We start from the raw sequence: 1,076,878 nt of genomic DNA on the forward strand, positions 1-1,076,878 counted from the left end.
ATTGTCTTTTTTACCTAAATCTACCCACTTTTACACGAGTACGCTAACAATATTATTTATGTTCAGTTCCACCGTTCAATACGCTAAGTAAAAGCTAAGCTAAGTAAAAGAAAAGAATAGAATGGTAATAATGTGATAATTCATATATTGTGAAACATACATAAAAGAAGTTATGATTTTAGTAACTTATTTCCTCTTAAATTCAAAACAGTAGTTTTATAGGTACCCTTGTAAACGCTTCTTTCGCTTAGTTATGAATACTAAATATATATTAAAAGAAAGAAAACAACAAAATACGTCATAAGAAATTTATTCAATAATTTTATTAAAAATTAATGTTCAAAAATGTTTACAAAAGATTTTTTTTACAAACAATAATTTATTACAAAATACAGTTCCCCTTTATAAAACTTCATTTGTGCGTTCATTCTTAGTTTAAATAAACAACAATACTTAGATCTAGTAATCTCATATAAAACATTAAACTAGGAGATTCGTTGTCTTCGAAACATTGTTCTTATTGCAATACTTACTTAGTGTCTATTACTAAAATTAAAATTAAAATTAAATCGAATTTAACATTTGTAAAAATTCTAAAAAATCTACTTTGTACAGCATTAATAATCTCAGTTGAAACTTACAGTATTTATAGAAAAAAATACTTAAAAATAAATTTACTCGTTAAATTCACTTAATAAAATAGGCACCAGCGAATCCTTTTTAAAAATTAAGGCACTTTTGCTAAATTCTTTTTTTCTATATACATTCATTGTAAAGGCACTGGTTTAAAATAAGCGCTAATATTGTTATAAGTGGAAGACATTTGAAATGTATTATTTACAACAACTCTAAAATGTGCGTTACTTTTGTCTTTTTTTTAGCTATAAAATAATAGATAAGAAAAATATTAGCAAATTCATAATCAATGTTCACATATCAATAAAATAAGGCCAGAGTGTAAATATTTTGTCCAATATTTAAAACATAAAAATCAAGTACCTACATGATTTGAAATAACATGATGAATAAAAATCCATTTTTTAAAATATTTTTCATAAGATAATTTGGAAAATATAGATAAAAATACCATAGATAAAAAAAATATTGCATATAATGATACGAGAAATTTAGAATTAATCATTAGTCAGTCTCTTGAGGCAGAGTAAAGTTATCTGCTGCTGCACCACAATTATTTACCAAACTAAAAAAAAACTCATGGCCGCCCTGAAGTTAGCTTTAGATAGTTCCGCAGATTTTATTATATTTTTTTCTTACTTTTGTTTATTTTCTTCCAAATGGACAATGCGTAAAAGTGCAACTAGCCTAACTTCAGGGTGACCAGGACTCGTCGACCATACTGTAAATCAACACAACCTTTTAAACTATTGTATCATTTGCAAATATTGATTCTCTTCATAAAACGAAGATAAAGATGTTTGGAGATCGTTTACAACCATGTTGTCGCCGCCTTGTAAGGGATGAGTACTGCTTGAGACCATTTCCGAACTTTTCCAATTTTCACAATTCTCGACATATTCTAAAGTCCGCTGATAAGTTTCCTGACGCATGTTGTTCTGGTTCTTCTTTCTTCCGTTCGTAGCCTCTATTTGGGATTGCGATATATCCCACACTTGGACGTCCGCTTGGTTTTGACTTCTCAAACTGTTCATACTACAATCAGTTTGCTGTTCACCACCATTTTTAATTATCTGGTTACAATTTATTGACATCCTCGCTCCATTCGGTTTTTGGCTTCCCGTGGACATGTTGACGGAATTTTGCACTAATTTCTGCATATTATGTTTATTGAATTGATTCCCTGGATAGTCCCATTGGTTGTAGGAGCGTTGCTGATTATAATATTGATTATTGTTCATCATAGCTTGGTTGTATTGATGATTGTTTTTCGGCGGTGGTGGACCCATTACGTTAGAGTTGTTTACTACAGTGTTATAAGGTGGTGGTTGAGGGTATTGCATGTTTTGATTATATTGTGCGTTTTGCGCTGGCGGTGGACACATGCTCTGTTGTTCACAATAACTATTTAAGGCTCCTCGGCTCATGTTACCGCTATTATCAACACTCATCACTGATGATCTTGACATTTGCATCGGATGCAATTGATTTGTTTGGTTCATATAAGCCATGGGTTGGATGTAATTCATTTGATTGTTATACACCATATTCTGATGGTTTGCCGGCATCATCGCCATTTGAGGCTGATTTGGATTGAACTGCGCCATCATTTGATATGGTTGCATGTTTTGATTTCTCATGTTAAAGTTTTGGTTTTGTGCTGGATAAGGTGGGGCTTGGTTGTAGTTTTGATTTTGGAATTGATTAGGAACATTGTTAAAGTTCTTATTGGGTACCTTATTATTACAGTTCTGACGATTATTATACGGTGGTGCTGATAAAGCTGGTGTGTTCATCATCATATTTTGATTTTGATTCTGAACTGGTTGAACATTCATTGTCATGTTTGTCATGTTTTGCACCATAGGGTTTGTAACGGGACTTTGTAGTCCAGGATGCATGGGACTTGCCATGCCATGACTCATGGGACTTGCCATGTTTTGTGAAATAGGACTTCCAATATTATTATGTCGTGGACTCATCGTCATCTGGTTTGGCATTTGAGGACTCATTAAGCTTTGCATGCTTTGTGGACTCATAGCATTATGTTGCGGAGACATTACACTCATGACACTTTGTGGACTCATAACATTGTACACACTAGGGGGACTCATAATGCCGTGCGGCATATGTTGAGGACTTCTTACACTCTGAGGACTCATAGAACTATGGGGAAGACTTTGAGGGCTCAACATACTATGCACTAGATTAGGACTCATAATAGTTTGTGGAGTCATCACAACAGTTTTGGGACTCATGGCGGGCTTTTGAGGTAGTGGATTATTTATTCTCATTCTATTAGATTGTTCCGTTTGGTTTGCAGCCATCGTTTGTAATGATTGTAACGGATTATTTGTAGAAACATTACTTGTAGGAGGTTTTGTATATTCTTGTTCACATTTTTCAATAACTTCCGGAATTACTTGCTCTTGTATTGAAGAATTCTTTTCATTTGGAGACTTAGGGACTAAAAGAGAGCCACTGTTACCCGACATACTAACGTCTAACGACCTTAAATCGACTTGGATATCACTTATATTGAGATCACTTCCTATGGCACCTAGATTTTTGAGGAGAGAATCATCACTAGTAGCGACGTCACTGATTTTATCACTATCGTTGTTATTGTTTTGTGTTTCATTGCTTAAAATGTCTTTGGTAGGGTTGTCATCTTCGCTGCTTTTCCCTTCTGGTTTTTTATTTGTGGAGTCTGTTTTGGCTGGTGCTACCGAATCGGTTCCCAATATTGATTGGTTAAGATATTGCATCATTTCGTCTGGTATCACCAGCTTGTTTTCCACCATTTCACCTTCAGCGACCTAGAATATACAAAAATATCAATTAAACAGATTTACAAATGCATATATACTAATGTACGTTATTTTTTTAATAATTATTAACATTTATAAGAGGACTTTGTCGCCCACCACATATTAAGATAGCCTAAATTTATAAGATAGTGTATTAAATATAAAAAGATTCTGCGGAAGCAAAAATCTGAAAATAATAAAAAAAATCATTCCCATAATATAATTAGAACCATATTTACCTGTTCTAGGTTAACTTCTTGGTTAGGATGGTGAACTTGGGCGGTAGTGATAACCACAGTATTGGTCGAATTTGAACGCGACTCCTTGTAGTTCACCTCGTGGTCATCTTCAGTTTTAAATGGGAATGGTGCATCACCCTTAAACAAAAGATTAATATGATATCTAAAAACTAGAAAATATTTTATTAGAATAGTAAAAGTAAAAATAATAAATTTCACGGTTTATTGTTAAGTCACTCCATCTTCTTAAATTTATAAAATTTGTTTCTTACATAACTGAACAAATAAGTGTAAAGAATAATAAAAAAAGTTAATGATATTCTAAACTGTAATGTAGATTAAACATAGATTTTATACACTGCTATTATATACATTTAACTTACCACATCATCATTATTACAAGGATAGGGCTGGTACCCCTGGGCCTGGTCGCTCAAGTTGGACTGTTCAGATAGCCGTCTAGCTTCTTCCTTGATTTGCACATTTGGATCTAGTTCTAGTGCTAGTTCCTCTGCCCTCACTTCTGAACAGGTTACACCTCGGAGGAGCACAGCCTGGAAATAATGAGACATATATATTTTTGGTACACGAGGCCGTCAGTGTTATTATATTGAATGAATTATTGATATTTGCTCGGTCTGGAAACAAGACTAAGAGCGGCGATAAGTTTCTACATTCCATACGCAATTTGTAGATATATTGGGCGAAAAGTGGTTCGTTTATGGTACAAGTATATATTAGATACATTTTTTTCAACTTCACGCTGTATCCCGCACACAGAAGGGTAGGCAGAGGGAACCTAGTGTTAAGACACTCCGTTCCCCTCTTTCTGTCGAATTCTGGAGGCATTGCGTGTGATTTTTTTCTTTATGATCTTTTACATCATATCAATCATCAAAATCAATCAATAAAGTTAAAAAATATAAATAACATTTTACCTGATTCCCTTGCGATGTTCTTACTGCTTGTACAGCTGCTAGTGCTGAGGAGGGTGGCGGTGCGTATCCAACACACGATACTTGACTAGATCTATGAAAAATACAATAAATTATAAATACTTATAAAAATAAAAGGTATTGTACGCACACAAAAAAATATTAACATTTGTAAAACAATTACTTTTGTAATAAATAAAATGGACAAATATGTACTAATACAAATAATATTATTTTAGCAAAGTAAGCTAACTAAGAGGTATTGTTGATATACTGATCCAAATATTATATATTTATATAAATAGTATAGACATATTATTATAGACATATTAATTAGATAACTGTTTAACTTGGCTATATAAACAAGAATAAAAATAAATATAAGCATAATAATAACATTTAAAGGTTCAATATGTTGGTAACATATTAAGTAATTAACTAGTCATATCTCACCTCCGACTGCTATCAGGCGAGAGCTGGTCATACACAGTTGCATGCGTAACTAAACGCGGTGCCGTCGTAATGGCCACTGCACCAGATACTACAGATGCTTGGCTGCTTTTACGCGATATGTCGGATGATCTGCAAAGAATGGATAGAATTAATACTTTAAATAGTTGTTATTAAAAAAAAATGTTACAAGAGTTTGATTATATACAGTGTTCTCTAATAAATGTATGAACATTGAAGCAATCTCCCTGATAAATATATGAGCAAGTTAAATATTTAGGTTTATTACATTAATAAAAAATATTTGGTTGGACTAGTTAAGCTTAGTCAAGTGTTAGTTATTCTTAGTGCATCTATACAAGTAAACAACCATATACAAATTCGTTGAGTTTTAGCACTGAACACCCAGCCTCGAGTGCGGAAAAGGGGAACGGAGTCCATTAACACTAGGTTCCCTCTGCCTACCCTGCTATAGGAGAATATAGCGTAAAGCTGAAAAAAAACAATTAGATCATTAAAAAACCTTACCTTGCACTATATAAGCTGCTTCCGGAAGAAATTCCCGAATCTCGTCTTGTGTTGGGCAATCCGGATTTCAGCTCCACTGCCACGTTGGTACCTCCTAGTTCCGTCCTACCGGGCATTGCACCTATAAGGAAAATAAAAGTGATTAGGTTAGGTACTACAAACTGCATATGTATTTGTAGCCCTTTTTTACGAAAATTATACCGACGCAGGAGTATGAAACTTGGTACAATTAATTTTATTTACAGAAGCAATATAGAATGCGTATATATAGTTTTTTAAATATATTAATGAAATAAATATAACACACAGTACATACCATATTTTTGACAAGTTACATTTTTTTGTATAAAGTGATACATGTAGCTATGGCGACTTGTTTTGTACGTCAATCTACTCTTTAATATTTATTTATATTATTATTTATATTATTAAACACTAATTTCCCTCTGCCTAGCAGGCTACGCAAATCATTTAGGGGAGGCGAATCGTTTTAGGTTCACGCAGTCTACCGCACATACGATTACGATTGAAACAAAATATATAAATGTATATAGTTTAAAAATAATTCAAAGAAAGACCACTTACCACCAATATCATGAACGTGAGGCATTAACCGCCCCACACCCATCTTGTTTCCAAAGCGAGGTGCGTGGTGGTGCGCTCGAGGCTCCCCTATGGCCACCATGGCGCGTAGCATGAGAGGCAACTGTCCTACTTCACCAACTACTTCTTGTTCAACCTGAGATTTAAAAATATATTAACAATAAGCTTAAACGGACGAAGCCGCTAGTGGGTTGCATGTTTTATGTTTCAAGTATGAAAATATTGTTTTTAACATGAAAATTATGTATTTAAAGGCATATTAGCAAATTGAACAAATATAAACGAAATTAAGATCAGAATTTTAACCAAATTTTGAATAATTTTTTCAACTATATTTTGAGAAATTGTATGTATATTTATTATACAATACATTTACCTCTCCATCAAGCCTAAAATAAGGTGCGCCATTCTCGTCACTGAAGCCGCCAAGACCTGATCCTCCGAAATCCAATTCACCGCCACACTGCGCTGAAAGCTGTAAAAAATATAACGATTTTACAATTATTATATTATAGTTTAATAAAAAGAATAAGAACAGAGTGTCATAACATTCTATTCTCCATCTACATTCTACATGACACAACTAATAAACAAAATATAAAAAGAGCCACCTGATGAGCATTAGTATGAAGTCCCATAGGTAAGGGTGAGGCTGGACTCTCGCTTTTAACAGACGCTGATGAAGTATGACCTCTAACCAAGGGCACTCCTTCCTCTGACCTTGGGGATGAACCTGCTCCACCACCACCGGATTCCGCTGAATCATCACCTCGACTGCAACCTGATGATGGAGTTTGGACAAAGTCAGACAAGAAATTTAAATGCGGCGCTAGGTTCCGCCATAAAATATAGTCTCCAAATTTACTATATTTTATCTACTTATAGAAATGTAAAATATGAAGGAAAATATGAGCAAATTAATAAGCGTAAAGAGTGAATCGTTATATTACAAATTATTAAGTTATTATTATACTTAAATAAGTTTTGATTCTCACCTTTATGTTTCTTACTGGCGTAGAATTCAGCTCCATGAACTGTTTTGACATGCTTCCTAAGTGACGATGGATCGGTATATCTTTTAGTACAACCTGGAGCTTTACAAACGTAGGGTTTCTGAAAGAAAAAGTAAGAATATAAAAAAATGTATGGGGAAAAAATTGTTTAATTAATGCACATTAATTTCCATTTAATTTTAACACATCTCCCGCATTATATACAGGAACAAGATGAAAAAAAATGAGCGAAAAACCGAAAATTCCTGCGGAATAATGGAGCTCGATGGTGCACATTATTTAACCAGACCAAAGAAATAAATTAAATACTCTCGTATGAGATCCGAATCCATAACTACCATATGTGCAGTCAACCAATTTCAAACATAAGACAACTAACTATAATATTTTCATATATATTTTAATTCATTATTTTTTTAATATAAGTCTCTTACCTCATTACTATGCGTTCTATTCTGATGCTTAGCTCTGTCACTGGCGTTGGAGAAGGCTTTCGCACATCCGGGATATTCACAAGTGTATGGTTTTTCCCCGGTGTGACTTCGTAAGTGTGTCTTTAGATTTTCAAGTCTTGAATAAGCTTTGCAACAACCCTCAAACTGAAATAAATAAACAATTTTTAAATATTTTCACTTATTCTATTTATTTTAACAAAAGATCTAAGTAAATATTTTCTATAGAAATCAAAGTAAAGTCAAATTCTTCAAAAAATGCACCACCATTTTATATACTTACAGTACATTTATGAGGTTTTTCGCCAGTATGTCTCCGCATATGCACAACCAGCATATACTGAGCTTTAAAAGGCTTTTCGTCTCTCGAACAGCCGACCCAGCGACAAACGAACGCCTTTTTACTCGCGTGTATGTGATCTGTGTTAATGTGCTTCACTAGGTCATCTTGCGTTGGAAATTCTAGTTTACAATCAACCTGAAATATTGTTATATAATAAATAGTGTTAATTTAAATATATTATTATTATATTTGTCTTTTAATATCTACCATATTTTTATTTCACTTCTTTGTATTTCGTACGATAGACGAATCGTGGCCGCTCCGAAGTTAGCAGTAGATAACTGCGCAGATTTGGTTTTAGAATTTTTCTTACTATTAATTATTTTCTTCCCAGCTAAACAATGCTCAAAAGTTCAAAAAGCTTCCTTCTAGCGGCCACGACTCGCCGACTGTACTGCACATAATTATTCAATAGTAAACTTACCCAATGACAATTAGTCTCAATAAAATCACCAGGCTCGTCCTTAGAGTCCAACCCGTCGTGCACAGTGCTCTCCGCGGCGGCTGATAGCGGCTTGTTAATGTCTCTATGCGATATCAGACCAGGCGGGGATTTCCTTTGATTAAGGATGTTTGAGGCACTGTAAGACGGAATTAAGGATGTTTTATAGATATACTAGCGGACGCGCGCAGCTTCGCATGCTTATTTGCACCCTTAGGGATGGATTCTAATAAACTATGAAACACGTATTCAATTAAATATTTTTAAGAGTCTGAATTTAAAATTTTATAAAAATCGATGTCGATTTAAAGATTTTTTCATAGAAACTTTCAACCCGTTATTTGCACCCTTAAGGGGAGAATTCTAGAAAACCATGAAACATGTATTCAATTAAATACTTTTAAGAGTCTGAATTTCAAATTTTATAAAAATTGGAGCCGATTTAAAAACATTTCTATACAAACTTTCAACCCCTATTTACATCCTTAGGGAGTGAATTCTCGAAAACCATGAAACACGTGTTCAATTAAATATTTTTAAGAGTCTGAATTTCAAATTTTATAAAAATCGGTGCCGATTTAAAAAAAAATCCATACAAACTTGCAACTTTCATCCCTTTAGAGTTAAAATTTTTCAAAATCCCTTCTTAGTGGATGTCCAGATTACAAAAGTAAATACCTGTCCAAATTTCAAGTTCCTACCATCAGCGGTTACGGCTGTGCGTGCGTCTTACCTCAGTCAGTGAGGACAAGTCCTTTTATATATATATAGATTTTATTGTAGTGAGTTAAATTAATAGCATATAAGATAAACAGCTAACTAGTGCATAATAAATAGCAAGATTCATGATTAATTTAGATTATCTTTTGGTACCTACTTCATTTTAATTTTATATAATGAGTACATATTCAATAAATTAAATAACATATACATACATATATACGATAGATAAGATATATTTTTAAAAACAAAGCGTAGTTCCAAACACTTTGCAGTAGTCCATGAGCACGGGTAGATAGATAGATATAGGTAAGGTGTGTCAAAAAAGACACAAAATATTAAAACTAGAAAAATATTACATTTCTCTATTATGATAAAAAGTTGAGGAGTGGGCGTGATTTAAATGGTATTATTATACAAAACAAGGGATAAAATAAATTTAAATAAATATTTGGAGTTTAATAGTATTTAATGAAGAAAAAAATGTTTACCTATCAGCTTCCATAACACTAGTAATTTCAGGTTGTTGCGGTGGTTGCTGCATATGTTGGGGCGGTGTTCCGTCTAAGCCGAGTCCAGGTCTTACATCTACTGGTGCTCCTATCAGTAGCTGCGTCGGCGATGATATGTGAGATCTAAAATAAACAATATAAGAATCAAATATCTGACATTAAAACTTAAAGTATTAACATTAATAAATAATGACAATATACTCTATAGTTGCAGGATTGATTATCCATAAGTCAATTCAATAATTAAAATATCTTCTACTACTACTAATTCGAGTAATAATTTCGAAAATGGTTCTCACCTATGAATACCAGCAACAAGATGCGCGTGCGCAGCGTGGTGCGCAGCGGCCGCCGCAGCTTGCTGATGCGCAGGGTCCAGCAAAACACCCGCAGGAAGGACCCCGCTACCACCGACGACGCCACCGCGAGCCAACAGTTGTTGAGCGAGAGACGCGTGTGATAGGGATAACGCGGGAGATATTGCACCTAGAGGTTATAAGATCAGCATTTATTTAACTTAGAATTTATTTTTTAAAAAATAATTTCAGTAGAAAAATATTATCAGTAATGTTTTTAACTAGACTAGAAAAAAATGGAACAACGAGAATGGAATGATTTTTCACTATCTCATGACAATATGCTATGTAATTAGATGAAAAAATAAAGAATAATTAATACATTTTCGACATAAAACAATAATCATTTTGTCAAAATAACATATACCTCTCATTATATTAATTATATTTAATATTAAATACCAGCGCTAAGATGTCCATAACTGCCAGTGGAGGCTGCAGATGGTGCTCTCACTGCCAAGCTGGCAGGTGACGCTCTGATCACAGCAGCCAAGTCCAAGGACTCAGCAGAGTAAGGACTCCAGGAAACCGCTCGTTTCCTATTAGCCGATGCACCTATTGCCCCGCCAGATAACCTGAGGCGATTTGGGGAAGCTATTCGAGAACCTGTAACAATATATTTCATAATTATATTAAAATTATATGGAGGTAATTTTTATTTGTTTTTAGCTTAACGCTGTATTCCTCAGAGAAAGCTTAGTGTTAAGACACTTCGTTCCCTAATTTCTGTTTAAGATTTGCCAGCTGCCTCCTTTACAGTCAAACGATATGCCGCTGGACCATGGCGATCTCAATGGTCCATCCATTTTCAAATATACGTTCAGTTCTTAAGAGTTTTATAGTATGATATTTTACGTACCATCTAAACTAAACTGGAAATCTTGACTTGCAAGCGTACTTCCCGCGTGAAGCTCTGGATGTAGACTTCTTGCTGCACTTAAATATTCTAAGCCTGAAAGTAATTAAATTATCAATTTAAATATTCCAAGAAAATAAACTATGGTGATCCATAATCATTATGGGTAAAATCCAAACGATCCGCTTGTTATCGTAGAGAACCAATTATAATAAATCATATATTTTTTTCAGATTTCAGCTTCGCACTGCAGAGTAGGTGGAGAAAAACTAGTGTTAGGACACTCCGTTCTTTTCTAATTCTGGAGGCATTGCGTGTTGAGTGGCGATACTCAAAGCGCTTTGCCTCGACACTAGAGCGAAGAAATGAAAATATTACATATTTAATTTCCTGGAGTGGGACTCGAACCCACAGTCACTATTACATTAACTTAATCCTTACAAATAAAAAAAACATATTAAATTATTAAAACTAATAATAGCATAATAAAATTCAGACGGCGGCCTTAACATTAAACGTTACCAACTTAATTCTAAATCGATAGCTTTATTAGATATGCCATAAACAATTTAGTCAATAGAATACGTAGACTGTTAATAATTTATTGATCGTTTACGATACAAATGAAACTGCAATTCGATATTATTGATAGAGACGCTGTATAATCTAGACAATTTAGTGGTCGAACACGTGTCTGTCTGTAATGAGTGTTGTATTGCATATATTAGTGAACGTTTGTATGTATTATGTAAAACTACATAGTTATTTTATACCCCCTAAGGGTGCAAATAAGCGGGCGAAGCTGCGCACATCCGCTAGTATACATATAAAATTAAATAAAAGTATTACAATAATTATTATTGATAATTCAAAAGAAAAACATCTTGCAGTTCATAAAAGTAAACTTATATTTCTTAAACTACAATGTTTCACTGTCCGACGTCAGACAGAGAATATTACCACAAAACTGCTCGAGCGTGACTAAATAATAAAAATATTACTTTAATAAACTATCTTTAGATTGAGATGTCAACATGCTTTGCATATAAATGTTCACATATTATACTCTACGTGATTAATAACCCACCGCCGGACGTTTACGAGCTCTCCGCGAGATACCATAATGCCTGCTAAATTAGGAACGTCCCAAGTATTTCCACGCTAATTGGAAACGCACGTCGATACCCTTCTCGATATTTCCCCGATTGTAAGAATTTTATGACTCATTCCAGTTCAAATAAAATTTAAAAGCAAAATTTAATTTAAACATATCAAAGTTTTTATGTGATATAAAAATTTTACCGTACTTATTATATTATGTTATAAAATGAAATGACAATTTTATTAAAACAAACGAAGGCAAATATTTTTATTTGAGTTTTTTCCTCGCATCAGCTCGTGTCGGTTTCGCGAAAATATTTAACAGGTATATATTTATTAAAGTTTTAACAACTTATTTGACGTATTTTTTGCTTGCAAGTTAAATCCTTTACGCAAAAACCGTTCGCAAAAAACCAACGTACCGACAACCTCGCATATTTTATGCCGTATAATTATAGTGGTGGGCAAAAACAATCTATTACTTAACCATGATTATTTAGTTATTAATCAAAGTTAATCAACTCGATGCTTCATCACAAGCGCGATTGCTCGCGAGACTCCATTATAATTACATGCCTTATACCTTCAAAAACAAACACGTTTCGAGGTACAAAAAGAACGAGACGACTTGATTTGTCGATCACGCTCGTACGAGACGAGGCGGGCGATTTGGACTAAAATAATAGGTTGATGCAAAAGGCGCGAGGGACCACCAATTTGGCGGACACCCAAACCAATAAGAAGACGAGCCGATTCCGAAAACCTTCCGAAATATTGCATGTGGTCCGTTTGACGCGCCGCCGGACTACCAAACATTTTTATGTCTTCATCTGTGAGAACCGCCAGAATCATCGATATTTCGACCGATAAAAAGCTACCATAGCTAGACTGGAGTTTCGTACGTTTCGAATTCCACCGCCGGTCGCGTTGGTCACCCTGACATTGGTCTAACGCGAAAAAAACTATATCCGAAAACAGACTTTATATGTACTTTTTTCCATCATATTGAAAGTCGTGGGTGGAGTCTGACCGACTGGGTCGATTTTTGTACGAAAGGACTATCGGGTCGGTGTCCATGTGATGTATTAATTTTTATCGCTCTCGATTGGGCGTAAAATTACTGGGGATTGACGACATCGAGTGTGGGTTTTGGGTCACGTGTGGCGTTAAATATGAATGTCAATAAGTTTGCCGGCGGCGTAGCGGCCTCAGATGGCATGCCTAGCGATTTTATAACATATACTAATGAGACAAACACTAAATTATAAGATTAGTTGTGTTTCTGAAGGCGGCAACATAAAGGTGTTTCGATTTAAATTTGTAATGTCATGGATATTTGTAATATTCACAGATCGATAAAAGATTACAAGCTTATTGATTCCACTGTAAAAACAGCCTTGGGTCATATACATATTAAAAACGAATTTATTTCAACTAATTTTGATTTAGTTTTAAATTAAAATTATTTATATTTTTACCATTACCCAAAAAACAAACATTATGGCTTAGGTATGGTAGCTTTATTATAGTCAACGTTATTGCTTGTCTTCTCTGATGTTTGAACTCAGTATTTATGGAAATACTTTTACATTTTAAAAACCGCAATATATCTGAATATTAAACAGTATTATTATAATATAAAAGCAAATAAGGCTATATTATAAAATGAAGATATACCGTATAAGTTTAAGCGTAAAAGCAATTTTCTCATTAAAACATCAGTTGTCATAAAACGATTAGTGGTCCGTCCGCAAAAAGTCCTTAACGAGGTTTTTATACCATAATCAAGGCAGGTAGTGCGATATAACACAGGTTCTTAGAATTTGACGAAAAAATATTAAATTTTGAACGGGGTTGATGGCACGCCGCCGTTTTATTGTTTTTTGGTACGCGGGCGCAATGCTGTCGGATGCGGCAAGTTAATTGTGTAAAATGGTGCTTTTTAATAAAATACTATTAGGTAATTCATTTTATAGTGGCATTTCAACACATTCATTTAAAAATATGTAATAACTATATTAAAAAAAATGAAGATGTTTGTGAAATTATGTTTCGGTATTAAAAAATCTTTATGACAGATTGGAGAAATTTTTTTTCAAGTCCATTTCAAATAAATAGTTTAAGCTCAAAAAAATATTAAAAGACAATATTAAGTTTAAAACATGCACATAAACTAGCTACATACCATAGCAACAATACCTATACTTAAATATCTACATATATAATACAAAAATATCTTAGTATATCAGATTTTCCGCCTTAATGGATGAACGCATTTTTAATACATTTTGACATAAATATTATTAAGGTCTTAAACGAGGACAGCTATTCACACTAACCAAATGTAGACTGACGTGAGCAAGGTAAGTCCTGTGTTATTAGCCTATGTTGTTTCTAATGACTTCTACTTGTTTGCTTTAAAGAACATTTTTTATTTCAAAATGTATTAAATAACATTTATTTAAGTAATAGTTTTTAAAATTTATTTTAAATTAATTTTTTTATATTATTTATAATTTAAAATTTATTTATTTATATTATTTATAACTTATTGTTAGCTTATCCATAGTAGATATACGAATTGATTCTTATATAGCAGGTAATTAAATAAAAAGAAAAACTAAAAACTATATGAGCATATAAACTAGTCGATTAGTCATATTCATGAAACTGACGTGAATGCAAAATAACTGAGTCGTATATAATTAACAAGAACTTCACAGTAGCCACAAAAACTCCTTTGTCTTTAGAAACCGCTTAGGTATTTAAGCCACCTAACACGAGTGTGTATTTAATATTTAGGTTCCTGTTTAGTATTAAAATAATATTCTAATGATTCATTTAAGAAACAATTTATTTAGTTTTATTTTCGTATTAGTATTGATTATTAAGATATTTATTTTTATCACTCTGCCAAATAATGTACGAATAGGAATAGTTATTTAATTAAACATCTTTGTCCAGAACCAAGAAAAGATTTAAAAAGACCGGGGAAATGTAGGTATGGATACAAATCTATCAATTCGAATTTCAGAAAATTGCTGAAAAAGTGTAATAATAATAAAAAAAACATAATAATTATCTACAACTTAACAAGATCCAAAATAACCTCAATCCCAAACAATCGACAAGCTCAAATATTTGGAACTACCCTAGACAGTTCTATTAGAAATCTCATAAAAAACATGAAGGGTGGCAATTATCAGAAGATATCGAATGCCAGCAAGCTGCGGCCACATGGTCTTCCGGCAACTAATTAAAGGCTGTGGTTTAATTATCCTTTGGAATAGTATTGGTTTGTTTTCGAACCCTAAGGGTGTTAACTACGCGTGTCGAGTGTGGAGATTTACAACTACATAATTATCGTGCGTAAGGAGCTCACCCCTGTGGGTGTTAGAACGTAACGTGCCCTGAACGAGGACGTTTTTATGATGCACTATTTTTCTATAAATTTTAGGTAGATTTAAATTTGTTTGTGAATATTTTTATATTTTAAGATATTTTATTATAGTACGGCAATATGCTCATTTATGAAAATGCAAATTCTTGAAAACTAAAAACGTCATAAATCATTATTTATCCTTTTCTAATATGCTAACAATATTGTTACGAATATAAATATATTAAGTTTCGATAGGTCACCCAAAATCAGTCCAATGGAGTCCTCTTCTCTTGCCCACTCACCCTCATCCACATAAAAGAACAGATAACTTGGGATGATAAAAAATTCAAAACTATTAATTTTAATATTAATTTTAAATGATACTATATATCTTTATAATATTCCAATGATTATTCGAAACCTACCTCAATATATCAACTATATTTGTCGCCGCACTCATCATAAATCTCAAGATGGCACACTTATAAATCTGAGTACGCGTCAGCGAGTGTTCATTTCTGTACAATTAATGGCCGTGACATGTCTTATTTCAGATTTTACGCCGTTGTCTTTGGAATGTTAGCCAGGAATAGTAGTTGAAGCATCTACTTCTATAATATCTATAGTATGTAAATTATATACAATAATATTTTTAGTAGAACTTATATTAGATATTTTTTTCTCTGTGACTGACTGATTGTGATTGACATAAAGGTTGTAAAACATATAAAAATACTAAACGTATCAGTAATTGTTTAAACTAATTTAAAATATGTTTTACTCATAACTTAAATCTTTATTAAATTAAAGTTTTTCTTACATGTCTTACATCTGTTTCCAAAATAGTCGAATCAGCCCAACCAAAATTGACAAACAAAGACAATAAGTCAACAGTAATTTAAGTTGGCGACATTTTGGGCGTTGTTTTTCTTAAGGATATTATTGAAACCAAAACACATCGACACCACATGTGGGAATTCGCATTTCGACAAAAACACGTGTTAACTCGATAATGAGCTTTCTTGGAAAGTGCAAGAGACTTTTGTCGTTTATACCTTATACTGGTATACTGTACTGGTATCTATAATATAATCTTGACACTGTTTTAGTTGGAGATTTAATTACTGAAGTTTTAATAACTAGCTAAAAAGAAGAATAACATATTTTTAATTAAATTTTAAAATCATTTTTGAAATAGTCGATCCATGGCTGCTACTGGAATTAAAAATTTGGCATATACTTTGTTTCTAAAGCACGCTACGCTCTACTACACGCTAGCGGCGCCTTTTTAGTATTATATTACTAGTAAACGGTAAGGAAGAAACTTGAAAAATTGTATCCAGAGGATGTCCTGACAAATATCTGTCCGATATTTGTTTGTGGGCATACGGGTACGCGACCCCGGACCCTCGAGCCGCCACTCTTACATCCTCATCCAGTCCGTAAGAATGGTGTCCTAACTCCCCCTCCTACTTTCCTTAGCTCCCTCCTTTTACCTATCCTACCCCTTCTATTTTCCTCTCCCCCCGGTTTTTCCCCACAAAGGGGTTTTGGTGGTCAGACGGCAGTCGCTCCATGTAAAAAACCGCCATCCGCCGTCATAATGAAAAGTCGAACAAAGAAACTGGGTACGGCTAGGGCGTCGCCGCTAAACGACGCGCAGGCACATCGCCCTACACCTGCGATAAGTGGGCAAGGGCTACCGTGTCAAGTACGGGCACGGTTAAAGACGCGAGTACCCAGGCGGAAACTCCGCTTTGCAACGTGGAATATTGGCTCTCTAACCGGACGATGCAGGGAACTCGCAGATGTACTCATGAGACGTCGGGTCCAGTGTGCTTTCCTCCAGGAAACTCGCTGGAAGGGCAATAAGTCCCGTAACATCGGACAGGGTTACCGGCTTATATACACTGGGTCACCTTCAGGTAGAAACGGTGTAGCGGTAGTGCTTTCTGAAGAGCTTCAGAATGGGCTCCTTGAAGTTGACCGTCGCTCCGACCGCTTGATGCGAGTGAGGGTACTGATTGAGGGCGTTATCACAAACTTAATCAGTGCCTATGCTCCCCAGGCGGGATGTAGCGCGGCCGAAAAGGAGACATTCTGGGAGCAGTATGAAGGGGTGCTACTTGCTGTGCCGTCTACCGAAGTGGTCTTAGTTGGGGGGGACTTGAACGGGCACGTCGGTAAGGTTGCTGAGCCGTATGAACGTGTTCACGGGGGTTTTGGGCACGGTCTTCGCAATGCAGAGGGAGAAAACATTCTGAGAACCTGTATTGCGTCTGATCTGGCCGTCGTGAATACGTTCTTCCAAAAGAATTCTCAGCACATTATCACGTATAAGAGCGGGTCCCACTCAACTCAAATAGACTACTTATTGACCAGACGGTGTCATATGGGCAGGGTAACTAACTGTAAGGTCATTCCAGGCGAAAGCCTAACGGCCCAACATCGTCTTCTTGTCATGGACTTTAACGTCACTCCGAAGAAGAAAGTAGCCGAGAAACGTAGGCCTCGGATCAAGTGGTGGTTGCTGAATGGACCAATGCAGACCGACTTCCTGGCAGAGGTGAAAAGTCATAATCTTTCGACTAACACCGAGACTGCTCAGGATGCTTGGGATCGGGCTCAGTCGGCAATCATTGCGGCAGGCAGGCGAGTTCTTGGCGTTTCTAGGGGAGGACGTGTCATCGACAAGGAGACATGGTGGTGGAATGACGAGGTCCAGGAGGTGACTCGTGAAAAGAAGGCTGCCTTTAAGAAGTGGCAGGAATCCAACTCTCCTGAAGACAGACTGGAGTACACAGTAGCTAAACGTGCCAGTAAAAGAGCTGTAGCCAGAGCCCGCAGTGAGAGTTTGTCACCATTGTATGATAAACTTGAAACTGTGGAGGGGCAGAAGCTCATTTACAAACTGGCACGTTCCCGGGATAAAGTGACGCAAGATATCGCAAAATGTCTTTGCGTCAGAGATTCCCAGGGCACGCTGCTCTGTAATCATGACTCTGTGAAGGAGAGGTGGAGAAGCTACTTCCAGGAGTTGCTGAATACTCAGCACCCATGCAGTCTTCATCACGACCCACCGCCTAACCTCGGACTTATTGCCCCAATAACCCTTGACGAAACACGTAATTGCCTTCGACGCATGAAGAACGGAAAAGCGGTGGGACCTGACGACATTCCGATCGAAGCGTGGAAATCGTTGGGCTCTCTTGGTGTGCTCATGCTTACTGACCTTTTTAACCATATCTTGAACACTGGTAAGATGCCGCATCAGTGGCGGCTTAGCTTTATTACCCCTATTTACAAGGGAAGGGGCAGTGTTCAAGATTGTGGTAGTTATAGGGGCATTAAGCTTATGAGTCATACCATGAAGCTCTTCGAGCGCATGATCGACCTCAGGCTCCGCCGAGAGTGTACTGTCTCTGAGTCTCAATATGGATTTCAGCCAGGATCGGGCACCATGGACGCCATTTTCGCCCTCAGAACTTTGATGGAGGCATACAGGGAAAAAAGGAGAGCTCTGCACGTGGCCTTTTTAGATCTGCAGAAGGCCTTTGACTGTGTGCCTCGTCAGTGTATCTGGTGGGCATTGCGATCCGAAGGGATCCCTGAGGCCTATATTGAGATTATCAGGGGCATGTATCACGATTCCGCTTCTATGGTTAGGACTGCTGTTGGCGACACTAGACCCTTTCCGATTACAGTGGGGGTTCACCAGGGCTCGGCTCTTAGTCCGTTCTTATTCAATGTAGTGCTCGACACTGTCTCGGCTCACATCCAGGACCAGCCTCAATGGCTGATGATGTATGCCGACGACATAGCACTCATTGCCGAGAACCGACTGACGCTGGAGCGTAAAGTGAACCTCTGGAAGGGTACGCTTGAGAACGGCGGTCTTAAACTAAATGTTTCGAAGACAGAGTACATGGCCTGCGGGAGCCGGGACTCGAGCACCATCCTTATAGGTCCTGAGCCAGCCGTTAAGTCGGAGAAGTTCAGGTACCTTGGATCCGTTATGCACGAGTCTGGAGGCATCGACCACGATGTCCAAGGCCGGATAAGCGCTGCCTGGGCCAAATGGCGGGAGGTCACTGGTGTGGTCTGCGACCGCAGAATACCGCCCAAGCTCAAGGGGCTGATATACAAGAGCATCGTCCGACCGGTTCTTTTATACGGCAGCGAATGTTGGCCAGCACTATCTCGGCACACTCTGGAGCTTCACGTCACGGAAATGAAGATGCTGAGGTGGATGTGCGGCGTAACGCGGTCTGACCGCATACGCAACACATTCATTCGAGGTAGTCTTGGGGTCCGTGACGTAGCGGATAAGCTCCAAGAGCGTCGCTTGAGATGGTTTGGCCACGTTACGCGCCGGCCTAAGAACTATGTCGGACGCAAGTGCCTTGCTATACTAGTTCCTGGGGCGCGACCTCCCGGACGCCCAAGGAAGCGCTGGTTGGATGTCGTGATGCAGGACATGAGAGCCAATGGTCTAACCACCGAGGACGCAAAAGATCGTGCAAAGTGGAGTAGGTTAAGTAGGAAGGCAGACCCTGGTAACAGCCGGGATTAATGCCAGGAAGAAGAAGAAGAAGAAGGTAAGGAAGAAACTTAAAATATAGATTAAAAGTATGTATAGTCGTTTTCAAAGACAGTAACGTGTAATTTTTTAGTCACTCTTATTTAGCCAAAAACTATTGTGTTTGTACTACTTGTGAAAATTAAAGGTTCCTTTGAAAATATCTCTTTAGAAAATCAAAAATTAGGCTGGCAAAGTCAAAGGCAAAAAGCTAACTTTCTAAAGGAAAGCTATATTATGTATAGCTTATGTACAAGTGTATTTATTAATAAATAATTTTCGAACTTGTCATTTAATATTATACAAATAGATTCAGATCATTAAACACTAATAAAAAAACACTATAGAAAGATAAACATCTCAATTCATTTAGATAAAAATATATGTAAATTATTAATAAGGATATTGAAGACCAAAATATGAATGCTAATACGAATATAAATTACTTATTACTTTAAATATTATACAATGAATATTTAGTAGTAACTAAAGTTGACGTACTAAATGATTTTCTTCCTGTCTGTTACTTGGGAGTAGATATATATTTTAAAAAAATATTTTGCTTTCATATACGAGATATAAGCTTGTTAATGTCCAGAATACATTATACAATAATGTAAATTTAGACATTTCATTTTTTCTTTTACTTAAATTTGAGACATTACGTGTTGAGTGCCGGAACTTAACGCCGTGCTTGGTCTATCTCACCCACAACCATTGTATATACACTACAATGCCTTCGAAATTAATATAAATTTTAATTGTTTTCACAATTCTATTCCATTAAAACTACTAAATATAATTTTGGAATATATCATCCAATCAAGGAACAAAACAAAAAGGTGGCATTAAAAATAGTCGACGGTCGATGACTGGTAATTATAAGTTTACAACATCACAAAATCATTCTTAACCGCGTCTTAATAGACACCGTGGTAATTGATTTTCACACACAATAATCATGAATAGAATCTTTGTATCTATTTACCCGTATCTTATATCAGTGTGTGGCTTTGTATAGTCTATGATTAATTAAACATAGATAATATATGGAGAATTTATCAAAGTATATATAAAAACGCGGCGTAAAGTTCTGCAAGTTAGCACATAATGCCTGAAAACTTATAAGGAAAGTAGAGAATGAACACTAGGTTTTTTCAGCCTGTTTTGTTCTAGTGATAATCGAAATCCTAATTTACTAATGCTAAATATATAGTGAGTAAGCAGCTTTAAGGTCACTATGCATCAGGATTAGATCTTCATATGTCTAACGCATGAAGTAATTATGTTTTCTATCGAGGTGGGACCCAAAAAACTGGAATCAATGTTTCTAAGAACAATTATGTGCGTGTGTCGTGGGCGTATCGATGTGGTACAAGTTGTAAGATTTAACAATTGTAGTTAATATAATTATAGTTAATTTGACGTATTTTTAATATTTATATACTTTTTTTAGTATAATGTTCCAAAAACAATATTGGCAAAATTTTGCTATCCATTTACGTGGTTTAATTCAGTATAATGTGTCGATGTAGCCGTAGAATTAGGCAGAAATCAAATTGGTTGGTTAGAAATTATTAAATTTAATTTTATTTTAGAAATATTTATTTACAGTAAGATAAAAAAAAAATGTATGTTGTAAATGTTAAACAGCATCGTTTTAAAGATATATTCACGAACGGGAATATTAATTTCCTTACATTATTTAATTGACAAAAACCTAAATTAAAACAGATTTTTTCCTACTACATAAAATACTTTAATCAATAAAAAAATCTATAACAAAATCGCTAACTCTCATAACAAGCGGCATCTCCACATCAATAAGATGAAACTCGTTTCAGAGATGTCTCAATCTCGATACCGGCCGGATCAATTGTGCTGACGGGGTTTTTTCATCGGACATGAGATCGAACAGGTTTCTCAAAGAAATTGTACACTATAATTCCAAAACATTTATAGCTATTATTTGACTATCTATTATGTGCATCGACGAAATTCATAATTGAATACTTAATTACTCCAGTGACATTAATTAAGAAATACAGCGACGTTAAAAGCTAAATATTGTAATTTAGTGATGAAAAGATAACTGTGTAAATTACGTTTTTAAAAATTAATGTTCTGTTATGGTTTTATCTCAATAGATTTTTTTTTGTTCCTAATAAGACTTAGTATATTAGATATCGCCATTTAACTGGCAAGGTCTGTAAATAAAATTATAACATTTTCATCTTTCCAACGTTAAGATACTCCGTTGCCCGTTTTCTGCCCAAATTCAAGATTCAGTGCATTCTTATTGGCGGCATTTCAACGTTGCAATTTGTTTTGACATGGTAGGAAAATGAAAATAATACATTTTCCGAGTAGGGATCGAACCCACTACATGTACCGGACAGTGGTCCCATAAAATGCAGAAGAATCGTGAAAAATTGTAAGAGAAATATAAAAAAATCACAATAACCTCACAAACAAACCACAATACGTCTTAAAAAATAAAACAAAAACATAACCGATAACTTGAATAATGTTAATGCTAGCGCGATAAATGACGAAGAAATTATCGCTCTCAAAGCAGACAGGGGAAATATTTATTAAATTGTTTCACTTGGTCATGCGCAACAGGCTATCGGTTATGGACGTCGTCAATCACAGAGCTGGGTAGACGTTGGACGCTCTCAACGGACTCATAAAAAAAGAAATAGCCCGATAAATAGATCAAGCTTTCAACAAATTTCAATAAGATAAATAGCTAGTATATGAAAAGATTGATATGTTGTGAAATATCTAATTTTGATTCGTTATTTAATCTTCAGATATTCTTAATTAATGGTCTGAATGTATGTAAAGTTGAAATAAATAATTTCTTTTTATAAAATTCCAGTTTGCTAATCCTTGTTTGTAATAATACTTTTTAGTGGTCAGTTATTAAGCATTTAAAAAAAACTAACGTCTCGAATTCCACCACGTTAATAACTTACAAATAAATTATACATTCGAAGAGATTAAAAAGCGTAAGAATTCAAAACAAGCGATTTCTTGTACACGAGAAGAGGTTCCAGAGTCCATTTCGGTGAAACGGTATAAAAAGTCATTCAATTAAAGGACCCGCGATCAAAATTAAGCCTTAGACGTTTAAAATGCATTAATCCGGTCACTTGTCATGCGCGGGCGCAGTGTGTGCGTCTCTCTCTAAAACTCGTTCCGGTTTGCCTCTCGCTTTATTTGGAGAAAGATTAGGGCTCAGGAACATACCATTGACAAAGGAAATTAAAAAATTGAAAAGTGTCAGATGCCACTTGGGCATTTAAAGCCGTGGAAACCGCAACATGACCAACTTCGTGTATAGATTAAAACCTATAATTACAATTACCCTATTTAACTACGCTACATTAGGTTGTGGGGACATTTCTGAATCTATCAACATCGATAAGTTGTTCGTTCAGGCGACATCTACTATCATTCTTTCTCTATTCTGGGCTTCTATATATTTGTTTCATTTTAATTTGGAAGTAACATGAACTCTCAATCTTAAGTTTACAGTTTATACGCTCGGTTAATTCAGAGTTGGGCCTTAATTTACCTTTATAGAAGGTTGAACACTCAAATATCGACTTCGTTTGTACAAATAATAATTTTTCGCTATATCAAATTTTACGAGAGCAGCGCTTAACGATTTTATAATCTCACACTAGCGGCATAAACTGTTTATGGCTTTGAAATTATTACCGACGGCAACACTCGACTTGATTGCGAATATGAGTAACTTTTTATATGTTTGGAAGTAATCAACTTGATTGTGATAACTTTTATTTGATTTAATTATTCGTAAATGGATGAGGTTCTTTTAGTATTCAAATTTTAAAGACAAAAGAAAGTCTAAGGTTCTTCCGTCAAATTTGAATGATTATAATAATAAGCTGATATATAAAACATTATGAATTCCTAATATGAAAACTTATCAGTTTAATAATTTTTGTCCTTATTTCTCTATGCTATAATTTAACATTATTTACGTCCTTGTTATTGCGTCTAGTTCTTTAAACGTATTTACTGCAGCTCCGTTGTTTTATTCAACATATTATGTATGAAATGAATCAACATCTTTATTACCGGTAGCTTTAAAAGAACACTTATTTTTTGTCTTTCTTAAGATGTATCTCATAGCTACACTATAATTCTACCTAATTTCAACTTTATTAATAATAGTTAAGGTAACAATTACATTACCATGTTATATTGTAAGGCTAGTTATTTGTTTTAAAAGGACTTTATCGCGACACGTAGGCAGAATTTGAATAAAAATACAATTTATATGTGTCGGAGGGTCCGGTAAGGTAATATTGGGTTACGGAGCCGGTCGGACGACTCGGCTCCCAATTTTTGGTGCATTTTTAAGTAAGTTATTAAGTTTCTGTTAGGGCTTGTCACTTGTTGCGAAATTTGGTATTCATATTTCATATGCAGATAATATTTTAAATTACAAGGAATTTCGGAGGCCTAAGTTTGATATATCAAGTTTTAAAAAAAATATTTTTATTTTATTTTTGTTTTCAATTTATAATATGAGTATGCCACTACTTTTGTTATTAAAATTTAAAATAATTAAATCTTTTATGCCACGTTAATAATTGGATAAAAAAAAAAATTAAACAATATAGGTAGCTAATAATATTCAATGTCCATTTCATTTTATTAAAAAACTTAATCCAGTCTAGACAAAGGTTAAATATTCATTATAGTATATCAGCTATCTATATAACCCATTCGACTGTTAAAATACCTGTTATTGACGGTGGAATAGACTTGAAATAGAATTGTTAATAATATCTTTAATTTCATGTCATGATTAAATGAAACGTGAAATCAAATTTTAATTAGTCAAAAGTATGAGTGTGTCATAATTGCTTTATAAAAAAATAACATATGAGGGCAGAGAGAAGGTAGTGTCGATACACTGTATTTATTGCTTTCTGTCACTTTTACACGTTTTAGTTGTGGGTTCAATTTCCATTAAGATCAAATACTACTTTGAGAAGTATTTTCATTTCTATGGTTTGATAGCAAGAATTATGATCATTTTGTTCTAGCACCCAACATACCGCGCCTCTAAAACTCGTTGTGATGTTTTGTTACTTTTAGTTATTTTTTCTTCTCCTCTTTTAAGGCATCACTACATTTTCAGCGTTTTATTCTGCATATAGCAGGCATATAACAAAGTAGGCAGAAAAAAAATAATATTAAGACACTCTGTTCTTACTTTCAATTCCGACTTCAGGAGAAATATTAATCTATAAATATTATAGGCATATATAAGCATATTTAGTTTGCCAAAAATCTTAGCAAAAAGAAGTAATGGAAAAACAAAAGGTTTTAACACGAAAGTAACTTAAGACTTCACGGCCAAGTTTCTGCATCAAAACGAAACTGTTTACGGTTAAAAGGAAAAATTGCAGTCTGTATCGGATTACTACGGCTGCCGAGGTCCCCTTACAACTCTTTAGATAACGCTCAATTAGGTGCCTCTTTTCATTTTGGATGGCTTTATGCGACCTACGAAAATGTGTATAGACTGATATGGTAATAATGTATTCATTAGAATTTGGATGTAAAAGGAATGAAAGGAAATGTAGGCTTTTGAATTTGGGTGTATGTTATATTTTTATAAATTATATTATTATTTTTTTATTTTCTATTTCATAACAATTTTGGGTTCGGTTTCAATTTGACTTGGTTTTGGTATTCAACAAGCACTCTCTCGAAAATTTATCCCTTTAACTGCTTATCCTGCGATAGGAAATATGCCAAAAATACATTGTTTATTGCCAGTGAGAAAAACAATCTAAATAACATGTAACACAGCCTCAATTACCTTTTTAGAGAAAGAAAATACAGGAGCTAAAAATAATGAACCCTTAACCACTTTAGACTTTAAAATCGTTACTCCATCCTCTTTTTATCTGCTTAGAGTTGTGGTATTTTCGAATAACTAAACATCTTCTTCTCAAGCACGTCAAGAATTTCAGCAGCTGCACATTTTGCGTCAAATATCTCGTCTTAATGACTTCATTGTAAGTTGCAGTCAACTTTTTTTATGTTTGAGCAATGACTGGAATCAACATTGCTTTGTAATTGGTTACAATAAATGTACTTTCGAATTTCTAATGAACTAAAAACAATATTTTTATAAGATTGATACAATTATAAAGATATAATTTATACAGAAATCGAATATATAAAAAAACTCAGAAAACGACACCCTAAAAATTGCTAAAATTGTAACTAAATAAAATAACTAGCACAAAGGCGCTAGCGCATAAGGTATGCTATAATGCATTGTTTACACATAGCTCATGTGGACGATTATTTTTAATCGGTGCGTCTGGTTTCTTGTCCATTGGACGGAATGCCCTATAAACTAGAGACCTACTGAACTACCCAAGCGTTGCGTGGGAAGTCTATACCCTTATAAGGTCATTTGTAAGGGCTACATCTCAGTCGTCTTTTAAATCTGTTCTATGATATATGATGATTTATGTATTTTTAGATACCTATTGCTATCTAAAAATATTATTCATTTATGCTATACATACTTATCGTTTGTACAACTTTGTATTTGACCATGAGAAATGAAATAAGAAGTAGGACTTAGAAGCAATAAGGCGTATGAAAAATAGGACAGAACATATTAAAAGGATAAATCTATCGCATTTAGATCTCTTCGATTTCAATATATTAAGTTTCAATATAATAATTTAAAATCTATTATTATTTTCATTATCACGTATATATATTTTTTATAAGGGATAAACTTCTTTACTCAAACTATGTCAAATTTATTATAAAATTTTCGATTCTTCAAAATATCTTAATTGCACGGTCAAAGTCCAACCATTCGTTTTAAAATGCATGCCAATTTTAACCCGTAACTTCAGCTGGCTGTCCTCTAATACCATTTATTGTATCAGACATCATTTATAAAAAACGTATTTTAAACTTTATTTTTAAACACATTAAAGTTGTTTTTTCTTTGAATAGTAAAGAAATAAATGGTAGCAGTCGTGAGTTCAAATCCTAATTAACACCTCGGTGTATAGATAAATTGCGCCGATAGTGTACGGATGTGGCGTTTGCCGGGTTTTTGTATGGTCCTTATGGCATTTAAAGAGTTCAGCATGGATAGATTGGACTTTAAACTTTTTAGTTTGGGAGTTATATTAAATAACCACATTGATATTGTTAACATTTTAAATCAGACATATATAACATTTAAACATAACAACAACAAACAACACCTAAACGTGTTAAATTAGATTAGAGTTCAACTATCAATAGTATTATAACTTCATAATTAAATTTGGCGTAATATATTTTCTTATACATAAGTAATTGTATAAAAGGATACGCAAGTGTAAATTATTATAGTTCTTTATGGGCCTTTAGAACGACTCTTAAGACTTACATACAACTAGGCTGAAATATATGTATTATTTAGTACTTACCTCTTAAAGTATTAGCCCCATACAAGGGATGGTCGTATGGCACCGGGCGGTAGGCGGGGTGGAGCGCGGCGAGGTAGCTCAGCTCACTGGTGGCACCAGCCGCCGCCGCAGCCGCTGCAGCCAATCTGTAACAATTACAAAATATTTTGTTAATAATTGCAAACATAATTTACAATTAACTGCCTAAAAACGATATAAGTACCTATTTATTCTATATTTGGAGAAATTTTTAACTATGAAAGCTAAAAATGTATATATAAATCGATGATCCATAATTAATTTTAAGTACCCAAATGAATAAGACATTCGATTGCCCATAAAAACCTGGATATACAGCAGCTGTCTGTGGAATCGATTAATTAGTACCAAAATCTGGTATTTTATCTTTGAAATTGACCGTTATACTATAAGACGGTTTTAATTAATTCTATTATCCTCATGCATAATCATGAATTGGTATCCAATGATAATCATCTGGGATTCTTTCCTTTAAGCACCTAACCTGGCTACGAGGAACAATTTGACAAGTCATAAAACTTCTGCAACACAAAAGATACCAACCAAAAAAGCACCTGCCTGTTCAAAGCATTCACTCAAGGTCTAACCGTGGGGTTCCGAAAAAACTGGTGAAGCACGACTTTGGCATCGATTCGTTTTTCAAAGACATACACTGTTTGGGATATTTTAAATAAAATATATTATAAATTCCTTTCTTTTTTGTTTCGTATGTTTGTTGCTCTTCCTTATCACTTTAGTTTTGCTTGGTATGTACATTCTGAATGTCGAAAGTACAGTAGTGAGACGACGAGAAGTACACGCCTTGTCGAATATTTTCTTATATAAATTAATATACCTTCATATGTAAAAAAAAAATAATCATAATATTCATTCAGACATGTCCTAACCGTAACATAATAGATAAATGAAAAAAGAGTGTCTTGTCACCAGGTTTTCCCTATCTATCCCTGAACATGATGAACTGATATACTATGTTAATCTGTATATGAAATATAACACCATAATCGCACATGCAATTTACTACTGCATTGAATGCTATGAATATATACATCACTGTATTACGTTTACAATAAGATAGAAACGCCCGATTGCTGAACGCAAATCATAATAAACATAAACAAACAATATGAAAACGCACCTTTCCCACGTTTACATAAAAAACTAAATCAAATAAAGCCGCTATAGCGAATAGCGAAAGGCGAATAAAAGTACAATAGTCAGTGCTCAGTAATAAAATTATTAAACAAATCAACCTCATAACATAATAATGCGGCAAGAAAATTGTCGGGTGGGCTCGGAATAAAGAAATTATCCAACTTGCTGCCCAGACGATTGCGCTCCCAGAACAAAGACGTAGCATTGAGAAAGGAAAAAAAAGTATGTGGCTAACAAAATAAAATAAAATAAGTGCAAGAACACGCGCGCCTGCGCACGTCGTGACGTCTTCATGTAGCCTGTCCCCCTCTCCCGCGGGATTGGTCCTCTGTCTTCAATAGGTGTGAGAGAGACGACACTAAGAGAACACCTCCACTTAATAGGAAGAAAGTTTAAAAACAGTGCTGGACGTGAAACAAGTTTTACAGATTTCGCGCAGACGACCTCTTTTGGATTTTGATGTTTTATTTAGGGTCATTCGTAAAGTATAAGTTACTGGACGTAATTGAACGCTGACAAGACATTGGAAAATAAAAAAGATTTATTAAGATATTATTATATGGAGATAAGTGGTACTATTGTCGATATAACCTAGGCAGGTATGACACCAGATATTTAGCACTCACACTCAAAGTCAAGACACAAGTCTTTGATATCTGAGTAAACTATAATGACGTAATTCAGATAAAGTAACTCAAGGTTTGTACAGCAATACTGGTATAGCAAGGTAGGGCTGGTAGGCAGGTCTCGTTACCAGAGACAGGAAATAATTCATCTTCTTGTGTGGGAAACGAACCCACAACCATCATGTTTTGACTTTGTGTCGCTGCGCTACAATAGCCTCATTCCATATATAATCAAATAAACAATTTCTAAGATATTGCATCATATTTGAATCGTGCAATTTACATTTACAACGAAATTTGCCCTTTTATAGCTTTTATAACTAAAATTATAAGCAATAAAATCGGATTAATGCTTCAGAAATTGGCTATTTATTTTATTGTTACACTAATTTTAATTGTAGACACCAGGTATTACTAAATGTAAATCTAAATTTATATAAACATTATATAGTCCTTTTTGTTCATATGAAATAGCTAGAAAACGAAAAAGACAATTATTTTGATTTCTTTACATATGGATATGAAAACCATATTAACCATATATAAAAATTTTATATTTAATAAACTGGAGGAAGGTCACGTAAATAGCATGAGGACCCGCTGGAGGACATATATGAAGAGGTTGATGACAGTGGACAAAACGAAGGAGGTATGCAGTGACTTTCACTATCTACCCCGCTAAGGATACATCTATTTTATTACATAGTTACAAATCGACCTAATAAATTAGTAATAATTAAAAAATTATGCACTCGTTGTACTATATTTATATTTTATAAAGAAAATAATCTTATATTCATATAAAAATCTATTTATAATAAATAACCAATTTATTTTAACCAACTTAACTCTTTCCGTCAGGCCGTCATGCATCGCGCCGTGACAAACGCATACTGTCGCTATCTACATCAGGTTATTGATGACACCCTGCCATCAGATAATCGCCGCACGCGATTTTACATGCGTCTGCATGTTAAAATAGAGATATAGAGATCAAATCTCCTTGACATTGTATTTTATATGTAATACTAGTAATAATTGATTTGGATTATATAATATTGCTAGGGAAAAAAGTTTTAAGTGTATCTTTATAATTATAAGAATGTAGTTAAAGTGCAGCGTTCAGATTCGAAAAGCTTCAAAATTAGGCAAAAAGAGTGTAGAGTGTGATAACACTAGGTTCTCTCTACTAAACTAAGTGCAAGCATAAAAGATATATTTTTAAATTTAAATCAATGTAAAAAATAGATGTAGAGTCTTTATTCAGAACAAATGCCACATTAGGTTCTCCATTTCCAAGATTTTCAATATCAAACTCACACGCAAGTAAAAACTGATATGTCACAGACAGATGTACCAACGAAAAAAAAGCATTATTTTCATACAAAATTCCGAGTTAAAAAATGCAAAGAAATATAAATTTCCACGTGTTAACGTAAAAACTTTATGTCTCCATAATATTCACGCCGTTTGAATACAAGAATACTCCCGTTTATAAAGATTTTCTTGACAAATAATGGCGAAGCTTAATTCTCAGGTCCTTAACACAGGCGGTCGGAGATTTATGAGGGTTTAAAAAATATCAAATACCCTTTCTCGTTCCTTCGAAGGCTTAAGTTAAGTCTTTGGGTAGCTTTGCGTTGTTCCTTTTGAGATTTCTGTTTCGTCTACTTTACGTGATTAATTGTATTACAATTTGTTATTTTACTATTAAATATGAGAAGCCGTTTAGCTAGAATATATATGATTTTATTTTAGTTTAGATTGTGAAGAACTGCTATACTCTGATCTGTTGAAATATTTAAACTTTATACTAGTAATAGTACCTATAAAAAATATAACGCTTTTTCCCGAATAGCAGGGTAGGCTAGTGTTACGACACTCCTTTCCCCAGATAACGAATCCAATTTTCGAGACGTGGTTTGTTGAGTGACAGAACTCAATGTTGCCCTATTAGGATTTCTAAAAGCAAATATGAAGACTCAAAGAATATATCATGATAATATGAACGAAAGATTACTAAAGTTCATATATTGTGTTGATTTATTTTTAGTTCTTTAATAACTAAACGTATCCAAAATTATTTTTAATTGCCCGAACGGTCAATCGCGCGTGGAATATCGTCACATCATTTTTCTTTCATCATCAAAATGTGTTGTGGATTTCCATTTAATAGACGCCCAAAATAATAAATTAGAACTTTTATAATATCACACTCAATATTCTTATATGAATATATATATATAATATTTTAAAATAACTAAAGTTACACTAACATAATTACAAAAAAATAAACGTAAACGTCATGAACAAGTTCTTGTTCGTAACGTAAGTTTTCTAGGTTTAGCTATATTGTTCTATACTACTAGAGTCGACTTCATAAAATATTAGGCATAATAAAAAACGAAATAAGTTGTACTAATAACTGTAAAGCAAATAAGTTATTAACGATATAAAGACACAAACGACGAAGTCGATAATCATCATATAATCGTTAAATCATTCAATTATTTAAATACGTACAAAAATAACCGTGACCTCAGTCCACCTCGGTGCTACGAACATTAACTAATGGACGATTTCGGTCCCCCGTAGTGTACAAACGGACGGTCGGACATTTTATTTTTTACAAAAGCGACAGCTCAATTAAAATAAATGAAACGAAATATGAATCACCCCGTGGTGTGAAGGTGCTTTTCCATGAAACCAGCGGGAGTGGACGTTGCGAGCAATAATTCATGATATTTCTATAGTTTTACTTGAAATGAAGTGTTATGCAGCATCCCAATGAGACGTTCGGTTGCAAAAGCAAATATTGTGAAAGTATGGTATCGATAAAACTCCTGTTGTTTGACAAATGTTCCTTTAAAAGTTTAAAATGGTATTTTTTAATGTTTTAAGTCCTTGCCTTTGGCAAAAGAAAGTTACATTTTTAAAACTTTCTTAATCTGTGCTAATTTAAAATAACATCTCATTGCTAACACATAAAATAAAAGTTCTAAATAAAAATTAAATTAAATCAGTTTCATTCTGTATCCCACACACAGCGGGTAAGGAACTTACTGTTTAGAATTAATATTTCTATTAGTAGTAAGCCTACGAATATATAATAATAAAATACCTACTTATAATAATAATAATAATTCTAATTTATTTACATCTTTTAAATAAATATGAATACTATAATAATATTTATAATAAAATAAGTATATTACACAATATTTTGCTCTACATATATTAATGGTTCTATGATCTATTTGTAACAATTTAACCTTAATAAGATGTAATAGAATATTATGCAGATTTCATATTCGAACAGACGGTAGCTTGTCTTGAATCGAAATATACTTGAGAATGAGGTTGCTTAAATAGTATATAGTGTTAGTATGTAATATAATATTGAAGTCGTTAAAATCATATATTTAATTTATAATTTATAAAATAAATAATAGCGTGATTCAAGCGGGCGAAGCCGCAAGCTGGTCGCGTGCTTAAGTATACATTACAACGTAATAGAGCTGCGTTGTGATTGGCTGAATCTTTAATATTACATTTCCATATAGTTCAGAAATAATGACATATTGTTTTCCAAATATAACCACCTACTTTTGTACGTAGCTTATGTAACTGATATTAATAGTCAATGGGTAATAATGAAATGAAACAATATGAAATATATTATTTAATTATTACTTTTATTATATTTTAAGCTTTATTTTTTCAGCAATCAAACAAGTAATAAATATCCCCAGTAGTAGCGAAACACTCCGTTTCCCATTAAGATAATTCCATTCTACACTCTCCGTCGAATTTTTGAGGTATTGTATCATCGTATGATGAGGACAAAGCAAAAGTCAACGCCGCGCTTGGCCCCGTTACCAGGCCGAGGAAACGAAAATATTAAATATTTCATTGTCCCAAGTGGGATTCGACCCCCCGACCATCGTAATTACATTTACCATTTTTTTTCCTGCGCCCCAACATCCTCAATAATTGGAATATTCCCAGTAGTCTACAGCCGCTAATAAACTGACAAAACTTTTATGCAATTATCAATTGACCTAAATAATAACAAGTAATTAAGATAAATGAAGTGCTAGAGATCGTCGCTCGTTAATATTAATGGCCAAAATGTTTGACATTCGTGTATCGCATACATATTAAAAGAACGAAACTAAATTCAATGCACTGTTTGATTTTTATAGAGTTTCTACAGAAATACCACGTTATATAATAGGATTTTTGAACGTTATAGATACCCATAACCGACATATGGATTCCATCCCGTAACTTCTAGCATTCGTTTTTAAATAACTTCCATTTACTATCATGTAATAACATCAATTATAGAAAAACCGCATACGAAGTCTCTTCTAAAGAGATATTAAATAAAATTATGTATACATATCTCTAGGCACTATTTTAGGACCGACACTTTACCTTATATACATCAAAGACTAAATTTATTTGGCATCTTGTTCGACATCACTAATGGCCTGCAGAATGAGTTTAATTGGTCCATAAATCAGATAGTACTATATTTATATGGGCAAAGCTTTCCAATAAATATGATATGATAATAATGCCTCTTCTAATGCTACCAACATTATCAAATGTTTACTTGTAGCGCCGCGCTTCCTGGTACAATTACTTATAGACATTGACAGGCTTTACGCGTGGTATTGTTTGATCATTAACTATTGTAAAGTTCACGTCGATATATATAAATTGGAGTAATAAAGCTCTATGTCAGTTTACATTATATTTGTCTCTATACTTTTTTTTAGCTTCCGAAATATCATATATTTAATGATGTAGGTAGAGGGTACCTGGGAACCTAGGGTTTTTCTAAAATTAGCGTTTTCCTTTAGCTTTCCGCATAGTCAAATAGAAATAACTAAAATTTGTGTTTCTGGGGCAGTTCGAGATAGCATTCATCGATTAATGGACTACCATTTAATTTATTTTTTTTTCAATTTGAACCAATAGTTTGTAGCATTAGCACATTCAACAAAACAAAACTGTTCAGATTTACAATATTCCTCCCCAATAATTCACAATGAACTTTCCAATGTAGAAGACACCTTTTCTATTTGTTTGATTTATATAAGAGTTCTGATGAAGAAAAAAATGCTATAATCATGAATAGTTTCATAGTTTAACTTGCAGCCATAAACTTGTATCAATTAAAGCCCACCATAAAGTGCATCTTGTAAAACACCTAACGGTTATTTCAATGAAAGAATTTTATTTGTACTATTTTATAACTACTGGATATTTCGAAATTTTCTATTGACTTTGTGTGATTATGATCTTTTTGTCATTCTAAGGCAATGATATACTTAAAATATTTTAATTTATCGGGTGGTGTGTGGAAACGGAGTGTCATAGCAGAAGATTTCCTCTGCCTATAGCAGGGTACTATATGAGGGACAGCTTGAAGCTAAATAAACTAATAAATTTATTTAGAATAGACTTATGAACGTCGCCTATATATACCACAATAATAATAGTCTCTTGTTTTGTTTTTATTTGTACCTGTATATACACTTACATATTAATATTTTATTTATCCAAGATGTTTTTCAATAAATCTTTTGTGATCCTACCTACAAGTAGACCAAGTGTTGACATATTAACATTCAAATTTTTAAATTCTAATAACTATAAATTTAACATCTCCAAACAAAGACTCCCAACACAAGATACCACAATGCCTAATAACGAACAAATAAAAATAAATTTAAGAAGCCCAATGCTAAGTTTGATGGTGTCAGTTTCACCACACACTTCCTAGTAATCAAAATTTTATGACATAAACAAACGTACGAATGAAAATTGCCCATAAAATATAACGTGGCTTGTAGAGAAATAAAAGAATTTATAGATCTGTTCGAGCACATGTTGAAATTGTTTTATGGAGGTGTTATATATTAGTGTATTATAAGATTTTTCGCACTTAATTTTTTTTATTTATATATGTAGTACATATATAGAAGAACATTACGAATATTGGTATCGTCATAGTGCAGTTTTGACGTACATTCTTTAACTAAAGATTTTGTTTCATTTCACACTTTTTCCTGATTATAAAAGGTTAGGCAGACAGAACTTGGTGCCATTTTCCGGTTTCCGTCTGAATTAGTAATAATGCGTGTTGAGTGGCGGAACTCAAGGACGAAGACTCATTTAAATAAAATGACAATCGGATATTGCCATAGAAGAAAAATATAATAAAACATTTAAATGAATGAAAAATAGTCAATATCTTATACGTCTTCCAAAGCTTATAGTTTACAATACAGATATTTTTGCCTGGTTTGGATAGGCAAAGTACAGCCATGGGTCCGCTTGCAGTGTATAAATGATTGAAAAATGAGTAATAAACTATATCATCACTGCTTTCTGTTTACCAGCACCAGAGAGATGAAGAGAACTAATTTAAATAAAATGACAAAATGATATAACAGATTATTTACATAAATGAAAATTACATGTAAAAGTATCGTTTAAGTCAATATTTTACACGTAGTTTCCTAAGCTTATAGTCCACCTTACATAAAACATAACTCACGTGTAGAGTCCGATGACCCCACCGGAAGCAGCCGCAATCATATAGCCAGATGATTTATTTGTAAACAGACGTACGTCAACGCGGGACCAATATTATGCGCGTGCGCAGGACAATGTTTGTTTTTTGATGTATGTACTTGCTTGAATTATTTAGAACTACTGTAGAGGAAGGTAAGGAAACGGAATTTATTATATTTTACAGTTGATTTGGTTGTGGGTTCGATTTTTTCTCGGGGAGGAAATATATTTATTTTTTCGCTCTGTCACTAGGCCGAGTCACTCAACACGCAATATCGCAAAAAGTTGAGCGGAAAGTGTTTTTGCGGGATACAGCATGAAGCTTCACTTATTTGCTGTGAGAACTGTATAAAAGATAAAATAATTAAAATTTATTATTTCAATGTGATTTATGTAAATTTGTAAAAGCTCGTGTAAATTGATGGACGGTATGGTATGGTATTTTGCTTAGTGTTTTTAAAGTGTTAATATTAAAAAAAATATCTATGGTGTAAAGCTTAAGTAAGCTCATAACTGTTATGGAAAAAAATATTAGATAAAAGAACCCGTTCTAGAATTAAATTTAATAAATGTAACGAAATATACATATACGTCCCTACTATCTCTGCAACGAAATTTTAACTTAGATCTAAGATTTCTATGAAAATAATATTCATTTAAACACCTCCTGCGCGTATAATACTCGTAGTTTGTTTACGTAACACGTATGTTTATTTTTGTTTCATATGGATTAAAAAGCTCCCAACTCCATTTTAGGCGTTCATTAGACTTTTTATTCTAAACATTGCGCCTTTATTGCTTACAGAATTTTTTACTAATATTAATATTTACCTTAAGCACGATTTTAGTTCATAATTATAATATTCTCAAAACTAGTTTTCTTTTTGAATAACTAAATTAAACTCTCCGCTCTCCAGATTAAGCAGTTAATTAAACAATTTTAATGTAATAATTAATAATTTTGTAACCTTTTAAAATGTAAAAAACACAATTTTCTTATCATTTTACGAATATATGTAAAGTACACAGTTAAAAAATCATGTTTTTAAAACCATTTACTATAAGAAACAAGTGCCATAGAATGTGCTCGGAACTATTAATTGTATAAGTCTAATCTCGAGTGGTTTACAAGTGACCTTTGAAGAGTTTATTAGAATTAAGGTCTTGGGTCACTTATCAGACCAGCTCGATGATACCTACCTTATTATTATTTATTATTATCGAGTCGATCTAATAAGAAAGCTACAAAAAGCAGAAAAACAGTGTTATTTGTACTTATATTCTACAAGTGCAATTATCTCAGTACATTGATAAATTACTTAACCTGATACACCGAAGAAATTACCATTTAATAATATTAAACAACGAACCTACTGTAAAGATTATTATTTAGTAATCAATATTAATATGAGGGGTATCGCCACGTGACCCGCGATACACACGAACATTCCATCTCTCAAAGAGGTATTATGTTTTAAAATATTTAGCAAGATTATATTTTCTATATAATCATTAAATACAATGTTTTTAAATATAGAGATATACTAGTTAATAGGTTACTAACTGACTGCACTTTGCAGTAGTCTACCTACTGATCACCGACTACTGCAAACTATTAGAAACGTCTTGTTTCCAAAAATGTATCTTTTTTTTCAAATTAGTGTTAAGACACTCCGCTTTCTTTTTTTGCGGAATTCTGGAGACATTCTGGCACGACTGGCCTCCAAATCTCCGTAGATTAATCTCCTTAAAGAGGTTCATTTAGAATGTGTTAATATTATTCTATTACATATAAATAGATATTAACCTTTTGTATCAAATGCAAGTGAAATGAAATGGAAGTAATATTCCCCACTTTCTACCATGATGTAATCGTATGACACGCACAGTGTTTTATTGATATGATATACTGTTGTTTGTTTATTAATAGATTTATATGGTAACTTATTGCGGACGAGTTCAATGGTTCAAATGAGTTCAGCCAGCAGACGTTGAATAATATCATCATTTTATTTAATAAAGTAAAAAAGAGAGAGAGTTTTACGATTTCCAACATGGTAGATAGGTTGGTTTTATGAAAGGAGTATGATTTTTTACCTTTACTTATTCAAGATTGCGTGTTACATAGGTATTTAGAGAACGTGGAAATGCACAATAAAATTCTGTACCCCTGTACTGTACCCCAGCACTGAGGCACTACGGTGTCCCACAATAGGCACCAATAAAATAAGTAGAGGCAATGTAGTCACTGATATGTTACTTATTATGATGCATGGAAATAGAATGTATTTCGTGAATCTATCGAATATTAAATCTAATTTTGTTATAATCAAGCTATTATTACATTTTATTTATATCAAATCATAATATTTATGATTTATGTACATACATAAATACCATAAGCCATATTCGTATCTCCGAGCTCTTGACAGGAACAAAATAACACGAGCGCGTAGCCCGAATGTTCCATTTTTGTATACAATTAATACTTGCTTGAGATATTTTTTAACTATTTCAAGCAATGTATACATACATGGAGAAAAATATAATTAAAAAGTACAATAACTATTATTCTATCAATAATTACCTATATATAAATAATTGTACGCCAGATAACTATCCAAGTAAATAAACGTCGTTTAATTAAGAAACCATAAACAGATGCACCAGCGTGTTCCAAGCTGGTATATAGGTGTCCAAACACTGTTTACTATAAATATTTTATTATATGAGATGGTACCGCGCCGTAGGTGTGTAACTTAAATTTTTAAATTTTTAATTTTGGGGTACGTGAGATTTTTTGCTTATATTAGAATTAGATTGTTGCTTATATTATAATTAGAAATGGGGACAACAATAAATATAATTTCTTGATTTGGATTATAGAGTTAGTTATTTATATATAAAAAAGGGTTAAAATTGTAGATATGTAACTGTAGATATTATTTCTTCGTGTACTTAGAATTGAACATTCTAATTTCTAAGCTCATAGGCATAGAAATAGGGGGTCCCCAGGCACGGACCATGTGCCCACCCCAAAAATTTTAATTAAAAATTATTTATCCTGAAAAATATCTCTTGATGGATCCATGTTTTAGTTATATCCAACAAAATCCAAGTTTCGTAGATACCTTTATTTACATAGGAACGTAGTACGTATACATAGACGTTATAAAAATCGAAATGAGTCGTAAAAAGCCGCTTGGTGCGCCAGGGTATTTTTATTGAGATGCTGGGTTTAATGGCCGCAAGCCAGCCCTTGGAAGGCTTTCGACCTTTAATTGTAACAAAGGGTGAACATGTGATAAGGACCCTTATTTTTTGTCGATTCTGAATTTGAAGTCGCAACACTTACAAAAATATTAGACGAGTGTTTGAGGTTATATGTAAGTTTTAGTTAGAACTAGCGGCCCGCCCGCGGCTTCGCCTGCGTGAACTACGTTATTATTAATTTCTGTCTCCATGAGTATCTACGTCCTATAAGTGACGTCCATGGTAAATTTGAGACTCCTAGCATTTGTAGTAACGAAGTATCATACAAACTTTCAACCCCAAAAACAACCCCTTAGAAATCGAATATTGCAAATTCCCGTCTTAGCGAGCACCTACGTCCTATAAGTAACTCCTATGAAAAATTTCAAATTCCTAGCACTTGTAGTTTCTGAGATTTCGTGATGAGTGAGTGACCTTTCGATTTTATATATATATAGATAAATGTTACAGGAGAGAACAGAAGATGACTCCACGATTCTTGATCATTCACCCATTGTTTCAGGGGAAGGGAGGAGCTTGCAATTCGTAGGAGCACCTCCAAAATGCATTTTGTTTAACTTTTATCCCACAAAGATGTATTTTAAAAACATATAAATATTTTGACCTTCATTTTTTTACGTTTTCTACAATATTATATAAGCTTTATATAAGCTTTCACTTACTACAAATAAAACAAAATTAATTTTCCTTTTTACGATAATTGAAGTACTTCTTTACATTACATTAAAAATAGACACATGATATTATAAAGTCGTTTAAAAATTTAATAGTTTAAGTAAACATAAGATCACCTTTTAGTAATACAAAAACTATAAAAATAAGGACTTCATAAATGTTAAATTGCTTAAATTATGGCAAATTTTACTGCGACTCATAAATGGAATGAAAAAAAAAACTACTTTAATAAAACTTAATTGAATGAATGGAATTATGTTATTTTTTATACGTATAACGTTCTTGATATCTTTAATAGCAAATATAAAAATGGTTATTTTATGTATTCTTATTTTTCTGTTTATACAACCCAACGTTTTAAAACAACTAATAATTACTATTAATAAGTAATAGTTTAATTATCAAGTTCATAATTTTTTTACATACGTCAATCCAGCTCTACAAGTCAAGTAAAGTAAGTTGAGGCTTCGCTCTGGTAACGAGGCAAAGCTGAGTTCCCCCACTCTAAACACAATGCTTCTAGAATTTAGCGGAAAGTGGGTAACGGATGTATCATGATGACATTAGGTTCCCAAGTTCCCTCTGCTAATCTGCTATGCACAGGCTACAGGGTGAAGTCATTATTAATATAATGAAGTGAAATTATTAATTAAATTTCTAAATATACTCAATAAAAGGTGAAATAAGAGTTAATGTTTTCAGTGTTAAACATATTGTCACTGTAAACACCAGCAGGTGCTGCATTTCCGTGTGTGCTTTGATAGTGTATAGAGTTACACAGCTTATATTTCTTAGTAAGGATGGTAAGTTCTATTTTGGTTTTACTAACTTATTCTGAATCTTAACTTCTACATTTTTAACTTTATTTATATCGTATGTAAAATATAGTATAAATTTAAGACAATAATTAGAGGAATTAAGGTAATTTTATTTGTCAGTTTAGTAAAATTAAGTAAGAAAAACTAAATTAAATGATAACTAACTTTAAAGTTATGAGAAGTATATCTAGTGATATATGTCTTATTTATTATGAAAACGAATTCGGAATAAAGTGTGTTTATTTTCTGTCAGACTTTTTTATCTGCATTAAGAATACTTAAACCTTTTTGAATTACGAATTTTAAAAGGCAAACCCATTAAAGAGTAAAAACCCATTATTCCATTAACCGCGAGTATGAATCGCAGTTTCCATTTACATTATTGTTCTTTACCAGCTCTGAATCACATTAAAACTGGAATATTGAGAAAAACTTCAGTATTTTTGTATTACAGCAGCAAATATGAGGAGGCTAGGTACTAATTAATCTTTGGTACTATAAACATTTATGTACTTACTTACGTATGGACCGTATGGTTGAAGATTTATTACGAATTTTAATTTTTGAGGTGGGTTTTTAATGCCTAGTATTTATTATGCTCAATTTTTAAAGTTTGACCAATATTTTTTTTATAAAACTAAATAAATGCTCAGGCAGTATGATAAATTTGGCATAGTTTCTGAAGTTCTCAATTTGTTTCACAGTTTGCTTGACCCTTTTTCAATCAATAGTGATTGAACTTAGTATACTCGTATTTCAGACTATAAATAGAAAATATAGTTAAAATCTGCTTCAATTTACAAATAGTTCCTATTCCTATCATCTATTCAAACATTATATTTATATTTAAAGGTAATATAAATACATATTTAACATCAATTCAATCATCTTCTATTTTCATAAAATAATAACTTTATTTACAAACATTTGGAATAATTATAATATATTAATAAATATCTCAATAAATCCTCCGTTGGAACCATTAACTGATGTGAGCACGCACCTCCATAATGAGAACAGGTCTGGTACGGCGCTGCTACTGGGCACACGCAAACTTGCATGATACGCTTTTTGTTACTCTGCTTTTTAATGCCGATATCTTATTTCGTTTTATTTGGTTCGAGATTATTAGCTTTAAAAATGAGTTCGTATTGAATTTCAACTAATATGACCTTAATTTTGTTGCGAAATTGTTGTTTTTTTCTTTTTTTTTTGCTTCTTTTTGCAGAAGCGTGTTCTCTAAAGCATGATGGATGTGGTTTTACACGTTCTTGGATTGATGTAAATCTTTGAGAGTTAAATTAGTATACAAAATAAGTAATAACTGTACATCATTTTTTTCTTTTTATCTATTCTTATTATCATGTCAAAAGTTAAGAAGTCCTAGGATTAATCCTAGGATAAAAATAAATGAATATAAAAATATTAATTTATTTTTAGCTTTAGCGTGATGTCAATGCGGGTGGTGATGATTTAATAGTAATTAACCTAAATATTATTTTGGCGTCCTCTCAATATTTTATAAATAAATTGTATTAAATAAAAATATTTACATATTTTTAGCTTCGTCAGTCATTCTTTCATTAAAATTTAAATGTTCAGTTCTTTAGAAAATATAGTTTGTACTAATATTTTTTTGTAATATTTTTAGCACACTTATAAAAAAGTTACATCTATCTACGTGACAGCAGTTCCTTTAAAATTAACTTTTTTTGGTATAGGTAATTTAGAAAATTTAAGCATTTAAAATATAATATGAGAGTTCAGCAAAAGTTAAAGTAGTTCAAGTCGAGAAAAGAGTCCAAACTCGTACCAACTAGTTGGAACTAGAATAAAGCAACATTGTAGAGCCAGCAATCTGGTACAGTCACTCGCTCTCCGCCATCTATTTATAAACGATTATGACAATAGTGTACTGTAGCAGGATGCATGGAATGACCAATTTATGACCGGAACTGTTTTATGGGACGATTGACCGATCAGACCTTTTTCGAGGATATGAGGGTAGGTGTATATTTATATTGAGATTTTGATATGTTAATTAAGACCTAAAATATGTGGTTCTTATTTTTATTATATTTACTCAGTCGTTTTCTTTACGTTCTCAGGTTATCTATATTTTACATTGACTTTTAAATAATGTTATTATTATAAGTTTACGAGAAATAATATTTAAACCATTCTTGTGATGAATATCTCACAATAGTTAAATGAGTCACACAGCGTGCATGCATATCGTCGTTGAATCAATATTTACAATAAATATCGTAAATATTAAAGTAAATATGATTTTCCTGTTACCAAGACTAAAAAAATGCTTCGTCAAGCATCAAAAAACAAAATTTATCTTTTACACTTCTATCTTTTGCACAACACATAATTAGTTTTTTGACGTTTAACACAAATAAATGATTTGTGTTGTATAGAGCAAGGCGGACGCTCCTTTAAGGCAAACATATAAATCACTTGCGATACGTGCCAAGTTCCATTCGGACATTTTTGCATTTCCGAGAACAATAATTGGACAGCAATGGGAAAAGTTGTAAACTATTCATAGCGGGATGTGAAACGGTTACGCCAAGTTGTACTCCTGGTACTTGGACGATCCTACAGTCGGAGTCGGTTATAAGAGAACTAGAGTCCAGAGTATGTAAAACTGTAATTATTTCAATCAAATTTCAAACAGCCTTCTTATTAATTAAAGAATCAAGTGTTATATTAGCTAAACACTTAAAAGACTAGCCTTATATTTCACAACTTCTTTCTTACCAAGAAAAAATAGGGGCAGACACAAAAGAAAAAACGACCATATCATATAATTTGACCTCATTTAAGTACCATATTACATAATATAAAAATAAAGCTTGAGCTTTATTTTAACACATGTCCCCATACTATACAATACACCATTCTTTCGCCCGCATCCCATCCTCATTGTAGTCACAAATCATCGAGGATATAAAATAGAATGAAACAAAAGCACCACGATATTGTTCTACGTGTGTGGCAATGGGAACATGTGCGCAATTAGATAGTACAGCTTTATCACAAGTATGAAAGCTAGTAGGTTAAGCTTTTCAATAGTATTTCATAATATAATAAATTTATTCGATAAGAAATAATAGGTCGATAACTATTTGTAAATAATAAGAAATACATAGATCGATAACTATTTGTAAATAATAAGAAATACATAGATCGTGGTTGATCGTGATCGCGAGGTTTTGGGCTCTATCAAATCTGGTAGCTGTTATAGGCTAATCTTGAAAAGCTGAAAGTGGAGAACTTAGTATCTTAATATTAGCTCCGGAGCAAACTGCTGTTTATTGCCTATAAATAATTCATTTTAAATATACCTAAATCAATATAATCAGTAAAGTGCTGCAACATAGAAAAAAACTATAACATTTTTTAAATACTATGTATGATGATCTATGATGTACCTACAATTCAAAGAGACAATATTTCCATTTTTATCAATGTCCACAACAATTTTTAAATAAATGTATGTTATCTATACTAATATAATAAAGCGGAAGAGTTTGTTTGTTTGTTTGTTTGTTTGTTTGTTTGAACGCTAAGATCTCTGGATCTACTGGTTCGATTTACATTGTTTTTGTTTTGTATGAAAGCTGCATTCTTCAGAAGTGCTATAGGCTATATAACATTACATTACACATATATACTAATATATTTTAAAGTACTTTCTAATTTGACATGCAATTTATTCTGCCATGTTAATAACAACCGTCGCGTCGCTACGCAACCGTTACCGCGACATTTTGATATTCATCCTTATGAAAATAAATATAATAGTCACTTTTAGCTTTTTATCTAGATTGAAATTATAGTTTACTGTATAACATTCTAATAAATAATTAAGGAGATGTCACTGATTCGAAATAACCTAGCCTTCGGGCGGCATAGTATGACCGTCGCGAACGGGCAGATGACGTTGACGGTTTTATAAATTTTCATACATTTTCGAACTACTGTTAATTTTTATGTAATTATTTGCTGTTTATAATTAATTTAGACTACATCTTGGTTCTCTTCTTATTTTATTTGATATTGCCCGCTAAAATTGTCCTATTTAATAGAGAGAAATGTTTAGTTATTTCATAGAGTCGATATCTATGTACACACGCACGGAAAACTTTAGATACTTTTTCTAATATTAAGAATACCTATCCTTTAGTTACTTTTAATCCTTTTCGTGGTTCATTTCAATAACTCAGAATTTTTTTTCTAATATAATAATATATAATTAAGCTTATATTTTCTTACTAATTCTATTGAAAATTGAAAATAATTTCATGAATATATTTAATAAATATTCTTATAGTTGAAGCAGGCGTAGCCGCGTCCGGGTCCGCTAGTCATTCTATACAGCTGTACAATTATAAAACTACATGCACATATATTTGAGATTTTTGCATAAAACAGAATGTTATAATTGTCATGTAGAGTCTTGTCATGTTAAATCGAACTGTTAAACGTTCCGTTTGAAGATCGATAAAATACCGGTTCTAGTACAAGGCGATATATCTATAGTTGCTAAGCCTGAGGGACTTTAGACATAATCTAAGTACATATATGTTAATAAAAAGATGTTTTATGCAATATGTAGTCTTTAAGATGCAAGCAAGTCATGATTATATTTTAGTTTCATGTATTTATATGTTTCGTTTCACGCTGTATTACGCTCACCAGGTTTAGATTAAGTAAGGGGAACCCGGGAATAATTAAGATAATTTCTGTCAATAACTAGTTGAATGGCGGAAATCAAGGCTGCGCTATGTTTTTACTCGTTACTAGAGCGACGAAACGTAACTATTAAATATTTCATTCCCCCGAGTAGAAATCGAACCCACTACTTTATTTTTTTTTATTATTAATCAATTTATTTATATAAGATAAAAAAATCTTTATTTGTATTGCGTTTTGTACGTTAGTAATCTAATAAACTGTTGAAATAAATACACTTTTGTAAGTTTGTAAATATATTATTTTAACCATTATTTACAATGCATTTTTTTTCTTTAGTATTGAACTTTCACATAACTCCATTCAATTATTGCCTTTATACTCCAAGTAATTTATTAGTGCCAAACAAAAAGCCGTTTTCTCTTTAAAATATTCCAACTCAATGAAAATACAGTAGTAGACAACCGAAGAGACATTAAAATACCAAAACACAAAGCGACAATGGTTACAAAACGACAAAAACTATCAAAGAATTAGTAGGCGAGAGAACACGAGACGTCGATACATCAGTTCAAAGCGGTACTAATGAATCGACCGAGCCGCGACACCTCCTTGCCCAAGAAGTGACTTTGACGAAGCAAACGAAGCAAAAATAACTGATCGTGTCCAACCCATTGTGCGTGATAAAATTAGAACGCTTGGAATAACCACGTGGTGGCAATTATCGCGGCAGCGGGTTAAATGAGGCACCGTGCGCCGTTAATGGGCACACACGGCCGCGCTTCCGGCGTCGGCTTCCCGAACTGAAAAGTGGAGATGCTGGACCCAAGATGGTTTCAGGGAAAGATGATTTATTGAGTTGTGACTAATAGCTCGCTAAATACGTTACTTAGATTTAGATATGTATGGAATTATGAAAATTATTTGGCGTCATTATAAATTGATTAAATAATCTGAGAAGTCGATCATATCTAAAAAAGTAAGTAGAATACCTGTCTAAGTAGATTTTTAAACATAATTGCTTACAATTTATAACTACGAAAAAATCTATTTCAGAAAATACCTATGCTAATTCAACATCAATCAAATTTGTATTCACAAAACGTTTCTGCTAAGTAATTTCAAAAGTCTTATTCCTCAAAGCACTCCGCGGACAGAGTATTCAGGAGTACTAACATTAATCATACCAGTCGACCGACGGAGCCCGTCTCTTTATACGCCGTAGTCTTTGAGAGCGGCGAGTTCCTCATTTGTTGAAATGCGTGCTGCTTTTATTAATGTCCGCCCCAATATTGTAAACGTCTCAATCCCTTTGATGACTTCCTGTTCCTTTGCTGGGGGCTCATTGATTGTTAGACTCTTTTTTACTGTCCGGTTAGCTTAGGTCAATGTAGCCAATTGGATCTCGCAACCGTTGTGGTAATATATCACCATTAAGTAACACATTGCTTGCCCATTTTACGATGGTCTCGTAAAATACGGCTATAACCTCGGCGATCTAATATAAAGCGTCTACCTGCTCCTTTTCAGCTTTTGTACGACGGAAAGTGCAATAACGTTGAACGGATGTAGTTGTATTACAAGAATTTTAATCAACTAGTTTGTTTATAGCACACGTATCTTTAGATAGGCACTAAATATCTTCAAACGTATGTATTTTGTAATTACAGAGCTTGCCCTACATGAAACCTTTAATGGATTTTTTATTCTTAGGATATTTTTTTTAAATTGAAACATAAATTTAAGTTTTTATTCGTAAGTGTTTTTTTTAGCTTTTGTGTTAAGACACTCCGTTCTCCACTTTTCGCTGAATTTTGTCAATACGTGGCGGAAGTCGACGCCACGCTTATTACCAAAACAAGGAAATTAAATTATTAATAAAAAATTATATTTTCATTTGGAATCAAATCCACGTCTATAGTGACACACTTGCCACTGCGCTACGACGGCCTTCAGTAAGTACTTCATTTTCTTCTTAATTTTTAAAACTCTAAATGCTAAACCTATAAAATCTATCAATGGGTCGTAAATTACTTGTACTCACACAGCAAGCACGAGAGGCAGAAATATAATTAGTGCGAAAATACAAGTTATGCAATGAAACTACCTCACGGCCTGCACAAGGACAAAAGCTTAATGAACCACTCTATTTTATGGACTAGTCCAATAAACGAGGCTGGCTGTTCGGAACGAGCCCTGTTCGAAACGATCGTAACACTGAAAGGACACTTGACTCTAAAACGTGTACGAGCATGTGAATATAATAAATAATTACTACAAATTGCGATAACGCAGTAATTTTCCAATAAAGTAAGGAACTATAGATATTACTTTAATATACCTGTCGAAAGCGAATGAAAAGACTTGTATGCATAACAAATGCAACAGGCAGGTGCTTCGTGTCATTAAGAAAATAAAAAGCTGCATGTAGATAGGAAAATATATTTTAAACTATAATTGAAATCTAAAATAGATTTATATTATTTATTTTTCCGGATTCCGAGAGACCCCCTTCTCCATCCACATTTCGACTTAATGAGTATTTCGCTTTTAGAAGTAGCAGAATTATACGGCATATATTTAGTCTTAACTTAATAAATAAAAACACTTACTGTGCATGATGGTGGTAATGCGTCGCGTGATGCATCGCGGCGGCCGGTCCAGGAGGGGTCGTGGCGTGGAACGCCGCAAACGCCGAAGGAAACTGTAATGGCAGGAAACCACCGCTGCCCGCTGTCCCAGGACCTCCGACCGACTCGCGATCAGGCATTATTCAATATCCAATAGCATCGTCTATATTTGTCACTTTAATAATTTTAACAGTTTTATTACTAACATCACTAGTCTTTACGTTTAGCACCAATTACACTTTTTAGGTTAAATCAAATCTCAATTTTATTCTCTTTTTCATTGTCATTATTATGTTATAGTTGGGTATATTTTTGTTCATCGTTGATCACGTTTGTTTTCATACGTAAGTCTTCCCATATCATTTTTACCTGGAACAAAAATGAAATATAAGTAAATATACAATAGCGTTTATAAATTCTGGGGAAAGTGGGAACCGGAGTGTCCTAGCACTAAATTCCCTAATACGCGAGATACAAAAAAATAATCAATATTTATTCAGTTCATTAAAATACAAGTAATTTCTTTACTTAAAAATAAAATTGCATCGGAATCAGTGTTAATTACTGTTAAAATTTAACAAGTGAATGGAATGGCAAAAAATCAGGCGAGTAATTGAGCGAGCAGTCAGCCGAATCGTCATTATCACATACAAAGAAACTGTTTCTGTATCAGATGATTTTATAAGATTTATTCGAGAACAATAAACCAAATAAAGATCTTTATTTTCGTATAATAATTGAAATATGCAATTACGACGATATAAACGAGACATAAATTTTTGCGTCGTATATTAATTTTTTGCTTCGCTCGCGACCGTGCCCCGAATTTACTTATATTTTTATTTATATAATTCAAACATGTTGTTCGCATTCCATTTCTTGAAACAAATGTACGAAAAAGCGTCGTTTGTACGAAACTTACTCCGAAAGCCCAATAAGGCTGTGTTATGAAATCATATCAAGATTACCAAGTATCCAGCTTCTGTAGATGGAGGACATATAAATTCGACAAGTTTTTGTCACTACGAGTTCGCTTTTCTCTCTTAACTACGGTACTGTATTATAGTACGATTTTGAGGAAAGCCATCAATGTGAAATTCCTGACGTAATTAATGAAGATGTGATTGTTTTAAACATGCCCCGAACGTTGTCTTCTTAATAAGCCTTTATGTAGTCATGTAACAAAATTTTGCAATATATCGATAAATATGTTTTTACACGAAAGATTTACGATGTTTTGGAAAGCAAAATTGGAAGGTTCGAATATCGATTTTTATAGACCATTCAACAATCACATTCAATGGTGTGAGGGTTTTTTAATCAAAACGGTGTCAAGTATTTTAAAGTACCTATATAATACGTATGCACGTATTATTGCTAAACATATTTACTATTTACATACATCGAGGATAACATTTAAACATATTTTCTATACTTTGCATTACGTGACATTTGACTACATTTCAATAATATTGTACTTAAATATGTCGATTTGTTAAAAGGAATGTGTGAAGCACACGAAAGAATTAATATTGCAGGTGTTGCTTACTAACAAAGGCCGTAACAAACAGACTTACATATCCAATCAATTTTTATGTTTACAAAAAACTATTTCCATCATTATATAAGTACATCACTAGCCCCTAAATTAGTGGTGCAATGTTGGCGCGCATGCCGTCTCTCTCAATACGGTCCTTAATTACGATTTAATTGTTTTTTAGCCGTCAGATTGTTTCGGCTCTTCCAAGAAGCATTCGGTCTTATGGTGTTACTGCCCGACTCGATTCGTTAGTCTAGATTGCATCGATTTTACTTTTCGATTTTTTACAGTTCAATAAACTCGATATAACAGTACACTACAATTGTAATCGGCGGAGAACATCCCTGCTATTCAGGTTAAACATTCAATTATGATATATGACATTATTTTAAGCGGAATAATATGTTATTAAGTCTTTATAAAAGGAATTGCATAAAAATGTTGTACTAATTGACCTGTTTCGACTTAAATAATAATATATTTTTCAGTTATTTTTTAAATAATTACTTGTCTTTTTATTTTGATCATTTGCTCGTTAATGGTGGGAGGTAAAGTCTCGAATGATATCATCAGATCCTTATAGCGTGACTTCTTTTAAAAGTTTTAAAACATGTATGACATGTTTGATATATTCACGTCATAATGGATACGTGTATTTCCTCTTCATTAAACTTACTTGGTATTGTCAAGAAATGTATTATTATATAAATAAAAATGATGGCCAGTTGAATTGGTGGTCTCTGACGAGCAAGCGAACGTAATTAGCTTAAATACGAAATTAATTTACTTTTGAGTGGAAGATGGAGAGTGGAGGAATTTTATCAACATGTGTATTAGAATTTCATAAGTTTTACCAGATTGACTATCAGACATTTCGTACAACTATATTAGTCGAATACTATAATTATAGGTACACCTACAAGTCCTATAAGATATTCGCTAGAAATAAAAATAGAAGACCAAATAATTTGGCTATCCATACAATTTTAATATCATAATATAACAAATGATTGCCAATTATTCGTGGTTCCATATAAGTTTTGTTATAATCAACCATTAGAACCCTCGATCACGAAGCTATTCTTTAACACTACATATAAGTCAGTGGACAATAGTGACACTTATACCCTCATCATTAGATATGGCCTCTGCTAGCAAAGCTGTGCCTTGAACACGAATCGTCTCATTAAAATGTCGTTTGTTTTAGTATTGTAGTCTTAGACACGTGTTAGTTTTTGCAGTATATTTATTTGGTTTTGTTTTTTTTAAATTATTTTATTTTTTTAGCGTCACGCTGTGATCGTATATAACAGAGTAGGCAGAAAGAGTTCAGTGTTAAGGCACGCAGTTCTCCATTTTTCGTCGATTTCTGTAAGAATTGTGTGTTGAGTGGCGGAATTTAATGCCGCGCTTTACCTCGACACCAGAGCGAAGCAAATGGAATGGTCATAATAGTAGTTTTGTCACACATTTGTTATAATAAATACATTATTTTTATTGCGACTATAAAATAATAGTTTACTTAAAGGATGTAAGTTCATATGATCTTAAATATGGCACGCATGGCGATGATTAATATAATAAAATCATATAATGCAATTTTTTTTCATTGATTCATGTAAAAAATTACAAAAAAATTACGCTGAATGAATGAAAGATTCATTCATTCAGTTAATAATGAATTATGATTATCAAAAATTTGGTTATCATTTTCCTATCTACTAAATAGATTAATTCTATAGTATCCATAAAAGGTATAAATGCAATCTTCCCGAATGCCTTATCTTTTAGAGAAGTTACAAAGAACTTAAACTTAATTTTAAGGCGTGATATTTACACACTATTCGTTGATTATGGTTCCCAAAATCCATATTTTAAACAAAACATAACCAAGCTAAAACAAGGTTAAATCAACACAAATGAAAGAGACAATAGGCACAACCCAGTTACGTAGAATATATCAACGGGTGCCAGCGACCGCGGTTGATCCTTTCAACTGGTATTAACATTCGCGTTGTGGAGTGTGGACATCCATAAATTACAATGAGTTTCAACGCTAGTTACATCGTATATGGGTCTTGGACCAAAAGAAGCGCATACGTGCGCGTCCGGCTGCTTCGGCCCTGTGATATACTGGTAGCTTGAAAGCGTAGAATTTAAATATCGCTTAAACAAATTAAACTTGAAGAATATTAGTCTGTACAGGTATCGTGTGCTTGACGGAAAATAGAAAGAAATATTTTGGTTCCTAGGATTTGGTAAAATGTGTAACGTAAGATTCTTACATTGTCAACGTAGGATTCTTATTTATTTTTTAGCTTCACGCTATATGTACAGACACTCCGTTCTCCGTATTGAGTGGCGAAACTCAACGCCGCGCTTTGCCTCAACACGATAGCAAAGAAATGAAAATACTATTATAATGGGAATGAAACCCACAACCTGTCGAGCGCACTGTCACGCTTGTGCCCCTGCGGCCTCAACTAACTCCTTATTACTTCTCTAAAATATATGTAAGTATCAAACATTCGACAATCGTTATAAAACACGTAAAATAAGTAAATACAATGAATGCTAATAAATAATAGCTTAACATCTCAAGTGGAATACAATCCTAGAAAGATATTTGTACGATTTGTCAAGCTATCGTCCATTCATCGTTTGCGTTCCGGACTATTTCTAACATTCCTGCGTAACATTGTTTTGAAGTACCCATATATTAATATTTATTGTAATAATTGTTTATGTATAGTATAGCACCGTATAGCATGGGATACCTTATATCTTAGTCAAAATGAATGGCTATCTTATTATTTACATGTCAGAACCGATAACAGAACTTAAGTATCTACTCATTTATCACTCGCTTGTATTCTCTCTTCTTCAAAAAGCTTCACGCTGTTTCCCGCACATGGATGAAGAGGAAATTTATTATATTTCCTCCAGTGGAAATCGAACCTGTTATGTTTACACTCAAACTTTTGTGCCTCTGAGCCACTAGCGTGACACTACACTGACCTATCATTATTAATTCACATCTCATTATAAAGCCATTAAAACTAGAGGCGTCCATGAATAAAACAAGGATAATAAAGAAGGGCCCAATAAACCCAGTGATCCGCTAATAAATCACACGTTACCAAGTATTACCCAAGTGGTGACCCTAATAAATAAATTTCACCTCCAAACTTTATGGCTTACCTTTGAACACTAGCTTGACAGTTTATACTTCCTCCAACCGTGTCGAGAATGACAAAACAAATAAAAATTGTCTTTTTAGAAGCCGAATTATACAATAATAGACCCTATTACCTATAAAATATAGATTTTGAATTAATTCTCTAATTATGTTTAGTTTTAAAGCGTGAACTTATTAAGTAGTCGACACTGACAGGTAATAAAATAAGAAACAGCTAGCTCAAAGGTGCTTTAGTGAATCACCATATTTAATATTCTTTTGTTTGCAGTGTTGAGTTCCACCACTCAACATACTTGAAATTTTATGCAACGAAGTGTCTTGACTCTAGGTTCTCTCTGGCTGTCCTAATATCCGGGAAAAAGGATCAACTCGATTTTTTGTTTTATAATATCGTTTCATTGCTATAGCATATCTATGACTTCTTATATCAAAATACGCTTATTTTCAAGGGTAAACCCACAGAACTAAACTAGTGTTGAATACATCGAAATTTCAATAAACATAACTATTATTTTTTTCTCGATGATCTTAAATATTTATTGGCTCATGTTGGTAGCGTTGAAATGTTAACATCGTTTATATTTATTAGGTTTTTAAAATAAAAAGCTCTTCATTTCAGAAGAAATAAATTTATCAACACCTGGAATGCTATAAATATATTTTGTTCTGCGAATTAAAAGTTATTTTTATTTCACTATAAGGAGCCAGAGGTAACATATAAAATTAAAAAGGGTAAGTTAAACCTATATTCAATTCAGTATAAAATAAGTTCAATTCAGTTTTAAGTAAAATTTTCTTGTAAATGAAAAATCATTCATATTAAATATATCGACATGAAATATATTACTTATAGTACAAGCACTAGTATCGACACATGGACGAAAGGTCTATAAATCAATTCAATGCGACTTATAGTACTGATATAAGAGGTTGAGTAAATGCTCGCAGATTAATCTTTTAAAATGTCAAGTTAACAGTCAGCTGTTAAAGTGTCAATTCTAAATAGGATAAGCATGTCAGTTATCATATAAATTATTCTATAGAGAAAATGTGTTATCAATTTAGCTTTATATATTAAAGAGACCTTCATGACGCAGTGGCATTAGATTGTTAGCGCGACGGTTGTAGGTTCCTATTCGAGGAAATGGATTATTTTTACAGTCTCACTATTTTAAAAAGCTAAAGGCGTTTAAATCCGCCACGTAACTAGCAAAATTGAGCAGAAAGTGGGAAATACAATGTCTAAAGTATCCCTACTAGGTTTTTTTTCTACCCCTTTACCTACTCTGTTTAGTATATGCGGGATATAGAATAAAGCTAAAAACCAAAAATTGCTATTTAAACTTAATGTTAGTGTAGCAATGCTATTAATAGGCAAAAACCGTTATATGTATGTCAGACTTGTCAGGCTTTTGTTTTCCGCATTTTAATCATAGTTCTATACATTATATATGTAGTACAAAATAATCAATATTCGCAACCATTTCACGCCTACTTTCTACCAAGAATACGATTTCAAAGAAACCATCTTTCGTCTACAAATCTACCGACAGCGTAGCTTGAATACAACGTGATATAATGAACTTATTGGTATTACAAATGAGTAAATTTGACAGTATTTAAAGAGGGAGGTGTAAATTACTAGTACAGGATGAGAATTATAATTTAGCTTAAAAGTTTTGACGCCGTCTAGCCGCTATTTAGGATATTACTCAGTACGTGAGACGAGTTTTAATTCGAATTTGGACATACAAGTCGTTTAATTTCACCTATTTTCATAGATTGTGCTATACAACGTAAAATATTTCAAAATAGGTGAATAATATGAAACAGTAATATATTAAAAGGTTTTTTCTACCATTCCTGATGAAAAAAAATATGTTAACATTATAAGGAAAAGTATATCAAATAAAAATTGTTTCACGTTCATACAAAATAAAGCTCCATACAAAACCCACAATTTTACATGAATAGTCAATCGTCGGACAAAACCGCGTAATACAATTATCTGACGCGAGCTTAACATTGTGGTTAAAAACAACGTTTTTTACGTTAAACTTAAACCAAACGTTAAAGTGTTAACCGCACAGGCAATATGCGGGGGACCGAAATTAACTGACTAGTTAAAATTTAACTATATTTCTTGGAAACAGTTAGTGGTACCGGATAGTTTAACTAGACTTAGGTTTTAATAAGAGCTGAGCACTTTATCATTCGTTCCGTTACGTCGTTAGCTAAGATTTATGATACGCTAGATACAGCTTGGATCGATTTGTTTTGGATAAATAGATCTAAAAACAATTTCATAGATCGTTTTCTCACTAACAATATCGCTATACTAAATTTCAACTTTCAAAGTCCATTAATTTCTTTTGTGTATTGTTTGTCAATCATCAATAGAAGATTTTCATATTCATATAACCTCATATTATAGCCTTAATTAAAATCTAAATTATAGATGAAATACTTAAATTTTATTTCTATTAATAACTGTATAACGTCTATATAATATTAAAATAACTATAGGACGGATATTATAAGGCGGTGCCAGCGGAAGTCTCAGAATTGCTATAGGTACGTCTGTTAATAAACCATTTTTCAATTCAAACGGTAGTCATGTAGATTAGATAATGTTTTGCATCATATTTATTTTATTGTTTCATATTAATTTAAAGTCATAGTTAAGCTATTATTTGTTGAAATATTTGCGTAGTATTACATATTATTATTTATATGTTTAAAAAATTATATAAATAAACAAAATAATATTATAATTAACAAATTCACTTTGATAACTTTCTTCCTTTATTCCAACGTAGAAGCACGAAGGAACGAAAAAGAAAAACGAAGATATTAATATATTTAAAAATGACACTCATACCACTTTATAAATTGAAATAATATCTAATATTGGACAAGTAAATATAAATCGAAGAGACATTCCCAATCCCGCTACGAATCCCGCACTATCACGATCATGATGAATAATAAATAACAATATTCATAACTAAAGGACGGTACATCCTTGTCTACTTTAAAATAATCCAATAACATACGGTTCACGCCAGCGGGACGACACCGCATTTTATATTACTTTCATTGTTATACTCGTGAGATGTTAAGGGGAAGTTCGCGTGCATTTAAATATCTAATATAATTTAAATAAAAAAAAAATACAGTCGAATTGATAACCTTCTTTTCTTACAGAAGTCAGTCAAAAATATCATAATATTGAATTGAAATAGGAAAAGTTAACTATTTCCTATATTTATTATTTTTTATTAACTGCCTTATTATAGCATAAAAAAATAACAAAAGATTATAATTATATAGAGATCATAGAATATCTCACACTAGATCTGCACAAAAAAAAACATAATATATGGTATTATTAAGTTTGTTATGTTTATATCGATATCAAATGTGTATTATTGCTATAGGAAGAGAGAATTTAGTGTTAAAACACTCTGGAGTTAGCTTGTCGCCAGAATTTGGAGGTCTGCATGTAAAGTGGTGAAACTCAACGCCGCAATTATTTTATCAGACGCTGTCCCACTCCGCGACATCGATTATATAATTATTTATTTATGTCATAAGATTTACATTACATTAAACCTCATTGATTTATAACTTGTAATAAATATTGATTACGTTCAATTTGTTAATAAATGTAGAGATATTCGTTTTAATTGCTATAGTGATTTTTATGTAATAACATTATTGTACTTAAAATGCAAATTTATCTGTAACAGTACAATTAATGATAAAATTTAAGTAACAATACCCACTTTGTTTTCGTCTAGTTCAAACGACTTGTTGTATTTTCTACTATCAACTGAAGTATGATAATTTTTTTTTTATATTTTTAGTAAACCTTAAAACCGAAAAAAATGAGAAATTTCTTATAAAGTAATATATTATTCAGTAACACATGATATTCGCCTTAATTAGATGGCGTACAAATCGATATGCGCAGGCGCAGCAGTTTCTTAGAAACGAGATAAAAACCGCCGGCGACACTACATTTGTTGTACCTGAGAATAATTTCCACATTTTTTTCCACTCCCCTATGAATACAGATACTATTATGACTCAGTGCTCAAATTACATTTCTTTTCTGTGGTCCGGTACGAACAATATTTTGATAGATTTTTGATATCATTGAAGTTTGATTATTTGTTTCGGAAACGAATTACGTTTTTAACGTCAAATTTTTGTAAGAAGGAGATCCAAGGACCCTTTCATCAACATCATATTTAGTCTCAAATTCTGGTAGAACACGGAGAACGGAGAGTCTTTACTTTGTTCCTCTCTGTTTTGCTAATTATGCACAAAAGAATGAGGTTAAAAAATAAAACCTATGACAAGTACTACTTACTAAAATTACTTTCGAGACCATCGCAACTTGTCGTATTAAGTAATATGTATGCTACGCTTATTTTACATATTACTATGTTACACTGGACTTGTTTGCTTTTAAATTTGTTTTAATTTTGTGATTAATATTAACTTGTTTAAAATATACTACAGCTTTGGTAAGTTTTTGAACAGTTATTTAGAAAGCATTTAAGAAATAAAGACTCTTTTTTAATGGCCATTATTTTTTTGTAAACATTCTAAATTATAATCCAAATAAAATAATACGTACGATATATACTGTAAAATATATTTATTTTTTATTATTTTTAATTTAAACATATTGAATGAATGAAACCTTGAACATGAATGAATTATTTCATTAAAAAAAATAACAAACAATTTACATTTATATTTTTATTACATTATACTATACGAATGATGCGATTGTATCAAGTCACGTCTCGTGATATGCTACTGAACAATACAAAGAAAAGCTCTAAAGATTTTATTTACGCTTGAATTTAATGAAACATTACACGAACTACATTTACTAATTAAATAATGACTTTTGTTCTAAATTATGATCTGAACTTCTTTATTGCAAGATATACTGCAAAAGCAAGAGAAGTTATAAGTGTTACTACATTTACAGAAAATTCTCAGATTAAAAAAAACAGACGACTCTACCAATTAAACAACATCAAGATATCATATAAATATAAAACATATGCATACAAAAGTACAATTTCAACGTACAAAAATCGAGAAGCCAAAGAACTTTATTTACGAAAACGTCAATAAAAACCAACGTGCGTGACTAACTGAGCTTAAAACTTCTTACTTTTAACAAAGTACCCACTTCGCAATGTCGAGTCACAATAATTCAAAAATACGAATACGCGTGCACGTCGAGTGTTGGATAAACAAACTTACATTGTTAGCTCTACAATGGAATAATAAAATATTTTACCGTTTAATAAACTTAAATACAAACGTTGGGATGCTGATAATTTTAGAAAACCGTTAACTAAGAAGCAAACTGTAATATTATATTATAAAATATCTACAAATGTTTTTTTAGCTATACCCCGCACATAGCAGGGTAGGTAGAGAGAACCTAGGAAACCTAGTGTTTAGACAAACCGTTTTCTATTCACACCCTCCGTTCCCCACTTTCCGCCGAATTCTTGAGATATTACGTGATCCTGAGGAGGACTCAAGCGCTCGTTTTGCCTCGTTACTAGACGGAGCAAATGAAAATATTAAATATTTTATTCCCCTGAGTGAGAATCGCTTCTACAACCGTCGCGTTGACAGTCGCAGGCTTTTAATTAATTTACGTAATCTACTTAACAATAAATATTAAGACGTAATCTGTATCACCTCTAAAATTGTGATAAGGTAAAAATAAAAATTACAAATGCATTGCGAATTTACGAAGTAAGCTTGTTACGAGCTTGCCTACGAGCTTTTAGTTAAAATAAAAAAAGCATTAATTTATAAGTCCATTACATTTTTTATACGATCACTTACTCAGTGACAGGTATGCGTTAATCGGCCTCAAACAATTGAAAATAACCTACTATTATAGCAGATGATGGTGTGAATAATAGCACAAATTACGTAGAAAATATTTATTAATGCAATGGACGACACCTTTTAAAATAATGCAGCAACATTAGTAGTATGTGGAGGAATTTTTCGTATTTTATTATTTGGAGATACTTAGTTTCTTCTGGAATTTTAAATTTGTACTTTTAAGGAGAGTTATGATAAGGAAAAGAGACATGCTTTACGTTTTGTGTGCTTGGTAAAACTTGGCCTTACTCGTATAAAAATTAGATGAAAACTCTTATCTCTTATTTGGTTTGACAATTACAGAGTGATAATTGTTAAGTTGTTATTTAAAGCTCTACGATACAATCTGCATAATCTTTTAAAAAAATATTAAAACCAGCAATGAAACAAAATATATATTCACATACGATTTTCTTTATCAAAGGTAATCTAAATATTTATTTACATATAACACATATAACTGATTGGCATCACGCTGTATCCCATGTATTGCTGGGAAGGCAGAGGAAACCTAGTGGTAAAACACTCTATTCCCTCCTTTAAGTCCAGTTTTTTTGGAAATCAACGACTCGCTGTATGGTCTTACTAGAAAATAATTTATTTTCCCTTGTAGGAATTGAATCCACAACCATCGCGCTTATAGTCGAACGTTGCGCCGTTCATAAGGCCTCCTATAATTATGTTTAATGAGTACAATGTGTACGTCAGAATACTTATTTACTTTAATGAAGACGAAAAAAAAGAGAAATGTACGGAACCCATGAAAAAATCGATTCACATTTTGCTTAATGCTAAGTTAGCTTGATTGGCAGGTGCTACCTTATTACCTTTTTTATTTATTACCGTTCATTAACCGCGGTCCTCGGAAGGTGAACAATTTCATATATAAATGACGTAATTGCAGGACTATAGCTAATTGGTGATTAGTATGAAATATTAGTTAAATTATTTTATTATGCTAATGTTTGTGTTGCTGAATGAGGTGGATTTATTATTGTGTTTTTCTTTTATTATTAAATTATATGAATTTAGCTTTGTAACTTTAAGCAAGCTGGTACAAATTAATTTAATGCCCACATAATTTTTGTCTTCTATTATTATTTTAACGCTTCCTTTACATACATAAATAAATAATCAACTCTTCGAGTGGGGATAGAACCCACAACCAGTCGATTTTACTGGCCTCATATTCTAATAATTTCTCTATAATGTAGAGAATTAACTAGAATAAGTCTAGTAGTATACCTGTACAAAATATAAATCACGATATTTTTCCCTTGTATTAACATGTCACTCGTTGATTGAAAACTGATGGCGACTCATATTAAAATGTCAGAAGGTGACAAAAAACATCAAATTGAACTTACCGAAATCGCCTTTAACAGTATCTGTGAACAAAATAATATATTAATAATTAATGTTCATTTTTATATAGACAGGTATACCTACTAGGGAAGTAATTAAGTAACCGTGTAATTAATTTTTTGCCCTGTATTGCACATATGGCAGGGTAACCAGAGACAAGCTATTGTGAAGGCTATGTTGTCCGCTTTTTAGCAGAATCGGTTCATTGCAAGCTGTGTGGCGGAACTTAACGCCGCTTTGATAATACAAAGTGACAACTTTGTATTATAAATAAAAATAAAAATAAAATGCCTTTTTCGAAATTTCTACATATTTTGGCTCTACAGTGTTTGCGAGTTCGATTTCTACATATGGAAAAGCTTACAACTAAAATATTTCCATTTCCTTTGCAGTTTAACTTACAGATTTCTTTTTAAGCAAAAAAAATAACTCCAAAATGGACGAGCATCATCCAATAAAAATAACATAGGTAATTTCCTCATCGACATACATACAATGTAAGAAACAAGTAACCAAAAAAACAACAATGTATTTACAATTTTTGAAAGCCATCATGGCTTTAAGCCTCACCTCGATAGCCTTAACAGTGAAGTCAACATCACCATAGATGGTGTTTTTAATAAGTCATTTGCATCGATTCTTCAATCGGTATACGAGGAGCCGCTATGTCATTTATTTTTTACCCATTTAGATTACTGTATTAATATATCTCGGCGTTCGTTATACAGTAGGATGTAGATTGAAATGGAAATTGAATGGAAAAAATATTAATGGATTTTGGATAAAAGAGTCATCACTTTATGACGAATGCTTTAACATCTGCAAGGTAATTGCTCTGGTGTTAATAATTATAGAGATGGGTGAACTAGTTATATTTCTTTTAATGATATCGTACCGCAACAGTAGGATCTGTTTAAGTGTATTTTGAACTATTTTTCTTTACAATCTGGTTAAAATGTCTTATGTAGACTGATTGCATGAAAAATCCTTAAAATAGATGAATAATGAAGAACTTATAAATATGTTAGTTATCTACTAGTATTATGGTAGATAACCGAAAAAAATAATGATATTGAGATTGAGAACAAACTATAATGATATTGAGAAACTAATCGAATGTGACGATAAACAGTTTTACAATTTGCCCTCATTTTTTACAATCCCATTAATCAACACGACGACATCAAAGTACTCTATCATTTGTAAAATAAGTATACAGCCCCACAAAAGTCTCAAATCTACGTATCATTTAAAAATGAACCATGTAAAGTATAATACAAGCCTTAGTTTCCTCTACGTTAATAATATCAATTCAAAGCTTTTAGGAAAGCTCTTCTTAATATTGCATAGATCTTATTATGTAGATATAACGACTGAGGTCGTCGTGGCGCAGGGGAACAAGAGTGTGACTCTAACGCAACGGTTGTGGATTCGATCCCGATTCGTGGGACTCAATTATTATTTATTAGTATTTTCAATTCTTTGCACCAAGGTTAAGCCTGACGTTAAGTTCCGCCACTCAACACCCAAAATTCGAAAAATTCAGAAAATTTCACGAAACGTAGGGAATAGAGGGAACCTAATGTCTTAACACTAGGTTCCCTTTGCACGGTCTAATATGTTCAGGATACAGTGTGAGCGGATTCAAAGACTGTAAGCTTTGCAAGTGATCTAATATGTCGTAAAGGTCTCGTGTTGACCGCGGTCACGACAAAAAAGCTCTCACGCTTGCCTTCTCATCAAGTTGGACTTTTCGATTATTCATGCGCTACGGTGTCGCGGGATGCTCAGAGATTGTATAAAGTTGTTACTAAATATTGTGAAGAAATAGTTTTTTTTAGTTGGAGGAACTTTTGTATTCGTATTTTTAGTTAAATAATTTAGTGTTTTTGTAATAATAGTTGTTACTATAAAAAAATCCAATAATTGTATTAAATATGATACAAAGTTATTTTAATGAACATATTGCGCTTAATTGGATCAATAATTCTTATTACACAATGACATTTTAAATATTTTCAAGTAATCTATACTCACACAGTTAAAATTAGTATTATCGCAAAAATCAAAGAAACCATGAAACATCATATGTAACATATAATAATTCATAATCTCATAAATATTAAAAAAACTAAAAAAATAATATTTAAGTTTAAACCTGCGCTTGCGCACAACCAACAGCTCTAGACAATTCCCCCGCGCAATCAAGTGACGGCTGATAGAGTCGGCCGAGATAATGACATCTGCGGTAAAAACACCGACAGTTCGTTATTTATCATCCAAGTCTCTTTAATTATCGTCTCGTGTATGAAGCGCCTTGGTGGAGGTGGAAGTGGAAGTGGAAGGATAAGTGTAGTGCCACTGTCTTCATAATTTATGAAGTGGGGGTGGCATTTTGGTGACGTGATGAATAATATTTTATCTATACTAAGTATAATGAAGCTTAAGAATTTATCTTTTTTTAAACTTATTGATTACTATAACTAATTTATAAGTATAAGATTTATATTAATAAATCTTATGAGGTTATTTGGTTGAAAGCCCTGATCTCAAGAACTGCTGATTTAAATTGTTTTTTTTTGTATTGAATAGTCCATTTATTGAGGAATGAATTATAAATCACGGGAATCGTTGACTTGGGCACATATTATGTATCTTGTGCCATATGGGAGGGACGCTGCAGAAAAAAGCTAGTATAAATAATATGACTCATTGAAGCCGAGGGTTGTAGGTTCATATATCATCGGAAAATTTATGTTCAAAACTTTGTCCCCTGGAGTTTTTTAACATCGTGCCACTCAACACGCAATTATTGTTTAGGGGAAAAAGTAAGTTATACTTAAGTTTTTTTAATTAAATACGATATTATATTACGAAATTAAATTATTTAATCTTATAAAAAAAAAAGTATAGCTTTTAATGTGAGCAAGTTATATTATTATAAAAATATTTATAACCACATTTTTCCATCTAGTAGTCATATCGGCAGTTGTTTTTATAAAAACAATTAAAATTTATTATTAAATTATTTTATAATTATTTTCAATTAATATTACAAAACAACTGGCAGTTATAATTGCAGAGCTAATTGGTATTATGAATACAGGGCAATTATTTTTATAAATACAAATTAGACTTTTGAACTTTAAAATTCATTTCTTCAATAATTTAAAAGAATAACTAAATAAGTTACTTTTTTCTACATAAATATATGTATTTTTTTTAATGTGGAAGGAATAACTCTTAACAAAATGTAAAAAAAGGCACTTTTAAAATTACAATTGCATTAATTTATAGTGTACACACACTATTATTAAGCGATAAACCATACAAAGACATCGAATCGAATACAACATGACCTGAGTTACGCAAATGCAATCCAAAAATCGATTATTCTGTATATCGAATGTTAATCACCTATATTTCAATTAACCTCGATATTAAATCGATTTTCGATAACGCCAGTATATCAGGACTTTGTGGGCGCAATAAATCTGAGAGGGTTAATTAACTGCCAGCACAATGCTTTATTAGTGCTTAAGATGGTGTATGGAATTTTTGTGGTTCATGCCATAGGAAAGTGAACTGAAATATTTTTTTTCTTCATTAATAAGATAGTTAACTTGTCCTTTTTCGTAATATTTTTAACTTTTGTCTAAATAACATATGGATAATCAACACAAACACAAACAAGTGATTCTAGGCCTTATTGGCAAAGATAGTAGATGTGTAATCATAGCATCGGTGCACCTATAAAGTTAAATCTAGTAATAAATTGTTGGTGCAATCATCATATATACTTTATTTTTTGATTTCTATGTATAATGAAAAAAAATTAGATTATCCCTTATTTATAATCAACTTATATAATACAATAATAAATAAACATTCATATATTAAACTAAAAACAAATAAGCCTCCATAATACATTCAACCTTAAAGTAACATAAAGACATATAAAGTGTAAACCTCTCGTAACTTACACCACTAGTGTACTGTGACCGCGCCAATTGCGATTAAAATCTTAAACCTGATACTGCTACATTATCACCTATCTGGTAACATCGTGCCTAGGACGGGAACATGGGAAAAAAGGTGTCCGGCCATGTACTCATTTCAATTGATATTGAGATTATTTTTACCGGTTATAAGGGAAAAGGGATTTGTGTTTAATTTGTATGTATATTTATGTATTTAGAATTAATAATTTCTTTGTAGCGTCATAGTAAGTAGGCATAAAAAACTTATTTCACGACACTCTTTTCTCCATTGAATTTAACACATTTTTCATTGAATGGTACTGGTAAATCATTTTGAGCTTTTGAGATAAGCATTATCGTCATCGTTGGTTAAGTTTGGGTATCTTTAAAAATAATATAAATTACTAATTCAGTTGTGTATTGCTGTTTCATTTGGCTTCCACTTAAAAATATATTTTAAAAATAAATTAATAAATGATTACTTGAGAAATTGTTTGGTGTAGGTATATGTTTTATACAAGTATTTAAAACATTTATTTTTTATTGCTACTATTAATAATTATGCAAAAATTATTAATAAAAATATATATTATTAATAATATGAACCTTCATATAAAACTGTTCACAATCTACACTTGACGCGAACCGAGGTCGCATTAACAAATTAGTTTGCGAGTTAATAACCGATCTCAGCTGGCGGACCCTCCCACTGCCATATTTGTTTTCTTTGATGTTATCTGCCCTGATTCATTATTTAAGGATTGACCATGACATCAAGGAAAGGATGAAGCGCATATAATATTTTAGTGTACGAGTATAGCTGATCTTGAACTCGCAAAAAGCGCGTCTATCTCCACCTCAAAGGCCGGCAACGCACCTGTAGCTCCTCTGGTGCTGCACAGAGTCGTGGGCGGCGGTGATCACCATCAGGTGACCCGAGCGCTCATTCCATAAAAAAAATCTCTTGTGTTTCAAGACGGTCGATAGCAGTTATTTACCAAGGGGCCAGTTATCGACACCTATCACAAATGGCTAAGTATAGTTGGTTGTTCCTCAAATCTGACTGTATACGGTAATTCAAATATGAGTAAAAGGGACATTTATATATCTGGTAAGATTTAGTTTTGTAAAAGGTAATGCCTCTAAAATGAGCTGATATGGGCGGTGCCAATAAAAATATCACCTATTAAAAATTCTGTTTCTACGTTCATACTGTAGTGCTAGTGCTTTATAGAATATTAGCAATGAGCTTTAATTCCAACGTATCATTCCATATACAGCCAATGCTATTTAGTACGGTGTTAATTAAAACGTTAGGCAACAGTATAATGTATAGATAATGTGTAGTAATAAACATTTATAGCCTATTTGTTTGTGTTGATCTGAATTGCATACTGTGACAGAAGTCGATAGATCTTTCTGGTGTGAAATATTTGTTTTAAATTATATAATTAATATAATTATATTTAATACGAAAAACATTTAAAAATAATGTCATATAATAACTTTCTCTATTCCTTACGAAATGAATATGAAGGACAGTATATAAGACCAGCATAAACGGTGAGATATGCACTTGTTCTACTAGTGCATCAGGGAGACATGAGAGTAGAGACGCTTTTACGCTTTATGCAAACTTATCTTTTGCATCCAGCAAACCTCTAGAAAATAATACAAAATTGCAACGCCACATAAAAAAGATATGTATTACTATAAAAAGATAACTTCTAAAGAAAAATCTCGTTATACTTTTAAAATCCAATTAAAACATTTAATTATCATTAAGTTAAGTAAAACAACATTTTTTTTACTGTTACATCAAAGAAGCAAAGGTAGCCTATTACAGAATATATGCATTATAAAAACTTCTCATACAATTAGCTGCACATAGCGCGTCCACATATAGGCACGGCTAATAAGCGCAGTGTAAACTAATTACCGCTTTATAACGACGTGTTGATGTTCCAGATAGTATACATTCTATTTCAGATATATGAAATTTTCTTTTAATTTCTTATTTACTATGAAAAATTGGTGGCGGGTGGAATTTCAATAAATATGATAATGAAGTTCGATCTGGACAACAATATATTTTAGGAGCGAAGAGTCGAGAACCCAAAAGTTAGATATAAACGTATAAATGAACCAAATTTTAGTATGGAAAAATAGATAGCAAGGCGGCAGCCTCACTTAGTAGAAATCACATTTTGTATGACATGAAGACTAAGCAAAATAATATATTTTTCGTTAAATCGAAAATCGTGCTATTTGGATACCGCTGCGTTGTTTCAAGTTGTATGTATTTAATAAAAAACCTTTGAATCTCTCATGGACTCTTCTCCCACTAAGATAAACTATCTCTCGCTGTGGATCGTCTATCGCTGTCTCAAATTCGGCTAGAGAGAGTAGAACAGAATATCTCAACACCGAGTACTCTCTGCCTGCCTGATTATACGGAAAGAGTACAAAGTTAACAATTAGATCAGTCTCTATTTCCTTCTAGTATAATTAAACACTAATTTTAGTGAACAATTTCAACTTTCTCACAATAGTCCTATAATAGTAACCCATACCCATACAAGTAAAAACGTCGATTAGGATGCAGTAAATCAGAATACACCTATAAAGTCTTAGTAATAGTTCATCCATACAATACTGAGGGGAAATTAACTTGTAAATCATACGTTTCGACAGAGTAATATGGTAAGGCGGTGTACATAAATAAAAACTCGGGCCACTTGTTTCAGATATAGATATTTAATTCGATACAATAGTGATATATGATTTTTACTATTCCATATAGATTAGTCATATGTGTGGATTCTTTTTCCATTAATTTCTAATATAATCTTTTATGAATTTTCTTTTCATGGAACGTAAAATTTTTGTTGAAAAAACCACCATTTCTTTAGCTTCTAGTATGTTTAATTTTAAGCCTGTATTAAGACATTCCGTTCCCCATTTGTCACCCAATTTTCGAGATATTGCAGGTTGAGTGACGTAACTCTACGTCGCGCTTTGTTTTGTTATCGGAGCAAGAAACCTCAATAGAAATAGTTGAAAATAACACAAACACCATTCATTTTCTTTATAATGTCATAGGGATATAGCAATCAAGATCTTCACGATTACCAATCTTATCAACTCTAAGCATGAAATCGAATAAAAGTCGATAGTAACATTGTTTTTATACGATTAATACTAGCAGATTAACTTATAAATCCTTACAGAGCAAACACGGCGCAAAGAATATCGAGATAATGGGTGATATCGATGCGTACGATCGATTCGCTTCGACCACACTGAATTCAATATTTATTTATAAAAAAATAAAGTTTATGAAGGTATAAATTTAATTCTCTAAATGAAACGTTGGCTTATGTATTTATTTATTACTACTAAATCAGTAACATGTATTTAAAAAAAATTAATACTTTATATTAAGAAAATTACAAAGTAAATATAATTTAAAGAGTGATAACATATTTTATCTTAAAAAAATTATTCAGATTTCCGTTTTTAAAAAAAAGTAAAATTTCCCATTCGAAAAACAAATATAAATCTGAAATGCCAATGCTACTACCAGGAAGAAGATGCCAATACTAATAACCCCAACTATTTTCGCAGCGTGTTAATAACGCTATAAATCAATACATTGTAAATAAACACAATTTCCTCGGCTATAAAACTAACAGTATAACTCGAAGGACCAGCTCTACGGCCACTTGTCATTCCCGCCGCAAGTGTTTACTCTAAACACGTTTTTTTACATTTGTAGCTTCTATTACCATTAAAACTGAGCCAGTGCACGTCTGGCATACTCGTACGATTGTGTGGACAATTGCATTGTGTACTTGTAAATACTTTACATATTACTCAGAATGTTGTATTTGAAATGTTAAATACTATTCATGTTTAAATTAAATAACTTCACATTGACTCCAGTTGCATTCGTAACTTCTCAATTCGAGTCGGAATTGTTTCTAAGCATACTAAATGTACCTCATTTAGCATTTGAGGCGCTCGCGTCATACTTTAGCATCACAGTATCTGACTGTAAAAGGGAAGGTGTTTGAACTTTCGTTTGGTGCTTTTAATCTCTCTCCTACTTTTATCCTTACCTGAGGCTTTATAATCATATCCTAGCTTCATAGTAACACTCGAACGAATAAATTATTTTTATTTCCTCTCCCTGGTAATAACACAAAACGCGGCGTTAAGTTCCGCTACTCAACACGTAATATATGTAGGATACAACGTGAAGCTATTTAAAATTATTTAGTTAGGAGCAGACTCGTCGCATTTACCTTTCGTCCATACCATTTCCAGCTTAAATTATCATCCACCTTCGAAAGGACCAATATCACAATAAAATATAACCCGCCCACGAAGAGTAATAACCACATTTGCACGCACGCGTTTATTAACTAGTGTACGTTTCAATTGCGCACAATTCCCTCCGCTCGGATAAATTGCCTCTCCACTTGAATACAGATAAATATGTACATTAATACCGCCTTTGTTGGTGCACGTCGGTTAGTATCTACACTTTATAAAATTATTAGTAGTCTGTGATTTTGTTTGTGGATGTAAGATATCCGTTGTGGCGGTATGGGGCAGCTCTTGGTTGTGAACGTGAAGGTTGTGGATTCGCTTGTGAAACGGATTGGTTAACGCAAAGTTCCCTCTGCCTAACTTGCATTATGCGGAAGACAGCGTCAAATTGAAATAAAATACAAGAAAAGAAAAGGTTAGAATTCTTTCAAATCTGATGTTACGTAAATATTTTTATAGTAAACATCGTCGTGTTACCGATAAGCCAGATCAATCAAGAAGTTAATTGTAGGTAATAGAAAACCCACGCGAGGAACACTTATCGTTTCTTTGTCGTTCTTAAAGATTTAAAATAAATAAAAATTTTCTTTCGAAGAATTTATTTAAGCAGACTAAAGGAATACCTATGTATATTAAAGATATAAATAACCAGTATAACTCAAGTATTAATAAAAAGATGTAATATTTAAAAAAGCAATCACAATATTTATATATTTGAGTAACAATTTAATATCGCGTGATCTTTCAATACAAGGTAATTCAACTCATGTATTTATGTATGTACGTATATATAATAACAATTTTAAAAGTAAACTATCGATGTATACATTGTTTATAAGAAAACAAATGATTCGCAGAATATATGTGCGGACATACGATAATTATAAGGTGGAAAGTAAAACGGTCGCGCTTCTTACCAGACACAAAAATGAGTTTGGTAATTCCTCGAGAAATTTACAAGGAAACCTGTAATTATTCAGAAACGTTCAGACCTCCTGGACTGCAAATCGGTACTAATTTAGTGATGTGACACGTAATTATCGATATGTAATATATCTATGTATATTATAATATACGATATCTTTTTTTAATAGATTATTGACCATAAATCATGGAAAATTGAGATAAATCAAAGAATTATAAAAAAAACGTAATTGAAGAATCACCTGAAGCATCAAAATTGCAACGGTAAATGGCAGTTACCATCTTAAAATCACGAAACTGAGTACATAATTGCATAATAGCTTATAAATTATTATCTTCTTTAATATATGAGTATTGCTTCTTTCATATTGTAACGCATTATTTTAACTTTATATCTATACTAGCGGCCCGCTCGCGGTTTCACCCGCGTGAACTATGTTATTATTAATTTCTGTCTCCATGACTACGTCCTAGTGACGTCTATGCAAAATTTGAGACTCCTAGCATTTGTAGTAACGAAGTTTCATACAAACTTTCGACCCCAAAAACAACCCCTTAGAAGTCGAATATTGCAAATTCCCGTCTTAGCGAGCACCTACGTCCTATAAGTAACTCCTATGCAAAATTTGAGATTCCTAGCACATGTAGTTTCTGAGATATCGTGATGAGTGAGTGACCTTTCGATTTTATATATATAGATGTATAATATACTTGTATGAAAAAAAAATATATAAGGATTAATATTATTATATACATATTTTTCTTTTTATTCATTTTTTAAACGATCTTATTGATATATAATATGTTTACTCTAACTAGGTATATACGTAAGTACTACCATATAAAACGTAATATTAAAAAATATATTAAAAGATCTAAGTTTATAAGTTGGTGTCGCGGAGGGCTCCGAACCTCTTTCCAAGATTCCAAGTGGTATAATGAAGCCATTACCCCAAGAACAAGCCGAGGGCAAGCACATCGGTATGGGAAGAAAAAAATGCCCAAATCGCCCGAAGGAACTCTTGCGCCGACATGCTGTCTTGCTAACGTAAAATAAAAAGATATTTCGAGTTCGTTAGGACTTGTTTCGGTACGCTTTCGTATTCAAACGGTGTGATTGTTTTGTTTTAATTTGAATGCGAACTTGTTTGGAGCTATATGCTGGGAGCCTTAGCATGTATACTGTATAGATTATATAGTAGCATAGTTTACTGTTAAGTTTCCACTGATTAATTAAAAAGTATTAACAAAATTACAATTGTATGTATATCATTTGAAAGTGTTATCGTAGGGCACTAATTACGAATATTTCGATATAAAAATAATAAAAATAACAAAGACGAAGGCTGCAGCGGGTATTGAAACATTTCGTAAAAACACGCTACGCATTTATATATTAATTTACAATTTTATTTATAAACAACTTAATAAGTTGAGTAAGATATCTCAGTCCTTGAATCCCAAGTATCCAATTATTTTTGAGAGAAATGAAAGCTCTCAAAATATAAATTAATTACTATCATACAAAGAAATAAGCAACTCACGTCATTAGTGTACAAACCCTTTAAATAAAGAAATAACATGACAACGCATATTTCTTATATGAATCTTTAATAATAAATTATTTCTTAATAGATGACTATACCGTTACTGTATTGGAATTCTTGTCGGTATGATAAAGAAAATATCCTTATGCGCTCTATGAAAAGTAAGCTTTTCCTAATTTTATATAAATTAATTAATATTGACTACATAATTCATTGGATTAGAATAAATATTGAATATTTTGTTTTTTTTTAAATTGAATTTAATACTATTAAAAATTTAAATGTTCAGCTATTTCAATAATAAATGAACCATATCGTTTTTAGAAGTTAATTATACATGCTAATAGGTTACCCCATTAAAATAGTTCTCAATAAATTTACATAAATGCACGTACATCTGGCGTTGAAGAAAGTTCAAAACAATTGAAATTCGACGTCGTCATCACAAAGTCTATCGCTCTGAACATGTTAATCTGAGATCATTAAGAAAGAAAAAGACATACGATGATTACCTTACAATGTAAGATAAAAAACTTTAATCAATTCAAGAGAGGCATAAGAAAGCGACAAACTTACGCCCACGACCCGGCTCGAAGGACCACGAATAATAAGGCAATTTATAATAAAAAAGCATAGATATTTAATGAAGTCGATTATATCTTAAAAATCTAATGTCTATGCCACTTAAAAATCTAAACAATGTAATATGGTAAATGAATAATAAAATTTGAATTTATATAGGCTAGACACATCATAGTGACTCGAAGATTTTACAACTCATTAAATAAGATAAATGAGAAGCGACTCTACCATTTCACGTGTTTTATAGGTGTTTTATTATTTGAAAACACGCGGCAGTCCTTTTCAATGTTAGTGAGTTCATGTCGTTTATGTTCACTAATTTATGACTTAATCCCATAAATTTAATATTTACGATCCGCCAAATGACATTCTGTTGTGTTATTATTTTGTTGCATAAAATAAAAGTGTTTTATGTTAATTAGATATAATTACGAACAAAATAAACGGAAACGAAAAGCGGAATAATAGTCACTTTAATATTTCAATACCAAAAACCAAAAAGAAAACTAAACTAGTATGTTATTTACAATATATACCCAAAAACGTGAAACTAACAACGTAAAAGCTAACACTCGCCATATCAAACTCCCATTACACCTCCAATCCACCGCTCCGGACCAGAACCTGTACATTAGTACGATATACTTCTAATAACTCAATCCTTAGTAAATTATATAGAGCCGAGAACTGGTCATCACTATCATTAAAGCACATTTGATGTAATGTGGTGCGTCTTTTCAAATTACCTCGGACACGACTACGGTTATTAATGCGTAGGAAATGGTGTAACAAGCTTGGAACATGTTAAAGGACTTTATTATAATAAGAATAATATTCAATATTTAAATACTATGTATGTTGAAGGGAACTTGCGGCTTTCATAGTATATACTATTATTTTAGTACAATATTTGAAATTATAGGTTATGAGAACCAGTTCTATGTTAGCTAGTTATTAATAATATACATGTGTAAAAAATATTATTTTATCTGATCTTGAGATTAAAGTATGAGACGGAGAGTTTTCTGCTCTGTACAATGAAACTAACAAAGTAATAAAAGAGAGCTAGAAAGTTTCTATCTTTTTATAGAGTCTATATACGGTATTCAAACTAGATTGTATTTGTACATTTATAAATGCAAGTGTTAATAGTTTAACTCAATAAAGTTACTTACTATATGAGCAATCTGTAGAGGTACTTGATAATCAAGTGTAGATTTGCATAATTAAGAATATAAAATGTTGCACAAGTTTGTAGTGTAAGTAAATTTATTTGTCGATATTTTTTAGTAATTAACTTAAAATCGTAATATAATTTATTATAAGTTAAGAATTTAAATTTAACAACATAAATATTTGCAATTTTCTATCTAAACCATACAACTTCCTATAATAATCACATACAATTATAAACAAATAAAAGCATTCAGTTCTTAAGAAGCAATTCATATTTGCATATCGCCTAAAGTGCACACAAATCGTGCGTATTCATTTTCATTACATACATTCGTCAAGTGGTTTATAACAATATACCTGTTTGAGGCAGGCTCTTCGTTTTGTACCACGCCCATACCATTATTATAGAAAGCATAGGGCTGTTATCGAATACTGATACCTTGGAATGATATTATTGTACTTTGTTTCGTGTCGGTCGAAGTAGAGCCTTATTTTTCTATTACTGGTTGTATTTATTACTGAATATAATGGCAGTATTGGGGTCAATTTCTTGGTTATTTTTTAATATGATTAATGTATGTATTAAATTACGTTTATTATTAAGTAAAGCAAATTATATTTTTTAAACTTCACGCTGGATTCCCGTATTTAGCAGGATTGTCCTAGTATTAAGCTTCACACTTTTCGCCGATTTCTGGAGCCATTATATGTTGAGAGGCGAAACACAACGCCGCGCTTTGCATCGATACTAGAGCGAAGAAATAAAAATCTTGAATATTTCATTTTCTCGAGAGGCGATCGAATAGACAACCTATCGTTTACCTATCGTTTTTAAATATCAATGTAATTTTTACACTATGTATTATTGTTATTATCTATTCGCTCTACGTTACATCTAAATTGTAGCAGACGGTACTCGTATAATCACTATTATTAGAAAATTTTATAAAAGTAATAATTGATACTAACATAGGTATCAATTATTACTTTATACCTTCATAACGTATTGCTCAATGTTCTATTCTGTCTTTTGGTTATGGCGGTTCAAATGTACCAATTAAGAAATAATTGTTGAATGTATGTATATTTATGATATATATTTCAAATCGATATCGATGTTTGTAGATGCATTCACTATAGGCAACTCTATCACCTGAGGACTGAACGTGCTATCGGCGCTCAAGAGATTTTATATAGCGCTTTGGATAATGAAATTTAATACAAAGCATTTGCTCTTTTATTAAAGTTTTAAATAATTACTATATTAATATATATAATAATACTATATTTTAGTTATTAAATAATAACTATATGAATAATAAAGATAATTTAACACATACGAATATTCACATGTACTAAAACATTGAAACGACTAGGTACAACTACACCGTTATTATACGGGTACTATCTAAGCGCCACCATGGTAAAGTTTCTACTTGGACTTGTATTCATATTTACATACAATTTATCAAAAAGTCGTTTAGAAGTAAGTAATTAATGAAAATATCAAATAAATAATGATTTTCTTTACCATAAGAAAAGAAATAACAATTCTCCCATAACGATAGTGGAGCACGGTTGCTGTGGATGACAAACAGTACAAATGTTTGCGAAGGCAGTTTGCCGTGACGCCTCGCTGCAGCTTACTGCGCGCGTCAATATTTACCTGCGCCCGCGCATCCAGGGTTGATATCTTGTAATGAAAATTATAATAAATTTTATATAATTCTACTGTTACGAAATAGTTAAGGAACCAAAGATGTTTTTCTTCATCTCTAAATTGTAACTGATTTACCTAAGCAAAAAAAAATGATTGAGATTCTATTTTACTGTGATACAGGTGTTTGTAACTAATATTGACACATATGAAAACAAGTTGAATTCTACAAAAATATTTACAGTACTAATTTACAAAAAAACAAACCATTTTTTTTAAATGAAGTAAAAGGCAGAATTATAAATCACTAGACTTACTATGTCTTAAGATTGCAAATACATTTATTATATTTTCGCATAATACATAGATATAAAAATTGAAAAGTAAAAAATATATAGTTAACTTCTAATCGACAGCCCTACACAGATTTTAAGAGACAACGAACGTGAAGCTTTTATGGAGCAAACGAAAGGAATCCACTTTTCATTGCCGCTTAAGAATGAAACGTTCTCATCACGACCAATGCATACCAATCGTTGGACGTGAAACGATAACAAAAATAAATATGTCGCCTAATAAAACAGAGATGTTTAAAGGGTGCTTGTATTTATTTAGGTGGATGACGAGGATTAATTTTTTAGATGACTTTTAATTTGAATTTTTATGAGATAAGAGCTACTGGAGCAATTAGTGATATGATATATGGTATCTTCGTATATATAGTGAGTATATGAGAATTGAGAAATAAGGAATAATAAATATTCGTTATTTTTACTTACTATATATTAGCTAATATGTTGTGTTAGTAATTTCGTAATTATTACAAAGAAAAAAATATCATTACATTAATTGAAGTCTAAACAAATGATTAGTTAGTTTAACAAATAATTAATTATAATCAGGATGCTTTAAATGTATCATCTATTCTACTTTTATTTATGTTTCTTTGACACTTTTATCACAGCTACAGGAATAGCTAGCCATCGAGTTATGTTTCTAACAATTTCTCAAAAAAATAACTAAAATAAATCTGTAACGCGACAGTAAAATGTAAAAAATCAATATTTACTCAAATGATCCAGAATCAATAATATCAATAAGCTACCGTTTGCCCCCCGGTCTCGCTCAGTCAATATTGGTAATGCTTAAAGCCTTTCCTGGTATCACATTTAGTGGCCCTATTATTGTGTAAACTTTACATTGATACAGAAAAATGACCTTTATTTCAATGTATTTGAAAATCATAATGGAATATGTAGAGTAGTGAACCAAAAAGTTTGAGCCCTTTTTCGATTTTATGCCTTAGGTATACTCTGTTTTGTGTCAATATGCTAATGAAATGGACGTGCTCAGATATTTTGTTTATAAAGATATTAGGAATAAAGTGCGTCTTAGAGGAAGGTAAAATAAGCAGAAACCATTTGAATATTTCTCCTACATATAATAAAAACATATATCAATTATAAAGTAAACTGATTATTTATAAATGAAAAATCGAGAAAAAAGTCATTTTAAAGTTTCCTTTTATCAGTTTGATTATTCCTGAATACTCAACCTTTGGTAAAAATATTTATGACTTTAATCTCGATAGCTTTATTTTATAAAACAGTTTCCTTATCTAATTTTATACCATTTAAAAATATTGTCTTTCTGTCCTTTTTAAAATATTGTCAGTTATTTCAGGTCGGTTTCGGTCAGCTATTTAATCTAGCTTCAGTTTTTCCAAATAAACCACGCTTGCTGAATCATTGTAACATAGTTATTTGAATTTAACCCTTTGTCTACGAAATTTGAGAATAAAATCTACTCAACACCCTGTCAAAATCGTCATGACCATATTGTAGCCTTTGTGTAAATACAAAATGGGGTTTTTTTAATTTACAATATTTACGAGAGACGGGTACATCCATACTTTAGTATTCACTAATCCTCTTCCCTTTGTTAGGATTTCACTTTTCATATTTATAAAGGGACAAATGGACAAATAGCTCTCCACTTGATCAAACAATATTACAGAGATATTTAAATCCCTCTTGAATTCTGCAAATGAGACGACAAAAAAATATTTGTAGAACATCCACGTTTATAAAGAAATGTATGTATTTAATTTTTAAAGACCAGTAGTTAATAGCTGATTTAACTCTGCGGTTTCAGCTTCATTGGCTTCTCTGTCTCGTTTCAAATTGCCGAAGAGATTAATGTACGTAAGTAAATAACTGGGCTTGCCGATTCATTAGTTATACAACTAATATACAGCTTCACGCTGTATCACGCATATAAACGAGTAGGCAGAGGTAAACCTAGTGTTAAAACACTGCTTCTCTCTTTTCAAAACATTGCGTGTTGAGGGGCCGAAATCAACGTCACACTTTGTCTTGCTACCAGAGCGCGGAAGTAAAAAAAATCTATTCCTCGAGTGAGAATTGAACCTGTTCTAGAGCGCCACGACGTTCGCAAGATACAACAATATTAAAATTTAAAATTGAATATTTTGTTTATTTACGAAATCTACTTTAAGTTGTTACAATAAAAAAAACAATGCCGATAAATTGAAATTTCACACAAAACAAACGTAACAAGCAATCAAATGGAACATAGCATGAGAAAAAGTATATTTTATTTACGTGGGTGTTTTAATGATCTACATACACCTAAGGGTGGTCGTAAAACAATGATTTTAATTAATGCTTTGGGCGATTACTGGTACTGTTATTATCTTAGCTCGGGTATGTAATAAACTTGTTTGTAACTTTTATTTCTTGAATATTATGAATTGATCATCATCCCATAACTCATTGTTTGAAAAACAAATTATTTATTTCCGTTGTCCGTTCCGTTCCGTCCTTTGTTTTTACATATGCAATATACGAAATATATAAGAATATCAATATTGAAAAAGTTACTATAGTTAAGTTACTAATTCAACACTATCTACTTCTCTAGAGATGAGAGAAAGACTACATTGAAAATATATTATTACATAAAATACAATAACAATTTTAGAAGGAAACCCATAATAGATAAATAAAGAGTTTCTTTGAAAGCCACACCAGGTATGATGCGCATAACAACTTAATTCAAGTATCAAGATATGCCTCCAATAGCGCTGTTGCATCATTGGGTCGAAACGTTTCTTGTACAAACAGTGGGGATCCAAGCTCGCCCACTCGCATTCCTACTGAAACTGGTTCTATGGAAGTAACTAGTGCTTTATACTACGACCTAGGGTCGTACAGTCAATCAGTCGATGTAAACGACGATACATTTAAGGAAGCCTTAAATTGTAACCTGACACGTTACAGCGGGATAGAACTGTATTTGTAAGGAGATAAAGAGATAAGACACGCTCGTTTGTTACAGAGCAAATATGTATTGACAAGACAATACTATTAGTGGATATAGTTAATAATAATAATGATTTATTGAAAAAAAGCAGCAATAATATTAAAGTTGGAATAAATTGGACTTCAAGAATCACAAAAAGCGATGATGAAATATATATAAAAAAAGAATCAAAAAATGAACCCTTTCCCACTAAAGCTTTAAGCACATACACGTAGAACCAAACCAAACACATTACCCTAAGCTGTAGGTGATAATAACAGTTTGCCCAGTCACTTAGCACACCGATGCGAGCTACTGAGGATCTCGAATATTTGGACATTATTATCTCGACGTTGATTTAGGTGTTCCTTAGGATTTTGGGGTCCAAACTTGTCTCTTGCTACGTTGGATGTGTTTTAAAAAAAATAATTGTAGCAAGGGAAGGAAGAATAAAAATAAATAAACCTTATTTACTCATTATTTTATTATTCTTTTTTTAAATGTTTAATTTATTAATTATTTTTTATGGTATGAAATTTCAACTTAGTTTTTAGTATTCTACTAGTATTGTGCCTATGATGAATAAATACGTTAATAATAATTCTCGTTTACGCTTTCCATTATTAATATATAATTATCTTGAGCGTTGAAATTATAATTTGATAGCATATGATCTGTTGTACACATGACCTGTATAAAATTCAAAACATTAAGCAATCATTTCAAGTAACGGTCGAGTTTACTCCGGGATCTGCCCGTCACTCAACCAACACGGGCTTCCTCTCCGTCTGTCTGTCTGAGATAAGGTTATACACTTGATTGTTTAATACTTACGCTTACGCTGTTTCCGGTTATATTTGAACAGTGAACACATTTTAATGCTGGAGTTTTCCTTGTGATACAATGTAAGCTTTCATTTATTTTAAAGCAAATAATAAATTAAATGTAAAAGTAAAAAGATCCTTTTGTATAAATAATTTAAATTGATGCCCAGTTAATACTAAATAAGGTTTCAATCGCGACCGCCCAAACAAGGTGTAGCCCAAAAAATAATAATTGTCTAGTTAGACGATACTAAAGACACCTCACATCTGATCTATCAACAGCCACTATAAATTACACCCCACTTGACAGCTAAATGCACCTTTCATATTGTTTCTTGTAACAGGTACGTGAATGCCAGGGGATTCGCAGAATGGCCGACAAAATCGCCAAATTGTGACGAAAAAATCATTAAGGCGTTCCAACAAAGGAAATTGTTTTGTGTTCTCGAAACTAGTTTCACAGATATATACCGACAAAAAAGTGTATTTTGATGTCTAAATAGACTTGTCAAGTCAGGTAGAAGGGACCGTAACGGACGCTCCGACGGTGAAAGAATAGTCATTAATTTAACAAACCGAGCCTTCGCGATTTGTACTGAACATTTATTTAATAATTTATAAATTCGATATCAGATTGAAGTTTTTTGATGGTATGAATACGCTTTTTATTGGAATTGGTTTTTTGGGATATTTTTTTATTGTTATAACCATTCTGAGGTATGAGTTACTAGAATTCTGTTGAGATGGTTATTGATTGAAAGATGAAATGTTCTTTCTTTAGATGAGATTTAATTTTGTAATTTCTTAGTTTAATTAAGTTGTTTACATTGTATAAAGTACTATTTTATTTATATAGTAAGGTAGATAGAGCAAGTTTACTCTGTTAGATATATAATTATTGGTATTTTAGGAAATCCATGTACCTACTTCTTTTTAAAAATACTCATATATCTAGGGGCCAGAAATGTATAATATATAATATACATCAAAATATATTTTATATATTTTTAAAATAGTTTACCTCATTATTTCCACTAAACTAAATTAAACGTTCACACAATATCATCTTCATGTCAAAGTCCTAACATAATTTTTTGTGGAATTACGCACAAACCTCGTGGATTCATTGAATTTATTACGTCGAAATCCCAAAGCATTACATACTAATGGCAGCTAACAATAGAGAATTTATTTTACCTGAATGTCTGTTCTGTGGCCCATTGTTCGGAAACAAATTCGGGCACTCTTGGACTTTTTTCCAAACCCTTGTTAGCAACTCCACGGATAGATCTCTTTTGTGAGGACAATGGCGGGTTACATATTTATAAGTGGGTAGGTAGGCACAGGTGTTTTATCTACGCGTGTACACAAAATCTTGACCTGTTACATTATAATGCTTATGTCCTGAAATTGTTTATGTCTGGTAACAAGATAAAACGTAAATAGAGGCGGAAATTAGGAAATGGCCACCCAATGGAACCTTTTTCCACTTTCCGCCCAATTTTCAAATTCTTAGCACTGGGTTACCTCAACCTAACTTGCGATATACGGAATACTGCGTGGGGCTACAAAAAATCTACTTTCCTTAATACCATTCATTCAGTTCGCGGCGATTATACACAATTATTCCCTCTAGGGACTATCAGCTTCGATATTTTGCTTTCAATTCGCTACGCGTTAGAATAATGATTATCGAGTTCCTGTAAGTGTAATGCAATGCCGCTTCTTATTTTATCAATAGAGGATAAGCTACTGTAAAATTTTAATTCATCGTTTGAGTTTCATTTTGTTTGTTGGATGTTTATTTTTAATCTTTTATGGAATAAATTGAATGAATCTACGTCTTCGCGACTTGTATCTGTTCCTAAACCTAGATCTAAGTTGGATTCTGTCATGATTATTTATAGATTATTTAGAAAACGATAAAACTGTACATATTAATAATAAAAACTTCGCAATAATTTTTTTTTTTTTTTTTTAAATTAAGACCAACTTCCAAAATCTTCCAAACAGAAATCTACCAGTACCTGTAATATAACTCTGTTAAAACACTCCTAATATTGGCATCCACATAATAGATAACAATGATGAAGCAGATAAAACCCAGTTCAGTTATAACGCGGCGTGACTATTTATTTGAAGTAAAAGCAAATGCTCGAGCGGTCAAGATTTTTTGCCTGATGCTTCACGTTCCCGCTTCGGTGGGTCTATCAACAGCGTAGGTGAACAACAAATAAGTTTTTTAACTATAACCGACCGACACCAATTAGTTCTACCCCAGAAAGATGACTCTGTCGACAGTTTTTTCTTTTCTTATTTTATTTGGAAAGGTTCAAATTTGAATCGCTCCTGTGTGTTTATTACTACGCTGACTGTACAAATATTTTGTGCTCGTATTTTCTGGTAATGTCACGCTTGGCGCAATTTCATCATGTGAAAGTTGTTGTTATTTCATAATTATTTTAGGTTTAAATACTTTTTTTTGTCAGAACAGCTATTGATAAAATGTATTCTTATTGTCGTAATATATGATTACGTTATAAAAAAGTTAATTATCTATTTTTTTTACATTCATCTATGCAAGCGTGATATGAATTATGTCTGAAAATGAATATTTCTTCTGAAATTTAATCTAAATTCCTTCCAAGTAACTCAATTTTTTTGATAATTTGATTTGCTTTAAACATATCATACACATCATTGGTATTACAAATTCTAACATAATATTACACCGAAGGTTCTATCACTCTATCATTCCCACAGCCTACATAAAGAATTCTAATTAAATTTCTCCAAAGCTCACAGGCATAAGCTTCATCAAATTAACATGTGCTTTGTATGAAGCTTATGATTAAGCTCAGGAAAGTTATCACATACTTGTTAATTTAGCTTTTGTATACCATTGAATCTATGGGAATTATATAATAAAATTTCTATTGCTATAATTAGCTGTATGTGGAAGACTGGAAATATTTTATTACTAGACTGCCTTTGTGATTTGTTCCATTATGGTTGCCTTTTATGAATATTATACTTCAACTATACAGTAATTGTAAGTATTTATTTAGAAGTTAAATGAATCTCTTCATTTCCCATGCACCACAAAATTGATACATTGCATGTTGAGTGGCGGAAGTTAACTCCGCGTTTTATCTTGGTACCAGAACGAGGAAGTAAAAATTATACATTTCACCTAGTGGAAATCGAACCCACACTAACTCTATGCCATTGTGCCACAACGGCTTCTTCTCTATATTTTAAGTATTAAATTATAATTGTCACAACTTTTATTCGATGAAATTATTTGTTTTTTTTTTCGAACATGTGGATAATGCTGTTAGCCCTATTGGCTTTTACAGCGACACCGGTTGGGTAGGGAAGAGGGTACTCTGTCCCGGAAGAAATGCAAGCACTATGTGGCTGCCTGTGAGGAAGTCGACGACTGTAAGGGCGCCCCCTGCGGGACTCGAACCTCGGCTTGCGGCCGTCGAGCGGACTGGGATTGAAATTATTTGTTAAGAAGATTTATTATTATGGCAACACGACATATCATAAAATGATCTTACAAAATCATCTCCCTACTATTAAAATGGTACAACCAAAAGTTAATTTAGTGCGGAGAAATAAACATTTAAGTAAATTTTTTATGTCTTTAATACATTCAATATAATAAGCTAATAGAACCATCCTGCGCCAGATTTAGTATTGTGATAATTATACTAAAAAAAAGATATTTTACCTATAAAAAAACACAAAAATAGAATTAAAAAGTATATCTTAATTAAAATAATAAATGTACATTTCGTGCTGATACTTATAAATTAAACTTGCATTTTTTATTATTTCTATTTTATAACTCTACTCAAAAGCTACTTTCTCTGTTAAGAAAATTAATATTACAAGCACACATCCCATATTAAAATTTCACTATACATATAATTTAAAACTGTATAAACCAACGATATTATCTACATCCGTATCCGTGGGTACATCACTAGCCGCCGCGCCGGTCGTCGACATCGCTATTGATGATCAATCCAGTTGATTAAGCAATTATCGAAACCAAACGATTCTATATCATTTTGTTCTTTCGGTTACAATTATTGGGAATGAGCTACGAAAGGTTATTTTGATTAATTAAACCTTGAATACGGTACTTGGGATGTGTAATTATTTCTCTTTTTTATTGTATAGAATGGTGGGCGACCTAGTGATAAGACACTCCGTTCACCACTTTCCATTCCACGATATTCTTTATTAAGTGGCGCATCTCAATGAATTTTGAGTGCTAGTAATAAAGAAATTTAAATGTAAATGTACAAAAATGCTCCCTTGGGTGGCTGTTAAACCCAAAATCATAGCGTTAAGTTAGATGCTATCATAGCCTTTTATAGGTATAGGGATATATATTTTTTATAAATCACATTAATATGGAATACGGAGAGTTGTATCATTAAGTACTTTTGTTCGTTGCTGTCTAACTATTTGTCTGTCTGCTAAATTTAACGATGAATATTTTTTCTTGGTTCTTACAAAAAAAATAATAAAAAATATATATATCTATGTTTAATAATTAATCACTAAATAATTATCCACAGGAAAAAAACTCTTAATTCAACATATAATCTGTGAGAAGCCTTGACAATCCCAGTCAAAATTATATATTAATGGAAACAAAAGCTCGATACTCAAAGTTTGACTTCGACAACGTCACGCTGCGGGAAACAGCGTGATTCGTATCCGCCGCTCAAGTCAAAGTAATAAAATTTATTATTAGTGTCTACCACCACATACGTATGCATTAAAATAAGATTTTTATCGGTTCTTAAAGCAGTCTCGCTGATTATTGTAGAAGTATTTAATAAGTCTATTTTTAGGTGTACCGACGTTATAATTAACAGCTTAGTAAAAGGTCGGGCATAATGTGTTTATTGCCCAGAAAGGATTATCATATTTTAAATATTATCATGTATATGTAAAATTTTTTATTTTCATTGTTAATTGATCGGGAACTTCTTAATAACACGTAATTATAACGGCAGGCGTCGATTTTCTTACGAAATTAAATATTTAAATCGTTCGTTATCGTTAACGTAATTTCGTTTAAATTACTAAAACGAAACCGTGTGTCTGTCTATGGTATCGTAGTTCTTAAATGCATGAACCAATTTCGATCTAGTGTTTTTTATTTGAAAAGTGACTTAATTGAGAGTGTTCTTAGCGATGATATAAGAAAATATGTTTAATCGTCTGAATATCAACTTTTTTTTAGTTGTATATTTTCTAGAGCTTTTTATGTAGGGAATTGTTATTTTTTAGTACATAATTATATTAAACAAGTACATTTTTTATAACAAATAGCTATTTAATTAACCTATTTCCGTTTAAATCACTAAGAATTGACATAATATTTCAATTAACAGTACCTTAAAATATCTAATCTAACAATGACCATTCAATTCACCCAACAGTATACCGCAATAAGCTTTCATATAAGCTTTTTACGTTCTCTAAATAAATGTATCGATGCAAATAAATCAGTGTTTATTCGTGATCTTGGGTCGGATCGAGTCGTGATATGAGATTGTGCCTTGTCGTTCTTGTTCCGGGTATTTTCTACAGATTATTACACAGATATTATTATATATATATATCTCTAAGTATCGAACCGCCCTCGTTTTGATTTAATGTTAGATTTAGATGTTAAAACTATTGTAGGGAATAGAATTAAAAAAAAAATTGACTATGTTAATATATAACTGTGATATGTATAATTGGTTTTCGAGTTGTGGGTTCGATTCTTATCTAGAGCAGATTTTTTAATGAAGAGAGCACAATTGTTTTTTGTCTGTATGTTAATTTACGCAGTTATAGAATTATTCAAATACATGTAAGATTATATTATTACTTTATATTGTTTAGAAATGAAATATCATCAATAATATATGAATTAGATACAAGATTTTCATATGATATTGGAGGTACCTTTCCGGCGGGCTAACAGATCTAACCTTTCTTTGTCAGTTATCACATAAAAACTATTTATAACAGCCTGATTGTATGGAAATTATTATAAAATTTCAATTTCTTTTATATTATCCATAAATGTATTTCCACTCCGAAAAAAAACTCGGGCGGGATTCGGGCAGAGAGCGGAGAGCGCAAAATTTCAAATGATATTGACAGATTCGCTCAGCCTATTCTGCTATATATAGAATTGAAAATATTAAATATTTCAATCCCCCGAGTGGGATATATACGTCCGCTAAAAGCTAATTGCGATATTTTTTTATTAGAAACATAGTAACTAATATTTATTCAAATATATAAATATTAGACGATGAAATTTCTTACAATGTATAATAAATAGTACTGTTTCTATTAAAATAAATAGAAGGCTTTTTAGTCAACGTTCCTAAAATTATACTCTAGCTAGCTCAATGCTGAAGTACTTAAGGACAGTTCCAGTAAATACCAGTTATTTACTTTAATAATAATATAAGTAAATACGCTGTGTACATAATATACTTAATTAACATCAAATATACACGATAAATATTTGCGGAGCCTGAGCTTTATTTCCTACATATCTGAGTAAGATATTAATTATAAATTCTAGAATTTTCTGTATTATATGATAGACAGAGAGAAAAAACTTATTTTGCTCTCTTATTCTCTATTCTCTATTTAGAATTATATGTAGAAAAACTCAATGCCGTGTGTTATTTATGTAGACTGAACAAGTACTTGTGTTACAAATAATAATAGCCCCTAAATTTAAATTGGGTCCTAAACCAATCATTATATAACCATCAGTTTTAGTTCGAAACAGCATCCATATTGATATATTTTATATATATAATATTCTTATATTAAGAGATAACATTAGAGGACATTCGCCAAGTGGATACGTCTGCTTAATGTCACTCATATCTTTGTGATGTACAATATAATGTGGATGACATTTTAAATATAAAGTTATTAGCCAAATTACTTAATTCATGTAAAGGAGTGATTTAATTTCATATTCGGGCAGAGAGTGGAGAACAGAGTCCCTTGGCATTAGAATCTTTCAACGTACCTTGCTATTTCTGGCCAAAAAGGTGAAATTGAATAATTATATTGTCTTTATACCAGCAATGTGTAAGTTTATTGTGAAGCAATCCTAAAAATAAAATATTAAAAAGAATACTATTAATATTATGTTTACAATTTTCTGTATATGTGTAGAGAAATTGAATATACCTACCTACTCATCACATTAAAAAATTGTGCTTGTTGTTTAAATTGTTGTTTTGTAAAAAGTTTCAAATGATGACTTTTGTTTTAACTTAATTAACAACAATACATATACCTAATTGAAATTATGATAGATATTTTTTCGACTATTAAAAAGATAGATAGAGAAAGATATCTCCACACTTGACGCAATGGTCTGATGAACATGACGCAAAAAGATGAAACTAAAGATTTTCTTTGTTTATATAAAGTAAAAGCGTTAATTTCCCGTTTTTTTAAAATTCCGTAAATATTTAGAGAAATCCTCTGCTTCTTACACTCCCAAAGCAATGCATATAATATAAATTAAGAAAAAGGTGACATGGAGTTTTAAAAATATGATGTTTAGAGATGGAAATTACCTATTTTTACTATAGATTTTTAGGGAATTATTTGGATATTATTTTCAAAAAACTAAAATAATGAATACTTCGAAAATAACAACATACACAAACACCACTCCAAAGCTACTTAAAGACGGATATCGTTACTAATAAAAATGCAAAGTCGACAACGTTAGGTGATAAATAAAAAAAAATCCCGGCAATTCTTGGGAAAGACTTAAAAACGTGACCGAACTGCAACACTGGCCTCCCCGCTTGGATTTCTTTGTTTTTAGCCTTTATAAAAACGGAGCCCTCGGCCGAGGCAGGTACAAATGCTCTGGACCACATGTAGTCCTTTCGCTAAAACGAAAACTTGTCACTTGAGTCGATACGACCACTTGTAGCGACCGGCGGGTGGGATTCCGAAGTTACCGCTGTTACCTTATATCTTCTAAGTTTAAGTTTTCAATAATATATCTAATTATTATTTATATATTATCTTTTTCATTTGTAATATTTCGAGAACCTTTTTTTTTGATAACTTAATTATGTTATCAAAAGTTATGGTTAAGTTGTAAAAAGTTTGAATTAAGATAAGAATGAAGCAACTCACTGTTCTGATATGCAGATATGTCAGGTCATCTCGTGTCAAACTATATTGTGGCGGCAGCAATCCATTCGCATAATAATAAATACATCACAAAACACACGCGCACTTGACAAATTAATTCAATTAACTCAATCGCACATAATTATTAGAACAAACATCCAGTCACAGAGGGTCGCACGGTTGTCCAAAAGTTACTTTTTATTGATAAATAAAAATAAAAAGCGTTTGTTTATAAAATATGTTGGTTAGGGCGCAGTGACGACGTCCGTCGCCGGCGCGGCGCATACCGATATAGCAATAGGAGGACCGGGAACACCGCCGCCGGATCTCATCTCAATCTCGCCCGTCGAAACGAGACAGTAACATGACAATAAACAATTGTAAAACGTCAGGAGGGAGCGGGACGGACGATTTCTCATTATGCGCTCACCGCCGCTGACATTTCAATATCGCCGTCTCGCTCGCACGCCAAGTTATTTCCGTACAAATTATATGTGGTGTATTTGTGCTGCGTCCCGCTCCCGCACGGATAGTGGTAACCAGATAATGTCTTAATCGCATTTTCTTAGCGCTATGCTGACTGATGCACTAACATAAACAATGATAATTCATGGATTTGCATGAGAGATTAAATGTCTTAATGAGTCAACTTCGATGGATAAATATATACTTGATGGGTGGGCGGAGTAATAAATTAGTATTCATGGGCACAGACGGCTCTTACATTGGTTCCTCTAGTGACTCTAGTTGGTCGCGTCTAATAACCGAGGTGTAGTTAGTCTAGAATTTTATATAATTTATGACACTCTTGAAAGTCCGATATCTGTTTATTTTTGTTGTATAATTATACATTAAAAGCTCGTGTTATCGTCGCGATAAAGCTTTGACATGTTAAGATTAAGTTCTTTAATTTACAATTTTAACGAACTATAGTTATCTTTTATATTAAAAATTAGAACGCCCTAATGTTGGGTCTGACAACATCATCAGATTAAATTATATTCATTATTAAATCCAAATGGATTTAATAATGCCTAAATAGGTATATATTTTTTATATTTCGTCCTATTTTCAAGAGTCTTCGTATTTGTATTTTCATTTCTTCGCTCTGGTGTCGAGGCAAAGCGCGCCGTTGAGTTCCACCACTCAACACGCAATACCTCCAGATTTCGGCGAAAAATGGAGAACGGAGTGTCTTAACACTAGGTTCCCTCTGCTTATCCTGCTGTGTGCGAGATACAGCGTGAAGCAAAAAAACTGTTGATATGAAAATGTTTTTTAATGAATAATCAATTTATCGAAGAAACTATAGTCTATATTACATCTCTTTAATCGTTTCATAATCCACAGAACCTGTGGTCAAAGTTACTTCTGGCGCTGATTGTGTCACGGTAATTTTCTTTTCACCCAGAGGGCGAGGCCGCAGATAGAAACCACTAGCCAAAGAAAATGGGGCGACAAACGCTACGGTCTCTGCATACCTCTTTAGACTGGTTCACTGTCATGAACCTCTTCATACATGCCCTCCAGAGGGTCTAACTCTAGGGAAGTAACTCTCTTATCGCTCTCTTTTCCTTCATTATCTTTTTTACCATTCTTTCATCACTCATTCGTTAAACGTGCCCAAACTTCTGAGGACATTGTATTCATTCTCACCGTGACATCCTCGCTAGTATTTGCCATTTCGTGTATCTCGGCATTGTGGATTCGATTAGCTAAAATAAGAACTAGTAACTTACCTTAATTACTTAATTACAAATTTAATGTCATATTTTATTATTGTCATTGCGGTAAAAGAGTAAGGTTGAGTCATGTATAAGTATACCTCTATATGTTATAAATAACGTGTAAAAATAGTTATCAAGCAAAATATATTACTTGGAATTTTAACTTGCAAATTTAACTTATAATAAATTATTAGCTTTTTCCTTATAGTTTGTTCTGCATCATCAACATTCTGATTTTTATTCTGATTTTCAATGCATTTTGTATGAAATTCACACAAAATACATTAAAAACGATGCATAAATACCTATCTTGACTTATTCTGTGCTCCTAGGGACTATTGGCCTGAATACTATATATACTATATATTAAAATAATCTTTAGGTATCTACGAACCTTAAAAAAACCTAAAATCTTCCAGAAACTATTTAAATCAAATTTTCCATTTGAATCGCAAACATTTTTAAAATTATTCCACTTTTAAGCCTTATTCAAATGATATCCCACACCCCTAACCTCGATATGCAGCATCAAAAATGCACTAAGTAAATCGTGGACATGATAATTATCTATTTGTTAAGCTCTGCTCTGAGTAAATACTCAACGGAGCGTGTACGGCTGAGTAGGTAGGCACTATTAACATATTCGAAAATATGACATATCTGACAACTTAAGCAATATTTCTGGTCTTTGGGGGGAATTATGTGAAATTGTCTTGTTTTAATTTTAGTGTTAAAAGTTCACTACTATTTTCGTTGATTTTTTTTATTCTAGGAGTTAATGACATGTAAAATATCAATTAAAAATTAGCTTTAGAGTTTATTTTTATTTTAAGCCGACACTGGTGCAAAGGTGATGGGTTCGATTTCCACTCAGTGGAATGTAATACAGCATTGAGTCCAGAGCCATTCGACGGGCAATGTATCGAAGAATCGGGAACAAAATGACATTAGAAGTTCATATTATTGTACGTATTGTATGCATCAGTCTGTTTGGATGTATATAACGCCATACTTAAGAAACATTTTTTTAATAGGATTTGAATCCACAACCGCTAACCACTGCGAGTCAATACCAATAGTGAGACAATAATCCTATGGTGTGATAACCATTATTTCCAATATGAGACTATACGTTACTTTTAAAAACATAATATCTCAAAAATAGACATTCATTATACGACTATTTCAAACTTTGAAATTCAAAGTACAAAAGTATATTAGAATAACAAACTAGATAGCCAAGTTACAAGTTCACATGTTCCATTGCATACTGCAGTTGACATACAGGCAACTGAAACGTCTCGCGTAAGACCACATCATTCGCGAGAGCTGTTCTCGTATGAATCATGCATGATCCATCCAAACCTAACCCACGGAGCAATGTTAGTATGTCTTAATGCACTCACAATAAAAACAGAAAACCTGCATCTCGCATCGATAGAACGTGACAATAACATCTTAACGAAAATATTTTCTATCACATATGTTCTTTATCACATCAAATACGATTTTATCTTCTATTACCATAGCAATAAAGCTTATATTTCTTCAAAATGTGGTGGCGTTAAGCGGATTTCGATACAGGACTGGTTTTCGTTACGAATGAAATTCTCCAAGAAAAGGGACGGGGCTACAAAAAGCAATCGCGGTAAAGCAACTAAACTCGAAAGCTCAAAGGACTTGTGCTGTATTTTGTTTTGTCTGAGCGAGATAACTTGATCATCCTTTCTGTTAAACAAAAGATCTTAAGTCACAAATCGTATATTTGAATTTAAACCCTATTAAATGTATAAAAAAGTGTATTTTTTATTATTTCTTATGCTCTTAAGCTATTAAATCTCGGTTGAACAGTAAAAAGAACAATTTACAAGTTCGTCTGGTGCAAATAAGGACGGATGCTGTGAACGTATTACGCAAGAGAAGGACAAAAAACAGCCTGTGACCGGAGCTGAGGCTATGTATTTTTTCTGAATTATTATGCCCGTTTCGATGTTAATTAAGACATTTGTGCATATATAATCAAATAATCGTATGAGTCGACGTTGCGAACACCTATGGTTGAGAAGTATGGAACTTGGAGTTAATTATGAGAGTCCTTGGAAAAGTTTGCGGAGTTTTTAACGCCTTCGTGGCGCAGTTGAAGCATGGCTGATTGAATGGTGTGGTAGTACAATCAAATTTCTGTTGGGTCCCCTTATATAATTCATTTTCGCTAAATATTTAATTATTCTGGTGTAGTGAAACAAAGTAGGGTACCGTCTAAGGTCTGCTAAAAACGGGCGTTTATGACCTCATTAGTATTTCAAAATTATACCTTATACTATAGTAAATGAAGTAACATATAAATGAATTATGGTATAAAAATAATTAAAATATTATATGTTTCTCGAGTGAGAATCGAACCCTCAACCCTTCGCGTTTACAGTCGCATGCTTGCACTACTGCGCCACGATTGGCCTTCATTTCAACTATATTTTGCTTATTATTGCAATACTTTTTAAAAATTGACTGTTTTCACTACTCAACTCATATTTACATACACGTGTAAGGTAGATTTTGATAATTCATTTTAATAAATTGTTTCTTTATTTTTCCGTAACAACGCAAAATTTATTATGAAGCATTCACACGGTTCTCATAGCACCATTTAGTATGGCTCAGCGTGTTTGCAGGTGCACTGATAATATTACATGATTAAATGCAAATACTAAAGGTATTATATTATTTTGTAGAGACAATTATTTTTACTTAGGTATATGGATTTTTCCATAGAAAAAAAATATTTAGGTATCTTTATAAAATAATATATATGGTTAGAAAGTATAATATTAATAAAAAACAAAATAAACAAATAGAGAAAATTCTTTAAAATTTACCTCAAAACTTTTATTTGGTGGGTTGACTCTCTTCAACACCAAAACCACGACATTAATGACAGTTCCACAATACTCAGCGTGCCTGTATTTGGCAGACACCAGCATGGAACACGATAGCGACATGGTACGCTGTAAGTCAGCTGGATTGTCCACAAGAACAATTTCATAATAATTCATTTATAAGACTTGCGTAGCTAGTCTTTTACCTACACGTAGTAAGGCATTAAATATGCTTAGAAATTTCTTCTCTAATTCTCCAGTAACTTCCTTATAGTTATATCGTTTTGTGAGGTTTGCGGACATGGGCGTATCTGGGGATATATTCCAAGAGGAGCCTGGAGCTTAGTTCTAAAGAGAACTGTTCGTCTTTTTTTGTTTTCTGGGTGTTTTTTGTTAATAATGCTTCTGAGGTGGACACGGAGCATCCAGCTCCCGATATTGCTACAGCTATGATGGCGGAGTGAACACATTCATGTTGATGATTTACGAGTACCTACACCATTCTAGCTTCCTGCTTATTAAGAGGTATATACACAATTTATTTGCTTTTATTTACGGTTGTAGGTTCGATTTCCACTCAAGGGAATAAATTATTTATTTATATTTTCATTTTTTCACTCTGATAACAAGGCAAAAACCCGGTGTTGGGTTCTGCCACTCAACCCGCAATGCCTCGAAAAATTCGGTTAACACTAGGTTCCCTCTGCCCACTGCCTACTCTCCTACACACGTTGCGGGATACAGCATGAACCTGATTTATTTATTTATTTATTTATAAAGAAAATAGTTGTAAATGGACTTATCACGGCCGCATAGTCGCCGGCACGGAGGCACAGGTGGTGCGACCTCTCCATTATACGATAACTGATCTATTTCATATTTTCAACGTCATTAACATAAATTCTTTGGTCACTTAAAAACGATTCTAAGGTGGCATACTAATTTGTAGTCCTGAGTTTCCACGAATATATTACTTTATTTTTTTTAACTAAAATTAGACTAGACTTTTTTAGGTTTTAAGCTGTAGTAAGTAGCTTAATAAGCAATTTGTCTATTTATTTAGGAGTTATGGAAAATTGTCCCCACAGAGATGTTTTTTTTTTTAGCTTCGCGCTGTATAGAACCCCGGGAACCTAGTGTTAAGTCACTCTGGTCTCCAATTCCCACCGAATTCTTGAGGCATCGCATGCGCTTTTGCATAAAGGGATGTTTTCCTGTATTATATATTGAAATAAAACATAATCACACATATCATACACACAGAAAAACGTTTTCAGAGAATTATATATACATATATCTATTTCTCTACAAACGTAAAGCACAATTTCATTATCATATATGTATATTTATAAAATTTACGTTTAACGCCGTCTTAATAAGGCTCCAAGGAGATGGGACCGGTTCCAACTTCCAAGAGATAGTTGTAGATAAACACATTATTGTACGGGATGCGATAGGACATTAATTGAAGGGTTTTTTCATGTTTGTTTTATGGGATTGGATCGTGGGCCCAATTTGAAGAATAAAGATTGTGTTACGAAGTTGAAATAGATATTGATTTTTATGTAACAACGTTTAATGGTAATGTATAGCTTTGAAACGGATAAGCAAAGTTTTTAAAAATTACATACTTTAAAAGGAAAAAACGAAAACTTTATAAATCTGAAATATTATAGGTATTTCATGGGAATGAAACATTAATAACTTGTATTTAAAGTTATTGCATACAAAATGAACGTATACCGCAAATTATGTCAATGTCATTTTGTCAACTATTACAAATTGTACTTCCCGTTGATTTACAATACTGAAATTGGTACGGCACCCTCTGTTGGTGAATCCCACTCGTGCTTGACCGATTTTTTTATTTAGTTTTACGCTGTATCCCGCATATAGTAATAACCAGATGACCTAGAGTCAAGATATTCCGTTCTCCGCTTTCCGTCCGAATTCCAGAAACAAGTGTCGTGTGCCAAAAGAAAATTATTAAATAAGTGATTCTCCTGAGTGGGAATCGAACCCACAATTATCACGTTAACAGACACACGCCTCAATACGCTAATTACACATTATTAACCACTAACTATTATTAATAATGCACATTTCGCATTACTGCATGCAGTGAACATCTCTATGCTAATACAAATTGATTCGCGATACAAATTATTTTTAAAGCCTGCTATTATTCCTGGTACGCGCTATCGCGCCCGCCACCTGTGTTCATATCGTTTTACTAAGTAGTTTGCACATATTATGTTACTATATTTCCATGATATTTGCTCGTTGTTTATGACTATAATTATTTTAGAGTCATTAAAAGTAATTTTTATATAAATTTTGTATCAATAAGTTTTTAAAATGTACTTAAATAACGGTAATTTTTTTGTGTTTTTGTAAATGTCAACCTACTAAATTGCTAGCAAATATATCTTAAAATAGATTTTATAAAGTTTCATCAGTTTGCTTGTGTATTTGTCTGTTTATCTTTGAAAGTACTGGAAGAATATAAATGAAACATTATTGTATTATATCTATTAGGCTTGGGTTTGACTATGGTATCTTTTCTATTGACTTACAAAATTTGTACTTCGGAAACACCTGATGAATGAAGTTGAGTTTAGTTCTGATATTTATAGTTACATGCAATACCTCGAAAATTTAGCGAATAGTAGGGAACGGAAGAAATTTATGGTCAGAATGTCTTAGCATTAGGTAACCAGGTTCTCTCTGTCTATCCTGCTATGTTTGGGATACGGCGTGAAGCTAAAAAAAACTGTACTTAAAAAAATATTGACTAAATTATAGGCAGTTTCACAGATAAAATTAATTAAAATTTATGATTAAGTATCTTAGCGTAGCGGTTCACTGTCATTGCGATGATTGTTCTATCTCTATTAATTGAATAAATGTGGAATTAGATATATGAATATGTGTGGAAGAACACATGTTAATATAGCTGTTTTATATAGGTATATAAAAAAAACTTCATATAAATTCGACTTCATGTCGAACTACCAACTTCAATTAGAATTATTTTAGTTCATAATGAAATATAAAGAGTAAAAAATCTAATATTAAGCTTTATTTAAAAGAGTTTATTAAATTAAATAAACACTTTCAACTATTTTAATAAGCACACAATTATTATAATTTATATCTAAATTATAACCCTTCGTTATAGAAGTTGACAAATTCTAATTCTATTCAATATATTTTAAGAGTAAACCGTATCGTATAAAAATTTAAAATCTCATGACAATTCTTGGGAAATAAAATCTATAGGTGAAAAAGAGACGGATGGATGAAAAGTGTAAAGTGTGAAAGAGATGACACGATATAAAGTCATAAATATCGCACAGCTGGAATCTTCTTACCCGATACTTTTTTCTTCAAAAACGAACATCCCACAATCGTTTACGGGTAAAGGGAGTTAGGCACGAAAGTGATTTAAGAAAATAAATAAAATATAAATAAATAAAATCAGCTTCACATCATTCCCCACTTTCTGCCCAATTCTGGATGCTTTGCGTGTTGAGTGGCAGAACTCAACGCCGCAAATTAGGTTTAGAATTAAGAAAATATTATATTGATACGGATGGTTTGTTCTCTGCCTCATGAATATAGAGGTCAGTCGTAGCACAGGGACACAAGCATGTGACTTTAATCGCGACAGGTTGTGGATTCGATCCTCACTCGAGGAAATGAAATATTTCATTTTGAATTCCGCTACTTAACACGTGAAGTGGAGAGCGGAGTGTCTTAACACTAGGTTCCCACTGCCTACTCTACTCAAAATGAAAAACGAAAAAAATACAAGTTATATTTTTTTTATATCTCTTAATTTAGATAATTATTTGAAATCAATAAAAATATAAAAAATACACTGATTTATTTATCCTATTTATTTTTAATTTAAAACCCAAATTAGTTTTGGCGACGACAGTATACAAAGAGTTAGCTAATAAATTCAAATAGGCTCTATTGGAAACCCTACAGCGGCATCCGACACCGGCCGTATCAATATAGAGTGTTTTATTAATTCCACCCTCCCTAACTATTATTCATGATATCACATCTTATATGAGGTTTTTTTATTGAGAAAATATCTAAATATTATAAAATATCTAAATATATTTGAAAGTATGTACCGATTAGATTTATTTTGTTAAATGTGGTTGAAAGGGGATATGTGGTAAACCATTTTGTTCAACACTTTTGCTATAGATAATGAAACTTTTTATAATAGGTAAAATATAAGGAAAATCACAATTAATAAAGTGCGAATCATATCTTATTAATATTAAGGAATTATCAACATTTTCCAGCATATTATTTATACATATATAAATTACGTACGCATTTACGTATGTACATACAACTTTTCTTAGGTACCATTGTAGTAGGTTGTATAAAATAATAATCGGTTAATAACCCGGATAATCGCAAATCCATGTAACTAAGGGCCGGGTAATAGAGTTTCTAGTGTAGTTACAAAAGAACTAGTAGACTATAGTAATATAAAACTTAAAGGAAATACTTATACATAATGAAGGTATGTCGAACGTTAATGTCACATGATATAAAGTAATAACAATTAAGATAAACCTACGACTTACGATTACGATTATTTTACTTTGAGGATTTTGTAGAGTTCGATATCAACTCATTATAACTCTTCATGGATTTAAATAACACTATATTATAATCTTTCATACAAAAAGAAATTCTTGAAATTTTGTTTTCCAGTAACTTGTGGAAAATTTGATTTGAATCAAATTTATTACGATTTTTCTATAGCTTTACGTTTTATTCCGTATGTATGCTACATGCAGAGAAAACTGAGTGTTATGATATTTTTTTTTTTGAAATGAGAACGGAATATCTTAATATTAGGTTCCTTACTATATACGTGATACAGCTTGAAACAAAAAACTATTCACATGCGTCATCCGCATAATTCGATTGTTACATTTTCTTTCTGTAAATATAAAATATTATTTTATTAATATAGAAATAAGTTAATGAACATGTATTTTTTTAATAAGTGTACCAATTTTTTTTACTTATAGATTTGTGTGTTTAATAGATAGTTTTATACATTAGTAATATATAACATCAAAAACATTAAGTTATTTATTTGTTATTTCTTGAAAAGTTGACGGTCTAATACTACATTCCTATTTATTTTTTTAAAAAATTATAAAAAACATCAAATATTATATAGTTTCAACAAACACAAAGATAACATGCATTTCTCTGAATGGTAGTGTTTTAATATCGGTATAAGAATGCGCCCAGTGACGCTGCACGGCCTGGTGCATCTCCATATCCACTAATTATCACGTCTAACCCGATAGATAGAGATTTTGTTTTTTCCTCCACTCACCCACTTAATAACATTCTTCACACCGCGACTAAAGGGTTCATGGAGAAGAATTGGTGAGAAAACTTTAAATTTTGGTTTTAATGTATTTTTTATAAATATCTGTTTTTAATAGAGCTAGAATAATGTTTTTCTTTTTCTGCACATATCTTATTTTTGAAGCATAACTTTAAATTAATAATTTTAGATTTAACCTAGGTACTTGTAAGTTTAACAGTTTAATTCATCCATAGTTAGAGTCTGGTACCTACATATACCTAATATATATGTACAGTTATTTATCAATTTGTTTCTCTTTAAATATTAATCGCAAGCAAAGTAATACTGATGATAGCGTAAAGTTGATATTTTTAAAATTAAAATAAATATGCATTGTATATGTGCGCACGCGCAGGTCTATATATTTCTTTGTTCAATATGCGTCCTAATGCTCCCGTCGCCAGCGGTCAATCCTAGCGGAAGTGAACGAAACCGTTCATTTCCAAGTCGAGGTTTTTTTAAACTTTAAAATTAAAGAAAAAACAAAAAGCTCACCTTTTTTCCTCTATGGGAACCGACAGATAACCAAAGGTTACGGCCCAATAGATTTATTAGCACTTTACTGTGACAAAACTTCGAACAAGTATTGGGCAGTTTTTTATATTTTTGTGTCACCTTGCAAATTGTATTTTACGATTTAATTTACGCTTTCCTTTATCTTAAACATAGAAATCTCATCTAAGACCAGAGGTAGGACGTTGATAAGAAAGTATATAGAATAATTGCTATATGTAAAAAAAGCTCTTAGGTATTTGAAACAGAGACGGGTCGTCTTAAAGATAATGCAGTTATTTTCTTATTGTAATTATTTGTATAATATTAACTTACATGTAGGTAAATTCATTTCTTGTAAAAATGTTTTCTGTTATTTAGATACCTAATGTCCAATTTCAACAATTTCAAAAACATTAAGTTCTATATATCATCAGATCATTTTGTATATTTTATTACAAATATAAAATATATGAAATATTTTTTGAAAAATACCACCTATTTTTTGTTTTCATAACTACAATGAATTTGTTACTGGCGTATTTCTTACCAACAGATGTCTGTACTAACAGGTCAGTTATTTAGTAGTAAATTATGTTTATCATACATAGATGGCGCTGTTAGAAAGCCAGCAACTTTTGAAGTAAGTGTAGTACGTTAGTAACCAAGTAATACCATTATTTGCCCATAGATGGCGCTGTTATTATACGACTATTTTAAATATACTCAATATCAGATGACTTTCGTGTTACACAAGACTATTTTAATTTAGTCGGTTACACCCAAGCAGTATAGTCAATACAAAGTATGAACAAACGAGTCTATGGACATTCGAGCGATTTGTTCATTGAATTCTGACAGTCTGTTACCGCTTGCATTAGTAGTGGCTTGTGTCGTTACTTTCAATGCGTTTATCGTACAAATTACAGTGTTTTTTCCAATATTGTGACAGAAATACAGTAAAAAACGGAATTTTACTCAACGCCAGTTAAAGTGCAGTGATTTTAGTGGTATTAGTTAACAATAATGTGTTAAAAACATGGTGCAGTAGCCGAAAAACGTTTGGTCGTAAGCCGGCTGTCTTGTTGTGGTGAGTACAATCGATATTTACCCCCTTTTATCCTGTTTCGTGTTCCTTTTTCCTATTAAATATGTCTCTGACAATATAATACTTACAAAGTTGCTGCCTAAATAATATAACTACTTGAAACATGATTATAAGAAAGTAATGATGAAGTAAAAACAAACTTTAATATATTTTCTTCAATAAATCATCAGTTCTGGCCAATTAGACATCTAGAAGCTGTAGATTGGATCAATGGTAACGAGAATTCACATTTTTTCTATATTTTTCCAGTTAGATGCTTATAGTGGCTAAGTTAAAATTACTTTCTCATACATAACTGTATGTCTTAATATGGTATGAGTTTATGGTAGATTGTTTTATATGATTACGTTTTAATTGCTCTTTTGTATGTAAAGTGAATTTTTACTTTACTTTAACATGTTAAAAACAAGTAGGTTTGGATATTTAAATTAGAAGATTTAATATTATAACTTTATGAAATAGCTTTAGGTTAATTATCTTCTTTTTATCAAGTCTTGATCTTTTACATAATCAATAAAATCTTTATTTTTAATCAAAATACCAACTATCAGTTCATCTAAAACATTTCTATAGAAATAAAAAGTGCTCATAATAGTGTTTTTAAAATTATTATGAAACTTCAAGGATAAGTTGCATATAAAATGGTTATTACAATTACAATACAAAATAAAAATTTAAACTATTTAGTTTACTGCAATCAAATTTAATAATGAGTTGTAATATTTTTTAAAAATAATTACTATCTGTGTAGTTTATATTTCTTTTATATTTTACTTTTAAAACATAATCTTGATAGTAAAACCTAAATTTATGTATTAGAATTACAATAAGTATTTTAAATAATAATATTTATGAGTGCCATATTATCATTAAATTTCAATTGCAATGATGTCATGCTTTTATCTTTTTTTACCTAAAACATAAAAAACTACATATTGTTAAAACCTTACTATTAAAGAAAGAAAATATGTGGTAAATATATAAAAACATTGCATAAAGTTGTCGATGAATTCATATCTTTATACATATATATGTAATTATTAATAAATTTACTTATTGACCTCTAGTAGACAAGTTACTATTATCTATCTAGGTAAAGGTGAGTGTTTATCCTCTATTATGTTATTAAATAGGATGAATATGAATATTAAACAACTGTCAATTGTTCATGTATAGTGACAAAACACTATATTTTCCTCTTTGATTAATATTTTAAACTAAATGTATGTATGCAATATACTATAAGTTGAAGGTTCTAACAACATTGGTTTTAAATAACATGTTACTTCTAAGATTCAAAAGAAAATAATGATTCATTCATTCGTTAGTCAGTTTTCACTAAATTTAGTTCATGAGTAAGACTTTGCTTTGGTATAACTTCTTTTCTACTTATTTATTTCATTTTGCTTAAGTAATTTAATTTTAAAATACTTACTTATCCACTATTTGATAGCGTATCTACTAACTATAACACATAATTTCGTATTTATTTCCAAGAAAAGTTAAAAGAAAACCAAGTGGAATAGTTTAAACGGCCCTCAACTGATTTACGACTGAGATATAGAACAGATAAGTCATTGTATCGCGACTCGCGAGTGTCCACTGAGGCATAACAAATGAATGCTTGTGTAGAATACCCGACGAAGGCGAAACATAAAATTGTTTAAATCGTGTTTATGCTATAAAGAGGTGTAGGTTTGATGTTTATCTCACTGAACGCGCGATTATAGCCGATTGAAATCCGTCTTGGGGTTTATATTTACAATATATGTGACAGATGATGAGACCAGCCCATCGAGGAAATGAAATATTTAATATTTTCCTTTTTTCGCTTTAGTGTCGAGGCAAAGGGCGGCGTTGAGTGCCGCCACTCAACACAAAAAGCCTCCAGAATCTTGTGAAAAATGGGGAACGGAGTGTCTTAACACTAGGTTCCTTTTGCTTACGCCGACAGCGTGACGTTAAAAAAAAGTGAAGATACTCTGCTCCGGTTTAATAAACCTTTGCATTCAGTTTTCTCGTTTAGCATGCAATTGATTAACATTTTAAATAAGCGGAGACAACATAATTATGGCTTCACGATTTATATGCAACAGATGTGATTACTTAACTAAAGCAGTTAAAATATTTACGTACTAAGATTTTGAGTGAGAGATGAACTAATAATTTGAAAAATACTAAAAACATATCCTAATAGCTAAAATTTTTAATGAAATATTTAATATTTTCATTTCCTCGCTTTTATAACGAAGAAAAGCGCGGCGTTGAGTCCCGCCAATTAACACGGAACAAAAAGTTTTTTAATTTATTTTTTATTTTATTTATACTTTATAATATTTTTTATTTCAACGATACGTGTGATGTTACCAAGTAGTCCTTCACGTGTTACGGCCAGGCCACTTTCTAATGGATATTATGAAAAAGCTTTTACGCTTTCAAAGTAACCGCGCGTCGTTATTTCATTCTTGACTCTTTTATTGCGCTTGTCCTATTTTAAAGACAATGGAAAATTCATTATAGGTCATATGCAATATTATACTGACAATTTATTATTTTAATTAATATGTTGATTAAATATTTAAAGAACATGTCGTTATTATTTTTTGACTTCATATCCTGCATACAATATAGTAGGTTGAGGGAACCTGAAAGAAGAAGACGGTCCCCTCCCCCCACATAGCCTAATTTTCGAGATATTGCGCATTGAGTGGCGAAACTTAACGCCGTTCTTTGTCTTGTTATCAGAGTATGGAAATAAAAATAATTCATTCCCCCGAGTGGTAACCGAACCTACAACCATCATGTTTACAGTCAGACACCATGCCACTGCGCCTCTATAATCCATGTATTATATGATAATATTATAAATAAATATATAATTATCATATTTTCTATTAAAGTAAAGCCAATAGCCAATTTTGAATATATTATTATTTTCGATTATATAAAAATATCTTTCGGCATTATATTATATACTTACCTATTCTTTGCATAAACCCGCCTATCCTAAGGGAATGAACCCACGCGCTTCTCAAATTGTTATCATAGTATTGAAAAGGTTGCCGCTGTGTCAATATCAAATTGTTTTGAAGTTAGAGAATTTCCGACAACTTCAGAATTCAGGTATGCTAATACCCTTTGTTTTGCACTAGCTTTTGCTCATGGCTTCGTGTGCCTCAAGTAACTCCGACATATACATAGACATATATATATATACGTGGATTGACAAATACAAAAATATTTTTTTAATTACTTACCACAAGTAGTTCCTGAGATTAGCTCGCTCAACCTAATAAACTCTTTAGTTTTATAATATTAGTACCTAATAAATACTATAGATTTTTCTTAAAAGTCATGGTAATTAGAATCGATTTGATATATAAAGTAAACAAGAAATGTCTTGATATGTTTTGTATCGATATCATAGCATAAGTGCTTGTCGCTCTAATAACTACAATAAGCATAAGTGGAGTAGTCGTCGATGCTAACATGGCACAGTTAGCACGTTACTGTACAATGTACATATGATGGTCGTGAGTTCGATTTCCGAATTCCAATTTAAATAATGATTATCTTAATTAGAAATATTTACGTTTTATTTATTTAATCTGTTAAAAGCTTTGAGGTTTAAATTGGAGAATTCAGTTTTTTTTTGATAAAAATTGAAATATAAAATAACAACCTCTGAAAGTAAATCAAATACGTTTTTTAGAAAATAATTGCCAACATTGTTATTCAAAATCTCAAAAGCGACCTAAAGCGATTTCACAAGTCAGTCTGGATGCTGTTCTAGATAATCTCTAAGAGACACCGAGATGAGACAGATTCTATTTAGGACTAAGGAACTTTCAGTGTTGACTGTTTGGCTAAACAACGTGGCTAAGGGGGGAAATATGTAGCTGGTTTAGCTAGATGTTTTGAAGTAAAAGATGATAGGTAAAGTTTTGGTTTGTCTGATATAGAAATATTCCGAAAGGTTTCGTACCAATTTCCGGATTGTAGGTCAACAGGGATTACAACTTATGGTAAATAATCGTTAAAAAACTAAATAATCCCGCTTTTATAAAAAAAATAACAAAAAAAATAGTTTTATTAATATATTCATTTAATTATTTAAATTTAAAAAACATTATTTTTTGTTTCAGTATTTTTTTTTTTTAAATTTATTTTGCACCTCATTATTCATTTAATTAGGTACACGTGACCCCATATATGGGAGCCATCGTAGCGTTGCGGGAAGGCATCTAACTGTAAATGCAATTTAGTTGTGGGATCGATCGCTACTCGGGGGAACGAATTACCTACTTATTCTAATTTCCCCGCTTGGTTAAGATTTTTTTTGTATAACGCTTTATCCCGTGCATAGGGAAATATTTTGTTCCCCACTTTCCACCGAATTCTCCAGGCATTGCTTGTTAAGTGGCGGAACTCAGCACCGCGCTTTGCCTCGTCACCAAAGCGAGAAAATCAAAATTATACTTATTTCATCCCCCCCTCCCAAGTGGGAATCGTACACACAACCGTCGCACGCTTGTATTTCTACACCACGACGAAAAAAGACACCGCGACTAAGTGTTTCAACTCTAGATACAAAACGTGAAAAAATATAAGTTCCTATCTCAAGAAGATAAATGTTGGTGTTGACCATAATCGTGCTTGTCATGGTCTGGTTAAAATGAAAGCGCATAATAGCAAGACGCGATATACCGTAAAACTGCTTATATGTATATAGAAGTGGGAAAAAAACAAACCGTTTATATTAAGATCTAAATTATTGATGGAGTAAAAAACTCCAGGGATTACGTGTTCAAAAAAGGAATATTTGTAGTAATTACAATTGGTAGAAAGGCTTTAAATTTAAAATTTTCAATGTAAATTTTAGAATCTGTTATTATGAATCGCCACAGTTAAAGTTAAGCGATACATATGAACAATATAAATCATCCTCACGCTTTATCCCGCACACAGGAGGATAGGAGGATAGGCACACAGGAGGATAGACAGTGAGTGAAGACACTCTGTTCCCCATATTCCGCCGAATTCTGGAGGCATTGCGTGTTGAATGGGTGTAACGCCGCGGTTTGCCTCGACACCAAAGTAAAGAAAATTAAAAACGGAAGTATAAATTTAAATTAATATTTTAGTTTTTCTTGTGGGGATCGAACAATTCGAACTACAACAGGTCGCTTTTACAGTCTCACACTTTTGCCCCTGGCCACGACTGGCCTCCATAATATCTACTTTTATTATCTGCAAGATTTCTCAAAGTAGGAAAAAAAGATACTCTAAATTTATCTTTGTATAATTAAAGTAACTAATTACTGTTAGTAAATAAGAGAGCGCTACTCCCAGATAAGTTAATAGATAATCTAAAATTAGTATTCCTGTAGCGCTCAGAGCAACGTCCGAAGATCGTTCTTTATTTTTTATACTGCACATGCTACCAAAGTGTGTTTATTTTACTGTCTACATGTGGGTTAATGACGTCACAGGTTTATAGTCACTCATTGTAATTTTAATAAGATACTGATAGAATTAATTATTTGCATAAATGATTCCTGTGCTCGTTTTAAATTAAAAATATAAAAAATATTGAATTAAGATTTACATGATTTGAATAAAATAACTAGATTGACTACATAATGTATTTAACTAAAAAATAAATCATTGGAATTAATAATAATATATAATTTAATTCCAATTAATGCTGATCATAAATACTCTGGTTAACGCTGTCTGGTTAATCAAAGAGTTTAAACAGTTATTATCACAAACACAAATAAGCTTATTTTTAATATTTTTTGTGGGTTCGATTTTCATTTCGGGGAATTAGTAAATTTCATTTCCTAATTATGAAAACCTGGCGTTAAGTTTTGCCACTGTCTTAATAGGTTCCCTCGGCAAAAAAAGACAAAAGAAAAGTTTTGTTGACAACGTCTTTTAAATACTTTTATTCTATAGAGACTCTTTTGTCTGGACAAAGGAAGCCCACTTCGGTATCAGAAGCTGTATCAATGCCAAATTTCAATAAGATGGGATGAAAAGCTCTGGGGATTACCTTATACAAACAACTTTACCTTTTTATCAGAAAATTTAGAATTAGCCAATTTTTGCCGGAATATGGTAATTTTAACACTTTCCCTTTTACTAAGAATAGAAAGAGGCTAACTGAAAGTTAAATCAGTTGACCGTTAATAATATTGTAAATAGCGTGAATATTTCAGGTTTATTAAGTAATAATTTATAGTTCTAGAAACTTCCTGGTTGATCTTGTTCCAGACCTTTTGTAAGTAGTTAAGAACATTCATTTCGTTCTTCGTTACGAACGAAAGTGTCTTAACGGAAACGGAGTGTCTAAACACTAGATTCCCAGGTTACCTCTGCCTACCGTACTATGTGCGGGATCCAGCGTGAAGCTAAAAAAGATATATTATATGTATGACACCTAATAACATGTATTCTTTGATGAAATACCTAATAATTTTCATATTTTATCTAACACAACTTTTACCTACCCAGTACACTGTTTAAGCAATGTAATGAATCGTAAAATCTTTGTTATTATTATCGCAATTACACGAACAAAATATATTGTTTTACTGTCTGGAGATAATAAGATGCTAGCTTTCATACTCTTTCGTTTCGAAATGATTATTTTGTAATCTTTGTTGTAATATAGTTGTTGTATTTTCAAAAGAAAATATGTGCTTCTTTTTTAATAACTTACTTTTTAGATGTTTTTGCACTGCAGCGGCACGTCTGACTGTAAGCGTGGCGGTTACGGGTTTGATTTCCAATCGAGGCAATAATTTATTTTCATTTTCTCCCTATGGTAAAATGGCAAAGTGCGGCGTCGCCACCACTTCCACCACTCAATAAGTAATTTTCCACCATTTCCACCACTCAATAAGTAATGTCCCGAAAATTGAGCAGAAAGTAGAGAACCCAGAATCTGAACACTAGGTTCCCACATACACCTTGAAGCTAAATTTGTATGACGCAAAATAAATATCAAGTATTTCCTATCCTATACAAATACATTTTAATATTTTCTAAAGCGTTATTTTAACATGTCCTTTAAAGTAACGACCGAGTAAATAGGTACATATGGTAAACTTAGTAGTCTACATTGTCTTAATAGATTCCAAGTCTAATATGGTTCGGCTTCAAAAACAGGCTTTTAAAAGGCCCGGTTTCTATTTACGATACCTTACGCTATGCATCAACCTGTTAACACTAATGTTGCCAGTAATATAAACGTATGTGGGTGAAAATTACTTTTAGTTTCTCTTTAATTTTGCTATATTAACCATAGATAGGCTTACTTTTAATTGTATTATATAAATTGTGTTTTATTACTATTGATGATTGATAATCTGTTTTGCTAGAAATATCTACGGAAATATATTAGAATGGTGCCAATTCTATAGCTAGTTCTTTTTTTCAAAAGTACGTAGGTAACGTTAAAAGACTAAGAATATAACACCTTGCCTAACTTCACAGCTAAGATTACTTCACCTCTTTAAGAACAAAAAAAAAAGGAAAACCATTTCAAGAGCACTTGTTGTAGAAAGCAATTTAAAAAAAAAGAATTATTCATGAACTAATTTTTTCTAGGTCAATAGCAATATGACGTCCGATGGAACTATTTGCAATTATTCCCATTGTTCGCATTCACTCCATAAGCTATTATATACGCAGTGTTTAAAGGACGAACGATTGGTTAAATTAACAGAAGTTAATTATGAAATGTACTATGAGTGCTCTACATTTGGACTCTAGAGAGGCGACATCAGACTGCATTTCTCAAATATTATTCATTTTAAAAAAGATACAATATTTTAAAATTAAATTAAGTTTCGGTAACACGCCAGTATCGTGGCTGAAGGCAGTCGTGGCGACAGGTAGTGGGTTCGAGTCCCACTCGAAGTTACAAAGTTGCCTTCAAAGTTTAGCGTAAAACGGAGAGCGCAGTGTCTTGACACTAGGTTCCCTCTGCGTAACCTGCTGTGTGTGACACCAAAAAAAAAAAAGGTTTCGAAAACACAAACACCTTTAAAACAGCGGTTGTTTTCAATATAAATATGTATGTTAATAACTAGATCTCGACATTAAAACCTTTCCGGTCGGGAAGTAGATGTTCGGTAACTGTTATTACCATACGCAAAACAATTAACGCTATGGGTAAATATGTTACAATGGAACACAATCGACGATCTTGATAATATAACCCCAGTCGATGTTCCTGCGAAAGAGGCCAAGTGCTGCAACGGTGTACGTCGACCAATTACATTTGCACCTTGATGTACTCTCAATATCGTATGTAAATGTTGATTGTTAACAGTTCAAGTTTGTTTGGTCCAGGTGCACAATACGGCCAATTAAATTAGACCTTTGTGTTTGAGTGAACTAGTTCAGTCGGGTTAAGGTTGCGGAGATCAACAAAAGACGGTTAGCTATACAATGATGGTACTGCAACTGCGCTCGGTTAGGTGACTGTTGCATCATTGGCTTATTCAATTGTTTGATCTTGCGTGCTTCATTATCATTGACGTTCGTTTCAATGTAATCGTTTACTTAAACGGTTGTTTTTTATTTTTATTCAGATTAGAAGGCTTTTTTTTAGTAATTTTCTGCTAAAGCGTTTTTTTTTTATTTTCAATTGTTTTGTAACTTATAATATTGTGCTGGTACAATCAAAAAATATTTTGAGTTGATACATTTTCTTCTTTACTTTTTGTATAAAAATAAAGCGACCTAATAAATTGTGAAGAACATCTCAAACTAAATATTTGTTTTACCTTTTTACTACTTTCGGAGCGAAACACTAAGTTTGTCGTCGATGGAATGATGTAATTGAAAAAGTTTTGTTATACAGTTAATAAATGATTTGGCAGAATGGAAGCAGATAAGAGGAATTTATTTAGGCATGAAAGCGTCATGGAAAGTTGAAGTTCTTGTTTTTGTCTGTATTATTAGTTACTGGTATATTGTGTAAAAATAGGTCGACGTTCTCAAAAATCTAATATATGTCACATATAAGTATAACATTAAATTCCTTCTGCATAGCTGCACACTGTGAAGGGGAAATATAAAAATAAAATCATATACCTATAAGACTGGCAGTTAATTTAAAAATATGTCATTAACAAAAATTATTAATTTATTCATCTATTCTACATATAAGAAGTAGGCACCTAAACAGTTTCACCTTTTAAATTTTACCCGCCCACGGAAATCTCACAAAGGTATCCCATTAATTTTTAATGAACACTACGTCACGTCAGTTTTGAAAGAGCAAGTTGCAAAAGGCCAGTGACAAAACTCATCAAGACAATTTTCCAGCCCAGTAATAATTCATTAGAAGCGACGTAGGAAATCGGGGTCAGCGGCTACTATGAGAGAGAATGAGGACTTGACCATCCGAGTCGAAGTAAATGTTCTGACACCTCCTAAAATTCTCAACGTCTTGGTTAGCACAGTTTTTTTGAATGTCTTTAGGTAATTTGAAGTTTTCTTGTCGGCTGTTTAAACCTGATGTAGGTGGGTAGGAAAGCTCGTTTTTAATTTCACTCATTTTTAATTTTTTGCTAAGTGTAACGTTATTTTACTAGTGGTTTTTTTAGTTAGGAAATGAAAATAATTAATTTGTCATTTAGGGGACCCCAGTTGATAATCGAAACCACAACCGTCGTATTTACAATCGCACGCTAGTACCCCTCCGCCTCCACCTTAGTTTATTATTTTTAATATTTGATAGTACAAAAAAAAATCAATTTATATTACGGGTAAATATTTTTACTTAAAAAAACTAACAAATATAGGACAAGGTTGTAAAATTTTTCTATTTTATATAATATTTTCAATTCCAAGTAACCCTATAGAGCACCAAGAGCCTCTTTAAGCGTTGACATATTAAGTGAAGCAAGTAGGTATAGAGCCACGAACTGCAGACGCTAGACTTGTTTCACACCCCAATGAACAATTATTGCAATCTTTTCACTTCTAATGGCCTCGTATTTTCTCGATAAAGAATTTATGAAATTCCATTTTATTTCTCAACTTAGTAGTGCATTGCGGATAATGTTTCTTTCTGTTTAATTCTGGAGGCATTGCATGTTGAGGGCGGAACTGAACGCCGAGCTTTGCCTCGTTAGCATTGCCTGAGCGAAGAAATGAATATATAAAATATTTCGTTTCCTCGAGTAGAATGTACCCACTACTTTTCGCGTTTACAGTCACACAGAACGGAGTGTTTTTAAACGGTTTTATTTAGCTCACCCCGTTTGTTTATTTATTTGTTTGTTTGGGTCAAATTTAGTAATTGAAATTTAACCCTCTTCCCGTTAACCGATTGATCTGAAATTTGGTATACGCCTTTGATTCTGGTGACAATACAATTATCCATATTCAATATTATTGTGAATCCAAGATGGCCGCCGCTACAAGATGGCGGACAACTTAGTTTTTTTCAATCCCATCAATATGGGTATCAAATGAAAGGGCTTGTCAATTAGAATTCAGTGGACTATACAAAATCAAAATCCAAGATGGCCAACACTACAAGATGGCGGACAAGTTAGTTTTTTTCAATCCTATCAATACGGGTATCAAATGAAAGGGCTTGTCAAGTAGAATTCAGTGGACTACACAAAATCAAAATCCAAGATGGCCGCCGCTACAAGATGGCGGACAAGTTAGTTTTTTTCGATCCCATCAATATGGGTATCAAATGAAAGGGCTTGTCAAGTAGAATTCAGGGCACTATACAAAATCAAAATCAAAGATGGCCACTGCTACAAAATGGCGGATAATGTAATTTTCAATCCCATCAATATGGGTATCAAAATAAAGGGCTTGGTAAGTATAATACAGTATACTATACACAATTACAATATGAATCTCCCACCTAAGTCAAGATCTGGTATCCTGTCGAGGACTGTGTGGCTATAGGGTGCCTAAAAATGAGACATCGCTAGGGGTACACCACCCAAGGTAAAAGGTAAAAGCGCGCCGAGAACTGTATGGCACTAGGTGGATAAAAATGATATGTCGTTAGCGTTTTCCCCTCAAGATTCAGGCACATCTTGTTGTACATAGCCTTGCTCCTCTATTGGACCTCTGGGGGGTCGATTGTAACATTCTCCATTAACCTTGCAATAATGAGGCACTCAACGAATTGAATAGTAGGAGAAATAAAAACTAAAAACTTAAAAATAAAAAAGTAAAAAAAAAATTTTAAGTTAAACGGTTTTATATTGCAGATAAATGTACTAAAAAATAAAAAATAATTTCATGGAAATTATGATTACTAAAATAAAATCGTGGGGCACGTCCAATATCTACAATCGAAAGACATGGCATGAGACTTCACCCACCTAGTGGTAAGTAGAAAGTGTCCCCACGATTTTATTTTAGTAATCATAATTTCCATGAAATTATTTTTTATTTTTTAGTACATTTATCTGCAATATAAAACCGTTTAACTTAAAATTTTTTTTTTACTTTTTTTAACATAAGGTTTTCAAAATCTAACATCTAGAGATCTACCTAGAGATATTTATTTGGGGCTAGTAAAGTCTAGCCCCAAACCAATATCTCTTTAAACAGTGAAAGGCAATTTTAATTTTTAAGGGATTTAATTTTTGTTCGTGAAATCTCTCGGATGGGGATTATTCCTTCGCCTATGGTGCCTATACCTTCTATGCCAAGAAAAGGTGCTTTATAATATTAAAATGTAAAGCACCTTACGTACTATTTACCTAAAGCTTTATATATTTTAAACAGTTAAAGCTCGTTTGCTCTTTATATAATTAGTGCATTCCAAGATGTTCTGGTGCTGCAGTAACGTAACATAATTAGGTATATTCAAATTTGAACGAGCGACTAATGAAATTAATGTGCTTTTCATTTTAAGAGCTTATTCGTTAAAGCGTAGTATGCGCTTTATTGAAGCATTTTTTTAATTTTATTTTTAAATTATTTTAACTTTTTCGATTTTCTCTTAGTTTTGATTACGATACACGATTAATAAAGATGAGATTTTCTCCTAGCTGTCCTTCCGTCTTGAATTTTGCTTTCCAGACAATATATCTCTATCTATATTATGTTTAATAATAGACAAATACTACAATATTAAACTTAGAACTAAACTAATAGAAGTAACTTGATAGCGCGATGTTATTCTCTAGAGAACGATGAGTCTATAGAGAAGTATAATTTGTACTGTTACTGTTAGTTTTGTATTTTTTTTTTCTTTTTCCGTCAAGGGCGAAGCTCAGTGAAATATACTATTACTATTAATATTCAACAAAACGAATCGAAAGTAGTTTGTATAGATTAAACAAAAGGTAAGTAGAGAACGGAGTATCATGACACTAGTTGAAAATAAGTTAAATAAACGTTAATCGTAGTGGATATCGAACCTATAGCTATCAAATATACGTAAATATAATAATTGACTCGATCTCAAGAATATTTAATATCTACATACTACGACATTATATTGAAAGTACGACGCAAAAAATAGTAGTCAGGTGTACTAGTCTTAATTTAATTAATTTTAATTAAGACAGTAACGTCAGTCAATGGAGCGTTTTAATTGCAACAGTCATTTAATACTAACGAGAGATCCTGCAATTAGTGAACATTTCATTTGCAATGTAGAACAGAATATTTTGGTTGTAAAAGTTACATTTCTGTAGAATATTTTCAATGCTTATTGCTCCAATATAGCATCAGTGAGCAGTCTTTGATTTCACACGAATCGATGGTTGTGGGTTTGTGTCCCATCCACATATATAATAGCTATGTATAATAAAGCGCAACGCCCTCTGGCATAGTAATGATGTAAGTGTTTTGTAAACAAAAGGTCGCAGATTTAATTAGGTTAATGTGAAGATGCGGCTTTAGTAGCAACACGCGAAAACAGGATAAAGTGGATTACCGATCTGAAAGAACTACATTTGTAGCGAGTGCCAGTATTGCCTATTGTGTTGTTAATTTATTGTTTTCTTCCTTCCTTTCTGATATAGATACTTGAAAAATAGAAATATATTAATATATACTCTATTATATCATGAGATGAAAAATAAATGAAAATTACTGTCGATTTTTTTTCTCGGCAAGTAGGAAAAGGAGTGGGACAGTAGGTGCTCTATTCTCTCTGATTTCTAACGGAAAACTACAAAATATTTATTATAAAAAAAATCACAAACACGTTACAAATGTTAACGGTTTTTCATAAAAGTTAACAAAACAAAAATTATAATTGCCACAAATTGTTTTGATATAAAAACAGGGGAACTAGAACCGGCGCAAATACAGAGAGAGAGAGAGAGCGTCAGTTAATTAAAATAACGCAAACATTTGCTGGATTTCGTACAAACATCTACGTTTTCTTAACGTCAATGAACCATTTATAGAAGTACTGCTACGTTGTATCAATATTTTTCTATTTAATTTAGATTGTTTTGTTATATAAGCGTTTGGAAATTATTTTTTCTTTTTTGTTTTTTCTTCTTAATTTTTGAAATAATCTTTTTGGTATTTTCTATGTGATACAATTAAATACATAATTATTTTGTTACGAATATAAATAGCGAGAGTCGTTGATTACACATAAATGTGGCATATTTAAAATAAATACAAATATTTTCTTTTAGATTTTCTTCAAAAGTGAACGTGTCCACATAAATCTATTCTTGTTTTATACGAACTATAAAAAGCCAACCACACCATATATGTATCTATTCTTATAACAAACAAAAAATGTATATAAACACAAAATAAAAAAAAATAAACGCCTCATAATAACATAAAGGAGTTTAATTATATTTCATCCTTAATTAAACTATAACTTTTATACACCTTCGTATATGACCCTCATTCTATATATACCCATTAGGTATAATATACCTACCTACCTGTCCCAGAACCAGATAATGTAATGGACAAGATCCAACGAGGTGAGGTGACCGCGAACACTTTACACTCCACCGCTTCGTTATCACAATCGATTTACTCCGACGCCATTTTTATGTTGTGTGGAGCAAATGGAGAAAGTATTTTAGGAATACCCACCTTTTTTTTGTGATTTGTGAGGGTACTTAGATATTGCGTCTTGGCTCTTAGTTGAAGTTAATGTTGTGTGAAATTATTATGTTTGTATTCTTTAATTGTTTTGAAAGTGTGTAATTGTAATCTTATATTATATTTATATTTTATTTTAGGAGAAGAGAGAGAGAAGTTTAATTAGCAGGGCTAAACTTATCCGAACGCAACGTCCTCAGAGCGAGCGAAATGAAATTTCTATCTAGTTTGTCAATATTACATAAATAATAATCATCGGTATAGTATTAGTAGTTTATCTCTAGAAGCAATATCAATATACCAAGATATACGATATCAGTCGTGCAACTTTCTATTTGATAAATGATAACGCGAAGTGTGACGTACAAGATGAAATTGAGTAGGAATTTCCACTATTTGTATTCTACAATACGAATGCAATATTATTGAATATTCCTTTGAGGTTTACTATGTAAACTGTTACTTAGTTGCATTTCGCAGTATACCTACGCTTAGATCTTTCAAAATACACAACGAAATATGTAAATCTAAGACAATTCTTTATGTTAAAGTTAGGTTTAAAAATCGATTTACTGCACTGAATGTTATTAGGAATTTAATACCTTTGTCTATCACAGCAGGAAAATTTTAGTGATATAACTATAATCATTTACCTGAGTGCGGATCGATCCCACACCCGTCACCACTGTGCCCTAACGGATTCTTATCATCATTTTACACATGCAGGTAAATATATCAAATATATAAAGTCGCAAACAACTTTCAAACTCTAAATATTTTTCATCTTGTCCAAGGTATATAGTAGAGTCGAGGAAAATAAAAATAGAACTCGCATAAAGTACCCTCAAGTAAGTTTTCGAACTGTGAAACCTTTTATACAATCACCATTTAGGTTAAATCCGGGCGAATGCTTGTGGCGGAACTAAAGTGTTACCCAGCGTATGTTGTGATGTAATCATTTTGGGTATTATTGTTTTTGTTTGTTTTCCTTTTCTTGTTTTCTTCAAATATACAATTAATAAGTGAGAGGCACTGGAAAATATGATCAGTGAATTTCCTTTACATTTTCTTTAATAATGTAGTAATTAATATCTTAGAAAATCCTTCTGCACTGTTGTTTTTGTAGGACGATTCAATATGAGCTACAAAGTCATTCAATACCTAAGGGAATTATTTGTTATAAATGCACTGACAAAAGGAAAACATTAAAATACGTATATATTATTCTAAGACTAATAGTTTATTAGAACAATAAAAATAGTAATAATTGTTATTATTAATTAAAACAATAGGTTGATACAATTATTATAATAGGTGAGATGCTTTAACTTGTGTAGTCTTTGTACCTCGTCATAATATCATTTTAACATTACTAGCATTTTATATATTTATACGTTTTCGGCTTACCGAGACTCCACTGTTTGTCGAATTATCCAGAAAAAAACATACGCTCTCTCCCTACCTCTCCCTCTACATTCGAGGTAGAGAGAGAGATACATACATATATTCTTCTTTATCTTTGTTATTATATTTTTCTTTATTATTTTACTTGAAATATCACAATTATACTTGGAATCGCAGCAATTACCACGTTACTATTTAAACAGGCCCCACTATTAGGTTACCGAAATGGTCGTACAAACACGAGAAATTCAATAAACCAAGCCCGATCCCTAAACAATAGTAAACAATTAGATTGCTCAACACTAAAATGTAATATTCTAATTAAATATATCCCACAAAACCAAATTACATTTGATTCTCGTTATATCAATAGCTTAATTAAAGTTATTTATTAATTGATCGCTCAGAAGTGCTCTCTCGTCTCGGCCGGGGCTGAGATACAGCGTAAGCGTGAAATTAGATTAACTCTGACCGATTTTTAACTAACCGCTAATAATGGTTGATTGTAGCTTTGAATTATTTTCCTTTTCAAGGTTAGCTTTGTGGTTGTGTTATATAATCTAGGATTTGTGTATGTGATAATATGATTTGAAATATTTATTATTTATTTTTAATATAGTAGGTATAGATAATTCACAATATTGAAACACAGAGTTTGACTATAAACGAGGCAGTTTTGGGTTCAGTTTCCACTTTGGGAATAAATATATAATCTCTATAATAAGTGGAAAAGAGTGAAGAGTGATATACAATTATCTACTTTCTTAGGAGATACAAGAGAATAAAAAAATATCAGTTTTTATTCTTTTTTTATTATTAGTTTTTAATAATTCTATAATATATGACATTATATATTATAGCAATTAATAGTTCTTATACCACACATCGCAGCTTCTATTGTCTATTATTAGCGTAATAAAAAAAATTAAAGCATACGCAAGTAATTTTATGCTCAATTTAAATATAAAATCTAGTATTAACGACTCGTGCGCAGAATCAGTTAGTTTGAGAGGGAAAGGCAGGGACAATGACTTATTGTTCGTTGTTTATAATGGAGGCCGCTTACTTAGCGTATAACCATATGCGTAAACAGGCATTCGTATTACTTTAATATTTATTTTTCTATTCTTACAGTTGTTATGTGGAGTAAATGGAGTGATATATCACTGATTTTCTTTCCGCACAATTCTTTGCCACTTCACCATTTCTAATATAATTTTTTCGACTGTACTTTGAAGTTAAAAGAAAGTCGTGACATAATGAATTTTCTTACTAATTAAAAGCTGATCTTTAGAGATAATTTGAGCAGATTAAAGGCAACTACAAAGAAACTCGTGGGATTGAACAGCTACCTAATAGAATAAAACAAGTCAATTAAACAAACAATTGATTTTTAAACTATTTAAACATATGAATTGCTCAAGGTGCAACTTCCTTTAAAATACAATTTTAACATTAAAAAATCAGCACGAGGTCAATGGCGATTAAAATAATTAAAAAAAATGTAATATTACTAACGTAATAGTAATTTGGCGTAAGTATCGCGAACTATAAATCTGAACTCCCCGTTGGTAATGCCATATATAGATGGTCTGCTCCCACCGGCCTCACGAGTTCTCTAACAACCCGAAATATTCAGCTTATAATTTTAATTTGAATTAAATATTTTTCTTATAAGTTCTTCTGTTTGTTTACTTTAAAAGTTTTGTTTATTTGGGCCCAGCTATCTGTTATTGATATTTCAGGATAGGTGACTTGAATAATTTTGGTATATTGGTAATTTTGCATAATAAACTTTGTGTAAGCTTCCTCAAAAGTATTATTTATATTTTGTTGAAATTACTTGTTTTATATTAAGACGGTCATTTCGAGGTGATGTGTTTGTAATTCGATGTTTATTATGTATATGTTAAAATGCTGCAAAAAAAATAAGTTGAAAATCTTTTAAGCGGTAATTAAGTTTTTATTAGTTTCACACTATAGGCGGTCGCTAATAGTAGTGTAGGCTGAGGGAACCTAATGTTAATACACTCTCTACTTTCCGCCCAATTTTCAAAACATTAAAAAGTAACATTTTTAATAAGTAAAGTAAAGTAAATTCACTTTATATTAATAATTTATCCTACCCTCACACAAAAATAAACTTGTACGTTATCGGAGCGTCGGTCTAATTCGGTAAGCGCGCGCGCATCCAATGCACTTGACAGATGAGTCACGGACACGGCCACTGCACCCGTATAACAACTTTAAACTGATTTCGTGTGTTTGATTAAATATTTTGATATTATTTTTTATCTTTGTAATTGGTTGATATATTATCGTAATGTGGTTTAATTATATTATTTTTTAGATATTTGTTGGTTTTGGGGTTCGGCAAATTGTAATTGCAATTGACAATTACATATTATTACAAACTAATTTATTAATTTTAAATTATGATGTGTGCTTCATAGATCTAAAACAGAGGGGGAATGGGTGGAGATCATCTATTTTGGTTACACTAATTATTTGATCATATTCTCATCGTTATGAATACAATCCAAAAATAAAGCAATATAAAATTTATAAGAAAATCATCAATAATAATATTAAAACAGTTCGATATTGCATGGGCGCATTCAAAGAAAATATTTAGTTCAATTTCGCTAATGTATCGTGGTCAATTATTTGTTTTAAATACCAACAAACACGCTTTCAAAGCTATAAACATAAAAATTTAAATTAAATTTTAATGTTTACATTATGCTTACGCCTTTAATAATAGGCCGTATTTTCTTTTAAATTACAAAAGGTTTTTATAAGGTCCGTACTTCATATTTTTTCAATATGTATTCACATTTAATTAAATCAATGAACCCACTGTATATATTGTTAATAACAATATATAAACTGTACATATGTATAAGTATATTTTTTTTGTAAAATAAGTACAGTTAGTAATATCTTTAATTATGCAAACTGTATATTTTTCATCGTTTCCTTTATCTTATAAAAAAAAACGTAGTGTTTAACACTACTATTTTCTGTCACTGTTTAAAGTGCTCTGTGAAAATTTGCTTATTATCAATAAGGTATCTAAAAAAGCAAGGGAGGCCAAAGCTCAAATGGCTTAATGGAACGAACAGGCCCTAAAAACTCTGGGCATGGTGAATTCGAGTGGACATGAAGGACGGAAGCCAGGAAGAGTATTCTGGACCGAAGACGAAACCACTTGTCAAGTATTGATCAATACTAGGCACTCCATTCAAATTTAGTGTAAAGATTTATATATTTATTAATTTGTTATTTTATATTTATTTTAATGGAAATATTAAATAATTAAAAATAATCTAGCAACAAATTATCTACACGCTGATTAAAAATTCTACAAAGCTTAGTCTTCATTATACGTTAATAATTGATGTACATCGGTTTTAATTTGTTTAAAAGCTGGCGAGCGGTTCATATTTCAAAGCGCCTGTGAACTAAGTATAGGAGAAATATATTTGATATCTCGCTAATTAATGTTATTAGTGGTTGTGAAATTTTCTATGCTATTCAATTAATTAACCCTAGAATTTGGGTTGTATCTTCACTTGGGTTCATGATTACTCTACTTTTCTATGCTTTGGTAATGGAATACGCGGGGTTCAGTTCCGCTTTTAGTTTGTAGTGTTTATTTTTAAGTTCACTATTCTTCTTTTCTATTCTCAACACATATTCTACAGTTGTCTTTGCGGTGATAAATCAAAGAAAAGTGTTAAATCACTATGTTTTCCATTTTTATCATCTACTAATAAGTAGGTACAGACCATTTTCTTCTCCCATTGAGCCTACGTCAAAACCACAAATAGGCAAATGATGATGTATGTTTTATGTAGGTAGGTACATATGTACGTTGTGCTTCGACCCAACGCTGCTTTGTTTTCGCCAAACTGGGACAAACGTCTATATAATCGAACTCCTGGTCTATTATTTTATTTACATACATATATGAGGCCACGCGGCGTAGGGGCACAAGCGTGTGATTGTAACACGATGGTTATGAGTTCTAATCCCTCTCGGTGGAATTAATTATTTTTTATTAATATTTTACAAGGAAATCCGGAGGAGAACCAGGGTTACCGACATAGCCCAAAGAATTGGTAAGCTGAAGTGGCAATGGGCGGGGCATATCTGTCGTAGAGCCGACGGCCGCTGGGGCAGACGTGTCGTAGAGTGAAGTGGTGGCGAGAATTGCGGAAGGCCTATGTTCAACAGTGGACAAAAGATGGCTGTTGATGATGATGATGATGATGAATATTTTTATTTCTTCAACCGCCACTTAACACGCAATGTCACGAAATTTCGGGAAAAAGTGGGGAACGGAGTATCTTAACACTAGGTTACAAAAAAAAACAGATATTCTATTGAGTCGGGTACAATAACCATTGTACCCGTAAACCGTGAAAACGTAGGCAGGTAACCACCTGCCTACGTTTTCACGGGTTGACTTTTAAGGTTATAGATTCGATTCCCGCCATGATCATAAATATGTTTTCAAAAAAATTGTAGTGTTATATTTTTTATAGTATTTATTTACATTTTACACAACACCAGCTTAATATAGTAATTGAAATCTATTGAGTATCTTATAAAATGAAACTGTTATTATATAAATTTATATTATGGAACGAAGTTCCCATGTTCCATCCTTAGATTTTATATCTAAAGTAAGCTATTTCGCCTCAATTTTCCTCATATGGCCAATGAAATAGCCAAGGAGACAACTAATAAGCGATAAAATTTGATTTATAAGAATTATACATACTTTTGTTTCCCTTTGTTCGTAGAATATATTGCAACTTACGAAATAAGGTCACAATATTCCGCAGTGGAGAAGGAAATTAACTTTCTTTGAATGTTAAATACAAAAGAGTATGTTTATGCTTACAGTTGTACAGAAAGGAGTTGATGATTGTACTTGTTTTACTTTAAGTCTTACATTTAGTGTTGTCTTAGCCTAGAGATTTAAACTTAAAACTTTTTAAACATATAGTTTTTTTGGACATACATAGATCGGAGAAAATAGACCTTATTATGTAAACTATATTATTATACTCGATAATTTTGAGTTCGATCGCCACTCGAAGGTATAAATTATTATTTATTAATATTTTTATTTCTTCCCTCTAGTACCAGGCAAAAAGCCCGGCGTTGAATGCCGCCACTCAACACGCAATACCTAGAAAAAATCGGCGGAAAGTAGGGAACAGTGTTAACATTAGGATCCCCCTGCCTACCCTGCTGTGTGCGGGATACAGCGTGGAGCTAATTAAATTTGAATATTTTTTTTCCTGTATTATATCAATTTACAATTTTAATTATGAGAGTAGCGCTTGTTCATCAAGGTGAATACGGTATGTACATATTATGTTACTAGTAGATATATCTATAGAATTATTATTAATGGATGTTGGATAAGCTTAAAATATAATCCTGATATCTTATTCTCCATCAGGAAGTACGTTTAATTATATTTTAACTATTTCTCCAAACTGTCGAAGCTGAGAACAAAGGGCCCCAATAGGATTGATTGGCATCCGTCACGCATCACCCGCACTCAAAGGCAGTAAATCAGTGCTAGTTAAAACCCTTATTGTCCAGTACAAAATATTATATGTGAGATCAGGGGTGATGACCCTGAATAGCTATCTGGTGATATTGTGGGAATGTCTATTTCAAAGTTTTTTAAAATTTTCTATAACATTTCATTAACCATTTTCCTTCTGAATGTTACAGCGGATGTTAACGTCGCGCTTTGTTTTACCAGAACAGGAAAATACAAATAATTACATATGAAATTAGGTCATTCTCCTGCGTGGTTAACAAACCCACAACCAAACCTATTTAGCCATATATATTAATTAGGTACTTAAAATGTCATATTTTTGCCATTTCAGTGAAGATCAACTAACAATCAACAGGCAAATGAAATGTAAACTACGCCAAACTATATTTTCATGTCAGCTTTAAAATATACCTATAACGCTTTTCCTGTTCACATTAATAATATCATGAATTTATTTTATATATTGTCCTTTTACAGTATTATATTAAATATAAAGTAGGTATAGATAAATTTGCCATAAGCTCCGTTCCGAGACAAGAGAATAAATTACTTCAATTTTACAAAGAATAGCTAGAGAAAGCTTTTCTTTTTAAAATAAACTTTAAAGAAATATTACTCATTGTAAAGAAAATCAATCAAAAGACAATCATGGCGCAGGGTCACGAGCGTGCGACTGTACGCGGCAGATTGTGTGTTCTATTTCTACTTGAGGTAATGAAATATTAAATATTGAAAAAAAATATTGTAAAAAATATTGAATGAAATAGAAATATTTCTTCACTCTGGTAACGAGGCAACGGGCGGCGTTGAGTTCCGCCACTCAACACGCAATTACCTTCAGAATTCATTGTGTGTTTTTAGTTTTTATTATAATGGTAAATCGAGAAACCTTTGAGATATTTGCTTTTACTCTACTTTACTAAATTGAAAAATGTTATATTTTTCTACCAATCTAGTAAAGATAAACTTGTCTACAGGCAAATGAAAAGTAAACTATGCCGTGATTCCCGATCCAATACAGAAGATTCTACGAAAGTCGTATCTTAGATTGGTTTAACGATAAATCGTATTTTCATATCTGTGGCTTCGTTCAATTCCTTTTTATGATCTTTTATTTGTATTTATGCTTCTAAAGAATTTGTTTACATTGCGCAGCGTTAAACTAGACGTTAAAATACCATAGTTTTTTTTACTTAATTTGTAAAAATTTGCGGCGTTAAGTTCGGCTTTATACAATGTGCTGAATATTAGAGGATAAGCGGGAAACGCAGTATTTTATCACTAGGTTCCCTCTGCCTAATAGGCAATTTTACTATGCGGGAAAAATTGTGAAGATGATTTTATCTCTAATATTGTTCTTATTTCATTTAAAATATCTCTCTACTACTTTTGTGCTATTTAATTAACTCTAATATTTTTAATCGTTCGGCATATTCTAAGCATTATGCAAAGTAACATTGTCTTCAATTAAAAAGAGTTTGTTTTCTGAAAATCATCATCAAAATGAAGCAATATTTTAACAAAAGTAAAGTAATGTCGATATACTCGTATGTTCCCATTATACCGAAATCGACTGTGAATATTTGGTTTACACTTCGCCAGAAGTTTTAACTTTGTATTGAAATACCTCAATTGAATATGAAATCATTACTTAAAGCAATGAGTAATGGTAACAACATGTTTTTGGTTTAAGCATTGTAGTTTTATTGTTCACTAATGCTGCCTAATGGTTTTGTTCGTTTATTGTATGTGCCAATTATTTTTCTATCCAAATTTCAGTTATCTAACCTATGTACGTAGTTTGATAGACATACACTTAAGTTATATATATTTTTTTTTGCTTTTTTAGTTTTACTCTGTATTTTACACGTAGCAAGGTAGGTTAGGTAACCTGGGAACAAAATGTTAAGACATTCCGTTCCCATTATGACACCTTCTTTTATCACTTTCAGCCGATTCCGTCGCCTCTACGCCTCGACTAGTCTCAGTGAGATCGAATAAGGATTTTATGGCGAAAAAAAACTTAAATCTTCTTTATACAACCATTAGGGATATTCACTAAGCTTTTTATACATAAACCTATTATTAGATATGTCATAACCAAAAAAGCGTATATTCCTAACCGGTCCTATTTCCGTGTTTCTTTAAGACATCAGATGACTAATTCACGAAATTGGTTTAGGTAAAACAATACCTAATTCTAAAACGTTTTAAGATCATTTTGTGCAAAATCTTAAATGCCAAATATCAATAGAAATCTGTTTTTTTTTTATATAATCAATCCTTATAAGTTTAATATTTATTTATATGCATATTTTTTTAAAATGTAGTTGGTTGGTTAAAAAATATTAGTTTATTTCGGCTGTTTATTAGTGACGCCAAAGCAAACAATCCCCCCAATTGTCTGGCTCTAATTGGCGAGTAACCCTATGCGGTGCAAATTCTTTCTGATCAAATTGACTGTGAAACTTTTGTTTTCACTTTTAACCATTAACCTTTTTTATCCACTGTGTTCTGTTAAATCACCGGGATTTTTATACTTATGTTTTGATTTTGAATATTTTCCTACACGAGGGAGTGTTAAGACACTTCGCTTATCACTTTCCGCTGAATTCTGGAGGCATTGCGTATTAATTGACTGAACCTGAACCTGACCATTTGGCTCGACACAAGAGCGAAGAAATGAAAATATTAAATATTCCATTTCCCAAATATATAATTCTTCTTCTGCTCTAAATATATAATATACATATGAAATTGCATGATTAATTATATTTTTTTCCCTAGCCTGTACTATCCCATTGTTGGGCAAAGGCCTCCCTCCACTTCTTTCACTCTGGTCTATTTCGCGCTATTGAGCATCAGTCAGACTTGTAATGGTCCAGCTCGTCTCGCCCTCTCCGGTTTGGTCTGCCAATTCTCCTTTTAGAGTTTGGAGTCCATCTGGTAGAAGATTAAATCTGGTAATCTGGTATCTGGTAAATAATTTTGATGTTATTAATGGTTTTTTTTCCATTTAATAAAATCACAATGCTTGCTTCGTAGGGATCGCTCTATAACCTTATTACGGCAGTCGGTGTGTACGACGGAGTATTGAGTCATGTTTTATTACTTTAAGCTGGCAGATGTTTCATGCGTGAAGTAAGCAATTAATTTGTATACGGTTCAAGCTATAAAATTCCTTATTTTCTGTTCCGCAAGTATCAAAATAACGTGGTGGTATTCGAATTTTATACGATGTAGGTGACGTTTGCTGCGTCATAACGCTCTGCGGTGGCCGTTGCTTTCTTTTTCAGCAAATCGATATCAAGTTCATGGGAATGTTCACTTATAATACAGTAGCGCATTACATTTTATTGCTTAGGAGTTTGTTTTTTTTATTTTTAATTTATTGATAATGGCATTAGGAAATTTTGTTATCATTTTATTTTTGTGTTTGCCCAAATAAAAGTAAAACGTGGATTATTTAATGAGATATTTATATTTAATGAATATATTTCACATAGAGCCTCTATGTGAAATATTTTTTTCTCTTTCTTCACCACTAGGAGCACCTATTTGGTGTTTGGTTTTTTGCTCCAAATTCTATTAAAATATTTGTATTGTTCGTTAAATTATGGCACAACGATTTTATAAAATCGTTCCTTAATAAATTTGCAATATAAACAATTTCTTATTTTTAGTATAGAAATCTTTATAATAATAACGTAAATAAAATTGTTGAATAATTTAAAATTGTTAGTACTAAAATTAAGTTATTTTTACAAGCTAGTAGTTTTAATATAACACAATAAAGGTATCAGACAATTACTAAAATTTAATTCCCAATTCACCACACTATCGATCCGCACTGCAATTGCACTCGAGCCTCGAGTGATTTACTAGGGAGGGGGTGTTTTGGGGGAACTACGGTAGCTCTTATTCCTAAACCCATAATACTCTCTATAGTCATTGCTTTTTGGGGGTTACTTTTATACGTGGGTTAGAACCCCACGCGTACGCATTATTGCGTGATCTATACATTTTGTTGAGGGAGTGGTTTCCTTTTATTTGTTCAAAGATTTTTTTGGTAGTTTTGAATTGTTGTTTTAATATTGCAGGATGTATGTTTATTTTTTATTAGACAATCGGTTATAAAATAGTAATTATGTTAATTTCAAATATATTTTATTACTGAATAATTAAAATGGTTTTTTTTCCGAGACAATTCAGATTTTTTTACATTTTATAATAGTCCTGAGCAAATTTTGTGGAGGTTTTCGGTACACCATTACAAATCGCATACCAGACTTCGAATTCGATCCAACGTGTGCTATAAAAGATATTCAAAGTCCATGGTAATTTTTTTCATTTTTTTTTTGTATTTTGTAAAAAGTAACTTACATATACTTAAGGTAAGGTATTAGTAAAAGTACCTAATTACTGTGAACCTACCCACCTAAAATACCTACAATACGAATATTTGTTATTCGACCCCTACTTTTATAGCACAAATATATATACAACTGTAAAGTGAAAAATATAGTAAAATATAAACCAATATACACAACACTAGACGTCTAACTTCCCTTTATTGAAATAAACATGAAATGTAGATGTCAATTTCCAGAGCAGTGCTTTATGCATATGTATGGAAATGGCTGCTTCGATCGTTTCCTACGCATTCGAATGCTTTATATGATATCAGCTTTTTTCATTTCTTTTGCCTGTACTGATACCATTTAAGATTTTACGTGGTCATTTTGTAAGTATATTGTTCTGTAATATAATTCTTTAAATACAAATACTATTGTTTTGAAAGAAAATAATGTTAAAACACTCCGTGCCCAATAATGGTTCTACGAAAGAACGAAAATAAATCACATCCCCGAATCGAAACCAACTCCATCAATGTCTTCTATACTCTACTGCACAATAATGTAAATTGTTAATTAAAATATTATTTCAATACAGACAAACACTTTAAATATGTATATATGTATTATACGATATTAAAACACATATGTAATACAAACTCAGTGACGAAAAGATCCAAGATATAGTATCAGGCTTTTACAAAATGGATAAAAGCATAATCGCCCTTCATCGCTGACTCATGTGATAATAATATTGTATCTATATGAATTTGAGAAGTTTGATACAAATGTTCTCTTAATCTAAAAAAGCTTTGTGTAAAAAGGAGTCAAATTAAGGAAATATGTTGATGAAACACTTTTTGGATTTCAAAATTAGGAAAAATACGTTTTTTTTTTTCACTTATATTGAAGCATATATTTGTATGTTCAATACTACCATTTGAGACCTTATTATCGTATATATGGCAAGTTTAGTTACAAACATTGCTAACGTAGCGACTTGCATTGACGGCGTTTAATGAAAAAAAAATACTTCAAAATTATACGCCCTAATTATAACTAGGGCTCCACAAACAAAACTTAAGCGAAAGCAGAACCTATCACAACTGGTAAGTTTCTTTTGAGGCCATATGAGATCGTGGTCTTGCAGCACAGCGTCTAGCTATAAACGCAATGGTTGGTGGTTCAACTTCCACTCCACTTAGATTATTTAAATTTTCCTCGCTCTGGTAACAATTCAAAACGCGAATTTGAGCGCATTCAATTAAAAAGTGAAAAAAACGACGTGTTTTGACACTAGGTTTCCTCTGCCTATCCCGCATGTAGGTAACTCCGGGATGCAGCGTGAATATAAAAAAAGAGTTTCTTCCTATCCAGCCATTTCCGTGTCCATGCAAGTTGACGACCTCTTTAACGACAGACGTGTTATTTTATTTCTACATATTGTGTTCCCAGTCCTTTGTAAATTTGTAAGGCGTGACTAAAACGCTATTGTTTGAGAACGAGAGCGCCGCGATGCTATAACAGCTACCTGTGCGCCTAGTTCCGTGATTGATGTTTTTATTAAGAAAATCTATTTGACGTAATGTCACGTACATTTTACATGACAAAACTCTCACTTGATAACTAGTGAAGAAACTGTTTGACCCTCATTTTCTACCAAAATCCCATTGAAATAAGTCCAAAAGTTTATTCTACAAAATATACTCAAAATATTTATTTTTTTATATTAAAAAAAAAATACATTGTTGGTAAAGGCCAGTTAAAATATTTACCTAATTAAACTCAGTGGAGTTAACAATGCTTCAGTCAAGTACAAATGGTTTAGTCAGTGCAATAGTCCTTTGTTCCATGTCCGAGTGGCTAATAATTTTGCTCTACCTTGAATTTATATCACGTTTTAAATTCATATCACGTTATAGAAATTATTATAATTGATGCTTGTACACACTTGAGGCCAGGCGTTGAGCAGGGGCACAAGCGTGTTAGTGTAAAGGTGACAGGTGTTTGTCGGTTCAATCCCACAGGAGGAAATGAAATATTGAATATTTTCATTTCTTCGCCCTGGTGTTGCCGCAAAGCCCGGCGTTGAATTCCGCCATTCAACACGAAATGCCTCCAGAATTCAGCGGATAGCAGGAAGCGGAGTGTTATAACACTAGGCTCTGCCTACGCTGCTACATGAGGGATATAGCGTAAAGCTAAAAAAAATAATAAAAATCCTTTACTTACTAATGTTCTTGTAAATATATAATCAACAATCAATTTATATAATCAACCAAAAAGATACGTGACGTAACGACCGACCGTAAACGACGTGATTTGAACCCGCTTATTTTTATATGTACGATCTTTAAAAAATGTATATATTAAGCTTTGATCCACAGGTGCAACACCCAATATCAATTTTAGCCTATAAAATATTGACAGTACTGCATGTTATTTCGATTATTCAAATGGTTTTATGCATCGAGGGGACTTGGGGACTCGAGGGTAGGTCGGGGGCATTTGACAAATCGCCCGAAGGCCAGACGGGGGGCTCTAAATGAGTGTACGCCGTGTTTGTAATGTCGAGGGTGTGTGGATGATTGTAACTTAAATCGATAAAATTGCGAATACGAATCATTTAATGTACTTAGTTTTAAAAAATAGATGTACCTACCGAGTAGTTGTTTATTGTTGTTTTTTTTTGTATAAAAAGAAAGTATAAAGTGGCTACCTTTTTTTTCGCTTTTGCCGTAACAACTTTTTAATAGTCTTAAATAAATGTATATTTATAAATAACGTTTAATTTCCTTTTAGGTGATATATTATATACGTAAAAATGTGAGAAAATATTAGAGAAAGCGAAAGTTGAACCAACATGTCCTTTAAAAATAAAACAACACCTGATGTTTGTCGGTATATATGGCTTACTATGCTTTTGGTTACAACAATTTTGCAAGCATATGACTCAACAGTGGTCAGTTCGATTTTGACTCGGGGAAATGAGTTAATTTCTTCGCTCTGATAATAAGTTAAAGGCCGGCGCTTAGTTCTGAAAATTCTGCGGAAAGTATAGAACGGAGTGTCTTACTTCCAGGTTCCCTCTGCCTACTCTACCATATATGGGATACAGCGTAAAACGGAGAAAAAAAAGTACTATTTACATTACGCATTTTCCCACTCTACACTATATTTTATGTTTGTTATTTTGCACATTCGTTGTAAAAGTGTTGTCATATACTTATGAAGATTTCCGTAAATATTCTGTTTTTAGCTACATCTTGAACAATGGCCCATAGTCTCTCCAGACTGTCGCGACAACCCTCACTCACAGCTACCAAAGGGGTGGCTATAAGAGTGTTTTGTTATTGTTTACATACACGAACATCGTCAAGTTATTTAATTTTTTTTTATTTTATTATAATATAACATAAATAGATCTTAAATATTAATATCATTCTGTCATAGCAGTGCTACAATGTAAGATTACTTTAATCGTATGTAGTTAGACATTATGATTGAAATATTTTTGTCTTGCTTCACGCTTTATCCCATACGTAGAAAAGTAGGTTGGGGGAACCTGGGAACCTGGTGTTAAGGCACGTCATTTCTATTAGAACACTTTCTACCCCCCACTTTCCCCGAATTCTGCAGGCATTGCGGGTTGAATGGCGGAAACTCAACGCCGCGCTCGCATATTAAATATTTTATTTCTTAGAGTGGAAATCGAACCCACAACTTATCGCGTTTACATTATTCGTTTATTGTTTTCTACCTTTACAATGTAAAGAAAATGTGTCATATTTCACATCGATTTATAGCTAAATTATTTTTCAGCGACTCGGCTTGAACGAGGGCCAAAACTCTATCATTAAATTGTAACCATCACGCAATTACCCTGATGAGACTTAACTCTATAATAATAGAGCTTATTTTTCATTACCGTATTTATTTAATGAACTTTACTAGTATTTATGTCATTTTATACCTAAAATATACTGAAATTAGACTCACTTTTTAAAAAAATATACTTAGATTAAGTTTGCCCCACGTTGGGTGCCGATTATATAGTGTTATGGAAAAATTTAGGAGCTTTAATGTTTTTTAACTTTATCGAATGAAAATATTATAATGCTTACAAATACTACATAAAAACTTTATTACATTATATTTATGCCCTACACCATAGCTAGCTATAATGCTTCTACTCCTTAATCCCCCCATTTTAAATGAAAATATAACAGCCCTACTGGTAATCAATAACATAAGTAACAGTAATAGTTTTAATTAGTAAGGTTATTACTAAAATAAATGTTTTAATTGTTCATCTAGGTTATTAGTGAAATAAATATTTTGAATTTTATAATATACTAGTGGACCCGGACGCGGCTACGCCTGCTTGAACTATAAGAATATTTTCGCGTCGGTCATACTCATACTATGCCGCCCGAAGGCTAAGTCATTTCGAATCAATGACATGTCCTTAATTATTTATTAGAATGTTATGCAGTAAACTAATTATAATTTCAATCTAGATGAAATGCTAAAAGTTACTATTATATTTATTTTCATAAGGATGAATATCAAAATGACGCGGTAACGAACGCGGTCGCGTAGCGACGACGGTTGTTATTAACATGGCAGAATAAATTGCATGTCAAATTAGAAAGTATTTTAATTTATTAGTATATATGTGTAATGTAATATTATATAGCCTATAGCACTTCTGAAGAATGCAGCTTTCATACAAAACAAAAACAAAGTAAATCGATCCAGTAGATCTCGAGATCTTAGCGTTCAAACAAACAAACAAACAAACTCTTCCGTTTTATTATATTAAGTACTAGTGGACCCGGACGCGGCTACGCCTGCTTCAACTATAAGAATATTTATTAAATATATTCATGAAATTATTTTCAATTTTCATTAGAATTAGTAAGGAAATATAGGCCTAAATAATTAAAAAGAATAATAAGTAGATACATATTATTAGAAAAAATTATCTGAGTTATTGAAATGAACCAACAAAAGGATTAAAAGTAACTAAAGGATAGGTATTTCTTAATATTAGGAAAAGTACCTAAAGTATTCCGTGCGTGCGTACATAGATATCAACTCTACGAAATAATTAAACATTTCTCTCTATTAAATAGGATAATTTTAGCGGGCTATATCAAATAAAATAAGAAGAGAACCAAAGTGTAGTTTAAATTAATTATAAACAGCAAATAATTACATAAAAATTAACAATAGTTCGAAAATGTATGAAAATTTTTAAAACTGTCAACGTCATCTGCCCGTTCGCGTCGGTCATACTATGCCGCCCGTAGGCTAGGTCATTTGGAATCAGTGACATCTCCTCAATTATTTATTAGAATGTTATACAGTAAACTATAATTTCAATCTAGATAAAATGCCAAAAGTGACTATTATATTTATTTTCATAAGGATCAATATCAAAATGTCGCGGTAACGGTTGCGTAGCGACGCGACGGTTGTTATTAACATGGCAGAATAAATTGCATGTCAAATTAGAAAGTACTTTAAAATACATTAGTATATATGTGTAATGTAATGTTATATAGCCTATAGCACTTCTGAAGAATGCAGCTTTCATACAAAACAAAAACAATGTAAACCGGACCAGTAGATCCAGAGATCTTAGCGTTCAAACAAACAAACAAACTCTTCCGCTTTATTATATTAGTATAGACTAGTGGACCCGGACGCGGCTACGCCTGCTTAAACTATAAGAATATTTATTAAATATATTATTTTCAGTTTTCAATAGAATTAGTAAGAAAATATAAGCTTAAATAATCAAAAAGAATAATAAGTAGAGACATATTATTAGAAAAAATAACTGAGAAATTGAAATGAACCAACATAAGAAGTAAAAGTAACTAAAGGATATTCTTGATGTTAGAAAAAGTACCTAAAAGGATAATTTTTGCCAATAATATCAAATAAAATAAGAAGAGAACTATAATGTATTTTAAATTAATTATAAACAGCAAATAAAGTTCGAAAATTTACAAAACCGTCAACGTCATCTGCCCGTTCGCGTCGGTCATACTCATACTATGCCGCCCGAAGGCTAGGTCATTTCGAATCAGTGACATCTCCTTAATTATTTATTAGAATACTAGTGGACCCGGACGCGGCTACGCCTGCTTCAACTATAAGAATATTTATTAAATATATTCATTAAATTATTTTCAATTCTCAATAGAATTAGTAAGAAAATATAAGCTCAAATAATCAAAAAGAATGATAAGTAGATACACATTGTTAGAAAAAATTATCTGAGTTATTGAAATGAACTAACAAAAGGATTAAAAGTAACTAAAGGATAGGTATTCTTAATATTAGAAAAAGTACCTAAAGTTTTCCGTATGTGCGTACATAGATATCGACTCTACGAAATAACTAAACATTTATCTCTATTAAGTAGGATAATTTTAGCGGGCAATATCACATAAAATAAGAAGAGAATCAAAGTGTATTTTAAATTAATTATAAACAACAAATAAAGTTCGAAAATGTATGAAAATTTATAAAACCGTCAACGTCATCTGCCCGTTCGCGTCGGTCATACTGTGCCGCCCGCTAGGTGGCTAGGTCATTTGGAATCAGTGACATCTCCTTAATTATTTATTAGTATGTTATACAGTAAACTATAATTTCAATCTAGATAAAATGTTAAAAGTGCCTATTATATTTATTTTCATAAGGATGAATATCAAAGCGTCGCGGTTGCGGTCGCGTAGCAACGACGGTTGTTATTAACATGGCAGAATAAATTGCATGTCAAATTAGAATGTACTTTAAAATATATTAGTATATATGTGTAATGTAATGTTATATAGCCTATAGCACTTCTGAAGAATGCAGCTTTCATACAAAACAAAAACAATGAAAATCGGACCAGTAGATCCAGAGATCTTAGCGTTCAAACAAACAAACAAACAAACAAACAAACAAACAAACAAACTCTTCCGCTTTATTACATTAGTATAGATTATACAGTAAACTATAATTTCAATCTAGATAAAATGCTAAAAGTGATTATTATATTTATTTTCATAAGAATGAATGTCAAAATGTCGCGGTAATGGTTGCGTAGCAACGCGACGGTTGTTATTAACATGGCCGAATAAATTGCATGTCAAATTAGAAAGTATTTTAAAATATTAGTATATATGTGTAATGTAATGTTATATAGCCTATAGCACTCCTGAAGAATGTAGCTTTCATACAAAACAAAGACATAGTAAATCGGACCAGTAGATCCAGAGATCTTAGCGTTCAAACAAACAAACAAACAAACAAACAAACAAACAAACTCTTCCGCTTTATTATATTAGTATAGATAGATCTGTTTACAGTATTTAAATACGTGTGTATTTTTTTTCGTTTCCACAGGAATTTCGAGAACAAAATTTCTGAAATCTTAATATTAAAAACGAAAAATATAATTATTATTTAAATAGAAGCCATAAACGTCGGTTAATGATAGGATGGTATCACCTAGGTAAATTTATAGTCTCATGTAGGCGAAACTATGAGCAAATTTGTATAATTATTAACGTCCGGCATCCAAACAGTAAACGCGCCGAATGGTTTTACGTAACACACATAAATTACAAGGTAAACTTTAATTATGGCTTATTTAGGTATTTTTTTTATTAAAATATTAAGCATTGTAAGTAATGTTTATCAAAATTTATCGATTTTTTTTTCATGTTTTAAATCTAGAAATATAATTAAGTGTCTTAACTCTCCTAGGCTCCCTCTGCCGACCCTGCTATGTGCAGGATAGAGTTAACTGAAATTCGCACTCAAGACCATCGAGTTTACTCAAGCATCATCTTTCTTAACATCGTGAAAATAAAATACATAAATCCATTTTGATGTCATGCTACGTTACATACTGCATATAAATAAAAGTAAAAGACATTTCATTACGTAATTTTTATGAACAATGAAAGTGGAAAGCCGCACGATATCAATGTATTAATGTAAACGTTCTAATGTAAAGTTATTTGTTGTTTGCCATTCGTACAGAATATTAAAATACGTGAGGTGTAAATTAGCTTCATGTATCCCACGCAGGATAGGCAGAGGGAGATTGGGAACCTAGCCTCTACATACGCTTGTTTCATTTCATATTCCAACATGGTTTAATTTTATTATTTATTCATAAATGACAGATAGCAGAAGAAGGAGAGTCTAATTAAATAAGTCTAGCCAGGTCAAGATATTATTTATAGCTTAAATAAATATATACATTAGATGAGACATATATACATCAGATGAGATATGAGAATTTAATACAAGAACGTTATTTTTGTTTGTGATTTGAATTGAGTAAGTTTTAGTCCCGTTCTACCAAGATCTTCTATAGTATACCTAATCGTTTCTCTTTATTACTACTTTCAAAAAGATACAAAAGTGTTTTATCCCATAACTTTTGTTTTATGCGACACTCAATTGCGATATTAAAGCCTTGTCTTGCCTATTCACCATGTTTTCTTCGACACAAATACCATATCTTGTCTTCTCAGCTTGCCAGCAAACTTTTAGTTTAGCCACTTGCAAAATGTTATAGTGCTTATACATCCATGATATTTTTATTCTACAGTAGTTATCTATGTGCTCGATGACCCATATTTAGAGACGTAGTTGACTATATTGAATTTTCTCGTCCACGTGTCCTTTTAATAAGAATTCTATTATATGCTGAAATAGAATATGCTTCTACAGGAAGCGCAGAGGAAGCGTGTGTGACAATTTCATTGTTATAGTTGATTTGTTTCAATATATTAAATGTTTTATTATACCTCGTTTCACATTTAATACGTGGTTTACGTAACGTATAAAAGTTTAATGTAAGCGATTATCAATTAAAATAAGAAGGGAGGTTTTTAGAATTCCCTCTCAAAATTACATAAGACTACATAAATATTTGTTTCAGTTTCCTTTGTAAAATAACAAACTGATTTCGATTTATTTTTATACTGAATATTTAGATGATAGATAGTATTTGAAAAATAGCAATACAAAATGATTTGTATTTTTGCAAAATTGTATCAATCAACTCGACTTTGCGCAGGCTTCTTGTTATTTACCTATCAATAGATGTTGTTTATTTTGGTATTGGTAGAGCTTATTTTTTTTATATAAAATACATTTACTTATATTATTATAATTAAGAAAGAGATATACCCGACAGTCCCGTTATTAAAACGAGGTAATAAAAATATTTAATTTCTCCGACTAGAAATTGAACACACAACCGTCGCGCTTACAGTATGTTTTTAAGATTTACTTATTATTACGAAAAAATATACGAAAGATAACATTCACATTTCTCTTATATTTAAACAAAATAAGTATTTTAAATCACGTGAAACCATGTTCTTTTTAGGCTTTTTACCTGTATTGTATGTTTAGATTTCAATAGCAAAACCGCATCGGCTCATTTGTTTTTCAATCTTACAGTAACTACCTACGTGTCACTACCGCGCTACCCGGCTACCTACAGGTAGGTAGGTATAGGTAGGTAGGCAGGTAGACTGTAGCAGCGACGCATAGATGAATGGCTGGATAGTGAATGCACAACGTACTCAGACTTGTATTCATGAATTAAAACGTAGACGTCTCGTTACAAGACGCCGCAACTACCTACTTTACTTGGAAAATAAGTTTTATATAATTTTTAAATCTTTTTTTTTAGATCGACACCGTTGTGGTGATGTTGGAGTGGATTTAAATACTTCTGAAGGTTCTAGATTCGAATAACAATTGGGTATTATTTATATTTTAATATTAAAAAGGGGATGTAGGGGATATTTTGTATAATGACCAAAATCTACATTATTTTATTCACATAGTCATTTAGTTATGATATTTACATCGAATTTACTAAATTTAAACACATAATCCTTTCTTTTGTTATCATCTAGTTAAAATGAACATAAAATATACTAACTAAATGGAATACGACCACGAGCTGACTACCATGTCACAAGTTAAATACATAAACGTCCAATTAGTATGACCCCGAGCAATCATTTAATTTGAGAGGCACGTTGCGTACACGCAAGCCGTTCAGCGGGTCTACTTTACTACGCCGTGATTGAAATGCCCCATTATAGTCCAGGGAGTGATTTGTTTTCTTGTTTTATTTAATGTTATTTATAAGTAAATACTTATATACTGAGTTCTTCTTGCCTATATTAATCTATTAATCACTACTTTCCTCACACCTTCGAGATATTGAGTGTTGAGTGACAGAACTCAACGCTGTGGCTTAGGAAATGAAAATAAGTTAAATATAAATATTTCAATGAATGATAATCAAACCCAAAACTATCGACTTTCCAGTTGACTAGTTGTTTCATTGCGTTACGATGGCTTCAATATTTCAATTACAAATATTGATCGGTTCTAAATTAAATTTTAAATAGAGTAATTTTTATATTGATATAATATTTTCTTCTTTCTAGTTAGAGGCGAGTTGTAAAGGTCATCGTTGGGTTCATCCACGTGGCTTTTAATGTGTGGAACGAAGGGCGCGTTGTTATATTTTATCCACTGACCCCGCTGAATGCGGGGGATGCGTAATGATAATAATATACCTATTATATTTATAATATTGATAAATATTAATTAAAAAAGTTAACTTCACGCTGTATCCCGTCATATAGGAGGATATAGAGTGTTAATACATACCGTCCAATTTCCAGACATTACGTATTGATTAGCGGAACACAACGCTGCCCTTAGCCTTGTTAAGCTTAATAGTAGCTATTGTGTAATTTTGAGTAAAAATAAAACACAAATTTAACCTGTTCCTTAGTAGAGCCTCCCGCTTCATCAATCTTAGACGATTGATTGATAGGAACGCCTCGCGTCACAGTGAATACAGTGTCGGTGTCAGTGCTGCAGCATGTCAAATGTCAACGTCTATTGTGGGCCAGTCACCGTTGTACTTCTGAGATGAAACGTTTATGAAATTGTTATTGCTTAATATAAATTATATATATAAATTACCTCTAAATAATTACCTCTAATTATAAATATAAATTACCTCTAAATAAATTAATTTCTAATTAATGATAATATTTTTAATCGAAGGAAGGTTTTAGAGTAAAGACTAAACAATCTAAAAGCAGGTTATAATGATTGCTTTAAATATATGAATTGTTTGTTATATTATTCACAACTCAATCACAAGTTTTTATTACGTAAAACAAGGAAAGAGCATAAAACATAATAATCAATAAAATATTAGACTACAGCTACTTTTTTTTACATCAATTTTTTTATCTAATTTAAATTAACGTAAAATTAAAATATATACACAATTTTATTTTATTAACATAGTGCTATCCTATTTCTGATGCCACACATGACTCGTTATGGTAATATAAACAAAAGGTGCAAACAAACAGGCCCCATAACGCCAATGGGCAAAGCGGTTCTTGTGAACTTGAATACATAATAAAACTCGTATCCATCCAGAACTGCAGTTTATAATCTGCATAATTTATAAATAAAGTAGTGTTTTTTTTTATCTTTTTAAATTACTGAGAGTGATAGAACTTGGGCCTTGGTCAAATATCTTAATAAATTATTGTATTTCTTTCTTATTATCCACTACAAGTACCTGCATATAATTAAGGCCAGTCGAGGCGAAGGGGTTCAAAGTGAAGTGTGCTGCAAAATCGACTGCTTGTGGGTTCGATCCCCTTTCGAGGATCAGAATCCCTCTAGTGGGAATCGAACCGTCAACCACCGCGTTTACGATTACCCTTACCCTTAACTCACTACTACGACCACAACTTTGTTGTCCGTCTAAACATTTAGACATATTTTTTGTCGTTTCGTTTTCTCCGTTAATCAAAACATAATGTCGTCACCTGTTTTTGCGCACACCCACGCCCGGCGCACGCGCACCGGATGTGACGTCACGAGCACCGGTACCACTACGGAGTGGTTCCGCAACTGGGTACGTGACGTGTGTTGTGAAATATGATAACAACTATATTATTAACTTAGTAGGGTTTTTTTAGTTTTGCTTGGTTGGAATTGCAATATTTACTTCATTGTTAATTATATTGTGAAAATTTCTATAATGTACTTACTCAAATATAGATATATAAAAAAACTGTAACATATTTGTATCTATACTAACATTATATGCATCTTTGGACCACTAAACTATCAAAGTGGACTTCACTGCAAACTATGTATAATCTGCGTTAAATCAATACTAATACCGTTTGTTCTATAGAGAAATCTGACCACAGTGCATCTGAAACAGCAAGCAAAGGATCCTGTGTTTGGCTTAACACCACTATTTGTGATCTAATCCTATTGACTCTCTCTTAAGTTATTTGTTGCGGATTATTCAATGTCAAGTTCGATTTAAATTGTATGTATGTTTGTGGCATGATGTGCTGACTTTATTTTTTATTCTTATTTCACATGCAGCAGTAAAGGCAGAGGGAACCTGGGAACCTAGGGTTAAGTTTCCGTTCCTATTAAGACACTTCCATTCCCCATTATCCTCTAAATTCCGGAGGCATTGCGTGATGAGTGGTGAAAGTCAACTTTAAATAATAAAAATATTATTTTTTCTGTATGATGAATTATTAAAAAACGATAGTGATACGATTGACTGTTTGTTACAACGGACACTTGTGTAGGATGTCGCTGGTCACGACCCGAAAGTAAAATCAAGGTTTGCACCCACATATATTTTTATTCTATTAATTGTATTTTGACCTTCTCGAATCGATATGTTAGTAAAATCATATATTTTTTAACAAATAATATGATTTTTCTATGTTATTATTATTATAATCTTATTCGTTTTATAAACATATTAATTAAAATTTTATTTATTTTTTTCACAATTAAGCTTTTACCGTGCCAAAAAGAAAGGTCGTTGTGCCGCAGGGGCACAAGCGTGTGACTGTACGTGCGACGATTGTGGATTCGATTTCCACTCGGGAGAAAGAAGTATCTAAGTCTTTGCTCTGTTACCAAAGGAAAGCACGGTGTTGACGTTCCGCCAAACAACTTTAAACATTTATTTACCTTTTTAATATCAAGACTTGTTTTAATTTTCACATAATCCTTTATTTCATCCATAAACCATTAAGCTATTATTAAGGGTTTTCCACATACAACGTAGCACAGAGCTAACAATTCATACAGTAATTGATATTAAATTGCACCACCTACGTATTGTTTGAACAATATTTCTGAAACAGCCTATTTCTGATCTCTCCCACGCTGGAGCACCACGGTATTCGCCCTTGTTTACTTTAATTTGGACTCGTGGCGTTCTGTTACACTCGGTTCGTAATTTACTTGGAAAAACTTTGGCTCGTTGTTGTTTTGGCATTTTTTGTAATATTTTTTATTTATTTATAATGTTTTGTCGATAGATGTTCTTATATGTGATTTTTGTTAGAAATGTAACTCATTAATCTCTGTACTGTGTAAAGCTAATTAGGTAGCATGTTTTTTTTTCGTTTTTATGCTTTACTTTTTTAAATAAAGCCATAAGGTAGGGTAACGACGATCGTTTAAACTCTTTATTTTAGACAGATATTTCAATTAAAAACCCATTAGAAGTATAAGTAAAAGCGCTATTGTGGTTAAATATTTATCATAATATAAAATTGAATGTGCATTAAGATATGTATGTACCTATATATATTATGCATTGTGATTTTGCCTTTATTATGCGAATAATTGAATTTCATTATAAAATTATTCAAAATAAAAGAAAATAATTAGTTATAATAAAAATAATGTACTTTGCAGCAATCGAATAATTTGCTATGATCATAAAAACATTGATAAACTAGAATCTTATCGAATACTTGACCTACATACGTTAGCTTAGTTACCATTATATAATTCCTAGTATCTATGTGTACCTAATAGTGTAACTTATTTGCAATATTTGTCTATCATTTTGCTTTGTCTGTCCCTGGAATAAGACCTCCAGGACGCCCAAGCGTTTCAATTTTTAACCGACTTCTGTAAGAAAAGGAGGTTATCAATTCGACTGTATTTTTTTTTTTTTTTTTAATTTTTTTTATGTTTGTTACCTCATAACTTTTGACTGGGTGAACCGATTTTGAAAATTTTCCCGAATGGTCCCATTTTTTTTTGGTCCATATCTGACAATGGTATCTATGAGAAAATCACATATGTATGTGCGCGACAAATAGCCGAATAACTCAATGTCGCGCTGACCGATTTTGATGATTCTTTTTTTATTTGAAAGGATACACTTCAAGGATAATTTGGTGAAAGTTTGGTTAGGTTCCGATTATGGAATCCGGTGAAAATTGAGAAAGTTTGTTTTTTTTTTTGGTAAAAAATTGATTATACTGTAATAGTTACAAGCAAAAACTTTTTAAATTGATGTCAGAGGTGAGATTCCTGATCATTGCATTTCTTTACAACCAATCTCAAAAAAGAGAATGTTCTCATTTTCAACCAACTTCAAAAAAGGGAGATTCCGAATTCACCCGAATACTTTTTATGTATGTTCTTGTCCATATACCAAAATGTAACTTTGCACAAAAATAAAAGCTAATTAAATGAAGTTTTACAAAGAACAGTCACAACCACTACCACCACCATCACCACTCGTTCAAGAAGCATCATTTTAAGATCTACCCATCACTAAAAATCGTAAAATAAATTAATTTTTAACAAAAACAAAAACCGACTTCTAACAACGAACTAAAAAGTGAAAAATAATTATATAAAGATTTTATAATTTTGAAGTCGGTGTCAAACTAATGGTACAACGCCCTTACTACAATATCTAATTACTAAGCCTGTTTGTTTCACTTGGCACCGACTTCAAAATTATAAAATCTTTATATAATTATTTTTCACTTTTTAGTTCGTTGTTAGAAGTCGGTTTTTCTTTTTATTAAAAATTAATTTATTCGTAATATTTTATCGTATATTTTTAACTACACGAAACCCTCAAGTAGCCATTTTCTCCCCCTTTTTTACTATCTAACATAAACTGCGTACTAGGTGCCTACCTTCACGTTTTGTTTACCGAGGAAATGAAAATAATTTAAAAATAAAATTTATATATAACCTACGAGCATCGTATTTGTAGTCGGACAATGCCAATGCGCCACTACGGTATATTTGTTATATATACTACGTATTTTATAATGCTCTATATGTTAAAACTAAATCATCCATCCATCCATCAGCCTTTCAACGTCCACTGCTGGACATAGGCCGCCCCTAATTCTTGCCACTTCGTCCGGTCCTGCGCCCTTTGGATCCAGCGGATTCCCGCTGTCCTCTTAAGGTCGTCGGTCCACCTGGTTGGAGGACGGCCTGTGCTCCTTTTGCCGAGACGGGGAACCAAAACTAAATATCCTATAGTAACTACACAATTTTAAAAACATTTTATTTAAAATACTGGATAGGAGCCAATTTCAATAACGATTTAGAATATTACGTAAAACGCGTCGAGTCTTCATCCTGCCCCATTTCAACTTTATATCCACCTGTCTACTTTGCTTCCGGATTTATATTATACATACATACATACATATGTCGGTTTTCTATATGTGTTCTTAAATTGTGTTCTGAAACAATTGCTACTATATAGAACTTACGAGGTCTATATTATACTTCTTAGAATTTCTTCCTCGTTATGTAATACTAGTGGACCCGGACGCGGCTACGCCTGCTTGAACTATAAGAATATTTATTAAATATTATATAATATATTTATTTTTATAAGGAAGAATATCAACATAAAAAAGTATGAATATCAAAATAATAAAGTTCATTTTGGGTGACGTTTTCTTAAAACAACAAAGAAACTTTGCAAACCGGTGCTTAGCAACGACGGTTGTTATTTACATGGCAGAATAAACTGCATGTCAAATTAGAAAGTATTTTAATTTATTAGTACATATGTGTAATGTAATATTATATAGCCTATAACACTTCTGAAGAATGTAGCTTTCATACAAAACAAAAACATAGTAAATCGGACCAGTAGATCCAGAGATCTTAGCTTTCAAACAAACAAACAAACTCTTCCGCTTTATTATATTATAGTATAGATATAGGGTCTATAATACTAAGTTATTTTAATTTATTTCAAAAAATAAAACATTTATATACGTTTAAAGTTATAAGTTACACATTCCATACAAAAATTTTAACGTAAATACAGCTGTTATAATTCTCACCGGTCGCTAATCTGTTGATAAAATATCTTGAAGGTATCACAGGTGTCTTATTCGTCACCTGCTTTGTTTCTGTTAGTTTTTTTTTATATTTGTATAATTATTTTGGATTATATAAGCTTTAATATTTATTTTATTACTGTGCTATATTTCGCTGTAATAACGAGGGTGGTGTTGAGTTCCGCCACTCAACACGCGATGCCTTCAGAATTCGGAAGAAGCAGCCTCCAGAACTAATTTCATTTCCTCGAGTGGGAATCCAACCCAAAACCTGTCGCGTTTACATTGACACGTTTGTGCCCTGCGCCACGACTGGCCCCAATTATCTATAAAATATATATTTTTTATATTTAAATTACCAAACCTTATTTAACACTAACCATATTAACTATTAGCCTCTAAATTCACGGTTCGAGGCTTAGTTAACTCGTTTGTGTCGTGTACTTGTGATTACGTTGGCCGTATCCGATATTATAATTACTCGCCTAATTAAAGTGCAGAATAGTTGAACATTTGCTATTATACTGTAATTAATGTCTTTATATTTAGTTCACGAATTTAATATGTATTTAGTATGGAAATTATTTAAAATATGTATATAGTAATTTAAGGTTAATATTTGATTAGCGAGAAAAATGATTTTTTTGTTTAATTAAAATTAGCTGTTGTAATTTATTACAAAATTTGTTTTGTTTAAAATCTATTTTTGTTACACAGTCGGAGTTATTTTCGTATTTCAACATTCTAAATGCGACGCTGAGTGCCGTTCTGCCATTTAATTCAATTCAATTCAATTCAACACACAATGAATTCGAATAAAATGGAAAGTGGAGTGTCTTAAAACTAGCTTCTCTCTGCCTATCGTGCTGTGTGAGGGATACAGCGTGATATTAAAATATAATAATAATAAACGATTGTAGAATAACAGAGCATACGTCAAAGTAAACAATAAATAACGGCGATTACACGTTTAGCGAATGTAGGTACCTCATAAGGCTATTACCGCTCAGGTGCTACGTACAGTTTACGCCCTACCTAATGTGTTTGAGTGGTCGTAAATATCTTTCTTACAATGAAACTTGAAATTTAACTGAAAATAATGAGTTTTTTTTGGAAAGAAAATTAATATTTTTTTTGTAAGTTTTATATTTATAAATTCAGTATGGAAGTTTGCTTTATTTATCCATAGGGAATGGTGATTAAAGAAATAATTTACATTTTATTAAAACGTATGTGTAGTTTGTGTGGTAGTTTCATATATATTTTAAGTGAAAAATTCATTTTAATCTTGCTACTCCTGCAGAACAGAAACTGGTAGGTGTATTTTGTATCCCTAGAGTTTATAAAGATAAATATTTAATTAAATTACAAGTATTGTTACAAGTATAATAATATAAATAAAAATAGGGTTTTTGTTGCAAGCAAGGGTTGTGGGCTCGATTCCCACTCGGAGGAAGGAATGTTTAACATCCTCTTTTCCTCGTTCTGGTAACGAGGCAAAGAGCGATATTGAGTTCCGCCACTCAACACGCAATGCCTCTAGAATTCGGTGGACAATTCGGAAGTGTCTTAAACAAAGGCAACGGAGTGAGTTAATACTAGGTTCCCAGGTTTCCAAATTCTATCCTGCTATATGCGGGATAAAGCGTGAAGCTACTAACCAACCATAAATAAAAGTAATTCACTTAAACCTACAAGTAAGTGTTAATAGACTCATCTAATACAAGATTCAGTGTAAATCTATGAAGCCATTTGCTAAAAGCTTGAAATTCAATTTAGCAAAGTTATTGCTATTTGGGTATCCCTGGTATTAGCCAGTGTCTATAAATTGTGCCACTAAATTGCACCCAAGCGTGCACTTAGATGTGCATTCCGAAGGACTTATTTTAATATAATGAAAAAGAGAAAAATAAGAAATTTCTCGCTTGAAAAATTCAACTTATTACATTTTTATATAATTTTATTATTTTGTTTGTTATGTATTATTTTTATTTTCATGTGGATTACATACAAATATTACCTTAGACATTACTGAAAACTAGGCTTATGTTATTTTATAGGTACCTCTTAAGACTCTTTTAAGGATATATAAAAATATTTAAAAATATTTTTATATATCCTTAAAAGAGTCTAGCCATTCCTTTAAGTTGCTAACTTGACTATATACTTAGTTAATCTTACAAGTAAGCGAACAAAGCCGCGTGAAGGACGCTAGTATGAACATAAATCAGTGCTGGTAGTCAGTCACGTAAGTTAACACTTTTCAACTTTTGCAGTAGTTTTCAATCGAGCTAAGCTCCATTAGTTGCTCAGTGAAAAGTTTTATATAAAATTGCAATAACTATTTTAAATCTTTATGAAAAAAAGTTAAAAGCTTTCCTTTAGCCTTTAGCCGGCTCGTGTTAGTTATTTATAAGTTTTATTTTGTAATATACTCGTATTTTAGTAGTTTTATCCGTTATGTGACAATCATCATGGTAGCTAATGCCCAATTCATCTCGAAAGAATATCTATAATATTGTGTGCTTTATTGATCTTCAGGGAGAACCTCATTTCAATACACTAAGTTCACCTTTCAGAAACATTATGCGTTGATTTGCGGAATTTAACGCCGCACCTTACCTTACTATAGAGTTTAGAGGATTGTATCGAACCCACAACTTTCAAGTTTACAGTCAGACATGATCCCACTGTGCCACGATGATCTCGATGGCTTCATTCAATTGATTAACTAAAATTTCGTAAAAGATAGAGAATACTTGCTAATTACTAGATTTTCTCGCCATGCATCTACGAAGAAGAAACAAAAGATAAACGATACAGCGTACCTCGTATTATGTCGTAATAGAAACTCCCATCTCATTTACTTTTTATATTGTTTACTTTTTTAATTGATTTTTATTTGCTTTGCCTGTCCCATTAATCAAGACTAGACCGAGGAGAACATCTTTTTCTCCACACATTTTTCAATTACTCAATGTCGTAACTAAGAAGAATAGAACATCGATTGAAATCAGGTGATATATCGTTTTATAGTTCGTAATGTAGGTATTCTCTTCTAGTGATTGATATAAATATGTTGTGTTTTGTAGAAGTTACAGTTACAATTGATAAATTGGATTCAATAACAGTGTCTTGACGATAGGTTTTCCTGGCTACCGCAGTTCTAACTAACGTTTAAAAGGATAGAAACTTTTTACACTTGCAGAACAAACTATATTTTTCTAACTCGATGTTCTACTGAAACTAAAGGGGCAAAATAAATGCAAACGAATATATAAAACACTTCCGCTTCTCACTTTCTGGCGAATTCTTGAGGCATTGCGTGTTGAGTGGCGGAACCCAACGCTCGCTGGGAAATAAAAATCTTAAATATCTTACTACATCGAGTAATAATCGAACCCACAGTCCTTACAGTCACATGGTGCCTCTTCCCATGACAGCCTCAATATAATATGTAGTGGCCATCGTAGCGCGGAGAAGCAATGTCTGAGTAAACGTGATCGTTATAAATTCAATCTCCGCTCGTGGGAACTATTATATTTCAATTATTGCTATTATTTTCTCATTTTGGTGGACAAGGCACAAGGTTGAATTCCGCCATTGAACAGACACTGTTTCGAACATAGAGCGGAAAGTGGAGAACAGAGTGTCTTAAAACAAGGTTCCTTCTACATACCTACTCTGATATGCATTAATAATCGTGAAGCTACTATAAAAGTATATGATCCTATTATGAATCATAGTTTACGTTACAATTGCTATTGTAATTGAAACATTTATTTTCTAATTGGCTTGACATGTTTGTAAGTAACTAGTCCGTATGTTAAATACATTTTCATTCGCATGATCAGATAAGTGTAGCAAATTATAAAATGCCTTGGAATATTGTCTTGAACTAATTAACATTACTTCCACGAAGTTAAGAAAATTGTCTGTTCGTGTTTTCATAGTTTACCAGTATAAATGGTAAATAGAATAAAGTACAAAATTTAGTATATAAGTTCAAAGTGTTTTTTTCCATATTTTTTTAATTAATAATCCTTAGAGAACGAGCATATACTTAACTTAAACATAAAAACCTGAACTATTATTTTTGCTAGGATTTATTAAATAGAAGTTCATAATTCACAGGTGACAAAAAGTGTTTTCATTTCCTTTGTTATCAGCGGAGCTCCGTGAGCCTGAAAGTTCATAACCTGATCTAATTTCGCCTGCATTCAAATGTACTGCGCATGGAAATCTCTTCAAAAGCTCTTCTCTCTCTCTATTTTTCATAGTAATGCTTTGTATTGTAAAACGGGTCACGATCTACGATCGTGCGAGACAAAGCGATTTTATAGATGCGTGGGGCAGGTACTCGTATCTCAGGGTTTTACGGTTATTTCACGTACGTTCTTATAGTTTATATCCTATGTCTGTGGATCTAGGTTTCCTATTATACTGATATTGGGAAAGCTAGATGGTTAGATTCACTAGAGAGCTTTTGAGGTGCTTATGGTTATTTTTTTTGTAAATAATAATTGTTATCATAATTTATTGGTTTTTGAGGCCGTCGTGTGCGCAGGGGCACAAGCCTGCGACTACAAATATGAGTTGCGGATTCGATTTCTACTCGAGGGTATTAAACATTTGATATTTCCATTTCCTCGTTCTGGTAACGAGATAAATCACGGCGTTGAGTTTCGCAATTGAACAGAAAGTGGGAATGGAAATATGTTAGTACTAGGTTACCATTGTTCATTATAATTGAAACAAGGTAATTAAAACTAGTATGGACTTTGTTTTTAAAAACTCATTCAGTACATAGTCATAAAACGAAATAGATTTCCATAACTCTAGCTCCATTCTCTTTATGTTATCTAGTATATAGAAGAAATGTGGTAACATTGTACTTTTCCTTTCATATTCATGCAATAATTGAATGGTTTCATCAAACGATCCTGTCGTATTCAACTAGAAAAATTAAGCGGTCAAAGCTTCCCATTTAAAGTCTTGAAATTCTCTAGTAGAATAAATTGTATCGGTCTGAAGCTTCTTTGTGAGTTCAAAACGCTTGTGAGCTTTTGATCAAGCTTTTTTTTAATACTTTTTATTATGACTCTTTGATGGTACTTATTCATTTGTTTTATTTGTTCCAGGTAAGCTCATTATCCAATATTTAACGTCAATTATTATCAAAGGATGATTTTTTAGAGATGATGGACCTAAAGAAATTGCGTAAGTTTTTTATAGCTATAAAAATAAGAAAATATATTTTTTATATTTTCGGTAAACTGTAGGAAATAAAACGGTAGAAATGTATAACATCCTTGAACAAAACGTATGATAATTCAACTCTAATCAATGGTTTTTAGTTTTACGCTGTTTCACGCACATAGCAGGATAGGCAGAGAGAACCTAGGGTGTAGACACTTCCGTTGCCCACAAATAAAAAGTCTTCCAAAGTACTGTTTATCATATTACCTATGTATGAACATATATATGTACATACAATGGAATGCATATAGCCACATACACTCCTACAAATTCTTACAGTTAACTTCTATATAAAAACGAATACATTAATAAATAACAGAGCAGCTAAACAACTTAACTGTTACAGTTAATTCCGAAATCGCCAACACTCGGGAATGCATTAATGTTTAAAAATAAACCTCGGCAAAGGGTTCGGCAACATCAAAGGAGTCCGGCGGGTTTTTCCCCGTGACGTCACACGCCGGACAGACTAATTACCGCATCAAATATTCATATATGAAAGGCGTGATACGTTATTAAGCACTTGATTTTCATAAAAATGTGATTTTCATTATAATTAAGAGGATGAGGATGAGGACACGTTTCCCACGTGTGTGCGTAGAGCGTGTTAAAAATGTCTAAAATAAATGAGGAATTGCGAATGAGAATTACTTTTTTCTATCTATTTTAGAAGAAAATATACAGACATGAACGTTTCATAATTTTTCTTGCAGCTTTTGCTCGTAATAAGAAAATTTAAAAATAATTTAAATTGAAATTTATTTCACTAAAAATACGTTGTTGCTACATTTTTACAATATACTTTTTTCCTCTGTTTCCATTCTCACGCCTCGCTTATCTGAAATCGTGTTAGACAGGAGATCTTGACATGACACTCAATTCCTTAAATTCTGTTCCTTCAAACGATAATGCCTGTTGAATTTTACACCCGAACGTCGTAATTTTTTTCTTAACAAAACCCGAAAATGAAAATAATCGTTTTGTATTTGATTGAGGCCAGTCGTGGCGCAGGGGCACAAAGTGTGTCTGTAAAACCAACTGGTTGTGGGTTCGATCCCCACTCGAGTAGATAAAATATTTAGACACTTCTGTCCCTCATTTTCCTCCGAATTGTCGAGGCACTGCGTGTTGAGTAGCGGAACTCATCAGAATGAGGTATTGAAAATATTGAATATGTTATTGCCACAAGTGAGAATCGAACTTCGAACGAATCAAGCATCGCGTTTACAGTTGCTCGCTTGCCCCGTCCGTGCCGTCTTTTTATAAGTTTTTAGTAGTCCAACATACATATTATATTATGGTTATTTAGAAGTCATTTATTATATACGTATATAAGTAGTTATCCTACAATCCATTAATAAAGCTATACTTGATTTCTCAATACATCAATCAAGGCAATGCTAATATGCTCTCGCTGTTGACTTCTTCCACGTTGTTTCTTCATTACCCTTTATTAGATTATAGCGTTCGTAATTTTAATATTATTAATATTGGCTTTTTTGTGATATTTTTAGGTTATTCTTTTGCGCTGTTCATTTTAAAAGCTTAGCATGGAAACTTGAATATTTTGTTTTTTAAATTAGCTGTGACAAGACAAAACGCAGCGTTGAGCGTCTTTATTGAACACAAAATCTCAAATTTGAAAAAAGCAGAGAAAGAAAAAATATTTAAAAATTAATTAATAAGTTTTTTATAGTGAAAAAAGAAATAATATATTCATAAAGAGTTAACCTTTCGAATCCTGCCAATAAAACCAACCATATAATGAGACGAATAATAATACGGCCGGTAATGTTTGATTTATAAAATAACAAATATCCATTAACTTTCATTAACAATGTATGAAATTCTATATAAAAAAAAGAATCCTTTAAAATGTGTATTCGTTAAAAAAAGCTCTACGGCTGCGTTTATTACATTAAGCTCTCGCCCGGGATTACGGCTCCTACCACGTTACTTTTAAATGATAGTCTGTTTGTCGTTTTGAGTGTTTCAAACAATATTGTTTGGAACATAAGTGTAGAGTATATATACTAACATTAATTATTTATTCCATTCTCCAAACATTAAATTTTGATATGTCCGTTATACATAGAGACCGTCGATTTGGTGGAGGTTTCGAAGGTGGAGACTAGACACAGGATAAACTATGTATTTTATACAAGTCACTGTAACTAGTCAACAAAATTATTAAACTATAAAATGAAAAAATGTTTACTTACATCAGCACAAATAAAATAAAAAATTAAATCGAATAACAGTCCTTAAATAAAAATTTTCTGAAAAATTTCGTTCACACTGAGTAGGGGCGCAGCTAGCTGCATCGACGGCCCGGGGAGGCATATGCTCACCGGGCTTCGAGTGCATCGGACCTGTTCCAAACACTGTAAGATGATATGCTCTACATCCTATGTGCTGCTGCTTTTATCTTTCTGGTCAGCATGTTATCTATGTAGGCTGTGTGTTGGGATTGTGATAGCTATACCTCTTATAATCTGCTACAGCTGTAAGTCTATGAAATCTGGTTTTGTCTTCAATCGTCCGAGTGTATTTAAATCTTATAATGTAATTTTTCTTTGTTTGTTTGGCATGCATTGGTCTTCGTTGTTTGGTGTAATATGGTAGCAAATATTTTAATTAATTTGGTAATTTTTATTTTCTCTCAATTCTCCTTGGCTTCATATTCTTTGTCTTCTTATAAATATGATCTCAGAGTTAATTATTTATTCGAAAAACGCTTTAAAATGTATTTTACGAACCATTGTTTCATTTCTCTTGGAAAATTTCCGTTTAGCAATTTTTAATTTATTATTGTTGAATGAAGTGGTCTTACTGTAATGGTAACAGTGTGTATCCTATATTGCTTGTATGGAATTTTTCCTATGACTCATTGCTGCACAATTGACGTGAAATGATATTTGATATAAAATGGCTATAACGGTTCTTGTTATAGCAAGTGGTATTATTAAACGTATTACAATCGTAGTGTAGGGTAATAGGGAGTTAATACTGATTATCTAGCCGAGTGCACACGGTGATTGTTGGTTCAAATACAATTTTGGGAACTGTTTATGTTTACAATTTATGTGTTCATTTAAACAATGCTCCAAATAAGTTAGCAATGTCAACGAGTTAGCTTTTGTGTCGAATGCATACGTGCAAATTAAAGAAAAACAAATAAAACAATGAATGTGGTTCTTGACTTTTTATTCACATATTTAAGTCAAATTTAGCATACAAAAATCTAACATTGTTACTTCTAAAGCTCCCCGTCTTTGCCATTTGTCTTCAAGTGCATTCTGAACTCATTTTATTTCACTGCATTTCGCTTCCAACATGACGCGCGAAATCTTCACGATGGGGATTTCAGTATTGGTTCAACCATCTGGTAACAATTTCAATAATACCAATACCTATGTTTGTGAATTATTTTGTTATAATATTGATTTTCGTTTGTTGTTCGTGTGATGATGATTTAGTTTCTTTTTTTGTTGTAAAAATGATTAAGAACATTGTGGCGTAGTGTCTGTAGTCGTTTGTGAGCTTGAAACCCTCAGTGAAATGTATTATTTTGATTTCTCTGCCTTGGCAAAATAAAGCACGAATTTGAGGAGTCACATGATTTCCTTCAGTCAACATGCAACTCCTAAAATGTGTTAAATTTGATCGGCAAATGGGGATCGGAGTGTCTTGACTCAAATTTCTCTCTGCATATCCTTCTTTGTGTAGGAAAGGGTATATAATTAAAAAATATATATAGAATTGAGGACCAAAATCAAAAAGCTAATAACGTATCTTTAATAAGGTAAAATAAAAAAAATATATGTAGATCTATAGCTCTATTTCTTATTTCGTTTAAGCACTAAAAAGTGTATAAAAAGTTCATAACGCAAATAAACACAAGAATTAAAAATGGCTGTTAATTTCAATAAAACCCAACGCCTGGTTGATGGCAGTAGGTCGCAAGTAATAAGTTTTTAACGTGCTAAAGTAATAAGTTGTTTTTGATTTATGACTTTGAGTATAGATCGTGCTCTAACGATCCGGGTACTTAAGTTTCGAAATTCTAACTCTGTTACTTTGATTTGACTTGCCGCTTGCGTCTTGGGCGATGGTAAGATCCGTAACTTTAAATTGTGTAGTGTTAATTTCGTTCTATGTGTTGCCTTTTCTGGCAAATTATGTATGAATTTGTACATGATCAGTTATTAATATGAGAATAGATTGACGCAACTGCTTGAAAATTAAGCACTGAAAAAGGAAAAACAAGTTTATCCAATATTTTGAAATGCTCCATGCGTACTTTTGACCTTTCTCTGCCAGTAGATAAAAAAACGATTATTCATTTGGGACTCGCAGCACTGCAGCAGTATTTGATTTCTCGTTTTTCTCTGTTCATCATTTCAAATAATGTTTTGTGCTTTAATAATAATTTTATTCCAAATATTAGTTTTATATATAGAAATGATCGTTTTATTGGCTTTCATTTTAATAACAATATTGCTGTAATAAGAAAAAAACAATCCCTCTCATAAGCGAGTGCCATTTTGAAAATTTATATAGCCTATGTCACCACAACAATTCGGACAAGTTCAACGACACTTCACATGTCAAAAACAGTCCAGCGGTTCGGCTATACGCATAACACTACTGTAAAACATTACCGTCTTTCTGGCGTTGTCAAAACGGGTCAAAATTGGTCACCCGTTCTTCTTGATTTACTATACTATCCAAGTGATGTCCCAATCAAAACATAATTTTTCAAAATAAAAATTGAATCAGTGTGGTTTTGAAAGAATTAAAAAAATTTAAAACTTTTTGCTAATAAATATCATAGTGACTTTAAATATTGAAAAATATTTGTAACCCAAACATAACATTTTCGTCAAAATCTAGTATTTTATTTCAGTTTTGTCACGACAATTTACTTATCCTCAATCTTATATAAACTACTCAAAATTTCTGGTTGAACTAATTCAAAATTTTGTCTATAACCTTCGGGCTAAATTCATTATCTCTATATGATTCGTTAACAAATCAACTTAGACACCTGTTCTGCAGCTGTTAAAATTTGATTATAAACTTCTTGTTAGTTGTTGTCGGTTATTTGATACGTGCGCCCGATGCATTATCTCCTGGCCTATATTTCATCCACAATCTCATCTGGGTTAAAGTAAATCTGTGATAAAATAAAAACCTCACTGGAAATTGATACGGAAACAATTGTTCTATTGTTGTTTTCTCAAATTGAATTCGCTGTGTAATGTTTTCCTTTATTATTATTGAAGCTTTTTGTTTTAAATATTCGAAATGTGTCTAATTATGGCGTTACGTTTTGTTAATAATCGTTTAAAGTAATTGTCTTTTGTTTTTTTTTGTATGCAGCTCTTTGTTTATGTTAGTACTTGATTATAATTAATTTCGTATTTCAATATTTGTTTAATCATAGTATGACTTAAAAGTAATAAGTTCCTAATATTTCCCAAGAGGAATAGATGAGGGTTCAAATCCCATACATAAGTTATATCAACATTGAACGAAAGAATTTTTTAATTAATATTGATTTGTTTTGTGTAAGTGTAATATTAAAAATAAATTATATACATGTTTACAAACTATACTAATTGTAATTTTCTTCAGTATAAATAATTTATATTACGTTATTTATTAGAATTATAATATAAAGTAAGTCTAAATTTAACATAAAACATAATTAAACAAAAATCTGACATCTCAACAAAGATAAGAAATTCTTAACGGCGTATATTGATATAAAACTGGTTGTAAATAAATATCTTAAATGGACCAGGTGGGCTCGCGCATCTGCCCTTCTAAAGATACGAAGTATGTGCATAGCACGTGGGTAACTTGTATGCGTTTCGTTTTTTTTTCATTTATTAAGAATACTTGCTTTAGTTTATCAAAATTTAAGAGGCTGTGTTATATTATATTATTGTAAAATTTATTTATATGCATTTTATTGGTATGCTTAACTAAATTATCTTTTGATTTCAATATTCTTATATTTTTACATCCGTATTGTAATCTAAATTGTAAATATTTCTATCGAATTATTCTCATGGCGTCTAAGTAAAAATCAATAGGTGTTATTAGGTATCCTACGCCCATTTTCCAGTCTAGCGAGCCGATACCATAACAAAAGAGCGGGTCAACGCACTACGGATTACGATTTACGGACTACTTACTAAATCTATATGTTTAATTGAATTAGACAATTTTTGATATATGCGAAAGTGCAGTGCGAATATGCTACTCAATTTTGGATGTTGAAGATCAAGTCTTGATGAATATATTTATGGAACATCTGCTGTATTAAGACAACATTTTTTTGAGAGATTTCTTACGCCAATTTTTTTTACATATTTGTGATTGTCACACGTTTAAACCGAATGGCATCGTACATATTGTCGTACTAGGGGGGCAAGAATATATATAAAAATAAGAACCTTGATATGATGGAGAGAAAGAAAAAAGTATAAGTATCTCTTGAGCAAAACCTTCGTAAAGTTAATTTTCGAAGGAAACGAACATGTGCCAAGACTTAGAAAGCTACGAGTGGAAACAAGAGTCGTTTTACATGCTTAAGCTAGGAAAATGGTATTATAATGACACGTTTCTGTAACTGAAAACTTCAATACCAATATAATAAAATCGAGACGCTTTTCTTCAACTTAACAAGTATTCTGCAATAGAGATTGGAGATTTTACTATGGAACAATTACTTATTGCGACAGAAAATAATATTAGGTGAGTTGAAAATGTAAAAGCAATTCAAAATTGCATATCGACATTAATCAATTGACCAGAACTTTGGTATACGAGCTCTTTGGAATAACATTGTTTGTATTTTTAAGTACTGTTAGTACGTTAAAATTTTTGTATGTTTAAAAATATTTAAAAAGGTATAGATATAAAGTAAAATAATTTGTTTGTATCTCTTAATTAGTTTTTATCATTTTTAGTGTAATGACGACATTAATATAACTTAGTATAGTAACATAAACGCACATTGTTACTTTAAATATCATAAGAGATGTCATAAGAAAAAGACTCACTGGTGAGTTTCTTGATGCTTCTTCTCACCAGCGGTCCTTACGAAGCACCGGTAAATAAATAATTATTTGGATAAGGTATTTTTTATTTTTCTCGTTAAAAAATGACTATTTTTTTAAACAGTTGTAGTCCGATGTACAAAAAACATTTTATTTTTTATAGGAGCAAAAGTCTTATTATCAGTATTTTGATTGATATAACTCTTAGAATAATGAGGAGTTTGCTATTGATGTATTAAACAGATATCTTTTATAAGAATTATTGTTAACAATCAACATCGCGATGCTCAAATTAGCTTGAACCTAAAATGAAAGGTAAATGGCCGCCTTAATATGTTTTAACACATAAATCATGATTACTCACAAGTCATACTTCTTAGTACAAATAAAGATATACCGTTTTGAAACATATTTTTTTTTAAGCTTCACGCTGTATCAGCGCTGTGTAAGCAGCGAAACTCAAGGCCGCTCTCCGCGTCGTTATCAGAGTGAGGAAATGAAATCCTCAAGTAGAAATCGAACCAAACAACCTGTCGCGTTTACACTTAAAATGTGTGTTTTTATTACATTCTTGTTTCCTTAGATAAATAAATAAAATAGCTCTCAAATATCGACTATACAGCTCCAAACACGACAACACATCAATCAACGAAACATTTTTTATACAAATAAACAATGAAAAAAATGAAAAATTTCATTGCTTGTAATTATTAGAGTAGTAATGTTTTTTATTACTAGTCTAATTATGCAATGAAATTTTTGAAAGATAAAGCAAACATTTGGCAACAATGTTAAAATAAATTGTTACGGCGGCGCTTTGAAACAACTCTCTGAGTTCCGCCCGACATGGTGAAAGTTTTTATACGTAGTTTAGTTGTGTACATTTAAATTTTGAAACTTTTTTCCATTTAGTCTGGGCTATAAAGTCTATAGTAATTTAACAGTCACGGCCTGGTGCTACTATTTTATTCAAAATTAAACCTTTTGTCCAAAAATATTTCATGAACGCCAATTCGGTTAAAAGTATCGGTAGGTATAATTTGCCGTAGCATTTTTTCGATATTTTTTTTGTAAATATTGACCAGAACCACAAAGATTAGTTTGAAACCTAGGTAACCTAGTGTTAAGAATCACCGTTCTCTGTTATAGATCACACAAGTACCCCGCTATGTTGCAACTAAATAATTTATTTAAATATATGTACCTCTCCATAGATAGACTATGTTATTATATTATTTTTATTGTAACTCACACCTTCAATGGAAAGATATGTAATATGGTTTCGGCACAAAGGGCCCTCGTGACCTTCTTTGAATGAGTATTAATCATTTGCCAGAACTACGAGTACACGTGCTTTACATATTGTATTAAGGTACTTTGTTAGAATTATCATAGTATATATATCGATGGGAATATTATTAGTCTTTACAGTGAATAAGCTTCACGCTTGTTTCTATATAGCAGAGTAGGAAGAGAGAATGTAGTGTCAAAAAGCTCTGTCCTCTACTTGTCTTAATATTTCGTAACATTGCGTTTTGATTTGAGTAAAGAAATAATTTAAAAGTTAAAAAGTTTAAGAATAAATCTTGATTTATTGTCCAGATTTTTAAAAGTTCATTTTTCACTTTCATTTCGTAGCAATTTATTATGTGTGGTTTAGTATGGTCTATAAATCACAGCGAGATTTGAAAACATTTATAGATAAGATGTTTTTCTTATTCGTCAACTTCATGATGTATCACGAATGTAACAGTTAGGCAGAGGCAGTCTATTGTTAAGACACTCCGCTCTCCACTTTGGAGCTGCCCAATTCTGGAAGCATTACGTATTAAATAAAGAAGCTCACGACAGCACTTTGCCTCTACACCAAAGCGAAGAAAATAAAAATTCTCGAGTGAGAATCGAATCCACAGCCTTCCATGTTTACACTCACACACTTGTGCCCCTTCGTCACGACTGGCCTCGAAGATTAGATTTTTTCTCTATTAAATAAGAAAACAAATAAATTGCTGACTTAGCAATTACGGTGAATGAATGAAAATCGGATCAAAGTTATGAGAATTTTTGCTTACGAAAGTGTAAGATCGTGAAGCCGGATTTTAATATTCATCTTCGAGGAGACTGAGCTTTGGAAAATTGTTAAATAAATTATATTAAGCCATATACCTACAGCCAAAGACGTTTCGACGCATTTCCTTTTTGAAATAAGATAAGATTTTTTTTTAAATATATCTTTGAGATTATTATTGTACGTTTATTAATAAGATTTGAATGTAATTTATTACGAAAGACGAATTTAATTTATCAATTCAATTCTTTTCTTTCTTTTTCTAAACATACGTACTAATATCTAAAGTTCCATGACAAGATAACTTGTATTATTTTTAGATATTTTTTATATCTCCACTCATTGAGACAAATTCTTGCAAGATAGAAAGTATCCAGTAATCATTTTCTACTTACCGACCATTTTAGAGGCAATTGGAAAAACCCAACACCGCACTTTGTCTATATTTAATCGACAGTTCTTGGTAAAGATTTCTTTCTAGTAAGCGTTTGAAGTACGAAGATCGAAAGTGATACTAATGTCAGCTTATAAGGAGAACGACATGTGCTTTTTTGTGAAATGCATAAGTAAACTTAGTATCACGTATGAGATCATGTTCTTGTGAATATCCAGTTCCTTTAAGAAATAATGTATATATATAATGTATATAAAAATATTTAATATTTACTTTTTTCGTTCTGGTGTCGAAGTGAAGCGCGGCGTTGAGTTCCGCCACTCAACAAACAATGCCTCCAGAATTCGGCGGAAAATGGGAACGTAGTGTCTTAACACTAGGTTCCCTCAACCTAACTTGCTCCATGCGAGATGTAGCGTGATGCTGAAAAAAAATAGTAATTTATTCATGTTTTCAAGACTTTACCTAAACTTTAACAATAATAATTAATTTTTATATAATAATTATAATGTACTATACCATTTCTCCTTCCACTAATTAGCCTCACACAGCTACGCTAACCGCTATTTATGTTTCCTACGACACCAGCAAGGACCGCTCTGCGGATACTTGGCGCCGCTAAGTGTTATCTGTTTCCCTTCTCGCGTTACGTTTCGTTAATGTAAGTGAGCCTTAACTACCTGCAAACTTTGAAATGTTATATTAGGTTTTTATGATTTTTGTGTTAACTAATAGCTCTAGCGGAATTGTAAATAATTCTACTTAAAAATTGGATAATAAAAAAAGCTGATTAATTTTGTATGAGTTTATTTTACGACAAAGGAATTGTTATTATTATTATAACTATGGATTTTTTTGCTCAAAAAAATATGTAAGAGTGATTTATCACTAAATTCTCTATGACAATTCATCGAATTACGTATTTTATTCGTCTAAGATATTTAATATTTTTTCATAATTCCTATATATATAAATTAAAATATATATATTAAAATAAATAATCTCATCCGTTTAATAAAAACGCAAATAAAATTCTATTTCAATATTAAAACAACATAAAACGGAACATATCTTTTACTATTCTTACTTATTATGAACAGTAACATAAAAGTTCATTCATTAAATAATGAAAACATGTTTAAGAGCTATACAAGTAGGCTTTACTACTATAGTGTGACAAGGACAAAAATACTTTGCACTATAAGAAAGAAAAGGATAGGTGTGGTCAGCGTAAATCACATTCAGTATGCCGCGAGCGCGGAGTGAAACTGCGCTCCAGTCGTATTAGGAATGCGAGTAAAAGTGTATCCCGATACGTTTGTCCGGTGACCATTATATAGGTGAAAAATTAGGATAGTCTTGAGTTAACAATTAATAGTTTAGACGGCTCCCTTAATTTAATAATAAAGATATAACATAGTAATAAACACACAAAAGATAAAAATGTTGCTATTCAATCTAATCTAAACACAAAACGAAACTATCTTACCTTTATATTGGTAGTCTGTAACCGCGATGGTTATGGATTCAATCCTTATTTAAAGAAATAATTACTTTCATTTAAATATTTATTCTGATTGGCATAACGGGGCGTTAAGTTCCACCACCATACACGAAAATTAGGCGGAAAGTGGCAAACGTCATACGAGATTCATTATATTTAAAAATTTAGCATAATACCATGAAAAATAGACAGCAAGTGATTTACTTGTCCTTTGACACTAGGAAAAAATAACTCATAAAACCTATGAGTCACTTCACAAAAACACTTGTTTTATCATTTGAATTTAGTAAACAAACATTTTCATGGTATATAAATACCTAATGCATATACTTTTTTTAAAACAAATGTCTTGTTTTTTATTTAAAATTCTATCTAATAATCTAGCTTTGTAAATCTCTCTTTTCACTCATAGTTAACTTTTAAAAAGTGCAATTTGGTCATTGTTGCAATATTTATATTTGTTGGTCATCCTACAAACAACCGTATTCACAGAGTAACCCCTCGTAATTTTAGCTTCATTTTCACTTTAGATTTGCGACTTGACGTTTGTATGATGCCATCTTGAGAACATTCAGATTTTACGTAACGTACGAGTAGATCGTTTACAATGTCCGGGTATTGTTTGGGTGCGATACCTTAAATGTTTGTGTTCCACATGTGTAAGACCAGATTTAAATCATATAGGATTTTCTTTTATTATATTATTATTCGGAGAACGTCTGACTGAACTGAACTGAACGTATTTTCAGTCCATCGCTCGAATAAGAAACAAATCGCAAAGCGCAGCGTTGAGTACTGCCATTCAACACGCTTATATCAAGACATCAGAAATCTAGTATCAGCTGCACGCTCTATCCCGCACACAGAAGGATAAGCATTAAGATACTTCCGTACCCCACTTTCCACCGAATCCTGGAGGCATTGCGTATTGAATAGCTTAACTTAATGCTGCGCTTTACCTTGTTATCAGACCGAGAAAATGAAACTATAAAATTTTTCATACCCCAAGTGGAAATCGAACCCACTCAGTCACACGCTCGTACGTCCTAGTTATGTAAATATATTGACGGTCGGGCTATATATATTTTAATTAAATTAAATAGAAGGATATCAGATACATCCAGGGCTGTGTTCTAGTACAGCCTTCATAAGTACGTTTGAAACAACGCGGAAATACGATAGGCTTTTCGTATTACAAGGGAGAGCGAAGTAAACCCGTTTAAAGTATGAAATATGAAATGTTGAGACTTTGTAAGCTTTGAATATTTAAAATGGTGTTCATGTAAATAGGTATATGGATAAAGAGAGGCAATTATAATATTTTTATAAGTAATTTAGTTAATAGTAGCTACTTATAATAATTGTATTTTATTATATTATCATTATTACCGATTTGATACTTTAGTTACCGTACATTCGATTATAGACGTATTGCAAAAATCATATTACGTATTCCTACATAACGAAAAGCTACCGATATAAAAAAATACAGCTTCAGTAAAAACAAACAAAATGAAACATCAGTCGATCAATACACATACCCATTGACGTTCAACAAAAATGATGATCTATAGAATATAAGTTAAAATAGATATTCAACAATACAAGAGTGGGTGGGCCGTGTAAAAATTTAAAGCATCACCGACCCAATTAATTATGGCCGCTCGGGCCCGCCATGATTGGCTTAGGGCTGTCGATTTTATGGGGTTCCTCGTAAATCTCCCGTTACGTTATGGGACTATAAAGGCCATATGGATTTGAAGGAATCAGTCGCTAATACTGTTTAAGTTTGAAGTTGATACCAACTGACCCTAGTCGAATTTTGTAATTGCTTGAAATTTAATTATGGTTGCTGTGAGCCAATTTCCTTTGTATTATAAATTGTCAGTATATCTATTTCGTACGTGAGGTAGCTTACAATGTTGGGTGTAATGGATATTTTTTATACAAATAAGAATATTGCAAAGGAAAGTACTAGAATCATAAATAGAAAAAAATGCTCTGAGTAGGTAGGTGTTGCTTGGTATGCATAATAATTACCGATTCAAATCTGCATGAAAATTACAGATTCTTCTAATTTCGGAAGTTAACAAGCAAAGGTGTTAATTAGCAGTCGATACATTCTACAAATCATTATTGTGATGTCTCTGTAATAACAGAAGGGGGAAAATATAAGACTACTCCTTGGCATCTTTTTATAAAGCTTATATTTTATGAAAACCATTAAGGGACTAGTAATAAAAATCCTTAAATAAATGGAAAAACTAGACCTCCCATTAAGCTACCATAGTAGGTCCTACAGTACTGTAGTAATCAATACTTCACAAACAGCCTCATTTTCTTCCCTTTAAATTGATGGTAATAAGCATGAAGATACAGAACTCCAGGCCTGTTGTCTCTGCTGTAATTTTAAATCATTCTCACGATTCACGCGTCATCGCACGGGATAATTTGTCCTTTTAACTTGATTTTATTACGGTAGGTATTGCGCCTTTTTCCTTACTTTTTAACGATGTGAAATTTGTTTTTAACAAAAATTCAAAATGTTTGATGGGTTGACGCTTTTGATAGCATATTTGATAATTGGATATTATAATCTAAAAAGTATTTATCAGTAAAAACCCTAAATTTAATAGTCTTTAAAATGTAAACCAATTAAGAATGAAGGATTAGTATTATAACTATGTTATACTTTTAATATACAGAGGAACTAAATTATAACCTATATTAAACTTAAAACAAAGCCTCAGTACAAAGTAGTCGTTCGCCTACAAAATATTTTCCTAGTTCATCAATTTTCAAGTAGCGTATTGTTTGGCGCGTGTCCAGCTCGAGCGGTGTGTACAAGTAACCGAGCATGTTCAGCGAAAATTACGTCGAATAGCTACTTCCGAAAGGGTTAAGTATTGCTGTAGTTTTATTAATTAATACCTTGCGTTCATCTAATTGTGTTTATATGTTTATTTTACTAAATAACAAGATATTATTATTAATAAATAATATCAGCTTCACGATGTATCTCCCATATAATAGAGTAGACAAAGAAAATCTAAAATGAAGATACTTCATCCTCCATTAGTCTCTTGAATTTAGGACATTTATTTGTGAAGTGGAGGAACTCTGAAGCTATATTATAATAAAAATAATTCAATACTCCCAGAGAACCCTCAACCACTGTAACACGCTGTCCCACTGAGCCACTAGTACAATAATATTTGCACTTAACTATAGGTCCTTATAATACGAGTATTACAAATAAATATTATTTACAAATATACTAAGTTTGTGTAAAAATATGTCCGTAAAAATACTTTTTTATCCTTCAAATTTTTAAATTCCTCTACCTATAACTTTTTAGAAATCCGTTTCAAACTTGCACATAAAAAACCTTCATTGTTTCGTAATCTTCTCAAAGTAATAAAATTTAATTGGAAGAATCGTATTTACACCCGGAGGGGACAAAGCGAGTGATCGAAACTTAGATCAATAAATAAGCGTAGGATATGTATTACTATGCATATAATAAAATTGTAATTGATCGCTGTCTATACATGGGAGATAAATGAGAAAATTTATTATTGGGGGTATTTTTATGGCAACTTTCTCGAATTAAACAACTAATTTAAAGGCGTAATGTTTTTTTATTTAGGAGCCGATTGGAACTAAACAAACAATAAATGTTAAACGGAAATTTACCAAAATACCATAGTGAAAACTACTGAAAATCGATTAAATATTTTGTACTATATAATATATATTACATAGAAAAACAGACAAAAGGTTTGAAATTCATTGTTTGAGGTCCTATAGCATTAATAAATGCCTTTAATAATAGTTTTTCTTTTATATCTTTCAGTACTGTACAGATAGCGATATGTTCTTTTTATCTATTGATTTTAAACATTCAACATACAGTGAGGTAACGCAAACAAAATCCCGCTGAACATTTTTAAATTTTTTTTTGAGACTTTTATAATTGAATTAAGTCGAACCGGAAAAAGCTGAAAGCTATTGGTTTTAATATAACGTTGTTACAGGTTCATCGATGTGTAAATTGGGTTAAACTTTTATTACGTACATACAGAAATTTCGAGAGCGATCTTTGATTTAAAATTAAGAGTAAAAATATATATATTTTGTTTTTAGTATCATATTTTTTGTTTTATATACTTTTAGTTGATTTTGAAATTTTAAAAATATAGAAACAGCTTCACGTTTCTTTCCTGCAGAGCCAGGTAAGCACAGAAGACTTACATAATTGCACCCCGTTTGCCATTTTCCACTTAATTTTTAAGACATTGTGCGTAGATGGGCCGAACTGAACGCCGCGGTTTGTCTACCAGAACGAACAAATATTACTATTAATGATATTCGCTTACAGAACATAACTTTAATCCCTTTAATGATTTGTATTCTACTTTATCTCATTTATGAGTTATATTTGTTTACAACAGTTGTGTAACATTTATGGCCACCATATCGTATAATACTTAAATCGCTTAGATAGTTATATCATTTCTCAACAAAAGCCGTCGACATCTTCATTAGACTTAAGGCCGTTGTCCTATTTTTCATATAACACAAATAGTTTACGCTCTATTAATCTGCATAATTTATAAGAGTAATAAACTTAAAGCTCGTCCCAATATTCCAGTTGATGTTGAACTAGTTTAAGATGGATCAGGAGAGGTTTGGGCCTTGTGTAGTGGTGCAATTGTTACAAAGTTTCAGGAAAAGAACTCGCGTCTCAGTTTTCAATAGTTAGGTGTTTTAATCCTTAAAGTCAAATAATCATTTTTAAGGCCGTCACTAGAGGAAATGTAATATTTACTTAATGTTATATTTCCGTTTCTTCGATCTGGTATCGAGGTAAAAGCGCGGCGTTCCACACCTCACGTAATGCCTCCAGAATTTGGTGGAAAGTGGGGAAAGGAGTGTCTTAACACTAGGTTACCCTCTGCCTACCCAGTTGTGTGCGGGATATAGCGTGAAGCTGAAAAAAAAGTTAAAAATAATTTAAACCTACACATAGTTAAACAAAAACTCTTGTTATTAACGTTATATTTCTACATTACTGTTTAAACTAACGTAAAAATATCACGAATACATTAAGGACCTGGTTTTTTTATCTATGAAATCGCCAGGGCTGTGTAATGTATTCCGCACGCTTCTTATATTCTACGACTATATTTGTACATCTAGGATTAAAAAATAACATAAACATTGATCTGTTTACATGCTGATGGCGCCATCTATTACCGACATAAAGTATTAATTTAACTGGGCAGTTGAAAGTACGATAGATCATTACAGATGGCGTTACTGACTCATTTTTATATATTATAAAGAAATATCAATATTTGTTATATTTTTAAATTTCTTGTCTATATATTTTAAATAAATATTCAGTTACGTATATAGAATAGAAGAGATGAAAAGCAACTGCACTACTTTAATAATTATTCATAAAAATTTTACATATATATAAAAAACGAGGATTTTTTAGAAAGGTAACTTAAATTAAAATGATACTTTGTCATTAGTTTCCAACTAAATAATAAAATTTACAGCTTTATGCTGTATCCCAGGGTGTATCCAAATAGCACGGAACGCAAAACCTTCGCCTCGTCCGTTGTCATCACTCTCCTCATGTATAACTTTCGTTATTTAGCTAATTTAAGTTATTGCAATAATTACATGCTGTATTTACTGTATTTTCATTTTATAATTACACTAGCGGCCCGCTCGCGGTTACACCCGCGTGAACTATGTTATTATTAATTTCTGTCTCCATGACTACGTCCTAGTGACGTCTATGCAAAATTTGAGGCTCCTAGCATTTGTAGTATAACGAAGTTTCATACAAACTTTCGACCCCAAAAACAACCCCTTAGAAGTCGAATATTGCAAATTCCCGTCTTAGCGAGCACCTACGCCCTATAAATAACTCCTATGCAAAATTTGAGATTCCTAGCACATGTAGTTTCTGAGATTTCGTGATGAGTGAGTGACCTTTCGATTTTATATATATAGATAGTACCTACTTAAAAGTTTATCACAACAGTAAATTGAGGCAAGATGGAGTGTCCAAAAATACACGACTGAATAAAACACGACCACATGTAAAATGAAAAATATTCAGTTTTAATATTTTAATAACGCAATAAACGTTAAGGAGGTTGTTTAGGCTTTACATACTTAAACAAAAATCTCTTTAAGTTCAGAAAATCTCATTAAGTATGTAGTTTCTTCTCTACTTTAAAGAGAAAAATATATCAACATTTACTAACTTTTGGGGAAAGTTTTGCTCCAGAAACTTTTTATTTGAAACCAAGTAGAAGCCACATAAAATGTAAAAGTTTAAGCAAGTCGAGTTAGTAAACTTTAATCGTTATGTTTATCATTTTTATATATCTAAATATGTATATAAATATTCAATTTTTTTTTACATTAGTGGAAAAGAATTATACCTGCCGCGCTCCACACGCTTTACAACGACGGGACGTTGAAATAAAATCACTCAAATTTTCGTTATGGTTCGATTTTATTTAATTTTAACGCTTTAGTTAGACAAATAACCCAAGTGACAAGACACTCCGTTCTTTATTGATATAGAAATATTACGTGTTTTGAGTGGTGTAACCAAACGCCGCGCTTAACGTTTACGCCGTGTAACGTTTTATTTAAGCGAAGAAATGAAAATAATGAAATCTCTGAGTGCTCCCATTCGGAATTTTGGGTCGCAATTGATTTGTGATTAATTAAATCTGTGTAGAAATATACAGCATCCGCCACTGTAATCCATTGCAACATGAGGAAATACACACGACGGAACTGAGCCTACCTATTTAAAGTAGTGCTTATAAAAAGTTTATTTGAATAAAGTAGCGAGGCATTAAAATGTTTAAGTACATTGTTTATTGTTCATGAGATATTACTTTCTTATGCTATTTGCTTATTTAAGCTGTATTTTGTAAGTAAAAGAAAAATGTCTTATAAATCTGTCTCCTACGTACTCAACGTGCGAGACAGGTAACGCCATCTAGATTGATTAATCGAATTTAATATTTAATACCTCACAAATATTATATTCATATGTAATTTCTTATACATACGTTAAAAGCATATCGAATATTCATCTAAGGCACTAATTGAAGGAACTAAGGTTCTTATGAGCTTCACGCATAAGTATAACAGTCTGGTAGGCAGAAAAAACCTAGTACCAACAAACTCTCTTCTCTTATTTTCCGGTCGAAATCGACGCGTTGCCTTTTATTTAACGAAGAGAAAAATATCACTCCGGGGCGATGGGGCCCACAAGCAGCACGGTTACGGTGAAATGCTCTTCCACAGCTCCATGACTGCACAACCATTTTGGAGACATTCTATGCACTATGGCAGAACCCATGGCCAGGATAAAAATACTGACCAGATAAACAAAATGGAAAACGAATTTAATTTCTGCTATCTTAAAACTTTAATATGTTTGCCAGTGTTTCTGGTGACTTTTCAAAGTTAACGATTACCAAAAACTTTATAGGATTCTTCTAATAGAATTAAATCCGGTCGTCTTAATGACCCGAATGTACAATACGTACTATTATATGATTTTTCCCGATACGATTCCGTATATAGCAGTATATACAGTGATTAGTGTTAAGTCCTAAGACATTCCGTTCGCAACTTTCTGCCTTTTGAGACAATGTCTCATGTTAATTGTTTGCCAGAACTCAACCCCGCGCTTTGTCTTGTTACTAGAGCGAAGAAATGATAATAATGAATATTTCCTATTATTAAAAATTATTTACAGATATAATAAACTAGAATTAATTAATTCTATTTATGAATATAAATAAAAACAAAACAAAAGACAGTTTTAAATAATTTATTAGTGTATTTATTGCCGTAATACTTTATGAAGCGTGGATTTTTATTTCTCAAAGTAAGTGGTGTTTAATCTTCGCCATCTACATGTTCATGTTACAGGTATAATTGCTTACTTCAAGAAAATTCTTTAGTGTCATATAATAATTGCTATGTATGTACACAATTATCTTAATTATAAAGTCATATAAATTCATTTAAGATTCAGCTTTGTCACTATTTTTAAAACATTTGCTATTTTATTGCTTCGCTTGCGTTATATAATATGGTAAATTTAAATTTCTGAAGGACCTGTTGTTTTCAAACTTTCAAATTATGATTAAATATGAAAATATTAGGATAAAATTAACATTTCACTTTGTTTGAAATTATTTGTGTAATATATAATTATAAAAATATGCTTAACTTCATGTAAATAGTGTAGCTGTAATGTGATAAAATCAATACATACGTACTATTTTAACTCAATAATCCTAATAGTGTTGACTTCGTGTCCGAAAAACAAATCCCTTATGTTTCTTAAGAAAAATCAGCGAGGCCTCTCTCATTTAATTGTATCTGACTTCTTTCTAAATATTACTATTTATTGTTTCTCCGCACGCTCCGCTACGTTTCACATATCTTTATTGTGTTATCAATAACCGTTTCCTTTAACACTATGCCAGGAGAATTACAATTTGTAATTAATTGTAGATTCCAAATCCCAATGGTACTAAAATTTGAAATTTTAACACCATAGAGATTTGAATATACAACTAGTACGAATAAATAATTAATCTAAATTAATTTAAAGTTTACATTAAAAACAAATCAAAATAGATACCTATCCACCATTGCTCCCGGGAGCAGCTAATTGGAAACACCACGTGTAACTGAAAATTTCATTTAGCACGACTAACAAAGGTGAATTAAAACGCTCCCCTCGTTCCTTTTGTAGCTGATATACGCTACTGAATTGAATTTACCTTACATACAATACGTGTCGGGATTCTTTCTGGGCCATGTAATTAACTGGATTCCGAAGGTGTGCTATATGAAGTGGATACAATCGAGAGAGTCTCGTTTTTACGACTATTTAGGTGTTTAGATGATTGTTTAGTGATTTGTTCGGATTAGGGTTGATATCCTAATTATTTGTTTTTTTAAAAAAAAGGATATTTAAATTTGGAAATTGCCTCAAAAATAGCATAACATTAGAAATAAAACGTTGAATTATTTTGTTTTGTACATTCTATAATATATAAATTGATATAACATAACTAAAATATGAAACTAGTTTAAGATAGAAGATAAGATATCAAAATTATCACAAATAAAAACAAATAAGAATAAAACATATACTTATTTGATCAAAAATTCAATTTAGCTCGTCTTCCACTTCTCGAGACTACACAGATAAATCCATGACGCATCGAAGTAATCTACATAATTGTACACCAGGTGTTCTCGCTGTCATTGTTTTTAAAACGACTCGATTACTCAAAAGATAACAGCGTGATACGGAAACGCTACTGAAACTGATATTTTCATTTATCTTACTTTATAATTGTTGGCCATTTTTTTTTTATTATCAACCGGTTAATATTAATATTTAAGATAATATGGTTTCTTTGTTTTATAAATTTAAAGTTCTCGTTCTCCTTTTGTTGAAAATTTACATTGTTTTATTTTATGACTACAATTATTTAAATTAAATAGTATGCCAAGTTTGTATCAAGTTATACAATTGGCAAGTATACTTGTGCAGCATTTGGAGTAGACACAGGCTTCTATAGTAAATCAATCCTCTGCCTCACTAGCGCTCACATAATTTAGGTCAAGCACAACAAACCATTAATAATGTAACAATAGAGAAATTTCTGTTTTCATACATTTGTATATATGAGAATGGGACGAAATCTCTATTTTCACAAAACAAATAAAGAGAACAATTTCAGTTATTTATGCTCCTATATTAACATAGCTGCCGAGTTTGCGACTTCATACAACAGTAGTTTATGAACCAAATATTCAACATTCCCATACCAATTCTTTCAGCACTAAAAGAATGATATATTGTTTCAGATGCCTGCAATGTAGCGAGCCTCCAGATCATAGTTGAGTGAAGTGTCGATAATAGTGCGGTACTCTCATGCCAAATTGAAAATGCGTGAACGCCATTGGTCTATTCTGAAATAAGTGATGTGCTGTGTCGATAGCGGTTATCGATAGCCGTTAAAATGGCGACCATGGATTTGACCAATGAGGTCGTACGACTTCGGGCGGAGTTGGAGAAGGTGTCGACGGAGAGGGACATGCTTCTCTGTGAAGTCTCCAATCTGAGGAGAGAATTGGAACTAAGTGAGCTAAAGCACTTACAAGATGACAGGTTAGTGAAGAAAAACAAATACTAAACTTACTTTAACGTTTTCCTAATGTTTTGAAATATATTATTGTCTGTAATACTTAAAACAGTAACAAAATAAAATAGGAATATTAATATCTAAAATAAATGTATTTCCTTTATACAAAAGATTTATAGACACTGAAGCGGACTCACTGTACGAGTACATGTTACTACTTTGGCATTTTACGACTTTTTTCTCGTGTTACTTTTGATCTCACAAAGGAATCATGGTTTCATGAATACTCATTTCTTGTACTTACGAACCTTTGTATATTTATATTACTACTTCTATTTTATTATTCGCTACTATAATAATAAATATGTAAGGATGTTCTCTTGTTTCTATTAAAAACAATGCCTTACTTTACTATTTTCTAGCTATTCTGGTTATAGCATTCGAGCGTGCCAGTCGAGCAAAACTGCGCCAAACACTAAATAGACAATTTTAAACGGCGCAAAGTAGAAAATAACAGCTAGCAGCAGCAGTACTTAGGCAGATGATATAGTGCTTTCCAACATAATTAGTAAGTTTCTAGACTTGTCGCCAACTAGCTTTAGTATGTGCCTACGCTGTCGCTAAAAACTTGATTATACCTATTTATATGTGCGTTTATAAATTAAATATCCTCCATAAAATATATTTACTATTAATTTACTTTTTATACAATTTATTTAAAAATTAAAAAGAACATTGTAGTTAGTGAGATCTTTACAGTACCACTGTTTAAATCGACGATTGTTCACCAATACGTAAACGTATGTGATATATTTTATTCACACAAAAGAATTTATACTGAAAAACGATACTTACATAAATGTATGTAAATGTTCTAAATGTCTATAAATGCACATAAAACAAAAGGGCGCCTCCGTTTTGCGTCCCTTATAAGGCTCAACAATTGTACCTCTTATGATGTGCTATCTTGTGGTGTAAGTTATAAGATTTGATTCTTTAGAGATTTCTGTAACTAAAGTCTATTTGTAACTAATTAAAACGAAATATTTGCAAAGAAGCGAGGTGGACTTGAAGCTTTTGAATGGAAAACATTTAACATCTATTCCCTTTTAATGTTTAACATGTCACTTTTATTTTCTGTTTGAAAATGATTCAATAAATTGGTCCTTGTTTCATTAACAAGATTTCTACAAAAGACGATCAACAAAATAATTATGTCATAATTTACTCATAAATAACATAAGCTCTCGCGGAACACCGAAAACAACATGGCCTATTAAAAGAAAATTAATATAAATTTCCATTTGTATGAAATTTCCTTTCTCATCTTGTACCATTATATCGGCACCCCTATTCTCATTGTTCGTCGTGATGCCAACGTCAGTATCGTCAGACATCTTAGTTCCTGACACGCCAAGAGACTGTGATGATGTCAGAATACGGCCTCGAAATGTTTTCACATATTTTTGGGGGGTCGTTAGTGGTAGAGGATTGTTAGTATGTTGTACCTAGTACCTACTTGTGCTTTGTTAGCTGCAAGTTTTGAGTGGTTTATTGTTTTGTATGCTTTTGGTGTGTATAAAGTATATATGTACATATACATACCTACGATGATGTCCAAGACAATAAAATTATTTTAAAAATTATTTAGACAATAAAAGGAAATTTTATGGTTATTTAAAATTAGCTCTAATTTATCATTCAAGCTGATCTTTGTAGGTAGTTGAATATTCATAAAACAATTATTAGTCTTGAATTTTTAAAATAACTGTTCAATTTTTACAAAATAATTGATATTTGTTTACTATTCGATTGGAAATGTCGGAGTTGTTAACTGCCAGTGCTTCTATTGTTTTAGGTGTTTTTGTTATGCGCAAACATTTTGGTAATTAAATTTTGTGAGTTTGCAAACATATTGATATTGGTTCCAAATATATTGTTTTTTCTCTATTTTATGATTTTGTCACGTTATTTGGTTCGTGTTGAACAGTAGATCCGGTATTAGAAAACGTTCTAGAATTGCCACGCAATTCTTTTCTTACATGCGGAAATCATTCTCGATAATAATTATAATTACCTTAGTTAGACAATCGATGTTTGGAAAAGCTACTAATAAAATTTTGTGATAGGAACAAGAACAACAATATAGAAAACAAAGAAAACGACGAACTATAGAATATTTTTTATTTTAAATAATGAAAAAGGACTCTCTACTTACTATTATACAAAATGTGCCAATAATATGTAAACAAAACTATAAATATTACACGTGTTTATAAACATTAACCTCGGTAGTAAATTCTTTACCATTTAAATTCATTATGTGTTAAAGAAAAGTAACAGTCGAACATTTAACTGGTACGGTAACCAATGTTTTGATTAGAAACTTGCACTAACAGAAAAAGAAGTGCGCGAACAGTTTAATTTAAACTGAACACTTTTAACGGAATTGTTTTTAATGAAATTTCTGAAACTCTATGAAATTCATGTAGGTATGGATATGAGTTTAGAAACTATACGATAACCCATATGTTCTATTGTACATTTTTTTATGTTATATTTTCATTTTGGGGGAATTTTGGATTCCACTCAAAATTAAGGAATTCACTCTGCATTTTGATTGAAAACTAGAGGAGCCTAATTACCCCTATTAAGTATGTAGTTTCAAGCTAGACTCCGTAAAGCAAAGCTTTTTAATCTTAAAATTAAACGCGTTACATATTGCCGAAGACCTATCCTGTTCTTTATTTTCTGTTAAATTATATAGATTATATGTTGGATACGCTCAATTTATCTAATTAATACAGAAAAATAGCAATTCTTAGAAAGTTAATTTTTATATGTCGAATTTAAGCCCTCAATCACTACGTCCATTGGATATATGCCAACAGTGTCAAAATGGGCTTAAACCACGTCCTATATAACTTTGAGTGATAAATTTCAGCATCTTATAACAAATCTATATCTATACTTCTATACTTGTATTATAAAACGTAATAGTTTCTTTGATGGTGTGGTTAAACAAGTTAACCTCACAAACTTTTATGGAATAATCGAATTGACGAGTTATAAACAATTTTACATAACGTTGAACGTTTCGAAGTAACCCGCTAGACTTGCCGTTCTAGTCATCTCAGAGACTTACAGTTTGTCGTATATCGTATACACTATTCTTAGTTATTCCCATTTGACCGAGGTAGCGAAACCGCAGGTAAAAGCTAGTCTTCATATAAACTTTAATTAACTTGAAGCGTATATCGATTTAGCGATTTCAAACATAACTGTGGTTGCAATAAATGGGGACGCAATATCTATATAACTTTGTACATAAAGGCTATGAGGCCAGTCGTGGCGCAGGGGCGCGACGCGACTAGTTGTCGGTTCGATGCCCACTCGATGAAATGAAATATTTATTTGAATTTATATTTTCATTTTTTCGCTTTTCACAAAACGCGAAGTAGAGTTCGCCACTCAACACGCAATGTTGCGAGAAATTGGAGAACGGAATGTCTTAGCACTAGTTTCCCTCTGCCTACCCTACTGTGTGCGGGATAGAGCGTGAAGCTGGTTTAATTTATGTACATAAAAGGTTGTATATTTACTTGACCTTTGCCCTTAAGCTGTATTGTAGCTAGTGACTAAGGGATGATGTTATTTAATAGTTCAACGCGACGTATTGCTTTACTATGGTTCACCGATAATGCCCTTAGGCACGTAATACTCGTAAGCTCTATATGTACTACATGTGCTAAAGAAGCTTTCTTTTTTATTGTCACGCGTTTGCTGTGTATGGCGGTAACAAGTAGATGGTGATTCTTTCGTTTCTTTTTATTTTGAGGTGGTAGTACCCAATCAGACATTTTGTATTACGAGCTTTTTAGTTATTTGTAGAATATACTTGTACAAGATACTTGTATAGAGACTACCTGTCACAAACACCTATCTATGGCTATTAAATAATAATAAAAACATGAGGCTTATCCTAAATCACTTTATTATAAGCATAAAAAACAAATTATATACTTTTTCAGGTAGGAATTGTTCTCTCTATTAGATCGAACTCGCCTATTAGATCCAATATTATCTTCGTTAGTTGATTTATAGACAAAATTCACTTCTTGAGTTCTTCGTTGAGTTAGTCGTAAATCTTAAAATTAAATTTTCCGTCTCGAGGGGAAATTCAGTTCGCTTAATGAACGGTCCCACACTTCCACTTTTATTCAAATGCAAGCTCCACGGACGAACATTTTGCATGTTAGTATGCACTTACTTACTTACTACTTACTTAACATATGAGTAAAAAATAGAACTTTACAATATGAAACGTGCCAGCAAATGCAAATATGGTCGCCTTGGTACCGACGTTTCGCTGAGTTGTGATATATTAGATGGAGTTCGCGGTGATTTAGATAGATTGATGGGTAATGTTTATTAATCTTTTTACTACTATAACTAGCTATATGTGTATGTTTGTATGTAAAAATTGTAATTTAAGCTTGTCTAATATTATTCCAATTTGGTAGGTTATTATAAGCCTTATTGTATAAACGATTTCTCCGTTTATTATATCAACTCATTAACTTAACTTGCAAAATAATATATTTAATTGCTATATTTATGTTAATATTCTTAATTAACTTATTTTCTAACATTAATATATATCATTAAAATTTGCCCAATTAATGTAGGTTTTGTAAATTAAAATGATTTTGTGTATACATAAGTATAGAATAGATTTAATGTTTAGTATAATTTCAATACATAGGAAACTTTATTACGTACTTGTTCAACGTTCTAATAATTTTCGAAATTTTATAAAAAATAATCATTTTTGCTTCTAATTGCCAATAATATAACGTTTATTTACTAAAGAACATTTCTAAATAAATAATATAATATTGCTATCTCATAAAGCAATTTACCAAGTACTTACGAGTACTTATAATAAATACGAAACATTCGTACATTGCACAAGAGCGTTTAACATTGACCTTCGTAATAATTGACGTCATTATTTACTCGCGTAGTAATAAGTATCGGTTAGATGATGAACACTTACTAAGTAATAAGCGTTCAAATGTTAACAAGTCATGTCTATACATTCAAGTTAAAACCGTAGCTAAATTGTAGAGCAAAATTGAAGATTTTGTTTGATATAATGAAAAAGACACTTGTTTAAATATTATTAAAGTATGGCTTATTATATAATTTTTAGATCTCTAGCTATAAGAATTTAAATTTATCGTTTGTAGCATAAACTATTACATACATTATTTATTACGTATACATCTTTGAGTAATTCATTCGATTAATAAAAAATAATGTTAAGGTGATGATATATTTCTAAATAAATTACCTTTTCCCATCTACTCTTCAATGTAATACCATAAACAATCTAAGAATTATTGGTCAATTGAAAGAATTATAAACCAACGTATTGCTTAATTCTTCCCATAATAATTTTATCCAAATAACACCCATTTTCAGTTCACGGCCGGTTGCTGTAAATACATAGGTAATTTTGTTCGCCAATTTAGCAACGTTACGCCCTACATTGAATAAATAATATATTATCGGTCCTCAGCGAGTCGTTGTCGGTCAGTATTTTACTTTCTAAATCGCGTTTGCCTTTTTCATTTTATCCTATAAGTCCTATGACAATTTACAGTTCGCTTTGGTTAACTGATTTGAACGTTAAACGTAAGAGAACATTCAACTGTTACAAAACATTCGTCATGAGTGCTCTTCAGTCGAGTGCTCGTGTCGGGACAATTTTAATTTGTTGATGGCTTCTGTCTGATGAGTGTTATTTGGACGTGTCGATGGAGTACTTCATACGATGTGTTATTTTTTAGTCATATTTTGTATACTTTTTATTAATTTACTTACTTGTAAATTTTAACGGAAAATGTTTTATTTTTCCTTCTTGCTTGTTAGGAATTTTCCGATTAGCTTGATTAGGTCTTAAGTATTAGGTTATTAACTTGTTTACCAGAGCAGATATACAAATTGTGGTATTCGTCTTCTATTACTTTAAATAATCCTCACTGACCAGCAAAGATAAGTAAGGACCAAAACAAAACCATTATAAAGTAGGCTTCTTAAAATGTAACGCCGAACGCCGTCTTTAGCCCAAATTAGGTTAATGTTTCCTTGAAAGCCCTCCACTGATCCCTTGGGAGTGTCGTTTTGATTACTCTTGCTCGAGGTGCAGATGTTTTATCTTGTATCTGAAGATGGTCCCTTTTAATTTTACTTTCGTGGTAATCATTCACTGTATACTTCAAACTTTATTTATGGCTGTTTACGTTTCTATAATATTTAAATTGTGTCATTTTTGAGTTATAAATGTCGTTTCTAGTGACTCACGAAATGAATGCAGCTTCTTTTCAAAAAAATCTTTTAAGTATGTTTTATATAGTTCGCTATTTTCAGTTAACTATATTCTAATTACTTCATTATATAGAAATATATAAAATATTATATAAGCAATCCATATAGGAAATAATAAATAGGGTCATGTAAAAGAAATCATGCAATACGAGTTCTACGTGATTTGGCACTACAATTTCTCGATTGCACTAGCGACGTGTTTTCAAAAGATAAATTTCAATAAAATTCTTTGTAGATGCAAATGTAACCACGTAACTTTAGTTTCGGTCTTCCATATATGTTTACCTTTCATGAACTATTTTTTATGTAATACTACCTGAATTTTCTTAAATGTACAGACTGTTTGGATAATAATATTGTTTTTCTAAATCCGTGGTTTAGACTTTTGTTGTTGTTAAGTTATTAAATTTTACCTATATTTTTAATAATTTATATAATTGCTTTATTATTATAAACGTAAGTTGTTTTAAAATACACAATTAATAATTCGGGGCAAGTCGTCGTAAACAACGTCCAAGTGGCCCTGACGTCAGCCGGCCTTGAAAGATCAGCACTTTCGGTTCCATTACGCCTAGCCCGTTAATCGGTGATAAGAAAATAAAATTCACTTTTACTTTCCATTTACAATAACTTTATATATCAAATTCGTGTTATAATATATTTATTTACGTTTGAGTCTAAGATATACTATTACATATAAGTAATACATACATAATACATATTATTTTTTTTCTTTTAATAGAAATTATTGAAATTTTAATTAAAAAAATTATGTTATTAAAGTTTTGGAATTTCAACATTTTTTTATTAATACTATACAACCTACTCTAATCCGCTCCACCTACATAGGAAGAGAAACATTCCTCAACCTAGGTACTTAGTGTAAGTCGTTAAAGGTTGAAATTATAATTATTATTTAAGTGTCCAAATCTAATAAATATAATACAATCTTTTAAAATTATTGTCTCTGGTTTGTTTTGTTACGTATATTTTGCCAAAATTAAAAGAAAATATTTAGAAACATACAAATAATTTAACATAGCAGAACTCGGAACTCACTGTTCTTGGATTTTTTATATTTTTCCAAATATTTTTTTAAGTGTGTTGATAGGATCCAGGATATAATACAGGTGAGAAAATGAAATATTTAATATTTTAATTATCTCGGCTTTCGGAAGGTGGAAGCTTGCTAGCTCGTGGCTAATGGAAGCTTCATGGGAATTGAGTGTCTTAACCCTATTACTTACATGAAAAAAGAAAATAATATAAATATATTCAATAACACTGCTATAGCGACTATAATAAATGATTCTAGTTCTTCCACTGCAACTGACTATCATTAATTATCTTATCTCTTATGCATGTTATGTTGACGTCTCCGTGGAAACATGCTCGTTCCATTGTTGTTCTTTTAGGATTGTTTTTTCTTGTTTGTATACACTATACCATATTAATACACCATACATAATGAATATATAGAGTAATAGTGAATTTTACTTTATTTAAACAATTTATTTAAACAAAAACGGATCGAGGGAGAACTCACCACATTCACTTAGTAAATGTTAAAAAAAAATTCTTACACCATATAACATAGCATGTCTAAATGAAAAATATTACCAACAAATATTTTTATCAAATAATAATTATCGTTTCCCACAATTTAAAGATTCATAGAAACAGGTCAATGTTTTCAATAATCAGCGCCATGTCGAAACATGTGCATATTACACAGTAGGTACACACGTCACCACTAGGACATGTGGGTATGGTTTCTTCACGTCTGTTGAAATTTCGCGTGATGACCCCAACCTCCATATTGTTCTGATGATTTGATACACCTGCCTCGCCAAATATTTGATTGATTGTCTTCCAAATGTTGGTTTATTAGGATTGATGATGTTTGTTCGAACGATGTCTAGATAGAAATTGCGTTTGGATTGTATGAAGTTTATAGTTAATTAGTGCGCAATTGGATAACTAAATAGTTTGATATCGTGGTTGTGCAGTTATAATGTCTGGGTAGGGCTGTGATTGTGAATTCGAATTTCGACTTGGAGATTTATTTTTAGCTTTACGCTGTATTCTGCACATAGCAGGGTAGGCAGCGGGAACCTGGGCTATTTCCACGTTTCACGAGGAGACACTTCCGTTCCCTATCTTCCGCTGAACTCTTGAGGTGTTGAGTGGCAGAACTTTGCTTAGCCGAGACATGCCTCGTTACCAGAGCCAGGTAATGAAAATAATAAATATTTAATTCCTCCGAAAGCTCCTACACTACAATAGACGCAATAAATGATTATATGATTTTTTTGGTCTGAGTAGATAATATATTTTTTAAGTAATTTACGTAATTAATAAAATTAAATCTAATTTTTGAAATGCTTAACTGATGAGTTAAAAGATACAGATAGATTTATATTCAACACCACCTGTACCTTATTCAAAGTTTTGTGTTTCCTTTAATGTCGAAACATCCATGGTTCGTGTAGCCTCGCTGTACGGTATGTAATATAATTTAGCGTTGCGTACCTGTTTTCGACTTTAGCGACATATTTCGTCCGCCCACAAAATGCGTAGGCCTTCAGATTATTTCGCTTCTGAGGTCAAAGAGTCTACCTCGGGAGAATGTTTTTGATGAGCCCTGAACAGAAATATTATGTTTTATTAAAGGTTAAGTGAAATGTATAGTTTTTTTTATATTTAATTTAATAGTTATTTAAATCGAGGCCAATCGTAGCGCAGCGGCACAAGTGTGTGACTGTAAAGGCGACTGGAGGATCGATTCCAACTCGAGGAAATGAGATATTTAATATTTTTATTTCTTTCGCTCTGGTGTACAGTGTTTAGTTCCGCTTGTCAACGCGGAATAACTTTTAAAATTCGATACAAACGTGGGAAGCGAAGTGTCTTAGGTTCTTTCTGTCTTCCATGCTACAAATTATAACGTTAGATTTGGACACACAGAATGTTTTTAAAAGAAATCGAGTAGAATTTTTAATATATAAAGTTCATTGAGTTTCATTCATGCTATTATCGTACTACTTATTTATATTTCTCGTTAATAATATATTTCAGTAAAAGCTCTGCTCACGCTTAAGAGTTCTGTTTGCGTGTAAACAACAAACAACTTTTTCATCAAGACAAAATTTGCTGTTGATCAATTTTAGAATAATTGGTTTATTTTATTTTGATTTAATTAAGATCTTTTTTAATGTAAATATGTATGAAATTTAAAAACAGTGAGCTCAAGTTATAAGTGTCCATTTAATTTTAGTTCAACAAAACGTGATAGAAATAGTGTGATAAAGTTTTATTTAAAAATCGTACATATAATTTAAAAATCGTATATAGTTTTATGAAGAATAGATCCTTATTTTTAATTAGATATGCCTTAACAGAAGAAACGTTTAATCACAGAAACTTCTAATATAAGGATAGTTCCCTCGGGCTTAAGAAAAGCACACCTCGTGCAGAACTTTAAAAAATTCTCCGCGTTCCGTTTAGCATTATACTAATGAGTTTTTACGACAGGCGTCACCTTGTCTTTGTATTTTTTATCTCCACCCGACAAAGGATCCTGGCGGAGAGTATTGTCTTTGAGAATCTATTAAGTGCCTGCTGTAATTAATTCTTCCGGAATCCGGATGTTTAGTTTGGATAAAGGAAAAATCGTACTATAAATAGGCTTTTCCTAGTTAAACTTATACCGGGAATTTTATTAGATGTTTATTGCTCAATAAAATTAATGTAGGTATCAAAATAGAAGATTTAAATAATTTACTTTACTTAGTTGTGAGTTAGCTTCTCAGTCTGGGGAATAAATTTACCTGTCGTTGCCTTCTAATCGGTAACAAAATGAAACGCAGAGTTGAATTCCGGGATTCGAATAGAATAAGAACAGTAATGAATTCTTCAAATTAAAGAATAATTCGCCCAAAGACATGTCTAAAAATTAAGTTTTTTCTATAACATAACATATCTCTTGAATTATTTAATTAAACTAAAAACTTGAATAATTTAATTTGACGTCATAATCGACGAATAAATACATATATTATGATATTTATAACATATACTTATAAAAATAAAGGAAACGCCCTATATCTCGTTACACATGTTTGCACCGACGCCCCCCGCCGTACAATAAGCCGTGTTACACAATAGAGATCCTTTCGCCGCGACACTTTCGTTGCATAAATCAATCTATACTAATATAATAAAGCGGAAGAGTTTGTTTGTTTGTTTGTTTGTTTGTTTGTTTGAACGCTAAGATCTCTGGATCTACTGGTCCGAATTATATTGTTTTTGTTTTGTATGAAAGCTGCATTCTTCAGAAGTGCTATAGGCTATATTACATTACATTATACAAATAAACTAATATATTTTAAAGTACTTTCTAATTTGACATACAATTTATTCTGCCATGTTAATAACAACCGTCGCGTCGCTACGCAACCGTCACCGCGACATTTTGATATTCATCCTTATGAAAATAAATATAATAATCACTTTTAGCATTTTATCTAGATTGATATTATAGTTTACTGTTCAACATTCTAATAAATAATTAAGGAGATCTCACTGATTCGAAATGACCTAGCCTACGGGCGGCACAGTATGACCGAAGCGAACGGGCAGAGACGTTGACGGTTATATAAATTTTCATACATTTTCGAACTATTGTAAATGTTTATGTAATTATTTACTGTTTATAATTAATTTAAACTACACTTTGGTTCTCTTCTTATTTTATTTGATATTGCCCGCTAAAATTATCCTATTTCATAGAGAGAAATGTTTAGTTATTTCATAGAGTCGATATGAATGTACGCACGCACGGAAAATTTAATGTACTTTTTCTAATATTAAGACTACCTATCCTTTAGTTAGTTTTAATCCTTTTGTTGGTTCATTTCAATAACTCAGATATTTTTTTCTAATAATATGTCTCTACTTATTATTCTTTTTGATTATTTAAGCTTATATTTTCTTACTAATTCTATTGAAAATTGTACATAATTTCATGAATATATTTAATAAATATTCTTATTATTGAAGCAGGCGTAGCCGCGTCCGGGTCCACTAGTAATAAATAAACTTCTTCTTCTTCACTCCCAATATGGTCGTTTCGGTGGCAAAATGACGTTTTGTCACACTGTTTATTTTTATATATAGTCGTTATACGTAATGTGGTTGTTAGTAGATGATTTGTGTTGCCGATTGTATTGAATTTTGCATTTATTTAGTTTTATTTTTATTTTGTTCTTGACATTTTCTTGTTGTTGTTTTTATTTCGACGAAATGAAAGTGAGTTGAGATTTAATTTTGGTAAAATTATGTCGCTCTCCTATTAAGATGGCTTTTAGGAAAAATTATAAATACACAACAAATATTAAGAAGATTTTAGGAGTAAAAGGGCACAATGATGTGTTTTTAGTTAGCAATAAGAACTACTCGTGGCATAACCGTCCTGTGTTGATAGCCACTTAAACTGTTACCACCTCTATAAAACCCCACCGATTTTTATACTTATTGAGATAAGTTAATATTGAAATCATTATAATGCAATATCATTAATTTTCCACAAAATTACAACACTTTCCACAAGATTTCTTACGTAAAGCTCTCAAATATTAAATTAAACAATGAGCCAAAGATACATCAAAACTTATTACACAGTATAACTAAATAACGCCGGTTCCAGACATTTAGCGCAAACAAATCGCAGCCGCCTAAATAGGTTTTGCAACTTCAGCTTAACTTTTACTGCTCGATGTCATGCCTTCGGCAAGTTTCATTGTGTGACTGTTAAACGTACGGTTTGCTAGTTTATTGTTTGAAATATCTCTGTTTTACTAGCAGTTACTGGTGACAGAGATCGAGATTCTTTTTCTAAGATGTCTTTCTAAGATGTATTGATTTCTATGGGATATATTTTAATTTTTCGTTATTTTTGAAATAAGTCCAGTTGCGTTCAAAAATAAAGTTATACGTATAACATTTTAACGTCAGTTTTTAGTATATTCGTCTAAAATTTTCGATTATCGTCTAAATAAATTATATAGATGTTAGATAAACCTTATTAGTTGTTAATTAAACAGATAAGCGGTGTAAACAGTGATTCTATGTAAATATCTCCATCCGTGAAGGCATTTGTTTGAAGCGGAACAATGCGTGTGTTGGTAATGCAATCGGGCAAATCTAGGCTCCGATACAAGTGTGTTAGTGATCTGTGTGAATGTCCTCATAAGGGGTAAGTATTACATTTACTTGGTCGCGGCCTCGATATTTAAACTTTATAGGTAGATAAGCCTTAACCTTCACTAGCTGGGCTTTATATGTATAGTAGCAACTACCTGTTGGTATTACTTTATTATAAAATACGTGTTGTAATTTTTGTTTATTTACTGATTATTTTCTATCATATTAATTTTCTATAAAAGAATTACAACAATACTGTACTAAATATTGAACTATTTTAACGTAAATAATTGATTTGTATCATGTTTTTAACCCTAGATAGATAACCTACGTCGAATCGACGTAATCGATTTTGAAAAATTGATATAACTCGTTTGTTTTTCGCGTCACTAAACTGGCCGTTCCTGTCAACTCATTTGGCCGTCGGAGCTTGCAGGACACACCCGTATCCCTCCGGTAAGTGCAATACTTTCGTCAATATTTACCTACCTTACGTCGAAATGACGTATGGTTATCTTTAGTGTTAGTTTTTAGATTTTTAGGAAAATGTGTTATTGGGACTTATTTCAGAATAAATGTACTTATTTTTTTACTAATTACAGCTCACGACAAAAAAAAACATCATGTAGTCACATAATCCTATAAATGATGCAAAAATCAGTCGGTTGTTGCATGAAACGAGCGATGCAGAGATTCAGGGGTTGGACAGTGAAACTGAAGGCAATTTATTAAAATATGAAGTACAGAATGATGCTGTAGACTATGAGGTGAGTGGTCCATCAGTAGTAAACACATTGCATACGTCTGAAAATAACCCTGAAACTCCTGAAAGTGCTTCGGTAAGTATGCCGATTGTCATGCCACAGCGTCAAACTCTTCGAGGCAAAACTATCATCGTTGGACAGCCACTAAAGGCAGAACAAGTGGAAGAATATCATCTGCTAATATTATACGGACATCAAAGGGTCCCACTCGGACGAATAAATGGCCTTATGAGCTTTTAGAATGTTTCAGTACATTTATTATTGATGACATTGTGGAGGAGATAAAAAAATGTACCAACGCAGAAATCCAACTGAAGATTGAAAACCCTGATGTAAAAGCCACCTCCCACAGAACTCGAAGGTGTAACTGAGCTAAAGAAAAGAAAATATTGTGCCTTTTGTCCATCAAAAATTAGAAGGATGACAGATACTATGTGCGGCAACTGTAAAAATCCCATTTGTGGAGAGCACAAGTCCAGCGCCTGACCTAAGTGTCTTTGAGACGAAAATTAATAAAAAAATATATTTAATTAGGTTTTTAATATTATATAGTTTATAAAAAAAATATTTTAAAAAGTTAATATCTCAAATTATAAAACTGACGGAGAGATTCCTAAATGTTTAAGTTTTATAAAGTAAAAAGTACCTCCTTTTGTTCTTTTTTTATTTTTTCTAATAAAAATATAAATAAACTCTAATGTTTTTTATTTATTCACAACACAATTACATACATTAAGATATAATATCATATTCATAAACCTAGGATATACATAATCCAAAATATGCTCACTCAAACATTCGCACGTTGAATCGACGTATGGTTATCTTTAGTGTAAAGTGCAATATGGTTATCTATCTAGGGTTAAATGAATATTATATTTTTACTCTTTAAAAGTAAAATATCTAAAAGACGTTTCCTTCAAAGAGAACCAATAATTTATAACATACTACAGTAACCTATCGCCGAAGGCAATTTCATATAGATACAAATATTTGGACGTATACTTATAAATAAAACAGGAAGTCGCACGATAAAGTTGAGCAAAAATCCATAATATAAGTTTGAACCGGCTGACTTCAGTATTCAGCGTGGGTAATGTATTCAAGATTACATAAAGCTCTAGTGTGTTTTCAAAAGAATGAACATGCAAATCTAATATTGAGAGCTGCTTGTGAAATGCATATTGTAGATGAGGCAGCCTCCTCAAAGGCTGATGGGACTTAGGCTAATTAAAACTGCGTGAACAGCAAACTTCATTAGTTTCTGTACTCTCTGTGTGTGCTTTGTAAGGTGTTGATTCGAATTATTAATTTTGCAATTATGCAGTTTAGTAATTATGTAGCGTAATATTAACACACCTTATTTGGACAATGAGTTTCACAACTCAACAGGTAATGCCTCCAGAATTCGACAGAAAATTTGGAACGGAATGTCTCAACTCTAAGTTCTGTCCCTCTGCCTATCCTGCTAGAGGCGAGATACAGTTTAAATCAAAAGTAAGTAAATAATACACCTTATTTCTAAATTTAATAGACAAAATCGAATAGCTTATTGAAAAAAAAGATTACGTGCAATACGAACCCACGTAAAACGTCAGAATTTAATATATCACCAATACAACCTTCGTCGTATTCTGTCAGTTAAAGATAATGTTGTCTCAGTAAAGTCTCCGTAAACTTAAGTATTTTATATAACAAATGTCGACGCCAAATAAATTTGGGTTATTTTCGTCCATTTTTTTATATTTTTTACGTCTTATTTATGATTCTACGTGACGAAACTGACCTGTCAGTTGTAGATTCAGATAATAATTAATTCAGGAAATGAAAGGCAAGAAAAATTATACTCCGCTGACGGGGTATTTCTTAATCGTGTGTAGTTAATTGCACAAATGTGTCAGCTGTACCTTTGCTCTCAGTCTTATGTAACAGAGTTAAATATGTAACGCGTCTTGCAATTGGTTATTGAATTTCGGTCACAGTATAATTGGGATCTATATCTATATTATTTATAAAAAAACCTGGGCTGAAAACCCGGCACGTTATGGGTTTGATTCCTGTTTGAGGAAACGAAATGTTTAATATTTTCATTTTCTAGGTTTGGTAAAAAGCGTCTGAGAGCCTCTGTGCTGTGCTATATGGGAGATACAGCGTTAAGGTAAAAGAAATCTATTATTGTTTATGCAAAAATAATAGTCAAATAAAGATTACGTTTATAAAAACTGCAAAATTAAAAAATAAATAAATTACATTTTAATTCTTACATATTTACATATTTTAATCTACGCCATTACTGACCTCAATAGAAATAAAAAAAATAATACAAAATAATTTTATAAAAACTTGACTCAAGGGACTCGTTCCCCAGGGACGCTATTTCTCCAAAAGAATATTATAAGGAAATCACACAGTCGCAATTTCGTTTCCAGAACACCGTCTATCAATAAGTACTGTTTCTCATGAAACAGTCCAAGCACGTCCACCGCTACATGCTTTGCATCGATTCGCTTTATTTCCTTCACGGCAAGTGTTTTCATGTCACTCCTCTCTCTCTCACCATTGAAGGTTTTTAAAGAGAAGAGTGAGATGGAAGACCGTAGATAAATTTATGAAAGATATATCGATGTCTCGTAACACGTTCACCTAGTTAACGCTATTACTCGCTGTTGCGAATACGCCGTTGTCCGACGCGTAACTGTTTCGAATGTCCCTTCACACTTGTCTCGTCTTTACTACTGTTTAGTTACATGCTTCTTGTGTTTGTTATGTAAAGATTATTATTTTATGGTAATCTTCTGGGTTTTTTCTTTCAGCTGTACCCCGCATATAGCTGAGTAGACAGAGGGAACCTTCTGTTAAGACACTACGTTGCGTTTTTCCGTCGAATTTTCGTGAGATTGCGTGTTGAGAGGCGCTTTGCCTTGTCACCAGAGCGAAGAATTGAAATTAAATTATTCTACCGAGTGGGAATCGAACCTACAACTTTCGCGTTTACAGGCACACGCTTGTGTCACTGCACCACGACGGCCTCAGAATATATTTAGACTAAAATAATATTTTGTAAGTTTTTCCAAAAATATATCTACTCTTGTATTTTGTTAAGAATTCTGGGGTATTTTTCTTTTTCTACGATGTGTGTAATGTATTTTTGCTTATATATTATCTAGTTTTGGCATACAAATTGCATTACATTATCTAAATACACGCAAATCTTCTTTCTATCAGAGTGACAGTTTAAGGCTGGCTGGCTGTCGGCCGCGGGTTATCGCGGTCGCGGTCGGACAGTCGCGGAGTGTAACTGCCGGCGCCTCTGTTATCATAATTTTACTTATATTATTTTGAAATATATGCTGTGTTTATTATTATTAGTTGACAAGATTTTGTTTATTATATCTTATAAATAATTTTAAATGTAAAAATATTATTTCTTTTCTTTTTCTCGCGAAAGTTGGTTAGGGAGAAGGCGCCTAGTGTAAATATACACCCTTCTCCATTTTGAGTAGACATTGCTTGTTAAGTGCTGGAACTCAACGCTGCGTAAGCATTTACGAGTTCGAGTGCGAGTGCAAATGGAACTCACAACCATCATGCTAGCAGTCAAATACTATCCCACTGCGCCACTACGATACCAATTTTTATATTTATGTAAAACAGTATGTTATGATAACTTTTAATCTAGAGCATATAGTTGATATGGAGGCTAATCATAAAATACCTCTTTCGGATAATTGCATGTTAAATTCACATAAACTTTAATTAAGGTTAGTTAACTGTTAGGTATACAATAAATATTTCCGGTATAACAATAATGTTTTTATTCAAACGATTTTTATTAACAAATTAAAACTCATGATGATGGTGTACTATTTCAGTGTGTAAGAACAAGATCAATGAAAGGTCATTGGCGTTGTAATTACATGATGCCCATTAGAAATAAACAGATCTTTATTGGACTTGCAACTTACGGGCAGGCTAGTCACCGCAGATTGCGCCGGCGCCGGCCTTGCGATCGCGCTTCAATATCTATTACCGTCATAACTATTCATTATGAATTTACTTTTGAAATTAAGTATTTTTTTATATTGTTTTATCATTAACGCTAGTGTCAAGTTAAACAGAGAAAACGTAGAACTAAAACACTTTGTCCATTATTTTTAGAATTATTTAGAAACGTTGCGAATACACCACGATGATGTCTTTCTTTTTTTTTATTTTGAAAAGAGAAATCATTCAATCAAATTGCGAGTTTCTATTTAAACAGCATTTTCACGCATATAATATTTGCCAATAAAGTATTGCCTCCAGCTATTGAAACTGGCCACAAGTTTGTTTGGCCGGAGACCGGTTCGCGCGACCTTGCGCGGGCGCACGTTCACTTGACACTTACCGATCTCATAGATGTTTTACAGTGTTTGTCAATTGATTGCATTTACTTTATCTTGTTCTGTGGGAATTTATGATAGTGATCTTTTGAAAATCGAGTTATCATAATATAACCTCGTACACAAACGAGTATAAAGTTTTATTAAAAGGGTTTTTCAATAGGTCATACCTACATTATTACTGCAAAATTATTTCGTATTTAGTTCAAAATCAATCTAATATAATAAGTATTAAATAACAGAAAACTTTTAAAGTAACATGAAATAAAAGACTATAATTTCAACATTTATTTGATCATTATCTTTGCTCAAATAATTTCTTGACTCATCTTTACAATTGTCTTAAGCATTGTGTACGAGCAAAATTATATTAATGTGATGGCAATGACCTTCAGCAGTAAATCACCTTGAGGTTCTATTGTTGAGTCCAACAGGTGTCACGGGCTGTAGTCGTAGTGACGCAGAAACACGTCGCGTGACAGATGGCTCGCGGCACCAACTATATAAGGATTCGCAGATTAGTAGCGGGAAGAGGCATATGGTGGACGGCCAAGGATGTTGTAATATCCTGTCCAAAACCTCAGAAATGTCAACTTTTTATTAAAAGGCCGTACCTTTTTAGTTCTTTGACATTTTCTGGCAAAAAGAGAAATGTTATGGGGGGAAGAAATTGACCATAAGTGCATAGAAAGTATTTTTTACAGCATTCAGCACAACAGCGCTGGATTTATTGTCATAAGGCTAATACTATCCACCAGCGCAGGCTTTCCATTAAGCGACACGTCGCTGACTACGCATGCGTTAAGCCAGTCGCTCACGGCCGCTCGGATCGGCTGCACGTATTGGGCTTTTCATTATTTATACTTAATAACATTTCGCAAATTAATACGTCACCATTTTTTAAACCGAGTGTTGGAGTGAATAGTGCAAAAACAATTGTTCAAACACTTGGACTCGCCAAGGTTGAAGTGCTAAAGTGAAAAAATCGGAATCTCGAATGTTGTTTGGAGATCGTCACGCTTGTTGACTATTTTTTATTGGTTTGCATCAATTTTGCTGTAACTAAATCGTATCGTATGTCCCGATTATTATTTTTTATTTATATTAATTGGGATAATCTTTTTTCATATATTAGCTAATTCTTTGTCATTGACACGTAGTGACTCATTTGAGTGCTCGTTAGTTGTTAGCATCCAAACTTAGTGTGGGATTTTGAAGGTTTACTTGTGTTGCAAAACTAAAAATTAGTGAGCTAAGTAAAGAGCAGTGGCGGTATCGTGTATCTTGTCTCTTGTCATACAATAGAGTTTAAAAGTTTAGAAATCAAATTTGATTGTTTCATTATATCATATAACATTAAAAGACATCTTGCCCAAGATTGGACGTGAGAACTTATATTTATCTCTGATAAAGAGTACCATGACTATTCTCACAGTTTATCGAATGTGAAAATAAAAGTGAATCGATATCGCTAACCGCAAGTGCAATTATCACAATAATGATTTATAATAATTGCAGTTACATAACAAGGTCGTATTATATATTTGTAATTATGAAAATAATAATATGGCTAGAAATAAATTTGTTGACATTTTTGCTCAACTCTTGTTTTTGAGCATTGAAGAAAACTTAAATATGCATATCTAAATAAAATATTTAATATCAGAAGTAGAAGAAGTATTAAATAATTTTATTGAAGAAGTGCTAAGTTTTGGACTACTTACAGCAACACTCGCAGAGCAAACCCCTTATATATTTCTAACTTATAATTTCGAAATTACTATTTAGTTTATACTGTTTTCGTCGTTTATAGTTTGAATGACAATAGAAGACAAAGTGATTGTTAATTCCGTTCCTCCTGCTTATAATAATGATTTAAATAAATAAAAAAAGTACAAAAAAAACTATATTTTATATGAAATTTTAATTTTACATTTCAAATAAAGATGCCTGATTATCATTTAATTATGTCACTGATATCATTGTTCTTGATTCCGTTGTTCTCGTAAAACAATCGGGCCACTTGTTCTTCTGACTCTACAAGATAATATGCTATCTGAATAAAGGAATCTTACAAAGTCTATTCACCTTTAAAAAAAAGACACGAAAGCGGTTATGACATCTTTGTTTTCGTTTATGTCCGCTTAATTAACTGGAATTATAAGTTTATGCAAATTATTCAATTGTGCAACTCTTGTGTTTCGTATTCAAAATTTATTATGTTTTATGATTTAGATACATATACTTAAAGAGAAATTTCTTCACATATTTGTCTTATTTTACACAACTTCCGCATTCTAGGAATGAGGGTAAACTAGTGATAAGCCGCCATGTTCTACACTTTTCACTCTCTTTTGATATTGTTTATATAGTGTTATTCTCTTTTTTTTGGGAATCAAATCTTAAACTGGATCTAATAATTACCAATTACCAAGTAAATTAATATAATACAACTATGTTATAGAAATTATCTTTGTTACTAATGGATGAACCTATTTCATCTGACTTAATATGTACTCTCGATTAATTTAATTTCATTTTATTATCAAGCACTGCGCTAATATGCAAAGTAATTAGAGCGTTAGTTCGTTATATCGCTACTATGTTATATAAATTGTTTCAACTTCTCTACAAACACAGTGGCTGGATAATGCGTATGGAGAAGCCTTTTAATGTTTTATGTGCTACATGTTTTTATGACATAAGTAAGTATTCTTTTAGTTTCTTAGGATTCAAATCCCGCTACGGTAAACTATAAATAAGGTTAATAAACATTTTCCTTTTCTTGATATGGAATAATAGTAGAAGTGTTACAGTTTTCTCAAGTCATTGCATAAGTTATTATATTCTCTTTTAGCGTTTCCGCTACGCAATAAAATCTCATAGTAAAATTACGTCCAGCGACGTTTTAATCAAAGTTAGTCTTTTCATAAAAGTATAAGTATAAAAGGCTAGGTTTTAGACTCGTTAAACATTAATTGCTTTACTATTAAACTTCCACGATGTTTCTGAACTAGACGGATGTCGTTTCATAATTAGTAAACGTTGGCTTACTATAAAATGCAGTTAGCGTGTTTAAAATTATTATAATGATTATTTAATGATTTGCAATTGGAATTATTGTATTGCGTTTAAAGTACGAGTGTATTTAATTTTACTTATTTCCGTAAATAATTATCAATTGGTAGGTTTAAACTCACTAAAGAGTTTCATATTGATGTTAAAATTGCTTTTTATCATCTCGCTGTTAATTTGTTACACTTTGCTGAACTTTAACAAAATAAAATCCACGTAATTGTGAAATCTGCATCAGTTGAACCAAAAAAATCAATGACTTAGAAGACGGAAGACAATTTTTTTATAATACTTCAAAAATACGAAAAATAACCGAAGTTAGACGATTTTTTTGTGATTAAACGTCACGATCAATGTTGCTACGTATAGAGCTTAAAAATATTTTTTTCTTATTTCAATATACATTTTTTTAATACATAACTAGAAAATATAAAAAGTTAACCCTATTATTAATAACTTAATGTTATCATTGATTACGCTAACAAAGATACAATAACGCATAATATAATAATGATTATATCTAATTATATGACATTCAGGTACAACGTAATTATAATACCTATCAAAACCATTCAAATTGAAATACACTTGATGAGGATTGATAATAAACGACTCAATGGTAAATATAAATAAAATAGTTTAATTTTCCAATGAATTCTGTTATTACAAATATTTTACAATTGTATTGTTTGAAATGTTTTTGTGCAAATATATTTTGATGTATTCGTTGCAGTACAAATGTATTGATAAATTATTGCAGTAATATATATATATAATAGTAAATAATGTATAATATAATCGATCAAATTTTCCAATCATAGAGTTCCCGCTGCCTATCCTGCTATATGCAGGATAGATACAGCCAGTAGTTAAAAACTCTTGTGTTTTATGTATGTTTTTTGTTTATTATAAATAAAAATCTAATCTTCACTAATCACCAAGCACGATATCAGTCCTAATCTTATGAAAAATAACTGAAAAGACTTACCGTACAACAAGATATCTACTCACAAAATTCTCGCATCTAAATAAATAAGATGGAATGAAATAATGGTAGTAAGAATAAAGGGCGTCGGATTTATGAGCTCACGTAGCCGTAATGCGTTCGCTTAGTTTGCATGGCAAGCAGGATCTGTTTCTAGTTCGAGGCAAAATCACGTTTTCTTCGCATGCATTTTAATAGCAATTTCTATTTTATCCGTGACCATATCAAAGGTAATGTAGTTTTATATTTTATGAAGATTTACGGGAAATATCCTGGTGATGTTATGGCGTTTGTCTTTAGAATGTTTGGACGTTTGTTAGTCAATCAAGATCAAAATGAAAAAAAAAATGTTTTGGTTGAAATTTAGGACACGCTTTTTATAACTGGTAATTAATATTTTGCTTTCGAATTGAAATGTAACATGAATGCCATACATTTTCCATATATATTTGGACTATAATTAAATTCCTTTTTTCATTAAAAAACAATATGCGCTTGAGAATCTTTATAGAAAATATTAAAATAGTACAAAGATTTACCATGAAATATTATACCTTATTTAAATACTTGAAGATAATTTATCATTAAAGAAGTGAGAGTTCGTAGTTCCTCGGTTTAGTGATGATTTATGACGGCCATAGATAAGCTTCAGTAACTTCCTGATTACTTTCGGTGCTTATTCAATCTTATTATGTATCATTTATTATTCAGTGGCTATTCCTCTGAACTTGACAATCTCCAGAGAAATATTAAAAATAAATAAGATCTTTATTTTTTTCTTATCTTCTTTCTTATCTTCTTTCTTTTCTTCTTTCTTACGTCATTAGTATTATATATTTGTTTTAATAATATTAAGAATCTGTATTGAGTTGCTTTACAATATTCGATTTTTATATAAAAATTACCGAAAATATGGAACAAAATAAACTAAGAATACAAGATGCTATTCTAAATCCAAGATTTTGCAACTTAAGCCTAAATAGGTCATATTTATGTAAACGTTGAAAGGTATATGGGTTAGCTACGTTAGAATAAGAAACATATATGTATATATATGTAGCGCAAATAATACTGGGATTGTCCTTTCAAATTCGTAAACGTAAGCTTACCTACATAGAAAATAAAAGGAAAAACTAAAATATGTAACAAGGAACAAAATAACTTTTCAGAAAATACTAATTTAAATTCTTAAAACACCCCCTTAATACAGTTCACTAATTAAAATTTTATACCGCACGAGCAAAAATATTTAAAAAATATTTTTCGCTAGATTTCTCACTTATGAATAGGAACGGAAAACAAGTCGTATTCAGTGGAGCTCCTTTTATGTGTATATTCGTATTTGTATAGCCAACGAATAAACAATTAGTCTAATAATTAGTAGAATTGTTAAGTAATTTTGTTGGTGTTTACTCGGCGGTTTGGTCGCGCTCGAGTGATATTCAATTGTAAATACGACCTTCCCAAGTTTGGCCGTATCCATTTTCTCATTAAGTCTATTGCGTCCTTCTCCACGGTCAGCCACTTTTTTTGTATCCCTGAAAGTGCTGTGAATAACTTTTCCCTTAATGTCGCTAATACATCTCGACCTTGCTTTATAATTTAACAGCTAAAAGTTTTTGTACGCACCGTACTAATTACTGAACTAGTGGAGTTCTTGTGGTGTTCAAATAGTGTCTCTAATTATAGAATGTATAGTGAAAATCTTCAATGTAATATATAATATTTATGTAACTAAGTGTTGTTTTTTTATATTTGGATTTTGCCACCTTTGTACTTGACACCTACTGCGTTATGTAAAATACACGGAATTAACCTATTACAAGTTGAACGAAATACAATTACCAAATGCTTTGTGTAACCAAATCAAGAAAAAGTATTTTTTACATTCACACTGTATCTCAACCTGGGAACCTTGTGTTAAGATATTCCATTTCCATTCTGACAGTTCCATTGTCAGAGCGAAGAAATGAAAATATTTAAGTTGCTCGCGTAAGAATCGAACCCACAACCTCTCACATTTACAGTGACACGCTTATCTTGCCCCTGCACCACGACTAACAAAAAAATATTTTAAATAAAAATCAAACCAAAGCTTGACTAAACTAAACATTTTATCATAAATATTGTATTTCTAAGTATCACTCTACTACGAATATTACACTAACCTACAAAGCTAAACGCCGGTTTCTTCCGCTTGCAGTTTGAAACGAGGACGTAAAGCCTATGATTGTGTCGACAAGAAACGTGATTACTGTGATAGAGTAATTTCTCTCCTCTGCTTGATGACTGATATTAAATTAATATTGCTTTTCCTTTGCGATTACTATTTCGCAAGTGGTTTCTATTTCTGTGATACACTTGTTGAGTGCGTTGTTAATAAAACTCATTGTAAGTGTTAATGGGTATATTAGATCGTTCTAAGATAATGTTATCTCTATTAGTTCTTTGTTTTTATTGGTTGTACACTCTTACTAGAGAGAAACTCTCTACATTTTGTGCTATTTACGTCTGCGTAGAGATATGTATAAGTGATGAATATATATTTTTTAAATGTGCCTGTAGGTATTTGTGTTCTGTATTCTGTAAAACACGATTCAACGTTTAAATTTTTGCGACATTTATTCTTTTTAGTGAATTTTTATTAAAAGTTGATAAGAAATGAGAAATGTTTCCTGATCTATAAATCTTAAATATTGCTAGTTAAATATATTTTGTAAAATAATTTACCAATATTTTCAAACTCCTTGTATATTTCATCCGTATTCGAATAATATTATGAGTAAAGGATACATTCGCTCGATAGCATTGGTAGGGTTCACGCGAAAGTTTCAAACGTGATATTTGCTTAGGGACGATGCCGCGACTGTGGGTCAACGACCAAGGTATCTCCATATATGTGTGCACATACGTGGACGGTAAAAGTTGACGCAAATTTTTGCATTTCGGTATTATTGCAATAATTATAAAAATATTAAATTTGCTATGAAAGGAAATTATTAAGTATTGATTTAGGAAATGAAACCAGCCTTTCGACATGTAAATAAATGTTATAATGCAGCTAAATTAAAATACACACGCACTATTGTTATTTATAGAAAAATGTCAATCAACCGTATAATACGTCCACCATCCTTCATAAATATGCGGAATTGTCTGTTAACTACTTTCTATACAAACACTACCTTCATTCTGACATTGGATCGATCAAGAAATGGAGAATAAAAAACAGCCTGTATTTTTTTATTGAAATTGAATTTATATAACGTTCATGAATAAACATGACACAAAACGACTCTTAAACTTAAAAAAAGTTACCCAAGACTTATTTCTGCAACTTTCATCGAGTTACGTATTTTTTTTTTACATTTATTATGTGTCCCGCGTAAATTTTCAGCCGAGACGGTTCAAAGTAGGTACCTTCGGTCGGAAGAACAGTAAGACGGACACCAACGAGAATACAAAATAGTATGCCAATTCATGTTAAAAACGTGCAATTCGGTGTAGAGTGCTCTCGTGCGCCGATGCTGACTAAAGACCTCGTTGATGCCGTCACAGCTTGAGTATACCATTGTACAGCCTATTGTCTACATTCTAAAAGTCAACTTAAATATATCCCATACGGCGTATGGTGAAACACTTCTCTTGTATTCTGTGTTTGTGCACTTCCTATGGTTTAGGTGTTCCTGTTGTAGAGAGAAACTTGTTTGTAATCACTGTTCCATCCTTAACGGTGTAGTGATAAGTCACTTTGATACAATGCTAAATAAGGTTTTATATTTTTTAATTAAATAATACTTGTTATTATAACTAATAAAAATACATCATTTTTCTATATATATGTCAAAGGCATTGTCTCAGTTGATTGACTCATCAATGTCTAGACTAAACCATTAGCGATAGAAATTTAAAGTTAAAGGAAGTGTTGATTTTATACTGCAAGGGTCGTTTGCAGAGATATTTATTGAAAGTAACTTATACTTCGAGCACGATGAGGAAAAGTCGTGAAGTTAGTTACTATTTTTTTTTTCTAGAATCGATGTCAGTCTTTTTATAACTTTTATTTATAAAGTGAAATGGAATTATTCAGAGCTGGTTTTTAAGTCATTTTTTGTGCGGGCGTTAGAAACGAAAAAATAAAATAAAATTCTATATTCATCGAAATATAAAGCGGTTAACCAAAAAACCACAGTTGATTGTTTGATGGCCTCCTGCCTGCACTGCGTTCATATTCAATATAGTAGAATTAACTGAATACATTTTTGTGTTATTTCTTTTATTTTCAAAATATGTTTTATTAAAAACGTAAGTATAGTAAGTAAGTTCAAGAAATCGATATATTTTTTATAACATGAGAATCTCTGTTTTGGCGTCAATAATCATTTCTAGAAATATTGCAAATAATATTTCTATACTAAGAGACATGATAATACCTCACAAAGTAAATTAATTTTATTTTTATATCCTAGTGATAGATTAACGCAAACAAGCTTTAAATATCATTAAATTATATTAGATTTTAATCTGAAGCCGCCCTAAAGATTTCACTCAGGTCATATAAACCTGTAAACCTATTCAAATGTCGAAACATATGGACAATAGCCGATTTGCAACGTTACGTCACTTGTCAGATGGCGCTCTCACTTTCACTGCGCGTGATCAATTCGCCTTAGAAAAATCTAATACTGACAGGTATTGATGGTTTTTGTTATATTAAGTTCATCTAAATATTGACTTGAGACACTATGTGGGTTAACACAATATAAATTTTTAATTTTTTTAGATCACTAGGTTCCCTCTGCCTACCCTGCTGTGTGCGGGTAACAGCGTGAAGCTGATTTAATTTATTTTAATATGAAATTGACTACAATTTCGTATTATGTCGACATAAATGTATATAACATTTTGAAGCACTAAAAGCAGTGTACTATGTTGTCTTTACTTATCTATCGTACGCATATTTATGTTGTATTTTATATTTTAATATGAATATTTTTTAAATAAAAAAATATATATATGCAATTTGTTTTCAAATTTCCTCTATTAAAGACACGCGGGACTGAACTTGTGACCTTTAGTAAATACTTACTGCAAATTTTCCTGTAACTTAAGTAATTTCCTAGTTCCGCTAGCAAAGTTTTTGTCAGCAATCAGAATCGAAAAATATCAAAAGGAAAAGTGTATCTTTTCCTCTTAATACCTACCTACTACTTATTTATTATTTCATATTAAGGTCATGTCCATTTCGATGTTTCTTTATAAGGGATAATCACGATGCAATAATTGTATATTTTAATACCTTTGAGACCATACATTATGTAAGCGTCTCATATTACTGATTAATATTAAAAGTGTTTATTTTTATATATAAGTATATAAAGTTAAAAGAAAAAGAACCTTAGTCGAGTTACGACATGAATTTAAAACTTGCTTCGTTCTCCGACAGTTTAAAAGGTCACATTTATAAAATTCATGATTATTTATAGTATTACTGCGAGGAATAATATTATAATATACATATAAATGCTAGGTGTGCCTCGTAAACGCCGTCGTGGCTTAGTATTGAAGTATGTGTTTGCCAGCAATGGTTCGGAGTTTGAGATATGGATGGTTTTACTCTTCATAAATTATTTTTATTACCTCGAAAATTATAATAGTGGCAGCTTTTTGAGAAGTAACAACTCTTCCAAGATTACTAGATAATAAACGTACAGTATTTTATGTTTATCCAAGCGAGGATATCTCGTAAAAGAGTATGAATCGTCCGTACAATATGTAGAGACCATGATATAAATATTTCCTTTATGTTGAGCACACTTATTTTATATTTTGTCTTTAAGTATTATCTTACATAAAGAATAGATAGACAGATGAAACGTAATGCTGACCCTGTTCCTGAAAATTCTATGAAATTTCCGCAAAATTTTCGAGATGCAATATCTGTGGATTGAGGGTGGAATTTACGCGCTTGTCTCGGTACCAGAGCGAGGTAATAAAAATAACTCGTTTCCCTTGAGTGAGAATTGAACCTCAAGTGCTTCGCGTTTCTAGCCGCTGAGCCACGAAGGCCTCTACTCATATAAAAAATAAACGTCTTTGGTCTTGTTGTATATTATGCTATTTCATATGTACGTAACATGGTTACTTTGTGGTGTTTCGTGATAAATTAGACCGCAGCAATAAGCGTGTGAAAATCGTATAATAATTTTGTAATATATACTCAAAAATTATTGTTTATTTTGGTAAAAATAAGTCATTATTATTTTAATATTCTTAAATCATTTAGTTTTAAGATCGGTGACATGAGACGGCTAGTTGTTATTTTTTTTTTAACTTTCGCTTTCTCTAAACGGCTGTTTCTTTTGTAAAAGTAAAGGTATAATTGGCATATTGAACTTTTACTTCAGTCTTAGAGTGGCAGATAATAGTGGACCTGTAGAGATTAGAAATAGAAATTTTCGAATTAGTATGGTAAGTTTTAACTACTTATTATAATTTATATGTTATTAATTAATATACCATATATTTAAATGAGTATTTATATAAAATCTTTTAATAAGAGAATACGAAGAACTTTTTAAAGTATAGGATTTTTTATAATTTGTAGAAATAAAAATATTGATGTCGAATCAAGTAACATTTGCAAAAACGTGTTCTGATCGTGAAACCGAGAATTCTACATAGCCTATATCGGGTTGATAATGACCTTTTATATTAAAAATACAGTAATTATATTATAATCGAAAAAAAATTCGCAACCTTCAAGTCCAAAACGGCCTACCTGTAGGTTCATGAGCGTGGGTCTGAGTTGATTGTAATTTAAATAATTTATATTCAGTAATAAATATTAGTAGCTCATAATAAAATTTTACGTTTGATCAGATAAAAGCCTAATTAAAATATTGTAAGAAAATATCAGAGATTATCGAGATTCGAGATAATGAAACCAAGGTAATTCATACTTTTACTTTATTATTAGTAACTTGAACCTATTGTATAAATACTAGGCGTTCACCCTGGTTCCGCCCGAGTACACTTCTGTTTAAATTTTGCTTTATAGCTATTTATTTTACATGAAAATGGCAAAATTTATTGATTAAGTAAATTCGAAAGTTTCATGAAAATAAGTTCAATAGTTTAACTGTGACAAATGAACAAACTAAGAGACTGACACTATTTTGTTTTTAACGTATTAACATAGATTAATTAGCGATATGCTTGCTATACTTTTTGGAGGTTTAAATTAATTTCACATACACACGAAATGATCTTGTATGTCCTTTTCTGGTTTGGCAAATTGAGTAGAAGGTCAAATGAAAACTTAGTTTTTCCTCATAATATACCTACGTATCTTATACACATGTACGTATTTGTACGGTAATTTATCTTTGTCCCTAGTAAAAACTTCAAAAATTTTTTTTTTATTAAAGTCATATATAATGTTTTTTTTTCTGTAGTCCTGTCACTAGTTTCTTCATTTCCTGTTCAGGTTTTTAGTTGATGCTACTTCATTACTGCATTTTTGCCCATACCTAAAGACTAATTAAAATCCATGTTTTAAATACCAAAACCTATGTCAATAAATGCCATCAGACTTCTTATAACTGCATTATGACCCAAGTATTTCATTTTAAATTTAAATACGTGCGTCGGTACAACATCTGATTGCAAATGATTATAAGATCTCATGATTTTGGGTTCAATGTGAGGACATAGTGTCTTAATTCTCTGCTGTATGCGGGGTAAAGCGTGAAGCTAAAAAAATGAATAGTTATGGAATATAGATGTCTTATTTTACCTTTTTTAGATTTACATATAAATGTATTTATTGAATTAATTATTTTTTTAAAAATTTTTTTTAAAAACACATTTAGTCAATGTTCGCTTAGAAACCTGTTTTTTTAAAGGTACAATTGAATTTGTTATATCACGATAATACTAAAATTTAATGTGCCCAGTATTTTAAATAAGATTTTTATATGTTAAACTTGACTTGGAGATCTTGTTTTGAGATATAAATTTAACTCTTGTTTTCTTTTAGTTACCGGTTTATAATTGTATTATTTTAGCTTCCTATTTTTGTATTTATTTAAATTTTAATAAAAATATATGATTGATAAATATATATTTATATAGGTATCAACATAGCGAAAACCAGTCGATGTTTAAAGGTAAACATGCTGTGAGCCAGTGTTCTCGATCTGTCACAACAGTGGGTACCTACTCTTAATTCGTGACACAGTTAGATTTACACACATAAATAAAAATATTTTTAAAATCTAGTTCATGTTTCTCGTATGTACTATTATTATGTTATTTCGTATTTTAATGTCTAAGTTTGTTTAAGGTGTTTTCATATAAATGTTTGTTTTTATCCCCGAAATTGCAATTTTTTTCTCTCACTTATTCTAAGTGAAAATTAAAACCATAGTTATCACAAAGGCATATATAACAAGTATAGGTACATATCGTTGAAACTATGCTCAAATTTGTAAAATGTAAATATTTGAAAATTGTTTAAATGTGATTAGCAAAAACTGTAATTAAATTATGCATTATCTTTAATTATCATCTAAATAATTATAAAATTGTACTTTACTCGTAACTCCATTTAGGGGAATAGATAATTAAGTCATCATTACATAACGCTTACTTTGAATTGACTGAAACTTGGTCAAATATATTTGAACCGAATTAAGAAATAATACTTTTAAAACCGGAAACCTGTTAGTGTTCCGCGTATATTGCATTCGATAAAAGTTTTTATGACAAAATTATATGATAATATTAAAATGTTCATGTTTTTTTCCTTATAATACGTGCATAATTTTTCATATTGGTTTTACATTTAGTCATTGTTTAAGAACGGAGAAATAATCTCGAACCTATTCGGAAGAATAAAGTAATTCCCGGTCAGGCAAGACGCAACGTTAAATTCATCGGAATTTACTTGCAAGAGGTTCCCTCTGAATTCCTAGTTCAAAAATCTAGATTAGGAAGGAAGCAGAATTAAAACACATCTAGAGTTTCTCAAGAAAATATTTGTTGACAACAGCCATTCAACACATTGTCTTATTAATGTTCTTAGCGTCTCGAGAACATACTACCACAGATTTAGGTTAATTAGAGACTATTTCTGATTCTCTACAAGATGTGATTTTACGCCTCAATTATATTGCCGTTTCTCTCTAACTTTATGTCTTATTGTTGTTTTCTAGAAACGGAAGCTTCTATTCTATAAATTTTATGTAATTTTTAATAGTACTGTAATTTTATAAAGTGTAACACTAAGTAAAAGACGTCTATGTGGTTTGTAGTTAATTCAACGATTATCTTTCAATTTCATATTCGTATACCTCAGTGATATATTAAAATTTACATAATTAGTAACAAAGCCAGATAAAAGTACGCACAATAACCAAATTAACATTTGTCACGTTTTACATTTCTCAAATATAATCGTGCCAAATAAAAGCGTGATTCCAAATCCAACTCGGTACACCTAATTCGATCTAGCATTGAGTAATTTCCCTATCGGGTGTTATGCAAAATTGACCAACTTGCATAATAACAATGCCATTCTGCCTCTGTGCCACCTCGTTCTCAGTAACGTCAGCTTCGCACGGTGTTACGTGTGTTACACTGACTATTTAATATGCACTCGTGTCAAGAGTAAAAGACAATGGGGTCGTGGAAATGTATTGTGTGAAAGGGCCATAGGATTTCGATATTGATGATAGGTGGCTATTGTTCTCCCGTTTTACTAGCCATGGGAAGGTTAAGTTGTTATATATGGAAGTTATTTTTGATGGGATTTTTTTTTCACTTTTCACTTTCCCTTTTTTTTAAATCTGCTGTTGGTGTTGTAGAGTCTTGAAATTATATTTTTGTAAGTAACTGTAGCTAAGTTGTATAAATTTATAATAGCGATTATTTATTTTATTTCATGAGACCGAGCACGGGTTTCCTTAATTAGGACCTAATTGGGCAGCTGAAATTAAATTAGTAAGTAGGTATAATGGATTATGGAAAGAGGAGTATAAATTGTTTTCATGAAAAAGTTGGCCCAGGCTGTGACTGTAAATGTGGCAGGTTGTGGATTCGATTGCCACTCGATGAAATGAATATTAAATATTTTTATTTCTTTGCTCTCGCTGGTTTCAAGGCAAAGCGCAAGCAAGGTCTCCAGAATTAAGCGGAGAAATAACGACGGAGTGTCTTAACATTAAGTTCCCTATTCCTACCCAGCTGTGTGCGGGATATAGCGTGACGCTAAAAAAAATTATAACTTAGACGTCACATTAAATAATATTGTAAACTCCAGTATCCATGCAGTATTCACGCTCGTTATACGTGTTACTAACATTTTGACGCTATTTCATTTTATATTATCAAGCCATGCATACTTTGTCGCGACATATTCGCAATAAGAACCTGTTATTTTGCTTTAGGTACTTGAAAATTATTCTTTTTTATATCTTTACTGATCCTCGTTACTGACGTTGCTTTAAAAAAAAAACTAGATCTTTGACCTTGTTTGGACAAATTGACACACATATTTATTTTAATTGAGATGTAAATATTTAATATTTTCAAAGAGTATGTAAAATTTTTTTTTTAACTATAATCTGTTCAAGAGCAAAATACTTTTTTTCAACGCGACCTAAATAATTGACCGTCGCAACTCTTCATTTCCATGTAAAATGGTCAATTTTAATAATGCTCTAAATTTAATCAATTAAAGAAGTGTGTGACAGCTTTTAATGTCCTAAATAGTTTAATAAATTTAATTTAAAAATAATATGCATACAAAACATTTCAAAGCGCCACTTATCATAAAATTCGTCTTATTACACAAACATCACTCTATGAAAATGTAATCCGCTACCACTGGCCTAGTTATCAAACTTGCTAACTACCAGACCTCTTAACCATTAATCATTCGTGGACAACAGCCTGTCCTCGTCTGCTGCTGGCTGCATATGGCTTATAGGACTCTTTTTATAGGGCTCTTTTGGTCCTTCTTATCCAACAGTTGCCAGCCACTTTGCATATATTGTCACACCACCCACTTCGCATACATTGTAACTGGAGGACGTCCTATGTAGTATGAGATTCTGATATGTTATCAATTAAGCTTTTAAGAAAGACAGTGCGAAAGATTGAAAGTCATCATCATTGTACTGATAGTCATCACGAGTTCGTCAATTTCGCAGTTCAATGTCAACTGTATTAGTTCGTAATCGACGTAGTGTTATGTCATTAGTATGCAACCGCCGCCCGATGTGTGCGCTTGTACAGGAATTATGTGGCCCCATTTAATCATTCAATTAGTGTATTATGATTAGGTTTAGCTATTACTGGGTAATTGATTGATTTTGTTATTACAGTCATGTTGTTATGTTAATTGTTTTAGTGTATTTTGTCTAAGAAATATAAAGTTAATATTTTGTTTTTATTTTTTCGTTTTTTTTTTACTAAAGAAATTGATGAACCTGTTTTCTTTCTCTGGCTTTTGTTAGGTGATGTAATTCCACATCGTACTATTTCTTGACCAGATTAGTGTGTTTCTGAACCATACATGATTTAAGTAAGATCCTATAGAACAAGGCTTCATTGATACTGGTGGACATATATAGTTAAAATATTCTAAAAAAATATTTTAATATTTTTAATATTATATAATAATTGAATAAGAGCAACGATCTTTTAAATTATCTTTTGCAACGCCTCATTCGCGACGCAATTGTTCCACGATTTATGTAACAAATAATTTCTATGGACGCGACCAATCGACATTTTGTAATAATTTAGCAATTACTTATATACTAATTACGTATTATGTGTATATAATGTTGTTTTATACGAAATCATGTATGAGACAGTATAAGATGTCAGTTTTGGCTCACAAGTTGTCGGTTTGATTCCTATTAGGGAAAATGAATTATTATGCTTGCGATGCCTCCAGGATTCGACGGAAAGTGGGCAGAGGAGTGTCAACACTAGCTTCATTTTGACGATTACATCCATACTTGGAAACGCAATTTCCATCTAATATTTTACTTGAAACATTTTTTTAAGTTTAACCTAATAAAATCGAATTATTTTTATTGTGTTCCAAAGAATTTAAACTTTCTACGTGAACACAGCAAAACTAAAAATAACAAACTCGATTAAAATAATTTTACTCGATTAAAACCGATCTTTGTCTCAAATAATCGATTTAAATATCTAAAGCAAGATTAAACGTCAAAAACCTAATACTTATCACGTCTCACTTATTTATAGAGAGTGACTGCTTAAAGCTCTCTTCTCCATATTAGAGAAGCGGGTTTATTAATTGGAATTTTATACCAAGTTTTTCTTAGAACGGCAACAAGTGTCTATTCTTAGAGCCACGTTCTTATTTAATGAGCTATTCGTTAATGTTAAATGCATTTTTAGTCTGTGACGAAGTTTATTTTTAAATTAAAAAAAATAAGTTGGCAAATTCAAGGCTGGCTATTGCCCATTGGTAAGCAAAAAAAAACCATAATTGATACATTTGCCCATGTACAGACAATGGATTATAATTATTAAATATTTATTAAGTTTAACTTACTTAACTTTAATTGTTGTTTTTTCATTACATATTTTTATATGTATGTGTTTAACATAATCTTGATATTTCAAATTTGTATGTGTAGATAATATATTATTTTATTATTTATATTTCCATTTATAGGATAAACTGACAATTTCTATTTGCATGTATAACGCTCAAAGTCGATAACCGTAGTTTAAACTAACATTAACAGTCAAAACAGGAGTTTTAACGCTTAGAACTAGAACGAAACGTGACACATTAGCCAATAAAATGTATTTTGTTATTCCATACGAGTTCCTTCGCGAACACGTTCAAAATAGATTTTGCATTCGCCACCTATGTTCATATTTGGGCGGAATTTTTAGGAAATGAGTATTGAGCAAGTGTCCGCGAAGGTTGTAGGTTCGATCTCTACTCTAGGGATTGTTTATATTGCAATAATTTTTATTTCTCTTTTCTTTCTGCAATTAAGTCTCCACAATTGACTAAGATCGACGAATGGAGTGTCTTGTCACTGGATTTTCTCTGTCAAATAAAAAATCTAATTTTAAATTACTATATAAGTACGAAATGACTATATATGTATGACTTCGTACGTACGTCAATATGTAAGATTTCTCTATGCGTGCACTCGTCGCGTGCAGTGCGTGAACGATCTGCTCTAATTACGAACAGCTTTCTTATCCTAGGAAGGGAAAGATTAAAACTATTTACAAGATAACCTTTCACAGGTTATATTTTATTTGGCTATTGGCTTTACTGAAAAAAAATGGATAAACGCCCTTTGTCTCAAGAATACGGTAGAAAGTGGGGAACGGAGTGTCTTAACATTAGGTCCCCAGGTTCCCTCTGCTTACCTTGCTATGTGCTAGATATGCTACCTCAACAGGGCGTTTGTATATTTGTTTACTTATTACTCATTTGTGCATTCCGTAGAATCTTTTCTGCATGAACAATTGTTATTTGATAATGCACCAGCTGTTAAATGTGAAGAACAAACGTAACAGAATGTTATCGTTTGCCATCTGTTTTACTTTGCAACATAGTGTTATGGTAAAAAAATACAGTCTCAAATTTATACCAATTTGCTAAATTTGGTTTTAATAAATTTTAAATAAATTTGTATTAACACGATAAAAGAATATATCTTTTTTTATATATATTATTTATAAAATTTTCAAATTTTAATAAATCACTTATAGTTCCGTTATATTGGGTTTCTATTTTTCTAGATTTTTTCCTGAGTAGGGTTTACTCATTTTATATAAAAAATGTAACCTAGATTTTAATATGATTTAAATAGTCTGACTTTAAAAAATATAATCATATATCATAATTTAATAAAATCACAAAATAATTAAGAAAGATACCTAAAACGATAGAATAAATGAAACAACGCTTAGTTCAAGTTAATTGAAATTTCCTCAGCTTATCTTATTGCCAAGTATAACGTGACTAATTTGAATAACTAATCAATTTGTTATGTTTTTTAAACGTAATATTAAGCAATTCGCAAGAAAAATATGAAGGTCATATATGAAGAATGGAATTATAATAAAATTTATGTTAATTTTTACACTAAAGAAGGTGTTGTGTTTAAAAAAATAGACGTTTTGTAAAAAGTAAGGAAAAGATGTTTATATATTCAAGAAAAAACATCTAATTATTTTATAATAATTTAATAGAAATCTCATTGTTTTCCTAAAACAGGTCTCTACAGTCAAAAGACCACCGATCGAAGGACGTGGAAACAATTGGAAAGCGTATGGTTGTTATCGCCCCCTATAAAAACAGTCACCTGTCGACGTAAGGTTGCTTTATTTTCCGGCATTGTTATCTTCGTTTGTTTTGTAATAGTCGTTCAGTCTTTGGTGCGTTGAATTTGGTTGGGTTCGAATTTAGTTTTAGCTTTGATATGATTTTGCTAATATTAATTTGGCTAGAATGTTCAAAGCCGTCGATGCCTTGAGTTGTCGCCATTTCAAGACTTTAAAAGATTTATATTCAATTTGATTAAGAAGACTGATAAAAGTCTAATAAGTGTTATGGTGCCAAAGCGTAAAGTTCATTCACTCAAAACAAAATACCATACATATCACTTAGTTTTCTCTCCCTATTACAGGAAATTCAGAGATGTGAAAAAATTTAAATGAAATTATCTTTATCTCTTCGATTTTTTCTACAAATATATTGAAGATGCCGGGTAAACATAGATAATTTTTGTTTACTGGGAACTGTCACCTGCTGATATACTCCGAATGTGTATCTCGAAATGGTTTATCAATGCCCTATTTAGTTGAACCACTGAACTGATTCGCATCTCTATCTCCTTTTAAATGGAACGTCCTTATCTATAATAGGAATTTGTGGAATTATTCCGTATATTAATGTTGATAATCCAATACATTCGAAACTATTTTTGGTTGTTATAGTTATTGTATAAAAAGTATGCTTCAAAATAAACAATTAGTAAATAGGAAACTAAACTTAAATAGTTGGAACATTTACATACTTAACTATAAATATAGAATATAAATCCCATAAAACCACTATAACTCATACGACTCGCCATACAATTGATGGGGCGTAAACGACTACCGCATGATCACTGACGCGATTCATCCCGTACCAGAGATGCTGTGCATTTGTAGATTTATAAATAACTAGCGGACCCGGACGCGGCTACACCTGCTTGAAATATAAGAATATAATTTCTATAGAAATATAATTTCAATCTAGATGAAATGCTAAAAATGACTATTATATTTATTTGCATAAGGATGAATATCAAAATGACGCGGTCGCGTAGCGACGACGTTTGTTATTAACATGGCAGAATAAATTGCATATCAAATTAGAAAGTATTTTAATTTATTAGAATATATGTATAATGTAATATTATATAGCCTATAGCACTTCTGAAGAATGCAGCTTTCATACAAAACAAAAACAAAGTAAATCGATCCAGTAGATCCAGAGATCTTAGCGTTCAAACAAACAAACAAACAAACAAACAAACAAACAAACAAACTCTTCCGCTTTATTATATTAGTATAGATTAGTTTTTTTTTATTTATTTGTAGTTTACTTAAATTAAATAAAAAAAAGCTAGGCAAAGTACTATTTTCACTTTTTTATTATATGAATGAGAACGTCATAGTACATTAGTACAAGCGTGTGAGAGTAAACGAGGTTATGAGTTCGATTCTCACTCGGAGAAATGAATTAATTATTCATTAATATTTTGATATCTTCACTCTGGTATCAAGGCAAAGTGCAACGTTTAGTTCCGTCATTCAATATGCAATGCCAAGGGAAGTAGAATGAAGTATCTTAACACTTGGTTCCATGTTAAAATAAAAGAATGGTAAAAGTCGAAAATACAATATAGGTTTTACATATATCAGTTTTACGATGTATAGCAGTTCTAGTAGGTATATGTACGAGTATATCTTCAGGGACAAGGAAAAAATAAAAAATATATTATTTATATTATTAAGTCGTAAAACGATACTTACATATTATAAAATGGTATAAACTTGATTTAGTTTTGTAATAAAATATATATATATATATATATATATATATATCCATACCTATATTATAAATTCGAAAGTAACTCTGTCTGTCTGTCTGTCTGTCTGTCTTTTCCGCAATCAGGGCCAAACCGCTAATTTAATTGTGATAAAATACTCATATAGAGATACTTGAGGGTCCCGGGATGAACATAGGATACTTTTTTTTTCTCATATTTGTAATATTTTCGTTATATACCAATATATTAAAATAATTAATTTGACAAGGAATTTATTCCGCCATGTTAATAACAATCGTCGCTACGCGTTGCTAAGCAACGGCTTGCAAAGTTTGCTGTTTTAAGAAAACGTCACCCACAGTGAGTTTGCTTAATGCATACATGGTGCGCGCCGATATAGATTTATACAAATCTCTTTATACAAATCATTAACAAAAATTAGATGATTTCTATAATTTGATATTCATCCTTATGAAAATAAATATAATAGTCACTTTTAGCATTTCATCTAGATTGAAATTATAATTTACTGTATAACATTCTAATAAATAATTAAGATGTGACTGATTCCAAATGACCTAGCCTTCGGGCGGCATAATATGAGTATGACCGACGCGAACGGGCGGATGACTTTGATGATTTTGTAAATTTTTATAGATTTTCGAATTACTATTATTTTTTATGTAATTATTTGCTGCTTATAATTAATTTATCTCAGTTTGGTTATCTATACCGATGTTATACACTTAAAATTCGTAATTTTAATCATTTGAGATTTTATTTAATATTGTTCGCAAAAATTAATAATTATTTAATATAGAAAAATGTTTAGTACGCGCGCACAGCAAACTTTAGGTTTTTTTTTCTAATATTAAGAATTTCCTTTAGTTACTTTTACTTCTTTGGTTTGTTCATTTCGGTTACTCAGATATTTTTTTCTAATAATAAATCTCCACTTATTATTATTTTTTAACTTATTTTAATGATTTAGGCTTATATTTTCGCGGGCGTAGCCGCGTCCGGGCCCACTAGTATATATATATATATGCATAATATGTTATTTGGCCTTATGGATTTTTTGGCACAATTCTATTGAAGGTCTACTTTAAGATGTTTATTCTGGTTGCGACGTAAAAAGTAAAGGCGTTTATCACTCGTTTATTTTGAAAGCAGTTTTCCTTTAAGTATAGCAAGTATGAATTAAGCGAAAATCAGTTTTGTTTAATACATTGTATTGATTTTTGGCCGTCTGTCTGTCAATACGAAGGTTGTGGGCTCTATTCCCACTAGGGTAAACACCACCTCTTTCATTCTGTAATATTTTAGTGGTATTACGTATATAAACATAAATAACTATGTATTCGTACTATAAGTAAACTCATTAATATTTCATATAATATAATAGGTTCGTCACCTTGAAATAAATCTCCTATGTCCAGTTGACCTGGCAATGTTCTTCTAACTACTACAGTACTACTAGGATACAAGTATGTAAGTAGCAGTTATAAAGGATTCCTAATCCCACGGCCTACTCTGATACCATTGCAATACCCCCTATATTGAATTATTTAATTATGAAACTAAAAAAAAGTTATGCATATAAAAAAGTACATTTTCTTAGACATTGCCTAGAATAGTAGTTCTTTCGCAGGCAATACTTGTATCAAAAATCGTCATATACATTCATATAGGTCGCTACGACATTTATTTAAGAAAACACAAAAAGAAATTCATACGAAACATATATAAAGTTTATTGAGATCAAGGTCAATACGGCCCGACCTTTGCGTGGGTTAAGCGAAAATAAAATTATTATCGAAAATAGACTGATAACGGAAATGACAGTATATATAAGAGTCGTTAAAGACATTTATTGCTCTCGTGATTGTTAATGGATTTATTTTCGATACAAGATAGCTATTATCGCCGTATCGAAGTGGCTAGCAAAACCTCAATCGATATGAACTAATGGCTGGCGGTGGTTAGGCTTATCTGTTGAGTAACGTTTCTATATACATTGTGTTTAAGGTAAGGTTATATAATAAACTTGCTTTTAGCTACAGCATTGCCTCTGTTGTCCAGGAAATAGCTAAATTAGATTGAAATTATGAGGTTTCCTTCATAATGGACTATCCAACATAACTAATCGCAACAAAGATAATCATATCAAACTGTTCAGGTTTATAATATTGGTATATCTATGTAGTATAGCTTTTACAGTCTAACTGTACCCTAAGTTCTATTTTATAGGTGGACATTAACTTTTACCTAATAGGTATCTCATTAAAACGAACTTATTAACGTATATTAAGTTAATTTTATAAAAATTCGCAATTGTTGGATTGAATCCAAGAAGAGCAAAGTTATTAGAAACTTTAAGAAATTTTAAAATGAATTATTATTTCATAACCATATTTTATGATATTAAATTGTAAACTCTAAATATAAAAGGCTTTTCTAATCCTGAAAGTATCGAAGTATTTATTAATATTCGATTTTACACCCTATTGTCGGGTAATAAAGTTTATTTTCAATTGTTCTACACCAGTGGAAGGCGGCGACATCTCTGCCAAGCACCGCGTCCACCTTAAGTTATAAACAAACGCGAATAATTAATATTGACTTATCAAAAATTGCAATTTATGACTATAGGTAATTAATGTATATTTTTACTTCTTTTTTTGTATGTGTAATACAGATTTATCTTTATATGACCAAATGTAATATTTTTTTATTTAAGTTCAGATTTTTTATATACAGCAATATACAATTTAGTTGCTATATATTATAATAAATAAATATTATATACTTATTTTGTAATATTAATTTAATAGTGATCATGTTTTAAATACTTACTTTATAGAAGGGTCTCATAAGGTGTTAAATGGAAAATGTAATATGCAATTTTATTAGCCAAGTTCACTTTAACTTTGTTGATTTAATTGAAGTACAATAGATATAGGTTTATATAAACATGTAGATTAATATATAGATAACCTTATCTAAACATATTCTTGTATTTCGATAAGCTTTCACTAACAATAATAAATAAACTACTATGTATTTTTGTATATTTCCATCGTGACGTCGATATTTTCAAGGTAGTTGATAGTAGATGTCTGCAAGGTAGAGTTTATTTTAACCTAGCGGCCTCTCGCAGCTTCATTCACTTTTATTACACAAATATTTATTTACTTATCTGAATTACTTTCATGTTCTAACAATATTATCGTTGACACAATGAAAAGTACAGTTACAGCTAAATTAAACAAAGGGAAGTTGCCAAAATACAATAGTGAAAACTACATTTAAATAAGTTAAGCTATCTCTGATATTAGCGTGCACAAACACACATACAGACAGACAATGTGACCGACAGACAAACAGACCGAAGTGTATTTAACTCTATGTTTCTCTCTGTTTGTTATACGTTATGCAAGAAAAAGCGTATAACTGAAAAAAAAAACTTGTATATTCTTTTATTGGCCTAAAGTATATAGTCAAAATTTTTAACGTTGTCGTCTAGTTATTTATAAATAAAAAGATAAGTCTTGGAGATATATTTTTAAATGAAAATCACTTAAATTATAAATACCGATCGTTCGTGGCTTGTAACAGGCCTTGATTAATTGAGAAGGCCGCTTATAGACCTTTAGGATTCTGTATTAATCTTTGCTTGCAAAATACTTGTCTACGAGAACGGCCGTGCTACGGACATATTTTTGCATCTTGTTATCATTGAAACCTGAACTTTGTAGGAGTAGATATTAAATAATAAATGTAGAATTGTATATTTTACTTAATGTGTGGCCTTGTGTCGTAGATATTCTTAATAGTAAATTATTGTTAAATGATAACATTTAAAACTTTGATTTTTTTTTATAGAAAGAGAAAATTACTGAAAATTTCATTTGAACGTCCACTATAATTCAATAATTAGTTAAATAAAAGAAACTTATGTAATTAAAGACTTGTTTACTTCCCAGCCTTTCTCTAAAATAAAGCGTATTCATCTGGGAAGGCAGCGAAGGGCTTATTTAGTATTATTCAACAGGTTACCTAAGAGCTAAAGATTTAAGTACCTACTTCTACATTCCAAGTAGTTTTTAATTTGTTTGTTTTTTTTTTCAATAAATTTGGACTAATATCGAGTCGTAACAGTTACTTACTTTTAATATTGAACAAGTGATTATAATTATTAAGCAATTGACCTGAAAAGCTGACGTGATATAATCGAGACCTTGCGAAAAGCTCTCGTTTCACTTATCAACGTATACAGCTTTATAAATGTACTTTTAGGCTATAGTAGGGTTGGTTTGTTTAAAGTCATACTTTAAACACAACGGTTGTGGATTCGATTTCCACGCGAGAAAATTAATTATACTCATTTGTACCATCTAGTAATATAAAGCGCTGCGTTAAGTTCCGTCGCCCAACATGCAAACTCGCAATATCTCGAAAATTGAAGTAAGAAAAATGTATAATAATTAGAATAATATAATGATATAATTTGCCTTTGCCAGTATGGATTTTGATAGTTCGAACGTATTGCTACTCAAATGAACTAAAAATTTAACAAGACGTGTGTCGAAAAAGAGATCGGAGTTATAAATATGTGAAAGGAACCAATAAATTAAAAAAACTTGGATTGAAATAAGAATAGGAATCGAAATTGTTTTAAATAATTTGATTTCTTTCATTATTCAACACGAAAAAAAAATTAATTAAATAGTTTCAATAAGTTTAATTGATCTATTCGCATATACATTCTAATTTAATTAACATAAACGTTCTGCAAGACACTTAATATCAAGTAATCGACACCCTCGTGTGAATGATGACATTGAAAGATAATAGCGGTAGGAAATATTACACCTCGCGCTGTCCCATACTTTTTATAGCCGCTGTCATCGATGAATACAAATTAACTTTATTTTTATAATTTTGAATTAACTACAAATTAGTAGTAGGCCGTCATGGCGCAGCGGCACAAGGGTGTGACTGCAAGGAAGTGAAATATTTATTTATGTTTATATTTCCATTTCTTCGCTCTGGTGTCGAGGCAAAACCGCGGCGTTGAGTTCTTTCACTCAACACGCAATGCCTTCAGAATTCGGCAGTAAGTGGGTAACGGAGTGTCTTAACACTAGGTTCCCTCTGCCTACCCTGCTGTGCGCGGGATACAGCGTGAAGCTGATGATAAAAATTAGTGACTAATCGCATTTTTCTCCATTCCTACAAAATATTCCTAATTTAAAATAACGGTAATTTAAATTTTACCATTATTTTCGATCTATAGTTAGCTCAATTCAAATGTAAGTTTATCTTAAACGTCTACGTCTGTATTACGGCGATTGTTTCCTTAGCAATACTATATTTAACTTCAAGGATACAACTATTAAAGGTTGCAGTGTTTACACTATTGCACTACATTTAATATCAGAGAATTATCGTCAGAAATAGTTACCTATTTATCATATACGTCTATTATGCGTCTATTAAAGCTTTTAAAGCTATTAAAGCTTTAGATTTAGAAACAACGTTGCTTAATTTTAAGATCTTACAGATATACCAATAGAATAGTAACTGATAATAAATCTTTTTGGCATTAGTTTTAGTTAAATTTCTTCGGATTCTGGGTAGTGTTTTAATAAGAACGGAGTGTCATAACACTAGATTCCCAGATTCTGCCTACCTTCCAATTTGCGGGATACAGCGTGAAGGGACAGTAAAATGTAACAATATATATCTTCATGTGTCGTAATTCGACATTTTCCATGGTCTGTCATTTGCCATGACATCATCCCATTATGTGACTGTTTGGCGTTACGCTTAATGGTTGAATAAATATGGTTAGCCTTTGATGTTTTGACTTATTAGGTTACAACACGCTTCATGTACAGACAACGATACTAATAATAATTAATTATAGAGGTGGTTTAAAAGATATTTAATATCAGTATAGTTCGTTCATTTTAGAAAAAACCTTTTTTTTAGCTAGTGAGAACCTGGGAACCTAGTGTTGAGAATACATATTAGTTTACATATCCTAATGTAAAAAACCTTTTAAAGTAGTGTTGTATCGTATTTTTTACTATAATTACTAGCACACTGGTAGCCATTGAGGCCAAAGCGAAACGAGGGCGTGGCGCTAGTGTAACACAAATGATGCTCATGATTGATGAGTTTCCACTTCTCCATATAAGTTCTTCAATATATTGTACTATTGTAATGCAAATCTCACTTGCCTAAGTTATTACATCTCCGATAAATACCTTCATTTTCCATGTCAAAATAACTTGTTTGATCTTTTATCGTGAAATTATTATCGTTCGTTGTAAATAAACATTCTCAATATTGATGTGTAAATAGATATCGTTTGGCTTTAGCAAATAAAATGGTCGCTTAATATTTGAGTTTTGTTTTTATTTATAATCATTTTGCATATTTTACTACTTTTATACGATATTTTACGGGTTATGTTAACCTTGTTATAAGTCACTGTTCACCTTGAAAACTAGCGGTGTGCATTGTCTTATCAGTTTATGGGAAAACTTTAATCATAAAAAAAATATTTTATATTTTAAGATTATATGCTATTAAATAATATATCGATATTAAGCCATTTATGTTAATTGCAATATGATACACAATGCCGCTTCACGCAAAGTAGTTTCGACATCGACCACTCTCGTGCCAGTGGCGGTCATTGAAATTTTATATCTGCTCTTTATTGGCCTGTACGGTAACTTTGACCTTATATCGTAAATTTTTTAAAGGTTACACTCAAAACAAATTAATAAACACTTTTTAAGCAATTAACTGACGTTTAAAGTGAATATAGTGCGAAAAATGGAATAATCAGTGAAATATACAGTCAATATAACGTTTCAAAGTGGCGAAGTCAGAGTCTCGTGTCGTGCTAGTGGGTGATGGTCAAGAGGATGGATGTTGTTGTCCTGGCATGAGGATCGCGGACATCGGTGGAGTTCTCCTTGAAGCCGCTAAGCTGACTAGGTCCTGGTTTTGTCAGAGGCCAGATTACGGGTAAGATATATATATGTATATGTGACCAGTGGTCAAATATGTATGTTCGTATAAAACGAAGTCAAAAGTGCAATTTCACTCATGAAATCATTACAAAAAACTGAAACCAAGTCGTAGAAAAGCAATTTACTTTCATTCGCCACATGGAGTAGTTAAAAACGAGAGCAATCCATTCCGTCAAACCAGGCAATCTCCCACAAACGCTGCCCGGCTTAATAACCGACCGGTTTTTCTGAAACTGGGTCGTTCCTGCAGCCAGCGGGTGCATTCATCCGTATTAATCAAGTCGGTGCAACTGAATAGGCCCCCTCCAACAATGGGGAAATGGGGGGAGGAGTGGGGATGTCTCGCTCTATTTGACAAACGAATTGCAAACGATACCCAGCAAGTGCCCTAAATACAGAACCACGAACTTTCGATAGCTGAGTAATGAATTACTCGAAAAAAAAATTCTCCTTAATTATTTTTTTACATAAAATCTTGTTATAGTTTTACTCGTATATATTTTCAGTTAATGCTTAAATGTTTCAGTATTTTTAATGAAAATTCCGACCTGACCTGAGATAATTTCAATTGCGGCCGTCGGGAAATGACCGACATTCGTTACAGCCGCGGCGCTGGAATGTTTAAAGATATTTTCATATTTACTTTCCTTAATGATATAAGTAATAAACTAGTTTAATACTGATAATATGAACATAAGAAATGTATTTCCTGATTAATGAATTAATTTTACCTATTTATTTTCTTAATAATATTTCTGTATTGTATTGTATTTTCAATTTTCATTTAAAATTAGCAGTCAAAGCCGTATCTCCATCTATTAACATAATAGAGTACAAACACTGCAGCAATTTAACTGTAGTATCGAATTTCCTATAATAGGCGTGCCGCAAGGCCTTATTTTGGCGACTCTCCAGCCGACACAAGAGTTACATATTAATTGGCAAGCTTCGTCCGACGATAAGTGCGTCATAAAAATTCACAGTTAGTATTGATTTTAATTTTACCCCCAAATTAATGATACATTTTTCCCTATCATATGGGGGTCGGTGGTGAAATCATCAAATTGTAGGTAATTCGATTCAAATGTTAGAATTTAAAATGTTAGAACTAGATACGAGGTCAGACATGCGTGAGTGCCCGCAACTGTAAACGTGACAGGTCGTGGGTTTGATACCCATTTGGAGAAAATGAATATTTTTTTTATATTTTCATTTTATTGCTCTGGTAACAAGGCAAACTTACCTTATATTTTTTTAACAGTAAACGAAATTCCGGTTAACCGGTAACAGTTACCTTATTTCAAAAATATTTATATTTAAATTGTAAGTCGTTTTTACAAATTACAAAGTTACACAAATTGCAATTTACATAGTAAGTAAAAACATAATCTATCTCTTATTATTTATCCGTACTGTTTTATCGTCACCTCGCCAAAGTCCGCGCTTAAGTGCATTTACGTCGGATCCTTTAAGGAAATGTAAATCTGAAATCTCTATGTAAATTAAAGTGCGACGACCAACGAGAGTCCGCGGAATTGTGTTTTACAATCTTATCTTTTAAGTTTATTCGTATGGTCGTTGTGAGTGGCTGTGTTATTTTTGTAAACATATCAATTTCGTTATAACTGTAGGTACTAGTTTTTCTTTAATATTTTTAATATATAAGTTTTAAAAAATAGTGGATTTATTAAAAGAGGTTTTTTAGCTAATGCTGTATCCCGCAAATAGCAGAGAGAAACTAGTGTTATAAAACTCCGTTCTCCGCTTTCCGCCGAATAAATAATATTTTATTGCGTAAATAACTACGATTATTTATAAAAGATATATTCAAACCTTATGTTTTAAATGACATCCAAATTCTAGCTACGTTTATTTTCTAACTATTTTCAACTTATCGAAGTTTCGTCGTTCTGCAACTAGAATTTATGTTTAAACTGTATTTCCATTTAGCTTTTGTATTTCACCTGAGCTGGTGCCGTTTATGTGGGTGTTTAGTTAGTTCGTATACCTGGAAACACGATATATACATATGTTTTGATAAGTTTCAGCAATAATCTGACCTACATTTGAAGAACATTTAGTAGGTAAAATGTTATCAGTGTTCTTTCACACGTTCATGATGATATAGTAATCTCTGGGAAAATTTGTTCCTGCTTATGTTTATGTGTTTTCCTTTCTAAGTCTAAATCATGCATTTTGTTAAACTTCTTCTTCATGGCATTAATACCGGTGTGTGTTGCCAGGGTCTGGCTCAACCTGCTCCACTTTGCACATATGTCTTGCATCACGACATCCGACCAGCGCTTCCTTGGGCCCACTCCAGGGACAGACATAGCAAGGCCCTGACATCCGATATAGTTTATAGGCCGACGCGCAACGTTTCTATGCAATTTCAGGCGACATTCTTGGAGCTTCTCCGCTACGTCACGCACTCCAAGAATACCTCAAATGTATGTATTATGTATGCGGTCATACTACGTCACGCTGCACATCTAGCTCAGCCTCTTAATTTCCGCATGTAGTTATCATGATCATCTTTAAAAAGCTACAGGTGATTCCATAGCGTTAGGGAACACATCTTAGGTAAACTAAAATAATTAATTTAATAATAAATATTATTCTGATAATAACTATAATATAAATCAAATATACGCTATATTTGCACACTGATTGAGTACATTAAATATGAATTGAGGTAGCGTCGACGTTACTCTCGGGTCTTCACAAAGGCAACCAGTAAAATTTAATAGCACTCTGATGCAGTAGGACGATACTAGTGTTTGTGTTGATAATATACTCGTAGATGCTTATATTGGTTTGGTTAGTTTCCGAATAAATAACGTATAGTATAGTAATCAAAAATTAGATATACAACAGAATTATCTAATATAAATACCTAAAAAAACATGAAAATAAGTCAGCTTCAAGCTGTATTCTGAACACAGCAGGGTAGGCAAAGGGAATCTAGTGTTAAGGCATTCTTTCCCCCACTTTCACTTTTAGTGGCGGATCTCTACGCCGGATGAGAGTTTGGTGCCAGAGCGAAGAAATATTATTATTAAAATATTAATAAATAATAATTAGGTCATTTCCTGGAGTGGGGATTAAACCCACTACCGTCGTGTTACACACACACCCTTGCTCCACAACAGCTTCAATTTAATAAAAAATATTTAAATAATAATAATTGTTAAATACAATACAACAAAAATAATTTTCTGAATTAAAATGATCTAAATTCTTTCAACTTGCAATCTTCCCACTGGTCCCGAAGAATGTTTTAGAAAAGCGTCTTTAGAATATTTACCATGTTTTCTCAGATTCCAAAGAACAAACGCTCATCTGGAATTTCGCTTTGATATTTTAGACGATTTAGATTACGATTACAGCCTTTGCAAGCTTTGTTATTTGTTGTACCGTAATTAGGCACCTTAGGTTAAGGGATTAATGGTCTAAAGATATCTTATTTTCACAGGAAGTTTGTAAATTTTTAATAAAAGTTTCTTATAATATTTTTTCAAATATTTAAGTTTTTGTCGTATGAGATAAGGGAAACACTAGTGTAACTCGTATTCATGTGTAAAGATATTGAAACTAAAATAAATATCAAAACAGTTATGCATATTAGCCGCAAGACTGCAATACTATATTATTACAAAAATAGAATGTAGCACCCAATATCAGTCATTTGGATAATCAGAAATTCAAGAGCTCTTGAAACTGCTATATTGCGACTTTAAACTTTTAACATAGGTATAGGTTAATGTATATTATGTATATATTTTATTTTTTTAACTTGGTATATTTATAAATTAATTAAGAAAAAAATATTGTATAACTACCTTATTCATGTTTTACTTTCTTTCTGTCCGTATAAAATCATTGTCTTTTTTGCCTAACAACCGTAAAAATACGATGTTATGAATACGTTATCATAATCCATAATCCAATTTGCTACGATTTTCTCGCTTAAAATATGTTGTGGCCTTATTGCTTTAAGAAAGCAATGCAATTTGAAATTATACTAGCCTTTATCAGTGGTTTCTCTTGTGTCGATGCCCTTAATTATGTCAATAATCATTTTCACTGCCGGGGCCCGTGACATATTCCTAAATAGGCTAGAATTACACCGTTGAGGCACTTTAAAAAAATTGAAAGAGGAAACTGAAACGTACTAGTTATAGCTAATCCTATATACCACCGGTTTTATGTATTAGAATTGAGTTAACATAACTAAAGATGTTCCAATTAATTCCAAAGTAATTGCAATAATCATTTTACCCACCTATATACTGTCTCCCCCCCATTTCTATATATAAATATATAGACAATAAAATTGTATAAAATAATAACTAAGTCTTAAAATAATGACTGTAAGAAAATTCTGACTAAAAACGTAGTGGTTCAAATTTGCTGATAATAATAAGTAGACATTTGCATTTGTAACATTAGCTGTGAAGGAGAAATAAACATCTACTATTTACAATCGGTGGTGGTTTTCACGAACTTTCTATAAAGTCGTGACTGTCTCTTCATATTGTTATTGTCTAATACGAATACACGATTCTAAGATTTCCAAACGCTTTATAAATATTGTGTTATATTCTACTCGTAGGTAAATGTTGTTTGTGCAGTTTTCTCTATCTTTCGCTATCACTTTAATCTTAGAAATATTCTAGGCGTGAACGCTTTATCGCGCTTTTAGCATTGAAGGCAGCATTTTCTGGACCTCCGTTCCCCATAAACTGTCCAAATTTCGGAGCATTGCATGTTGTGTGGCGTAACTCAACGCCGCCCTGCCGGTGTCCATCTGTCTTATTAAGACCGGAATTTGTATTCATATGTAATTAAAGGATTTAAAATTGTATTTGTAGCTTTTTAAGCAGTCAATTGATTTTTCAAGACACTCTGTTCCCATTAAGCCACTCCGTTCCCCACTTTCCGCCGAATTCTGAAGACATTGCCTGTTGAGTGATGGAACTTAACGCCTCGCTTTACCTTGTTACCAGAGCTAAGGAATAAAAATATTAAATAATTTATTCGTGTTCACTACTATAGTTATTATTTACTTTCTAATCTACTATAGTTACATTTTATAACATAAATAACTTCAAGTTAGTCGACTTCAAGAGATAAAAAGTTTTCGGGTTGCCAAGTAAACAAACATTTTACAAGAGACGTTCTGTTTGCGTCGTGACTCCGTAACCGCTGAATAGAAACACCAATTTTCTCCGTCATAACATGTTTTTCTTAGAACCTTTTTTATATTTATGTTGTTTACATTTCATTTCGTGTTGTAAATCTAATATTGGATCTGTTTATGAGAAACATATGAGAATAAATATCGTTTGTTGCGCTTCAATCGAGCCTTGCTGTAGATATAAAGAAGGAATGTAGAGTACCATTTGATTTAATGAAGATATTTTCATATTTCATGTGAAATTCCGTTACTTAAAAGATATTGTAAGAGTAATGACTAAAAAAAATGGTTAAAGATTCGATTCCTACTGTTATAATATTGCGGTGTTAAGTTCCACCATTCAACATGCTATTCCGGAAGTAGAGTAGCTTGACATTGGGATCTCTCTGCCTTCCTTACTATATGTGGGATACAGAGTAAAGTAAAAAAGAAATATAATACTAAATACTTGACTATATAAAAAAATTATATCATAAAAATTGTTCACAATTATATACAATTATTTATTTTAAATAGAACGACTCCGTGTCTTGTCTAGGTTGCCCCAAAAAAACTATTTTTTGTTAGTACTGTTATTTGAAGCAAATGAGTAAATCTATATGCAAAAATAATATGTTTTTTTTTGTACGCGTGTTATAAATACAAAGTTCTTGTTTTATATTTCTATTTAAAATATATTCTTAATCGTGTCAGGTAGTAAAAACTGTAGGTAGTCTCCACATGTACAAATATTTGAGTAACTATGAAATATCTAAGTCATAAACACACACTATCTCACAATGCTCAAGACTGACTTCTAAGGTATCTGGAACATAGCTATTTACTTTTACTTTAGTTGCAACTCTGAGGAATGTTCCAGATAAATGAAAGTACAGAAAATAAATTGTACTGAAATGTTCATCTTTATCTGTTCGTTATGAGTTTCAATCTATGTTGATTATTATAACGATATAATAGTTGTTATTTAATGCTAGTTCGCCTTATGAGTTTGACAGATTGAATCACTTGGCAGTGAATTAAAATTTCCCGTATATTACAAGGCAGAGAGAACTTAGTGTCAAGACACTTCGATCTTTATTTTTCCTTTTCCCATTGTGCTAGAAAGGCCTCGATCTTGCTATTAGCATGAGTTAAACATATTTTTCAGTATATTAAATTCCTGTGTGGGACTTTTTAGTACTCTAGATTCAAAGTAAGAGTAGTTTAACTGAAATTTGAGTGCGTGATGTCGAATATTAAACATATTTATTCCTACATTAAAATTCAATTATATTTTCTGCACCTTAGTTAATTTTAGCGATAGGCCTTAGACTATTTAAACAATTGAAATATACAATTAAAGAAAAATATTATTAAAGAGTTTTGATGAAGAATTTAATAAAAGAAAACATAATAAAACCTTTGTTACGTTAAAAGATATAAAAAAAACATACCACTCGCTAAGTAATATTACGTTAAACAGTCGGTAGCTCTGCTTGACCGCCCGCGGCCGTGGTCATTGTCAAGGAGCGCACCGCACTCGTGATTACTTTTCTATTATAAATTAAACGTAACAAGTATTGCCTTATTCTTTTGTTTTTTTCTTTTTCTTTAGAGCTGTATTCCGCTCTTAGCAGGGTAGACAGCGGGAACCTGAGAACCTAGTGTTAAGATACTCCGTTCCCATTAAGACACTTTCGTTTGTCACTGCGCCGTATTCTGGAGGCATTGCGTGTTGAGTGGTGGAAGTCAACGCCTGCCAGCTTTGTCTCGGTACTGGAAATGAAAATATTAAATATTTCATTTCCTCGAGCGGGTATCGAACCCACAACGCCCCTAGCGATTATTGGTATCTTATTAAGTTGACTATTTGGCGTGAACTTATAATTCTTAGCTAATATGATTAATATTTAAAAGGTTTATTTTTTATCGGTTTAATTTTTTTGTTAAATATTTATTTATTGTTAGCAATTGATTATGCAATGCTATGTTAGTTTCATTCATGTAATTAATGTTGCTATCATTTACTTTATAATAGAAATAAATTAAAGTTATTGTAGTCAACTCTCCATATTATAGCGAATGGTTTAATGAAACTGTTGTTTTATGGTAATATTTGGTATGCTCTGACGAACTCTATACGGGCATTAACATTTTTATGTAGGTACATATTGCAACTGTTAGCAGGTATGGTACTAATATTTTTTTTACTCTAATGCTCATATTTTCTAATACAGATTTCTAATTAAATTATTTCTTACGTATTACGTGAAGATTTTTTTTAACGTTTTTCGTTCTATTCTCTATTTGTTCTATCTATATATATTTGTCAGGAAACCTGGAATTTTGTATACAGTCTTTCGTAAACTATGCTGCCTCTATAATATTTAGTAAGCAACTTCCAAAATTTCCATCAACCATGTCCTAATATTGAAAAAGTATTTAAATTCAATTTAATTAATTTGTAAAAAATATATCTAATAATAAAAGAAGCCGGAGGAGCGCAGGAGCACAAGCGTGCGACTGTAAACGCGAAAGGTTCTGGGCTCGATTCCCATTCAAGGAAAATGTAATATTTAGTCATGTTTCCTTGCTCTGGTAACGAGGCAAAGAGCGGCGTTGCTTTCCGCGATTAGACGTGCAATGCTTCCTGAATTCGGCATAAAGTAGCCAACGGAAGTGTCTTATTGAGAACAGAGTATCGTAACATTAGGTTCCCAGGTTCCCTGCTATCTGTTGGACACGAAGGTAAAAATATGCAATATTTGCATACATAACACTACCTGACTATTTGTAAGTAAAGTCCATAATACACATCTATTACATAAATAATATATATTTATAGTTATATTATAGAAAAAGTCAGTATGCATATTTAATGTTTTTAATTGTGTCTTTTATGTGATTTGATCATTAAATTCGTTTCGTTATGGCTTCCTCTTCTTGTGTAATACTTCTCTACTTTTGACGTCCAACGTTGAGTAATAATGATTTTATTATTCATAATTAACTCATTTATTTTATATTGTAATTTGTAATAAATTTAGGTAATATATATGAAAAATGTCGTGTCAAAATGTTTGAAATTATATTCTTGCGAATTGTTTGTTTCTAAATATTGCTTCCTAGTGAGTTTTCTCAATATTTAAGATATATGTCGTTGACGTCGTCTATGCCTCATGTAGTTTTTTGCAGTGAAATTTCTTACATAACGTACCTATAAATAAGTATTTTACAAACGAAGTCAATATTAACTAAACAATTGATTTATTAAACTACAAATATTAAAGTCTATTTATACATTATTGTTGATGTATAATAACTAAAACACCATTATCTCAAACAATATTCAATGTACCGAAAATATTTACTTACGTCCATAACAAAAACCTGTCAAGTTATGGTGGAAATAGGTTGTTCCAAATTGATAAAGGCCCCGAAAGCGGGTGCGAGGCACTTTGTTATGTTATCAGAATATTTAGTTTAATATTACAACGGTATTCTTTTGTGTGGCTCACTAACTTGGGCTGGTAGTGCCAGTTTATTTCATACTGAAGCTTAAAACTAATTGTTTTAACTATTATTGAAAATCTATTGAAAAAGTGTTGTGTGAAGTAACTATTTTTGTATAAGTAATATGGAGGCAAAAAAAGTTTATAGTTTTAAAATTTATTTATAACTTTAACTAGCACTTGGTGAACCGGTTTTTTCAGTCCCTATCTGTTTGAAAGACAATTTTACTTTATCTTTTCCTGTTCTGTTAACAAAAAAAACTTAACGCCAATCATTTGCTTTTATTAAGTAAAATAATGTGTTGATATCACCCTATAAAGTTATACATGGGAAAATAATAATTTTCGTTTTACCGTCCACGGAATACAAAGCGCCGTATTGAGTTCGCCAATCAACACACAGTGTCTTCAGTTTGGCTAGAAATTGGAGAATGGAATTTCTCAACACTAACTCTCTCTGGCTACCAAGTCACGTGACCTGGAAGTCAGTGAGAGTAAAAGCTGAAAAAAAATAGCTTGACATATTTCATAATAAGAGCCAACGTCCTAGAAATACGTATATCATTATAATGTCTAGACTTCTAACTCTATTATATTCTCCTTATACGAATGAGTTAGATGGCTCCATGTTAAATTATGTTGGCTGGTAAAATAGGTCAGCAATTAAAATAGTTACCTACTTATTTTATTTTTTTTAATATATTTATACTATATTATTATATTATATACTCGTATTTTATATATCGTTTTTTGGTGAATCTATAATACTTATTAAGGAAGGAATTATAAATTTTAAGGAAGATAATGAATTTGAGTTTATCATTATTGTGAATGGTATCTGCATTTCCTTTAGTAGTAGTGTAGAAATTGTAACTTTACTTAAAATTAAAGATGAAAATAGATTTCAGTATTACTCCATTTTTTCATCATTAATTTTTGCTTGCTTTAAACTTATTTCTTTTAATACTTTTATAAACAGAAATATTTGAAATATTCTTGTTTATAGTTTCATATTATAAAACTAACCGTCAATCCTTTAAAAATAATTATTTGAAATGTATTTCTCTACGATATAAAGCATAAATATGGAACGGATTAAGTAAGATTCCCTCAAAAGTATGTTAAGCTGTCTCATTACTGCGATCTATGCGATGAGCGGGCGATACGGCACAGCGCTCTGTTAGATATAAAATGACGAAGTAAACATATCATTATAGCAATTAAGCTTTGAAAGAGAAGAAAATGGACTTTTTGATATGTAGGTCATATTTTTAAAGTTATTTCTTCCTTTTTGGTTATTTCTTAGTTTTAGTACCAGTACTATGTCGATGGTCTTCAATACCAACAAAATGAGAAACTCGTTCTTCAATTTATATTTTGTTCTAGTTGTATTATTGTTTTTGAAATACAAACAGAATATCTAAATAGAAAATGGAAGTTATCTATTCTTGAAAAGCGCTTTGAGAATTACTGTTGTGGAATAGTCCGTAGTAATAACGGACGAAATTTTTCATCATATAATTTTAGTTTGAAAACTAAAATAAATGTGCTTTTTAAAAGGTTCTTAATTTTTGAGTTTTTTATATTGTTTATTGCAATCGATTATGAAGTTTTGATTATTCTTATTTTCTTTTGGTGATTCCATATGAATTTCATCAAGATTACTAAACCCGACTTTTCTAACAATTATTTTTCGTTGTCCCCAGCTTCTCCCAAAAAGTGGACGAGGAGGAAGGCGGTGGTGGAGTGACGTTACACCCCCCGGACGGCTTCTACTCCCACCAGCATAGCATCCACAGTGGTCACCATGCACACCACGCAGAACCAGATCGCGGGTACATGGAGGGAAATAGATACGTTACTGCGGTCCATCGACCATTGCCTGGTATGTATTTTTTTGCCTGTACCCCGCCTACAACAGGGTAGTCAGAGGGAACCTAATGTTAAGTCGGCCTGTTTCCCACTATCCGCCCTTTTTCGCATAGTTTTATAAGTGTAAGTATGTAAGTAAAAAAAGGTTTTGAGTGTAATAGGGACGTGTCTGATTTCGTAGTTTTTGGCTTATATCCCACTAAGGCTGGCTGTATGTTTATATTAAACATCAAGCATACGTCCCTTTTATGTTGGCAATTATTATGAGGCAAATTGTAGCGCAGAAACATTTAATAAAAGAATTAATATATATATATATATATATATATATATTGAATTAGGTAAATTTTAGATAGGCCTTGCTTATATAATTGTAACTTCTGTTATATTTTCCCGGATATTAAAGTAATCTATTAGATCCGGGGCAATATAATAGAAGTTATTTTAGTAATATATTTAATACTACAATTTATAACTACTAACATCATTGATAAATGCCGCCATAAGCCAGAAGAAACTCTTATTTATGACTATTTGTAATGCGATAACCGTGTTTACACCGAATGTTTTCATACATAAAATACAGTATTATCTCAATATTGTGGATATATTTGTTTTATTACTGTTTACTATGGTTGTTTAAAATTATAAATCTATTTTTAAATATAATAGATTATATATAGATGTCGTGAAATCTTCTTGAATTTTGCATATGTTTCATAATTTTACTGCTATATCTATACTAATAGTTATTAAGCTGGCAGCAGGAATTAATGGTTCGAAATGAAAAAAATTAAAAATTAAAAAACTTTAGGTAACCGCATTTGCAGTTTATGTTTGTACTGTTAAGTATGTATTATTAGTATTGAAAACAAAACATGTCATATTCTATACCTATATAATAAGTAGAATAAGGAATATTCCAATAGTGATCTATAAAGAATATTATAAAAGGATAAAAATGACTGTGGTATTTTAAGTGCATTGTTTCTTTGATATTATCCTCATATTATAAAGAGAGGAACATTAATAAATTAAGAATGTTATTTTGCTTAGTTCAACGGTTATTATATCTGGAAATTGGTTAACCACAGCGATGTATAAAAGACCTTATTTTTTTGTATTTTAACAAGAAATTAATATTTTTAGTAAAGTATTTGCTAAGTTTTTGTATTGGTTAACCAAACAAATAAAAAATTTAATACTATTAACATAAAAATGTTGATATAGAACATCAAGGTAATACGGTAGATTGAAATTCACAAAGATGACTGATAAGATTCGAAGTTATTAAGCAATGGTATCCCAAATTGACATCAAAGTAAATGCTTTCGAAATGCCAGAATATTAAAGTGAAGCAACTTTAGACGAGTGAAATGCAAATGTTGATACCGAAAGCTGTAAGACGTTCGAATTAAATGGTTTCTGTTGAAGAGCTTTTAAGTTTTCATACGCTGATTCGTTTTGTTGATAAGTGTCTTATTTGCGTTCTGTGTAGGCAGACAGAAGTTTGTGTTTGGACACTCTATTCTCCGCCTTTCGCTCTGTACTGTATTGGAATAGTACACCACCAGATGATGAAGGTCAATTGTAGCGGTCTGAACTGTTAGATTTGACATTTGACTCTAGACTTGCACCGGTTGTTTTGTATCGTACTGCTGCTGACCCAGCAGGATTCCCTGTTTTTCTCGCCCTAATTGGAGACGGCAATGAAAATTCATTCCCCGGAGTAGAGATCGAATCCACATCCATCGCGATTATACGCTCTCCCACTGTGCCAGATGGCCTCTTATCTACATGTTTATAGTGGGAAGTTTTAATGATTATTATGTAAGTTCTTATTATTCATATTAATGATTAGATTTAAAAGTATATTTATTGTTTGCATGGAGCTCTTACAACTTTCACGTCCTTTCAAATATTTATGTTTTAGTAAAAAGTTTTATAGTTTTTATTTTATTGCAGTATTTTAGTAGTATGTACCTACACTAAAAGTTATTAAGTGCCAAGCATTTTTATTTAGTGATCTTAAAAAATCAATAATAGCTTCGTAGTGCAAATATTAATTATTATTTTAATCACTTTTCAATGCAATTTGTATAATTTTACTTGAATATATTTTTAGTGTGCTGAATTGACAAGATTTAAGAGTCCACTTTATAAATTATTCAGAGAATTCAACCACTCAACACACAATGCTTCCAGAATTCGGCGAAAAATAGTAAACGGAGTGTCTTAACACTAGGTTCCCTCTACCTAACCTGCTATGTGCGGGATACAAAGAACGTAACGTTAAAAAAATAGTAACACTTAGTCAAAAATCACTACGATTCACTTCATCCATCCTTAAATCCTTACATAGCGTATTACGTGAAAGAGGAAAAAGTTATACCTAATAAATAAAATATACTTACTATGTAAATGCAGTACAATTTAAACGCAAAAATGTACGCAGTAGCTAATTGACAGTGTTTTTTTAACGAGCGTCACAGTTAAACGTTTATTGTTCAGGTTTTCGTGAGTTTTTTATCGGCCAACGTTTTATCACTTCGTTGACGGAGCGCCGGGGCGCTGCGGGAATGTGTGTTGATAATAAATGAAATGCTCGATATCATTGTTTTTGTGTAGATTTTTTTTTTATTTTCCGGTTATTTATGGGGAACGGAAGTGTTTCAATGGGAATGGTGTGTCTTAACTCTAGGTTTCCGTATTCCCTCTGCCTGCGCTGCTATGTGGGATAAAATATTGCTATATTTAATATAAATATTCCATTTCATATTTTAAATTACAATTTAAATTATAATATTCAAAGTCAGTTTTCAATTTAAATTGATAACTCCCAAATCTCCATAGGTCTAATTAATAGAGCAAAGTATACAGCTCAAGTTCGTTCCCAAAACAACTGAATATTGAATGAAATGATTAATTTCTGGGTTAAATTCACTTTTGCTTTACATATAATATTGGCAGTAGAGTATAATACCCGTACATCTAGCCAATTTATTATAAAGAACAACCTTTTTGAAAAGCCTGATATAAGATATTTTTGAAATCACAAATAAAATCTACACGTTAATTATATTATTTATCATAAAAAAATATTTTGCAATTCAATCGCATTATTTAACAGTATTTTTTTAACCCCGTATGTATTTAGCATTCCATTAATAGGTGGCAGGATTCTATAGGTGCTATACCATAATTGTAACACCAGATCCATAACCATTCCCTTTCAGCTTCAAATATTCCGATTCACATCTTCATTTTCATTTTTTTTTCATTTTTTCATTCTTTTTACCGCTCTGTTTCCCGCATCTAACATGCTAATGCAACAAACAAATTGCAAATATAAAAAAAATAAATATTCAACTATATTACTTTGTATAAGTAATACCATAAGTTTGTAAACCCTTATAAGCCATTACCATACCGTATATGTAATAACTAATACCAGATGTCTTATCAAACTTTTCCTTTTCCAGCTCTAAATCATTCCAACTCGTCATGCTCGTCGGCGTCGAACGCGTCCACGGGCGCCGGACTGTGCGCGGGCGCAGCGGAACCAGCCCCGCCGTTGTACATTGCTGCCCCGCCAGAGGGTTTCGGCCTAGCCGTTCATACCAACAGGTAATGTATACGAACTAAACTGAAATTGGAAAAGGTCGAGTGTGTTCTGGAGGGAATATGGTGATGGATAAAGAAATGGAAAGGGTTAAGGGCATTGACGTTTGTTCTTATATAAATCTCTAAAGAGTAGTTTAGTTTACTTAATATTATGATATAAGCGCAAATATACATAAACAACATTGTACATAATAAATATATAAATAAATTTACATTTGTTTATTACTTAATTATTTTTTCCAAAAAGGAAATACTCACACGTATATTTGACTTGAAATAGGGCAATGACTCATAGAGTCCTGGCCTTTAAAGCTCCTAGATATAATTAAATATCGCGTCTTATGTATGTAGAGGAACGTTTCAAGTATGTCTCTTGAGATAGGCGTGGAGTAAGTCTTTGGATTTATGGCGGAGTTTCTTTGGAATAATGTAGTTATTTATCCTGCTTTCACTGGGACTTTCTTTTTATTTTGAGATTTTGAAATGTTTATACATTATTTACATATATTTTTAGTTTCTTATCGAAAGTCAATTATTTATCTTTGTATCTAAAATAAGAACTAAAAATAATTATAAAGATAAATTCAATATATTGTTTACATTGTCTAATATACATTATGTATTTTGCATATTCTTTTAGTACATGTGCGTTAAATATGGAGTTTCTTGGAAGTGCAAAAAAATAATAATATATGTATTTTCAGCGAGACTTTGATTTATAGTAGCATATTAATTGAACGCACGTATAAACTTTTATTTATAGCTCATCTCACTGAAGTTACGACAGTTTCTAATTTTATTTATGATGTATAATATATTGTTTGAGGATCATATTTACGATGGACAAGAATCTATGTATATATAGCTTTTGGTTGTTTTGGCTTTCTTAGGCGGGGCACAGATGTTGGAATCATTGGCACATCAGGAATAACACAAAAAGATCCCAGTTTACCACAAAAACGTGGCAAACTGACCCGAGGGTATGTCCTCAGGAATGCGTTTTGTTAACCAAACCTCAATCTCCTGCAATAACTCGAATGAACTCACTTCTACTATCAACGAGCTTGCTATGTAGGACACTGACACACCTAACGATATCTACCTTTGAATCTTCCTACATTTTAGACCATCTAATCTTAAATTCATGAAGCATGATCAAGCTCTTACATTATTTAGTAAAAATTCCAAATTTCCTGTGATTATTTGTTAAAACCCGCGGCATGTTAGAAAAAAACATTAATAAACATTGACGCTTTACCTTCTATGAAACTATTATCGATAACTTGATATCTTTAAAATTCAGATAAACCATTGCATACCAAAATTTCTTGTTTTTATCTCGCAATACCCTATTTAAAACCTTAACACTTGCATGATAAACAATACGGTCTTATTTAGGAATTTTAATATTTTAAGCGAATTGGCTTCTTTTAAGGTTTTAGTCGATTTAAATAATTTATTATCTTGTCTCTTCTGTTATCTTCCATTGATAATGTTATTATGAATTAGATACACAATAGTTCCAATAACACTAACATCTTGTATTATTTTGATTTTCTAAGGCCATTAATTTCTAAAATACAAATTTCTTAATGTTGAATCATGTAAATATTCATAGCATCTACCAAAACTAAGCCATATCTTCGTAAAATTGCCTTGTATTAAATCGATAAAGAGCTCTTTAAATATATATACATACATACCAATGCATACCATATTTGGTTATAAAAAAAACTAAAAGGCTTGAAAATTCTGAAGAATTTTTTGCAACTTTGCCATCAATTGGAATTCTTGCCATCTTTGATATATTAATAAATAATACAACATAATTTTTGAAGCGCTCTTTTCAATCATGAAAATAATATGATTTTGAAACTAACTAGTAACTTTATTTTCCAGTCGTTATGAAATGTCCCAAGATCTCCTTGACAAGCAAGTAGAGATACTAGAAAGGCGATACGGTGGTCTCAGGGCGAGGCGGGCGGCCGTCACCATACAGAGAGCTTTCCGACGACGACAGCTATTGAAGAAGTTCAGCGCTATCACAGCTATGGCGAAAGCAGCTGATTCTAACGCGAGGAGGTTACAAGATGGTGACCATTTACTTGTTAATGGTAAGCAGCCATATCTTGGGCACAGATATTAGTGATAAATATATTGATATATTTACTTCTAGGTACGTGTCTATAAATAACGATATTACTTTCATTGAATAATGACACCGTGAGAAACTTATATACATATTTAGCGTCTGAAATCGTCGTGAAAATGTGAAAAACTCGATGTCGTAGATAATTTTACGTCATTTCCAATATCAGATATCAACGGAGTGGATGTCAAACGATGCAAAGATATGTTAGATACGTTCGATAAGCGTGTTCAGCTATCTGTATTTAGCTCAAATATAAAATAAATGCGGAAATGTTTTTTTTTTTGTAAATATCTTTAAAACCCTCGAAAGTCTAAAACATTTGTTAGGTATTTCTTTAACAAATGATGCCCATGTACGCCATTGTAGTATATATTTTTTGGCTGAGGGTCAAGAATAAAAGCTTCATTGCAGGTTGTCGAAATTGCCAAATTTTTAAGTATATCTCTATCACATACATGACCTAAATAAGACGGTCGGCTTAAATTTTCAACCAATTAGGTTAACCTATGGAATTTGTTAAAGGAATATATTTCCTGTTAAAATATCATATATCGTTGAGAGTGGAATTAAAAAGAAAATATATTTTTAATTTTTTATGTGCAAAATTGAATTTTATATTTCAATTCAATTGTCATAAAAGATTTAATATAGTAACCTAGTATAAATGTTGTAATAATAAAACTAACTTGCGTTAACTAAGTAGATGTTAATTGTATAAATACAAATTATCGCTCGCCTTATTTAGGTTAATAATTATGTTATCTATGTATGTAATTTACTTGTAACATTATACAATGAAGCAAATTTGTGTAATTGAGTATTTGGCTCGAAGGACCAAACTTTATTTTGTAATTATGTTGCTCTGCTTAACTTAAACTTATGATTATATGTGTTATATGAACTACAATTAATTGAAAAAAAAGATTCTTTGATATATTTACTTCTTCCATGGTATAGTTAAATAAAACATCAATGCAGATTCACCACATGGAATTTATGGATATATAGGAAACTTCCTACTTCATGTTGCGGAATTCGGCAGAAAGTTGGGAACGGAGTGTCTTAACACTAGGTTCCCTCTGCCTACCCTGCTTCGGATGGGATATAACGTGAAGTTGATTTTTTTTATTCTTCGTCTTTAAAATCTGTCTTAATTTATCTAATAAATTTGTTTCAGGTAACGATATATACGCAAATACTCTACTTCAGAAGAGCCCAGCTGGCCAAGAGAAGTCGCTTGCGTTAACGAGACCTATGCGGTCTATGTCACTTAGAGAGAGACACGATATGGATATGAGGTATGTTGTGAGGTGTTATATATAATATTATTTATGGAATTTTCAGTTTTCCCGTATCGTATAAATAAATATTTTTGCCACGTATTTTTTTTAAAGTGTGACAGCAATAGAGGCAAGTCAACGTGACAGGTTTTATGGGTTTGATTCTCATTTAAGAAAACGAAATATTTAATGTTTTTGTTTCCTCGCCTTGGTAACGCGCGTCGATTAATTTCCACCACTAAACTCTCAATGCCTACAGAATTCGGTGAAAGTTAAAAACAGTGTGTCTTACATACGCTATGCAGGTTTCCAGGTATCCTCTGCCTATCCTACTTTAAGCTGGATTTAGCGTAAAGATAAAAAAAAATACTGCTTGTTATTATTCATAAGTAAATATATATTTATCTGAATAATATTAATAAGTCAATATAATAAAAGCAATTTTTCCCAATTTCCAGCAACCACATGGCGTGCGACCCCCAAAACGAAGTGGAAGCGATGGTGGCAAGAGTCCAGCAATCTGCCCATCAGATACACATGATCACCTCTGAAATACCTCATCATAGAGGAGATGCGGATAGTGGGGTAAAATAAACTTTACATATACTTGCTTTTATTTTTTCTAGTTATTTCAGTTAAATATAGCAGGGTGGGAGGAGTGTTTACATACTACGTTTTCATGGTTTGTTTTTTCGACTAATTTTAATAAATGAGTTTAAATTAAATATAATATTCCAAAAAGTGATTATCAGCGATATAATTCTTAAGTTAATTATAGACTTGTACGTACTTATTACGGTACGATGACTAAATAATTTATTTTCATATTCTATATATTTTTTTAGGATTCTTTATTAACAAAGCGGAATATGCTAGATATATGCTTCATATATGTATTCTACAAAACATATAAAAATTTTAATTAAAATATTATGAACTTTATACTTCTTATTATATCCTGAAAGATAACATTCAACACGCTTCAGCTTAATACGGTAAAATATTCTACGCCGTCGCTTATGCATTCTTTAAGAACGCAACCAAATATTTGCGCGTTTAATTATCACATACGTCAATTTTCATACAATAACTAACTTGCCTTAAATATGTTATGTAAAAAAATATCTTTTCATTATAGTAATAAAGACGATAACGCCATGATAATATAATGTAATTAAAGTAATATCCATCTCGCGCTGTGTAATAGTTTTTATCAGTTATCCCCGTGACATACACGAATAATAACGTGTAGTTGCTAACAAGTGTATTTAAAATGAACTATAAAACTAGAAAGATTATTAGAAAAGTATTGAACAATACTAATTTTGTTATAATCAATAGAGTGACTAAAATTAGAATGTGGAGGGGCGGAACGGAGAAGTACAATGTTTGTGATGTTTTTTATATTTTATTTGTTAACCTAAGTATTTGAAAATATAACCGTTATATTTTAATGAGTTATTCTATTAATTTGAACTTTAAAAGTTATGGAAGCAGTGACTGTTTTCTCAATCTTCTGTTTGTTTATAAAATATATCAATTAAATATAATAATCATATCTGTATTTGTTTATATTTTTCGTGTGTGATATGCTTATTTCGAATTGGTACACATTTGACCATGAAGTTATAATACCATAAGTGAAATTTAAATAATTGGGGGTTTGTTGTTGTAAAAAAAAAAAAAAATTTATTGTAAAAAAAATTCTAGATTCTCGACTAACTTGTGCGAAATTACTGTTTGTCTGTCTGTGCCAAGTACAGAAAATACATGAAGACGAAAATACGTATAAGGAAAATCTAAAACGTTTATTTACGACAGCCATCATATTCTTGGCAGTGACAGCTTCTATACAAAATAAGCTGAAGATCAACACAAGTGTCACGCTTAGCAAGCATGTACTCGTATTGTAATCGTAAATATCTTATGCTATACATTTATGGTAGATACCAATATACAATGTTGCTTATTATTAACGGAATATTAAATGAACGTGAAACTACCATTCTTAAATCAATGTCTGTGTACAAAACTTAATCAAAATTTGTTCTGTCGTTGTTTGAGTAAACATTTTTGTAGCTTCACTTTATATCCCCTCTTAGTGCGGGTGGGATTCTGGTGTTGAGATATTCCATTCCCATTAAGACACTTTCGTAATAATTATCTTAACATACTTTTTCATATCATAGAATACCTTGTCTAAAAATATATCTTTAGTGGGTTATTGACTTTGATAAAATAATTCGCTTATCTTGTTACGTCGATGATAATTGATAATACCTATGAAATTAGAATATTTCTGGTATGGGAAATTTTGCATAGTTATCATTTGTTAAATAAATATTATTGGTAAAAATACTTAAGAATTCAAACGGAAAGCGGTTCTTAACTCCAGATAAAAAATAATGACTAATTGCGCTACTAATAAATAAATCTGAAATTTATTATTAGTTAACAGTTTAAATAAATGATGATTTATATTTATAAATATAAATCTTTGTATATTTGAAGATGTCAGTCGTGGCGCAGGGACAAAATGGGATTGTAAACGCGACTGGTTGTGGATTAGATCCCACTTGAGGAAGTGAAATATTTATTTAAATTTATACTTTCTTTTCTTCACTCTGGTGTCGAGGGAAGCGCGGTGTTGAGTTCCGCCACTCAACACACAATGCCTCCAGAGTTTGGCGGGAATTTGGGAACGGAGTGTCTTAACACTAGGTTCCCTCTGTCTATCCTACTGTATGTGGTATACATTGTGAAGTTGATTAAATCTTTTTCTTATTGAAAATTATATTTATTTTTTTTATTTTTACAGATGTGCAGTTGCTCCGTTAGCGGATCAGTCACTAACATATCGACATCTTCCTCCCACAATGAATCTCTACACAACCATCAATTGTTAAACAACTCCGGTATTATTCCATATATTATTATTATTATTATTTTAGAGTTTATTATAAATTCGGTGTTTTACTCATATATTCATATATTGTTATATAGATTTGTAGAAAAATTCTGCTGTGGTCATCGTGGCACAGTGGCAAAAGTGGCAAAAACGGAATTAACACTAAGTTCCCTCTGCAAAAAATAATCTAAAATGAATAACATATCGTAATTGTCCTTCACTGTGTTTTAAATAAATAAATACCGGAAATTTGTTCTTATATTATTTATATTGTTTGATAAGTTTATTTATATTATACCTACTATTTGTTTCAATAAAGAAAAAATGTGAGATATATAATTTTTATCATCATAACATGTTTATTTACAAGAAAGGAAGTATGTTATTAGAATATTTAGGATTTATTAGGCATTATAAGGAATTTTATTTCCGAGTAGATACTTAAGAAACTGACTGGGTAATTAGAATTTTATAAAATATAGTATTTTATAACTTTTAAGTATTTTGGATGTACTTAAATATGACAATTTATAGTTATACTTAACTTTCAACAGGTCCAATATACGGTAACTTGCTATCATCAGGCGGTAAACCCCTATCATCACCGACCGCGCGTCAACAACAGCAGCTGGCGGCGATACAGGCGGCCAACGCTAGGCGACTACCGCCGGAGGTCCCGAAACGAACGAGCAGTATTACTCTTAAGTATGTATTAGAGTAGTTAGTTAGTCTATTTTGTAAAATTGCCTTTAATCTTTTTTTAGCTTCCCCCAGGCCTCCCCCATATAGGAGGGTAGGCAGAGGGAATTTAGGGTTAAGATAATTTTTGAGCCCTTGCGTGTACCATAGCGTAGGAATAATCATTCTGCAGAGTGAGAATTTCATCCATATCAGAAAATCAATAACATTTGAATTCATAAGTAGTTTGTAAACAAAATTTACAAACCTCAATATTTTTATTGCAGCGCGGAAAGCCCAGTTTCTCTGCGACGAGCGGAGTGCGGGGGTGCAGTAGTGCGAGGAGGGTCGATGTCCTCAGTTCAGTCGTCATCGTCCTCGTCCTCGCAGGAGCACAGACATCATTATCATCAACCTTACCAGCCGAGGGCACCTGTAAGTGTAATTTTTAGTTTTTTTCCCACAGAAAGACAAATAATTAGTTTTAAGTTTTATGTAGAGGTAAAAAGAAAATCTCATAAAATAGTATAAAAGAAGTAAATGAAAAAAATATGCAATGTCTCCAATTTGGATGTGAAGAGAAGAGCGGAGTGTCTTAACTAGGTTCACTCAGCGAACAGTTCTATAAAAATTGCAGTGTCGCCGTGATTTACGCATTTTTTATCTGTAATGCTGGTCATATAAAAATTAATTACTTGCAGATTAATGTCTTGCAGATTACAATATGAAATTAAAATTATATAATTATTCAATATCATATCTCTCATAATTTTCTAGCTTCACGTTGTATACCGCAATTTCCTGGTATTCAGATGGAACCTTAGAACCTAGTGTTAAGACACTTCGTTTACCATTTTCCGTGGAATTCTTGAGGCATAATGTGTTAAGTGGCGGAGTTCAACGCCTCGGTTTTACATCGTTACCAGAGCAAAGAAAGGAAAATATTTAATATAATATTTCATTCCCCGAGTGGGAATACGAATGATATGTATGAATTAAAACAGTGAAGTAATTAAAACATATTATATAAAAATTCTTATATGTAATTATTAACTAACGTAAAATTATCTCAAACTCAAATGCATTGTTCCTGTCTAACTAAAACGAAAAATAACCCAAAATACTCAAAATCTCCCCTTTTCCTCAGGAACCTCACATTCACATCCAAGAGCAATTCCAGCAACACGCTCGTACTGCGTCCGGGACGTTATACGAAGGAGAACGGTACGCTGTATGGAAGAGGCAAGAAGCCCCCCCTTACTACGAAGCTCCTCCCCCCACTACTTGTTGTCGACCGCAGCTGGATCATCAACATGTGCAACAACCGTTGAAGGTTAGTTATTTTACTATTTTGTAGATAGTAGTTATTTAGTTATTTTTGACTTCTGACGAAAATAGATTCGGGACCCACTCTGAAGAATGAATTATTTTAGACGAAAGGAAAAAAAAGAAGGTGCGGCGTTGAGTTATGACACTAAGCGCACAATATTTCAAACACTGAAAATAGCGATAATTCTTAACATGTTTTGTTTTTATTTTTCTAACTTGGCTTCCCTATCGCTGCAAATGTACAATTTTTTACAGGTATCAGAAACAGCCCGGAAACGTCAATACCGTGTAGGCCTGAACCTATTCAACAAGAAGCCAGAACGAGGGATCGCGTATCTGATTTCCCGAGGCTTTCTAGAAAATTCACCACGAGGTGTCGCACGCTTTCTTATAACAAGAAAGGGACTTAGCAAGCAAATGATTGGAGAATATCTGGGAAATTTGCAAAGTCAATTCAATATGGCTGTGTTAGAGTGAGTATTCCATTTTTTTCAGCTTCACGCGGCTTACCGCCCATAGCAAGACAGAAGAAACCTAGGGTATGCATTGCGTGTTGAGTAGCGGAATTCAGTGCGTTATTAGAGCGTGAGAAATTAAAATAATTCATTTGCCCGAGTGGGAAGCGAATCCACAACCATTACTGCTGCTTACACTTTGACGCTGTACGACGACGGTCGAAAACGTTTTTCCTTACTTGCATAGAGTAAACTATTTGCCTATTAAATGTTAAAATCAAGATATAATATAATGCTTTAGCTTTAACATTATATTGAACAAATTACCACAACGATCAAAATTATTAACAAATTACCATTCCTTTCAGATGTTTCGTAAATGAGCTCGACCTGTCCGGCATGGCAGTGGACGTGGCACTCCGCAGGTACCAGGCTCATTTCCGGTTGCCGGGTGAAGCGCAAAAAATAGAAAGGCTGGTCGAGGCCTTCGCGAGACGATACTGTGTGTGCAACCCCGACTTCGTGCAGCGGTTGCGTACTCAGGATACGGTAAGATCCGATTCGCTTGTATTACTATATTGCAAAGCTTAGGCCTCGCGGACTGTACCAAGTTAAACGCTTAAGTTGTAGAGTTTTACTACATAAAATTAGGGGAATAATTGATTGAAAATTTTATAAAATCAATTTCCGATACTTAAAAAAATATTAATCTTTCCAGATATTCGTATTAGCATTCGCAATAATAATGCTAAATACGGACCTACACACACCCAACTTGAAGCCAGAAGCGCGTATGTCGTTAGACGACTTTGTGCGCAACCTTCGTGGTATAGACGACTGCGGGGATATTGACCGGGACATGCTCGCCGGGATATACGATAGGGTGAAGGCCAGTGAGTTTAGACCCGGGAGTGACCATGTTACACAGGTTTGTTGGTTTTATTTAGTTTTTAGTAGGTATTTTTAGTGATCGTATATTCGGGATATTATACATCACATGTCGGATACGGTGACGGCCAGCCTTTATAGATTCGGGACCATCTCATACAATTTTGATTTTTTGGTAATTAGTACATAATAATTATTAATCTTTACACAGAGCGATAATTTTCCCCAGGTAATGAAAGTCCAAGCAACAATAGTAGGCAAGAAGCCTCATTTGGCGCTACCCCACCGACGCCTGGTCTGCTACTGCCGGCTCTATGAAATACCGGATATACACAAGAAAGAACGACCCGGTGTACATCAGAGAGAGGTATTTTTGTTATTTCATTTTATTATATACTAGCGGCCTAAACACGGTTCCACACGCTTAACATTATTGTTATAGCCAAATTGTCCAAAACCTTTACATAAATAATTGTCTATATGTTAATCTAACGAAAAAGCTATTCCACTATAAAATTTCATTTCTAAATCCGTTTAGTAGTTTTTGGGTGAAAGTGAGAAAAACATCCATTTATACTATTAGTAAGGTTATATGTTTTACAGGTGTTCCTATTCAACGATCTGTTGGTTATTACCAAGATATTCAGTAAGAAGAAGTCGTCAGTGACATATACGTTCAGACAGTCGTTCCCGCTTTGCGGAATGCTCGTCAACCTTTTTTCTGTGCCACGTGAGTTTTATTTGAATAATATTTTGTTTTTGTTTTTATGAAATGTTCTGTTTTATGACTTTAAGTAGATTAAAGTTACTGTTTAAATTTATAATTGTTCACTTAAAAAGTTATTGTATGTTTATTTGTTTTAAATTTTATCACTGTATGGAGTACTTGGTATTATATATTTCGGCGAGTCGCGACCGTTCATAAGCCTTACATCTAGGCGGCCCCGACACATCAGCTATCCTGTAATTAGTAATATATTTTCGTTCCAGATTACCCATTCGGTATCCGCCTCTCGCGTCGCGTGGATGGCCGTCGTTTAGCCACGTTCAATGCTCGCAACGAACACGACAGGTGCAAGTTTGCCGAAGATTTACGAGAAAGTGTCGCTGAGATGGATGAAATGGAGGCGATGAGGATTGAGGCTGAATTGAATAGAGGCAAACGTAGTACTGGGAACTCCGGGAGGAATGGTTAGTTGATTATTAGATACACCTCTATCTTGGATAGATTATAAAATTGAAAGTTCTTCTTCTGTTGGATAGTTAATTTATCTACGAAGGCTATTTTACATCATGTTGATAATTTTGACATACCTCACTATACTTGCGTCCAGAGTTACTTCGGGAACTTAGAAAATAGTATGGGCAATCTACTTCTTACTTTACTTCTTTCCATGTGACCACGTGATTAAAACTTGAATAAATTAAGGTACTGACTTATAACATTCCTATGTTTCAGTAATGGAGAATCGTGACAGTGGGGTGGCGGATGTAGAGATCGATCACCAGCAGTGTATGGACCATGTACATGTTCATGGGTATGTTCATTATTACTTTTTAATATTTAGAATTTGTACTTATTTAACTGAATGGGAAGAACGATTTATATATACTTTTTGTATTTTGAAAGATTCATTTTTTGAATAAGAAGAAGAAGGTAAAGAATAATAACAAAAATCTAAGCAAACAACAAAAACAAGTGGCATCCGTAAAAAAAAATTTAGGACGCAAATCTGAGCAATTATCACATTACAATTTGTTTCTATAAATATCAATAAAAAATTCCAGCGTGGTAGTACCACCGCCACCATCTTGTCCGGCCCCAGCGGCGCCATCCCGCTTATCACAGAATCCACCACCTACTAATATAATTAAACGAAACGTGTTAAGCAACTCCCTGGTTGATATCAATGATCCAGGTAAGTGAAGTTTTTTTAAATAATTGTGTCACGCTTGATTCCTCGTATAGCAGAGTAGGCCGACGAAATCAAGTGTTAATTTCGGCTAGTACATTAGCAACTTAAAGTCACATGAATTTAACGAGATATCCCAATAAAATAGATTGATATATTTTATAACATAGGATAAGAACCTACTTTTAATTTTAAGTAAAAAAAATAAAAACATGGATTTAAATACAAATAAAAATAGTTTTAATATTTTTCATCATTTAGAGTATAGTTTATAACCATGTAAAATAAAGGGCCATCGTCTCAAACCAGGAATTTATGTAATCTTATAATATGTACTAACATAATCTAACATTCAATCAGTGGCTCTGGCGGCTGAGCGCTTGCAGCGTCGCGGGTCGGTGGGGTCCTTAGACAGCGGCATGTCGGTGTCCTTCCAGCAGGGCAGCCGCACCGCGCTGCACGCCACCTCACCCCGACACCCACCAGATCAGCGGTCACCTGGTGAGTAATGGGGAAGTGATTAATATGGGTAGAAAAATGGGAAATATATGTAGCGATGTTGGGAAATTTGAGAATTTTTGAATTGGTGATTATTTGTGCTGATACATTTCGATACCTTAGCTTATATACTAGTTAACTCCATCTGCGGAAGTTTATAAGAGAAGCTAAAAACGTTATTATATTTTACGCAGACCACTTATTAAAAAAATACGTTGATTGATAGTATATGTAATTGTATATTTTAAACAACATTTTTTCTAATTAGCGGTGTGCAAAAATATCATAATAAGGTTTTCGGCGTCTCATATGATATTTACGCAGTTTAAGTTAATTGTTTACGGATTAAGATATCGGTTTGAGATATTATTTATCTATTGAAAGACTTAAAATAATATTTAATTATCAACAAACATTATTAATATTCCGTAATATTTTTTACAGGTCGTCTCTTCGGAGGCATTTTCCCCGCTCGTATAAGAAAATTGAGCGCTTCAGGTGTTCCTGATACTAAGGCGGGAGTCGGCAAAAGCACAGAAGTCTAAGCTATTGAAATATAAGAAAATAGATTTTCTTCCATACTTCTCAACTTTCCTTTGAAGACTAGCTTTTACGTTTTATCTTCAAAATGGTGACTTAAATTTGCTTCAATATCCTTTATTTGTAAGCAAAATAATAAATATTTATATAGAGTGAAACAGATAATTATAATTATAAAGCTATCTTCTATCTCCTTCTGACCATAGGTTTTATCTACAGCTTCTTATTTTATTTTCTGTGGTATATTACTATTTCATTATATAGAGTTTCAATATAAGCTAGTTTTGGTTCTCAAGTGCCATCTTTATAGTTACAAATCTTTGTTCAAAAACAAAGAATCTTTTAACTGACGATGTTATAGTAGGAGATGTATTGAAATTAAATTAATTATGACGCGATGGTTGTGGGTTCCATTAACAATCAGAGGGATAATATTTAATAGGCGGCGTTCATTTTGTTCTTAAACATTGGGCGGAGTGTCTCTATACTAAATTCGCTCTGCCTATATAGCGCCTATATATGCCTGATATAGCGCTTTTATATTGAAATTAAAGATTTTGGTGAATTTTAATGGTTAGAGACTTAATCTGATCTTGATCAGGGTATAAGGGAGGGTAGTTTGATATATCATTATACTATACGTTATTACACTCGGCATTTAAAACAAAGTTGCGGACTATAACTAGTCGTGCATTACTAAGACACTAAATAAAATAACAATTTTGACTACTTACGAATTTATTCGTAAAATTCGGAGAATACAACGAAGTCGCAGGTTCGATACAATGGGGCCAGAGTTTTGGGGGATTTACTCGAAATACGTTTAGTACTAGATAATGGAAATTAAGGTTTGTTACAGGGCTATGCAACCGGTACAGTAGAATAGAACATTTTAAATGCAATTAACAATTAAATATTAACAATTTTTGAATCAAAATTAATTAATTATTAATTGTTTCACTAAAATTAACAAATAATTAATTTTTGATTGTTACTTTCACACAACCAAATGATCATTACTTAATATTTAATTGTAATTTGGAATTAAAATTTGCCCAACTCTGAATTATGCGGTTATCATTCAAATTGTGGCAGAATAATTTAGTAAACTTTTTTGGAATTAATTACATTCGGAATATTATAGTAGAATCCTTGCACGTTACCAACAACAAGTATTAAATTAAAGATTACTTTATAAAAAAAAACATTAATATTTACTATTAAATCGAAGAGTTTTATCGTTTTTTTAGAGATAATTGATAATTGATAATTGTACATACGTTCTGAATAGATACAATAGAAAATTGTATAACATCACCGTATTTTTAAATATTACTTTTGAGCACAAAACATTTTTTATCATAGTCGCAGTGTTATTTACGAATTTATTCGAAAATTGTTGAAATTATAGATATATGAGTACATTCACTTAAGCCTTTTGTCGGCAATGCCGTACAAATTCTGTTATTTCTTAGAAATGCTAATATTCTTCGAACTCAATTGAGTTCCTGTCCATATACATACTTTTTGTAGAACAAAATCGTCATAATTTTACAATCATTTAAAATTTCGTAGTGACGAACCAGTTTCAACAAAAGTCTATAATAAGTTACATTCAAACTATAAAAACTTTCATGGCTGAACCGCATAACCGCTAACTAAAAACGCGATGGTTATTGGTTTGATTCCCACCCGGGAATAAGACAAACAGGTAATATCGTGTAAGATATTAGGTGGTCGGGGGAACGGTGTCTCATTACTAGGTTCCTTCAGCTTACTCTACTGTATACAGGATATAGCGCTAAGCTACAAAAATTGTGTTGTTGCTAAAAAAATGGAGTTTGTTCTACAAAAGGTATCAATCCTGTCCCTACTTGGTAAAGTCTTGTCCATTAAGAAATATAAGCTATGTCCTACAATTACTATATATATGTATGTATCTTTTATATAATATATAACGTATTATATTTGACAATAAAATGTCATTATTTACTTTCAACTTGCTACGCATTTTTTACAGTTTTTACATATAAAAAAAGATTTTCTAAGAACTGATTTTTCAAATACCAAATTTTAACTGTTACTATCAGATTTATATTATATTTATTTACAAACTACAAATTTTGCTGTATTAGCTTCCATCCTTAATTGTTGACTGAGACGCCATTTTTTTATCCTTCTTAACTCTTAACCCTACAATGTTACCAGACTATTAAAGACTATGTCATTGTTAAAATGGCAACTTTACCGTTATATCTAATATTATATACACTTTATATAAGCATCATAATATATAGCTATAATATAAAGCTTAAATTAATTTTGAATAAATGATCGAATTTCATTTAATCATCATTCAATTGCGGGGCAATATTATTTATAATTTTTGAGGGTCATCTATTTTTTGTGTTTATATGAAAAGGCTACTTATTTCAGGTAAAGCAAGTAATTAGATATTTTGTTGTTATTGTAGTCTTTTCATGTTCAGGTCCTACTCAAAAATGTATAAGATTGTAGGCAAAGTATTTGTTTTAGCTTTGACTTGTAATATGTTGAGGTAAAAACGGAGAATGAAATGAAAAAGTTTTTCTAAGTTTTTACTTAGTGTAGAGCGGCCCCATCATCTTCATTGTAATACGATATATATCATTTTGATCAAACTATGAAATTAAAGCAAATCCTTTCCATTTAACTTGGAAGTCTGAAAATTTGTTTCAGATTGTGACTTATTACTACTATTGTAACTTAGAATACAAAACGTTATCTATTCAATTAAAAATTATGAGATTTTTTATTTGAAATCGATTTCCGTTAATCGATACTAATTATCGATTTCAATTAAAGAATCGTACTTAATCGCATCGGTCTGAAAGAAACCAAGTAAAATATGTATTGTATTCTAACTTTTGAAGTTCTTTCTTTGACTAGTTAATAATGTTAATAACGTAGGATCGTTGTTTCTACTATTTGATACAAGGATAGATAGACAAATAATTGTTGACTTGGACTTGGGTCGGTGGTGAGTGGTACTAAGTGGTACTGGTGAAATATAAGTAAATTTACGTAATTTGGCGTGGGATTATAGTAATTTCATTTTTTACCTTATTCACGTAAATTTAATAGTAAAACCTATCATATTGATATATTTTTTTAATATTTGATTTTTGTTACCTCTATTTTGAAATGTGCATATAAAATGTACATATACGTATACGTTACGTACAAATTCATATATAATTAAATAATCTGTCCAATAAAAATTTATTGTGCTGTTGAATCTCCATTTATCGTATATTATATAAGCTTTTGATTTTAACTTTGTATGGTAAGAGATTTAGTCTATCATAAGTGTACTTTATGAAATTAAGATGAGTACAGAAAATAACAATTTATTTCGATTTCATAATATATTATTCGATATAAAAAGACTTAATCGATTCAATACTTATGGTGGACTAAATCCTATTTAAAAGATCCATGTTTGTGCTAATTCTAAATTTAGATTAATAAAGGAATTGATCAGCCGTTTTGTCGTTGGATTTTGAACCTTATTGTAATGTGATTGAAAAAGTTCTTAATATATTTCAAGCGAGCGTAACGTCTCGATATAATTTTTTTATTATTGCAAATTGTAAGAAGATTGTTTAATTTTATTTTCTATGAAATGTATTTCTTTTTGTTTAAAAAACTTTTTTTGTGTAATAATTTAAATTTGAACTTTAAATACCAAAATTTAGTGTGGAATGGCCTTCGTATTGCTTTTGTAAATTTCGCTTGACGCCAAAGATGTATTTTGATTGTGTTCACGTTCCAAGAGACGCGTGTGTTGTGTTAAAAATGTATATTTTTTTAGATTTTGTCTTTTAAATAAATTGTCACTTAATTTTTTCAATATTATCATTGAGCTGTCAAATTTGACATAACTTTTAACTCAAAAATTTACGTTATCTGTGAAATGTTATTTTGGGTTTTGTACTTTCGACAGCTCTTTGCATATATCGATGCTAATTTTCTGTAACATAAACCATACTAACTTATATCTTATATGTATATTTTAGAGTTTGTCTAATATATATCTTTTAGTTATAATTGTTATAGAATAAGCAATAAACGCGTTAAGCGTATCCCTGTACTTTGTATTATAATGTTGTTGAGAGTTGCTACAACTAAGTCACTTACATTAGTTTTATTTAAAAAAACATGAAAATGTATTTATTTATTAAATATGAATTAACATTCATGAGGGTTTGTGTTGTTTTATTTTTTACCTTATGACCATAGATTATTAATATTATTATTAAAATAGATATTATAATCATATTTAGATTGATATAGGTATTTAATTTTTTTTTGTATTGGATAAACACAAAAAATGTTTTTTTAATATTTTCTCCAATATAAAGCTACTACTACATATAAAAGTTTATTCCCATCTTAGTATCTTTTCCCATCGCCATTCACTCGATCGTCGCCACTCGACACGCAATGCCTCGGAAAATTCGGTGGACAGTGGGGAACGGAGTGTTTTAACACTAGGTTCTCATCCAGTAGTCGTAGGTCTCTCATCTTTATATTATTACAGATAGCGAGAGAATAAAAATATCAAGTAAGTTGGAATTGAACACACCACCATAAAATTTACAGTCGTTCACTACGCCGTACGCGTATTTTTAACAATATTTTTGTGGTTAAAGCCCGGAGAACCTAAGTGTAATCACTTCACTTGCTTACTTTAAAATATTATTTTCCAATACTTTCTTAACTAAGATTGAATAATATGTATTGAATTAATATATAGGCAAAAACATCTCGAAGGGGCAGTAGGTCAAGAGCGAGATAACATCCACTACTGAGTGGCTAATATCTTAGATATTAATTATATACATACTTAGTTGCTTACTTATCAGAAAACTTTTAAGCTATTAGAAAATATTTGTATTATGAATATGTAGTAAACTTCTTCATAGTATAAATTCACTTAGCTCTCGAGAGGTCTCTTCTGTTCGATATATTCACTTTATTTGAGGCCTAAATGTTTTTATTTCTTTAACTAATATTGACGACCAGTCAATAATATATATAAAATATTATAAAATGGGGATAGAGTTGGTTGGAGCCTGCTAATCTCGGCATCTAGGACGACTATAGGCCACCTTCACTTAAAGTTACTTTGATTTGAAAAAGTACTTACATTTTTTTTATTATATTTTATTGTTTATTTGCAGAAAACAGAGTTAAATAAAAGTGCGGCTCTTATAAAACGAAATTAACATGGATTAGTAGATAATAATGGCGTCAAAGGTTCGCTCTTTCAGTATTCATAAAAATGTCTTGTCACGCCTTTAGGTGTGACCCACAAAGAACGACAGACCGAACTATTATTCGATAGGCTTTCTATATTTCTATAATAGGTATATGAGTCTGTCCTAGAAATATCAATTTCTTCATATAAATTCATATCGCGGAACGCAGGGATATTAGTGCATAATAGGGGTAGGTAAGTACAAATTAAATCTTATATAGCCAGGATATTGTTTTGATACTTCAATCTCTCTCCCTAAAGCGCTCCAGGGAGATAAAAGGATAAGGATAAAGGTTCGCTTTCACTCCGTTCCTCACTTTCCGCCGCAATCCGGAGGCATTGCGTGTTAACTGGCGTAACTCAACGCAGCCAGTTGCCTCGAAAGCAGTATGAAGAAATGAAAATATAAATTTGAATAAATATTTTCATTTTCTCGAGTGGGGATCGAACCCGCAACCAGTCGCACTTATATATAGCTCTGCGCCACTACTGGCCTCACTTTAATTTTACCAATGAGAATTACATTGAAATCATAATTCCAAAAATATAAACACTTAAACCAATAACATAGTTAATTATGTAACACAAGAGTCGCGTTCATTTGCTTGTTATTCTGCGACTCATCCAATTTAAAATTTAAATCTTGATTAAAAGTAGTTGAAGTATTGCTATAGTCAAATATATCTGGATTTTTGTGTACCCAAATTAATATTCATATATTTGAGGATAGTCACGATGCCGTAGCAGAAGCGTGTGACTGTAAAGGCAGCGGGGTTCGATTCCCACTCGAGGAAATGAAATATTTAATACTTTTATTTCTTTGCTCTTGTGTCGTTTACTTCGACATTGATGCGTTGAATTGAGTTCCTGGCGTTAAGTTCTGCTACTCAACACGCAATGCTTCCAAAATGCGGATTTAAATCTTAACACTAAGCTCCCTCTGCCTACCTTGCTACATTTTTTTGCTAAGTCGTGATTTATTTTAATTGTTCTTACTAGGGGTGTGAGTTTGAGCCTTGTACCTACCACTACTTGTATCAAATCTTTGTGACTTATGTAGGTTCTACTATCTAATCATTGTCTGGGGGAGTTAAAAACAGCACTAAAATTATAAGTTACATAAATTATGTAAATATTTTTTAATTTACATACCATTAAACCCTTTTTTAAAATAAGGCTAAGAAAGAACTTACAAATTTAACCAGGAGGCAACTGGAAAAGTTCTTTTCGGTGTAAATTTATAGTTCTTTTAAGTTATCGCCGAACCTCGCAATAAAACAAAGTCTTATCATTAAAGATAATGTGAAAAAGGTTATTTTTAGACGAATTATGTGAAATGGAGGGAGCGAATTCTATATATCAAATACTACCATCTTAAAAATATTATATATAATAGGGTATCTATATATATATATAATCGAAAGGTCACTCACTCATCACGAAATCTCAGAAACTACATATGCTAGGAATCTCAAATTTTACATAGGAGTTACTTATAGGACGTAGGTGCTCGCTAAGACGGGAATTTGAATTATTCGAAATCTAAGGGGTTGTTTTTGGAGTCGAAAGTTTGTATGAAACTTCGTTACTACAAATGCTAGGAGTCTCAAATTTTGCATAGACGTCACTAGGACGTAGCCATGGAGACAGAAATTAATAATAACATAGTTCACGCGGGTGAAACCGCGAGTGGGCCGCTAGTATTATATATAATGTATAATATTATGTTTTATAATATGTATAGATTATCATATTAAAAATATTTTACGTTATTTTTATGGAATAATGTGCGACAAGTTAAGTATACTCAAATTTTATTTTCCTTTATTCAAGCCCTAACTCCTAAAGAAAAATAAATTACTTATGTAATTTTTTTTATAAATAAAAGAATAAACAGCTATAAAGCTGCTTAACTTGCGAATTGCTGCTAGAATTAATAAGCACTATATAACAATTGTATACCAAAAACAACAAGTCTATGACCAAATGACTATGAAAAAGACGAAACCTTCCAGAAATGGCATCATTATGGAATGTCAAATACGACATAAAAGTTGATAGCTCGTCGTAGCATCGCCCTTGCGACTGAACGCGTCGGATAAATTGGATCAAGGTATATTATATTGCAAGAAATAACATTGTTTACTATAAATATTATTTAGTGTCTACTTAAGTATACTTTATATCACGCGGTGGTCGTAGGTTCAAGTTCGATATACTCTTGTGTAAGCGCACTTCATGGTCTTGATTAAGCAAGTAATGTCAATATAGCTTACGCCTTCCATTTGCGTTTTGTTTTTCCAAGTTAATTTTGTTCAAACGTAAATAAATGAATAAACATACGTTAGAGAGTTTTACTGTTTCCATTCAGTATATTTTGTTTAAAACTTTAACTATATTTCTTACTTATGCATAAAGAATTGAACCGGGAGGCATCTAACTTACGCCTTTGGGAAGTGTAAGACGTTCAATCTCAGTCCGCTCGACGGCCGCAAGCCGAGGTTCGAGTCCCGCAGGCGACGTCCTCACAATCATCGACTTCCTCGCAGGCAGCCACATAGTGTTAGCATTTCTTCAGGGACAGAGTACCCTCTTACCCCCCTTATTTTGTTACCTCAAAAAGTAGTGGTTCAAATTGAACCAATCTACTCCTGTTGCATAGTTCTTTTATAGAAGAAGACTATGTTAAATCTCATTATTCGTTTCGATGTAACCCACTGTAGGTACCACGCGTAATGTCATGTGCTACTCTCATTTTTTTTAAATATATTTGACCATGTGGTTGACACCACAGGTTAAAGCCAGTGGAAACATAATAAACCTCCTTTTCTTACAGAAGTCGGTTAAAAATTAGAATTCAACCCGCAACTATCGCCTCTAAGATCAGACACCGTCCCACTGCGCCATAGTGGCCTCAATACAATTATAATAATCGAATAATATTTTTTTCTAAATAAATAAGTATGTAATTAAAGAGTCCAAACTAAACTAGAGTACCGTCGCGCACTCAGATGACATGCGCAGAATGTTATCAGAGTATGACTTGACCTGAGCATTATCACTACACAGCTTAACGCCGGCGCGGCTACTCGCTTTACTATGAATCTCGAAATTTTTCTTACTATCAATAATAATAATTGTGAAATTTTGTGATTTTTTTTTCGTATAATAATTTAAAAAAAAAGGAAATTTAGTTAAAAATGATATTTAAAAATTCATTGTTGTTTAAGTTAGTGATATGTGTCCTCTCGTGGAATTTCGTTCAGGGTAAGTTCCAAATGAGTTTCGCCAGTTGTATAAACAACGTGTGTATGGATGTTGAATCGAAAGGTGTCCTAGATATGTTAGGTGTATTTAAAATTATACTTAGCTTAGAAGTTATTGAATAAAACTTTGATTTAATTTACTTTTTCGCGAAATTTAGATTTTTGCTCATATTTGTTATCTATGTGTTTCCTTTTTTTCTATATTCATTTTGAATGTTTATTACTATAGCGAATCTAGAGTCCATCATAGTGTTTCTGGAACCAGCTTCTCCGAGTCTAAGCTTAGATTTACTCGATAAAAAAATTGAGTTCTATGACCCAACACGCAACGTCTGTAAACGAGTATAAGGTGGAGAAGAAAATAACATATCAATATTTTCCCAATTACGAAAACCATAAAAAATTATAAAAATAATATAAATCATAAAAAAACCTAAATATTAATATCGTAAAATACATTTTTTTTATCATTTCGGCACTATTGCCGTAATTTTCTTAAATACATAACTGATAATTAATTATTGCAATAATTATGTTTTTACTTTATAAACTATTTCATATTTGACATTAAATAAATTTTTATTATGCATATATATTTTCTACCTAGTGCTAAAACACTCCGTTCCCGACTCTCCATCGAATTCTAAAGGCTTTGAGTGACGGAACTAAAATATTAAATATGTGATTTCCTCTAATGTAATGTTTAATATTTTCTATATCACTTATTAATTCAAAAACAATCAAAGATCGTTTCACATTTGTAAAGTGGTACAAGAACAACATCTTCCATACATAAAATACTAATCAACTTTATATTTTGCAATTTTAGTCAAATACTTACTTAAAATCTATAGTAATATTATAAAAGCGAGTTTGTTTGGTTAAAAGCGGTAATCTCAGGAACTATTAATTTAAATTTTAAGTAAATTAAGTGCATTTATAGAAAATGCGCTATCAGAATTACTTCTGAGATCGTTCTCAAGATGGAGTTCAGCGTGTTATGTTTCATACACAATACTTGATTATTTCCGTTTCGACTCGGCCCAAAGCTACAGGTTTAAGGAACTTTTCTATACATTATGTAATGAGTACTTTTATCTTTTAACTTAAAATACAGTATTGGTGGCTAATTTATTTATTGTAACTTTAGATAAGATAAGAACAAAAGTCAAATACTAACGTCTTGTTTGTGTTTTTCATTCAAGAATTATAATATGATAAAATTGGAAAAAGTACTTAGTTTATTTATTTTATCATTACATTTTTTTGTTAGTTGGTGTTGTGATTTTTTTTAGTGAAATGTTTTTATTTGTTATAAGACACTCCATGTTCCCTCTGTCTATCCTACTGAGTGCGGGTTATATCGTGAAGCTGATTATTATTATTAGTATCAAGTATAGTTATCGCCCGTAACTTCATTTGCATGGACTTTGAGACGTCATATAGAAAATCTATCCCTTTCCATAAAGCCAAAAATAAGCATTGTAAAGCACATACATTTGTAAATTAAAAACAGATTTTACGTCAAAACCTGTAATTGTTTAGGCTAGCAGCTTTAGAAAAGTAATTGTAGCGATTTTATATATAGCGGGTTTTATTTTTTAAAGCTTTAAGGAAAATCTTTTGTGTATCTTAAAAATTAATCTGAGAATTGCCTTAGCAAGTTAAAGTTCTTATACCTACATTCTCGTTTTATCCTTTGAATAATTCCTTTTACATTTTTACTACTTTAATAATTTACTTTATAGAAGTATTTACGCTTAGTACCTTTAGCAGAGAGGGTCATCAGTTCAAATCCAAAATTAAGGATTATTCACATGTAAAAACCAAAAAAATGCACTAAGGTATATCATGTTGGGGTAGTTAACAAATATTTTATTTCTATAGCAATATTGCATTCTACGTAATAGCTTACATACATATACTCTTTCTGATCCGTAGAATTCGGTAAGTATTATAATAAATGATAAAAAAGTTCAATAAAAGTACTAGAAGGTTTCTTAGAACTCATAGTTTGTTTAAGAATGAATCCATACTAAGAGCATCATATATTAAATTTCAAGCAAGATTATAGATTAGGCACATCGTGGTCTGCGCCCAGGCGGCCCAGGTACATATCGAGTTACGTTGATGAAATATTTATAGGAGAAGATCGCAAGAACTCTTATTGTTTAATGTTATATTAGATTTTTTTATTTATTTTGTTTTAACACTTTATTACACCATAATTGAACTTAAATTGAATTTACAAATATTAATTAGCTTTTATTTATAAATTTATACTTCCTATCCCTACTATCCAATGATAAAGGCAAAAGTATTATCAAAATGGGACTACTCAGTAAAAAAACGTTGAGTTCTCTTAAGTACAAAAAATAAATATAAACACCGATTTTCTTGGTCAGTTAAAAATAAGATAAAAATTACTTTTAAAATACCGGAGTTTTCAATGTTTGCACAACATTTGTTGAATCGACACTAAGGAGAAAGAAATAGGTCGCTCCCACTAAGTGATTGCTTTGAAATATTAGGTGTATTTTCACATCAAATGTAGACTTTTTGTTTAAAATTGTATTATTAAATCGTATTATTAATTAAAATTGTATTATTAAATAGAAATATAGAAATAGTTTTATTAAAGAGTTTGGCATCCATTATTTGGGTGTTGGATATAGGAGCTTTAAGGAGCTTTTACATCGTTAACTGCCGCCACTCAACACGTATGTGTTGAAAATTCGGAGTATAGTGTCTTGTCTTGGCTCTGCCCTCACTGCTACATGTACGTTGAGTGGTGGAATTGAACGCTGCGATTTGTCTTGTTGCCAGAGTAAACAAAAAAATGAAAAATAATTCATTCACCCAATTAAGATCGAACCCACAACCGTCGCGCTTACGTCACGACGCGTTATGACGAAGATTTTTCCAAATTCGATCACTTTCCACGGAAAAACCAATAAACAAATAAATAGCTGCTTTAGCCTATTGATCTTTGTAATTCAAAACAAATCATAGTACAAAGATGAACTTTGTTGACATTACATTAGATTAGTAAATATATATCTATTAATATACTTACAATTTCAAGTAAAGATAAATCAGCTTCACGTTGCGGCTCGCACGCATCAGACTAGGCAGAGGAAACCTAGTGTTAAAACACTTCGTTTCTTATTTTTCACCAAATTCTGAAGACAGTGCTTGTTGAGTGGTGAATATCAATGCCGCGTTTAGCCTTGACACCAGAAAGAAAAAATGAAAATATAATTTCCTCGAGTGGGAGAGGGGATCGAACCCATAACTGCAGACTTTAAGCGGCAAATGAATCATATGTCCATATTTTATATGTACCTATTAATAACAGTTAACCTAAACACTCGTTTGTTTATACTCTAGTAGCGTATCGGGAATCCCTTCATGTTGTCATACTAAAACCAAGATGGTGTTCCACGTGATAATCATATATTATCATTCTGTTTCCTGATTATCATCATTAAATATGGTCGATCAGAAATGTTCTATATGTAGAATATTCGATTTGTCTTCTTTCATAACATGGAACGAATATTAATTAAATGAATGAAAAAGAAACAATGAATATCTACGCTGTCATGGGGACTATAGAAATGTAGTCTTACAGTATACTTATTGTACGTGATGGTTACAACCATTACAACAAAACAAACCATAATATATAAGAAAAAATAAAAAAAAAATCTTACAATATGGATTCCCATTCACGGGATGGATATTAGTATATGTTTCCATATACTAATATCCATCCCGTGATATTTGCTGCTATATATTGGAGTAGATTTGCCTACCCCGGTACATGTAGGTACATGGGCGTAAGAATAGGCAGGGTCGAGTGGGCTGTGCCCACCCCAGTGTAGTCTTGTGCCCATCCAAGAAATACTAGATCTTTTATTACTATACTAGATTATTATTTCCTAGATTTATTTATAGTTGTTACTGTAGGATATATTGTAGGCGTATATCCTGATTATCTTGACACTGCATCGGCGTACAACAGGTCAGAGATTATCTGCATATTGTATACGAAATGACCAATTGATAAGCTAAGCTTTGAGTACTTAATTTAAAGATAATTACTTTTTATTTAGTTCAGTTTTTTACATTTTTTCACCTTGAACTTGAACTCATTTGAGTCGGAATCTATACTTTCTCATCGTTTTATTTTAATTAAAAATAATTATGTTATAAAACTTACGTTAAATATTTTACATAATAGGAATGTTATATTAATATTCTTTGGATGTTTAAATACTAAGAGTTTAAATGAAATCATGAATGGGTCATAATCAGAAAAGTGGACATTTTCGAATTCGTAACGTAACTGATAAGTAACAATACTGATAATGTTTGTTACGAAAATGATGTCATAAGGCATTATACACAACAAAATAAGGATATTATATGAATAAAATATTGTTTTTTTTATTTAATGAGACACAGATTAAAATTTTAAAGATTCAATCGTTGAATTAACAGATTATAAATGTAAGAAGAAAACATAACAAACTGACAATATGAACAATATAATAATGCTAGTTAGTAACGTAATAAACTTATATTTCTAGTTAGAGATCACAAAGTTAATGATAAAATTAAATCCACTTTAAAATATATCAAAATTTGAGTCGTTATCACTGGAATTAAGTTTAATTCTTTGTAAGTGTTTATTCCGCATATCTTCATATTTAATAGGATTGGTCTTTTTAAGACGTTCTCTATATCTTTTATGTATTTCAGCACTTGACATAGGAGCCATGACGCTTACTGAAAATACAAAAATATTTATCAAAAAATAATAATCACAAAATCACAACAAATTTCAGGCAGAATAAAAAATATTTTTAACTAAATCGGTGATGAGATTAGCGTGCACAAACACAGACAAACAAGCAAACAAGCAAAAAACTTAAAAATCATTATTTTTGGTTACTTTATTTTATGAAAAGTCACTAATAGTTTTTTTCATATGCCAGCATTTTTTTTTTCTTATATACATATCTTCCATATACAAGCACTGGTTCGATACAATTTTATTATAAACATATATAAGAAAACATTGGTACCGTAATTGTGAACTAGGCTTCATATTTTCTCAATTTCGTTACGTAACGAAATATAACGAAATTGAGAATGAAATCTGAGAAATTCTAACCCTTTTAAATATTTGCTCATAAGCCACGTGTTGCATCTGCAAGCACTGAAGTTCTTTTTTGAGATTTTGTAAAAAGAAGCAAATAACATAAACAAGAAAACGAAATTATAGAATACTTACCAAAATAAAAGCCGTTTATAACCCTGAGATGTAATTTCACGCATTCCCTCTAAAACATTTGAACCCCTCAACTGCTGCGAGTACATTACTGGTTGTAGCTACGACAGCATTGACTTTTAGAATTATGGTGCCACAACAAAAAACAGTATTAAACACCATCCAAAATAATTGCGTTCATAATTTAATTGTACGTTACTAGCCCTGAGTAACAAAAAGACAATATTTTGGGACAAATTTACTTAACTAATATATATTGTTTATTAAATAATGTATCAATAAAAGTAGTTCTATTTAATATTATGCATAAAGTAAAGTAATATAAACATATCTGAAATCAAATAAAACCATAAACATTCGTAACAAATCAATTCTTAAAAAGTAAAGTGGTGAATGGGACACGAAAAATTGTATGGAAGCATTTTGAAAGGTTTTTTGCAACTAACAACAAATACTATTATTTGCCATAATACATTTAAAATATTACAAAAATCTTTAAGTTAATAGATAAATTTATCGTAAATGGCAAAATATTTAAATTATCTTTAAAATTGTATTTTTAAAACGCATTCAAAGTAGCGGGACAAGAAAAGACACAAAAAGGACACTTTTTCTGATTATGACCCGAATAGTATTTTTAACCTTTTTTAAAGTGTTATTTGGAAAACGTAAACAAAAATGAACGTAGCGGGATTTGAATCCTTGTCTATTGAACACCGTCTGTCTATATATCACAAATAGTAATTGGTTTATTACATAACTTATTCTTTATTCTCTTAGTTTAAAATCCAAAATTATAGAAACTTTAATTTTGTTTACTTTGATTATAAATCAGGTTGAAATTTTATATAAAAGAAATAAAACAAATGCATCTGAAATATGTCATTGCAATTTTCAGTAAACCTTGGAAACAAGTCCTCGTTTAGCGTTTATCTCAAGCTCATTTAGAGCTCATTACAGTATATTGGATAATGACCCTTCATCTCGACAGCGCGAGCACTCTTTAGCTAGAAGATTATCTAGACACCCACTATTACCTACGTATACAGGCGCTTTGTTAGTTAAGACATAACCCAAACCACTACTTTTACAATAACTTTTTCATTTTCTTTTACGTAACTTCATTATCTCATTCCATCCATCAGCCTTTTAAGGTCCACTGCTGGACATAGGCCTCCCCCAATGCTCGCCACTCCGTCCGGTCCTGCGCCCTTTGAATCCAGCGAGTTCCCGCTGTCTTCTTAAGGTCGTCGGTCCACCTGGTTAGAGGGCGGCCTGTACTCCTTTTGCCGAGACGTGGTCGCCATTCGAGGACCTTTCTTCTCCATTATCTCATTACTTTACAATAATCGCTTATGACTTACTACTGTCCTGCTATTTCTACACCTGTATAATTAGTATTAAAAACTTGGTATTGGTATTAAAAACAGTTTTTATTAGATGGTTTTTTTTTTTTAATTAACAGGGTCCCCAAAATAATAATTAGCCCAGGACTCCGCCACGGTCCGCCTCTGCAGGAAGACGCTTATTTTAAACAAACATTTCTTCGACTACGCTTAGAATCAACTCACTCAATAAAATTAAAAATTGAAATTTTTTATGCCCATATAAATTCTAAAACATCATTCATGTCATTAAAAACTACTGAATCTAAGTAAATTACAGTTATATAAGTGCAATGGCTGGCAACGGCTGTTCGCCAAGAGCTGAAGTTCGTGCTCAGTGGCGTACCATTGGAGAGGCCTTTGTCTATCTATGGATGAGGACAGGCTGATGATGATGAAGTGCATAATGCTATTTTATGCATTTAAACAAAATATTTTTTTACAGGACTCACTTCAGAAGAAGAATTAGAAATTACAGAGTCTTGCTGTAATCATGGAGAAACAATGGCAATAACATTATCTAATGAAGAATGCGGGGAAATTGAACCGCCAAGTAATATAGAACCAGACCAAAATGCAACCTGTATTGCAGCTCTTCAAAGTTGCTGTAAAGAACAAGTAAAGTCAGTATTATATTTTTTAATTTTCTGGGAAATAAATTGTTTTCGAATTTAAAGCATGACGTCGAGTTTCGTAGCATAACTCGTTAGCAAAGCATCCCAAAGCAGAAAACAGAGTGTCTTGAAACTAGGCTCACTTTACCTACCCTGCGTCGCGAGAAATGCAGGGTAGGCAGAGTAAGCCCTGCACTGCTGTAATCATATCTTTTGCATGAAAACTGACAAGAATGTATCAAATGGCCATTGGGACAAAAAATCTGACCCTAAATTGCGTTTTACCCATATATTTTCTTTTTTGTACTAATAATAGCTAGGAAAAAAGTTAAATAAACACATTTTATATTAAGCTAAACGATAACTTTCTAAAGTTGGTCTGTAGAGCAAAGTATAATGTATTTAATTAAGTAAATAAATGGTATTTGTTTTGTAGGCTAAAAGACGAATGTACTGCTGGCATAAAGATGTCGGAATCGAAGCAATGTTTGTCCCCAAAAACCGACATAGGAAAGGTTAGTAGAATTTATTTATTATAATATTTTTTATATAAAACCTACTGGCTGAAATTTGGCATTCAAGTTCCTTGAGAAGTGTAGTAGAGCACTAAGAGAAGATTTTCCAAAATTTCTAAAGGAAGGGAAATTTCTGTTGACATGTAAAATAAGTAGCTATATATTTTTTTAATTGTGTCAATGTTATATGAACTTAAAGTCATGCTGTGACGAGTGCTCGTTTGGGAGTATGACTGGAGAGGTTCAGGGGAAGTCTGGTTGCGGATCTCTTTCGGACGATTTCTTCAGCCCCACAAGTGCTTTAAGGAAAAAAGCATACTACGAATGCTGTATGGTAAGTTATCAAATTAAAAATATCTAGATACTAATATTATGAAGGTGAAGAGTGTGTTTGGTTGTACGTGTCAACGTTTTTATAGTCCATTTATCGGAGAGACTATGGGCTTTATTAAATCACGGTCTGATGTAATCCACTGTACCTGCGCTGCGGTGACACTTACCTCGGGCACTTAGATTGTGACATGTGTCATACACAATTTCAAGTTATTTTAATTTGAAGCAGTGATTAAAACATTTTCACGTGGAGGAATATGTATGTCTCACATATATATGAACATAAAAATAATGTGTTCATCAAAAACGTGTTTTTTAAATTCTTTTTAAGGATGCCGCAGAGAAGTTGGAAACGACAACCGAGAAAAAAGAGGAAACAACTACTACCAGCAAACCGAAAGAAAAATGTAAGGTGAACTCTTGTGCGCATATTTGTTCCGATGATGATGGCCAGGTGCGATGTCAATGTCGGGATGGGTATAGGCTTCAACCTGATAAAAAAACTTGTAAAGGTATCCCAAAATTTCGCAATGATTGTATGTGTCCCAATAATTTTTCATGTAAAATCATGGTAAGTAGGATACTAACAATCGGTGATGGGACAAAAGACTTTTGTTTGGGTATATGTTATAATTGTATGCTAGATATATGTAATTTTTTAGGTTTTCACAGATATTAGATATATTTAAGAAAAAAATTTATAGAGCGAGATTGCGATCCTGCAGTCAAACTCACAAAGAGTTTTGCAGGACACTGTTTAGCTTTTTTATGTATTTTTAAATGGTACTAATAAAATAATACTAAAAAATAATGGTAAAAAATGTTGGAAATTTTGGATTTTCAAAAAAATATTTTATTTTATTTATTATTAACAATTTTGTGTTTTAAATTTTAACGTAAAAAGTGTAATTATCCAGTGTAGAAGTTATAAATACAATATATGTTTTTATAGATATAAACGAGTGTGGGGAAGCCATTGACGACCTCTGCACTGCCAAAGATACAGTGTGCCACAATACAGAAGGTTCATTTAAATGTGTCCCATTGAAAAAACGAGATGTTGGTCTAAGTTGTCCTGCAGGATTTAAACGAAATGTTGTCAATCAAGTATGCGATGGTAAGTTTAAATCCATACTAGCTTCTCTAATAATTTGTAATAAAAAATTTATAATATTTTTCTGATAGCAAGCTCTATAGTCATGGACAATCTGTCACTCAGTACGTAGAGTACTAGACGTTTCGAATTTAGGCGGAAAAAATGTAAGACTTTTAATGTTGTGAAATATATATTTTAGATATCAATGAGTGCCGTCTTCCAAGTCCTCCGTGTCCAAAATATTTATGTGAAAATACAATCGGCGGTTACAAATGCGGTGGTAAACCTGGCAAGCCATTTACTGAAGGTGGACCTGAAGTAACGTCTGAGTCTACCAGTACGACTATGAAAAATGATATATGTCCTCCGGGCTTCAGAGCTGGACCAGATGATGAATGTTTAGGTAAAAAATATGTTACCACTATTACATTTAATTAATAATTTCTTTGGATATTGACTTCCAGTTATTATCTTATCGTCCATTTTCTTGAAATAAAGTAAAAAATAATAATATTCTTTTAAATAGATATTGACGAGTGCGAAGAAAGGCTAGACGATTGCCAAAGACTCTCCCAGCACTGTATAAACTCTCATGGTAGTTACTTCTGTCAGGACCACGTATCCAAGCGATGTGCTCCCGGGTTCAAAGTGAATGTAAATACTGGTGTTTGTGAAGGTATGCTCTTTATATCTCATATATACAACTATTAAGAATATTGGTAATAGTCTCTTAGCTCCTATCTCTCTTAGCAATGTCTATTCCTGAAGTTAGACTGGATGTCGTGATGAAGGACATGAGAGGCAATGGAATAAACACCGAGGATGGTGGAGGATGGGAGGAGGAAGGATAAATATAATATGTTATTCTTCATCATCATCATTATATTTCATCATCATCATCAATCATTATATTTTATTACTTTTTAGAAAACGAAAAAGTATTTTTGTTCCCTAAGTTAAACAGCAATAACATTTTAAAAATGATAAAATTCATTATGTTTTTTTTAAATTATTTTTTCGAGTTATTTTGATTTTAATTGCAGCGTACTTAAATTTTTGTCATCATTATTTTCCATAATGATTATTCAAGGCAAAGACCATTATCTATTTTGTCTCTGTTTTATAAAAAAAATGATTTTAAAATTATTTCTTCGGTTTCAGTTCACGCTGTATTCTGCTTAAGGAGATGGGACTTAGTGTTATCACACTCTCTTTATTACTTTTCGATCAATTTTCAATACATTGTGTGTTGAATGGAGAAACTCATCGCCGCGCTTTGTGTTCTTCCTCACCAGAGCGAGGCATTGTAATTATCGTTCCCTGAGTGGAAATGGAACCTACAATCGTCGCATTTACCGCGCTTACAGTCAGATATTTTGCAGCACCGACAAGACATTATTTAATAATTGGTTCTTGATTTATAATAAATTTTGCTATATATTTTTTACTATTTCCAGATATAGACGAATGTGAGGAAAGTACAGAAGTTTGCAAACGTAGTGAAGTGTGCGTAAATCTTCCCGGGGCTTATAATTGCAAATCGAAAATTAGTACTTTACCAAAGTAAGTATTTATGTAAACATAAATAAATATTTTAGAAAATCTATATGTTCATATTTTTATGCGTCTTTTAAATATTCTTCAATCTTTGGTTTTAATATCTGTGTGTATTTTTGTTACACTTTTTGTCTTTCTTTTTCATCTCCCTATGTGCTATGAGCCCCTTGTTTAAATTTTAAATATTGATTATTAAAAAATTTTCAGTTACCCGTGTTTTACATAAAATATACTTAAATACTTAGTAATATTTCATAGTCTGAAATAAAGAGTATGAAAATAAGTCAAATACAACTTAGCTGTAGTTAATTATGAAAACGGTATTAACAGTTCAATTTTTTTTATCTTAATATTGCTCTAATACTGTTTATTAGATTGGCAACTAAAACATGTCAAGAAGGAACCAGAATACGTCCTGGAGGAACAATATGTGAAGGTATTGTTTATATTTATCATTAACTATTGCCTGCAGCTTCGCCAGTTTGCTTAAGTGAAAATTACTAAGATTTACACTTTAGAAATTTCTCTACACAGTGATTGTATTGGAGCTCTATGATGTATCCCGCAAATAGCAGGGTACGCAGAAGGGAATAGAAACCTAGTGTTAAGACACTCCATTCCCGTTAGAATTCTTCTGAATTCTTGAGGTATTTCGTGTGAAGTGGCGAAACTTGGGCTGTGCTTTGCCTGAGAGAAGTGCATTCAAACTTTTGTTTAGCTTCAATTATATTAAAAGCCTTTTTATTATAAGCCAGCCGCTGGGTTCCGCAAAAATTTTCACGGAGCTTGGGGAATCTCCTTAAAAGTAGATTCTGCAAACAATATAAAGAACTTAATTCGTTATTTTTAATTGTTGCAGATATTGACGAATGCCGAGAAGGTAGCCATCTCTGTGATCACTTTCAAAATTGTATTAACACTTTTGGAGGTCATGAATGTCGTTGCAAAAAAGGATTTGAATTGGACTCCACGACTGGTTCTTGCTCAGGTAAGCGTTATCAATTCAAATAAATTTTTGAGGTAACCTATTTTTTTGTGATGGTTGTTGCAGAGTAAGTAGAAAAGTAAACAATAATGCTAGCCCTTATGATTTTTTTTAGAAATTCTACCCAAATACCGATAGTTTTAGACTTGATGACTTGCAAAAAATTCTAGACTGATGGTGGCTTGCTTAAAAAAGCATATATATAAAATAAATAATAATTAAACATAATAATAAATAAATATATATAAAAGTTTCGTGAAGCTGTATTTTATTTGTATTTTCCAGATATTGATGAATGTGCGTTGAAATTGGATAATTGTGTAAGTGGACTAAAGTGCCTTAACGTTCTTGGATCTTTTATTTGTACTACAAATGCTATTTCTAGTACAACCACCACTATGCCACCATTACCTGCTTATGAATATGAATATTACGATTCCGAGTAAGTTTTCACTCGTCTTTATTATTTTTTTTTTCACGTTGCACCGCACATAAAGCTGAACACTGTGTTTACAGTCATAATCAGAGAAATATATATTCATAAGTTTAAATTATTGAAATATATCACCATTTGAACTCTGTATTTGTTGTTAAAAAATGTAAAAAATGAAAACGGACATTCAATACATTACAATTTTATACTCTGACAAGTTATTTATAATGATATTATCTAGATGTTATAAGTTCCTATATTCAAGTAAACTTTTTCTAAATAGGGAATATAATGAAACGGAAACAGAAAATCCTCCCTCTATTCCGCCTACTCCTCCTTCATCAACAACATCCACAACAACGACACCAAAACCAACAACATCATCAACAACAACGCCCATACCAACAACAACATCAACAACAACACCCAAACCAACAACAACATCAACAACAACACCCAAACCAACAACTACTAGTTCAACCACAACCACAATACCTCCAACCACCACCTCAACTACCACTAAGCCAACAATTCCCAGAAGATATCCATATTATCCAAGAGCTAACCACCGACCTCGGACCACGTCTACAACAGCTGCTCCAAGAAGACCATTCAATTATCCAAATTATCCAAGAAGACACGAATTTCCACTTACTCCAACGGAAGTTACGATAACTGATCCCAGAGATCCATTTGTAGTTACAGCAGAAAAACAACCTGATGGTGGTTATGGAGTTAATACAAGTACCATACCAAAGGATACATGGAGTGTTTTAAGTGAAAAAGATAAACCTGAAAGTGAATTTAATCCTAATGATCTTCATTGTTTAGATGGATACGAGAGGAATGATCGTGGTGAATGTGTTGGTAATATATATTCTTTTATATATTTTTTTTTCATTTGTATTTTACATAGGAAAAGAGATTTTTGATATGGTATAACTTATTTGCAGTAGTTACATAACTTTGCATATAATTGAGTACACACTTAAAGTTTTAATGTAGACTATACTTACTATAAAGTGAAGTTGACTAGAGAATAACGTCTTACATCACATACGTAAAGAGAAATTAGTGTCAAGATTCTCAGTCGTCCGCTGTCCGTCAGAATTCAAGACGTTATGTGCTGAGCATCGGATCTCCGCGCCGCATTTCGTCTTAACATAACAGAGAAATAAAAATAATTCATTCCTCCGAATGGGGATGGAACTTATATATCCAGACGGTGTCTCACTGCCCTAAGATGTTATGTCTCTTTTTTCTGATGTGATGTCTCTTTTTTAGATATAAATGAATGCAGAATAAGCACCAATGTCTGTGAATCCTCAGAAGTATGTATAAATAGACCGGGTAACTTCGAATGTAGTTGCAAATCGGGTTATGTTAGAAATGAATCTGGTAAATGTGTAGCTCCGACGCCACCCACCACTCGCAGGACCACTACCACTACTGAAAGAACTACACCAAGATTCGTTGAAGTTACTACAGTTGGTAAGAAATTTGTAAATATTTGTTTAGCTTAAGACACTTCCTTCTCCATTTTCCACTTGAATTCGTGATACTATGTATTGAGCAGTAGAATTCAATACCGCATTCTATTTTATTAGAACGGAGGAATAAAAAATAGAATTTCATCTCTCCGTCATCATCACATTTCCTTGTGCGAGAGTTGAATTACTACGCCATGAGTGCTTTATATATGTCTACTAGCGGCCCGCTCGCGGTTTCTCCCGCGTGAACTATGTTATTATTAATTTCTGTCTCCATGACTATGTTCTAGTGACGTCTATGCAAAATTTGAGACTCCTAGCATTTATAATAACGAAGTTTCATACAAACTTTCGACCCCAAAAACAACCCCTTAGAAATCGAATATTGCAAATTCCCGTCTTAGCGAGCACCTACGTCCTATAAGTAACTCCTATGCAAAATTTGAGATTCCTAGCACTTGTAGTTTCTGAGATTTCGTGATGAGTGAGTGACCTTTCGATTTTATATATATAGATATAAACATATAGAATTTTGTAATATATTATTTAATAAAAAAAAATCCTTAAAAATGATCGCCAAAAAATATATATACCTATTAGAAGTCTTATTTATTTGAGCTACTCTTTCAGTGGCCTAACCCCTTAACTTGTTAGCTGTGACTTTACAAGTTAAATGTTAAATTTAATTATTTGAAATATTTCAAAGTTCAAATGTTGGAGTCGTGTTATTCTTCTACGTTATTAATTCGATTTTGGAAACAATCCTATAATAAGATGTATTTTTAAAATTATGTTAATATTTTCTTAGCATCCACAACACCTAAGTGGTCGTGGTCACCATATGGCAGTCGGTATAATCCTCCAAAAAATTGTGAACTGGGATTCATTTATAGTCCTGGACAAAGAAAATGTGTTGGTAAGTTTTATTTTATTGAAATAATGTACAATAATTCAAATTAATTTATAATACAAGATTAAAATGTAATTATTAATTTTAACGTACCTTTTATGCGTAAATACATTTTTTTAAACTGTTATGTAAGCGTGTTAAAATATTAGGTCCTTATAAATAAAAGATAAATAAAAGCTTTAAAAATAATATTATAAGATTAAATTAAATTTAATTTCATTAATTTTAAAGATATTAATGAATGTGCAACGAGAAAAGCAAGTTGTGCACCAGAGGAGGACTGCGTTAACACGGAAGGTGGTTACAATTGCATTTGTGGAGCCCGCTGCAGAGCTAGCTCCGCGACACCTACATACAGTAAGAGAAATCCTCCATGACTTTTAAAACAATGATACCTTTGCTTTATTAAGTTATTTTTAGCTCTATAGTATATTCTACATATACCCAGAAGGGTAGGCAGGAAGAAACAGGTGTTAAAAGACTTCATTCTCCACGGACCGCCTAATTTGAGTAACGGAACCTCTCGTTGTGGCAGAAAAAACGCGAAGTTGTCGCGTTATGTCTGCCACAGCGAGGAGAATGTAAATATTTTATATAAGTAGGGTAGAAGTGAATCTAGTGTGGATCGCACAGACCACTAACATCTCCAGTCAGACACTGTCCCACTGCACTCTTTTTCGTTTCCATATACTATAAGAAAATGTATTAAATTCTGCATCCTGCAAAGGTTGCAAAACATGCACTTTCAGCTCCATAATAATATATTGTATCAGCAATTTTATAAAATGTAATTCAAAATACGATTATTTAAAGCATTATTGCTGACAATCTAAGTTTATTTACACCTAATACATTATTTCAGCATATCATGAAACTCCACCAGCCTACACTCCGGACTCCACGGTGATAACAGTAGGAGCCCAATATGGTCAGAGAAGCACTCGCTACTTGAGACCAACGACCACCAGGTTACATGACACCGGTGCTGTCGTCACTACTTGCCCATGGGGATACAAACTCACTACTGATAGAATTTGTTTAGGTAATTTGTTTATCTATACTAATATTATAAAGCGAAACATCTTACATTATCTTATTGAAAAGATGAAATCTTACCAAAAAGATCAAATATAAAATCTTCAGATATCGATGAATGCGCGCGGAATGTCTCCGAATGTGGACCGCAGCAGCGTTGTGAGAATTTCTATGGTGGTTACTCGTGTCAGTGCCCGCCCGGACACAGGAACATTGGCAAACTCTGTGAAGACATTGATGAGTGCAGTTATGGGAATGTAAGTTTTCTACCTTTTTTTTAGGCTCACGCTGCATATCCAGAACATATAGCAAGGTTGACAGAAGAAATATTCTGTTCCTCACTTTTCGTCCGTTTGGAGAACATCTCCTTAACGTCTGCTACAGTAATAACAGACCGTGCAAGCTTGAGTCTCGGATCCTAATTAAATGAATTGAATTTTGTACATTTATTAAATCTACAAAATCTTTCGTAGATTTAATATAATGTTTTTGAATTTTTGATACAAATCTCTCAAGAACCCTTTGTTTTCCAGACTTGCTCTTACAACGCACGATGTGTGAACACAGTAGGATCCTACAGATGCGAGTGTTCAGAAGGTTTCCAAAATGCGCCGTCAAATGACAAAGTGTGTGTGGACGTCGATGAGTGTTCCGACACTCCGTCTCTTTGTGAACATGGATGTGCCAACGCGTGGGGTGGATACAGATGCTATTGTAATAGAGGATATAGGTTACATAATGATAATAGGTGAATTTTAGCATTATTTAAATCTTTTTACATGAAAAGTGGGATGTTTAGGAGTGTAGCATAGCATGTAGAATAAAATAAAATGAAAATCCACGCCCCCGTATCAAAATTTTGTTATTTTTACAAGTACAATAAAAATAAGTAAAAATTAATTAAGTATAAATTATTTAAATAAAACTAAATTAATTGCTACTTGCTATCTCTCAACATTTTTATTTTTTTCTACCAGGCCGATGTCCTTCAATGTTATTTATACGTATTTTACAGAACATGCGTGGACATAGATGAATGTGAAGAGTGGGCGCGGGCTCGGTCTCGTGGTCGTCTCTGCGCCGGGACTTGTGTTAATGTACCTGGCTCTTATAGGTGCGCGTGTCCGACAGGATACCGGTTAAGTGAGGACAAACGAACATGCATAGGTAACGCATTGATGTTATTAGATGTAATCTTATATTTAACAATAACATTTAATTTAGTAGAGTTCCGTCACTCAACACGTAATGCTTCCAGAAATCGGCGGAAAATGGGGAGTATTTTAACACTCAAGTTCCCTCTGACTATTCTGCCGTGCGTAGGATAAAGAGATGAAACTAAAAAAAAGAATTACTTTGTAATATGTATAACTCACATATTTCTATTATATCAGATATCGATGAATGTGAATCCGGCGAGGCGCGCTGTGGTCGTGGTCAAGGTGAGGTGTGTCAGAACACGCGCGGCAGCTACCACTGTCACCACATTAATTGTCCTTCCGGATACCATCTTGAAGGAAAACAGTAAATATATATATTTTTATATATTATTAAGTAAAATATTTAAGTCGAGTCAAGTAAATGTCATAAGAAAATTTCATAAAAATTGTTATTTATTTCTTTAATTTGGACATTTGTTTTATAAATTACCTGACAATGAAAAAAGATATCACTAAATTTTATCTTCTTTCTCATAAACAACAGAAATTACATGTATCTATTTTTTTACTGTGAATTTTGAGCCTTATCCTAATGTACCTATAGTTTCCATGTTTTTTGGTATAACTTCCTTGGGGAAAGCCTATGGTTCAGGAATATGACATTATTGGCACATATTATAAAAAAAATCATTATCTATAATGATATTTGACCAGTTTATTTTTAACCGACTTCTGTAAGAAAAGGAGGTTATCAATACGACTGTATGTTTTTTTTTTTACAGTAAATGTACAAGGACTGAGCGTATGTGTCCAAACTCTGACTGGACGTGTCTGCATCAGCCGAGCACATACAGCTATAACTTTATAACATTTGTGGCTAATTTGTTTTTACCGATGGGCAGTGTGAGTATAATAATATTTTTTGCGCAAGGTAGCCAAAGGTAACAAGGACACCTAGTGTTAAGACAGTGTGTTCCCATTAAGACATTCCGTTCCCAACTTTCCCCCGAGTGGAGTAATGTGGAGTTTAATTGAGTGGCGGAACTCAATACCGCGCTTTGTCTCATTAACAGAAAGATATTTTTTTCTCTATATTTTTTTTCTTTACATATTCTTTTAAAAAAGTAAATGTTATATTTACAGGTCGACTTATTCTCAATGCAAGGCCCGGCTTGGGTAGAGTCGGTGGTACACTTCGAAATGCGTCTTATTGATGTAAAAGCATCACCTGGTGTGATGCCAGCTGACATCAGTTGTTTCGGGTAATTTGTTTTTTTTATAATCCTTTATTGCTGCTTTGGTCATACAGAGAATCAATAAATAAGAGAGAAAAGAACTATCTCTGATTATATATTAGTTTATAGTAGAACGTATTATATAAATATTTTGAAGATATGAGATATCGTTCATAAAAACTAAACACTTTTCAATTAGGTAAGTGGGTAAGTTGAAAACGTAATAAAATGTAATTCGAATTTAAAATATATATATTTTTATCTATATTAAATAAAAGTATTTCTTTCTTTCAGGATGCGACCAACAAACAACGTATGTGTAATTTTCTTACAATGCTCGCTCGAAGGACCACAAGTCGTGGAATTAGAACTTACTATGTCTCTATACCAGAGGGCGCAGTTCGCCGGCAGCGCGGTCGCTAGACTCATTGTTATAGTATCAGAATATGAATTTTAATATATCGTAGCTTGTAATAGAATAAGTTGTAGAGCTATTTTTTATGGAAATTGTGAAATCTGCTTTTACGTTTTATATTGTGAAAAATAATAAAATTGCAAAAATGCTTTTACTACCTTTCTATATAAAACTTAAAGATCGCCAATTTTTTATTAAAATTTTTAAAAATTAATTTACATATTGTTTTATATAAAATGTGTTACTAGCATATTTCATTTACTCTAAGTACAATGATGTATCTGTTAAGTTTTGTTTGTTCAATAGTTTTATTTTAATATAAGTACATTTAAATTGATGAAGGTCGTTTCATCAAGTCATTGTAAAGTAGTAACTATAAACTAGTTTTTTTTACGAATTCAATTTTTAGCACTGCAAGTTTTAATGTGATCAAAGAGAAAATGTAAAAATTACATTAATTCGAATGATTTAGTGGATTTTTAAATTTTTTTTAAAGTTACTTAATATTTATTTAAAAAAAAACTTTTATACTTAATGATTGTTATATAATATTTATTATGTTTAAATAAATTTTTAATAATACCGTTGTTTAGTTTTTTTTATTTAAAATAGAACGGATATTAATCATAATTTAATTTTTTGTTTTTTATCGTAAAATTCAATACACTAAGCTTCAGTAAAAAAATGTCATCACCTTATTACATCATTTTATCTGCATATATCTTGCGCTTGCGCAGACGACAAAGTTCTTAAAGTAACAACTTAATGTCTCAGTACTGGGAACTCATCGAAGAACTTGTAAGATACAATTTGATAAATCTTGTAAGATACAATTTACTTAATTTGATAAATGAATTTTTACTTAAGAGTTAAGATCTTAAGTTTCAACATCCATTAAATATACTTGAAAAGGGTAAAAATAAAACGAATAAATTAATGGCAATATAATCTTTTAATTTTATTAAGCAAAAGCGTTCGTTACACCGAAGTGTTCCGTATATACATACCTATAGGTAATCGCATTAGTAACTGATTATAAGATCACAACGTAATATAAATTTAAATTATATCTAAACAACAAACGTTCTAGCATACTGGTCCCTATCTGTTTCGCTTCGCACCGCACCAAATTATAAAAAAATATAAAAATAACATAATAAAAAATATTTTATTTTAATATTATAAAGAAAATACAATAATAATAAAAATATGTAAGTCTTATATTAAAATGCACATGTCATTGCAAAACTTATGTAGTAAATAAAATATATTTTGTATATGAAAGTACTGTCATAAAAATATATATTAAGAAATATACATGGAGCTATTTAATTACTTATAAAATATAAACGAAAACATATTTTTTACAAGAATGCAACAATTAAAGAGACACCATGTGCATAAAAACTGCAAAAAAAACAAAGTGTTCTTAAAACATTACGAAATATTTCACAAAATTATCGTAATGTAAACAAATTTAAATCAAATACTTGTTTTGCAATTGTTTTAATACTCGGTGTTATACAAAGTAACATAACCATATATATAAGTAGTTTTTATAAAATTTAAAATATTATTTGTAATAAAAATATTTCCCAACTTCCAATCGATAAATATATCTATAAAAAATAAATAAATAATATCAATCAATGTATATATAATATGAATATATAGCAAATCGATTCAGTTGCAATTGTATTACCTTTAAAGTTTATTATAGTTGTGAATATTTAAGAAAATTATAAGTTTTTGCCATTAAAAACGAAGTTATTTCCCAACGCTTTAATCTATTTATTTCTACTAACAGAAGTTATTTAAAAATAAATCAATTGCAACATTACAATATCATCCCTACCAAGTCCGACACATAAATTTACATCGTCCGAAGAAGAATGTGTTATCTGCAAATTAAATTACTAGTAATTATTTGAAAAACCTACGCTTTTAGCTAAGTATGTTTTTAAAAAAAAACATTCGGTGCCAAGAATAAAAAAAATGAGACAAAATTATTCAGTTTTCTTAATTATTTTGTTAATATATTTTAAAACGCAGAATATTATTATTAAACTTTCTAATATGTAACGATCTAATCAACATTGCTAATATAAACTATCTTAATTATTTATTTATAATTATTTTGCAGATATGACATTATTCTATGGACAAATTACATGATAAAGTTATCTGTCCTATATTAATTAATTTAGGCTTATCTAGCTGCCCTATATTAATTAATTTAGGCTTATCTAGCTGTCTTATATTAATTAATTTAATTTAGGCTGCTTTCACACTTAGAACAATTAAATAGTAACATCCATGAGATTTGATTGTACTTCGACAAGTTAGGAATAAACAATACAATGAAAGATATGAATAGATTAAGTTAAGATTATATTTTTTTAATCAGCTTCACAATGTCACTGTGCCGCTCACAGCAGAGTAGGCAGAGAGACACTCCGTTCTCCACTTCCCACCGAATTCTGCAGGTGCCTCTGCACCAGAGGCGCGCAGAAATTACAATATAAATTTAAATAAATATTTCATTTTCGCAAGTGGGAATCGAACTCACCACCAGTCGCGTTAAGTCATACTTTGTGCCCGTACGCCACGACTGGCCCAGTGGCTAGCCAATAACTATATACACTACTACAGTTAGTAGTGTATGTAGTTATTCTTATTTACGTACACTAACAGAGTTTTTTTTAGTTAAGATAACAAAATGTAACAAACTTAAAAAAAGTATAATATACAAAAAAATATTTACGAAGAAAGGAGTCAAGTTCAGTGTCTCTTTTAATATTTATTAGTTGAGTTTTCATATTTTTCATATTCTTTGATTGTAATAATATTAGACCATTTATTGATCTTCTGTTAAAATATTAACATAACATTTTAATCTGTTCATATCTTCATTATAATTACACATATTTTCTTAATATTTTTGGCAAAACACTAACTATACTAATTGCCAATTATAATTTGAACACGACTGTACATTTTATTAAACTATGTAATAATATTGAAATGAAGAGAAAATTGGGGCACAATGTTATTAATAATTAAATCAATTCCATATATAAAATGTTTAGAAATAAACTATAGAAACAGAAAGAAAGAGGCAGAAATAAACTTGATATAAAATATAGGCCTGTAACAAAGCTGTCGCGTCTCTAAGCGCAACAGTTGTGGGCCCGATTTCTACTTGAAGGAATGAATTATTCACACAAGAAACAAAACAAAGGGCAGGGTTGAACGCTGCGGGATACAGCGTGAAGCTTAAGACGTAACTATAGTGTATATATAATAATATAATAAAAATGGCGTAGTCTTTAATAGAATGGAGTCTAAAAGTTTTATATATGTATATTTCATAGTCGGAAACTATAGTATAGAAATTTGATATGATACTATAAATTCGTGTTTGAGATTTTTACTGAGTACAGTCCACCAAAAGAAAATAATTTAAGAATTTGAGAATAATGGGTACACATAAGCCGTTTTTTACTCTTGTGTATAGCAAAGTCTCAAAGAGTAATAAAATAAAAAGAATATAGACACTATTTAATGAAAATATTTATAATCATTAGAATTATTTAAAACCATTAAACCCACTTTAAAGAAATAACATCTTAATAAACACTTGTGAGAAAAAAATAAAACCTATATAAGAATTATTTTGCTGACTGTACACAATACTTTATAAAATATATAAATCTCATTATATTCACTAACTATTATGAATTGAATCACATTTACAACTAAATTGCATTATGTATGACATAAGACACTAGTAGTTTGTGACACAGTTTTTTTATATATGTATTTATATAGAAATAAAATATAAGAAAATATTTTTTTAAAAGCCTAATTTATAGTAGAAAACGTAACTTTTGCATTAAACATTCTAATATGCAACGTAGTAAAACAAAATACATTTAAATAGAATGAAAATGTCAAAAAAGCAATAAGAAATTGTAATTGTGAGCAACTTTAGAATAATATATATTTTATTTACACTCATATTATACGTATACAGAGTTATTAACATAAGTTTCTTTTAGTCATTTTGATAATTTGAATTATAAACAATAAAAAATACCATATAGCTGCATATTTATTTCATAGGAATTTGTCAACTTTTAGCTCCTATTTATAGCTTTAAAACAAGTTATAAAAACGATATTAAATAAATTCTATCTTATTAGATCTTCTTAACTTACTTTAATAACTCAATATATATTTAATAAGACAATAAACATGAAACATCTAATCTAAACAACGGGAAGCTCAATAGAAGCAACGGAAATGGCATTCGATCATCACTTTGTAATAATAAATTACAAAAAAATACTTACACATATTCTAACACTAACAAAAAAAAACGCACTAACACGTTTAACAGATAATATAATTATTTATAGATAAATCAATTTTGTATCGATTATTTTTAAAGTCGATTTTTGTTAGGTAAATCGATTTTAAGATCGATTTTTGTTAGGCTTATTATAGATTAATACTAATACATAACAAAAGTTGATCAATTTGTTTAGAACTTTTATGATATTATTAATATATTGGCGGAATTAATATGATTTAAGATATGTTAGAAAGAGACAGAGTTATATTTTTCTTTCATTTACTCTTATAACTATTAATTATAAAATTATGCTAAAATAAATTCATTATACGATTTTGAAAAAAATATTACTCATATATAAAACTGCATTCAAATTAGAAAAGTAATCGATAAATTATATAGATTAGAAAAAAAAATGGAACCAGCCATTTTAAAAATGTAAAAAATTTCAGTATACCGCAAATACTATATTAGATAACGTGTCACCTGATATGGGAATAGTAGTAGACAGTAGTATTAAATTAATTCAGTCAAAACATTAGTTAGCACCTAAACAAATTTATCAACATTTAGTTCTACAAAATCATTTTTTTTTAACGGTCGAGCTACTCGCACAACTACTCGACCGAGTTTGAACGCCATCTTTTTTCAACAAACTAACACCGAAAGCTGGACATTTTTTTCTTAACGCCTTTATTTTATATAATTTATTTCCTTGAGAATTGCTCGTTTCTTCATAATTGTCGGGAGTGACGTCGGCTGTTATCACCGAGTTAGATAAGCAATCCATTGGTTCTGGTGTTTTTGATTTGTCCCGTTTTCTACGGAAACGGAAGGGCGCTTCGAGGGAATCCGATGATATATTTGTTATGTTGGTATCACTGGAAGACAATTCTTGATTCGCTTCCAAACCTGATTTTGAAAGATTTTTGGGAAGTTTCTTCCGCGAATTGGAATTAGATCTGACTATTAACTTTTTTCGCGGAATATTTGTTTTGTTTTGTGTAACGGATTTTAGATTAGGTTCAGATGGTAAACGGTTTTTTCCGTTCAAATGGCAGTTTTCCGTTAACGCAGATAGCGTCGAAGTTACGTTTGTTAAAGTCGATACTACGGAAGAATCGTTACTTGTTATTTTAGTAATGGCTTTTCTAGTAAAAGTTTTTATTGGACTACTCCCATGAGAGTATGGTAAAGCGGGTCGTGCTAAATTAGCTCGTTGACCATGAAAACTGTTCTTTCCCGTAAACGGGGTTTTAACCCCAGTTAGTTTAACTTGAGAATTAGCGCTTCTGGTTGGCGGGAAAGTGGAAGTTTTAGCGGCGTACGATTTTAGAGTATTATTCATTATTCTTGGTTGAGGTTTTAGGTTGCTATTATTGGCGTTCCGTATGTTGTTAGTTGGCATCATGTAATTCATCGTTTTCGGTGTGAAAACAGTTTTGGTTGGCAGCATTGGTGTGGCGGTAGTTTTATACTTGCCGATAACGGAAGTCACGTTGTTTTCTGAATCCGTTTCGTTCGCGTTGAGAACGTTTGCGTTATCCAACTGGAATATAAGATATATTTAAATATAATGTCTAAAATATGTTGCCTAAAGGTGAATGACCTATTGGCGACTTCACCTGCTTAAACTTACTAGTTACAATTTAGCCAAATTATATAAAATCTATTTGTCAATGGTAGCCTATTTGTTATTCTGATAAATGAGCTTTAGTACTGTAAAGTTTTATCTAAATCTGATTAGTAGTTATTCGTGAAAGTCGGACCAACATGCATTCATTCTCACAAACTTTCACATTTTAAATATTAGTATGATTAAAATAACTGTCCTGACCACAGCCTATCATATCATAAATGTATATTTATTATCTCATTAAAAAAAGTGTTTTATTGTGGTTATATAAAGAAAATCTTCACCACTTACCAAAAAAATCGAACTTGCAACAACTGTCAAACTAAATCAAACTTACCTTATTATTCTTGCTATTTAATATAGTTTGTAAAGACACAGGCTTATGTTCCATTATAGGTTCCGGAGGTAAATCACTGTATATGCCACGAGTGAATATAGGAAGACTCGTTATGTTCAGACGACGTCTGTAAGCTTCGCCTAACGCGTGCATTCTTGTTTGGATACTAGAACAAAAGTTTAAAATATAAAAAAAGGTTGATACAAAATATCTGTGTTCTCTGCTGTATGCGGGATACAACGTGAAGCTGGAAAAAATATCAAAAAATATAATTATACTTTTCCAAAAACCACTGCTGGTGTCCAATAACGGATCCCGGTCGACAAACACGCAGCCACGCGATCGCTTCACGCGCCGTGAAACTGTGATGCTTCATCATGTAACACGCTATCAGGGTGCCGGTTCTGCCTAGACCCGCTTAAACAAAAGAAAATGTTAATTAATATACCTAAAATTTTATATAAATTATTATTACAGCTAACTCAGAAAAAAAGCAATAGGATTTTTATATTTAAAAAATTTAATGGTTGTATAAACAAAAGCATATAATATGTTGAGGCCGTCATGGCGCAGGGGCATAAGGGTGTGACTGTAACGCCATGGTTGTGGGTTCGATCCCCACCCGGAGGAAAGAATTATTATTTCGCTCTGACACCAAGACAACGGAGTGTCTTAACACTAGGTTCCTTCCGTCTACCTTCCGATATCCGGGATACGTCGTGAAAGTAATTAAATAACAAAAATAAATACCTTTACAGTGTACAGCGACAGCACCTTTCGCAGCTTCAGAAATACGAATGAACCTATTCACAATCAAGTCCGAGGGTACCGAACCATCGACAAAAAACAACTCTCGATGCTCGAAACCGTGTGCAGTAAACTGTTTAGCGTCGTACGACTTCTTGTTCAACCTTACTATTGTAGTAACGTTATGTTTCTTGAAGTACTCGTGGTAGTGTTCCGGACTGTGCAAAGGATATCCCCGATCGAGTCGGGAACGATGATGTGGTCCAGAAAACGCTAACATTTTACTTGGGACTATCCAGTTTAAATCGCCATTTTCGACTTTCTGTAAATGTATAAAAATATAAATTAGTTAAGAAGACAGAAATATTAATGGTATATATGGTTATTATATTCCATAGTTTTTAATTTCTTTATTTTTTATTCTGAAATCAAAGATTATCATTAGCTAATATTCGAAGATATAATTCATTCATCACTTTAAAGATTTCCAATTGAATATCATTACTACAAAATCACTACAAATTGTTTAAGAATTTAATATAGTACATATATAGCGATGATAGATAAACGCGACAGGTTGAAGTTTTTATATTTTCATTTTTTGCTTCACTCAACACCCAATGGCTCCAGAATTCGGCGCAAAGTACTCTACTTTTCGCGGGGTGTCTTAACACTGGGTTCCATCTGCCTACCGTGCTACATGCGGGATACAGCGTGAAGCAAAATGTAGAGTTATATGATTAATAAAAGTTATGACAATAACACAAACCTCATAAAACAAATATTGCTCCGCATCAAAATGATCAAAATCGAAGAACTTAGCGTCATGTGCCACTTTCATACCATGCAATACATCTAACAACGATATATCGAAAAGTGGGGGTCCGCCTGACGCGTCTCTGAAGCTTAGTAGGGACCAAGAACCTTCGGTAAGCTGTTTATACACGGCGGCTGGGGACGATCCTAGGTATATTATCTGAAATAAAAACAAATACCCTGTTAACGTTTTGTTTTTGTGGATTGTTTTTAAATAAGTGGCAGTGACAGGCTGTCATAGCGCAGTGGTAAAGCTTGTTGTACTGTAAACGCGACTTTCTTTAGCGGAGTTTCTTTCTGGTTATTTTTAAATATATGTTTGTATACAACGATCGATGTTACACTTAAGTAATAAACTAACAAAGTAATGCTGTTTACGATTCTGATATCACTTTATAAAATTATACTAAAATTCTTGTTAAATTATTCATATAATTACGAAACGACAGTTAACCTTTAAAGTTTAAGTCCTAATAACTAAATTAAGATCTGTTAATCCTTTTTTTTCGCACAGGAGGTTCATTCTGTTAGCTATATCGACACCGTTAGGGTAGCAAAGAGAGTCGATAGGGTAGTCTCAAAGAAATTGCTAAAACTATATTTTTTAGCAGTTTAAAAGCAATAAAAATATTTGCGAAATTTCACTTTAGATATTTATAGTAGTACATAAACCACACCTGATAGCTTCCGATAAGGTAGGCGGCGTTGAGTCTGAGCGTTTCATTATTACTCGTATAGAAAACAATCTTCTTTTTGGGGTTCTTTTCCAATTCCTCGGTGAGCCTTTTACAAAATTGATATAGGTGGCAGAGATGGTAGGGTCCGAAGTCGAAATAGAAATTTTCGTAGACGATGTCATCTTCTATGTGAAAGTACTTGCTGTTGCGAGTAGGTTTCGGTTTATACCCAGTTTTTAGAGTAGCGAAGTATAATCTATCTGAAATAAAGTAGGAAAATACTATAGTCTAAGAAAGCATTATATTATTGATAAGTCCTAAAGATTAATATTTTTTATACGACAAATATATGTTCTAGATTGTTTTTTAATTGGGCTGTAGGATCATAGAAACGATAAAAAACGTCTTAGAAACAAGCAACAAGATATTAAAAAGTTTTGAGATAATTGCAATATGTATTACTTTTATTTTTTAATATTATAAAGTTGGTTTTTTGCAACGAACATACTCGCTAATATCGAAAACATGGTTACATTTTCATAAAAATAAATAAATAACAGGGTTTCAACTGACACTTGTTAGTTCAGTTATTAGATAATATAAAAAAACACGTTCTAAATCGACTAAGAAATTTGACTTCTATTCTATCGTAGTTTAACTGTATGCAACATAGTATCCAGCTATAACCTAATATGGCAACTCAACCGAATGGAAAGTAATGCTCACACTTATGTAAAAATCGATACAGACGTGATGTTTACATTTTTATCTATACTAATAATATTAGTTCAAGAATTTGTTTGGTTGAACACGCTAATCTCAGAAACTACTCGTTTGTTGTATAGTCTACTTATCGAGGCTACAGGCTTTTAAATAGTAAGTATAGGGAACCTATCAATGTGTCACTCTGTTTTCCATGTAATTAAATTACGATCATAGTAGATAATATAAAGAAAAAAAAACCGGTTAAGTGCGAGTCGGACCCGTACTCAAATAGTGGACAAACTTAACTTAAGTTTCTGAGACATTAGAAATACTGCATGCTGGGTGGCGAAACTCAACTCCGGACTTGGTCTCGCTAGAGCGGAGAAATGAAAATAACTCATTTCCCCAATGGAGGATCGAACCTACAACCATTAGCCTAGCAATAAGACGTATCGCCACGCCACGATAGCTTCAAATAAATTTAAAAATAACACAAATATTTTAGGTGAAATGTTAATCTTTTTCACAAGAACATAAACTAGACTTATAAACCCACACAAGAGTAAATAATTGCTTCCACGCACGAGTAATTTCAGTAATACTGTACCAGTAGCTACTACGTAATACGAAGTCTTTAAATACAATTGAAAAATTTGTTTCAAATAGAATACGTCGCATGCCAGTGGGCTATACAATATCCGCCTTTATTATACCAGTCAGCCTCCATTTGTGTGTATTGAATTTTATTCTTTCAGTACTTCGTATATACTTATTTTTTTTCCAATCAGATGCTAGATATTTTTTAGTATTATGAAAATGTTGACTAGAGTCGTTGTAGAGCAATTAAGGCGTGCCTGACGAAGGATAACAGGTTTAAATTTCACTCAATAAATATATTATAAAATATTATAACCTAATATACAAAATATTAATTAATTACAAAGAAGTTGGATTATACAATAATTTATTTATTGTTATAATAATTTATGAATTTTTTACAGGTTAACTTATAGAAAATACAAAATTCTTAAGTATCTTACAAGAATTTTGTATTTTCTATAAGTTTTCTATAAATATATTATCTACATTTGACCTTGGAGGTCAAGTTCTACTACCTCCCACTGGGAGGACTATATTATTTATATAGTAGGTAGATATAAATAGTAATGAAAGTCTAACTTACTTTGTTTTTCTTATTTAATCTCTAAGTTTAAATAAATCTAATCTTGAAAATAGTTTCGACTTTTTATACAAGTATATTTCGTTACATATTTAAGTTTATCGTCTACACTAACGTTAGAGTGTTCGACCCTTATCACAGAGCAAATAAAACAAAGTTCGAACAGATTATTTGAATAAACCTTAAATGTCGGTACTAAGTTTTAGCGATAAGTAAGAATATAAGACCATACAGCAAGTAACCAATATTTACAAATGTTTATATTAAGCGAATATTATTAGTTATACTTCACGCTGCATCCCTCATACAGCAGGATAGGCAAAGGAAACCTAACGTTAAGTCACTTAATTCCCTCACTTTCCGCTGAATTTAGGAGACATTGCATTTGAGTGGCGGAGCTCAACGCCGCACTTTGCCTCGACATCAGAGTGAAGAAATTAAAATATAAATTTAAATAAATATTTCATTTCTTCGAATAGGGAACGAAACCACGACCAGTCCCGTTCACAATCACACTGCTTCTGACCCTGCGCCACCGCTGGCCTCACAATAAAATATTAAATAAAATAATCTATAAAAAATATTTTTGGTATCATCTGTGTTGTTGAATCATGAATATTTATTAAGGCATTTATTATGTTGTGCATTCAAGAGAGTAAAGATAAGTTTAAGTATCATTTACAACAGGTAAACGTCATCACAAGTAATGGAAAAGTATAAATAAAAATATTAGATATAGTAAAAGTAAATTTTGGGTTCGCAGTTTTCTTGGATCTGGCTTATACGTTTTTAAATATCATCATTTTAGCATTGCTAAACATGATGCTCCTCAACTATCCTTCCGACGACCTTTAGCAGATAGATCTGTGAACTTAGTAGTGTTGAGCGTCAGGGTCATGACCGCCACTCGCTAACCTATCCTCCCCCAATTTTTTATGATTGCTTTTTTATAGTACAACAAACTTACTGCATCCAAAAAAAGTATATCCTAAAAAAGCTAGTGCTCAAAAAGCTAAATATACCACCATTACGTCATACATATACCTATATACTCGTACATATTTATACCAAAATACAATTAGCATAATGCAAATAAGACAGTTGGAACAGCTGACACAATTCGCGTCGAGTTTGGCTTACCAATTAGTGCATAAAGAAGTCAAACTAATGTTAAGTATTAAGAGCGATTTTAATGCGATTATTATTATCGAATTATGCTTTTTATTAAAAATATTTAGCTTCATGCACGCACACACAAAGCGGGGTAGACAGAGAGGAATCTTGTGTTAAGACACTCCGTTCTCCATTTTCTGCAAGATTCTAGAGGCATTGCGTGTTGAATCGCGGAATTCAACGCCGCGCTTTGCCTCGACACCAGATCGAAGAAATTAAAATATAAATGTAAATATTTTTTTAATTAACATGTAATTCATTTTGAATACTTACTACATATTAGTGGAAAAATAATTCTAAACTATTATAATTATTGCACTATAAATGTGCAGTGAGAGTACGATGTTAGCCGAATTTTCTGTTCCGTAAGAGCTTTAAGCTTTTAGGCTAAGCATCTCGCGAATCCGAAAGCTCTTAGCAATTGCTTTAGAAATTGTATTAGTACTGTTTGTTTATGCCTAGTTTGTTTGATTTGCTTACTATGCTAACAAGTTATTATACTAAAGTTACTTTATCGTAAGATAAGCGGCGATAACAGAGTAGACAAAGGTAGCCTAATGTTAAAACACGCCGCTCCCCACTATTCGAGACGAGGAAATGTAAATAATTAATTTCCCCATCAAATTATCCAATCAAACCCATTACCGTCTCGTTTACAATCAGATACAATAAGCTGTGCTACTAAGCTATGGCATGCTCGACTGTAAACAATAATTTAAAACGAAAAGAGACAAAGTAAATAAGAAAGAGAATTCCAGCAAATAAAAAAACAACGCTCAAGATGACAAAGTCTTCGTTGATTACAAAGAGAATTCCAAGTTGAACAAGAATAGTCGTGACACTTCAGAATCATATCTAAAATTAGATTGAATCCTTCTTTGTAGTGAGAGTTTGAACAACAAGTTCAAAGTTACTTCTAATCTCATCTCTTATAGGAGGATAATTGTAGCATGCACTTAAAACTAAATTCAAGGCGCAACCAAAGAAAACGAAATTTTATACGCCGTAAATAATACCTAAGTACAAAATTGACAGCATTTTTTTTTCATTTCGGAAGTTAAGGGAGAACCAAGTGACAAAACACTCCGTGCTCTACTTTATAAAAAAATATATACTTACATATTAAAAGGAAATATATTCTAACAATGTGTATCAAAGAGAATGAAATCCATGACCATCGGCTCAGCATGGTATATACTATATACTAACTCAAAGTTGAAACAACTGAAAATCGTTGAAAAACGTATCATTAAAATGTACTTTACTGAACCCTTTTCCAGATTAGGATCACCGGGGAAATCCCCACATTGGTCAGGGTTTCCACCCTCAATTTGATCGAATTACAGGGAATCCTACATAGACATATAGAAGAGACAGAGCTATATATATTTACTTCCATATCTTTAATCCCTTTCGTAAATTTCTTTGTCCAGCATTTAGTAATAACTGTAATCGGCTTATTCCTACAAAGCGAGGAAAGTAGTTCTACTTGATTAAACGTCAACATTGTGTGACGTCTGCTACGAAATACAATGGTCGAAAAGGAATCGCAATATTTCATATTCTCTTTTAGGCTTTGGCCTGATGTCAAACAAAATACTAGTGTGTGAAGAACGTATGATATATTTGGTATAATAGTTAAGTCATTTTTTAATTTAAGCAAGAGCACTGTGTTGAGTTCCGCCAATGCCCCCAAATTTGGCGGAAAATGTGGAACATGAGAATGGAGTATCTTACATTAGTAAAAAAAAAGTTGAAGTTAAAAGCAATCAGCTATGTGGGTGACTTATTAATTACAATGCAAAAGAAAATGCTTTTCCATAGTTAAGTGTGCAGCAGTTAAGTGACTGTAATTGCTAAGAACCTTAATCGGTTCTTTACTGCATCGGATGATGTGTTGTATGGTTTAAAGTTAAGTTAAAGTAAAGTTAAGTTTTTGAGATACGTATAATGAAGACACTTAGGAAGTATAGATAAAATTATATTACTTTTTTAAAAGCAAGTATGATCCGAATTCTCCAAACATTGACACGAAGAGGAAAAGCAAATTTAATTCACAAATTTTAGACTCTAGATACTCTAGATCTCTAGGTTATGTCCAAGTTTTTGAAAATATTTTCTTACTCCAAAAAAATTCTCACTGGAGGAATATTTTCATTTCCACACTGGTGTCGACGCAAAGAGTGGCGGTAAATGGTGAGCAGAGTGTCTTAATACTAGGTTTCCTCTGCCTACCACTTTACTAGAATCTAATCGAGCTTCACTGAGTATCACTAGCGGGGTAGTCAGAGAGAACGGAGTGCCAAACGCTTCAGTCTCTGCATACCTCTTTGAGCTCATCCACTATACCACATAAATCGGAACGATCCTCATGTTTTTAGGTGGCCTTCCCCCAGTATCTATGATAAGGTGTTTTCAGAGATTCACCGAGGTCTCCCCGTGGAGGACGGAGCTATAAATACAACGCGAACCATCCAATAATACCTTAGCCATCTAACATATTCTCTTAGAGTACATAAACCAGTTCATACACTATCCGAAGGCGTACTATAACGTCACTACTATACGAATACTATGTTAATGAGATATACTAAAAAAGACATACCAAATCCACCTGCATACTAAAACGCTTATTCTTAAGTTTATGATAATGAATATTGCGAGCCGTCCTTGGGCCATACCACTTCGCATTACTTACGTAACGTCAAGGCCACGTCAACACCACCCAAGCTTTACCTATAGCAGATACAGTAATATTTGCATATATTAACTTATCATTGAAGAGGATTAAGACAATATAGAAGCCATATTATATTAAGTTTGTTTTGCAGAGTATCGGTGAAATTTGCTATCAAAAAAACTAGCTGCTCTAACTAGGCATTGAAGATATTATATAGGTACATACATACATTCAATTGTAAATCCATATTTTTTTTAAAACGGATGCATATAATTAGAGAAAATATTTTGTAAGCACAGTGATGCTGCTCCATTTTTTCTATTGATACGTATGGGATTTTTAAATTATTCTTCAATAAAAAGATATTTACAGAAAACGTAGGTACTTAATTGGTTGTTGTGTATCGATATCATCAGTACAATAACCTAAATACGAAGAATAAATATATCCACGAACTTAATATAAAGCTATAAAAAGTTCGATTATAACAAACAATAACGTCAAACCTAGAAGACGGGCTTCGGAGACGTTCCTTCCAAATTTCAAGAAAAAGAAGCAAACAAAGAATAATATATATGAAAAAATTTCAACGGCATGTAATATACCTCGCCGTATTATATTTTCGAGCATTCAGATACTTCAGCGAGCGTTCGCACAATAGTACTTTGTGAGAAACCTGAGGCACGTTTCAAATAAAACCACGTTATTTGCTTACTAATTTTCGTTATATCTATATATATTGTTTTTTCTAAGTATGTACTAGTACCTGTATTATTTTTTTAAAATCTGTACTTAGTACTTCCAATGTGAAAGTCTGTCTATTCTGTTTCACGATCAAATCACTGATCTATATAAAAGTAAAGGCTAGTTTAATATTCGCTCAGAATTTAAAGATATCTTTTTAAATACAATTATTTTTTGTGTTAACATCTCTGCATTCGTTAACATTTGTATCTCCTTCTTTCAATTGTCTTTCATTTAGCGACACTTCAACTAAGTGAAAGAAACTTAAATGTTACTTTTCGTTTTAGTACTCCGGGAATTTAAAATTATTTTAATTGTACAGAATAAACAATTTTCTAAATTAATTATTATTAATAAAAAAGTGCAAAGACATTATTACCAAACATAAGAAAATATTTAGGTAATATACCAAACATTTTGTTAAACCAAATATAATGTCGTTATATTATAAAGGGCAAGAAGGACATTCCCAGCGGGGAATTACTTGAAGGTTTTTGCTGAAATTACTAACCGACCCGAGAAGTGGGACCTTCAAACGTTGAGTCAAGAGCGAAATAACGACGGATACTTAACGATATATTTTATATTTAAAATTGAACAAAAAAAAATCAATGTTTATTTTTGGATATAGATTTGTATAATTGTCACCTATGTATATTTAAAAACTGCCATAAAAGCATAGAATTGAAGAAAATAAAAAAAATATTCGCTATAGTAACTTAAAACTGTCAGTTTGTACGTCACTAGGCTTGAAATGTATGTTGATTAAAAAAGCTTATGTAATCCGAAGGCCACTTGCACTATACCTTTATTGCATGTGTCAGGCTGAATAGGAAATTACGTCTATTTCAGTACTGTAGAGTGTACAGTTTTAAGGCCGAAGTTTAACACGATAGCCCTTGCTACGTAAGTTATGTTCTTGAGAATTATTATTATTGCATAAGAATTTATAAAGGTTCCAAACCGACTCTAAAATTAACTGCTATAATGATTAATTTAAATTCAGTTGTATAGTTGTATACCTACATTTATTATTTTAGGTATAATTTTAACGTTAATTGTTCTGTTTAAAGATGTTCTGATAAATAACTAATATTTTGTTTGTTTTTCTACGTAGAAAACAACTTATACGTGATGGTAGTGGGTTCAAATTCTAGTTTATGTGCGAGTATAGATAAGAATTAACAGCAGAAAAATATTATTTATGTTCTATCCACAGTTTTATTGACTGACCGTTCAACCTTTCATCAGCAAAGCATAAGTTCGACAATTTTGAGTTTTTCATAGACGTGATAAATGTGCTAAAAAGAAGCATTATAGGTGCATAAAATACATTTTGTTTTTCAATAAATTAGATTAAATTTAATTTAGGACAACACCGTCTAATCAATGTTTTGTAATAATAATATATTTCATAATTTTCTTTTAAAATGTCGGCGTAAGCATATATATAATATGTTAAAATTATATACCGATAATTCTAAAGAAATATGCCCTAAAAATGTATATTAATCTGAAAAATCCTCTAATATGACGGACGAGTGGGTAGCGGATAGATCCAATATGGTTCGCGTCACTGATACCGCAATTTGCCCACTGAGTGCTCTTTGATAGGATGAAATGGAAAAATTACGCGGATAGCTATTTTCGCTATGTAATTTTGTCTAATGAATAAATAAATTAAATCATATATAAATCATAACCTGCTGTGTGCGGCAGAGGGAACCTAGCGTTAAGACACTCCGTTCCCCATTTTCCGCCGAATTTATCAATATTTACCGAAAATATAAGCTTTACACAGTTATCGGTTAAAATAATAAGATTATAGTTCAAAGCTCATCAGTATTTACCTACATGAAATAAAGTTTTTCAATACAGATTTTATTAGAATAGGATTCGAAGAAAATAAAATATAAATAAAGATAAAAAATATAAAAAGTTTTAATATCAAAATTGATTAATTATTAAGTTTAAGGTAACCTATTTAACTATGACCGAATATTCAGTATCAAAGGAAACTTATAGTTAACAAATGGTGAAAACTTCCGTGTCCAAGGGAAATGCGGCACGCCTTTATGGGTTTATCCATCGTTTGACTCACCTTTGTTCAAATATAGCTATTTTAACTTTAAGTATTGCGTTTTATAGCTGATTTATGTTTGCGTATCACTTTAAAACTATTAAAAAGGCTTTTTTTCGTCTTCATTATTTTGTTTTTATTATAAAAAATTCTTAAAATATTCTTCAAAGGTCAATTGAATTGAAAATGTTTATTATTATAAAAAAAACAAATAAAATATGATAATAAAATACAGTATAATAGGAAGGAGTTGTATAAATCTAATAAACCCAATCTTAATTCATGAAAATTTAGATACGTAACATGAGGATAGTTGCTAATAAAAATTAGGGTGCAACGTTATCTGTTGTAGACAAGTAAAAAAAAAGGAAAAAAAAACGAGACTATTATAATACATCAACATAGTATGCAAAACATATAATGTTTTGATGACATTATTTTAAATTTCAAAAGAGTATTTCACAGGAAGTTAAAATTCGAAGGAGTATATTCAGTTAAAAATTTTCTTTTCGTAAGTCATCAAAGACCGCTGAGGAAAAACTAGCCAACAGCAAATCATAAAAATTATATATTTTTATTTAAATAATTGAACCTAAAAAAATGTGTATCAAATATATTTTTCATATATGTTTAGTGCATATAAAACAAAAATATATCTATGAACAGTCTACTAAGGTAATATAAAAAATAGTACTCTCACCGAGTATAAATTACAGTCCGGCAAAAGCACACTCGAAATTTCCTCCTAACCAATTTTACACGGTAATGAGAAAAACATAAAAGGCTCGCTCGCGTTGCCAAGTGGCTGAAGCTCTCATCATACGCGGGGGTTCAAAATGTGTGACTTCTATGGAAATCGAGATCAATGGCCGCGAAACGGGCTAACATTTATTTTTCTAAAATGCAACTCTATTGTGGTACAAAAGTGAAGTCTATACTATACGTCGAATACGGGTTCAAATTTCGCAAAGAAAACAAGAGTTTAATCATATGGTTTTTTAGAGGGTTAATTCCAGCAAGTCTGGTCACTAAATACTTACAACTTGTCACTAAATTCTCTTCATCAACACCATATTTAGACGTTGCATAAAAAGGTTAAGAAGTTCCAATCATTTATAATCAAATGTAACGAATAAAATTACTAAAGTGCCACACCCAGCCCAAGATCGATAAAAGTAGAGGAGATTGATAGAGGCCTATGTCATAAATTCGACGTCCAATATATATTACAGATACACAGTTTACAGGCAAATCTATATATCCAACATAAGATCGTAGTATTTTTTCTTACTACTTAACTAACAGGTTTTTGTAAGAAAAAAATGTACTATACTATTTACACTGGATCACGCTGAGTTCTCTAATGTGGTTATCCTAAACGAACTACTTACTTTACTTAATATGGTAAAGTAATCTACTCATTGAGAAATTTGCTTAATCTTGCTATTACTTAATTAATAAACTAAAATGGTTGCAGAAGTAACGACCATGTTAGCGTTTACAGTTTTAACACATTAGCTTTGGTTATTTTCGTACTTTTAATACTGGATTAAATATTATTGTTAAATGTAAATTTAATTAAAGCGAACATTATATTATAAGTGACAGAATGGCAGGGTAGTGTCAAGTTACTCCGTTAAAATCCTTTTAAAACAAAGGCTGTATTACAAATATATAACGTATAACATTTGCGACCGCATCATTAGTGACACCATAACAAATACTCAATTAAGTTAATTATTTACTCAAATGTATGACACTCTAAATCAGTGTAATTTTATTACTAAAAATTATACAATCGACGCATCGTCTGACTAAAAACGCAATGATCGGGTAAATTTCCACTCGGGAAAAGGAATTATTTTTATTTCTCCGCTCTGGAAAACAAATTGTAATTCGAGTTCTACCACACAAAATATCAACAGATCAATATAATTATGTGATATCTTCTAAACATAACGTAACATTTAAATACTACAATCCGGTCTGGATTACCTGTGTTGTAATATTTATCAAACGTACGAGAAACCCGACAAACATCACTAAACCTATTCGGAATAAATGAACGCTTTACGTAAACACGACTTACTTTGATATACGTATAGAATGTATATGTAAGGCAATACATAATAATATTTATTCGAACTTTTAATTTAGTTTTTTCAGTTTCACGCTCTATCCCGCATAAAAGTGTAAGAAGGGAGAGCCTATATCAATAAAACGCGTTCTCCACTAAGTTACCAGAAGCTGTCTCTCTACGCTACTATTCTTTTTAGTTCCACGCTGCACATGGCAGGGTAAGCAGAAGGAACCTGGGGACCATTTGTTAAAACATTTCGTTTCCATTAAGACACTTCTGTTCTCCACTTTCCAACGAGTTCTGGAGGCAGTGTTGAGTGACGAACTCAAATTTGCGCTTTGCCTCGTCACCAGAGCGAAGAACTAAAAGTATTAAATATTTAATTCCACGGAATAAACATTTAGTACAGTGGATTCGAACCCACAATCGTCACGTAAATATACTGCAAATATATTATAACTACCATCGCCAACACTAACCAATACGTTCTTAATAATAAATCATAATTAAAAACTACCGAGGTATATAACACGTATATATATATAAAAAAAGACAATCATCTTCAACAAGTGGTAGACAGTTTGGATAATTTACAGTTATAAATAATTTGAAATGGTCAAACAACATAGAGGCAGGCGTGGAGCACTCTGTGAAGGTCGGCTGCATTAGCGAATCAGTGTACCGAGATCCAATGATGTAACCTGCACATTGATGTGGACATTGATGTCATAGTTTATGATATATTGTTGAATTTATGTTACAAGTAATAACATAAGTAATAAAAAGTATAAGTTACTACGGTTTTTCTAATGGAATCGAAAATATCATGATATTAAAAAAAATACAGTCGAATTGATAACGTCCTTTTCTTACAGAAGTCGGTTAAAAATATTTTATACCAATATTCTAGTCCAAAATCATCGGGTTAATAATAATCCTGATAGAGGGCTCCTTTGAGTAAACCAAGAATCAGCGTGATAGACGCCGTCCTAAATGATGTGCAATGCATTTGCATTCGATTTTAATTATGCTTCTCTAAGAAATGATACACAATATCAGCTCTCGGGGAAGACATTACAATATAAGTATGATCCTAATATAAAATATTATTAATAATTTACTCTTCTATACTAATATAATAAAGGTGAAGAGTTTGTTTGACTGAACTTGTTTATCTCAGGAATTGATGATTTTGGATAATCTATTTATGGTGGCTAAATTAGACCACGGGTAGGTAGACCACTTATAAGAAGTATGTATCACATAGCGCTTAGTTCTTTCCATTTCTACATGTGAGCGAAACCGCGAAGAAAATTGTGATACTAAACATACAAAATTCAACTGAAAACAAAAACTGCTGAAAAACTATTAACTTTCTATCTTCCTCAAAAAGCACGTACCGACTACTTTAAAATAAAGTATGAAACAGTCTTTAAATTTTAAAATCTTATCTCTAAATGGATAAAGTTACGGGGAAACTCGGCTCCTGAAATTAAATTGCCTTTTCGGAATTCCTTACCGACTAAAGATATAGAAGGCATTTTAAATAAAGTTGTTTTATTTTAAGTCTAAGAATCTTAGAGCTGTAGATTAATTAAATAATTTCAATTTCACTTTTCATAATTTTAATTCTAGCTTCACACACGCGCTGGCACACGCTTGAAAAATTCAATCTACAAATCTTAGCCTTTTTTAATCAATACATAATTATTATAAGCGAAATATCTTATAGTGCGCAATATCTATTCAATGATCTCACATTAAATGCTTTACAAAAAGTTATAAGTTTATATAGTTCCTTTTAATGACTGGTTATTAATATTTGTTGTTATTATCAAATTAACATGAGAGTAACAATGAGTTACATTTTGCCGTTTGCCCGTTATTGCGCAGTTTTGACCGTAAACGCGACAGTTATGGGTTTAATTCCCACTCATAGATATGAAATATTTAATATTTTCATCTCCATTTAACAACACATTTAAAATTATTAAATTATAAAATATATTTTCAAAATGCTAATATTAATACTTATTAAAATGTTTTTGAGAGAATTAATGCCGTTACAGTCAACTAGACTGAATACAGAGAAAATTGTATATTTTTATTTTAAGTTAATATATTTAAAAACTGCATACAGAATTGACTGTGAAGTACAATAATGTGTTTGTTTCATTTTTTATTTGTTTGTATATAACTCAATTAACTGTATGAAAAAAATTGGGTGAGGCAATATTAGTGCTAACAGAATTCAGCACAAAGTTGGGACCGTAGTGTCTTAACACTAGATTCTCTCTATCTTCCTTGCTGTGTGTAGGATACGGCGTAATGCTGATTGTATGATATATAAAAAAATAATAATATTTGTAAGTTGTTTCTATCAATTACTTTTATATTGATAATTACTAAATTAAGACAGTATTAGTAAATGTGATAATAATAATCTTCAAGAACTTTAAAACTTATACTGCATAAGTTTCATATTTTAATGTCAACTTTTTTTTTTTAATATTATCATTAGATAAGTTGCCATGAACCACAAAATGGACTATTTATGTTATCTACATTAGTTTTGATGTCATTATAAAAATATATTTTCATTGTTTGCAGACTTGTGCCTATACTTTGTTTGGTCATTTTATGATAAGGTTGCACAAAAGAAGAAACTGAACTGAACTGATAATTAAGATTAAATCTTTTTTTATAAAAACATACAAGTGTATGCAAAATTTACCTATATTAGACAGACATATAATACTGTTCCAAAACTATATAAAATAGATTAATTAATATGGGGCAGTAGAACAGTATCTGACTGAAAACAATAGCCGTGGGTTTGATCCCTATTCTGGAAATTATTTATTTTATTTCCCTTCTCAAGCAAGAAAAACTGGTTGGTGTCAAGTTCTGGCATCCAACATATTATAATATCTTGAATTTGGGAAATAGCATGCAATGCCTCGCAAGTGTCATAGCACTAGGTTCCCTTTGTGCTAACCTGGATACAACATAAAGCTAAAAGAATCTAAAAATGTAGTTACTATAAACATATACTTAAAGTACAATCAAAGTAAAAGAAATATTACCTTTTATGATTTCTGTAGAAGATATGATGACATCATTTTCATCCATTCTTGATTTGTAGCACAACAGTGTTGCTGATTTCTTTATTTTGACTTATTTAAAAAAATTAAGGTGGAGAGATTTATAATATTATTACTTATTGGAATCCATTTTATGTGTGAGTTTACCTGAAATGGGATATTAGGAATAGTATTCAAATTGGACAAGGATTTTGTCATTTTAAGTTAATGGTAGTAATTATTTATACTATATTATATTTTAAATTCATCAATTGTTATTATTTTTATTACTGACTACCATAGAATTTTTATGAGTACTTTGTATTATTTATGTACTGTATTTGATTTTATATTAATTTAAAAAATATATTTTTAAATTTATTTAAACGTAGTTTAATGCCATCCAAGTGGCAAGACCAACTAAAAAGTTAATAATATTTTAAATAAAATTAAATGAAATAATTCATACCATCTGTTAAAAATTATTGAATTGAAGTAATTGGTCGCCTTAAGCAGACTTAGCCTTGGTTGTTGACAAAATATAACAGATGTAAAGCTCACACGCTCACTATCAAAGAAAGCTTAAAACTGTACACTTACACTAATTTACACTGTAACTAAAAAAACATCGATAACACAACAACTAACAACTTGAAAGTATTTGTATTTAGCCTATTTTGTTCTCATTATACCAGGTTTTTTTACTTTTTAGTGTTACAGCGACGACGCAGTTCGTATTATAGGCGCCGCGTAGGAGTCTTTATTAGACGGCGTGGGTCGATTCCTTTACTCAAATGTAAGGTCATATCAACTGGAACTAGATTTGCGAAGCCTTCGTGTCACTTTAATTAAGAATTTAGGTTTTATTTCTACGCTTCGTCAAACAGATAGCCAACATACCGCTCGGCTGCGCGTTCGACACTATTACACTGCACAATATGTAAACAAGTACCGGGCGTAGCTATAAATCACAATGCTAGTAGCTGCAACGCAAGGCCGCCGATTCTCGTTCGGGCCGAATATAATTTTAAATGTTCTCCATTTAATAGGTGACGTATTTTATTTATCCCCCAAGCCCGCTGTCCGACAGCCGTTGGGATGTACGGAACAAGACATTTCGCTCTTTTTTGTAATTGTCAGCCTCGTTTTGTCAAAATGACTGATCGCAGCGACATCTAGCTGTTGGTATTGAATGTCAAGTATTATGAGAGACCCAAATGTACTTTATTATTGTCTATGGTATTTCACACATCGTTCAACGTAGTGCAAACAGATCAAAAGTCGACTTATTTGGAAAGTACCTATATAAATGCTAAATACTTTTTATCGCTTTTATTATAAGAAAATGCCTATCACAATATTTGTACTTTTTTTATTAAAATTTAATTTCACGTCTATTCGTTTTGATATAATATTTATCTTCTTCTTACTTTTCTCACTTACCAATTAAAGAATTTATATAGTGGTATATTTGATATGTAGCATATTATTATATTTTATCTTTAAAAATTTAGATTTTTTAAAAAAAGTCCATCTGAGCCACCCACAATATAGTATATCTATTACTTCACCTAAATAAATTAAAAAATCTATATATTAATTGGTTTAGGAAATAAAATAATTTCAAATTTTATATTTTTTCAAATTTATTTTAAAACAAATAGTAAAATCTTTATTATAAAAATAGTAACTTTTAATGTGAGACTTTTTAATTAATGCTTATATTACATATTCAAGCGTTACATAATGTCTTCTTTATTGAGATGAGTTAAGTTCATCATTGACCACTTTACATCTGTTCGAAGCTGCCATTACGGCCCCAATAACTGCTGATCTGAAACCTTTAAGCAAAATAAATAATTAGTGAAGTAAAACTAAGAAAATTATTAAATATATAACAAATAGAAATTGCGAAAATATTTTAATCCCTGGTTATACGGAAATGCTAGTTGACTACAGCAAACAACGTATGAGACTGAATGAAACTCTTAATTAGTACATTACTCGTCTAAATAGGTACTAATAGCCACGTGAGAGCAATAATTAGGATCACCGTGACTTCGCGTTTACTTTAATTTGCTACTCATTCAAGTACGTCAAGCAATAAAGTGTACTGTTAAAATGTCTACACATACATTTTAATAGTCAGTATAATACAACGTATCTACACTGAAAAATGTGTTATTTTCTTAGTGTCGGTTTAGTAGATAGTATAGAAAAAAAATGTAATGGAGGATATCTCTGCTAATTCTATTATAAGCAGAAAACTCATAAACAACAAATAATTAATAGACAGATCATTACCATTCTGTTCTAAATGATAAGTTCCTTCAGCAGTTGATCCTCCTGGTGATGTCACATTGTCTTTCATAGCAGCAGGATGACCTCCATTACGCAGCATTGCAGCACCGCCTAAGGTAGTTTGCGTCGCCAATTTTAGAGCTAAGTCACGAGGCAAGCCACATCGTACCCCACCATCAGCTAATGATTCTATTAGCATGTATACCTGGAAGTAGAGATTGATAAATTAGGAAAAATCTTTTTATCTTTGAAAATCCTTTGCCTAGCCTCTCTTTTATGTTTCTATAATAACATAGCAGTCGCAAAATTCTGAAAGATAAGATATGGATATTTGGTAGATAAAACGTATTTTTAAAAAAAGGTATCTACTAAATTTTACAGCTTAGAGACCATTAACATTTTAATGAGAGTGAGATTGGAACCCAAAACTAATTTTGGATTATAACTAATTAGATGCCTCATGATTCCTGATATACACAGATTAGTTGTAAGTTAAATAGTTAAACCTCAATATAGATTACGATTATCTTAAGTAGTTTGCTATATGTTGGTACCACTTAACATTCGTAATGTATCTACTTATGAATAGACAATATAAGAATACCTCATATAACCAATGTTATTAAAACTACTTTTGATGTTTATTTTTTTATGAAATGCATACTGAATTTAAAGGTTTAAATAAATCATTGAAGACAATTCATTTCATTGACAAATGTAGTTGGAATATGCATAAATAAACAAGAATTGAGTTAAAATCTGACTGACATGTCAAATTACACTCTGGTTCACAAAATACAAGGATAAAAAAATATCAAAGTTACGCTTAATTTTTTTATAAAGTCACCATTCAATTTGTATCGATACACTTACATAAGCTGGTCCACTGCCGCTTAAAGCGGTTACAGCATCCATTTGATACTCTGGTACTTCATCACAGGTGCCGACTGCTCTGAACAATTGAGATGCTACTTTAACATCGGCTTCTGTTGCTTTAGAACCTTTACTCAACGCTGCAGCGCCTTCTTTAACTAACGCTGGAGTGTTGGGCATTACTCTGATCACTCTAGCTTCTTGTGGCAGTGCCTGTAAATTATGATTTAAAATTTTCTTACATGTTTATAAATTACATTTTTAAGTTTTTTCCAACACAAATAAAGAGGTAAGTGCTAGATTTAATCTAAGATTTCTTACACAAAATTATATATTTTTATTACAAAGAATGTTCATTTACGATTAAATACTTTACCATCTTCAAGTGTTTGTTACACACAAATGATTATAATTTATAAGGATGTATAATAGATTTCCCTTTAAAAATGGACAAGGTTTATGATTTTAGATTTATATTTTAAAAGCCAATAATTTATAATTTAATTTGAACTTACATTTTCAATAGTCTTTGTCGACACCCCCATGGCTACAGATATGAAAAGTTTATTCTTAGAAGAGGGCAGATTCTGAACATCTTTGAGTGCTTTGACTACAACGTCTGGTTTAACTGACACGATTACTACCTCGGATTTCTCTACTACAGATTTATTTTCATATAAGGCTGTTGCTCCAAGAGCCTGCGAAAATATATAAAGACTTATATTAGTTAAATCATATTTATGCTTTATCCTGCAAATAGTAAGCTAAATAGAGAATACTTAATGTCATGACACTTCGTTTTGTACTATTCGTTATTATTTAAGAAAAAAGCGATGGCTAGACGTCGTTATGCAAAACATCAGAGCCAATGGACTAAACATCGAGGATATTGAAGAGCGTGCATTAAGTTAAGACGAAAGGCAGGCCTGGTAATAAAATCTGGGAGTATATCCCGAAGAAAAAAAAACATTTACTACAGAAACCGTTAAATATTAAACAAGTATTTTCTAATTATTCCTAATTTAATTCAAATCCCGAAAATAGTAAAAAAACTGAATTTACGTCGATTCAATGTAAAAAAAATGAATTTATGTCAAATTAATATCGAAAATACCTTTATTTGCTAGGCAGCTTGTAAATGAAAATGTTTAAAAATTATCAGAACAAATGAATTACCTATACAAATGTAAATATACATTATTTATATAAATATCAGGGATACGTAATATCTTATCACTTGTCATATATACCAAAGTCAAGGCTGTGGTTACGTCAGTAAACAAAATGATATAATTCGGTGTAAAGTTTGCAAAACACAATTCACTCTATTTATAAAATGATAAAATGTTTAAAAATATGTTTAGTTAAGTAAATGTTGTTCTAATTTTTATGTTTATATTCGCTTAAATGGTTCTAAAATTTAAGGTTCTGAGCCCTAGTAACTGTTTGCAAATATGGAGATGTAACCAACGTAACTTATTGTTTTTGTCATGTCATGTCAATGTATGTGAATTATTAAGCATTCAGTACTTAAGTATATAATGTACGTACATTCATTATTCTATTTACCTAATAGTCTTTTAAATATATAGTCTACTAGCGGACGCGCGCAGCTTTGCTTGCTTATTTTAGAGGTGAATTCTAATAAACCATGAAACACGTATTCAATGAAATATTTTTAAGAGTCGCAATTTCAAATTTTTTTTTTCAATTTTCCATACAAACTTTCAACCCCTTATTTACATCCCTAGGGCATGAATTAAAATAAACCACGAATCATGTGTTCAATTAAATCTAATTAAGAGTTTAAATTTCAAATTTTATAAAAATCAGTGGCGATTTAAAGATTTTTCCATACAAACTTTCAACCCCTTATTTACATCCCTAGGGCATGAATTAAAATAAACCACGAAACATGTGTTCGATTAAATCTAATTAAGAGTCTAAATTTTAAATTTTATAAAAATCTGTGGCGATTTAAAGATTTTTCCATACAAACTTTCCACCCCTTATTTGCACCTTTAGTATTCTAAAAAACCACGAAACGAAATGTATGTAAGACTCTGAATTTTAAATTTTATAAAAATCGGTGGGGATTTAAAAAAAAATCCATACAAACTTTAGGTAGGTTTACTCACCCCTTTAGGGTTAAAATTTTTCAAAATCCCTTCTTAGTGGATGTCCAGATTACTAAAGTAAATATCTGTCCAAATAATATATAGATTAATATAAAGAAAAATATTCTTTTAAAATTGTACCTTGAATGCCTCAGCACTAGCAACATCCGCAGGGTGACAGCTTGCAGTTATTTCGTCAGGTTTTGCTAATCCTGTGAAATTATAATAAATCTAGTTACATATAGACATTTAAATATCTATAATTTTATATTTTATTTGTAATTTTTACGGAAACAACGATTTCTTTCGTAATATTGATATTGCCATAATTATCATTATCATAAATTCTATGTATTTTTTAATATTTTAAGATTTAATTTAAGAATACTATATATGATAAATATTCATGTAATATGAACAAAAATTAAATAAACAATGTAAAGATTTCAAATATCAAACTCTCTCTCCATCAGTTGGAAAGAATAAAATTAAATGTAGTAGGTACCTGCAGATATAAATCCATTGGCCAAAGCGAAGGCCAATCTGCCACCTCCGATAAATCCTATCTTCATTGCTTCTTTGAATGTTTCTGAAACAATAACATTAAAAATAAATTAAAGTTATTCGTCATAAGACTAATTCCAGTAGGTGTAATATGAAATTGCAATTAATTTCGCGTGGAGAGGTTAGATTAACATCACACAGACTTTTTTAATACTTGTTTTAAAAGGCCAATAATTTAATTTATTTTTTATTTTAATGCTTGTCAATTGAAATAATCATTATAATTAAATTTAAATAATATTTTAAATTTAAAAACGATAATAGAAAAACAACAAAAAAAAGTTCTAATGCTATCGAAAATCCGAAATTTGCGGAACCCATGGTGGGCCAGTCCGACTTGCACTTGACCGGTATTTTTTTCATAGTAAATTTAAATTTTCAGGAATCATGGTCGGTAAGCCGCAATAGGCTACTTAACTCATATCTAATATCCTAAAATGCTCATTGTATTTCCTCCAATATTTAATTTAGAAAAACAAATCAAATCGATTTTTACTCTTAATTTAAAAGTCCTATTTACTTACGTGGAAAGCTTATTCGCTAGTCTAAAAAAAATTTTTAATATAGTATAAAAATATTCACTATTCATCTATATATAAATTATTTTGGAAACATGTTTGGAAACATATATGATGAAACTTCGTAAAACATTAGAAAGAAGTTTAGAAAAACCCTTATGAATAACAAATGTGCTACCATAAAAACTATTAACTAAAATAAAATCATGGAAATGTATTCAAAGGAAAAAAAAAGTTTCATAAATGTTCGAAGGAAAAAAAACAAATTGCTTAAATATTTCATAAATTACACAAGACTTTTTTGTGATGGTCGACAACTATGATAAACAGCGAGCTATTATTAGTAAACCAAATCTGACATTGTCACTTGACATTGAGGGTTTAAAGTAAAATATTGTTAAAGAAAATAATAATTAACAAATAAATATAACATATGTATTAATATATAAGATTGTCTCCATTTTTAAATATAAATAATTCAATATTTCACCATAAATAACAAATTCTTAAAACATATAATTTATTATAATCTTTCATAAGTATATAATTAAAATAAACCCAATATATTTTAATAGGTTTATTTCATACATATACGTAATAAACTACTATTTATATAAATAAAACTTACATTTTCGAATCTAACGTGATGCTCGGCTCGCGTTTCTCGGTACACTGACTTCTCTTATCAGCAATGGATCAATATGCAAGCGGACTTATCAGAGACAATGTTCTTGTTCATATTATATACTTAGATATTTTATTATATAGAGGCCAATCATGAGCAGCGTTCAACTATAAACGCGACGGGTTGTGGGTTCGATTCCCACTCGAGGTACTCGTAGTTAAATATTTAATATTTTGGTTTCCTCAGTCTCGTAACGAGACAAGGCGCGGCGTTGAGTTTAGCCACTTAACACGCAAAAAAGATTATCACTGTATTGTGAATAGAAGATTCCTTTACTCTTTTTTTAATAACTATTAGATACTTTTAAAAAACTTTAAAGTACGAAAAGCTTTATATAAATCATTTTGAACTTCATACTTAATTTAGTATGAAATGAAAAAAATTATAAATAAAGAAAACCTACTGTATTTCTAATACACTTCTTCATGTAGACAGACAATCTCACTTGCGTCATAAAGAACTGAATGCATAAAATAAAATGGTAAATTAATAGAAATATTATCTTTTTTATCAAAATGTGACTTGTTCTGTAGTTTAATAAAATTTGCATTTATTTAAATTGTGTTATTGTCGTCTTACGTTATTTTTAAAAAATGAAATAAAAAATGAGCTTTACGCTGTATCCCACATACAGCAGGGTAGGCAGAGGGAACCTAGGAATCTAGTATTAAGATAATTCCGTTCCCCATTTTCTTCAGAATGTATTGCGTGTTGAGTGGCGGCACTTAACGCTGCGCTTTAGGTACACGTGAAATATTTAATTCCACCGAGTGAGAATTAGACCAACTACCGTCGCTCTCCGTCCGTATTATAGCTAATTTACTACTAAATTAAACAAAATAAGTAAACTACCTAGAAATATTTACCAATAAAATTACATAAATTAATAATTAAAGGTAAAAAATTCTAGCACATTCAACAAAAATAGTACAGTATCTACAGCCATATGTATTTTGACACATTTTTTAAAATGTACCTACTGTATAAAATTTTTCCATAACCCTGCCAAGGCTCACGATAACATATCTCATTTGATTACACTTTAGTATTTGTGATTGCGATGTGTTCTTCACTTGCTGTGTAGAGGACAATGACCGTTATTTATATTTTAATGTATAAAAAAGTTATCCATACCTATAAAGCTAAGGATCGAGTAAGGTGGCGAGAATTGGGGAAGGCCTATGTCCAACAGTGGACAAAAGATGGCTGCTGATGATGATGATGATGATACCTATATTATAAATTCGAAAGTAACTCTGTCTGTCTGTCTGTCTGTCTTTTACGCAATCAGGGCCGGACCGCTAATTTAATTGTGATAAAATACTCATATGGACATACTTGAGGGTCTCCTTATGAACATAGGATACTTTTTTTTCTCATATTTATAATATTTTCGATATAACTTCACATGCAATTTATTCCGCCATGTTAATAACAACCGTCGCGTCGCTATGCGACCGTTGCTAAGCAACGATTTGCAAAGAACGTTGTTGTTAGAAAACATCACTCAAAATGACCTTGCTTAACGCATCTCTCTATTGAAAACTGAAAATAATTTCATAAATATATTTAATAAATATTCGTATAGTTCAAGCGGGCGTAGCTGCGTTCGAGTCCACTAGTAGTTAATATAATTCTTTCGGAAAGGTTTCGCACACATCAGGGTAAGCAGAGGGAAGCTAGTGTTAAGTCCGTACACCACTGAATTCTGAAGGCATTGCGGGTTGAATGGCAGAACTTATGCCTCGACACCAGAGCGAAGAAATGGAAAATAAAAAATAAAATTTAAATAAATATTTCATTTCCTCCAATGGAAATCGAACCCACGACCATTCGGTTTTACAGTCACACTCTGTACCCCTGCGCCACGACTGGCCTCATATTCATACAAGAGAAGCTAATAAAATCGTGTATCTAAGTTTATTAGATAATATGTTGTTACGTTAACATAATATATAATTTTCTTATATCTTTTCATAATAGGTACATATCAATAGGTACATATTATTAATAGATATTTAGTTTCAATATTGAGTCTGACTATTTATTGGAGTCAATTTGTTTCGTTCAGCCTTGTCGCCAATTTACTTTGCAATAAGCGTTAATAGAGAGACACGTATATTAAATGCAGTGGGTATATATTACTAAACTGTTATATAATCAATATTAAAAAGTCATGTGGAACGTATTATTTCAATTTTTGTAAGTATTAACTTACAGCATGGGCATAAGTTTGCGATTGTAAACACCACGTTTGGGGGTTCCATTCCCACTCGAGCTACTAGTGGGAATTAAATATTTAATATATTATAAAATATGCTGAAATAAGCTGATGAAATCTATTTATATAAAAATATACAGTTTAAAGCTAAAGTTAAGTTCCTGGAAAATAGCTCTAGATACGCCAATGATGTTCCAGTCACGAGCAATAGGTACTTTCCAAACAAAGATAGGTTATATTAGCACTATTGTATGCCACTGAAATGAAAATCTGTTTACTTTTAGATATGTACACTAACTAACAAATATCGATTTTAGCAGGATTTGCATCAATGTCAATATGGCAATGTTTAAAAACTTACTTCTCAATAATTTTATGTATGTTACTTTTTTTACAGCTTTACCCTGTATCCCTCACATAGCAAAGTAGACGGAAGGACCATGGGAAAAGTCATAGCACATTTGGTTCCCAGTAAACAAATTCAGGAGAATTTTGGAGACAGTGCCGGAACTCAACGCCGCGCTTTGGCTCATTACCAGTGCGAGGAAATGAAAACATTAAATATTTCCTTTCCTCGAGTGGGAATCGAACCAACGACATGTCGCATTTACAGTCGCGCTCTTATACCCCTGAACCACGAGCCCAGGACTTGCCTCATTAATTCATTATTATTGTGGTATTAATAAAGTTGTTTTTTTATATAATTTTATTTAATGTAAATTGAAAGAAATATAAAATGTAAACAATGAGATACTCAAATATATGTATATCTTTACACATAGTAGGTATGGGTCTTGGTCTAGGTCCCTACGCATAATATTTAAACATATTAATAAATAGTAAGTAGTTACGTAAGTTATCACTTACAAGGCTATCCAGTACATTAAACGATATCATGTGTATGAGGCAAAGTCCGGCATGATCAGGAATATATTTATTACTGCACTTAAACTCATTTTTTTATTTTAAACGACAACATATTTTTAAATAAAAAAAAATATATTAAAATGATCGCCGGACGTAATTGAAAATCTATTTCTTATGTTCTATCAAAATAAATTTGATAGTTATTAGTTACCAATAACAGACTGACCAAATAGACAAGAAGGGTATCTTAAAAAAGGGTCATTGGAATTGTTAAAGTTTTAAAGTTCATTGACATATCTATGTAAAAGAAAATACTTTGAGATGACAGCCAAACGTTTTTGTTTACTGTATTCCTTCGTATAATTATTAAGGTTATATCAAATATTTATTATGAAGAAAAGGGACTTTTTTTAAACTAAACTTTAAAGCAATTTCCGATAAAAATATTTTCACCTATAAAAATAAAATTGGTTACATGAATAACAAAACGTTTTTATAATAATTTGTATCCAAAAAAAAGCATATCACAACAACAACAACGAAAATAACATAACTTGGATAAGAATTGGGAACAACGTTTTGTTAAAAAATGCAATATAATTATATAGTAGTATGTAAGTACCATTAAGAGATAAAGAAATTTAATTATTGAACTAAATAAAAAAAAATATTTAAAACAACTTACGTTTAATCATCTTGACGTCTTAATCCACGAAAAAATAAGTTAAATAATTGTGATAAATCAGATCTAAATACGTTCAAAATTAACCGAAATCACATAACTATCGAGACTGTTTTATAAACTAAATTTAAAAAAAAATTATAATAATATAACTTTCATAATTTAGTGCTCATGAGTCCAAGGAACATTGTGAACTGGATAGCGTCCGACCTGCGTCCTCCCAGCGCGTACAAACACGAGGAAAATACATAAAACAATTATCGTAAATAAATAATGAGGAAACCTATATGATATAATATGTAAATATCAAATGTGACTCGGCTATCGCATATAAGGAGCTATAAATAAATATAAAAATGTATATCTTTTTCAATATGCTGATACTTGTTTTTTACTTTTAGTTTACTTAAACATTTTTGGACTCTTGTTAACTATATTAGATGGTCATCCTTGATTGACTTGTATCCGATGGATTTGAACCCTGAATCGTATTTTAAAGTTAGAAACGTAGCAATTGGATTCAACGCCCTCGCTGTAATAGTTTTTTGTCAAATAGTCATTTAAAATATCAGCATATAATTTTGTTAATTTTATAGATTTTTTTATAATATATTATATTTTTTTAAATTGCATTTCTGTGCCTGTATAATATTATAAACAAAAAACCTGTTCACAAATATAAGTATGTAATGATTTTTTATAATACCTATAAATTTTCATTTTTTAGATTTTTTCCTTTATTTGTGTTGTAAGTTGTCACGTTGTGCGAAACATAACTGTAGGTCCACTGGAGGTACCTTATAATAAATTTAACAAAAAATAATAAATTTCACAAAAAATGCAGCAAATGCTCTGAAGGAAAATAAAACTAAATATTTAATATTAATTTTAGCTTGATGCGGTTTTAACATAAATTGTCTATACAGATGGTCAGACAGAGAACAGGAGTGATCCTATAAGAGTTCGCATATCCCTTTTTGAGGTACGGAAACTTAAAAATAAATACTATTTCAATTAACGAAACAACGATAACTTCAGTAGTCAAATATACCTACTAATATAACATATAGAAATATTTTTCCTTATTTATCTTAATCATACAATTTTTTTTTCAGGAATATACGTCGTTACGTCAATTTCACGGAAAAATCATTTAATGTGTCATTTCTCACTGTTATTTATTTTAATAACTTGCATCTCTCTCAGTTCTCGAAGGATAGTTAGGTGATCGCTTTGATTTTATATAACTTTTGTTCAGCATTTTCTACTAGCTTAGGAAGCGTGTATATTCAAAGCTGCACTTTTTTAACAGAAGTTATTGCTAGTTATTATTAGTTAATATATTTTGTTTTCTTTTGCGGCGTTAATTTCCGTCACTCAACAAGCAATGCCTCCAGAATTTGAAAATTGGGGGACGGAAGTGTCCTTACACTAGGTTCCCTCTGCCTACCCTGCTGCTAAGCTAATAAAAAATTCTTAGCAAGCTTTGAATCCACAACATAACTATAGCATATATTATTTATAATACTGAACAATTTCAATTAGAAAACATATTTTCATTACCTGTGTGACTGTACATGTCATATACAATATTAGATAAAGCTCGTTATCTAATACGTCATTAGGATATCACACAGTGTTTAATGGACGGCTCTATTAATATTGTGTATTGGTAAATAATTGTTTATTTTGATAAATATTTCTATAATATAGAAAATAATTTCTATAATAAATAAAATATATTATATAAATAAATAATATATTGATCTATTTTTCTTTTTGTTTATTATTTACGTATAATTTTTTTTTCTGTCGTAAGCGCGATCTCGGGTAGAGGCTATGTGATAAATCGCAATTTAATTTTGTTTCTGTCCAATTTCAGAGCCATTACATGTTGGTTAGCGAGAAAATCAGCAAAGTATATCATAATATGGATTTGCCTACCCTTAGGTCCATCGGTCGGTCCGTTAGGTCGAGTCCACGATCATGGCGCAAACGCTTATATACCTAATACGAAATGGCCTCTGTAACATTATATTTTATTATTTTATACAATTGAGTTTTTTTAGGAGATATAAAATATGAAGCAGAGTCCATTATGTTCGTAAGGAAAACGGACAAACAAACAAAATGCAAACCAAAGTGTAAATTTTTATCGTATACAAATATATTTATAAGGTAAAAACCTGAAAACCATCGTTTCCATATATGTAATTCAATATTTTTTTTATTTGTAAATTTATTTTATTACTTACTACTACACAATTATTTATTTTCTCATCTGACCTACTTTCCTGATCTAGTAATCATTTTAAAAAAGGTGAATGTCTATTTAAAAACTGCCTATTTAAAATAATATCAGGCTATTTAAAAAAATGCTTATTTTGTAGCAACATTATCACAAGAAATTATTAATATTGACATTACTTTTTATTTATAAACTGATTGAAATACAACAAAGATTAAATGTTAAGGAATGTACACAACAGTGAAAACTGCATTAATATCAATTAAGCCGTTGCTGAGATTAGTGTAAACAAACGCATGCACAACCAGACAAACCGACAAACAAAGAAACAGAATAAAAAAATACATATATTCGGGGCAATTTTGGGGTGGGCACCACACTATTCTGACAGCAATGAGTTACAGCCTTATAATATGTATAGATACAACGTAGGTAGTACGTAGGTTCTTATCTATTAAATAAATAAAAAAACGACATCCTACAAAAGTTTTCCTTACAAAAAATCTAAATGTAGCGATAGACAGTTAAACCCTTCATTATTATTTATCATTATTTATATAATACCAGTTAAATATACCACGTAACTGGTAAATGACTTTCAGTTGTTAATTTGGGAGATATGGATATGTATATACCGATTAGGTATGAACATATTTGCTTGTGAAAAGCTTACTGCAAATGTTTGTGGCGTCAAATACATACTGTCAATGTAAGCGACAATAATATGTGGGTACTGTACTCTAGTAGCTGCTTACGTAAAAAAAGTAAATGTTAAGATATTTTAAAACACTATTGTGTGACTGTAAACGTGATGGTGTCGGCTTCGATTCTTACACGGGGTAAAGAATTATTATTTATTAATATTTTAAATTCTTCACTCTTCATTTTTTGCCACTCAACACGCAATGCCATGCCTATTTAATTTCCTCCAGTGGAAATCGACCCTACAACCAGCCGGTCTTACAGTCACACTCTGTGCCGCTGCGCCACGACTGACCTAGAGATTATCACATGATCTGATGCAGATTATCACATGATCTGATGCAGAGTTAACGATTCTATAAAGAATATAAAGATACACATTCATTTTTATATGTCGATAAAGATTTAATAAAAATATTTTAATATATTGAAAATTAAAACAAACATTTCTTATTTTATAATTTCACAATTTTATGTGCAATCCTCGGTAGTATAGTGGTAAGTATCCCCGCCTGTCACGCGGGAGACCGGGGTTCGATTCCCCGCCGGGGAGATTTTTTTGTATTTAATTTCATCATCTGATTTCTAATAATGTTGTGTAAGATACTGTTTATCAAGGTAAGTGATACATACATAATAATTTATCTTTTCAAATTATATTATTGGTCTTATAACGTGAAAGAAATCACTATCACAAATGAAATATTTTCATCAATCAAAAAAGATGATTTAAAAGTTATAATTATCTTTTACTTAAATACGATCATAAAATTATTTTAGCAGATTTGATCTGTATAAAGTCAGTCAGTCAAATGTTCGTTATTACAAATAAGTTTAGCAACGCCATCTCTGTACAAATATCGTTACTAGAGTTAAACCATAGACTAAGTCGAACTAACCGCTTAGGTCTTTAATAATTCAATACAATAATTATTTGTTTAAGTTTGATAAATTAATAAGTGATAGGTATAAAGTACTTATAATAAATTTTAAAAGAGAAAAAAGCTTAGAATTATATTTAAATTTCACTATATTCCTATTTGTGTGTTGTGTGATCTTTTGTAGTTATAATATGAAATTCTTCGATTATAAGTGTACAAACAAACAAACATTTTTTATTTATAAAATGAAATAATTGTACTAAGAACAATTTAATGTTATCTTTATTTCATAGATTAAATAATCTGTGGAGCTGTATCTGTGATCTGTCAAATTAGTTTTTGTTTCACGTATTTTTCGTTTCATTCGCGCTCAATGCGTCGACTGCGATGCGTTACGCTGCTGTGACGGTTGCTTGTCTATGGGAGTACCCGGTCGTGTTGAATTAGTGGCTTATATTTTATGATCAGTGAATTAAAGGAGCATTATTTATTTCTATGTATGACAGTGAATAAAATAACTATTTGAAAATGGCCTTGGAGGGTGTGAAAAGTGAAAAAAGTGAGGAAAACAACGGTAATCTCCCGGACGGCAAGGCGAACGGGATCGACAACAAAAGTAAACAGGTAAGAATCGAATATGATTTTCGCGATATTTTAAACCGTATTCGTGCTCTAAAACGATAAAATGTTAAAATTGTAATATCTTAAATATTTTTAAGCCTTACAACAAGGGCTTTGCTTATAAAAAAAATAAAATTACTGAACTACGGCATAATTTTGCGCAGCTCTAATAGCTGTATTGCAGATTGCGACCGGGATACTTGGTAAAGGTGTCACTAAGCTCACGGAAATGACCTATATCTTCTATTTAAAGCTTTATATTTTTAAAAATATACACTTCTTAATATTGCTATTATGTTTTGTTTAGTAAAAACAAAATATTCGATCGTTCAAAAGAAAACCCATCTGAATCTTTCAGTCGTTTCGCACTGAGTTAAATTATGTAATTTATAAATAGTGTATTCTTTTTACTTAAAATTTAATTTATTAAATCTTGATCATATTCAATCTTGAAGTGCAACTTTATTTTCGAGTTCAGATTATATTAAATAATTAACTTAATATTAAAATGTTTAATAGTATTATTTATTTCAAATATTATTATAACAAGTATTTTGAAATAAATATATTCACCCTAAAAATAAGAATAATAAACTGACAATTACATACAATTATGAATAATTCTAAGAAGTATTATGTAAGGCATTAAAGTAATTGCAATAATAAATTCAGCATAGACAAATTTTCACAAGTGCTAATAAGGCCATATTGATTGACCCGGTCCTGTGGCACAATTAAGAACATTATCATGTGAGATCATTTCACACTTATTTAAATTAATTTTTATAATATTCTTACTTCAATGTATTATATGCAAGCAATTTTTAACTATATTTCTTGTTTTTGTTAGCATTATGTTGTTTTTGATATTGTTAGTATTATTTTCACGCTACTCTAGCTATGAACAAGGTTAAATTATTTTATTCTTATCTTTTGGAAAATTTATAAAATCCTTTAATAAGTTAATTAATAGAGGCACTTATCAACTTGAAGTTGTGTAGTATGTATTTGTCCATTAAACAATTATTTTACAATAATAACAATAATCTATACTAATATAATAAAGCGGAAGAGTTTGTTTGTTTGTTTGTTTGTTTGTTTGAACGCTAAGATCTTTGGATCTACTGGATCGATTTACTTTGTTTTTGTTTTATATGAAAGCTGCATTCTTCAGAAGTGCTATAGGCTATATAATATTACATTACACATATATACTAATAAATTAAAATACTTTCTAATTTGACATGCAATTTATTCTGCCATGTTAATAACAACCGTCGTCGCTACGCGACCGCGTTCGTTACCGCGTCATTTTGATACTCATCCTTATGAAAATAAATATAATAGTATATTTCTATAGAAATTATATTCTTATATTTCAAGCAGGCGTAGCCGCGTCCGGGTCCGCTAGTTTTTCATAAAAGTGAAATCAGAGGCTTTTTTTCTCTAGCCCGCTAAGAGTAGTAATAAATCTATTGCTTATACAATAATTATGTTTTATAATATTACCATCATAACCAGTTTTTGTCTGATTCACTTTCATAGCATAAAAAATATTTTCTATTTGTTTGTCAAAATAATTACATTAATTACTTATTGCTTTACCATCGCAGACTTCTCAATTTTGATCGGAATAACCAATGAATTCTGCAGTTGTAATCTTAAAAAAACTTTTATCTAAAAAATACGTAATCATATCATATACTAGTGGATTGCTGGCAACTTTGCTCTCGTGGACTTACACAATGAGAACACACAAATATATTTTTATAACATATTATAAATATTTAATATTCTCTCTCTCTTTACTCTTGACTCGCTGTTTTTTAATAAAAGCCGCATAAAATACGTAGCGTCGTACGAACATTTAAATCTTAGGTAATCATTTTATTTCATACTATTTGAAATATGTATTTCATTTAACACATCTGAATATACATCAATGATAATAATGCACGAGAATCGGAATGAAAATCGAAGTTAATCTCAACCCTATGAATTATTATCTACGCTTCCTTTCCCAGGCGTTATTTTATGTGGGGCAAATAAACATCTGCTCTGAACTCACTGCATTATTTAAATATATAATAATTTTACGGTATTTATCGATTCTATAAGTATTATATTGTAGAGGTAGCGGTATTGTTTTTTTAATAATATTATTATTTTTATTCAGTTTTCTGCATGTTTATTATTATAGTAATTTTAAAGATTAATTTATATTGGACCCTTTTTGTTTTTACACAGTTTTTTTACGTGATTTTTCTCTCGTTTACTTTTGTAATAATATGTAATTACAAATCATAGAGAAAACACGAAAAAATCATCGACTAGAGGCAGAGCAATAATAAGTTAGAACAGATATACATATCATACTTTTTAGTATTCAATGACGAATTATTTGAAACTGAAAGGTGTAACTCTTATACAAAACAAACAAATGCACTGCCTATACAAATATTTACTTCGGCTCCGTTTCATATCTATACGTGATGTTTACTTAAATCAAAAATTTTTTTCGTCTGTAGAGATTGGGTTTTTTTAATAAAATTGATGTTTTTAAAAATAATAAATAAAAAATGTTATTAACTCGTGGCCGCCCTGAGGTTAGATTTTCTGAGCTTTTGCGCATTGTCGTCGACGATACCCTAAGCTTTGTCTTATTGAAAGAAAAATAATTTAAATGTAAGTAATGTTAATCCCCTAAGCAGATATCGAACTCACAACCACCACAGTTGCTATACTGCACTACGATGACGTTTCTATTAATAATAAAATATAATAAACATGACTGCCATAGTATTTTTGTCGATGGCGCATTTGGGGTAAACTAACATCTGCTCTCACATTGTGTAATGTACGTCGTACGAACGCGTATAAAGCGTACCTAGTCCAATTACGTATTCTCGTACGTTACGTTCACCGTAGAAAAACGTTTTAACCTGATTCTTAAAATGATCTCATACAACTTCTTTTGTTTAAAAATACTGTCATTTATTTTGAATACTGCTTGTGCTTTTATTTTTATTATATTTGGTTTAGGTGATGGTTAACTTTTAAGTAATTAATTATGCAAAAAGCCTAGTATTTTGTTTAATTAATCTTATTACTAACTTATAAAAAATAACTATTAACTCGGGACAGTTTATCGTGTCTGACGAAACCCATACCTTCTCTCATAGTCCCTTGTCTCGCCTTGCAGCTTTACACTTTGTTCCGTTAAATTACACTCCGTTCAGTAATTTCAGTCAATTTTTAAGTCATTGCGTTTTCAGTGGCTTAACTTAACGCCGCGATTTGTCTTCTTACCAGCGTGGTGAGCAAGGAAATGAAAATAAGTCATTCACCTAATTAGGAATTGAAGACACAATCGTCGCATTTATAATCACTTCGCCACGCATTTATAATCACTTCGCCGAGAAACAAACTCAATTATTTAAGTGACATATAAAAAAATGCACTTTTATGTGCATTTACTTTTATAGTAGTTACAGTAAATCCATATAAAAGTGTCTGCAAAATAATAAATTAAACGCAATGCCAGGTGATCACAATACGGCTTCGGTGTACGACCGATTTGCGCATGCATATTATTAGATGCGCTATATTCTATTGTGACAGTGTTCCAATATTTAGGCCCGTATTTATAAACCGATCTCAAATCTGAGCTCGTACTTGAGATGGCTTTTTTCCTTCATAAATTATGTACCTCACAATGAAAACAGCATCTTAAGATCGATCTCAGACTTGAGAGCAATTTATAAATACGACTTATAGTTCACAAGTTTTTTGTTGCAGTGTATAATTAATGCAATACATTTATAAGTATGCAGTTTATTTACGGTATCTGAGGTTTATCGATCTGTTATTTTATTAGAGTGGTTTAGTCGTTCGTTATAGTGCAGCTTACCTATTAAATATAAATTGCATTTGTAAGCGATACAAAAGATAAAGCTAACTCTTATTTTATTGTCTTTAAGAAATACATTTTGATGTCCCCAATAGAATTTTATAATTAAATATTTAAAACAGTATTAACACTACATTTTATTGAGATTTCAAAATGCAAATGTTATACAAATTTAAAATCATTTCATTTTAAGTTAATTGACTTTTAGCTTTAAAATATGCCACATATAGCAATTTCTGTTTACATTAACACTACGTAAATTATATTTTTCGGGGAAATATAATCGTGAAGGTATATTTTATTTGATAGAAGAAGTTGCATATATTTGATAAACTTTTAGTTTATTTATATATATTGATATTATATGTAAGGTAAACAGACGATTTGTTGGATAGTTTCTCTTTATCAGTTGTTCGATTGTTATCGACACTTCACTCGGCAGGCGGCACAGAAAAACTAGGTTGCAGCAATTTTAATGAGCTCCATATAAGAACGTAGAGCTTTGTTGCCTGACGCTAAAAATGGCCAAAAGTAGCTTAAAATTATACGTTACATTAATATTTTTAGAGAAAAAATGTTTTTAATTTCATGTATTACCTACCCAAAATAAAACGCTGTAATTTCTCTTTAAATATTTCAGCTTCACGCTCTATCCCGCCCAGCAAGGTAGGTAGAGGGAACCTAGTGTTAAGACACTCTGTTCCCTATTTTTCGTTGTAGTCTGAGACACCAGAGCGAAGAAATGAAAATATTAAATATCTCATTTCCTCAAGTAAAGATAAAACCCACAACCAGCAACATTTATTTTGATAGTAGTTTTGCGAGCGATACGATCAAAGCGATTTCATTACATATTGATAACATCTCATTTTTTTTTCTATAAAATCTGTGTATTCTCCCTTAATAAAAAAAGGAGCAAATATAAACATAACAAATATAAATTGGCATATATAAATACAGATATATTTTTAAAATGCACATATATACTTACATAAAAATATATTTCAATACAAAATGATGTCAGCCTGCTAATATCGTCTCGTTCACCTTGGTCTAACATTGTAGCTTCGAGCTTACTCACTGTAAGTCCTATGGGGCTTCGGCTTGATTAACTTACAGGAAGGAATCCTGACATGTACTTTATATGGAAATGAATTGAAAATTCTTTGTACTGTACTTACTTTATAAAATGTAGTTTAAAAACTATATATATATTTATTAAATATATAGCTTAGCTGTTTTTAAAAATATTGTAATGTTGTTGACAGTTAAGTAGTTATGTTTGAAGGAAAAACCTCTAACTTATGCTGTAATCACGTCACGTTTAAATTATACAGATGATTCTATCTATTGTGTTTAAATATAATATTTATTACCTAACATAACTTTTATGATTAGTGTTTATTATAAGTAAACATGCCTAAGATATAAATGAGGAATATATCTAAAGCGGTATTTCCAAATATAAACAAATAAATATATTAAATAAATAATATATACTAACAATCCATTTATTCGCATTACAGTGATATAATTCCGCAGTTGTGAGGATGTGAGGGCCATCTCCCTCAATGCTGACGTCATTTACGAGGGTCTCTCAAAGTTACACGTACGTACTTCTAGGTCGCAGTACAATGCAACGCTTTTACAAGCTTCGTAGCATGTGTACAAGTACAAGCCTAAATATTAGCACGGCTTTATCCTTTCCTATCTCAGATAGAACTGGTGGGGTGAAACAATTGATGTTTTTTGATATTCGTAAAACTGTTAGAAAAAAATTGAAATAAATAATTATAACCTTCATACAATTTTCACGCATTTCATGATATCAATATCATTAAATATATAATCTACGACGTTGGCGAAAACCAATAGTTTCTCGATTGCGTAATTTTTTCAATTCCATTTGCATAAAATGTTTAAGTACGTTCCTTTATCGTCAGAGGTCGTATAAAGGAGGCTTTTATTACTCCGATATAAACACATATCTAAGAAAGGTTCGAAGAGATAAAATTCAAGATTTGTCTCTACAAGAAATCTCTATAAGAAAATAAATTTATTTTATTCTTTATAATATAAAACGAGGCTTCTTCGAATCGTTCTTCTATTATGTAAAATTAATATAATCTTTCAGCTACGCATCACTTTTAATTTAATATTTTACCAGAAATACTGTTCTGGCTACTTCTTTCCTTTATGAATTTGAAATTGAATTTAATATTATAATTCATTGAATATAAAAATATATTAAATGATAACGAATAAGTTATATATTAAATTCCTTATTTAATATAACTTCCTTCAGTGTGATGATTAGAAAATATACTTTTAGATTTTGATAAATTAAAATGTAGTAAGTTGTATTTATCCTTATATGGTTCAGTCAAAAGATCAAACATATATCCAAAGAAAAAGCTTAAATCCACTTGAATAAGACTTAACACTAGCCGCCAATAATGGCCATGAAGCGTGTACCGCAGTTCCACACAATCCAGTCGTTTAGAGGGTTGTTCACACCCCTCTCGAGTGACGTCACTTCGTGGAAAGCTTTGAAAAGCACACGTACCCTGACACAAGAAGATTTCTCTCACGACCTTGGAATATGTTTATTGAAGCATGTTTCAAGAGATTTCAGGGTTGTATACTAAGATTTTTAACTTATATCAGAAATAAAGCTATATATGAGTCACTCTATCCGTTCTAGTTAATAATTCTGAGGTCTCAGATATATGGCGTGTAACTCACGGTCACCAAATGACGTAATTGTTTTTTTTTTATTTTTAACTAATTCTTTTGCCTTTCCACACATACTGTTATATCGTAAATCGTGACTTATAATGTTCTCGTAATCGTGTTTTGTTTAATTAGAATTTGTAATTAGCTAAGTAACTATATTTAGTTCTAATAGTAATCCTATTGGATTAAGAATTATATGAAAAATAAACTAGTTAGGTGTGGTTAGTGTTATGATTTAAAACGTAACATTTTGTTTTGAAACTTATGGTTCAGTAATATACTTTTTAAAATTTATTTTAACTTTTTGACATTATAGGTACATTCGAATTGTATTCGTGATGGTAATTTTTATTATGCACATAATAACTATGAGTCTGATTCTAGTATCAGTATTCTAAAAGTTATTTTGGCAACAGTTCAATAAAATTTCAATGCGGGGGAACTTGTAGAATAAAAAGGTGAGTCACTACGATCCAGGGAAGTACCGTTGTTTTAAATGGATGAACTATCTTATACAATTAATTGTGTGTGATATAATGGTAATGAGAAATATATGGAATATAAAATAAAATATCATTAGCTATGTTACCTATCATTAAGAATAAGTTCTGCCTTATTTATATTTATTATAATATTTATAATCAATAACATGTTCGTTATCCACTGAATTTTATAAGAAAATATATTTCCGAACGCTACTAAACCAAATATAAGAAAAAAAACAATCGATTCGCATGTTTTGCTATAAAAAAATAGTTTATATACAGATTGTACTAGCATAGTTGGGAGTTAACGATTTTTCCAGTGAAGTGAACAAACCGCAAGGTGTGTCGGCCACGCCTAGCGTTGGTTATTCGTAATTCGGTCACGGCGTATACAACCATGACCTTGACTGAAATAATTTGCAAATTATTGAAGGAAATGACCCGTTTGTAAACATACTCTACCCGTCGGGGCCCGCTGAATAGTTTTGGGGTTATAAAGTATTCAATGACTGAACGGACGTCTCGTCTCTGGAAATTATTCTTTTTTTTTGTCTGTTTTTATATGTATGTATCTATAGAGCGAAAAGATTTGCTTGGAAACAAGGATTATATAGTGGGAGGTTATATGATACCTAACGGAACTTCCATATATTCCATCCATCCATCCATCAGCCTTTTAACGTCCACTGCTGGACATAGGCCTCCCCTAATTCTCGCCACTCCGTCCGGTCCTGCGCCCTTTGAATCCAGCGGATTCCCGTCGTCGGTCCACCTGGTTGGAGGGCGGCCTGTGCTTCTTTTGCCTGTGCTTCCATATATTAAATAGATGAAAACTACTAGGTGTGACAAGAATTACATTATTATCAATAAGCTTTTGACAAAGTAGCTAGTAGCTCAATAGAAAATTAATTTGCTTAGTCTTTTCTTCAAGCAAAAAATATTTTGCTACGTTTTACAATTGACGTAATATTTTCTCGTTTCCAAAAAACCTATACAGCTCCAAAGAACTTAAAAGGAAGGTCTTCACTATAGAATATTTAACTGCGATGTCATTTCAAACCAACTCAAAAGATAATTTCATAATAAACCTAACTTCGTAAACTGTCCTTTTAAGCAATTTCTACCGTTAAAGCGTGCTCTGAAATAGGAAGCGTAACGGGTCGGTGTAGATTTTATTATTCCATTTTGTTACTACGAACTCCCAACTGCAGGGAGCGCTAATGCAATCTGCATGGTGCAGACGATGCAAATTGATTTAATAACCTCCAAAGGGATTAAAAGCTTGCATACGTTATGCTAGTCTGTTGACTCTCAAAGCTCAACGGGCTAGTCTACCGTTAGATATGGTCGGCTTATTATGAATTTCAATTTAATAGGATTGGATATATTTTTTTAGCTTAAAGCTATATCCTGCATGTAGCAGACTAGACAGAGGGTGTCAAAACACTCCGTTCTCTATTTTCCGTGGAATTCTGGAGGTATTTTTTATCGAGTGGGAATCGAACCCATAACTTGTATTGACGAATATTAAAAATAATGACATCTCTCGTTCCCCTATATTGTTATTATACAAATGTTTATTTTATAATTTGTACCAAATACAATACTGTACTTACATAAACACTTTTCAATTGAAATTAGTCTGTAGTAGTAAAGTGGCGTCACATGTTATATACGATTGAATGAATCTGTCATTTCAATAGATCGAGCGCAGTCGAACCGAGATAGCCGCGGACTAATCAATAGGTACCAATATAGGAAGGAGTATTGTAGTGCTTGACGATTGTACGCGCGGCCAATTGATATCAACTGTTTAAGAGTTGCCGTGAACTCTGGTGAACTAGTAAAAGGCCGTGACTTTTGTTGTCTTTTGATTTAAGTAGTACAGTTAATTCCCGGTTGCGTGGTGGATGTCTGTAAACGATGTGGTTGTAGATTCTATTCATATTTGAATGACTTATTTATAGTTCCATTATTTTGTTCCGGTAACACGGTAGTACGTGGCGTTGAATTCCGCTGCTCAACTCGCAATGCTTTGAAAAATTTGGTGAAAAGTGGAGAACGGAGTGTCTTACTTAGGTTTCTTCTGCTTACACTGCCATACCTTTACGGGATATCGCATGAAGATAAAAAAATCTATACCGATTTTTAGGTAGATACAATATAATTCTTTTTATTTTGCCGAAACAGAAATATCATATGGTCAACTCCACGCTGTATCCCGCCCGCAGCAGGGTAGGCAGAGTGAACCTAGTTTTAAGACACTTCGTTCTCCACTTTCTGCCGAATTCTGGAGGCATTGCGTGTTGAGTGATCCATAATATCGTATGATATGGATAAGAAATTCAAAATTGTATTAATGTAACCATACCATCTAAGCGACTATATTTTAAAATTAAGGTTTTAATATCTTAATGCCTAGTCACGTGGTATTACATGGGATGGAATTACTTCACCATAACGGTACAATTTTTTTAATTAAAATTAGGTATATTAAAATGTCGCCGATAAAACATTTATCATTAGGTTATTTATAAGTACGGCCGGTAATGAGGTAACAGGTGTATGTTATACGCGCTATGTTAATCCCGTTTTTTAATTATAATTTATAATATTTTTTAAAAATGTATATCGATATAGTAAAGTAGGTACTATTGCATAGAATTGTATTGGAAATGATTTTAGATATTTCATCAGTTAACTAATTTAAATATTACTTCAGTCTCTATTATTAATACAATTTCTTTGAAATGTATGCGCTACGTGTGTAGTTTAACATTTTTTTTATATAGCTGTTTAGATATTTGCTTCTCTGTATTATTATAATATACTTGCAATAATACATACATTTCCTAAGGTTATTTAATAAAAACATACTGTTCCATACGTTTCAACGTTTCCAAGGAGTTTTGCTCGTATTTATTTTCCATTACGGCATAAAGCTCCAGTGAAAGTTTGACCTTTTGTTTTGTAGATCGAGTCTTATTTATAGACAATGAAAGCGAATCCACAGACTTGTAAATTAGCCTTTAGTTTCAAAGGCTTTGTTTTTGTCTATTAATTTGTTCGCTTTATCTTTTTCTAAACTTATAAATATTAATAAGTGAATTATCTTTTGTTTGATCTTATTAGTATAAAAGACCTTATGAATGACGATAATAAAAGTAACGAGGTCAGTCGTGGTTCCGAGGTACAAGTGTGTAAATGCGACTGGTTGTGGTTCGATCCCCACTCGAAGAAATGGAATATTTTCACTTATAATGTATAATTTTAGTAACTTAATTTCTTAGCTTTTATTTTCAAGTATTTGTTGCATTTATAGAAATAAACACTAGAAGCTTAGTAACCGTTCATATATTTCCACTATGATAACAAATTTATTGTTTGATTGCAATATATTGACTACTGAAACCACAATGTTTGTTATTCTATTGTACTCGTATATCCCAAATTATAATCGATCGTACTCGTAATACTCAATATTGTAAGCTTCGATTGAGGTATAAACTAGATTTATTTTTTTTGGGACTCAACGCTGTGCTTTGCATTCGTTTTCGCTTCGTTTTCAGAGGATGTGGAAATTTTAAATATTTCATTTGGAAATGAAACTATTAAATATTTTATTTCCTGCAGTGGGAATCGAGCCCACAGCCAGTCGCGCTTACAGTCGCACCTATCCCTGCGCTACGACTGGCCTCAATTTTTGTACGCTTTTACTAGATAAATAACACCAATTTTGCAATTTAGCATTATTGTATTTAGTAATTATGTTAGAATTTTAGAGTACGAAAGCCTGTTATATTATAAAATGCAAAGAAAATGCTTAGTATAAAAAAAATCTGCAATACATAGAGTATATTAATAATGTAATACATAATTTCTGTAAATAAACTAGTAGTAGAGACTAAATTCTCTGGACCAGGTCACAACAAATGAAAGAAATATTTCAATGACCTTTTTTAAATACGATTATGACTATTTTCCCTTATTGAAATTGTGGTATCTGTCCCAATGAGAGCAGGCTACAAATTCAACTACTTAATATAACCTTGTTGTGTGTTATTTTTAAACGCAAAAATTTGCATAATAAATGCATTTTTTTTAAGTAAACTGGCAGCCAAACAATATTAAAATGCGACCTTGCGTCTGAGATCGTAATTGTTGAGGAAAAAGAAAGAAAATGTCAAAGCCAGTGTAAAAGATGTTATAAATTCGCTCGAATAAATAGGTATTTCGCGTGGGTCATTTGAAGCTGTTCAAAGGTCCTGCCCTAAGGGCGACATAATTTTAGACATTCACTTTAAACGAGACATTTATATAAATAGCTAATTATGTTTCAAGTATTTTAATATTCGTTATATATTTAAAATGTGGATAAAGAAATGTATATCATAACAATGATTTCACTAAATATTTAAAGATGTAATCAGAATGAAAGGATATCAGAATGAGACCCGGAGAACGGAGTATCATGACACTAGTTTCTTTTTCGTGCGGCGTATATCGTGAATCCGAAAACAAAATATAAAAGCACTATTCCAAACATTCTTTTTTTAATTTCTACAATTAAATTGCATTTTATAAAACGTTGTTTATAGGAAAATGCGTTTTTAATTATTCATTTCCCCCAACACGAAAAATTATAATTCCATTTTCCATAAATTGAAAACATTATGTTTAATGGATTTAGGTTAATTACAACATGTCTCATATAATTAAGGTTGTGTCGCGTGCCTCTGCATACGTGAGCGTGACCACAACAAGGCAATTTCTGGAAATCGTTGAGTTCCACCAAACAATACGCAATGTCTTTGGCGGACAACGGAGAACAGAGTATATAGAGAATTATAGTAGATTCTCATGCGGGATCATTCTCATGACTGAAGCTGAAAATAAAGTACGAAACGATTTTTTTAAAAGAATCGTTTGTCGTATAAAGTTTGTTTTTAATTTTCTTTTTCCCTTAACAAGAAAAATTATAATCCATATACTTGGAAAGGTTATGTTCTATGGATTTAAGTTTATTACCAGGCCAGTCACATGGTCAAAATGTTCGATGGCACAAGCGTGCGACGTTAAACGTGACGGGTTGTGAATTCGATTCCCATTTAGCTCTGGTAGCGTGGTGTTCAGTTGAAAAAAAAATATTAATTACATAATTTTACATGTAACCAGTAAAGGTTATGTCGCGTGCCTCTCCATAGGTGAGCGTGATCACAACAAGGCGAGCTCTGGGTGTGTTCACGAGACGGCGAACAGCGTCGACGTTCGTGCAGTCGGTCGTCTCTAGCCGCAATTTGTCTATGCTATGCTATGTTGACCTAGTTGGCGTGATACAAGCGCTTCAAATCGTATCCCATACGCTTTGGATGATGTGAAGTTTAGTTTTTTTTTTCAGTGTAAAATTAGATTGTGTTTTTACTTTTTTTATTTGTGGCTACAGTTGTAATATTCCTGTTTTTTTTGTAGGGAGGTGTTTAAGATGTGTGTGTGTGTGTGTGTGTCTGTGTGTTATAACATATTTCAGTAAAATTAATTAAAAATAATTTGAATAAACTAAATAAAATTACCTTGATAATTCTTGTAATTATACACATATTAAACAATGTTTACATTGTTAATATTTCCTCAGTTTTAATTTTTCTATACATAATCTTTCTAATTGATGACATCTTTTATTAGTTAAGTCAACAATAATATTCATTTACAGATTTTTCAAATACTAAGTACAATGATTAATATAATCGTGAAACTTTTTTGTTACGCTGTGACGTCATAACTCCTAAATCTATTATCCTTTGGCTATAATATAAAAATAAGTTTATGCGAGCAAAGTCGCGTTTGAATCTCTAGTACTTTTATAAAAATATCTTACGTCTGATGAGTGTATCGCGTGTTGGAATTAAAATTTTTGCTCTCCGTTGAAGCTGTGTCATAATTACTTGCAGTTCTTCTATTACGCCGTACAGCAAATTTCGTATATCGACCCGCTATGTATAAATAAAAATGCTATAAAAAATGTTTTAACTTTCAGTGTATTTTTTATAATTGATAATCTATATGAAATTAAGAATTAAAGTTATTTTTATATATATCTACTTTGTAATATTAGTAAAATATCAAAGATATTATTATAAATGTATCAAAATATATAGTATAATAAATATTTGTAACAAATTAGACTACTGAGAGCCTTATTTGGCATATACATTTGGATATAACATTTTACAATCGGCTTTTATTACCATATTTTTTTAGCGAGCAGTGCGCAGGCATGTACGGGCAGTCTAATGAGGGCGTTGACATAGTTGGCTCATAGCATTTTAAAATTGCCAAGTAAAAAAGAAGTTTTAATCTGTTTGGGATTTTCTAGTCCAATGCTCATGCAGCTTAGCAGTGAAGCTTTATTATAATACTAGCGACCCGCTTACGGATTCGCTTAAACTACTGAATTATTTATTTAATACACTGAATTCAGTTCGTGTTTTAATATATAATGTATGTTGGCAGCGCACTTAAGATATCTAATTTGAAAATTCTTAAAATCTGATTTCAAAACCTTAGGGGTTCCTTTTTGTAATTTCTATAAGGATATTCAATACTAGGATGCACAAGGGGTACTTAACCATATAATAGGATCCAAAACAATTATTTTTAAAATTTTATCAGTTTGTTTATTCACACTTAACTCAGAAACGGCTTAACCGATTTTAATGTTGTTTGCACTATTGAGGCGGTCACTTTAACTTTTGAGGCCATCGTGACCCAATGGCACAAGCGTGCGTTTGTTAAAGCGACAGTTGTTGCTTCGATCTCCATTCGAGGGAATTATTACGAATATTTTCATTTCTTTGAGTACTGCCACTCAAAACTTCGGACGGAAAGTGAGAAACAGCTCTTAACACTACATTCTCTCTGCCAAGCCTGCTATATGCGGACTACAGCGTGAAGGTGAAAAAAAAGAATCTTTAGCTTCTAACGGCTAAGTACCATCTGTCATTAAAGCTTACTGTCAACGAGGATTAATATTTTCCTTGCTGACCATTTACTTGTATGAGGCTTCAGTCAGTGACCACATCGGAAGCAGGCGGTGCGTAAGTATCAGATGGTCGCTCAAGTGGAAACACAATAATACCCCATGAGCCCCAAACTTCCACACTAAAACTGTACAAAGTAATTTTATTTACTTTGATATTCTTTAACAAGCATTTTTTTCTTTTTATTTTGTTGTATTTCTACTAATTTTCAAGGGAAACACAGATACATAATGTTATATGTATACTCTTTTGTTTGGTTATTTAGAGACATTGCGTGTTGCATACAGGAATGTGTTAGAATTATGCTTTCATTGATTAGATCGAGGGAACGCCTATAACATTATTAATAAATATTAATAAATGCGATTGCAACCAACTAAAAAAGTAATAAATACGAATTGTAACAATTCATATTACATCTTTAATCCATCAGAAATTCAAAATAATATTCATGAAATTATCTTTTTGAAAATGAAACCTGTATAAACGGACAAATCAAGTCCACAGCACTTGACTGCAAAATTAGTACAGCACAAAGGGAGTGGTTACATATCCTCGTGCTTCCGAAAGTATGCCAGGAACAGGTTTGATGCAGGTTTAAAGTGTAATCGCAGCTGAGCGAGAGCGCAGTGTACCCGGTGTCGGGTTTTTATTTGATTTTACAGTCCAATATTTGCTTTGCTTCTGGCGTGTATTTATACATCTTTAAATACTTCCATTTATTAATATAACCTAATATAAAAATAACACACCTAACTAAAAGGAAATTATTGATATGTATGTATATGCAATATGCAAATATTAGCAGGTATATCTTTGCTTAGTTTTAAGTTCCTTTTGATAAGCTTGGTAATAAAAACCAAGTCAGCTATATTTAAAACTATTTAGACTTTGCAGATAAAGCGAGGAACAAATAAAATTTAAATTATGATGGGCATTTTAAAATGTATTCACATTCTAATTTAAAGGAGGCTGCTTTGACTTTAGAGCTGGCAAGAGCTATAGGCATAAAATCGTAAGCAATGGAAACCTCTTCTACCAGGACTGTCCCTTATAAGAGTCCCATCATCATCATCAATTTAAAGATTGGAAGGAAACAAGACCAATAAAGATAAATTATTTATCTAAATCAATATTAGTCCTACGGTACATTAAGTATAACAGAGTTGCCAACTCAGGAGTACTTCCTTGTTACGAAGTAGAACGACCGTTCCGGCGTAAAACAAACTGTCTCATTTAATTTAATCATACTAATTGTAGAATGATTCGCACAACAACACGCCTTTAGCGTGCCGACCATTTGGCACTGATTACATTTAATATACATAATTCTATGGATGACGTTGGCTATTCTTAGCTAATTTTAATTTATATATCTTATACGGTGGTGTATGTATTTTACGTTTATGTATCGCTGGCTTTGTAGAGTAAGTATATCAAGATAGAATCAAATTAAAGCTCTTTAAAATTCACTTTCAAAATTATTGCAATCGCATACATTTGCTGCATGTTAAGGTTTAACAGTATCCAAGGATATATTATACTCGTAGTAGTGGACTATTAAGAAAAAGCTCAGGATGCCTACAAAAGTTTTTGCTAAAACTACTTACTATTAAGACCGAGATCAGGTTAATGTTACACTCATAAAATGTAATTACATTTGGAAATAAATAAACAAACTAAAAATGAACCGTATCTGTTTTATTTTCTTTAATCACTCAAAAACAACCACATTGTACGGAGTTGGTGGACGTTTTTACAGTTTTGTTGCTTATGTTTCATGTTCCAGGGTGAGATACTCATCACGATATGACGTCAGCGAACCAAGCTGTTAGACACTTGGTCTGTGGGCGGAGTACGGGCTTTTGTTTTAAGTCACGTAAGGGAATGAAATATTATATGTATGAAGAATAATTTTGAAATAGAAAAAAATATATATTTAATAAGTATTACTGATTTTATATTTTGATGACTATAGTAATCGAGGTTTAGGGTAAAAATTTTAATTTTATAAGCACTCTATTGTGAAAGAAATAATATCACCAAATATAAACATGTTATCCTCAACACAGGCTTAGTTTAGTTAAGCTAAGCTTGTTAATATTCTGCAATGATGGAATATCGGCCCTGACGCAATTATAGTTGGTCCTATGTCGGTTCGGTCGATCTTATCTCTGTAACTACATGTGGTGCTTAGAATTGTAAATTAAGTATCGTTTTGCGATGGATTGAACTTATAATACAATTTTATGGCACAGAAATGTAGTGACCTTAATGTAATTAAATTAATAAAAGTTATTTTCAGTAATATTACATTAAACATAAGAACTGGATTATTGATATGAGCAAATTTTAGTTTGTAAAGGCTGACTGACCGGTTCTGAAAAAGTAAAGTAAACAGATAGTAAAAAATAAGTTAAAATAATTTTTATGAGCGTTATTAGTATTCTATGTGCGATACAACCATTTCAAAAATTAAAATATTTATAAATTCACATCATGTTTACGGTTTTAACAAACAATAAATCTTCGCTCGTGGCACATTCAATGTTTCTTGTTAGACATATCGTAAAATAGTAACACATACAAATATGATAACAAACGAAATAAAATAATATGAACCAGATATGTGTATGTTTAATGTCGAAGCGAGGCGAGTTGTGACAAGTGAGCACTCTAACGTATTAGGCATAGAGAGTCAGAATGTGAATGAAAATTTACATATGAACGAAAACCTCGATTACAATTTCCACACCAGGCTACCGACAATGGGTGCACTCAGTCAGGGATGGCGGCATTCCACTTACATTGGTCTCACCGGAAATTGACCAAAAAAAGTTTGTAATATATCAGTGTGTGACAGAATGAAATTATATCATCCTGGATGGGGATCCGCACTTACAATTTTGCAATTTATATTATTGTAGCGGTCACTGCTTCATTGTTTAAGTGCCCGGTTGATCGTGGAAACTTGGGTTCAATCTCAGAGTGCCTACATTCATAAATTTCTTCGCCCACTATATAAATTTATTTTTTATTGTGAGTTACTTACTTTAAGTGACATTCAGAACTTGCAATGCATAATAATAAGGTATACTAAAAAGTAAAAAATGTTCATTTTTAAATGTTTTTAAACTTCTCGTTGTATCCCGCTGATAGCAGGGAGAAAACCTAGTGCTTAGTATTCTGAAGGCATTGCGTGTTAAGTGGCGAAACTCAACAATGTGCTTTTGTTTCAACACCAGAGCGGAGAAAATCGATATTTAATATTTCATTTTCTCGAATGGGAATCAAACCCACAACCTGCCGCGCTTATAGTCACAGTTAGTACCCCTACGCCACGACTGGCCTCATCTTGAAAATGTTGAATTATTTAAAAGCCGTTGCATTGTTGAAAATCCATCACGTTTTTATACAATGACTTCTTATTCAGCGACATTTTACAAGCTTTCCAAAATTGGTCACCAATTATCCTTTCCATCTTTCCAGTTTTAGTCGTGTTTGTTTATTTCTTCGTATAGGTACCTAAAATGACGTCACGCCGCGTCCGCATCGCTGCGAGCCTGTGTTCCGAGTCCGACCGTGTCAAGTCCGCAAATAAACGTGTGATGCAACTAACTCAAAAGTCCATGTCTCATAAACTTTTAATAGTTTTAATGACGAAAATAGGTCAAATTTTGATTGTTACATTTGTTCTAGCGAAGTTCTAAATAAGCGATTTCGAAGCGACGAGTCATTCGATGACTGACATTTTGTGTATGTATATGTAACCCACATACGTAGAGTTGCAAACGTTTTTTGTCACTTGTCTTTTTAGATAGCAATGAGGATTTGAATAAATTAAGATAACTCGCAAGGTCGCGTTGGTCTTATTGTCGCGAAACGTACTCACGACTTGCATGCAGTTGATTCTATTTCGGATAAAATTATTTATAATATAACTAAAGCCATTTATAAATTATTTAAATGTAAAACAGGAATCTTAGGTTACTGTAAAATACTAAGGAAGTTCCCCGTTTCGCCTATCTCCCTGCGGCTTTCGAGGCGTGTTTATAGACTGGGTTTACGGCACTTGCCGCAATATCCACCTTATATGGCCACGCGTAGTACAGGTAGCTGAGATTGTATTTATTACAGTAATTAAAATTAAACTAACTTGTACATTCAAATTTAGATTTTAAGACCTATTTGAATACTTGTTAAGCTTTGAGGATTTCAAATGTGATATTAACTTATTAATTATATTAATAAAATGTGATTTTTTTGATCCGCAAAACGTTTGTGATGTAAAGAAACGAACGTAAGTACAAATTTGAACTTCAGTGAAATTAGCACTCTGGTTTGCAAGCTATGAATTTAAAACTTATTCTTTCCGAAATTACATAAGTAAAAAATACTGTGTATATACTTTTACAAAAAATCAAGATTTCTTCTTTGTTACATCAATATAAGAATATTGTATAATATTGAGTATTTCTACGTACTATAGCAACTTTAAAGAATTAAGCGACATTAGCGAATGATATAACATTTGCATAACCGGTTCCCTCTCGCGGTCAGTGCCGTAACGCAGTTGGACTGGCGCCACAAACACCGTGAAATCGTAACCTATGCTATAATTTCAGAGTGCGCTCCAAAGGTCAGATCGACGTTCGTGTTGTATATTTAAACGCTTGTAGAAGGTATTATATTGATTACTACTCATTTTGAACAAGATATAATATAGTGTTCATATAATTATGGGTTACATTTCTAGGATTATAGTGTATGGCTATTTTTTATATGTCCAGAAATATATCCATCCATCAGCCTTTCAACGTCCACTGCTGGACATAGGCCTTCCCTAATTCTCGCCACTCCGTTGGGTCCTGCGCCCTTTGAATCCAACGGATCCAGAAATTTATATTATATAAAACTTAAATTAAAATTTAATATAACATTTCTTGTACGTCGTTTTATGTATTTATATGTATGAAATGTGTCCCTTTTTTACTTAACGAGTTATCGTTCTACTTTAAGTATAATATGCGATTATTTATATTCATGTTTTTACAGTAGCTATCGCTTTCGTTTCAATTTTAATGTCAATTAATACTCAAATATCTACCTGTAATTGACTAAATACTGTTTATATTTACTGGTTTTCTTATTTTTATTAAATTTTGTAATTGTTCATCAATCTCCCTTATAATGTGTCTAGTTTTTAAGCAAACACTCTACTAGACAGTTTTGAATTAAATTATGTATGTAGATAGAACTGATGAAGCGTCGCAGGAATTTTCTTGTAATTAGATACCGTAGAAGTAACTTTGTCGTGTTTGTAAATTGCATTAGATAAAATCTGATTCGATTATTATGAACTAGTAATATACATATTTATTAATTTTCATTATATTAATATTTTTATAACGAAAATTAATATAGTAATTGTAATATATTTTATATGTATATTGTATTGGTAAATAGTGTAACGTGGCTGTATTTTGTTCGTTGCTGGTGGAACTATTACAGATAAATAAAAGAATCTCAACATGCACTTTTCATTTAGTTTAATTGTACATGCTCCGTCCAATCCAGCTCTACATGCGAAGATTAGACTTTTGTTAGCTTCACGCATATACTGCTATATGCAAGAAGCTGAAAATAAGTAGGCAGAAGAAAGAAAGTGTTAAACACTCCTTCCCTCTGCCTGCCTGCTGTGCCTAAATGCAGCGTGAGGCTACGAGAAATGCATTTATTAATAACAAAATTCTTACATATAAGTAATTATAACTTAATGGAATATTTTAATCCAATATAATTCCATTACCGGCTGATTCCCCTGATTCCCCTTGCGAGTTGCTGACATATTCGTTACGTTCCATCATAATTATTTCATAGTACTATTTTTACTTTAAAAAATTATGATGCCTTCTATAGAGTTTTAAAATATGAAACGCCGCTATGCAATTATAACTGTGGTTGCGGTCACAAAGTACAATTACGCTAAGAGTTTAATTTATGGTTAATGTATGTATAAATCGAGTGTAGAGTGTATGATTGCTCTTACGTGAGGCAAATGACATTCGGTCTAATTGTATAGTTGTTAATGACTGTATGTGACATTTTCACAAGGTTTCCTTTTTAAACTAGAATTTTATAGAATACTAGCGGCCCGCTCGCGGTTTCACCCGCGTGAACTATGTTATTATTAATTTCTGTCTCCATGGCTACGTCCTAGTGACGTCTATGCAAAACTTGAGACTCCTAGCATTTAGTAACGAATGACAAAGACAAATGTCATTAGTAACGAAGTTTCATACAAACTTTCAACCCCAAAAACAACCCCTTAGAAGTCGAATATTACAAATTCCCGTCTTAGCGAGCACCTATGTCCTATAAGTAACTCCTATGCAAAATTTCAGATTCCTAGCACATGTAGTTTCTGAGATTTCGTGAAGAGTGAGTGACCTTTCGATTTTATATATATAGAAGATAAAAAAAAATATAGATTTTTTTTAATATTTGCAAGTGATAAGTTGCGATGTTGCTATTTTTTACACTTAAAAGAAGCAATAAAAGATAATTTCGAACTGTGATTCAATGAATAAATTAAAAACAAGTTGTACCAGACTACTACTTACTACATTGCAATAAAAATCCTCCTCACCAGCAATTGTATAGAAGTAAAAAAAGGTAGAATTGCTCAGATTCTATAGTGCAAAACGTTAGAATGTGCCTCTATGGTCAACGCACTTGGTTTGTGCGGCGTCAGCTAATAGACAAGATAGGTCGTGGGAAGGTTCCGGTGATTGTTCACTGAACATTGAACCATCGTCTGTTCTCACTTGATAGAAATCTGTAGCCTACATCTGCGCTGTAGTGCGTGATACGATGTGGGTAGATCGATAATGCTAATCGGATCTGAATTTATTAAGGAACTGTGTGTGGTTTAAAAATATTAGTAAAAAAAGCAGTTTTCACGCTTTTTTCACTTAGCAAGGTAGGTAGAGGGAAACTAGAGTTTAGAAACTTTTTTTTGCAGATTTTTTGAGATTTTGCGTGTTAAATGATGGAGCTCAACGTCACGCTTTGTCTAAGAGAGCGTGGATATAAAAATAAATTCAATATAATTATTTCCCAAGTGGAGAGGGAACCCTTAACCGTTGCGTTTACAGTTACACGCTGTTCCATTGCGCCATAAAATAAAATACTCATAAAATATATTTTTCCTCTTAATACTTCGCTTTTTTATACTTTTTGTATGCTAATAAAAAAACTTTATATGAAAAACTACTACAGCAAGTACCTATTAGGTATAAAAAAATTAAGGAAGTTCATTTTATTAATATATAACAATTTTATTACGAACCTACACGGTTAGTACGCGGTATTGAAAATAACTTCTATTTAAAGACTATGACCAGATTTTATAAGTAAACATAATATCATCACAGTTAATAACCTACATTAGTTGTGTGCATTAGTAAAATCTGCAGGAAGCTAAATATAAATATGCAATCAAGTCTGAAATTAGTTCTAAGAAAGAGATTACGCAAATATTGCGCACGTTCAATATATAGATTCTGATTAATTATTGCTAAAATTATTGATTGATATACATATGAAAATTACTATAGGATAGCATCTGACTGTAAGTGCGATGGTTGTGAGTTCGATCTCTCGTTCTATCGATTTTATTTGAAAAAGAGATTTATATAGTCTCTTATTAATTTATTAAACTTTTTGGGACTATGGTAAAATAACGATTTAAAATATTAATAATACCTTAGGCTATACGGTTGTTCCACCATTGCAAGGTGGGCAGAAGGAACCATAGTAGTAAGTATTAAGATGCTCTGTTGTCCACTTTCAGCCCCATTTTTGGGATATTGCGTTGGTTGTTAAGTGGTGGTACTCAACGCCACGTATTGTCTTGTTAGCAGTGTGAGGAAATGATAATAAATTATTCGCTCGAGTAGATATCGACCCCACAACCAACCAAGGTTAAAATATATTCTAAATTTTATAATATTTTAATAAAGTCTTTGTTACAAAATATGGTTTTTTTGACTACTCTTGTGTTTCGTCATTAGTCGTTCAGTGACAGTTCCTATTTTTATTTCCCACACTAGAGAAAGACATGCTGTAATTATTACGACACATTTCTAGCAGTGGTATAAATACTTGGAGGTTTTGATATGTCTTTTTATTGTAGCTAACGTTTTTATTATATACACAGTTAAGTTATTAATAATATACTGAAATATTAAATAAAACTTATATTTCTACGTAGGTACTACTACTACGTAAGTAGATATTATACTAAAATTATATTTTCCATTGCAGTTGGTTGTCAAAACAATAAATAATAATTAAAAAGTAAGCAACAAACACTTCTTAATGTACATTATCCTTTGAAATTTGGAAGATCTGTTTTGTGGAAAGGAAGAAAATTTATTCTGGACCAAAAAAGTTTCGATGTCTTTCAGTATTATATAAAATATTTTTGGACTTATATTACTTTTAAATATTATTATAACAAATCACACGATATGAATAAATAAATGATAATAATTTCATATTATATAATGCAAATTAATGAAATCCCTTGTAATGGACTCGTGTCCAGTTGTAAAACTTTATGAGTTTCCTCGGGCATAGTATGTAATAATTAAATAATGTTTAGTATCTATTCATTAGCGAAGAAGTCGTTATTGCGACGTAAACAGATTTAACAAACACCGTTTTCTTGTGCTAAATTGTTCTTGAAACTTTGAATAAAGGTAATTGAAAGCTCTATGTTGGTTAGAAATTACGATAATTAAGTTATATAAAGAAGTGTTATGGCTCTATTAATGTTGCTTGTGTACCTTATTCTTGCATTTTAAAGTCGTAGTTAAAAATATTAATAGAGAATAATTCATTCCAACGAATGGAATTCGAACCGGCAACTATCGCGTTACAGTCACACGCTTGTGCCTCTGCGCCACTACGGCTCTACCTCGGACTTAATTTAATAGGTCTTTCATAGTAAATCTTTATGAAAAGAATTAACTGACATTATATTTGGATATGAAATTATTATTAACAGATACTATAAACCTCCGCAGCTGCTGTAAAATCTCTCATGACCTAAATGTAGGCACTTTCTACTCATATACAAAACCTAATGGACCTAAGTGTATTCCATCGGAGGCTGTTTACCTGTCGACGGTGATCGATTGAGTTTTGTTAGATGAAAGTCTAAAAGCATCTTCGAGAACACGCAGTTTTTGCGTACGTTTCGCTTCATCTTGTTAGAGCGAGTTTTTCTTATATTATAATTATTATGAAGGTAGAAATCAATTGAATATAGGCAGTATGGTACTACAATATTATTAAATCAGATTATTATACTCATAATCGTTAAATGTACGTTAAATATGAATTATATGTTTCATAAATAAAAAAAATTCAACTTTTATTTTATGTAATGTTAAAAAGGCTTGATTTGACTTCCTTGTACTAAAAAAATTTGATCAAATAGCATAATTCCACTGCTATTTTCGAACTGAACGATGCCAAACTTTTGCTATTAAATAGTGATATGTATGCGACTTTAAAAGACGTTATTGTAATTATTTAGGTTAACGCTTCTGTAGAGCGTTGTTATGTTGGAAATATATAAGTATTCTATTTTACGATGTCATTACTTATTCCTATTGTTGGTTTCCCTTTGAGAAAAGAAATTTATGGACTTGCTAGGTGTTTTCGTTGGTGTGGTTTCTTTCATTTGCTCTATTTCGACTTTGTTCTCTAACCAAAATAAATATCTTATATATTGTATGAGAAAATTTGTGTTTCAGCAAATGAAAGTTGTAGGTATAATATGAATAAGTGTACAAATACCCTACTTTTTGAAATTTTTTTTATAAGAAATTTTTTGAAGTAAAATTATCGGTAAATTCGTGGCATATTGCTAAAACGTAATTGAAAGTTTTCAAATACATTTACTGTTAAGCAACCTCAGTAGGTACCTGCAGTATATACCTTATAGTTTTTGTACACATCAGATGAGATGGAGTTTTTGTAATTAATTATAATAGAGACTGTGTTCTTACTTTCTCTACAAGATCTTTCATTAAGTAAGTACTCCTACTTGCTCATTAGAAAGACATGATAAATTGTTGTAGAGTCTTATAGGTCATTAGTGTCCTTAGGAGTTGTTACTTTTTTTGTTACCATTTATTCCATGTTTGAAGGGTAGGACAGACAACTTAACTTAATAATAATGATACCTTAGGATTTTCGACAAATTACGTAAAATCGTAACATTTTTGTAATTTAGCTTACGTTTTTAAGTTTTTATAGTATTTTTTACTAACTATATACTTATACATAATTTAGGCTAAAACATGCTTTTTTAGAGGCAATGTGTATTAAGTGGCGAACACAACGCCACGCTTACCTCGTTAGTCGTTATCAGAATCATGAAATGAAAATATTTAATATTTAAATTTCTCAAGTGAGAATCGAACTTGTCACCTGTCGCGATTACATTCCCACGCTCTTGCACCACGATATGGCCTCCTATAATATGTTCCTAGTAAAGTAAAAAGATATTTAGACGTAGAGCTAAACTTTTTCTAAAGATCTCAATAAATAAATAAGTAAATAAACAATTTGCATGTAGGTCATACATGACATACGATCATTAACTTTAAAAATGCGCGTTTAATAAGCGTTCAACAGACTGAATAAACTGTCCTTTGAAAATGTATTCAAACTTTTGTTAAGTTATGTTATTCTAGTAACGATATTCATGCAAATGCTTCTAATGATATGTGCATTTTGTTAAGTCAAGTTCTATTGACTGAAATGCTAAGTTAAAGGTAAGCTTGTTTTTAGAGATGGAAATATTATATGTATGTAATTTAAATGTATCTATTAGGTTACTCTATTATTCAATTTTCATATTGTTTTATGTTGGATGGCGTAACCTAACACTGTTATTAGTGTATAGACTAGACCGGAGAAACGTCTATATTATGCCTAAATAAAAACGTGCTCAGGATTTGATTTTAACCACATCTATCACCTTTTCTGGCATATTATACTTTAGCATTAATAACAATTTTATTTTTGCCTCACATTCATACATGATTTGGACGACAATTTTACTAATTTATATCCATTTTAAAACATTACTTAGTAAAATTATAAAAATAATGAAAGATTTCCAATACCTAGTGCGTTTGGTTTAATCTGCTCGATCGCACATTCCATAGCCTCGGACCGCTATTACAATAAGCGAGATGCTTCAACAATGCCTTAAATAGTAGGGCTACTTGTGGTATACTATACCTACCGATAGGAAGCGAAACTTTCACTGTCCGAACACTTTCGCCTTCATTTCAACGGATAATAACAATGACTCGCCTGATTGAACACGCATATAGAATTGGTTATACATTGTATAACTTTAATAGTTATATTGGCACACTCGTTTCTATCGCCTCTTATGTTTCGTGTTTGCTGTGTTTATAGCAGAGTAGGCAGAGCGAAGCTAGAACACTGTGTTGTCATTAAGACATTTCTTTTCTCCAGTTTCCGTCGAATTCTGAAGAAATGTTCCAATCTCTCTGAAATTGAAAATCATCATGACATGAGCTAACTGATCAAATTACGCTTAACGTTGTTTATATATAAAAAAAAGCTTTTATATTTTTTTCACATGTTTTATTAATGCCAGGTAGCACTTTACTGTATTTAACAGATGTAGTATTCCTAAGCCGCAAAGAAAGTCATCACACATTATTGACAGTTATAAAGATATTCCTTGTATTGTCACCTTATAAATAATTCAGACCAGAGCAATGGCACGCATCTCGCTCACGCAGCTCTTTCTTGAATATTACTTCTTGCTTTGACGACTTATGCGTTTTTCCTATCTTATCTACTACAGTCTACAACCGTCGATGACTATATCAATATGAAAATATGAATATTTATTATTTATTAACATTTTATTATTTATTTTCAACTATAATAAAACGGGTATCCTTTAACTTTAAACTTATCATTTTCAATTTAGAATTTTTTGGTAATAAAACGACTAAATGCCTCCAGATTCCTACGGAAAATGGGGGAAGAAGTTTTTTAACACTAGGTTCCCTCTGCCTACCTTGCTGTATGCAGGATACATATTTGTATTTAGACAATAAATTAAAAATATTATTTATTTTTCTATGCTACGTTAAATACTGTTATAAAATACAGCACTACCAATAAAATAAATATAATCATCACATATACAGATATATATGTAGCATAGAATCTAGACTACAAAAAAGGCCACCATTAGTTACAGTTAGACGACAAGTTTGCAGGGTGCCCTGAATCGTTACATCAATTGATTCTAGCAGTGACAAGACGTTTCCTGGTTTCAGGTTGAATCAGTATTCTCGCCACTTTCCAACCTAACTGTAAATGTGTTTTGTTTTGACACATGTCTCAATTACTGCCAACTGACATTACTGACAACTTGACTAATGCAATTGTCTGTGGCGTTAAACAAATTAGGTCGTAGAGAAAGTGTTGATTAAACAGATTATCTAAGATGAAACTTGTTGTAATTGGAATTTGTTGTTCGGTTAATCTTATTTGTTGTTATAAAGATCTTTTTTCTTTATTTCATCTGCTTTGATTTTTTTGAGCCCACTTTTCGCTGAATTCTTAAGGCATTATGTGTAGATTTCCTTGGTCTACCAAAGCGAGAAAATAAAAAATCTTCCGTGTGGGAATCGAACTCACAACCATCGCGTTTTTAGTCAGAGCTGATCCACTGCACCATGTTTTATTCCTTCTTTCCTACTTCACAAATTGTAGAGATCCAAGATCGTATTTTCTTGGAGTAAGATACGAATTTAAAAATTAAGTATTAAACTATAGTAATAAAATGTTTTTATTATAAAGTGTTTTTAATCCATATTCCTAAGAGTAAGTGCTAATTCGACACGTGTGTATAATTGGTCGTATTATATTCAATTATACAGTGTTAACTACTTGACTCACTTATCACCGCATCACAAGTGGGTACGTAATATAGCTCAAGGTTAATTTCATTTTGCAATCGCATCATCTCTTCCTCATCCTCTTAAGGGACGGGATGTTAAGTACAGTTAACTGTTATAGAGACGTTCCTCTCGTTATAGTTTTTAGGTCATTCGTCCATATCGAATAAACATCGAATCGTTTTCTTTAAAATCTTATTTTTTATGTTTTTAGATAAATAAAGTTGTAATTTTGAAATATTTAACATTTTCATTTCTTTGCTCAGATGTAGAGGCAAAGTGCAGCGGAATTTTTTAATATTAATATTCGGCGGACAACGGTAAACTGAGTGTCTTAACACTAGGTTCCCTCTGCCTACCCTGCCATGTGCGGGATACAGCGTGAAGTTAAACAAATATTTATATGATATTGTAGAGTATTAAATATAGACATAATCGATGTACACATAATAAATAACAAAAGGACATAATTCTTTATATAATTAACGTAACTTTATTCAATTAATTTAGATGTTTACACTTCTATCAATACAAGCTTCGTGTTTGTAAATTGACGTGACGATGTCTTGTTTCTATCTCTATATGTTAATTAAATAACAAAATGACGCGTTATCCCATCGCAGATAAACCATAGCACGAGAAAATTTATTATATACCTTTTCTTTCAATCAGCTTACATGACTTGAGGACTTGTAGGGTTTTAGCAGTTGTTTTAAGAGTTAAGTATTATTAACATATTCTTTTTCATCTCTACAGTATTTAACGGAGGGGATAATACCTAAAATTTTCCACCAATTTTAGACAAATAATTGAGGTGTATGTAGGTAGCGGATTTTAACGCAGCACTTTGTCTAATCAAACTAGGGAATCCGAAAAAAGTTGTAAATGGATGAATAAACATTTAACTTAGGTGAAAAATAAAAACATATATAGAATATACATATTTAAATTCGTGATTCATGTTATATTTCTTATGTTTGCTTACCTTTTAACTGTCACTTGACAAATGTCCACCGACTTGCTCCAAGCAACGCCTCTGTAGGCACGACGCCGAATAAGGAGGTGAGTCAGCTCAGCTCTACCATGTCTAGCCGTAATGGGTCTATTTACGAATGCCTCTCATATGATTTACTGTAATATAGTGTCTGGGAATTCATGATATTATGTTGCTTTTATTGTTATTATATTGCACAAATAATGGCCATGTAAGAGGATTCTGATTTTTTAAATTTAGTTTAAATTTGTTATGAAACAATTGAATTATTGTTACAATATATCCAACTATCGTTTATAAAATAAATTACTTGATTAAATGGTTGTTGAGACTTATCCTACCCTTTACATTATTTACAATATTGATTTCAATCTGTTATACTATTCTTAGAAAAGTAAATGTTACACGCCAATTGAATTGAACTTTAAATAAGATTATGATAAATCACGTAATATGCAATCTCTCCTAGAAATGTCGTGACCCCTAACCTTCAACGGAACTCGGGCATCAACGTCCGTCAATAAATCAGTGATCGCACCGTCCCGAGCCGTGGATGTAGGCGGACGGGTCGGGGAGCAAACCGGTCCTAGCGCTGTTATAGATTATGGTCCTGTTCAGTTTATAGGAAATAAATATTGGAATATATCATAGGTAATTCAACAAACTTAGAAATACACTTTGTTTACTTATAAAGTGATTTCCATAGTAGAGAGCTAAAAACAAGAAAATAGAAGTCGTTTTACCTAATATTAAAATCATTGAAATAACCAACCAACTACTCAAAAGGATATTTCAGACAGCTATAAAGCATACTAGCTATTGTTAAAAGAGGAAAAACAAAACTGAAGGCTCTTGAAATGACACCAACCTTAGCTCCTTGTATGAGGACTTGTATTAGTATTGGGTACAAGGAACAAGCGGCAGCGGAAATTTAGTTTCAAAATATGAAGTCAATATGTAAAAATATTGTTATCGTTAACTAGAGCTTTACGATTTTAATGAAATGTATCAGTCAATGCTCTTGTTTATGGGCATCAATGTAAATTTCATTTGGTTATCACATAGGCGAATCTTACATTTTTCAGTCCATCCTTGTGAGCACCGCTTCTATTCCTCTTTTGGCCTCCAGTTTTTGAGATTAAGCATGCACGTGGCAAAATGAAAGTTTTTGTATCAGTTCGTTGCACTTTTCTGTTACTTTGCAGTTTTTCTTGCTCTTTTGAAAAATGGATATTCGCACGACAATGCATCCTTCAGGTGTTGCACCTTCACAGTAATGTTGCTTTATAATCTCACTCGAGCGGTATATCAACAATCTTCTACGTTCCAATTAGACGGATCTTTTAAAGCCTATTCACATTGTTCCAAGCGTGGGTCTAAATAGCTTTTAAGGCAACAAAAGAATATTATGCACCCTGGAGCTGTTTTAAGAGTACATTTACACGGCGCCCACGAACCAGTTATCGAAACAATGGATTTTTAAGTTCCTTCTAATAAAACAACGATAAAGTATAAGTGAAAACATTTTTTTTTTGTAGCAGTAAGAAATCCCAAGATATTGTTTTTACATGATGTGTTTTTACCCATACGTTTAAATACACAGATCTGTTGTTGTACCTGCTTACCCAATGAAAGTCTAGATTACCACCAGGTGTAAAAGAGTTGTCAATTATATTAATGTTTTATACATAATATGAAACCTTTTTAATGTAATGTTTAAACGTTTTCTTTAAAACAATCTTGTTTATCTACATATTTAATGTTATGCGTACTTCACAATGTAAAATAATTTCGAATTCCTACAACAATAACTATAGCATTTCTTTTCCCCCTTTGTCTTGCTTTTAAGGACAGGAAAAAGTTATTTGTCACAAACGCTCGCCTGAATAAAATGTTTTCCTTTAAATAAAAGTCGTCTCAGTGCTTACGAGAGACTGCGGAAGTGAGATATGTACATTGTACAATATACGTGCGTGATCTATGGTAGTTTTAAAAGCTGTTACTGTTTTGGTCTATATTTTTATAAGATTTCAAATGAAAATGTAGTAACTTTTGTAGATTAAAATATTGTATTATAATAATATTTTAAAGTGAATTGCAGAGTTAATAAATAACTAATAATATGTTTAGTTTTTGCTACTAAACGTTTTAAAATTAAGAGTGTAGTATAAATTGCGAAACTCTTAACCGGGTAGAGCCGATCTGCACCGACTAAACTAAAGCATTTTTTTAAAAAATATTTTCAAATATAAAAATGTATACGATTATTCCTAAAATAGTTCTAATAACTTAAAATATATAAATGTTTTGCCTAACACAGAATTTCACTCCCTAAAATAGTTAGGCTCAGTGAAAGGTCAACCAGTACAAAAAGTACTTCAGTATATTTCAATTACGATTATTTCTCTAAGAGGGATTTGTACTCGCAACCCTTAACGAAAAAATTAAAATATTAAATATTTCATGTAGTGGGAATAGAAATCACATCGAACGCTTCTGCCTCTGCACTACGAGTACGACTGACCTCAACATTAAGTTAAAAATTAAATAAAATGAAATAAAATTAATCAACGCCCACGAGTCATTGTCAAGGTTTGTTTACGTAATGGCTGACAGCCTTGGAGATTACACAACGCGTAGGTATACTTACATTAAGTGATCGCTGGTAATGATGTTACTTCATATAACCATGGTAGTAGATTTGCGGTAAATGTCTTAGGTAAAAAAATGTTCTTTGTTCAAAAATATTAAAAAAAACTTTTGATAGCTACTGTAGAAGGGATGTGACTAAAAGCTCGTATACATTTTATATTACAGATAGCTACAAATGTTTGTACGGCCATGATTAAGATTAATGGCAGTAGCGTTTTTATTATAGGGCCGCAGAATTTTCTACGTTAAGCTTTCCATGAAATCGAACATTCGAGAAATTAATAAAATATGATGCCTTAATGAAACATTGACATGTTTGATCTTTTAATATACGAGTGTTCGTATGAAAGATAGATAGATAGATCTTTCCAGTCAAGTATAATCTTTTCCTTATCTGTTGGTATGGACTTTTTCTCACTCACATGTCACATCACTGGTTTGTACCGTTGATCTCTAAATAGGTACATGAACAACAGGAAAAATAAAGTTGTTAGTTTAAATGTTTTTACTTTAATTTGATTAAAACAGAATTAAGCGATATAAAGTTACAAGAAATATATGAGTTATGCTATACCCCACCTTATTTAAATATAGGTACTATTATTTTTGTTATTTTTCCGTCGTTTTAATGTCCAATATTATATTGTGCATTTACTTAAAACGTACTGTACGACTTTTTCTGTATATTAAATAGCAATCCTGCCAAACGTGTATTAATTAGTCAATTAGTCAACTATTATCTTTGCGATTAGTCAATTAGTTACACCGACAAAGAAATAAATATCTGAAATGTGTAGATTATTTAAAAAATATTTTTATTACCAAGTGCTGCTATATTAGTGCGGGGCCGTTGAGTTTTTTCAACCAATACGCATCTGTGTATAGAAGAGTATATTGGTTCTATCTCTGGTGCAGGGTTTTAAACTACTAGATACCACTACTATGCTTAAAAAGAGTGTGAGAGTGATCTCTTACTAAAAATCCAAACCTTAGAACATGGTGTAAAGCAAACTGAAACTTCTAAATGCTATTGTAATTCATCAAACGTACCACGCGTGCCTTTTCACGAATTGTTCGTATCAAACGATCTATTTCCAGTCGATACTTTATACTCGTAGTAATCATCAACAGCCGGGCGGCATTCACAACACTTTTATCAATTAATGCTCCGTGCGGCTTAACCCTTTGGAGAGCTTACTATTTATTCTTGGTCTAAAGTGCCGTCGTAAATCATAATTATTATTGATCTTGTCTGCCGCGTATTACAGTAACATAATGGCCCCGACGCGTGGTTCGAACGTAATAACGCGCTTGGTACGTTTTGTATGGATTTATTGTAGAATTTTTAGGTAATAATTAATAGAAACGTATGATGTTGGTGTCTACTTGATAATTTATTATTACTTTTTTTAGCTTCATGCTGTATCCTGCACTGCTGCCTGGAGGGTAGGTTGAAGAAACTTGGGATCTTAATGCTAAGACACTCTGTTTCCATAAGACACTCCCGTTCCCCCCGTTTCCGCCAAATTATGGATACATTGCATGTTGAGTCGCGGAACTCAACGCCGCGCTTTGTTTTCCTCGTTACCAGAACAAGAGAAATGAAAATAATTCATATTTTCTTTTCTCAAGTAGGACGAACCACGTCGCAGCACGTCTGCGCTACGACGAAACTTAAATGTATTTATTAACCTTAATTTTAGTTTTATGGTAAATATGCCCTTGTGACGCACCTATGATATATCAACAGACTGGGAAGCCTCCGATGATCATGACTTTAAATCAACATATAAAACCAAAATAACGATGTCACAGAGTTAACTTAAACAAATAGCATTTTAGGGAAGTATTGTTAGATACATAATTTCTGACATTTCTCTTTGTTATTAAAGTTAATATGAAATTATTATCAGAATTTCTTTACTAAGCACATCTCAAATATATCCGACACTATTATATAGCTAACCCTAGAACAGCTCACGAAAGTGGGCGATTCAAGTCCAATAAATCCCTGTTGAGCATGACCCGCTCGACCCAATTACGCGCTTTCATTTACCGGTTAGACGTATTATGAACGTTAATGTAAGGGATAAAATTGTGTATATTGTATACTAACTATATTTATAACGTAAATTGTTTACGAAAATTGCTATAATTACAGGCACCTAAAAATGCTTTTAGAAATTTCCGAGTGATTTGTCACTACATGTAGTTTTAAAAATATATATGTACGCACATAAGAAGTAGTTTCACTTTAGTTTTCTATATTATTAGGCTTAAGCTTTAGAAAGTGGTGTCTAGTATGTGCCCAATAAATCCCTGTTGCAGTAAAGCTTCACTCGACCTAATTACACGCTTGCGTTTATTGCCGTCAGGGAGAGCGTGCCCTAATAGGATTAATAAGTATTACAGCAAACAGCTTAGTAGTAAAAAAAATGTACTGTATGCTGTCATAATGTTTATTTATATTTTTTTTATTGTTAATTCACTAACGACTTGGAGACCAGAGTGTCCTGACACTAGGTTATTTATTTCTTTTTTAGACTATACTCGTATATATGTACATAGATATGTAAATAAAATATTATAGACTATATATTAATGTTTTATTTAATTATTAGATTCTCTTATTATAGGTAGTTAAGTAATATATAAAAAAGTCGTAGCCTAACCACTATTTTCATTTTAATAAAAAAAGCAGTAGTTAAAGCTTAGAAATATCGATTTACCTGTACCTGTACGATTAAGTGGGTAATTTTATTATTTCTCTATATAAAACGTAAGTAAACAACTTTATTGCAAGCGCCACCGCGACGCCGCACTTGTAATAGCACTTTCACGTAGCACCGATTAGGACCTGCTTGTTTGTGGCCCTGATCTTTGAGAGATTAATATTATTGATAGGATTTCGGATGAGCTGTCTTTTTGCCTAATAAGTGAGAAGAACAAGTATGGCAAACATCTCTTTTGTGTAATATGAGTATTGTTTTTTTAAATATTTTTATATGGAAAGAAAAATACTTTTTAGAAAATATATGAAAAATTTACTATAGCGAAATTCCTTCTGGAAAAATATTCAATTCAAATAAGTTGTAAAAGCATAGCAGAGAAAAAGAAGAGTATGTATGTAGAACTTAGTTGTCAAAGAGCTTAAACGATTTCCAAGAAGCGGTGTTTTAAATCCTACTACGATCAAATTTATATACGTTTTCTATAAAAATATTTAAGGTTCTGTTAATTTTGCAATTTATTTCTATGTTTTACTTTAAAATGAAGTCACTTTAATAACAATATAGTCTGTAATTGGGCTGAGTGAAAAGCACTTTGCTGTTGAAATTGAAAACACTGTACCGTTTTAACTTGTCGAGAGAGAAAGCTAAAATAATATTTTCTTTTAGGCTAAATTTTTATTACAAATTTCTTGTTTTATCAATAAATCAATATGTTGACCAAATATTTATTATTATACTAACAGTATATTTTGATAAAATTTTATGATAATTTAGTTATTTTATTTTCTACTTAGTAATATACATTACCTCTATATGGTAAAACTGCAACCAACATTTTATCTAAGTAGTCCAAAGAAACAATTTAATTATTCACCAATTTTATACCACTGTCAACGTACAGTCAGATAAAATTCAAGTGCGCTATCATATCGCCAATTATTTTATACTTTCACACTTGTTTTGGAGTAGGCAGAGAAAACCTGGTTAAGGCATTCCTTCCCCACTTTCCGCTGAATTTTAAAGGGCGAGTGGCGGAACTCAACGCCGCGCTTTTGTCTTGGTACCATAGAGAAGAAATAAAAATGATAAGAAATAATTCATAGCCCCGAGTGGGAATCAAACCCACGACCGTCGCCTTAAAGTCACATGCTTATGCCTCTGCGCCACGATGCCTCAACCTACTTTCACACATATAAAATTTATAAGGTTTTTATACTTATAATAAAATGATTATCCACCGACATGTTAACATAGTAAATAAATTACATCAACTTAACCGTAGTAAAAAGCGATTGCGAATATTACTATCATTAGTGTTATTTTGCATTACTAGACCCCGTTGTATATAAATACATGTGTCATTATTCTTGCGACAATTTAACAACCTTACTGGTTATTTATGGTCCACAAGTTTTTTTATTATTGTGTAAATATTATTAAATTTAGATTTATATATTTTGTTAGTAGATTTGTAATTCTTCCCTAAACGGTTTTTGTTTGAATGGTTTGAATGGTATTTAGATATACGCTTTATACGAATCTAGTTCATACTATGCATGAGAGTTAGTTTGAATTCTTATCAGTATTGGGTAGAAAACTTTATCGAGAGACGTGTTATTTTTAAAATAAAACATTTTATAAATCAGCATTGCTAAAATGTTGTATATTTCATGGGTTCAATAGCCTCTATCTCCTATGAAAACGTCTAAACCTCAAAATAGTATAGAAGCTAACCTTGCAAATGACACATTTATCTATTCAAGTGCCTCATCTGATGCCTGATAGCCGTCGATAAGCGGCGTGCTAGGGAAATTGCCTGTCACGTCGCGGTTGCGGGAGTTTCGACAACTTATTTGTCGAAAGCAGAATTTAGTTAGAATTAACTACATTTTCACTTGTTTGCAGTTAACGCTCGTCGATAACAGTAATAATTGATTATTATTATTACGCATAGCGACACGTTATTATATTATAGTACATGGTATGTAAGTATGAAGGTTTTTTACTTCAAATTCTTAAGTTTAACTGCCAAATTGACATTTTTGTACTTAATATTAAAATTCTATTAGTACTTAATATTAAAATTCGCAAACAAGCTTACTCACAGGACGTAGGAGTACGAAATTACATTTAAAGTTTATGTTGAAAAAGAGAGAGTTTAACAGTATACACTTTAGCATAAAGTGACATACAAGTTGCTATAGCAACGCGTTTTGTACGCGTCATTAGTTCTCTATTTATAAGACGATTAAGTAAAATAATATTTATATAAAGTCAAATTTTATCACCCGTTTATTCTCTTTATTGAACTTTAAGTTAAATTACGACCCTTGAAACTTTAACCGTTACATTGATTTTGAGCGCCTACTGAGAAGTGCTCCGCAATTGATAACACAGAGCTACGGCTATTAATTTCTACTAGGCGTTTCTGAGCAGGGGCACATGTGTTCACAAAAAACGCGACAGGTTGTGGGTTGTTCTGGTAACGACTCAAAGCCCAGCGTTGAGTGCCGTTAACATACAATGGCTTCGAAACACCGAAAATGGGGATCTTGTCACTAGGATCCCAGGTTCTCACTGCCTAGTGGCTACCCTACTATATAAGGGGTACAAGGAGAAACAAAAAAAAAACAACTTTTATGCGTAATAGAACAATAAGTTTATCATAGAAAACATCACTACTGCAAAACACCTGGACCTATTCACCCCGTTTAATGTCTTCTAACAAGAACCCTTAAGTTGGTCGTATCTTAAGGCTTCCTTTTATTGCACACGTAGTTTACGAGCTATAAAGGGTCGGTGAACACTTACGTAACATACAGTTCTAATTTCTATTCCATGATATTAGATACGGCGATCGATACTCATGGGATGTATCGTATACTGTAACTCAACTCTGTCAAGTCATCCGTGTTCCTGCTTCTGTTATATTGACAAATGGCCATTATCAAAAGGCAACCTTAAATTATTTTTTATAAGATATAAATTTCGATAGCTTTCCTATAAATTTATAACGCCTTTGATGAATGCTTATTTAATTTTTTTTGCGCCTCCGAGTCAGTATCTATTTGAAAAATGTCCGATTAGATTTGCACTGCTGGTCAATTATACCCTAGATGTTTTGGTTGTCGATATTGTTGGACGAGGTCAGGCGTTTTATCATATGCTCGATTAATTTTGTATTATTAATTTTAAATTATTCGCACAGGTAGAGTTTTACTACAGGTACATACTACTAGTTCATACTACAGGTAGAGTTACAGCGAAGAAATTAAAATATTATTTAATTTCCTCGAGTGGGAATCAAACCCACAACCAGTCAGCTTCACGACTATCCTCAGTAACATATACCTATATTGGAAATTAATCATAATATTTATTCCTTTCATTTTCATTTACCTAGTTAATCTAAATAGACACAGTAGCCATCTACTATTTCTGTCACCAACGCTAGGAAAAGGCAAATTTACTTCCTCGATCTTCGCCAGATTTAGCTCTAATGGCCTAATTGTCGCTTCACGTGTTTATCCAATTGCCTGATTGTACTTGAACTACGGTCACCGAGATGTATTGTCGGTATCTCGGATTGGTTGTGTGGGTGTCGATTGAACTAATTAATTTTATTTGTGCAAGGCTTTTAATGGCTACTTATAAGTTTTATAGTTCATAATATCTTGTAGATACTGGATCTTCACTCTGTATTACGTATATAGGCGGGAAGGCAGAGGGAACCTAGTGTTAAGACATTTCGGTTCCCATTTTCTGCCGAATTTCGAGGCATTGTTTTGGTGCCAGAGCGAAGAAATGAAAATATTAATTAAATAATTCCTTTTCCCGAGTGGGCATCGAATCGACAACCATCACGTCAGCGGTTCTGTCGTGGCGCAGGGTACAAGGGTGTGACTGCATTGTATTGTTTATTTAATAGGTCGTATGCGGGATAATAAAAGCAGATAACTTAATACATCCTTCTTTGGTTTAATCTTATTTCATTGAGGAATTTTAATGTTAAATAAGTTACAAGTAAAATTTTCAAAAAAACATACAAACGTACATTAATTAACGCTTTCTTGGCGCAGTACGACATCAATGAAGTGAAGTAATGACTCTAACTAAGCGGAAATTGGAGATAGTTATCATCATATTATACCGACTTTTCTTAAAAAATTTGAAAATGCGTGAGAAAAAATGTTAATTGTTTTCTTTTTTTCAATCTTAAGTAATATTATCTATATTAAAATACCTCATTGTTGGTACAGCGTTGCTGTTCGATGGTTACGGGTTCGTCACTCGTGAATTATTATTTATAAAATTTTAATTTATTATTTCATCTATTAATACGCAATGTTTAGAGCTCAAGTGGAGAGCGGAGAAAAGAGAGTGTTAACAATAAATACTAATACATGGATATGCGGAATAAAATAAATATATAATTATCTCTCGTAAAGATTGATTGCGTATATGAAAAATATTTATTATTTTAAAACAGGAGTAAAGGACAAAAGAACAGCTCAATTTGGGCGAAAGTCATCAGATAAAAACAAAAGGGATATTTCCCCTGTTACAAAATGGAATGAAAATTAATAAATGTTGAAGCAAAATGAACATCGAAACTAGGTTAGCATTTTATATACTTTTTCTGCCTTCGTTTAAAACTAGGACTACTGTGCGCCGGCCCGTAGGCAACGGGGAACTTTTTAATTTATAATTGCTCGCTGCTCATTCAAAGCAGTAATCATTGTATGTATATTTATTATTATAAATGTATGGATTGTAGAAATGAGGTTTTGCATAAACCTATATATGAATACAATACCTAAAAAATTTTTTTTGAACTAGTTGTAATGGTTTCGTGTGACTTGAGGAATGAAGTATTTTCATTTCTTTGCATTGACAGCGAGACAAAGTGCGGCGTTTAATTCCATCACTCATTAAGCATGTCTCGAAAATTGGTCGGCCTTTGATTTCCTCTGCCTACTTTTCTTTTTGCTATTCAGGAATGTGAAGCAGTTTTATTAACGAAATATTTTCTAAATTAATATCATTTTACTTCTATATGAAATAAAAAAAAAATAAACGTTTCGTTTTAATCAAGAGTAAATTGGAATCAAACCCACTGTCAATAACGAAAGGTCTACCGTACAAGTGAGATAAATATAACGGCGGCTCTATCGTAAGACGTAAATAGGCTTCGTAAATGCTCTAGTAAGCAAAGATTTCAGTCCAGCTTATATTCTCGGTCCATTTCACTTTCTAACACTTGCCATGTAGATTATAATAATCTCTGCACGGTATCGGTGTGTACAAATAACATTATGTTGTCAATCATGTTGAATATGTATTGTTTATAGTTAGTGGGTTAACTTTTGTTTCATTTTTTTCTTAATTATAGTTTAATTGTATCATAGTATTCATATTGTCTTCTTATAAGTTTTTTTTAATACTTAACTTACTTAATAGATAATTAAATTATAATGAAACGTAGTACATATAGGTTTTGTTAATAATAAACAGATGAAAGTTTTTTGCTTAGTATTCTTGTTTTTATTTAATAAGTGTATGGGATGATATGCAAATCTCATGTGATTATATTGCTGATCTGACTTGAATAAGGCACTCCCATGTTTGCGCTTGTGCAAGATATAAAAAAAAATATTAGGTTCTCTCCTCCCTTCTTGCAAAATTGTAGCCAGGTAAGGTGAAAATTCTTAATTACATTTGTGATGTTTATAATGCTATGAAAGACGTTTTCCTAGTTGATGTTCATTTACACATTAGTGTCAGTGCTTTCAGTATTAAATCTTTATTAATAAAGATATTATTGAATGTCTATTATGTAATAATTTAAGACGACATTATTTTATAAACAAGCAGTTCATGATATGGACCGTTTATTTTGAGAGTGGTGTAAGTCCATTTTCTTTTGTTTCGAAAATTAAAGGTTAGTATGTCGATGATTATGCAATTTCATTTACCGACCGATTTTAAGTTGTTCAAAACATGGGTTTTTTTGAGAAATTAAACACGGACTAGTTATATATAAAAAAAATACATTAAATTAAGCATGAATTACGTGATAGCTCATTTTTCTCAAAAATGGACTTACACCACTTTCAAAATAAACGGTCCATATATTAGAACAATTGTTATTAAAATAAAAGACTTCCCGTTTTCCATCAACAATACTTTTTTAACCAATGTCAATATACTAAAAAAATGTCAAACTTTACTCTAAAAGAGGTGTGTGAACTGTCTCTCAAATAAGGCATTGAGTACACCATATTGTTACACAAGTCAACTATCGACCATCTGGACGCCCTACAAATAAGGGCCTCCTTTTTTTTATTAAATCTAACGGTCTTGGACTGTAGCTGATTTTGATCAAATGCAAGCTTTACTGCGTCAAATGAAATACAATCATGAAATTGGATTGTATCGGTGTACGGTATCTGTTGTCGTAAATATGGGTTGTCGTTGATTAAAAACTTTAATATTTTTCCTATAGCTACCTAGTGGCATAGTTTGAATTGATCTGGATGTCTACAATAGTTTTCTTTTTCATGAAAAATCTTTCAATTTTCAAGTATTACTAAGTAAAAGCACACAAAAGCTCTACATTTATAAATATTAAATTAATATTTGAAAGCAATTAATCGAGTCAATAGCGCGGTTTCTTATTTGTCGATTAGATCGTGACTTGGCTGGCGGCTATCAAGATTGCTTTGGAAGCTGTCAAGTTTTATAATAATACTTTGTAATCCGTAGACTATTTGCCAATAAGTACCTTATTCCACTTTGATGAGTCTGTACTTCAATTTGCCGGCCGTACTGCACTTTCTAACGGCACTGATTATTATCTTTCTATAATGATACTTATTGCGTTCTTTTTGTATACAACGTTCATTCAATTTTCTTTAATAAGCTATGGAATTGAAGATGATACCAATTTTTTGTTAATGATCTATGAGGGCAATGTGAAACTTTGATTGGCATGTTTTTCCTGCCCTTTCTAATGAACATGGCGAATATGCTAGTTTACTTTTAATAACTATAAAACTTTTTATTTTTTGTTATTCAAGCATTTAAAGTAAAAAAAAATGTTTAAGAATTTTTCTCCCTGTTCAATTTCCTTTGAGAAATATACGGATTCCCAAGGAAAATGAAGAAAAAGAAAAACTCCTTAATGCCATACTTGTAACAGTATTAAAGTGAATAACTAATGCAAAACATGACAAACGTGCTGAAATTGGCGATCCCAAGGGTCTCGTAAGTCAATGTTAAATAACGAGGCGTATTATTGCCATTATAAATATTTTTTTTATTAAAAAAAATTGAAAAATTCGCCTTTGTATTTACAAGGACCAAATAAAATTTTCTTTATATTGAAAATTTTGCAATATTTTTCAATATCATAATAACTAAAAATAGTAAGTAAGTAGAGTAGTCTCTAAGGTATCCAAATCAACAGGGAGTAGAGCAAATCCAACATCACGGTGTATATTGTCGCTATACCCAGTACCCACTGGCGCGTAACAGCCTCGCCGACTCCCGCGCAGTGCCGCCATGGCGGTGTGGTGCGGCGCGCGTATACTGCCGCTCGAGAGGCGCGTGTATTCCATCACGCTGGTGGTTGGTTCATATCTTGAATTATTTTTGTGTAGAATGGGGTATTGTGAAGTGCTGTTTTTGTTTGAATTTGGGGAAAAAAAAATGTATTTTTATAAAAGTGGGGAAAATATACGGCAAAACTTCGTGATATAAATAATATTAAAGGGCTCTTTTATAATAAAATGTTTCGCTTTTGCTTGCTTGCTTGAGAAAAGGATTTGCAATTTACATAATGAAATATTTAAAAAAGTCTTGAAATATCTTGTCATCTTCTGTAGAACGTTGTCTTCATTAGTTTTTATAACTTTTTTCAATTACGAGAGGATTACGTTTTTACTTGTTCTCTTTTCTCAGTTCTCATTGTTGATAATGGCTTGTGAAATTTAAAAACAACATTCTTATTACGATTGCACAAAGAAATGCGCAGCTTATAGAAATTACTAACGGATATGCCTTAGGAAATATATTTTTAAAGTAAATCGTAAGTCGTGATATTGGTACCGTAAGTCAAACTTGCTATACCTAGAATTATTGTACTTAAAAATAATTCTCCTTATGAGGGCTTGAACCCGCGACTAAACGTTCAATGAGAACGCGTCCCAACTGAATTGCAACTCAGAATTAATATTGTTTACTGTTTATTTTTATGATTATCACTAGTATTCTTACAGATATTTCAAATGATCGTAATTTTTTATGCTTCGCCTAACACTCCATTACAAATCGAATCTGAACATTCTGTAACTAATCGACAACATTCCGACAAAAACATTACTTGAGATAATAATACACAAAGAAAGTTGTGGAGCTATGGGATTTTATGGTAGTGACCGATTTTTATTATATATTCTTTGGATTTGATATACATGTAAATTGTAAAAAATGGTAATCTAGCTTTTACGCGAAGCTCTTTTAGGATTTTTGCTATTACTAGATTTGTGGCGTAAGCCATTGCCATACAAAACTTAAAATTTCAAAAATTAAATATCTGATTTAAACCCCAATTTATTGAGACTAATTTGGTCCAACAATGGCTTCAGTTTTGTTATAACAATGGGAGATTTTTTGTATTTTAATTTCTATGGGATAAAAATAAATGATTGTATTTTGTAAGAACGTAACAAAATTCTCAAAAATTCTCACAAGCTGTATTACACTTTCCTGGAATTGTTATTTTCCTTAATCCACCATCCAATCCACTATCCAATCCACCATCCAATCCACTTCCTGGAATTGTTATTTTCCTTAATGTTTATAATATGTAAAGAAAATCAATAATTTCTTTTTCAAATATATATATATAATATACACTTATATATATTTGAAAAAGAAATTATTTATTATTTATTATTTACATATTTCTATACACAATAGGTGCTTATTTACAAAAATTTTCGTTGTAAAATAGTAAATGTTACTACTGTAATCAGTTAAGATAAAATCTAGAATTTTATAGCTCGATGTTTTTCGCCTTATAAATTTTTTTACTGTGTAGCAATTTTTCCATTACTTTTTTGTTATATGTTTACCTAATACCTATATAGATTTTGCCATATTTTTTATTAAAAAAAATGTAACTATATATAATAAAAATGTGAGTGATCGGTGTCTGTATGAGAGAGGGAGTAAAACTATTATTGGGGGTATTTAGCAACGCAACAGAACCCCAAACCACGATTTTTTTTATTTTTGTTTCTCAGTGCGCTTGGACACACTAATCTCAAAAACGGCTTTACCGATTCAATGCAATTTTCACTATTGAATTTTGATGAACTTCTCTCAATATTTTATGCTTGTACTAAATATATTTTTTATTCATGTATAGCTAAGAATTATAAGCTTTAAAAAATTCAATGAAGTACATTATAAATATAGGTTATGCTCAGATTTCATATAATTTGTACGCTAGAGCTCGCCTTTGTGAGAATAAGCGGTCATCACGAATTGGGTGAACGGAACAAATTTTCTCTTAAAGTTCTTTGTGATGGTAGTCTCAAACGTTGGACTCTCACATTAGGCTGCCTTTTTAATAATTGATAAAAATATAAATAAGTGCCAAATTAATTTGCAATTGTACTACGAATATTTTAAATATTAGGATCTATTATAATTTGACCATCAATCGCAATAAGAAATCTTAGAATTGGCTTGGCTTTACCTAGAGACTTCATTACTTTTTAGAGAAATAAAGAACTTCATCGAGGCTAGTCTAGTTTTTACAGGTGTTTTTGATGGTATAGTAGATATATACGTGAACTGTGTTATTAAATGATATGTCGATGTTTATTAAAATTGTTGCTTTTAGCAAACTCCGAGAAACTTCTCAAAAGAAAATTTCTCTGGAATGTGTTATTGATACATCACAAATACACTATTTATATGCATAATTGATTGTACAATTGCGTCTAATTCCCATATGAGGTTAGAATTGCTGTAGGTATATTGAGACGACTGACGACCAATTCTTGTAAATTTCAGATAGCACAGTAAAGAAATGTTTTGATATCATTGAGTATTTTGAAATAATATTAACTAATGATTTTGCTTCTTTCATTTCGTAACTGCTTAGTAACTGAGTGTTCTATAGGACTTAAGTTCATCTCCGTATAGACGTTTGAATTATAAATGTCCATGTTGAAAAAAGGCGACTGAGAATTAATTAAGGCTTTTAATTGAATATTTTTAGTTAAAACAATCTGAAAATTTAAACCTTTAATAAAGTAATAATAATAAATTACTTAACTATAAATCACTGTACTAAACCAGTATTATAGCTTTTAAATAGCTATTTAACAGTTAACACCCCAATACCCCATAGCTCTTATAACAAGAACTACAATAGAGCATAGTCACGATTGAATCAATCATGACGACTGGGGTAAAGTAAATGTCGACTCGACTTGACTAATCCAGATACCGTTTGAAAGCGTATAATAACAATTTAACGTTTGGGATATGGAGCAGAAGTGAAGTTATTTGTTCAAAGCAGATTTTTTTTTTATGTTTCACGCTGTATCCCGCATGTAGCAGGGTATCTAGAAACATTGTTTTAACTGAACCGGAAATAACTTTAACATCCTAACGAAATTAGATCTTGATATTAACATATAAAATAGTTATTAAATCATATACTCGTATGTAACGTAATGTTTATTTCTATATACTTTATTTGATGAATTATTTTCTTTATTTCCAGATAGACCCAAACACAGCGTTCCTTCGCGCGGCTCGCGGCGGTCAACTCGACACAGTAGTCGACTTACTCGACTCCGGTGCTGTAAAAGATATAAACACATGTAATTCGGTAAGTTGTTATGATATATTTATATATATTTTTATGACATATTGTTATGATATATTATATTGATATATATTGGTAAGTTGATATTGGTAATTCTTATATACTTTATTTCGTCAGCTCTCTCGTCAGTGCAAAAACAGTGTATTTCTAAAAACAAGCACCTCCAAAGTACGAACTTTTGCTGTTGTCACAAAAAAATAAGCTAGCACCAAAATTAATTAATTATACCTAATCCACGACTGTACTTACTGTTTATTTTTATCTCGCTTTAGCTTTGAATGTTTTTGTTTAGTTCAATGATCTCTGGTACAAAGGAAATCTATCAGTCGTAGGTAGGTATTGGCTATTAAAGATTTGTTATCAGTTTTAATTGTATAACGATTCTACGTAGATATTTAATATATATGATTATAATATAAATTTGTAAGTTATAATTTATGTTCAACATATCAATAAGGCTCTAGTAAAGTAATTATCATATTTAGCCAAAGTTATATGTAACCACTATTTAGCCTTGACTGGAGCCTATTTAAATTAACAACCAAATCCAACCCTTGTCAAAAGTTAAACCGTTTTATCCCTACAATTTAGTATTACCACAATACGATCGACTAATTAATTGACTCTATGATATTGAGATATTTGCATTTAGAACACACTTTTCAATTAGAGTATTGATAATTAAATGGTTTTTAGTTTTTATTTATATAATATTTAATAATAATTTTAATCATATTTAAATAATTTTTATTTTTCTCTTCCAATAAGACAAAGTGTGGCTTTAAGTTCCGCCATTTATCTCGCAATATCTCGGAGTCAGGGAACTCTGTTACCCATTTTCCGCTCAATTTTGGAGTCTTGTTAGTAAAGCGATAAAATGAAAATAGTTCATTCTTCTGAGTAGGAATCGAACCTACAACCTTTTCGTTTATAGTTTTAATTTTACGTAAATTTCCATGTTATTTTCCAATTATACATATTGAATAATATAATAATAAGCTTTACGACCTGATCCTGTGACACATGGGCAGCTGTAAGCTCGCAGACGTGATCGATATCGGTGCCAAGTCCCGAGACGAATCGGGTCAAGTCATAACTCACTTGTAGTCCTCTAGGAAAAGCTCTATTCTTCTCTGAAAGCACATTTATAATAGGCCCCTTAGATAAAAGTTCTTGCTACTGTAATAATTTTATATTAAATTGTTACTATTTTATATTAAGTCGCAAGAACTATCTAAATAATTCAAATGAATGTTGTATATTTTTATGTTGCAAAGACGTTATTACTGCCTATATCCTATCCTATCCTATATCTTATAAAACAAAGTCGCTTTTCGTGTCTGTCTGTTGTTTCTAACTCTTCTTCTTCTAAACCACCCAACGGATTTTGTTGCGGTTTTCACCATTAGGTCGAGTATTTTTCGTAGAAGGTTTATATATAGTTTATTATTTGTGCATTCTTATGTAAATAAACATAAATACGAAAAATATGAATAAAGTCCTACCCGCTGAGACACTTTCGCGCATGCGCTGCTTTAATGGTAAGTACTACATGAAAAAAATATACTGGAGTATTGTTCCTCTCAATGAGATCTACAAAAAAGTCCGCGAGAGCATATTTTTATCTTCTAAGGATAACGTGTAGTGATCATATTTCTGTCTAAAAATAATAATTTCAATATATTTTTTATTGTGAGGGATATTTTTCCATAATGGTATTAATCCTTATCCTTTAAAATACTTTATTAATTTTCTACGTTAAACGAAGATAAAATTTGCTTTTTACACAATTTCGAAATTGCGAATAGTTTTAGAGAAAAACGCATTTAATTGTTGACACATCACGTCGTTGACACTTCAGCAGTATCGACTCAAGTTTCACTTATCCCTTACTCTCAGCATATAAATAAGTATATTAGTTACGTTGGCCATTTAATGTAGATCAAAACTGTCTTTACTGTTTTAAGTACTTTAGAAGTTGTTACAATATCAAAAAATCCTTGCTGCGAAACGGCTCGCCACTCGCCATGCGTCCGCCGCGCCCGCCTGCCTTACACGCATCGGTGGTTCAGTGGTAGAATGCTCGCCTGCCACGCGGGCGGCCCGTGTTTGATTCCCGGCCGATGCATTCTATTTAATTTTCCTCACAGGCAGCCACGTAGTGCTTGCTTTTCATCAGGGACAGAATACCCTCCTCACCCACAAGCAAAAAAAAAACCCGCCTGCCTTTATAGCAACGAAGATTTAGAAGCGTTTGCACGTATTGGATAATTAGAGTTGAATGTATTATTTAAGCGCGATATATTTGGTTTCACATTTTTTGTAGTAGTTATTAGTAGGTAGGCTTTTGTTTATAATTTCTTCCGTTTAAAAATAGTCATTTAACTATCTAAAAATAGTAATCCATACCTATATTATAAATTCGAAAGTAACTCTGTCTGTCTGTCTGTCTGTCTGTCTGTCTGTCTGTCTTTTCCGCAATCAGGGCCAAACCGCTAATTTAATTGTGATAAAATACTCATATAGAGATACTTGAGGGTCCCGGGATGAACATAGGATACTTTTTTTTTCTCATATTTGTAATATTTTCGTTATATACCAATATATTAAAATAATTAATTTGACAAGGAATTTATTCCGCCATGTTAATAACAATCGTCGCTACGCGTTGCTAAGCAACAGCTTGCAAAGTTTGCTGTTTTAAGAAAACGTCACCCACAGTGAGTTTGCTTAATGCATACATGGTGCACGCCGATATAGATTTATACAAATCTTTTTATACAAATCATTAACAAAAATTAGATGATTTCTATAATTTATATTCATCCTTATGAAAATAAATATAATAGTCACTTTTAGCATTTCATCTAGATGGAAACTATAATTTACTGTATAACATTCTAATAAATAATTAAGATGTGACTGATTCCAAATGACCTAGCCTTCGGGCGGCATAATATGAGTATGACCGACGCGAACGGGCGGATGACTTTGATGATTTTGTAAATTTTTATAGATTTTCGAATTACTATTATTTTTTATGTAATTATTTGCTGCTTATAATTAATTTATCTCAATTCGGTTATCTATACCGATGTTATACACTTAAAATATCGTAATTTTAATCATTTGAGATTTTATTTAATATTGTTCGCAAAAATTAATAATTATTTAATATAGAAAAATGTTTAGTACGCGCGCACAGCAAACTTTAGGTTTTTTTTTCTAATATTAAGAATTTCCTTTAGTTACTTTTACTTCTTTGGTTTGTTCATTTCGGTTACTCAGATATTTTTTCTAATAATAAATCTCCACTTATTATTATTTTTTAACTTATTTTAATGATTTAGGCTTATATTTTCGCGGGCGTAGCCGCGTCCGGGCCCACTAGTTTAAATATATTTTAATAAGTACTTGAAAAGATTAGTAGCACAGATTTAAAATTACGGTACCTACTAAAAAATCCTTGCTGTGTAAAACAATTGGAAAATCCTTATTGAAACTACGAAAATGCGGGTTGCATTAGGGTTTAATTAATTTTCACATTATACATTATATGAATAATCCAGTAGTAAAAGCGGGCGAAGCCGCAAGGGGGTCGCTAGTTTTTTAATGAGAAAGAAAATATGTAAAGGACCTTTGGGAAATAAGACAAGTTATGGAATTCTTGCGAAGTTCTTGATTAAATTTGGTTTTCCACGTTCATAATAAAGATTTTAGATTTTTTATATAGCGATATGTCTAACTAGTAGATACGCTATCAATTAGTAATACGTTTATTGAGTCGCATATTGGACGTGTATGTATTGTATATTCCTATGTAGTTTAATAGATGTATATATTATTACTTTATTGCAATCAAAAGATAAATATATATGCAAGATTAAGTAATGCCGTTTACCACTCAATTTCTATATATTTAGAGAAAAGGGTCAAATACATATAATATACACAATCATAAACTCATTCAAGCACACGTTTGCGCCACTGCGCTAGGAGGGCCTCAATGAGGCCGTGTAATTGAATATGGTACTCTGCTCGATTCCCACTCGAGAAAATGACTTGGGGAATTAAAAATAAATTATTAATTATTATTTTCATTTACTAAATCTAGTAACGAAAACACTGTCTTAATACTAGATTCTCTCTGCAAGCGAGCGTGAGAAGCTAAAAAAAACTCATAATTCAAATCCAATCGAACGAAGACATTTTCTTTGAAGACATTCGTCTAATCAAAGTCGTCATCAGCAGTAACATCAAAGTAATAGTCCCCCACCGCAGTATCTATCAGTTCTATAGCACCATAAGTGCATCCACAGCCAAGACTAGAACCGGGTGACCTATTAACTCACTTTGCGGTCTAGGGACCAATCACCCTCGTAATTATACACAGTTCCCCGGCTATTTCATTATAATTTGTATAATAACGGCTTTTGAAAGGGTTATTTCTTATTTGTTAATGCCTATATTTTTAGTCTACATTGTATGGGCATAATAGTTATTGTGTAGGGTGTCAAAATTTTATTATAATTGTATGTTTTTTTTGTTTATTTTTAACAGACATTTACTTTTCTTTCAAAGTATTGCAATCTGAATGGAGAGGAAATATTGAAGCATATAAAACATAATTATTTTTTCTTTTGTTTATTTTTCAATTATCTTTTTACTAGCTCTATTGTTGGTAATAGGTAATTAATTAAGGTAGTTAATTAAAAATAAAATTTGATTTTTTCTTAGTACATTAAATCTAGTGATAAATCTTCTATATATATAAAATCGAAAGGTCACTCACTCATCACGAAATCTCAGAAACTACATGTGCTAGGAATCTCAAATTTTGCATAGGAGTTACTTACAGGACGTACGTGCTCGCTAAGACGGGAATTTGCAATATTCGACTTCTAAGGGGTTGTTTTTGGGGTCGAAAGTTTGTATGAAACTTCGTTACTACAAATGCTAGGAGTCTCAAATTTTGTATAGACGTCACTAGGACGTAGTCATGGAGACAGAAATTAATAATAACATAGTTCATGCGGGTGTAACCGCGAGCGGGCCGCTAGTTAATTATAAAATTAATATCTTTAAGAAAAATCTTAAGAACTAAATTATGGACCACTATTTATGCTCCCCAGCATTACTATACATACTTCAAAAGAAATGTAACCAATTACGCTTGCGTTTGACGGACGTTCATGATCTACGAGCTTGCTTCCTTGCAGTACCTACTCATATATCGACTGGTTCCTGTTATCTTCATGAAATTTATATGAAAATACTATTATTGCTATCTGCTATTTATTAAATAGTAAACTCAAAATGTTCCAAGCCTTTATAAAAATCTCTTTTTAAGTTTTACCTCAATTGTGGCATATACAGAAAGAAACATTTAAAATGTTATATACATATATTTTATATTTTCTCGTCATTTTATATTTTTTTAAATTATTACGTGGCACAGGTGGAAGCTAGGAGCCTGGAAATTTTATATCTCTCGGTTAAAGTATAATAATTTCTATGAGTGGGAATCGAATCCATCACAATCGTGCCACCGCGCATATCATTTAATCCGTGTCATTATAAAACATTGCTCGTATTTACGTAGCTTGTCAAAACCCAATCTAAAATATTTTATGATCTATCTCCGCCAGAAATGTATGAACTTCCGCTGCATTAATTCACTTACAGAAATAGCTCCACCATATTAACATACATCCGCGTTTCAGTGTCACGGTGATCGTATCGTTTTGCATACAAGTGTGTCACGGTTATGTTTTGTTAGCTTGTGTGGAAAATCAAAATCATATATATAAATATGTAGGTACTTTGTAGGTATGAGAACAATATGCATTGTGAAATTATTCCTGACTTCGGTATGTCGATGTTGAGAATGCTATGTTAGCAGATTGGGTTGAACTGCAGATCAAAAAATGTCTTTGTTAGTATGTATGTACATTTTGTATAAGAGATTTGTATGGAACTTAGCGTTACTCAATAATTATTGTTTTATATTATATTTATATTGTAAGGTTTTTTGTGTACTATCATGATTTATATATCATATATTAGTTTTTTGTTTACTTTAATAGTTAATTTCTCTCGTATGCTTGTTGTTCCAACTTTCTTGCTCTTATCATCCATTGCACAGCCGTCTGTGAAGTAGTTCATGGTTAATTATCGAAACGAATGTAATAAATACCTATATTTAATATTTTTGATTAATTTGAACTTTATTTTAATTATTTATGCAAATAAAACATTTATTGCCAATTATACAATGGAAAATAACTTCCTACCTTAAAATCATTGAATAATTTCAAAGATGGTATTCAAATGTATAATTAATATTTTTATTGTGAATGGAGACGACCTTCAGAGTAACTAATTGTTCAGCTCCACTGCACAAACGTAGCTAGGATCCATTACAAATTCACAGGTGCCATGACTTGCACAGTCTTGCTATAAATATATACCAGTCGTACCTTTAAGTCTGCGATTAATAGTTAAAAACGTTAGTTGTCAGTTAAATAATAATAGTTAATTATTTTGTGTACCAATATACCTTTTTAGAATTTAAACATCTAATAAAAGTCTTATTTTAAAAGGTAATATTATCGTACGAGCCTTTTCACGAAATAACTCTCGTGGTAGCCTAGGTAATAAATAGCGTCTGATTATAATCAGACGCTATTTATTACCTTTTTATAAAACGCGACCATCGTGAGTTCGATTCTCACTCATGAGAATGAAATATTTTCATTTCCTCGCTTTGGTAAAAAGATGCGCAATGTCTCTAACATTAGGCGATTCATAGAATCAAGAGTATCTAAACACTACGCCTTCAATATGCGGGAAAGAATGAAGCTAATAAAGTAATTCTCGGATAATGTAGTAATGGTAGAATCTAGATGTTATATATTACAAAACAATAAGCTTGCCTTTAATTTGCTATGAAAGTACCTGTTTTAAAACTCGATAAACTTAATTGAAAATATTGCGAAATAAAACCAGTGGCACTTTGTTATAAATTTTCACCCGAAATTTAGTTATAGTAACGTTGTATTGTAGAGGCAGTTTTTTACATAAAAATATTATGAAACGTAAAACATGTGAATACAGCCTCATTCATTATGTTATATACTCGTATTTTAACAATAACTGCTTTTGTTATGCCTCTTACTTTATACTAAACAACTAACACAATGCTATAAATTTATAAAAGAATCACATTGTAAAATTTTTAACCATAGCCAACCATATTTTTAAATAAAATACTTCTGAAGTGGCAAACCATTTCATATTATAGTTTTGAGTTAGATACGGTTTTTCTTCCCGTCTTAGTCAGTCTCAGTCTGCTACTCTCTCTACAATATTAACAAAACACTAAATATTTAATTTGTCCAAATGGAGCATTCCTAATTATATAAAAACAATACTTTCCATTATTTTCCAGAATGGTCTCAATGCTTTACACTTAGCCGCCAAAGATGGCCACATTTCTGTAGTCGAGGAGCTTCTAAAGCGCGGTGCGACAGTCGACGCAGCCACTAAAAAAGGTATACATTCGTACTTATTTAATCTGTTAATAATAAAGTTAATATATATATTTTTGTTATAGCATAAAGCACTGTTGTTTTTTAGCTTTACGCTCCATCCCGCATATAACATAGGAGAAAATAATTGTTAAGTCACTCCGTTCCTAACTTTATGAAAGATTTTCGATATTACATGTCGAATGGCGGAACTATTAATGAGGAAATGAAAATATTAAATAATTCATGCCCCCCTGGGGGAAACGAACCTACAACCGTGGGGTTACACGCTGTGCTATTGCGCTACGACGTCCTCAATATATACTATTCTCAATATTTCATAATCCCCATAAAACTAATTTCTTTTGTTCGCTACTTCGTGTGTGGCTGTTAATACAGATATATTCAGATGACTCTTCTCTGCTTTGTAGCGTCTACAAAAAAACTAAAGTTTTATTAATTAAAATCATCAAAATTGTAGCTTAAAGTGTAGCTTTAAACTCTCATTCTTTCTTCATTCAGGCAATACAGCACTTCACATAGCATGTCTAGCCGGCCAAGAATCAGTAGCGCGGGCGTTGCTCGGCGCTGGCGCCAAGGCGGATGCCCAATCCGCGGCAGGTTTCACCCCCCTATACATGGCGGCTCAGGAGAATCACGCGGGATGTGTGAAGATGTTGCTGGCAGCTGGTGCCAGTCAGACATTGGCTACGGAAGTATGTTTTGACATTATTTGGCAGTAATTATTTTCCTCTCTTTGCGTCTAATATATTCATTTTTCACTTCACGCTATGTCCCGCATGTAGGGTAGGCAGAGGGCAGGCAGAGGGCCAAGTGTTAAGGCACTCCGCTCCCCACTTTCCGCCTAATTCGCAATCGAACCCAAAACTTGTCGCATTTTTAATTTCTGATCTTCAACCTTTATCTTGAGTAAACATAATGGGTTTGTATAAATATCATACGATAGAAATAAATCAAGCAGAATGTATATATCATCCTAAAATAATATTTGAAGAAGAAACTGTTTGTTAGAAATTCAGAGTTGTTTCAGTTCTGAACATGAAACATGGATGTTTTTGAACGTGAACGGTTTTTTTTCTTATTGTCCATATTTACAATAAATATTTTTTGTCTTTATATTTCTATTGACTTTTGGGCAATTTGGTGCGTTATTCGAGAAGTTACAGGTTCAAATTCCGTCCAAAGTCCTGACACTGTAAGAGGTGCTCACTCTGTTATGCGGGAAAACGGGTGAAGCTCTCACTTAAGTAATATTTAAAATATTTTCTAAATAACTCTTCAGGATGGATTCACACCACTGGCAGTGGCAATGCAACAAGGCCACGACAGAGTTGTCGCAGAACTACTAGAATCAGATACGCGGGGTAAGGTGCGATTGCCCGCCCTACACATTGCTGCTAAGAAGAACGATGTTAAAGCTGCTACGCTTTTACTCGAAGTAAGTAAATGATTTTATTTTTATATGTGATATATGTATGTTTAATTTATTAATTTATGTCAAAATAATTCTATAAAATATAAAAGAAAACTTCTATAAAAGATAGACATAAAAATTAAATATTTTGGTTCTATTAGTACCACCAATAACATTTTTTCATTTATGGTCTTCCTTGTACAGGCACCAATCTACATCTCATTATAAGTTGAGATTCAAAGTTAGGCTTATTCATTCCCAACTAAAGTATTACAGACCTAAAGAAAATAACAAAAAAGGTCAGTTTTACAGCTTACATTTGAGAAAAAAATACAGCCAATTTCACCCTAAACATATCCTTAGCGTAGAAATCCACATTGTTACAGGATTATTGAGAATTGGGAATCTCGTTATGTAAGTCAGGTCACAGCTCCGAGTCCTGATTCTGTTATATTACATTCCATTGCTATTGTTTCAGCAAACTAATACGATTTGTATCGCGACATATTGAGAATTTCATTACAATAACCTTTGCCATTGGAAATAACACCTGAAAAAGTTTAAAGCTTTTTAATATTTTGTTCTACTCCTGTAATTAAAATAATTTTCTATTTTTTACTTATTTTTCTTTCTAATTTTTTTCTGAGACTAATAGTCACAAGACTATTTCTAGATAAAAATTTGTGTTATGTAGTACTTAGAGGCTAGATCTAAACCATGTAGGTTTCCAAAAGGACTTCTTCATATGTTTTACGTTTTTATTAAATAATTTTCTATACTAAGTGTCTAAAAAAACTTTAAAAATAATGGAAACATTCCAATAATCTTTTCAGAACGAACACAACCCAGACGCCTGTTCCAAGTCAGGCTTCACTCCCCTTCATATAGCTGCGCACTATGGCAACGTCGGAGTGGCTAAAGCGCTGTTATCATCTGGTGCAGACCCGGGCAGAGCCGCGAAACACAATATAACTCCTTTACACGTTGCAAGTAAATGGGGGCAACTGGCTATGGTGGATCTGCTGGTGGAAAATGGTGATTTTGCTTGTTTATTTGGAGCGTTTTATTACAAGAATTATTAATAATAATATTGGCAATGGAAAACATCTTACTAATATAACATACTAATATAATAAAGCGGAAGAGTTTGTTTGTTTGAACGCTAAGATCTCTGGATCTACTGGTCCGATTTTCATTGTTTTTGTTTTATATGAAAGCTGCATTCTTCAGAAGTGCTATAGGCTATATAACATTACATTACACATATATACTAATATATTTTAAAGTACATTCTAATTTGACATGCAATTTATTCTGCCATGTTAATAACAACCGTCGCGTCGCTACGCAACCGTTACCGCGAAATTTTGATATTCATCCTTATGAAAATAAATATAATAGTCACTTTTAGCATTTTATCTAGATTGAAATTATAGTTTACTGTATAACATTCTAATAAATAATTAAGGAGATGTCGCTATTTCGAAATGACCTAGCCTACGGGCGGTATAGTATGAGTATGACCGACGCGAAAATATTCTTATAGTTCAAGCAGGCGTAGCCGCGTCCGGGTCCACTAGTACTTTTATAAGCTTCATTCTGTATTCCATACATACCAGGGTAAGCAGAGGACTTTGGGAACCTAATGTTAAGAAACTCTGTTCCCATTAAGACACTTCTGAAAGCGTTGTGTGTTGAGTGGCGGATCTAATGGCCGCGCTTTGTATTGTTAGCGAGAAATAAAATATAAAAAAAAACTCATCAAACGGAAATCGAAACCACGACTTGTAACATACTTGCACAATCTATAAGTTTTGAAAATAGCTTCCTTTAGTATATTTTAATATTTGGGTCGCAAATCCTCCTTTGTTTATTCCAGGTGCAAACATAGCGGCGATGACGCGCGACGGCCTTACGCCGCTGCACTGCGCCGCGCGCTCCGGTCACAGCAACGTGGTGTCACGCCTCCTGACACACGGCGCGCCCATCACCAGCAAGACTAAGGTGAACTCATATCAGATTATGATTTTAACAGTTGAATTCGCTGTGAAACGTCAAATTGATATTTGTGTATGTAATTTTGCGGTCGCTTAATCGCTCTTTTTGTCATCGATTTTGATTTACCATTTATTTAGTTTGTACGAAACATATCCAATCGCTTTATTTACTCATACTTTGTTTCATGTTCAGTTTAGAGGAAACATAAAGCTGTATAAATAAACTAGGCAATCTATTTCGCGTTTTTTACGAGAATATAGTACCGTTTTTATTCGAGGAATGAATAATTTTCCTTTCATCGCTCTATTAACATAATTCCCTCTGCCTACCGTGCTATATGCGGAATATATAAAAATAAATATAATCTCTCATTTCCAGAACGGCCTAACACCTCTCCACATGTCCGTGCAAGGCGAACATGTGGAGACGGCCAAGGTGCTGCTCTCTGAAGGCGCTCCCATCGATGACGTCACCGTCGATTATCTCACAGCGCTACACGTGGCGGCACATTGTGGACATGTTAAGGTAATTTTGCTTATATTATTTGTAAAGTCTGTTCTTTACCTTTAGTATAGATTTAGGCTTGTTGAAAGTCTGTTGATTGGGTGCGATTTTATAATCGCATTACCTTAACATTTTTTCATTTCCAGGTGGCAAAACTTCTACTAGACAGAAATGCAGACGCAAACGCTCGAGCACTCAACGGTTTCACACCTCTACATATCGCGTGTAAAAAGAATAGACTGAAAGTTGTCGAATTACTTCTTAAATATGGTGCTAGTAAGTAAAAAATATTTTAATATCGTGTTCAAATAAGATTTATTATAATATTTTATAATTAAAAAGTAACCTATAATCATAAGTTATCATTTCATTATCATATTCACTATTTTCAACACAAACTATAATTTCCAGGTAAATCAGCAACAACAGAATCCGGTCTGACACCACTCCACGTGGCATCCTTCATGGGCTGCATGAATATAGCGCTGGTGCTAGTCGGTGCTGGCGCGGACGCGGATGCGGCGACCGCGAGGGGGGAGACCCCCTTGCATTTGGCTGCCAGGGCACATCAGACCGATTTAGTTAGGGTTTTGTTGAGGAATAATGCTAAGGTGATTTGAAATTTTATGTGGTTGTTTGTTTTTGTGTTTCTGTTTTGAATTGTTGTTATTATATGTCTAGTGTTCTACTGTGGCGCTTGTCTATATTATTATTATTTTTTGGTTAAAATGAGAACATATAATCAACTTCTGCTTTCTCTATAAAACATAACATAACCTAAACTCTCTCACAGGTGGAAGCACGAGCAAGAGAAGAGCAAACTCCTCTACACGTAGCGGCTCGACTCGGGCACGGTGACATAGCTGCGTTGTTATTACAACATGGTGCTCAAGTAGCTGCTACTACTAAAGACAGATATACGCCGTTGCATATTGCTGCTAAGGAAGGTAAAGTTCCTTTTTTACTAAAAGAGTCCCTCATTCACGTAGTTACAGTGATATAGCTGCATTGTTGTTACACCTTACTTTACTACTAATGGAAGATATATACTGCTGCATATTGCTGCTAAAACAGGTAAAGCTTATATATTATTCCTTAAAGGTAAATTTTTTAGCAAAATATCTGAAAGCGATCATGCAATCGAATTTAGACTAGTAACCGTCACTGTCACCGCCGTTAAATATATTCAACTAAAGCCCAACTCAATGCCACGTCTTATTTTCTCACCTCCTAGTAATACTAACTATTGTTAAACGATAAAATGACTTTTTATTTTACAGGAAAAGAAGAAGTCGCTTCCATACTCCTCGACCACAACGCCCCAATCGAAGCGGAGACACGTAAAGGCTTCACTCCACTACATTTAGCTGCTAAATATGGTGATATAGGAGTGGCGAGGCTTTTATTAGCTCGAGGGGCGCAGCCGGACGCGCCCGGCAAAAGCCATATAACACCGTTACATATGGCCACTTATTATGGACATCCGGATATAGCTTTGCTTTTACTGGATAAAGGTACTTATTTGTTTATATATTATGTTTATTGTTTGGTTTTTGTGGTATGGAGTGAGATTAGAAAATACTATTGTATTTTTTGTGCTAATTTAATTTATTAAGTTAAATTATAAAAAATATTATTAAAAAACAAAAAAATCAACGTAGTCTACAACGTAACCTCTTGAACAATTTCCAAGTGGGTTCATATCTCGAAAATATTATTCTTAGTGTGGTATAACAATTTAAAATATGTTAAAAATATAAAATTATAAAATTTGTGAAAAAAACCCTTATAAATAAAGATATCGACAAATTTAAATTTGGCTTTGATAATGTGCACGTTAAATGTCAAATAATATTTAATTGATTAGTAATTGTGTTTTATTGGCTCCAATAATTCATTCTTGAGAGTAATTAAAATGGCCTGGGTCAAATAGGTTAGAATGTTCATTTGTAATTTATATTTTTCATCTGTATATTCATACATATATATTTCTATCACACTCCTTGTCGAAGTTTTCATTGCAAAAGTAATTGAAGGGTTATTATTTAAATTTATTTTATAAATTACTTATGATTCATTTAATATTACATTTGTAGTCACTATACTCGTAGTAAATACATTAAGTTAGTTAGTTAGTTTCATAATAAGATTTCGTTATACATAACATACAAACGTCACACAATAATCCCAATACATAAGCTAAATTCATAATTTAGTAAGCTAGAAACAAAATTTCCATACAGGTGCTTCCCCCCACTCTCTTGCTAAGAACGGTCACTCCGCTCTCCACATCGCGTGTCGACACAATCATCCGGATATCGCTTTTGCTTTATTGGAACACGGTATGTATAATTATAATAAATCACGTATCTCAGATTCGTCTATATTTTGATAGATTTTATGATGAAATACAAAAGAAATGTTTAATTATCATACATCATTAATTTTATTTATTAAATATGGCTGTACAATAAGTAATTTAAACTTCTAAATTTCTTCATCTTTTCCTAAAAAGTGACTTATTATTACTATTGTTTTTGATGTCGCAGTGGGTTGCCAATATATAGAAGTGCAAAAAAGGCACAGCATCGCCACGGCATCTGACGTAAAATGGACGGGGAATTTATTATTTACATTTTCTCGCTCAACAAGATAAAGCGTGGCGTTGAGTTTCGTCACTCAACACGTAATATCTAGAATATTGGGTGGTGTGCAGAGTATCTTAAAAGTATCCCTGCAGTATGGGAGGATAAACATGGAGCTGCTTTTACTACATGTTTTTTCCATAGATGCTGATCCCGGTGTAAAATCAAAGGCCGGTTTTACACCTCTACATATGGCGGCTCAGGAAGGCCATGAAGACTGCGTGGAAATGCTTATTGAAAGAGGGGCTGATGTTAATGTTCCTGCTAATAATGGTAAGTTAGGTTTTTAATTATATATTAGATAGTTCCGCTTAATACGCAAACGGAGTGTCTTAACACAAAGCGCGGGATACAGCATAAATCTTCAGCAAAATCTCTCCCTAGGTCTAACACCAGTCCACCTAGCAGCAGCAGAAGGTCGTACAGCGGTACTCAAGTCCCTCGTCAACGCCGGAGGTCGTTGCGGCGTTAGGACCCGCGACGGTTACACTCCATTACACGCGGCCGCTCATCACGGTCACCATGCTGCTGCTAAAGCTCTGTTGGAGTCAGGAGCTGATGTCAGTGCTAAAGCTGCTCATGGGTAAGTAACTTTATTCATTAGATAACAGGGTTTAATTAAAGTATAAGTAAATCAGGATTTTTCGTAACAAAAATCATTTTGAAATGATTTTTGTTATAATGTTAAAATTCATGTTCTTCTCTGACACCACCTTCTCTTTTAATTTCACTGTTTCTACTATTTTATCAAAGGGCGAAATCGACTTGTAAAAGAACTCAGTTTGGGCAACAAGGACATATTTGCACTGTAACAAATGCAATACTACAATATTTCAATATTGCACAAGACATCACAAAAGTCTGTTAATAGTGTTTCCGTATTCAATGATTTATTCATAATTTTTTTCAAAAAAAGTGCATTAATGTCCGTGTCCGTGCGCCAAATGTACAATCTTATATTTAACTGCAGCGGTAACTTCTTAGTTAATTTGTGTAAATGACAGAAGCAATTGACCTATGACTTATTGATTGATTTTTAGATTTATTTATTGATTTGTAGATAATATACATTTCTTTACTTTCATTAAATATTTAATTATACGATTTATTGACATGTTTCTTTTTATAAAATAATAATAAAAAGTACAAATATAGTAAACATATGATGTATTTGTTCGTGCAGTTCGTGCATACTAAGTAATTGATTTATATCAGCTATTATGGCTTCTTATGGTCGCCCATTCGTGTACGCCACGTGAGAATTGCTACTTTTATTTACTTCTAGTTGTATCTAAATTTAATTCTATTAAAATTTAAATTATAAATATGACAATATTCGTATAGTATTTATTTTTAAATATATTTTTTTTCATATTTGTGCATGTAGAGTCCCTACGGGCAGGAGGAGTTATATTTTGAGAATTCTGCAAATATTGAATAGCATTTGTATTCTTATTTTAAATAATTATGTAATATTTCTTAACCTCACACATAGACATATAGGCGTGGATCGATCGTCTACTTTACAACCAAATGGACATCTAATAAATTTCTTTACTAAATAACACGTTATGGAAATGCAAATTGGATGTTGCTATCGTTAGGCGCGACCGTCATGATTTAAATATTTTAATACTTAGCTTATCTCTATTACTGATCTTAGATTTCATAGTAAACTTAGGTAAAAAAACTAGATTTTTATATATATATATATATATATATATATATATATATATAGATATATATATGTTACGACGTAATATTATGTAACTTGGAATTATGCAAATTATTGATTCTCTGAAGGTGAAGAGATATATCAGTTTTATTTTCAATATTAGGTCCTTGTTATGTAATGTTTAATTAGCATACGACTTAGTCAACGTGTTTCATAGTTTGTTTATCAAAAATATTTGGGATAAATCGTATCGTTTTTGCAAAATACGATATATTATACAAAAAATTTAGAAAACAATTTTCCAATACCTTTGGATCCGTCTGTAAATACGACAGTTTGATAGTTATTGCAAGACAAAGCGTAACTTAGAGCTGTCATGAATTGAATTTGGGCAGAAAGTGGAAAACTTAATGTGTACTAAACGTCTCGGTCCTCTCTGGCTACCCGGCTATACTGTACAATAATATACTGATAAATAAATAAATATTTCACTATGATTTACACAAATTTCGCGTCCATCAGGTTTACGCCTCTTCACCAGGCCGCGCAACAGGGCCACACGCTGATCATACAACTGCTGCTCAAGAGTAATGCTGATCCCAACGCCTTGTCTGCGGTGAGTTTTGAAAGTAGATGGAAAATCTATAAAAATTTTATATGATAGCTCGTATCGTATAAAAGTCTGGCGCTACAGATATGTCGCTCCTTTTAATAGGTACTAAAAGATTTTTTTTTAATTATTGTTATATGTGTAAACAACTTGCAATAACATGTAAATAGTAGGAATATAACTAGACGAAAAAATAGAAGAAGTAAAAGTAGAAATTCATATTTAAAACTTATTATTAAAATTATTTCATAGTTTTCAAATTTTAGAAATGTTCTAATAAATATACATTAGTTTTGTATACACATTACATTGTGATGACGTCGATATTGAAATTATAATTGAAGTCGTATAGTAATAAAGCAATTATATGAAAATTATTTACATACAGAAAGTTACATTATTTTTATATTAGATTTACAATTCCATACATATCACTAGTCAACACATAAGTTATACCATTAGTCGATAGATAGATATATTTTAATCATAGATTAAGAAATAGCCTTGTATATGATTTTAATTGCAATAATTGTAGGTCAACGGAAATAGCAATGAAATGTGTTTCCTAATATTTGAGACAACCTGTTATTAAATATAAATGCAATTTTTTTTATCTTCTAATTTGGTAAAAATATATAAAGTTATATAATTAATGTAAACAAACATAGCTTTGATCAATAACATAAAAAAAATAATGTTGCAGTTTTTTTAATATAAATTAATTAATAGTGAATAAAATTATATTCGTTAAATGTAAATGACGATTACGTCAATACCTAAGAATGAGTCATGACTCATTACCAATATGTAGGTGAGTCTTTTATACCTTGGCTATTTACTAGTCTTTTTGTTATTTTTTATATAATATACAAAATTTGATTGATTGTATCTGACTTTTTAGATCTAGTAGAGTTAAAATAAAACTATAGTTACCAGAATTAATAGAATAGTCATATAGGCTTTTGAAGGCACATGATGCAAATCCATCGTCAGAAGAAAACCAATAAAATTATTTGTTAGTAATTAATTACTATCTATATTAATACTATAATATGATTACTATATTATACTACTATATTATAATATAATTATTACTTATCTATATTAATACGCATATAGTATATTCTTATATATTTTATACTATATTTTAAACCAGAACGGTCAAACAGCATGTGCGATAGCCGACCGTCTCGGCTACATCAGCGCTGTGGAAGCTCTGCGACCACTCACCGAGAACACCCTCAGTCAAGCAGTTGGTGATACTGGTAAGTTTATTTTTATAATTTTACAATGTTTCAGTTTGGAAATAGAAATCTGGAGTAAATTTTAATGTATAATTTTGTTTTGATAGGAAATTGGGTCTCTTGAAGGGTACCGATAGTTTATTTCATTATAGCCTTTTATGCCAAATAATTAAAACAATATTCTTTTTTATCTTGTGTCGTAGCTCAATTAAAGTACTACTTAGTGATCTTTTAATAATATTTTTTTAAATAATTAAATTTCAACTTCTTCTTCCTCCTGGTATTAATCCCGGCTATTGTCAGGGTCTTTCAACTATCCTATAAAATTCAATATACCAACCTGTTAAATGAACATAACGACCTGCGCACGCACAACTTTGATCTAAATCTGTACACAACGCCGCTAAATCTAATGATATCCGCCAACCGTGCATAAATCCACAACTGGACAATTGCCAAACGCAAAATAAAGACTTCATACTTGTAACCACTAAAACAAGAACAATTTCAAACAATTATATACCCTATTTCTTTGTTTTTAAGTTTCTATTTCAGTAAGCGTTGGCAAAGTTAATATTTTACACGGTTAGATCATTTTGACGAAACGTTCGTAATTCCAAGTTACGTTATTTAATCTCAGTTAAGCGGTGTTGACGTTTTACTAACGTTTTTGACTTGTTGTTATTTTGGTTTTGTTTTTCGTGTATTTGTAGGTTTGTTTTGGTTTAATTAATTTATTTTATTATTAGTGCGTTTTAAGATATTATTATTTTTGAATTTACATTTACTGTAAAGTACGTAGAGGTAAATAATGTAGGCGAATAGAACCTAAGGGTTTTTCACTCCCTAGTCACTCTCTAATACCATCATTTCCTCGTTGAGTTGAGTTTCGCCATTCAACACGAAATGCCTATAGAATTCGGCAAAACATGATTTAATGGGAATAGGAACGTCTTAACACTACTTTCCCGCCTACATTGTTATGTGCGGGATACAATTTTTTCACAAAACGATTTATTTACATTTATAATGTAAATTTATGTCTTATCATAATAACACTGGCTTTACATCATAATGTTTATATTTTAAGATAATTTTAATCTCTAAAAACATTTAAGGTTAATTTTTAAATGTAATAAGTTACCGTGAAATATATTACCTATCTGGCTTTAATCACCTGAAAATACGTACACTAGCTCTAATAAACAAGTAAATACTGTGCATTCGGCATGTAATTGAAACATAAACAGTGAAATTAATTACAAGCAGATTTTCACTATCAATTTAAGATGTCTGTGCATTAAAATATAAGTTAGAAAAATTTCTTATTTTAAACATAATATTTATATAGCTTCACTCTGTATGCCCTGGAGGTAGCCAGAGAGAACTGCATACCTCTTTCACCTCGTCCTCTGTCATTCATGCCCTTCTCGTACTTTTTACGTGACCGTTCTCCAGTATCATCGATGTTGTTATCGAAGGTCAAAGGAGGTCTCCCCCTAATCTTGTCTGAGGTGATCTTATAATAACTGATAAGCAAATATTATTTTAATACACGACATAAATTAAATATGTCAATAATACCGATACCGAGTGCCAGAACAAATATTTGTGATTAATATAAAACCAATATTTGTATCGAGTAAATGTAATCGAACTCACAACCTGTTACTAGCTTAGCGGTCATAGTATCTATCATTCTGTTAATATTACAAAACTTTTTTCTTTTATAGAATATTGATTTTCATACTTCGCTGTTTCAAATTTATATCTACACTGGGAACATACATATTTGTGTATAATAGATATATTTTTGTATAGACATTTTCCGTAAGTTAAGACAACGTTGATTTTCCGCTTTCGTTCCGCGAAATAAAGACAGAAAATAAAGAACGGACCGTAAGTTTGTAAGCAAAACGGGAAAGATTTTACGATATCTATACTTAAAACGAAAATCACTCAGCATTTGAAATTGAGGCCATCGTGGTGCAGACGCGGTGGTGGTGGTGGTAGTGGTGTTCGGTAGTAAACGCTGGTGGTCGTGGGTTTGATCGTCAAATCTCAAGAACTTATTTTTATTCCCCGCTATGGTAAGACAGCTCTACTAGCAATGGCGTCGTGTGAAATGTGGAAAATAGTGTCTTCACTCTATGTTCTCCCTGGCAACACTGTCTGTGATACACGAGTAAAGCCGTGACGCTAGAAGTTAATAAATATATTCCACATTTATGTACAAGATCTTTTGTTACTGTCGCCTTCCATAACAATGCCCCTCTACAATCCCACGAACTCAACAAACACTCACGCTGTACGTTTTACATTCTTGCAAATGACAGTCTTTCTTGGTAATTACTTATTTTTCTTTCATTACGCAACGCCAACGAATGCCGTCTCGCCAACTTATTTGTAATTGTAATAAATACGACTCGATCAATAAATCGATATTGATATAAATAAACATCTCGTTGAAACTGGAATTCGATTGAAATTGTCAATGATATACGAATATTGTTGTTATTGATGTTTGTATTTTCTATCTGAAAATTATCTAACAGTTTTATGTACCATGAAAAAAAAACAATTTAAATAGTTATATATTATAAATTTGAGAAAGAAATATTTTTTTATATAATAATAATTATTATTATTTATAAGCCAATTTAAGCTGAAATAAACAAAAATATTATTAATCATACGTCCATTTTATATATAACATAAATATATAGGCTAATATTATGTGACAAGTTGCATTATAAAAACGGACGCGCTCAGCCAAACAACCAAAACGTTCAACTCTGACCCACATAGCCGTAGAAAGCCATTGATATGATCATAGTACACCTCAAATACCACGGCCACCACAGCGATAAACCCACCACATTGTACGCAAATCAATCGGGCCCACTAGCTGATGCATAATTCATACGCAATACGCTACCTACCGCTGCCATATGTTTGCCGATACTCCGGCAATTGACTGCAAATTGTTCTTTTCTATCATTTAAATTGTATAGGGTTGCCATGTTTGGGGTGGTAAGTTTTTTTGAATTTTCTATTTATACAGGAGAATAAGGATAGTACTTTATTTTTTTTGTTTAAAGAACTAGCGTTCCGCTCGATATATTAATTCGATTATTAACTAAGTTTTGGTCAATTCAATAGAATAGGTATTTATAGCAATTTTGTAGAACATCATTCAAGAAAATAGTATATTTTTTATTTATAAAACAATTTAAATAAAACCAAAAGTAAAAGAAAGGGAAGCTTGCCAAAATACAATAGTGAAAACTGCAATTAAAGCGACCTGAGATTAGCGTAAGCAAACTCACAGTAATACAGACAAAAAAATTGTCTTGGGAATGATGATATGCAAATAATGTAAACAAAATGCTTAACTTATGATATTTTTTAAATTTTTCCTGGGACGTACAAGAGCAACTGCAGCCTATACACAAAAAAAATATATTAAAAAATGTCTATGCATGTATGTAAAATAGCATTTTATACTCATATAATGACATCACCATAAAATTACTAACCATAATACATTAATATTAAATAAGTAACATAAAAAACTAAATATATCTGTGCCATACACATAAACATTACATACAATTCCTATACAAAGTATTGTCATAGTAATTGCACATCAGCCTCAGTCGCATTTCCATGCTTCTCCGATCCAAGACTCATTATCTAATCTGTCCACAATAGTCCATACTAGTTGCTTCTATCTGCACGCGTGCTACAAGTTACTCTGTGGGGCTAAAATCTAGTTATTTATAGTGTAATTAAAAAAACTGAGGGTTTAAGGGTCGTTTTTCCAATTGGGTAAGTCTTGTACGCTATACTGCTTAGGTAATTTTTTTAAGGTATTACCGCCTTTGAATTTATATTTTCTCTTGTGGCGTAATTATTTTATTATTTGTTTTGTTTTTAAGGAATTGCTATAATATAATAGTTTGGTAACATAGTTAGACATTATAATTTGCGTTGTTTAAAAACCTGTTTTGAATAACATGAGTTACGATTGTGTACGATAAATTTAACCAAAACTGTATTTAAAAGATATCCAATATTGTAAACTACTAAAAAAAAATCGAACATTATATAGATAGAAAAAATAACTAAATTTACAGTACACCGTATCTTACATTTAATAGCCACTCAGTATACGAGTATAATCTAATAATGTACGTGACCTTAACCTGCGATACAAGTCTCAGTTCTACATTTGAAGGAGGAAAATATGTTGAACACTAAATATAAACCGTGCTTGCTCGTTCTAGATATGTAGTATATGTTTATTTTATAGAAAACTATATTCATAGAATATCTAAATAGATAGATATAGACTAGATATCTGTTAGATTTCCACCTGTAAAACTATTATATTCAAAATCTTTTATTTTCCCATTCAGGCAAGACAATATGCGGAAACCGCTAAATTATTATTAACGCAACCGATGATTACCCTGATCATGGAAAATAGACTGCCTCATCATTATCATCATGAAAATAGAGGCCAGTCTTGGCGCACCGGGCACAAGTGTGCGAATGTAAACGAGACAGGGTGTAGGTTCGATTCCTACTCCAGGAAATTAAATATTTTCATTTTCCTCGCATTTTCATTTATGTAACGAAGCAAAGCGTTGAGTACGGCTACTCAACATGCAATGCCTCCAGAATTCTGCGGAAAATGGGGAACCCAAGTATCATAACTAGAACGAAGTGTCCACACTACCATGCTATGTGCGGGATACTGCGTGAAGCAAAAAAAAAGAGTGCCTCATCAGTACATTATAAAAATATTGCATCATTTGATTCTCTTTTATTTTTTTCTCTACACGAGTGAAGTGTAGCTTAATTTATAGTTTATGATTAAAATTCTTAAAAAGCCTAAATTTGTAAAGTAACGGTCTTAAAAATTTTAATATATTAGAAACTAGCATGCATGTGGCCGATAAAGACCACTCCTATGCTTAAGACACTAATTAGTCTAATGAATTCTATGACTAAGATTATCGATCGACCGATCAGAGCAGACACTTGCCCTATTTTTATTAAATAACTATGACGTAATGCAACAATTAATTAAGTATATTTTTTTATTAGCTTGCAAGGCAGAGGGAATCTAGTGTTCAGAGTTAAAACACTCCGTTCCTCAATTTCCGCTGAATTTTTCGAAGTATTACATGTTGAGAGGCGAAATCCAACGCCGGGTTTTTATATATTTAATACATTTAAATTTAATGCATTAATACAATTTTTACTCTTTTCTTTTATGATTAATATAAATCAAAATCGAAAGCATATCAAATACAGTTTCTCTGTCCCATATAAAAAACATTTTTTTTTAAATTAATTTTAATACTCAAAAGTTACTAAACATTAAATACGAACGTAATGATATACAAATTGATTCATTAAATATTCATTTGACTTTTGTACAGATCTGTAATACTAAAAATATCTTTTAATTAATATTAATGGAGATTTTTTCTGGTAATGGGCTCGTTTATTACTTGGGATTCTAATTTTTATTGCTGTGCCGTAATATTTTTTTCATATATTCCTGATGTAAAATATATATATATTTTTTTGCTACTAAGTCTTGTTATTAAATGGAAGATTTTTATATATAAATAGAAAAATAATTTTATGGCTTCACGCATTCTTAGGCAGACAATGATAATGTAGGGCCGTCCGTCTATTTGGAATGTAATATAATTTTTTCATCAAGTACGATTAGCATCTATAATCAACTTGTGGACTAGATTTCGTAATTGTGCCACAATTGCGTATTAAGTACATCTTCAAGCTTTTCACGCTTTTTCACGTATACATTTAATTTATTTAATTTTTCACGTATATATTTTATATATTTAGGGTAAGCAAAGGGAATTTAGTGTTAAAACACTTCGTTCTCCAATTTCCGAAACGTTGAGTATTGAAGGGCGGAAAGAAGCTGCTATTTGTCTCCTAAAGCGTGGCAATTAAAATTATCTAAATATAAACATTCCCCCCAAATTAGAATCGAGCTCACTACCATAGCGCTAACAATCAAGCATTGTCCCATTCCACGGTAAATTCAATTAAGTACTAACTGACCGATATAGGTTAAAATATTTCTATCTATTCGAATTGGATATAACAGCTAGTCCGTGACAACATGAAGTAGCGACTCGACGATACGCCATTGTTTATTAATGGAAAACAGAAAAGTGAAATGATTCGTATAGAAATGCTAATAATGGAATTCCTCTACGCGTAAGAATCACTTCGTGCCCATACATGCGCAAGCGCAGCAAATTGCAGGCCAATTATGATGTAAAAGATAATGACAAAACGATCTCGATCTTGATTTAAATTATAGTTACTAAATGACTCTACGTAGGGGAGTGCAGCGAAATGGAACTTAATTTTTTTTTTACTTTTGTTCTTCGCGTATTAAGTTTTAATTATTTAAGTAGTCTACTTAATTACCATGGATTCATGGTATGTGAAAACCGTGTGGGGAATGAAATTTTAAAATACAAAATAATTAAAATTTTATGTTGTATTTATTTCGTTTACATTCTCTTTTATTATAAAATGTATGCATACGAAAATTTGTTTCTATTATTTTATATGCTAAAAGAATAAACACCAGTCTTTATAATATTTACAGTACAGTAATTATATTACATCACCTAAATGAGTAATAATGGCTATTTCACAGTAGCCAAGTTCAAATTCCATGAATTGAATAACTCTACCATAGTTCCGTTTTGAAAATACTTCGATCGTATGTGTTTATAAATAATAGCCTGTGAGGCGAGCCCCGTGTACGTTATCTATGGGTGAGACTGACGTCATCGACGCTGAATTTAGCGGATCAACTAGTAAGTTTGTTGTTTGTTGTATATATATATATATATCTTTGCAACATGTAGAAATCGAAAAGGGGTAGAAATATCTTAACATTATCGTTATAATTTTATTTAAAAAAATGTATTGTGCAGCGTTGAGTTCCGTCACGCTGCATTATAGCTCGAATTTCGAAGAAGCGAAATAAAGAATGGAATGTCTTTCCACTAGGTTCTCTCTGCTACTTTGCTCAAAAATAAAAGAAAAGAAATATAAATGATCATATTTTGTAAACAAGGACAATTGTTACAACTAAAAGCTATAATAATATTTACTAACGTCTAAAACATTAGTATAATATCATTAGGTGAACATTAAATGTAATTAACTTCATGTTGTTAATTTATATTATTTATGCACGTAATAATATAATTTCCATGTAGTATGTAATAAAATACAAATAATTAAACTTCACATAGAAAATAAATACATTTACAGGAGTATTTTTTTTAGTTTTCTCTATTGTACATAATTAGTTAAAATTCACGCAAAATTCAAAATCGGTATATAAATCGAAAATTTAAATACATGTAACCTATGTACGAAAATAAATTTTAACAGCTCTACCGCTAACTCCGTTTATCCGATATGGTTTATCGTGTGTGCATTACCTAACATCTTATCTCGCCTTATTAGTAGATAACGTTTAGTTGTATCTTTTATACGAAGTATCGTTTAATTTGTGCTATCCTTTTTTGAGGCAAAAAAAAAAATTCCCCACTTTGCTGAATTCTAGTGGCGAACCTCAACGCCGTTCTTTGTCTCGTTACCAGAGCTACTACAGAATTGCTATCCTCATATATTTTTTACAGTAAATATATATTGGAACTACAATGTATATGTTTTAAAAGAAAAGTAGTAATATGAAGCCCTGGTATGTTTTTACATTTTTCCATTTACAATATTTAATAGCCCTTAACGTGTAATAAATTCATTGAAAACAATAATAAAAGAGTTAAAACGTAATTTTTTCACTATTTGCACTTAAACATATTTCATTGGCTGTCAACAAAAAGCGGTTTCAACAAGTTTCGCACGTATCGTCGTCTTATTAGGAACGTCATCGTCAGTCAGTACAACCGAACCGATCCTGTTCTCTCGACAACAGGTTGTACAAATAGAAATCTTTGTAAGAATCACACGATAGTTCACACCAGAACTTGTCTCCGAAGTAACTATTCATGTACCTATCTAGAAAATGTGGTGTACGCACTTTACCGGTTTAATATTCTAATAGAGTTTAAACTCTGTGTATAAGTTTTTGCATGTGAACGCTCAACGCACGTGAAGCGGCACGTCAATGATACAGCGGCGGGCAGTTGCGTCGCGACCTCTTAGCGTTTATCACGACCACGCTATTCAATTAGCCAATTAATATTTAATAAACAACTCTGTGTGTGTTGATATTATAGTGAACAATTAAATAGAATGAACGCGTGTAGTGTATGTAGGTTCTAATCGGTTATCGAATTCCACTGACTCTACCTTTTATTTTGACTCTACCTCTAATTGCTCCGAGTGCTAACTTGCTAATTTCCGCGAATTCTCGGTGATGTAACTGTGATTTTGTAAAAGGTTCCTTTGTTCCACCAGTGATACAAACAGTGCCTTGTGAAGAGAGCCGCTGGCACACTGACACGATAACGGAAATTGTATTTTGAATTGGTACGTTCGTCCATATTTGTATGTATAAGTTTTGTTTCATAATTTTTTCATAGTTTATGTGATTTTGGCACTCGGCGTACCGCCAACACGTATTATTGGCAGGAATTTAAGTTTGCGCCCCGTATAACGCAAATGAAGGTTATTTTTGTATTCGCCGTGTCCAGACTTCAGTTATGTTTCTTATATCAAACAATTCAAATTTGAACCGTGAAAAAAACAATGGTCTATTTGTTAATTTATACGTTATTTTAATTTTACAAAAAAAGTAGTATTATTCAATTTTAATTTCAATTTTACTTCTAACCTCTCGTGTAAAAAATCTCAAATTTTAAAATATAATTCAATGTTGTTTTATTTTTATTTTAGATAATTTTATTTATCTATGTTCTAAATATGAACAGTTTTGATGACAAGATAATATTTATATTGAACATGATAACATTGACATTATGCTTCGTTTTTTATATGACCTTAAATTGAGGCCAATGCCACCTGCAAAATATGCTTATAAATATTTGCTGGATGAAAATATTTTTCTACACTTTTACATGCATTTACGTCAGATGTGTTTTCGCGTTAGCTGAGTGTACTTTGACGGGCTTATATGTCGCTAGAGCTGCACCAACCTACTGGTTGGTCAATTTAAAAATCTATCTATGACACATACCATTCCTATACATAGCTACGGTCTCTATGACTCAACTTTTAATATAAAATTAATTATTATCAGCTTTTGCTTTAGAACTGTAAACAAATTTCAATCGAATGAAATTATTCCAATAAAATATAATTGAATGAAAACAATGAAGCAATAAGTCATCAAACGTTTTATATGTGAAACTTATCGACACACGCGTCGTACAATAGAAGCCCAACTCATGTTTATGTATGGCCAGTGGCCAGGCGTCGAAAATATTATACGACCTCTATGTTTGTATGATTTTCGATAGCGATGACTTCAACGACTCAGTGATGTAAGAGGTCTGACCTCAGTCCTTTACTGTTTTTGTATGATCGTATAGAATACTGTGCACGCGACTATGTTCCGTTCTCCCTAAATAAGACATTACATATTAGCGTGATAGAACATTTCGCGGCGATGCGATAGCGTGTCTATCCGGGAACCTGTTTCGCTAGACGTAGGCTGCGAGCTCGACCAGATACTTGCACTAGTCTCGCTTGTATCACAATTTACTAAATAACTGTTAACTAACTAACGTAAATATTCTTGAACCTCTTTACTTGGAATATCGAAGTGTAATACTTTTGTTCCATACCATGGCTAATGACGGTTTCGAATCAATCCCGTGAGGTGTCGAATTGGACATTCCAAAGTAGCGAGTGAACGAAACGTTTAACTGTAACTAGATTATTTTTCTTCTTGAGTTTAGCACTTATAAATAATATTTTTTTTGTCTTCAATCATCTCTTATATAAAATAAAAATGGAAAAATTAGCAATAAATAAGTTTTCTTCCTAAAATATTGACGTAGGTATATTTTATATTCATCTCATACGACCTTCAAATATAATCACAATGAATCAACAGATGTTTTGTGTTCTCAATGATTCAGAGTGCGTGAAATGCCAATAGCTTGTTTAATCAGGCAAATATGAATATTTGCAGCCTATCTACATACATATTACGTAGGTACATATTATGGTTATTAAATAATAATTAGTAAAATTAATTATTTATTTCAAATAAATAGATAATTTAACTAAAAATAATAAATAATTAAGAAATTAATTTCTTTATAAAATATTTTAATTACTGTATCTAAACAACGATGGCATCAGCTTGAATTTTAAAGTTTTTTTTTGTATATAATTGTATATTGTCCGTCGCATCGTAGTTCTGAAAATATTATTCGAAGTTCTTGTTTGCCTCAAATAAAAACATCATATATTTGTGCTTAGTTTCTTTGTTGAGTAAATAAAGATAAAATTTACAGAGCGCCATTATTTGAACAGCATGTATTTCTAATATAAGTAGTATATATTATTATTATCTACAAAAAATATCATTATATAAGTTCAATTTTGCCTTATTATTAATAACATAAAATATATATATAGATTATATACCCACATCATTATCAGTCACCGATATTAAAGTTCCCATACCACTATATATTTTATTATCTATTTCCTCCATTTTGCTTTGAATCAGTTTACCGTATATTTTCTACGGATTTAACAATTTCATAACAGTTATTTTTTATTACTGTGAGATGTGGGAACTGGTTAAATAATTATATATTGTAGCCTAAACTATTTTTAAATTGTAATAATAGTAGGTTGTGGCGCGATGGGTAAATAATTGACTAAATGATTCTAAATTCTAACTCTGCAAAGGAAATGCTTATATAAATATATACAAATACTTTTAACTGTCTCATCTACATAAGTAAATGGTCAAGCGTATTACTACTTATCTGGAGAGATGAGAAAAGTGACATGTTAACGTTCTATTATAGCAAAAGGCCAGTCGTGGCGCAGGAACACAAGCGTGCGACTGTAAACTCGACAGGTTGTGAGTTCGATTCTCAGTCGAGAAAATGAAATATTTAATATTTTCATTTCCTTGTTCTGGTAGCGTAGCAAAGTGCGGCGTTAAGTTCCGCCACTCAACACGCAATGCCTCCAGAATTAGGCGGAACTTGGGAAACGAAAGTGAAAAAATGTTACTACCCTCTGCCGCCTACTTTACTATGTGCTGATACAACGTGAAGTTAATAGAAGTTCCAGTTCCTTCTTTCCTTTTCGTCACATTTGTCGGCAACCATGAAAGAATGTCATTATAAGTCATACATAATATAGGTACCTTAGTAGAGGGTAATATTTCGTTATCATTTTTTAATCCTTAACGAGGCTGTGTGCCAAATGGCTTAATTTTAAACGGTCTAAACAAGTGTTGACGATTTAGATACGCCTGTTATACATTTACTGCTTTTTATTACTACTTCGTAAGCAAGTTATCTAAATGTTATTTACTCAACACAAAAAGTATTTTCTTTTTTAAGCAAAGTAAAATTTTTTAGAACAATGCTCAAATTATTTAATTAAACTCACACACATTGTTAATTTAGCTTAAAAATATATTGTATTTATGTCTCATAGAAAGTATGTAGGTACATAAATATATCACGATTGCAAACAAAGGCCCTGAGTAAGACATTTCATGACGACCTCAAATTCATTATTCCTATAGCGTGATCGCCGAAGGTAGGTAGTGTAGGTACTACCTTACTACCCAAGGAAAATGCAGTAAAAAGTAATTACGCTGAAAGAAAAATAGAAACTGAAAAGATATTTAATAAAAGTTAATGTATCTTATAATGTCTTTAAATGTACTGCTTTATGTTATAAAATCAGCTTATTATATTTAAAAGTATTAAAATTATATATAATTCAAATATATATAATGCAAACTTACATTATAGAAAACTTAAAGAAATTCTACATACAACCATGTACTATCAATTAAATAAGTAATTAGTTTGCAATAATATTAAAAATTATATTGATTTAGTTTAAATATGAAGTTAAAATCCAAATTTGAGCAACATCATGTCACGTCGAATATCGAGAGACGTATAGGTTTCAGATCCTGTTTCAGTTTCACCGCATTTCCTTTTAGCGTACGCAACTTTGCGTATATAGTATCGGATTCCACGACCACGGCGTCTGGTTAGTGCCGTACCGCCTTGTAGAAACCTTACATATTTATACTTAGTTACTTAAATCATAGTAAGACTTACGGATTAAAAAATCTATATTTAAATTAAATATATGGTTATAAAAATTTTCTTTACAATTCTTTTACGAAGATACCGCCGCTACCGACGCCACCATCATTTATTCGTTTTCATTTTTGTCCAAACAGTTTTTATTCCTTCCTGCTTTTATGATTTAACAACTTCATGTAGCCTCTAGTAAATGTTTATTTAATTTAAATTAATAGAAATAGTTAAATATCTATAGAAAACTTATAAAAATCACAATTTTCACAAATACAGTCTTGTTAGTCCAGTTGTGAAACCGAAAGTTGTTACTATGATTTCTTCACATGTTCTGAGATACCTACATGAGACTAGCGATGCGAACTGATACACCATAATTTAATAAATTAATCAAATATTTTCATAATTTTAATAGATTTTGCCAATTTCATGTCCGTCCGTGTATGTTATTTTTCAAATTAAATGAAACGTACCTCTTTATAATACTATTTATTGCAACAATAAAAAACATTTAATTCACAAAAGTAGCCTACTTACTGTACCTACCTATTTTCTGTTGTTATTTGTTCTTATATTTATCAAAGTGTCATAATAAAAGATTTGTTATTACGTTCCTTACGAAATATAGTGAATCAGTTTTAGTTTTTAAGTTATTTGGGTCGTTAGTATGGTTCAAGGTTTGTTGATGATAATAATTGTAATAGCAAAACACACTGATTGGTCAATTATTTTGGTGATGTAATTTATCCTTTGAGGAAGTTATTATTTCCATATGAATGAGTCATATCGAAAATTATTTAGTTTTTTTTATGTAAGCTTGTTTATATTTAGCTTAATAGGTATGTATGTAAAATGTATTACAACATTTTATTAATAGAAATATTCTAAAATAAGTAGGTAAATAGCATCGGTTGACAAATGATTAACTTTTTTATGATTAATTTATATATAGCTAAAGATTACTTGTCTACGAAAGTGTCATTTACAATAATAATTATGATATATGTCTTCTTAATCCATGATTTTATCGTTTTCTCAGAATATATTTCTCATCTTTTTTAGTAATTGTTTTTGCGTAACTTATTCCAATTTCTCTTTAACTTTAATTATATAAATAATATTTCAATATATTAAATAACCCTCAATTCAAATTCCTCATATTGTACATTCCAGGAGTTTCCCGATTTTATTAGAAATATTGATAGACAGTGAATGCGCTTCGCATCTTTAATTGGCGACGTCCTATCGAATACTTCCGCCAATGGAGTTAATTAAGCCGAACGACTCTTTAGTTATTGACTGTGTGTCAGAGTAAATGTTTACTTCAGTATCTACCTACCAGTTAACCGCTCTCACTTGGCTGGTGTCATGGAGAATTTCCCTTCGATGTTTATTTACTATTGCTTATTAATAGGTAAACGTTTGTTTATCTTTGTAGGAAAATTTTTTTTAATAACTTTATACGTTAGTTTCCTCATTGGACAATAAACAAGTGTCAGTACACTCCGCTCTTTGTTTTTCTCCCAAATTCAAGAATACGTGTCGAGTGACGTAAAGTCCGACGTTGTGCCACACTTACTTAACACTACGTACATAAAGATGTTCAATAATAATTACTTAGTTCGTTTAAATCCCTTAAATACCGAAAATACCAGAATACTGGAATTTATTATTGAAATAATAATAATATTAAATACCGGTTTTGCCAGAATTGTCCGATATTGTTACCCCTAGCTACAGTGCAACTTATTTTTTCTTTTTGTACCTTACGTACGATTCTGGAGATAAATTGGCAGCAAATGGGAAGGAAATTGAAGGTCATTTTTATATTAATAATAAAATTCTTTTTGACCATATATATATTTATACTTTCATATAAAAATTTATAAAACTGTATATATTTTTTTATGCAAAATTATAAAATATAGATATATTTATTTAAAGTAAACTGTAACTAGAATTAATGTTACATTAAGATAGGTAAGTATATATTTATAAACTAGGACATCTATCGGGGACAATTAGTAAGGTTGCTAGTGGCTACCCGTAACTACTAGCAAGGCTGTATTTACATAAGTTTTTCTATTTATAAACATACCGTAATAATACTCGCCTACTTTCAAAACACAATTATTTTTTAATTATGTATATTATAACACACATTACATTTATTTTATTTATTATACGATAAATATGTACAAATTAAGATACATGATAAACAGAAGCATACTTACCATAGAATGATTAAAAATCGTTTAACTATGCAAAAAATATGCTTCAAAAATAAGCTTAGTTCCATTAATTACAACATTAAACTGAACAAGACAGGAAATGATTCCATTAATTATTTAAAAATATGAGTTTTTTTAGAAATGTACATATAGAAAAAGTTTTTAACGCAATTTTTTGTGTTTATGTTTATTGATTTGTTATAATACTTGTCCTCATTTGTAATCTATGCGTGTGATGCACAAGGGGCGTAGCAGATCATTTTATTACATTGTTTCTAACTAACTATACGTAGATATATCTATCGATAACAATTTTTTCTAAACTGCATATTTTTAGAAATGAAAAAATATATATATATGCAAATTATTATTATCACAAAGAAGAAGGAAATTGTATTTTTTTTGTATTTTTCCCACTTTTCCATTTAATATTTTCTACTTGCTTAAGTATCATTGTCCGTAATATCGCAATGGTTACAGCTGAGTTTTATTTTAGATAACAAGATCAAAAGAAAGATCTTCAAAACTAATCCTCTGAAGACAAATTAAACTAACTTTCTGTTTTAAATTGCGAATTACAATATTAACCTTTTAAAATGTCTGCTAATATTCGTAACTATTTTTAACATTGTAGTTATTTTATTGGTGTTGTTATTGCTGTCTTGTGTGTAAGTTATGTAAAATTTACGACACTGTAAATACAATAATAAATCATTACTAAAACGTATTTTAGTAAATGCTTTAAAGTCTTCGTGTTCAATTCTGAGGTTCCAGGTTCTCTCTGCCTACTGCGCTGTGTCTGCGATAAAGCTGATTTAATTTATAACTATACTAAAAGCTGAATATTCAACCTGAAACTAAAAAGAGAATAGATATTATATGCTAATAGTTTATTGTATTTTTTATTAGTTATGTATATATATAACCTCACTGACTGAGGTAAGACGCACGCACAGCCGTAACCGCTGATAGTAGTAACGTGAAATTTGGACAAAAGTTTAATTTCGTAATCTGGACATCCACTAAGAAGGGATTTTGAAAAATTTTAACCCTAAAGGGGTGAAATAGGGGTTCAAAGTTTGTATGGAAAAAATTTTAAATCGGCACCGATTTTTATAAAATTTGAAATTTAGATTTTTAAAAGTATTTAATTGAACACGTGTTTCATCATTTTCTAGAATTCACCCCCTAGGGATGCAAATAAGGGGTTGAAAGTTTGTATGGAAAAAATCTTTAAATCGCCACCGATTTTTATAAAATTTGAAATTTACATTTATAAAAGTATTTAATTGAACACGTGTTTCATCGTTTTCTAGAATTCACCCCCTAGGGGTGCAAATAAGGGGTTGAAAGTTTGTATGGAAAAATCTTTAAATCGCCACCGATTTTTATAAAATTTGAAATTTCATTGAACACATGTTTCATGGGTTATTAGAATTCACTCCTAAATACGCAAGCGAAGCTGCGCGCATCCGCTAGTAAATTTATAATATAAAAACTGAAAAAGTCAATAAATTCCCTCAAACGCCCTCTATGAGTCGTATGAGTAATACCGTGGCGGCTGCTAAATTTGCGGTAATTGTCGCTAGATGGCGGAATTAGTTGCTTTAGTGTTTGACATATTATGTACATACTGATTTTGATTATAATAAATATTGTGTTTTTATGCGTCTTTGTTTTAAGTACATACAATATAAATACATATAATATAATACATTTAAATACATATAATATGAGGGATTTAGTAATTTTCCACTTAAAAATATATTTTATTGACAATAATCATTTATATTTCAAAAGATTTTTTGACCCATTGGCCATTAAAAACTATTATCATTTGTTAATATCGTATTGTGTAATGAATAATTGCAAATTAGGCCCTGACATTGGCTTGGCGCGGAAGCAAATCGTAGAGAAGCTAAATCAAGCGTGCCTAATGCGTTATCGCTGAATTAAACACAGAATCTGAATGAATTTAAATAAGCATTAAGACTTAGACATTTTAAATATAAAAAAATAAAATTAAAAATACAGTCGAATTGATAATCTCCTTTTCTTACAGAAGTCGGTTAAAAAATGAAACCACATGCATTTATTTATATTGTAGGTACACTATAGTATTTATTTATTTATATTTACTTTATTGCACTAAATTATAAAAAAAACAATGTACAAAAGGCGGGCTTAATAAAACATTTAGGGTAGAAAAACTTAATATAGCCTTTCGTTTATTCATGTAAAAAATATGAAAAACTAACATTTAGTGCGATATTCGGTCAACACGTCTCAAATTCGGAAGGAAAGTGAGAGCGGAGTGTTTAAATCTAAACGCTAGGTTCTGCTTAGTTAGAGCTTGCTATAGGTAGGATAAAGAATGAAATTAAAAAAAAACTATTTAAAGCTAAAAGTACAACAACCAAACGGATTTACACATATCTGCCTAATGATGAAATAAAAAAACGTTTATACAAAATTATAAAAGAAATATAGTTTATGATGCTGATCATAAAATATGTATTGGATAACTTCCAAATGCGCTAACATTAGAAACATATCAAACGTAATGACGTTTTAAATTACTTTTCATTTACATATACGCAAGTAAAAATATGTTTGGTGTTTTTTTTTTATTTCAATATTAATGAAAGTAGAATAAGGGAAGATTGGAAGACTTGTTGTAAATTGCTATAGCGTAGATGTACAATATTTTCCATGCACTCTACAATTCTATTACGCATAAAAAGGCAGAAAGTTAAAGGCATTTTTAACTGTGTTTTCTTTTTGTCTCCGTCAAAATTAAAAATCTAAAAACAAAGTAGCCATTTATCTATTAATATTAATTATGTATTATTATTATTTATACTTCGTATAAGATTTCTGTATTTCAATTTACTTCTCATTTCTAAATAAATTCCGATTCCGATTACTGTTGGTTATTAAATCTAGTTTAACTATGAGCACTGGCTACTGTTTACAAATAAAGTAATAGCGTTCTACTATATACCTACATGTGGGTATATAGTAACTATTTTTAGCGGCTATTGATGCCAGAGGAAACCTCGCAAAGTTGGCACGCATTTGCAGTCATGCCTAATGCGTAAAAAGACATAGTGCTAGTGCTCACATAGTACTGAGTACATAGATAGGGTAATCTTAATAATAAATAGTGTATAAGGGAACTAAATTAATAAAGCGAAATGAATCGAACCCACGACCATTGCTTATACAATTTTTTTTTAACGTGTTGCATATATGTGTTTTATTTATAAAGTCGTCATCTACTTTATAGTAGAACATCTGTGCTGACACGTATGCCAACCTACATTTCGTACAGTAGGTTAAGCTCCTCACCCTCAAGTGGAAAGGGAAGAGTCTTTCGCGTGGAAGTAATGTTTCTTACTTGCAAGGATTTGAAATTATTTCAATTTAGAAAAGGAAACTGTAAAATCGGTTTAAAAATGATTATTTGTAACAAATGAGGGTCGAAAAGCTTTTATGGACATTATAAGCATTCGATTCGCCCGGACGTCGAACTCGCGATGTCTGCGAATTACAAATCCTAAAACTAAGACAATAAATAAAAAATATGTCAATGTTAATGTTATAAGTATCAAAGTTATTTGTATGTCAGTTAATCCAAAAATATATAACCAAACTATGTAATTTTTTTTCAAATAAATATATTAAATGAAGGTTATTTTAATTAAACAATTTAGCAGCAATAGTGTTAATTAAGAACTAAAGTGTTTACTACTGAGGCCGTTGTGGCTACAGGTAGTTCAGGGCACGATTCTCTCACTCCTACACTTGAGGGTCTTTAGCGGCATTGATTTCCACTACTCAATACACAATGTTGCAAAAATTGAAAGGAAAGTGGAGAACGGAGCGAATACTAGAGTCTCTCTGCCTATCCTGCTAGATGTATTGTGTGAGGCTAAAAAAAATACTATTGATGTTTAATGTTCACATCCAAATCGTATAAACTAAGGCTGCGGAAGTTTTCACTGTCAAGTCCTACCTATATGACGCGTAATGTAGTCAAGGCTCGTCCTTGATGTTGTAAGTCAACTGATATCATGTTTTATTTATAGTTCTAATATAGGTAAAATCACCTATACGTTAATTTTATTTTGATAAATTTGCTGAGTAAAACTAATTACGATGATTCTCAATTCAAAGCCCCCATAATCTTACTACTTTTATGTAAAAAATGAGACTTGCTGTATAGAAGTATATCGCTAGATTCTTTTAACTTAAATATAGGTGCAAGGATTACATATAAATAAAATAATGAATAAACATTAATACAAGACAATAAATTGTGTTAATGAATGTCACACAAGTGTTATACTATTTTTTGTGTCTCTACAAAAGCTGTCGTTCTTGACCATGTTAGTTGGTACCTACTCAGTATAGCCTCTAAATTACAACCTTAAAGTTTGAAAAAATATAGTTATAATCCAATCAATCCATTGGAAGAATTATCTTTGAATAAAATGGATTGAATTGGTACTTGAACCGGTAATTCCAGTGAATATATGTCTATATGTCTATTTTCTTATTTCTGGTGGGATCCACCAAGAACGGTTTTGGATTCTTATTGCTGGTCCCGCAAATATATTATCAAAATATTCAGAACATTAATTTCAATTAATATTTAATCATCCATATTAAGCATAATTATTGATTTATTTTCACTAATTCTATTCTTTTCTATAATGTTATACACGAAGTCTATAAATGAAAATGGAAAACAATTTAAGTTATCTATACAATTTTATGAGATATAAGAGCTACATATACCAACACAGGCTATCCACACTATCGAATTAACAAGAGAAATCGCTGCCAGTCACGATTTTCCCGTCCTTGAGCTACCAGGGCGTGTTATAGGAAATGTATTTTTATACACCGGGTACTCCTATCCCTTCTTCTAGGTACCTGTGATATGTTATATTGTGTAAATATACAATAGTAATTATATGTTTCTCGTTTCTTTACAAAGTAATGTTATCATAGATTTTATAACTCTAATGGTATAACAAAAGTTAAATGCCGTCATTTTTTTTTATTTTGACATTCACAATATATTCCTATCGGTAACCTCGGCATTTTTATGTTAATCTAATATAAAACAAAAATATTCCGTTACTCATAATATATGTATGATATAGTGTTAACAAATATTTACATGAATTCGCACGTTCTGTTACACTTAACATTCGAAACGCGTGACCTGCCGTCACTAATGGCTGTGATTGTATCGCAGTTTCCTTCCGACTGTACAACCACCATCAGTTTTTACTAGCTCTTATATATATATTAATGACAATATAACCACAAAACCACGGAACGCGAGCCGTGTTCGCCTATAATTACATAAAATTCTTTCAACCTATCTATACTAACTAGATACATAGTAGATAGGTTCCTATATCATATAGCTGTGAACATAATTTCACATTAGACCACCTTCCCGAAATAATAATTAGGAGAAGTGAACATTTTATTTGGGAATCAACCGCAGACGGAATATTAATCCATGTATTGGCCTTGATTCCCAAACGGGCTGGCTTGGCGATTTGGCGGGCGTGCGTGCTCGCGCGGCTCACAGAGTGTACGCGAGTGCTCATCAGCGGTCCTCATTGTGGCCTGCCAGCGTTTCCTTTCCGCACGCGAATGCAGTAGCGTTGCTAGTCCGGCACTAGTTCACGAACGTACATCTGCAAAGCGCGACGTCGCCGCCTAAACCTTTTTTATATATAAAATTACAAACAGCCTTAAGGCTATGACAATATGGGTGTAGTGAAAAATCCTAGCAAGAAAAACAAAAAACATGATAATGTGAAAAATGTTAATGGAAAACACAATAAAGATGATGTCAAAGTGAAAAAGAAGAAGAAAGTGTCTTGTTTACAATGCTTCAAGTCTCCGGATGATGGTAGTTATGTTTTTCTAGATTTAGTCGTTTTTCTTGCCATAGTGTGGTGTTTTTGTTTGATATAGACGGAAGTTGTTAAGCAAGTCAATTTGGTACTACAATTTATTCTGTGTTGTTGCAGACCACGTTTGAGCAATTATGATGGATTTTAATATGGAAAATTTTAATTAGTTTAATTTTAATAACTAAAACAATATAATATTATCTTTAAAAATTCTTATATATACTCGTACGATGTATTTAAACAAACTGGATTTAGCATCTGTTATCGTCACACGTAAGACGTGTCTAATATTGTTTCTGCAATAACACGCAAATATTGTTAAACATTTCAATAATGACAGAATTTGTCTTCGTTTCGGTGGATATCTGCAAAACGTATAGACGTACTGAACGGCCTACATCCAATGTTTATGTCCTAAATAAAACTGATCCCGCTTTCGTAACATCAGTCCCAGAATATCATCGATATCTTCTAAAACATAAACTTTTAATATGCTAACGTCATACGAGATAGCTGTTGATCCACACCCTGGGGCCTTGGGGGAACATTACTGAGTTTAAAACATTACACTAATAGTGGCGATGAATTATAACTTTTTGCTATTTATTTTATGCCATGACAGTTGAGCCTACATTTGATTATTTTTTTGGTCATTATAATCAATATCTATAGCTAAAATATTTTTAATGTTTTTTTGTTTATTTTCTATGTAGTCTTGTCGTCTGGTTTAATATTTATTAAACCAGACGACAAGACTTTATAAACGAAAATGTATTCTAGTACAATAATAATCCAATTACTAGGCGTTTGCCTCGACCATAATCCAGAAAACAGTCCTGTAATATTTAGATCTTCAATGGACTTAATTTAAGTAAATGAGTAGCGTAGGATATGTAAATTGCAGTCTAACAAAGAGTAATCCAGCAGGCGAGTCAAGGCCGGAAATATTTCGCTTTGCATCATCATTACCTCATCTAGATGGATACACACGAGTGGCCATGAACCTGGGAAAAACAATGTTACGTTATTTTAATACTTTTTATGTATTTTCCGCCCGTTTTGAAGAATAGGCAGAGATATAGCATAGGTAATTAGATAGGTATAGTTGAGGGTATAGGATATATATACAGGGTGGAATTGTCAGCACCACTTTAAATTAAACCACAGTTTTAAATACTCTATAAAAGCCTAATATAATTCGGAAAAAAAATAATTCTCAAAAATGAAAAAGTTTTTTTTCAAACAAAATAAATAATAAAATTATCGTTTTAAAATAAAACGCCATTTGTAAAGTATAATATAGGCACGCACACACTTACCTGTCAAAGCGGCAACGTCGCATACGTATGTGTGCGTGACACGAAATACAGGTATGGATAAAAATCGTGAAATGTAAAAAAAATCCTACGTCCAAACCGTTGAGGTACCTTGATTATTTTTTTTAATTCTGGGTTTGAAATATTTTACCCTATATGCAGTTTCAGTAAAAGAAGCGCTGCCTCTTCCACCCTGTATATAGTAGAGGGGGAGAGAGTATTTTCCTCTTTCCATTTATAGTTGCATTCTTCGTGGAAATCTCTATAAGAAATTTATATTCAAATCCATAAGCATCGCTTCATTCAGTTTGATACATACCTATATAATCAGGCCAGGATGGCGTCATAACAGTAGAAAAAATAAGATAGTTAGATTATATAACTTTTAACATTCCTTATTCGTTTCCCTTAAACGTTTGACCTTTTCAGATAGGAAACGCTCAAAACATTTTTCACACGACGTTTATTACGTTTCACTACAAAAGATTAAATTGTACGTATATTGCAAGTTTCTTTCAATGCGTCGTATCTAAAGGATGTTGAGTTTAAGTCAATTTGTATTCATATTACAAGTGAGATGAGATCACAAGTATGTATGTGAACGTGTACACACAGTGAATTATTGTATCAGTAAACACGGCTATTAACGTATCAATGTTAGAATCCTGAAAAGTGGGTTTTATCAACAAATAAACGTAGTTTTAGTGCGGTAATAGGCTTTGAGGGTAGACAGATTGTATGCTATAGTATAGGTGGATGTGTGGATAGACTTCTTTTTGGCGCATGAAATTTGGCAAGGCAACGTTGCCGTTGGGACGAAATGGCTGAAAAATTATAGACATATAAGTTTAATAGACTTGGCGCGGTCCTGCCGATAATATAATTTTAGGAAATGTTACTGTAAACACATAAATGTAACTAGTTTAATATTTATGTTTTTTGTGTTACTCCAAATTAACTATGGATAAATGTCAAAAATTTAGAAACGTATAAAGAGATTTAATATATTCATTAAATCTCTCATTGGATTGAGTTTAATTAAATTACTTTGATCATATGACGAAAATGCTACTAAAAGTAATGACCTCACACACCATTTACAACTACCTACTACCATATTTGCTTTACTCGTTGGAGCCTCTAAGTCAAATCTGTATGTAAATGTGTTCGAGGACATGTTATTTTATGTTTCTATATTTTTAACTACTCATAGATTTTGCCTTTTGACGTCACAGTTTTCTTATTGTTCTGTCTGAAGACAATAAAACCCTTATTTATTACCTTCCAATGAACGGTTGATTCTATGATACGTTTGTATGGACCTTTGTGTTTTCAGATAATAGTATTTTTCACACTTAATCATCAACTTTATTTATCTTCATAATTTTCCTATTAGTCGATTTTCATATTTATTTACAATATTTTTTTTATTTTTCAATTTAATTTAACAAAACAAAATTTTTATATTTAAAGACGTAGTTAAGCAGAACGATAATATATTCCCACCTTTTATGCTGTAAACAGGTAAATTAGTGTTAAATCACTAACCTTTTCATTGCGCCTACCTTTACTATCGGCATTGCGCTTTATCTTGCCTTCCTCGGAAAATCAAAATTTATTAATATTCGTCATCATTAAAAATTAATTACTTTTTAAGTGTGCATCAATAACACAATGACATCCATAATATGTTTAATTCTAAAAATAAAAAGGGACACGCTCGGATCGCCATAATATAAAGAACAGAACAGAACAAAATAAAAAGCTGAAGAGTCGGTTTAGTGAAACGCCCTAATCTCAAGAACTACTGATTCTAATTGAAAGTTTCTTTTTGTTTTGAACAGTCCTTTTTTCGGGAAAAATTGTAGGCAATATCACGTTAAATTTCTATGTAACCCACAGCACCTACGGTTAGAGTTACCTCGGGCACTTAGAATATATAATTTGTCATACAAAATATTTAATCAATTAGATTTTGCAGAGAAGAAAGCCGCGGTTAAGAGTTAGTTAATAATATACTTAGGAAATGTTACAAGAAGTGATTGACTGACAGTAAATATTCAAATATGCTAATATTGTCACCCCATATCGGCAAGGGCGTGACAAAATACATAGTAGATATCTGATGTGGTGGAATTGTCACTGACAACGGTAATCAGTGCGCGTGTCCATCAACTGCCATGTGAGTTTTATGGTGTAAACATAATTGTAAAACAATCTGACGTCTTACTTAATAGGTTCTTTAGTTACTATATGTATATTATTTAGGTTGTATGTTTGTGTTCGTTGTAGGGATGTTTTTTAATTATGTCTTTTAGTTTGCGGCGTTAAGTTCTGCCGCTCAAAACGCAATGCCTCTGGAATTCGCTGGAAAGTGGGGAACGGGCTCAACACTCAACACTAAGTTCCTAGGTCTAGACCTAAAATTTATATAGTATAATTTGACTAAAATATAACAGTAAATTTAAGCGGGCGAAGCCGAACGTTTGAGTCGCCAGTAGTTATAATTAAGTAGCAAGTATGTGGTAGTCTACGTTTTAATTTAAAAAAAACCTATGATATCTATGTTTCATAATTATCAATAATATTATGCAAGTAATCTATTTAACAATTATTAATATTGAACCATAATTAGAAAACTTACTGAGTACGAAAAATTGAATTCGATTGATTGAGTTGTCGATTTTAAAATAATTATAATTTCCTAACCTAACTTGTTTAAACAATTTAACCTTAATTGACTTGTCTTAATAGAATATCGAGGTCAAATGGCAAAACGTTTTAGTTTATCAACAAAATAAAAGAATTGAATTCATTTAAGATATCTTAAGACATTATCTTAGCATATTTAGCAATAAAAGTCTGAATGTAAAACAATGATTTTTGATCTAATTCCAAAAGGGGAAGGTTTTACTGCAATGGGCATAGAAATAGAGGGGGGAGGGGGAGTTGGTTGTTGAAATTTTTAAGTACACATTTACTTTTATATTACGTATATTATAATCATAACTTGAACAGAATGTCAATGACAAACGATAACTAACATCCAACTGAAAACCAAGGAGAATAGCTATTTGGGTTAAAGGATACATTAATTAAGCGAATTGCAACTGTGTCGTTAAAACTGAATTTATTATTGTAATAATCTATCTTTGACAATATGGTTTTAAATTAAAAAGTTGAAAGGCATTGCTTTTGTCTACCAGAGCAGAGAAATGGAAATTATTTAGAAGTATAATCGGTCCCCTAGTGGGAGTCAAACCCACAATCGTCAAGATACAGACAGACGCTGTCACGGCACTCACGGCTCAACGGACGGCCTCTAATTTTATACATATATAACATGTCGTTAATGTTATAATATGAAAACGTCATCATTTGCAGTTAAAACGCAAGGTGGAAAATGAATGAATTTATTTATCTACATTATTAGATTTATTTTAATTTTCCTCTCCATTAAAATACAATACTCCCATAAAAAGGGTGCTTCCGTAAGTCCGCTGTATTATACTTTTCCAATATTTCATTCTTTATTGCTACATTTGGAAGTTTTTCTACATTTGAGATGCGGGCCAAAGAAAAAAAAAAGTATTTGCACAGGGTTTCTACTTTCTACACATTATTTATTGGATTAAATATTTTTTTCTATTCGAACAATTAAAAAAAATACTTTATTATACATTCTTTGATAAAAATGTATTGGGCATCTATTTAGTCATTAGTAACTTTTTTTATAGCTTTGTGCTGTATCCCCCAAATAGTAGGGTAGGTAGAATTCTGGGTACCTAGTATTAACACAGTCCGTACTCATTAACACACTTCCGTTTCCTACTTACTGCCGAATTCTGAATGCTTTGTCTTGAGGCGGGAATCATCTTAACGTTTTGCCTCGTTAACAAAGCAAGGAAATGAAAATATTATGTACGTATTTAATTTCCTCGAGTGGGAATCGAACTCACAACCTGTCACGTTTACTGGCCTACTGGAATCTGATAACTATAACTATTGACAATCAAATAGGAAAAAATCTCTATTTACTTCCGTCAGCCACCGTATCCTTCTTGGATTAATGCCAAATAGAAAAGTCTTTAGTTTCTTATTGCGATCTTTAATATAGAGAGATTTTGCAGAAACCTCGAATATTTATATCGCATAATAATTGTATGTGGAAATCGATCTCTCGTAATAAAAAAAACTTTCTAAATAACATTGTTTCCATACTTAGCACAAATATTAAAATATTAAACCTAGTTTCTTTCTCGGTTATCTGCGTAAGAAGCGTAAATAGTGTTTCTTTCCTAACATTGCATTGATATTAAATGAACATGTTAACAATATTACTAAGATCCGTAAACCTATTGTTTAAGATTTATGAGACACTTTCAAGTTTCAACATAAAAGTACTGTAAAAAGTATACAATTTTACTTATTACCACGGTTTTTATTTTAAATTATTTTACTTATATGTGTTTTTTTCTGTATTTGAACAGCAAATTACAATTTGACTTATACATTAGAATTGTATATCGTAACATATTCGAAATTACATAATTTCTGATGTAATTTCTGGATAGGCAGAGGGAACCTGAAAACATAGGGTTAACCCTATGTTTTCAGGTTCCCTTAAGATTCTCCGTTTCCATACAGACACTTCCGTTCCCCACTTTCCGCTGAATTCTGAAGGCATTGCGTGTCGCACGTGGTTCACCTGCGCCACAACTGACCTCATCAAGACCATAATATTGTCTTAGTAAATAACGCTAACATTGCAACCGGATCGAGACATTATAGGCCATTAGCTCTAAAAATAATGTCTAAAATGTACCTGAGGTCATCTAATAAGGGTAAGTGGGTAGCGGGTAGCGGTGTGGGTAGCAGGGAGCGCCTGTTGACATCATCTGAATGACTTAACACTCACTTGTTTATATTTCTGTGATATGCATTATAAATAAAATATTTTATATCTTAATTAAATTTCAATGAATAATTTACTAGCAAGAAACAATTAATGAATATTTAATATGTGTAGTCTATTATACGTTAGTGGTAGCGTGGCTGTTCTAGCACTGAGTTGTAAATCTTAGGTTCATTTTCGACAAAGGTTCGCAAGGTTCAACAATAAACAACAAATCGGTAGTTTCTATTCAAAGTTGGATATAACTGACAATTGCTTAAAAATATCTTCGCTCTGGTCTCTTCCACTCAACACGAAATGCCTCCAGAAGTCGGCGGAAAAAGGGGAAAGGAGTGTCTTAACACTAGATTCTCTCTGCCTACCCTGTTGGGTACGGATACGGATCGTAAAGTTATAAAAAAAAAGTATATTCAAATAACGTATAAAGAATTTCATAATATGCCTTCGTTTTCTTTAAATCCCAGACCGATTATATTAAAAATCAATCATTGCATTCACAATTATTGAAACTATAATCGACTATTTTCTTCTCGGCGATCTATTCTCGGCGTGTGATTCATATTACGGCAGCACTTAGGCGTAATTGCGTAGTAAGTACGTAGATACGTGTTCAAATAAAAACCTTCCTTGTATGTGCTTGCTTCATCGGCTTTTGCGCAATGAATATAATATATTTTTTTCTAATGTTATTATTTGGTGGCCTCGTTTGTATGGGTTATTAAAATGTCTGTTATGTTAGATATAAGTGTAGAGTAATTTTGTATGAATATTTAAAAAAAAAATTATAAGTGTTGAATCTGTTTTTTAAGGATCAGGCACACATTAGGCTAAAAAACATCCATTCTGAACACCTTAGATTTAAAAACTTCTAAATCTATTCGTATATTTATTTCATTTGGTATTTTTTTTGATACTGCCTATGTAATTATGTAGGCAAGCACGTATCCTGTTTTATTCTTTATTTACTTTCGCTAACCAAGTGACAATAGAAAATAGAAGTTTTTGTTCAAAAAATAAAAAATATAATTATATTGTTTTATACGCCAGCATTCATGCAATTAAATAATAAATTACACTAAATTTAAACTAAAATAACTTTTTCTGCTCTTTATATACTTATAATTTATATATTAATTACACAGATCACATAATAAACATAGTTTTACTAACTATACATGTATATTGTATAGCGTACTTAATTTACATTTTACGAGTACATATTAAGTACAGTACCCACTATAGTACAGTTACTCACAGTTAGAAAACAAACGCAAATGTTTGAACGTATCGCTTATATTTAGAACTATTATTTCAATAGCATTTCAAAGTTTTTAAAACATAATTGAAATATACCGCCTACTTTTAGACTATATTTCCACTTCAAAATACATAAGACCTATCTACGAAAGAAGTCTACCTACACATCTGAAACAGCATTAAATGCATTCTCTATATGTCGTAAAACTGCAATCAAGTACTTTTCGGTCCAGATAAAATACTATTAAATTATACCGACATACCATACTCGTCCCAATGACCTCTATAAGCCATTCGACGTGGTGTTCTTGATGGCTTCCAAGGAATTGAATGAAGTCAGAAGTCACCGAGTCAGGTGGTAGTGGAGTCAATTGAACACCCACACTATGACCTCATATTAGTTATGTAACATGCATTTGTAAAAAACAATGTATTGTTTTATATTTCATTGTGGGAATCGTATAGGTACCTACCTACTTACATGTGAGTTGTAATTAGCGTTTTATTGTTATTTTTCCATACGTTAAAAATCCTTTTTACGGATTAGAGTATCTATTTTAATTTTAAATAATATTATTTCTTATTATGAATAAATTGATACAGTAAAGTATTGTTATTATAGCATGATTGAATTCCGGAATATATTTGTATTATTCTTCAAATATGTAAAATAAATGATTAATTTTAAAAAAGGGCAAAATTGTCTATTTATAACTTGTAATCAAAGAGAACTCTGAACGGAGAAAGTATTTTATAAACAGTTATTAATAAATCAATCAATGCGGGCATTAGTCCAACTCTTTAATACACATTGGACTTCATTGATTCTATTATTGTTATATTACGTCTACGTGTTTAATTTAAAAAAAAATCATTATATTATGTAAATTAATTAATTGAAACGCATTTTTATATGAATTATTTTATTTAGCTTCACGATGTATCCCGCACACAGCAGGCTAGGCCGAGGAAATCTAGTGTTATACACTCCGTTCCTTCTTTCCGTTCATTTCTAGTGGCATTGCGCATTTAGTGGCAGAACTTAACGCCGCGCTTTCCCTCGATACCAGAGCGAGGAAATGAAAATTGTCAATATTTCCTTTCCTCGAGTACGTAATAACGAATTTATATTTTTTTTACTATAATGTCATCACTGTCATCGTACTTAACTGTACTGATTGATGAAATGTAAATTAACAACCTTATTAGTAGCCGAAAAACGCTAAAACGAGACAGTCATATAAACATCGCTAGCTCGGTCCCTTTCCCTCATTTATGATTGAATATCAATTTCGTTTCTATTTGTGAATGCGCGGGAGCAGAGTGGTTCCTTATTTAACTTGGTAGGGACTTCCTTACAGTTTGTCCAATATATGCTTTCTATTAATAATTAATGATTACTATTTATTATATACAACATATCTATGCATAAGTATATGTATGTATGTATTAGAAATATCCGATATTTTAATTATATGGTTTTGTTGTTCCAGGTGGTTTGGAAGGCAAATATAGGGTCGCGGCACCTGAGCTTATGCAGGACACATTCATGAGCGACTCCGAGGACGAAGGCGGTGAGTTTTTTGTCTAAAAGCATAAAAGATATATTTTAAAAATATAATGATGATGACATCTTGAAAAAGATAAAAATACCTAAATAATATTTCTTGTAAATGATTAACATATTTTTTACTTTGTTACTTCTTGATATGTTATTAAATATATGAGATCCTTTTTAAAGTCATTTTCATTTTATTGTTGTTGCAGTAAATTATAAAATTTGAATTAGGTATATAATTTGACCTTACAATTACTTGGTCCGTGCCTCATTTTATTCTTATTCAACCTTATTACTTAAAAAGAACTAAACCTAGGTGATGCTCTTATGACTTTCTTATATTAGATCTAGTTTTAATACTATTTTTTATTCTTTTTTAATCTCTAATCTAGGAGAAGTAGAGTGTCCGATTCAGCAGCAACAGCAGTACCGCTACATGAACAGCGAGGCGGGCACGCTGAACCGGGCGCGGCCGCTCGAGGACAGCGTCACAGATGGACACCTGTGGCCCAGTAATAATGACAGCAGGGTGGCCACCATTGAACGGCAGCCGGTGGATATTGGGTTTGTGCTTATTGTTCTTTTTTTTAAGGTTAAGCTTATAGCAGGGTAATCAGCGGGAACCTAGTGTTAAGATACTCTTTCTTACTTCCCAACGCACCGCCCAATTTATAAGACATTGCGTTTTGGGTGGTTGAACGCAACGCCGAGCTTTATCTTGTTGCCAGAACGAAGAAATGAAAATAATTCTTTTCCCCGAGTGGGAATCGAACGCACACGCGACGCTGTCTCTGAAAAGTGAAAAAAATACGTGGGACTTTGTGTTAAAAATAATGTATTCATAAATATATTTTACTTTTTTATAAGAAAACTATACAAAATAGATATTAATAAGTTCGAAATCTTAGCAAACTGCAACATTGCCAAAGGGTATCGTTACTTAATTAGATGTAATTAATAGTTTTTTATCTAAAAGATATTAAGTAAAACGATATACTTATCGTTTTTTAACAGTAGTAATATAATGTTATAATTTTAGTCTAGTTAATTACTTATGGATTCAAAAATATTATTCAATTAAATCAATTCAATTCACTTCAATTAAAAACTTAAGTGTTTGTACTTACTTACTTATGACTTTTATATATAATTTTCTACATAAAAAATAGGTTCCTGGTGTCATTCGTGGTGGACGCCCGCGGCGGTGCTATGAAGGCAAAGAGGCGTGGGGGAGTTCGTGTAATAGTTCCACCGGCCGCGTGCGCTGCGCCCACCAGAGTTACATGCCGGTAATGTATCTAATTATTTTATAGATTTTGGTAAATATTGGTTATATTTAAAACTGAATTTTTCACATACTTTACGCCATGTCTTATCCCGCACACAGCAGGGTAGGCAGAGAGAACCTAGTGCTAAGGCACTCCGTTCTCCACTTTCTGCCGAATTCTGGTGGCATTGCGCGTTTAATTGAGTATAGGGATATAGTAAATTTTATTAATACTAAAAATAATATAGTAATATCTGAAATGTATGCAATGTTTCATATTTAAAACATCTTAACTTGCCACGACCTTCATAATATAATGAAAAGATAATTGAAGCTTTTAACGAAGCTTTCTCCGTCTTACTAAATGTAAAATAGTATATACAGCACGATAAACGAAATTAGTAACGAAAGTGGCAATAACCTAACAATAGTGTAAGGTCGATGCAAAATGACTCATAAACAGAAACGTCCTCGGTTTTTTGGGTGTTTGCCACGTTTTAATTATGCCCGTGACGCTGTTTATATACGAGTATGTACTTACATGAAGAAATTTAGTAATAATGGGAAGCCTTACACATTTTCAATAAAAGCTAAAGCTCATATATGCCAAATATTAAATTTGACATATAGTATGTACTATGTACTAAGTTCAACTTAAAGCGGCCAACAATAGGAAATATATGTAAGACTATATTATATTCTAAGACAATATTTTATCTCAAAGAAAAAACATAAAACTACTTAATCGATATAAATATCGTAGCTTCCATATGAAACACTAATGATTGAATCGCGTGTCACCCTCGTATTAGTAGGCGTTTTCAACTTTTCAACATTTTCCAATTCCCTTTATTTTTGGCCGCTAGTAAAAGTTTTAACAGTGCTACTGATAATAATCGCTTATTATCTATATCAATAATCTATATTTAAACGTTCCCCGTGTAATCAGTTATGTCTATAACTTTTAAAAGGTTAAAATGCATATTTAAATACTTTTTATCATCAGGTTCGCGCTTTATGAATTATTTTCATTTCCCCGATGTTGTATCTATGGCAAAGCGGCGTTAAGTTCCGCCACTCATTTCGGAATATCTTATTTATGGGCAGAAAGCGGAGATCGGAATGTCTTAACATCACGTTCTCTCTGCCTATCTAGAAGGCTAAATGCGGGATGAAAAAATGTCTGTTTCTGTATAATACGAAAAAATATAATTTCTGTTTGTTCGTATTTCAAGTATCATTCAAAAACATTCGTTCTTCAATATATTATATGTATGTTATAATATATTGAAGAACGAATGTTTTTGAACGAATGTTTTTGAATGTACGAATGTTTTGTATGTAAGTGAACGCATCCAAATAGGTCGAGAATATTTACTTCCAAAACAGTCAACAGTTCTTTATGCGTCATACTCAAAATGTAATCTTAAATTGTATAAGATATTTGTATATTTATATAAATGATGTGACCTCGTCATTCTCCTCATTTTCATTGTATTTTGTATGGCTCATGTTTATTTTAGAACATCGAATTGTGTCATTATTGTTTCACACGTTTGGTCAGATAGGACAAAATATGTTTAAATATATGAACATGAATCATTAATAATTATTATTATTGTGATTTTTGATGGAATTTGGATTAAAAAGTAATTAAATACAAAGCTACGTCTTTAATGTATTTTTTAAAAGCTTTTATTTTTATTATATAAAGATATCTATTGTCACATTTATGTAGATTTAATTTGATTTAGCTTGAATGCTTGCTTGCTTCATGCTGTATCCCGTATATAGCAGGTTAGGCAGAGGGAAACTGTAATTAAAATACTGTTGTGTACTTAATTTTTAAAACATTGCGAGTTGAGTGATAGAACTCAACGCTGCACTTAGTTTTCTTATATATTTTATTTATTCATGCGGGAATTGAACCCACAAGAGGCGCTGCGAGACGACGACCTCCACTTATCTATATATCTATAATTATTTCACAGTGCTGCCACCCGACGTGCACCCGTAGCTGCCCCTCCCCCGCTTATGGAGGGAGAGGCTTTAGCCTCAAGATTATTGGAGTTGCAACCACAGGGAGCCAAGTTTTTGGCGTAAGTTATAATTTTTTTCATAAATATATTTATTTTTGAGTTATAATGCTTAGGATCATTAAATATTTTGCTTATATTTTTTAAAAAAATAATATTTTTTATGTATAATTGACTTACGTTTTAATATTTAAATAATAACCAAACAGAATAGATCTAAAACATTTGTATTTTAAAATATAAAACACTTGTTTTTTTTTGGATATATAAAATTTAATCAGTTTATTGCTACATAGTACACGAATAATATTATTTTTCCAGGCCAGTTATAATCGAAGTACCAATCTTCACAGCGTCATGCCCGGAGAGGGAAATTGTAATACTAAGGTCTGACACTGGCGAGACCTGGCAAGACCATTACCTACATAACAACGATAATCCTATGATACAGGTATTTTTAATATTTTAATAAGATTTTATATACCTATAATTTATAGTATTTCGTATATTGCCTGTCTACCCTATTATATGCAAGACATGATGAGTATGAGTCTAAAAAATACTATTCTTTTATTCCTTACTTACGATTATTATTTGTACTTCTAAACTATTTTATTTCTATAATTCCCAGGAAGCACTAACCCGCGAGCGACAAGAGCATGGCAACAGCGGCGAGTCACTAGGAGAGAACGGAGAGAGGGTCACTCGCATCATAACATGTGACTTCCCGCACTACCTGGCGGTCGTATCACGAGTGCGCCAAGAAGTCCATATTATAGGGCCCGAGGGAGGCACTATATCTTCTGCTCATATACCACAGGTGATTTATCTATTCATCTGTTTATATCTGTATGTACTGTTCGTATAACGAGACGCCGCCGTGACGCCAGTTTTCTCTGAACTTTTGCGTATACACTCGGGAGCAAAATAATAAAAATTAACAAAAATCCTGTAATCAAATATGCACGACTTTCCAAAAAATACTTTTTCCAATAAAAAAATTGAAACAAGTTATTCTTGTTGGATTGAATATAATTTGCAATAGTTTTCTTTTTTGATATAAATTATATTGGCACAAACTTTGCCAATGGGTTCACAAATACGCGACATTTACAAGGTAAAGTGAGTATAGGTATTGCATCTCGAGATGCAATTTCATCATAATTGGGCGTTGCCTGGGGGACGGAGTGTGTTAACTGCCATGTGTAGGATACAGTGTGAAACCAAATAAAACAACTAACCTTTCTGCCATCTTTCCAGGTCCAAGCCCTCTTCCCACCAGCGGCACTGACCAAGCGCATCCGCGTGGGGCTGCAGGCGCACGGCGCAGCACCTGCTATGTGCAAGCGCGCCCTACCGCGCCTCGCCGCCGTGTCACCCGTGCTCACGGTGGAGCCCCGCCGACGCAAGTTCCACCGGTCCATAACCCTGACGGCTCCTTTACCACATTGTGTTGATGCTAAGGTCAGTTATTATATCTTTTTCTTAATATGTCAATCTTTCAAGTGTTGTATCTAGTAGTACTAATGAAACATGTAAGTATGCGCGGGTCGCAGTGTTGCCATGTAATAGAAATATTTTTAAATTACTACTTATTTTAGGATTTTTTGTCTTTAATTGTGAGCTACCATTCACATTTCTGTAAAATCAAATAAATTATTTTCTTTTAATTAATAGGAAATTCTCTCTAAAGGTTCCTCTTAATTTCTCTTCTAAAGGTTCCTCTTAATTTCCCGTAAAATAAAAAACTGCAGCAATACTAAATTTATTTGTAATTTGTAGTTACTAGCTTCAGGTACCAGAAGTTTTTAATATTAATAATTAACTTTACAAAGATAAAAAAGATTTTATATTTTTTAAATAAATATGTATATTTTTACATAAAAAATATCAGAAATAGCAAAGATATCAGAATGAAACTTCCAAATTTTATTAATTAATAATATTTTAATATAATAGCATCATATTGGGTTCAATAAATTACAATAAATTATTTAATTTCCAGGTCAACAGTCACGACAAACAATCTACAGCTAATCTACGTCTTTTATGCTCAATAATGGGTGGGCAAGCTCGAGCTGTATGGGAGGATGTCACAGGTTCAACTCCCCTCACGATAACTGATGACTGTGCTTCCTTTACTACTACTGTTTCAGCTAGGTTTGTAGTAGTATAGCTCTTTTTAACAATTTTATTACGTTTTTCAACACTTAGGAACAAGGTTTTTTTCTGACCACTAAGCCATACATACCTATCATGTTACTTTGAAATTCCGATACGCTTGTACTTGGTACAAATTTTCATTATACAAAAATTATTACTAATGATAACTTGGCAAAAGAGAATGCTATTCATTAAATATTTTTGCATAAAAATCTTGAAAATATTAAGTGTTTAAAAAGAAAACAACTTAGGCAAGTTTTTATTCAATTATTCTTTATTCTTTCCAGGTTTTGGTTGATGAATTGTCAAAATGTAAGCGACGCTACCAAATTAGCAACGGAACTATACAGGTAACAAATTTAATATCACCTCAACAACATATTATATATCTATATGCGTATGTATATGAAGAAAAGAAGCACATTTGAGCCGCTGTTAGTCAAAGTGCGGCGTTAAGTTACTAATTAACACGTAGTGTGTAAAACTCGGACAGAAAACGAAATTTTTTTAGTTTCACTATAAATCCCACATATAGCAGAGTACCAGTAGGGCAGGAGAAATTTTCGCAGTCTTGTCACTAGAGCAAGGAAATATTTCATTACATTGAGTTGGAGTCGAATCCACAACCATCCCGTTTACATTCACACGCTGTGCTACTGCGCCACGGCAGCCTCATAAATTATTTTTTTTATAATCGTAATTTAACACCAAATTAACAATAATAATTTCTTAAAAAACAGAGAAATGCTGTTAGTACCATTCGAAGTGCGCATAGTAGTGCTTGGAAAACGACTGGACGCTTTAGAAGGAAGATTATTAGTACTCTACATCACTGACAGATACGCGTACGACACGTTATTGCATCAGGTATTTGAATTTTGAATCATTATTTTTAGTTTTATAATTTTCATGTTATAATTATATTAGTACAGTCATTTTTATATTGTTTGTAAAAGAAAATACAATACAATTGAGAAATTCCTTCAAACGAAATAAGTTTTTTATTTGTGACATTTTTTTTATCCACTTTGGTTAAATCTGAATATTGTTTATGTATTTTTGTTTTATAAATTCGATTCTTTACAACTTGGAGAAAATTAATATGACCCAATATTTCTTATATTGTACTTTTATAGTTAAACGTCAAAGTTCAAAAATCTATTCTTGGCTGATGTCTTTGTTTTAATATTATAATTCTTGTGCTAACATATGCAAATAAATATATAATAGGCGATATATTATTTTTAAATTAAAAATCGTGATTTTGATCAATTCAATCAATTTCACTTCAAAAATTAGCAGGATACAAACCTGCAATCTCGGTATTTTTGTATGAACTTTTCATCTCCTTTACGCTTTCAATGTGAACCAAATCATAGCTTGCATCGTTTTGTTGTAACGCCATCTAGAAACGGATTGGTTTAACTTTTTTCAGGTATTCCTGTAAAAATTGAAACATTTTATATATTATATTTCTTCACGCTTCACGCTGTATCCTGGCTATATATAACTGTATAGGAGGACCTATTGTTAGACAGTAAGACACTCCCCACCCCACGTACCGCAAAGCTTTTGCGACATTGCGTGTTCAGTGGTGGAGCTCAATGATGTGCTTTATAAATGAGAATAATTAGCACTCCCAAGTGGAAATCGAACCCACAACTGTCGTGTTTACAATCAAATCTATATAATTATTGTTTAGTTAAATTAGATAATTTGTTTAACTTACAATTAACAAATAAATGACTTTACTTTACGTTAATTATATTAACTAAGTATTATTATACTTGTTTCAAAATAAATATTTAATACATTATTGTTTTGTCTACCAGGAGCATTATACAGAGGTAGCGCATTCAACAGCAGTCAGATTTTTGGACGGAAAACCTATATATTTGGAGTTTTCTGGAAACTTAGTGCCGGTCACTAAATCGGGAACACAACCTACTTTCACCTTTGAGGTAATGTAACATATAGATAAACCTTACAATGTATATTTATTAAAAAGTTTAAAAATTAAGAAATTCAGTTTTAAGTCAATTATTAGCTTAGCTTTTCCTTTTTAATGCTACTGTTTATAATACTCAGTTAAAGTGTACAATTTGTTAAAGTAATCATTACGATTTTATTTCGTATTCGTTGCTTTCAATTGGTAAGGAAAAATTGAAGTTGTTAAAATTATTACATTTAACATTTTGGGTTTTATAAATTAAATTTTTAGGTTTCTTTCCTATTCTTATAGATTATTTCTTTATTTATTATTAATTAAAATACTGTGATTATTACAGTCCTTCAAAGACAACAGAGTTGAGTTTACAGTGAGAGTGAAACATCACGAAGAATCACCATCTGGAAGGATTTACTTCATGAATGAACCTAAAGTAAGCAAAATTTTGTTATTTGTAGTTACTCGTTAAAAACATTTCAATATAAGATATTATTTAATCTGTTATCATTATTAGTAGCTAATTTAAATGTTATGATATTTTAATCGCATGCTGACTTCATATACGTTCTTTCAATGTAGCTTAAATATCTTTATTATTTATTATAAGTAATATGCCGTCACGTAAGCAAGCATAAATCTGTGCTCATCTCTAATTTGCTATAATCGGGATATAATTAAAAATAGCCCTAAATTAACACAATGTGAAGCTGAAAAAAAAATCTGTGTTACGTTGTTTGATTTTGTAATGAATAGAAGTCACTAATGTAAAAAAAACAAGCCCTTTTTTCATAGCATAAGGCAATTTTTAATTCAGCTGGGGTAACTATTTATCTATCTAATACGGTCAAGTTCCAATCGACAACATTTTTTCTTATCTTTTATTACTATTTTTTATATATTATGTACCTACATGTAGATAATTAATACCTTTTTCCTTTCCAGGTAGCCAAAGGTGAACAGCAAACGAATCCAGCGTGTGTGTTGGACGTGGCGCTACCAGAGCGCATCGCGCCTCGTGCCGCTAAGAGTCACCTCGATTGCCTTAATTTGGATCAATCTGGTATGAAACGATAATTTTTTTGCATATATTTGTCAAGTCACTGCAGTTAAATTATAAATATGTGTCTCTAGTGAGATTCGAGCTATGGATAGTGCGTTTACTTTGTCGTACTTGAAAACCAGGTACGTAATAATAATATAGAATACCCACATCGTTCAACTCAAACAAACTATAAAATTTGTAGTAGAACGTCTTCCCTGTCTACCGTATATTTTCTAATTAGTATTAATGGTAGTGTGCCACTCAAAATGCAATGGAAAATGGAGAACGGAAATTTCCTCTTAACACTGGGTTCCCAGGTTCCCTCTGCTTACCCTGGTATATGCGGAATGCAGCATAACGCCAAAAAATAATAATTCTCTAGCACTGTAAGCCATTAGGAGAAAGAGATTACTGGATGACACAAGTCAAATATATTAGTAGTCAATTACAAAACTGAAATTATTAATATATATTTTTTTAAATACAAAAGAAATAATATTACGAACACCCTAAACAATACAGCAGTTGCTATATTTTACTTACTTGTTCTGATATGATGAAATTTATACAAATTAGTTCCCCAAAAAATAATTAATAACCTATGAAAAATAAAGAAAAACCTTAACAAAAAAAATGAAAAATCTTATTTAAATCTTAATAAAAAAGAATCTTATCTGTTTATAGTAAAAATATTTTTTATTTATTTTTCGTTTCTTTGGCCAGGTTTCGACGCACTAAAAGACGAGCTGAGCTTCCACTGGGACCACAACCACAGTGTGGGACCGCCTTCCATACCGAGTGAACCTGTGCTTGTGATCAACGGACACGTATGTATTTTAAAATATTTTTTATTGTACGAGAACGAAGTAAGTCAAGAGCGATGAAATGAAAACAATTAATTTTCATACACTCATTGATTATATCACACGCTGTCCTACTACGCCAAACTGCTAGATATATTGATATATTGTTAACTGGATAAAATAATACTATATTTATAGTTTGTTTTTTAAATATTTTAATTGTCTATTGCAGGATAAATCAATCGCTAATGGCGATGTAAAATATCCCTCCCACCCCGTCGCTAAAGAGACTGAAGATAAAGATAATAAACCTCACGGTTAGTAGAAGCTCTAGAGAAATATTTAATTATTTGAATAAATATCTTACGAAAACGCATTTTGATACAATATTTTATACAATTATTTCTTATTATTATTTTCTCTGACATGAAACTAACAAACAGCACAAAATTGACTAATTGTAAACAATTAGTTAGTTATTATTTAATTATTTATGTTATTTTATTATGTAGTAGTATTGTCATCATATATTTCATTACATGTCATGCTAGCCCTCCCATACACATGTAGACTCTGCTTTGCAAGACACAAACAAAAACTAAATTTTTTAATATATTTTTAAGTTTTTATTAATAATATGTACGTATATTATTATTATATTACTATAAATATTTCGGTTTCTATACATGTATAATATGATTCCTCTTATACAGACGTCACGACAAATTAAATGTGAGTATATGGAAACAGTAGATTAATCAATAATTTATTTCAGTAAACGGTGACAGCCAGCACGTTGATTCCAATAAAACAAAGGCAACTTTCGATTCTGACGAAGATAAAACACCAATGAATACTCTAGAGAAAGGTAAAAAGAAACCAGAAGGTTTCTTAGGCGGGCTTGCGGGTAAAGTGAAAAATGTATTCGGTCATAGCGAGGATAAAGAGGATAGTAAGGAATCGTCACCTAAGCCTCAACCTAAGCCACGTGAATCTAAAGAAAAATCTCCACCCAAACCAGCCCCTAGGCTCATTAATGAAGATCTGTTAGAGAAAGTCGAAGATATGTTCAAAGATGTGAAATCTAAGCCCCATACTAAAGATGACGACGATGTCAATAATCAAGTATACGCGACGAAACTAATAGTTGAAGAAGAATCTCCAAATGACATACGACTAAAAGCAGAAGAGTTATACCACCAATATGAGCATATGCAGCCAGTAGACACCCCTTTACATTGTAAGAAAACCGATCCCTTCATATTTTACACGGGATGTTGTGAAGGTAGATATAAGAAAGGTGAAAAACATCGACATGACGAAACTTCTAATTTGGCGGACAGAATCGAACAAGTTGCATTCGTTACTAAAGAAATTAATGAAAGTGCAGAAAATGATATAAAAGATAATCTAGATAAGGTCGCAAAGGAAAAGGATAATATCAAACAACAAGCAAGCGACATCAAAGAGGATATTATAGTCAAATCAGAAAACCTAAAGAACGATTTGATTAACAAAAAGGAAGAATTAAAATCTAACATTGAAAATAACGTTCAAAATGCTAATAATGCAGTCAATAATAAATTAAATGAATTATCTGAATCCGTAGATAAAACGAAAGACGATACTAAAGCTAAAATCGTTGATGTACAGACAAAGGCTTCTTCAGACTTTGATAATATTATGTCTTCTGCTAATGGCAAAGTAAGTAACGTGATTGAAGCTGTTGATGATGCACAAGAAAAAGCTAAAAGCAAGTTTCATGAACTTGATTTTGCAGCAATGGAGCGAGCTGAAGAGATGAGACTCAGAGGTCAAGATAAGTTATTCCAATTAGGAAAAACAATCGAAGAAACATCTGAAGACGTTACAGACGCAGCGCAAGACAAAACAAGTTCAATTTTAAACAAAGTAAATGATCTTAAGAATGACATTAATAAAACTCCTCAAGACGTACAGAATCATAATGAAAATATTAAGGACAAAGCGAACAACGTTAAAGAAAATGCTAAGAGTACAATAGATGAAGCCAAAGTAGTAGCTAACGACAAGCTCAATCAATTAGGCGAATCTGTTGATTCAATAAAAGAAAAAGGCCATAAATCTAAGAATAAAAATAAAAAAGAGAAGAAATCTAAAGAAGGTAAAAACTTTTTCACGGGTTTAGTACATAATATTTTTGGGGAAAAAGAAAAAATTGAAGATGATATCAAAGGAAAAATTGCTGAAGGCAAAGATTCTGCAAACAAATTGGCGAAGCAAGCGTCTGATGCAAAGAATGAATTAGAAGATAATCTTTCTAAAGAGCAAGAAAAATTGAAAGAAAGTACAGAAATAGTAGTGCAAAGTGCTCAAAATAAAAAGGATGAATTAGTACAAAATGTTAAAAATCAGAAAGAAGAGCTGATAAACGAAGCAAAAAATAAATCAGAATCTATTTTGAATAACGTGCAAAATCAGAAAGATGAATTGTTACAAAATGCTAAAAATACAAAGGAAGAATTAATAGACGATACAAAAAATAAGATAGAGGACGTAGCTCAGACTGTACAAGATAAGTCTAGCGAAATCATAGGAAGTGCCAAGCAAAAGAAAGAAGAGCTGGTACACAATGCACAAGAAAAGAAAAATGAGTTATTGGATAAAGTACAAGAAGTTCAAATTGAACTAATTCAAAATAAAAACGACGTAAAAGATTCATTGATTCAAAGTGCTCAAGACAAAGTTAATGACGTATCACAGGGCTTGCAAAGCAAAAAAGATGAGATAGTGCTAGCTTCTGAAGAGGTATTAAAGAGTGCTCAAGATAAAAAAGATGAACTCTTACAATCTGCACACGACCAAACTCAAAATGTCGTTAAATCTGTAAACGACAAAAAAGAGGAACTCGTACAAAATGCCACAAATACAGCTGACTTAATCATTGAAAATGTAAATAATGCCAACGATGAAATAGCACAAAATATTCAAGTTGCAAAGAATGATGCAGTACAAATTGTACAGGATAAAAAGAAGGAGTTAGAGGGATCTTTTAACGATACGAAAAGTTCAGTAGAAAATTCTATCCATGATAAAACTGAACAAGCTAAAAACAAAGTAGAAGAGGTGAAATCAGGTGTACAATTTGCGATTAGTGAAAAGAATGATGTATTAATAACCGCTAAAAACGCTGCGCAAGATGAGGCAGAGGACAGGCTGAATAGAATAAGGCAACAGGCTGAACAGACAACTGAAGAAATCAAAAGAGCAGCAGAGGAAACTATAAATGCTGCTGTAAATAAAAAATCAGAGGTACAAAGTAACATCTCAAACAAATTCAATGAAATAAAGGATAGTGGAAGAGATGAAGTACAAAGTATTCAGGAGGTGGCTTGTGATAAAGGAAATGAGTTACAATCATCAGCTTTAGAAACTTTCGATCAAGTTCAGAATTCAACATCCAGTGCTTTTGATTCCGTGGAAAGTGCCGCTACAGATAAGGTTAGAGCCGCAAAGGACACATACGATGATTTACAAAGCTCTACCAGAGACACGTTGGCAGACATTCGGGACGATGTTCAAGGTCTAGAAAGTTCTGCGCAGGACACGTTGCGTAGCTTCCAGAGTTCCGCAGGAAATACATTCGATAGCTTAGAAGACTCTGCGCGGGAATTCGTCGGTGGTGTTCACAGTACTGCATCAAGCGCAGAAAAAAGCTCGAAGGAATTATTCGGGAACGTTAAGGATAGCTTTGAGGGTTTCCAAGTAGCGGCTGGAAATAAACTGGAGGATATAAAGGGTTCAGCCAAGGATAGGTTAGAGCAAGTGGATGATAGCTTGGACAAAGCCAAGGCGAGTGCTAAGAAAAGTGAGGAGGTTGTAGCCGACACTATCGCGAATGAAACGGACAAGTTCACGAGTAGTCTCAACGACTTGGGCAATTCCGTTTTCGGCATATCCGGGAAAGGTTAGTATATTTTCTGTATATCTGCTATGTTTAAAGTATTTTTCACTTATTTTGCTAATAAAGCCCGAGTCATTGCTAGTTTTGAAATGTTGTTAATTGTAATAGTTTATAATAGAAAATTATTTCTAGGATTTATGAAAGATTCCAGCACGAAGTTGCTTGAATCGGAAAAGTCACAATCATCGCCACACAAGAAGAGTTCAGGGTAAGTTTTCCTAAAAATAAATTTATAACGTTTTTTATTAAAAAAAAAAACATTTTTACCAAATTGTTTATAACACGTCACACCATCGTGCACTGAACTAATACACAGACTCACTGAAATTTTCCACTCCACTGTCTCTTTTTATTTTACTGTGAAACATTTTATATTATGTGTACTAAATTTTAATTTGAAACCTTTTAGTAATAATTATTTCTTGAATTATTTTATTATTCCTTTTAGCCATTTTGATCTCACATAAAACTTCATAATTGATTGAAATATGTTGTATCTATTAAAATTCTGAAATAAATTAGTAAACTTAAAATTAAATGTTTGATAGTATTCAAATGAAATGATAAATTGGCAACTCTTATTAGAATTAAATTAATTTAAAAAAATCTTACATATTACCTTGGTTTAAACCAGAGTTACCAATACATATTTGAGCTTTAAATAAAAAAAATCTAAATTTTTCAAACACAATGCCCGCTAACTCACGCACGCCTTACAGAATACCGAAACTCAAACGGAGGAAATAAGCGAACGAGCGACGACGAAACTTCTATGGTACATAGAGTAGCTTTACATTTGTAACTATTTATTGTTATTGCACTATTGTTTCACGAGCGCTGTCATCTGGCACTCAGAGACGTCAATTAATATTTGTAGCAACTTAATGTCAGTTAATTGTTTATTGATATGTCTGAGTGTACATGAATGCGATATGACAACAATAAAGTGTCCGTATTATTATTATATTTAAAAGTTTTGAAACTGAAAATCAAAATATTTAATGAACACATTATGATGGTGCTCTGTGAAACAATAGTCGTTTGTGTAGTATTGTGTAAGTTTCTCAGTGGATGTCTATGTGATTTATTTGTACTCCATTTTGAAAATTTTAGAGATTATTCGTGTCACTCGATTTTACAATGGAAGTTGTTGACCTTGAAAACAGTGCTTGGCACTTGGAACTAGCTATTTAACTATAAGTTTTTATGTTTAAAATTTAGTCATATTTATTTAAACAAGCTTATATAATATATGTCAACATTGTGTCATTGTTTTCTTTTATATAAGAATCCAGCGCTGCTTAATAACAACATTTATATTAAATCTTCAATTATTCGTGTTTACAACGCTTCCATTGTCAGTACAAACGAGTACAGTCATTTTATGAAAAATTTTGACGTTTCGATTTCAAAGAAATCAAGGTCTTAGTGCTAGTTAATGGTATTAATGCAGATTTATATAATGTTTTTATTATTATTAATTTATACAGATTTATGTAGGTTTTAAATCGTGTCTATATTCTTGCCTGTATCTTGATATCGCTTTTCGTTTTAAAATCCAATGTTTTATACTTTGACTTAAATAATAATGATTATTAATAATATATTTGACAGTCGTTTTGTTGCAATTTAAGAATTTATATGCTTACGTCCAATCTTGTGCGCTGTGGTATATTAATTTTCGCCTGTTTTTTACTAAACTTTGACATTCAACTATATTATTTTTATTTTTTTTTAAATATTTTATGACAACAGCCCACAAATGCGGACGTAACATTATAACTTTTAATTAAATAATTTGCATTTTATATCTAATATTAAGTATTTATATAATTAGATGCAATATCGATGTTTTTTGTGTTGCATAATTTATTATATTTTAAAAGTGTTTTCTTTATAAAGTTTACACAGCTTTTGTACAGTATTCGGTGCGTCGTAGGTCCTTGCGACCGATGTCTCCAGTTTCATAGATCTGCTAGGATATTTATTTTTTATATATAACTTGGTTTTAGTCTTGACCACGCGCATGTTTAATCGACAGTTATGTTAAATCGATATTTTTTCGTAATGTATATGTATATTTAAGAATAATGCACAATGTAAAATGAATCAATATTCGAAACGAAATTAGCGAGAGTAGTAGCGCTTGCTTCGCCTGTCTCTCTGTTAGTTGTTAATATATTATACGAAATGTTCACGATCAATGGGCTTTTTATTTATTTTTCTTTTTGTTGTCTTTTATACTTTATATTACAATTTTAAGAGCTTTTTTAATGTGTGCTTTTAAATGTGCGTATTTTTATATAACTGATAATTGCAGTTTAAACTGTAGTTTAATTTTTATGTGACAAGATTATAAAATTTTAATAAAAATCAACAATGAAATATTTTAATGGAAATCTGATTATACTACCCATAAATTAATAATTATGGAAACCATAATGCGTGGTAAGAAAGTCAAAGAAAAGAACTTGCAACACTGCACTAAGCATTGCTCCTGCACGATATACAAGCTTTCGGTAAGTTATTTTGCGCCATTACATTTTTTGTTTGTGTTACATTCTCATTTAGACATTAGACGACGATTGTTAAACACATCGAATGTTCAACTTCACGGCCACTCTCCATTATTCACTATGCCTTGTCGTCTGGTATGAAAATTATTTGAAAATATAATAATATGTTATTTGAATATAAAAAAAACTATCTCTATGAGTTTGAAGATTTCTCTATTTAGTATAAAAATGCAATTGCAAACAAATAAAATAAAATTTAAAAGGTACAAGTCGAATTAGACTGTCAACGCACTATACGAAATGCACTTTGCACAATGCACTATTTAGGTTATTGTGGGAATTAACCAATTATTATTTTTTCTTATAAAATATTAAAGTTAGACCATAAATGGTTTGGTTTTAGAACTTGTAGATACTCTTAAATATTATAAAATGGTGATGGCTGAAACCAATTTTTTTCTCCTTATTTTTATTCTTTTCTTGATTAATTAAAAATAAATAAATAAAAAAAAAAAAAATTTATGTATATTTACTTATATACTATACTATATGTTACAGTTTCTTCTCCAAGCTCCGCCGCAACCCTTGAACATTGAAATTCGCCATTTTATGGAATTATAACGGCATGTGTGTATTAAATGTTTGCTGTGTAATAATCGCAGTTTTAATAATAATTAAACGACTTACTTATGCCAAAGTAACAATTTTGAACTAAATGTAATAATGTTATTATTCCTTAAAGTTAATCCTTATTAGTTTTTATTTTTGTTATTTATCATATTATTATTATTTAGAATAACTTGTAGGTGTAATGTTATATTTTGAAGTTTATTTTGGCATACTAAGTCCAATCTGCGTAGATCGTAGCTAGAATGATAGCCACCGTACATTGTAGATTTTTATTAGGTTTATAGTTTTTAATTTTTTTATAAATTAAGAATATTTCTCACTGTTTCTCAATGTGAGCCTTTTGTTTTTTTTAACTTACAATATTTAAAGTAAAAATAAGTAGTCCTTTTCGATATAAAAGTAAATAACGAATTGTTTTTAATTAAATTTCAATGAATTATAAAATAATATTTTACTATAATGAAAATGATTATAGTTTAATATTATAAGGTTCTATTAAATAAAATAACAAATCTTTCTCTGATTTAAATATTTAAGACAATTTTTCTCAATTAAAAAGTCTGCAATGTACCGGTACTAAGAGTACCTGAAGAATGGGTTCTTACAAATTGTTTGACTGTTCGACTTTAGTTAAGAATTGTGTCCAGAATTTGATCATTTTCTACACTCATTTTGACTGTTTATATAATAAGTATATATTAGGAATATTTTTCCATAATAATAATAATTATTAATATTATATATAATTGTTATGACCCCTTATAGCCGACCTCGTGGCGTCGCAAGTCATTTACAATGTGTGTATAATTTATCATTAATTGTATTAATGATCAGTTTATACAAGTGGTGCTTCATTATAACGTTTGGAAAGAAAGTGAAAATTTATTTCTTGAAATAGCCATCTAAACAATATCGATAGTATACGACCTAAGCGTAATTTATAAATACTGTACAAAAAGTTTCTCTTCGTCGATTGTTCGAATTAATCTAATAAAATCTCTTTACTTAAAACTTCAGAAAAAGGTTTGTTTCGATTTAAATTAATTATATAAATAGTTATTATAACTATATTCGTATAGTGTAGTTATTATAAATTATTATTTAAAAGTCATATAAATTAATTGATAATATAAAATATATACCTATATTTAAAAACATTAAAGTCGCATATTAGTCGATATTGCAATTCATTGTTTTCACATTAATTCCTAAGCACGTATTGTTTTAAATACATACTTCTCTGTCATTTTGTGCTCGCAAAGTGAACATGAGTAATATATTTATGTACTTGAAAAATTATTATACTATACCTATTGGTGCATCTAAGATGCTTATTATTATTAATATCGTCGTAGTATTTCTGTTCAAAGGTACAAAAAAGCTAAATACCAATAGTAAAAGTGGTAGTAATATTTTTTAAAAATTCAACGACAATATTCTACTTTTATTATATTTTCATGAATATATATTTTAAGTGTAATATAGTCTTTTTTGTGTTAAAATATTCTATTTAGTGCCTAAGTTAATATTTAATGTGACTATATGTATGTTAGATGTTAACATTAATATTTGACTTTCTAAAGTAAAATTGTGCTAAATTCCATTATAAATAGGAAGTAAAATTAAATTATTAATAATAATCAAAATATAATTTATATGATTACACAAGTTTATTTTGCAATAGAAGTTAATATCAAACTTAACAATGGTGATTAAAAATAATACTATATTACTAATTTGCTAAATCTATTATTCTTGTTATTGGATGTTCAAACAACTTTTTACTTAATATTGTATTAAGAAAAACGTAAAACATAACATCAAAAATTTCTTCTTTATATGTAAAAGTTGTATTTCACATCAAATGTGTTAATTAAAATGAGATCTGTGCTAATAAATGAAGAAGCCCACAAAAATTCTGAATGTACTGTGATGCCAAAATAATATGAAAATTATGTATAAAGTTTAACTTTTGTTAATTTATTATTAGAGTCTATTGTCACACTATTTATTGCTTTTAGTAATAAATTTTATTGCGAAAGTTTTGTTTTTTTATTTACTTGCCAAATGGTTAAATTGTATTATCTGCACATTTTTAGTAATGGCAATTGCTAACGCACTTCAACAGAGATAAGAGCCAACTTTTTTTAAGTACAATGTATTTTCTTTCTACTTAGGATGTATCAAAGAAATATTTTAATTTAAATTTTAAATTGAGTGAGAATCGAACCCGCAACCTGTAGCCTGTACACATACTTGTGCCCCTGCGCCACGACTGGTCTCAAAATTGATTTTTTATATTCGTATAATTCAAATTCAATTCACGTTGTTCATACATATAATAGGGTAAGCTCCTGGGAACCTGCAAGGTGAAAGGACACTCTGTTTCCAACATTTCGCCGTTCGAGTGTCGAAGTTATGTGGCAGAACTTAACGCCGCACTTGGCCTTTTTACGAGTGGAAAAGGAACGGTTGCCCAAGTCGGCGGCTATGAAAGGAAATAATATAAGATTTGCTGTTTTGTCTACTTTATTCTCAATACAATATTTTTAATATCACAAGATAAGAAATAAGAATGTAAATACTAATCAGTGTATAATATAAAACATTATATATCCTAGTATAATAAAACTTAACTTTGTTGGTATCAAAAACAAAAAATACAGAAAAAAAATAACCACTATCACGTGGTATTAGTTCTTGGAATATTGATTAATTATTTCATAACAATAAACTCATATTATCTAAAAAAACATCAATATTATTCAATTGTAAAAGAATATTATTCAAAATAACATACATTTTATGAAAACTTTATAAATAAATGCAAGCATAATAAATAATTATAAAAGTACTGTATGTAATAGTATGAACTATTTTAAATACATTATTTAGTTATAATGCAAAGACATTATGGTTTTCATATACCATATTTATTATTTTTAAAGTTATTCCTTAGGAAAGAATATACATACATACATTTAATGTTAAAATTATGAAAGTTAATGTTTGAATTAATTGAAGTTACTATAAACATATTATAAATGCATATAATAAATATACACATTTAGAAAGAAAGACATTGGTAACATCTCTTTTTTTTTTAAGACTTCTACACTAATTGAATTAAGGCACAGTTATAATATACTTAATATATATTGATTTTATGTTAAAAAACCACAACCTGCACTTTGTGCAAAAGTAATGATTGACAGTTTGTGCTGAATTATAGTTTAACTACTTTGATATATGATTTTAAAATGAAGGCCAGTTTCAAAACTTCTGTTAGGGCTCTTATTTCATTTCAAAATATAATATACAGGTAGGTATATTTAATTAATTCCTATGTGTATAATAGACAAATTCATTTGACAAAAACTAATAAAATAAATTCCTGTGACGTAAAAATGTGCGTGACGGATAACCTCTAACTTTTGGTCTATACAAAACTTATTCCAAAATTGTTTAGTAATATTCCGCAAATCGATTTTTTTGAGATTTCTTGCATTCTGTGATACATTATGTTTAGTATATAATTACTTATATAATAAAGTATAAACTTATATCTATATTTTTTTGTTAAAATAAATTTCAATAAAAATATAAAGTAAAAATAAGTGAAAAATATTATAAAAACAAAATAAAAATACAAAATCCCGTGGAATTAAAATTTATAATCTACTTATAATTACTATGTTTATTGATTAACAAAATGGCAACGTGAAGAAAAAAAACCATCATAATAAAATGAAGTAATGTTGGTTTAGCATACTATAGCCATCAACTTTAGTGTTGAAATTATGATCTTTTTTATATATTAACTAGTGGACCCGGACGCGGCTACGCCTGCTTCAACTATAAGAATATTTATTAAATATATTCATGAAATTATTTTCAATTTTCAATAGAATTAGTAAGAAAATATAAGCTTAAATAATCAAAAAGAATAATAAGTAGATACACATTATTAGAAAAAATTATCTGAGTTATTGAAATTAACCAACAAAAGGATTAAAAGTAACTAAAGGATAGGTATTCTTAATATTAGAAAAAGTACCTAAAGTTTCCCGTACGTGCGTACATAGATATCGACTCTACGAAATAACTAAACATTTCTCTCTATTAAGCAGGATAATTTTAGCGGGCAATATCAAATAAAATAAGAAGAGAACCAAAGTGTAGCTTAAATTAATTATAAACAGCAAATAATTACATAAACATTTACAATAGTTCGAAAATGTATGAAAATTTATAAAACCGTCAACGTCATCTGCCCGTTCGCGTCGGTCATACTATACCACTCGTAGGCTAGGTCATTTCGAATCAGTGACATCTCCTTAATTATTTATTAGAATGTTATACAGTAAACTATAATTTCAATCTAGATAAAATGTTAATAGTGACTATTATATTTATTTTCATAAGGATGAATATCAAAATGTCGCGGTAACGGTTGCGTAGCGACACGACGGTTGTTATTAACATGGCAGAATAAATTGCATGTCAAATTAGAAAGTACTTTAAAATATATTAGTATATATGTGTAATGTAATGTTATATAGCCTATAACACTTCTGAAGAATGCAGCTTTCATACAAAACAAAAACAATGAAAATCGGACCAGTAGATCCAGAGATCTTAGCGTTCAAACAAACAAACAAACAAACAAACAAACAAACTCTTCCGCTTTATTATATTAGTATAGATGAGAAGGCAAAAGAGCGTACGCTTCACCTAATTGTAACATGTAAAATAATAAATAAATATTTACATACATTATTGTACCATGTATTTTAAATTAAAATTTAATTAATTCTCTTATAAAAAGTAATACATTTACTTTTTTTATGAATAATATTTATACTATATTATATACAAATATCACATGTTTTGTATAACTGATGAAAGAAAATGATTTTGTTTTTGTTTATACATTAATATACAATAGCATTTTTTGGATCTCATATTTTCTACTTAAAATATAATTTATAATATTAATGCTAAATAAAATAAGGCACATTTTTAAATAATCTTAGCTTACAAATAAATATTTAATATTCATTCATTTAATTTAGTTTTAAAAAAGTCCTTATAATATTATACCGTGTAAATGATACAAATACATTATGTATTAATAACATTTCTTTTTCTCAATAAACGTACATGGTTTTACGTTTTACAAAAAATATACTATAAATGTTAATAAAAAATATTTGTAAAAGTTAATATTTTTTTTGTATAAAGATTGTTGACTATTGAACCTAAATAGATTTGAATAGGAATTGTTTAAGATTTGATTTATCAGTTTTATCTCAAAATATGGAATGTAAAAATTGCAAGTTTAAAATCTCTTTAAATGTTGTAAAAAGCGTATACGGTAAGTAATATCAGTATAAAATTCATGTATGTATAATTTCTTATATAACCTATATTATACCGTAATATATAAATCTTTTTCTACTTAACGCTAAAATTATTTTAATATAAAAAAACAGAATGCATTTACAAGGATCGTATATCTTTTTAAATGCACTTATATAAATATTTCATAAGAAATAAAAAATAGAAGAATTTCAAGTCATCCAACAAAAAAATATTTAAATAAAACGTCAATCAGAACTAGTATTGAACTTGGAACTCTTCGATTCGTTATCATAATTAATAATACTATCACAATGTAAATAATCAGTTTCTGTTAACTGTCGTTTAATTGATAAATATGGCGTTTTTCTAATATATCTCTCTTTTAGGAACTGTGGTATAAACTGTTTGCTTTGCATTAAATATTGTACTACGATCCTTTCAAAGAATAACGCTATTACAAAATGAAAGGACGCCAACGCAATCACAATATACGACATAAGAGGATCTTTAGGCATTCTCAGTTCTAGAAACTTCGAAAGCCATTGCGCCGGAGTAATCGTTATATAAATAGAAATGGCCGTCATTATTACTATACTGGACATTAGTTGTTTATTTGTTACAACCGATCGCCTATAGGGGGAGCCGTGACTAAAAACTATCGCCAAAATAATATATTGGAACATGGACACCGTAAAAATGGCGTAATTCTCCCAACATTCGTTCGCTTCGTCGCCTTCGTAAGTATGTCTCACGTACCACGGAAACAACGTTAGAGCATAAAAACTCAAATATTGAGTTAAACCTAACAAAAACATTTGTCCTATCAACGAAACCAACGGAACTAAACCCAATAACGACGTCAAAGGCGGTATTTTACACAATTTACCGGTAAACGCTTCAGTCATACCGAAGAAGAATGCGAAATTAACGATTAGGGCGACATCTACGAACAAAAATTGAAAATCCGTTAAATTCGAGTCAAAATAGTATAAAAAGGCGACAGAGAAGAATTCAGCGAGTGAATAAGCAATCATAAACTTGAAAACTCCGAAACTCGTGGTCAAAGCTGCTCTGCCTTCCTTGAGGACTCGGGACACGCAGGAAATATCCTGTTGTTGGGAGGTAAAGGGGGCCGCGACGGAACTTTCCAGATCTGAGAGGGAGATACCGGTGTGGGCCGCCTTAAGGGCTCCACAGTCGTTGGCGCCGTCGCCGCACATGCCTGGAAGTAACAAAATATAAAATAATTATAGGAAATATAAGAGAATAGTTTACTGTACGTAACATTTTGAATTACATATACATTTATTTGGATTAGATAGATATATTAGCTTTATGTAAACCCTGCTGTATGCGTGATATAGGTGAAGCTAAATAAAATCTGTCAGAGATGGGTTCTAGTTATAATTACGTCATTGCACGTGAACTTTTAATATATCATGATGCCAGTAAAAACGTAGTGTTAGGACACTCGTTTCCCTACGAATCGTCCTATAACGGAGACATTGCGCGTTGAGTCCTCATCCGAGACATAAATTATATTAAATACATTCTTTACATCCTTCTGGTAACAAGTTGAAGCTTCTTTCTCTACAAAATAAATACTAACCAACATAATATCCCAAAGCTTGATATTCCAATATGAGTTGTTGCTTCTGATCGGGCGACATGCGCGCGAACACTGCGCCGCGGGATATCACTCTGCCTATTGCATCTGGAAATTGTTCTCGAAGGATCTGGAATATTTTTAAAAAAACATTAAGGTGTTATAAAATATATATTTTGTCGTTGTCGTGGCGCGACGTTATAATGAACGTGACGGCTGTGGGCTCGATCCGCATTCGGGGGAATGGTTATGGCAAAAACAAAATTGATTAAGGTATACCAACCTTCCAAGTATCACCAGTCATGACAATCTTGTATCTGGCCTCTTCCGAGGGTGTCTCTATATCACGTGATGATGACCAGGATACGTGGCCACTGTCGATGCTCCGCCACTCACGATCGAAGGATTTACGACCGCCTACGTTTATCTAAAAATGAAAATAATATTTAATTTTTTTATTCGTTGTATTAGTTGTTTTTTAAAGTGTAAATATTTATATTAAAATGAAAAGTAGTATAGTTAGGAGATGAAAAACGTACAATAAAATAGAGAAAAAGTAATGTAATTGTAGAGTGCAGATATATTTTTATCATTATAAATCTCTAAATAGAAATCTTACCCCTTGTATAGAACTCTCACAGTACAATTTAGTGGTGTGGGGTTCGATTCCCAGTTGAACCACTCGTTCTCCACTAGCAAGGATTCCACATTCGCGAGCTACGCTTACCGCCGTATGGATGTTGTCACCTAGAAAATAAATTGATTATTTTACCCTATATTAAGGAGTGTATTAGCATTAGGCTTTCTCTGTTACATACGGGATACAGCATGATGCTGAAAAAAAAAATAACTACTTACTACTACTACCTATAAATGTATTAAATACCTGTAATCATAACAACGTGTATGTTTGCCTCTTTAAGTTCCCTTATAATGGCTGTAGTGGCTGCCTTCAGTTTATTCTCCATTATGACCAAGCCTAAAAATTCTAGATCGCATTCCACCTGTAAAATATAATGAGGGTCATCAATATGTGAGGGTCTGATTGTAAACACTACTGTTATTGGTTCGATTTCACTCAGAGTATTGAATTGTTTACATTTCTTCGTGCTTTGTCTAGTTGCCAAGCAAGAAAATGAATAATTCATACCTGAGTGGGAAAAATTAGTGCAAATCGATTTTTTATAAATTTATTTTTCTTTTTTCAAACTTTTACTTCAGTGTGAAAGAATAAATACCTCTTCTCTATTCATTTTTTGTAGTTGTTTGAATGTAGCTTCAATAATTCGCGTAGACATTGCTATTACACGATATCCTTTTTCCGCGTACGAACTTAATATTTCATTTAAATTACCAGGAACTGGAAAGATAATCATATTTTTTATTATAGAATTTGTTTTAAAATGTATATTCCTTAAGACTAAGGTAAGATCAAGTTTATAGATAATTAATAGCTATTTACTAACATTGATGAATAAAATATATAATAAATTAAATTTTCTACATTTGAGATAAACATGAATTTTGGGAACCTATTTGGCCGAGCCTATTGAACACCAAATACACAACAATTTACATTTATTTTAAACGTTTTTATTACCAAAAGACCAATCTGTTACAATGTCTAACTGTAAATGGGTTAGATGTGGCTTCAATATCTACTCGGGGGATGATTATATTAAAATATTTTCATGTCACAACTCGATGAGTCAATTAAAAAATCTATAAAACATATATTAAGTAAACATTTTCTAACTAACCTGTATTAGGTTTACACAAAGTTCTCAACATTTCCGGCGCCCCCTTACAGTACACCCGCACAACGTCCTCGCCCAGTAATCGAACCGCCACCGACGCTCTTTGTAAGTTAGACACGAACTGGTACTGCTGTACTATACCTACTTCTAGTGGTACCTTGAAAATGTATTGTATTATTATGTATTGGACATACAATTTGCAATGTATGTAAAATAAAATTTTTATTTAAAGGCCATTTTTCATTTATATGGTATGGTTGGTGAATAAGAAACTAAGATAAAATCAACAATTTTCATAGATATGACAAAACAAATTAATAGTATTATGTAAAATATAAAAAGTAATGTAAAAGTAATTATTATCAAAAATTCTATTTAAAACTATGAATTTTAGTTTTAAAAGACAGAAATAGTAGAACCGTGACTTTAAATAGAGGTTGCTGTCCTTTCCTTAGCTTGTTTTTTTTATTATTTTTATTATGATAATACTTACATGTAAATCATCTACGTTAATATTAGCAGCTCCTCTAGGTTTAACCACTGTGGGTGTGAGAAGTTCATAGTTTGCACTCTCCGGTACTTCTGGCTCTTCTAGCCGCCATCCGGTTGATTCAAACATCTTTAAAATAATTAAATACCAAATTATTATTTTCTTACCATAGTATTTCTATACAATTTCATTCAAAACAACAAGGGCTGCGATAATTGTAGATTTGAGGCCTATTATAATATTTACCAGAAACTTGCGATTAGTCTCGCAACATGTGTCAAAAAAACTGCTAATAATAATTATATAATATACATAGGATTTTACCTTTAAATCCAGCGGGTCGCCAGCCAACTCCCCATTAAGCAACGTCAAGCTATGACATGAAGCCATGCCTATCTTTAATTCGTGTAAATCGTTTAAGTGCCTCGGATCTCGTTGTGGGCGGGCGAGCAGTGGAGGGGAGGTCGCGTTACTGACGGAAACCACCCCCCACATGTCCAGACCGTCCTCTGTTAGTGTACCCGTCTGGGGAAATGGTGAAACTTGTGTGAAAATATGGTAATAGATTCTTCTATGGAATATATGGTAAAACGGTTTCAATAGAAAAAAATGTCTTAACATCCGTCTTTCACTATAAAAATATACCATATACAACAATTAAAAAAGTTACCTTATCAAAACAAATACAATCCAAGGATCCACTGACGTTGACCGCTCTCGTGTTGAGGCAGGCGATGCGCGCCCGCCTTAGGCGGTTGACGGCGTAGAGGCGGCCCACCGTCATGGCGGCGGGCAGCGCGGGCGGCACCACTATGGTTATTATATCCAACGCCTTTATTACTATGTCGCCGACTGTCATTTTTCTGTATGTCTGTAACAGAATAAGTTGTAGTTATGTTTGAAAGAAAAAATTCTTTTTAATAAATTTTTACTTTTTTTATATATCTAAAATATTGATTGTTAGACTTTATCATTTAGAATATTACAATCAATGGTTGTTCAAATCCAATATAATATAAATTTAACTCTAACATATTATATATTATTAAAATAACTGACCTTTAAAGCCACAGTATACGCCAGCCCAATAATAGCAATGCATGCCAAAATAAATATGAACTTATATGAATCTCTGTCAAATTTGAAATCAGCTGGTACAGGATATAAAATACTTCTTACTAACTCCCCTTTACTCGTGTTGTAACCTGTACGTAGAACTAAGGCTCTGAAAAGTAAGGAAAATCATAAAAAATAGCTCTTTTTACATTGACTAAACTAAATTGTATGAAATTATAAGCAATGTTTTCTATCAATTTAAATATAAAAAGCCTAAAGCGGATTAGTATAGGAAAGTGGCAATGGGTCCTAATATATTGTTTTAAAATGTTTGTATCCCTTTTTATCTGAAATGAATATCTATATATAATGAATCTATAGCCCTTACAGCAAGCGAGGGTAACATCCATCATTAACAATAATAGTAAATTTTTTTGGTATTCATTAAAGATATTTTTATGAAGATTAAACTGAATATGGCTATCTATTAAGCTTATTATCATATATATTTTTCAGAAGCTGATTAACAAAGTAGATAGATAAAAAATAAAATTTAACTTACTTAACAGGTTCATTGTTATAATATCTGGTCTGTATAACTTTAGTTCCACAGAAGAGTACACTTGAACTGTGTTCTTTTAGGTGAAACTCTTTATCGATCCTTTGTAAGGCTGTCTTCGTTACTGGTACGGATTCACCTAGTAAAATAAGTTATGGAAAATTGTATATTTTGATTAGAAATAATACTATCACTGCACAAGAGGACAGTTACGTAAACAAAAAACAAATATTTTCAACGATGTTAGAAGATATTTGTTAACTTTGTTATAAAATAAACTGAATTAAACTGGGACACTATATTCAAAGAACAGAGTTAAACTAAATAAGTCGTACCCCACCTGTGAGCATACTCTCATTGACTATAGCGGTCCCGGTGAGCAGCGCCGCGTCGCACAGCATGGTGCAGCCGTGAGGCGGCAGCAGCAGCACGTCGCCGGGGCACAGCGCGCGGCTGTCCACGCGCCGGCCGCCCCACAGCTCCACCGTGTCGTGGGCTTCCACTGTCGCTCGAAGACTTTGTTGGTTCTGCAATTATGTATATGTTTTTGGTGTATAATCATTTGATTTTTGTTAGCTTCATGATGTATTCCGCATATAACAGTAGGCACCATGGTAGGTAGAAGGAACCTAATGTAAAAACACTTCATTCTACATTTACCGCAGAATTTTCGAGATATTGTGTATTGAGTGGCGTTCAACGCTGCGTTTTGCGGATTGCGCTTGTTACGATAGAGCAAGAAAATAAACAAAGATTCTATGGATTTTTTATAAATACTTTTAATTTCTTCTTATAAACTAATAATCATAAAATATGTTCATATAACAACAATTATTATTTAATATTTATTTTTAAATTTTAAAAATTTTATAATAAAATATATTATAAAATTTATAATAATTATTATTGTTTTACAGTTTATATTGTTTTAGGTTTATATGAGGGGGACGGCGCGTACGCAGTCCCCACTACCAAAAATTACGCGTCCGAGTTATCCGCATTAGGGATAATCGCAGAGGTCAACCCGACCGCAGTGCAATGGAAGGGCCTCGCTCTGGGGGAACCGCCTTCTTGATCACGGTGTCCCCTACGCCAGGTAAGTATGCTCTGCTCCCAGAAAAATTTTAAGGTCATGTTTCTCATAAAAATCTTGCCAGCGCGATTCAGAAATCGTATGAATATGAACAACGCCATCTATCGACGGACTTTTAAAAACTTTTATGTAACACATATTTTAGAGTGGGTTCATTTATTTTAGAGTGGTTTTTTCTTAGTTATTTGAGAAAAAAAATACAAAAAAGAACAGATCGGTAGGTAGGATATCTTTGCGTTATTTTATTACATTAATGTAATGCAAAGTACAAAGGTAATAAAAATATTAAAAAAACATTTTTTATATAATAATGAAGTAATAAATATATTATTAGGTGAGACCGTTAGGACGCAATGGCATAGCGTCATCTTAGCGCGATGTTTGTGGGTTCGATACCCACTCGGGAAAATTAATTATTTAATATTTATATTTCCTCGCTCCGGTAACGTGGCAAAGCGCAGCGTTGAATTCTGCCACTTAAGACGCAATGTCACGGTCCTCTGCCTAACTTGCTATATGCGAGATGATTGGTATAAAGTAATAAAATACTAACCTTTTTCGTCTGTATAACAGATGTGGCTACACCAAATGTAGACATCAGTATAATGGCAACACAATAATAATAATACGGCTCCGCCAACCACACAGCTATTGTGAATAATTGAAATACGTAAAACGGATTGAAAACTTCTAGCAGTATTAAAGTCATTATAGTTTGTACGGGAACTTTGATTTCGTTGAGACCGTAAATGTTTAACCTGTAAGAGTAATACATAAAATTAAGTATTTATTAGATATTATATTTTAGAGATATATTTTTTTACAACACTACAACGGCCCTTAATTAGTATTTTAAAAAACCATAAATAGTTTTTTTATAGAAAAAAACTGCTAAATGCAGGCACATCAATTTTTAATTCTGTCCTTAATCCTGCCATATTCGGGATACTAGGCTGTACTAGGGAAGCTAAAAAAACAATGTTCATATTACTCTAATTTTATATAAATATTTTTAATACAGTCAGTACAAAATACATTAATAACGCATTCAGCAAAGCACAAAGAGTGTATTGTTACAAGTTACATGGAAATCATCATTATCATAATACCAAGAATGTCCTTGTCAAGCGAGTAACGATGCGATTCGATCACGATTTTGAATTAAAATATTTTAAATTTTTCTCTTATAATGTTAATAAATATTGAATTTTCTTAAAAAAAATTAATATTTATAAAAAAAATAAAATATAAAATATTGAATGACGCAACCCAACTCTGAACTTTACTAACTAAACTAAAATAATCCACATATTTTAAAACAACCTCCAAATTGCAAATCGAACCCATAACCATCACATAAACTACCACTCCCGGAAATCAAGTACAATAGTAAATATTAGCGACCGAGACTCTCACTGCTTATCATAATTATTTTAGCATCTTTTTTATATTTGAATAATTTACTAATATTTTACTTACATTCTCAATCGTCTCTCAGAGCACGGTGGTCTCGCCGCTATGGCATGCAGTTGTACGCAAGAGGCACCACGTTCGATTCCCGCGAGACGCATCCACTGGGCCCGCGTGGTGTCCCATATTAGATATTGTTTTTTATGTCGAAAGTATCTGAACTGTTGTACATCTGTCGATTATTTAACAAGTTGTTAACAAGTAATTGGTTACTTATCCCTAATATATTGTACAAATTAGTAAAAAGTCACTTAGTAAGAAAACTGTGAAGAAACCAGTTTTATACATCAAAAAAACTAATTTTCTTTTAATATTTATTAAATTATTTTTAATATAAAAAGAGAAATTATTTTCTAAAGATGTATAAAAAAATTCTTAAGTAAAAAGTTAACAACTACTCATCACTTTATCCTTTTACTAATTATACATAATCATTATGAAACATTGCAAACACTAATGCAAATTGTCGTATTTTTTCTGTTAATGTAAAATAAAAAACCAATAAACGCCGTTAGAACGCCGACATGTTCACTTAAAAAGTATTAAAAAACATGGAAAAATTATATAAAATACATTACATAATACAAATCATTCTCTGTAAATATGTGAATAATTTATATTATAAGTTATTATCAATAAGCTTATTATGCTGTTTATCTGACCGCCATCCGTTCATAATAAATTAAAGCGATATGCAAAAATGTATTACATAATATATAACAATTTTTTAAATAGTTATAGCATATATAGAGTAGTTGCTTAACATTATAAATGGTAGTGGAAGGTTCAAATTCTAATAAAATAAGTGAATTGTATTAGTAAGTTCATTTAACATATAAAATTTAGTTGATTGGTATGAAATATTTAGAAAATGTCAGAATATTTCAATCTTTCATTTTTAAACTCATTTAATTAATAACAAATAAGTAGTAGTCATTTCTACAGATCAAAGTAACTCTTCAATATTTAAAAATTCATATTTTCATTTCATTTCCATACAAAGAAAATAAATCTATTTTTCTGTATTGTACTATATGCCTTAATGATGTAGATAATTAAAATGTAATATAGCTTACTTAATTTAGTTCCATCATCTAAGTGTATAGGTGTGTACAAATCATCTGCACTATCTAGAGGACCCTTTTCCCCTCCAAATTCATCTTCAAAACCTTCATTCAATAAACCACTGAAATAAAAAAATGCATTATGAAGAGGCTATAAAACTAATGTTGTTAATAAGTAATGAATTTAAGCAAATATATGGCATGGGGCATGTATTATTTTTACTTTAAATCTCTATCTAGACGTTGTGGCGTTGATAGCGGCGTTGATTTCCGTGGCGAGGAGTAAAACTAAACACATTATAGTATTCTTACCTGGCATCTGCTATATTTTTATCAACAATCTTGTGTATGAAGAAACTTTTGCATTTCTTTTGATACACTTCCTAAAATAAATGTGTAAATTTAATATATTAACGTTGAAATAAATAAATTAACTAAATATGTCTAATATTTAGTAAGATACTTGCAGATAAATTATATAATTAAATAAATTAGAAAAATAAAGTCCCTTTTTTATTATAACACAGTGTAATTACTGTAACTGTATATAATGCTACTACTAACTGTATATAATGTAAATACGTATTCTCATTCGATTCATTAAATTTTAGAGCAAATGGCAATTTTTTTGAAAACAAAACAAAAATTCACAAACCAAAATTTCACTGCTATAATATAAGTAACTTGTCTTATGTACCAATAATTAAAAATAACTAAATACACTTTTAATAATAAAAGAAAATAAAACGTAATATTACCACTACTAAAACTTGGTCAGCTATTTGAAAGCAGCATCTTATAGAAGTGGCGTAAAGGAGCCATGTAGGCCACCAGTGGAACACTAGGAAAGGTATTCCACAGGTTAATGTAGAAAATATGTATACTAGAATAGTTCGCCATCGACATTTACGATAACCGTAGACGACCTGTGAAAAAATAACAAAATAAGAAACAGTGACTTATTAACTTGTGGCAAAATTATTAAAAATATTTGAATGTAAAGGAAAAAAATAATAACATCATCATAATAAGAAGAAAAATTTAATCACTATGCAGTAGCATATTAGGTATTGCTTGTAAAATTATAATAAAAAGTTTAGTGAGATATGAAATCACATTTTGTGGACACCATTTAAGTTCACTAAGCAAATTTTGTAAAGAGAATATACTATGTAAGATTATTATACTATATAAGTTGTGACTTAGTGGATCATGGTTCTGTATGTACAGTCAAAATATACTTGCTTCTGTTACATCTATGGAAATACAAATAATACTTCAGATTTTGTTTCTTCATGAAAGTTATGTAAAATTTCTGTTTTTTTCTTTCTAAATATATATTAAAAATATAGTTGTTTTCCTCATATGGGAATATTAATATTGAGGAAACATAATAAGTGACTTATCTAGTTTCTATCTACTTTATTGATGTAGTTTTATATAACTACTAGCGGACGCGCGCAGCTTCGCTTGCGTATTTAGGGTTGAATTCTAATAACCCATGAAACATGTGTTCAATGAAATATTTTTAAGAGCCTAAATTACAAATTATATGAAAATCGGTGGCGATTTAAAGATTTTTCCATACAAACTTTCAAGGCCTTATTTGCACCCCTAGGGGGAGAATTCTAGAAAACAATGAAACACGTGTTCAATTAAATACTTTTAAAAATCTAAATTTTAAATTTTATAAAAATCAGTGCTGATTTAATTTTTTTTCCATACAAACTTTGAACCCCTATTTCACCCCTTTAGGGTTAAAATTTTTCAAAATCCCTTCTTAGTGGATGTCCAGATTACAAAAGTAAACATCTGTCCAAATTCCACGTTTCTACACACAGCGGTTACGGCTGTGCGTACGTCTTACCTCAGTCAGTGAGGACAAGTCCTTTTATATATATAGATAAAATGTGCAAGTAATTTTCTCAATCATAAAATTTTTATGACTTATGCCATTATGCTACAGTGGTCAAGTATCTGACTGCAAGCACAATGGATGTGGTTCAATTCCCATTTGAGATAATGAATTATTTTTATTTCCTCCACATGGTAATAAAACAAAGCTCAGCATTGAGAATTACCACTCAACATACTAGAACCCAGAAAGTGGGGAAAAGAGGGTCTTAACATAAATATTAAAATTTATTAATTTAAGCAGTAGAAAAAGGAATTTTATTTATTTACTACATCTTACCTGATCAAAGTCTGGATCTGTATATATATTTTGAGTAAGTAAATCTAAAAGAGATTCCCTACTTTGTAATGAACTGTATTCAATGAGTGGCTGAATTTCATCCGCTGCATGCATTTTGATTTTCAAATTATTTTTTAAAATTGTTTGTTTTAAATATCTTTTTGTCTTTATACTTTCTTTTATTTTTTCGTTAGTAGTGTCATAATATTAATGTAACATGATCCCTAATTGATTGTGATTAATGGGGTTCAGTTATGATCATTAACAATTGTAAAGTTAAGTAAAGCTAGAGTTATTAACAATAAGGGGAATTAAAAATTACTTTAACATTTTAATTTAATAAAATATAATAACATGATTGTTTAGATTATAAATATATCAAAACTATATAATATTAATGATAAAAAAAAATAAACAATAGAAACGAAATATCATATTTGTTATTGACTTCCTAGTTGTAGAGGCTAAAATAAATAAACAAATATTTTAATTCAAATTCCTTCAAATATTCTAGCTTAAGAACTTAAGAAATACGAGTGCAATACCAATTATTTAACTATTAAAGTCACACACGCCCCTAATTCAAACCATATGCGACAACACAATAAACAACACTGCAATTTAATCTGTAATTCTATAAGTCAGACGTCCTCTATATGCCATAATTGCCATATGGAGTTAGAGGAAAATGAATCATATAAGCATTATGTCTCTGTCAATTGGAGAACAGATAAAACATATTTTAAACAAATGTTTATTCGTTCTAAAAATAATGATTATATTTTTTTATATATTTTTTACTAAATAATGATTTTCCATCAATAAAAGTTTTTATTATTGGTATAAGAATCAAGTAATAAATTTAAAGTAAAATTATAATATCCTTACCACTTGACTATCATCAAATGTAATCTGCTGTTCAACGCTCAATGTCATAATGTCAGTACATCTGAAATAAATAATAATTAAATCATAGTAATATTTTCCTTATAGTTTAATTATTTCAATTCAATTCTCTGTTAAGTACGCATCGCTTTTGTATAGACAACCTAAATAGTATAGACTATAGACAAATATAGTATTTGTAATCTGTTGAAGTTTGTCATATAAGTTGTTAAGCGATCTAGAAACGTCAATGTAAGACTGACTTGTGAGTGGTGGTGTGTTTATGATTTGTGGAATACGGCAATAGAAATATTTTTATGAATATTTTCTTACTGGAATATAACAACAGAATACTTTAAAATATTAATATTTTTATTCAGGTCGGTATTCAATTTTGTCACTTAATATCTTATACTAGCAGCACATAAATATCTAATTACAAAAAGTTTTCGTCGATGTATTTAAATTCAAATTTTGTATAAAACACGTGTGTGTACGACAATATAAAATTTATCGGCTCACGTAACTTGTAAGCTTCTACAATCCTCACGGATACGTCATTAAAATGTATTTAATAACAAATTCTCTAGATGTTATTATTTTATAACCTAAGTGTTTGAATCGTGGGAATATAAATTCAAATGGTGTTTTGTTTTACAGGGCCAAACATGATTATTCCAGTGCGTTGTTTTACTTGTGGTAAAGTTATTGGTAATAAATGGGAAGCATATCTTGGTCTTTTACAGGCAGAGTATACTGAGGGGTAAGCATTTTTCTTTAACTCCAAATGACTATTATTATACACAATATTAGGTTTTTTATAAAATTATCTTATTATAATAAAATAATTTCAGTAGAAGAGAGTTTGAATAATTATTACTAACAAATTAAATTACTCTATAAACATAAGATAATTTACTTTTTTAAATTTATTGTGCAAGTAGAGCTGTTCAATTTACTTTGGGGTATTTCAATTAAGGAATTGTTGTTATTGGATTTTCATCTCAATATGTTTCAAAAACATCTAAAATAGAACTAAACCATGAAATCATTTTGCAAATTATATGTATAAATCAGATAATCCTAACATGGTGATAACAATATTAAACAAAATAAAAATTGGATTGAATTTGAACCTAAAAAATAATAAATGATCTAATCTAAAACATATAAACATGTTAAGTAATGTATTATAAGTTAATAAATATTTTATATATATTTTGTATATATTTCACTTTTCTTTGCCCTTTATTTACTGAAGAGATAGATATTAAAGTAAAATCACTTTTGCATACCTTTTGTATAAATTAATGTTTCATAGTGTTTGTAGTTTTAAATGTGCCATAAACAATATTCTATTCCATTTTATAAAAAAATCATATGAATGTTAAATTCGCTATACATTAAAAACTGGTGAATCTTAATTCTACTAATTATGTATTCATATATTTAATTATTTTTTTACCATTAAAGTTAAGCTTTTCTTATCTTTTTTAAGAAAATTATACCTAATATTAGTATCACACATAGTAATCTTTTCATTACACTACAATCAAATAAAATCAACACTACAGTCAAATCTTTTAATTATACACAATAAAAGTAAAGTTTTTAGGAAAGTAATAATTATTAACCTAAATATTTTTTCCTAAAATAAAATGATGCTGCCGTCATGTGGTTATTATGGAAACGGTGTCTGTCTATAAATGCGATAATTGTGGGTTCGATGCTCATTCAGGGGAATGAATTATTTTTTTTAAACTTGCTCTGCGCGAATGAAAGCGCGGCTTGACTTAGGCCACACAAGACGCAATGTCTCGAACATTTGGCGGGGCGTGCCTCTGCCTATGTGCGTGAAATTTGAAAATAATAAATTTTCTTTTGTTTCAGTGACGCGCTAGATGCACTTGGCTTGAAAAGATACTGTTGTCGTCGCATGTTGCTCGGTCACGTCGATTTAATTGAGAAACTGCTTAACTACGCGCCCTTGGAAAAGTAGTTTTTTATTTATAGAATACTGTAATTATACCTATTATTAAGCTAAAATTTATGTATAAATAATGTAGGTTAAGATAAAATAATAAGCTTTATATAGTATTGTTTCTTTTATTACCCTTTTTTTAATAGCAACTGGAAGGTTCTTTATAATTAGTCTTTAATTAATTAGTTGCTATGGTGGTGTCATAGTGGCGCAGAAGCACAAGCGTGTGACTCTAAACATGACGGTTATCGACGGGTTCGATTCACAATAGGAGGAATGAATTATCTTTTACTGATATTTTAATTTCTTTGCTCAGAATGCTTTCTGCTTTCTAAAAAAACAGAAAGAGAGAAAGAGTGTTATAACATTAAATTTACTCTGTTATATCTGCTGCGGGATATCGCGTAAAGCTGAAAAAAAGTTATCTATGAGTCTAATATGAACCTGTACATCTGCTTAGTGCCGAAAACAATTTTCTGAGCTTTCATATCACTCAAATTGTTAATCACATCAAATTTGAGATCAATAAATTAAAAATAAATTCCTTCCTAATACAAATGTTATATTTTGTGAGGATGGATTTTTATTCCACTTTCACGCAAAAAGTATTGTATAAAATTATCATAATAGCACATAGACTACAATTTATGTAAATATTTTGTATATTTTCGCTATAATATAACAATAAGTTTAAGCTGGCGAAGCCACGTTTGAGTCGTTCGTAAATTATAAATTGAAAATGACATATTATTTTTAATGTACAAATGTAACAAATATACCTGTTCATAAAAAAAAACATTACGTAAGTAACCTGTGCAAAAATATACAATGTTGTATTTCAATATCAAAAAAAAGGAAAAAAGACAATCTACAAACTTACTTTTAATGCTATGTTTTACCATATCTTTTAAATATTATAATAGGCCACATATCGCACATTAGTTAGGTTTTCCTAAAGCATATAGTTAAGTGCAAAATTATCAATTTTGTATTTTACCTCTCTTGACTCGAAGAAAGAATTTCAATGACAAAGTAATGCAAACTTCAATAAAGATACCCTATATCTAATCTTACTTTATTTGCAATACAACTGTATGTAAAACTCTTCAAAGTAATTACTTAGTAATTTTTCCCCTAGACGCTTAACGTGACTCAAAAGTCAAATTTTAAACCATCAAATGTACCGCGTTGTTTTTATAGGTCGAGTCCCATCGCTTAAATCTGTAGGGATCTGTTTTTTTAATTAAACTTATATTAATGAATAATACATGATTAGTAGAACAGATTACACCTGGGTTGCCTAGAAGAATCCTGCCGCAATCCCTTTAATTATTTTTCTTCATAATGCGTCTTTGGAGAAAATGGCACTCATATTTTTTTTATATGTATTGCACATCATTTGAAAGAAAATCGTATAAGGAATTGGAAAATTAAGGGTTGCCAGCTCTCAGTCTGCCGCAAGTCCAGGGTTGCCTGGTTTAAGCAGTTCACTTAGCGTTAATAATTTGCATTCATGTGTTTTTTTAATGAATTAAGTATATATAAGCTTATTTTTTCTCAACACTATAAAACATGGTTGCCTGGAAAATAACTGAAAAACTAGATAACAAAACTACATACTATAGATACATGAAATACAAAGATTTAACAATCTTTACTACAATATTAAATAGTAGTAGTATTTAATAAAAATAAGATATATTTCACATACTATCTAATTTAATATCAGAAAATATACTTAACGATACATTGCCATAGCCTTGCCACACTTTACCTGTTGTAAGTTGTAATCCTCGTACGTTCACCTTGCGGTTTGCGTTCATCTTTATGATGCGAATAATAAAACGATATACGGCTTGACTGTTAAAATTAGGGCAAGGAAAATAAGAATGTGAGTTCGTTTCCCATTCGGAGAAATAAAAAATAAACATACATAAATAACAACAAGGTATAAATGTTTGTGCATCTATTCTATAGATACGCGAAAGTGATCAAAAGTTGAAGCCAACTTACATACATAAGTACGTACTTACATACAATCCATTAAACAGTTATGTTTTTAAGATTACTTTGAGATTACTCAAAAAAACTTAAGGCCAATAAAGATACTTTTAATGGTGATTTCATTAATAAAAGCGTATACACATTTTTAAGAGGAGAAACTTTTATGGGCGTAACAATAATTCAAATAAGGCCAGGAATATATATGATGCACAGTAAAGTTTTGTATAACTTTAAGTACTTACATAAGAAAGGTTAAAGATATATTCTTTAAACACGTTTAGGTATGCGTTATATAATATCGTCAGCGTGGGTCCGTGAAATGGTTTAACATATCCAGAATTTACTGAACTAAAGATACTTATAATACCCTTTCAATATGCATAGCATTTGGTGTATTTTATAAGAAACTCGCTGCTTAGTCGTACATACAGGGTACTTCTCCTGGACCTATAATAATTCCCAAAAAATAAATACTAAGTATACCTTAATTAGTTATATATGTTAATAATAACTATTAACAAAATAAAAAATGGATACAAAAAACATATTTTTATTTTACAAATAAGTAGTTAATGACTCGTTCTAAGTATCCATTGTGTAGTCACGTAAATGGCAATACAAAGTAAAAACTTTACTTACTAGATATTTGTAGTTATTTTCATATGTTTTCATTTAAATCCATTCTAAACATAATAATGCAATAAGAACACATTGTAGTTTTTATTTTAAATTCAGTTTGATACTTTTGTCTGTATATGTGACGACGGTTGTGGGTTTGATTCCCACTTAAAGGAGTGAAAAGAATAGATATTTTCATTTTTTTACTCTGGTAACCAGGCAAAGCCCGGCGTTCAGTTCTGCAAATCAACATGCAATGTCTTAACACTAGTTTCCTAGGTTCTCTCTGCCGTCCCTGCTATGTGCAGGTAACATAAAACTAAATAGGAACAGGGTGGACAGGGATACCCAGTAACAAGAATCATAGCCATCACTTAAAATTAGACGCTGTCTTACTGCACCACGATAGACTAGTTATAATTTTATTTCTTTAACTATCTATTTTTTATCATAGTGGCAAACTTAGTATAAGTCTATCTGATTATGCTATTTGTCCTATAAGACATTTATCTTTTCAAACATAAATTATATTTCTTCCAACCTTCCCAAAAAAAACAAAGTGTACCTATTTACCAAAAAATATCTAAGCATAATAATTAAAAGTCAAAAACCATTAAAGAATCTATGATTATATTCTCAACTCTATATAACGTAAAATATCCCTTAGATTTAAAAAAATACATACTTATAAGTATTATAATGACGTTTTAATTAGATAAATATGTAAGATAAGTAGACACTACATATTAAAATAACACACAAATAAAAAGATTCATAGAATTCATGAAAATTACATGCATTTAGAAATTTATTTCGATTTTCCTTAAGACCTTAGTAAATGCATGCCCAAATCAATTTACTGGGTAAAGCAATAAAAAAAAGATATCTAGAAAATATTAAAGAAACCGGTTGTGGGTTGCTACCATGTTGAGTTGGTACTAAATCGCTAAAACTAGTTTGCAATCTCGATATAAGTTTTCTAGAAAAAGCTCGATATTGTAATTATAATAAATGTGGGCTTATGAGTAAGTTTATATAAACGAGATTAGAGTTTTATATAAACGATATTAATTGTTATGAAGATTGTAGAGATGAGATTGTAATAATTTAGATTGAAATTATTTTTTAAAATTAAAATAATGAACTCTACAGTAAGAGTATCAGAAGTATAGTAGTAGAGTTAAAAATATGTGAAAAATTGAATATTAACATAAATGTCTTTTTTGGCTTTCTGCATATAATACTTAAGTAGGTATAGTATTTGTTTTCGATTAAGGACCAATTCAAAGTATTTTATTTGCCTAACTTCACTCTTCTATTGCCAAGTAGGACTCTAAAATATATAACAAAATCTAATAGCAAACTAGTATATATATATATAGTATATCTTTACATCAACCGAAATAGACCGCAAAGTTCATCTAACAATAGTTTGTTAGTATGCACTGTGCGAAACCACAATATGAATGGAAGCAAGCGCTTAAATGGCGTCACGACCCAATGATTAAGCAACAAATAATTAAAAATTGAAGGACATGAATATGAATGTAGGTAATTTTAAATATTTCGTCTTCCGTCTTAGGTTCGTATAATTCAACTGATATATAAATAATCATTTCGATCGGTTTTCCATTACCATTTTATTATTAAAATATTTTTGTTTTTTTTTTGGGCATTTGATATGAATACATTTTTAAGAAAATGTATGAAAATTTGAACGCAGTGGCATTGGTACGGTTTTTTACTTAAAAATATACGTAATATTTATAAGTTTTCAAAGAAATGTTTATATCTCTAATGTGGAATTAGGTGCATTTAAAACTATTAACAATAATTTTATCATGAATAATTTATAAATTTGTTTTGTGAAAGACATTTTCCTTTAACAAACATCACTAAGTGAAAAGGGGGATCCCTTTTATTGAGTCTTTTATTAAGTTTGATTTAAATAAAATATAGAGCTATAAAAATCCTGATATGTATTGTCAAACGTTGTATTGTATTGACAATGATATGTTACCTACAAAGATAAAAAGAACGTAAAAAATATGATAAATGTGAAATAGTGAAATATGTCGTAAAATGTTTCGTTACTACTTCTCGCAGTAAAAATGTACTTTTAAATTCCTCGTCCTGGTATCAAGGTACCTCATAACAAAGTTCAAAAGTATATGTAGAAAATAATATTTTAATTACTATAAATTAAATTAGAAAATTAAAAATTAAATTAAATTAAATGAAATAAAAACGATTTTGAAAATATTGATATTCATATAATCTATTTAGAATATAAAATTCGTTATTTTTTGAGTCGGTGCCATATATTATTAATTATTTTTTTAGTATTTGTTCGGTATATATTATAGTTATATGTTACGTTTTTTCCTTAGCTGGCAAAAATTAATTATTTCCACTTAATTTCTGTATATCTATCTGTACATACTAAAAGTTTATTACAAAATTTTATAGCCTTAATATAAAATACCAGTAGGTAAGTTTTACGATTATATCTTAGTAAAATAACACAAATATAAAATTAATATACGTTATAATTTAATATAATATAAAGGAAAATGTTAATTTATAAATATACTTAATTTTTAGGTCACAAATAGGTACGCTAACCGGTTAATATTACCAGTACCTATTTTGTTTAGGGGAATTGTGCTCAAGATGGCATACTATGATAAGATGACACACTACCAATATTGATGAAACTATTAGCGCTAAGTGCGATCTTGTGACGTTTTAGAGAGTGTCTGTAGATGCAGCTAGTGCTTAAATTCAGTATGGGTGCAAATGAATGCAGATGGGCAAGTAATTCATGTTTTCGTTATTTTCAATTGCAACCAATTTTTCTTTCACTTTTGCTTGATGGTGAAAAGACATGTAAGACAAAGATTTTCTATTTGAACTAATTTTAAATATAAAATAGGATTATTATATGACACAACTAACGCTAAAAGCGCATCCTAACCTATAAACTTTTGTCACAGCGGTTAAAATTAAATTCATATATCTATTGGGCAAGATGACATACAAAACGTGAGTATAAGATGGCATACTATCTTACCCTTACAAATAGAATCGATGTATTTTTTTTGCTTTACCGACAAAAAGCTTGGCAATTACAAACGAATATATATTGGTCACAAGAAGACATGGATAAGGCTGCTAGAGCAAGGGCATTCAATAGTCACAAGTGATGAAGCTTATTTCCCTTTTGGAAAAGGAGGTGACTGATAACGGAATCCAACCTCATAAAATTTGCAACATGTATGAATCTGGCCTTAATACTGTTTAAAAGCCCCCAGCAAAGAAGAAACTATTTGTGAACTATGCTCGACAAATAATGATGGAATTTTTATGCCACATACTAAGTATGTCATTTTACCCTGTAGATATTTCGTCTTATACTAGTCGACCTAAGTGCGACTTTTGTTTATTTTTATGATGTTTGAAAGATGATTGTTCTGAAACTAAAATAATTTCGTAGATTATGAAATATATAATAGTATACGCAATATGCTGTTCTCAGATCACTTTATTTATTTGAAATATTTGTCTTCAAACAAAAAGTATGTCATCTTAAGCACAATTCCCCTATATGCATAAAATTTCATCGAAGTTCCTACCTATTAAACGTGCAGTTAAGTTAAGTATAACTTAAATTTAAGAACAAAGTTAAAAAATTGACTCTGGATACCTTGTAAATTTTTTTTATTTATGGAATTCAAGTCTAAGAAAATCTAATGAAAAATTACTTCTTTCTCTACTTTTTTCTAGCATATTGAGGCGGAATTCAAAGTCTCTTATTTCTGTTTATGTAGATACCTATTATAAATATCTATTGACTTGGATCTTTCTGTGTTCACACTTGAAACATATCGTTCTCCATTAAGACCGTTCCCTACTTTTCACCGATTTCTTGAGCCATTGCCTATGGAGTGGCGAAACTCAACGCCGCCCTTTGCCTTACCAGAGCCAAGAAATGAAAATACGAAATATTGCCTAGAGTGGGCATCGAACCCACAACCTTTCGCGTTTACAGTCGTACGCTTGTTCCTCTGAGCCACGACAACCTCTACATAATTAGAAGAACTATAATGAAATAATAATATTGCGGTTGATTAGTTTCACTATCTTTAGACCTGAATGTACTGTGTTCATTCCTCAATTATATAGTCGTTACTGCGGATAGGGGTGTAGCATGCATGAAAATATTTATTTCTTTTAAATATGAGTGGTTTTTATATAGAAGTGTGAAAGAAAGAAGAAGAAGAAGTGTGATGTCAGATGTGCTATAATTTAAAAATAAATGCATCTATATAATGTTGTCATTTTTTTAACGAGCGAAAATTAAGCAACTTCTAAAACTCGTAAACTATATGGGTAGAGGAATAACAACGAATGACGTCATTGATTATAAAAACCAAAATAAATTAGTGAAAGTTGAATAAATATAATTTATTAAAAACGCCTATTATTCTCCTTAAATTTATCTTCCTGTAGTATTTTATTTTTTTACAGATAAAAAATATATATATTTGCCTTTAATGACGTAGTTGAGACGTCCCTAACACTATGCTATGATTATTATAAATCCACTCAGTCTCAACATAACGGAGAGATAATAATAAATAAATAGTTTTCCTACTCCAGTGCTTACTGCCTCTGTCTTTCTGTATATATTTTTAAGACTGTTCCTAGCCGGCATAGTAATAAGACTAACTAGACTTTTGCCAGAAGATATTGAAAATATTTTTAAAACAATCATTTCCTCGAGCAGGAATCGAACTTACAATCCGTTTACACACGCATTTAATCTACGATTAAAATTGCTTAATTGATAGTGGGCATATATTAAAGTGGCAGACTTAACAACGTTCTATGAACAACCTACATAGATAATGATGCTTCGTAACTAAACTTTACATTTTAAATTTATATTTGAATATATATTTTATATGACTGTTAACACCGGTTATGGATTCGAATCCCACAAGAAAAAAAAATTATGTTAAAATTATTTTCATCTAGTGCGTAGAATAAGTCTTGTCTTTTTGACCTTTCCCGATGGCTATAGATTCAAATATATAATTAGCTATAGATATTATTGTAACAGAAGTTTAGTAGAGTCAGCGTCCTTTTTTTTTTCTTTTTTTTTAATATATGGAATAGGCTTGCGTTTGACCGCATCAAGTCTGGTCAGCGTTGATGCGATCTACGGTGGTGCCTCCAGGCAATGAGCCTATAATAAGTCTGTAGAATATTCACAGTATTCTATCTTAAGAGTATAACTGTAAGTAAGTACTTAGTTCAGGGAGTGTAGTAATTTTCTTGTCAAATTTCTTCAAGCCAAGTTTAGAATATCTTAAAGGTAAACATTTTATTTATTTATGGATAACATTTAATATAAGTGTAGAAAATGAGGTTACAAGCAATGTTTCTCTTGCAACATGTTATAAGTATTGGGGTCTCTAGCACTTGACAACTTGGAAGTCTTAATAAATTAATACATTCATTGAAATTATTTAACTAGATTCTCTATGATTATTAATGTATTTTAAATGTATTGTATATTATAGAATAATTACGAGTGATTGCCTAGGAGTGGCCATTATTAGCATACGATTGCCACTCGTAGAAAAGATAATGCATTAAAATTATTATATTATTCCTATTTGATAAGACCAAATAAAGTGGGGTTTTGGGTCCCATTCAACACGTAATCTCTCCGATTTGAGCGGAAAGTGGAGAGTGCTAACACAGAGTTCTTCATCTCTATCTACCATATGCGGAATATTTAAAAACTAATTATTAAAATTTAAAATAAGTTACTTTTTTCTACTCTCTGTGGTAATCACTTACACTAACTACACTTACATTTACACGGCGTCGTCGGGTCCACACTTTCATTTCGTAAGAAAGCGATTTGACAGATAAGATATACATACTTATTATGAGTGTCTTTAGTAACTTCCTGTTTATAATCTCTCTCTAATCGATATAATTCGGTCAAATGCATATGTTTACGTAACTTTCATAGCTTAGATAAGTTTTAAAATGACTTTTTAAGCTTTATTATTAATATCTTATATTTTCCATGGCCTGATAAACGAGGGCGTTGAATTCTATTCTTCACCCATCGAGTCCCAAATTGTAAGGAAAGAGGAGCGTTCTCCATTTTCATCTAGGTTCTCTCTAGCTCCTTTACTATGCGGAAATAATTGTGACGTTATAAATGACAATAACAATTATTTATTTTTCTTCATTTACTTAAAACCAAGCAAAAACCAAAATAATAATTCCAAAAGAGTCCAATATTGAATTCATAGGCGACAGGTAGTGACAATAAATGAGCAATATATTACTTTGAGGCGAGCAAGGTCTAGTCAGGATCCCCGAGGGGGGAGGCGCCAATTTAGCCGTCTGCCATGAGACTGGGACTGCGGAACTTTCCGGTACACGTAATGGATTACGAAAATAGATTAAATAAAATTACTTATTTATTTTTGTCACGCTATATATATCCCGTACACAGCAGGTTAGAGGGACCTAGTGTTAACACACTATGTTCTTCTTTTTCCACCAAATTTTAGAGGCATTGTATGTCGTGTGGCGGAACTCAATGATGAGCTTTGCCTGGACTGGAGCGAAAAAATGGAAATAAATATTTTATTTCCTCGAGTGGAAGAGAACCCATAACCTGTCGCGTTTATAGTCACACGCTCGTGCGTCTGCGCCAAGACTGCTCTTAGGGTATAAAATAGTTATGTATTAGTAAAGGAATAATATCCAAAATACAAAAAAGTAATAAATATACCCTACTATATAATAGAAATTCAAACTATTTATTTGACTGAGTAATTTAAGTATTCAATGATTTCAATAAATAATGTTTTTTTCTACATGTTTAATTTTATTTTAATCTACATATTTTTTTATTATTTGAGAAAAAAAAGAAGCAATTTGTTTTTGTATGTAAAGTCACATTGTCACGTTCAATAGCAAACAATAATCAAAGAAAATGACAACTACAGTCGACTTGCTGAGATTCACGACAAACACAATGCACATACCTACGTAAAAGGAAGATAATAATTCTGAAATGCAAAGTTAAATCTGTACACTGTACCGAGAGTGGGAGGATTAGCATTTATCTTTACAAGTTGTTGCAATAATAATTACGAGCTCACGCGATGTACCAATGTTCTGTCGTTGCAAGGTAGTTTTTAGTTCTTTAAATATATACAATTAGAATCTATCGTGGTATTAAATTTCAGGTTTCAGTAGGGAAGTTTTCGACTGGTTTGGTTTGGTTGTGGTGACTGTAGGTTCCCTTTTTTATTAGAAGTAATGATATTTTAAACATTTTGTTTTTTTTTTCGATCGGGCCATCTATAATTATCTAAGTATTCTTGAAAATAGACCAAGAAGTCTACAACGTTGGAAAGAAGTATATTTAGAATTATTTAATTGAATATATTTTATAATATAAATGGAAAATGGAGAATAAATTGATATAACTTTATATCTTTAATGTCTCTATAATTTGTCCCCCTTGCAACAGCTAGTATAAAAAATAATTAACGTTAATCCTATACAATTATAAAAGTTCTATAGCTAACGGTCAATACTTAGTTTCAATATTGTAATTTTTACATAAAGATAAAGTACACCTGCATAAACTGTATTGTTCATTTAATTGCATGGTAGAGGACGTCATCGTCAAAGATAATAAATACTCTTGTAATTTAGTTGTAAATGAATGAATCACTTGCATTTTAAGTTCTTGCAATAAAGATTCTGCCGGGTTCCGTACCTCAAAAAGTAAAAACGGAATCCCTCAAGACCAGAAATATTTTATAAGTTGTAGGTATTTTCCGTTGATCTCCAATCTTGAAAATGGTAGTGAAGCCTCGGTGTGCCAATACGACTATCAACGTTCCCTACTATTTGTATGAAGTTAGAACACACAACCGAGTACATAATAAAAATACTATAGATTTGCATATATGAAATTTAAACAATGCCTTAATATAAAGAACTTCTGTATAAAATAGCATGGGAAATTATTTTAGTTTAAATAGCAAGTGGATTTATCAACTTTAATGTATTTATAATGGGTCAATTACAGTGTGAAGGTAACTTTTATGCATTATAGTATTATCACAGATGTAAAATGTGATTTTAAAAACAATTGTTATTATATATAATTCATAAATTTAAAAGGAAATACAAATAAAGGATAAAGAACGACGCTACAATACAAGAGGATGTGTAACGTCACTGTTAAATCGGAAAATAGAGTTATTTTATCTTTAGAAAATGGCAAATTCTTACGGGAAATTGTCCGAATTTTCTCTTGAGACTTGAGCAAACAATACGAATGTCTCTTTTACAATGTTCCTCAATATGTTTTAATAAATTTAGCGTTGTAATTTAGTTATATAATTTAAATTCACAACCAATTTTTTGAAATCCTAATAATTTAGTGTGGTACATAGCAAAGTTACATAACAAGATAGATCTATGTTTATACATATATGTAAAATTAGGAAATATTAAGACATATTTTAAAAAATGATCGACCTCACCGGATAGTAATAGTTGAATAGATTGATAGGACAGCGTCATATGTCAGAGGGTATGTAATATGTATGTCAAGTTCGGCACAACCGATCGGAGAACTAGGATTTAGGTTACAAAGGTCATAGCTGTAAGTATTTTTTAAGAGAAATGATAAACTAAAAGTTTTATATATATTTTTAATTAAAATATTTTTATCCACTACAAATCGCCTAAAAAAACCTTTACCAGAGAGTAATCTGTCATCATAGGCAGTCCAATTATTTTGTTGACAATAAGTAAATTCTAAATCTATTGGAATTAAAAATTACATTATAATCTATGTAAATAGGTACAAATAACGACATTTTTATTGTTTTTAAATTACTTTAACTATATATCTTAAATAAGACAGAAAGATACGACAAAATATCATGATCCAAATTATCGGCCTCAGTAGTATTCAACAACTTATATGATTCTAACATACTTAAGATCGCTTATGCATATTCATTAATAATATTACATATGTACGTATCTAAGTAACAAATATAAATACAATAGTAAGACGATAGTGACGCAGTAGGAACATATCAGACTTTACAGGATATCGTGGTATCAAATGTTAAAAAAATATATATATAGCCATGAGATCAGCATCTGACTGTCAACAGCAAAATTATGAGGTCCATTTTCACTGGAAAAAAAACAGGTTGTTCAATAAAACGAAAATATTTAAATGAAATTTCTGTGGTAGCGCAGCGTTGAGTTCGGCCACTTAACATACTTTACCATATTAAATTCTCCAGGATCAGCCGAAAGCGGACGGACGGTGACTTAATGGGTGGAGTGTCTTAACACTAGATTCCCAAGTTTCTCCTACCTATCCTGTTATGAGCGGAATACAGCATGAAGCTATAAAAAAGTCTACTTTTATATTCTACCACCCAAAACCCTACATCATTCCTAATTCATTAGGAAGGCTGCTGAAAATAAGGATGGAGAGTAAAATAAATAAAGTAATAAAGACAATGTTTTAGCTCAATTTTAATATTTGCCCAAAAAATAGATAAATGATTACTAATATCAAATGAAAAATGTAAAAAAAACATCAAGAACATGATGATAAAGTATTAATTGGCTGTAACAACAAAAAATACAATAAGTAAGATCGGTAAGGTCAATACATCGACAGTAAAAACTCCATTAAGTAAATGACGTTTACAACAATGTTATTTTATTTTTACATTATTAAGGTTCCGTATTTCAAAACGAAAAAAACTAAAACTTTATAGAAATATTGTCCGTCTGTCAACATCATTTAGCCCAAGATTATGTGGAGGATTATTTTTTATATCAATATTAAAAATTCAGGTTTTTAGCCCCTTGAAACAGAAAAAATCAGGCATCTAAGTTAACGCAAGCAAAAGATACGAGCATTTTTATATGAAATTATCGTTTTTTGCATGAAATTACTTAATTACGGTACTTCCCGTAGATCTCCAATCATAAAATTTGGCACGAAGTGAGAACTTACAATACTTATAAAGTAAAATATCCGAAGGGTGTAAGTTTACAGGTATTTCATAAAAAAAAATATTAGAAACTTGTAATTATAGTTTATTTCATACAAAATACGCTTGCACTTTTATAACTCCTTTTTCCCCATTTACCTACAATCCGGAAATTAATCCGTACCAATCAGTGACGAGACTGACTTGCAGGTAAACGGTTTCTTATAATAATTATTATTAAAATATTATTGATTTATTTTCTAAATAGTATTATAATACCCCTTTAAGTATATAACATTTTGAATTCATAAAAATAATCGGAATATGACAGTTATAATAAAAAACTATAACATGTAAATATCTTACTCTAGTTTTACTTTTTTCATAAAAATAGAAAATATATTACAAAAAAATTGGAATTCCATACATTTTTAAGTATGTTTTGATACATATACAGTATATTTAATACCATTATTTAAATAATACTTAATTCATTATTTAATTAGACAACCGAATAACACTTATTTCTCATACGTACTTCCTAATTTAAAATATCAGAGTATTTTTAAACTTATAACTATAATAACACGCAAAAGCAAGTAAGTAGTACTAACAAAGTAAATGTAGGCCGTCGTGGCGCGTGCCACAAGCGTTTTGCTTTGACGCGACGGTTGTTGGTTCGATCCCGACTCGGGAAAATTACTTTTTATTAATATTTTAATTTCTTCGCTCTGATACAAAGGCGAGAGCGCGGCCTCGGGTTCCGTCACTCAACAAGCGTTGCCTCGACAATTCGGCAGAAGGTAGGGAAAGAAGTGTGTTAGAACAAGGTTCCCTCTGCCTTCCTTGCTATAAGCGTGAAGCTTATATTTTATTACATAATATAAATGTTCGTCCATTCTTACTTCTTACACAAGTTTTTGAATTGTGTTTGTGAGGCTGACGCATGCCATTTTGTATGGCATTGTCATATCCTTTCCATATACGTACTATTGTGTTGTAATATGGTGACGAAAATTATACATTATTTATAACGAATCAAAAAATTATGTATACGAGATGAATAATGATAAATTAATGCTATTTTTATTATATTACAATACATACAAGGAAAGTGGCGTTGTGTTCCATTCTAGAACAAGAGGAAAGTGGAGAATGTAGGTTTACGCAACGCATTGAACGCAAAGGATATGAAAAGACACAAAATTAATAATAGGATATCGCGCCTATATTATTCGTTTGAAAAGAAAACCTATAGCCATATTTATTACAAGCAACACGCTCACGGCTTCATCCGCTTAATCTTCACAGTTATTTGTGTACACATCACACATCTATAGACAACTAAAATTTCAAATAAATTAAACCTACTAATAAAACAATTACATGTATAGATTATTAATAAAATTATTGCTCTTTTAAAATATATTCTTTACAATATTTTTACTAGGTGAGTATCTATCTATATGTAATTCTAAGCGCTACCTTCAATATATTACTTTTGAATAGAATAGCAGGTACAATTTATTATATAATCTTAACTTTATGTTGTTCAAGTGTCAATTAACCTTTTGAAACTGACTACGATTTTTTTGTATTCAATATGTTGTATTTATTTTTATTATTATACAATTATATTTCTTTTCTAGAATACAGTATCAACTCTAAGCTTATGCAACTATATGATTTTTTTTCTTAAAGCAGGTTATTAACAGCGATCTGTCTAAGCGGTTATATAAACCTTAGTATTTTTTATTTTGGCCATGACTACAATTTGAAAAAAATCTTAAAATTGCACGTCAAATACTCAGGGTAATTTAATAAATACAATATAATTTTCAAGAACATCATGATCCATGGCTCGGTGCGACAACGTCCGCTTTTCGACGTGATGGATGTGGATTTTATTCCAATTTGTAGGATTTAATTATTTTTAAGTCTGGAGACTTGAAAATCTGGCGAATAAAGCACGACGTTTGCAGTTCTGCCTCTCATATGTCTCAAATTTGGACGGAAAGTGGAGAACGATGTGTCATACTAGAAGCTACATCGTACTTTAGTAGATTAGAAATAAAAAATAAAGAATTTTGTTGCTAGTATTTGGTTCAACCTCGGTTGTACATTTTAACCTACATAGGTACATAGACCAATTAGCGACAATTACGTCATTACGATAAAAATGTTACTTTTTGAATGAAATGAGTGTCTCAACACAACACATCTATACTATTGTGATCTTACTATATAAAATTTTCTTTAAGGTTGATTATTTATAATATCGTCATGTGAAATTGTTTTCTTTGTAGTTTTATCCGTCTAATAATTTATTGTAATATTAATCTAGATTTGCTTATGATTTCGATTTTTGATTCTTGACTGTTTTTAGGGTTTCGTACCTCAAAATAAAAAAAACAAATATTGAAGTCTTTGGTCCCTTGGAGCGCAAAAAATCAAGCTGCTTAATCGACTTAATAAAAAGATTCGTGCATTTATAAATCTTTTACACTTACAGTTATGAAATTTGGCACGAAGTGAACTTACAGTACAAATAGGGGAAAAAATATAAGAATAGAAATTTATAGGTATTTCGTAGAAAAACATCATTTCAAACTTATATTTCTGCTTCATTTCATACATAATGAATACATTGTACTTCTCGTTGACCAGCAATCCTGAATTTAGTACGGAACCCTTGGTGGGGAGTCTGACTCGCATATGAGTATGGTTTATTACTTTAATTTCATTCATCGAAAGTACAGGTGAACTTACACTCGCCACCTTCAATGACTAGATTTTATCTAGAAACGGTAAATTCACATTCACAGACATTTTAATAAACATTAAAAAACGATATAACTACTGACTAAATCTACAAAAATCTTTTAAATAAACTTATTTTTTACACTTTAAAAAAATCTTCTAGTTAAATTTAATTTGTAATGTATCTTTTTTATCAAATCTTTAATAACGTCAGTTGTTTATTTTTCAAAGAGAACGTTATATCTAAAGCCTTCCTAAGTTGAATATTGTCATTAAATAAGATGGTATGCGAAGTGTTCGAAAGTTGTATACATACATACATGAGTAAACCGTATGTTTACATAACATTACGATTTACAATCCACTCGTTTTATTAGCGCGCCGATAAGAGAATCATAAAAAAATTCATGATAAATATCTACTGAGATGCAAATAACGAGATTCGAAATATTTTAAATTTTACTTTATATCGATGTCTGACAGTAAACTGGTAAAACACAGGTTTTCTTTTAAGCACGGTGTTGACTCTCAATTCGCAGTCTCGAATTCAAGCATAAAGCCAGGAACGGAGTGCCTAGACACTAGCTTCTCTCAGCCTTCCCTGCTATATGCAGAACTGGAAGAGAAGCTGAAAAATATATTTTTTCTATTGCTTATATCTTCGTTTTAAGGCCGACTGACTTAGTCGACCTTTGATTGTCGTCTTTTTTTGGCATTTTGGATTGTACTTTAGTTTAACCAATTCGGGTATATTTATATTAGGATATATTTATGTTTTAAGTATATTTATAAACATCCCGTGTGGTTTTGAATGCATATTACATACACCACGCTATTAATTAATGGTAGTATTACTGACATTTGTATGTACACATTTTTTTATATTTACGTTATTAATAAGTAAGGATAAAATATGAGGCCAGTCGTGGCGCAGAGGCAGAAAGTGTGACTGTAAATCGACTGCTTGTGGGTTCGATCACCAGTCAAGGAAGTGAAATATTTATTTAAAATGTATATTTCCATTTCTTCATTATGGAGCCGAGGCAAAGTGCGGCGTTGTGTTCCGCCACTCAACACGCAACGCCTCCAGAATTCGGCGGAAAGTGGGGAACGGAGTGTCTTAACACTACGTTCCCTCTGCCTACCCTGCTGCGTGCGGGATACAACGTGAAGCTGATTTAATTTTTTTTTTAGGATAAAATATTAGTACGTAATTGTCAAGTATAAAATGAAATTATTTAGTTATTAACCCAAATAAAATACTGTTATTTACTTTTTTCTAGTTTCTTTTTAATGAATATGTTACAATTTAACGAATATGGAAATTTATTTATCTAATTAGTATTCATTATGTATGCGCATTTTTTATCTTTTAGTTATAATCTAGTTTAAATAACTTTTACAATGTTATTATGGCGTATTTATATACCTGAATATACTGGTATGTACCTAACTGAACTCGATGGCAAAAGTTATAATTTATTACAAGGATGCAATATAAGTCTAAATTGTAATAAATCTCTATAATACTTTCTTTCGTCTTACTTCGTCTCGGCAAAAGGAGTACAGGCCGCCCTCCAACCAGGTGGACCGACGACCTCAAGAAGACAGCGGGAACCCGCTGGATTCAAAGAGCGCAGGACCGGACGAAGTGGCGAGCATTGAGGGAGGCCTATGTCCAGCAGTGGACTTTAAAAGGCTGATGGATGAAATACTTTCTTTGAACTCCAGCAAAGAAATGCGTGAAAAATTAAAAAGAATGCCAAGTAACAACTATGAAGAATTAATATATAATTCTTTCTGATGTAGAGTCACAAAGCTAAGACTTGATGCAACAATGTGGAAGAATAACCAAGTAAAATATGAAAAAATATATGAAATTAAAAATAAATGAAAAATTTTCCATAAAATTTAAGCGACATAAAGAACGGTAAAACTTTATTGTTACGTGCACAAGTCATTTATTCATATTTTGTTGTAATTAAATATATATTATTTAAAATTGTTTGAGTAAGCTGGCTGTTATTTAAAAGATTTTTTCGTTTCAAACTCCTTCAATTGACGTGTGAGTCTTAAACAAATAAAAATGTTTGCATTTTAATTAGCGCATTGACAAAAAAATGTATTACGTTTATTTATCTTTATATTTTTTACTTGCAATATACATGATGCCAACGACATGTTATATCGTTCAGGCAAAAAAATAAAGAAAAAATGACATACTTTGTAGTATACCTTTACTTACCGTTTTCATTACGTTATTTATTTTTACACCTGTGCAACGAAATCTATATTATTATTGTATAGATGACATTTTTTTAAATCAAAGTTAATTGTACTAATAATTTGATATTTTTGCATTATTGTATGCAATGCCGATATTTTAAGTAACAACTGATCTTGTCTTGAGAATACCTTTCCTAAATTCCGAAAAAAATATTACTTAGAGATTTAATTCTTTAAGCTTTTGTTTTGATTTGGTAGTGTTTATATTTATTTATACAAATTTACAATACGAATTTGTAAGCGGGCGTAACCACGTCCAAATACGTATCTACATAATAAATATTACACTGCCGCTGCAGCTGGTGCTAAGTTAAAAACTAAATATGTATACTCTTTTGTTATATGCATTTTCTGTGTTTGGCATATTTAAAACAGTAAACTTTCGAAAAGTATTTTTAGTAAAATATGAAAACAATGCTTGCTTTTTGGACATAAATAGAAAGAATAAAATTCACAAGACTTATAAACATTTATATAACTAACATTATTAACTAAAGAGTACGACAATAACTAATATTTTATTATCTAAAACAATAAAATTAGTAAATACAATTAAAAATATACGTATTAAATTATAAAATCAAATAAGTTTAAAAACTTACATATTTTTTTAAAAATAGGCTGATTGTTTTTGGTGCACTTTATAAACACATTCACAGTCAAGAAACGGAATAATAATTTAAAAAAACTAATCCGCGCCAAAACTCTACAGACGCTGACAGCGCGCGCTTTGACGGATAGCGCAGTACTGAAGCAAGTGAACTGTGAAACAAACTACATGATAGGTTGTGAGAGGATTTTACGGTGAAAAAAATATTGAAGTTTTGTATTTGTCTGTAGGTAGGCATTTTAATAACATATACTTTACCAAATACTTGATATATTTCACTTTTTAGTGAATATTTGGTAAATTATGTAGATTCATATTTAATTGACTGTAACATTTTATATGTAATGTAGGTATAGTATTATATAGCGATTGTCAATAAAATAATCTAACTAAAAATATTATTGCGACTGTAAACACGACGGGTTGTAGATTTGACTCCCACTCGAGTGGGAATTCCATTTCCTCGAGGAAATAAAATATTGAATATATTCATTTGCTCGCTCTGTAAACGAGGCAAAGCGCCTCTTTGACTTCTAACACTCAACATGCATCAGAATTTCGTGGAAAGTGTCAATGGTGAAAAATCTACACTGGGTTCCTAGGTTCCCTCTGCCTATTCTCCTTATAGCGGTATACAGCGTAAAGTTTAGTTTAGGGATACGGCCCTCGGTATTAAAAATTATGATATTATATATCGGTACCACATGGTGGTAATCGGTTCGTATCATTAATATTTTTAGTTTTATATTCACGGATTTACTATTAATTTAAAGAAATATTATGTATTGCGACTATCGGATGTATAGTCCAACAAGAAGTCTCCATTTATATTGAGTTATGTTTGGTAAAACTTTTTTTTTCTATATACCTAACTACATGAAATGTAACAACATCAGAGTATTTCAGAAATAGAGCGTAATTAAGGGGAACCCCCTCACATTTTAGATGTACGTATCCATCCGCATATCTTAAACAATTGTAGTGAGCCATTATCTTCAATAATCTTCAGATGACATTCATTTTACTGCAACTAAAGAAGTGGTTATATAAGTAATATCATATCATATGACATTCCCTGTCTAAGGGAACATAGACTCTGCCTAAGTACAGATACCTAAATACAGAGTTATTGATAATACCACTAATTTCGTTAACGGGGATATATAAACTACATTGTAACTTGTGTTATGAAAGAACCTATGGTAGAAGGAATAGTAAAATGTTGTACGATATATTTGGTATTTTATTAAGATATATTTAAGTGAAATACTTAATCTATACTAATATAATAAAGCGGAAGAGTTTGTTTGTTTGAACGCTAAGATATCTGGATATACTGGTCCGATTTACTATATTTTTCTTTTGTATGAAAGCTGCATTTTTCAGAAATGCTATAGGCTATATAACATTACATAGCACATATATACTAATATATTAAAATACTTTCTAATTTGACATGCAATTTATTCTGCCATGTTAATAACAACCGTCGAGTCGCTACGCGACCGTTACCGCGACATTTTGACATTCATTCTTATGAAAATAAATATAAAAGTCACTTTTAGCATTTTATCTAGATTGAAATTATAGTTAACGGTATAACATTCTAATAAATAATTAAGGAGATGTCACTGATTCGCAATGACCTAGCCTTCGGGCGGCATAGTAGGAGTATGACCGACGCGAAAATATTCTTATAGTTCAAGCAGGCGTAGCCGCGTCCGGGTCCGCTAGTCAAATATATGGCCAACATCAAAATTGATATGGACACTCTACTACCCCATCTACCCCCATAAATATCCCATCGTGCGGGCCTTATGACGTTAGAAATAAACAACAAAAAATTAAAATAGTAATAATTAATAATAATCAAACAAATTAGACGAAAATAAGGCGAAAAGAGTATTCTGTCGTACGAAACAAACGCGCGCAGTATACTCGTTGGTCACTCATTGGTGGACTAAAGACTGGTGTAAAATAGTTGCATATTATTGAAAACAAAACACGACTAGTAAACATAGCTACTTGTATATATGGGGGTTCCCGTTATGGCCCCCCCTCCTTTACATGGCGCCACGGTAATTTTCTAAATTGTCGTTCCGTCCTACTCTCTAATAATACCTGCAATCATATCTCTAATAACATATAAAATTCCAGTACTCACTCCTCGTTCTAATTTTGGCAGGTATGATTTACAATAGGAATTTTTTATGGTTCCATACTTATAAATATTAGATATTTTGTTTATTAAGCTGAATGGTTGTCGTTGATTTTTCAATTACAATACAAATTTGCCCTATAAAGAATTTAGTATAGAAATCACTATAAGTTCTTTGATTTTTTTATTTTAAATATATGTATAAACAATTTATAAACACATCGCGCATTGTTTATTATTTTTAAAGTGAAAATAATAGCTTAATTTTAAGTAGCATTATGAAATAATTGATATACGTTACTAAAAATCATGTTCTAGGATATTTTCAATATTCAATATATTTGACACTGACTGTACACGATGATTTCATCCTATCCTATCCTATATCTTATAAAACAAAGTCGCTTTTCGTGTCTATCTGAACTTTCTAACTCTTCTTCTTCTAAACCACCCAACGGATTTTTATGCGGTTTTCACCATTAGGTCGAGTATTTCTCAGGGAAGGTTTATATATAGTTTATTATTTATACATTCTTATGTAAATTAACATAAATACGATAAATGTGTATAAAATCCCACCCGTTGAGCCACTTTCGCGCATGCGCTGCTTTAATGGTAAGTATTACATGAAAATAATGTACTGGAGTATTGTTCCTCTTAATAAGATCTACAAAAAAGTCCGCGAGAGCATATTTTTATCTTTTAAGGATAACGTGTAGTGATCATATTTCTGTCTAAAAATAGTAATTTCAATATATTTTTTATTGTGAGGGATATTTTTCCATAATGGTATTAATCCTTAACCTTTAAAATACTTTATTAATTTTCTACGTTAAACGAAGATAAAATTTGCTGTTTACACTATTTCGAAATTGCGAATAGTTTTAGAGAAAAACGCATTTAATTGTTGACACATCACGCCGTTGACTCATCAGCTGTGCCGACTCAAGTTTTACTTATCCCTTACTCTCAGCATATAAATAAGTATATTAGTTACGTTGGCCATTTAATGTAGATCAAAACTGTCTTTTACTGTTTTTCATTTTAATAAGTACTTTAGAAGTTACAATATCAAAACATCCTTGCTGCGAAACGCGCCCCGCGACGTTTTGCTTATACAAGCGCGTCATGAGCAGTCATCCACGCGGGCGGCCCGGGTTCGATTCCCGGCCAATGCATTCTATTTAATTTTCCTCACAGGCAGCCACGTAGTGCTTGCTTTTCTATGATATATTTGGTTTCATATTTTTTGTAGTAGTTATTAGTAGGTAGGTTTTTGTTTATAATATCTTCCGTTTAAAAATTGTCATTTAACTATCTAAAAATAGTCATCTAAATATATTTTAATAAGTACTTGAAAAGATTAGTAGATTAGAAGATTTAAAATTACGGTACCTGCTAAAAAATCCTTGCCGAGTAAAACAATTGGAAAATCCTTATTGAAACTACGAAAATGCGGGTTGCATTAGAGTTTAATTAATTTTCACATTATCTTAAGTGCTTTGCAAACATACATTATATGAATAATCCAGTAGTAAAAGCGGGCGAAGCCGCAAAGGGGTCGCTAGTATTGTATAAACAAAAGGGACACCATAATATATAGTACAAAATAAAACAATTACAAATATTTATATAATTTCATTTATTTAAATTGTATAGTATTCACATCATCGCTCCGTTTCAACATATGAAACACCAGCTTTAGATACAAAATGAGAACACAATGTGTCACAAATAAACTAGATATAAATTGAAATGCATCCAACGAAAGCTAATATAAAACCAGGCATGTTACGGAGCTCCATCGGATATCCGAAATAAAGAAATCTCTCTAATTGGTGTAAATCTTTCGGACAAATTGTTTCGGATATGGGCGGAGTCTAAATGAGACTTGTATGGACAAGTTTTTTATATTGTCTGACCGAACTGACAAACTGAAGCTTAGTACGGAGTTATTTTTATTACTAATAATAAACAACAAATATCATGAACTGTCAATTATTTCTCTTTATAATTCTTTAAAAAATGAAATTCGCAAGTAAATAATAAGCTTAAACGAAATTATTCAAACTTACGGAGAATCCGAAACAATTGTGTATCTATAAACGAAATCGTAACTGAAATAGAATTATTCTTATATCCGTTTCTGAAATATTACATCCGTAACATTCCTGTATAGAATCTAGGGTCCGCTATATATAACATTGGGATATAGCAAATTATTCTTATAATTAAACTTACTTGGCAGTTTAATGAGAAAATGATCAAATGATTTAATACTGATCGCCAAGCCGATAGCTTATGAGGTTGTCATTGGAATTATCCTTTCGGCTTACAAATAAACATTAGTGAACACCCTGTAGTTATTATAGGTGATTATTCATATGTATGTACGACTAACAATAAAATTAGTATACTCAATGGTTGTATGTATATTTGTGCGTAAACAACAAGATACAAACACACGCACATTGTTTCATTTATTATTTTATTTATTATTAAAAGCGAATAATTCAATGTCAATGAGAACAAAAACGATCATAAGCTATCACAATATTTGAACCTACTAGTTTACGTTGTTAGTGTAATACATATAGGTACATCACTAGCATAACGAAACGAATGCAGATTCGACTATACTCCCACAACACTAGTAAATTAAAAAAGCTTCACAATAATTGACTAAATACCTTAAATGTTATATGGATAAAACAAAAAAAAATAGACTAATTTCACGTGTGTACATTTGTACTAGACACTTATCGATTGAGCATAATAAATGGAAGGCAGTCAACTTAAACAAGTACAGCTATAAAAAGAAATGCTATTGAGTATAAAATGTCAATGAATGAAAAAAATCGATGAAGCAATTGTACTGTTCAATTAAAGAATTTAAAATTCCCTTTTAATATTCACAATTGAATACATCGAAGAACTGTTGAAATCGACATAAAAAGAAACAAATATGAAGCTGTATTAAAAAAAACGTTAATCATCCATCTCACTCACTCTGTAAGAGTGTGAATGAAAATGTATATTTCAACAATTCTACGAAGAAAAAAAAAACAATGAAAATTTCATTGTAATCCATATAAATTCCTCTATGTAAATAACATACATACTATAACTATTGGAAAAATAAAATGCATTAATCAATTATATATAGAAACAATATAAATAGGCCTTTTGTAAATAATACAAATATTTAGGAAGACAAATAAACAATTAGGGGGGGATCTGTCAAACATTGCACTGTTTATGAGAAACGCCGCAGACGACCGGACTGATATGTTTGACGGTAAACTAATAAACACAAACGGCCTAAATTAATGCTATTCAATATTATTTACTGTAATGGACACGACTCTATTTTACTCGCCGTCGATCCAATATTACACTATTATCCACCAATGTACCTTACTTAGTCCCTAATTAGATAAAAAAGGCCTTGCGACTAACTAAACTTACGTCCTTTAAGAATTCTCAAGTCATTCACATTTCTATATCACTTGAGGAGGATTAACTTATACGAGACGCTTACGTCGAATAAAAATAAAACAAAAATGACAGTTGATCTGTAGAAATTCGTTATTAGTCACACACAATAGCTTAACCTAGGGGGTTTCGAGAGCGAATTTTTTTTTTCAATTACAACTATATCAAATATTGCGATAACTACCACGAACGAAACAAAGCGAGACTCCATTGAAATTCAGCTAAAATCTTGTATAAAGCGGTACAAGATTCTACGAATGTTCAAAGCGCTTGGAAGGCAGTACACAAAAAATTCACCTCTCGAAATTACAAGTCGTTTCGGTAAAATGTTCAAAGAGTTCCCTTAAACAGTGGTCGAGGATTCCTATCACTAACGAGACTTAGGAGGCACTAACATCGACACGCTCGAATCAACGTCCTTAAAATGTATAATACATAGAAAACAGTAAAACTCGCACAATTCCACTAGTTGTCTGTATAACATACGTTAGTCTTTATTTATTTACTGAGATCATTTTAGCCGCCGCGACCGCCATTGCCCCAAACGCTACTACCATCGAGTAGTTAGGAACATGAGTCGTTAACGTAATAGTATTCGGTTCAAAGGGCGCGAGGTATTGCACCTCGCGCCCGTTGTAGGGAATACACCTAATGGCAATAGTAATTCGATGTACAAGCTTATTGTATACCGACATTAATCGACATTTTAATACAATTTAAATGCAACACTCGATTTTAAGCGTATTTTAAATCTATATCGAAGTTACAAGAGCTAGGCAGTGTAGGGTTAAGCGTTCGACACTAATGGTGTGAGGCAATGGCGGGGGTCACCTCACTTCACTTACAAAGTTCAGAGTTTAACGCCGTGAGCCGCACTATTTCAATCACTTTTGCACTAAATTGTCGTTTTTTAAACTATTTAACTATTTCAAACACTTTAGCCCGTAGACCGCGCCGTATAACACTGTTTCTGGACAACAGACTCTATTTTCAACAGAATTAGTCCAATGTACCACACTATTAGTATTTTTAATACTGTTATTTCTTCCGCCGTTTTTATTTTGTGTTGGCATATGATTGCTTTCCCTTGGCTGAGTACAAATTGCGCCATCATTTAATGAAATTTTAGAATTACTAGGCACCAAGTATTGTTTTCGTATGTTATCTTCGGATTTTCGTCTAATGTTTTCGTAATGAGGGTATTTTGATTCATTGCGAATGGTGGTATTTCTTGCACCTAAATTAGAGAGACTCCAGCTGGAACCATGTGGCTCGTTCCTTTTGTAAAGATTGCCATCAAATTTGCAATGAGACAAATGTGTCTCATATTGGCAATGTCCAATATCACTCATGTAGCTTTTTCTGCTGTCCGTACGTGGAGTGTTGGCAGGTAACGCTAGACTATTAGAACTGGCCATTATTTGAGGATTTTCTATACATTTTTGGTATGCTAGTAAATTAGCCTGGTTCCAGCTTAATTCTTGTGTTTCAGTGCATGTTTTGCGTTGAACTCTTTTTTGCATATGATCTAAATGTCCATCATTTTTGTTACTTATATTTACCCAACTTGAACTAGGTTCGTTATCTATTGGAAAATCTCTTCTATAATCATAAAGTTTTTTACTAATAGCATCGGCTCTACTTTTTAAACTTAAGAACGTGTGGTCACTGGATTGAATAGGTTTAGTATTAAAATCTGTCGACAAATTCGCTATCATTGCACATTGAGCGTTGAAACCACGCACTATATTGTATAGAGCTTGGGCCTGGACATGGTCTGACTGGTCCTGACGCGTATTGCAAAGAGCCTGTGCCTGGCCCGATTGGTCTTTGGCTCTGTATACACCCTGAGCCTGGACATGGGCGTGTTCTGATTGGCCCTGGCATTCGTGGTCTGCACGGGTATCGTATATAGCCTGAGTCTGAGTGTGTTCTGCTTGGTCCAGACCAGTATTGTATAGGGTATGGACGTGGTCTTGCTGGTCTTTGCGGGTATTGCATAGAGCGTGGGAATGTTCTGACTGCGCCAGACGGGCATAGTGGGTATGGTCTGTTGAGTCCAGGCGAACATGGTTGGTATGTTCTGTTGGGTCCAGGCGGGCATGGTGGGTATGTTCTGTTGGGTCCAGGCGGGCGGCGTGTAAGAGGCGGGCGCGGTCACACGAGGTGGTCGCGGTCGTCGAGCGAGGCATCGGAGTCGCGGTCGGCGCGCAGCTCACGCTCGAGGTCGAGGCTGCGGCGCTCGAGCTCGAGGCGCGCGCCGACCACGCCTGCGCGGCGAGGCGCCTCCAGCGATGACACCTGGAATAAAACATTTATTTTAGTACTTAATATTCAAATGTAGGCTATCGTGACGTAAAGGAACGACGCCTGATTGTGTGCGTTGATCTTAAATGAATTAAATATTTTCGTTAATGTTTATTAAGTAATAAGACAAAGCACTACGCTGGTTCCTCCACTAATTGTTTACCAATAACTGTTATACAATAAAAAACAAAATACGAGTATAGAATAGCACAAACTACTAAAGTAGCAAAGCAAAAGTAAAGTTGTAAATTTAATTTCTCACATGAGTTTATAATTAAAATATACTTTTATTTCGCCGTTCTCCTAAGGCATAAATGCATAGTTATTTAACACTACACTCTCATATTATTGGAAAGTCGAGTATTGAGTCTTATCACTAACATTTCTCTATCGATTATAGCGAACAAAAAACAAAACCGCTATACTAAAGTTAACCCTAAATAAGATAAAAATAACAAAACCTAAAAAAATACGTACCTTGGCAAGGCGGCGAGCGGATGGCGGGCGCTAGGAGGGCGCCGGAAGGTGCGGCAGCTTGCCTCCCGCCCAATACCGCCCCACCGCAACTCCCACACCTCCTGACATTCCCCCGACTCCCCCCGAGATACCCCCAACACCTCCAGACATACCCCCACTCTCTTCTGATAGTGCGGCTTGAAGTTTAGCTTCTGGAATTTAGAATTTGTATGGTTTAAGTATTGAAATTGTTTATAATGGTGACTGTGAGTATAAACAATCATGTTTATACAAGAAATTATAGAAAACATAATGGTGCTATTTTATCCATCATTATTAATTATTTATTATTATTAATTTTAACATATTTTTATAAATGGGCCAGTCGTGGCGCAAGGATACAAGCGTGTGTACGTTGTGGGTTCGACACCCACTCTAGGAAATTAAATATTTAATTTCACCTTCACACTGTATCCTTGTGTTCAGAAACTACTTCCCACTTTATGCCGAATTTTTCAAGGCATTGTGTGTTGAGTGGCGGAACTCAACGCCGTGCTTTGTTTCGTCACCACAGCAAAGAATATTATATTAAATGAAAATATTAAAAAAGCAAGTCTGCCTTCGGAATTCGTCCAGAAAATAACCTAAATACACAATAATACTGAACAATTGGAACCTCTACCTCCGAAATACACAATATATATATATATAGTATAAGGTACAATACTCACTGGCGACTTGCGACGCGTTGAATGTGACGGGTGTGCGCGCGAGCGGCGTACGCAGCGAGCCGCCGCGCCCGCCCGCGCCGCACCCCGACCCGCCACTCGACTGCAAATACACAGTATATATTATTATAAAACCGTGACCCAAACGCGAATTCCCCCGATTAAACTTACTTTTATAATATAGCCTAATTATTCCATATCCTTACATAATAGATCAATAATAATAATCAGCTTTACGCTGTATCTCGCACATGGTAGGCATAGGGAACCTAGTGTTAACACTCTGACACAGTGTTGACACTCTGTTCCCCACACTCTGCCGAATTATATTATTAAATTATAGGATATGTGTTATCCTGATATATAAGCAATCATCCAGTATTCTCAAAGGCTTTAACATTTTTTTAATATTAGTAGCATAGGATTGGAATCCTATGTATTAAGAAAATTAGCAGAGGGAACCTAGCACTTCTACTTCGTTTCCCACGCACCGCCCAATTTTAACGGTGTGAAGTTGTGTGTTGGTTGTTTTATACTTGTAATAGGTACAATATTTGCAATACAATGATTTTTTGACAAGCTACTAAATACAATACGAGTATATCAAATTATTTTGGTCATTCTAATGCTTGCAAAACTACTATAACAACAAAGATTATATAAGTTTAAATATAGGTACAAAAATATACTAAGAACTTGGATAGATTTACTAACAAAAGAAGTATTTCATCTACCTACTTTTTTTAGCTTCCCGTATATAACAGGTTAGATAGAAGGAATTTTGAAACATAGAGTTAAGACGCTCTGTTCCCATTAATACGCTTCCGTTCCCGACATTCTGCCGAATTCTGGAGACATTGAGTGGGGGAACACAATGCCGCGCTTTGTCTTGTTATCAGAGAGAGGAAATGAAAATATAAAATATTTAATTTCCTCGAATGGGAGTCGAACCCGCAACCTGCCGCGTTTACAATCGCTCACTTGTGCCCCTGTGCCACCGCCGACCTTATTAGTAACACAATTATATCTTCTCAAAAATGTATATATTTCATGCCAAAATTCTCTAAATTACCTATATTAATATTTGTTGTAAGACAAAACTACATTTAAATTACAGCTAACAATATACACTATAATATATTTATTACTTGAAATCATACAAAAGAAAGATTTTAAAATACATAATTTACTTCACAATTTACTAATTATATTTTTTTTACTTTTAAATTACATAACATTTTAATAATTTAAATAAATTTCTAAATATTATGAAGGCAAATAGTGTAATAATATTATCAGTACCTTCAAGTCCAGTTCATCCTCATTCTTTGTATAAATATAAAGAAATGTACATATAAAAATAATATTAAAATGAATATAATTCGCAAATAAAAAATAAAATTAAATAAAACTTAAATCAAATATTTATATAAATGAGATGCTTGTGGTTTGTAATATTTACATAAATACTGCTATATATGCATGTAATAAATATTTAAGCAAAGGCTTCCTTTCTGAGTAAACAACAATAATCTGTACTGATATTATAAAGTTAAAGAGAAACATATTCTTTGAAAGTGCTAATCTCAGGAACTAACTTTTCCTTTACAATTGTTTTTTTTAGTTGGATACTTCATTTATCTGAAAAAGCTATGGGCAAATCATGTAAATGGTTTTGATTGTATCTGCGGTGTATAACACAATTCAATAAGTTATTTCTATTTTACTAAGCAAGCCAATCCACGGGTCACAACTAGTTTTTAATATAATATGGATGTCGAATATTAGTATAGCAGCATAGGCGATCATGACCATTCCAAACGCATGTAAGCAAGATTGCGAAACTTAAGCAAATCCTATGAAGCTTAATATCTCGATATACGAGTTTCGTTAAATTTATCAACTATATATATATTCGTATGAAAATAGTTTTTAATTGTGAATTATTTTTCCATTGCATTGCATGTTTAATTAAAATATATATCAATTTAAACATAAGCTTGTTCTAAAGCACGCCACCATATGGCATATAGCCTAAGCAACCAGCCAATAACAACCATCCAAAAATCCCTACAACCTACAACCCAAAACCACAAGCATCACACCCAAAAATAAACCACCCAACTGTAAACGCCACGGTTGTGAGTTCGATTGCCGTTTGGGGAAATAATTAATTATTCTTAAAAAAAACTTCTTCGGATTAGTGACAAAACAAAGCGCGGCGTTTAGTTCCGTCATACAATACACAATGTCTCGAAAATATAATCGGACCGCCTATGGAGAACAATATCTTAACATTAGGCTCCCTTACCCCACAGCTTAAAGCTCAAATCTCCCCAAATCCCACCCACAAAAAAATACCAAAACTCAACCAACTAAAAAAAGGAAAAAATAAAAATAAAACAAAGCGGACACAAAACGAACCTATTTATCTGTACACTTGGTCTGCGCGAGGCGCTTGACGTGGTGTGCTATACTAACGTTGGCGGGCGCGGGCAGCGAAGGGTGCGCGTGGTGCGCGTGGTGCGCGGGCGCCGCCTCCTCGTCGTGCGGGGGGCGCGGCAGGCGACGCCGCAGCCATGCGTGCCGCAGCGCCGCGGCCGGCGTCAGGCGCTTCTCCGGCTCCCATTCCAAGCACCTGGAACGGACATAGATTACTTGTTAAATATAAGTATAATAATATGTAAACAGTAGGAAATCGACCATAAAGACTATAAAAATTTGTACGCTTGGACACAATTTACACAAAATGAACACGTATGTTCCTTCAACTATCAAAAATAAAATGCATCGTTAAAGAATATTAGATGTCTTTTATTTTCTCTCTAATACAAACGTCACCCAATTACTATAGTAAGCATTCATTCCCTATTAAGTAAAAGCTCAACTTACCGTCTAATGAAGTCAATGAAATATTTGTCCTGGCAACCTTTGAGCGCTGTTACAAAAGTTTTAGAGCCGGGAAGACCACGCGGCTTGCCTCTTCTTGACATTCCTGGAAAGTTAAAGTATAAAAAATGAATGATGAAACACACACAAATGGAAGACCACTTACGAATTATAAAGAACATTTTAATCAAAGTATAATGGCCACGCAATTAAGAAATATTGGACTGAATTGGGATTACTTATAGTACTTTTTATAACTATTCCAAGAAAAATAAAGCAACTTGCCATTTATTTAAGCAAATATTTACAAATTAAATTGGTAAATTGATAGTTAAGACGTTCCAACGATAACATTTAGAACTGAAACTGATTGTTTATTCTTTTATCGCAATGGGTAGAAAAATAAAGTGATCATCTTACGTTAAAAGAATATAAATAATATTTTTTCTCGAAATCATCTCATATGGCCTAATTACTAAAAGTCCTTGCCTGGAATATTATAAATATATTAAAAAATAAATAAAGCACCAACCAGCAAGAACCAGCAAGAAATCAGACACCATGAACTTAATGTGCCTTTGAAGAAATCGAACACCAAATGTCTTATATACAGGGTTATAAAGAACATTACGCATGGTCTTGGCGCCTCACCAAATATACGTGACGTTTGGAAAATATATACGTACAGAATATTATGCGTAAGAACGAATATAGGCGTCAGAATACGACAAAGAAAATCGATCGAACTTTGATTAATATACTAAAATACCTGCCCTTTAGTAATATTTTACTTTTACAAATAAAATATTGGACAGGTATTTAATTGCGCATATTTTGATTGGCTAATTCAATAAAAATAACTCTTACCTATTTTTAAAATATCTTAGCTATGTATACGACTTTTTTAAATAGTCATTTTTTACTTGAGTAACCTATGACAAAATGTATCAAGTGTCAAAAAGAAAACCGCTTAAGTAGTGCATGAGCTTATCCACAAAAATAAACGTACAAAAATATTTAAAAAAAAAATCTAATAATAACTTAGATAAGAGATCAACCTTGAAACAAACACCGTTAATAAGCTTTAATGAACTAAACATGATAAGAGACAAAAAAAAATAAGAGACACAATTGGATTTGATCCAAATATCTATAAATTACAAGGTGTTTTCCAACCTCGCCCACATCATGTCTGGTACTGAACACATCGCAATCCTGACAGTCGGTCAGCGGTCTACGTAAGCATGGTATATCAAATACGTCTTCTTATCTTATCTCACTAATCCTACTAATATTATAAATGTGAAAGTTGGTGTTTGTTTCACTTTCACGCAAAAAGTATTAAACTAAAGGATTTAGATTAAACTTTACAGTGACAAAGCTTATAGATTTATATTAAAAAATCTACGTTACAGACATTTTAAAATATCACGTGTATGATGGCTAAACCTAACCGTGGCAGTTAAAGCATTTTTTTATATAAGCCAGGGGAGAGAGAGACGGGAAGCACTAACTTTCATTTAAAAAAAATCATTTAAATGTCTTGTGTAAAACCTATACCTACTACCTAAGAATACCTACTGCGACACAATAGCGGTAATCATTTTTTTATATTACATGTAATACTATTTTTTTCTATCGAATATTATTCCTTAAATGGTTACAAGCTACGAGCAATAAAAAAGGACAATCGATTAATTAAATTGTATATTGAAGGTTAATTAAACATTTGTATCTTCTGTCAATTTATAAAAGCAATTCAAGAAAAAACATATTACTGCTCTATATTTCAGACCGATCGTAGAAAAAAATAGTCAACATTTAACAATTATTTATTTAAAAACAAAACCCACAAGTCCCGGTGGCACGATGGCCTACAGGAAATTATCTACTAAATATTAAATTTCGCAAGCTATGTGAATTTCAATTCAAATTCAATCAAATTCTGAAGCCGATTTCCTGTTTACATAATGTTCTCTAAATTGCGAATCGTAATTCGTATCCCCTTTCTAACATTATCCAATGGATAAACGCTCTATTACGTGGCTTTTTGGGGCGATGGCAAGTATGGGTTCGAATTGTAAGGGGGAAGAAATGAAGTAGTCACGAAAAGAACCCTTACAGGACACAAGTAATACAACCCTACGCGAGGGAGATGAATCATCAATTTAAAAATGCGAGTCGGTGTCTTTTTCCAACTTACATGCTCGTATGACATTCATTTTAGTGTCACTTATTTAATATCGAAATTGCATGAATGTTTTTCAATGACGATAGAGGTTTTTTTTTTCCTAATATTATTAGTTAGACTCACATTGGTATTTAAAATATGTTGTGTAGCACTTGAAACATGCAATACTTAAAAGTTTATTAATTAATGAAAATGTACGATTCGTAAAAAAACGTAACAAAAGTATTTATTAATATTAATTATCTTTATTATTTAAAAGATAGAACAAAATTATAATTTCAATCAATACGAAAGATTACAACTAGACTCTCCCGCAAATTAGCAAACAAGCGAGCGAACAAAAGTTCAGTGTTTATTTACAAAAACGATGATTCAAGACAATGCAATGCAAAAATCATTTAGAATTGATTATTAATTCTTACGTTACTCTAACATTAGTGACTCAAACTCTCCGCACGCTGAATGTCAGGGAAAGGCAGATTAACTGAAGAATTTCGAATGTGACAGTTCAAGTATAAATAGACATGATGCTAGAGAATGAGGTGTTAGTATTTCTACGACGTGATACGTTATATTACTGAATCACACTAAGTTGGAACACGTCGGTGAGATCAGATACATTTCCGCATTAGCTATCGTCATTTATTCTTATAACTTATTTAAAAACCTCTTTTTGTGCCACAATTAGATTCACGTTTTATATTGCTATAAAGAGATGATTGGCAAACGAGTTGCACGGTTCTATATGCAATTATGTCTTTATAATTCCTTCATAATAGGATAATTTAAATCCATTATCATAAGACCGTTTGAAGTTAGCTAATATAAAGGTATTTACTTTTAAATGTAAAAAAACATTGCTTGGATGATATGATGAAGCTTTCTCCTTAAATACTTTTAAATATCAAGCATCTAATCGATTTTTACATTTTTTACCGGTCTATCTACTAGTAAATCTAAAGTGTCTTTTACTTACCACCACTTAAAACCGTAGTACCATCAGGTAGTGTGGTTGCGGTGCAGTACCGCGGCAGTCCTTTGCTACTGATGAAGTTCTTCGACCGCTTGCCCTGCTCTATCAGCCTCTGGGGCGGCATGCCCAATAGTTCTATGATACAGGCCATTTGGTCTGCTTCGTCTTCGCCGGGTAGTAAGGGGAAACCTGGAATATACAATATATCGTATTAAGTTTAAATTTATAATAGAAATTTAGATGAATATTAAACTACAAACAATATAAACATACATTTGTATTATAATCAACCAATTGATGATTCTCCAATTTATATAGAAAAAAACATATTAGAAAAGCTAATTTCCAAAAATGACGAATAATTTCATCTTAACATTTAAGCCCACAAATTTTATAACTTTAAATCCATTACGGAATTTAGTCACTTAGCCGTTTCTATTATTATCCTTGGTGGTGAAATATATATAAATCCTAGTTTACAACCAACCCACCTGTCAGCAGTTCCGCCAATATACACCCTAGCGACCACATATCTATGGGCATCCCGTACTTCGCTCCCATCATCACTTCGGGCGCGCGGTAGAACCTCGACTGTATGTATGTGTATACACGCTGGTGGTCGTAACACGAACTGCCGAAATCTATCACCTGAAAAAATATAATATTAATTGTTAATATATAATTATCGTTTTTTAATATTTATTTATATTATGCAAGTATTCAAATTAGTAGTTAGTTAGTGTTTATTCTATTCTATATGAATATTGCGCAAAATTGTCGTCCCGCTCCAGTGGCTTGGCAAAATGAAATCTGTTTTATAAGTACAATCAAGAATATAAGGATATAATATTTTTCTTAAATTTTAAGTTTACGTCAGTTCTTCTAGCACAGTTACACAGATAGCGTAACCGTATACTCTACAATGGACAATACTTAGTGTCGTTGTTAATTCTACATAAAATATTAATTGATCGATACTAGTAAACAAACTGACTTTAACCAAATTTATCACAGAGGACTATCACAGATTAATTTTTTCTTTTATTTTACTTCATTTAAGTATATCCGTAAACATATGTTTCTAAAGAAACCAAACGATGTGTTTTGGTAATTTACAAGTAAATTATATATTAGACATAAGATTTAATTAGACGCTGTTTAAATGCATTTAAAATAAAACGACGATATTTAAAATGTAAAAACTAAACAGCACTCGGTATCTTAATAAATAAGATTGATTCAAACAATCACATATACTTATTACTTTACATCCAAATTCCAACATTTATAGGAATGGAAAAATAATAATATCTTAAAAAAAACATTATTAAAATTAAAATACACAAGAGTTGAAAACTAACACAATAATAAAAATAGCACAATCGTATACAAACTAAAACACTTTTAGATTTATTACGAATTCGTACATAATAATCATATAGTATACCTATATACTATATAACATAAGCACGTTCATTAGAGTCCTCCAGTCGCTGAACAATAACTAAGATTAACTGCCCCCATCAAATTCAGCCACAGCCGTAATGGACTAAGCACCAGGTGAGATATGACTCGGGAAATTGGCAATGATAAACTATCTAAGCATTCATTTTAATTGTTGACAGTCCCATTTATGTATACGTATATTTCTTTGTGCTAGTAAAACTTAAAAAAGCTACATGAGTTATAAAAAAATAAAATATTTTCAATTTGGAAGGAAAAAAATCGATTCCTAAGAAAAAATTACATTGAAATATACTATGTTTATTTTTCGAATCATGATATTTTTGTCGGCTGTTTTCTCGAATAATATTTATGTTATGGTTTCTTAAATAAAAACGTTTTGTTTTCCATTAACATCGGTTCAATGCAAATTTCTAATACCTATCAGTGTTTACGCCGAAGGAAAAAGCATACCTATCTGTCAACAGGTAAGTAAAAACATTGCGCTCATATATTTTACCATTAAAGATCAAAATTTAGGTTCTACTGAAATACGATTTTAAAATGTTCAACCAATGTTTTTTAAAGCATATTGAAGTTAATATTTTAGGAAAACTAGTAAAATTTCACGAGCAATATGTTGATAGACTGCCAAGTTCAATTATATTGCTACACAATGTAAATATTGTATCAAATTCTTGGGACTATTCAGGAAAAGATATAATACAGGTATAACAATAGAGAAGTAATTGTCGTGTCCAGGAACAGACCAAACAAAACAGTTTTCGATCGTATGGCATATCAACAAGAGTGCGCGTGCGCGCGTTGACGCACGAGCGCGAGTAGCTCGTTATGGCGTATTGTTGATAAATCTCAACATGGTTATGGTGCCACCATACTTAGCGTAATTTATGATTCCGCTTTACGTAGGCATGTTACGTAACCCAATGTTATAAGAAAAAGTAGCTTGAAAGCTTCATTACTAAACATGACAAAAAGTAAAGGAATTCTTTTAATGAAATACGAATCGTGCATGCAGCAGTGTAAGCAGAGGCAAAGTAGTGTCAAGATATTTCGTTTTCTTCTTTCCGCCTAAATTAAAGATACTGCATGATGAGTGGCGGCGTTCAACACCGCGCTTTGGCCTGCCAGAGCAAGGAGAAAATAAAATCGAATTTAAAACTATAGTGTATCGCGCAGGACGCGGGGGACAACATTTGACTGTAAACACAAATAGGCTTATATCAATATTAGAGTGGGAATAGCGTAGAGAAATAAACCTTGAGTTTAATAACCTTGTAGCACGAATTCGGTATCGATAGAAAATAAACGAAAATCCAATTGAAATAGATCATTCATTCATCGATTTTTCATTGACATAATTTGAATATGTAAGTTGCCTGGAGTTTACGATGTAACGTACTCGCGTTACATTTTTTTGATAATATACTAAGTATGTAGTTATACGTACCTACTGTAAACAAACGATAAGCTATAACAATACTAATATTGTTTCTTGTAGATTATTATACTTTATTGATATAATTTAAATGAAAATCAGCAAGATATTTTTCACATTGTTTCTTTTTCTAAAAGCTTTTTATTGTTATATGTAAAAATATTCATATTAAAAACGAATCAAATTGGCAAAGAATTAAGTAGTCGACATTCTAGAGCACGTGTTCTTAGAATCTAAAACGAGGCGGAACGGAACTCAACTAAAAAATTATCGGAGCAAGAAAACAGCCAAAATTGGAAATCGAGTCAATGAACTGTGACATATAATTATCAGAAGCCAGGAGTGCAGGTTCCTTAGAAAATTGTTAGCGACAGTAACGTATGTATACACGCTCTCAATTCGCACTTTCTGGGAATCGGTGATATTGGCGAAGGTCCAAGAGTCATTCGTAGACAATACTACATCAGATATGAGGTGATGATTAATGTTTATTGCAGCTTTAGATAAATAACCGTTTGACGGTAATTACTGTGGAAATCCGATTGTGAAGTCATCCTTCCCGAGGTAGAAAATTAATTCATGATGTCAAACGCTAGGCTCCTCTCTTGGTTATTTTCATAATATAAAGCCGACAAGGTAACTAAGTAATGACTTAATAAAGTGACTGGTTGAACAGAAAATTCATTTTTAATAATAATGTGTTATATTAACGCTATTATAGCACAGCAGAGACGTCTCTAAGTAAGTGCTATAGTTGTATGTTCAAATTCTATCAGAAAGTGCATATTTTATTGACAAAATTGCAAACTGAACAAAACGCAGATTGCTACATATTATATTTTTTATGTCATCTTTATTTTAGTTGAACCACTTAAAATTGAATAGAATAAAAAGTAATTAAATTAATCAAAAACTATTATTTAACAAGGAAAATGAGAACAATAATATTATTAATATTCAACATATAATTTTTTCCCGAATCAAGGTACCAGGAAGAAGAGCGCGTTCCTGTCAATCTTGGCAAGATTAAAACTAATTTGACGATTGATGTCTCGCTTCGGAGAACTTACTGACGCCAATTATGACAGTACAATTATGTCAGCGCTGAAAAAAGCATGGTCGCGAAACTACCTGCAATCATTTAGGCAAATAAAAAATCGATTTGTTAGTTGTTTTATTCGTAATGATTTTTCTATCATTTCTTCTAATATTATGCTTAAAAAAGTGATAGACAAGTTAAATAATTTTTACCACTAAATTGTTGAACTAAATGTTTTTAATTTACAAATATGTACATCACAAATAAATATATATTATGTATATGTATGCTATAGCTAGTATTTACTGCTTTACTAGGTTTCCTAGAAAATATGATTTCTCATATATTTTCAGCAAAATTTAATATTTAATTGCTTTGGAATCTAGAGTGATGATATTAATAGCTGACATAAACTGCATTTTACACAACCTAAATAATTTCACTTTTATAAGAGCTCGTAAATCCTACCTTAACGAGTATTCAGAAGTAGTTAATAAAATATATAATATTTCAAGACATCGTAAACTAATAAAAAGCATATAAATGATTTTAATATTTGACGTGTTTCTATAATAATATGTGTGTTATAATTTTTTAATTAAAAAAAGTCTTTGTATAAACAACCGTCCGAAATAAAGTAAACTACTCACTATAATGGTACAATTTATAAAATTTCGAAATATTCTCATGTTAAACAAAGAGACTCGTTTCATTGAATTTAAATAACTATTTAGCACTTTCAATATAAATGTAGCAATTGTTATATTTTACACTGAAAGCTTTCTAAGTATAAATTAGTTCCACGGAACGATGTATAAGAAAAGTAATTTTCCTTATTGTTTTCTTGAGCTTCAGCATTATTGATGCTTCAACATTATTCAATAGTTTCGAAACAATAAACGCACTATAAAATCGTAGGTACAAGTGGGAATGTAATAAGCTAAGTTAATAAAAGTGCGGCGTTAAGTTTCGCCACTGAACACATGTATTGTCTCCGACAGATATTAGAGAACGGGGTGTTTTAACATTTGGCTCCTATTAGATATAGCGTAATAGCGAAGTTAGTAGAGCCAGTTCTAGTAACCTAGCTTCACCTCTGGAGGTTAATATAGTAGAGACTAATAAAGTAAAAAGCTCTTTATAATAATCTATTAAATATTTTTTTTTTTTGACAGTACGCGCAAGGAAAAGTCGACTAATACATATTCTAATTTTTGATGAAAAATTAATTGAAGCGGTTTTCTTCACTGCCTTTTTGTTCGTGGAAGCTCCCCGCTATGCTAATAACGATATCCATTAATTCCTTTTACTATGAAAGAAGACAAACGCTGTTACAAGGGCCTTCACTCATTAATATGTAGATTGGAACACTTTAAAAAGTTTGTAGATTTTTTAAATAATAATTTATTATAGATCCATTAGATAACTTTTCTATTCAAAAGTTATAAATTTGCGATATTAAAATTATTATTAATAGTAAATATTAATTTTTAAATTATTTGCCTCGTTTAATCTACGAAATAGCCAGATATCAAAATATATAGATATAAAAAAATAAAGTGTTATCAAAAATAACAAACCAGCTGCAAATAGACGAGACAAAGCTTAGTATTAGGGAGTATCATTTATTTTTTCCACTATTACTCGTTCACGGACCGGTGGCGCTAATTCGTCCATCGCCGCTTTATTTACAAAGAGAACCAGGTCAAGAAAATCAAAACCGCAAGAGAAAACACTGTGCAACCTTCAGAAGTGTACTTCGTACACTCAAATATAAGTCAAACTACTAAGAGTCACTTGGACAATAGTGCATGAAATGGCGTGCATGAAATGGTAGAAATTAACGATTTTTTAGTGTAACTGTCAGTAATCAAACGCACGTGGGCCGCGACCCCGTTACCGAGATGTAACGAACGCCACGCAGGAATTAATACGCTTCCCAGGAGATCCGTGTCATTAGATTAAAAAACATATATATATTTTGCATTTTGAGAACGCATATTTGTCATTCGAGAGCAAAGCTAACAAATGGCGAATGCTGCGTCTATTAGAAAACTCAATTTACTCGGCTGCGCGTATAATTGCTCTGGATTGTGGAAGGGCGATTTGTCTCGTCTTCCATGTAAAAACCACTTCGCGAGAAAATGAGCTCGCTCTCAATTAAATTCTTCTGAAATGTTATATTAACCGATTTTACTGTATCACAGAAATGTATAAATAGTAATGTCTAAATTTGTTCGTCTTTTAATATGTGTCTTAATATTTATAATTTATACACGTAGTGCTACATGTGTCAATTATTTTTTTTTAGATTTTAAATATAAAAAATAAAGTATATATAACTAATTATATTAATAAACTAATTGGATATAATCAATTATATACAAGATATTTAAATTTCAATATAGAAACATCAGCCTGTACATTAAAAGTATCCTTGGACACTGAAAGCTAGTACGTTCAATGAAAGTGCATTCCGTGACGTATGATACCAGTATTAGTATACAATGTGATTCACTTGAAAAATAAATTATTTGATGACGTTACAGCAACGACAACATACTATACAAAATTTATTTCGCAAATTATGACTGAGATTATAGAAGAGAGAGATTATAGAAGGTAATAAATTGACCAAATAAGACAATAAATAAACAATTTTTATGGGCATATTTTAAAAACGCATATCGCTTATTACTTATTAATTAAATTAATAATTTTACAATTTTATTTGATTTATATCGGCTATAGTAAACGTGTTTGATTGCGATAAGCCGCACGTGCGCACGCGCAGCAATGTCGCCGACGTCAGTGATTCATTGGGCGGCGCGAATTATTGTATTATATCAATTTTGTCTTGTCAAAACCTGCATACTACTGTTCATATTTCATTATTGTGAAATAAAGTAACAAGTTATTGAAACAAATTAATAATAGATATTAGCACTATATTTTTTTGATAACATATCTGTACATAAAAATATCTTATGTAATTACTTACGTTTAGACTAATATTTTTTTTTACATATAAACTTTTAATATCACGTAAAATATTCAGTTACTTTTTTATTTATTATCATAGTTATACCATTTTTTTTTAATTTATCCCACATACAGCAGTGAGAACGAGTGTCAAGATACTCTGTTGTCGGCACAAAATCAAGATATTACGTGTTGAGTGATGGAATACAACGCTGCGCTTTTATATGTTTACAAACAATATTTTTTTTTATTTTCCGTACCGTAATTTAGGTTAATATTATCTAATATACAATTATATAGTTTAGGTTGGCATTATCAGACATATCGCACAGGAAATATATCAATCTAACGAATTTAAAGAATCGGAATAAACAGAACTTCTATTAAAAATCCAACAGCTCAATATTTAAACTGTAAACATAAATAACATAGCTTTATAATCGACATCACATAGTTCCATGGAAAATAACATCATTTGTTTCTATTTAGACATTACCCTTACTATGTTCCGGCATTTACGTAAATAAACTAATTAAAATTGTACTGTTAACTTTGTTTTTTTTTTTCAATTGAAAGACAAACTTTTTATATTGTTAGGGTTGTTGTAATGAGGCATGTATGACACATGACACGATTAAAGTGCTTGAGGTGACTCTGCACTCTGTGTCTGTCTGTACATCGAAGGCTATATGCTACTACTCTAACCTTCCAAGATAAATGCTATCCGGTTGGACATTCGACTTTTTTTGATTCGAACCACTAGTTTCTCAAACAAATTTAATAATATTAGTAAGTAAAGATATATACATTTATATAGATATAAGAGGAAATAGTTTAAGGAAATTTAAATACATATATCTACTAAGTAAGTAAATAAGTAAAAAATGTTTAAAACTCATAATCTTATTAAATACGTTGATAAAATAAACTAATCTGTCACTTAAAATATACAAGATTTTTAATCCTAGTAGTAATAAAATGTAAATAAACTTGCTTAAAAAATCATTTTTAATAACATTTCAACTTCCACGAAACACCACATCCTCCAGCCATTTCAACTTTGGGGAACATAAAAAAATATTATGTTCATATTTTATGCGCTTCAATAATGAGGTTTATTGATTTTCAGAAAATTAACCACGAGTTAATATTTCTTAATTGAACATGTAACCGTGTCATTCGCGTTGAAACGAGAAAGTAAAAAAAAAAAACCGCTTGCGGAAAGATAAAAATGTCAATACGAAGAGACATGTAAATTGCATATAAAACTGCCAGAAAAGTAATATATTAAAACTTCTCGAGTACTAAATCATCCAAAAAAAAATGTTATATCGCACTATAGACTATACGATATTTTCAATATAATCAATATAGTCACTTTAGTTTATTTTTTATTGATTATTTTGCATAATTTATATTGACATTATCGTGTTATCGAAACTGGAAACGAAAGTAATGGGTTCAATTTTCACTCGTGGGAATGTATAATAAAGATTGGCATTAAGTCTCGATATTCAGCATATGACTCTACAATAAATAAAGTAATAGTAATAAATTATTACTGATTTCTCAACTTTATTATACACACCTAGATACAATTAATATTAACTTTATGTTGTTTATATTGCTTCTTTTGTTTCGTTTAATGAAGTTTAAAATAATTATTACGACAAGAAGAGGGCGTGTCGTATCGCTAGTAATAAATTAACGTTTCCCGACATTTTATATACTATTAAATAAATAACCTGATATCGTTAAGGACAAAAAAATATATAAAATCAGTTCGTATAAAGTATTGCTTTCTTCTTTAAATTGGCGCAACAGAGGTTGTACTTAGTACATGAAAATGGGTCAGTGCAAACAAACTGACAAAAAAGTAAGCAGCAGTAAATAATGAAGAAAAATAAGAAGCACTTAGCGACGTAAAACCGAATCTCGTGTTTCAAACGTATAAAAGAAAGAACACGACGAGTCAACAACAAAGCTAAACCCCCCCCCCCCCCCCCCCACAGGAACATTTTTTCATGTCCTTTGAAAATGCTTACAAAAATATTAAATTCAAGGAAACATACGAAGCGCAGGGCAAAGGGAGAGCGCGGTCATGTTTTTGTTTATTTTAGTTGTGATTTATTATGATAATGTAACTAGATCACACTGTTTCATAAAAATAAAGATGTAAATAAAATCAAGATTGAGAAAGAAATAGAAAAGTAATGAAACTGTATGAAAATAGATTTTTGTGATAACTTGTTCATAAATAACTAATATATATTTTTATTTATGTATTCTCTATTATTTCAAAATATAACACTAACATTTTATTATATTTCTATTCAAAAGTGCTTATTATAAGTTTATTTGAATAAAGAATATTTTGAATTTTAATTTATATTACGAGTATGTATAGTAAATTAGTTTATAACTTGATTATCATAAAGGCATTATTTATGCATTTCTACCATCTTTAGACAAGTCTAAAACTTTAAGAAATTTTTAGATTACAAAAAAATGTAAACAAATTAACTAAGACTGGACAACAGAAAAAGAAATGTGCACTATTTCTCATTCAAACACCAGTGTCAGTTATATAATCAGACTGACAAGACAAACTCTTATTTTCAACTAACACCAGCTGGCGTTTCTTTGTGAGCCAATAAAGTGTGGAAAATAACAATACAACGAAGTATACGTTTGTCATTATAAACGTATGTAACGTGATTGAATGAGGGCGAGCCGCGCGTATCTGTAACAACCTGCGGCTGGGGAATAGGGTTACCAGTTCAAATTCACCAGGCATAAGTACCCAGTTTTTACGCAATACCCAATAATATGTGAACAGAAATGGGTTAAAATAATAAATAGAATGGATTTATAAATGAAATAATATACGTGTGTATTTAGTGTGTTGTTTGTTTTTGTATTATTTCTATATAATTTATGTAATTTTTATGTAATTTTCAAACAGCTGTAACAAAAGAATTTGGGATCAGACAAGGCTATATTTTTGTAAATATTTAACACCTAACAATCTATTACAAATCAAAGTTAAATAAATTGTGTGTAAATTATACTTATGCGTATATATTTTGTCCATTTTACATACGATTGTTTTTTAGCCTCATGCTTTAATCCCTTGGCCAGAGAAAACGAAACTTAACGCTACGGACTGTATATACATCTTATATTAAAAGTTATAGTGTATATTATATTTATTATTATTGTATATAAAAGTGTATATACTATACAAATATAGATTATTCGATCAAAGATAATTTAGATAAGTTCATAGTATGCGTACGTTCATCCGGACACGGCACCACAATGGCACCGTATAGACTCCAGTGTGATATCACAAAGGCCTGGCGACCTCACTTAAACTTCATAAAACGACCAAATATGATACACAAAATTGATATTTACAAAGTACATAATAACGTCTATTTTGGGGTGCGTTAACGCGCCGTAATTATTTTCCGCCTGAGGCTCTATCTGATATAGAAGCACTTTTCCAAATATAGTACAATGAAGTAAGATTTTGAATTATGCATTTTTAAAAAATGTTTTATGCAAGATTTTTTATATTTATTTATTATGTTATATACAAAATGTAGGTAGTAAAAACTATCTCAAAATTCACGCATTTAAAACATCATTTAATAAATTGCATTAAGAAACTTGTTTTGTTGACACCAAAGCGAATAAATTTAATTAGTAAGTATTTAGTTTCCTCGAGTGGAAATCGAACCAATACCCGTCGCGTTTTCAGTCGCAGCCTTGTCCAGCTGCACCACGACTGGCTCCTCGTCATAAATATTTATCGTGTAAATATAATGATATGGAATGCAAATATTTAAACATTATATTTTAATGCATATTTATTTAGTTTTCTATGTATTTTATATATTTACTACAAAATGTATACTTATAATGTTTCTTTGCCTTAGCATATATATTAATTTACTTACTCATATAATTTATAATATAAAATTACACTTAATATTTGACGTCTGAACCATGTACCCTGCCAACTTTGACTCAGTCTCGTGATGAATAAACTTAGCGATAAAGCGAATCACTGTGATGTCGTGGCATATTAAAAATAAGCCTGTTTTGAAAATTTTAACAAAAGAAGTTTTTAATTTATTTTCATACAAAGTATTTAGATAAATAATAACGTTAATAGAAAGTATTTAAAATAAAGAGTAGTTGTCTGTTCAAGTACTTTTTACATTTTAAATTAGAATTACTTTCAAGCAAGCAATAGTCTTGCGACTGAAATGTAAAAAAAATGTAATACTCTTAAAGTTTAGTGCCCTTTCTTGTTATATAAATAAAACTAAAATAAATCCAACTTACAGTGAATGTGAGCTTAAGAAAATTATATCTTTGTTGAGATGTATTAAAACTATACACAGACTAGAACTAAGGACACTTCGTTAGCCATTTTCTGCCGAAAACTGGGGGCATTGCGTGTTGAGTGGCAGAACTCAACCCCGCGCTTTACCTCGACACCAGAGCGAAGAAAAGGAAATATTAATTAAAATAAATATTTAATCTCCTCGAGTGGGGATCGAACCCACAACCATCGATTTTACAATCACACTTTGTGCCACTTCGCGACTAACTCTTCGTAATAAAGATATGATGATATTGGTTAACTCTAAGTATATTATTTAAGTTGGAGAAATAAAATCACAATTACTTTTTATATGACGCCATACGAGATGTGAAGTTTGTAAATAAAAATGCAAATGGGATAACAATCCCATCAATATTGAATTTTATTTGCCGATCGTCTGCCATCGACGGTATTTGTTTCCAGCCAGGTGTTACAGTGAATGGAATTTTGAAAAAAATCTTATATTTTTTTATAATAATAACAATAATTGGTAACCCGTATTTTTTTCTGTAAACAACAAAAAATAAAAAGTATTTACGAATGAAATTAATTTAGAACTTAAATTTTTCGGAATAGTATAGACGGTTATTACCACGATATGAAGTCCATTAAAGATAATAGTGATTAAAAGATTTTAAACAGATTTACACTACCACATAACATTAGTAGGAATTTTACGTTGTCGATTTAACTTAAGCGCAGAAATGGATTTGGGTTCTCATACTAGCCCTTGAATATTTTTAACATATTTGTATGTATATTCCTTTATACAAAATGTAATATTTGGTATTTTGAATTGTGAAAAAAATATTAATATTTTTTTACGTAAAAATATCGCGTAACATGTTTAAACCGATGTCATTTGATATTCGTGAAGGAATACTTCATTGAAAATTCAATAAAACGAGTTTGATATTTTAAAGTTTTAATTACATTGGCCTCGCGTCAACCTTAGTGTTTATCAGAGGAAAAAGCACTTATGCAAATTAAATTCGTTCTCAAATTATATTTTTCCTCGCTTCGAACGAATATAACTGAAAATGAGGAATCAAATGATTACTTAATGCAAAACATTAATAATATAATTTTATGTACCTACACTTAACCACCTCTTCGACCGGAATTCGAACCCGTTCCTATTACTAATATTCAAGAAAACAGTACCAAAAAGAAAATCTACTGCACCACGAAGCTCGTCTCAACAGCTCCATAACCTTGCTAAGCATACATTAATATTTACGTAAGCGAAACTCTTCACCATATCGTCAATAACATTTGCATAGCGATAACATCGTTAGCCTTAACAACTATGTTGCGAAATGCTATAGTACCGTAACAATTTATAATTTAATAGTTTATAATTTTGTTAAACACTAATATTTATCTAATATTAGCATATTATTAAATTTTATTATTATTATGAATATGTTTAAGCTGATTACGTTCATACTAATTATTATATTTTATGTTTAACAATAAAGTTATTTCATGCATTTGTACACCTTTTTCTTTTAAGGTAGGGAGAGACAGACGTAACTCTCCACTTTCTGTAATCCTGGAGACATTGTATTTCACGTGACAGAATGCAACATTTCGAAGGGAAGGGAATCCCAGAGAATTCCGCCATTCCACATTACTTCAAACCGCACAAAAATCAATGTAGTACAACAAAATTCATACAAACACAACATCCACCGTAGACAATGTCGGTTAACCATTACCATTATACGTTAGAAGCGCGTGGAGAGAGCGTGACAATGCCGATGCCGACTGAAAGTCCGGACGTGTCTCTGTTAGTACCTACTCTACTCAGTATAGCTAACTTTAGATAGCCTAAATTGATAGCACCACAATAAATATGAAAGCCGTTCACAGTGCACTGATTACAATAAGTTTACGCAATAACATACACTTTGTATTTAACTCTCCGTAACTGATAATGATCGTAGCGCTTTTATTACTGTACTAATTAATAGGCAGAGAGAACACTAATGTCAAGACACTACAGTGAGAAAAGAGTGCCGGGACTCAACGCACTTAGTAACAACAAAATTAATATTGAAATTTTTAACTTAACAATATTGGTTTTCTCTTAATCCACCTACATACGTGTTAAATAAATTGATATTATATAAAAAAACGAAAACCGAACGAACGTGGCAATAATATTAATTACACGCGCAAAACACGATCCACAGCGTGTTCCCTTTCAGACGCATCAAAAAAGGGGTGTCAGAAGTAATCCGGTGGATTACGGCGACTGGTAAATGTAAAGTTGAAACATTAATCAACTTTATCGAGTACAAGTTGTTCCAAAACAGTTGTATGACGTTCTTTGGTTTCGCAGATTGCACCAGCTCTAGCCTTTTAGTTTACTCGCTTTATGTAAATAAAGTATAATAGAAATATTGTTATATAAATCTAATTATAAGAAAATTAAAAAATATATAATATTCAAAAATATATATATATGGCGACAATAACATGCCTAGAATCATAAACTATAAAAAATTGTTCTCTGGTTCTGTAGAGACAGTCAAAGTTTTAAATAAAATAAGTTATATAATATAAATAATAATTTTATTTAATGCACGAACGCAGACGATTACGTTATAACAGGATTATGACATGGCACGCATAACATCTTACTCTTCAATCAGATTATAATACCTATGTATTTATTTACCTTCAACTTATAAAGTGGAGACCGAAATGACTTATCAGCTTCATCCTGCAGATAGGAGAGTAGACCGAGGGAACCTACTGTGAAAACATTCCGTACTAACTTCCCCTTGAATACGAGAAATTGTTCGTTGACTGCCATCAATTTATTACATAGCATACAATTTCTTAAGGAAAATCCCGATAAAACACCCACAGTTTTTGATTTATTTTAGTACTATTTAGAAAACTATTAGAGAAAATGCGAGGGTGTGGTTATTAATTGCTAACATATTGGAAATCTACTTTGTAAAATCCTTATTTATTTAGATGATATTATTTCAAAGAAACGTGCAAATCTTTAAAGCTTTTCTAAATCTTTTATTTGAACTTCATTTTAACTGTTGTAACATATACGACAATAGAATATAAAAGCCTCTCTACAATGGGTGGTAGGTAATGTTAGTTATATTATGTAGACTTTTGGGTTCTCCTTTTCCTAAATAGTAATTAATAGTTAATTTCTATAACGCAGTTAACAAAATATTTTATCTCATGCTTGTTTGTAGTTATGTCAGAATTTTAGTTAAGTGAATCGATATTCCAACAAATACCTAAAGTAAAATGGGGATTAGGTTAGAGAAACTGATTACGCTTATTCGTCGTGAGTTGTGACACTCCGTTCGTTCGAACTGTCATGACTTCATAGAAACGTCGCGTTTGCTCGAAGTTTGGCATATATAAAATTACCTTCACGAATATGGATGCGGCAGTAATAAAAATTACAAAATTAATGTTAATCACCTTATTTTTCCTATTACATAAATTGGCACCCAATTTATGTATGAATTGTTATTATAGAGCTGGTATTTCAGCTCTAATCTATCTAATTCACATTAAAATAAAATTCTTAGACTCTTTACAACGCTTATAACAATAATAAGTACCAAAAAAACAAGAAAAAAGCACTTAAACCATTAATTTCCAGCCTCAACTCATTACCACCAAAACCAAAAACTGCCTCCTTCAACCCAAGATGTCTCTACATCATCAGTAAAAATAAACAAAGTAGGTCAATACATTATTTATAGCCTACCGTCATACGTCAGCAGACGCTGCATCGGGGCGGCCGTAAACAAAACGTACGCACGTGTATTGCACTGTACATACTGTAATGTGGCGCTAATGACTTTCAAATGTTATATCTTGTCTTTATACTAGTTACATTACTAGTTTTTGTCTGTGGTTTTGTATGTATTTAATAATTTTATATGAGATTAGGAAGAACAATAATTACACAATTATTTTTCATAGAAATATTAATTATTTTAATATATTTTACTAAAAAAACTCTTGTAAAAAAGCTGATCCAATAGTACCTTTCGTATTTCATAATTGTCATATCGCTTTGAACAAAGATTTTTTCATATTTTATTTTTGTGACTGAATGACGTCTCTAGCAACGAAGACCTTGTTCTAAGTTGTAGCTAGTATGCAATGGACAGCTCGTCGGTACAAATATTACATTAAAGATACTGATAAAATAATTATTGTATTTTTTTGAATTGATAAAGATTATTAATGTAATACATAACCACGTTGTTTAAAAATTTTAAATTAAGACTATTAATACAATTTAAAGAATAATATATTATTTTTTAAGACACAATTTCAGTATAGAGAGAGTCTATACTAACTAATGGTCTACGAGTCAGTAGTTAATACGAGTCTCGTATACCATTAGTTACTTTCAGTTATGTAAACATTTTAGTCATAACTGTAGCCATACAGCAGATACGTCATTACTAACACCATTAAAAATAAATTATTAGTAAATATTACAGTATTAACTGTAGGTCAGTGCTTTTTATGTTGTTTATTTTTTGGAGAAAGTAGACAACAATATTAATAAAATATATTCTCCAAATTACATTCTACCTCTAAAATTATTATACATTTGTAATTATAATTAAAAAAATTAAATAATAATTCAGAAAACGAAACAAATGTACCAAGCTTTCATTAAATTAAACACAGATGTTAAAAATATATAAAAAAATGTCATACACTATGGCTTCAATATCCTTCCTATATCAAATCAAATCAAATCAAATCAAAAACACTTTATTGCACAAAGAAGATTTAAATTACACAATTAAATTTGTAATTTAGATACAGTGCATAGGCGGCCTTATCACTGTAAGTGATTTCTTACAGGCAACCCTTTTTTTAACAAAAACTAATAGTATGATACAATTGGTGGCGGTTAACTTTGCATAAAGATATTTTGTACGCAAACTTGTAAAACAAAAAAAAAACGGCTTATAAAACAAAGTCGCTTTTTATGTCTGTCTGTTGTTTCTAACTCTTCTTCTTCTAAACCACCCAACGGATTTTGATGCGGTCTTCACCATTAACTCGAGTGTTTTTCGTAGAAGGTTTATATATAGTTTATTATTTGTACATTCTTATGTAAATTAACATAAATACGATAAATGTGTATAAAGTCCTACCCGCTGAGACACTTTGGCGCATGCGCTGCTTTAATGGTAAATACTACATGAAAAAAATGTACTGGAGTATTGTTCCTCTTAATAAGATCTACAAAAAAGTCCGCGATGGCATATTCGTATCTATTAAGAATAACGTGTAGTGATCATTTTTCTGTCTAAAAATAGTAATTTCAATATATTTTTTATTGTGAGGGATATTTTTCCATAATGGTATTAATCCTTATCCTTTAAAATACTTTGTTAAATTTCTACGTTAAACGAAGATAAAATTTGCTTTTTAAACTATTTCGAAATTGCGAATAGTTTTAGAGAAAAACGCATTTAATTATTGACACATCACGCCGTTCACACATCAACTGTATCGAGTCAAGTTTCACTTATCCCTTACTCTCAGCATATAAATAAGTATATTAGTTAAGTTGGCCATTTAATGTAGATCAAAACTGTCTTTTCTGTTTTTCATTTTAATAAGTACTTTAGAAGTTGTTACAATATCAAAAAATCCTTGCTGCGAAACGCGCCTCGCGACGTTATGCTTATACAAGCGAGTCCGCCGCGCCCGCCTGCCTTACACGCATCGGTGGTTCAGTGGTAGAATGCTCGCCTGCCACGCGGGCAGCCCGGGTTCAATTCCCGGCCGATGCATTCTATTTAATTTTCGTCACAGGCAGCCACGTAGTGCTTGCTTTTCATCAGAGACAGAATACCCTCTTCAGCATTAACCACAAGCTCGAAAAAAAAAACCCGCCTGCCTTTATAGCAACGAAGATTTAGATGCGTTTGCACGTATTGGATAATTCGAGTTGAATGTATTATTTAATGTCATTTAACTATCTAAAAATAGTAATTTAAATATATTTTAATAAGTACTTGAAAAGATTAGTAGCACAGATTTAAAATTACGGTACTACGTTACCTACTAAAAAAATCCTTGCTGTGTAAAACAATTGGAAAATCCTTATTGAAACTACGAAAATGCGGGTTGCATTAGGGTTTAATTAATTTTCACATTATCTTAAGTGCTTTGCAAACATACATTATATGAATGCAGTAGTAAAAGCGGGCGAAGCCGCAATAGGGTCGCTAGTTTAATATAAAATTCAAGTTCATCCAATTCAAAAATAACTTAAACGAGTGGATTAAAAATAAAATTTTTTAGCTTATTGTGGCTGCGCACGCGCAGGTGTTTTCACAGCTGCCCCGTGGCTTTGGAAACATAAAACCTTTTAACACTATAACTTGTATTGATTCATTTGTAGCATATTAATTAACGATAAAAAATGTATAATTATATGTTATTTTAAAATAAATAAAATCAAGCGCAAAGTTTATATGTTAAGTTTAGACCACAGGATTACGTGTTCCGGTCGTAAAACTAAAAAAATAAATAAGATTGAGAAATATTGGGCTCACTAATACTGTTCGCAGAAATAATCATTTGTAGAAGATGATTTCATTTCATCGCGTCGTCCGTCAGTACGGGGAGGTGTGGCGGAGAGTTGTGTCACAAAATGAAAACAATTGAATATCTTGTTGACCAATGTTATGATATGTACTTTTCATGTTTACATGATGTAACCTTGACATAATATTAATATTTTTTTATGTTGTAATTATCTATGACATGTTTAAAATCAATATTTAAAGGAGGAGTTCTCTCATCTCTCATTGAGGAGTTCTCAAATTCGATTTCCGTTTGAATTATAATGCCAAGTCCTACTATAGCTATTCCTCGTATGAGAGGCCATATAAGGTTAAACTTTTTGTTTAGACTTTTTTAATAAATGTTTTTACGTATCCTGAAAAGAAATCTTGATCATTACTTTCAATTTGCTCTTTTCAGTTACATTATACCTAAGGTGATTTAACACGAACATTAGTGGGTAAAAGTCGACGTGATCCTACTTAATATTAATACAGTGACTAAGCAGTTGGAAATGCTCGCAAATACTGACCAACTTTCACTTAAATTATATCTCTTAACCGAATTAACGGCCGTTAAATTTATTTTAACCCTAATGTATAGTGCGCTTCAAAACACTCTACGTAAATAAGAAAATATTGCCATTTAAAAAAATATTACGTCAGTTAATATAAAGAATAGTAGTCTTTTTGTTTTTTCAATTGTTGGAGAGTTTGAAGCACTTCATAATGCAGAGAACCAGAAATACACAATGTACTTCATATAAAAAAATAATCTAAAATAAATAAGACTTTCTTTTCTAAAGTGTGGCGTTGAGTTTCGCGACTCAACACACAATGCCTAAAAATTAAACATAGCGGGGAGAGTAAAGTAGGTTCCCTATACTTCGCCTGTAGTGCGAAACGAACTATACAACTAGCTTGGCCAAACTTGTATATTACTAAGTCGACAGTTCAATTGTAATAAAGTAATCTTATCTTACTTATAAGATAATAGAAATGTAATGTGGAACAAGTATTGTTAGACACATGCATGTAGAGCACACTAATATTTTAATAGCTGCGGGAATATTGAGATATATTTATTAGGAAATATTTATGACTTCCTCTCATATGCTATAATATAGCAAATAAATAATAATTAAGATAGTAGGTATTTCTACTTAAAGTTTCTCGCTGGGAAATACATTTTCCTTTCGTAATACCTAAAACTCGATATTATGAACCATATTTTATAGCCTATTTAACTAAATATATGAATGCTATTATGAAGTAAATATTTCTCGTGTATATTTTGCTTCGCAACAAACATTCTCTAATGAATAGAGAACGGAGGGAAAACCGGTAATAAGAGGGAATAACTTCAATCATGATCGCTTCAAATGCATTTTCCAATTTGTCACGGTAATACACACCGGAGCGTAGTTTACGTTTGTAGACTCGCCTAGTTCTCCCAGGACGGGATGTAGTATAAACCATATTTCCTATTAGGTACATTAGCTATATAATACAAATTGACTAAAGTACAAATGTAATGTAAATAATTGTAAAATTTAAATATACCTAAAAGCTATAGTTGTTATGATGAAGTTATGATAACAGGAAATGTGAGGCAACATTATGTATTTAATTATGTTTTTTTCCTAAAATATATTAATGTAATTCTAAACTTCATATTTCAGTATTTACTTTTTTTTTTAAACCACAAATAAAAGTATCCTTAGGAAGAAGTAAGTATTAGCAAACGTGCTAATATTTACTTTTTTGTCAATAAATACCAATTACATTACATTATACAATAATACACTAACTATTGATATGAAAATTTCCCACTAAACTAATTCCTCAGCCCGATTTGCATAACAACGACCAACTTCACTCCAGTCAGAACAAAGTAAATAAACGCTTTGTCTCTGCCAAAACCCTGTAGTAACTGTGGTAATTCTCTGTAATGAAATTACATAATAACAGTTATTGGATGCAATCCAGAGGATTTGGGACTAAGATGAAATTTTACGTTCGTGTAAATCATTTATACGTTTTATTATTCCTAATTTACAACATCATAATATTGTTTATGGTGGGTTTGGTCGATTTAATAGTAACGTTGACAAAATGGACACAGATCATAAAATATATTAGGCCTTGTCGTCAATATCTAGCCTGTACATGTGATAGCTTATTATACATAGAGATATATTACAAAATATATAATAGTGGTGTCCGGGTGTGATACTAGCGAGTTCGAACCGTAATAGGTGAAGTCTATTATTTTCATTTTCCCGGTCGAACAGACAATGGCGTAGAATTCCGCCACTCAATATACAATGCCTCCACAATTCGATGGAAAGTGGAGAACGGAGAGTTTTAACGATAGGTTTCCTTTACCTACCATGATATATGCAGGAAAAGGAGCAACGCTGTTAAAAAAATACAAGGAAGAAATACAAGATACAATCAATTATTTAAAATATTTTTGTGGCTTTTAACCACGTAAATTAATCAAAGAGAGTTATCATTGTGTGTAATTAGGACATATCTTTTGTGGTTTCCAAATCGATTGACGAATCATTATAAAAATGAAAGTAAAAATTACAATTATATGTATGCTTTTCCTGTTTGATTATTATTAGATGTTTTATTACGTATTTTATATAGGACATCTGTGAAGTAAGAAAAAAGTCAGGATTTCATTACTAATTAAAATGTGGCAACTTAAGCTCGTTTTAGCATTAGCAGAATGGGAACCTAGTGTTATGATACTGTTCCCCACAAAAATTTTCTAGGCGTAAAAGCCTTAATTCAATGAGTTTAATTATTTAATTAATATTTCACATATTATAAACGAATATATCACAAAACACAAGTATAATTAAAACATCCCAGCTTGTAACTAGAGTACACAGATGTACAAAATTGGCGTTCCTAATGACTCGGGGCGGGCTTTGCAAGTTTGGGACACAAAGTTAATGGACTAACGACCAACTTATTTGATGCCTAATACATTTTATGTATGAAAAAGCTTTTTAACTTAACGTTGCCATTTTGTATTTCAAAAGAAAGTTTAAATACGACATTTGCATTAAGATCACGTAATAAACGTTATAATTTCGTTTCTCTTTCAATTTACGAGTATAAGTAAAAAAATATAAGCTTTAATTGCTCCAGTAAACGATTTGATCGATACGTGTTTTTTTATATATATAAGTACTTAGCTCGAATATAAATTTAGTTAGAGAAAGTTATCTAGTAGTTAAGATTAACAGCCAATTAATGTAATCAATTTTATATTAATCAACAACATCGTGACCTCTTTGTATTTCGCATTTAGTTTTATTAATAAAATATTTTATTAGGGTCTTGTATATCAAGGCGTTGATTGTCATTAAGTAAATTAGTTTTTATATTTTTTCTAATTTTATATCTGTTAAATAGAGGTTTGGCATATCGGAAGCTTGACTATAAACATAAATGTCGAGGAATTCGTAGTCGTAGGTTCTCCTCGCTCTGGTAAGAAAACAAAGCGCGGTTTTGAGTTATCCCATTCAACATGCAATATCTCGAAAATTGGGTACCAGAGTTCCTTGACAGTAGGTTCCTATTACCTAACCTGCTATATGCGGGATACAACATTAAGCTAAAATAATTAAAGAGCATTATAAAACGTAAACATTTTAGTCATAAAGAGCTTTCAAATTAAAAATTGTGTTTTCTTCAATACAATGGCATTTATTGCTAAAACCTATACAAATAAAAACAAAATAACAGCAACTAATTAATTAGTATACCACATAAAGAAACCAAACCCACGGACGTAACAGCAGCAGAGTCTAAATGAGTAAACAATCAGCTCGAATGTCGCATTACAGAGGCGCGCTCGGCTCCCTTTGTACCCTCGTCAGGCCCCAGATACTGGGATGTGTCTTAATTCAGGCGAATTACATACACTTCACTTTGAGCGGATCTCTCGATGGAAATAGGAAAAGCTTTAGCTTTATTGTTTTTGTTCGTTATAGATTGTTCTATAAGTTTAATGGTTCTTTTGAAACTCGAAGTTTATTTTTTAATTTACGATCCAATTTCTTACCAGCTTCGTTAACTTTACAGAATTTTATTGCACATATGCACCGCGCTCATGATATTTAAGGATTACTTGAAAATCATAGTCAAAATAGGTGTTTGGCACTGCCGTTCACAAAAGAAAACTTACTTCCAGAATTTAATATGTATAAGTATTGCAAATTATAAGAATCCAACGTTTCAAGTGTTTTCGACAGCGCTACATTTTAAACGTTATTTTCCGAATATTTATTTATTGCAAAGCTGGACACTGGAAGCTATAAAAGCTAAATAGTTTCTTTATACAATGAAACTAAAACGTTAACTCAGGTTAACGCCAATACCAATCAGTCAGTCAAATACAAACAATCTGGAACTTAGTAATAAACATGAAGATCACGTGATCAATAAGTGTTCTTAGTACTATTGATGACGTCAATATCAATGGTTAATATCAATGGTTAAATTGGTTGAAACCATAAAATTAACCAACACACAAAGGTTTGTTGACTTTTCAGGAATATATAACTAGTAGATAGAAAATCGAATCTAAACAGGACTGAATAATCGCTTATGTCATTGATGAAAATGTGTCAGCATAAACAGTAAAAATTAATATTGTAATACTCAAATAGTTTATAATTACGATAGTACCATATCGTTCAAATATAAAGCGTTCATTTACATTTGTAACGAACCACGCTCCATAGAACGTAATAAGCCGACGACCCCAAAATTTATACGATGTCATTGACTGTACAGCCAGCAACTCGGGTAAATCTTATTATATAAGTTATAATGGTCAAAGTAGCCCGGTGAACCAGGTTGCCCACCGTACTGTACAGATACAAATCGAAAACTGCAATGACGTAAATACACTGAACTCGAGTGCATCTAAAATTGCACTGGGCCCAAAAGCAAAGTTGTAAAAGTTAAACTGCAGCAGATATAGACAAATTTAATGGGTTCAAGTGTTATTTTAGAACTGAAACGTTCAAACGAGTAGGAAGTAGACGAGCTCAAAAGTGCGAGAAAAAAATACAAAACAAGAAAATGTTTATACGATAGCTATGTATGTATGTATAATATAATATTTTTAAAGAAATTGTGTGTCCTAAATACATTACTATTATTTCGACTTAGTGACAATTAATATTATTTTCTATGTACTATACGAGTACAACGTACAATTTAATTATATAATTATATTTTTAAGCTCAAAGTTCTCGAAAGCTACAGTAGGTAGTTTGTAAGCACAGGTAAGCTTTTAGTCGGCTAAATAGACGGCAAGAGTAAGCAGGAGTGAGCAAAATTATTTCACACACATTAAGAATACTTAATAGGAAAAACAACGCGATTTTCTCTAGTTACACGCGATTTCTTTGTTTTCCACTGAAGCAAGTAAACGTTGTCAGTGGGTACCTATTATTGGAAAATAATGAACTTCTTTTTCCTCGTGCTATACATTGTAAGTCCAGAAATACATTTCCAGAAAAATTATTTACACGCCATGGAAACTGTGCGAGCGAGAATTATAGCAATGTTGAAGTTCATTTACTTTGAAGTTTATTACCGAGTTAATTATTTCCGAAAATTGAAATTTATATTTTGACGAAATGAGTATCATAGTCAATTTTCATATATTAAGATATCTTTATAAATGAAATAACGATAATTTTTATCTGCACTTTCGTTTTATTTTCTTCATATTCTATCATGTTTGAAGCTGTTGTGGCGGAGTGTGATACCGTCTGACTTTAAGAGTAAAAGGTTGTGCTAAATGGAAAAAATATCAGCATTTAAGAATTAGAATTATTCTGTAAGGAAGTCAAAAATAAATTGTGTTAACGAACCAAAAGCTACGTCGTGGTTCTAATACTGGGAGAGAATATTTATGGGCGCAGCGTCTCCGAAATAAGTTTCGGCTCATTAAGACGACAAAGAATTTTTGTTACAAGTTAAAATACAAATAAAGCTCCTCTGAACTAGTTCTAATATCTAAAAGATATTAACTAACATAAATAAAAAAAGTGAAGAATACGTATACCTTCTTTAATTAAAACGTCGACTACATCGGTTAATAATATGAATAATATAATAATATGAATATATAAAAAAAAATCCAAGTGGCATAAAAGAAAAATCGTCCAACTACCAACATTACCCTGGTAAACCTCACATCGTTTTGCGACATATTTTTTTTTGGAAGGGTCTAAACAATAGCGTTCGAAAAGTTGTTTTATTACGGCCTTGAGATTTCATCTTATTAAGGAAAGGGGACTTTGTACGGGAAGGGGAACATAAATAGGTTGAAACTTACTTTTATTTGAATGCTCAGCATATTACGAACGGTTTTGTGAGTCACTGAGACACTTGTTAACCAAGTATTTCTTGTTTATTGCACGATTAAAAAACATAATACATAAATATAGTTATGATATTCATATATACATTAATTAATTATAGCATTCCTCATATAACTTGTGCATTATTATTACAAATTGAATATATAAGAAATCATTAAAACATATAAACCTAGAGTCTGTAATCGTTTCACATTAAAAAAACCTATTTAGTTCAAGGCCTGCCTAAGGAAGCTCTGGAATACAGGCATATGTTTAAAAACCTTTTTTATACACGACCGTAACCATAAAACTGACCTAATATCTAGGCAAACGTAACAAAAACAAAAGACCGATCTGTCAAGGCTAAGATTGCGATTACGAATGACTCAATTTGACACAATTTGCGGGTCGACGCCCCAAAAGTTTTACGTGTGACACAAATATTATACCCACATTTACCTACATTTCAGTGTACACGTCCTGGGAGGTAATGAGGTAAGATTTACCTGTAATTAATTTTAGACGGGGTTCCCCGAAGCTTGTTACATGTGTCTAAAACACGGAGGCGTGACTACGTGTTAAGTGGAAGATACACGCATCGTCTTCCTGAAATCCGCCCTCTCCCGTTTCCCCGACCTATAAATATGACGCTGAAACGTACTTGTTTCAGTCGCAAAGCAAAGCTTGCAGAGGGAAGAGCGTGCCAAAATACAATATTCCCGAGTGACAACGTGACTCCTATCGCATACTACTATCCTATTTCGTAATCTGGCGTTATATCAATTTTATAATCCTAACTGACATAACTGACAGTGCTTTTTAGTTTGTTTGTGAAGGAACTAAGTGCTATCAATATGTTGGACAAGTCTACTTTGGGCGGTAGTTGGGAGAGCGTGGTAAGTTGAAGATTTTATCTTAATTCATATCTTAAATCTTAAACACTTAAAAAGCCAACCGGTAAATACTTAATTATAAAACAATTTACACATTACGTATTAAAAGACACGAAAAAGCACTACGAGTAAAATGTATGAAACTTAACCATATTTCCTTACATTTATAAAATAATAAAAGCCATATAAAGAATAAAAAAATTTAATTATCGTGAGAAATGTCCATGTTTGTCTCGCATACCCCCACTGTATATTTCGATTACGGAATCAGTTGGTCGGAGTTACGCAAAGTGCACGACCATAAATATAAACCTTTAAAAGGCAGACTCGTCTATGCCAGCTGTCATTGAACCGAACTTCGTGCGTGCCTGTTTGAATATGGAATTAAGCTTTATGTAGTAAAGTTCTTGACATTGCGCTTGCGCCGGTTTCACGGTTACTTTCAGATTCTAATCAACAAACTCTTGCGTGATTGCGCCATTAGATTTTTTTTATATAAGTTTAAAAGTTTCAAATTGATTTTTATGTGCTTAATGTAGTAAATTATTTATTTGGCATAAATTATTCTTGAATTAACTTTCGAAATTTTTTCATCTCAGTTAAAAAGTGACAAAAAATACAATAAAAAATATATTATACATAAATTTATTTATTTATTTGGACTAAATTTATACATTATCGATTCCAATATTCCTGTTTAGAAAGCGTAGTTGACATTCACTGTCAAAATTGTCGATTGTAAAATTATCGTGTTTTTGCGATCGAAGTTTGGTAGTTGCGAATTTTTACTTTCACTTCTAAAATTATAGCTGACATAACACAAAGAGAAATTCTATGAAGTACCTAATGTATGTAGTTGTTATATATTTGTCACATCATCCAAAATAATTGTAATAGTAAGCGCAACAGGTTGGGGGTTCGGTTCCCACTCATGGAAATTTAATATTAAATATTGTAATTTCCTCGCTCTCAGAACGAGACAATTCAAGTTTGGCTGTCCAACGCGCAACGCATCCAGAATTCGGTGGAAAGTGAAAACGGAAGTGTCTTAACACAAAGTTCCTAGTGCTTTGTGCGGCATATAGTGTGTGAATAAAAAAATATTTAAAAAATCTAAAATACTATATGGCAATTTTACCCCATTAAGTAAATTATGTTATATATCTTATAAAAAATATTTATACATACAACAACTGAATATTAGTAGGTTAAGTACGAAATCTATTGAAATAAAGTACCTACAAAAAATACTTTTTATTATATTATAAAATAAAAAAATACATTATTATCAACGAAAGAACAAAGTACGTATCTAGCCTGAAATTTGTCTCAGCTCGTTATTCCGGTTTTTGATTTGGAAAGTGGAGAGTGGAACGAGAACAGATACAAGTGACAATATAAAAATCTACCACTACAGTGATGCATTACGTAATTATCATAGCCGCAAGCTCGTTTAGATTATTTTTTTATATCGATAACAATACAATAAAAATAAACGATTTAATTAAATAACTCATAAAAAGCTACGTTTCAATTAAAACTTTCATACAAACTTTACAGTCTAAACAAATAAAAATAAGAAAAAAAAAGCATTACTCATAGAAAACTTATATTTTACGCGTAAACTGTGTGTGGGCTCAGTAGTTAGTCAGTCAGTTTACTCATACACTATTTCAAGTGTCGCACAAAATTTTATATCGGTTATTAACCTTCGCGATTATGCATACGAACGTCTAATAATAGCATACGTACTTGATATTACTAGAATAGAATAATCAATATATTAAATGCTGGCATCCGAGCCCATTGATGTAAGACGCAGAATTACGTTTAAAACCGCCTTGAAATTGGATCATATTATAATTTTATAGTTAATATGAATCTTACGTGATATACTATCGTTGAAGGTGGTTTAAACTAAGTATAGTAACTAAATGTCTATAATTTAAAATAAGTGCATGTAATACCTATTTTACTTAGTTCTTTTTTATTATTTTAAAATATTTCTTAGATTATTTTTATATTTCGTATATGTAACTTGTTCAGAAGAAGAAAAAGTATCAAATATAAGTAAATATTTTTATTTAAAACTAAAAATCGTGATTTGTAAATTATTTAACAAGTCAACGTTCACACTTCAACTCTAATCAGACACACTCCAAATCCCAAAACGGCCTTAATCATATGTTAACCGTTAAAAATGTTATTATAAGAGAAATATCTGAATAAAAACCGTATGTACCTACTTGTAGCTGTAAACGGAGGAAAACGTTACGGGCCGATGTTTTTGCAAGTTCGCACATGATAAATAACGGTAGAGTAAAGTCATGCTAAAGTGGGCTCGCTTGGCCGAAAACAACTTAGCGAATAAGTAAGGATCGAGTTTTTTGTTGAGAATATCGATATTAATGATGTGTCCACTCGACATACATGAGACACTGACCGACTCATACATAAATGGGCACACGCTGACATCCTTCATGTAAGACAATATTTAACAAGCCAACAAAAAGCTGACACATTTATATTATAAATATTTCATGAAACAATATCGGTTCTTATTTCATACCAGCGGACAATATTAGATCATTCAAAATAACTCGTGTTAAATATAACGTAGCATTTAGTATCACCTTCGGGTCTATTCAGTTTTAATGACATCCAAAAATAGCGCGCGCTCTACTCACAGTACAAGAAACGTTAAACACGTTCGTTCGAAATGGAACACGAAGGATAATGCGAAGATGTAATACCCCAACTGCGCTCAAACCGGGTCATTACCTGAAAAAAAAAATACAAATTTTATTACTTTTACGTAATCAAAACATCCGTTTACAGTTTTATAAAATTATACCTAAAATATATATATAATTAGGACGAGAGTTAACTAACACCAATAATAGATGTACAAATTTTAATGTGACCCATTTCTCCGCGACCTAAATTCGCGACAGTGCAACGTTACATGGAACCATTAAAAAAAGTTACAAAATACGATCTGTCAAAACACGTCGGCGTAGCATTTGTCGCGGCGTGAATGACAGACGTTGAGTTATGTCGGTATTAGCTAGCAGCAAGGTGCATCAATTTATAGAAAAAAAATGGGCAGAGCTTAGTTTTTAATAAGTGTAACCTAGTTACAGACAGTACGCGCGAATTCAAATATATTTAAATATCGGCGTTATTAATAGGGGCAGTAGAAATAGAATACTTAGTTATAAAAAGCAACCTTAAACTATTTACGATTCAAACATTAAGTTATTTTTATTTCTGGCTCGTACGTGAACGAATTCAAGGGTTGATTACCTGCCAGACAGTATTTGAACTTATTTTCTTTCCAAACTGGATTAATTTCTATTTTTAGCTTATCTATCTACTCTTAGATTTTTTATATTGTCAGAAGAAAACATTTCCAAACAGTAATCATCTAAATGGCACATAAATTAAAACATGAAACTGTTAACATTTGAAAATTACGAAACGTTTAAATACGATTATTTTTAAACAATCAAAAAGCTTTGTAAATTAGAGATAAACGACATAAATTGAAGGACTTCATAAATAACAACGAATTGCTCAATCTTTGTCGACGTACGATGGTTATTTTCGTTCGTTCCCATGCTTCGACCGTAACTTACGGTTTACACGAAGACCAGTTAAATTTTAAACAATCTCCAGTATTTATTGGAAGCGATCATTCTTTTATTTATTGTAAACTTCCTTGACAGTTCACTGTCGAATGTTACGTTTTTGGTCCACAATATTTGGCAGTAGCCAGCGTCACGGAGCATATGGCCCGACGGACAGGTGTAATCCAACATGTGGGCACCAGGCGAAGGGCTCGAATGACGAAACAGACAGAGACAGACGACAGAATCTAAAATAATAGAAAGGGACGACAACACGGCCCTAGTCATATCATCACATCACGTAGTCACGCACGAAATTAAATATACTACTAGTTAGAATAAATAATCTTTTGATCAAGCCCAACTATCTGTCTCATAAACCATTACAAGACAGCTTCTTGACATTTTAATTTATTTTGTTTCTTATTGATGTTTTCTTTTTGTTTACAGATCTCACGAGACGACTACGAGATAGACTACAGCCCCAGTCCTAGAGGATCTCCTTTGAAGGACACAACCAATATTCAGAAGGACGATCAACCCTATCTAATTAGCAGACACAATCCAAACAAAACATTTCGCCGCGAGTCCGTTATCGCTTCTTGGAAGAGTTTGAAGAAAGAAAGAGAACAGGCGTTGGGCAAACGTATAATTTACGTCGACGCGGACAGTTACGAAGATTACTATGGAAGAAATCAAGTTAAGCGTTGTAAAAGCGAAAGAACTGCTAATGCCCCACGCGTTCTAAAGAAAGTAAAACGTACCTATTCAGTTCTATACAGGTACGATCCAAACGAGGAAAAAGTTGTGAAAGAATACAAATATCAACCAGTTAACGAGCCTGAGTCCCCAACTATGTCTAATCTACAGAAATCTTATTCCGAACCCTTCTTGAGAGCAGAGCTTGAGAGGACACCCAAAAAGAAAGCGAAGAGGTCCATTACAACCTTCCTGAATATCAAATCAAAGTTCCTCAACATATTCTCATCTAAAAGTTAAAATTAATTATATATTTATAATGTTAGTTGCTCAATTGAATGCATTTTTTAGATTAAGACGCAATTGCTTTCGAAGGAAGTGAAATTTTTAACGGCTTATAATTTCGATTTCGTAATATTGCCGAAACTGTCACATAATTGGGGTACAATAATAATTTATACATCTCATACTATAGTGTAAGAGAAAGCGTATAAAAACAGGTTTAATTTAAATATATTTAAATTCGGAGTGTCCTCTGTGAGATAAAAATAATTAACTTATTTTTTTTAATGAACAACTTTAATCCATTATTTCGCTTTCATTATAAGAATTTTATTGTAAGATACGTCAATACTTTTCTGTACACTTCCTTCGATGGATATAATTGCAAGAATTTTAAATATAGTTAACTAGTCATAGGTGTTTGGAATTAGGTAATTCTTATATATAGTAGAATATATAACTATATTATATTGTATATAGAATTATAATTTTGTGATATTTCTGTGTGTCGTGATATAATTATGTAACTAAATTATATTTGAAGGATACACTTTGATGGCGAGAGTTAAGTCACTAATAAAATATATCATAAAAAACTTGAATCTTATCACCATTATAAGCAATTATATTAAAATATAATTATTGGAACAGCTAACAATAAACACATTATATTGCTAAAATATACCTATTACCTATATAATGTATACAGTTTTATTAGCAGATTAATATATTGGCAGATTAAGATATTTTTGTACTTAGTCATTTAGACTAAGTGAGCAATAATATATGTATATTAAAAAAAGGAAAAGAGTGATTTATCACAAATTAGTTTCCTAATATAAATAAGATTTATAAAAATCATTAGTTATTTGTGTTCTTAACATATTTGGTGTAATTCTTTATATTTATAAAGTAAATAAATGTACACGAGTTTCGTATAAAGTATGTTTTGAACATTCATTCCGGCTTATAAGTTATGATATAAGTTAAAAATTAATGTAAAGTATATGTATAAGTTTACTGGTTCATTAGTTGCATATTATTCTGATTAAATTATAGACTATGTATAATTTGATAAATTTTAAATAGTAAATTTTTAATAAAATAATATTTAAATGTAACCAAATAATATATACTTTTAAACAAATAAAATAATGTTTTATTTCTTAACATTTAGTACTTTTTACCATAATATTTTAAAATTTAAATTAGTTTCAGCACAAAAGTCACTGAATGAAAAGATACAAAATATGAATTATGAATTACTAAAATAAATTAATAAAATTAGAAAAAAAACTGATCATTATTGACAATTTAAATGTTCATCATAAAACTTCCGACTCTGAATTAAAAATATTACTTTATATTTAAAAGATTACTTTCTCATTCTTTATTGATTAAGAAAAAAATACAAATATTTTTTCCAAGTAGCGAGATCTATTATAAAGAAGCTCCTAGAGCTTCCGTGTTGAGCGGCGTAACACAACTCTGCGTAGGGATCAAACCCACTTCTACCCATTCGCCACGATAACAAAAAAAACAATCTCAAATAAATATAAATCTTAAATTATATAAAATTATATAAGATATACAAACGAGCTATTAATGGGAGCATAGTTTTGTAATGTGAACTAAGAGGCAACATTACTTCGTTACTTCCTATACATGTTGTTTCTTTGTATTTATAAACATTAAGGTTTATTTTGCATACAATTTTAAAATGAGAAATAACTAACGATAGATAGAGCTAGCAAACTTAAATAAAATCCAAATGAAAATCTATATACGAAAATGAATATTTTTATTAACAGTTACATATTACAATATTTATTTTAATACAGCGAAAGGCAAGTCTCAATGCCGACACAAATCATTTCAACCACTCGTTAAATATGTACTAATTAAAAACAAACATTGAAATTTACGCTTGTAATATAACAGAATAACTGTTTTATTCAAATTGTTTATTTAGAAATTCTTCATCTGAAATTATGTTGATACTCACCATGTTGGCTAAGCTTGATTGGCTTTAATTTTAGATATTTAACTAAACATGTAAAATGACTTACTACATGATATTTATATTTATTGTATATTTATACAATATGCATTGAGAAATCATTGTTATTTCAAACATATTATACAACATATCAACATATATTTATATGTAAACGTTTTCCAAATTTCTGAGTATGTACTTCGCCATGCCTGGGCGGGGAAATGGAAATAATAAATAATATTTAGTAGGAATTGAATTCGCAATTATCATGTTTACAGCCAGACGATGCCCCGTTGGGTCATGATTATTTTTACATACATATATTTTCTATTACCATTAGGATGGAATGTTAAAAATAATAATTAATTTTTCTTAGCCACAACTTAAGCCCTTTGATTGTTTCATAGAAAATGTTTGATTTTTTATTTATAAAATGTCCAAACGAATAGTAATCTCTTTTGGCAATCAGGGAAAGATCTTTATTAAGCTCGTCAAAATAGGTATCTATAGGCTGAAACCGAGAAAATTAAAAATGCTGTAAGAAAATTAAATGTTTAATGGGAATTACATCGATAGAAGTCTCTAAGTTGATTTTTATTGTATAACAAAAAGAGTGTTACGGGCTACGATTTTTTAACATTACGGGTTTTACTAAAACACAAAAATATTTTCTATAAGCTATATAAAGCTGTTCATAATACAATAACTAAAGTGATGATTGTTCTTCTTATTTAATAAAAAGAAAAAGATAACATAAAAAAAAACCAAAGTAAATTAATGGTAGAACATCAAAAAAAATATACAATTAATAAAAAACCAATACCTAAGGGGTAAAAACCGTAGAAAAAAGTAATAATACTATTTAATGTAATGCGCTTAAGTCTAAACAAAGGCACATGTTCCTAATTGCATGTATTACGTACAAACTGTAAAGGGTCTGAGGTGCATGCGGCCGTGCCTGGCGCCGCTGTGGGAAACACACGCTTCACGGTCAAGGGAAATACATTATTCACCTTGCCTACAATAGGTTAACAAGAATAGCTTGTATAATATAGCTTTAGGGTAATATGGGTGAAGTTTAATTTGTATAATCAAAATTAAGGAGGAAATTTAAATATAAAAATTGAGATTTTTATGAGCGAAATACATACTAATCGTTTTAATTTATTTCACAAAAGTATATACTATATCATATAATATTTATAGAGATATAGAAGAAATAAAGAGCAAAAAAATATCCCTTAATAACTTATATGAATACATCATTTAAAGTTCACAAGAGTTTTTATATAAATTAACCAGTACAGTACGCTAGAGCGTTGGCGTTCATCATAATGTCACTGGGTAAATGTTCCCTTTATAACCACAATATATTCAAACGGCGTTTAGAACCCATCAAGAAGGTCACGAACTGAATCCCTGAACTCAGCCTTAGCTAATCTATCAATCACTCTGGGGCTGGAGCTAACGGTTCCTTAAACGTCGACTATTTACTTAAGTAGGGATATTATTTTCTTAAACTTCTTTTAATACTAATTTATAACTATGTAATTTATATTTTAAAATAGTAATAAATTTTATAAAATTATATTTCTCCTTGGTATTAATAGAATAAGCTTTGCAAAAAACTATAAACCGACAGGATTTTCAAAAGTATGACTTTTTTAATACTACTGCAACTTCAATAGTTGCAGGAGTAATAAAAAAATCACTTCATATTATGCTAAACTTGCCCTTTTATTAACCTTTGAGAATAATCATCATATCATTGTTTTTTTTACATACAAACAACATCAGTAAATTATATTATTATAACCTTAGACTTAGATTTAACCTCGTAAATAAAAGATCATTCTTAGAAACCGTCTTTCCGTGAGTATAATATACATAATTGCATATTGACTTGCCTCGATAAAAAAATCACTTTATCTGAAGGTTGGAATGAATTAGATTAGCAGCTCTACATAGGTGGTGTTTTAATTGACCTGTTATTGCTTATCTGCGTTATGATGCAAGGTCGAATGAGACTCTTGAACTTAGGCCCGTGATGCGGAACAAATCCTGATGATGGTGATGATGTAACTTCGTTTTATTGATTCCACGTGTTAAGAATCTTACTTCTTTAAAATAAACAACCACTCGGTTGATTTAATCTCTGTATTAAAAAAAAATAAACTAAATCGTACATTCAATCACCTAACTAATTAAAGTTATTATAAAATAAAAAATAATAATTTAAAAAATAATATTTTATGTATTATATATAGTAAATTGAAAATCCATCTGTTTCTAGGAGTGGAAGAGTTAAGATCTAAGCATGACCTCTGAAACACAGATAACGTTATCTGTAAGACCATCAATTTCTGATCAAAACAGCTAAAAGCTTTATATTATGTTTGCTACTTAAGTTGAAACGTTTTAGTTATCAAAAGCACCCATGTCCATCCGAAAACACAGATATTTGATGCAATTTATGGGTAAATAGTATCATAAAATGGAGAACATACGTCTTTACAAATCGTAAATAAACATTTTTAAGGTAATTTCTTTGCATACGAGTAGAATAAATATAAATATCACGAAAAAATTGTTTTGAGTACCGACGTACCGATAAGTAAGAAGAGTAGGTTTGGTAATCTATGAAACAAAGTCATAAGAAATCACAGAACAAGGGTTTATTCACTACTTTCTATTTTGAATAAATAAACGACAATAGTATGAAATAAATAAATAAATGAAAAATAAATAAATAAAATACTTTCTATTAAAATTGAATTATTTGTATTAACATTCATACTGACAGGTGTGGACCGTTGAACGAAAGAAATCTTCAAAACAATAATTGTAATCTCTGGTATTTTACACTACGCGTGTAAATCAAACAATCCATTCACGCTACGTTTAATTTTAGCGAGATTTCGCGTTTTTTTTCAATGTATATTCCAGGGCAAGGTCTCAATATTCAATGTCAAACAAAATTGCAAAAAATATCCGTATTGCTTATATCGACGCTCGATCAAGAGCGTGTTTGTTTGGCCTTCTATACGGACAGAGCTCTTAAAAACCAATACTATATAGACTAGGAATCTTTATATCTACGGCCAAGCTTTAGTTTATATGCCTGCATGTTTCAATGTATGGTATCGATGTAGCCGGTACGGGTAAATGTAGTGCAATGCATAGGAACGTGTCTATAGTAATACGTACTGTAGGCTAAAGGTTACAGATTTATAATGTTAAAATAATGAATATTTTTTTTAGGTTCACGCTTTATAATTGTATATGTTTTGGTTTAATATAGAATGACTACTTATAGAGCAACGTCGGAGATGTAACTTGAACTAGAACAGTAAAATAAGTTTATTTAGCTTGCATTGCATTTTAAATGTTAACAAACAATTTAATATAAATAAAATAAATGCTAAGTTTTTACACCTATATTAAAAAAATATCTATAACTAATATTAACAGACAAAAATAATAGACGCTTCAATTACAATGTAGAGCAAGATAACAAAACACACAATGCCATCTAGCGAAAACAGGACGAACTTGCCAAAATAAATAAAATTTAATACCAATGAGGTGCTAAAATATATATTTAATTGCATACATTACAGCTCTTCTCGTATGTTTTTCAGTAAAAGTAGGTCATTTAGATTTCATAATAATATTATTACATGAATATGATCCAAATGTTTCGCAATATGTTGCCATCTAGCGGTAGTTCAAGGTACCACGTACTTCGGGATCGATGGGAGTGATCCAGAATTAACGCGATATTTTCGAACTGAGCGCTCAGAAATAGTATCGTGTCAATAAAAGCTACAGTTATTTTAGAGACTAGAGGTTAGTTTTAGTTAATTTAGTTTGGAACTAGTTAGAATTCTAAACATCATACAGCCAGTATCAGAAATAAGATTAAAATTATGTTTCAACTACAGCTAATATTACTTATTCGTTAATACTTATGCAGCTATTTTATTTAAATATCTAATAGGCACTTTAGAGTCGTATTTTTTAATTTTATTATCTTACAATCAAATCTTTAGAATAAATTAGAGACCAATAAAATGAACATTTAAGTCATCGAAACATTTAATAGCCTTATACAGCACTGGCCACAGCCACAGCACACGATACAGATTATAAAGCTCGCATCGATTGTATCACAGATAAAAAATTATGAAATCGTAAAATTGAAAGCCGTGATACATTGTTAGAAGTAATTACTTGCTTGATTAGTATAACAAAAAAGGTCATTGGATGGCCTCGTCCTGCCTTTCTGTAGATAATTGTTGTTGTCGTATATATAAATATCTAAGGAGATAAAAAAGGAATAAAATAATGGGCTCGTTTACAGCACAATGCCCTTCTATAATATATTTAAATGTAACATACTACATTTATTGTAGTCTAATGACTAAAACTAGTGTCGGAAATCTATTTATTATATTTTTTAAATTATTTATTATAAAAAAAAAGCTAATTTATTCATAAACTAGTATGCCGCCAACGTTATTAAGCATAATAATTCACTATAAATGAGTTAATAGCACGTGAGCTTTGTGATACAAAAGAAAATAACAATAACTCTATATAGAATGTCAAGCCATAATTTCATTTCGGCCATTCAGATTCTATAATTAACTATAATCGACGTTATTGATCTATTAACAATATGTTGAATATACGAGGTCCAAAATTCATTAAATTTGCATGAGAATATGGCGTCTTGTGTCATGGTTGTTGCTCAAATCACATACATAATTTCGAATCCTTTTTTTACAGAAAACAAATGTTTAATTTGAAAATAATTTATTTTCTATATACGTGATTTTTATATTCGATTCCCACTAAAGGAAATAAAATATTTAATATTCTCGCTTTCGAGAGAGCTGTCGAGGCTAAGCGCAATGTCTCCACCCACCATCTGACACACTGTCACAATGGTGGAAAATGGGAAACGGAGCATCTTAACACTAGGTTCCCTCTGCCTGCCCTGCTGTATTCGGCATACAGTGTGTAGTTAAAAAAATATATGCAATGGAGGATTACACTATTTTAAAAACAAGTATAGAGTATAACATCATACCAAATAATCTCAAAAATTAATCTTTCTTATACTAATTAAGTAATATAACAAGTGAAAATAGCTTCCTTTAAATCCTGTGTAATAAGCAATTACTATGTCAAAAACTTTCATAGCGACGTCTGGCGTCTTGGTAACCGAAACTACTTTTTGGCACTATCGAGACTAGTATTATGAGAGTACTTACCACTTGATATCTAAGAACTTATTAAAAGTTTTCACATTAAAAATACTGAAATAGAGAAATTTTGCAGACCACATACTAGTTTATAATAATAATTCGAGGTTTTAAAGGATTTACTTCAAATTTGAGGTTCCTCTAATAAGTTTAGTAATAGCTACAGTTACAACAAAAATGTACAATTTAAGTTATTTCTCATAATATACATACAACACACTTACTGCACTGGTTGTATTATAATGCACCTATCTTTACCTGTAAATAAAAATAAGAAAATATTAGACACAAATAATATTACAAAAAATGTTTTTAATTAAAAACAAAAACTTTAAATATAAACCAAATTTAAATCTACAACCAACAGGTTGAATTATAAACTTTAATACAATATACAGTTAGGTAAAGTATAGCTATAATAAAATTACCATTTATATTAAACGTATTCTTTTCTTTACAAAACCGGTAGCGATCAATAAATATTTCTTCACAATAACATAACATATTAAACATTATTATTTTATTGTATAGCCATCGACGTAACTGATACATACGTTATTAAGATCCATAAAGAATATACTTTATTAAGACGTTATATATTAAAATAAAATATTAATAATTACGCTCACTCATTTTAAATATTATAAGATTAAAATAAGCTTAAGTTTTATAGTATAAAGCACTAAAGAAAATATTACTTTTACTGAAAATCCTTTTATAAACACTATTAAAATATCGTATTTTGGTAAGTGCAAGTTTTTGCTCTGGTAGAGAATGCCAACTTTAAAAGCTGCAAGTCAAGAACAAAATCCTTCCTATCTTAGACAAAATACAAGAAATGCGTAAAGATATTATGAAATAAGCCGAATCAATATTTCCAAAGCAGTCGCGTGACTTTGACCATGGCCTTGCGAGTAGAATAGAATAGAAGTATAATTTATACTGGCAATAAATACTATAGTTACAATTACATAACAGGGCCCGGATAGACGTCAAGTGTCACCGACAAAGCTGAAGGCTAGATTGTAACACTTTATTATAAATGTCTTCAATTCCTTATAGCAAGCACTATCAAGTTTATTAGGAATTTTGTCACAGATTTTTTAGTTTTACCTGTTCTACAAAATAAGATATTTTTTGTGAACACAAATTTATAATACAAATTCCAAAGAAATTAATTATAGAAGTCATCGTAGCAACAACATATTGACGTTAGGTTCTCTTTGCCTACTTTGATGCAAGTTTATCTGTCATGTAAAGCTAAAAACAAAAAAAAAATTAAGTCATTAAAATCACTCCAAGCTCCTTATTATTATTTTTTAATATTTTTTTTTTGAAAAAAATATAATAAAAATATTAAAACAATCAAGACTACATAAGTATGATATAATATAATATATGAAAACTTCACAAGAATAGTTAAATGTACACGAGACTTTTAATTAACGTCATGTTTGCTCTAGCAAAAAGGTTTCATTTTGAGCACGAGCGTTGCGAAAATATTATTTTTATATCTTATAGCTAATAGCACTTACGTTATAGTAGGAAGATTTTTATATACATTATACATTTATGTATCTACATATAATAACAAAACTTTATTAAAATCAACTTCAAAGTATTTTCCAACAGTTCCAACACAGCGCACGCAAAAGTTAGAAATAAGTTTTTTTATCATTTGATAAATGTTAGAGAGTGCATTCTGCAAAATCCTAGTAAAACCAATTTAATGCGCGATTAAATGCAAGTTTATCCTATAAGTTCGTGAAGTCTGGTCTAGACTACTAAATAACAAGTCTAGCAACATGTGATCAGTATTCCTTTGCCACTGTCCTGGCAGTCTGGATAGTGACTAATGTCTTTCTCCTCGGTCGATATTGCATTATACATTATAATCTACCTTTTACGATCAGGAATGTTTCTTGTAGCTTAGAATGCATTAAACATTTGTCAAATATTGAATAAAAGTTGAAGTTAAACATAGATTACGAGAGAAAAATAAATTATATTATATTTTTAAAAAAACTCACTCAGGGGTGTATAACGTTATGCTTAAGTCCTATACATTTTTTCCATATACCTACATACCTACCTACTCTACGAGGGTAGGTGTTCACCCTATTCAATACTTCTTAATGCAATGAGCAACGAATAAAACTGTTCATTTATTATTATTACTGTTATTTCTTACTATTGGTTCTTTTAAATAACTTATAAAGTAAAGAATATAATATATAACTATTTGTGTTCAGTTTAAGTATTAGGTAAACATATTTCGTACAAATATTATGGAATTATTATAAAACGACCAGCATTTTACAACACGAATACTTCAAATTAATAATGTTGAATATTTAGTCAAATTAGTGTAGGTACCTTGCATTTTCTGAAGCGAAATTCAACAGGTGCCGAAGCTTCCATCGAACAAGCAGATTAGGTATTATCATCACAAAGGGGTTGAAATTTTAGTACGACCTATACAGTACTTGTAGGAAAACCAAATGCCTTTGAACGCAAATGTAACCCTCAGGACGAGGGTGCATTTGAACTGGCTATTCAAATCTATAGGTACATGCTAAAACCACTACAAGTTCCCTGTAGCTATTGGTAAACCATTTTCCTTTTATCCTTTAAGTCTAACTTGTTGCGTAGGGACTCAAAGCGTATAAAAAAGACCCTGCAGAATTATCGTTTTGTGCTCTATGAATAGCATACAGACATACATCGGATACATAAAACACTTTTAATTTAATTTAGACCCCTTCTCGTTCTCTAATAGTTAATCTATTCAATACTAATAAAATATAGTAGCCTTTACATACATGAGACCCAAACTCTATTCTTAGTAAAGTAAACAAACAACTTTAAGATGTATACGAAAAAAACTTCATAAAACGTATGTTTTAAAAGAAAAAAAAACAGGAACTATCAGCCACTTGCTCTTTTTATTGGGACCAAAACAAAGCAAACTCAATATGACCTTAACCGAACGCGGAAAGCTTATCCTTCGAGAATTGTTGTGAAATGACCACCCAGTTTATGACCAGTCAAGCGTTATAATCCTGTGATCGATACGCGTAGGTGGTGCCCTTCATTGGCATAATATTATCGTTATCAATTCAGTTATAAACAAATCCGGCCGCACGTACAATACCAACCCCGCAGAGGACCAGCTTATCCTTTTAGGGGAAGTGGACAGATAATTCTCCCATTGTCCGAATGCATGAGGATCACCCTCATTTATGGCGCCCTGTGATTTCCGGCGTATATTTCAAACTGTTCACGGTTGTGATTTAGAGTTAAAACATGTATATAGCATAGAATCTAGTGAGAATTATACAGTAAGTTTATCGCAATATTTATAAGATATAATTTTATCAGTAGAGACTCTTCATCCAAGTTATCCATGTATATATGTATTGGGTACACTGTACTTGGCACTGTTTAACAGAACCGTTTTAAGTCGTGGGAGGTTCATATAAAAATATAAAAGCAATAAGTCATTGTATCGTTCTGAGGACAATAAACAGAATCAATATGAAGGAGCAGGCCTTGGTAGCGCGGTGGTGGGTGATCTAAAATTGCGTTCATAAATAATCCATAGTGTGCCGTCGCAGACAAAGCGTAGTTGTTATGGCAGTGCGGCCGGGCAGACAAAGAGGCAGACAGACAGACAAAGGCACGATGTGCGGTCCCTTGGATATGTGCCAAGAGCATTTAGAACATGAACACGTCATCAAACGGGTACTTAGGAATCGTTGTTTCACTGACGCTCCTTTAACGATCCTTTAAATTCTTCCATTTTTCAAATGATTTAAAAAACATATAGAGATTTTACAATTTTTAAGTTAATAGTTCACAGAAATAAATCATCTACCATAAACATATTAATTGACGTGGACGTGGACGTTAAAGGCAAAAAATATGCGACGATACTTTACGAGCAACGGTAAATCTTAACTTATGTCTACATATTTTCGCAACTGCACTTAATTAATCGGATGAAGCTAATTGCACACGCTGGCAGGTACCAGTAATTATGAGGTATGTATGGCATGCTGTGTTGACGCCTGGCCTGAATCTTGTGGCATTCAAGAATTAGGAGTAATAAGCGGACTTAACTAGCAAACACATTGCTAAAATACAAAGTATTAGTTAAATATTTTTTTTTATTTGTCCAAGATAGAAACTTTTCTATCTATCTTTCGCATGGTTTCTTATGTTTCTCAAAAACAATATTTTCTTATGTTTCTCAAAATTTTCATGACATATTTCTGTTACTTTTAAATATATTTTCATTAACCTAAAAAGTTGAAAACGAAATTTAAGAATTTTTAAAAATTCCACATCACATGTGGGCCACATGTAAACAATAAGCTTAGTTAGTTCTTACCATATCGTAGGAGGTTACATTTCGTCTGTCCCGTGGGAAAGAGCATCATATTCGGCGTGTTTCTGATATACTTTAATGGGACGGCTTCCCTATTCCAATTACTTATAGGGCGATGGAGGGGGCTTGTTACACATAAATTGCATTTTATACCAATTTAAATGGTCGTTTAGTGTGAGTACTTACTAGTTTTGTAAATTAAGTTCTCAATTCTCCCATATCTCATTTATGGAATTTTTAAATATAACGAAGTAACCTTTTGATAAATACTTAGCAAACATACAAATCGTAATGTTTTGGAATACACGACTTTATTTCAGTCAATAAAGTGTCTTATTAGTTAGTATTCTTAATTTGTGTTTTTATTCCTTTATTCACTTAGAAATATAAAAATATACAAGTAAAACATAGGTATGTGTGTTTAGAGACACAAAGTGTGACTGTAAACGCGACTGGTCGTGGGTTCGATCTCCACTCGAGGAAATGAAATATTTATTTAATATTTATATTTTCAATTCTTCGTCTTAGTATCCGAGACAATACGCAATGCCTACAGAATTCGACGGAAAGTGGGGAACAGAGTGTCTTAACACTAGGTTCCCTGTGCCTACCATGCTGAGTGCAGTATACAGGTGAAGCTGACAATAAACAAGGGTAAAACTGACAAATAACAAAACAAATAAGACAAAAGCAAGATATCACCAATTTAAAATTCACATTACTGTTGCTATAATTTGAAAGCTCATGGCGTGGCAAAAGTGACGTGCAATAAAAAGGAGAGGGAAGACAAAAGCGTCTCGTATAAGATATTGCCTGCGGAGCCTGCCAGAGTGCCAGCACGGCAGCGGATCGTCTGCCTGCCAAGCAATTACACTAAGGGCCGCTCCAGACGCGGTGGATTTCCAGTTCGCTTCTTTGGTATTTCGGTGAATTTTAGTATTTTAATGTAACTTTGCTTTTTAATGTATTATATGGACGTTTCTATTAAATTGGGAAACCAATATAAACTTTTTAAATATATATTTTTGACAGTTTAATGTTTAAAGTACTCCAAGAGCCATATGAATAGTTTATATCTATAGAACACTTATTACAAATATATAAAGTATGGTCTTTCTGCATGCAAAATTGAAATTATTTTATAATTTTTTTCTTGTACAAAATTATATTATGCAGTAATTATATTATCATTTGTAATTATTTCTTTGAAAGTTTCCATTAACTGCGACGCACTCATAAAGCAGAGTGACTGACTTCCTGTACATCTATGATTCACTCACAGACGCTGCGTAGGTACCTAAACGTAAAAGCACAAGTGCAGCTCTCGCCACGTGACGCGTCCCGGTCACGCGTCCGGAAAACAAAGGGATATTATTATATCCGACGATAACACGCTGCATACATAACATGTATGAGATGATTTTGAAATATTAGTTAACACTTTTATAAATATTTATCAAGAGCGAGTGGAGTGGAGTTTATAAGGCAACTGTGTTATTAATGGAAGTGACAAACTTTAAAACTTGAACACGTATTTTATTAAAGACATTAATATTCTTATAAGTATTTTTTTTTCTAAATTATATATGTACTGTAGTAAGAAACAATAAAACTATTAATACATTCCGTTTTCATTCTTCTACTTTCATTGGTATCGAACCCAGAACCTATGCATTTTATAACACTTTCCAATGCACTATATAGAACAATTTATATATTTAAACAAATTTTATACATAAACGAGTCCACCTACCCCATTAGCATAATTTTAATATATTACGGAGAAAACATTACTGAACCAGTTTTTATTGGAAACCTTTTAATCAAACCTTTGGTCCAAGGTGTTTCCAGTTTGTGCGGATCAAGGTTAGTTCAAGGCGCTGGTGAAACTCGACCTTACCAGTAAAAGCATGTTGCTTTGCCATTTAAATAATTACGCGTTTGCAATATTCAAATTGTTCGTCTCGCGTTCCCTTTTGTGGGGAACGGAGAGAACACTAAGACTACTTGTTATTCGTGTAGTGCCAATATAAAGAAAGGTTTACGTATGCAAAGTGTTAAGTAAGACTATATAACTGCATGATTTATTGTTTACTTTTACCCTAAGAAGATATAAAGCTAATTTAGTAAATCTTAATCCCTGGATCTAAATTTGGACTTTTCTCGTTCTATACACATCTCAAAATAGAAAAGCTTAACGTGTTTTCCCAATTTTCTTTGGAACCCTAGCCGATATAAGATAAAACCGCAATATATATATTTAATAAAACAAAATAAAAAAAGAAACATAATATCTTACGGCACTCATCGATTTTATAAAGAATCCGTGAAGCGTAAAATTGTACATCATTACTGCTTGTAATTCGACAGAGCTTCATAAATATTTTGGAGAAACATATTAAATTGCCTTTAGCTGGTTAACAGTATTTAAATATTTATTTTTTTATCGATATATAGAAATATTTATTTAAATTCATATTTTCATTTCTTCGCTCTGGTGTTGAGGCAAAGCGCGGCGTTCAGTTCCACCACTCAACACGCAAAGACTCCAGAATTCAACAATTCAACACTAAGTTCCCTCTGCCTACCCTGCTGCGTGCGGGATACAGCGTGAAGCTGATTTTTATAGATAGATACAGATTTATAACTTAACATAAATCTGACTATAAAGTTAGTTTAAGGATTGTTATGACATTTAGGAAAATATAAAAATATATATATTTAAGCATATACGAAGGGCAAGCTTCACATAATTAAGGCCCTACTGTAATAATACGCATTGTACGAATATCAGTCCTTGCATCCTTCAACAAAGAGGACCATGGCCGCTTCTAAGAACTCGAGAGCGCTTATTTAAACAAAGACAAAACATACAAAGTTAAACATAATATATTGAAAATAATATAATTTTTGTGTAAACATAATATGTATAATATATAAACATATATATATATATATATATATATAAAAAACACACCTTTGTTTTCATAACAATAAAGAATATTTTCATATTCAGGTTAATTAGCAAATTGTTTCGCTTTATATGTTTCTCAGAAAGCTCTCGGGCTAAGTGTTGGTAAACAATATGACACAAATACAGTTGGATGTGTAAAATAATATGTTATTGATTGTTACTCATTATGACATAAGGAAGTTGATTATTTTGTGGTCTGGGTTGGTATTGGTTGTAAATCACGTTTGTATTTACCTACAGTCCTACATATGTGCGTGATTGACGCAAATGCATATTATTATCTACAATTTATTGACTTCTGTATAGGGTTTTGTTAATTAAATTGGACTATCATATTTGTTAATATATAAGTTTATATGAAATTAGTAAATAAAATAAAAAACAGTAGCCACTATATCCAAGAAAACTCTCTTTTAAATAATACAATTGTTCTTTTTATAAACTCGCTCTTAATCTTAATTCTGAACCAATTTTTTCAATTGATACGATTTTTACCATTTAAGCGTAAAGCACTTTGACTGAGTTACCTAATTTATCAATTAACGATGGCAATCTCGACGACAAACGCAATTTTGATTAAGATTAACATCTAAGAGGTCAGATGAGATGCTGTGATAAGTTTCCTTTGTTGTCTCGTCGACAAATGCCTCTTACCATTGATATTTTTTATTCCTTTCTAATGGTCTTCTTAAAGGCAATTTATATATTATTTATCTTTGATAACCAATTTGTTAAAACGTTATAAGAAAAAATATCTAAAATACGTATACTTTATGAATAGACGAGGATAACAAGACCTGATAATAACTAAGCAACCGATTTTTGATATTTTTTTCTATGAAGAATTATATTATATTTTATAATTATATATGTATGTCGTACAATTGGCAACTTTTACTTTACAGAGACGGCATAAGCTAGTACTAAACTTTGTCTAACCAAACCGTAGAAATATATATTTTTTAGTATCTATTCCCAGTTCGTAAATGAAATTTTTACCCACAAATTTAGCACTATGGCAACAAATACATACAAACATATTATACAAATACATGTTTTTCTATAAGACATGTAAATAACCGAAAAATAAAAAAGATTGAATTTTAATATAATATTTTTTGGATGAAAACTAATATAATTTTATATAATAAGAAAAGGGAAATTTATTTACCATCGCTGAAAGCCATTCCCAAGAGTAGACGAATTCAGAATGAATAAACTCGTATTTCTACAACCTTGCTTCAAGTAGACTACGAGTATATATGATCGGTACCAGCTTTGGAGCTGCGTGCGATTTATTATTTGTCAATAAAATATTTATTTTGTGCAATTCAAGTATATTGGTATATAGTCGGGACTTATAATATAGTAATTCTTCAATGAATAAAATATTTACCAGGAACTCCGCATAATTTAAAGAGGTCCCTAATAGACCATGGGGCTTGTTTATTTTCTTTTTAGATTTATGCAGTCGTAGTTTTTGTTTTTTTTAAATATTTTTTATCTAGTTGTTGGTTTACTTATTCGAATTATATCCTTTAACTTTGGCACGCCTAAAAGCAATAAAACGAAAAAAAAACGTAACATATTATAGTCTTTAACTAACACCAGTTAAGCGGCCAGTATTTTTTCTATCAAGAAAAACAAATTATGTTTTTATAGGTACAACTGCAAAGTAAATCTTAAGGAGCAACGCCCTATAGTAATTGGGTAAGAGAACAATAGATCAGTGTTGGTAGATTAGCTAGATCCAAGATAAATGGTCACGACTTAGAGTTAATCATGTTTAAACGTGGTTTTTTATACTAAGCCTATTATTCTGTGTTACTTTTTTAGAAGTTTAATATATTAATGTCAAAGTAAATTGCATATACTTAAAGTTGCTTACACTTATCAGATAATCTATATATATAAAAGGACTTGTCCTCACTGACTGAGGTAAGACGCACGCACAGGCGTAACCGCTGTGCGTAGAAACGTGAAATTTGGACAGATGTTTACTTTCGTAATCTGGACATCCACTAAGAAAGGATTTAGAAAAATTCTAACCCTAAAGGGGTGGAATGGGGGTTGAAAGTCACTATGGAAAAAAATCTAAATCGGCACCGATTTTTATAAAACTTCAAATTTAGATTTTTAAAAGTATTTAATTGAACACGTGTTTCATCGTTTTCTAGAATTCTCCCCCTAAGGGTGCAAATAAGGGGTTGAAAGTTTGTATGGAAAAATCTTTAAAACGCCACTGATTATTATAAAATTTGAAATTTAGATTCTTAAAAATATTTAATTGAATATGTGTTTTATGATTTTCTAGAATTCACCCCCTAAGGATGCAAATAAGGGGTTGAAAGTTTGTATGGAAAAATCTTCAAATCGCCACCGATTTTTATAAAATTTAAAATTTAGACTCTTAAAAATATTTCATTGAACACATGTTTCATGGTTTATTAGAAATTCCCCTAAATAAGCTAGCGAAGCTGCGCGCGTCCGCTAGTACTATAATATTTTGGCTCGTCGAAAAAAATATTTAAAAAAAAAACAAATGTTTTAATTGTCTAATGACCAAATGTGTCTAGCTTCAAACCCACTACCCAGAAGATTGTTAATAATATTTTTCTAAACAAAAAAAACGTTGCTGTGAAATAGATGGTTGCTCATTACATACATGGCAACTAGGTAGAGGCAAGTAATTACAAAACAATTTTCTATCAGATAAATAATACGGCAGTAGGGCAATAGGCGACTGAACCGGGTTAATGCCTTCTACACCTACTATATCTAACATCAACTATAGAGCTTCCACAAATATAGTAAATTGATTTGACTTGAGAAATTCGTTTATTTATTTATCAGCTTCACGCTGTATTCACGCAAAGGGAACCTGGGAACCTAGCCTTAAAACACCTAATTATATATACTATTGATTATGTAAAAAAAGACATCCTCTTGTCCTTAACATCGTTCTTTTTTGTTTAAAAATGTTCAGTAACAAAATAAAAATGGTCGACATGACAGCAAACTTAGAAAATCACGACGTTTAAAAGTTCAAAAGCTATACGTTCTTTACTTTACTGGCGCTCACGTCGTTGCTCTAACAATAGTTCACTCTTTGCCATTGTAGTCGAGTGTCCACCATATAAATTTATATAACACATTGAGAAATAATTTATATACATTGATGTACTAAACAAGTCAAGAAAAGTAATTTTATATTGTTAATATCTCTTCGAGACCAGTCGTGGCACAGGGGTAAAAGTGTGAGATAGGTTGTGGGTAAGGTTCCCGAAGAAATTACTTATTAATTTTCGCATTTTTTTAATTTTGGTAACAAGGCAAAGCGTAGCGTTGGGTTCCGCTACTCAATAAATGGCAATGTCTCCTAAATTTGGCGCAAAGTGGCGAGTGGAGTTCTTAACACTGCCTTTGCCAATCCTGCTCCATGTGGGATACAGTGCGAAACTGAAAAAAGATATCTTTATTTATATTCCACAGAGAAACTCTAGTATTTGATCACTCCGTTTTCCTGTAAAAATGTATTAATAAACAGACTAACATCCTTATTTTCAATATAACTATCAATTAATATGCATATTCATTTCGGACTAATAAACTAGACCATTAAGTCGTTTTCGTAATCAAATTTCTAAAACAAAAAAGATTTATATATCTAGTTTCTAACATGAAAGATTATACTTTATGAGTGTTTACCATATACGTCTGGAAATTTTAAAATCGATGGATTTTAATGCGTTCTCACCATCGGCTTTTATGGTTCAATTAAGCCCATCAATAGAATGTCGTCGACATCGGAAGGCCGATGACCTATCAGCTGTTTACTTGTAATAATAAATAACAGCATATAGCATAAATAACAATAATAATTTATATTGTTTTATGATATTTTACTGTTATTCCCATACTGAGAATCTACATAACATAATTAATTAATATTAATAAATTTAAAAACCATCCATAAGTTATTGGACAACCTATAGTTAATGCTCATTAATTTATGATTAAAATGGTTTCTAATTTTGATGTGAAAATATTTTTATTATAAATTATAAGATATGAATATAAAATAAGTATGTACAGATAAAAAATTTAAAAGTTTCGATTAATATAATTACAATTTTAAGCAAAGGAACTATTTAATATATCGGACTATTAAATTATATTAATAATAACAATGATTATTGCGTCATAATACGTCGAATTCTATTATTATTATACAAACTTCTTCGCTATAGTAACATGTAAAAGCTTATATATTTTAACTATATAAAAAATAAAGAGTGAGTCACGGGCGGGGCTTCCGTATAAAAACACGAAACCCAAGGACAGGTAGATTGTTGAACAAAAATATAAAATCTACCTATTCTCTACGGTATTCTTATTAACATTTTAAGTTCTTGTGTGAAATGGGAAACAGACACCCTTTAACGTCTTGGGAACGTAATGTTGTAACATTAGGTTCCCAGGTTCCGTCACTGACACAACGCGAAACAAAAAATATTAACTGTACCTACGTTAAACAACCAAAATGAATGCAAACATTTATTCAAAGATACACACGATCAAATAAATAAATAAAATTCACGTAAAAGCATTACATCTCCTAACACTAGTAAAACACTTGAATTCTCCTCACGTCCCTAGCAAATAGATTCAAAACACTGTAAAAGTAGACTCTACCGGCGTACAAGAAAGAATATAAAGATATAATCTAACGATGCGACGTTACAGATACTGACTGAGGGCACCTATCGCGCTTGCGCAGTTTAAACTAAGATGTGACAACGCTCGGGGCATGCACAAGTAGGGAGGCTTTATATTTTGATGACCTATTGTGGGTTATTTGGATGCAGACGTCGCTAGTTTGAAAGGACGAAGACGACACCGAAAATATATAATTATTTTTTATTTTTTTTATTGTAGATAGGCAAGCATTTGTCCGCTATCTCACCAGGTGGTAAGTGACGATGCGAACGATGGTGGAGCATGCTTACCTAGGTAGTGCCTATTCACTCGTTCTTTTAAGAAGGCCAGGTTATACTTGTCGGGGAACAGTTCAGCAGGCAGGAAGTTCCACTCCTCCATTTAGTAAATCACATCAAATTATGGGAGGACAATCGTAGCGCAAGGGCAACACCGTTTTAATAATTTCATTTCTTCGCTCTGGCAACGAGGTGAAGCGAGACTTCTAGTGCAATATTACAAGGTCGATCAATATTCATCATTAAAAAATGTATAAAAATAAAAAAAAATCAACAAATGTAGAAATATATCAACTAACATACAAACAACCCGAGGTATAATAGAATATTTGCATTGTTATGTGAAATTACAATCCAAGTAGAAAGCGAGCATATTGGAAGTTTCAAACTCTCTAAGTAAAGGAAGCCTTTGCTCAGAACACTTATAGGCTGCTCTTGTTCCTGGAAGTTCGCGAAAGCACTCAGACCTTCAAGTGCGTGATAGTTGACCGTAATAATGACGTTAACTAAGGCTAATTAAACATGAGCTTTGAAATGTCCAAAACTATTCTGTAACAATTACAATAGTACATGCGCCGTACAAAACTAATTACAAAATACCTACATAATTTACATTATATTGACTTCAAATTACATAGATGATATTACATAAACTTCATTATATTTGATTTCAAAGAGAACTTAATAAAGTTCTCCAATTTATAATTAATACAAAATGTAACAAAAAAAAGCTGCCATTGAACTAGGTCAAATAAAAACTTGCAATATCAGCAGCAAAGGGACAAAGGTCGCGGCAGACGTAACGGTGGAAACGTAAACCTGAGGCAAAAACTGGAGTCTTCACTGCCGTGTCATTATAGAGCGTGTGTTTAACCTTCAACTGTACTTCGCCTTTGAACTTCAATAAGTATGGGATCTCACACGCCAGTTTACCGTTACACCAATAGATAGTGGGTACATGAGTGATGGCCACGGCATGGTGTAGATCTTCGTTTTCTCGACAGAAACCGGTCGCTAAGCGCTATTAGGAAATTATAATTGATTTCTTAGCGGTAATAAAGCTTAATAGCGGCCATCAGGTTAAATTTAGTGCAGCTTTATAATGGATTATACAAATTATTAGTTTCATTTTAGTGAAAATAATGAAACAGGAAATTTGGCACCTGTTTTGGTTTTTATCACATAGCCGCGTTACGTATACCGACGAATGTCACCAGCATAATCAATAAGAAATACATAAATTAACTAAACCTTGTCTATAATTAACTAAGTTACGTACGATATCGGCCTTATCGGGCGGAAGTGCGAGACTAGTAAGGACACGCGACGATGCGCACGAGCGCTCCGAACGATCAGGGCGACCCGGCCGTGGTGCAGCGTAGTTCCGGCAAAGAGACTCAACGCCGCTCCTTGGGAAAACATTAAGGCGTTAATCAACTGCCATTAATATAGATAATAAGCCATATTTTGTAAAATTACTTGGAACATACTTACTTCAATTTTAAAATTAAGCTGATGCAAAGCAAGTATCCAATTACATTTTTTTTATATTAATATCATATTTGTTGTAATAATTATTATTTACCGCCCTGGTGCAACTGAAACGTGACCGAGCTCGCCCTTTGATGTGGGGTCGAATCCAGGTTGGGCAAATAGTATTATTTACATAATATACATTTACACTTTGTCTTATCAAGCCAGGGTTTTAATTAGAAAAAAAAAGGAAGTTGGGCTTCACTATCCTATACTCAACGACCTTTTTTAAATATATAATAATAGATAACGAAAGAATATGACCAGACGAACTACAGCATTATTATTATACTAGCGGACGCGCGCAGCTTCGCTTGCGTATTTAAGGGTGAATTCTAATAACCCATGAAACATGTGTTCAATGAAATATTTTTAAGAGTCTAAATTTCAAATTTTATAAAAATCGGTGGCGATTTAAAGATTTTTCCATACAAACTTTCAACCCCTTATTTGTACCCTTAGGGGGTGAATTCTAGAAAACCATGAAACACATATTCAATTAAATATTTTTAAAAGTCTAAATTAAAAATTTTATAATAATCGGTGGCGTTTTAAAGATTTTTCCATACAAACTTTCAACCCCTTATTTGCACCCTTAGGGGAAGAATTATAGAAAACCATGAAACACGTGCTCAATTAAATACTTTTAAAAACCTAAATTTCAAATTTTATAAAAATCGGTGCCGATTTAATTTTTTGTCCATACAAACTTTGAACCCCTATTTCACCCCTTTAGGGTTAAAATTTTTCAAAATCGCTTCTTAGTGGATGTCCAGATTACGAAAGTAAACATTTGTCCGAATTTCACGTTTCTACCATTAGCGGTTACGGCTGTGCGTGCGTCTTACCTCAGTCAGTGAGGACAAGTCCTTTTATATATATAGATAACATAAATTATTCATGAAGACTAATATACTTAGAAAATGGCAATTAAAATTTTGGGCTAATATTTAAACAGTTTCAATTTAAATGATAATATTGTCATAATAAATATCCATTAAAATGTCAAAAAACAAAATATAGTATCATTTAAATTAGAATGAAATTCTCATATATATATATATAACTGTTACATCACAAACTTTCTCAAATAAAAAAAAATAACATTCAGTGTGCGAAAGTGGGAGTTCTTAATAAAAAAATGATAGCAACAATCGAGACCATTCAAAATTTCGCGATAGATATAAAAGTTATAAATATAATATAATAAAAGTAGAAAGCGAGTCCTCAACTAATAGCCACAGTGGATTCCATTGCTTTAACTTAATGAGCAATAAATAATTACTAGAGACCCGCGGTTACAACGAGAGATTTGTCTGTCTGTCGATTTAATATTAGTTACATAATAAAATACGTATAAACATCTTTCTTCTAAATGGTAATTAAAATGGATTGTAATTACTACAATGTTAATACAACGATCGTAAAGGATATAGTAAATCAACTAGTATTATGAAAGTTTCTCCACATTTACATTTTCCAGATAGTTATGACTTATGAAATTGTTTCCATTTATGAACTTAACAGAAGAGTCGAGACTATTAATAAGAAAAGTCTTTATGTGCAATAACATTTTAATTTTCAATTTTTTTTTAACTTCACGTCTGCTACTAGGAACTACTAGGAATTTAGTGTTAAGACACTCCGTTCCTATTAAAATATTTTTACATTGTATAACGAAAACGAAGAAGAAAAGATTAATTACTCAATTCGTTCGTTTTCTAAACTAGTTTTCATTAGCTATATTTAAAGGTACCTCGCACTTTTTATATTTAAAACTAAGCTCTCCAAATAAACATACGACACAAAGTTGGCATCGCCAATATTTCGCACAGTGATTCAATCTATATGTTAATATTATACGGAGGCTGTGCTCGTGCATCACACACATCAATAATTCCGAGCACGACGTTTCGTTCAGAATCAAAGAATCAAACTTCAAAAAGATTTAGATTTTAAATTCATACATGTGTCAAGTGAATATTTAACATAAAGTAATTATTTTGTTTGTTTTTTCTGAGTATATTTAAAATTATCTAAACTACAGAACTTTCCATTGTCATCAATGTCCAATATAGAAAACTTTAACATAGTTTATTTAGTTACTTAGATGTTTTGAAATTTTTAATAAATCATTTCTGTTGTTGACATGAATTTGCTATTATGAATTATGTATTACATGTATATTCTAGTACACACCATAGACTTCTTCCCTACATTCATAATAAACATATCGTACGTAAATACAAAATATATGTTGATGTATTCAAAGTCCATTTCAACGAACGCTTTTGGCACCATAAAAAATAAAATTCGTAAGTGCACAACACGGTAGACATTTTTAAGGCCGACATCTGGTGGCATGCGCATAAATATTTCCGCCGCATCCAGCACTGTATTAACTTCGTCTGAACTGGTCTTATTGTCTCAATGTTGTCACATTTCTCCGCAAAAAAGGCGAATTTAATCCGGCACTACAAGGACAGGTTTAGAAAGAGACAGCTACACCGTTAGTGATAAGATCTGTGGGAGTGAAGGCGAGACAAATCGATTTGTACAGCTTGAAAACGTGAAATTAGATTGGAGAGAGATAGGGCTATGTGAGATCCTTAGGGAGAAAAGGTCAGTGGAGTCGTGTTTCCAAGAGATCGTTGCCATACAAACAAAAAGAGTGAATCTTCTGTAATACCTTGCATGAAAAGATTGAAAAAAAAAGAAACTTTTTGAAGAAAGACGAACGAATGTTAATTTGTTTCGAGACGCCCGTGATAAGCTCATTCCGTTATCTGGATGTTCAAGCCCACCATTAGTTAGTCTCGAGTGAGGCAATTAATGGAATGACGCACTAAACTATTTTTATTTTAAAGAACTAATTATATATAAATAAAACTCAAAAGGCCTTACTACTAAAAATTTTAATACGGCATATTAACAACCTAACATCGTTTAAATTCAATCCAACACCCTTTAGCCCATTCTAGATAGGCCATAAATCAATACTGGGTACTCCAAGCCCCATGACAGGCTTGCAGCAAGCAAGCAGGGCTTCGAATCGATATATTCAATGTTAAATTAAGCCCCTTTAGCAGCAGACAGCGGTCACCCTAGTTAGGTATGATCGCGCCCAAAATTGACGCTGGGGCATTCTTGGAAGGGTGATCAGTATTGATTTTACAATCAATTTGCTGGAGCCAAAGGCCTGGCTTCGTTTTTATAACACATAAAAACTTTATGCATATTTTTAAATGGAATCACTGTTTTACAAACGTCATAAGGATAACTTAGCTTCGCGTTGACCGGAAACGCGAATATAGAAAGTGATATGTTAGTATGTAGTTTTTTTTGTTAATTTCATGTGGTTCCTATGGTTGTATGGTGACAGACTAATTAATCATTCTGCACTCTACCCATTACAAATTTATTATAGCGTGTACATAATGGTAGAACCAAACTTTTTCTTATACTTAATTTTAATTGTAAATTAATTGTATATGATTTTTTTAATTATTAATAAAATCAAATAAATCCTTAAAAAGTAAAATTACGAATATATTAGTACTGTAAATGCTTAAAGCGCCCATCCTCCCATATGTCACACGTGAGACTGAGCTCAGAGCGTGTTACGGAGGAAACATGTGATTTTTACGCGCTCTATTTATAATTTGTAACTGCGCGGGCGCAACGGGCCGTGCGATTGGTGAGAATATTTAGTGATGCGTTCACTAATCTCTATCGATATTTCTTTCTTGTTTCTGAGAAGCGTACGATGATTTTAATTGCAACTATTGACATAGATATACACAGTTCTTTATTGGCATACAAACGAGACACAACGAACAAAAATACTTATAGCTGCAGTAGGCAATGAAAAAATATATTTTAATATTATTTTTTAATGAAAATATCGGAAAATTAAATAGCAGTTTAGATTTAATAATTAATTTAACGGGAAAATGGAATAATATAAAATAAAGTTCTGTACCCAAAGGGGCTCTATTAATACGACTCCGCTGTTATATACATCTGTCTATCTGTTCGTCTGTCACAAGACTGTATCTTATAAGCCGCGATAGTTAGACATATGACAGTTTCACAGATGATATAATTCTATTGCCTCCATAATAAGAAATATTAAAATAAGAGCACAGTAATAAGAAAACAAAAATTTAACGTTCCCATACAACAAATATGTTTTTGGCGTTTTTATAGGTAATGGTACGGAACTGGTGGTGCATTTCAGCGTAAGGAATAAAATATGCGTTAAATCATAAAAAAATACCAAAAATACTATTTCGTACATCGATAGCATGTTTGTCGACTTTTGTAAGCCCTGTATTTAAATTTAGTTTCAACTTTCAGTCAATGTCGAATCTGGCTCGCGTTCAGACGTGCTGACTTAGGGTCTGACGCTGCTTTATTCGATTATTCCATATTATAATGTATTACCAGTTATTTGGCAAAGCCGATGGTTTTGAGCAATAAATATTTGGATGTATCTAATAACGTCTCCACGTGACTAGACATGTTAATTTACAACAGCGTTTATTTTAGTTTTACGAAACAACATCGTTTTATATGTTAACTTTGAATTTGAATTTCTTTTAAATATTTATGGTATAATTTTAACTCACGAAATATTAGAAAAAAGTATGTTTTAATAATTTGAAGACGTAAATATGTATATTTGTTTGTAAATATACGACTTGCTTCCTTAGTATCCTGCAGCTTAAAGATGGATGTAATATTTTAGCGCAGTTCTATACAAGATTGTATGTGACTTCTGCGGTTGAAATTATTATAGAGTTTCAATGATAAGCTTTTACGTATTTTACCTAATTTAGTTAGAATAACAAATGTTTTTTTAAAATATTCTGTACTACCAACAAAATCTACGTAAAGAAACTACTACATAAAATTATATAATACTTGATATTGATAAAGAAAATCTAAAGCAAACTTATACTATGTACGTTCTACGTATAAGTTCATATACTTATTTACATCCCGAGTCGCATAAAAAAGTAGCGTAGCAGAAAAAAGTGGTTAGAAACAAAAGGTAAATGGCTTTAAACCAAAAGAATAATTCAGGGCGTTGTCCGGTTCAGGGTTATTTTGAGCTCAGCCGATATCACGGTATATCGATCGTTCGATACGTCGCGAACTGTTTGCCTCATATCTTATGCATCTTGTCCCTGTTAATAAGCACGAAACACGAGGTATACCAGCTTGCTGTGATAGACCGAGATATAAAATTTAATAATAATTTTGATATAATCATCTTCTCCAATATTACAGACTGTTTGATACTTGGCGACAGGTAGAGATTTTGGCCAAAACTTATGTTGGTTAATAAACTATGTTTAGATAAGAATTCTCACATAGTTATTTTTTCAAATAAATTTACAAAGATTAATTTGATTGTATAACTTGTAGTTTAAATTAACAATTTCCTTAATAAAGTTTCCCACTATGATGTCATATTCCGTTTAAAAATGACACATATATTATAATTCCGTATGAAAGTCTTATTTCACTTTCTATTACCACATATACCATAAGCGAAGCACCACCATCACGACACAATCAAAAGGCGGCACAAAGAATATGGTGCCGCAGAACTTTCCCTATTTACGTAATGTACGATTTTCCAAAGATTGAGTATTGCTATTCAAAATGTCTATTGTATTTCAACTTACAACATATTTGTATAGAAAACATTTGATCGCGGCGAGCGATCAAATGTTTGTATGGAACATTACTTTGAAATATGTCTAGTTTAAAAAGTTTCTTTTAACTTTTACTTTTAACTATTTTTTTTTTCAGCTTTTCGCTCTATCCTGTAGGTAGACAGAGGCAACCTAATGTTAAGATGTTTCTTTCATTACTTATCGTCGAATTTTCGAGGTATTGCGTGTTGAGTTGCGCAACCCAATGCTGCGATTTGGCTTGTACGAGAGCGAAGATATGAAAATATTAATAAGTAATAATTCATTTTCCCAAGGGTGAATTGAATCCACATTCGTCGTTTTTCATTAATATGTTTCTGCCACTGCCCCACGATATACGTAGGTATAACTGTACGTTTACTAAAATTTCCTTTAGTTCTGATGCAATTACTTATTTATGTTGCCTACACTATGCACTAAATATACTCGTATTTATGTCTTAATTTTTAATCACTAAAATTAGCGACCAATTAAAATTAAACCTTACCCCACAACAAAAATCCAAAATTTATACTCATATTTCCCATTTAAATTCTTAGAAAATTTGCTTAAAATTTAATTATTGTAGCTAAAAAAAAACTCTCAAAACATTTATCTAGTAGATCATGTTAGAAAAATAAATGCAACCTGTTATTACAACAAATAAAATGTAATACCACTAATGTTTTATGATCTGCTCAATGCCAGCGCGGGTCAGTTACCTGCAACAAAAACGGAACACGGTTAAAACATCAAACACAATGGGGCTGACCAGGAAAAAACAACATGAATATTCTATCAGAGCGAGCCATTACATTATTTTCATCCATATTTTAATTCTACATAGGGAGCAGAGAAGCTTGGAAGTTTCGAGCATATGGTAATGTGGAATGACGAGGCGTATTGGTTTATAGAGGAAAAAAGGAATCTATAAGAAATTAATTGTAGCATCAAATACATAGTTGTGATTGGTTTTATATAAAAAAATGGCTTTTAAAGTTTTTTTGTTGTAATAAAATGCTACTGGTGTACTTAAGATTTTTTTTGTAACACGTACTGCCTGCGATTTTGAAAAGGCTTACTTTGCAGATACAATATACCAGACCAGAGCGAAGTAAGGAAAATATATTAATTATACATAAATATCTCGTTATACCACAGAATAGGGAACAAAACCATAAGCCAGAGTGGTCTTTACTAAAATATACCACGATTTAATTGCGTAATAACGGCGTTAAATAATTTTCCTAGCAAAAGAATTTCATCGTAAGAAGTATAAAAAAGTATAAAAAACATGAGCTTTGCGGGTGACATTTTATTATTAGCCTTCCTAAAGCTAATTTCACCTTGAATATATCGTAAAAACGCAGTAAAAGGTTGAAATATGCAAATGCAATTTGCACAAATGTAGGCAATGATGAGTATTCGGAGAAGAAAAAACTTCTCCGTAAAATTTAACTGTGTTGTCAAGTAGGTAGACGGTCGCAAAGATTTTTATTAGGTTTTAAATTCTAATCTAGACTGATTAAAACGACGACGATAGCTACTTAAATCAATTAAAGAGATGAAACATAATTTCTTGTTAAGCCTAATTTACATACATGTTGGGCTTATATAAAAGCGATTAGCTAATCAAAGTTATTGATCCGTTTGAGCAGAAAACGACAGTCATCATCATCATTATTATTACTTTAATCACTTTATAAAGACAATTACAGTAAATTAATAATTTTAATAAAGTACTATAAACTCACAAGTATTTTTTTTATTTAAGATATTCAAAATGCTTAAAAATTTAATATATTAAAAAAATAATAATAAAGAAATCGATAAAAAACACTCCACAATCAATCACGTTCAATAGAATTTCATATCCTAGTTAAGTGTTATAAGTATTTGTAAAGTTAGAACATGACTTAATGCAGTTGTAGTGCAGCAGTCAGGTTGTGAGCTGGGGTCGTCGGCCAAGAGATGCACCGGTCTAGACTGGGCGATGGCCCTTAATTGTGAATATTGTTGTAATTCTGATTGATTCATCGCCATTACTGCCCTTTGTCAAAACGTGTTGAGAACGTTTAACTTGATTGTTATAAGCTTTTTATAAATATAAACAACGACAGAGAGAAAGAGAGAGAGAGAGATGTTATATGAAATTTAAAGTTATGATATGTATTTAGTAATATGGCATCTCAAATATCTATAAAATATTCGATTTCCATTTTATTGGATGAACTTTAGCATAAAGAACGTTTTATAGCCGTCCACCTTTGAAATTGTCTTAGTTTTTCGTGATGTCTCAAATTCTCAATCATAAAAGTTAACCCTGTATCTAATTTCATTATTATTATAATAATTTTCAGCAAATTACTTATATAATAAATATTTTTATAAGCTTCACGATGTACCCCGCATGTAGCAATATAGGCAGAGGCAGCCTAGTGATAAAACACTCCTTTTGCCACTTCCCTCCGAATTCTGCAGGCACTACGTGTTGAATGGCGGAACTCAACACCGCACTTTGCTTCGATACCAGAGCGCAAAAAAATCCATTTCCTCGAGTGAGAATCGAACTCACAACCTGCCACACTTGTGCCACTGCGCGACGACTGGCTTCATAATAAAGGTAAATTTAAATACACAAGCATCTACCCTCTTATCCAGAAACTGTCAGACATCCAGTATAGGAAACCGTCAGGTTATTATTACAGGTCGGCGACCACAAGACGCGTTGTGTCTAAAGTCTAGACCGGGAGACAGCCGTATTAAACTGGATATTGCTATCACGCCCGTTTTAAGATCCTTTGTTAAACTATTGTGTGTACTATAAATTAAGCTTAAGTTATTATTGTTGTTTATATTTGACACATAGTATAAAAAACATACGTATGACTATCTATTCTTTTTATTTGAATAATTTATTTTAATAAATAAATATGAAAATGTAATTTCCAATATAGATAACTAAATTAAATTAATTTATATATAGAACTCTTTTTTTTCTATAATGGTAATGTGTAAATAATACCATATACTAAACAATATTTAAAGACGATTTGCACTAAATATTTAAGTATAAAAATTTTCGAAAGTAGCACAAAAATAACATACTTAACATATTCAAAATGATTCGATAACAATACCATTTTTACTTACGTAGTATATTAACCTGGTTATCCTTATCACCGTGTGCGCAATTGTCATTTTTGAATTATTTAGTGGAACAAGTAATATCATTGTTTAATACAAAAGAAAAATCTAGGACATATGAGAACGATACATTGATAATATTTTATATATATATCATAAAAAATCTTATCTATCTTTCGGGCCATAGACGTTTGTTTTTGATCTATGGTAGAATGAAAGTATGTAGTTTATTAAAAAAATATTATTATTACGTCTCTACATGAATATAAAAAAAACTTGTCGAAATTAAATATACATTACACATTCCATATCCAATTATAACATTGATAATATAAAAAAATCTTAAAAGAGAAAGTAATTAACTGGTTTCTGTATTATTCATTAATTATGTTATTGTTGGTTACGAGTTATAAAAAACAAGTAAATTACTAAATTTCATTCATTTTGAGAAGTCGGTAGAAAGCAGAACCTATTACTTTCTTGCCCACATTTCGTTATTAAAGTGAACGTTGTGTTTTAACTTTAATAAAACGAAAACATTTCATTCAATATAATTACATATTAATGGGACAGCGAGTTGACATAAATAGCTTATTAGATAATTACACGTTTCCATAATTGACGACATTGTTAATTTGCCACAAAAAACTAAACGCACTAAAGTATTTCATTAGACATGCGACAATCGTCATTCATTATACATGGTTCATTCATTATTAATAGAATAATTATGCATTAATTCTATTTTGAGATTTAAATACATAGGGGAATTGTGCTTAAGATGACATACTTTTTGTTTGAAGACAAATATTTCAAATAAATAAAGTCATCTGAGAACAGAATATTGCGTATACTATTATATATTTAATAATCAACGGAATTATTTTAGTTTCAGAACAATCATCTTTCAAACATCATAAAAATAAACAAAAATCGCACTTAGGTCGACCAGTGTAAGGCGACATATCTACAGGGTAAAATGACATACTTAGTATGTGGCATAAAAACGCCATCATTATTTGTCGAGCATAGTTCACAAATAAATAGTTTCTTCTTTGCCGGGGGGCTTTTAAACAGTATTAAAGCCAGATTCATACATGTTGCAAATTCTATGAGGTTGGATTCCGTTATCAGTCACTTCCTTTTCCAAAAGGGAAATAGGCTTCGTCACTTGCGGCTATTGAATGCCCTTGCTCTAGCAGCCTTATCCATGTCTTCTTGTGACCAATATATATTCATTTGTAATTGCCAGGCATTTTGTAGGTAAAGCAAAAAAATACATCGATTCTATTTATAAGGGTAAGATAGTATGCCATCTTATACTCACGTTTTGTATGTCATCTTACCCAATAGATATATGAATTTAATTTTAGCCGTTGTGACAAAAGTTTATAGGTTAGGATGCGCTTTTAGCGTTAGTTGTGTCATATAATAATCCTATTTTACATTTATAATTAGTTCAAATTGAAAATCTTTATCTTACTTGTCTTTTCACCATCAAGCAAAAGCGAAAGAAAAGTTTGTTGCAATTGAAAATAACGAAAACATGAATTACTTGCCCATCTGCATTCACTTTCAACCATACTGTATTTAAGCACTAGCTGCATCTACAGACACTCTCTAAAACGTCACAAGATCGCACTTAGCGCTAATAGTTTCATCAATATCGGTAGTGTGTCATCTTATCATAGTATGCCATCTTGAGCACAATTCCCCTAAATATTATTGAAATTCCGAAAGGAAGCTATCAAAGTCTTGGGAAGTACATAGATGGAGGAAACTATATAATAAATAATTGTGGTTGAATAGCGTACCAGAAACGGTAATTCCATTTCAAAATATATAATAGTAGATCTACACTACCTTGTTTAAAAATTAAGCGAAAAAATAGATGAGTGATTCGTTCAAAAAATGGCCAAGTAAAAAAAAAATTTAAGAAACCTTTAAAAAAAATAACCAACTGAAACAACTCGATCTGAAGGTCAAAAAGATTTAATAACAAACTAAGCTACTTAGATATAACCACAGCTAATAATCAGTTAGTATTGAAAATATCTTGGCTATAAATATTAGGCGTGTGGTACACCCGAAAGGATACATGGTTCAATTCATGCATCAAGCTAGGACTTACAATTTCGAGTAGGTAGATAGATGGACATGTTTATCAAAAACAATACCCTAAATAAAAATACTAGAGAAACATTCTTATCAATGAAATTGTTATGATATATCTATGTGATAATGTCAATCTGTATGCCTCTCGTGAAAATTCATAGAACTCTTAAACATAGGTATTACTCATTTAAGTTATCGCTAAGACATTCCAGACATTCTTATCACTTGCCTTAACCACTAGAGTAGTGATATTCGTTATTTTCGAGATTATTACGAAGAAACGTGAACTTGTAACATGTCTTTAACAAAACAACAAGTTATATCATAGTTAAAAAACACGAAGACTCCCCGGAGGACATATATGAAGAGGTTGATGATAGTGGAAGAGAAGATGAAAGAGGTATGTAGAGACCATAGCGCTTGGCACTCCAACCTCTCTGCATTTCCCGCTAGTGATAAAGTATGAAGCTACTAACCCATCACTCTACACAAATCCTATTTCTAATATATATTTGTTATTTTCACGTGCATCTGACGTACAATTTAACGCGTGGGTGACGATAATCGGGTCAGACATGTCGACATCGGACATTGACCCATCTCCGCTCATTAACATTAGTCACCACTCGCCACGTTATGACAAGTGCACTATTAGGAACCGCTTATTAATCAATGTTGTTTCTGCCGGATCGTGTGAACGCATAACAAGTGATAGTGGGCGACTTCAGTCAGGTCAGTCAAGTCAGTAAACTCGGGATGGTGACTTGTGTGCCTTATTTACGGCACGAAGCATTTCAATATTCTTGGTAATAAAAACGTCAGTCATGGTTTTCCTTGTCATAGAATTTAATGCAGGTATGACTGTTATTTCACAAGTATTAATACAAGCAAAATCAACATAACAGATCGATAATATGAGGCGTGAGATGAGATGTATGCAAAATAAAAAATATATGTAATAAATAGAATAAACATGAAATAAGAAATTCAACAAAAACCAACAATTTATTTTAAATTATTTCGTATTTTGAAAGGTTCACTTGTCTCAAGCTAATGATTCTCATCAAGTAATTAAAAGCGAATTACAATTTCTGCGTAACGTTTCCCTTTGATCTGTTCTCCGCAAATTAAGAGAGTCATTCACACGCACGGATCAAAGAGCGTACGGAGCAATGAGCTGGTGGTATAGTGTGGCTGAACGTATAATATTGCCGACTTAGGAATACTTAGTTTTGATGCTGCCTAAAGGCTTTTAAGATGGTTGTGCATTCAAATACAACTAAGTTTTTTCTAATTATGTTAAAGAAAGAAATCATCGCGGCGTTGTCGGGTAGCGTCGACAGTAAACGGAAAAAAGTTATTTCTAGTTTAAGCTATTTCTAGTTTTAATGGCATTTACTTTATATTCATATTTTTATTATATTTTTTATATTCTAAAGCAAAGTTAGTAAAGTTAGTAAAGTAAAAATTAGTAAAGTAAAAATTACAGTATCTTCACAAATTATTATTAAACATTACATGACTTATGCAAACTATCTACATATAATAGCCACTATTTACAGTGGCTATTCCTATTTAAATTTTGCCACTACTAGTTTCACTTCATTAACGTTGCAAAAAACACTTTAAAAAGCTAGTTAACGTGTAAAAAATAAAAGAAATTTATAAAGTACATACATTATTCAAATACACATAAATATAGCATATTACAGCAACTTTCAACGGAAGTTACCTTGACTTTATATAATTTTATTTAATTTCTCGATTGAAACGTAAACGTAACCAGTAGTTCAACACCAACAACATTTATGAACAAGTTGAGTGACATTTTACGATATTTCTTACGCGGGTGGTTTGAGTTATGATCTAAGCGAGACCGCAGAATGTCGAAATAGGCGAGTTCTGCGTAGTGTACGAGTACGTGCCTTTTGTAGCGTACCTGGAGTTTTTAATATCAGATAGATTGCGTGCATTTTTTTTAATTCTTAAAAACGACAATGATCTATGTAAATAATAAAAGGCGATTTTGAAATATTATTACTAATGTATACTAGTATAATATGTAAAATTTAATTATTACAAGAAGTTAATACATTTTCCATATAAAACCAATGAAATATTTGCTAATGCTTTTTAGTACATTTCAGTTCTTAGTAAATGCTTTTTAAATAATACATAAAACAACGTCAAGTGTAGAATGATAAATGAAGTAAATAATAAATATTGCATCAATCAGTTTAATCAGTAAACAGAATACATTTAGACAAATAATCATTGTGTACATAAAATAAAAGACATTGATTTTTATTACCTACATCACGTACAAATATACCATTTGTTGTTTATTTCATAATAAGTAGATAATTAAAAATAAATTGTTAGGTAAATTTATTAAAACCGAAACTACATTAATGATTAGGAATTGTATTAATTAAACAATATTACGATACAGTAATGCTATAATCAAAGTACATTTATTTCCTAATATATGTATTAGGCAATATATCTATTCATAATAGTTATCTAAATACTTAGTTCACATGATAAATTTGTATGCCAATTGTTTCCTTATTTTTTACACGTTGACGTCGGTAGTTCTAGTTAGGGGCCGTTCATAAATCACATGAGGCAAGAAAGGTGGGGAGGTGTGCAAAACATTACAATATAACACAAGGGAGGAGGTATTTCACGTGTATTTATGTTGCAAAGTGCTTGCTGATCCGGGATGACATGTAAAAAACATATTACTTACATGTACCGCAAGATTTATATTTAAAAAAAATCAAGACTCTTTACAGATACTAAAAAATCACGTGATTTTGAACTAAAGTTAATTTTAAACCTACCACACACCACCAAGGGGGAAAGGGGTTAAAAAAAATCTAAAAAAAAAAACATCCCGTGATCCATGGACGGCTCCCAAAGAGGTCCTAATTAAAAAGAGACATAATCAGGTCAGTGCAAGCGACTGGCCGAGCACTACTCAGTCCATAATTCTGCTCCATTACCAAGCTGTGCCTAATTGTCCGTCGGGCGCGCGCTCCACGAACATTGAACTATTCGTATATTACTGGATTTTAGTGGAATATGTTGAACTAGAGTATATGGAATGTGATTACGAAATACTTTTCACTCAAACATATGTTTTTATTTTCAAAATATGTTTTAAAATTCACGAAAAATAAATACTACTAGTATATTTCACAATTACGTCTAAACAAATGTTTAAGAAAATGTAATTTAGATCGAAAATATAACAATATCTTGTTATAATTTTGTAAATAATTAAATTGAAAAAATTATTTTCTAATAAAAATAAAAGGCAAATTATTTTTTTAATACTAATGACCGCCAATTAAAAAGTAATCACAATTAAATCATTAATTTTGTAATCAACAAACAATTAACTCTTAATGCCCACAAGCAACCCGACGTAGTATAATAAGTTATTTGAACCGTAGGCTACGTAGCATTCGGACGACGACCGACGATATAGGTCATGACGTCACAGCGCACACGCCCTGCGCTCACTACTGGCCTGTAAATAAGTGCAGAATTTATATTGTCTATTAAGAAACTTAATGGAATCGTTAATTGTAAGCATAGTACTGAAGCTAGAAATATATTTAATGAGAAAATGTCTGTTTAAATGCTTTGTTGTATAAAATAACAATTTGGTATGCCTTGCGGATTGCGAGCAATAAAGGAAGATAATTTATAATTTAAAAAAAAATTAATCCATAATTTCAAGCAATTTTAAAAGTGAAACAACACAATCTTTATACGTTTGTTTGTAGTAAACTATTATTGAAGAGAAAAGTATTAATAGATTTACTAAGAGCGAAAGAAATCTTCACGATATTATAAACCTATCTAGTGGCTGGTAGGAAATTAATTTCTTTTTTTTTATAAAAAAAAGATTTTGATATTTATATTAAGACAAAAACTATTACAAAAAAAATCCTAAACGATGTTGGAGACATTTTTTAGTTATATACATAAATGACTAACATATTAACATACATACTTAAACTAACTAATTTCAGATGATTCATACAACATTGTTAAGTTGAAATACATATATATTCACGTTGACTCTTAGCACAATAACGTAGAGCAGCACAGTAGTTCGCCTACAATGAATATGATAATCGCATTGTATGGTTTTTCAGCCACACTAACGGTAGTCAATTGACACAGAGATCGAGTGCATAGCTGTGATGTAGAGACTACATATAGAGTAAGCGAAAAGCGGAAATTATATCGTAATAAAGTATCTATATATACAAAAATATATATATTTCTAGTGATAACCTCAGATGACATAGTAATATGTCATTTTACTATCAACATATATTGTTATTATTATTAACTTATAGTTTTAGCAATATTTCAAGTAAGCAAAACGTTTGTACGTAAGGTCTTTTTTAATAACATCATTGAGTTTAATCACGGTATATTTTTCTGTTCACGATCTCTTTTTACAGTATTGTGTGTAATAATAATATAATTGGATATAATAATATAATCAACAAAAACTTGGAGAATATTCTAGCCACCTATAGAATATTCTAGGAATTCTATAAAACGCTATATTTTTTTACTTTGCACCCTAGGTTTAGGTGTGCGTGAAAACCTGTCCCCAATTCATATTAAAAAGCAAGCATTGAACATGAACAAATATCATTCATAGCGTAACGGTTCTGTTGATTTTTGTGATTGCCCTCTGCGGTACGTAGGTTTATATACGGTTATTGAATTGTCATAGAGTCATATGCCTACATATGCGAGACCTAAATACATATAAAATATTCTTATTATATTTAGTCATACTTTTTCGTAAAATACGAGATAAAGTTTATTTTATAGAAAATCTCTGCATAAGTCAATATTACATCAATTTCCAAATATATTTCAGCTAGCATGTAGGACAAATATTAAAAGTAATGAGTCAATGTATATATAATATGAGTCGTCAGTCGTGGTAAAATTTCTCAATAAATTACTATTCTTAATTTCATGATTAGAAATAACGAAAGGTATGCATGCCATTAAGGAAATGCACTATTTACCATAAAACTTACCGCATACTTTGCATGGAAAATTAAATTCTTATAATAATGCTTAAACAATACCGGCACTTTACAATTACAGTTTATTGAAGTCATTGTAAAAGTACGTAATATAATTTTATTGAGCAATAAACAATAAGTAGCTATGTTTTATGTGAACTTTACAGTTGTAATATGCATTTAAAACAATTAATTACATACAAATAACACGAACAATTGATATAGAGTGTAAATAAAGAGTTTAGACTTTTTTTAAGAAAAAATAAATAAAAATGAATTATTTTTAATATTATTTCTTTATTGTATAGGTACCTACTTATAAATAACAAGCATATATTAAATAAATAATAATGAACTCAAATTAGAACTACAAGTACGATTTCAAAGAAAGTCGAGCAGTTACTGATAAGAAGACAACAATAACATTAACAATAACATTACAACAATTATCATAACAATAGTACATACATACATACTCGTACAACAAGAGATCACAGGTCATTAGTACAAGTTGCTAATAAACTTTATTACACTTGTAAATAAACTATTACGAGAACTGCTGTTACCTACTTTTTATGTTTTGCTTTTTCACACCGATAATAAAAGACATAATAACAATAAAGTTATATAAACTAGTGATTACTTTTTATTTTCCTTACACATATAGCTAGCTTCAAACTTCCAATATGGATTCCTTTACTATAAATGAAATAGAAGTTGAATAATAATCTATCTATACATTCTATACCAATATTATAAAGCTAGAGTTTGCTTACTTAAATTTAAGTTTAGTTGAAAAAATTTTTGTTTGTTGAATTGTTCTTTTATTAAATGGGATGTGCCGTGTGTGACTTTTAGCAAAACGGGCAAAGCTGCACGCAAAAGCCAGTAATACAAACAAAGAAAGAAAAAAGATAATTTTAACTTTATCGTGTCTGCTCTACCTTCATCAGTTTAAGCAAAAATCATAAAGTAAAAAACAAAATAGTAGGAAACCAATAAAATGTACATGTTATTGCAACATTGATGTGCCCTTAAACTCAATTTATTCAATTAAACAAATTGAAGCCACGTTCTCGGCACTTCCTACTGCCGCTGACCTTAACACTGCGTGTTTGTACGTAGTACCGAAACATTGGCCTTTGTTATCAATATTACGATGGAATATAGAGACTTGAATTCCGCCCATGCTTTGTTTCAATAGGCACAGAACTTCAATACATTTACAATCTACATTCTTCAATACATTAAAAACACAATGTGATTAAGCTTTTTTCATTACAATAAAAGCTGAAAAAAATATAAATACGGTATAGAAAAAAAGTACAAAATTCTACCTTTTCTAACAATCATGCTGTTTACTTTCAGGATGTATTTCTTTAACATTTACCTGATCTATAAATAACTGACAAACTGTAAAAAATTTTGGCAGTAGCATTTGTGGTCAACACGTGAGTGACATATGAAACATACAAAAACATTACATATGGAATCCAAAATAATAAATATATAATTGGGTTGACTTTTTGAACTTTTCAAAGAAGATAATAAATATCCAATGACAGCAGCAATAGAGTTATAAATAAAAATAGTAACAAATACTTGAACAAGTACATCTATACGTCATGCGATCGACAGTATACTTTAAATAAAGATAACCGCTCGTTCTTTGTACGCGGAAGTATTTCAGATTGGCCGGCGACGACGGACAGACAGACTCATCAATTGCAAAGAATACATTCAAAAGATCACTTTGAAATATTACAAATTGTATTAAATTGTTCTTTTTTTAACTTAACTAACTTTCTTTTAAGATTTATAATAATACTTACATGGTAATTATAACATAAAATCCCATAAGAAAAAAAATTATAAAACTAATGATTCGATGTTATATCCTTAAGACTTATTTTTGAAATAGCAAAATTAAAAATGTTAACAAAACAAGTTGTAAAAAAAGTATATGTTACACGTAAACAACTTTTTATAACACAATTTAAAATATTTTTTCCATCTGTCAGGCCACAAATAATCCAAGATTACTAAGCTGCAGCAGCGTTAAGTAGATTGTGGATTATTTGAGATAATTCTTCTTAAGCCTGACTCCTAAGCGTGTGTCGCGGAGGCGGGATGAACAGCACGTTTGACAAATGTTCGATAATTTTAAATTTTTGTTTATATTTCGGAGTGAAACATATCATTGTATTTTTTTGGGTGGATAAACTATACATATATAATAACTATAAATAAAGAGAACTGTGGTTAACTGGTTTTAATGTCAAATTTCCTGCTGAAGATATTGCCTTATAAAATGTAGAAGAGCATTAATGGTCATTCGAGTACATAAAAAAAATCTCCGGTTATAATCTTAATTTTTCATTTAGTTTTACGTATTTACGACTTCTTTTTCTGCACATATATCTAGAAAAATAAATAAAACCAGTAATGAAATGTCTTATTTATAAATGTTATAAAAGTTTCAGTTTCCAAATCAACATTATTAAAATTGAAGTAAATCAATCGCAATCCTCTCCACAACCTTCACTCGCTGAGACGCTAACAGCATAAACTTTTAAGCCATTTAGAAATATTTCAACAATGAAAAGTAACTTTTGAGAGCTATCCAGCATTCTGTCATACTTAAATCTTAGTAAACCAATTTAACATGTATTTTCTAGACAAGTCGCAAATAATTTCCAAGTGATAAGTTAAAGAAAAGTACTCAGAGAATTGCGAACTTTGAAAACAAAGTCTTGTTATTATCTTTTAGACAGGTTTGTGTTGACCTTATTCTAAATTATATTCCATTGGGAGATAAAATAATAAAAGTTTTCAATATTGTATGTTTGTGCGTACTTATGTGAACTTAGTTTTTGAGATTATTACCTGTCATGCGTGTAATAACAATTTAAGGCCCCTTTTTACTGGATTCTGTAAGGATTCTCTAACGTCCAGAAGGTTTTGCTAATCCAGATATTTTTTTCTGAATATCTCTTCAATGTTTAATAACAGAATATAACGTGTTTAAATATGTTTCAGTTTACATGTTATGTAAAAAGTAGGTAATATAGTGCACCATATTACAACCACGCAAAAGGGTCATATCAATTAATCTGCATTCCTTAAGATTTACTCTATAAATAAATACCAAATTATGGCACGAGTCTATCATATAAAATCAATAACGGATACGATAAATGTCTACATATAAAAAAAATGTAAATATCTGTGTAATAAAATAACTTAAGGTAAGGAAGGCAATAGAGTAGGAATGGTACAGATATTAAATACAATATTTACATGGCGGAAACGAGGCACGAGCTGGTGATTACATTTCGTAATAGTTGGTAATATCGATAGGCTGATAACAGCTTGCGGGCCGTAGGTACGCTGCACGGGTGCGGTGTGATTTACAATTGTAAACGTTCATTTAAATATACACGTAATTATTTTGCGAGCGACATAATAAAAGATTTTAACAGTTCCTATTGCTGCTTAATATATTTTATCTATATATATAAAATCGAAAGGTCACTCACTCATCACGAAATCTCAGAAACTACATGTGCTAGGAATCTCAAATTTTGCATAGGAGCTATTTATAGGTCGTAGATGCTCGCTAAGACGGGAATTTGCAATATTTGACTTCTAAGGGGTTGTTTTTGGGGTCGAAAGTCGTTACTACAAATGCTAGAAGTCTCAAATTTTGCATAGACGTCACTAGGACGTAGCCATGGAGACAGAAATTAATAATAACATAGTTCACGCGGGTGAAACCGCGAGCGGGCCGCTAGTATATAATATACAACTAACCCCAATTATTTCATTTTTCAAAAATGACATCTACGCGTGCGCTAAGAATTAAAAATGCTAAACAAACAATGAAAACACGAAATATCAATAAAGTAATTAAATAATCTAGTCCATTTTTAAGAGATATTTCTTAAGAGAGAAGAGAGAGACATATTTCATTCACATACAAAACAAAATATTAGCTAATAACTTACAAAAACACATGAATGAATTAACCAACACATGCATAGAGTAATTAAAATATTCTAAACCTCGGGTCATCACAGGGCGTCTGTCGCTGACGAGGAGAGGACTCCCGCCGGGCACATAAATATCAACGGCGGCGGACACACGTGGCCTTTACTAAAACACTGTGCAACACACATATGACTGCACACACAACTTGTAAGAAACACGATATACTGTGTGTAATAAAATAGTCAGCAAGGCCTCGCGCTGCTGTAGTTCGTGTTGACTTGTATGCAATTAATATGTAAAAATATTTAATAATTGACCCTTTTAAGTTAAAAAAATGGAACTGCCATATATATTGTAAAAAAAAACACATGAAACGAACGATCTTTCACAATCTTATACCTAGAGTAACTTAATCAATAATAATCACTAACAGAAATATTGACACACATATTAGTATTAGAATATTAGTAAAATTTTTACTTTATATAGTAATTTGAAGTACTTCTAAAGAAAAACATTTATAATAAATAACATAAAAAACAACGACAATTAATATTAGTTTTGTTTAATATAGCATTCACACTCAAGAGATCAATACAAACGGGAAAAATTTTATCTGTAGGTACCTACTCCATAACCTACACCGGACGCAACTAGGTCACACTTGTACGTCACCTATCTAATTAAGTAATTATTACGGTGAACTGAATCGTTGCCTTTTCACGTTAGCTTTAAGTAAAGGCTTCTTTTGTATTTATTTCATATGACTCTAGAAAATATTTTAAAATATTATTAGATTTCTTTGCTTCATGTTTTAGATTGAGATTTAGTATATATGTTAGTGGGTATACCACTAACGTTTTAACATCTGCGCCCAAATTAGAGACTTTGCGTGTTGGGTAATGGAACTTAATTATTATTTCAAATCGGAAATTGTTCATAATTATCCTTTTAGGGAAACGTAATAATTGTGCGTCACGATTGTCTCAAATTAGATTCAATTAACCCTTAAAATTTTAAATCATAAATTACAATGTTGTCCTAAGACTTAAATATTATATACAAAATTATTTGGTAGTTAAATAATGCCAATAGAATAATTATTATTTATCCTTTTAGATGTAAATACAGTTTCGTAACTTAATCAAATTTCCGATCTATAATATTTTACGCTATCACAAATTGTCGATTAAGTATTTGGACATGAACATTTACCTCTATAGATAATATGAATCATACGTTTCAAAAGAAATATATTTCTAAGAAATAATATTATTTTTACCTATTGCGTTTGTGAATGCAAAGAAAATGACTCAAACTATTGATAAAGATGACAAACAAACAAAGAGAAAATAGTGTCAAGACATTATGTTCTAGTCTTAGAATTTGCGTGTCCAAAAGCGTAACTCAACTCCGCTATTATTCTATATATTATAATGAAGTTAAATAAACCCAATTTATAGTAGATAAAGTTAAATCCCAGGAACTGTTATTTGACATTTCAATGTTTAACATTAAGTCAATGTGTCGAATTCAAGAGCTTAGGTGACCTGGATAGAAAGCATGACTAAATCAACAGCATGTCGGTCGTGACATGCACAACATTTATTTGTTTCCATTTGGTAAAATAATTTTGTCCGAGTTATAGTCAACAGTGGATTACTTTCTATTTAATAGAATGAGGTTTGCTTTTATAAAAAAAAATACAAATACAGTCGAATATATCGATAACCTTCTTTTCTTACAGAAGTCTGTTAAAATGAAAGATGAATCTTGATATTATTTTGAGTTTTCGAGCTTTTTTTTATACATTTTAAATGAAACTTTTAAATTGTACGTGTTCGGGGCTTACCCGTAATTTAGTTTTATACATTTCGGAAACCCGAAGCTTTGAACACTTTGCAAAAGTTTGTAAATGTGAAATAACATAAAAATATTATGTTAAATTTGAACCAAGTAACTATGTCAAAGCACAATGTCTTCGTAATGCTTTGAAATGGACGAATACTGTCAAAACACAACAATTACCTTGAATCTATGCTAATAGATGTTTGAAATTTCCCTTTCATAGACACTTGCGATTGTTGTGAATCACATACATACGTGAAGTAGGTATTAAGTTCATTATACATTAGGCGTTAAGATATTTATATATATATTATGTTTATTATTTTTCTGATTGCTAATAGATAATAGAAAATATTTTTAAAAGTAATTCAACTGTTAAAAACCAAAAACAATAATTAAATTGCCTTCATAGCAATTATCAAACAGGAGCCTCTATTTCCTATGCAGCCTTTATTTTAAAATCGCACGTAAAAATAATATAATATCTTAAGTAGACCAGAAAAATAAATATTTAAAGTCTTCCTTCGCGAAGTGAACTGACAACCACTACGAGCAATTACACCATAAAAATTATACCACGGGTATTAATCAAAAGAATGTGACTAAAAAAACTTCGCAGGAACCAACTAATAATGAGTTCCGAACTTTTATACTCCTTGCGTGTTCTCACTTGCGCGTGTTTCCCGTCTCTTGACCCTCGCCCGAATTGAACGAATTTAGACGATTTGTGTTAACGAACGGCCGTGAAATGAACTTTGGGGGTGCCTAAAATGTGTTTTATCTGATAAACACTTAAACATTTATTTCCTATTTTTCCCTAGGGCTTTTACATATAAAAGTAAATTTACAATCCGCTCTAAAATATAATTTTATACTTAAAAACACAAAAAGTAAAACAGAACAAAAAAAACACAGTTCTTTCTAGAGCTCGTAATCATACTTAATTATGCTCGATGATTAATTAAAAATAAAACGTGATCGATGACGGAAGAGCAACAACAGTCCCGTTACCGATGACTGTCATTACAGAGGTGAGTAAACCGAAACTTATTTGGTCCCGATCATAGACTGACTAATAAAGTGAGGTTGCCACCCCGCTGGCCGGGGTCGGTGCCAAAATAAACAAAAGAATTCGCACGCATATCGAAGTGGCATTTTATATGCCCAGTGCATTGACCGGCGGATTGCTCTTGTGCAACGTTTGTATGAAATATGTCAACATTAAATGTAAACGATTCTCTCTACTTAATTCTTCTAACTAATAGGAACTGAGTGTGTTAACACTAGGTTTCCAGTGCCTGTCCTGCTATATGCGGGATACAACGAGAAGAAAAAAAAATCTTAAGCTTGAATAAAATAAAAATTTACGTAACGTATAAGAATTAAGTTTTTTACTATTCTTTTTTATACGTTCTATACGTAGAGGAAAATAATAAAACATAAAATTCACGGATGTAGCACAAAAAAGAAATAATTCTAAAAACCGCTTCGACTACCTTAATAAATAATAATTATAAGTTAAGAAGCACTAAAATGGTAGAATCCTTGGCATTGTTCTCAGCACACCAAAAAACTGTAACCATATAAATCTTGTTATCGGACAGCTCATTCGCATTCGTATTGTCAGTTACCGTTACTACTGCATGCGTCTTCTCGGAAGTACCCACATTTCGTATAACGGCTTTAACTCGCCCGAAGACTGGAGTGCGATCAAAGGACTCTCAACGTCTTGGATTACTGTTGTGATAATTTGAGTCACTATAAATCACTCCGCTAACAACTCTAACACAGTTTTAATATTGTACATATGTATATGCATGATAATAAAACGGAAGAAGACTATTTTTAATTCGATTCGTATTTACGACTATTTTTTTTTAACCATTGCATCTACAAATTAAAGTAAATACGACGATTTAACAGAGGACATGAAATAATAAAACAGAAGATTCTAACATAAACAACCGAGATTAAAACACAAACAGTACAACAAAGCATTGCTGTTACACATTTTAATTGGCGTGAGACTGGGCCCTGCTTGTGACACTAATTTTGTTGTTAAAAAGAAAACAACAAAATTATTGTCATAGCTATAGACTATAAAAAAGTTACTACGCTAAGCAAAAGATGCCACAGTTTCTATTTATTAAAATAAATTGTAAAAATACGTGTTTAAAGTAAGAGTAATAATTAAAATAATAACTTTAAATCCAGACCAACTAATACAAAAATTGCTTTTATTTTTGAAAATTCATATTAACTTATAATCATTATCTAAATAACGATCAAAATCGACAGATATAACTAGATAATATAGCAAACAGTAAAGATGTCAAACGTAATAAGATTCTAAGATTCACCTGAATAACTGAAATGAGGACGAAACAAGAAACGCAGATTCATAAAGACTGTATTGCGTTTCAAACTCAGTTTGTTGAATATGATTGGACTCAATAAGCGTTGTATTACCTGGCCGACATACCTTAGAATAATGAGATAAAAATGGTATGTGCATTATATATGTATTTTAGAAGTTCATTTATTTATTTTTTACAAAGAAAATCTGCAAAAAAGAAACTTTACAGATTCATTGTCAATACAAATCACTTCAATATATTACTTTTATTGTTTTAATGAAATACTATTGAAGTCACGATGATACGCATTTTAATACTACTAGACTGTATATGGACGTGCTATGCGTACCAGTTTAATACTACTTATTATATATACAACGATGTATTGACAGGCACGTATTAGAAGTATTTGTGGTAGATCAACGTTCATTTGTGGTAGATCGACGTTCATTAATTAATTATTTATTACATTTAGCTATAGATAATAATTGCGCATCATCTTTATAAGGACCTAGTAATAAAAAAAATACGTAAGATTTCATAGTCCTTCTTCAATTTCCTAACGTTACAAAGGTTATTATCATTTGTTTAAAATGCTATATCAAACAGAAACAAAAATTTTGATTTTTCTGTGTAATTTCAACCGATTTTCGATCGATAGATGCTATAAAAAATTGTATATTTTTTCTATACCTATATTTAAACGTGGGAGTAACATTAACTGTTTGCTGTCATATAATGCAAATCAATCAACCCACAATCTAACAGTTTATACAAATAATGAAAATAAAAGTTTACAAAAAGAATAACTAGTTTACGATAAAACAACATATAACTGTCAAAGAAAACTAGATGACATTGTCCAAGAACACTGACACATATTTCTTTTCCCGCCAATACACTTACAATTCACGCCGTTATGGCGGCCATTGTTTTTGTTTTTTTTTTCTCACCAAGTTTGGCGACAGCATGTGCGTAAGTTGACATAGACAATAAAAGAAGAGTCACAGGGGCACTGTGTTAAAGATCTAAGAAATACAATATACGACAAACAGAAGAAAAGATTTTAGTTGTTTTGTTTACAATGAATGGCTTAAATAGCAGGAAAAAATGGTTATATACGGAACACATCTAGGATGACTCGTTGCTGAGCATTAATTTTTTCACACGAACATAGCGATTATAATGACGAATTGATTGGGCGAACATTCGCAACGGGGAGAACGGGGACACTCGGCAAGTGGGTGTAGGTTAATGATTTGGAGGACTGTAATGATCGAGACCGTTGCTTTTGACCCAGTTAGTGAGTATCCGAGTATTTATTCGAGGATTAATTGGTACAAAGGAATTGCGAAACTTTCACGCCGCTATACATTTCAATGGAATTTCGGACTTTAAAAGTTATTTATCGAATATAAATGGCTGCTTGTATCGGCTTTTAATACTTTGTTAATGTTCTTTGAATAGTATTATTAATAGATTTTGCAGTTTACTACCTCAATTCTTTTATAACGTATATTTAAATTATTTAAAAGAAAGTTAACTGAGCGTCAAATTGCCTTTAGAATTTAACGATCGTGGTGTTATTGACATATTAACTACACATTAATTCAATTGAATAGGCAGTTAAATATACTATCATCTACATATACTATCCCTCTGACTACTTTTCTATGTGCAAAATAAAGGGTGAAGATGAATAAATAGAAAAAAAAATAGATACCAAAAAGCGAGACGGCTAAATCAAAAGCACAATAATATTTGCAGAAGCTCGCAATACGAGAGCAATAAGCGCAAAAGGATACACTCAGCTTATTAGTCACACATCATAAATTAAACTTAATTAGTTAAACATAACTGTATTATTTTCCACTTAATGTGTCAGTAATAATGTACAGTTGAAACATATAACGGTGTTGTTTCTTGTTAAATAAAAGATTTTGCAAAGTATTTATTTAATCCGTTGATACTTAGAATCAAATAACTAAGTGAATGTTCCGAAATAATTAGAAAATATTTATTTTGTAAGAAATGTGTCTGTTTGTTCATGTGCACAGCAGGATAAATTACTATAATGGCTGTTAAATAAATCTTTCTGGCATGTAATTTCATTTCAAAAATAAACAACAATGACATTTCAATAGTAAAAAAAATATTTATAAAACAAGTTGGAGAACGAAATTCATATTACTTTTCAGTTGTAGAATAACGTAGTGAAATTCTACTTCACTCTCCACAATTGATTTAAGGTAACATTTTCGATTGTTCGTCGATATCTGGTAGTACTTCACTTACTGTAATTTAAATATATAACCATTTCCTACTAATCAAACACAATACATGCTTTAGAAAGCAGAACTAACATTCTATAAAATGACAGAGATATATAACGGAATATTATAATAGTTATAATATAACAACCATATTATATTATATATTAGTTGCCCATTACAGTCCATTAGTGGCTAAGACATTCTGACTCATATAGCTGAGAACAAGTTGTCTGTAATTCTTCCGCAGTTGCATTTCCAAAGGCAGTTGTCATTATAATGTCTTACACTTAAACGAGTTTAAATGACTAATGCCGGGTTACTTTAAGTATAGTTTTTACTTTCCATGTAATTTAATTGACGATAAGTTATGCAATTCCAGGAAGGGATTATCAGTAAAAGGAAGGCTTAGTATAATAGAGGATATCCTCTTATTATATTGTAATTTACTTATGTTGTCAATATATATGAAGTTTTATTTTATTTATTTAACCCAGCGGCAAATCCGGACATTATTTTTTATAAGAATTTTTAATAATACTCATGATACTTTTTAATAAAATCCTATCAAAAATATAAATGTGAACAACAGAAAGGGATGTAGGTACATGGGTGCCAAGTTCTGTGTTCACTCGGGATAAAATTCAAATTCTAAATTTGACTTGGCTGTTTTTTTCCACCCAAATGCCAAACCAAATTTTTAAAAGAATTTTATTTTAAATTCATATATTTACAAAAAAAACTTGCGATATTCTTTAAAATATTTGTATCAAAATTTCAGTTATTTCCCTTGCCAAGATGGCTTAAGTTCATTGGAATGTCTTGACCAGAGTGAAATGTGACCAATTTCTCTCTATCTAAATCAACAACATAATTTGTGTAAAGAGAACAAATATATAAAATTCTAAATGCAAGCAAAATCTCGGTAATCCAATCAGAATGCGTAAAACGATACGCACATGCCAAACGCTGATGTACCAATTAATAACACGTAAGAAGGTAAACGTAACGGATCGTAAAAAATGGAGAAATATAAACAAAATCCATATAAATATAACATGATCAACATGTTTTATCATTAGCGCCAAGGTTATACTCCAGCCAGGCAAGTATACCAACATTACCAAGGCCGCAAAGTGAAACACCTTTACCGGAAGTACAAGAGTAGTCAATCATAAAATGAATCACGCTTGACGATGCATGCACAAGAAAACGTGGTTTATCTACGAAATATGCGGTGCACATAATCTTTTAATAGCTATCGGCGTTCTCTGAAATTCTATCTTTGAGATAAATATTAGGAAATGTTGATAATGGTGGATGACGTTAAAAAAACATAGATTATTTTTATTACGTCATGTGCGTAAGTAATAGCAATTTTAAGACTGTATAGCAGGGAACGGAAGTGTCTTAATGGGAACGGAGTCTTAACACTAGGTTCCCAGGTTCCTTTATTCTGCTATATGAAGACGATAAAAAAATATATACATACAAACATCCAAACTGTGGCACAATTTCTTTGGTTTGTTTTATATTGTTTTATCATAATAAATAAGTTTCCGACCACATTACATACTTCTTTGTAACAATTCCATATTACGTCTAAAGTTATGAAATGTAAGGTATATTTGTTCTTTTACATTGAGGGCATCACGCTAGTCTGAGATAAGATAACAAATATACCTGTATCTCGTTTTAATAATGTTATTGTTCTATATAAGCTCATATTGCTTTGTTTAGCTGATAAGTGGTTATAATTCATATAATTGCACCGAAAAAATTTAATTTAAAAGGAATATTTATGTATTTTTGAAATATATATAATCAACTTAGTGCCTACGTAAGTTTCTCTATCATATCTCCAAACGATAGAAATAGTTATGTATCGGAAATAGTCTGGAAAACTGACATTTTTATTGTGATAGTGTGTGAAGTTACAAACTACTTAATTAATATATTATTATTCATATTATTTGCAATACTTTATATAAGTAGGTTACGCCTTTAAATGTAGGAGGAGATCTATTACTTGATGTAGTAACTATAAACCAAGAACTAAACTTCCTAAATATACATTTTATTTACCAAAACATTAAAATTATTATTTATTAATCAATAAATTACATAATCATATTGACGAATTTAATATAAGCTTGTTTAATATAAGCTTTTTTCACTTTTTATCGTCAATAATCACGTATTTCGTAAAGAGAGGGAAGCTAGAAAAAGTTAACGATTTTCAGCCCAAAAAATGGTATAAACTATATTAATTGCTACAAAAATATATTAATTATAATCATTAACCCGAGTTGAATTCAAATCTACAACTACGGCAAGTCACAAAAAGGTGCATCTTTTTTAAAAAGAAAATTTATACTTAAAGATTAAAATTCACATAGGGGCAAAGTGGCTACATGCATACATTACTACATGAGGTAGTCTCAAGTTCAAGGATACAAGTGTGTTCTCGCGTGCACTACACATTAACAGCCCACATGCTCGTAAAGAGATAAAAAAATAAAATTTCGCTTTACAAGGGAAAAATGTGAAAGTTTCTACGTAACAATGAATTCCGCTATACTATGTAGGTACATGTAAGTTTTTATATATTTATACTAATATTATAAAGCTAGTATAGATTAACGTGCTTATCTCAGAAACTACTGATACGAACTAAAAATTGTATACACGCAAGCGAAGCCAAAGGTAAAATCTAGTTAACTTATATAAATGAAACATTGTTTTTATTTGTCACAATTATCTAGATTTTTCTATTCGTTTCCCTTACATTCAAGCTACGACTGAAATCCTACCATTGAATACCAGCGCATGTTTACAAGATTACTCATAAGGTTATAGTCAAAACTGTTGCCAATAAGACAGATATCCAAAATTAAAATATATATAACGACTGTCATAAATTATCTCCAAATTACCTAAATAAATAAGCAAATATTTCACATTAAATAGAAAAAAAAATCAACAAAATAATTGTTTTAATCTCATAAAAGCAACACACACTTCTAACATACATTACACGAACAAACCAAGACTAGAACGGAACTCAATTAGCTTTCCCTGAGATGAAATCATATACCACAGCGTGAAAACTAGACGACGGCGACGGACGGACAGTTTCAACACGACACGCTTATATATCGTGACTATAAGATTGAAACTAGTATGAAATATATAAACGGCGCCGTTCCGTTGCGCGAGCACTAGCTATTTTATCTAAGCTACCTGAAATGATTGACATTTTTCTTTGTTTGCGCTTGTGAAACTGAGGTTTAGTTGTCGTGTAATAGTAGTATCTAGATGCCTAAGTATATAGGGGTAAATTAGTTTTGTTTATTTAATATACATATGGTAGAATGAAAATGAAATTTTTATATTAATACAAAAAATATAATAAAATTAAATCAGCTTCACGCTGTATTTCGCACACAGCAGGGTAGGCAGAGGGAACCTAATAATATAAGACACCTGTTAATATAAGACACTCTGTTCCCCACTTTCTGCCGAATTCTGAAGGCATTGCGTATTACCGCGCTTTGCCTCGACACCAGAGCGAAGAAATGAAAATATAAACATAAATAAAATTAATAATACATCACTTTATTTATTTTTATTTTTAATATTTAAGAAACAATTTTTATTAGAAACACAATTTTACGAAATTTGCTTCAAGTATTCATAATAAAATATGTTAAAATTGCTTATTTTGTCTTGGTAAAAGTAAAGTATAACCGTTGACAAATAAATATCATAATCAAATGTCTATTTCATTAAAAAATGAAAGGTACAAAACCGCCCACTTTCTATATCACAATGCGCGGATCATCTCGCGACATGAGTTTGCGCAAACCGGATACGTATATTTGAAAGTACCCACACAGCACACAGTACACAGTATTGCACAGTAACGGTAACGGTTCAAATTGTCGATCAGCCGGCGTTGGCGGATCTGTGGCCCATTTAATACGTAGATTGACAGATAAATGACATTTTTATATATATACTCGGTGACACACATACGTTTGTTTGCACAACAATATGAATGGGCAGTAACTATCGGAAGTAGACGTGCTGTAAATAAACTTTGAAAAAAGATGTCAAATAACTTATGGTTAAAAGTACAGAACGGTTAACGAGTCATAGGTTTTCTTAACTTTTACATTTGCTCATGAAGGTGTAGAGAACAGCCACTCAAATGTTAACAATACTACATTAGCGCTAAAATACAAAGTAAATACAGTTTCCACTCTACAAAATGCGAATAATGTTTAAAGACATACAATAAAATGTTAATAACACATATTAATTATAAAAAAAAACGTTAAAATTATAAGTATTTAAGGTCCGCGACTGTCAATTAAACACTCGGGAGTTCTTACTTCGGACCGGTTTCGACGTAGCAACAATTAGGACTTCCTGTGTACAAGGCTCCTGGGCCTGCGCACGCCCACCATCTTCTATATAATAACTTCTGTATAAATTACTAGTATGTGGGTATTTATTTCCATTTATGTATGAAGCTATTATCTGTGTTATTAATATATTGTTGTTAAACAACTATCGTTTTATTGTAACCTACTTTACATTTAAATAACTATTGCTTAAAGTAATCCTAATTAATTTACAATATTAATAAACTGAATAAATTTTATACTGGATTCGAACCCACGCTTATAGAAGCTATTTTCTACGACTGTGTCGAAATCATTTCGTCTAATAATAAATATGCTATTAGCAAATATAATTATTTTTAAGTATTACACTCAATAATTGATCTCAACAAATCAAAACTGAATGGTGGTCATTGAGTTATTGTTCTGTCAGCAGTTGCGCCTACGGCACATGAATTTATTATCAAAATATGTATTGCATACTTGGTTCAACAAAACGTTCGTAACATTGTTCAACGAATAAACAAAAGTTGTAATTATTATATTATATAAAAAAAATCATTTCAATTATATTTTTCATTTTAATTACAAAAACAATACTAAAGCTATTTAATTTTGAGTCTATTTTGTTTGGCCTTCTTAGGCCGACAAATGAAAAAAAATATATCTAATACGAATCGAATGTTACAACTTGTCTTATCCTTAATAATAATAATGTCGTATACTATGAGTATTTTTCCCAATACAAATAAAAATGTCGTACGATTACTGGCCAGGTGGAGAACGTCGAGCTATAATAATTATCTCAACAACTTTAGGCTTCAATACTAAATATATTCGATTTTTTTCATAAGTAGGCATTCATGTGAAAGAATTCCTTTATAATAGTTCATTAATTTTAATGTCATTGATTCTATTATTATTAAATTCTTGTAAAAACAATTAGCACCCCTCGTAAAATATTGTTTCATTGTTCTTCGTAGTGTTGAGTTTGACGTGACAAAGTGATTATTTCCATGTCGGACGATAAATTTTAACGTGTTTGTTTTTCTATACGGCGTTTCCGATTTACATAATATTATTCATGAGCCGGCCTTCCGTGCTTACGACAAGGGAGAGAATATCTATCTTTTTAAATTCATCTTTTAGGAAGTGAGAGTGAAACTTTCACTGAGTTTCTTAAAAATATAATACGAGATTTTCCATTTTTATACAGGGGTCTTATTTGATATATTATTAACATTATTATATCATTTTAAATGTTTATTTATAAAATTTAGTGCCAAATCTATACAATTATTTCGAGATCAGCAATCGCTATTTGAATTTACATTGTAAATTATTACAAAATCTTTTTTTAGCTTCACTGTGTATCCCAACTAAAGCATAGTAGGTAGAAGGAAATCTATTAAGAAGCTCTATTCTTATTTTTCGCCCAATTTCAAACATCGCGTGATAAGTTCATTGTTGTGCCTTGTCTTGCCAAGCTGGATCGAACCCACTACCGTCTTATTTACTGTGAAACCAATCTATTACTAATTAAAAGATATCAAAATAAAAAATGATTAACAAATTAGATACAAATTAGTACGCGATTTATTATTAGACCTAATATTATTACAACAGACGTAGATAGATGTACCAGATACAAAGATCGATCTAAAAGCAATATAGAACCGGTCATTCTCCGAACATAAAATTTCTTTGGTTCATTCACCGGGAAGCATTAAGCTCAATTGGTATGTTGGACGTGATGAAAAATATCATAAAAATATGTATGATTTTTAACGTACCTACCTATTTAATATATTTTAATAAAAAAATATAAAAAGTAGATAATATGTTGCTTCTAAGCAATTATTATAAACGGGAATTGCTCGAACATGTCATTATGAGACTTTTTATCCTCTTATAAGAACAGTCTCGACGACCAACTGACAACAAAGGTAAAATAACTTTACATTATTAAAAAAAAATCTAAGCTCACGAAAGCTACGTAAGCACATATTTACTATTCAAAACAGTTTTAAAAGGGAATTGTCCCAGACGATGGAGCACTAATTGTGAGTACGTTCACAATTTTTTATTCGCTCTAAACAAAGAGTTGTTGAAACCGCCAGGTCTCGAGGATTTGGCGACGGAGTGCAAGTCATGAGTTTATTTATCGGTTGTTGACTTCTATGTCGAAGTACGAACGTAGCACCTAAAAAAAATAATTATTATTCTATAAAAACAACTTTTATCTAAATGATCTATGCTCACAATTTTAAATGTTATTCCTAGAAACAGATCAACCAATCTAAATATTTTTCAAGTATAATTACTTTGCATTTTTTGAATATAATTATATTTCATCGATGTTTAATTTAATTCTGTTGTCATTTCTATAAATAAAAACAATATTTTCGTTTTTCGTCATAAGCTCACATATTGTGTAGCGGTAACGAAAAAACTGGTTAAAATATAATTTCCGCTTCTCACGATTCTACTAGTATTATAAACGAAGGCAATTTCCCTCATTAACATAAATAAATAATTGTTCTCTGTGCCACATTTATTACGTTTACGGGTGACATTCGAAAATTAACATACGGATTGTATGAAATAAAGGTAAAGATGTTTCATAAATGTCTAAAATATGAAACTGTGGAACTCCCACTGACGTTATGGTAACATGAATTCCTATAGATTTACCCAATTATACAAAACTATTAATACAAAGCAAACTACCTATCACATTACAAAATTACAAGAAAATCTAAAGTATGAGACCTAGAAATTCCCATCAATTGAATCTACTTCATAGATCTAACTATCAAGATATTGTTTAATGGGACACATAGCGACCTACATTACAATTAGTGGAATTGTGTCAAATATTCCAAGGCTGATGGGCTGATGTCATAATAGAATACTTCATGGTGATACAATATATGTGAATTAGTTGATCAAATAAAGATATACTACAGTATACTCCCCCGAGAGGGGATCGAACCCACAACGTAAATTATAATAAAAAATTATTTTTAAGAATTGAACCTGTAGTAAGACAAGATAATATCTTCATTTGCACCTCAACTGATAATGCACATGAGATGCTCAACAAGCCATTGTTTGTGGAAATCTTCTTGCGGTTATGAAAGTAGTATGGTGGAAACAGAATCCTTGCCGCAAGATTTCTAACTGCGAATTGAGATACTCGAGTGAAAGGTTATGTGAAAAAATATAATTTAAATACAAGTTTTTTTTTAAAATAACGTAATACATTTTTTTATTTATATTATTACGTATATTAGCTTAAGCAAATTAAAAATAATTAGTAAAACTACAGAGGGTATTAAATAACGTGAATGACAATACTAATTATGGCGAGCTTTCAAAATGTAACTAGCAAATTTAATTACGAAAAGTATGTTCACGATTACAAGTAGTATATTTATGAAATAATAAAAATAATAATCTGTTTAAACTTTTGGCGGTCGTCGCGGTGCAGGGGCACAAGCGAATGACTGTAACACGACATTTGTGGGTTCGATTCCTACTAGTTGAAAAAAAGTAAAACTCTACACAACATGTTCAGGACTAGGAGCTTAACAAAATTTTACATTTTTTTAATTAGAACACATCATTGTTTTGTATGCTCTCGAGGGCTTCTCTGTTATGCAAAGTGCAGTATCAAGGACCATTACAACTAATGAAATAAAAGAAGATGAAGTATCATTGTCATATTCAAGCATTTCCTTCACAGTACTGGAATTTAAAAAGTATTTTAGGGAAGCTAGTTTTAGTAAGTACTTAAAGAAACAAAAAAATTAATTCAACATTGCAATGTGTAGTGAAAATATAAAAAGAATATAATATCAGTATAATAAAAATATACCTAAATCATATAAAATATAAATGTATAAAAAAAAAGGAAAAAAAGAGACTTTTAATTAAGTAAAAAGAAAGCTCAGAGATTAAAGCCTCATTAGAGACAAAACGAGTCGGATTGAATAGTTGGATATAGCGTCTCTTTTCAAATGGTTAACTACCGAGGGAACTGCTTGCAATAAGGTCAATTTGCGACCTTTAAAAGCTTTTTCAAAATTAGAACTTTATAGAGGTGTTCATTGAACTGTAGAAAATCGTAAACACATTTCAATGGGTGATAAATCAGCACAATGACAGTTAAATACAAATAATAATTAAAAATAAATAGTTAGGAAATCTATAAATGAGCGGAGAGTGGAGATCGGAATAACTGTGTTATTTCTATTGATTATGTATATAATATAAAGAAATGACTAAAACTTCCAGCTTGATCGACGGCTGCAAGTCTAGTCTTTGAGACTCGCAGGGTACACCCTTGCCCTTGACGACATCAACCAGCCATATAATGCCTTGCCCTCAAACAGCCATATAATGTTTAGAATTTCTCAGGGACAGAGTACTCCACCGCTGTCGTTGTAAAAGCCGCTAGAGCTAACAGCATTAACCCCATGTTCGAAAAAAAACACTATAAGAATTCATTTTGTTTTAGATATCAATAATATTTTAAGTAGGTATATTTATTTTAGTATGACACGAAATGACGTATAATACAATGTATTTGCAAATTATATTATAGTTTATTCAGGGGGCGTAGAATTGGGCCGTTACTACTATTTCTGTCCGTCAAAATGTCACGCAACGGTTGCGCAAACGCACGCCTCTTGCGATACTGTAAAGTGGGGCTCGCATTTAAAAATTGATATAGAGGTGACTTATTAATACTTTATCTATAATAATCTATAACAGTGACGTCATCGTGGCCCAGTTAGAAAAGTAACTGGTTATACACATGGTGAAAAGGATGAAAATTTTTACACTCTGCCAACCTTCATAATTGTAGGACTATGAGACAATAAATTAAATAAAATACATCATGTCTTAGATAAAAGATTTTTCTATAAAACTTCTAATCCCTTTTCAACAATCCAGACTGTACAGATGATAAGATCAGATCGTCTATAATGGGATAACTGCGCTGAGTCTAGACAAAGTCAAGACAGGGCACAACTTGAGATTTAAAACCTAGATAAACACTTTATTACACTGCAAAGAGTGGGCAGAGACCGTGACCTTAAAATTGCTTAAAACATTTTACTTTCAACTGTGATAAAAACATTATTTTAACAAATTGTATATTGAGTTGATGAAAATGATGATATTTTTTTAGTTTTATAGTTTTATGAAAATTGCTTACACCTTTGTTGAAGCGTTCCGTATGTCATGTTGCTATCACGAAGATTTATTTACCTGAAACAAAAAAAAAGTATACATAAGTCTAATGTTTTTCAAAAGTTTTTGTGGCAAAGCCGGGCTTTTAAATTAGTATATGTAATTTATAACGGTAATGTACATCTAACATACGTATAACAATGTGTAACATACAAAAAATAACATTATTAAAGCTGAATACTGAATTTAACACTTCAAAATGACCTCATATTTTAATAATTTTAACAAGCAACTATTCACAAGCTGAAGCAAATAAGTAGATTTTTTATTTAACTCGCTCTCATAAATCAACAGTAGATAAATTTGATACAATTTTTGCTTAATTTGCCAGATAATTAGTGTCCACAATATTTACCATATTTTAATTTGTTGTTTACATTCGTTTTCACATTAAATAAACATATATTTACTTTAAAATAATACAAAATAAACACAATCAGTAAATGAATATATTTAATCTTGTAAATTCACTTTTTTAGTACAAACTATATTATGTAAATCATAATCATTAAATTCGTTAATTTCGTACGCATTGCTATGAGCAAACACTACTTGTATTTACACAAACATAGTAAACCATATTTGTCTAAGCTATTTTCACAGATTAGCGCTAAGTCAAACAATAGTTTTTCTACGTTCATTAGTTAAGATTTGTGAATGAAATGCAAAATACGGATTACATCATCTTTTTGTCGAATAAAATTGCCGTTAAAAGTACGCTGACTGCGTGCAAATGGACATGACGTCCGTTTCCGACTGTATACTGCGCACGCGCATACATATAATTACAAGGAAATTATTTATCTATATACAATTTTTATAACCAAACATAATTTATACGTATGAAATTGCATTGTAAATCTCAATGTTATAATTATTTTCTTTGTAATAATGACAATATATTTTTTTATAGGATAGGTAAAGAGCCTGAGAGGCATGTTTCTATAACATTATAATAACAAATAAATAAATAAAATAGCTTTAATATGTGCTCGTACTACACAAACAATTGATCGACGCGACGTTTAATTGATACTGACTGGTCGTGGAATACGATATCCGTTTTCAATATGACGTATGTACAATTGTTAATATATTTATGCGTATCACGAAGATCTATACATCTACACTGAACACATATTCGGTAACATATATACTATATACATGTATTATTAATAATATGTTTTAAATATATATATAAAAAAATAAAAATTATTTGTACTTTTAATTAATAAATACATAAGTAAGTATATATATGTAAAATAAACAGTGATTATAAAAAAAACTTATCAATTCATACGTTTATAACATTTACTATATACGTAATTAATTCGTTTGGATTCTCGCACGAGTCTCTATCTACAATAAAAAGTAACACAATGCAATAAAAAACACAACAAAGATCAATATATTACGTATATTCTGTTATACAAACCAGCAAGGCTAGATGATTGAAGCAAATATTGCTTTTGGGTGTCGCCAATAAACAAACAATCGATTTTGTTTATTTAACCGACTAAAGGAAGTCAGAAAAATGTCTACATTATCAGATAAGAGCATTTAAAATATTCAAAAAAAAGATATATATTAACGGAAAATGGAAAGATTTTTTTCCGTTCTAATCTTTCCAAGGTTTCATTAGCTTCGGTAAAGCGTTATCTGTCAGTCAGTATTCAGTAACAGTTCTATTATATTAGGTATAGATAACATTTGTTAAAATACGAGCATAATCCTATCAAGAAAGTAAGTATGAAAATAGGAGTCAAGGTCAAATTACTTATGCTTGTTGATTCTGCCGAATAAATTATAATAAATCTAATAAATAGTAAAAATCGATGCTTTTAGTATTTACCATGCCATTATGTTTAACCATAATTTTATCATGGCTAAAATAAAAATAATTTATGTATTTATTAATAAACTTCCACTTAAGTTATTATAGAATATTAGAAGTCCAAACAAATCCAGGGAACACCGTATATAGCAACATCAATCAAGCATAATTCCGGCGATTGTCTCAAACCGGACGGAACTAGTAACGAGTTATATTTAAAGTTCTTTGTGATCAAATTTCTTTGATCGTTTTAATACTCACATAAAATGTTTTTGATTTGTGGGCGGAGGTTTTGAAAGTTTGTCGGTGTAAAAAAGTTTAATAGTTACAGCCACATAAATTAATAAATAAACCTAAATGCTTAAATTACGAAAGACCGACAAAAAGTGTACTTTTATGCTATAATAAAATTAGCTTTTAAAGTTAAAATGTATATTATTATAAAATACAAAAGTAAATAAAGATAGCCCACGTGCACGCAGTCTCCACTATTAAATTAATCAGAAACAGGTGCGCGTTGCAACAGAGCTGACTAACTGTGTCGGGCGTAATAGCTTTCTTACCTTACATTTTGTTTCAGAGGTGATATAAATGATGTTACAAAATAATAGGATTTATTACTATATATAGTATTGAGGCTTTAAAGGGTCCAAACGTGCGACTGCAAACACTTAAATAATTAATATTTTCATTTTTTACGAGGCCAAGCGCGGCGTTGAGCTCCGCTATTCAACATGTAACGCCTCGAAAATTCGGCGTAAAGTGGGAAACGGAAGTGCCCCAGTTTCCCTCTGCCTACCCTGCTATGTGGGGGTTACACCGAGAACCTAAGTAATAAAAGATTAAGTGACTACATTTTAAGGAGCAACGGCAATTGTCTTGGTTTATCTTAACGTAAGTAGGTTAGATAACAATTTATGTATACGTTTCACGTTTCAAATATTTGTATATTTACTATAGACGGATATCGTACCTACTATCTCCGTTATGCTAAGCGTTGATTATCTTGGTACTTCTTTCTACCTATCAAAAAATCTAGAAATGGTAGGATAAAAAAGGTAAAACAATCCATACCTATATTATAAATTCGAAAGTAACTCTGTCTGTCTGTCTGTCTGTCTTTTACGCAATCAGGGCCAAACCGCTAATTTAATTGTGATAAAATACTCATATAGAGATACTTGAGGTACTACTGATACTCTCGGGATGAACATAGGATATTTTTTTTTCTCATGTTTGTAATATTTTCGATATACGGGCTCGGGTCCACTAGTAATATATATGCCAAAGTTATTTTTTGATATTAGCGATAGATCTCTTTTATTGCTAAGAATAACCATTGAATTCATCGAAAGTCAATTGCACCCGCCGACCACCGTCCTATTACGGTCAAATAAATAAATGCGCCTGCGATTATATCAAGATAATATACATGTATTACAAAAATAACACTTACGCAACGAACATTAGGACCATTTTAGTTTGTAGTATTTGAATTAATAATACTTTATGAATAGTCTGATTTGATATGACAAAGAGCTGCAACAAATTGGTGGGAGCATCACTTGACCATTTCTGTTGTCGTATCACAGAATGGGCACAAGAATGGGTATTACAAATATAAACTTTTATTTAGGTTCATCCTGTATCCCACATACGGTACGTAGAGGGAACCTAGTGTTAAGGACTCTTTTCCCCACTTTCCGCCGATGTTTTTGGAATGGAAGGTATAGATTGTGCCCAGAGTGAAGAAAAGTAAATATTAATAAAGAATAATTCATACTCCCGAGTGGGAATTATTGAACCCACTACGTCCTCTATATAAAACTTTACATGATTTGAATATTTAATTTTATAAATTGTTTTATAATGTATAAATAATAAGCTTGACTTGAATAGTTTTTAAATAAATATGTCTTTAACAATTAATATTAGTATCGTAACCAGAAGATATAATTAGTCTTTTTGTAATTAAAAAAGTAATGAACTTATAGGCTATGTGCAAAATTACGAATAGCAATTTAACCATTAAAAATAAAATAAAAAATTATGATTGCAGCTTCTATATTTTTTCTTCTACTTGTATGGGTTCATACAACCAGCCGTATAATGCCTTAATGTATTCTAAAAACGTGAGTAAACCGTCTATTACAAAATTAGCATAAAGAATAGGTTCGTCTTCTCTAGAATTATATTCTTGATTTTATTTTGACTTCAATTAAACTGCCTTTTGAACTTCGGAGCTATATTATAAAAGAATGAATAATTCCAAGTTCGCTGTGGCGCAGGGGCGACGGTTAAGAATTCAATTCCCACGTGGAGAAATTAATTATTATTCCTTAATATTTTTATTTCCTTAGCTTAAGTAACAAGCGCGGTGTTGAGTTCCGCCACTCAACTGTGCCTACACTGCCATATGCACGATACAGAGTGAAACTGAAAAAATGAATAATTCCTTTGCCCATATGTTGCAGGTGTTTATAGAAGCACTAAAATGCTGACAGGCGACGAATATAAAGAAACCTGATAAACTAGCACTTTTTAAAGGCTTATATTTATGATAAAACAATTACTAACAAGTATATTTAGTTTTACCTTATACTATATTTAAATTTACTAATTATAATTTTAATTAGGTATAACGTTCTCAAATCATTGGGGGAAATAGTTTCCAATAAACCAAGTTTTTTTTGTGTCATGTAATAAATCATTAAAAAAAATATATGCGTTTTTACATACTTTAATAAATATAGTATATATATATATATATATATATATATTTTTTTGCAACGATGCCGAGCAAGTAATTACGTTAACTTCTTAGATTTCGCTTGGACCTCGAATCACGACGCGATTCGTGACTGAACGGATGAAACAAACGTTATGCCCATTAAAATAGTGGTTTTCAATTATTCAGCCTTGGATGCAATTTTAATATTTAATACTAGTTGATTATTATATTTTTCGTGTAAGCAATTTTCGTTGAGTAAAATACATAGAGATTAAGTAAAGACTTGGAACATTAACTAAATGAATTATTTACTTTGAATTGCTACTAATTGAATATTAAATATTTAGAGAGCCAGTTGATTTATATGTATTTATTTGTTTTGATAGTTTAAATTGTAACGTCTTGCGTAACAAAAGGCAGGTAGATATTTTTCTTTTACTTTTATTGATTACGAATATTACGATATATCAAGTTTAATATGGACAGGGATTACTATGATAATAATGAAGAGAACAGAATGTAATATATGTCACATAAAGTTTCACGTGAGACATGAATCAAGATGTTTTTCAATAAATATATTTATAAAATTGAATCCTCCATCTTAATGACAATAACAGATTTCTACATAGCGACCTAATTCCTTCAAGGATCAGACTTAATGTTTCTCTACCCCATACAAAAATAATAATAAACAAACTGACTTAATTTACTGACTTAAATTATAATCAGTACGTATCTATTGTTATCTAAAGATACTGTGTTTTGAAATATATTACTTTAAAGATAAACAAAAATGTTACTGTTATCATGGCGCCTTTGAAAAGTGTCTGACTGCATACGCTATATCACTAAGGCAGGCAGAAAGTGTTTAAACAATTGTTAACAATAAGTTTCTCTTGCCTAGCACTTCACTAAAAAACTAAAACTAAAACTGCATGTATATATTCTTTATTGCACATATAAGAAAATAATAAGTTAAAAAGTTATGTTTACAATGGCGGGCTTATTGGCAATGGCATGTAAAGCATGTTGTTGAACAAATAGCTAAATGAAATAAAAATATCAAAGAGTTACTTTTTTTACTATAATTCCTATAACATGGTTTCTTTACTTTTACTAGTCAAAAACCAGACCAGCACTCGAGCTTAGACATTGATCCAAAAAATCCGTTACACCTAGAACTGTGAACGAGAGCAGGCCAATTAACGGCTTTCTTTCATATGCTTTGTTCGATTGAGATATTATGCATTACGCCTACTATTCGGAACCGGGTCGAATAGTTGGCTTGAAAAATGCTATTATATTCGACGACCTAGTAACCAGTACTTTATCGACTACCATTTATCCTTACAGTATATTATTACCTACTCTATGTAATTGTATCTATATGTCTGCCAAAAAAGATTATAATAAAATAATACATTAAGATCTTTTATTTTTCGTCGTAATATTAGTTTTTTAAAGGGGTAATTTGGTTTGAAATATGCAATTTTAAAGGTAGCTCAACGCATCACCAATTTTGTTATCAGCTTTCAAAAGAAAATTTAAATAATTCTTCAGAATTCTTCAGAAAACGTCAATTTTAAACATTTCAAGAATTCTAAAATGGCTAAGAACACATTTTTATAAACAGCTACATTTATCTTATAAATCTCAGTAGTAACGCGAAATACCGTGGCTGTGCACAACATCAAGTGATCCACAAAGCTAGCGAATTGGAACGTGTCGGGTACAAATAACGCAATGCACACCACTTTGTAAGGTTAAGGTACGCAATAATAAAAACGATAAAAACAAACTTCACTCCTTCAATTACATTGACACACTTTAAAAGGAAAAAGTTATTATCTCATCATTTTTCAGAACATCGGTTCAGTAAAGCTAGCGTACCTAGTTCAAAAATATTTAGATTTTTTTAACTTTTCAAAGCTTTAATAAAACATATAATTAGGCACTAAAACCTCTAGGTCTTTAGGTCTAGGTCTCACAACACACGTGGTGCTGACATGAACCTATTCATCTCCAACAACAAAAGACAGTAAAACTATCAGTGTTGTCAATCAAGCGAGGTGCACAGGTCGTGTGGGCTTGGCATTAACCCACTTCGGAGCCCGTGGGAGGCCGTTCTAAATGTATGATTAGAAAAAATATAAGCATTCAGTTTGTGAACGCCGCAATGGTTTAAGAATAAGTGCGACATTGAATTAACTAAACTCGACTGTAACATAACGCCGTGGGTGTAAAATTGTAAATTACAGCGTACAGCATGTCCTTAATCGTAAACGTATGTAAAAATTGGTCAGTGGGACACACTTTCTAACAAATATTAATTGTATTAATATTCAATATATTTATGTTGAATTTTAAATACAATTAATGTGATTGATATGTTTTCCAGCCTGTTGATTGCTAATTCTAGGAGATTTGAAATCGTGAAAGTTGTATTAATATTTGTCATAGTTGGTAAAATGATATAACTAATATTTTTTAAAATTATTTTTTAACTAATATGATTTACAATATAATACAATTTTTAAACATAAAACATAACAAAACTACTCGATCCAGATTTTCAGTGAAAATAGCATCAATGCCATTTAAACATTTAACAAATTCTAACTGCTCATGCATTCTTAAAACGTAAAGTGCACGAGGAGCATTTTCAACTTTAAAACAATGCCATAAAAACTAAGGATCGAGAATTCTTCATCGCGTGTTGCTTCAACTATGTGATGCTTATATTCCTACAGTTTCAGTCAATTTACATTGAAGCAACTGAAAGGCATCCAGTTAGAGTGGTATAAAAAATATATATGACGTTAATCAGCTTCACGCTGTATCCTGTACGCAGCAAGTTAGGCAGAGGGAACCTAGTGTTAAGACACTCTTATATGACGTATTATTTATTGCTAAAAAGTTTGTCTTAGTAAATATAAGCATTATCTTGAGTATAAGCTGTTTTAACCAAAGGTATGATATGGAATAAGTAAAAAATAAAGCATATTTTACTGATCATTAAAATTTGAATCAGAAAATACCCATATGACGCTATGGAGTACAAAATAACTGTTAAAATATAACACTAGTATAAGTGGCCAGAAAATTAAAACCATTATTTCGATACTACGTGATTCAAGAAACTTTGGACACAGGCCAATTTTCAGTTTCAGTAAACGTATATAATATATAGTCTAATGTTGAGAATAGAAAAATAAAATGGAAAAACTGATCTTCAATTAATTAGGTAAAACTTACTTCTAGATAAAAAAAAACTTTATTATTACATAACATTTAGGTTTATATCTACTAAAAAATGCATTACATACACGAAAACAAAAAGTAAAGAGTAAACCAACAGCTCTTAACCATAATTGGCCCCATCCTCGCGGTACCGTTAACTGAACGACAAACATTTGGACGTTGCGATGATTTCGCAATTCGCACGCCGAATATAGGTTATCAAGTCATATATACCTGATAAGTGAGTTTGCAGTGATAACAGCCACAAAATAAACAATATCATAGATAGGTGAAACTTAAAGAAATTTTTAAAGTTCATTCACTCTTAATTACTAAAGTACAGTGGAAGCCTTAAGAGATTTATTGTTGTTTTTATTTCTATGGCTAAGTGCCTCGTATCTGAGTTTGTTGGCCTTTTTAAATTTAGAATATAATGTCTGTGTCAATCTGCAGCAACAAGAAAACCGTTGCAGAATCTCTCATTTGTTTGCCTATTATATTCAGAAATTGACGAGCAATTAACAAAAAAATGATTAATCAATATGTAACGGAAAATAGAAGTAATTACTACCGTTAATTTGCTTTAAAATATTCCGTTTCTCAAATCACAAAAAAAAACACTATCCAATTTCGAGGCAAAAAAATCACTCCACTCAACTCAAGTACTTCACAGCTTTCGTTTAGTCTAATATTCCCTTTCCTCGCTCAGCGCTTACATAATCTCATTTTAGTACAAATTTAACGTCATAATTACAATTTCATAAGGCTACGCTAGGGGATTGCTCGATGGGTTAATTAATAGCTCACGTGTACGCCTAGCTGTACCTACAACTTTATAGAATATACGGTTAATAGCGTGTGCTCAGCTTTGTAGAAGCTCTCGAGGAAAGCTCTTTGAACTTCTTAAACCCTGCAGATTATCCTGAATGAGAGGTACTTACGGCGGCACTATGGTGACTCGGGGAATAGAAAAATACAGTCCGGCTTGGTACAGACGGAAAAGTAAAAAAAAATGTTGCTTCAATAATATTTACAAAATATAGCTTACGTGCTTAGTAAGTTTTAAATATAATATAAATTTAACTCTTTAGAACAATATACCGAGAGTATAAAGGTGGCCTTTGCGTACCTGAGCAAAGTAGGTCATCGGCTGGTGGCAGCGGGATCGATGGCACCAAGCAATGAGATACCGCGAGGTTATTGTACTATAATATTTGTTTTTCCATTTACAAGTATCCCATCGTTGGCTTTTTATACGCGAACAAAATTTAAACATCGGCCGATGTAGTTATCCATATTAATAATAACGAACCATTATACGACTTTAGGACAAAGACCTTTACCTTAGTTTTTGAATTTATATCACGTGCGTATAATGCGTCACACTTTAATATGTTCGTTGGCCAAGAACTTCTGTCTTGACATTAAAAAAATCGAAGGCTACTCTCAAGGCATTGACAATTGTTTGCCGCAGGAAACAATAAGTTACGTTAGCCCTTTGTGCACTTACGTTTACTATTACTATTACTTACTATTTATACAGATTTATTAATATACATGTTATCATAAATTAAGTTACAAATATCTTACATTGCTGTAACACTATTACTGCAGCAGCAGCAGCAACTGCAGCAACTGCACCAGGTAACTAATATTATTACTACGTAACTAAACATGTTTGGTAGCTTCACTAATCGACAAATATTTATTATATTGTTTGTATTCGTCTATATCTATAAAGCTGAAGAGTTCGTTTGGATGAACGATTGATTTCAATAAACGGTAGCACAAATTGAAAAAGCCTTTTGAATTAGAGTGTCCATATATTGAGATATATAGGCTGTATAATATCGCGATAATAGCTTCGATGCAACTTACTTACTGTGAGATTTAATTCAAGTACTTAGAAAATATTTAAATTTGTATGACCGCGCGAGCGAAGTCAAAGGGAAAAACTACTAACATATACATATATGTCACAGAAACATTATATCCAATATAACAAACCTAAATCAAATTTACAATAAATATTAGTTTACAAAATCTTCACTCGCCTTTAATAACGAGAGCTTGACTAACTTACCCAGGCGTGAGTACATATCAATCATTAAATAAATCTATTCAATTAACTATTAAATTAACATTACATACATTTTCATAGACATTGATTATACAGATAGACGAGACTAACACAGTGACTAGTAAATAGCAAAACAAGGCTGACAGAGAATGGAAGATATTATTGACATCGCTACTTGCGTAATACTGTTTACAATCAAGGTTACTGCAACAATCATGCACAAAGAGCCGTTAAAAAATCCACGAGCTTCGAGTTAATTAAAGTTATCCTTGAAATATTTGAGATTTAGACAAAATGCAATGATGTGAAATCTAAACAACAAGTACTTACTTAAATGTATTATAAAAAAACTAAATCTTGTTTGTTTGTGGATATAGAAGTTAACGAATACACCTTAAAATTGTATCAAACTTATTGGCTTTTAAGAGCGATATAGGAAAATATAATTTTCTAAAAAATATAAACTGTTACAATCATTTACATAAATAATGTAAAGCGAAAAAAGTAGAAGAAAACACTATGACCCAAAAGTTAATCCTGTGCAATAGCGTAGAGACTTTCCAAAAAAGAACAGAGATTGAGATCGCAAAAGCTTAAAAGCTGAGCCCAAGGCAACTTCAGAACTTCACTTAAAAAGTCTTCGACTAGATGGAGCTAGTTGCTATTTCTTTAACGTAAACTTGTCTGCATTTCAACTTGCATAGCAACAAAGCACTAAAGGCTTCCAGATAAAAATAGCTCGAGATTACCTCTTGGCTTATTTTTAAATGGAGACAAAAATTGTTTTTAATTAAATATAATTGAAAATTTCGTACCTTCATTTTAATTGATAAGATATAAAGTGTTAATGTTCACTTGAACTTTGACTTTAATTTTATTTTACAAATATGAATAAAGATCTTATGTCAGTTAAGCTGGCCGAAATACAACTAAAGCATCGAAATAAAATACAATATTAACATTATTATAAGATATACATAGCTTTACGCTTTATCCCTAGCGGGGTGCTAGAACGGAGCGCCAAACTCTACGGCTTCAACATACCTCTTTCGCCTCATCCACTGTCATCAACCACTTCATACATGCCCTCCGGGGGGTCCTCGTGCTTTTTACGTGACCTTCCCCCATTATAAGACATTTAGAGATCAAATATGAAAAAATAGAATATTTCTACGTTAAGAATACCCGCTGTTACAGTTTCATAGAGACCACATCACCCGTTCAACAATATGCACCTCGTTACCTAATCCTTCATTAGCTAAGCTTAGCAAGTCTATTTTCTACTCTCATTAGTATAATTAGGTGGCCTGTTAGACATTGTTACCGATAGCCCGCTTACACTATGACCTTATTGCGAAGGAAATGTCCGCGTCTTGCCACGTGACGTTCTGATTTTAGATCGACAGTGTTATACTTATAGAATATAGTCACTTACTCTACATTTGTTGCTATGTCGCTTGGAGCGATAAGCAATATACCTATCTGTAAATATGTAACCTAACTCAACCTAAGTCTAATGCCTTTATAGCAATGGTGAAAAGTACGATTGTTTTTTAGCTATCCCGCTATATCCCGCATTTAGCAGGATACGCAGGAACCTAGTGTTATGACACGCCATTCCCCACTTTTCGCTGCTGAACTTAACGCCGATCTTTTGCCTTAGTGCCAGAGTGAACAAATGAGAATATTACTAAATAATAATTTACACTTCCGAGTGGGGATCGAACCCACATCCTCTTGCTTCTGCGCCACGACGAACTCTGTAAGTCTATTATTATTTTATTATTAACAACAAGATCAGAAAATAAAACATTATGTATATCTAAGACAAATAAAAACATTAAACAAGATCACGTTGACCCAACATTTACTTGTAACGGAATAACCAAACAGACATATTTATTTCCATATATTGTGTACGCCATACAAATAGTGCACGCGCCGCGTTGTACTTCGAAAGCAGTTTACGTTTCCACAGAGCTTGTCTCATGTTGATTGTTTGAGTACCTACACTTAAAGGCGGAAGGGATATGATGAAGCGGATTTTAATTATTCATTATAATATTCTAGTGTAAAAACTCTCCCTCCTCTTTTTTCTGTTCAAATTATAAACATTGCGTATTATTGAGTGGTAGAGCACAATGTCGCGCTTTTTTTAACCAGAACAGATAAATAGGAATAGATCAAATATAAACTTAAATTAATTACGCAAAACCCTCTCACATAGTGTTACGAAGGCTTTTATTATTTTTGCACATAAATAAATGTATAATTGTTATAATCTCATCAAAAATTGCTAAATATTTTTGTTTTCATTAGAAGATATTATATTTTTCTTAGTTTCACACTGCGGCGGAGTGGACCTTTGAACCTAGTATTAAGAGACCTCCGTTCTCCACTTTTTACCGAATTCTCGTGCCATTGCGTGTTGATGGCGGAATTTAAAGCTGCAAGATGGACTGTGTGGATGTAGGAATTTAATTATACTTTTATACATTACACTATAACAGGAAACATCGTACGCGAGAATCTGAATAATATTGTATACGATTACAATAATTAAATGGTGAAAGTCTAATAATAAAACTAATTAGATATTAATTAGCTAATACATTAGTAAACGGTAAATTGCTTCTGTACTAATGATTTACAAAATTAAAACAATTACAAAAACAATATGATATTTCATTTTTCAACTTTTTACTCTACTTCTACATTATATCACGTGAGGTTTAATTAAGAAACGATTATTATTATTATTTATTTAAATTATGAAGTAACACTTGTTGTGTCTCGAAAATTATGTCGAAATTAAGGAACGGAGTGTCTTAACTCTAGATTCCTTATAAGCGGAATACACCATGTTCCTTACTTTAAAAAATAAAAGCTTTTAATAAATAAAAATCGCTCGCCGCTTATAAGTTGACTTGTATATCACGATTTGCGTAAGATGGTAAAATCGATAGGAGCCGTCGCGACCGTATGACCCAATTTATCTCGCAAGGACTGCGAATGTCAACCATTTTGGATACGATTTTCGGTAACGGGTCATTAGATCAGACAGTGATACGAGGTTTGTTCACGTTTTATTTTTTTTCTGAATATATACTTATTTCTTTATATAAGTCGATAACGTTATACGAAACATTTGAGGCGCAAAAAGAAAAATTGAGAGTTATGTTTACATTACATTTACAACGTTTACGACTGAACACGTGGCGATTATAGGTTCGATTTCCATTTGAATGAAAGTTCAATTTAAAAAAAAAATTTGTGCCGTCATATGGTAACAAGCGCCATTGCTATTTATTAACTTGTACGATATAGGAAATTCGAGATAAAAGTATATTAAAAAAATACGCAAATCTATATAAAGGCTGTTTATTTTAAGAGATTAAATCGGTATACGTGTTAATGCGAAGTGGATTCCACGTTAATGCGATAAACCTTCGTTTAGTTTGCAACCGTGTACCAACGCAATACGGCAGTGTCTCATGCAAAATATATTGGATTTCCATTTAATTAAATTATAAAAACAATTTGACCCGCATACGCTTTTACGTGTGCATAGATAACTACATATTTCAATTTGTTTTAGCCAAAACATGTACAATTTAATTTCAAATTTAATTTAATGAGTGGAATATAAAATTAAATTACCTTTATACTATGTATTTTTTTAACTTTAAATTCACAGTTTCCGTATTCTGTGTGCAAGCAAGCAGATCGAAAAATTAAGAGCACATCTTCATAAAAATCGTCCTGGTTTAAATTTGAACCCACAATCATTAAGTCACATAACCCTGAGCATGTATCTTGTATCTGAGCATCTTTAAAAATATATCTCCACCTCAATAGATAAATTATTATTTTATTAATAATTATTGAAAATATTTAACACTGTTTATATTCGATCCAAATCTCTCATTATAATATTAATAAACGTTGTAACCACGCATTATTTCATATTATTCAAATTACCAGTATAAAAGGATGAATTCAAATAGCATTTAGCGAGGCTTATAACTAAATGCATTCAATGAGTTATTCGAGTCGCATAACAAAATTTTAAATTATACATCTAACCCTATTAGTAATAAGGACGGTTTTCACTTTCCATCGCCAGAACTCTATCCCTATACTTTATGGGACTTAAACCAGTTCTGGGTTTATTTATAAGGCTACCTGGTACAGGTGTCTCGGGTGTTGTGCGTCCTTCAGACTTGGATTGCATATTTTTTTTCACGCTGCCAGGTCAAGATTTTCAGCCTTAATTGGTAAAGCATGCATTTTGTATAAATTTAAGTATTATTTTTAACTAGTATATTGAAAACATATTTGTTTGCGTATAATAAATGTATTAAATCAAAATAAGAATAAATATCTACTAATAAGTTCTGTGTACTTAAATATATTATTTTATCTGTATCCCAGTGGTTCTTTTTAAATATATTTCAAGCAATAAAATTAAAAAGTTTAGGAATAAATAAATAACATGTTCTCTAGCAGAGCGAAAGTTTTTAAAGCGGCAAAGTGGTCGTCAAGAAAGTTGGACGTCTCAAAGATACATTGACTTGTCATTTACCAGTGGAGTAGAAGGATTAGTTCCATTTTAAATTTGTTGAGTGACTGACAGACGCACGGGTAGTTGCTTCGAGCTTCAAGGCAAAAGCTGAGAATAGTTTTCGGTTAGTATAAAACCGGCCGACATCAGAACTAACAAATTCGTAGCATACCGACAAAAAAGAGTCTGCATTCGTAAACTGCACAAACATTTCGGCGAAAAGTTTCGGCATAAAAACCCTGGTACGACGAACTCGAGATCAACTCACGTCATGCCATAAAGAAAGTTGTATGAGTAATTCGAAATATACGTTTTTGTTTTGTTAGAATTGACAAATTACGTTCTAAAATGGTGTAAAATTGTTTAAAAAGCATTTAATTTAATAAATTTTCTATCTTTACGCAATTAGAATATTAAGTAATAAGAGAACGCAATTAAAACTTTTACGGCAAACATTGAAATGAGAGGTTTAAAACCGGTTCAAAAAAGAAACTACCGCTAGGTGCCGGCGCCATGAGAGCGACCGATGTCGATGTTTTAGCTGAAAAAGTACTTATTGTGTGAGACGTAGATTTTAAAATCAACCAAAAATTATATATTCATTGTCACCCAAATTACAATTTCCCAGAAGTAATCATTTTATATACAACAACCAGATACATTAGAATTTTTTGTGTTTTTTCAAATTCAGTTAATGTTTTGAGAGAGCTATTTTTACGCTATAGTAAGGGAACAAAATCGATTATATATTACCACGAGCTATTATCATCGTATCACATTATATTTAATTAACAACGACATACTTATAAGAATAATAAATAATATCTACGAGTATTGTCTAAATGAATAAAATATAATCAATCTTTAACGTTCTCCCAGCGTAACCACAATATCTTGTTATTTCATAAGTGGGGGCAATCAAGTTGAATGCTACGTGCGATCTCATAAGTGTAACAATAGAAAAATTCACAACAAATTATTTTCTTACAGTATAATGCGCCAGTAGTAGCACAAATAAATGACTGCAAACACTCGCGGAAATTAATTTATTTTAACTTATATTTTCACTTCTTCGCTCTGGAGTGGAGATTATATAATAATAATCAAAAAACAATGCCTCCAAAATACGGTGGAAAATGGGGAAAGTAGTATTTTAGCACTAGGTTCCCTCTGCCTACCCTGTTGTGGGCAAGACTCAGCGTGAACCTGACATCCGAGTGGAACTAAGCAGATTTCAATGAAACATTTTATTAAATATCTTATCTCGCACTTACGACCCGTTCAATTGTAAATAGGTCTCACCTGAACAAACTCTATGCACTTGTGTCAATTTTACAAATCTATTATACTCATTTAGGTTATTATTTTGACGTAATATTGTTATTATTTTTATATTTGCGTCAGATATTTAAGTATTTTTTATACTTTTTCGAAAAGTATATTGAACCAGTGTATTTAGAATAGTATAATTCAAACAATGAATTTAAATATGTCTATATGACAAGTTATAAGCTTATTTATATAGAAATACTACTGCCATAAAAAAATATTATTACAAATTAATAAATATTCATAAAAGCCCATTGAATAGTGCGCTGCTTTATTGAACTTAGAAGCTCAATTGCATAAAAGTATTGGAGTTAGAAAAGCTAATATAATCTTAGCGTAAAAGATTTAGAGGAAACATTTAAGGAATTCCTAGGTAAGATTTTTTAATCACCTTTTACTTAGGGCTTAAAAAAACAACAAATGACATTGGCTTTTTAAATTACAGATCGTTAAATCTTGTTTTGAAACCACGCGGATGCGTTCTGACGTAAATAACCATCTAAATCTCACGAGCACGGCGACTTACTAGATGTATCGGGAAGCTTTAAAATAGAACTGGATGCGTGGCCGGCTGCGAGCGACTGTATATGTAACTAACACGTCGAGATAACGTTTATCATTATCACTGTATCTATGTTATAAGACACGTTTAAAACGACGTGTCAGTACGATTATAGGCGACGTGATAGATTGAAATAATTAGATAAACTAACTATCTATTGCTATATTATATGACATGAACGCCAAGATGTGCGTAAATGTTGGGGCGGGTGTGGTCAGCTGATCGTAACGTACGCACCCTGGCCGCCGCCGCTGTTCACAACAAATGATATCGATTTTGCCCGCCCGGAGCGGATCTCGCAGGAGAACAGGTGTTTAGATATTCACTTACATTCGGTAACCTAATAACCGCACAAAACATTTACGCATCTCCCTGAAGTTACGTATAATATGTTCTGAACATCTTATTTATGATATTTTCATGTTATGTTTAAAAAATTCTCAGCTACAAACCTTGATTCCGGAGCGACCTTGTTGTTTCAGCAACACATTTTCGGGCTTCATATCGCAATGTATAATTCTGTTTTTGTTGAGCGCGTGAAGACACTGCAAGAGGCTGTGCGAAAATTTGCGCACCAACTGCAAGGAAAACCCTTGGAACTTGTTCTTCTTAATCAGCTCGTATAAATTGATCGAAAGCAGCTCGAAGGTGATGCATGTGTGATTTCTGAATGTGAATGAGTCGAACATGTGTATCACGTTCATGGTATTGTCCTTGTCCTGTTCGCGGAGGTGCTCCAGGATGCGGATCTCCTCCTGCGCCTGTCTGTGGAACCGTTTCTCGTTCCGCACCATCTTAAGCGCTACGTTCTCGCGCTTCTTGTGGTCGTACGCCTTCACCACCTGGCCAAAGCTGCCCTTGCCTATCACCTTGAGCACCTCGTACCGGTACGCGATGTGGTCGTGCGGGATGTGTATGTAGGAGCCCTGCTCGTTGTCGTACTCGCAATTGTTCGGGAAGCCAACGAGCCCAGGCCGTTTCTTGGCGTTCGCGCCTATAAAGTACACTTGGGGATAGTCGAATATCTCGCGGTGCTCGTACGGGGTGAGCTTGTTCATGTAGAGCTTCATGACCTGCTCGGGGCTGGCAGCCGCGGCGGGCGGGCGCTTGTCGGGCGGCTGAGCGTTGGTGGCCGGAGGCGCGGGCGGGCCGGGCTCCAGCGGCGGCAGCGCCCCGTCCCGGAGCAACGCGCGCCCGAACGCGTGCGCGCTCCCCAGAGGCATATCACCGGTCATGGCCGAGCGGCCGCCAGCACCGCGCACCTCGCTCGCCGTGGCCGAGCCGAACACACTGCACCTCACTGCACTTGCACTAGACGGAGCCAGCGTAGGGCACAGCACATTTCACATGGACCGCGATGAGAGAGAACCACGCTTCCACTTATGCGGACACATTCCGTCTCGGACACGATGGGTATGAAGACCGTCACAGTTGATACCGTGCGACGCGAACGTGAAACGCAAACAAAGACCCCCTTCCTTGCGGGTCGACCCGACGACAGGACCAGAGAGAAAATAGAAACTGGTCGCCAAAGTCATTGAACCATTCGTCTGCGAAGAGCGTGCGAGTGCGAGTGAGAAAGATACCTTCTTTTGTTTTTAATGTCAATTCCTAGAGGGCGCTTCACAAGTTTCGTTCTAAAACGGATTTTTATGAGAGACCTAAAAATGTTACTTGTTTTGAAAAATATACCATGAATATTGAGCTTAACTAAAGATTATGTATAAAATGACATACAAAAAGTAAATATGGCACAAAACTCCTAAAGTTATTTAAATAAAATTCTTTTGGTTGAATACGACAAAGATTAAGGTGCATATAATATTCATATTTTAGTGATGGATGTTTTTTTAGCTTTAAGCTACAAGTATGCCAAGTAAATAATTATAAATATACATATAATTTTTATCATAATTCTTACTATGGAACAAAAAAATATTTTATATAGAAAGTATAATAACATTTCTTGTTTATATATATGCACTCTTTTACATTACATTGTATATTATGTATTATTTGCATTCAACTAAAAATTTATGTTAAGTTAAACATTTTTTTTACTTTAAACTAATGTTTAATAAACTAGATAATTCATTTTAAAGTGCTTCTAATGCGATAATATATTTATGAACATTTTAGTCCTATACTTTAGGTCTTGAATCATGCTATAATTGTCTATGGCATACAAGTCAAGTGTCGCCATCTGTTGAAGACTGCTCGAGCCAAGAATAGTGCATCTTCCATCCAATCTAGACGTCTTTTTTCACTCCGTTGTTTTCTGTCATTTATACATTCGTAACTATGTGTTAATTATATTTTTATTTTCAAGAAAAAATATGTACATAGACTGTTGTGTAACTAATCAGTGGTTTTAAACGCAATAAGAATAAATTGGTGTTAAAATATGTAAGTGCATCGCATTCTTTTAATGATTAATCACTGTGATTTCTTTTTTGTCATTTAGTTACTGCTTTGTGTTCTCCCTAATATTTAATCTTGATATATCCGGTCGTTGTATTATATTATAATTTAAAATAATCTCATAGCTGGTACGTGCGTAGACTATATAAAACACATATTAATAGTACTTTCTCAAACGTTGAAGTAATACAATGTAATTTCGATTAATTTATTATAGATATATTGATTAAGATTAGAATGTTATAACAAGCTAATATATATAGCCATATGTCATAGCCGTTGAATCTGCTTGCAGTGTTGGTGTATTTTTTCATTATACACTAGCTCCATATATATATACCATTTTAATGTTTGGACTGCAGCCAGTGCATCAATACAAGTCAGTTTAGTGTTATGTTTTATCAATTTGATAGATTTATGTGTAGTAAAGTTTTTCTAATGTTATTAGCAAGCTGAGTCATTTACTCTTCAGAGCAGTAAAAAGTGCTTGATATTAGTCATCACAGAGTACCTTAAGGTTATATAAGCAAACAAGTTTTATGGGCAACATATAAACTGTAGTGGAACAATTATAAACATCCACATTACAGGAGTGTGTAAGTTTATGGATAATCTCAGTTTACTCAATAAAACTGTTATATATTTACAAAAGCTACTGCTCTTATAGCAACTTTTCTTTGAATTTTATTATTTTTATAAGTGAAACATGATCGTACACAACCAATGATAATATAAAAAAATAAAGTTATTTATATTTATTATTTGTATTAAAAATACTTTTTCCATAAGTTCATGCTTTATAAAACTATAATGAATTGTAATTTATACTTTTATCCAAAAATGCTAAACTTTTATACTGAATTTTATTACTTTTTACTGACAATGTCTTATTAATAATATCTACTACCTATGTATTGTAGAGATTTGGATTATTATAACATTATATTATGAATTTAAAAAAATACAATACGGTTTTATAAATAACAAGTTAATATATTCATGTAATATTAATATCATAACCATAGAATTTTCTTTTTATACTACATAATACTCATTAGCATTCATATTCTATTATTCTTATATTTAAGTTAATTATTTAATATATATGAAATCTTTACAACTATACTGACAATTTATTTACATTTTATTAATCTTCAATGTATAGATGTGATTGTGCCAAAGCAACAACATATCTGTAAATATGATGGTTGTGCTTTCAATTCCTGATTGAAGAAATGACATATTTATATTTTTATTCTCTACTAAGTGCAAAACATGGAGATAGGGTGTGTCTTCTCTTTAGATTTTAGAGAGAAACTCCTACCTTGCTATATGTGGGACAAAATGTGAAAGTGAAATGTATATGTTAAAATAGGACTCTTTTGACATATAATTACTTGATATTTGTGTAATTTTTCTCTGAAATATTTTTTTGGTGATTGTATATACCACCACACCACTTAAAAATGCTAATGTTTTTTATCATTTTAAATTAAACCACTAACTACATTAATTGCATGTGTTTTGGTATTTGAAAAACCTTTTCGAAATGTTACAGTAGATACCACGGTCAGTATATTCTTCTTAGTAAAAATCGTTTAATGTAAAATATGTGTAAATCGTAAAAACAAAAAAAAATATTTAAAAAAAGTGTGTGACTGTAACGACCTAGTGGATTCAATTCCCACTTGGGGGAAAGAATTATTATTTATTAATTTTTTCATAATACTTCGCGCGGCGTTGACTTCCGCCACTCAATAGCGGAGAACCAAGTGTCTTAACACTAGATTCACTCTGCCTATCCTGCTATATGCTGTATACGGAAAGAGAATCTCTTTACATACAAAAGTTATTAACCCTTTCAGACCTCGCGTGCACAATTGAGGACATAAAAGTTTTGAGTCTTTTTACTACTAAATTTAAATTTTACGTAAATAAAAACTGTTGTCATCGCTTGCGAACATTCTAAATTATTAAAAATGAAACAACTAGCGGCATCTATTGATACGTGTGTGCACTTCTAAGCCATTTTCGGTCAGTTACCAGCGAAACTTTGAACTGAGTAGGTAAGTCATTTTTATTTTATTGAAATTTCAAGTTTTTCTGCTAGATATGTTTTGAAATAAATATAAATGGATAAGTTATACTATATAGGCAAAGAACAAAGTATTTTACATCAAAATTTTTAGTTATTTGTACAATAAATCGCGAATATTCGTTATGTCCACAAACGTGGACAGTAGGTATTGGTTAAACATTTTTTTCAAAATAGGTACTTTGCTGCTGTTAGTAAATAAAGTTATTTTCTGGTAATAAATGTTATAATTTATTATAAAATTTGCGTGGTAAAGTCTTAAATTGTGTTTATTACAGGTAAATTTATGATCAAATTATAATCATGTTTTCGAGGGATGCTTTGAGAGCTTTGGAAAAGGATAACCAGTCGGAATTTGAGCTATCTTCGGATGATGAGGATGTGGGAAATAATAATAATGTCCCATTTGCGAGACACGTTAGGTTGGGAGCCGATGTAGTAACTCAGAATCAAAGAGAGTACACCCCACTTGACCCCCCTGACGAACAAGAAGACGAAAGTGAAGACGAAGAAAGGTCAGCTTTCAATTACGAGTCCGAGCCTGAGGCGCCAAGAGAGCCGGATATTGTGGAGGGCGAAGAGGAGCAAGTTACGCCGAATGCTGAACTTTTCGATTACCTTACGCCAAAACCGAACATAAAGTGGAGGCATAGACAAATAAATAACACAATACCAACGGATTTCTTGCTACCAATAGCTTTAGAACCCATCGTGCAAGATCCCATTTGTTATTATAATAGATATGTTCCTGTAGAGCTTTTTGAACAAATGGCCGAAATGACAAACTTATATGCAGTACAGTCAGGAAAAACCAGGTTTAAGCCTACGTCCAGCTATGAAATTGAAATTTTATTTGGTTTGCACATGGCAACGGGAGTTTTCAACTATCCAGTTTTGAAAATGTACTGGGAAAATCATATTAGCATTCCACTTTTCACTAACAATATGGCAAGAGATAGGTTCTTTGAACTTCGTAACAATCTCCATTTAGTAGATAATATGAAAAAGCCTACTAATTGCACTGACGTGTTTTATAAAGTAAGACCAATCTATAATGCGATCCGAAGCCGATGCTTAGAAATACCGCTAGAAAAAGAATTGTGTGTCGATGAACAAATAGTTCCTTTTACAGGGAAACATTCTGCTAAGCAGTACATCAAAGGAAAACCTTGTCCATGGGGAATCAAGCTTTTCTTTTTGTGTGGGAAAAATGGCCGTGCCTATGACTTTATTATTTATCAAAATTCTATTCCAGAATTAGACAGGTCACTGATAAAGAAAGTAGGCTTTGGAGCTGCGGTAGTATTACATCTAATGAAAAGAGTCGGTGACAGTAGAGGTCATGAGTTATATTGCGATAATTACTTCTCGTCTTATTACATGCTCCAAATTTTGAAACACAAAGGCATAATGGCTACCTGCACTGCGCGTGTCAATAGATTTACAAGGCCACCGTTGCTTAGTGACAAAGATATAAAAAAGAAACCAAGGGGTTTTGCCGAAGAGCTTTGTAGTACGGATGGAGATGTCACCATGGTGAAATGGCTTGATAACAAACCAGCCAACTTAGCTTCCAATTTCGTTGGTATAGGAGAAAAAGATATGGTGAAAAGATGGTCCAAAACAGAGAAGAGATTTATAGAAGTCGAGAGGCCTAAAATTGTAAAAAAGTACAATCACGCCATGGGAGGGGTAGATCTCCTTGATCAACTTATAAGTTATTATAGAACGTTTATAAAGTCAAAGAAGTGGCCTTTGCGTATGATATTCCACGCATCAGATTTGGCAGTTGTTCAAGCCTACCGCGAGTATGATATGGATTGTGACTTGCTTGGGATACCAAAAGCAAAACGGCTCGCACTTCTTCACTTTCGTCGACGCTTAGCTGAAAGTTTAGTTCTTCGAAACAAAATATCAGGTGCTAAAAGGGGTCGTCCAAGTAGTTTGAGCAGTCCTTTACCAGTAGTTGTTCCTAGAAGACCAGGAGAAGTACGTCCGTCAACTGAAATTGCTCGAGATGGTATTGGTCACTTTCCAGCTCATGACGATGGTTGTGGAACGCGCTGTAAGTTAACGGGGTGTAAAGGGAAATCCCGCATCAAATGCATAAAGTGCAAAGTGCACTTATGTCTGACTAAAGACAAAAATTGCTTCCTAAGTTTTCATACCTAAGTAACTAAAGTTCCTACTATTTTGTTGTCTTTTTAGAAGATTTTTTATGTTGTTTTATTTTGTAAGAAGATTTATTTTTGTTTTGAAGATGTTTAATTATTTTTAGTTTGAATTTCATACTTTTGTAATAATAAAAATGGCCAAAATCAAGCTATTTGTTATTTGTTCAATTATACCCATACATCAGTTATTATAATCACTTAGGCCGAATGTCCACATTTGATCACATAAAGAAAACATCAATTTTCTCGGAAAATAATCTAATAATCAATTTTTTTTTGTTTTTCCATGCTCAATAGGCGAATATCTAACTGAAATAAAATCGGCTCAAACAAATTCTAAAAAATAAAAAATCAGGTCTGAAAGGGTTAAGTATTGACCAACATTTAAGTACATCTAAATAAACAACATTACATTTAAAATTTAAATGAGTTAATAATGTGTTTGCTGTGTATAATATACCTAAATTAATTTTCTTAATTACATTTAACGGGTTTCACATTATTTAGATCATCTGTTCTTAATTTTTAATTAGTTACATTTTAAATTATCATTTATATAGAAATAATAACAGAAGTACAATAACTTCTTAAATGCCAATATTTCAATACAAATTAATGAATAAGCATAGATTATAGCGATAATCACGATGCCTATACCTTGAAAATACTTAGAATTACCTTTGTATTGTTATTGGAATCGATAAGATATGAAATTATGTCGCGCTTATCAGTTTAAAGAAGATTTTCGATGTATTGAATTATTTTGCATATAAATGTCGCTATTACTATTACGATACGGAGGGATCGTAGCGTTTGGCGCTGTTTTCTGTCTGTGGCTTGGAAAAAAAACTACAAAAATAAAGAAATTAAAGACATTTTTTTCCTTTACTTATTTTCCTTAGGTGGAAAAAGAACACTAGTAAAAGTCATTGCGATTATTAGTCATCACTTTTATTGTAGAATCTGAATGTAAAATTCAGAAATGTTTCTCATAAAAAATGTTTTTAATGCATATCAGCCTAGCTTTGTCTAACGGTATATTGGAATGTAGGAAGTATAAAGTAGCGGAAGCCGTATTTAGCCCCTTTAATTAAATTTCGTAATTTAAGAGGGATACATTAAGCTTATTTTTTCCTGAGTGTGCTTACTTGAAAGTGATATATATAGATAATTTTGTACTGTTTATATTTCATTAATTATTTAGATACTAGTTATATGATTTAATATTTGAAATTTAGTCTTCTTATTAAACGCACTCCTTCACATACATACATATTCAAAATAAGGAAAATTAATATAATAATAAAAAACGTTAATATCCAGTAATGGCTATTTATAAAAATGAACGAAATGTATATTTAACAAGTTCTCTATACCATATCACAATGCATCTTGAATAACGCAACTCTACGCCGCACTTATTCTACCTGAGCGGAGTATTGAAATCGAACCCACAACCATTACGTTCAATGTCATGCGCTGTTCCATTTTCAATATTTTTCTACTTACTTTCTTTCTTTTTAAAATTCGTGCATTAAAAAAAGAAAGAGTACAGTTGAAAAAGAAGGTCCAAAAAGTAAGTAGATGCCGAATAAGGATTGATAGTCCTTAAAAAGGAAATTACAATATCCATTCGCATCTTCCGATGCCATTAATACATATTCGATAAAGCGAGCTTACCTTCGACGTTATCCGTTTAAATTAGATTATAATCCTCCTTATATAGAATATTAAATATATTATATTAATATGCTATATAAGGAGGTTCTACGGAAATAGCTTTTACTTACCCAAAACTTTTAGGTACATGCATATGCATGTTCGATATAAATATAGTTTTGTATATTATGTTTATATATAGATTGTTGAATTACTAGTTCTTGAAAACGTTAGTTGAATCTTAAAATTTACTGGTATCTTATGCGTTTGTCTGTATGTCTTTAACTTTGTTTTTATTTTTGATATTATTTTCACAAAGAAATGATGATTCTATGAAGAACCAAAAAAGTAAGATATAAAAGCACATTCTTATGTTTTTTTTGCTTCACGCTCTATCCCGCATATAGGAGGCGAAACTCGACGAAAACGTAGGAAATGAAAATATCAATAAATAATTATCGAAATCGAACCCACAACGTCATGACGGCCTCAACTTTCTAAAGTAATATATTTTTTGTTATATAAAGGCACACGCACAATTATTGTTATTATTTTCTACAAAAAGCTTACTTAATTAATAAAAGAATATTTAATCATATGAATTCTTTATTAAGTTGGTCGTTTAGTAACTTAACTTTTATAAAAAAACTTAACGTCCGAAATTGATTTCTTTCAATAAACGGATTAATATAGAATTCATACATATCGATTGTCTACAATAAGCCGTTCGTCATAAGAAATTATGTAACTCACTCAGCCTTTTGATTTTCTATACAACTGGCTGGAGTAGCGATTGAAAAACTCTTGTGTTATTCTAGCGTTCTAAAGCCACGATATCTTTTGTTGCATAATTATTGAATATAATTGAATTAATTGTGTTTTATTTTCTGATTTAGACGCAATGCTATATTTAGATCCTTATAATAATTTCCAAGTTTGATGAAAAGACAACAGAACGTTATAAGGGACACGTTTCACATCTATTTCGTGAGACATTTAAACAGCTTTTATTCTTTTGAAATTACTTTGTGCAATCTAACATTTTGAATATGATAACATTCTCTGCTCTGGTGTTGATGCAAAGCGTGGCGTTGAGTTTAGCCACTCAACACGCGATGCGTCCGGAATTCGGCGGAAAGTGGGGAGCGAAGTGTTTTAACACCAGTGCTCCCTCTGTCTACTCTGCTACAGAATACAAGAATACGGAAGCTGAAAAAAAAGAAGAGAAAAATGTACTTATTTTAAATCGTTCACATGTAGAAACATTATAAACGCGGAATAACACACAAGCCATTTGATACAATTTTCTAAAATTTCTCTTCATAAGTGTAATTTACATTTATCATGCGCTACATTCAAGCTCCTATGACGTAAATACACGTAACAACGCGCCCGTCACCCAGACGAATTTATAAACACCATTAATATTTCGGACTCCACAGTAATTTGGTGTTAAGAGGCAGATATATAAAAAATAATATTTTCAACTGTTTTTTGTATGTCGAATGTCAAAAAAAAAAGTCATCTGAGTCTTTTCAGATTTGTTGGATTTATAGTCTATAATTTTTTTACGTACTACTTTGTAATGGTTTGTCGTTAATAATAATTATTCGTAATTCGTTTTTTATTTTCGCAAATCTTTATCTGAAAGGATAGGAGAGACAGAAGAAATGTATATTGTTTTTATTTTAAAACTCAAACGAGCAGATTTCATTTTTACACACAAAATTTGTATTTAATGAATTACATTTTAATTATTTTGAATTATAATAGGTTTCGCACATATCTTTGTAGTTATACGTACATACATAATTAATTAGTATAATGTCTATCCTTCTTGCAAAGTAAATAAATGTAAATGACAGCAAGTTATAACAATCTTGTTTAGTGCGGAACTAGCGGGCAGGAAAAGTGCAATTATAATCTAACTAAAGTATACGCGCCCTAGTACACATGTGTGACGCTACGTGCGTTGACTCTGTCCTCAAACAACAAAAGTATAATTAGCTCATGTTTTGATATTGCCATTTTCATTGTCAAATATTTTATTGAAACGCCTTTTATACCCGACTGCAAAGGAAGGGTCATGTTTTTCGCACATCCTAGTATGTTCCTTATACCTCATATCTCCAGAACTTCTGAACGGATTTACATAATTTAGATATCGTTGGATTCGTTTTAGTAGCCCGATTATTTTTAAGTAGATCATGTTAAAACAAATCGAAAATGGCTACTGTAGGACGCCATTGTCCTACAGTCCTAATTTCAGTCATTTTTAAAGGAAGGTAGAGCCTTTAGAAAGGTATATAAAATTGAATGAAGCGCTCACATTCCTTCTTATATATACTATATAGGCGTTTTTGTGTTAGCGTCTCTAGAGAGATGTTTTTCCAAAATTTACAAACATTAAGTACTTAATTTAACGAGTACATATATATATGCAATAAACTTTACTTTAAAGATGACGTTTAAATATTAAATCACTGTAAAATACTAGCACCAGTGATATGTGTAATTTGTAGTTATTGCCCATTTAATGACGGCTATAACTAAAGGTTATTCTGAACGAGAATTTTAGTTCAATAACATGATATGGAGCTTGGTATATAGCAATTTATTTTTTGCAAACCTTTTTTCTGCACGGTGTTTCAAAAAAACCTTAACGGTTTCAATGACTTTTGATATTAACGTATATCTATATCATTAAAAACCGGTACAGAATATATGTAGATAGCCTTTTCAATCTATAACGTTACATCGCTTAAATTTAGTCGTTATATGATTATTCTACATTACATTATTAAATTACGTAAAAAAAATCTTAGATATTGGATACTTTTTTATTTATATCTAGAAATAATTTTATATTTCATAATTTTATTTGATGCTGTCTCTATCATATAAGCGTCACGCTAGGCAGAGGGAACCTACTGTTTAGGCACTCCACCCCCTATTTTCCGCTTAATTCTGGAGGCATTGCGTGTTAAGTGGCGGAACTCAACGCCGCACTTCCTCGATATCAGTGCGAAAAAAAGTAAATATTTGATTTCCTAGAGTGAGAATAGAACCTACAACCTGACGTGTTTACAGTCACACTCTGTGCCCCGCGCCACGACTGGAACTGGCCTTTTTCATATAAGCTTTATATTTTTTTAGCAAAGCTATTATATTCCTTGTTCGTGCAAATGCGAGTTAACCACCTAGAGCGTGCTCGTACTACTAAACCATTAACTCGTGTGACTTTGCGAGATTCAATTCTCTAAGTGATACCTATCGTAAATTACCCTATGAGTAAGTCTAGGGCTATGATAACTATGGGAACATTTGTTAAGTTGTCGTAATAGCTACTTTATTAAGTAGGTAAATGTCTGGCGGTCGTTTTGAAGTTAGCAATACTATGAAAAATACACCGTAGAATGAAAAGGACTCATGTCTAACTCTAAGATCTGTCTGGAATATGATCTGTCTTTCTAATATTTGTTTCTAATAATATGTAATTGTTTGATTTATATCACTTTAATTTTTTAGGGAGTTTTGTATTTGTTTATTAGTCATATAGTACTTACCCAGCTCTGATTTGTTGGGCTTTTAACGAATGGCCTTAATCATATTAAAAAAATATATTAATTTATACAAAAAAAATATAATCTTTACTGTTTATTGGTTTTGAATGATTCATATAGCTTAGTATAAAATTCATTTAATTTTTATCAAAATATGTTCTTGATTTTCTCTAAAATTTCTATAGGGATTTATTGATTATATAACACTCTGGGAACCACCCTTATCTAGATGTGCTAATTAGGTTAGAGCCCTATTGGCCGATAGGTTATAAAGAAGTCAGTCACCTTTACTGAAAGTAGATTTTGAAAGTTGAGGAACTTGTTAGCAAACCTGGGCTTTGTGTTTAAGCCAGGCTTTATAATAGTTGTAGTACAATTTTCCCGTATAAAACTTCGTGGGGCCCTATTTCAATGAACTACTATTGTTATCTGATATAACTCGTAGATACTTATATTAGCTTCGCCCGATTACATTTCTGTGTCACCACTTGTCGTTGTATTGATTGTTTTAATGACAGTTTAGAAACTTTATTCTAATTTTATTTATATATTAGGTATAATAAAGTCAGTCAAGTCAAATCAATTCGATTCCCGCTCGAGGGAATTAAATATTTAATATTTTCATTTCTTCGCTTTTTGTGTTTGAGCGACTTTGAATTCCGCAACTCAACATGCAATGCCAATGAAAATTGAGAGTGGTAGTGTCTTGATAGTGACGGAGTGTCATAACATTATGGGGCTCTCCAGGCTCTCTCTGCATACCTATACCCAGACCCATATGTGCGCAATACAGCCTGAAGCTAAAAAACCTGTCTGTTTTTCATACTAATGTGTACAATATAATATATCATACCCTAAAATTATATTCATGCTTCACCCATTTTATTATCCCAATTTTCTATTCATTCGCAATCCTTTAGGGCGAATGTAGAAAAGAGCAGTATTGTGCCGAGTGTTTTTATCCACCGGCTACGAACGTAGCTATGAATATTAAATTTTATGAAATGACAGACGCTCGTGCCAAATCTTTATTGCCGTTCCTACTCCATTCTGCATAACTTTAGATATGTCTTGCCTGAAAACTTTCTGGCACTTGTACGTCTTTAACATTAAAATACTGAAAATCTGCTCTAGTTCCTTCCTTGTTCCGTCCTTCTTCGTTGTACCTAATTACTAACTTATTTAGTGGATGTGCAGTGGAATTTATAAGCTTACAAGTTGGCTATTATTTTCTTTTGTCTTTATTAACATAGTTTTTGCATTTTGTTTTATTCTTAGAAACACATAAAAGCTTCTATTTTAATGTTGTTTATGTATTTATGTTACCAAATATATAATTTTTAGTTTGATTATGTGTTAAAACTAAAACAAAGTTCTCAAAATTTTATATTTTGTGGTATTTTTAGGAACAAAAACGCATTTATAATTTGTTAAGCACAATTTCCTATTATACTAATATTATAAATGTGAAAGTTTGTGAGGATGGGTATTTGTACTTGATAGCTTATATATCAGAATTTTTCCCATAAACGAGCAAAACCACATGAGTCACTAGTTATACAATAAATCTCAAAATGCTCTTTATCCCGTCTATATACTTACGTTAGTACTATACGAGTTACTATACGAGTATACAGTATAACTCGTCAAAGGTGACTCGGACCCTCAACCTCTCAAGAGGGGTGGTTATCAGCCCGCATAATACTTCTGTACCCTCATTTACCCGTATACCACTAGCAAATGACCGTAAATGAATACGATAGAAACATATTTTTTCCCCTTATGTCAAGGTTAATATACATGTTTTTATTTTATAACTTCCAAGGATATAGACAATGGATTTATTATTTTTGTGTTGATAAAGAGATTATAGTAACTTTGCTTTGCCGTGTTGAATAGTGGAACTCAACGCCGCGCTTTGTTTCAACATTAAAAAGAAGAAATGAAAACATTAAAAATATTTCGTTTCCTCGAATGGCTTCAAGCCTTTTATGAGATACTTTCGTAAATACTAAAGCTTTGCACGATATACATCATAAAAAAGCTCCCCACAATGCCCTCTTTTACATCTAATAAGTGAAGATTTAATTGGAATCCACAGGAAATTATTAACACAGGGGGCAATGACTCATCGGCCAGACGTCTGTTAGCTCGTATCACTCGCGGCCATGTCAAAGTTCAACCATTAAGAACTTAATGATTGTCGTACTTGTAATATGTGTGTGCGGTTATTTCCTTTCATTTTTTTTGTTATAGTAATTGAATTATATGTATTTGGAAATTATTGAAATTTTATAATGAGTTTAGATTGTTATAGTTAGTTATATTTATATTCGCGTTTTGTTTTTGTTTTTCCGCTGTATCTAACATTGTTATACTGTACGATTTTTTGAATTTTTTTTGTATGTTTTCAATTTCAATTTATAAAGCCGTGATTTTTTTTATTGTAATATATGTATTCGTAAACGTTCAGTGTATATGTAGTGTCCATGTGATTGTCACTTTGGTATACTTTCACGTTATAGCGAGCGACCATAGTCAAATTTGGTACACCTTATTTGGTCTGCAAGTCACTTGCATTTGCAGAATTATGGTTTAAAACGACGAATTTATTTAAATTCTGCTAAATTCTCCGATTTTGATGCCATTAATTATTTTTTAATTTTATATAGGTACCATTCATTATGTATTGTTCCTAAAAAGGTTCACAATTTTGTCTAAAAAGGTTATGTGTCTGTACGTTTTGAAAGTTTATTCAATAAATTCTATTGAAAATACTTTTAAGAAAAAAAAAATCTTTCTTTTAGAAAATTCGCCCGCTTCAGATATCATGAACTGCCTCGGCCCACTAATGTTTCAAGTAGAAAAATTCTATTACTTTTGCCTCTAACCTGGAATTTTAAATCTAACAAAAAATCTGTAAATTGTATGGAATAGATACACCTACATATGTCACATTCAAAATTCGCTACTACGTAGACACTGACGATCCGATGTAATAAAAGTATTTCATTCATTTTATTTCAGCTCTAAAGCTCTATGAGGATCTATTTTTGTCCAGGCATTGAAATAAAATGTTTGAAAATATACTTTGGTAATTTATAAACGGCACCTGAATAAACCCTGAATATCTCAGAGATTTTTTAAATATTCGCGCATTATTTAAAAATACATAATATACATGTCGTTGAGTTTCGTACCTCCACACAGGCTTCGAGGAAATGCCTCCAGAATTTGGCGGAAAATGGAGAGCGGAAATATCGTAATGAGCACGAGGTGTCTTAATATTACGTTCCCAGGCTGCCTACTCTGCTGCGTGCCTATTACTACGAAATTTTAAAATACAATAATTACCAATTAATCTTTATATAAGTATGAAAAACACAGTGACGTTTCACTCATTCCTTCCCCTTGGTCCTTCTAAGTCAAACACATGACGTGTAAAAAATGTGTAAAAGGACTAGGTGTCGAAAATTCCCATTAGTAATGGTTTTGTAAATTGTAAACTATTTAGAACCGTTTAACATAACGCGATTCATACATTACGTGTGAAGGTTATTGTTGGAACTATGAGCTATTTAGGTCAAAATACACTTGTCCTTCTGTAATATGAAGTTAATATAGACCCGAAATTAAAACATGACCGGTTGTTTTTTCAATGATTTATAATATAAAATCATTTTTTACTTTCATTTAAATATGACAAAAAAAGTAATGTTAACAAAAATATCTTCATAATTTTCCAAGAACATATCTCGGAAGTTTTAAAGTAATAAATAAATATTGCCAATTTGAAAGCTTTTAAAATTTACGATTGTTATTTATTGCGCGAATAATAAGTAAATATTCTTGCTTCGGCGTAGCGTTGAGTTCCGCCAATCAACAAGCAATGCAAAGAGAATTCGGCGGAAAGTGAGGAACAGAAGTGATTTAATGGCAACGGAGTGTTTTAACACTAGGTTCACAGTCCTTTAGCCTACCCAGCTTTGAGCGTGAGGCTAAAAACATCCATAGGTCATACATGGTTAATCAAAGCTCGGCAATGCTTAAAAAGTTAGTGTATGATGACGTCAAATTATTATTAAACTATTGTAGTAAAATAAAACATTTTATTCAACAAATGTCTGTATGTTTTAATATTTATGAAATGTTCCTAAAATTTGCAAAAGAATTCTTCAATATTATCAGACTACCTAGAAAACAAATAAAATGGGTATTGCAAAAGTTAAAAAGTTTTGTTTCTTTTGTACTCAAAGCTGAGTAAGAACTTATTGAATAAATTTTGTTTTATTGAAGTAAGTTTCGTATGAAATTGTTGTCTTATTGTTTATTATTATTATCTTTATACACTTTATTTAATTTGAGTTCTCAACGTTCCACGTATAAGAAAAATATTTTAACATTAGTTTAAGACTTTCTCGCCAAAAGCTTTTGAACATGAATCAAAACAGGTTCCCTCTGTTACCCTATTATTTTTTCATTTTTTTTATAAATGAAAAAGTTAAAAAAATAACCATCTTATTTGTTACGCTTAGCCGTTATTTGTCTAGCAACTTTTCTCCGTTATAAATAAAATGTCTTTAATGCTTATATTTTAAAAATAATAAATATAACAAAGCCAAAAAATAACTATATAAAATTATATGTATATATATATATATATATATATATATATAATCGGATGCTTCTAAGGTAGAGTTTGAAGCGCCGGATACGAAACTTTAGTCTAACAACAATTTGTAGTCGGTTAAACCGGTTAGAATAGTTCCATTTAGCATTGTGCTTGATAATCGTTAACACCAAAGATAAGTTCGTTTATTTTTTTTATAGCAATGAGGCACTGTAAACACGACAGGTTGTAAGTTCGATCCCACTCGAGGTAACTAAATATTTAATATTTGAATTTATTCGCTATAGTGTAGGGCAAAATGCTGCGTTAAGTTTCGCTTCAATAATTCGACGGAAAATGGGGATAGAAAGTGTCTTAATGAGAACGGAGTATCTGTACACTAATTTCCCAAATTTCTTTCTGCCTACCGTGCTATGTGCGGGAAGAAGAATGAAAGAATATTTTTCTAAAATATAATTAAAATCTTAGATTTTAGAAATGAATTATGACATGATACAAAATTAAAAAAAACTGTGTTAAGCCATTATATCGAACAATCTTAACGGTTGTATTTTGTGCTAGAAACTAATTCCCACTAGCTTTTATTTCCGCCTAAAAATCCTCTACAATTAACCCACATTCGATACGATATATTGGATTTACTATACACTATCACGACAGCCTATAATTATATTACTATCGCTGTTCTGAGTAATATACGTTAGTGCTGGTGGCTTGGTCCTTGTTTGGTTATCACAATTAGTCTATTAATGTAAACAGCTGTTATTATCATTTCATAATTTTTAAATACTTTGACTATAAACGGTTGTTAGTTCAATCCCCTAAAAGGCGTGGGGGGGGGATGATTGTGTTTTTTAATTGTTTTTAATTCCTATCTTTTATAGAGAAAGCGCAGGGTCTGTCAATCAACACATCTCGAAAATATATTTTTTTCTAAAGTTATTTTTTTATAATGATGTGAAATTTAGAAGTAGAGTAATCTATTGTTTTACACTATAAATGCACAGTTCACATGTTTGGTAGAACGATGTGGCTGTTATTAAACCAAAATAACTTTAATATATTATACCTGTTTTACTTAGAACTCGATAAACTTGGCCTTGTTTACCCAACAAGTATGAAAGTTATTTAAATATACCAACTACCTTTACAAAGTTGTTTCGGACGTCTTAACTTAGAAAATTTCATATTTTAAGAAATAATTTGAAGCGCATTTGTTTTTGCAGCATCTACTCTAATATTTTTTTTAGCTTCATGCTACGAATATATCCCACATATAGAAAGTTAAGCTATGGAAATCTATTTAGATACTCCAGATATTGCGTGTTAAGTGATGGAAATTAACGTCAGGATTTATCCTGTTACCAAATCGAAAAAAATCATATAATTAATTTCCCCCATTGAGAACCGAACCCAGAACTATCGCCTTTACAGTTAGACGTTGTTCCGCTCGTTACGACGACCTAATACAGGTGAGTCATATTGAACTTTCCGATTTCAATAAGGTGTGTATTAAAAACAAAGCGACATGCAGTAAAAATTATTTTATTGTTTGAAAGCACATAACATGCAGTTTTAATTTAGTTGGTTTTAAAAATGATATCCTGTAAATGTCTACCTCCATTGACCACACACTGCTGAAGCCTTTCCCGGAAGTTGTCCATTACTCGTCGAGTCATATTCAGCGGAATAGCATTGATTTCTTCCGTGATTGCAGCCTTCAGTTCATCGATGGTTCGGGGACGATGCGTGTACACCTTTTCCTTCAGGTAACCCCAGAGAAAGAAATCGCAGGGGGTTAAATCAGGTGATCTCGGCGGGGGATCTGCTGAATGTCGCGGCATAAATTTGTTCGTGTGTCTAAGTCTCTAACTGTTAATTCTTGCACTACCTGAATCTTGTATGGGTGAAATTTAAGGTCTCTATGCAGTATTCTGCGGACACTACTGAAAGATAATCCTAGTGAAGCGGCATGTTTCCGAACAGAACGCCGAGGGGATTGTTGAATTGAAGCCCGCACTCTATCCACGTTTTCCGCTGACGTTGACGTCCTAATTCGGCCTTGTGGTCTTGTTTTTAATGCTGATGATGTTGCTCTAAAATTTGATACCCAATTTCTGATTGTTGGTCCAGTGGGAATGGGATCACGTCGACCAATAGCAAAATGTAAACGGAACGCACGCTGTGTTGTGATCACGGAGCCGCCATTTTTAATAAACTCTTCAACTACGAACGCACGATGTTGTCCCGACCAAGCCATTGCTCACACTAAAACTGCATGTCATGGCGCGTCTAATGACACCATCCCCACCCTTCTACTCCTTCCCTTCTTCGTGCAACGTCCTTCCAAAACCGGAAAGTTCAATATGACTCACCCTGTATAACATGAAATCATATATTATATATAGCGTCTCACATATATATGTTAAACCGAGTCCTTTGTGAGAAAATATCAATCTCACAAGACTTGATTTTGGTTTTTTCTCTTATTAAGGTCAACATGCTACATACAATACCAACAACATAACGATAACAATAACGTTGCAGAGTTTATCGTGACACCTGTTCGATACTGTCGCGAAAGCGTTAAGTCCTCAGTGAGCTTTTAGACTTAAATATCTTTTTTTATGTGTACAGGAAAATTGCGATGCTTCCTTCCGCATTGTATAGTATATAAGACGTTTCCGAAACTTCGCGGTCGCACTCCTATTATGGCCGCGACATTGGAAAGTTGACCTTATATGTTGTAAGGCTTCTATCAAACTAACACAGCGGATCTTATAAATTATTTATACTTACTGCTGCTTATTTGTACGTCGTATGACTTTTTGTATCACCTTTGATTAGAATAGGTTAGGTTTTGTAATATCGATTAGTTTTGTATGTGCAATGTACATTATATACTTACATTTTTTTCTGCACCTAGTGTCAAAACACTCCGTTACCACTTTTCGATCGAATTTGAGAAATGATGTGTCGACTGACGGAGCTTATTTCCCCCGAGTTTACAGTAAACGCATTTTCATTCAGACACTGTCCCGTAGTTTCGTAACTATTATTATCTTAATTTGCTTATAATTTAAAAAAATATTATTATCGGTGTGATAAGAAACGTAGCTATATTATATCTTATTATAGTTATATATTTATTATGCAGTACATACCATCAAAATGGACAGGCAAATGATTTACGCAGCAATCCATATAATGATGCCAATTTTATTTTAAACTAGCGACCCTCTTGCGGCTTCGCCCGCTTTATCTACTGGATTATTCATGTAATGTATGTTTGCAAAGCACTTAAGATAATGTAAAAATTAATTAAACCCTAATGCAACCCGCATTTTTGTAGTTTCAATAAGGATTTTCCAATTGTTTTACACAGCAAGGATTTTTTAGTAGGTACCGTAATTTTACTACTAATCTTTTCAAGTACTTATTAAAATATATTTAAATGACTATTTTTAGATAGTTAAATGACTATTTTTAAACGGAAGAAATTATAAACAAAAACCTACCTACTACTAACTACTACAAAAAATGTGAAACCAAATATATCGCGCTTAAATAATACATTCAACTCCAATTATCCAATACGTGCAAACGCTTCTAACTAAATCTTCGTTGCTATAGAGGCAGCCGGGTTTTTTTTTTCGAGCTTGTGGTTAATGCTGAAGGGAGTATTCTGTCCCTGATGAAAAGCAGGCACGACGTGGCTGCCTGTGAGGAAAATTAAATAGAATGCATGGGCCGGGAATCGAACCCGGGCCGCCCGCGTGGCAGGCGAGTATTCTACTACTGAACCACCGATGTGTGTAAGGCAAGCGGGCACGGCGGACGCATGGCGAGTGGCGAGCCGTTTCGCAGCAAGGATTTTTTTGATATTGTAACAACTTCTAAAGTACTTATTAAAATGAAAAACAGTAAAAGACAGTTTTGGTCTACATTAAATGGCCAACGTAACTAATGTACTTATTTATATGCTGAGAGTAAGGGATAAGTGAAACTTGAGTTGTTGAACTGTATGTTTACAGCTGATGTGTCAACGGCGGGATGTGTCAACAATTAAATGCGTTTTTCTGTAAAACTATTCGCAATTTCGAAATATTGTAAAAAGCAAATTTTATCTTCGTTTAACGTAGAAAATTAATAAAGTATTTTAAAGGATAAGGATTAATACCATTATGGAAAAATATCCCTCACAATAAAAAATATATTGAAATTATTATTTTTAGACAGAAAAATGATCACTACACGTTATTCTTAAAAGATACGAATATGCCATCGCGGACTTTTTTGTAGATCTTATTAAGAGGAACAATACTCCAGTACATTTTTTTCATATAGTACTTACCATTAGAGCAGCGCATGCGCGAAAGTGTCTCAACGGGTAGGACTTTATACACATTTATCGTATTTATGTTAATTTACATAAGAATGTACAAATAATAAACTATATATAAACCTTCTACGAAAAACACTCGACTTAATGGTGAAGACCGTATCCAAATCCGTTGGGTGGTTTAGAAGAAGAAGAGTTAGAAACAACAGACAGACACGAAAAGCGACTTTGTTTTATAAGATATAGGATATGGAGTCATTTGCGTCGATACCGTATTAATTAAAAATATTACACACATCCTATATTATCTTGTTTAAAAATAAAATAATCACGTTTATAAATATCTAGAAAATTTATTTTTCTGGTTGCTATTTCAAATAATTTTCTTTGTGTCTTCACGCTACGTGATGTTGGCAATGTAAACTGTGTTTTGCTGACACGCCTCAAGCCCGTGTAGAGTATGTTTTGCAAGTAAATTGCACGTAGGTATAGGAATATTTAAAAATTCAACCTAATTTCACTGAAATATTAAATTAAAATTCATCATTATTACATAAATAAAAAATATTTCCGTTTAAAACAATAAGGGAAGTTGTCGGCATAGATAATAAAAAGCGGTGTTCAGTTTCTTGTATCGCTTTAAAATAAATAGGCCGTCCCCTCTGAACCCATATGAGGATATCTGTCAGTTTTATACCAACTTTAATGATGTACCTACTGTATACTATGATTGTCTCTACTATCGTGTTATATAAAATATTAAGGCGTAGTGGCATAGTGGCTGGTTGTAAACGCGATGATTGTATATTCGACTCCCGCTCAGCGGACTGAATTGTTTCAATTTTTTCGGTCTAGTAACAAGACAATGCACGGCGTTGGTTTTCGCCATTCAAGGCGTGACGTCTCTGTGAAGGGGTGGGGAACAGAGTGTCTTAACACTAGGATTCCTCTGCCTATCCCGACATATTCGGGATACAGCGTGAACCTAAACAAAAATAGTATACAGGGTGGAATTGTCAGCACCACTTTAAATGAAACCACAGTTTTAACTACTCTAATATAATTCGGAAAAAAAATAATTCCCAAAAATGAAAAAGTTATTTTTTTCAAACAAAATAAATAATAAAATTATCGTTTTAAAATAAAACGCCATTTGTAAAGTATAACATAGGCACGCACACACTTACCTGTCAAATCGGAAACGTCGCACACGTATGTGTGCGACACACGAAATACAGGTATGGATAAAAATCGTGAAATGAAAAAAAAATCCCACGTCCAAACTGTTGAGGTACCTTGATTAATTTCTTAGGTGTGGGTTTGGAATATATTACCCTATATGCAGTTTCAATAAAAGAAGCGCTGCCTCTTCCACCCTGTAGATTCGGTCTGCGGTCATAAGCTGTTAATTCTATTTCAATAATCGGGTCGGATCTATACCTCGAGTGGGGATCGAACCCATAACCTGTTGCCACAGGCCTCGATACTTACTTTTTTATATGTATTCTATCTATATATAGCTCTGAAAGTCATTTAGATATATAAACATAAATGTACAACACAACTAGGCACAACATCCACCACAGACCTTAATTAAAGCTCGATGCCTGTCCGTGATTAAGAAAATGTTTTGTAATCTTTAACTATTTTCACTCGTTTGCTTTTTGTGTTCGAACATTGTTTGGAATGAAATGAGTTTCCGCCGGCTATGTGTATTTGGGTTGATATTTGCAGTGTTTCGTTTGTTCTTCTATTGTTACAGTATTAGTATTAGTAATTACAAGGTATTGAAGTTATTATTATTATAATTATATACATTGTATGAGGTTAGAATAATTTTATGATGTTATTTTAAGCTTAAATAGACTTATTTGGATATTTTCTCTATATATTTTATATCTAAGTCTTGCTTGGTGTCAAGTGTTTGTTTTATATGCGTACGTACTTGGCCAGTTAGAGGTACAATAATACTGGTACCTCGTCGTTACAAAACGGTAGAAACCGATCGATCGATAAACTTCAGTTTATTATAGGCAAAGAAATTCTTTGTTATATACTACTTACTTTCAGTTGATAATGCTAAAGCTATAGAGGAAAAGAAGCCAATTATATATTTTATATAACAATTGTCGAGTGTGATGTTCGCCAAATCCTATTAATTATGACACTGTATTGGCAACTTTACAATGGTCGCGTATATTTCACATAAATTTAACCAGATTAAAAGAATTTACGGTGTTTTTTTTTATGATAAAACTTGAGATGAGATTTATTTTTTAAAAAATTGTTATACTAATTGTGTTTGACTAATTTTAATCTCCGACGTAGGTAATAATTAATATTTTTTACTATAAATATATAATTTAATATCAAACGATTAAGCGTGCAAAATGAACCTATTTAATCATTAACTCGTTCATATTTAAAAATCTAATAATATAGAAAAAATAACATTACGATAACGCGACCTTTGATAACAGGTTTCAGCCACATCTAATGTGTCTAATTATATGTTAAAGTTTATCATATTTTTTTTCAGATTTCTCGCGAAATGGAGCACAATATATTATAATGGAAGAGAATAAACTACAGAGCAGTGGTTCCTTATGTCTGTGATCGTTCTGTGATAGTCCATGAGCTAGGATGGACACTCTTCAAGTGGGCCATGGGCACAGCAAGGGCTCGAGCAGGAGTCAGTCGCCGTCGACAGCGGACCTCAGAGATCCGGCAGTAGTAACCGATGACGTCATACGCTCGAGGGTACAGTCACCGTCTACGGCGCACCATGTGAGTTCTTCGCCTTTTTTTTCTTTTATATTGTATTTTAATTGCTTCGTTTTATATATTCATATTTTGTTTTATATTTTTGGTTTGGTTAATCTAGTCGGTTCTCACGGAATTGTAAATTGTGTATATAATGGCTATATTTTGAATTTTTATTGTAATTAATTTGATATGAGCTATAAAGCGGTATAAATATATGAATTATCTAGTTACTCTTTGTAAGCTTTGCTCCGGAAGCACGTGTCATGCTCGTGACTAACCAGTCCATGACACAGGCAACAGATATTATTTTAAATTAATAAATAAATTATAATACGTACTATGAATGTAAAAGAGATTTAATAATAATGAGATTCTCGTACATTCTGTTATACCCAACCATACATTTTAAGAAAAATATATACATATTTAAACTTTTTAAAATAGGTAAATTAGTCAAGATAAATTATATGTATAGTAAACACGATATCAACGTAACTGAGGTCTTTCACATTTGACACGCATCTCGGCGACCGTCTCCATTTACTGACTGATACCGATATCTGACAGCAAGGGCACTCCAGACGTAATATAATGTTTTCCGCAAACAATCAATTTAACACCGCTGCCTTTATTTTTTTTTTATGAAATATAAATATATGAATCATTTTCTTTAGACAGAAGGAACCTGTGGTTACCATTAAAACACTTCCGTACTACCCCTACTGTTCAACCGATTTCGGAATGTAGTGGCGAAACTCAACGTTGCGCTTTGCCTCGAAACTAAAGTGAAGAAATGAAGATATTAAATATGTCATTTCTTCGGATGGGAATCGAAGCCACAGCTTGTCGCCCTTACATAGCACGCTTGTGCCTCATCGTTGACGATGTGTCATTTATAATTTATGCTTTGTTGTTTTCCTGCTTAGTCCTACTGATGAAATAAGGAAATTGTTTAACTAAGTATTACTATTGGTAGTTATCTATTTGTCTACGCAATTGTTATAGGAGTCATCACGCCACGGAGAGTCTAGAGCTCATCATGTCAAGTCCCACTCGAGAGATCTCGGCAGCAGCCCGCTCTCTGGCAACACCACGGCCAATAGTTCCAGGGAGTGAGTTGTTTGATTTTTAATTTTTTTTTTTTTCTTATACTGGTTTGCAAGTGTTGCAAGATGTCAAATAAAAGTACTTAAATTTACTTATAAAGTGTTAAAAATTAAAAATACCAAGATAATATTTAAATATGAATAATAAAATGTTTAAATCACAAAATTTACTAAGTTCACTAAGCTACGTTTTTTATTATTTGTAATTTACTTTGAAGTTAATGTGACATTTTATTAAAAAAGTTTATTTCTCACATAGAGCTAACTAAACGGCCTTTTGCGGTTTTGATACATACTTAAATATGGTAATTTGAGACAAAGCCTTTTGTTTTCGAGGTGAAGTAAGGGAACTTGTTATATGATTCATGTCTAAAGTTTTTGTTTGTTGGTTTTATACCTGCACTATTCTGATGTGTAGGGACAACTTATTTATTTATTTACTTGGAGATATTTTTTGAGATAATTCTTTCGGATAATTTTCCAAGACAATGAATGTTCGTAATTTATATTACTGAACGGAATTTATTAATTACTAATTAGGTTTTTTGAAAACCCAAATACAAATTACCGTCGCTATGCAATGTTCATATAAATTCAAAAATAGATAGTAGAAAATTAAAGATATATTATTCTAACATCTATTCTTAAACTAATTCCAGCCTGGAAGATTCGCCTCAAAAGAAGAACATGTCGAATATGTTAGCTCCAGGCGACTACGCGTACGCGGTGGTCAGTCCCAACGTGTCGTACGCGTTGTCCTCGGACGAGTACGGATCGCCGGCGTATAGAGGTATGTCTAGGTTTATTTTGTGTTTTGTGTACAAATAAGTGGATTTAGATAGATTATTTCGTTTAATATTAATGTTCAACCATTCCAATTTTAATAGAAGCAAGCTGAAATAAGTCAATGTCAGTATTATTATAATGTAAAATTATCTATTTACCTTACCTATCTTAAATAATTATTTAGTTACCTATTTAATAAGTTTGTTATAAATACGTTATACATAGGCAAAAAGTGATGACAAACCTAAACAAATAAAGTTATTTACTTTAACTAAGCTATTTCACTGTTTCCAGGTCAAGATGGAGATTACATAAATCAAGGTAAATATTTACTAACACAAAATTAGATAATAATATCATTGTTGGGATAGGTTTCGGAACTTTTATGTTTTCTTTCTTTATGTGTATTAAAATGCAAATTTTAATTGTAATTGACTATTGATTTGTTTGTGCACTAGAACAACCAATTAATTTATTGCTGACACTTTTCGTTTGTAATGTGCTCTGATATTAAATGTGAACATTTCCTTGCATTTCCAACTGTAGAATCATCTCTATCAAATTACTATTTTATATATACGTTTGCATTATATACATTTTCTTTTTTTAATTTAGACGAATCAGACGGCAGTTCGAACGTGGCATCAGCGAAGGCGCAGGCCGCCATCGCGCATCTCGTTAGCAAAATAGAACGTACGAAGGACCTGATACGACTGGAGCAAACTATACGCGATGGTTAGATATTATATTTGTACGAACAATGACTACACTAAACTATTTTCTTCTACAGTTAACACTATAGTATAGTATGGGCGAAGAGTCGTGGTCACCTTGGGCTTAGTCATGCGGGAATAAAAGAATCAAAAGTAACAAAAATCTTAACATCAAATGCTAACTTCGGGGTGGCAACGACTCGACGTCATTGAATGTTACTTGTCTTATGGGTTTGGGCCACTGCTCGAAAAAAGATTTCTATAATATAACACATAAACTATTACCATTTTCAGATAACGTAAACGAATACCTAAAGTTAGCAGCAAACGCAGATAAACAACAATTGCAACGCATCAAAGCGGTTTTCGAAAAGAAAAACCAGAAGAGCGCGCTATGTATAGTGCAGTTGCAGAAGAAATTAGACGGCTACAATAAGAGAATTAAGAGTTGGGAGGTATGAGAAAATTATATTTTAAATTGTTATTCGAAGCTCAGGATTGAAAAATATTTTTGGAAAATTTGAATCCAAGCCCTTTGGAAAAAGTGCAAATGTTCTTATCACTAAGCCGAAATTGTTGTATGCTGGTTATCAACTTATTTATATTGCTAGCAATATCTCTGTAGGGATAGTTTTTTTAAATTCCCACTACACAAAGCTAATTGCTAATAATTATCATTTTAATATAAAAGAAATAAGTGTAGTATAGTGTTTGAGGTCGTCCCTGTCGAGTGCCCCTGTTTACAGTCGTAAATGCGACGGTTGTGGGTTCGATTCAGATAAATCTTCTTTTCTTCTGCTCTGATAACGGAACAAAGCGTGATATTTAGTTCCACCACTCAACTGCAATGCCTTAAGAATTTGTCGGAAAGATATTTATTTGTTAATACCTTAATATTTATTTGTTTCATTAAAAAATATTTTCAGCAACATGGCACCAGTGGACAAACGCACAGACAGCCCCGAGAGGTGTTGCGGGATATGGGACAAGGATTAAAGTATGTAAACAAACAAAACTATTAGTTGTTAATGATTACTACTTGTAGCGAGGCCGTTGTGGCGAGGTGGCACATCGTCTGGCGGTGAATGCGGCGGTTGCGGGTGCGATTCCCACCCGGGGGAATAAAGTATATTTTCCTTCATTCATCGTAGTTCATTTCCCTTCTCTAGTACGCCCTTTAACTCGCAATGTCTCAAAAATTGAGGGGGAAAATGAGAAACGTGCCTTTATACTAGGCTTTCTATACTGACCCTATATGCGAGATACAGTGTGAAGCTGTCTTTGCTTTTTGATTGTACCATTCTTATCTTTGGACCTACTATCTATCCTGCTAATAAAAATAGAAATGTGAAACTTTGGGACAATAAATGTTTATTCACACACTTTCACGCAAAGACTACTGAAATGATTTATGTGAAACTTTACTGTAATATAACTTATACACACATATTTTTACACATTATAACACATACATATAGATATAGATGTTGTATAACAAGAAACCGTAAGCGGACAAATCCACGTTTTCGGCTAGCTTATCCATATTTTAATGAATTTAATTGTTCCAGAAACGTCGGCGGCAACATCCGCGATGGCATCACGGGTCTCGGCGGCAGCGTGATGTCGGCGCCGCGCGAGTTTGCGCACCTGTTCTCGAGGTCCAACAGGTTCGGCTCTGCAGACAACATAGCCCAGCTCGCCGGTCTGTATTCATACTTATATTGTGAAGTTTCTTCTTTATTTGTATATAATAATATATTGATAGTTTTTATTGTGGTAAGGAACCAGTAAAAGTCATTTGTTCTCGAAATTTCTATTATTTAAATTTGTTGCGTCTTTGATGTGTAAAACCATGTAACACATATTGTCTAATTATAGCGATAAACGTTTTCTTAAATGAAATTTGGAACGACAACCGTAGGTTTTCGCTATATTTAAAAAAAAAACAACACAAACATGAAATCCTTTATGTTGTGCGTTTATTTTTTAAATATTTATGTTACTATGTAAATAAGTGATGCCTACTTTAATATTATTTAGTGCCTACTTTAATATTTATCATGTAATGTAACATTATCTTAATGATGAAAGCTTTAATTATGCAACAATAGTTTAAGTATTTATTAAAATTATAATTTAATTTATTTAATAATAATATTTATTTAAAAATAATCTGGGAGTATATAAATGTTAATATCTTAACAGTGAGTGCATGTGTGTTTGTATTCGAAAGATTTATTTAGTGTGTGTCGCAGTGTCTCGAATTTAAGCGAAAGCAGAGGATGGAGTGGAGTGTCTTGACACTATGATCTAATTGCTTAATATGCTAGGTACGGGATAGAGTTAAAAAAACTAATAAAAATATGTACCTATATTGTTTCTATAACATTAGACACAAAATAATAATTTAGTATTATATGAACATAATATATATTATTTTTAATTTAGTTAACATTTTTTTTCTTTTTAATACACTTTTCTCTTAAGCTTTTAATAATGCTTCATGGTGGCTTGCTACTTAATAATATGTACTTTTTAAAATTTCGTTGTACTAGTGTAATAGTAATATAAGTCTTAGGTTCGTTTCTAAAATTGGCAGCATCTAACGGCTATTTCATTTTAACATCGTTGTGTCTACCTGTAGACGCAACGACTGTGGGATCAATCCCCATAACGGGGAATGGATAATTTAAATTTTCCGGTTCTAGAAACAAGACATCGCGCGGCGTTGAGTACCGACACTTAACTTCAATGTTTCATTAATGTATTACTACTATTTGTTATATTGTAGCAAATTCGTACAAGATCTTTTTATAAATCGTAAAGCCGTTGTGGCGCAGCGGTACAAGTGAGCGTTTGTAAACGCGATGGTGATGAGTTAGATTTCCATTCGGGGAATGAAAAATTTAATATTATTATTTCCTCCCTCTGATAACGAGACAAAGCACGACGTTGAATTCCGCCACTCAACACAATGCTTTCAGAATTCGACGGAAAATTAGGAACGAAATTGTCTTGGTGGGTTCTCTCTTCCTACTATTTTGTGTGGGATTCAGCGTGAAGCATAAAAAACATGTAGGGGAAATTAAAACTTATTTAATAATATTAGGCTTATGGCGTAAGTTACTAAGTTATTTTTTATTTATACGCCTTGCTGCATTACTACATATGATTTCTTAATTATGTGAAAAACCTATTAGAATCTTTTATTATTTTTAAAACTGATTAAACTCTATAGATATTCGATCTTTATACTTTTTACATATATTTTTATAATTTAAATTGTTTAAAAGTTACGATTTGGACGATGATTTTATATTTTTTTTGAATAATGGCCTTATTTTTGTTTAACGATTGTAAAATCAATTGTTTTCATTTACATTTCTCGCTAGTGTCATTTACATATACATAATATAGTATGTTAATTGTACGTTTTGTCTCGCAGAAAACACGGGTCCCTGTAAGTATGACGCGTAGAAACATTTGTGTTAACTATCGCACTCATTATTAATGAAATTCATCAATTTATAATACTTAGGCTCGTATTTATAGATCGGTCTCAGGTATGAGATCAAACTTGAGATGATGTTTTCATTCTTAGATATATAATTTATTAATGAAAACAGCATCTCAAGCTCGTTCTCAGGCTTGAAAGCGGCTTATAAATATGGTCCTTTGTTTATATTTCCATTTAGATCTTGAATAACTTAAAGCACATAGAAAAGACGTAGTTTCAATCTGTTACATATTAACCTACAAAGGAAAATATTTTACCCATTTATGTATAGATTTTTGATTCTTATCCACCACTTAATATTTAAAATAATAAATTTTAAAGAATAATTAAATATCCTTACAAATAAGATTAACACGAAACTATTATCTTAAATAGTTTACACCATTTCAGTATCATCTTTAATCTCTTCAACTGTCATTCATGTTTACTTATCTCAAGGCCACAGTAGATAACACAATAGTGCACAAGTTCATAGACAAGGCTTTACAACTTGTGACTTCATTTCAGTTGTTTTCCAACGTTCTTACTAATTGCACTGTTTTGCATATAATATAATGTTTGTACGATAATAAGTTTTATTACGTTGGGCTTAGGTGTGAGTTATGCGTGGTAAAATGCATCGGAGCTAACAAAGTGAAATGTTATTCAAAAAGTGCAGGAAATGCCGGAAGAAATGTAAATAGGTTTTTATTTGTTATATTTGTTTTTGTCTATCTTTGTTTATTAATTGTTATCTGTATATATAAATATATTATACAGATACTTAAATATGCCATAATTATGTTTTGTCAAACATATTTCTAGTTGTTGTAGATATGATATAATAAGTTCAAGGCATTTGACTTAGAATCTCTACAAGTACTTCGCGTGTTAATGCTAAACAAGACCTAGGTTAACTCAACACTGATAAAAACTATTTTAGATTGTAAATTTGTGATTAATACAGAAAAGCGGATTTTTAGGAAACATTAAATTGCACCTTTTATTTTTTTTTTCATAAATCAATCATAAGTAGATATTTTTATTTAACTTTTCATACTTTAGCATAAATCTAGTAAGAAGTCACTTTCCTTTTTATCATTATCCTCTTTCTTAAATCTATTCATTTCATATTAACATTTTGATAGTTATGCCAAAATGTGTACTTTCCAAATATAGATTTTATTTTTAATTATATATTTTTTTCTTTCAATATATCCTATATTATTCTCATTTTGACATAACTGATCTTATAATTTATTCATTAAATATACGAAATATCACAAAATCGTATAGCAATTAATATTAGCTTATCATCTCATTCTTGCACGCCAGCCCCGCAACACACGGAACTGAGAGGTAAATATATTTTATATCTTTTTATATATTTACTTATTATACGTATGCATATTATATGTTTTTTTCAAATGAGGCATTATATATTTACTTTGTTTTCTTAGTAGTGCCATAGTAATATATTATAACTATATCTGACTTAAAGTAAAGTAATGTATACTTTACTTTAATTATTTTAATAGGAAATGGCATTTACAGTGTATACTGCACAATATATATTTTTTATTAAAAATATAATAAATTAGTTTCTGTACAAAAAAAATCTATATATTATCTTAGCACCTTATTATAAGATAAGATGTAACTCGTAAAACTATATAGAATTATATATGTATGTATGTATGTTTGTTGTTTAGTTATTGTTTTTTAACTGCACACAGCCTTGGCATGACATCATTGGAAACGTTCACATCCATTGTATTGTAAGGTCGTACCCATTACACATATAGTTCGTCGCGAAATATTTATTGCAATTATCTTTTATATTTTACGTTATGATATATTTTATGTTAGTTTAAGCATAGTTTTTTTTAATTTAATGGTTTATACAAAAAATATATTTATGTAAAGAAATTTAAAATTTATGCATCGTTTCTTAATTTAATTATTTATTTCAATTATTATAAATTACATAGCATGAAGGCAAGCATGACTATTTTGAAATCAAAATTGATTTGGTTATGTTGAAGGTACTCGCCTACATTGCATGCGCAATTTATCTATAGTATAATAAATAGTTAACATATTACAAAAAAAGAGAAAAGATATATCGTTGATGCTAAGACAATCGAAAAATTAAGATATAAAAAGAACGCTTACGGCTAAACAATACTTAGTGACTTATTTCAAGTAATGACTTGACCCAAAAATAAACTTGATGACAATATGTTTATCTTATCTCTGTTAATCTTTAGAAAAAAAAAACATTAACTATGGATTATTTAGTTAATTCTTGTTGTCTACAACCTTGTGTATATTAATTTTACTGTATAGTATAACCACACAGTATTCCTACAAAATGAGGTAGAGTAACATACCCAAGGTGGTCGTACCCGTATTGAGTTCCCCTACAATGCAGCGAACGCGTCGTCCGAAGGCTCGCGCGCGTCGGAGGCGGGCGAGGGTCGCGGCTCTACACTGCCACGCGCCGGCGCCGCCCCCGCTCCCGCCGCTTCACCCGCCGCCGCGCAGAAGTACTCGCCGGACGGCTCGCCCTCCTCGTCTGTCACCAGTGAGGGTGCTCCGTAAGTCATTTTGTGTTTTTTTTTTTTATTTGGTGGAGTAGGTAGAGTGAAAGTGTCAAGACACTCCATTTTCCCCTCCAGAGAATTATGTTGGGTTGCGGTAATCAGCGGTAACTATGCTTTGTCTGAACGGGCTAAGAGTATGTAACAATTTAAATGTAAACATTTCACTGAGTGCATTAACATTAACTGACAGCAACAGCACTATACTACGTCATTATGATGATTACTGAAACTAGAACTGGTTAGCGAATCAGAAGAGTAACAGTGACTCAATTTGTTTTTGTACTCATGTATACACTCCACTCCCCAATTTCTGTTGAATTCTGAAGGCATTGTGTGTTGAGTAGTAGCACTCAACACAGCATTTTTACCTTGTCACCGAACAAAGAAGTCACCACAACTGCGCCGCAACTGGCCTTAATTATTGAATTTCTTGTCAATTAATATATAATCATTATTTACCGCCCAGTTATCCAACACAAGGTGGATCAAACAATATGTCAGATCCGAACTTCAGTATCAAGCCCATACTGAACGAGCTGCGCGAGCGGCGGGAGGACTATGAACGGTTAGCGGAGAAAATTGACTCCATTAAGGTATACTATCGTTTTATTTATTTTATATTAACCAGGGCTGTTGTGCTTTACTGCATGTAATGTGACTAAATTTGTGTGACACTTCATTCTCCACATTCCACCCAATTTTTGAGAGGAGGAAGGAGGCGGAATTTAACACCGCACTTTGTCTTGTTTTCAAAGCGAGGACATGAAAATGAATTCCTTGGAGTGGGAGTTGAATCTTACAGTCAGACTGTGCTACGGCGCTATAACGGCGATTACTTTTATATTTTATATTCGGATTTAGAACCTATTGCTAAGTAAAAATTAGCTCAGTAAAAATAGGCTCTAATTTTCATATATTTTTCATCATATTTCATATACTATTTGACAGCATTGTCTTGTGAAATAGAAAAATTGACAAATAGAAAATTTCCATTGTTTTACATTATAAATATATGTTTTTATTGACTATCAATAAAACATCCCATTTTCAGAATTTATCTCAAGAAGTGTCGTTCCTATCCGCGGCGTTGCAAGAGGAGCGCTTCAAGACGGAACGTTTGGAGGAGCAAATCAATGATCTCACTGAATTACATCAAAACGAGGTATGTCATATGGCATAAAACTATTACACAATATTGATATTGTTGATTAGAGGTAGATGGAGGAAGGTCACTTGAAAAGCATGAGGACTCCCTGGAGGGCTAAGTGCGGACTAATGGCAGTGGACAAGGCGAAAGAGATAGATACCACAATTATATTATTTATGCTGTGCCAAAACCGTCATGTTAGCTGTAGGTAACTAGTAAACTACCAAACTATACGTCACACTCACTGGCATTAGTAATTTTATTTGTAGTAGTTAGGGAGAATATAGTTCGGCATTTGAACAAAAAATAAGTTATCCGAATAGAGATTTAAATAAGGATCTCTTCTTTGTTGATGTGCCATGTACATTGTTTACATATCCAGATATTTTAGCGTCCAATCTGAGAAGTGATTATATATTTGCAACTTGTGATATTGTGAATTAGGGTTTTGTAATTATTATATACCATATATTCCATACTATGTGCATCGTTTTAGAGTCATATAAATTGCTGTTATTGATATTATATAATTTTAGGTAGAAAATTTAAAACAAGCCCTGACTGATGTAGAAGAAAAAGTACAATATCAAAGTGAAGAAAGAATACGAGACATACATGAAGCTCTAGATTTATGTCAAACTAAAGTAAGTAGTTTTAACTTTTTATTTAATTATAATTCATCTGTAAAATGTAAAATCTGTAAAATGTAAAATCTGTAAAACGTAAAATCTGTAAAACGTAAAATCTGTAAAATGTAAAATCTGTAAAACGTAAAATCTTTAAATGTAATTATAAACAAAAAAAACATACAATATACCCAAAGATCCACACTAGAGTGTTATAGTGTAGATCCAGCCTAAGTAGCACCAGGAGAACATGCACTAATATGAGATCTCCCCACAGATCAGCAAGCTGGAGCAGTGGATGGCGGGCGTGGGCGGGGGCGGCGCGGGTGGTGGCGGCGGCGAGGCGGCGTCGGCGGCGCTGCCCCCGCGCGTGTTGCTCGTCAAGCTACTCAACGTGGCCATCACGCTGTTGCAGCTGGCCCTGCTGCTGGTGGCCACCGTCGCCGGTGTCGCCATGCCCTTCTTGAGGACTAGGTACCTATTCTTTTAGATTTATGCCGTATCCCGAAAAACATAGGTATAGAACATGTTAGCAGAACACTCATGCTTCGTACTTTTCGCTCAATTTTCGAAACATCGTCTACCAAAGTAAGAAAAAGAAAATATGGCTTATTTATTATTTACTATGTCTATAAAAACCCAATAATTAATTAAGCTTAATATTTATTTTAGAATGTATAAAAATCAGTTGTAGTATAAGAATTTCGACGTAGCTTGATGAGAACGTACAGGTGAATGGTCAAAACGTTTGGACCGTTTCCAGGAGGAACGGGTTCAAATCCTACTACTTTAAATTTTTTATATGTTTTCTATAATAAGTTTTTTCCTTCGTAAGGTAATAACACTTTAAAAATGTTTAAAAAAATTAACTTATATTTATACTACGTTATATATAAACACAATGTAAATATGATAATATTTTATTAATTATATATTTATAAACAAATTGCAGAGTGCGAGTACTAACAACAAGTCTCGCAGTAATGGTCGGCGTCATGGTACTCAAGCAGTGGCCCGAAGTGACTCAACTCTCCGAACACCTGCTACGGCGACTAAAGGAGTACCTACTTGACAAACACCACGACAGGTAATAACCATTTGTATGTGTTTATATGTATTTATATGTGATTATATGTACAATGTAAACTCTGAATGAACATTTTATGACGTTATTTGAAATGGCCATAAGGTGAATAGAAAGAAATATAGTTCTGATTTCTTGTTTGGAAATTTGGGAGCAACTAAATCGCAATATGACGATACACAATCTATTAGCACCAAATATTTTATACGTTACATAATAAAACAAAAAAAACGTAAGCACTTCCAGTTTTTATCAATTTTAACAATTTAGAATGTTCTGTCACTTTTACTTTTAACCACGTATTTGCGTTATTGGAGGTGAGTACGATGTTCTACAGAATGTATTCATTGTATCGAAAACAAGCTAAAATCTAACAAAGTATAGTGGTTTCGAGGCTTTAGAGAGTGTTCCGTTAGATCCCTGTGTAGTGACGTTATTTGGAGTTTACACTGTATGTATACACAACTCGTGTATGGAAATCTTGTGTGGGTTTTTTACTTATATTTTTATTCTGTGACCAAATGTATTGTAGAAATCATTTGTTATAATTGTAACAGATTTTTTATATATATATATATATAATTTGTTAGTTTCATACATTTTGTGTATGATTCGTTTTTTTATACAAAATAGCTTGTCTTTGAAATATTTGATATATTAATTAAATAATGTGCTTTTATAATGTCAAGTTAGTAATTGATTATTTTTTGTATATTAATGTATGTTTGTATGTTGAATATTGTGGTAAATAGTTTAATTATTGAGCTCGTATGGTGAGTGGGAGAAATGAATGGATTTTTTAAATATTTTTTTATTTGAGATTCTTTTTTTTATAACTATTTCTTTAAGTATTTGTTTAGTTGAGTAAGAAGTACTAAATATTATAAGTAAAATTTAAATTGTATCACAAACACTCTATAAATTAATTACATGTATTTAACTTTCGATCAAGACAAATAGTTTTATATCATACTTATTCTTAATTTGACTTTTACATTTGGATGGAAATTATTTAAATTTTACAACCACTATCTAACTTGTACTAAATGCCGCAGGCGGCGATTCTATGGGGTGTATAACAAAACTAATATTAATATTAGATACTAACGCTTTTAGTTACTTTCCTTATAAAATTCTAAAATTCATTTCACTCTAACTCACCTTCATTTTTTAACAAGTGTGTAACTAAATACTAACTATTATGTACTATTAATAATACTTGGATGGTATTCAAAATTAAATAAATCATCAATTGATATTATTAAGAAGATGTCTCTCATATATTTGGAATATTTTTTCTTTGATATTCAATTTTGGTTATCATTTTCTACCTCCAACCAAAATGAATTGTTAGTTTTTACAAAATAATTATAATTTCGTTGACGCTATCGCGACGCAGATTGGTCCTGTTACACTGTATGTGGTTTAAATAGAAAATATTTTAATTTCTCTAACTTCATAGGAGTTTGACTGACAAATGACACTCAAAGTGGACGAAAAATGGAGTACGGCGGAGAACGCAGTGTCTTAACGCCAGGTTACCTCTGCCTATACTCCAAAATAGTGGGGAATATAATATGATTTCCTTGATATTTTATTTTTCAGATTTTTGAATATCATCCAAATTATTGTTGTTTTTCAAATATAAATATGTATGACGCTTTGTTATGTACAGTATATAGTGTACATTATGTATCATAGCTGAACCATATCAGTGTGAAATTATATTATATGTATAATAATTATAATTAAAATAATATTTATATTATAAAGTTATTTATTGTTTCGTGACTTGGACGTAATTGCAATAATAATATAACAAATTATATATTTGTTTTTGTATTTATTTATATATTTTCTTAATTACTTATTTATGTTGTTTTATTTTTCAATTGGCATTTTTTTTTTCTTAATTTTCTTTTCTTTTCCCAATTCAGGTATGAATGCAAGTCGTTGTGTGGTTGATATCTGGCGTTTCGGAGATTTTGGTAATATTGCAATTTTGTCCTGACTTTTGATTTAAGTCTATGGCCATTTTTTTTATATAAAATGTAGGTGACAGGTGGTAAGATAAATAAGTGTAATTTACTTTGGTTTTATATGTATAGGCAAGATTTCAATTTTATTTATTGTATATCTGATTGATTAAGGAAATTTTCTTTAAAAAAATACAAATTAATAATACTGGATTCTGTGATTTTATTTTGTTATTTTAGTAAATTCTTAAAATTTTTAAAGTGTCGCTTGCGTTGTGTGGTGATCAAATAAATTCATTTGAAAATAGTTGTGGTAATGTTTATCTTACCATTTAACCACATATGATAAATATTGGTGATTATTATTATATTAAAAGCTAGAAAAAAAAACAGTTTAATTATTTTAAGTTTAGATATGTTTGAAATATTGCATATAATAATTTCGCGGTGTAAGAATATAAAACTTATCGAATAATATGGGACACTGCTGTAACTGTTATATAAAATAAACATAAATATTTCTGCGCCAGAAATTTTTGTATGCAATTTCACTATTGTATGAACAACGGGCTGGGTCCCCTAAATAATGTTGATTATTTCAATGCGGATACTCAGTTTTTTAAATGACAAATTTTCTTGAAATAAGTATCAGCTATCATCACATTTATGGTTTTAATTAATTAAAATTCTTTAATTATCCACATTTCAGCAAAGTAACCCCATAAATGTGAGTATGGTCTGTTACAGTTTCATTATATTTAGATTAAAGTTCAAAACCTCGAATCGACGAATCGTACAGTTATGGTGATGGATTACCTTTGAATTGCAATTTTTGCTTCAATTTGTTGTAAATATTTCATTTTTTGTGAAAATTTTGTTTCCCATCACAATTAGCTTCTTAGCGACAGTGTCGATATTATTTTTATACTGAAACGTGGCTTTAGCGAGTGAATAAGGGTGTAGGATGCATTTGATAGCTAACTTTTATAGGCAATATTTGATTTTGTATTAGTAATATGTATAGATAATACAATATTGGGCTCTTTCTAGCGGAATTATAATTTATTTTTACGGTAGGTTCCTATATTTATGTTGTTTAAATTGGCTTTATTCGTGTTAAAATTGTCGATGAAAATTCTAGTTACGTTGATGCGTTGTAAAGTGAGTGAAGTAATCGTCCCATGTTGTTAGCTTTATGCAAATAAATGGAAATGCATGCAAATAAATTGGTACAAACTGCTTATTATTATTATTTAGTATAGGAAAAATATTATTTTAAATTATATGAGACGAATACTTTAACCACTATTAACTAAATTACAATTTAAGAAAGGAAACATTTTTAATATTGATATTTGTAACATTCCAAATTTCTTACTGATCGAATAGTACCTATATATTAAATAATTGGATAAATTTTAAATTGTTCTAGAACTAGACATAACGCCCAGTTTGTACCCTCCACATTGTCATAATGTATAAATGCTCTGATATTAAGTTAATTTGTATATTGTGTAAATATTTTTTTTTACTCTGTGCTGTTTTTTTTTGTTTGTATCACCACAAGTTATAGTCGATGGGTCGAGAGTTAATAATTTTTATATTACTTATTAATTTATAATAATGTTTAATGAAATTATATTAAATAAATAATTGAATACGCAAAGATTGTATAGAATTAATTTTTTTTTTACAAAAGACCAACGAGTATAACGTGTGCAAAGTGTGAAGTTCGCTTTCACCATATCTATTTCTTTTATAAACTCTAAAGTGTCTAAGAACAGCCCTATAAATAAGCAATAATGTATATAATATAATTTGCGCAGAGATTTTGAAAATATTATGTTGAAGCTCTCCTGTTGATGTGTAGTACAATATTATGTAAAAGATTTCATTATTTGTTGCCGGCTATTGATTGAAATAAATCATCACAATTTTATTCAGTATTGCATTCTTATTTTGTTACAAACCTAATTGACGATTTGCCTCTCCATAGTATGATGGAGGAAATGTTAATATATAATATATTTGTTTTCTTCTATATTATTTTAGATAATACACTATGGTATTGGTTTCCAGTATCAAATACGCACCCTCTCCAGAGCCGTCGTGAGAATTACGTGTGTAAGCATGGCCGTGCGCGTATGTGGCTGTGTGTGTCCGCCGAAATGATTTCGTTAAAATCATCGTAAATTTTAGTTATCGTCATTTACACGTTTAATATAAGTAAAGAAAACAATAGACGCCTGTTTTTGCAACGTTTATGTCTAAATCCTAACCATTTCATACAAAAGTATTTGTAATAAATATATGTATATAAGAAATTTTAGTTACGATGTTAATATTTAGATAAATCATTACAGATTGGAAAGTAAACAAAAAAATCGTTGGTAAAAATTTATTTTATCCCAAAAAAATAAATATATAAAAATATAAATTTACACTTCAATACCTCTGTTGTACATAATTATGTGCTTTTATGATGACAAAAAATATAAAACGGATAAAAAGTCACAGCATTATTTACGATTGTCATCTATAAACGAAATACAAATGTTATCATTTCGTTATTAAAAAAAATATTATTATTTACTATTTTTAATAAAAACAATGGTTTTACGAGAAAAGTTAGTCCATTCTCAGATATAGTTTTATCAATAGTTTATTACAACAGATACGTAATAAATAATATTAAATCAACTAATAATAATGAATAAACTTATCTAATTGGAATGTTATTTTCGAAAAGTATAAAAATGTTTTTTTTGGTATTAATAAACAACATAATTATTTTTCTTGAGCGGAGGAAACGGAAACAGACCTCGGTAAAGGCGACAAATGTTCAGGTTTTGGTGGTAAAGCCGGTTTCTCTTGAATATTTAACCTTAGGCTGTGGTCTTCATCGGCCCCTATTAGTATAGATCCGTCCACTGTGTCGATTATATCTGGATGTTCAAAGCCAGAGTTGTCTACGATTTGCACTTCAGACCTTTAATACATATATTGATTTTTTGTATTCTAAACTGCATGTAGGTACTTCAACATAATAGGAGTTTAAATTAAAATAATTACGTAAATTATAATTTTGTATAAATTTTAAAAGTAATCCCAATATATTAATTGATATTATGACGAAAAATAAGAATTTCTTATTAAAAATAATATTATATATTAACATGACATACCTCCATGTAAGATTTTACAGTAAAGGCAAAAGACACCGACACAAAGACAAGAAACACTTAAAGCACCCAAGACCACAAAAAACATAAATGATACTCTTTAATTAGAAGAAATAGTGCGTTTGACATTAAACAGGCGTGTTTGAGGCGAGATGAAATGAAAGAAAGATATTCAATTCCGATTTATTTATTTATATGCTTACATTACATTAGTTCACTAGCATACGCTTTATATTATAATATGTATATGGGTAAAATAGTTTAGTTATTCAAGTCTAAAATGTCCCAATTAAAGATCAATATAAAAAATATACTAAAGAAAAATATTATAATCATTCTTAAAAAATTATAAATGTACATTAATAATAAAAACATATGGTATATAAAATAACTCGTTGTATTAAAAAGGAATTCCTAAAGTACTAAAAAAATAATATACAAAATTATCAAATTTCTTGTATGTATGTAAAAAATGCCGATCGGGAATGCAATGGAGCAGTCGCGGAATGTACGTATGTGTACTAAATAAGGGGCCTTCTATAAATTACGTCACAAATATTTTGTTTTTTGATCAAGTTATTCTTAGATAATGAGATTCTCATAATTAATGAGAACTTTATTATATTATATAGTTAGTTAACTGTAATTGAAGACAACAACTTAACAAATGAATGAATGGGAACAAGGCATTCATAAGAATAGTTTATATTGATTTATTATTTATCTGTTGTTTTATTCGGAACAACGTTTAACGTATATAAAAAAAAGGAATTAATTGTCTTTATGTTGCTCTCAGCCTCAAAATTCCTAAATATATCCTTATGAATAATACGACAAGCATTTAAACACGAACAGTAATAATAAAAGCCATTAAAATACCATTGCTTGTTTATAAAATGTTAAGTTAACACGTTGTAGGCCTAATTTAATCGACGTTAAATTCTCAATCCGACATTAAGTACCGAAACTTACAATTACTAAGATACAATCGAATATTACCGACATTCGTATAAAGAAAACTAGAGAAATCGTTTCGTTGTAAAAAACGTATAAAACCTCGATAAGTACTAGAAACGTTAATGATTAATGAAATTTAAATGTAATATTTAATTGATTTTACGATTTGGGACTTACATAGTATATAAGTAATCCTATAGTAACATGAATGCTGTTTAATATTATGGAAAGTAAAACAAGTAAAAATTGGCACTTAAAGTAAATACATGTTATTAAATATAATAAAAAATATATAGTTTGTATGAAACATACAAAAAAATTAACAAAACTTCATTCATTTAGGACATACTAAACTAAACTTCTAAACCTTAAAAAAACTCAATTCTTTGAAAACACTTTGAAAGTGTTAAAATAAGTTTTTCACTTTCCATAATACAAAGCTTTTATATAAAAACCTATCTACATATAATAATAATATAGTATAAAATAATTATTATTATTTGCGATCGCAAACACAGAGTAATAAAGACAGAAGGACATCACAATACACGAACTTCCGTCACCACAGAGTAAACAAAGCCCAGAGATTTCGGTAAAAGTTATTTACAAATTTTCTCATAAAATAACAATTATGAGTACAAAAAAATATTTGAATCCAGTGTTATAACACAAATATGACACAAAATAAACATATTTTTTTAAATTTTATTTATATAATTTGGGTGCAATAAAAAAAGCGTGTGAAAAGCTTCCGGGTTTCGCTTTATTTACAACAACCGACACCCTGCCTTATTCTATGTTTATATTATTATATATACTTAAGGTACAAAGTATCGGAATGTGTGACAGTCTGTATAAAGGCCATTAATTTGTTTTACCATTTTTTATACCTTAATAATAGCTTTCAACTTAAACCAGGTGGGTGATATTTATTATTAGTAATAGACAATTTGTCTAAAATTTTGAAATAAAATAAAATATTCCGAAAGTCATCTCTGCACAATTACAAGAAAATGGCGACATTCATTTATCAAATAAATTAAAGCATGATATTTATGATATTAAAACAAAATGCTTTATAAAACGATCATAAGTAAAAAAATATTTTATAAAAAATTTTACATAATTTTTTAAAAGAATCTTCAACTTAAAACTGTTTTTTTTTATTTGTCATAAACCAATAATAGAAATGAATATAATTATTTTACGTAAAGTAATTTCTTAACTGATATGCTTAACATTAGTAATATTTATAAAAAAATAAAAATCTAATATATTTTTTAAAATAATAATTAGAATGGCGTGTAAAAAGTCATTGACGAATAAGTTAGTATACATTTAGTATAAGAAAATAAAAGATAATAAAAATATTGTAAATGTAAAAAAATGGCGTCACGACAATTATGATGGCATATTCAATCATTGAACAATGTTGAATATTAAAATTTTTAACTAAGAGATGCGGGTTCGTGTCTCTTTATATTAAATTTTTTATACATATCTAAACCAAATTATGACATTACAGAGTAATCATATTATGATTGTACTAAAAATAGTATGATAGTGCCAGGGAGTGGCGTGATGGTGCCGGGGGTAATATGATAGTACTGGAGGGTAGCATGATAGTACCGGGGGATGTCATGAGGGTATTAAGGTCATGGGTCTTACGCATTGGGTTGTGCCGGCGACATCGGTATATAGTCGAGGGCCATGAGGCACGCGAAGACGGTCATGATCATCTTGGGTTTCCTCTCCGTAATGTCCTCTGGTAGCGCGTACACTCGCGCACCACAACGCCGCGCTATTGATATTGCGTATTTGGCGTTTGCGTGTTTGTCCTGTAATTTTTTTTAAGTAAGTTATAGATTAATTTATATATTTTGCGAAACGATGTAGATAGTTATGAATTTCTATATCAAACTTATAATGTATATTATTACTTATAACAGAAACTGTTTCTGTTATTTTGTTTAAGTTACTTAAGTTAGTAAGATTTTATTGTTTTTAACATTTTTAGAGTTATTTCATGCCATTTACAGAAAAATATTTTAAAAGCGTGTAACAGTTTTAACGTATTTGTATTTTTTGTATTAATATAACTTAATAAGAACGCATAGCTTAATAATCAAAGAGCTCTGACTGTAAACAAGAGGCGCGGATTCGAGTCTTGTCACTTATTTTTTTTTAATACATATGTACATAAAAATATGAAATAATATTATGTCATATGTACCTCTTCGGTGCCTCCATGTAGCACTAAATCGTAGTTAATAGCGCCTGGTTTGATAGCGTCGATTAGGTCCAGCACTACGATAGCATCCGCCAAAACTTCATCCTAAATAAATAAAGAATAAAGTAAATAATCTTTATAATTTAATAGTATATGTATATTTACAAAGTGTAAAAAACATAATACTACTATACCTGGAAACTCCTAATACTGGATGTCTTGCCGGCAGATTGTAATTTATTGTTGACCCATTGTACAATTTCTTTTTCAATAATTGGATTCCCGGTGTTGGCGAGTCGCGTTAATACAGACAGTGTATATGCTCGCATTAGTTGCCATATTAGAGCTGGAAAAACAAATTTATATTCATATATGAATAATTTTATTTCTTATAGTTATTCAAAAAATATACTGTTAAATATAGAAATAAATTAAAATATATTTACTACTCAGAAGATGAAATTTTAAAAGATTATCAAGGTTATTATAATATACCATTTTAAAATTTTATAATATAGAAATAGTTTCGTAGTCAAGCTATGTGCTACAATGAATGATATCTATATTTCAATTCATAAAAATAAGCATAAATGGAAAAAACCGCCAATGTCTTTTAGATAACAAAATACGAGTGGGAATCGAACCCATAAACCGTCGCGTTTACATTTTGACGATGTCCCAAATCTCTAATAACAATTTTTAATAACTCTTACCTAAAGTTAGCGTTGCGTTGCCTTCGTTGATATCAGCTCCGGCAATGCCCACTAAAGAGAAACCAAGCTGTTTTCCGAGATCTACTGCGTAGTTGCAGTTTTCTAATCTCTCCATGAATTTACGTAACTTGGAGAACTGGCGATGGACCTAATAAACCAAAAAATATATATTTTATTTTATATTCATAATCATAATAAGGCACTTTAATGATATCTAAAAGAAGAACATGCATCTATCATCTATCACAGATATTTGGGTTTATTTTGAGAGTGGTGTAAGTCCATTTTCTTTTGTTTCGAGAAAATTAAAGGTTAGTATGTCGATGATTATGCAATTTCATTTACCGACCGATTTTAAGTTGTTCAAAACATGGGTTTTTTTTTGAGAAATTAAACACGGACTAGTCATATATAAAAAAATACATTAAATTAAGCATGAATTACGTGATAGCTCATTTTTCTCAAAAATGGACTTACACCACTTTCAAAATAAACGTTGTCCATTTTATAAATGCTGTCTGTACAGGCATGTACAGAAATAAACATTATAATTACCTTTTTCCAATTAACAATGCCAGGTTTGATAATGTCATAGAGCTGAAAGATGACCAGGCCGTCAGTGAGATCAGAATACAACCAGTTGACGTGTGGTGCTACACCCATTGAGTTCATCCAGTTACGGTATGCTGAAAGGAAAATAAATATATCATTATAAAATATTGTACTTTTAAAAAAGACTTAAAATATTACATATCTATATCACGAAGATGCTTTGCAGATTTTCCGTTCCTCTCAAATAATACAACTTTAAAACTAAAACTCCTCTTTTCTTTTGACTGGTCTGGGTCTCTGATGGTAATATGCCTTATTGTCGATATCAACCTAATAATCTTGAGGGTTCATGGCTACTTTATATGGCTTAAAATGACTGAAGAAGATCCAAGAGAGAAATCTCTCAAAAAATAAATAAAATATTGAGGCTGGACAACATTAAAAAGAAACATCTCACTTTTCTCCTCCCTAGTCTCGTCGAGCTGGTGATACGCCTCGTTGTCTACATCAGTTCTCTGCAACCCTGGGTGCTGGTTGAACAGATTGGCAACGAAAGCCAAGTTCAACTTGTACACTCCTCCTACCACATCAGCCGGAGTCACGAACGCGCGGCAACGGAGCTTGGCCGCTTGCTGGAGCATGACCTCGGCACGACGGAGGAGGTCTGTTTCCTGTGGGAATGAAAGTATTGATAAGTTTTTAATTTTATAGGCGAAAAGTTAAATATAGTACTCTCAACGAGTCCTTGCTGCCCTAAAGTAGTATGTAAATTATGTGTGTTTAACGATTTTTTCTTACTTTTGATTATTTTCTTTCCGATTGCACAGTGCGTTCAGTTGCAATTCCTCGTTAGGAATTGAGCTTTTTTCTGAACAACAAGCCAACAAATGTTTTTGTTTACAATAAAGACACACTCTAAGAATCAGTCTAATCAAATAAATCTAATGATAACTTCTTTTCAAATTATTATTGGGGGGATGCGGTGGATGTGGGTTTCATCCTACTCCCGGTAATATTATCTTCACCCCATTATAGTAAGACAAAGTGCGGCGTTCAGTTCCCCCATTCAACATGCCATATTTCAAATTCAAGTGGAAAACATACCCTCAATGCATCCATAGTGACGCCTGCATCGTCCGGTGCTATTTGCTTCAATAGATAAGAATATATCTCTGAATCGGCGACATCTTGTTGGAAGTTGGTGCAGCGACGCGTGATACCCGCACTCTGGAGCTGGTGGTTGACCCAGCGGAGGAGGATCGCTTCGGGGGACAGGGCGAGGAGATCCTCGATTCTTTCCTGGAATGGGTTTTTTTATATGGACTTTTAATATTGCTTGTAAGAGTAAAGAAATCATATAAAATATATTTATTGTAACAATTCACTGAGGCCAGTCGTAGAGCAGAGGCACAAAGTGTGACTGTAAAACGTGAAGCTGATTTGATTTGATTTCGATTTTTGTAACAAAGATTTGAAGATTAAAATTGTTGTAAAATTACTTTGTTTTATTTAAAACAATTTTTAATTTATTATTAAAATGATATATAATATGTTTCTTGAATTATTTTTGTATCTTGATATACGGGATAAACATTAATGTAAAAAATAAGCTATACTTCACCTGGTCATTAAGCAGTTCCGTAAGTCCAGGACAGTGTTCCAGTGTAATCTGGTTGAAGAGACCAATACGGATGATCTGCCAAAGAAGACCCAATACCAAGTGAGGTTTACCTGAGAAAAAAACGTTATAATTAGAAAAAAATAACATAACGCATAATATATGAAATTATAAAATTAATAATTAATTACCTTTTGAGGTACGGCATCCAAAAAATCATACAAACATATTAAAAAAAAACATTCACATTACCTTTAGCCAAATCATGTGCATCTATATTGACGATGTTACAGCCGATAGACTGCGAGGAGACGAGGGCGAGTGTCAGATTCTCGTGTTTAGTGTATAGCGTTAGATTCTTCTTGTTGATGGCGCGCTCGTCGATTGTGTCCGGGCACGAATGGTTTATTACTTTACTGTGAAAAGGATGAAATTGTTTATTATTATGGAGGCGATCGAACAGCGAATATTAACGAATACCTGCGGCATTCCTGTTGCATAATTGCGGGTACGATTCCTACTAGAATCGTCATTCAAAATGGAATGTTACAAAAATTCGACGAGAGCTTCCGTCTGCTTTCCATGTTATGCGGTTTTTTTAAACTTCACTAAAAGAACTATTATAATTAAATATAAAAAGAATATAATATTATAATACTTTTTAAATATTATAACCAATAGTTACTAAAATGGTAGTTTCTTCATAAATAAAGTAATACTTTTATACATTAAAGCTTCGTACTGTATAGTAAGAGGCCAAACTTATTCAATAAATGCATGTTGTGGTGTCCACTAAACCTCTAAACAGTCTGCACGGAAAATTTATAAATAAAATGACATAAATCGAACTCACACTTATTCGATAGTCGTGTATTTTCATTTACTGTTTACATAACAAGTATTTTACTAAAGTTAAAGAGCGTTAGCATTAAGTTATTTATGAAGCTACTTATAAGAATAACTGAAGTCATAGAAATGCATCTTAATATTAAAATCTTTTCACATGACTAACGTAAAACTATTCTTAATATAATATCATTAAACGAATCCTTAATAAGGCGTATAATAAGAGTTGCAATTTACAATATACACTGATTTTTCAAAAAAATCATCAAAATTTAGACCCAGTAAAATGATATATAAAATAATCATTTTCTTACTTTTGATTATTTTCTTGGACAACCCGTAAAAGTTCAAAAAGCCTGACTTCAAAAGGCCACGACTCGCCAACCGTACCGTCAGTCGTATATAATTTATAAACTTACCACAAAATCAACCCATCCTTGAGTTTCTCATACAACTGTTTGCCCTCGGCGTCGATGGGCAGCAGGTGTTTCAGGTCGGGATCGTGCTCTAGATTACTATTGATCCACCCCGAGAACGCCATTTGTTCTTCCAGACGTACTGAATGTGTTGTGCCTAGAAGTAAGGTCAAAAAGAGGTATTAAATATCAGTAATTATGACGTCATTTCATGTAAAGTATATTTTGTGTGACTACAATTCAACCAAAGAACGAAGTGGTTTAACACTAGATTCACTCTATTTGCCAGCTTTGTGTGAAATTACTTAAACTTAAATTAGGATAAAGCAGAAAGTTTCAAAAGGAGTAATTTTATAGAGAGAAGGACAAAAGAGAAAAGAAAGCTTAGGGACTCCCCCATAAGAAAAGCGTCCTTATACCAAAATTCCAATCAAAATTAATACAAATATAAATACTTAAATTAAATTTAAAATAATCAAAATCAAATTATTAACTCATACGATAAGTACGTACAAATCAAAACATAATATGAAGAGTAACAAATACAACGGGTCCATTCAGTACTCGCTTAATTACTATCATTCGAAATCGTTTATTAATGCAGCTGTAAATACATACATTAGACAAATGATAGCATTGATGTCTCATTGAGATGAAATATATTGAAAGAGAATTCTGTTATATTAATATATATATATAATTGACAGTTGATTAAAATCATATTATAAATATTAAGTACGTACGTAACTTAGTATCTATACAGAGAGTTTCACCAGTCAACAGGGAATGATTAGAAAATTGGGCAGAAAGTATGACATGAAGTTTATCAAAACAAGGGTGATAGGTTCCTTCTGCGACTCTGCTTACCCTGCTATGGAGAGAAAAGGTTAGTCCTGCTTTTAAAAGAGCTACAAGAAAGAAAGACTAAGCGCGACTAAGATTTTGATAAAGTTTAACAAAATTAACGGAGAAAGTAACTTAATAGTTAAAGAAAACAATGAAATGAAAAAGAATGTGTTTTCAAAAAAAAATAGACTAAATATGTACTTTTACCACAAAAAAAAAACTTCAATCGTATTATAAAAAAATCAATTCCATAAGACCGTTTAATTTGTTTTAAACATAAAAACAAACTTTTATTTACAAAACAGTAGTTTACAAAGTGAAAGTACCGTCACTCGAAGCCTCGCTCATGCCGCCCAAATGCTCAAGGTTCTCCTTTTTACTGACGGCCTGTTTGAAAGTGCTCGACACCTGAAAAAACAAACGGCATTTTTATGACAAAAATAATTAAATTCTATTGTAAACTGTGTATAGGGTAAATGTTGTACTGGATAATTTTAGAGGCAAGTAGTAGCGAAGGAGTACAAGCATGGAACTGTAAGCGCGACAGGTTGTGATTCAATTCCCACTCGAAGACATGGAATATTTAATAATTTCATTTCTTCGCTCTGGTGTCCAGGAAGCGCGGCATTGATTTCGTTGTTCCTTCTCTCAACACTCAATGCCTCCAGAACTCGGCGGAACGTGTGAAAGCAGTTTTTTTTTGTTAATGAGTTTAGTTAAAAATATTTTTAAAAAACAAGCGTCTACAATGTCCAGGGCGTTGTGCAGAGCAAAAATACGTTTTTTATTTCATATATATACATATATAAATTCTAATAAATATATATAAATGCCATTTTAATAAATTTTTAGAATATACTTATGTTAACGTAAATAAGCTGTCTCGTGTGTAACATACACACGTCCAGACAATAACGAGTTGTTCATTGTTTTTTTTATCAATCAATGAACATGTCAATGACATTAACGAAGTAATAAATGAGGTCATTTGTTCTATTTAAAAATACAAATAAGAATATGAGGCCGTTTTAGCGCAGTGACTGTAACGCGATGGTTGAAGATTCGATCCCCACTTGGCGGAATGAATTACTACAGAATAGCAAAATTTGCCTTGCAAACGAGCGTACAGGTCACCTGACTCACAACTTCCATCAGCTTAATTAAATGCCGTTAAAATACAATATAAATTGCACATGCATGTAAGTAGTAGTTCAATGAGCTGTAACATGCATTTAACCCTTGCAACCTTTGTCGCTGAACGTCTATTGGCTTTGCTACGTATTGTCAGTAGAGCCTACTGAGCTAAGGAGATTACATTAGTTCACTGGATATACTCGATATGATATGGTATTGTAAAAGATGTAATTACTATCAAATATCGTAAGTACTTCATAGGCAGATATTTTGAGGTAAGTTTAAATAAATAAATAAATAAATCAGCTTCACGCTATATCCCGAACACAGCAGGGTAGGCAGATGGAACCTAGTGTTAAGATCCCCGCTTTCCGCCGAACACTGGATGGATTGCGTGTCGAGTGGCGGAATTCAACGCCGCGCTTTGTTTCGACACCAGAGCGAAGAAATGAAAATATAAATTTAAATAAGTGAAACATTTTACAACTGTAAAAGCTGGCTGTTTATACAGTCGGTTTACGGACGATAGTTTTGCGTGATAACATCATAAGAAAATATTGATAGAAAATTGCATACTTTTATGAATTGAATTGAATTATCATTATTTTGTATAATATATAGAAGTTAATCGAATATTACATATTTTTATCGATAAATTTACATTTATTTGCGCTCGTTAATTCGAATAGTTTTTTTACTTGAATTATACAGACTAATTACAATTTACAAATAACAATGTGCTATTAACATTTTTTTTATTTATTTATGAATTGTATTCATTCATCTGTGCAATATATTAGAGAAATGAATGTGTCACAAGCGAAACGTTTAGGTCGGTCCTCTCTATCGTTTGTTTCGCGCTCTCGCTTGCACACTCAATTCGACTGGACTCGACGGAACGTGACAAGGGCTCATCATTTTTCGTCCATGCAGCCGGCGTATATCGATTTATGAGACTATATTTTAAATTAATACTGTATTTTAAATGTACAAAACAATTTTCTTTTTATTTCTTTTTATCACGAACCAAACGATAAGTGCATTGACAATATCAGATGATCTTTTATTACGGTATCGGCTTGGCGCCGATAAATATTATGCAATGTGCGGTTACTGTAACACTACAATTACACGCGTCGACATCAGCTATGATCGATATTAACATAACCTAAATATGGTCAGACATTTAACGCAAGCCTTACTTACTTGTCTACGGTAAACTGGCACCCATTCAATTTTTACCAATTTCGTAATTATACTGCAGTTTTAAATATTACTTAAGGGTAGTTTATGTTGAAGTTGTTTAATTAAAATTATTAAAAAAAATATCGTTATGGAATATCAGTTTTTTTGTTTTTGCTTTTATATTTATTATTGTCAGCAATAAGTGTCTAATTTAAAACATGAAATATCAAATTGAGTCATAAACTGTCAAATTGATAAGTAGGTATATTATATGACATAAATTTTATCTAATAGTGAAATAGTATTATAAGAAGAAAACGTTTTATAACACTCTACACCGGTAAAATATTTAAAACTATCGAAGAGACACAAGAGCTGTCCATCGTTGTTTACAGGCCATGGGTTCGATTCTCTATTGGGGGAATCATTTTATTTCCTCGTTCTGGTAACAGGATAAAACGGTGCGGTGTTTACTTCCACCACACAACACACAATGCCACGAAATTTGGACAAAATGTGAGGAATGAAATATCAGAACACTAGGTGCCCTCTGCCTACTATGCTATATGAGGAATACATCGTAAAGTAAAAAGAAAGACGGGAGAAAGAAGAAAAACATAAAACGTTAAAAATTTACCTGTTGTGCTTTAAGATTGGCGCAGAGTTCCTCAAACTCTGACAGTGAGATGCCGTTCTTCCTAGCGTCGCCGTTCATGCTGCCGTTGACGCCGCGCCCGCTTTTGACACCGTTGTCGTAATATTCTTCGATCATGCATCGTACCTATTGAAGATGAGGTTTAATTAAGAATAAGAAAGCGTTTATCGTTTCAATGTAAACTTATTCTGGGTTACCTCACAATTAAGACTGTGTTATTAAGAATTAAGACTGTGTTATATTACTACTATTTATAATTTATTATAACGTCCATATTATTAATCTAAGTATTAACTCTTGGATCATCATCATCCACTAGGATAAAACTTAAAATTAACAACAGATACCTTTTATATCGAGATAACGTTTTAATATAAAATTTGGTTTACTTTGCTAAAGGCTCAGAACAGTTATACCAAAGTGTGTCAAGTATTATACGAGGATACAGTTTAATCTCCCTATTGTACTCGCCGCCATGTACGAGCACAGCGGATGTTGCGTTTGTGGGGACTTGAGAATAATAAAACCACAAATATCAGTGTTGCGTTAAACTAAAATTAAGTTTAAACTGGTTTCATTATCATCATTAGCTTGTCCTCGTGCACTGCTGGACATAGGCCTCTCCAATGCACGCCACTGAGCTCGATCTTCAGCTCTTTAAAATGGTTTGAATCAATGCAAATATTTATTAATGACTTTTAAGTTTGACCCGTTATATATGAAACAATAACAATTATTGATGGTTCTTTAAGGACAAAGTTATAAAAGAAAATTTGCTAAATAAGCTGTATAAACTATTTTAAAGGGTATAACTTAATTGTATGTACCTATTCAGAATTCGGCAGAAAGTGGGGAACGGAGTGTCTAAACATTAGGATCTCAAGTTCAGCATGATAAAATAATAAGTGATAAAAGGAATTATAATACCTATATACGTAGTATATTAATTACAATAATAAAAAATAATAAAAGTACCTTCCATTGTGGTATTTTGTAGCCGACGCTGTCGAGGGCGTCTTTCAACTCCTTCAAGTCAATGTATCCATTCCCGCTTGTGTCCAGCTGCAACAACATAAATTGGACATTAACACTTGACCTTAAATATATAAGTTATCAAACGATTAAAGCTAACGACGACATTAGTGCACGTTGTATTTTCTAGAATATTTTAATATTTCTCTTTATGTCTTATCATTATTTGTGTTTGTGGGTTTTTGAGGCTAGTCGTGGCGCTAGTAGCTAAGAAAAATGACTCTATTATAAACTATTGTAATCAAGAAAATAAAACCTATTATTAGAAACTTCACCAAGATTATACTATAAATATCTTAAAATTGAAAATAATTGAAAAAATACTAGTCATGAATTTAAATAACTCCAGCTCTAAAAACACATATTAAATTAATTTTCATAATCGAAATATAAAAATGTATCAAAGTATGACATCTCTATATAGCTACTTGCAGGTTTTTCATTATGCTGAGGCCGCACGGTACGAAGTAGGGCAATGATTATTTCATGCGAATAATTGAATAAGCAATAGTACAACATAAATCTCTATTATAACATGTCATTTGAAATTTATTTATGTTAAATCGGTCGACGCAAGACTAGAATAAATGTAATAAGTAACATATTCATACACACTGTTAACAATAATTGTAAGGCGCAATTACTGTTTTTAAATGAAATAACTTGTAATAAAAATTGTATTAGAAATTCCACATATGTAAGACTAGCAAAGACTTACATATGCATAATTATATTCTTATAAATAAAATATTCAGTATGTACTTATTTTAAGGAACCTTGCTAAACCATTCTTGAATGAATAGTTCAAGATTGCATATAATATTTATGGTAATGCACAGCGAGACGTTGTTTATTTCGACGGTCTTAAGGTCGTCGAATCTTAACCATATTTAGTCAAAATGTTCAAACCTACGAATTATCTATTGTGTAAAATAAAAGGATTATTCACATTAGAACAAAAAATTGTATTATAAAATATTTATCTATGTGTATAAAATGTATTGTAAAATATGTACCTTTGATAACATTTTTATTACTTTATTATTTCAGAACGTTATAGGAAAATGAGGATGAATATTGTTATTAAATTGAACAAACTTTAAACACTTCCAATGAATGAGATCAGCATCTCTTCTGCGAATATAAATATGAGAAAACCTTGATAACTCTTACTTTAAAGCTTCTTAATTAATGTAACATTAATATAATAAAGTTAAACTATCAGTTTCTAGTAAGAGCATTTCTTGCACAATACATATACATATTATGTTTACATAATTTTATATTTAAACACACGTATTATTTGTCTTCGACAATAACGTAATCGATATAACGTTATGATAACATCACACTAACGTCACAATAACGTATTTCCCATTGATGGGATTTGATAACAAAAATGGAATACCTACATCTAAAATCAACAACTGGTTTTATAAACACTTAAAAATGCAAAATTTATTCAGAGATGAGTTTGATCCGTTATATGTATGAAAGTGAAACATAAAATGTAATATTTTAACGAAGCCACGGTTCGTTTCCATAAAGATGTGATAACAAGGTCGTTCATTTATACCTATATCATAATACACAAGCGAAGCACTTGTTATATTACTGTGAAATTCGTTGTAAAATTAGTGCAAACAACAGACTTTTAAATAGAAAAAAATCTTTATGTCAATACATTCTTATTGTTTTGTATACAAAACGAATATTAATTATAATTAAATAATTGGTCACACAGTCTGTGCTAAAAATTAGTGGAGGAGGTTTTCAGTTCAGTCAGTTTTAAGTATATCGATGTATTTTAACAATATAGTGGAGAAAGTAATATATATTTATATGTTTTCTGCCTTTCCCATAATATACGAAAATATAAATTTTACTTTATATTGCAAATAAGTAGGAAGTCTTAAAGTATGTCACAACATCGACTTAATAATTGTAAAAAATTGCAGTCATATTTCAACATCGACGTTTGTTTCGCTTGATGCATTTAAATAAAGCTGTTAAAGTGCAAAATTAATTATTGTGAAAGTTATACACAATAACAATAAATCTTTAAGATTTGTGTGAAGATAATAAAAAAGGTAATTGTCCACTTAAATGTCTGGCGATTTATTAAAATAAAACTTATAAATAAGATAAGTAATGGGATATCAGATACTTGTATACTTCGTTATTATTTGTTAAGAATTCACCTATAATATAAAGAACCTTTTAATAAACCTAATAGGTATATTGTTAGCATATAATAATAAAATGGGTTATGCTATTCGTTTCATGAATAAAAATCTATTAAATTCGCAAGAATTTTGCGCATATTCTATGACAAAATATATAAAACATAACAATTGTTAAATATTAAACACGATTAAATTACCATAGAATGTAAAATTAAAATAGCAAACGAGATTCGCAAGTAACCTATCACCTGCTGCGAGTTTTTACACATCAATACCTATATGTAGCAAAAAAAATCTTGCTAATGGGCTCAAGTGAAGCAATTATATTTTGAATATATAATTATTATTTCATTATTATTATGCTATGAATTAATAAGTTCAATGTTCAATTTTATCTAGGAGCAAACGTGAAAATAGTTATAGTAACATTATCAATTAAGTTTGAAGTAGAGGCCAGTCGTAGCAGAGGGGCACAAGTGTGCGATTGTAAACGCGACAGGTTATAGGTTCGATCCCACTGGAGGAGATCAAATATTTATTATTTTCATTTTCTATGGTAACAAGTCAAAAAAGAGTGTTGACAAAAGAAACAAAATTACAAATATACCACTAATACATATTTAACACTACGAAAAAAAAATTTCATTACCAAAATAGCAAAAAACCATTCTCCTAAAAAAAAACGCCGTAAACGCATAATATTCAAAGTATATATAGTATGTTGAAATTGCATTCAACTCATATTGCAATTTGATTCATTCTATCGGCACATAAAAGTAATAGGAGACATGATAACCTTCGAGTGATATCAGTTTAATTGAAAAGAGCGCTGACCTATTAAAGTGGCCGGACGTATTTTATATACTCGTAGCTCTAATTTTTAATTACAAGGTCAATATCAAACTGTGAAATGTGATAGTTCAAAGTCAACTATTTTTTATTGTGTAAGTCTATTTTATTTAAGATTATAAAGGATTATTCAAATAATATGCAATCGAGTGTTTTAATAAAGGTATCTAGTTATCTCTTTTCTAAATTAACCACTATCAATTATCACCTGTTTTATTGAATAAATTTTAATTTTTTCTTCAAATTTACATGGAAATAGTTATATGGTCACACACACACGCACACACAATTAGTAAATAAAAAAATAATTATTAAAATTGGACTACTCAGCAAAAAATTATACGTGTTTGATCAAGAAAGATATATAAATGCATTAAAACAAGAAATGTTTCTATAAAAACACCATTTTTTTGGCATAATTGGGACTTAAAAACACATAACACCACATATACATAACATATAATAGAACCAACGTAAATGATAATGGTTCGTCCGTATGTCTGTCACATCCCGTCGTCACCGCACTCTAAACTAATTCAGAGAAACGATAGTGTTCAGTCGTTAAATATAAATAACTACATAGTACGTACATAGTATAACACTTTCAATTGATAAACGGAATTTAATATACTGAGAATCATTATTATAATTATTCATATTTAGTTAAGAAATAATAGTCGATATTGTGATATTTAATTTTCGCGATTATTACATATTTTAAATGAAACTTTTTAACCGGATCAATCGTGTATATCCGGTTAGTAGTAGTTAAAATAGTTTCATTTAAAACAGTCGATATTACTTAAAATTAAGTACAATGTTTCAGTAAGGAAGGAAGTATTGAAATTGTTTTACGGTCTTTACATTAAAATACATATTAGTATATATTTAAATATAATTTTACAGTCAAAACAAATAAATTTTGTGGTCAGTCGTGACGCAGTGGCACGAGCGTTTGACTGTGGTTGTGGGTTCGATTCTTACTCGAAGAAAGGAAGTGTCGAAGCCAAGTGCGGAATTCCGCAATGCAATGTCTCTAAACCTGAGTGTGGGGAACAGAAGTGTTAACACTACCCTGTTTCCCTTTGCCTACTCTGCTATTTGCGGGATACAGCGTGAAGCTGAATTTTTTCACCAAGATTCCCATTCCCATTTTTCATATAAAATTTGAAATAGCTAAGACAAATTGACTAGACATTGCAGATACATACATAAGCTACTTGATTATATGAAGGTTTCAGCACACCCCAAGTTCCCGGCGAATCGATCGATTTTATATTGCGTTTGCAGGATTTAAGTATCCTAACGATTACTTACGAACAATTTTATATATTTCTTCAAATTTTTAGTACTTTATTAGACCACGTGCGTCTCGTTTCTCAACAATATTTTAAAAGTAAAAATTAAGTTCCAAACAATAAGTACTTAAAATACGTTAGGTAACAAAAATGTTTATATAAGTTTTGCATAACAATGCAATTCACAAATACGTTACTGCCAATTATTTTTTATATTTTTTCTTTGCTTCAGGCTGTATCCAACTCATATCAGGACAAGCAGATACTGGTGTTCAGACATTCCCATTAAGACATTGCGTGTTGAGTTATCAAAGCCATGAAATAAAAATATTAAATATTTAATTTCCTCAAATTGGAATCGAACCGACAACCTGTGGCGTTTATAATCCCACGCATGTGCCCCGGCTCCACGACCAGCCTCATTTTCTGTGAATACTTATTAATTACAATATTATGCCAAATATAATTAAATAAATCATTAAATCATTGACATACTCTAGACAAAATTTCCTTATCAGAAACATTAAATACATAGAATATTCATATTTTTTACTCATACCTCCAATCCATGACGACAACAAATACTAGGAACTAAAAGTTGTATCAATTACGATCTAACCATATAAACATATCCTTATATGGAGAAGTTATACTTTTAGTATGATTACTTACGAATTTCTCAACTATGCGGTTATTCCTCATTCTCCATACACACTATAGAAGCGTATGTTTCATTTTGTATGACTCACACATGATTCACTCGAGGACAAATCGTGTTTACATAACAACGCCGTATGTATTTTATGTGTTATGCCAGTTTTATATTCTATGAAATATGTACCTATTTCATATTTTAAATTTTCACCTTGGTTTAGAATTTAGATAGACTCTACCTTATAAGATTGACAGAATATGATTGATGATTTTTGATTCTTTAAAAATCTAATACTATTATTGTAGCCAATCAAGACGTAAGCATATTTATGTATAATTGTATTTACTTTATGTATACGTGTATTTAGAAATAAAAAATATTAAAAATATTTTTTTTTTGTTACCATCAAGTACTAACAAAGTGTTATTGTATAATTATATTTTTTAACAAAAAAAACAGACTTCTTCAATGTCAACCGGATCCCGTAATCAAAACCTAACCAAACTACCCTTGAAGTGTATCCTTTCCAATAATTTTTTTTTTATTAAAATCAGTTAGTGTGATATTAAGTTATTCGTGCATTTGTTGCGGTACATACTTAATGCAAATCTAAGTTTTACGTAATTTACCAAAATAAAATAAAATAAGGCCACACGGGAAACACTAGCCCTGATCCGATTTTGATGATTCTTCGTTTTATTTACATATTTATAAAAAGAATCATTAAAATCGTAGCATAAAAAATACTGTTGAATTGAAAACCTCTTCTTTTTATAGAAGTCGGTTAAAAATAATAAGCTACTACTACTCCTACATATAAAACAATCACATTGTAAGCCTTAAAGCCGATAAGGCACTTCTTATATTACGTAAGCAGACAGCATATCTATATAATACCTACAGAATGATAATCATTACATGAAATAAGCATTAGTTGCGATTTATCAATAAAATTAATAATAAAATTTCAACAATTTTTTGTACGTTTTATAATATTTGCCGCGCGCAGCCTTGGTTCCAAAGCGAAGAAATAAAAATATTAATATTTAATAACAAATTCCCCCGAGTGGGAATCGAACCCATAGCTGTCTCGTTGACAGTCACACCCTTGTGCCACCAGTCTGAACACTATATCGAGACCTTTGATATTATAAAAACAATTCATTGGCATTGGCACTTTGAAATTTCTTTGTGTGGTTCTTGCAATTCAATTCAATACTAGTTACATAGCAAGAGGTGCAAAAACGTGGTCTTGATAGTTTATTTTTATTTCTATAGCAAAGAATCAGTCTAAGCAATATTTTTCACTTGCTTTCTTTATAATTATCGTAACATAATATTAATAATTGCAAAATGCTTTATTTTTTAAGACATTTTTTATGCATCTAATCTTAGAACGAATGGTGTTCAGAACCTTTTTTAAAAGGTCTGTAGCAAAGAAAAATTTAATATAACAGAGTAGAACTTCCAAATCATAATACTTAGGAAAGAACTAAACAAGATTAATAAAAATAAAATATTTTATTCATAATCAAAGAGTACAATCCTCCCGTTTTTGCCTGCAAAGCAACAAAGCGGTCGAACAAGTAGTCTATATTTGGTCAGTATTTGCGAAAGTTAGTACATACGTATGTATGTATGTATGTATGTATGTAGTTGTGAATCTTGGCATTCCATTCTGAACGTAGTAGAACATAGCGAATAAAGCGACAAGGCAGTGCAAGGTATATGGAGGTAGTGTTGCCAGGCGTTAAGGTATAATCAGATTGTAATTTAAATCATTAATTTGGACAATTGTTACAAGCTCACATCAGTTATAATTCTTGTTAAAAAAATACAATACAAAAAACGAAAGGCTAAAAATGTACAAATAAATAATATTTTTTCTACCTTTACTTTTTTCGATTAAAAAAGAACTTTTTTAATACAATTAATTTAAATGAAGCGAGCAACTTACATTTGCAAAAACTTTACGACGACACCATGGCCACCCCACAAGTACATGCGAGGTCAAGGACCCTCCCCGATGATTCGATTAGGGGACCGTTGACCCAGTCGCCATGCACGACTTTGATTTATATATAAAATCAATACCAAATTAGACTCTATGAAATATAATAAAAACTTGTTGCCAGAGTTAGGAAATAGAATTAGACAAAATTTTACGTTATTCATTCCCACGAATAGGAATCGAATCCACACATACATTATATCAATGAATCTATCATAAGCATTATGATTATTATAATTTTAATGCACAGTTTAAATATTTTATTTATCTAAATATCTCCTTGGTTTTCCTTTTTGCCTGACGGAATCCACAACCATCTCGTAACAAACAAAGATCCTCCTACTGCTCTTTATATAATAATAAGATTGTAACTTTATTTAATAATAAAATAATAAATAACCTAATCTGTCAGAATTGAATTACATTAAAAGCCGCCAGGCAGTAGGGGGCTCGTGTTCTACGAGACAGACGTCTAGACAGGACTGGTGAATGAGGAAATTTACTTAGTTATCCTATATACATATTTGTTAAAAGCCAAGTGAGTTTTAAAGTAATTTATTTTAGTATGTGTAAGAATCGTTATTATTCTATCATTAATAATAATGACAGTTATACTGCAGTGTTTTCTCAGGCATTTATGATATCATTCGTCTTGGATTTTTTTAATGTCTAATTTCATATTTAATGTCTAATTTTATATACGTGTATTACAAAGAAAAATAATTTAAATTTAAATTATTCAAAACGTTTTGAAGTAGGTTAACTTTAGCAAACGGCTGAATAAACGAATGTCAAAAAGTATGTGTTAGCAACGACACGGTGTACGCATATCATGAAATAACGCTTTATAAACATTTTGAAATAAATGATTATGCATGACGAAATATATTATTGAAAAGCTGACTTCACTTACAGCTGTTATAAATATTAATTACAAAATTAATACAATACAAAAAAAATCAGCATTACACTGTATTATTATATAGGATGATGGAACCTAGTCTTAAGAAATCCCCCTGAACGAGAATCGAATCCACAACAACGACAACTTCCAAAAGAGGGTATAACAACATATAAAAGTAACACATATCCACATTTCAATTAATTGTAGGATATTAATATTGACAGCTTCATGAGTCACATAAACGGTGTAGAATATCATAGGGGAAGCAAGGATCTAGGAAACCCTATAAGGTTCCAACTAATAACATTTGCGGTTTGCGAGTTAAAGTGGAATGTGCATACAGTCACGTCTCAGAACGAGAAGTAAATACGTCTTCTGACTCTCATTATGGGAATTTCAATCGTTTGGTTAAGGTGATTTACTATATATCTAATAGTAAGAAAAATGTTATAAGGTAATCATACTAATTATACTACGAAAATAAAAATAATTAACATAAATATTTTATTTCTATTACATATGTATTGAAAAGGAAGTATTTCTTTAGTTGTAGTTTAGTCGAAAATTGTTAAAGGTACAGTTTTATTTAGTTAAATCTATGTACTATTATTGACACAAAAGTTATTCACATTTCGACGGCATTGTAAAAACCTAGTTTTAATAAGTTACGTATTCAAATCTATATATTATTTATTAAATATATCAACATTAAAAACTAAAAAATTGTAAAACATACATGTACCTACACAATTTTTGTTGACGACTTCACAAAAGCACCCAAAGGAAAATGGTTATATTATTATTATCGCTTAAATCTTTCACAGAATCGCTACCAATCGTCAATTTCACGTAACTACAACACATTTGTATTCTATATAAGTACCAACATTTATTATCCAGAAAAACAACGACTGCTCTGAGTTTGCAACAATTTCATTATTAAACCAAGTCCAACTACCAACGTTTAGAGTAGCGTGGTCTAGAGTTAAACACCGTCATGACGCAAGAGCACAAGGATGTGACTATAAGGCGACGTTTCACGTTGACGTTGACGTTTATACAAATATAATTTATCTCATATTAAGAAAGAAATTCTTATTGAACATACCCAGTCTTAAAAAGATAAAGCAGCTGCCAGATCAGAGGTGACGATTGTGAGCGAATCACGCAATAGCGGACCGCAGGCATGCGGGCTGGTTAATAAGTTCATTGTATAAAAATGCTTTTAGGTACTACTTTACCTTATGTATGTCTTAGGTAAAATATGATAATTTAGATTTTGTATGTCTTCACAATCTAAATGAGAAAGGGAAATCTATAAAGCTTATATAATTTGCGTTATTGGATTTATTCATACGTCTAGTTTACAAATATTTGGGATACCTATCTATATGCCATATTTTTTCTATGCTGTATCCCGCAGATAGGAGGGGAAGGTAGGCGGGGGAACCTAGTTGGGAAAAAAAACTGCGTTACCCTATTTCCGTGGAATTCTGAAACCTCTGGAGGCATTGCGTGTTGAGCGGCGGAATTGCATATATTATGTACTTTATTACTAAAACAAGTTAACAAAGCTTCGAAAAAATATTTTAAGCATAATTTTCAAAGACAATAATAATGTCGAATTATCATAATTCCAATTATTAGATAGGGTTAGAGGTGATGAAAATTGTACAGAACATGGGACATCTACACAGTACCTGCGACACCGGACGCTCTTAAGTGGACCACGCTACTATCAATATTCACTTCCTTTTGCTAGTATTATAACGTCATCGGTTTAACGGTAAGTTCTATTCATTGAAATCGATATCTAAGAGGTGGTGTAACAATAACATACACATACATACATTCGTTAAACAATACTATAGTGTTGAATATTTTCCCGAGAACCAGTCTCGAAAATGAATGGGGGAGTAATCAAAAATAACTTGGTTTAACTGCGTAGTTTCTAATATAGCCATTAACTAGAAGAATACACAATTACGTACGTGAGACGTGTAGTGTGTAGTACGTGAGAAAATTACTACCAAATAATCTTATTATATTGCCAATTAAAAACGACGAAATACATAGTTAAAAGTCGCAATACCATGAATTAAATGTTACAAAAATGGACTGATGGCGAACTAACGGATTCAGATTTGCAACTCACTCATTTGGCATCATCTATTCATTAAAATAAAAAAAACAACAAAGGATCTATGCGAACTAATGCAAAAAGTATTGCGCGACGACTGCTATCTTTCTGTATAAATATATATATATTTAACCTTCATATACTTAACAACAAATTTTTTTTAGGTTCACATTTTACCGACGATTCCCCCGAGTGAGAATTGAGCGCGTTTACAATCCGAAATTATCCCCCCAAAATGTCTTATCTGATCCACATAATTTTATAAAATTAGTTCCTATTACTATAAATCTAAGCGTAGATAAACAACAAACAAAATAGAAACAATGTAAAATTGACATCTACTTGTCAAGAAAGGAGTAAAGTAGTCATTTAAACGACGTGATAAGTCATTCTCTAATTAGATGGTCCATTAGACACGGCCTTTGCCCTTTTGCGACTAATTAATGATTCAACAGCTTGCTCTGATTGAATATGAATTCAATTGCTTCACACATTGAGGATTGACATTACATATTGTTTTACAATGTTTTAATAATAATAATTTTAAAAAAACCTATGTGTAATTATAAGAAGAGTTTAAAAAAGTACTCCCATACTCCAGTGGAGAGACCTGTATAAATTACAAATTAAATTGAGATGTCTTAAATGATTTCTTTCTCAAAGTCAATGTTTTAAAAGAAAACTCGTCGTCGTTGACTTTGACTTTAATGTTCTTTTTAAACCATTTACCATCAGTTCACAAAAGTTAGTACCTCAGACCTGAGAAGAACCGGCGCAAGAAACTCAGCCTTACAAAACATTGTTACAAAATAAATTATCAATAGCATTTACATACTATTTACTTAAAAAAAATACAATATTTCAAGACGACAAAAGAGCATCATCGTCATCCACTCCAGGCTGAAGGTTGATGATAATTATCCTCGAGTGCACCTGACGCAGATCCTGTCGCAGATACTGGCAAGTGGACGTCAGAAGCAAACTGTTGCATGTCCTACACAAGTATTACATGTTTTCATAATTAACTTCCATTCTTTGCACGAGTTTACACCATCTCCTAATGAGTATTAGTCGTGGGTACGTCGTAAAACGATAATGGGTTTACTAAGGTTTCTAATACTTTGCCTATCTTGTGCTAAATAGTATGTGGAAATTTTGTAATAAGGACCTATAGATTTAACCGGAGCATTATTGCATACTGACAGTTATTGCCTGATTTAAGAAAAAAATAATTTGTTTATTATTATTTATGTCTCTGCTCTGGTGTCCAGGCAAAGCGGGGCGCTTCCAGAATTAGAAAAATGGGAAAGGAATGAGCACGAAATTCGCTAAACAGAAACGGAATTCCGTTCTCTCTAGCTTTAAGGATTCTCAAGATGATCCTGAGAATCTATCATTCTACAATTACGACTGACAGATGGGCGATTTTTATCAAAGAAGTACTAAAATAATTATTGAATGAATTTTGCTTTTGGATACATTTAATATCTACCATTCGGTACCCAAGTTCTGCATACCCATCAAAGGTCAGGTCACGACAATTAACTTACAATAATATGTGCTGAGAAACAGAGCATGGGAAGCAAGCGGTACACCTATGTATGGCGCATGAGCGCGCTGCGCCGGCGCACGGCAAGTTCGCACGGTATTTAAATTAACGTGGTATCTGACAGACGCTACGGATATACTCGGAAATATTCTTCATTATCAAATATTGTAGGTAAAAGATATTAATTATTAGCTAATTATATGGTATTTTAATACAAAATAATATGTAAAGTAATTAACTTAAAACTAGTCTTGTCTTTTCTCTTACTATACATCTAATACAATAAAGAATATATTAAATAAACATTAGTTTCCTTTTTATTATATACTAGCGACCCCCTTGCGGCTTCGCCCGCTTTTACTACTGGATTATTCATATAATGTATGTTTGCAAAGCACTTAAGATAATGTGAAAATTAATTAAACCCTAATGCAACCCGCATTTTCGTAGTTTCAATAAGGATTTTCCAATTGTTTTACACAGCAAGGATTTTTTAGTAGGTACCGTAATTTTAAATCTGTGCTACTAATCTTTATAATATTTAAATGACTATATTTAAACGGAAGAAATTATAAATAAAAACCTACCTAATATATCGCGCTGAAGTAATACATTCAATTCCAATTATCCAATACGTGCAAACGCATCTAAATCTTCGTTGCTATAGAGGCAGGCGGGTTTTTTTTTCGAGCTTGTGGTTAATGCTGAAGAGGGTTTTCTGTCTCTGATGAAAAGCAAGCACTAAGTGGCTGCCTGTGAGGAAAATTAAATAGAATGCATCGGCCGGGAATCGAACCCGGGCCGCCCGCGTGGCAGTCGAGCATTCTACCACTGAACCACCGATGCGTGTAAGGCAGGCGGCCGCGGCGGACGCATGGCGAGTGGCGAGCCGTTTCGCAGCAAGGATTTTTTGATATTGTACAACTTCTAAAGTACTAATTAAAGTGAAAAACAGTAAAAGACAGCTTTGGTCTACATTAAATGGCCAACGTAACTAATATACTTATTTATATGCTGAGAGTAAGGGATAAATGAACTTTGATTTTTATTGACATACAGCTGATGTGTCAACGGCGGGATGTGTCAACAATTAAATGCGTTTTTCTGTAAAACTATTCGCAATTTCGAAATATTGTAAAAAGCTAATTTTATATTCGTTTAACGTAGAAAATTAATAAAGTATTTTAAAGGATAAGGATTAATACCATTATGGAAAAATATCTCTCACAATAAAAAATACATTGAAATTACAATTTTTATACAGAAATATGATCACTACACGTTATTATTAAAAGATACGAATATGCCGTCGCGGACTTTTTTGTAGATCTTATTAAGAGGAACAATACTCCAGTACATTTTTTTCATGTAGTACTTACCATTAAAGCAGCGCAATCGCGAAAGTGTCTCAACGGGTAGGACTTTATACACATTTATCGTATTTATGTTAATTTACATAAGTATGTACAAATAATAAACTATATATAAACCTTCTACGGAAAATACTCGACCTAATGGTGAAAACCGCATTTAAATCCGTTGGGTGGTTTAGAAGAAGAAGAGTTAGAAACAACAGACAGACACGAAAAGCGACTTTGTTTTATAAGATATAGGATAGGATAACGTTGTATAAATTTCAATTACAACAATACATAATTACACACACACATATAATTATACAGTCGTTAGTAATAAACATTCGTTAGTACAAGGCAGGTGGGACTTACCAAAGTACTACTAGTAGCTTTTCTAAACAATATTAATTTTTAATACAAGCTTCACACTGTGTATATTTCGTTGAGACTAGTCGTGGCGCAGAGACAAAAAGTTTAACTGTAAACGAGACGCGTTGTGGGTTCGATTCCCGCTCGTTAAAATGAAATATTTAATATTTCCATTTCCTTCGCAATGCCTCCAGAATTCGGTTCAAAATGAGAAATGGGGAGTGCCTTAATTAATAACAGAACCTAGGACGGCGGCGCACTTTGCCTCATCAGACTAAGAAAATAAAAAATATTAAATAATTAATTTCCTCGAGTGGAAATCGAAACAACAACCGTCACGTTTACAGTCACACACTTGGGCCACGACATCAAAAAGTCATATAAAAGAAGAAAAAAAGCTTTAAAACTGTTTATGAATAAGGAAGTGGAAACAAAAAACACGCGGGAATCGCACTGCGATCGAGCGACTGCAGCAAATGATTTGCATAACAAAATAACTTGCTATTATATTTAATATCTTATTGTTTGAATATTTTAATATGAATATGAAAATCTAAACTGATGTACTTAAATATATGATACTACTAAAACAAAAAGTAATTGAGATATGAATTGCCTCAATTACTTTAACATACAGTGTATTTAAATAAATTTTTAAATAAGCTATTTTTATTTTTATCTAGTATAAGAAGTATATTTGATAAGAGTTATTTTAAGTTTTATAAATACACTTGTAAATAAATTTATTGAGAATGTGACCTTTTCCTTTTTTCCTTAAAAGGAAAAGATAAAACAAACACATATACTATCAACATATCAGTATATTAATATATTTAAATTAACTTTTAACAATAACAATACACCATTTCTCAGAGTTAATATGAAAATGTTGTTTGTAAAAACCAAGTAAATCTTTCATGCTAAGTTATTACTTCCTATATAGATATTTTACTTATAAATATTCGACTGCCGGGTCGTCATTACGATGCAATGGAAATGCAATGCAATACAATTCTACATCCTCTTCCGAAAACTGAACGTGTTTCATACAACTATAAAGTATATAGTTAACTGTAGACTGTATTTGTAGTATATTAACGGAAACAGCGATGATAACAATATAACAAATAAAGAATAAATAATAATGACTGGACGGGACTTCATTTGTTTGGATCTAAATATAGCTTTATCGAAAGACAATATATTGTTTATATGAGGGAAATATTGTAATTATGAGTAATTAGTACAGTTTATTCACAGAAGTTCGATGTTTTCTCTGTCAATAAATAATATAGGGGAATATATTAAAACATTTTTTTTATCTTCTCGCTTTATCCTCCCCACATAGCAGGAAAGCACGAGGAAAACTCAAGACACTTCGGTTTTCAACCTATAAATAAAAGTATTGTACTTATTTACACTAAATATTTGTTAATATAATTATCATAACATGAAATAAGCAAATACTTTCAAATATAAATTAAATGAACTTTCTTCATTTAAATCATGTCAAAACATGATATTTTGACGCATCACGATCAGTTTTCTTTTCATTTTCGTCAATAATTCAAATGAAATATGAGACTATAATATATTATCTATGCGTACGACGGTAAGAGCGAACGTATACTGTTAGTATTTAGCAATTATAACATTAGCAATCGTAACATAATTCATGAAATTCACAACTCACGCAATTCTCATTAATTAATAAATGTTAAAGAAAAGTGTTAGATTCGGCGTGATAGATATGATAAGCGTGCACGAATAGAAAGAAGTCAGTCATCTTGATTTATGAGAATTATTTCGCATATTTTTTCATAATGAGGTAATTTTTTATATAACCTAATGATTTTGAGAGCATCGTGACTGTAACCGCGTTAGTTGTTGGTTCGATTCTTGCTCGGGGGAATGAATTATTTTATATTCTTCGCTCTGATAGCAAGATAAAGCACGGTATTTAGTTGCGCTACTTAATAAGCAATGTCTCATGGGGAGGGCGTACGGGGACGAATACAGAAAAACAAATCATTTTATTATTATATGATTTTCTGTTCATCTTTACGTTCCTATCATTTACCCCTATATTACGCCCTTATTATTTACCAACTTACTTACCCTTAACAACTTACGAGTACTATGCAACTAAAACTAAAAAAAAGAAACACTTAGATGGTTACAATAACAAAGCTAGAATTAGCTCGAATAAATAAGTTAGAGTTCCGTTACACGCTTAGTTGCGATAAACAAACAGGCTGGTACCGGGTACCGGCCTCGACTATTTGTGGAGGAGGCTGCGCGAGCGCACGTGCAGCGCTCCCAACGTAAATGGTTAAGCTATTTCGTACGAATCCTGATTGCACATTCAGTATATAGATTTATAAAAAACGTGATTTTTCTTATTTTTCTCTATAATTTGTACAAAAAACTCAAAATTGATTTGGTTGTTCTTTTTCTAAAACGAATTGATTGCCGCAAAAGTCATCAACATTAGCCTTCCTCGTTTGGCTTCTACAATGCCACATAGCAAAAAATAAACATGTACAAAGGCTGATAAACACATTACCGTCTTGTCATCCGCAGTCGGGCAAACAGGGATTTCCCATATAAACAACGCATAACTTCATCCCTGAAAAAATTGCGGTCAACGAGAACAATACTCAAAAACCTACACTAATAAAATAATACGGTACTTTTAATTATAACTTAAATAAAATAAACATTCATAAAATTTGTTTACCTACGTACAATTATTAATGACGACATACATTTTGATTGTTTTATTAATTTTTAAATATTAAGTAACTTCATCAGCTTTAAATTTTTGAAACGTTCTTGATTTGTCTGGTATGAACAGATATTATCTCGTAAAATTTCACCATTCCTTATCATTGCAGCCATTTAAAGTTGGCTGAACCCTCGTATTCATATCTAAAGTCACCCCTAGGTAATAGCCCTCTCTCAGCTTATATACATATGCTACAATTTTATATATAAAATTATAACCTGAATGTTACGCTCATTTCATAACTGTTCAAATAAGTAAGCCAAGCACATTGTTTTCCTATGAATCACGTGTTTAATTTCTTGTTAACAAACTGTCTAGATACAAACAGTATTTGATATAGAATAATCAACATAGTAATGATAATTATATTCTTAAATAAACTATTATAATAATACTAAACTTATGCAATAAAATTTATAATTTTTTGGGATAGCTGAATTCCACCAGTAAATTCACGGCATTCAAGGCAAGTGAATACTGCCACAGAAACGGAAACCAATTTTATGTATTAATCCCAGAAGTACGAATAGGAAGATAGTATTTATAATTATAGAACTGTTATTTGATAACTTGCACGTAAAATAATATATTCTAATAGACATTGAATAATTACCTCAAGTTAATTTTAACTAAAAACGCTGTGCTAACAAAGAAATGTACTTTTTTTTTACCATCTCGCTGTATTCTGCAAATTGCAAAGAAGGCAGAGGGAATCTGTGAAGTGTTAATACACTCCGCTTTTGTGACATTGTTAGTTGAGTGGAACTCAACGCCGCGCTTTGGTTTCATCACGTTTCATTTCGCTTCGCCATCAGATTATTATAGTATACATTCTCTTAACAAAAAAGATTTTGAAAGACAATAACTTATGAAATTTAGAGAGCACCGTAGTGCCTTTATGTATCTTTGGCTCACCTTTCAGCAGTGACTCAGCGTCTGTTGACCTAAGAACGAACACTGCATAGCTGTGCGAGTAGCGGACAGTGTTTCATTGTGGCGGCCTTCGAGTTATGAGTCTGGTATGAGCTTTAGATAAAGGGATTTAATAATTATCTGGATAAATTCACTGATTTCGATTACTGTCTAGACAAGAGGCCAGTCGTGGTGCAAGGGCATAAGGGGTGTGGGTTCGGTCGCTCAAGTGACTTGAGGAAATAACTTGCTCTGGTGTCGAGGCAAAGCGCGGTGTTGAGTTCTGGCACTCAACACGGAATGCCTACAGAATTTGGCGGAAAATGGGGAACGGAGGGTTCCCTCTATCTATTGTATGTGGTATACATCGTGAAGCTGTCTAGACAAGAAAAATGTTTGGAACGCTTCTGAAGGCATGCCTTTGTCGGGCCGAGCGCATAACTCGTTACTGGCCTGATGGAATTAATAACGACTTCTCGATGTAATTAAAATGCAAAAGATCTCCCGTATATAATTAAAATTAGCATTAGAAAAACTATCATTCGTAATTTAAGAAGATTATAAAAGGAATTATAGAATCTGTAATTGATTTTTTAAATGAACTTGTATAAAAAAGTGACGCCATTTGTGGCGCCGCTGGCATGTGTGTGGCTGAAGGCGATAGAATAGAAAAGCAATCGAAGAAAATTAAAATATGTATGACATTTTTGTATTTTAGTGGTCTCACCAGATAAAATGCGACGTTAAGTTACACCACCAAGTCAAGTAAAACGATGGCAATGCAAAATTATCTTAATAGCAACTAAATTTAAATATGCATATATACATATAAAACATTACAATTTTTATAATTATCGTGATTGTTGACAATTTAACTATAAAAAAATAGAATTATCTCAACACATGAAACTGACGAGGTTTATTTCATCAAATAGGGTAGCACCCTTTCGCAGAAATATTGATTTTTAACCCTTTTTTCTAAATGGACAGTCCAAACGGAACCGGTCCGAATGGAATAACAATTGCGTGTTGAAACTAGTTAGAATAGGAGAGGGATACGAGCTGATGACTCATGTATTATGACTGTATGCTAAACATGCTCAAGATATCAAAAGTATGGTTTTAAAATAATCATATATTTTCAACTATTATAATAGAGGCTGATGAGATAGAAGACCAAAATTCTTAAATTCTTCCTTGCAAAATCGTGCTCTTGCTTTACATACACTTTTAGCTGTATAAACTTCGTTTCATTAAATATTTTGATCTATAAGTATATAAAATATTAAGTAATTTATATGTATATCAAAGTAGACTACTAGTCTTACGACAATAGACGATAATATGTTTTTAATCTTATCAGAACATATCAGTTGTTATCATTAGTACATAGTTGAACGGATATTGAAAATATTAAACAACCTATATAAATACAATGTTTTAATATAAATAAAAAAGTGTTAATATTATTAATTTATGTTTTTGAAGTCAAGGCAAAGCGCGACATTGAGTTTCGCCATGCTTCCAGAATTCCGAGGAAATTGGGCAACGGAGAGCAACGGCAAGTTCTCTCTGCGTTCTCGCTGCTGTGTGAGATACATAGTAATGCAACTTAATTTAAATCAGAAAATGGCCGTCAATACGAAACAAATTAATAATTAATAAAAGAACCATATTAAAAATAATATAATTTACAATAATTCCATATAAATAAAAGTGACGTCAAAAAAAACCGCAAACTGAACTGACGTCCTTTAAAACGAATATCGAGGCAATTGTTCTAAGAATATGCACGAACATACTTAATCACAGTTGTCACCAATTGAACGTTATTAGGAAATCAGAACGGGGATGAGTCACCAGTTACGTACACATTTATATACTTGTTGTATAAATAACAAACTAATAAACTATATATATTTTTTATTTTATTAGCTTCACATTTTATAATAGAATGGACACAAAATTTAGTTTTACTACAATTATTTGCTTTGCATTAGAATTTGAGGCATTGCACGTGACGGATTTCAACGCTCCTCCTCTTCCCTCCCGAGTGGAGATCGAACTCACAACCATCCACCTCGCATGCATTTGTAGTTTTAATAGTTCAATTAAATTTTAAATCTAGGGGGAAACTTATACTTAAAAAAATATAAAAAATTTGTCTATATTTGAATAGATAAAATCTGGGAGTCAATCCACAGTATCACATGTTAAAAAAGGCCACTATATTAAAAAAAATTACATCTAATTTCAAAACGCTAAATTTAAGTAATGCTAAGCATGTCAACTCTATCAGTGAAACTGTATTTATTGTTGTTATTACAAACTACCTTATTATCAAACAGGAGGACGGCTTTCAAGCCTTAAGTAGATATAACAAAATGATGTATGTAAACTTTCCAATAATAATTATGCCATCACATTTTGTTTTAATGTCTTTCAGTATTAGTGCGTACGCTCTGTACTATACTATAGAACTTTATGTCACCCTAGGTTTAATTTTATTTTCTTGTAAGAGCAGCACAATTACCGCAAAATATTTAAATTTACTGCTTAAAAATCTTTTTTCAATAAATAATTATTATTTGAGAATAATTGTGGACTTTAGAGAGTTCTAATAACAATGACGTATTAACTCGACAGTCTCCTCAGGTCTTCAGAACAAGACGTTCAAGAATAGGGATCTGATAGTTCAAGTAGTGTCAAAATTTCTTACGTTTTTTATTATTAAAATTCCAACCATAATAAAATAATTGAATCATATATCGTTTATTATACTTAACAACACTGAACTAACCGTTCAATTGAATAAATCACAATAAAAAAAGAACTTAAACGACTCAATCAAACAATATAATCAAAACATTTTACTCATACAATCATGATATTAAAAAAAACCATTGTTTTAGAAGTTAAACTATAGATACTTAGATAGTGTTGAACTTTCTGTCCAAATCAAATATATAATCGAATGATTCATTACCCGTGAACCACAATCGAGATGTAATATTGTATTTGGTTTAGCGAAAGTTTGTGGTTTACTTCGTAGTAAAATAACGTTTTCATTTAACTTACGCATAAAATATAACTTTCTGAATCATTGAAGGAAATCATAATATATCTATTAGTTAGTAATACACGTACCAGTAAAACGGTGAACGGAGTGTCTTATAGGATTGATGTTCGTAGGAATAATATTATATTCTCTCTGCCTACTCTGTCTGTATATGGCAAATTGCCTAAAACTAAAGAAAAAGAAAAATCTAAACAAAAATCGTCATTTGTACAATTAACTTAACAAATCAATAAATTTAACAAGAAGAAATTAATTGGGTAAGCAATTACTTGCTATGTTATTTACGCTGTAAATTTAAATAGCAAAAACAAGTTTCTTCTAAAGATTCAATACTCTTCCAAAATATATATATATAACGGTTCCGTGTAACTGTTATTTTAGGAAAAATGATATTTATATTTTAGAACAGATTATATGTGCCAAAGTAACAGTTATCCCTTATAAGAAACTCATAAAGGCGACATCATCAAAGTAACATAACGTTCGATCGGTCAATGGCATTCAAAACTGTATGGAGAGGTCAGGCTTGCTTACAGATGCACAGCGATTCTTACGTTTAAAATCTAAGGCCCGTATTTATAAATCGCTCTCAAGTCTAAGATTTTGAGAAGCTGTTTTTATTCATAGATATATAAGTTTAAGATTCATTAAAAATTAATTTAATGCAATTTTTAAATAAAAAATTAATAGATCTTTCGACCAAAGTTTCTAATTAATATTTGATTCTAATTAAGGTTCTATTCTAATTAATAGGTCGAATACTAAAATATTTGAGACATTTCTAAAAGTGACTTTTAAGAAATGATTATTTTGTAATGCAATTTAAAAAATCTGTACCCTGTAAATATATTGCTTATACCATCGTAGGTATTTTAAAAAAAGTATATGCTAATACAGTTTACACCAAAACTAAGCTAGGATCTATATAATTAGTTAAAGTTAATAAAGTAAATATACTTGTTTTAGTCTGTTTAACATGTAAATATGAAGGCAGAACGCTATTGCTCTCATGTAACTTTATACCAGCCGGTCAGTGGCATTCAAACGGCGAGAGGTTAGATATTCGTGACATATCCGATGACACCACTCGTTTGTGGCCACCACTACTGTATGTATTGTGTAGATAAAAAATAAAGTAAAGTAATAAAGTAAATTTTTATATCTCTTTTATATGGCGTTCTAATGAAAATACCGAAATATAATAGTTATTATATCTTGCTGATGAAGACAGCAGACCTTTCGATATTTGTCGAATCGAAAATCAAATAAAATAGAGCGGATTGGTCTCCAACTTATCATATTTAATACTAGCGACCCAAACGCGGCTTCGCCCGCTTAAAATTATTTTATATTTTTACATAAATTTACAGGCACGTTATTCTAATGTATAAGTTGTATATATCACTGTTAAAGTTTCAACTAAATTCATTCTGTTCTTTTTGCGTGAAAGTGGAAGAAACACCCATCCTCCCAACATTCACATTTATAATATTAGTGGTAAGTATCATAAGAAGTTTATCAATATAAGAATATGAAAGAATAGGTAAGTATTTAATTAAAACATATGATTCATCCAAAAAAAATTTTAAAATAAACCATTACATTTTTTTATATATATAATTAAGTTTTTTTATCAGTAATCGATCATTTTTTATTAACACACAAAGGCCACAACGCACAATCATACGAACAAAATTAATTTAATGGACCATATAACGGTATTCAAATTCATTTAACTGTAACTTATTGTTAAGATATAAATTATAAAATAAAATCGACGTGTTACTTGTGGGCGTCGATAGTCGATTCTTATCATGGTAACGTAGGGGAATGAATCGAATACCTCGGTTTAAATACAACGTGCTTCGATCCTTGCTGGTTTATTAAACTTTGCTGCTCACATTTCTCAAAAATAAAGTAAAAATATTTTACAAAGCTTTGCAGAAAAAAAAAATTGAATGTGGCAATATATAAATCAAATTCACGACTGACTGTGTATATGATGGTTGTGCGTTAGTAGAGATTAGAAAAAACAATTATTACTATTAGACAAAGCTCGGCGTTGAATTACGCCATTCAACCTGCAATGTCTCGAAAATTGAACGGAAAGAGAGGATTGGAGTGTCTTATTTTTAGGTTTTATGTCAACCGTGAAACTGTGTCATTAAAAATGATTTAATTTGTTCAAAGATAACGTAAGCATTGTTTCACTAACAATGTCAATAAGTAATACCTACATTGTGACAATTGCAAAATACGATTTGAATAACAAACAACGCTGATAGAATATAAATAGCTTGATTAAAACAAGATTATTCAAAGTATAGAGTACTAAGCCAGCATAGCGTACTTGTGGTCCTTATCGATATGTTTGTTATCTTCAGAATTAAGTAACAATGTTGGGGCCTTCGTGGCGCAGGAGCACAACGCGACGGTTGTGAGTACGATGTCCAGTCGAGGAAATTTGGGCTTTAGCACCAAAACCCGGCTTGAGTTCCGCCATTCAATCCTCGCCAAACGCCTCGAAAAATTTGTCAAAAAGTGGGGAAAGGAGTGTCTTAACATTAGGTTGCCTCTATCTACCCAGCTGTGTGCGGATTTTTATTTCTTATCGTTAATCAAATTCTCCGTTTTAACAAAAAGAAACTGGAATCCCAATTATATACCTCTTTTTTCAATTACCGTTTAAATAGATTTATATTATAAAGATACTATAAACACTATGAATAATCTAATTAGTCGTGAGATATGAATGTAAACATTTTTACGACTAAAATTTAAATTGGCTACCATCTCCTACTGAATTCTTAATAGAGACATTAATCACTTTCATATATTCAAAATAAAATCCCTCGAACGGGATTCAAACCCAATAGCATTTACTCAACCGAAACTCTAAGTACTATATAAGTTGAGCTTGAGGCCAGTTTAATAGATTGTAGCCACCGTTGCGTCACTAGGTAGGACAAAGGCATGAGGGACCGCATTCCGGTCCAAGGTTAATGCACATCTTATATAAACCCGTATTATAGTACTTGAAGCGAACTAACTCTAAGACTTATTAAGGCCAAATAATATTGTTTAAATGTAGATCAGTAGAGAAAATATTGCTAAACATATCTTATTTTAGTTGTCATAAAATATGAAAATATAGTATACTAGCGAAGCACTCGCGGCTCCGCTCGCTAGAAATAGCCAATAAAATAAATATATTGTAGCAATTTTGTCAAACTTAATATTTAATATTGACATAACTTTTACTTGGAGAATGAAATATTTAATATTTTTATTTTCTCGCTCAAGAGGCGTTGAGTTTCATTGGATGATTTTCACTTTTATTTTTCATTTTTAAAAGCCTTCTTTGTTCTTGGCATTTAATATTAGACATCGAGCGAACTCAACTAAAATATAGCGAAATATTGTTCCTCCTGGTTCTATCCCATGGGATTTCGATGTGATAGACTTTGTTTTCAATTTTTCAAAACTTTCGCTTTGAATTTGAAAGCGAACAACTTCTACATTTATAAGCAAGGATATGGCTATAAAAAATATATTCATTAATACAGATTAGTAGGCCGTCGAGGCGCAGCTGCACAGAGTATGACTGTAAACGCGACGGTTACATATTCGATTCCCATTCAATGAAACTATCAAAAACTAACTTTTCTTATCAAACTAACAAAAAATAGTCCTCGTTCTGGTAACAAAACACGGCTCTGAATATCATTACTCAACACACAATGTACTGAAAACTGAGTGGTGTCTGGGGGAACGGGGTGTCTCAACACTAGGTTCCATTAGCCTACCATGCTATAGGCGGGACGCACCGTGAAACTATTCAAATTTCAATATTACTATATTACCTAAAATGGTATTGTTTTGCGTCGTAAAATCTTATACGGTATAACCAAGGCGTGAGTCAGATACCGGAAACCTTTTAGCGCACGGGTCACACTCCCGTCGAAATGCATTCGTGCTGAACTTTAGAGTAAAATTTTATTTAATTCAATTATTAATATACTGTATACACTTTGAAATTATAAATCGATTGTAGATATATATAATTTAATACCTTTATTTATATGGTTATTGCGCTGTTCTATATAAAAGTTTTGATACTTTTAAAGAGTATTTAAGTTTAATTTTATGATAAGTTGATTATATTTTTTCGGGTTTAGGTTAGATTTCTATGTGACTTTGCAATATAGTACAAGAATTGAGTGTATAAGTAAATAGGTTTCTTTTTTTAAATTTTAAGTCCTAATGAAATAATGATTGTTATAATTATACATTTTGTCCATTAGTAGCAATGGTTTCTGATAACTTATACTAGTATCAAAACCTTAGCTACAAAAAAACATTTAAGTTTATACAAACAATAAATGCTTTCATTACTAATACTGAGAATTGATATTGTTTAAGGGCAATCACAATCTAAAGGGACAATTGAAATATTTAATTGTATACATATTACATTCTTTACAATTTACAATGTATTATTTATTTAAGACTCTTAATGGTGCAGCAACACAGAATGGTACAGTAAATCTGACAGTTGTGGGTTCTATTCTAGGAGAATGAATTATTTTAATTTCCTTATTTACTCACTCACTCGAGTTCTGCAATATTCCTTTAAACGCCGAGTAAAGTGCTTTAAGTACTGAGTACAAAAATAAAAGAGAGTTCAACATATTTGATGAAAGTACATTTACATACATGTACAGCAAATAAAATAAAACTACTATTAATATAAAGCTAAAATAATTTTACATAGCAGTCATAAAAAAATTAACTGACTTTCATTTTGAAAGTACAAACATAAAACTTATATTAAGTTATCCTTGTGTAAGTATATCCTTCTAAATCCAGGTCAAATAAAATTATATAATTTTAAAGTATTTAAATTCAATAGAAGCCATTGAAAGCAATTTAGTTATTGAGTTGGGCAATAGTGTCAAGGCAAGGTGTGAACACATTGGGAATATTAAACTGTTTGTGACAAAATCTACTCCTCAGTAATGGATTATGTATGACACACAAATGAAAAATTTACTGGCACTAGAGTTCAAATGAAGCAATATTTTTTTAACTTCACTATATATCCAGGGTATGGCTCATTAGGCAGAAAGAACCTGTGGAAAAACACTCCTTTCTCCATTTTTTGATAACATTCACATCAGATATTTATTACTTGTACGTAATAAAAATTGAACCTGCATACTGTATATAGCCAGATGTTTTCTGTTTACTTGTATATATATAGATGAACAACTAAAATTTAATATATATAGCATGTTTATTTTATATCAATGTTGTCCATTTATAATGAAAGTGGAAAATTATATTCAACATATCTAAAGCAAATAAATAAAAAAAATTAAATAAACTGTATGCCAAAGTAAGTTTACACTGATAGCAAACACTATAGATCTGTCAGTTCCAATCTAATATCAATATCAGTGTTAAAATGAGATAAGGGCTTATCAATAATATTATCTCTTAAGCTACCGACTTGTTGTCTCTTAGAACAATGCGAATAACAAACAAGTTTTTCTGGTTTTCTTTATTGTATATTCATTTATTTGAGCAAAACAAAGTAAAAGAAATAAAAATAATAAAAACAATGGAAGTTCAATGTAATTTTCTTTTTACACACAAAAAATTTAAAAAATATTATTAAGTAAGATTAGATTACTTATATTATAAAGTCGAAATACTTGGAAAGAATTTAATGTAATCTAATGATAAGATTTAGTTTTGTTTATCTTAATATTTTAATTATCCAATAGTTACGAATATGACTCATATATTCTTAAAAAATATGTGATAAATAAAAAAATATCTAAAATAATTTATTAGTTGTAACTTTAATTACTCTAACGTATAGTAGATATTTTTAAGGAAAATGATAAGAGTAACTGTTAAAATATTATAAATGCTATTATTTCTTAATATTTCCCATAGTTAGATTTGTTCTTGAACATGCATAGTATGACTTAATACCTAACAACAACAGTCTTGCCGACCACACGCGAACTCAAGGCTAAGCACGCTAAAATATACTCGAGAACTCCTTAAACGATGGACAAAACCCAAAATAATTGCAAAATGCGGCACGGCATGCCCTCCTACATCGTGACATCGAAACATGCGCATTTTAAGCGCCGGCTAAATATTTTAAATTAAATTTGAAATACCTGTGAGAATTGCTCCCGGATTTCTGATAACTCTTCGTCGGTCAATTTTGAATTGTCTGCCATTGTCGCACAATTTATATCACAAAAATCACAAACATATATTAAATATGTTCAGGTGTTTCAATTCACTGTCTCCTTACACTAATGATTATGATAAGATATATAAAATGATAATACACTTAGTATTTTTTGAAATACGCACTAAATTAAATATAAAATTTGAAAGTGTAGCGTATTACGGTAACGCATTTACTTTACTACGAAATACTAAAACTAAGTCGACGTAGAACTTGAAGCCGACGATCAACCAATGGACAACCACCTACCCTGAGTCATTCGCGTTTCGATAAAACCTTCCAAATATTGCCATTTTTACAAAAATAAACCTTTTCAAATCATTTTGTACGTGAAATATTATTGCTTATGTGTTTTTTATGAACAATTTTTCATGTTATAAAACAATAACTTATTAATTATATTATATTAAATTTTATACCTTGCAACTCTAATTATATGTATTTAATAAATATTTTATAGATGGCAGTACTTGTACTAAAGCGCCATCTATTGGCAAATTATTAGGAAATTTAAGCTTAAGTTCTGCTACTCTCTAATAGATGACAGCCGACATTTCTAGAATTTTCTTGTAAATAGTCTTAAAACCAGATGCGCTTTAAGATAGGGCTGATCGTAATGACATTTAGATACTGGTGTTTTTATTTGTTTATTATATAAATTAATAGTCAATAATTTCATTAGATTGTATCCCGTACAAAGGAGGGTTGTAGGCAGAGGGAACGTGAAAACCTGGTGCTGGTGGTGGTGAGTCTTAACTCCAATAAGACATTTTCGTTCCCCACACACGAACTCTCGAGGAACTGAGTGTTGAGTGGCGGTACTCAACGCTGCGCTTCACTTCACTATCAGAGGTAGGAAATGAAAATATCAAATATTGTAATTACTCGAGCGGAAATCGAAACAACAACCTTTCACATTTACCGTATCACGCTTGATTCCTGCGCCATGATTATCGTATCCTCAAAATCTTCTAGATTCCTTACCAATTTTTCGATATAATTACTACAAATTATTTCGTATTAAATTAATAAGTGTTGGTACTGCATCTTCTGAACAAAATAGCACAAACATTTTCAAAAATAAGGTATAGTGTTAAAAAAAACAAAATGTTTCCAAAAATAAAAGCATAAAAAAAAATAAAAGGAAGTATAATAAACAGAAAGTCGAAGAAAATTTTATTATGTAGTAAAAATCAATATTAAATTACTTAAAGTAAAATATTTATTTAAGTACTTATCATTACGTAAAATTCTTAACTAATAATTCGTAAGTCAATGCTTTTAATACAAATTAAATCCAAAGCGGCCCAAAGTTGAGAACATCTGAACTTGAGTAGCAGCATCTCGAATATTCTCCACTAGAACATTCTACACAAAACTAGAATGATGTATGTACGTTTAAATACGCGAGAGAAGCGCCATTTTGTATCAGTTAAGCGAAAGCAGTCGTAAACGGAACATTGCGAGAATTTAATACAAGGCGCTATAAGCTATAATTGTCGTTGCGTTTAAAAGTGATATTTGAAGAATTTAGCAATGGCTCTTCTTCCATTCTTATTGGATTACGAATTCGAACGTCCTCGCCGTCTGATCGACCAGCACTTCGGCCTGGGTATAACTCCAGATGATTTGCTCAGCGTCGTCACCGGTTCCGCCAACCCTTTGGTAAGCCGGGAGTATTACCGACCATGGCGTCACGTGGCAGCAGCGGCACGGGACTTCGGTTCCAGCATCAAAAATGATAAGGACAAGTTCCAAGTGAACCTCGATGTCCAACACTTCAACCCTGAGGAGATTTCGGTTAAAACTGCCGATGGGTATATCGTCGTCGAGGGAAAGCATGAAGAAAGAAAAGACCAACATGGTTTCATTTCCCGTCAGTTTACCCGCCGCTATGCTTTGCCCGAGGGTTGTACTCCCGATACTGTTGAATCTCGTTTGTCTTCTGATGGGGTATTGACTGTTACTGCCCCACGCAAGGTTCCACTAGCAGTGCAGGGGGAGCGCGCTGTACCAATAACCCAGACGGGACCAGTACGCAAGGAAGTAAAGGACCAGGCGAATGGAGACAAGGCCCAGTAAACTATCACCCATCGCTAAGTCATTCCGTTTTTATTTTAAGACTGATTATTATTTAGTTTAATAAACTAATTTCATTTTATTAAAATTTTGTTGTTTCATTGCTCTATTCTGGTTATCTACTTAATATTGTAATATTTTAGTTTACTTTTTTTAAGTATGTGGGTACTTATTCAAGAATTTATTGATGAAATAATGACTTGCCATTTATTAGTAAATATAATAAGCAATTTTATTTATAAAAAAAGGAAAAATCGAAACGTTCATTGCACAAACCAAATAATCTCACGAAACACTAATGGAGATATACTTTTTGAAATTCCCCTTAGTATACAAGTTCAAATTACTTAATATTGTAGAAGACACAAGACATGAATAACTAGCTTTTATCTAAAAGTACATATATAAAATTAATAAGTGCTAGTCAAAAAAAATATGTGGATGATGGTAACTATCATCGATTTCAATTTTGTCCTAATGCTTCCATGCGGGGGGATAGGAACAGACAGTATTGGGTAGATATTTTACTAGGTTCCCATTTTCACTCTGCCTATTATTTTTAAATTCAATTTATTAGAATAGAAAAATAAACCTGATACAGAGTGAAAAAGTGTATGTGAGCCATTGACCCAGCAGTTCCAACCATATTCATCTCTAGGGCCCCATGATATCCTGACAAAAAATATTACTATATTTACTTAAAAAAGATATGGTGGTTTATATCGCAAACAACGCGAGTTATAGAGGGAATCAAAATTCATAAGGTAGGTATTTCCAGTTGATTTAGAATAATGAAATTTGGTAGCTAAGCTAGCATCTACAGGTAGTATCTACTAGTTCCGGAAAAAATCTGAAAATTATACATTTTACGGTTTAATCTGTGTCCCCCCTAAGGGCCCCTGAGTCACGAGGGCGTCTTATAAAATATATTTTTTAAATAGAATAGTAAGTAGTACTTAGGTACTTACTACGCTCTAAGGATATTTGAAGTGTCCTAAAATTCTAAATACCTAGTGTCTGGCACAACGAAAATCAATACAAGCGGAAGCTCAGTTAACGTTTAGCTCAAGTATATTTGTGCGAATGTGAATTATCGATGCAATGCGTTGATAAGCGGAACTCACCGCCACGCTCTTGCCTCGGCAGAGTAAAGAAATGAAGAAATTAATAAATAATAATTAATTCTCACGAGTTGGAATCAAACCCACAATCGTCGCGTTACAGTCTCAGGAGCCCTAATTTCATTTTAATAATATACTTAATTACTTTACTTCATTTTAATAATATACATAATTACAAAAAATACTACTATATACTAGTAAGATGAAAGTGTTAAGGTTATGAGTTTATTATTCTATGTTCTATATCTATACATATGATTACTTCATAATAGGTCAGATCAAGGCCAGGGCCTTTATTCAGTAGAAATTGTTTATTATTAACATAAAGTTTGTTGGTACAAATGTTTGAAAACCAATATAAATTTTACTTAATCATTTGTATATTAAATATTGTTAAATTTTTTTTTGTAAGAAGTTTCAAAACACACATAAAATAAACAATTTTATTAGAAAATAAAAAAAAACAAATACTATATTACAGTCTCATAAATCAGTCAATTAGAAAAAAATAAATAATAAAAATATCTATGAAATTTATCAAATCACTTGTCAGATTTTTGGTCTGCTGAGTCATCTTTGACTTCCTTTCGCACTGGTCCCGTGTGTGTGATGGGGACACTCCTCTCTCCTTTAAGAGTATCCTTTCTTGACGCTAAAACTGTTAGAACACCATCCGAAGACAATCTTGATTCGATACCTTCATCATTAGTGTCTTCTGGGATCTTAAACCGTCTCACAAACTGCCTAGAAATATATCCATGTTCGTCTTGCTTCTCTTCATGCTTGCCCTCCACAACAATATATCCATTTGACGTTTTAACAGTTATCTCGTCCGGGGCGAAGTGTTGAACGTCCACGTTGATTTGCCACTTGTCCTTTTCCAATTTGATTGATGAACCTGAATCCTTAGTCCACCATACTGGATATCTTGGGATAATCGGGCTTATTGGGGCAGATGTTGCGCTAAACAAGTCCTCAGGTGACAATGTGAGACCGAAGTTTTGGTTAAGAAGACGTCGCGGCCATCGCGGTAGGTCGTACTCGAAAAAGTAAGGTGCCAGAGGCATTTTGTTATTAGTTCAGATCTTTCTTTAGTCGCGTTGGTTTTCAGTATGAATTAATGTAACCTCGATCCTCCTATTTATATGAAGTAATGACGCTAGTGTATTTACGTACCGAATTTTCTAGGTGCAAATGGAACTGCAGCTTCGGGAATGATTCATTTGGTTTGTTTAGACCTAAAATAAAATGTCTTATAAATCGTCTTCTACAAATGTTACAAATATACATGCCTATTTTTACATAGAACAGTCATCAACGTTTGTCAATACATAAAATTAATGTTGACATGCAGTTGAGATACGGATACGTTTTATTTAGTAAATATAAACAATGTTATCTAACGTAATACAACATTATTAGATCATTTTTTATCAGTTGAAGGAGGCTTATCTTCAGTTGTATCAGCACATTCGGATACTTTAGAGTATGTTATAGGTACGACGGTCTCACACGGCCAGTTCACATCACAAGTGTCTCGTTTAGCTGTAATAGTTAAAAACCCATCTTGAGATAGCTGAGATTTTATTTTGTGAGGGTTACAGCCGTCTGGAAGTTTAAATTTACGAACAAATTGTCGTATAATGCAGCCATTTTGTGTTTTTCTCTCCTGTTTCCCTTCAATAATGATATGTTCCGGCCGCGCTTTCACTCTTATTTCGTTCTTAGCGAACTGGTGGACATCAACACATAATTGAAATTTTTCTTTACCAACTTTTATAATAGGTCTGATATTTCGGGTTTGTTTAATCCAAGAATAAAGTTTTGGACGAAGATTAACGCTTAGAAAAGAACTTAAAAGCATTTGTAAAGTTTACACCTTAAATGTCAAATAAATATCACCTCGGCCACGACTTATTCATTTTTGACATATTGATGAAGAGATAATTAATTATTTTAATGTAATATCGATAATTTTAGATATGATTTTTTTTGCATACAATAATAAAATGGATCTTCTAACTAAATAACACATCAATTATTTTTACATATCTTAAATTAGTCAATAAAGTATTATAAATAAAATAGTAGTGTAAATAAAATATTTCAAAAAAAATCACACTAACTATAATCTATATCTATATATATAATCTATAATCTTCTTCCATAACAAAAATATCAAAACAAGTAAAGATGATCGACTGAAAAGTTACATATTCGATCCAGTATACATGGATAGTTGTTCGACGAGTATAATATTTAAAAAATGAAGTATTTTTTATACCAAAAAAAAAAAACGGGTATTTTCAGAAACACTATTTCATTGTACAGCATTACGTAGGCAGAGGAAACTAAGTGTTACTATTGAAATTACTATTGAAGATACTATTGAAGTTACTATTAATACGAAATTCGATTAATAGAAGGAATTCAATTATAATTTTGTTACCAAAGCGAGGAAGAAATTAGAATGCTTCATTTTCTCAATAGGACTCAAACTTACAATTTTTGCATTCCCGTTTGTTATATCATGACAATAATTGTAATATAGTTCGCCAGTACTCAGTTGCTTTAGTTTAATGCTTTGAAACGCTTAATAATTTTAGTTTTACATAAATATGTAAAAAGATATAAATAAAAAATATAACAGTTATATAGTGCAATAAAAGCAATTAGTATTAAGAATGTGTAAAGTAGAATATATCTACTTATTTTGGTTTAGTACTTTTTTATAATAGCTATTGAATTTGAGAATGAGATTTGTATCAGAATGGTTTGTATGTAGAAAATAAAAAATGTATTAATCAAATAAAAGATTTATTTACCTAGTCTTTCTTTCATGGGATGAAAGTTATTTTATAAATTTACCTATGCTATGTGCGGAATATAGTGTCAAGCTAAAATATATTTGTATTTTATATCTAATTTTGTAAAAATGCACTTTAAAATTAAATATTTATTTAAATTATTATAATAATATATATTTTTTTTTCAATGTGCCCTGTAATATTTGATGATAAAACCCGATAAGAATAAGAACACCAAATAGGAATAAAACACAAAATATTGACAAATTAAAATTTATTACAATTTGAAAATAAAATCAGTCTTAGGAGTTACAACGTACCGTAATACACGAAAAGAAATCAGAAATTACTTTTTCTCTTCACCATTTTCATCTTTGACTGCCTTGCGAACTGGACCAGTTTGTTGGATAGGAACACTTCTTTCATTATTAGCAATGGATGACACTCGAGGAGCAGTAACAGAAAGAACGCCATCGGAAGAAAGTTTAGATTCAACGGTATCTGGGTTGCAGCCTTCAGGTAGGGCGTATCTACGTACAAACTGTCTAGAAATATAACCATGTTCGTCCTTCTTCTCTTCGTGTTTACCTTCAACAATTATAAAAGCATCGGCAGTTTTTACAGTGATTTCTTCAGGAGAGAAGTGTTGTACATCGAGATTCACTTGGAATTTATCCTTATCAGCTTTAATGCTGGATCCCACGTCTCGGGCAGCGTTGGCTAATTGGCGCCATGGTCTAAAATAGTCTCTCGACATCAATGGAGTGACGGCAACGGTCAACATGTCGTCAGGGGTAAGCGACAAGCCGAAATCCTGGTCTAGAAGCCTGCTGGGGCGGTATCGTGGGTGGTCGCAGCCAAGCACGAATGGTAGGAGAGACATTTTTGTAGATTAATAGGGAAAATAAAAAAAACACTGAACAGAACACTGAAATTGAATACTTAGTTCGCACCGAGTTGTTTTCGCTTCGATCGCTTGTTTCAAATGGCATGCCGGTCGTTCGCTTCCCGCCGTATTTATACACGCAACGCCATCTATCGATGAGTGGAATATTCTCGAAAACTTGTATTATAGGTACAATGTCCGCTCGTACTGTGTCTTCTCTCGAAATTTCTTGAATTTCGCCGGCCGGCGCGCCTTGTTTGTAAACAATATCGATTCTATTCAACTTTTTGTGTATTTACAACAATTATCTTGGAATTTTCTATATTATTCGATAAAAGTCGTTACAAAAACTTAATTCATTCATTGAGTATTGTTTTATAATTATATGATGACTTTTATAAAATTTTAAACTATTATCTTATATTATTATACAGTTTTCTCGTCTTTTCTCTATATTAGTCGCAGAAGTTTTTACCGTAAAATATTTAATTGTACAAATAATCGACGTATGTTGCAACTTTTAATGTTGGATGACGATATACCTACTCAATATTTTGTCTTTAAATCTTTTGTAAAATCGTGTATCTTAAAACATTGATGAACTTAAATTGAAGTCCATAAGTTAATGAAATATTTTATATTTCCATTTCCTCCGTCTAACGAGAAAGCGCGGTGTTGAGTTCCGCCACTAACGCGGAATGCCTCCAGAATTCGCCAGAAAGTGTGGATTGAAAGTGTTTTTCTGAGAACAGTGTTTTAATACCACGTTCCCAGTTTCCTTCTACCCTATAAATGCCTATTTTCTTGATGTTACTAAATCTGAGCAAATATATTTCATTTTTTTTTAATTTATATAATAAATGGTGGTAATAGGTGTGTAATAAGAAAACCCTTTTATAGTTATGCTTAGTAAAATGATTTTAATATAAATTTACTTTATACTTATTGCATATATATTAGAAATAATAACTATTTTAAAATGATGACGTGATAACGATATTTATTTTAATAAATCTTAATGACAGTGGGAGATAACTGATAACAATATCTCATGGAATCCTATTACACGGCTGACCTACCTCAATGGGAAAATGTGCGAAGGTTCGAGATTTTGCTCGAATGTACGCGCGCGGTCAACGTACTTCGCATGGCTTATCTGCAGAGGTACAGAACATTTGGCTGTATTTTTGTATATTTATTTTCGTATTCCGGGGATAGCATGGTAGGCAAAGGAAACCTGGAATCCTAAAGACACTACGTTCTCATTAAGACACTTTCGTTCCTAAGTTGGAACTTACTCCGCCATTTAACAAGCAACGGACTGGTTGTTGAATGGCTGGAATGGAAATGGAATGGTGGAAACGCTAACAATAGCATAATTAATATGACATACTTACTTTAGTTAGTTTACTAGAAGGACTTTAGTTCACAAATTGACAAAACAATTAAATTTGAATTTCTTAAAAATAAAATAAAATATATTTCTAAGAATTCAATTGCTACGCGCATCTGGCACTAATATTATCCAGAATAAAGTACTAGAATAATCTACTCCTTACCAGATGGCGCTGTTCGTATAAAAGCTGGCGCGCGTAAAATTTATGTCATATTTCAATTGAACACAGAAGTGAACGCTTACTTTATTTCACGAGTTTTAAACTTTCGAGTGTGCGTTTTCGTATCTTCTTAAGTTTATTCCTCAAGTTATTGATTAGAAGAAGAAATGTCTCTGCTACCGTATTTGTTCGACGATTACTCTTTTAGACGACCTCGTCGTCTCATCGACCAGGATTTCGGTTTGGGATTGACACCTGATGATCTTCTTACGGTTGCGGCAGGACCTCTACTTTCAAGAGAATATTATAGACCCTGGCGTCATATGGCAGCCGCAGCAAGAGACCTAGGTTCCAATATCAAATCTGATGCAGACAAATTCCAAATCAACTTGGACGTCCAGCATTTCTCTCCTGAAGAAATATCCGTTAAGACAGCTGACGGTTTCGTTGTAGTTGAGGGTAAACATGAGGAAAAACAAGACCAACACGGATACGTTTCTCGCCAATTTGTCAGGAGATATGCTTTACCAGAGGGTACACTACCAGAAACCGTCGAATCTCGTTTGTCCTCTGATGGTGTCTTAACAATAACCGCGCCCAAGAAAGTTCCAGAAGCTATTAAAGGAGAGAGGAAGGTGCCTATAGCTCAAACCGGTCCAGTTCGTAAAGAAATCAAGGATCAAAACGAGGGATCCAGTGATTGTAAGCAATAAATAATCATTCCAAAGATAGGCAGTGTCGTTTAAGACTGATAATTTGTGTATGCTTGAGTATTATTGTGGTAATACGTGAATAAATTTTCTTTTTTTTTCAATTTTAAATTGTTTCATTTCCTTTCTTTTTTAGAAGTGACCTCTTTTCCGAGTAAGTACTCTTTCTCACTTATATACTTGTACAATATTCGCTATAATTAAAATTACTTTTCCATCTTCTTTTCGTTTATTTATCTAATCAAAAGTGTGTTTGTAAAACACATAAATAAGTTTAAAAAATAAATTATTTAATACATTTGATAATTAACAATATTCTTGATCGAATATTATGTTTATATTATAATAGTTGAAATAAATAAATAGTATGTATATACACACTTAATTGCAAATATTGAATATATACAAACTACCTACATACTTACCTTACTTACAACAACAAGGAAATAGATATCTGCATTGGTATTAGATTTCCTTATCCATTACCATTATACTAGAATAAATATTATAATATAGGATATCTAAATTAAATAAATTGAGGCCGGTCGCAGCGCAGGCGCATAAAGTGTGCCTGTGTGTGTCTTTTAGGAAGGATTCAGGAGGACGAAACTTCATCGGAAGAATAGTATGAAAGCTCTGGTTGTTTCTCATATAGGTAAGAATATTTTTAACATACTGAGATTTCTTTTGATGTGAATTCTCCTTTGAAGTATTTCATGGATTGTTTGAATATTGATTTTGTTTCTCTTTGTTTTCTTCCCAAGTTTTTTTATAATGCGTTGATTCACTTAACTCATTTTTGTCAAAATATTTAAAGTATTCGCGTTATTCTACGAAAATTTGCCAAGTAATTCATGTAGTAATGAAATCTATAATTAAAGCCTTAATTTGAATATTTACGTTCCACACTGCAAAGAACAATTACTAACTTTCGACAGACGCAATCTTCAGCAAATCGAAGAAATTAACAAAATTCTTCATTGGGTTACTTCTAAAAGGATTAAATGTTACTTACCATAACAAAATAAAACAACAATATATTTTATATGAACCCTTTATTATCTACAACAAAATGACAGAACCTTGTAAGTGGGTAAATAATACAATTGATGTAATCGTGTATAAACAGTTTTACTTAGAAGCTCTGTTACCGCATATCACTACCGTGCTGCTTACAAGTCAATATCGGCTTGAAATTAGACTAATATTATAAATATTATTATAATTACTTTTAAAAAATGCATGTACTTTAAAGGGAAATACCAATTTTATTGGTTTGTTCAACTAAATTTCATTGGTTTAAAAATAATTTATGAAACTGTAATTGAAATAAAATTTGTTACTTTTTTAGTACTTAGTTATGTTTAACACAAAACGCTGAATATATATTTATTATCTAAGAACCCAAATATGTTATTTAGGAAAATAAAAAAAAATAAAATACATTAGATATTTCCAAATAGATATAATATCATATGTTAGATATTTCCAAACCGATATTAAATTTCTACAATAATAAACGTATTGCTATACATTGAGTCTACGTCTCTGCACATCAATTGACTAATGTAGACGATAATATGGACTACGCGATTTGTTTAACTTTTGACAAAGGTGAGAAATAGATAGATACACCTTTTATATTCAAGCTTTATTCTACATATCGTGCAATCTATATTATGTCTTTACTTACTACCACACAACAATTTTTAAGCGACAGATTATAAAAAATTATAGACAGATAACAAAATATACAGAAAAAGAAAATATTTTTACAATAACATTTTTCAGTTATAAATAATTAACACATTCGTAATATACATTTTTGTAGACAATAATTAATTTTATATTTAATGTGCATGATGAACACGTAATTTTTGATAATTTTATTTCAATTTTATCCTGATCGAAATTGGCTACATTTGTTCGTATTCATTTTTCATCTTTAAACAAAGATTTTCATCATTCAACACTATCCGTCTCAGAATTTCAAAACTGAAATATTCTTGAAAAAAATTGGGGCATTAATTAAGTTATCGCAAACAACAAAACAAATTATTGTTTGTAATGTTTTCTAAAATTCCTGCTATATTTTGTACGGCTTTAATCACGAACGAGTACAATAGTAGCCAATTTCAATAATATTTTGCTTATATTTTTTTAAATATTTCAAAATACGACCAATCGTTGTGTCATTAATAATAATACAGTTTGCTTCATTTTATATTTTAATATTTATAATACTGTTACAATAAATATCTTAAATTTAAAATATATGTGCCGTGCTCTGTGTAAATAATCAACAATTTTAATATTTAGTTAAATAATCGGATTTATTCAAGTGTCCGTAATTCTATGATATCTATGTACATGGAAGGCATGAGGCGTGCGATTTATTTATAATCTGCAATATAAACCTTAACATGAATAAATTATATCTAATTTGAATATAAAATAACTTCAAATAATTATTTAGAAAGTATAATTTAGAAACATTTTACCTATTTTTATATACTATTCTATGTTATAGTTTACGCCACGGCTGCTACTCTAGGAATATGATAAGTACAAAATTGAGCTTTATTGATATGTATCGTTTCAATTTCGCTAGTTTTGTGTCAATAGTGACGTCATTGTTATAAAATTATGCAACGAAATGTACTTTTAAATTGTTAATAATATCATTTTATATAAATAATTAAGATCATTTAACTTTCTATTAAGTGCCTAGAGTTAACCAAGATCCATAATTTTTTTTCAATCTATCGATGTGAAAACAAAATAAAGAGAAATTTAAATATTAATCTTTTAAAAGTTACTGTGATTTTGGTAATACATACATACATTATTTAATATAAAAACAGACAAGGCATATATAAATTACCCTATAAACATCTAACAACGTACAACAAAGCATATTGAAAAAAAATACGTTTAAATAATTTTTACTACAATTATCGACAAATATACATGGACCTGTCTTTTTAAATTGATGTGCATAATATGCTTATGAATGGAGAAAATGCTTTTTTATTTTTTTTCATAACTTTTTTGTTTTAACTAAATTATGCACATTCGGTAAATATTGTGCGCGTAAGAAATTCAGAAATATAATGGAAGAAGCTCTTGCTTTTAAAATTTTAGTGATGTAATGATAAAGCTTGTCCACATATAAATGTCAACCACAATAATATCATAGTATAGGACGAGTAGAGACAAGTATCTTTCATATATATAAATTTTCGTAAAAATTAAAAACAACGCAAATTATCTTTCTAAGTAACATTTTAAAATTATTGATAATTTAAAATTAATAAATCTTCTTTTTCACTTTATTTTATGGATTAGACATCCATACTTATACTCTTTGCCTCTACTCTTGATGTCTGATTTGATAATTTCAACGATTTACCATTTAATATTTAATAATTAAGTATTACAGTAAATATTCTATAAACATTAAAAATTATATATTAGTCTAAATTGATATGTTTCGTTTAGAATTTTTAATTCGATTTTACACATTTACTAATAAATTGCTCAATTTTGAATATAATTGATAAATAAAATAGGACTATGCCTTTTTTTAGGATAATATATGTATAAGCTATTAAGTATAATATTTAATTTCCAGTGTTACTTAATCGAATGTTAATAAACATTTAATTTAGTAACAATCTAATGTTTACCGGTACGTGTTTGTAATGCAAAATATATTTATTATATTTTAGCATTATTTTTTAAATCTTTTAACGTTATACCGGAAGCTACAATCCTAACTGTTCCTAAAAGAAAGCAACCAAGTAAATGAACGTCTAGTTTTTTTTGTACATTAACAGTTATAAGAAACTAACAGATCTACTTCATTACAAGTTTTTAAACACAAAACTCTAGACTACTTCAAATTAAAGCTTCTCTCGTTACCAAATAAAGCATTACCGTCTGTAATGTTTCAATTATATATTTATCTAAGTGTTCTAAGTAATGCTAGTGACAGGTTGCAACAACGTTGGTTTTACTTTATTTAATTTTTTTTATCAGCTTCACGCTGCATTCCACACGTAGCAGGTTAGGCAGAGGGTGTGAGTGTGAAGACACTCCGCTACCTACTTTCCGTCGAATTCTGGAAACATTGAGTGGCGGAACTCTCCACCGCGCTTTGCCTTGATATTAAAGCGAAGAATTGAAAATATTAAATATTTCATATCCTCGAGTTAGCCAGGAATAGAACCCACAACCTGTCGCGTCACAGACTGCGCCACGACTGGCCTCGTATAATGATGATTATTTCTTTTTGTTTTAATTTTCTATTTTTATATCACCAACGTTGTTGAACACCTGCTCGCGTGTCCTAATAGTGCGTTCACATTTATAACCTCTACTTACACTTATCTAACAGAAAGGCGCATTTCTACAACAGACTACTCCTATGTAAAATATCCTTTACAATTAGATTCTACTAAATATTTCAAAGAAAGTCCCCAAAAACACATAAAGGAAAGAAATATTTAAAATAATTGAATACCGAATATATAAAATATTTAAAATAATACGGTAAGATAAAAGGGGTTGGGCTTAAATGAGGCAAATGAGCTGAAAAAAGCTACAATATTTATATAAGTAATATAATAAAAAAGTTTTGTGGGGTAATATGAATCATTTGATAATAAATGTTAAAAAACTTGTAACAGTTACAATAGAAGACGGATCGTTAAGTCAGTTGTACATTTAATATAACGAATTTGAAGATTTAGGTACGCCAATAGAAAACCAGGTGACCCGCACTCTCGTTCCATAGAAAAAAAAAACAAGTATGTAGACTATTATTTTGTGAGTATAAAAAACATTTTTAAAAGGACTAACCAATATTATATCAGATTCATAGCCCCCTCACAAACCACCAAGTAAAGAAAACACTAACAGTGTAAAAGGCATAGTACACTTATTTACAAAACCCAGCCTTAAAGATCGACCTACAAGCACCAGTTCTAAGTCGAAATTAAAATGAAAAACACTTAACTATGATATGTTTAGTTCATCTCAGTCTTCATACTACTACTAGAGTCAGTCCTAAACTAATGGATTTTCCAATCCCATAAGAAAAGGACGCGATTTTTCCAAAACATAAAACACCAAAAAGCATCTCCGAATCAAAATACACTATAGAAAAATATTTAGGTATAATTGCGACGAGTTCATTTAAAGTATATATTGTAATCTTCACAGCTTTTTTGATATGTAACGTTTTATATACATTTAGTCTTATATCTAAATCGGTGTTGTTTCGTGCGTTTCCTAAAGCGAGTGCCTGATTATAATTAACATCTATAATTTCATTAAATCTATAACATTCGAAAATAGACAATACAAAATCTTCTACAATATACTCTGAGAAAGGAACAACGTCTAATGTATTCGAATGAGTGAATAAATTCGTTAAGCAATTGACGATATTTTTGATGTTGATTATAATATCATTATAATTGATAAGTGCAAAGTTTAAATTGTTAAGAAAGGATTTTAATATCTTGTATATATTACCTAGAAGAATACCACCTTCTTTAGAGATGTACTCCAGAATAAAATGTATATAAATCTCTTTGAAATTAATGACAATAGAGAATATTAGGGTAAATAAGAATATACGAATCTGTTTCATATTGGACAATAATGTCAAGATACATATTAAAATATAAAGGGACGTCAAAGGTCTATTAGCACTGATGGCGGAGCTGGGCGGTGCTGGGTACACTACGTCGACTTCAGCTATTTTGAAGATTGATAGTAATAAGTGAGATGATATATCCTCGTGCTGGGAGTTGATACGAGATTTGACTATTTTGAGGACGTCGATACAGGCCTCCTGGAATAAAGTTGATTAATATTATTAACTTAATTAATATTAAATAACAAGTCTGAGTAGGCGTGCAATACCATGTATTGTACCACTTTCGTTTGCTTAGAGACAACAAAATTATAGTCTAACAACAAAACATTTTGTCCATACATAAAAATTAAGTAATTTAGAAAGTGGAAATGTTAAAATAAATAAACATATTAAAATTTTAAAATACCTTTTCTCTATCGAGCAACCCCTCTCCCGCTTCTTTGAGAGCGTCTTGTTCTTTAGGGGGCACGCTGGCTGATATGATCACATTCTCATTGCTGATGTTGAACAAAGTAAGAGTGCAGTTTGTCTGAAAAATAAAGAAATAATTAATATTCACAATAATTAATATTAACAGGATACATTTAAAAACAAACCACTCATAAGTCTCTTGCATGTGGGTAAAAGACCGAAGGGGTGTTTGTATGCTACACATCTGATTGGATACGAGTTAGCGTAGCGTAGTTAAATTTGACTGGGAATCAGAATCTACCAGGGAAAAGTTTTAATTGAGAGAAAGCAAATTATCTATAAATCTATGCACTACAATTAGCATATTTAATCACCTCTCCATGATGAACAAAGTGTAGATACTGCTGCAGTAGCCGCACCGCGTCCTCTGCCCCAAGGCCAGTGTGAGGTCGCAGTAGAGCCTCGTCCACCGCGCTGAAGCCCAGCAACAAGTACACGCCTTCTGGTAGCTTGTATTCTCCTGGAATTTGTTTATTTTGCACTGTTAAGTGAGAAAAACTTCATAGAAATTACTTGGATTTCAACAAACTTTAATTAAATCAGAAATTTATTTAGAAGCTCCTTCAGATTAATTTCAGTTAGTTTGAGCTGAATTAAAAACATTTTAATACCAGAACTCACCAGGATTAGGCCTCATACAGATAAACGATCCAGAGTAGCAATAGCAACGTCCCCTGTAAGCCTGGTAGGCGGGTGCCGCGTGTGAGTAGTGCGCCAGGCGCGACGAGCACGGCGCGCGCGGCACGCACGCCACCTTGCAGGATACTTGGAGAGACACCTCGCAAACGCACAGGTCTGTGCATTCTGCTAGCTCCGCTGAACGGTATAACTGGAATATTTTTATATTTTTAAGTATCATTTACACATAAAAGAAAAGAAAAAGACTGGAAAGAGAAAAATGTAGCCAGAATCGGTAACAAAGTATGGCTTTATTAGCTAGAACGATTTCCAAGAGGCGGTTGAATTTAATTTTTTTATACCTACTATGAAAGTTTACTTAACCTGGACATACGGAAAAATAAAGTTGAAGCAGCGTACTTAATAAATAGCTCTTCTATAATAAATATTCTGTTGTCAACGTCTTACTAAATACATAAAATAATAATTTAACATACATTCCACTGGGAATATTAAACTTGGCATAATAATCAAAATACATATCTACAGATACAAACTCACTCGTCTCGTTTCCCCCATCTTAATATACTGCGCCTGATCATCGCTCTCCGGTTTCTTAACTATACAGTACTTCGTCGGTTCCAACGTGGTTGTCGGACGAGGAGTGGTTGTTGTGGTTGTTGTAGTCGTGGTTGTTGTGGTTGTCGTCGTTGTTGTGGTTGTTGCTGGGGTTGTGGTAGTGCTGGCTTCGGTTACTGGCTCGGATATTTGGGCCACTTCGTTGGGCCCAATCGTTTGTTCAGACATAGTAGTTATTGGGCTCAGTTCCTCTCGGTTTTCCTGAAAAATGGACAATAAGTAAATTTGTTTAAATTGTTTATAAATGGAATTATTTTTTAAAGATAAAGAATTGATTAATATAAAATTTGAATAAAATTGTGCAGTAATTACGAATTTCTTCTTATTGCATAATTACAAGAAGCGATGTCTATATAATAGACGGAAAACGAGGAACCCCGCTGGATGCGGAAAGCAGACTAAAAAATATATTTATTTTGAATACCTGCATAACATCGACTTGAGGCACTTCATACTGCGTCGTATGACGATGATGGTGGGTTGTAGTCTTGTGGTGGATCGGTGGTTCTGGGGGTAACGTGATGTATCTGATGCCATTGTCGAAAGGCGTCGTAGTCAGCAATGATCCGTAGGTCTTCACGTGGTAATCGCTTTGGGATTCAACTGGAAAGGCAAATTTATTTTCTACTTAAAACAAGTATTTGCCAGTTTTCAAATGTTCACATCATCCAACTGTAAACGCGACAGCTTTAGGTTCGATTCTCAGTCGGACGAATTAATTATTTTCATTTCTTCGCTAATGGAACCAAAGCGCGTCTCGCAAATTGGGTAGAAAATTGGGAGAAGAGATCACTAGTTGACCTCTGCGTACGCTGCTATAAAGGAGATGAAGCGTGAGCCAGTCTTACCGACACAAGGATTAAGCCACAACAGCCTCTGCCAGCCTAAACAATCGTACAGCTGAGCGAAGTCAGTCCCCCGACAGGCGCAGGCAGCTCGGAGCTGGGTACCCAGTATCGCTACAACAGCTGCACGGCAAGCTGCTGGGGAACCAGCACAGCCCTGAGTCACTGCGTCCACTGCACACCATTGTTCGTAGTTTTCTAGGCGAATCCTGGAAAATGTTAATGAATGCTAATTAAAATGGAGAATGAGTTGATTCTGAGAATCGAACCCGCCTATAGGTACTATTTTATTATACTTGTTTGTTATATCTTATTTTTCACAATAATTACAAATAGATTATAAAAAACGATTTACTATAATAAAAAAGAAAATATACTTCAGCCTTATAACACAATCCCTTTTGTACTGAAAATTGAATATTTTCAGGTACATACTAGATGTATATATATGAAAATAGGCAACAAGATACAAATATTTTGGCATGCGAGGCACACGTGTTACGTACGTAGGGGAAGACGCTGATTAATTTACAAAGTAAACAGTCGCTCCGTGTACTCTATAATATGAGAGCATGTAAAATTGTATAATGTATTATATTGTTGCTTGTGATAACACATTACTTTCTAGAAGATAATATTGTAGGATTAGAGAAAAAATTGCTTGGTAATAGCTGTTGCCAGCGGCTAAGTTGAAATCTAAATGATTAATCGTATTTTTTAGCGTCATGCTATACAAGATATATCTCGTACTTAGCAGGGGAGGCAGAGGGAACCTGGGAACCTAGTGTTGAGTCACTCCGTTCTCAATAAGACACCGGTTTTTATATATTAAGATACCGATCCTCTCTTTCCGACGAATTCTTGAGGCACTGCGTGTTGAGTGGCGAAACTCACCACCGACCTTTGCCTTGTTACCAGAGCGAGGAAATGAAAATATTAAATACATCCTCTCAAACATGGAATGCAGTCAGTGTAGAGTACTTAACTACGTCTTCATTTTGTTTTTTATACTTCATTTTCCTAAATTATCTGAGCAAAATTATTATAAAAAACTAAAAATGCTCCAAAATATTGTTTGTCCATAAAATATCGTCACCGTAATTTGCACTTTGCACTAGTAGGGGCGAAAAATTAAACGGCCAAAATTGAAAACTAGAAACAAGGGACCGCGGGCAGCGGGCAGCGGGCAGTCTCATTGCGGTCAACTGCAAATTGATTGGACGGTCTGTCAATCCGCTTTATCAGTGGAAATACGCTTCCAAATATTTGCTCTACGTTATGTGTTATTAAATATAGATAGGTATTTAACTTTTGTGTTTTGTTAGGTTTGACTCAAAGACTTGTGCTCACTTCGGTAACAAGACAAGGCACGGCGATGAGTTACTAGCGACGAGTACTGCCGGAAGACAATAAATGTCTCGAAAATAGGTGGAGCGTGGAGAAAAGAGTGCATAGTAAAAATAGTTAATAATGGACATTGAATAGTGAATACATTAGATAGTCAAGGTTGGCACCTATAAATACTTGGCTTTTTAATAAAAATGCTTTCGTCTGCGGCTTCGCCCCTGTAGTCAAATGGAAATAATACAAATGTGATCGCATTTATAGTGGGTTACCTCGAAAAGTTGTAATATAGAGCCTTCGTTGATAAATGGTCTATCCATAAAATAATTTTCCAATAAGAACCAGTAGTTCCTGAGATTCTGACTCCCACAAAACAAACTCTTATGCTTTATATAATTAGCATAGACAGAAATTGGCCATTCCCAAATAAATTGCCATTTATTGAATGTTATTAGTTTTTTTAACTAAAATTTATATCTTCCACAATTTTTAATGTCAAAAAGGTCTATTAACAATGGCTCAACACATTCTCTGAAACACGTCGGAGTTCATCAGTACATCCATTAAGTTCTGATTGGAGTGGGCGTTGCTTAATCTAACCAATCTGTATGGTAATATTAGTATATAGCTATAACTCTTACAAATATACTCCGTTTCCTCGTAAATAAGAAAATTAACTGCTAAATTAAAATTAAACCGACTTACTGCCAATTACCTCGGCACTTTGTTTACTATTTAAATGTTTTTTTAATGTTTTGTTAAACAAATTCAAATTAATATCATTTAAATTAATATCAATATCTCAAATACTACTAAAACGATTTTGATGAAACTGGGACTGTTGCCTAAACTGGAATATAGAATTTGCCTCATTGAAATCTAAAAGGATCATATCATGTTACTTACTTAATTTAGCTTTCAACAAATAGTTCTGATATGTTAAAAACTGAATTTTGCAACGTTCGCTAATAAAATTGTCGACAACAAAATATGAATTGGCACAATCTAACACATAAGGTTCCCATACAAACGTCACGTTCACCGAGCAACCGCAAATACAGACGCTTAGTTATAACGGCATTGAGGTCTGGACAACACTCAATTATGAATGTGCGGTTGATTGACAACAGTTTGAAGGCATCCTTTTAGGCTACACTTTTTTTCATTATTTTAAGGAACACACACACACACACACACACACAGACACACACACACACATGTATGAATGTGCGCTAGTGTACATAGTTTTAATTTAATTTATTAACCTTGCACAATGATTAAAATCCATATTTAATAAATTAGTAATTTATATTAATTTTTGCTTAAATAAAAACATAAAAAAACAAATCGATTGTTACACGTATAAATATTACCTTAAAATCTATTAAACTACAATAATAAATCCAATATGATGAAAACCCTATCCCGAGGTCTGTAATTTTCAAGTAACTTCTACATTAATAATTAAGCTTCACATAAGTACATTATTATGTGCGTTCTGCTAATTAAGGATTAGAGCTTAATCATTGGCATAGAATTAATATTACCGTTGACTAATGATATTCTGAGGCCGGATTCAATAGAATTCGAATCGATTCAATCGAAGCGGCATAGTACTGTTTACATGATGGTTGTGGGTTCGATTTCCATACGTGGAAAAGTTTTTTATTTCCATCGATTTGGTGGCAAGACAAAGTGCGACGTTGAGTTTCGCCTTTCAACAGGCCATCTTGAAATTAAAAGTGAAAAATAAAGCTATCACTATACAAAATGGAAAAATATTTCTGACCAAGCACTTAAGAAAAAGAAAATTAAAATCGTGGCCATAATGCTGTTCTTGACGATACAATGGAAACAATAATTATTAAATCAAACGAGTGTAAAAAATTTCGAGGATACAAACCCCGGCGAAATGATATATTTTTATGTTGGATTTTTTTTTATTAATTTCTAATAACAAATACATTTTAACGTTGGTATTATTCAGGCAATATTTGGAGACAACAGAAGAAGGAAATATTATCATTAGGTTCGTTTTGTCCCCTCCACTGAAGCACTGGAGGTGAGTGAAGTTAAAAAAAGGAACGAGGTCATTCAAAGAGACGAGATCATATTAAAAAGCAAAACTAATATAAAAATTAAAATTAACTTACTATATACGAGTAGTATTGACTTTTAAAACTGAACTCTGGACTTCTAAGTAATTGGCTGGTTTATTATTTCTCTTCTCAAGTGTATTTACAGTGTTTCTGTACGTTCGTTCGATCGTTGCTATTTAATTTAGACTGCTCCGTTTCGCTGCCGGTTTATTTTATTAAATAAACTAAGGTTCACCGCACATTTCAGTTTTATACTTATTCTATTAAGAGGTTTATATTGCATTTAGTACTTATTTTATATTTCAATTATATTTATATTACTATCATATCGTTATTTAGCTAATAATTAAATATAAATAAAAAAACAAAGTGCACTGGATGGTTGAATATAAAATTAAAAAATAATAATAAAAAAAAAACGCCATGTATTTAGAATTTTTTTATGATTAATACTGAGTAATTATAGCATTGATATAATTTTATAATCGATATAAGAAAGACAATATTTTTCGGCAAAATTAAAGGACTAACAACCGGGACCTACTTAAGATGTACAGAGGTCCTTGGGAAGATTAAATTAATTGAAGGAAGGGTTGTCGGGTTGTCGCTGTAGTGAATATTCATTATTGCTATGTTTTTAGTAATTGACAAAACTAATCAGCTTCGTGCTGTATCTCGCACACAGCAGGGTAGGCAGAAGGAACCTAGTCACAAAACTAAGATCGATGAACTGAGGTCTCCCTACATGGGCACAATATGTTTCTAGGCACATAGAAATATACACATATACACACATAGTGATAAACTTTATCCCCTTTTACGTTGCGCAGTCAGTATGATACTGGACCATGGATTTCTCTTCCGACTGGGCTTTATTTCTGTTGACCTGACTGGCCTTGAAAGCGTCACCAGGCGGAGAGGGGCGAAAAGAGCTCACACCTTAAGAAAATGTACGAGCTTTGATAGACGCTCGTGGTGGGCCATGGATTCAAATCAAGCCATTTTTATAGTTTTGTCTATTTATTAACAAAAAAACGAAATCAACATTTTCAAATCTAACCAATAGTTTCTGAGATTAGCGCGTTCAATCAGACAAACTTTTCAGCTCTATAATATTAGTATAGATTTTACCAATCAATGATATTCGATACAAACAAACAACCCAGTATAGCTACAAAACTACAAAACCTCTTTATCTAATTGTGCCGTACGTACGTATGTGAATGCGCCCTAATGCAGTTAGGTTATACGTTGAATGCGCACGGTAATACTGTAAGGGCCCTCGTAAATGCGATTGCATTTCGGTTTCTCTATGGTTTATTTATTTTGCTTTAGCTATATTAATGGTGATTGTGGTCTTTTATTTTTATTTATATAATAGATTATAGCTAAGAGGCAATCGTGGTAGCGTAGTGGGAGACTGTTTGATTTTAAATGCACCAGTTGCGGGTTCGATTTTCACTCCGGTGAACGAATTTTCATTTCTTCGCTGTTGTATGATAAGACTGAGCGCGGCGTTGAGTTCTGTTACTTAATACGTAATGTGTCGGAAATAGGACGAAAAGTAGGTAACGGAGTGTCTTAACACTATTACGTGTAATACAGTGTGAAACTAAGAAAGCTTTGCTTTAATATATTTAAAATGATTTTTCTTATAATTCAAATATATATACCGTTTTAATATGTTTTTATACCGTTTTAATATGTTTTTTCCTAATTAAACTAACACTAAACAAGCCATTTGTCTAAATACCGGTTACCTGTAGTCGTTAACGTTACGAATGCACTAGCAACGATCGCCATTGAGATTGCCTTTTTGTTTTCCTACATTTTATTACCTATAAAAGTCTTAAATCCAGTGTTAGTACTCTGGGTTTCCTATTTTCAGTTCGATTTTTACAACGTTGAATGATGTGTCGACAAGGAAAATGCAATTCAAGAACTGCCTCCAGAATTCAGCAGAAAATGGGGAAGGGAGTATCTTAACACTAGGTTCCCTCTGGCTATCCTGCTGTGCGCGGGATACAGCGTGAAGCTGATTCAGATTCAATTCAAGAACGACGAAAAATAATTCATACCCCCGAGCTAGGATTCAACCCACGAGCGTCACATCTACAGCCAAATGCTCCACGCTGCGCTACGAGAGCCTCATGAAAAGAAGCCTTTCATTATTAAATTGCTCTGATTTCGGTTCACTCGGACCAAGTGAAAGGTTAAAGTGTAGATTTACTATATAATAAAGTGTTCAGCGATCTGGTAATAATTCAGTGATAATTTCATAAAGTCATTTATTATGGACTTTAATATTTGTTTTTGTTTATACCATCTTAGCGAAGTAGAACAGAGTTTGACTGTAAAAGCGATGATATTGATATTTATATAAAATTTAATTTTAATAATATTGCAGTTATAACGTACATTCATGCACGGGTTCTTCTCGAGAGAATATTAATATTTATGGCAGGAGTATAGCCGTTCCTGGCAGGAGTACTGGGTTAGGTGGAACCACAAGATAAGCATTATGTATCTAAGCAAGGAAAGAAATATAATTAAGTTACGTCTTCACAACTGTCACGTTAATTAAAGAAACCTAAATTTTAATTTAACCCGGTGTCAATGAGACCTTGCCCATTTTATTTTCCCTATAGCTCATTATAGAGCCTTTCAATCAATGACAGCTAACAGTTTAGTCGGACAACAGCTTTAGTGGCAGTTATATTGACACAAAGTTGAAAAAGAAATAGCATTCTCTCTCGCCAAATGATAATTATAAGCAATTATCTTGGGTAGCAGAAATTTAATAAAAGTAGATTTTCTTAGTTTATTATTTAAATAATATTGAAGATAGTTGTATTATATAGCCGGCCACTCTAGAAAGGAGCTGTTAAAATATTCATGCATGCATTACAGCGGAGCGACAAAAGTGTAAATCCAATAACTCAAAAGTAGATTAACTCTTGAAAACAAGTCTTTCAGATTCGAATTTACAGTTAACAAACTAAATAAAAGCACTTTTCTTTAAAATATTAGATTTAATATATTTTTTACACGTTTATTGGATAATGAAGAATATATTTTTTTATAGTGTTTAAAATCTTTTAGTTCTAATTATATGTACTTTTTAATAGATATCTATTTGTATCCTTTTTAGATATAGTGAATGTTTTAATCTATCAGCGGAATAAATTACTTCAAATTTTTGGCCTATTTGAGCTTACATTTTAATTTGTTTTCTTTGTTTTGTTTGACATATTTATACAAAAATATGTTAAATAAAAAAAATACTACGTGAGAGATCCAGCTCTTTCGTAAATTACTATTTATTGTATTGTCAAGTAATGTATCTCAACAAATTTTGTAGTTCGTACTATCTAACAGTCAAAGAAATGTGATAATTATATATTTATTTTCTTTTGTTCTAGAATCGAAAGTGGTGTAACAAACATGACTTTACGTTATATTATACTAAGGTATACTAGTCATAGTCCAAAATTTTATCGTGTAATTTATCGTGTAATTTAAGCCGTAAAATCGAAAATTCCAGGTATTTCGAGAAATCGTTTCTTAGTACTAACTAGCCTATATATATGCCTATAATAAATAAGATAATATTTTATTATTATAATTAAATAGATAGATAAAGATAATACTCCCTACAGTTTTAACATATCAATACCTGCATTCTGGCTCTTCACGGCAGGCGTGGGCGAGGGTGTGGCAGGCGGGCAGGGGCGACCCGGCGGGGGGGCGCTGTGCACACGACGGATGCAAGCGCTCCTGTGCGTTCATGCACGAGTCCTCCTTATTATCTGTTTTCCTGTGAACGTTTTAAATGTTATTAACTTATATTTTTTTTTTTCTTAGCTTCACGCTGTATCCCGCACACAGCAGGATAGTTAGTATTTAGTGTAGTTCATATCTAGTGTTAAGACATTTCGTTCCTCATTTTCCATCAAAGTCTGAGACCATTGAGTGACCGAATTCAACATCGCATTTTGCCTCGACACCAGAGCGAAGACATGAGGCCAGACGTGGCGTGTCACTGTCGACGTGACAGGTTGTTTTTTCAATTTCCATTCGAGGAACTAAAATGTTTCATGTAAAGTGGCATATATAATATATTTTTGTACTAATTAATTTATAAAAAAATATGTTAGTGGTACGACTACTTGCTTATAAACTGCCATACACAAAAAAGTATAATTTCTTAATAAAAATAGCCAAATTTTGAACTTACTTGCATAAACAAAAAGCAATCTCGGTATTCCAATGAACACCAGATTTCCTGTAAAAGCCTCTCAAAGCCGCCATACAGCCCTCTCGATCACAGTCCGTGGCGTGACACTTCTGGAGCACCGGCGTTAGTGATGTCACGCACTCACTGTCCTTTATACAGGTGTCGAGCGCCACGTGGCACGTCGATTGGAGTGCCACTTTGTCATCACCTGGTTTACCGTTCTCTTTGGCAATCCTCTCTGTAGGTAGTGGTAGGTTTTAGGGTGTGTGTTTTTGTGTTTTTTTTTGTAAACAGAAAGAATTATAAATTACATAGAAAATGTATGTCTGTAGAAATTTATGTGTAGATATATGACTAGGAAACTAAATTAAACTAGAAAACAGCTACTTATATAAGTAAATATGAATATTTCTTTGTATATTCTCCATCCGTGACACTTCTGTTGAGACATCATGAGTGATGTCATACACTCACTATCCCTTATACAGGTGTCAAGTCCACATGTCACCTGCATTGTAGTGCCATTTTGTCATTATATCTAGAAAACATTGTGTCTTGTGTACAAGAATGTGTATAGGTAACAAAAATATATTAGAACAAGGTTTTATAGGTTATTCTTAAAGTATCTTTTATATTTTCGAACGCTTTTTAACAGTCTTTTTATATATTCTTTTGTTTTTAGATAACGGATTCATTTACAAAATCACTATTTTATGGTTGGTTTACAAAATTCACCACTCGAATGTTTCGATATATTTTTAATTAAATCATAATGTTTTTTATTCATACAATGTGCTATATTAGTTAAATAAATTATGTATTATATTTCATAATAATACTTCAAATAAATAAATAATTAAATGTCATGGATAAACATAAATAATGGGGCAAACATAAAGATAACCAGAAAATAAATCCTTTTTTTAATTAAAATATAAAACACTAGTGGGGGTTAATACTCTCATATACACATGCTTAGGAAAAATATTAATTACAGTGTCATAAAAATGATATATTTATACTTGTATGTGAATATAACGTGAGCGAAAATTTTCATATAAACTCAAAAATTTCAGATGAGTGATTTTGTATGGGACCATGGATACAATTTAGTACCAAGCAATATCAGAACTCACATGCTAAGGAAAAAGTATGATAGTCGTATAAACGACATGTTGATGACAACTTACAACATTTGTAGAGGGCGTGATATTGGCCGTATATAGACTTACCGTGAAGGATTCCCATTAAAATGTAACTCGTTGTAACTTGTACTTGTTAAATCCGACGCCGGTATGCGACAAATCATTGGAGATATAAATCTTTCGAGTTTTTAGCGCAAATTGCAAAGCTCCGCGGAGATTTACGTGTTAAAGCGCCTTTGGTAAATCGCCCCTTTTAAACTAATTCTTCTATTGTACGGTGGACCAGAAGTAGGAAAGCAAATTTCAAGATTTCTAAAGCGCTAAATTAAACCTTTCTAAGTGTTTACTACGCAAAGCTTTACTCATGTTATTTCACCGTTAATATCGCCCCTCTGCAATTTTAATTCTACTATTCTATACTTCGCTAAATCCAGTCGTGATAGGGCTACTCGTGGTATACAGGGGTTGAAATGATTCACGCAGGGGATGAATGAGAAGTGGACTCACGGGATGTGCTATGAGAAGGGAACCACCGTGTTCTCGATGACATTGTAGGGGGTTTTTCTAGAAATGTACAAATTTTGAAGCTGAAGTGTCAATACGATATCTATGGTTAAATTGTCTGTTGAAAGTGTACCTATTTGTATCGGTTGCCTAATAATCTAATTTTTCAGTTGAGTTGTAAACCATCTTCGTTTCACTAATGTCTTTCACTATAATTAAACATATACGTACGGTTCTCATCAATGTATCCCGGTCCGTAGACGGTCTTGGTGGCATACAGGGGATCTTCACTCCCCCCTGGCTCGTGGTTCCAGCGGTGGTGGTGATGGCCGTGAGGATTGTAGTGTGGACTTGCATACCGATGGATATGCGTCATTATTTTGTCCGGGGCGATCAGGTTCCCGTCCTGCGTTATCGACATACCGCCAATCCAAGAGGTGACTCCCGTCGCGTTCCGATTAGCGGTGCGTCCGTCGGACATCAGCTTTACTGCAAGTGCATCCGTATCGCTTAGCTGTGGAAGCGGCAACCGGTCCAAAGCGCGATGGTTCTCAATTGAGTGCGATCGCGCAGGGCCGGTTCGGCGCAATGATAAAACCCTACTGAATTAAAAACGACAAAAAACAACGATATCGACAAAAGTACGACATAAAACGGGCAAAAGTAAAATTGCGTTAATTTCGAGTTTCGTTTCTGATTATATTAGCAAGCCTTCCTGAGTGGCAATTATACTGAACGATTATCAAAGCCAAGTCTATGCCGCGCAGTAACCATAGAGATCGTAGAAATAGGAGATGCAAAGAGAAAACATGCAATCATGCTCGAATTAAGACTGGAAATCCATTTTAGACTTCCAAAGCGGACGCGTCAGAAGGACTAATTGCCTTTTCCTTCCTTTGAAAGTCTAAAGCGGCTTAAAATTAAGGAAAAAAGGATAACAGCAGATTTAAAGCATGCGGGCATAAAGTAGGAGCGAAGTATTATTATTTGATTTAACGGGTTTTTTTAATGAATCCTTGTGATGTTTCCTAATTGTAACTGATGTAAACCTACTGATCTATTCTAAAATGTTTTGTTTTGCTTTTACCTGAAGTACTTCGATGATGAATGAATCTATCGATTATGTTTTATAATTATTTACTTACAACGTCTATAGACACCTAATGCGTTTCTCTATTCAGTTAACGAATCGTGTATAAGCTATGTATATTCCTGTCTAGAACGCTCCTACCTTACGAAGCAAAGCGTGCAGTGCGAAAGGCGACGGAATCCGATAGACACAGAGAGGTGCGGCGGCGGCTCACCGTGACGGGGCCGAGGGGGTCGCGGGGAGAGGAGGGCGGCGCGGAGCAGGCTGGCGGCGGCAGCTCGCGTCATCAGCCGCGTCCCGTTCTCCGTGAGCAGCAGGATGGTACCGTCGGGGGCCGCGTAGCGCGTTAGCGAGGGCCCGCGCGCCGCTGGCTGCTTCGGCGAGAACAGCGCGAGCACCGCCGGCGGGCACGCACCCCACGCCGCCGCTGCCCCACAACCACGTTACCAACTACCACCAACCACCCCCGTGCCGAGCCGCGAAGGGGAACGCACTTATCGGACTTCAAAATTTATATTTTTTGAAATTCAAGTTCCTTGGAATAATTAATTACCTTCAATATAGTTTACAGATATTCATATGTAATTCATTCATACAATAAGATGAGATAATTAAATAAAGTATTATAGATAATATTATCATTATGTGAATGAAGGCAATTACTTATCTAAACGTTAAGCAATCTAGTAGTCCAATAAACGTGTTCCATTGAAGACGAGAAGACGAGAATTAGGGCATGTACGCCGCCGACTATGCTCTATGAGTAGCAGTCGCAGACCATTCACCGAAGGCCGAAGGTGTGAAGCCAAGAGTTGAGGTAACTGCGGGCATTTGTACGGTGTGTGAGGTCAGGAGTACACTAAAAAGAAGCTTAGTGTCCGTGAAACATAAACGTTACAGCCTTGTGTGGGTAAGTAGTGATCTAAGTCCTCCTAAGGCCTAGGCATCTAATCGGTGTACAAATTATAAAGGCAAGTAAAAGAAAGAAACATGAAAAACAAAAGGAAACATAACTAATTGAACACTTTGACGTCTATGTAGGAGTCTAGTACTCTTTAAAGCGTTTTATAGTGAAGTGTTTGGAATTATTGTTTGTTTCGATAGTTATTTTGATAATATCTTGTTATTTTTTTTGTGAATTACAATTAAAATTAATTAGGCAAAATCTTATTTAAATATTGTTTAAAATAATAAGTTCTAAAGAAGTAAAGTGTTGTGGTGTCCCGCAAGGCATGATTATTGGTTCATTGAGTTGATACACATATATTATGTAGATTGCTATAGTATAGTTGTGTCACACCAAGTCACATGTTCCTATGTGTTAAACACTAAAAGCTAAATAATATCCCATACAATTGTATAAATAATTTTGAGTGAGAAATATACTAGTCATTTAAAATTCATTTAAATTAGAACATCTAAAACATCTTTTGCATATTACAGATTAAGAATATGCTTATAATATTACAATTTCTATCAAAAGTAAGGACGTGTTCACCTAAAGATACCATTTAAAATGTATTTTTCAGAGATGGCTGTCGATATTTCGTTAACAGGTAGCGGGGTTGAGCAGTTGTCTGCTTTCCCACGCCCGAAAGCGACCCTGAACGAACCTCATTGTACACCCAATGTTCTCTATAGCTTTGTTAAAACTAATGTGGACTCGCTTGGGTGTGTTTACTACTACATTTTGTTGAAGTTTCGACAAAATTTATTTGGATAACAGTCGGGCGTGCGAATTTAATTTGTTAACTAATATAAATATGCTTATAGTCGTATGTATAATACGCATCGTACAGGGTTGGCAGAGGGAGCCTAGTGTTAAGACACTCCCTTCCACAGTTTCCGTCGAATTTTCGTGCATTGCGTGGTACAGTTGCGGAATTCATCTTCGCGCTTTATCTTCCATTAAATGTAATAAATAATATAGTACTTTTACAGTAATAATTTATAGTAAATGATAACAAACTAAAAAGCAAACTATTTAATAAATAGAACACTCTACCGTTAGTATTAACATCAAACAACATTATCAGCTTATATTTAGAGCTTTTAGCGAAATTACATTTGGAAATACCATTGACGCAATCATCGAATAAGAAAAAGCTATGTCAAAGGCGAAAAGAAATGTTCAAAAAGGTTTCCTTCTATAGAAACCCACAAAGCGCCCTTCATACAAAGGGCGAGAAATGTGAATGGATTTCCTTTCTTTTGTTTCTTTACTGTATCGACTCTTGACTTCTAAATTAATATTCGATTGATGTTATTGGTAAATGGTGAGGTGAGGGTGACCTTCGGTCGGTAGAACAAAGTTTTGTTTTCACTTTTATAAGGAAAACTAAGTTTTTATTTACATTCCTTCGAGTTTTGTTGGAGCCGAATTGTAGATATATCTGAATAAGTACTTAAGAAGTTCTTTATTATTTATTTCGGTAGGCGTCTATTGAGTGTGCTATTTATAGTACTTAATATCAATACAAAAGTTTGTCGTTTTATTATGAGAGCGTACCTCTAAATACTTAGATATGTTTAAAAAGCTTTATAAGATCATTTTTATGTTTCACCTTTTTTAAATATTTATTAGGCGAGTTTATGTTATACAAAAGGAACGTTGCGACGCAGCGGTACAGTATGTGATTCTAAGCGAGACGGTTCTAGGGTGGAACTGTGACTGTTAAATCGACTGATTGTGGGTTCGATTCCCACACGAGGAAATTAAATATTTATTTAAATTTATATTTCTTCGCTCTGGTATCGCGGCAATACGCAATGCCTCCAGAAGTTATTGAAAAGTGGGAAACGATATGTCTTAACTCGAGGTTCCCTCTGTCAACCTTGCTGTGTGCGGGATACAGCGTGAAGCTGACACATGTACATGATAGTCAGTTTACTCTGTACGCGTTACCAAATATTTATCACACAGTAATTTGGAGCGTTGCGAGAACAGACAAAGGAATTTATTTTGCCTCGTTACTGAAATTGTTTACAAAATATTTGTACAGACGTGTAGGTACGGAAATTTTGTGGGAGCGTAGGGTTGCCATGGACTCACGTATAATTAAAATAAATGCTGCAATTTGAATTACAATTATTTTATGCGTTTTTTTTATTTGATTAATTTACTATTATATCGTGTTGCTTTATGCCTGGTTTAACGTGATAGTCGGTAACTTGAGTTTAATTTGTAAGAAAAATTATATTTCATTATAAAGCAGCTAAAATATATCGCTTCATTGTTTTTCATATACTCGTACAAGAAAATATGCTTCTATCTAAAATATTTTAAACAATATTACTTAATACAAATACATAATATAAGTAATACATTAATCAAGCAAATTTTAAAACCATAATAAACTTTGTCTTTACAAATGATTATGTAATATTGAAGTTATTTGCTGAATAATTAGTTAATAACCAAACTTCAAATTCGAGAGTAACCTCGTTACTCTTATTATAATGAATATTTGATCAAATCTAAAGTTTGAGCCGGCGGGTGGTTACAAACAGCCGGATGCTGCGATGGTTACAAGGACGGGTCCGGGCACGCCCGGGCGGATGGACCCCTTAGCGAGCTCTGACTCCATTCATGCAAATGACAGCTTAAAAGAAAGTAAATTAATGCAGGATTTGGACTATCTTGTGATTATTCGCGTGGAAAATATCCGTTGGATTGTAGCTTGTGGGTGGGGGGAGTTGAACTATGTTTTGATTATTTGGTTAAATAAACTAATTTTATTCTTTCGTGGTTGCTTTTGGCTGTGATCTGTATAGTATAGTGTTAAAGCACTCCGTTCCCCACTTTTCTTACAATTTCAAGTAATTGAGTGTTGAGTGGTAAAATTCACACACTTTGTCCACCAGAGAAAGATAATGAAATTAATTTAGATATAATAGCTAGCAACCTACAAGAACTAACTGCCTTTTTTACATTTGAAAAATAATATATTAAAGCTACTACCAATAAAACAGAAATAGCATCGATGTCATTTTGCTGCTTTGTGACATGAGTTTTATTATATTTTATCTTATAATGTGGCGGTTTTGAGCCGTCAGATTTAAATTACGTTTGTTAAGCCAGCTGATCCTAAAATCCTCGTGTTTCCATTTAACCCCACGCATGTCGGGAAAATATACTGTAATTTATGAAATAAATAAATCTTGTATAGAAAAGAACACCTACAGTTTTTTATCAGCTTTACGCTGTATCCCGTATGCAGCAGGGTAGACAGAGTGAGTCTAGTGTTAAGACACTCCGCTTTCCACGTCCCGCCAAGTACCTAAACGTGATTGACGCACAGTACTATTCAATAGTATTACCATTAGGTATTTATATATAACACTAGCGACCCTCTTGCGGCTTCGCCCGCTTTAACTACTGGATTATTCATGTAATGTATGTTTGCAAAGCACTTAAGATAATGTGAAAATTAATTAAACCCTAATGCAACCCGCATTTTTGTAGTTTCAATAAGGATTTTCCAATTGTTTTACACAGCAAGGATTTTTTAGTAGGTACCGTAATTTTAAATCTGTGCTACTAATCTTTTCAAGTACTTATTGAAATATATTTAAATGACTATTTTTAGATAGTTGAATGACTATTTTTAAACGGAAGAAATTATAAACAAAAACCTACCTACTAATAACTACTACAAAAAAAGTGAAATCAAATATATCGCGCTTAAATAATACATTCAACTCCAATTATCTAATATGTGCAAACGCATCTAACTAAATCTTCGTTGCTATAGAGGCAGCCGGGGTTTTTATTTTTTTCGAGCTTGTGGTAAGTGTGGTAATGCTAAAGGGGGTATTCTGTCCCTGATGAAAAGTGTGAGGAAAATTAAATAGAATGCATAGGCCGGGAATCGAACCCGGGCCGCCCGCGTGGCATGCGAGCGTTCTACCACTGAACCACCGATGCGTGTAAGGCAAGCGGGCACGGCGGACGCATGGCGAGTGGCGAGCCGTTTCGCAGCAAGGATTTTTTGATATTGTAACAACTTCTAAAGTACTTATTAAAATGAAAAAACAGTAAAAGACACTTTTGGTCTACATTAAATGGCCAACGTAACGAATGTACTTATTTATATGCTGAGAGTAAGGGATAAGTGAAACTTGAGTAACATACAGCTGATGTGTCAACGGCGGGATGTGTTAACAATTAAATGCGTTTTTCTTGAAAACTATTCGCAATTTCGAAATATTGTAAAAAGCAAATTTTATCTTCGTTTAACGTAGAAAATTAATAAAGTATTTTAAAGGATAAGGATTAATACCATTATGGAAAAATATCCCTCACAATAAAAAATATATTGAAATTATTATTTTTAGACAGAAAAATGATCACTACGCGTTATTCTTAAAAGATACGAATATGCTCTCCCGGACTTTTTTGTAGATCTTATTAAGAGGAACAATACTCCAGTACATTTTTTTCATGTAGTACTTACCATTAGAGCAGCGCATGCGCGAAAGTGTCTCAACGGGTAGGACTTTATACAAATTTATCGTATTTATGTTAATTTACATAAGAATGTACATATAAAAAACTATATATAAACCTTCTACGAAAAACACTCGACTTAATGGTGAAGACCGCATCAAAATCCGTTGGGTGGTTTAGAAGAAGAAGAGTTAAAAACAACAGACAGACACGAAAAGCGACTTTGTTTTATAAGATACTAGTGGGCCCGGACGCGGCAACGCCCGCGAAAATATAAGCCTAAATAATTAAAATAAGTTAAAAAATAATAATAAGTGGAGATTTATTATTAGAAAAAATATCTGAGTAACCGAAATGAACAAACAAAAGAAGTAAAAGTAACTAAAGGAAATTCTTAATATTAGAAAAAAAAACCTAAAGTTTGCTGTGCGCGCGTACTTAACATTTTTCTGTATTAAATAATTATTAATCTTTGCGAACAATATTAAATAAAATCTCAAATTATTAAAATTACGATATTTTAAGTGTATAACATCGGTATAGATAACCGAACTGAGATAAATTAATTATAAGCAGCAAATAATTACATTAAAAATTATAGTAATTCGAAAATCTATAAAAATTTACAAAATCATCAAAGTCATCCGCCCGTTCGCGTCGGTCATACTCATATTATGCCGCCCGAAGGCTAGGTCATTTGGAATCAGTCACATCTTAATTATTTATTAGAATGTTACACAGTAAACTATAATTTCCATCTAGATGAAATGCGAAAAGTGACTATTATATTTATTTTCATAAGGATGAATATCAAATTATAGAAATCATCAAATTTTTGTTAATGTATACAAATCTATATCGGCGCGCGCCATGTATGCATTAAGCAAACTCACTTTGGGTGACGTTTTCTTAAAACAGCAAACTTTGCAAGCCGTTGCTTAGCAACGCGTAGCGACGATTGTTATTAACATGGTGGAATAAATTCCTTGTCAAATTAATTATTTTAATATATTGGTATATAACGAAAATATTACAAATATGAGAAAAAAAAAGTATCCTATGTTCATCCCGGGACCCTCAAGTATCTCTATATGAGTATTTTATCACAATTAAATTAGCGGTTTAGGCCTGATTGCGTAAAAGACAGACAGACAGACAGACAGACAGAGTTACTTTCGAATTTATAGTATAGATTGGCTTAAATTAACGTAACGTTACCACTTACCACAATGTTGATCTAGATTCTAGATTGAATGAAATATACAAAATTGGACACTAGCACTAATGTAATGGTGAAAATTGATAATTTTCATTAACTATACGGTCAGTAAACGGTCTATAACTTAATATTGTCTGCCTATACCATAGTGTCTTTTGGTTTTTTATGAAATATTGCATTAACGTTTCTTCCCCCATAATAGGGTAGTTCCTTACTAAGCAGGAAAAACCTCTTAAAATTAAATTCCCTCTATCTAAAGGGAAATTAATTTTATGACAATCCGTTCCCCATCTTCCGCTCAATTTTCGAGACACAGTATATTGAGTTTCTGGTTTTTAACTTTACGCTTTATACGTAGGAACCTAGTGTTGAGACCTTTCTTTCCCCACTTTCCGCCGAATTCTGGAGGTATTGTGTGTTGAGTGGTGCAACTTAACGCTGCGTTGTGCCTCTTAGGCAAAAAAAAATTAAATGTTTTATTTCCTCAAATGCGAATCGAGTTAACCCGAATCAACCAAATGAAAATTCTTGTCCTTTTAGCAACAACACTAAAGCACACAGTAAGTTTGACTATCCATACCTAGGTAGGTGGTAGGTGATGTAGGTACATCAAATCTCTCAAGTCAAAGTTTACCTCGACAGCTCTTAACCTACAAAGAGGCGAGTCACGACACTTTGAGGCAACCCCGCTATCCGGGCACGCTGAGAGTGTGTACGTAAATTTATGTGTATATAGCTTAAAAGATTTATTTACGTGTTTAATTATTTTATTAATAAGTATATGATATTTCTCTTTATATGATTTTCTTTTTATTTTCATATGGAAATATGAAAAACTTATTTTTAATTAATTTTGGTTGATGAAAATTGCAATATTATTTATAGGTGCATAAAGCAAAAATTAAATATAATCCTCCATCTATACATGTAGGCAGATAAACGAATAAACATTTTCTCAATTTTGTTAAGACATAATATAAAAATTAAAGATTCGGAATATCTGATGAAGGATCAAGGGACCAGACGAAATTCAGAAAATGGCAAATTAACAAAATGGCCGAAGCCGTCGTGGCTTTAAACGTAACGGCTGCGGGTTCGATGTCCACTCAGGGGAATAAAATATTTAATGTTTTTATTTTTTCACTGTGGTAACAAGACAATGGTGTACTGTAGGTGTTTTTTTCTAAAAACGTGGTGTTGATTTCTGCTACTCAACACGCAATGCATCAAGAATTCAATGGAAAGTGGTGGAAAATGGAGAACAGAATTGTTTTAATAGGAACAGAGTGTCTTCACACTAAATTCCCAGCTTTGTCTACCTGTGCTGATCTCCTATAGATTTACAGGAAGCAAAACCAATACACAAAATGTTACATTTCTGTCCTACTTCTAACATTTTCACATAACATCAATGCCAATATCTATATATATAAAAGGACTTGTCCTCACTGACTGAGGTAAGACGCACGCACAGCCGTAACCGCTGATGGTAGAAACGAGAAATTTGGACAAAAGTTTACTTTCGTAATCTGGACATCCACTAAGAAGGGATTTTGAAAAATTTTAACCCTAAAGGGGTGAAATAGCGGTTCAAAGTTTGTATGGAAAAAAATTTAAATCGGCACCGATTTTTATAAAATTTGAAATTTAGATTTTTAAAAGTATTTAATTGAACACATGTTTCACCGTTTTCTAGAATTCTCTCCCTAAGGGTGCAAATAAGGGATTGAAAGTTTGTATAGGTTTTTTTTAAATCGTCACCAATTTTTATAAAATTTGAAATTCAGACTCTTAAACGTATATAATTAAACACATGTTTCATGGTTTTCTAGAATTCACCCCCTAAGGGTGCAAATAAGGGGTTGAAAGTTTGTATGGGAAAATTCTTAAATCGCCACCGATTTTTATAAAATTTGATATTTAGATTCTTAAAAATATTTAATTGAACACATGTTTCATGGGTTATTAGAATTCACCCTTAAATACGCAAGCGAAGCTGCGCGCGTCCGCTAGTAGTTAATATAAAAGGAACTATTAAAACGAAAGTCAAGATTGATTTACAGAACTAAGGTCTTAGGGGCGAGGAGTTGAGATCTCGACCAGCACGGATTAGGTGGCTCTTAACGATATTAGGGTTGATACTACCGTTGGATAGTTCGCTTTACTTGATTTGGTATGTATTTAATTTTGGTGATTAAAGTATACGTTTGTGTATATCAAAAATAATTTAAAATAATATTAATATGTGACTGTGATAGGTTGCAGATTCGATTAACACTCGAGAAAATTAAATATTCAATATTTTAATTTCTTGGCTCTGGTAACAAGTCGATGCGAGTTGTTGAGTTGCGTTACTCAACACATAATGCCTCCAGATTTCGGCGAAAAGTGGCCAGCGGAAATGTCTTAGTGGGGGTGAAATATTTTAGCACCAGGTTTCCTATGCTTACCCTGGACGAAACTATTGCTTTTACACTCAAACAATATACCCCGTTTAGACATGGCCTTTTATTTAACATTGTAGTTAAATATTACTAAGTTTTCTCTAATTCGTTTGCGTGTAACCGCTATACATATTTTCATTTTCTCGTTTCGATAACAAGACTAAGCGGTTCGCAACTCCACAAGTAAGTCAAGAAAATAGACGGAAATTCTGAAGCGAAGTGTCTAAACACTAAATATCCACTACCTATCCTGTTATGCAAGAAACAACGTTAATTGTTTAATTTATCTGCCATTAACTATACAGCTAACAGAATCAATAATTAGTGATGTTGTTTTTGTTTCAAAATAGCATAAGGATATTTGTGAAGATGCTATACGTTGGTCGTTTTGACAAGGAAGCTGTTGTCAGTAAATTGTGTGGTGTGGAGTACTCGAACTATTCTTTCCAGTTTAACCGAAATGTGAAGCATATATTAATAGTACGATTACAAGTTTGTATGGCAGGAAATATATAAAACTTAAAATGTTTTTGCTATATTTCTTGTATGATAAATATAAAATTAAACTATTGTAACAATTTTCGAGCCATATAGCAGAGCGCAATAAAGAAGATAATTTATGCCTTAGGAGTGTGAACCGAACGTACACCTAATGCTTGCCGCTGTGCTACAAAGATACGACCTCAAATTACTGTTACCCTATACAATACATATTTAAATATTATATTTTCAAAGTATATTTAAAGGGAAAAATATACAAAAGTATTTAACACAGAGCACGCCAGGGCATGCAAAGTTACATGTTATAAGAAAAATATACTCGAATCACGCCACCGCAAACATTTTAATTGGTTCAATACATTTAGTATGGAGGGGCATGCGAGTGAAATATTAAAGTGCGGTTAGAAGTTTGCTTGAAAACGTATCCGGGACGTTCTGTATAAACGAAAATTTGTTTTTCGTATGGAGGTACAATGTTTTGAATATTTTTATGGGAATAAATCTAATGGACACCATCGTAGGACAGGGACTGACGGCAATCGCGATAGTTGTGTGTTCGATGTCCACTTCCGTTTAAAAATGTTATATTCTTTTAGTATAACATTTTTAAACGTTACGTTACTTTATAATGTATGTATTATATGAAAGTAAAATTTTTTAGCTTCGCGTTCTATCCCGCCTATAGCAGGATAGACAGCGGGAACCTCCGTTCTTCACTATCTGCCCGAATTTGAAACACTACCACACTACAATAAGCATAGGCGTATCTAGAGATATTTTCGAAGGGCTCTGACTTTCATTATGACTGATATTTTGTGTACTTAATCGTTTTTTTTTATTTTTCTGGCACAATTTTTTTATGGGTAAAAATTCAGGGGTGGACACGGCCTACCTGTTTCCCATTCCTACGCCCATGATCTTCAAGTTTAAATGTATTATCAATACAAAACTATCATTATTTATTAACTAAATCATTCCCCAGCCCTACTCAACAATAAGAACTCAGCAGGGATTACACGAAATGAATAAAACTTTCCGCCGTATATTGAATCAAGTTGGTTTATTGGACGCGATATTACCTCGTTATAACCATTATTTTAGTTACTCAATGATTATTGAGAGAGACGTGGAATGAATAAGACTTATTCTACTATCAATTGATTGTTTTAAGAATATGGAACTATTATCCGAAATTTGCGAGAAGCAAAGCACCATTCTAGAACCATAACTATATTTACCAATTTAAGTATATTAATAAAAATCGCATTAAGAAACCTTAAACGTGACTTGATTTTACCTAGATTTCATTACTTTTATAAAGAAACAAACAGCTTGATCGAGACTTGGCTGGATTTTTACAGGATTTGGGGGATAAGTTATTCTTGGGGATTTTTGTGGTATAAGTTATTCTTAAATAACATAATGTAATTAAAACAATTTTTCCAAAAAAGGAATGTTTTATTTTAGTTTAAAGAAAGAAGAAATCAATGATAATATTAATAATTTTTATGGCTGCATAACTAAGTATATGAGAAAAATTCTAATCATTGTGATGCTAATATAATAATATATCTTCTAATTGCACAGGATTATATATGTAAGAATTTTAAATGTCGAGAACAAAGCATCTTGACACTAGGTTAACTATATGGTAAAAGAATAAGTTAGTAACAAAATTTAAACGATATTTGAAGCCAGATCCAATGCAATACTTCTAATAAAAAAATATTATTACCATGTCTAATGTTCTTAATAATGTAATATACATAAAATAATTAATAATCTAATAATCAAAATCTTTTACTCTTAACATTTTTATAAAATTATATTTTATCAACACTTTCGTTAAACACCTAAGTACCTATCCTAAAAGCTAAAAATAAAAATAGTCCACCTCAAGGAGCTCTCAGCGTTGGGGTCAAACTGCCTCTATAATATAATTACGTCCTTTCCTTTTGTTACAAGAATTTCAGTTTAGTATTACTGAATGGAGATTTGATACGAAATGAATAATCGGTGTTATACCTATCTATCTATAAATATACATTTCGGATCTTTCTTCAGAAATTTAAGCCAAAAATCAATTTTATTTGTATTTTTTTTTAAGATTTATAAAATTGATTATATAAATTCATATTATTTGCCTAAAGTATAATGATATATTGTAACTTTCAGTAATTTCTCACTCAAAATGTAACACATAGCTAGCATGTGTAGGACTCACCGACGCAGGGGTTGTGGTTGACGACGGCGAAGATGCGGTCACAGCGTTTCTTCATGTGAGTATTGGGGCAGATGCAGCCGAAGATGGGTGACATGCGTAAACCTGCCCAGGCTTCGCGACAGGCCTCCCTGAGTGAATGAGAATAACAAGAATATAATATTAATAGTGTTTTTTATACTAAATAAATTTAAGGCTTTTGATTTTGATTTGATTAAATATACAAAAATACTGGAGAAACAGAGTCCAATATGGTTCTGCGAATTGAAGACTGGAGAAGTATTCAAAATATGATATAAAAACATAAAAATAATAAAAAAACAAAGCATCCGAACACTGCAACCCAAAGCCTACAACGAATATTCTGAAAAAACCGATACTACTTTCAATTCAGTACGGGCACTGCAATGGAAATGGAAATCGACATCAGCCTTCGTGTATTGGAACGCCTCGTCCTTGACATGTGTGGAAGGTCAGATAGCAAGCTAGCAGTATTAAACAGCTAACTCACCAGATCTAGGTTAGATTAATAGGCACAATCAAGAAGTAACTTGCTTGTATTGATTCTCTATACTGGCTACAAATTTACAGGTGAAAAAATATATGAGTTTACCTAGTTTTGAGCAAAATTTAATTTTGGCAATGTTATGTGCAAGAGATTAGTAGATACTTAGTAGTTTTATTAAAGTGGCTATAAACGCGACAGTTTTGGGTTCGATTCACACTAGAAAGATAACAAGATTTGCATTTTGTTTTAATTCAAAAGATAAAATGCAGTATTTACATTTCACACTCAATATCTCGAAAAATGGTCGGAGTACTGGGAATGTTACCTTAACACTAGGTTCCCTCTGCCTACCCTACTATATGGGCTAATAAAATTACGTTACATCGATACATATATAATTTTTTTTAATATATATTTTTTTCACTTTGGATAGAAATTGTCTATATCATGGTCGTAGATCACGCAAGTTCTTTGGAGGGTCCTCATGCATTGTGCGTCACAGTCCCATAGTACCATCGAAGGAAATAGATTGGAAATTAGATCGAAGGTCAGTTAATATTTTCTCTTTTTTATTTTTTCTCTTATGAATATGAATTTAATCAATTAATTTGTGAGAATTTTGATATTGACAAGGCAAATTAAGTATTATTTTGTATTTAGAATAGAACCAACTTTTTAGAAAGCGTATAAAAAATTTAAAATAGCAGAATTTGAATCCGCGCCCTCAAAAATGTTAAAAAATCAATTACTTATATTATATTTAAATTTAGATTTTTCCAAGTAAAATCTAGGTATAGAAAATAATCCTATTATATACATTTCTGAGTTCAGTTCTACGTGACGTGTTAGTACAATAGGTGGCCATTAGACTATTACATCTGGGATTGGCTTTGGGTTGAGCTGGAACAGTAATTCGCGAATGACATATCCGATATGAAAGTAGATCGTTATAAAGCCATATCATCCTTTTGTTAGATTGTCGTCGTTTTTGTTTATTTTCAAAATTAATGAAAAAACTTTCATGACTCGAAAAAAGGAAATAAATATTTATCTTTCGATATATATTTGGTAATTTAATTCCAAATTACAATTTTAATTTAAAAGTTCTACATATTTATTATATGGAAGAAATAAATACTGCCAACCAGCAGGTATTTCATAAAACACGGAAATTAGAGAAAATTACTGAAACATTTTAGTTACAAATTTAAAAGAAAATCAACATTATTTTAACGTGAACCGAAATCAAGATAACAAGGCATGTTATAAATACAAGGAAAATTTCCATAAGCATAGGTCAGTCAGTTCTAATAGCCGTCTACCACCCACAGCTTTCAAAGGTCGATTACTTGTTGACAGATTTACAAGTACGAGCCGTGCTAAAAGTGCGCGATAAAATTGGAATATCGATCGTGTTTTCACAAAATTAATTTTAACTCTTGAGGTGAGCTTGGAAATAACACTAAGGAATCTGATGATTTGTTTAGATATTTTTTTTAGCTTCATATTTCTCTACACAAAGCAAGGTAGACAGAGGGAACCTGGGATCTTGTGATCCGTTCTCCATTTTCCGCAGACTTTTGGAGGCTCTTCACTAATGAAAATAAGAAAAATAGATTAATATATAAGATAGAATATATGTATATATCACCTGTCTTCCATACGGCAATCTCCGTCGCGGGCCTTGCAAGCATTCTTAAAGCGTTCAAACAGTACGGAGCAGGACTTCTCATTGTGGCAGACGCTCAGAGCATAGGTGCAGGTAGGCAAGGTCTCAACTGGATATGGATCTTTTTCTGAAAGAAAAATATACTACTTTGAGAATATAACTTGATGAAACCTAACCCTGATTTCAAAATGCAAATTAAATTAAAACTCTACAATATAGAAGTATTTATATCCGTACACTATTGACAGTTCTAAAATATCATCGATAGAAAGCTTTTGAATTAGTTACTCATTTGTCAAAGTGTCAATAAGCAAGAAGGGACGTGGAAAAGTTTTTATATAGTTGGTATATAATTAGAGAAATCGATTACATACTAATCGTGCATCGCTTTTATTCTTTAATTTTCTTTTATAAGGATAATTTAAAGTTATATTTCTTTATTTGCTTCAACTGATAGCCGTCGCGTTTACAGTTACGCCTCCCAGCCGTGTCGAACATTTTAGTATATTAAAAAATATAATTTTACCAACTAAAAATTTTTATTTTAACGTAAAATCTTAGTCTAAAAAGCTTTAAGCTTAAAACTTCCACATTACAGTACTTCTAATGGAAATGTTAGTCACCACGAGGCAAATCGATTTTCTGTCATTGAACTGTGTAGGTCAATTCGATGCTAGTATAGAACAGACGACACGACACCGGCCGGTGCAACTGAAGGTAAATTAGTGAAGGCTATTACGAGAGCTATCGCCGTACAAACATATCGTTTTAACCTGTCGCTTGGTTTACAATGATTGCTTTTATTAGACTGGCATATATAATAGTTTGTTTGATTGTTTTATCTTCACGCTCTATCCCGCATATAGCAGGGTAAGCAGAGGGAGCCTAGTGTTATGGTTCTTCTCTCCCCACTTTCCGCCGAACTGTAAAGTCAACTTCAGACACCAGAGCAAAGAAATGAAAATATTAAATATTTCATTTTATTTTATTATAGTATTAAAAGTAAAAAACACAATGTCTTTGTTCATTTTCTTGGCTCTCACTTTCCACCGATGCAATACTCTTACATGTGGGGAGTGTAAAATCGATATCGCGTTTCTAATTTTATAACATTCACGGCCTTTCAGGTACTTCTTTCTTTCTGGACGTGTGCCAAATAAGATTACGAACGTTCCGCCCGTTACTGCTACTGCTAGTTACTTTTTAATGCCTAACTTATTATTCCAATCTCTATAATTAAAATGGCCAGTCATCGTTACGTAAATAGCGTGGAGGTTGCATTTAATAATATTATTACGTTTGGCTATCCAAACAAAATAACATAATAATATAATTTTATTAAGCTTTAGCTTTGGCTTACCCACTTACAATTACAGTGTTCCAGTGTAAGTGTAAGTGGGTATATATTTCTAGAGGTTGCAAAAGTTAAGATCTATTAAGATTATTTATCTTAATGATATTAGGATTTAAACGTAAATTACAATATTCTTTTTACCAAAGCAAGGAAATAAAAATAATTCATTCCCCCAAATGGGAATCGAACCCTCAACCAAATGTCTGATATGTTATATAATTTTTATTTTAAATATTTTTCCTTATGAACAATCAAACAAAAACAAAAAAATTACTTAAATATTTAAATATGTACATTATTTAAGTTGAAAGGTGACGGATATGCATTTGGAGAGTACATTAGGCACTTGATTCAATCTATCATCGAATATTAATAATTACAACCAATTAGAGAACGCTATAGTAGTCCGATAATTAGTTTAACCACTAAGTGTTAAAGCATATAGGAAATTAAATATTATATATAAAAATAATGAGTTCAGGCTATTTTCAAAACATATTAACAAAAAAATGGTCAAGTGCGAGTAGGTTTCGCCCATGAATCATAAGAAATACATACCCTTCTTCATGACGAACACGCAGGGATGATCAAACAGGAAGTCGCGGAACGAGTTACACTCGGGGTCCACGTTCGGTTCCCGACAGAGGCACGTCGGTTTGAAAAACGGGAACGCTTGCAGAGTACGTAGAGCAGCCTGGCACTTTGTCACGGTCACGGTAGAGCAAGCCACTGTAACAAACGAATGATGATGTAGTAATTTCTTTAATATTTGAGGATTTTAGAGGATATTTGAAGATTTTCATTATTTGAACCTTTAATTAATGAAATATATCCAAAATATTTATATATATTATAGTATTGAACCAGTTCTAAATTATATTTTAATTAAGTCAATATATAAGATTTTCATTAATATACAAGTTATTAGATTCAAACGATTAGTCGCCGTACGTAATCTAAGTTTCCGCCCAGACTGCAAAGTTATCTCATTCCCTTATATGATTTTATGTATTTATACGAGTATATAGTAAGTCTAGTATCTATTCATACATTTGCTAATATAAATATATTTATTTTCTGTGCAGTACAGCAGGGCAGAGCTAGCTGTAATTGCGATTGTGGGCTCGATTCCCACTTGGGAGTATAATTATATTTGAATTATTTTCAATTTTACCGAACTGCTAGATCAAGACCAAGTGGAGCGTTCCCATCAATCAGTAGGTACGCAACACCTCGAATATTTGGTGAAAATGAGGAACGGAATGTCTTAATAGTAACTTCCATTTAACGTGCGGCGAGAAGTTGTTTCAATTTATCCCACTAATATTATAATTGTAAGAATTTGTGAGAAAGGTGAAACTTTATAATTATCTAGCTTATATTAACCAGGCAAAGCCGCGTGCGTATAGCTAGTTATACATATATTCATATTGACCACATTACAGTGTAGAAAATTTGTCTATAACTGCCCTTATGTGATTTGCCACACCCACACGCGTGATTATCTGAAGCATTAGAAGAGTTTTTGTCATTAGGGAGTGACCACACTATTATTTTTTCCCTATCCGATTGGGGAAACCTTTCAAATTACGCGGGGACATTGCTTAATGGACTGTTAGGTTTTTGCGAGGGTTAAGGTTAGATGTAGGCAATAATTTTGACTTTTGACGTATGTAGGTACCTATATATAGAGATATATAGGTCATTATACTGTATATATTGTCGTTGTGGAGCATTGTGGAGCAGCGTCACAGTGCCTGACTGGGTTCAATTCTCAGTCGCAGGAATGAAGTATTTTCATTTATAAGCTCTGGTAATAAAATATAGCGAAAAACAACAACACACATAACAGAAAGTGACTAGCGCGAGTCGGGCTCGCCCACCGACGGTTCCGTACAGAAATTGGAGGTCTCGAGCGTTTACTATTACTTTCGATTTAATCTACTGGTACACTTAAATTATATCATGTCATCTAAGTTATTTCCATCTCACCACGCGGGTGAAGCCGCAGGTACAAGCTAGTCTATTATAAATTTCAAAAATATTTTACTTTTGTATATCGCTATAAATATTTAAGTATCAGTGAAGTGGTTATCGCGTAACAACGCCAGAGGCGGTATACCTCGAAGTCCGCTTAACTTTGTGTTTTTAATTCAAACAAATTTATGGTCACAATTTCAGAATTGTCCTTTGGCCTTAGCGACCCCAAAATATTGGTAAAACAAATTTACTTTACAAAACAATCGTAGAAATTTGTATGTTTGGATGTTAGTGCTTTAATTGCATAAATAGCGGTCTTTCTTAGTGTATAACTAATTATATATCTTTTTCATTTCTTCTATATCCTTCATCAATTTTATATTTTATTTGAGTTATGTTAAAACATACATTTACAAATAAAATTAAATCTCAGTTTAACACGAGGTGCATTAAGAGATTAATGTTACCGTACAAATCCTAACCTACTTAGGTAGGTACATACAAATCTTAAATTTTCTAAGTCCAGTAACTTCTTATTCCTTTCATCTTTTTTCCAATAGTGCATTGTCTAACAGAGACTCAGTAACAAAATATTTTTTCTCTATTTTTAAATAAATTACACAAGCACCAACAAATATGGATGTCGTTGCCTTTTACGTTATTGCTATAGATGTCCAAACTTTGATATGGTGCTAGTGAAGTGAGTACCGCAGAATTTTATTTCACATTTTTGATTCAACAGAATAGTCGTTTCAGTGAAGGGCTTGATAGCGAAATTTTCGATCACGATCTCATAAGACTAATTATTGGGTCAAGAAGAAACGGAAGGCAAACGGTTTCTTAGAAAGTTAACATGTTTTCAACTTAAAAGACGTACTAAAAAAAATTGATATAGGAGAGCCAGGTCTCAAATTATCTAAATATTATATTTAGTTATTTTAGTTAAGGTTATTAACATAGTATAGTCTTCTTATATCTTTTCTAATTGGAATGAAAGTAAAAGAGATATCACACACATATCTGCAAAATAACTAAAATAATATTTAAAAAACCGTGTCAAAGGAAACATTAAATATAAAAATCATATTGTCATAGTAAAAGATCAGCGTAATCTGTACGAGGTGTCTTCTCATCGAAGCCAGTGACGAGGGTAAGTTATCGATATTCAAGCATTATGCAGACGCTTGGAAATTCAACACATAACCCCAATTTGTCTTTCGCCAGAGCCAGTAAAATATGGTGACATTTTTATACTTTAAGCACTTATTGTTGTACTTGTGACACTTTATTAATACGAATAGTATCTATTTGTGAAGTAAGGAGTGTCTTTTGTAAGATATTTAATTTAACTTTTACCAGCGGCTTCACTTGCGTCTTCAAAGGGATATAACCAAGATTTGTGTATAACACATGACCCATTAAAGGTGCCCAAGAGCAGCCCACTATACTGCAGTCAGAGGAATCTGACTGCAGGTATAGTGGGTACCATCAAAACGAACTTTTAGGACTCTTATTCAGGGACAACATGTTCATAGTAGCATATTTCGTTCTATTCTATCTTTCTATTCTATAACATGGGGATAGCGGATAAACGAATTTTTCTATTGCGTTCTTTCTTATTAAAAATAAGGTTACAAAGTGGGATTTAGTTAGGATTATTGGGAACCTAACATCGCAGTGAAATGAAAAAAAAACGATATTTTCGATAACTATTTATAGTATTTATAAATAAATTTCCCCATTTATTCAATATGTTGTACTACAGTAAGCGAGTAGGTCAGGGTTGTACCAAGTCCTTATGGCTACCAGTTGACCCGCCTCTAGTTGACCTGTTAGGGTGTAATGAAGCGAGCGGCTTTTTAAAAAAACGTTTTATTCAATAAAAAGGACTAGAAGTTTTAATTCTATAGAATTGATTGCCGACTATTTTATATATTTAAATAGTTTATATATTGAAATATTTATTATTAGTGCTCGTATTCGTTGCCCGTCTGTCAAGACCGTTCATGAAAAAAATTAAATAAATATCAAATACACCAAGTTTACGGTCATTAGAGCACAGAAAAAAAAAATGCCATCAAAAGATAAGAGCATTTATGCATCGTTTTAACTGCAATTTGTAGCAAATTGTTTTGGCAAGAATTAAGATTTTGCAATAGAAACAAAGAACAAGAAACCGAAAAAAAATTTAGGTATATCATGGGAAAAAATATTGTAAATACGAAAAAATATAGCAAAGTTCGTTAACTATTATAGATAATATAAGTTACGTTCCATTTGTTCTGCAATTATGAAATTATTACAGAACCTTTGCGTGTAATTCCGACTCTCACTTGACCGGTTTTTTTAAATATATTACCAATGCACAATATGTTATATCTATAACCAGTTACCTCGGCCAAGCAATATCTCACTTCCACAAATAAATAACGAATTTAGTATTAAGATTAAAAATTTCAAAAGTAAACAGGTATAATTTCGTATAATACATAGGTATATTTAATAGGGCGAAGTAAGCCAGCTGTAAAGTCGACGTGCTCTTCCCAAGGGCGACATATTATTTTATTTGTACATTCAGTACATTAAATTAATTACTTTTACTGCGGAATTGCCGCCTGTAAATGATGAAAAATTGTTGAATAATTCATTTTTACGTGCGCTAGTACTTAGTAGTATTTTAGGTAATGTGATAAATTCTTCTTCTTCTTTCCTTCCTTGAGATTATAAAAGTATCAAACCTATATATATATATATTCAGTGCACTAGATTATCTGTTTTTCTCTCTTTCACTTACGATCTTTAAATATTTTTATCAGTTTAGCTCTGTAACCCGCAATTAGCAGGGGTAAACACTAGACCATAACTGTTTTAATTTCAATTTCTGCTTAGATCCTATACATGCGCCTTGAATGGCGTAGGTTGAAATTATTTTTAATTTACGTCATTTGAAGAGAGCTCTATACTTTCTTTGGTAGCAATTTGATCTGCAATGTATCGAGGATGCGTGACCAGAGACAAATATGGACATTAACTGACAGACAGACAGACAGACGTATAAGCTTATTTCGGCATTAACAATATTATCTTAGAATATAGCTAAATGTTCACTGATTCGAACTAGTGCCTACAAGTCCCATGAGGATTACAGACTACTTAGTGCTGTCATCCTTGGAATATTAGATTTGATTATAATTTCAATCTTATTATAAAGGTATGCTACGATGTCTACATTTTCGCGAAAATCATGAACATCATGTAACAAGTAGTCCGTGTTCACGTTCTCTATGTTCACTATATAAAAAAAAACGGGAAACTTTTCTTTCAATTGTTAACTGAAGAAGCATATTAATATGAGTTATCCTCACAAATATAGATAAAAGCATCCTAATTTTGATTCGTCGACAGTGATAAGTCGTTTGAAAGCTGACTAATTGAGATAAATATCCCATTGTTTCGTACAATGTCAAAGATTTTTACCGTAAAGAGAATTTTGCGCGATATTTTTGAAGGAATTAACGGCGACAAAATGGCCACCCCTCGTCAGCTTTGTACCCATTGTTGATGCTGACAGGCTTAACAATGAATCTAGAGCATGTGACTTTGTTGGGAAATGATATGTGGTCGGTCTTCTACGATTTTCAACTCGGGTACATACTTTTATATTGAACGTGGCAGTAGAGTGAAAGGAAAGAAAATATTATATTTTTAGGTCGTTCATAATTTGTTGAACACATTGTAGCGCAATTGATGTTTTTTAAGGTATAAGAAGTAATGTGAGTTCATTGCTTGAGCTGCAAATCGAAATCTGTTATAACTGGTTTAGATATAGTAACATATTATATGTAGTTCCCAAAACTCTGTGACCAAATTATATGAAATTCAAATTATAATTTCCTAATACCCATATTAAATAACTAGCTTCAGCTATTAGAAATATAAAGTATAAAACTATAATAATGTCTACATAGAAAATCTCCCTTACAGCTCTTTTACATCAGTTACACGTTTTTTTTTAAATAATACCCACCCTTTTGTATGCATAGATCTATTCAAATCGTTGAGAGATTCAAATACGTAGTAAAGCGGAGAAGTCCTTTTGTTATAGTCTCCTATTGTACGCTATGCCAGTTCAAGGGCAGGTCTGTTTGTATGTAAGTATAAATAAAAATGCAAGGAATAAAAGCGAGAAGTCCACATAAAAGGAAATAATATTTTTCATTCTGGACGTTTCTCGGAACTTGATTCGCAACTAGGAAATTTTACTATTTTACTTTTTACTACTTAGTATTGAAACTGCTTTGTTTTAAAACTAAGTGACATATTTTTTTTTATTTTCACGTAATTGTCTTCTTATTTTGTTATAGCAGAAATAATTTAGAGGCATATATTAGATTTATTTATTCCTTATCAAATCAGATCTATTATTAAATTTAAAGCAGCGTAGGCGGAATTCAACGCCGCGTATCATAACTAGAACGAAGAAATGAAAATGCTAAATATTCCATCCTCCGAGTGGGAATCGAACTTACAACCGTCGCGTTTACCGTCGAACCCTTGTGTGAACCCCCTGCGCTACGATGGCCTCAATAAATGTTTATCTATTATCTACTTATAAATCAACTTTTAGCTTTCTTAAACCGTTTTCGACGAAAGACTGCTATAAAATAAGTAAGGCTATTTTGGACTCGCTCCTGGAAAATTTCTAAGTATAGCTGCTCTATTTTTACTAAGATTGAAGGCCGTAAAGACATTTTTTATTTATATTATCGGGGGCGAACTAATCCAGCTTACGACATAGACTTTTTTAGATATTGGAACTTAAAAAATATAGCAAAACAAAATATGTGCTTATAATTATATGAAACTATTTTTTTCCCAAGTACCTATATACTTTAATAATTAGTAAAATTTAGATTCGGGAATTTAGATTTAGGAAATAGATTCAAGAATGGGGTTTGAACCCACAACTATCATATTAGATTTACATTTACACAAAAATACTTTTTTTAAAACTGCTGTAATGTTAAAAATTCCATGATTAATACAAATATAACTCATATTTGAACAAGTTTATATAATTCCATACAAGAAAACTCTTATATTTTCTCAAAAACACTTGAACCGTAGTTATTGATAACAGTTCCAACGTATTTAGCGGTGCAACCATAAATATGAAATAACTTTGTAGTTCTTAACTTGAACTCGGCTCTTTTGTGTAAGTTTAACAACTTTTGAAACGATGTACTCAATATCTTACTGTTGGCTTGTTGCATTTCAAATAAAACTACGGGACCGTTTTATATTATATACGAATGAGATTATGCTTGAAGGAAACTTTGTTTTCTTTATTCTCTTTAGGCACAGTGGTAATGCATATTTAGTAGTAGTAGTATGCAGAGGGTACCCGGGAACCTAGTGAGAAGACACTCTGTTCCCATTAAGACACTTATGTTCTTTCTCTTCATTATTTCCTCGTTCCAAAAGACAAACATGGCAACCAACTTAATGGCAATTACAATTTATCATAACTGCTGGTCTAAACCCATTGCCATGTATATGTTGTAAATATTGAATTTTATTTTTCAGGTAGAGGCAGAGTGTGAACTGGATCTATTTTTCACATGCGTTCATCTATTGTGTAACATCTATCTCTTTTCTACTATACAATCTCCTTCATGTGTTCTCCATACTGCGTGACATTTGCGAAGTAATTAGTGCTCAACTGGTATACTCGGACCATTAACTAAAAACAGAACTGAACTGTATATCTTCAGTTTCCAAATCCTGACAAAGAAAATAAAAATAAATACTTATAATACAATTTATATTGCATAAACGGCCACACCAACCTGCGCGTTTTGTGTGAATAAATCTGACATAAGAGTTCTTAGAGGACAGAGTCAAGTGCCCTCAACTCCAAAAACCCTTAGAAGAAGTATTATAAAGATTGTGGGATAGAAATAAGGTCAGATACTCGATTTGATTGTGATAATTGTGTTAGCGAGATAACGCAATAAGTTGAATTCTTATATTATGTGGAATATATAGATATATGTATTAAATTTAGTATATAAAACCCTTCTAATATTGAATGACAGACAAACAGATGAAATTATTGTTAAGAAATTGGCTTGAGAGCAGGGAGTGTCGGAAGAGGATTTCTCGAAATTCTTAGAATAATTTTAGAAACTGAAAGGTATGCAGCAGAAACGATATGTTATGTCGTTTATTTTTTTTTCTCCTTCATGCTTTCTACTTTCTTTCGCTTACATGAGAGAAGGTAAAGAGAAGCTAGTGTAAAGCATCCTCATTTTCCGCCTAATTTTCTAGACGTTTTTCTACCAGAGCGAGATAATGGACATAATTCATTTTCCCACGGAACCACAACTATCGAGGCTATAGCAAAATTCACAACTACGTCACGACGGCCTTTATTAATATAGTCAATTAGGCTTATCTGCAATTTGATTTTGAAAACACCTATAACAATTGTGTGCCTTCCTCTTAAACAATGTAACGGAAGTGGAAATTGTGCATACGTTGCCATATCCAAATAATAACTCCAAAATCAATATCTGATTTCTAGTTTGAGTGACTAAACTTATTTCTCGTGACCTGGTTCTCATCTATTGAAGGTAAATTGTAACAACCTGATTCTTATTATAGGGGGATAGAGTTGAAAATTGCAATTTGTTTTTATATCGGCCATCTATTGTTACAGCGCTTTTGTTATCTATACAAGTTAAAGTATATTTTATTTTATATCTTCATTTGTTCGTTTTTTAGTTTATTGAAAGACGGCCATTTATCATTTCAGCACTTTTATGTGTGAAGCGAATATGTTAACAGTGTTATTATGATAGATTGTTGTTAAATTTATTGTATTTATATGTATTTCAATAAAAACATACTAACTTATTTTAGTTCGCTGTATCCTATGCACAAAAGGGTAGGCTGATGGGTAGCCTAGTGTTAAGACACTCCTTTCCCAATTTTCCGCTTAATTCTAGAGGCATTACATATTAACTGGCTGACTGAATATCACGGTTTCCCTCGACATCAGAGCGAAGAGATAAAAATAATAAATCATTTTCTTCAATGGGAATCGAACTCACAACTTGTCGCGATTACAGCCCACACCTATGCCACTGCGCCATGACTGGCTAGAGTTGATATTTAAAAACATTGCTTAACGCTGTCCGCACAGCCGGGTAGGGAAAAGATCGAACCCTTAACCAACGAGTTTATGATCACTATGCCATTATGACTTTCATTTTGCAACATAATTATATGATTTGACTGAAAATGGTCTAGACTAGCGATTTTTATTCCTTTCAGTTCAGTTTTCTTTCAAACTTGAAAAACTTTTAGTCTTCAGTTATTTTTCATAGAGGCTTCAATGCTGAATATAAATTAACGTCGATTTTTATTCATCTTCATTGAGATTTAGATGATTGGAATTGATTGAAAGTAAGTAGGTAAGATTACTTAGCTCTAATATTTTAAGTTTTATTTTTTTAACTATATTTTTTTGTATTCGTGCCTACTGTACGTACGCTTCTGGCCAGTTGGCAAAGCGTGGCGTTGAGTTCCGCCACACGTATCTTTTTCGTTTAGGAATAACAAGAAAGAAACCTAGTGTTAAGATACTCCATCACCCACGAAGCACCGAATTTTCATGATATAAAAACCACAAAAGTTAAAAATATAAAAATTACCCTGATTACTATTTAAATGTGTCATTAGGATAAATATAGATATAAATATATTTTATTTGAATAATTACTTAATAGTACATATCCAATACTTTTTTAATTGACCGCCAGAGTATTTTTTTAAGTTCACTCTCGACAATTTTATTTGTAACTAATCGTTTTAATGGCTTTTATGTTTGAGTTTCAAGATTATTTGCTTCTCGATGAAACTGAAACTGGGTCGCTAGATACTCAATTTGTTCAAAAGAAGTATAGTGCGGCTCTAGTACCAATTCTGACGTTTGAACAAATAAAATTGCTATGATTTTTGATATACGTTATAAATTTTGAAGTTTTTTTTATTTTACTATTTTGCTTTACTTAATTAGAGATACACAGAATGGCAGATACTAGCGAGGATGTCTCAGTGAGAACAAAGAAAATTTTAGGTGCTTTGGGCATAGAGAATGTGTGACGAAAGAATGGCAAAGAAAAGCTAAAGAGCATAGCGTTTGGCATTCTGTTCTCTCTGGCTATCCTTTTAGGAATAAAACGTGGAATTTAAAAAAAATAGTAAAATATTGTTTAGTTCTGTTGTAAGCGATATCACATCCTACTTATTTTAAAAATCGTCCTTGTTTGTATTAAATACTGTTTTTCCAGCCAAAAATACAGCATTAAGTTTCACCTAACAATGTCAAAGAAGGCCTAGAAAGTGAAGACCATAGGAATATCGCTACCGCCACCTCGATCAGCCTACTTCTCAGGATGAGAAAGAAAAAAAAAGATCTACCTGTATTCCTCCTCCCCAACAACTTTATTTTCTTCAAATTAAATCTAGCAACTTGTCGAGTCTGGAGGCATAAGTATATTCGCAGATCTCATACATAATGGTGCTCACCAAACAAATACTTTCTACTTGTAACAAACGGGACGGGGGGAAGTTCACAATGGCAGGTGCTTTTAATTGCATTCGTTTGGAATACCTATTCTTGCAAATTCCCTAGTCAGTATGTTTATATTGCATTACTTTGTATAAATAAGGGCTATTGTGTATTATAAGGGTTTAACAAGATATACCCAACTTAGTACCCAATAATAATATTTTTTAACGATGCTTATCGCGGTTCTGGGTTCCGCCACTCTCTCTCTGTCTCCTAAATTCGAGGTAAAGTGGGGAACCGAAGTGTTTTAATGGAACGAAGTGTTTTAACACTAAGTACACTAAAAAAACGTTTACGTAAAGGTAAAAAGAAAAGAAATTTCATATAAAGTTCCTAAACAATTTTATAGAACCATTTCACTCACTTAGCAATAATATCGCATACTGTGAAAGCATCTCAATATTGCATAGTGTTTGCAAACTTACTACGAGTGTTGGTTTAGGAACTTTATATGTGAACTGTACTGTACGTTTAGATATTCAGTTTCTATTTAATGTGGCTTTAAACTTTTGTGTTACTTTAAAGTGTAGTTAAATATATGTAATAATCATAATAAAACCCACATAGGGCAGCTTGTAGCGAGCTGTTGGGGAGTGGCGACCCCACGGACCTGAGTAATTACTAATACTAGTCCTCTGAAGGGGAATCGTACTCCATCCAACGCCCCTGGCTTGCCTTTGATGGCCAGCAGCAAATATATACACGAAAGGGTGGAAGTGCTCATTCTGCGTAATAGTGTGGAAACCCGACCACGAGCTCTCGTGATAGTGAAAAGCGTGCTCTCCTGAGAGCCACGATTTTTTTTATTATTATCAAAGACAGACAAAGTGCGGTGGAGTTCCTCCATTCGATACACAAATATTCCAAAATTGAGCGGAAAGTAGGGAACAGAGTGTCTTGACACTTAATTAAAAATAGTTAATCAATAAAATTCAAACCAAGTTATAATAGTACCTATTAAAGCTCAATCGACACTGTATACTAATATCACGTGATTATGGCTTAATTACTGTATAGTGTTAGGTGCTATATATAAGGACTATATTACTATTGTTAGTAGTTCATTGAATATAAGCTACGAGATATATGGTACAAGAGAGGAACTGATTTCATAGAGCAATGATAGCATTTATTAGCATTTTCCTTATCAAATTTTAGAGAATTTTTTTAACCGCGTCTCTCCTCACTTATATAAAGTGTCCAATTGTCGAGATATGGTGTTTTAGGTGACAGAGTTCAACGCTGTGCTTTTATTTTATAAAGGAACCAAAATGTTTGTCTAAATTATAAGTTATAGAAAAGTAAAAGAAATTAATTAAAAATTATATTTATTTAAAAAAAGTCGTAGATCGAATAAAAGTCGATAGAATAGTGCAAGTAAAAAACCACAGCGAAAAAATGGAAATATAAATTTAAACAAATATTTTCTCGAGTGGGGATCGAACCCACAACCAGTCGCGTATACAATCACGCTTTGTGCCCCTGCGTAACGACTGGTCCTAAATATATATTTTTTAATATTACATCAGTAATATTATAGCAAATATTCAGTAAAAATAATATATAAAGAAAATATTAAATAATAAACTTTAACAGTTAAGCATCAATTTCAATTTAATTAATTTACTACTATCATTAAAGGCAATAAATTTGCGAAGCGTTTAATCCGTTAATCGCCATTGAACTACTTACGAGCTACCACTATATCAAGTCGGTTGGTGATTGTCGTAACTAACGGTCATATATTTTAAAATTATGGGACCGCTATTTGAATAAATTCTGTTGGTATATGTGAAAATGAAAACATATTTAAGCTTATAGTTATTTCATAAATCACGGTAAAACAATATAATTTCTGAAAATAAGTATATAAATTTTTATATATATTTTTTATGATATATATGTATATGAGATACCAGCTAACCAGTCAGTTGGTAACGGTCATATATTTTATACTTATGGAATCGTTGCTTGAAAAAATTCAGTTATTTGTGGAAAAAGAAAACATATTTGAACTTATATTTATTTCATGAAAAGTTACGGTCACAAGTTTAAGATTTTTTTAATTGCTAGTCAGTTCATTAAGAAAATGGGAATTAATAAAGACAAAAAGTTTGCAAATTTTAGATCAGTAAAATCATATATTAATTTCAGTTTAATTAATTTAGTACTATCGCTAGAGGTCATAAATTTGCGAAGCGGTTAATCCGTTGATCGCCATTAAACTACTTACGAGCCACCACTATATCAAGTCAGTTGGCGGATGTCCTAACTAACGGTCATATATTTCGCATATGCTTCCCAAATTGGAACATATTTTAGGGTTATAGAATCGTAGCTGGAATAAATTCTTTTAGTATTTCTAAATTCAAGAGATTTTACTTTCTTTTTGTAGAATTGGTAGGTAGAGAGTGTGAAGAAGAATAAGAGTGACTTGTTACTACATTTCAATGATGATGATTGAAACATTTAGGGCATACGAGTACATCAAGGAAAAATATATAGCATTCCAAAGATCATATAAAAATATTGCCCAGGGTCAGGTCAGGTAGTAATTACGAATATACTATAACTTACCAAGTTCAGAGCCACACACTCGGGGAATGATTTCCAAGATAGCGGAACACGATGCATCCTCAAAACAAAGCTGCCTTGCGAGAAGGCAGTTGAGGATCGCCATAGTGCCTTTTATCCCAGGCCCTGAAACAAATTAAAAAAAAAAATTAAATTTCGTTTTTAACGTACACAAAGAGAACAGTGATTATTTATGGTTATCTAAACTTTAAACCTGATGCTGCGAAAATGTACGATAAAATATCAAACAATAATATTGTCAGTATTTTAGTAGTAACTAAACAGTATAAATCATCGGCTTATCAACTGACACAAGCACTAACTTTAGATTAGTTCTTTGAAAGAAGTCATTCCAGTAAATAATTAAGTCCACATTTGCCACTCAAATACTGTATTTTTTTTTCTCTTCAAAGTGTCGAAGTAATAAAAACTTATAGAAAAGTCATCATTTCAATTATGTGTTGAATAAAATATACTTCAATGGACAGCATTTGATATTCTTTCAGATTTTTTCAATAAGCAAGCTGAAACTGTGAGTCTAACTGAATCTAGTTGTGAAAATAAGAAAAGAATTTCTTTTTATTTATCAAGACACTCAACAGCGTATTTAGCCAAGTTAAAAATCGAAATGTGCAAGGTTCCTTCATAACTCCTAAACCAATTAGTCTACATGCATGAAATTTAGCAAATTAGTTAAAACCCCCTAACTTGAAAATGAAAATTCCAACAATTTAACTCAAACAATTTTTCAATAACTTGAAATATTAACGCTTAAAAACCGACGTAACTGACGCTGCTTTTTGCTAGTGTTACCCTTCTGAATAATCAATCCAATCTACCCTAAATAGGTGTCAACACTTAAAGATAATTAAAAACTTTGTTAAACGCTAATTTTCTCTCATAGTGTGCGCACTTCCTACCTCGTAGAATATTCAAAAGCCAACCGTACATTCCTTTGACGATCGATACGAATCTCGGTTATTTTGAAAGCGAAGATATTTTCAACGGCCTAAATTAAACTTATTCAGGTACAGTTGGGGGCTCCATTAATTTACTTCTCTTTGATAGTGGAGTTTGCTGCTTATAGATTTTACTGCGAATCTCATTGTGTACATAAATAATGTTAATTATTGTACAAATCGACAGCCACCCATAAATTTACTTTAAATTCTAACTGCGTCAATCGATGTGACATTAAACTATTTTAGAATAGGTCTCATGAATAATTTTGTGAGTGGCGGCTACACTTGACCATGTCGTGGTTATATTTTATTTATGCCTCACCATCTGCAGGTTGTTGTTGTTCTTTGATTACGGCATTCCGAATGACTGTTGCTTATAATAAACATTTTAAATCCCTAAGAATATCCTTTATCGGAAGAAGAATAAAAAAATTGGGTTTCTTTTCTTATACTGCACAAAGCAGGGTAGGAGAAGAGGGAACCTGGAAACCTCAGGTTACGACACTCTGTTCCTATTACCCACTATCCGCCGAATTCTCAAGACATTGCGTGATGAGTGGCAGAACTCAACGCTGCGTTTTGCCTCGATACTAGAGCGAGTAAATGATAATAAAAATGTTCTTTCCCATTAGTAGGAATTGACCACACAGCGGTTACGTCAAAAAAAACTGGCTGTAAAAAAATCTTCATCATAAAACAATAGTAACAGAATAAGGAATAAATTGTAAAACTGTTCAGTTCTGCCTCACGTCAGAATCGCTACAGTACAAATGTAAATATAAATCCCTCGAGTGTTATTTGAACCCACAACCTCTGTGGCAGTGTTAATCAGATACGTCCCTAGTGCGTTAAGATAGTGGATTCGATATTCCTTGTGTAAACAATATTCTCAAAGTCGATTTTTTCTAAACAATACCCACAGGGGTTGACCAATATCCTATTAACTTTTGCCTTTGTCAAACATACGAAGGTCAGCATTTTGAAATTAATATACCCAGTTTATTTTTTTTTTTACAATTTCACCTTGTTTTTTCAGTGCTTATGGTGATAATTATCGTATACATATTTTCATAAGATAGATAGAAAAAAAAAGACAGAATACTCAAATCTATTGATTACCAAATAGCAATTTCAAAATATTTCATAGTTATTAAAAAAACAAAAAAAAAATACGAATTTATAGCGACTTTTATGAAAATAAAATGTTTAAAGTTAAGTAAGTAATGTTTCGAACTACATTCATCATTACAAGTTATACTCTTGGGTTTGTGTTTGTCTTAAATATTTAAATTCATAGTGGAAAAAACATAGTAGCATTATAAATATATTTAAAAATATTTGTCAATAAAACAAAAAAAAATATAAAATACTGTAATAAACAAAATTAAAAATACAATAAACAATAATGAAAATCTTAAAATCTCAATCGCCCTCGTCACCACCTTCCTCTTCCTCGTCAAATTCACCTTCTTCTTCGGCAGTAGCATCTTGGTACTGTTGGTACTCGGAAACTAAGTCATTCATATTACTCTCGGCTTCAGTAAATTCCATTTCGTCCATTCCTTCGCCAGTATACCAGTGCAGGAAAGCCTTTCTCCTAAACATAGCTGTAAATTGTTCTGAAATACGCTTAAATAGTTCTTGTATAGCCGTGGAATTACCAATAAAAGTAGCAGACATTTTCAATCCACGAGGTGGAATATCACACACTGCGGTTTTAACGTTATTAGGAATCCATTCAACAAAATACGAAGAGTTCTTATTTTGAATATTCATCATTTGCTCATCAACTTCTTTCATTGACATACGACCTCTGAAGACTGCGGCAACGGTCAAGTAACGACCATGGCGAGGGTCACAGGCAGCCATCATATTTTTGGCATCAAACATTTGTTGAGTCAATTCCGGAACCGTTAAAGCTCTGTATTGTTGACTGCCTCTAGAAGTGAGTGGTGCAAATCCTGGTATAAAGAAATGTAACCGAGGAAATGGTACCATATTTACTGCTAGCTTTCTTAAATCGGCATTCAATTGACCAGGGAATCTAAGACAAGTGGTGACACCAGACATTGTAGCCGATACAAGATGGTTTAGGTCACCATAGGTCGGTGTGGTTAGCTTTAGGGTACGAAAGCAAATGTCGTAGAGGGCTTCATTATCTATGCAGTAAGATTCATCGGTATTTTCTACCAGTTGATGAACTGATAATGTAGCATTATATGGTTCGACGACAGTGTCAGATACTTTAGGCGAAGGGACGACACTAAAAGTATTCATAATCCTATCAGGATATTCTTCTCTTATTTTCGATATGAGAAGAGTTCCTAGTCCCGCGCCAGTGCCTCCGCCGAGAGAATGTGTTAACTGGAAGCCTTGCAAGCAATCGCATCCTTCTGCTTCTTTTCTAACTACATCTAGCACCGAGTCGACCAATTCTGCTCCCTCCGTATAATGTCCCTTTGCCCAATTATTACCCGCACCCGATTGGCCAAAGACAAAATTGTCAGGACGGAATATTTGGCCAAAAGGCCCAGATCGCACTGAGTCCATGGTACCAGGTTCGAGGTCCACTAAAATAGCCCTTGGCACATATTTGCCTCCGGTGGCTTCGTTGTAGTATACATTTATCCGCTCCAACTGAAGGTCGGAGTCGCCGTGGTACGTGCCAGTTGGATCAATGCCATGCTCGTCCGATATAACCTCCCAGAACTGAAACACGTAATTTATGTTACTGCATGGTTATACAAGAATTAGTGGTTTTAGTGGAATTGGATTTTTTGCCAAGTCGCGAAAAAATCTCGTTCGCATAGAAATTTTGTATCGCATTTATTTGTTATGGAAACAAACTTTGGACTTCTTTCTAAGAATAGATTCCAAGGGCAGTCGAAATATTTCATATTATGTCGCATTTTTCTATAATATAACTATGTACATATTTGTATAATACCAATTTCAATATGGTAAGCATACGGTTCGTCTCGTAATCGAAGAGCACTACTGATCCTATCCAGCATTTGACAAACTTTAGAGAGCAGCAACTTTTTAAAACTTTTTGAATTTGAAATTGTGATTTTAAAAGTTTTACACATACAAATCTGGTAAAAGAATATTTTAGATATATATTTTAAAATTAAAAAAATCTTACAAAACACCATCGTTTAATATGTTTATTACAATAAATCTAATAAAAAACAGACAAATTTTTATCTTTGTTCACGTACATGATAGATTTCCATATAATTTATATAGAAAAACAATAATAATTAAATATTTTACCTTAGCACCGATTTGATTGCCACATTGTCCTGCCTGTATGTGCACAATTTCCCTCATTTTACTATTCTGTAATTACTTTAACTTAAATAACTTTACACCGACCGTACAATTCGACCTACTAGACAGATGGTCTTAAAACAAATGAATCTCATTTAAAATATTCCATATAGATTATTGATTTTTTGTAATTTAAATTTTATTTTTCTGTCAGCCAGTTTTAGTTATTTTGGTAACGAATAGGTTGGCAATTTTATAGGTCGATAAATTAAAAGTGCTTATGGAGGCTTAAATGCTGTTGAAAATTTGCAATGTCTGGGCGTTATTTTAGTTCTGCACGATTATAGCCCAGATGTAAAATATTCTGGCAGAGAATATTATATTATAAATGATTTTTAAAAATAACAATGTTGACAAAAACGTGAGTGATGGTTCGAGATAAGGGTTTGGGTTCGGGTTTTTTCAACGCTTTGTATAGCTATAGCTGGGTAGGCAGCAAGTAGTTACTTTCTATGCTTTCCGCTGCAAATCGAAACAATGCGAGTTGAGTGGTGGAACACAACACCGCAATATTTGGAAGGTACTTTACATAATGTTTTTTTTCAGCTACACGTTGAATCCTGCATATAGCAGGATAAGAAGGGAACTTGGGAACGTAGTATTAGCACAATCACGTTCCCATTAAGAAATGTGGAACAGTAGAGAACGTAAGTGCCCCCAAGTAGCGGAACTCAACGCTGCGGTTAACCAATTTATCAGAACGAGGAAATTAAAATATTAAATATTTAATTTCCTCGACAGGAAATCGAACCCACAATCTTCGCGTTTACAGACACACGCTTGTGCCCCTGCACCACGACTGACCTCTGTAATTTGTTATTTCTATAATATACATACATCTAAGGTTACATTATCTATATATACTAAATATCTATCTTAGCGTCTAGACTGGTAATTAACTAGAACTTTATTCGACATTCGTAGGCGGAAAATAGATTCGTAACAAAAATACAAACCGACCAAACAAATTCATGCATAAAATATAAGCTTTTACCAAATTCTAAATCCTCTTTAATTAAGAACGAATATTTGATGGTTTTTCGTAGTATACAATTCGAATTATTTTAAAAAGATATTATTAGCTTAGGTTTTATTTGGATGTTTTGTACTATATTTTTGGTTCATATATGTACATATATTTAAGTCAAAATAATAGGCTATCAGTAAAAGCGTTGATTGTAGGTTCGATTCCCACTCATCATTATACTGGTAGCATATAGAGTGATTTTGAGTTCCTTTACATAACAAGAAATGTCTCGATTTTGGATGAAAAGTGGAAAACCTCGACACGTCATTTTGGAATAATATATTTTATATCTTTCTCCATGTCATCAACTTGTGATCACTGAATACGTGACTCCTGACGTATGTTGTCTCGGCAAAGCGTGGCGTGGAGTTCCGTCACTCAACAGGCAATGCCTCCTGAAATCGGCGGAAAGTGGGATAATGGCGGAGTGTCTTAAGATGGATTTCCGTTGCCTAACCTGCTGCGTGCGGGATACAGCGTGAAGTTGACCTATGTACTTTCCTGAACTTTCTTAGGGTAAATACAGAAAATAAGTTTCAACCATACATTTTCATTGTAAATTCAAAATATTTTAATACATAAGAGCCCTCGTTGGAATTACTTTCTTGTTTTAGATTATCATCCGAGCTCACAAGTTTATGTTTCTATGACTTTCATGACTATTCAGATGAGCGATACGAAATACTTGAGCTGTTATTACTTCAATATTTGGGAAAATTTAATAAATCGAAACTATACTGACGGTCTTTCTAGAATCATTTTATTTCAGGAATTTTAAAAAATCTTTATAGATATTTTTAACGTATTTGAAGTGTTATTACACACAGAAAAAAAGATTTTTTTTAGAAATCGGTTAAAAAAAATTTAAAGTTCAAATTTTAAAAAATACTTTATAAGTGTGGACACAACACTTTAAATACTCTCTTGCCAAATTATATTTTAAGTAATTATATTTGGGTTATAAAAATCTATCTACAGATTACAAATTTTTATACATTTTCGAAAAAAGCTTTCCTATACTACCTTAGGAATTTACATGTCAAATTTCTAATTTCTTCCACTTAAGACACGTTCGTGCCTCACTTTCCGCTGAATTCTCGAGGCATTGCATGTTAAGACATTTTTTTAATAATATACAACTCTATATAAATTCCCAATTACTCGAGTGGGCAATTTTAACGACTTCAAAGTCAACCGCTCGCGCGAACGTAAGCCATCTGACGTGTAAATGATATAATGTGTCCGTCCCTTTCACACTATATTAATTTATGTATAGCCATCCCTTTCACATTTAATGCCTGGATTACCTTATAGAGTGCTCAATGTATTATTTATGATGAAAAACCAACGTAAAAGATTAAAAGATTATAAATTTTATCTTCGAGCCCAGAGATATCGAGTAGAGTTTAAGTGACATTAAACGCAGGTCCTATATTCGATTTTCATACAGGAAAACAATATTACTTCAATTATTTTGATTTTGTCAATTAAAAAAACACACACAGCGTTGACTTCTACCATTCAACCACGAAATTCAATTACGTGCTTAATAAAGCTTATTAAGAATATACATGCACATATATATGTAGTACTTAAAAAAAGTTAGCTTCACGTTCCCGCTGTATCCGCGTATGCAGAGAGAAACTAGTGTTAAGACACTCTGTTCCCCACTTTCTACCGAATTCTAGAGGAATTGCGTGTTGAGTGGTAGAACTCTACGCCGCGCTTTACCTCGACACCAGAGCGAAGATATTGAAATATAAACATAAATAAATATTTCACTTCCTCGAGCCGGGATCGAATCCACAACCGTCGCGTTACAGTCTCACTCTTCTGCCGCTGCGCCACGACGACCTGTATATAGTACTTTATTATTAACATATACCTACAATATATTACACTACAATAGTTGTTGTATAAACTTGTATAAGATGCACATACACATACATACGAGTGCATACACTCAACACGTTCGCTCGTTCGCTTCGCTCTTCGAAACAAGGATTTTAGCTTAACTTAAGGAGTACTTCCTAATTAGTCCGTAGCTGCACGCGGTATTCATCTCACGCTCGGTGGAAACGGGAATTATGATAATTTAGTGTGAAATAATAACTACTTAGCCTTATACATAACAAATAATTAATATATTGTCTGTATATTTTCTGATTTTTTCTTAGCTGCACGCTGTAACCCGCACGTAGCATGGTAGGCAGAAGTAACCTAGGAACGTAGTGTTAAAATATTCCGTTCCCATTTGAGTTGCCTCAACATGTGGCACGTATAAAAGAAAAACTATTCATGGTATTAGCAGAATCGTTAATGATGTAAATTTTATATTTGAAATATTTAATTATAGATATTTTAATGCTTTTATTTATTTTTTGTAACCTAAAAAAACACATAATTTTACGCATTAAACAAAGAAGGAATATAAGAGACTAAGTAAAATGCAGAGAATTCGTCCAGAATATTTTAAAATATTTGTTTCTATATGCACACGAGAGTACAGATTCACAATACAAAAGATTTTTTCAGAGAGAAATCAAAAATGCCAATTCCAACTGGCTTTCCGTATAGCCTGTCATACTATTGAATTTTTATCTTCTATAGTTAGACCAAGAGTATGCTGTATAAAATAAATAAATAAACACTTGCAGCTACAAACATTTTCAAGAATAGTTACAAGAGTCTATCAACTATTCTTGAAAATGTTGAAAGTATAGGAATACTCCTAGAGTTTTCAATAAGAACTTAATCATTTTATTGTTATTTTACAATTCATATTTATTATTCGTTCCATTCTTGAACGTCAGTGTTTATAAAAATAAATGATTTAACATTTCCACTGATCGAGATGATTTAAGGTCTGGTAACGAAACAAAGCACGGTGTTGACTTTTGCCACTCAACACGCAATGCCTAGAATTCGGCGGACGGTGGGGAACGACAATTTCTTAATGGGAACTGATTTCTTTTCTCTACTAAATAAATATCAAATATCTAATTATAAAAAAAAAACAGCCTATTAAACAAATAATCGTGGAGTCTATACGATGATAGCCGCGGGCGGGTCGCTAGTATAGTAGTATATAATATGTAGACAAGTCCGAAATTTAAATGGACATACAGAAATCCCCATCGGTAACCTATGACGTAAATCCAAAAGCCGAGTGAAAGCTTCGGTTATCAGATTAATTAGCCTAATGCATTCCACAGTACGTATCTGGCGGATACCAACGTATGGATATAAAACGCGAACAAAGATTTGAGGTCGATTGAAATGTATTTATAAATATTATTGAATGGGTATGTTTGCTTAAAACTAGTTATAATTAATATAAATTGATTTTTTTTATGATTATAGTTTTTTATTTATTAGGGCTCTTTTCGCGCAGCAACAGAGCTTGGCCGCGTGACGGTTGTGGGTTCGATTCCCGATTGGGAGAAATCATTGTTTTTATCTCCTAGTTCTGGGTTAGCTCTGTCTTCCCTGTGAGGCATACAATGTGAAGCTGAAAATGATGTTTATTTGTGTATAGTAAATATGCCTACTATATTGCTTTAATTAAGCTAGTCTAATAGGCATACTTAGTAAATTTATCATATTTGGCCGTGATAAGTTAAATTTACGCAACTGTAATTTTTTTATCGGTCATAATTTCAGAAATATCTTAATTAAGTGTCATTTTAACTTTTTTCAGCTTTACGCTTATAACAATATACAGCAGGATAGGCAGAGTCTTCTCTGCCTTTGTGAGGTCTTCCTTATCAAGTCTTCAACTTTTCGCTGAACCCCACAATATTATTCGTCGATTAACAGAACTCAACACAGCGCACTTCTGACCATAGCAAATGTAAAACATTCCTTCGAGAGGAGCTTGAACTTATAACCATCGCGTTTATAGTCATACTCATAAATATCTAATATGAAAAATCAAAACATTTTCATGTATTCCATTTATTTAAATTTGTAATCTACAACGATTTGTTTTACAAACAGCTTTAGTAAAACTGTAATAAATATAGATTATCAAGATTAATTGTTATAATCATTTTTTTTTCGTGTTCAAATCTGATAAAATTCTAATTTTCCTTAATGTTTATTTAAATGTATTTTAAATAACATAAAAAATATCGTTTGTATATTTTATAATTTTATGGGTTTTACAATGCACAGCCAAAAAAAGTTGTCTTGTTATTTATTAGCTTCGTAACCCGCCATTCCTTAAAAGAGAAAATCGAAACCCTGTTATTATCAGTTTGTTTTCATCTGTATGTCTGTCTGTCCGTCTGTCGAGACTATTGGTCTTATTATCACGTGATAGCTATCAAGCTGAAATTCATGTAAAACTATTATTAAGGCCTACCGTTTCTCAGAGCAAAAAGCAAGATAAAAATAAGCTTCTAAGTCATCGCAATCAAAAATATACGAACGTTTATGCATTGCTTTTTCACTTTTCCTATCAAATTCGGTGCGCGCTCCAAACCTATAGGGTACTTCTGTGGGCCTACAATTATGAAATTTGTAAAGATGTGAGACGGTAAGTTCTCATTTCTTCACAAATTTCATAATTACAGATAAAGGAAAAAATCTAAAAAAAATTATATAACTTAAAAACAAACATTACAAACTTGTATTTAAAATCAAATTAATGAAAATTTTTTTTTATTTCCATAGAATAAATCATTTTATTATCTATGATAAATATTACCATGGTAATTACTGTTTGTGAAAGGTTTTTATAAGCTATTTTATACAATGGCCGCGACCGCAAACCGCACGTCAGTGTCGAATGCACGTAAATTCATTAACGGGATAATATCACGATCGTTTTAGAAAAAATATTTTTCCAACGAAAAATATTGAAAGGAAAGTCTTTTCTTACTGCTAAAGTTCCTTCGTTTTAGAATAAAATTTATATATATTATATTATTCTATGCTAGTGAAATGTGCTAGCGAAATTGTGTATATTTAAGAGGAGAATAGATTTTTATCGCTAGATTATCTCCGACCTTCTTCCATAGCAGTCCATAGCACACCAGATATAAAGTCATAGTCATATTAAATATTTCATTCTCGAGTGGAAATCACAGGAGAGAGAGAGAGAGAGAGAGAGATGTGAATTTACAGTCGCATGCTTGTACCTCTGTGGTAATACATAATGTAAATATAAACACAACAATATTTAACTAAACAAATACGTAAAGTAGATAAAATTTATCGATTTAAATATTAATGATGACTAAGAATGGCCGATAGTGGCTCGTTACCTTTGAATTATAAATGTAATCAATAAAGCTGCCGTTAAAAAATAATTTAGTTAATATTTTTTTTTGTAAGTATATATCAAGTTGTTATCTTTTTAATTATTTTTGTCAACTTCACGCTGCATCCCGCATGAAGGCAAAGGAAGCTAAGTGATAAGACACTACTCCCCATTTCCCGCTGAATTCCGGAGGCATTGCGTGTTTAGTGACGGAAGGAGATTTTGCACATTCACAAATATCAGAGAAGGTTTAAAATAAAAAAAATGTATACGGTTTTTTAAAACCTTATCTAACTAGAGGAAAAGAGTAAAATTGAAGTTAAAGTGTAGAATTTATTCTTACACCTGCAACCCTACAAATCGCGCCACTGTATTTTAGTCTTGCTCGGAGATTTGGAACGGTTTCCTCGATATCTTTGTACATACCTATATACCGAGTACTTATTCTCTAGACTGATGTGAAGTAAAACCTACTAAAATGGAAAGAAAAAATAAACTTATTTCTCTATTTTCTATCTCATTAAATAATATAGTTTTGCCGAGCTATCAAAGTTAGCAAAATATATGTATACCTTAAAAGCACATAAACATTACCAAAAAATTAAACACAATACTCATTATATTAATTTCTTACAATTCGAACTTACTATCTCCAAAGTATTGACACTTAAATCTTTAATTCTCTATGTCTTATTACTTTTCTCTTCTTCTTTAATTCTCTATTTCTTATTACTTTTCTCTTCTTCTTTAATTCTCTATTTCTTATTACTTTTATATCAAGAGCTTTGTTTGCCTAGTCCACCGACGACCTTTATCTTGTTAGATTATGCTAACAAATGCGAGTTCTGTTGTAGCACAGGCACATAAGCGTGTGACTGTAAGCTCGCCGGTTTTGGGCGCGATTCCCACTTGAGGGAATGAAATATTTAATTCTGAAGATCTGGTAACTAGACAAAGCGCGACGTTGAACTCCGCTTATTAACTTGTAATGCCTCAAGAACTCGGCGGAAAGAACTTATACTATATATTAATACTTCCACATAAAATGTCTTAACACTAGGTTTCCAGTTGCTCTCTGTTTTCTACGCGTGGAATATAGAATAATAATTAATACTAACAATTTTCTTTAAAATAATCATAAAATAATAAAAACAATAGATAAGGTTATTGTAAACGGGCTGACATTTCAACTACCACATATTTTATTTAAATAATGAAATAATATCACACATGTTCTGCCTAAACTTTGCCAATCTTTACCTTAAATAACGAATCCTTTACAATTTAACTATCAATTTTTATAAAATTAGTGTTTTGCGAGTAGTAGGAAAAAGAAACAAAAATACATTGATTGCCGTAAGACGTACGGTGCGAGATTTGCCTTCAGTCAGTCAAATATACATAATTCGTAGGTACAGTTCAGTCAGGTTCGTTTATGGTGTGCTTTCGTATGTACCGACAACGCTGCGACTACGATATCGTATACGATTTAACTTGCATTCAGAATTAAAATCGAATTAATATATAAGTAAATATTTGCATACATTTACTTATACTAGACTATTCTACTAATAAGTAATTTCTAGTAATGATTTACAGACTATTCTAGTAATGATTTACAGACTATTCTAGTAATGATTTACAGTGTTGATATATTAAATTAAAGTCCGAATAATACAGTACATAACACAAGAGTAGTTGCGGCCGCACAGCACAGCAGAATGCTATTTGATTGTAAAGACAAAACTTTTGGGTTCGATTCCTACACGATTTAATGAAGTATTTTACATTTTTGACGCCCTGGTAACAGCACAAAAGATATATAGGTAAGTATATTGGGTACAAAATTTCAATTTCATTTACAAGAAACAAAATAAATAATTTTGTTAAATATATTAAATATCGTACGATATAAAAGTGGTTAATGTAACAACGGAGTTTACATATATTTACATAGCAAAACGACATTTGCTCGGGTCCGAACAGATGATTGTTCGCTGTTTGTTCAAACTTCAAGGTTCACTAGATTTAGCTGATTTGTTGAGAGGACGCACTTTGCATTGCAGAAGTCACTCTGAGGCACGGATTATGGAGAAAAATTTAAATGTATTTTTAAATATTATACAATATAAAATGTTTAGAATAAGTTTTAAAATTTAAGACCTTGCGAAAATGATGTGGAAAAGTCATATAATAACAAATTACAATAAAATCTGGTTAAAGGAGGAGGAGTGCTCCGTACCAATTTCTTGATTGTAACTTACAAAAGTCGACAAAAAGGTTTCGAGAACTCATTTGTATGAAATAAAGTACAAATATATGGAGGCTATAATGGTTTTTTTCCAATTTTCCTCTTTATTTGTATTAAACGATCTCTTTTTAGTAGTTTAAGAACCCTTTAGGCTTCGTCTACTTTTACTTACTTTTTTTATTCATTTCTACGAGAAAAGACAGAGAGGTAGAGAGACGAGCAGCAAAATGATGTAGATTGAGGGAAGGTTCCGCTTTTTCTTTTTAATAATAATCACTTATTAAAAAAGAAAGGTTTCACTTTTTTTTTTGAAAAAAATACTAATAATATTTCAAGCTTCTTACAAATAGTTTATATATTTTTTTTTATAACAACTAAGATGTCTTATCAACTAAGCTATCTATTTATTACATTATATAGAAGTCTGCATTTTGTAATGAAATTTCTTCTTTAGATTTATATATTCAAAGAGTTACACAATGCGGATCGGAATTAATTTACATGGTGGTTGCCATTGAGCAATTTAGTGGGGTAGTTGCGGCTAACTTATAGACAATTGGATTTACTACACTTTGAAATCAACACGAACGGAGAATTCAAATCATTGATATAATAATGAATATTTGTATTAAAACAAGCGCAGTTGAGGATATAGTAAGTATAAGTCTTCTCTATTTAACGGATAGTAGGCAGAGAAAACTCAGTGAAAACATTGACATGTGACCGAATTTGGAGATTGCGTGTTGAGTGGCGGAATTTAATACCACATATCGTCTTCACGGGGGAGGAGAGATGAAAATAATTCCCCCATTAAGGATCGAACCCACAGTCATTTTATTTACAGTCAAACAGTTTCCCACTGCACTACTACGTAGTGATATCGTAAGTTAACATACTTATCTAGAGTATCATGTAGTAATCAGTTGAAATCATTTAATATAATGTTTTTGTATATAAATTATAACAGCACCTAAATAAATAACTTAAATTAAACTATATTTATTCATACATTATATGTTTAAACATAAACATAAACAATTTACGTTGCATACACAAGGATAAGACGACAAGTGTCGGTAATCTTTTGACGACGCGACGTCTACTTGCATCGTTGGTTTAGTGACTTCAGCTGTGAACGATACAAATATTAAATCCTTTAAGTGCTTGCTTTTAAACTACTTTAGACGGTGGCTTTGTTCGTGTTTTCCATTTATTTAAAACTAAACCACGTTTTTAGGGATATTGGATGATAGGTTTCATAGTTTTGTAAAGTTTTTTATTATAATTTTGGTATCTTTTAAAAATTATTTTAATTTTCATCATAAATTATCTTTACATATATGTTTAGGGTTGGGTTGTGTGATTTTAGTAGTAACTCGTCACACATTAAGATGACATCAGTTTATTTTATAACAATGTATTTCCTATGTAAACAAAAATATGTCCCAGAAATTTAACATAAATCCAATTGAAATTTGCAAAGTACTCGTACATTTTAAATAAAAACCTTATACATTTTATTCCTTTGAAAATTAAAGGAAGCTGGCCTTTCCTATAGAGTACTATATAATCACAACTTAGCTTCGAATACCGACTCGAATAATATATTGCAGTCCTATTCTGGATCGGAATAATATTGTTTATTCGACAGATACGATGCGATTTCCAAATATATCTAGACTGTCTCTTCAGCTTATTTCAGCTAAAAGCATTTGTCTGCTTTTACAGAGTGGGTTATGTTGTTTTAATAATAGATTTAAATATCACGTTTGAAATATACGGTTATGTAGTGTGTATTTGTGTTTATGAAAGAAAAAATAGTATAAGGCACTATTTTTAAGTTGTAGTATATATTTTTATAAAGATTGAAAAGTGGAAAATGAATTAACGAAAACTTACGTAATATATTTTCTTATCATGAAATGCAGAAGAAACCTTTACATTGGTGCATCTGGGAAGTTCCACCAACATCGTTTTTGTAAGTATTGGACATAATAAATAAAAATTACATATTTATAATAACATATTCTTTCTTTGACAATTTTCTGAGTACATTCTGTATCGAAATAAATTTTAAGGTAATTCTTGATAATTTCTTGTAGAATATTCAGTTATAAAAGTAAAATTAGGTGTATCAATACGTTTCCAGAATAAGTATCTGAAGAGACGGTCAGCTGCGCTTCCTCGATCGAGTTACTAAGTTCGAGAGGTCTCAAACGGGTACAAGGGAATCCTTGTTTAAATTGAACATCATTTATTCATTTCAATGCTGTGTCATGCGTTTGTGATCTATTGATGAGTGTTTGCCGATGTGAAGTCATTTAAGAATCTGTCCCAGAAGTTAAAAATGTTAAAATATCATTGTAAGTAGTGGATACTATAGGAATATTCTAATTTTGTATTTTTTTTTCAGCTTCATGCTGTTTTTCCTAATGTATCGGGGAGGTAGAAGAAGCCTAGTGTTAAGACACTCCGCTTCCCACTTTTCACTTAAGTTGTGCCTCTGCGCCATGAATGGAATCAAAAAGATACTTTTTTTTCTATTTCTGTAGAAATGGCTTATGTTTTTAGTAACTACTCGGCTACTCGTATATGGTTAGGCTACTCGTATATTGCTATTAAATGAAAGGGATAGAATACTGCAAAAAGATTCTTTAAAATTCATATTTTATTAAAATTTGAGTTTCACTAAATTTCAAGATATAGTAACAAATATTAAACACAAAATTTAACAAAATCGGTCACGCTCTACTTACTGTAGATCAAGTCGGCACTGCCAGAACGGGTTCAAGTAAATCTTTGTTTAAATTCAACATTATTTATTCAGATCTGCGATGCTGGGACAGTGAGTGCTCACTGTGTTGCATTCGTCGTGCACATTTATCAAAAGTAGGGGCTTTTTATATTTTAGCTAAGTCGTTTGTCTAGTGACCCAGTTGTTATTGTTGTAACTGCTTTTGTTTATTTGCCTATTTTGTTTAAATATAATGATTTAAGAAAGGTTTAGTATTGCAAAATAGAGTTACAGGCATCGAGGCATTTTATAATTTAGGAAAAAATAATGCCAACTTTGTCTTTGCTCAGGAGCAAGTCTGGCAGAAAATCTTTTACATCCAAATGTGGAAGAGGAGGTAAAATTTTCTATACAAATATTTAGACAGTGTGTCTGTCTGTGCGTCTGTGCGTCTTAAAATTCTATGATTGGTTAGCTATATAATAAATACTATTAAAGTTTTTTTTTTGCGTCACGTTGTATCCCGCACAAAGCGGGGTAGGCAGTGAGATTTTATATAAAAATGAAAGCTTATCAGAATTAAGAAACAACTGTTTAAATATTTTTAGGACTTTAAAGTTTTATTTCATAATTACGACGTTACTCCGGCACGCTCTCTTAATCGCACTTAAACTAATTATATAGTTTGGTGTAGTTGTAGCTCGTTCAGGAGCTTCCTGTAGCTTGGATCATTTTTGGTAATTGTATTAAAATTATATAAAATTTTAAATGATAGCAGAAAATACTAAATATTGACATATATTTTATTTCGATGGCCGTCCGAAACTAATATATATATATTGCGTCAAATTAATTAATTAATTAAATTTATAGAAAGAATATTAATAAAGGGTTAACCTTTCGGAGCTTCGTAACACTAATTCTCTCTGCCTACCTAATTAAAAATTTATTTAAATAAAATAAAAAAAATTGAATCAACAAAGGATAATAAAACATTATAATTGTCTTATTTTCATCGTCTCATAAATATTAAAGATACGACCAAAGCAATTCTGTTTATTTTACAAAACCTCGTCGGTCACCATTGATCGACATTGTACGTTGATTGACTTTTGATTGGAAATTAATAGCTCAGCGCATTCAACGGCCAGCTCACTTATACGAGCCGAGCATGGGTTTTTGAAATATCACAAAAATAAAGACTTTTTTTCGGTACATGAGGTTTATGGTGTTGGCCCTACTGGCTTTTAAGGGGATATGGGGTAGGGAAGAGGGTACTATGTTCCTAAGAAATCCCAAGCACTGTGTGGCTGTTGGAAAAAACTCATTGTACAAACATGTTTTAATATTCTTTATTTTAGTCAAGAACATAAGATAAATCCAGAATATAATTTAAGAATATTCATTGGTTCGCGTAATGTAGGACGTCCTCCAGCTAGATGGGGCGACGATATTCGCAAAGTGGCGGGCAGCGGCTGGATGCGAAGAGCTGAAGATCGAGCTCAGAGGCGTACCATTGGAGAGGCCTATGTCCAGCAGTGGACGAGGACAGGCTGATGATGATGATGATGATGATGAATTTGTTCGCAATTGGCGTTTTCTCTATTAGAATCACCCACACCAGCAAGTCAATACAAAAAGTAGATGAATGATAAGTAATTTTAAAAATATTATTTTATTAAAAAGAAGTTTATTTTGTCTTTTTGAGAATTTAGTAAAGTGTGAAATGTGAAAGGCTGGATTACTTGTTAAGTAATGTTTATTTTTATTTTTGTAATATCAAAATAATTGGAAATATTTTTTACCCTAAGCCAGGGAAATTACGTAATAACGGAACACAACGCTGCACTTTGCTCAACTAGACACGCATATTAAATATTTTTGTTTTTAATTGAGATTGTCGTGGAGCAGAGAGTTAGGAACTGGCTGCAAATATGATGAATTACTTTCCATTTAATCACAAAATAGTTTTCTGTAGTTGGGTGGCGGAATTCATCATTTCCTTGATGAATTCCGCCATTCAACTGTAGAAAACTATTTTCTACACAGAAAATAGTAGATAAAATTGCAACTGGGTTGAGCAAATAAAATATTCATCCTACTTTGAAATAAGTTTATGTAAGTTTGAAAAACTCAGATTTCGCGCTGCAGCCAGCCATCCAGTCGGCTTAATCAACGCGAGTAATGGAAGTGCCTTTGTTGCGAATACACTGAATCAAGATGTTATCGAATGTACCGAGGGCTTTATTAAAATTCGAAACTACGGATTTGAGATCGTAAAAGATTTTATATATTTATGTATATAGATACATAGATATATAAGTTAATTTTATTAGCTGGTAGTGTATAATAGTGTTTCCTTCATTGGTTTTTTAATTTATATAAAATTATTGGATTCACGCTTAAAAATACGCTTTATAAATAAATTTGTTTTAAGTGTTTTCCGCACATAGTTGGGTAGGCAGAGGGAATTTGGAAATCTATATCTAGAGTTATGATACTTTGTTCCCATTAAGAGATTTCCGTTTCCCATTTCTGTCTAATTATGGAATCATTGCGAGTTGAGTGGCGGAACTCCACGCTGTGCTTTATGTCGACACCAACACCAAGAAATAAAAATGTTAAATATTTCAACCCCCTGAGTTGGAATCGAACCCACCCAGCCTGTCGCGTTTACAGTAGCTTGTACCCCTACACCACGACTGGCTTTATCTTCTTACGATCTTATTTATGTTGATATATGATTTACCGAAATTTATGGAAAATATTTTTTTATTTAAAATCCTTGACTAGTCAATTTTATATACCTTTTTACCTACATACGTTTGTACTTTTAATATTCACAATTTTATGAATGACATTTTATTTAAAATGCATAGAAAAGTTCAAAGAATAGAACTTTAACGGTTTCATTCAACTGATATAGCTTACGAAATTGTATTAGAAAGTGTTTAACTTTCCAGAGGTGAGTCACAAAATACTTAAATGTTCATGGAAATTTTGCTTTTTATTATAATAAAATTATATTGATACTATTAGTCAGTTTAAGCGATTTTTTTAAGTTCACGCGGGATACTTCTCGCATATAACATCGTGGGTAGAAATCTAGTTTATGATACTCCGGTCCACATTTTCCACTTAATTCATTCCTTGACAAGAATTTTCTAACCAAAATTCTTCCATAATTATAATATTTTTATCAATCCAGATTCTTAACTCGATTGGTCATTAAGCTTTCTGTCAAAAGTCATAATGGCACCGCATTGCGGTTCACTCATTGTAAAACATAAGCGTTCTTAAGACGTTGTTAATAGGAAATATATTATTTTCTTTGAAAGTCTCTATGAAACAAAAAAAAATGTAGAGTCACGCACGGTCCCGTGTGAATGGACTCAGGGGTGTATTAGTTACAGGACTTTTTACTGTATAACTACTTATAACTTATTAAAAAAGGCTATGATCGATTTTTCTATGAGGTCGTCGTAGCACAGTGACATATTAAACCCGACATTTGTGGATTCGATTCCCACTCCAGGAAATGAAATATTTAATATTTTATTTGCCAGATCGATAACTAGGGAAAACGCTGTATTGAGTTACGTGATTCAATAGGTAATGCCTTGAAAATTCGGTGGAACCTTAAAAGTGGGGAACGTGTCTTAGCGGGAACAGAGTATCTTAATACTATGTTCCCAGATTCTATCTTCCTAAATAATATATTTTTTAGCTTTAAACTGTATAGTGTTAAAATTTTCTGCTCAATTTTCAAGATCTTTTTTCTATATCATTTTCTATATCTATCTTTAAAACACTATTATTGGAAGGCAAAGATAACTAACTGATAAGTTCTCCAATCTCTAATTCAGTGCGTACTAATTGCAACCGTATTTTACTTATAAGGAGAACGTCAATTATTTGATAAATATAAACATTTTAATTGAAACTTGAAGCCTTTATTACCAGATACGTCACACTATGCAACAATAAAGTCATTTATATTCCTTTATTTTCCTTTTAGCTTTACGTTTTAACTCGCATAAAAAAGAGTATCCAGAAAACGCTTAGCGGCAATTTTCCTTAAATATTATTTATTTTTGACAGAGCAGAGAAATGAAAATTATTAACATATAAAATAATTAATTCACCAGCGGGGAGTTGAATCCACGACCACCGTTTACACTCAGACGCTTACCCATTGCACCACGATGGACTTAAAATAATAATTTATTTATTTATGAGTAAAGCAAAGTAATTTGCGTGTTATAATAAATATCATAATAAACTACTTACGTCGTTACACCGTTGTTTTATTAGAAATCCTATTTATAGAATGCGAGGAAACATAAGCTTAAGCTCGAGCAGGGCAAGGCTTGTCGCAAAATATTAATACTAGCACAGTCAGTGTAAAGCTTATATTAAATGAGTAATGATACTATAAATACTTTTGCTAAGACAAATAAAAGTAAAATACTAAATAAACACTTTAAAATTTGTATTGCATTTGAATAGTTTTTATTTTCGCAGTATCCCACACGTAGGCAGAAGGAACTTAGGAACGTAGTGTTACGACACTCCGTTCCCATTAAGACACTATCTTTTCCCTACTTTAAGCACTTTATGTAGAAAAAAGTAGATCCATTATGACATGTAACTTTAGCACAGAAAAAATCGAGCATCTAAGTCAGTTTGCATTATTTTTGCTGTATTTTTAAATAAAAAAAACTAGGTGTATTCACATGTATACCATAAAATATGAAAGCACAATAACGTTGTTCGATTTTAATGACGTGAAGTACACTCACTATGATTTATTACTTTCTGATTACGATCGGCCGATTATATTCGAAAACCATTGTTAGTTATGTCGTTATTTGGAAATTATGTGTAGTGTATTATTTAATAATTTATTTGTTCGATAGGTGTTAAATATATATCCACTCATATATATATATATATATATATATATATATATATATGAGTATATGTTTAAGTCTTTTTAAAAAAGGGGGTTTTTGATAGAGGGCAGTTCTATACTCACTCGCGAAAATTAATTTATTTTCTTTTATTTCTCCGTTCTGGTTCATTATAGAATTTGTTGGAATTATATAGAGATCATATGAAAGCTGCTTTATTTTAAAATAATTTACATATCTATTGAAATCTGGTTAATCATTTAAAATGTCGCTCGTGCGGTTTGAACCTGTATGACTGATATTCATTTCTTAATGTATAAATGTATTCTATAGTGTACAGGTTGCAAAATGTTATGCTTGTATCGAATATAATGTGGGTTCGACCACCATTCATCGAAATTATATTTTAAATATGTTCATTTTGCGGCTCTGGCGAGATAAACCGCGGCGTTCTGTTTTACTACTCAACACACATATCCTTAACACTAGGTTCCATGTTATTTGGAAAAAAGCGTGAGGCTTCTTCATATACGAATCACCTTACCTGACTTTTAATGTGTAATAGGAAAAATACAGATAAGAAATAATCTAAATAATACATTTATACTCAAAGTAAACCAGAAAAACTAATAAGCATTAAATTGTGAGCTATCCCCGCCGGATATAAGGTTGTTAGAAGTAACATTTATATTTCAACATTGTATTTAAAACGTGCATTTTCCTAGCGTGGGCCATTTAAATTGTTTCATCCATGCAAGCTCTACAAGCTACGATCAACGTTTATAAAACAACGGAATAAACTTAACTATGTAACGAACGAGACTCGTGTAGATTTCTTTGTTATGGTGAATTATGTTTATTTTTATGAGTTTACCATATTTTACCGAGTATACAGAGACATTAGTGTGAAAACTACTTTATAGAAAGCAATATATCTTCAAAGTAGTCTTACCAGACCGTAATAATGGAAAAAAACTGACTTAAAAATCCCGTCAATTGCGAAGGATTGTTGGTCAACGGAATGTTGCTGTAATAGTAAAGTATAACTTATAAAAGTTGCCGCACTTAATTTTGATTTTGGGCATATTCACAATTTTTTTGTTTGAAACGAACTGTAAATATAAGTTTGTAATATTTTTTGAATCTGACTATTTTATATTAATTTCAGCTTGATACTTCTACTAGATCTTGAGATAAATGATCTTGACAGACGGACAGACGTAGACACAGTCGCAGAATAAAATGAACTTATAAGGGCACCGTTTTTCACTTTGAATTACAGACGATTAATAAATATATTATCAGTTCGAGTTTTCAGTATATTTATAGTATTGGAAATGGCTAATATTTAAGTGCGTATGTTTTGTATACTTGTTCTCAAAATTTCTCGTAAACTAAAACTCATATCGAGAGAATTATTTAGATTATCAAGTTACATGAAAACAACGTTGTAACACGAAAATACAATTATTTTTTTATTATAAATTCAATAACAAATAACAAAATTACTTTATTCTCAAGCACTAGTATCTGTTTCTATTTCTGTATTGTAAAATTTAAAGTTAAGCTGTCATTTATTTAACTATTCGTAGCACATAGCTACGCCGTAGCAGTTGTACGTAGGAGGTGTCAGCGGACATTAGTGTCGAATAGAATTACCTCTAAGTAATAAATGTAACCATTTAGCTTTATCGATTTCCAATAAATAGATTTACTTTCATTATATGTTTATTAAACTATTTAATTTGGGGCTATAATAAGGAATTGTAATAGATACTGTAGATATTAGTCTTTTTTAGAATCAATTCCACCTCCACGCTTTATTCCGCATAAAGTTTGATGGGAAAAACTTTGTGTTAAAAACCTACGTTTTACACTTTTCTATCATGAACAAAAAAAGACATTCATGCTCTCGTAGACCCCAGTGGAATATCTTTTTTTTAGTTCATGGCTAATGATACAATTTCATCAATTTTTCTTCAGTTACACTATGATATTTTATATGACACTTTGGAATATAAGCAACCAACTTCAAGCAGAAAAGTACCCTTAATTGTCGTATACAAAATTAAAAATAAATAAAATATATATGAGTATACATATAAAATATATATACATACATTTGGACCAAACTTTATAATTTTCTGATTAAATCACATTAGTCTTAAGTCTAACTAAGCACTTTTCTCTTTATTTTACATATACTCTAAAATGTGCTCTTTGGCTTTAACTTAAGAGCTGAATTCGTATGCGAATTTCAATTAGAATCCCACAATTATTACAAGTTTATAATGAAGTTGGTACTAATGCTTAATATGAACCGTCTGCCGTAAAACTGCCTTGGGTAAAGTTTATTCTTCATTACTTGACTTTGTGCGAGTTTTGTATGAGTTTTGCGGGTTAATTCACGTGCTGACTAAAGAAAATATAATTATTAATATTTGAATAACAAACATTGTTGGAAAGTGTGGTTGTACATATTAGTATATCACATGAATAATAAATATTTTTTTAATTATATGTATACTTGTGTTATTTTAATAATATGAGACATTTCGGGTGCTTAGGAACTTTGATTAGAGAAAGAGAAAAAAACAAAGATTTTCTTGTAATTTAAATAGAGCTGTAAAATCTAACAATTGCAGGAGACAGATAAGAAGGATATTCGCAACTTAGTCTATGAAAACAATAAAAACTTTTGAATGCGAGCTCTAGCTGAACTATCCACATTAGCAGCATCTTTTCATCTTCAGTTTAAGACAAATCTTTAAAGTTCTACGTCCTTTAAAGTAGTAAGAGTCCTTTATGAAAAAAATATAAAATAAATGTTTAATATAATAATAATAACGTTACACCAATTATTAAAAAGACATTTATGTTTATTCATAGCAGGATAGGTATAGGAAATATACTGTTAAAATACTCCGTTCTCAACTCACCGTTCAATTTTTGAGACAGCGTGTTGAGTAACAGAACACTTTGTTATATTACCGGGGCAAGGAAATTAATATATTTTCTTCCCACGAGTGATAATTGAACCCATGTCATGGCCTTAATATTCTTATGATTATAAAATGTACAATCAAAATATTACCTAAAAAAATGGCAAAAATATCCAAAAAAAATATGCGAATTTATAATGCAGTACTTTTATTCCATGTGTTTTTACCATGACTCTAAAAGTCCTTACGAGGCCGAACTTACGTGAGAAGTTTTCATTACAACCCCAAAGCGATGTGTGAAGCCACAAGTGCGTTCTACGTAGGTTTTTACGATGTAATTACGTGACACCTTTCGTTTGTAGGTTAAACGTATAATGAATAGATTACTATTGTAATATATACTACAGTACAGTACGGGTGTATAGTAAATTTACATAAGTCCCAAGTTCGATTTCTAATGCACGTAATATTAATATAGTAAAGTTTCATCTTAAAACATTATTTTTTTGGCTGTAGTAGCGCAGCAGTATAGTACGGTTCGATTCTCACTCAGGGCAAGGAAATATTTACATTTCTTTCTGTCTATTAACAAAAGTAATAGTATCTGCTTTACATATGAGATTCCGAGTAGTTCCCGTGGACCTACCCTTATTGACAAGTTGTGTTAACCTACACATAGAAAAAATTTATCTGCAAAGTGAAAACTTATAGATTTTTTCAATTCCTCTCGTTTCCAGTTAGACACTGCGCTACAAAGATTTATTTATTTAAATTTTATAGCTTTAGCAAAAAGAAATGTAAGGCAAGAGAAAACGATTACATACCACAACGGCGGTTCACCACTGAAATGAAATACGAAGTAATACTAACGAAGTCATTTTAAATTGAACTACAAGATAGCATTCTCAGTTTAACCACGTTTGAAGAACGCTTATAGGAAAAACAAAGAAGAATTTACGTAGGATTTCATAAAGTTATTTTAGTGATTTAATTTTAATTGTTAATATTACTTTTGTAAAAGTTGTGAATCTTATTGGATAATATAGTAGAATTTGACGGAAAGTGGGGAACGGAGTGTCCTAACACACCTAGTGTCCTCTCCCACACCTAATCCCTCTGCTTAATCTGCTGCGGGATACAGCGTGAAGCTGATTATTAACCAATTAAAATAGAGTGAGTGTAAATGTATATATAACCAGATTTCTAAAAATATACCATCATACTCTTCTAAATTTACAATTTTTTTTCACGGAAGTGTTTCTATGATAACTTGTTCATTTTCATATTTCCCATACCAAAACGCTGTATATTGTTTAGTGAGTCGAGCAGACATTACCCAGAGGAATACGAGCTAGTAATGTAAATTACAATATACGTACATTTCTATAAAAATCTCCTTTACTAAGAATTCATTTTTAATTCAGCAACCAGTATGGTTTTTGTTTAAAATGTTGTGGGAAATTGTAAATGCACTGAATGATTAAACATTGTTATTTTCAACGCTGGACGTATGAGATTTAAAAATAAAATTTGGAAGTTAAATAACGAGGGAAAAGCGACGGATAACTACGTTAGTATTATAATTTGGGCTATTTCATGTGATTGCTCGTTTTTTTTTTTAAATTGATTTATTTGGTAGTGTTTAAACTGTTTTGTACAAACTTATATTTATAGTTCATTTTTTATAATAAGTGCTTACGCTCGCAAACTTTAATTTGCATGAAAATTTGGAAAAAAAATGATAATGGAAATTTACTTTATGTTACACATAAATAATATGTTACATATAATTACAATTATACTTAATTTCATACAAAAAAACGTGCATACTTTGTTCGCAAACTTAAATTTATAAATTCTTATAATATATTCTTATAATATAAAAAACAGGTAAAAAATTAAAAAATCCTGAAATTGGCACGAAAGCATATGTGGTTCATGTCACATACGTAATAAAAACATAACCCTCCTTTTGGGCCTTGCCGTAGTCGGGTAAAAATAACTTTAAATCGAGAATATACAAGTACATTTATTACGGAATATTCGCCGTACAATTTTCTGTTAAAACATCGAATTCCACTCGAACGATGTTTATTGCGCAATTGGATAAATTATGTAGCGTACATTGAATGTTGCGCAAACAAAAATTGTGTTACGTTTACATTTTTGTTGAAATAATGTGGATTGTTAACTATTAAATAATATAATATAAAGGATATTTAGAAAGAGTTTTTGTAAAAACTCTGTATTTCTTAATTTTTTTTATATTTATTTTAAATTCACTCTTATCAGAGCAGGCACTCTATTGTAGATTCGAATTCTAGACGTGAAGGAAGACGATACTGCCTAAGTTTAGTTATATAAAAAACATATTTTGAATAATAACAATAAAAAAAAATAAAAAATTATTATCAAGTAAAATTACAATATTAGAGTGAAAAAGAGAATAATTCATTTCCCCGAATAGAAGATTGAACCGTCAAACGTAACCACTACGCCACAGTGGCGTCAAATATATTCTTAGATATCAAGATTTTATATACAATAGAAATTTATAAGCATTGCCAATTCTAGAGAAACACAAGAATTTTCATATAGCTTTATAAAAGGAATTGCATCATAACAAGCAAATACATATATTTATACAAAATACAGAGGTTTTAGGCGACACGTAGAAAAATGCTTGAAGATATAAAAAAGGCTACTTTTCCGCAACGGAATGGCGGTGTTTATTGGAACCAATAAGGAAGGTCGAAATAAATCAGTGGCAATAGTTTCCAGAAAAGAAGAAATAGTGTAAGAATGTAGTTTTGTTCTTTAGCAGGATTATTTGTTTTCGTAACTAAACTACTTACTTAAGACTACCTGTCTACATATACATAGGTCTAATCTGACATAGATAAAATATTTGTAGATTTTGAAATGTTAACTTAGATGATTCTAATTAATTAAAATCAGCCTTTTCCTACTAATACGAAAATAAAGTGAAAAATAACTAGGGCTTAGTGAACAAAATTGTAAAGAAAAACGAAGTGTCTTGAAAATAAGTTGTAAAAGTTATAAAATCATAAAATGATTAAATATTAATCTATTTAAGGTAAATGGGGAATGAAAATGTGCCTTAACACTAGATTTCCACGTTCCCTCTGCCTTCTCTGCTATATGCGTGATACAGCGAACCTAAAAAAAAGAAACTAAATAATTAAAACATATAAAAATATTAATTTCACGTTACCTGAAAAAAGTAATATACCCATACGTTTTAATTTAACAGATGAGCCTTGTCCTTACACATCGCGACCGCGGTGTCCCAGATTTGACCCATGTCCCATATTTACAGTTAAATATAATGAATATCGGCAATCGTCCGCAGGTTGAATCGGTAATGAATGATCGAATGTTCTATAATGACTACTGACATTCGCTGTATCAACAAGCAATACGGTACTACTGTTCTACAGTTATTTGCAGATGAATAATCATCTTTTGTTACAGTTTGTTTAACTGAGTTTATAGTTTTATCGTATATTTGTGTATTTTGTGGGTAGATTTTAATTTTATTGAAAGGAAGTGTCAAAGGAAGGTAATGACACTATGGTTCATTTAGTATTGTTATTGTGCTTTTTATTAATCATTCGAAGAAATAAAAATATTTGAAATATTTATTGTATTTAAATAACGATGGAAATATTCTAGTGGACTTTGAATTTTATTGTACCAATATATTTTTTTAATTTAATCATCTCATTTCTATTCTTCTTCTACTTCAATGTTTTATTGAATTGTGCTTATAAAAAAAAATGAATTTAGATTATTAACTAATGGGTACATTAATTATTAGAATATGAAGGTGTATGTATTATCTAAGAGCCTGAGCTGTATTTTCATACTGAATTGCAATATATTAAAAAGATTGTATCTTTTAGTTCACCGCTAAAAATATATCAAGATTATTAAATTACAATTACGGTGATTGGAAATAATCTCTGCTAAATACGTTTAGAATTATTGGCAGGAAAAGGAGAGCGGAGTGTTAAAAGAGGTCATTATATGCGAAATAAAACGTGAATATAAAACAAATATAAATTACTTTTATATATCCGTACCTACATCGTGTAATGAAGCATGATAGATAAAGTTTGCTTCAGCTCTTTATGAATGGTAAAGTGGATAGCAAAAGGCGCACTAGGTGAAGAAAAATGTATTATAACTGTGGAATCACTGTTCCTTCTGGCAATGGAATAGAGTTAGGAAAGCTTGTGATTATCCTTCTGGATTGAAGAGGCTTCCAAAGAAAAGAAGAATTACTTGTAAATAGCTCTTGCTAAGAAATTCAAAATAATTTCATTCCACAGTTATTTCCAACAGGAATAACCTTCAAACAAATAATATTCAAATTGGGTTCAGCTAATTCGGAAAGTGAAAGTAAACAGTCGATCCGAGGCATCTATACATTCAATAACTTGGTGGAACATGAAGAAACAAACAATAAAACAAAAAGTAAACTCGAGTCTGCTTTGTATTCATGACTTTCAATAAATAACGACTCGTGCTAGGTGTGAGTTGGGCGTCACTACTGGTTTTTCCTTCGAGTTTTAATATTTTCACCTTTTTATATAAATTCTTTGGCAAAGCAGAGAATGTTGAGATGAAAAACTGTCTTTATATATATAGGTAAAGATATAAGTTAAATATATAATATGTAATGGTAATAGTATTTTAAGGTATCACACGAGAGACAAAGCCATTATAGACGGTAAAAAGCACATTTTTCAGGATCTATCCCGCATGTAGTAGGCAGAAAGAAAGATCCACTCCATTGCCTCTTGATTGGCGGAACTCAACGCTGCACTTACAGTTCTGTACGGCAATATATACCCACAAAATGCATAGTGTATGTGAATATGAACAAGTAATAGACATATACATATACTTCAATAACATTACAGATTCCTCCTAAAATCTCATAAAATTATTTAACGTCGCGCAAGAAAAATCATAGTAGGAGCTTCAGCCGGAAATGTTATGTAAAAATTGCTTAAGGTTTTGCACGTTTTCGATACTTATTTGAATAAAATTACAAAGCTATTGTCACTTTAAAGCTTTACTTATGAAAACGTGACAGTTGTGTCTTAAATAAGAAGAGAATTGAATAAATTTCAACTTTCTTGTGCCGCGCCTTTCAAAATATTTTGATCAAGTTCGTAAAATTTATTTTGAATATATAAGTGCTGTTAGGTACTAATACTGTACCTATAGATGAAAATTTTAAAATTAATTAATTGATTTTTCTTAATTAAAAGGAAATTACTAGTTCAATTTCTGATTTCGATAGTAAATTAATCACTTTTATTTGAATTCTTTTTTTTTAATTACATACTGTATCCCGCATAGCATCAATATTTTTTTTTCTGGAATTCAAAACGTTTCGTTCAACGCTATGAACTCTACATTTACATTATATACATTTATTAATCTAAATCTAAAAAAACTGGCCAAGTGCGAGTCGGACCGTATCGTGATAAGTTCCGTATCGTTATCTGTAAAAGGGCAAAAAATTACGTATGAGCGTCTACGACCCCTCAAATATTTATTTTATTCCGTTTTTTACTATTGCTTGTTAAAGCATCAGAAGAAATAATCATCTGCAAAAGTTTCAAGTTTTGAGAGATGGATAATCAGACAGACGACGGAGAGACAACGAAATCTTAGTAATAGTCTCCCGTTTTCTCCTTTGGGTACGGAACCCTACAGAAGAGAAAATAAAATGCCAATTGCTTTACTCCTCTATTTTATATTTCAACATAGAAATTATAAAGTAATTCCACCACCGCATTTGCTATTACCATACAAACTAAGCTCATAATTGCACGCGTATGTGAATTTCCAACTGAGTTTTTCCTGTAAATTTAAAAATAAAAATATAGTGGTTTATAGAAGATAAGAGTCGTTTGCTAAAGCTGGTTTAGGTTTGTAGGTCGCCGGGGTGCGGGGGGGGCTGTGCTATGAAATTACATAATGCTGTTACGAGAGTACACGCGATCGAATACTTAGAATAAATAGAAAAGAATGTTCGAGTTTAATGATTTAGCGACATTTCAATTTTATTTTTATTTTCCGTTATGTTTTTTTTGTTTGACGTAGTTTTTTTGTTTAATTATAACAGAATGTTATAATTAATAATTCTTTGATGTAAGTCTATCATGGTTCAGTTGTGACGGTCTATCATGGTTCAGTTGTATTTGAATTATTGTTTGCACCTTCAAATTCCACTCGAAAAAAAAATAGTGAAAAAGTTAAAAAAAATGTATATAGAATAGGATATATTCAATTTCTATGCAGCTTCACGTTTTTTGCCTCTTAGCACGGCAACTTAGTAATAAGACACTCCATTGCTCATTTAGCGCTTTCAAGATAGCGGGTAGAGAGTAGCGATATTCAAAGCCGCGGTTTTTCTACCAAAGCAGGAAAAGGAAAATAAATAGTCCTTCTAGTGGGAGCCAAAATGCTTGCTAAGAGATTACCACTTATAGTGTTAAGATACTTTGTTCCCCATTTTGGGGAATTGAGTGGTGGAACTCAACTTTGTCGGGCTTTGTCTCAACAACAATGCGAAGAAATGAAAAAACTAAATTAAAATATAAACTTAGTATTTTGATTTCTTCGCATAAATATTTAATTTCCTCGAATGGGGATCGAACCTCTCATCTTATTCAAAAATATTCTAAAATGAAACCAGAAATCTAAATCCCGTATTTATATCGCAACGCGACGAATACTTGAATATTCGATATACCTATACAAACATCGCACAGCAAGACGTAAGTCAAGCAAAAACTAGTGTAAATAACACATATATTGCAAAGCAGGATAACCCCCTCAGAAAATCATAAATCTTCCATCTTCCATTTGAAATATGTGCCGGCGCTTCAAGAATTTAAATTTTCGCACCAAAGTAACAAATGGTTTGCGTCGTCGCGAGTAATTTTTCACCATGAACGGATTTTACGAACGCTATCTCGTTGCGATAATCTTTTCTTCATTATTTTCTTAGCAAGGGTGCTATTATGAATCGTTTAAAATTAAATGTAGGCGGTCGTGGTGTATTGGTGCGGCGTTTGACTGTAAATGTGGGGGTAGATTCGATCCTAATTCGAGGGAGTGAATTAACTTATGCTAAGTCTGCTATGTACGATACTGCGTGAAGCTAGGTAGACTATATTTAATCTTGATAAGGTATACCTATAACCCATAAATGAAAATATACTCGAAATTACATAATTTTTTCTACATTTTACACTTCTACTTTTAGCACCTCCAGGAAACCTGATTCATCTAACTTCACTAACAAATAGCAGCCTTAATTTTTCTCCATAATGTTCAAATCTAAGACTATAAATCAGGATATCTAAAAAATATCGAGACGTCCGTCCTTAGCGGCACGCTTGTTCCTGGCATGCTAATGAGCTCTAAGGGCACTCGCAGACGGGCAATTTGTCGACTTGACGGGGAACAGAGCACTTGTATGGAGGGTGAATCAAGAATTTGATATACTCAGATTTTGTATGGCCGAACTCGTTATATTGGAAACGGTGTATTTAGAGAGGATCAAGTAGTCAATTCGTTTGCAATGTGAGATTCTATGGGATATACTGCTCTTATGTTACGATGTTGTTAAGTTAGTTTTTATAAGAAAAAGATAATTTTAAATTTTATAATTTAATAAAATTGAAGTATTAATTTTGGTTTTTTATTTGTTTTTTAAACTTTCCTCAAATTTCAACTTTACTAAAATGACTTAGGTTTGGGGGCCCTAGGATGTCCATTTAAATTTGAATACATACATATTTATATAGTGTGATTACCGATATTGGTTTAAAATATCAAAGACATTCGACTAAGTATATCAATGACAGAATGAATGAATTAAGTTATATTTAACATAACATTTGAATGTCACCCTACAATACTAATGTCAACCATTATTAATAATGCGATACAACATAAATATATATGTATGTATTTTTGTACATATATTTTTTGGCCTTCGCACTTTGTGTTATTTTCTTAACGCCTCCGGTGAATTCATGAAAAATTATAATAATTTAATCAGCCGCACACATCAGGGTAGGTAGTGGGAATGGTGGGAAACGTCGTTCCCCATTTTTCACCGAATTCTGGACGTTGAGTAGCGGAAGTCAACGCCGCGTTTTCACATGGCCACCAGAGAGAAAAAAATCAAAATATAAATTGAAATAAATATTTCATTTCCTCGAGAGGAGATTGAACCCACAACCAGGCTCGCTTACAGTTACACCTTGTGCCCCTGCGCCAATAATAATTCAAGCACAATAATTTCCAGCGTGGGAATCGAATCCACAGTTACACTAATCCACAATGGATGGATATAATATGTAGAAGCTTGCTTGAAAGCCGCCTAATCCCTTTATATCGTTCACGTGCATCGAAAAGTAATAAATCGGCCTGAATACGATTTAAAAAGTTGAAACTGAAGCGAAAAGAAATAACAAGCTCCAAATGAAAGAATCTGTGAATATATTCAAGGAGGGTTAACTAAGGGGTAAGCTGTACGATAGCAAAGTACAATAGAGAAGAAATAATACTGACAAATATTTTTATACGGTGACTAGCGGACGCGTGCAGCTTCGCTTGCGTATTTCGGGGTGAATTCTAGAAAACCATGAAACACATGTTCAATTAAATATTTTTAAGAGTCTAAATTTCAAATTTTATAATAATCAATGGCGTCTTAAAGATTTTTCCATACAAACTTTCAACCCCTTATTTGCACCCTTAGGGGGAGAATTCTAGAAAACGATGAAACACGTGTTCAATTAAATACTTCTAAAAATATAAATTTCAAATTTTATAAAAATCGGTGCCGATTTAAATTATTTTCCATACAAACTTTGAACCCCTATTTTACCCCTTTAGGGTTAAAATTTTTCAAAATCCCTTCTTAGTGGATGTCCAGATTACGAAAGTAAACATCTGTCTAAATTTCACGTTTCTACGCACAGCGGTTACGGCTGTGCGTGCGTCTTACCTCAGTCAGTGAGGACAAGTCCTTTTATATATATAGATTATACAAAATTAGTACCAATTTTTGTTTCAGGAATGAAACTCTTTAAAATATTTAAAAAAAAAAACAAGTTTAGCTGTTCATTAACCTGCCGATCTGGATTCGTCTATCAATTTATGTAAAAAAAAATCTTTTGTGTTGAGTGGCAGAACTTAACGCCGCGCTTTTGCCTTGGTACCAGAGCGAATAATAAGTGATAATTCATTCCCTCGAGTAAGGATCGAGGGCACAAACGTCGCGTTAGTCACAATCTTGTGCATCCACTATGTCAATAAAAAATGTTCATTTTAAATAGTGAAACTGCAAAAAAGTTAATTGCATATTATGAGAATAGTACAATGCATGTGCAAATTATATTTCGCGGAAACAGTAGCTATAGGGTAATGGGTTCTAAAAACTCATCAGCTATATGAAGGTGTTTGTTGAATCACCTCACACATTTGTTGTTTATTTATGAAAAAATGTTATAACTGCTTGATTGTTATTAAATATGCATTTGTTAAAGATTAGGTTAAACTATAGAAAGTTCAAATAAAATATTATAAAATAGTTTTGGTATTTTTTTTTGTTTATTTTCACGCTGTATCCCGCATGTCTACATGACTTACTACCGTGTTTTGTTTTGATACAAAATCATTTCATGAGAATCGAATCAACAACCGTCGGACTTATAATCTGACCCTGTACTGCTGCGTCATGACGACCTTATATTAATTAGTGTACACTTACATGAAACTGTTGCTTTAACCAAGTTCATCAAAATAAACTCATGATTTTAAAGCCTGATAAGAACATAATAGCCTTTTGATTGTTATCATTTCCAAATACTAATCAACTATTCTTCAGTAATTGATTGAATCACGAAAATGTTTAATTTTTAATGAACAAAGAAAATGGAGAAGCGTATATGTACCTACATGCTTAACAAAAGTAAAATATATTTGCTAACTGTGTTTGACTGTAGACTTAATAGTTGTTGGTTCAATTCCCACTGGGAAGACGCGGGGTGTCTCGATAATTAGAAATAAAATTATTTGGAATTTAATCGTCAACTATCATACAGAACTGGTCCTGCTGAAAGAACACGTCTTCATTCGCACAGTATTGTTGGGAATCTATCTAATCTAGTGAAAGGAGTGTCCAAACACTAGATTTTCTCCGTCCATGTCAAACGGACATTACATTTCTATATATGTAATAAACTTTTAAAAGCCACTGAAAATCGTATCAGAATGATATATACCAATAAATATGGGTATCTTTTAAATGTCACAGGTCATGTGAGGGTATTGACGGCGTGAAAATATCGTGAAACTGTATAACGAGATTATTTGAGTTAGCTACTTTACACGTTTAGTTAGCTGGCTTACATAACGGAATTAAATATTTTTATAAATAGGTGTACATATACATATATATATATATATGTACGTAAAATCAGCTTCGTGCTGTATTCTGTATACAGTAGGGTAAACAGAGGTTTATTTTAATACTAGGGTCGTGTTAAGATACAGTGGGGATCGAACCCACAACCAGTCCACTTTGTGCACCTGCGCCACGACTGGCCTATATGTATGTAAATGTAAAAAAAAGGATTTATACAAATAAAAAAGTAGTAATAAAAGTATAAAAAAAGGGATTTATACAAATAAGTAAGTAAATCTTAGCTGAAGCCAGTCGTGGCGAAGGAGTACAAGCGTGTAATCGTGTCGTTGTTTTGGAGTTCTGTGTTCGATTCTCACTTGAGGAATTGAAATACTTAATTTTTTTTTCATTTCTTCGCTTTGGTGACGAGGCAAAGTTCCCCCATTTAAAACACCTCCAGGATTCGATGAAAATAAAAAGTGGTGAATGGAGTCTTTGCGCTAGGTTCCCTCTGTTTACCCTGCTACGTGCGGGATACAGCGTGAAATTATAAAAAAATATTTATATTTAGCTCATATTGTCCACAAAAGTAACTTAAATTTTTACTGATAAAAGTTATGACAATAAAAAGTTTTAATGCTCTCAGACTTGCAACTTTTAATTGTCACAGTCAAAGCCACTTTTGTACACATTAAAGTGCAATATTTTTTCATTTTAATAAAAGAAATAAACATTCTTTATAATAAACGAGAGCATTTTATTCTCGTTTCTTTTACGCACTTACGTAAAAACTTGGCGTTATCCCTAAACCTTAGATATTATCCTTTTAAGATTACAAAATTTAAGTCAAATCACTATTAAAAATGTGATTATGGTGTTAAAAATTATAGTGTTTACACTTTTCAAATCTAGAAAAGTATTAATAGCATTAGTAGTTTAATTTTGATGTTGTAGAGGCCGTCGTAGCGCCGTAGAACAGTGTATTACAATAAAATATAGTGAAAATGGATTCGAAACCCGGCTTATGTGCTTCACTAATTAAATTTTCATTTGCAAGACAAAACTATGTACCACCTGGGATCCATTCAAAAAAAATTGAAATCTCAAATCGACCACTAGACGGCAGCAAGAATCCAGAGCAGTACGCGGCGCAATTAGAACATTGTTGGAGGCAATGAGGAGATTCTTCTTCTCAGTCGTTACGCTCTTCACAGAGTGGTCGTGGCCATCACGTAGTCACGTTTTTGGCTTTCGTTATTTTTGCCACAGTTTCACGGCATTTCCTTCTGTTGGTCGCCATTCTAGTGCACTCATGCAATTTACCGCCCACAGCAGATTTTACTTGGTCAGTCCATCGCATGGGTGATCTATCTCTTAGCGTACCATCTACTCTGCCTTGCACCACGAGCCTGGAGATTAGTTTAACATAATTATTTTACCTGATAATCAGATGCTACCTTAGTCTACCCATCACCACGAACTACTGAAATATCGGAGAAAAAAAGAAATAATTTTATTTAAAAGTCAAGGTGAACAGGTTAATACCTAAAATATCAAATAGGCGGAATGCGGTGCGTCTTGCTGCCATGTTTGCTTTATCAACGCTAGTATGCAAGAAAAAATGCAAATATTAGTAGTTGTATAATAATATTTTTGTAGTGTTTTATAGTATTGAAAATAGGTAAAAAATTCTTAACGGGATTTAAAATTTAGATTTATTTTAAAGTTTCCCACTGCTCAGTCAATAGAACCGTACAAAAATATTTAACAACTCAATATGCCATATTGTAAAATTTTCCTTTACATCGCGAGCTCGAAAAAAATAAAAAATATACCTCACGTTTAATGTTTTACAAAAATAAAAGAACATATATAACATAAAATAAAAAGGAAATAGTAAATTTTCTTTAATAATGCTTTTAAGTACTAGATCATAAATTTTCTACTTAATATCATCGACACCCACAACTTGATAATGTATATCCAGTTTATTAAGATTAACCACGTTACCACGCAACGGATTAAGTAATTACTCAGGCAGGCTAAATCAAAACTAAGTTATCTTCATATCAAAGTGTAGAACATTCGATTAATATTGAAACTTTATTTACGCCTACTATCCTACACTACTAATATTATAAATGTGAAAAATTGTTAGGATGTTTGTTACATTTCACAAAAGTACTGAAAAGATTGACGTGTGTAGATATTATTTTACTATAAAAACAGGTATTAATTTACTATTAAAAAAAAAAAAAATATGCTGTATCATAATACACAACTGGGTAGGCAGAGGACACCTAGTGTTAAATACACTTCGTTCCCCACTTTCCACCGAATTTTTCGAGGCATTGCGTGTTGAGTGGCGGAACTCAGCGCTGAAATCTTACAATCGTCGCGTTACACTCACACACTTGTACCCCTGGGCCATGAAGACCTCTTTTATACTGTAAAATAACATAACAATATAATTATTAGAAATAACAATAATAATGTATCTATTATTCAGAACATAAACAAATGTAAATATCAAAACTAATAACAACAGTTATTCATCGTATTAAAATTGTTAATTATAATCATGCTAACATTAATTATTTGTAAATATCTTTTTAATAAATTGTTTTTTAATTAATGTATTTAGACCCACTTTCTATTTTATAATATGTAGATGCGAAGGTAGTGGGCTCGATTCCCACTCGAGGGAATACATTACTATTTTTAACCGCTTTGAGCTCCTTCTCCTTGAGCTTCGCTTGAGCGAAAATTCTTAACTTAGTTAAACTTAGTGTCTTAACGGTAGGTTCCCTCTGCCTAACCTGTTATATATGGGATTCAGCGGAAAACTGAAAGAAGAATGAATGAAAAAAAAAACATGGTTTTATAAGTACAAAGACTAATTGCTGAATGACAAAACATTGATATCTCTGAAGGTGTTATAATATTATTTCAAATTACAAAGTTGTCTACTTGACTTCCTGAAGTGTTCAATTTCTATCCAAAAATATCTCACAGGGGAAATATAAATGTATTTTGTTTGTTTCATTTCAGAGGGTAAGTTGAAGGATGCTTTTGACTTCTGATTTTCTATTTATAATTCCAATTAGCCCCTTTTTACCTCATATTTCACTTCCACTTAAGAATTTATAACAGCAACTGGTTTCGTGAAACAGTAATGCTAAATTTATTATAAATAAAATTCCAGACATTGCGTATTGAATATCAGAACTTAACGCACCTCTTTCTCTTATAATCTTAGCGAGGTAATAAAAATATTTTTTTTGCCGTGAACTGGTATCGAACCCATCACAATCACGTTTACAGTAGGACACGATAGCCTGAACATTATTTAGTAGTAATTTCTTTATAGCCAACGCACATATTACACTAAATTATGATGTCAAAATTTGCAAGCCATGAAAGCTATAATAAATTCATACTAATCCGTTTTGTGAAAAAGAAACTGAGTTCGGTCTCCAAATACATAATTTGGTGAGACCAAACGCTTTGAGAAAACTTTCATGCCATCAAAATCTTGTTTGATGGCATGATGATTGGAAGATTATATTTATTACTTTTAGAATGTCTTTTCACGTTTTATCCTCTTAGATCAACATATTCAGTTGTGCAATTCGCACAATTCGAGACAATGCGTTTTGTATGACGTAATTCAATGCCCACAACTTTGTTTTCAAGGTGAAGAAAAGTGGCGATATTCTCGTAGATATTTTCAAGTTTCTGCTTAGAAAGGCCTTCTTTCTCTTTTTTCCGTTATTTTTTTGAATTAGCATATCGAAAACGAACAACTTTATTATAAGATTCGAGCTTCAGAGCTAGAATAAAAAACATCTTTAATGAATTAGGCACTTTTCAATCGTTAATTTACTTAAAACTTCCACGATTATGTCAGATTAGTATATGATATTTACACATAAAATAATACTTGTACATGTCAAATATATATTAAAATACAAATTTACACAACAGCAAACACGATTATATTGCAATCATACTTTTGGTTTTGCTGTTATAAATTTTTGATTTAAGTTTAGTCTAGTTACCGTGGAAATTGAATTCTCAAAATTTAAACGAGTTCTCGTAGAGTATTAAAATATATTCTGTAAACATTTTGTTTGACATCGTAGTGGGGTGGTTATGGCATATTATGGTTCTGAATACGAATTTCAATGATTAAAATCTGTACTAATATTTATATAGTAAAAGAATTTGTTTGGTTCATCTGTGAACTAATCTCAGGAACTATCTACTGTTCCAAATTGTAAACATTATTCGGTTCGATTTAATGCACTGAACCTGTGCTTGGGTTACCTGGGGTACTATATTTGTCATATGTCATAGTGTGTCATATGTCATATAGAACTCTTAGTTGCATATTTAATAATTTAATTTGGTCTTAGGTTAGATGTTTGTAAACAATCTGTCTTTGAAGTCCGCATAACCCATAACACGTGAAAAGAGAAAAAAATATATTTTGTAATAATTACGTAGGTTTCATATAACATGGCAACAATGTCGTTTCTAAGAATATTACTTATCTATGGTACTCTTATGACGTAAGAAATAAACAAGGGAGAAGGAAATCAAATATTTACAGACAGGAAATGGGTCAGAGACTAAACGAGATACTTTTGGCCGCTAATATTTCTGTCTTCTTAATCTGGGGATTATACATCAAGGATCTTTGGGTGTTTTTTATATAATTAGAAATATTTATTAAAAAACATATTTATATTAATATTTTTTTATACACTATTTAGCATATATACCATTTATCTAAATCTAAATCTATACGTTAGGAAAAAAATATTAAAAATATATTCATTCCAATTTTTTACGGAAGCCTCGGTTGGCGAGCCCGACTGGCGCATGTCCGGTTTTTTTTAATTAATGTGTAACTTTTTCTCATACAACAAACAAACAAACAAACAAACAAACAAACAGGTGCAGATCTTGAATCATATTGTGTTCGACAGTCGCTAACGACCGCGTTAAAACGCAATCGAATCTTCTTCTGTTAACTTTAAACGATATCATGTACAGTAAATTACCGCAATTCAACGATAGCAATTCGTGGTATAGATACAAAAGTTCCAAACACCGCAATACGGCTCTCGATTAAACTCCCAACTACTTGTAGCTAATTAAAGGACGTTGCGGGCCTCTGTCGCAGTGGCCCTGCATTGGTATCTACTGTATAACGATCGAAATTAGGATATAATATCTATTTATATATAGATTTGATGCCAGTCGTAGCATAGAGTATGACGGTAAACACGATAGGTTGTGGATTCGATTCCCACTTGAGGAAATGATATTTAGCGTCTGGTTCGGTTCGGTTTCGTTCTGGTAACGAGGCAGAGCGCGGCGTTAAGTTCTGCTACTCAACCAACAAATAATAATAATCAAATAAAAAACAATTTGTAAATTATATGTATATTTTACCCTGAATGGGATTCAAACCCATACTCATCTTTCAGGTTTTTTAAATAATATCACCTTAATATCAATTCAGTTTAGAATTAGTGTATAAAGAATGAAAGTACACCGTGATTTCACACTATGTTCTCTTCGTCTACCCTGCGAGCGAGCAGTTCCTCGTTAGGAAGTAAAGCTCTTACTTTAATATACCTTCCTATTACTAGAGCAATCACTAATTAAATGATGTAAGATGTGATGTAAGCTTTTCAATTAAACCTATCTCAGCCATGTAGTGCCAAGTGACCTAAATATAGCAACATGCGCTTGTTACGAGCGTCTAGGGACGACGGTACTTACGTCGAGTCTACGGTAGAAAATTCAGTAAAATTTCATATTATTATTATTTTTAAGACAATTTTTGTCTTGCTAAAATTTAAGATTTGTTTAAAATGTTTAGACGTTTTATTGTGTAATCTAAATACATATTATGTTCTTCTGCTTCTACATCTTTTTCAATCCTTATTCACCAGCTACTGCTGGGCTCAGTGGTCTTCAAAATACTATACAGTGATTATAATATTAAGGCGCTCGTATCGCCGCGGTTCAACATTCGACTGTAGACACGATGGTTGTGTGTTCGATTACTACTCTGAGAGAATGAATTATTTTTATTTTCTCCAATTGGTAACAAATCTTAGCGGGGCATAGAAATCTGGTATTCATCACGCAATATCTCGAAAATTTGATGGTGTGAGGAAAACGGAGTCTTTGAACACTAGGTTCCTTCTGCAGTACAGGTTAAAGCTATAAAAAGATAGATTTATCAACATTAATTTATGAAAACAAAACTGCTATAATTCAAACGTAAACTGATAAGCGTATTACACAAATGACTGTCGCTTTAGGCAATCATAATAAAGTTTCACTATACATTAACATTAATTGTGTGTCATTCAAATATGTATTTACATTTGTATAAATAACTAATTTACATATAAATTAAGTTTCATTAAATACTATTTATGATAAACAGTGAAAACAATGAATTATAATAATTTTGTCCTATAATTGTTTGATAGGCTTTATAATAATAAATAGCTAGGCAGTTAGAATGTCATTTTCGATATAAAATAATAGAGTATTATTATCTTTAAAGAGATTTATTTTTCTTTGTTTTTTCTAAACTTTAATTACGTTTTAGTATTTTACTTCTCCATTTAAATTTAGGCATCCTTTTTTTTTCATTTTTAAGCTTAAGTGATTCTCAAACAAGTTTTTTCTCAACAAATAACTTACCAAGATGGCGACTATACTATTATTGCATCGACTTAATCTCCATTATTGCATCGAATCGAAGTGCAATTCAGAAGCAGGTATACAATTGTACTATTTCAATATTGACTTAATTAAGCCTCCCCGGCAAATATCAAAGTTCTCAATCAAAGGTAGAACAAAGCATCCGCTTTGCGTATATTTTTAAGTAAATCAGGTCACGGTTCAATTGCATTTCAACGGAACACATGAAACTTCATAAATTAGGGTAAAACCTTAGTGGTTGCCTGACGAAAGAAATTTAGAACTTAATACATAAAAAGACATGTTCTGTTCACGTCGCATTCAGTGCTGGCACTAAGGCGTTCATGCATATGCTTTATAATTACGAAAATGATCCCTAATTATAAGACGCTATGGTTGAAAATTGGTTGTACTAAGCCTAAATTACCGATGCCGAAATATGACTCTTGGGCTTTAAGCGGAAAGGTTAGTTTTGACTGCGCGAATATATCCGCAACAATCTATGGAATGCAAGCAATTAAGTAGTTTTAAAGCAGATTGCGGATGCTTATCCGGCACACGTAAGTACATACCGTCCGTCGTCGAGGTGATATTCATCTTGGCTGGAAGGTCTCTGAGCACGCGGACAAATCTCAAATTTTATAATAGTCACTCGAATAATCAATTAAATAAAGTTTATGCGGCAAAACTGCGTATCTATAAATCAATTGTCCCTAAAATACAATAGTTATCTGCACTGAACACCACCAGCTATATATACCACTTTCGTGAAACCAACACGCGGTCAGATGTCGAATTGGCGCGAACTCTTGACAGATGAGATCAATCTCGCGTCGATCGCGACGCGACTGTCTCCACACACCGACGGAACTACAGAGACAGTTGGCAATTGGATTCACAGCAATTATGTAGAGATGTTACTTTGCTAGCAATCCAAAGGTTTTTGATAGTGTAACGACAAAACAAATAGTCCGGAATGAGCGAGCTCCGGACATGCGCAGTGGGGACTGGTGCATGCGTACATTCTTAGGCCGCGGCTACCAGCCGGTAGGGTTTACGGTGTTTTTACGATTATTACTCAATTACCGGATGAATTGTCTCTTTTATCATCATCACAAATGTCACACCTCCTTCTGACATTTACTTTAACTTATCACGTATTAATATACGTGGTATTTTAGCTATATATACGTCACCTTTAATCCTGTGCAAATGAGCACCATATATTATTTTTAAGACGACATTAAGGTCATCAATGACTACAGATGATGCCCATGCATAATTTTTTATATTCAAATGTTACAAAAAAGTGTCAAAAGACAAAAAAAACTTGGATCCTGTCAATTTTTGAGTTCCCTGTGGACGGCTCCCTATATCTGCAGTAAAGCTAGGTAGGCACGTCCCGCGCCTGGCTCTTGAGATATTTATCCGGCGACGACTACCTGATATGTACACCAGTCTTATAAACAATATATCAATGAATCTTATTACGACGTCATAGAGACGATAACGCAACGAAAATATTTTCCTCCTCGCGGATCACCGTACCAAACTGATGTAGATATAGCATGATCGCGAAAAGCGTATGCGTACACGCTGTTTTGAATCTTAAGTCGATAGCGTATTGTTTAAATTTGTTTACATGGAATAATAACCGTACGTAATTTGGGTTGGTTAAAATTTATGCAAACAATTTTGATTTCTAACGGGAAAGGCTTAGAGGATAAATCGGCTTGTGGGATGATCCTTTCAGAATTTACATGATTGTACGTAAATGTGAGTAATACGGTTAACATGTCTCCGTTACACTTTATTCCTAATTGTTTGTGTGGAAGTTAAAAAAAAAAGTTTATTAACTTAAACATTTATTAACTGCACATTTTTAACGATCATTTTTAATATGCTTGTTTATATATTTTGTATAATTATTCCTTTTGTGTTATAAACTCAATAGAAAAAATATTTTTTAATACCTTCCAATTAACTAAAGTAAAATTTATCCAAAACTTATTTCATAGGAAAATTCGATGACCTATCTATACTTTGTAATTTCATCCTGATGTACGAGTATAAGCAGTTTGTCTTTGAGGAGTTACATCAAAAGACTTGGCTAAAAGTTTTACGATACTCGAATAAAAGCTCAAAGTTATTAGTTTAATATCAATAAGACCAGCAAAGTCTGTATAGATCAAATTATATATTTAGTTCCCCAAGTATATAAGACGAGAAAATAACCGTTTTTTTTCAATTACAAACGACACGTTTTTAGTATTTCTTTCGCCACCCAGCATTTGGAATGGTCTTCGTTAGAATTTTGTCGATATAAGTGTGATATCGGATCCTACTATCAAAATTAACTCAGAAGTCACTGATAGCTTGGGAGTTCAAATGTTCTACGTGAGAACCTTTTATATTTACATTTAAGTAAACTCAGAGCCACGTCATGTCAAATAATTTAATTCTCAACCAGCTTTGATTAAAAATAAAACAATTAAAATGCGTACTTCTTTTTCCTTATGGCATTAATCCCGGCTACTGCCAGAGTCTGCCTTCCTACTCAACCTACTCCACTTTGCACGGTCTTTTCCATCCTCGGTGGTTAGACCATTGGCTCTCATTTCCTGCATCATGACATCTAACCAGCGCCGGGCGTGCGGGAGTCTCATTCCAGGCACTGATATAGCAAGACACTTGCATCCGACATAGTTCTTAGGCCGGCGCGTAACGTGGCCAAACCATCCATTAAAATGCATATTAATACTAAGTAAAAAATTGTTTTGTACTTATCTGAAAAACTAACTCAACAAGTGTCCACGTACTTCATAGTAATTATTACTACAGTATAAAATTATTCGTAGAAAGTAAGTCTCGAAAGGATAAAACAAACATGGAGTTTCATTTAACATTTGCCTATATGTGCCTACGTCTAATATTTATTCAGGTCTTGTTATTGAAAAAGTTTCATAAAATTATGTATACTTATACAGTAAATATTGATTGTTTAATAAGTATCTACCTACATTGTTATTACATTGTTTTGCCTTATAAAAAATTGACAATTTTTCTTTGTTTTTTTTTTCTTGGACTTGGACCCAGTGATAGGACATTCCATTTTCCACTTTCCGCCGAATTTTTTAAGACAGCATTTTCATACACCTACAAAAATCTGTGTAATCGGCAAGAGATGGAGGACGGAGCTACAACCGTAGAGGCCGTAGCGCTTGGCTCTATGTTCTCTCTGACTACATTGGATACAGTATAAAGCTAAATTTAGTAAGATAATTTTTTTTATATAAATTTCCTTCGAGTAAGTAGAAAATTGAATATGTGTAATCGAATATATTTTCAAAAATGATTAATTTCTTACTTTTCTTAATAAAATAATTTTCTTTCTGTTACAAGAAATTACTAAATGAAATATAAGACAAAATAAATAAAATTCCAGCTTAAAAGAACTTTTAAGCGCCATTTTTGTTGCGCAATCAAATAATTGAAAGGTACTACTTACTTTCTTGGCATGGAGCCATCCCCAGCAATTAATGAAATTTTATATTGAATTCAATATTGTTTTATTTTTAACTAACTTTTGTCTATGGATTCATCTCCGTGAACTTTAGAGAGATGAAATGTAGAGAGATAGGAAAACTTTTTATACTTTTCAGCATATTGTCTCCAATTTCTGCTAATTTAGAAACATTCTAAATAAATTTGTGAGTATAATAACAAAAAACAAATCGCAAATGTCTTAGTGGGAGTGTCTTTACACTAAGTTCCCCCTCCTTCTGCCTACCCTAAAGGTATTCAATTAAAAAATCTATACAAAAATACGATTACCATTCAACATTTCATCGTTTCTCTAATAAACGTCACATCCCCGCAAGACTAACGCCCTGTTTTTACAAAGTTTCTTCTATATTCAGAGCTCACGGGCCACGTAAGACCCAATTCAATTTAAAAGGGTTCTATTTACATTTTAATTCTGTGTTTATTTTATACAAATGTGCTTTCGCTTAAGTGAAGTACAATGTTCTCTATCTATATTAGTTGGGAAGCAAGGAAAGTGCTTAACTAAGTAGTATATTTCGAAATACAAAAAAAATACAGCAAAATTATTTTAGTTTAATTTTAAACTGACTGACGCGGAAAAAATATATATTTTAAAATTATTTTTATTCCTTTCCCTTTGGTGCCGCGACTATGAATTCAACCCACTAAACACCCAAAATTTAAAAAAAAAATAACGGAAAAAGGGGAACGGATAGTCTTAATAGGTTATTCGGACTTATTGATCAATAGTAATACATAATTTAATCTACTTTCTAAGTAAATACTTGCCTCGGTTAAATCATAATTAATTTCTGCAGCTCTTACCTGAAAATAAACAATGAAAAAACTATTTAAAATGATCAGTAAAAAAATTCAATAACCATGGTACTTAAGTAAGTAATAAAATATCGATATATAAAATACAAGATATTTTGCTACAGCATAGTGGTACTGTGGGATAGTATCTGATTCTACACAACGGTTGTGGGTTCATATCGTTCGTCGCAGTGTTAAGACACTCCTTTAGAGCCGAAGATTTCATTTTTAGCCGAATTTCCTTTTATTTCGTGGCATGTGTGACTGTAAATCCACAACATGTCGCTTTTAAAGTCCCAATTTGTGCCTCTCTATTTAGTGTTGTTTTTCTAAGATTTTACAAGGATTTAAAGTATAATAAATAATAGTTTTTACTATACGTACTGTTGTTAAAACTTTCCAAGTAAAGCGATCCTACAATGGCCAATAAACAAATTACGAATCCTCATAACAATTTCACGACTAATAAACCCATTGAGTTTAAATCACTAATTTAAAGGCAACAACTTTTGTAAAGTTTTTATATCCTCATTAAGCATAAATGAAAGTGAAAGTTATACAAAGACAGCAAGTAGGGTACGTCGGTCATATAGCGTTTTAATCTGAGTATTAATAAGGACTAGTACTAGATATTATGGTAATATTTAAACATTTTTAAAATAAAAGTTTAAAGTTGGGGGTTCTGGGTTTGATAACCAGTCGGAGAATGAAATATTTAATATTTTTATTTTCTCCCTCTAATAACGAGGCAAAGCGTGGCGTTGAATTCCGCCACGCAATTCTTCAAGATTTCAGTGAAAGTGTCGTAATAGGGAACGATGTGTATTAACACTAGGTCCCCAGGTTCCCTCTACCTATCATGCCACGTATAAAATACAGCGTAAAACTAAAAATAAATCTATGCTATATGCAGGATACATCGTAGATTGTATATAGATGTTATCTTAATTTTTTTATTAGTTGAAACTAAAATTCAATTTTAAAAGTAATAATACCCTAAGATCTTTGCTATAATTTATTAATATGCGTTGTTGATAAATAGGTAAAAAACAATAATAAAATATTAGACACTGTAAATTATTCAGCCCGCTTATTATCGACACTACCTTTACCGACACTACCCTAATAAGACCTCTTAATGCACACCCTCCTCTACTTTGGACTTCTACGTGAACATATACTCGTTGTAAAGGATTTATTAATATCTAAGTATTCTTGGATAGTAAATATATTATGGGAAACAACAACAACAACAAGTTTTAACAAAAATTTTAACAAAATCCCTGCTTAGTCCAGATTACGAAAACAAACATCTGTCCAAATTTCACGTTTCTACCATCAGCGGTTACGGCTGTGCGTGGGTCTTACCTCTGTCAGTGGGATCATCTATATATAATACTAGCGGTCCGCTCGCGGTTTCACCCGCGTGAACTATGTTATTATTAATTTCTGTCTCCATGGCTACGTCCTAGTGACATCTATGCAAAATTTGAGACTCCTAGCATTTGTAGTAACGTAGTTTCATACAAACTTTCGACTCCAAAAACAACTCCTTAGAAGTCGAATATTGCAAATTCCCGTCTTAGCGAGCACCTACGTCCTATAAGTAACTGCTATGCAAAATTTGAGATTCCTAGCACATGTAGTTTCTGAGATTTCGTGATGAGTGAGTGACCTTTCGATTTTATATATATAGATATAGAAGATTAGTTTCAAGCTGTATGTCGCCTCTAGCAGGGTAGGCAGAGGGAACCTGGGAAGCTAGTGTTCAGACACTCCGTTCCACCTTTCTGGCTTCAAATATTTAATATGTTATATAGGGCACTCTATATCAATAAATAGTTTTTGCATATAGCCTCTATATTTAATGAACGACCATTGCCATGTGCAGTCATGTAGTCAGTAAGTTTTAAGCCAATTTTAAAATTGTTAGAGAATCCCATCAAAACATAATTACCCAGAACGTGATTAATAGCCTTAGTTGATATTATTAAATCTCAAAATTGCGGGTGGGATCAAGATCTAGATTAAGTATCCAATCTTCTATCAGACGAGCGTCAATAATTTGGTTTTGGAAGTCTCGGAAACTTTAAATATATAAATTAAGATAGGTCATTGTATTTTCCAGGAATATTTCGAAAATGGGTGGTGATGTTTTTTATTTTAGATTTTTTTTATCTTTTAACTATAGATACATTTATTATTATTTTAATATATATTAGATTTTTTTTCTAAGGGATTTTATATTTAATATTCATTTTATATTACGCGCTTTTGTCACTTGTGAATAAAATTATGATATCTAATATTTTATGTTGTTAAAATTGTTATGAAACAAGCTAAGATAAAAAATATAAATAACCCAGTATTTCTTTGATTTTTAGTTTTTTATTATACGCTCTTGATTTTTGTATGGCCAATTACATTCATGAAAGAATTATTACGATCAGTCAAATACCTTACCGTATACCTTTTAATATATATAATAATATTAATATTTATATTTATAACCAAGATATATATTATATTTTTTATTATTAAACTACTTTCACAATAAAAATAATTATAAAATTTCACGTTGAATTTAACTTCAATAGTAGGTACTTTGAAGGTTTCAAATGGGTTCCAGCGTGAATAAAACATCAGGAATTATGTTAACACGCGTCCTGAAGCTGTGTTGATTAATTCATACAAACCCTTACTATAAAACGTATGTCTATGCACTGTGACGGGAATACTATATTAGGTACACTGTAGAGCTCATATAAAAATTGAGATTGATAACCTACATATATGCCATCGTGTTGCAGTTGCCTGGCAGTTTGTCTGTGTACATGATAGTAGTAGGTTCGATATCAAATCGAGGTATTTAATTTCATTTTTTCGCTCTACCTTAGACTGCTGTGAACAGTGGAGTGTCTTAACTCTAGTTTTCCCATACATAACCTGCCAAGAAATTATTTAATAGGTATTTAACTGTATCAAATAACAAATAGATAATATCAAATGGTGAATCAACGATCACAAAGTTACAAAAATAGAGGCAAAAACACTTTTTAGATTACTTACTTGTATTAAGCATAATAGATAAAACGTCTTTATAACAAGACTAGCCTGTAAAACATATATTATGTATCAAAAGAAGGTGTAAATGTAAGGTCACTTTTACGACCTTATCTTAAGACGAGGCGAAACCACGATTATCGGGTAAATAACGAACTCACAAGGTCATTTATAGTACATATCAGTTTATTTTTCTCCTATAGCTTCCACACTGTCTCCCATTAAGACAATTCCGTTCTTCATTTACCACCGAAATTCTGAAGGCATTGCGTGTTGTGTTGCGGAACTCAACGCCGCGGTTTGCCTCGTTACAGGAATGGAGACATGAAAATATTATTCATGTCATTCCCCCGAGTGGGATCGAACCCATAACCATCCCGTTACATTTGCATGCATGTGACCTTGCGTTTTGTCTGCCTCTCTTCTCGTGAAGAATAAAGAAAATATTGTTTGTATAATTTTCATAATATATGTATCTAAAAATATGATTATCAGCGTTATGTTCCGCATCAATAAGACATGCAAAAATAGTCTAAAAATTATTTAGAAAATCTTAAAAACATCAAGAAATTTGTGATTAAGATATCGTTTCTGCTTATAAATGACCACTTACTGTTTAAAATTATGTAAAACCTTCGCTCTTGGGTGGGTATAATTTTATTGGGTCACGAACATCATATTAAAATATTATAACAGCGGCGGTCAGTCAATCGTGGCGTGACTTTGGGGTGATTTGACACATTTGGGTTACAGGCGACGCATTTAAGTCGTTTGATCTAGTACTAAATTCGATTGCGTGCTGATGTAGATTACACTATCGTTATATGATTTCGAACCCGCAACATTTAACGTATAAAACCATTATTATGACTTTTTTTCGGTCGAGCTTTTGTTGTAAGTATGTTTTTAATAAAGGCTGTTTTAGATTTTTTGTAAAAAAAATGTCTTCCGATTTTTCGATTCGACGTAGAATTTAAGCGGCAGGGAATCTTAATAATTTTATAAATATAAAAGTTTGAGAGGATGAAAGTTAGTTCAAGTTTCACGCGAAAACTATTGAAAGCTCGTATATAAATGACACTTTAAAATAATATACCTTATATATTAGATATAGAGAATATTTTGTGTGATATAATAATAAATTAGAACGCCATAAACAAAAATCATATTTATGCCGACATATTCACATATTTTAAAATCACTAAGACATATTTTAGTAATTATAGTTTTTTTATATTAAACACCTACAAAAAAGCATGGATTTATAGAATTAATCTTAAAATTAGCTCAGCAAATGTGGCTTGACATGAGTTAGGGTTAATTAGAGATCATGGTTCATTGATATGGGCATTATTTGCAATATTTAGTTCTAACGTGTTTAATGCGGCCGACGTTCATTTGAATTAATATTTAATGTACAATAAATTTACCGTATTAGCTAATACTATTACCTAATAGAAGCAGTCGTCAAGATCAACATTTAAACGTGCGTTGGATTTACAATAAATCTTCATGACTCACTTACATGTTTTCATAGAAATAATTAAAGAAGTATGTAGATAGCGGGAAGTCGCTGAATTGCTTCGCTAGTTTGGAAAGGACGCAGTACTGGGTGGAGTGGCCAACATAAGGGGAGACTTACATATCTTCAGCAGCCTGCTGCCTGCTGGCTGATGGATAAGTGGATGACATGGCTGATATGCTGCATTTCATCATAACCACTCCGTTCACAAAGAATTACCCAAAGAAAAACCTACATGAAGAAATGTCCCATCAGTCAATATTACAGTAAAGTTGGAGGAAAATTGATTCAAATCATGGAACTTCTGTCCTCAGAGTTTAATAGTACAGGGTGTAAGCCCGAGGGAGGAAATTTGTTCCACAACTTAAGCGGTGTTGACTTACAAAACAAAAGTTGTAAGATTTTTCGCCATAACTTGGTCATGTCTATGTGGTATTGTTGGTTTGTTCTTACATTTTTTGTATGGTTTTCTGTTATATTTCGAAATATTTTATTTTATTAAAAAATAAATCAAATATAATATACAATATATAAAAATATATTTTTAATTGATTAGCTATTTCCCGCATATAGCAAGGTAGACCTCTACTCTTTATTATATAGAATTACCTATATTCAAAAATTAGGTCCATAATATCACTTCAAAATAAACTTCTATTAATTTACTTACTTTTTTCTCTTAACGTGACATTCAAATCGTGTAATATATAGGAAATAGGCTAAACAAACACTAAGTCATTTAAAAGAAATATCAATAACCGTTAAAACAAAAGCAAAGTCTAATAAAATTAAAAACCATAATATAAAGAGCTCATTAGATAATTTAAACAGAAATTAACGTTTTTGAACTAGAAACTATTGTAACGATCCAGAACCCACACTTCAGTCTAACATTCTTGAGAAGTGTAAACTTGCAAAAACAGTGTTTAACCCAGATTTAGCTATCAGCCCAAACGAGCCGCTACGAGTTTGTATCTAGGGCGATTAAGTTTCAGATACTTAGTCCGTTTACAGAACATTAAACTACTTGTGGACTATAACATGGATTTACTTGAATTTGCCTTATGGTTATGATAAGAAATTATAAGAATGATTTCTTGAAGTACTTTTTTTAACGTAACGTGTTTTCTGTACTTTTGTGAAATAAACATCGAACTTATTGACTATTTCGATTTTCATTTCTTATGTCTATTGTAAAATTTAAATTAAATGCGCAAATAAACAAATTAGAGGGAGGCCATACTGCATGGGCATAGCTCGTGACTGTAAGCATTTCAGTCGAATGTTAAATTGTACTATAACGGAGTACTTAACACTAGGTTTTCTCTGCCTACTCCATAAAATGTAATCGCTGTAGTGACAGCGATATAATAATAACTATATTGTTGTAGTATTTCCATAAAACATTTAAATATTTTTATAGACAAACGTAATAAGATTAAACAAAGAAGAAATTTACTTCATTATTCAGAAAAAAAAATAGATTCTTTAATTTCAAATGGAAACAAACTAACCTTAAACTCAACTATATTAATATTGATTTTATTTTATAAATTATTTTGACATTATTTAATATAAATAAACATTTATTCCAATAATAATCAACAAAAAAGGCACCAAAATCTTTCAAAAGAAATAATTAATATGGAATACAAACGTTCACTTTAACGTCAAATCATAAAACGTAACAAAAACCCACTCAATAAACTCATTGCCGGCCCAAACGTGACTGGTGACTAAAAAATAAAAGCTAGGCAATATGACTGCTCTAATAAGGGAAGAGGAATGAAAAGACGACGAGGCATGAGGAGCATAAGAATGAAAGGAACGCGGTGTCAGTTGTAATGCTGGATGGTGCGGTTTTAAAACTGGGTGTGTTAAATATTTTTGTTTTTAGATGTTGCAGAGAGGTACAGCATCTGACTTTAAACGTGATGGTTTCAGGTTCTATTTCCACTCGGAGGAATGAATTGTTTTCATTTACCCCCTCTGGTAACAAGGCAAAGTTCGGGTGCTTCCACTCCTCAATATGCAATGCCTCGAGATTTCGAAGGAAAAAGAGGAACGGATTGTCTTAAATCTAGGATTCCAGGTTTTCTCTGCCTACTCTGCTATAAGCGGGATACATCTTGAAATTTTAAAAAATATAAAGCTTGGATTTACTTAATGTAATTTGTAAATCCAAAAATATTACCACACAAATTGCCAAATATTGAATATTCAGTATTATGAATGAAACAATAAGAAAAACTAACTTTTTTAAGTTTTAATCACATCCAGTACTAGGTCGCTATATCAGCGTGGACGGGAATAACCACTTGAAATTAGTCAGAGAGCCGCCGCGTCCTTGCGTTTTTATTGCGGGCTTTTTAGAACTAGGATACCGTTTTAAGAACGTGTGCGCACTACACTCTGGCAAGGTACGCAGATACGCCCTGTTGAAATGAAAATGAAATGAAAACCTTTTTGTTCAGTTTCACAGGAAATTAGTATTAAAACACTCCGTACCCTACTGTCTCCCAAATTTTTGAGGTATTGTGTGATGAGTGGCGAAACTCAACGCCGCCCTTTTGCCTCGGTACCAGACCGAAATGAAAATATTAAATATTTCATTTCATCGAGTCGGAATCGCACCCACGACCGCTGGCATTTACAGTCTCACGATTGTGCTCCTGCAGTACGACTGGCCTCAAGTACAAGTATACCTAAGTCTGGCCTCAGTAACACATAGCCCGTATAAATATTAAAATATACCATAACATCAAAATTCCATCCTCGAATTAAACCCAACTAATACATACCTCAACAATTTGCTGAAGCTTTACTCGGCATTACGTTGATACTAGCGATTTGTCCTCAGCCTATACCATCCTATCCTCTTTTATTCACAGCACGTTCGAGGACATACGACTTTTTTCTTCGGACCCCTTAATCGATTGCGTCACATTATAGGTTTGCTTAATTAAGTTAGCCAATTTTATTTCTGTGGTAGATTAAAATGGGGTGTGTGGTTTTGGGACTGACAGAGTGGTAGTATTGTAGATTCTAGTATTAATTCTGGGTGGTATTTTAAAAAATTGTCGGTTATGTTAAACTATGAACCATGTTGAATGGAACTTTTAGGACTTTCCAGAGTTAGGTGGAGAACGGAAGTGTGTGAATGAAAACGGAATGCCTTGACACTAGGTTCGCAGATTCCCTAAAGGTATTCCAGGGTAGATAGATCTACCCTGCTATGTTCAGCGTAAAGATAAAAAAGTAGATTTTTGTATTTTGTTCCCGTTGTTTATTTTAAAAAAACTATTAAATTTTATTACTTAAAAAAAACCACTTAAAACACGAAATATTTTGTATTCATAACGGCGCAAAAAAATTCCATTAAACATAAGTTACACTACCGTTGCAAAAGTAGCCTTTGAGTCTAAACGCTTTACCAACTGCCTTAACGACGAAAGATAATTAAAAATGCATAATTAAAATGTCATTTTATCTTTCTACTGCACCCTTTTTTAATGTTGCAATTTTTATCATTAGCGTAGGAGATGTCTATTGTTTTCGCTCTTAAGTCTCTAAAAATATACGAGTATGACTATACCTACACAATAATTTTTAAATATGGAACCCTCTAACCGTACACGCGACAGTTGTGGGTTTGATTCCCACTCGAGTCGAGTGGCGGAACTCAACGCCGCGCTTAACCTCGCTACCAGCGCGAAGAAATAAAACTATAAATTAAAATAAATATTTCCTTTCCTCGAGTAGGATCGAACTCACAACCAGTCGACTACGACTGGCCTCTTGATATTTTCTATATAATCCATATCATTTTAGTAATTCCATACAAAACAAGCCAAGTGGCCGTAGAAACATAACTTATAGTAATAGCAGTTTGTTAGCAAACAAAGAACAATCACTTAATACTGAACTAAGGTCGGTATGCAATGGTAAATATGGGCTAGACTAGACTATACAGACCATGAGGGCTAAGCAAATATTCATGCTTTGCTTAAGTACGAGTTCTTGGAGTGCCAGAGGCAATTCTTAATTGTTTAGTACTTACTATTTAATATTTGGTACAATCCAAAAATATGTGATTTACGTTTTATAGCTTCTTGAATTAAATAAATTTAATAACATAGCTTTTAAGTTAAAGTAAAAAAAATTGTAAACTAAACGAAAGTTTTTACGCCTACTCTAGACTTTTGCTTCAGTTTCAATTCAAATTTAAAAACAATATATTTTTTATCTTACAATCTCCTTCGTGTACTTCTTCTTCTTCTGAATACTTATAGTAGTATAGTACGAGTACTTATAGTAGCAGTAATAGTATCGTTTTTTAAGAAAATAATTTAGTTCGTTAAGTTCGGTCATTCAACATGCAATGCCTGCAGAATTCGGTGGAAAGTGGGTAGTGCGGTCTTAGCATGAGGTTCCCAGGTTCCCTCAGTCTACCCTGCTACATCTTGGATACAGCGTAAAGCTAAAAAATATATATAAAAAATATTATACACATATTAAATAAAAAACGTTACTAAATTATTCTAACATTAACTAGCACCAGTAATGGCTTGAATACAAACGGAGCACCTTTGACTGTTCACTTAGACTGACCGCGGCTCTTGTATAGTTATACAAGCCCCTCGAGAAATTAGTTGAAATTCGGTCAGCTTATAGATTGAGACGTGATTTATGTTTGCCATGTCTGGGAATACCTAGCTCTTTATTCAGTTAGTGCTTTCAGGTATTTAGTACAGCTTAAATTATAGTTAACCTTTCAAATGTTAGACTTCACTGTAAATTCAAATCGATAATCTTTAAGTGGTTAAATTAATTACTCGTAATTAGCCTTTGTACGGTGTGAATGCCTCCATGAAGTTAATTAGTGATTTTCAAATAAAAGTAATTGTGCTATGTTCATGATATCGTCGTGTAGTGGTATGCTATAATTGGAGTGGGAAGTACGTCTAAATCTATGAGGGAAATATTATTATTTTTATTTACAATACTGATTTCATTTCTGCTTGTAAATATCTAGTACTAATTAATATTTCGGCAAAGCAGAAAATGAAGAAATTAAATTGTATCGGTCTTTAAAAAAGTTTCTGTTCTCGTAGAACAACGTGCAGGACGTGCGTGTAGGACCTAGAATCCTTTTTTTAGCTTCACGATGTATTCCACATTTATCACGGTAGACAAAGGAATCTTAATGTCAAGACATTCCGTTCCCCAATTTCCGCCTAATTTTCGAAATATACGTGTGGAGTGGCGGAACTTAACGCTGCGTTAGGTGTATCTTGATCTAGTATCAAGAAGTTAGGAATAAAAATAAAATTCAATCCTCCGAGTGTCACTCCGCCAGATCGAACCCACAACTATTGGGTAGCTACGCCACTATGGCCTCATCAAATCAATCAAAATTTCTCGGTAATAATAAAATTTCATTAAATATAATTTAACAAACAATATAATTCGATTTAAGATACAATCAACGCATTAACACAGATTCAAAGTAATTAACGGCTTAACATGACCGTTGAACTAAATCTGCTGTGTCAATAGAGGTCGTGATGAATAAGAGTAGGTCAGAAAAAATTGCCTCGTTACCAGCTCTGGGGCGAATACAAAGAGATTTTTTATAATGCACAATTTATAGGAGAGTCGTGAGCTTTCGGTAATCTTTTAAGGTTTTTAATGAACGTTTTACTTATAGTTTTTAATTGTGTTGTGGTTTTTTTTTTGTGCGGAGAGTAAAATAAAAAGAAAATAAAGATACATGTGTCAATAAAGTGATGATATCACTTAATAAAAACACATATTATATTTTCTTTTAATAAGTTAACAATATTTAAAACTGGTGTTTTGTAATTTATTACAATTTTTAATCATATTTTTTACATCGAAAATGCATAACTCCGATCTACAGTTTACCACTCTCTTATTTAATTCATACTTTAAAAGAAAAAAGAACATAGTAATAATTAATAGTGTTTATTACAGACTATTAGATTCACGTTATATATACTTACGTTATATATGTATATTATATTTTTATATACGTTTTATTGAAATTACAATACAATAAACATCTTACGCAAAAATTCTTCTAGACTTCTTAGCTCGCTTTTAAATCTTGATTATACTTGTATACTACAAGAAAATATCTAAACTAAGGCTAGCAAGTAGGCTGAGACAATTCAGGCACGTCGAGACAAATGAAACGTACATAGGCCACGACCCCTCTTGAGCCCTCTCCAAGACGAGGCTTTAGTGATGTAGGGGTATCGACAAAATATGTTAAAATTTATATATTACTTTAAATGTTGCCATGCTTAATTAATAATAAAGTCAAGAACGTCAATCTAAAAGTTCTTATATCACATATTATTTTTGTCCTTAAAAAACGTAAATAAAACTTACGTTCGTGCTTGGTTAAAATAATTTAATATTAAAGACATATTCTATTACATACATTAAAAAGTCGAAACAATAGAAAAGATATACAAGTTGAATAAATTAATATTTAATATTACTAGTAATTTCATGTTTTGTGACTGGTTGTGGTAAAATGCTTAGTAATAGAAAATATAGCTTTTTTTTCGTATAAATATTGTATTTTTGAAATTTACAGCATTAATTACACTCAAAACATGCGTATAAAATCCAAATAAACTGTCTATTTGATACTAACTTTAAGGTGAAAAAATATAAATAATAAGAGATGGCTTTCCCACTACCATAAAATAATATCAAAACGTCTTCGGAATTCAGTAAAATTATAAAATAAGATATTTTTTTAGTTGAAAAAGAAGTGCAAATATTATTTTTTGGGCGTATCCGGGAAAAAGCTCGAATTCGAAAAATTGTATTGAATGTAGCTGACATTCAAATTTTCTGTATAAAATGTTTTTATATAAATCAACATAGAGATAATGTTGTTATTGCTTTTATTATATAATAGACCTGAGTGAAAATATATTTTTTTCAGTTTCATGCCCTGTCCTACATTATTATTAAGCAGAGTATGCAGAAGTAAGCGAATAAATGAAAATATTAAATATTTACTTTTTTCAAGTGGGAATCGACCTGTCGTGATTACAGTCACACGCTTGTGCACCTACGCCACCACTGATCTCAATTAAAATACACAGTATGCGGTAGAGATTCACCATTCACCTCATAACGTCTAGAACTCTGGCGAAGAACAGAAAACTATAATTATGTCGATAACTGTAGTATCGATAATTCTTTCCCAACACTACAAGACAATGCACTTCTGCCAACGTACGCAGACCTACACATACTAGCTAGAAAGTCTGCCTAGATCCCTTTAATCTTATTTTCTTACATGGATAACTTTTATATTATGCAAAATAAATTAAAAATCTTTTAAATATATTTTTGTTTGGATATAGTAAGAAATCAAATGTAAGTAATTATTGAATGAGAATATTAATTAGGATGTAGTGAGCTTACATAATACATACAGTTCATTTTGTACAACACGAGTACATATGGCATATGGGATATGACTCTCATGTTGTATGAAATGAACTACAAAATATAAGTATGCAATTATTATTTTTTAATAAAACATTTAAAAAACGAAAAGAAAATTATTACACATAATAAAATATTTATACACACTAACAAGACATCAATGCCTCGTTAATTCTAAACGACCTTGTTATTATAATAAGTCCAAGTATTTTTTTGTGTTTGAAAATACTAATAAAGTAAAGATCGTGTTTCTTCTTTACAATTTACAAGCAACATACAAACTAATTATATATTATATTTTATTTAAAAAATAAATTCTACCTACTAATGTGAATAAGATTTCTATTGAAAAACACTTTACTTTTAACCAATTAAGGATTATATTTAAAGACATATTTGTAGACTTCATTAGTCTTGCTTAAAATATATATTTTAATTCATATATTTCATTCATTCATTATATTTCAAAACAAAATGTTTCTTTTTTTTTCGCATAAGACGGTAGACTAAAAGGAACCAAATGTTCAGGCACTCTGTTGCCCAAGTTCAATATTCAATTTTACAGAAAACCTGGGAACCTAGTGTTAAGATAAGCGTTTCCCAGTAAAACATTTTCGTTCCACACTTTCCGTCGAATTCTTGAGACATTGCGTGTTTAGGGGCGGAATACAACGCCGCATTTTGCCTCGTCATAGCGAGGAATTGAAAATATTAAATATTTTATTCCTTTGAGTGGGATGCGAAACCCTCCCCCATTTCGAGAATTATTATCGTTCTACAATTATGATAGCTAACGATATTTTTTGTATAATAATTGATTCTCAGTGATATTTGAAACATAATTTCTTTGACATTGAAAGAGTCACTCCAATGAAATATAAGGTCAACAAAACTCTACAATAAATTAAATTTCAAAATTCAAAGCAAGTAATTAGTGCTCAAATCCAATGTCAACCTACCATGAGTTCAGAGAGATGTTCCAGGGAATATGAAAGAGAATATGAGAGTGGTATGCTAATATTAATTTAGAAAACATTACGTACATATGCGAGGGTCAGAGAGCGAAGGGTGAACACTTTACGAGGACATAAATTTTGCAAACTTTGACTTATACACTCTGTATGAGCCTAGATAGGGGGGTAGCGTGTTTTCTTAACGATAAACACATTTTTGGATCCTATTAGGAGTAGAGATAGAGTAAGTTGGAAAACTATAACCATCATCGATTTTGATATTGTCTTAGTCAAACAGGCAAAAAATAGGCTTTTACATGTGGATTTTACTACATTTGGTAATTAGTGTTCAACGGGTTTGGAACTCCATAGTCTAAGAACAGAAATTCTCTCTCTATATTATTTAGATTTATAATATAAATTACTATTGCATCTATTGAATTTATAGACGGATCTGTAGTACAAAAACAATTCTTTTAATATCTCAAGTAAGTCAAAATATAAAATTACATTAAATACCAAAAAGTAATTACAACATAGCAATAATACTTTTGGCAGCATCAAAAAGCAATTAACTCGAAATGTATATATTAAAGAAGATAAGAAAGGACCCTTTTATGAAGGACTTTGGTATAACACATGGGCCGCTAATTGGGTGGAGGTAGCGTCAAAGTAAGGTCCGCAAACGTTACCCCGGGCGTTACGGACACGTTGAATGGTAATAAAGAGAACTAAAGTAGCAACACATTAGTGGTTGGGCGAAGGTTTTTCTAAGGGTTATAAGTAAATGATCTTTGTTTTTGATGTTTTCTGTTATAATTTTGTATGATGAATAGGAGAAAATTTTGAGGTTCTTTTAGAAATGCAGATAGAACTAACAGGTCTGCGCTCGTGATTAGAAAGCTTAATAATAATCCTTTCTAATCTTATAACAATTTCAAAATATTGGTTAAATTTTAACAAAAAACTTTCAGCGGTAGTGTAAAAAATACTGGTAGTTTTTTCCCACAAGTAATTTCAAAAACTACTAAAATGTATTGTATAATAATCTCTAAAAGTTTCATATATGTCAAGAACAACATGTTAAAAATGTAGTTGAACCATGATGATATGAAACAGTAAAAAATATGTTTATCTTATTATGAAATTTGATTCGATTAAATCAATTTGTTTACCTTGCATTTCTCACAAGTCATGTATAGTTGGACACAGTTTGTAGAGTACAAATATTTTGATATTATAATTTTAGTATAGTACAGGCCGAGAATTGGCTAATTCGCAAGTTAAGTTCTCGTTAAATGCTCGTATATTTTGTTGAATTAGATGCTCAATTTTTTTGTGCTCCAGGAGACCTTAAGCTTATATTTGATATTTGAGATAAGCTAGCCACCTGATCTTGAGATAAATGGACACACGGACAATTGTGACCCTATGATATCCTGATTTTCATTTTTTCTTCTGGACGGTAAGGAACCCTAAAAATTAAAAAATATATATTTAGAAGAAAACGCTGCCAGTATTAGCTTCTTTATATCATAGATAATATATCCGTAGAAATAGAACTTTTTACACCATACATCGAGACTATCGAACATAAAATCCCAGAAGATTTTCGATAACGTAAGACGCTCTGGGCAATAATTTAAGTAACTTCAGGAGAACTCTTGAACTCTGCCGAGTGAGTTTTTTAAATTATCAAGATACGAACTTTATCTTATACATCCGTAATGTATTGAAAATTCATTCGGAAATTCGTAGCGGAGATTCATTTGTTACTCTTCTCTCTTGTTATCTACTATAGATTGTTTTACAAAATTAAGATATTATGTAAATTCAAGACTGGTAGAATAAAAAAAATATAATTAAAAAAAATTGAAGCTAGTATAATAGCATGGAAAGACTGCGATGCTTGTGGATTCGATTCCCACTCAAAATAATAAATTGTTTTTTATTTATGTGCTCTGTAAAGACAGAATGTGACGTTAAGTTTAATATTTTTTTAAATCTCTGCCAAAGACATAAAGAGAAGAGACATTTGGCAGATTGTCTTTAATTTAGTATTTTTACTCACACCCAAAAAAAGTCATATATAAGCCTTGCGTGTGTGCTGTCGTTTTCTGTTCTGTCGTAACTTTGCGAATATTTACAATCTGCATGACCTTATACGTTACGTCGAATTAGTATAGCGTGAATAGACATTTTTATAATAGAATATAAAAAAAAATCAGCTTCACGCTGTATCCCGCACACAGCAGGCTAGGCAGAGGGAACCTAATGTTAAGACACTCCGTTACCCACTTTCTGCGGATTTCTGGAGGCTTTGCGTGTTAAGTGGCAGAACTCAACGCCGCGCTTTGCCTCAACACCAGAGCGAAGAAATGGAAATATAATCGTAAATAAATATTTCACTTCCTCGAGTGGGGATCGAACCCACAACCGTCGCGTTACAGTCACACCCTTGCACTCTGGAGCAATGTACACGAAAGATAGTGGTGATAGGTTGTTTCAATATTATAGGTAATCAATCTTCGGTAATTATAGGTTCGTTAGTCATGTTGGGAATTTCTGATTACACAAAAATGAAAGTTAAATCTAACATGTAAATATATTCAGAATGTAACGTTGTCGGTATAAAAAATATGTTGAGTTATTACTTTTTTTCTATTGATAATGATAGTAATAGTAATCGTACAAGCATAGAAATCTCATTATTCTTTCAAAACTTCGCCCCTCTACTGATATGTTTTAAGCTTAAATCATTTACTGAATTTTTGTTTTACATTGTCTATTATAAAATATATTTTTATTACGTAAAATAAATTTGTGTAACAAAATTGCACAGTTGTCCACCAAATAGTTTTTATTTTTTTCCTTTATACCTTTATATTTTGCATATATCAAAGTAGGCAGAGGGAACATACTTCGTTCCCCAGTTTCCGCCAAATTATCGAAATATTTCGAGTGGTCAAAACGTTTTGAGTGGCGGAATTCAACGCCACGGTGTTATTATTAAAGTAAGGAAATAAAAATAATAAATAATTCATACCACCAGTGGGAATCGAATCCACAACCAGTCGTTTTTACAGTCACACATTGTGCCCCTGCGCCACGACTGGCCTCATTATAAGCTTAATAATATCAACAATTATTAGCAATCACAAATTTTCAATAATTACATTACCTAAATAGTTATTTATCATGTCCTAAACTCCCTAATATCCTCGTTTGTCTGTTCCTATCAAATTTGCCGGCGTATTGCCCCATAGTCCGCTAACTGGCCTTAATGTGCTCTCACTTTATGGCGCGTTCGTTAAATTTGTTTTACAAAGATAGTGATAATAAAATTCTAAATGGATCAGTTTGTTTTCGTAAGAGATTTTCTGGGTTGATGATTTGTCTATATTGACAAGATTTAGTTTTTAGGTGAGTAGGTATTTTAGATAGCCGATTCGAATTTAGTTAAGTTATCTTTTCTTCTAAGCAACCGACGAAAAGATCATAAAGGATTGTGCGTATCTATTATTGCACCTATAACAACAAAAATGAAGTCGATTTAATATAGAGTCAAAATTTTATGTTTTATATGAGTTTTAACCAAAAAAACAACAAATTACAACCAACGAATTGTCTAATTATGATCTCAAATATCCTTTTAATTGCTTCACTAAGCAATTCAACGTCTAACATTTTGTAGTTCGCTAACAAAGATGCAAAATGTCGAGGTTGCGTATAAAACTGACTTCTTTATAACAAAACGTGAATATTTCTATACCGTCAGCTTCAGGATAAAGCAAAGGCGGTTCTCTTCTTATGACTGTGTGGGCTTCGGTATGAAAAGAATGTAAAATGGAAAAAAAAACACCATTTGCTGCTAGTTTGCGCGTGTTTTCAACATGGAAGTCATTCCATATATTCAGATTAGTATTTAAGTATATTATGTGAAGTATATACTGCTTGCTGAATGGTAGAGTCCAGCCAGCCCTCTCTTCATTATGTCTTATAATTTCAACGAGTCCGTCACATATATCTATTAAAATTATAAATATTTACTAGAATGAGTGAGATTTGAAGCCAAAACCATCTACGTAATCAAATACTTCGATTAAGCAGTGACTCAACACATAATGCCTCAAGAATTCGGAGAATGGAGAACTTAAATGCCTTAATGGGAACGATTATTGTCACTATATTCCACATGTTCCCTTTACCCAACCTGCTATTTGCGGGATATAACGTGAAGTTTAAAAATATATCCTACATGCAATATCTAATAAATAGTCAAGTATTTTAAACCAGGTTGTTTCTATAACAAATCTAACTTGACTTATCCACTACAACTTACGTTTGTTTTCTCAATAATAGTTAAACGGTACAAAATTATCTTACGAGTGGAAAATGAATCCGCTACCATCGTGTTATACGTCTTAAACTATTACCCGTTGAGCAATTCAATATCTATCTCTAACTACTTATTATTCTAAAGTACATAACCTCAAAAGCTTAACCTACTAAATTAATGGTTAGTTGTGTATTCCCAAAATTTGGCTGATATATCGATTTTTTTGCGTTAGTTTCACTTGCCAATTATGTTAGAGGGACGACGTTCCGGACATGATCGATAAAGCCTTTACTGCTGGCGCCGGTCGGCCTACACCGGCCACATTACTTGTAATTACTACTAGCATACCCTCGCTTTGCTCGTGCCTTATTGTTTTAATAGCTTAGAACATTTATTTGTGCCATAAATCATTTAAATATAACTATTTTTTTTTCACTTAACTGAAAGTCAACCGTAATAAAAATATTAGTAAATTACTCTATTGAGGCGGTCGTGACTCAGGAGCAAAAGCATGTCACTCTATAGGTGACGGTTATGGGTTCGATTCTCACTCGAGGAGTTAAAAATTAAATATTTTAATGCCCTCGCTCTAGTACCGAGATAGTTATAATCTAGCAATTTGAGTTGTTAACTTTTAAATCTTGAACCAAAATCTATCACTGTTTACACTAAACAAACAAAATATTAATTTATTTATTATTTTCACAAAGCTAATAAAAATAATTTGAAATTTCAAAGTACAATAAATCAAACTAAAACTAAATTATCATAATTTTATTTACTTTATGCTTTTGTCAATATTTTTGTTATTCCAGTATTATGTAGGTATTTGGCTTTTACGTACTGAGCTTTACCCTAGCTTTTAGTCTAAACTAACAGAAACTCGACTTTCTATAATATATATTTTTATTTATTTAGTTCTTTTTCTACAATAATAAAAAAAATATTTACAAAAAATACCATTAAAACGTCATAAACATACAAATGAGGCCAGCCGTAGCACACAAGAATGCAACAGAAATAAATTTTTATCATTTTCAGTTCCCAAATAGACAAAGAACCGCGTTGAGTTCTGCCACCTCCAGAATTCGCCAAAAAATGGAGAACTAAGTTTTTCCAAGGTTCCCAGGTTTCCTCTGCCTACCCTGCTATTAGCGAGACAGCTGACAAAAAAAGATATACAAATGCCTTGTTAAAAGTTATTTATTATATATTAATACAATTGGTACAATTATTATCTCCTGAAAGTTCACTATTTTTAAAACTACAACCTAAAGATCATTTAAGTCTAACATTTTTCCTTCCATTTTCTGTCCACATGATGACATTAAAAGTCCATGTCATTAACCTGTCAACAAAAGGGCCGTTCGTCTTGCTCGCACGACACTCGTTACTATGAACTGGAGAGCCCTTGAGTAAAAACGTCCATTGGATCTTATCCCTTCTCCTTTTCAAAAATCGCTCGAATTCGCTATACAGGTTTGTTCTGTATTTACAAAGCAATAAGGGCGGTTATTGTATGACGTTTTGGCCCATTATATCGTGGTTTAGAAGTTCCCTTACAATAGATAGTAAAGGTCATCGAGTATAATACATGTTTGTTTTATTGTTATGACGAAGCATGGATTTTTTTAAATGATGGCGTTTAATATGATTTTGTTTTAATTTAATTTGTTTTCTTTTATTTAGAGTGACTCATCTCTAAGCTCTCTCTCTTTTCCGGCCATCGTGCAATAATACAAAAGACACGTATAGTTCTGGAATTATAATAATATAAATATGTATATAATACACATATGAAAAACATTTTTTTCATAAAACATGAAACGTTCCATTGAAATTATCAGCTATGGTACCTCCACGCTGTATCCCACAGAGGCAAGACACTCCGTTCCTTACACACCACCCAATTTTTGAGTTAAAACACAACGCCGCGCTTTACCAAGGTAAGGTTATCTGAGTGAAAAAATGAAAATATTTCATATTCTCCAGAGTGAACCCACAACCAACGCATTTATCCACAAACTATCACACTAAGCATAGATAACCACTAAACACGAATATAAAAGAAAAAATCATACTAATAAGTACTACATTAATGTTTAGTAATTCTATATATTATATACATTTCCACTCATTCCGCTTAAACAAAGAAATAGCATGTAATTATTATTCGATCCTTTCAACTATATCGATATATCGATGCTTAATCAATATTAATTACACCCCAACCCTAGACTGAATTAACCCTTCACCAAGTTTTATCTGATAAACACCCTAGATACCTTAGAACAATGGAAAACTAATTCAAAAGGAACATAAATGGCATCGAGGGATAACTGTGAACTATTTTGAAAAATATCAAATTTTGTTTTTGTGTAATGTCTTGTTAGTATACTCCTAAGCGATTAGATAGTAGTGTATTCGATTCGTTTTACCAGGCAAAATTTCAAAGACAGAAAAATATAAAATACCACTACAACTTGTGTGTTTACTTATGATATAAAGGATTAAACAACCCTCATTAAGATTTTCGTGTTTTTATATTATCATTAAAAATTTTAAATTTATATAAAACAAAAAGTTGTCAAATAAAATTACAAAATAATTTCTTTATTAAAAGAAAACCTCTTAGTAATATTCTTACTGGCATTTTTAGGCAATCTGTGCTGAATTCAGCCAAACCAGGGGACCACTGCCAGAAAATGGAAAGAAAAATATAAAACAAGAGTTTAGGTAAAACGATGTAGGGGAGGCTTTACGTAACCTTAGAAAACACAGTATCGATTACACTGGAGGAAGGTCACATAAAAGAAGAATCAGAATCCCCGGAGGAAATGTATCAATAAGTTGATGATAGAGACCAGGCGAAAGAGGTATGCCGGGCCCATAGTATTTGGCGCTTCGTTCTCTCTGGCCTCTGGCCGAAAGTAACTAGTTGTACCTAATTACTGTGTTAATTAAAATAAGTAAGAATAAATAACTATTTTTCTACTATGCGTATGCCACTTCTACAATATTGATCTGTGTGTCCAATATTTACTGAGATTACCCCAGTTAGAGGGTTACCCAGCTTAAAGGTAACAAATCGTTGAAAGTTCTACGTAATGGCCGATTTTATTTTACAATTCTACTCTTAATCGACTTAGAAAGTATTCTTAGAGATATTTAATTTTATGACGGGTGTAATTTTGAAGTCTTCTTAGTCTAATGACCTTTGTGAGTTTTAATTTATGGTTGATATTGTATGTTTATTTTTTTATAATAATAAATTTGTAAAATCTTTTTATATAATTGTTTTAGTATAATTATTATTTAACATTTAGTTTATTAATATGTATTTTACGCTTTTGCCCCTGCACCACGATGATCTCCATTTATCACCACGTGTAAAGAAAACTAGGAAGAATGTAATAAAGTGAATAAAAGATAATGTTAATAATATAGTTAGAAAAAATACCCTACAAACATATTATCTAAAATTTTCAATGCTTTTTCCCACATTACAGGATAAGCGGAGAGAGCCCTGTGCCATTCAGTTTTCCATTTTTGGCCCAAATTCTAAACATTGCGTCATGACTGGCGGATTTCAACCGTCTTCCTCATGAGAGAAGAGGATAGTAAGCACTGTACTATTGAAGACTGTTGATTTCTACTTATATAATTTTATTAATCAGTAGATATATAAATACATAAATAGACATTTCAGAGCTTATTTCAAACAAGTCACCACCTACTTATATCACCGGAAGTCGATGGTAAAACCTGATGCAGATAATAGTGAAACAAGCGGAAACGGCACACGGGAAATTGCTAAGCTCACAAATTGTTAAATAACTACGGTAGGTATATGTATTTTCGACTGAAGATTGGATGAAACACTTTTTTTAATAAAATATTGTAAATTAAAATTATAGTCAGCTTCACCCTGTATCCCGCATACAGCTGGGTAGGCAGATGGAACCTAGTGTTCCATCACTCATAGACACTCTGTTCCCCACTTTCCGCCGCCACTTTCCGTGTTTAGTGGCGGAACTTAACACCATGCCATGTTTTGTCTACCACAGCCACAGACTAAACAAAAATAATTCAAATAGATATAATCATTTTCACTAGTAGAAACCAGACCCACAATCATCATGCATACAGTCAGACAGAGCCAGGAAAACCTCAAAAAAATCTAATGTAGTATTTTATATATTATTTCAGTTTGAAAATGAATAGGAACAAATCCATTTACAAGCTTGTACGACATTTTGTAAGCTCCCAGGAATGCGGAGTAAGAGAACTCGGAGGGAACTTAACGGCACATAAAAAAGTCGAGGATAAAAAACTACCCCTGATCCTGCCGCCACTCACGATTTATTAGGTCTCCGCAGTACAGTACGTTTAAAGCTGTGCCATGCTATGTATATTGTTTTTTTTTCTCACAATTGTAAGCGATAAGTATTGGTGACCGCCATAGTTATAGGTTGTGATAGTATTTGTTGTAGATAGTTATAGTATTTGTGTTCAAATTACGTAATTGAAATTTAGAATAGAGTGATCTGACATTATATTTTATTTCTTCAACAAAATATTTTCAAGTGTAACGCATGTAGGAACTATAACGCATAATAGATATTAATCTTATTATCGTATGATAAATTTTTTAGACACGAAATTTAAATATTATTTTATATACTACTCTATCCAATATAAGGTAAAAAATATTTTTATTTATTTATTATATTTCAAGCATGCCTACGTTTGACTTAAAACAAAATAGTTGTGGATTGGACTCTCATTTGGGGGAATGAAAATATTTTCATTTTCTCGCTCTGGTAACAAGACAAAACGTGACGAAACGTCTTGGAAATTAGACGAAAAATGGGAAAAGGAGAGTCAAGTTCTCTCTGCCTACCCTGCTATGCTAAGCGTTAAGCTAAAAAAAGTTTAACTATGTGCAGTCAAACTATAACCTTACCAATATACGAAACAAGTAGGTATACACTGTATGACAGAATGATGTCCTTTCGGAGCATAAAGTCACAATATCCTTTGAAGCACTTACTATACAAAATGCTTTTCATATTTTATAGAATTTTATTTTTGTAATATATGTCAAATTTAAAAGTAGTGTATGTCCATTACATTTTTTTGAATAGATTTATCATGAAATTTACGTTATTTTATAGCATAGTTACATATGTGTATGTATGATTGTTAATTTTGGGCCTCTTGTGGAGCTAGGTTGTAATGTCTGACTGTACACGCAACGGTTATTGGTTCAATTCCCACGAAGAATGAATTATTTTAAATTTTTCCTTCTGATAACTAGACAAGGCACGGCGTTGAGTACCTCCACGCAACTTGCAACGTCTCGAAAAATAGGCGAAACTTGAGGAATGAAGTGTCTAACACTAGGTTCTCTCTGCCTATTCTGATATGTGCGGGATACGTGAAGCTAGCTTTAACCATATAATATATATACTGTTAACGGTCGTTTTGACAAATTAAAACAGAAAATTAAACTTTAAATCAAAATTTATTTCTGTCATAACAAAAAACATCGACATTTCTACACGTAAAAATCCATATCTCTAGAAAAAAAATCACATACGACCGCTGCCTACAAATATAAATTCCAGTAATACAGAAGGTTCTCTTTATATTGGCTGCGGACAACCTGACATTGCCTCGGGTAGCTCTCGATTGCCTGCCACTTTCCCTCACTTGATTTATTTTGTCATTACAACATGTAAAGATAGGAGGGATTCGAACAAAGGTTTCAAGGTATTAAACTTTATCATTAGTTGGTCTTGAGGCTATTTCAATTATATTGCTAGTTGTTATGGCTTTAGACTATATACGATTACGAAAGGCGTGGGTTCGAATATTATAATAATAATTATTTCTTTGGATCGTGTGGAATAATAATAATTTTGTGATTCATATTTTGAAACAAATCGTTTAAAAATATTTTAATATAGTAGTAATACAATTTAAATCTTATGACTAGAGACTACTTGGTCAAACATTCATTGTATAAGTTAATTTCTTAGCCACCGCTTCAAAGTTTATACTAAGATTTTAATTAAATTAATATTAATTGAACTAGTGGAATGACTTTCTAACTAGGCATAAGATAAACTATTTACACTAACTTCCCAAAGTAAAACAGTTAAATTAATGGAAATGTCGTTTCCCGCGATATTGAATAAACAATGAAAGTTGATAATTGAATAATGAAATTAGAATTATAGGCAAAGCGCGGCGTTAAGTTCCACCTGCTTGTATTATTGTATAAATGCGAATAATAGAAACATATTGAAATATGTAAAACAACGTTGTTAATAACATCTCTAATAAATAAAACGACCTCATGAGAAAGTAAAAATTATTTACATCACATACAGTACCCATATCGAAGTTGGCATATCGACTTCAGAAGTCAGGGGCAAAGCCGAAACTGCCCGGGGGCACGCGACGCCCCGTCTAACCTTGACAAATTACTTTGCCATTATCAATTCTATAGAGTTATCCTGCAGAGAAATTACTAACGAGAATATCTTTTATTCTTATGAAAAGTACGAAAAGATCTTAAATTTTTTTAGGTTCACGCCGTATCCTGTATATAGGCAGGGGAGGTATGGAAACCTAGTGTTAAGGCACTCTTTACTCTATTTTCCGCTAATTTTCAACTACTCCCTACAAAAAGTACTCCCTTTTTTTATAAATATAAATAATATGATTAAGATTCAATTAATTAAAAAAATAAAGATCTTAATATCATGTCATAAAGTAATGTCGAGGTTATAAGTCGAATATATTATGTTACCATACATACGAGTACATACATAAATTAGTTTTATGAATAAGCTTAAATTCTTCATATATTATGAATTTAAAGCTCATTATCCCCACTATTTTACTATATTTCGTTTCGAAATACAATATTTAGATATAGATTTAATTATTTACACGTTTCCACTCAAGTTTGCTTCTTATTTAACGAAATCTAACAAAAATAAAACAATTGAATATGTTTGAAATAGGTTTGTGTCAAAGAAGATTAACCCGGGATAGATGTAAGATGAAAAAGGATTCTGGGCTCCCTTGTCAACCTTCGTCCGACTGTTACTGAAGAAATTCAAAGAAGAGAGCGCCACTTATATATTCACTTAAAACGAGCATTGTTTATTTCATATATTATAGAGAGAGAAAAACGCTTGAACGACGAGAACTTTGACTCGTCAAATTTTCAAGGTCTTGGTAAATTCTTGGTCAGATATCAAATAAATGGATATTATGGATTCGAATTCAATGAGGAATTACATGGTACGTAGGGTCTAACCACCTTCTGCCTGTTGTATGCTGAATACAGCATAAAGCTAAAAACATTATGCAATAATCTCATAAATAAAATGCTCTAAATAATGGATTCAATATATTATTTAATTATACATAACACTGTTCCGAACTCGTATAACATTAAATTTTCATGTTTGTACTCGAACGATATCGGAATATAGAGTATCATAATCTATTCCCAGTCATATGTATGTATAATACGTACACTAATAATAATCAGCTTCACGCTGTATCCCGCACACAGCAGGGTAGGCACAGGAAAACTAGTGTTAGGACACTCCGTTCCCCAATTTCCGTAGAATTTTTCAAGGCATTGCGTGTTTAATGGCGAAACACAACGCCTGGCTTTTTGCCTTGATGCCAGAGCATAAAATGAAAATATTAATAAATAATAATTTCGGAGGGAATTGAACTCACAACCATAGTGTTACAGTCACACCCTTGTACCTCTGCGCCACGACGGTCTAAACGTATTAATACGAACACTGTTTTAGTAAATATCATGAAACACATAAAATATTTATATAATAAGGATCTTACTAGCTCGTGCTTAACCAACTAACCCAACATGTTGAATCTTGAAGTTCTAGAAGTTAGATTACATTACACTTATTTTACTTGACCCGATTCTATTCTACACTTTACTACACTTAGTTAGTCCCCACTCGAAAGCTCTAAGTTTCAATGAATAATTTGTATTTGAGTTGGTCATTGTTATAATAGTAGACTGGAGGTTATGGCGTAGACGTACAAGTGTGTGTTTGTAAACGCAATGGTTGTGAGTTTGATTTCCACTCCAGGAAATGAAATATTTAGAGAAAGAAGATTTATTATTTTCATTTCTTTGCTGTGGTCTCGACGACAAGTCAATGCGTTATTGTCTTGGGCTTGGTTACCCACCACACTAAATTTTCAGAAAGATAGAAAGTGATAATCCTATTCTCCGCCTACTCTACAAAATGCGTAGGTTGAAAAAAAAATATGTTACACATACTGTCACAAAGAACAACTTATGGTTCTTTATTTTTTGTGTAGTGTTAAGACACTCCATCCCACACATTCATTATCGAGACATTAAATATTAAGTGATGATGCTCAACGCCGTTGTTCTACCAGAGCAGCGACAACACAAAACAATCATACATTTAAATATTAAAATAGCAACTTAATTTATAAATACATATCAGATAATACATACAAGAGAAAACATGAGAACCCTCGATTCGACATAAGTTAAAATATTAAATATCTTCAGCGGAAACTTAAAGACCGCGGGGTAACTTCGTACACTTTCTAATGGCAAAGTTGCTTGCCACGGGCGTAATGTTATACTCCTGTACCCCAGGGAACCCTGTAGACTGAGAACATTTGTTTTTCCATTACCTCAAAAAGTTAATTGCATTCATGTTTTGTGTAGGATTTTACATAATAATTGTATTTATGACGTACATTTTTGTGTCTACTTAAAAAAATATTAATAATTCTTATAATGTCAAGAACATTACGAGGCGTCAGCGTAAGTATAGTATTCTAATTTTGATAAAGCAATCACGAATTCGGACCAAAAAGATTATTACAAAGTCAGTTTTCCAAATTATATACATACATACTCGATCTTCAAAGTACTAAGAATAAACATCGATCAATTTTTGACAAGAATAATTGTTACCCGACCTATTTTGGCACAAATGGTATACACTAGTGAAGACAGTTTATTTAGATATTATTAAAGAAAATATTAATATAATCTCAATATTTGGACCGTTTATTTTGAGAGTGGTGTAAGTCCATTTTCTTTTATTTCGAGAAAATTAAAGGTTAGTATGTCGATGATTATGCAATTTCATTTACCGAGTGATTTTAAGTTGTTCAAAACATGGGTTTTTTTTGAGAAATTAAACACGGACTAGTTATATATAAAAAAATTACATTAAATTAAGCATGAATTACGTGATAGCTCATTTTTAGAAAAAATGGACTTACACCACTTTCAAAATAAACGGTCCATTTCATAGCTTCAAGTCCTAATCGGGGGAATTGAATATTTTCACATAAACATAAAACATATGTACTTTAGAATAAACAAAATGTATACACAACTGTCAGGAATGTCCGACACAATAATTTGTCAAGCTCTCCACGTCAAGCCACGCAAGTCCTCGAGCAAGTAACGATTAGGTCAGCTGACATTTCATCATGCTGTCTGATACAGCTTACCAGCATCTAAATATAAATGTTTGAAAGTGAATATATGTAGAATATTTTTGATATATATTTTAGTTTTTTGAGGCTAATCGTGGCGCAGGGGCACCAGTGTATGGCTCGAAGTGGTTGTGGATTCGATCCCCACTCGAGGAAATGATTAAATTTTCATTTTCTCGCTCTGGTGATGAAGCAAATTGATATAAGGATATTGCAAACCGGAAACGGAAATACTTGATTTTTAACTATTTACAAACAGATACCGCATTCTTTTAAGAATAGTTGTTATAATTCTTTTTTTATCAATTTAATTTTTCAAATGTTACCATTGCGAAAACAATTAAACTTTAACAATTAAAATATTTCAAAATATAAGAATTTTCTCAAATGGAAATTGAACCTATGACTATCTGTACTCGTACATACAAATACATACTTTCCATCTGAAAAGATCGAAGACTCTAATTGGTTACAATATTAGTTACACTATAATTAATACTAAAATACCTAACATAACTTCTATAGAGAAGTCAAATTAATATATCGATATCGATATAATTACAAAGTATCGAACTTGAGAGCGCTATCAGCTATCGAAATGTATTGTATTTGACTAGGAACTTGTTCCGCAGGGAAGTATATATTACACTATATATATGAAATTTAAACTAAGCCTATACTAACATTTGGGTTAATTACTTACTAAAATCTTAGAGGATTCCTCTTGTGTTAAAATAATGTCGATTTTCTTCTATTTATATAAACCCAACTTAAATAATAAATATTTTTAAGTTAAAATTTAGCGTTTCTTTATCCACGTAGTTCTTCAACGTATAAAACCCACCCCCTTCGTAAGGGACCCTTTTTTAAATTAGTGAGTAGGAATGCCATCTTAACTACATTTTAGACTAATAATAGCCATTTCAGCTTTGCCAAAATGACGTAGGTCTGGGGGCCATTGGATCTCAGTCTATAAAAAAAGTTTTATATGAATGACAGATGACCACTCACAGATGGCGGATAATGGATGACGGGTGACGGGTCGTGTCCTTCAAAGCGTTTAACTTCCTGTTGATCGTCACAGTAAATGAAAAGCAGGGAATAAATATCTCCAGTTTCATATAAATATTTGGATATAAAGGACGCTAAGCATTAGAGATTAGGTTAAAAGTAGTACTTCAGAAAGATTTTAAATTAAAATATTTACGTAAATTTACTAAAAACATTTATTCTAGTTTTCTAATACATTTTGTATACAATATAAATAAATAACTTTCTCAGAATACTAAATTAAAGTTCTATTCTATAATGGACTGTGATACAAACCGCATTGAAAATCATTTCATATAGTAACAGAAATTTAAGTAGCCTAAGCTTTAAAATAAAGTTCTATTGAAAGAGAGCTTAAATGTGAACTTTGAAAGGGCTTTGAATATTGTGCATACATGATAAGCTTAAGTAATGGTGTGTATTTTTAAAAGCATATATATGCTTACTCTAATGCACTTGGGATTCTCTGGACAGAAGACGGTAATTGAGGCTTGGAAGCTCAGTCAAGATATTTTTTATACAATATACTTTATATACACATTATATACAAACTAAAATAGAATGCACAGACAGGAAAGTAACTTACTGCCTTCTCCTCCTTTCTCCTTTCAAGGTATCAGTCAAGATACTGTTGATACCGTTTATATATTTATATTTGTAATATACACGGGATCATAGGTCCTAAATATAGTTATAAGCTCTGCTACTTAAAAGTTAGTTAATGATTTTCACTCTCTCTCTCTCCCTCTCTCTCTATGTGGAAAACGCATGAAAATAAACATATAAAATCGACTTAAAACTTCAAGTTATAAGTAACAGAGAACGAGGCAACGAGTTTATTGGAAAATTTATATTTAACATACGCTACAAGCAAAATGCATTTAATATTTTAATCGATTTGATTACACGGTTGAAACAATTTCATTTTTTCATTCAATTTTAATGTAACTATGACCGCAGTGAAACATATTTTGCAACTATATTAAAATATGCATATTAATACTGACGTTTTGGTTTAAAAGATTTATCGCTTAGTCAAAATAAGTAATATATTATATAGCCCACCTCTTTGAAAGGATACAAAAATACTCTTAATTCAATGTGAACCATTATATTTAAACAAACTATTTAGATGATTAATGTTATTATAGATGTAAATCAGAGAATAATTATTTATAAGGTAGGTCAAAAAGCTTATTATGTATTATTAATAAAAAAGCTTAAAAATCAGCTAAGTGCGTATTGAACACGTGCACGATGGGTTCCGTTATCTAAAAAATTTGCTACGTATCATACTAATTTCACAATTTGTTGATCAACTGGAAATATAACCTATAAAAGTTGACAAGCTTAAGTTTGCGGGCATAGGCACTCATTTTGTATGAACTACAAATATAATTTCTTCTTTATTTGCATTATAAGTTTCACTTTGTGTCAAATTTCATAACCGTAGTTATGAAATACTCATAACCGTACTCATAACCGTAGTTATGAGTACGCAATAGATTTTGATTACCTAACAAATGCTCATATCTTTTGATTTCAATGACATAGAAGTTTGATTTTTTTACTATGCTTCAATGACCGTATGTATACCTGAATATTTGATATAAATTACAGCTTGATTACCTCCAGACAATCTGGAAATAAATGACAGATGGACAGACGCACAAACAAAGTGAATCCTATACGGAACCCTAAAAAGAAACAGTTTTCTATAAGGCAACTTTCCCACTCATTTTACCAGGCTGACTAAACTAGACTAGACTAGACCTTGAATAGTTAAGATTTTAATTTCACTTTTTCTTTTCTAAAAGCTCTATAGAAACTATAACACGAGATGTCACGCTAGTTTTTAAGTACAATTGTAGCATTTGCCTACGTTTTAATGAAAATAGGTCACGCGAGGCGTTGATTACGCAGCCGTAGTGGGAGAAAATTCGTTATGATGATATAATGTGTTCGCTCTCATTAACATTTTTTTTAATGGACACTATTGGCAATTAACTATTAATATGAAAGTATTTAAGTTAATATTTAACTGAATTTGTTTTCTTTTTTGCTGAAAGACTTTGTTAAATTTCCTATTTTATTCCAGGGTGGAGGAGCATGAGCTTATGGTTTCAACTCTGATTCGAGAAAATATTTACTGATGACCGAGGCTAATCACGGCGTTGGGTTGCGTAACTCAACACTCAATGCCTGCAAAATGAGGAACAGAGTGTCTTAACACTAGGTTCCCTCCCCTACCCTGCTATCTGCGGGATTAGTTATTTACAAATATTACCTTAAAAGCTCAGTAAATGAGCTCAATAAATGAACAGATTTATACGACCGTATCGCAAAACGAGGTCACTGTCTCTATGTGTGAACGTCACAGGACAATATTTGCGAGTGAATCGATGCATTCAAAGATGAGAGATGCAAACATGCAGCTAATCACGTTTACCACTCTACTGGATGTGTTGAAGTTAATTTACCATTAATATATGTATATATTTATATGTTACTTTATATTCATTTAATTTATTAAGTTAGAAATAATAAAAAAAATAAAAAAATATCAAATCAATACTTCATGTCACCTAATTGGAATCGAACCCCGTATACCCATTGCACCAGTAAATATTTATTCTTTAATCACAGTTATTATTTTAGCTTCACGCTGTATCCTGCACATAGGGTAAGTTGAGGGAACCTGAGAATCTAGTGTTAAGACACTCAGATCTCATTAAGACACTTCCGATCCACTTAATCATATATCTGTAAATAAATACTCCTCTTTTGAAGCAAAAAGATAGAACGCGACCGTATTTCGGTAAATAAATTAATAAAAACTTATCAGACAGTGATGAAATGATATCCAATGAAGGTATAAGAAATAATTAAGAAAATAAGGATTATATATACCAACTATGTGTTATATCTTCGTTACACGTAAAAATCGTTATAATATTTTGACAAAAATTCTCAGATTCGAATCCCAGTATATTTTTAGTTGTTATTTCAAAAAATCTAGGGAGTACTTTAGATTCAACTTTAATTTTTTTTTCATTTTAGCCAAGCGATGTTTCTTATATGTAACAGGACGGGACAGCAGTGACAACAAAGATATAAAGCACTCTATTCTGAGTGGCGGAACCAAAATCAATGACAATAATTAATTTTCTCAAAAGGAAATTGAACTCACAATCTACATATTAACATTTAATTGCTGTTCCACCACGCCTTGGCGGTCTTTAAAAGTAAAGTAACTTAGCTATAAAACTTAGTCATGAAGTCGTTTAACGTCATTTACGTAACATGTGACCTTTCTAATTACCATTTTCTCAGGGAAAAATACGTTAATAAAAATTACACTAAGAAGTTATTTTTGTATATATTTTCTTAAAATTGCTCTCTTTACTACTTAAACAGTACTGTTAGTACTTGGTATTTTATTTATACTTTTATACTTACATTTGTATGGTTAGTAAGTTTAGTCGTTTAGTCAATTTGGTTAGGTACATTTATTTTCTGGGTTGGAATAAATTGTTTTTAGAAAAAATATAGAATTGTATATTATATTACGAATTGTCGTTTTGTGTTGTTGAAACGTTGTTTAAATAACGATATGAATATATTACTAAGAGTTTTTATAACCGATAAAAGCAACAAGATCTGCTAGAAAACGGCGCGACACGCACATATCGTTTTTGAAATACTTTTTCGAACAAATCTTGAAGAATTTAGGTTTTAGTTCCCCTCAGTACTCTACCTCGTTACCAGAGCTAATGAGAAATGAAAATGTGATTTTTTTTTCCCCTGATTGGGAATTGAATCCACAACCTGCTGCGCTTACAGTCTCATGCTTGTGCCTCTGCGTTACAACGGCCATAGGAATATTAAAATTAACAATAGCTAAATACGCAATGCCTCCAGAATTCCACGAAAAGTGTCGAATAGAAATGTCTTAACGAGAACGGAGTGTCTTAACAATAAGTTCCCATGTTCCTTCTACCCTATTATATGCGGGATATAGCAGGAAAGGAAACTAAGAAACTAAAACAGTTGTTTAATACAATAATTCCAAATATCACAAATCTCATATACATTATCCAGAAGTTAATATCAGATATATACGATTTATGAAAGCACTAAGCAAATTTGACATTAGCCGTACAGTGTACACAAACACCATATTAGTCTAATTAACCTAATCATTTGTTAAAGGTAATTGCAATTAGTTCATTTTATTTAACAACATATATAATAGATAGCCTACAATTGAATATAGAAAGGATTATAATAAAAATAGAGCCCGCCACTGTGTAGTTTCGACGTATGTGATTATATAGGTGCTTTTGGCTTCAAATCCCACTCTAGGAAATGTTTACAATTTGTGTAGGTATTATAAAAGATAATGAGAATTTTTACTATATAAGCAAGCAGTAAGTAGAGAATGCAGTGATTAGTTCTCTCTAGCTACACAAGATAAGAAGAGAGAAGTGGGAATCGAATACTGTTAGATGTGGTTGTTGTCCATTGTACAGTATTTCATTTCAGTACTCTAATATCATGTAAATTATGCTAATTTTCTATTTAGATAATCTTCTTACATTTATAATAATTTAACACAAAAATCACTCCAACTTGAAATACACAAAGGTACCTTTAGTTTTCATGTCAGGTCACGTTACAAAGCAATAGTGGCTATTCAGCTGATAAGGCTGATGTGGACTGATTAAACTCTTGGGCAGAGCTTACGTCGTCCACATTAATAAACTTTTAAAGCTCACCGCCTGTTGATAACCGAGCTTACGTGTATGTGTCGAGAATGGTTGTAAAGTTATAGCTGACTGGCGACCCAAGCGCGGCTTCGTCTGCTTGAATTTCCATCTAAATTTACATGTTTATAATATTATAATTTATTAATATATATATAGATAGGATGTCGAGAACTGCTGTAAAATTATATCTCATTATATTAATGTAACTAGATTTTGTCTATCACTTTGTATTTGAATAACTGAAAGCTTATGAAATAAAAAATTGGCCATTTATAATCTGTTTTGAGAATCTAGGTTAAATAATTATTCGTGTGTTGCTTTTCATGTTAATATGAATATGTTATTCATTTTTGTTTTTAAAAATTGTTTTAAGTTAATTTTTAAATTAATTATGCTTTCGTCCAGCCCCGTTATTCAGCTGAGACGTGCCAGACAACATGCCATGGATGTACGTATATATGTTTTAATCATAATCGTTCAGCTTAAAACTATTTAAGTTTCCTTGTTCCGGCTAGCCGAAGGGCCACGTTATACCACACATATTTGCAAATATTTATACCTACATTATATCTGCATAAATATTGGAGAGAAAGTGAAAATCAAAAGAACTTATTATTAGAATTTCTCAGTGAAGGGCAATTTCTCAGTCAAGTGTAGGGATCCGAGAAAAATTAAAAAATCTAACATTAAACTTTTAAAAATCTAAAAAAATGCTACATTAATATTACACAATACATTAATAGAAAGAATGGAGATTTCATTAAACAATTTTTTTTTCATCCATTGTAGCACGCCTACATTCTTTCTCATACGGTTCACTAGTACGTGTGGGTAATTCAACAACCTTATGTTGATAATAAGAATAGTTATTATTAGTTTCGTTCTATATTGATACATTAACAAGAGTTATCCATACCTATATTATAAATTCGAAAGTAACTCTGTCTGTCTGTCTGTCTGTCTGTCTGTCTCTCTGCCTTTTACGCAATCAGGGCAGTAATTGTGATAAAATACTCAAATAGATATACTTGAGGGTCTCGGGATGAACATAGGATACTTTTTTTTCTCATATTTGTAATATTTTCGATATATATCAATATATTAAAATACTTATTAATTTGACATACAATTTATTCCGCCATGTTTATAACAACCGCCGTTGCTAAGCAACGATTTGCAAAGTTTGATGTTAGAAAACGTCACCCAAAACGAGCTTGCTTAACGCATCTCTCTATTGAAAACTGAAAATAATTTCATAAATATATTTAATAAATATTCGTATAGTTCAAGCGGGCGTAGCCGCGCTCGGGTCCACTAGTAACATATATAATACGTGTAATTAAATATATAATATATAAACTTTTTTTTTAATTATTACATAAACGTTTTTTAAACAATATTCATTTTTATAATTTGTGAATGAATATTCGATGAAACTAGCGGGGGAATAATTTCAAAGCCATTAAAATCACATCATTGGAATTGATTTAACAAATCACAGGCAATTCATAGTCATCAATAGAAGTTTTAAAAATATAGTTCAAAGAGAATTTTTGAGAAGTTTTTTTTTTAAACTAAAAGTATCTAAGTGTTATGAATAATTCACTAAACTTGTTAAAATGCTTTAAGACTTCTCAGAGTACGTTATATTAACACAATTTTTTCTCTTACTTTAAAAGAAACGCTAACTTCATATTCGACGAAAATTATGTTTAAGTAATGAAAGATTAATAGGTAAAGTTATTTATTTAAATTTATTTGTTTATAACTTTATAAAACTTTTGAAGGTGAGACTACCATTAGTTTTAAACTTAAGACAAACTTATATCACTATATTTAAAAGTTTATATATATATCTTTAAATAAATTTAGATTTATATAAAGAAATAATGATGCTGTGATTTATCTGATGTTTATTTCTGTAAAATTATATACATTAGTTTATAAATATAATGACGTTATATATATATGCGAATAAAGAAATTGTTACGCACTATAAAAATAGATATTAAACTCCTTCTGCTAAGATTATTTATATACGGAGCAGTAGAAAATAGATAATTGTTGAAAAACAAGGACCTTTGGAAACCCCCTTGTATATATATAAGCCTTTATAACGATACATTTTAATTGTAATAAATTTGGAAACCACATTCATTACAAAAATCCTGTAAGTATTATACGTAAGACACCAAAGCTATAAATGAAAGATTTTTTAAATATTCCCTTTCTACCTTAAATAAGAGGAATAAAAGTTTTACATTTTTACTGTCAGGTCACTTTAAATAGAAATTATTTAAATATGAATCTTTGAATAGTGCAGAATGCAAGGAACCCTAATTTGCGGACCCATTTATATTCATAAGCGAGAGTCGATGCTTCGACTCGATAACAGTTAAGGTACGGAGATAGTGCTAGCGATTATGTAGGACTCAAGAAATATTGTATGTATAATTAATAGTTATTTTGTAATTTCACACTGCATTCCGCAGTTAGCAGGTGGAAGGAACGTAGTGTTCCTGGTGTTCTTCCATATTTAATTTTAAATTGACCATTGCTATAGTCGGTGGTAGTTTCTTGTGACTGACACTACTGATTTTTCTGTAAAATTAACTTATAATTAAACTTGCTTTTTAAAGTGTTTATGATAGCCTTATTAAAAAAAAAATATGATTGATTGAAAGAGTAGTTTCAAGTTTGAAATTGGAAATATTTCCAATATATTAATTTGTTCCCATCTAATGCATTACACCCAATTTATAATATTCATTTGTATAAGAAAGGCTTATAATAAAAATCAGAAATGAGTTTATAGTTCATAGTATCTAACAAAACGAAAATTTTGATTTCTCTCTAGAAACCTACTTTAAAGTTTTAAAATATATCGTGTAATTTAAATACTGAATGCAAGAATAAAATCGGGCGGCATTACGCTTTACATAATATTGAAGAAACTCAACATTCACATCTCAGGCACAGATCTAGGTCACAACGATGCAATTTCATATCATTCCACTACGAGATACGTAAACAATGTTTTCAAATTTAATTTTATGAAATTTTCTTGAAGTTTATTATATGAAAAGAATTGCGGAAATTCTTTCTAGAACATTACAAGTTCACAATAAATATTATCAAATTCTCTTTTCCGTTTCTTATTGAACTCGTTCTTTTAATGTTCTGGTTGAAAAATAAGATGTTAGAATATTATGTGTTCAGTCAACAGAAATTAGTGCTAGTCAGAAGACTATCACTAATATGTGTTGTGTCGAAATTACAAGACAAGTCGGTTTACAGTATATCTTTTTGCCTCAGCAGATATAAGAATAAATATATAAACATAAAAAGCTTCAGGTACATATTAAGCCCAAAATACTTATCAAATAAACTGCGACGGCGTCCTATACAAGTGCATTTTTGTATACAAAAAATTATATTTTTTAAATAAATTGAGGTGTTCCTCTACATGAAACAGGGCTGGGAAGCCCGCAGTTATTAACGTAAATATATAGCATTCATTTTCATATTATATATTTAAATACAAATTTTAAGCAATGTAAAAAAGTCTCGTTAAAATTTTAAAATATGTCCGTTTTAGGTCAGCAGGTTAATCAGTTAACTAAAGCAGGCGAGAGGCAGACGCTTCGAAGTACACAAATATAACTACTAAGGCAACCATTAACTACAAAGTTTACTCATAAAACTTTTAAGCTTATAAAATTAAACTGTTTTGGACTTTTAGTCACTGCTTTATACTATACTAAAAGAGAGCTTATTGCCAATTTGCAAATAATTACCGTAAGGAATATAATAATACCTAAAAAAAAATCTTATGAACTTTATATCGGAATTAAATCAATAATTATAGTAAGAACTTGAACCATATGACCAGTATTTTGTAGAAAATATCATATGAATTTCATAATAAATATTTTTTTTTCTTATTCGATACATGCTGTTTTATATCTACAATTCTTTACGCACTGTAGGCAGTGAGACTTCTCTCTGCTTAGCTTTAAGCCCAAATTTAAGACACTGCATAGGTACTGGGTAGCAGAACTCACGTTTCCAGAGAGGAAAGGTGGATATTATTAAATTCTCGAGTGGAGAACGAACTCACAACCATCAATCGAATGACTATAAAGTTTACAAACACTTCTACACCGTGCCGTAAAATATTTTTACATACAAATTTTATTCTAGCAAAACGCCCTTACCATATCAAATATTAAATACTAAGAATCGCTTGCAGTGCCACCACACTATAATTCACGAGATGATTTGTTCGTGCAAATGACCCTTTAATAGCCACGTTTTCGCATTGTATGTACAGTGAAATTGCATACGCTCGATAAATAAGTTTTAAAGGTTCACTTTAATTATATTTCAAGTTGTATACTATATTACCATCATTACTTATAGCCCGATAAGCTGAGTATATAGGAGGCCAGTCGTGGGGCAGGGGCACCTGTTAACGTGGCAGGTTATGGTTTCGAGTCCCACTCGCTCTGGTAACGAGGCAAAGCACGGCGTTGAATTCCGCCACTCAACACGTAACGTTTCTAGAATTTGCCGAAAAGTAAAAAACGGAAGTATCTTAATCTTAACGGAGTGTCATACCACTAGGTATCTTGGTTCCCTCTGCATACCCTATGTGCGGGATACAGCGAGACGATAAAAAATAAGAAAATGTATAATAGTATCATCGTTAATGTATAAACAGTTTTTAATCATCACGTTATTCGAATACGCCGAAAAATTATGTTACATTAATTTGTCACAAGGACGTCACGGCGTTTTCCATATTCCGAAGTATTGTTCTCGGAGTGACATTCAAGGACGTTTGTACGCGATAATGATGTAAATAATAAATAGTATTACATTTGGTTCTTCATGATATACTTATTGTATTTTTCCCTTTTTGAATTTATTATGAAATTAACCTTTTTTTAAGGAAACGTATAAAATTTAGTAGGTATGCAGTGGAATCCATTTCTTTAATTTTTATAAATCTTTAAAAGATTTTTACGAAAAAGTTATTTATCTTTCCTGAGTGTAGAATAAGAAAAAATAAAAATATGTAGTGTAAGTTTAAAAAATTTGGGGTTCCGTAAATTAAACTTAAATTTAAAAAAAAAATTTTCCTGCCGCCGACCGATATTTGTTCCATTTTAATAAAGCAATTTCGACCCCATACGAAATCCATTGTCAAGCCATGAAAAAGTTAACGACGGTATAAACTTCGAATTAATAGTTTTTCAGTTTTATGAATCTATAAAATTGAACTCGACGTTTTCATGCATGCCTTACATGAAGTAAGCCACATTAAGTTATATTTGACCAATATTTTTTTACTGCAACTATAAAATATAGTACTCGGTAAAAATTAATTAGATTTTCTTTCATTTGTTTATTTAACGCTGTAACACATATAGCAGAGTAGGCAGAAGGAACCTGGAAACCTAGTGCTAAGTTCTGTTCTTTATTTCCCCCTGAATTCTGAACACATTGAGTATTGAGTGGCGAACACCGTGCTTTACCTCGTTACCAGAGCCAGGAAATGAAAATATATAGATATTTGACATCCTCGATAGTGAATCGAACCAACCATCTCTAAACATTTACTGAATAGAAGTTGTAACCTAATTTAGATGTTCTATCTAGATTTTAGACCTTGAAATACTCGTATTTGTTCGAACTACGTCTAGAATTTACTATTCATTTAACTCAATTTAAAAAGTTTTTGGCCGCAGAGTGGAGGGGTGGAGTGTTTCGAAATATCATTTCAGTCCAATTTACAGCGATGGCCGTAGATTCTATGTACAATAAATAAATGTTAAGTCACTCCGTTTTCCGATACCTATAATCTATACTAAATAATTGTATACCTTTAATGTACATATATTATAAATTCTTCCTTAAAACAAAAAAAAATCTATGTCATATTTTCTTTTGGTGAACGGCGAATTTTTTGAAGTAAAAATTCTTCATCATTCTATAAAGCTTGTACTTGCTGTTGAAAGCTTTTGTAACACTCTATTCTTGTGAAACGCGTTGTAATAGGTTACAAACCGTAACATTTTCGTCCCTATTCTAGTTAAAATTAGAACTGTTGCTTCAAACGTTGTTCAAAATGTGTTAGAGAGTTGCCTAAAGCACTGATATTTTATTCGTTATAAGGGTCATAATCAGAAAAAGTGCACATTTTGTGTCTTTTCTTGTCCCGCTACTTTGAATGCGTTTTAAAAATACAATTTTAAAGATAATTTAAATATTTTGCCATTTAAGATAAATTTACTTATTAACTTAAAGATTTTTGTAATATTTTAAATGTATTAAGGCTTTTAATAGTATTTTTTGTTAGTTGCAAAAAACCTTTCAAAATGCTTCCATACAATTTTTCGTGTCCCATTCACCACTTTACTTTTTAAAAATTGATTTGTTACGAATATTTATGGTTTTATTTGATTTCAGGTATGTTTACATTACTTTACTTTATGCATAATATTAAATAGAACTACTTTTATTGATACATTATTTAATAAATAATATATATTAATTAACTAAATTTGTCCCAAAATATTGTCTTTTTGTTACTCAGGGCTAGTAACGTACAATTAAGATATGAACGCAATTATTTTGGATGGTATTTAATATTAGTTTTTATTGTGGCACCATTATTCTAAAAGTCAATGCTGTCGTAGCTATAACCAGTAGTGTTCTCGCTGCAGTTGAGGGGTTCAAATGTTTTAAAGGGAATGCGTAAAATTACATCTCAGGGTTATAAACGGCTTTTATTTTGGTAAGTATTCTATAATTTCGTTTTCTTGTTTATGTTATTTGCTTCTTTTTACAAAATCTCAAAAAAGAACGTCAGTGCTTGCACATGCAACACGTGGCTTATGAGCAAATATTTAAAAAGGTTAGAATTTCTGACTTCATTCTCAATTTCGTTATAATTCGTTACGTAACGAAACTGAGAAAATATGAAGCCTAGTTCACAAATACGGTACCAATGTTTTCTTATATATGTTTATAATAAAATTTTATCGAACCGGTGCTTGTATATGGAAGATATGTATATAAGAAAAAAAAAATGCTGGCATATGAAAAAAACTATTAGTGACTTTTCATAACGTAAAGTAACCAAAAATAATGATTTTTAAGTTTTTTTGCTTGTTTGCTTGTTTGTCTATGTGTTTGTGCACGCTAATCTCAGAAACAGCTGAACCGATTTAGTTAAAATTTATTTTTATTCTTTCTGAAATTAGTTGTGATTTTGTGATTATTATTTTTTGATATATATTTTTGTATTTTCAGTAAGCGTAAGCTCCTATGTCAAATGCTGAAACAAATGCTTTTTTTTTTTAGATATAGAGAACGTCTTAAAAAGACCAATTCTATTAAATATGAAGATATGCGGAATAAACACTTACAAAGAATTAAACTTAATTCCAATGATAACGACTCAAATTTTGATATATTTTAAAGTGAATTTAATTTTATCATTAACTTTGTGATCTCTAACTAGAAATATAAGTTTATTACGTTACGAACTAGCATTATTATATTGTTAATATTCTCACTTTGTTATGTTTTCTTCTTACATTTATAATCTGTTAATTCAACGATTGAACCTTTAAAATTTTGATCTGTGTCTCATTAAATAAAAAAAAACAATAGTTTTATTCATATAATATCGTTATTTTGTTGTGTATAATGCCTTATGTCCCCTAAAATATTCATCGCCGTGTTAGAGCTAATACTCCATGACATTAACTGGAAAAACAAAGGTATTAGACTAGGAGACAAATATCTAAGTCACTTAAGATTTGCTGACGACATTATACTTCTATCGAACAGCGCCAATGAAATCCAAGTCATGATGACAGCTCTACACCGATGTAGTGAAAAAGCAGGATTAGAAATAAATTTTGATAAGACAAAAATTCTGACGAACTCTACGAAGACCAATATAAAAATAAATAACCAGCAAATAGAATACGTAAAAGAATACATATACCTAGGCAAATTAATAACATTTAGAGATATAGATACAGAAGAAATAGATAGGAGAATCACTTTGACGTGGAAGCGATACTGGTCCCTAAAACACTTATTCAAATCAAAAATGCCTATTACACTTAAAAGAAGACTGATGGACTCCTGTATTCTTCCTACTCTCGTCTATGGATGCCAGACGTGGTCCCTGACGGAAGCAAACGCAAAAAAGATCTCAGTATGTCAAAGGGCTATGGAGAGGAGCTTACTGAAAATAAGACTAAAGGATAAAATAAGAAACGAAGAAGTAAGAAGACGAACGAAAGTGAAAGACGCTATAGATCATGTGAGACAAATGAAGTGGAAGTGGGCCGGACATTTGGCGAGATACAGAGACGGACGTTGGACGCGGGTCGTGACCGAGTGGCGCGGTCCGGAGGGCTGCAAGCGTCGGGTCGGGCGCCCCGTCAAGCGCTGGTCGGACGATATCCGCGCTGTTGCTGGATCTAAGTGGCTCTCACTAGCACAAAACAGGAAAAAATGGCAAGAACTGGAGGAGGCCTTCACCCGCACGGGGGTTCCTACACAAGATTTAACATAACTACTAACACTTTTAACTTTTAATTACTACCTATAATTACTAACATTCTTTACTTTATATTAACGCATAAATTAACTACTTGTATGTAAAAGGAACAAATAAAGGCTTTTTATTTTATTTATTTTTTATAATGCCTTATGTCATCAGTTTCGTAACAAACTTTATCAGTGTTGTTACTTATCAGTTACGTTACGAATTCGAAAATGTCCACTTTTCTGATTATGACCCATAAATGACAATGTCAATTATAAACTGAATATTCGTATTTTTGTGTAGAATTGATTCCTATTATTTATTATTTTCTTCCTAAGTCAAATATTTTTTGTTTTGTTAACAGAAGAATCACAACGAAAATCATAACAAAAAGAAAATTAATATTAATTACGCTAAAAAACTCTTTTTGATCTTCTTTCAGACTCTATCAAAAACTCACAGAAATTCCTAAATATGAGCTCAAAACAGAGTTTTTTTAAAATAAAATATACTGCTAGATTTAGTTATATTCTATACATATAATATTAAACAATTTTATTCTACAATACTACTTTAAATATATAAACTCTGGTATAGTTCAATTGGCTTGTAGAGTATACATGAAGTGGAAAAGTTAGACGCAAAACGCTTCGATAAATACGAAAGGTTGCCAACATATGATCCAGGCAAATGCTGAAGTACACGTAAGCTTCCTTTTAGCTTTATTGCATAATAGACTATTCAAATCACGTTGAGAATTATTTTATATTGTGATGATAATACTTAAGGAGCCAGTGTTTTGGATTTTCAATAAAATTGTATTATTATTTCACTTATATAATAATAACAACTTTTTAAACAAAACAACAATAGTTTTTTTTTCATCTTCACATTGTATTCCGCGTATAGCTGGGTCGGCAGAGGGAACCTAGAGTGAACGTAACCTAACCTGCGCAACGACTGGCCTATATATAATAAATTGACCTTTATTTATTTATTTTTTATGGAAAGAAACTGTACGGGGGCCGCTAGTTAATAATAATAAAATTTAAACAGTACCGTTAAGTTTTCCATTTTCCGGTTAAATTAAATATTTTATTTGGTGATACTGAAAACTCAACTAAGTCCAAATGAAGAAAATATAAATATACCTACCTGTATATATGCACTTATACAGATTTACTCCTAACTTACAACTAATTATACACAATATCATAACAATGAATAAAAACCAAACAAAATAATTAAAGATTTCATCATCATCTACAGCCATCTTTTGTCTTCTCCAATTCTCGCCACCACATTGAAAATCACCAACTCGCAACCACAATAAAAATAAATAAATCAAAACCAATCCATTGAATCCATTAACAATATTATCAAAAACTTTTCAACGACAACATAGTCTGAAGATAGAAGATAGGAAAAATGTGAAAATATTTACAGCGAGACCGATTATAGATTGTAATCTTGTTGGGATTTTCCGATAAAGTCGTTTTTATTGGTTATCTTATAAAGGCGATGTAAGGTCGCTAGACCGATACTGACCTGCTCTATTCTTGTATCTCACACTTAGATGGACAAAAAGGTTTATGGCTGATTGAATTTTGATGGGACTTCCTGTAAAAGTGTCATGGGAAAGTTACAGCAGAGCTATGTTTATATGACAGTTTTTACTATGGGAATTATGAGCAGTTTTAGAAAACTATAATTGATACTTAATGGAAACACAGTGTTTTAACACTAGGTTTCCTGCTTTCCTCTGTCTATCCTACTATGTGCAAGATACGGCGTGAAGCTGAAAAATCTTTTTCTCAAATAAGCATCGAACTCACGAACCATTTACTAAGAAAACCTTTCTATTTACAACAATCTAGGTCGATGAATTCCACAATTCATCTAGCTTCCATACAGAGAATGAAGGACGGTCGTGTCAAACTATCACAGCTGTGTGACATTAATTAGAGTCGACAGTGTCACGCCATTTGGCGATGACACACCGTTTTGTAAGTGACACTGGACCGTTCATACAAAATATATCAAACTATTATTATTTGGTTTATAAATAACTTATATTGAACCTATTTTTAATGGTGAACGTTTATATTTTTAGGACTTGTTATTAAATTGACTTGAATTGAAGAACAGAGACCAGTCTTTTCATCTTTCTAAGTTATCGTTGCGTATCCTACAAAAAATGCGTGACAATGATCATTTAAAGAATTATAAATGAGAAATCAAATTCTTTTTTTTTAAAAAAAAAGGTATTTATGTTCAAGATAGGTTTTCAAACTTTGATTTACACTAATTTAAAGTGTTACTGACTTAGTTTAAATTAAAAACGTCTACATATTGAAATTAAAATTGAAAATAGCAGGATTTGAAACACCGCCTCTTGGATGTCGGCCAAATGCTTAAGCCTATTACTACGCTATAAGCTATTTGTACTTTTTTTGGTACAATTTTAAATATTTTATTCTTAATATTTATAATCTCTAAATATCTCTCTCTAAATAAAATCTCTCTCTAAATATTTATCTCTCCTGGCTTAGCTCTCTGCCATAAACGCGATTATTGTGAGTTTGTTCCTCGCTTGGTAGAATATATAAATATACTTTTTTTTACCATAAATATACTTTTTTTTACCATTGAAAAAACTAACCAAGAACTAATAAATAAGAGTAAATAAATTACAAAAACTAAGATTAAATACACATTTTAAAACTCGATGCGAGAGTGGAAAAGTGGCTGGACGCGGGACGACCCGATAACGATCGCCCCTCCATAATTAAAAGTATTCCTACCGAATCGACAAATACATATATGCTATGTGTATTTTAAATACCATGTCATTTTGACATGGTGGCAGTGATATTTTAAATATTAATTCGTTTATCTCGATTTTGTTGCTATTTTTGTTGTTGTATTTATGTGATGTGATGATATCATCACGTAGATATGATATGCAGGTAATTGTTGTGGATATGCAGATTTTTTAAATTAAATTAGACAGTTATAGGTTCAATTTTGACTGATGAGAAATGGGCTATGAGTAATTAAATAAGTGTGTTTATCAAAAAAAAATACACGAAATGCCTCCAGAATTGCGCAGAAAGTGGGAAACGGAGTGTCTTAACACAAGGTTCCCTCTGCCTACCCTGCTGTGTGAGGAATACAGCGTGGAGCTGATTTGGAGCTGATCTAGACATATATTTTTTGAGTTAATTAGGTGGACGTGTTCGAATGATGATTATTTGGCGTATCGTCGAAAAAATCTAGATAACGTCGACATTAATATTCGCTTTAAAATTATCAATTTTATGAATTCTACCACAAGAGTAATAAGTTTCCAATTATTTAATTATAATTTAAAATTCATATAGATGAAATAAAATTCTTACGAAATGTTATATGAGGTTCTTTTATTGAAATTACCAGAGCGAGTTCATTCCCCGGAGTAAGAATCGAACCCACAATCGTCGTGTATACAGCAGCACGCCTGTACCACTGCACAACGACGGTCTCAATGATATTTATGTTTATTTTTCATATATCTATTTAGGTATATATCGTACTTAATATTGCATACCAACTAAATTATTTTATTATAACTTACTACTTACTAAAAATATTTACTTACCATGTTTTTTTCTAATAGTAAAAGAAAATTTGAGTACAGTCACAACTATCGGTTTCGCGTGACATTAATTACACGTGACGCTCTGTCACGCTACGATAGTGATGACATGACATTTTGTGCTAAATTAGGCACTTTGCGGTTCGTTAATAGAATCATTATGTCGCTTTTTCTTAATATGGTATTTTATAACACTATCGCTACGCATTTGTATAGAATACGCTATAGACGATTTTGATTAATTTTAGAGAAAATATTTTGATATACATTTTCATAATAAAATGAACAAATATAGAATGAACCTACAGAATCTTTACTAAATGAATAAAGTAGATATGTCTCTCCAGTTTGCCGCAAAATTCTATACTGGTTGACAATCCGTCACTTAACACTTTTTAAAATCAGATTAAAACAACATTTTCTTGACCTCAATTAAAATATTTCACATTTCGCTTTGTCTTTTCTTTATTATTTTAATTCGCTTTCTCTTTATTATTTTAACTTTTCTTCTTCACCTTCTGCTTATGTCATTGTGCATATTAATTATTTGTAAATTAATATAAGTATATTGGTTACAATTAAGAATAAAAAAAACTCTTAATGGCAACTGATTTACGAAAATTATTATTCCGAAGGTAAAAATAGAAGACTGCAATAATCACGCCATCTCTCCTCAAATCCTTCAAATTAATTCAAACATCTATAATATAAACATAATAATTTCACTAACCTGAAACCCTGCTGACCGGATGCGTGACAGGCGCGGCGGCCGTAGTCGCTGTATTCGGTGGATATATCGGATCGCAGCATTCTCTTTCCGGGAACTCACTACCATTCACCATCACCAGCCCAACGAAGAACACCACCCACCCTTTCATCACCATTAAATTAACCCTGGTTACCCTTGACCTTTGATTTATCCCCACTCCCTGTACGACATTATCCTTCCAGACTCGCAGAATTCCATATTTAGCAGTCATCTGTCCCACATATTCGTTACTTAGCACTATTATATGATATGTTATTTACATATTCTTGCACATAATTGACTTGCTGGGAATATTATGTTTTTTTTTTGTTTTGTATATTCAATAGCTTTTAGTAAATATATATTCTAGAAGTATAATATTTATCTGTGTGTGTAATTTTTTATTAAAAAAGTGCAAAAATAGAGCAGAGACAAAGTAGAGTAAAAAAAGATCAAAGCTTTTTAAAATAAGAAGAAGCGACACAGGTTTATCTAGTGAAAGTATAAATTAAATAATATAACGAAATATTTGAATTGCAAATAAGCGTGGTTATTGGTATTATTTAGTAAATAAATTATGATAATACAAGGCAGGCCGCAGGCATGAATAATACACAGTTTAAATGAATTATGAATATTTATATTAAAAAGGCCTAATAATTGTGGCTTGGGTTTTGTAAAAGAATAAATTAAAACATTTATTTTCCTTTTAAAACAAATTGATCCTGTAATGAGGTAATGCAATGGTGGTATAGGTTTCTTATGGAAGGAACATATCCGAGAAGACAGAATAAGTAAATATAATCCCTGAAATATTGGCATTAAATAAGAAACTACTTATCTAAACAGGTTATCACACGTTTTTTTCACGCTGTATCTCATATAAAGCAGGGAGCAGGGTAAAAATAGAGAAACTAGACCAATATATGAGATGTTGCGTATTGGGTGGAGCATTGGTAGAGGGAATTTAACGCCGTGCTTTATCTAGTTAAAAATTAAATCAACTTCAAAACTCCGAGTGGGAATCGAATGCACAACCATCGCGTTTGAATCTATGTGCTAACACTGTGTCGCTATCCTCATACACCACGACGGCTCCACCCATAACTCAAACGAGATATATTATTATATACCCGCAACATGTAATATAGTGATCATTAAAGAAATTGAATTCGTAATACGCCATTAAACTTTCCGTTGGGAACCTCGACGCGTATTACTTTTGTTTTTTAAACTTGGGCTATTTAAGGGGAATTTCATTAAAACGAGTACAATTATGGACTTTTCTCATTTATATTCGCGGATCCCCTACAAAACATTTGTGAGACGTAACATTAATTTTAATTGAAGCACGCAATTATTTTAAGTATCTTTCACGACATGTACTCGTGGAGTAAGGAGTAGACACTTGTTTTACTTATTTGTTGGAGCAAAAGTGTTAAAATATATAATAAGTTTTATATCCCTTTACTTATATATGTATTTAATTTGTGTATAGATACATATATTTGCAAAGCCGCGCCTGTTATTATATTAATTGAATTCAGAAACGAATTCAAAAACGTCAATACTGAACGTGACACAGCAACTTTTCTGTTACCGAGTGGTTAACAGCCGAACGTACTAGGTGGAAAAAGCAAAAATTTGACACATACGTTTCTTGAGGAGTGAAGGGGAGCTATGGGGAGGATAGGATGAAATTCAACGCTTTAGAATCGAAAGGAGTCGATAACGCATTTATTATATAAGTGTGATGATAATATTCTGTTGAACCTAACACCACAACTTGGTTCTGCCATTGAGCATATAATGTTCTTAAAATAACTAATATATAACTTGATTCTCTAAGTTTTCTTTATAAAATCAAAAAGATGTTTAAAAAATACTAAAATTCAAAAAAAAGATAATGAATTCGCTGTCTTACCGCTTAATAAACTAAAAGCAAATCTTGTTAAACTATTTCGACAGGTTTTGCTGAGACAGTTTTCCATCATTAATTTATCTCAAATATTAATTTTATATCAAAACCTGTAGACGGCACTTATCTACTTATTAGGAAAGTCATAAATTTCACTTTGTAATTTGTTCAGGTTCCAAAACTTATACAAAGATGTTTTGATTGAAGATTATTATTATAATTTTTATTATAATATTAGAATAGAAAAATGAGTAAAAGAAAATATGGTATTTGGATATAATGAGTTCTTTATAAAATTAAGTTAAAATTAAATTCAATGAACTGAATAAGGATGGTTCAATCAGACAAATTTCGTGCCGCGGAGGTACGGGGCGTGTGTAACGCGACGGTTGTAGGTTCGATCCCCACTTGAGGAAATGAATTATTATTTATTAATAATTTCATTTGTTCGCTCTGGCACCAAGGCTAAAGTGATCTTTAGATTTTATCAATATTCAAATATATAAAGCTATATATTTTGTGTACTGCTTTAATTTTTTATGGTTATTAAAGCAATTTAACATTTATGTAATTCCGATTGTAAAACGTTTCATAAATCAATAAACATAAAAGGCCACCGCTGCTTTCCCGCCGCCGAACTATAAATAAAAAATGGCCGACTTCCGGATAAGGCACGCACTAACCCTTCTGAGGAACGGCGATAAACAAATTATCTCAAGGTCTAATATTATATTACTATTGTATAGTTCCTTAGACTTGTAATAAAAAATATATTTATTAATGTAATTAGAAGTAATTAAAGATATTATTTCGTGTTTCACGCAAAAAGAATTAATCGTTTTTTTTTTATATTCTACTGTACTTATTATGATGTCTATGTAATATTTACTTGCCATATATCCTGTACTTTAAAAGATAAATCAATAGAACAAAAAAAATAGCATATTTTATTCTTTTTTCTATTTTTGTAATGAAAAAAATTTGGACTCATCTTTTGTCACGCCCTTGCCTAATTTTAGAAAATCTTTAAATACTTAAAGACTAACCAGTATCAAAGTTTTTAGTGAATATATCTTTTTTTATCATAAAAATCCGCCTAATTTTGAAACATTGTAGGTTAAAAATGGAAGAACTTAACGGAGAGCTTCAAGCGGAAATCGACCTCATGACCGTCGCATTTATAGTCACACGTCACGACGACCCCATTTTTATGTTTAACTTTAAAATAAACTCACAAGAGAAAATGAAATATTTCATATTTTCATCTCGCTCGCTTTGGTACCGAAGCAAAGCAAAGAATTCGGTGAAAAGTGGCGTATAAAGGGGTCTTAGGATTAACACTAGGTTCCCAGGTTCCTCTGCTTACCCTGCTACATGCGGAATACAGCGTAAAGCTAAAAAAAGCAACAAAATACCAAACAAAACCTACAAAATAAACGTATAACACAAAAAGAGAACGGACATTTCAAATCTCTATACAAATTAACTATTTAGCCTGTGTACCGGGATGTTTTGAGGCAGTTTTCTTGGCAGTCATTAAAAGATACAGCCAACAATGCCCCCATGCTAATGAGATGTTTACCTTCATTTACGCCGGGCTCGTCAGGCCTGCGCGAACTGTGCTAGAACTAAAAGAACGTAAGTCCGGTATAACCTTGACACGTGAAATCAACGTGAAATAATATGAAATAAGTATTAAAATAACGTTAAGATTATATAGAAAGATTCAAGCTATTTGAATTGTGTTCAGGATTTAAATAGTTTTTAAAGTTTATAAAATAATTATCTATTTTTTATTAATGCCAAATAGTTATTGTCCTAATTTATCATGCTCTTTTCTTTTTTTTATTTTTTTCCCTGTCGTCAAATGCATTTATATAGTCGTAGACATTTACTGTTTAACATAATATGAAGTATTACAGTAAAATAAATTACAATTTTCACGTATTTATTTCGTAATAACAAAGACTTTTTATATTTTAACTGTAACACATATTCGCGTGAAAATCACAAAAAATATCAATCTTAATTTACAGCCTACGGCGTAGACACTCTACGAAATTTCGTAGAGCCTCTACAAATTACCTTATACTTATATGTATGTATCAGCAAAATCTTAGAAACACGTAGCTTCAAAAGCGCTAGTATTATGTAAAAAGCTTATCACAGTAAGTAAAAGTTAATCACCTAATAGTTCGTAATACCGGGCAGCCATAACATAAAAGGGGATGGCTCTTTATAATTTGATTGGTATATTAGATGAATGCCGATACAGATGTTAAAAGGAAATATTCAAATATTACCAGAAAAATCTGCCGTCAAAAGATATCATAACCTTCAATCTTAATTTTATAAGTTTTGAATTAAATTAGTTTATTGAAATTGGATTATTTCCTGAGTTTGTTTATATCTATAAAAATATGAAATAATTACTTTTATAGAGGCAAAGGAAACCACCCACGTTAAGGCACTCAGTTTCCCATTTTCCGTTGAATTCTGGAGGAATTGCGTGTTGAGTGGCGGAACACAATAAATATTTCATTTTTCTCGAATGGATATCGAACTCGTAACCTGTTTACAGCACACACTTGTGCCTTTGCGCCACGACTGGCCGAAGATAAAATAATTTAATCAACCTTTTATCGATGGCTGATTCAAAAACATAAACCATCGAGATATTACAGCTAGCAAGCTTTGGGTTGACCTTGATGAGAACTATCAGATAACAACAACACTGTCAGGGCTAACTATTAATGAATACTGCTTTAGATATAGTATATATTTATATATGTATAGTTATTGAATATTAATTTAGCCTTTTAGACAATCTTCTATCTATTCGTTGAATATTATCTTTCAAAATCCAAACCCAAGCTTGCTTCTTAAGAAAAGTAAATAAGTGCTTAATTATTTTACACTTATCTAGGATAAAATCGATGTAATTATTAATTTTAATAAAGAACGAAAATGCATATACTATACATTTATGATTTAATACCTCAAATCAAAGGCCTTGCTTCACGAAAATGAGGGTATTGTTAGCTTCTTTCTTAGAAGTTTGGTTGTTTAAGCCAAGGTCACTTCGTACAGCGCTTTTATAAACGTATATTTATTTTTTATATAAATTAGATACACTTGGATTAAGATCGTAGATTTTACAACTACAAAAATACGACAACAAAAATGTCCATAACATTTTATGTGAAAAAAACTCTTTTTATTTTAAGCAAAAATCATAATAATAGTAAATACCACTCTTATAACTGCTAAAGTAATTCAATTTACCCGTAGGAATTGAGAAAAATCCTCTCTTAGTACTTCCCTACACTCTCTAACCTACATACATGCCAAATTTCAACTGTCTAAGCCCAGTAGTTTCGTCTGTGCGTAGTCTATCAATCACTTAGTTACGAAAGAGTTTTATATATATAAATATACATTTATAAACGAATCAAAATAACATAGTACATTTATTTCAATTTGACTTAAAACATAACCCTTTTATATTGTGAAAAACATACGACAAATATAAATATATAAAAAAAAATATGTTTTTTAAATTAACTCAATTAATTTGATAATAAACTTTGTATGACTTTTTTAAAATTAATGATTACATACATTTAATTATAATTATATGGCTTGTAGTGTAGTATTACACTGATGTAGTAGCGAGCTCTTGTAATTATACACGAAGCGTATTCTCAAGGACGGTGGAAGTCAGTACTGCCAATTTTTATGTTATAATTAATAATGACTGACCTGTACCTGACCCAAGGTCAAAGATTCGATTCTTATAACATACATCTTAATATGTTTTAAATGGTGATTCCGATTCATTAGAATCAATCTTTGTCTATGCTTGTTTTAAAATATATTTTTTTCTAACGAGTAACAGCTATCGATATTACTTAAGCTAGAACATAATTTTATTCGTATTTATTTAATAACAATTACCGACTTTTAACTGACTATTAAAACGTGCGTCAAAATCAATTTAAAAAGTAGACAATGATTGCTTTTTTAATTTGCCCATCATAAAATGTGACAAAAGATTAAAATATACATACAAGATAATTAATTTTGATTACCATATGAAATCTTTTTATCGATTAATATTCGTTAAAAAATTAACTGAAACATGAAATTATAATTTTCGATACGGCTGCCTTTAGAGCATGCTTCGGATTAGAGCGAGTTTAAACTGTTAATGAAATTTTAATACGCTAGGCTGTATCGTTCCCGCCATCGTCGTGTATGCCTTCCCGCGCTTTTTATTCTTGACACTGACATTTTTAAATATTTAGCCCGCTTTTTATATTATTCTTCCTAGATCTTATTTTGTTAATTTTAGTGGGTATAATATATGCATTTTTAAAATTGATCTTTTATACTTTAAGGATTTTTAGTCATTGAAAACTAAGAAAATATAAAATATTAGTTTTCGCTTTATTAATTAAAATAAATTAGTGCATAGTTATAGCAAGCCAAAGACTACAAACATATCTAATACATGATATATTGGACATTAACTAAGAGTGTTCTTATGTAACATTAGGATTAGACTCTACCAGAAATAACTATTAATAGGTATATATACACTATCTAAAGTGTTAGGGGGTGTCTGTGCACATCTATCAATATTTAGGATTTATATACTACGTAATCTTAACAGCAACTAGGTCATAAATTCACCACGCATACCACCATTGCAGATTCCAAGCCACAATAAAGTAAGGCATCCAAAACACATTAAATAATATAATTATATATACAAATAAGCAAATACGAAGGTTTTACTTTAAAAAAATTCGAAAATTGCCCGCGCGTTCCATAGCGCGTCATGCGTGCGTGCCACACGACGGACGCGGTGCTACTAACGTAGTAGACCTGGAAAGGCTTTAGCTACCCCCGCCGACTTCACCCCCTCACACCCCTTTAAGCCCTCTGCCCAGGCCGCGGCAACATACGAAATAACCTATATCATATACAACATATACAGAAATTTCATCTTTATTCCAATAGTATAAGGTTCAATATAACAAGCCAAACAAATACATTTTCCAAATGTAAAGGTGTGTGCCGGAAAAGCGAATGCACGCGTACAAACTCACAAGTCACTGCTTCGGTTTTTGAATTAAAAACGTCATAATATAAACTCTATGCTAATAAAAATAGAGTTAAATATCAATTAAAGGTTGCTAGATGACTGAGAAAACGTTGCAAGTGTGTGCAACGAACACAAATGCCTGAATTCGATTACGTTATAATTGTTATGAAGCGTCCTCTAATAATAGCTCTTATTACTGCGATGTAAAGATCACATTCGTATACCGTTGGTCAATTTTCCAAATGTACTGTTTGCTTTCCACGGTTCATATTAGCTAGTACTAAGCTGGGAATGATGAAACTAATAATTTTGAACTTTATTTAGTTATAATTAGAGTGTATTTTGTAAATTTGTTGTTAATAATAAGAAAAATCGAAATTTAACGCCGTGGGACGGTTATTAATGTCGACGTAGATTTTGTCAAATGAGTATCGTAAGAAGTGCAACTCGCTTGACAAATAGATGCATTACTTTTTAAACTTTGCCCATATTTCTTAGTTATGAATTAATTATTTGATATTTGAATCATTTTATGTATAGAAGTTTATTTTTAGTTTGTAATTAATATTATAAACTACTTTATAAAGTCAACGATTGAGAAGAAAGTCTCGTACATATTGAAATTGTTTTTGACTAACATAAAGAACTAAAATTTGCTAATCTTAGAAGAATATATGTTTTAAAACTTTTATATTTAACGACTTAATGAAAATTATTTTACATTTATATAAAAAATACAATCTATAATGTATTTCATTTTCACAATTTTCTTAAATATACGTAACGCAAGAATCGAACCCACAACCGTCGACATTTAAAATAAAACTATTCAAGGTTAAAATTAATAAAATATTTCATAATTATATGTCAATTTGTTTGAAACATCAGTTTTCATTGGAAGCAAGTTTTAATTTTTATTTAATAAGAGATGGGTTGACCTAGAAATTGTGCTTCGTTACTAATGTATTCAAAAAGAAACGAGGTTTTGAAATTCTTAGCGCATCTTTTTCACTATAATGATGTTTTTATGATAAATAAGTCGATTGCTGTTTTTCCGTTTTCCCTTTTCATTTGTATGGAAAATATAATTTATTACTTTTTTTTTAATGCTGTCATTAAGAGATTTCAATCCTACACGAAATAATATTTTTAATATTAAATATTATCACCAGGTTATATACAACGTATGATTGTAAACGACAACCCCAACATGCTATGCTATGCATATTATTATTCCCTTGAGTGGAAATCGAACTGCCATTGCGTTTACACACGTGTATACAGTTCCACTAAGCCACGAAGGCCGAATTACTTTAACAACTAAAAGGTAATTCTATATAACACTAGCGGCCCGCTCGCGGTTTCACCCGAGTGAAGTATGTTATTATTAATTTCTGTCTCCATGACTACGTCCCACGTTATGCAAAATTGGTGACTCCTAGCATTTAGTAACGAATGACAAAGACAAATGTCATTAGTAACGATGTTTCATATAAAGTTTCAACCCCAAAAACAACCCCTTAGAAGTCGAATATTGCAAATTCCCGTCTTAGCGAGCACCTACGTCCTATAAGTAACTCCTATGCAAAATTTGAGATTCCTAGCACATGTAGTTTCTGAGATTTCGTGATGAGTGAGTGACCTTTCGATTTTATATATATATAGATTAATAAGATTAGTATTAAAAACGAAAACACAAACAAAAACCTGTATTTGTTAAGCTATAAATGGCGATGGAACTAGCGTGCGTTACTGTGACCCAGACGGCCCCGCCGATATAACGTAGTATAGGATTGTTTAAACACACCGAATGCATTTTTTATTTGTAAGCGAATATAAAAAAATCCTATATACTCGTAGTAGTTTTTATTTACAACCACTCAATCGTCTGCACGCAAAATTCAATCACTTTGAAACGTACATTTCTATTTTTCTGTCTAAAAAGGTTTACTGAGTAGTTTTTTTTTGTAGTATTTTTTATTATTTATTTATTTTATTTATTCTACATATGAAGTAAGGAGAAAGAGATTGGAACCGAAACGTTTCGCGGCGGGAAATCGAACTCATAACTAGAACAGTCCAATCTCTGTGAACAGTCACTTTTTCAATCATTGTGAAGACGTGGCATATATTTATTTTTCGGATAGATGGAATTCCCACTCGAGGATATGAAATATTTAATATTTTCTGCTCTGGTGTCGAATCAAAGCACGGCGTTGAGTTACGCCATACAACCCTCAATGCCTCCAGAATTCGGCGGAAACTATTACTCGAAACCTAAATTTTATTTAATATATTATGTAGTTCTAACTAATTCAATATGGGCTCCGCCGTAACGTGAATGAAATTGTGGGCAAGAACTAGTATTAACATTTTAATTTTAAAATAAATATATCTTCATATTGTAGATTCTACAGTCAAATAAATAAACACAAATTGTTATGTTTCAGTACGCAGTCAAGTTTTGTGATTTAATAAAAACAAACTTGCTATTATTTGTGACAACTGTCAACCGAAAAGCCTTTGAGCTGTCGAATTGTCATTTCAAACAATTTCAAATGTAGCTTTGCTTATTTCCTATCGCCCATACTGGATTCACACTGCTTTGTCGTGCGTATGATTTTATATTCACGCATATCCTTCATATTGTGGAGAATGGAGAGAAAACACTCCCTAAGTATTTTTTTTAATTATCTCTAATTTCTGTTAGTAACTTTGTATTCCATACATAGCAGTCGAGTGGCGGAGTTCAACACCGCACACAGTCTTGTTACTTAAGGGATTAAACGAAAATAATTAATTCGTCGGGATGGAAATTATATTCACATATGTCGCATTTTCATTCAGATACAGTGCTACTGTGCCACTACGCTCAATTTTCTGTTTTCATTGACTTATTTAAGTAAGTTAAAGTTAGAGAATACCTAGTGCTAAGACACTCCGTGTATGCCAAATCATGACAATTGTATGTTTGTATATTTGTTTGTATGTGTATTATTCTTGAGTTATATAATACACTAGCGACCCTATTGCGGCTTCGCCCGCTTTTACTACTGGATTATTCATATAATGTATGTTTGCAAAGTACTTAAGATAATGTGAAAATTAATTAAACCCTAATGCAACCCGCATTTTCGTAGTTTCAATAAGGATTTTCCAATTGTTTTACACAGCAAGGATTTTTTAGTAGGTACCGTAATTTTAAATCTGTGCTACTAATCTATTCAAGTACTTATTAAAATATATTTAAATTACTATTTTTAGATAATTAAATGACATTAAATAATACATTCAACTCGAATTATCTAATACGTGCAAACGCATCTAAATCTTCGTTGCTATAAAGGCAGGCGGATTTTTTTTTTTCGAGCTTGTGGTTAATGCTGAAGAGGGTATTCTGTCCCTGATGAAAAGCAAGCACTACGTGGCTGCCTGTGACGAAAATTAAATAGAATGCATCGGCCGGGAATTGAACCCGGGCTGCCCGCGTGGCAGGCGAGCATTCTACCACTGAACCACCGATGCGTGTAAGGCAGGCGGGCGCGGCGGACTCGCTTGTATAAGCATAACGTCGCGAGGCGCGTTTCGCAGCAAGGATTTTTTGATATTGTAACAACTTCTAAAGTACTTATTAAAATGAAAAACAGAAAAGACAGTTTTGATCTACATTAAATGGCTAACGTAACTAATATACTTATTTATATGCTGAGAGTAAGGGATAAGTGAAACTTGACTCGATACAGTTGATGTGTGAACGGCGTGATGTGTCAATAATTAAATGCGTTTTTCTCTAAAACTATTTGCAATTTCGAAATAGTTTAAAAAGCAAATTTTATCTTCGTTTAACGTAGAAATTTAATGAAGTATTTTAAAGGATAAGGATTAATACCATTATGGAAAAATATCCCTCACAATAAAAAATATATTGAAATTACTATTTTTAGACAGAAATATGATCACTACACGTTATTCTTAAAAGATACGAATATGCCATCGCTGACTTTTTTGTAGATCTTATTAAGAGGAACAATACTCCAGTACATTTTTTTCATGTAGTATTTACCATTAAAGCAGCGCATGCGCCAAAGTGTCTCAGCGGGTAGGACTTTATACACATTTATCGTATTTATGTTGATTTACATAAGAATGTACAAATAATAAACTATATATAAACCTTCCCTGAGAAATACTCGACCTAATGGTGAAAACCGCATCCAAATCTGTTGGGTGGTTTAGAAGAAGAAGAGTTAGAAAGTTCAGACAGACACAAAAAGCGACTTTGTTTTATAAGATATAGGATATCGCAGACTTAGTACAATCGTGCCGTTTTGTTCTTTACTTCTTTGTATTGTGATTTCTTAATTGTAAATAGAAAACGAGAGCATTGTATTTTAAATTGTACCAGAATTACTTTCAATGGACCCCAAAAATCATTTTACCAGTTAAATATAAATATAACCGCATACATAAATTTAAAAAAAAGTACAGGTGAGGTCTAGCTAAGTGAACTTTATCGGGTTTGGCGTGAACATTACATTACTCATTAATACAACGCGATATAACATGTTTTTATAAAATAAAACTAAATCTTTAATAGACAATCTTTATTTATTTTGTGTTGTTGAGTTCTCTGCCACTCAACAGGCAATGTCTCCAGAATTCTGCAGAAAGTAGAGAACGGAGTGTCTTCGTGCTGCTGCGCCACGGCGGCATAATGGTGTGACTATAACGCGACGGTTGTGGGTTCATTACATATACACCTGTTGATATCCAATTAGTCCAATTAGAAGGGAACTAGAAATATTTGTAATTACTTTTAATTATTATGCAAAATTAATTAAAATTTATAATGCAATAAAAATATACTCTATAAGTAATAGATCGAATAGATAAAGCTTTTACACAGTACTACTATAATAACCTAGAATTAGCTGTCAAAAATAATAAATATTAACGATTCAAATGAAAGGCTGAGTCTAGCTGAAATATTAACATGGAGCTACTTTCATTAGGTTTCTTTGTTTCAACCTATTGTTAATTTTGGATGACAAATTACTAAATGCTGTAATTCTCATTTTTACGTTGAATATGAATAAATTATTTTTATTAAACGCTATTGTTATAACTAACTACAGTATGTTCTGGCACGGTAGTTTTCATGGCTTTGGTTACCAATTTAATGTCTAGCATGGACTAATGCTAAAATTAAATATATCTACTAATAATTTTCATAATTACCTGTATAAAAAACAATTATTTATTTATATTTTCATTTTTTTAAGTAAGTTACAAAAATAAATAACTTAGAAGCTCGTTAGTAAGATACAGACTAAAAATATAAATATTTAAGTATAATACTGCAATCTATAAAAACCCAATCAAAGCCTAAATAATCTAAATTTTAATAAAAATACACCAACTCTAAATACTTAAAGTATATCGTTCGTTTGAAAAAGTAAAACGCCAATTTTAATATAAAATATGTATAGCGCGAACAATGGAGAATTAAATGTCAAGTGGTCTCGGCCACAATAAAGCGAAAGCTACGGTTGTGCTCGTATCAACGCGATGTTTACCGGCGACTCTAATAAGCTTTAAAAACTAATAATATTGCTGATATAACTTATATTTATATAAGTTAACTATATATTATATAACTTATTATTAAAAATAAAATAAAATTAGCTTCACGCTGTATCCCGCACACAACTTGGTATGTTTACTAGAGGGAAAATAAATAGAATCACCCCTTATGGGGATCGAACCCGCAACCATCGCGTTTAGCCTGACACTGTCTCACTGTGCAATTGTTAATAATAACTGCATATAAATGCAGGTATATATATATACATATATAATGCTAAACATTAAATAAATTAATATTTCCCTTATCTTTTGTAAATAGACAGAGAAAACTCGGTGACATATAATATACAGTGTTAAATAAAACACAAAGGCTCGTATGAATAGTAATTTGATTACGTCTTTATCAATCATGACAAAATTCTTAAGAAATACGTACAAGAAAATTCTTTTATTCAGTTAGTGTTTCAATAATAGGTTATATTATTTTTAGGGTGTATTAGTCTCGATCTGTAAACGCCATAGGTTGGCGGTTCAATTCCCACTCTAAAAATTGCACTTTCCTGTGTGAAATATTTATTAATATCACGTCCTTGCTGTAGTAAAGAGGTAAAGCGCGGCGTTGAATTACGTTAATGGGAACGGAGTTTCTTAATACTAGGTACCAGAAGAAATGCCTCTGCTATGGTACCTAAAAGCTAAAAAATCTACTATAAAAATGGGAAAGTCTCTGTAAAAGTATTTTGGTCCTTCAATGCCTCCAGCCGATATTTCCAAGACTGTGAACTAAGTGTGATCGCACAAAGAAAGCCTTAATAAAGGCTCTAGATTTCTTTAGGACAACAACGAACAAATGCTCTCATAAGATTTGCCGGTACAACGATTTCAAACGGCAAAGAGTACTACAATTAAAGTAATTGGAAAAGTTTTGTTTATTATTTGATGACTGACGACGTTTTTCATGTTTGTACTTAGCAAAGTGTTTTTAAAAGTATATCAGTAGTCAAAGGCTTTTCCAAATAGTATAGCATAAATGGGAAAATCATTCTGGCTTCTAATTTATAAAAAATATATTTTTTGATCTGAACAAACTACAATATAATAACATAGGATCTTTATGTCATTCCGTTCGCGTTATCACAATTTTGTTCTCCATATCATTTTTCGAGTGGGAATCGAACCCATAACTGTCGCGTTTATAATCACACGCTTGTGCCGCTACGATACGACGTGACGCAAAAGTAAGAGGAATATGACATCAATTAAAAAATGTTGTGTTAAAAAAACACATAACAAACCGCAAATAAATATCGTACATACTAACATGTGTTTGACAAAATACATTTTAGTTTTTTCATGCTTTCTATATAATAATTTAATGAAATAGATTTTCCTTTTAAACTATTTCTTACACTTTCTCCATTAATGACTTAAGATTAAGTTATACGATAAAACTTAATGTAAAGCTTTGATTACCATGACTTGTGAGTTTGGTTGAATTTGTGAGAATAAAAATTTTCTACAAATACAAAATAAATTATTATATCGTATTCCAGTTTATTGATACTCAAAAATTTTATGGGGCAGGATAGTGGGTTTGATTCTTGCTGAATTATTATCATTTCGATGGTAAGATAAACTGAAGCGTTGGATTCCGTCATTCAACACTCGATATCGCTAAATTGCGGTTAACGGAGAACAGTTCCGTCTTTCATACGGTGATGCAATAATGCAGAGTAAAGCTAGGTAAATACGCATATAGCATCGTAAACGGACAACCTAGTGTTAAGACATGTTACCCATTTTCCAGGTAATCCAAAACACCGACAGTTCTTTTTTTTGTCAGTAGTTAGACTTTTTTAAACAGTATTTTTGTTAGAAATAAATTGTAAATAAGTTGTTACAGTTGTCTGTAACTGTTAATTTGTATTAATAATGTTAAACTGAAATATTTTGGAAATCTAATTAATATTTAAAGTTATGTTCCATTTTATTGTTTGGAATAACGAAGTAGGTTAAGAAATTATTGATACAATTTTTGTTTACTTTAAATAATTCAAAGTAAACTCTTTGTCTATTAAAAAGACATTATAATGGCAGACAGTAAATAAATATTGAAATTATGAGACAGTAAATAAATTTTGTTTTACAAGTATTAAACAAATATAATATTTGAAACATTTGGTTACGAGATGTTGTCAACCACATAATATCGACTTTACGTGCTTAACATGTAAAATTCCGATTTTCCCATAGATATTTTTTTACTGCTCCTACATAAATAAATATAAACTTAAATATCATCCACACCATCTGGATATGTGGCACTCCACTACTGTGCGGTTTCGTAGAAATTTCCTTCCACGCGCCACCGAACTGTGGAATGGCCTACCCGCGGCAGTGTTTCCAGGTCGGTACGATATGGGTACCTTCAAGAAGCGCGTCTATCTCCACCTCAAAGGCCGGCAGCGCCCCTGTGGCTCCTCTGGTGCTGCACGGGATCGTGGGCGACGGTGATCACCACCAGGTGACCCGAACGCTCGTTTGCCTTGTCCTTTTTCCATAAAAAAAAAAAAAAAATTCCAAGCAGCCTCCGTACCGAATTTCAATTTTCTATGCGTAGTAACTTCAATTGTACATTGTCTGCCAGGCACTAAGTAACGGAAGAGTTAAAGACACTAAGTAATGGATGAGTGGAGAAGGAGAGTTACTTTCTTTACTTTTTGTTTTCACCTGCACGCTTCTGCCCCTCCACTACGATGGCATCTCATATTGAAATGTTAAAATTGCTTCATGACAGTGAGAATGTTTTACTTAGTTAACGTAAAAAGAAATTAGTTATAACAGAATGAGCTTTCAGAACTTGAGATAACCGTAATTCATTCGAAGATGTACATTTGAAATTAAGATATTACTAGGTAAGTATCTCTGTATTTAACGAACTCTAACAATCATTACACGATTACCTTCTCGAAAGTTCGGAGCGGGGTAAAGTTTTCTACTCAATGAAGTTTAATTTGAGAGAACCTAATGATTGAAATAGAAAGACATCTTGACTAGATTCGTTTATTTGAATTTTATCTTAACTAAAAACATCTTATTTTAAAGGAGTTATTGCAGGTATCGATTTAACATCTAAAAATACATGTTATAAAAAGTAACAATCTATTAATACATGGATAAGTTCACGATTAGGAAAAATGTATAAAAAATGGTCATTAATGTAAGATATACATCTTATAAAATATACATCCAATACTTCAAAAATATTGCTTTTTCAACTTGGCTTATATTATAGCTTAATTTACAATTCAATTTTATTTCTGATCTTATACTATAGAGTGCTTTCAAAATTACTGATAGCATTACTGTCTGTATCTAGCAAGTGGCATTCTTCAAATTCATTCCGCTTCTCATCAGCTTTCTCAAAATTATTCTTACAAAGAAAATCGTTGTCACACACAAAATCATTTCGATCTTCTATCATTGACTCATCAAAACTTGATTCTCTGAATCGCTTCTCGTTTTCATTATGATAGTTTTGATATCTTTCAATATCGAAGTCGGGTGAAATTGTTTGTCCTTCTGTCACTGTATCTTTACCTAAAATATCTTCAGGTTCTATAGCTTGGATACCTGTACTCATTTCGTTATACGATCTATTTTCATTTTTAACTTCATATTTAACTTCAGACATATCTAAGTTTTCTCTATTTTCTAAAAGAGGTTTTATATTCATCAAATTAAAATTCGGCATCATGCGGGTATCCCAATTATTTTGATTTTGACTCTCCGATGACGAAGGTTCTAAGTCTAATTGTGAATCTTCTAATTTCTTGAATGATCCTAAATTATACTGAAGTGGTATTGAAAAGGAAGGTAAGTCCATTTGAGCATTTTGTCTCGTGGGTAACGCCGAAATATGTATGGCGGGTGTTGGTTGCTTTGTTTTCGATACATAAGAGTTTTGATTTGACGTTTCAGCTAAATTTATAATTTGTGATGATGATACTGAAAACAGAATATCATACAAATGAGTAATTACAATATTTTAAAATTATATAAAATATAACATATTCTTGCTAATGAAAACTGAGTTCTGCTGTTTACAAAATATACAATTACTATTTCTTCTGAATCTAACCTGGTATGGTAATAAAGTCTCTCATTTCTAGAGCGAGTGCTGAAGGTGACCGTGGGTCCGGTGACCGCGTGGAGCGGTTGTATGGTTCGCACCCTGCCTTTTGTTGTTTACGCCACTTTGCGCGACGGTTTTGAAACCACACCTAAAATATATATATTTTAAATTAATTTCCACATAATTATGTTTATTTTAATTATATTATTGTAAAAATATTTTATTGATATTAAAAACGTAAAAATAGTCCAAAGGCAGACTTCAATTCTGTAATCATGTAGTTCTTAAAAAGTTGAGACTGTCACATATTTATGCACTTTAAAAAACATATTTTTTCAAAATAAACAATAATAAAAGGTATGAAAGATTACTTATAAACGAAATTTTAATAAAAACTCGAAAGAAAAATATTTATTATTAATCTTATTCTCCTATTTTAGAACATTCCATAATAGAAAACCATTTACTATTCACACTCAGCTTTCGTACAGATTTATTACATTAAACGCTATAAATACCTGAACTCTAGCTTCAGTCAAATCTATTCTCATAGCCAGCTCCTCTCTAAAGAACACGTCTGGGTAGTGAGTTTTATGGAACGCAGCCTCCAGTTGCTCCAATTGGACGTTTGAGAATGTCGTTCTGGAGAAATATATTTTTAAATGAAGATTTTTTTTTAGGTTCACAAATATTTATTAATGTACTAGCGGATGATAGAACTTGAATTTTATCCCGAGTGAATAGAGAACTTGGCACCCATATTGATCTCGCATTTATTTGTTAGTGAAGTCGAGAACGAAGCATTACTTAACATTAATTTTAACATTTAACTTGGATTTCATATCATCACATATTATAAAGAAATAATTAATGTTAATCAATGTAATATAGTGGTTTACGAGTAATGAACGGCTCAAAGATTTTTTGAAAGGGTTCGTGTAAAATACACACGCTTTTTCACTTGCTCGACACACTGGGGCGAGTCTTGATTTAACAAGCATTTTTTGTATCTTATATGAATATTACAAATTTCTTTATGTTATATAATACTATTGAAATAAAATAAAATCAACCTGTATCTTCGTTGTTTGCGCTTAGGGATGTCACTTTTAGAACCTGAAATATAAATATTGTACATTTACATAAACAAATACATTTTACAATAATATGAAAAACATACTCGAAACTAAATCATACGAACGTGTTTCGAAATTATATTCCTGTATTTTAGGTATTTAAAAAGATTTCAATTTAAATTTTCTAAGAAATTTCTTAATTGGGTCCTTCTCGCAAGTGCCTTTTTATAACTCCCAAGCCATTGGCTCATTAAAACCAACTTTATTAAATAGACTTAGATTTTAAAAGCTTACAGCGTTTTATTCGAAAATTGTAAGACATTTTGTTTTGCTTTATGACTTAAAATTTAAAAAATTCTAATTCCAGTTTAAAATCAACGCAGCACTTTATCTTACTAAAGCAGTCAAATGAAAATAATTCATGCCTCTTAGTGAGTATCGAACCTAGAACCATCGAGTTTACAGTGCAGACCTCTGCGCCACAACAGAAACAAATATATATATAAACGAATTTAAAAAAATAAAAAAATTTACTATTAGGTGAGTATTCTTCGTCCTCTTCATACTGTTGGTTGTCTCCAGTTTCCTCTGAGGGTTCAGGATTGGAAGCGTACGTTTCATTGACTTCAGCATCAGGCCGCTCGCAAAGCACTGAGCCTGGTCCAAGTCTGCAATCATGTTATGAGCTACATATATGAGACAATTACACCCGGGGGTTATCTGATTAAAGTACATTTACAATATAAGATAATTTAAGATCAAATATGACTTCGGTATTCTAGAAACGAAAGACAGAATGGTAAAAGAGATTGAAGAGATGAAGAGACAATTCTTAACAGAACAAAAATATCAACTTTTAACTGCCATCGTACATGAAACCTCCTTTTTGAGTAATATTATATTTTTATTCTCACATGAACCGCGACGGTACCCCAGTCGTAAACTAGAGCAGTCTAGACCGTAGTTTAATATAAAATGTAATACGTGGCTTCAACAACAATCGTCATAACTATGTCATTTCATTTCTACCTAAACTATTTGAGATAAAGTTTACTATTTTAGTTAGTTATTGTTTCTGTGAATTTGACATAAAAATTTACTACGTTTTAATTTTATTTACTCTAATTAAATTTACATTATACATATAAACAAAATATTCACTACTTATTTCGATATATAGAATATATAGAACCTTACCCATTAAATAAATTAGGTATGTTATAACAAAAGCTCGTCGTTGGGGATACGTCGTCGTTCAAAATGGCCGCCGAGTCAAAGCCAGATGCGCTTGCGCTGGTTTCACGTCCCTCTAGTGATTCTTCCATCTACAATAATACAACCTTATTTTATTATAGCACTTACAACATTCCATCCCCAAACATGATTTTCTCTATTTCAGACTGCTATACTAAATAATTTAATTAAACATTTTAATATTATAGAATAATAATGAAACCGAGTCAAAAATCGAAATTATGGCGCAGTAGCAGTGACGTAAAAATGCGAGATCGCATGGGGGAAGCCATTCCAAGGTATTATTCAAACAATGTTTATTTTTCCTAAATAATTTTGATTGGGTGATTGTGTGCTGAATTTTAATGTATTACATTGCAAAAGTTTGTATTATAAATTGAATATTTTAATATATCAACTATTTTATTATTCATGCATAGTTTTTATTATTTAGTTGTTTAAAACTAACCAAGAATCACACCGAAATCCACCATGACCCACCCAAAAAAAGATTGAAAAATCCGACTAGTAGTTCCAGTGATGTAAAGCGTTTAAACAAAACAAATAGAAAAAAATAAACAATTTTATGTTGATATCTATATCTACATTGTTGATCTTAAGCACAATTCCAAAACTATGTATTAAAATAAAAATTTCGCTTACAGGATAACTTAAAAAATGCCACACAAAAATGTAAATGTCATACACGCTACACGTTAACTGCAAACGTTTTTAATTAAAAAGCGTTGTCGCGTGCTCAGACTTTGGTCTAAGTTAGTTATTTATCACGCAATTATTATATATAGTATGTAAATATGTATGACAAATACAACGAAAACAAATAGTTATTGGTTAAATTATTCAGTTAAGTAACAAAAATCAAATATTGTATTTTTTAACTTTGTTTTTAATTTCTCCCTGCCTATCCTCGTACCTATGTATAACGGGACACTAAAAAAAGCCTTAAGATTCGGATTGGAACTTACTTAACTAAGCTTTTCTATTTAATGAATAACCTTAAGTAAATTTTACAAATGTTATTACTTTAAAAGGTATATTATAAAAGTAATAAAAAAAGAATGTTGGTTAAAGTGACGTTAAATTAAAATGAGCCTAAATATAATATCCCTAGTCTAGCCATTGAATGTTTTTGTCTTATATGTAATAATATAAAGTTTTAATTTGATATAAAAACTGTAAACTTAAAAAAATAAGACATGCGTCCCGGCGTAGCGGTATACGTTTGTCTGTAAGTTGTTCTGGGTTTGATTGCTAAATGCAGCAACTAATTGTGCTCATTTCCTCGCTCCGGTAACAAAACAAAAGCGGTACGGTGTTCCGCCACTCCCGCCACACAATGACTCCATAACCCATCGCCTCATGGGAAACGAAGTGTCGTAACACTAAGTTCCCTCTAGTTACCCTGGCATATGCGAGTTGTAAGAAACTATCAAAATCAATATATTTAATTAATAATTTAGTCAATATAAATGTTGCAGAAAAGTGGAAACTTTTCTTACTGCTACTATGGTATCCTATACCTTTATAGAATATAATATCCTATAAACCTCCTCTCTATCCTAGAGACTTTTTCGTTGACTTCATTTCATTTTAAAAAAAGTCCTACTACTTTCATTACATTCATTATCACCATTCTTAATAAATACGTAGAGTAAAAACATTACAAAGTAATGAGTAATGTAATCGTTACACTATAAGTACGATAATCCAGGGCTGTTTAGCCGCATACAATATTGAACTGAATTAGTTAACTATTTTTTATATTATACTTTTACGAGAATAAAATATAATTAAATAATAATATAACAACTAATATAATAAGTACGGAAAATGTATGTAAAATTCTTTTTTTCCTGTAAAAGCTCATTTGTTTTTGTTTTATGTTCATTATTATTAAACTGAACCCGGGAGGTGATTGACCGCCATTGCACGGCGAGCGTCGACTACGCTTAAATTGAATTAAATGCCTATAATTTAGTTAAGTTTATTAAATTACTACTAAATGAGGATAATTTGTGTTTCCCTTTACAACTTATAAGACAGTTTAGTTGCCGCGTTCGCGAACGCGTCGTGTTCCCTTTTCGCGCCAAAACTTTGACATCTGTCACGTTGATAACAATAATGGGAGAATTGGTGTCTGAAAATGACAGTTTCCGGCTTACGATCTCTAAATTTTTGCCCCGCGAAATTATGATGAGAAATCTAATTTGTGACATTGTTTATTGATAATTGAGTTTGAAAAAAAAATTGTTTTTTTTAGATCGAAAGTTTAAGAAATTTTAAAATTGCATCTTTTTTCTGTATTCTTTATACAGATTGAAATATAATAATAAATTCATTTTGAATTAACTATTTTATCTGAATTAAATAAGTGCACTTAACAACAACCCTCGTAAACCACTTAAAACATATAAATTATACAATAAAACATAACATAAATAAGTAAATATATGAAGGGAATCATGTAGAAAATAAACACATAATGAAATTATCGTTATTTTTTGCTTTTATAATAAGCACTTCATATAAAAAAACTTAACTTAAAAAATCTACGTAAATAAAAATATGCTATTATATCAACTATACAAAAAACCTGTTGAACACAATTAGTGTTTATTAAATTATAATCTAATTCAATAAAACTCACCCTATCAATTATATTTCCATGTTTTGTAAATGCTTTTCGATAAATGAAAAATCGCGTTGAAGGCAGCAACTATTGTCACGTGGTCGATTGTACTGAAGCGATACAGAGGATCGACTGTCACTAGTGGAATTATGGAAACTGTGGAGTCGTGTTGATGTGTTAATATTTTTTTGTTTATAATTTTATAGTAATATGAAATAATACTGATTATTACAATTTACTACTTTTATCATTATATTATATAATTTATCGGAACCTAGTTAACATATTATTATTACATTTGCATTATGTATATTATTGAAAACAAGTAGTTACTTAAATTTTATTATTTTAAATTTTCAATCAGAATAATTAATGATATTAAATGATGTCTTACTTTACATAGTTTTTTATAAGCTATGCTATATAATAAATGAGATTTTCAAATTTGTCCTAGGTTTAAGACAATCAATTATTAAGAGTAGCGTAAAAAAGCCCCGCAAAAGGTAGTAAAACGACGGATATAGGAGAGTTTTGGCATTTCTACTTTTGACACTCTTGGCCTACCTTAAAACAAGCTAAAACTATTTGTAAAAGCTTGAGACCATTTTGTCCATATCCAACCGTGCATCATTTACTTTATTAACTTTTAACTCATCATCATCATCAACTATCAAAAAAAAATGTTGAAAAAAACATACCAAACCAACAAACTCCACCGATTCCCCTCCTAGAGAACCAATGACGTTTATTACGAAACCTACACACATTGCCACGTGTACGTTTCGGTGCTAAGCTAAGCTCAAGGGGGTGGTGGGTGGAAGCCCTGCGAGTGCCGCGGCTTTGCGCCATACGACGAAATGCGGTAGGATCGGTCGTTCGTAATGTTTTTAACGTTTAAACAAAAAAAAATTATGAAGGTATACGAAGACTGTATCTATTTCTGTTGTTATTTTAAGTTCATTTAAAGCAAATTTTTATTATATTTTTTGTTAATTTACTTCTCTGTTGTTTTAGGGTTGCATTAAGGATGTCATGGCGCAATGGAACTGTATTTGGTTGTTAATACGGTGGTTATGGATTCCTTTCCTGTTTGGTAGAACGATCATAATTATATTGCATTGTTTTAAATTTGTGCATAGAATTAATTGTCTTCAAACTCTACTTTCTATTTCAATCAGGCTCACTGAACATGGTATTTTATCATTTAAATATTTTATATATTTAGCTTCAAAATCTGCGTTGCTAGATGCCTCGAGTTGGACGTCCGATTTTTAGCAAAAAAAAATAATGTCCGATCGGGGCAGGCATAGCCCCAGTTTTTACGGATTTTTCCACATACTGTAAGAAATATCTTTTTATTACTTTAAGATATTGCATATGGTGAACCAAAACATATCATTTAAATAGGTATAGTAAAAATTTAATAAAAATCATTGCCTATAATGCCAATTGAACCCATATCCGCTACGTTTACAAAGAGACGCTGTGTGGATGCACCTCAACAACCTGTATCAAATTTAAATAAAGCAAACATGTAACAAAGCCCTAAATAACTAACTATACGCTGTTATTGAAATACAAACAGCTCACTCTCAAAGTTGTGTATGCACAATGCACATAGTTTCTTAACATTCAAGTAAATCTTCAAAGTTATCTTATTTCACTCGCTAAGGCATTTTAATTAGTTTAGATTTTGTTTTATTTTAACCTTCCCGCTGTATCCCTATAGCAGGGTAGACAGAGGGAACCTGGTGTTAAGGCTCCGCTCCACTCTTTCCGCCGAAATTCTGGGGGCATTGTTGCATGGCAGAACTCAAACGCCGCGTTTTTGCCTCGACACCAGCTTAGAAAATGAAAATATTAAATATTTCATTTCCTCGGGTGAAAATGAAACCCACAATCTTTTCTGTCTGCTACGAGCTAGCCTGATATAATATACGAGATACTGCGTGAAGCTGATTTTTTATAAATTTTTTTGCTTATCTATCACCTAGCATTTCACGTTTAAAGTAAATATTGACTCCAATTTCTAAGGGTTAATCCAGAAATCCAAATACTGCAATTCAAAAAACTTAGACATAAAATAACTTCAGTTCTAATTAACAGTGAAATTAAAAGAGACATAACTATATAAACAAATAACACTTATAGATAGATATCTTTAGCCTTCATAATACTCGCTAACTATAAGAAGTCACGTCGTATTATACTATAAGCGTAACAAGTTATGCAGAAATACGTGAGGCATAATATGAAAGTTGTAAAGTTTCTTGGCATATACTTAAATTTGTTTACTTTTCGCTATTATACCATACAGCACACTAGCTTCCACCTGTGTCTTCACCTGCCCAATATAGGAACAGCATCAGGACCTCCAGCAGCCAACCATAGCAATAAACTCAAGGTTACCTAATATAAAACTCTAAGATCTTCATATGCTCCAAATCCTAGCCTAAGCCTAATTCAGCATTCAACAGTAAATCAATAAAAAACATTTCAGCAAAAAGTATCAGATCTGAACAAATAGCCATAAATGTTCTAATGGACAAACAAGAACTAGCAGGGAGAACTTCAGCTTCATAGATGCTTCACTGGAAAGTGACCTCACCCTCTATATGTCGCATATAATAATTATAAATTCGCGTTTCGTAGTCAACATCTGATGGCATTTCTAAACTGATGATGGTAATGGGAGACACAATTACTCAACGACTCGACAACACAACTATTAAACTTCCTTATGAGTTTAAATATTATAGAAAGTAATACAAGGTAGGTGGACTATTAAGTTATTCGAAAAAGCTGATAATGAAAGGGACAATAACACTTAACGCCTAAGATATATTTTTGTACTTGATCACATTATAGGATGTAATAAAATAATTAAAAACCTCCAAAAACAACGAATTGTAAGTTGGTATATATAACAGAAGTATTCATAATTTCATTTGGTATTTTTAATTTTTCTTTACTTAACATTATTTAGATTTTTTGTCTTTCTTTAAATTCGTGCCTCCAGATAAGTTAGGTAGTGAGTTTTTTTATTATTTAATATTTTTTTATTTTAATTAGTGGCATCTCTTCAAGATAGAGAAAGTCTTTTCCGTATTCTATAAATTGTTTTGTTAAAGAAAAGACCATAGGTGGCGTTATTGACAACAAATGAACAAACCGCGATTTAATCATATACATTATTTCTTGTAAATTTAATTTTCCAATTTCATCATGACTACATGATTCCGTATTTATATTACAAAAACTATATACAAAAATATATAGTAAAAAGTAAAAAAAATACTTAGTAGTTCTTTACACTTTTAAAGATTTTTTCAGAGTTTCAAGCGGAGCAAGACCTGCGTCTCGATAAGAAAGATTTGAAGAGCGATGCTAGAAGGATAAAGTCAAAAAAAATAATTATCTATATATATAAAATCTAAAGATCACTCACTCATCACGAAATCTCAGAAACTGCAAGTGCTAGGAATCTCAAATTTTGCATAGCAGTTACATATAGGACGTAGGTGCTCGATAAGACGGGAATTTGCAATATTCGACTTCTAACGGGTTGTTTTTGGGGTCGAAAGTTTGTATGAAACTTCGTTACTACAAATGCTAGGAGTCTCAAATTTTGCATAGACGTCACTAAGACGTAGTCATGGAGACAGAAATTAATAATAACATAGTTCACGCGGGTGTAACCGCGAGCGGGCCGCTAGTATTGTATAAAATCAAAGAAAATCCAACACTACATATAAACATAAATTAAAATTGTAATAGAACCCAAAACAGTGACTATATTTTTTTATGTTTGTACGTCTGTATTATCCGTATATTAAACCAGCTGTGTATAATTAATAATAACTAAAATTTCGCCACCTAATAAGATGAAGGTCCAGTAAAAAGTCAAAGAAATATCAACATACATTTATTTATCATCTACAAAATTATACTAACAAAGTTACTTTCTAACATCCTTATTGACTTTCCCATATATTTCAGGGAAGGCTTCCAAGCAGTATAGGAGGGACTTCCTCAGTTTGTCATATAAAGTATGGTCGAACATTTGACGGAACTCTTCGAGTGTGGTATATGTGTCTGCATAAAGCATTTGGAAACCACGTTTTCTTGTTACGAATTGTTCAATTTTTCTTGTTGATGGTTCCTGAAATTTAAAAAATATAAAAATATCATACCGTTTTTTACCAGTTTTACTATAAAATATGATGCCACCATGGCACACCTGGATAGTGTCTATAAACACAATGGTTATAATTTTTTTAGTTTTAGTTCATTATTTTCACTCCCGCTCTTGCCGGACAAAACTTGACGTTAATTTCCACCACTTAACAGGCGTAGTCTCAAATTTGTTTGAAAATTAAACGAAGAACGGAGTATTTATACACTGGGTTCTTTCTGTCTACTATGCAACTTAGTAAAAACCATGAAACTGCTAACTAAATCGCCACTGTATACTTTGGTAATATAACAGTCGAAATACTTACAGTGACGAAGTTCTTTGCCTTGGGCACTCCGTAAACCCCGATGTCTACAAACATTTGCCACTCGCCGGAATCGATCCGCAACTGTCCGGGGTTATTGAACACTTTGAAGGGACATAGCCATATTGGATATACCTGAAAAGAAATGTAAAAAAATATTAATTTAGTATATTTTTAATTAATAACTTAAAAATCATGAAGCCATTTCATATCAGTTCGAGACACCACGTCTCGAACACGTGTAGAGGCAAACTCTACCTTTGAACACTTTTATAGAATTCACATAAAAAATCACTCCATGGACAGATATGGCAAGGAACATTTCACCTTAGAACTAGCAGGATGTCGATGTAAATAACGAGAGTGGATTAGATGGAATTGAATGGCAAATTCTGGCATAAGCTGCGACTAATGCCAAGTAAAAAAAGAAGTATGGGTTCGAATAAATATTATAACAAATGAATGGCAAAACAATTTTTTCCAGTATTTTTTATATATTTACCTCAAATTCTTCATGAAACACTCCAACAGCCTCTTCCAAAGTGTCAACAGGCACTAACATATCTTGTATTACATGGGATTTATTGTACAACTTAGTTACCGCTTCAGGTTGAGTTAACTTTAACAGAGACACCTCTGGAGGCATCAGCCAGCCGAATAGATAACGGAATATCACGTTGTTACCGAATGGTATTATATCCTGGAATGAAATTAATATAACGTATTTAAGTATAGCAGGTTATAGGTTCCACTTCAACGTTAAAAAAAACGCAAATTGGACGGTGAATGGGGAATGAGCTAAAAAATAATTGTAATAAAAATAATTACTGCTTTGAAGCGTTATTTAAAAAAAAAACTAAGTGGCAATTTCTTGTTGTGGAGTAATTAAATAATATCCCACTGGCTATTAGTTCGAAATTTCTTCAAAGGTACATTTTTATGTAAAATATACTGTTTTGCAATGTCTCTAATTCGATTTTCTTTGTGCTTGTATAACACAGATTATACCTAAGAATAAAAAGACATATTGGTATAAGGTTCAAATAAATACCTGAAGTTCCCAGAAAAAGCTGCGAGTGTGTCGATGATAATAATCTCTTAATGGTACGTACTCCACAGAATTTCTCTTACTTCCTTTACGATACCTAGTTAAATGCTTCTTAACTTGCTTGAAAAACCACTCTGAATACCACTTGCCAATGGGATTGAGCTGAAATTAATAAAATTTCCTAATATAAATAACTAAATGTTATCAGTAGTAAGAAACTCATACATCATTCAGCACCTGCATACACATAGAATAGGCAGAGGGAACCTGGTGTTAAGAGACTCCGTTTCTCTTAAGATTACGACTAGAAACTTGGCCTCGTTACCAGAACGAGAAAAATAAAAATATTTCATTCTTTCGAGTGCGAATCGAGCCCATAGCCAACCCGTTTACGGGATTAGCATTTCCGTTATTTATATACAAATCTTATTTTTGCTCTTGGATGGATTTCGTTAGGTTCCACTACTCAAAACTCTATATTCAAATCGGAGAGCAAGATTTAGAGATGTCAAAGTTATAGTGCAAACACTTTATTATACCACTTAATTAATGGATAGACACAGATCCTATTATAACTATGCTAAAAAATAACTAACTTCATATGACACTTCCTTACCCTCCCATCTCTTCCAACCTCTTCCACCATATCACCAAGCATCACTACTCCACTGTCCTTAGTAAAGAGTAATGCTTCTATGAACTGATGAGGATTGCTTTTTGTGGACTCTTCTTGGAACCTCTTTGACAGATCTGATAGATTTGTGTACGGGTGATATTGGAGACGAATGTATCTAAAATAGAGGTAAATAGTCTAATTCAATCCGTACTTCTTTTTTTTAACTTTACGCTGTATCCTTCATGTAGTAGAGGAAGCAGAGAGAACTAGGATCATTGTGTTAAGACAGTCTGTCTCCATTAGGACACTTCCGTTCTTGATTCTCCGCTGAATTCTGGAGGCTGTTCACTGGCTAACTCAAATCAGCGCTTTGTCTCGTTACGAGAGTATTGCGTGTTAAATGTATTGAATACAGCAAATTAAAGTATATAAATGTATTTTGCTTACTTTTTTGCAGGTACCACCTTGATTACAGCCGAAGTCAAAAAGCCCAGTGTTCCATACGACCACGGCACTGCATAGAAGAGATCAGGGTTTTCTTTCTGAAAGAATAAAGTGTCTTAATTGAGGTCCCAAATATTTTGTGGAAACTAGTCACACTAGGTTCGCTCTATCTACTGCGGGAGGGTCGCCCGCATTAGGCGGGCTTTCCACCGAGGCGTCGTAGTAGTACGTGTGAGCGATCCTGCGGCGTTTCATTTTGGTGAATAGGGTTTCCGCTGGGTTTTAGTGAGTAGGATCGGTTTCACCGATGAATCCCACAGTACCGAATTATAATTAACCATAAAGTAAAACGGGTTCCCTTTAGCAAGAGTGAAAATCTGGTAAGACTAGATAGAAAAGACTTTATTATCTATCATCATGACGAAAAAGCAAAATTAAGAGAAGAGATAGTTTCTTCAATCAACGCCGTTTCGAAGTAATATAATATTTATTACGAAACTATAATTAATTCGGCCTAGTGCGCAGAGATACAAGCGTGTGACTGTAACGCCACAGATTATGGGTTCGATTCCTACTCGAGGAAATAAAATATTTTATATATTTTAATTTCTTCGCTCTGGTGTCTTGAAGTATTAAAGATAAAATCAAGTGAGATTTCCTCTGCCTATCCTGCTGTGTGCGCGAAACAGGTGAACCTAAAAAAACAATAATTAATATTTTTTCTTTAACTTTGCAAAACAAGTTGTTATTTTATAGATATAAAGTTCGTACGTCTTAAAATCCATTGAAACATTTTAGTTTAAACACAAAACAAACCTTAACTGAAAACTTACTGATATCCTAACTTACCTTACTACAAGTAACAACTGATCCATCAGCCAACACCATTTCATATTCCAAACAAATGTGCTGAAAAAGCCCATGTACGTGAGATGAGGACTCCACTCCGGTCCCCATGACCAGACCGCCCACAGTAAGTTGGTCTAGCTCGGGTACTACTGCCAAAGCCAAGCCGAGAGGCTCCAGAGTTCTTGACAACTGACCCATTGTTACTAGAGGCTCGCAGCGAACTGTCTAAGGATTGGTTAAAAATATGTTAAAATTTGATAATAGAATTATATTATTACATACTTATTTTTGACCTTATGTTCCGACATAGGACAATATATTATAGAGTGAAATTAATGGTCCTTAAAATTATCTTTATTAATAAAATATTTATGTAAATTATAATTTACCATATTCTTGGTATCGACTTCAAGGACATCCACCAAATTTACATCGATATTTGTGAAAATCTTCTTGTAGATGCCATGGCGGAACGTCATGGTTTGCCAAGTGGGGCGAGCAGTGCACAGTCGCGTTTTGCGGTCTCCCGCAAGCCAGGACTTTACCTGAAAATTTGTTATAGCAATTTTTAAAAATATAGTTTAATATAGATTAATTATAAATATTTCCCATATTCCTTTATCCCATATTTAAGTGGATCCCATAATGTAAACCTAACCAAATTTTCACCAAACTATCCTTCAAGTGTATCCTTTCAAATAAAAAAGAATCATCAAAATCGGTTGGTGCGACATTGAGTTATTCGTCTATTTGTCGCGCACATACCTAATGCAAATTTAAGACTTATGTGATTTTCTCATAGATACCATTGTCAGACATGGACCAAAAAAAATGGGACCACTCGGGAAGCTTCAACTTTCAAATAAAAAAAATATCAAAATCGGTTCACCCAGTCAAAAGTTATGAGATAACAAACAAAAAAAAATTAAAAAAAGTACAGTCGAATTGATAACCTCCTTTTTTTACAGAAGTCGGTTAAAAAGTGATTTAATTATAAACTATAATCAAATCACTATAATATTAAACTACTTTTACTTTATAATATTATATTTAGTTATAATATAAAAAGTTGTCTACTATAAAACCGGTCAAATGTGAGTCGGTCTCGTACACCTAGGGTACCGCGTCAATATCTGGGTATAGATCAGCTGGTATTTGTCTTAGGGAAGAAATTGACAAACTTAAGTATGGTTTAGATATAAAGACAGACAGACAAAGGGACCTACCTTGTAAGATCTTTTTTAAAATACATCCACCACCATATAAATCAAAAGTCCGGAATGAATGAAAAAAGATACCACAACCAAAAAAGACAAGAAAATCTATTCTCGTGGCAAATTCCGGCAAATAAATGAAAAAAATAAATTGAAGCTGGTGCGAATTTTGAGGACAATATGGATTAATTCATAGTTAATACTGTTAAATTACTTTATTATTTTTACCTGTCTCTGCACATCCCTTACTTTCCTCTCATGGGCTTTAGGTGCGCTATTCAATTTGAACACCACGTAATTCCGAACTGTCGACCAGATCTTCCAGAGGAAGGATAACGGCATCAACGTGGTGATGACGAGCAACCATCGGTACTCTATTATTATGTATTCTAGAAAAGTCTCTGGTTTCACTGCGACCATGATGAACGCAGCTCCAGGCCTTTAAGTAAAATAAATTTAGTTTTGTGTTACTAAGATTTGTATAAATAAATAGGACGACGCGTAGTTGGAGCATGTGGAAAATGGGGAAAAAATCAGAATATAAGCATCGATGCAGAAATTATTTAACTTTGGCTCGACCGATTTAACGATGCATGTATAATTATTTTTGTATATATTAAATTTCAAAACAAATTCTAACTTCGAGTGCTTTTTTATAACCAGCAGACAGCGTAGTAGGTATCATTGAAGAAGGTTATTTGGAATACTAAACTTAATTAGTTGATTTCAATTAAGTACAAAAGGAAAGGAATACTATGTATATTTTTGTATATCTAAATTTATATAATTCATATTACATTTTAACTTTGTAAAATCCGCACCTTGGAAGAAACAGGTAAGTCTTAATTTTTTTTTATTTCAAATGTATTTCCTAATTAGTGATTTATTGTCTAAGAATAAGAGTCGCGAGTTCAAATTAGTCTCAAAAATGTGAAAAAATGTGTGAAGATGTCAAAACCAATAAATAATAATAGCCTTATCTTCTTCTTCGTCTCATTTGATTGGATTGTTCAAATTGAGATTTGTCAGTTTTTAGCCGTACTGACTTCATTATCCTTTGACATAGACAGATGGTCAAATGAGCAGGCAGACGGATACTTTGGGCAGGAGACCGAAAGTGCCATTTTTGTGGTCGCCGCCTTATAAATTCAGGGTAATAGCCCTAACATAAAGTGCTTAAATATAATTACTTCAAATATACTTTTTGTAAATTGAACTCACCTTTTAGAGATCACGTTGACTCCACCGAGCGGCCAGTAGCCAACTGATCATCATTCATCAAGCTCGATGTCACGGCCACTTATCAGAATTACAGATAACGACCCAATTTGGACCCTCTTTAAAGCTGGATATAGTTTATTTTTCAAACAGTATATAAGGTAAAATAGTCATATTTCACTACATGTGTAGATATTATTTCACAAATAAAATGGTAATCATTATCTAGCTCCCAACAATGTATTCTTATCGTTTACAATTTGATTATTATTCAATATCCATATTACATAGATAGTGCCAAATCACAACAGTTATCTACGCCTATTATAGATATCCGAACTTTGATAAATATATTTTTTTTACTTTGGACCAAGTAACAATCTGACGTAAAACACCTGTTTTTTCAGCAATTATTTTATTATCAGCGAGTAGCCGTACCATACGGCGTCATTGATTTTAAATTATTTTAAGTAAAAAACCCACTATACTGAACAATTATTGCAAGCAGCAAGGCGGCATTTAATTTCTTTTTTTTTTAATTGAGCTGAACTATTATGTTCCTGCATAAGATGTTCTAGATCTTCTATTTTAGTTTGCCAAAGCCCAAAGCCCAAAGGAAAATGGTTATCGTGCAGACCAATTTTTGCTAACGCCGCCTTTCATTTCCTATAGGTACTTAAATAAACCATTTTATTTATGTATCGTATGTTCCAGATTTTCAATTTTTTGTATTAATGTAAACTGCTTATCATAATGAATAATTTTAGTTTAGACATTATATTATTTCCAGCTCCAGCTTAGATGTTTGTGTCAACAAAGCATTTCATTGAAATCCGTCCAGTAATTCCGCTGTGTGTGTACAAAAACACAGAAAAAAATATAGATGTTATTTCTTCGTTTTTTTATTAAATTTATTTTAAATTTAATAAATAGACACGTTTATACTGTGCGACATTCGATCGGTAAAATATATCTTGCTATTTACTTTGTTACTACACAAAATAAATAACGACAGTTGTTTTATTGAAGATTATTGGTAATTCTACATTTATTAATTAGAAACAATAAGCATGGCACAAGTGAAGGTCATCGTGACACAATGAGAGTTGAGACAACGCCTGGCAGACGTGACGGTTACGGGTTCAATCGCTACTCGGTATGAATACTTACTTGGTACTTACACTTCCCCGCTCTGGCATGATAATGGCGGCGTTATGTTTTGTCACTCATAATAATTAAAGTGGAAAATAAATTAACATTAGGTTATTAGGTTCTTACAGTGGTACGCATAAAGACATTAATTAATGTTTTATTATTTTTTGATAGTAGATTTTATCTGCGCACTAGATTTGATCTCGGGGTGGTGAAATGAAGATAAAATAAGAATTGTAATGACACATGACACACTTCAAGTGGCCATTGCATCGGCCGCTTAGATTGTGTCATGTGGCACAGTGTACGGTGAACCCAGATAAATTGGGTTACATCGAAACAATTTCGGCCGGATCTACCCTACTGTGCTGCAGTGGGTCGCATGCTGCATTTCGTTCTCGGCTCCATCCGTCTGTTTAAATATCAGTATATGATACTTTCGCCCGGTCATGTTACAGTCCAATCAAGCATTTTAGAATATTTCTCATTTAAGAATAGATACATTAAGAGACAAAAAAATCCGTGACTATACCTCTTTCAATGACGATAGATGAACTATCAATATGGAAGTGCTTTCAATCAAACAAATTCTTCAGCTTTGTAATAAAAGTATAGAAGTTAAGATAATTAGGTACCTACTGAGTGTAAGCGGTTTTTACTGTTAATCCTTAATTAACCTTGCTATTTTGATGTTAAGTAGATTGTTACTATTAAATTATCATTTTGCTATTCTGATGATTTCTGATTGAAGTGACCAACTTTAAAATAAGTATTAGCGCAAATTATATTGTTCTTAAGATAGGTACCTATGTAATTTTGTTAATAAAACAAAACTATATTTAATTCTTTGGCTTATATATTTAAATTCTATATTTAATAATTCGAATTGTCCCACATAATAGTTAATTTTCACATTTCAATCACAAGCACCATTAAATCCTGACAAATATTCATAACATTCATTTTAAAATTACCATATCATTTAATGAAAATAAAATAAGAAAAATAAACATCCAAACCACCTGCGACATTTTTACATTTTACATTTTAAGTATTTTGTTTTCCATTTTTACAGCACACTTTGATTATTTTTTCACATTATAATTTAGACTTGATGGTCTCATGTGAAACTGGTATTATAGTATCTTTACGCACGACTGGTTTCCTCGCGGCTGTAATAGATAGAATTCCGTCAGATGATAATTTGGACTCCACGGACTCAGGCCGACAGCCTTCTGGCAACGCATACTTCCTCACAAACTGTCGAGAAATAAGGCCTTCATCGTCTTTTTTCTCCTCGTGTTTACCTTCTACAACAATATATCCATCAATGGTTTTCACTGTAATCTCGTCGGGTGCAAAATCCTTCACGTGTAAATAAATTTTATATTTATTTTTTTCTGTTTTGACTGTTGAGTCGTTTCTCCAAGGCAAATTCTCTAGCCAATCAATAGAACGCAAGACAACTTCGTCCCCGAACAAAGGTTTACTCGCCGGCCAAAACGACATGTTTGTTTGTTATATTAATTTCTAGAACGTTCAACAAGGCGAACTAAATAAACAAAACCACAGTCTCAGCTGATATGAATTACGAATGAGTGAATGATCAATGAACGCTTCTTGAATGTAATATGTAGTTGTAAAAAATGGCGCCATTTATCTGTCACTGAATGACGTTATTTGTTTTTAAGCTGGCAACACTGGTAGTAACCATAGAGAACATAATAGTATAGATCTTTATCATATCTAAATACTACACCAATCACCGATCATATTGTAAACTGGTTTCGTGTTTCTAAATTTTGTTTGTTATTATTAATATACAACTATATAATCAACTACATTACTCAACTTTCATTCTCTCATGTATCTCATCTGGAATCTTTGGTTTTATATTACACGTAAAATATAATAGATTTCATTTTATCATATACACAATTGTGTGCGAATAATTAAATTTAAATTACTTATAATACAGAAAACAAATAGTTAAAGCTAGATTCCCTCAAAACATATAACATTCTCAATAAGATGCCAAAAATAAACAAGATCTCTTTCCATATGATTCTTCCATCAGTAATAACTGCGGTGTCTTCTAATCTTATAAGATAAAAATATATAAACAAAATCCTCCTTATCAATCAGTCCGTTTGGTATTTTATTTCATTACTTACAAAATCAGTTTTATAATAGTATAATACTTACATTAAAATGGCAGAAAAAATTGCCATTGTAACAGGGGCTAATAAAGGTCTTGGATTCTCAATAGTTAAGGGATTATGTGAAAAGTTTGAAGGTACAACATATTTAACATCGCGTGATGAAAAACGAGGAAGGGAAGCTTGCTTGAAACTGCAGGAGCTAGGTTATACACCTGAATTTCATCAACTTGACGTCACTAACGATGATAGCATTTCAAAGTTCTGCAATTTTCTACATTCAGAAAATAAAAAAGTTCACATATTGATAAATAATGCAGGCATCTTGTTTCTAAAAAATGCGAAAGAATCTAAAATATGCCAAGCAGAAGAGACACTTACAGTAAATTTCTTTGCATTGGTTAAATTTACCGAGAAGATTCTATCTTTTATGGACGACAATAGTACTATTCTAAACATTTCTAGCTCCTCTGGACATCTTTCTAGAATACCATCACAAAAATTAAGAGACAAAATAAGTGACCCAAATCTTGACGTGGAAGGATTGAAAATTTTAATGCAACAATATATTGATTGTGTACTATCAAATAGAAATGCAGACAAATGGGGTGATTCTCCTTATGTAGTGTCAAAGGTTGGTGTAAACGCTTACACGTTTATGTTAAACAGAAGATTGGCAAGTAAAGGTATGTGAAAAAAAATATATATGTATAAAAGAAAACATAGAGAATCAATTATTTAGTAATCTATATATTCGTAAAGTATAACGGTTATCATTTTGGATTTAGGAAAATAGTGTAGAAGTACAATAATTAATGTGCAATATAAACTGTGAAACATGCAATTTTACATAATTTTGATTGAGATAAGAAAGAGAACATTAATTTTTTCCTTAATTAAATGAATAGAGACCTACAATTAGGACTGAAATTATTAGGAAGACTTTCCTCACTTTCTGCTGAATTTTCGAAGCGAATTTGGATGAGTGGTGGAACTCATCGCAACGCTTCTGCTTTGTTATCAGACCAAAAAAATTTAAGTATTACATAATTTTATTCCCCGTGTGGGAATCAAACCCATAATACATACGTTTACACTCACTTTCTTGTGCCACTGCGCTACGACGGCCTCGTCATTAATCTTCTATTGTGATTTTATGAACCATAACCACAATTTTTATAAACCAGCATAATTACCTCATTTTTGGCAGTCATACAACTAAAATGAATAGAAACTCAATAATTTTAAAATAGTCATAAACCTATTAAAGAGCAAAACCAAACACCATTTTACTATTTAAAGAAAATAGGTTTTTCAATTTCCCACCCACTTTCCCGCCCATTTAAAAAAAATTGCGCGTTGCCAAATTCAGTTCCGCATTTCATCTCACCACATGGGATAAACGAAAATATGGATTTCTTGTATTTAGGGGAAATCTCAAGGACAGCAGGATAGACAGAGAACCTAAGTGTCATTCGCTTCTATTGTATATGGCCGATTCCAAGATATGATAAATTGAATGGTAGGTTCAACACCGCGCTTTATTTAACCCAAACGGAGAAATTAAAATACATGATTTAGATATAACTAGCGGACGCGCGCAGCTTCGCTTGCGTATTTAAGGGTGAATTCTAACCCACCCATGAAACATGTGTTCAATGAAATACTTTTAAGTCTAAATTTCAAATTTTATAAAAATCGATGGCGATTTAAAGATTTTTCCACACAAACTTTTAACCCCTTATTTGCACCTTTAGGGGGTGAATTCTAGAAAATCATGAAACATATGTTTATTTAAATATTTTTAAGAGTCTAAATATCAAACTTTATAAAAATCGGTGGCGATTTAAGAATTTTCTCATACAAACTTTTAACCCCCTTATTTGCATCCTTAGGGGGTGAATTCTCGAAAACCATGAAACACATGTTTAATTATATACGTTTAAGAGTCTGAATTTCAAATTTTATAAAAATTGGTGACGATTTAAAAAAAACCTATACAAACTTTCAACCCCTTATTTGCACCCTTAGGGGGAGAATTCTAGAAAACAATGAAACACGTGTTCAATTAAATACTTTTAAAAATCTAAATTTCAAATTTTATAAAAATCGGTGCTGATTTTATTTTTTTTCCATACCAACTTTGAACCCCTATTTCACCCCTTTAGGGTTAAAATTTTTCAAAATCCCTTCTTAGTGGATGTCCAGATTACAAAAGTAAACTTTTGTCCAAATTTAACGTTCCTACGCACAGCGGTTAAGGCTGTGCGTGCGTCTTACCTCAGTCAGTGAGGACAAGTCCTTTCGCTAGTTATATCTAATCCATTGAATAGGATTGACCTACAACCATTGTATTTAAAGCCTTACGCCACGATAGCCTCATTTTGGTTTAATCATAATAAAAACCATATTCACTCAATATATAAAATATTTTTTAGGTATAAAAGTAAATTGCGTCCACCCCGGCTATGTGATATCTGACATGACACGCGGAGTTGGTTCCATTGTTCCTGATGATGCAGCAAAAATTCCTTTGACAATTGCCTTTTATCCTGAACAAGGAGGAATGTACGTATGGCATAATGGTCAAAATGTACCATGGGATGGACCAGACCCCCGTGGATATATTGACGGGAAATTTTAATATGTATGACTCATATGTTTATGTCTATTTTAGTCCAAATAGTGATTAAATGTAAAGTGCCTATATATTTTTGATAAATCGGTAGTTTAGATGGATTGTAGATTCATTTTAAAAATCCTATTTTAACAATGATTCTGTGTATTTTTTTAATAAAAAATGTAATCACAATATTTCCCAATCTTGTCATTGTCCCTTGCAGTGATCTTTTAAATCCTTTATATACAGTTAGTTATTTTATAAAGAACAATTTGTTACGTCATATAACCATTAATAAGACTTTGTGAACACAAAAAATATTTTTAAATCATGGTATATTTATAAAATATTTAATAATTTATATTTCAAGAACATATTTAAAAAATGTGTAAAAAAATTATTTCTTTGAAGCAATTTCGAGGTTTAAAACCTGTACGCAAGTTAACAATAAAAACAATTACATAAAAACGATTCCAATATCAATTTCATCATATTTTTTATTTACACTGAATAATTTTTATATTAAAATACTCTATTCTCATATAATCGTTGTCCATTTGTAGTATCATCATCAACTAAGTCATAACATGTTGTAGGTGTTTTATTAAAAGAGTTTATATAATACTTCATTTTTAATGATCTTTTCGATGAATAGTGGCTCAATAAGATACAAAATCGAACCAATCAATTGGCATCTCATTTTAATAAAAAAAAATAATCTGATGTAACAAGGTTATTAGCAATTATTTATATATAATATATAACGAATATACATATATCTTCAGTCGAGAAAAGAAGTAACAGAACGAAATCTAAGAAATATGATTCAAAAATATAAAAATGGCCGAATTTTATATAAAAACAAAACGAAGACTAATAAAATGAAACATTTCTTTAAATAAAACAAATAGGTTAATTTATTTTACAAATTTCTCATCATATTTCTCTCATTTAAAATATGCTCTCTTAATACAAAGATTTATCGATCACATCAACTGTGTAATTGCAATAAGAAAGTGTTTGTCCGTTTGTTTGGTTTACTTTGCGTCGATACATTCGGCTGGGTGTTGGTTATTTTTGGCGGGGGCGAAGCCTGGGGGTAGAGGGATGGCGTTATATGGCGCCGGGTGGTGAGGCCAGGGCTTCTGTTGGGGCCAGGGCAGCTTGACCCCATTGGGTTGAACCTGTAGATGGTTGAACCTGGTGAATAGATCTTGTTGCTGCTGACTGAGGGTCTGGGGCGTCTTGCCGAAGTTCACGGAGGTCGACATGATGGCGGGGTCCATTTGGGTCCAATCTGAGAACATCGCGTTCGTATTGTAACCTAGAATGTTAAGTTACTACATATTGGAAAATAAATGGTTTAAGTTTCAAAAGATAATATTAATAATGTAAAGTGATTAATAATATAATGTAATGATTAACTGTTGTTAATCAAAATTTTGTTAATTAAAATGATGTTTCTGTAAAAATACTCGCTATCCTGACAAGGTTGTCATATTGATGCAATGCAAATATTGTATTCAAATCCAGCTACATTCATTTTTTAAAAAACTTTTTAAATATTTCTCGTTCCAGAGTTTGTATAAAAGATTTCAAATAATATTAATTTATAAATACCTTGATGGTGTCCCTGGTGGCGAGGCACACCGACACCGAACGCGTTCATGTGAGAGAAGCCGGGTGGTGGGAGTCGAGACCGGCGGACACGGTCCATATTATCACTGTAAAAAAAAAATTTTATACATATTTATTATTACTCTTAGGAATGTACGTATAAACCATTCTCAATTCTGAGATCGATCTTGAGATGCCGTTAACATTCACAAAATGATAATCTATGATACAAAACGGCATGTCAAGGTCAATCTCAGACAGAGGAGTTAAGCTTAAAAAAAATAATATTAGTCCTATCTGTTTGTGTTACTCACCCACTAGATATATTATTCAACATGACCTCCGTTTCCATCATTTCGGCTAACGCTTTCTGTGTCTCTTTGAAGGGATCAAAGTCGAGGTCGTCGTCGCCGTCGCCGGCCGCGCGGCTCGTTGAACCCATTGCTACGTTGATTGGTATATTTTCATTTGCCCGTATATTGTTCATTCTGTAATTAATGTGTTGTGTATTTTTTACGCTGTATCTCGCATCTAGCGGGGAACCAGATGAACCTAGTAAAGACACTGTGTTAAAGGACCACAGCGGTGCATTAGAAATTGATTTATATTCTTTACTAAATTAAGTAAAATAATGGTGGATTTTGTATTTTCTTTACATCACGACAAAAAATAAATTTAACAGGTTTACACTATAAGCCAACGATATGCCATTTACTTTATATGCAGTATACTTCAAGCCACTCAATGCTCACAGCATTGTGCGGTAAATAAAGGCAATCTATGTGTGTAGTGGATAGTCTGACAGTAAAATATGGTTGTAGGTTCTATCCTAGCTGTAGAAATATTTCAAAATTTATATTAAGTTCCACCTCATAAAAGGTTTCAAAAATTAGTATGGAACGGAGAATAAAAAACCGTATGGAAAAAATAGATTACCTTTGCTTATGCTCCATTTCTAGCCTTTCAGCGCTCAACACGTTATGTGGCAAATCGAGGCGGTCGATACGATCGTGGCCGCCCCGCGCTAATAACATACGCATCTGCTGCGCCTTGTGGAAGTCCGTGAAGAATTTGTCCATTGTTTCAGATTGATAACGGCCTTCACTCTGGAAATTAGGTATGGAAACATGCTAAGAACAATTTCGCGCTTTTTGCAAAGGAACATAGGGGGAACCCAGTAGTTACTCCGTTTACCACACACCATCCAATTTTTTTAAACATTACGATAGTAAATAATTTAAAGATGAACATTCTTCTGAGTGGGAATCGAACTCACAACCAGATCATAGTCAGACACTGTGCCACAACATCCTTAAATAAAATTTAATTAAGTCATATTTGTAATATATACTATAATGGTTTCTTTATATTAAAAATTATGGGGCAATCAGAATAATATGTACTTGAGCGTAACAACACTCAAGATATACGAAATACATAATATATAATTATAAATAAGTTTTACATACGTAAATTTAAAAAAAGAAATAAAATTTAAAAAACCAATAAAATTATAAAAGAACTAAATAAAATGTAGTACACATTTTTACAATTTTATTCTTAAAGTAGTATGGTTATTTTGAATTATTTTATCATACCACTATAAGCGTAAAAATAACACTTAACTAACTAAATTCAGTTTCTTTTTAAGATAAGAGAAGAATGAAGAGTAAACAGTACTTAAACATTTTTTTAAAACTACAATAAAAATAATTTAAAAATATACACTTACAGCAGCTTGTGATGATTCAAAACCATTAACAAGACCGCTTGGCATTTGTGGATGACTTTGCATTTGTTGCATATGTTGATTGTGAAGCATAAACGCCATTGGGTTACCCATTGAATTACCCATTGAGCTGCCAATGGAACTACCCATGGAGTTACCCAATGAATTACCCATAGAACCCATATTACCCATAGTATTTGTGGACAAATTATTTGTGGCCATAGAGTTAACCAATGTATTTGTGATAGGATTGTTTAAGGAGTTTGCTGTCAATGTGTTTGTCATTGTATTCCCTAAAGAGTTTGTACCCATTGAATTGTCTACTCTCATGCCGAACGGTGGAAGCATATTGTGATTTGGATGAAAATTAGCACCTGGAAATATAGAAGTTAATTGTTAATTTTATATATTTCGATACTATATAATTTAGTTTAGTTTAGCGTAATTTAATTTAGTATTTTTTTTACTTAACGCTATACCCCGCCTATAGGGTGTTACAGGGAACCCAGGTTCAGTGTCTAACTGTTAACGCGACGGTTGTGGGTTCGATTTCCATCATTCCACGGGGGAATGAGTCATTTCCTTGGTCTTGTAAGAAGACAAAGCGTAGCGTCGAGGTCTGCTACTCATCGTAATGTCTCGAAAATTGGGCGGAAGGTGGGAAACCAATGTAGGTACGTACCAGTACGATCTTAACACTAGGTTCCCTCTGTCTTCCTTACTATGTGCAGGCTACAGCGTAAAACTAAAAATAATTAAAATAAGAGTAATCACTACATGAATTTATTATGCTTACCTAATAATTCACTAGCAGACTCAAGTCCTATACTGGGCGTTGGCATATAATGTTTAGGTTCCACCATACCATTGTGTTGCCGGAGCATCTCGTTGTGCCTCATCAACAAGGTCCTGCTTCTCATGAGCTCCTTTTGATCCATCATTTGACCTTGGGCCGTGTGATTTAACGATCTATCAGTATTAAGATACATATCCCTATCTAATAACCCATACCCGTTTAACGGTTTCATTTGAGGAACTAAATGATTATCAATGAGTCCCAACAACATTTCTTTATTCCTTTGCATCATCATAACTTCGTTGTTGGCATCATTTAGTAGATTGTGTGTGTCATCGTCTAACAAACTGTGATCACTGTTGTCTAATAAATCATGATTTTCCAATAAACTGTGTCTATCCGATTCTAATTCGTCTAATTCATTTGATAGATAGTGTGTGTCATTTTCAAATACTGATGAGTTTTGTGTGTTATTTTGTTCCTTGGTTTCATTAATTTCTGGCTCAATTTCACTAGTACTATGTGAGTTCTTCTGTTTGGATTTGTCTTTCTTTTTGCTGGGCCCATTTGTGTGGTTGTCTTTACTTCTGCTGGTTTTGGTGTCTGTGTGGTTTTGGTTTTGGTTGTGATTGTCTTTGTGTTTGGCTTGCGACTGTTGTTGGAGTGTGGGACTGGATGATTCTGATGTGCCGTTTTCTTGTGACTTTACTGTGAATAAATATTTTATATATGAATTAATATTGAATATATTCACTTTTTTATTGGGGAATGGGCAAATTTTGAGGAAGTACTTCATAGTAACATAAACGCGATTTTCATAATTAAACCATATTTGTCCATTAGTAAATACTTCTCAAAATTCATAATACCTTTATAAGCATTCTTTTTTGCAGAACATTGATACCAAAAATTGTTAATTTTCATTTAAACCAAATAATCTCTAATCTAATAAGGATAAAATATGTAAATATGTATAACATACTAAAATCGTAGTATAACATACTAAAATCGTAACACATGGGATATGCACACATAGAATCAAGACTTTTATATTGATATATATGTATATTTTAGCTTTTCAATTCTATATATCCCCTACTTGGATACTGTGGCACAGTGGAACAGCGTCATACTGTAACGCGACCGTTGTGTGATCGATTTCCAATCGGGGGAATGAACAATTATCATTTTCCATTAATTTTAAAACAAAGTGTTGTCGAATTTCGCCACTCAACACGCAATACCTTAATTTCGAATTCGAAAAGGAAGCCAGAGTGTTTTGACACCAGTTTCCCTCTAACTATACCGCTATGCGGCATGAAACTATAACTTACCTATATGTGGTTCAGGACTGGCTCGCTTGCTGATTGGACTCTCGGCGGGCGGGGAACACGCGAGGCTCGGCCACGCCTCTTTACCGTTACTATTGCTGTTACCACTGCCGTTACCGTTACCGTTACTGATGCCGTTACTATTGCCGTTGTAGTTTATGTTGCTTGTACCGTTCACTGATTCTTTCTTTGATCTGTAATTTGTATGGTATTCAAAATTTTTCATATTTTAAAGAGGTATACAGTATATGTCTTAGCTCAAATATCAGTGGAGACAATTTAGTACATGTTAGTTAAGATTAATGTTTATGTTAAGCAAATTCATTATAAAATGTAAATATTTATATAAAAAATAATCAATATTTTTTCATAATAATAGATATATTTTTATTCATTAATTATTACAAAAGAGGCGTGGTGGCAATGCGTCTGACCGTAAGCACAATGGTTGAGGGTTCCATTTCCACTGGGGAATTGAATTCATTTCATTCCCTGCTCTGGTAATAAAAAGTGCGAAGTTCCGTCACTCAACATGTAATGTCTAAAATTCACGTAATAGAAAGTGGAGAATGAAGAGTGTTAACAAAACAAATCAAAACCTGCAGTGATACAGCATGAAGCTGTAAAGAATTGATATTTTTTATAGCTTCACGTTATAACCCATACTTAGCAGGATAAGTGAACCTGGGCACTTTGTACATTAGCACTAGGTGCCCAGGGAAGTATCATAATGGGAATGGAGTGCCTCAACACTCTATTCCCATTAAAATATTTCCGTTACTTTCCCTCGATAAAAGTATAGAAATAATATAATACTCACTTAGACGTACTGACTACATTTATTTGAGACGATGTGACCACTGTTGTCGGTATAAAGTTAGACTGATTGCCTGCAAGCAAAAATCAATAAATAATTCAAAAATATGCTAAAAATATTGATATATTGAAAATATAAAACAATAAAATATTATCACATACCATCTTTTGTTTTACTGCCGCTTTCTGAACTCGTACTAGAACTACCTGCAATTTAATTGTAAAACATATCATGTTTGTCATAAAGAGGCCGTCGTGGCGCATAGGCACAAGCGTGTGACATATAAACACGACGGTTGTGGGTTCGATTCCCACTTGGGGATGTCCTAGTCCTTGAACCGTAGTATCTGCCTACCTTTGCTATGTGCAGGATACAGCGTGAAGTGACTGAGTAGTATGTGTACTATATTTTTTTTATTTACATATACAGTGAAAAATAACTAAAGATAGGTGCTCAGTTTTGATTTTAGAATTTTTCTTACTCTTGAAATAGTAAGACAAATCGCAAATATACATACCACGGAAACAATCAAAAAACCGCGCATTCATCTACAGCTAACTTCACGGTCGAAATGTAGTTACGGACAGGAGCATACCATCATGAGCATTCCTCTCGTCGCCGCGGTCGCCACGGTCAGCGCGGTCGGGGCGGTCGCGCTGCTGCAACAGCTGCTGGTGCAAGCGCCTCTCGTACACCTGATGGAGGCCCGCGTGCATCTCCTCCTTCGTAAAAGACGCTTGGGGATCACCTGGAGTTAATAAATAAAATATTTTTATTTTGGAAATCATAAAAATGTTCAGGCCAGTCGTGGCACAGGGACACAAAGAGTGACTGTAAGCTTGACTGGTTGTGGAGTCAATCCCCACTTGAGGAAATGAAATATTCATTTAAATTTAAAGATCACATTTCGGCGAAAAGTGGGGAACGAGTGTCATAATACTAGGTTACCTCTGCGTGATACAGCGTGAAGCTGGTTTATTTTATTCATAAAAATGTCCACGTAGCCAAAGTCAAATTCACGCCTCTCGCGAGAATCGAACTCACAACCGTTACGTGTACTAACCTAGCTCGTGCAGATACATGCAGTCCGCCTTGGGGCAGGGCATATTCTTCATGAAGTTGGCGCAGTACTTGGTGGTGCCGAGCGAGCCCTTCAGCACGCGCCCGTCCAGCGTCACGTTGTTGACGCCCTGGATGGCGCGCAGCGCGTCCGCCGGCGATATGTACGTCACGTACGCGGACGCGGACGGACCCTGGATATCGAAACATTTTTTACAGACACATTTTTTTAAGGGAAATAATCGGTATAGCAATTTATCCTACTATTCTATCCTTCTGTCTAATATTATAAATTTTAAAGTTTGTGAGGATGGATCGTATCTCAAAAGAGGTTTCTTTAAAGTTACGACAAAATCGCTTTCCGGCGTCGAATTACATTCAATATGTTCCACTTTCACGCGAAGTCTACTAAAGGGGTTTAAATAAAACTTTACAGTAAATTAACTTAAACATTAGCAAAAGTATAAGACACATCAATAAAGTCTCCAGAGAATTAATTCTTTTTTTTAACTTATATTAATTAAATCAAAATCTTTATTTAATTTGAATCGTCAAACTATATTAAAATATGTCTAGTATTAGTTATACAGGATGATCCCACGAAATTGGAAAGCAGTTTTGCTGAGAAGCGATATATAATATCTAAAAATAACATAATTTCCTATACACAGGCGTGCATGGCGGCCGCGACCTTGACCTTGTTTAAGGCCGCAGACGGCTTCGCGGTCGAAACACCTGTTACAGTTATCTACAGGTAGGAAGTACCGGTTTCAATTCCAATGACTTCGTAATGTTAAGTAAATATTATTATACTTAAATATTTAGATATCATAATGTAGAAATAAAAGAAAATTTAAAAGAAATAGCGATTAAAATTTATCAATAGCAAAAGTAAAATATATAGCCTATGAATTTCTAGTTTTCTGCTTTTATTGTATATATATTGCTAATTAAAAAAATGGTAATCAGGCGAGTTAATAAAAAATAAATTATATTTGAGTTATTATTTGTTACAGGTACTAACGGAGTTTAGGCTTATATTCCATTAAGCTTGAAATGTCCAATTAGAACTAACCTGTGACCCTGCATATGCAGTACTTTGGTTTATAACTACTTTGTGTATTTTGCCATATTTCCCAAAGTACTCTTGCCGTTTGAGAATCTGAAAAAAGTGTAAATATAAGAAAAAGTTGTAAATGTATGTTATATATTAACATAATTGATCGTGCACTTCGCGTCTTTCTACAGTACAGAACATCGACATCGAATCTTGGCTGCCCTAAACATAGCTGTAGATGGTAGCATTGATTTGATGTTAAGATAATTCTTACTTTTGCATATTTTTCTTCTGAGTGCACAATACACTAAATTAGGACACCTTACTTAACAACGATAACGACTCACCGCACCACATCGCATTACATAGTATACACACCTCGGGGTCCGCCAGCCGCACGGGCAGGCCCACCACGAACACGAGGTTGTTCTGCACGACGCGCACGTTGGCGAGAGCGCGCCGCGACTCCAGCGTCTTGTTGCGACGCTTCTGTTCGCGCGCCTTCTTCTCCGTCTTTATTGCGGCTACCTGCAGACACATGGACAACACCATCAAACACATATAATAATAATGATGACAGCTAGAGACCTGTTTGTGTTGGACCTGTGCCCACACGAAAATATCAAATTCATTACAATCCGAGATCATAGAGGAAAGAGAAATATGTTATTTCACATTCCTCGTCTTACAAAGTTTGTTAGTAATAATAATAATAAACCCGCAGGGCAGCTTGTGGCAAGTTGTGGAGTGGCGCCCCACGGACCTGAGTCCTCTGGAAGGGAATTGTAATCTATCCCCCGCCTTTGGCTTTCCTATATTTGCCGACAGAGTGCAAGCATTAAGCAAATTAACGTTGAACTAAAACTACGTTCCTATGATAATTATTCAATAACTATAGTCAAAGACAAATAACCTAATTTGCCTGTTCTGCCAGTCGGCCAGTGAGGCCAATCGGGGCGCAGAGGCAGACTCGAGAAAATGAAATATTTATTTAAATTTATATTTTCATTTCTTCGTTCTGGTGTCGACGGAAAGCGCGGCGTTGAGTTCCGCCACTCAACACGCAATGCCTCCAGAATTCGGCGGAAAGTGGGGAACGGAACGTCTTAACACGAGGCTACTCTGGCTACTCTGCTGTGTGCGTGAAGCTAATTTCATAATTTATTTTATTTTACCTGTTCTTGACTGAGAGGTGTGAAATCTGCCGGGTTCTCCGGGTACGCCTTCCGACACGCTGGACACAGGCCGTTCTCGCCCTCCCGAATACGATTCCAACAAAACCTGCATATCTGAAAAAAAATTAAAATCGCTATTAAATTTCGAATAATATAAAAAAATAAGACAAAATTAGCTCAGAGTATATGAATAAATAAAAATAAAAAATCTTTATTGAAACTAATAAGAAATGCATATTACAAAGATTTCGATAATGGCTACTTTAGTTATTAAACATCCACCACCAGAAAATCAACAAATAATTCTATTCACTAGTTAAATGTTAACTAGTACCTACTTAACACAATATTAATAAGATCAATAAAAGTAAAGTAAAGAAAAATAGTAACATAAAAAATATAACATATGCAATAAAAATGAAAATGAAAATGTTTTTATTGTATCTCAAATATGTAAAAATCAATTAAAAAAATTATTAGATTAATATAATTTTGTTCCTTTTTTTATGATGTTAAATAATAACAAAATAATAGAAAAAACTATACATACTGTACTGTTAGAATTATAAAGAAAATAACCTTAGTAGGATTTTACCATTTAGGATTACTAAAGCATCTAACTAGGCATGTATTTTGTATTTCTATAAGTTTTATTTTGTGCAATAAAGAACATATATATTCTTATCAGGTTACTTCAAAGTCATATATAAATTTTAAATATTGTTTTTTTGTGTAATAAAGCACTTAAAATTAATTGAAAATTTGTGAGGTCCTATTTGAACTCACAACTGTCGTTCATTTAGATATATAGACTATAGACATCATATGTTTTGATATAAAATAAATCAAAATTTATATATAAATGTAAACACTTAATTTAATATCAGCAATTCTTTCTTAATCTACATTGTGGAACATATGATTGTGATAACACTTGTAAATAAATAACATTGGAAAACATGAAACTTTCTTGATTTTTTCATTGAACTTTTTAACAAAATAATACACATTTTTAAAATATTTATGTCTTTATGTTATGAAACAAAGTTTTCAACGAGTAAGTAAGGCTAATAATTTTGTCTTGATGATATTGACAGTTGCATGTGATATATAATACAAAAAAATGCAAATTTTCCTTCAAAGAGTTACATGAAACATAAATAGTATATATATAAAATGTTGAACCTAGAACTGTTAATTTTTATACTTGGTAAAAAGATATAAACACTTACTTGATAACCACATGTGCACGGGTAGAAGTGGAGATCGTCCACTTCCAAGGGTTCCATACACAGGGGACATTCCACCTGAAAATGAATGCATACCAAAAATAAGACATACTAATATAATTTTAATAAAATAACTAAATATCTAATTTTATTCACAAAAAAATACATTAGTAAGATTTTAGCCTCTAGGAATATTATACTTCAAAAGCCTTATACAGTTTCTAAATATTTTTTTTTTGTAAGAAATCCTTTAAAAACAAAATATTAAAATATAATTCAATTTATTATTAATTGTTATTTGTGTATAATTATTATAGGTGAAGAAAAAATAATCAATTAATTTTAACATCTAATCCAATCTTATCAATATTATTTAAAAAAAAAACAATTCGTAAAAAATCTAAATAATGCTTGTATAACTGACTTTGTAAATTGACATTACAATTGTAATTTCCTCGTTTTTATTTTAAATTAAAATATTGTATATTATTCTAGGGCTATATCTATAAAACAGCAAATTCAAAAAAATCTCCTTACCATATGAACATAGAAATATATGGTGTAAAATATTTTTTTCAACTATTCATATATATGGAAAACTATCTGTTACTTAATGCTTAATAAAATTAGCAAATCCAAGCAAGAAGCAAACCCACAACCATCTCATTTAACTATGTCAGGAAAAGAGTAAATTATTGTGATTGTTAAATTTTACTCACTAACACATACTATACAGATATTTATATATAAGAAAATAAACAAACAAGACATTGTAGGCATAGTAAATTAGATATGGTAATTTAAAATATTTATAAATTAACCTTAATAAGAAACATTACTAAATGTTAGATCATAATTATTTTTTAATGTTTTTTCTGTATTTTTTAACGTACATAAACAATATTGGCAAAATTACCTGCTCTTCTCCACTCTGATTCAAAACTGACATCCTAGCCCTAAGAGCTAATTGTTCAGTACTTTCCAGTAAATACGAACAATACCCTACCTCCTTCTAACCTGTAACAAAAGCAAAAGTATTGTTTAAAATAAAACTAATAAAATGCCAACAAGTTGTACATTAAGTAGCTAGTTAATAACAAATCTATACAAATATGTCTAACATTAAAATAGCTGGTACCAACTGGATTACCAAAGCACATAATAAATCAACATGGAGAAAGATGGAGGAGGCTTTTTACCCTAGAGGGGCTCTACAGTAAATGACAAATAACCAACAACACCATAATATAAACACCTACTTAACTATAGATAGTTTATTCATCATAAACCTAAGTAAATATATTTTTAAAAACAATTTTTAAAGTCACTTCCCAAGGTTATATTTTTTCATCTTTCTAAAAATCCAACATAAGTTTAATGCAAACTGCATTCATCTCTAATAAAAAGACTGGTTCAAGACAGAAGAGTATGTGTATAAAACATTCAATTTATATTAGATTTTCTTACTTGGATAATCCAAGTAAGAAAATCCACAAGCAGAAAACAAGTTATTTATCTATATATATTTATATACATATATATAAAAGGAGATGTTCCCACTGACTGAGGTAAGACGCATGCACAGCCGTAACCACTGATGGTAGGATCGTGAAATTTGGACAGATGTTTATTTTTGTAATGTGGACACCCACTAAGAAGGGATTTTGAAAAATTTTAACCCTACAGGGATGAAAAATACGAGTTGAAAGTTTGTATGAATTTTTATTAATCTGCATAGATTTTTATAAAATGTTAAATTTAGACTCTTAAACATATTTAAGTGAACATATTTTTTAGAAGTCACTCTTTAAACTGAAAATAATTTCATAAATTCATATAGTTCAAGAGAGTGAAGCCGCCCAGGTCGGCTAGTATTTCATATAGGTACAAGATTAATTACAAGAATATTGTATGACATATAATATTAACATCTTGAAACATAAAAAGTAATAAATAACTGAATATGCAATTTTAAGTCCTATATTCCTATACACACTAATAATATCTACACATCTATTTAACACCAAGAGAATGTTAGTTACTCAATGAATGCAATCTTCAAAGCTCTCATATTATGTAAGTATTAGAAAGGCATTATCATAGCCGTCAACATTTTAAAATAACAAATACTTATATGAACAGAGACCATTGCTGTGCAGGGGCAGAGGGGTTTAACTGTCTATGTGATGGTATGAGTTTGATTTACACTAAGTGGGAAGAATTATATTTATTCTTGCTCCAGAACAAGGATAAATACAATGTCTGTCTGTCAACAAGAAAAGTAAGACTTTGAGCTTCATCACTTAACATGAATATGCTTATGTCTTAAAAATTTGGCGGAAAGTGGGCCTCTGTCTAATAGAACTAAAAAATATGAATGTAAAATATGAATATGAATGTTGTAATTTAATTATTATTGTTTAATTTTGCACTGTATTTTTTATATTTATAGATATTTGGTCAAAATTAACTAAATCTTGTCTAATAATCATAAATAGACTACTTAATAGAATTAGAGTGAAGTTAAAAAAGGATAAAAAGAATATGATAAAAATTAAGGTGCTCTTTAATTTAATATAAGTAATATGTATTTACTAAAATGGAAAACCTACTGGATTTCAATTAGGTTTTACCATATAATAAGTGAATCAGAAAAAATATATAATTTCAATATTGTGCATAACAAGTACTATATATGTGAGTTATTGTGGTTAGACATGATAGATTGCAATTTAGAGTAACTAAATGAATAAATAAAAAAAATAATACTAAATTTAGGAATAACATAAATTAAATTACAGAAATATAGTTTATCTTTTAAATAAAAATGTAAGCTAATTATTATTATTATTTAATTTACTGTTTCAATGAAGCTTATATTATATTAATGTAATCTTTACTTAACTATCATTAAAGCATCTACAATATTATTGGTAATTGGTATATACTAACAATTTAAGTACAAGAATTACAAAATTAACCACAGTTTTGTAACTTCTTTGTATTATCATAGTATTGCTAATGCTTTTACTAAATATTCTCACATAAATCTTGCCTAATGGATATTTAATTCATCAAGTGAAAGCTACTTACTTGTTTTGCCTATTGAAGGTTTACCATCAAACACATATTTTAAGATAAAGGTAATAAGAAATAAATCAGACCAATCAGATTTTCCAAAAGTTAATTGTTAATAACTGCCTGTTACTTTTGTTTATTAATGAATCACAATATGTTCTCTAAACAATAAACTTCATCATACAAATTATACTAGGAATGTTAAATTAAAACTGTGCAAATACTATGTTGACACTTTGAAAACGTAACGAAAAAATTGAAATTGTGTAAAGTTTGTAATTATTGAGTGATAGAACTAAACCGTGTTTACAGATTTTTAGCAATAACTCGGAAAGATAGTGATTGCAACAATGACTCAACCTAGCTTTGACAAGTTCATAATTTGACATTTTTCTGTGGAAAAAACATTACGATATTCACTATTGCTAGGATAGTCTGAAAATAATCCAAACACTCGATCACTAATGGAAATATCAAGATTACAATGTAGAACACTAATACACCGTTTACGTAGCATTTTAAATACCTACTATTACGCTAAGGTACGTCCGCCAGCTGCCATTCAAAAGAATATGTGGCATAAGTCAAACTTTCATTTCGTACAAGGATGCACTAAAAATAATTATAAACACTCGAGGCACAACTTATTACGTTAAGAAACCAGTACAGTATTATAACGTCGACCGATTCCATTTTTGGAGAAAATAAATCGATGTTTACCTTACGTCTCTTCTCAATGCAAATCTTTTTCTATTGCAGAATCAAGATTGCTAACCCTTCCGCTAAAGACGAAGATGAATCTTCTAGAATGAGCCTACTATGCGGTTCACGATTCAATTTAATTTAAAATGCAAAGCTGAAATACAACTGTCCCGAAGATATTTTCTGCGAGTTACTATACATTTGTTTTATGAAATGGCCTAATCTTTTACAAGATTCCGTTCTGTGATTCCATAGACAAGTCATTTGTTTTTTATTTCGAATAATGAATGAACAATTTGTACTATATTTATGTATGTATGAAAATATTTTATTCATTATATGTTAATATAAAATAAATTGATAAATACTTTTAGGTAAATAATAATCGTAAAATGTATATTAGGTATGTGCTTACATATATTAATTTTATTTTTATACGGGTATCACCTTTCACTCTAATGTCTGCTCCAGACTTACATCACAGACGCATAAAAATAAAAAAATTAAGCAATCAATATTTAGAATAGACAGGTCACAAGAATTTATAATTAATTAAATATATAAAAAAAAATCATATAAAACATAATATTAATAGGAAATATATTTTATTTTTTAAGTAAGTCTAGCAATAACTAGCAATCCATCCACGGCCTCCTTAATGTTGTTAAATTATAGCCTAATTAAACAAAATCTTTACAGAAATGGTATCTTTTTATTACCTTCACGCTGTAAGTTTGAAATAATTCATTCCCTCCGAGTCGGAATGGAACCCATAACCATCGCGTTAACAATCACACGCTTGTGCCACTGCGCCACGATTTATATGTTATTTTTGCTACGAAATTGCAACCTCACAAATCCATTCTCACTATTTTTCATATTTATAATATTATAGTATTAGTAGGACTATTAACATCTTAGGAAGACATCTATCTCTCAGTGCTTTCTTTTCAATTGCAGTAGGCTATTGTTAATTGCAAAGTTTGCATTAGTTAAATGTGAAAAATTGAAAGATTTACTTGCAGTTCTATGCCAATTATTGTAATAAGTTCTAGCAATCTCATAAATAATTTGAAACGCATGACAAGTGATTTCAGATTATTTACTTATATAGTATATTCTTAGGTAAATAAAACATGAGTATACAAGCATATTATATATTTTTTTTATAATAATTAAGAATAAATTCTTACATCACGAGTTATAAAATAAATACATTTATTGCCTTAAATTAAGTCCAAAAGTACTCTGTACAATTATTGTTAGCGATGTACAAACGAGAACGACACATAAAAAACGTCGAAAAAACAAAGAAAAAAAAAATAAAAAAGGGCCTTATCATGAAATACGTTAAGTTTCCACAAATATTCTGTGACAAATCTACGAACAACTTAACAAATTGTGTCAGAATCACAACCAATAGTTTGCATCTTAATTTCATCTCTTATCTTAAGTTTAATATTACACAAACTATTTTATATCATTGCTCTTCACTTACACTAAAACAAGAACCATTCTTTACCTTAAATTATAATTACAATTAAATTAAGTCTATCTAATTTCTAGCGGGTGTTTCTTACTGGACTGTTGTGCTTCTCACAAGATTGCCACGCCCTTCTCTAATCGTAGACATTCAAAATGGCGGTACCACGTGACACGACACTAATAAAATTTGTGCTATAATATCTACTCGTCATGTACTTGTAAAAAGAAAGTTCTAGAACTCACACGCAGAGGTGACAGTGTGTGCCACGTGACGCCTCCATCTCGATTCGTATCTACACTAATCTCATAAGGATCTCAATATCTCGTCGTGAGCAACTATCCGCAGTGCTCGGGGTTCATCGCTTCATAAAAAAAGGCATTAAAAAGGCCACTGTGACGTCCACAATGAACTAACTAGCCTAGCGTTATTACATGCCCTATGTACTATAAAAGTTGTAGCATTCGAAAATATATGTATATTGGCATCAAAGATATATAATAATAAAAATAAATAGACAGTTCGAAATATTAACGAACTAATAAAATCACGTGGCAAATTATATGGCATTAGATTTTAAGTACTCTCGTAAAATAAAGTAAATATTTAACGTTAATTCGAAGTTATTGCGTTTTTCCATTTCACAACTTACAACCTGTGTCCTAGTAGAGTTTGATTTTATAGGTATGGAAGACAGAAAAACATTGCTATCAGATCAAAATGAATAAAATACTCATAAGAATAAACTAGCGCGTTAGTTCCAAGAGCTATACTGGCCTAGGAGCCAAAAAAATATATATTAAACCAATTTCCCTAAAATATCTAAAACTAAAATGGACAAAATATATTGTTTACATAATGTTTATGTAGTTCCGAGTGTGGACCGCGGGGCGGGGAGCGGAGCCGGGGCAGGTTGGAGGGAATCGGAGGCCCGGGGGGCATTAATTTCAAATTGACTAGATATCTGCGTGCATAGGAATCATATATAAAATAGCTAAGTAAAGGAACCGATACACTGAAATCCCGGCGCGTCTGTGTAAAAATATAACATAAAAATCTATATCATCGCCGTCGGCCAAAGTACGCCTAGGCCGCTTTAAATTACGTAGCCTACACGATAACACATCTAAGTTTGTACAGTCTGTACAGGGTGTCGCGGGCGGGGGATGTTTGGGGCGCGTCATCACTTGGACGGCTGGTAGGGCGCGTGTGGGTAGGGAGCGTGCGGCTGTGCGCCACGGCTGCCCGTGGCGTACAGCTGCTGCTGGAAGTTGTGGAACTGCGCCGCGTAGTTGGGGTCCGCCGTGGACGGCACCGCAAACCCACCGCCGTGCCCCTTGAAGGGCGCGCCCTGCATGGAGGGCGGCAACGCTTGCGCCGCGCCCATGCGCGCCGGGCCCTTGGCGCGGAAAGCGGGCCCGCCGGGCGCGCCGGGAGGCGGCGACGCGAAGCCGGCCGCGTAATGCGGCATGCGCAGCATGGTGGGCGCGCGCATCACGCCGTACTGTAGTCCACCCGGCGCCTTGCCCTCCAACTGCATGGGGCTGGTGACGCGCTGCAGGAAGTCCAGCGACGGCGGCCCACGAGGCCCACTGTTGCACGCCATCTGCGGCCGCGTGGGCAGGTACTGGATGGTGTTGGGCGCGCTCGCCTTCACCTGCACGTTGGCGCCGTTGAAGGGCGGCATCTTGCCGGCGCCGTGCGCCATGCGCGGGCCGCCCATCATGCCCGCGTCCGGCCCCATGGGCCCCATCGGCCCGCCCATGGGGCCGCCGCCCATTTTCGGGCTCAGGTTCATATCGGGCGGGAAGTCACCGCCGCCCATCATTCCTTCCATGGGTCCGCCCATATTTGGTCCCATGTTGTCCATATGACATCCTACAAAAGAGTCAAGACATATATCTAAATAGAATTTATTCAAAATAAATAAAATAAAGGTATATGTTATTTTATATCAAAAAAGTATAATTTTATTTACTAAATGTAAATAAGAACACAACAAAACCTACCTAAATCATTCATCATCATATGGTGCCCATGCGGATGCATGGCCGGGTGGTGGTGTTGCATGTGGTGGGGCGCGGACCCAAAGGGCCCCATGCCGTTCCCGCCGGGTCCTGGGCCCATGGGGGGCGCACCGCCTACCGTATTGGTGAGCTGCTGCGACATCTGCGCGAGGGAGGAGATGGGGTCGAAGGAGGAGGTTGCAGGGCCCATGGGGCCGTTGGGGCCCTGGTTGGGGTTGATGGGGATATTGTCAGGCCTGTTCATACTGCACGCGCCAGGGAATGGCCCAGGTAAGCTCGTGCTGTTGGGCCCTCCTGACAACGTAGTCTGTAATATATGTGAGGCTTTTATAGAGTAGTTGAAATTGTGGTTTTATTTAAAGTGGGTCTGACAAAAAACTGTATATAACCTAAAATTATTTACAAAATTATTTACTACTACATATTGTGTTTAAAATATATAATCAATCACCTCAGTATTAGACGCCATAGTGTCATCAGAGTGTGAGCTGGTGGTGACACTGCAACTGCTCTTGGCAGTGGAGGATGGCGCATACGGCCCTTGGCTGAGCGAGGGCCCTTCCCGACCCTCGCGACTATCCCGCTGCGGGGTTTTTGAGGGGTCTTGACTGGATCTGTTCGATGATGGACTTGGTCGAGATTTTTCGTCTGCAATTTGTTTATATATTTTAATTAGTTTTTATTGGTTGCATATATATATAATTGTTTATGTATTACTTAGTCTTACAGTACGGTCAACTAGTGGTGGCCGCCCTTAAGTTAGGTTGAGATTAAGTTAGATTAGTTTTTATGGTAAAGGTAGAGATCACCTGTGGTGATAAGGCCGCTTTTACACCAAAATGTTATTTTTTATTATTATTTTTATATGTTGTATTATCTTGGTGTAATAAAGCGTTAAATAAATAAATAAATAAGTTAGATGTAGACGGTTGCACAGATTTGTTTTTAGGATTTTTCTTACTTTTGATTTTCCTTCCAAGTGAATAATGCACAAAGGTTCGGAAAGCTTACTTCAGGGCGGCCACGACGTATCAGCCGTACTGTACCTTGTTTGATTTCTATAAAAATCTTCATGTACCTTTTGTATTAGCAGCTGATGTGGGCGTCTGCGGATTGTTGAACCCGGGACTTTGTTCTAAGGAGAAGCGACCCGCTCTCTGTTCCGATAATGATGAATGTGGCTCTGGTGTGCCTGGCATCATACTAAAAAAATTTTTTTTATATTTAAGTTTTTTAACCTCGCGTGAAGTTAAAAAAAATTCATCGTAGGTAGGGGGAGCCTACTGTTGAGTCAGTCTGTTCCCCACAAAACAGTCCAATTTTTGAAACATTACATACTGAGTGACATAACCCAATGTTGCTCTGTCTGTAAAATATTTTTTACCCTGAGTGGGAATAGAAGCTACAACCATCGCGTTTACAGTTAGACATTATGCCGCTCCTTAAGAACTTGGTTGGATCTTTTTTTATTAAATTTAAGTATCTCATAAGAGATAAATTTAAATATAAATTTATCAACGTGAATATTGCGTAGCAGATAATTTATAGTTGATTTAAATTTGACAGTACCTGAATGTTATTTTATCTTAATTGCGATAAGATATGCAGTTGCAATTTGGAATATCGAAACTTTTATTTTCAAATAATGATGGCAAATTGAGAACAAAAAAAGAAAACGTATTGATTTTATTTTTTAAGTAGTAGTGGTAGTTCCACACGAAGCATAAAAAAATATTTTTAGAAAACATATGGAAATATAAACTTACCCCGCTGGTGATTTTTGATTCGCACTCGACTGTGGCGTTTGACCGCCATTGTTCGACGGCGGCCCATTGTCTTTCAACGACGTGTTAGGCTGTTTTTGTATTGTTAACTCTTGACCTAACCAAGAAAATTCACATTAAAGATAATTATCATTGAAATATAAACTTTATAACGTCGACGTAATAACATACAAACAGAGATAGAACGAATTAGCCATAGAGTATGAAAGTATGTTAGCACATTTTCACCAACCATCACCAAAATGAAAGTTACACACATTATAAACACTAAAAAAACTAGGCATATCGATTTTGAGATTATTATAAACACAAATAGACACAAAATCGATATTCGTTTAATTAAAAAAATATGGCCAATTTGAATATATTATTCAAGATATTTTTTTATTAAATTCATTTATAAAATAAAACGACAATGTACTTTTATGTTTTATACAAATTGGTCATATATAAAAAATACACAAAAAAGCGACAATCACATAGCAAAAACTATCCGTGAACATTGACCCCACCTGTATTACGAACAAAACAATATATACAAGTAACTAATTTTTTGTTTGTTTTAGCTTCAGGCTGTATCCCGCATACGTCAAGGTAAACAGAGGGAACTTAATGTTATGACACCCCGTTCCTAATATTTAGCAACATTCCATATTGAGTGGAATGTTAATTAAAATCTAGTTCAACGGCAATAACCCATATAATATTACCTTCGAACTGGTTGAGATAAGATATTTGTTGAGGCGACGGCACCGGCATTAAACTCGGTTCCTTTTGTATCGATCCCTGTTGGTTTTTCTGTTGCTGCGCCGCCAAACATTGGAGCGTACGTACAAACACGCCGTCGTCCAATTTCTCTAGTATCTCTTTATGGCCAAAGTTTCGTCCAACATTGACCCAAGTTGTTATTATATATGTTCCAATCGTTGCGTTTTAATGTCGTTATTTCATCACACGGGATTTCAAGCGGTCAAGCGTTTTGCGGGGTAGGGGAAAACAAAAAATACCCATTACAACTACAGAAAAATAAAAAAATCATAGTGCACTTGAAACCAAACATAATTTAAAAAAATTATAAAAAAAAGACATCTATATTGTGGTTGGGAAAATGTCTAACATAGATAAAAAAACATCATGCAATTCTACGTCTATGGCTTCTACTTTAGTGTCAAAATAAATGTTATTTTATGAATGATATGTGGTGTACGGGTAACAGTGTGAAATGTATGCGTATAGAAATACTAACACACATATATATATATAATAGACTAAGCAGAGTCTATTGTTATTAAGAACGTTTTGATTGTAAATTTCGTTGGCAAAAATTTAGTAGTTAAGTCCAGTTTTTAAGTTTTGTTTATTAAATCTCAATACATATTTAAAACATGTTATAAATGCGTAAATATTTATAATAAGAATTAAACATACATCATTCTGAGTTAAGCACTTAGCACTTTAAGCAACAGTATACAAATACTATGATTGATAAATAAATTAAAAGTCTATAAATGGGAATAACTAGGCATTTACCAAGTGTAAAAATAAAATATATTTTATGTATATAAACTTATAAATAAATGTATGTAGATGCATATATGTTATGTATGTTGTATCACTACATATGTTTTATAATTTAATAATTTATTCTATTGTGTTTCTGTTGAAAATAAAAAAAAAATTCATGTGCACCTGAGAGTACTACATGTATATATAAGTCATGTCGATGGGTGTACATATATTACCCACAACAAGATCGTATACTATGAATAGAGTAGACTATCTCAGGTCAACAGCAGTATTAGAAAAAAAAGAAAAATATACGCTCCAGTCACATTCAATGTCTTGCAGTTTGCAGGACAGCAAATGCAGGCAGTGTATAATACTTTATATGTAATATGCATGTTAATGTACGTGTGTATATCTGTATGTGTATATATCTATATGTGTGTGTACGGATGTAAGCCAAAAATAAATGCTTATACACACCAGGTGCGTCCGGTTTTTTGCAGTGTGCGGGGCTGGATAGCGCTGAGTTGGCTCGTGAAGCTTCTGCAGACATTGACATTACTGCACCTTGGGAGGGAGATTGGGTAGCTGTGGGGCAGCAAATAATTTAAAATTCCATTATTTTCTAATATTCCATTAGTTTTTTTTATTGTAAATTAAGTTTTTTTTACTTGGTAACATAGCTTAGATTTTTATTACAACTGTTTACATTTAATAATTATTTATTTATCCGCTCTGGTGTCGAGGCAAAGGTCTGCGCTTAGGCTAGCCAAGTTGGACAGTTTCCAAGAGACGTGGATTCAAGTTCCGTTACTCTATCTCCGAAAAATATTTTAAAAAACTACCTATAGGCACTGAGGCAGAACGGTGTAAAGGTGAGGCACCATAAGGCGGCGGCGGCAAACATCCGCCACGTTCAGAACAGGGTGACTTTACTTGTGTACCTGGATAGATATTACACTTAAAATTAAAAACTAAAAAAAAATGGATAAAAATAAAATATATGAGGCCGGCAATGATTGTAACTGCGATTTAGGGTTCCATTTCCACGAAGGAGTTATTTTCATTTTTTCGTGCACTGGCAACAAGATAAATCGCGGTGTTGGATTCCGCCACTCACACGCAATATCAAAAATTGGGTGGAAAATGGAACAGAGTGTCTATTCACTAAGATCTCCCTCTGTTTACCTTGTATTATAAATGAAACCATTATAATGTAACTTATTTTTTTTTTACTTATTGTTAAAGTTATTAATATTTTTAAAATGCATTAATTGGAAATTGATGAATGAAATAATAATAAGTATAAAAATTATTTATATATAAATTGCATTACAATGGCTGACATTACACATGATGCTAAGAAGGAAGAAAGAAGGCTAATGGGTTCAATAGTACCTGGTAATATGTTTATATTTAAAATATTTTTATTTCCTCCATCTGATAAAACAAAATGCGGCATCATTTTTTATCAACTAACATGAAGTATCCCTAAAAATTGTTTGAAGATGGAGATTTGAAAGAAAAGTTTATATTTTATTAGCAATTTTCTTTACTTTCCACTTCATTTGTTCACAGAACTTAAAATCTCCATCGTTTAAACATTAGCTTCTCTCTAGCTACCTCAGTAAACAAAAAAATTGTAGAAAAATCCACTCACTTAGTTCATTATCCATATTTTTATTATCATCAAAGAATTGGTGGTGTAGTTTCTGCCAATCTATGTCCTGGGGCGGGGATTTAGGGCTGCGAGAAGTTTTGTGCCCCATGCCTGGACCTAGGCCTGGACCCAGGCCTGGACCCAGCCCGCCGGGGTCGCCGGGGCCCATCTGTGAATAATGTCCAGTTATTATCTTATTAATAATAAAACATTCATTCAAATATAATATAATAAAACAATGTTACTATCTTACAAATAAACTATTACGTCACGTAACACATTATAAAATATTTTATTAATATTAAGTTAAACAATAATAAATGTCACTTACATTTCTACCACGTCCATACTCGTCGCACATGGGGCCATTGACAGGCATATGGTGGTCGGGTCCGCAGTCACCGTGAGGCACCATGCCACCCATCATGCCACCCTCCATCATTATACCACCTGGACAATACATAGAAATAATATTGAAATATGAAATTAAATAAAACCAGTTTAAATATAGCTAAACTATGCTTGTTGACAGAATAAATAAATATTACCATTCATAGCATTAAGATTTGGTCCTGGCATCATTCTAGGACCCATGTGTGGTCCACCCATCATACAAGGTTTAGGCCCGCCCATACCACCCATAGGGTTGGGCATACGCTGAAAAAAAAAAACAAATCAGTTAATCTACTGTTTCTAACTTTAAGAGTTAATAATAATTATTACCAATCATCTTTAACCCTACTTACTCCCATAGGTCCACCACATCCTCGTCCCATGTGCATGTCTGTACACATTCCTGGCTTCATATCTGGTCCCCCACAGGCTCCTCTGATTCCTTTCATTCCACAAGGACCCATCGGCCCCATCGGTCCGTTGGGGCCCATTCCCGACATCATCGGTCCGTTAGGCCCCATCATTCCATTAGGTCCCATTGAACCGTGCCCACCCATACCCATACCCGGTCCTCCCATATTGCCCATCGGACCCCCCATGGGACCATTTGGTCCCATCGGACCACCCGGGCCCATAGGACCAGGACCCATCGGTCCGTTAGGGCCCATCGGTCCAGACATGGTACAACTGGGGCCGCTGTTCATGCTACTAGGCATAGACACCATTGGTCCATTAGGCCCGGACATCGGTCCATGTGCCGACATAGGAGGAAAAGACATGTTCATGTTAGCTGTAGAATTAGGAGGGTTAATATCTGAAGGTGCTTGTGACCCATCATTGGGCTGGTTTGGGTTGGATCCGCTCTCCGGGAATAGGATTTGTTGCATCTTCCTTATAGTCGCCAGCTGTTCCTCTCTGTGGGCGCGTTGTTGCGGCGTGAGGTTCTCGTCGGGTATCTTGACACCTGCTGAAGAGACTGAAGCTGAACATAGAAAAATATTCTTTAACACCTAGACTGACGGTTAACCCTGCTGAAATTAAGTTATCAAAATAATTTTACATATTTTCATTTCTTCACTCTGATGCCAAGGCTAATCGCGGCATTCAGAATTCGGCGGTTCCTAAAACACTAGGTTCCTTCTGCCTACTCTGCTACGTGCGGGTTACAGCATGAAGCTGATTGAATTTGTGTTTTTTTTAAATAGTTTTATAAATAGCTGTGGTACAAATACGGTCATAACTTCTGGTTTTGCTATTGCACAAAGCTAACTTTGTGTGCTCTATCTTATTGTCAGAACGAAGAAATTAAAATAATTTATTCCCCCAATAAGGAATCGAACCCTTGACCGTTATATTCTTTATTATCCTTTACTAAAAAAAAAAAACAAAGAACTGGTACAATAATCAGTCACCTTTTGGTCCAGGTTGGCAGGAGAGGTTGTCACTGGAGCCGTTATCACCACCTGCTTCAGAGCAGGGTGGCATTTGCGATGGACCGTTTGCCATACCGTTCGACATTACGGAGGGGTTTTTCTAAAAGAAATAAATTATTTTTAACATTTTAAATAACTAAATTGTATATAAAAACGTAGCGGGGCTCAAACCTACACCTTTTGGAAACTATTCAATCGCTCTGATTGTTAGCCATACTTTCCTATAAAGCTACGCCGAAATTCATGGAGTAGGGAGATTTAAGGAAAAATTACAACATTCTTTTTTTTTTCTCGTATTTGATATTAAGTTTAAAATAATATGTTTAAAATAATACGATAAGTTTTCGTCATGTACATTTTTAAACAATTCGAAAGTGACCAATACAAAATGCAAAGTTATACAAAATTGATGATTCTTTTATTTCATATATAGAGAATACAAATCAATTTTCGAAATTTTGATAACCTTCTGATAATATACATATACTCATAGTATTTATGCCTCTCCTGAAAATATGCTTAATAGGCTGTTTGCAGGTTTACACTCTTAGCCGACGATATCTTCAATTTCAAATATTTTGGTGTGAGTTTCTAAATTTATTTTGCAATAGATAGTTATACAGCCCCTGTCTGATATAACTTATTCTTACACATAAATAATAATTCAACGAAACAACCCAGTTTACATTTACATTATCTGCTAATATAATGTAAATGAATATTGTCTATATATTCCTCCTATTCTTATCTGTCTTAATATATTGTCGCCATAACGAAATAATATAAAGCCCTGATATTTATCTATATATATAAAATCGAAAGGTCACTCACTCATCACGAAATCTCAGAAACTACAAGTGCTAGGAATATCAAATTTTGCATAGGAGTTATTTATAGGACGTAGGTGCTCGCTAAGACGGGAATTTGCAATATTCGACTTCTAAGGGGTTGTTTTTGGGGTTGAAAGTTTGTATGAAACTACAAATGCTAGGAGTCCCAAATTTTGCATAGACGTCACTTATAGGGCGTAGGTGCTTAAAGAGACAGAAATTAATAATAACGTAGTTCACGTAGGCGAAGCCGCGGGCAGCCGCTAGTTTATCTATATAGTTTAAAATTGTTTAGATATAGACAATAATACTCACGGTGTCCCAGGGCATTTCACCATCAGCACCGAGGCCGTCCATGACACCACAGGACGGGGTGCCCCCTGGAAACCCATCCATGGGGCCCATGCCCGGGCCCATTTGCCCCATTTGGCCGGGCCCTTTCATCATCATCATTTGATTGCCTGGTCCACCCATTCTGTTGGGACCCATATGGTTAGGCCCCATATGCCCCATGCCGCCGTGACCCATGGGTCCCATGTTAGGACCCATAGGCCCACCCATCATGTGACCCATTTGATTTGGACCACCCATCATGTTTGGACCGCCTCGCATGCCGCCGCGACTTTTCGCCATGGCAAGGTTATTTAACCATTGGGCGGGATTTTGTTTGTTAAATTGTCCCATTTTTAAAGGATGTTTCTGCAAGAAGAAACAAAAAGAATATAGATATAAGAATAGAATATAAGAATCATATAGCACACATAGATATCATATAGCAACAAATTATTATGAACCAAAAATATAAAGTATCTTTATACCACCAAATTTGTACAAATGCTATATCTGAGTACATGAGTTTAATACTTTAGTCAAAATATTACAGAGGAAAAAATGTTTTTTTGAGTAGCCAGAGAAAATCTTATGTTAAGGCACTCCGTACCCCACTCCCCGCGCAATATAACCTATAAAATACATAAACAAGCTACATAAAACTAATAAACCTACCTCCAAATACTTTTTAGTGCCAGGTTGAGCGCAATGATACGCTATAATGGAGTGATGCTGTCCAGAAATGACCGCCTCAGCTCCCTTATTGGCCAAGTGTGTAGAGAACACGAAGATTTGACTCTGCTGCTGGACATGACAGGTATTATTTGTACACTCTTTTTTAAGCCTCACACGATGTGTTCCGCATAAAGTGTAGGCAGAAGGAACTTAGTGTTAACACACTTCGTTCTTCACGCACCGCCTGCTTGTTGAGTGGCAGAACTCAACGCCGCGCTTTGTTCCGTTACCAGATAGAGGAGATGAAAATAATTTCCCCAAGTGGAAATTGAACTCACAACCGTCATGTTTACAGTCAAACGCTGTACCGCAGCACTACAGCCTCGGACTGTTTGGATAGTCTTTATAGAAATAAATAAGTAAAAAATTATAATTTAAAATAATATAAGAAATTAAGAAGCCTATATAACATATCTTGTAAATTCAAAAAGATATTATTATTTATTATCATATAAACGAGTTTCAAATTTAATTATTTAAAAAAAATTGCATTTTAATCATACAATTAATAATTTTATTGCATAATAGCGGCTTCAATTATATAAAAAAGAAACATTCCATAAGAAAATATAATAAAATAATAATACAGATCACCGTAGCCGATATATACATACGCAAATAAAATAAAGTTAAGCAAAATTATTAAATTTTAGCACTACATTTAAGAAGAAATACCTTTTTAATCTTAGCAACACGGTCCATCACACATACCTAATACAAACTTGAAATCACTTAAAAAGTTAACTCAAGAATAAAACAAAGCTTTCTAAAGGACGTTCAAATATATTTGTATTATACATTGCCTACGCACGTGTGTCACCTCTTTTAAAAACAAAACAATTGTAAACCTGTGTTTATTGCTTCATATAGTCTGTACGACATATTACATTTTGTACGAGGGTGGCAACTTGTCAAAACTACAAGCAAATTGTCGCTAATGAGACCATTGTTGACCACATTAGACCATATCGAGTTGAAATAATTGTATGAAAACCTTAATAATACGGATGGTAATGTAACTTTTACATATATTTTATTATTTATGTTTTTTGGAAAAAAAATATTATGTAATGTTATATCAAAATGTTAAACTGTGTTTGTAATATATCAATATATTTGACAGTGAAAAGAATTAATTAGTTCCACATAAAATGATGTTTTTTTAAAAAAATAAATAAGTACAACAGTGGGAATTTATTTAATCTGTCTTAATATTGAAGGAAGTCGAATGGTTGCGATTTTTGTTGCAAGCATACATTAACAGTTTTTCCAAGAAAAGCTTAAGCTTAAAGGCGGCTATGATTTATTTATACACAATTATCATTAACTCGAGCGTTTTTTTTTATTCTATCCACGTAATTCTATATTTTGTTTTTGTGATTTCGAGACAAATTTCGCATAAATCCTATGTGAAAACAAATGTTATTATTGCCTATATTTTACGTTTCCTAATTTTCATGACACGAAATGAACCCACAACCATCACGATAATCGCTACCAATATACGTTTTACATAGAAATAACAAAATAACAAAAGAATAAATAAAACATACGTCAGTAACGTGTCAAATATTTACAGTACGGCGGAGCTTTATAATCGTATCGATGAAATGATAATCGATCGAAAGTCACTCACTGTCCACTTACGTAGAGAACGTTTTAGCTATATTATTAAAATGTTATAAACGTGATAGCTTTTGCGTGTCTAATTCAAATTGGAGTGTTTTGAATATTTGTCATATAGTATAAATAAAATGTTAAAAAATAAGTGGGAGCGCGTTTGACGCGACAGCTGTGGGTTTGATTCCCAATCGGAAGAATTATTATATATGAATTACTTTAATTTTCCAGATCTGCTAGGAGAGAGGGGGGCAACGAAGTGTCTTAACATTATATGCAAATATAATTTAACAGACTTTCTAAAATTTCTACAAAACGTCAATAAATATATATGCGAATAAGACTTTAAAGATTAGTTGTGATGTTATAAGAAATCGCTAACATTACAACCTGAGCTACATGCTTAACTTAAAAATTTCCACGTTCATATTACAAATAATGAAATTTGATATCAAAGTTTCTAAATTTGTTAGTTTTACTTCGTTCTCCCTTGGAATATATGAAATCACGTCGGTTATACTTCTTTGTTGTATATAGAAATTCCATATGAAGTCTGATGTCAAAGCCGCATTTCCCAATATTTACTGAATTTTGTAGAAAAGGCAAACACATTCTAAATTCAAGAAACTCTGGTGAGAATATATATGACTACCCTATGTTGCCAAAAAAAAGATAAAAATAGTTTATGCATCAAGTGAACACCAAACCCCGACCTTATACTTATTACTACAAAAAAATAAATGAACATAAAAAGATCATCAATATTACCTCCATACTGCCGGACTGTTTGCTAATAACGTTAGAAGGCAGCGTCTGCGCCTCGCTGGACATGGGCCCCATGGACACACCGGGGCCCATCGCGCCCGCGCCGCCCATACGACACGAACCCATGTCCGGCCCATTGGGGTTCCGACAGTTCTGGTTGCCATCCTGGAATACGTGACGACACAGATCTTTTTTGACGTAAACGTGTCTTATTTCTAGACATTATAGTAATAGACCCCTTTTTTATTATTAAATTGAATTGAAAAATATTTTGAAACTAAATTGGCATCCGTTTGAATTGTTAAATCAACTTCACATTCATAATTTTGGAGAACTTCAAAAATAATTACACACTGCTTTAAACAATCAATATACTATATAGCCTAAAATTTATTACATTTTGTCACGTTACATTATCATTATTGGAAAAAAATAAATGCCAATTTACTATAGAGCTAAAAATACTACGTTAGACCTTTCTTCATCGGCATCTAGCCCGCGTATATCATTGCTCTAGAATCGATTTCTTTTAAATATTTAATGCACAGAAATCGTACCTTCGCAGATTATATTATATTAACTCGGTATTTCCAGGGATTACACACGTTAGTTAATGACGTATTTTTTCATGATTATTATGGACTAAACCTTTTATATTTACGTATAACGGTAAAGTTCTAAAAGTTTTTTATTTATTAAAAAAATAAAAGAAATATATAACAAAATACAAATGTAATACACAACCGGCTTAACAACATTCGTATCAGGAATGACATATAATTAATTATTAATAATTAAAATATATTATATAAAAGATACATTAGAAAATAACAAAAACACATTAAAAACTTGACAAGTATTATAAATTAATCACGTCGAGTTCGTATCACTTACCTGTAAATTACCAGTTGAACCTCTCAGCCCAGTTTGTGGGTCAATAATATCATTTGAGTCAGATGAAAGCCGCTCCGACTTTAGAGAGCCTGGACCGCCCAGTTCGCACTGTGGAGACTTTGTGGGGTCACCTAAAATACAAATTAGTCTTTTAACTTCACGCCTTATCACGCGAAGAGAACAGAGCTATGGCCATTATACCAATATTTATAAACGAAAAGAAATAATAAAAGAAAACATTTTTAATTTATTTTTTGAATTGATCATCTTCTGTTTATAGCAAGGTACGTACATATATAGAGAAAACCTAGTGACAAGACATTTCAAGACAAGACAATTTACATTTACAAGACATTGCGGGCTGAATATCTAAAAGGCGAGCCGTAGCGCTTGGCGCTCCGTTCTTTCTGACTACCCCGCTAGGGATAAAGCGTGAACTTAAGTTAACATTACAAAATATTTTTCATATAAAATAGAACCTGCTTTCGACATAGTAATAGACGAGAACCTTATGTACTAAATACACACATAGTATCTCTTACTTATTTTAAAAACAACCTTCGATCAAATTATACGAAGCAGATGGCGTAAATATTAAAATTATAAAAAAAAAACAATATGTCCACCGGTCATGCAATTAATCGTTCCTTTACTTTAATAATAACGTTGTAAAGCGCGTATTGTTCTCGTAATGTAGTAAATTGCAAGGACAGTATATTTGCAACATGTGTATATTCAATTGTAGGTCACTGGTACCAAAGTTCTTCTCATTAGTGCTTATACAGTACGGTCAACGAGTCGTGGTCGAACTAAAGTTAGGTTTTCTGAACTTTTACGTATTGTTCACTCGGGAACAAAATAATCAAAGTAAGAAAAGTCCTAAAATCAAATCTGCGGAGCCATCTACAGCTAAATTCAGCCGGCCACGACTTCTTGACCGCACTGCACATGCTCTTTATTTCGCTTCGTATACATAATAATTGCTCCAGTTAGCAAGTTGATTATGGACTTAAATATGTCGACTCTAATAGCACTGGTCGTATTTAAATGAATTAATAAAACGAAAAGCAATTATAAAGCGCCATTAAATCCTTTTTTGGTTAGAGGTTAACGATTTACTACACTGTAACAAATAAGTTAAGGCTAAAGTAATAAATTAGATAATGCATTGTGGTGTTCTAATGCGTTTTTATCTGTCCCTGACGCTGTTTGTCGTGTGCAGGGGGTTTTATCGTTATCATGATTATTATGATTATCTATAGATAGAGAGAAATGACTATAAATGTTAAAGTATATCCCAATATTTTATAATATCAGCTTTTTTTCATTACTTTTTTAAATTACACAATGTTAAAGTGTTAAATTGTCATAATCTAATATCCCGGAGCAGCATAGTATAAAGTCTATTGTCTCTTTCTCTTGCCACTGGAAAGGTAGGTGTTTTAGGGTTCCGTACCCAAAGGGAAAAACGGAACTATAAATGAGTCCGTGTGATAGACAGTTAAAATTTTCACAGAAGATGAATTGCTTTCCTCAAATATTTGTTATATACGCATTTTTTCTATGAAAACAAAATAAAATATTGTGGCGGCCTCCATACCATAAACGTGACTCTTTTACCGTTTTTTTTTAAATAATGATACGGAACCCTTCGTGCGTGAGTCCGATTCTCACTTGGCCGGTTTTTACTATATTATACAAGTCAACCCTCTTGATATCTTGAATCTTGATGAACTTTGTTACCCCTTTGCGTCATTTTGGTCTTATTAATCACTTACGATGGGAAAATTTCATGCAAAATGCATATTTTCAAGTATACATCGAATGTCAAGGGGCGTTCGTTTTTCCGGAAACTTTTTAGATGTCACTTAAAATTACTTGTTTTAAAAAATATGTTGTTTTTATTCATTTGCTTCTACTGTGCAAATAATTTCCCAAATTTTCCGGCAATATCCAATATAATCGTCGACAGGTGTTTTAGTAATATGTATTAAATGTCGTACGTACTTAATTACTTATACAGCTATATAATATATATTACATACCATATGTGATACGATAATATTAATGTTGTATATTTGTTATTTAAATAATATAAAAGAAGTTTTCGAATTATTTCATCTCTTAAAATTGATATAATTCAATAAATATTCGGATTTTAGACAAAGTATAAATAGGTCAAAACATGAGCATTCTATCTAGATTTTTATTTTTTTATGGGTATATTAATTATACGCACTTCTATGTCAACTGACGGCCGTATGCCGCAATCGCGACGTTCTAAATACCATAGCCTATTGCACCGTCGCTCGTATGTATGAACTAGCTGAACTGAGGGTGAAAAAGCTTTTCACGATAAGAAAACCTTCAATTGGTATGCCAAAATGTCTTTTTTTTTCAGCTTCAAGCTGTTTCCCTCAATTAGTACAGGTGCAGGGTAGGCAGAGGGAGCCTAATGTTAAGGAACTGCGGTCCTCATTTTTCGCCGAATTCTAGAAGTATTACGTGTTCAATGGCGCAAGTCAAAGCCGCGCTTTACCTCGACACCAGAGCGAAAAAATGAAAATATGTTATATTTGATTTCCTCAACTGGGAATCGAACCCATAACTTATCGCTCTTATACCCACACGCGCTACGACTGGCCTCTACAACTATATAGAGTTGTTATATAAGACCAGTGACGAGATAAGCAGGATTCACCTGCACGCGTAATGGTTTACAGTATAAACATAGATTGCAGTCTTGTTTATAGTTTTGTAAAATAGCAATTCACTTATAACACGTAACACAACATATCTATTACAAAGGTACATTGAGTACAAAAATATAACGCAGAACTATTGGAACGCACTTTTTTTAAGTGATATGATTTTTTTTTCAGGGTAGGCAGAGGGAACCTAGTGTTAAGACACTCCGTTCCCCACTTTCTACCGATTTCTGGAAGCATTGCGTGTTGAGTGGCAGAACTCAACGCCGCGCTTTACCTCGAGACCAGAGCGAAGAAATGGAAATATAAATTTAAATAAATATTTAATCTCCTCGAGTGGGGATCTAACCTACAGCCAGTTGGTTTTATAGTCACACTTTGTGGCCTCAATTGTTGTCCAACTAAAGCATTCAACAAACAGCACATGTTAAAATCCAGCAACTTTCAATAAAAAAAAGGTACCTAAAACACCTATTATAACAATTTAAAAAAGTTGATGCCTTGGGACAAACTTTGACTGTCATACTTTCCATATTACAATAATTTCCATAGTAAAATAAAACATATTTTACATTGCTATTTACTTACTTATTTACTACTCTTTAGATAAAGAACTTTCTTATACGGTACTTCTTTAACTAAGACTCACCGTCACTGTCCATGAGGCCGTCAATTTCAGTCTTAATGCCGTCGACGCCGAGGTCAGCGCTGGAGTCGTCCCCACCCTGACTGTGCGGCTCCATCTTGACTCTGTGCGTCGGCTCGTCCGGCTCCTTCTTTAATGCCGCTGGTGTCGGCAGTGACGCCGATGGCGGACGGGAACCGTGCCCTGGTTTAATAAATAAAAATGAGCTTCATGCTGTATCCCACAATCACCAGAATATGCAGAGGGAATCCAGTGTGAAGACACCTACCACCTCGACACCAGAGTTTGATAAGTTTATTTTTTAATTTCATAATTGCATTAGCTTTTACCTGCGGCTGTGCCTGCATTGTCAGATGGAAATAACTAATAATTGTGTATGACACATACTAAAAACCTAGTTAATTTGACCGCAGATACAGTCATCGAAACTGTAAATGATATAACCTACTGGCAACCCAAAGGCGGCTTCGCCGGCTTAAACTTATATGACAACTATTTTATACGAAATGACTACATGAATTGTAGCCTATATGCTATTCTGATGTATAAACTATATTAGTGCAAGTGGAACAAACATTTATCCTCACACACTCTCACATTTATAATATAATAATAATAATTGGATAGCCTTTATTGAAAAATAGACTATTCAACATAAAAACTAGATTTTCAGTAGTTCCTGGGATAAGTGTGTTCAACCAAACAAATTATTTACTAAACATGGCATGAAACCACAACATAAAAGTTCCCTGATAGAGGAAAGAATACAAGAAGGGATAAATTTTATTGATAATGTTCTCTTTGCTTACAATGCAGGAAAACAAAAGAGGTGTAAAGGCAGAAAAAATAGCAAATACTACAAACTTAGTCCTTCTGAATGTGATATAAGGCAAAATGTTTTTAAAAACATTAAAAAGAAACTTTTTAGTAAGTCTGTCCGAATGTAATATTTATCATATACATACATAGTATATTGCAATAATATCTGCCATGATTTATTGTATGAATAACTCAAAAACATATTTTATATATCTCAATTATATTGAGCTCCCAATACAAAGCAGTAGCAGTTGGTTTAAAACTAACACGATTTTGAAAGGTGCATGGGAGCCCTCAGGCTAAAGTCAGTATAATGTGTGAGTTATATATATTTACTAGCTTTCTATATATTTATCTGTTGCATAATGACTGTCAATAGAATGTTTTTTTTAATAATTAAATAATTATATTATTTTTGGAGTACATATATCAATATCAATATATTATGTACGCCAAAAGTAAAATTAATTAATTAACTGAGAAATATTACAGCATCCAACCTTACTTTGATATGTTAGCGAGAATTAAAAATTCATACTTTTACAATGTTGCAGATATTGTTCTTAAGTTGTGCTCCACTGAATTTCAGAGACTTTCACTAATTATTTACTGGTGTAGTAAAACTCAAGAATATTTTTATAATAATTTTCTACTACAAGATTAATGAGCATGTATTATTATAATTTTTTTGTCGAATTAAAATTTTAACTAGGTGGCAGAATGAAACCATTGTTAAGACATTTCATCCCTCACACACTGTCTGTCACACATTTTGGAGGATCAAAGAAATGAAAACTTCCCCATTCTTACGAAAAGACAATTGAACCTACATCCAAAGCTTTTACAGATAGACGCTATATCTCTACACCATAATGTACTCAAATATCACACATTAAATTAAAATTTTCACTTTACCTGGTTCAGCAGGGTCATTAGGCTCATCTTTGAGACGGGCACCCCCGCCCTTCTCCTTCTCCTTGATCATACCCCTACGTGCCTTCGCCAACTTGACTGTGCAATACAAATTATTATATTATTTTTTTTTAGAGTCACGCTATATCCTGCACATAGCAGGGTAGACAGAGGAAAACTAGTGTTAAGATATTCTGTTCTCCATATCCTGCCCAATTTTATAATTTGTTACTTAAAACAATCTTAAGCCTAGAAGTATTTAACAAAATTTATGGAATTCTGGAATCTGTCTTATAGATATTGACCTGAAATGAATTATTTCTATATTATACTCTAGTTTTGTTATTAAACAAAAAATGTTTTAAAAATTTTTATAACAACCTAACTAAAGACAGTGAAAATGTAAAAATTTATTGATAACATTCTGAAGAACCAAAATAATATAAGGATAAATTATAATGGTAAAAAGATCTACCAGTAGATTCAAAAAAATAAATATTTTTAAAAATATTTACATCAATTTAAAAAATGGGTGAACTTTTTGCACTACAGGGTAGGCAGAGGGAACCTACACTTTATTTTGCAGAGCGGAAAAAATAAAAATTAATTTATTTTCTGTAATGGTGATTGAATCAATAAGCATTGTTTCATTGTCTTTTACTGCTGTTCCATAATTTTTCATTATATGTAACAAACTTAGATAAGAATAACATTAGATTTTTTATAGGTTTTGTTTGAATTTTTGTTGATAAAAACAAGTTATCTATTTTTAGACAATTGCAAATATCTTTATTTTCAATTAGTATGCTTAACAAAATTAAATGTAGTTCAGCTCCAATTTTTCATATTAAGTTACATCTTGTTAGTAATAATACATTAAATATTTATTACATATTTATCCCATTATGTATAATATTTCAGCTTTATACTAACTAATATGTGTTACAAACTAAAATAAATAGAAATTAATTTTATTTATATGATTCTGTAATGGAGAACAGGGAACATAAATTATTAAGAGTTCTTTTTCATATGAATAACTATATTCATTTTATTAAAAGGCTGAAATTCTAGAATGTGATAATTCTAGAAGAAACTAAGAAACTAACTCACTCGAAATATAAGAAAATATAAATAACAGTGTAGCACAACAGTGTTGTTTCATCAAAGCTCTTACATTGAGAGAGAAAAGAACTTTGGGCAAAAATTAGGTTACTGTAAGAGCTGGTATTTTGTTCAAAGAAAAAAGATTTATTTCAGTATGAATGAATCCTGTGTAATTATGTAATAAACAGTTATTTTCTGGTTAATAATTTAAAAAAAATTGAAAATAGGTAAGGGCCATGTGTCTGTAGTGTCTATATTTAAAAGAAATTTGTTTTTATTAAAACATATGATAAGGGCTACTATAATTAGGTATCTCTTTTTATGATAGCTGATTGTGCATGAGTTATGTAGATGTAAATTACACTAATTAATATTTATTGAATTTTACTATTCAATAGTATTTTATATTAAGTCTTCAAGTTTATATAATTGTAATTTTTTACACAATAAATTAATGTAAAAAAAATGTTGTTGCTACAAAACACAATGTGGATATTTTAATTTTAAGCTTTGTTTATAACTGTATTGCAAACTACAGCATAAATAGAAGGTTATATGTTTTTATAGGAAGCCTACATTCTAGATCCTGTTTGAATATATAATTAATTTTCAAATGTGTAGCTGGCAATAGATGCAACGAAAATAATAAACAATATAACGACTTATTTATAAACTTACTTGATAATGTCAAAAATGTATGTGAAATAACAAGTGATCACCATTCATATTCACAAGTAAACAGCACTTTTAAAATGTTGTATACATACAAATACAAAATACTGAGCGAGTTATTCGTCACAGGCGCAATAATTGGCACATGTCCCACAAATCCACGGAACGGCACTTCATTACAAGAATGTCATTATGCTGCAGCAAGCGATCGAGATATTAATATAAATAGAGATCTTAAAGAACCTTGGCGGACGCGAAGACGCTAGCGGCGCCCGCGGCCTCTCGGCCAACCGGCCGTCACAAACACAGATCGTTTCCAGATATTCAATTAAAGCTTTACTTCACCACGAAACGCAATAAAAATTCCAGGTTTACTCTCCATACATAAACAATGAGATAGAACGGGTGTAGACAGGCGCGAAGCACACTAAACGCACGTTTATTATGGCCGATTTAATACTAAGGCACGCCGTACGAACGCGACGACACCTCCAGAGAAAGCGTCTAACATTAATTTATATCATTCGTGTGATCTAATTAAGGTATAACGAGGGGTATGCAGCAAGAAACAAAAAATCGGGATCGCTGACATTTTTGTTTATGGTACATCGACGAGACGAGATCCAGAATCCACAAATAGCGAATAAACCTACATGATTACCGCCTCCTGACGGATTTTCTAGCACTCGATAACTCAAAACACGGTGATTCTTCACATTTATGTAAACTTCATGGTAAAATAGCATTCATTTAATTAATTTCTTTCTATCAGCATATAACACAAATCACCACGCACACACAACACAACATACATAGTATATGTACACCAATACACATGGGATGGATACTTCTCACTCACAAATTTCCTTTTCTACACAAAAACAACAAAAGTGCGAGAACAGTGAGATATTCGTTCGGTAACTCGCACCGACATAATATATTTTTTTCTTTTGAATTAATATCATATATATATATATATATATATATATATTGGTGTACTTGTGGTTAAATATATTTCATTATATTTATATATAATTATAATTTTATATTATAAAAAAGTTTTTAAGAATTAAATATTATAAATTACAAGAAAATAATTTATTCTTAAAACTAAAGACAATTAATTTAATATTTTTAGAATATTTAATAATTAAGTTATAAGGTGGATTAAATTTTAAATTTTATATTAATAAAGTAAATTCAATAGGTAAAAGTGCTATAAACAATTTAATTTCATTTGTATATAATTTAATTATTTAAATTAAAATTGTACAGAGTAAAGTCATAGGAACAATATGAGTTATAATAAAATAATTTTATGCATATACAAAGTATCCGAACGCATTTTTTCTTTAGATTAAAATACAAGGTATTAAGTAATATTTGCTAAATTATTACTTTTTTAATTTATGTATATATTAGGATTTTATTTATTTAAGATTAAGACAACAAAAATAATATTTTATATATAAATATAATATGCACTGTACTCTATGCTTTCTAATTTTTTGGATATAATTAAAATTCAATATGGCGACCAACGCCAATTCAAAGATAATTTATATATATTTACAATTATATAAGTGTAGACGAATAATTATATATAAAAATAAATAAAAAGTGACAAACATATTATTGTAAACAGAGCAATTTCATTTGGCAAATTATATTTTTACAAAACTTAACAATGACGTTATTTGTCATCATGACATTGGTCATAGACTAAATGGATATTGATCGTGCTATTAGCCAATTAATTTAAAGAAACATAAAACATATTTATTGTCATTTAATTGTTATAATAATTTCAATTATGAAGCCAATATACCAATCTTGTATTTATTTATAGTATAAGATTTTGATAAAGTATGTCAGTTATAGCTAATAGCAATACTATGAAAAAGGATTATTGTCTATGGTAATTCACGGTGAAGGGAGGAGGGGCGACGATAGATTTCGCTTCGTTGTCGCGTATTAATTTTTCTGTAGTTTACGATAAAATTGTCATAAATGGATTAAATCGTGTGACAATATTTTAAGCCGTATGAGTGCATTCGATGCTAAGTTATTGTTTGTGCATACCGGTGATTTCATTACGACCGCTCCCTCTGCGTAGAGTACGTACGTCAGTCGTCAAGTATTTTTCATGCTTGTACTACTTGCGTATAGTAGGGGCCGTGCGATAGTAAAAGCTGTTGGAAAGTGCATTCATACGGGAAACTGCTGCCGTAAAAACTAATCTCACGTTCTATTTAATTGAGACTGTCAAGTGTTAAGTGAAGAGTCTGCAGGAATTGGATGTTTGTGGCCATTTTTGGTGAGTTCCAATCAGTTGTATTTACGTACATGTTTGAGATAATTATGTGTTTTACATGAATGTTGACCCCGAAGGCCCTCTTTGTATGCTTATCAAACAGTTACGTCTTTAGGTTGTCTCAAAATGTTACATTCTTATATGATTTGCCACAACACTACATTGTATGATTGTCATAAGAGATTTATTTTAATACCTAAAAAGGTAATGCTGTGTAGTATGTTTCCGAATAAATAAAAGATATGTGTACTTCAAAAAAAATAATTATTTAATAATCCAAATTCTTTGGAAAATTTACATTTCAAAAATAAAAATGTTTTATTCTAAATATAATTTATTTACTTCTTGCATTGAAAAACTTTAATATATTTTTATGACCTCTTTTCCCTACTTTATGTAATTCAAATAATGTATGATTTTCTAATATAAAGTCATAATTTGCTACTGAAACATTTTCAAACTTCTTTTGATATTATTAATAAACTTCTTATAAAAAAGCAAAGCAGCAGGCTATATCAAGACAGCATTTCTGTCTTTTCACCCATTTTCTGAAATATTATATTGAATTGTGGAACTTAATGTCATGGAAAATATTGTAAATATATTTAAATATAATTATTTCTCCAAAAGGGATTAAACCAAAAACTACTGTCTTTACAATCAAAGACTATCCTACTGAGCCAAATGTACTTATGTACAAGTACATAATAACAAAAAACAGATTTGGCATGTTTAAACTCTTAACTGATGACTGATATTCCAAAATGTAAAATTGAAATTAAAGACTAGACTAGAAACATTAAATCGGGGTTGTACTGTACCTCTGCATCTGATTATAAACATGGAAGTTCTGGATTTGATTCTCACTCTGGGAAATGAATTATTTACTGTTTCTCTTTTTATTTAGAAGATTAAGTGTTTTGTTAACTTCCACCACTCAATATGCAATGTATCCAGAAATGTCAGAAAGGGGGGACTAGAGTGTCTTAACACGTTGACGGACAGTAGGAACAAGCGAAGTTTGAAAATTGACACTATATGTTTTGAAAGAAAAAAAAGAAAAAGATGTTTTCAAAACACGACACTATGCTTCTACGTATACGCCAGTAAGTGCACATTTGTGCTGCTATAGCCGTAGTGTCTAAAAACGACCGTTTCGTTTTGGACGGCTATAGCAGTCATGCCACATTGTGAACTTCGCTTTGACGGCTATAGCCGCAATTGTCCGTCAACGTGTTAAAACATTTTCTCTGTCATTATTTTCTTTTCCACTGTTCCCTTCCATTCATCTGCTCATAGCTACTATGGCTGATTGCATGATATGTTTAGGGAAAAAAATGTTTTCCAGTGCTCGGATATGATGATGATTAGACGTCAAGGCATATACCAGCATTTCACATGTAGTGTGTTGAATTTGGACAGAAAACAGGGAATAGTTTCTTAGCTTTCTAAGTCTAAAGCTGAAACAACTAAAATATTCCCATAGTACCATTAATATTTGTTTAATTGTGTCTTTAAATTTAATTAAAACCCACCATCACAACAAACTGTCTAACAATATGTTCATTTATAAAAAATAGGGAAAATTGTCACTCATTACAAAACTATTACTGTCAACTTAAAAAAAGTATAAAAATAAAAATGGAGAGATATTTTTGTACTACATATTATTATAATACATTTACAACTATCTTCCAGAGCTCTATTCCTATAAAAAATGTACTTTAGAAGTACATTAATTCTAAGAAAAATATTTAAAAAAAATATATAATTAGTTTCTCCTGATTTCTTAAATGCCATTCGGCGAAGTTACGGATTACTTGTTAACACTTTCACTACCACGTTTTACTACGACAAAATGTGCTCCTCGCGCCGGAAGTACAATTAAAATTTACATTTTTGCAAAATTGACATGTGTGTTCGTAAATTTATATTGGAAACAAACAAATGTATTTTAATTTATATGTTAAATAGGTTGTTTAAAGTTTAAATTTGTTTTTATATCACTGAATAGTACTGTAAAAGTGTAAATGTGTGGTCGGATGTGGCGCGGGGGCAGAAGTGTGTGACTTTAAAAGCGACGAATCCATCCATCCATCCATCCATCCATCAGCCTTTCAACGTCCACTGTTGGACATAGGCCTCCCCTAATTTTCGCCACTCCGTCCGGTCCTGCGCCATTTGAATCCAGTGGATTCCTGCTGTCTTTTTAAGGTCGTCGGTCCACCTGGTTGGAGGGCGGCCTGTGCTCCTTTTGCCGAGACGGGGTCGCCATTCGAGGACCTCGGACCCAACCAATGGGGAAGAAAGCGACGAATACTGCGACTAAAATATTAAATATTTTCATTTCCTCATTGTTATCGAAGGAAAGCGCAGCGTTGAGTTGCGCCACTCAACACACAATGCCTCCAAAGTTCGGCGGTAAGTCGGGAGCGGAGTGTCTATACATCAGGCTCCCTCTGCCTACCTTGCTCCATGCGGGGATACTGAAAAAAGGCATAAATAAGTAAGTTTTATACTATGCACGATTTATCTTCGAACATCAAATCTCGATGTCTTAAGACAGTTGACTTGATTACCGGTCAATTTCCTCCGTGTGTTTTCTATACAACGTGACATTGGCGAAATGAATTGTGCTCAACTGGCACGCTCGAAACGCCATATATCGAGAAATCAATCAATCAGTTGACTTGAGAGCGTTACCTAAAAGTTTTCCATTGTATTATATTTATTTAAATAAAATAATTATTAACCGTTTAGGTATGCGCAGGATACACCTTCTTTTTGATCTCGTAAAGTTTTGCGTCGTGACTCACTACCTAACCATTTTGCCTTAAGTTTCGTCATAATTAACATACAACATTTTTTTAATAATAGTTTCTGGGAAAATAAAATGTTTTGGCAGTTTTCATTAATTTCTCTCTCTCTCTCTCTCTCTCTCTCTTATTTATTTATCTATTGTGTGAAAAAGATGATTTATGAAAACAACACTTACAACCTGTAAATATAATTTTGCCACAGAATACTTAGAGGAGACTGCAATTTATTTTATCTCAAATAAGATGATCTTTATTTCTTTTGTTGTTTGTGTGTCTTGTGTGCAGTTTCGCCGGCGAGGGAAATCGTGGGAACCCTGTATATAGTAAACCAAAATGAAATGTTGCTTTCTTATTAACAGACATTGATATAAATTATTATATATAGTTTTATTAACTTTAAGTGCTTGGTTAACTTACTAGTTATAGTACTTGTTGGAAAGGGATTTTTTATTTTGTATATTAGGTATGTACTACACTATGCTCAACGATTCGTAGCCGTCCCGAAGTCAGATGCAGTTGACTGCACAGATTTGATTTAAGTTTTTTTTTCTTAATTTTAATTATTTTCTTCTTGTGTAAACAATGCGTAATAGCTCGGAAACCTAACTTCAGAGCGATCTCACCTCGTCGGCTGTACTGTATTAATAACTGAAAGGTAATTCAGACGTAAAGAGAGAAGTGAGTTTCTTTAAAATTTGAAAATAGCAGCAGCAGGATTTGTTCTAAAATTTATTAGGACAACGTCTTTTCTTGATTATCACGTGTCCAACAAAAATGTAAAAATATACGATGTCTATGATATGGTACTTTTGTTGGTGAAATTACATACTTATGTGAATTTCACATATTTCTCGTAGTGAGAGTGCGATGTAGTGTCGGCTGTATAAACTGTAAAATATACATAGAGCATGCCTATATTATAAGAGGAAAAAATAATAAAATTATATAAAGAAATAAAACGTAGGTATTTAGTCCGTTTATCTCGCACGAGATGTCCCGAGACGTGTATTACCATAATAATATGTTGAAATTTAAATATTATGATTTGACATAATCCATTCGGGACTCGCTAAACGTAGAAACATAAAATGGCTTAATTTTATGTATTTAACGAAGTGGCTTTCATGTGTTAACATTTGGACGGTCTGCGTGCGGAGTTTCGATAGCCGCATCAAGGGTAGCGTTTAATTAAAACGACAAGTGTCTGTCATTAAGAGGAGAACAAATTGAATATATCTTCACTGATAGCATTGTGATATGTAATGTGAGCTATTTTGTAAATATAGTTTGTTTTATCTAAGTAAAAATCGTATATGAGAATTATGGAATAACACTTCGGTGAAATCAGTATTAGAAAAAATATTAAATATTGAGACTAAGACCTGTATTTATATAGCTTTCAAGTCTGAGATTGACCTTGAGATGACGTGTTCATTCATAATTATGTGATTTATGAATGAAAACGGTTTCTCAAGATCGATTTCCGACTTGATGGCCTAAACCAAAATATCAGCCTTAGACTAGATAGCCTGTCTATTAACACATACAAAATTTGTATAATTTCACAATTGCACATGAATTTATCTATTCAACGATTGAAATACGTCTAGACGTGAAACTTGCCCAAATTTGAAATTAATACATGTAAAAACTATACGTATAAATCTTTAATTAAAATTTCCTTTAGTTAGCACTTTTAATTGTATTCTTTACGCAAAAGTTGAAAATATTTAGTAATATAAAAAAGTAATGAAACCACATTATTTTAATTTATAAGCGTTACAAGTATAATGTAGTGACTATAGAGAAATACAGGTAGCTATAGTAAACTTGTTTGTTTTGTTTGCATCCACCGCCTGCCATACTGTCGTTAGAAACTAATTGAAAACGACGTGATCGCAGTTAATGTAAAAGTGAGGCTAGACAAAAGGCTATCTATTATTTAGTTTATAAAACATGGTAAAGCTTTTACCATTTTGATGAAAATTTTAATCAATTAAAGGAAAACTGTTGAGTTTTTTTTAATATTAATGATTATTAAAAATATAACGGAAATTAAATCGGAGGCCATCGTGGCGTAGAGGCAAAAGCGTGTGACTGCACTCGGGTTAATTATCGTTTATTAATAATTTCAGTTTTCGTTCTAGTACCAAAGTAAATCGCGGCGTTCAGTTCCGCCACTCAACACATAACTTCAAAAATTCGAAGGAAAGTGGGAAACGGTATGTTTTAACACTAGATTCCGTTCTGCCTTCCCTGCTATATATATACGAGATACAGCGTAGACATGAAAATAAATAGCAGTTATATTTAAAATATATCTGGTCTAATATATCGATCTCATTAACAGGTGATTCAAACCTCGCAAAACACCTCTGTACAGGAATGTCTGTTATTTAAAGATAAAGAACACATATTTGATACCTACACACAATGATTATGGTCGTACTGATTTAAGACCGTTGTTAGTTCATATTTCTACAGTTAATTGCAAGTGCAATTAGCCTGTTTCGAATGCAGTGTGAATGCACCCATTGCCATACCTCCTGAGGACAAATGTGGATGTGTGGTTTCGTAAGCCCGTTGGACAATGAAGATATCGATTATGATCCGATTATTTCAAGTGTATTTTCGAGTCCCAAAAAGTAAAAGCCTAAATCGATTTTAAATTGAAATCGTGAAAACCAAGTGCAAGTTCTAATTGAATGCATTCGGAATGTCTTTTACATTATCCACTTAGCGCCTGCGAAATTTGTAGTTTTTGCTGAGATGGGTTGAAATTGAATAAAATTGAATATGCATGCATTTACAATATTTTACAAAAATGATTACTGGGCCCTCTTTTAGTGGGCGTATTCGGAAGTTTTATTTTGGAATTTTTAAAGCTATTATGATTTATACTACTAATATAAAAAAAATATATCAATCCTACGATTTATGTCATAGGATACGTCTGCGACAATAGATATTAGCACAATATAAATAATGCACATACATACATACGTTCAGAGAGCAAATAATTTCCTGCCTACGACAAGCAGGATTTCAGTGTCTTTATTTGCTATTCTTGAAAAGCTTCCATGAATTCTGTCACAATTTTATGTTCATGCTTTCGATTCAATTTTAAAACTAAGAGTACCTACAATTTCTATGTAAACGTTATAAATTAATTCAATAATATAAAAAATAATATATATAAAAAATTCCAAGGATCGATATTTATCTGTTCCTACAACAGTAATTAACAACACTAATGTATTATACCAATGAGATGATAAATGTAGCAACTGCTCAAAGTCTAAACGTCGATTTGTCTTTGACGAACTTAGCGGGAAGGATACCAGCCGTAGGATTACTATGGCAATGACAAACTACAGGTCAGAGTGAAATGGAGTTTAAACCGATTACCTGCTCCTGGACTAAATCTTTATTGAATGGCACTCTCGCGTAGGAAATCTTCTTAGATAAAACTGTCTCAAAAGTAAGATATTAGGTGAATCGGTAAAGTCTGGACAATATTGGATAGTATTTCCTTTGGACCGGTGAAATATTATCGAATCTGTTTTAGTTTATGTTGTTGAATATACCTACGTTTTATTTTATTTAAGAAAAGTTAAGAAATCTGTGGAAGTGATTGTGGTATTTTGAAGCAGTAAAAATATGTGTAGTATAGTCATAAATATGAATAAAAACAAAATAAAACATGAGAAATAATTTTAATATAGTAATTAATATTAACTGTAGAGCATAACTTCACTCTAACTTAAAATGGTGAAGCCAAGTTTCAATTGGTCCATCGGCCTAGATTGCAGTCAGAATTTCTACCTACCTATACTATGCTGGTGCTGGGCTAAGTGTAGATCAGAATTGTTTGGTATTGTTTCTAGTTAACTTCAAGAAGTGAAACTGAAGTCACTGAATGAGTATGTGTATATTACACAAGCGACGCCCTAAATTCGTAGAGCCTACATTATTTGGCAAAAAGTACTGTAAAATATAAATTTCCATTTGCGCTATACGATGCTTGATTAGTTTTTAAACGAATTTCAAATAGGAGTAATGAAAAATGTTTATTTTTTGTTTCAGGTGCCGTCGCTCATGATGGCTTCAATTTTGAATACATTTAGCTATTAAGAGTATTAAGAGACATGATAAGAACACCACAGAGATGGACGGCGTGAAGAAAATACATTCGGGAACTTTGTATCGGTAAGTTTTATTTTTTCTTTTCTCCTCTCAAAGTGGAACAAGAACTACGTTGACCTGCCTAGTTTTTACACAGACAGATGTAATCTAAAAATAGTTTGCATGCGAATCTACTATTTATGGTTTAGCTTGTCAAGGATGCATTTATGACATTGTATTTTTATTGACACACTTACGTTTTAATTTGTGTTAATTAACAGTAAAAAAAATGGTTTTTTAAGAAAAGATAAAATAGAATTTAACTGAAGTAAATTCTACATGCAGCGTATTTTTAACTTGAAAATTTCTAACACAGCTGTACGATTTAATATTATAATTTGAATTTTCCAGCTACAATGAGCCAGCGTAGGCACGAGCTATTGAATGCCTGCATTTCAATAGTGCCTGTATTCATACCTTGTCAGAGTCTTCGAATTATGTCGCTCGGTTTGACGCTCCTATCCTATAAGCATTAGGTATTTTAGGCTCTGTACACATTAGACTATTTACCTAAAGGTTTCTATTTACTATTTCTATTTCTATACACAATATGTCTTTCTCATGAATTCATATCGTTATGTTTGTCGTTTAAATGTAGAAATAAAAATTTATGTTATATTATTAAAGTTGTTGCTTCGTTTAAGATATTTTTTTCAGCGAAAAAAAAAACTAATTTTCTTTTAATTACTTATCTTTTTATAAAAAAATTTGTACGTAAATTTTATATTTGATCCAATCTAAAGCTAATCTCAGCGCTTTAAAAGAAACGTCAATCCTCAACATTTCTAATATAAAGCTGATAGTATTCTCGTAATCTACTTAAGTGAATGTTGAAACAAGATGAGTGACGGAGTCTTGAAAGTAATTAAATATTCTCCTTTGCGAGGAGGAAGCGCGCTTGCGTAGCCTGTTAAATCAGCTATCTCGCTTATTATCACTAAATATTAGTTGAAATTTCAGACGTTACATGCTCCGTCTGGCTAATTTTGATGATGTGCTATAAAATGTTATGTTTTAATGAAGAATATTTTATATTTACAGTTTTTTTGTTTTTAGTGCTATTTACATTTTATATTACGTGACATTTTTTTATAAGTCACTTCTTTTCCTACTATAACTTATCTATTGAGTAATATTCTACTTTAATATGAAAATTGATTATTACTTCAAAATTCTCTGTTTATAAGCACACATCTTAGGGCATAAATCCCATTATGTACATTTCTCACCATACAACCAATTATTAAAAAAAACTTATTGGATAGTAAAGCCACTCTGCTATATCAAATAGTCCCCTATTTTCCCTAAACGCTCGTATTTTAAATATAAATATGACGTGCAGGATTTGAACTAATGCATTCATATTATTCATATTTCGTCAATTTCTTTACCACGGTGTCAATATCTCATACACTGGCTTATCTATATAAATGTATACACAGACGGCTCTGTACGTACGTATCTTCAATTTCTTTGTTTACGACTGCCAATTAATTCTACGTAACTCTATCTATATATTATGTATTTAATTAGTCTGCAGCAATAATTAGGTAGTCGAAGAGATTGTAGAGAGAGAACGTTTGTTAACTACCTAACGTTATCTAAACTAACCTGTTATAAACTTAGTTAACGTGATATTATGATTGTTCGACCGAGGTTAGTGTTCCTTGTTGGGTAATATTGTTTCATTCATTCGTATTGTACAAATATATATATTATATATATATATAAAGTTTTGTTTGTTCATTTGTGTATATTAATTATGTATGTAGGTTCATTGTATTTAGGCCAGTCGTGGCGCAGGGATTCAAGCGTGTCGTAAATGCCACAGGTTGTGGATTCCATTCCCACTCGAAGAAATGAAAAATTTAATATTTTTATTACTTCGCTCTGGTGTCGAGGTAAAGTGCGGCCTTTGTAGTTCAGCCACTTAACACGCTATGCTTCCAGAATTTGACGGAAAAGTAACTCAATTACATTTATTATTACAAATAGTACAACCTCTTGTCGCCAATCTGCAAGAGTCCTAAACGTTATTACTGCAAACAAGCTAATGCTAGTTTAGGCCGTAGCGGACGGACAGTCCTATTGTGTACTGCAGGTTACCTAGGCTTATCCTAGGTAACCTGCAATTATGCTCGTTCTCGCATTTAAATGTTGCAACTTTATACAAGCTTTATTGTGTACTACTGTAAGATAATTAAAACTGTTCTCGCGCTGAAATCAAGTTTTCTACTTAATGTAATAAAATGTAGGTTTGTTAAAAGATAGGAATTAGTCATTTTTACAGTTTTGTTAACTTCTATTATACGCCTACCTATAACGTACCTGTTTCGAGTATTTCAGTATTTATCATACACGTTACAAAAAATATTTTTCATATTACACATTTTCATACTAATTAGATATCAAGATCATATAATTAATCTTCTTAAATTATATTTGAACTTTACGCTGTTTCTCCTACAGCTTCACCCTCCATCCGAGGTAGAGAGAACCCAGTGTTAAAACACTCCATAATCTCACTCATCCTTAAAGTATATTCGATCAATCCCAACCGATAACTGAAAATATAAGTCTCATAACATCCACAGCGTGGGTCTATATGAAAAGACAACGATTTTTTTACATTTATCATTCATTTTCCTTTTAAAACTGCACCCGTTCTGAATCACAACGGAGCTTTAACCGCGAACGCTCCGACTACAATATCATACTTGTGTTTTAACTACTAGGTATATATGTAGGTAGAGGTAGGTATGTCCTGAATGGGGACGACTACAGGTAGTTATAATAACTAACCGCAAATCGACGTCCCATTCACACTGACCTATCTTGTTCTACACTTGTGCGACGCAGTGATAGAAACTTCATGATTATTGTTCGTAGCAGTGTAATGCAGGGAGTTGGGACACTCTTTTTTTTCCGTAATTATGTATGTAATGAAAATCAGAAAGAAATCACTAATTTTTTATTCGTTTAGGTGGTGTGAGTGATGGTTGGTTGGCTCCCAAAAGGAAATTATTATATTTTAGCTCACTCTGCAATGCTTCGAAAATTAGGCGGAAAATTGGGTACAGATTGTCTTAACACTTTAACTTTCCTCTGCCTTTCCGAACTCGCGCCTGAATACAAGTAAAAGCGTGATACTGCAATTGGCTGATACAAATAAATTAAGAAGCTTTCTTACGTATTTCATACATCTAAGAAATTATATTATTATAAAAATGTACTGTCACCTCTTCTTTCTTTTAAAATAAAATTTCGTACAGTTTTACTAAAATACTTAAAACTAACGAAATATTATAATATCCTGTTCATGTTATGTTTTAAAATTTAAAAATTCTCTTTCTAATATTTCTTAAAGCGTATAACTATGCCTTTATATTTGCGTATAACTATGCCATTGATTGTCCTGTTATTTTGTCTTGTATAGAGACGTTAATTACGTTAATGATTAAGGAGGTACGTGGTTAATGAAACTATACTACAATTGTATAAGACTTTTTTATATTTTTATTATTTCGATACGCGTGCCGTAGGTACGTTATTTTAATTTTGGCGTAGCAAAATTAGAATATCTGCATTTGATATTTGAATAGATTGGATCTATCTGTATTGGATTTTTTATTCTTTATATATTTTTTTTGTTATTTTCTTTTTGTTTCCATTATCACTTGATTTTGCATCACATTATATAACTTACTAGCGGCCCGCCTGCGGCTTCGACCGCGTGAAGTACGTTATTATTAATTTCTGTCTCCGTGAGTACCTACGTCCTATAGTAACGTAACGTCCATGCAAAATTTGAGACTCCTAGCATTTGTAGTAACGAAGTTTCATACAAACTTTCAACCCCAAAAACAAACCCTTAGAAGTCGAATATTGCAAATTCCCGTCTTAGCGAGCACCTACGTCCTATAAATAACTCCTATGCAACATTTCAGATTCCTAGCACATGTAGTTTCTGAGATTTCGTGATGAGTGAGTGACTTTTCGATTTTATATATATAGATAAATTATCGTTATAGAATGTACATATTTTTTTCTTTCTAATGATCACTCATTTAAAATTTAATTTGACATGAAAAACGTTCTCTCAAAGGACCCTAAAATGGTTTTATACAACTAAACGCATTTATTAAAATAGAGTAAGTGGAACGTAAAGTACGAAATAGAAATGTAATGCACACCGTAAGTACAAGCGGAACGGGCATTCAGTGGCTAACAAGCTGAGGTCATTGTAAGGAAGCCCTTGTTTAATTAACATCGACAAATGATGGTAATTATTTGTATGATTGTACTTTTGGAATAATATAGCTTGTTTTCCAGTTGCAAATTGTTATTGAACAAATGGAAATAATATACAGGGTGGAAGAGGCTGCGCTTCTTTAATTGAAACTGCATATAGGGTAAAAAATTTCAAACCCGAAGCTAAAGAAATTAATCAAGATGCCTCAACAGTTTGGACGTAGGATTTTTTTTTCATTTCACGATTTTTCTCCATACCTGTATTTCGTGTGACGCACACATACACATACTACTACAAAAATACTACTAAGCGTTGCCAAACTTCTACTTTTCATTCGTCAAAACAAAACCGATCGAGAAAGAACGATATCTCGCGTTCTTTTTCACGCAATTACCTATTTATTATAAATCTAAATAACGTTCAAACCTCTTATTAAAATTGTTTAACAAAATCCTACTTTAAGTCAATTTATTATATCACCTTTATTATGAAATTATTTAGAAATACTGCATGGTTATTGAACCACCCACAAAGTTATATTCAAAATTTTTAACACACAAAATGATATTGAACTACGATAGATAGGTACTTACATTTAACATTAGTTTTACATCGTCGTTGTCGCATTCTCCTTTTACTATCACTAATATTTACATCATAAGTAATATTAAAAACTCAACATTTGTTTGAAATGTCTTTAAAAAATGTATGTTTTGATAGTACACTCAAATACTGACACAATAGTTTCACATTTGAGAAAAATACTCAGTAATCACATCATCACGATCACGAAACATTCATCACGATTTTAGAAATCCGTATAATGATAAAATTAATATTAAACAACATCCAAATAATTTAAAACACTTAATAATTATTCAACGTATAAAGTCGAACAAAATAATGTAAATACAACAGAACTTAGCCGTTCCGCGGCTAAGTTCTGTTCTCACACAGATAATTAAAAACATTGTAATAGTTGCCATTAACTAAAATACTTATCGAATATACTATTAAATTTTTTATTAAGATTTTCATTATTATTTATATTTGTATGATTATTTTGATAGAAAATCGTATAAAAATTAAATATTAAACGAGTTTTATAATGTTACACGAGGACCTGCGAAAACTTAATACGAAATAAATTAATATTTAGTAATTATTTGTAAATAGTATTGATAATTTTATTAATTATTTTAATATCAAATCATGCGTAAAAAGTATAATCTACATTTATTATGAATTATAGTGTTATATTGCACAATCAATCAATATTAAAAATGAATTTTGTTATCTGTACAAAGACACCCCGCTCACGCCGCACCGATTACCGGGGATTCCCATAGAATCGGTGCGGCGCGTACATTCTGCGCAATAGTAGTTGGGTCGGACTATAGCTGAATGCTATTTACTAAACCATATAAATACAACGGGTTATGGGCCCAAACCACGTCGTAACAATAATAAAGAAGATTGCATCAATCGTAGAAAATTAGAAATACTGGCGAGATTAAAACAGCGTTACTTCACGCGACGCTTCGGCGTTGGTATTGAAATTTGGAGGTTAAGTTGCCGGGAAGGAATAAAAAAGAAAAACAAGCAAAATAAAAAATCACAATGGAAAGGAAACAGCACAGTAATAAAACTGGAAGGAGTAAAAAATTGGAATGCTTGGAAGTTCCAAACCATAATACTACTACGGGGGGAAATTGTGTCATCATCATCTGCATTTATTGTAAAAAGAAATGCTACAATTAAAAGAAATATTAAATGTTTCAAGTGTAATAATATGGGTCATTATCGAGCTGAATGTAATGTGGACAGAAAATGTAATATTTATTGTTAAAAAAAGTGAAAAAAAATGCTATTATTGTAATAATTTTGTAAACATGTTAGAAATGAGTGTTAGTTTAAAACGGGAACATAAAAAATGTGTTTGTAGTGCAACAAAAGTAAAATTTAAAACCTAATAGAAATAATTCAATAAAAGTGTGTGTAAAGTGTATTCTTAAGTGTTGCGTTAATTTAACATCAGCTCGCCGCCGTTGCCTACATACCTACGCTAGTTGCTGCGACTCGATTTCTTGAATGAAGCGTGTGCGACGTTACCGCTTTGACAGGTAAGTGTGTGAGTGATAATATAACACTTTACAAATGGCGTTTTTTTTTAAAACGATTATTTTATTATTTATTTTGTTTGAAAAAATAACTTTTTCATTTTTGGGAATTTTTTTTTTTCTGAATTATATTAGGCTTTTATAGAGTAGTTAAAACTGTGGTTTCATTTAAAGTGGTGCCGTCAATTCCACCCTGTATATATTTTATTTCTTGGGAAAATTGAATCGTAAGTCTTTTAGTTTTTCTTCATTTTTGCGTATACTCTTTTCAATTGGTACTGAAGTATGTAGATGTTTTTCCAACTGTATGAGCTAATTTCTATGTAAACTACATGTATTGCATCTCTTCGTTTCGTATAGATCTTTTATGATTTTATACGTGAACACGTTTAATGTTCTTTCCCACTGTAGTCAAAAATCCAGGTCGCCGTTTACCCTAAATGTAAAGGTATTCTTACATTTTATTTGTGAATAGTATATTGACAAAATGTTGTTTGAACCATAAAAGATTTGAATTATAAGTATACGTAATTTGTTCCACATTTTAGTTAGTCAGTCATGCACACGTTAGTGTCAGGATAATAATTTAAAAGTCACAATTTTTTTCTATTTTTTTTATTTAGATGTAAATAATGGTATAAATAAGAAAAATGTAAAATGCTTTAGCGAATCTATCAGAAAATAGTGGAAAATTTCCATTAACGTCTTGATATTGAATTAGCTGCGAGAGAGAGGTTTACTTTCCTACGGCTCGGTGATTGGAAAGGAAAAAAAAATGGAATTTACTAGAAACAACTTCCCAGCCTTGCCTTACATTAAGCCAGCTACCCACAACTTTGAACGAATGGTCTTACGGTACTTCTCTTGTCTTCTTTTTTATGTCCGTCTGAAACATTTACTTAGTTACTAGATTGTAATAATGTTTCTAGATTTTGTTTTCTCATCTAGGTATATAAAAAAATACTATTTTTTTATATATTATATTTTTATTTTCGTCTAAACTCTAACCGGATTAGAGTTAAGCTTTTAAGCTTACAAATAATTAATCTGAATATTCTCAATAAAATAAATTTGTTTGAGCAAAGTATTTTTTTTGTCCATTTGTATTTAATATGACCGAGTTTTTTTTTTTTAGTTTTTATGACTGAGTTCTGAGTAATTTCTAAATGTAAACATAAAAATATTGTCAATCTAAATTACAAGAAATAACGAGAAATTCTTTCTGTTATTGTACGCTAAGAAATTGTCTCTACAAAAAAGATGTATCCCAAAGGGACGAGATGAAGATGGCAATATTTGAACCGAGAAACCTTATATTCAGTTACCGATAAGAAGTCTCATGCGGCAGTCAGTAAAATAAAATGTTTAAATAGTAGTAACTGCAAGTACAATTAATTCATTTAAAAATATACTTTTATTTTCTAATTTCAATCTTATTCCTGCAGAAAGAAAAAAACACACAAGCAACGTTTCAAAAATACACGGACACCTTTATTGCTAAGTATTCATAGAAAAACTTTATAAATCCAAATTTTAATAACGAATGGCCTTCGGTCAAGGTAGAAGTAATAAGGAAAATTTACCTCTTTTTGCTTCGTTATTTTTCAGACTAAATTAATTTTTTTGAAAAGTTTCTTTTACGTTTTATTTTTGATTATTCTTCAGTTACAAGTATACTAACTTGCTATATTTATTATTAAAAATATTTATAAATGATAAATGTTATTTCTTCTTTTTAAAATAAGTAAATAAATTTGAAATCTTTCATCCAATATATTACGTTAATAATATCTTTCATTTAAAATATTTTCCACTACAGCATTATAATCAAATAAACTATAATATACATACATATTTGTCTGAATGTACCAAAATAAACGACATATACAAAGCTACAATGCGCAGGTTACATAAGACGAAAGTAATATACATAAAAATGTTTAGTAGATAGGTGTCAGAAGATGTGAGAATTTTTTTTCTACTTTGCCGTCTCGGTGTGTTTTGTCTTTATTCTCGAAGCAGACGCGGGTTCTCGCATTTTTCAGACCTAATTGCTCGTTATATTTTGTATCTATACATCGAAATAATGCCGTGAACGTTATGTGCTTTTTTTTTCTTATACTAAAGAGACACTTCAAATTATAAAAGAACTCGGCATATGTAGCTATAGTACCTAGTAGTACAATTATATTTTGGCATTTTTGTAAATTTCAGTGCATTCAGAATTTGGCGGAAAATGGGAAAGTGTTGTAATGAGAATAGAGTGTTTTATCACCAGGTTTGTTCTGTTTGCTACCCCGCTATGTGCGGGATGCGAGAAGCAAGATCAAATAATAAACTCAATTTACAAGTTTTTATAATTCTCATTTTTTTCTTAAAGGCTTATTTAAAAGCATTTTTATATTTATCTTTGTATCTTTATCTATATTGATTCATAAACAACAAAATTGTTATACCTATTATGGTTTATAACACTTTCCAGTCGTTAATGTCACTCTCTATTCTTTGTTTTGTTTGTTTTTGAAATATGTAATACTTTTATTTATAAAAAATACTGCTAACTAAGTTTAATGATCATTCGTAATTTGATTACGTTATTGAGAATTACATTACGTTTTTTTTAATAATAAGAGTTGCTATACGTTTATTCTACAAACCATATAAAATAATGTATAAAGTTGATTTTTTTAAGTAAGTAATAATAGGTATTTTTATATATTTCCGTAATAAGATTTCCTGTATCAGTGACGCACTGACACCATCGTTACTCATATTAGTTATATATAGAAGTAGTAGTATGTATGAAATATGTACGTACATTTACACTTATAATTGAGTTTCAGCTCGACGTGGTCAAGATATTGAACTGTCTATAAAGTTTTCTGCTTCAATACGAGCTGGCGAGGCGGTGTCCAATAAGTGCTATGTCCGTCATAACCGTTGCGTGAATTCTAAAGATTTAACTTTTGCTGACTGCAAATCGATTGCATCTGTGGATTATTTTCCAACACGTTTATCATTCGAGTCGCACTTATATATTTTGTTGTCGATATAAATTTAATATCTTTTCGTATATTTACTAGAATAGTATTATATTTTTAAGTATGTGGCCATTGTAATGATGAGAATAGAAGAAAATCTTAAGTAAATCGTTTTATGGTAATATAATCGTCTAACTTGTATAATATTCTCCATTCTGTGCTCATGGATACAGTGTGAATCAACAAACTTCAATATTTCATTATTGCCCAAACATAGTTTTACGTTCTCAGAAACTTAGTTTCACCATGGCAAATATCAACCTTTTCAGCATAATTTTAGATTCAGCCTACGTTTCGTACCGAATATTTGTCGATGTGAACATGTGACGAACTGGAATGGCATGGCATTGATTGCGTAATTTTAACTTCATTATTTGGCCATAGGCTTATGTAAGGTAATTTTCTTCGTGTGAAAGTTGCGTCGCTTCTCTTGATCTTTAAAGTCCGAATACAATGTGTAGAAATAAATTTAGAAAGTTTGTTTTTAGTATCCACTGATTATATCTATTTGGTTAATGTAAACTTTTGATTTATCGTGAAATGTGAATCGAAATTTTTTACTTGGCGTTTACTTTTAGTTATTATATCTAGATGTTTTAAGAAAAATAAATATATATTTATTTTTAAAAATGCTTAGAATGCTGTGACTAAAGGTTCGCCGGATATAAAATGTACAGTGAATTCAATATTTGCCAAGTCGCGTTCCCGCAGCAAATCAGCGCAGTGGTTTACTGATTGTGCCACTTGTAAACACGATACAAACTATATTGATCTAACAACATGTAGACCTGATATCATTGTATTATCAGTTTATCCTCGACCTTGGCTTGTACATAACTGCCTTACTCACTATTTTTTGTTATTTTTTGTTTTTATTTCGCCAGTATAGATTGTCTGTAATTATTTTCAGTTAGATTCTTAGGATATTTATTCAGATATTCATATATATCTTAATAAATTTTCATGTCTATGGTATAAAAAAGTGAGAGATATTTAGAGAATAATTTAAAATTAACTTAAAATGGTTCCTCTCCTCTGCATGGTTTGTCAGCTTTCTTTACTTTTGTAAAATATGTTATCACTCAAATTATTAGAAAACATATAACATTTAAATTAACATTGTTATAGTAAAATTATTGCCAGGATGTTTTTTCCAAAGAGGATCACCTTGTTATAGGATGTAGCGTAATTTATTTAAAGCTGGCACCTAAAAAAATATCTTGCAAATCGTTGCTTGTTTTGCTAATTAGTCTCGTGCAGCAACATAAAATTTCAGTCTAAAATTCTAAAGTTATAAAACTAGAAAGAACGAAGTTGTCCACCTTTATATTCTTTCTTTTTATAGCTCTTTTCAGTTTTTGTCAGTTATTGTGTACATTCTCACTTTCTGGGACATGTATTTGTATAGTATATTTTTTAGGTCTCTTTCTTAAGATTATTTTGGGTAATATGTATTATATTGAGTAAATTGTCGCGCATTAGGACCGGGTGTGATACGACGATACGGATTCGATTCCTATTGCTTCTTGAGGCAATAATTTTCATATTGTCTCTCTGGTCATCATTTCTGCATCAAGGCGAAATGTGAAGTTCAAATGCAGACAGAAAGCGAAGAAGAATATGTCTCCCTGTCTAAGAATCAATCGACCCAAAAATATTTGCACTATTATGGGTTACTATTCCTATTAAAGGTTTTCTGTGTTATTTTATTTTGGCTTTAACACTAAAAAACTTATAATACATATATGTAAGTTATTTGATCGATTAGGTTCAAAAAAACTACTGACGATACTTTAAATATCGATATAATTTAGTAGTCGTTTATACAAGGATGACTTTTTTACGATTCTATTGACATTTTCATTGTAATTGCATTGTTAAATATTTTATTTTGGCATATAATTTAATCAAAGGTTCCGCCCTGCAAACTCCACAGTGGCATAATAAAAAATACAAAGGAGTAGTTATATATGTATTTAACTATATAACATTAGCGGTAGATGTAGCTGTAAAACCCGGAACTTCCAGTGCGTCATGCACCGATTTACGTGAAGTGAGCTTGTAAAAAGATTTTTTTTATATTGGATGTTAGATTGAACTAGGACCCTTATTTTAACGTTGCTTAGCTTGGAAAAGCTATATACGAGGTGTGTTCAAAAAGTAAGGTGACTTTGTATTTTTAAGAAAAAATATTTATTTATTTATCAATATTTATGTTGTCCCCTTCAAAGTAATCCCCCTCAGATACAATACACTTATGCCAACGGTTTTTCCAATCGTCAAAGCACTTCTCATAAGCACTTTTCGGTATAGCCTTGAGCTCTTCCAGCGATGCAGTCTTTATCTCTTCAATCGTTGCAAATCTCCGTCCTTTCATAGGTCTCTTTAGTTTTGGGAACAAGAAAAAGTCACAAGAAAAAGTTATGACCCTTTTGAGTAAATCTGGGTCGTCGTTGACGTCATTCAACAGTTCTTGAGCGATGCTCATGCGACGGTTCTTTTGGTCAAAATTTAGCAATTTCGGAACAAACTTCGCTGACACACGTCTCATGCCCAAAACGTTAGAAAAAATTTCATGGCACGAGCCAAGCGATATACCAACATCCTCAGCAACTTCTCTGATAGTGATTCGACGATTTTCCAGAACAATTTTCTTCACTGCTTGAACGTTTTCATCAGTTGTTGACGTGCTTGGGCGTCCAGAGCGAGGCTCGTCATTGGCATCTTCCCGGCCATCTTGGAAGAGTTTGTACCACTTGTAAACATTTTTTTTTACTCAGAACAGTTTCACCGTATGCCACTGTCAACATTTTAAGTGTTTCGGAGCACTTTATTTTATTTTTTACACAAAATTTGATGCAAATCCTTTGATCCATATTTTTCGATAGCAAGAAATCGCCGAGCACGCAAAACACTTATAACCTTTACGCCTCTCCCAACCAAACAAAAAATGCTATACACTTGAAACTTGGTACAGATGTTCGGGAAGAGTGTACCAACATAACAAAATAAAAAAATCGATAATCGAAAGTACGTTGCCCGCCAAATTTGAAAAGTCACCTTACTTTTTGAACACACCTCGTATAGCGTATAATAGAGAAATTTTCCTTATTACATAATTGTTGAATGAAAAAAATCTTTTGATTTAGAAAAAATATATTTATTTCTTTTGCTTTGTAATATAAAAATCAAAATGAAAACTGTCGAAAAGCTCTTACAATTGAATTATTACTTTGAAGTTAATTAATTAATTTACGTCTTTGTAATGTTAGAACATCTAATATCTGAAATGTTTTATTGAGTACGAGTTTTAAATTTTTATTTTATAGAGAGAAGTTGTTTTAAGAGAACTTAGAATCAATTTGCTCTTTTAGTCACTTAAGATGACAATTGGTAAATCCATGCGTAACCAGAGACCGCTGATGACATAATATCAGCTTCACGCTGTATCTCGCACCAGCAGGGTAGGCGGAGGGAACCTAGTGTTAAGACACTCGGTTCCCCACTTTCTACCGAACTCTGGAGGCATTGCGTGTTGAGTGGCAGAAATCAACGCCGCACTTTGTCTCGCGAACACTAGAGCGAAGAAATGGAAGTATAGACGTAAATAAATATTTCACTTCTTCAAGTGGGTATCGAACGCACAACCGTCGCATTACAGTCACACCCTTGTGCCACTGCGCCACGACGACCACAATAATCAAAAATAAAATATATAACACTTAATAATGAATCACTGTATACAATGATATCAAATAGTATTATAATTAGTTATCAGTTTATACCAACTCCTGTTTGTTCTAATAATGTTGTTTCAAAATGTTAGGTGAAGTTTGAACACATTTTGTCATGTTATTACATTAGGTAAACTTTGTTTGTATGAATAATGACAACTGATTACCTTCATTGTGTATAATATATGAAATGTATAAGAAAATATATATTAAATGTATAATAAAGACCGTCGTGGTGTAGTAGGACAGCAATCGACAGTAAACGCGGTGGTTGTCGGTTCGTTTCCCACTTTTGGGGAATGGTTGTATTTGAATTGTTTTCATTTTCCCTCCCTGGTAGGCAACATTTTATCAACCATTGCCTAATTTTAATTAAATAGAATTTTAATTCACTGTGTCCGCATCGTAAATTAATTATAATATTAAAACTTAATTATACAATTTATGCTCGTATGATAATAAATGTTATTTGATTGTATGAAATTTAAAATCCACGAAGTCTCCCATTACAAAATAATTAATAATGTTCCGAGGCGATCGTCGAAATGAACATGCGTTTAATGAGCGCACTTGGAACATAAAATTTCAGTTTTCAAATTATCGAATGCAGCGGTATTGTTGTACTTTGTGGCCTCGTTTTCATTGTGGCTCAATTATAGTTATATAAGTATATAATTTTTTTTATAGCTAAAGGAGGTCCAGCTTTGGAGCGCATGTGAATTTTTATTGTAAAAAAATAAATAAATTAGCTTCACTCTGTATCTGGGTAGGCAGAGTGAATCTACTGTTAAGACACTCCATTTTCCTCCGAATTCTGGAGGCATTATGTGTTGAAGTTGGAACTCAACGCCGCGTTTTGCCTCGACATCAGAAAGAAGAAATAAAAATATACATTTAAATATTCATTTCTTCGAGTGGGGAATCGATTCCACAGCCAGTCGCGTATAAAGTCACACTGATATACATTGTACAAATTATACTTTATTTATTTTTATAATATTATTTTATAAGTTAATAACTTATATATTTATTATTTATACAAAAAAATACACTGCCAGCTGAGAAAATATACAAAAATTCTTGGAGATTTATCACGCCCTTTCCTCTGATATGAAATATAACAAAATATCTAGACTGAAAGGAGACAGTCATGTGAAAGATATTACGTAAATGTAAGTGGTAGCCGTTAATTAAGACTACAAGTAGTACATTAAGAAGATGAATGGACCTTGTAAGATATTATACACCATTTCTCGAGAGATTCATTGTTTGGAGAATTCACTAAGAAATATTAGCCACAGTTGTTTTCAAAGACAATATATAACTATAAATAGGGTTTTAGTATGTCAATATGTTTTACGATGTGTATAGATGAACAGTATGAGTTGAGAATTTCATATAGCATCCGTGATATATCACCTGTATTGGAGGGTACAGACAATTTGGCAATGGTGCCAGTGGACCGTAGGCATTAGCGATAAAACTAAATTATAGACGCTTATCTATCAAGCCTTTACATAAATCTAATTTTATATAAACGTAAACAGATAAAAAAATATAAATGTTTTTATATTTTTTTCTTTTTATCTAGATAACCTAGATTTAACATTTGATTCTTTGTACTACTTGACATATTAACTAATGTAGCTACTGCTTTAGTGCTATAAATGAGTTGCTAAGTATACGTAATCTATTTATATAAAATTATATGTAATTTAATACTTTAATTTATTAATTTATATACAGATAGTCAAATTTATATACGAAAATATATACAAATAGTCCACAATAAAATGTTTTACATATTTATTCATAATTGTTCAGAAAGTACCAACATTATAATTTATACAGTTCGAAATCCATAGCGTTTGTTTTTATAAGAAAATATTCAGATCGAATAATACGAAAAATCTTAAGGATTTTAAGATTTGGCCGAGCTTTAGCCGCCGACGGCCTTGTAATTTGCAATGAGCTATGACACTAAACCCGAGGGGGTGGAGGCCCCGGGGACGTCTTTCCCAGACGCCTTTTGATTAGGGTATATGCGCAGTGTTTGGAAAGTCTGTAACTTAGTTACTGGAATTTTTCCATCTAACTCTATTTGTTATGGACTAGAGTTACGTTGGAAATTCATATTTCTTTAATGATTTGTATATACAATTCTATTAGTAAAATTATTGTAGAAAACGTGCTAAATTTTATCAATTTAAATTTGAGGCAGATATGTGTCCTAAATATATCGATATGTTCCTATTCTTCCTCCAAAATTTTTAAGTATTGAGGAATATATTTAAAAAGTACGGCGATTTTTATTTTAAGACAACCATTGTTAAACAGGTTGACTCTTCGATGCTGCACAGTGTGCATATTATGACTATTGTAAAAACATTACTTTATTATGATATTTACTTTAATACAAGATTAGTATAAATTTTGCCTTATATTGGAGACACCAAAGTTTAGCATATAGATGAGTACTTTTACTTCTCATATTGGGTATCATGACGCCTGTATTAAAGGTCAGGCTCGATGTAACGGCCTCTATGCGGCGCGTGTGTTGTTAATAAAGATAGTTTTCAAGCCTTTGTACAAAAATTCTACAATTTTATACGCTATATTTATAAATTAATTTGAAAATTTCCAATTTTGAAAAAAATATTATCGTTTCAATTGACAGAGAAACATAGTAAGTCTATATTGTGTGCGGTTCTCAATCTTTTTCACGTGACTTTTCTTAAAGAAGTTGATATAATAAAAGATGTATCAAATACCTACATACCACTTTGCCCCAACGATATAATTAGCGCAGTTATATTAAAACTAACGAAACAAGGTACAATATAAATATGTATGATTTCTAGTTACCTATGATATATTACTGGGTGTGCGCCAAAAGTGTAAAGACAACATACATTATAAAGGTTTAATTTTCAGTATACTGCACAATTATTTGGTAGTGGAGTTGCGGCAAACAAATAGTGCATAAAATATAATAGTCAGTTTCACGCTGTATCCCGCACAGCAGGGTAGGCAGAGGGAACCTAGTGTTAAGACACTCCTTTCCGTCGAATTATGGAGGACATTGCACTACTTTCATTTTATATTTTTTTTAAATTCACACATAATTGAGGCAATAATTAACGCGTCGAATATTATCGGCGATGATGCCCTGACCAATTATTGGATCAATTACCTCGCGACCGGCGCTCTCACTAATACGTTACTAAGGTCAAGTTCTACCGTTTACCTTTGAACCTGTCTTACTAATCTACATTATTGTCAACTTAGCATAAGGTATTAATTATAATTAGTTGCTAAAAGAGATTCTAACTTGATGTCAATTATATCTAATGGTCATTAAATCTTTTGTGGGTTTTAAACGTACATTTGATAGTATTTATGAGAAAATGGATGTTTTAACTTTTTCTAGATATCAAATGGGGCGGGACGGTCATTGAATAATAATGCGAAGAATTATCATTGTGAATATAATGTATCAAAATATGACTTAAAATTCTGATCTCGTTTTTCTTCTTTATATGAGTGTATATGGGATTTATACTTTGAAGTTTGAAATAATCAATTACCATTTTGGGTTAGGTTGTAGGTTCGATCCCACGTTTATATTTAAATTATTTGCATATCAAGAGTTCAATAGAAAGTGGAGAACAACACTTCGTTCTCCATTTTGTGTTGATCGCTTTTTTCTATTTTAGAAAATCCAAAATATTATTCTTCACATCGCCGCAACGTACCAATATATATAGATAGATCGGAAACTCTAAATAGTATGGGAGAAGTCAATAATTGACAACCACACAGAACATTACACCGGAAAATGTCCGACATTTCGACAGCACAAACTAATTAACGGTTAAATTAAACTTATTTCCGCTTCCTCTTGTACGGAACAAACGTCGAATATGACGCATTTTTTTATCTTTAGCAAATTGTATGAAGCTTCAAATAGACGCTTTGTACGTGGGTGACGTAGGGTATGTTATACACTCATTTATTATTCCCTTCATAAGTCGCGTGTGCTTGTCGAAGGGTCCTAAGAGGTTTTAGCCCTGGATGTCGTTGTGTATCGTAATTTCTATGCTATTATACTTATGTACGAGTATATATGTATTGTAAAGGTATAAAATGCATATGTTTACTTACATTAAATGCGACTATAAACGCGATAGGTTGTGGGTTCGATTCCCACTTGAGGCAATGAAAATTTAATATTTTCATTTTCTCACCCTGGTAACAAGGCAAATTGCGGCATTTAGTTGCACCACACAGAACGGAAGTGTCTTAATGGGAACGGAGTATCTTAACATAAGGTTCCCAGGTTCCTTTCTGCCATCCTCCTATGCGCGAGATACAACACCCAGCTAATATAAATTTTAACTACATTTTACTCAGAATTGTGAACATTTCCAAGTAGGTATCTTCAGTTGGCAAGTTGTCAATGGTGAGTATACTAAATAGCGGATGAGTCGACCTCGCTTACAGGCTTACACCCTAATAAGCAGGGACTTATTGAAGAGTTTTAGTTCACATCTTTACGTGTCACTTTGCTGTTAGTGAATCAAGTGAAGCGAACACGATGAAACGGCATTTCTCATTGTGGAAGCCGTGGTTAACTAGAGTATGTAGCTTGTATTGCGTGGAGGTTCTACGTTCAAATCAATTTGAGGTGTCAATGATATTTTTTGCGCTAAATAATTCTGATTGTAAAAATTGAACTAATTAGTTAATATAGTTAATATAGTATTATTGTATTTGTTTTCAATTTTATAGTGTTAAGACACTCCGTTTCCATTAAGACACTTCTCTTCCCCACTTTTGGTCGAATTCTGGGGGAATGGTGAGTAAAGTGGCGGAAATCAACGATGCGCTATGCTTCATTAGCAGAGCGACAAAATGAAAATATAAAATATTTTAAATATTTCATTTCCTCGAGTGGGAATCGAATTCACAACCTATCCGTGTCCGTACCGAACCGTACCCTTCGACTGGCCTCCATTCAATTCGGTTATTAAAAATATGTCATGTTGGCATTATAAATTCCAATATATGATTCATAAATGCGGTAAACCACAGAAATGTGTTGGCATAATATTTACCAAAATTGTGTTTTTAAATATAAATTGTGTTTTCCATTCATTCAACAATGTACAGAATTATAAAAAAATTATGACGTTACTATTTGCGCATACATACAACAATTAACTCTTTGATTTCAAAATGTAATTATAGATATATAAATAAATAATATTCAGTATTTCGTGTATTGTTCATTAACGATAATTATGATTTTATAACATAATTATATATTTACAGGTCCGATGAAAGTTTCATGTAAATGACTTGTGTAAGGATATTCTATGGTTTTCATCTTCACGCAAGTTTCAAGGATAGCCAGAGGAAACCTGGTGTTAATACACATTCCCCACTTTTCGCCGAATTCTGTAGGTATTGAGTGTTGAGTGGTGAAACTCCACGCCGTACTTTGCATCGGTGGCTCTTCGAGCGTCACGACTCGCGTCAGAATATCCTATGCAATATACATAATTCAAAAAACTTTTAATGCGCACACAAATTCATAAATTGCGAGAAGTCAAGATAGTTTTCGTAAGTCATAAAATGTTGTTTTGCGAACACCTCGCGTTCAGAGGAAATGGAGCTGGCGTTGCATTTCTAGATTTATTTGAATACTTGGATAACAAGTGTATAGTATACTGGAGTTGGATTCATGCATGCCACGTGAATTTTAATGTCCCCCCTCGTATTAGGGATGGGCAGACGCGAGACTCGTGTACTAACCATGCATACCTAACGCCGACTCCGATATCCCAGCGACTGTAAATATGATAAGTATTGTTCATCTTTTATTTGAAAAGTCTTTTTTAACAATAAATAATAGATATTTTACTTAAATTCATTTGTTTACATTTAATAATTCTAATATAAGTATGTCTTTACCATGTTATTGTATAGTATTTGTATCTTAAAGAATAGGAGGTTTTTGATTTACCTCGTAATACGCAGACATAGTATATATGTTTTCTAATGAAAATGTTTAAGAACTATGAAAAATCATCAATCATCAAGAACTTATTAAATTACATATTGCACCATACAATTTAAAGCGATCTCAACCTTACTTAGTCTGAAATTTAGTACGTCGACATCACTAATTCCCCGCGTTACGGTCTAGACTGAAAATTTGATTTACTTTTCTAAGTAATTTACATAGTTATATGAAATTTCGCAGCTGCTGAGTACGCTTCTCGTATGATCTTGTCGACGTATTAACTAATTTTAATTTTAAATCTTACATAAATATTATATTCAATTATTTAATAATACAAAGACTGAAAGTGGAACTCGAAGAGTTATGTTATTTATTTATCCTTCAAAGTACGTAAAGGAAAATAAAATGTTTTTAAGAAGGTCGGTTGATTGATAACCACTGGTTTTGCAAGACAATTTTTTGTAGTAATCTAACGAAGTGGAATCCTAAGGTATCTAAAGAAATACCTCTAAGCTTGTTAAGTACCGTTTAAGCGTTAACCCTTTGACATTTAGATTTATTGATCCACTAACGTTACGTATAAAAGGCGGATATATCCTTTTCTGCTGGTTTATTCGACACATGGAGTAGAGGACGTATTAAGTCAAACGGCTCTGTATCGGTCCCCAATATCTGATGATAATCTTTAACGCTCAACACTGATTAGGAATTGTTATCTAGTTCAGAAATATCGTACTTTGTTTGTGTTATTGCATTCAATTAATACTGTTTCTTTTTCTTATTGAAATATTTGTTTTGTCGTTTTTGTTATCTTCCAATTAATGAAGGTTACTGACTTTGTCATTATAACATATTAATTTGAGAAGCTTAGCGTCATGACGAATTTGGTGGTTTTACATACCTTTATAATAAACGGTACCTAAACAGGCAGCAAAAATAAAAAAAAATAAGAAAAAAGAACTTGTTTAGTATTAATTCTTGGTAAAGCATTCGGAACTGAGGTTATTTGGGTGCGATGATATCACATGGTGATGTTTTTTCAAATGTTCGTTCAATTATCGTGAGTTTGATCGATTCATCACAACGTTGATATATCATGTATGTATTATCTATGCAGGAATGCTATATCTCGCATTGACATGGCAAGGGACTTATTTGAATGCTCGCTGCGCACGCGCTTGCATAACGTACTCGTAGGCAGGCAGGTACGTCGTAAAAAACCTTAACCGACATTCTTTATTATGCGTGCATTACTGTTGCGGTTACGGAGGTTTTTATTTGTATTTATATTTTTTATATGAATATATATGTACATTTTGAAGTTATTGGTTTTTGAGAATATAAATTATTATGAATTCCTTATTGTGAAGTCATTTTGGATTGTCTTAAATCTACTTGTAGTATATTAAATAAAGAGATTTTTAAATGTTTGTATGTCTCATTCAAACACAAGCATAGTCCATAGTAATTACAAGCACTCCATAGTAATTACAATCGGGTCGATGTGGACGGTCTCGCTGGCTAATTGCTCACGTAAAGAGCTAGATTACCAAGACAATTACCTGCCTTACGGTATCTCGGTAATTAATATAAGCTACCGACGTCAGTAGTGTCAGTATGTGCTGATTGAATAACACCTATATTAATGCATACATGAATTTGATACCAGATTTTGATATATTTGGACTTACATTTAGATTACGCGCATTCTACTATACAGATTAAAATCTCTGAAATAAAATTATTTTAGATTGTAATATATATTTTTATATTAGTACGAATTCCCATATTCCCATACATAATATGTATATCATTTTGCTTTTGACCCCAATTGCTTTGACGTCGAACTAACTTCATTTTTAATATTATTGAACGTGACTGAGTTATTGATTGAGATTAATTAAGCGCTCATAGTTTTCTCGAACGTGCAGACTTTGATCTCGTCAATTTTATTAATAAAAATAAAGAACAATACGGAATAATCCGGAATTAACTAATAATAAGAAGGAATATTATATTGACTATTATTTATTAACGTATAACAAAAAAAGTATTTAATTTATTTAATTACTGTACAGAAATGAGTTTAAGGTGATTTAAATAAAATTTATATCTAACTATCAAAGTCGATTTTTGTTCCGTTGAAAAGGATAAACATGCTTTCACTGTGTGTTGATGGGAAAGAATTTATCGAGAAGTACTATAATTTTTTAAAAGTACCAGAAACGATGTTTATTTTTTTCTATTTCCCTGTTAGTTCGCGCTGATAGAGCTTAGAATTCGATAGCGTTATTACTGTTGCAGTTCACCTTTGAAAGTGTAAACAAGCAAGGTTTGTTTTTATTTTATGTTTCATGAAACGTAAACGATGAACGGTCAGATCCGGGCTTGTATAAAATAAATATTCTCAATAAATTATCTTTAAGTCATTCTTTTTTATATATCGTTGTATATTTTTTAAAAAAAATATTTTATTGTTCAACTAACTATTATTTAATAATTGTTATTGTAAAATACTTATCTTGTTTTCAGTTTCCTTACAGTTTTGAAATTTTTGAAATTGCAGGTTAGTCTATAAGTTAAATTTCCGTTATGATGTGCATGACTTTTGACTTGATCCATCCAAAGTGACTCGACTGAAACTTCTAATTTAAATAAATCACCTGCCCCATTTATACACTAAAATTATGGAAGCTAATTTCATTTCAAAACCACGTTATTTGGCTTTAATTTCGTTTTCTTCTATGCCGGTTTTAGGTCGGGGTTTTGAACACTAAAGCCTAGTTGCTCTATAAATTTTATATAATACTTTTGGAACGGAATGAAATGTTGATTATATTTTATGAATTAGTAAAGTCTCTTATCCTCGTGTCTTGGTTATGAAATTTTGCAATTTGTATTAAGCTAACATTTTGTGTACTTTTTAAATAATTTGAATGTAGACAAGTTTATATATGTACAAATTAGATATTTGTTTTTTTTTTTGCAAATAACAGGGTAGGCAGAGGGAACTTAATGTTAAGACAATACTCCATCATTCCGTGGGTTTCGGTCGAAGTGGCGGAACTCAACGCCACCACCACCAGAGCCCGGCACCAGCGCGACAAAATGAAAATGTTAAATATTTCATTTCCTCAAGTGGGATTGAACCCACAACCTGTCGCGCTTACAGCCACCCGCTATGCCCCTGCGCCACGAGTAGCCTAATTTTATTATAAAATTTCATACAAAATGTTTGTAAAAATGTAACGAAGAAATAAACTAGAGGTTTAATTGGATTGCAAACAAAATGTTAAGTTGCTTTTATTTGCGCGCGTCCAAACAGCGCTCATTTGCCACAAGCTAAATTAAATCACGTTAAAATTGTCAAAAACTATGTCCCTTTGTGAATTATGTGATGCGGCTGATTTATTTATGTATATATTATATATTTATATATATATTCCTCTTCCTCATTTTCCTTGGTCAGCAAGGGTACTTCATGATGAAGCTGGGAAGTATTTTGAAGTCATTTCTATCACAATCGGATATATAATTTAGATTTTTTTGTTGAGTTTCATTATATTTTATCATCGTTATAGTTCATACATTACACCCAATGTTATTAAGATAGAGAAAAAAATTGGAATAAATCACCTGTTTATAAATAATTATAATTTGGTCTGGTTAGGTGAGACCTGTCGCCCCTTATCAGCGAAAAGGGAAGAATGGGGAAGCTATTTGACCTCATATACTTTAGATAGATACATTTACTTTGCATATTTTGTGAGAACAGTATAAAAGTGACTACGGTTTTCACATATCTGTGACGTAAATAGAAAAAACGCATGTAATATGATTTTGCTCTATATCTGCGCCACCCCGCCCCGCGTCCCGCTGCTACGTCTAGTGTTGCCAGATGTAATTTACACTAAATTGAATTTATTGGTGTCCCGGAATTCGATATGATCTTCATATCGAGAATATCCTGCTTATATATAGTTTATAGGTGGTGTGGAAAGTATTCATGGTATGATGGAGATAACATTTGTCTATCGTTATTATAAAACATGTTTTTTTGTAAATTTTGTGCCAAAAAACACCGTGGTCGCTATGTTGGTATGGTTATGGTTCAAATATATGGTTCATATACCATTGAGGAAAACTAATAGATTATAATATGTAAAACGCCACCCAGGTTAATTTACCACTATATTTAATGATGAAATTTAACATAAACCCTGACTATTACTTAGTAAACTTTATGAAGTGGTAGTGGATCTACTGCATACATATCCCAATTGCATAATTAATGCCATTAAAGTAGTGACCAAAAATTGTTTTTTTTTTTGAAAATGTACAATAGTAATTGAAGACGTGGTCGTGGAATTATCGTTTTCCAATATTTATCGAGGAAATTCTTTAATCAGCGATATCGTTCAGTCGACAATTTTAATTAGTTTTATTCACGTGTACCGTGCGTAATATGCTTAATTTATAGGTAGGTTACATAGATTGTCGTATCTAGCTTTATTTTAATAACAGGTGCTTTAAACTCTGATTAATTGAAATTCAAATTGCATACGTATATTTTAAAAATAGGATTTTGACTGGCGGATTAATAATTTTAAAGAATTTTTAAATTATTTTTCCAATCCTTTTTAATCCAAAGATTATCAAACAGAATGATCATTCCTCGAGAGTGGCTGCTAATAATACTTAGGTACTTAGTCTTTAAAATAAACGAAGTTTTTAAATTGAAATTATTATTTTTTGTTACTTATAACGATGAAATGAACAGAAGTTAAATTAAAATATTTGTAAGTGTTCTTTTGTGCATATAACTTTGTAACGGGTAATACTTTATTAACGTTTATATATGTGGGATTCTAGGGATTTTTCGACAAGTATATATCCATCCATCCATCCATCAGCCTTTCAACGTCCACTGCTGGACATAGGCCTCCCCTAATTCTCGCCTAAGTATATATATTTGTAGATAATACTTCCAGATCTAAGGCATAGTCTAGTAAGTACTAGTCTATAATAGTGCAGTATAAAAAACATGAGTTATTACTAAAATATTAAATATTATATAAAATATTATATATTAAATATATGTGATATTAAAAATACGGGTTATTTACTACATTTATGGCGAACAAATTTTGAATTTATCAAAGCATATGATTTTTATGTCAGTTAAATATAGCCACTGCGGCGTCAAATTTTGATTAAAAACAATTAAGCCTTCTTGATTGTTCAGCGAGAAACGTTGTAATAACCTTATCCTTAATAAAAAACGCCGGAGACTTAAATTTCCATTTAGCGGATTACAACATTTATATTTTGGGAGCTGTTATGATACTGTAAGCATATATTAATTCGATAAGAAATTAACAATTTTTTTCTTTTAAACTAAAAATGGATACAAATTAAAAAACATAAATATATATCCTGGTTTTTACAGGGTAGGTAGCAAGGAACGTCCAAAACTACGACATTTAGTATTATTATCCCAATTGTATTTATTACGTGTTTGTTAAAAAGTAAGAAATAATTTTAAATAGATTTTATAATTTTGAAGTCTGTGTCAAGTTAATGCTACAACAATTTTACTTCAATATTTACTTACAGATAGATACTTTAAATTATTGAGCCTGTTTGTTTTCTTGGCACTGACTTCAAAATTATAAAATCTTTGTAAAATATTTTTTTACTTTTTAGATCATTTTTTTAAATCGGTTGTTTAATTTCAAAATAATAATTTATATACATACATCTAATATACCTACGTTTTCTAGACAATGCATTTTGGTGGCGTGCGGAAACCAATCCCGCATTATGTATAGTAAAAAAGATTATATAAGAAATCTTTGATGAATGATTATAACGAAAAGACTATAGTAAGAAAGTTGTGTTCTTGTGTTATTTCAATGTGCAATATTACTCAGCACCTAGACGATGTTAACTTTTTTTTATATATTTTCTTTTATTTAATATATATTTTAATTTTTTTATATATTTTCTTTTCATCCGTAATTCTATAAATAAATTACTCTACCTTAACAGATGTTTCTAATCACGAGACAAATATGTTCAAATCTAATCCTAACTTCTGTAAATTACAATGATTAAGCTCCAGGTGTAGCGAGCCTTGCGGGTGTTACTAACCTAATTGTCGTCTTGATAAATATCCTGTGTCTTTAGCGAGTTTCTTGCTCCTCAAAGTTAGGTTGTGAATCTGCTGTTTTTGCCTCTGGCTTACCTACCAAAATACGTATTAGGAGTGGTTGGTGTTAGATGCTGCTTCTTTTTAAAATAAATAAGTTTATATAATATAATATTCTTACATATTGGGATATCTTAGTTAAGAGAATCTCGTTAACATTTCCTGTCATATTTTGTAGACGATAAGAAAATTATAAAAATCCAGATTACCTTTTTTAAGTGATGAACGGATTTGGCAATTCAATAGATTGAAGAGCCAAAGAATACAATATCCCTTATTTAAAAATTCTTTTTCGGTCATTGTTCGAAAGACAATTGCTTATACGAGCGTCGGCAAAGAATAAAAAAAGCTCGCTCCCTTCTTTTTCATCTGTTTATTTTTTTACAGGAACGTATAAAATGATTCAATACTTCAAAAGGTATATTGAACTGCTGAACCCCAAATAAATGTAAGCGTAACTTTAAAGTCGTATAAATGTTTTTCATCAGTTGATTGTAAGACTTTATAGAAATACAGATTAAAGTTGAAATTCGTCTGTTTTATGTAGATACATTGAACACCTGTAGAAAGTTAACATAAATATCGAAATTAGAAAATAAATATCCACCGGATATAGGATGATGGGTAAAAGCGACGAGTAAAACCTGTGTTCGTATGGCCGGCGTCCATACATCGTGTGCAAAAAGATCAACTTTTTGTGTTAAAGAATCTATTATTGCCTTTGATAAACTGAATGACGACTGCCATTTTATTTTCTTTTTACTTTTAAAAAGAATTAAAAAGTATCTAAATTGCTTTTGCACTTTACTTGGTATTTCTCAATTAAGTGCGATCGTATCATATTGGATGCAATAATTTTATTAAATTTTTCCAATCAAAATACTTGTGTTAACTTCGCTATCTGTAGATAACTTGGAGAGTTTGACGTTTTATTGATTATACTTGGACCGTTACAGAACCTAACCATGAGTTGGTCCTTCCCATCTTCTATTCAAATATCGTGTTTATTTTGTTTTAATGAACGGAACATGTAAATCGTTTACCAAAGATCAAGACAACAACAACGATTTGGGGATGAAACTAAAATGATGATGTTTCTAGATTTGTTTGGCTGATTATATTATTATAAATTATGTTGTTATTATATTAATTATTATTGTTTACAGAGTGCATCGTTTTCAGAAACATTATATAACTGCTAAAGCTTCACGCTGTAGCAGGGTAGGTAGGGGGGACCTAGGGCCTTAATCGTTCACCATATCCGCCTCAACACGCAACGTTCGAGACGTTGGCGGAACTTAACGTCGCGCTTTGTTTCAGTAGAGCGAGGAAATAAAAAATAATTCAGCTATCGTTTATCAGTCAGAGTGACAAAAAATTACCAAAATACTACAAATGTATTAATAGTTAATGAGTTATCTGATATTACCATAATGGATGCGTTATAACAGCGGTAGGGTATATCGTTCAATTCTTTTGTATATGGCTTCTAAACGTGCCAGCTGAGTACAATAATCCAAACAGTTGAAAACCCCATTGTTTATAGAGTTTGATCACTTATTGATTTATTCTATTCTGGCCTCAAGTTTTATATGCTGGTAAAACCTTTTATAATATTATACCCTTGAAAAATATACTAATATTTTATTTTTTATAACACTAAAGTTAATGTTTCATAAAGTATTCCCAGTTTCTAATTTAGAATTTTAAATATTATTTTATGCCCCACATTCGTTTTACGACGCGCAGCACCTGAGTTGATTAATTACTGACCGTGACAAATTGATTTAAAAAAAATCTGTCATGAATAATATGATTGCTTCCGTACCAGTTTTGTGCTATAAATCTTAGTGATAGCATCCGTTTTGAATGTGCATATGTATATGATATTTTGCATATTGCACACAGCTCTCGTTCTCTCTCTCTCTCTAGTTTTGGAGATGGGGGTCAGCAAATTGACTCATTTCGTACCGTGGCGTAAATTGATTTTAATCGACCGCCTCGCGCTGCCTCTGCGAAGCTATTGTTCCAACTCAGACAGTTGTTGGGCCGAATGAACGCTTGTCTAAGTGAGGATAATCTATACTGGCTAGTTTGATTAAGTTACAATTGTGCGGTTTACCATTGCTATTTTAGTTATTGATTTAACCACGGACTCAACTAAAATTGAATATATTATAAACTATTTGGACGTCATGTCGACGTGCTTGGAACGTGGTCTGTGTGAAATCCAAGTTAGTTATATAATAGCTATAAGCTATGTTCAGGTTTTCTTTATGTAATATAAGTGTTTGTATTAAATTGAAATGGAATATTAACAATTAGTTAATATGATATTTTTAATAATAATTCCATAACAATCATAGATGTACCATACATATATATTTCATTTATTAAAACAACTTGAAATATACTGTTTTGTATCTTTTCGAGCAATCTGTTAAATGCCTTTGATATTCTTCTTTGTTAATTTTGGACTTATTTCAAATCTAACATAAGATTTAAGCTTAGTTATTTATTCAGTGCTTCAAAAATAAGACAACAGAAACACGAACAACACAGCTAAAGGACAGACATAGACTGCTCCTATCAAAAGTGTCGTCAAGACAATAATACCCTGGCTGGAAGCTATGATTCAGAATCATGTTTATTTTAATCTTTACTGTATTATATAGATATAAAGTGAACGCATATATTTATTACTATTGAGAATTCTATAATATGTACGCCGTAAAATAGTAGGTCAATACAGAAATAGAGAAATTTCACATAATTCCCAACCAATTAAAATATATTCTCATGATTCATTTCAAAAAGATTTCTCGTTAAAATTTCGTGTAATTTACTTTTGTTACAGTTTCAAAACAGCAATTTTTAAACTTACATTTTCAGTTTCAGTTCTTTGAAATTGAGATATTTACTTTGTAAGCTCATTGTAAAGATTCAATGTATAATTTTATAATGAACTAGTTCAACATATTGTGTTGAATTCGGTTTAATTCCGAGTAGCTGTACAATATAAACTTGAAATACTAGGAAAGAAAACTTATACAATATTTTTGCCCCCCAAGTGGAAGGAGTTTTCAATAATCTCTAATTGTTATTGTTATAGTCCATAGTGTTTTTTTTGAGGTCCACGTGCCGCAGGCTTACAAGTAGTGTGGTGTGGGTTCGATCTTAATCGAAGAAATGAAATATTCAATATTTCCAACGAAATGTCTTAGCACTAGGTTCCCAGGTTCCCTTTGCCTATCCTGTTTTAAAATAAATGTAAAATTTAAAATGATTTTGATAGAAATCTACAATTTCCTTTAACTTGTTTCAGTAACGGTCCGGTCGAGGGTGCGTATGGTCCGCAACACAGTCCCGTGTCGCGGTCCGACGCCTCCACCGAGGACGCGGAGTTGTCCGCAGCGCTCGCACACCAGCACCACCTCGCTATGCAGGTAGGTAGAAAACAGTAGTGTTACTTCTTCTGACACTTCTTGACACTTCTTCTTTGAGATATTGGCGGAAGTCAACGCTGTGTTTTGATTTTGTCAGAGTAAAAATTGTTAGAAAATTGATACAAGTATACAAGTTTCCCAATAAAAGAACTAAATCATTTATATTAATTTAAGATAATAATATTTTTTTATTTGTATATTATATGAGATGGCAAAGTAAAAAAAAATAATAATAAAAAATGTGATATTTATAACTTAGTAATGCTTAATTAAACGTGAAAATTGCACTTCGCTTACCACTTCAAGTTATAACTTCATTAACTTAATAGTGATCACAAATAAAGACAAACGATGGTAACTTTTATATGGTTTAATATCATAAGTTTACTACGGTTAATATTTATAGCATACCTACAGGGTAGACAGTGGAAATCTAGTGTTAAAACACTCCTTTGCCCACTTTCCGACGAATTCTGAAGTCAGTGCGTGTTATGTTGCCGAAATCAACGCCGCGTTTTGCTTTGTTACCTCAGCGAGGAAATGAAAATATTTAATATTTCATTTTCTCGAGTCGGAATCGAATTCACAACCAGTCATGCTTATAATCGCACACTTCGCAATACTGGTTTTAATTAGAATTGTTTTTAATATTAATGCTGCGTTTTAATAAGCATAAGGAAAATATTAAATAATCGAAGATTAATAAATTATGTTAATATTAATTAATTTAATAAATTATGTAATATATGTAATTCTATTCTTAACTTAAGACGATATAAACTAACATTTAACGCTATAACGTTTTTAGGCTGGCGAATATCCGGTGGGAAGTGGTGTCGAGCCAGACTATGGTCAATATGTGTCCTCCCCCGCGGCGCACTACAACCACATGGGACACCTTACGATGGCGCCCTCGCAAAAGTACCCCCATGTAAGTACTGACGTCGGAGCTATTCTCTCATATGTTTATTAAACTTGGAAGGAAAAGCTTTTCTAAGAATATAGCAATCATATAACATAATGAATTTCCAAGAAAATTCTTAATACTTATAAATGGAATATGGAACGACTTATAAAAATAAATTTAACATATATATTTATACTGAATGTTGCTATTTATAGCGACGACGCGTAAAAAATAGACCCTTTTATTCGCAAAATCGGTGAAACGTAAAGTGATATAAAAATAATTTCCAAACAAAAGAGCTGAGTCACAGTGACCGTCCAGCAAAACTATTATATCTACATGTCATACAAAACTGTGTTTCGCCGACGTTCCATTTTAAATTTTTATTTGCGAAATTCGGTCTTTTTTGCTGCTTTTTATAAGTTACTTTCAAGCAAGTCTTTAAAGAAGGTTTTTTTATGATGCTAACGTCTTTACTCTACTTTCTTAGCGTTTGATAAATATATAGTCTTTATAAAATATACTTTGGCTGTCGGAATTCACGCTCGGTTGGCCGATTAGAGTTTTGAACGAAAATGCTGGCTGCTAATCCAGGATATAACGTGCTTTTATTATACAATCGTAGTCGATCGATTGTACGATGTTATTGGCTAATACGTATGTAGGTACACCGAACAAATGAATATAGTTTCGGTTTATTTTTGTTTGTTCAATGGACGTTATTGAAATCCTTACATTTAATAAAATTGTAACTGATCGCTGTTTGTACATGGAATATATATGACTAAAAACAATGTTTTGAGGTCTGTCACAGCAAACAGGTGTGAGTGTGAACGCGATAGGTGGTGGGTTCGATACCTACATGAAGATGTGAAATATTTAATGTTTTAATTTCCTCGCGATGATGACTCAATGTCTCTAGAATTCGATGGAAAGTGGAAAACGAAATTGTCTTAATGGGAACAGTGTCTTAACACTAGGTTCCCATGTACCCTTTGCCTACCCTGCAATGTGCGGGATACATTGAGAAGCTAAAAAAAATATTTATAATTTATTTAACACAATATAATTGTTTTGGACATAAGGCTACCGAGGCGGAAAGGAAAATCATAAACCAAAGGAAATTTTAGTTCGTTTATTGTTCTGCTAATTAAAATTACGTCTAAAAAATATGGAAATTTAGTCAATTTAAAATTATTTGTTTGTTTTCTTTGCTCTATATTTGCATAGCATGTTTTTGCTGCTTTATCTTGCGTTTTGTACATATTAAGTAGGTATACTACGACTTACCAGCTTCTAACAATGAATTACTTATATCGTTATCAGTTTTTAAACATATAGAGCCAGTTAATTTAATATTTATATTTCCTGCGCCGGTCAACGTGACTCTATCGAAGAAGTTCGTGCTGAATGCACGTTGAGAATAAACTTTTATAATCTATAAAGAACTTTATTATTTATTGTTGGACTTGGAACTTTTTCTTGTTACCAGAAAAGAAAATTTAAATATGATTAATTCTCTTAATTGAGATTTGCATCTACAACCCTCGCGCTTACATGTTGTTGCCATTGCGCCACGACAGCCTAGATGTTTTTTTTTTATTTAATCCTAAATTTATTTATATAATTAGGTGATGGAAGCGGTATCGGTAGGTAGCGGGTACGCCACGGGCGTGGGCGCGGGCACGGGCGCGGGGCACTACGGCACCTACGCGCACTACGGGGCGGCGTACCCAGCGCAGCCAGCGTACCTCGTGGAGCCGCAAGTGCCGGCATATATGGCTCAGGTAAGATTGCAAATTGTATTTTTGCCTTTTGTAGATGATATAGAGACGCTGCTCTATGTTTTTAGTTTGGAGGTTTAATTTAGAGTGTTTTTTTATAAGTAATGGATAAATGATGACTGCTTTACTTTAATGGTGTACATAACAGACATTTTTATTTTGATACAAGTAACTTGATACATTTACTTTTTAAACAAATATTTTAAATAATGTATGTATGTATTTCTTTATTTTGTAGAGAAACTAAGTTTTAGTTTTTAAAATAAATTTTCATGTATTTATTTTGGTCTTATAAAATTTTGGGGTGTATGGTATTAGTTTCCACTACTATAAGTTAATATTTATAAGGTATATTTAAACTGATTTCAGGAGTACGTGGAAGGTGGCGGCAGTGCGTCTCCCCGAAGCACTTCACCCGGAGCCATGCCACCGCAACACAACTTACATCTGCAACAGAGGTATATATTACTTTATTACGTGCTAGGGACCTTTACGTTTATATTGTTGATTTTGCTCGCACAAATTGTCGTATTTCATAGAAAAATATTTCACACTTGTGTTCATATAACAGAGTAAGGATAAGCGGAGGGAACCTAGTGTTAAGACACTCCGTTTACTACAATCCTCCTGATCCATATTCCACCATTGAGGTGGAACTCAACCCTGCGCTTCGTCTTGTTATCACAGCGAGGAAAATGAAAATATTAAATAACACATTCTCGGGATGGAAATTGACGACGGCCTCAATTTGTTGCAAATATTGAAAAAAATACACAAATCTATGAAAATGGTGCAAATTATTATAAGTATTTTACGTGTATAATAATATAATGAAATAACATTATAAAGTAACGTTTACAAAATGTATGTTTAAAAGTTAAGCAATTATATGGCCATAATATGAGAGTATGAGGTTCTTGGGTTTTGTAATTAGCTCTAAACGAACCAAAGTGTTGTTGTTGAACTTTGCTTAGTCCTCTAATATTATAATATGTTTTGTTGGAAAATCTTTTATTATTTTATTTCTTTATTATTTTGCTCTTTATTAATTTAATATTATATAATTTCAAAACAGATAAAGAAAATATTTGTTTTTACTTTATCAATTTTTTTCTAAAGCAAGTAAAAAATTTGCGTACAAATGAGTGTATAATTTTTTTATTTTTACCTCAATAATACGTTAATGATACTTTCACATTAATAATGTTAGTAGGATTAATAATACTTATATTAACATGTATCAGGTACGACTCGGCATCGCTCGAGCAGCTCGGCCGCCACTACTGCGTGACGTCACCGCGCGGGGAGTACGCGGGCGACGCGTACGCTTATCAGCACTACCCGGCCGCGTACGACCCGCCGCACCAGGGGACTGGCTTTAAGGTTATCTAGATTATTTGTAAATAAATAAATGGATCACGGTCGTAGGAATTTCCTTCCACGCGCCACCGAACTGTGGAATAGCCTACCCGCGGCAGTGTTTCCAGGCCGGCAACGCACCTGTAGCTCCTCTGGTGCTGCACGGGGTCGTGGGCGGCGGTGATCATCATCAGGTGACCCGAACGCTCGTTTGCCTTGTCCTTTTCCATAAAAAAAAAAAAAAGTCAGTCAGGGAACGTTTGATTGTAAACACTATGGTTGTGGGTTCGATTTCCACAGTGTAAACTTTACAATAAAGTGACAGGGAGATGCAGATTTTATAATGCTATAGAGCGGTCCTTTAAAACAGAAATAAAAAGTAATACTTATTATTTTATTTTTATCGTTATTAATAAATAATAATTTTTACAAATACCTAACAATAATATTAGAATCAAACAACATATGACGTATATTCTTCTATAGTTAAATCATTTTATTTATTGTTAACTCTCATGTCTTTTTTAGATATATAAGTCGTTGAATAATTGAGATAGAAATCCTAATAGGATTTAGTTTTTATTAACTATTTAGAAAAAATATTAATTTTTAATATATGATAATTATTAAATGCAGGACTCACAAAATGGCCTCAGTTTAGGAAGCACGGGTGGTCAATCAATGTACGGTGATGAGGAGGAATTGCAAAAGCAAATGGCGAACATGGCTTTAGGTACGGTCTTGTCTTTTTGTTTATTTTCTTTATTATGTATTTTGGTTAACTTATATTGAATAACTTATTTTTTTAATGAAATCACTTTTCACGCTGTGTCCTGCACACTGCAGGGTAAGCAGAATAAACTTAGTGTTAAGACGCTCCATTCCCCACATTCCACAGAGCTCTGGAGGCATTGTGTGTTGAGTGGCGGATCTCAACGCCGCGCTTTGCCTCGACACCAGAGCGAAGAAGTGAAAATATAAATAAATATTTCATTTCTTCGAGTAGAGATCGAGCCCACAACCAGTCGACCACGAAGTGTGACTGTAAGTCACACTTTGTGCCCCTGCGCCATTACTGAACAATTACTGAACATTACTAAGACACTCCATTTACTACTTTCCGCCCAATTTTTGAGACAGTCCATGTTAAGCGCCAGAACTCAACGTCGTAGTATAAATATTTGAGAATTATAACTGTAGTAAAAAATAATTTGTAGTTAAAAACATATAATTACGAAGTTCAAAAAATGTCTTGGTATTTTTTTTATATTTTGGCATGTTTTTTAATATTGATTGTAATATTTGTATAATTTCCAGTACACGGCGGTGTGAACGTGGGCGTGGGGCGCGAGGACGGTGGCGGCCTCCAGTGGCGGGATCCCAATTTACCAGAAGTCATTGGTTTCCTAAATTCACCTTCAGATGTTGTGAAGGCGAATGCCGCTGCGTATTTACAACATTTAACTTATATGGACGATCCAAATAAACAGAAAACTAGGAGCTTAGGTATTATTATATTTGTGGTTTTTTGTGTTTCCACGAATTTCGAGAAATTGTGTGTTGAGCAGCGGAACTGAAGGCAGCGGTTTTTCTTATAACTGGAGAGAGGAAATCCATATATTCATTCCCAGAGTGGGAATCGAATCTAAACTGTCGCGTTATATTTTTTATTTAGTCACACGCTATATTTTTTTTATGAAAATTTCTATTTTGAATGAAGTATTCTACATCTCATTTAGCTTCACCAATTATTTTGCCGTAGTGATAAGTTACTTACTTAGTTATATATTTATACATTTACGCTGTATCCTGCATATAGCAATGTTGGCAGAAGGAACCTGGGAACCTAATGCGAAGATACTTCGTTCCTATTAAAACATTCACAGTTCCCCCTTTCCACCGACTTTTCGATGTTGATTCACGCAGTTAACGCATGGGTTTCGTTTCTCGTCGGATGTTTTTAATATTCGTTTCTTCCGCAGGCGGCATCCCGCCGCTGGTGCGTCTCATCTCACACGACAGCCCGGAGGTGTGCCGCAACGCGTGCGGCGCACTGCGTAACCTGTCCTACGGGCGGCAGAACGACGAGAACAAGCGCGCCATCCGCGACGCGGCCGGCATCCCCGCGCTCATGGCGCTCCTGTGCCGCACCAACGACTTAGAGGTCAGTGTTAGTGAGTGAAACGTGTGTACACGACGAGAACAAGCGCCTTGCTATAACTCCCGGTCGCACAAGGAACCACTGGTTGGATATAGTGATACAGGACATGAAAACCAATGGTTTAACCACCGAGTATGCTAACAACCGTGCAATGTGGAGTTGGTTGAATAGGTAGGCAGATCCTGGCAAAACCCGGCATTAATGCCAAGAAGAAGAGTTTATAATGATAACTAAATGATGCTGCGTCACACTGTTAATATACATCATTTAGTTTTAGTTTTACTATAATTATTAATGTTTATATATCACTTTAGAATTAAACATAAAAAATAAATATACCTGTTGCATAATTCATATATATATTTTTGGTCTAATGCGAAAATGAGAACGAAAATGAAAATCTCTCAAATTTGATACACGTTATTATCCATCCATTATTTCAAAAGTTTATTTATATAATGTTAAAAATAAAAATGTTCCCATCGATAGGTAAAAGAACTAGTGACCGGCGTGATTTGGAACATGTCATCGTGCGAGGACCTCAAGCAGTCCATCATAGATGACGCAGCCCACGTCATCGTAACAAAAGTCATTATACCACATTCTGGCTGGCACCCCACCAATCCCGGAGAAACTTATTGGTCTAATAGTGAGTTTCTTTGTAACTATTTTTTGCGTGAAGCTGATTTAATAAAATTCAACTTTTTTCTATTTTCCCATCCTAACTGTGTGAATATGTAACTTTTTTCTTGCCGGCTCTTCTCACCAGAACTGCCCTCCGTACAGGCGGTAGCTTTTTAGTCTATATGTACAATTCAAAAGTGCTTATACTAGTCTATTTGAATAAAGAATATTTTGAATTTGAATTTCAACCAATACAAAATGTAATCTCCTCCAGTATTCCGCAATGCGTCCGGAGTGCTCCGCAACGCATCGTCGGCAGGCGAGTACGCGCGTCGCCGCCTCCGCTCGCTACCGGGGCTCGCGGAGGCGTTGTTGCACGCGGTGCGCGCCGCTCTCGCCGCCAACGCCATCGGCACCAAGATTGTGGAGAACTGCGTATGCGTCTTGCGGAACCTGTCCTATAGGTTTGTAAACACTATACAGTATGGTCCATTAGTCGAGGCCTTAAGCTGTAGATGGGTGGCTAGCCTGAAGTCATGGTGGTTACACATCGACCATGTAACTCGTCGACTTGTATTTAACGTAACTCGTTCCGTCTCCATGCAGTAACGGTAAACGTTGCTCCATACGAGCAGCATCGCACATAAACGTTTGCTGGACGAAGTTAGATCCATACATTAAGAGAGCGATCACTTAAATTGACTGAGTAAAAAATGTTTAAAAAATAGAACTGTAATATTTTCAGCTTCACGATTTTTATCACATGTAGAGCAGAGAGCAGTTCTCTCTGTTTTTTGAAACGTTACTATCTGAGTGGCGAAGCTCAATGCCACTATATCTTTCTATAGCCGAAAAATGTAAATAGTTTAGTTTGTTTCATCCAATATCTGTTTCAATGCGTCAAGATGGCATCTAATTTGTCAAATTCAATAATTTATAAATGTTATTAGATGTCAAGAAATAGAAGATCCGCTCTACGACACCCGAGCACCGCCAACACAGTCTTCTGGACAAGCAAGGATACAGGCGAGCGCGTCGAAAGGTAGTATTTGTAATATAACATAATTTTTTATCATATTTTAGCAAGTTAAATGAACTTTTATGGCTAAAAAAAGCAGTGTTTGCCTAAAAATATGTAAAATTTTAAACTTGCATATTACATTGGGGTTTATGGGTTAGGCTAAATTATTATTTACTAATTTAATACAAAATTTCCAATGTAATAAAAAAAAGAAAATATTTTATATTGCATGATATTAATTGTTCAATATAAATCTATATATTATGTTACTTCAAAGGAGAAAATCTAGGCTGCTTCGGTGGCAGTAAAAAGAAGAAAGAAGGCTCATCTTCCTCCAACTCGACCAGTCCTCTCGGCAAGAGCGATCCGGAACCACAACTGGACAACACAAGCACACAGCTGGGCTACAGTGTGCCTAAAGGGACGGAGATGCTGTGGTCGCCTGAGGTTGGGTGTAGTGTTTTTTATACTCTGTGGCCCATCAATAACAACCTATTGATAACTTGTATAGTTTTTTTTTTATAAATTTAGTCACTGTGTATCGTTTTAGTTTGGGGTTGTTTCTTATAGTTGAAAATTGAATATACAGATCCGACGATTATCCGAACGACTACCACATAGATAAATAATATTTTGTCAATATACTATTTTTTTTAATTAACGCTATACAGCTTACCTATTATTATAATACTTGAAAACTCTCTTAAGCTTAGACTTATTCTTGGAAGAGAATCGGCGAGACTTCAGAGAGTGGCCGCTCTGTAGTTAGGCGTTTTGAATTTTTGTGCGTTGCTCACGAGGGAAGATGATGACATGATCAAAAGTAATCAAATTTCTAAAATCAAATCTACACAGCTATTTACAGCTAATTTAAAGCTATCTACAGTAACTTCAATGTAGCCACGATTTATTGACCGTATTATATGTACAATAAATTAGTTTAATTCTGTTCCCAGGTGGTACCACTATACATGGCGTTATTACAAACATGTTCGAATCCAGAAACATTAGAGGCAGCGGCCGGAGCGCTACAGAACTTAGCGGCATGTTATTGGCAACCTTCTATCGATATACGCGCCGCGGTTAGGAAGGAGAAAGGTGGGTGAATATAGAGATTTCATTATGATGATGGTTGCAGGTTTAATTCTTGTTTGGGGCGGTTTTTTTTAAATGGTTAGTGTTGTGCTAAATTCTGATAAATTGGCAGAAATTGTTAGCGACCCAATCTCACCTTCGCTCGCTTAAATTTATTATTATAGTATACAAAATGTTTACAAAAATGCGTTATTCTGATGATTAAGTTATATTACTTTCAAATTTCATCTAAATCCTTTCAGTAGGTTTTATCCAACCTCAAGACTTCAAAATACAAACATCCAATCATCCCCAGGTCTACCAATCCTAGTGGAACTCCTCCGCATGGAGGTGGACCGCGTAGTGTGTGCGGTCGCCACGGCCCTCCGCAACCTGGCCATCGATCAGCGCAACAAGGAGCTCATTGGGAAGTACGCCATGCGCGACCTCGTGCAGAAACTGCCCAGCGGGAACCAGCAACACGATCAGGTGATTGTAAAGTTGTTATATTAAATATAGCATATATCTCATATTACATCTTCACATATTACACTTCCAGATTTTTTTTTTATTTTTTTTTGTATCTATTTTGTATTTTTATAATTTCTTATATAATTACTGGTAAATGGATTGGTTATGGGTTTCTTTTCCGCCCTCTGGTCAAGGCAAAGCGCGGCATAAATAAAAATTATAACATTTAATCCTCAGGGCACGTCAGACGACACAATAGCGGCTGTCCTAGCGACCTTAAACGAAGTCATCAAGAAGAGTGCGGAGTTCTCCCGTTCGTTACTAGAGGCGGGCGGTGTTGACAGATTACTTAATTTAACCAAACAACGTCACCGCCATACGCCCAGAGTGCTTAAGTTTGCTGGTAAGTTTTATTAATTATTTATTATAAGTACGGTCGAAGAGTTGTGGTGGCACTGAATTTAGGCTTTCTGAACATTGGCGCATTGTTCATTCGGGAGATAATAATAGTGAAATATAAAAAAAAAACGAAAAAGTAATAAACCTAAAATCAAATCTGTGCATTAACTTGTAGCTAACTCAGGAGCGGCCGGCCGATTGAGGTGAAGTTTAGATTCACTAGGTTTACTTTAGTGGTGCAGTGGTACTGGCGTGTTACTATAAACGGGATAGTTTGTGAGTTCGATTCCCAATTCCCGATTCCCAATCGAGGTAATTCATTACCTCGATTGGGAATCGATATATAAAATATTTTCATTTTTTCGCTCTAGTGTCGAGGTAAAAATCACGGCGTGTAGTTCCGCCACTCAACGCCTCCAGGATCCGGCGGAAAGTGGGAATACTTTCCTCCAAGTATCTTAATACTAAGTTTCCTCTGCCTACTCTGCTACATGCGGAACACAGTGAAGCTGAAAAAAAATTATATAATTCGGCTCAAACGATGCGTTAACATCCCCATCACTTACCATACATTGTCTTCGGCGCGTGAAGAACCTAACCTAAGAGCTATATGCGGGATACGGTGTGAAATTGATTTTTGATTAAGCTTTTATTCTCCATTCCAGCTCAAGTGCTAATGACCATGTGGTCGCACGCGGAGTTGCGCGAAGTGTACCGCAAGCACGGCTGGCGCGAGGCGGACTTCATGACGCCAGCGCGTGCGGCACAACCCCGCGCTTCGTCCAACGCTAGCGGTTTGTATTGATTTTATATATTAATAGATCATAATAACACAAATTAAAATATTAGACTAAGGTACGATAAAAGTCCCTGGAGCGCTAATATACACCATAAAGTCTGTTAATTTAAAGTGTTAAGTTCGGGGTTGAGTTCAGCGGAGTTGTAAGCGGAGAATATAGTGTCCTGACACTGCATTTTCTCTCTTCCTCTCTGCCCATCTTGCCAAATGTGTGAAGGGGAAAGGAAACCAATTTATTTTTTATAGTAAATAAGGTAGAAAAAAGATTTAGTTTTTGGTAATTGTGTGACATACATTTGTTTATATGGATTTGTATATTCGTATAATTAAAATAAGTGCTTGTGTGAATATTTAATAAGATTAGGTTTTTTAATTGAAATCTAATTTAGTTACATTTATAAAATAGTTATCGTATAATCTTTTATAACTTTAAAAGTAATTTATTTATTTTTTAAAATTTTAACTACATTTGTATCGAAAAATATTATAAAAAGATTAAATTCTGTAAATATTGTATAATTTACAAATATTGTGCGTCCAACGCATTTTGCTGCCATGTTTGCTTGTAACATTTTGTGACGTGGCTTTGTCTCTTACGCTGATTTAACAACTTTATAAATCCTAACTATATTTATTTTATTCTAACATTTTACATTCAGATTGGGCTTTAAGTTGATTCAAAATTATAATCAAGATTAAAAATTTTATAAAAATATTTTAAGTGAAATTTCTATTACATCAGCTATTCTTATAACATTGATGTAAATATTGTTTACTTAATGTTTTTCTCATTTAAATCCTGTAATGGTAAAGTTAAGTTAAAAAGTAATATTTTACCAAAAAAAACTGATTTATTAATTTTCCAAATGACCTGTAAAATACTTTTTTTTACTTTATTTGTAATATCTATATATCATGATAACAATAATACACCACTCAACACGCAACGCCTCCAGAATCCGAGGAATAGTGGGAAATGGAAACGCCTTAACACTAGGTTTCCAGATTCCCCCCGCCTACCGTGCTAGGAACGGGACATGGCGTGAAGCAAAAAAAAATCCAATCTGAACATAACAACATGAACACAGACAGCGTAAGAGCCCTATACATGTACATATAATATACATAAACCGGTGGGATGGGCACATATAGGTCAGGGCACGCCCATGTCGGGCGGCGCGCCGCACTCGCCCGGCGCCGCCAACAGCACACTGAGCCGCCCCATGGCGTCCACAGGCGGCACACGCTACGAGGACCGCACCATACGACGACACAGGGAGGTAATACTAGAACTCATATACAACATATATTTTATATATTTATTCACCCACTGGCCCCCTTCGTGCGTCTATTTGCGCCTCATTCCTTCGAGAGCGAGCTCGCCGGTCCCCATTCAGCGATGTAATCGATGGCGATGTTGTGTTGTCCATTTTGAAACAGTCCATGATTTTACAGTACTATCCAGATCAGATTTTACAAGTTCATATTTTTTCCCACAGTCGTTAGTCTAGATGGCGCCCATATTTATTGGGTTTGTCAACATAAAAATATAATCCAATAAAGCTTCGCAATGATTACGGTTGCTTTGTAAATTGTTTTGTCTAGATGTTGTGGTGTTCGTCACGCTATAGCCAGTCTTAATCAATGGTTTAGGTTATAATAATCTAAACGCCCGATAAAAACTTGTTCATTGTATTTGTACAATGTAGGTTTTGTCGGCTCTTCTCAGCAGAACTGCCTTCTGAACCGATGGTAGCTTTTTGTTCATATGTTCATTCGACGATTCAAAAGTGCTTTTAATAATTGCCTATTTGAATAAAGAATATTTTGAATTTGAATTTGTAATTGTAGTTATTTCCAAGCAAATCTATTAAAATTTATTTTTGAATCTAGATGTTAATTGACAGATTTATCATATGCAATTTGCACTATTAACCATAATATGCACCCTTATAATTCTGTATTTCTTTTTGATAATATTTAATCCTAAAAAAATATGTGTTCATAACTGTATATTGTGATATATAATCTGTATATGGAATTGGATCATTTCAAACATTCACAAATAAATTAAAAAAGCTAAAAATCTCTTTAACTTTACTCAACGGTACAAATGGTCCAAAAATTTTTGAATGATAAAATTATATATATTTTTTTAGAAAATACACTATAATACTACAAAAAATATACTCAAATTTACAATTTTTTTCAGAGCGATGACATGCCCGCAATGGATGTCAACTATGCGGATGGACTCGGAATGGGTAATCCCAACGGTAGACCCATGAACCTTCAAGGGGTCCAAGCCCAGATGCCGCCGCCAAGTAGCCGCTAAACATAAAAAAACATAATATATATATGTATGTCTTTGTAAATCAACCATTTTGAATGTATAAGATGTTCGTTGTTCATTGGTTATTAACATTTTTCTTGCTGTGTATAAGTTTTGATTTTTGTGACTATAATGTGAAATTAAGTCATAGTTCAATTAAAAAATTATTTAAATGAACTTTTTGCATATTTTGTCGTTAATGATATTAATCGAAAAAATTATTTTATATTTGTAATGTTTCCATTTTGGAAATGGCGGTTTCTTCCATCGTTTTCTTTGATTGACAAATATTGAAAGCGAAAACTTATAATTAAACGCAATTTTACCTTATTTCATTGTAATAATACTTAGGTCTTTAGTGAAAAGGAGTATACATTTATTTAAAATTATAACAAATCTTTGACAATCTAGTAAACATTTTAATGAAATTAAACTTTAAATAATGTTATTATTAATTATATTTATATATAATGAATAATAACATTATTTAATTTAACTTATATCCTATATCATAATGTTTTTCTTACTTATACTCCTTTTCTCTACATACACAAATACTTAAGCCATATGTAATGGCAAAATTTATTTTTCAAAATTTCCTATTTGCGTATGGTTATTTTGTTTAAATATATATATTCTTATGCAAGCAAAATTTGTCATAATAAAATACATTATTTAATCTGTCAGGTCATGTAATAATAAACTCATTTTTATCACTTTTATCATAATTTCAATTATATTTGTTAAATTAATAACACTCCAAATACATGCATTTAGTACACATGGAATTTCTATTAAACAGGACTGACATGAAAATCTGTTTATTATGAAATTTGAAAAATTATATTATTATATAGAAATAAAACAATAAACATAACAGTACAATAATCTGCATTTAAATAACCAATTTCCACGACATTATAATTAGAAAATAAAAACAAAACGACTACCACAATTCACACTTGGCGATGATAATCGATTGCTTAATATTTAAATCGATTTCGAATTATGTCGATTTATTTGAAACAATCAAGTCAATTCCCCTGTATATAGTCGTGCCATTGTATTATTAACGTTAAAAAAGGGGATTCCCGTAGGTGTTGTGTATTAAAATTTTTATAAATAAATCGAGGCTCACTGACATTACGACGGATGTACACATTAAAATACAGTCAGCGGAAAAATGTTTCACTATAAAATATTGCGAAGCTCAAATAGTGTTAATATTACTTAGCGATTCCAAACATGAAAATATAACACACATTTTTTGTAAAAATTCAAAAACCATGCTTTGCTGACTGTAGTTGTCGTTATGTATATGAAACTAAATAATATAATAACTATGTCAATATAATAACAATATATAGTAAATAAAGACATCTAAATATTCAGGATTTGAATATTTATACTTTACAAATATACAGTAGATAACTTAACCCGTTGTTATCACGTCGAAGGGTTACTAACGAGGTTTTTTATAATATTTTATATTCATTCCATAACATTTGAATGTAATATAGGTGTCTATGTCCTTTTATATATTTAAGGAATATCCGTCTTATATATAGCGTTAAGCATTATTGGAAAATCTATGTAAGCTTTAAAATTGAGTTGTAGATGCGAGTATGGTTGGAAAGATATGCTTTCAATGATTTTTTTTATTATGTTTTTTGCAAACAGTTTGGAGTGAATTGATTTTAACAGACTATCTTTATTTACTAAGAGCAATTAAATACAATTAATGTGATTTTTAATGTTTTACTCAATAATTTTATTAATTATTGTTGAGAAATATTAAAAGTATATTCTATTATAGAACTGTTAAAATAAATTTATTTCATTCAACACTTTTATTGTTTTTTGTATGTGACATGTAAACAATATGTATGTTTTTTATCATCATTATATTTTTTAATTATCTCATGTGTTCATGAAAAATCATATATTCACGTAATTTTGTCGTACACTGTTTTTGGTACGTCTTTTCATGACATTATTTAGATATAGTATTTATTTTGGAATTGTTTATTTGTCATCATTAAAGTTTGAATTTTATTAACGCAAGTTACAATAAAGATATAACTTAAATGCCAAGAATGGATTGCGATTAAATATTCGTTAATATTATCGATTAAATATTTACTTGATGTATAGCAATCGTTCATAATCGATTTGTGAGAGCAGCTTGAAAAGTTCACCGACAAAGTGACATTGATCTCTTGAAAATGATTCGACAGCTTTAGTTAAGGACTTTCATTAGATGATTTCCCTCCGTTTTGAATTTAATTGTAGTGTAGCTATTTATTTCATTTTATCATTTTATACTGTATTTAAATAGTTAAGATTTTGTGATGTTCTCTTACAATGTATTGTACTTTATGCACAACTCCCGACGTCTGACGACGGTTGACTGAGAAAGCTGGTACAAAACTACCCTCATTCAGTGCATTATGTTTTGTGAACCATAGAACATGTATCGTGCGATATCTGTATACAAGTATCTTTTATAATCTGTACAACACTTTGTCTATGGCTGATCGCGCTTTACCTGCATGTCTATGGTCACGTATGTAAGTTTTGTATGATATTTTTATTATAAACGTTTAAGCGATTGTACTACAGTTTTTTCATAACAATATTGCTTGCCAGGACGACGTTGCTTCTATGAAGCGAATTACAAACACTTCAGTTTAGGCTTAAGACATTATTTTATTAAATCGTTTATTTCTTATTTATCGTTCCCATTTGTGACTATATTAGACAATTGTAGGCATTATTAGAGATATTGTTTTAAATGAATATCTTTATTAACATATAGTAATGTCAAATTTTATATGTACCACTTTATAAGTATTGTTGTATAGATAGTTTCTTTGCTGCGATGTTTAAATTATACCGCGCTGCATTTGATTTGGTCAATACAAAAATATTTAGATGATAAAAAATTATGAAAACAAAACAGGAACATTGGAACAATGTTTTTATTTGACAACTAAAGCAATTTACGGTTGTAACAGATGTACTTAGGTAGCTAATGCCACGAAATGTATTTTTTAGTGTTGTATTTTATATTTTTTCTATGAATATTGACCAAATTTCATGCGACAAACCGAGATCTCTTGAAGATTAATAGTTTATAAGTCATACATTCACGATTTTAGTGTTACACCACAATTTAAATATTATATTGTACTCTGTGGTTAACCACAGACTATATAGAGTTGTTGGAACGGTAATACTCGATTATTTATATTTTTTTTTATTTAAAAATTTTATTATTCTTTATTTAATTCCTTTTCATAATTTGTCGCTGCGACGTTATTACTAAAATAGTTTTTACATCATGTTGTATGTAGATTTTAATAGATTATTCTCTCTTGCATTAAAAAAATATATTATACACAAAAATTAAAGAATGATTTTTTAAATTTTGTTTTTGTTTCTTTTTTATTTTTCCTTTTGTATTATTTTTTTATTTTTGACATTAAAATAAGGGCCTATATTCACTAGATATGTTAAATATAAGTTCATAAATTGACTGCATTTTCTGACGTAAGGATTTGTTTGAAGGAGACTCGATTCGAATTAAGATTTTCGAAGGTTTTACTAAGATTTCTAAAGAAAACCATATTGACCGTGTAAGAGGCTTTTATTGATTTTATTTTTGTTTTAGTATTTGGGTGTTAGACATTGTTAGAAACTTTTTATAGTATATAATTATAGTTAAAATTATCTAGCGAGGCGACATTGCATAAAAAAAATTGTGTACGAGTGAACGAAATGTATGGACAGTTGATGTTTGAGATGATTTAACAAGTCTTGTATTAATCGAATGTTTAACAAATCCTATTTGTATGAATGCTCACGTTTTATATATTAACCGTAGTGTCCTAAAAGTATTGAGAAATTAATCAGTTATTGAATTTATAGGTGTAATAGGAGTAAATGGAGTTTATAAGGATTAGGGCGCGCACGTTTCTATTGGTATATACGTTTTGTACTTCGGACACCTATTGTTATGTGATCGGATCGTAAAACATATTCCACGACAGTATTATCCAGTAATCTTATGTACCAACGTTGCTAATAATAAAATACATTACATTTAAATAAACGTGAGTTTTATTTTTTGGTAACCCTTTTTTTATTTTATTTTTATTTATTTTCATTTATATCAAGAAACATTATTACTCATAAAAAACTGAATATCTATGTTAGTATTTAAGTTGCTTCACACTCCAACTATTGGTGCTACTCCGCAGTCTTTGTATTAAGGAGCCACACCTTTTGCGCAAAGGTAGCAAAGAAACAGTTAACTATCGCCGTCGTGAACATCCCTGACGCACTACAGAAACGATGTAGCCCCAGCAGCATCCTAAATGCGTCATTGTATTGAACCCGAACCAACTGGCCTGGCGATACCTGGCCCACAGTCTCGACAAATAAAAACTTGTGCAGTAGGCTCTAAACAATGTAATTTTAACACTAGTCGAGTAACGTGAGAATTTGCGAGCTAGCATATCACTACTTGCAACTTTTTGTATCATTTAATTTTTATGATGGAGTCAGGCTTTCAGAAAATACGAAAGAAGAACTACAGCTAGTAGCTAGATAGTTTAATATATATATATATATATATACCTAACAGACACCAAAGTACTTGATACAATTGTAATTCATTATCAATAAAATCCCTGCTATAAGCTTATGTCTAACTTGGATAACTAGAGACATTAATGAATTGCAAAATATCTCGAAATATCTTAATCTGCTAGTTTCTTATTTCTTAGTTCATATTCTGTCTAAAGTAAGTACTTGAGAAAAGAAACTAATTAATTCAACTAAAGCCCGCATCCACGCCCTATAATTTATCAACGGACGAAATAACGCTTAAACGGTTTAAGCGGAGCAAGACGCCGATGTAATCCTTTTAGCAAGTGGAAAATCTTTTGCATAGTATATTTGAAATTGAAGATTATTCTTCAGTATTTCATTTTGTTTATGAAAAATAAACAAATTAAAGTACAATAGGTACAGTGCATTTAGTTCCCATATAAATTTATAGTACCTATAATAAAAATATATATATGTTATTTATTTATATATTATAGGCATATGAAGCAAAAACTTTGCAGGTATCTCTTTTTCCTAAAATAGTGCGGATGGAGGTATATGAACTTGGCACAGTTATTAGTTTATATAGAGAAGGAGCGTCTCCTTTTTTTAGGAGGGAGGAAATGGAAATAATAAATATCTATTTTTGGGAATCGAACCCACAACCTGAAATCCTTTTAATCGCACACTTGCTCCTGCGCCTTAACTGGCCTCTAATACGTCGCTAAATATGAATTGCAACAAGTTTGAATCCCTAGAAAACAGGTATTGCGTATTTCAATTATGTTGATAACATTGATACCGCGCGACTACAAAGGACACACTCATACATACGTTCAATAAGCCACCGCATATTCTTAGGTCCCAGCATGACCGCCGTCGGTTTTGTTAAATAAGGACTAAAAAATCGGCTGTGAAACATCGATCCAACACGACTTAATGCAATGCAACGAAAACCTTTGTTTTTGGAAAAATATAGTAACCTTAATACAAATAGACTCTTTTTCGAGTATTATATACAAAAAAAAATAGAGAACACTACATTTGAGGTCGTAAAGGCCTAATGAGGCAGAGCCCGATTTTATTAAGAATCAAGATACCGTGGACTCAATTCCAAACCGGACTAATGATATTTAAAACTATTTTCATTCGTAAGTCACAGTCTGAAACTGGGCAGGATGTGGAAACTGATTGTCTCTCGCAGTTTGAAGCTTTATGTGGAAAAAACATAGGAAGATACAAAGCACATTTATTAGTGAAAGAAATATAAGGGGATGTATGTATGATGATGAGCTTCACGTCACGGAAATGAAGATGCTGAGGTGGATGTGCTGCGTAACGCGGTCTGACCGCATACGCAACACATTCATTCGAGGTAGTCTTGGGGTCCGTGACGTAGCGGATAAGCTCCAAGAGCGTCGCCTGAGATGGTTTCACGTTACGCGCTGGCCTAAGAACTATGTCGGATGCAAGTGCCTTGCTATATCAGTTCCTGGAGTGAGACCTCCCGGACGCCCAAGGAAGTGCTGGTTGGATGTCGTGATGCAGGACATGAGAGCCAATGGTCTAACCACCGAGGACGCAAAAAACCGTGCAAAGTGGAGTAGGTTGAGTAGGAGGGCAGACCCTGGCAATAGCCGGGATTAATGACAGGAGGATGAAGAAGTATGTATGATGATATTTTTTTCAGTAATTTATAGCAAATAAGAATTTCGTTATACATTTAATATTTGGTTGCAATTCACAATATGCATCTTAAAATAGTTTCCACTTCCGGGGAGTAAAGCAATTTCAAAGGAGCTTAAAGTTTTTAGCAAATTTATAACTTAGTTACTAACTTTAAATTAGGATTAGGAATATCGAGCAACTTGCTGGTCATTGAACGTTTACATTATGTAAATACATATAGCAACAATGTATCGATAATTTTTATGTTCAGCTATATATAGATATGCAGGTCATCACCATGTTCTCTGAGATTTTTTAATTTTACATATCTTGGTTATTGAATTTTAATTATTTTTACTATTTGTTCATCTTATTTAGTCTATCAGATTCTTTAGTGGCTAAAATATTTATAAAACATTTGACCGTTGGTACTTTATATTGGCTTCCATAAGACAATATATTTAATACGCACCAGTACTCTTCGAATAGAAAAATAGATACTTGCAAATAACATTTGGATATGCCAGTTCTATACACTTAATTTTATATCTATATCTATAAAATAATCTAAACAATTATAATTTTTAAATAATAGATTTGGAGAATATTTTCTTTATAATATATTTATATTCGTTAATAAAACTTGAAGAGGTATATATCGAAGAGAGTCGTTATGTGTAACATATTTTCGAAACTTTTATAAGTTTGAGGGGTACATTTTCACGTAAGTTATTTATTTAGTAGCGATATTGGTTCAATACGTTGTCAAATTGCATTACTGAATACGGAGTCTTAACATAAAGTTAAAGTTTAGTTCACAGAACTGACCAAAGCTAGTCGTTTATCGCTCTTGTTATAGCGTCGTTTCATAATAGAGAATTAAATTTTAACTATATAGTATACCTACCTATATGTGTTATATTTACTATATAAGGCATATATTGTGAATTAATTTTAATAATACATTAATTAATAACATATATCAATTGTAGGATGGTTAGGTACTTAACATTTTACTAATTTGATTGTTATTTTTAATCATTTTGAATTTTATCCATTAATCTTTCGTTTTGCGAGGTTACGAGCGGTGCGAAAAGTAAGATATCGATTTTCCAGGCCCCGTTTGATTTGGAGACAATCTAGTCCGTCTAATTTAAACAAAAAAATATACATTTTTCCTAATACGCGAAATAGAATCTTTAACTATCGCGGATGCCTATATGGAATTTGTTTTGAAATAGATTATTTAGATAAAGAAAATAAAAAGAATATTCTTACTTTCAAATTAGATTAAAGAACAGACTGCATTTTACTGTAGAATTTTATTCTGTTATCGTGAAATATGTAATGCTATCAATATATAAATCGCGTGTAGAGTATTGTTTCAGTTTCAGTTTATAGACATTTATTCTCAATAAGACCTAAGCCACTTACTTGAGAACGATACTTTAACACAATAGTTAAATTGTCGTTGTCAATTATTACATTTACAAATACAAACTTATAATAATTTAAGATTAAGTTGCTGTGACAAAAATAGTAAATTTTGTACTTACTTAACACATTGTTAATAATTATCGCGAACATATTTAGCCAATTGAAATTTGAATGTGTTAAATGAGTTAACATTTTTTATTTGTTAATGCCGAGACTGGGAGAACTAGGGTGAAAGATTCTAATTTTAAACTTAGTATTGACGGTCACATTGTTGATTCCGATTTGGAAGTGGCCATTGCATTTGAAAAGTTTTTCTCTACTTTCCCAGTCAGTCTAACAAACGATTTAGGTTCTTCCACCACTATTGCAGAATCGTTAATTAAAGACAATGTTCCCGAATTTTATAATGGTTTCGTTTTCCGTCATGTAAATTATTCAGACATTAGTGTAGCTTTCAAATCAATTAGTATGAAAAAGACAGCCGACTTGTGGGGTGTCTCAGTTAATATCATAAATTCTTTAATTGATATTTTGATTCCTGATTTAGTTACAATTTTTAATAGATGTATTGATTGTGGAGTGTTTCCTGATTTGATGAAATATAGTAAAATAACTCCATTGTTTAAATCAGGTAGTACGCAAGACCCCACAAACTTCAGACCGATTTCAGTACTACCTACGTTTAGTAAAATTTTTGAAAAGCTGATACTCAGTCAGCTTCTTACTTATTTTAATAAAAATAAATTACTGCACACAGGTCAATTTGGTTTCACTCGTGGAAGGTCAACATCTGATGCTGGGGTCAAATTATTAGAGAGTGTATTCGCGGCTTGGGAGGAGTCACGTGATGCCTTTGGGGTGTTTTGTGACTTGTCCAAAGCATTTGATTGTGTGCAGCATAAAACTCTTATCAGGAAGCTACACCACTATGGTATAAGAGGCATTGCTTTGGATCTTCTCACTTCTTATTTAAGTGATAGGATTCAAAAGGTAAATGTCAACGGGAAACTATCACACGGGTCACCTGTAGCATTGGGGGTGCCACAAGGCTCTATTCTGGGTCCGTTTTTGTTCCTTTTGTACATTAATGACTTACCTCACCTTATGAGAGATATCTGTGAAATGGTGTTGTTTGCAGATGATACATCTTTAGTTTTTAAGGTTAATAGACGGCAATTGGAAATTGACGATGTAAACAATGCTCTTTCTAGGATATTACACTGGTTTAGTGCCAATAACTTGCTTTTAAATAGTAGTAAAACTAAATGTATCAGGTTCTTTACTAAGAATGTTCAACAAGTAGAAACCAGGGTTTTGATGAACAATAAGGAACTTAAAGTAGTTAATGAAACTGTTTTCTTAGGTATAACATTAGATGCTAAGTTACAATGGGGTCCGCATATAGAAACTTTATCTGGTAGACTTAGTTCGGCAGCGTATGCTGTCCGTAAGATTCGTCAACTGACCGATGTTGACACCGCGCGTTTAGTATACTTCAGCTATTTTCATAGCATTATGTCTTACGGCCTATTACTTTGGGGTAGTGCCGCTGACATAGATACCATTTTTGTGCTCCAAAAACGGGCTGTCCGAGCAGTCTATAAAATGGGTCCACGGGAGTCACTAAGGAATAAATTCAAAGACTTTAACATCCTCACACTACACTCCCAATATATTTACGACAACTTAGTATATGTGCATAAGAATATTAATAAATTTAATAAAAACAGTGACCTCCATCAATATAATTTAAGAAATAGAAATAAGCTTGCTGTGCCCTTCTCTAGGCTCCATAAAGTGTCTCACTCATTCGTAGGTCAAAGTATACACTTTTATAACAAACTTCCAAACGACGTGGTTAATTTATCACTGAACAAATTTAAAAAAGTGGTAAAGCACAGGCTCTGCCAAAAAGCTTATTACTCTGTTAAAGATTATGTTCGCGATAAAGATGTTTGGAAATGAGTTGCTCTATTTCTAAGTTAAAATTGTTAATTGTGATTTATAACAAATGTTGGCATTTAAAAAGAGTGGCCATGAGTTTCTTTGCCTGTATCTTCTCATGAGCTCAACCATTTGAACGGGCTTTTTTCAAGTCAAAATTGCACATTTTTTTTGGTTATTTTGTTTTGCATTTTTTTATCTTTTATGACATGTCCAAGTGAAGGTTAAGCATTTTTATGGAATAAAGATATTTTGACTTTGACTTTGACTTTGACTTTGACTTATAAGTGATGGTACTTTATTGTAAAATTGCGCTCCTTCGAAAGTTATCATTTTTTTACCGTAATTGGTCCTTGTTCTGGGCAGCACCAATAAACTAGCTCGGCATTCACGAACTGAGCGTCCACTAACATCTTGTATTTTAGTAAAAGATATATTACTATGTACGGTTTTATTAAGTATTTTTCGTATATAGATACAGATGTTGTAGACGTGCAGTTGGCGAATTGTCATTATTTTTGTGTTTTCATAAATTTTTGTTGTTGATGCTAATCGAGAGCTATAAATCCCTATTAGGTGAGTACCGTTCGTTTATTAAACTCCTATAATATTGAATGCATTTTAAAACATAGGCTTAGTTGTACACTGCAGTTTATATCGAGAATAAATCAATTAAATAAAATATATAATAAATTAAATAAATAAATAAAATCGATTTTGTATTATCGATATCGATTTTACATTGCTTAATTTTTTTCGAGCTAGAGCTTTAAAATATTATAAAGGTACAAAATTATTAATTGTGTAATTGAACTATATATAGTTTTAGTAATTATAGTAGTTTCTACCATGTCGTTAGAAACTTTTCAAATTAATAGCCTGTTATGACTACATTTTTTTTTAAATTGAATACAAACCATTTATAATTTAGTAAATCCATACATACATACATATTTCAAATTTTTAACACTAGTACACACTTCAGTATCAACAGTTCATTTCTATAATCCATCTAGACTTTGTACTGTCATACGATGAAATGTATCGATATAATGCAACAATGTTAGCTTTATTTCATTTGCAGATTACTTAGGCATACATTGCGGGAGTCACCGGCCATTGTTGTAGAATGAAACGGGTTTACGCGCTTTTGTTGGTTAGCATTCGGCATTTACGAGGTAACGTATGCAAATCTATTAAAATCGTGGATAAACTTATGGGTGGACTATGTCCGGGTTAAGGTATAGGGGTTTAAATAGATTTTGGTTTAATTATAATTTTAATTTGTTTTATCTTGTAGTTTGTATGGTGGGACACGAAATATTAAATAGTGGAGGTGACATATCCGCTTTTATTAGACCATTGTAGATTTGAAGATCACTCAAAGGAAAAGATTTTTTAAAAGTTATATAGGTACTCCACTCTCCGTACTGCACAGCCAAAATTAACTCCGATTTGACATTTAAAATTTGACAACAAAATAACGCTCACAAAGATAATTCATTATCTACCTAACATTAAACAAAGCCTAAGGCTTAAGTAAAAACACCATTACATACCCGGTACCCCACGCTGCCTATACTTTATAATGAATCAAAGTCGTTATAAAACTGCTCTTTCCTGATATCGTACTTGTCTATCTTATTTGCGTTTACCTGTAGGTGGAATTACACCGAGTAACACCCGAACCATGCCATTATCAATAATAAGCCCTATCCCTTTAGTGGCATATTTAGTCATACGAGGTATTGCAAAATGATTAGTTTGCTTGGAGTTTGTGTACACTGTATTGGTTGTATTATAGTTGAAATCGATATTAATATGTGATTTGGGAAACTCTAAAAGAAGTTTTTTTTTTATTTAACATTTTGATAGCCCATGACCGATTATTTTTTTTTTATTAAATAACTTAAAATAAAAGATGAACCTTGCAATTTTTTATACATATACATAACTAAAATTTTTTAAGGCTATATTCGACTTAGTAAACCTATTTCCTTCGTTTCTACCACATTTTGTGCAAGAATTTCTTTATATTTATTGTTTTTACCTGAATGTCTTGAGTGAGCGCTGTTCCTACAAGCGGTACTTGACCGCGGTGGCCGAGTGAGGCGATTATAATAGAAGGCGCCTATTAGACACGTTAAAATTACACCTCGCGCGCCGCCATACTACCTACTACCTACTAGGCCTATTTATTTTCTTATGTATATGGCACGGATACGATACGACGTTTTAAAAGTTTGTCAATTTCTTGATCTTTAATATTATTTTAAGTATTTTTTTGTAAAATTAATTTAACTTCACGCTGTATCCCGCTCATAGCAGAGGCAGAGGGTGAAACATAGTGTTAAGTTCCCCAGTTCTAGTTGCAGAATTAAATATTTTAGGTGCAGAATCTAAAGCCGCTGTATAGTGTCTAAGTTTATAGGGAAAGTTTAATTCATCGATACGCTGCGTGTTTATTGGCGCATCTTAACGCCGCGCCTTCTCTACCAAAGCGGGGAAATAAAAATAATTCATTCCCACGTGTATAGATCGAACCCATAACTATATTCGTGTCTATCGGGCTTGTAGTCCCACTGCGCTACAATAGCCTCTATAAATAACTTTAATAATATATTTAAAAAAAAATTATTGATTTTATATTATAAGATTTAACTATAAGTATAAAGGACAACATTTTTGCATATACGTGGGCGATTCGACGTAATGCAAAATGAAATATCGATATATTATTCGGAATGAGACATCTTAATTAGCCGCGCCGAACAATGGCCGGTCGGAATCGATTATTTTATAAATGTTTATTGACAACAAAATAATTTAGATTTAAAGGTGTTTTGTGCTAAAGCGGCTTTCCGGATCTTATAATTTTGGGTGGGCCTCTTATATTGAATTATTTGGTTATGTTTCACTTAATATATCGGACTCATAAGAGACAATGCCTTCGGAATTCGGTGGACAAAGAAGAGCGGAATGTTTTAACAATAGACTCTCTCTGCATATCTAGCACATGCCAGTAATAATTTGAACCTGAAAAACATTTTTTTTTCAATTCAAGCCAGTAGTTCCTGAGATAAGCGCATTTAAGCAAACACATCGGCCTCCTTCGGCCTAATTATATTAATACCTATTAACTAATGCTTAGGAATGTTTTCGAATGTGGGATTTTTTTTATCTAATAAATTATTAAAGGGAAATTTCTTGACACAATTTTACTTATGAAGTGGTCTAGACACAGGATGGATCTAAAAAAATGTAGATACTAATTTATATAACTTCACATTCTATAGATGATTATAGGTAATAATATAAACATTATTCCAAATAATATATCACAATTATAATGATACTTTAATAATGGATTATTTTAATAAAGACTTGTACTAATTTATAGCTATTTGATAGTCGTAAAGAATGTGAACGGAAACAAATTGCCTTCGGTTGTAGCCGTTGGTTATATTGTGGTGTCGCTATATTTAAACCAATGTGGGTATTAACTTATAAATAATATTAGATTTTTAAAACATAAATGGCTGCGCAGATTTGATTTAATTTTTTTTTACCTTTGCTAATTTTCTTTCCAAGTTGACAAACAATGAGCAAAAGTTCAAGAAGTCTAACTTCAAACAGGTACAACTCGTCGGCCGTAGTGTATATTTTTTATCACCATACCAGAAGGCAAGATAGAGTCAGCTTATTCTGCAAGAATCCAGAGCAGTACGCGAAGCAATTAAGAAATCGTTGGCGGTAGTTTGATATAATAATTATGTCAACTGACAGACGAATGCCTACCCGTGACCACGGACTACTGCAAAGTGTTCGAAACGTTGGATTTCCAAAAATGTATAAAATTAAATATACGTGATTAATCTGGTTAAAAAGTTGCAATTAAAATGTGTAATAATCGTGAAAATCATATATTTTGATATATAGAGGCTTCGTAATAGCAACTCAAACCTGTCGGAATCCGTTACTCTTGGATGACTCGAGGTCTCTAGTTAATAAAGTAATAGGCGCTTCCTTCTACGAAGAAATTTCTATGTAAGTTATTATAAAAATTATGTTGTTACCAATTTTATACGACTATTTTAACTCAGCCTTCCACTCGTGATTTAGAAAAAGCTTTCAAAACAATAATTATGTTATATATATTTTTATTTTTCATTAAGTTTTAATCCAAGGTTCTACCAACAAAAGTTCTATTCAAATCCATATTTAACTGTTTTACAAGTATCGAAGTATTAGATATTACTTCCTCTATTTATAGATGGCTTAAAGACAGCACAATCACCTATTGAAATACGAACATCTAGCTGCTTAAAGACTCCATAGCCGTCGTCTGTGAGCACAAAGTTTTAGCCTGAATCTTTGGTTCCATTTTAAACTTAAGATATCGGATTGTCAATACTGATAGCGCGATGTAAAGCGATACGTGACGCGAGGTAACTTATACTCGGCTCGGCTATTGTTTATTATGGAAAAGTGGTCTGTAGCGGAGTGAACTGGAATAATTTATGACTACCCCACCATTTCTTTACTTGTTTTCATGTTTTCTTCTCTATCTCTATCTTTATCTTTATCATACTGAAATATGAAATTTTTTAAGTTTATTTAATATGATTTAGATATTAATAATATAATTTTAAGATTACTGTAGGTAATGTATTGCATAAAAAACTTAATTTCGCATGCTAAAAGTTTAGCATTTTAGCAAGGTTTTAATATATAAGAAAATATGTGACAAACAAACTCACATAAGCTATTAAACATCAGTGGACCCTTAGCTTTAGTTGTACGATCGACCATTCAGGTTGAACGGAAAAGAGTTGAATCCGCACATGATTGGTTCTTTTTATCGTTCCTTCTGTATATTGATTTTTTCAACGAAAACGAATTCTATTTTAAAGTAAGTACCAAAATTCTGATGAATAAACTATTTTCATTTCCTTCGTTCAACACTCGTGGTCTGGAAAAGTCGGAGGAAATAGAAGAAATAAGTGTCTTGGCACAAAGCTCCCTTTGTTTACTAAAATTATTAAATTTCTCTATTAACATTGGAACTTAAAAGTTAAATATTTATAACTGAAATCTAATCTAAATCTAAAAATTCCATACTGAATAAATATAAATAAATTACACAGAATCATTATGGTAAGCAAAACCTATTAAAATATATTTTGATACTGCTGCAAATAACATATTGTCTATAGGGACTGACTTTATTTTTATTTATTAAATTTTGTTTTTTTTTTTCAAAAATATTAATCTATTCATCTGTTTATTTTAGTGATATTTCCTTTCATAAGCCAAGAAAACATACATTTATTATACATATATGTATAACTAATAAAATAGATTTGCAAAATTTTATTGCGATAAGTCGAACATTTGCAAACTACACTATAATAGTAATTAGTATTAGTTATCCATTAAATAGTTATTAGCAATTAAAACTCGATGATATAAAGCGTCTTAAATAATTTCCGAACGCAAGCCGCGTTGCGATTCCACTAATGGCGACTGAGAAAACTTCAAATTTGAATGTGGAACGCTAAACTTTAGAAATGGCGGGACCAGATGATGAATACTTTTCTTTGCACTTCCGTTAAGGTTGTGAACAAAGATCGTATAAACTTCGTGAAATCGAACGAAGATTCTAAAGGATTTATTTTATAATATAAGTTTATTTTTCTATTGTTATCCAAGAACTGCAGTAGCTGATAGAATAATTTCATGAAATATTTTTTTTTCAGGAATTTGCGGAAAAGGCAGAGAGGATCAACTAACTGGTGATTATTTAATAATGGCGTCTATGTTTTGGTAAGTTACCTAAAACTTACTTGGTAAAATTTTAAGATTATTAAATTACGCTTAGTTATTATGTAAAAAAAACTTGAATCTGTAAAGCATATAGGTTTCTGTAAGCTTAAAAATGAATACGATCATATTCAAATGCCTTAATCTATATATATAAAATCGAAAGGTTACTCACTCATCACGAAATCTCAGAAACTACAAGTGTCTAGGAATCTCAAATTTTGCATAGGAGCTATTTATAGGACGTAGGTGCTCGCTAAGACGGGAATTTGCAATATTCGACTTTCAATGAGTTGTTTTTGGGGTTGAAAGTTTGTATGAAACTTCGTTACTACAAATGCTAAGAGTCTCAAATTTTGCATGGACGTCACTTATAGGTACTGGTACTGGAGACAGAAATTAATATTAACGTAGTTTACGCAGGCGAAGCCGCGGGCGGGCCGCTAGTTACAGATATAATTAAGTCTTTACATGCACGCCTATTTAACCAGATCCATAAAACGAAAATCAATTAATAAACTATTTTTCTAAGTAGATTTGAACTAGTACTAATTTCGTCATCTCAACAGCATGACGGCAATAAAAATAAAAAAAAACATTATATAGCAAACTATTAACTTCTTTCGGTCGGTGTTTAATAAAAATCTCCTAAATCAAACAAAGAGTCAATACTGCAGCAGCAACGTAAAGTGCGGTGGTTACAACTTACCGAGAATTAGGGAAGTAGGTCAGTGTGGAATGTGTTCCAGTCACAATATTCTTGTTTTTTATTCCGAATGACTAACACCTCGTTATTTATAATTATTTTTTTAATTAATTTAATTATTCGTTATATTCGCTAGTTGTTTATTATTATTATTATTTTAACCTAGTCTTCCGCTAGCAGCTTCGTTTGTCTGGACAGTCTCAGTTCATAGTTATTTTTCTTTAATATATCATACTTTCATAAAGAGATCTATAATGAATTACCTTGAAAAGTAAAGTAAAACACATAAGTAGTTCAAGTTCAGTTCTAATATAAAGCAAAAACATCTAAAACAAACCGAAGAGAACATACGAAAGTAGTGTAAAAGTCTCGAAGAACACAACACAATGCAGCACACATACGATATTATTTCACACCAAAAATCCGAAGCTTTTAGCGTCTGGCAAAGCTTTACAAAGTAAATCCAAACTATTTGTCCGCCGTTGCATCCGTTTCCCATTTTGTATAGCAAAGTTAAAAACTGGAAAAATTCGAAAGAAAATCTTCTATGCATAAGTAATACAAGGTGTTTAAAAACAGGCCGAAGTTCGTGTTCAAATCGACCATTCTGTTACTAACTGCTTTGACATCCACTATTTGTGGTGACACCACAAAGAATGGATCTTACAAAACTATGTTTTGCTACAAAAAACTACTGATTATTTTTATCGTCAGGATGGTAGTCATTTATCTTATTTTTTTTGGGAAGACAGTTAGAACTTAGTTATATATCTAATTCTTTTTGTGATGCAAATGGCGTAACCCAACACTGCACTAAATGTAACCAAATCTAAAGGAATATATTTTTGAACCCTATATAAAATTTGATGCTATGGGGTACATAACAACTGCGTCATAGCGATTGTTTATTTTTATATCAGGCAAATAAAAGAAACAAAAGCATTGTAGGCTTTATGGAAATTAAAAGTAAATAAAAATAGTAGGTGTTTACTGTGTTAATATTATATTAGTTTTAAACATATTTCATTAAGACTATTTTTAGGTTCAATGTAAATACAATTGACTATTATGACTGCACGTTCTCCTTACTTGTATTATTAATTAAATTAACGTAATAATTGAAGATTTGTATAAATCTTACTATATTTTTATTCTGTTATCCATTTTCCGTCAATTACAATACAAATATCTTGGTATATACTTAGTATATTATGATTATTTAAATTTCTTTAAATGTACTATGTTCTATAATCTAATTTGATGTAAGGCACGCAGTTTTCTATAAAATAATAACATAATTAAATAAAACATTTATAGTCTCTTCTCATGAGAATGAATTCTGAGACGGAAAGCGTTAAGAAATAAAAATACTCTGGGAAAACGAAAGTATTTTAACATTAAGTTACTCCAGCCTGCCCTTCCATGCGGGAAAAAGCGTGATAAAATATAATATAGCCAAACATACAGTAGATTCGGTAAATTTATTCCCATTTCATAGTCACCCCACACGACCTGTAACAAAAGCTATTATCTGGTTCGCGCCACAGTGACTTGCTAACTTCTATAAAATGTCTCGGATTATCCTCCGCCATACTGCAAATATGCTCGCACGAGTTCGTGGCGAATATGGAATAGCCGCCATCTTGTTACCTCACGTTATTATGATGAATTTGCATTTATTTGGTTAAATTTGAAAAGTTTCAAAGTTGTTCTAGTAAAGTGGTGATGTGATTGATTATTTTAGATAGTCACCAGTTCAATTTGTTGTCGGTCCAATGCTCATACCAAAAAACACTATTTGAAATATCCTTATATTCTTTATTTGATTCCTTGTATAACAAAGAATCAAATAGTATTTTTTTTTTTCAAAATTTTTAGACGTTTCATTACAACGTTTTAACGTGTGTAGGCGCAGAGTTCCACAGTAATATTTCACTGTTTTTGTATACGTTTATTAATAGTTTACTATATAATTTTAGGCAGCAAGTATGAAAATAATGTTCTTATTGTCTTTTAGTTCAAAATTAGTCATATATAATAAATTCTAAGTAGGAAAATTTGCGCGAATTGTTAGTATATATCTTTTTCTGGGTTGAGAATAACAAACATTTAAATCACCTCAAGACTTAATTTGTCAACGGTTCTTACATCTTGGCATGGGTTATTTTGTCGGGATTAAATAATGATACATCGAGATCAAGAATAGTTTTTCCTTTTCATTTAATATTTCATAAGCTTAAAAATATTGTTGTAACAAGTTCAAATACTGCATCGTCTTGACTTTGAATGAAATAAGTGACGTTTCCTAAAATTACCTGTTTATAAAAATGATAAGTAACAAAATAAGTAAAGGACAACTGAAAAGCAATTTAAATCACTCACCAAATATACTTTTCTGCCATGTTCGCGAAAGTTAAACAATAAATAACATTTTTATTCCAGTTTCAGCTTTTTAGTTTCAGTTTTTGTAGGGAAGAGGCACAGCGTGTATACTATAAATATAGCGATTTTGGGTTTGATTCCCGCTCGGGGAAATAAATTATTTAATATTTTAATTTCCTCGTTCTGGTAACATAAAATGCGCGGCGTTGATTACCGCCATGCAACACGCAGTCTCGGAAGTTCTGCAGAAAGTGGTGAGGGTAGTGTCTTAACACTAGGTTCCTTCTGTCGCCTCTGCTATAAGCAGAAAACAGCTTAAAGCTAAATAAAAAACTTTCAGCTTACCAAACCTGTCTAAATAAAAATTGAAACACAAAACAATACTTAGTCGCTAACGTAAAGCCGGCTTGATAGATGAGGTACCAATGAGTGCTTCATTATAATAATATATCGATATTTAATGCTTCTCTTCATTCTCACTACATTTTTTTTATTAATGAATTGTTATTTCATGTTTTTTACAGTTATAAATTTAAAAATAGGCATTTCTTACGTAGATTCCACGTAGTCTTTTTCTAAATACATTATTGAAAAAAAAAACACATTGAGTTCAGCCTCAATAACTTAAATATTGATCGGAAAGTGGGAAACGCAGTGTTTTAGCACTACGTTTCTTCTGCTTATAAAAATGTTTATATGCGGAATACAAAGTGATAAAAAAATACAAAATTTATTACTACAATTGAAATTACCTCTTAACCTAAATAAATCACTGCTTTGAAGTATTTTTTCTAATTAAATAGATAAAAACACTTGGTATAAAGAAAAAGGATACTGTATAAGTGGCTTCTTTCGTAGTGGTGGGTAAATATTGGCCATCTCTCTTTTACACTTTTCTTTTGTTTGTCTTAAGTCTTATTAGGTCAGAGATCTTAAATGATTCTGTCTCTGGTTTTAAAAGGAAATTGCTAAAGGAAAATGTATGTTACACAATATTTTTACATAGAAAAAATAAAGTCTTTTTCCTAGGATTTACGAGCTATGTTTAAATTTTTTAACAGATTTTAATGTGGTTTTCACTAGTAGACAGTTTTTATCAAGAAGACATTTTGTACCGTTACCGTTTCATTCACGCATGTTGCTTAGAGTGAAGCTTCACGCTGTATCCGGCAAACAGCAGGGTATGTAGAGGGAACCGTTAAGAGACTCTGTTCTCTATTTTCTGCTGAATTCTAAAGGCATTGGCGGAACCCAACGCCGCGCTTTGTCACGAAACCAGAGCGAAGAAACGAAAATATACATTTCAATAAATATTTCATATTCGTTAGTGGGGATGGAACCCACAACCAGTTGCCCACACACTTGTGCCCCTTTGCCACGACTGGCCTCAACATGACATATGAATGATATATTTTTCGCACACTCCCAAAACATTCATATTATATGTCCTGGATTAATGTCACGCAAGATTACAGTGCATGATTTATTCTATTTGACAAAACGTACGCTCGTATATCGAGATAGGGCTCGAGCCACTCTTGTACCATTCTAGATGTTAGATTTGAAGCTTTTTTAAATTAACTTTTTTAATTATTATTTTTTTTAACATAATTTAGCGGACGTGTGACCAGTCGCACGTCCAAATCTGGATTTATTTAGTTTTTGTGTAAATTTTATTTTTTATTTAGACAAAAGCGCATTCAATTAAGTTCTTTCGGTATTATAGAGATGTAAAGTCGATCCACCGCTCAGCATATCTGTCACTCGTCTCTCGGAAGATATTTGATATAAATAAAATTGTTTTTTTTTTCCTTTCCTTTAAGGCTTCCTAGATGGTGGAATAATTAATCGTACTTTGACTTACCAGTGAGTCTAAGCATCGTAGAGAACATTTTTATGATTTTGAAGTTTCTGATCATCGTAGCGCAATAGATCGATTTCCTAGGGGGAATTATTAATATTAAATATTTTACATTTTCTCGTTCTGGTAAAGATGAAAAACGAAGCGTTGAGTGCCGCCAATCAACACGCTGGCTCAAGAATAATCAGAAGCTATAAAAATGTTCTCAATACACTAAATAATTCTCTATATATATACATAAAAATCAATTATTAAAAAACGGAGAGAGATAAATTGAAATAAAATACGTTTGTTTGAAATCCAGGATTGTAATGTATAAACTGGGCTCAGGGCGGATGAAAACGGATAATAAAAATGCACGTGTAATCTGCTTTTTATAATAGTCATATGAGCGCCGATGACTCCGACCGGGATTGGTGGGGTAAATGATGATTTTAATATGGACTGTATTTATAAATCACTGGCTATAGCAATGGATAATGAATAAAAAAATGTAGGTGGGTAATTCTGTGTGACGATATATTGTTATTTAATAGTTAATATAAAAGTTTATTTGATTATTTTAAACTAATAAGGATTTTTATAATAATCGTCGCCACGAGGTATAGTATACGTAGAAAAAAATAAATAATATTTAAAAATTTATTGATTAAAGAAATTATAATATTATTTATAAACCGATTGTAATAAAACAAACTCAATATGTAAACGGAAGCTTGACAGAAACCAATAGGGATAACCGCATTTAAATCGGTTAAGCCAATTAGAGATTAGACAAACAAAACAAACAAACAAAAATAGAAAAAAATCATTGTTTTGGGTTCTATCTACTACTACATTAATAAAGGCCTCCAATAAGTTTTTTTATATATTTTCAAAATATAGACACCGATCCATTAATTTTATTATAATCATAGATAATAGTTTATAAAGTCAAATATAATAATGAATAGTGAATATTCTCGATAAAGATACAAGTAATAGCACAAATAACTAAATGTTAATTAAAGTTTTCACTATTAATCAAATCCTTAGTTATTTCTACAATTCTATCCAAGAATTGATTGACACAATGACCCGCCGCTCCTAAACTGATTTTAAACCGATTACCTACCGTTAAATTTTGAAAATGGAAAACGTAATTTAAACTCTTTCTAATTCATAATATGGTTAAAATTTGCGTAAACTACAAAATAAAAAATAGTTAAAGTAATTTGAATTTTAACTCAAAAGTCTAAAGTATATTTTCTGTTGTTTTAGTTTTAAATATTTGTATATGTTTATTATCCATTCACCGTATTGCAGATTTATGCAATAGTTTCCTTTAACTATTTTATAAAAGGTTCTAATCAAGGAGTGTACTGGTAGAATCTTAAATCCATGTATGTGTTATTTAATAAGTTATTTGAATATTGCGACAACATATTTTAAGTTAAAGCGAAGAATGGAGTGTTTTGACACTAAGTAAGTACACTTTGTAAAAATAATCTATACAATGATAAAATTGTAACTGATCGCTGTCTGTGCATGGAAGTTAAATGTGAAAATCTATTAAATATTTATCAATGTAATAGATCCAAAAAAAAAGGTGTTTAAAATGTTTCTCTATGCGTTTGTGCATGCTAAACTTAGAATCGGCTTAACTTATTTTAATACAGTTTTCACTTTCGTATTTTGACAAATGTTTTATACAAATGGGTTGAAATCCTATCTATCAATATAACTTCTACACTTTACGCCGTAGTCAGATATAAGATATTGAGATATGTTATAAATAAAAATATTCATGAGATTGGAATTTGAATCTATAACCACCGTGTGCAACCAAACACGTCCAACAAACGTCATGCGCGTATTACGTCAACAAAAGGATATTGTGCTATACTGCTGATGTGTGAACTCATGAAAGGCATTTTGTCCACAGAATTGAGTGTGTGAACGTGTGAAAAAGTTAGCTACAAAGTGAGACAGAAAAATAAAACGAAACTGTTTTGGCGTAGGGCCACAATCATGTGACTATAACCGCGATGGTTGTGGGTTCTATTCCGATTAGGGGATTCTATTCCGATTAACGCTAGGTTCCCAGGTTCCCTCTGCCTTCCCGTACAAGGCCAGTAGAGTCAGTGGCACAAGCGTGTGACTGTAAACACGACAACTTATGAGTTTTCATTTCTTCGCTCTGGTATCGAGGGAAAAGGCACTCAACACGCAATGCCTCCAGAATTCATTAGAAAGTGGAGTGTCTTAACACTAGGCTTCCTCTGTTCTACTCTGCTACATGTATCACACATACAGCGTGAAGCTGATTTGATTTTTTATTATTTCACCTAGAGACATATTTTTTGATGGATTCAAGTAAATATGTAATATAAGGCTGCACCTACTCCAGTCGTTTCCCACAGAGCTTATCACACAGCGATTAGTAAAATAACTGGTATAGCACTAATTTATTGGCTTTTATAGTTTTGGCCTTTGATAAAGATAATTTACTATTTCAATGTAATCTTTCTCTATAAATTGTATTACATAAACTCAAAGGTGTGTACTTAAATGATGAAATAATTTAACCGTATATAATACTTCTAAGCACTAAGAAAAAATTGTGATGCAGCAAGGCAGCTTTTGGTGGTGCTTCTGGGTTCGATTTCCGCCACTTTCTGCCTAATTTTTCGAGGTATTGCGTGTTGAGTCTCGAAACTCAACGCCGGGCTTTTGCCATGGTGCCAGAGCGATGAATTAAAAATATTAAGAAATAATAATTCATTCCGTCGAGAGGGGATATTTACATAAGAATATTTTTAAGACAATTTCCATACCTCAATAAACTAAATTTTTATATTCTTTTAGCATAAAGTTTGCTAGAATTAGAATATGTGACTTTCGTCTTAGCAGTCATTTACGATATCTTTTTTGTCCGATAGGCCATATATTTATCTTTTATCTTTTTCTGTTTAATTGAGATTGAAATCCTCTTTGAACACATTAGTTCTTCGATTCTGCTTGAATATCAGAAATAGTTAGCACGTTAAGTAATGTGATGTGAGAACTTAAAATAAATATTCTATTTAAATTCCTACTAATGTAAGAGAATGTTTTTTAATTTTTTTTATTTTAGCTTCATTTAAGTAAAGTGTTAAGATCGTCCGTTCCCTATTTTCCGCTGAATCCTGGAGGCATTGTGTTGAGTGGCGCGACTCATCGCCGCGCTTTGCTCGACACCAGAGCGTAGAATTGAAAATATTTAATATTTCATTTCCTCGAGTGGGAATTGAACCTGTCGCGTTATAGCGACACTCTGTGCCCCTGGGCCGCGACTGGCCTCATATCAATCATTTTATTCTTTTTTTCATTTAGTCATCATTATAAATTTACATAGCAATTTCGCAATGTAATACCAAATCTATTAATATTAGGGCGTAGCCATCTATGAAAGAGGTCGGTTTGAGATCAAAAGCACTATGAATTACGTCTAAGAGGCTATTTATGTGCGCCAGAACATGCAATTTAGTTAGACCGGTGATTGATAATTACTAAACTATGACTACGGTATTATTAAAGTGGTACGAAGTGGTGTTGAGGAAATAACGTGGGTATACCACATACCCACCATAAAAACTTTAAGTAAATTTAGTTATTGTAAATAACAAATATAAAAAAATAATGATTAGTGTTTTTTTGGGTTTGTTTTTAAATCAACTTTGATAATGTAAAAAAGATATGGTTATTTTTTTTAAAACGTTAGAATTAACCTTTGTAATTGCAGAATATGTTTGGTGGTCGTGAATTCGATTCCCTCTCGAAAGAATGATTGGTTGTTGTAATTTTATGTATAGACAAAGCACGCGTTAATTGTGTATGTGTTTGAAAATCTCTAATTGACATGACAAAAACACATGTACTGAATAAATATCTCTTCCTTTAAATTAATAAACATTTTTAAAGGAATTCACTCTAATAGTTTCATTTAATTCATTTATAATTCTTTTTCTGCTTCTGCTGTTAATAAATATAAAAAAAATAATTGAGGCTATCTAATCTAATTAAAATATATTTCAACAAAAATTTAAAGTTCCTTGGTATAAGTATGTATGTTATAGTCATTTCATTTCATATAATAAATCGATATTAAATATATATACAGCCCTATTAAATTAGGCGAGAGGTAGCCCTCGTAAAAACATAAGAAAAGGGATAATAAGGCTACTCGTGATAGAGGTCAGGCATTGAATAATACGCATATTTGTTATACCTTATTTGCTAAATCTAAAGAAAAAAATTATAGATATATATGGGTATAATATATATTTTTTGGTTTGTAATGTTTCTTATGTACCTAGATTGGGTGTGGGAAATGGTAGAATCCGATAAAAATTAGATGTAATAAATTAAATAATTAATTTGAAAAAACATTATATGAGGCCAGTAGTGGTACAATTGTGAGACTGTAATCGGATTGTGGGTTCGATTCTCATTCGAGGAAAAATATAAACATTTTAATTTCCTCGCTCTGGAAACTAAGCAAAGACGTTGAGTTCCGAATTGGAATCGAACTCACAATCATAACGACCACGTCTATGGTCAAGAAATTGTTCCACTGCGCCATCAGGACCATAAAATTTGTTTTTTTTGTAATAGTTATACACTTTTGTAGAATGTAGTGACCATATATTATTTAATGCAGTGACATTATCTTAATAACTAATTCAACCAACAAAAACAACCATTTTGACGATAAAAATAACTATTGTAATTATTATATTTTTTTGGCTGAAGCCAACCTTAAGAAAAACAATATTTTTCAGTATGTTAAATTCAAAATGTTCATGCAAGAATACCTCTTGTTGAATAACAGCAGTTTACTAATATTATAAAGCTGTTAAGTGTCTGTTTGTTCGAGCATGCTTTTCTCTAAAACTATTGATTTTAATTAAAAGAAATCTTTTAAGGTTGGATATTTCACTTGAAGGCTTATACGGTACATAACGTCACGTTAATTGTACCGATGTACCCGCAGAGTGTGTCGTGCTGTTTTAGTTTACTTCAGTCTTATTTATTTCAAAATCAAACAATGTTTCTATTTACTTGTTTTCTAAAGCAAAACGGACATAAAAATATAATATGCTCAAGAAGAATTGGGTCAAATTAGGACAATTTTGTTTACGCCATTTTCCGACTTATTTCTTTCGTAATAAATAACAGATCGGTTTCGGGCTTCGGCCTCATTTTCGCATCATTTGTTATTTACTTTAAGGAGAAACTATATGTATACGCGTTCAGCTCCATTGGCATTGCTTAGTATTTTTCTTAATTTTGTGTAATTTTTTTCAGCTTCACGTCGTATCTCGCAAGGCCATGTGTGTTGAGACATGGAATTGAATCGCGTTTTTTGACCCTACACCAGAGCGAAGAAATGAAAATATAAAATATTTAATTTCTTCGAATAGGAATCAAATCCACAACCTTAAACGTTACGGTTACACGTTTGTGGCCACAAAGGTAAATTCGTTGAGACTGGTTTTAGTCTTGTGATATATGTGGTATATGATGAGTGGCGTTGAATTCCGTCACTTATCACAAATTCGTGATGAACGTTTACAATAGAGATTTTACAAATTATGTATTTTTGCATATCTGGGAATGGTTTATAAGGGACATGTACAAAAAATCTAAAAGTCGCTACTTGATATATCAAATTCGAATAGGTAGTGTAGGCGTTAAAGCTTTAGGCGTTAAAGCAGCCTTGGCCTACACTTAGGCCACAAGTCCCAGATATTTCTCCAAACTTATCTAGAACTGATATATATATTTGAGGCAAATTGATTTTGCTGTTTTACCTTAAACTTAAATAATCAATATAATAGATACTAATCAATATAATCTATGAAATAAGTAAAACGACGAGTACATATAGGTTATCCTATCAAAAAGTTTGTGGGTCAATCGTAAAAGTTAGTACCAACACTGCGTTTAACGAATGAGGATGATGTGCTAAGTGGTCGTTCTGGGTCAGTGGGAAAACTGGCTTAAAATAAAAAGTACCCTGGAAAAGTTCAGTTTTTAAAAGTTAGTGCTTTTCGTTACTAATTGGTGTTTATTTGTTGGAAGTTGCTCAAAGCTTACTTATACTATGTGAGACCAGTCTGTGAGTGTTAGTGTAATGTTACAGTAATGGCTTGAATATGGGTAGTGTAAAACAAACAGTGTCACATGTCTAATTATAATTGTATTGAACTTGTTTATTTTTTGAAAAGTACAATTTACACATTTACATATACATATTACATATGTATATTTTATAATTATATAATTTTCTTGTTTTAATGTAATTTTTTTGTTTTTTTAGCTTCACCTTGTATGTATCCCTCTCATAGCAGGCTAAGCAGAGCGAATCTGAAAGCCTAATATTAAGCCACTTTGTTCCCGTTCAAGCAATTCCGTTCCCATTTTCCGCCGAAAAGTGGAAAACAGAACTGTCTAATTTTTTTTAATTTAAAGTTTATCTAAATACAGACAAACTGACATATAGATAAATTATATTAGAAATTAATTTATATTTAAATCTATACTCAACAGGAGAACGTACTAATCTATAAACTAAGTAGGTATTCATTTTAATTTATCATGTAAATATGTTTATTAAGCAAGTAACTTATATAAGTCGTATGGAAATCCCTAGAATTTTTATAGTTCAAGTGTCTTTTAAATGTCAAAACACTAACAACTTATTACTGTTTTTGTATCAAAAATAAAAATAGCTAATAGTATAGGTAAATTTGACCAAAATGAATGATTTAATACTGACACTTGTCAATCATAAATCCTTACTTTAAACCAGATTTAAAATAACCATTCTAGCATACTTACGTACATTTTACGCAAGTAGAAGGTATTTCAATATTTTAAAGACATAAACTATCGTTTTGCAATATCTAGATAGATTCAAATGTCAGCGAATTAGTGGACTCTGGTGAAGTCGGTAGTAAAATATATTGCTTATTTAAATAATGTATGAGATGGTCGTTATAGTGTGTTAACTGTGATGCTGGTATAGCTTATTTGGTCGGAAGTACTAAGTTCGAAAATCTTTTGATTTGATAAATAGAAAATTAAAATTGGTACTTAATAACTATTATGGTTGTGGAATTATAACTACAATTTAAACAAAAATGTTGTTTTCTTCAACTACTTTCAATTTTTAGAAGCATTTTAGATTGTTTTTTGTAACTGAATAAATTTCTTCAATATTAAAAGTATCTTATAATAAAGGAACATTAAATACGACTTGACTTGCAGTTCAGGAAAGCCTATAGGAAAATATTATAATATCCTCTTTGGATTTGAACCAAAAACCAAGGTTAGCAAGATCTGTTGTGATGATGAAGTAATCTTAGAAAATTTCAACAAATATTTTATAACATTAAATGCTATAATATTTGAGTAATGTAGGCAATCTAATTCAAAGAGAAAATTTAGCTAACTTTGATTACAATTTAAACTATTTGCAGAATTAACAAAAAATATAATATTATATATTGGCTCTTATATTGCCATTTTAGGTCTTGTTATTTTAGGTCTAGTCTAGACATCATTTCATTTGGATTGCAATCAGACTTGCTTATCTTCGTCATGAATCCTAATTGAAATATGGCATTTATAGTAAAAACTGCTATTGGCTATTGCTTAGGACTCTAGTTTTTTTATGACAAATTAATTTAACCGCCTTACATTATTAAGTAAGGTAAGAGTATAAGTGATAAAACAATATTGCTTTAATTGTGTTAATATTGTTTTTGCCTCCGGCTGTTAATGGGTTCGATTCCTACTCCGGAGAATCTCAAGTGTTAAGATATTTAAATAATTTTTATTTCCCCACTTTAATAAGAAAAAACATACCATTAAAATACCCCAATTGAAAAATTCTAAAATTGATATAAAAATTGGAGATCCAAATAGCATTTAAAAAGATTTTTTAATATATTCCTACAAAGTTTAAAACTAAACATAAAACACTGTAAGTATTGACCTCCCGCACTCATCGCTTATATGCAATAACCGGAGAGCTCCTGCCCTGCACATCCCGTGCTGACCTAGTTCCCTAATTTTGCTAAATGATCCTCCACTTTCGAGCTACCAACGCTTTGGAAGCAAAAATATTCGTGAGTAAAAGTTCTTACATATATTTATTTACCTGTGTATTAAATACGACTTGCCCTGCAGTTCAGGTCTCTTTGATGTAGTGGTTTAGAATAAATATATAATATTTAACCTGTTGCTCTTTATAAATACTATATCCATATATTTAACTTTTTTCCTTACATATTTATTTTTTAAAAGAAATTTGAATATTTTTAGTATAGCCAGCACAAATGTGACGCGACGCGACTGGTTGTAGGTTCCATTCCCACTCGTGGAAATAAAATATTTAATTATTTTGCAGTCTGGATCGAACCAAGAACCCTCGTGTTTACAGTCAGTTTTTGTGCCGCGCCGCCAGGATGGTCTGCGAAGGCCATACCATACGTCCATACTATATTATTCCCCAGATTATTTGGCGTCTTCGATTCCTGATAAAGTAAATCTAAGATGGAAATGAAATAATTAAGATATTGTTCTGTTTAATTAAAATGGACGATTTGATTTATGTTGCTGTTACGTCGTCGGTCTCTTTGTTGGTCTGTTTTGGAGCTAGTTTGCATTCATTCTATTTTGTCTTTATCCATATTTAGATAGACTATTTGATTTTCTAATCCCAATTTATATGGATTTTGAGTGACGTCTATTATATTTTATTAATATTTATCTTGTCTTAGTTGTAAAATAAACTTAGGTATTATAAATATATTGATGGCTACTGTAACGAAGGGATAACGTTTGGTTCAAACGTGAAGCTTATGGATTCAATTCCCATTCAGGGAAATGGTTGAATGTTTTTTCATTTTCACTTTATACGTTATTTATGCAATTCTGATATAAATTTGAGAGTTGGAGAGAGAATTTGAATATGAGTTTCTCATTAAAGACTTCTAAGGAAAGGAGACATCGTTGTCATCTTTTTTATTGAATACAAAACAGAACGTGGTGTAATATTCTATAGTAACAACTTCAATAATTTTCTTTAGCACGGAAACAATCAATACATATTCCATACAAAGGCTTATTTGCCTTATTCAGTTACCGAGCCTAGGTTTCCACAATCCCTAGGTATTCTAACCTTACATAATCTACCTTTCACTAGCCCAGCGTGACCCCAGGGACAAGAACCTGAAGCCCGTGACGTCACCTGACTTATCACAGACTTACTTCAACATAGTTTGACCAACGTGGGAAGCTAATGGAAGGTGTTAAGGTACTCTTAATTACGCAATCATAGCATTTGTGACCTGAGAAAGTGTTTCTGTCGAGTTAAGCACTGTTTATAGTATAGGGAAGTAATACTTGTACATATAAATAAATGATAATGGATAAAAGCTACAAGAGTATAACAATTACATAAATTAAATTGAAACGCTTCACGATGAATTCCGTATATAGAATATCCTGCTGTAAGTGGGCACGTAGTGCTAAGACACTCCACAATTATAGAGACCGTTGCTCTTAAAAAAAATACCAAAAAATAGCTCATAAGTTTTTTTAGGTTCATGCTGTGATCCGATCATAGTGTACTCGGCAGATGGAACCTAGAAACCTAATGTTAAGACACTCGGTTCTCACGACGACGGAAATTTCATAAACATTTTCATGTCTCACTTTTCGCCGAATTCCGGAGGGATTCGTGCTTAGCAGGAACAGTTGGTTGTTTTTAAATTACATTTTTATATTATTAATATTTAAGAAATATCTCAAGTGTCAAGTATTTCGTTAATAAATAAATAGTTATATTTTACGAAACATTTTTTGTTACACATTTTGCCCTAGAATTTAGAATCAAGATTCTACGCCACTGCCACATTTAACCTAAAAATTAAATAATATGTTGCATATCCGTTTATTATAAACATTTTAAATATGAAAAATTAACCATTAAAATCTAGTGAAATGCACAATTTCTACGAATTTTCCAACAAATTAGTAAACAAAACCCAAGTACTAACCGAAACTAAAGTTATTACGAGACTCGCTCTTACTCAACAGATTTAAACACTAAGTTTATTTATAATAACAACAGGTACATTGCACAGAGGTTGTTAAAATTTCAAATGAATGTTAATCGCGAAACACCAGTAATAAGTCAGGGTATATACTAGTACCTAGGTACATTAGCAGTTCTCCTAGGAGAAGCGAGAGGCGTAAATCAAAGGTCAGCGGGTTTTAAGCTTACTTATACTTAATACTTATATTATAATGATGTGGAAAGATAATTTTAGTGGAATATTACATGATTTTTTTTCTTTCGTGCTTTATTCCGTGTAGTGTACATATAAACTAGTGTTAAGTTACTCCATTCTCCGCTCCCTCAGCTTTCTTTTTATATTCCAGATACTAAATATTAAGTAGCGGATCTTAACGCCGCGTTTGTGTATCTCAACGATGAAATAATAATAATCATATATTTTTTTATTGTTAGCTAACTTCACGTGTGATGTATCAGGCATACAGTAGAGGCAGAGGGAACCTCCTTCAGGAGCTCAGCATCGACATTCGACTCGTGTCTATATAAGTTCGGTTAGATAGAACGTTAGTTAACACGTGAGAGATAATATTTATCCTGTCCTCTGCCTATCCTGCTATGTGCGGCATACAGCGTGAAGCTGATTTGATTTTAATTCTAGTAGTTGCAGTATGCAACATGCATTTTAAAAATGCGGTTTTACAATATTATGCAAGGCATTTATATACCTACTAGCGGCCCGCTCGTGGTTACACCCGCGTGAACTATGTTATTATTAATTTCTGTCTCCATGACTACGTCCTAGTGACGTCTATGCAAAATTTGAGGTTCCTAGCATTTGTAATAACGAAGTTTCATACAAACTTTCAACCCCAAAAACAACCCCTTAGAAGTCGAATATTGCAAATTCCCGTCTTAGCGGACACCTACGTCCTAACGTACGTCCAAAATTTGAGATTCCTAGCACATGTAGTTTCTGAGATTTCGTGATGAGTGAGTGACCTTTCGATTTTATATATATATATAGATATATTTAACTATGAGAAAGTGTTACGTCTAGCATCATGTAATCTTCCTCGTCCAGTTAGTTTTAAATATTGGTATATTTAGTACTAGGGGACGCGCGCAGCTTCGCATGCGTATTTAAGGGTGAATTCTAATAACCCATGAAACATGTGTTCAATGAAATATTTTTAAGAGTCTAAATTTGAAATTTTATAAAAATCGGTGGTGATTTAAGAATTTTCCCATACAAACTTTCAACCCCTTATTTACACCCTTAGGGGGTGAATTCTAGAAAACCATGAAACATGTGTTTAATTATATACGTTTAAGAGTCTGAATTTCAAATTTTATAAAAATTGGTGACGATTTAAAAAAAACCTATACAAACTTTCAACCCCTTATTTGCACCCTTAGGGGGAGAATTCTAGAAAACGATGAAACACGTGTTCAATGAAATACTTTTAAAAATCTAAATTTCAAATTTTATAAAAATCGGTGCCGATTTAAATTTTTTTCCATACAAACTTTGAACCCCTATTTCACCCCTTTAAGGTTAAAATTTTTCAAAATCCCTTCTTAGTGTATGTCCAGATTACGAAAGTAAACTTTTGTCCAAATTTAACGTTTCTACGCACAGCGGTTACGGCTGTGCGTGCGTCTTACCTCAGTCAGTGAGGACAAGTCCTTTTATATATATAGATTACTGAGAACAATCGTGCGACTGTTCTCATTTTGATGTATTTCTATATTAGTATTAACACCCAAAAACAAATGTGTTTCTATATTCATATTACTTTTGAATAGTCCATCTATTGAGGATCTGTCATATCATTCACCATTTGATGTAGCTCACCTACGATCAGAAGACAGGAGATGGGGCGTCCTCAGGAACCTAGTATATGTCTTAGTTATTAATTTCGTTTTCAACATGGAAGCGATGCTTATTATAAAACCGTTCAATTAATGTTCAAATATTGAAGCTAGAGACGGGTTTTTTTGTTAGGTACTCTTTAGCAGTATGGACTGCCCCCCAGATAAAAGCATTGACCCAAAGAAATCTGAAATAAAAATATTTTGTATTTTAAAGTGTATAAAAGTCCTAATAATTGTATTCAATGAGCATATTTGTTGCAATACATTGGTATTCTATAGAGCTTATGATCGTGAGCAGGATGCATTCATAAGATATTGGGTAAAACTTAAATGCCTTTTATCGCTAATGGGATAAGAGTGTACGTGTGTACGGAGCCTATTAACTAGCTGTCTCTGTTGTTCTCTTGGTTAACAAATGATATAGAAAATGTGAACTTTATATTGTAAACGTGAAAGTAGTGGGTTCGATCCCCACTCGGGGGAATGATTAAGTATATACAAATAAAATTATGACCATTTCTTCGCTCTATTAGACAAATGCGGCGTTGCATTCCTCCGCTTAAAACGCACCATCTTTAAAATTGGGTGGAAAGAGAGATTGGAGTGTTTTAACGCATACGGGAAAAGCGTGAAGCTGATATACAAATCACTCTTTATTCCCTCGTAATTCAGAAAAAGTCCTAGAAATTAACCATTTGTATACAATGTTGAAAATAAAAATCCTTTAAAGTGTTGAGGTTCGTGATGGAAATTGAGGTTATAAATGATTATTTAGAATAACAGGGTACCTTACATCACTAAATCATTTCGACACGAATTAAATACATTGTTGTATAATTTGACTCGTTATCGTTAGCGATCGTTGAATGACGGCGTTTATAGCGCTTGCAATCGTTTATTATCGGTCACAAGTAATCATTTTTAAAGAGTTTAGAATGCTTTATTATTGCTAAAAAATGATTCTTTTGACATTTTAAAGGCATTTCAAGAAATTGTCTGTGGTACGTTACGATCGATTGGATTCAATAATATATACCTACTCTTTTCACTTACAAGTAATATTTATACCAATTATGCGGACCGACGAGAATAAATATTGTAAACGACATTGCCTGCATAGCACTCAAAGAGAAGCTAGTGTTAAGAAAATTCATTCTCTTTTCTTTCATTCCATCTGAATTCGAAACACTGCATATTTATTGGCGGAACTGAACACCGCGAACCAGATCATTACTTGAATATGATCCGACTCATACTGCATATCTTGAGACACAGAAACATCACAACCTCAAAGCTACTATTTAGTTCTTATAAATATTAAATATATTCTAATTTCTATATACCCTATATAGTATATCTCACTATAATCATATGATAGACGTTCATAGAAAATTATCTGTAATTTTCCTATACCTCCCAGAACTTGCAAGCTCAACAAATATTATATGGTAAAGTAATCATATCTTTACCTTATGTGCATAGTGGGTTTGATAGGAACAAATTATTAAATTTAAGTAATAAATAAAGCAAATATGTATTTAGGAATTATATTATTTATTCTGCTGTACGTATGGGAGCCCCCTTAAATATATTTATTCTATTCAGTTTTTCTGGTATTTGTTATACAGTCAGTAGAAATACATAATCTGTGAAAATTTCAACTGTCTAACAATCATGGTCAAGTAATGGAGTCCAAAGACAACACATGTTGACATTTGGATGGAAAATTTTTGGAAATTTTTAATTTGTCAAAGTGCTCTGACCAATTAAGCCATATGTTCTTTCGAGCTACAAATTTTTACGCATTTAACTTTTAATAATAATACTATGGCCACATAGTTCGAAGAAAACCAGGTCATCTTGATAAACTAGATGCTGTTGGCAAAGTAGGATTACCTGACCTCGTGAATAAAATTCCATGCTCATCCATATCCTCATTACTGTAGCTCTACGGAAGACAAGGTGATTCGTCAGCTCATACCAAGCTTATCAGAGCAGGTACGATTTTTTACATTGAAGAACACTTTAAAAAAAGATAGCATAATATGTTCCTTTCGATAGATATCAAGGTAACCTTATTATCCTCTGCTCTTTACTTAAGAAGTAATATATGAAATATAATCTTTCCTCCATTTTGAAATCGAACCTACACCCTCGATAGTCTCAATATTATGCCCAAAATTAATTTGATAAATATGAATATTATCTTGAATGAGATTTGATATCACAATGGTTGATGAAAATGGAACTATGGAAAATTAAATGTTGATAATAGTAAAGGTAAATCACACGGCTTAATTACATCACATACTAAAACAATATTATTCGAGATACCATTATATACGAGGTAAGTACGTGAGTGAATTACATTCATATATCAGTTTTTATCAGTCAAATTATATTAGGCAAAGTAAGGATCAGTACTTCACTATGGAAGTTAGTTATGTCATTTCTTAATTAAACACAAAGGTGTTCTTGCTTTACCTGTAAATAAAGTTGAAGAAAAAAGTTTCTATCTGCAATTTCTCAATTTTTTTATTTTCTCGAATGGGAATCGAACTCACAACCTGTCATGCTTACAGTCGCTCGTTTGTGTTCGTGCTAATTGGCCAGTCAGAGGGAACTTAAAGGGGACTTAAGATACTCCCTCTCATCCATTTCCCCCGATATCGAATCGAACCTAGAACTGTTCCGTTTATGCTTACAGTCTCACGCCTCCTCAACATAGTTTACACTAAAGGATCTATAACCTAAATGTACAAAAATCTATATCTAATGATAAATTGATAAAATCCAGTATTTAGCTGGTATCGTCTATTAACATCTTGGAGCGGACACGCGATCTTGTTCGATACGATAACATAGCAACGCCTTATAGGGCTGGAGGATTGGTTATTAATAAAACGTTTTTTATGCATTTTTACCTATCTCCTGCATATCTGGTACATGCAGAGGTAGGCAGGTATTTAAATAATGCTATTTTGTTTAATATATAATATATTCAATTTAAAATCTCTGATTTCTCTCATCAAGGTGACTTTGTTAATCTTAAAGACGAATAGAGTGAGTCACTTAGAACTTGTGTTTTTTGTAAATAATATATTTTTTAAATTTATAATTTATGCGAGGGCACGTAATATTATTCATAGAAATTTTGATGAATTTGTTTGTAATTGAAGTAAATATGCTAATTTATCATACTGGTTATTAATTGACTTTATTTTACTCGGTCAGTGACTATAATTGCACTGATTTTTTTTGTGTGTCTTTATAAAACTTCAAAGCTAGAACTTTCTGAGGTTGTTGCTGGTTCAAATTTCATATGTTTGTATTGTTTTATTAGCGTCACGATATCCCACGTACAGCATGGTGGTCAAAGGAAACTTCATGGCTAGAAACTGGGGAACGGGTCCCCTATCTTACTTCAAGATTCCATTTACTTGCTGTGCTAACTGCGTATAAAGCGTAAAGCTAAGCGAAGTTAAGCGAAAAATATATATTCTTCTACCATGAAAATCTGAATATGAAGATATTTAAAAATATACAAATGGAGAAAACATATTTAAAAAATGTTAAAATATTATATAAAATGTAAATGATAAAAAAAATTGTAAATTTTTGCATCAACCCTACTAATGTATTATCTTAGCAGATCTGCTTTGTACTGTGTAGTTCTCATCGTAGCAGGTTCAGCTCCGGACACTACATGTTCCTTTGTGTTCTCAAGATTGTAAATGTAAGAAAATTATTTAATTTTTGTATTACAGAAATTGCTTAGGTAGTTAAGCAACACTTATGTTGGTCTAAAATGGAGAGGTGTGCTTCCAATTTCTCCCGTTTAACCAGCCAATATTTTTTTTTGTTGAAAAACTAGATTATAATAAACCAAGAAAGCCATACTAATATATATATAATGATAAAAACTCATCAAGAATAATGGACGTATGTTACTAGAGCTAGGAAAATGTAAATATTAAATATTTAATTTCCTCGAGTGGGAATCTAACCCACAACCTGTCGCTGTTTCACGACTGACCCAAAACTTTATATAATAGATATTTTATATAAAAAAATGATGAAAGTTTAATTTGTAAATGACAAATTAAACTTTAGTGAAAGCTGCATAATAGACAGCTAATTGTGAATCGAGACATGGCTATTGATGATCAATTTTATTTATATTAATTAAAGAGCTTTTAACGATCATTAATCAAATATAAATAGATACTGCTTATCTTTTATATCTCATAATTATTGAATTCAAAAAATATTTTAATATAATAATAATTTTGCTAAAAAAGCTATAATAATTTTCAATTTAGGTTATATTATGCATTTATTTTTCGAATTGATACTCTTTAAAATGCATAATTCTAAAATTGTATTAGAGTCTGGTAAGTGCTGGAAATTATTTTTCTAGTCACATTTTGAATGTGAAAAAATATTTTAAAACATGACCGAGGCGACTGAAAACGCGTTAGGTTTCGGGTTCGATTGCCACTCGAGAAATTGATATCCTATATCTTATAAAACAAAGTCGCTTTTCGTGTCTGTCTGAACTTTCTAACTCTTCTTCTTCTAAACCACCCAACGGATTTTTATGCGGTTTTCACCATTAGGTCGAGTATTTCTCAGGGAAGGTTTATATATAGTTTATTATTTGTACATTCTTATGTAAATTAACATAAATACGATAAATGTGTCTAAAGTCCTACCCATTGAGACACTTTCGCGCTTGCGCTGCTTTAATGGTAAGTACTACATGAAAATAATGTACTGGAGTATTGTTCCTCTTAATAAGATCTACAAAAAAGTCCGCGAGAGCATATTTTTATCTTTTAAGGATAACGTGTAGTGATCATATTTCTGTCTAAAAATAGTAATTTCAATATATTTTTTATTGTGAGGGATATTTTTCCATAATGGTATTAATCCTTATCCTTTAAAATACTTTATTAATTTTCTACGTTAAACGAAGATAAAATTTGCTTTTTACACTATTTCGAAATTGCGAATAGTTTTAGAGAAAAACGCATTTAATTGTTGACACATCACGCCATTGACTCATCAGCTGTGCCGACTTAAGTTTTACTTATCCCTTACTCTCAGCATATAAATAAGTATATTAGTTACGTTGGCCATTTAATGTAGATCAAAACTGTCTTTTACTGTTTTTTCATTTTAATAAGTACTTTAGAAGTTGTTACAATATCAAAACATCCTTGATGCGAAACGCGCTCCGCGACGTTTTGCTTATACAAGCGCGTCATAAGCAGTCATCGGTGGTTCCGTGGTAGAATGCTCGCCTGCCATGCGGGCGGCCCGGGTTCGATTCCCGGCCAATGCATTCTATTTAATTTTCCTCACAGGCAGCCACGTCGTGCTTGCTTTTCATCAGGGACAGAATACCCTCTTCAGCATTAACCACAAGCTCGAAAAAAAAAACCCGCCCGCTATAGAGGCATAGCAACGAAGATTTAGATGCGTTTGCACGTATTGGATAATTGGAGTTGAATGTATTATTTCAGCGCGATATATTTGGTTTCATATTTTTTGTAGTAGTTATTAGTAGGAAGGCTTTTGTTTATAATTTCTTCCGTTTAAAAATAGTCATTTAACTATCTAAAAATAGTCATTTAAATATATTTTAATAAGTACTTGAAAAGATTAGTAGCACAGATTTAAAATTACGATACCTACTAAAAAATCCTTGCCGAGTAAAACAATTGGAAAATCCTTATTGGAACTACGAAAATGCGGGTTGCATTAGAGTTTAATTAATTTTCACATTATCTTAAGTGCTTTGCAAACATACATTATATGAATAATCCAGTAGTAAAAGCGGGCGAAGCCGCAAGGGGGTCGCTAGTATTTAATAATTTCAGTCTAAAAAAATATATTAAAATATATGTCTGGATGAATGAATCCAGATTTTACAATAATATTATTCATGGAAAGTTTTAGGCATTTTTCATATTTGAATTGAATTTTTTATATTTGTAACGGCGTTGAGAGCCGGAACTCCACACGCAATGTCTCAAAAATTGAACGGAATATGGACAACCGAGTGTCTTAGCACTGCCTTCTGACTATCGTTCCTGAACCTAATCTAATTACAATACAATCTAAACTAATTACAATGAAACCATTATCAAAACCAATCATAAATTCAATATTAAAAACATATAATACAAAAATATAAAAAAAATTAAACCTATCCTATCCTTCATACCTAACTTCATTTACTAAACTATAGTTCGATTAGGCATTAGATAGGCTATTACCTAATAAGTAATAATCGTTTAATGACCACGGCTTCAAAGGCACCGCCGCTACTGGACCTACTGTACAGACAGACTGTGATACTCAATTTATTATTATTTCAACAAGATTTATTAATACGTGTATATTATTAATGACTAACTAATAGTAACTTTAAAAGGGATATGTGTTTTTTATTACGTGTTTGAAATTATATTATGTGTATAATTTTTAGTTTATTTTTTGTTTTTGTATAGTTATTTAACTATAAACTGATGTTAGATTAGTCTTCTTATTAACTCTTAATTGAGTTTGGGATTTAATTTTATTAGGATTCAATTGCTTTAATCAATTCAGGTATATGTTTTTATGTCTCGCTTCGACGAAATTTTATTACAGGTACATTTCTAGTATGTAGCGTTTTTATTGTTTGCATATGCACGTATGGAAGACTTGCATTGCATTTGCTTTTATATGATCTTTATGGAGAATTAGCATTTGAAAATCTTATTTACTTAGTTTTTTTTAACTTCACTTTAGGTCCCTCATATAGTAAGTAGGCTAGTCAGGGCGAACCTAATAAGATACTCTAATCATTTGCCGCCGAACTCAACGCCGCGCTTTCCCTCGATACTAGAGCAAAGAAAAAAAAGAAAATATTGAATATTTCATTCATCATCTTCATTCTGCACTTTTCTGCAATTTACTGTTAATAACAATTAAAAAATTCAATGATCCAAATCAAAGTAAATCCATAATTAGGTCCAAGATCAGCTTTACCTAATACGTAATAAGCGTTTAATGAGCTCTCCGCAGACATACCTTCATGTAACATATCAAACGTACCGCCTTATCTGAGATATATTGGTTGCGAATAAAGCGTTTTAAAGTGCCTGTTCACGATGCGATTGTTCATTTGAAATTTTATTTTAATATGTGTCTTGCAATAAAATACAGTATTTTGCTAGGGCTCTACATACATACATACATTTATAGTTAAAAGTGAAATAGTTTTGTATCGAATGATAGTTATATCAACAATCATCGTTATTATTTTACTAAAAAAAAGTTAAAATGATATCTATGATTGTTGATATAGAATTCCGCACACAGCAGGATAGGCGGATGGAACTTAGTGTTAAGGCACTCCATTCTCCGCAGAATTTTGGAGGCATAGCGTGTTTGGGTTGTGAAACTCAACGCCGCACTTTGCCTTGTTACTGGCCATTTCCTCGAGTGGGAATCGAACCTTCGCGATATTGCATGTTAAATGGGATAACTTAATATTGCGCTTCGTTTACCATACCTATAACAAAACGAGTAGAACAGTTAGTTCCTCATATAGATTATTTATATCTCCATAATACATGAAGTAGAAAAAAGTAAGTAATACTATACAATAAAAAATAAAATATAACAAAACCTTTATGGTCGTGTGATTCACAGCAGACGTCGTCTTTGTGGGACAGCAAGAGCCACATTCCCGGAACAAACTTGTGTACCGCTACCTAATAATAAAATATTGCATCAAAGACAGCCAGGAGAGCCAATCTCGCGTATTGGAGGCTCCAGCGGAGTATTCTATACGAGTTTAATATAAAATGAATTTGAAATATTATAAAATCATCTTTGGTTATTTGATAAATTGTTGTTTAGTTATATTTTTTGGTATTTTTTGTTTTTATGACTAATAATAAGTAATATAAAATAATAATAAGCATACCAGAAAATTTAGTCTTAAAACTGTTGTGCATTAAAACTCTTGAGTCTTAAAAGGCGGAGCTTAACGCAGCGCCTAGTCTACCAGAGAGGGGGAAACAAAAAATAATTAACGTTACGTTATTTCCGTCTATATTTAAAAAGATTGAGTCGTGGCTCAAGCCTGAAACAAGTGGGAAACACAAAGTTCCCAGGTTACCGACATCTACCTTACTATGTGCAGGATACGGCATGAAGCTGAATATAAAAAAAACCAATATCCCCCCTCCCCCCAAAAAAAACACTCGAAACGAGTTCACACAAGCAGGTGCGTAAAACTCAGGCCAAATAAAACAATATTCAACCAGCAAATGATTTGCTATCCGTTTAAAAGTTATTTATAAAGCATTCATTACAAACCAAATGGAGGCACTAAACAATGTATCGTGACTTGAGGCCAGCTTTGTTAAACGTCTGTTATCTTTAATATTGATTAACTATGGAAATTTTTGATAGTAATATTGTGATTTAATTTAAGTTGAATTGTTTATGATATAGAGTAGCAGGGAGAAATAAGGCAGTGCGGCGTTGAGATACGCGAATTAATGTTTGGAAAATTGGGCGAGAAGTGAGGAACGGAGTGTTTTATCTCTAGACTCCGTCTGACTTCATTGCTACATAGGTACGCTTTTTTTGACGAGAGTAGATATTTCTTCTTTCTCTTCTAGGTCAACGGAAGGAACGGAACGGACTTTAAAAATTTTGATTTTCTTATGTCGAAATATACGTTTTTTGTGATATAAACGCCCATATCTTTTGTTTATTAAATGTAGAAAAAACGATTTTTTCAGAAAATCAATGCCGTTCAACTCGATATTTTCAAGCGTTCCTGAGATATAGACTCTTGGCAGACAGACAGACGGACAACAAAGTGATCTTTGTAAGGGTTCCTTTTTTAAAAGATACGGAACCCTAAAAATAAAGGGAATAATTTGACACATTAAAAATATAATTATATTACAGAAAAAATAACCACAACAAATTTATATTTGTTGTTAAAATATAAATTTCAAAATAAGAATTTTTCAACTATTATAATTTGTTTCCCGTTGGCATATATATAGTCCTGAAATTGTACAGAACTCTCAGTCGACAGACCCAACTAGCACTTGACTGGTTATTTTAACTTAGTACTATACACAACAATTTCCGTTACATTTCATGAGATTCGTGAGTTTGTGTATGAGGTGACATTTATGAACCTGCAACTATCACACATAACAAAAAACAAACGAACTGGGCCACACTGATGCCATTAATACCTACTATATAGCATTGAATACGACTTATTAATCAAATAATCAAGAAACCTTAGTACCACACAAGCAAAAAAACATATTTTGAATACCGTAATAATTTAACGATATAGCGATACCGTTCCGTGCATAATGCATTCGTAAAAATAAATATCCTTTACAGAATAATAATTTAAGTCATCGTATCCGTTGAAAAGAAAAAGGATATAAATATATGCATGGAAAGTATAGTACGGTTGGCGAGTTGTGGCCTTGAAGTTAGTCTTTCTGAACTTATACGCATTGCTCACTCTGGAAGAGTATAATCAAAAGTAAGAAGAATCCTAAAATCAAATCTGGTCACCCATCTTCAGGTAATTTCAGGAAGGCCACAACTCGTCTGTCGTACTGTATGGGTATTGATTGAATAATGCATACCTATATTGTTGATATCGGAGTGGTGTAAATCGGTAACTTTATCACAATGCAATGTGTTGGTAATAAATTTAAATATTAAACCGAATTTTCTTAACTTTAAATACGTATATAAAATCGATTGATAATACTGTGATTAATAATGGTGTTTTGTTATTTGTGTCTGTGAACGTGATGGTAGTGGGTTCGTTTTCTACTCGGGGGAATATTTTTTTAATTCGCCGTTCTAGCTAGATCTAGAATTCGGCGGAAAGTGGGGAACGGAAGTGCCTTAATAACCATATGTCCTAACACTAGGTTGCCAGGTTCCATCGGTCTACTCTGCTATGAGAATATGAAGCTAAACCGACGTTATTGCATCGTTTCTAAGACGTATTTGCCTAAAAGGGACGGTGGGGAGTTCTAATACCACTACAGATTTTTTTCTCCTATCGAGTTCGACAAAAAGCGTTGTGTAGCTCATTGCTAGTTTATCTGTATCTACTTCTCAAATATTCTTCATTATTCTTTATATTTATATTGGAATGCTTAAGAAAGACGTAATTATTGGTTAAAAACTTCCTCTACGTGGGAAACGTGACGAAATAATATAAATAGTTGTGACATTTGTGTAACATTTATAGCTTTATGCTCATATTATCGCATGGATTAATTAATTTAACGATTTAATGACCGTAAAAGTAATTAATTGCTACTTAAATAAGTTAATGAACTAACTATACTGATTTAAAATAAATATTTGTTAATTTTTGTTGGATCTTCGACCAATTAACATTGAGATTATTTTAATTAATCTTAATTAATATTGAGAGTGGTAAAAGATTATTTATGGTTGCGGTGTTAGGTTTCTTTAACGAACACTTAATGTACTTGAATTGGAGGAGAGTGGAGTAAAGTGTCTTATAATAATAAATAAAGAAAATAATTAAGTAGAGAGAACCTAGTGTCAAATATTTCCTCGAATTCGACATTTACTACAGCGAGTAAGTGAAAATACATATGTCCTGAGCGGTGTTCGAACCTACAACCATCGCGTTTACAGTCCCTGCCTTATTGCGCCATGATAGCCTCGATGATGACTAATAATTAAAATTACCAAAAAAGTAAAGCCAGGGTTTCAACATAGTAAAGGCTTAATAGGTTATTACGATTAAAGTTTAAATTCCAAGTTCCAAAATACAAGAACTTTATCCTATAGCTTATAAAATTATACGTGGCTGTTTTAATTAATTACCGTAATGCTTTTATTGAATTTAGATATTCTAATGGAAGAATCAAATTTTGTTTTGTATTGATGTCTACGATGAGATTTTTTTATAATTTACTAGCGACCCCCTTGCGGCTTCGCCCGCTTTTACTACTTATTAATTTTATTATTCATATAATGTATGTTTGCGAAGCACTTAAGATAATGTGAAAATTAATTAAACCCTAATGCAACCCGCATTTTCGTAGTTTCAATAAGGATTTTCCAATTGTTTTACACGGCAAGGATTTTTTAGTAGGTACCGTAATTTTAAATCTGTTCTACTAATCTTTTCAAGTATATATTAAAATATATTTAAATGACTATTTTTAGATAGTTAAATGACTATTTTTAAACGGAAGATATTATAAACAAAAACCTACCTATTAATAACTACTATAAAAAATATGAAATCGCGCTGAAATAATACATTCAATTCCAATTATCCGTGCAAACGCATTCAAATCTTCGTTGCTATAGAGGCAGGCGGGTTTTTTTTTCGAGCTTGCGGTTAATGTTGAAGAGGGTATTCTGTTCCTGATGAAAAGCAAGCACTACGTGGCTGCCTGTGAGGAAAATTAAATAGAATGCATTGGCCGGGAATCGAACCCGGGCCGCCCGCGTGGCAGGCGAGCATTCTGCACCACTGAACCACCGATGACTGTTCATGACGCGCTTGTATAAGCAAAACGTCGCGGGGCGCGTTTCGTAGCAAGGATGTTTTGATATTGTAACAACTTCTAAAGTACTTATTAAAATGAAAAAACAGTAAAAGACAGTTTTGATCTACATTAAATGGCCAACGTAACTAATATACTTATTTATATGCTGAGAGTAAGGGATAAGTGAAACTTGAGTAACATACAGCTGATGTGTCAACGGCGGGATGTGTCAACAATTAAATGCGTTTTTCTGTAAAACTATTCGTAATTTCGAAATAGTGTAAAAAGCAAATTTTACCTTCGTTTAACGTAGAAAATTAATAAAGTATTTTAAAGGATAAGGATTAATACCATTATGGAAAAATATCCCTCACAATAAAAAATATATTGAAATTACTATTTTTAGACAGAAATATGATCACTACACGTTAATCTTAAAAGTTACGAATATGCTCTCGCGGACTTTTTTGTCGATCTTATTAAGAGGAACAATACTCCAGTACATTATTTTCATGTAGTACTTACCATTAAAGCGGCGCATGCGCGAAAGTGTCTCGACGGGTAGGACTTTATACATATTTATCGTATTTATGTTAATTTACATAAGAATGTACAAATAATAAACTACATATAAACCTTCCCTGAGAAATACTCGACCTAATGGTGAAAACCGCATAAAAATCCGTTGGGTGGTTTAGAAGAAGAAGAGTTAGAAAGTTCAGACAGACACGAAAAGCGACTTTGTTTTATAAGATACTAGCGACCCCCTTGCGGCTTCGCCCGCTTTTACTACTGGATTATTCATATAATGTATGTTTGCACTTAAGATAATGTGAAAATGAATTAAACCCTAATGCAACCCGCATTTTCGTAGTTTCAATAAGGATTTTCCAATTGTTTTACACGGCAAGGATGGAAAAGGACCGTACCGTAATTTTAAATCTGTGCTACTAATCTTTTCAAGTACTTATTAAAATATATTTAAATGACTATTTTTAGATAGTTAAATGACTATTTTTAAACGGAATAAATTATAAACAAAAGCCTAGCTACTAATAACTACTACAAAAAATATGAAACCAAATATATCTCGCTGAAATAATACATTCAACTCCAATTATCCAATACGTTGAAACGCATCTAAATCTTCGTTGCTATGCCTCTATAGCGGGCGGGTTTTTTTTTCGAGCTTGTGGTGAATGCTGAAGAGGGTATTCTGTCCCTGATGAAAAGCAAGCACTACGTGGCTGCCTGTGAGGAAAATTAAATAGAATGCATCGGCCGGGAATCGAACCCGGGTCGCCCGCGTGGCAGGCGAGCATTCTACCACTGAACCACCGATGACTGCTCATGACGCGCTTGTATAATAAGCAAAACGTCGCGGGGCGCGTTTCGCAGCAAGGATGTTTTAATAATGTAACAACTTCTAAGTACTTATTAAAATGAAAAAACAGTAAAAGACAGTTTTGATCTATATTAAATGGCCAACGTAACTAATATACTTATTTATATGCTGAGAGTAAGGGATAAGTGAAACTTGACTCGATACAGTTGATGTGTGAACGGCGTGATGTGTCAATAATTAAATGCGTTTTTCTCTAAAACTATTCGCAATATCGAAATAGTTTAAAAAGCAAATTTTATCTTCGTTTAACGTAGAAATTTAATAAAGTATTTTAAAGGATAAGGATTAATACCATTGTGGAAAAATATCCCTCACAATAAAAAATATATTGAAATTACTATTTTAAGACAGAAATATGATCACTACACGTTATCCTTAAAAGATAAAAATATGCTGTCGCGGATTTTTTTGTAGATCTTATTAAGAGGAATAATACTCCAGTACATTATTTTCATGTAGTACTTACCATTAAAGCAGCGCATGCGCGAAAGTGTCTCAACGGGTAGGACTTTAGACATATTTAACGTATTTATGTTAATTTACATAAGAATGTACAAATAATAAACTATATATAAACCTTCCCTGAGAAATACTCGACCTAATGGTGAAAACCGCATAAAAATCCGTTGGGTGGTTTAGAAGAAGAAGAGTTAGAAAGTTCAGACAGACACAAAAAGCGACTTTGTTTTATAAGATATAGGATAGGATATAGGACGCATGCTTTATCAATATAAAGAAAAATGATTGAGGGTTCATAATTAAAAAATATTTTTTTAACCGAGTTATTAAGTCTACGAAACGTAATTAGTAAAAGATGTGACAAAATATATTAAAAATATTTTTTTGTTCTTTTAAACATCTATATTTTAAAAATTGGCACCAGTGACAGAATTTTTACTACTGCGTTATTTTTCTTTTGTTGAAATATGAATTAAAACTTTATTAGAACTTACTTACTTACCGTCCAATTTTCGATATATTTTGAATGTAACCTCTCCCCCAGTGGAGTTCCAATCCACCCACGCTCATGGCGTTTACAGTCAGTAGAGCATTTATTTCTATAAATTGGCAAATTGATATGGAACAAGAATAGTTTTGTCATTCACGTCATTTATAAACAGAATATAACACCTTTAAGCCATTTGCGGTAAATTTAACGCTACCATTATAAATATAAATTCACTCAGTCCTTTAGTATATCCTTTGTAGTGCATATATATAATACAATATAATTATAGAAATAGATAAGTATACCTATATATATAATATATGTATGTACCTACGTACATCTCCCAGTATAGTCTAAGATAACTCGAGTCGGCAAGTTGCAGCAGTTTGCGCTTAATTAGTTAAATTTGTCTACGTTTCTGCTCGGTCTGTTTTTAACAGTTGTAACTTAGCTAAATAATATATTACTAATTCCTGCGGAAACTATTTCAGTCTTGTTCGCTTCTGAGTTCCGACTCTACATACTTTATTGCGAATTGCAAATATCTATTTAATTTGAATTGAATTGAATGTTTTAGTGATTGGTGTTTTGTTTAGATTATTTTATAGTGAAAGAATATACGTTTTTTTTATAATTCTCAGAACATAGACTAAAGAATAATTCCATTTAAAGCTTTTAGAAATCATTCGATACAATGATTTGCAATAACCAAATAATTACTTTCGCAATTATATTTTTAATGAATGCCACTCGAGAGTGATGGCTTTGATGTCTATAGATACTTTTACCTCAAACCTTTGTTGATTACTTAAATGATGTTCCAAATGGTGTTCTACTTCGTGAGTAAATTTCTTTTCTAATAGTCATAGTAAAATTTGATTGAGCGTTGAGTAGGTCATTTTACTTATAATATGTTGTTAAAAGATTCTTCTCCTTTCCTTTTAATTTCATATTAAATATTTTTCGTCATTCAAGTAAAACTTACCGGATATGAAATACAAAGTTTTTTTTCATTTTCACTCCTAATTTCTAAAATATACATATATACCTAATCATCTTACCTAAGGGACACGTAGAACACAGAAAAAGGTTACGGAGCACAACAGCCTTACTAGCAGAGGGAAGAAATATTAACATTGAATATTTCATTCACCAAGTTAAAGCGCAGCAATGAGTTTGCGCAGAATTCGGACGGAGAATGGAACGGAGAGTTGATAATCCTTGTCCATTCCAAAAGAGAAAAATGTTCTTTAACTCGATGTAATTACAACTTTCCATCGGTTATTAAGATACATACAGATAGACAGTACTAACAAAACTATGCACATTTACCATTGCACTACGGCACCCTAAAAAAAGAAATTTAATTAAAGAAATTTCTTCAAATTATGTAATATTTTTTATTAGGCAAATGCTCGCGTTATTAATGCTATCTCCAGCCTTCATAAATATCGCTGAGGGGACAAATTTATTGTTCGGATAAGAATCCTCAACAAAATGCTTGTAATTTTGCCGATTTTTCTCCAGAGGACGGCAGCGGCTTAAGCGTTGTATAAATAAGGTAAGGTAAGGTATTTTAGGATACTTGTTGAAATGAAATTTCACTTGTTATTTAATATATTCATATTTTAAATGGTTAGTTTTAATTATTTGTATTACGTATTCTGATGCGTTTCTCTGAGTTACCGCAGAGTCCTGTAGTGCTGTAGTAAAAAATCTTTCTTGAAAACTATCTATCCCACTTATATTCATAATGTGAAAGTTGCAAGGATGGATGTTTCCCCTACTTTCATGCAAAAACGACTGAATAGATTTGAATTAAACTTTATAGTAAGTAATATAGTTTGTACATCAGAATGACGCATTGGAAATGGCGGTATCTACCATTAATGGTATATTTCGAAGGTTAACCCAGGTCTGCTCCATTCCTCCTCACCAAAATAAATAAGTATTATTGTTTACAATGATTTCCATTAAATACACCAGGTAGATATTTGTACGAGTTGTAAAAGTATAGTTAAGCGTAGAGGCCAACATGGCGCTGGTATAAGATACTCGGGATAAGAAGGAATTATTCAATATTTTCATTTGGTAAAATGATTCCTAATGTCTAGAATATTCAGCGGAAAGTGGCGAACGGAGTGCCTTAACACTCGATTCTTTCTACATACCATGCTATAAGCGGGATAAAGCGTGAAGCTACAAAGAAGAAAAAGAATATTAATGCACAACAAACCAAATTGAGGCTTTAAATTATTAAACACCTACAAATGAATAACAACACGTGAGACCAGCAAAGCGTATTGGAAAAGAAATGGAAGAAAAAGATCTTTACCCGCGGCGGTACCAGCTTAACAAATTACAATTAATATGATTTACAGTGCATAAATCAAATTTGTATTGCAATACGCGTTTCTTCATCACTTTTGTGTTGATTTATAGCGTATTGGTAAAATTGCTAAGTTGTTCTGATAATAGCTTTGTTCTTGTGTTAAGTATTGGTGGTGTGGTGCGCTCATTTTTTTTGTGTAATTCCTTTTAGCTGATGGTGGAAGGTATTTTTGATATGTTTTAGTTGATTTTTTTTGTATTTATCATAGTATAATAAATATATTATTTCTTACAATAATTTCCTATGTAAAGCCTATTTGAGTGGCATGTTAAGAGACAAATAAAAAGTATACAAGTAAAAATTATATTATTCTTACCTAATCGAATTTAAATTGCAGTTTATATTACATTTGCCATAGATAATATACCACTTAAGTTGTAAAGAATAAATTGTAAAGAAAATAAAAAAGTAGTTTCATTAAGCTATCGATATGAACTCGACTCAAGCCATCCCATCCCCAATACTAATAAAACCTTTAACATATTTATTAATACGATAAACCTCTCAATGTTATCACGTTTACATATTATTGCGATGCAAAAGGAAAAATAGTGAGGCAATACCCGATATCGATTCTCTTTCAATCGTTAATCGAATATTCTTATCGAGTGGTGCGAAAATGCATACAAATCACGCCTCCTTTGCCTTTTTTGTTTTTTTTTAATTTTAAAACTTGTTTTGGAAGATGCTTTTGGCAGTTTTCGGTATATTTTTAGACGTTGACAAAAGTTTTTTCGAATATGCATTGTTTGATTGGGAAAGATATTTTTATATATTTTTATAATGTGTTTTAAAAAAAATTAAAGTATTATACATGTATACACGAACTTAATATAATCTTTATTCTTTGTTTTCGGCTGTATCATTTGTCATTTACTTAGTAATAGAAAAGACAGAGTTGGTACGAATAATACCATATATAAATAGATAAAATTAAACATATATTTTGCGATATCTGACCTGACTACTTCAAAGTAAATAACCATTTACAAAACGCATAAAAACATAAAATATGATACTGTATTGAAATGAGCAATAATTGTAAATAAACCAAGTTATTGTCACTATAGTAATGTTAATAGATTCGTATTAACATAAAACAAATATTATATGGGTTATTTTTGCAATATACAGACGGATAGATAAAAATCACCTGTTATAGGGCCCTAATCTTCATATCTTTTGACGTTATTAATTATGTTTATGTTTAGTACATCGTTACTAGGATGACTGTTCGTGTAAGTCGGTATGTAGGAAGAGATGCTGGGGTGACTATGCTATGGGTTTTTTGTAGTGGATTCTGTATTAATATTTTGTTTGTATGAATTTATGAATTGTTTTCATTTATTTATTTTGGCGCTACTCAAACGTATTATCTCGATTTTGAGCAGCAAAAACATGCGAAAAAAGAGTAAAGGAAAAATACTATCTAATTTATAGTGCCTAGGATTTACAAGAATTTATAAGAGGTGCTTATTGTTGATGTCGAAAATCTGTATCGCCAAAAAGTGATGATAAATTGTTATCATTTGGTTTAAGGAAAGTTGGCCGAAAGTACTAAAAGAACATAGATTTTTTAAAACAATATTTTAATATTTCTAAATATTTACCAAAGCACCTGAATAAACAGATGACACTGGAGATTTGTGGCAGCGGCGGAGTGAAAAAATAGTTTGCGTTTTCAATCTTAAAGCGATTTAACTTTAAAAGTCAGTTAAAATTTTTAACATTTGTATTAAAAAGGTATTTAGCGTAAACTAAACTTATTATATTTTGATTTGAAGTAAAATACGACATCAAAAATACATTTATAAGCACGAATGTCTCTCTATTTGTATTCCTGAGTTATTTTTATATGACACCAAAATTACCTCAAAACTAGAATTTGTATCGGCACTACCTACTATTCATATATTACTCAACAGGTTTATACATATAACTTTTTAAATGAACTGGTTATCTCAGAAATTCAACATTTAGATAATACTTCGAATGTTCATTTTACAGTAATTAATCTCTAGGATGTTTCATTAACCCACTTGCTATTTGTACCGCTACGACTGGAAGTATACCTTGTAAGTTATTTAGTAATTTTCCCTTTTGATAGTTTAATAACAAGCTCATGAATTCATATTATAGTAATATTAATGAGTTCTCCATTCTTTCAACTCTCTCCGTTCTTTCAAATACAAAACATGAAATATTTTCATTACTATATAGTAGCAAAATATTATTAAATGTCAAAATTCAACAAACAATGTCTCCAAATTTACGGAGAGTTAATAACGGAGTGTTCTTACACTAGGCCCTCCAAGCCATGTACATAACTAGTATATGGCATTTAACATAATTACTAGTATACTAAAATATAGATACTTACGGTTAAATATAATAAAATTACGTTCACATTTTTATACATTTTCTAAAAAAATATTTTTCTTTCCTAAACGTGGAATAACACATTAAAATGTTAAAAAAATATCTTAATCATAAATATGTATATGGAAATAAATCATCACCTGTACTCTATACAGTGTACACTCACCTCACATTATGCACCATACATACCAATATAAAGTAACACAGCCGTGACCGAATGTGTGATTACAATTAAAAAATTGAGGGTTTTTATTACCAGAATGATGGATGACCTCTTGATTTGCATGCTTTTAAATTGCCCTGCAGATTGCTATCACGATCTCCACGAAATTTGTATGAAAATTGATCAGGATAATATCGGGACGTAATAAAATTATGTTAAACTACCGACACGAACGCGGCTTCGTCCGCTTATTGTTATATTATAGGTAAATTATATAAGGTCTTGAGATAAATTGTAGCCTATGTGTCATTTTGGTGTATAGGCAAAAAATTAGACAAATTGATCTTTTATAGTATGATTTGCAATAACATGATACAAAAAATATGATAATATTAAAAATTTCAAAAATATCAAATTGAGCTGATAAAAAGAAATATTTAGGTATATTCCTTATAACTCTAAAATAATGGTCAGTTAGCGATTAAAATCATGTGGGTGCAAGTTTTACAAGCTAGAGCAGACCCGGGAGATCGACGATATCGCGACATCCTTCATCATTTACAATTCGCCTACTATAAATTACAACGTTTATTAAAATAACTTAACTTCTCGTTATTTTAAGATTAATTAGCACGCTATATCCCGCGGGATATGTCTACTCTAGTACGCAGAGGGAACCTGGTATTTAAACACTCCGTTCTCACTTCCTGCCCAGTTGTCCAGCTTTGTTCAATTACTAGAGGGAGGACATTTTTTATTTATATAGTTAAATTTTAGAAACCGGCCGTTGAACATTCTTTAAATATAATTAGGTAGGCACGTGTTGATGTTTATATATATATACAAGTCAATGGCCATAAACTTATTGTTAGATATATGTTATATCCAAATTTTTCAAAATCTTTACATAAATTGTATTGTATTGTTCTGTAAAGTTTCATTAAAATCCGTTAAATAGTTTTAGCGTAAATGTAGGAAAAGGAACAAATATCCATCCTCACAAACTTTTATATTTATATTATTTGTGGGATTATTATTTTAGTAGTAGCTGCACCTTGTTTTTTAAAAATATCATAGAAAAATTTGGGCATCTTAATTGCGAATTTAAAGTGGTATTTACATGACGTTAAGTGTTCTTAACGTCTCGCCTCAATGAGTATTACGAAAAATAAATTCTTAAATCGTATTTATATTTTGTATACCAAATTGTGTTGTGTAATTTAGAATAATATTGAGTAGAATAGAATATTTTAATATTTTATTAAGTGTTATTCCACAGTAACAGGGTCCAAAAATATTTAAAAAGCGTATAAAAATTTACACGTACAGGAATCGAACCCTCGGCTTTTGGGAACTGTTTACTCTTTCTAGCGAATAAAGCCCGCTTCTAGATCAAAATAGAATTATGAATGTTTACTGGGCAATGAGAAAAAATCTAATATGCCATATAATTGTCCATTTTGCGTTTATTTATATGCTATTATAATGATTAATGACTATGAAATAAATTCATATAAGTAAAAAGGAATATCTTTCTTTTTAATTATTCTTAAGTTCTTTTAATTATTCTATTTTAGTATTAATCTATATATATAATAAAACTGTAAAGGGGGTAAAATCTGTACATTGAATATAAACTAAAAAAAACACTTCAGGGGGACTCAATACAACTAATAGAAGGTAAAAATATGATTTTTGGAATTCTTGTCTGTCTGTCTGTTGTGACTCTTTAACTCAAAAACTACTGGACAGATTTAAATGAAACTTCTTTTGTTGCATAGCTATTAGTCTTCGGCAACATATAGGCTATAATTTATTTTGATAGTCCGAATACCTGATGTGAGACCCTAGCAGCCCGCCATATCTATAAGAGATATCAATACAACGAATTAGGAAAAGTTATTCAACGTGATGAGCATTTTCTGTTGACATAAAAAAAAATTGGATCCAATGTGGAACCCCAGTCACCCAGCTAAACTTTATTACATATAATTCGTCAGTCGTCTTAAAATAAATTATTCTACGTAATAAACATTTGTTTTGACATTTACGTAATACCATAATTATTATTTGAAATGGTTCAAAACCAAATGATATAAATTTAAGTAAATATATTAAGTAAATATATACAAATTAAATAAATTTTAAAAAGAAAATCCATAAATCGGTAACATATACATATGTGTATCACAGAAAAAAAAGATTACATTCTTATAATTTTGAAGCCCGTTGTGGCGCAGTGGCACAAGCACGGGACTATAAACACGACAGGTTCTGGGTTCAATTCCTGCTTGAAGAAATGAAATATTTAATATTTTCATTATCTCACTCTGGAACGAGGCAAAAGTAATTTTATAATATCAAAAAAATATACGAAATATCTTCTTTTTTATAAAAATTTATCGCTGAATGTGTTGCTAAGCGCAAATCTCGAGAGCAGCTGAACCGATTTCGCATTTTTTTTATAATATTCCTTGAAGTACGAGGATGGTTCTAACGGAGAGAAAAATTTAAAAAATTACCGGAAAAGATTCAAAAACATGACTTTTCTATATTCCTATACAAAAGATTCGTATTAATATCTACTTTAAAGTCAATTTGGACTTTAATACTCTACTATAAAGTTTAAATGTTAGTAGCTGGATTCCTGGAAGGCAAAACAATTGAGTAACGTTAGTATCGTGTAAATATTATAGCCCAAGAACCCAGAGCTGCCAGACCGACGTCATTTTAGCTAAGGTGAAATTTTGCGGACTATTAGTCTTACATGTAGTTAAGACAGTATGCTTACTCACTAACTTGAAAATGGGATCCTTTCAGAGATAGAGAAAAATAACGGTATATCTCTTTTTGGGAAAATGATAATGCCATCGGATTGATCTGGTTGCTTAGGGTCTGGGGCTAGAGGAGTCTTAAAATAGTCCGTAAATAATATATTTTAAATTTTAGATTTACTTTAATGTAATTTGCCCCAATTTTAAAGAACCTTTATGACGTCTGGCAGAAGTAAAGGTCCACGTGAAAGAATGTGAAATATACATTTTTAACTTTAAAACATATACAAAAACTCTCTTCCTTACCTAAGGGGGCGTTTTTAGTTGACACTTCCAAGTGAAAGACCTGTACGCTCATGTGTAACTCTAAGAAAGCTTGAGTGCCCTATATTTAATACCTCTTTCTATGAAAAATCCTTCACAGTTCAAGCAGTGCGCTTACGGAACTCACTACCTAAGTCTATATTGTCGGGCAATCCATTTCTAAATACTATTAAAATCAAATTAAAACAACATTTCTTAATCTCAATTAGAATCTTTAGTAGTCGCTTTGTCTTTTTTTTATTAATTTTCTTTTTCTGTTTCAACTCTTTTATGTCATTTAATATATTTAAGTAGGTATAGTAATATTGATTAATGTTATGTATATTTGTATGTAGGTTTATTATTATTATTATTATTAACATTATATTAAAATACCGCATCCGAATCATTTCTTTTAAAATCCCCTACATTCAAGGGTTTCTGGTAGATATCTCTATTAGAGATAAGTTATCCATTGTTCACATTTTTTCTATTGTCATAAGTTTTCTGTATTTTCTTTCTTGTGTGGTACATAAATAAATGAAAAAAAAAGAGACTTTCTACTTTAACGCAACTGGAAGTGTGCTTTAAGTTGGCACTATCTCTGAAGGTTTTTTAAGTTAGAGAGTATGTATACAGTCTTAAGTACATATTAGACTATCAATTCTCAAAATTTCAGCTTTGCTAAAATGATGTAGGTCTGGGGGCCCTGGGATCTCAGTCTATTAATGTCAATATTTGTCAATATTTCTATGGTAAGATGTCACTTGAAATGTAAACGTCTCATTGTGCGTCTATATTATTAAATCTAAAAGCCACAAATTTCTATAACATTAATAAAGTGTTGTGTATTTGTGACTTACTCAATATGCCTTCTATAAGGCGGTGGATAGCAGAAGTGGTGGCAGAAGAATCTAATCATACTCCCAGAACGTGAAGATTGCAATGAACGTGAGCACGATAGTTGACTGATAATGGTGCAAATTTGAATCGAGCTGCTTTTTGTTACGATATATCAATTGATGCCAGTAGTGCCTACAGCTGTGTTGCTATTGGATCTATGAACTCAGCTTGCCAATATTGTAAGGTTATTGTAAAAACTCAGTTTACCAATCAATTTGGTGGCGCAATGATTTTATTATAAGGAGGAGGATTGCCAGTGGTTCCACGTTCAATGCAAGCTGATGAACTGAATTCATGTTCAAAGTCCTCAAAATTGTGGAAACATGTCAAGGTATTACATTTAAGCAAGAATATGCGTGTCATGTTGCAAAATCATCAATCTGGAGACATATTCTCTAAACAACTCATTGATATTGGTAATGGCAAACTTCCTATATATGCGCTGACTGGCTGCATCACCTTTCCTGATAGTTTTTGTCAGTTAACGTAATCAAAAGATGAACTCATTCATAAAGTGCTTCCAAATGTTGCTGAAATGTTGCTGATTATTTATTCCATAATTGGGTGAGCGAAAGAGCTTTACTGGCTGCCAAACACACTGATGTAAATGAATTAAATATAAATTTTCAAGATGGCATTCCTGGCAAAATAAGGACACATAAGTCAGTTGATACGGCAACTAATGAAGATGATGTCGTGAACTATCCACCGGAATTTTTAAATTCACTTGATTTGCCAGGATTGCCGCCTCACAACCTTCAATTAAAGCTTGGATGTGTAGTTATAATGTTGCGAAATATTAACCAACTGAAACTTTGTAACGGGCACACTGTAATAGAAGCAATCATATTGAAAGGAAAGTAAAAAGGAGAAGACGTTTTGATACCCCGCATCCCAATGATTTCGACTGACATACCATTCGAGCTTAAAAGACTACAGTTTCCAGTACGGCTTGCTTTCGCAATGACTATAAACAAATCCCAGGGGCAGTTATTAAGTGTTTGTGGTATTAATATAGAAAACTCATGTTTCTCGCATGGTCTAGGGTATGTTGCCTGTTCCTGTGTTGGAAAACCATCTGCTCTGTTTGTTTACACGCCAGATAACCAAACAAAAAATAACGTGTACCTACCATAAAGTACTATAATGAAAATGAAACTGAATTTAGAATAAGTAAAAATAAAATAAAATATAATAATAATAATAATATAATACTTTATTGCACAAATAAGAGAGAAGAAAAAAAAATACAATTCATTACAAATACGATAAACAAGTGTGCAATGGCGGCCTTATCACTAAAAGCGATTTCTTACAGGCAACCAAAGAAAAAACAGAAGGATTAAATTTAGAAAAGAAGGCAGAAAGGTGCAAAAAGTACATAAAATATATAAACCAATATTCAGAGAACACAAAATAGTTTAATACATACATTTATACATTCATACATTCATACATATCTACAAACACCTACATACATACAATTACATTAAAGATAAATACGAGATAGTGAAGTTTAAGACGTCGTTTAAAAATCCCAATTGACTGGGACCGTCTTACTTCCAGCGGCAACTTATTCCATAGCTTTACTGTTTTAACCGTAAAAGAGTCACTATAGCATTTCGTGTGGCATAGAGGAGTTATGAGAATATGGTTAAGGTGGAAACGGAGGTTTTGGGAATGAAAGGTGTCTGACCCCAGGAACTTAAAACGCTCCTTGAGGTAGGATGGTGTAACAGGATTGAAAAGGATGCTATAAAGAAGAGTGAGGGCATGCAAGTTACGCCTGTATTCTATTGGCAACCATTTCAGTTGACTACGGTACTGCGACACATGGTCATGTTTCCTTAGCCCAAAAATAAATCTAATTATAAGATTTTGCAGACGCTCAAGTTTGTTTAGTAGTTGCTGGGACAGATTCTTAAATCTAAATCAAAAAAATCTAAAATAGCACGTATCAGCATAGTCTAGGATAGGCAGAAGGAGAGCGTGGGCAAGAGAGATTTTAGTCCGTAACGGTAAGACGTTCTTCCATCTTCTCAATCTACCTAAGGTACAAAAGACCTTACGACTAAGCTCTGATACGTGAGACGACCAGCAAAAAGAACTATCCATCCTGATTCCCAGATTCCTAACACTCTCACTAACCTCCAAACAAACATTATCATAAAAAATTGATAGTAAAGGAGAACATAATTTAGATAATTGTTATGTGGTGAATATAATAAGTAGGTATCATAATAAGATATCGGAAATTGTTATTTTTATTATCATTTTTAATGAATATTATAAGAATTAAAAATTATTTAAGTTTTTATTTTTTTTTATCTTACTAGCTGACCCGGTGTCGCGAATAGCAGAATACATATTAAAAAAATCGACTGTTAGGCGATACGAAGTTCGCGGGTCTGCTAGTTTTATATATATCATTTATAACTTATTCTTTCATTAGTTTTTACAATATTATTGAAAAAAGATCACCTAAAGAATCTCAGAAAAATAGATTATTTTCATTCGTATCTCTCTCTAGAAGAGCATTGTTAGTTTACAATTGACTTATTGTTCATGGATGATTGCCCTTTATATTATTTGTTGTGAAAGTTAATAGAATTAGTATAAAAGTATAGTAGGTATTTAATAATAAAGTAAAGTAAATCTTTAACATTTTTTATTTGAAATAACAATCAATTAAAATATAGACATAAAAAATATACCTTAAAATTATTTAAAAACAATTTAAGCTACAAATTTGTAGTAAAACATTTATAATGCCTTTGTTAAATTACAGCTGTAGATACAATGCACAGACGATAGACACTTTTGGACTAAGAAAGTAAAATTTGGACTACAAGTAGGACAAACATAAAAATATAAGAATCGAGTGAATATCACTACATCCTTACTTTCATTTACAAAGCAAAGAAAAATACATATTTAAAAAGCTTTATTAAAAAAGTTTTAAGTTTCGTTACTAAAACCAAAAGTAAAGAAACCAAACAAACATAAAACGACTGTTTGTTTTGAATTTGCATATTTTGTTGTTTTTACCGTAACATGACATTTAAGGTCGTGGGCGATAATATTGATAGGCCCAAAGGAGACGACGTAATAATATCTCTCCACCTTTTTGTTAAATATACATAAAAGGTAATATTTCTTGTGGAATTTAATTTCATAGCTTTCTTCGAGGTATTATTATTTATTGTCGAGAAGAGGTTAGTCACCTTTGTAAGAGGATATTTTGCATATAAGTTTCTTATACAATATCTTATATCTTATATTGTTATAAAATGTCAGGAATGTGTAATTTATATGAATTTTCTAGTTATTTCTTATATTACTTAAATTTTTTGGCTTGTGAGTCGATACTACAGATAGCAGGGTAGACAGACAGAGAGAACCTAGTGTTAAAGCACTCTGTTCCCCATACACCATCCAGTTCAGGTGTCATTGCATGTAGAGTTGCCGATCTTAACGCTGCGCTTCTTCTTCCAGAGTGGTCAAACGAAAATAAATTAAATAAAATAATTCCACCGAGCATGAGTCCAATCCACAATTTTCTCAATTTTACTAACGCACTTTACTATTGTAGACATATATATTAAGATTGTAAATATTGCAACTGTTGGTACTATACGTTTAATATACTGAACAAAAATTAATACTTTTCGATTATAAATTCTCCCGAGTCAAGTCAAAACTTATATACAATAGATATTATAGACAGATAAATGTTTTAATTTACAATTCCTTTGTTAGAGCTTACGAGTAGTAATTTTGTTCTCATGCGGCGTCTCGATGGCTATCAGATATGGTTAGTTTTAATTATTATTGCTCATCTTGATCTTAGCTCGTTTGATTTTAAGAATTTGAGATGGGACTTTTAATTTAAGAAGTAATTTTTAAATTACTAGTGTTTCGCTCGCTGCTTTGCCTGCATTGTTTACAAGATTATTATTATTTCTAAATCTCTCATTTTGGCATTCCTACTAGTTTATAGTAGTCCATACATATAAACCTTCCTCATAAATCAACCTAAATATTATTAAATTAAAATGAAAATAGTGGTAGCCTGATAGTCATGGTGGATTTGGTAAAAAAAATCTGATCAGTTTTGCAGAATAAAAATAATATATATTTTTCTTTTAAATTCTTGCTTTATTCTGCCTATCACAGTGTTGACAGAAGAAACTTAATGACGCGCTTTCTTTTGCTTTTCATTTAAAAGTTTACATAAACCAAAAAAGTGCATCATCTCCACTTATCCTCTAACCTATTCCAAGTATCAAATCTACTATATCCAAAATAACAATATCACGTCGTCGTACGTCCATATCTAATAGCATTCAAAAATCGTTGCCCAATATTTTTATTTACGAGCCAACACCCACGAGTCGTTCAACCTTGAAGAATCGCTTTACGGCCTTCGCGGCGATCACGGGAACGAAATATATAGGCGAAGTGTCAGAATGGCAATTTTATTTTGCCCTCAAATGTAGTTAATGCCACCTCTACGTAATTTAATAGGCGACTAATAACTCGACGGATCGCGCGACGAATTGGCGGACCGGTTGGTTTGGTTGTAACCTGGGATTAGGATTTGGAAGTGGCATGGTTGAGTTTTTTCTTTTAAATACATAATTCCATTTCTTCGCTCGGGAGTCGAGACAAAGCGCGGCGTTGAGATCCGTTACTCAGCACTTCGTTACTCACCACGCAACGCCTCCAGAATTCGGAGGAAAGTGGGGAATGAGGTGTCCTAACACTTGGTTCCCTCAGCGTACCCTGCTGTGTGCGGGATACAGCGTGAAGCTGATTAAAAAAGTCTAGTAAAATGTTTTAAAAATAAAAAAGCTATAAGAATAAAAAGAAATAGTTAAACTCCGATAAAAAGATATCAGTTCAAGATTATCAGTTATTAACTCATATCAAACCTGAAGAAAGAGTAAAAAACGGATGATTTTTTAAGCTATATTTTACTTTAAAAATATCAATATATTAAATATATAAAAAAAACCTGCCGCTGTGGATCTTCCAACACTTACATTTTTTATTCTTAGTACTCAATTATGGTTTATGAGTGAGAAAAAAACCGGTATTAAATCTCCTGCAGCTAAACTGGCGATTTTTTTTGTTTTTTAATGCATGTCAATAAATAGATCCTCTTACCGTAAGCTTAGATCAAATGTTTTCATTTATATAAAGGTTTTTTTGTTACACGCTTTTCCGCGTAACAAGGTAGAGGGAACATTTCTCTGACTGGAGAATCGAATTTTAAGCCCTCGTCTTTACATATTGTCCCATAGCACAACAAAAAACATTTCTTCATTTTTATTAAGTTTAAAATTTTCACAAATTTTAAGAAAGGCTTGTAAATTTAAAATTTGACGTAGCAACTTTAACACGACATGAGATATGCTCATGAGCATTAAGTTCTTCCTCGCAACCATTGTTGTATGTAAAATGCAAAAGTAACTTTTTCATACAAATTATGAACAAGAGGGACTGGACGTTTACTAGATAGTTAAAATTGTTTCATAATTGTAGTAACATATGATGTGGCCATCGTGGTGCAGCGGAGACGTACCTGTCGGTGTTAGACCTCCACTTGGTAAATTAATTAGGTATTTTGTTAATTTCTCCGATCTAGAAGTTGTGTTGGGTTCCACCACTCGAAATAATACCTTAAAACTTAGTTAATCACTCTGTTTCTTCCGTTTCCTGCCTGCTTGTAAACACAACAGGTTGTGGGTTCGATTCCCATTCCAGGAAATCAAATTTAATATCTTCACTTTCTCGCTCTGGTAATGAGACACATTGTTTGTTTAAAAATAAAATTTCTGGTAATGAGAAAAATTGAGAATTCTACGGAAAGTGAAGAACAGAAGTATGTTAGTGGGAACGGAGTGTCCTGGATTCCCTGGTTCCCTCTGCCTACCCTGCTAAGTGCAAGATACATTGTGAAGTTAAAAAAAGAAGTTTATATGAAACAAATATTATTATACGAAAATATTTTTTAAACATTTCTTAATAGCGCAATTAGTTTCAATCGGACCATAACAAATTTCATGTTCATTGCAAATACACAACTACTCGTATATCTCTCATACAACCTTCTTACAAAAATCGAACAAGTGACCGTCACGTTAGTCACGCTGTCGCTGCAGACGAACGGGCCTGAACGATTTGAATAATATAAAAATATTAAATCCCAAGGGAAAAGTACTTCGGCGTCATGCGTGAAATTACGAAAACCGGTCTGTACGGAGAATACATTATCCTAAAGTTATTACATCATTCGCTTAGAAATTAACAGCTTTTAAACTCAAAATGTTATGAACAATTCAATATTCGGAGAAGTAATAAAAGAAAAAACTTGGATAAATGTTTTCAAAGTATTTAAAGATTAAGCTTATTTTTCTTTTTTCCTTTTGGTTTCTTGATTGAAATATAACGTAATTTATATTAGGATTTAGTTAAATAATCATAATAATTTGTTCTAACTTCACGCTGTATCCACATAGCAGAGTAGGCTGAGAGAACTTGGGAACTATTGTTAATACATTCCGTTCCTATTGAGAAAATTCGTTCCTCATTTTCCGTCGAATTCCGGAGGCATTCCGTTTTAGGTGGACCTCTGGTGCCTCTGGTGCCTCTGGTGCCTCTGGTTACCACCGGAGGGAGTAAATGAAAATTAATAATGTGAATGTTCCTGATTGAGATATATCACAGAATATCACTGTTAATCAGCTCATCACATTGGTGCTGGTGTATATTAATCTCGATTTAAAATTGAGAATTGAATCGAGATTTTATTTCTTTTCTATTCTATTCATATGAATTTATTATCAAGCGTAGTGTATGTAGCACAGTGAAGTAACATAAGATTTATTTTCTGTTTTATAGCTTACTTAATGTAGACATCAAGGAAATATCCCTTGTGGATCACGCAGAGTACTGTGAGGGTCCTAATTTTTTCTAAAGGTCAGAAGGTTAGAGAGGCTGATTAAATTATTTGTATAAATGTAAACATAACGCCAACCAAAGGCAAATGTTGCTATTTGCTCAAACTATCCTTTTTTTATTTTTATTTGCTTCAGGTTATAAAAAGTAGGGCAGGCAGAAGAACTCTCGTATTAAGGCACTCTGAAAATATTAAATATCCCATTTCTTCGAGTAGGAATCAAACCTACAACTTGTCAGAACAATTATAGTCGCACGCTTGTGCCCCTGAGCCACTACTACGTTTACCTCTTAGCTTAACTACCTTAAATTTTCTTCTTCGATTAAGAAATTTTAAAATTATAATTGGAATTGTAAATCTTGTAATAGTGACGACCGTGTCATTGTGTCATGACGTTTGACTGACGTTGACCACTTACTGTGACACAAATTGCAAATACGTTTTAAAGTTTACTGTAGAAATTTACACATTATTAATTAGTTTTTATAAAGAAGTTTGTTTCCAGTCAACACGCAATGTCTCCGAAATTCCGCGGAAGATGGGGAACATAAGGTTTTTGGTGGGAACGAAGAGTTTTAACACTATGTTCCGAGGTTCCCCTTGCCTACTCTGCTGAAGCTAAAAAAAAAGCTAAGATGTTTTCGTAGCACGTTACTTTTATTGGCTTGTACTCGTATTGTGAATGTAATAGCTGTGTCAAATACGTGTATACTTGTTACACTGTAGGAGGAATCATTGATATATACTTCTAGATGGGGCAAGATGAGTAATTTGGATATTTTGGATCAAGATTCGTAGAGTTTTTTCTTATTTCCAATTCTTTATGATTGAAGAAATACAAAAAATAGTCTGTATAATAAATATGTTTGGAGAATATTTTAATTAGTGCGATTTAAAGTAAGAGTAAACTTTGAAAAGTTGTATGATATCTTTTTGTTACTTTCACGCTGTATCCCGCAGGTAGCAGGGGTGACAGAAGGAACCTGGGAACCGCTCAACACCGCGCTTTGCCTTGCTTGCAAATGAGCTAAAAGTTAAATGGTACCAGAGCGACTTTCATGTTATTTTTGTTCCTTTATTATATAGTCGTAGTTCATTTTACTAAAATAAACAACCATAATTAGTAACTAATGATCTAAACACAATTTATCTATTTAAAATACTTCAAAAATAACAATCGCTTACTAAGTTTATATTATAAACATATAAAAAAAATCCCATCTGGTCATCATATGTTCTTGTAGAGGAATTCTTTTAACGTCAATCCCAAGCCTCTCTGTGGGGGACAGGCCATAATTGGTCAAATCACTTAGCTGGCCAGTTCTATTTGCTAGTTCATTATATTATATGTATTATATTATAGTGAGGGTCGTGAGTCGTGACTCGTGTGTGGCTCGAACGGTATCGATACAATAATTTTGTGTATTAAATTGGTATCGTTTAGGTTTTTCATTGACAATTATCGATTTGGAATTCCGTTGTAGTTTGTTTTAGTTGATTGTTTTTTTTTATTAATAAATACGGTTTATTAACGTTAAACTCTGCGCTATGCCTAGCCAGAGCAATGAAATGAAAGTGATTTAAACTCAAGTCAGGTGGAATTCATAACAATTGAGGTTACAGGCACACTACGTCACAATTTTTATTATTTATTTAGGTACTATACAAGAAAATAAATACAGAAAACATATAATAACAAAGAATATGTACAACAAATGAAAAGACAGTATTGCGTTTTTTAATATATTTAAAGTTAGTTTACAAAAAATATATTAATAGTGTCTTGTCTAGTGTAGTCTTTTTAATATTTATAACACCAATAATCTAGAAATATAGAAATAAATATTATATTTTAAGTATATTATTATGTGAACTTTTATTTTTTTTGTTCCTAATTGGTGATGTTCCCATGTCATTGATTATTCAAATCGATTGTATTAACATAATGGACTAGGTATTTGCTGCCGTAATGATAGCAGATTTTACATGCTAAAATAAAATTAGATATTAACCCAGCATTATTAATATTTTTTTATTTATATTTTTTGTATAATAAGGTAAAAGGTTAGGTATAATAAGGTAACAATAATGCATTACAATCATTTGTATTCAAATAATGTATAATCTCATTAAGACAAATAAATAATATTATATTAACCTAAACTCACAATAGAACTTATTGTAAGAATCAAAATTTTTCATTCCATCCAGCCTTCTTGATGTGACTTCACAAATCAGACTATTCTCAATCTTGGTTCAAATCAGGTTCGTGAAGAAGCTAGTTCTAGATTGGGCAACGGAGTATCTTAACACTAGGTTCTCTCTGCCTATGCTCGGGATTGATTTTTATAAAACTTTTCCGTTACTGAGTGGCAGAATGACATACAGCCGAAACTATCTGGTGTAAAGTTCTGAAAATAATGTAAGTTCTTAGGAAATGTAGAGAAGCACCAGAACTGAGAGAGAATATCCCTCATTGTAACAACGAAATTGCCTTCTAAGACTCATTCCCAAAAAAACTTATGGCAAACATTAAAAAATATTAACTAAATCTTACTTCCACACAGAACTAATCGCTATTAGTTGTAATTATTTCAGAATAAAATTACATAAAATTATAGTCTACATCAAATAGTCGTCTAAATATATCGTGAGCACCGCCAACCATTAATTTTCTATGAGTTTCAAAGAATTTCCATACATATTGACCATTCGTTCGTTGTTTCGTGACTGAACGGATGGAAGGCGGATAAGCCTACGGTCGTAAGTCAAAAATTCAAATTACTCAGTGATCTATGCAGTAGTTTGTTTAAACAAATTGTGTTCACAGATTGAAAATGGACTAAAATGGTACTCTCAAATTAAGATGTCAGTATCGCCTTGTAAATCAATGTTTAATAGGTTTGCGTAGTATTTATTTCGTTGTTGAAGTGTCCGAATATTATTTGTATTTTTATATCTGGTTTACGAGAATGTAGAACAATCGAAATATTCATAAATAAAGATAAATATAATTAATATTCAGCTGCTTTTAATAAAAACGTCAATAATAATTTAAAGAATATTTCTAAAAAATAAAGGAAATATTATTATAATGATTATTCAAAGCCGTGCATAAAAGAGTATTCAAGACGGCGAAGAAGTCATAAGATTGATTTATGGTGACACTGGTAAGAAGACAAAGCGCGGCGTTGAATTTCGCCACACATTTCATAATGTCCCGAATTGAGCTGAAAGTGGAGAACGGAGTGTATTAACACTAGATTCCTGCAAGCTCTACATACACCAAGCTTCAAGGCATGAAAGAATATTTTTTTACAAAAAATACACTATATGTCAAAAAATGAAGGAAAAAAGCATCAAAATCTTTTGTTTATTCTTATTTATTTTATAAAAGAGTCGCGTAAGGAAGTCTTCCAAGATCAGTCCTCATAACCTTTCCACAAATATATAAGCAAATAACCAACTTGACCTGGCCATTCATTTTAGACTGCGAATCCCCCCCATTTATCGGCACCATAGCTCGCCATTACCGTTCTTAATGAGCATTTAAGACGGCGAGGAACTCACGATTGTTTTATGGTGGCAATTAAGTACCACTGATGTATTGTAACTTAGCTGTAAACATACGTTTTTTTTGTCGAATATCTTATATGTAGGGTAGGTGCTTTTGTTTGTGGTTTTTTTTATCGAGCTTGTGGTAGAGAAAATATTAGTCATATTTTACTTTTTGTTTTTTTGTGTTTGACTAAATACGACGATTTGTTGTCATTTCTTTCATTTATTTCGCCTCATGGGCTTGGTGCAGGATATGTATGAATAGGTTGATGATACATCTCGTACTATCCTCCGGGAGGTCATCGTGGTATTTATTTCCTCCTTCCTCCAATATTACTCACACTATGATTTTGAAACTCAACTGAGACCTGTATCTTCTTTATTATTATAATTCTTAGAAAGTAATTTATTATTATTGTTTTTATATACTTATCGAATTTTACAACAACACGAGCTGTCTTCATTTTTTAATTCTCTATGAAAATAGTGGTTTAAATCAACTCAGATATAGCAAAAGGACACATCTTGCTATCAGCTATACCCATTTTCAGTAGCTCTACAATTTATATTCATTTTACATGTCATAGAGGCAATTCAGTTAATGTACTTAATGATCATTTAAGAAGGCGAGGTTCTTACGATTGTTTTATAGTCGCAATTACACCTTTGATATTTAGTACGCGGGGTGAGAGCAGGTGTTTTTAGATGTTCGAAATTCTGAGTAATCTTTTACAGTTCTGTCGACACTGTAGGATACGTAGTATGGTAATATAATATTATTTTATTAGTATATTGAGAGGTGTAAAGTCTATATGATATTTACTAATTTGTACCGTTGTGTTTACAGTCACTTAAGCCCTTGACCTCAATTGTTTTCTTTATTCTCATTATATAAATCATAAAAAACGCCCTACAAGTATATAGTAGTAGAAAGTCTTATTTTTGGCTCTGAAAATATTATATAGGTACCTACTTACTAGTAGGGTAGGCAGAGGGAACCTAGTGTTAAGGCACGCCGTTGTCCACTTCCCATCCAACTTTCGAAACGTAACAATTAGTAATTAGTTTATTGTTATGTGTAATTTTAAATATTTCATATAATTTCATTTATTACGCAACTCTGATTTTGGGAGTAAGTAACAAATGAGACTTACTTTGTTTACACGCGATAGGATAATAAACATAATGAATGAATATACTTACTTCCTTTTCTCTTTGTTCCTCTAATATATCTGTTGAGTGGCAGTACTCAGTTATTTCATAGTGTTGTGTTCTTAGAACTATTAACCTACTGAAAATAGCTTGTTAGGTACATTATAAATCTTATTCGAAAATAGGCGTCTAGCATTAATTATTCTTAAGTTATAAGTTCAATTTTATAAGCATATTTTTTCTAGCAGAAAATCGAGTGACATGTTAATATTTGGTATATAATTGAGTATTTTGCACCAGGTTAATATTTCTATCTATTTGATAAAAGTAACTTTAAAATTCAACTTATTTTTTAAGCGTTCTCAGCACGGTGTATTTTTCTATTACAAATTAATTTTAAGTTCATGATTTATCCAACATATCTGCTATATATTGAAGGATAGAAGAAGAAAGAAGAATCTAGTATTAAGACACTCCTTTTTCCACTTTTCTTTACGAGATATTGTGTATAGAATTTTCATTTGACCAGAGCGAGGAAAATGAAAATAATTCATTCTCTCCAATAGATATCGAACCCATAACCATCGCGCTTAGTCAGACCGTTTCATACTGTGCCATAACTGCCTCAAAATACAAATTAGTAACATAAATAAAAATATTAACGTTAGTTGTAAATATTATTACAATCTAAATTCACATGTCGAGCAAGGCAACACAATACAATACGCGTTTCTAGAATAGTTAACAAATTACTACATTTTGAATCGGATAACTGTATGTTGTATGTATAACATGAATTCGGGACACTCGATCATTCCTGGTGCCTTTAAAAATAATACAAAAGGGTTATTGTACTGGCGACTATGAAAGTGTTATAGTTTCTCTTTTTTTTATTTGACGAAGAGACTTTTGTACTGTGTCACTAGCTTTTGTTTTTTATTTTGTTTCCGTTATTAAATGGATATGACTAAGATTTGATTTTTTCTAACCCGAGGACTACCTCAGATCAGTCAGAACTATCTGATTACAGGTACAGGAGGTACATCGAAACGGTTGCCGCGATGTACTTACATACCCCGGCTACTTAGCCTACCTCAATAAGTAGAGAGTTTTTTTTTCATTAGTATATAAAATACTAATGCTATAAAGCTGTAAAATTGTATGTTTGTACTTAACTATTGGTAGTAGAACCCAAACGCTGTATTTTTACTTATATAATTATTTTCTTATATAAATAATACTTCGAATAGAAGTCGAACTCGGACCTGTCGCATATACATATACCTATAGTCCGATATGAAAGTGTTGAAACAGGGTTATCTTATTTAAATGAATCCACGTAATGGTTTTATGTATACCTACATGGTATAAAAACAAATACTCGTATAATGTAATAAATAGAATTATAATGCGGTAATAGAGAAAAATATATATAAAATTGACATAATTTAGCTTTTAAAAATTAAACCACTTGAGTATATTTTAAAAGCTAAATCAATTTACGAATTTGATAGCAATTATTTTGAAAGAAATATTTTCAAAAAATATATAAAAAAAACACACGTAAAACAAAAAAACAGCAAGACAAAAAAAAACAAAAAACAAACTGAGAAAACTAAAAGAAATATAAGAATTTCTCACCGTAATTGTACATCGCGTGCCAAACTCACATAAGGCAAGCGCACACGCTACCCTCATGTTTTACACGGGTCTGCATAAAAACCAACCCAATTGATATTTTGTACTACTGCCTCATTTATGTATGAATGTATGTATGTATGTCTGTATGTATATGTAGCTTAAAGCTTTTGTAAATTTTTGAGCATGTTTTTGTATAATTAGTTATTATTTTTTATGTTTACATATAAGAAATGTATGAGATTTAGCAGCTTTGGAGTTTTATGTTTGGGATATAAACCAGTGTTTAAATATTCCTTTATTTATATCTATGCTAATTTTAAATTATAAAACTGACGATCTTGTTTAGTTAATCGCGTTAATGTAACCCACTACACTCGTGGGCAGAGTACTTAAGTCATACAATTTTTTTGCTATTTCTTTTTATATTCTCCTTTAACGACGCGGGCGAAGCTGCAAGTAAATACTTGTGTCTTTATTTAGTAGCTAGCGTAGAAAGTGAGGTATTTTATATCAATCATCATAATAATGGCTCTTTTTCTGCTAGATGGCGGAAAGTGATGCGGGAAGCATAAAATTTTGAAAATATTTTTTATTTAAACATTTCTCTAATGGGAGTCGAACCCATAACCATCACATATACAATCAAGCTCTTGGCATTAGTTTCAAGTCGTTACGCGTAACTCTACTTATTTATATTACGTAGTAACTAAATTACTATACCTCGAACGAGAATTTATTTCACAAACGCCCAGTTCCAAGTTACAAAGCTGGCTGTTACAGTAGTACATGCAAGTTAGACAGGATGCGATTTGAATACGCTCATTAAGCGTTCAATTTGTTATTATCTAGCATTTGTGTGAATCTATCTACCTACCTCTAATATCTACATACCTATGTACATATAGGTATGTAGGTGCATTAGGTTCCTACCTACCTTCATAATCTACCTATTCGGCGGAAAGAGGGGCATGGAGTGTTTCAACGCAAGGTTCCCGCTGCCTAACCTGCAGTGTGCGGGATACAGCGTGAAGCTGATTTTATTTTTTTTAATAATCTATCTATATTTATATTTTGATTTGATTACCTACATGAAGTAATGCCAGACGCTTAGGAAAGATTGCGGGTTGAAATCCATTACCAAAATAAATATATGCGAAAGTGCCGAAACATTGAGAATTACATATTATTCTCTATATATTTGTATAAAGTTTCACCTAAATCTATTCAGTAGTTTCGCGTGTATGCGGAACAAACAACAAACTTTCACATTTATAATATTCATAGTATGATTATATATTGTTAATAAAGCTATATACAGGTATATTTGTAAAGTTATATAACGTTAGAGTAGTTTGTAATTATAGTAACACAAAGCGGTCGATCATGTTGCATACGACACGACTCTCACAGTCATTACACTTCCTCATTAGTGCCTAATCTATAATTACCTATTAACTTCATAGAATTATTATAAGGTATTAAATAATTAAATACAGAGCACGTAGTTGAGTTCCACCATACAATGTTTAAATATAGATTTTTTTTCTAGTACGTGTAGCGTGATGCTATGAGTTGTATGGAGTTAAAAACTATGAAAACAAGCAATGACGAGGTTCTTCTCTGCACACTTCAGTTTTTTTACATTTTTAACACCGATTAGCAAAGACACGTTTAAGGCTATTAAGTTATAATTTGATAATTACAAATAAAAATAAGGTATTTTTATAATCCAAGACATTATTTCCAACTATTAAAAGAAAAAAACATAAAAAATAAAATATTAATTTGAAAATTCCCTATAACACAATTAGTAACAACAAATCGTTAATTAATACCAAAAGAATGCATAACCGTTGAACATGCAACCACCGGCTGATGCAGCTACCTACGGATTTAGACCCTCACATGTCAACAGACTATTAAATTAAAAGGAAAGTGCAATTTAACGCCGCAAAGTGTCGTGTTGCGCCAACATATAGCCCTGTTTAAAATACTAATTATTTTTTATTTAATTTTATTTATTGACGGCGTCGCACGCGAGATCTCACGGCAGGAGATGGTCAACCAGTTATATTTTCGTATGCCATGAATAAACATGTGGTTTGGAAGGTTTCTTTTAAATGAGACTACTTTTTTGGCGGAACTTTGCTCGGTCTGGAGCGATCGGTTTAGGCATTCGTTAGCTTTTGAAGACATGATACACATTCGAAATTAGTTGGGCCGAAATTGGGTTTTTGATTTGCATATGTTTTGTAAAGTTTTATTTTTATAATGATGTAGATATGGCTGTCGTTACACTAGTATACGGTACTATAATAAAGTTAATCGATCTATTTTTTTATTAGCTTCACGCTGTATCCCGCACACAGCAGGGTAAGCAGAGGGAACCCAGTGTTAATATAAGACACTCAGTTCTCCACTTTCTACCGAATTCTGGAGGCATTGCGTGTTGAGTTGCCAGAACTCAACGCCGCGCTTTTGGCTCGATACAAAAGCGAAGAAACGTAATTTTTTTTTCTTGAATGGGGATCGAACTCATAACAACCGCGTTACAGTCATACCCTTGTGCTCCTGCCCTACTTATGTAAATATTATACCTCTAAATTAAAGAGTAAATATTGTATGAAAGACCGAAGATTTTAGATTTTCAAGTTTAATTATGAACTAAATTTGTTTCTTTTCATTTGAATTATAATTCAAAATATCATTATAGTATAATTAAATGACGAGTAGCAAATCAAATGATAGCTTTCTTAGATGACTGACACAGAAGTAACAGTAAGTGAATCAGCGCGGGTTCCAATCCATCATTCTTTTGGTCCTTTGGCAGATAATTTGCAGGCACATCAATTTATATTGCAGTAATAAATAATGTGAATGTGACGAATCGGAACACCGCAGCGAGCTTTCTATATCGTGGAGCTTGGAAATGTGGATAGGCTGTGTTATTTATTTTTTCATTCAGATAAAGAAAATATGGAAATGTAATACTGAAATACAAAAAAATATATTATTTTTATATATTTTTATTATTAAAAGAGAAAAAGAAAGAAACAAGCTTTTATAAAATGGCGATATACAACTTTGGATAGTAAAAGTCAACTATTACAGCCATATTGGTTTGGATAGATATTCCTTTAACGCTGTCAAATATTCCTTTATTTATTATTTCATGTGAAAAATTATAACAGTTCAGTTCATTTATTTTATAAGACAAAATTGAAATTGTAAATGTAAAGTACCATATATACTAACAACGCACAACAGTAACACAGCAGTGACAGATTTGACACCTGTCTGTTACTGAATTTGTATTAACGAAACCAAAAAAATACATAAAAAATACAAAGGAATAAAATTTTCTTATTATTTGTAAATTTAAAAATAGATTTAGTACAAAAAAAATAAACTTTTGTTAGCTTTACGCTGTATCCTGTAGCAGGATAGGCAAAGGGAGGCTAGTGTTAAAGACATTGCGTTCTGTTTCCGATGAATTCTGGAGGTTCTGGAAGTTCGCGTTGAATGGCAGGACTCAACGCCTCGCTTTGCCTTGTTACCAGGGGGAAGAAATTAAATATTAAATATTTCGTTTTCTCCAATGGGAATCAAACCCCACAACCTGTCGCTTTTCAACACAAGCTTGTGCCCGTGCACCACGACTGGTCACATGTAATTTAAGCTTAAATTTTAAAAATATTTCCATTTTCAATACATATCGTATCCAAAGCTGCACGCGTCCACGGCCAACCATTACCGATCTGTTACGCGCGACTCTCAATAATAGGATAACACAATTACGATAATATTCTGCTGGCGTATAATTTTAATTACGCACCTTACCGCCGCGTTTGGTATTGATGTTAAAAGTCATCTCCGTGGAATGTTTCATATTAAAATGTTATGTAAAATAAGTTATAGTTAAGTTATGTTAGGTAAAGTGAAGTTTTTTTTTAACTTTCATTATTTGTACTTGTATATAAATAAACCTAATATATAAATAGTCAGGTACCGACCGACACACACACGATAGGTTTTGGGTTCAATTCCCACTCAAGCAATATTTAATAGATTTTTTCCTCTCTCTGGTAACGAGGCAACTCAACAGGCAATGCCTCCAGAATTCGTAAATGGGCAACGGACTGTTTTAACACTGTGCTCCCTCTACCTACCCTGCTAGGTGCGGGATACTGCGTGAAGCTACAAAAAATCCAAGGGTACAATCGGGTACAATCACATACTTACTTACTTACTTAGGCGTGATAACATCAAAATGGTAGGTAATATTTGTTTTTAGCATTTTTAAAGTGACATTCTATGCTAAAATGGGATTTGAACCTGCGTCTATTCGAAACCGTTCAAGTTTCCATTTAAAACGGCTTTTGTAACTTAAAATATTATTTATTCTTATTATAAATTAACACACATTGAAAATTTAATATTTCTATTTAATTGCATTAAATAAATTTCAAACGAATGAATTCATTTGGATTTAGTTAGTTTTTGCTTAGATGATTTGATCGAGAGATTCCTTAATTATGATTCAAGATATTAAATTCAGCTGTTTATACATATGTCATACACATTTAAGTTTTTCTGTAATATTTATAAGTCTTCGTTAATTTATAATTTTAATGCTAAACTTTACAAAAAGTTGTATAAGCATAAATGGCGTCCGTTGGATTGCCATATATTATTTAAAGAAAGAGAATTCTCTCCATAAAAAAAATTCTAGTTATTATCATTTCTTTAAGGCCATCGTGGCGCAGTGGTAAACGCGTGAGTCGTTAATATATTCGCTCTGGTACTAAGGCGCGGCGTTCAACTCCGCCACTCAAAACGCATGTCCTGAAATTCGGCGGAAGGTGGGAAATGGAGTTTCTTAGCACCATCTTTCCTCTGCTTACTCTTAAATGTTCAAGATACATAAAAGCAGAAAAAATATATTTCTGTACACTTTAAACTATTGTATGTTTCTCCTAGGTACAGGGAGTACCTAGAATCAGTATAGATTTATTAGTGACATATCATTCTGTCCTATACGATCGTCCCAAAAAGACTTTCAGATATTTGGTTGCACATGGTTGCATCAAACATATAAAGATGATGGCCCGAATAGAAATCGAACCCAGAACCGTCTTACAGTCTCACTTTCGTTTCACAATCATTATCAGTTCCTAATTTATCTTCTACAAAAACAAACAATAGTATCCAAATGTTTATTAATCAACGACAAATTAAAATCTTAGTAATATGTCAAGAGAGTATCTCCACTGCGTCCCCTTTCCCTTCGTTAGAATTCTACTAAGGTTTTATATAAATAGTTGTCTCGCTGAATGCATTGGAAGCTTGTTTTTGGCGGCATTACATTTTGTATGCAGGTTTAAAATTTATAGGTTTTTATATGAGGAACATGGTTTACGAAGAGGAGTTCTCATACAATAAGGTAGGTGATTTAATTAGTGATTTATTATATTGATATGTGTATAGTAAAACTAACTTTTATTTGCGGCTTTGCCCCATGGTGAAATGGAAATAACTAAGGAAAAGTGACTAAGAAATATGTGTATGACAGGTTATGGGTTCGATTCCTAAGAATATTTCCATTTCCTTCACTCTGGTGGCAAGACAAAGCGCGGTGTTGAGTTCCGCCACTCAATACGCAATGCCTCCAGAATTAGATGGAAAGTGGAGAGCGAAGTGTCTTACCAATAGGCTCTCTCTGCCTATGCTGTGTGCAGGATACAGTGTGACTCTAAGATAGCAACACTTTTATGCATAATTTCTATTTACTTCTTAGTATTGAACAGCTACAGCTACAGTTGTAGTGTAACATAATTATAATGTTTATATTTGTTTATAGCAAACATCAAAAAAACCCACACAAAATTATTAAAATAAAAGAAATCATCTTCAATTTTCCACGTCAAATACATACAAACATACAATTAAAATCATACAAAATTTACACCAAAGCCTTAATTTAAAATATCTGACATAAAGTTTCGGAGATATGTACGAAATGCGACTGACACAAAAAGTACCGCCCACCCAGTACCCTTCGAGATGCCGTTGTTTTTACACAAATATCGAGGCTATTCCGCTGGATACTTCGTCATATTCGCAATCTGTGAAAGAAATTAAGTTATTATTAGTTTTTAATGTTAAATTTATTAGAAATTAATAATTTATATATAGTATTTTATTAATTTTCGTTAATTAAGTCCTGTTCGAGACTATGAATTTATTTAAGTTCGTCGCTCTGATACTTAGATATAGCGCGGCGTTTAGTTCCGCTATGTTTAAATTCAGCGTTAACATGTATAGTGTTAAAGATGATAGTGAATTCAAATTAATAAAAAAAAATGAATTTCAAATTACGCCCTCCCCTGCACAAAATTCGGATGGGTAGCGGTTATTCTTTTTAAACATAAGCTGTATCCCGCACATATCAGGGTAGGCAGAGGGAACCTAATGTTAAAACACTCCGTTCTCCTGAAGACATATCCGTTCATTTTCCGTTATATTAATGGATATAAGAAATATTAAGCTAAAACTAAGAGAAATAATTTATTTTTCTCCCAATCACTCTCCAAAGAGAGACGTGTAAAGATTATTTATGGAGATGTTCTATATAGTTTTTTAATATTGCGTCTTTTGCAACCATAAATAATTTCGATGCTGTCGTTTTTAATATGAAACTTCAAATACTATGGAAATTGAATGTAAAAGAAAATATTTTTAATACAAATAATAATTAGTTATTAGACAATAAATTATACTTTAGATTCAGAATAACAAAATTATCATATTTATTAGTCTTTGGATATTTTTTTGTGAATTTTTGTATAAAACATTGTTGAATTCCTCAAATGATGACATTATATCTATTTGTATCTATCTATTCATCTCTTCACAGAAGGTATCATTGCCATCGATGCAGACGGTAATTTAGTTTCTATTTAGATAATAAGAGCGCCGTCTCCCCGATTTGAATCTAATTTGACCTGTCTGCCCACTATTGCTTGGTGAATTATATTTCTGAGGTTTAGAAATTGTAAGTGGAATCTATAATGGAATAATATGTGTTTAATAGAGTTATTGGGTTTTTTTATAGAGATCTTGGTGGCAGATCATTACGTTCTGCATTTTAAATATGATTATTTTTGTCTCAGATTTACTTTTAATCTGGTATAGCAGGGTAAGCAGTTAGACACAAGACACTCCGTTCACTACTCTCCGTCCGCGTTCGAGACATGGCGAGTTCGGCGGCGGAGCTCAAAGTATGTATTTATTTATTATTTTACCAGCATTTGTTTGCATCAGGCATTCTAATAAAATACATGGTACACAGAATTATTTAGTATATCTAAAGTCTAAACATACACAGTACAGGCAGATACATCTAGGAAAATAGAGTGAAAACACACCCTTTAGGGCAGGTTGATAAATTATATTCCCATTTCATTACTCATCTTAAATCCTATACATTCGTTCTAAGTTATATTAAAAATGTTTAAAATATTTTCAGGCTATATAATGTGAGTAACATGAGCTGTTAAGATATATAATCTAACCTAACTCAATAGAATGGTTATTGTGGATTCGATTTTCACTTGGGAGACTGATTATATTTCATTTAGATAATTTAAATATAATTATTTCCCCGAGTAAGAGTGAAAATTAAATTACCCCGCTTCACTATTTGATAAGATACGGCGTTGAGTTCCGTGGTTTACGCAATTTCTTCCAAAAAACGGTAGAAGATGCAGAGTTACCTACGTTATGAAAAAGCGTAGAGTTGAAAAAGAAACGCAAATAATAGTAAAAATTACTAATATTGCAAGTATTAAATGGACCAATTTTCCTCATAAGCCAATACTCATAGGCAGTCCAAGATTCAAAAGCCTTTTCAAGGTCAAGTAACGAAATAGTCCGTTTTGTCATTTTAAGTAAAAAGAACATTTTGGTGAAGGCATTCTTATCGGGCACTCTTCGTTTTCTTTGGCAATTTCGTCGGGAGATAGCATTTTAACCGAGTGTGCAATTACCAGTTCAATGGGCTAACGTAAATCAATGTTCGTCTTTTGATAGTTTTAAATGGCCTTTTGTGGTTCAAAAATACTTACCTTGCGATTCGTTTTCTTGAATCTATAGATCTTACATCGGACTATTATTCGGAAGATATATATTTTTATAATACATTTTTATTGCGCTTTTGTAAAAGTTGTAAAATTGTTATATATAGTTCACTCATTCGCTTAATCCATACAGTCTTTCATTACATTCAGTCTCTCATTCATACATATATGGTACAAGTCAAAACAGATAACACACAATCTTGTGCTTACCACGTCTTTATAAGGAGAGCCATCGATGAAAGTAGATACTGATAGCTGGTCCATTGGCTAAGAACCTGTGAAATACATACTTAAGATAAAGGAAGAACCTCATACATAGAAATGGTACCATGGTAGAATTGTTAAGTACAAAAAATTATATAAGCAGAAAGTACATATTGATAGGCTCTTTCTTCATTTCAGTCTCTTTATTTCATAGACTTTATAGATTGTCTAACCAGAAGAATAAAACAAATCATTATAAACCCCTGAATGGGAATCGAACGCTCATGCAATGTAACCTCCCAACTGGACCTAAATTTATTAAGCTGATGGCTTAAACACTATCAACATTAAATTATATCCATATTTAACATTTGTTTTCCTTAGTATTCCAAATGATAATAAACAATGTACAACTAAATGGAAAAATGGAAGGAAAAATACCAAGTCATATCAGAATCCTGGCATATGCAGATATAAGACGAAATGCCAGTGGCCGCTGGATTCTTCAGCTCATTGCTCGTATTCATATTCAACACGTCTGGCCTGTGGGAGCATATGTAGGGCAGTGTGTTTGTGCGGCGTGTTTAATAGCGATTTTAATGAAAATAGAAAGACATTTTAATGTATGGTTTTTTTTTTAAATTTTAAATTAGGATTTTGTCCTTTTTACCATGTATTTATTAAATGATTTCTACAAATTTTAATAATGGTATGGTATGGTCTTAGAATTAATTCAAGTTCACGAATATTTGCAGTCAATTATTTTTGTTACTTTTTATTATTTTTTTGTTATGTTGTAGGTGATTCGAAGATTACAATTCTATCTTCTTTTCTGAGTAGTGATAAATTTCTAGATAATAATCACCTTGTAAAAATGCATTTAATGCAAATATCGAGAATATTATTTTTCTTTTTTCATTAGGCTTTGTGCCACAACTGGCCTCTATTATATATAAGACTAGCGGCCCGCTCGCGGTTTCACCCGCGTGAACAATGTTATTATTAATTTCTGTGTCCATGACTACGTCCTAGTGACGTCTATGCAAAATTTGAGACTCCTAGCATTTGTAGTAACGAAGTTTCATACAAACTTTCGACCCCAAGAACAACCCCTTAGAAGTCGAATATTACAAATTCCCGTCTTAGCGAGCACCTACGTCCTAGAAGTAACTCCTATGCAAAATTTCAGATTTCTAGCACATGTAGTTTCTGAGATTTCGTGATCAGTGAGTGACCTTTCGATTTTATATATATAGATGAAATTGAGTTTATATTTTGTTATTTTTCGTCACACTATATAAGGCCACTTTCACTAAAGCAAGGAAATCAAAATAATTCATTCTCCGAAGTAGGAATCGAACCCACAACGGTTACACTAACTTTAATGAACCACACATAAATCTAATGAATATACATTAATTAATGAAAATTAAAATATTTTCAACACCACAACTACCTCCGCTACAAATAGGACTGCACACTAAAAGTAACACTCTATCGGCTATCTACACACGTCCCTAGCCATTTAACTCGATTGATGACGTCACTATGTTCTCTTCATTGCTTTTAGTAGACGTGAGTACTTTTATAAGGCGTCTCCAGTGGCGATTCGATACTCTGTCACGGAAAATTGATCACTGATTACTTTGTATATGTACCTATGTATATATGTTTTTAACTTTCACGTTGTAACCTGCTTTATCCCGCATAAAGCAGGGTAGGCAGAGGGAAATTGAGTGATAAGACACTTCGCCCCCCACCTTCTGCCTAATTTGCCTAATATGAAGCTAAAGAAAAATAAAAAATTATTACTAGACTCTCTAATTCAAGTAACGAAAAGATATAAAAATGAAATATTATCAGCAATCAACAAAAAGATTGCCAAAAATAAAAAAATAAGATATCTATAATTTTTTGCTTCTTACTATACAAAATATAATGTAAGTTAGATATTATTCACGTATGATATATTCTCCTTGGCCTTGAGAGACAACTTTGGCAAGCATTCAAATGTGAGCTTAATAGAAGATTAACGCAGACAACAGCTTGGAAGGAAAAGCACTTTATATGATTACTATGTTCAGTACTTCTCAACCTGATGTCCTTGATTTAAGAGCTTTCAGTCCTTTCTGGCTGGTGGGAGTATATAAAATAAGGGTGGAGTAGGGTCGTTAATTATAAGACGAATTGGCCATGTTATATGGACAGAGATATACATATACATATGTATTAGTAATTTCAGTCTTAGTACCAAGTCCTTGACGCCCTATGGAATTGAAGATGTTAATTATAATAAAAAATAATTTATCGGTATGGCAAAAGGAGGACGAAACATATGTCTGTAGAGTTGTCAGATTATAATTAAAAAAAAATTGAGAGGCTGGGCTCGGGCCTTCGTTCGGGGGATGAGTCTACCTCCTATGGCATATGAAACTAATATATATATATATATATATATATACCAACTTTTATACATATGTTTACACAAACGTTAAAATAGATAAATAAGCTCGCATTAAATTATACAATATTTACAATTACTTTCTAGAACAAAAGTTAAAATAAATGTTTTAAATATTTTTGTTGAATAATTGTTATACCTAATAACAGCATGTATACATTGTAGTACGCCCGCTAAGTTGAAATGTTAAAAGCACACCAATATTATCTTGTCCCGTTCAAACTATTTTAAAGTCCGTAACTAAATAAATAATGGGAACAAAATACGTCAAATGTCAACATGGTAAAGATAATTAGGTAACGTAGACTTGAGACACGACAGAAGTGAATGGTTGTGAATCCGATCCCCATTGGAAAGAAGAAAAAAATATGTTTTGAATTGTTCTCATTTCTGTATTTTGAGACCAAATACAGCGTTGAGTTACGTCGTCCAATAAGCCTTAATTCTTAATGTCTTTCATTTGGGCATCATTGTAAGTGATATGAGCACTTTTTCTCTTTTGTTTTTTTTTGTGTTGTTTTTTATATATATAAAAGTGTAAATTCAATAACAGTTAAGCGTCGTCGACAGTAACGTCTCATGTCTACTATCGTCTCGAGAATGTATAGAACGGAAGTAAGTAATTTCATACGTAAAGTATAACGTAATTTCATATAATTATAACAACAATATCAATATAGTTTATATTTTAGTGTAACAAAGACAGCAATTTAAAATAACCAGCCGATGAGCCCTTTGTTAGTTTACTTAGTAAATAATTTTTCGTTATTATATATTATTTTTATTGAGGTCGACGAGTAATACTGTAAATGTAACGATTTTGGGTTCAATTCCCAATCGGGGGAAATGTTTATTATTTTCACTTTCTCCCATCTGGTAAGGAGGCAAAACGCGGCGTGGATATCAACGCCGCGTTTTGCCACTCAACACGCAATGCAACGCAACATTACGATCCCTCTGCTAAACCTGCTGTGTGCGGGATACAGCGTGAAGAATTAATTAAGATATTGTTATTCATTAATCGTCTACCAAAACATAAGGCAACTGAAGTCTTAGCACAACAGTAGCTAACAACTAATTCGAAGTAAGTAAAATTTTCTATATAAATCTTTTGTTTTGTCGTTCACTTGTTTGTTGACAGGAGTTTGGATTTGTTTTGAAATTTATTCTCTCGGGCGGCCATTTTGTGCTGCGTTACATCCGTTTTTTGAATTTCAAACAAGTTTCTTTTCTTAAGAAGTTGTGCTAATGGTCGTGGAAATTATATTAATTGTGCTCTCGCTACCTACTTGTGGCTTAGTTTGTATTTTAACAAGTCTTGTCGTTTTGATTTGTGTGCTTTGGAAATGTTTTTGATATTTAAATAAAAGTTGTTTTTAATTGCTGTTGTAATTGGCTATCATGGTGCAGTGATAGTGTCTCTCTGTTACGCGTACTTATTATGTGCTCAGATCCTATTTCGGAAGATTTTTACACTATTCCATTAAGACAATTCCGATCACCACTTTTCATCGTATGGAAGCATAGCACGTTTTGAGTGTTGGAATTTAACGCCATTACCAGAGCGAGGAAAATAAGTTATTTATAATTTCATTTTCTTCATTGGATATTTTCTTAATTGAACCCACAACCCGTTGCGAGTACAAACGCATATTCGCCTGCGTCACGCCAGAATAATAAGACAAAGCGTGACGTGAGTGTGAGTTTCGCGATTTAACTTGCTCGAAAATTGGTGAGAAACCGAATCTTACTACACTATATTCCCTCTGCCTATTCTAATATATATAAATCCAATAATAATAATTATTGAAAAATAATATTATAAATACTCGGGATCAATGTACTTTACTAGTAGTCGTTTGAGCTTATGAAAACAATATACGTACATTTTCAGTATCGTTTTTATTATGACAGAGCGGAACAATGGTTTTCACAGTACATTTTAGTATGGAAATATTAATATTTACGATTTTTGCTTGTGAATGTTTGATTCAGGTACTCTATACCTATTCTAAAGCTAGTTAAAAAATGATTATAATCGGCTTAAAGCGGGAAACGCAGAGTTCTAACATTACCTCTGCCTACCCTCCTATATGCGGGATACAGCGTAAAGCTAAAAAAATATACTTAACTCAAAAAAGAGACTTGAAAATTCAATTTTCACCTATTTTCTAATAACTAGGTCATTTATATACAAACCTAGAAATATATATCACAGTAGCAAGCCCTAATTTCATAGCAGCTTGTTAAGACTGCATTAAACGCACTTCACTTCACTCATCTACAGGGAAACAATAAGAATACTCTATCTACATCCAGAAACCATAGTTGTATAAAACAATACAAGGTATATCTACGAGTATAGTATACAGCTATCAGCATTGTTGTATGGAGATCCACACAATGGCTATGGAGTATTTAAGCCTTTATGTTTCCCCCAGAGATGAGTTTTCACGTGAAAAATCTATATTTGTATTTAAAATATATTTAAATGTCGATTTTGTAGGAGTTAATTAAAATATTTTTGTATGGTAGAGTCATGGTTTTTTTGGATTACAGTTACTCATTACTCAGTGCCTCGAATGCAGGCGGCGCTTAAATAGAGTGTCTTGACTCTAGATTCTTTTTTCATATTGATTTATTTTATTTATAGTTTTTCTTTCGACACTTGCTTAAATAAAGTTCGAAATCAGTTACGCCATCCAACACTTAATGTCTCGAATTCAGATTGATAGCGGAGTGTCTTAACACTTAATTCTCTCTATGTAGATTCGAAAAAAAAGGAAAACATGTAATAAGCTGTAAAACATTCCACCAAGCCTTACAAAGTCTCAAAGGACAAGAAACATTGCACGTATTTTATTGGCATACGGTGTTGCAACTTTATACCACTTAAGCTAGTAAGTTTATCATTTCAATGTAGTTCTGAGAGATATAACTGGAGTTTCAGTAGTCGCCACGTAAAGTGATAAAGAAGTAAACAGAATAGCATAATTGAGCTTCTTATATGACTTGTTATGAAGAATTTTGAAGAAAAAAAAGAAATGACAATTTAAAATTCGTCTGTTTAAGTAGAAAAATATTTTTACAAATAATTACTTTAAATATTACATTAATTTGTCAGACACCTTGACACCAGAGCTCAAGCGTGCGACTATATACGCGACAGGTTTTAGGTTGAATTCCTCGATGAAATTAAATATTTAATATTTTCATTTCCTCGCTCTGATAATGAGGTAAGCACGGCGTTAAGTTCCGCCAGAATTTTACAGAAAGTGAGGTTTTTTTTTAATTTATATTTTACTGAGGTTTCACTCCGTTCTCATACAACAGGGTACGAAGTATAATATTGTAGGTACTAATACTGTACATTTTTGCAAATTTAAAATAAAATATATGCAAATAGAAACAACAAAGAGTTTTCCCTAAAATAGAACATTTTACATTCTTGTCAATGGTTTTGTGCGAAATGGAACTGGGGTAAGATGTAGGAAGCTGGCGTTGGCAAGAATTATACTGTCACTATAAAAACTCTTTATACAGTACTCTAAATTGCTACAATTAGTCGATAAAAAATAGGAACAACAGATTTAATACAGATCATAATCTCATGTCAACTAAATAAAAATAAAAAAAATATTATAATTACAACTGGTAATTTTACTTCAGTACTAAGAGAATGCATGGCGTTCTTACTCCAGAAGCAATGCATATCAGATCGAAGTCTTTTTTGCTATATATGTATGAGAGAGAATAAATAAAGTAATTAACTTGGAAAATAGAAAAAGGTCTTAGTAGTTTTTCCACAATTCCACATTCTCGCACATTCAACAAGTAATATAAATAGCCAATCAAATTTAAAGCGCCGTTACAAAAACGCGATAGTGTGTTCATCCAACGAAAAGGGTTTCATGTCACAATGCCGCATCTGAAAGCTTCTAGTGTACATTAGCACTGTGCTAATTATGACTAATGTGTTCTCTTTGCTTTGCGCCATTGAAATATATGTATAGAATATTACAACTTTATTTTTTCTCCGCTTGTACTACATACCTACCTTTATATTATGTTGTTAGACAGAATCTAGACTTGTATTTATAAGTCGCCCCAATTTTGAGATCGATCTTGGATCGTCATTTGCATTCATAAATTTATAAACGTCATCTTAAGATCGAGCTCAGAGTTAAGAGTGATTTATACATTCGGGTCCTAGTGTCAAGTTTCTACTTTTACCCTGAATTTGAAAGAACCTGTGTTAAGAGGTAGAACTCAACGTGGCATCATATAAAAATAATTTCTCCTCTGAGAGACCCCCAAACCTTGCGTCTACATCTGCCCCACTTCAGCACCATAGTCGTCGTCGTGGTGGTGAAGTGGGGCAGATGTAGACGCAAGGCCTTGTAGTCACGTAAGAGAAAGTACAGATATTTTTGAGATTGTTAATAATTAATAGTTTTTAATACATTTAAATTCTCTTAATTAATTACTCCAGAAGCCGTCGTGGCACATCGTAAAAGCGTCTGATCGTAAATGCGACGGTCACGAGTTCGATTCCCAGTCAGAAAACATTATATTTAAATTACTTTCATTTTCACGCTCTGGTAGACAAAATGTTGGGGTACTTTCCACCGCTTAATACGATATGTATCGCTTTTAGGCTTGTGGTGGGCAACGGAGTTAAATGTAGGTTCCCTCTGGCCTCATACCCATATATTATACAGTAAGTAATACGTATACCTAATTAGTTCCATATACCCCCATATAAAACAACATCCCCTCAAACTTATTAATCAGATCAAATGCAGTGTAAACTATCAGTAAAGTCATCAATAATTTTCAAGTGGCACCTGGTTTTGCGATCGCAAGTTTGACTGGCGCGGTGAGCCAATACCTACGAGCTACAGCCTGGAATGTTACAGATGGAATGTTTCAGTATGACAGTGTATGTGAAAATGCATTTTTTCTCGTTAAATTTTGATTCTAGTGACAGAATAAATTTCAAAAATAATATATTGTGTTTTGATACTTGGAAATATAGAGAGAATAGATGATTAAGTGACAAAAAATTATTTTAGATTAACTATCGCAACGTAATGGAACAGTTTCTGACTATAAGCGCGATGGGACGTTATAGGTTCAGTTCTCTTCCACTAGGGATTTTTTAAAAATTATTTTCAGATTTAGATTGTATTATTTATTAGATTAGATTAGATTGTATAATATTTTCACACTCCTTTACGACCGGAGCACTGAGAGAACATGGTGCTAAGAAATTTCGTTTCCCACGCGCTTTGTGCACACGGCAATTAATGAGACATAGCATGTTGATTGGCGGAGCACAACTCCGCACCTTATCTATCGGGAAGGAGAACTGAAAACAATTTAAATATTATATAAATTTATTATATTATCGGTTATATTAGATAAAAAATACAATATTCCAACGAACAGTGTGTCCGCACACTGCTTACAACAATCTACGTCGATACCGAAATATCCATTAGTTGCTACGTAACCCATTCATTAGTCTACGTAAAGTGGGAACAACACACAAATAAACATCAGCTTCTAATTGTAAATCCAGAGATGCCAGCGAGTTTGAACAACACAAAACACTCGCTAATAGTTTATTTAATTTGTTTTCTAACTTTGTATATGTTTCTATTGTTAGAAATCACTATATTTATATAGTATTTACATGTTATACTTATGTGGACTTTTCTAGATTATTTTGAAATTATATACATTAAAAAAATTTCATAAATGTAAAAAACATAATTTTTAATTAGGGATGTGTGACCAATCGAATTCTAACACACGAGTCGTAGACTGTAAGAGTTATTTTCTTTTACAACCCTTCAATAACGTCCACGTACAATCTAAAGCACCCTATTCTCTAAACAACCCCTAATATGGTCATCCCTAGCCACACTTTAGCAAATCCTCTATATAAAATACCATTTCCTTCTCTAAGGCGTACGACAATGTTAAATTCTTTGTAGTTTCCTAAATAATGACGGCGAGCTCTCCGTTCTTCGCACCCCATTAGACAGCTATAGAAGCCTTCTATTTCCCCCATAATTAAAGGCAAATGATGTAACGGAACCCTTCAGTCGCGAATTGAAATGAAACACAAAACAGTCTGCACTTTGCCTTATTGCTGTATACAGGTTGTGGAAAATTGTTGTAGAAATATTAACTTGTAAGGGAATGTTATAAAAGTTATTAGTAAATGTTATATATTTTGTATATTATAATAATATTAATGAGTATTAAGAAATTAAAATAACTACAATTTTGTAAGAAAAATAATTATAAGCAATTCACTTATTGGATATTTCAATTTTTTCTCGTATTGTAGCAATTATATTGAGATTTTCATTAAGCCCCTTAAAACACCCTTTTTCTTATTCATGTTGAAATTTTAGAAATCGCCTTAGTTTTCCTCTACACTCTCTAAATATCCAATATGTCCATACTATAGCTACTCCATTTTGACATATGAATAAGACACCCAACAATAAAGTCAATCCCATACATTTTCCGTACAGACAAAGGATAGAAACAAAAACAAGACCCAGATCTAGATCTAGTCGTTTTTGCTAGTATTGTGATTTTTGAACATTCTGTACTAGTCTATCAAGGTATCACACACAGGGTAGGCGATGCATGCCTTGTGGCTTTGTTGTGCTTTTAAAAAGGCATCGCGAGAACAATGCGTCGTTCAGGTACTACGGTACCGTCTCAGGCTGAATATTTGGAATATACGCGTGGAAAATGCATGGGGTTTAGATTATTTATAACAAGTTAACATTGAATTATAGATAATTTACTGTAAAACTGAACTTACAGACTTACAAACATTAGCAAAAAAAATATATTGAATAATACAATTTTATATATTTTTTTATTATTTATTTATATTTCTAAAACCATAATAACAAAAATACCATTAGTCCATATGTCTATTATATTGTATATAATTTAAACCATTTTTTATTGAAGGATTTTTGATTAGAAACTATCCCGTTTAAAAAAATAATTATATTTATCGGAGAGTATAAAGTATCGGAGACTTTCTATACAGGCGTCAAAAACTGTTATTTTTTGGATAATACTTGCATATATTTATTTCCTCGCTATGGCAACCAGGCGAAGAAGAAAATTCTATACCTATGCATAATAACTACTTTTTTTTTCTATTTCTATATATTTTTATCTATTTTCATATATGTATTGCCAAAAAACAAAGCTCTACCACTTGCATCAACGTATGTACTTCAAACAATCTCTCATCACGAACTAAACGGTGATTGTAGTCGCGACTCCACTGAATGTTGCCGGCGCGTGATGTATCCGAAATGATATTGCATACGTAATTGAAAAGCTATATGTGCGATTATTTGTTTTTGTTTTTGGGGTTTTTTCTTATGAAATAGTAATTAAAATGGTGTTTTGGATTTTAAGTGTGTTTTTTTTGTTATTTTTCTTTTGTTTTTAAAGAATTTAATTTATAAACTATTAATTTTTTATTTATACAAATCTTAAGCAGTTTTTTATTTTCCTTCATATAGCAAGGTAGGTAGGGGGAACCTGGGAAACTAGTGTTCAGACACGTCCGTTCCGTTTCCCTCAAGTGGAAATTGAACCCACCGCCACCGCCTTTACACTAGCACACTTGCGCCTCTGCGCAGTCTGAATATAAAATGTTTTAAATTTTGTATAGATTTTTATATGTATAAAAATTTAAATTATTCAAGATGGCAGAGTACAATGCTCCACTCTATCTTGCCAGAGTGAAAAAATAAAAACAAATAATCCCCTAAGCTGTAATCGAACTCACAATCATCGCACTTATAATCACACAACGACGCTACAATGGCTACACCACCAACTATAAATCTCCTTTATTGAATCGTTCGTTCACTAATATCTCTATTATAAGACTTATATTATGTCCAATATTATTAATCAACATCACAAATAATAGGCTTACTTTACCAAGTAAGCCTATTTATTATTATATTTATTTATTATATAATATTTATTTTACCAAATATTACCGTACAATATCATATTTTTCCAATGATATAAAAGAAAAATATGATGGAAATAAGAGAAATAGTAATCAGTTGATATTTATTATTTACGGCTTACGTTTATCGATTATATCGGTGGGTCAATATTGAGTGACAGACGACAGCTTTTGCCACTCGAGTGAAAAGGTTTTAAGTATGAGCTGAGCTCTTATCTATATATATAAAATCGAAAGGTCACTCACTCATCACGAAATCTCAGAAACTACACGTGCTAGGTATCTCAAATTTTGTATAGGAGTTATTTATAGGACGTAGGTGCTCGCTAAGACGAGAATTGGCAATATTCGACTTCTAAGGGGTTGTTTTTGGGGTCGAAAGTTTGTATGAAACTTCGTTACTACAAATGCTAGGAGTCTCAAATTTTGCATAGACGTCACTAGGACGTAGTCATGGAGAAAGAAATTAATAATAACATAGTTCACGCGGGCGAAACCGCGAGCGGGCCGCTAGTATTTTTATATATTTGTATATATATATTTTAAGTTTCATATGTCTTTCGTAATAGCAGGGTAGGCAGAGAAAATTTAGTGTTGAAATACTTCGTTTTCCACTTCATTTTGACATATTGCATTAAGTAGTAATTTCCAGTAAAATTTTGAGCCGCCCTCTGATTTTCGCCTCAAGAAACTGAAAATACTAAATATTTAATTCCCTGGAAGAAAATCGAACCCAAAACCATCACATTTACAATCACACTCTTCTGCCCATGCGCAACGACGGTCTCATTCATCAGCTAATAAAAAAAAAATCTTTTAAAATTTTCAAAAAAGCTGTCTATTGTTAAAATCCGATTACATATAAAAAATATATATCTATATTTCCCCTTGCTATAATCATAAATACACACCCAATAAAAAATAAACTATTTACAGGATATTTAACTAAACATCTCCATTCCGTTACCAGAGTCGATACAAAACCTGAATGCATTTACTTCATCTCCAAGCAAAATAAGAACTAGTAAAGTGTAGGAGCAGTGAGTAATAAAGTTTCCCCTTGACGCAAAAGCCAGCAACAATCCATTTGCAAGAGAAAATATTACAAAGAATACTCTTATATTATTTTGTCCCCGTTTTAAAAGAATCTTTTAACCAATGATTGGCTGCATTACGGTGTTTTTGTGAAATGCGGTGTTTAACTTGTTTTTTTTTTCAGTTTCACGCTTTATCCCGTATAAGGCAAGGTAAGCAGGATATCCTAGTGTTAAGACATTTCGTTTCCCACTCTCCACCGAATTCTAGAGGCATTGCTTGTAGAGTGGCGGATCGAGCGGGACTTGAACCCACAACGCCACGTTATTTTTTGTAGTTTATTAGCCTTACACTATTTCCATAGGACAGAGGGAGTACAGGGACAGAGGGAAGGAGACAGAGGGACTAGTGCTAAGACACTCCATTGCCCGCTTTCCGCTATATTTTTGAAATTGCAGGTTGGGTGGAGGAATTAAGTAATTCGTCATACAGCCACACAATGTGCCACTGCTTCTGCTTAATCTTTGAAATAAGCTTTTTTTTTTGAAACAATATCAGTAATAGGTCTCTATGTTCTCTTCTTTTAACATTTTGACGTTGAGACTTGAGGCTATGTTGTCCCTAGATATATCTATATAAGTTTTTCTATTTCTTCAAATCAAAAATATATAGCTTCAAAATTGATAGCTCCTGTAAATGAAACCAAATATAACTGAAGATTAATGCAAATATACAGAGGAGTAGAAATCTAAATATTAAACCTAAATACCACAATTTGGCGTTGCAATATTGGTTAGTACGCTGTCTGCTCTTGATATAACAAACAATTTGTATAACGATTGTATTGTCAAGTAGGTATTTTATTATTTATTAGTTTATATAGTATATCAATAGTAGTGTGGCAACACTACCACCACTTCAAATCGTACTATAGGAAATATTTATATTTTTAAATAAGATAATTTACTGTAACACAAAAAAATCGTTGGCAACATTTTTTTTCTATTACATATAATCACTTAAGATATTACTCCCCTATATCTACACATACTACATTTTTAATTTACTTTGTTGTATGTATTTTAAATCACATAGTGATTTAATTGGTAACAGAGTAACTTTAGCCTTCTAGATAATATACAAGTAGAAAAGCGAAAAAACTTCACGCATCCTTCAATAATTTATATGAAAAATTACATCAAAGTCATAATTAATAAAAGTTATTATTATACTAATATATAAATACCGTAACATATTCTACGTAACCGAAAATCTGCCTTGGCTCATGTTAACCAATAAGATACTAATAATTTTAAAATATTTTATTTTAACAGAATTTTCACTAACACCACAAAATAACAAAACAATAAATGTAAATTTTACTTACATTTTCGTAAACATCTGCCCCCGTCAAGTCATGTGAACAGACAGAATATTACAAAATTGCAAAGGAAGGCAGACGCCTGAATCACCCAGCACGGTACTGTCTTTGCCAATTCTAGATTCTTTATGTAGAAACAAAACACTTTTCCGAATGCAGTTATTTCGTCATCATTCTACCTACTTTGCGCAAAATAAACTGTTGAATATTTTATTTAAATTTTGAAATTTTTTTACTAATATTATTTTACAAAATTGGAAAAAGTTTATATATTTTTTCACTGTCACATTTTTGTGCATCCTATAATATTGATGTTAAAATATTTCAACGTACTTGAAAGGGACCAACGCCTATCTATATACGAGTTCACCTCGTGTAATTATGAAATAAATGAATAATAGATAAACTAAGAAATGTGCTTTTCTACATCAAGTGCTATTCCTAACCTTTGATGAGTTCCAATATTCAGGTTCTGATTTTTATCTACCACAGCCACCCCTAACTGCTAAGTTTTATATTGAAATAATTACTACAAGTGGATGAAATTTATTAATAATTATCAATAACAAGCCTATAAATATATATAAATATGAAGTAACAAGAAATTATGAGGATTTTTTTCAGAAGCAATATATTTTGTTAAATAAAAATAAATATCGTCGCCCACACTTCTCTATAACTGAAACGGATCCTGGCGCCGTCACGCAGACACTCCTCTCCTTTACCAAATTACCTAAATGTTGCTGATAGAAGGAAATGGATTTCTAATAATAGTTTTTTTATCGAAACTTTTTTATTGGAAGTTATAAAAACATATTTGTTGGTTAGTAACGCCGTATCGAAACATGACAGTTCGATTTCCACTTGAGGGAATTATTTTCACTCCTCGATCTGGTAAAAAAACTGGTTGGGGCGGTAAGTGGACAACGGAGTGTCTTAACACTAGGTTCTATCTGCCTTTATTTTCGTCTGCCAGAGCAGAGTAATGAAAACAAGTTAAAAACCTCACGATTATGCTCATAAGCTCTTCCTCCTCGCCACGACGGCTTCAGAACTATAAAATATACAGAAAAAGATTTCCTTATAATTGGCTAAACACAAAATCTTTTACCCAAGAAAAAAACTTAAGTAAAATGTTTAACATTCGCGTTAGTTGCGGTTGACTAAAAAAAGTTAAATAAAAAGCTCTTTCCGCACTAACCAGCCCCGTGGCTGTAATTGAAATCGTCTGGCTAGGATTGTTAACGCAACTACATTATGTTATGTTTTACGTATATTATGTATTTATCCTTCCTTGTTGACGCCATCGTAGCTCAGTTTAGAAATAACTGTTCATACAAGGTAGGTGTGCGTTCAAAATTTCCTTATTGGTTTTGCTACAAAATATTTAATTTTTAATTTATTCGGAAAGCTTACACGGAGAATAGATTCGTGGGTATTTTTAAATTATTTTCATTTGCCCGCTCATTTCTTATTCTACGGAGACAATCTGTATTAACACTATAGATCCGTCAGCCTATCTTTCTATGTATAGAATACAGCATAAAGCCATTAAAGAGTGAGCTACTGCAAAGTATTACTTGGTAGATTAAAAAATATATATAATATAACGAAAATGAATGTCAGTTCAAAGTCAGCTTTTTACTTAGAGTACAAAATTACATAGAGTACTTGTGATTTTTTTTCGTTATAAAATTTAAATAATACAAGTAAAACCACAAATATAAACTAGTGTACTAAATATTCAACAAAATTGTTACAAAGTCATACTTTTTAGAGTTCCGTCGTTAAAATCGTATCTCATTAAGGTACGATTGTTTATTACGGGCTATAAGAAACCCGACCAATGCATAATTTTATTGAGATTTTTAGGAGCAACACTAAACCCAGCTAGTGTTGCGCTAATGACTTAATGCTTGTTCGTGATAGTGATGTGCTAAAATCGATGAAGGTGCATTGATCTGTAGAATTTATTTTTTTACTTCTTTCAAATAAAAAAATAAATAGACAGACAGATAAAATTACACTAAAATATTTCTAAAAAACATAAATTTTAGTATAGATTACAAAAAGATAATTAAACATTGAAGAACTAAAAATAACCGGTATTAATGCGTCTGAAAAGTTTTTGTTTTAACTTAATTGCACTATCGTCGATAGTGAGCAATGTTTGACTTTTTTAATGAAAATTTCATTTAGTAAAATGCTATGTGTCTAGAAAACTCTTGCGTTACTGAGTGACCGACAAAAAATGCACAGTCGGTACGATGCGGCGTAGAAGGCTGAAATTTGTAATGTAGGGTCCTTGGGGAGTGTAGTGAGGATTTCCCGAAATCCAAACGAGAACGAAAAAAAAACAGGAAGAATCCCCAATTAAGTCGTATTACCTACAGACGAAGCTGTGGACGGGAACTAGCATACTTATATAAGACATTCTTGACGATCTTCTAAGTACTTTACATCTAAAATGAAAAGCATACATGATACCAAAGTTACTTTATAAAGTAAACAAAGGAAAATGTACTTAGAAACATTTACCTTGTGCTATATTATGAAATAGCGATTATATAAACATAAAATATAACACTCAGGACAGTGTTTCTTAGCACTTCTAATTTGGAATTGGGTTAAGGGCTTCAGAGAAGTAAAGGGAATATTTCGTTAAGATTAAATTGTATGTAAATGCTAAGGTTGGAACTAGAGGTGTGAGTTTTCAATATTATAGTATGTATGACAACTATATAATAGTAAAAATAAAAGGAAAATTAAAAATATATGAATTCTTAAATATCTGTTAATTAGCTTTTATCATGTTACTTTCAAAAATATTTAAAATAAAAACTTTTTAAATTTTGATGAAATTTGCATAGTTGGCTTGCTGCAATTAAATAGAATAAGACAATTTTGACATACTTTCCATCCAAACAGACACAACGGGATGCTTTTCATCCAAACAGACACAACGGGATGCTTTTCATCCAAACAGACACAAGAAACAAACGGGAAATCAAATCCAAACAGACTAAAGCTAGCTCAATACTTATTGCAAGTATAAGTTGTTCTTTAATATTTCTGTACCTCTAGCCTTCAAACTAGGTTTACAGATTCCCTCTGCCTACTCTGATATGTGGGTTACAGCATGAAGCTACCAAAAAAATCTCCGATTTGGTAATACGCATCGTTGCATACCACTCAAAATTGAAAATGAAAACGTAAAGCCTCTAAATAACTGTCTATTCTGCCTATAATATGGAAAAAGACTTTAAAAAACATTATTATATAGTTTATTCAAATATATCCTTAACATCTCGTGTCTCTCATCCCTTACTTCGAAACCTAATAAAAATCATTGTAGCTAGTGGGTATTGTAATCGTTAAACAACGCCTCGGCCCGTCCGCGGTGCATCCTAATGAGGCACTAACAAGCTCGCACATGGAACTATACGTACGTTGGATTTATTTAAATTCCATTTTAAAAATAGACGAACTATCGACTGGCTGTGTTTCCAATACACAATTGTAGTACAAAATTGTATAATTTAATTGTATTGATATAGATTATGTATTGCGTTTATTTTTGTGTTTGTGTCTTTTGAATTAGGGAAATCGTTGTTTTTTCATTTTTTTTGTTATAATTGTTGTATGTACGATGTATCTCGCATTTAGCAGGGCAAGACAAGATAACATAGAGTTAAGACACTCGGTTCTGCGTAAAATATTTTTCTTTAAGTTAGTTTATAAATTTCAAAGTAAAAAGTATTGTATTATTATAAACACATGTTGACGTAAAAGAAAAACATAATAATTTCTAATGAAAAAAAAGGTAAAAATAAAGAATTCACACCCCACTTCGAAGTAAACAGTTATTATTGAATACGTTCGATCGAGGATAAACATAGCGCGTCGCGTGTACTACATGTTTTAGTAAGTAACCCTTACCTGCAAGTAGAACAGTTACTATTAAAAATGCAATAAATTCGTTCAATATTCTTTGAAGTTAGATTAAAAAACTAGATATTTTCTGTGTTTAAAGTGTAGAAAACCTGAAATATCGTTTTTATAAGATTTTGTTAATGTTAATGATTTTTATGTTTTGATACGCTCCGCCGTACCGTAATGTTTACACCGCCGAGACGCAGTGGCAAAGCGGCGGTTATGGGTTCGATTCATATTGGAAGTAGTGAATTATTTTTATTTCAGCACTATGGCAACTAGGCTAAATTAACGTTCTTGCGAAAGTGGGGAACAGATTGTCTTAACACTAGGTTCCCACTGCTTACTTACTCTACTATAAGCACGGAGTCGTTTATTTCAAATGTATACATTTATTTTCCCGATGTGATGTTTAAAGTTTAAACTAAAATAACTGGTTCATGCTCTTACCCTTCATCTTAAAAATCCAGAAAATGTTTTTTTTTTATTATAAACATTAGGATACCTTATACAAGAAAAGTGTAAAAAATATATGATATTAAGCCTGTTACCATACCAAGCAAGCTTTGCTTATTAGTACAGTAATTATTTCAAATTTGAATGTCTTATGTCGTACACCAAAACCTAGATCCATGACCACTGATGTACAAGGGTGATATTTTCCTTTGAAGCTTAATTGTTTTTGGTCCCTTAAGCCCATGTCGTGACTGCCGGTGGTCACTAGATGGCGTGACAATGCTTAATAGTTTGACACCATTACGCTTGCATTTTGATAGCATTTTCAATTAATTCTGCAGTATTTTAGCTTATTTGATGTTTTACTAAGATATTTAGTACTAGGAATTAACTATTCATTTAAACTTTAAGTAAACAAATCGCTGTAAGTTTCTTTGTACACTACTTTTACGAAACTGGTGAATTTATTATGAAAGGGTATTATAAAATGATGTTATAAAATTTTAGATTTCTGTGTAACATTTACGTTTATAGGTCATCGTGGCGCAGCGGCACAAGCGTGCGGCAGTAAACGCAACGGTTATGCATACGATTCCCACAGGGGGTATGAAATATTTTATATTTTCAATTCCTCGATCTGGTAAAAAGGCATAGCGCGACGTCGAGTTCCGCCATTCAACACGCAAGTCTTAATGGAAACATCGATGGAGTGCCTTAACACAAGATTCCCAGTTTCCCTCTATCTACCTTGCTATGTGCGGGATACAAATTTGAACGAGTTCTTTTCTTTAAATTTTATATTTTATACTTTTAACATTATAATTTTATATTATATATTAAAATAACCTAGCACCAAAAAAACTTTTAAAGATAAAATTATTACACTATCTCACAACTTACGTAACTCTTAAGGAGAATCTGATTATTTTCATTGCGAATATCGCTTTCGGCTTTTGTTACTTTACATGCTGTGAGGTCGTCGCGGGTGGCCGTCGCAGACCAGCTCTGGAGACCTCTCGTCGCTTCCCTCATCTGAGCTAAAGATATACATTGAAATAATATTGTTGATACCTAGAAGTTCTAAATAAACTGGTCAGCTAAACCAGTTCTTATCATTGCAATCGTTAGAATCTTTGTATTTTGGACGCAATTCTGAATTCTATCCCCTTGACTTAAGGATACGAATGGTGGCCAAAATGTAAATTTCGTGGAATGAAGCCTGGATATATAATTACAGTGCTACTGTCATCTGTGAAATATGATAAGATGTTTTTGCTTAATGAAAACAGTTTTGTAGTTTAGTAATCGACATTTTAGAAATGTTTTTCGGTATATTCACGGTTGTCTTGCTGTCCGTGCGGTCCACAAAGAATACGAAAATGTATCATCACTGCGTCCATTATATATTAAAAGATGTTCCTTATTAGAGGGAAAACGCTGCAACACTGTAGCAGCTTCACGTTTTTTTTTCCTTTATAGATGAGTAGGCAGAGGGAACCTATTTTTAAGACATTTTAACACTAGGTTCCCCAATTTACCCATTTTATAAACAAACAATTAATAGATAAACGTTATTATGATTTTACCAAAATACGTAGATTATCATAAAACCAATTCGTTTAACGCATACGTCGCTCGTTCAGTTTAAATGTAAATAAAATATTATCATATTTTACACGATATTACGTGAATTGAATCGCAATGTGCGCTCGATGACAGTTGACAGCGGAGTTGGCGGGAAAACTCGACGCTGAAAGTCGAAGGGTTGTTTTTTTTTCATTGAAGTTACTGTGCGTACTGTATAGATTTTTTTATCGCTTTTTACCACGCATATCGGTGAGAGAGATCAGAGATATACTTTCTTTTTTTTTTGGAGTGTCGATTGAAAGATTTTAACGCCGCGCTCCGACAGAGCAACCAAAACAATAATATAACAAAATTTAACGTTGTTCAAATTTTAATACATATTGTATTCTCCAATTATGGAATATCCATTTCCAACTGCAATAAATACAGATTAAATATTCTCTTACTAAATAAAAACAGATAACAAAACGAAAACACAATACAATTAATAAGCGTGCAAGGCAATTATTTCAATATACATTTTCGTTCACCATAAAGTAAAATAGAAGCTCATTTGGTCAAAAGTATAAAATATCGAATGTACATATATACATATAGTATACGTAATAAAAACATAAAAGTTCCGTTAATATTTTCGTCTGTTTGTAACATGATAATAGAATAAATAAAATCGGTGTTCTATTTGGTAGCGCAAATAATTAATATCACCGTACCCACAATCCTGTATTTCCCACGTTCGTGCCTTGTAAGGCTGAGGGACGTCACACATTGTTGTGGAATTAGCTAAATAGAAAGAAGAGTTGGAGGAACTTTTTCATCTAGGTCATTGTAGAGGCTGACTGTTAACGAGGTAGTTGCAGGTTTAATTCTCACTTGGGGGTTAAATTATTTGCATATTCCCGCCTTGGTAGACAATTAGTCATTTTCGCTGCATCTTGCATATATCAACTGCAAAGCTGAAAAAAAAATTGTGTGGTAGACTGAATTAACTAGTGGTATATTTACACTTTAAATTCAAAATTATAATTGATCTTTGAAATTGCTTGTCAGTATAATTTTATTGAAAACTGAAGAAAAATAAAATATAACCAAATAAGAACACATTATTATCCTTCATAGAGATTTATTTCTATTTATTATCATTGTAACGAGCGAAGCGAAGCGAGAGCTGAGAGAGGAACAAAATTTTTTATCTATATTAAATTAATATTTTTTGTAATAATATACAAATAATAAACATAATGCGTATAATACAAGCAAAACACACCTAACAAAAACATTTTTCCCACACGATAGCTAATGTGAAGAAACCACCAAACGATTTCGCGTTTTTCTCACAGAGGGAATGCGATATGAAGAATAAAACGGGTAGAATAAATCATTCACAGGCCAGCGCATTGGTTCCGTACCCAGCCTGGATTCGTATCTATATATCATAGTATATTTGTGGGCGGTTTAGCAGAATATTGTGGAAATATCATTTATATTTCACACAATTGCTAGACGGCTTTTTTTGGGGTTTTTTAATAGTTGTAACGTGATGTACATACGAAATGGGATAGCCTAGATGGGTTATGTTATATATCTTGTTGAAATTATTAACATTTGCTTATAAAACTGTTACAATAACTACCATTGAGGCAATAGGTTCGATTCCCTTTCAGGTAACTACACTTTAATATACATTCAACTGCACAATTTACATAAGAAACATAGCAAGCCAGTCCTAGGTTTTAATAGATCGAAGTCCAGCAATAATACAAACAGTGTAGCAAGACGCCATCGCCAGTAGCCGGTCAATATTTGCTGAGGCACTTCAAAGGTATATAAGCTAATATTGGTAGTTGTGGCTTCGTAATCAATAATATGTTCAAGTAGAAAAACTTTAAACACGGATCATTAATTTCTCTGATCTGTACATAATATAGAGAATTTCTGTGGCTTTGTCGTCGTGGTCAAATGAAAGTAATTAAGTATTGTTTATGACACATGACACATTCTAGTTGGGTAGGTACAATGGACTAAATAGAAAAAGCAATGCCTTTAGTCCCTTTTCTTTTCGTGATGTAGAGATTGAAGGTCAATTATGGGTTCGATTTTGGCTTTCAAATAAATTGTCTTATATGTTATGTTAATTTAGTTTCAAATTAATCTAAAAAAAAAAATTGACAAAGTTTATTATCCTAGAAATTTATATTTTGTAATTCGTATATACGAATTACCTATTTTCGTGCTTACAACACAAAGTTTCATAATAACGTTTATTTCAATAGCAGCTACCTATAGGTAGGACTGTGGAGGAAATAAATTATTTTCCACGATGAGGGAAAATCCCTCAAATTTAAAACATGGCGCCGACCCCACGAATTGAGCTAATTTTTCATCTCATTATAAAGGGACGTTGAACCGAACGGAGAATTTTTACTTTATTTTTTAAGCAGAAAATAAACAAATACTTTAATTATAATGACAGATAACAGTATCTAAATTTCAATTTAAAAAAAAAATAACTAAAATTGAGAAGATAAAAGGTAAATATAAAAAAGATATCAAGATTTTATTTAATATTTTTTTATATTTTCATGCTAAATTCAGCATATATCAGGGTAGGTAGAGAGAACCTTGTACGTGTAATGATAAGTCACTCTGTTTCCAACTATGATGATCGCGCCACGAGGATCCCTCGATTCTTGTCTTGATTGACTAAAGTATGTTCATGAATGATTCCTATATTATTTTTTAAAGAAATCTTTTGTAAAGAGATATTTTTGGCACTTTTAAAAAAGTGCATCTTACAAAATCATAACGTTAGCTTATCTGCATACATATGGAGTGTTAAAACAAGTTCTCTCAAATTTCTAATACATTTTTTTCCTGACCACAAAAATTACGCAAAGTTTTTCTCCGTCCCCTTACAACTAAACCCATCAAGGTTGTACTGATTTTCTTTTATTAACATTTCATAGCAACTTCACCCGCTTGGACATCACAAGGCGGTGGTAAATAACTTAGAGTTGTGTATGACACATGACACATTCTATGTACCGAAGGTTACAATGACCGCAGGCACAAAGGTCGAATCGATTAACTTCCTCGATAATGGACTATAGTTTCATTAGGTACAAATAAGCTTTCTATTGTCATGTATGTTGAGTGATAGAACTCAACGCTGCGCTTGGTCATGTTAGCAAAGTGAATAAATGAAAACAAATCATTCCTCCAAATAGAAATCGAATCCACGACCGTCGCGTCAGACGCCTGCGACTGCGCCTCGACGGCCTACACAACTAAAATCCATACACGAAAACCATATAAAAATAAAACTAAACAAGAAAAAACGTTAGCAATGCGAAAACAATTCACGGCCATACCGTTCCGGACCAAACACAAGATATCAAGCTGAAAAAAATCCTACAATGGTGCGTAGCAAATAAAAATAATAAATGCGCAATTCTTTAGGTGGGGGTTGTAAAACTGTCGGTCGCACGTGCCCTTGAGCGACCTGGTGTGCTGCGAGTTGGGAACCCCTGAGCCACGGATTGATGGCATGTCAGGCTAGTGAATTACTTTAACGATATTTCTGCCTGTTTATGATTGCCACTGGGAAATGGTTACGATTTAAATAATTCCGCTTCGTTTGATTGAGTTTTGTTAGTTTTCTGGTCTAGATTTACTAGAATATAAATGTGGTATAGATATTCGCTTTTATGTTAAGTTAATTTGTAAGTTAGATTAATGTATATGTAATACATATTTCAAAGATGATAAAAGCTATTTTCCTTTAGGCGCAGTGGGTCAACAACTGATTGTAAATATGCTGGGATGGGATTTGATCCTCACTTGGGGGAACGAATTATCTTACTATAGGTCTCTGCTGTATCCAAGATAGAACGTAACACTAAAAAAAAGACATATATTTACTTATTCCAAGCATTGAACCCATGATTTTAGTTTAACAACTTTACTACCAACAAATTAACCATTCAGTGTAATACAAACATACACACCAATGCCAAAATTAAACTCACGCAATAATGCGCAAAATCTGCATCAATCTTTTATTCTGTAGCAATAGGGTAAGCCCTTAAGGGGCAAACCGTAAAATCTCTAAGAAAAAACGTTAATAGAGATTTCTTAAAGAGTTCCTTCCTTCCGACCGCCTGAAATATAATCCCGTCTTTATTACTACTAAACCCTAACTAGACCGATTCAGAGGTCGTACGCATTTTTCTAGATAAACTTCACTTCATTTATTTTGATATTGAAATTTATATACTTTATACGACCCGTCTGTGTTATATTTGGCGCTATTTTTGCCTTATATGAATATACTCGTATATGTAACTATTTAAATTTCATATTATTTAAAAAAATCTCTTGTAAAGCAGCTGGTTGAGCAGCGTCTGCCAATAGAACACTTACACTTTTACTTTTACTATCAAAGAAAACAAAGAAAATACATAACAGTCATTAACATAAAAAAAAATTAAGCATTTAAATGATTTAATTTTTCATGTGTAATTTAATTTTTTATATGCTAATAATTCAAAATCTCGTTACGAACACAGTATACAAAGCATGTTGTAAAATTTTTATTCTACCCCCATATTAATTATTTTCAGCTTTTCACATACAACGAGGATTAACTGTAATTAGACGAACCATTTTTAAATTCAGAAGTGAGATAAACACGCTTTTTTTTCATTGGATCGTTATCAAGCGGCCATTATGAAGACACAAGCTGAAGCGAATAAACTAAGAAGTAAATTATAAAAAAAACAAAAAACCCCACTGCTTGAACTAAAGTTATATATCCAGTAACTCACACCTTCAAGACCCATCCAACGACGTATCGTTTATCACTAACACAACTAACATTAATTCTATACATACGTACACACTAAAAGCATAACCCTTCTCTTACGGGGTACGGGGGTCTTCACAGTCGGGTAAAAAGTAGGTAATATATAATTTTAAGTAAATTGGGAAAATTATATAAAATGTAGTTTGTGTTTATTTCGTATGGTATAATTTGTTTTCCATACAGCACTAAATAAATGCTTTAAAATGCGTTTTCCTGCTACTTAAAGTTAAATTACAAGAAAATGGACATGGACAAATGGACAATTTTTCTTCTAATTTCTTTCTACTTAAGCACCTAAGCTTGTCAGCTCGATTATATCCACGAGAAGCTCGTGACTTGTAACACAATATACGAATGCTACAAATTTCACATTCATTTGTCAAAGTCAAGTGTTGGATTTATTAGTATTTATGGTAGCGACTAGCGCCCCAGTGACCCCACCTAGGCGCTGCTAGACCTTGAATATGTAATGTTTTAGATCTTTCCTTTGTAGATTGGAGATTTGCTAGAAATATTCATTTATTTTTTCCTACTTTCTTACTTTGTGTTAAGAATGTTCTTTTTACAGCTTCATGTTTTTATCTGGATAGTTGGATAGACAGGCAGATCTTCGCTTTTCGGCTGGGTTGGTGGTGGAACTCACATCGCGTGTTTCCTTACTAAAGATTATTTGAAAATTTTTACTTAAATTGACAAAATTTGACTCTCTTGCCTAAATTATTTATGATGCATACCTTTATACTTTATACGTTTTATCGGCTCCGGTTTTTACTGTATCCCGCATATAGTAGGATAGGGAGAAAGAACAAGAAAGAACAAGTTGTAAAGACACTTCGTTTATTGCTCAATCAGCTTTCCCTGAGTAGGAATCGAACCTATAATCATCATTTTTACAGTTAAGCAGTGTACCACAGCGCGACACAGGCCACAACTAAAAAAACAAATGAACAACTGAAAACGAAATGTACAATCTTATTACACATTTTACGAATAAAAGAAAATATGACAGAACTTAGAAAAATAGCTTGTCTTCGAGGATTTTGAAATATGAAACCGTAACATTCAAGTAAGGTGATTAATTATAAAATATTGTTATTTTTTTTGTTTTCACACAGTCCACTTTATTTCTAAGGTAGAATGATTTATTTTCACAATGGAATTTTATTATTTATGAAGCAAATATCTTGTGAATTTTGACAATTCTTTATATTATATTTTTGTTTATAGAATACCGTTTGGTGGTAGGGGCCATATACCTGAAGCTTGAACTGTAAGTATACTCGAATATGAGTTTAGCTGATTTCTAATGGCATTGCGTGTTGAAGCACGAAAGTCAACGTCATGATTTTACCCGTAACCAGAGCGAGGGAATGAAAATAAGAAATATTTAATTTACTCGAGTGGGAATTGAACCAACAATCTTTCGTGTTTACAGTTACATGCTTGTGTTCCAATTGGACCTGATAAATACATATAGATACATATAAAGGAACGCTTTCTCTCGTATTAGGTTTCTCCGTTTCCCACTTCCCAAATTAGGTTGGAAATTGGCAAAAATGGAGAACTTATTGTCTTAACACTTGAGTCCCTCTAACTACCCTGACATGTGGGAAAAACCACGATATTATACATAAAAATATTATAAAGAAAAAAATTTACTTGTTGTTTAACTTAAGTATTAATTTTATAGGTTATCAGTTAAAAAATAATTAAAAAATCACTATAGGTAGATACTTTCTAAGCGTCATATTGTATTTCAGTCTACAAAGGCCCGTTTATTTAGTTTGCCCAATGACGCGCTGTCGAGTGACGTCATGCGTTGGACAGCCTGTAATTGCTCTAAATACGCCTTTGCCTTTAACACTACATTTTTTACGTCACTCATACAGTTTGAAATAAACGAAAAAATATTATTTTTAGCATGTTTTTCATTTTTTTTAAGTTGGCTTTAACAGACAGAATATAGAGGTCACATGACATATACGATGCAAAGCGCCAGCTCAAAGTTTCGCCACTCAACACTCACTACTTAAATTTGGTGGCAAGAACGGAGCAGAGTTTAACGCTTAACGCTAGTCTTCCTACCCTGGTATTTTAAAAAAAATACTTATTAAATAATTTATTTTTCTACTAAATTTCACAACAATAAACAGTATAACATATTGTTTAATATATTATTATAATGAATTATATTTAATACCATCAAGCAAAATGACAGCAAATTTAACGTTTTCTTTACAAACTCTTCAATCTTCAGTCAAAACAATCGAAAAAGTTTTTATTTTCAGCGTCAAAATTAGTAAACATCTCAACAATCCATCTTGAGAGCCGTCGAACTTCCAACCCTTCTGAGATTCAGCCCCGTTGACGTGGAGGGTAAATAAACTGATAAATCAATCTATCAACGGTTGATAAGTTAAATGGAAGTTTTGAGTTATGGCATTCGTATTCATTAACAAATTCAAAATTATTATTGTTAGTAATAATAATATTTAGATTCTTTTTTTAGCTTCTGTTATTCGCATTTAGCAAGGGTAGGCACCGGATGGATGCGAGAAGCCCAAGACCGGAATGGTTGGCGCTTGATGAGGGAGGCCTACGTTCAGCAGTGGACGGCGCTAGGCTGATGAAAAAAAAAAAAAAGGGTAGGCAGAGGGAACCTAGTGTTAAGATACTCCGCCCCCCACTTTCCGTAGAGATTTTCGACACATAGCGTTTCGAGAGGTTGAGGTTCAACGTTGAGCTTTATCTTATTACCAAAACTAGAAACTAACTTATAAAGCTATTAACATTTCTTTAAAAAGAAACTCAAAATACAAAGTTTAAAAATATAATATAAGATAAATAATGATATCTCAAGGTAGCGAAAGCTCTATAGCGTAGAAAAGAAAGATGGTGTTGATGAAAAAATTATGATAGATAGGTACTACATATATTCGTTTTATCACCTAGCTGAGAGGGCCGAGGTCAATACATAAACAATCAAAGTGTCATTTGATTTCATTTTATTAAGTGAGAACTAAATATATGTATTTGTAATGCTTTATGTTGGATTTTTTAAAATTTACGTATTTTTAAAAATATTTTAGTATCTTCCTCAGTTTGTAACTCATTAGCTGTAACTATGTTAAATTAATAAAGTAGTATAAGTATACCTTTCAAGTGCGATTCTATCCACGCTGCATACAGTTCCCCAGCATATATCTCAACCATTCCACAATGGCGTAAAGGAAGAGTATGTTATATACGAGTAAATATAGCGAAAATTAAAATAACAAACACGTATTACCAATAATTTCGCAACAAATCTGACCAATAACTGCAATATAAATCGTTATCGTGTGTATAAACCATAAAAGATATCATAAACCATCATGAGCCCACCAAAACGCTTTTAAAATATTTCATTTTAGTGCACTAATAAAAAATATTATTGCGATTCGCAGCTAACGTCGGTATTAACTTTTGGTTCCTTATTCTGAGGAAATGTCTGACATTGCTAGTAAACTTATTAGATTTACAACAATTTGTTTTAAACTTTATTTCCTACTGTGAATTAATAGCTTCACGCATATAGCACGATACGCAAAGAGAACTTAGGGTTACGATACTCCGTTCCCGTTGTCTTTCTCTTAAGAGTTCTTGTTAGAAGGGCGAGAAAATGAAAAAAAAAATCTTTGCTTAGACAGAGAAACGGACACAATTGTTTCACTACGCCACGATGCCTTTAAATATAAGATGGCAAGATTTTTTATAAATACAAAATATTTCTCAGTCTGGTTAGACATAACGCCGCGTTAGTTAAATGGGCGGAAACTGGAAATGCGTGAAGATAAAATAAAACTTTTTAAGATCAAGCCGCGGGCTGGCAACTTACTTGTATTGTTCGAGAATGTATGAATGTCTGTACATATGTTCCATCTCCTAAATTAAGAAATAATAAAAATTATATTTCTAAAACATATTTGTATTTGTGTATAAAAACATCTCTGAAATTATAAGTATGTTTGTATGTAAGTGTTATATACGAGTTATAATTTTTGATTTAAGTTATTTACATTCCAACTTAGGCACCAATTATTAAATGAAAATCAATTCAGTCATTTTCGAGATAATATACACATCTATGCATGTAATTCAAATCATTTTTTTTATATATAGATTTATTTTATTATCTCCAAATGAGTGCTCTGGTTTACAAAATAATAATCGTTAAGAAGTCTAAACAAGTAAAGATTTGTTTATACCGCAGTAATTTTTCTAATAAATTTAAAACTTACTCAAACTCGTTGCAGTAACAAATTCATTTAACAATGTAATTCTAACAGTTAACCAGTCGTCCGCTCATTTGTCCGTATGTTTATTTGACGTTTAGTTTTCGAGCTTTGCTGGGGACAAACACACTCTTTCAACTTAATGGTTAATTAGTTTAAACTTTTAAATCAACTCGTTCGGTACTGTTGTTAATGAGTTTTTTGGATTCACGCAGTATCCCGCTTATAGCAGGATAGATAGAAAGAATCTAGAGTTCCGCGTACTGGTCAATTTTCGAGACATTTCATGTTGAATAGAACCAGACCAGAGCAAGGAAATGAAAATAATTCATTTTTTTAATAATTAATTTTTCAAGGTTCGATTGCCACTCCAGGGAACCTTTGATATTTTCATGTTCTCGCTCACACTGATAAAGAGGCAAAACGCGGCGTTAAGTGTCGCTATTCAATACGCAATGCCTTTAAAAACTCGGTACAAACTGGCGAAAAGAAGTGTTTTAACACTAGGTTTCCAGGTAACCTCTGTCTATTCTGCTATGTGCGAGATACAGCGTGAAACACTGAAAACAAAAGCTACAAAGCAAAAACGTTAGGGCAAAAAATGCTTACATTTCCTATCACAGTGTCCATCACGAATAAAAGGAGGCCGCGCCGTTGACACTTGCCGTGAACATCCTCAGTTCCACGCCTAGATAACGGAGACAAAGAAAGATGTTGAAAGGCTTTGGATATAATGTACTATGCAGTTATTATGCAGATTATGCTAATTTTGCTATGGGAATAGAATTTTTTTAAGGCCAGTCGTCGCACCTGGACAAAACCTTTAGAATTTGGCGGAAAATGGGGAACTGAGTGTCCTAACACTACGTTCCCTTTGCTGTGTGCTACGGGATACAGGGTGAAGCTAAAAAAATTAAAAATATAACATCTAATAAGAAAAAAGTTCCCTCAAACCAGACGCAGGTAGATCTATATATATTTAACGTGATAAATCAAATTAATCACTTCTTTATGGCGGTAGTAAAGCTAGTGACCCACATGATGTAGCCGTAAGGCAGGCCGTGACCTCACTTCTATTAATGCTCTTATGAAATATGTATTTATATATATAGATAGATAGATAATGTGCACTCTGAGTGAAAAATGTTATGTTCGTTCATAAATAATCTTTTATAATATACATACATATACTTATATTAAGAGGCCGTCGTAGTGAATGGGAAAGTGTTTATCTGAAAACGCGCCAGTTGTGAATTTGATCCCCACTCGAAGGAATGAATTATTATTTATTGATATTTCCATTTCTTCGCTCTAGCAACAAGGTCAACGTTCGGCGTTAAAATCCGCCACTCAACATTTACTCTTTTTATCTCTCCTATCTTTTTATAATATAAAAATATAACACGACTCAATTTGAGTTATAATTTTTATCAGTTTCCTTTAAAATATATTAAATAATAAATAAAATATAAGATACGCGGCGTTGAGTTCCGCCACGCAATAGAAAGCGGAATTTTTTGACATAAGGTTCTCCGCAATATACAGGATAAATTATTAAGCTGTAAGTTTCGAGTATAACTTATTTTGAATAATTATGAAAGTGAATTTCACGATGGGTTATTATAATTAAGCCGATAATCGTTCAATGACCAAGAAATAGGTCAGGCTCATTAGGGTGTTTTTACAGCGAATGAGGCCACCTGAGAAAAAATAATTTTAGTACAGTTTATAGACATTTAAATATTTTGCTGTTTATAGATGTGAACTGTCTGTGCCGTTAAAAACTGAAATCTCAGGAAATAATATATCGGATTACAGGATGCTCATTTACTGAGTAAGGCTATACTCGTATATAAGTTTATCTCGGAGTACTTAAAATTTGTCATATGTCACACGCAACTCTTAACTATGTTCGTATATATTATTGTCGATATACCTACTTGAAAATTTGCATGTCCATTGAAATCCAATGAATATACCTATCAATTTCTATAAGAAACTTTATTATAATTGAATGTAAAATAACATCATAAATATATCACCTTTAACCTTTTTTACTCGCTTCTTATAACGAAATATTTTGGGCTCGAGTTCATTTTGCGGGAATCGACCGCTATTTCATTATCCCGGATATGTATTAATATACATAAAAATAAGCAACACACAGCCGTGTATTGACTTGTGGGTAGATTTATATTTTATAAGCCTTTAAAAGTAGAAATTGGAAAAAAATAATTAATTTTTTAGCCTTCTTGAATGAAAGATAGAGTAATAATATATAGTAATAAGAAGTAACGGTGATTAGGAAGAGAAAATAGTGGTAAGTCTCATCATTTTCTCTTCCTAATCATCATTCACTTTTCGTCCGCTTAAGAACAATTGCGTGTTGGGTGGCGGAACCTAACACCGTATCCTTGTATATTATAGATTGATTCAGAATATTTAAAAAAAAATATAATGGAAACAGTAGTTACCTCACTTTAAATCTCTGATCTGTTTTAACAAAACCTAAGACAAAACCAACCAACTAACATTTTAAACTAAGTAATTAAGCTATTTTAACAAAATTAAAAAAAAAATATCATCCAAGTACAGTAATCATCAAACATTACTTCTGTATAACGGTATCAAAGTCAAAAGTCGATATTAGACATTACTACCATCTATTCATTAAAGTCCCCATTAAAGTCTAAGTACTGATGCAATTTATCTGCGCCAGAGTGGGAGTGGGAGGGGGTCACAGGTCACCTTTGAACCATGATCAATGATCACGGTTTTATAATAACTGTAATATATCATTATGGTTTAAGAATATCGTAGAACATTGATGTGTGTATTTAATTGCATTTATTATTTTAACTGCAGTTAAATTACTTTTTTTATTGTTGAAATAAAAATAGTTGGTATCTACAAGCAGTGGGTATGATATATGGTTATAGTTTGCATTTCCATTATATAACTAAAAAAAAGCATGTATAAGTCTCGACAACGCAATTTAAAATCTTTATATCAACTTTACATATTATATATTACATATTATATATTTATTTATATATTTTTAACTATACACTGTATTCAACCTAGTGTTGGACGAACCAACGGATCAGACACAAAATCCAGCTTTTACAATACTTTATTTATACTTGTTCTTCACAATTCAATTCGCCGGTTCGGAAGGCAGTTCTGCTGAGAAGAGCCGACAAGAAACTCAACAGTTGCTCTTTTCAAAATATATACACTCCTAGTTACAATATTTAAATACTAATTCTAACAACAACTTGTCTTGATAAAATCTGGGAACGTAAAGCGCCCGGGTGCCACGTCGCTTGTCCTTTTATTGGAAACCCATCGGAGCAGACGCAGCACACTAGCGCCATCCAATACTTTCGGTAATGGAAACAATATCAAATGACGTCCCCGCAATGACAGCGACACCTATTGTGTAAATTATGCTAACACTAGTATAGACTCTCCGTTCTCCGTTTTCAATACATTGCGTCTATATAGGCACTCAGTGCTCAAGCTTTTTCTTGTTTTGGAGTGAGAAAATGAAAATAATTTGTTACCCCGAATGGGAATCGAACTCACAATGTATGTTAATAGTCATATGTAGATCATAAATACTTTTAAAGTAGGATGTAAAAACCAAAAAATACCTTAGAGAATAATTTTCGAATGAAACTAATCTAGTGAACTAAAAATATTAATATAGTTAATACAGAATTAAATTATTCTTCACCGCATTATTTTCAAGAATCTACTAATTATTATGAATATATGTAAAAGGTCCACTAATGGACGAAAAAATTATATGGAACGTTATGCAACTGACTTGACACACTGCTCTACATACGGAGGCACGTCTAAAGAATTTGAAAACGTCAGTTGTTCATGTTTTCATCTAACTTTAAGTGTAGATGTTTTTACAAATATTTTTTTATCTCATATACATAAGTGTAGGAAGAGAAAATCTAGTGACAAGACACTGTTCTTCCCCTTCTGCCTGAATTTTGAGATATTCTTTGTTGAGTTATATTGACTCAACGCTGCTCGTAGACAAAAGGCACCTGGGAACCTAGATTTAAGACACTCAGTTCCATTCCCCAGTTTTCGCTAATAACTTGCCTTATTCCTTAATCATAATTTCAATTGTACATGTTAATCAAATGACTTGATAGTGGAGAAATTAAAATTGATCCGGAGTTAGTTGGGAAAATTAAAATCATATAATATAAATAGATAATTGTAATAAATTTCTTTAAAAAGGAAAAATGCAAAGAAAGCGTATTAAGTTGAATGACAATTCAATGACATAGCTTTAAAAAAGCTTTACTACAAATTATAAAAGTAGCAATTGTCAGATAAACTATCAAATTAAACACAATTATTGGAAAAGAAAACTATAATTTTCATTAAAAAGATAAAAGATCCAGCAGTTTGTACACTAAATGGAACTCCAATGAAAGTGTAATTGTACCTAAATAATGTTAGATGATAATTTTTCATAGCCAAAGAGGACTTTTTGGTCATTTTTATCTCAATACCCTTAATTAAAGGGTGGGTTGCGCCGTAAAATAAAGGGACAGATTACGTTAACAATTATTTGAATTAAGCGGCTTACAACACAGGAATTTGAGGGATTTTCGTGTGGTAATAATATGAGTTTTGTTCGTAGCAATTTATCGTTTGTACCGTGTTTGATATTATCATAACTAGGGGGGAAATTAGGTAAAATGGTCTATTGTTAAAAAAAAACAATTACAAAATACATTACTATTAAGTGTTTATAAATAGATTTTAAGAATACAAGCTAAAATTATATCTTAAAATGAGGAAGGCCATATTTTACCAATCAATATTTTTAGTAAAAATAGAATATATTGGTATATTGTAAAAATATTATATATGTAAGACCTAACATAAAAAGCTATGCCTCCAACGTCCCAACTTCATCCCTATTTAACCCTTCATGAAATTTTACATAGGTATTATATGTAATCTTGTTCTACCTTTTTCTTTATATAAAAAAGAACGCTCAAAGCGAAACCTTGCTAGGAATCTTAAACTGTTTTGTTTATAGCTTCACGCTGTCTCAAGCATACAGAAGAGTAGACAGAAGGAATCTAGTGTTGAGACACTCCGTTCCTCTCTTGATGAATCCATACTACGTTCAATTTAGCTAAGCCATATATGGTTATAACTTCCGTCAAATAAATATATTTTTTCAAATTTGTATTCACAAATTAAAAATCAGTAATAGTTATTTTAACGACAACTTAGCCCAATATCCGGTGAGTTTGATCTACCGAAAATCTTCTTCATCATATCAATATAATATTTATTTTGTAACGGAAACCTATAATAGTCTCTTCCGTTCTCAGAAAACCACAAGCTATCTATTCCCAATATACAGTGATTTCTCGGTTTGTGTGTCACGGTTAAAAAAATATTTATAAATAAAAATATTACTTACATTATTAACTAAAGTTTCCGAATATAATGGATAAAGAATTTTTGAAATCTGTTCACAAATGACGAAGAAGTCGATGGATATATATGTATGTAAAATATAATAGAAACATCGAAAATATAAATTACTCCTTTTTTAAGGTCGGTTAAAAAGTGCACTTTGAGTATTAAACACCTATTTTTATAGAATTTAAGAACAACGTTTAGGGCCAGCATTTCAGAAAACTGAATCTAAAGAATAACTTTTTTCTAAGAGTGTGAAGATATTAATTATATAAATTCAAAAGATGCATTTTACCTATACATATAAAAAAATTAAGTCTGTCTGTGATTTTAAAATAACCGACATAGATACGTTTGTATCTACAGGATATTAAAATATAAATAAACAATTTTTTTGTATGTCTGTCTTTCTTTTCTGTCCTTGCATATGTCATGCACGTCACAAAAATGAATTTCTTCAAAGAAAATTTAAAAGTTATGAATCTTTTCAACTTTTATTAATACTTGTAGTTGACTGAACATGATTAAAATAAGTTTATTTCAATATATTGAAATTTTTTGAAATGTCAGAATATAAATTGATTTGTTCACAATACCATATAGGGCGTAGGGGGTAAACCGCCGAATCACTGGCGCCCAATAAGCTAGATGCAAATGTCGATCGTAGGGGTTTTAAAAACTTTAAATTCAATATTTTGAAATCTTTTTGATTTCGATAGAAAATACATTAGGATATACTATAATATATGCTGGATCCCACCTAAATGTGCTGTATCCGACACATAGCAGGATAAGCAGAAGTAACGTGCAAACCCAGCCTTAAGACTTTTCAGTGAACTCGATTACTTAATATTTAATGTAACAATTAAATAGTCGGATCATTAAAGACGTGTAAACGCGACAGTTGTGGGTTCAATTCTCATTCGAGGGAATAAATTATTTTTACGTTCCTTGCTCTTGTATCAAGAAAAAGCACGAAGTTGAGTTACGTCAGTCGCAATGTCTCGAAAATTGGTCGATGCATGGAGAGCGGATTGCCTTGTCACTGGATTATCTTTACCTGCCTTGCCTATATGCGGGATATACCATGAAAGTAAAAAATATTAGATTGCCCTGCTTAATGTGTGTGTGTGTTTTTATACATTTCTATCTCAAAGTAAAAAGTGTACGTAAGATTTGCTAAATTCGTCCTCAATTTAGTTTTATCTTATTACTAGCGGCCCGCTCGCGGCTTCGCCTGCGTGAACTACGTTATTATTAATTTCTGTCTCCATGAGTACCTACGTCCTATAAGTGACGTCCATGCAAACTTTGAGACTCTTAGCATTTGTAGTAACGAAGTTTTATACAAACTTTTAACCCCAAAAACAACCCCTTAGAAGTCGAATATTGCAAATTCCCGTCTTAGCGAGCACCTACGTCCTATAAATAACTCCTATGCAAAATTTGAGATTCCTAGCACATGTAGTTTCTGAGATTTCGTGATGAGTGAGTGACCTTTCGATTTTATATATATAGACTAGCGGCCCGCTCGCGGTTTCACCCGCCTGAACTATGTTATTTTTAATTTCTGTCTCCATGACTACGTCCTATAAGTGACGTCCATGCAAAATTTGAGACTCCTAGCATTTGTAGTAACGAAGTTTCATACAAACTTTCGACCCCAAAAACAACCCTTTAGAAGTCGAATATTGCAAATTCCCGTCTTAGCGAGCGCCTACGACCTATAAATAATTCCTATGCAAAATTTCAGATTCCTAACACTTGTAGTTTCTGAGATTTCGTGATGAGTGAGTGACCTTTCGATTTTATATATATAGATAGCTAGGACACTAAAATTTACTTTATAATCCTTTCCCCGGGCGGGTGTCAAACCAATACAAAATAGACCCAGTCACACTGCCCCCATAGATCGTGAACCATTTAAAAAATATTAGAACAAAAATATTCACTAAAATAGATACTGCTATATATAAATATAGCATATATATATGTACTATAAAGTACATGGGGGCCAGACGGTCATTGCGCCCAACAAAAGATTGAAAAAGTTTATACAATCAATTAAAGCACTATCGTGATCTATACATAAATAGAATTCGCCTGTCTGATTGATATTTTAATATTCCGGTTTCTAAATTCACTGAACCACTCAGAGCTAAAGCCGTCATGACGCATCGGCACCGCGTCAGAATGTAAGCGCTCACAGTTTTGGGTTCATTTCCTACTCGGCATAATGATTAACATATCTTCTTTGCGATAAGAAGAAACTCAAAATTCTTGAAAGCTGAACGGGAAGTAAGGAAATGTGAGGCCGACTCGCACTGGAACAGTTCTTTTCTATTAAAAAGATGTTTAAAAAATCTATATTTATCTAACCTGAAAAAACCAGGGCGGGAACCAGTCATAAAAAATAAAGGAGCATCATATGAATCAACAGTTCAAAGTTAAATTCGTTACGAAGTTGCCAGCCTAATACGTTTACCCATTCGGGAAATTAAATAGATAGGTAATTTGGCAACCCCATTAGTGGGGAAGGGTAGTATGTAAACTAGGGTCGGATTTATGGCCATATATATTTGGCATTATATTACTTGAAACGCTTGTTAAAAGTTTTTTTTAAGAATATTACTTTTTTTTATCTTTTTTATTCACATAAACATATGAATATTAAAGGTATCTCATGACAAGTGTTAATGAAAAAGAAATATATTCGTGAAAATGTTTATATATAAAATATAGGGACTCCAAAAGCCTCTAAAATAAATTTGATTATTCGATTGCTTGAAACTATCTATTATGAATTAATTTACTATTTTTTTTATAAAAAGGCATCCCCTCATAACATAGATTCTCTAAATAGACAGAAAATAAAGAACAAAAGTGATTTAACACCATATTCCTAATAGTAGGGGCGATGACGAACAAAAAAAGCAATATAAAATAAGCAATCACTAACGTAATTCAATTTATCTGCATTTTAAACATTACGCGTAAACTTTTTGCGCTTTCATTCAGAAACATTAATATAGATGAATAGAGTCTGGCGAGACGCCAGTGTGACTACGTATCGAGATTACTATAGACTTTACATTTTTTACGTGAGCTGATGTCGACTATATATTTTTTAACCGATTTAAAGGAAATAAGGTTGTTATTGTGACATATGTGATATTGTTGGAATTGATCGATACAAGGGAAGCAAGGAGAGGCCGTCATGGCGCAGGGGCAGAAGTTTGCGCGTATACGCGACGTTTATATCTTCGATACCGCACTGGGGAGAGTAAAATGTTTTATATTATTATTTCTTCGCTCTGGTAACAAGACAAAACGTAGAGTTGAGTTTCACTATTTAATATTAATTACCATTGGAATATCCGGAATCCGGAATTGGAAAATCCGGAATATCCGGCGGATACAGAGGAACGGAAGTGTTTTAATCTGAATTAAGATAAGAACATTATGTTCCCGGTTGCCCTCTATCTACCCTGCTATGTGCGGGATACAGCGTGAACCTAAGAAAAATGAAGCACTGTCAAAGTAATAGCACACAATACCTATCCTGCTTTGCTTCAATCAAATGCTTTTTAACATAAACTGACAGTAAACACCACAAATGCACTTGTCATTCTCTGACGTTAAAATTTGAAAGATGAAAATAAAAGCGGATTGGTTTAGGCATCCAAGAGTAACGGACGGACAGACAGAGTCACTTTGACATTTATCATAGTAGTATGAATGTAAGTGAATTTTGAGTATTTAAAAAATATACATTACTAAATTAAAAATGTGTATATCGTTCAAATCCATCAGTCGAACTACTTTTACCTTACAAATATTTTTAATAAGTTCGATACCTATATTTTTTAAACAAAGCGCGGTATTAAATTACGCCACTAATACTTTTTTTTATAATTCGAACGTAGAGCGGAACACGGAGTGTCTTGACTCTAAGTAATGTTAGTCTAGCTGAAGCTGGAAAATAAGAGTCTAATGTAAAATTTTCACATGGTCAAGCTTATTAAAACTTAAAAGGAACCATTCTACGTACAAATAATATAATATTTTTTCAATATATCTACACAAAAATATAAAAACATTACATAAACCAAACGAAAATCTAATACTATACATTTTTAAGCGCCATACATAAACGTACCATCTGAACGTATAAATAATTAAAATTTCGAATAAAAATAGTGTTAAAATAGCAAAATATGGAGTAAATATTCATCGCTTATTCGCACGTCCGCACTACTATTGAATACGTTTATGTGATTTGGGTTGAAACACTGTGCGTTATAACGAAATAGTAAATTGAATATTTTATACAATTACTTCGCTATTGTAGAATAGTTCTTTTGAAGTTAAATAAGTTGAAGTTAAATAATAAGTTTTAATTTTTTGCTGGACACTGATGCACTTTCAGACCGCCAATATGCATATCGAAGTGGCCGATCCACCACTCTAATGGTTCGAGAGGTTCTTTTAAAAGTATTAGAGGCACGCGAACAAAAAAAGCAAGTAGCGCTTCTTCTTTGCGACCTCTCCAAGGCATTTGATGTCGCAGATAGAAACATCATAAAAATGAAATTTAGACATTACGGAATTGATGGCCCAGCGCTTAAATTGCTAGTAGACTTTATGTCACAAAGGCGTCAGACAATAGTTGATGAAGAATCTTCTCTTGAATCAACTAAACTTATATCTAATAATGGGGTCCCCCAAGGATCTTCCCTCTCGAATATTGCGTTCACTATTCTATTGAATGATTTACCATCTTACATAAAAAAGGGTGAAATATTTATGTATGCTGATGATGTTGCGGTAGTAGTTGCTGAATCATCCGTCAGTAGCTTGGAGCAAAGAATAAATATTATAGCCACCCGTTTACATGACTGGTTTTCTATTAATGGCTTAATCCTTAACACTGAAAAAACTCAGTTTATAAAATTTAATCTTGCGGGTCGAAATGAAAAACCCTTAAATGTAAAAATAAGCGGAAACTCAATTAAGCAAGTAAATACTACAAAATTTCTCGGTTTTCATGTGGACCATAGTCTAAAATGGGATGAACATATACACCAGTTAATTGCAAAGGTATCCTCGGCTTGTTTCGCACTAAGTCGAGTAGCATCAACCCTAGCCACTGGCGCGGTTCGAGCTTGCTATTTTGCGTCGGTGCAGTCGTCCTTGCAGTATGGTATAGACATATGGGGTCGTGCTGCAGACTGGGAACGTCTCTTTCGAATTCAAAAACGGGCGGTACGAATTATTGCTAAAGTAAGCCAAGACACGTCTGCCCGTCCATATTTTTCACAACTAGGCATATTAACATTACCGTCGTTGTTAATATACAGTATCGCATTATATGTGGTAACAAACTACGAAATTTTTTCTAAACGCAGTGATGTAGCTCTCTATAGTATGCGGTTCCCGAGTCGTTTACTCTCAACTAGTCGAATATTATACAAAATGGCTAAAACTGTTGGAGTTATGGGTCCAGAGGTATATAATAGATTACCATGTGATGTCAGAAATGCTCCTAGTGTAAATGTTTTAAAATACAAATTAAAGAAATGGTTAATCGAGAAATCGTTTTATAGCTATAAGGAATTTTTAGAAATTAATGAGATCAAAAATTAGATAAATATTTAAAAAATCTGTTATTTTATGTATTATGAAATGATGTATTGTTCTTTTAATGTATGATGTATTTTGTATTGCTTGACTTGTAATTCTTATTACCAATAAATGATGATTATGATTATGATTATGATAAGCAACATATGATTACGTAGGTAGTATATTCTAATCCGGTCCAGTAAGTGCGGTCTATCTTTTTGGAATTTGCATAACACTACCTAACACTCTATGTCCCTAAATTGAGAACAAAGTTATGTACCTAACTGTCTCTGCCTCATTAATTATTTATTTTTAATTTTTTTTTACATAAATAATGGGAATGATGCCTAGTTACTATATGTATGTATATTATTCAATATATTTAAATTATAAAATCAAATTCGAACCCACAAATGTCACATACAACTTGTGCCCCTACGCAATACATTGAAAATATTAAATATTTCTTTTCCTCGAGGAAATCGAACCCACTACCTTTCGTGCTTACTGTCCCGCGACTGTACCTGTCACTACGACTCGCCTTTCAATTATTATAATGTCAAAAAATCTAATACTGACAGTAATCATCATCTCATATCGAGACTTGACGAGAAGAATATTGTTTTTTTTATGCAAAAGACCAGTCCACCACCTGAGGTAAGTCATCACCGTCGCCCACGACCCCGTGTAACACTAGAGGAGCTACAGGTGCGTTGCCGGCCTTTAAGGTGGAGATGACGCGCTTTTTGAAGGTACCCATGTCATATCAACTCCCTCGTCATCAAACTGTACGATCACCATGCTCCTATCCGTCCTGTGCGAATGAAACATCTTCCTGCTCCCTGGTTAACAGACGACATTAAAAAACTGCAACATAAAAAAAACACTGCCAAATTGAAATTTAAAACTAATCCCAGTGCTAAAAACGAAAATAACTACAAGAAAGCACGTAATCGCTGCAATACTATATGTAGAGATAATCAACGACGCCACATACACAAATCTGTGATTGAAGAAAAAGACTCTTACAGAGTATGGAACTTTCTTAAATCCATAGGAGTGGGTAAAGCGCAACAACACATTAATCCTCATAACATCAATTTCAATGAACTTAATAAGCACTTCTCATCTTCTAGTGTTATTGATGACACATCGAAACTAAATACAATCAACAATCTCAATGCTTTATCCTCTCCTAGGCATCCAAGTTTTTTCTTTAGTCAATTTGCAGAAAGTGATGTTAAGAAGACCATTCTAGCCATTAATTCTGATTCAGTGGGTGCTGACTGCATTAGTCGTAAAATGATCATTCCCATCCTCGACATCATTTGCCCTATAATTACTTCTATATTTAATTATTCCATTATGTCCAATCAATTTCCTTCTGCCTGGAAAGACGCTCAAATCGTCCCAATACCCAAAAAAAAATAATCCTATTGATTACTCTGATTTTCGCCCAATCTCAATCCTTCCTTTTCTGTCCAAAGCCCTTGAGCGTCTTGTTCAATCTCAACTCACACAGTTCCTCTATTGTCATAACCTTCTAAATCCTTTGCAATCTGGTTTCCGTCCCGGTCATAGTACGACAACTGCTTTAGTAAAAGTAACCGATGATATTCGAAAAGGCATGGACACACAGCAGGTTACACTCCTCGTCTTGCTTGACTTCAGTAATGCCTTTGGCTCTGTAGATTTCGATATCATGCTCGCTACTCTAAGGTCACTTAACATATCTCCTAATGCAATTGACTGGTTTCGTAGTTACCTGTTTGGGCGTCGGCAACGCATACGAATTCAGGATTCACACTCTGACTGGTGTCCTGTCGTAGCCGGTGTTCCGCAGGGTGGCGTGTTATCTCCTTTGTTATTTTCTGTATTCATTAATACTATTTCTCAGCACGTTTCTTCTCTCTACCATTTGTATGCAGATGATCTCCAAATCTACCATCAAGCCAAATTGCCGGATTTACCCTTTGCTATAAAAGCAATAAATGAAAGCTTGGAGAACATATGTGTTTGGAGTAAGTCATTTGGTTTGCGACTGAATCCGATAAAAACGCAGCTTATTATAGTTGGTAGTAGAAAACTTATATCCAAAATTGATTTATTTAATTTACCGCCTGTATTTCTTGACGGTGTCACTATACCTTATAGTAAATCTGTGAAAGATCTGGGCATCATCTTGGATCAAAACATGTCTTGGGACTCACAGCTATGTGAGGTGAGCAGAAAGATGTTTGCGTCACTGGGATCTCTTAAACGGTTACGCAATTTTCTCCCTATACCTACCAAGATTGCATTAGCAAGTACTCTCCTATTACCGATTCTCGATTATGCTGATCTTTGTTATCTTAATCTAAGAGAGGAGCAATTAAATAAGCTTGAGCGTCTTCAAAATGTGTGTATACGATTCATATTTGGTCTACGTAAATATGATCACATTTCCGACTTCCGAAAAAAGCTCAAGTGGCTCCCTATCCGGCTTCGTAGGAATACTCACATACTTCATCTTCTTTACTGTATTCTGTTCAATCCAACTACTCCCCCGTACCTAAAGGAACGATTTGAATTTTTGGGCCGCTCACATCCACGACGTCTGCGATCCGACTATAGTCGGGTGCTAAAAATTCCACAACATTCCTCGTCATTTTATGGTGATTCATTTACAATTACTGCGAGTCGGTTATGGAACGCCCTGCCCTTGATTGTTAGGAATTCAAAAACGTTCCTTACCTTTAAAAAACGCTTAAAAAACACTTTCTAGCCCTCTAAACCTTTTTAACCGTACTTACTTAATATAAATGTAATTTATTATTATTATTATTTATTTTATTTTCATTTTATTTATTTTTTCCCTTGTTTCTATACTAAGTATGTATCCATATGTTAACATAATTTATAAGTGTATATGTATGTATGTATGTAAGTATGTATGTATGTAAGTATGTATGTATGTAAGTATGTATGTATTTATTTATGTATATATGTATCTATCTTTGTGAAGGTTTATTTATTTATTTATTTATTTATATAGTTCTTTGTAGTTGTTGTTTGTTATATCTATTCACACCCTACTCACTATTTACTTATTTTTTTTGGGATTTCCAACGCCTCAAGGTTACCTGGAAGAAATCGCTATTTCAGCGATAAGGTCGCCTATTGTACTATATTCTTTTTCTTGTATTCTACTATTCCTTTTTTGGGTGTACAATAAAGAGTTTTTATTATTATTATTATTATCAACCTGGAAACACTGCCACGGGTAGGCCATCCCACAGTTCCGTGGCGCGTGTAAGAAAGTTCCTACTTTGGTTTTTTACATTCACATTAGATTTTGTTTTAAAATCTCCTTTGTTCATTTCGTGTCTTAATTTCCGTCAAATGTTGTAGGGAAACTCAACGCCGCTTTTGCCCAAGTACCAGAGCGACAAAATAAAAAGAAATAATTCCCCCGAGTAAGATTCAAACCCACAACCGTCCCTTACAATAAGCTTCCCTCCCTACGCTCCCATATACTGTTAATTTATAACTACATACAATATTTTACAGTATTACACATTTTTCATTCATTTGTCAATACAAAATTCAAAACTAAATTCACACAGCTCTGTTATTCATAGCGGTTGTGCGGGTGGCAGTTACATATTGATGACGTCATCACTCCGCCAATCACCACTAATTCTGATGTATTACTTCCACAGTCCGCTGAACGTTCAAGTGCCCATTACTAATAAAATTGGTGTAAATGTACTTATTATATAGTTATACTATTATAGTATATTCTTTTATTATTTTTTTCATGGTTTATTCCGCGTGTAACAGAGTATGCAGAGGAGAGAAGACGCGCCGTTCCCCAGTTTCTGACCAATTTTTCAAATATTTCTTGTTGATTAGAGAAACTCAAAGCCCCGCTAAGTTTTCAAGTAGTTCGTATAATTTTATAAATTTACATATGGGACCATACTTTAAAGTTAAAATTGCACATATTTGCCAATAAGACGAAACGAAAAATAAAAGAAATGCAACGCATTAGTAGCAAATATATACAAAATCATTACTAAAATAGTATTTGAAACGAGTTAGCCCAATATTAGTTTCAGACAAATTTGAATTCCTAACCCGAACTGAAATCAGTTAAGCAGAGTGGGGATTGGTCGTGAGCGATGACGTCATCAATACCTGTCGCTCGACCAACCACAACTTGTCTGGCTTGACTAATATGGCGCTCCTCATTCACTCTTTTAGTGGCCTTTAGTGCTTAAATTATGTAAAAAACGTATCTAGTCATAAAGATATAATAGAAAAGTGAAATGATTTGGAAAAATGCTATAAACTGCTATAAGCTACCCATTCTTCAGGTCCTGCTGCAAAGTGTGAATGAGAGTCATCTCAGTAGAATTCAACTATAGTCTACTAACTTAAGATTACTTACTAATTTAACATTCAACAATACACATATATAAAGAATATCCCGCACATAGCAGGGTAGGAAGATGATACTTGGCAACTCAAGCTCCACTCGCTACCAGAACGAGAAAATATTGAAAATATGAGTGGAAATCGCATCCACAACCGTCGCTCTTACAGTTACTCGCTTGTGCTCTAGCGCCACGGCCGCCTAAAATCAAGAATAATATACCTACTTAAATAGCGAAAAACATTAATACCACTAGAAAACAGTCTAATATCTTACAAAACACCCAAAAAAAACTACAGACCATTACAAAAAACGTTCTATTATGTAGATGAAAACAAATGATTTCATTCGAAGCTAAGCATGTTCTACTCATTTTCGTGAGGGTATCACCTAACGGCTCGGAAAAATTCTGGCCGACCCTAGACAGAGATCGGGATGCTGCGGCACGCGGGAGAGAAGGAAACAACAAGTGTTTGTTCCTTCATCTTCGTGGAAGTAAAGGGCAAATGCTCTGACTGCCATATTGATGTCATACATTGCTTAAATGTGTAGCAGATGTGGCAGCCAGTCTTAAGTTCACTAGAATTTTCTCATTTTATGTAGTATATTCTATAATCCTGTAAAAGATATAAATATAAAGTCGTTTGTTAGAAAAATTAGAGGTCATAATTTGATGTATTTTATGTGTTGAGGTGAACTTTTCATATAATATTCATTATCTATAAAAGCGGCAAAATATCATGTTGGTTGTATGGGACCTTTAAATATTTATTTTATTCTATTGCCGTTATAATAACAAAGACATTTGTTTCGAAAATTTCACAGTATTCACAGTTTCTCATAAGCTGTGAGAGTTACTCACAGCTTATGAGATAGAGCCTGGTGACAGACAGACGGACGGAAAGCGGAGTCATTAGACACCTACATATATCCACTATAAACTAAATCAAATATTTAATTATAATTTACGATTAAATCACAGCCGTCTCACATCTTATCCTGCATAACGTTGTAACTACTAAAACTAGTAACGTAACTCTCACAACTTTCCTTATTGACTAGAATGTTGTTACTCCCACGCAGTCAGTACTGTAAAGAAATTTCTATACAATTTATAACCTGGAACACATCTATAATGGCACTTCTAAGCACTAGTACTCGTAAAAAGTACGATAACTGTATAGCCTCATAAATTATAATAAGTAGTAAGTACTTATATATTTATAGAGGCCAGTCGCGACGCAGGGGTACAAGCGTGCAACTGTAAACGTGACAGGTCGTGGATTCGATTCCCACTCGAGGAAATTAATTATGATATATTTTCATTTCTATGCTCTGGTAAAGAGGAAAAGTGCGACTTGAACAAGCAATGTCTTAAAAAATAGGCAGGAAGTGGGGAACAGTGTCTTAACATTAGGTTCCTTTAGTCTACTCTGCCATAGATATGCGGGATACTGCGTGAAATTAATTTCAATACTTTACATAGCGGTGTACCGACTGGGAACAGAACAGACAGTTATTTAAGCTAACTAACACAAAAATAATTTTTAAATTCAACCCAGTAGTTCCTGAGATTAGCACGTTCAAACAAACAAGGTTTTCAGCTCTATAATATAAAATATAATATTACTATCATACAAAAATAGACCAAGCTTATATAGCTTATATTATATAACAAAGAACCTCTATTCTTAACTTTCTGCCAAATTAGGGATAACGTGTTTTGCAGGTTACTAACGCTGACTACTTATTTTAGGAATTTTAATTTCCCCCCAGCTAAGGGGACTTAAGTATCATATAAGTACTTCAAGGGCAGGGGTTATAGAGCCTCGTTTCTGCTGACAAAGCAACTAGGGGAAAAAGCTGGAGAAAATGTGAAGTAATTGTTATAAAAATTGTATTATACTTGTATAAGGTTAAAAGTGAATGAACTTTATATTTTTTTAATGAATCTTGCAGAGTTAGTGAGAGGAATCAAAAATGTGGATTTCTCTCCTTTTTTTGTTGTCATAATCCAGCCTACCGTGGGCTACTTAGTGAAAATGCTTTTACAAAAAATCACTCCATTTTACAGCCTCATTCCTTTCGGAAGAATGATTATTTTCATTTTTTCGCTCTGATAACAAGACAAACCACAGGGTAGAGTTCCGCCACTCAACACGTAATATCTCGAAAATTGGCAATATGTGGGGAACGGAATGTTAGTCTCAACATTAGGTTCCTTCCTACAAAAATCTCCGAAGGTTATATATTTTCACATCTTGATAATGATATCAAATGCATTAAAAAAAATTCAACTAGTATTAAAAATATTGAAAATTTAATATAATTTAATGAAGTAAATAAGATGTAAATAAAATTAATAACATCTTAGCGTAAAGTAAATAAAAATTGTATAAAAAAATTTAAAAAAATGGGCTCGTCCGGGATTTGAACCCGGGACCTCTCGCACCCAAAGCGAGAATCATACCCCTAGACCAACGAGCCGCTCGACGAGACTTTCAAAATTAAAACATTGATAGTACGAAAATAACTTAAATATGTAGATATATATATATATATATATATGTACATAATATGTATTATATTAATTAATATAGAGAGATCCCCGAGATCAAATGGTAACAACTAAGAATTGTGTATAACATTTATGATTATATCAATTTACATAAGTACTTTCTGAGTATAGTGAGTATAGCCTGTGCAACCAAACAATTATAATATTAGTATAAAAGTTGAGTCAATGGAATGACTTGAATTTGAATCCTCACCTATCTCACCAGACATGCTATAACCACCACTCCATAAGCCACAAAACATAATCAAATGCGAAATTAATTTAAAATCTAATTCATACAAATTCTAAACCAACAAATTAAGTAAATAGGCGGTAATTTAGTAATATATCATCAGGGAGAGCGTATAAAGCCGTCCACGGATGTAGTTACGCGGAATTGCCGTTTGATTTGTTTATGACGTCACAATAAGCCCACTGTGTAATTAACCGCGGACTGGTTTACTCTACGAGTATATGATGTGGGAAAATTGTCAAATATATAGTGTCAATACTTGTTTTTCGAAAGTGAGGCGCGGAGTGTCTTAGCGTATTGTAAGATTTTTTTTAGTTCTACGCTTTATCTCTATTGCCTCGGTTCCTACAAATTGCTTTCGCCTCATTTACTGTCATCAACTTCTTCATACATGCACTCCGGGAGGTCGTCACGATTTCTATATTTTTCCACAAAAATGTTAAGATATTATTATACTAAATACGAAGAGGCAAATATTTTCTTAATCTTCATTCATTTTCACTACCTCTTGAATACAAATGTGAGTAATAAAAATATTTTTTTTTTTTGTTGCTACGCATATTATTACGTTAAATTGCCATTCGGTATGCTTATGACGTCACAATAGTACAACTACAAACTTATCATGAAGTAGTTTAAACATGATTTTCGTGTTGAGTCATACTTTTTTTTACTTTTGAAATGAAAGTAATCTATATATATAAAAGGACTTGTCCTCACTGACTGAGGTAAGACGCACGCACAGCCGTAACCGCTGATGGTAGAAACGTTAAATTTGGACAGATGTTTACTTTTGTAATCTGGACATCCACTAAGAAGGGATTTTGGAAAATTTTAACCCTAAAGGGGCGAAATAGGGGTTGAAAGTTTGTATGGAAAATTTTTTAAATCGGCACCGATTTTTATAAAATTTGAAATTTAGATTTATAAAAGTATTTAATTGAACACGTGCTTCATCGTTTTCTAGAATTTACCCCCTAAGGGTGCCAATAAGGGGTTGAAAGTTTATATAGATTTTTTTTTAAGTCGGCACCAATTTTTATAAAATTTGAAATTGAAACTCTTAAAAGTATTTAATTGAACACATGTTTCATGGTTTTCTAGAATTCTTTCCCTAAGGGTGCAAATAAGGGGTTGAAAGTTTGTATGGAAAATCTTTAAATCGCCACCGATTTGTATTAAATTTGAAATTTAGACTCTTAAAAATATTTCATTGAACATATGTTTCGTGGTTTATTAGAATTCACCCGTAAATAAGTAAGCGAAGCTGCGCGCGTCCGCTAGTTATTAATAAGAGTATGTATTTTTCTATATTTTAAGATGTCATTATATGTAATTTGATTTAATAATTGAAAAGGTTGAACATACCCTGCAACTTGATGGGCAACTCGCACCACCAATGGACTGGGCAGTAGTTTCTTCTCTAGTTTATTGTATTTAGCTATAGCATATAGCGTAGCCTTACCGCTTAAAATAAATATGTATATTTTAAATGTCAACATTTCTTCGCTGTCGCAGAATTTTAATTTGTAGCCACCATAAATCACGACTAAGCGCCCATGACGTCATACTAAATTTTATATTGAGGTTTTGATACTATGCTATTTCTGCTATATCTACATTCTTTTCTTATGCATTCTGTATAAGAATAAAATTGATTATTCTTAATTTTTTTTATTATAGAGTTATATGCAGAAAGCAGAGATACACGTCACTCCGTTCTTCACTTTTCACTTATTTTAAAGAAACACACAAAGACTATACAAATATCTTTCGATTTCATAAATAAAAATTAAAAAAAGTCGAAACATTAGGTGCTTAGTGGTGGACATCAAAGCTCCTCTTTGTCTCCGAGTGGAAATCGAACCCACAACCATCAAGTAGACAGAGCGCTGCAGCACGACAACCTAACTCTTTTTTCCTCTTTTATAAACAATATTATATATAAAACGACAAAAGCACATCTAATTAACAGACATCTCCAAGGAAATTAATTATAAACTTCTAGGTAGCTAATTAAAAATATAAACTCCATTCTATTTACTGGAGAGGCATTTGAAAATCCTTAAATACGTATTGTTTATGCAAAGAGAGACAAGGTACGACCAACTTCGCCGGGTCATCAGTTATTCTATAAAGTTTGGACTGTCCGTAGTACTCAGTATGGAAAGTTTTAGATAAGTAGGCAAGCTGTATGAATAATGCATGGATGTAATTTCATTATTCGATTACACTACGTGACAAGTTTAGTCATTTTAAAATGGATTTTGTAGGCAGTTTTGGTAGTGAAGGAAGATGGGGGGAGAGTTTTGGTTTTGTCTGTGGTATTTATTCTAAAATCTCAAATTTTGTAAGAAATGGTGTAATATTTTCATATAATATTTTAATACTCCCTTAATATGATTTTACAGGATATAATATGTAGTTATTAACTAACTGTAACTTATATTTTAAAACTAAAGTATTTTAAATTTCAATGTTTCGAGTACCTAAGGCAATTCTTATTGATCTGATTAACACTAAAAATTTATAAATTTTATTATATTTTATTTATAATTGTTATAATAACAGCTAAGATAATTCAAGCACAAAACTATGAGTAGGATCCAACCTTACGACTGCACCTACAGGCATGAATAAAAAAATTTAGATGCCATAATATACTTAAATCCTAAACTATAAAATCTTATATTATTGGAATGAACGCATATAACAGTAGTAAAATTTTCATTATAGTTATTCGGTAAGGCAAGATCGAATAACAGTCATTTTGGCCAAACATTAAATTATCTATATTTATATTACTACTAGCGGCCCCCGCGCGGCTTCGCCCGCTTCTTTTTTTGGAGTTAATAAATCTTAATTTAAATCTTTCGAGATTTTATAAAATCGTTCGCAAAAATTATAATATTGAATCAAGAAATGTTTACTTATTTCATAACTATCTAAATAGGTAAAAATGGCTTTTCCTGCGGATAAATAATAGCCTATGATGCTGCTTCAAAATCAATAAAAAAACTGCTAAGAATCGGTTCTGCTGTTCCAGATAATCTTAGAAAAATAAATAAACAGCAAGACAGACAAAATTGTTAAAATTGATTATTTGTGTTTAGTATTGTATAACCAAAGGTTCGAAGTGACACTACCAATAAGTGCTAAATAACCATGAAAAATGTAACAAAAACGAATAACTTGAGAGTTTTTGAAAAACTCTAAATTATTTCCATTTGACACAGCGAGTAAAACCATAGTAAAAGTAAGTATTATTTAAGATACATCCGCTATTTACATAAATAAGTGTATATATGTATGTACCGCAGTTTTAACGACAACATTCCTAGCGCAATGATTTTTTCATTGCTCTCTATAAAAATCTAATCCCTTTTTACGATTACTACATAAAATTCGAAATTAACGGTCTCCAATGTAATGCATAGCAAAATGGCTGTAAAAATGGTTGATTGGACATTAGGCTATTAGGTGGGAATCTGAATGTTAGCCACGTCTTAAATACGATAAATACCAGTATAACATTTTAATATTAATTCTTTGAAGTCACTTGTGTCGATGAAAGCTACCTGAAGGACTGACACTACTGACTGTATATCTGATGCCGTTGTGACGCAGGAGCACAAATAACGTGGACTGTCAATGTGAAAGTTCGATTCCTAGTTGATATTTTTTGGTAATGAGGCAAGTTTGTTGCGTTAAGTCTCGTATCGACTCGTAATGGCCCGAGAAATCGGCGGAAAGTGGGGAACGGAAGTGTTTTAAAAGAACGGTGTGTCTTTACCCTAGTGAAGTTGGGATTTACTATGTCTACCCTACTACATGCGGGATAAAGGTAAAAAAAATGTACTTACATTAGGTACTTGTCTGTTGTACATTAAAAAACAATTTTACTTTATTTTACTTTTGGAATTGAACCATTGTAGGTTCAAATTATCATTCCCATTGGTATATTAAATAAAAAAACATATTTAATTTCGAAAAGAATGTTATTATTTTCATTTACTAAGATGGCCTTCCATTGTAGTAAATGAAAAGACTCAATAGCCATACTTGTAGCAAGTTATTATAATTTTCAAACATTAGTTTCAAGAGAAATATTAGCAAAATTTAGATTAAATTTTGTTCTGTACAAGAAAGCCTATCATTTTTTACTGACAGGTCTAAGATACCCGAGCACATTTGACATTTAATGGGTCAAGGTTAATGCTTTCTTAGTCTAATAAAATAATGAAAATTGTTAATTTCATATTAAAATTTATATAATGAATGTTAGTAATATTTTTTTAGAAGAAGGAAAAAAAAATTACTCCCCGTTTTCTGCTTTTCAAAATATAACATGTTAATTAGTGGAACTAAACGCCGAGCTTTCTTTTACTTAAATGGAGAATGATTAAATCCTCTCTATCAAGTACTACGAGTAAGTCACTTTGTCCCCCACGTACTGTCCATTTTTTAAGACATTATTTGTTGATTGGCGAAACTCAACCCCAAGTTTTGTCTTGTTATATGGCGAGAAAACAAAACTCCCCCCCATTAAGAATTGAATTCACAACCATCACATTCACAACGTCTCTATATACATATATAAAAGAACAAAAGTAAATAAAACATATTAATAAAATTTAATATATAGATATAATAAAATCTATTTATTTTTCAGTACAGTCTAGAACTAGGCACGTACAAACTAAAAGGTTATACGAGTTCGCTGATTCATCATTCCGAAGTGTCATTTGAGAGACCGCAGACGATGAGACTGTGCAGGAAGTCTGTCTGAAGCTTCGAGGATTAGCCCTCAGTGACACTGGCTATATAACCAGCATGTAATATATAAGGAACTTCCTCTTTTCCGTAATATATTCTTGTTCCTTGGTGAGTATAGGACTCTTATTAAGGAGAAATTATGGATTTTTTTTGTCTCATGCTGTATATTGCTGTAGGATGATGGGAACCTAGTGTTAAGATACTACGTTCTTCACGCATTGCCTAATTTTCGAGAAAATGTGAAAATGAAAATATTTCTTTAGCTAGGCATCGAATGTTAAAACGAAACCTTTTTATCTTCAAAAAATTAAAGAAAAATTGGTCCCTATAACAAAACCGTAAATACACAACTTAAAGAACTTTAAACTCAATTCATTACACCCCTTATCTAAATCACCCACACTTATATACTTACTTGGTGTCATCCGTACAAAATGGCGGAAATAAACATGTCTTATGTGGCAATGATTCGGATTGTCACGGCCCTCCTTTAAAGTGATAACAATAAAGTGCTTCCATAAACTACGACCCATCTGGCGTCCAGCGATGTGTCTCCACGATACCCTACTATTTATATTTTAGGCTTTACTTATTTATTAAGAAAAACAGACTCCCTATGCCCTAAAGCGTAAAGTAGAAAAACATAAATAAAATAAAATTTATGTTTACGAATCATTTAATAATATTATATGTTTTCCTAAGTGTGTTTAAAAATGTTAAAATCAATCTGATTTATTTATCTTATAAACAATACATCAATACGTTTAAATATTAAATATTCGTTGCAAAAGTATGACTCTAGGCTCTTCTTCCTGCCAATAACCTCCTTAACTCCTGAAGCACCAGACTTGATTTAAAGGCTAAATAATAAAAAAAAACAAAAACTAAACAGAAATTATCATTGAATACTATTTAAAATGAGTGAAATATGACGACATTTCTGTAAAACAAAATGCCCCGAAGCAACTCCTTTGTTATGATTTTCATTTTTATCACAAAGTAGGTCATCTTCTAAGAAAGCTCTTAATAAATTGAACTTAAATAAATTCAAAGTAGCCAAGACATAAAAACGGTTTAAGTTTGAATTGTAAATGCAATGCATGTTTATTCTTACTCTAGAATAAAATTTCTAACTTCTTTTAAAGTAGTAACTATATATATGTAAGTACTTATATATTCTTTATACGTCTTTTTGACTAGATCAGGGATAATTTAGTACATAATGCTAAATAGTCATTTTCCATTTTTACCTTTATGTCCTTCTATATGTAGGTATTCACAGGTTCACATGCCATAGAAGATGTTTTGTAAATTGACCGTGTAATGCAATTGCAGTAATCTACAAAAAAATACTTTATAAATATTTTATTATTATTTTTTTATTTATATATTTTCGTCTGATTTTACATATTGTGGAGATAATGGGGGGCGAAACTGCGAAAGGAACGCTTAAATAAATATCACACAAACATAAAACAGCTGTAATAAATGTTCACATTTCAGTTATATCAAACAAACTAGATCTAGGTCCGGCTAATAAAGCTAATTGATTATATGAACTACATATGTGTCTTCTCTTCGCACGTTATCCTCACTCTGTAGAGCTAATACTGATGTGTATTTGTATAAGGTTCCATAACACAATAAACAATGACCATGATTCTTATTGGGAAAAGAGTGTCTTAACACTAGGTTCTCAGCGGGTGCGTGCCCTACTTATCCTACTAAGTGTTACAGCGTGAAGTTAAGAAACAAGATATGACCAAACCGACCCCCTTTTATTTTTGGCTAAACACTTATTTACGGATTTAGGGGAAAAATAGAGGAAGTGTTATAACACCAGCTTTCTCAGCCTTCACTAAACGAAATAAAAAATGCCAAACTGCAAAAAATGTTTTAATATCACTTATAAATACGTTTCTTGGAACATAGGGCATAAGTTCACAATAAATGTGAATAAAGGGTGGCCATAAATTAATGTGAAATTGAGCCCACAATCAACGCAGTACTATACAGTACACAAAACATAGCTACTAATATAATAAATGAATATTTAAGGGGAATATTCAATCAATAAATTGTTTACAATACCAACGAAGTTAAGGCAACATATAAAATACATGATAAACAAAAATATCTCGAATACTTTGGTCACATAAGCCGCGGTACGAAATTCTTATTCGAAATCGCTGATGTATACAGGTTGATGTAATTTTCAATGGAATTCTTCATATATTCTTTATATGGTGTATAATATTATGTACAATGCTTATAAAGTAAGAGGTTAGATTTAAGCTTAGAGGTAAAGTTTTTTTTAACAAAATTTAAAAGTAAGTAGATAAAAAAGGAAATTGAAGCTCAGTCTGGGTGCAATGGAACATTTCTCCGTTTTGGCAAGACCCAGTATGGCGTTGAGTTTCTTCACTCAATGCGCTATTCAGGTAAAATTGATAACAAAATGGCGGAACATTTGGTTCTCAATTCTCATTTCACATGTCTTGCTAATCTAGAAACATTTTAGTATTATAGTACGCACAAACTCTGGACTCGAACCTGCACCTTCTGGTGACCATTTAAGCGCTCTTGACAAATAAATTATTTCATATTTTCATCAAGCAACAAATTACTTTTGTTGCCAGCCATCCATTTAAGAAAGCGAATAGAATAAACAAATAAAATGTGAACCCACAACCAGACCATACCATCAAATTTGTCTAAACTGTACCACAATGTCATCTTAAAAACAATTCCGTCTCCCAAATCAGTCTAACCAATTATATTACACCATACAAAATACCAAACGACAACCCCTTTACGACCCCTAAAATATTCATATAAACAAGCAACATTTAACGCGGATTTACACCCAAAATAAATACCTTTTACAAATCTACAAAATTCCTTCATAATTCGTATATGAACGTGCATACCTCGCGTTCTTACTGCGGTTACGCTAATTCGTGGTGAGCGATGGCATCACGTGTGGCATTCCGGGACACTTGTATATATATAAATGTAGGTATGTAATATTGTATCTATAATAGAATATTATAATATTAAACAGTTGATGGTTGTTGGTTCAAATTATGGTTGGGGAAATGGATTATTTGAATTTTTTGCTTTTTGTGTAAGAAGAAATAAGCGGCGTTGAGATCCACCATTCAACACGCAGTCGGAAATAAGCGAGTCATGGGGAGCGAAGCCTGTTCTATAAACGTGGAAATAAAAATAAGATGGATATTAACATAAACGTACCTAAATAATAAGGTTTTATAACATATTTTTTTCCTAATAATGGAGGGGTAACAAAGGGAGTAAATTAATATGATTAGATTTTTGATATTAAAACCAGAATATATTTTACAACTGATGTTAGAATTTGGTTAAGATGTTATTTCTAGCACATATTGCAGAAACAGATGTACATACACAAATTGTTGCAAACAAAATACATTTATAACACTTGTATAGGCAACATTCCGCATTCCACGATTATATTAATTCATGCTGAACAATGTATCGCATACATGACATTCTTGCAGGACAATAGCTATTAGTATGGGAGACCTGTTATTCTTACATAAAGGATGTGTTTATGCTTATGTTTATATGTATTTGTGTGTAAATAAATAGAGAATAGAGTTTTTTTCTTAAGCTCTCTGTATTTTTATATCAGGAGTGAGGCTATTTATATTTCCCTGAACTTAGAGAGTATTTTCGTTAAGAGCACGGCGTTGAGTTCACTACTTCTTTTTTTTTCGTAAGTAGCAAAGTAGGCACAGGAAACTTAGTGTTAAGACACTCCGCTCCTCACTACTACTAGTCCACTACTTAACAATTAATATTTTGAAAATTACAGCCCTAGGTGGTCTCTAGCAACGCGTGAAGCGAAAAAAGAAATATAAGTAATTATAGAAATTAACAAGCAGACGCACATTTTAATGACACTTGTAAGGGTCAATGTACCCAAACCCTAAAGTGGCTGATCAATTTTATGACCGTTTACATAAATTTATCACCCTCAATGTCCACAACACTTACGACGAGAGTTTTTCATATTAGGGGTAGTTTGAGAACGGGAAATTATTTAGATATACCTTTCTAGATATACGTATGTGTATAAGGAAACGTGATACGAATGGAAAATATAAATTATAAAAATTAAGGGTATTGCTTGTTCATTTTCTAAATCAAGGCTTGTTTAGGGAAGTTGAAAATTGGTAGGTATATAGGTTGTGACTAAAAGAGGATTTATCGCCTCGTCCACTGCCATCAAACTCTTTATATATGCCCGCCAGCGGTTCTCACTTCAGATTTTATTCTTAAAATACTTTTACCAATATTTTCAGAAAAAAAACCAAAGCTTCTACAGGAACACAAAATACATGATTTTACAGTTCATGGCACTCTACTTCTATTTGTAAAATTATTATATTTATACAGTAAGTTATCTATATAATGTGAAACTGATACTTTTGTTATAACAATGATAAGCGTAATCACGATTACTGTCAGAAGCATACAATACGTACAAATACAATATATAATTAATGAAAAAGGCTACGAAAAATAACAACATCATTGTTATTTATAACAATTGTTGTTATTCGTTATTATAATAATTATTTTATATAGACAATTAGTTTATATATATATATACCTTATAAGGTTTTCTGATAAATATAAATAGTACCTACGGACGACATCTTCGAAATTTGATGGCACAGAACCAATACGACTGATAACAAATCTGCCGCAGAAACAAAGGCTTTATGTGCTCTGTGACGCCCGATGGAGTGGAATCGACAAACTTCGTATGTCCAGGTTGAGCTTTCAATGAAAAAGCTTCTGGACTGGTCACTGATTTAGAGATTCAAAGGTTAACTAACAGAATAACAAGTCAATATAATATTCAAAATATATTTTACAGTTAAAAAAGCTTGTATTGTCCATTATTTTGACAATTTTTAATTGTATTCCTAAAGTCATATCATTCTCATTTGCAAGAAAAAACTGAAGAAATCTTTAAATTTCAAAAACATTAAATTTCTATTAAAAACTTTAAATTTCTTAAACTTTAAACTTTAAATTTTAATTAAAAACTTTAAATTTCTTTCAGCTTCACTTTGTTCCCCATTTTTTGCCTAATTTTCCCCCGAGTAGGATTCGAAACCATTACCATCGCGAATACCTAGACATTGTACGTCCTCAATATCAAAATAAACTATTGTAATATAATATATATCTAATCTAGTAACATATACTAGTAAGGTCTAATATGGAGGTAAAGCTGTGCTTACACGAGTATTTCAGCGTTCCCAACAGAAACAGTTCAACGTAATGAGACGGAACCGTGTGCGCGTGACGCGACCTCTTTATTATTTTGAAAGGCTCACTTCGTATTGAGCTAGCGTTGCTATATAGGTGTTGTAAATGGATTTTAAGAAATTTTATTTTGATTTTTATGGCAATTTATTACTTAGTATTGTTCTGTTGAGTAATAAGCAAAATTCTATAAAAAAAAATGTGATATGAGAGCCAAGTTCTATATCAAATAAAATGTTTGATACGTTCTCAACGATAGTGTCTGAATCATTAAATCACTCATCGATATTATTTATATAAATAGTTGGTAAATATTATTTTATAAAAATTCAAATAAAATTATAACAAAATCTAATAACATTAGATCGGTAGAAAAGATTTGCTATGTAATTTTCCCTTATATTATGACTACTGTACTTCTATAAATTATCAAGAATGACAGGTAAAACAAATTTTTGTCCTTGCAATTTTGCGTGGTCTTTGTGATCCTCATAACACTTACATATTATTTCATTTAAAAATAACCTACATTTAATAATTTTCCATAGCCTTCTATATAATCTTAGCCTTACCCCACGCCAGAGCACACGTGGTCACAATATTTACATCAAGCACGCACGCTGCATATTTAACTCTACACCAGCTAGGACCTTAATAAAGTGGTGGAAAACTAACATTTTAATAACCTAACGTTTTCCCTAAATTGTTGTTTACAAAGCTTTGTATATGTTTATAAAGACGGTAGTAGCGTAGTCCCATTCAGATTACCAAGGAGAAGGTAAAGCAACGGTCAGTTCAGATAATAGATGATGGGTGTGCAAATGACCAGTTCTTACTCTAGAATAGCGGTATAAAAAGTGATATAAGTTTGATTCAAAAGTTAGCTAGAACTTACTTTTCTACCAGAGGAATAGAAAATATTTAAAATATTACATTGCTTAATACTATTTTATGTCAAACAGAACATTGGTCGTATTAGGTTTTAAATCCATAATAGTGAGTAATAATAAAATGTTCGACCATAAGATGTCTTGACCGATGAGTGGCGGACTTCAATGCAGCGTTTTCTCTCGACACCACAGCGAAAATTTGAAATACTTTATTTCCTCGAATGGGAATCGAACCCGCAACCTGCCGCGTGTATTTCACAATTTTTTGGTATTGCAAATTAATAATTAAAAACTATAACAATTCTATTAGTCTACTAAATAAACTACATTTGGCGTATTTTAAAACACGTATAAATAAATTAATTTGCATTACTCTAGCTTCCACCAATAAACCGCGGCGCAGTCATTTGTCAGTTGGAACTATTTTGTTAAATAATGAAACTGCTTTAGTAAACAACTGAAATATAAATAATTTTTGAACTCAGTTTTATCTAAAAAAAGCATTGATGTGTTGACTGTAGACAATATAATAAAAAAACAAAATAAGCTATTGTTTATTTTTATAGCATTTGAGCTATTAAGAATAAATATGACAGTAGATTAGATTAACTTATAAGAGTTCATAAACTTAAGTTTGTGGGTATATGCTCTTATTTTGTATGAAATTAATTACAAACATATATTTTTATATTCTGTAATCGGAAGCTTCAGTGGACGTACCAGAGTTACATTTAACCGGTTTTTCAGTAGGTATACACTTCGTGCACGAGTCCGACTTTCACAATTAAAAAAAAAAACTTTTATTTGTATGAAATAATAAGATATACCTAAACGAATAATATTAATAAGCAAAAAATATGATAACAAACAAAAGTAAAGCCTCATTGCTAATACGTACTTACATATGACTTAAAAACGTCCTTAGAAGCCCCAAAAGAGAATTAATACTTTTGTTACGAAATGCAATTAGGGGATTACGTTGTATATATAATGTCAACATACTGATACATTATTATATGTACTTTGGGAAATGATAATAAGTTAATCTTATTCTAGAAATTTATACTTTTACTATAGCATTTTGGTTCATTAGCAACTTCGCGCTGCATCCCGCACATAGCAAGGTAGACAGAAGTAACCTGGGAATCTACTTTTAAGACACTTCGTTCCCATTAATACACGTTCCCAGTCGCCTTTACAGCCGCACGTCGGCACATTGTGCCTCTGCGCGACGACATGCCTGTAATTGCTAGATAAATTATACAAAAATTTTAAATATCTACTGACAGACAACGCACGGAACTGCTGGACTCAGGAAGTGGAATGTTGGCATGTGGGTAGATGAGGGAGTATAGAGAAGCACTGAGAAAGATTTCTCGAAATCCCTAAGTGTACGGGAAAAAAGGATTTTTTAATTTTACTGCGGACGCTGTCTTATATAATAGTTAATTATTATTAAAATGTAACGTTAAGAAAATTCTTCATTAATATATTCTTTACTGTATGATATTCTCTACTGTACAACAATTTTTAAACGGAGAAAAATGTGATTCGTCCTAAATTCTCCCTCCTACGTAATATATATATTATGTTTTTATTTGATTAATGTTTATATGAACACGTGAAAAGCATATTAACTATTAAGTCATTCACCTCATATTAGATATCTCGAGTTACAAGAGGGTTGTTAGCTCGGGCTGGATGGAGGTTCATAATACTGTCTAATGATATCATTTATACTGGATGGAAAATTTGTATTAAAATTTTGTTTTTTCGTTGGATTGACAGGAATAAAAACATAAAAGGAACTGACTTCTTATTTTAGCAGAACTGAGTAAGGAGTCATACGTCATATAAATAAGTAGTAGTAATAACACTTTCCTGCATATTGCAAGTTGGGCAGAGGGAGCCTAGTGCTAAAACACTCCGTTTCCCAATTGCCTCCGATTTTATATCTATTTTATATACATACAGTATTTATATATAATTTAGTCTGCATTTCGAGCTACAAAATCTGACATTCGCAATTATTTCAATGTTGAAGCTTAAACACAACGTTTACACAATTGTTCAGCTATTGTGAGAAGAGCAAGTTTTCCTCTCTAAGCCATACATGTCTACGTCCTATATACTTGTATTAAATGGAAAGATTAATAATATCTTTTCTTTAGAAAAAAAAAAACGATTCTACGCATTTTGCATATTTTGACAAAATAAAAAAATCGAAACATTGCCACGAGTTCAGTTACTGCATCCAATACGAAGTATTAAAAGGAGTATTACAGGACCCTGTATTGTTATCAAAGAAATAAATTTAAATTCCATCGCTAAGATAACAGCAAGTTCTTATCAAAATATCTATTATTTTTCAACTAAATCTATTTATTGCTTTAACTGAATCGATCATTACGTACCGCCTTTACATATTATCTTATTTGTGTACTGGAAAATCTTTCTTATTTGTTAATAATTAGAAGTTATAATCGTTTAAAATAAATAATTTTATTGTAAACTGCACCAGTTAAGTATGAATAGCAAATAAGTGGGAGGAGTGTGGGTGGAACAGACGTGGTGTCCTGTTAAATGATGTAGATTCAGCTTAAAAATACACAACTTTCAATACTAGCTCTTATACCTTTGAAATACAGAATTCATCTCAATACAGTACATACTAGTATGCTTTTAGTATTTTATATCAAAATTAAGAAACGCTAATGTAATCTTTATTCTAATATTACTTAAAGCTGTAATTTCCTTGAGTTTTTAAGTAATTTAGGAGGTTTTCACATTGTAAAATATATTTATTCGCATGCAAAGTGAATTTATAATATTATAGCATTGTAGTTGCTAATTTTTTGACGTGAAATGATAACGAGATTTATGGATAAATGATTGTATACGGGCTGAGGTCGGTCAGATTTATCGGTGTGAGGAACGTAAGTTGACACCGTACAGACCGACCAATTGTTAATAAATACTATGACTTAGTAATAATGTATGGGGTGTCTTGAGTCGTATATCTTTTTGTTGATTTATTTTATTTTGTTAAATTGTATTGGAATTTTGTTGTGTTGAAGTTGAAGTTAAGATATGTGGTTCTATTTTTAACGTTTAAAGATTACATTTCATAAGTACATTTCTTTTGAAAGGATACTCAAGAACAGAAGAAGAAGTTATTTTGTTATTATAAATACTTACCAAATACTATTAGTGCTGTTATTTCTTTAGTTTTCATAATTGCGGTACGAATTGCCTTAATTTAGGATACAAGATTATGTACTGGCTTTCACTCAGCCTGTGTGACAAGATTGGGTGGACCGAATATCTGGCGGTCATTTCTGGCGCTGGTATAAAGACAAAGTTAAAACTTCTTCTTCGTCTGTCTGTCTGTGTGTCCATCATCGACATCCATCGCCTGATAAACGCGTGTCATGTGTATACTATACAAAAATTACTTTTTAATTATTACTTTTTTATTAATCAAAAATTACTTTTTAATTATTAAAACTGTTGACATGTGAACTAGCTCTTAATGTATATTATTTAAGAATTTATGATTAATTAAATAATTAATTGCAGCATCTCGTTTTTCTCTGCATGTCTACATATTGAAAGGATTCTCTATTCTCCAGACAATTTTCGAGACAAATTAGTATAAAATAGTCAATACATGCATAATTAATGATTTAAAAGAATTGAATCTCCTACATCTACCATAGTACAAAGCCCTCTTAAAAACCCGCTTTGTTCACAAAATTGGATATCTTAATTTCGCTTCGTTACAATATTTTTAATAAAAGCTCACTTTTACCGTATCTAGGTCGCAGGAATCTTCCTTAAGAGCTAAAACGTTTACTGCGTAATTGTTATATATTGTAGCTAGTATTAAGATTTATGTATACACTCACCATATTAACTTAATAGGTTTATCGTCGGTCTGTTTCTAACAAATTACTTATGTTGTATTTGATCGCTTGGAAAATTAATATATTTACCTATATTAGAGTTATTTTTACATGTAAATGGGTTGTTGGTGGTTGTAGTTTTGATTCATGTTTGGGATATGTGTTTTATAATTGTTTCGCTTTTTAAAAAAAAAATAAAATAAAAAATTAAATTAAATTCAATTAATATTTTTTTTTGTAAAGTACCTAATTGAAATTAAAAAAAACCCACCAATTACATTTTATTTAACATTTCCATTTTATTTACCTTTTAATGTTTACTTAATTTTTAAATATATTTATCATTAAAATAATTTTAATAAGTGTAATTAAATGATATACACTACTGAATAAAAAAATTAAATATTAATAGCCTAAAGTTAATATAAAATTACCAAAAAAATTCTATGAAGTAACGAACGAGCGCGAATTCAGTTCTACTAGACATTAAAGCGGGTAATGTACTGGAGATAATATCAATACAATAATTAAGCCGGCAACAATTCCTAATGACGCGACAAAAAACCTTTGAATTCGATATACACTAAAAAACTGAGATATTCTTTCAAAGGTTAGTAAAATATTTGAGTTATCGTGTGATATTTAGAATTATTATTTAATTCAGTTTCATACTGTATCCCATCAATAGCAGGTTAAGCAGCCATTTTATATCCCCGAGCGGAAATCGAACCTATAACGCGTCGGTTCTATTTATTTTTCCCTGTATTTTGGAAATTTTGCCAAAAAAAGTAAGAACAAATAGAAAAACTCAGTGATGGATTTGATTTCACGGCAATTATATGTGGGAGTACGTTAGATTATAACAAATTTACGAAGGCAATATGCTCCACAATATGGCTTCTGGAAATAAAAGTTATTACAAATATGTATATATGTAGCGTAATCAATCAAACAGCGGGAACATATACAGGAAGTTTATATTTAACTATGTAATAAAGTAATCAATTCACAAGTATATATAGAATACTATATATAACATATACTTTGGTAAATTTTTTTTTATTTTTTTATATGTAATATATAAATAACCAGGTGAGTTTTCCAGGTTTTTTCCAACGTTGTTTTTTCCATATAAACGGAAAAAAATATTATCAAAACACTTTGCCTTTCACTTTATGATCAAATTCAAAACATTACATCTTAATTGACGAAACTCAACACTGGGGGGGGGGGTTTATCTTTACTGAATAAATAATTTAAACATATTAATTTTCCAGTGTGGGGATCGAAGCCGTAAAAAAAAATTGTCGATACAATATCATCTATATAGATCTATGTACATACCTAGGAAGATATGTACAAAGATTTATTATATAATAAAAAGATTCCACCTGAAACTTATGAGGTGTTGGAAATAATCGAAAAGCTTTCTACTTTGTGTTTTGGACAAAAGTTGTTTATCTTTGAGAGCTTTTCAAAACTTTTACTTTTATAGCTCCTATATTTCGATAAATCTAGGTTCACACTTCTGGGTGTTTGTACTATTGTTCAATATCAACTGTTTTTACTTCAGTGAAAGTATTGAAATCAAATAAAACGTTTATATATATCATTTTGTACTTAACAAAGCCAAATATAATAAATTTTATTAGACTGTAAATTAACGTAACACTTGTTTAATCCGACTGCAAACAAAGTGTTATAATTTTCACGCGTGTCTCTTTGTTTAATTTTAATGGGTGTTGACTGTTTATCCGAATTAACTATTGGGCTTGTTGATTGGGTTTCTTATAAGTATTTATATAATATGCAAATAAACTAACAAACTTTTAATATTCGATTGAAATGCCGATCAAACCTTAAGTTAGAAAATTCGAAGAAGTTATAAAATTAGAAAAAAAAGTACACAAAAATTACCCTTACACCTGCCTATAGAAACACCCTCTAAATCGATAAAAAAATTACTTTACCAAATTCATCAAAATTTAAAGTATTTAAATAATGTAATATTATCGGCCATGCCACATCCGCGTTATCTAATCTACACATAGCCTTGTTTGGTCACAAAACTTCTATTAAGTAGACCGCTGTGCGAAGATGAATAGTATCTTTTGAATGGATTCAGGCTTGACCGGTACTAATGGAGCGAATGGGGTTCGAGAAAAAAATATAATTGTACAAACAATGTTCAAATTAAATGTGTATAAGAAATGGAGAAAATAGTGTATTAGTTCTCTGCTATTGCTTTTTTTAGCTTCATGTCATCATAGCAGGCTAGGGAGAGGAAAGTTATGTTAAGAATTTTCGAGACATTTGTGAGACTCAACGCTGTGCCTTGTTACTTTTACTTTAACTTTCTGCTTTAGTTTAATTAGTTTTATTTTGAATCCGTATACATTTTAGTATTAACCAATCACAATTTATTTATAAATTCACAAAAATAGCATTGAATAAATAAATAAATAATACATTTATCTCGCCACAAAATAGCTATGTGAATAAAATACAAAATATTTCGAAATATAATTCCGATAGAGCAAACTCTATTAAATTTAACACATAACATCAATCAATATTCTAAAACAATTCAATTACCAAAACGAGATATTCTCGTTCGAAAACATTAAAGCTTTACATATTTTTCTCATAAAAAGAATCGATTATACACACTCGTTGGAAAAAAATACTCGTAAGCAAAAAGTGTTGGGCACTCCGTAAAAAAAATACCTTTTGTGTATTTTTTTAACAGATCGTGATTCATGAATGACGATATTTTTTTTGATAAATTAAACTTAATTCTATTATATATATGTCATTACTTTTTTCTTATAAGATGGTTCTGGTGCCAGTATTTTGTCTCTAGATTTTAATTTGTATAAAGAGGTTGATGACAGTGGACAAGGCGAAAGAGGTATGCAGGGACCGTAGCGTTTGGTGCTGTGTTGTGTATAGGTACCCCTCTAGGGATAAATCGTAAATACATGAAAAAAATCTAATCATGAAACATCTTGATAACGTAATAAACTAATTTCCGTAATAAAAATAACTTGCCGGTAAAATTATAATAGTCTTTTTACTTTTTCTTATACTAATGGTATTTTTTTTATTATTATCTCAATATCATTTGCCCTTTATTTCTACGAATTTATTGCAATAAACGAAAAAGAAAAAAGATGTCGCTATTGCAATTCCTTTCTAAGAAGTAAATAAAATGTCTTATCTATAAAAAATCACCCTATATACTATTTCATTATCACAATATTGTAAATATATCGTTATTTGTTTCATTAAAACACACACCATATTCACACAACTTGATTAATGCAAACTTTCGCTTATCTAACCCGATTAAGCGCTACGTTTACTTCTTCTGAGTACCCTTATCGGTGTTCCCACGTATAACAAATCTATTGAATAGATATGCGTTATTTATACTTTTGATATTGCTTAAGCTAACTCAGATAGTGACAAGGCACTATGTACTCCACTTGAAGTTATTATTAATTGACTTTTTCTTCGTTATATGTTATTTAGCCACAGAGTGTGTTAGTCGCAGATTTAAATCATAATTGTATAGTATAGTATAGTATGTGTTATAGTTATTTCTTCTATTATACATATAATAGGTGACTAAACGTAAAATATCAGAGCAAAATAAAAATGCTATGAAAAAACACTTCTTTCCTTTTGAAAAGGGAAACATAGAGGTAGTGTTGGAACCTCGAGTGGGTTTGACTTATGATCAAGTATATTATTCAACAGTAGAAATGTAAACGTTGTAAGGGTGTCCGTTTTACACTATATATGGAAGTGGATGAGGTAAATGTATACAGTTGTATATGAATTTGTTTTATATCAATAGAATAGCAAAAAAAATGTAACCGTTTATGTTATTTATAAAATACAAAAATTGCAATAATAAATATGAAGACCGATGTTTACCAACAATATTCTTTATAGGTCGTTTTCATCATATTGATTTTTTCCTGCAAAAATGTATAAAATTAGTAATTTTTGTGTGAATTTTTTTTCTTTCTTAAATACATAAATTAGTTACGTAAATAGTTATGTATTTAATAAGTTAGTCACCATTAAACGAGATAATCTAAAAACTATAGAATGTGAAGCGGAAAATCATGTCACTAAAAAATCTCACCTAAATAATTTAAGCTCCAACTTTACACTGTTCTTTAAATAAGGCACTAAACAACACTCAATGAAGTTATTATATTCATTGACTAGTCTTTTATGCAGATAATCTGATAACCCTCAACTTTGCCTATCAAAACAATACAAGTATTCTTGCCCATAAACCATGATCTCATACAGACACAATGACGGCTTATCATCTTAATTCATTTGAAAGCTATATTTCTTAATGAAAGGAACTACCATAATATAAACGCTGTACTGTGTCTCTTAAAATGGACAATCCTTTAAGACATTCATATATCAATGTATAAATAAAGTGGTCTGTTTGCTACAACGCTAACTAACGAGGTATTTAGAATTCATTTTATGTCAAATAAAGTAGCACGTGCTTCAACAATAAATAGATCTGGACGTCGATTTCGTATGCTTCACGGGATAGGGGAGAGCGGTGTTTAACTACAAATTTAGATTTATAGGTTACATGTAGTCTTTCATGTTTAGCTGGATAGATATAGAACATAGTGTTGAAACACTCGATCGTCCTGTTTTAGCCCTTTTAAGGATATTCGTGTTAGGAAGGCGGAAACAAATAAATATTTTTGTACAAAAGAGGAAACTCTTGTTGTATACAAAAATTTACCTCCAAAAACATCTGCTTTGGTAACCAGAACAAACAATGCAACTCTAATACTATACTTACATAAATTTTTAATTAATTTTAGTACTAACAGAGAAAATTAACAAATATAATTAATTGCCAAGTGTGTGTATGGTATGGTGGTATGATATGGAAACTTCAAGGTACGTACACTTTAATAACTTTAAAATATGTAATCTCTATATATTGAACTCTACCATATAAGACACGGATAATAATTTTGGAACTAAACAGTAAGAATTTAGCCTGTAGACAGTTTACAGCGGGATTTTTATAATTCTTACAGTTACAGAAAAACTAAGATTTTTCATTTTACATTTTATAATCCAAAAGAAATTAAAGAAATTCGAGAATAACTATACTATTATACATATCCATAACACTTCATCAGATATTTGCGATGCCTAGAATTATTACTCAAAGAACTTATGTAGGTACGCCAAACGCAACGACAATACATATATTGTTTTTTTTTTACACTTTTACATAAAATTATTGACGACATCGAGTGCAAAACTTAACGCTGTGTTTCTCTCACCAGAGCGTGGATAATGACAATATTTCAGTACCTAATTAAAAACAAACTCCGTACATACGCTCATTCTCATACTATTGTCTCTACACGTTAGGCGCGGTCAACAGCTACATTCACTTGTGGATTTAAACAATTGATTAATTTAAGTGTTCTGTGAATGGAGTCTGGACGCCTTCCAGAAGCGGACATGCAAGTTTTATCACCCACATCTAGTAAACTATAACTATAACTATGATGTATTGAGATAATAATGTATTCATATGTTTATTATTTACATTTATGCAATACTTCATTGACTCTATCACTGTGTTATATAATGTGTGTGCAAAATTGTAGTGCAGGGACACATGCGTGTGGCTGTAAACGCGACGGTTGTGGGTTTGATTCCGATTCGGGGAATGATATATTTCATATTTTCAATTTCTTGCTTTGGTGGCAAAGGGTAGCGCTGAACTCCGTCACTCAACACGATTTGCTTTAAAAATTCAGTGGGGAAATAGGAAACTGAAGTGTCTTAATGGGAATGGCGTATCTTTACACAATGTTCCCAGGTTCCCTCTGCCTATCCTGCTGTATGCGGTATACAGCGTGAAGCTAAAAAAACATCCAATTACCAATTGAAAAAAATGAAATGTTTAATATTTTTATTTTCTCGCTCTGGTAAAAATGCAGAATAATGTTTTTATTTAATATCCATAAGATATAATAATTAAATTTATAAGTAAAATATTTAAAAGATCAAATGACCCAAAGCTTGAACAACAAAGTAGTAAACTATGTTTGATTGATTCGCGAGTCCGCGACGTACTTAAACATTTTTATATAACTTTAAATTTGTAATTACAGAGTTGAATTGGCAGGTTTAAAATGTTTTAGCTTTATGTTGAAGCTCATATATAGCAATTTCTAAATATTTGGTTTTCTCTACCAACTCAGTCTCTAAGTGGGAATCAAACTCACAACCGTCGCATCGACAGGCGTACGCTTGTGCTCTAGCGCAACAATATCATCAATGATTTTTAATTTAAATTCTTTAAAAAGCACAAAAATACATAAAAAAACAAATATTGTATTGCGAAATTTCATTATAAACCTAGAGCAAAAAGTACTACGTAAAAATTGTTAAAAATATTAGTAAAAAGCAGCTTTTCTTGTCGTAGAGCCTAAAAGTTCTTACTACGAATTATATTAAGAATGACTTTTGGTTTTTTTATTTGACCACTACAAACACCGAGTCCGTAGTTTTTTAAATATAATATAGTGTTTAGCTGGAGGTTTCTGCTGTTTAAAACCCACTTATAGTTACTTTTAATAGATAAAATATACATATTTACAGTTTTTTTTAATGTTCAATCAATTATTCTTTTTAGTAATTAAGACTACATTGAAAACCTCTTGTTCCGTAGTTTGAAAAATTTAAGCGTTCATCGAATGTAAGTTTATTTGTTAATACACTAAAACCAACATTTTTTTTACTTTTATATATTTTTATAATCACCACAAATATCAAATTTCTCTAGTTGACGGTTTTCATGGTCACAAGTGTTAAGATTTAAATATTAGCAAGTACATTGTCAAAAATTATTTTTAAAATAAAAACTACTGATATTATTTGCATCTCTAACTCTATTTATAATTAGAGAGGCAACACGATAGCCTCATACTGTAATTTTATTAAATTTATTAAAAAAACTACATATTTCTTATCTAATGAAGTAATCAACATTTTTGAATTTCTTCTCATATTTCAATATGTAAACCCATAAATAGCTTATAAACAGTATACCGAACAAAGTTTTAAAATAAATAATGCAATTTATTTTTTACTTTCGTCGCCACGGTCGTTTTTGTAATCGCCATTGTGAAACTCCACTAACTTGCTGTATCTAATCACATGAAATTATTTTACAACAGAAAAAAATGTCCAATCCTACAAAAAAATCTCAATTTTCATTTGAGGTCAACGCTTCGCCTCAAGTTTTATGGCGCCCTTAACGTTAATCGATCCATTTTGAGATAAAAATTTTGTAATTATGGTAATAATGATGCAATTAGAGCCTATTAATTATATTCACCGTAAAAGAGAAGTGGTCCTTTTGCTCGAGTCCTTATATTTAAGTTGGATATAACAGTACTATAAAGATTTTGTTGGTTTATGATTACTTTTGAGGGACTTAAGAAATAAAAGGAAACTTGTTACATTCTTTTATGTAATTTAAATACAGAATTGTTTTATTAATATATAATAATAATAAAATGTGTCAATTAAACATAAATGAACCACTCTTAAACTCGCCGGTCTTAATTGGAGCGCGTCTTACAATGGTAATGTACACATTTTAATATTTAGTTCAATACTGCAAAATACCTTTTCACCTTTATAAATAAATAAACGAATATTAATTTAATTTTATCTAATAATAAGCTTATTAAAACTACATAAAAATGTAAATTTAATTCGAAGCAAAGAGCGATGTTGAGTTCCGTCACTCAACACGCAATGCCTTTTGAATTCGTAGGAGAGTGGGGAGCAGAATGTCTTAACACTAGGCTCCGTCAACCCTGCTACACGCGGGAAACACCCTGAAACCGAAAATAAGTTTAAGGTAATTAAAAGATCCTAAGGCCAAAGCTATATGTCTATTATAAGATACAAACTATTCTCCACTTGAACGTAATCGGTTGAAAATGTTGGAGCAACAGTACATGTCCTAGTTGGCCCCCTAAAAATTTTAATTATTTAATTATATTTGTGCTGAAAAAGAGGAAGTTATTGTTCACTTGGTCACTGCCCACTCGTATTTATTATTAGAGTACTTACCTCCGGTGTGGGATTGATTTGACATTTTTTCCCGCGCTGGACACTTAAACATTTTTTTACTGATTTTCAAATGGGCACAGAGACTAGGATACGTCATTTAATTGTCTACTTTCCACCCTCTTAGCGTTTGACAGATATGATAATTAATTAAATGTCTAAAATAAAATAATTATGCTCTTGGTGGCATTTTGAGTCGTATCTAGTCGTACTAATATCATGACTGGATTTTAATTTATTTATTAACAAGAACTAAAACAAAAAAATACATTTAAATAAAAATAAAAAATTACCCCCGACACAAAAATTCTAGTTATAAAAACTATGTATAGCGTGAACTAGAAATCGAACCAAATACCTCATACCCTAGGTCTAACAACAATCCCACTAACATTTAACTTATATAGTCAACAACCGACAAATGACCTGAATGACACCTCAAATTATCTCTGATAAGAGCGAGATCAAATTCACAGGTCAAAAGCAATTTAAGACGTTGTTTAAACTAGAGTCAAATAGTGTGCAATATTATTTAAATTGTTTAATTTTATACTGTAAAAGGTTTAACGGGATTAGGAATTTCGAATAATTAATTAGAATTAGTTGTTGCGAAAATATTTAATTTCTAAGTTCATTTTATATTGTGTTTTTTTTTATTTAATAAAAGATTTCTTGAGGAATATTATGTCATTGGGTGTGAAGTTAATGACACATTTCTATCATTTCTTTCTATCAGAAGTAAGCAAATGTCAAGCGAGACATTGCATGTTGAGTAGCAGAACTTAATGCCACTGTTTGTCTTTTTACCAGAGCGATTTATATTAGATTATATTAAATAATAAATTCATGTGGATCTAGTTAAATTAAAGCTAGTTAAATTATAAAACAATCCAAAGCGAGTACTTTTTTTAAATTCAACTACTGTTCAGTTTTCATTAATTAATTATCATTATTTAAATTTACTAATTAAATATTACTTAACCTTTATACACTTGCATATTACAAAATCATACAGCTTTAAACAATACTTTAAAATATTTTATTTATAAAAAAAAACATCTTTCTAATCAAAATATGTTAATTAATTATTAGTATAAAAGTAATCGCGACGACACTTTCCTTTCCACTCCATAGTTTGTTTGCTTTGCACTTTGTAATTAAACTCTAGAATATTTACCGAAAGAGCAATTTTGTTTTCAAATTGTCTTTGAAAGTAAATAGATAGCTTAAACTGTCTTCGTTTTATTCATGAAGTATTGAAGAAATAAGCTTGGAAAATGAAATATTTAAATAGGTCGTCGTTTCGTATGATTGTTACCGCGACTACGTTCTTCGTTCTGGTAACAAAACAAAATGCGACGTTAAGTTCCACCATTCTACACGTAATATCTCTAAAATTGGTCGGGAAATGGAGTGCGGTAACCCTGGATTCCGTCTGCCTATCCCGCTGCAAAATACAACGTGTTATACAAATAAATATTCTTAAACCCGTGTACCGTCTGGTGCTGTAGAGGCGCTGTTGCTGCCGCGCTCTTGTAGACAAATGCGTGATATTGGGTTCCGAAAATTCGACAAAATTATTATTTTTTTATTCATTTTATCACAAATCAAGCAACAAATGAATGCCAATCCTTTCAAATACTTTAATATAATCGCTTAACCATTATTTTAGGTATTAAAATAAAATACAAATACTAATTGAATTCTAATATAACCTAGGGCTATACTCGTATTTAGGACGTACCACTTACCGGTACGTCGGTATTAATTAGCCATCAGTTCACGTAAACTGAGCAAAATTAATTATATATAGTTAATGAGAGGAAATTAAGACAAATTTGATTTTACGCCTATTGTTTGTTACGAGAATAATAAATATAATTTAATTATGAAAACGCTCGTAGGTTGGATGTTATGAAATATTTTGTTATGAGAATATTGTCTTTAAAAACTTTGTGTAATGTTCGTGGCGTTAGGTCCCGCCGCCCCATACGCAATGTTTCGAATTTAGGTGAAAAGTGGAGAAAGGAGTGTCATAACACTAGTCTACTAACAAAGAAACATATAACAATAGCTTTATTGATTCGTTACGAGAGTGGGGTCATGTTCTTAAATAGTTTCGTAATTATTAGGATTCTGTCTGAAGTCATTAAACATTTTATGGTAATAAAACAAAATAACATTTTACAATAGTTTTATGTTAATTCAAGTCTTTACTTTAAGTATAATTGTACTCTTACGATGTATTTAAACATGGCTTTTACACAATGCTTATTTTTTTAGCTTCCCGTTGTATCCTGCAAATAGTAGGGTAGATAGAAGGAAGGAGAATCTAGTGTTTTGACATTTTATTCTCTACTTTATGCCCAATTTTCGGGAAGTAAATGGAATATAGCGTTTACCTATTTCGGTAGGAATTTTAAGAAATCCTTACTTAAAGCTCCACCGATTTTAACTTTTTAATATATCTACTAGAAAGTCTATTTATCATTGAGTATGGAAAAGTTTTATAAATACAGAAACAAATATTATCTTTTTTACTACAAAGAAATGATAATTTTCACTTATCTCTCACGGTACTCTATAAAATCAACTTCTAAATACTTTTGAGTCCACCAATACCCCATTTACTAACAACTTTATCAAAGACATTGAAAGAAGCAATTTAAGTTTTTAATCTAATTTTGGTTTTAATAGCATCGTGATTTCAGTGAACGACCGCCCTTAGGCGTCCTTATAGCGTAATTGAATTTTGCTTTCGATCTTACGCACAAGTTCCTAATTGATGGATTTTCTGTACCAGTAGTATATTATATTAACACGTGATATATTAAACTTAGGTATATGTTAAATTATATGTCTTTGATTCTGAACACTATAGCTAAATAGGTATTTAAATTTTAAGTAGTTTTTTTTATGTTCGGGCTTAATCCAATTAACGAGCTACACATACACCTACTCGTACCGTAGGCAAAAGCGCGGTGTTGCGTTCCGCTACTCAACACACAATATCTCGGAAATTCGACGGAAAGTGAGAAACGAAGTCTCTTAACATTAGGTTCCCTCTGCTTACTCTGCTATATGCGAAATACTGAGCGAAGCTGAGAAAGAAATTATATGACTTTCCTTGATATGTATTTGTTGATTTTAATAAACACAACATTAACATATGCACAAAACTAACTGCACTTCGTAGATTCGATTATCCGGATTTTCGATTATCCGAATGCTTAACGACAACAATAAGTCCGATTAATCGAATTTCTACGTACCTGATGTAAATCCATCCTTCACCTCCCTCCCGTCTATTTTAAATAAATAATTAAAATCATCAATCCACTAATCTTTATTAATTAAAAATATCCAAAGCTGTTGCAAACGTCAGAAAAGCGTTTTCGGTAAGAAATAACTAAGTTAAATAATTTTGAAACAAGTACTAAGAACAACGCTAAAGCTGAAAGTATAAAGACTTAGGTCTTAATTAGGTCATTTCGCTGATGGAGTTGGGAAAATGTGCCGAAAGTGAAATTTACTTATTTATAAAAAGAACCAAAATGCAGAGGATTAATGGACTTAGATTATACCTTAGGTGGGCTTTGGAGAAATAATTTTACTGTGAAATACAATTTTGGTGATTTACTGGTTGAGCCTTCAAAGTTTTCGCAAAAATTTTCTCTATATACTATAAGACACCGTCGTCTTACAATGCTGTACACGTAAATCTTTCAAAGTGTAGCAGATTTTCATTAGTAAATGAGTGATTGTAAACGAAGATTTTTGTATTAAAATGTATTCTTCATGCATTTACCTAAAATAAGTATAGTTCAAGAGGACCAAGAGATACTAGTAAAATATAAGTCACGTAATTTTTAATAATATTGGAACTTGTATTTCTTATACGTATATGTTTTTCTACGAAGAAAACAAATTAAAATACTCTTTGAATTTGTATTCTTATGTTATACTTAACAACAAAGTAAATCTATTCAATAGCGAATAACTAAAAAAGTAAACAAGTTCACGTTTTTCAGGAAATCATATTTCATTAAAATCAACAAAAACGACTCTAACAGTTATCTTCTATAACGGCCCAATTTTTGTATAATTTCTTAGAGTTAGTATTGTAAGCGCTAATTTCCTTTATAATAATTATTGTTTTTCTGTGTTGTTGTATTGTGGAATTGAACCAGCAGCTATCATGCTCGTAGACAACGATTATAAACGATGACGTCAAATAAACATAACAAACAATAAAGCTTATTACTTAGTAATAGATTAGATATAACGACAAATTTCCACGGCTATCAATCAATTATTTACCTCTTATTAATGAATCTATCTAATAACTAAACATGGCTGAAACGTAATACTCGTGACTAATATATTGTGTCGGTTATGACGAGCCTTGGAGACGAGATAAAGAAATTTCCGTTAACAGAAGGCTATATCGATATTTTGTTGACAGAAGAGTTGCTAAGTACTTATTTATTATAATACTAACGAAAATACACGACTTTTGCTTACTTAATTTGTAAATTTCATCAGCGTAAATTAATCGAAGTGTGTCTTGTAAGTTTTTATATTCCTTTCAATTTCAGCGTAGGTTCGAGTCTCGCAGTGGATGTTCTTTCCCCCGACGACCCCCTCACAAGCACAGACGTAATATTTGCGATTTTTTAGAGACTAAGAGCTAACATTTCACGAAGAACGAAACTAAGAAATTAAATTAAGCCAGAAAGTATTCTACATCTGAGCCTCATATAATAACAAATATGTACATATACGAGTATATTGGTTTTCATATATCCAATAGTTGTTTCAATAAATATATAAGAAAATATCAAATAATCTCCATATATTAAAACATTTACATACAACCACGTGAAAGGCTCCAAATCTAAGGATTAACTTCAAAGGCTTTTCGTAATTCAGAAAATGCGTTTTTATAGAAATACCCGCTTTGAAGAGCAAGATTTCGTCAGCAAATTGCGGAGGGCAGAATTTTGGAGGCTCAGCCGATTATTTCTATCTTGTTTCAGTGGACCTACCCACATTATATGGAATTTCCATTTGACAAACGATTGACGACCTTCATAGGATTATGTAAATAATAAAATCTTTTATAATCTGTAAAATGTTTCTCAAACTGGAAAAGAAATATCCCTGAGTGACTAAGAGATATAGAGATTAGGTTAAGTTCAAATTTGACAGGATTTTGGTTTCCTCTAATGAATACTCCCGTTAACTACTGTTAAAACGTAGCAGACCACTTAAATAAATTTAGTTATAGTTATAAAAATAGATTAAAGTTATTGTTGCCATTACATCAAATTTTATTACACAATTAAGTTAAACTTAATTAAATATTATGTCTTTCATTTAAGCTCACTTCTCAGGAAAATTGACTCATCACTAGATGATAAGATTGTTTTTTTTTTAATGTTTTAGCTTTACACTTACTTTACACCACGTAACGCCGGCTATGAAGAATGACTGTTGTGACAATATACTCTGGTCTGCCTGTCTCCCCGAATTCAAAAAGAAATTGTGAACTGAATGGCGCAACTCAATTTTTCTAAATGGCAATTGAACCTACAACCATCATATTTAACCCATACACTGTCTCAATGCACCACTATGGCCTCAAAAAGATTATCTCTATCTTCACAAAAACGTGGGCTATGTCTGTATCAAATCTTTACTGAAAATAACACTTTCAATTTCTGTAAAAAAAATTAAAAGACAGTATTAAAGGCTCCGAATACTGTCTTTTATCATGAGGTTATCCACATTAAACTAAATTTAAATTTGAACAGCGATCAACTTTCTCATCAAGATGCGATACAAAGAAAATTAAATAAATTAAATAACCTTCAAGAATAAATGTAATTAAAATGATTTTGTGTTGTTGTTTTAAATATTGTCTAAACTTAAGTAGAAAACCTTAAAAATTTTTTTTTTTTCTCTACAGATTCAAACAAAATATGCAATTTTTATTATTTTTCTCAAGCTTAATAAGCTCCAGAGATCTAGTCCTAAGCTTAGAAAGACTGTAGCAAGGTCAATTTAAAGTAAAATATAAGTTTACACATAAATCAGAGGGCTGGAAGGCAACAAGGCAGATAACTTTGTTTATATTCTTAAATCTCTTTACTTAGGATTTACTTTTATATCTCATGTACTATTTACCTACTTTATTTTTTTTATTTTTTTTTTGCGTAAACGAACACACTAAATGACGTATCTACATTAAAAAACGCAAAGAAAATTAATAGTTACAAATAAATACAAACAAAATACTAAATTTTAATATTCACCACACCAATCTGTATACGAGTATAAAATATGATTGCTTACCCTATACCTAATGCATGAAGCAAAAAAAACTTTTATGCGTTCAAATATATTAGCATGTTTTTTTACTCTACTTTATAATTTTTAGAAGAAGATTCAAACCCACAACCTACCACAAAACAATATTTAACTTTAATTTGCACATTTTATATGCATAAGTTAAATATTCCAGTAATTTAGGACATCTATACGTGTCAGCTTGGCGAGCAGCGAAACGATTTAATTTCCGAATCCGGTCGTTAGTTCGGGCCTTGCAGTTGCTAGTTTATAATATAGAAGCTATTTCCCGTGGATATGTCCGAATAGATAAATGACGCTGTGCTATGTTGTAGAGAATTATCTGTTTTTAACCTGTAGTTAAATATAGAAACCATGTAAGAGCTAAATCTAATGTGATAATTTATTTAATTACTTTTTTTTTAGAAATATGTAATGTATCATAAAAGAACACTACAGTTCTATCGATTTCTCCTACGTAAGGCATTTTAGGAGACTCAAGATATCTAAACTTAAAATATAAAATAGATTAAAGGTACGTCGTCTTTTGCCTTTGTACCATAGTGAATAAATGAAAATATTAATAAATAATAATTCATTTCCTGGAGTGAGGATCGAACCCGCAATCGTCACGATCCACACATACCAAGTTCCAACTCAAGATTTATCAAGTTCCAATATGGTATTTACATACTATAGCCAAAAAATTATACTTCAAATATTTATCTTAAATAATAAATCAGAAAAAAACAAAAGCTCTTGAAAGCTTAGAATTAACGTACATTTTTAAAAAATATAGTTTTACGCGCGGTCCTACGCAAACCGGACGAAATCCACCAAATGGATGGATGGAATGCATACAGTTGATACTCACTATTACTTATAACGTGACAAACGGCTATAACTCTTACTGCTATAGAAAGAAAGATAAAAATACTGTGGGTTTTGAAACAAATACAACAAACATGCAGACGATAGCTAATGGAACAGAAAATATTCCACGTTTCGTCGATTTCTGATTTTTAAAGGATTTTTTTTCACGCACTAACCATTTTTTTAAGAGAGTAGTGACACATCACTTCTTTATTTCTTATTACTTAATTAAAAAATATTATAAGGAAAAAATAGGGCAAAACAAAAGAAACATTTGAAAAAGATGTAACAACGTAAAGGCCGTCGCTCGTGGCGTGGCAATGTGTGAGACTGTAAACATGAAAGTTATTGGATTTAGTTCACGACTCGAAGAAGAAATTATTTATATTTCCTTGCTTAAATAACAAGACAAAGCGTGGCGTTGAGCTCCGCCACACACGCTACCCCTCCAGAATTCAGCAGAAATTGCGGAACGGAAATATATTAATGGAAATGAAATTACTTCACATTAGGTTCCCATGTTCCCTCTGCCACGGGTTAGGCATGTGCGAGATACAACGTAAACCTAAAAAAAGAACAAAAGCTACTTAACTTTCGTATAATTTACATTCACCAACATAAAGTATTTACGCACACACAAGCATCATTGTACTTATTTATTACCCTTCGCTAATGACAGAGGCCCCGAGACTCGTCTTAGACCAGCTGTTCTTGCATTCCGCGAAACAAAAATGCAGTGGGTTCCTTTCCGGTGGGCATATTGCCTTTAATATTGCATATGCTCATGTACCTACTTGTGTGACCATTTATCATGCGAGCTACTACTATGTATTTTAGTTAGTCGATAACGTTACAAAATAATATGTATATTTGTTTTGTTTTATGTTTTGGTATTATTGTGATGTGAAAATATATAAAAAACATTAAAATATCACAAACTTTTAGAGGCGTCGTGGCGTAGGGGCAAAAGTGTGTGACTGTACACGCGACGGTTGTGAGTTCGATTGCCGCTCTAGTAACAAGGCAAAAGCGCGGCGTTGCTGTCTGCCACTCAACACACAATGTCACCAGAACTCGGCGGCAAAGGGAAATGGAAGTGTCTTAATGGAAACGGCCCTGCTGCCGACCCTGCTATGTGTGGGATACAGCATGAAGCCAAAAAAACAGCTTTGAACAAATAAATTGTTTAGTAACCGTTTCATTATCTTTTACTCAAAAAAAAATATATAAATTACTTTATTTAATACAATAATGCGTATTTAGCAAATTATAAACTTAATTTAAGTTAACAGCCTAATAATTTAAATAACATTAATAAACTGGGGTTTGTAGTAAACTAAAGTTAGTTTACGATACCGACTCGTGGTAGTCTGCTAGTTTATTAATACGTTATGATGCTTTAACTCAATCAACGTTTAACTACTGTTTGTCACTGTCACTAATATTGGAGGTATAATGAAATGCTGTTATTATTAAATAATGTATGGCTTTGAAATTATATATGAAGCCGACATAGACCAGTGGTGCAAATTGTATAAGTATGTGATTGTACCATTGCTCTATGTAATGCGGTGGTTACATGTTCGATCTCAATAAGGGGATTGAGGCTATAAATAAATCCTTGTTATATATGATAAACCAAGATGTTATGTAAAAAACATCGAAAGTATACAATTATATGTCTATCTACTCTACCATCTATTTTTCTAGATCACAGGATCATCAAAATTCTGGTATCTATAATTTATGAATTTATTTTTTCGTATGTCTTATAGAGAAAAAATTGACGCCGCGTTTTGCCGATGACTTCTCCTTCTTATTAGAAATTTGTAAATTCATGTGTCCAGTTAATTAATTTATATTCTATAATAAAGATGCAGTTTTCTGTTTCCTGAATTAATGAATTCCATTCAAAAAAAATATTAAAGAAAAGAGAGCTAAATTGCCGAAAATATATTTCCCTCTGCCCACCATCGGCTGCCATTTTTGTATCAGTTCAGTGAATGAGTTTGTGGATTGGGGCTGCACGCTAAGCAGTCTATATAAATTAGGGCGGGACCGACTCGCACATGACCGGTTTTTTTATAGTTTAGAGTTACCTTAAAAATGATCTCTATATATTTAATTTACCAAGCAGTCATTTTGCTTTTATGTCCTAGAATTACCATATTATACATTAACATTTGAATATAAAATCATCCTATTCATACAGAATATAAGCCAATATGAGAAAAGTTTGAAGCGTGTTAATGTTTAAGGAAATCTAAATTCTAACTTAAGTAATTCAATTGTGGCCGTCAGACGTAACGTGGCCTAACTCACCTTTTAGCAAATATACTTCCAATTCGTTTTGCTTTATGCTGTATCTCGTGAGAGACCTTAGTGTTACTGTTAAGACAATACCTTCTACAAAAAATACTGAAGAATTATTTTTACATTTTCTTCTATTAAAATATAAATTAATTCAATTAAGCTCTCAAATAACTACTACAATTTTTCTTGTAACGGAATCATTGTTTTTTTTTAATTCACTCATTCTACACTAAAATTAAAAAGCAGAACAGTTTTCTTCATTAAACGTGGTAATTTCATTTTACTGATTTTCAAGTCACTTATTTAGAAATGCCGTAAAAATTACGTTAATGTTTTTAATATAATCTACTGTCACTGTGGTTAAAATAACCTGAGTCACTTAGAGCGTGTCATGTGTCATACACAGCGTGTCATGTGACATTTCACCACAGACAATGCCTCCAGAATTAAAGCGGAACGGAGTGTCTTAACACTATGTTCCCAGGTTCCCTGTATGTGCACAGCGCGAAGATAAAAAATATAGGTTACACTATTTCTACACCGAATCTCTAAATGTAATATTATGAAACAGGATAATTTCAAAAACTCATCCGAAATTTTATTCAGGTGTTTAAAATTACGGGGGCGCCATCTTGTGTGCTAATAGAGGTTTATTAATATCGTAATTCCGAGCTCGCCTCGAAAGCTTTTAAATTATTTGCTCTTAAAAATTTAATCTGCATATGCATGGGTGGGTCGATACTTTACTTTAAAACTAGTTTAAAGTTCTAATTCTAAAGGTAATATTACGTATAAATTATATAAATTTGATATGTATATAGATATATATATATATACTGTTAATAGTTAATACTGACTGTAAGCGCGACAGGTTGTGGGTTCGATTACCACTCGAGGAAATTAAATGTTTAGTATTATTATCTCTAAGTTCCAGTGCAACCCACCAATGCCACCAGAATTTGGTGAAAAATGGAGAGCGGAAGTCTTAGCATTAGGTTTCCTCTACTGCCTGCTATGTGCGGGATACAGTGTGCTGATTTTTTAATATAACCTTTAATAAATTAGTCACAAATATTTTTTATTTGCGAACCAATAACCTTTTTTTAATAAAATTTATCTTATTTAATAGTGTATCAATTCAATATATAAATAGCATTTAATTAAAACTTTGTATATTCGTATAACCAAAAAAAGAAATTTACGTAAACGGAGTGCCTAAAAAAAGTGATACCTAAGACTTTGATTATAACTTAAAAGAATGTTTTAAGTTTGCAAAACAAGAAAACGACTTTCGGAAACCGTTTGTAACTAAACTAATTTATTTTAAAGCGACCCAGAGCTTTCTATTTTATTTTTTTTCATTTTCAACGCTTTTTAAAAATTATACAGTATAAACGTGGAGAAGAATCGTAGTTCTCCGCTTTTGATTATTGTATAAAAACAGAGTGGTTATTTAAATTCTCGATCTTCATGTATAGATATTATAAGTATGCGTATTATTGTACTTTCGCACTATTCAACAGAGGAACCACAGGGAACTTAGTGTTAAGACACTACTTTCCTCGCTTTCCGCCTAATTTTGGAGCAACTCAACGCCACATAAAATTATTAATGAATTTAAGAAGAGATTTAATAATTCAGTTCTTTTTGATTGTATTAAAAGGTAATAAGATATTGAAAAGTAATAAAAGAACTAATATGCTAATATAAAACATGTTTCTTAATTAGATCTGAGATACAATAATTCACAAAGAAATAAGTCTCTATGCATTGTGCATAATTATCTGTCTTTAAAGTAAATTATAATACGAAGCTTATTTTTACTTTCTTTGAAATAAGTATATCTTATATATTAACTTAAACATTCGTTCTCACCTTAAATTAACCACCTTAGCGCATGGATAGCATCTGGCTGTAAACGTAATGGTTTTTAATGTATTTAAAGTGTTATTCTACACCTAGAATAGAAAAATACTATTTTTTAGGAAACGTATAAAAACTGTATTTTTTTGATAATGCTACGTTCAAATTTTTATACATTTTCTAGATAAACG

The 1,076,878-nt window shown here is 31.9% G+C and overlaps 21 protein-coding genes, 2 long non-coding RNA genes, 3 other non-coding genes and 5 pseudogenes across 61 annotated transcripts; 13 read left to right on the forward strand and 18 right to left on the reverse strand.

Annotated features, from left to right (window-relative positions):
- Nucleotides 1–294: 294 nt before the first annotated feature.
- On the reverse strand, nt 295–86,832 carry ci (transcriptional activator cubitus interruptus). Its single transcript, XM_085201757.1, has 21 exons — nt 86,560–86,832; nt 59,996–60,016; nt 47,935–48,321; nt 27,460–27,584; nt 10,899–10,991; nt 10,442–10,645; nt 9,983–10,169; nt 9,663–9,806; nt 8,434–8,590; nt 7,950–8,144; nt 7,649–7,813; nt 7,197–7,314; nt 6,813–6,982; nt 6,578–6,676; nt 6,184–6,337; nt 5,599–5,719; nt 5,074–5,202; nt 4,624–4,714; nt 4,069–4,239; nt 3,686–3,823; nt 295–3,455 (listed from the first exon to the last, which is right to left on the reverse strand). Exons 3-21 carry the CDS (start codon nt 48,090–48,092, stop codon nt 1,383–1,385), a joined length of 4,692 nt encoding a protein of 1,563 aa, XP_085057883.1. The 5' UTR covers nt 48,093–48,321; nt 59,996–60,016; nt 86,560–86,832; the 3' UTR covers nt 295–1,382.
- An 11,091-nt stretch (nt 86,833–97,923) lies between these two features.
- Nucleotides 97,924–242,448, forward strand: siz (Brefeldin-resistant Arf-GEF family protein schizo). Of its 4 annotated transcripts, none has more exons than XM_085201328.1 (22): nt 97,924–98,163; nt 166,121–166,424; nt 221,772–221,950; nt 225,420–225,564; nt 226,452–226,541; nt 227,461–227,675; nt 228,891–229,011; nt 229,452–229,578; nt 231,812–231,908; nt 232,456–232,606; nt 232,867–233,014; nt 233,727–233,912; nt 234,164–234,381; nt 234,732–234,912; nt 235,082–235,291; nt 235,481–235,618; nt 235,855–235,981; nt 236,242–236,442; nt 236,711–236,789; nt 237,040–237,170; nt 237,525–237,665; nt 238,107–242,448. In XM_085201328.1, exons 2-22 carry the CDS (start codon nt 166,276–166,278, stop codon nt 238,205–238,207), a joined length of 3,135 nt encoding a protein of 1,044 aa, XP_085057454.1. In that variant the 5' UTR covers nt 97,924–98,163; nt 166,121–166,275; the 3' UTR covers nt 238,208–242,448. The 4 variants fall into 4 exon arrangements, with proteins under 4 accessions (XP_085057454.1, XP_085057457.1, XP_085057456.1 ...); XM_085201330.1 differs by lacking the exons at nt 97,924–98,163; nt 166,121–166,424 and adding exons at nt 184,945–185,215; nt 211,102–211,369; XM_085201329.1 differs by lacking the exons at nt 97,924–98,163; nt 166,121–166,424 and adding exons at nt 184,945–185,181; nt 211,102–211,369.
- Nucleotides 179,309–180,452, forward strand: LOC146529636 (uncharacterized). Its single transcript, XR_014878980.1, has 2 exons — nt 179,309–179,451; nt 179,598–180,452. It is a non-coding gene; the product is annotated as an uncharacterized LOC146529636 (long non-coding RNA).
- A 4,118-nt stretch (nt 242,449–246,566) lies between the features above and the next one.
- Nucleotides 246,567–265,814, forward strand: LOC146529637 (uncharacterized). 3 transcript variants are annotated; one of them, XM_085201374.1, is made up of 25 exons: nt 246,567–246,771; nt 253,900–254,077; nt 254,505–254,583; nt 254,783–254,917; nt 255,248–255,428; nt 255,869–256,033; nt 256,212–256,415; nt 256,539–256,688; nt 257,470–257,575; nt 257,944–258,005; nt 258,429–258,557; nt 258,840–258,996; nt 259,271–259,382; nt 259,413–259,854; nt 260,272–260,478; nt 261,286–261,393; nt 261,619–261,744; nt 262,250–262,429; nt 262,531–262,679; nt 262,956–263,170; nt 263,438–263,589; nt 263,817–263,946; nt 264,365–264,485; nt 264,726–264,844; nt 265,112–265,814. In XM_085201374.1, the coding sequence occupies exons 1-25, from the start codon at nt 246,705–246,707 to the stop codon at nt 265,272–265,274; spliced, it is 3,837 nt and encodes a 1,278-aa protein (XP_085057500.1). In that variant the 5' UTR covers nt 246,567–246,704; the 3' UTR covers nt 265,275–265,814. The 3 variants fall into 3 exon arrangements, with proteins under 3 accessions (XP_085057500.1, XP_085057499.1, XP_085057501.1); XM_085201373.1 differs by having other exon boundaries at nt 259,271–259,854; XM_085201375.1 differs by having other exon boundaries at nt 255,248–255,323; nt 259,271–259,854.
- Nucleotides 265,815–266,165: 351 nt separating this feature from the next.
- LOC146529638 (uncharacterized) lies at nt 266,166–288,667 on the reverse strand. Its single transcript, XM_085201689.1, has 8 exons — nt 287,997–288,667; nt 287,531–287,695; nt 273,803–274,062; nt 273,079–273,285; nt 272,313–272,631; nt 271,841–271,979; nt 271,563–271,728; nt 266,166–271,138 (listed from the first exon to the last, which is right to left on the reverse strand). Exons 2-8 carry the CDS (start codon nt 287,574–287,576, stop codon nt 270,173–270,175), a joined length of 2,103 nt encoding a protein of 700 aa, XP_085057815.1. The 5' UTR covers nt 287,577–287,695; nt 287,997–288,667; the 3' UTR covers nt 266,166–270,172.
- Nucleotides 288,668–289,154: 487 nt separating this feature from the next.
- Nucleotides 289,155–668,239, reverse strand: P5cr-2 (Pyrroline-5-carboxylate reductase-like 2). Of its 3 annotated transcripts, none has more exons than XM_085202234.1 (7): nt 668,225–668,239; nt 293,324–293,407; nt 292,960–293,030; nt 291,217–291,399; nt 290,702–290,914; nt 289,832–290,033; nt 289,155–289,368 (listed from the first exon to the last, which is right to left on the reverse strand). In XM_085202234.1, exons 2-7 carry the CDS (start codon nt 293,388–293,390, stop codon nt 289,283–289,285), a joined length of 822 nt encoding a protein of 273 aa, XP_085058360.1. In that variant the 5' UTR covers nt 293,391–293,407; nt 668,225–668,239; the 3' UTR covers nt 289,155–289,282. The 3 variants fall into 3 exon arrangements, with proteins under 3 accessions (XP_085058360.1, XP_085058358.1, XP_085058359.1); XM_085202232.1 differs by lacking the exon at nt 668,225–668,239 and adding an exon at nt 298,359–298,579; XM_085202233.1 differs by lacking the exon at nt 668,225–668,239 and adding an exon at nt 294,529–294,662.
- On the forward strand, nt 301,787–301,858 carry TRNAD-GUC (transfer RNA aspartic acid (anticodon GUC)). Its single transcript has one exon. It is a non-coding gene; the product is annotated as a tRNA-Asp (tRNA).
- On the forward strand, nt 302,561–412,867 carry LOC146529641 (uncharacterized). Of its 4 annotated transcripts, none has more exons than XM_085201655.1 (35): nt 302,561–302,810; nt 347,192–347,299; nt 354,747–354,849; nt 355,348–355,541; nt 356,129–356,284; nt 357,094–357,295; nt 358,140–358,264; nt 358,637–358,783; nt 358,909–359,038; nt 359,174–359,373; nt 359,556–359,709; nt 360,043–360,276; nt 361,006–361,104; nt 361,552–361,680; nt 361,792–361,990; nt 363,605–363,698; nt 364,849–364,957; nt 394,414–394,494; nt 394,871–395,042; nt 395,648–395,767; nt 397,737–397,844; nt 398,103–398,232; nt 398,413–398,601; nt 399,042–399,245; nt 399,787–399,941; nt 400,232–400,294; nt 400,685–400,811; nt 401,777–401,905; nt 402,233–402,325; nt 402,835–402,952; nt 403,658–403,761; nt 403,970–404,054; nt 404,513–407,683; nt 407,813–407,888; nt 410,755–412,867. In XM_085201655.1, exons 1-35 carry the CDS (start codon nt 302,715–302,717, stop codon nt 410,783–410,785), a joined length of 7,635 nt encoding a protein of 2,544 aa, XP_085057781.1. In that variant the 5' UTR covers nt 302,561–302,714; the 3' UTR covers nt 410,786–412,867. The 4 variants fall into 4 exon arrangements, with proteins under 4 accessions (XP_085057781.1, XP_085057784.1, XP_085057782.1 ...); XM_085201656.1 differs by lacking the exon at nt 410,755–412,867 and adding an exon at nt 408,400–409,884 and having other exon boundaries at nt 302,562–302,810; XM_085201657.1 differs by lacking the exon at nt 302,561–302,810 and adding an exon at nt 343,935–344,016.
- anne (polyamine-transporting ATPase anne boleyn) lies at nt 415,527–448,855 on the reverse strand. Of its 3 annotated transcripts, none has more exons than XM_085201662.1 (20): nt 448,701–448,855; nt 428,368–428,428; nt 426,044–426,211; nt 425,598–425,668; nt 425,298–425,407; nt 424,231–424,393; nt 423,305–423,509; nt 421,999–422,185; nt 421,662–421,797; nt 421,103–421,268; nt 420,714–420,914; nt 420,368–420,568; nt 420,047–420,172; nt 419,557–419,710; nt 419,035–419,156; nt 418,683–418,800; nt 418,416–418,543; nt 418,080–418,223; nt 417,800–417,926; nt 415,527–417,412 (listed from the first exon to the last, which is right to left on the reverse strand). In XM_085201662.1, exons 2-20 carry the CDS (start codon nt 428,413–428,415, stop codon nt 416,436–416,438), a joined length of 3,552 nt encoding a protein of 1,183 aa, XP_085057788.1. In that variant the 5' UTR covers nt 428,416–428,428; nt 448,701–448,855; the 3' UTR covers nt 415,527–416,435. The 3 variants fall into 3 exon arrangements, with proteins under 3 accessions (XP_085057788.1, XP_085057787.1, XP_085057786.1); XM_085201661.1 differs by lacking the exons at nt 428,368–428,428; nt 448,701–448,855 and adding exons at nt 427,480–427,703; nt 428,025–428,145; XM_085201660.1 differs by lacking the exons at nt 428,368–428,428; nt 448,701–448,855 and adding an exon at nt 427,480–427,839.
- On the reverse strand, nt 422,601–422,762 carry LOC146529643 (U1 spliceosomal RNA). The gene has a single exon (XR_014879058.1). It is a non-coding gene; the product is annotated as a U1 spliceosomal RNA (small nuclear RNA).
- On the forward strand, nt 428,585–430,461 carry Polr2L (DNA-directed RNA polymerases I, II, and III subunit Rpb10). The gene is made up of 3 exons (XM_085201663.1): nt 428,585–428,744; nt 429,025–429,127; nt 430,255–430,461. Exons 2-3 carry the CDS (start codon nt 429,033–429,035, stop codon nt 430,361–430,363), a joined length of 204 nt encoding a protein of 67 aa, XP_085057789.1. The 5' UTR covers nt 428,585–428,744; nt 429,025–429,032; the 3' UTR covers nt 430,364–430,461.
- Nucleotides 456,523–568,974, reverse strand: Dyrk3 (Dual-specificity tyrosine phosphorylation-regulated kinase 3). Of its 2 annotated transcripts, XM_085201664.1 has the most exons (8): nt 567,864–568,974; nt 464,397–464,553; nt 463,909–464,094; nt 460,745–460,847; nt 460,334–460,490; nt 457,856–457,955; nt 457,146–457,336; nt 456,523–456,662 (listed from the first exon to the last, which is right to left on the reverse strand). In XM_085201664.1, the coding sequence occupies exons 1-7, from the start codon at nt 568,644–568,646 to the stop codon at nt 457,176–457,178; spliced, it is 1,647 nt and encodes a 548-aa protein (XP_085057790.1). In that variant the 5' UTR covers nt 568,647–568,974; the 3' UTR covers nt 456,523–456,662; nt 457,146–457,175. The 2 variants fall into 2 exon arrangements, 1 of the variants encoding a protein (XP_085057790.1); XR_014878996.1 differs by lacking the exon at nt 456,523–456,662 and having other exon boundaries at nt 457,298–457,336; nt 460,277–460,490.
- On the forward strand, nt 488,908–494,008 carry LOC146529646 (uncharacterized). Its single transcript, XM_085202394.1, has 2 exons — nt 488,908–489,123; nt 493,200–494,008. The coding sequence occupies exons 1-2, from the start codon at nt 489,082–489,084 to the stop codon at nt 493,746–493,748; spliced, it is 591 nt and encodes a 196-aa protein (XP_085058520.1). The 5' UTR covers nt 488,908–489,081; the 3' UTR covers nt 493,749–494,008.
- On the forward strand, nt 569,625–606,544 carry Dmtn (transmembrane and coiled-coil domain 2 protein Dmtn). Of its 5 annotated transcripts, XM_085202411.1 has the most exons (18): nt 569,625–569,817; nt 590,835–591,082; nt 592,067–592,173; nt 592,827–592,957; nt 593,248–593,274; nt 593,569–593,688; nt 593,961–594,121; nt 594,593–594,663; nt 595,235–595,368; nt 597,112–597,126; nt 598,498–598,521; nt 599,597–599,762; nt 600,235–600,361; nt 600,820–600,930; nt 601,452–601,559; nt 601,819–602,015; nt 602,494–602,628; nt 604,563–606,544. In XM_085202411.1, exons 2-18 carry the CDS (start codon nt 590,939–590,941, stop codon nt 604,588–604,590), a joined length of 1,806 nt encoding a protein of 601 aa, XP_085058537.1. In that variant the 5' UTR covers nt 569,625–569,817; nt 590,835–590,938; the 3' UTR covers nt 604,591–606,544. The 5 variants fall into 5 exon arrangements, with proteins under 5 accessions (XP_085058537.1, XP_085058539.1, XP_085058538.1 ...); XM_085202413.1 differs by lacking the exon at nt 598,498–598,521; XM_085202412.1 differs by lacking the exon at nt 597,112–597,126.
- Nucleotides 606,989–646,583, reverse strand: Fim (plastin-2 fimbrin). The gene is made up of 15 exons (XM_085202410.1): nt 646,260–646,583; nt 619,911–619,997; nt 618,918–619,061; nt 616,288–616,369; nt 615,119–615,272; nt 614,106–614,269; nt 613,857–613,966; nt 613,340–613,534; nt 612,693–612,906; nt 612,239–612,369; nt 611,684–611,831; nt 611,165–611,316; nt 610,974–611,075; nt 610,409–610,578; nt 606,989–607,590 (listed from the first exon to the last, which is right to left on the reverse strand). The coding sequence occupies exons 1-15, from the start codon at nt 646,320–646,322 to the stop codon at nt 607,389–607,391; spliced, it is 2,118 nt and encodes a 705-aa protein (XP_085058536.1). The 5' UTR covers nt 646,323–646,583; the 3' UTR covers nt 606,989–607,388.
- On the forward strand, nt 647,753–648,503 carry LOC146529649 (protein lethal(2)essential for life pseudogene; annotated as a pseudogene). The gene has a single exon (XR_014879037.1). The product of XR_014879037.1 is annotated as a protein lethal(2)essential for life pseudogene (transcript).
- LOC146529650 (protein lethal(2)essential for life pseudogene) lies at nt 649,966–650,675 on the reverse strand (annotated as a pseudogene).
- On the reverse strand, nt 650,960–651,400 carry LOC146529651 (heat shock protein 26-like). The gene has a single exon (XM_085201961.1). The coding sequence runs from the start codon at nt 651,398–651,400 to the stop codon at nt 650,960–650,962; it is 441 nt and encodes a 146-aa protein (XP_085058087.1).
- On the reverse strand, nt 652,601–653,344 carry LOC146529652 (protein lethal(2)essential for life pseudogene; annotated as a pseudogene). Its single transcript, XR_014879039.1, has one exon. The product of XR_014879039.1 is annotated as a protein lethal(2)essential for life pseudogene (transcript).
- Nucleotides 654,829–655,599, forward strand: LOC146529653 (protein lethal(2)essential for life pseudogene; annotated as a pseudogene). Its single transcript, XR_014879038.1, has one exon. The product of XR_014879038.1 is annotated as a protein lethal(2)essential for life pseudogene (transcript).
- On the reverse strand, nt 659,783–797,117 carry LOC146529654 (uncharacterized). Of its 3 annotated transcripts, none has more exons than XM_085202229.1 (15): nt 793,396–797,117; nt 702,716–702,838; nt 690,079–690,249; nt 688,149–688,293; nt 685,993–686,120; nt 673,297–673,554; nt 671,417–671,654; nt 670,856–670,996; nt 663,740–663,945; nt 663,316–663,494; nt 662,814–663,092; nt 662,256–662,463; nt 661,949–662,094; nt 661,570–661,692; nt 659,783–661,358 (listed from the first exon to the last, which is right to left on the reverse strand). In XM_085202229.1, exons 1-15 carry the CDS (start codon nt 793,643–793,645, stop codon nt 660,543–660,545), a joined length of 3,411 nt encoding a protein of 1,136 aa, XP_085058355.1. In that variant the 5' UTR covers nt 793,646–797,117; the 3' UTR covers nt 659,783–660,542. The 3 variants fall into 3 exon arrangements, with proteins under 3 accessions (XP_085058355.1, XP_085058356.1, XP_085058357.1); XM_085202230.1 differs by lacking the exon at nt 793,396–797,117 and adding an exon at nt 743,916–744,310; XM_085202231.1 differs by lacking the exon at nt 673,297–673,554.
- Nucleotides 705,097–707,158, reverse strand: LOC146529655 (tubulin beta chain). The gene is made up of 2 exons (XM_085201445.1): nt 706,951–707,158; nt 705,097–706,383 (listed from the first exon to the last, which is right to left on the reverse strand). The coding sequence occupies exons 1-2, from the start codon at nt 707,005–707,007 to the stop codon at nt 705,097–705,099; spliced, it is 1,344 nt and encodes a 447-aa protein (XP_085057571.1). The 5' UTR covers nt 707,008–707,158.
- An 11,959-nt stretch (nt 797,118–809,076) lies between the features above and the next one.
- LOC146529656 (uncharacterized) lies at nt 809,077–815,957 on the reverse strand. 2 transcript variants are annotated; one of them, XM_085202186.1, is made up of 7 exons: nt 815,820–815,957; nt 812,436–812,563; nt 811,773–811,906; nt 811,236–811,278; nt 810,681–810,804; nt 810,169–810,310; nt 809,077–810,035 (listed from the first exon to the last, which is right to left on the reverse strand). In XM_085202186.1, exons 1-7 carry the CDS (start codon nt 815,886–815,888, stop codon nt 809,359–809,361), a joined length of 1,317 nt encoding a protein of 438 aa, XP_085058312.1. In that variant the 5' UTR covers nt 815,889–815,957; the 3' UTR covers nt 809,077–809,358. The 2 variants fall into 2 exon arrangements, with proteins under 2 accessions (XP_085058312.1, XP_085058313.1); XM_085202187.1 differs by lacking the exon at nt 815,820–815,957 and adding an exon at nt 815,140–815,250.
- Nucleotides 815,938–817,473, forward strand: LOC146529657 (uncharacterized). The gene is made up of 2 exons (XR_014879035.1): nt 815,938–816,038; nt 816,136–817,473. It is a non-coding gene; the product is annotated as an uncharacterized LOC146529657 (long non-coding RNA).
- Nucleotides 817,474–819,030: 1,557 nt separating this feature from the next.
- LOC146529658 (delta(24)-sterol reductase-like) lies at nt 819,031–825,152 on the reverse strand. The gene is made up of 10 exons (XM_085202201.1): nt 825,013–825,152; nt 824,020–824,230; nt 822,967–823,122; nt 822,578–822,802; nt 821,732–821,826; nt 821,285–821,459; nt 820,672–820,830; nt 820,123–820,320; nt 819,624–819,755; nt 819,031–819,283 (listed from the first exon to the last, which is right to left on the reverse strand). Exons 2-10 carry the CDS (start codon nt 824,209–824,211, stop codon nt 819,080–819,082), a joined length of 1,536 nt encoding a protein of 511 aa, XP_085058327.1. The 5' UTR covers nt 824,212–824,230; nt 825,013–825,152; the 3' UTR covers nt 819,031–819,079.
- A 1,847-nt stretch (nt 825,153–826,999) lies between these two features.
- Nucleotides 827,000–827,802, reverse strand: LOC146529659 (protein lethal(2)essential for life pseudogene; annotated as a pseudogene). The gene has a single exon (XR_014879036.1). The product of XR_014879036.1 is annotated as a protein lethal(2)essential for life pseudogene (transcript).
- Nucleotides 827,803–827,886: 84 nt separating this feature from the next.
- Nucleotides 827,887–831,134, forward strand: LOC146529660 (carbonyl reductase [NADPH] 3-like). Its single transcript, XM_085202202.1, has 2 exons — nt 827,887–829,006; nt 830,759–831,134. The coding sequence occupies exons 1-2, from the start codon at nt 828,373–828,375 to the stop codon at nt 830,962–830,964; spliced, it is 840 nt and encodes a 279-aa protein (XP_085058328.1). The 5' UTR covers nt 827,887–828,372; the 3' UTR covers nt 830,965–831,134.
- Nucleotides 831,135–831,414: 280 nt separating this feature from the next.
- On the reverse strand, nt 831,415–845,793 carry Cnot4 (CCR4-NOT transcription complex subunit 4). 4 transcript variants are annotated; one of them, XM_085202200.1, is made up of 17 exons: nt 845,549–845,793; nt 842,667–842,767; nt 841,754–841,828; nt 840,522–840,635; nt 839,725–839,874; nt 839,365–839,451; nt 838,294–838,483; nt 837,826–837,978; nt 837,392–837,436; nt 837,234–837,303; nt 836,417–836,607; nt 835,083–835,790; nt 834,290–834,660; nt 833,494–833,663; nt 832,872–833,045; nt 832,561–832,664; nt 831,415–832,237 (listed from the first exon to the last, which is right to left on the reverse strand). In XM_085202200.1, exons 2-17 carry the CDS (start codon nt 842,697–842,699, stop codon nt 831,978–831,980), a joined length of 2,895 nt encoding a protein of 964 aa, XP_085058326.1. In that variant the 5' UTR covers nt 842,700–842,767; nt 845,549–845,793; the 3' UTR covers nt 831,415–831,977. The 4 variants fall into 4 exon arrangements, with proteins under 4 accessions (XP_085058326.1, XP_085058323.1, XP_085058325.1 ...); XM_085202197.1 differs by having other exon boundaries at nt 831,415–832,264; XM_085202199.1 differs by lacking the exon at nt 845,549–845,793 and adding an exon at nt 845,359–845,402 and having other exon boundaries at nt 831,415–832,264.
- Nucleotides 845,794–846,673: 880 nt separating this feature from the next.
- On the reverse strand, nt 846,674–868,770 carry LOC146529662 (protein BCL9 homolog). Of its 8 annotated transcripts, none has more exons than XM_085202194.1 (20): nt 868,508–868,770; nt 866,079–866,174; nt 864,348–864,527; nt 860,991–861,121; nt 860,100–860,249; nt 857,652–857,780; nt 856,962–857,345; nt 855,796–855,916; nt 854,737–855,365; nt 854,539–854,647; nt 854,322–854,440; nt 853,991–854,159; nt 853,176–853,274; nt 852,811–852,918; nt 851,535–851,690; nt 850,807–850,921; nt 850,119–850,243; nt 849,492–849,688; nt 849,023–849,347; nt 846,674–848,891 (listed from the first exon to the last, which is right to left on the reverse strand). In XM_085202194.1, exons 2-20 carry the CDS (start codon nt 866,146–866,148, stop codon nt 848,197–848,199), a joined length of 4,011 nt encoding a protein of 1,336 aa, XP_085058320.1. In that variant the 5' UTR covers nt 866,149–866,174; nt 868,508–868,770; the 3' UTR covers nt 846,674–848,196. The 8 variants fall into 8 exon arrangements, with proteins under 8 accessions (XP_085058320.1, XP_085058316.1, XP_085058321.1 ...); XM_085202190.1 differs by having other exon boundaries at nt 857,652–857,777; nt 860,100–860,261; nt 868,508–868,769; XM_085202195.1 differs by having other exon boundaries at nt 854,737–855,350; nt 860,100–860,261; nt 868,508–868,769.
- A 995-nt stretch (nt 868,771–869,765) lies between these two features.
- Nucleotides 869,766–922,364, forward strand: p120ctn (adherens junction protein p120). 2 transcript variants are annotated; one of them, XM_085201615.1, is made up of 20 exons: nt 869,766–870,171; nt 877,074–877,196; nt 905,884–906,004; nt 906,813–906,935; nt 908,543–908,698; nt 909,065–909,153; nt 909,940–910,078; nt 910,691–910,787; nt 911,372–911,560; nt 912,037–912,218; nt 912,705–912,864; nt 913,114–913,303; nt 913,790–913,881; nt 914,138–914,307; nt 914,817–914,958; nt 915,251–915,423; nt 915,643–915,808; nt 916,470–916,598; nt 917,756–917,883; nt 918,816–922,364. In XM_085201615.1, the coding sequence occupies exons 2-20, from the start codon at nt 877,156–877,158 to the stop codon at nt 918,936–918,938; spliced, it is 2,610 nt and encodes an 869-aa protein (XP_085057741.1). In that variant the 5' UTR covers nt 869,766–870,171; nt 877,074–877,155; the 3' UTR covers nt 918,939–922,364. The 2 variants fall into 2 exon arrangements, with proteins under 2 accessions (XP_085057741.1, XP_085057742.1); XM_085201616.1 differs by lacking the exon at nt 917,756–917,883.
- A 119,469-nt stretch (nt 922,365–1,041,833) lies between these two features.
- Nucleotides 1,041,834–1,041,905, reverse strand: TRNAP-UGG (transfer RNA proline (anticodon UGG)). The gene has a single exon. It is a non-coding gene; the product is annotated as a tRNA-Pro (tRNA).
- Between the last annotated feature and the right edge of the window lie 34,973 nt (nt 1,041,906–1,076,878).

Source organism: Heliconius melpomene, chromosome 18 (genome assembly GCF_056956725.1).
Source record: "Heliconius melpomene rosina isolate 202511_hmr_F chromosome 18, ASM5695672v1, whole genome shotgun sequence".
Taxonomy (NCBI): Eukaryota; Metazoa; Arthropoda; class Insecta; order Lepidoptera; family Nymphalidae; genus Heliconius; species Heliconius melpomene.

What these genes read in the sequence shown, in the direction of transcription:
- ci (XM_085201757.1), bottom strand. Translation starts at nt 48,092, where the DNA reads ATGCCTGATCGCGAGTCGGTCGGAGGTCCTGGGACAGCGGGCAGCGGT. An exon ending in ATAGAACGCATAGTAATGAG is followed by an intron (nt 7,315 to 7,648) that starts GTAAGAGACTTA and finishes TTTTTCTTTCAG; the next exon opens with AAACCCTACGTTTGTAAAGC. An exon ending in TCACGTTCATGATATTGGTG is followed by an intron (nt 5,720 to 6,183) that starts GTAAGTGGTCTT and finishes TTTTCCTTATAG; the next exon opens with GTGCAATGCCCGGTAGGACG.
- siz (XM_085201328.1), top strand. Translation starts at nt 166,276, where the DNA reads ATGGCGACCATGGATTTGACCAATGAGGTCGTACGACTTCGGGCGGAG. An exon ending in CTAGCCGTTCATACCAACAG is followed by an intron (nt 225,565 to 226,451) that starts GTAATGTATACG and finishes TGGCTTTCTTAG; the next exon opens with GCGGGGCACAGATGTTGGAA. An exon ending in CAACCTTTTTTCTGTGCCAC is followed by an intron (nt 235,982 to 236,241) that starts GTGAGTTTTATT and finishes TTTTCGTTCCAG; the next exon opens with ATTACCCATTCGGTATCCGC.
- LOC146529637 (XM_085201373.1), top strand. Translation starts at nt 246,705, where the DNA reads ATGATATTTAAAAATTCATTGTTGTTTAAGTTAGTGATATGTGTCCTC. An exon ending in CTCGTGGAATTTCGTTCAGG is followed by an intron (nt 246,772 to 253,899) that starts GTAAGTTCCAAA and finishes ATTTTTTTACAG; the next exon opens with GACTCACTTCAGAAGAAGAA. An exon ending in ACCAGATGATGAATGTTTAG is followed by an intron (nt 256,416 to 256,538) that starts GTAAAAAATATG and finishes TCTTTTAAATAG; the next exon opens with ATATTGACGAGTGCGAAGAA.
- LOC146529638 (XM_085201689.1), bottom strand. Translation starts at nt 287,576, where the DNA reads ATGGATGAAAATGATGTCATCATATCTTCTACAGAAATCATAAAAG. An exon ending in TGTCGCTGTACACTGTAAAG is followed by an intron (nt 271,980 to 272,312) that starts GTATTTATTTTT and finishes CTTTTGTTTAAG; the next exon opens with CGGGTCTAGGCAGAACCGGC. An exon ending in TAAATAGCAAGAATAATAAG is followed by an intron (nt 271,139 to 271,562) that starts GTAAGTTTGATT and finishes CTTATATTCCAG; the next exon opens with TTGGATAACGCAAACGTTCT.
- P5cr-2 (XM_085202232.1), bottom strand. An exon ending in CGACAAAGACTATTGAAAAT is followed by an intron (nt 290,915 to 291,216) that starts GTAAGTTCAAAT and finishes CATAATTTACAG; the next exon opens with GCACTGCCACAAGAAGCTAG. An exon ending in GCGGCAGTGGACCAGCTTAT is followed by an intron (nt 290,034 to 290,701) that starts GTAAGTGTATCG and finishes CTCTACTTCCAG; the next exon opens with GTATACATGCTAATAGAATC.
- LOC146529641 (XM_085201655.1), top strand. Translation starts at nt 302,715, where the DNA reads ATGGCCTTGGAGGGTGTGAAAAGTGAAAAAAGTGAGGAAAACAACGGT. An exon ending in ATCCCAACGCCTTGTCTGCG is followed by an intron (nt 363,699 to 364,848) that starts GTGAGTTTTGAA and finishes ATTTTAAACCAG; the next exon opens with AACGGTCAAACAGCATGTGC. An exon ending in ACTTCATGAATGAACCTAAA is followed by an intron (nt 402,326 to 402,834) that starts GTAAGCAAAATT and finishes TTTCCTTTCCAG; the next exon opens with GTAGCCAAAGGTGAACAGCA.
- anne (XM_085201661.1), bottom strand. Translation starts at nt 427,593, where the DNA reads ATGCATGCAGCGGATGAAATTCAGCCACTCATTGAATACAGTTCATTA. An exon ending in TCTGAGAGACGATTGAGAAT is followed by an intron (nt 423,510 to 424,230) that starts GTAAGTAAAATA and finishes TTACTCTTACAG; the next exon opens with GTTAAACATTTACGGTCTCA. An exon ending in CAATGAGAGTATGCTCACAG is followed by an intron (nt 421,798 to 421,998) that starts GTGGGGTACGAC and finishes TTATTTTACTAG; the next exon opens with GTGAATCCGTACCAGTAACG.
- Polr2L (XM_085201663.1), top strand. Translation starts at nt 429,033, where the DNA reads ATGATTATTCCAGTGCGTTGTTTTACTTGTGGTAAAGTTATTGGTAAT. An exon ending in CAGGCAGAGTATACTGAGGG is followed by an intron (nt 429,128 to 430,254) that starts GTAAGCATTTTT and finishes CTTTTGTTTCAG; the next exon opens with TGACGCGCTAGATGCACTTG.
- LOC146529646 (XM_085202394.1), top strand. Translation starts at nt 489,082, where the DNA reads ATGTTGGACAAGTCTACTTTGGGCGGTAGTTGGGAGAGCGTG. An exon ending in GCGGTAGTTGGGAGAGCGTG is followed by an intron (nt 489,124 to 493,199) that starts GTAAGTTGAAGA and finishes TTTTGTTTACAG; the next exon opens with ATCTCACGAGACGACTACGA.
- Dyrk3 (XM_085201664.1), bottom strand. Translation starts at nt 568,646, where the DNA reads ATGACCGGTGATATGCCTCTGGGGAGCGCGCACGCGTTCGGGCGCGCG. An exon ending in ATTGGCGGAACTGCTGACAG is followed by an intron (nt 464,095 to 464,396) that starts GTGGGTTGGTTG and finishes TGTATATTCCAG; the next exon opens with GTTTCCCCTTACTACCCGGC. An exon ending in CAACGCGTCGCAAGTCGCCA is followed by an intron (nt 457,337 to 457,855) that starts GTGAGTATTGTA and finishes TCTAAATTCCAG; the next exon opens with AAGCTAAACTTCAAGCCGCA.
- Dmtn (XM_085202411.1), top strand. Translation starts at nt 590,939, where the DNA reads ATGGACACTCTTCAAGTGGGCCATGGGCACAGCAAGGGCTCGAGCAGG. An exon ending in GATATGGGACAAGGATTAAA is followed by an intron (nt 594,664 to 595,234) that starts GTATGTAAACAA and finishes TAATTGTTCCAG; the next exon opens with AAACGTCGGCGGCAACATCC. An exon ending in ATGCCCTTCTTGAGGACTAG is followed by an intron (nt 602,016 to 602,493) that starts GTACCTATTCTT and finishes AACAAATTGCAG; the next exon opens with AGTGCGAGTACTAACAACAA.
- Fim (XM_085202410.1), bottom strand. Translation starts at nt 646,322, where the DNA reads ATGGCAGACAATTCAAAATTGACCGACGAAGAGTTATCAGAAATCCGG. An exon ending in CGAGACTAGGGAGGAGAAAA is followed by an intron (nt 612,370 to 612,692) that starts GTGAGATGTTTC and finishes TTTTCCTTTCAG; the next exon opens with CATACCGTAACTGGATGAAC. An exon ending in TCGCCGGCACAACCCAATGC is followed by an intron (nt 607,591 to 610,408) that starts GTAAGACCCATG and finishes TATGTATTAAAG; the next exon opens with GTCTGAAGTGCAAATCGTAG.
- LOC146529651 (XM_085201961.1), bottom strand. Translation starts at nt 651,400, where the DNA reads ATGCTTTTAAGTTCTTTTCTAAGCGTTAATCTTCGTCCAAAACTTTAT.
- LOC146529655 (XM_085201445.1), bottom strand. Translation starts at nt 707,007, where the DNA reads ATGAGGGAAATTGTGCACATACAGGCAGGACAATGTGGCAATCAAATC. An exon ending in GCAATCAAATCGGTGCTAAG is followed by an intron (nt 706,384 to 706,950) that starts GTAAAATATTTA and finishes TACGTGTTTCAG; the next exon opens with TTCTGGGAGGTTATATCGGA.
- LOC146529654 (XM_085202229.1), bottom strand. Translation starts at nt 793,645, where the DNA reads ATGACTGCTAAATATGGAATTCTGCGAGTCTGGAAGGATAATGTCGTA. An exon ending in TCCGGTCAGCAGGGTTTCAG is followed by an intron (nt 702,839 to 793,395) that starts GTTAGTGAAATT and finishes AATTTGTTTCAG; the next exon opens with GGCCTGGGATAAAAGGCACT. An exon ending in GATTGCCGTATGGAAGACAG is followed by an intron (nt 686,121 to 688,148) that starts GTGATATATACA and finishes TCATTCACTCAG; the next exon opens with GGAGGCCTGTCGCGAAGCCT.
- LOC146529656 (XM_085202186.1), bottom strand. Translation starts at nt 815,888, where the DNA reads ATGTGTGTAGGTTTCGTAATAAACGTCATTGGTTCTCTAGGAGGGGAA. An exon ending in ATACCTAATTTATTTAATGG is followed by an intron (nt 811,907 to 812,435) that starts GTAAGGTTCTAT and finishes ACATGATTGCAG; the next exon opens with ACTTGGACCAGGCTCAGTGC. An exon ending in AGACTTTATTACCATACCAG is followed by an intron (nt 810,036 to 810,168) that starts GTTAGATTCAGA and finishes TTCTGTTTTCAG; the next exon opens with TATCATCATCACAAATTATA.
- LOC146529658 (XM_085202201.1), bottom strand. Translation starts at nt 824,211, where the DNA reads ATGGTCGCAGTGAAACCAGAGACTTTTCTAGAATACATAATAATAGAG. An exon ending in AAGGTGGTACCTGCAAAAAA is followed by an intron (nt 821,460 to 821,731) that starts GTAAGCAAAATA and finishes CCTCTATTTTAG; the next exon opens with ATACATTCGTCTCCAATATC. An exon ending in AGGCAAAGAACTTCGTCACT is followed by an intron (nt 819,284 to 819,623) that starts GTAAGTATTTCG and finishes TTTAAATTTCAG; the next exon opens with GAACCATCAACAAGAAAAAT.
- LOC146529660 (XM_085202202.1), top strand. Translation starts at nt 828,373, where the DNA reads ATGGCAGAAAAAATTGCCATTGTAACAGGGGCTAATAAAGGTCTTGGA. An exon ending in CAGAAGATTGGCAAGTAAAG is followed by an intron (nt 829,007 to 830,758) that starts GTATGTGAAAAA and finishes AATATTTTTTAG; the next exon opens with GTATAAAAGTAAATTGCGTC.
- Cnot4 (XM_085202197.1), bottom strand. Translation starts at nt 842,699, where the DNA reads ATGTCAGTTTTGAATCAGAGTGGAGAAGAGCAG. An exon ending in CGGCAGTAAAACAAAAGATG is followed by an intron (nt 837,304 to 837,391) that starts GTATGTGATAAT and finishes TTTTGCTTGCAG; the next exon opens with GCAATCAGTCTAACTTTATA. An exon ending in GTCTGCTAGTGAATTATTAG is followed by an intron (nt 834,661 to 835,082) that starts GTAAGCATAATA and finishes CTATATTTCCAG; the next exon opens with GTGCTAATTTTCATCCAAAT.
- LOC146529662 (XM_085202188.1), bottom strand. Translation starts at nt 866,148, where the DNA reads ATGATCAAGGAGAAGGAGAAGGGCGGGGGTGCCCGTCTCAAAGATGAG. An exon ending in AACAGTCCGGCAGTATGGAG is followed by an intron (nt 857,781 to 860,099) that starts GTAATATTGATG and finishes TGTCATGTCCAG; the next exon opens with CAGCAGAGTCAAATCTTCGT. An exon ending in GCACTAAAAAGTATTTGGAG is followed by an intron (nt 857,346 to 857,651) that starts GTAGGTTTATTA and finishes TTCTTCTTGCAG; the next exon opens with AAACATCCTTTAAAAATGGG.
- p120ctn (XM_085201615.1), top strand. Translation starts at nt 877,156, where the DNA reads ATGGACGGCGTGAAGAAAATACATTCGGGAACTTTGTATCG. An exon ending in CATTCGGGAACTTTGTATCG is followed by an intron (nt 877,197 to 905,883) that starts GTAAGTTTTATT and finishes AACTTGTTTCAG; the next exon opens with TAACGGTCCGGTCGAGGGTG. An exon ending in ACCAGGGGACTGGCTTTAAG is followed by an intron (nt 910,079 to 910,690) that starts GTTATCTAGATT and finishes TATTAAATGCAG; the next exon opens with GACTCACAAAATGGCCTCAG.